The sequence below is a fragment of the Anabrus simplex genome, chromosome 1, assembly GCF_040414725.1.
Source record: "Anabrus simplex isolate iqAnaSimp1 chromosome 1, ASM4041472v1, whole genome shotgun sequence".
In the NCBI taxonomy this organism is placed as follows: domain Eukaryota; kingdom Metazoa; phylum Arthropoda; class Insecta; order Orthoptera; family Tettigoniidae; genus Anabrus; species Anabrus simplex.
Genome location: NC_090265.1, coordinates 1373600238 through 1374753670, shown reverse-complemented (window position 1 = coordinate 1374753670; position 1153433 = coordinate 1373600238). Strand labels below are relative to the sequence as shown.

Sequence of the window (1153433 nt, the reverse complement as noted above, 5' to 3'; positions counted from 1 at the left end):
TTTTAAAGGAGATCCCAAACACCAATTTTCAGGTCTGTAATATTTTCAGTTTCTGAGATATAAGTATCGTCATTAAAGGCATTCAACCCATTTTTCAGCCCTCTTTACCCCTCCTGTTGGGATCTTCCGAAAACAAAAAAATACATACATACATACATACATACATACATACATACATACATTATCATTATAGACTGTTATGCCTTTCAGCGTTCAGTCTGCAAGCCTCTGTGAATTTAGGAAACGTCGCCACAATCCTCGATTTGCAACTAGTGTTGTGGTCTCATTTAGTTCTATACCTCTTATCTTTAAATCGTTAGAAACCGAGTCTAACCATCGTCGTCTTGGTCTACCTCTACTTCTCTTACCCTCCATAGCAGAGTCCATTATTCTCCTAGGTAACCTATCCTCCTCCATTCGCCTCACATGACCCCACCACCGAAGCCGGTTTATGCGTACAGCTTCATCGATCGATTTCATTCCTAAATTAGCCTTTATTTCTTCATTCCGAGTGCCCTCCTGCCATTGTTCCCACCTGTTTGTACCAGCAATCATTCTTGCTACTTTCATGTCTGTTACTTCTAACTTATGAATAAGATATCCTGAGTCCACCCAGCTTTCGCTCCCGTAAAACAAAGTTGGTCTGAAAACAGACCGATGTAAAGATAGTTTCGTCTGGGAGCTGACTTCCTTCTTACAGAATACAGTCGATCGCAGCTGCGAGCTCACTGCATTAGCTTTACGGCACCTTGATTCTATCTCACTTACTATATTACCATCCTGGAAGAACACACAACCTAAATACTTGAAATTATCGACCTGTTCTAGCTTTGTATCACCAATCTGACATTCAATTCTGTTGAATTTCTTACCTACTGACATCAATTTAGTCTTCGAGAGGCTAATTTTCATACCATACTCATTGCACCTATTTTCAAGTTCCAAGATATTAGACTGTAGGCTTTCGGCACATTCTGCCATTAAGACCACGTCGTCAGCATAGGCCAGACTGCTTACTACATTTCCACCTAATTGAATCCCTCCCTGCCATTTTATACCTTTCAGCAGATGATCCATGTAAACTACAAACAGCAAAGGTGAAAGATTACAGCCTTGTCTAACCCCTGTAAGTACCCTGAACCAAGAACTCATTCTGCCATCAATTCTCACTGAAGCCCAATTGTCAACATAAATGCCTTTGATTGCTTTTAATAATCTGCCTTTAATTCCATAGTCCCCAGTATGGCGAACATCTTTTCCCTCGGTACCCTGTCATATGCTTTCTCTAGATCTACGAAACATAAACACAACTGCCTATTCCTCTCGTAGCATTTTTCAATTACCTGGCGCATACTGAAAATCTGATCCTGACAGCCTCTCTGTGGTCTGAAACCACACTGGTTTTCATCCAACTTCCTCTCAACGACTGATCGCACCCTCCCTTCCAAGATGCCAGTGAATACTTTGCCTGGTATACTAATCAATGAGATACCTCGATAGTTGTTGCAATCCTTCCTGTTCCCTTGCTTATAGATAGGGGCAATTACTGCTTTTGCCCAATCTGAAGGTACCTTACCAACACTCCACGCTAATTTTACTACTCTATGAAGCCATTTCATCCCTGCCTTCCCACTATACTTCACCATTTCAGGTCTAATTTCATCTATTCCTGCTGCTTTATGACAATGGAGTTTATTTATCATCCTTTCCACTTCCTCAAGCATAATTTCACCAACATCATTTTCCTCCTCCCCTTGAGCTTCGCTGTTCACAACACCACCAGAATGATTTCCTTTTACATTGAGAAGATGTTCAAAATATTCCCTCCACCTCTCCAGTGATTCCCTGGGATCTATTATGAGTTCACCTGAATTACTCAAAACATTGTTCATTTCCTTTTTCCCTCCCTTCCTAAGATTCTTTATTACTGTCCAGAAAGGTTTCCCTGCTGCTTGACCTAGCCTTTCCAGGTTGTTACCAAAATCTTCCCATGACTTCTTTTTGGATTCAACAATTATTTGTTTCGCTCTGTTTCTTTCATCTACGTACAACTCCCTATCTGCATCGGCCCTTGTTTGGAGCCATTTCTTATAAGCCTTCTTTTTACGTTTACAAGCTGCTCTCACTTCATCATTCCACCAAGATGTTCGCCTTTTCCCGTCTTTACACACAGTTGTTCCAAGGCATTCCCTGGCTGTTTCTACTACAGCATCCCTATATGCCACCCATTCACTTTCTACATCCTGAACCTGCTTACTGTCTACTGTTCGAAACTTCTCACTAATCATATCCATATACTTCCATCTAATTTCCTCGTCCTGGAGATTTTCTACCCTTATTCGTTTGCAGACAGATTTCACTTTCCCTACCTTAGGCCTAGAGATACTTAGTTCACTACAGATCAGATAGTGGTCTGTATCATCGAAAAATCCCCGGAAAACTCGTACATTCCTAACAGATTTCCTGAATTCGAAGTCTGTTAAGATATAGTCTATTATGGATCTGGTACCCCTAGCCTCCCACGTGTAGCGGTGAATAGCCTTATGCTTGAAGAATGTATTTGTAACAGCTAAACCCATACTAGCACAGAAGTCCAGCAAACGCTTCCCATTCCCATTAGCTTCCATATCTTCCCCACATTTACCAATCACCCTTTCGTATCCTTCAGTTCTATTCCCAACTCGCGCATTGAAATCGCCCATTAGCACTATTCTATCCTTGCTGTTTACCCTGACTACGATGTCACTCAATACTTCATAAAACTTGTCAACTTCATCCTCATCTGCACCCTCACATGGTGAATACACGGACACAATTCTAGTCCTAATTCCTCCAACTGACAAATCTACCCACATCATTCGCTCATTTACGTGCCTAACAGAAACTATGTTCCGTGCAATGGTTTTCCTGATAAAGAGCCCTACCCCAGACTCTGCCCTTCCCTTTCTAACACCCGTCAAGTACACTTTATAATCTCCTATCTATTCCTCGTTATCTCCCCTTACCCGAATATCACTTACTCCTAGCACATCCAGATGCATCCTCTTTGCTGACTCAGCCAGTTCTACTTTTTTTCTTCCATAAGCCCCATTAATATTGATAGCTCCCCATCGAATTCCATTTCGTTCGCCAAGTTGTTTCCAAGGAGTCCCTCGCCTGTCAAATGGGAGTGGGACTCCGTTACTCCCATAGGTCCGAGGCTTGCTTAAAATGTTCTGAGCTCGGTCGATTCATGAAGCAGGATGCTGCCCTACTTGCACATAGTCCAAGTGAGGATCTCTCCTCTAACGGGTTATGGACCAAATACGTGTTTCTTTATTTGTAATTAAAATTCTAAATACCAGTTTTTACATCTGTAAACTTTCAAAGTTTTCAGATATTGATACACTCATTTTAATAATTCACCCCCCTTTTCCCCCTCCCATTAATTGGATTTTCCAAAAAGAAAAAATACGTGTTTCTTTATTTTTAAAAGAGATCAAGTGTACCAATTTTCAGGTCTGTAATATCTTCAGTTTCTGAGATATAAGTACCGGTATCCTGATTAAAGGCATTCAACCCCCTTTTCACCGTTTTTCACCCCTCCTATTGGGATTTTCTGAAAACGAAAAAATACGTATTTCCTTATTTTTAAAGAAGATTCTAAATACCAATTTTCACATCTATAAACTTTTAAAGTTTTGAGATATAGATACACTCATTTTAAAATTTCAACCCCCTTTTCACCCCCTTAGCGACGGAATATCCAAAAATCCTCTCTCAGCGAGCACCTACATCTTAATATGAATGTATCCCCAAAATTTCATTTCTTTATGTCCAGTAGTTTTGGCTCGGCGATGATGAGTCAGTCAGTCAGTCAGTCAGTCAGTCAGTCAGTCAGGACAAGTTGTTTTATATAGATAGATAGATGGATCGATTATCTCTTCTGTAACGCCGCATAGCTCTTAAATACCTACAGCGCCAACTGAAAATGTTTTGGTGCTCCAACAACATTTTTCTGAATACGCTTCAAGGTATAAACGCCCCACGGAAATTTGAGTTTCTTCTTGATGGCACTCAAAAACTTGGGGGATGTAGGCACTTTCTTCTGGACTACATGAAAGTCTTGGATTACTTCTCTTATTACCCCTCTATTCAGTGGCGGCTGGTGCAGAAAATCAGTTGTGTGCTGTAACAGATCCCCCCCTCCAAAAATTAAAAATATTTAGAAACATACCGGTATGTGGTTTTCAAGAGGCTCTCCAGTGAGTTTGCCACACTGAACAAATACGCAAACAACCCCAACACATATACACATTCCTCACAAAAAACTATATAACTAAACGCACAATAACACCTGCAATGGCAAAATATTCACGAACTCAAACACTTGGTGTGAGCGCGCAAAAACAGAACTTCCCAATGTTACCAAGATCACTGAAATAAAACGAGCAACGTCGTAATGCAAAATTAAATGTTGTTTTTATAATTACATTTATAAACTAGACATTTTTAATTAAAGAAAATCACAATATCATGTCCTTATTTTGACAACATAAAAAGTACAATTTTTATAGTTCATCGATTTACAAATGTGGCTATGTAATAGGCAAGTTGGTAGTATTCTATCCTCTTTGGTATTAAAAGACCTGGCGGGAACAGCTCTACAGTATTTTGTTTTACCGTTTGCTTTGAGCGATCCCCTCTTAAATAACCTGCCACGTTCTCATTTCGGCCGTAATGCAAGTGTGACTAGTGCTGTCTCTCTGTGGTCGACCGAAGAATCACTGTGAAGTGATGTCTTGGCGATCTTGGCTGTTGTTTCCACAGTCTATCGGAAAAGTTGGGCACGCATGCGCAAAAGGCAGAGTTCCTGGTTTCTAGAAAAACAGCTTAGAAATTCTCGCTGAGCTGTGATCGCACAGCCCAGCACAGCCACCCGGCGTGGAGCCCACTAGTTACCTGGTTGTGACGGGAGTTGAATAATTTCTTATTCTTTGGCTGACGTCTTTTTTAATGCATTGTATTTGATTGCAGATAATATTTTAAAGTGATTTATTTTTCAAATAGGCAATGTGCTGCAGCACTTCAGCACATAAGGTACGGCCGCCCCTGCCTCTATTAAAACCATCCCACTGCACTTTTCTTTCTTCGGGTTGTGGGCGGTGCTTCTCTGGTGTTGATAGTGACGTATCGCCAGCTGCTGTACTTTCCTTGCGAATTCTACTCACTGTGCTGACAAATTCCAGTGTAATTAGATACACGCAAATTGGTTTGCCTCAGTAGGGCGTTTCAGTTACCCCTCTCGTGCCTCTTCATCACATTCTTGGATAATATGTCTGATAACCTCCCTAGCTTCGCTGTGGATAGTTTTTGCTTTCTTCCGGAAGGGCTCCATAATAGTAACACAAAGTAGCACTATAATAACATAAATGTTTTATAACACAGTTATGTAAGCCTCAATTTATAAACGCTGTTTAACACTTACAACACACAGACAAGATTAACGCTACCAAACTGTTCGACTGACCACTTGGATCATCAAAGAGAGACTGGCTGCTGGCTGGCTGGCTGACGATACTTTTAGGAAGAGCCATAGCCGAGGCGACAAAGAGAGAAAACTGCTCCCCCCCATGTCCCACCTCAAGTCCCACTAGTCTTCTCTTGAGCTCGCATCTACACCATATGTGACGGACTAGGGAGACTACTTACTTAGAAATTCTAGACTTAGGATTAGTAGGTTCGTGTAAAATACATTTTCAAAAAACTAGTGGTTTGAAAACTTCTATCAGTTTTACATGCATGAATTTAAAAACAATAAAAAATGTAATGTAACCGTTTAAAAACGTTTGATGTGATAGGCACCTATTTTATTTCGTAAATTGCTTTATGGTTATATTTCCATGCTTACAATAGCTTAATACTTCCTTCAAAATGCTTATTTTATGTTTATGATACCGGGAATTTTTTCGAATGGGTGAAGGGGTGGGGGTGCTCAGGTAAATGTATTTGGATACAGACTGTAGGAAGCACTATTAAACTGAGAAATGAAAGCCTCAAAAGCACTGGTTATTCTATCGGAAGTTACAAGTTCTGATGCCCGTAAGTATGGTGGGAAAACCGCATTATCTCCAATCTAAGTGCTTACTAAAATGTCTGAAGCCTGCGACATTTCCGATGGGTGACTTAACAACGTGTCCACAACAGCATTCTCTGTTTCAGTTGAATCCAGGTAGTCATTTCAACGGTAGATTTCAACCACTGTCCACTTTCGCTGGTTGAATACTTTTGAATTAATGAATTCCAACTCCCGTACTTTTCTGTACCAGGATTGTATTATATATGTAATATCGGCCAAACTGTCCGACTCGTTGGCTGAACGGTCAGCGTACTGGCCTTCGGTTCAGAGGGTCCCGGGTTCGATTCCCGGCCGGGTCGGGGATTTTAACCTTAATTGGTTAATTCCTACGGCACGGGGCCTGGGTGTATGTATTGTCTTCATCATCATTTCATCCTCACCACCAAATAGAAAGACCTGCACCTGGCGAGCCGAACCCGTCCTCGGGATATCCGGGCACTAAAAGCCATACATTTCATCGGCCAAACTGTGGTGACAAAGTTATGGATGGCTTGTTCGCAGTCGGATTTAGGCCTCGCGAGGTCAACTGAGTAGAAAAGGGCTCGATTACCACCTCAGCCATCCTCGAAGTGGTTTTCCGTGGTTTCCCACTTCTCCTCCAGGCCGGGATGGTACCTAACTTAAGGCCAACTTAAGGCCACGGCCACTTCCTTCCCCATCCCTTCCAATCTTCCCCTCCCCCACAAGGCCCTTGTTCAGCATAGCAGGTGAGGCCGCTTGGGCGAGGTACTGGTCCTCTTTCCCAGTTGTATCCAAGACCAAATTTCTCACGCTCCAGGACACTGCCCTTGAGGCGGTAGAGGTGGGATCCCTCGCTTAGTCCGAGGGAAAAACCAACCCTGGAGGGTAAAGATTAAGAAGAAGAAGAAGAAAATATCTTCACTATCTGTAGCATGAATAATGAACAGTGGCTGAAAATATTTAGATACATAAGATAAAGTTCCATTCATTAGTATTATTTTGGATTTTGATACATGATTTAAGTTAGAATTTGTGAAAGAAATCGAGCCGTTTACGAGAAGCATTTAATCGTTTATTGCTTTTAATTTCAAATCACTCAAACTTTCGTGCTTTTCTTTTGATAGCAGTTTAACGTCGCTCTACCACATCGAAGTTTTCCGGCGACGCAAGGATGGGAAAGTGCTGGGATTCGGAAGGTAGTGGCCATGACCTTAATTAAGATACAACCCCAGCATTTGTCTGGTGTGAAAATGGGAAACCATGGAAAACCATCTTTAGCGCTGGTGACGGTGACATTCGAGCCCATCATCTCCCAAATGCGCGACCCTAATCGCTCAGCCAACTCACTCGATCGTGCATATCTAATAAATTTCTTTGGTAAAGGAGGTACCTGACTTCTCCTTGCAGCGTACAGTTTTTAACGGCACGCATTAAATCAGTGGTTGCTAATTAATAATGAACACAAGAGTAGAATTTAATTGTCTTCGAATAAATTTACTAACAATTTCATAAACACAGGAGCAGATGCTCCTTCGAATAACTTTGCTAACAATTTTACTTATGACTTCACGTGGTTTCCTTTTGACATATTTGACACAAACTGTCTATGAAGAGTTGTACTGTACTTACATCATGATTGTGAGGGCCTCCAAATTTCAGCAACGTTACACCCGGCTCGTCAGTAAACAGGAAGGATTTACAAGTGTTTATTGTGCAACGCCACCTCACTGAGGATGTGGTTGTATAATCTTTTCTAAATGTGTGTCCTTTATATACTTTAAGATGTGCACCTTTTTCACCAACCGTGGAAAACATGATGTTGCTAGCTGGCCTTCCTATCAATCACTGGCAAGCTGTAGAAAAGTATGGGTGGCGCATGCGCGTTACCACAGACAGTGGTGCCACTCTCAACATGCACAGTGTTGGCACCTTACACAAAGGAAGGAAGAGTGCCATCTTGTGACGGCCCATATAACTAAATGAATCGTGCTGGCAGGCCCTCCAAAAGTCAGCAGTCTTTTAGACTCAGTGATACATACTATACAATATTGTATAAAGCACTCGTAAAACAAGTCAGTGGATGCAGAATGGATCTCGGCCCACAAGTGGCCACGGCTGGTCCATAGTCCAACAGCTCTGCATTTCGACCGGCCAACCGAGTAGAGGAGAGGTGACCATGGCTCTACCGTGGCTCTACGCCTCTGCATTCGGGAGACGGGATAGGGCTGGACCTCAAGGATGACCCCAACCGTCGGCTGTCATGAGAATGGTTTTCCGTGGTTTTCCATTCTCCTGCACTAAGGCGAAGGCCAGGACAGTTCCTAGTATAGGCCACGGCCGCCAACCCCCTCACCTTCTCCGAGCATCTCCCTCACAGTAACAAATCTCCCTGCCTGAGAGACGGCGTTACCGTGACTAGAGATGAGCTTAAATGTTATTTCAGAATATCTGTGACCGGTATATCTGTGACAAAGAAAATATCTATGATGCAGTCACCAAGAAGGACTGACATGACGTATGATTATCGTCACGGTCACTCTTTGGTCGCGGACGACCAGTATGGAAATAATTTGGAGTTGATATGATGATAATATCGGGTAGTATTTTTCGAAAGATTCGGGACATTAGAAGTGGGGAAGATAATATTCACCTTTATAATTTTAAAGTTTTAATAATGCATAGGGAAAAGTTTGTTGACATGATGTGCAATAAATTAACAAACGGAATGTGATTACCCGTGTCGTGTCTCCGGGATACCAATTATTTACAGTGCTTAATGTAGGTTTAAAAACAAAATGACTAACTTTTATGACGAGTGTTCATCATTCAATCTAATACCATACAATATACAACAGGGGCTGGTACTCAACCTCAACCTGGAGGTTCCTTACAGTAACATTCTTAATCTTAATTATGTACAGTTATACATCTGCATTGCAATACCAGTGAAGATTGAAGGAAATGAAACTGAAAAAGATCCTTCGCTAGCAGCAAATAAGAAATTTATGAACTTAATACAAAGATTCCTCCCATGTACAGTGTTATTCAGCAAAGTTGACTACCTCAAATAACTCGTGAACAGTTAAATATAGTGTCATTTTGTTTTCACTTTCAGTGATGGTACCAAAGGGCTAATAATCGGACTTAGAGCACTGATTCATAGCATTAACATTTTCTGAGATCATAGTACTAACTTTATTTTTATATGGTACACATATCCTTAAATCCACAAATATTACAAATTAAGCACCGTGATTATTTTGAAAATCGGACGAGTACTTCTCGAAAATATATTATGTATTCAAACGTGCTTCATTTGCCAGATGAGGACTGACTAGTTCGATTCGCGCTACGTATGAAATATAAGCTAGCTGTTGACATACGGAGTTGCTAGATAGATATTCTTTCTTCTGTGCTCATAAATATACTATGATAAGATATACAATTTAACACTTTTAATATCGCCGTAGGTAACAGGTAAATGAAAAACGGATATAGACCTTGAGTTACAGAAGATAACATAGCCCTGTGAGCGATATTTTGTCACAGATACTTCCAGGACAGCGTATCTGATATATCGGCGACAGAAAAATATAGGTGACAAAGTAGCAGGCTGTGACTTATCGACCATCTCTACTTGTGAGAGACTTGATTGGGAAGTACGACCATTAGCTTAAAGTAAGTCGGTTCGTTGTCAGTTCAGATTCCAACCATTCGTGCGCCAAGTGAATTATGCCACCTGTAAGGTCTAAACTTAAATTTACGACAAAAAGAGGACAAAGGCGAGAAATCGTTCTCAATGTCTACAGTTTTATGGAGAAAGAAGCTGAGGAGAGTAAGAATAAAATGCAAGTACAGTAGAGAAGAAAATTGTTGAAAGTACAACAAAGAGTATCAGATGCAAAAAATAAATAAATAAAATAAATAAATAAATACATAAATAAATGTCGTTAAGGACGGTCAAGAGAATTTTAGTACAACACAGACAACATGAAACTGAAGTAACGTCATTTGGTCATCATCATCATCATCATCATCTGTTTACCCTCCAGGGTCGGCTTTTCCCTCGGACACAGCGAGGGATCCCACCTCTACCGCCTCAAGGGCAGTGTCCTGGAGCTTAAGACTCTTGGTCGGGGATACAACTGGGGAGAATGACCAGTACCTCGCCCAGGCGGCCTCACCTGCTATGCTGAACAGGGGCCTGGTGGAGGGATGGGTAGATGGGAAAGGATAGGCAAGGAAGAGGGAAGGAAGCGGCCGTGGCCTTATGTTAGGTACCATCCCGGCATTTGCCTGGAGGAGAAGTGGGAAACCACGGAAAACCACTTCCAGGATGGCTGAGGTGGGAATCGAACCCACCTCTACTCATTTGACCTCCCGAGGCTGAGTGGACCCCGTTCCAGCCCTCATACCACTTTTCAAATTTTCGTGGCAGAGCCGGGAATCGAACCCGGGCCTCTGGGGGTGGCAGCTAATCACACTAACCACTACACCACAGAGGCGGACACGTCATTTGGTACGCCAGGAAAAGCCCGGAAAGAGAAGAATCGTGTAACGGACATTAAAGATTTTGATAAGTGTGTAATTCGACGCACAATCCATTATTACCGGGTGAGTTAGCCGTGCGCGTAGAGGCGCGCGGCTGTAAGCTTGCACCTGGTAGATAGCAGGTTCGAATCCCACTGTCGGCAGCCCTTAAGATGGTTTTCCGTGGTTTCCTATTTTCACACCAGGCAAATGCTGGGCCTGTACCTTAATTAAGGCCACGGCCGCTTCCTTCCAACTCCTAGGCCTTTCCTATCCCATCGTCGCCATAAGACCTATCTGTGTCGGTGCGACGTAAAGCCCCTAGCAAAAAAACCCATTATTTTTTATTCATCAGAAAACAGCACCATCCGTATCTAAATTACTGTCCATGTTAGAAGAAAGCTTGTTCTGTTGGAAAGGATCTAAGCTACAGTTCTGACAGAAATATGACCTAGGCCACCATAGTTCAATTGATAGAACAACCGACGCGAAATCAGGAGGTCGTGGGTTCGGATCGCACTGGTGTCCGGTCGGTCATTTTTGTTCTGTACTTAACATCTCTTCAACACGTACTAATTGTACGTAACACGACCTAATAAGTTAAAGTCGATTTCGATTACAATGCGGTGGTGAAAATATTATATTACTTTTGTTTTTTAAAAGAGAAGTTCATCCCTAATTTGGACCCTAATTCAGTGCTTGTTATTGACAACGCCTCATACCATAACACGCAGAAAAACAAGGCCCTGATATCAAATTCTAACACGGATACAATGAAAAACTGGTTGGGGTTTAAAAACATTCCATTCTGAGATTCAACTATATGAACTTTTTATTGTTAGCCGCGACGCAAGGCGAATGCCGGGACAGTTCCTAGTATATGATTGAAATAATGGCTGCTAGTGGGCATACTGTATTGAGCCGCCTCTATACCATGCAGATCTGAATCCCACAGAACCAATCTGGTCTAATGTAAAACAGTGGGTTGATGCTAATAATGTCTTCTTCTTCTTCTTAATCTGTTTACCCTCCAGGGTGGGGTTTTCCCCGGACTTAGCTAGGGATTCCACCTCTACTGCATCAAGGGCAGTGTCCTGGAGCTCCAGACGCTGCGTCGGAGATACAACCGGGGAGAATGACCAGTATCTAGCCCAGGCGGCCTCACCTGCTATGCTGAACAGGGGCCTTGTGGGGGGATGGGAAGATTGGAAGGGATAGACAAGGAAGAGGGAAGGAAGAGGCCGTGGCCTTAAGTTAGGTACCATCCCGGCATTTTCCTGGAGGAGAAGTGGGAAACCACGGAAAATCACTTCCAGGATGACTGATCTGGGAATCGAACCCATCTCTACTCATATGACCTCCTGAGGCTGAGTGGACCCCGTTCCAGCCCTCGTACCCCTTTTCAAATTTCGTGGCAGAGCCGGGAATCGAACCAGGGATTCCCGGCGTGGCAGCTAATCATACAGTGTCTGAAGCTCCAGGACACTGCCCTTGAGGCGGTAGAGGTGGGATCGATCCATCGCTGAGTCCGAAGGAAAAACCGACCCTGGAGGATAAACGGATAAAGGAGAGGAAGTACTATGAGGTCCGCCTCTGTGGTTTAGTGGTTAGTGTGATTAGCTGCCACCCCCGGAGGCCCGGGTTCGATTTCCAGCTCTGCCACGAAATTTGAAAAGTGGTACGAGGGCTGGAACGGGGTCCACTCAGCCTCGGGAGGTCAACTGAGTAGAAGTGGGTTCGATTTCCACCTCAGCCATCCTGGAAATGGTTTTCCGTGGTTTCCCACTTCTCTTCCAGGCAAATGCCGGGATGATACCTAACTTAAGGCCACGGCCGCTTCCTTCCCTCTTCCTTGTCTATCACTTCCAATACTCCCATCCCCCACCAAGGCCCCTGTTCAGCATAGCAGGTGAGGCTGCCTGGGCGAGGTACTGGTCATCATCCCCAGTTGTATCCCCCGACCCAGTCTGAAGCTCCAGGACACTGCCCATGAGGTGGTAGAGGTGGGATCCCTCGCTGAGTCCGAGGGGAAAACCGACCCTGGAGGGTAAACCGATTAAGAAAGAAAGAAAGAAATGAAAGAAAGAAAAGAAAAGAAAGAAAGAAAGAAAGAAAGAAAGAAAGAAAGAAAGAAAGAAAGTACTATGAACGGGGACTAGTAGAGGAAAGAATATAAACTATCATAATAACTGATGACAACGATGACAGCTGCAGTGACAAAGTGAACGTGACGAAAGTGATAGCGAAATACCCTCCTCCGAAGCGTAACGGTTAGCGCTATTAGCTGCCATCCTCGGGATCCCGGGTTATATTCCCGGTATTGCCAGAGAGTTAAGACTTAGGGCTGGTATGTGGTTAAAATTGTACATGCATCTCACCTCCATGGGGGAGGGGAGGGCGGGTATACCTGAAAAGAGCCGAACTACCTAGGGACGATGACACGAGTTTGCGAGTTTGCTTTTATAGCGAATTGTCCGCAAATGATCAGTGACTGCACAGTGATTGCCGTTTAAGTGAATATTTAAAATGCATTGCTATTTGCTTGGATAATTAATTGATTAATAATGATTATTATAGTATTACTAAACTACATCGTTAGAATATTTACTGAGTCGAAACTGAAGAGAGATGGCTTCGAATATCACAACACACTTACGTTATTTTTCCTTTATTATGTTTGTTAGTGTTGCTATATTTATTCTATTCAACCCTAATAATCAACATGCGAAATGAATTATGGTACATTGTGGTTATCTTGTGAATACATTTGTTGCGGCGGACACTGAGTGTACTTCCGACTACTGACGGGTGACACCCAATTGTGAGATTAGCAGGCAACACAGGCCATCGTGCTAAGGTAAGTCAGGAGACGCTCTCTTCAGCTTCTTACGAGACTTACTCAAGGACCAGTTAGTTTTGTGGCAATATTGCTTCCTACCAAAGAAGCAAATACGAGTTTATAGGAATAATGACGAAAATGTCAACACGCTTCTTCCCTGTTGGCAAGCAGAAACGTTGCCATGGTAACCTGTAGGTTCATTGTCGGTCTATCGGCCAATCAATGCAGAGCAAAATAGTAATTTTCTCCGTCATTTGAAGAGTAAACGAAATTATGAACATGACAAAAGTTGTTTATATAATGAAGGAACGCTTTACGTATATTTCACGGACTTTACAGAAAATCAATAGTATAGGCTCCGCGCGCTGACGGGAGAAATGCACCGCTGCGCTGCGAGTGGCGAACAGTGTAAGTTAATGCGATCACAGCGCATATAGGCTGCCATCGTCTCTTCGCGCGCGCGCTGCCATGGCCGACTAAATAATAACAGTGGGATTTCAGTGTGTTCTATGCAATAACGATCAGCCAAATCAACCCAAACTTGCAGAAAGTGGTCGTGTATTAATTTTACAAGAAAAACAGTTCGCAGGAAAAAGCAACAGAGCGAATAACTGCAAATGTGATAAGAGAGAAACGCTAGTTCACTAGAGACCGTACCATTTCACGATAAGAGGCAACGTAGTAATTTATGTATTATTTTTGGTGATAACGAGGTTAATGTTCATGTACACATTCAACAATGCTGTCTTCAGAAAAAATATCTTTTTTGGCCTATTTCTAATACGATATCATGTTAGCGTAGATGTTGCTAGGAAGGCCTTGGTTAAAAATGTTTCCATGAAATGTAAGCATATTTCTGCTGTTTTTTGTACAGTTTACTCAGAACATGTCACCTCGTGTACTGTTCAACCCTGTGAATGGTTTCAACCTTGCATCTCAAAAGAGGGGCAAGAGAAATAAGAGAAGAGCTTAGAGGAACTTTTTCTGATAAAAGCGCAGAAGTTTGATGTTGGACCAATTATTGGAATTCCAGATCTTGAAAACGCATGTACACTATAAAAAAATTTGCACGAAGATGAAAATCAGAATCTCTTAAAGTTTCCAATAAATGATTATGTATCTGTATTTTATAATATGATCAAGTCCACCTTGTAACATAACTAGTTGCCTTCGTCAGGGGCCCGGGCCTGATTCCCGATACTGCCAGAAATGTAAGATTGACATGAGGGCTGTTGTGTATTTAAAACGGTACATGCAGCACATTTCCATTAAGGGTGTGCTTGAAAAGAGTTGCACCACCTAGGGATGAGGACATGAATTTACGAACGTAATGTAGGCCTATTTGTGTAATTATATTTGTCTACTGCCTTTTCAAATTCATTTCGTGAGGTTGTGACGGAATGCTACGAAATTTCACACTGTAGTCTGTAGTAAGTACGATATATTATTATTATGGCTATCATTAAGACTGTGGTAACAGCATACAATGTATCTGCTATGATGTGTGTGCTTTAAAAAGATGGCTTAATGCAGCTTACTTTGCAAATATAACATTGCTATAATAATTTGTCTGTAATTGATAACTTATTTTAAAATGGTTAAAACACATTTTGTAAAGAGTTGTTTTGTATTAATTAAAATGTATAAATCCCGAATTACTTCTTGCGATTTAGTAACAGCTAAGATCCACCGTCTTTTCAAATCCATTTCGTGAGGTCGTGAAGGAAAACTCTGTATTAGGTACAGTATCTATTAACGCAGCCAACAACAAGCACATAATTCTGCCGGAACGTTGTGACATTAAAAACTAATCATCTGAAGACAACATTGTAAAAATGACTGAATAAATGTACGTAAACGTCGTACATATTCCAGCTTTTTATGGTGAGATGATGATGAAGATGTCTCTAAGTAGTTCTCATAATTTCCACCCGCAGCAGCACATTGCTGTACGTACGGAGCCTATAGCCTAAGATAAAATGGAAGGTTCTGGTTTTCCTATAAACCCCCCCGTCTATTCAGAGATACCAAAACCTTCCCCGGGATGAGTATACACTAAATATGAACTTTGGTCGAGACCTATCCAGCCGTTTCACCGTGATGGTGGAACAAACAGACACGAAAAATAAAAACCATTGATACGGTCTTGAGTTAACCTAAAACGAATAAATATCTGAAAAATTGGCAAAAAACCAACAACAACGAAATTATAGACAGCGGAGCCCCTACAACTTTATTTATATAGATAAGCATGGACACGGCTATAAGTGCAGTCCTTTATTTCAAGAGTTGTTGCTTTGAAACTGTATGACATATTGACAAACGGATTTCACCATCAGACGCCTCCTTTAGTGTTCTACATGGTTGGTCCTTTGTCATTTTCAAGTACCTCTCATATTTATGGATTAGATTGAGAATAATTGAAAATGGTGACATTTGGTACAGTTTTCACATATTACTTATTTTTTATACTCATGTGACAGCGGAAATAATACAATTTGGCTAAGTTATGGCCACTGGTCATGTCAATGTGCGTGCCGAATGTGATGATTTTATCTTTCCTATAAGTGTGTGAAAGGATAACATATACGTGTAAAAAGTACTGTAAAGTGGGGTAAATTCGGCCATACAAGGTAACTTCGGCCAATGACGAATAGCTTCACTTATTTTCTCGTGCCTCATACACTGAAAAAGATGAACCACTTGCAACAACTAAAATGCATATACAATAGAATGCTCTATCAAAACTCGGTAGTCGAAAGAACATTGGCGAGCTCATTGTTGAGTCAATCAATTTTTTTTCGCAGCCCCGATTATTGTCTTGTCTGGTAACAGCAGAAAACAAACTGTTCTCTAGCCCCAGCATTCGATTCTCCATTCCAGTGGTTTATGGGGTCAAAATGTAAATACGTCTGGTAACTGATGAACACAAGTTGATGCATTTTATTCAAATAGGTTTCTCAGGGAATAGTGTTTGGATAAAAGTTGTCCTTTTCCGGGGTAACTTCGACCATGCCAAAAACACAAAAAAAAAACAATACGCTGCCGCGGGTATTGTAATTACCATCCTGTATACTTCAAGAACGCTTTAGAAAAGAATAACAAAGACACAATAACAATACACGGGGAAGTTTATCCCGACAGGGAGGGGAAAGACAGTTCCAATTTTCAATGATAAATCGACAGATATCAGTTGACATAGACGATACACTGTAACGGTTCAAATCCCGTTACAAGATGATATCTCTATTTTTATTATTGTATGATTTTATCTGTATTTTATTATTATTATTATTATTATTATTATTATTATGTCAGTATTATTATTATGTTATCTGTGATATTGTACTATTATTGTAATTATCCGTTTTATTCAATTTTGCAATTGCCTGTTGCTTGCAAGATTGCAATTAGATGTATACATATATACGTATGTGTAGGATAACACTCAATACCTGTACAGTGAGAATTGTTGTATATATCAGAGATGGGATGTGACGTTGGTACCTTGTGCAAGATATGGCGATTCTGCCAAGTCATCGCCGCGCCATGGCGACGTCATCGTATTTATTTAGCAATGCGCGCACGGTGTCATCGCCGCGGGGCTATTTCACCACTGGATGTAATATCTGTCGCGTAGGTGGGAGTATGTCATTGTTATTTCTGGAGATTACGTAGTTGTGTCAACCTACGTCTATATAAGGTGGATGCACATTGTAGCGTCAGTCATTACTTATACGGATGCAGTACAGTGAAGTAGTCTACTAGATCAAGAGGCCTTAGTTGGCCAGTGAACGAGAGATGGTGAAGACTCAGTGAGCCATTATTGGTCATTGAGAGAGTGAGACCAAATGGTTGGTCCGTCACTTAGTGGAAGACGCGGACGCAAGGCTTACCAAGGAGTCAGAGAGGGCAACCCTGCACCTACCAAGAGGTCATACCATATTGACTTACAAAGAAGTCAGATGATATGGAGAAAAAGCAGTCTCAAGGATGTATCACCACGTTAGGCGTGACACATCTACAGTAAACACCAGAGCAATGGATTACGTCGTAATTACACTAAAAGTGTTGAAGGTACAGTCAAGTGAATCAGTGAGGGAAATATTTCGTATAAATTGTTAAATGTCCGGTCAAGAAGAATTCAAATTCATGCCTAGTTTCTTTCAATTGCAATGTCATAATTTCATATTCTCATCTGTTTTATCGCAACAAGACTCACTATTTTTTGATATATTATTTAAAGAATATATATTGTTATATCAAACGAATTCATAGTTTCATTTCATTGAAAGTAAAATATCTTAACCTCAAAATTAATGGGGAAACCGAACGCCAATCTCCTTTTCCCAGAACTTATATGGTATGTTGTCAAAAGTAAGCTTATTACCCCACACCCTAGAGATAGTCAAGAGTCTCATTCTATTATTGCTGTACTGAGTGACAGCTGGCGCCCTTCAAATAACGTATGTGTAAGTAAGCAGGTAACAAGTAAGTGTGAGTACAAGGTTCGACGAGTGTGTATTTTATTTAATGAATATTAATTTTCATAATTTCCTTTTTAAATGCAGATATTCAGATTTTCAATATAAATCCAGATTTTAATATGTTTGTAAAGTTAGTAAGAGAGTCAGGAACATGTTACAAAGTGTCGAAGCAACGTGGGACTCGAATAAATTCAGAATTTGTTCTGAATGACAGCATATCATAGGTTCATTTTGGGAGGAGTGTGCGCATTTAAGCCAACGGAAATTATTACCGGTAAATGTCAAGAGTGTAATTTTGTGATATATATTTGTATTTTGGGGATATGTCAAGGGATTTGAAGAGGGAAATTAATTTGAGATCGCGTACTATCACTAGTGAACCAAAGATGGACAAGGAAGACAATAACAAGTCATGTGAGGACGAGGTCATTTCTTCTGCGGACATCCAAGGTGAAATTCAGAGTAGGGAACAGGTGAATACAATGGAAACTTCTGAGGTAATTCAGAAAAGTGCAGAAATTGAGAAGCACACTGAAACTCAAAAAGAAATCGCAGGGGGAATGAACCAAGATTTTTTTAATTTGTTCATGGCCGAAATGACCGGGCTCAAGAAACATATGGAACATATGGAGGAAAAGATTGATACTAGTAGTGGAAATAGTCAGAAACGTATGGAGGAAAATAATAAAATAATAAGTAATAAAATGGAACAAATAATTAGTAGTAACGAAAATAGTAAGGAAGAGATGAAAGAATTAATTAGTACTAATAATGAAAATTGTAATAAACAGATTAACTCTTTAAGTAATAAAATGGAACAAATGATTGATATTAGTAATGAAAATAATAAGAAACAAATGGAAGAATTAATTGGCAGTAATAAAGAAAATTTTAATGTGACCAATGAGAAAATAGATGCTTAAAGTGAATCACTAAATTATAAAATAGATACTAAGATAGTAGAGGTAACTAGTCAAATATCTAAGTTAGAAGATAAGGTAAATAAAGAGTGTGTTGACCTTAGAGAAGAAATGGAGTTGAATCGGAGCGAGCTTCATACTCAAATTGAGCATGTCAAAGGAACTTGTACAGAGAATATTTTAGAATTAAGAAATAAAATTTCGAGTAATCGGGAAGAAATTCATGAGGTAGTCGAGAAAAGATTGGACAAAATTTACAATGCAGTTAGGGAAGATACGAGGGAACAGATTAGTAGAATTGAACAAATTGAAAGCAAGCTTGTGGAGGTCACTGAACTACGGAACGAACAGGAAATGCTATCACAGCAGGTAAGAGAAAGAGAGGAAGAATTGAAGGAAGAAGTGAGAATAGTGGAAGAGAATGCTGAAAGAGCCGAGGAAGAAGAAGAAGAAGTTGTGAACTGCCAGGGAGTGATACGGCAGGAATTGGAATTTTCAGGTGAGTCGGCGGGTGAGATGATAGTAGCGAGTGGTTTGTTCAGTAGGGATCGTGATTTAACCAAGTTTTCTGGAAAACAGTTCAGTACTATAGAATTTATAAAAGTAGTTGAGAAAAGATTTGCAAGTAAGTTGAGGAATAATATTATTGAATGGGAATATGTGTTGGAGATTTTGTCTAGTGTTTTTGTCGGTGAAAGTAGAATATGGTTTCGAGTATACTGGAATAATATGTCTAATTTAAGAGAGTTTAAAGTGTTCATTGACAGGCTTTGGGAGGAATGTGTGGAAGGGCGCGCGCGCGAGAGAGAGCGCATGATGTCTGGGGAAAGTAGCATTGTAAAGAGAGGGGGGAAAATGTTAGCCGTGTATCAGAGGAGAGGGGGTGATCATGATCCGCAGAGGATTAATAGTTGTGTTGATGGTGATAGTGGTCGGAAGAGTAATCAGAGAGAATCGGGAGATGGGAGGCGTATGGATTTGAGTTATGAGAGAGAAGGTCAGAAGAGTAATCAGAGAGAATCGGAAGATGGGAGGCGTATGTATTTGAGTTATGAGAGAGAAGGTCAGAAGAGTAATCAGAGAGAATCGGAAGATGGGAGGCGTACGGATATGAGTTATCAGAGGGATTATGATAAGCCGAATATGAATGTTATCAAGGTATCGTTATCGAGCCAGAGTATTTCAGATTCACAGGGAATCGGGTAAGTTGAGTGGACAGGCCGAAGGTAGAAGATGAATAGGTATGTAGTATAAGTAGTTAGGTAGTGAAAGTAGATTTAAGAGTATAGTGTGATTGTGACCTAAGTAATGTTAAGTGAGATATTTAAGTAATGACGTTGTCGTAGATCAGGCAGTAATTAATGGTAGCAGTAAGTTAGACCTAAGAAGTGTCCTGTCAAGTGATGTAAGTACTTGTAATACCGAGAATATGACGTAAGTAGTGAGGTAGTAACTCCGATGATGGAAATTGTGATATGAAGAAGGTAAGTGAAGGTACTATCAGATCTTATAACAGCCGTTGGGTGAGTCAAAGTGAGTAAATAAGATGATAGCGGTAGTAATCATAATTGAAGATAATTGTGAGTTTCAGACATGCCTTGTTGTACCAGTACTTGTGTATTCAGTTGTTTTAGGAGCTGACTTGGTTGCAAATCATGGAAGTAGAGTAGACTTTAATTTAGGTAGTGTGTGTTTGTTCTATGAGAAAAACTAGCAAAGAAGTACGTGTTAATTATGATGGTCTGAGGTAAGTGTGTTGGTGACGTGTGTTCTTTGAAATATATGAGAGGTAAGTGAAGTTGTTCCTAGTGAGAGGAAATGTTTTGTTGGGTGTGTTACGTGCCTGTACGACCAGTATCCGAGGGATAGTCGGTATGAGGCAGTGACGTGAGGTAATTTGAGTGAATTACAGGAGGAGTAATTTTGCTCGATGTTAGGTAAGCATCGAGATGTATTTAGTGGTTAAGTGAGGAAGAACACGTATATGAATATAAATTTGTAGTAAATGACCATTGATCGTTTGTGGGAGGTAAGTACCCCATCCAACTTAAAAATGCTAGTGAAGTCTTAGAACAAATAAACATTATACTGGATTACGGAATAATTGAACCATCTTGTAGCCATAGTGTTGATTCTTTAATTATTGTTGCCAAGGAGGATGTGATCTATTGAGATATGTAAGTTAACAAGGGCAAAATTGATTCAGTTTGAGTGACAGAGTGCTACTCAGAGTTCCATTTTCATCATCTGCAGAGGCGGGAAATATGTTGAAGTTATTATTTTGTATCAGGGGTATTTCACTATTGTGAACCGTATCGGGAAGTGTGCATATTCCTTAAAAGATCAGGAAGGGGATATTGTCGGTATTTGTAGTATTATATATGTAAAGAAGTATTTCACGTGAGATTTGTTGAAATAAGAGTAAGATGAATAATTTTGTGAGAAACTGGCAAAATAAAACTAACATCTGTGATATGCGTGTGAACCAAGTGTCGTATTGGTGTATTGGAAGAATAAGTGCTACATTGTCATGTACTGTATGACAAAAAACGGAGAACAGGACATTGGACAGTTAACTGCGATAACAATATGCGAGAACAGTTCTCATATAAGTGATATTTCACAAAAAGTTTTGATATGTTAAAAAAAAGAAGAATGTAGTGTAATCATTTAAAATTATTTGTATGTGTTTAATCAAGTGCTGTACTCTTGTGATTTGTATGAGAGAAAAAGAGAATGGGACACTGAACAGTTATCTACGATGGCAATGTGCGAGAAGAATTCTCATATATGTGATGTATTATAAAATGTATGGATGCTGAAAAAGAAAATTATTGTTGTATACTTATTTAAAGTGTTTATATGTGTTAGTGTTATATATATATAATTTTGTTCATAAATCAATCGATTCTTTGTTCTTCGATTTATTTATGAGGGAGGCGAATTGTAACGGTTCAAATCCCGTTACAAGATGATATCTCTATTTTTATTATTGTATGATTTTATCTGTATTTTATTATTATTATTATTATTATTATTATTATTATTATTATTATTATTATTATTATTATTATTATTATGTCAGTATTATTATTATGTTATCTGTGATATTGTACTATTATTGTAATTATCCGTTTTATTCAATTTTGCAATTGCCTGTTGCTTGCAAGATTGCAATTAGATGTATACATATATACGTATGTGTAGGATAACACTCAATACCTGTACAGTGAGAATTGTTGTATATATCAGAGATGGGATGTGACGTTGGTACCTTGTGCAAGATATGGCGATTCTGCCAAGTCATCGCCGCGCCATGGCGACGTCATCGTATTTATTTAGCAATGCGCGCACGGTGTCATCGCCGCGGGGCTATTTCACCACTGGATGTAATATCTGTCGCGTAGGTGGGAGTATGTCATTGTTATTTCTGGAGATTACGTAGTTGTGTCAACCTACGTCTATATAAGGTGGATGCACATTGTAGCGTCAGTCATTACTTATACGGATGCAGTACAGTGAAGTAGTCTACTAGATCAAGAGGCCTTAGTTGGCCAGTGAACGAGAGATGGTGAAGACTCAGTGAGCCATTATTGGTCATTGAGAGAGTGAGACCAAATGGTTGGTCCGTCACTTAGTGGAAGACGCGGACGCAAGGCTTACCAAGGAGTCAGAGAGGGCAACCCTGCACCTACCAAGAGGTCATACCATATTGACTTACAAAGAAGTCAGATGATATGGAGAAAAAGCAGTCTCAAGGATGTATCACCACGTTAGGCGTGACACATCTACAGTAAACACCAGAGCAATGGATTACGTCGTAATTACACTAAAAGTGTTGAAGGTACAGTCAAGTGAATCAGTGAGGGAAATATTTCGTATAAATTGTTAAATGTCCGGTCAAGAAGAATTCAAATTCATGCCTAGTTTCTTTCAATTGCAATGTCATAATTTCATATTCTCATCTGTTTTATCGCAACAAGACTCACTATTTTTTGATATATTATTTAAAGAATATATATTGTTATATCAAACGAATTCATAGTTTCATTTCATTGAAAGTAAAATATCTTAACCTCAAAATTAATGGGGAAACCGAACGCCAATCTCCTTTTCCCAGAACTTATATGGTATGTTGTCAAAAGTAAGCTTATTACCCCACACCCTAGAGATAGTCAAGAGTCTCATTCTATTATTGCTGTACTGAGTGACAGCTGGCGCCCTTCAAATAACGTATGTGTAAGTAAGCAGGTAACAAGTAAGTGTGAGTACAAGGTTCGACGAGTGTGTATTTTATTTAATGAATATTAATTTTCATAATTTCCTTTTTAAATGCAGATATTCAGATTTTCAATATAAATCCAGATTTTAATATGTTTGTAAAGTTAGTAAGAGAGTCAGGAACATGTTACAACACATTTAAGTACTTGATTGACGGCCCAGATATTTTCTAATTTAGAAGACAGTGTATTATGAGGACAGTCTATAAGATTGCTTCTTTTCCGCCCTCTTTTTCTCTCCATACAATTGGGCTTTATGATTTTCGTACCTTTTATTTATCTTTTGTACCATTACAAATATTTATGAAATGCAACATGTAATTTTAATATCACACAATGCTTGTACGCTTAGGCTAAATAAAATATTTTTTTCTTTGGGGAAAATGAGAATTTGATGACTATACATCTGTTTCACCACAAATCGTTTTAAATTATTTGTGATTGTTGATACTGAGCATTCAGTAGGGTTTTGAAAAAACATTCATGGTGGACAAAGTAACACTACATCGATGAAAACTTCGTTTCTTGAGTTATTTTTATTGCGGCCGAAGTGACCAAAAAACATGGGGTAACTCCGGCCACTCTTTCGATAATCATAATTCATTACTGGATAACAATCAGAATTATGTTCATATTATTTAAAAATGAAGAACAAACATGGCAGAATTTATATTAAACTTTTCAGAAAATTAGAGGTAATATTTCACATTAAATTTTAAAAATATACGAGAAAGTGGCCAAAGTTATCAGTTTCCCACATACCCACTCCACAATCTCATTTAAATCCCCAATCACCTTCAGTCAGTATCCCTCCTACACAGTATTCCCCTGATGATAATCTCCGCTTCCTTAAACTTCACCCGTGCTGCATTTACCAGGTCCCACACATCCCCAACAATGTTGGCACTTATACCTGCTTGTCTTACGTTGTTAGTACCAACGTGAAACACTACCACCTTCTCCTTTCCCTACACCTTCTTTTCTACTTTCCTCAACATCTGCCTTAACCTCATTCCTGGATAACACTCTAACCTGGTACCCTTTCCTCCACACACTTTCCCGACATGTCTAACAATGGAATCCCCCATGAACAGAGCCTCAAACCTACCCACCTCATTTGATCCCCTCCCATCCTGGTCAGCCCTATCTTTCCTGTCAGCTGCAGAAGCTACTTCCTCCTTCCTTTTCTCCATCCCATGACCCTGCTCCACCTGTTTTTCCCTATTCACCACTCCAGAATTCCCTTTCCTACCTTTTCCCTTTCACCTACTTCCACACGTCTCAACAACAGTTCCTTGTTCCTCATCTTCCCTCGGTTGTTCTACCTGCAGTGACTCGTACCGATTTCTCACAGACACCAGTCCTCATTTCTGATCCTGAATGGAACCCTTGGCCTGCAATCTCCTTCCCCTTAAAACATTACACCACTTGTCTTCTACAATTCCCCCCCCCTTTCCTTCCCATCCCTCGTTTACACCTACTGTATCGTCCGACTCGTTGGCTGAATGGTCAGCATTCTGGCCTTCGGTTCGGAGGGTCCCGGGTTCGATTCCCGGCCGGGTCGGGGATTTTACCCTTCATTGGTTAATTCCAATGGCTCGGGGGCTAGGTGTTTGTGCTGTCCCCAACATCCCTGCAACTCACACACCACACATAACACTATCCTCCACCACAATCACACGCAGTTACCTACACATGGCAGATGCCGCCCACCCTTATCGGATGGTCTGCCTTACAAGGGCTGCACTTGGCTGGAAATAGCCACACGAAATTATTATTACCTACTGTATCGTGTACATTATTTGAGGGAGGCGTACTTTCCTTCCTGTCCTCTGAGAGAATCCTAATTATCTCCCTCAGACTCTCCAACTCCTCCCTCATACTGCTTAATGCCTGGCCACACCCACAGTTCCTACACTTGCACTCCTTATCCATTCTTTACTGAATAATTAAAAGGAAAAATAAGAAAACTTATTCTTTGTCAAATAAATATGAAAGGAAATAAATATTGTCTAAGATAGTTCACAAAGATCACACGACAATAAGGTAATTAATATAGGCTACTACTACACTACAATACTACTTAGTTGTACGATTTTTTCCTACAACACCCTAATAGGGTGAAAATTGCTATTAATTACTGGAAACAGAGAATAATACAAAAGAGTTACACAATTCTAAACTGCAGTTAAGTCTACCGTAATTTCTACAACAGAATTCTAGTAAGAGAGTTACTACAGATACCACAGATACTATACTACACATTTATTTCACAGTAATAGAATAAACGCACAATTTTCTAATACACTACAATAATTTTAAACCATGATCAGAATACGTTCAGATAGTACAATACACTACAATAATTTTAAACTACGTTCAGACGTATTCTAATTACAGCGGGTTATTACTAAGCACAAACAGAAAAGGAAATTACAATTAAAGTTCGAAATTCGCAACACTACTCAAAATAATATAATAAGCACTCTCATTTCTAATAAGTCACTATAATATACTAACATAATTTTAAAACTATATTCAGACGTATCCTAATTACAATAAATAGGTTATTACTAAGCGCAAATAGAAATTAAAATTCCAAAGAGGCCTAAAGTTAGAAATTCGCAAAAACTACCGGTACTCAAGGATTACCAACAAAGCTAAACGCGTATACAGATTAATATTGGTACTACTTTATCTTACTATGCTGTAATAGAAATGAAACCTGCCGTTTGCACAAAAATACACGCGAATATAATGCAAGATACAGTATTATCTAATATACCGTATCTACACTACAATTCTCGATGTGGTTATGTGTCCTGCAAACGTCCTGTAAAAGTCCCTTACATTGTAATTATGAATATTTTCCTCTATGGAATCCAGCTTGTCCTTCATATATTTCCTTTTGGATTGTCGGATGATTTTTGCGGTTCTTTTTCGTGTTTCATTGAAAACCTGTAAGTTTTCTGGAGTTTGTTTGTTGTTGTATTTCTGGTATGCCAACTTCCTGATGACGAGTGCATTCTTGCAGTCAGTGTCCCACCAGGGATGTTTGGTGTTCTTCCTCAGAGGAACGAATGCTTGTGCTTTTTCTGTGATTTTTCGGTGGAAATGTTGCCTGTCATAAGCTTGTTCTTTTTCCCATGCTTCAGTCACTCCAGTGTCTACAATCTGCTTTGTGTCAAACTTCTGTTGAGGAATTTCTCTTCGGGGTGAGCTTGATTTTGACGCGTGTAAAGTGATGGTCTCTGTCGGTGTTGGCTCCCGTGCGTATCTCTACGATGTGGACCTCTTTCTACACTGGGTACGAGATTGCCACAAGGTCTATTTGGAATTCACCTACCTGCTGGTCTGGGGAGCACCAAGGTTTCTGTTTTGTGGGGTGTTTCCAGAGAGACGTCGGCATGAGCTTGAGGTTGTTCTGCTGCAGAGTTATATGCGCCGCGTGCCATGTTCGTTAGTGAATTTATGTGCAGGTTAATTTCCAACTGTTTTCTTGTGCATTTTTTCTGCCAATCTGGGCATTGAAATCACCCAGGAGGAGTTTTTTGTCATCCTTGGGAACTTTGGACATCACTTTCTCGATGGTTGACCATAATTTCTCTGCTGACTGTGGGTGTTTCTTGTTACTCTGGTTAGTGGGGGCATGTGCGTTGAACAGAGTGTACATTTTATTGGCGCACTGGACGCGCATATTCATCAGTCGGTTGTTGACTGGTGTAACTTCTGCGACAGAATCAACTATGGTTTTATGGACCACGATGGCCATCCCCAGTGGTGGAGCTCCTTTGACAACGCGCCTGTCAGTTTTGCTCCTGAAGATACGGTAATTGCCGTAATTCATGGTGTCCTCGTTAATAATATGCGTATCCTGTAACGCAAGAATCAGAAGCTTCTGTCTATCAAGTTATGTCTCTAGAGTATGCAGCTTTCCAGGTTGTATGAGGGTGTTGATGTTGAAGGTGCCCATGAAAATTGGTGTCTTCTTTGGAAGTTTGCCAGAGAACTCCGACTTTCTCTGTAATTGTGTAAGCCCGGGTCCCCCAGAATTCGAGTGCCCGGTTGCCGTCTGTGGACGGGTGGTTTGGTTACCACCTGGGGTATTGCTGTTATTACTTACACGAGTCATGATTGTTTATCATCAAGTGTCCAGTAATCGCTTACTGGGTTTGTTAGAGCCAGGGATTGTCAGTTCCTGGAGTGTTGAATAATAGTAATATACGAAGACAAATGCTCGATAAAACTTCACTACAATGTAAGTCTTGGTCTTGATAAAGGTCCATTACAATAAACTTGGCAGAATATTGACCTTGTGAATGCGGATAAAAGCATTGTAAAATCATTACGTCCATTTTTTTTTTTTTTTTTTTGCTAGTTGCTTTACGTCGCACCGACACAGATAGGTCTTATGGCGACGATATTACGTCCATTACAATGGCACCGAGACGTATACATTCCTTGATTTATGCAACGCTGGTGAGTGCATGTAGAGTGCCTGTCCTCTTCATGGTTTCCATGGCAGGGATGGCAAATAAAACAAGATGGCTGACACTAAGGGCAAAGATAGTATACACATAAACCGAGTGTCTCGAGTTTCTCTCTAAGTAGTCTATTCTATGGACTGTCGACAAAACAAGATTATTATTATTATTATTATTATTATTATTATTATTATTATTATTATTATTATTATTATTATTATTATTATTATTGTATTAAATAAACATGTAGAATTTTTCAGCAGTCGCACCCATCGTTCACTAGTTAATTAGCTTCCTCGCGAGATCAGTAGTGTTATCTGACCCATGATCACGGGTTCGATTCCAACCAACAAAAGAGAACACTAAACCTGAAATAATGCATTTTATTTTAGCAGATCTACCTATAAAAAGGAAAACTATATTACTCCTATAGCTCTGCAGTGTCTTCCTACAAGAATGAGGAAGTAAACGGGAGTGAAATACCTAAGCTCTGTTATCTACAAAGACTTTAATATTACTTATCTTAGACTCACAGAGCGCACTGATGCTATATGGAATATTGAACACTTACGCGCATCGCCATGTTGTGGCGCTTCAGCTTCGAATGCATAGCTGTCACGTGGTAATGTTTACAGTCCCTTGCATGTGTTCGATTTCAATCATCGTCGCCATAAGACCTATCTGTGTCGGTGCGACGTAAAGCCCATAGCAAAAAAAAAAAAAAAAAAAAAAAAAAAATTTCAATCATGTCTGTTAGTGGATCTGTTGTAGTGTTATATGTGACGGAGTGATAATTTATCCTCGAATATTTTCAAGGAATGTGGGAGCTCATTACGGTAGTTAAATTAATCGGCAATACTAAAGGGAGGTATGTTAGGCCTTACGCGTGGAATGGAAAGATATTCATGAGCAACAGTTCGTATGCAGACTTTATTTGTACAGATCGCACTCAGAAGGGAACTGGTATTTCTTTTCACATGTGAGTAGAATTTTACTGTTATAAAGAAACTTTCAATTACTATAGTCGAGAAATAAACAGGTTATAGGGTGGCTGATTAAGAGAACGCATGGACATGAAATTTAGAATGTTTAGGCTTTTTCTTGTTTGCCTTTTTTCCAATTCATCGGGGATAATGATTTAAAACTAAACAGCTGTTCTAAAAATACTACATACTTTTCACAGATTGTGTACCGGTAGTACAAATTTGATAAACCTGGGCCTAGAATATAAATACTGAAAAGTAGTAGGGACAAACTCCAGCATTGTCTCACTCCTTTCTCGATTGTTGCTTCTATTTCAAAGCCCTCGATTCTTATCACTGCTCTCGGTATTTGATCCCGATCACCTCGAGAATCTCAAATAGCTTGGTTCAATCAACATTATCGAATGCCTTTTCTATATCTACGAACGCCATGTACGTGGGCTGGTTTTTCTCAATTCCATCCTCTAAGATCAGACGTTAAGTCTGGATTGCTCCACGTAATCCTACATTTCTTCAGAAACCAAACTGATCTTCTCCCAACTCGGTTTCATCTTGTCGTTCCATTCTTCTTTACATAATACGTGTTAACATTTTGTGGGAGTGAGGGTCTAGTGGGCAGGTAGAGGGAAGGAATCCAGGAACAAGTGGGTCTCTTCGGTCATATCGGATCTGGAACAACTGGGATCACGCATGAGTCCATAAGTGACCACCCACAGTTTCGGGAAGGCATCCAGCGGGGAATTTTTCCAACGTCACTTACGAGTGGTAGGAGCAAAGGAACCAGCAGACTTATAAGGACGGAGGAAAAAAGCGATGGCTCACAGTCAGAAAATGAAGGAGTACTGGAAGAGGAGAAAACAGAAGGCCCATGTGACGAGAAGATACGAGTCCCGTGGCCCTCAGTAGGTCCAAACGACAAAGATGGAGAAGGTATATACAGAATGTAACGATAGTTATGACCAACATCCAGAACATATACTTCAAATCAAAATCTCTTTATTTGCAAATGAGGTGTCTACCTCGGTGGCAAATGGTACACTAAAATACATTATTGTCAAGCACTAAATTTTAAATTAACAAGAGACGAAGAAAATTTTCCTAGAATACAATATTATACAATTTACGCTAATAATTTGTTCTATTAAACACACACATCATCCTTAATAAATTTATATTGTTTACAAAATTCTACTTATAATATCTTACAAACATAGTCAACTCATATACAGTATGTGAAATTACTTCTAATAATAATATACAACTGGTATAAGATTAAAATTAACATTGAATTTATTTACATATTTATATTTTACCCATTTTGGAACCTAAGTAGCATAACGACCTGCTGCGTCTTAACCAGAGCCCCTTTTGCCACCACTTTTCAGAGTTCCTGAAGGGCCTTCACAGCTACCGTAGCGGTCCCAGGGCCCTCGAAGTCCCCACTGTACTTCACACCTACAGGCAGTCCCCTACTTGGGCTGTCCAAACTCCATAGACCAGGGGATGGAATTAATTTAATCACACACATTTTCTATTTACAATATCCTGCACTGGTCGAATGGCCTCTAACATTTCATTTATTTTCTCTGTTGTTGTTTATTCTCTTCTTGAATATCTGTACAGATTTTGGAAAAGGATCAAACACTACCCCTGGTAAACTGTTCCACTCCTTCACGCCCTTCCCAATGAATGAAAATTTACCCCAATCGCTTCTGCTAAAATTCCTTCTAATTTTGTACTTGTGGTCAGTTCTACTAATATAATTATTTTCCAACTGAAGCCTCTCACGGATATCTCTCCATGCTTCTTCTCCTGTATATGCTCTATATAATCCTATAAGTCTAGTTTTCTCCCTTCTCTTACTTAAAGTTTCCCAACCAAGTTCCTTTAACATTTCTGATACACTACTCTTTCTCCTGAAATCCCCTGTTACAAACCTTGCTGCTTTCCTCTGGACACCATCTAGTTCTTTTATTAGGTATTCTTGGTGAGGATCCCAAACACTGTTTGCATATTCCAATAATGGACGAACTATACTTAAGTAACTTTTTTCTTTTAATTCTTTGTTGCATCCTTTAAGTAGCCTCATTATGACATGTAACGATCTGTATGCTTTCCCAACAATGTCATCAACATGACCCTTCCAGTGCAAATTACTTTCAAATCTCACACCTAAGTATTTGCACTTGCCATCTTTAGGGATAACTACCTCATCCAAAGTATATTCAAATTCAGTTTTAAAGCTCCTGTTTGTAAAAGTTGTAACAGTTGATTTGCCTCCATTAATCTTCATATTATTTTCTTCAACCCATTATTGGATACTCTCAAGGTCCCTTTGTAATTCTGAGCAATCCTCGATGTTATTTATTTCCCTATAAACAATGACGTCATTTGCATACAATCTTATTGTTGATGTTATATTGTTCCCTAAATTATTTGCGTATATTAAGAAAAGTAACGGAACGATTATACTACCCTGTGCAATTCCCATCCAAACTTTCTCTTCCTGTGATATATTATTTCCTACTTTGACTTTCTGAACCCTTGAATTTAGAAATGTTCTTATCCAACGTATAACCCTTACGTCCAATCCTATTCCCTCCAATTTCTTTAATAATATTCCATGTTCCACTCTATCAAAGGCTACTTCACACGTAGAAGAAGAAAATATGCTATATGGGTCCGAAAACGCTCTATTTCCGTGTTAGAACTCATTTTCTACAACCCTACATAGTACATTTATAATGGAAAATAAACTGGAACAGAACGTACCAGATACAACAACAACAACAGTATCTCAAAGAAAACAAAAATCAAACGCTACAACGCAGTAATCAAACCAGAGAACCTGTACGCCACAGAATGCATGTTCTCTATGAAAACTGGAGAAATAGTGCAACCCGATAAAGATAAAAACAGGAATGATAATAAAAACCCATAAATACCACAACATGAGTACAAGAAGCAAACTACTTACCATTGAGCAGCAGCAGCATTAAATATACTAGCGTGGAGGGCACAGAACATAAAGGAGAAAGGCCAGGATCATAACTAACTACTTGAGGTGTTGCCAGGTCAATATTGCTATCTACTAAATGAAAGCAAAATTAAATTTCAATAAATTGAACTTTACTTAAAAATTAGGAAAAATTAAAGAAATTGATAAATGATAACTGAAGAACAAATAATTGAATTTCAAAGAACTTCGTTGAATTATGGATTAAAATCAAAATTTTTAGAGCAATAAAACTATGAGTACGCACTCGAATAACAACGTAAAATAATGTTTATATTGTAGTAAATGAGTAAATGGACGAACATATACCCCATAAAAAAATATTATTTAACTCATTAAAATAAGAGACAAGTGTCGGGCCCGATGACCTTCGATGTTAGGCCCCTTTAAACAACAATCATCATCATCATCAGACAAATGTCTATTTTTAAAATAATTAAAATCGTGAGAACACACTCAGATTAGAAACTACAGTTTGCATTATAATCAATAAATGACAAATGTTAAAACGGATCCGTGCTTTAGAAAATTCATTACACCATTGATCAGTGTTTTTATAAGCGGGTATACTACAATAAATCTCATTAAACTGAAATTTTTTCCACACCCTGTACACAAGGATTTCAATCATCCCAGAAACACGGAATCACACCGAATACTAAAGGCAACGATAGCCAGTCAAATATTTCACACGTAAGTAATTAAAAGTACACAAGAGAGAATAGCACGAACCCAAATATTTCCCAAATTATTTGCACATTACGAAGGGAAACACAATAAAATTCAACAGAAAACAGAACAATGGTAAACACGATGAAGCCTGCAGCTTCCTAAAACCAAGCCAACATCCCACTTAAAAACAACAGGCAAGGCCCCCACAAAATTTAACGTGCCGGAGATAAGATAAAGATATAACACGCAATAATGAAAGAGAGAAAGAAAACACGGACGCTAATAGTCTGAGGAGGGTAAACGTAAGTATCTTTAAGAAATTGTAGAAACAAATTCCAGTTTCCTAAAACCACGATATTATAATAATGTATAGTATTTTGGATTTAATATTTCCACCAACAAAATATTAATAGAGGATTTAAATGCCGGTTATTAAATTTTAATTCTAGAAGGCTCTGAAAAACGGTAATGCCCGAATAAGACCGGAAATAAACCATCCCATTAAGTAATTAAACAATAATCCATTACGAAAACAATACTAGCATACAACGTCTTTCAAAACATTGATAACAGTGCAATGGATACCACAAATACGAACCAAGAAAAGTAGAAGGAAATCCACCAACTAAATAATAATAACAAATTTAAGAAACTGAAAAAGGTAGCACAACGATAATCTCAGTTAAATAAAAGGAATGGAATAATCTGCCACTCATCTGCCCATATTCCAAATTCCAGAATTACTCCATAATTTGAATATAGAATAATTTGGATACACAATTTTATAAAAATCTAGTTAGGTTACATTTTAATAGTTTGAAGGTACATTTTATATCATTAAAATGACCGATGTAGAAGAAATTCCAGTTTAATTTAATGAATAATCCATCGTCGACAGTTTCATGAAAAGGTAGGCGTAATTTTAAATTACCGGTACTAGGTTGGCTTGATACGATTCAAACAGCGTTGCCGAATTTTTTAAATATATCATTGATGTCACTAATAGCGTGTTACACACATTCTTCTTCTCCAAATAATCAGGCAGTAGAACAGTTTCGAAACAATTAAGATTATACTTGTACTGCACCCGCACCTACCCTAATAAGGCACCTGCATAAGATCTACAGGGTCGCACACGGGTCTAAGAAATTATAAATAAATAGGCGCTGAACTAAAGTAATCCTTATAGGCATACAGGGCAGGAAATACGGGTCATACCTTACTACAATGAGAACACATTCGGATTAGATTTCAGCTAACAAGACCAGTTTATTTAACCTTGATGGTGATGAGAATGACACATTAAGATACACTGATGAACTACATTAATATTTATAAGTGTTGTGAATTATTCTGTGGACGTTTGTCCATTGTGCGTGATAGAAATGAGATAATTTATCGCGAAGCGATGTATCGTGACATGACGCGAACGGAAAATTTTACCATAACACTGAGGCTATATCATATCACTAACACATAAAACTAACATGCACGCAACAACATGTCTGAGCGATCCATACTCTAATGGAAACCTAGATTTCCCAATGAAATGACGTAAAAAAATACACAAATATGAAACTACACCTGGGTTCGAACCAACCCTCGCTAGTATAGACATTGCCAGGCCGATGGACAGACCCATCGCCGACCTTATTTACAATCAAAGCATGACACATACAACACATAAAAATCATACATGATATGCAGCAAATACATGAGGTACTCCAATCTTCTTTTTGGCACTGTGGGCTTCCAATGCCTACGTTGAGCACTGAACTGACAACCCCTTGCGATGAAGACATGGTCCTGTAATCCCTATCTATATTATATTCAAACAATTAACAATGATTCACTGACAAACATTAGCATTATCGGCCGGATCACTTGTCAATAAATACACCACTCTGGCGTTTTGAATAAATAACATATTTAGCCGTTCAGACCTTCCCTTTTACTTAATGTCCCTCTTTCCTCAGTTACGGGACCCCGCACAAAAAAAAAACACAACTGGGAGCAAGGTCAGACGGCCACGTCCGCCCTCCCCCCAGGGGTCGATAGCCCTTCATTCCCTTTTAAAAGGAAACAAAACACTTCACACTGAAGTACATCCACAAAATAATCTAAGGGCTCATAACTCGCGCAAATCACCTTGAATTCAACACTTATTTTCTCAACAGTATCACGTCACTTTTACAACGCGACACCGGTATTACAATGCTAATATTTGCGTGACCACTTATTATTATTATTATTATTATTATTATTATTATTATTATTATTATTATTATTATTATGATTATTATTATTATTATTATTATTATTATTATCATCTTTAGACTGTCATTCCACATGACTTACCTGGTGCTTAGATCATACCTGTCTTTCGTGGGGGATCTACTTCGCAATTACAATATAATTACGTACTCACACGGCAATTAACACCTAATTAATAACTTCTAATTAATTGATAGTTAGCACTTGGTTACTCTATCGTCACACGGCAATACAATAATCAATTCAATATTCACACGATATTTATCCCACACTCGAATTGTAATTACATCCTGATGAATTTAATCAAATAATCAATTTAAATCATAACGCTTCCTATCTAAGTATTTCAGGGGAGGTCTTGGGGATATCAGTTCTGCCAGCGATTCTTGTAGCTCCGTGCCTTCGCAATATAGTACTTACCATTTTTACCTGTCATGCACTTATCAAATTAACATAATTACACTCTAACTGCAATTCCCTAAACTCATTACTACCAGTCTTTTGACGCGAATAATCAAACAAAAATCTCCCAAGGTAAAATAAATGAATAAATCTCTACCACATGCAAAGCTAAAGTATTATATTCCCTAAATTATTTACAATCAGTCACTCAGACCTGCCGCCGACTTCGTAAACTAAGAATTAATAACTACGTGCCCATTTCGGCACTTTATATTCGACTGGACTACATCTTTAACCTTTTATAGCGTCAGCTTATGATAAACATTTCCCTTCCCCACTAGACATGCCAGATATTAAAATTAATACTCATCTCTATCACGATGACGACATCTTTGTCAGGTCAGGAGATCCATCCTGTATTTACTGCTGCTCCATGGATACCACGGTAATCAGTTGCAGCTCCATCACCACTTCATGATTGAAGTTCATTGTTCCTTGCTGATGAAACCACTGGAAGTACTCCTGTGGACAAACACATCACTATTTAAATTTACACTTCAATTAATCAGCGTTCAACATGAACGTTCGGGCACTACTTTGAATACTATCCCGTCACTCGCGGTTCAGTACCGAACTCCGTCTATCAGAGCTACTTTACCCTTTGTTGCTCGTTGGCACTGCCATGCTACAGTAATAATAATGTTATTACGTTCCGCACTGTAAGTTCGCGATACAACACGGTTCATTAAATATTCACGTAGATGTCACGGAGATTAACTCTGTTCATTTTTTAAGACGAATTATTTGACTCCAATTTTAATTTTAAGCCACTAGAACAAAGAACTAATGCGAGCCTAGCAAATATAGCTCCGCCCTCACCAAGCTGAAAATCCCGAGTGGCGCGCCTTGCCTCACGCAACGCTTTTTACTAGGGGCGGTTTACCCTCTCCCCAAATCCGTATATGGTCCATCAACGGCACCTCAGAGGTGTGATAGTGCGACAATCAGGTGACCGATAACCGTCTGATGTGATCGAGACATAACCGCCCAATTATCCTTCATTAGATTCCCTTTAATTAATTAAAGTCTGTCCAGCTTCCCCCTCTCTGCTCTGGTGAACTCCCGTCTGAAGGGTGAACGGTGACGATGACCAGATGGCCCTTGGTAACTTTCCACTCATAACTGAGGCCGTATTCTTTCTTGTATGAAAAGTTAGCATGTAATATGACATTAGAGACTCTAAATAGATGGCTCAATCGTAGTTGTCTCTTTAAAAGTGAAGAACGACTCCAGAATTCAGATTTCAATAAATTTTATCTCGTAGAGAATTAAGTTGGCTAGTTCGAAATAAAGATGGCTCCGGTATTCCGCTTCGAAAAAATCTGTTTCCCCTCATTCTCTCAGTCATGAGGAAGGGATGTTTCTTCTCGAGTGACGCCATGGGAAACCAACGATTGGAGCCCCTCTTGACTCTGGCTAGGCTTGGCTCCTGCAGCGTTCCCCCGTTACACAAAGGAAGTATCGTACATCGAGTTGCAAATAAAGAAATCCTGTAATATAAATTCTGAAGACTCAATTTATATATCGTACTGATGCGGATATTGATTAATTTCGATGTCCCTTTTCTCAGATAGCATTGCGTCTGTAATTTGGAAGGTCAGTATTAGCCAAAGGTCCTTAGATCATGCCCCTGTCGGGTTCAGTATTTACATCCGTGTGTGTCCAATTTAATACACGGTAATCCAATAGCTTACGTTCTAGGCCATTTTGCAATGAAGTACCCTCCTTCAGATATTCCGGTCACACTAATACTAACGAACGGTAAATAAGAAGTACATTAGAACATATTTACACTACAACTAAGGCAAATGCCCTAATTCACATGGCAATTAGCCTGGAGTATCAGACTCCATTCCAACAACTTTCAAGCGCATCTTGCACAGAACAACTTCTCCAAATGCGTCCATAATGGCGCTCAGCCGGCAACAGACTGGCTTCCATTCAGCGAGAAGCACATCGCTCAGTTCAAAGCAGTAGACCGGATGCGCGCGCACTTCAACTGGTTTAAGAAAAATAAAATACCGCGGAAAGTCCTGGGACCATTGAAAACGGAGGAACGTGAGTTCAGACACAGGATGAGTAAAGATTTATACAAGGACGAGGAAAATGAAAGGATATCCAAGAGTGTCCAGGAGAAGGAAAAGAGAAAAGGTAATAACATCTGGACACAAGAAAAGAAAAAACAGCGAAGCGGAAGGATGAATGAATATTGGAAGCTAAAAAAGAAGGGGCAAGATGAACGCACAGGGTTCCCATTCGTTCTATACCTATGATTTTCCCAGGATTAATGAACTGTGTAGAGTTGTAGGAAAAAAGGTCTAACATGGTAGTAAAGTGTTTCCACAACCACATCCTAAGAACATACTTTTTACGTGTGAGTAATATTTGCTGAAAATTTGGCCAGAACTTATTTTTACACCCTATATATAATTTGAAATTATAATTTTAAAATCACAGCAGTGCAACTTAAGAGATTTTATCACAGGAATAAGCATTCGCAAATTCGCAAAGATAACTTTACTTTGAAGAGAGTAATCTGTCTCGAAAAGTAGGCCTGCTTCACACTTTAACAAACCTGTCTTTTAATTAAAAATTAACAATAGAGTTTTTATCACAAGAATAAACACCCACAAATTCACGAAGATTACTTTCCTTAGAAGAGAGTAGTCTACCTCGAAAAGTAGGCCTACTTCACGCTTTAAAAAACCTGTCTCTTATTGAGAAACTAACAATAGGTTGTAACTTTCCTAATTTACAGCACAATGTACAATCACTTCAAAATAAAAGAATGAGCACATGGTAGTGTAAGTTGCTCGCACTTAATACCCTTTTTACTACTCTTTTAACATCTCACGAACACTTTGATAATTTGCGGTGGCGCAAGGAAAGGAAAAGAGTAGGATTGTGAAGGAAGTGGCCTTAATTCAGGTAGAATCCTGGTATTACCTGTTATTAAAATGGGAACCCACGGGAACCCACGGAAAACCATTTCCAGGACTGTCGACGGTGGAATTTCATCCCACCATCTTCCAAATGCAATATGACAGCTAAGCGACCTTACCGCATGCACAACTAGCTCGGTACTTAATATTTTATCAGACTTAATAATAATCTATTTCCCATGTATATAAACCTGATAATACCCCGAATAAAACAGCAATTCAATTGTATCTGGCAAAAGTACAGCCTACCTCCCAGGAACTTATACAATCCCATGTGTTCATTCTTCTTTTGGAGCGGTTGCACATTCACTTATAGATGCTACAAGTTGGTTGACAAGCATTCTCACTTCCACTAATTGAGACCTGCATTACTGTGGTATACCTTCACGTAAATATAACTAGATTAATTTTACCTGCGGCTAATACACGGGACCGAACATAAAGTATCACTACACTAGCGTTAGTAAAGGGAAATCACACAAAGGACAGAGAAATGCTGAAAGTGCCGTGGTCCAGAATAGAAACGTTCAACTCTGGCTTCACAATCTTACCCCCAAGCGTGTCTCTACGTGCTCGACTACAAAGGTGGATGATGTATGTTTATCAGAACTAACACGCATTCTTAGATTAATAATGATGATAAAGATGATGATTATCTTGTTGTCTTGACGCTTTGTCGTCGTAGCGTGTGAGGTGGCAATCCACTGCGGATGGGTCCGAAGGCTCCTTGAGCATAAAGAAAAATTGGGAAAATATAATAGGAAGGGATTTGAGAGAGAAGAAGATATTGCACGGATGGGTGGAGCAGTGAGGTTCAATGTGGAGGAGCTTGGAGGGATGTTCAAGGAATTGCCACCTCGCATCACCCCATCACACCTCTCGTGTGATGCCTAGATGAGGTGACAGTTCAACGTGTTCAAGGATTGCCACCTCGCATCACCCCACCTCACCTCCCGTGTGATGCCAACAAGAACTGACAACTCACCTTACGTCGCATCATCCCGCCTCACCTCCCTTGTGATGCCAAGATGTGCTGACAGCCCACCGAGCATATGGGTAGCCATTCTGTACCTGCAACTCCGAGAAACCCCTGATTGCCGATGTGCGGCTGGCGCCAGGAGTCGTCACCACTTGCCTACTGATATTCGGCAATCTCGGAGAGTCGAGGGAGCCCCATTTGACAGACTGGAGGAAGAGGGGAGATCACTTGTTGGAGGACAGAGGATGAATCAGGGAGGGATTTAAGGACACCCGAGAATGGCTACCACACGCTACCAGCCTCTCTTGCGCCTGGAACATGCAATCCTCTTCACAATTAGTACACACCAACTTAACTCACTTCGCCCACAAACAATTCATTATTGCACACTGAGGAACCTTCTCTACTCTCTACTCTACAGCAGGTTAGTGAAGTTGCAGATGCTAGGCGAAGAACTAATCGTGGAAGCCCTGAATACCACCTCGGGGAAGAAGCTCATGCGAAATCTGCAAGTTATAATAGGAGCTTCAGATACGACCCCCAAAAGTTTCTGGGCCAACGAACTACACCAATCAGTGCTGGGTGATGGTCTTCGATTTGTCACTTCAGAGGGTAGTAAATGGATTATAAATCCACCATCGTTTTGATCAGGAAGTGAATATATCCGCGCTATCCAACTGCCTTATAGCTCTGAGGAGAGGGCTATATGCAGATTTGCAACATGTAGGCGGAGGGAATTACTCGCCCATGTATTGCAACGCTGCCCCGCTATGCATTTTCAGCGTATCGCAAGGCACGATGCCGTCAACACTCTTCTTAGGCACTCCATCCAGGAGCAGGGGTATCAAGTACAAGACGCTCCAATACTCACGGTTAGGTCAGATAGGTATATACCAGACCTAATTGTGGTCAAAGAAGGCATTGCATATGCTGTGAAAAAGTACGGTCTCATGAGAGTATAAGGACTCTCTCACTGACGTTCCTATGGCATTAAGAGAGAGATGTACGATCTCCCCCATGTCATCAGGAGGATAAAGGAGCTTTACTCCGTGTCTATTGTTGTATTTCTTCCTTTTGTTGTAGGAACTAGAGGAACATCGCTCCCGACCAACGATCAGGTCATGAGGACGTTTTCTCTGCCAGCCGGACTCTGCTGAGTGGTGGCGACAATCGCACTTCAACATGGTGTTCTAATCCATCGGATCTTCATGGCGATGCTGAGGGGGTTACCCCACCGCCGGCGAGGTTCTTCAGGGAGGGCGCCGTCCAACAAGGCAGGAAGAGGGTTTCTGTTTCCAAGTGGCGCCGGGATATGGCCAGAGCAGTGCGGCACCGGGAGAGGACGAGGCAGGAGCAGCAGGAGTTTGTTGGCGGAGTCATTGGTGGAGCATCGGGAGTTCCAGCTACAACGGAAGGGAAGGAAGAAGAAGCAGCCTCCACCGCCGGCGACAACATCAGCGACCTTGCAGCGTCTGTTGCTGCTATAGACTTTCAGATGCTCAATAGGAAGTTTGAGCGGTCGTACCAAATTGCCCGCCTGGAGGAACCACAAATCCTCCAGACCGCACTATCACTCTTGGTGCGGTTCAAACATCCAAAGGGAAATGACATCCAGTACCCAAGGAAGAAGACTGTGGGCCGGGTCTATTTAGAAAGCAATGGAATCCCCACCCACGATATGCTCACCCTCTACCTGCTTTTGGGTGAGGTTGTTAGACGGAGAGGCCCTGTACTCGATCTAGAAGAGGAGTACAAGGACCTGGTGGGGATGTATGGCCTAAAGGCGTTCGACCCTTCCAGGAAGCACCCAGAGTGCTACTACGTAGCCGGGTGGTAGTGGTAACTCTGTGGTGCTGCCTGGAGGCAGAATGACATTGACCCTCAGGCCACTTTCTTCTCAGATGACCTTCAGAAGGGAGAAGATGATGACTGGAGGATCAGCTGTAAAGAAGAAGGTGGCAGCACTATTCCCGGAGCCATGAAGCTCTGTCCCGATCAAGGCACCGCCTGGAGAAACAACCCACTTCAACCATGGGCACCTCAAGAACAAAATTTGGGCCCTTAGAGGGTTTGTATAAATAGAAGAATATATGATTGTACTGGGACTGACCCATAAAAACCAGACGTGAGTTATTTCAATTTCAAATTGTTTTATTGATTTCGATTGAATAAATGTTGTTATTAGCCAAGTGCGGGTAAAATGCGAGAGTAGTCTGGACTCTCTTAAGGTACGCGAGCGCGGGTTAACGGCGGGAGTAGATGGGGCTCTCTTAAAGTACGCAAGCGCTTTAAACGATGTAAGCGCGGTAAACGATATGACTGCCAGCTTCATTTCTTGTGCAAAGGTGGCCTGGCGTAGAACTAATCAAACTGTAGCATTCAGGGCCAGGGTGTAGCTCGGTTGATCTTAATGGACCTGAAAAGTGGGGCGGACAAACGGCGGAAGTATCCCTGCCTCTCTTAATGTAATTATGACTCTCTTAAGGGGCGCTCGTCACTTGAGGTGTCGTTTCGGTTTCCGAAATAGTATCCGAGACGAAGTGCCCGAGCACATTGTGACAAATTAGAAATGTTATCAGGTATCCGGATAAACTATCTAGGGGTGAGCACAGGGATAGCTCAGGACGTAGTTACAGAATGGATTAGTTACGCGTAACCTATCGCGTATAATAATCAAGAAGAACCTCTAGGCTGCAAGTGCCACTGCTGCTTAAACAAATAGAGGGCGACGTCAAATACGCGGGAGTAACCACACGCCTTCATGCGGCTATCCTATGGAGTGTGTGTGGCCTCAAGATCAAGGGTGGGCCTAGCCCTTACTTTGACAAGTTCTTTGGTGTCAGGTTGGGATCGGTTATCCGGAAGGTCGTCCTAGGCTCATCGCTTGAGGTGTCGTTCTGGCTTCCGGAATAGTATCCGAGATGAAGCATGGACATCTACAGCTAGTCGCTTGAGGTTTCGGTTTGGGTAACTAAAATAGTATCCGAGACGAAGCATGTATCACCCAACATCTGGCCTTCCCTGTCGCTGGAATCCACAGGCCAGCCTACCACGACTATGATTTCATGGTGTCGCGAGTCTCTCCCTAATCTCTCCAAGGGAGACCTAACTGGGGGTACCGGCGGGATCGCAAGTGGACGGTGGGCCAGCCGTCCCTATCCAAGGTTAGGCACCCAAATTGCTATCGGTTTAAAAACAAAGCCTCGGCGGGGTGCGGTCCCAAGCACCGGCGCACTCCAACCTGAACTTACGCCTGGGGATGGAACCATCCCTCCAGGTCAACCATCGGCATATAGTTACTCGACGTGCCCACTGTGTGGTGTCGACCAGTCGGCGCGGCGAGAATCGAAGCGCAATCAACATCTGCGTCGCTGCAATCAGATCCCATCCGATGAGTATAGCAGATACCGCTGTCCCCAGCCCTCGTATGGCCGTGACTACGCGACGTATGCAAGTCTAAGGCAGCATTTTAACAGAACACACCATGGTATACATAACCAGGAGGATGAGCTGTTAGCTCAAAGCGCCAAGTAACAGCTCGAGGACAGTATTCCGTGGAAGAACTTGAGCGGATTGTAGATCTTAAACTGGCCTCTCTTATTGGTACTAGCCAATCTATCATCAATGGAACGCTTACTCTGAAAAGGGGCGACCCGCCGAAGGGGTAAAGAAACAGCGTAAATCGAGGCGGTACCAAGACATAAAGGCTAGGAAATTGGAAGATGCAGTAAGACGGATCGAAACACCCACAGATGACCAAGAACCTGACCAGCCCTCACCCATACCTGAAGGCACTGTTCCACAGCATATCAATAGAACCCAGATATGCAAATTCCCTGAAGATCTCCGGCCCAAGGTAACCCCACCTGTAAGGGAAATAATTGATCTCACCTGGGAAAATGGGGATGCCAGCCTCATCGATTGTAAGGTGAATGCATTTGTAGCTTGCATTTCGTCAGGATCATCTCGACCCAGAGGCGTAAAAGGAAAAAAAAGGTGGAAACAAGGTAACGGAAAGATCAAGAGGAGATGTGGTAGACAGGAGAGAAGGGCTTCAGAATATGAAAGATGCAGACCATATATTGGAAATCCCTCAGTGCAGTGGCCTCCAGAATATTAGAAGACCAATTGGAGGTTACTGACGAAATGGTGCCATCGATGGAGGGTTCGATTAGGAGTATGAAAATATATTTGCTGCTTCGGAAAGTCCGGTCACTGTAAGTGGCGCAGTAACGAATGGTGAGGAAGATATCCATCAGTCAATACAGTGCGATGAGATCAAGCACTTTGTAAACAAACTTAAAGATAGTGGAACAGACGTGGATGGAATTGTTAGGTACGACCTGCGACGAGTCCAACTGTCGGATCTCGCAGGATTATTCAATGGCATCTGGGGATGGAAGTGCATGACATCCATATTGCGCGAAAACAGGACGATCATGTTACCGAAGGGAGGAAACTTGTCCGAAATTGGTGACTGAGAACTGATTACCATATCCAGCATGGTCTTCGACTTCTTAACAAGATCATTAACAGCAGGTTGGAAGGCGTGATTAAACTGCATCATTCCCAGAAAGGGTTCACAAGGATGGATGGCCTAATGGCCAATACTACCATCCTTGAAACAATCATTAGGGAACATCGTGGAACTGGGACCCCGATGGTACTCGTCAGCGTGGACCTTGCCAAAGCTTTTGGCAAGGTATGCATTGAATCAATATTAGGTGCATATCACGCAAATAACATCGACGCAGATGGCATTGCATATATAAAAGCTATGTATGACGATGACCAAACGAGCCTAGAATGCAGAGGCAAATCATCATCCAAAATTCACGTCAAAAGGGGAGTACGGCAAGGTGACCCCACAAGTGGGCTCCTCTTCAATCTTGTCCTCGACAAATTTATTCGTCGAGTATCGGAGAGGAGGGGTGTCAAACTTGGAACAAAAAATGTAACATGCCTGGCATTCGCGGATGACATAGTATTGCTCGCGAGAGATATTGCCGCGATGAAAGGCCATTTAGCCTTACTGGAGACTTTCCTTCAGGAAAATAATATGGCTTGCAACGCCCAGAAATGCAGAGCATATCAGAGTTCCCGGCACCAAGATGTGCTATGTGGAAACAAAGTCACGACTCAATATAAATGCAGAAAAGATCCCCGCTCTTGCTATTGAGTGGCAACTAAATTATCTGGGACAATTGTATGACCATAAGGGATCACGGGCTATAACAACGACTAACCTGGAGGAAACTGACCAGATTGAGGGGGTCAAGCCGTGGCAAAAGATCAGGATTCCTCAGCAATATCTCATTCCGCGCCTATATCATAGACTGCAAAATATGGATATCGACACGAAATAACTCACAAGCTGCGACCGGTTGATTAGGATGTTCGTTAAGGCCACACTTCATCTGCCGATCTGCTTGTCTATCCCACATCTTAGACTACAAATTGGGCATACATACCACAATATGTTAATGAAGTTACAGATGCAAGGCGAAGACCTAATCAGGGAAGCCCTGAATACCACCTCGGGGAAGAAGCTCATGCGAAAGCTACAAATTATAATAGGAGCTATAGATACGACCCCCAAAAGGTTCTGGGCCAACGAACTACACCAATCAGCGCTGGGTGATGGTCTTCGATTTGTCACTTCAGAGGGTAGTAAATGGATTATCAATCCACCCTCTTTCTGGACAGGAAGTGAATATATCCGCGCTATCCAACTGCGGATAGGATTACTGCCCACCATAGGTGCGCCTTATGTCCCTGAGGAGAGGGCGATGTGCAGATTTGCAACGTGTAGGCGGAGAGAAACACTTGCACATGTATTGCAACGCTGCCCCGTTACGCACTTTCAGCGTATCGCAAGGCACGATGCCATCAACGCTCTTCTTAGACACTCCATTCAGGAGCAAGGATATCCAGTACAAGACGCTCCAATACTCACGGTTAGGTCAGATAGGTATATACCCGACCTAATTGTGGTGAAAGAAGACACTGCATATGTTGTAGAAACTACGGTCTCCTGGGAGTATAGGGACTCTCTCTATCGTTCCTATAGCACTAAGAGAGAGAAATACGATCTCACCATGTCATCAGGAGGATTAAGGAGTTGTACTCAGTATCTAACGTTGTATTTCTTCCCTTTGCTGTAGGAACCAGAGGAACGTGGCTGCCGACCAACGACCTGGTCATGAGGACGTTTTCTCTGCCAGCCGGACTGCGCGGTGTGGTGGCGACGACCACCCTTCAACATGGGGTCCAAATTCATCGGGCCTTCATGAAGATGGTGTGGACGATACCCCGCCGCCGGTGAGGTTCGTCAGGGAGGGTGCCGTCCAGCAAGGCAGGAAGCGGGTGTCTGCTTCCAAGTGGCGTCGGGATGTGGCCAGAGCAGTCCGGCACCGGGAGAAGACGAGGCAGGAGCAGCAGGAGTTCGTTGGCGGAGCCATTAGTGGAGCATCTGGTGTTCCATCTACAAGGGAAGGGGAAGAAGAAGAAGTAGTCTCCACCACCGCCAACAGCATCAGCGACCTTGCAGCGTCTGTTGCTGCCATAGACCTAAGGATGCTAAATAGGAAGATCGAACGGTCGCACCAACTTGCCCGTCTGAAGGAATCACAAATCCTCCAGACTGCATTATCATTATTGGTGCGGTTTATGCATCCCATCGGAAGCGACGTCTTGTACCCGAGGAGTAAGACTGTGGAACGTGTCTACTTAGAAAGTAATGGAATCCCCACCCACGATATGCTCGCCCTTTACCAGCTTGTGGGCGAAGTTTTCACACGTAGAGGCCTTGTACTCGACCTAGAAGGAGTACAAGGACCTGGTGGGGATGTACGGCCGAAAGGTGTTCGACCCGGCCAAGAAGCACCCGGAGTGCTACTACGTAGCCAGATGGTAGTATTTACTCTGTAGTGCTGCTTGAAGACAGAATAACACCGACCCACGGGTCACATTTCTACTCAACTGACCTTCAGAACTCTAAAATATACCCTGATGTGTGTTCTTTCGAAAAATGCTTTCATTTTTTAAATGCCGCCATTTTTAAAGCCCACAGCGCCTCCTTTAAATGGCGCTGCGCTAACATTTAACTGTCCCATGCTTTACTGGACACGCCCCTCCAGTTGCTGCTTTCCCTTTCTTACGTCTCTCTCATTTGGATTTCAAATGTAATTTAAGAATTGAGTAGCAGATGTGGTATTCTGTATGATGTAGTTTTAGAAATAATACCAACATATCAGAGACTTGCATCAGATGCACTTATACAAAGGTTCACAAAAGGGAAGACACAAAATCCAAATGAGAGCCATCACAGTGTTCTTTGGAATAATTGTCTAAAACAAGTATTTGTTACTAGGAATAAACTTCAGCTTGGTATTGTGAATGCTGTGAGTTCAATATGGGGTGTGTCAGAACACTCGAAGTCCATCAGAGGGAAGCCAGTACCAACTTCTGCTGTGGACATCAGTCACCAACGAGACGAAAGGTGCATATAGCGAAGCAGGAAAAGGTGCTCAGGTGAAAGCACAGAGCTAAGGAAAAAGAATACGGTGATGAAAATATCACTGGAAGAGAGAAGAAAGAAGTCTGAAGGGCATACTTGTTGTGCTGGACAGTTCTAAAGTGAGTGAAGTTGTATAGATTTTTATTTTGCATTTTATGGCTTATCAAAATCTTCATGATTTCTTTCAGAAATATAATCCCTTATCATGCAATTTCTGTCTGATGTAGGTGAAATTTTACACAGTAGTAGTTAGATAGTTGATGCATAAAAATCAGTGTGGATTTTGATATTTAAGGTGATACAATTTTTTTGACCTACCAAATGTTGTGTGTACACATACTTTAAAAAAAATTACAGGGCAATATATTTCTCAAACAACAAAATGAGATACTGATATTTGTTGGCATAACTATACAGCATATTTGTGCATAATTTGGTGCCAAATGGAAAAATATTGTGATGCAAGGGACTTTTTTTAACGATGTTGGTAAAAGGAAAGTAAAAAAAATCCTACTCAAGAAGATCTATAGGTACAATATTGAAAGTTGGTTGCATTACTATATCTGAGGAGTTACACCTCATTAAAAATGGTAACAATTCATTGAAAAATAGAGCTAGAAATTTCACTATAGTGTCCCCTTAAGGAAGATTGAACACGTAGAGAAAATGTACAGGAGGGTCTTAAAAGTTTCCTTCCTCCTTGTCCATTTTCTCTTCTTCTTCTTTTTCGTTAACATCATCATATTTTTTAGGAAGATTGGAGAAGAAGAAGAAGAGAAAATATACAAGAGGGTCTTAAAATTCTGCTTTCTCCTTGTCTTTTCTCTTCTTCTTCTTCTTCTCCTTTTTTCTTCAAAGGAAGAATGGAGAACAAGAAGAGAAAACGTACACGAGAGTCTTACAATCGTCCTTCGGCCAGTTCTTCTTCTCTTTCTCTTCTTCTTTGTTATTTGTTATTCTCCCTATTCTTCTTCTTAAGGAAGATTGAACAAGTAGAGAAAATATACAGGAGGGTCTTAAAATGTTCCTTCCTCCTTTTCGTTTCTCTTCTTCTTCTTCTAATTTTTCGTTAACATCAGCATATTATTTTTTAGGATGATTGGAGAAGAAGAAGAGAAAATATAGAGGATCTTAAAATTCTGCTTCCTCCTTGTCTTTTCCTCTTCTTCTACTTCTCCTCCTTCTCTTTTTCTCAAGGAAGATTGAACAACAAGACGAGAAAAACACGAGGGTCTTACAATCGTTCTTCGTCCAGTTCTTCTTCTCTTCCTCTATTTTTTTGTTAATTTATTTTTTATTCTCCTTCTTCTTAAGGAAGATTGAACAAGTAGAGAAAATATACAGGAGGGTCTTAAAATGTTCCTTCCTCCTTGTCGTTTTCTCTTCTTATTCTACTTCTTCTACTTTTTCGTTAACATCATCATATTATTTTTTTAGGAAGAGTGGGGAAAAATACACAGGAGGGTCTTAAAATTCTGCTTCCTCCCTGTCTTTATCTCTTGTTCGTTACCTTCTTCTTAACAAAGTTTGGAGAACAAAAAGAGATAATATAGAGGAGGGTCCAAAACTATTCATTCCACCTTGACTTTTTCGTTATATTATTATTATTATTATTATTATTATTATTATTATTATTATTGTTACCGTGTTTTGGTGGTAGGTAGAGGTGAAAGAAGGTGCGGGCGTGAACGGGTCTCAAACTACGGAATCAAAATTAATGTAAAATTTAACAAGGTTATATTTTCTTTTCAAAATTAAGTAACAACAAATAGAACAGGTACTTAGTAGCCGAAACACAATTTGAAATGTACGATTACAGAGATTACAGAATTTGGGCTCCGAGAGCCGCCCATACGATTCTTGAGCTAGAAGCCCAACCTTACAATATACAGAACTCAACAAAAGGGGCAGAAAACCCCATTCATGCTCAGGAGCACTTGCTCCACATTACACAGGAAAAGCCTCCTCGAGGCATACAACACTCAAAGAGCCACACGCTCTTAAACATTCACCAAACTCCACCTTCAAGTTGTCCTCTCAGGACATAGACACAGGGGTAACATACCCAACCTACTGAGGTCAATTAAATGAAAAGGTTAATTACATGACCTCTAAAGTAACAATTTGAGAGGAGGCGATCTTGCACTCTTAATACACTCGTTTAAGACCTACTTGGCACTAGGCCGTTAATACAAGGGCTAATCCCATACTAAAGAGGTGACTTAAAAGGAAACAATTTACATTACGTTAACGAAGAATAGGTTGGGAAACTTAGTTCACCTCAAAACAATGTGAGTGGGAGCTCGAGAGGGTTAGCACTCTCTATCCCAGTATGCAGCTTTACAAGATAATAGATAAAAGAGCAGTTACATTTTAGGAAAAGGTTACATTGTGGAAAACGCTTCGAACCCGCCGCGAGAGTTAAACTGCCGACCTAGCAAGAAAAGAAGTTATTAATAGGCCATTACCTGGTAGTAGACAGTCGCCGAAGAAAGAGGCGCTTCCCGCCTCCTGCTACGTACCTTACACACGAAAAGATGGAAGAGAAGTGGCCCGGAGACCCTAAAATCAGCAGTTTATATCCTCTCGCGGAAGGTTCGAGGCGTTAGGGGAATGAAAACACCCTCCCACAAAGTTTTTATTGGGTAGGATACAGCAACATATTCAAGTTGGGGGAAGATACATCCTATTGGTTCAGAAATTAATAAAAGAAATTCGGGATTGGCTAAATACCAAGCAAGGGGAAAGGGAGGGGTATACAGCCAACTTAAACAATAACAGAAAGAAATTTAGCAATGAACAAACTTTTGAAATTACATTTTCTCCGAAAAACAGTTCTTTCACTTCGCACTAGGGTGCGCTATTGTTGATCTTCAGTAGTGTCCTCTAGAAGAGAAAGTTCACACTTCTTACTTCAAGCAAAACAAAAACACATCAAAAATGACACAGTTCAAAAACTCAAAGTTTTCCACGTGGTGACATCTTCTGAGAAAGTAGAAAGTTAATACCATTTGTGCCGTACCCCCGGCAGGATGACCCAAAGGAGAGCGGGCCAGGGATCTGGGTATAAATGTAAGGTCCAACCCAGAGGATAATGTCAAGTCCCAATTCAAACAGCTTGATAACAACTTTATTCATAGACAATGTAAAACAAACCAATTCGGAAGCGCACGAAAACCAACATAACATAACTAAAGAAGGGTTTTAACCCGTTTCCATTTCTCATCCTTGTAAAATATAAGAGGAATTCCACTCTTCTAATAAAAGGTTTAACATAACGTAAGCTGCGCACCTTGGTACCAAATAAATGTCTTACTAATCACTACAGCGCTACAACTTATATACAGCTCGCCAGTTACAAGGTAAGGAAAACTCTTCTATCAGTGAACTCGCAATGACACGCATACTTCCCAACTACACGTCCAGAACATTCTGGAACCTTTCTTTCATGTTACAAGAAACGTACAACACTTTAAGTTACTTTCGTTACTTTCACAAAATATCTCGGCACCAAGCCGTTCCTGATCAATTACAACCAGATACATGGCGTTACATAACTGTACAAGTTCCTAGTTCCTCCCATCATCCTACCAACACATAGCAAGCCAGTAGATCTTACCTCCCATGCCCCTCTCACGGTGCTTGGTTCGACCCAAGAGTAGTGCTCTCCACCAAGAGCAGCAGGTAAGTGAGACGGACCACCGCCCGGCGAGGCACACTCGCTCGCCGGGAGGGGTAGGTCCCGATACCAACGTCATCACGCCCCTCTCTCGGAGAAGCCGGGAGGGGGTAAGTACACGCGAGGGAGCATGGCAGACGATCGACATACGAAAGAAATGCAAATACGGAGGGACGCCCCAGGACGGAAAGAATTCCTTGTCCATGGAGCCATAAGTGAGGAACAGGGAGAGACACATTTATTACACAATCAATGCCTAGGACATTCAGAAATACGCACAATGATGGTAGTAAATTTTCAATGAGCTCGCTAGGAGCACAGCACAGGTACCAAGTCCTTTAAGGCGGGAGGAGACCAAACACACGGTTCAGACCTCCCCCCCAAAACACCAACCCAGGGTTGACCAAAGTGTTTTCCTTCCATAAAGATCAGCCGCATAAAGTTCATTATCTTGAATACTTGCTGGATATACAATAGTGTTCTTGCTTTACAATAAATAACTATATACAAAAGTAACATCTTGCTGCACATAAAAATGAAGAAACAAGTCTTTGCCCAGATAATATATAAAATTAATACTCTTGCTGTTCACCAAAATGACGTAGTGAGTCCAAGATTATCTCTGAATTTACATTCTTGCTGTACATTAAATGAAATAGCGAGTTCTTGCCAAGATTAGCACTGAAATTACTTTCTTACTATACACCATAATGAAGTAGCGAGTCTTTGCCAAGCCTATCCCTGACTTTACATTCTTGCTGTATCAAAAAATTAGTTTCTTACTGTACACCACAATGAAGTAGCGAGTCTTTGACAAGTATATCCCGGGATATGGCAACATTCAGTTCAATGAAGATGTCCCCAGCAATCGCCAGGGGAAAGGTGGGCCATCAGGGCCGGCAACCATCATAGCTGGGAAACAACCCAACCAAACCTTGAGCGGCATGCATGCAGGACAACGGCCACAGTAGCGGACCGTCTCGGAGCCTCCTTAGGCAACTCAGACGCTGGAAATCCCAATCCTTCTGAACTCGGTAGCCGTAAGACACGGCGGCTGGAGTCAATGATCGCCAGGAATCGCAGCCACGAGGGGCCCTTCTCATGGAGCAGTGGGCGTAGGTGGATACTCCAGTCCACTGTAAAATAAAGCAGAAGGCCAGCAAAGATGTCGAAAGATATCCATCCACCGGTACAGGGTACAGGGGGCCAATGCAGTGTAGGGGACCGGACCGGGGGGCATGGGAGCAGTACGGGTGCGATAGGACTCCGGGAGGACTCACATTAAATCATTCATAATAAATAAATAATACATCCAGATTTGTTTTTCTTAAAAAGGGAAGAACAAACTTAAACTAACTAAGGGAAGAGCATATCTCCGACAAGAATGGAAATGAGTCAAAACTCTCCGGATAACCAAGTTAAAGCTTCATACCACATGAAACCAAGGTACCCGTAGCTGAAACGCTAAGCAGGCTTTACTTGCGAAAGATGAACTCGGAAGACTCTCTCCGTCTCCGGATCCTTTACCAACAAGGTGACCGGCGTTAAGAAATCAACAATTTCATACGGTCCACGGAATCTAGGAGCGAGCTTCCCGGAAGGCACGAAATTCTTAACAAAAACATTATCTCCTACAGCGAGATCGGTCGGTCGGCGCCCCTCATTGTAACGTTCTCTCTTCTTCTCATAGGACACCTTGAGGTTTTCCTTAGCCTTTTTCCAAATTGCCCTGATGTTAAGGGGGTCAATCCTCTCTGGTAACAGTTCATCAATGTTCCAGAGATTACTGAGTGGAGAGTTGGGAACGAAGGAGAACATAAGAGACACAGGAGAAAACTGATGCGCTTCATGTACAGCAGAATTAAATGCGAAAGCCAGCCATGGCAACGAAGTGTCCCATCTCAAAACATCGTCATGATGGAAGGCGATGAGAGCGGCCCGCAAATTGCGGTTGACTCTCTCTGCATAAGAGGGTTGGGGGTGGTACGGGGACGTTGTCACATGCGTAATGGACAGGCTAAAGCAAAACTTTCTGAACAAATTCGACGTGAACGCCCTCGCATTATCGGACACCAAGTACTGGCTCGGACCAAAAGAAGAAAATATGGTTTTTAAACACCTTATGGTGGACTCTGCCGTGGCTAACCTCGTCGGAAAAAACCAAGAAAAACGAGTGAAGCCGTCGACACAAACAAATATAAATCTATTGCCATCCGTCCTTGACTTGGGGAGGGGTCCCACATAATCTATAAATAGACGTTGCATGGGTCGCGTAGCCTGGGTAGAAGACAACAGGCCGACCCGAGTATTAAGGGCAGGCTTGCTCATCCTACAAATCTTACACGCTTTGACCATCTCACGGACTTCAGCATCCAGCCCCTTCCAAATAAAGGTTTCGCGAATTTTCTCCCTGGTCTTAAACACTCCCAGATGACCAGCCAAAGGAGTTTCATGGAAATATTTAAATATCATAGGTACTAATACCGATGGAACAACAACTTTCATCTTGTGATCAGAGCGGGAGGGACAGCAAAGGACACCATTTCTTAACACATATGGGTTAACAATCTTGCCTTCTTTCAACTGCTGGACAATAGGCCCTAAGGTAGGATCTTCCACTTGGAATTTTGTAAGATCATGGTATAACAACGGGGCATCAGTCAAGATCGCTCCAGCCAGGGGTAAAGAAGTTAGGACCTCAGGGTCAGAAGAGTCATCATCCTGAATAGGCTGACCAGTGAACATGCGGCTAAGCGAATCGGCCACAACATTGTCCGAGCCTCGAATGTGCCGTACATCGAACTGAAACGCCGATATTCTTATGGCCCACCGAGCTAGACGGCCCGTTTTCCTAGGTTTACCCAGGACCCAGCTCAACGCTTGGTTATCGGTTTCAAGCTCGAATTTTACATGTTCTAAATACATTCGAAACCTCTCTAGGGCAAACAACACAGCTAAACCCTCTAACTCATAGACTGAATATTTACTTTCAAGAGGAGTCAAGGTCCTGGAAGCGTAAGCAACAGGTCGCCGGCCCAGGTCGGATTCCTGCATTAAGACAGCTGCAACCGCCGAGGCTGAAGCATCGGTCTGAACAATGAAGGTTTTGGAAAAATCGGGCATCGCAAGTATGGGAGCATTAGTTATAGCCAACTTCAGATCCTCGAAGGCTGCTTGTTGTGAAGTACCCCATTCAAACTTCACCCCTTTACGCCGGAGGGCGTTAAGAGGCCCAGCACGCTTAGCAAGGTTAGGGATAAACTTACGGAAGAAGTTTACCATCCCGATGAAGCGGGCGACGCCTTTAACGTCCTGTGGGGGTCTGAACTCATCAATGGCCCGGGTGCGAGACTGGTCGACTGAAACTCCATTAGATGACACTATATGGCCTAAAAAGGACATCTGCGGCTTTGCAAAGGAAACCTTCGACAATTTAACCGTCAGGCCAGCGTTACGCAGTCTAGACAACACTTCGCGCAGGTGGTCAAGGTGCTCCTCAAAGGTTTCCGAATAGATGACGACATCGTCGAGGTAATGATAAAGATAACTGAATTTAATATCCGAAAACAACTGATCTAGAAGCCTACTAAGCACCGCAGCGCCAGTGGAAATGCCAAAGGGCAATCGACAAAATTCGTAGAGGTTCCAGTCGGTTGCGAAGGCTGTCAAATGACGAGACTCCTCTGCCAAAGGGATTTGATAATATGCCTGGTTTAAATCCAGGACGGTAAAATACCTAGCCTTTCTGAACCACGAAAAACAGGAATGCAAGTCTGGGAGCGGAACAGATTGCAATATCACCTTCTTATTCAATGACCTATAATCCAAAACTGGACGGTAACCTCCCTGAGGCTTAGGCACGAGAAATATGGGTGAGGAGTAAGCGGACGTGGAAGGCCGAATTATTCCCTCCTGCAACATGTTATCGATGATCTCCTTCAATGCTCGCATTTTTGGGGGAGAAAGACGATAGGGCGGACTCCTAACAGGAATAGAATCTGAGACCTCTATCTTGTACTCCAACAAGTTAGTCATCCCCAATTTTTCCGTCAGAACCTCGGGAAAGGCATCACACAACTCCCTAATGCTCTTGGCCTGATCCTCGGGCAAATGGCTAAGATCGGAGCCCTTTTCGTCCTCAGAGGGCACCACGGCAAAAGAAGAACCCGAGTTAGACCGCAATACAGGAATCCGAACATCACGACAAAATTTGAACCAGCAGGACCCTTCCTGTATATCCAGAACCAAGCCTGAGTAAGCGAAAAAATCAGATCCAAAGATTACAGGACACGGTAAATCTTTGGCCACATACAACGGAAATTTCCACGAAAAATTAGCAACACGAATCTTACACTTCACAACTCCCAAGACTTCAACTCTAGAAGAATTAGCAGCCACACAGGAAAAGGAAACCGGGTGGACGACGGGAAATTTACACACAGATTTATGCAGACCAAACCACTTCTCGCTTACAAAGGAAACAACACTTCCAGTATCTAAGAGTGCCGTCACTGGCTCATTATTAATCTCGGCCTTGACAAATGGAGCTACCCCCTTATTCTCGGTCGTTATCTGCAAACATCCGGCAGGACAGGATGACAAACGTTCACCTGGAGTCGTACGATGATTTTGACTAGGCGACGGCGAATTAATGAGCCTGTCCCTGGCCTTTTGCCGGTCTAGTCAGATACCTTTCGGCCCTTTCGTGCAATCCCTCGCTACATGACCCGGGGTCCCACAGCGAAAACATACAACCTTCGAAACCCTAGGCGGCCCCTCGGTACTCGAACCACGGCTAGGCCCTTGTGCCTGAAGAGATCGAGAAGGGCACTTATTACGGAGATGATCAGACGCGCCGCAGCCAAAACATATTTTTAACGGGGCGGGTTTACGAGTAACAGCACGCTCAGATACACCCCGGCCAGAAGAAAGACCAGGATCGCGAAGCGAGTCGGCATGTCGAATGCCCTCCGCCGAGACGACCATAGCTTCCAACTCGGCAAAGTTACGAGGCTGAGACACAAAACACAAGCAAGAACGATACGACGGAGTAATCCCTTCCACGATAGTCGCAACCACCTGCTCCTCCGTATAATCAAGTGCGAATACCCTGGCATAAAATTTAATGTCAGAAATAAATTCTGATAAGGTCTCATTTAAACGTTGCACACGAAAGTAGAATTGTTGCACCAAAGAATTAAGAGCCCTAGCGGGGATAAAGTGAGTTAGTATATGGGCATGAAACTGATGCAACGATAATTGTTCCGATATAGCATTAACAATCTTATCAGAAAGAACTCCAACAGTATGCGGATAGATCACCTGTAAAATTTGTGCATGCGTCAACCCAAATACTTGAGCGTGATCCAAGAATTCGACAAGAAAACGAAGAAATGCAACCACATCACTCGCCGAATTCACTGAGTAGCGCGGGCTGTCCTTCAGCATGTTATTCAATGGGTGAGGAATACTCGAAAATGGTGAAACCTGCGGCGACAAAGGTGGCTGTTGCCTCGTAGTCTGTTTTGAAGAACGCTCTAAAGATGAGAAATGCGGCTCGAGGGAAGTTCGCTGCCCGTCAGGCCCAAGGTCAGGAGTGGGTTGGTTTAACTCGCCTACCACCGCCGCAGTGGAAGGTAACACTGGCTTAGTCTTGATAGACGGGTCAGCTAGCCAAGTCTCAACTGTCTCTAAAAGCGTAGAAGATTTGACCTGTAAATCCTGAACCTGATTTAACACCTCCTCCTTTAAGTCTAATGACAGCAAATCACCTACACGATGAACATAATGCATCAAACGACCCTGCACTCTCTTAAGTTGATGGGGCGAAGCGACGTCGCTCTCCAGAAAATCCATCACTGAGGCGATATCAGAGAGGTTAGTCTCAATAAGGGATACCGAACTCGTGACCTCGCTTTCGGTATAACAGGGCGCTGAGACATTCCGATGTAAATTGTTCCTCAACAAGAGTTCATCGGCCTTAACTGTCCCTTTCGATTCCAAATTACGTATTGCTAACTCATACAGCAATTCCTCCTTCCGCAAAGCTCCCGGATAAATAATGTCACGAGCAGACATCGTGTAAATGATACAACACACAAGGCAAAATTACAAGCACCGAGACGAGAGAGCTCTGGGAGCTCAAATTTCGCAAGTAAATGAAAAAAAAAAGGAAATCCAGATCGAACCACGCTCCTGGCTGCCACCACTGTGCCGTACCCCCGGCAGGATGACCCAAAGGAGAGCGGGCCAGGGATCTGGGTATAAATGTAAGGTCCAACCCAGAGGATAATGTCAAGTCCCAATTCAAACAGCTTGATAACAACTTTATTCATAGACAATGTAAAACAAACCAATTCGGAAGCGCACGAAAACCAACATAACATAACTAAAGAAGGGTTTTAACCCGTTTCCATTTCTCATCCTTGTAAAATATAAGAGGAATTCCACTCTTCTAATAAAAGGTTTAACATAACGTAAGCTGCGCACCTTGGTACCAAATAAATGTCTTACTAATCACTACAGCGCTACAACTTATATACAGCTCGCCAGTTACAAGGTAAGGAAAACTCTTCTATCAGTGAACTCGCAATGACACGCTTACTTCCCAACTACACGTCCAGAACATTCTGGAACCTTTCTTTCATGTTACAAGAAACGTACAACACTTTAAGTTACTTTCGTTACTTTCACAAAATATCTCGGCACCAAGCCGTTCCTGATCAATTACAACCAGATACATGGCGTTACATAACTGTACAAGTTCCTAGTTCCTCCCATCATCCTACCAACACATAGCAAGCCAGTAGATCTTACCTCCCATGCCCCTCTCACGGTGCTTGGTTCGACCCAAGAGTAGTGCTCTCCACCAAGAGCAGCAGGTAAGTGAGACGGACCACCGCCCGGCGAGGCACACTCGCTCGCCGGGAGGGGTAGGTCCCGATACCAACGTCATCACGCCCCTCTCTCGGAGAAGCCGGGAGGGGGTAAGTACACGCGAGGGAGCATGGCAGACGATCGACATACGAAAGAAATGCAAATACGGAGGGACGCCCCAGGACGGAAAGAATTCCTTGTCCATGGAGCCATAAGTGAGGAACAGGGAGAGACACATTTATTACACAATCAATGCCTAGGACATTCAGAAATACGCACAATGATGGTAGTAAATTTTCAATGAGCTCGCTAGGAGCACAGCACAGGTACCAAGTCCTTTAAGGCGGGAGGAGACCAAACACACGGTTCACCATTAATAAAGTTCAGACTTCCTCCAGCAGGGGAGTTTCAATTGGCGCACATTTTAAATAAGCGGCGTGGAGGTGTACCGCCCGGTACAGACCTCCCCCCCCCCAAAAGTTCCTCCAAGGGGTAACACAGGAGAACATAAACTTTGTTTGAAAATAAGGTCCAAGTTTGATGTGGTTATGGAGATTGATTGCCAAAAAAAAAAAAAACATTTATAAGATTTTCTTAATTGGGTTTGTATCGGTTTCAAAATTTTCTTGTTGCAGGTGAAGTATAGTCTTTAAGTTGTAGAAGTTGAATTCTGAAGATAAACTTTTAATACTTAAAAGTGATGAAGAATTTTGCAATGTCCACCAAATATTGCTTGTTGGTTTCCCAAGTGTAGTCATTGCTTATAGTAACTGTTCATGTAGTTGAGGTTAATGAAGTTGGATGGCCAGACCGGCCGTTGCAGCTTGCGTCCAAATGAGGCCGCTCGGACCCCTCAAGTACCCTGAGATACCGCTCGCCCGCACTATGAGGGGAGCAAAGGTGTTGAAGTACGCCGCGCCCGCGGTGAACAGATACAGGCTGCGGGCATGTAGCAGGTCGTGCTACAGAATTGTGTTGGACCATCATCTTCTTTGAGGGTACAGGCTTGTGGATAGGTTGAGGGTCCAGCGGCGTGCAAATATCCATGGCATTTCATATAATGAAGCCACAGTGTGTATTGGAGCAGGAGACGGGAGCGTGGTAATGGCCGTGGCAATGACAGGATGGCAGTTTAACGGATCGGGGCAGGTTTTACAAAAGGCTTACATCTAAAACCAAAATATTATAGAAGGGGCAGAATGCCTTAAAAGTAAAACTCAAAAAAAAAATATAACCTTCATATTCTTTCAAAATAATATGAAGCAAGTTAACACAGAAATTACACCGGTTTCACCTGGAACAGGTGAACTCTAAATATCCTCTCGGTGGCTGGATTACTTAACAATAAGGTAACCGGCGTAAGGAAATCAAGAATTATGCATGGCCCATGAAATCTGGGGGCAAGCTTGCCCGCGGGAACAAAATGCTTGACCATTACTTGGTCACCTACCTTCAAAGGGGTGGGTCTCCGTCCACGATCATACCTTTCCCTAACCTTTTCATGAGATACTTTAAGATTAGCTTTAGCCTTCTTCCAAAGATCTTTAATGTTGTCCGGATCTATTGTCTCGGGCAGAATGTCACTCAGAGACCAGAGGTTCGAGAGCGGCGTGTTGGGAACGAACTTAATCATCAAAGAAGCTGGAGTAAACTTGTGTGATTCATGAACCGCCGAATTCAAAGCAAAAGCTAACCAATGCAGGGACGTGTCCCACCTAGAATGATCTTCATGATGATAGGCAATAAGTGCGGACCTGAGATTGCGGTTAACCCGTTCAGCCAGAGATGGTTGAGGGTAATAAGCAGAAGTGGTTACATGAGAGATGGACAAGTCAAAACAGAATTTACGAAAAAGATTTGATGTGAACGCCTTAGCATTATCAGATACAATGTATTGGCACGGACCAAAAGAAGCAAAAATAGAATTTAGGCAAGTAATGGTGGACTGAGCGGTAGCCAGCTTAGTCGGAAATAACCAGGAAAATCTAGTAAAACCATCTACACATACAAAGATGAACTTGTTGGCATTCCCCTTTGACTGGGGGAAGGGTCCCACATAATCAATATACAGGCGTTCCATGGGGCGCGACGCTTGATGAGAAGACAAAAGGCCTACCTTAGTGGACATGGTGGGTTTACTGAGCAAACAAGATTTACAAGCTTTTACAAGTTCACGAATTTCACCATCCATACCTTTCCAGATGAACATTTCCCGAATCTTTTCACGGGTTTTAAAAATTCCAAGATGCCCTCCCAATGGGGTCTCATGATAGTATTTGAAGATCATAGGCACAAGAACAGCTGGAACGACAACCTTCATCATCTTGTCATGCCTCGAGGGGCAACATAAAACACCATTCCTCAGAACATAAGGGACGACATGCTCCCCAGAAGAAAGGGTTTCCATTATCGGAGCCAGCGTAGGATCTTCACGTTGGTATTTCTCGATATCCCTAAAGAGCATGGGGGCATCTGTTAAGATGGCATTAACATCAGATAACATGGACTCGGGAGGTGATGAACTGTCGACCGGTTCATGGGTCTCGACCTCGTTTGAAAACATACGGCTGAGTCCGTCAGCCACAACATTTTCGGTACCTCTGATATGCCTGACATCGAATTGGAAGGCAGAAATACGGATGGCCCAACGGGCTATACGACCAGTACGACGCGGCCTACCTAAGACCCAGCTTAAGGCTTGAATATCTGTCTCCAGATCGAATTTGACATGTTCCAGATAGAGACGGAACTTTTCTAAGGCAAATAACACTGCCAAACCTTCGAGCTCATAGATGGAATACTTGGCTTCTTGAGCTGACAATGTCCTAGATGCATAGGCGATGGGTCGCCTCCCTAGTTCAGTCTCTTGAAGAAGGACTGCCGCTACCGCCGACGACGACGCGTCGGTTTGGACGATGAATTTCTTCGAGAAATCCGGCATAGCAAGTACAGGGGCATTACAGAGAGCTAATTTCAGATCTTCAAAAGCGGCTTGTTGAGAAGGTCTCCACTCGAATTTGATGCCTTTCCTACGAAGAAGGTTCAAGGGCGCCGCTCTATTAGCAAAGTTAGGAATGAACTTTCTGAAGAAATTCACCATACCAATGAACCTGGCGATACCTTTAATGTCCTTGGGAGGTTTAAAATCACGGATGGCCTGTGTTCTAGAATGATCGACTGCTACGCCATCAGGTGACACAATATGCCCTAGGAATGACATAGAGGGCTTAGCAAAGGCAACCTTGGACAACTTAACAGTTAACCCAGCCTTACGAAGGCGATCGAGAACTTCTCGCAGATGATCTAGATGTTCTTCAAAAGTCTCTGAAAATACGACGACATCATCTAAGTAGTGATATAAGTACTCGAATTTGATGTCGGAAAAGACCCTATCTAGCAGCCTAGTGAGTACAGCTGCTCCCGTGGGGAGCCCGAAAGGTACGCGGTTGTATTCGTATAAATTCCAGTCCGTGGCAAACGCTGTAAGGTGTTTAGACTCTTCGGCAAGGGGAATTTGATTATAGGCCTGATTCAAGTCCAAGATGGTAAAGAACTTGGCCTTATGATACCACGAAAAACAAGAATGAAGGTCGGGAAGGGGCACAGATTGCAACACCACCTTCCGATTGAGAGCCCTGTAATCAATGACAGGCCTGAAGCCTCCTTGGGGTTTCGGGACTAGAAAAATAGGCGAAGAATACGCTGACTTAGAGGGCCTAATAATACCATCCTTCAACATCTGATCGATGATTTCTTTCAGAGCCTTCATTTTAGGTGGAGATAACCTATATGGTGGAAAACGGACAGGAATCGAATCCGTGACCTCAATTTTGTATTCGATCAGGTCAGTAACACCAAGAGTATCAGAGAACACCTCGGGAAACGACTGACACAATTTGCGAATACTATCAGCCTGCTCCTCAGGTAGATGTCTAAGGTCTAACAACATCTCATCCTGGGTAGGCGAAATAGAAGAACATGATACAGAATTACATTTTAATAGTGGGATTTTATAACTAGAAGCAAATTTGAATGTGCACGACCTAGACTGGAGATCGAGCACAAGACCAGTGTGAGTTATAAAGTCCGCTCCCAGTAAGATGGGGCAAGACAAGTGCTTAGCCACAAACAATTTAATTTTCCATGTAAATTTAAAAATACGAATTTTGACCAGTACGGAACCTAGAATTTCTAATGGAGAAGAATTAGCCGAAACATATTGAATAGGAGATGAGGCATAGTCAGGAAGTTTACAAACCGATTTCAATTTAGAATACCATTCAGCCGAAATAATCGAACAAACACTGCCTGAATCTACGAGAGCTGTTATAGGCTCGTTATTTAACTCAATCTTAAGAAAAGGAACAGGTGCGGGGGTATCCGCCGCAATCCTAAGACATTCTTTAGGGCATTCAAAAGATGAATTTGAAGGCTGATCGTTCTCTGCATTTACAACCTGTTTACTAGGGGCTGAGTCTCGGGAAGATGGATTAGTCGACTCAGCCGAAGCCACTAGTCACTTTTTATTATTGGCATAGGTGGAATTTGCACCAGAAGTTGAGCAGGAGGGGGTGCTATTTGAGTTGGGACAATTCTTGGCAATATGTGAGAAATCCCCACATTTAAAACAGCCTTGTGATGACCCGGCTCCTTTCCTTGTCCCACTTGACTTGATCAGCGGACACTTGTTGCGCAGATGGTCAGGCGACCCGCAAGCATAACATTTACGGGGATTGACTGGTCGGCGAGGTGGAGGCCGAGTGTTACTAAAGGAAGGCGGGGGTTCTTTCGCGACACGCAAAGAATCGGCGTATCTAACTCCTTCCGCTGAGACGGCCAATGCTTTAAGTTCCGAGAAAGTTTGCGGGCACGCCGCGAAACACAAATATGACCTATAGGGAGGTGAAATTCCCTCTACAATAGCCTGTACAATCTGATCTTCAGGAAAATGAAGGGCAAACACCCTAGTATAAAACTTAATGTCCTGTATGAAATCAGCCAAGTTTTCATCCAAGCGCTGTACACGATAATAGTACTTCTGAATAAGGGAGGACCTGGCCCTAGCCGGGATGAAGTTAGCTAGCAAATGGGCATGGAAATCCTCAATAGATGATTGCTCGGCAATGGCTCTTACGATTTTATCTGAGAGAATACCAATAGCATACGGATAGATAATTTGCAAAATTTGACATGGAGACAGAGAAAACACAAGGGCATGATCCTGAAATTCAACTAGAAATCTTAAAAATGAAATTACATCACTGGTGGTATTAACGGAAAACTTAGAAATACCTCTGAGCAACATTGCCAATGGATGAGGCAAGCTGCTAAACCCGGGTGACATAGTAGGTAAAGGTTTCAATGGCAAAGAAGTTAATTCAGAACGGATGTTACTCAATGATGCACGACGTTCAGATTCGTTGTCCAATGGGGCAGGAATAGTTTGAGCAGCAACGGTAATTCTATTAACTTCTCCCTTGGGAGGCGCTTCCTCACTACCTGCATTCACTATGGTGGGTTGATCAGATTTGGGAGGAACTTCCCCAGTTAACAATTGAGTGACCTTACTAGATAATTCGGAAATATTTTCCAGGAGCGTACTAGCTTCCTTCCTCTGAACGTCATTCAGTTTTAGAGACAACAGATCGTTAACCCTATTCGAAAAATGATATAGCCTGCCTTGCACACGCTTAATTTGATTAGGAGACGGATCATTTTCATCAAAAAAACTAACTACAGAAGCTAGCCCAGTAATATTCTCTGTGATCGTGGAAAGAGAGTCGTCAATTTCTTTCTCTCCCAAATTGGGGATGGAAATGGGCAAATCAAGGGACTCTCTAAGCTTGTTAGTGTCTATTGCAACCGTGCCTCCAGATGGCACATTTCTGATAGTTAACTCGTATATCAACTCCTCTTTGCGCAAATAGTTAAGGAGGAGAACATCGCGGGGGCCGGGCATGATGACAGAACAAATTTGAAAAACTCACAAATGCCAGCAACTGAGAAAATTGTTAGAGTTTGGATTAAAGCAATGTTTAACCGTCAAAAGGGGCAAAATTGAGACCCATTCAACCACGCTCTGCTACCACTTGTTACCGTGTTTTGGTGGTAGGTAGAGGTGAAAGAAGGTGCGGGCGTGAACGGGTCTCAAACTACGGAATCAAAATTAATGTAAAATTTAACAAGGTTATATTTTCTTTTCAAAATTAAGTAACAACAAATAGAACAGGTACTTAGTAGCCGAAACACAATTTGAAATGTACGATTACAGAGATTACAGAATTTGGGCTCCGAGAGCCGCCCATACGATTCTTGAGCTAGAAGCCCAACCTTACAATATACAGAACTCAACAAAAGGGGCAGAAAACCCCATTCATGCTCAGGAGCACTTGCTCCACATTACACAGGAAAAGCCTCCTCGAGGCATACAACACTCAAAGAGCCACACGCTCTTAAACATTCACCAAACTCCACCTTCAAGTTGTCCTCTCAGGACATAGACACAGGGGTAACATACCCAACCTACTGAGGTCAATTAAATGAAAAGGTTAATTACATGACCTCTAAAGTAACAATTTGAGAGGAGGCGATCTTGCACTCTTAATACACTCGTTTAAGACCTACTTGGCACTAGGCCGTTAATACAAGGGCTAATCCCATACTAAAGAGGTGACTTAAAAGGAAACAATTTACATTACGTTAACGAAGAATAGGTTGGGAAACTTAGTTCACTTCAAAACAATGTGAGTGGGAGCTCGAGAGGGTTAGCACTCTCTATCCCAGTATGCAGCTTTACAAGATAATAGATAAAAGAGCAGTTACATTTTAGGAAAAGGTTACATGGTGGAAAACGCTTCGAACCCGCCGCGAGAGTTAAACTGCCGACCTAGCAAGAAAAGAAGTTATTAATAGGCCATTACCTGGTAGTAGACAGTCGCCGAAGAAAGAGGCGCTTCCCGCCTCCTGCTACGTACCTTACACACGAAAAGATGGAAGAGAAGTGGCCCGGAGACCCTGAAATCAGCAGTTTATATCCTCTCGCGGAAGGTTCGAGGCGTTAGGGGAATGAAAACACCCTCCCACAAAGTTTTTATTGGGTAGGATACAGCAACATATTCAAGTTGGGGGAAGATACATCCTATTGGTTCAGAAATTAATAAAAGAAATTCGGGATTGGCTAAATACCAAGCAAGGGGAAAGGGAGGGGTATACAGCCAACTTAAACAATAACAGAAAGAAATTTAGCAATGAACAAACTTTTGAAATTACATTTTCTCCGAAAAACAGTTTTCACTTCGCACTAGGGTGCGCTATTGTTGATCTTCAGTAGTGTCCTCTAGAAGAGAAAGTTCACACTTCTTACTTCAAGCAAAACAAAAACACATCAAAAATGACACAGTTCAAAAACTCAAAGTTTTCCACGTGGTGACATCTTCTGAGAAAGTAGAAAGTTAATACCATTAATAAAGTTCAGACTTCCTCCAGCAGGGGAGTTTCAATTGGCGCACATTTTAAATAAGCGGCGTGGAGGTGTACCGCCCGGTACAATTATTATTATTATTATTATTATTATTATTATTATTATTATTATTATTATTATTATTATTATTATTATTATCTTCTTCTTCTTCTTCTTCTTCTTCTACTTGAGAAAGATTGGGGAACAAGAAAAGAAAAATATAAGGAAAGTCTTAAAATTCTGCTTCCTCTATGTTCTTCTTCTTATGATTATCATTCATTAACTTTTCCGGAAAGATTGGAGAAAAAGAAGAGGAAACATACAGGATGGTCTTAAAATTGTCCTTCCTCTTCCTCCTCTTCTTCTTCTTTCCTCCTACTTCTTCGTTAACTAATTTTTTTCTTCTCCTTAAGGAAGACTGGAGAACAAGAAGAGAATTCTATACAGGAGGGTCCTAAAATCTCCTTCCTAATCCTCTCTTCTTCTTGTTCTTCCTCTTATTCCTTATGTATACCTACTTCTTAAGGAAGATTAAAATTTGAGAAGAAATTATCGCTTCTTGAAATTCCTTTCTCCTTCTTCTCTTCGTCTTTTTTCTTTCTTTTGCTTCTCCCTAGCGTGTATCCCGCGAACGTGCAGTTTCCCCATTTTAGAAAGAGTAAGTACAGTGTTGATAACGATTCGTACGCGGAAGATGATAATAATGACAATAATGCTCTATAACGCTGATGCAAGTCCAGTCTTTGATGTTTTGTACCACGGCATCAGTGGTCTACCAGCTCCTCGCTTGCCTTACGCAGTGAGTTTCTCTCATCGGTTGGCCGGTAGACGCTTGTACCCCGCCCGTTGACTCATCATTTCCCGTTACACAGCGCAACGGCAGCACCGCACATCGCAGTTCAGATCCGTGCATAGAAGGTGTATTAAGTGTTGATCTGTCGCTCCCAACGTTCTCGAGTTGTGAAGTGTTACTTCGGGTTATAATTCTCATAATGCCTCCATATGTGTACATGTTAGAGGAAGGAGGTGCAGATTGGAAAGAAATAGAGTTAGAAATGGCTGTGGAAGTAAGGAGAAATTGAAAGAACGTACTAGGAAATTGAATCTAGCAAAGAAGTCAGCTAAGGATAACATGATGGTAAGCATAACTGACAGTCTTACAAATGTTAGTGAAATATGGAAGGGTATAGGTACTTCAAGGCAGAAACAGGTTCCAAGAAGGACATTCCGGGAATAATTAATGAACAAGGGGAGTGTGTATGTGAGGATCTTCAAAAGATAAGTATTCAGTCCTCAGTATGTAAAGATTGTTGGTTACAAGGATAATGTCCAGATAGAGGAGGTGACTAATGCTAAAGAAGTATTAAAATTTACATGTGATAAGAATTATATTTACAATAAGATACAAAATTGAAAACTAGAAAAGCGGCTGGAACTGATAAGATTTCTGGAGATATACTAAAGACAATGGGTTGGAATATAGTACCATATCTGAAGTACTTATTTGATTATTGTTTGGTTGAAGGAGCTATATCAAATGAATGGAGAGTTGCTATAGTAGCCCCTGTGTATAAAGGAAAGGGTGATAGACATATTGCTGAAAATTACAGGCCAGTGAGTTTGACATGCGTTGCATGTAAGCTTTGGGTAAGCATTCTTTCTTATTTATTAGAAATGTTTGCGAAATTAATAACTGATTCGATAGAAGGCAGTTCGGTCTTAGGAAAGTTTATTTCACTTAAGCTCAACTTGTAGGATTCCATCAAGATATAGCAGATATCTTGGATTCAGGAGGTCAAATGGACTGTATTGCGATTGACCTGTCTAGAGCATTTGATAGGGTGGATCATGGGAGACTACTGGCAAAAATGACTGCAATTGGACTAGACTAAAGAGTGACAATGGGTCGCTATATTTCTAGAAAATAGATATCAGAGAATTAGAGTAGGCGAAACTTTATGTGACCCTGTAATAATTAAGAGAGGAATTCCTCAAGGAAGTATTGTTGGACCTTTATGTTTTCTTATATATATAAATGATTTGAGTAAAGGATTGGAATCAGAGGTAAGGCTTTTTGCGCATGATGTTATTCTGTATAGAGTAAGGGTGGGTTTCCATTTGAGATTAACTTGGAGAGTAACTTTCGATATCCGCTCTCAGGTTGTTGTCCATTTGAGAGTTAATTTAGGCCCAAATAACTATCGAGAGTACCCGGAGAGTCCCTCGCCAAGGTAGCTTTCACGAGTTCTCGTCACACCCTGTCCACTTGTGCACCTGTAGAGAGTGGAGAGTAGTCGAAATGTTATCACACTACTACTGTCAAGCCGCATCAGCTATGATTATTCTCTGTAAAAAAATATATTTTGGAAATTGTCATCTGTCCCGTTATCGATTTTTCTGTTTATAATTTTTTTTTCAATTCTTGAGATACCTTAAACAATATAGAGGAGCACATTAATGAAAAAATATTGTATATGTGTATTATAGACCTATTATATACTTGTTATTATAATAATAACCAGGCTACAATCATTACAATATATTTATTTCCATGCAAATTGATGTTATTATAATAAAATATAACCTAACATTTTACTCTTAATTCACCTTTATTAAACAGACTTAAGTTACCCGATTCCTTAAATTGTGAAGTTTCCTTTGAAATTCAGCTCCGGAACACGAAAACTTCACTCCTATTTCCTCTAAAGTGTTATGTTTCTTCACTCTGTCACGGTAATCGGTACATTTCACAATGGAAATCCACAGCCTGTTTCCAGTCATTTGACCGGGTCAGGGATGGAATGAATGAATCCCACATCTAGCGGCGAGGATAGGAATTGTGCCGGCTGTCGAAGCCTGTCGCACTCCTCTGGGGCAATGATTTATGAATGACAGATGAAATGAAATGATATTGGAGAGTGTTGCTGGAATGAAATATGACAGGGAAAACCGGAGTATCCGGAGAAAAAACCTGTCCCGCCTCCGCTTTTTCCAGCACAAATCTCACATGGAGTGACCGGGATTTGAACCACGGAACCCAGCGGTGAGAGGCCGGCGTGCTGCAGCCTGAGCCACGGTACAAAATTTCTCGACTTTTATACATTACAATTAACAGTCTTGTTTCCTCCAGTGACCAATTTTTAGCCATCTTAAAATTGAAAACAGAACCAAGCTCTCGATAGCTTCGTCACAATTCGAACACAGTTCGTATCTGGAGAACTAATCTCCGAGAGGGCGGGGGAGTACGTGTCGACTTGCGAGGACGTTGAGACAAGTTAGCTCTCGGAGAGTTACGAGCGAATTTCCGTTAGTTGCTCTCGGCACTGTGTCCGTTGGCGAGTAACTGCTATCGAGAGGTTCTAGCCAGTATTTACTCTCAAGTGTACGGGCACCTTTTTTTATATTGTGAGCAACTGCAAAATGACCTCGATAATGTTGTAAGATGGACAGCAGCCAATGGTATGATGATAAACAAGGTTAAAAGTCAGGTTGTGAGTATCAAAAATAGGAACAGTCCTCTCAGTTTTAATTACTGCTTTGATGGGGGGTGAACGTTCCTTTTGGGGATCATTGTAAGTATCTGGGTGTTGTTATAAGGAAAGATCTTCATTGGGGTAATCACATAAATGGTATTGTAAATAAAGGGTACAGAACTCTGCACATGGTTATGAGGTTGTTTAGGGGTTGGTGGCAAGGATGTAAAGGAGAAGGCATATAAGTCTCTGGTAAGACCCCAACTAGAGTATGGTTCCAGTGTATGAGACCCTCCAGGATGATTCAAGAAATGGACAAAATCCAAAAGAAAACAGCTCGATTTGTTCTGGGTGATTTCCGACAAAAACATGTCGCTTAAGTGCGGCCAGTATCCAGTATTCGGGAGATAGTGGGTTCGAACCCCACTGTCGGTAGCCCTGAAGATGGTTTTCTGTGGTTTCCCATTTTCACACCAGGCAAATGCTGGGGCTGTACCTTCATTAAGGCCACGGCCACTTCCTTCCCACTCCTAGCCCCTTCCTGTCCCATCGTCGCCATAAAACTTATCTGAGTCGATACGACGTAAAGCAACTTGTAAAAAAAAAAAAAAAACAAATGTTGCAAAGTTTCAGCTGGGAAGAACTGGGAGGAAAGAAGACGAGCTGCTCGACTAAGTGGTATGTACAATAATAAAGTTTTATTATGAATCCACCTGTTCAATACATTATAATGTTGTCACATGTATTGAACAGGTGGATTCATAATAAAACTTTATTATTGTATATCAACAGATTTCAATACGGATTAAAACATGAGATTAGTCACTTGCAATAAGTGGTATGTTTCGAGCTGTCAGCGGAGAGATGGCGTGGAGTGACATTAATAGACGAATACGTTTTAGTGGCGTCCTTAAAAGTAGAAAAGATCACAATATGAAGGTAAAGTTGGAATTCAAGAGGACAAATTGGGGCAAATATTCATTTATAGGATTGGAATAACTTACCAAGGGGATGTTCAATAAATTTCTAATCTCATTGAAATCATTAAAGAAAGGCTAGGGAAACAACAGATAGGAAATCTGCCACCTGAGCGACTGCCGAAAATGCAGAACAAGATTGATTGATTGATTGATTGATTGATTGATTGATTGATTGATTGATTGATTGATTGATTGATTGAAGGGGTATTTATGTACGATCATAATGTGAAAACAGACTCTTTCAGGGAAGTCGTTAGGCGATTTGTAACACAATTTCCAGGTGTACGCCCTCCACATAGGTAGACCGTGCGGAAACTCGTACGGTGCAAAATTGACTTGAAATCGAAAAATAGAGCTGTATTTAACATATAAGGGATAGAGATACAACAACAAGTCATAGGACCAAAAATGTAGATCTCTTCAAATTGAACTGCGATTGTTCTATCTGTTTTGTGCTACGACTTACCGTTCAGCCACCATTTATCCCGAAACGATGCTGCTTGATGATGATGCTTGTTGTTTTAAGGGGCCTAACATCGAAGGTCATCGGCCCCTATCCCGAAACGAAGGTCTGCACCGTCATTAAAATTGCATCCATATTTCGATATTTTCCGGGACCAAAAGTTAAACATTTGAACAGCTTGGAATTTTTTTCTCAAAGAAAAGAGAGTCCAGGTTTCGAGATTAGCACTGGCAATCATACGGAGTAATTAAGGAAGAAAGTAATACAGTTAAGAAAATTGAAATTAATAGAAAATACGTAGGACAGCCGGATAGGACAAATACGTAAATACCAAGTGAATGTATTGAAAAAGAAAATGTCCGTCAATAAATTGTGATGGTATGAGCTACGGATATAAGAAGGCGGTAACAGAGGAGAAATTTGGGCGCGGGGATTTTTAGGTAAACATATAACAAGTTGACTTATGGCGTTATTACTTAAGCCTAAAGAAGCAAGGCAGAGGTAAGAAATGAAAGCGGAAAACAGAAGTAGAATAGAAATACAGTAAAAATTATAGGAAAAAACCAGAAAGCACCTTACGGTGTGAAATAATGAGCTACAATCCGCGGTTCTTTTCAAATATTAATAGCGCCCCTTAGTGCTATTCGGGAGTGATTGTAACCTCCAACGGTATTCCGCCAACATCCCGCAGAATGGCCGATTGACCTCTCCTTGCTTTCTACCCAAGGAACAACCACGAGTTTACAGGAATGATGAAGAAAATGGCAACACGTTTCTTGCCTGCTGGCAAGCAGAAACGTTGTCATGGTAACCTATAGGTTCGTTGTCGGTCTGTCGTTCAATCAATGCAGAGCATGAGACCCGCAGAAAATAGTAATTTTCTCCGTCATTTGAAGAGTAAGCGAAATTATGAACATAACAAAAGTTGTTTATATAATGAAGGGACGCTTCACATATATTCCACTGATTTGACAGAAAATCAATAGTATCAGAAGAAATGAAGAAAACTGTTCTCTTTCCCGTGATGTGTATACACTAAATATGAAGTTTGGTCGCAACCTATCCAGCCGTTTCTCCATTATGGTAAGACAAACCTAACTTAACCTAATCCCATGGCACTACAGCCCTTGAAGGGCCTTGGCCTACCATGCGACCGCTGCTCAGCCCAAAGACCTGCAGATTACGAGGTGTAGTGTGGTCAGCACGATGAATCCTCTCGGCCGTTATTCTTGGCTTTCTAGACCGGGGCCACTATCGCACCGTCAGATAGCTCCTCAATTCTAATCACGTAGGCTGAGTGGACCTCGAACCAGCCCTCAGGTCCAGGTAAAAATCCCTGACCTGACCGGGAATCGAACCCGGGGCCCAGGGGTGAGATGCAGGCACGCTACCCCTACACCACGGGGCCGGCATAGGTAAGACAAACAGACACAAAAAATAAAAACCACTGAAACGGCCTTGAGTTGACCTAAAACGGATAAATATCTGAAAAATTGGCGAACCAAACGAAATTACAGACAGAGGACCTCTTAAAACTGCATGTATATATTATAAATTGTATATTTAAAAAAATTTGTTAAGTCTTTTGTTCATCCTGGGCTTTCAATATATTACTATAACAAGGGCACTCATAACGTTTCTTTTCACTGAAGAGTTTTTTTTTTTTTTGTTTTTTTGTTTTTTGTGGAGAACTTCTAAAGTCTCATGGATTTTATCCAATTTTTTGCCGGAATAATTCTCGAGTCAGAATTCTCTAAACAATAAGGTCACTGACGGGACGATTATCCTCCCCCTGAATCTGGGCTTAGCCTATCTCCAGGCCAGCTACAATCAGAATGAAATGAAATGAAATGGCGTATGTCTTTTAGTGCCGGGACCGGGAGAGTCCGAGGACATGTTCGGCTCGCCAGGTGCTGGTCTTTCGATTAGACGCCCGCAGGCGGCCTGCGAGTCGTGATGAGGATGGAATGATGATGAAGACAACACGCACACCTAGCCCCGTGCCAGCGAATTTAACCAATTATGGTTAAAATTCCTGACCCAGCCGGGAATCGAGCCCGGGGCCCCTGTGACCAAAGGCCAGCACGCTAACCATTTAGCCATGGAGCCGGACACAATCAGAATGTCATCATGAGATTCCAGCAGAGCTCCTACATCTTGGAAGACAACCTATTGCAAACAAACTTGTCTGCATGGATACAATCTTTTCTACAACAGTGGGTTCCTCCGGAACTCCACAGAGATTTCTAGTCCCCTTTCTTGCAGGGAATGGTTACTTTATTCCACGATACTGCAACATTATACACTCAGCCTTTCCAGAACTGCTGATCGTTTTGTTAGGAAAGATCTTCATTCATTACACATAAATGGGATTGTAAATAAAGAGTACAGATCTCTGCACATGGTTATGAGGGCGTTTAGGGGTTGTAGTAAGGATTTAAAGGGGAGAGCATATAAGTCTCTAGTAAGACCCCAAATAGAGTATGGTTCCAGTGTATGGGAACCTCATCAGGATTACTTGATTCAAGAACTGCAAAAAATTCAAAGAAAAGCAGCTCGATTTGTTCTGGGTGATTTCCGACAAAAGAGTAACGTTACAAAAATATTGCAAAGTTTGGTTCGGGAAGATTTGGGAGAAAGGAGGCGAGCTGCTCGACTAAGTCGTATGTTCCGAGCTGTCAGTGGAGAGATGGCGTGGAATGACATTAGTAAATGAATACGTTTGAATGGTGTCTTCTAAAGTAGGAAATATCACAATATGAAGCTTAAGTTGGAATTCAAGAGGACAAACTGGGACAAATATTCGTTTATAGGAGGGGATGTTAGGGATTGGAATAACTTACCAAGGGAGATGTTCAATAAATTTCCAATATCTTTGAAATCATTTAAGAAAACGTTAGGAAAACCACAGATAGGGAACCTGCCACCTGGGCGACTGCCCTAAATGCAGATCAGTAGTGATTAATTACCGTGTGAGCTTCTCAGCCCGGCCCTTCTTCCTCTGGTTTCAAGCCCATTTTTCCAGCATCACATGCTATTATGTTTCTAAAGATGATGCTCTACTCTCTGTCCAACGTTTTGGTGGCCCTCCCAATAGTCTTCTGGTGCCTGGCTTCCCGTCACGTGCTATCCTGGTTATTGTCCTCTCCTCCAACCTGAGGATGTTTTCATGCCATCATTTACTCCTCTACTGCACCCATGTAAAGATGTCCTGGATTCCAGGTACTTACCCACAGCCATCTTGATATAGAAACCTATTGACAAGAGCTGTGACGTCACAATGATAGGGCTAAATTTTCGTCGTTGCGTGTAATTCCTACACTACTGATACGATACTTCTTTATCATAATATGAATATGGAATGCAATAATAAGCCTATAAACACAAGAAACTGAAGAAACGCTATTTTTGCTAGTTGCTTAACGTCGCACTGACACAGATACGTCTTATGGCGACGATGGGAGAGGAAATGGCTGGGAGTGGGAAGGAAGCGGCCGTGGCCTTAATTAAGGTATAGCCCTAGCATTTGCCTGGTGTGAAAATGGGAAACCACGGAAAACCATCTTCAGGGCTGCCGATAGTGGGGTTCTAACCTACTATCACCCGAATACTGGATACTGAAGAAACGCTATCAAAAGAAATTGTAGATAAATACACAAATATATGCACCGTCCGACTCGTTGGCTGAATGGTCAGCGTACTGGCCTACGGTTCAGAGGATGCCGGGTTCGATCCCCGGCCGGATCGGGGATTTTAATCGCTTCTGATTAATTATTCTGGCTCGGGGACTGGGTGTATTTGTCTGCCCCAACACTCTCCTCACCATATTCAGACAACATACCACACTACCGACTACCAGAAACACGCAATAGTGATTACATCCCTCCATGTAGGGTTTGCTTCAGGAAGGGCATCCGGCTGTAAAACAGGGCCAAATCTACATGTGCGACGCAGTTCGCACCCGCGACCCCACAGGTGTGGGAAAAAGCGGTAGCAAATGAAGAAGAAGACACAAATATATGCACCCAAGATATATTACATCTATTGTAAAATGTTGCGAATGACAGCTACTCACCTGGACTGTAGTCCGACTCGTTGGCTGAATGGTCAGCGTACTGGTCTTCGGTTCAGAGGGTCCCGGGTTCGATTCCTGGCCTGGTCGGGGATTTTAACCTTCATTGGTTAATTCCAATGGCCCGGGGGCTGGGTGTTTGTGCTGTCCCTAACACTCCTCCAACTCACACACCACACATAACACTATCCTCCACCTCAATAACACGCAGTTACCTACACATGGCAGATGCTGCCCATCCTCAACGGAGGGTCTGCCTTACAAGGGCTGCACTCGGCTAGAAATAGCCACACGAAATTATGATTACCTGGACTGTACGATGATGATCACTAGGCGAGTTGTTGTCCCTCAAAATGTCATTATTCTACGCCTGTCTGAGCACATGGTGGCGTTGTTAATTTTTTTTTAAATACAGTAATTGTTACCAATAAATTTTCCAAAATATGTATTTATTTATTTATTTATTTATTTATTTATTTATTTATTTATTTATTTATTTATTTATTTATAGACAGATCGTACACACACACACACACACACACATTTTCGAAATAAATTGCTAGGTTCTTCACATTTCATTTTCAAAATATTTAAAAATGTATCCCTGCGATTTTCGCTGTTTAAAAATATTTTACAGCTTTGAATTACATATCAAGGTCTGAATTAACGTGTGGCTATCCACAATAATTTGAGAAATTGTGTGGTGGTTGTGGATGTCTCTCAAACGTTATTATTTTAAACTTACTTGAGCCTATAGTGTTATTGTTAATTGTATTGAAATAACTGCTACCAAAAATTGTATACCAAAATATGCCAAAAGATAAAATAACATCCCTATGATTCCCACTGTTAATAATACTTCTCAGAATCAGATATCAAGGTCTGAGTACGTGTAGCCCTCCTCAATAATTTGAAAAATAGTATGAGGGATATTGGGTGAATTTTTATCCCTCAAATGTCATTATTTACACTTTTTTTACACAGTGTTGTTAATTATGTTTTAATAATTGTCTACTACCCGAATTAGATGTTTTTCACAAAAATGTCTAATACAGACACATACGTATTTACTGGGTTTAACATTACTTCGGTATATAGTATGATAACATTTATCTCGGTTTTCCTTATCTCTAGGACACGCAAATGCTGAGATAGCCCCTTATTATTTGAACGATAATGGTTGCTAACATCATACTGTACTGTTCAAAATATTGCTGCAGAAAACACGCGTTTGCTGACGTTTTTTCGTAATATTATCACTTGAAAACACTAACGGACATCTTTAATGATGTTAAAATTACAACAACGTGCTACCAAACTATAATGAAAACAAGACTCATACCTCCACATCGAAACACCAAAACTAGAGCTTATAGAGTCTTAACCAAAACTGTGACGTTATTACTGTGGAAATGTCACGTGTAGAACGCCGGAACTATCTATCAAGTTGGCAATGGCTTCCCTAATTTTATGTTAGGATTTCTGTCTTTAAGAACATGTCCTAAGGTATTCCTAACACCTCAAGGACGTTCTTTTCTTATCTGAACTAGCCTTTTGGGCCTTCTATTGCCAGCTTTGGTTTTAGCCGCGTAGGCTATAATTGGCCGAATATAGGTTTTGTATATTTTAATCTCAACTTCCCGACTCATGAACCTGTTCGTGATGACATATCTTAAACAACGCGATTCCCTCGCTGTTTTACTGTATGGTTTCTAACATAACGAGAGACCTGTACCAGTAAATTAACTTGCACGTTAAAGAATCCCTTTATGGGATAGAATTCTGGCTCTCCGGCGTCTCCTAAGGACTACAGCAATTGGAGGGCGATAAACCCATGATAAACCCATAACATTTATTATTCATATTCCCGCATGATCTTTATTATTCGCTCACAAATGTAGTAAGTAAATATAGGCCAACTTTCATGTCGCTTAGAGTTACAGATGAGTCACAGAGCAGCGAAATGTAACTCCTCAGGCGGTATAGACTGAAAGGTGGCAGATTTCTTTATATTCCAACGATAGGTGTCTTATATAGGCAGGAGCATAAATATTTCACAAGAACGAAGAGTATATAATGGACAGTTTATAACAGTGACAGCTATGCACCATTGCAGTGTAATTTATCACCTCGGTTTAAGCATGGCCCATGAATGACAAAATCTCTCACGAGAAAAGTTTTTTATTCTCACATTCTTTAATAACAACGTAACCCGTTTTTTCATTCCAGCGCTTACGAAATTTAAGTTTAAATTGTAGGTAGATGGCGAATATATATTCTTTGCCACAAGAACATCAGCACACGTGCAGATCTTTTAGTATTTATTCAGGCACGTAATAATGAACTAAATCAGTCTTAAAAATTATCTAAAACGTAACTCTAAAATAAAATGTTTGAACTGTCTGCTATAATAACATATTAGGCCACCAGTCTACACTTTTCTTTCTGCCATTTTAATCATGTCACCAAATCTCTTGCATCGCCTATTTCTTTTTAAAATAATCATTGGTACAACGAAGTCTCGAAATGGCGAGCCTGCCAGGTGACCTCGCTCATATAAAACGGCAGGCCAACAGCAAACGATTAATCAAGATGGAGGGGTGGGTAGCGTTGTGTCACCAACGAGGCTCCCTGTCTCTCCGTTATATTTTCACATTTCTTCAATGATAGTTAACTTCGAAATATCAACTTCAATTCATTTTAAAACAAGCACTATTTTTCATGTTTTAAAATGTTGCCACGCCTAAAACCTGCCACCCTAGGCGGTAGCATAGCTCGCCTCCCCCTTGAACCAGTCATGCTGGAGAGCAAACTGTTGTCTAACGTGACTTGCATGAGGGCTACATATTAGCTTAATAGGATTAAAAGGAAGCTTTCTATACTGAAATTCAACTCGAGAGCTTAGGAAAAGTAACCTTCCGCACGTGAGCAAGTTCCCTGTTCCCCCTTCCCGTCTCCGTTTTCCAACTCCGCCACAACCAGCTTATTATTAACGCCATGCGTCTGTCTGACAAGTACTTCATTCTGAAACTGTGAAACATCAAACGAAATCACATCCTTTCACATAGCTGTACTTCAGTGGCGTATACTGAGGGCTACCAAGGCTATCAGTGAAGCCCAAGCCTCAAATGAGAAGGATGGAAATATAAATCTTATTATAATGTAAGCATCTGACACATCCTTCCATTTACAAAACTTGAAAGCATTGAGAAAGAACGTCGGTCGTATTTCTGAGAGCAAGGCATCGGAGACTAACATCGCAGCCCAGGCCTTCGGCTCACTCCCCTCGACCAGCCGCGCGAGGCTTGCTGGCGAATGTCGGAATGGTGCGGGGAACGAGGGGATACTAACCTTCAGCTGTGCTAGGCTTCGGTCCGTCAAATCGCCGCCGCTAACGAGAGAGACAGCGGTGGAAAGAGAAGGTCCAAAGACTCGAAGTTCTCCGGAAGTGTCCGAATTGATGGGATTCACCCATGTGCTACTGTATCACGATTTGTTTTTGCATGTGCAGGACATCTTACGGGTTGCTTATAGTTGGAAATTATTGGTATATTTCAGCTGGTCTCAGAACAATTTTAGTTTATCTGAAGTTATAGTGTTTAACGTGACAGTGACCTTGTGATGTTACTTCTGTGAAATGGCTGAACCGTGTGTAAGCTGTTGGATAAACCATTAATCGCAACTGAAATGTGAAGATAAATTGCTGATAATTAAGAATGATAAGCCTACCCCAACTCTTACTCAGTTACAGTGTGAACAGGAGGAGAAAAAGAAGAATCCATACAAAGGGTATTTCAATGTAAATAAGCATGAAAAATATTTGTGGTTATGTGGCTCATGCGAACTTCACAAACTTTATTGTTGGCCATGCTTATTGTTTGCAACTGAGATAATAATAATAATAATAATAATAATAATAATAATAATAATAATAATAATAATAATAATAATAATAATAATAATAATAATAATAATAATAATGTCCGCCTCTGTGGTGTAGTGGTTAGTGTGTTTAGCTGCCACCCCCCCGAGACCCGGGTTCGAATCCCGACTCTGTCACGAAATTTGAAAAGTGGTACGAGGGCTGGGACGGGGTCCACTCAGCCTCGGGAGGTCAACTAAGTAGAGGAGGGTTCGATTCCTACCTCAGCCATGCTCGAAATGGTTTTCCGTGGTTTCCCACTTCTCCTCCAAGAAAATGCCGGGATGGTACCTAACTTAAGGCCACGGCCACTTCCTTCCCTCTTCCTTGTCTATCCCTTACGATCTGCCCATCCCCCACAAGGTCCCTATTCAGCATAGCAGGCAAGGCCGCTTGGACGAGGTACTGGTCCTCCTTCCCAGCTGTATACCCCGACCCAAAATCTCACGTTCCAGGATACTGGCCTTGAGTGTAGAGGTGGGATATCCCACTGAGTGCGAGGGAAAACTAACCCTGGAGGACAAACGGATTAAAACATAATAATAATAATAATAATAATAATAATAATAATAATAATAATAATAATAATAATGCATAGCCTCTGGAAAGGCTTGATGGTGACCTGATGAAATTAATGGTGAAGACGTCATAAGCACCCAGTCCCCGAGCTAGGGGAATTAAGAGTACGAGGAGGCTGATTCTTTAGCTACCATCTACAGTAGCAGAGGCTAGGGCTTGTGAACCATCCTTAACACAGCAGGCTATTCCGATAGCTATTAGCTGCAGCTCAAAACCCTTAAGGCTTGACGTTCACTAAACCAACTATCGAAAATGGGTAACCTAAGTCTAGTGAGAGCCCATGCCTTGATGGCAGCATACGCCACTGCTGTACTTCGATTACGTGCTATACCTATTTATACCTTTATTGACCATGTAAAACCTACAGATTACTGACGAATACCGAGGCAAGAGAAGCAAGGTTTATTTTATTTCATAATGCAATTTATGCTTCATTCATTCCATCCCTGACCCAGTCAATGACTGGAAAACAGGTTGTAGGTTTTCATTTTTCAATGCAATTTATGCCAGGCTCATAGGGAATTACAACATAAGTATACGATTCCGCTCTCGTGCAACGACAGTCAGTGGCAGTTTCTCACGGTTCAAAAAGCTGAAAAAAACCACCTGTGAGTGGGACTGCAAAATACAATGTTTCCAGGAATATTGTAAATATTGTAGTCTCGTCATTTGGAAGGTAGAAACGAACTCATGATCCCCTCATGACAACATTTCTGCAGGTAGAGGGCGGTTACGAATATAAAGCAAAGTACAAATTATTATTATTATTATTATTATTATTATTATTATTATTATTATCGAATACGCCAAGGATCATAGTCCCATACCGTGTTAAGGCCCTTCCTGTTTCATTTACGGCGAGTGCTGAGCTGACACATCGAACTTTCGCTTGAGACTTGGTATACTAGGTACCGTATACAGTGCAATAAGATATCAATATTATATGAAATAATAATTATTTTGCTACATACACCACTGAGAACAATAACTATTCATAGCCATCTACGTATGAAACATAAGAGTTGGTAACGAACCCGAATAACATACAGCCTGTGATATATTTTCCATATTTTTACAGGGCAAAAATTTCTAATTCGTCAGTTCAGTTCACCAGAATATCTAACCAAACTGAAGTAAGCTCCTGGCTTAAGGAACAAGTAACAAACCTAGGGAACTATCTGGCGCTGCGGAAGCCTTTTCACTGACCAGAAGTCTGACTAACATCAAAGGGACCGCTAAGGTCTTGAGTTGACTCTCAGTATAGCATGAAAAATCCTACAAGAAATATCCTGAATATCCAGTAGGTTGGCACGAAAGCAGTCCAACCACATTGCGAGTTCACAAACCAGTCATGGCGCTCGCATACGCCAGCCTCGTGTCGATCTCGGGGGCTGGATAACATTTCGTCACCTTGGCTTCTCCGAAAACCGTTAACGTAGTTAGTGGGACGTACAATCAATCCAAAAATGCTCACATATAAAGGCAATGCTACTATCGTTTACATAGAGAATGTTAGGGGTTTGAATGCAGAGCTTTCAGCTTCACCTAAATTAAAGCACGAAGTTAAAGTAAAAATGTGAATATTATCAACGATTAATCACATTCCTCTATGTAAAACTGCACTATAAATACGTACCGCAGCGTGTCACATTGTTTTAAAAGGTAAAATCACACAAATCTTAGTAGTATAAGTTCGGCTGCCTCCACCTCTACAGGCTCTCGGGAGACACTTCCACCTCATTGACTGCGCTAAGCCTGCATGCCTAACCTCACATCCGCCATCTTGGAGGGGCTTAACCTAACTTTTGATGCGTAAGAGGGCAAGCCTAACCTCATGGAGGAGCCGAACCTCAGTTTTACAGCCGGATGCCCTTCCTGACGCCAAAAGGCTAGGTCACACTTGGCGATTTCATAGCAGCGAGTCAGCTCGCAACGAGTACTCGCTGTTTAAATCGCTCAGTGTGATTTTAAAAAGTCGCTACTCGCTGAAAGCCCAGCAAGAAGGAAAATCGCTGCGAGAAGAGTTGGACATGTTTAACTTTTCTCGCTGCTCGCTAGTCACGTCATCATCACGCAGCGACTCATCGCCTTGTGTGACAGCATAATCGCTGATACAGGAAGTGCACAGTAGCGAGAAGTTTTGGCTTAAAACACCTTATAAATATACTTTCCAGTGTTATCATTTAAAGTGAGTAGTATCAAGTGGTCAGATGATCAGATAATAACATTTCTGGAGGTTTTACGGAAGTACGCGGCCCTATGGGACGCTTCCACCTATTATTACATGGAAAGAGATCGTAGAGATAGTGCTTACTATAAAATGATCAGTGAATTCCACGAGTTGGGATTTACGGTTACGCTAGATGAGATCAAGAAGAAGATAAAACACTTAATGATAATAATAATAAATAATAATAATAATAATAATAATAATAATAATAATAATAATAATAATAATAATAATAATAATAATAATAATAATAATAATAATAATAATAATAATAATAATAATAATGTTATTTGATTTACGTCCCGCTAACTACTTTTACGGTTTTCGGAGACGCCGAGGTGCCGGAATTTAGGAGTTCTTTTACGTACCAGTAAATCTACCGACACGAGGCTGACGTATTTGAGCACCTTCAAATACCATCGGACTGAGCCAGGATCGAACCTGCCACGGTGGGGACAGAAGGCTAGCGCCTTAACTGTCTGAGCCACTCAGCCCGGCAGATAAAACACTTAAAATGCGCATTAGTCTGCTGGAGGCTCCACGCTGACCCCTCCTTTCTCTCCGGTCTCTCACCCATTTACGTTTTCTTCTTTCTTTCGTCAACACTATCAATAATTCGCGACTGACCTCATGCACTGTAAGTCTCAACAAACGTCTTATAACATTGCCCCATAATCCAACAGACGGCATTATTATAAAACACCACGAAAATTACACAAAACTCAGCAAACCAGTCTACTAAAACGCAGAGAAACAATGTTATCACTGCTTGTACCTCTATATACTACCGCGCTTGAGTCTTTGTAATGTGAGATAAATTCTCGTAGCGATTTTATCTCAACATTCACATGCAATAAGAAGGAAAATAACCCAACCGGGTGAGACGTGTAGTTTGAAGTGTATAGCTGTGTGCATGCTTTCGGAAAACGGTGAAACTTTAAATTACCTACAGCTAAGGTTACGTATAAAAATAGTTTCCTGCAACACGTGAGCGGGCATAGCCTACAAGAGTGTAGGATATGTTCTCCCTTGAGGCCAAATATCTTTTTGAGGAGCAACTGTAATTACAAATCTTTTATCAGCTGTTCCTTATTTAGGTATTGATTTAGTCCAGTGAGTTTGGGGGGGATTCGCAGTTGATAATGCTACCCTCACTCGATTCTTCACCTTCCACTTTGTTCTACCATTTATCGTTGCTATAATAGTTATAATCCATCTCTTATTCCTGCACCAAACAGGATCAAATAACCCCCTAGGTTTAAATAGAAACTCAGATAAAATTCCATTCCACCCTTATTTCACCTTTAAGGACATTTTTGGATTCATCATTATAGTTGCCATTCTACTATTATTAACTCTTCTCGAACCTTATATACTAGGAGATCCTGATAATTTTACTCCTGCTAATCCCCTAGTTACACCTGTTCATATTCAACCCGAATGATATTTCCTCTTTGCATATGCAATTTTACGGTCTATTCCCAATAAGCTGGGTGGAGTAATTGCATTAGTAATATCTATCGCCATTCTCCTCATTCTCCCTTTTACTGCAAACAATAAATTCCGTGGAATCCAATTTTACCCAATCAATCAAATTCTATTTTGATCTATAGTTTCTATTGTCATCCTTTTAACATGAATTGGTGCTCGACCGGTAGAAGACCCTTATATTCTAACTGGTCAAATCCTCACTGTCCTATATTTCCTTTATTACATCTTAAATCCTTTAATTTTTTATATTTGAGATAACCTAGTGAATTAGTTATTAAGCTTATGAAAGCATGTGTTTTGAAAACATAAGACAGAAGTTCAATTCTTCTATTAACTTTACTAAATTAAATCCATTAAATAAGTAAAGAATGTATAAAAACCCTTAACCCCAAGAAAAATAATAAAAAATTTAATGATAAAGGTAAATAAGCCTTCCATGCTAAGTATATCAATTTATCATACCGAAATCGTGGGAGAGTCCCTCGAACCCAAACAAATATAAAAGCTAAAAAGGTTAACTTAAAAAAAATAAATTGATAAAACATCTCCCCCTAAAAAAATTACACAAAACAACATTCTTATAAACAAAATACTAGTATATTCAGCTAAAAAAATTAATGCGAATCCACCACTTCTATACTCAACATTAAATCCTGAAACCAATTCAGATTCCCCTTCTGCAAAATCAAAAGGAGTTCGGTTAGTTTCCGCCAAACATGATGAAAACCATGCTAACATAAGAGGAAAAGTTAAAAACATAAACCATACATAACCCTGAAGACTCATAAATCTTATTAAACAATAATTATCTACTAAAAAAATAAATCTTAACAAAATCAATGCCAATCTTACCTCATAAGAAATTGTTTGAGCAACAGCCCGCAAGCCCCCTAATAGTGCATAATTAGAATTTGATGATCACCCCGCAATCATTACTGTATATACTCCTAAACTCGTACGCACTAAAAAAAATAAAATTCCCAAATTAAAAGTGAATAAAATTGTTAAAAAAGGATAAATTATTCAAGTCACCAAGGCCAAAAATAATCTAAAGACAGGAGAAAAATAATATATTAAATAATTTGATGCTACAGGATATGTTCCCTCCTTAGAGAATAACTTAATTGCATCAGCAAAAGGCTGTGGCAACCCAATAAACCCTACTTTATTGGGCCCTTTACGAATTTGAATATAACCTAAAACCTTCCGTTCTAATAAAGTAAGGAAAGCCACCCCAATTAATACACAAATAATCAACATAACAACTCCTAACAATCTTATTAAAATCTCCGTTAACAATACTACCTGTAATACTCTTACATTTTTGAATTCTAAATTCAATACACTTCTCTGCCAAAGTAGTAATTAGTGTTTATCATCTACATCAAAAATTATTTTGAATATTTGGTCCTTTCGTACTAAAATATTCACTTATTATAAAGATAGAAACCGACCTGGCTTACGCCGGTCTGAACTCAGATCATGTAAGGATTCAAAAGTCGAACAGACTTATTAATTAAACTTCTACACCTAATCATATTCCTTAATCCAACATCGAGGTCGCAATCTTTTTTGTCGATATGAACTCTCAAAAAAAATTACGCTGTTATCCCTAAGGTAACTTTATCTTATAATCGTTAATAACGGATCAAATATTCATAAATCAATGTTTATAAAACAAAGAGTTATTCTTATCTTTGTGTCACCCCAACAAAATACGGTAGAATACATATTAATAACACCACCAAACAAAATATATACAATTCCATATAAAGATCTATAGGGTCTTCTCGTCTTTCATATTTATTTAAGCCTTTTGACTCAAAAGTTAAATTCTATTTATTACACGGAGACAGTTAATGTTTCGTCAAACCATTCATTCCAGCCTTCAATTAAAAGACTAATGATTATGCTACCTTTGCACGGTCAAAATACCGCGGCCCTTTAATTTTTTCTTTACAACCGTTCGAGCTGACGCTATGCAATACGTTTTGGCATCCTAGGATATCTTTTATTTATTATAGGGCTTCTTTTAGGCAGTGTTGGGCACTTTGTTTGGCGTTTTATGTATGTTTAATCTTTAGCTTGAAGGTTGGTTGGATCTTCAATAGCTCTAATACTAGCTGTCATACTGTAGATGGCGTACTCTCAGCGAGAACTCGCAGCTAGAACTAGCAACGAGAATGTCGCCAAGTGTGACCTAGGCTTAAGAGAGCGAGCTTAACCTTACATCCACTATCTTGGAGGGGCTTAACCTAACTTTTTACGCGCAAGACGGCAAGGCTAACCTCGTGGAGGGGCCTAACCTCAGTTTTACGGCCGGATGCCCTTCCCGACTCAAGATGGCGGCTATACACAGCTCTTTATGAGACACCTTAAGGGCGCTTGCGCAAGATGGTAGTGGCAAGATGGCTGCTATACATAGACTCTTATAAGACACCCTAGGGACGCTTGCGCAAGATGGCGGCCATACATGGGCTCTTGTGAAGAAAGTTAGCTTAGAGGCTCCTGCGCAAGATGGCGGCTGCTGTTATGGAGATCCTTATGCATGCGGTGGAGGGCAATTTGAAATTCCACGTGTTCTTGTTTGTAAACAAAGCCACATGCTTTTTGACAGCTGTCAGCGGCCATCTTTAATCAACAGAGCATCGTACTGCCATCGTTAGCTACTACTTTTGAAATGTGGTGGTGGGCAATTTGAAAAATTTCCACGTGCTTTCTTGACAGCGGCCATCTGTAATCAACAGAGCATCGTGCTGCCATCTTTAGCTACTACCTTTGAAATGTGGTGGCGGGCAGTTTAAAAAAAATCCACGCGCTTTCTTGACAACGGACATCTTTAATCAACAGAGCATCGTGCTGCAATATTTAGCTACTACCTTTGAAATGTAGTGGTGGGCAATTTGAAAAATTCCACGTACTTTCTTGACAGCGGCCATCTTTAATCAACAGAGCATCGTGCTGCTATCTTTAGCTAATACCTTTGAAATGTGGTGGCGGGCAATTTGAAAAATTCCACGTGCTTTCTTGACAGCGGCCATCTTTAATCAACAAAGCATCGTGCTGCCATCTTTAGCTACTACCTTTGAAATGTGATGACGGGCAATTTCCACGTGCTCTCTTAACAGCGGCCATCTTTAATCAACAAAGCATCGTGCTGCCATCTTTACGGCACTACCTTTGAAATGTGGTGGCGGGCAATTTGAAAAATTCCACGTGCTTTTTGACAGCTGTCAGCCGCCATCTTTTACTACATTCACATGGCTTACTGCTATTTTGGTACGGAATTTAAAACCAAGATGCTTTTTTCAACACTCTAAGACTTTGTTGACATACTTACGAAGCTGCTGTTGCCTACATCAAGTGTTCAGAACATGCGCGAGAGATACTTATGTAGATAGATTCGAACAGACTAGAATCAAACAACAGGTGTTCAGAACATGTTTACTGCTTAGCAAGAGATATTTCTCTTAGAGAACTTAACTTTTAAACCAAGCTGCTGTTTTCAACACTCCAAGATTTTGTTCACATACGAAGCTGCTGTTGTGAACACTGTTTAGAACATTAGAAAGCTAACTACCAACGTCATTATGGTTAACCCACGCATTTGTCGCCAAAGGGCGTTACAGTCTCAAGTTTGATGCTCAATCTAACTACACACGATCCAGGGACTTTGGTGCTAAGAGCTGACGGGGAGATTGAGTCTGAACTACTGCGGGGCTAAATTTAGGACGTACACAGAGATTACATCGGGTTTCGTTAGGGGGCACTTGTCAAGATGTAACAGGAAAAGTGTGGAGACATGAAATAGCGCGTTCATTATTTTTTACCTAGCATGCTAAGACTGCACAGGCCAGTTGGAAGTTTTGCTGACACAGGGAATACAAAGTTCATTGTTTGTACAAGTTCGCGACACACAGGAACTTATCTTCATACTGAATACTTAATTTAGTTAATTTAGTGCCGGAATTTAGCTCTTTATGTTCGATACCCCTGCAGGCCTTACGTTGCGCTGACTACGCATTAACCTCCCAGGACTTGACATGGTACTAGGAAGATGGTGTAAGCCGTAAAGGAGTACAAGATGGTGGCTATACACAGGCTCTTATGAAGAAAGCTAGCTTAGAGGCTACTGCACAAGAAGGCAGCTGCTCTTATGAGACGGCTTAGAGGCTACTACACAAGATGGCGGCTGCTCTTATGAGACGGCTTAGATTGCTTGCGCAAGATGGCGACTGCTCTTATGAGACGGCTTAAGGGCGCTTGCGTGAGATAGCGGCTGCTCTTATGAGACGGCTTAAAAATGAGGCTAACTCCTAGAACGTGGGTCAGTGCAAGATCGCGGCTATACATAGGCTCTTATGAAGAAACGTGACACAGGGGTGACATAGGAATGAAGGTGACGGCCTAAGGCTGATTGCGCCAGATGAAGACCGCGTACAACTTCCTAGTGCTAGCAAGCAAGATCGTCGCTATACATTGGTTATATGAGACTCTTTGGACTAGGAGTTAATGGCGATACATTGTTTTTATAGGCCTAACTCTACAAAGCTGCCTTAGACTCACAACTTGTATCTTATGACCTATTAGTTTTACCAGCCTAACTTTCGAGGGATTGAGGTAAGGGTTACTATGCAAGATAACTGCTATACTCCATTCGTATAGAACTTAACTAGAGGGTCGCCTCAGGGGCTCACAATCGCACTCTTATGCATTCAGCGCTCACACATAGAATTGCAAAATGTTGTATATCTCCATCCGACATACTTCTTATTCACTGCAGATAAAATTATTTTACTACTTTGCAGGGGGATACATTTGTCATAAGGAGATAAATTTTGCGGGATTCGAACACATGCAACAGAAAAAAATCTGTATAGATTTCGAACGCTGATTTAGTTACAATAGAAAAAAAACATAGATTCAAACCCTTTTCTCTTATCGCGAACACGGAAAGTGAAATTAAACAGAACGCTAGTGCTATAAGAAATACACTGCTTACATTTAAGACCCCTAGCAGTCGAACAAATTATCGCATAAACATGTATAATGAAATATCGGTTCGGAAACATATTATTTCAATCTGTTAGCATGGGTTACAAGCATGTAGCTCATGCGGAAAGTGAAATTAAACATAATGCTCTAAGAAATACACGGCTTACATTTAAGTCCCTGGCACTGGAACAAATTATCGGATAAACATGTAACTTGAAATTTCAGTTCGGAAACATATTTCAATCTGTTGGTATGGGTTACAAGCATGTAGCTTGTGCAGGAGAGGGCTACTATGCAAGATGATTGTAAAATGCTGAACCGAAAAACTAATCGTGCTACGCATATGGTAGGGAATGGAACCCAGGGGTCACGTCTTATCAGAAGGGCAAAAGGATGAAAGGACTCTTCCTCCTAGGGATAAAGCGCTAATAGGCTAAAGGGCTGAAGGGCTCTTTCTCCTCTACCTTATCGCGACCTCCTCCTCCCAGAAGGAGTTAGCTGAAGTTGGTACATTTTTGACAGTAGCAACACCCTCATTGATTGTTATCTGCAAGAACGCTTCTACTTTGTTAGATGTAGCAAATTAATCTCTATTGGTAAATTGTTTATCTCTTCTAACGTTATACTCGCGACGATGTGTAACTTCTATTATTCATGATCAATGACTGTTTACAATGTATCTTACAGTAATGTAATCTATTCGTGTTGTGTATATCTGTGGTTATTCTTCAATAAGCAACTGCATTGAATGATCTACCAAACTTATGGTTTTGTTATAGTCCTTCTACTATGAGTAGTTACAACATAAACTGCTTAACATTTGTATTACTCCTACTACAAGTACGCGGAAAACTGATAACTGTCTCGTCCTAAAAACGAAAAGGTTACCGAGCTAATAATCATGAGTTAAAACTTTGTGTTCAGAACCGAAGAAATTCATGCCACACATAACAGGGAATGGAACCCACGGGCCACGTCTTATTAGAATCACCTAATAAAGAATAGAAACCCCGACCTATTAGTGGTGCACTGAGTGGCGTTTTTTCTAACAGAAATCAGTATCTGCTTGATAGTTTTTTAGTGTTTGGAACACTGAACTTTTCAAGATAGCAGCAGTGAGGTTAGCGATGTTCTGTTGTTGTTGGATTTTAAATTCCGCGCTACGACGTGCATATGAGGTTTAGCGCCGTGAAGATGATAGCAGTGAGGTTAGCGATGCTCTATTGTCCTTAAAAGTGAGGTTAGGGTTCGTCATGATGGCAGCTGTCAAAAATGCACGTGGTTTTGTTTACAAACAAGAGCAGCGATAGGGTAAGGAGGGTAATTTGAAGTGATGAATGAGGAGGTGTGCGCGGATATTACTTAAATACCGGGGATGTGTGAGGAGTGAAAATTCATACGAGAGTACAAGTGTGGAAAGTAAGGGTTAGGAGGTGTAAGGTTGCGGAGACATTGTACAGTGAGGTGATGAGGAGTCAGATGAGATCGTGAGGCGGAGGTGGTTGAAGAAAGAAGGTAGTTGGGGAAAGGGGTGGACAGACGGGTTGATGAGGTGGCAATGGAGGAAGGACTCTGGCCGGCCGGAGATGAGGACGTGTGTTGTTTGGGGATGTCTACTAGAAGGGTGGGGTGGGGAACGAGATAGCTCGAATTTGTGGAGGTGGTGGTATATAGAGGCTCCGCATTGGATGAGGCGCTGCACATCATCTGCGGTGGGGAGATATAGGCGGACGACATACGTTGGACCGTTGCTGTTCTGGATTCTAAAGGCTCGATGGGCTGGGACGCCGTTTTTATCGTTTTTATGGAATTCCCAGAGTGCTTCTTCGTCCGTGATTGAATGGTCAACGCCGCTGATAACACAACTGTACAGGGCGTTAGAAGACGGTAGTGGCTGCGATGATGCGGGTGCTACAGATGGTGTGGCAGGCGTGGCAGATGCTTCGGCTTCGGCTCGGGAAGATGCTGGTGGCGGTGGAGGGACGGCTGCTGCGAGCGTGGTATATGCTGCATCAGGTTGCGCGGGAGATATGTACCGAGGAATAGGTTGTGCTGGTGTTGAAAGTAGAAGGAGAGTTGAAGTCATAATTGGTGAAGGATAGGACGTTGCTACAGTTGTGATAGGAATATGGGAAAGGTTATGGGCAGATGTCATGGTGGTAGTGGTGGTGGTGGTGAGGGTAGTGCAGAAATAGGGCGAAGAGTGTTGCTGCAGTGTCCACAGTGATGGTGCGGCTGCAGCGGGCATGGTAGATGCGTCATCAGGTGGCGGTGATGGTTTGTACCACGCACTAGATTCCACTGTGTGTAGGTGTCGGTAGATATACGTGCCGTTGCTGACAAGGTTCATGACGTCGTCTTCGTTGGGGAGCTGTAGACTGACCAGAGGTGTTGGAAGAGAGTCGTTCGTTATCCTGGACACGCTGGTAGCTGGGACGCCCTCTGCGTTGAGTTTGCTGAGGATATCGTGGCCAGAACGTAATACTCGTCTCAACCAACCAGACAAATTGGAAAATAGCTGATCACGTTCTATCGTCGGGTCATGATGTCATGTTCCAAGATGATCGAGCTCTTACCCACACTAGACACTACAGGTCCAGCATTCCTCCACCGCTGATGTCAATCTTCATTACTCCTTTCCCACTATTCCCCACCATATTAATGATCTCCGTTTTACATATCTCACCACTGGTCTTAACAATAACAAACACATTTTCTCTGAAGCTTTTAAACTTTTCCCCCTCGCCACTGCCATTCTTAATAATACCCGAACTCCAGACACCTCACATCTCTTTCCACCTATCGGCATGTAGCTTCTCCCTGCCTCTACCACTGTCTCCTTCTTCTACAGTCTCTTTCCCTATCCTTGTAAAACGCTAGGTGAAATGCTCCAGGAGACTGTGGTGGTATTTCTGTATCGGTCATATCCATAGTAACAAGGAAATGCACTTTTTTACTTTTCCGTAATGTCTGTCTGTCTGTCTGTCTGTCTGTCTGTCTGTCTGTCTGTCTGTCTGTCTGTCTGTCTGTCTGTCTGTCTGTCTGTCTGTCTGTCTGTCTGTCTGTCTGTACACGCATCACGAGTAAACGGCTGAAGCGAATTTAATGAAAATCGGTATGTGAAGTCGGAGGATGAGTCCAATCTAGACTATAAATCATTTACTCACGCTGAGTGAAATAGTAGTTTAGGGAAGGCATAAAATTTAATTCTCAATATTTATATTATTAGTGATCCTATCGATAAATGCTACATAACTAAAGTTATATAGAATTAAATTTCCGATAATTCATGTAATACATTGTTACCGTACCGGCTTTGATAACACAGATATTCATAAATTTGTATTTTTGTTGCCAAGTCCATATCAACGCCGAGCCACGAGAAAATAGGTTAACATAATTCAATGAAAGTCGGTATATGGAGTCAGGGAATAAGAAACTACAGTCTAAGTTATAAGCAGTTTTATTTGCCCTTTATGAAATTGTAGTTTAGGGGAAGGAGCCAAATATTTAATTTTTAAATACCTATCTATAGGTCCTATCGAAAAGTACTACATATCAAAAGTTATAGAGAATACAATTTCTAACCATTTATGTTTTTGTTACGGGGATACCCGTGGAGCAGAAAGAGGTTAAAGAAGGTGCCGGGGGTGAATGGGTCTATCTACAATATCAAAATTAATTTCAAATTTAAAGGTTATATTTCTTTAGAAATTCAAAAATCAACAAATAACCATATAACAGGTACAATTAGCAATCTTGAAACAAGACTAGGAAAATCCAAGATTCGTGATTTTTGCATATTCTGGGCTTCAAGCCCCTAGTGTTAAAATTCCAGAGATACCGGTCCAGTTTACTACTTTAATTCAAACAAGGAATAATTTACTCAAGGGCAGAATTCCCCTAATTCAAGAGCACTTGCTCACAAAATACAATATCTAGCCTTCCAGAGGCACTCATTACTCTTACAAAATTTTGGAAAAAGAGCTAACAGGCTCTCAGTTTCTTCTAGCCTACTCAAGGCAACATCAAAAACTTACAATCTCTGGTCTCTCAAGGCACAATTTACAAATTGAAAATAGTTTTATACAGGGGTATCTAGTACCAAACCTACAGGGCCTTTGCGAAAAAGAACCGGTTAAATAAACGGCCCGAACACAAACTGAATCGAGGCGTACATAGCGCTCCAAGATAATGAAAAATAAAACCTCCAGGGCTCTCGGCCGATGAAACAAGGGCTATTCCCAAACTACTGAGATGGCTCGCATGGAAATTACTTTAACACACATTACAGGAGAACGCAGTTACGGAAACGTAGTCACCTCAAACCAAGATGAAGGGGAACTTGAGAAGGTAACTGACTCTCTATCCCGGATTTACAGTTAAAACTTTATGAAATCTTTACATTAGCCGAAAGAAAAGTTACATTTTAGAAAAGTATCGTTACATAATTAAAGACTCGGACCTTCCCCTCGAATAATGCTGCGGAGGTAGCAAGAAAGATATAATTTACGTGGCCATTACCTTATAGATGTTCTGCTGACCGAAGAACGAGGCGGCCCCGCCTCCTGCCTTAACACACACACACACACACACACACACACACACACACACACACACACACACACACACACACACAGAGAGAGAGAGAGAGAGAGAGAGAGAGAGAAACGATGATCAATTGACAAGGAAACTTGAAAAACCGCAGTTTATATACCTTCAGGGAAGTTTCGAGAGAATTCAGTACTAATCAGGACACACCCTCTTAAATTTTATTGGTAGATTCAAAATGAACAAGAAATGCGGGATTCGTTGAAAATTAATTACCAAAATTTATGATTGGTCCGGTTCAAAACTGGCGGAAAGAAAAGGAAGTGTTGCCAACCCCAAAATAAATTAACATAGAGTCAGTTATGGACAACCTAGAAATACAAAACTTCTTTAAGTTGTAAGTTCTTTCACTTTACACCAGAGTGCATGACCATGGTTTTGGTAGTGTCATCTGTGGAAAATGTCCAAACTTCTAGATGAATGGCAAACAAAACAAGGAGTAATTCGGTTACTTTAGGAAACTTCACAATAACAAAATTACTTAACATTTCAGTGGAGACATCTTCTGATTAAAGTTCCAAGTTCGAGTAGTATCATTTTCACCTTTTGATCAATAGAGGAGTTCATTAAGGCGCTTATTTTGAATTCGCGGCGTTGAGGTGTACCTCCCGGTACAGTTTTATTCAATTTTACCGTACCGATTATGATAAGAGTGGTATTTTAGAGTCGGAAGAAAACTAAATGTATGTGAAGGCCTACAATATTTAAAGCGCATAACAACAATAACATTACATTGACCATTGTTTGTGGTATTGTTCTTTGTCTTTTATGCTGCCGCTCAACTTCCATAGATGGGATTACTGATGCGTACCGAGTATAACAGCCTGACTGAATATTGGCGGGAAATATCTGGGGAGTTAGAAAACTTTTTTCTTTGGCATGTCATTCTTCTGGTTCATACATTTTCTGATACCGTACTGCTGGTACATAACTCACTGGTTCATCATAGTATTCCAGGTATTCGATCGCTACTCTGACGCACTGTGTTGAATGAGCAGTGTGCTCTCTTAAGGCAGAGGCTCACTTAGTAGTAGTAATAGTTCAGAAATTATAGCTACACACGTTGGTACATTACACAGGAGAATCGACCTCTCTATAGTGTGGACTGGTCACTACTCCACAACCACTTTTCTTTTGATCGGCTGGGTGACTCCACGCCTTTATTTCAGCACCCCGTCGCACTAAATAAGCAAATCGACCAGAGCTTTCTCGTACTGGGTGGCGACTTTAGCATGACAATGCACGGCCTCACGTCGCAAATCAAGTCATTCAGTTTCTGGCTGGATTCAAAATTACCTGTGTACCTCATCCACCTTATAGCCCTGATCTTGCACCCTGTAATTTTTTTATTCCCATCACTAAAGCCAAAGCTTAGGGACATTCGATTTGAGAACTCTGAAGCAGTGCTCTGGGAAAGGGAGGTGATTCTCAAGGACCTGACAAAGAATGGTCTGCAGCATGCGTTCAAGGACTGGCAGAGACTCTATAAAAAGTGAATTGAAGTAGGAGGGTACTAGTTTGAAAAAGATCATGCAAACATCTGTGAAAAAAAACAGTCTGTGTCTTTGTCAATCAGCCCTCGTATATGCACCACTGCAATACTGTATCATTTTTCTGGAAATAAATGGGGGATAACAGGGTTTGACTATGGCAGGTGCAGTGCAGTCACTCCTTGGGGCCAGTTGTGTTTGTTCTCGGCGACATCTGTGCACTCCAATATCACCTATATTACGTATGTACTACACATACATCGACAACAGTTATCCCGTACTTATTTTATCATATCTGTACCGTGAAGAAAATTTTCTTTCCACTCCTCGTCTTATTTTAGTCGTGTGTAATTGTGCTTGCAAGCTGTTTTAATTCAGGTGTTATTTATGCATGTTATATTGTATTATGTTTTTGCATTGCCCTTTTCTTAAATAAAATGTTGTCCTCATTCCCTCATGGCCCCAGGATAAAGGGAAGTTTCTTCCCGTCCTGGGGTATTTTCTATCTTATGTTGGCTATCGTCCTCTTGCCTGCACGATCTAGTGAGAAAACTCCCCTCCCCTTTGGGTGCGCGCGCGCCTCTCCCTGCTGGGCAGGCGAGCGCTCGCTGGACCTTGCCGTCATTCTGGCTGATTTACTCGCTCGCTGCACATTTGCAGCCGGTCCCGCTGCGGCCTCGAACCGAGGACTCACCAGACGTGGAGGTAAGACCTCAGAGAGTTACCCCCTTGTGTAGCGCGTTATGAAAGTTGAGGAAGCGGGTCGCAATCTTAAAGAATTTCATGTTAAAGCTCTAGTTTACGTAAGGTTTTAATAGGTTCTCGCCCCGGGCATGTTTTCACTCAAAATATAGTATGTATGATAGAGGTACCTTAGGGTCTTAAGACCTGTGTTTCTTTTAGCCATGTTGTCCTTATGTATGGGACAGATCACCTTTAAACAATGTATTTAAATTTGTCTTTGCGTAAACCATTTCGGTCTCAGAAGTTTAAAAGAGTTTCGGTAAATGTGTGTAATGACTGAGTACGAGAGGGTACCAGAAGGTTACAATGTATTGAGCAAGTATTATGTGTTTAAAATTCTTGCTGTTATGTACGATACTTTTGTGGTAAACGCTCTTGCGTAGTTTTCTAAGTCAAATATTATACTGTTATGATCTAGAACCTTTTGGTGCTATTGAGGAGTCTGGGATACCAGGAAACCCTAAGTTGGGTGGTTGTAAAGTAAATAATGTATTGTTTACAGGGCTAGGCCCCGGTTTCTAATGAATATTATCCTAATTAGTAGATTGTGCTGGTCACATGTATTTAAATTGTTTTAGTATGGTGCTTTAAATTGGGACATGTCCCTGGTTTGTTAAATATTGTATACCGAAGTATCGCAAAGCTTCCATTAAAATAATAAATTGTTATCTGGCAAACTTATCATGCCTTTACGCCCCATTCCCTTGGCCCGCCGCTTCTTCCCTTGAAAGCTACCGGGTATAAACCCAGTACAAAATCTGGTAGCGGAGTGTGGGTTGAATGGGGCTTATCTTACTTATACTTGTCAGTTAACCTTGTGTAGGGGTGGACTCTGGAAGTTCTTTCGTCAGAGTATTTCTTGAGTTTTGGCCTTTCTTAAAATGTCTACTCGTGATGTTCCCTACCCGGGGGCGCTCCGAAAGGAGAAGCTACTATATGAACTAAAAATCCGTAATGTTGAATCCAGAGGTACAGTGAAGGGTGATGAAGCGTTATTAAGGTCAAGCTTAGATAGGGCTATTTCTGTCCCTCAATGTACTGACGACGAGGTCGGAACTGCTGCGGCCCTGATTGACGTGAATCTTTCTGATATTCTTTCAGTAATCGATTTCCTAGAAAGTGATGTCGCTTCACATCATCAGCTTCGAAGAGTTCAAGGTCGCTTGACCCACTATGTCCATCGTATCGGGGACCTTCTCTCCTTGGACTTAGGCGAGGAAATAAGAAGCCAGGTTAAGGGATTGGAGACTAAAGCGCTTAATCTCTTAGAGAAAACTGACCAATGGCCTTCTAATTTGGTAACTAAACCTAAGTCGGTTCCTGCCAGTTCTATTTTACTTGGAGAGGAGCTAAGTAAACCTACGGAGAATGGTGCATTTACTGAACAGCAATCCGTATGGCCCACCTTACCGTCTTATGTCTCTGCCTTTTCTAGCATTCCTCACCCGTTGACATTAATGTTAAAAGGGGCTCTCCGGTACTCTGTCAATTCGGCTAGTGACGCGGTGTCTTTTCTCAGATTTTTCGTTGAATTTCAAGATCATGCCTCAGTTTTCGGATTATCGCATGATCAAGTTTTACAGATTATATACCCGCATACGGATGGAGTTCTTTCTCAAAAAATCGTCAGTGCTATTGCCGAACAAATGTCCCTTCAGCAATTTCATGCGTATCTATTGACCCATTATATTCCATCTAGGGCTCTCAATTCATTTATTCAGAAGTTTTATTTCAGGGTACAACGTATGGAGGAATCTCTATCCGCCTTTATCTCTGATATTAGATTTTATGCGAGGGTGTTTGCTCTGGATTATTCGGAAGAGCAGATGGTTGCTACGATTGTGGAGGGGATTTCACCCATCTATAGGTCTTGTTGGTGTTTCGTGGCTCACCCCCACACATTCGTTGAATTGGAGGCTATGGTCGTCTCGGCCGAAGGGGTTCGCCATGCGGACTCTTTACGTATGGGTAGTGAGTCCTTGCCAGCTAAAGTTGCTAGTACCCCTATGTTACGAAAGCCGGTTACTTCTAGGAAATGCTATGCCTGTGGGTCCGTTGATCATTTACGAAACCGCTGTCCTTCTCGTACGCCGGGCGCGCGGCCACCTCGTGTGGCAGCTGATGTGAACATTTCTGCTAGCAGTGGCAGTGTCATTTGTTTTCGCTGTGGCCTTGCTGGACATGTGGCGAGACGTTGTACCGCGAACCGAGTTCCAGTTGACTAGGACAGGGGGCAAGTGTGGATTCTTTCACCGATGGAACCCCTTTGGATAACCGCAGTAAAGATGTCCTGGTAAATCAGTGCTCTATTACGTGTCCAGTGGAGTGTTCGCGCATTTCCGCTTATGTTAGAGGATGTGTCCCTTTCATCAAGGTCGAACTTGGAAACGAGCCTGTTTCTGCGCTCTTCGACTCTGGCAGTGTAGTCTCTCTGCTTAGTGAGCAGTGGTATGTCGCTCATAAAACTATTTGTAAGTTTTCCAATTTAGAACCCACTTCCATTACTTGCGTTTCTGCTAATTCCTCTAAAGTTGAGATTATGGGTTTGGTTAAATGTAAAGTACGTGTCTCCAATTTTACTTGGAGGTTTTCTTTTTATGTTGCAAAAAATTTGTCGTGCCCTGTTATTTTGGGGACGAATTTCCTTTCCTATTCTGGATTAGTATTGGACCTCCAGGACCGTTCCTGCTGGTTCAGGTTTTGTGAGACGGTGAAGATTCCGTTAACATTCGTTAATTCTGCTTCGCTATTTTCTGTCACGCCCCCTCAGTGTGAGATGGTGTGTGATCTTAGCCATCTACCTGAGGAACAGGAGCAGAGTATTAGGGAGATGTGTAATACCTTTTCGGATGTATTCACGGAAAAATTAGGCATGACTAACATCTTAGAATATAAAATTGAGGTCTCGGATCCGATCCCTGTCAGGATTCCCCCTTATCGGCTCTCCCCTCCTAACATGAAGGCTTTGAAGGAGATTGTCGATAATATGCTTCGGGAGGGAATTATTCGGCCTTCTACGTCTGCCTATTCGTCGCCTATTTTTCTCGTCCCTAAACCTCAAGGGGGGTTTAGGCCTGTTTTGGATTACAGGGTCTTGAATAAGAAGATTGTATTACAGTCGATTCCTCTCCCGGATTTACACTCGTGCTTTTCCTGGTTTAAGAAGGCCAAGTATTTCACTGTGTTAGACTTAAACCAAGCCTATTATCAAATTCCTCTCGCGGAAGAATCGCGCCATTTCACCGCCTTTGCCACCGATTGGAATTTATACGAATTTTTCCGCCTGCCTTTCGGAATTTCCACTGGAGCCGCTGTGCTCACGAGGCTCCTGGATAAGCTCTTTTCGGACATCAAGTTCAAGTACCTTTATCATTATTTGGATGATGTAGTTGTGTACTCTGAGACATTTGAAGACCATCTTCTGCATCTACGTGAAGTCTTGACTCGTCTTCGCCGCGCCGGGTTGACCGTCAAGCTGTCTAAGGTTTCTTTCGCGAAACCGCAGATGTCCTTCCTTGGGCATATTGTGTCGGCTGAGGGCGTGTCTGTGGATCTGTCTCGTACGCAGGCGATTCGTGAGTTTCGTCCTCCGACCGATGTGAAAGGAGTTGCTCGCTTTGTGGGCATGATCAATTTCTTTCGGAAGTTTATCCCGGATCTGGCTAAGCGTGCGGCTCCGCTTAATTTGTTGCGTCGTAAAGGGGTAAAATTTGAGTGGGGTCCGTCCCAACAAGCGGCTTTCGACGACCTCAAGTTAGCCATTTCGAATGCCCCGGTCTTGGCGATGCCAGACTTTTCTAAAACCTTTATCGTGCAAACCGATGCCTCTTCATCTGCGATAGCGGCTGTATTGTTGCAAGAGTCAGAGTTTGGGAGACGTCCGATTGCTTATGCGTCTAGGACGCTTTCGCCCCTTGAGTCTAAGTACTCGATTTATGAGCTGGAAGGGTTGGCTGTATTATTCGCCCTTGAAAAATTCCGTATGTACTTGGAGCATGTAAAATTCGAGCTCGAGACGGATAACCAGGCATTGAGCTGGGTGTTAGGTAGGCCAAGGAAAACTGGTCGATTAGCTCGGTGGACGATTCGAATTTCGGCATTCCAATTTGACGTCCGTCATATTCGGGGCACCGATAATGTCTTGGCTGACTCCCTGAGTCGTATGTTTGGTCATCCTGAGGTTCAAGACGACGACTCGTCCCTTCCCCTGCTTAATGGTTCACCCACCCTTACGGGCGCGATTTTCTCTGACACCCCGCTTTTGTACCATGATGTTGCCAAGTTTCAAAGCGAAGATCCGGTGTTAGGTCCTATTGTGCGAGATTTGGAAAGTGGGAAACACCTCCCTCCATATGTTCTGAGAAATGGGGTCCTCTGTTGTCCCGCTAGGCACGACCAAAAGATGAAGGTGGTGGTACCTGCTATATTAGTACCGATGATATTTAAATATTATCATGAGACTCCTCTTGCGGGGCATCTGGGAGTGTTCAAAACGAGGGAGAGAATCAGGGAAAATTTCATTTGGAAGGGTCTAGATGGTGAAGTACGGGAGTTGGTTAAGGCTTGTAAGATCTGTAGAGTTAGTAAGCCAGCGTTGAATACAAAGGTAGGATTTCTCTCCTCTACTCAAGCTACGCGCCCCATGCAGCGTCTTTTCATCGATTTTGTGGGACCCTTACCTAAATCTAAGGGAGATGGGAACAGGTTCGTTTTAGTTTGTGTTGACGGGTTTACTCGTTTTACGTGGCTGTTCCCAACTAAACTCGCTACCGCTGAAACCACGGTAAGGTGCTTGAAGTCCATTTTTTCCGTCTTTGGTCCCTGCCAGGTTTTAGTTTCAGATAACGCTAAGGGTTTTACTTCCAACCTATTTAGAAAGTTTTGTTTTAGTCTTTCCATATCTCATGTTACCACCTCGGCGTACTATACCCAACCCTCGTACGCTGAAAGGGTCAACCGTAATTTGCGTTCTGCCCTCATTGCCTTCCACCATGAAGATGTTTTGAGGTGGGACACCTCGATTCCCTGGTTGGCTTACGCCTTTAACACGGCTAATCATGAGGCCCATAAGGCGACCCCCTTCTCTTTAATGTTTTCGTTTGTCCCTAATTCTCCCTTATGCAACTTGTGGAGCATTGGTGAACTATTGCCTGAGAACATCGATCCTCCTAACATTAGGGCCACTTGGAAGCGTGCCTTGAATAATCTTAAGAGCTACCGTTTGAAGAAAGGGGAGCGTTATAATCAGGGGCGTAGGCCCTCGAACATCGCCGTCGGCGACAGTGTATTTGTGAAGAATTTCACCCCATCTGGTAAATTAGCTCTTCGGTTTCGGGGGCCCTGTACGGTAGTGGATTTTCTTACTCCCGTAACTCTACTTCTCAGGGACCCTAAGGACGGTAGAATCTTTAGGGTCCATCTCTCGCAGGTTAAGCCTGCTTAAGTTTTCTTTTGTTCAAAGTGGAACGAATTTGCCTTGCTTCTGTATTGTAGTGTGGGGTTTCTTGGTATTTCTAAGGTAAACTGTGTTTACGTTTATGGGGCGTTAAATTAAATTATTGTTTGAATTTGTTATGCTTCCGCTTCCTCATCCTTTCCTGTATCACCCTCCCCTCCCTATTGGGTTTTGGGTATGGTCCTTACCTCCACGTCTGTGCTCGGTTATTCCGTGTGCGGTCGCTCTCCCCTCTCTATGCCCGCGTCTCCCTTTGAATTGGGATGTTGGTGAAACATACTGTCGGCTCTGCATTTATTTTCCAGTTGCCTGGAGTTTCTGCCTCGCCGTTTGCTCTCTGAGAGGGCCCCTCAGTTGAGCCTCTTGTCGGCTTCTACGTCTCCGGCAGCAGTTGCTTACCGCTGGTATGGACATTTCCTTATGCACTGAGCCCCAGGGCTACCATGCTCCCTGGATTGTTCTTCACATGGAGGTTGCTTGGCTCTGTCTCCTTCGATCCTGAGGGAATTTCCAACTGTGCTATGGTATAAAGCACAATTACATCGCTTAGCGCTCCTGGGCGTTGGACCCTACTCTCCTGAGTGCTGGTAACCTTCTTCGAAACATCAAATGAAAAGTTATCCTCGGAGGTGTGACGTGGCGTGAATTGTTGTGTGCGTCTCATGTACCACCACCTTGTTTGGGATCTAGAACTTAGTCCTGAACGACAATCACTTCTACGTAAACCAAGGTTTTCTATGGAACTTTACACCCTGTTTGGAGTTTTTTTTGGGGGGGAGATCTGTACCGTGAAGAAAATTTTCTTTCCACTCCTCGTCTTATTTTAGTCGTGTGTAATTGTGCTTGCAAGCTGTTTTAATTCAGGTGTTATTTATACATGTTATATTGTATTATGTTTTTGCATTGCCCTTTTCTTAAATAAAATGTTGTCCTCATTCCCTCATGGCCCCAGGATAAAGGGAAGTTTCTTCCCGTCCTGGGGTATTTTCTATCTTATGCTGGCTATCGTCCTCTTGCCTGCACGATCTGGTGAGAAAACTCCCCTCCCCTTTGGGTGCGCGCGCGCCTCTCCCTGCTGGGCAGGCGAGCGCTCGCTGGACCTTGCCGTCATTCTGGCTGATTTACTCGCTCGCTGCACATTTGCAGCCGGTCCCGCTGCGGCCTCGAACCGAGGACTCACCAGACGTGGAGGTAAGACCTCAGAGAGTTACCCCCTTGTGTAGCGCGTTATGAAAGTTGAGGAAGCGGGTCGCAATCTTAAAGAATTTCATGTTAAAGCTCTAGTTTACGTAAGGTTTTAATAGGTTCTCGCCCCGGGCATATTTTCACTCAAAATATAGTATGTATGATAGAGGTACCTTAGGGTCTTAAGACCTGTGTTTCTTTTAGCCATGTTGTCCTTATGTATGGGACAGATCACCTTTAAACAATGTATTTAAATTTGTCTTTGCGTAAACCATTTCGGTCTCAGAAGTTTAAAAGAGTTTCGGTAAATGTGTGTAATGACTGAGTACGAGAGGGTACCAGAAGGTTACAATGTATTGAGCAAGTATTATGTGTTTAAAATTCTTGCTGTTATGTACGATACTTTTGTGGTAAACGCTCTTGCGTAGTTTTCTAAGTCAAATATTATACTGTTATGATCTAGAACCGTTTGGTGCTATTGAGGAGTCTGGGATACCAGGAAACCCTAAGTTGGGTGGTTGTAAAGTAAATAATGTATTGTTTACAGGGCTAGGCCCCGGTTTCTAATGAATATTATCCTAATTAGTAGATTGTGCTGGTCACATGTATTTAAATTGTTTTAGTATGGTGCTTTAAATTGGGACATGTCCCTGGTTTGTTAAATATTGTATACCGAAGTATCGCAAAGCTTCCATTAAAATAATAAATTGTTATCTGGCAAACTTATCATGCCTTTACGCCCCATTCCCTTGGCCCGCCGCTTCTTCCCTTGAAAGCTACCGGGTATAAACCCAGTACAATATCAATAGGCCATAAGCTACTCGTTTAGCTGGCAGCCCGCCCATTCACCCTTTTACGGTACTGGGAATGAAATAACTTTGTGAAACAAAAAATAAACAGAGTATGAACCAGAGATTCTAGAAATAGAGCAAGAATGACTTCGTACGGGTATTGTTGAATAATAGCTCTTCAAAGTGAAGATGCACGTGAGTTACATCAACGAGCTCATCACACCTATCGTTGCAGACGCGTCACCACATGTAGAAAGGATGAAATGAGTCATCTGTTTCTCTGACATTCGTTTTACGGTAACTCATAAACTCACCATCAGAGTGTACTTCAACACTTCTTCATTCCTCCGCAGACTACGTAGTCTCCCACTCGCACATGCACACAAGCCATTCCTCCTGCTATGTCTCTAGCGGGATCTAATAAATCTAGTATCGTATGACAATATTTTCCTCCTCCTCATAGACTTCCTCCTCTTTTCCATAATAGTCTTAGTTGTATAAGGACGGAGCAGGAAGTCTAGGAGGAGGTTCGGACTCCACTGAGAAATATACAATTTTCAATCATTTGTTTTATATTGTGTGGTTTTTACCATAAAATTGAATAGAAAGTATTATTTAATACGTACGTTTGAAGCATATGTTTCAGTTGAAAACTTATCAATGACGTAAGCAAGTATAACAGACATTTCAATGTTAAGAGAAAAAATGACTAAAATGGTATGTGCTTTTTTGTGCACGAGCTTAAATTTTTGTAGGCTTCAGCTAATTCTGCTGCTCGACGGGGTGATAGGTGACCTGAAAGTAAGGTTAACACGTGTGTTTACCTAACCTCAAACAGGCTCTTTATCGTATGCTCTTAGAAAAGCGTAACTTTGTTACTAGAAACGCTAACCTAACCTCCTACGCGATCTTTATTCACTCCCCTTTAAAGAGCTGAACACGTAAGGTAACTTATAGGTAAGGATAACACGTGTTCTAACCTTGCCTACAAACGCTAACCTAACCACACACTCTCCTTTTTCAAAGTTCCCCAATTATCATCTCCTCTAAGAAGAGACAAACTGGCAAGGTTCATTCATTCACCGAAAATAAACATGCAGATGTTCTTTTCTGTTCAGAACACAAGAGATTGTATGCTGACTGTTCAAATCTTTTTCGTTCACTACAAAATACATATAGAATTATAAAATATGAGCAAGGTAAGATAACAACCGACGATGCATGTTCTAAACACAAAATGTAGGTTGTAAACATTCAAACTTGGCAGGCGTGCCGCCACCTTGTCCACTTCTGCTACTTGGTAAAGGATCCATGCTGTCCGTTTCCCCTCCACGCACACTTCTCTTCTCCTATGAACAGGGTAACATAACAGCAGGGAACGCATGTGATTAAAAGACTTACGAAAGCGCGTGTCAGTTCATCCTGTTTACATGCGCTAACAAACGGAAGAAAAGCAAACTAACTGCTAGTGCGCGTTCTGTTAGCCATTTTACCAACTAGCTGCTAGGCAGCTCAACCCCTGCTTTTCTTCTTAGCCGCGTGGGAGCGCACTGGTATATCTCTAGCGGGATCTTATTGCCATCTGGTTACAGTACAGGCGCATTACCATTCCCCTCCTTTCTCCACCGACATACCCCACCCGCACGACCATGCTATAAAAGCCAGAGCACAGAGAGATCCCTGCGCCGCCCTCCAAACTCGGAATACGATCTATGCCACTTTTTACTACGGCTAGGGAGCACTCCAGTCTCCACTTCGTACCCTAGCCGTGACAACAAAGCATAATCAGGCCAAGACACCAAACTGGAAGTCGGCCTCCCACCACTATGCCCAACTGTATCCTACCTGGCGTAGATCTTGCCTACACACACGAAGTTCTGTTCCGATACCTCAAGAATGAAGGCATTCCGATTATAAACCTCCGGAGAATACACCAGAACTACGTACCTGCTGACCGGATACTCATCCAACTTTCTTCGGAACGAGCTGTCCAAACAGCAATAAGATATGGAATTTTCATCAACGCCAAGCCGCACTATGCCGAGCCTTGCCCACCCCACTTGGAAAACGACTTCTGACCGGACCCGGGAACCAAGCCACCTTGCCAGCCACCACCAATAAGGACACCGCCATATATCCCACCAGCCCAGCCATCAACCCATCCGCTCACTACCTTAGTCACTACCATTACTACCACCATGGCTACTACTCCCGCCCGCAGCTCTCCCTATACCCCTATAACCACTACCACCATGACCCACTCCTCCCCTATTATGATGTCCCCCACCACCCTCCCCAACCCAACCCGGCCAACGATTGACAACGCCACCATGGACACAGAAAGAACAGCGTCACCGCCGCCAGCTCCCGAGTCCGAGCCCAATAGAACAACCCCGCCTCCACCAGCATCAGAACCTCACACCAACTGCGTCATTCGAGGAATAAATCCAGCCATCCCGACAGAACTAATAACCCAGGAACTTCAACGAACAGGACTCCAGCCGAAGAAAGTAAGCAGAATCCATAATGCAACAGGACCAACCTATATGGTATGACTACAACTCCAGCTCCCCGAAGAAACCCACCGCCTGATTGAAAATGGAATCAAACTCTTCGGGAAGCACCACCGGGTGGAATCATCACGCTCCCCTCCGCAAAAACCCACCCACCCCAAACGCACCCCTTCACAGAACCATACCCGTCTCACTCCCCCTCCCAACTCATATAACAACACCCAGCTCCTTCTACTACTTCTTACCTCCCTAGCCAATATCACCTCCTTTTACCAACAAATCATCCCTCTATTCCTTCCAAATAACCGCACCCCCATTAGAATATAAGTCAATGTTTGTAATCCAGCCAATGTATGTAAAGCTTGTAAAAACCAATTAATGTATGTAAACCATGATAAGAAAATCAATAAAAAGCAAAAGGACGGACACTGCACCTTAGCCAAGAGGCCTATCCCTCACATCACCAAACTATAAACTCCTTCCCTTTTTATTATCCAACACATCCAAACCCCCAAACCCCGCCAAATCTCCTGGCCAGAGAGAAGGCGTAACCTTCTAGGTGGCCCGCCCCTTCCCTTCGGGAAGGGGAATGAAAACGTCCCCCTTGGTCCTTGAGATCCCTGTCGAGGACGAGCTCAACTGCCGTAGTGGAAGGACGTGTTCCTCTCTCTCTCTCTCTCTTCGCCAGGCGCTCTGTACTTTCGCAGTACTAGTCAGGCAGCTGCACATGTTAGTACATCTCCGAAAGAGCATTGTCTACTGTTTGTACTTTTAAGTACGCAGTACGAGCATTGTCAGGAAGCACTTTTTAGTGCTATACTCTTTCAGGTTTTTATTTCAGGAAGCAACAGGGATGATGGAACTGCGAGACGACCTACCAGAGAACTTCAAGGAAGCAGTAGGGGAGATTATTCTGTGGGTCCACCACAGGACCGCCCCATTGAACCTGGCCGTCCCTGCTCTGTTGGTGCAGTACCGACCTGGGCAGGATACATACAGGGAGGCCTACCTCATTATCGAGCTCCTCACTAGGCTCGAGGGGGCCGCAGGGAAGGAGATCTTCACCGACGCCGTCGAGAACATCGAGAACTGGGCGATAATTATACGCCCCACGGACCCAGGCCAGATCAGCCGCTACGAGAGGAGCTTCTCTGCGTACTTTCAGGTCACCCGAATATCAGGCCAGAGGAACTGCCCTACCGGCATCGGCAGCCAGGAGACAGCCACGCAGACGTCACAGGGGCGTTCAGAGGCAGCTACCCAGGCCCGGCCTGCTAGCACCTCGTTTACGATGCAGACATCCTTACGCCCCCTACAGGACGGGGATCGCACAGAGATGCCAGCAACGAGCAACGCCGCCACCACCCAGGAGGAGGGAGAAAATGGCGACACAGTGGAGCCACCCGCTACCCCGAGGTCTCCAGGCCGAGAGGAGGGCCACCAGGACGAGGCTTCTTCCCCTGCCGAGAAGAGACCCCCGGGAAGGAGACGCCGCCCCAGAACCATGAGGAGGAAGAAGAAGACGACGGCCTACCACCAGAGGACCCAGCAGCCGAACCCAGGACATCAGTCGACCGAGAAGCCAATCAGGAGAGGACCTCAGCAGGTAGCGGCAATCAGGAGATCGAAACGTCCCCCTCAACAGCCCTTGCAGTGTTTCCGCTGTCTGAGGTGGGGCCATCGTCAGGTCTGCTGTGGGCTCCAAGTGAGGTGCAACTGCTGTGGTGGTGATCATCACTACACGGTCTGCGCTACTCTTATGGAGGCCGTTGCGCAGTTGTCTTGTATACCGGACCACGGCGCGGTAGAGAGGAAGGAGGCCCGGCGTCATGACCCACCCCCTTCCAGGAGGCCCCCGCCTGGGCGGGCTTGGCTTCATTCTCCAGGATCGGAGACTGGGTACGAGGGACCCCAAGGAGGTGGCGCTGTGCGGCAGGCCGTAGTGGTACACGACGCATGGCTCCACATCCGGCAAGGCCCGCGCTAGCCACAGCAGTGCCCAGAAGGACTGATCCCCTGAATAACTGGACTGGCGTGGAATAGGCTTATGACTTGAGCATGATACCTATTCCCAACTAACGCAATTACCTGGACCTCTCCAGAACCACATCCTTGCATGTGCTATCTACAAAATGTCAGGTTTTACATGTAGGCATCTTTCTATTTCTGCCTATATGGTTTAGTCCTGACCCTTACTACCCGTTTACACTGCTATTGATACCCACCACCACATCTGGGCTGGTAACATGCTGAGCATGGGTACAGGCAGATACTCCTGTAGTAACACTTCCCACCCTTTCCTGCTATCTCTTTCTTCTTTAGGATTAATAGCATGTCGGAGGCCATGTAGATTGAGTCGATGGTCACGCGGGGGGGAGCGGGCTTCGCCCCCCCCCCGAAAAAATCCCTGTCGCCGAGGAGCAGCTCGACTGTCGAAGTGAAAGGACGTACTTGCCTCTCACTCGCTCTCTCTCTCTCTCTCTCTCTCTCTCCTCTCAACGACTGCGGATAGTGCTATGCGCTGCTCGCCCTACAACGAGACCGTCGAGAACTTCGAGATGGACACACACTCGTCCCAACCGGCTACCACCTTTCGGTGCCTAGGGTTAGACAGGTATTACCGTGAGCCAGGGCCCCATTCGTGTTGGACCAGCCCACGCTCACTAGTTCGCACTAGCTATTCCCCATAGTTACACACACAGGACCAGGCTCATTCTTTCCAAAAGAGCAATAAACTTTCGAAAGAGCAAACTATCAATGAGTCTCGGACCTCACAGACATACTACGAGCTTCGAAAACTTCCAGACGCGACCGCTAGGGTGGAGCAGCTGTTATCACAGCACTCTACCCTAGTAGCGGGCCTCATAACTCCGGCCGTGAAAACAAGGACCCCAAGAGCTGGTAGCCACCGAGACCAGTGCCTCTACAGTATTGTCAGAGTATCACTTCCCTTTCCCAACTGAACACAACTCCTCGGTCATGGGATCCACAACCGAGGTTCTAACAGGGAGAAAGGTCACTATGCCGACTACCCCCCCCCCCAGTACACAGGGACACCGTTAAGCGCTGCACGCGCAGACGGCCGTACTGTGGCACATAAGGGGAGCGTACCGCACAATGGGCAGACCCAATCCCACAACGAACGCCTTACGAGATCGGACAAGTCACTGCGGTCAGGTATAGTGAATCTGGTACCGGGTTCATCACCCAACGGGCAGGCACTGTACGCGGAGCAGGATACCCATCTCACAGGGCGCTACATTGAGAACATGGCGCGCACAAACACAACTCACACAATTACAACCACCATAACACATACAACCCCTACCACAACCATGACCTCAGAGACGCACATACCAGTGCAAACGGTACCTAGCCGGCGGGCCAACATTATAAGAGAGCCCCTAGCTAGAAGTGCACAGCACAGGGAAAGCAGAACTGAGTGGGAAGTGGAATGGGAGAGTGAACGGGGACCGGGGCATTGCCCTGCCAAGGGGAGGAGTTACAGGACTCGATTGAACCTATAGACCGGAGTGGCTCAGCCATGGACTCCGACTCAGACAATTCGAGGCTGGTTATAGACGAGTCTCTCATCACCCAGACCAAGGAGATGGCTGTGAAGGAGGAAAGGAGGGCTGCACCGAAACCAGTGGCGGCTCGTGCTGAATAATGTTGGTGGTTCTGCTCTGTGACGCCCAGTCCATTGCAGTAAGTACAATAGACAAATCGAAATTCGTATTGCATAAGGAAAGTGACAGCTGAGCTCGTGTGAATCCGTCCTCCAACCCCGCGAAAACGCTTTACTCTATGTCCTATCAGTGTGAAGTTCTCGAAAATGTACCGAAATAATACAGGTAGAGGTATCTCAAATTGTAAGACCCCGATTTCGAGGGACATTGACAATATAAATAACTGACTTGTACAAAAAAAAAGAAACATTTAAAAAGTTACAAAAAATAAAGCCCCTCTTCCACTTATCGAAAAAAAATGTTGACCTATCGACACATTCATATTTACAAAAGATTGGAGACCTGCATACATCTTTCGCAGCCGACTTTCTGAATGGAGGGGGAACATCATCTGATGGTACTAGCGTTTCTGTTTTCATTTTCATGACTACCTAACTCGGAAGAATTCACTACCATTACGGAGAAACACAGTCATGATTACTTGTAGGCCTAAGAACTCGCTCATTCGCTTCGTACGAGAGAGAATGTTTTCGGTCGTTAGATAGAATTTTGTTGAAGTCCTGGTCATTTACACCAAATATAGAAAAATATACATACTCCCAATAATAAAGTACGTTGTTTGAAGACTTAACATGGATAGTAAATTGATTTTGTGTTACTTAATAACAACCATCCTCTTTTATCACGCACTTATCCTGTATTTAAGCTATTTGGGCTTTCTTTCTACTGAACAGAAGCATCACAACTATACTGTAGTATCTGAGAATGTTGACACGTTAGAATGTTAAACCATATCATTATCCACACAGTTTTAAAAGTTCTCTATTTACACTGATGAGTACAATGGAGGGAGCTTTTCCCAAACAGCTGAGATTTCAACATGCTCGCTCGCTGCAGTGATTCTCTCACGGACGGTGGCGCTGTCTAGTGTATTATTTACTAACTCTATGGTCACGGAAATAGGTCAGACGTACTGCAAGGCGTGCAGTTCATACATAACCTTATGGGTGACTCTTAGCCACCTATCGGATGAAAGCTCTGGTTAAGTGTGCTCTCCTAATGTTCTGTCGTTCACAGATCTAAACAGGGTTGCCAGATCACCACCAGCTGTATGGGTATCGATCTTTGGCTCGATATTGTGCCCTGACAGCAATCCCTGTGACCATTTTGTAAATCTTAATTCTGTATCTCAGTGTTGGGTTAGGCCGCGGCGAAGCAATGCAGTCGGAGATCCATGAAGGCTCCACTCAAGGGACGTGCAAGTCCGACGAGTTGGGTCACAGGTTAATTAAGTGGACTATTAACATCGTAGCTTTTAACGTAGAATGTAATCATCATTTCTGCCTAAATTGCATGAATATTTCCGCAATAGAGTATTAAGAGATCGAGAATATTGGCATATTCGTTAAGATACATTGGCCAACATTTAATCATATCTTAAATTAAATAACTAACCTAGTGTTCCTACGCTACTTTAAATGAGAACTCCGTAAAATGTTTTATTTATGGAAGGATTTTCCGTTTAATGATTTTCAAATAACTTCAGATGTATCAATTACATTAAGAGCAAATTATTGGCAACACAAACGGATATGGAAAGGAAAATATTATGTTAAATCGAAAATAAACACCTAACTTCAAGCTCTTGTTACAAATAAGTTAATAACATCGTCAATCGAAAAAAAAAAAAAAAAGACAAAGTGTCCCTCTGCTAAAAACTTACAGTGAAAGATCAGTTATCAACTTCGCATTTTTAAATAAATCACTGGGAATTATAGAATCATCCACTTCAGAATGCTATTTACTACCCAAATATCTCACAATATTCCGTCATTTCTCTTTTAAAAAAATCACCGCATTATATATCGGTATCTGTCTATCTAGCAACTTGAAAAATACCGTTATTCTAACTTCATAAAATCACCATAAATGCAATAGAAATGTTTGAAAGACACAAGATCGTAACATAATATGACATCCACCAAAATCATGCATTTAAAAGACAGACTCGATCTTCTCGTACATTCATCGGTGACTGCACCTAGATAAAAGACATCAAAAGACATTGCAACGTCTACAATACCCTTGTCTAACTACGTTGATTCTGCGCCTCCGGATTCCACTGCGACGTTGACCTGGAATACTACATTAGCACTAGGCGTCAACTCAAATGATCTACAAAATCCAACTAGCAAAGAAATGATTTACTTACCATAGAAGATCATATTTCCTTCACGACATGACCTCAATATCTTTACGTTACCGATTATCTTGCGAAGATCCTAAACATCCCTTTAATATCGTGCGCTCTGGTCAATCTTGTATTTAAATAGGATAAATGTGACGACCAACTACTAGTGTTCGTGAGTGCAACATCCTATAACATTACTCTAAAATACGGCTTCGTACCTAAATAAATTATTCATCACGACAACATCAAAATTCACGCATGACCAACATAGTTCCTACCATCAGTACCATCATCAGAACCTTCACATAACATCATCATAAAATTCGCAATCCTAATGACACGTCTATAATCATCACATTTCTCTATCCACGTAAATACTTTCAAAGATCCTACCGTAACTAACACCTTATTACATCGCACAACTCGTCATGCACAGCGAATTCACAATACTAAAGAACAATCTAGTCAGGCAATTACGTAAAATTACTAAATACGTTGCCGCATTAACTCCATATCACCACAATAGTATCACACTTCTATTATCAAACACTGTATTTCCACACGAGCACATAACATTTTGAAGACCACAGAATCGCACGTCGCAAAATACCGAGCTCCTCCGAGGTATTCTGAGCTATAAGTTAAATTAGCGTTCAATACCATAACACCATTACGGTACCAATAACATCCATGTCGAGAAATCATTCCGTAAAACCTAGCTAGCAAACATTAAAGAAATCTTACACAACCATCGCATATTATCACAACGTAGTCTGGCTCACCGCACTAGACGTAACGATCATAAGTATTACAACGCAATGTCCAACAAATAACGGTCGCTTTCAAGTTAAAATTATACATGTCAAATCGACATTAAAATGAATACTACTCTACATCTACAATAAGCAATTACGTGGCGGAATATATACAAGATATTCAAGTACTCATCCTGGGTTGTTGCTCCACGACGGTGTCACCTTCCGAGTTCAGCTCTCACTCAATAACATTATCAAGTATTGTCCATCACATTTCTGGTCAGATCCTTTGAGGTCCCTCTATTTTAGTTGTTCATGTTGATACGTGTATTCATGTCATCTGAATAATTAATTGCTGACGATTCCATATTACCTGAAACTCAGAGATATCAATTAGAAGAAGATTATACACCTTAATACAATTTTTACAGTTCAAATGATACACTTGCCTTTTTCATTCAATAACAAGATATCTTGTTTTACAATATTATATGTTTACAATATGCCAATATCTCTCTAATATTTCCTTTCAATACAATCTTTTCCCTATGAATTCTTGCTTCCGATCTTTCTGAGATACCGATTGAGAATCAACTTCTTCGGAGACAAAACAGATTCTACCACAACATAATAATTGCAGACGGTTTGCTTTTCAGAATTCTTCTCAGCTTCTAGCTCCCATATGTTCTTGACAATTGGAAACATTTGACACATAATGCAAGACGATCTCGTACAAATCAGCTGTACTAGCAAAGGAACTTATTTAATAATTGCCGCCTCGTATTTAGGTTAGAAATCGACAGTTTCTTTTCTTCATCTCGATCGTTGCATTGATGCGAGACTAGATGTACAAGGTATGGCCCTCTCATATGAATTTATTATTTACATATTTCATGGCCCTCAGTAACATTCTGTCATAGGTATTCTGCCGTTCATGCATTTCGGAAACTTACTTGAGGAATACGTATTTTTCATTTAATCCTGCCCTATGTTTTACAATGTTTAACTGTCTCAACATTTCCGAGATACCACGGGGTTTAGAGCTTGTTATCAATCCGCTGATATCTTCAATTCAGCGATGCCGTTCACGTAATTAGACAGATCAACTGCCTTCTAATTCATCTGGAGGTGTGATAACCGGACATAAGATTTCATTGACATCATTTCTCGACATAAACTTCCAATGTGTTCACCAATCTCATCCCGACATGCATTGGAAGGTTATAATATAAACATTCAATATGAAGGATGGGATCGCTAATAGCGTTATATTGCTGTATATCTTTCATTGTGGTGGTTCTGCAGCTCTGCAGATCGCATTATGGAGCCGCGCCTGACCGAAACTCAAAGCACCTACCTCCCAGGCCACGGCCCCCGAAGCGGAGAGCCAGCAGAGCCGCTTTATAGAATTCAAGAACAGAAGGACACGCCAAAGGGAGCTTAAACAGGGTTAGAAAACCCAGCCTAACGATCACCCTAACGCCTCTGTCCGCTATGAAGGGTCACTCAACTCCACAATACAAAAACCCGAGGCATCACAACAACATGAAAAACCACCCTATCACAATATATTCTAACGACCTACTGAAAATTGAGTCCGCGCTGATCAAGTACCTCCCACACAACGAAAGGAACTATAAGTTCGTAAAGCCCAGAAGGGATTCATACGAAGCTGTCCTGCTGATACTGTACTCAGAAAATACCTGTCACCTGCATTAGACAACTTGACGAGCTACAAATACAATATTTGTTGCTCAACTACGGGAGGACTAAGAGGTAGGTACTCAGAACCCCCGTATTCAAGTACACACTCAACGAGTTTGGAGACGCCATCTTTGCTGAGAAAATCCCTGTCTTGGGTGTACAACGGATGCGAAACAGGGAGGGGAGGAAACAAGCTCCAATATTCCTTGACACACTGTCGGACGAGTCTGGAGTGGAGAAGATGGAGAGTCTGTGCACTCTCCTAAGCATGGCTGTGAAGGTGGAGCCTTACCGGCTTAAAACCACGTGCACCCAGTATAGAGTGTCCCAAAGGTTCGGTCATTCCCAAATGGGGTGTAAGCTTAGCCACAGGTGCAGGTGGTGCGCTGGGCCCCACTCTTCCCGTGGGTTACGTGAATGATGTTGATTCACGAAATATCACTGAAATATTTGTCCCAAATGGAAGATAGTAATTGCTTTTACTCAAATAAAGTCTCAAATCCCAGGTTGATTAAGAAATAATACGAAATATTTTATTTTAGAGAATACATACTTTACTGCCTTACAAAAACTATTTCTGCTACGTCGCAGCGCTTCCGTAAGTGTTTTGTTTGTTCAACACTGTGATGTTTTTGCTCACTGAAGTTCTTTGCTGTCGTTTTATTGATTTTTCTACCGGGCGAGTTGGCCGTGAGCGTAGAGGCGCGCGGCTGTGAGCTTGCATCCGGGAGATAGTAGGTTCGAATCCCACTGTCGGCAGCCCTGAAAATGGTTTTCCGTGGTTTCCCATTTTCACACCAGGCAAATGCTGGGGCTGTACCTTAATTAAGGCCACGGCCGCTTCCTTCCAAATCCTAGGCCTTTCCTATCCCATCGTCGCCATAAGACCTATCTGTGTCGGTGCGACGTAAAGCCCCTAGCAAAAAAAAAAATGATTTTTCTCATTCGATGTAATTTGATGGGCTGTCAGTTCATGTGCATTAACCGATTCATTAAAAGATTTGTTGGTCCAGAGATCATGCTATTTTCCTTTTAAAACATATATAAATACATGTATTGGTCCAAGGATCATGCTACTTTTCAACAAAATACCTGCACTCCCATTCGCTAGAGAGAGAGCTCGTCGGTGCCAGCCCTGGACCTCAAGAAAAAACAAAACAAACGACGGCGCGAGCAGCGGAATGCAAGACATGTGGCCATAAATAACGAAAATCGCAGACAGCACTCTAATTCAACGGTGCCAAGACCTCAAGAAAGAAACAAAAGACGGGGCAAGCAGCGGAATGCAACACCATGGACTCCTATTTACAGCCAGTAAATACGTATACATATTTCTTGCTAGTGACGACGGTATTTCTTAATCAACCTGGGATTTGAGACTTTATTTGAGTAAATCAATTATTACCTTTCGTTTGTGACAAATATTACAGTGATATTTCGTGGATCAACATCGTTCACGTAACCCTTCCCGTGACTGTCCGAACGGCGGCGGCAGAGCATATGTGAAATGTAAATGCGAGGGGAAACACGCAGTCATCTACAGAGAATGCCCCAGCCGCAGGGAATACGAAAGCTCCCTCACAGCTAAGAGGCCGAAGGGTGCTGGAGATCAACAACGTGGCCACCCTGATGCTCTAAAACGCCCCTCAGGCAACAAAGGACCCTCTAGCCAACCGGGCCCATCAGGCAAACCTAGCCAACGAGGAAAGGAAGGCCCTGCTAAGGGAACAGGCCCCTCAGGCCGAGGCAAACCACACACTAAACAAACACGGGAAACAATCATCCCGGGGTTCAAACGCAACCAAGCCCCTCTCCCCAAGCCACGGGCAACAGAAATCAAGCCTCAACCAACAAAAGCAGGGCCAAACACCAAACCAAATGCAACAACAGGGAAACAAAGGCCACGTCCAGGGGACCCGAGCAGGAACCAAAGGGAGAACTCGCCGCCTGCTCCACCTCTCACATTCAGCGCACGGTACCCGGGCTCACACATAAAGCATCCGCTTCCCAAACCGAGCTTACCAACAATAACACGATCCTCCCCCCAGCTACAACCTCCACGGGATCCTTCAGGGCAAAAGACCAACACAGCCGTAAGACATATTGAAGTCACTAAGCATAAATATACCTCTCAGCATCCTAATCCCCACCATTCTAAACTTCTTAAAAAGGGTGGCTGAGGAAGAGGATCTTAAGTGGCCTAGGATAATAGTAAATATCATCGAATCATTTATCTCTATACCCTGAAATGGCTGCAAAAATACACAACACATCAATATACATAACTCACACAGGCTGCGAGTTCTAATTTGGAACTGTGAACGAATACGCAACAAGAAAATAGAACTCGAAGCCTTCCTAGTAAAACACGCAATACATATAGCGTTAATCACGGATACATTTCTCGCTCCTGGCACGAAGCTAACAATTAAAGGTTACACAGTACACAAGTACGACAGACCTACTGTACACTCAGAAGCGGCGTGGCAGTTCTGGTAAGAAGGGACCTAAAACACATGGAACTCGAAATCCCAGAACTAGTTGCAATGGAAGCATGCGGAATACGCCTACTAGTACGCGGGACGTTAATTAACGTCGTAGAAACGTACTCCCCCCCCCTCCCCCACCAAGGACAGTCAACACAGACGACATTGATATACTCCTAGGGCTAGCCAGGAACACGGTAATAGGTGGAGGCATCAACTCTAAACACGAAAGCTGGGGGTGCCTTAAGCCTAATAAACAAGGCCCAACGCTGTACGAACACATGATCGCCCGCGAATACGTAATAGCAGTCCCCGAGGAACCCACATTCCTAGCTCCGAAAGGGCAAACTTCAGATATACTCGACTTTGCCCTACTCAACAACATCCCTCAGGATTGCAGTATGAAGGTTTAAATGACCTAGCATCAAAACACCAGCCAGTACTTCTAACACTGGATGCTAACCCAGAGGGATACGAACTAAATCCCAAGCGAATGATAAACTACAAAGCAGCCAAGTGGGACAAGTTCGTAAAAAAACCTGCGCTGCTACAGGGAATAGAAATTACCACCCCTGAAAGCCCAGCCGAGATTGAGGAGCCAATTACAAACCTCATAAAAGCGATACAAAGAGCGATGGAAGCCAGCGTACCAACCCACACATATAAGGAGCGCACATTCGAAATCCCGAATAACATAAAGGAACTCATTCAAAGAAGGAACCGGCGCAGGCGTACGATATCGACAGGAAACGAAAAATCAGCTGAACACTGAAATTCAAAATGTCCTAAAAGAACACCGGTCCAACGAATGGAACAACAAGCTGCGAAAATTCGACACGAACACTAGGCCAGTGTGGCAATTAGCAAGACACTTCACACGCGAACCACACGTAATTCCAACCATCAAGGGAACGAATGGCCCAATATTCGACACTCGGGAGAAGGCCGAATTCATAGCCGATGCACTAGAGGAGGCATTCACACCGAATGATGACCCTTGGGACTCCGAATTCACACGGCGAACAGAAGCAAAGGTAGAGGAATTTCTCATCAACGCACCCAGACCAGACGTTAAGAAGACCAATATCCAGGAAATAAAATGGATCATTGACCATCTCAACCCCAAAAAAGCCACCAGGTCAGACGACATCATGATCATAGTCCTTAAGAAACTAAGCAATAAAGCCCTCATAATTATCACCAACATATTCAATGCCATGCTCAAGTTGCAATACTTCCAAAAACAATGGAAATAAGCGAAAATCCTAGTATTTGGGAAGCCAGGGAAAGGTAAATCGGACCCTAACAACTATCGACCCGTAAGTCTGCTAACGGCCATAAGCAAGATATTCGAGAAAATACTGCTAAAAAGCTCGTAGCACACATCAAGGAGAAAGGAATGTTAAGGAACGAATAATTTGGGTTCCGTAACGGACATTCCTCCACACAACTCCTTACGCGGTTCCTGGAACATGCCACCATCGGGTTTAACAAGCGAAGGGACACGGACACAAAAGGCATGCGATAAAGTGTGGCATGAAGGCCTGCTGGCAAACCTGATAGATTACGAGTTCCACTCACGTTATGTAAGGCTCATAAAGTCATACCTAAAAGACAGGAAATTTCAAGTAGACGTACATAACACTCTATCAAGTATGCGAAATATCAGAGCGGGCGTAGCCCAAGGTTCACTAATAGGCCCGATCCTGTTTGTCCTATATACCAATGATATGCCGACAGCGGAGCTCACTACCACGTACCTCTATGCGGACGACACTGCAACAACAGTCCAGCATCCTCAGCTCCTGTGCACCAGAAAAAGGCTCCAGGTAGCGCTGCGCACATTAGAACCGTGGCTCACTAAATGGCGCATCAAAATCAACGTAGAGAAGTGCCAAGCAGTGTTGTTCACACGTAAAAACAGACGCAGACACAAAGTTGCCAACATCAAACCGTTGATGCTATTTAACATGCAAATAGAATGGCACGAAAGAGCTAAATATCTAGGGGTAATCCTGGACAAAAAGCTAACGATGCTACATCATGTCAGAGATATAAGGCGAAAAGTACACATAAGGCTTGTCAAACTGTACCCCATACTAAACAGCAAATCCTGCATAAACAGCAAGGTAGCAGTCAACATGTATAATCAGGCCAGTCATCATATATGCTGCCCCAGCATGGGGATAGATGGCCAAAACCAACCTTAACAGTCTCGAATACATACAAAACAAATGCCTGCTGGCAACGGCGAAACTCCGTTTCGGAACGGCAATAAGGGACCGACGCACTCTAACAAATATCCGCTTTATAAGACACCATCTTAGAAAGCAAAGCTACGAATGTACACCAAGGCATAGGGCAACCGAATCGATCCCTTAATCAGGAGCATTCGAAGGTACGACCCAGACCAATACAAAAAGTATCCCACGCCAAAACACATACTGTTCAGCCACAGGAATAGATGATAATGGGCTCGCCCCACCCCTTCTAAGGCGACCACACAAAAAATATACAAAGATCACTCAAACATCACCACAAAAGGAAAATCTACCTGTATATATTCCTGCTATATCATATGTCCTATGATTTTGTATTTTGATGTATAGCCTATGTTTCAGTAACGTGAGGACCAAAAAGGCAACCCGCACCTCAAGAAACACACGGACAGCAATCACATAAGATTGGCTACAGCGACAAGACAGCGGAACCCAGAGCCCGCACTCAAACTTAGTGTACAGTAATCATTATATTATCCAGCATGTATGTTCTTGTATGTTTAGAGCTCTGTACTCTGACCGGCCAACCGAGCAGAGGAGAGGTGGTCACGGCTTTACCATGGCTCTACGCCTCTGCATTCGGGAGACGGGCCTGGGGCACAGTGCTGCATTTCTCGCCTGGCCTCGCCCGTCGGCTGTCCTGAGAATGGTTTTCCGTGGTTTTCCATTCTTCTACACTAAGGCGAATGCCGGGACAGTTCGTAGTATAGGCCACGGCCGCCTACCCCCTCACCTTCTCCGCACATCTCCTTCACCGTCACAAATCTCCCGGCCTGAGCGACGGCGTCACCGTCTAAGAGGCCCGCCTCCCCCTTCAGGGGAGTAATGAAAACGAGAATAGTAGTAGTAGTAGTAGTAGTAGTAGTTGTATGTTTAGAAAAGAAGTGACATGAGTGACCGCCGCCGCAATGCCGGGACACACCCAAGGGATGAAGAAAAGAAGAAGACGTTAAAGAAGACGTTAGTCCCAGCTACATAGCAAGCTTGACTTGTCCCTTCTCCGTAAATGGAGGCCTGGCACAGGGGACACTGGCAGCTGGACAATGGGACTTTTCCTGTAGTCCCAAAGCCCAGATGCTACTGAACCCGCGCACGGAATCCCGCAGTGCCAAGAAGGCTCATCCCCCATAACAAACAAACAAACAAACAAACAAACAAACAAACAAACAAACAAACAAACAAACAAACAAACATTGCAGGAAAATGGACATGACTTGTTCATGACACATACTCCTCACCAACATAACCTGGAAACTTCCGGCCCACAACCTAACATGTGCTATCTACAAAATGTCAGGTTTTACATGTAGGCATCTTTCTATTTCCGCCTATGCGGTTTTTTTTTCCTGACCCTTATTACCCGATTACACCACTATTGATACCCATCACCACATCTGGCCTGGTAACATGCTGAGCATGGGGACAGGCAGATACTCTTGTAGTATCACACTCCCACTTCTCCCTACTATTTTTTCTTCTTCTTAGAACTAGTAGCATGTCGGAGGCACGGTTGCCACGCGAGGGGGGGGGGGGGGGGAGAGCAATCTCTCTCCAATCTCTCTCTCACCCTTCCCCTATTTTAGATAGGGGGCTGGGAGTTAGCCCCCAGGAAGGAAGGAGAGGACCCTCTCCACCCTCCCAAAAAACCAAAACCTCGGTCCGTAACCTAACCCGATGAAATTAGGTTATCGTCCGTGGTTGCAGGTTGGGTTAAGACGTCATCGTGACTTACGTGAGGTTAGGCCTACATGCGTAGGTAAGGTTTAACGTCACAATGACGTCCTTGACCTAACGTCATTGACTAGGGGTCTTTGACCTTGCCTGCCCCCCAAAATGCGTGGGGAAATGCTGACTCAGCACCCATTATTTTAGAACATAAACAGCTCATACTTATTATTATTATTATTATTATTATTATTATTATTATTATTATTATTATTATTATTATTATTATTATTGCTGGTTTTGAATGTAGCACTAACACTTTAAAGGTCTCGGGGACGGAAGGATGGTAAATAGCTAGGATTAGAAATGTAGCGGCCGTGGCGCTAATTAAGGCATAACCCCACGGCACTTAACGCCCTTGAAAGGGTCTTGGCCTGCCCAGCGACCGCTGCTCAGCCCGAAGGGCTGCAGATTACGAGGGGTCGTGTGGTCAGCACGATGCATCCTCTCGATCGTTGTTCTGGGCTTTCGAGACGGGGGCCGCCATCTCACCGTCAGATAGCCGCCAATTAAGGCATATCCCCAGCATTTACCTGGTATGAAAATGAGAAACCATGGAAGATCATCTTCAGTAGTATTCAAACCTACCATCTACTGAATGCAAGCTCACAGCTACGTGACCCTAACTGTATGGCCAACTCGCACGGTCATTATTTATTTTCAATGTTAAATGTACTAATAATGTCATTAGCTTTGTGTCCCACTGTTTTTACGGTTCTCGGAGACGCCGAGGTGCCGGAATTTAATTCCGCAGGAGTTCTTTTACGTGCCAGTAAATCTAGCACTGCACCAGGACAGAGGCTGCCAAGTTGGGGTCACAAGGCCAGCGCCTCAACCGTCTGAGCCACTCGGCCCGGCAGTTAAAGGTACTTTTGTACTCGATAAATAACAGGATAGTGTGATAAGTTCGTTCTTATAATGTTAGTGAAAGGCCCTGTCGTGGATGAATGAGAGAATCTCCCACCACGATCAACTGGATACAGCAGGAGGTGCTCACCATGTACGCTACAGGTTCCGAAACTGAATAAAAAGACAGACGATTTGCATTCAAGGGTATTTGAAAGCGAGAGACCCATGTCCAAATATTTACTGGCATGTTGAGAAATTCCAATACTTCACTGCCTCTTTTAAGACCGGTGATAATCAAGGTTAAGTTAAATACTCAGCATTAATACTTTTGTTAACCTTTCATTCTGTAACCTGATGGGGTACGGCGAGCCTCCTAGATTATGATGCCCTCTCTCAGGCCAGGAGATGTGTTGCGGAGAAGTGTGAGACGCGAGCGGCCGTGGCCTATATAAATAACTGTCCCGGCATTCGCCTTAGCGCAGAAGAATGGAAACCCATTCTCAGGATAACCGACGGTGAGACCAACCCACCGCCTGCCGAATGTAGTGCTGTAGAACCGAAACCACTCTGCTTGGTTAATACCCTCTGTTCTCATGTAGGTCCTTCCTGTGGGTGGGGGCTTTAGAATAACATTCACGGTATACCTCCCTGTCGTATGAGGCGAATAGAAGGGACCCCAGGGGCTCTTAACTTTGAAGCGACCGGGCGAGTTGGCCGTGCAGCTGTGAGCTTGCATCCGGGAGTTAGTGGGTTCGAACCCGATTGTCGGCAGCCCTGAAGATGGTTTCCCATCTTCACACCAGGCAAATGCTCGGGCTGTACCTTAATTAAGGCCACGGTCGCTTCCTTCCCACTCCTAAGCCTTTCCTATCTCATCGTCGCCCATACGACCTATCTGTGTCGGTGCGACGTAAAGCAAATTGTAAAAAAAAAAAAAAAAAAAAAATCTTTGACGTGTGGGTTGGCGACCACAGGGCCCTTGGCTAAGTCTCAGGATTTCTTCAACCTGCTTGTGCCAGGCCTCCCTTGGTCAACTCTCTCTTGTTCTTTTCCGACTCCGACGCTAGTGTGTCCGCGAGTCCTAGGGAGTCTTTCATTTTCACGCCCTTGATGGCCATTGACTTCCTTTAGCCAATACCGTACCTTCATTTTTCGAAGTTTTGGTCCCTTTCCATTTTTCCCTCTGATTAAATAGAGGATGATTCCCCAGTTGTACTTCCCCTTAAAACAATAATCACCACCATTAGGTATTCTACGCGTGATACTACAGTAAATGTACGCGTGCTCAGTGAAATGAATGGAAGAAGCACAAACCAATATATTTATTATGAAATACCTATATCTTTTTGTGATACAGATTGACGCAGACAATGACGTGACAGACATTCTTACGAAATGGGAAAGCCCCACTCCTTTTTATTTTTCCTGTTATACTGTGTAGTTTCGCCTGCACTCTACAATGCTGCTAGCTGGTGGTGTTAAGAGCAACTACCTGAAGATAGATGCTGTGGCAAGAATAAATCAATTCAAAGTATAATGTAGTACACTTGTTGTATACTCGTGGCGCTGCGATCTGACGTAACATGGGATAATCAATGCAGTCTCCCTGGTTTAGTTGATGCTGGAGCTTTGCGCTGGAGTTTCCCTGGGATTTCCACAGCTGACTCCAGGGACCAACGACGTATTGCGTGATTCACTTCAGCAATAAGTAGGTGTGATACTGTGCAGGAGGGCAACAGGTGTTAGGGAAAGTTAATACGTGCGGTATTGAGATTTAATCAGTTATGAGCGGTATAGATGATATTTTGAATTATACACGCAAAGAAGAGGAAGATTTTTATGCTATCCTAGGTTGCGACGAGTCAGCTACGGTACGTAATCGACCATATTTGTTAATTTTTCTGTCATTCGATAGGTACAAGCGTGACAGATGTGCATGTGTTTCACTGACAGTGGGTGGTATGTTGTGATGAAATGTGTGTTGTGTTGCACTATATTTATTTGATCCAGTGATATTATACAAATAATAAGTGAATGAGGGTAAAATAAGTCTGTTTTAGCGAGGACATCATACTGATAATTGTCGCATGCAGTTATAAATTACATTGCATACACACCCCAGTGTTAAGTTTAAATTTGATTGTGACATAAGGAACGTAAGCGTTGTTAAGAACTATACTAATTTAACATGACATTTTGATATTGAGGTTGTAAATGAAAGAAATACGGTGCCGCATTTGTATTCAGCGAGTGTAATTATCTTTAAATGGCCTTGAGATTGTCAGTATTCTAATGTTTACAAGAAAAAATTAATTTGCGCACTTAATACATTTTTAATTTTAAATTTCAGGTTGAGCAGATTACTGCAGAGTACAAAGTTTTGGCACTTCAGTATCATCCTGATAAGAATGAAGGAAATAAAGAAGCGGAGGTGAAGTTTCAGAAATTAAAAGTAAGTATTTTCTACCACCAATGCACGATAAACTAGTCGGGAGCTGTTAAGGTGGTGTTGCAATGGTAGAGTGAAAGCAGTTCCCTGCCAATGAAGTCCTTTAGGTCTACAGCTCATTACGTCAATTTGCATACATGAATTTAAATTACTGAACGGCTCAGTGGTATAGTTACGCTGTGTCTAGAATATTCAAGCATTGTATTTAAAAACTGTTATCATTTAGTGCTGAGTTTGCTAGCCTCGGTATTTGATCTAAATAGGCCTACTTTACAATATCTATTTACAGCTGACACTTCAGACTTTTATGCTTCATAAGGCTGTGAAGCATTGTCAATACAGCCTGACCCTTGTCTGACAAGTTTTTCTTTCCTCTATCAACTCCAGTTGAGTCCTCAGGAACTGGGATGTCATGTATGGCTCTCTTGTTTTTGGCCTATGTAGTCTATGTAATGTTCTTCTGTGACCCCATTAAAAACACATTATCAATTCATTGTTCAATATTATTAAACAAATTTCTTCATTATGTCATCATGAGGAATAATCCTTCACTGAAATCGGTATTTCTCCTTGTACAAACTCCAAAGATAATTTGTCCCGCTGAGTAATACATTGATTTTTGAATGCATTTTTGTTCTTCTTTTAGAGTATCATGTCAAAATTTGCTAACATAGCACACTCCTTTCAGAGAATTACCTTTCATGGTATAAAAAGAGAGAGAGCACAACAAATTATTTAGTTTTCTCCTTAAAATTTTCAAAACAGCTTATGTTATGGTTTTGCATATTATACGTCTAAGTTGTACTGGTTACAGAATCATAGTATGCTTGTCAACAGCATTTACTCTTCTAAGAGGAATTCTCAGCACATTATTTTCTTGCATAGGATATGGTAAATGGTTCATGGTGTGGGTTACTGTAGTCACCTCCTAGTTTGTGAACAATGTGATCAACAGCCGAGTGGCCTAGTAAGTGGTCCTGAAAGTCAGGATACCGGTTGGTATGGAATAGGAGTAGGCATCTCGGACATATTCTGAGTCCTGGCCCTCTTTGTGCTCAGGCGGCTAGGATTATACAATCAACTGGTGGTCCGTAACCTGTTTGAGGAGAGATTCTTACTGTGACCATGTGTAAGTAGGGAAGCATCCTGTTTCACAGATTTTTAAATTTTTTTTTTTTTTACTGTGCACGCTCAGAACATTTGAATCAAGCTTCAGACGTATGGGAGTAACAGAGTCCTACTTCTGTTTGCCAGGCGAGGAACTCCATGGAAACAATGTGGCAAACAAAATGGAATTCAATGGTGGGGGGCTATCGGTATTAATGGGGCTATTGGAAGAAAGTAGAACTGGCTGAGTCTACAAAGGGGATGCGTTTTGATTGGAATAACTGATATTTGGATAATGGCAGATAACAAAGAGAGAGGAGATTATAAAGTTTATTTTATAACTTTTGGTTCTTCAGTCTCTCAGAACTAATTAATTAATAAATACATTTAGAAACTACCTGAAAAGGAAAACATATGATAACAGAATTATATCTGAAAAAGAAACAAGCATTGAGTGACATCGTAGTTGGGGTCAACACGAAGGATAGTATTGTGGTAATGGGCGATTTCAATGAGAGAGTTGGGAATAAAACTGAAGGATAGGAGAAGTTGATGGGTAAAATTGGGGAAGAAATGAAAGCTAATAGGAATGGGAAGTGTATTCTTGACTGCTGTGCTAGTATGGGATTAATTGTTTCTTCAATCAGTTAGTCAATATACTGATCTGCATTTAGGGCAGTCACCCAGGTGGCAGATTCTCTAGCTTATCTGTTGTTTTCCTAGCCTTTCAAAGAAATTGGAAATTTACTGAACATCTCCCCTTACTATACTTTGCAATCATGTAAGAAAAGGCTAGGAAAACAACAGATAGGGAATCTGCCACCTGGGCGACTGCCCTAAATGCAGATTAGTAGTGATTGATTGATATTTGCCCCAATTTGTCCTCTTTGAATTCCAACCTTATCTTCATATTGTGATCTTTCATTTCCAGGTATAAGTCTGTTATGTTTTCTTTATGAGGTAGTTTCTAAATTTATTTATTTATACATTAGTTTTGAGAGACTGAAGAACTTAATAGTTATAAATGAAAAGAAATGGCTTTCAATATCGCAGATTATAGTGTGTTCTTAACAGGTGTTAAAAAGGGAAGGGGAGAGTGTGGGGTTGGACTATTCATCAGTACTGCTATTGCACACAGCATAGTTTCTGTTAGGCACTTGAGCGAATGATATGGGTAAATTTAACAGCTGGAGGAATTAGGACTAGAATTGTCTCAGTGTATTCACCATGTTAGGGTGTAGATGAGGATGAAGTTGACAAGTCACATGCAGCACTGAGCGACATCATAGTCAGGGTCAGCAGCAAGGGTGTGATAGTGCTAATGGGTGATTCCAAGGCAAGAGTTGGAAATAAAACTGAAGGATATGAGAAGCTGATGGGTAAATGTTCGGAAGATATGAAAACGAATAGGAATGGTAAATTTTCATTCATCTTAAGCAGTTACCTTGCCGATAAACAATGTTTGCTGGCCAAGTATTTTTCTGTTACTGGCATATCTCTTCCACTGGAACTCCACATTATGGAACAACTTTCTTAAGTGTGCGCCATCCACACAAAATCTATTTTCTCCTCAACTGCTGTCAGTTGGTTAGTTGCTGAGGGAACAATGCTCTGCAATAGATAGAAGTCATTTTAAGATGTCTTGTATGATTCTTATATCAAAGCCATCACAATGAAACTTGTATTCCTCAGATCTAGGCTTCCTTTTATCTGGAGTGGGCTACTCGGTGAGACTCACCAGCAAGATATCCTTCATTTTAGATGGCTGAGATCATTTAAACTGATACATCACTGTAATTTGAAGCCACAAACTACTCTTTTATGAAGTACATGAATTTTCCCTGTGCTGCTTCCTCATCACACTGGTTTATTATGTTTCTGATCACTTTTCTAGCATCACAATGAATTGGCTTTCCCTTGCTAACAAGAGACATTACGGAGTCTTGACAAAACAGTTACTCACCCAGAATAGAAAGGAGAATAAAGGTCAAAAGCAGTAACAGTGGATAAATTGTCAAAAAAAAAAAGAGAGAGAGAAAGATATTAATGAATGCAGAATAATGCAGTGTCAGCGAACACAGAGACGGGTGGATTGCAAATGATAGCGCCAAGGGCTGATAGTAGGAGTGAAAAATAAATCACCTAGGTGGTAGCAACAATAACGTTACTGGCTTGACTGGTGAAAAGCCCTTCTCCCCATGCCTTACCGGGCATGTGCATTCTTCTTATCTCCGAACTGTACCAGGCAAGGTGTTCACTGGCATTTTGGAAGGGAGGGTGCAATCAGTGGTTGAGAGTAAGTTGGATGGAAACAAGTGTGGTTTCAGACCACAGAGGGATTGTCAGGATCAGATTTTCAGTAAGCACCAGGTAACTGAAAAATGCTACGGGAGGAATAGATGGTTATGTTTCTGTTTTGTTGATCTAGAGAAGGCATATGACAGAGTACTGAGGGAAAGGATGTTAGCTGTACTGGGGGATTATGAGATTAAGGGTAGACTAGCGAATGTACCCGTGCTTCGCTATGGTATTCTACATTGTATTCGAATATCGAAGTAAATAGTGTACATGCAGTAAATAAGATTGTTTTAAAATTGCATGTCTCTTAGCGTTATCCGAGAAAGAACACGGGGAGGTCCCCGTACGTTGTTTCCAATGTAAAGTGTTTGTTACGGATTTGTGATATAACGGCAGGCTCACTTGCCTACTGCCATTCACAATCGAGTTGGGAAGTTTGCATTATAATTGCAGGCCCCATTGCCTACTACGCGGACAGAATCGATTTGGGGAGTTTTCGTTAAAATGGCAGCCCCCCTTTTCCTACTTCTAGACAGAACACAGTTGAGGAGTTTCTATTATAATGGCAAGCAATTACCCTACTATCACTCGAAATTGAGTTGTGCAGTTATCATTATAATGCCAGGCCCATTTTCCTACTGCCAGCCAGCTTACTGCCAGTCACACCAAGTTGGTGAGTTTCCATCAAAATAGCAGGCCACTATGCCTAATGCCAGTCACATTTTAGATGAGGACATTTCTTTATAATGGCGGGCACCCTTGCCTACTGCCAAACACAATCGGGTAGGGGAGTTTTAAACAAAACTGCATGCTCACTTGCCTTCGGCAAGTCAAATCGAGAAGTGAACTATTCATTACAATTGTAGGCCTTCCTTACTAATTACAGTTACACAGGAGTTGGAGAAGGAACCCTTTCCTACTGCCAGTCAAAGTCGGTGTTGTGGGGAGTACTGATTACAAAGCAGACCCACCCTTTCTCGATCGCTAAAAATCGACATCAGTGAATATATATAGATCGACATACGAAAGTATATGCGTGTTTACAATATTGAAGACCTTCATTTACAGATTAACTCCTACTAAACGTATGTCATATCGACAAAGGATTATACCATAAGACACGCCGGATTTAGTGGCCTAAATGGCTGGTCCTATGATATGTCATCTATTCTTGGGTCAGATTGAGTTAGAAACGTGGAACAGGGTAAAGGTTTTATAAGATTATCTCACACTAGCGAATGTACCCGTGCTTCGCTACGGTATTCTACATTGTATTCGAATATCGAAGTAAATAGTGTACATGCAGTAAATAAGATTGTTTTAAAATTGCATGTCTCTTAGCGTTATCCGAGAAAGAGCATGGGTGAGGTCCCCGTACGTTGTTTCCAATGTAAAGTGTTTGTTATGGATTTGTGATATAACGGCAGGCTCACTTGCCTACTGCCATTCACAATCGCGTTGGGAAGTTTACATTATAATTGCAGGCCCCATTGCCTACTACGCGGACAGAATCGATTTGGGGAGTTTTCGTTAAAATGGCAGCCCCCCTTTCCTACTTCCAGACAGATTACAGTTGAGTTTTTATTATAATGGCAGGCAATTACCCTACTATCACTCGAGATTGAGTTGTGCAGTTATTATAATGCCAGGCCCATTTTCCTACTTCCAGCCAACTTACTGCCAGTCACACCAAGTTGGTGAGTTTCCATCAAAATAGCAGGCCACTATGCTTAATGCCAGTCACATTTTACATGAGGACATTTCTTTATAATGGCGGGAACCCTTGCCTACTGACAAACACAATCGGGTAGGGGAGTTTTAAACAAAACTGCATGCTCACTTGCCTTCTGCAAGTCAAATCGAGAAGTAAAGTATTCATTACAATTGTAGGCCTTCCTTACTAATGACAGTTACACAGGAGTTGGAGAAGGAACCCTTTCATACTGCCAGTCAGTCGGTGTGGGGAGTACTGATTACAATAGCAGACCCACCCTTTCTCGATCGCTACAAATCGACATCAGTGAATATATAATCGACATAAGAAAGTATATGTGTGTTAACAATATTGAAGACCTTCATTTACAGATTAACTGCTACTAAACGTTCGTCATATCGACAAAGGATTATACCATAAGACACGCCGGATTTAGTGGCCTAAATGACTGGTCCTATGATATGTCATCTATTCTTGGGTCAGATTGAGTTAGAAACGTGGAACAGGATAATGTTTTTGTAAGATTATCTCACATTACGTTACTTTTCGGATAATTATGTGACAGCTACATACATAGCATTTGGCTCACATATGGCTGCTGGGTGGGCCAATTTTCGTGAAGAGTTTGATGGTTCTGTATTTCATATAAGTAATCGAAAGTATGAATTATTCATGTGAAACTTCCAAATTGACTTAACATCGATTAATAGAGAAAAATCAAACGTAAGAGGGATACAGATACGGCAAAAAGTCATAAGACCAAGGTTGTAGATCATTCCAAATTGAACGGAGATTGTGCAATCTGTTACGTGATAGAAATTTCCGAAGGTCTGCACCATTATTAAAATTGCCTGCATATTTCGATATTCTTCGGGGATAAAAAGTGAAAAATTTAATGATAGGATGTTTTCCGTTCGTTACAGGCTAAAACGTATAATTTTGTCAAATTTCAGTTATCTTCTTTTTCTTCTGGCAGATTATGCCGCAATCTGGATTTTGGGCGAGGCGGCTAAAAATTAGGACTTTCAGGAAACTAAACCAAAAATTATGCAGATGGTCATTATTACTCCTTAAACGGAAAGCTGTACGAAAATTTCGCCAAAATAGTCAGTGTAGAGGCACAAAGTCGTTACGATTTGATTTATATAGATAAGGAATCTGCTCCATGTAAAACACCTTTTGGGCTATGTCCGCTGGATTTAACCTGCAAAACTGACCATTCATGATATCTCCTTTATTAAACCTCCTGACGAAAAAATGCACATGAAAAAAAGGTTTAGAGGTGGAATTCCATCACGTTTGGTCTATTTCCAGTCAGGTTGGTCTTGTTATGTATATATTGTGGAAGAGTAAAATCACCATTTCCGTTCCCTATAAACCGCCAGTCCATTCCGGAACATGAAATGTTATTTACGTTTAAAACCTACCTTTGGACAGGTGGATGCTAAATATAATTTTTGGTTCGAATGTCTTCATTAGTTTTCAAGTTGTAAGGAATACGCTTTACACGCACCTGCTCGTGAGTTAAGTCCGATGAGACTTGTACAGAAAAACGGTCCCTTAATGATATCTCCCTTATTAATCCTCGTATCGAAATGATGCACATGAGAAAAACGGTTTAGAAATTAATTTCTACCAAGGCAGGTAGATTTAAATTAACGTTGGTTGTGTATATTTTGTGGAAGTGCGAAATCACTGTTTCAGTTTCGTATAAACCCCCAGTCAGTTCAGGGATTTAGAAACAATATTTGCCCTAAAACCTATCAAGGACTGGTGTATTCTAAATATGAGTCTTGGTGGAAATACATCCAGTAGTTTGTAACACTCGCGTACATACGGCGTAATTAAGGAAGAAAATAATACAGTTAAGAAAGTTGAAAGTACCGGTAATAGAAAATGGATTATAACTGAGGACAGCCGGATAACGACAAATATGTAAATGCCAAGTTAATGTATTGGAAAATCAAATGCCCCTCAATAAATTATGCTAGTGTGAGTTATGGATATAATAAAGCGGTAACAGAGGAGAAATTTAGGTCCAGTGATTCCTAGGTAAACAAGTAATAAGATGACTAATGGTGTTATTACTTAATCTATTCGAGGGCGGTTATAACATCCAACGATACTCCGCCAATATCCCGCAGATAGGCCGATTGACGCCTGTCTTGCCTTCTACCCAAGGAACAACCACGAATTTAAAAGCATGATGAGGAAAATGGCAATACGTTACTTCCCTGCTGGCATGCAGTCAGAGACGTTGCCATGGTAATCTGTAGGTTCGTTGTCGGTCTGTCGGTCACTCAATGCAGAGCATGATACCAGCGGAAAATTGTAAATTTCTCCGTCATTTGAAGAGTAAGGTAAATTATGAACATAACGAAACTTGTTTATAATGAATAGACGTTTCACGTACGGTAAACGAAGTTTACAGAAAATCAATAGTATAAGAGAAAATGGAGGAAAACCAGAATGGTTTTTCTATAAACCCCCCGTCTATTCAAGGATTTTAAAATGATATGCATATTGAAACCTTTCCCGGTATGAGTATTCTCTAAATATGAAGTTTGGTTGAGATCTATCCAGCCGTTTCGACGTGATGGTGGAAAAACCATTCTGGTTTTCCTATAAACCCCCCGTGTATTCAAAGATTTTAAAATGATATGCATATCGAAACCTTCCCCGGGATGAGTATACTCTAAATATGAAGTTTGGTTGAGATCTATATAGCCGTTTCGACGTGATGGTGGAACAGACAAACAGACACGAAACGTAAAAACCACCGATTCGGTTTTGAGTTGACCTAAAACAGATAAATATCTGAAAAATTGGCAAAACAAAAGAAATTACAGACAGCGGACCCCCTACTATTTTATTTATATAGATTGGGTTGCTGTGAGAATGGTACAATGAGTTCTTGGTTCAAGGTACTTGCAGGGATTAGACAAAGCTGTAATCTTTCGATTTTGTTGTTCATAATTTACTTGGAGCATCTCCTGAAAGGTATTGAGTGGCAGGGAGGGATTCAGTTAGATGGAAATGTAGTAAGCAATTAGGCGTATGCGAACGACTTGGTCTTAAAGCAGACAGTGCTGATTGAAATCCTGCAGTCTAATACTGTATTTTGGAAGTTGAAAATATATGCAAAGAGTGTGCTATGAAAATTAGCCTTTCCCACTCTAAAGTCAAGTCAATAGGTAAGACACCTAAGAGAATTGAATGTCAGATTGGGAATACAAAACTGGAACAGGAAGATCATTTCAAGTAGCCTATTTAGCATGTGTAAAAGCTCTGCTTAAGTTTATTCTTCTACTAATGTCATTCCAGGCCATCTTTCGCCTGAGAGCTCAAAACATACCACATGGTCGAGCATCTTATCTCCTTAATCCCAAGTCTTTCCAGCCCAAAGTGTACAACATTTTCGTAACACTAATCCTTTATCGGAAATCACCTACATCAAATCATGCTGCTTTCCTTTGGAACTTTTCCAGTTCTCGCATCAAGTAGCCCTGGTGTGGGTCCCATACACTGGAACCATACTCTAATTGGGGCCTTACCAGATACTTATATGCCCTCTCTTCTGCATCCTTACCATGACCTCGAAATGCACTTAAAATCATAATGTTAAGATATGTCACCTTTCTTAACTATCTTGTTAATGTGATTACCCCAATGAAGATCATTCTTTATATTGACACCTAGGTACTCACAGAGTTCTCCTTGAGGAACTATCATTCCATCAGCACGCTAATTAAAACTCTTGGTGGAACTTACAACCTGACTTTTCAATCCGTTTACCATCATACCATTGTCCGCTGCCAATATCACAAAATTGTCTAGGTCCCTTGCAGTCGCTCACAATTTTGCAACTCATTTACTGCTCTGTCCAGTATATCATCATCTGTAAATAGCCTTATCTGTGATTCCAGTCATTCGACCGGGTCAGGCGAGGATAGGAATTGTGCCGGCTGCTGAAGCCTGTCACACCACTCTGGGGCAATGATTAATGAATGACAGATGAAATGAAATTATACTGGAGAGTGTTGCTGGAATGAAATACGACAGGAAAAACTGGAGTGCCCGGAGATAAACCTGTCACGCCTCCGCTTTGTCCGGCACAAATCTCGCATGGAGTGACCGGGCATTTGAACCACGGAACCCAGCGGTGAGAGGTCGGCGCGTTGCTGCGTGAGCCACGGAGGCTTTCTTTACTCATATTATCTATGTAAAATAATATGTCCTGACTGACTGATTCATCATTACACGTTATAATTCTCATATTTTGGTCTGTATTGAATTTTACATTATAGTCAAAAAAATATTGTTTATTAAATTCCACCTATTCAAAACATAAAGAATAATTTTAATTAAAAATTAAATCTTATTAAATAAATTAAAGGGACATGCTTTGCCCTTTTTTTAAAGGGCATCTTCAGCCTTAATCTGAAACCTGGATGATAATAAATCAGGATCCTGATTGTTTTTAAGAAAAATTATAAATGTGAGGAGGATGATGTAGGTATATGCGTTAAAAAATGAGCGAGTGGGATGACAGTAGTTAAAATATTCTTATAATAAAGTCTTTAAAGTCTTACAAACAGTCCTAATTTATATATTTTTATGAATTTCCTTGTCTAAAAATGTGGTAACAAGTTGCATATTAGTAGTTCTATAAGAATACAGTTATTGCTGCGTTGAATTGAACCTTGTGCCCTTATTTCTTACGCCCTCAACTTTTAACGAGGTTCATTTCAGTGCAGCAATAATTCTGTTCTTATAGAACTGCTAATATGCAACTTGTTACCACATTTTTAAAGGTTATTCGTAAAAATATATAAATTAGGACTGTTTGTAAGACTTTATAAAGGCTTTATTATAAGTATATTTTAACTACTGTCATCCAGCTTGCTCATTTTTTAACGCATGTACCTACATCATCCTCACATTTATTTGTGATTTTTCTTAAAAACTGCAATAAAGAGCAATCAGGATCCTGATTTATTATCTTTCAGGTTTGAGATTAAGGCTGAAGATGCCCTTAAAAAAAGGGTGAAACATGTCTCTATAATTTGCTTGATAAGTTTTAATTCTTAATTAAAGTATTTATTTATTCGTGTCAGAGGTACCAATATATAAGAAATCAATTCAAATACAATTCAAAAAATTAAATAATAAAAATATGAAGTATGTTAATCACCCAAAATGAAAGACATATGAACAAATTAATTGTAAAAAAATAAAAAAAATGAGAAAGGAAGTATTACATGAAAATGTCTACACTATATATACATTATTTACACAAGTTGTGACCAGTATTTGGCTACATTGATGGCATTGTTTCCAGCCAGTGCCAATTCCAACCCTGTACATGAATCTGGGCATAGACAACAGTGCAAGAGGTGCGTAGAAGTCTGTTCCTCTCCACATTCGCATAATGAGTCCCCACAATGCACGATGCCCCATTTCACAAGATTGTCCTTAGACCTTGCAACGCCGGTCCGCAGTCTGTTTAATGACTTCCATATACACCATCCCTCTTCGTGACCAGGTGGCAACTTCTCTTCAATTTCAACACGTTCCGGATGATCTGGGTACCTTTGTTTCCATACCTTAACCCTGGCCTTTTTTGGGTCAGAATCAAGTGGAGCAGAAGACTGTAGAAAACTCTTCCTGGATTTCAGTCGAGCTGGAGGTGGCTGATGTTCATGAAGGGGGTGGGCTGAGATGCTGCAAACCTTTTGTCTCTCGATATTAGCGGCCACCTCACGTCTAATATCAGGTGGGGCTATACCTGCAAGTGAATACAACTTCTGTGTGGGTGTTGGTTTTAAACAGTCTGTAGGTTTCATTCAAGGCAGTGTCGACTTTCTTTGCGTGAGCTGATTTATACCACACGGGACTAGCATATTCAGCAGCAGAATGCTAGGGCAGTTGTCCTTACTGTTTGGGGGTGGGCACCCCATCCAGAACCAGTTACCTTACGCAATAGGCAGTTTCGTGATGAAACTTTTGCCTCGAGTTTGGTGCAGTGTGTGGTGAAGGTCAGCGAACGATCCAGGGTAACACCAAGGTAAACTGGAGTATTGCTATGTTCCAACTCCATTCCTTTCCATTTCACATGCAGGTTCCGCAGGGCTTCTTTGTTCTTTAAATGAAAGGCCCACACACTAGTTTTCGATGGATTTGGCTTGAGGTGATTTTTCTCATATTAATCTGAGAGCATCTTCAAAGCAGCAGTAAGGTTTTGTTCTACTTGCTCAAAGTTTTTACCCTGAGTTGCCAGGGCCAGGTCATCTGCGTACAGAAAGCTCCGTGTATGAGGTGGAAGAGGTTGGTCGTTGGTATATATGTTAAACAGCATTGGTGCTAGGACACTGCCTTGTGGGAGACCGTTCTTCTGTATTCTCCATCTACTCCGCTGTCCTTGAAATTCAACGAAGAAGCGTCTGTTCTGCAACAACGTGGCAATAATCATTGTGAGCCTGAAATCCATAGTAAGATGGTAAAACTTCCGTAGTACTCTCTGGTGTTGTACAGTATCATATGCTGAAGAGAGATCAACAAAAGCCACTCCAGCAATATCACCACGTTGAAATCCATCTTCTATGTGCTGTGTCAGATTAAGGATCTGTGTACAGCAGTTCCTTCCTGGTCTAAATCCAGCCTGCTCTGGGATTAGAAAAGGTTTGACCACTGGTGTTATACGGTTCAGAAGTATTCTTTCAAAAATTTTATATAGATGGCACAGGAGTGATATTGGTCTGAAATTCTTCGGATCCGTAGGCTGCTTACCAGGTTTCAGGATTGCAACCACCTTAGTCTTCCTCCAGATTTTAGGGATTTGACATCGTTCCAGACAGTTATTGAAAAGCTGTAGGATCCATTGTTTGGTAGTATTCCCAAAGTGCTGTATCTGCTCCATACGCATGTCATCTAGACCGGCTGCCTTGCCAGTTTTACTCATTTTTATGGCGTTTTCCAGCTCGTTCATAGTGAAGGGATTGGACAGACTGGATGTTTCTTGTTCGATATTTCTTTGAAGTTTTGGTGGTCTTTTTCGCTTATCTGTTTTGCCATTTATTAGGAGCTGATGAGCTATCTGGTTGGAAGTAATGTTGCTATGTAGAGGACTTTTCGTAGGGTCATTGTTCAGACGTCTAATTAGCTTCCAAGCTTCTCTGCTGTTTCTTGCCATGTCTAGTTCTTCCATCAGCTTAACCCAACGTTCTCTCTTTATTTCGCCCATGGACTGGATTAGTTGTTGACCAGCCTGAATAGTGTCCTCACTGAAGGGATTTCCTTCATAGAGCAGTAGGTACTCATTTAATTTATCTACTGTACTGGCGTCTAGACCTTGTATGTACTGAGACCTACAGCCTCTTGGGATTGATGTGCGAGAGCATTCTTGCACGGCATCGATGAACACATCGTATACCTCTGGAACAGGTTCGATGTCTGCTACCATTTCATCTAAGCGCTTTATGTACTTCAACCAGTCAGCTTTCTTAAAGTTGTACCGCCTTCTGAATGGCACAGATTGTGGATGAACTGCTGAGAGAACTTGGCACATAATGGGTCTATGTTGTGTGTTGGGTATAGGTTCGCAGACAGACTTCACACACTGCTGTGATATAGCATCGCTGACAAAGATGAGATCTGGGTTGTATCCACGTCTCCATCGACGACTGTTGAAAGAAGCGGGAAGTTTACTGTCGTGTATTAAGGACAGTTGACTAGATTCTGACCATGTAATCACAGCTTCGCCGTCTTCATTGTCTTCTCTATATCCCCATAAGCAGCTATGACTGTTGAAATCTCCCACGATGACACGAACCTTCTCCTCTAGCCCTACAGCTGAATCAGTAAAGTGGAATGGAACGCTCAGTGGTTTATAGACAGATGTTATGATACAGTTCGATAGTTCCACTGTTAAGATTTCTATGTCGTTGTCTGTAGATGAGGTAGATATTACATTCAGCTCTGGCCTTGTGAATATAGCACTACCATAGTTTTCATGTGGTCTCTCGGCTACCAAACGCATTCCTAATACTCTTGGTCGTCTTTGGTCGCTACTTCTGTGAGTTTCTTGAACACAGAGAACGTCACACCTGTGTTTTTGGCAAAGTTGTTGTAACATTGTTTCCTTGTTTGATGTTATGCCTTCTGTGTTAACTGATACAACTGTCAGCTTTGGTCCTGAAAAGGACCAATTGTGGTGTTTATTAACCATTGAAATTGATCTTGGTACTTCTGGAGTGAGAGAATCAGCCGTCTAGGAAAAGTCCTAGTTCGTTGCCCAGGAGACACCCGGATGTATAACAATATCACATGCAAATACACCCTACTAGGAGGTTTCTCTCGTGTCCCCCTTAATTAAAGTTACTCTTTATGTACTGAATAGTTTAGAATTTAATAAATATTAATATTTCTTTGACTTTAATGATTCATCATTGCCGAGCCAAAAGCCACTGGACAGAATGAAATTAAATTTTGGGGATACATTTGCATTCCAGTGTAGGTGCTCACTAAGAGAGGGTTTTTGGATATTCCATCGCTAAGTGGGTGAAAAGGGAGGGTGAATTGTTTAAATGAGTATATCAATATCACCGAATATATGGTTATAGGTCTCCATTCTTTAATATCATTTATGTCTCCATCCTTATGTATTAAAATTGTTCTGGCCATTTTGAGTTTTGTAGGTACGTAGGAAAAATGAAGCATCGTGTTGATGAGTAACGTCAGAAATTTTGTAGCCTTGAGGTGCCTTAATACACGAACTGTAATATGATCTGGGCCTGGTGAGGTGTCAACTTTAATGTTGTATAATGCATTATGGACATCATCTACTGAAATATTAATATCAGCAGGTAAGTCATTGCTTTTTTCCATAATAAAAAGAGGAGAATTGTTATTTTCGGTACCAAAAGTCTTTTCAAAATGATCCGAAATCGTAGTTATTGGGATTTTACAAGAATGGGCCTTATTCGTTTTGTTCAAAATTTTGCGAGCAATTTTCCGCCTCTGATTATAGAAATGATATTGGGCTACCTCGTAGGCATAACGCTCTCTGTTTTTCTCTCGTTGCCTTTTAGACCTCCGCTGTGGGTTACTAGAGGTTTTATGGTCATATTTACGATTATTTTGTAATTTTCTACTTTTGTAAAATCTAACAACAGGATGTTGAGGGCCAGGTAATTCATTTACCTGATCAGCAAAGAACTGCATAACCTCAGAAGTAAAAGATTCCAGCTGATTAGCATCACCGTTTTGCATAATGTTTGAAATCCTATCCTCCCAATTTTTCATAGGATTAATATTTTCATTTTCATGATCAGCGACCACTGGGGTGTCTTTTGTCAACTGTAAGCTTTCCCCAACATTCATGTTACCGGTATTAGCATATTGTGTTGAGAGTTTATTTCTCCTTTTCTCAGGGTGAGCTTTTCCTATGTGAATATTTACTCCTAACGTAGACTTACAACATTTATTACAGATAGGACATGGAATTTCGTCACCAGACTGTGAATCAACGTTGGGCATTTTAATTCATTATATTTATTTGAACGTGGCAAGAGATGAATATTATTTTGTTTCTCATAGAGTTATTAAGGTAGATATCGGAGCTGTAAGTATTCTTAGCACTGGATCAATGACAATTTTGAGAATATAAGATAGATTGGACGTGCTGAATACTGAAAAGAAAAACATTGTAAATATAATGTATACGAGGTACGTAGAATATACAAACGGGTAGATATACCCACTCCATATGATGATGTCAGATGTAACTAATGCGAATTCCGCCAGATGGTAGTGCGTTATAACTTCCAAGATTTGGTAACGTTTAAGTTAGTCTGCCTTGAGAAGAACAATGTGTAATCAATGCCAAGCAATAAAATAAAGATGGCTGTTGACTTTGGCACTAATTTAATTTCACAATTAAATGAAGAATCTCTTAACAGGAAGATCGCACAAGACAGACAACACTACTACTTACGTAGAACATATTCTTGCACCCTAATTTTGATTAAATGGCATTACGGAAGTCATAATTTTCGTGATCAGCATTATTAAACACCACGTATGATATCAAGTAAGAACCCCCCTCTTAAACTTTAGGCTACAGGATTAGATAACACTTCACCTACTCTAATTCTCTGAGTTTTATTTTCTAGAAATTTAGCCACTTATTCAGCCACTCTTTTGTCTTGTCCAGTAGGCTTCATTTTTGTCAGTAATCTCCCATGATCTACCATATCAAAAGCTTTGGATAGGTCAATAGCGATACTGTCCATTTGGCCTGAATCTAAAACGTCTGCTACGTCTTGCCGGAATCCTACAAGTTGAGCTTCACTGTAATAACCTTTCCTAAACCTGAACTGCCTTTTATCAAACCAGTTAGTAATTTTGCAAACGGGTCTAATATAATCAGAAATAATGCTTACGCACAGCTTACAAACAACACATGTCAAGTTGATTTGCCTGTAATTATCCTTTTTATGTTTGTCATCCTTTCTCTTGTACCCTGGGACTACTGTTGCAACTCTCCATTCATTTGGTATTGTTCCTTCATGCGAACAGTAATCAAATAAGCATTCCAGATATGGCACTGTATCACAACACATACTCTTTAATATATCCCCAGAAATCTTATCAATCCCGGTTGTCTTTCGAGCTTTCAGCGTTTGTATCTTATTGTAAATGTCTAATATAGGATAACTAGCTGATGTACCCATGCTTCGCTACGGAAATCACGGAAAGACTGACTGTGGTTTTCCTAACTGAAGTCAACATAGGTCATTACAGAAACATCAGTAGGAATGTAGCAATTAAAAGCAATCTTATCACATAAAATACTCGATCAAATGAAAAACTGCACATTTTCTCACTTTTAACAAACAGTACTATGGTGCCAATCTAACCGTTCAAAGTCCCAGAGCTGGAATGATCAGGCTGCAGACTGCCGTGAACACTTCTCTGACATTATTCCGTTAAATATGCACACTTCTCATTCCAATCAGTGCTTCAGAGTAGGGATTGAATAGCTCGAATGCTATGATGAACCAGTGTGTTATGTAAGAGTAGTATTGGAAAATTTATGAAACAGAGGAATGGCATGCGAAAGAAGAAAGTTATTTAACTCCCCAGGTACTTTCCGCCAATATTCAGGCAGACTGTTACACTCGGTACGACCGAACGAGTTGGCCGTGTGGTTAGGGGCGCACAGCTGTTAGTTTGCATCCGAGAGATAGTGGATTCAAACCACACTATCGGCAGGCCTGAAGATGTTATTCCATGGATTCCCTCCCATTTTCACAGCAGGCAAATGCTGGGGCTGTACCTTAAGGCCAAGGCCGCTTCCTTCACACTCATAGCCCTTTCCTATCCCATTGTCGCCGTTAGACCTAACTCTGTCAGTACAACGTAAGGCAGATTAAAAAAAAAAAAAACTTGGTACACAGCAGTAATCCTATCAGAGATGAGTGGCAAGAGAAGACAAAGCACATCACAAAAATCAGTGGTCAATATAATGTTTTTGTTGATCAATTTTATGAGCTTTCTGCATTGTAGGCCTTTACATTTAGTTTTCTTTAGACTCTATAATGTTAGGGTGTCTTATGAAATTATTTATAGCCTAAATTCCATTGTAGGCCTACCCCTAAACTACCATTTCAGCCAGCATGAATAAAATTATTTATGGCCTAGATTGTAGCGACTTATTACCTGACTTTGTATACCGATTTTCATTAAATTCTCTTCAGCCGTTTTCTCGTGATGCGTGTACATACTGTAATGGCTATAGCGTTCGCCATGCTAACTGGCAGCGGGCTGAGCTCGTCACCCATCGCCCCACCCCCCTTATGCTCGACTGCTCCAATCGCGAGCAACATTTAAGTGCTGGGCCGGCCCTTCTCTCTTCTATCCGTGGTCGCGCCGCATGGGACTACGGAAATTACTCGACTATTAATCTGGAGTCTTCTATCTCGCGAGGTTCCTGGATACATCTAGCATCCGGACTGTTCTGGAAGGCCCAGAGCAGGTATATAAGGAGAGGAGTAACTGGAGTAACTTGGAGTCAGTCAGAGTGAGAGTTAGACGGAGTTAGTGAGTAAGAGTGGGTGAGAGCGAGATTGACTTCGTTGGAGCACAGTCATTGATGGCCTGGGAGAGTGCAGCCTGATGGATTATCTGCCTGTTGGAACCGAGGACTCATTCCTGTTTCCCTGATGTTGTGTGTGTGTGTGTGTCCCTTGAGGCTGGCTGCTGGAGGAGAACCTGGAGTGTTCTGGATCAGCGCGAAGGGAACACTGGGTACTGACGTGTGCGGACTGCGAACGGGGTTCGACGGATGGAGTGAACAGTGGATATATCCCGACCTGCGAGACTGACGTGTAGGCTGTGGACCGTGACAGCGCTAACGAGTGTGGCTGAGAGAGCGTACTGTAAATAATCAATTACTCTGCATGTGTGTGTCATTGTAGATGGAACATAAGAGAAACTAAGAGAGAGAGAGAGCGCGAACCGTGGAAGTGTGTAAGTGTACTTGTGTAACTTGTGGCTCGGCTATCGTCTGTGTGTGTGTAAATCTGTAATTGTAGTGCTTAGTTAATAAATCTTAGAAATAGGTTGCTACCAGGTTCTGTACTCAATTATTCATTTATTTACCCCGCCAACACATTACAATACAGACAGACAGAAATTACGGAAAAGTAAAAAGTTCAATTCCTTGTTACTGTGGGCATGACTGATACAGAAAAACCATCCTTTTTAAATTCTCAGCAATATACAGAAAAAACTCTTATTTTATATGTATAGATTTCAGTAAATCACCAGTATTAGTCGCCTGCTTTATCTGGACAATATCCTTATATCCAACCACCTTTACATACCGCTGACTGAGTACTTCTGTCTTCTGCAAGTCCTCGTGTATACACCCCTCTTGTTCATTAATAATGCCTATATGTCCTTTTTGGAACCTATTTCTGTCTTAAAGTATCTATAAATATCCTTTCATTTCTCCTAAAATTCATATGGCTGCCAATTACGTTTGCTATCCTGTTAGTCTTATTCAAGGGGGGTTGAATGATTCTGTGGAAGAAGAGGCGAAGAGCAATGGGATTAGAGATTTCTGTGAAATGGTAGAGAATGCCTGGTAATTTCATAGCAAAAGCTGTGAATGTATGTGGTTCTTGAATTGTAATTTGGTATGTATTATTACACCTAAGTCACACTCTTGTGTAACTGTTGCAATGGGCTTGTCGAGTAGGTAATATTATGACAGTAGAGGAGAATAATGGACTTGGTCGTGGAGGGAGATCAAGACAACAGTTGTTAGACTCGCTTGATAAGAGGTATGGAACTAACAAGGCCACAGAGCTAGGTACAAATAGAGGATTATGGATGAAAAATGACATGGCTCCCTTAGCTGTGCAAATCTGATGCCATCAAAGTTAGAATAGGACAGTAGTTGACTGGGGAGGATGAGTTTGGGAGGATTAAAGAGAGGGACGTAGTTGAGGTAGGCTGTGGTTTTCTGCTTGTAGTTTTAAATTAAAACTGATACATTTTAGAGAGTAGACCAGGGCCTGAACTAGGATTTATGCCAAGGGGGAAAGCTTAAATTTGCTGCCCCTTTTTGCCCCCTCCATAAAAATGAACAGTTTCAAAATGGTAATTTTGGTATTATATTTCAAAATAAATATCACCATCTTCTAACGTTAACTTATTTTATTGAATGAATTAAGGACAAAGACAAAACAAACAAGAAACTATTTTAAAAGTGCAAAGACAAAATGTGATTACTCATTGTACAAATAGTACATTTAAAATTTCACTTTCTGAGCTTTCTTTGCAGCAAAAATGTTGATGATCTTGCTGTATACAGAGAAGCAGATTTGTACAACACAAATAAAATGTTTGTTTTTGAAGCTTTTTTTTTTTTTACTCTGTACAAAATCAAATTTTTTCTAACTTGCTTCTTTTGCTGAATGTACATAAAATCCATAATCTGAATAAGCTTGAGGATGTCTTAGAAAAATGATACATATATACTAATCTAACCTAATATGTACAATAAGTTTCTCGTTGCCAGAACACAATGCAGATCAATATCCCTATAATTGACTGCATAAGTTGATCATGAGAAAGTTCTAGCAGAAGGCTATATAAGTTTATAATCTTAATATGACAGATGTCAGTAAAGAAAATGTGGTGTTGTATATTGTGACTACAATATAATTATTAAATTAATGTAGTAATGGGCCACCTTTCAATACTATAATATGCAGTATATGCAGTATTTTAAATTACATTAATTAGGGACTAGTTTCGGCCGGGGCTGGCCATCTTCAGCCTTAATGTAAAACATCTAAATAACTAAACAAATGTACATGCACACAATTGACATAAAACAAATGAAACAAATATATACAAATTGTCATTAAAAACTGGGATGAAATTATGAGTAAATTTGAAAATTACTAGGTTCTAACATGAGCAGGGAACAGATTTATATGTACTAAGACTTATTGAAATATGTACATATATATTTAGTTATTTTTTATTGAAATATGGAATTATATATGGACTTAAAGTTACACATATAACATTAATTTCTATTTAATATCAAAGTTCAAAGAAGCTAAACAAAGTAGATCTACATGTAATGATGTTGCACTTCTCATTTTAATATATTTGAAGAACATACAATCTTTTATTCTCTGTTACCAAAACAATGGATTACAAAATGTTCTTTTAAGTGCTGGAAAGTGAATCATCTCCTATTATCTCTAAGGACAGATTTATAGTGACTGAAACTGCGTTCGACATCGAAAGAGGTAATGGGGGCATAATTCAACTTCACATTATCTGCTGGGGTTAAATCCAATGTTAATTTTGCACTTAAATCTCCAGACAGCATTGCAGCAACCTTTGTCATTTCTTCATATCCAGGGTTCTTTGAAAGTACAGTGGCCATCTTCATGTTTGCTACATCTGCAACTTTACCTGTACCACGATTTAGTTGTTCCACAGTTTTAGTCACAATTTCACAACTTTCAGAAAGTGAGATGCAAGTTTTGGAGCCTTTTCAGTGTTTTTGTGATGCATGAAAAATTATGCTGAATGTAACATAAGTCATTTCTCACACTTGTATCGCAGAAAACTGTTTTCGCGGCTTCAGTTGAGGCTGCATCGTTCAGAATACATGGCATGCAGAACGTTCTTGATACAGTCTATATATTCAACATAATATTCAACTGCTTGCAGCCACGTACCCCACCTAGGCGGCAATGGAATCTCTGGGTACATTTCTTTCAAAAGATGAACTCTTCTGTGGGCTTTGAGGAAAACGTTTTTCACTGAGGAAATCAATAAATCTACTTTGGGGTAACTGCCTCTTACCACTTCTGCCTTATGATGAAAGGCATGTGCTACACATGTTAAATGAGTCGTCTTAGGATATACAGCACATAATGCTTCTCCGGCTTTTATCATATAAGGTGCGGCATCGCTAATAAAAAGTAACACTTTATTATACTTAACGCCGTGTGACCAGAGGATACTCGTAGCCTCATTGAACAGTTTTGCTATAGTTTTGTTATCGCACTTTTCTAGAGCATCACAGTGTAAGAGAGTCCATTTACAATAATCTTTGCTTAACAAACCAATGATTACATTGCCAATTAGCCTGCCTCCTTTGTTTGTTGTCTCATCAATGGAAGCCCAAATTGGACAGTGTTTAATCTCTTGCCTTATCTACCAAACAGTTTCATCGTATATAGCTGAAGAGTATGTTTTTCTGAACGTTGACTCATCCGGGATGGATCCTTTAGTATATTTCTCAAGGAATTCCATGAAGCACTGATTATTCAGTTTGAAGGGAGGTATGTCAGCAGAGATGAGAGCACGGCAGAGATTGGTGTTGAACTCACACGTTACACTGGAAGTTGCTGGTTGTGTCAGAAACAACTGTCTCTGCTTGGAATGTCGTTGTTTGTTAGCCAGGTGTTTACTGGTTGAAACGTGCTGTTGCACAAGGAACCTTTGAGTAGATGTCACTGTACAATGACACAAATTACAAAATAATATCTTGCTGTCAGTTGATAAATCATCTTCTTTAAATTCTGATTCGTAACTTTTCATTTTTAAACTGGTTGACTGAGCTGCTTTAGGCATATTGTAACAACGTTAATGTCTTCAATGAATATCAATATACAACTGCACACACTGAACGTACAAGAACACTATGATCCGTCTCACTGCTAATTCAAACTGTGAATGACTGGTAGTGAACTAGATGTTAATGAAGCAATCAAAGGGAATGCCCGAATTATGAACTAATCCGGAAACCACTAGCACATCGTCGATGAATGAAATTTCTCTAGTTACGAAATTATGGCACAGACACAGTTGATATTATGTAATGCAGCTTATCAGTGCTGTAAGTGTGATTCAGATAGTCACGGTACTGACCAGCTGATCTCCGCCACTTCCGGGCTCAACCTCTCTCTTTCTTCGCACCACTTATCAGCTTATTTTATCAGCCCAGACGCAGACAGGCATGATAATGACCTGCACACCAGTTAAAATATTAATTTTTTTAATATAGATTTTTAATTTATTTCTCCATTATTGAGAGGACTGCTAATTTAATATAATTTAATACTTTTTAGCCAAAATATGGACTATATTGATTTTAATGACAAAGAATATCGAACATATGAGGCGTATAGTTTCAAACATGGCCAAGTCTGTTGAGCTGTTTTTTCAGGAGAAGCAAAAAACTCGTTTAGGGTATTAATTCATATATATTCCGACACTTTAATCTTTATGTTGCTTAGCAGAGGCTTCTGATTCATTACCATACAATTTTTACAGTCTAAATATATTACATGAATTGAAAAATGTATTTAAAATTTGGACTTGACCATGTTTGAAACTAACTGTGGGACTTGGCCGATTTTGAAACTTACGTAAGAGGACTTGGCCATCTTTGAAACTTATGTAAGAGGACTTGGCCATCTTTGAAACTTAGATTAGAAAATTTGACCTAATACCTAAAGAAAAAGGAAATCTAGATTAGGCCTATTTTCCAACTGTGTTCATCTTGACTTTATTTAGAACACATATGATTAAAAATGATATAAGATTTAGTGAAAAATCTTTAAAGATTATTATTTTAAACATTATGTTTGTGTAAAATTACCCAACATTGTAGAGGCTAATTAACATTTAAATAGTGTATATTTTGCAAATATATGGATTCATGTAGCTACTTCAATGTATATTCTTCATATTATACCTATTCAATACCATCGCGCCTTCGAAACACATCACCGAGCCTTGATTGAATCACCACTAACAACATGTTGTTGATTATACTCATCTCAGCTGTCTTTCCCTCGTGCGCCGCAAGGTGGAAAGATCACGTTGCCGCTTTCTGGTATGGCGTTTATTAAATTCCTCCAATTTATTGCACAGCAAATATGAATACTATTAAAAATGACCAATTAATTATGTATATATTTATTATTTATAGAATATTTATTAAAATACACGCAAACAAAACCACCACATGTGACTCGAACAAACGTCAGGCCGCCATTTTACCGGAAGAAAACACGTGACTGGATAGCGCAGGATTATTGGCCCGTGCGGGTTAACAGGGACTTGGCTGACTTTGATGTGGACCTCATTCTTTGCTGTAATTTTAAATGTGATTTGGCCAGATTTGAGACCCACTTTCGTTCCTGTTGTATTCATCTTGTAAAGAGGAATCCATGGAAGTCAAAACATCAGAACGTGAAAAAGATGGACTTGGTCGTGTTTGAAACTATACGCCTCATATGTGCTAAACTCCAAAATATGGAAAATAAATACTCCATTTTTCAACTCCACACGTCATGATTCATAAAGATAATGCAAAATATAATTCATTTTAGCTTCCTAAAGAGATATGTATTTACATATAAATCTGTTCCCTGATCATGAGTATGCTCATCATCGAGACTCTTTCATGTCTTAATATACACAGATCTGTTAGTTCTAATACTGCTAATCATTACTAATTCAGTTGTAAACGGGAACATGAAAGAGTCTCGATGATGAACATACTCATGATGTTAGAACCTAGTTATTTTCAAATTTACTCATAATTTCATCCCAGTTTTTAATGTCAATTTGTATATATTTGTTTCATGTACATTTGTTTAGTTATTGAGATGTTTTACATTAAGTCTGAAGATGGCCAAAACTAGTCCCTAATTAATGTAACTTAATTTAGAATATTGCATATTATAGTATTGAAAGGTGGACCATTACTACATTAATTTAATAATTATATTGTAACCTATGATATTATGGCTAGCCCGGATTCCAATCCATCAGCTTTCTTGTGTGGTTTTTATTGCGCCTGTTAAGATTCGTAGGGCATTATACTGACTCTCAAGGCAATCACTGTTTGTTTGGGGTGCTGTAGTAAGTACTTCACTGCCATATTTTATAATAGGTTTGATGTAAGTATCAAGTGACAGAGCCATGCAAAGCAGATAGGATGAAGCTAGAGAGGTTATCCTGAGGTGAAACCTCCCGGCTAGCGTTAGTCCACCAGTTCGGTCCACATTTTCAAGAGGCGCGACCTCCGTGCCCGACTTAGAGTGTAGACTAATCGTTGGACAGCTGCTAACAGCCTGCCTCTCTTCTGCCTGCTCAACTATTTGTACCAAAGGTGGGCTTGATGTCACAGTCTCATGAGCGAGCTGACTGGGAAAAACGTAGTGTTCCCGAAGACTTGCTCTGTAGCAGACTGACTTCAAACAGGTGAGGCGGCACCATAACAGATCTTGTCATAGTTTATGGAACCAGCTTGTTTGTGTTCTGTGGAGACTATTAACCGCTGTTAAGCAGTCGTGCTCCTCAAATAGTTTTTAATTAGTTCCAGCTTACTGAAACTTCTTTCACCAGAGGAAACATAATATTTTTAGGCTGCAGTAAGGTTGGGATACACCTTTACCAATTTATTTTTATAAATAGGGAACATGCATGATTCTGAGTTTTAATTAAAAATATGCTAATCTGATTCAAAATTGCATGCAGAATTCAAAAATGTGATCAGAATGTACAAATAATAACTCCAAACATGATAAAAATCTACGAAAATGTCACGTCACGCAAGTACGCGATCTCATTGGCCTGACGTCATCGTACAGGTTGGCTGAATTAGCAGACGAAATATCACATAGTGTGCTGTGAGAAGCAGGATACACTTCGCGTATTTCTACTTTACGTTAGTGTCTAGTATGGTTAAATTCGAGGTCTATACATTGGATAATAATCTGAGTGGTATATTTTAGACTTAAAATGAATCCTGCGCAGACAGTGAGGCAGAAAACTTATAAATGGTGTAGAGTTCCGATGTGCAATAGCACATCGCATACCATAAACAAATTGTTTATAAACGTTCCAAAGACGCTAAAACTAGGGAGAAATGGATTTTGGCGAGCTGGAGAAATGCTGGTGATATATCGGAAAAGTCTACAGTTTATTTTTTTTAAAGATTTTAACGTAAGATGAATTTGTTTGAATTTTCAAACCACTTTTCTATGTCAGCTGTTCTAGTGGTAAAACTTTAAATTTTAATGTATGATGCTTTATTTAAATGCTTCAATTACATCTTGGAATATGAAAGTAACAAACAGTGCATTAAATAATGCTGATTATTAAAGTATTCTCCAAACCTAACCTATGTTTTGGGTGATCCATATCAAGATAATAAATCAAAGGGGTTATGAACCATTTGACAGCTCTAATTCTACCAATATATCTTGGCATGGGACAGTTGTGTATGTCTTTATTGAAGAGCTTAATTGGTAAAGAAATTTAGGCTATATCTAAATACTCTATAATGTAACAAAGAATAGGCGTGTACATCATGACAGGAAACAACGTGAATTTAACTAATGTATAACTCTACACAAAACCAATGCTTGTCTGTTGGGGCCTTATAAGTTAACAATGCTCAATTATAATAATTATCATAATATTAATGAAATAAATAACATAATTGCACACAGGTGAAAATAGTGATGTAGGTGTTTAAAATATTATCCAACTTAGCCTAAATTTTAGGTTATACAAGCCAAGTCATAAACCGAAGGGTAAAAATACCGCGCGAGTTGGCCGTGCGGTTAGGAGCGCGCAGCTGTGAGCTCGCATGCGGGAGATAGTGGATTTTGAACCCCACTGCCGGCAGCCCTGAAGATGGTTTTCCGTGGTTTCCCATTTTCACATCAGACAAATGCTGAGGCTGTACCTAAGGCCACGGCCGCTTTGTTCCCATTCCTAGGCCTTTCCTGTCCCATCGTCACCATAAGACCTATATGTGACGGTGTGACGTAAAGCAAACAACAACAAAATAAAAAGTAAAAGTCACAGCACCCAAAGACATTCCTGTATTGAGCGACTAAAATGTCACCAGGACACTTTTCTTTCCTGATATGCTCAGCTTGTTAAAAGCCAAATGTAATTAATGTTATTGGCTTCACGCCCCACTAACTACTTCTACGATTTTCGGAGACGCCGATGTGCAGGAATTTAGTCCTGCAGGAGTTATTTTACGTGCCAGTAAATCTACCGACACGAGGCTGACGTATTTGAGCACCTTCAACTACCACCGGACTGAACCAGGATCGAACCTGCCAAGTTGGGGTCAGAAGGCCAGCACCTCAACAGTCTGAACCACTCAGCCCGACTTGTGAAAACTAGATGAAGTCATATTTATCTTTATCATGTTTAACTTTTTCCCTCCACAAAGATATTTAATTCTCTTTCATGGGCCCTGGAAGACGGTAGGCCAGTTGTCCCAACCATAAATATATATATTTTTTTGGGAATGATAGATTATAGCCCTATAGTACTAAGATCTTTCTTTCTTTCCATCTTTCTTTCTTTCTTAATCAGTTTATCCTTCAGGGTTGGTTTTCTCTCGGACTCAGCGAGGGATTTCACCTCTACCACTTCAAGGGCAGTGTCCTGGAACGTGAGACTTTGAGTATGGTGATGAAACTGGTGAGGAGGGCCATTACCTCGCCCAGGCGGCCTCACCTGTTATGCTCAACAGGGGCCTTGTTGGAGGATGGGAGGATCGGAAGGGATAGACAAGGAAGAGGGAAGGAAACGGCCGTGGCCTTAGGGGCCTGGAGGAGAAGTAGGAAAATACGAAAAACCACTTCGAGGATGGCTGAGGTGGGATTCGAAACCCTTCTACTTAGTTGACCTCCCGAGGCTGAATAGACCCCGTTCCAGCCCTCGTACTATTTGTTTTCAACTTTCATGGCTGAGCCGGGAATCGAAACCGGGCCTCCGGGAGTGGCACACATTAACCACTACACCACAGAAGCGGACTAATACTATAATACAACCTATATGTTTATGTTAGTGCTGAAATCCGATTTCTTACTTTACTAATGCTGAAAGCCCGAAAATGTAATGTTATTCTTTAATAGGGGAATCAGTCTAGAAGGAAATGTTGAAAGTGATGTGATACATATCCAGATTCGTTGTTATCCTAATACTATGGGTTACAGTACATTGCACGTATATAAAAGACGCCACTTACAAACTTGCTTGTTATCCGCGAATTTCTGCGGCCACAAAAGTCACTATTTTTCAAGATAGATTGTCTGATTGTGCTGTTTTGAACCTTTCTTCTGTCATTTTGAAGTTATTCGCGATCATGAATAATAAACAATCGGCTTTTAGCAACGACTGATGCACAATGGCTGGTAGAGCTCCATGCGGTACTGGATCGTGACGTCACAGCGCGCCGCTTACGTCAGAGGCCGTTTCACTCGCCTTGCGGAAAGGCACTATTAAATATTTTTTTAATGGTAGAAAACAAGACAACATACTACAATGTAATACGTTTACGTACTATTTCATTGGTGTACTTTTCAAATAAAATATTTTTGAAAATGATGCATGTTCCCAATTATACTTAATGTGATGGAGAAAGAAACATGCGTGGTGGAATGGGGAATGTGACAAAGCAATTCAAGAAAGGCACAAGGCATGGTTAAATGATCAACAGAGGAAAACAGAAAAATCTTGAGTACTAATTAATGCCAGAAGACGAACAGCTAAAGAAATGAAGACAATTAAAAGGAATTATCAAAAGGAAATGCTTAACACTATAGAGGAAACATTCAATCAGCATAAAACAAGAGACTATTACAAAACATTCAAGCGATATCAATCTAAGTTTACCCCTCCCACACTTATGTTAAGAAATAAAAATGGCACACAATAATCAAGATAATGCTAACATTCTTGCAGAATACTTTAAAGAGTTACCTAATTGTGAGGATTCTGTGGAACATTTAGAATTTGACCCTAATCCAAAAATTAAATCCATTACAAAAGATTATACCACCAGTTTACAATGAAGTGAAAACAGCAATTAATGCACTTAAAAACTACAAAGCAGCAGGAGAGAATCAAATAGTAGCAGAAATATGGAAGAATGCTAATGATCAGACTATTCAAAACCTACATAAATACATCATTGAAATTTGGAACAAGGAGAAGCTTCCCGAGGAATGGAATAGCACGATAATCCACCCCCTGTATAAGAAAATTGATCGCTCCGATCCAAATAATTATCAGGGATATCCTTGCTTGATATTACATACAAGATTTTATCCAAGATTATATACTCAAGAATCCAAGAACAACTCGACCAAGAACTTGGAGTATATCAGGGAGGATTTCGACCAGGTAGAAGCTGTCCAGATCAAATCATTTGTTTAAAATGGATAATGAAGCACCAAAGAGTTTGAAGTAAGGGTCTAGTCATCACGTTTTTAGATTTTTAAAAAGCATACGACAGTATTCATCATAAATAATTATTAAAAAGACTTAAAGAATTTGATTTACACCAAAAACTTGTTAACCTCATTAGTAGGACTTTTAAAAATACGAAGGCAAAAGTTAAATTTAGAGGTGAATTATCAGAATCATTCACTATAAGAACTGGACTTCGACAAGGAGACGGACTTTCACCATTGTTATTTAATTGTGCATTGGAGAAGATTATGTGTGAATGGAACAAGAAATGCCAACCAATTATCAAGATCGGTAGAAATATTAAAGTCAACTGCCTTGCTTTTGCGGACGATTTAGCATTACTTGACAATAGAAGAGGCTAAATTTCTAATTGAACAACTAGAAATTATAGCAAAAAAAGTGGGATTACAAATTTCATTTGAAAAAACAGAAATGATGCCAACTTTTAAAGTTGATTTACCAGTTATTCAACTGAAGAGTAATAAAGAGATTAAAATTGTTCAGAAATTCAAATATCTTGGGGAAATAATAACATGGAACACAAATGAAAAAGAAGCAATAGAACACGGAACAACTAAATTTAAACAAGCACAAAGACTTATCTGGCCAACCTATAAAAAAAAATCTCTTTCGATAAACGCAAAGCTGAAACACTATAATTCCATAGTTAAACCAGAGGCAACGTATGCTAGTGAAACTTTATTCAAATTAAATGTAAAATCTACAACAGACAAATGACAGAAAACTGATAGAAGTATTCTTAAAACAATTATTAATAAAAAAACACCAAGTTGATGGACAATGGAGATTGTGGCCTAACAGCATTGTCTATCGTGAATGTGAATCAATAATATCTACAATGCGTAAAAGAAGAATTTCCTTTTTCTGTCACATATCAAGATTACCAGACGCCAGGATATTGGAACAACTATTAGATTATTTCTTGAAAAATAAAATCAATAATAATTGGTTCAAAGAAGTTCAGGATGATTTGGAAGAATTGGGTATAACTCGGCAACAAATCAAAGACAGAAAAGAGAAGAGGATTTTGAAGAACAAAAGCATAAGTCTCAAACTCAAAACAGTTGAACGGAAACAATATACTATATCGGACACACAAAGGGCTTCCAGGTCGGAGAGGATGAGAAAGTTCTGGGAGAAGAAATTAACTCAAATGTATTGATTTAAGTGCTCCAATGTGGGCGTAAAATATGTAAATAATAACAATGTGATGGTTCATGGTATGGGTTACTGTAGTCGCGTTCTAGTTTGTGAACCTTGGGCAACGGCTGAGTGGCCTAGTAAGTGGTCCTGAGAGTCGGGATACCAGTTGCTATGGAATGGGAGTGGGCATCTCAGACATATTCTGAGTCATGGCCCTCCTTGTGCTCAGGCGGCTAGACTATACAATCCACCGGTGGTCCATAACCCGTTAGAGGAGAGATTCTCACTTGGACTATGTGTAAGTAGGGTAGCATCCTGCTTCATGAATTTACCGAGCTCAGAACATTTTAAGCAAGCCTCAGACATGTGGGAGTAATGGAGTCCCACTCTCATTTGATAGGCAAGGGACTCCTTGGAAACAACTTGCGGAAACGAAATGAAATTCAATGGGGAGCTATCAATATTAATGGGGCTTATGGAAGAAAGAAAGTAGAACTGGCCGAGTCAGCAAAGAGGATGCATCTGGATGTGCTAGGAGTAAGTGATATACGGGTAAGGGAAGATAACGAGGAAGAGATAGGAGATTATAAATTGTACCTGACGGTGGGCAGAGTATGGGGTAGGGCTGTTTATCAGGAATACCATTGCACGCAACATAGTTTCTGTAAGGCACGTAAATGAACGAATGATGTGGGTAGATTTGGCAGTTGGAGGAATTTGGACGAGAAATGTCTCGGTGTATTCACTACGTGAGGGTGCAGACGAGGATGAGGTTGACAAGTTTTATGAAGCATTGAGTGACATTGTGGTCAGGGTCAACAGCAAGGATAGAATAGTGCTAATGGGCGATTTCAATGCGAGAGTTGGGAATAGAACTGAAGGATACGAAAGGGTGATTGGTAAATGTGGGGAAGATATGGAAGCTAATGGGAATAGGAAGCGTTTTCTGTATTTCTGTGCTAGTATGGGTTTATCTGTTACAAATACATTCTTCAAGCATAAGGCTATTCACCGCTACACATGGGAGGCTAGGGGTACCAGATCGATAATAGACTATATCATAACCGACTTCGAATTCAGGAAATCTGTTAGGAATGTAAGAGTTTTTCGCGGAGTTTTCTATGATACGGACCACTATCTGATCTGTAATGAACTAAGTATCTCTAGGCCTAGGGTAGAGAAAGTGAAACCTGTCAGCAAACGAATAAGGGTAGAAAATCTCCAGGATTAGGAAATTAGACATAAGTACATGGATCTGATTAGTGAGAAGTTTCGAACAGTAGACAATAAGCAGGTTCAGGATATAGAAAGAGAATGGGTGGCTTACAGGGATGCTGTAGTAGAAACAGCAAGGGAATGCCTAGGAACAACTGTGTGTAAAGATGGGAAAAGGCGAACATCTTGGTGGAATGATGAAGTAGAGAGCAGCTTGTTAACTTTAAAAAAAAAAAAAAAAAAAAAAAAAAAAAAAAGGCCTATCAGAAATGGCTCCAAACAAGGGCCAAGGCAGATAGAAATTTGTACGTAGATGAAAGAAACAGAGCGAAACAAATAGTTGTTGAATCCAAAAGTAAGTTGTGGGAAGATTTTGGTAATAACCTGGAAAGGCTAGGTCAAGCAGCAGGGAAACCTTTCTGGACAGTAATAAAGAATCTTAGGAAGGGAGGGAAAAAAGAAATGAACAGTGTTTTGAGTAATTCAGGTGAATTTATAACAGATCCCAGGGAATCACTGGAGAGGTGGAGGGAATATTTTGAACATCTTCTCAACATAAAAGGAAATCTTCCTGGTGGAGTTGTGAACAGCCAAGCTCATGGGGAGGAGGAAAATTATATTGGTGAAATTATGCTTGAGGAAGTGGAAAGGATGGTAAATAAACTCTATTGTCATAAAGCAGCAGGAATAGATGAAATTAGACCTGAAATGGTGAAGTATAGTGGGAATGCAGGGACGAAATGGCTTCGTAGAGTAGTAAGATTAACATGGAGTGTTGGTAAGGTAACTTCAGATTGGACAAAAGCAGTAATTGCACCTATCTATAAGCAAGGGAACAGGAAGGATAGCAACAACTATAGAGGTATCTCATTGATTAGTATACCAGGCAAAGTATTCACTGGCATCTTGGAAGGGAGGGTGCGATCAGTAGTTGAGAGGAAGTTGGATGGAAACCAGTGTGGTTTCCGACCACAGAGGGGCTGTCAGGATCAGATTTTCAGTATGTGACGGGTAACTGAAAAATGCTACGAGAGGAATAGGCAGTTGTGTTTGTTTCGTAGATCTGGAGAAAGCATATGATGGGGTACCCAGGGAAAAGGTGTTTGCCATACTGGGGGACTATGGAATTAAAGGTAGATTATTAAAATCAATCAAAGGCATTTATGTTGACACTGGGGCTTCAGTGAGAACTGATGGTAGAATGAGTTCTTGGTTCAGGGTACTTACATGGATTAGACAAGGCTGTAAATCTTTCACCTTTGTTGTTCATAGTTTACATGGATCATCTGCTGAAAGGTATAAAATGGCAGGGAGGGATTCAGTTAGATGGAAATGTAGTAAACAGCCTGGCCTATGCTGACGACTTGGTCTTAATGGCAGATTGTGCTGAAAGCCTGTAGTCTAATATCTTGGAACTTGAAAATAGTGCAGTGAGTATTGTATGAAAATTAGCCTTTTGAAAACTAAATTGATGTCAGTAGGTAAGAAATTCAACAGAATTGAATGTCAGATTGGTGATACAAAGCTAGAACAGGTAGATAATTTCATGTGTTTAGGTTGTGTGTTCTCCCAGGATGGTAATATAGTAAGTGAGATTGAATCAAGGTGTCGTGAAACTAATGCAGTGAGGTCGCAGTTGCGATCAACAGTATTCTGTAAGAAGGAAGTCAGACCAACTTTGCTTTCTGGGAGCAAAAGCTGGGTGGACTCAGGATATCTTATTCATAAGTTAGAAGTAAGACATGAAAGTAGCAAGAATGATTGCTGGTACAAACAGGTGGGAACAGTGGCAGGAGGGTACTTGGAATGAGGAGATAAAGGCTAAGTTAGGAATGAACTCTATGGATGAAGCTGTATGCATAAACTGGCTATGGAGGTGGGGTCATGTGAGGCGAATGGAGGAGGGTGGGTTACCTAGGAGAATAATGGACTCTGTTATGAAGGGTAAGAGAAGTAGAGGGAGACCAAGACGACGATGGATAGACTCATTTTCTAATAATAATAATAATAATTTCTAATGATTTAAAGATAAGAGGTACCGTATAGAACTAAATGAAGCCACAGCACTAGTTGCAAATAGAGGATTGTGGCAACGTTTAGTAAATTCACAGAGGCTTCCAGACTGAACGCTGAAAGGCACAACAGTCTTTAATGATAATGTATGTATGTATGTATGTATGTATGTATGTATGTATGTATGTATGTATGTATGTATACTTAATGTGGATGATGCATTGACAACTTGCAAGCCTCTCTATTGCCTGTGCATGGTTTTCGAAACTTTCAGTTTCAAAAATAAATTCTTCCTTGTTAAGATCTTTTGTATATACTAGGTATCTGCCAATTTTGGCCTTTGAGTCCTCCATTTCTATATTTTGAATTTGGATACCACACAAAAACTAAACTTAGCACTAATATTCTCCAGTGCCTTAAAGCCAGTACTCAGCTCCATTATCTCTTGTCAGTTACTTTTAACAGGGCCGGGCTGAGTGACTCAGACGGTTAAGGCGCTGGCCTTCTAACCCCAACTTGGCAGGTTCGATCCTTGCTCAGTCCGGTGGTATTTGAAGGTGCTCAAATACGACACTCTCGTGTCGGTAGATTTACTGGCACGTAAAAGAACTCCTGCGGGAGTAAATTCCAGCACCTCGGGGTCTCCGAAGACCTTAAAAAAGTAGTTAGTGGGACGTAAAGCAAATAACATTATTATTATACTTTTAACAGGGACAACCTGAACAAAACTTCTTGTGAATGTTTGGATACTTCACCTCACAGAGGTCATTGGCCTTTTTTTCTTTTTTCTAATCCTCTTTTTTTCTGAGAATGTCATTGATATTATTTACTGCTAGTACTTTGGCCTTGGAAATAGCTTTGGAGGTACAGGAGTCTCCAGAAGCTTTAATAAAGCTCAAAAGACCTTGAATATTTGCTCTGGGATTTTAATGTTATGGGTATATGTTCTTGTAAGATTTCCTATCTTGAAGTTTGAAGTCACAAATAATAGATGTAAACAATAGACAATTCCAAAAAATGTCTGCACTTCGGCAGATGTGAGCAAGACATGGTACAAAACATGCTGGTTCATTCTTCTGAAGTATTCTTGACTGGACCCATTTGTACTTTCCAGCTGTTTGCCTCATTGTCATAAGACTGCCCTCTGCAGTATTTCAAGTTCAACCCATTTTTTTTTTTTTTTTCCAGTATCTCTTGACTGAGACCTCCTCTTTTGTCCCCAACTATAAAAATGTCATCAAAACTTTCCACAATTTCTGAATCATCTGCTCATTGTGGCTGATGTCTGGGGTGAAGTCAAACATCAATGAATAGTATTTAGCATCTAAAATATCTAATTATATCCTGTCTTATTTTGTTGGTAATTGTCAAGGAACTCATCTTGTATATTTTTTGAAAAATAGGTAATCTGCCCGTTCATGTGGAGTTCCATATGCTGACGAAGGGAGTCACTATAGTGTGATATAAGATCAATGGTATTTAGAAATTTGGCACATTCTGGATTAAGAAAATCACCAACTTCTTTTGTTCCTCTAAACAGATTCCCTTGCTTTACTAGAAAAGATCATCATCAATAATACAGTGGAACACTGCTCTCCAATGAGATTCCTTTTTTTTTTCTGGTCTTGTAGCTCTTTGTCAATGCCTCTGTTTCCGAGAGAAGACTCTAGGGCCTTCCACAAGCAAAAGCAAAGCTTATGGTTTGGTGAATTTTCATGGCCAGGTAATTTTTCACTAAGCTTTGTCCAATTAACCATCCCTTCCTCTTTAACTATGAATGACTTTGACTCAAAATCTGAACCTAAGTGGGAAAATAGTCTGCTGGGTATACAGTATAAAGCATTTTTGCTCTCACTATATCCTGCCTATGATCTTTGAACTGTTGTCCTATTTTTTAACACTTTCAAATGAAAATCTACAGCTTGTTTCCAGTCATTCGACCGGATCAGGAATGGAATGAATGAAGCACCTATCTAGCGGCAAGGATAGGCATTGTGCCGGCTGCCGAAGCCTGTCGCACTCCTCTGCGGCAATGATAAATGACTGACAGATGAAATGTTAATGGAGAGTGTTACTGGAATGAAAGATGACAGGGAAAACCGGAGTACCCGGAGAAAAACCTGTCCTGCCTCCGCCTTGTCCAGCACAAATCTCACATGGAGTGACCAGGATTTGAACCACGGTATCCAGCAGTGAAAGGCCGGTACGCTGCCGCCTGAACCTACGGAGGCTACAACTCCTTTCAAAACCAATCTTTATTTAAATTGCAGCCTTTTCTATAGTTTTTACTGATATCAGGATCATGGTTTTTATTTTCTGCTCTCATTTTTATGACATAACATTTTTCAATGTTAGAAAACCTCCTTGGCCATGTATCAGGATCATTAAAATCGAATTCAAACACAAGTTTCACCCTTTTGATGAAGACCAGCTGATAGTTCCAGGAATTTGTGTTTCATTTTTCACTGCATCATCTATATCCTTCTTACTTGTGTCATCTTGATGGTTAACTTCAATTTCCTCTGAAACCAAAAAATATAAAATCCATACTCAACTTACGAGATTTACTGTCTTGGAGTAATACCTTCCCTCTTGTGGTAGTATTACAGTAACTGTAAGGGGTTAAACCCTGTTAAGGATGCATAAAAATGGGTACGGAAAGAAAGCTATCCGTACGTAGTCAGTTATTGTCTCATAATTTATGTATGGTATAGATATTATATTAGGCCTACTCGTTAAAAAGAAAAAAAATATCAAATGATAAAATCAGAATAAAAGCAATTCTAATGTTTTTTCAAAACACCAAATGCAAATACATTAATACTGTTTTGAGATATCCATTAGAAATAGTATTTATATTATAATCGTACCTGTTATTTTATTTTCATTACTGGCAGCAGCTTTGTGAAGAATCCAGTTTTCGTGTTTTGGACAACACCTAACTTAGTTTCTTTCTCTTTCCTTACGCTATTTTTCTGTACTTCACTCCACTACTTTGTCTTCAACCATCCATTATTATAAAACTTATTGAACAAATTTAAATACACAAATATTGACAGTACAATGGAGATCAATAAAACAGGTTACATATAATCGATGATGATAATCTAAGTGCATTAGCAATTAGCAAACAATGGAATATCACATGGCGGGAGGGGATAGGCTGCACATGCATCATGTCTGAGACAGATTCCCTGTCAACTTACAGGAACTTTGATTTTATTGAATGGTATCGCTTTTTGATTGCATTTGTTTTACATGTATATAGTTCTGTGACATTCTTAAAATTCAAATTTAGCAGTAATAAATATTTTATACTTAACCTAAAAAATAGAATTTTGCCCAAAATTTGCTGCCCCCTAAATTCTGCTGCCTGGGGCAAGTAGGCCTTACCCCCATTGCTCTCTCTCTCTCTCTCTCTCTCTCTCTCTCTCTCTCTCTCTCCCCCCCCCCCCCCCCCAGATCCGGCCTTGGAGTTGACTACATATGTCAATGTTGATGTTAAGTTTCGAAAAATCCACACTTGTGCACGTCAATATACAGTGTAAAAAGTTGCAAAATTGATCAAAACTAAGTCGCTTTTGGGTTGTAGATGCTTTGAACAAGAAAGGAATTTCTGAAACTTTATTCTTAATATTTATAATTTTTATATTTTGTAAACACTGAAATTTCAGACAGTGATATTTTGTAAGCTGGGAAAGGAGATGGAAAATGTTTTAGAATTCCTTTTGCTATGGGAATTAGCTTAATTTCAACAGACTCTGTGACATCCTTGATTTGTTCTTTGCAATGATGCTTATGGTTTTGTATTGAGAGAAGTAGTTTACAAAATAAACAGATAGAGGTGTCTTATTCAAACAAATCCTACCTCGCTTAGTGGAGGAATCCACAGATACAGATGATGATGATTATGATGTGGTTACTTGTAATAATTTTGCGCAGGGACCAGTGACCTAGGTATTAGGTCCCTGTAAAACAATGACCATCTTCATCAATAATTTTGTCTTTAGCCATTTTTGTAATCAAATCAATGTACTTGAATAGATATCAAAGCACCATAATCATAACTAAGGCTCAGGTGTTTTAAGACCTAAAAACTATGGAAACATAGAAGCAAATATGACCTTTAAAATGACAAAATATGACTAACTATAACCCAACAATTGACTATATACAGCCATTGTTAATTTAAAACTCACAGCTGTAAACTTTGTTATCCCAAATTCTTTACTAATTATTTATTATTATTGTTATTTTCTGAATACCTATATACATTTAAATACAGTCCATGTTCATTGGCTCACCTATCAAACAGAATATTATCTCAGGCTGCATACGGTAGGCCTACCTCTAAAGTAAGTTTTGTAAGAAAAAGATCAGTGGCGGCTGGTGGTATCTGAAACTGGGTGTTGAACCAAAATTTTCAGTGTCACATTTTTATAGCTATCAGGAATAACAAGACACTCTTATTATCATTAAGCAATGAACTACATTTCTACTAAAACTGAAGTATATCTGGCAATTACAACCCTGGAAATAAGAGGCTAATTAGAGACTGTATCTGCAGTTACTCTGAAAAATAATGTTATTGGCTTTTTGTCCCATTAGTGACTTTTTACAATTTTTGGAGATGCCGAGGTGCCAGAATTTAGTCCCACATGAGTGGTTTTACATGCTAGTAAATCTACTGACATGAGGCTGACGTATTTGAGCACCATCATATACCACCGGACTGAGCCATGATCAAATCTGCCACGTTGGAGTCAGAAAGCCAGTGCCTCAACCATCTGAGCCACTCAGCTTGGCACAGTTACTTCTGCCATCCTGTTTTTCATTGAAGCAAGATGTTGGTAATATTGTGGGTGGTCTTGTATGACTTGTCAAAGAAATTACCCAGCAAGTTGGCTGCACAGTTAGTGTCGCGTAGCTGTGAGCTTGCATTCGGTGGATAGTGGGTGCGAACACCACTGTCAGAAGCCCTAAGGATAATTTTCCATGGTTCCCCATTTTCACACCAGGCAAATGCTGTGGCTGTGCCTTAATTAAAGCCATGGTGACTTCCTTCCAAGTCCTAGCCCTATCCTATCCCATCATTGCTGTAAGACCTTTCTGCGTTGGTGCAACGTAAAGCAAAATTTGTAAATAAAGAAAATGAAGATGAAATTACCTTTGCAAGAGGAGAGAAAGTAGGAATGAAGCAATCTCTGCAGAGTGGCGCAATCTAACAGGGACATTTGGAACTGTTTCTCGATAGGGGACTTCTTAGTCTTGTGCAACTCCCTGAACCTATACTGGCGAGCATGCTACCTGATGCTATACAGGCTTAGGCTCGTACCTGCTGAGGTTCATTGCGCCGTGCTGTCCACTAGGGAGTTGCTGTAGGAAAGCAAACCCTGAGTGTGATTCTAAGCCAGCAGCGTTCATTGGTCCATTACGAAGCACTAATACAGTGAACGACCAAAAATGGTTGATTTTAACACGTTTTCAAATATGTTAGGTTTATTAAACTAAAACACTAGAAGAAAAGACGGCAAATGAAGTGCAAATTTATTGGGAGTTGTGCAGCATTGCAACAATACCATGCACTGCCCCTGAAAACTATGTATAATTTTGAAAATACATTTACATAACTTAGTGTTGGAAGTTTGATATTAAAGAAAAGTAGGATTGAAGAAAACTAGAAATCAGTCTTACATGTAAAATTTAAAATTGAATAATAATATGGAATATTATGGAATACAGTAGTCAAGAATTTTGAATTTTAAATTGAAGAAACATTAAATCCCTTCTCAGAAATATTTTTCATTGATCATTGTGTCATGAATAATGAAATTACTTGTTTGGTCTGGGTTGTATAAAAAAAAAAAACATGTTAAATGATGCCTGTTTATGTGAAAGTAAACAACTCACCAACCAGGGTTTTCTCTTTTCTACTTACTGTTATAAAAGCACAGCTAGAGCTGCTGCCATACCATCCAGATATGAATGAAATATGATGCTACCGAGCTCGATAGCTGCAGTCGCTTAAGTGCGGCCAGTATCCAGTATTCGGGAGATAGTAGGTTCGAACCTCACTGTTGGCAGCCTTGAAAATGGTTTTCCGTGGTTTCCCATTTTCACACCAGGCAAATGCTGGGGCTGTACCTTAATTAAGGCCATGGCCGCTTCCTTCCCACTCCTAGTCCTTCCCTGTCCCATTGTCGCCATAAGACCTATCTGTGTCGGTGCGACGTAAAGCAACTAGCAAAAAAAAAAATATGTTGCTATGACAAAAACTCAGAATATGATCTAGTGTCAAAATAAGATTGAAATATGCATTTATATGACAAATATAAGCCATTTATCTGTGACAAAAATCACCAAATCACATTAAATAGAAATGGGAATGCAAGTAAAGGCAGGAAACAACATATGGCTTTGCATAAATATGTGAGCCCTAATTATTGCCATCACTTCCAAATATAATATAAGGGATATTTGGGGCCAGACTTTTAGTAAAGTCAGCAGAATGATGGATAGTGACATTAATGATAGCTTCTGGTTTTATTCAGTCACAAGTTTATTAGTTTGAAATTTCCAAACAAAATCACTTTAATTAAGATGGAAAATATATAGAAATAAAGGAAATGTGATGAGAATCGTATGGAATGCTGTTGTTATCCAAATTTTGTGTAGAGAATGATATTTTAGGGTGAAAAGGAAATGAATGAACATGCATTTAGGAGATAGGGTTTGAATATCATGATCGGCAGCCTTGAAGATGTTTTTCCGTGGTTTCCCATTTTCACACTTGGCAAATGCTGTGGGACTGTGATTTCTGATTCAAAATAAATAGGCATGGTGTGAAACCAGATTTGCTTTATGGTTTCGAAGACTGGACACTGAACCATCTGCAGGCCTTTGTCATTGGATGTATCGCAGAATGTAGAAGATTCCATGGGTTGACTACGTTACCAACTGGGAGTTACTTTTTTGTGCTAGGAACGAAGGAATATGATAGAATGACTTGTACTTTCAGTTGGTAACCTTTTATTTCATTCATATTGGTTCTTGGGTGGTTTTTATCTCTCCTCTTTAAGAGTTAAATGTTGGTGAATTCTCTAGCAAATAGAAGCCTCAGCTACTGTTTTGTAATGCTAAAGGAGTATTTAGGTTAATGATGCCTGTCTTACACCTCCAGGGCCAACTTGTCATCTTACACGTGGCAAGAAAGTCTAGTTAGTTTTGGATGTTAGCACCTACCGAGGTATTTTGTTAACGAACAGGAAGTTTAGTCGTGGCAGCTATGGCTTAAATAGAATACACATTTAACTTTACATTACCAAATACTGTAATTATGTTACTAAGGCCAAATGGTGGAGACAGTTGGTTAATTATTCCGAAATTTGTAAATTATAATGGGAAAAAGTAAATTGACATGCACCAAGTAAGTTGAGTTGGTCTGCATGGTTTGGATCACATAGCTGTGAACTTGCATTCAGGAGGTAGTGGGTTCAAACCCCACTGTCAGCAGCCGTGAAGATTTTCCATATTCAGGTAATTTTTAAAGCAAGTACATGTTCATTAATATGCTCTTAAGCCAGGCTTATGTAGTTTTTAATACTGTTATCACATAATTGGTTAGGCTACCGCTTGTGATGAAATTGTTTAATAACCGAAGCATTGGAAGGGAAGATACAAGGGAAACTGAAGAGAGGAACGAAGAGGTGTCAGTTAGTGGACAGTGTAAAGGTAAATACAAGCTATTGGAAGACAAAGAGAATGACTGAAGACAGAATAGCGTGGAGAATTCATGAAAAGACCTGATGATGATGATGATGACCTCAAAGTGATTTCTAGGTTCTGTGCAGAATGCCAGAATCTTCAGTTTCCATTTGTCAGGTCATTTGCAGATGTTCTGTTGGTCACTGTGATCTTCAGTTGAACTTCAGCTAACATCAGCTCCTCCAATCCATTAATAACATTCATTCTGTGTGGTAGTGTTTTCTTGTCAGTTCGAGTAATCATTACTGTTTACTTACATTGCAGGAAGCCAAAGAGGTGTTGTGTGATCCTGAAAAGAGGAGTAATTATGATAAATGGCGTAAGAGTGGCCTAGCAGTTAGCTACAAGCAGTGGGTTGGGATGAAGGAACATGTACATTCGGTAAGTATTAGAAAAGAACTCTGTACCCTTATCGGTAGTAATACTGACCTATAAGTAGAGAAAACCTTAAAACATCAGAAAATGTAAGTAGACGGATATTAGTATTCTTGTCACTATTACTGTTATTGTTAAGAAACAGAACAAACAACACTAATTCAGAGCTATTATACAACACGCATATTTTTAACCTCACACATCTGAACTCTGGTGTTTACAAATTAAAATACTCCTATTTTAATGCTAATTACATTGGTCAGACAGGTAGAAGTTTTTAGCTCTATATAAAGACAACATAAACACCAAAAGAACACAACAGGTTCTCAGCTATGAGTGATCATATGACTAATTACAACCACTCATTGTCATCCATGGACTAAGATTTGAACGTTATAGCAAACAAAGGTGCCTTACTCAACATACATGAAAATATCTATATACATCTTGACCAAAGAAATAATCGTAACTATAATCTTCACAAAATTTCAGAAAAAGTAAACTTTCTTTCTTGATGAAATAATAGAAATAAATTCAGAACAAATCAAGAAAAAAATAAAAAAGAAAAAGAAGCAAACTTATCTCCACATAGGCCATGGAGGCACCTGGAGGGGTGAAAGCTAAAGTCTTCCACTATCTGTAACCTTGGCACATGGTTGGGTAGAGTGGTTAGCTCTACGCCCGGCCGCCTTCACCCCAGGAATTAATCTAGTACTTACTTTTGGTTTAGACTGAGTGAACCTCAGAACCATATGCACCTCCAGAAGTAGAAATCTTGTTTCTTAAAGTTTTAGACTTCATTGTGAGGAGTCAAACTCACGTCCTTCTGGGTGAACGCCTTTACCACCTCAGCCACATACTTAGCCAGGATCGAACCTGCTAAGTTGGGGTCAGAAGGCCAGTGCTTCGACCATCTGAGCCACTCAGCCTGGCTGCTTTTTTTTTTTTCTTATATTACATATTTTTTCTTTAGTATACTAATTTTGTTTCCTCTACTTCTCTACCAAGTCCTAGAAGAAATGTAATATTCATTTTTCCACTACTAAACAAACATATTTGATGTTCCACTTTGAAGATTTTCATGATATAGAAGCTCTCTGTTAGTTGCCACGGTCTAACCACAATAATGTGTAAGAGATAAGAGATGTTCACCCGGCCTATTTATTATCTTTCAACTAGTATTTGTTTCGTTTCATGCAATACGAGTCTACTCCACATTTACACTGTCACTGTTGGTCACGATAATTAAGAAGAAACACATAAGTAGAGCCCGGATTTCCATCCACATGCATGTTCATAAATAAGCTACTTACACTTCTGAAACTTTGCAAATATTTGTTTTATGACTAATCGGTTCCAAATAACCGTACTTTTTCCGTGCATATTTGCATGTTTTGGCCTTTCTGGGAGAAAATTCATGCATAATGCATATTTTGAAAATTTCAGATTTAATAGGAATAATTGGACATTTATATTGGATTATATAACTTGTCTTCTGACATTGACGCATATATTATGTTAACTTGCATGTTAGTGCCTTTTTTGAACATTGGGTTGTAGAATTTGGGACCATACGTCCACGTTATTTGTCTATCATTGAGAAAGAAAATATATTCCTGGCTTACTACTTGACAACCGAAGTTAGATGCATAGAGGTCCTATAATCTAGTTAGCCAAGCACTTTCTTATCTGTTGCTTGAGTAAACATTGACATAAGCGGGAAGATCCCCGTGTCGAACGCTCTAATTCTTAGAAATAAGGTGTCGCAGTAAAACTGAACCCTAAATTTTGCACTACTAAATGATGGCTATTTCTTTTTTCGTCTATGTTAGACGAAGGGATCAAATCTCGAATCACATTTCTGTGATGCCGTGTTACTGAGAGCAGCTTACAAACCTTGGTTTTGTCCTGAATCCTGTTTTTATTTCGTGGAGTTTCCTACCTCGAACTCCCACTGGTCACACGTCTGAGGCCAAAATAATTGCGAAAAGAAGGGAGTTGGAAAGCCGCATGCTAACATGCTTCACATTGTAATTTAGTTTTGGACTGTGCTGTGAAGTGTTGGTGTTATGCCACCTGTTAAAAGTCTATGAATAGACCTCGTGTCTAAATGGATTGAGGGAGAGGAAATTCCAAGTTATTTTCTTAAAAGAGAACTTCAGATATACTTCGTCCTAAATGTCTTCATTTGAGTATGACACTATGTCTTGTGACATAGGAAGATCATTTTCTGTGTTCAGGAATGTTTTGTCAGATAAACGAATGAAATGAAATGGCGTATGGCTTTTAGTGCCGAGAGTGTCTGAGGACATGTTCGGCTTGCCAGGTGCAGGTCTTTTTATTTGACGCCCTTAGGCGACCTGCGCGTTGGGATTAGGATGAAATGGTGATGAAGACGACACCTACACCCAGCCCCCATGCTAGTGAAATTAACCAATGATGGTTAAAATTCCTGACCCTGCCAGAAATCAAACCTGGGACCCCTGTGACCAAAGGCCAGTACGCCAACCATTTAGCCATTTAGCCGGACAGATGAACAAATGAACTTAAATGAAGAAAATGCGGATAAATTAGTTGTACGGTGTTTATAAAGGAAATGAAAATATAACAATGTGGAACTGAATTTTGATAGTGGATATTTTCTAGTTTTTTGTGCATGTTCTGTCATTTGTTAGTGCATGAATGCATGCATATTTTGAGACTTGATAGTGCATGGAAATCCAGGCTTTACATATAAGACAAAGACATTTTGTGTTGTTTTTAAAATTTTAAATGTTTTTTCTTTCATATTTTATTTTTATCATCTTATGTAAAACATATTTTAAATATTTTTGAGGTTTCTGTAACAACTCAGTAGCTGAGGATGACCCAACAAGGATCAAAACATGTACTACTGTATTTACTACAGTATTTCTAACATGACTCTATTTACCATTTATATTTAAGTGGATAGTCCAGTTTGTATTGAAAAGGTGGATTAATATAAACACATTAATTTAAAGAATTATCGTTATATTGTCAAGTCAGTTTGGAACCGAATATGAAATTTGTCTCTTGGTAATAAGAGGAAAACACAGGGTGTATCAAAATTCAATACCACACTTTATAGGGATGATAGAAGAGACAAAAGCAGATATCCTTTATTAAATTTATAATTTAAAATTTATAATGTCCAATAACGGACCATTTATATTGATATTATAAATTTACTCTTTCTGGACAAATATTTTAGATTCCCTATGGGAATCAACATCTATATCATCTGATGGCCAGGCAGGCATCAATTTTTGTTAATGAAACAAAGTCTCTCATAGTGCATTGGCACTCCCGGTGGCCCCAAGTAGCCTACGCAGTGGCCTCTGCGGTATGCACTAGCCATGCGTCTTGGTGGGTGTCCTATTTACCAACTGAAGAGCCCAACTTAGCATACTGGGGCGAAACGCTGGCAACCGGGAATGAATTAGCTGGAAAATTTAATGTCCAATAACGGACCGTTTATATTGGTATTATAAATTTACTCATTCTGGACAAATATTTCAGATTCCCTATGGGAATCAACATCTATATCACATAAATAATCATAGGTGTGAAATCAATAGCTAAAGTACATTTTGAAGTAGTTGAGGATAAAAATATTACTTGTCAATTTAATTGCATACCTGCCAACTTTTCTAATTTAGGCGGGAGACTCCCGATTTTCAGCAGTTTTTCCTGCCTCCTGGTTATTCTATTATTTCTCCCGATTTTAGCTTATTTCTTGGTGATCTTCAAACATTTGTTTTCAAATCCTGCCATTTCAGCATTGTATGCCAGTGGCCGGAAGTCCTTCGTTCATTGGCCGCTTTCAAATGAAATAGCAACATTAATTAAAGTGAGAAATGTACGCCAGTGTGTGATGTTAATTGAAACCTGTATATCGCAACGCGTGTATCGATTGTAAATCTTTCGATCTCACATGCTATGTTCGTGTTTGTTCACATCAGTGTAGTTGATTCTAGAGACTAGTGGCTAGATTTGGAGTCTGTTTTAGTAATTTAGTGACAGAATTTCAAAGATAGTGACTAGTGACTTTTCTAGAGATTTTAGGAGCCATTTGGAGACAATTCTGGTGAATTTTGACTTATTACTTATAAAATCTTCTCTGGGACTGCAAATACCACAAAAAGCAAAAACAATCATGTACCATACTTACTTTGTACCAATCCTCACGTAGAGTTTAGAGACATGTACCCTACTAAACATAGACTTCAGTAGAATCCAAGCAACTGAAATAAGATTCATTAGAACCATGAACCAAACTACCAGAAAGGTCAAGATCAGAAATGAAGTGAATAGGAAAGTAGCTGGTATCGAGGTTCCTATTACCAGTGTCATAAAGAAACACAGACTTCAGTGGTATGGGCACATAATGGGAATGAACAGGGAAAGACCTGCCCGAAAATATTTTGACCTTAATCTCATAGGAAAAATCACAGGGAAGACCAAGAAAACACTGGATAGAGACTGTGAGATCAGATGTGGAGGACACAAATGGGAGCATGTACTGGAACAGAAGATGTTTGAAGACAGGAGGAGATGGCGAGTGCTTGTACACCACACCCGGGAAACTGGAGTTGGGAAATGATGATGATGACATAAAAAAATAGCGGGTGCATGAGGCAATACTGTATTTAATCTATGCATTTGCTAAGTAATGGCATCTAATTGCATGAGTTCATACTGTTTTCAAAAGGATTATCAGAGACCAATCATCTTGCTCACATACTTCCTGTGAGGGAATAGAGATGTGTAATTTTTAGCCTTGTAGCCTCGTATAGCAACATTCGGGTTTTGAGACAAGTGTTATAATATACAGTATACCATAGTACTCCTGTATTGTGCAAGACATGTAGAATAAGCAGTTTTGACCAATTGTATCTCCTGATTCTTCCTGATTTTCATATCAAAATATCCTGATTTTTGGTTTTGTAAAGTTAGCAGGAATGTAATTGTATACTTTTACAAGAACTGTTCAAAAGTGCGTCCTCGTACATCAATACATACTCTGCAATAAACCTCCGAAAGGGGCCGATGACCTTCGATGTTAGGCCCCTTAAAACAAGCATCATCACCAAGCAAACCTCCAAAACTAGTACTATTCGAGTATATAAACTCTGTATTGATTAGGTGGAAGAATAAATTAAAATTTGTAAAAGAGTAAGTCGTATCAATCAGTACAGGCCTAGAAATGAAATTAATTGCATACATGTGCCATTGTCTGTCATACATGTTCAAAGACTCCAGGCAGGGGAGTTTGCAGCTCCAAGCACATGAGTGACAAGCTCTTCACTGATTCAGTTGAAGTTTCATACACTCTCTCACTCTGCTCTAGACAGGTGAAAACTCACAGCACAGTCATTGCATTCTGACATGATGACATGTTCATCTGAATATTTAATACAGTTGAACCTGACATCTGTATATCAAGGGGTAGAGAAAAAACTACTTGTAACTCAGAATTACTTAGAAATCAGACTTATGCAATACATCACATATTTACTGAAAAACCAGTAGAATAGACCGACATGTGTATATCCTTGCAAATAGTAAACACATTAAGACAGAAAATATTATTTTGAACTTGGTCCAGCCTTAAAGAAATAAGATAGTTTGGCTTGTTTCACTTTTCTAGCATTAAGAGTATAAACCTCCTTTAGCAAACTTAGTAAAGAATTCAAAGCATTTTCACTACAACTTTTTGCACTGATGTAACGCTTACACACTTCGATTGCACTTAACACTTCACACAGTTCAGGGGTCAAGATTCAAGTCATTATCTCCACCTCCAATGTCACTATCGCTTGTTGCTGGTCCATCACCTCTCTTCATCCGGTAGTTCTCCACATACAGCCAGATTATCATCGAAATGCACAAAAGTATCGAATTCTCCACACTCTGGTAGCGTTAGCTCATTGCCAGACAAAACTTCGTCCCCATAATCATAATTAGAGACAGCCTCTTCTAGTAAGGCACCAGCTTTGGGGAAACAGTTGCTGATTGTGGAGGAAGACACCTGCTTTCAGGCAGCCGTAATAAAATCCATGGCTTGTAGCAAATTAATGGAGAGAGGTTCATTTCCTGCATCACTCAGTGTTATTAAATGTTGAACCAGCATTTTGCTATAATGCACTTTGAAATTTGCAATGATGCCCAAATCAAGCGGTTGTAGAACACTGGTACAGTTAGGAGGGAAAAATTCCACTCGCACTTTCTCCAGAACGATTTGAGGTGGATGTGCTGCACATCGATCCATAAGAAGGAGGATCTTCTGTTTCTTTTTCATTTTTTTCAACCACTGTTCCATTGGATTCGTATTCCGTAGGTTTTGTTTTAGCACTCTTAAAACACCTCGGATTCTTCGATTTTCCTATCACAAGTGGAGGAAGTTTGTCAGATCCATCTTCATTCGTGGCGAGAAGTACTGTTACACAAATTTTACTTTTCTTCCCTCCATGGCATGAGTCACCTTTTTCAGCTAATGTTTTATTAGGAATGAGATTGTAGAATAGGCCGGTCTCATCACAGTTGTAGATGTTTGGAGGCTGAAAATCGCTTACAATACCTGACAGAACCTCTTCTTTCCAGTGTTGCACTGTGACGTCGTCCGCAGATTTTGGAGTCACCGGAAATTGTTCTCCCTGTGATTCCATGACAATCTTTAAATCCTTGCAACCATCCTGACGAAGCCTTGAAATCAGCAGTAATAATCATCATTTCAGATAAATCTATCGCCTTTGCCTACAGCATGTCTCCACTAATTGGTAGAGCTGCAGCCCGCTTTTGGTGGAACCATGTGAAAAGTGCTTTCTCCAAATCTACGTACCATCCTTCTTGCTGATGGCTGTGTTTTGGTCATTTTGAACCCAGTTTTAAGAACTCGTCCAAAATAGCGTTTCTTTTACTGACGATTGTACATAGCGTAGTATAAGCAATTCCTAAGTCTGAAGTGATTTCAGTTTTTGTTTTGTGTGGATTAGCATCCACTTCTCGTATAACGTTTCCTTTTTCTGTTCTCCATGGCTAATCAAAAGCAACTGAATGACAAAACGACTGTTCAACAGTAAACACCAGATACCGGCATCTTGGACGTTTTACTTCTCCGTTGTTCCCACGAAAGAAATTCTCATATTCAAACAAATTTACTGTATTTTCTTTTGTTTCCGCACCCAAACCGCCCACTTTGCTTATAATGTATCTTAATCTTTGGCAGCGTGTCAAAAACGACGAAGGTAGAGGAAGAGCGAAGGGGACTCGCATTTGTTAAGCCTCTAGTAAGTAAGCGTCAACAATGTCACTCGGCGAAACTGTGTTCTGTGTCAGCACCGAAACCCGATCGCTCTACTTCTGCCCACGCCGACAAAGAGGAAACTTCGTAAATACAGTAGTTTCTTTTTAAAAAGCACATTCTTATTACAATTACGCAAAACTCAGTTATATTTCACTGACATTTAATATGTATAACAGCGAATTCCGTATAAGTAACGTTTAATTAACACTTTTTTAAATTATATTTTGCCGGGACCTAAAGGAAATTGCGTACAAATACGAATTACGTAGAACAGAGTTACGTATAAAGCAGGTTCAACTGTACTAGCATTACCCATCTCGGCTTTGCCCGTGTTAATTTTAAAAAGCTAAGAATTGTATTTAGTAATGACTTGCTCATCAATGCCAAGAATTATTTATAGTGTAATGTTGTGTAAGTAAAAGTCAATTTGGTATTCAAACACTGCGCAAATTTAATAAATCTATATATATATATATAAAATAAGAGTTTTGTCTGTACATTGCTCAGAATTTGAAAATAATGGTATTTCTGTATCGGTCATGTCCACAGTAACAAGAAAATGCATTGTTTACTTTTCCGTAATTTCTGTCTGTCTGTCTGTCTGTCTGTCTGTCTGTCTGTCTGTCTGTCTGTACATGCATCACGAGAAAACGGCTCAAGAGAATTTTATAAAAATTGGAATGTAAAGTCGGGTGATGAACCGCTACAATCTAGGCTATAAATTATTTTAATCACGCTGAGTGAAATGGTAGTTTAGGGGAAGGCCTGAAATTTAATTCTCAAATATTTGTCATTAGTGATCGTGTCTTAATGAAAATCGCTAGACAAAGATGGGAAATAAGTCGCTACAATATAGGCTATACACGCTGAGAAAAATGGTAGTTTAGGCGAAGGCCTAAAATTTAATTGTCAAATATTTATTTCATTAGTGGTCGTATCTTCACGAAAATTGGTATGCAAAGCCGGGGAATAGGTCGCTATAATCTAGGCTATCCATAATGTTATTCACACTGAGTGAAATGGTAGTTTAGGGGAAGGCCTGAAATGTAATCTATATATATAAAATACGTGTTTTGTTTGTACATTGCTCAGAATTTGAAAAGAATAGTATTTCTGTATTGGTCATGTCCACAGTAACAAGAAAATGCATTTTTTTACTTTTCCGTAATTTCTGTCTGTCTGTCTGTATGTATGTATGTATGTATGTATGTATGTATGTACACGCATCACGAGAAAACGGCTCAAGAGAATTTTATGAAAATCGGAATGTAAAGTCGGGTGATGAACCGCTACGATCTAGGCTATAAATTATTTTAATCACGCTGAGTGAAATGGTAGTTTAGGGGAAGGCCTGAAATTTAATTCTCAAATATTTGTTATTAGTGGTCGTGTCTTAATGACAATGGCTAGACAAAGATGGAAAATAAGTCGCTACAATATAGGCTATACACGCTGAGAAAAATGGTAGTCTAGGGAAGGCCAAAAATTTAATTGTCAAATATTTATTTTATTAGTGGTCGTATCTTCACGAAAATTGGTATGCAAAGTCGGGGAATAGGTCGCTATAATCTAGGCTATCAATAATGTTATTCGCACTGAGTGAAATGGTAGTTTAGGGGAAGGCCTGAAATGTAATCTATATATAAAACAAGTGTTTTGCCTGTACATTGCTCAGAATTTGAAATGAATGGTATTTCTATATCTGTCATGTCCACAGTAACAAGGAAATGCATTTTGTACTTTTCCGTAATTTCTGTCTGTCTGTATGATTGTACACGCATCAATAGAAAATCGGTATGTAATGTCGGGTGATAAGCCACTACAAGCTCGGCTATAAATTATTTTATTCACGCTGAGTGAAATGGTAGTTTAGGGGAAGGCCTGAAATGTAATTATCAAATGATTTATGTTATTAGTGGTCGTATCGATATATATATATATAATAAGAGTTTTGTCTGTACAATACTCAGAATTTAAAAAGAATGGTTTTTCTGTGTCGATTATGTCCACAGTGACAACGAAATGCATTTTTTACTTTTCTGTAATTTCTGTCTGTATGTATGTATGTATGTATGTATGTACACGCATCACGATAAAATGGCTGAAGAGAATTTAATGAAAATCGGCATGTAATGACGGGTGATGAACCACTGCAATCTAGGCTAGACATTATTTTATTCACGCTGAGTGAAATGGTAGTTTAGGGGAAGGTCTGAAATGTAATTCTCGAATAAGTTATTTATGTTATTAGTGGTTGTATCCATAAATACTACATAACTAACCTAACTTTAGTTATGTCGTAAGTTAGTAGTAGGTATGTAAGAAGTTATTAAATTTACGATCACTTATGACTTATACATTGTTACCGTACCTCATATAATCGGAGATATTCATGAATTTGGATTTTTGTTACTAAGTCCATATCAGCGCCGAGTCACGAGGAAATGGGTAAACAGAATTTAGTGAAAATCGGTATGTAAAAGTCTGAGAATAAGGAACTACAGTCTACGAAATAATTTTGTAAGACACCCTAATATCACAGAGTCGAAAGAAAATTAATGTGAAGGCCTGCAATATAGAAAGCTCATAAACTTTATCAACAATAACACTACATTGACCATTGTTTGTTGTGATGTGCTTTCTGTCTTCTCTTTCCTCTCATCCCCGATAGATAGGATTACTGCAGCGTACCGAGGTTTTTTTAAATTTGCTTGACGTCGCACCGACTCAGGTAGGTCTTATGGCGTCGATGGGATAGGAAATGAATAGTGGTGTGAAGGAAGCGGTCTTGGCTTTAAGGTACAGCCTGGTGTGACTGGTGTGAAAATGGGAAACCACATATTATTTTTTTGCTTAACGTCGCACCGACACAGATATGTCTTATGCGACGATGGGATAGGAAAGGTCTAGGAAGTGGAAGGAAGCGGCCGTGGCTTTAATTAAGGTACAGTCCCGGCATTTGCCTGGTGTGAAAACGGAAAACCACGGAGAACCATCGTCAGGGCTGCCGACAGTGGGGCTCGAACCCACCATCTTCCGAATACCATCTTCAGGGTTGCCGGCAGTGGGGTTCAAATCCACTATCTCCCGGATGCAATCTCACAGCTGCGCGCCCCTAACCACACGGCCAACTCGCTTGGTCGTACCGACTGTAACAGCCTGCCTGTATATTGGTGGGAAGTAGCTGGGGTGTAAGATAACTTTCTTCTTTAGCATGCCATTCCTCTGGTTCATACATTTTCTTATATATCTGGTACGTAACACACTGGTTCATCATAGTATTCGAGCTATACAATCCCTACTCTGAGCCACTGATTGAATTGAGTAGTGTGCATATTTAACGGAATAATGAGAGAGGAGTGTTCACGGCAGTCTGCGACCTGGTTATTCCAGCTCTGGAACTTTGGACTGTTAGATCGGCACCGTAGTACTGTTCGTTGAAAGTGAGGAAGTGTGCGGTTTTTCATTTGATCGAGTATTTTATATCATAACATTGCTTTCAATCGCTACATTCCTACTGACGTTTTTGTAATGACCTATGTTGAATTAAGTTAGGAAAACCACCAAGTCAGTCTTTCTGAGAATCTCGTAGTGAAGCACGGGTACATCAGCTAGTGTATAATAAAGATATATGATGTACCTGTCCCGGGCATCGACAGAGTAAGTATTTTAAAAAATCAGGCCTCACAGATGTCATGGATGAAATCTTATGGATGAAAGAACCTCAGAGAATCAAACCCGGGCATCGCGGTCCCATCCTCTCCACTTTCATTCCAAGCAAACGGCTATGCACTCAAGAGCAAACAGGTTGTAGTAATGTCCGATGAAAATAAAGTGGACATGTAAAATAAATATCTTGAAAGTAGAGCACTATAGTAAGAGGAATACAATAATCTCATACAGAATAATAATGGATTTTTACCTTGTGCTAAAAACACAGTGTATTGCACTGAAAGACATAAAAGAAATATATATATACCGTACAAAAATTAAGTGCCTATTAGGTCACCTGAATGGCAATTTTAGTTGTGATATCCTAACACATCACCTAGGTAATGTCTATCATTGTGACCAATTACTGTCTCTCTCAGTTCATATGTGATACTTAAATATATTTTGACATTGCAGGTTCGAACCTCCTATGACTGTTTGTGTCTAACTCGGTGGCATACATTTCTGATTCTTTCATTTTCACTTTAATGATGATGCCGTACCAATTTGAGAATTGTGCAAGAGTTCTTGGATAAAACAGGGATTTGTGCTATGGCTTGGCCTGCTTAAAGCCCTGATTTGAATCCAATTGAGCATGTTTGGGACTAGCTGGGCAGAAGAGCCCGTCGGCACTATCAAGAGACCCTACAGGACCTACGGAACGCCCTCCTGGAAGAATGGGAGATGATTCCTCAACAGGACATTACCGCATTAATCAGGAGCATGCCTGAAAGGTTGAATGTTATCATTGGTGCAAGAGGTGGCAATGCACGCTTTTGAGGATGCGAACAGAGGTCCCCAAGATCATCTCTGAGGTCTGTGAAGTGAAAGTGTGAAGTGTATAACATCAAAACAGAGGTGCATTACTTTTATGAGCTTACTCAATATTTCCTTGAAATGTGCATCTCTGGCTTAATTTGTTCAATTTGCCTTTTCTTTTCATTGTTAAACACTTGGATGGGACCGTACCACAATATTCTATCGTAAGATAGTGGATCAGTGTCATACGTGTCATAAATTTAAAATAAATTTCAGCTTTGAAAGAAATTGAAGTGTTGCGTTTTTCGTGCTGCTCAGTGTATTAGCAACTTGAAAATTTTTGTTACTGTTGTATGTAAATGTAACACACTTCTTTTTTACTGTCGGCAGTATCTTTCTCTAGGATGGTGATAGGTATATTTTTCACCTTGGAGATGACATGTATAGAAAGCCCACTCAGATGACTAATGTAATAAAACAAGACTCTTTTCACCCTAATTCTCATAAGAAAACCTTTTATATTTTGATACACAGACCCTTGAATATTCCACTTTCTAAATATAAGAAAGAAATTAATCTGTCTGTTAGGTCATCAGCCCAGAGGCTGGTTGGATCCTCAAATAGCACCACCAAAGGCTATGCAGTTGTAGGGAAACTGCAAAAACGAATGGCAGAGCCAAATGAGGCATACTAGGCAAGATGAGGAGTGAGGTAGTTTGCCATCATCTATGAAATAGCCCTAGAAACCGGCTACAGCAGAATCTTCATGAATAAAATCATATAATACGTGATCTCTTATGGCCAGCACTTTGCAGCCATGGAATTCCAGAGATATGTGTATTAGGATAGACCCAACTTCTATACGGTAAAGTATGTGCCATTTCACTGTCCTAAGACGATAATTCAATGGAGCTAAATTGGTTGCAATTGCCGATATCAAAGTTAAAAATGATGCATACACTCAGTCATTCATATCAAGGAGATACATATATAACGAGATTGGAATAATAAAGATCAACATGGCAGTGGCTGAGACAAAAAAGGACTCAGAATTTTTAAGACACTGTACTATTGCAAAAAGATAATTGAATGAGCAAGTTTAATGAACGGACTTGTTGATCTGAAGGGACTGAAAACTCGTATATAATCTCAAGAGTTGGAAGAGAATCATTAAAAGAATGAGATCTACGAGGTCTACATTTATTAGAGGACGCATAATTACAGAAGCAGTAATTAAAACTGCTAAATAAAATAAGTTCATACATTGAAATTTCATAACAGCAAGACTAAGCCTTTACTCATTTACAAGGAAGAGAATTTGATACTACACGGATATAGCTAAATCAACTTTTAAAACAATAATTTCAGTATATAAAACTGAGATAAGGGTAGACATATTGGTAATCTGCGAATGTTACTAAGATTAAATTCAAATCTAAAGAATTATCATTGAGAAACTAAAATGTTAGAAGGCTTTGGATTCAACATTATGACACAATTAACTTCATATACGTATGTATGTTTGTATCCCATTTGCGCAAGATCTGGCTGCCATGTATTTCTAAGACCATGGTGAAATTGTCCGGAGGAGGCTGAGCCGAGCTGACTGCAACGAAGGTCTTCATTTCCCAAAGCATCCCGATGACCAAAGGCAGGATGTGATTGCCAAGCCCAAGCCGCAGGTGTTGAGGAGAAACTAATCCAATCCCGGAGGTGCTGAAGGAAAAAGATAAGTTTTTCAGTAAAGTAAGGTAAATAAATGTTATAAATTCCAATGTAATCATTCATAATTGTTTGTGAATAGATGGTTGATCGTTTTAGTATTCAAAATATCTCAAATATGTTAGATTCTCGCAGAATAATGTTACATTTGTGTCAAAAATCATGGATATAGGTAGTCATCTGAAAAACATAACCAATCCTGGTTAGGGAGTGTGAAGTGAATTATACATTAGTGCCACTGCTATGACATTTAAGCATATTCGGAGGTTATTCTATATGAATTGTGACATATATATCGGTAGAATATTTAAGCTTATATGTGTGATGATTAATATTATGGAGTATGAAGGTTGAACAACGCCATAGGAAGTCAGAGTAGGATAATATATGAATATGAGAATAATTCGAAGTGGTAATGAGAATAGCCAGCCCCGTGGTGTAGGGGTAGCGTGCTTGCCTCTTACCCGGAGGCCCTGGGTTTGATTCCCGGCCAGGTCAGTGATTTTTACTTGGACCTGAGGGCTGGTTCGAGGTCCACTCAGCCTACGTGATTAGAATTGAGGAGCTATCTGACGGTGAGATAGCTGCCCTGGTCTAGAAAGCCAAGAATAATGGCTGACCACACGGCACCTCATAATCTGCAAGCCTTCGGGCTGAGCAGCGGTCATTTGGTAGGCCAAGGCCCTTCAAGGGCTATAGTGCCATGGGGTTTGGTTTGTTAATGAGAATAGGTAAGAAGAAATTTCATTAATCAAGTGGATAATTAGGAATTAAAAAATGATTCCAAGCATCAAGTTGAAAATACCTATGAGAATTATTGGGAAGAAAAGGAAGAAATATGTTATGATATATGAGAAGAAAGTGATATTGAAGTATTAAATGAATATAAGAAAGGATCGAGACTTGGAATATGTGCTGCTATGTTGGTAAAGAAGAAAATGATTGATTTTGAAGAAAAAGAGGAGGATATATGATGCAATCCAGGATCATTAATTTTCATGATACCATGATGATCATTCGTTGACAAGTAAATCATATCCTACGATGTTGAAAATATATGGTGGAGTTTATAATAAATGCAGATCAGTAGTGATTCATCTGTTTCATAAGTTATGGCATAAGTAGATAATTGCAGTGAATTATTTTAGGAAGTGTTGAGTGGTGGTTTGATTAATTTTAACCTAGATTTCTACCGTAATGTTGAATCTTCTTTGAAGATAAGCATGGCATGGCATAGGCATTATTATTTCTTTATAAATAATTCCAGGAGGTTAGATAATTCATTGAATCTTCATGAATAATATCCTTTACCTATTGTAGTAAATGATACAAAGTAAGATGTTGGAATTCAGATGTTCATGTGAGAATATATCTCCTTAGTTACATTTTTACGGTCAAATTGAATGGAAGATTAATGAGATGACTGATATATTTGTGTTGACAAATTATGTTAGATATTAATATTAGCACATGTTATTGCTAAATTGACACTTATCTTTTTCCTGGTGCATTTAAATGAATTAATCCAACAAGAAACAAAACTGAATGCTCATCCTAAGTAATTAGAAGAAGAAGAAGAAGAAGGTGAAATATGATACTTTCCAAGATAATTTGTAAATAACATTAAAGAGACTTTGATTGTGATTTATGAACATTTTTATAATATGATGATGTGAAGATGTTATGCGAGTTCATTTCAAATTTTACTTCAAGATTTCAAATTTAAATAAATTTTACATACATACATACATACACTATCATTATAGACTGTTATGCCTTTCAGCGTTCAGTCTGCAAGCCTCTGTGAATTTACTAAACGTCGCAACAATCCTCGATTTGCAACTAGTGTTGTGGCCTCATTTAGTTCTATATCTCTTATCTTTAAATCGTTAGAAACTGAGTCTAACCATTGTTGTCTTGGTCTACCTCTACTTCTCTTATCCTCCATAACGGAGTCCATTATTCTCCTCGGTAACCTATCCTCCTCCATTCTCCTCACATGACCCCACCACCAAAGCCGGTTTATGCGTACAGCTTCATCCATTGAGTTCATTCCTAAATTAGCCTTTATCTCCTCATTCTGAGTACCCTCCTGCCATTGTTCCCACCAGTTTGTACCAGCAATCATTCTTGCTACTTTCATCTCTGTTACTTCTAACTTATGAATAAGATATCCTGAGTCCACCCAGCTTTCGCTCCCATAAAGCAAAGTTGGTCTGAAAACAGTTTCGTCTGGGAGCTGACTTCCTTCTTACAGAATACTGTTGATCGCAACTGCGACTTCACTGCATTAGTTTTACGACGCCTTGATTCAATCTCACTATATTACCATCCTGGGAGAACACACAACCTAAATACTTGAAATTATCAACCTGTTCTAGCTTTGTATCACCAATGTGACATTCAGTTCTGTTTAATTTCTTACCTACTGACATCAGTTTAGTCTTTGAGAGGCTAATAATTAGCCTCATACCATACTCATTGCACCTATTTTCAAGTTCCAAGATATTAGACTGCAGGCTTTCAGCACAATCTGCCATTGTACATAATTATCATCATTTTTAAATCAATAATACTAGTTACTACAACGAAACAGAATTAATGAATTTAATGTCAAAGGATAATTTTTCTCAAACATTTTTCTTTTCTCAATTTCTAGAATTTGAATAAATAATTATGGTTGAGATATATTGATATTCCTTTTCATCATCTAGTTTAGGCATTCTCTTATTTTTATTTATTTTTAGATTTAAGATATAATAGGAATTATTTCCTTGCTGAAACTAATAATCTGTAGGATGGAGACGTCCATCGTTAACTGGGCAAATGATTTGTTCATCAAGAAGTATTTCGCATTTTTCCCGAAATTCACATTAAAAATAATGGCAGTCAACTAACCCTAATAGTATGCTAGTCTGTATTTCTTCGCGACTTGCCCTGGACGCAGGAGAGGCGCAGGTCACAAGTGTGATTCATTGTCTGGCTTGGCTCTTGCTGCCTTTTAACATCACTGTTGGTGTTCACCAAATGATCTCCCTACTCTTTTACCTCTTTATATGCATACGGCAACAGCTGACATTCAGTCTCTGCATCCCTGGACACCTCAATGCTGATGATGTCGTACTTTCACATGAGTACAGCCTTGCACTTTAGCACCAGGTGGAAAATCATAAAAAGTGGCTGGATGAGAATGAGCTGCAACTCTACATCGAAAATATAGAATATCTATAATGTGGGCCCCAAACCAATGGTAGCATTACTATCGATGGTCGGATCTTAGAAGAATTCACCTATTTTAATTATCTTGGATCTCTTCTCACATCAGATAATGATGCTACCTCTGACACCGGGATAAGGGTCAACACAGGATGGTCCAAGTGGAGACAGATAACTGGTGTCCTCTGCAATACAAAGATGCCTAGATAGCTGAAGGCTGAAATTTACATGACAGTGATAAGATCAGTTGCTCTGTATGAAGTAGAATCACGTTTAAAAGTGAAATGCAGACAAACCCTCCATGCTATGGAGATGAGAATGCTATAATGGTCACTGAGACTGAGTCTCTTGGACCATATCGGGAATGAAGATGTGTGATGGAGACTTGGTTTGGCCCCATTTGTAGAGAAAACGAGAGATGCTCCACTCTCAGTGGTATGACCATGTCATGCTAAGCAATGATAATTCCATGATGATAATACCTTCAAACTTGATGCAGGAGGGGGCTGACTACAAGGGAGACTGCTGAAGCGGTGAATAGGCAACATCATGGAAGACATACAGTCTGCGAACCTCAATCCTCAAGACATCCTAGACATAGCCAAATGTCAAAAATGTTGTCAAACAGCAATCCTATTTAATGGGGGAAACTCTAGGAAGGAAGGAATTAGCCATTATTAATAAATTAACTGACCACAACTGTTCTAATAATTAGAATGATCATAACGGTAATAATTATTAATATAACTATAGTCCACCTCTGTACTATAATGGTTAGTCAGAGACCCGGGTTTGATGTAATTGTTAGAATAGTTCTTTTAAGGAAGTGGAACAGTCTGCACAAAATGTAACAATTCCTTAAAGTATCTTTCACACTGTAAAAATCCAAAAGATACCATATCTGTTAAACTATGTTTGTTGATTTTAAGATGATGAATATAACTACTCTAATCCTCCCAGGATATCCTTAAAAATTGCCTTATCCTACTGTGTAAATTTTGAATTAACCTGTTTCCTAAGAAACATTGTGTGTCAACATTTATTTCTCTTTGGCTAACATTATTTCTGACCTGCACAATACGTTAACATTTGTACGGCGGTCAGATGGGCATAACCTGACTTGATCTATCAAATTAAAAACAATTTTTTTTAAACATTTATATATAAAAGGCCCTGCTATAAGATGGAGAGATATTATCCGTAAGTAGATTTTCTTAAACCAGTAACTTAACATATTGCTTCTGTGTTTCTTGGACAGTCCATGCATTGGTCCACTCTGAAAACAAAGGATCGAATGTTGCCAGAGGCAGGAGAAAGTGGAACTGTCCTAGGAGGAGCAACATCAGCTGCACATCGTAGAGCCTCGGAAGGAGGAGCCAACATTCACTGGGGCGCCAAGGGCACAATGCAATGGGATTCACAAGCACCAAGTGAGGTGGTTAGTAAATTCCGTAATTATGAGATATAAAGGGATGATGATAAGGGCTTTTGAAAAGATATTAATGTATTTGATCAATAACCTGTCATATGTTGGTCCCAGTTTCCCATATAATAAAATATTGTATTAACACCTGGGTGTCGTATCAGTAACTTCTTATTGGAGTAGACCACTACAGATAAATGTATGTGCAGCCTCTTAGATGTTGTACAACAATTCGGACAATCTTCACTTTTTGTGACATTTCTAACAATTTTTGGAAGTTCTGTCATTGATACAATGTTTTGTCTTCCTAAGAATACTTGCTATACAAACTTGTACATTCCTATAATGCATTCTTTTTCCTTTAGACATGTATCTTATTTCTTTCAGTACATATATAGAGATGCTGTGCAATATTTTATGAGAGTACATTTACTCTTATTTAAAATGCATATACATTTTATATTTTTCAAATATGCAAATGTCTAATGACACAATCTATTTATTATTTTTATGGTATAACAAAATAAAAATGTAATCCTTTAAAATTAACTAGAAACTTAATGAAGTCCAATGTGCTCAATAAATATTGGCAGAATTCATTCTTACGGTAATGAAAGATATTCCACATATTTTCTATTGAAAAGGTGATTTTTTAATCTGTAAAAGCATGAGATGGTTCCTGTGTAGAATACTTCTGTGATATTCAACTGTAATTCCTAACTATCATTCCTATAACCCTATGTGCAATATGTACCATAAATATTGTTACTGTGTTCAGCCTCAAAATCTTGTGACTGTATATGTATGCCCCAATTTATCATTCTGTTGAGGTTGTAAGTTAGGAGTGAAGTGCACTAAAACACTGCATAAGCTCGGCTGCATATGCTAATTTCAAACTCTGTTAAAAATATGTTGCATCAACTCAGTTATCGTAAGTTCATAAGCCTACTGTTAAAGGCTTGTGTGTGGGAGAAAGGGCACTAATCACTATGGGGAGGGGAATGGGGAAAATAATTTCGTTTTTAGAAATTGTTTTTTCTCTTTCATTATACCGTACTGAAATTATAATTTATATCATTCTTGTGGACTTGTGTGCCAATGGTACTGGACTGTAGTTGAATATCAACAACTTTTGCTAAAAGTGTGTTCTTTCACTGATTGTTTTATATTTTGCTACTTAAAAGTTCTGTCCCTTCCCCATCTCTCTGCCTGCTGTTCACTCTGATATCATGTAAATTCAGTTTGAGGCTGAATAGTTTTGCCAACTTTCTGCTAAACAAATGTTAAGTTAAGCTCTTCTTTAGCATTAAATTTGGATGTGAATTTTTGTAAAAAATATTCAGTAACTTTAGTAATCAATAACAAACGAAAATGTAATATTTGAATGAGAGTAATATTTGAAATGTTATTAGTGGTACCATCACACTGCAAAATTCTACAGCATAGACTTGGATAAGAAAATGATTAGAAAACATTTAACCAGATCCATAGTCAGTCACCACTGACCTGCATTTAGGGCTGTCACCCAGGTTGGCAGATTATCTATCAATTGTTTACCTAGTCTTTTCTTAAATGTTTTTTAAACTGTTGGAAATGTATAGAACATCTTCCTTGGTAACTTATTAGAATCCCTTTTTATAAACATATATTTGCTCTGATTTGTCATCTTGGAATTCCAACTTTATCTTCATCTTTACCTTTCCTACTTTTAAAAACTCCATTCAGGCTTATTTATCTCCTAATGTCAGTCCACACTATCTCTCCGTCAACAGTTTGAAATATACCCCTTAGTTGAGCAGCTAGTCTCCTTACTCCCCAATTTTCCCAGCTCGCAGAGTTTCCAACATTTTCGTAACACTACTCTTTTGTTGAAAATCATCCAGAACAAATAGTGCTGCTTTCCTTTAGATCTTTTCCAGTTCTCAAATCAGATGTGACTGGTGAGGCTCCTGTATACTAGAACCATACTCTAATTAGAGTCTTACCAGTGTCTTATATATGCTATACGGGAACCATACTCTAATTGGAGTCTTACCAGTGACTTACATGCTCTCTTCCTTACATCCTCACCACAACTTCTAAATACAATACCCTCATAGCCATTTGAAGAGATTTGTAACCTTCATTTAAAATCTTGTTAATGTGATTACCCCAGTAATAATTAGTGTGGCTATCGCTAGCCTAGTACTGCCGTTATAAGGCAGACCCTCCAACAAGGTTAGGCGACATCTGCTGTGTGTGGGGAAACTGCATGTTATTTGGTGGGAGGATAGTGCTGCCTGATGGTTGAAATGCTGTTATATTGGGGACAGTACAAGCAACTATTCTCCGAGTAACCATATAAGATGAAAAGCCCTGACCTAGTTGGGTAATCAAACTAGAGACCCTCTGTGAACGAAAGACCACTACACTGACTATTCAGCCAAGGCGATGGACATTACCCCATTGTAGATCATTATTCAACAGACAGTCCTTCTCCGTATGTTTTATTTGCATTTTAATACAATCCAAATGAAAGTTTTGTAAATTATCTCTCAGTATCAATGTTTAACTCTTTTTTGTAATGCAGTTGTTTGGTATGCAGAACTTAAGAATCGTCTAGAAGAAATCTAATTCACAAAATGGGTTAGACAGAGGTTTGATGTACGATTCTAGGAAGGTTCTGTGTTATTTAATGGCAGATCATCATCATCATCATCAATGTCTCACTCCAGTTGCCTGGGTGTGGTTATCGCAGATCTTATTATAATTTAACTGTACTCATCCATCCACTGGGTAAGCACTGTGTTGTGTAAGCTCTATGCCTATGGACTTGTTTAAGAACTCTCATTCCTTAAAAACTGCTTTTTTTTTTTTCTTCTCTCTCATGCAAGGTTCTTGGAGACACAGGAGGAACTGATGTACAGGGATTTTTCCCATTTGCATTAATCTTAGAGATTTTCAGTAGTAACAAGAGTCTATTTGCAAAATAATTAAAAGATGTGATGCTTTATTCATGTGGATGTGAATTCTAAACCTGTTGGAATGTTTTCAGAACCTTCAGTACACAGTATATCACATGTGCACAAAGCCAAGCTAGTGCAGTTTTTGAGTGTGTTCTTCAGTTATGAGTTACAGTAATTTGAAAATGTAACTTAAAGTTATGAGTGCCATCACAATGTGGCTTGACAGTTATTTATTTTAATAGATGTTCTTAGTATGTAACTTTGTAAGATTCCTTTATGTTATATATGTACATACTACAGATACAATTTATTTACTATTGGGAAGATAGGATAATCCAGATTGCCTGAAAATATGACTCTTAGAAAGGTATTACAGAAACAGGGTAACCAAAAGTAAGTTATTTTTATATTAGGTCTTTAAAAGTATGTAGCTTATGCCAAATATTTATGAAAATAACTTACTTAATATAGTTGACTAATGTCATTTTTAATGACAGGCTACATTGTTTTGAATCTGTTATGACTTGCATAGTATATTTCTGTAATTTTAAAGTTTCAGCCTTCATTGGAACTCTAAAATCTTTTTAAAGATTTATAACTGGAGGATTTTTGTATCTCTCCCAATAATATCTCATTGTTGTTACTATGAATGCAGTATTTCCTTTTATGTATATTGAAGTTTTGAATTGTATGTTTCAAAAAATAAATGTCAAAGCAAATTTTGAATGTAGTTCTTTTATTATTATTATTATTATTATTATTATTATTATTATTATTATTATTACGGGGTTACCCGTGGACCAGCAGAGGTGAAAGAAGGTGCCGGGGAGAATGGGTCTAACTACAATGCTAAGAAAGAATTTAAAACTGAAATGCAAGGTTATATTTTTGAAAAGCAACAAGATAACAAATTCTCACTTAGTGAGATAACAGTGACAAACAGAAAATCCAAGATTAGAGTACTGTAACTCTCTTGGGCTACAAGCCCCAATTTTTACCATTTTTGAGTTCTCAGCTCACATTTACCGAGAGCACAAATATACACAAGGGCAGAAATCCCTCAAAACATAGAGCGCTTGCTTCCAACACACAATATCAAGCCTCCCAGAGGCACTTTTACAACACGAGAAAAGAGCGAACGTGCTCTCAGTTCTCCCAAGCCTACTCAAGGCAACATTACATGAAAAATCACAGGCCTTAGAAGGCACTATTTACAAATTTGAAACAGGGGTATCTTGTACCCAAACTATTGGGCCGTTGCGAAAAGAAACAGGTTAAGTAAATGGCCCGAAACACAAATTGAATGGAGGTGAGTATTTGCACTCCTAGGTATGCATTCTTAAAACCTAAGGGGCACTAGGCCGATGAAACAGGGGCTATTCCCAAACTATGGAGGTGACTCGTATAAGAAAAAATTTTAAGACATTATGGAAAGGAAGAAAACCAGTTACAAAACATAGTCGCCTCAAATCAATGTGTTATTGGGAGCTCGAGAGGGTACACCACTCTATCCACGATTTACAGTGAGAGATTTTTGAAATTTTTACATGAACCGAGAGGAGATTTACATTTTAGAGAAGTTGGTTACATAGTTATTTTCGAACCTTTCATGAATAAACCAGCCACACCCTCTCACTTTATTGGTCAGTTTGAAAGATTACACTCCAAATCGAAGAAGAAAGCAGTGATAGGGGAAAAATTAATTATAGAAATTAGGGATTGGCTCGATTCAAAACTGGCGAAAAAAAAAAAGTTTAATGTTGCCAACCTACAACCTACAAATGGCAAGCATAATTGGCAGTCATACGAATTTTAGTGAAAAATGGAAGGGTATGTATAGGTATTTTAAGGCAGAAACAGGTTCCAAGAAGGTCATTCCAGGAATAATTAATGAACAAGGGGAGTGTGTATGTGAGGATCTTCAAAAGGCAGAAGTATTCAGTCAGCAGTATGTAAAGATTGTTGGTTACAAGGAAAATGTCGAGATAGAGGAGGAGACTAAGGCCAAAGAAGTAATAAAATTTACATATGATAACAATGACATTTACAATAAGATACAAAAGTTGAAAACTAGAAAAGCGGCTGGAATTGATCAGATTTCTGGGGATATACTAAAGACAATGGGTTGGGATGTAGTACCATATCTGAAGTACTTATTTGATTATTGTTTGGTCGGAGGAGTTATACCAGATGAAAGGAGAGTTGCTATAGTAGCCCCTGTGTATAAAGGAAAGGGTGATAGACATAAAGCTGAAAATTACAGGCCAGTAAGTTTGACATGCATTGTATGTAAGTGTTGTGTGAGATCAGTTAGTGTAACCTCTTTGATTCTTGTTACTCCTGAGATTTGTTTACGAGAGCTTTGAAATAAGCAAAGAAAGACACTTCAAGTTTTAGTTTGGTATCATTTTTGTTGTTCGCAAGATGGCTTCCATGTATATATGTGTATTAAAATAAATGTGTTCGATTATTGTGGAATTGTACCCGTGTTTTATCGTTTTCGAAGTGCATTCCCAACATTTGGCGACCGTGACAGGACATTAGACAGTTATATAATCATATAAACAGTTTCATACGTAGTATTTCAAGCATGGAAGTGAATATAGCTGTGACAAAGAAATCAAGAGCGGTATTACGGTGATCAATAACCAAGATCTACAATGAGCTCGACGCGTTACTACAGGTGCCGGAGAAAGATACGGAAAGTATTAGTGCACATATGGATCTATTAGAAACAAAATTTCATGAATTAACAGGTATGGATACTCTTATCTTCACTAATATGATTGAGAACGTGGAGGTTAGGGATGACGAGTTAGACAAAGAAATCAGTATGGCTGACGAGTATAAGTTCAAATTTTATAAGGTTAAGACTGTTGTTACGAAATTATTAAATGAAGACCGGAACTCAGAAGCTACTGCAGTGTCAGTTAATTCTAACTCGTCACTCCAAGTTAAGCGTCCATACAAGCTGCCTTTGTTGGAATTGAAAAAGTTCGGAGGTGAACTAAAAGATTGGCTTCCTTTCTGATCACAATTTAAGAAAATTGATGAGGACCCTCTTTTAGACCCTAGTGATAAATTCCAATCAATACCTCACACAGGCCACCACTTCTGGATCCAGAGCAAGAGATTTAGTTGAGAGCTTTCCTGCTACCGGAGAAAATTACTGTAAAGCAATATCAAGTCTCAAAGCACGCTATGGGAAGGATGATTTGCTGGTAGAAGTGTACATTAGGGAGTTGTTAAGTTTAATCTTACAGAATGCTGTGAGCCCTAATAAGGTGTGTTTATCATCCCTCTATGATAAGCTTCAGAGTCATATAGGAGCCCTAGGAACCTTAGGTGTCACAACGGACAAGTGTAATTCCATGCTTTTACCACTAGTAGAGTCATGTTTGCCTGAGGACATTCTAAGAACTTGGGAGAGAACTTCTTCAATCGCGCTCATTAGCCAGTCTTCTTCAAATTCAGCTGTTGAACCAGGGGGGGCTAGTGTCGGTGACCAGAGTGTGAATTCCAAGAATCGTTTAGACAGTTTGATGCAATTTCTTAGATGTGAAGTAGAACAGGAACAGAAGATTACTTTGGCTATGTCAGGGTTTGGTGTTTTGTCTTCGGTAGCTGTCAAGGGAGGTCCAAAGAAGAAGGAAAAGAGCTTGAATTACACCACTAATCCGAATGAGAACATTCCCACAGCAGCAGGTCTCCTTACTGCATCAGGTAGAGAAACAGCAGGGTGTGTCTTTTGTTCGTCTAATCACAAGTCTCAAGACCATATTAAGGCCCAGAAGATGACTTTGCAAGAACGTCGTCTTGCACTTGCTAATTTTTATATGGAGTTCTTTGAAGAGGAAGCCCTGCAGACTGCTGTAAATAAACCCAGCTGTTGGTTCCGCTTTGTTGATGACACTTTTGTAATATGGGGACATGGAGAGGAGGCACTTGACGGTTTTCTTACACATCTGAACAGTATTCATCCTCGTATACAATTCACTGTGGAGAAGGAAAAGGATGGAGAATTAGCTTTCCTGGACGTGCTGGTGAAGAGGAAGAATGATGGATCCCTAGGGCATCAAGTATACCGAAAACCAACACACACAGACCGATATTTAAACAAAAATTCGAATCACCATCCTGGGCAGAAGCGCGCCATGATGAAGACTTTGGTGGATCGCGCCCTTCGTGTCTGTGAACCAGAGTACATCGAGAAGGAACTACGGCATCTTGATCTAGCCTTACAAACCAATGGCTACACGGTACAAGAGGTCAGGAGAGCACTCCACCCCAGAAGACAGCCAGCGAATAGTAAGCGAGAAGAATCCAGGAAGAAAGGTATCGCTTATTTGCCGTATATACGGGACGTCACGGATCGTATTGGAAGGCTCCTTGAACGTCACGAAGTTAAAACCATTTTTCAGCCGACCCAACAGCTACGAAACATGTTACGTTCGGCCAAAGATCCACGTGACCCTTTAACATCTACTGGGGTCTATAGGATACCTTGCAGCTGTGGAGCTGTTTATATTGGCACGACTGGCAGAAGTGTCAATACTCGCCTGACGGAGCACAAAAGGAATTGTCGCTTGGGACAATACGACAAATCAGCAGTAGCGGAGCATGCACTGCTTGACGGAAATCATGAGATCCGTTACGAGGATACTGACATACTGGCCACAACATCCCACTTTCTCGCCCGTCTCTACAGGGAAGCAATCGAAATACATAAACATCCAGATAACTTTAATAGAAAGGAGGAAGGACTGAAACTCAGCATTTTTTTTTTGTTTTTTTTTTTTTGTTGATGGCCAGTGAATGGGAGCCCCGGGGCGAAAAATATGCCCCCCTACTCATCTGTTTCCGAGGAATTGCCGATGAGGCGAAAAGTCACTGTTCTCGCTACACTGGTGGGGGAAAAGCAGTCTGTCTGATAGGCTGGGAGGCCTATAGTCAGAAAAGAAACCCCCTCTTCGCTTCAGTTTACGTGCTCAAAAGGGGAAAATTAAATCGGAGCGGAATTGGTATCAGAGTGCTTCTTAAGAAACGGCCCTTAACAGGAGAGTAATTTAGAGAAAAATTTAGTGGACAGAAGGTTTCAATTTGGAATAGACCGAAAGGTTGGCCGGTTCGAATTTAAAACAGGTCGTAGAGGATCCAAGGGCCACGGTACTTCAGGCGAGTACTAGGCTTCTTGGTCCTCATGACCCGTTTTAATAGTAAAATACCAGGGTCCTCTGATTGGTTCGAGAGGATCCTAGCCCTGGCCATCCTCACTATTTTATTTATCTGAGATCTAAGTGTGGGGATACGAAGCTCGGCCCGTATCCTCTTGTTAGATTTCAGATATGGTGCTCTGGTCATCATTCTAAGTGTCTTGTTCTGGAAGGCTTGCAATTTTGAAAGTGGAGTTTTCGCAATATAGCCCCAGGCCTCACAGCCATACAGCAGGATGGGCCTGATACATGCTAGATAAATATTTCTCTTGATGGAGGTAGAGATATACTTATTGCCTAGCAGAGGTCTCAGTGCTTTCATCCGTGCCGTGGCACGCTGTCTGGCCTGTTCTATATTGTGGCTCCAGGACAAAGTTCTGTCCATTATTAGGCCGAGATATTTAATTTGGTTCGTCCAAGACACGGGGACGTTATTGATAGTGAGGCGGTCAAGGTTAGGCCGGCGCCGGGTGAAAACAATTGCCTGCGTTTTATCTGCATTTATTTTCACCTTGTTCCGGTGACACCACTCCCAGAAGGAGTCGATCCATTGCTGTAATCGTCGGACAGCATAGTCATTTCTCTTCATGCCAGTGTAAATGGCTATGTCATCCGCGTACTGCTGGATCTCTACACCTTCCCGTGTAGGAAGATCGTTCACATATAGGCCGTAGAGAGTGGGGCTCAGCACTCCACCCTGTGGGACTCCTGCTCTGAGTACCCGAGGGGTGGATTGCTCCCCTTCACAGGAAACATAAAATTTCCTGTTAGTCAAATATGACTGAATAATTTTGACAAGGTAGTTAGGGACTCTATATAATTCCAAAAGTTTTACAATTAAATTATCGTGCCAGACAGTGTCAAAAGCTTTCTCTACGTCGAAAAATACTGCTGGCACGCTACGGCGCATATTGAACGACCTTGTGACATACTGTGTCAGGCGCAGCACCGCAAGAGGGGCGCTGCGCCTGGACCTGAACCCAAACTGCTCAGGTCGCAGTATGTTGCGGGTGTTTAGGTATCCATTGAGGCGAGAGAGAAGAAGTCTCTCGAAAATCTTAGAGATATGTGATAACAGGGTTATCGGGCGATAATTTTGTGGGAATAATTTATCCTTCCCTGGCTTCGGGAAGACTATCATTTTACCAGTCTTCCAGACGTCAGGGAAGTATCCCAGTTTTATGCAGGCCGAAAAGATGGTTGCTAAGAAAATTACTGCCCTGTATGGCAGTGATTTGATTTCCTTGTTCGAAACCCTGTCATCACCGGGAGACTTCTTCTCGTTTAAATTTTTAATAACCCTGCGAATCTCGCGAGGCTGGAAGTCGGGTACGTTGAAGTCAGGTGTCCATTGTCTTTCGAAAGCCAAGGCTTTTCTGCGTATCTCACGGGTCCGTCGCTCGTCATCGTCATCGTCATCGTTATCTAAATTGTGAGTTACGCACTGGCTTTCAATAGTGTCCGCGAAAGCCTCAGCTTTATCATAGGGGGAGAACACCAGGCCGTGCCGGCCGTGAATGGCACGCCGGGGTTCCTGGGTTCGAGTCAGACCGCGAGTGACACGCCAAAAGTCGCGTTCTGACTCATGTTCTGAAAGATGTCGGCAGAATTCCTCCCATCTTTCAATCTTACGTTCCAGCAAGCGATTGCGGACTTCACGGGCTAGTTCCAGGTATTCCGCCCGGTCAGCTGGGTCCCGGAATCGTTGCCATCTCTTCCTATATCTGTTTTTAATTTGGATCAAATCCTTAAGGAGATCCGGTGTGGTATCGTCCTCAGAACCAGGACGGTGCTGAGAACGATTATTATTATTATTATTATTATTATTAATTTTGGCTGCTCGAATGATGTATTTCCGGGCATTGCAGACCTTGTTATTAAGGTGCGCAATCGCGCGGTCAACATCATTCTCGCTGGTGATCGAAAAGGTTTTCAGATTTTTATTGACATGCCACGTGAATTTGTGGTAGTCAAGGTTTAGTTTAGAGATAGGAAGAGACGGCTCATCGAGCCTAACCCAGGTAAGATTGAAGATGATAGGTTTGTGGTCGGAATTTAGCTCATCAGGGACTAAAAAATCAATAGCCCTGCTGTAATACTTGGTAACTGCGACATCAAGGACATCAGGTAGGCCACCATTATCCGGATAGAAGGTGGGCTCCGTGGGGGCATATACACTGATGTCAGTATCTGTCATATGTTGCTGGAGTATTCTCCCCCTAGGATTTATAGTCCTGGAGTTCCAGTCGGTGTGCTTGGAATTCAAGTCGCCTCCGATGATAGAGGGCGTATGGCTGGGATTATTAAGCAAAATATCTAGCTCCGCCGTATGAAGCGGAGCGCTGGGAGGGAGATAGGCCGCAAAAATACGATAGTGATAATTACTGTGTCTAATCTCGATACCGAGAGACTCAATAACTCCGAGAGGGAGGGGGTCTATGACGTGATGAGTAAGCTTAGACTTAATCAGCACGGCCACGCCCCCGCCCTCTCTGTCAGCTCTGTCTTTGCGGTATACCGCAAAGTTCTTAATTTTGAAGGGCATATGAGGTTTCAGCCATGTTTCCCCTAGTAGGAGGATATCGATGTTATGCTCAGAGATGAACGACTCGAGTTCGTATCTCTGAGCAGAAACACCCTTGCAATTCCATGCACAGATTCTGAGGTCCATAGTCAAAACATGACAGCCTCATTAGGGTTCTGAAAAGTACTGCATAACAGCACTTAACAGGACTCCAATTTTGTCAATCATGGTTTCACATGTCCTCAGTTTAGTCATGGTGTCCTTTATAATAGGCAGTAATTTTGAGAAATTAATCTGCCTCACGAGATTCAAAATGTCACCCATGCCCGAAAAGTCGGATATGGGAGACGCTTCCGCTGAGGGTGCAGGGTTCGATGCAGGGGTGGGGGCGGCCTGGGCGCCTCCGGCAGCAGCAGCATAAGAGAAATTGGGGTCTACTGCCCTGGAGGGGGGGAGGGTCCTCCTTTTCTCAGCTTTGGAGAGCTCCCTGACTACCTTCTGTTCCATAATATTGCGGAACAGTTGGCAGCCCCTCCAGGAGGCGGGGTGGTTGCCCAGGCAATTTGCACACTTAGCTGCTGCCTCCGGTTGAAGAGGGCAGGCAGCAGCTGAGTGGTTTTCTCCACATTTCACACAGCGCAAAGGCATTTTGCAATAATTAGCGGTGTGCCCCCACCGCTGACATCGGTAACACTGAGAAGGGCCCTCGCGGCCCCTGAAAGCCTCAACTTTCACGGCACACCCGCATAGGTGTCTAACCGAGAAGATGGTTTCTGAAAATTTCTCCTTAGGGAGGGTGACACTCATGACACTGAGGGGGATCAATTTCTTGGTTGTGGCATCACGCCTCGTGTATTGATATACATCTTGAGGCTGGTACCCCAGTGCCATGAGTTCCTCTCGAACCCAGTCCACGCTGACAGTGGCTACAATATTACGAATGATAACTTTCAGGAGCCTCTTACTCGCCAGCTGGTGAGTAAAGAAACTCTTATTGTTATCCTCGAAATATTGTTTGATAAGATGATAATCGTTTTCATTTTCAGCATGGAATTTCAGAGCGTCCCGGGTATTGATCACTCTGATATTCCCAGTGCAGCGAGATTTCAAGTAGTTGTAGTGTCGCTGATACTCCGATTTATCAGCGACAACTATCGGTGGAACAGCGACTTTTTTAGGGGCCACAACATCCATGGCCTCCCCCTGTCCTTCCTGAGATGAGCTCTGCCCTGTCTCATTATTATTGACTGGGGTCGAACTCGCGACCTCAGCAGGTCTAGCAGACTGAGAGGGGGCAGTGCTGGTGGAGGGAAGGGGGTTGGTGGCAGAGGTAGATGGCCTAGGGATGAAGTCAGCTAGAGTGAGGTTACCTTCAGTGGGGAGGGAAGCTAGGACGCTATAGGGGTTGGGGGTGGTTACAGGCTTAGGTTGGATAGTAACCTGTTTTCCAGATTTAAGAGATTTACGGTCCCTACGGTCAGTGCGGTGTAATTTGCTTCTGCCACTAGTAGGTTTACTGTTGCCGTTATCAGAGAGATGAAAAAGGTAGGCCATACTAGGGTGTATCTCCCCAGTTTTATTGTAATTGGCTACCGCTTCCGGCATGCTGGGTAGTAAATTAATTGTAGAGGCAGCCTGGAGAGCCGGCGGGCCCGATTTAGCATTGCAGGAAGGATTTACCTGCGGTAGAGGTGGAAAATCATTTCCACCACCTCCCGGTGGCGGGGAGCTAGCCATCATGCACTACTGGGTACTACAAGCAAGGCACACCAACAAGCAAAAGCAGGCGATGAGCACTTACCAATTATATGCAGGAAGAAGCTAAAAGGATTTGTGAAATCCAATTCAGCGCTTCGCTGGATATAATATAGCACCTTTAAAAACCCACACAAGCACACACTCAGTCACAAAGACGGGAGGAGCAGTAAAGCACGTCCGCAGACAACACCAGATTGTTCTCGAATGAAAAAAAAAAAAAAAAAAGAAAAAACAAAAAGAAACTCAGCAAGTTTTTTTTTTTTTTTTTTTTTTTTTTTTGTTGATGGCCAGTGAATGGGAGCCCCGGGGCGAAAAATATGCCCCCCTACTCATCTGTTTCCGAGGAATTGCCGATGAGGCGAAAAAGTCACTGTTCTCGCTACACTGGTGGGGGAAAAGCAGTCTGTCTGATAGGCTGGGAGGCCTATAGTCAGAAAAGAAACCCCCTCTTCGCTTCAGTTTACGTGCTCAAAAGGGAAAATTAAATCGGAGCGGAATTGGTATCAGAGTGCTTCTTAAGAAACGGCCCTTAACAGGAGAGTAATTTAGAGAAAAATTTAGTGGACAGAAGGTTTCAATTTGGAATAGACCGAAAGGTTGGCCGGTTCGAATTTAAAACAGGTCGTAGAGGATCCAAGGGCCACGGTACTTCAGGCGAGTACTAGGCTTCTTGGTCCTCATGACCCGTTTTAACAGTAAAATACCAGGGTCCTCTGATTGGTTCGAGAGGATCCTAGCCCTGATCATCCTCACTATTTTGTTTATCTGAGATCTAAGTGTGGGGATACGAAGCTCGGCCCGTATCCTCTTGTTAGATTTCAGATATGGTGCTCTGGTCATCATTCTAAGTGTCTTGTTCTGGAAGGCTTGCAATTTTGAAAGTGGAGTTTTCGCAATATAGCCCCAGGCCTCACAGCCATACAGCAGGATGGGCCTGATACATGCTAGATAAATATTTCTCTTGATGGAGGTAGAGATATACTTATTGCCTAGCAGAGGTCTCAGTGCTTTCATCCGTGCCGTGGCACGCTGTCTGGCCTGTTCTATATTGTGGCTCCAGGACAAAGTTCTGTCCATTATTAGGCCGAGATATTTAATTTGGTTCGTCCAAGACACGGGGACGTTATTGATAGTGAGGCGGTCAAGGTTAGGCCGGCGCCGGGTGAAAACAATTGCCTGCGTTTTATCTGCATTTATTTTCACCTTGTTCCGGTGACACCACTCCCAGAAGGAGTCGATCCATTGCTGTAATCGTCGGACAGCATAGTCATTTCTCTTCATGCCAGTGTAAATGGCTATGTCATCCGCGTACTGCTGGATCTCTACACCTTCCCGTGTAGGAAGATCGTTCACATATAGGCCGTAGAGAGTGGGGCTCAGCACTCCACCCTGTGGGACTCCTGCTCTGAGTACCCGAGGGGTGGATTGCTCCCCTTCACAGGAAACATAAAATTTCCTGTTAGTCAAATATGACTGAATAATTTTGACAAGGTAGTTAGGGACTCTATATAATTCCAAAAGTTTTACAATTAAATTATCGTGCCAGACAGTGTCAAAAGCTTTCTCTACGTCGAAAAATACTGCTGGCACGCTACGGCGCATATTGAACGACCTTGTGACATACTGTGTCAGGCGCAGCACCGCAAGGGGGGCGCTGCGCCTGGACCTGAACCCAAACTGCTCAGGTCGCAGTATGTTGCGGGTGTTTAGGTATCCATTGAGGCGAGAGAGAAGAAGTCTCTCGAAAATCTTAGAGATATGTGATAACAGGGTTATCGGGCGATAATTTTGTGGGAATAATTTATCCTTCCCTGGCTTCGGGAAGACTATCATTTTACCAGTCTTCCAGACGTCAGGGAAGTATCCCAGTTTTATGCAGGCCGAAAAGATGGTTGCTAAGAAAATTACTGCCCTGTATGGCAGTGATTTGATTTCCTTGTTCGAAACCCTGTCATCACCGGGAGACTTCTTCTCGTTTAAATTTTTAATAACCCTGCGAATCTCGCGAGGCTGGAAGTCGGGTACGTTGAAGTCAGGTGTCCATTGTCTTTCGAAAGCCAAGGCTTTTCTGCGTATCTCACGGGTCCGTCGCTCGTCATCGTCATCGTCATCGTTATCTAAATTGTGAGTTACGCACTGGCTTTCAATAGTGTCCGCGAAAGCCTCAGCTTTATCATAGGGGGAGAACACCAGGCCGTGCCGGCCGTGAATGGCACGCCGGGGTTCCTGGGTTCGAGTCAGACCGCGAGTGACACGCCAAAAGTCGCGTTCTGACTCATGTTCTGAAAGATGTCGGCAGAATTCCTCCCATCTTTCAATCTTACGTTCCAGCAAGCGATTGCGGACTTCACGGGCTAGTTCCAGGTATTCCGCCCGGTCAGCTGGGTCCCGGAATCGTTGCCATCTCTTCCTATATCTGTTTTTAATTTGGATCAAATCCTTAAGGAGATCCGGTGTGGTATCGTCCTCAGAACCAGGACGGTGCTGAGAACGATTATTATTATTATTATTATTATTATTATTAATTTTGGCTGCTCGAATGATGTATTTCCGGGCATTGCAGACCTTGTTATTAAGGTGCGCAATCGCGCGGTCAACATCATTCTCTCTGGTGATCGAAAAGGTTTTCAGATTTTTATTGACATGCCACGTGAATTTGTGGTAGTCAAGGTTTAGTTTAGAGATAGGAAGAGACGGTTCATCGAGCCTAACCCAGGTAAGATTGAAGATGATAGGTTTGTGGTCGGAATTTAGCTCATCAGGGACTAGAAAATCAATAGCCCTGCTGTAATACTTGGTAACTGCGACATCTAGGACATCAGGTAGGCCACCATTATCCGGATAGAAGGTGGGCTCCGTGGGGGCATATACACTGATGTCAGTATCTGTCATATGTTGCTGGAGTATTCTCCCCCTAGGATTTATAGTCCTGGAGTTCCAGTCGGTGTGCTTGGAATTCAAGTCGCCTCCGATGATAGAGGGCGTATGGCTGGGATTATTAAGCAAAATATCTAGCTCCGCCGTATGAAGCGGAGCACTGGGAGGGAGATAGGCCGCAAAAATACGATAGTGATAATTACTGTGTCTAATCTCGATACCGAGAGACTCAATAACTCCGAGAGGGAGGGGGTCTATGACGTGATGAGTAAGCTTAGACTTAATCAGCACAGCCACACCCCCGCCCTCTCTGTCAGCTCTGTCTTTGCGGTATACCGCAAAGTTCTTAATTTTGAAGGGCATATGAGGTTTCAGCCATGTTTCCCCTAGTAGGAGGATATCGATGTTATGCTCAGAGATGAACGACTCGAGTTCATATCTCTGAGCAGAAACACCCTTGCAATTCCATGCACAGATTCTGAGGTCCATAGTCAAAACATGACAGCCTCATTAGGGTTCTGAAAAGTACTGCATAACAGCACTTAACAGGACTCCAATTTTGTCAATCATGGTTTCACATGTCCTCAGTTTAGTCATGGTGTCCTTTATAATAGGCAGTAATTTTGAGAAATTAATCTGCCTCACGAGATTCAAAATGTCACCCATGCCCGAAAAGTCGGATATGGGAGACGCTTCCGCTGAGGGTGCAGGGTTCGATGCAGGGGTGGGGGCGGCCTGGGCGCCTCCGGCAGCAGCAGCATAAGAGAAATTGGGGTCTAATGCCCTGGAGGGGGGGAGGGTCCTCCTTTTCTCAGCTTTGGAGAGCTCCCTGACTACCTTCTGTTCCATAATATTACGGAACAGTTGGCAGCCCCTCCAGGAGGCGGGGTGGTTGCCCAGGCAATTTGCACACTTAGCTGCTGCCTCCGGTTGAAGAGGGCAGGCAGCAGCTGAGTGGTTTTCTCCACATTTCACACAGCGCAAAGGCATTTTGCAATAATTAGCGGTGTGCCCCCACCGCTGACATCGGTAACACTGAGAAGGGCCCTCGCGGCCCCTGAAAGCCTCAACTTTCACGGCACACCCGCATAGGTGTCTAACCGAGAAGATGGTTTCTGAAAATTTCTCCTTAGGGAGGGTGACACTCATGACACTGAGGGGGATCAATTTCTTGGTTGTGGCATCACGCCTCGTGTATTGGTATACATCTTGAGGCTGGTACCCCAGTGCCATGAGTTCCTCTCGAACCCAGTCCACGCTGACAGTGGCTACAATATTACGAATGATAACTTTCAGGAGCCTCTTACTCGCCAGCTGGTGAGTAAAGAAACTCTTATTGTTATCCTCGAAATATTGTTTGATAAGATGAAAATCGTTTTCATTTTCAGCATGGAATTTCAGAGCGTCCCGGGTATTGATCACTCTGATATTCCCAGTGCAGCGAGATTTCAAGTAGTTGTAGTGTCGCTGATACTCCGATTTATCAGCGACAACTATCGGTGGAACAGCGACTTTTTTAGGGGCCACAACATCCATGGCCTCCCCCTGTCCTTCCTGAGATGAGCTCTGCCCTGTCTCATTATTATTGACTGGGGTCGAACTCGCGACCTCAGCGGGTCTAGCAGACTGAGAGGGGGCAGTGCTGGTGGAGGGAAGGGGGTTGGTGGCAGAGGTAGAAGGCCTAGGGATGAAGTCAGCTAGAGTGAGGTTACCTTCAGTGGGGAGGGAAGCTAGAACGCTATAGGGGTTGGGGGTGGTTACAGGCTTAGGTTGGATAGTAACCTGCTTACCAGATTTAAGAGATTTACGGTCCCTACGGTCAGTGCGGTGTAATTTGCTTCTGCCACTAGTAGGTTTACTATTGCCGTTATCAGAGAGATGAAAAAGGTAGGCCATACTAGGGTGTATCTCCCCAGTTTTATTATAATTGGCTACCGCTTCCGGCATGCTGGGTAGTAAATTAATTGTAGAGGCAGCCTGGAGAGCCGGCGGGCCCGATTTAACACTGCAGGAAGGATTTACCTGCGGTAGAGGTGGAAAATCATTTCCACCACCTCCCGGTGGCGGGGAGCTAGCCATCATGCACTACTGGGTACTACAAGCAAGGCACACCAACAAGCAAAAGCAGGCGATGAGCACTTACCAAATTATATGCAGGAAGAAGCTAAAAGGATTTGTGAGATCCAATTCAGCGCTTCGCTGGATATAATATAGCACCTTAAAAAACCCACACAAGCACACACTCAGTCACAAAGACGGGAGGAGCAGTAAAGCACGTCCGCAGACAACACCAGATTGTTCTCGAATACTGAAACTCAGCAAGGCCTGGTACACCCCTTTATATAACGTACGGCCGAAGTTTACTAAGATCAGGGACATTACAGTCAACCAACCAGAGGATCCATTGCTCGGCACGACCCAATGGGAGGTCGTGCACTCCGAGATCCAATCAGACGACAGACTTCTCGGAGCGACCCAGTCAGAATCCATGCCCGGCGCGAACCAATCAGAGGTCGTGTGTTCAGATAGCCAACCAAACGTCAAGCTGCTCGGCGCGACCCAATCGGAGGTCGTGCTTTCAGATAGTCAATCAGATGTCGGTTTGCACAGCGCGAACCAATTGGAGGCCACACACTTACATATAAATACAGCTGCTTCCCAAACAACTTTTGGATTTGTTTTTTTTTTACGGGGGGCCCCCGTAGCCCGCTCCCCCGCCGTGACCATCGACTCAATCTACATGGCCTCCGACATGCTATTAATTTCTAAGTAGAAAAGAGATAGCTGGGTAGAGTGGGAAGTGATACAAGGAGTATCTGCCTGTTTCCATGTCAGACACGTTACCAGGCGAGATTGTGTTAGGTATATGGTGTTGAAGTATGGTATTGAAGGGTCAGGGAAAAACCACATAGGCAGAAAGAAGACAGAGCCTACATGTAAAACCTGACTTCTTTTGATAGCACATGCAAGGATGTGGGCTGGAGATAGACCAGAGGTTGTGTTAGGATTATGTGTCGTGCAAACATAACCATTTCCTTGCCATTTTCTGTTATTGAGGGGATCAGTCCTTCTTGTCACTGCCTGGTGCGGCTCGGGTCTGGTAGCGTCTGGGCTCTGGGCCACAGGTTCGTCCCATTGCCCAGCAGCCAGCAGTCCCTGGTGCCAAGTCTCCTTTTGGAGAGGGGGGAATAAAGCCAAGCCTTACGTAATGCAAGGGGCTATCTTCTTCCGCCTGTCGATGTCCCTCTGTGCGGTGTTATTGGAACACACTTGTCTCTGCAACAATTTGTACATATATACATTTAAAATTTAAAACTTTAGAGTGCGGGCCGCTCTCCTCCGCTCTCGTGTCCTGTGAAACAAGTACATCGTAAATTAAATGATATTATCAGGGGTGGGTTATCTGTCCACTCCCTTGTCGCTGGCTGGGGGCGGGGGTGGATTGGGTCGTCCCTTATTAAGGCTGAGTTGCCTTCGTCTTGATGTATTTCTTATCTCAATCCTCCCTCGCTTGATTACCGGTGGTGGCTAGGTCTGTAACATAACATAACAAAAAACATAACATAGCATAGCAAATAATATTAGTATAGCTTAATCTAGGATATAGGTGATCAGGTATGTACATATATACAGGTGCTGCAGTGTGGTGTGTGGGCGTAGTGTTAAGTGGAGCGGTGTAGTGGGTAGGTGTCAGCTTAGGAGCGAGGGCGGCTTTGGCCCCCCGGCCTCCCAACCCTGTGGCTGAACAGAATGTGTTTCGGCGTGGGGTATTTTGTGTATAGGTCGACGTCATAGCGTCCGATTCCACTAACAAGTGGGTTGACCTTACTACCCCATGACTTTTTGTACATTCGGAGTGTTTGCTTTCGAATGTGTTGCCTTATCGAGCTGACTTTCGCAATAGAGCGTAGTTGGCGTATTGGCGTGTCGTACGCGAGTCTAGCCGCTGCTCGAATGCATTTGTTTTGTATTAGCTCCAGCTTATCCAGATTTGTCTTAGCAGTGTAGCCCCAGGCGGGGGCTGCGTACGTTATTATTGGCCTAATTAGGGCCTTGTACATGTTGATTGCTACTCTCTTGTTAATACTGGATCTTTTGTTCAGTATGGGATAGAGCTGTGACAGTCGTGCGTGTGTTTTCCGCTGGATCTCTTTAATGTGATATAGCATGGTTAGTTTTCTATCTAGGACTACACCTAGATATTTGACCTTGTCGTGCCATGCTATATCTAGATTGAACAGTTTGAGCGGTTTTTTATTGGCTGGCATGTGTGTGCGTCTGTTCTTCCTAGTGAACATTACAGCTTGGCATTTGTCTACATTGACCTTGATACGCCATTTGGTTAGCCAGGGCTCGAGGGTTCGCAGTGCTACTTGTAGTCTCTTTCGGGTGCATGCTAGTTGAAAGTGTTGTACTGTGATAGCAGTGTCATCCGCGTAGAGGTGCGTGGTAGTGAGTTCCGCTGTCGGCATGTCATTCGTAAATAGAATGAACAGGATTGGTCCTATTAGTGACCCTTGGGCTACGCCCGCCCTGATCGGTCGCGTGCTTGACAGTGTGTTGTGAACGTCTACTTGGAACTCTCGGCCTTCCAGGTATGATTTAATTAATCTTATGTACCCTGGGTGGAATTCGAGGTCTATTAATTTCACTAATAGGCCTTCGAGCCAAACTTTATCGAATGCCTTCTGGATATCAAGGAATACCGTGCCTGTGTCCCTCCGCTTGTTTAGTCCGATGGTCGCTTGTTCTAGGACCCGGGTAAGCAGTTGCGGGGCGGAGTGGCCGTTCCTGAAACCGAATTGTTCGTTTCTTTCCTTGATATGTGCTATTAGCCTTTTCAGCAGTATTTTCTCGAATACTTTGCTGAGGGCGTCCAGGAGACTGATGGGCCTTTAGTTATTAGGGTTAGATTTGTCCTTGCCTGGTTTGCCAAATACAAGGATTCTCGCCTTTTTCCGTTGTTCTGGATAATACTGCAATTGGAACATTGCGTTGTATATTTTAGTGAGTAGTGCGAGGGCTTTCAGAGTTAGCTTTTTAAAAATTATGTTCTGTATCTCGTCTGGGTCGGGTGCCTTCTTCGGGTTAAGGTGGTCTATTATCCACTTAATTTCGTGGATATTAGTCTTCTTAACCTCGGGCTTAGGTGCGTTTGCTAGGAATTCCGCTACCTTGGCCTCTGTTTGCCTAATGAAGGCGGGGTCTGACGGTTTGTCATTGGGCGAAAAGGCCTCTTCCAGTGAGTCGGCTATCACCTCGGCTTTATCTTGGTTTTCGTATACTGGTCCGTTAGGTCCCTTAATTGTTGGGATCACGTGTGGTTCTCGCGTGAAATATCTCGCTAAGTTCCACACCGGTCTGGTATTAGTGTCAAACGTACTCAGTTTGTTATTCCAGATCTGAGACCTATACTCCACTATTCCGGTTTCGATTTCGACCCTGAGTTCATTTTTGCGTATCCGGTCTTCATCGCGGTGGTATCGGGCCCAGTTGCGCTTGTGTCTGTTGCGCTGTCGTATTAGGTCTTTAATGTGGGCCGGTAATTCAATGTTAGTGTTTTGTCTAGGTTTGTGAACCGGGATACTCGCAGTTGTGGCTGCCTGGATCGCATTTATGAGTGTTTTTAGGGATTCATCCTTTTGGGTTGGGTTTACTATTTGTATGTCCTCAGTCCCCTGTAGGAGTGTATCGAGTTTTCTTTCAAATTTACCCAATTTGGCTGCTTTATAGTTGAGTCGGCGCTTGGGGTTATTCTCATATTCCTCCGGGTTCGCTTCCAGTGTAAATATTACTGGTTGATGCCTCGACCCTAGGTCGTTAATGACCTTTATAGTGTGTCTTTGAGGAATATTTCGCAGTAGGGCTATGTCTAGAATATCATCGACCTGTTCGTTTGGCGCTAGGAACGTGGGTTCGCTGGGGGCTGTTACCACATAGTCCTGGGATAGCATGTGGTTATACAGCCTTGTGCCGTCTGGGTTAGGTTTCAGGCATCCCCAGCTGGCGTGTTTCGAGTTTAGGTCGCCTCCTAGTATCGTGTTTCGATTTAGCCTTAATACCGATTCTATGTCTTGTGTGTTTAGATGTTTAGGTCTGGAGTATGCCGATATGACATTAACGAGTGTTCCTCGCACTGGCATGGCAATTCCGCATGCCTCCAGCTCGACCAGTTCTGGTAAGTCAATTTCCATATGTTTAATGTCCTTCCTTACCAGAACTGCCACTCCTCCGACTTTGTTTGCCTTGTCGCTACGGTGTATTTTATAGCCTCTTATGGTGAACTTCTTCCCCGGTGGGAGGAAAGTTTCAGTTAGGAGGGCCACGTTTATGGTGTTCGCGGCTAGGAATGCTTCGAGTTCATATTTCCTAGACCTGACGCCCTGGCAGTTCCATATTAGAACTCGAAGCTCCTGCGTGTTGTTGTTATTATTATTATTATTATTATTATTATTATTATTATTATTATTGTTATTATTATTATTATCTTCGTTGGGTTCTTCAGCCATCCGGGGTTAGGAGTTCGGAGATTGCATTAGCCAGGTCCCTTAGCCAGGGGTAGGGGAGCATGTTGGCCATCATAACACCAGTGGTTATGGCTACCGAGAGGTTCAGGTTCGGAAAGAAGGTTTTCAGGATTTCTTCTATCCTTTCCCTGAACGCCTTCACTGCCATGTTCCCCGCTGGCTGTTGTGCTTGTAGCTGTGTAGTTGGTGAGATTCGTGCGGTGAGAGGGGGGGGGGGCGAGGGGGGTGGTGGTGCGGATGCCGGCTGACTATCGGCAGGTTCTCTGCTGGGGGTGGAGCTGGCTTGGGGCGGGCCCTCTAGCAGCTCGGGAGGTGCTGGCGTGGACTTAACCTGCCTTTGTTTTTTTTCGTGGGGCTGGGCCTTCCTGTTATTGTTGTTGTTTGAGGTCTTGGTTCGGACGGTGGTGGAGACTGGTTGGGCTGAGGGCCCGGGGTTGTGTTTACCTACCGTCCGTACGGGCTTGAAATTTAAGATGCCTCCGCCTGATGGGCGCTGGTTGTCTGAAGGACCTAGTTTTCGGCCCTTTGTGCCTGACGGGCCTGCGGGACCTGAAGGGTCCTTTTTACCTGAGGGGCCTAGGTTCTTTTTGCGTGAAGCGCCTGAGCCTGAAGGGCCTGCTTGGGCCTTAGGGTTGCCACACTTGTTACCCCTTGGTCCTTTGCCTTGATGGGCGGCTTCGTAGTCCTTGCGGCTAGGACAGTCTTTAAAATTGGCCGCGTGTTTTCCCCCGCAGTTAGCGCACTTGGAGTACGCGGGGTCGTTGCCGTGGGGGCAGTCGCGGGACAAGTGGGAGGCGGCGCATCTGCGGCATCTGGGCTCCAGTCGGCACGCCGCCCCTGGATGGCCATGCCTCTGACACACTCCACATTGGGGGCCAGTGGCTGGGGGGCGGTATGGCTCGACCGACACCAGCATGTTCGCGAGCATCCGCATTTTCCGCAGATTGTCCGCGTCTGGGGTGTCCGCCACGGCAACTAGGAATAGGTTGCCCTTGGCTGGCCTATTCCCTGCTCTCATCCGCACAACGGAGAATGCGGGGATATCCTGAGCCTTCAAGGCTAGCTGGATTTCGTCCGCATTGCTTCCGTTAATGGGGGTCCTCACTACGAACCGCCTCATAGTGCTATTGGGCAATACTCTTACGAAGTTAATATTTAGCCGTCTTAGCACCTCGATAGCGGTTTCATAGCTCTCAAAGCTCGTCATATGTAGCCGGATCGCTTCATATGCGTCTACTCTCGGCCTGGAGAAATAATATTTTCTCTCTTCATGCGGCAGCTTTTTGAGGAGCTCCATTTCAAGTGTCTTCGTGTCTTTGGTGTATACCGTAAGAGGTGGGGGGGGGGGGGGGGGTTGACCCCTTACGGGTGACCTGTTTCTTTTGTTGTGGTGGTGGAGGTGGGCTCTTGTGTGTGGAGTGCTGGGGTTGGGTTGAGCCGATAGATGTTTCGGTGCTACTATCGACTCGGGTACTTGGCTTATTTCTCCCACCTGCCTGGGCCTTGCGGCTCGGGGGCTGGGTTACTTTCCCTTTCCCCTTCCCCCTCTTCCACCCCTTTGCCTCCCTGAAGCCGTCACCCTGGTTTCCCGGCTGGGTGGCTGGGACCTCGGGTTCGGTCACCCCGTGCTGGCTGGGTCTCTCTCCCTCGGAGCTCTCAGATTCGGCCTCCTGGGATGCGCCTGTAAGGTCGATCACCAGTGAGGCCTCGTCCGACTCCGAGTTTCCCGCTCGCCCGGGTGGGGGTTGGACTTTAATTGGCGCCATTCGCCGAGTCCGCTTCTTCATCCTCCTCCCTCCCTTGTGCGCTGATGCCTCTACGGTCAGGTTGGCGGAACTGGGTCCCGCTTTCCCGGCGTCCGGCTGGCTGACCACTGGGTTGGGTGTGAGGGTTCGGTTCTTGTTAGGGGGAGAGGTAGCCTCCAGTTTGTGTTGGTGTTGCTCCACAGTCACTGCCTCAGCGGAGGCATGTGACTGTTTCTTCCCGTGCTCGGGTTCCGGCACTTCGGGGCCTAGCTCCGGTTCCCGTTCGACCGAGCACAACGTCACGCACCCCAGCTCCGCTTCCAGGCTTCGCCTGCTCTTATTTCGGGGTTCAGCCCTGCGGCTGGCCGACCGAGTGGGGAGCGGCTGCACTGGTATGTGCGAGCTGGCCTGTACTGACGGGGTGGTTATTGGAGATGTCGTGGTGGTGGTAGTGATGGTGGTGGTGGTGGTGCACGCATAGTTGCGCATAGCTTGCCCCGTCAGGTAAACGTTTCCCGTCAGGTTTATTAGCTGTGAGTCAGGGGTAAAGTCTGCTCTCAGCTCCTGCACTTTTCGTTCCCTGCTCTCGGAGCACGCTAGGCGCTGAGTCATCCCCAGCTGTCGCTCGGCCGGGTCATTGACCGGAGCGAGGGCCGGTAGCGTGTCGCTATGCGCGCTGGTAGTGTTGAACCCTAAGGACGTGTTCAGTATATTGCTACTGAAAAATAATATATTGCCCGTGGGTGTTATTGGCGGGGGGCAGCGCTGTGAGAACTGCGATTTGCCCTCCGCTGATGAACTGTCGGCCGTAGAGTGAGAGCGCTGTGAGAACGGCACTTCATTCACGACCGGCGAAATGACGCCCGCTGTTTGGGTAGAGTGCTGTGATAACAGCTGCTCCGCCTTAGCGGCCATCTCTGGACGTTCTCGGCGATCGATGAGTGTCTGTGTGGTCCCAGGCTCATCGACAAATTGCTCTTTCGAAAGATTGCTCTTTTGGAAAGAATGAACCTGGTCCCGCGTGTGTAGATGTGGGGAAGAGCTAATGCGAACTAGTGAACGCGGGGTGATCCGACACGAACGGGCCCCTGGCTCACGGCAATCCCTGACTAACCCTAGGCACCGAGAGGCGGTAGCCGGTTGGGGCGAGTGTGTGTCTATCTCGAAGTTCTTGACGGTCTCGATGTGGGGCGAGTAGTGCATAGCACTACCCGCAGCCGTTGAGAGGGGAGAGAGAGCGGAGCGATAGGCACGTAGGTCCTCTCGCTAGCGCAGTCGAACTCGTCCTCATACAACTTTTGCAGTCGCCAGCGCGATACAGGAGAGCGTATCCACACGACGCCACAGAAGATGACTACCGCAGCAGTAGTCGAAACGTCTGGGAGAAGCGAGAGGAGTGGACCACGGCATAACAGCCCGGAAGAATTTTATTATATTGACACCGGCCGTGAAAGCCTTCATACTTTAATGACCCACCTCTACGGGGAGGATATTTATCGTTTAAGTCGTCAATTTGAAACGCTTCGCAAGAAGAAATCCCATCTACTGTGCTCTCTAACTTTTTTTTACTCCGCTGCCGCGACACATGTGTTATTCCACAATTTCTTCGACAGAAGAGACTTTTTTCAACTCCTTCGGCACACAGAATTTATAACAGGACTGAACAAGCCCTTCTTAGGGAACGTATTCATTTTACTCGTAAAGAACTGGCCCTCAATGATAAACGGCTTTTATCACTACATTTGACGACAGGCAACTCGATGCACTGGAGTGACTGGGACCGAATTGACAGGATTACTTACAACACCATGGAACATCAGGAGAAGAAGGATACGCTACGGCAGAAGAAAAAGTACGAACGCGTAAGTGGGAATATGAGGACGAGGGATCCGATCGACAGAGTCGACACTGCCCGAACAGTCGTTAATTTATCTAACCGTTGTTTAACAGAAGATGAAACTACTGTTCTTGCAAAAGGAGGTAATTTTGCTGTTACACCGGCGACCATCCCAATAGAAGATATTATTTCCAACATAGAATCAGGAATACGTCAGTTGCCGCCAGAGGTTTCCGAGGAAATACGTCACGACTGTTCCAAGATACTCTGCAAGGCCAAGTTACCAAAACGTAATCTTAGCAAGAACGAGGGGCTTGCTCTAAAGGATTTAAAAGCCGACGAAAGTATTATCATATTAGCAGCTGACAAAGGTAATGCTACTGTTATCTTGAACACCATGGATTATGAACATAAGATCAAAGAACTTCTTGATCCATCGATCTACAAAAAACTTCCCCGTGACCCGACTATGAGTATCCTGCGCAAGACCAATACTCTGATTAAGAAATCTTCTATTTCACCAGAAGAACAGAAGAAGCTGAAGAAATCAGAAGCCTTGTGTCCAAGACTATATGGTCTTCCTAAGGTCCATAAGCCAGACGTCCCTCTTCGTCCCATCGTTAGTACCATTGGCTCTCCAACCTATGAAGTCGCAAAATATTTAAGCAATTTACTGAAACCTTACGTAGGGACTAAGGACTCACACATCAAAGACTCGGCCCATTTCATAAACAGATTGCGACACTTGCGAGTACAACCGGGCGATATACTTGTTAGTTTTGACGTCGTCTCGCTGTTCACTATGGTACCAATCAAGGATACTCTTGAACATATTCAACATCTCTTTGCAGAGGAGACAATAGTTTTATTTGAACATGTACTTACGACGACATTTTTCCAATGGAAACATGAAATTTATGAACAGACAGACGGTGTTGCCATGGGAAGCCCACTTAGCCCTGTTATTGCTAATTTTTATATGGAGTTCTTTGAAGAGGAAGCCCTGCAGACTGCTGTAAATAAACCCAGCTGTTGGTTCCGCTTTGTTGATGACACTTTTGTAATATGGGGACATGGAGAGGAGGCACTTGACGGTTTTCTTACACATCTGAACAGTATTCATCCTCGTATACAATTCACTGTGGAGAAGGAAAAGGATGGAGAATTAGCTTTCCTGGACGTGCTGGTGAAGAGGAAGAATGATGGATCCCTAGGGCATCAAGTATACCGAAAACCAACACACACAGACCGATATTTAAACAAAAATTCGAATCACCATCCTGGGCAGAAGCGCGCCATGATGAAGACTTTGGTGGATCGCGCCCTTCGTGTCTGTGAACCAGAGTGCATCGAGAAGGAACTACGGCATCTTGATCTAGCCTTACAAACCAATGGCTACACGGTACAAGAGGTCAGGAGAGCACTCCACCCCAGAAGACAGCCAGCGAATAGTAAGCGAGAAGAACCCAGGAAGAAAGGTATCGCTTATTTGCCGTATATACGGGACGTCACGGATCGTATTGGAAGGCTCCTTGAACGTCACGAAGTTAAAACCATTTTTCAGCCGACCCAACAGCTACGAAACATGTTACGTTCGGCCAAAGATCCACGTGACCCTTTAACATCTACTGGGGTCTATAGGATACCTTGCAGCTGTGGAGCTGTTTATATTGGCACGACTGGCAGAAGTGTCAATACTCGCCTGACGGAGCACAAAAGGAATTGTCGCTTGGGACAATACGACAAATCAGCAGTAGCGGAGCATGCACTGCTTGACGGAAATCATGAGATCCGTTACGAGGATACTGACATACTGGCCACAACATCCCACTTTCACGCCCGTCTCTACAGGGAAGCAATCGAAATACATAAACATCCAGATAACTTTAATAGAAAGGAGGAAGGGCTGAAACTCAGCAAGTTTTTTTTTTTGTTGTTGTTGTTGATGGCCAGTGAATGGGAGCCCCGGGGCGAAAAATATGCCCCCCTACTCATCTGTTTCCGAGGAATTGCCGATGAGGCGAAAAGTCACTGTTCTCGCTACACTGGTGGGGGAAAAGCAGTCTGTCTGATAGGCTGGGAGGCCTATAGTCAGAAGAGAAACCCCCTCTTCGCTTCAGTTTACGTGCTCAAAAGGGAAAATTAAATCGGAGCGGAATTGGTATCAGAGTGCTTCTTAAGAAACGGCCCTTAACAGGAGAGTAATTTAGAGAAAAATTTAGTGGACAGAAGGCTTCAATTTGGAATAGACCGAGAGGTTGGCCGGTTCGAATTTAAAACAGGTCATAGAGGATCCAAGGGCCACGGTACTTCAGGCGAGTACTAGGCTTCTTGGTCCTCATGACCCGTTTTAATAGTAAAATACCAGGGTCCTCTGATTGGTTCAAGAGGATCCTAGCCCTGGTCATCCTCACTATTTTATTTATCTGAGATCTAAGTGTGGGGATACGAAGCTCGGCCCGTATCCTCTTGTTAGATTTCAGATATGGTGCTCTGGTCATCATTCTAAGTGTCTTGTTCTGGAAGGCTTGCAATTTTGAAAGTGGAGTTTTCGCAATATAGCCCCAGGCCTCACAGCCATACAGCAGGATGGGCCTGATACATGCTAGATAAATATTTCTCTTGATGGAGGTAGAGATATACTTATTGCCTAGTAGAGGTCTCAGTGCTTTCATCCGTGCGGTGGCACGCTGTCTGGCCTGTTCTATATTGTGGCTCCAGGACAAAGTTCTGTCCATTATTAGGCCGAGATATTTAATTTGGTTCGTCCAAGACACGGGGACGTTATTGATAGTGAGGCGGTCAAGGTTAGGCCGGCGCCGGGTGAAAACAATTGCCTGTGTTTTATCTGCATTTATTTTCACCTTGTTCCGGTGACACCACTCCCAGAAGGAATCGATCCATTGCTGTAATCGTCGGACAGCATAGTCATTTCTCTTCATGCCAGTGTAAATGGCTATGTCATCCGCGTACTGCTGGATCTCTACACCTTCCCGTGTAGGAAGATCGTTCACATATAGGCCGTAGAGAGTGGGGCTCAGCACTCCACCCTGTGGGACTCCTGCTCTGAGTACCCGAGGGGTGGATTGCTCCCCTTCACAGGAAACATAAAATTTCCTGTTAGTCAAATATGACTGAATAATTTTGACAAGGTAGTTAGGGACTCTATATAATTCCAAAAGTTTTACAATTAAGTTATCGTGCCAGACAGTGTCAAAAGCTTTCTCTACGTCGAAAAATACTGCTGGCACGCTACGGCGCATATTGAACGACCTTGTGACATACTGTGTCAGGCGCAGCACCGCAAGGGGGGCGCTGCGCCTGGACCTGAACCCAAACTGCTCAGGTCGCAGTATGTTGCGGGTGTTTAGGTATCCATTGAGGCGAGAGAGAAGAAGTCTCTCGAAAATCTTAGAGATATGTGATAACAGGGTTATCGGGCGATAATTTTGTGGGAATAATTTATCCTTCCCTGGCTTCGGGAAGACTATCATTTTACCAGTCTTCCAGACGTCAGGGAAGTATCCCAGTTTTATGCAGGCCGAAAAGATGGTTGCTAAGAAAATTACTGCCCTGTATGGCAGTGATTTGATTTCCTTGTTCGAAACCCTGTCATCACCGGGAGACTTCTTCTCGTTTAAATTTTTAATAACCCTGCGAATCTCGCGAGGCTGGAAGTCGGGTACGTTGAAGTCAGGTGTCCATTGTATTTCGAAAGCCAAGGCTTTTCTGCGTATCTCACGGGTCCGTCGCTCGTCATCGTCATCGTCATCGTTATCTAAATTGTGAGTTACGCACTGGCTTTCAATAGTGTCCGCGAAAGCCTCAGCTTTATCATAGGGGGAGAACACCAGGCCGTGCCGGCCGTGAATGGCACGCCGGGGTTCCTGGGTTCGAGTCAGACCGCGAGTGACACGCCAAAAGTCGCGTTCTGACTCATGTTCTGAAAGATGTCGGCAGAATTCCTCCCATCTTTCAATCTTACGTTCCAGCAAGCGATTGCGGAATTCACGGGCTAGTTCCAGGTATTCCGCCCGGTCAGCTGGGTCCCGGAATCGTTGCCATCTCTTCCTATATCTGTTTTTAATTTGGATCAAATCCTTAAGGAGATCCGGTGTGGTATCGTCCTCAGAACCAGGACGGTGCTGAGAACGATTATTATTATTATTATTATTATTATTAATTTTGGCTGCTCGAATGATGTATTTCCGGGCATTGCAGACCTTGTTATTAAGGTGCGCAATCGCGCGGTCAACATCATTCTCGCTGGTGATCGAAAAGGTTTTCAGATTTTTATTGACATGCCACGTGAATTTGTGGTAGTCAAGGTTTAGTTTAGAGATAGGAAGAGACGGCTCATCGAGCCTAACCCAGGTAAGATTGAAGATGATAGGTTTGTGGTCGGAATTTAGCTCATCAGGGACTAAAAAATCAATAGCCCTGCTGTAATACTTGGTAACTGCGACATCAAGGACATCAGGTAGGCCACCATTATCCGGATAGAAGGTGGGCTCCGTGGGGGCGTATACACTGATGTCAGTATCTGTCATATGTTGCTGGAGTATTCTCCCACTAGGATTTATAGTCCTGGAGTTCCAGTCGGTGTGCTTGGAATTCAAGTCGCCTCCAATGATAGAGGGCGTATGGCTGGGATTATTAAGCAAAATATCTAGCTCCGCCGTATGAAGCGGAGCACTGGGAGGGAGATAGGCCGCAAAAATACGATAGTGATAATTACTGTGTCTAATCTCGATACCGAGAGACTCAATAACTCCGAGAGGGAGGGGGTCTATGACGTGATGAGTAAGCTTAGACTTAATCAGCACGGCCACGCCCCCGCCCTCTCTGTCAACTCTGTCTTTGCGGTATACCGCAAAGTTCTTAATTTTGAAGGGCATATGAGGTTTCAGCCATGTTTCCCCTAGTAGGAGGATATCGATGTTATGCTCAGAGATGAACGACTCGAGTTCGTATCTCTGAGCAGAAACACCCTTGCAATTCCATGCACAGATTCTGAGGTCCATAGTCAAAACATGACAGCCTCATTAGGGTTCTGAAAAGTACTGCATAACAGCACTTAGCAGGACTCCAATTTTGTCAATCATGGTTTCACATGTCCTCAGTTTAGTCATGGTGTCCTTTATAATAGGCAGTAATTTTGAAAAATTAATCTGCCTCACGAGATTCAAAATGTCACCCATGCCCGAAAAGTCGGATATGGGAGACGCTTCCGCTGAGGGTGCAGGGTTCGATGCAGGGGTGGGGGCGGCCTGGGCGCCTCCGGCAGCAGCAGCATAAGTAAAGTTAGGGTCTACTGCCCGGGAGGGGGGGAGGGTCCTCCTTTTCTCAGCTTTGGAGAGCTCCCTAACTACCTTCTGTTCCATAATATTTCGAAACAGTTGGCAGCCCCTCCAGGAGGCGGGGTGGTTTCCCTGGCAGTTGGCACACTTAGCTGCTGCCTCCGGCTGTAGGGGGCAGGCAGCAGCTGAGTGGTTTTCACCACATTTCACACATCTCAATGGCATTTTGCAGTAATTAGCGGTGTGCCCCCACCGCTGGCATCGGTAACACTGAGAAGGGCCCTCGCGGCCCCTGAAAGCCTCAACTTTCACGGCACACCCGCATAGGTGTCTAACCGAGAAGATGGTTTCTGAAAATTTCTCCTTAGGGAGGGTGACACTCATGACACTGAGGGGGATCAATTTCTTAGTTGTGGCATCTCGCCTCGTGTATTGGTATACATCTTGAGGCTGGTACCCCAGTGCCATGAGTTCCTCTCGAACCCAGTCCACGCTGACAGTGGCTACAATATTGCGAATGATAACTTTCAGGAGCCTCTTACTCGCCAGCTGGTGAGTAAAGAAACTCTTATTGTTATCTTCGAAATATTGTTTGATAAGGTGATAATCGTTTTCATTTTCAGCATGGAATTTCAGAGCGTCCCGGGTATTGATCACTCTGATATTCCCAGTGCAGCGAGATTTCAAGTAGTTGTAGTGTCGCTGATACTCCGATTTATCAGCGACAACAATAGGTGGAACAGCGACTTTTTTAGGGGCCACAACATCCATGGCCTCCCCCTGTCCTCCCTGAGATGAGCTCTGCCCTGTCTCGGTATTATTGACTGGGGTCGAACTCGCGACCTCAGCGGGTCTAGCAGACTGAGAGGGGGCAGTGCTGGTGGAGGGAAGGGGGTTGGTGGCAGAGGTAGATGGCCTAGGGATGAAGTCAGCTAGAGTAAGGTTACCATCAGTGGGGAGGGAAGCTAGGACGCTATAGGGGTTGGGGGTGGTTACAGGCTTAGGTTGAATAGTAACCTGTTTTACAGATTTAAGAGATTTACGGTCTCTACGGTCAGTGCGGTGTAATTTACTTCTGCCACTAGTAGGTTTACTATTGCCGTTATCAGAGAGATGAAAAAGGTAGGCCATACTAGGGTGTATCTCCCCAGTTTTATTATAATTGGCTACCGCTTCCGGCATGCTGGGTAGCAAATTAATTGTAGAGGCAGCCTGGAGAGCCGGCAGGCCCGATTTAGCATTGCAGGAAGGATTTACCTGCGGTAGAGGTGGAAAATCATTTCCACCACCTCCCGGTGGCGGGGAGCTAGCCATCATGCACTACTGGGTACTACAAGCAAGGCACACCAACAAGCAAAAGCAGGCGATGAGCACTTACCAATTATATGCAGGAAGTAGCTAAAAGGATTTGTGAGATCCAATTCAGCGCTTCGCTGGATATAATATAGCACCTTTAAAAACCCACACAAGCACACACTCAGTCACAAAGACGGGAAGAGCAGTAAAGCACGTCCGCAGACAACACCAGATTGTTCTCGAATGGCTAAAACTCAGCAAGGCCTGGTACACCCCTTTATATAACGTACGGCCGAAGTTTACTAAGATCAGGGACATTACAGTCAACCAACCAGAGGATCCATTGCTCGGCACGACCCAATGGGAGGTCGTGCACTCCGACATCCAATCAGACGACAGACTTCTCGGAGCGACCCAGTCAGAATCCATGCCCGGCGCGAACCAATCAGAGGTCGTGTGTTCAGATAGCCAACCAAACGTCAAGCTGCTCGGCGCGACCCAATCGGAGGTCGTGCTTTCAGATAGTCAATCAGATGTCGGTTTGCACAGCGCGAACCAATTGGAGGCCACACACTTACATATAAATACAGCTGCTTCCCAAACAACTTTTGGATTTGTTTTTTTTTACGGGGGGCCCCCGTAGCCCGCTCCCCCGCCGTGACCATCGACTCAATCTACATGGCCTCCGACATGCTATTAATTTCTAAGTAGAAAAGAGATAGCTGGGTAGAGTGGGAAGTGATACAAGGAGTATCTGCCTGTTTCCATGTCAGACACGTTACCAGGCGAGATTGTGTTAGGTATATGGTGTTGAAGTATGGTATTGAAGGGTCAGGGAAAAGCCACATAGGCAGAAAGAAGAAAGAGCCTATATGTAAAACCTGACTTCTTTTGATAGCCTATGCAAGGATGTGGGCTGGAGATAGACCAGAGGTTGTGTTAGTTAGGATTATGTGTCGTGCAAACATAACCATTTCCTTGCCATTTTCTGTTATTGAGGGGATCAGTCCTTCTTGTCACTGCCTGGTGCGGCTCGGGTCTGGTAGCGTCTGGGCTCTGGGCCACAGGTTCGTCCCATTGCCCAGCAGCCAGCAGTCCCTGGTGCCAAGTCTCCTTTTGGAGAGGGGGGAATAAAGCCAAGCCTTACGTAATGCAAGGGGCTATCTTCTTCCGCCTGTCGATGTCCCTCTATGCGGTGTTATTGGAACACACTTGTCTCTGCAACAATTTGTACATATATACATTTAAAATTTAAAACTTTAGAGTGCGGGCCGCTCTCCTCCGCTCTCGTGTCCTGTGAAACAAGTACATCGTAAATTAAATGATATTATCAGGGGTGGGTTATCTGTCCACTCCCTTGTCGCTGGCTGGGGGCGGGGGTGGATTGGGTCGTCCCTTATTAAGGCTGAGTTGCCTTCGTCTTGATGTATTTATCTCAATCCTCCCTCGCTTGATTACCGGTGGTGGCTCGTTTCCGACTGAAGAAGGTGGGAGTTGTTGGAGACATAAGAAGAGCTTTTCTCCAGATCAGCATTCGTGAGAGAGACAGAAATTTTTTGAGATTCTTGTGGTTAGACAGAAATGGAAGTCTCAAGACATACAGACATTGTCGTGTTGTATTTGGAGTCTCTCCAAGTCCTTTTCTATTAGAATCATGCAACAAACTTCACCTTGAAAATACATTAGTACTGTGTGAGGAAGGGAAGTCACCATGGCCCAAGTCATTTGTGGAACTCCTTACCCATAGCTTCTATGTTGATAATTGCCTTGCCAGTTTGGACGATGAAGAACAAGCTAAACAGTTTATTGATGTAGCTTCAGGTGTCATGAGGGAACGGCAATTTTGTCTTCGAGGGTGGGAGTTGACCGGAAGTAATGATGTTTCCGGACCTATCAATGTGTTAGGACTCCTATGGAACAAGTCCGACGATTCCCTAGCAATCAACATAGATAACCTTCTTTCGATTAGCTTCGAGAAAATAACAAAGAAAGTTATTTTGAGTTCTGCCCATAGAATTTTTGATCCGGTGGGTGTCACATGTGGTGTAGCATTAATACCAAAATTGTTGCTTCAACAGACTTGGAGAGAAGTTTTGAAATGGGATGAAGAAGTCAATGAAGAGATCAAAATGAAATTCTTGAGTTGGCTTGAAGAAGTTCCTCTTTTAGCTCAAGTCAAGATTCCTCGTTGGTTGTCTAACTGCAACATCCCAGACGACTCCTGGACACTTCACATTTTTTCAGATGCCTGTCAGACATCATATGCAGCAGCTGTATTCCTGCGTGTTGAGCAAGGGGGTGAAGTGAGTGTTCACTTGGTGGCTGCCAAGTCAAGAGTTGCACCAACTGGAAAATCAGGCAAGGGATTGACCATTCCCAGGTTAGAACTTTTAGCAGCTTCAATAGCAACGAGATTATATGCATCGATTGTAAAGGATTATTGTATTCCCGATATTAAGGCAATTTTTTGGACAGATGCTTCAACTGTTCTCGCTTGGATTCAGCGAAGTGAAGCATGGGATGCTTTTGTCATGAACCGGATTAAAGAGATACGAGAACTGTCAGTTGGTTGCGAATGGCGACATGTTCCTGGAAAAGAAAACCCATAAGATCTTCCATCACGCGGATGTTCTGTGAAGAAGTTGATACAATGCCGTTGGTGGGAAGGCCCTGGTTGGTTGAGAGAAAATCCAGACTGCTGGCCACAAACTGACTTTTCTTATAATGAGGAAGAGAGAAATTCGGAGAGAAGGAAGAATGTTGTTTCATTGATATCAAGTAATTCAGAAGACATCGGTAAAGATTGGTATTACCAACACTTTTCTCAGTACAAGAAAATTGTAAGGATGGTAGGCTGGATGTTCCGCTTTCTGACCAACTGTCGCATCAGCAAAGCTCAACGCATACATTGTGACCTGACAAGTGAGGAATTTGTCACGGCAGAAAGGAAGATTTTACGGTGGGTGCAGGAGGAAGTGTTCATAGATGTTTTCAATTCCAAACTAAAGAGCTTACTTCCGTTTGTTGACGAAGAGGGATTGATTCGTTTGATGACCAAGATATCAAACCGGGATGATGTCAGGGACTTTTGTCATCCCATTGTGCTCCCAAAGGCTGATCACCCAGTCGTTCAGCGACTCATTATGGACGCCCATCTTAGCAACTGTCATGCTGGTACGCAGATGCTTTTGTCAATTCTGAGGCAACAGTATTGGATTCTAGGAGGTAGACAAACAATTAGAGCTGTTATTAACTCCTGCATGATTTGTAAACGTAATAGTTTAAAGAAGTTGGCAGCTCATCCTTCACCTTTATCTGAGAGTAGAGTGCGTGACGCAAGAATTTTTGAAGTTACTGGAGTTGATTTTGCTGGTCCTCTCTACATCAAAGCCGATGATGGAACCTCGAAGAAGGCATGGGTTTGCCTATTCACTTGTGGAGTTTACCGTGCAGTTCGATTGGAACTGTTATCTTCGTTATCAACAGATAGCTTTCTACAAGCTTTCAGACGTTTCTGCAGCAAACAAGGAAGACCTGTCATTGTCTACAGTGACCAGGGAACAAATTTTGTTGGATTTAAGAACTCCTGTCACAAACTGGACTGGAATGCAATCTCACAATACAGTTCAGCGCGGAAGATAGATTGGCGTTTTAATCCTCCAGGTTCGCCATGGTGGGGAGGTTGGTGGGAACGACTAGTAGGAATGCTCAAAACTCTTCTCCGTCGAGTGCTTGGTCGATCATCTGTCAACTATGAAGAGATGCAGACAATCCTCTGTGACTGCGAAACCGTCATAAATTCTCGGCCATTAACCTATTTGTCTGACAACCCATCAGATCTGGCTGCTCTAACTCCAAACATGTTTCTACACGACATAGAAGAAGTAGGAGTACCCGAGTATGACCTGTTCGATGCAACTGATCTTCGGAAAAGATTGCAGTATCGCCTTCAGTTGAAAAATAATCTTAGAGAAAGATTTCGTACTGAGTATTTAGGTCAGTTGAAGTTATTCGCCAGCAAGGATAAGCCACATGATCTCAAACTGGGGGAAATTGTTTTGTTTGGCAATGATGACACTAGAAGAATGGATTGGCCATCGGGACGAGTTGTCGAGCTTGTTAAGGGAAAGGATGGCAATGTTAGAGTAGTTCGTGTCATCACTGCTTCAGGCGAGCTTATAAGGCCAGTTCAAAGAATATACAGGAAATCCGAAACCACCTAAGAAAAGACTTTGTTCCCAGTGAGGAAAATATAAAGGATAATCACGAGGCCGGAGCATGTGACTCTTCTACTCCTGCTGAAGATGGTCCTCAAGTTTCAAAGCAGACAGTGAAAATAACTCGTCTAGGACGATTGATTCACAAGCCAGAAAGGTTAAATTTGTGATATGTGTCAATTAACATATTTATTTGTGTTTATATTATTGAATTTTATCATTTTGTAATTGTTTCAGGACTATTTTATGAAAGTGGCAATTTGTGCATAAAGGGTTAAGTCAATTCATGTTAACATTCATTTGACTTAGGTGGGAGGATGTTGTGTGAGATCAGTTAGTGTAACCTCTTTGATTCTTGTTACTCCTGAGATTTGTTTACGAGAGCTTTGAAATAAGCAAAGAAAGACACTTCAAGTTTTAGTTTGGTATCATTTTTGTTGTTCGCAAGATGGCTTCCATGTATATCACAGTCTAATATACACAGTCGCGAAGCTCCGTAGTAATGAAATGGCATCCTGTTGTCAGGCGGAACAACACTAGCGCTCGTAGCGGCCAGCAAGCTCTAACTGTTCGGAACAGATCTCTACCCAACAGCTGAATGCACTTTCCCACGTAAATTATAAACTGTAACCACCTCGACAAATATATTAATCGTGCATTTTTAATAAAATACGTTGATACACTAGACTACCGCGTGGTAATAATACCGAAGGAAAACAACAATAGTTTTTTTCGAAGGAGCAGCTGATCATACCACTGTAGTTAAGGCCTTAGCCATTTTCGAAATCCTATTATTGAACTGAATTTGGTAATTTCACATAAATCATAAAAATAGTAGTGAACTATAAAACAATTCAAACAATATTCAAACATATCAGGAACCTAAATGGCTGGATTTTGAGCTTTTTTGTTTTATGACACTGAAAACTTTCATTGCAAAATATCACAAGGTAATCTAATCTTAGTTTCACAAATAATTTCAACACTAATGACTTAGTACCTTCTCGGCATTAATGTGGAAAATCAAGTATTAACATTAGGGAATTAATAGTTTACTACATAGAAGTTAGTGAGCATACAGTCCATGTTCTCTCGACTCCTCTGACAAACGTGCAAGTGGCTGGGCGGCTTATCAGCTTACATTTCGGAGATAGTGGGTTCGAACTCCACTGTCGCCAGCCCTGAAGAGGGGTTTCCGTGGTTTCCCATTGTCAAAACAGTCTGTACCTTAATTAAGGCCATGGTTTCTTCCTTCTCGCTCCAAGCCCTTTCCTATCCCACTGTTGTCATAAGACCTATCTGAGGCGGTGCTACGTATGACTGTGTGTTGTGCTCCTTTGAGACGGGCTTTCGGTTCGAAGAAATCTGCGGAGATTCCATACTAATTTCTTTTTCTTTGCTGACATAAACTGGCTGTCTGCAAAATGATTGGAACATAACGTGATGTTATTGTACAAATAGTTCACATTTTTCTTCAATAAATCATCCCCCCTACCATTTACAAGCAATTTTCTTGCCTTTCTTCCTTTCTTAATCCGTTTACCCTCCAGGGTCGGTTTTTCCTTCGGATTGAGTGAGGGATCCCACCTGTACCGCCTCTAGGGCAGTGTCCTGGAGTGTGAGACTTTGGTTCGGGGGATACAACTGGGGAGGAGGGCCAGTAGCTCGTTCAGGCTGCCTCACCAGCTATGCTGAAGAGGGGCCTTGTGGGGGATGGAAAGATTGGGATAGACAAGGGAGATGGAAGGAAGCGACCGTGGCCTTAACTTACGTACCATCCCGGCATTTGTCTGGACAAGTGGGAAACCACGGAAAACGACTTCGAAGATGGTTGAGGTGGGAATCGAACTCCCTTCTACTCAGTTAACCTCTCGAGGATGAATGGACCCCGTTCCAGCCCTCGTACCACTTTTTCAAATTTCGTGGTAGAGCCGGGAATCAAACCCGTGCCTCCGGGTGGTGGTAGCTAATTACACTAACCACTACACAGAGGCGACAAGCAATTTTCTACACATTGAAAATCAAAACACCGCTACGTGTTAGAGGTTACGGTTGTGTTAAAACGTTATTTAGGTTCATATAATAGGATGGATTTCACTATGAGTTACATTCCTGAATCAGTGATGAACGAAATGCCTACTTACCTTGTTCTCTTATCCGAAAATGTAAACAGTAATTAAGGCTTTAATGTTCAGGATCTTTAGAAAGCCTAAAGAATGATAGCTCTGGTGTCATACATACCATGTCAATTTAATAGTAAACCGATCATCTATAATGTAATTACCTCACGCTTACCTCGCAAAACGTATACAACTTACACATCCCAGAAGACCGGCAGCTTGCTGGCCACGTGGAGCGCTGCAGTCGCATGGATGAAACAAATAAGCCGAGCTTCGCGACTGTCTATATTAGACTGTGATGTATATATGTGTATTAAAATAAATGTGTTCGATTATTGTGGAATTGTACCCGTGTTTTATCGTTTTCGAAGTGCATTCCCAACAGTAAGCTTTGGGAAGGCATTCTTTCTGATTATATTAGACATGTTTGCGAAATTAATAACTGGTTCGATAGAAAGCAATTCGGTTTTAGGAAAGGTTATTCCACTGAAGCTCAACTTGTAGGATTCCAGCAAGATATAGCGGATATCTTGGATTCTGGAGGTCAAATGGACTGTATCGCGATTGACCTGTCTAAAGCATTTGATAGGGTGGATCATGGGAGACTACTGGCAAAAATGAGTGCAATTGGACTAGACAAAAGAGTGACTGAATGGGTTGCTATATTTCTAGAAAATAGATCTCAGACAATTAGGGTAGGTGAAGCTTTATCTGACCCTGTAATAATTAAGAGGGGAATTCCTCAAGGCAGTATTATCGGACCTTTGTGTTTTCTTATATATATAAATGATATGAGTAAAGGAGTGGAATCGCAGGTAAGGCTTTTTGCGGATGATGTTATTCTCTATAGAGTGATAAATAAGTTACAAGATTGTGAGCAACTGCAGCGTGACCTCGAAAATGTTGTGAGATGGACAGCAGGCAATGGTATGATGATAAACGGGGTTAAAAGTCAGGTTGGGAGTTTCACAAATAGGAAAAGTCCTCTCAGTTTTAATTACTGTGTTGATGGGGTGAAAGTTACTTTTGGGGATCATTGTAAGTATCTAGGTGTTAATATAAGGAAAGATCTTCATTGGGGTAATCACAAAAATGGGATTGTAAATAAAGGGTACAGATCTCTGCACATGGTTATGAGGGTGTTTAGGGGTTGTAGTAAGGATGTAAAGGAGAGTGCATATAAGTCTCTGGTAAGACCCCAACTAGAGTATGGTTCCAGTGTATGGGACCCTCACCAGGATTACCTGATTCAAGAACTGGAAAAAATCCAAAGAAAAGCAGCACGATTTGTTCTGGGCGATTTCCGACAAAAGAGTAGCGTTACAAAAATGTTGCAATGTTTGGGTTGGGAAGAATTGAGAGAAAGAAGAAGAGCTGCTCGACTAAGTGGTATGTTCCGAGCTGTCAGCGGAGAGTTGGCGTGGAATGACATTAGTAGACGAATAAGTTTGAATGGCGTTTATAAAGGTAGGAAAGATCACAATATGAAGATAAAGTTGGAATTCAAGAGGTCAAACGGGGGCAAATATTCATTTATAGGAAGGGGAGTTAGGGATTGGAATAACTTACCAAGGGAGACGTTCAATAAATTTCCAATTTCTTTGAAATCATTTAGGAAAAGGCTAGGAAAGCAACAGATAGGGAATCTGCCACCTGGGCGACTGCCCTAAATGCAGATCAGTATTGATTGATAAATGAACGTCAATTAAAGAAATTTTGTATTCATAAGTTTTTTCTAACTCAAAGTTCTTTCACTTCGCACCAGGGTGCATGATCGTAGTTTTTTCACAGTGACCTCTGTTGAAGAAAGTGCTAACTTCTTGATAAATGGTAAATAAAACACGTAGAATTTCATACAGTACACAGAACTTCAAAATTTCATTAGATTTCCGTAGTGACATCTTCTGAGTAACGGCTTAAGTAGGTCTAGTTTCAAGTTCACTGTTTCTCCTGTAGAGAAGTTCTTTTAGGCGCAAGATTTAAATGTGCGGCATTGGGGTGTACCTCCCGGTACAACCCCCCCCCTCCAAATGTCCTTCCAAGGGATGACACAGAAGAATTTTGAAAAAAAAAATGCTTTGAAGAAAATTTCCTAAGTTTTTGTTGATGGGTAGAAACTTGTTAAACCCAGCTTTAGGTGTCTTTGTTGTCCTGGAAGATTAAATACATGTGAATATTCTTGACGGCGAGTCCTGCCGCCGCTGCCAATGTCTAGTGGAGGTCACCCGGACCCCCCAAGTACCTCCAGATACACCTCTCCTGTTACTATGAGAGGGGTAGTCGTGGTGAAGGACGCCGCAGATTACAAGTATATGTACAGTCCCCAAATAAGTTGGCGGTAGGGGCGCCGCACTTCAGCTTTTGCCTGGAGATGGACTCCGGCGCGCCGTACACAGGTAGACATCACGAGAGTGGATTGGGCCCGTACCCCACCTCAGTGGTGGTACGGCGATGAACGGCTGCAGGAGCACTGAAACAGTAAGATTTCGGCAACAGGAAAGGTGTTATTGTAGACTTGAGATTAGAGAGTACGATCTTTGTTGGTGATGTTGAGGGCCGGGCCAAAGGTGTGTATATGCAGGAGACGGGGGTTGGTAATGACCACTCAGGAATGGACAGCAAGAAAACCAGAGGGGAAGATCGTACATACATTATATATGTAATACAAAATCAAATAATTTCCCGCGGGAAGAAAGTTTCTAACCATGACTTGGTCTCCTACTTTTAAATTGGTGGGCCTCCGTCCACAATCACATCTTTCCCTAACCTTTTCATGAGAAGCTTTAGGATTCGCCTTGGCCTTCTTCCATAGATCTCTAATATTATCAGGATCTATTGTCTCTGGTAGAATACCATTAAGTGACCAAAGGTTAGAGAGCGGCGTATTAGGCACAAATTTGAACATCAGAGAAGCTGGAGTGAACTTATGAGATTCATAAACTGCCAAATTTAAGGCCAGCCAATGCAGGGACGTATCCCACGTGGAATGATCATCATGATGAAATGCGATAAGCACCGATCTCAGATTACGATTGACCCGCTCAGCCAGAGATGGTTGAAGATAATACGCCGAAATAGTTACATGAGAGATGGACAGATCAAAACAAAATTTACGGAAGAGATTGGACGTAAATGCCCTAGCATTATCGGAAACTATGTATTGATACAGACCAAAGGAAGAAAAAATGGTATTCAAACAAGCAATAGTGGACTGAGCGGTTGCCAGCTTAGCCGGAAATAACAGGAAAACCTTGTGAAACCATCTACACACACGAGAATGAATTTGTTGGCATTCCCCTTTGATTGGGGGAAGGGTCCTACGAAGGCGATATAGAGGCGTTCCATGAGGCGCGACGCTTGACGAGAAGATATTGGACCAAGCTTAGTGGACAAGGTGGGTTTACTGAGCAAACAAGATTTACAAGCTTTTACTAATTCTCGAATTTCGCCGTCCATACCTTTCCAGATAAACATCTCTCAGATCTTTTAACGAGTTTTGAAGATGCCTAAATGCCCCGCTAATGGGGTCTCATGGTAGTATTTGAAGATCATAGGTACATGAACGGCTGGAACCACAACTTTCATTTTTTGATCATGCCTCGACGGGCAACATAAAACCCCATTCCTCAACACATAAGGGACAACATATTCCCCAGAAGAAAGGGTTTCCATAATCGGGGCCAGAGCAGGATCTTCACGTTGATATTTTTCAATATCCCTAAACAACATGGGGGCATCAGTTAGAAAGCCATTTACACCAGAAGGTATGGGCGTGGGAAGAGAAGAACTATGTTCCAATTCAGAGGTCTCCACATCATTAGCAAACATACGGCTTAGTCCATCCGCCACAACATTTTCGGATCCTCTGATATGCCTAACGTCAAATTGGAAGGCCGAAATCCTGATGGCCCATCGGGCTATACGACCAGTACGACGCGGCCTAGCTAAGACCCAACTTAAGGCTTGGTTATCTGTCGAACTTGACATGTTCCAGATAGAGGCGGAACTTCTCTAATGCAAATAAGACTGCCAAACCCTCAAGTTAATAGACAGAGTACTTGGCTTCTTGAGCCGATAGTGTCCTATATGCATAGGCGATGGGTCGCATTCCGAGTTCAGTTTCTTGAAGAAGCACAGCAGCCACCGCCGACGACGAGGTGTCGGTTTGAACGATGAATTTCTTCGAGAAATCAGGCATAGCAAGGACAGGGGCGTTGCAAAGGGCTAATTTTAGATCTTCAAAAGCGGCTTGTTGGGACGGCCCCCACTCAAATTTGACACCTTTCCTACGTAGTAAGTTCAAGGGTGCTGCTCTGTTAGCAAAGTTGGAAATAAATTTCCTGAAGAAATTCATCATGCCGATGAACCTGGCAATACCTTTGATGTCCTTAGGAGGTTTGAAATCACGGATGGCCTGTGTTCTAGAATGATCAATAGAAACACCATCGGGCGACACAATATGCCGTAGGAATGACATGGAAGGTTTAGCGAAAGCAGCCTTAGATAACTTCACAGTTAACCCTGTCTTACGAAGGCGATTAAGGACCTCTTTTAGATGATCAAGGTGTTCTTCAAAGGTCTCCGAAAATACGACGACATCATCCAGATAATGGTACATGTATTCGAATTTGATGTCGGAGAAGACTCTACCTAGCAGTCTAGTTAGCACAGCTGCATCCCGTGGGGAACACGAAAGGCACACGGTTGTACTCGTACAAGTTTCAGTCCGTGGCAAACGCTGTTAGATGTTTTGATTCTTCAGCTAGAGGGATCTGATTATACGCCTGATTAAAGTCTTAAGATGGCGAAGAACTTAGCTTTCCGAAACCATGAAAAGCAAGAGTGAAGGTCGGGAAGAGGCACAGATTGTAACACCACCTTCCAATTTAAAGCCCTATAGTCAATCACAGGCCTGAATCCACCTTGGGGTTTCGGAACCAGAAAAATGCGCGATGAAATGGTCCTATGTAGTCGATATAGAGGCGCTCCATGGGGCGCGACGCTTGACGAGAAGATATTAGACCAAGCTTAGTGGACAAGGTGGGTTTACTGAGCAAACAAGATTTACAAGCTTTTACTAATTCTCGAATTTCGCCGTCCATACCTTTCCAGATAAACATCTCTCGGATCTTTTATCGAGTTTTGGAGATGCCTAAATGCCCCCCTAATGGGGTCTCATGATAGTATTTGAAGATCATAGGTACAAGAACGGCTGGAACCAAAACTTTCATTTTTTGATCATGCCTCGACGGGCAATATAAAACCCCATTCCTCAACACATAAGGGACAACATATTCCCCAGAAGAAAGGGTTTCCATAATCGGGGCCAGAGCAGGATCTTCACGTTGATATTTTTCAATATCCCTAAACAACATGGGGGCATCAGTTAGAATGCCATTTACACCAGAAGGTATGGGCGTGGGAAGAGAAGAACTATCTTCCAATTCAGAGGTCTCCACATCATTAGCAAACTTAGAAGGTCGAATAATACCATCCTTTAACATTTGGTCGATGATCTCCTTGAGAGCCTTCATTTTAGGAGGAGATAGCCTATAAGGAGGAAATCTAACCGGGATCGAGTCTGTGACCTCAATCTTATATTCAATAACGTCGGTAATACCAAGAGTATCGGAGAACACATGCGGAAATGACTGACACCATTGGCGAATGCTATCAGCCTGCTCCTCAGGTAGATGTCTAAGGTCTAACAACATCTCGTCCTGGGTAGGCGAAACAGATGAACATGATGCAGAATTACACTTAAGCAAAGGAATTTTACAGTTACTAGCAAATTTGAAAGTGCACGGCTTGCTCTGAACATTGAGCACTAAACTAGTAGAAGACATGAAATCCGCTCGTAATATAATGGGGAAAGACAGGTGCTTAGCCACAAACAGTTTAATTTTCCAAGTAAATTTAGAAATGCGAATTTTGGCGAAGATGAAACCTAAATTTTCCAAGGGAGATGATTTAGCCGAAATGCATTGAACTGAGGACGAACAATAATCAGAAAACTTACAAACAGACTTTAATTTAGAATACCAGTCCGCCGAAATAATGGAACAAACACTCCCTGAGTCTAATAGAGCGGTAAGGGGTTCATTATTCAATTCCCCTTTAAGAAAAGGTACAAGTGCGGAGATCTCCGCCGCAATCCTAAGACATTCTTTGGGACATTCAAGTGTGGAGTTACAAGAACTTCTACCTTGTTCCGAGCCTGAGCTTTCGGACGGTTTAACAGGGGCTGAGCCTTGAAAAGATGAACACACTGACTCAGCCGGAGATACTAGTCATTTCCTATTATTGGAATTGGTGGAGGTTGCACCAGAAGTTGAACAGGTGGGGGTGCTATTGGCATTAGGGCAGTTCTTGGCGAGGTGATTAAATGAGCCACACCTGAAACATCCTTGTGATGATCCTGCTCCATTCTTTGTCCCATTGGATTTAATCAAAGGGCTCTTTTTGCGGAGATGTTCCGTAAACCCACACGCATAGCATTTACGGGTGGTGAAGGTTCGGCGAGGTTGAGGCCGAAAGTTACTAGAAGACGGAGGGAGATCCTTAGCGACCCGTAAGGTATCGGCATACCTAACTCCGATATACTAACAATTTGTTGGTTGTTTTGATCCACCTTTTCAGTACGAATTAGTTTGTGTTGCTAGGTTGTAATGTTACAACACTAATTTACCGGGACATGTTTCGCTTTATTCACAAGCATCATCAGCCTATACAATTGTCTCAAGGTTTTTCATATTTGGATTGTTGTTACAAATTTCGTTACATAGAATGTAAATCTAATTTCAGTGATAACAGTATTTAAAACATATGAATAATATACACATTAAAAATTATGACAATATGATTTGCAATGTTAAAATGGAGTAACTATTAATTCTAAAACACATTGACGTCCAAAACACAGCTTTTACAATTTGAAGATTTGGCTAAAAATTGTTTGCAATGTTAAAATAAAACTGATTCAACTATAATTTGGCATTAAAATTTGAGTCATAAATATAAATATTGGATGTTATATAGGAGCCATAGTTTCTAAAGTGCGTTGGTTTCTAGAATACAGTAATATTTCCGTATTGAGAATTTTAGTTAAGAATTGTGCTCTCTAAATAATGTTATTTAAAAAGACTGTAATTTTGCATCATGCGTGATTAGAGTCATGATGACAATCTAGAATTGAAGTCTTGGGTTCGTTGGAGAATGGCTTATAGATTTGATGAGGCTTGCTGCTGCAGTTTGGCAATTTGATCAGAGGAAGTACTGACATATTTAATTCTTGTTTGTAGCGACCAGACTCTCTGTTGGAAGTTGATAGTTTTAATGTAAGTTATGGTTAAAAGGGGCTTCAATCCAAATTTTGAGTATCTGATTTTGTTTCCTTCGAGATATAGAATGGAAGAAGCATCCCTTTGTCTGCTGCTACAGAATCTTGTGGACCTTATTGCGTTATTGTGACTATTGTGACTATTGTGACCACAACTACAGTGACAATAGTCACAGTAACGCATTAAGGTCCACAAGATTCTGTAGCAGCAGACAAAGGGATGCTTCTTCCATTCTATATCTCGAAGGAAACGAAATCAGATACTCAAAATTTGGTTTGAAGCCCCTTTTAACCATAACTTACATTAAAACAATCAACTTCCAACGGAGAGTCTGGTCGCTACAAACAAGAATTAAATATGTCAGTACTTCCTCTGATCAAATTACCAAACTGCAGCAGCAAGCCTCATCAACTCTATAAGCCATTCTCCAACGAACCCAAGACTTCAATTCTAGATTATCATCATGACTCTAATCACGCATGATGCAAAATTACAGTCTTTTTAAATAACAATATTTAGAGAGCACAATTCTTAACTAAAATTCTCAATACGGAAATATTACTGTATTCTAGAAACCAACGCACTTTAGAAACTATGGCTCCTATATAATAACATCCAATATTTATATTTATGACTCAAATTTTAATGCCAAATTATAGTTGAATCAATTTTATTTTAACATTGCAAACAATTTTTAGCCAAATCTTCAAATTGTAAAAGCTGTGTTTTGGACGTCAATGTGTTTTAGAATTAAGAGTTACTCCATTTTGACATTGCAAATCATATTGTCATAATTTTTAATGTGTATATTATTCATATGTTTTAAATATTGTTATCACTGAAATTAGATTTACATTCAATGTAATGAAATTTGTAACAACAATCCAAATATGAAAAACCTTGAGACAATCGTATAGGCTGATGATGCTTGTGAGTAAAGCGACATGTCCCGGTAAATTAGTGTTGTAACATTACAACCTAGCAACACAAACTAATTCGTATTGAAAAGGTGGATCAAAACAACCAACAAATTGTTAGTATATCATAGCATAGTTCAATACGGGTCTAATCATGAGATTAGTTACATGTAATACCTAACTCCTTCGGCTGAGACAGCCATAGCCTCTAATTCAGCAAAAGTTTGAGGACGCAACGCGAAACACAAGTATGACCTGTAGGGTGGGGCAATGCCTTCCACAATCGTCTGAACAATTTGATCCTCTGGGAAATGAAGAGCAAATACCCTTGTATAAAATTTAATGTCCTGGATGAAGTCAGGAAGATTCTCATCCAGTCGCTGTACTCTGTCATAATACCTTTGAATTAGGGAAGACATGGCTCGAGCCGGAATGAAATTAGCTAGCAGATGGGCGTGGAAGTCTTAATTAGACGATTATTCAGCTATTGTTCTGACTATCTTGTCCGAGAGGACACCGATGGAGTAAGGGTAAATAATCTGAAGAATTTGAGAAGGGGAAAGAGAAAACACTAGAGCGTGATCTAGAAATTCAGCTAAAAACCTTAAAACTGAAATAACCTCGTTAGTGGAATTAATAGAAAATTTAGAAATTCCCCTGAGCAACATAGGCAAAGGATGAGGCAAACTGCTGAACCCGGTTGACATAGTAGGTAACGGCCTAGGAGGTGAAGAAGCTTCACAGACAGCATTATTCAAAAAGAAAGGAGGAATTGAGGTACGACGATCAGACTCATTTCCTAATGGGGCAGAAGTTTGTTGAGTTGCCACAGATTTCCCGCTTTCTACATTATTGGATGAGTCTTCCTCGCTTATGATGTTTACAACAGTGGATTGGTCGGTTTTGGGAATAGCAGTCCCAGTTAACAATTGACTAACTTTACTGGACATTTTAGAAAGATGTTCAACAAGATTACTTGCCTCCATACCCTGAACTTCGTTTAACTTAAGAGACAATAGATCGCTAACTCTATTGTAAAAATGGAACAATCTTGCCTGTACTCTTTTAAGTTGATTGGTAGACGGATCACTTACTTAATAAAAAACTAACTACTGATGTTGGTGGTGTTGTTCGTGATAGTGGACAGAGCCCCATCAATATCCTTCTCTCCCAAAGTTGGGAGACTAATAGGTAATTCAAGGGATTCCTTAAGCTTAGTGGTATCTGCCGCAACCGTGTCTCCAGATTGAACATTTCTAATAGCTAATTCGTAAATCAATTCCTCCTTGTGCAAATAGCCGGGATGAAGGTCTTTGCGACGGCCGGACATGATGCCAGAAGTTTACACATTTAGAAAACAGGAAAAGAAAAATCCCAGCGACTAAGAAAATTGTTAGAGTACAAATCGAATGCTATGTTTAGCCGTCAAAAGGGACTTAATTGAGACCCATTCAACCATGCTCTGCCACCACTTGTTACGCGATTACCCGTGGACCAGCAGAGGTGAAAGAAGATGCCGGGGTGAATGGGTCTAACTACAATGCTATGAAAGAATTTAAAACTGAAATGGAAGGTTATATTTTTGAAAAGCAACAAGATAACAAATTCTCACTTAGTGAGATAACAATGACAAACATAGAAAATCCAAGATTACAGTACTTTAACTCTCTTGGGCTACAAGCCCCTAGTTTTACAATTTTTGAGTTCTCAGCTCACATTTACCGAAAGCACAAATATACACAAGGGCAGAAATCCCTCAAAACATGTAGCGCTTGCTTTCAACACACAACATCAAGCCTCCCAGAGGCACTTTTACAACACTAGAAAAGAGCGAACATGCTCTCAGTTCTCCCAAGCCTACTCAAGGCAACATTACATGAAAATCACAGGCCTTACAAGGCACTATTTACAAATTTGAAACAGGGGTATCTTGTACCCAAACTATTGGGCCGTTGCGGAAAGAAACAGGTTAAGTAAATGACCCGAAACACAAATTGAATGGAGGCGAGTATTTGCACTCCTAAGTATGCATTCTTAAAACCTAAGGGGCACTAGGCCGATGAAACAGGGGCTATTCCCAAACTATGGAGGTGACTCGTATAAGAAAAAAAATTTAAGACATTATGGAAAGGAAGAAAACCAGTTACAAAACGTAGTCACCTCAAATCAATGTGAAGGGGAGCTCGAGAGGGTACATCACTCTCTATCCCCGATTTACAGTGAAAGATTTTTGAAATTTTTACATGAACCGAGAGGAGATTTACATTTTAGAGAAGTTGGTTACATAGTTAAAGTTTCGAACCTTTCATGAATAAACCAGCCACACCCTCTCACTTTATTGGTCAGTTTGAAAGATTGCACTCCAAATCGAAGAAGAAAGCAGTGATAGGCGGAAAATTAATTATAGAAATTAGGGATTGGCTCGATTCAAAACTGGCGGAAAGAAAAGGTAAATATTGCCGTGTATGATCATAGTTTTTTTTTGCAGTGACCTCTGTTAAAGAAAGTCCCAACTTCTTGATAAATGGTAAATAAAACACGTAGAATTTCATACAGTACATGAAACTTCAAAATAACAAAATTTCATTAGATTTCTGTAGTGACATCTTCTGAGTAACGGTTTGAAGTAGGTCTAGTTTCAAGTTCACTGTTTCTCCTGTAGAGGAGTTCTTTTAGGCGCAAGATTTAAATGCGCAGCGTTGGGGTTTACCTCCCGGTATTATTATTATTATTATTATTATTATTATTATTATTATTATTATTATTATTATTATTATTATTATTATTATTATTATTATTATTATTGTACCGGGCGGTACACCTCCACGCCGCTAATTTAAAATGTGCGCCAGTTGAAACTCCTCTGCTGGAGGAAGTCTGAACCTTATTGTCGGTACAAATTTTCAAGTTTCTCAGAAGATGTCACTACCTGGAAATTTTGGAGTTTTTGAACTGTGTCATTTTCGACGTATTTTTGTTTTGCTTGTAGTAAGAAGTGTGAACTTTCCCTTCTAGAGGACACTACTGAAGATCAACAATAGTGCACCCTAGTGCGGAGTGAAAGAACTGTTTTTTTGGAGAAATTTTTATTTCAAAAGTTTGTTTCTTGTTAAATTTCTTTCTGTTATTGTTTAAGTTGGCTGTATACCCCCCTCTTTCCCCTTGTTTTGTATTTAGCCAATCCCGAATTTCTTTTATTAATTTCTGACCAATCGGATGTATCTTCCCCCAACTTGAATAGGTTGCGGTATCCTACCCAATAAAGTGTTTGTGGGAGGGTGTTTTCATTCCCCTAACGCCTCGAACCTTCCGCGAGAGAATATAAACTGCTGATTTTAGGGTCTCCGGGCCACTTCTGTTCCATCTTTCAGTGTGTAAAGTACATAGCAGGGGGCGGGAAGCGCCTCTTCCTTCGGCTGCGGTCAACAACAAGGTAATGGCCAATTAATAACTTCTTTCTTTGCTAGCTCAGCAGTTTAACTCTCGGGGCGGGTCCGAAGTTTTTCCATTATGTAACCTTCCTTAAATGTAAAGAAACTTGTATCTATTCTATCTTTTAAACTACATATCGGGATAGAGAGTGCTTAACCCTCTCGAGCTCCCAATCATATTGTTTTGAGGTGAACTTATTTTTCTCAACCTATTCTTCGTTAACGTAAAGTAAATTGTTCTTTTCTAAAGTCACCTCTGTAGTATTTTTTTTGCTAGGGGCTTTACGTCGCACCGACACAGATAGGTCTTATGGCGACGATGGGATATGAACGGCCTAGGAGTTGGAAGGAAGCGGCCGTGGCCTTAATTAAGGTACAGCCCCAGCATTTGCCTGGTGTGAAAATGGGAAACCACGGAAAACCATCTTCAGGGCTACCGATAGTGGGATTCGAACCTAGTATCTCCCGGATGCAAGCTCACAGCCGCGCGCCTCTACGCGCACGGCCAACTCGCCCGGTCCTCTGTAGTATGGGATTAGCCCTTGCATTAGTGGCCTAGAGCCAGATTAGGTTTTAAAGCAAATGCATTAGGAGTGCTGATCGCCTCCTCTCAAATTGGTATTTTAAGGGTCATGTAATTAACCTTTTTCCCACTTAATAGACCTCAGTAGGTTGGGTATTTTACCCCTGTGTACATGTCCTTAGAGGGCAGCTTGAAGGTAGAATTCGGAGTGGCCTATGGTAGGCTTGGATTTTAAGGGCAAGTAACCCTTTCTTGAAAATTTTGTTTTCTGCGCGCCTCAAGGAGGCCTTACTGTGTATTTTGGAGCAAGTGCTCCTAGGCATGAATGGGGTTTTCTGCCCCTCTGTTAAAACTTGTGTTCGGGTTAAAACTGAGCTGATTGCTCAAGAATTGTGATCGCGGGCTCGAAGCCCAAATCCTGTAAATATTGTAATTGTACTTTTGTTGCCTTGCTACTCTGTACCTGCCATGTTTGTTATTTCGTTATTTTGAAAAGAAAATATAACCTTGTTAAATTTTAAATTAATTTTACTTTCGTAGCTTGGGACCTGTTCACCACCCCGCACCTTCTTTCACCTCTACCTACCGCTAAAACACGGTAACAAGTGGTAGCAGAGCGTGGTTGAGTGGGTCTCAATTTAGCCCTTTTGACGGCTAAACATTGTTTTGTTCCGAACTCTAACAATTTTCTCAGTTGCTGGAATTTTTTGATTTTTTCGAAATTGTTCTGTAATCATGCCCGGCCCTCGCGATGTTCTCCATCTTAACTATTTGCGCAAGGAGGAGTTAATCTACGAATTAACTATTAGAAATGTGCAATCTGGAGGCACGGTTGCAGTAGACACTAACAGGCTTAGAGAGTCCCTTGATTTGCCTATTTCCATACCCAATTTGGGAGAGAAAGAAATTGACGATTCTCTTTCCACGATCACTGAGAATACTACTGGGCTAGCTTCTGTAGTTAGTTTTTTTGATGAAAATGATCCTTCTCCTAATCAAATTAAGCGTGTGCAAGCCAGGCTATATCACTTTTCAAATAGAGTTAACGATCTGTTGTCTCTGAAGTTGAATGACGTTCAGAGGAAGGAAGCTAGTACGCTGTTTGAAAATATTTCTGAATTATCTAGCAAGGTCACTCAATTGTTAACGGGGGAGGTTCCTCCCAAAAGCGATCTACCCACCACAGTGAATGTAGTTAGTGAGGAAGAGCCTCTGAAGGGAGAAGTCAACAGGATAACCGTTGCTGCTCAAACCATCTCTGCCCCATTGGACAACTCATTGAATAATGTACGTTCTGAATTAGCTTCTTTGCCACTTAAACCTTTACCGACGATGTCACCCGGGTTTAGCAGCTTGCCTCATCCATTGGCAATGTTGCTTAGAGGTATCTCTAAGTTTTCCGTTAATACCACCAGTGAAGTAATTTCATTTTTAAGATTTTTAGTTGAATTTCAGGATCATGCCCTTGTGTTTTCTCTTTCCCCATGTCAGATTTTGCAAATTATCTATCCCTATGCAATTGGTATTCTCTCTGACAAAATAGTAAGAGCCATAGCCGAACAGTCATCTATTGAAGATTTTCATGCACACTTGCTTGCAAATTTTATTCCTGCTCGCGCGAGGTCATCTCTAATTCAGAAATACTATTATCGAGTACAGAGATTGGATGAAAATCTGGCTGATTTCATACAAGACATTAAATTCTATACTAGGGTGTTTGCCCTTAATTTTCCTGAAGATCAGATTTTACAGGCTATTGTAGAAGGAATTTCACCACCCTATAGGTCATATTTGTGTTTCGCGGCGTGTCCGCAAACTTTCTCTGAACTTGAAGCGTTGGCCGTCTCAGCGGAAGGAGTTAGATACGTCGATTCCTTGCGTGTCGCGAAAGAACCCCCGCCTTCTTTTGGTAATCCTCGGCCTCCTCCTCCTCGCCGACCAGTCACACCTCGTAAATGCTATGCTTGCGGGTCGCCCGACCATCTTCGGAACAAGTGCCCATTGCTCAAGTCTAGTGGGACAAGGAATGGAGCTGGTTCATCACAAGGCTGCTTTAAATGTGGGTCTTTCTCACATATCGCCAAGAATTGTCCCAATTCAAATAGCACCCCCTCCTGCGCAACCTCTGGTGCAAACTCCACCAATGCCAATAATAAAAAATGACTAGTGGCTTCGGCTGAGTCGACTAATCCCTCTTCCCGAGGCTCAGCCCCTGGTAAACAGGTCGAAAATTCAGGGAATGTTCTATCTTCAAATTCATCTTTCGAATGCCCCAAAGAATGTCTTAGGATTGCGGCGGATACCCCCGCACCTGTTCCTTTTCTTAAGATTGAGTTAAATAATGAACCTGCAACAGCTCTCTTAGATTCAGGCAGTGTTTGTTCGATTATTTCGGCTGAATGGTATTCTAAATTGAAATCTATTTGTAAATTACCTGACTATGTCTCATCTCCTGTTCAATATGTTTCGGCTAATTCATCCCCATTAGAAATTCTAGGTTCCTTACAGGTTAAAATTCGTATTTTTAAATTCACTTGGAAAATTAAATTGTTTGTGGCCAAGCACTTGTCTTGCCCCATTATATTGGGAGCTGACTTCATTTCCTACACTGGTCTTGTGCTCGATCTCCAGAGGAGGTCGTGCTCTTTCAAATTTGAGTTTAATTTTATTGTAAAATCCCATTATTGAAATGTAATTCTGTATCATGTTCATCTATTTCGCCTACCCAGGATGAGATGTTGTTAGACCTTAGACATCTACCTGAGGAGCAGGCTGATAGCATTCGTAAATTATGTCAGTCATTTCCAGAGGTGTTCTCCGATACTCTTGGTGTTACTGACCTTATTGAATACAAAATTGAGGTCACGGATTCGTTTCCCGTCCGTTTTCCACCTTATAGGCTATCTCCACCTAAAATGAAGGCATTGAAAGAAATCATCGATCAAATGTTGAAGGATGGTATTATTAGGCCCTCTAAGTCAGCGTATTCTTCGCCTATTTTTCTAGTCCCGAAACCCCAAGGGGGCTTCAGGCCTGTCATTGATTATAGGGCTCTCAATCGGAAGGTGGTGTTACAATCTGTGCCCCTTCCTGACCTTCATTCTTGTTTTTCATGGTTTCGTAAGGCCAAGTTCTTTACTATCTTGGACCTGAATCAGGCTTATAACCAAATTCCCCTAGCGGAAGAGTCTAAACATCTTACAGCGTTTGCCACGGACTGGAATTTATACGAATACAACCGCGTGCCTTTCGGGCTCCCCACGGGAGCAGCTGTACTCACTAGGCTGCTAGATAGGGTCTTCTCCGACATCAAATTTGAGTACTTGTACCACTACTTGGATGATGTCGTCGTATTTTCGGAGACCTTCGAAGAACATCTTGATCATCTGCGAGAAGTTCTCAATCGCCTTCGTAAGGCTGGGTTGACTGTCAAGTTGTCCAAGGTTGCCTTTGCTAAGCCCTCTATGTCATTCCTAGGGCATATTGTGTCACCTGATGGTGTTGCCGTCGATCATTCTAGAACACAGGCCATCCGTGATTTTAAACCTCCCAAGGACGTTAAAGGTATCGCCAGGTTCATTGGTATGGTGAATTTCTTCAGGAAGTTTATTCCTAACTTCGCTAATAGAGCGGCGCCCTTAAACCTTCTTCGTAGGAAAGGCATCAAATTCGAGTGGGGACCTTCTCAACAAGCCGCTTTTGAAGATCTTAAATTAGCTCTCTGTAATGCCCCTGTACTTGCTATGCCTGATTTCTCGAAGAAATTCATCGTCCAAACCGACGCGTCGTCGTCAGCAGTAGCTGCAGTCCTTCTTCAAGAGACTGAACTAGGGAGGCGACCCATCGCCTATGCATCTAGGACTCTATCGGCTCAAGAAGCCAAGTATTCCATCTATGAACTCGAAGGTTTGGCAGTCTTATTCGCCTTAGAAAAGTTCCGTCTCTATCTGGAACACGTCAAATTCGACCTGGAGACAGATAATCAAGCCTTAAGCTGGGTCTTAGGTAGGCCGCGTCGTACTGGTCGTATAGCCCGTTGGGCCATCCGTATTTCTGCCTTCCAATTCGATGTCCGGCATATCCGAGGCACGGAAAATGTTGTTGCTGATGGACTCAGCCGTATGTTTTCCAACGACGTTGAGAACCATGAACCGGTCGACAGTTCATCTCCTCCCGAGTCCATGCTATCTGATGTTAATGCCATCTTAACAGATGCTCCCATGCTCTTTAGGGATATCGAGAAATACCAACGTGAAGATCCGACGCTGGCTCCGATAATGGAAACCCTTTCTTCTGGGGAACATGTTGTCCCTTATGTTCTGAGGAATGGTGTTTTATGTTGCCCATCGAGGCATGATAAGATGATGAAAGTTGTCGTTCCAGCTGTTCTCGTACCTATGATCTTCAAGTATTATCATGAGACCACATTAGGAGGGCATGTTGGTATCTTTAAAGCTCGTGAAAAGATTCGTGAAATGTTCATCTGGAAAGGTATGGACGGTGAAATCCGTGAACTAGTGAAGGCTTGCAAATCCTGTTTGCTTAGTAAACCAACCATGTCCACCAAGGTAGGCCTTTTGTCTTCTCATCAAGCGTCGCGCCCCATGGAACGCCTATATATTGATTATGTAGGACCCTTCCCCCAGTCTAAGTGAAATGCTAACAAGTTTATCTTTGTATGCGTAGATGGCTTTACTAGATTTTCCTGGTTATTTCCGACTAAGCTGGCTACCGCTCAGTCTACCATTACTTGCTTAAATTCTATTTTTGCCTCTTTTGGTCCGTGCCAATATATAGTGTCTGATAATGCTAAGGCGTTCACATCAAATCTTTCTCGTAAATTCTGTTTTGACTTGTCCATCTCTCATGTAACTACTTCTGCTTATTACCCTCAACCATCTCTTGCTGAACGGGTTAACCGTAATCTCAGGTCCGCGCTTATTGCCTATCATCATGAAGATCATTCCAGGTGGGACACGTCCCTGCATTGGTTAGCTTTTGCTTTGAATTCGGCGGTTCATGAATCACATAAATTTACTCCAGCCTCTTTGATGTTCACGTTTGTTCCCAACACGCCGCTCTCTAACCTCTGGTCCCTGAGTGACATTCTACCTGAGACAATAGATCCGGACAACATTAAAGATCTTTGGAAGAAGGCTAAAGCCAATCTTAAAGTGTCTCATGAAAAGGTTAGGGAAAGGTATGATCGTGGACGGAGACCCACCCCTTTGAAGGTAGGTGACCAAGTTATGGTCAAGAACTTTGTTCCCGCGGGCAAGCTTGCCCCCAGATTTCATGGGCCTTGTATCATTCTCGATTTTCTTACGCCGGTTACGTTGTTATTAAGTAATCCAGCCACCGAGAGGATATTTAGGGTTCACCTGTCACAGGTGAAACCAGTGTAAATTTTGTGTCAACTTGCTTCATATAATTTGATAGCAATATGAAGGTTATATATTTTTTGAGTTTTCACTTTGAAGACATTCTGCCCCTTCTATAATATTTTGTTTCATATGTAAGTTTTTGTAAACCCTCCCCGCACCGTTAAACTGCCATTCTGTCCTTACCACGGCCATTACCACGCTCCCGTCTCCTGCTATACACACTGTGGCTTGCTTATATTAAATGCCATGGATATCTGCACGCCGCTGGCCCCTCAACCTCTCCACAAAGCCTGTGCCCTCATAAAAGATGATGGTCCAACAAATTCTGCCGCCTAGTTTTAATGTTTCAGTGCCCCCGCAGCCGCGCGGCGCCGTGCCGCGACTGGGCTAGAGGAAGGGCCCCCTCGACCCCAGCGAGGACGACATGTGCACGGCGAGCCGGAGCTCTCCTCCCGGCCAAGGCTGATGTGCGGCGCACGACCTGCTACTTGCCCGCAGCCTGTATATGTTCACCGCGGGCGCGGCGTGCTTCAACACCTCTGCTCCCCTCATAGTGCGGGCGAGCGGTATCTCAGGGTACTTGTGGGGTCCGAGCGGCCGCCTTTGGACGCAAGCTGCAACGGCCGGTCTGGCCATCCGACTTAATCAACATCAACTACATGGACAGTTATTATCAGCAATTACTATACCTGAGAATTCAACAACTCTATCTGGTGGACTTAGAAAATTTTTTCCTCAACTTTAAAACTAAAGTTTTTCTTCTCTATTGAACCTTCTACAAACATTAAGACAGTACTTCCGCTGTTACTACAAGATTTTTGAAACTTAATCAAACCAAATTAAGAAAATCTTATAAATGCTTCTGCAATCAATCTCCATATCAACATCAAAACTTGGACCTTGTCTCCAAACAATTGCATGTGTCACCCCTGGAGGAACTTTTGGGGGGGGGGGGGGAGGTCTGTACCGGGCGGTACACCTCCACGCCGCTAATTTAAAATGTGCGCCAGTTGAAACTCCTCTGCTGGAGGAAGTCTGAACCTTATTGTCGGTATAAATTTTCAAGTTTCTCAGAAGATGTCACTACCTGGAAATTTTGGAGTTTTTGAACTGTGTCATTTTCGACGTATTTTTGTTTTGCTTGTAGTAAGAAGTGTGAACTTTCTCTTCTAGAGGACACTACTGAAGATCAACAATAGTGCACCCTAGTGCGGAGTGAAAGAACTGTTTTTTTGGAGAAATTTTTATTTCAAAAGTTTGTTTCTTGTTAAATTTCTTTCTGTTATTGTTTAAGTTGGCTGTATACCCCCCTCTTTCCCCTTGTTTTGTATTTAGCCAATCCCGAATTTCTTTTATTAATTTCTGACCAATCGGATGTATCTTCCCCCAACTTGAATAGGTTGCGATATCCTACCCAATAAAGTGTTTGTGGGAGGGTGTTTTCATTCCCCTAACGCCTCGAACCTTCCGCGAGAGAATATAAACTGCTGATTTTAGGGTCTCCGGGCCACTTCTGTTCCATCTTTCAGTGTGTAAAGTACATAGCAGGGGGCGGGAAGCGCCTCTTCCTTCGGCTGCGGTCAACAACAAGGTAATGGCCAATTAATAACTTCTTTCTTTGCTAGCTCAGCAGTTTAACTCTCGGGGCGGGTCCGAAGTTTTTCCATTATGTAACCTTCCTTAAATGTAAAGAAACTTGTATCTATTCTATCTTTTAAACTACATATCGGGATAGAGAGTGCTTAACCCTCTCGAGCTCCCAATCATATTGTTTTGAGGTGAACTTATTTTTCTCAACCTATTCTTCGTTAACGTAAAGTAAATTGTTCTTTTCTAAAGTCACCTCTGTAGTATGGGATTAGCCCTTGCATTAGTGGCCTAGAGCCAGATTAGGTTTTAAAGCAAATGCATTAGGAGTGCTGATCGCCTCCTCTCAAATTGGTATTTTAGGGGTCATGTAATTAACCTTTTTCCCACTTAATAGACCTCAGTAGGTTGGGTATTTTACCCCTGTGTACATGTCCTTAGAGGACAGCTTGAAGGTAGAATTCGGAGTGGCCTATGGTAGGCTTGGATTTTAAGGGCAAGTAACCCTTTCTTGAAAATTTTGTTTTCTGCGCGCCTCAAGGAGGCCTTACTGTGTATTTTGGAGCAAGTGCTCCTAGGCATGAATGGGGTTTTCTGCCCCTCTGTTAAAACTTGTGTTTAGGTTAAAACTGAGCTGATTGCTCAAGAATTGTGATCGCGGGGCTCGAAGCCCAAATCCTGTAAATATTGTAATTGTACTTTTGTTGCCTTGCTACTCTGTACCTGCCATGTTTGTTATTTCGTTATTTTGAAAAGAAAATATAACCTTGTTAAATTTTAAATTAATTTTACTTTCGTAGCTTGGGACCTGTTCACCACCCCGCACCTTCTTTCACCTCTACCTACCGCTAAAACACGGTAACAATTATTATTATTATTATTTCAGTAGTTTTCAGTGCAACACATTTCACTTTAATTTTATGTGATTTGTTTGCTTATTTGATATTTATGCTCTTCTCCCTTGTGTGTGAGATGTTAAGAGAAGTAGAATGATTACCACATAGTTCTCCAGCCTCTAACTTAAGTAATGTAAATATTCTATTATTTTCTACAGATGTACAGTATAGCCAACTAAGAAAAGCTGTGGTACTGTATATAGTGCATTTTTATACCTGGAGAAACTCCACTTGTTTTCACACAATGTTATCAGGGTAAATTTGTAAACCATTTTGTCTGCAGAAAATTCTGGCTCTCAAATTTTTATTCACGACTTCAAAAAAATTTGCAACTTACAAAATGAGGAATAGCATAGAATTATTCTCTCCCAGGAATTATAATTGCATTCATATACACATAATACACCACTCTACTGACCACCACAGTAACACACAATAGTGAATACAAATCTACAAATCTCCACATGGGGTTGACGTCAGGAAGGCTGTAAAACTGGGCCAAATCCATATCATGTGCTGACTCCAGTAAATAAGGAAAGAGGCCAAGAAGAAGAAGAAGAAGAAGAAGAAGAAGAAGAAGAAGAAATCATAATTGCTGTAATGATAAACTGTGGTGCAAAGTTTCCATGTGAGTAAGGACAGATGAAGGGCAAGCTAATACAGGCTTGGTTCCTTTCTGCTTTTGCACTCAGTGTGGAGCATCGAGGGACATTTTCTTCCCATTCAAAATGAGTCTGTCTACATCAGAATAGTGGCTCTGATTCTCCTTGGTTACTCTGTACAAACCATATACATTTTGTGGTAAAGAGCAAAACATTTGCTTTTTTAATCAAATATAGAGCAGCATCTCTATGCCAGCCAGCCAGCCAGAGATGCATCAGCATTGGTTCATGGAGCGATTTACTTTTTGTAGAATTTCACATATTAGAGAAACCTTGCTGGTCATTTTCCAGAATGACAACAATTACACATTCTCCGATCTACATTGGTTGTTTCATTTAATTGGAATTAATATCTTAATATTTGGAATGGTAGATCTTATTTTTATTAACACATTTTCGTAGAAAGTAGAGACAACTTTTTCTCAAAATCGGTTCATGACTGCTGTTCGCTAAGATGGATCTGAAGCCGGATAGTGTAGATTCTCTAAAGGTAAGTTTGAAGTAACCATCATCCTTCTAATATCCTTTAAACATTCCTAAGTGGTATTTGAAGGAGCTGCTGTTAAAGAAGCTGTCATTGAAATCAAATGCTGCTAATTTTAGAAAATGGAAGATATAAAATGCTGTCAGTTTTTATGTCCCACTTTACAGTTTTTGCAGTCAAAACATCTTGTTAGTCAGTTCAAATACGCAAAGTTGTGCAATGTTCTTTTGGTCAACATCTTAACTTGGCACAGTTTACTGTATAAAGAAACACCATCACTACAAAAATTTGTTTTTCAGATTTCTGCTCTCCAAACAATTTGCTTTAGGCCTGTTGAAATTAAGCTGTAGTCTTAAATAAACGAACAAGGAGAGTTGTAAGGTAGTGACAGTGAGATGGGAATTCCTTTTCAGATTCCTGATCCATGGCACAACAATGTGCTGTATTACTCATACTAGCTCCCTCTGTAGATCAGTGATAGTGTCGGCCTCTGGATCCCAAAATAGTGGGTTCAAACCTGGCAGAGGTAGTCTGATTTTCAAAGAGCAGGAAAAAGTCCTTTTGATATTCCATGTTGTACGATGTCAGCATGTAAATGTTATCTGGTGTTGCATTTTAATATTTACCCAACAAAATTGATTAAAATCTCAGCCATGGACGCCGAAGAGAGATTTGGTTTACTCTGCCATCTAGGTCTTTTTCTAAAAGTATGCTATTTGTTCAGGGTGTCGACCCATGTGGATCTTTTGCAGGTACTGGCACCATATCGTATGAACCTGCATGTATTTGGAATGGCGGTAGTGTGGAATGTTGTGTGGAAGATTAAGGACGTCACAAACCCGCAGTCCCCAAGCCAGGGATATTAATCATTACAATTAAAAAACCCTGACCCGACCGGTAATCGAACCCGGGGCCGCCGGGTGACAGGCGGACGCGTTGCCCCCTACACCACGGGGCCGGACACCATCTAAGCCTAGTATAAAATGGAATGGTGAAATTGACGAGCAGGCACCCAGATGGCATCAAATTAAAATACCATTAATTGGTAGCTTAGGCCATATGATTATTGTTGTTTTGTTGTTTTGTTCTTTCTTTCTTAATATGTTTATTGTCCAGGGTTGGAGCTTCAGACATCGGATCGGGGGATACAACTGGGGAGAATGATCAGTACCTCGCCCAGGCGGCCTCACCTGCTATACTGAACAGGGGCCTTGGGGGGATGGGAAGATTGGAAGGGATAGGCAAGGAAGAGGAAAGGAAGCGGCCGTTGCCTTAAGTTAGGTACCATCCCGGCATTTGCCTGGAGGAGAAGTGGGAAACCACGGAAAACCACTTCCAGGATGGCTGAGGTGGGAATCGTACCCACCTCTACTCAGTTGACCTCCCGAGGCTGAGTGGACCCCGTTCCAGCCCTCGTACCACTTTTCAAATTTCGTGGCAGAGCCGGGAATCGAACCCGGGCCTCCGGGGGTGGCAGCTAATCAGACTAACCATTACACCACAGAGGCGGACTGTTGTTTTGTTATTGCTGATTACTATACACCTTCTAATGAATTATTAAAGTAGGCATAAACAAATATTTCATATCACTCCACGAGCGATTCCGAATAAATCTGAAGATTCACTGTCACTTGCACTAGAATCCTCTCCTAAATTAATTACAAATTCATCACACTCCGTGCCCAAAACACTTCTCACATGCGGTCTCTTTTTACATGGGTTGGTAACACGACCACAGGCCTCACAGTGTAGGGGTAGCACGCCTGCCTTTCGCCTAGAGGTCCCAGGTTCAATTCCTGGCCAGTTCAGAGATTTTTGCCTGGATCTGAGGGCTGGTTCAAGATTCACTCAGCCTGCAGGATTACAATTGAGGAGCTATCTGATGGTGAGATGGTTGGCCCCAGTCTAGAAAGCTAAGAATAACGGTCGAGGGGCTTCATTGTGCTGACCACATGATACCTCATAATCTGCAGGCTTTCGGGCTGAGCAACAGTTGTTTTATAGGCCGTGCCCTCTGGGGCTGTTCCACCATTGGGTTTTGGTTTTTGGTAACACAATCAGTGGTGGATAATTCTTTTCACGCACTGCAAACACTTGAAACAGACACATCAGTGAAACCAGATGTTAATTTTGCTGTATCAGTCAATCAGTCACTATTGATCTGTGTTTAGGGCTGTCGCCAAGGTGGTAGATTCCCTAATAATTCCTTACCTAGTCTGTTCTTACATGATTTCTAGAAATTTGAGAATTTTTCAAACATTTCCCTCGATAAATTATTAAAAACTCTTAACTCCTCTTCCTGTAAACAAATATTTGCCCCTATTTTTCCTCTTGAATTCCAACTTTATCTTCATTGTATGATCTTCTATTCTTAAAACCCTAGCGAGTTGGCCATGTGGTTAAGGGCCCACAGTCATGATCTTGCATCCCGAAGATGATGAGTTCTAATTCCACTGTTGGCAGCCCTGAAGATGGTTTTCTGTGGTTTCCAATTTTCACACCAGGCCTTAATTTAGGCCAAGGCTGCTTCCTTCCTACTACTACCCATTTCCTATCCCATCGTTGCCACAAGACCTGTCAGTGTGACATAAAGCAGATTTTAAAATAAAGCTACTCTTAAAGACCCCGCTCAAGCTTTTCATCTGCTAATGTCATTCCAAGCCATCTCTCCACTGACAGCTTGAAACATTCCACTTACTATGTCATTTAATAAGTTCATTCAACTTAGTCGAGCAGCTCGTCTTCTTACTTCCAAGTCTTTCCAGCCCAAAGTTTACACATTTTCATGCCGGGCTGAGTGGCTCAGACGGTTAAGGCGCTGGCCTTCTAAACCCAACTTGGCAGTTTCGATCCTGGTTCAGTCCGGTGGTATTTGAAGGTGCTCAAATACGACAGCCTCGTGTCGGCAGATTTACTGGCACGTAAAAGAACTCCTGCGGGACTAAATTCCGGCACCTCGGCGTCTCCGAAGACCGTAAAGTAGTTAGTGGGACGTAAAGCAAATAACATTATTATTATTATTATTTTTATTATTATAACATATTTTCATAACACTATTATTTTGTCGAAAATCACCCAGAACAAATCTTGCTGCTTGGAACTTTTCCAGTTCTCGTATCAAGTAATCATAGATTATACAGTTGGGATATGTTTCCATAAATTCATTAAATACATTTAACGGTCTTCTCTTCACTCTCTCATATACTTTACATCAGCTGGGACCATCATCTGATCACTGATTACTGAACTCCCTCCAACGAATGAGTAAAGTAGGCATAAACAAACATTTTATGTCATTTTGTAAGCAGTTCCCTGTAGATCAGAAGATTTGCTGTCACTTGTATCATTAGAATCCTCTTCTAAATTAATATTGCATTCTTCCATCTCCATTGATTGTTTCATCTAATTGGAATTTATATCTTATTATTTGCATTCGTAGATCTGCCATTGCAGTGAACTGAATCAAGGTCATGCACTCGTGCATGCCTGAGTGACCTCCTTGCAGTTAGCAGATAAATAATGGATTTTGCAAGAAGATATTGGATATTTAAGGTATTGACCAAAAGCTTAGGACAATAATAAGATTATTTTCAGTTGGTAAAACACTACTTTATATTCCAGACCTTCTGAAACAGCTTGTTACGATCCTATTTTTAGAAATGGACTATTTACCCGGCAGACGATAAAGAAGCGATCGAAGTTGTATGGTTTTGTTTATACCTATTTTATTCTCTGGTTGGAAAGAGTTTAGTACATTGTGCAGAAAGATATTCCAAACTATTTTTGTTGAGAGATTCCCGCTCTTTGTTCAAGTTGTCATAATCGTCATCATTTCACTTTATCCAGCTGTAGCCGGGTAGGGGCAAATATGGTTCCTCTCCACCACTCCTCCTCCCACACTGCGTCCCAGTTCAGGTTTCTTTCTATAATGCTGCGTTAGATTGTGTCCTTCCATCTCAGTCATGGTCATCAACGGCGCATCTCCATCACATATTTTTTGCATTCCTTCATCACTCATTCGCTTTATGTGCCCAAACCATCTTAATCGGCTCTTCTCTATTCTGTCATTCATTTTTTCCACTCCAATTTCATCCCGGATTTTCTCATTCCTTGTTTTGTTTCTTCTACTCTTCTGTATCATACTCCTCAAGAACTTCATTTCGGGTGCCTATATTCAACTCTCATCCTTTTTTGTCATTGTCCAAGTTTCTGCTCCTTAAGTTGTTATGGGAACGTAATACATCTTATTCGTAGTTTCCTTTGTTTCCATTGGCACATCCTTGTCCCATGACATGTTTCTTACACTATGATAGAAACAGCTTCCAGCTTGAATCCTCTTCCTAATCTCAGCACATCGATTCGAGCGTTTTCCATTAATTCACTCCCCAGGTATTTGAACGTCTCCACTACTTCTAGGGGCTTGTCTGCACGTCTAATCTGAACTTTTCCTTCTTTCTCCCTTCTAGTCATAACAAGAGTTTTACTCTTTTCTACACTTATTTTCAATCCATATTCTTCGATCTTCTCATTCACTACACCCAACCGTTCTTGAACCTTCATGTCCTGTTCTTCCCAAATCACAATATCATCTGCAAATAACATGATGTTCATTTCTCTTCCTTCATATGTTTGCTGTTCTCATGATGTCGTCCGTTACTATTGTAAACAGCATTGGCGATAGAACACTTCCCTGTCTCAGCCCACTAGTGATTCTGAACCAATTTGTCCTGCCAACTTGTGTTTGCACGCAACTACAACATTCTTTGTACATTGCCATGATCATTTTTAATAATCCCTGTCCGATTCCTTTTTGTACCAGACTGTCCCAAACTTTATTCCTGGGGACACTGTCTTATGCCTTTTCAGTGTCAATGAATGTCATCACCAAATCGTTACCATACTCCCATTGCTTTTCCATTAGTTGTCTCATAATAAAAATGGGCTCTGTTGTTGACCTTCCACTTCTGAAACCAAACTGATTTTTCCTGTATCTGATTTTCAGCCTCGACTTTATCCTACTTTCTAGTATCCTTTCCATTATATTAGCAACATGGGATATCAGAGTAATTCTCCTGTAGTTCTTCAATACTTTCATATCACCTTTCTTGAAATTTGGGAATATTATTCCTTTTTGCCAATGCTCAGGGACCTCCTTATTCTTCTAGACAATCTTGAGACCTCGATATGTCCACTGCAGGCCTACAACTCAAGCTGCCTTTATCATCGCCACTGAAATTTCATCTATTCCAACAGTTTTTCCATTCTTCATCTTTCTTACTGCCTTTAGAATTTCATTCAGTGTAATTTCTTTATCCATTTCTTCATCAACTAATTGCCTTTCCTGGCAGTCCATTGAATGACTGTCACTAGTTCTCATGTTCAGCTAGTTCTGAAAATACTCTCTCCATCTATTTCTTATTTCTTCTGGCTTTGTTAATATTATGCCGCCTTCATCCTTCACAAATCTGGTGTTTACTTGATCTCTATTTTTCTTTCTTAAATACCATACAGTAATTTCTTGCTGTCTTGCATATCATCTCTTAATTTGTGTGTGAATAAGGCCCAGCTTTTCTTCCTCCACTACTTTTGCGACTACTCCTCACACATACCGTCAAACGGGGTTCCTTGAGACTGCAGTCTAATTTGGGACAGATTGAACCCATATCTTGGGAGCTCTTTGCCGACACTTGCTTCAGTGAGTATGCACCAAAATTTGACAGATGAGTGAACCAGAACGTTTACTAGCAATATATATATATATATTTCGAGGCAATATTAAGGTAGGGGTATTACTGATGTTGAATTTATATATTGTAGATCATTTTCAAAGAAAATAACAATAAACAATTGTGTGTATGAGACGAGACACTAAGAAAGAGAACGAAAAGTTGTTTGTAGGGCAAGTTCTTTCAATAGAAAATGATGGAACCCACCAGTGCAAATTCCTGCAAAGTTATGAAGGAAAGAAAAACAAATTTTTCCCCCCTACATTTGATGACATAGACGATTTTAAGAAAAAACAAATCTTGAAGGTTACTGTACCAGTGAAGGTAATGAGTGGAGGTAGATATGTTCCCAATGTACCCTACCTTCTTTGAATCAACTATGCTGCGGTACCTATGTATTAAGGAATTACATAATAATTAGAAGATAATTGCATTTATTTTGACAGTTAATAATTTGTCACTGTAGTGTCCCACATATCCGAGATTTTTTTAACATGGGATAGAGACATCAAAACAGAAGAGTATTATGAAAATTAAGTTACTGTCCCAAGTTACACCATCTCGAGGGTAACTTGGGACGGTAACAAAATTGTATTTTTTGGGTAAAATCCAAAGCCGTACTTGAATTAATTGATGAAGATGGACATTAACATATGGTCACTGGGGTTTGTGTAAAGTGAAAAAAAGGACATTTAATATCCAGGTTGTAGAGGCGTTTGAAAAATAAAACTGTCACTGTAGGTTTGACGCTATAAAATATGAAATTGAATTAAAATGAAAAATATATTAAAATATTCATGAAATAAAATACTCAATCGTCGGACTATCTACTCACACTTAGTTCTTACCTGATTACTTACACATACAATTGATGATGGGCGCCAAATAGATGTAGCAATAATAACATGAGAGTCTTGTATATCCCTAGGGTGTGAGGTAATAAGCTTACTTAGACAGCATAACATATAGGTTATAGGAAAAGGGATTGTTGTTTTGTTTCCCCATTAAATTTGAGGTTATCTAATTCTACCATTGAAATAAAACGATAAATTAATTTGATATTGAACAAAATATATTCTTTAAATTTTGTCTTAAAATAGTAGGACTTCGTGCGGTAAAACAGATGAGAATGTAGAATTATGACATTACAGCTGAAAGAAACTAGGCATTAAATTTGAATTCCTCTTGACAGGACATTTAAAAGTTATACAAGATATATATATCCCTCACTGTTCACTTGACTGTAACTTCAACACTTTGAGTGTAATTACGACGTATTCCTTTGTGGTGGTGTCTGGTGTAGGTGTCTCAAACCTAATTTGGTGATGTATTCTTTTGTTTCATTGAACAAGATATAGCATGGCTTGAAATTAGATTCACACTAGAAACATATAATCCATTTGGTGACTGGCGACTAACTAACTGAACTCTCCGACTGACCAACCGACTGAGGCCTCTCCTTCCAAATGACTCCTCACTACCATCTCACTACAACACTCCTTGGCAAGTGTTTCCATCCAAATGACTAACGCTATAATATACAGTCAGCTTTTATAGGCATTAGTTGACTCCCTTATGCAATCTCCAAAAATAACCATGATATCACGCCCACCCAACTCAAAGTGTTGTAGGTTGTTGAGAAAATGCCCAAGGCGGCTGTAGGTGTTTCCTAAAAATATCATCGCTAAATCCACAGAATGGCAGAGCAATGAATCGACAGTTATGGTAGCAGTATTGCGCCATGTGTTGCAATGCCAAAAGGTTTCTGTTGTGTGTGTCCTCCGCGCTGAGCTCCGCGCCTACAAGCTCCGCAACCCGCCGCATCACCGATGTTTCCAGAGCCTACGAGATGACTGCACTGCGCCTGGCATGCCCGTCTGTGACGTCAGCCAGCGCTATATAAGGAGCGACGTTCCTAGCCTTATCGAGGATTACTCCAGTGCCCAACGACCAGACCACACCGCAAGTCAAACACGGAGGCATTCCTCTTAAAAATGTGTCTTGAACAGGTGGACTGATTGCTTGTCGTGAGGTCTCACCTCCGGACATTGCTTCATCTTCCCTGATTCCCGTAGCCACGTCGAGCCCCGAGTCAAGCATTCTGCTACACTCTCAAGTCCTCGTCAGTGCTCCGACGACTATCTTCGCATTCTGCGAATTAAAATATTGATACAAGTTCCTTGCAAGTCTAAGTCCAATACTAGCATTTTAATAACGCGACTCTCCCTACAAGTTACGCTTGTTATCCCACAGCAGACAGTTTTCGACTAACCAAGGACATTTCCCAGTGGAATAGACTATCTCCTCAAGATAGGTTTGAATGTGTATATAGGACTCTCTCTTTGTATATATATATTTGTGCCACAGACTTTCAATCTATCATTTAATAACAGCATTAACTGCGTGCAATCAATCAAGCTTCAAGACAAGTTTCATTATATTTCTTGTAAATACTGTATAAAACTATTGAAGCAATAAACTTTATGTTGTGTTACTGTAGACCAAGTTCCTTGTATACAACACAAAAAAATTGGCGACGAGGAAAAGTACTACTGCCTCGCCAATTCAACAAAATTGGCGACGAGGAAACGTTATTAGTGTGTGTCGCCAACAAAATTGACGAAGAGGTCCAAGTCACGTGCAGCACACATTCAAAGTGGTTTCGCCATTTCATCAACATCGCTACGGGACACAAGCTCACTACGCTAGCACTCTGCCAGCATTTCGCATTTGTACAGTACACTTATTCCCAGTGTACGCCCCGTTCGAACTACGGACAGCCAGTCAACATTCACGGCTCGCACACCCGCACCTGTTCTCCACGGCATTCTCACAGCGCCCGCTCTCTTTCTCTCTCACTCACAGGCGATCAATTGAAGGTCAAGCTTCCAGCTAGTCGCCTTATACGCCGTTTCGAAAGTTGTGCTCCCTCTCTCACCTGTCACCATGGCTACTACAGAGCAACTAGAGGCTATATTGCAGGCTTTGCAACAGCAACAGCAACAATTCATGCAGCAACAGCAGACAGCATTGCTTACAGCAATACAAGCCCTCTCTGCTTCTACACAGCCCACCATCGTTCCTCAATTTTCTAAGTTCGACCCGGAGAAAGAAGAATGATCAGTGTACTTAGCCAGAATTCACCAACACTTCATCTGCCACTCCATCACGGACGAGAAGCGCCAACGTGCTCTTTTTCTCAGTTCTGTAGGAAACACTACCTGCGAACTACTGCAGAAATTAAGCCCCGAAGAGCAGATATCGGAAGTTCCTTTTGCACAGCTACTCGCTCGCCTCAGTGATCATTATGTTAAAGATCCTCACATCGTAGCAGCTCGCTACAAGTTTTTTCAATGCAGGATGAAGCCGCACCAGACTCACACTGAATGGATTGCGGAATTACGAGGTCTCGCCAAGAGTTGTACATTTATCTGATCCAAGGACGGTTGTAGAACGCCCTACACAGATTCACTTATTCGGGACATGGTTATTCTCCATAGTCCCCACGACAAGTTTCGTTTCGACGCTGTAAAAAGTAGTAACCCTTCTTTGGAAGAAGTACAGCGTATTGCCACAGTCTATGAGATGACTACCAAGACTACAGCTGAAATAGCTACTAAACATGAACTCTCTCACGTATCTCATACGGCCAGGACGCATTCTGCTCCTTCGAACCGCAAGGTCCGCTCGCTCTCTTCCAAGCGTGCCCGACAGGTTCCTTCTCGCTCTTCTACGAAGACGCGCATTTCTCAGAAAACTCCTCAGCCCCTGGCTTCCTGCATCACGAACGCCGTGACTGCCGCTTCTTCAAAGCCATCTGTGATCGATGTCATAAAGTAGGACACATCAAGACTGTCTGTAAAAGTACGTCCCGCCCTGCCAGTACTCTTCCGGCAAAGAACACCAGTACGACGATATGACAAGACATGGAGGTTGATCAGATTAATCTCATTCTTCCTACTAGAAATTCCAGCGAGATCATCATTCCGATCTCTTTCCCGGATCACTCTACTAATTTTCAATTAGATACTGGATCACCTGTCTCCATCATCAACCTTGCTACGTATCACAACTTGGGATCGCCGTCTTTCTCTCCTGCTGATGTCCAACTTGTTACGTTTAACAAGAAGAAAATTGATATTAAGGGACAAATCACTATTCCAGCCAAATATAAAGATATTCATAAGGTCGTTACCTTGCTCGTAGTCAATAACTACACTGCATATAATGTTCTGGGCATGGATCTATTTAATTTATTTGGTTTTCAAATTCATGACAACGTCAATGTAGTCTCCGCCTTACAGCCTACCTCTGATGTCACCGATCTTCTCGAACAATTTCCAGAAGTCTTAGACTCTACATTAGGCACAGCCTAAGACTACACAGCTCATATCCAGCTGAAATCAGGACCCAAGCCTCGCTTTTTCAAAGCACGTCCAGTCCCACTTGCACTTCAGGACCAAGTTACTCAAGAGTTACAGAGATGGATAGCAGACGGTATAGTAGTTCCCGTCAATTCCAGTAAATGGGCTACTCCACTCGTCTTAGTTCAGAAACCTAATGGCAATATTCGCATTTGTGGTGATTTTCGCTTTACCATCAACGCTCAGGTTGAAGCCGACGTTTTTCCAATTCCAAGACCTCAGTACTTATTTCGCCGTTTAGCCGGTGGACAGTTCTTCTCTAAAGTGGATCTCAAAGAAGCCTATCTGCAGCTACTTTTAGACGAAGAATCCAAGCAATGTCTCACGCTGAATACCCCTCTTGGACTTCTCCAGCTTCAGCGCCTACCTTTCGGTGTCTCTTCCTTCGCTGCGATTTTCCAGCGCTATTTAGCACAGCTTATGCCTCTATTCCCGGTTGTGCTAACTACCTTGATGACATTCTTGTAACTGGCAAAGATCATCAAGAGCACCTGCATAATCTGCGCCTACTCCTCACCAAATTGCAGGAAAATGGCCTCCGAGCGAATCTCGCTAAATGCACGTTCTTTCAACCTCAAGTTCACTACCTGGGTCATATCTTTGATAAAACTGGCATTCGACCTAGCGAACGGAACGTCTCTGCCATTGTCAACATGCCCGCACCGCAGAACATTAAGCAGCTCCAATTATTCATATGCAAAGCGAACTATTATAGCAAGTTCATTCCACGCTTCGCTTCAGTAGCAGCTTCTCTGAACGCCTTACGCAAGAAAGGTGCTAAATTTCATTGATCTCAGCAATGTCAACATGCCTGGTAGACTATCAACAAGGCCCTCGTCCACGCTGTCAAGCTGACTCATTTGCAGCCCGGTAATCTCCTCACTCTCGCCACGGACGCGTCTGATTATGGACTCGGCGCCGTTCTCTCCCAGAAGGATCGTCACGAACAAGAACGTCCTATAGCCTTCGCTTCGAAGACACTCAACGAGTATCAACGTGACTACTCTCAAATCGAGAAAGAAGTTTTAGCTATCATATTTGGTGTTCGCCGTTTCAACGAGTATCTCTATGGCAACCATTTCCTCATCATTACTGATCACAAGCCTCTTGTTCACTTATTCCATCCTGGTAATAAGATCCCTGAACATTCTCTAAGGAAACTGCAAAGATGGTCCATATTTCTGTCTGTCTACTCCTATCAGATTCTCTATCGTAGCACATCCCAGCATTGTAATGCCCCCACTATTGCCTAGCTAAGCCCAGCCAGTGAGCGAGAGATCCCAAGGTGGACCGTTCGTTCATTGGCTATTGTTTTCTAGAGGCATTTAAGGGAAAAGAAGGGTTGATGACCAAGCCAGAAAAGAAATTTAAAACAACACTCTGACATTTATTAACACAAGCAGATCACAAATGAAAATGTTCTTGCTGATATTACTTTTTTTTACATTGAACTTTCATAATATCCATTTCTTCCTCGGTCTTTGAGAGACACGTATTTCTTAACCTCCAGCCTTACTGTTGTGTAACGAAAATCAAAAGGAAAATTAGGCCTACCGCCTTTTAAAATCAAAATATTCGGGTGAAAGAATTCAAAAACTTAACAAAGAGGTTCACAAAATAACTAGATGACTGTCTTGCTAATGCTTTTACAATAAAGTAGTTAAAGGCTTCATGACTTTAACGTAGTCTCAACTCGTGGTTTAAGCTTAATTCTACTAAGTTTTATCATTTAAAGTATTTAACATTGGTCAATAACACCAGTATAGGCTTTAATAGAAAATTGAAATTAATTTCAAAAACTTCAAAATTAATTATTATTATTATTATTATTATTATTATTATTATTATTATTATTATTATTATTATTATTATTATTATTATTAATCTCTCTCCTTATTTAATTAACACGTTCTTCACCATCACACGATCATGTTTCTAATTAATTTTTCACTGCATCATTCACATAGCAATTGTCATTTACATTCCAAAATAATTATTCTCCAATTAATTACTGTGACTCATTGTCACCAGAATTCAAAGTAATTATGCAGCTAGTGAACATCTACTTCTGGTCTTTGCATGGCATTTACGTTTCAAATTAATTTTAAAATATTTCAAAATTCAAATATAAATGTGTTAGAAAAACTTTGTTAACCACGTGTGAGCTAGTTCAATAATAGTTTATTTTACAAATCGATTGCCTTTGTGAAAATAACGAGATGATCTTTCCTTTTAAATCACGTTCATCAACAAAATAAATCCTTTCCTAGTCTACCTCGACTTAAACTTATCAAATTTTCCCTTAAGGGCACGAAAATTACTTCTTAACGTAGCACACAACGATGAATGTAATCTGCGTCGTCACAAGTACACGACCAGATCAAGTTAAATAGAACAAACATGATACCAGAAAAATACACATATTTACACACACACACACACACACACTCATTCACACTGGGAAACACGTATTTTATATACATTATTTACATCGAATCCTGTTCCTGCAAGTTTACTCTTGACTTTTAAGAATGGTCAGGTCACGTCATATCCAGTAGAAGATAATTTGTGTTAATGGTGACTAGTGATCGAAGTTAGGGATATCACTTGGGTAAGAATATGCTTCTCACACAGATGGAAATTCATCTAACTTTTGAAATTATAATTGAAGATTCCAAGAAAATCCGTAATCACTACCAGCACATGGGTTACCAGTTAAAACTATCGCGTCCGTGAGCCTCAATCGCATTATTATTATTCCCTATCCGTGAAATACACGCGCAACACGTGCTCCATTAATTATAATTTATCTTGCGCTCCCAATAACACAAGAACAAGTCAATCATCATAAGTAAATCATCCAATCGCTCAATTACATAATAAATATCCCGCAGGATTGGTCATATTCCAGACACTTCATGAACAGAGCACATTCAATCTCACATATAAGGAATCTACTGTAAGGTTATGGCTCACGAGCGTTTAATTCTCTTTTACCCGATCTTTAGTCATTTTTATTATTACTCAAGTGATTATTACATCTACCAATCCTCGTGAAATATCATAAAATTAGGTTTTTCGATCCTAAGGAATACAAGTGATCTTGAAAAGACACTAGGTTCGACCCTATCTTACAAAATGTACACGTAAATTCAAGTCCGATAAATTTCAACATTACACAAAAATTCGATTTATCGCGTGGTCAGTGATTTTTAGATATTTAACTCACAAGCACTGGAAAGCATTAAAAGACAGACTGCATGTCTACTCTAACAGGTTCAAAATGTCATTCACACACGTGACTCGTCTACCACGACACCTTAAGAAATGGGAAAAATGAAATGTTTCTAACTACAACAAAACTAATAGATCTACGATTTAAAGAAGAAAGACCTCTAGTTTTACAAAAGATGAGACAGACATTAAATTAAGAGGGTACTCATGTTTTAGATGAGGTTCGATCCCAGGTAGCAGTCAATCATTCCAGCATTTCCCCGGTCAGTTTCCTTCCAATGACCAGAGACGCCTCACATTTTAGAGATCCATGGAGACTTGGTAGTCGAGGTCCCTCGATGAAGTTGAGTTGCAGATGATTGCAGAATTATCCATGCTGGTGTACTGCAGCTTTCAAGACGACTTCTGTTGAGTTCTGGACGTAAGCTGTAACTGAGATGGCAAGAGTAAATATTGGCACAAACACACGCAGAATATTGATTATTCTTCTAGACAGTCACACTTAACTTGGATTTTGAGATGATTTTTACTCCGTAGGAGTTATCTAATTATTTCACTAAATTGTGGCAGAACGGGCGTCTGCTTGCACGGAAAGTTATTTCTCCACGTGGTCGTAGCGTCGCACAGCAGAATAGCAAGTACAGAGTGCAGAGTATTCAGAGAGTAGAGTAGAGTATTCAGATAGTAGAGAGCGATTTACTCGGAACGAGGCTTTTTATATTCTCGGCTTGGGAGGCGCGTACTCCAACGAGAACGATAATTGGTCATTAGGTCTCCTTTAATTGGCTCAGACTATTCTGGAATCAGGCTGTCTGTCGTTCACGCGTGGCAGGGGAGTGCATGGACATGTCACGTGATTTGCCTTGGCCTTGTCGAAGCTCAATCAATACATCGCCCCTCTGAATGACGAAAAAAACTGGTTCTGAGCTCGCCACACTACTTCCAAAATAACACATTACAGCTCCAGGCAGACAATAAAACTTTTAATATCCACTTGTTGGAAATATGCTAGATATCACCAAATTTGACGGGGACAGTAATGCTGATGCTCTCTCTCGCTTACCTGTAGGTCCTGATACTACTGTCGATTCTCAAGAATCTGCATGTCTTCAGTTAGACATAGAACTTGAAGATACAGTCTCCAGTTTTCCCATTGACGCTACTTGCATCGCCAAAGCGACTGATAAGGATAGTACACTAGCTACAGTACGTAATTATATCCGCAACGTTTGGCCTCTTCAAACCAAGCTTCCTACCAGCCTTGCACCTTATCATCGTCTACAGCATCGCCTCACGACACGAGCCGGAGTAATACTGTTGGAAACAGGCACCCTCTTCCGAATGGTTACCCCACTTAGCCTACGCAGACAAGTTTTCGAGTTATTGCATGAAGGTCTTTGGGGAATATCACGCACCAAGCAACTCGCCCGTCAACACTGCTATTGGCCCGGTATTGACGCCGACATTGAGTGACTCATCCGCCACTGTGACCCATGTCAGATACATCAGAACGCACCGTCATCTGAAACAGCTCCATGGCCTCCTGCTACTTCTCCATGGGAACGAGTACACATAAACTTCGCTGGACCTTATCTCAACTCTATGTGGCTCATAGTGATGGATTCTCTATCCAACTTTCCTTACGTCGTAGAAATGCATTCTACTACCACAGAAGCTACCATTCGCACACTTCAGAAGATTTTCACTACTGAAGGTTTACCTCAAGTGCTCATTTCCGACAATGGTTCCCAATTTACTGCCACTCACTTCCAGAACTTCTGTACTCATAATGGCATTCGGCATATTCTGGCACCGCCTTTTTACCCACAGTCTAATGGTGAAGCTGAACGTTTTGTACAAACATTCAAGAAAAGCATGAAGAAAGCTGTATCTTCAGGTTTAAGTAAAGATCTTTTTTTTTGGTAGGGGCTTTACGTCGCACCGACACAGATAGGTCTTATGGCGACGATGGGATAGGAAAGGCCTAGGAGTTGGAAGGAAGCGGCCGTGGCCTTAATTAAGGTACAGCCCCAGAATTTGCCTGGTGTGAAAATGGGAAACCACGGAAAACCATTTTCAGGGCTGCGGATAGTGGGATTCGAACCTACTATCTCCCGGATGCAGCTCACAGCCGCGCGCCTCTACGCGCACGGCCAACTCGCCCGGTAAAGTAAAGATCAAGCATTATTACAACTCCTAGGACGATATAGGACTATGCTTGGTTCTGACAAAATCACTCCAACCCACAAGCTTCATGGACGCCCTCATCGCACTTTGCTTTCTTTGTTGCAGCTTCTTCCTGCCCAGCCACAGCGCTCGCAACCGAAGTTCAACGTTCACGACAAAGTCTATGTCCGGACTTTCTAGTCCAACCCTCCCTGGATACCTGGTATCATCTGCCGTACCTTGGGCCGTCGTCTCTACGACATCCAGACCGCAGAGAAACGCATCTGCTGCCACCAGGACCAGATCCGCCTCCGCTATCGTCCATCTCCTTCTGTTGATTCTCTTGTAACACCTAACAAATCTATTGCCGAACGAGTTCTGGACCATTTAATCAACATGGGTTCTTTTCAGGACGATTCTACGCTCCTTCGCCCAACACAACAGACACGGCCAACTCTCCAGCCCAGCATCGCTGCCGCCGCCAGCGCCGTCGCCGCTTCGCGCCGTACCGGCGTAATTAGGAGGGGAGGGTGTTGTGTGTGTCCTCCGCGCTCAGCTCCGCGCCTACAAGCTCCGCAACCCGCCGCATCCCCGATGTTTTCAGAGCCTACGAGATGACTGCACTGCGCCTGGGATGCCCGTTTGTGACGTCAGCCAGCGCTGTATAAGGAGCGACGTTCCTCGCCTTACCGAGGGAACACGGAACACACACACAGGCCAGCACCCTGTACGAGCCAGCTCGCATGCCGCCAAGTTCACCTGAAACTCCCGCACAGCCTGCCAACCAATCACAGGGCAGGACCCAAGCACCAGGCATACAGCAAGCCAGCACCCCGCCAGCAGCCAGCTTGCCGCCGCCAAGAGACGCCCCGAGCTTTCCCTGACAGCGGCCATCTTGAAATTTCCAGCGCGGTCCGACTTGTTTGATATAGTCAGTCGGGACGTGCTGCGGTCGCCACCAGTCACCCGGCCACACCAGATCAGACCAGATCTCCAGCCTACCTTCTGCGGGCACACGTAAACCAGCAAATTTGTCAGAGCCCTCAGTGTGGTCACTGGCTCGGAACTTGTCCCGTTGTGATACGGTAAAACTACACCTGTCCGACCGTGCCCACTGAGTGAGCGCCTTAAACGCCAGTCCTCGCAAGAGTTTGACCTAACCAGTGCTTCCCCTTCCAAACCTACACCTTACACCACAGTACCATGAATCAGCAGCAAAACTGGCCAACTGAACTAGCTGCCAGCTTACAGGACTGGCAAGCAGACATAAATTCCTTCCTTGAAACATCATTCAGCCCTCTACTCCAACCACAGCTCACCACTCCAGCACCTCAATTCACTCCCAGCCCACTCCGTCATCACTCCCCACCCTACTCACCCACCTCACCTGACACATCACCCCATCCACCTCTCATCCAGCCATCGCAAGAAGAAGATGAAGAAGAAGAGGACGACGCCAGCATCGGTGATGAAGACGCAGACGCATGCACCGAGAACAGCGCCCAATCGGACGAAGTCGACTACACAACTCCACTCTACTGTGAAAGAGGGAACACCACCTTCCCAGTCTCTCCGAAATGCAAGGTGCTCATATTCAACCTGAGAAATCCAGACCCTGTACCTCTGACCAGAAAAACCATCATAAGCAACTTAATGCCTATTTTTTCTGATCACATTGCGGTTATTGAAAAGTCACACAATAACCTACTACTGGTAACACCTCACTGCAATAAATCCATCTATAATATCCTGAAAGCGCTTGAACACACTAATATCCCCACCCCCATTACCATAAACACTCTGAACTACGACGTCAACCAGCAAATTATCCTTCCTGCTCAAACCGCTAACCAAGCAACTCAAACGGAAACCTTCTCCACCCCCACATCTCAAACCAAGCCACAAACAGCAGAAACAGCCTCCCAAACCACCGCAACCAAGGCCAACAGCGACAATCAACATTCCAGAAAAGCTCAAGACATCAACAGCAAAAGAAGAAACCGGAAGACAAAATATACCGAAACCGACCAAACCCACTTCACTACAAGCACCCTCTCACAAACAACTCCTTCCATCCAGCACCAGGCAACTCAAACAACTCCAGTCACCCAAGACCGAGCTCACCAAGCCTATCCTGAAGCCTCCGATATTCAAACCCAAACAATACCTGTTCCTCCTCCCCTCGCCCCTCCACATAGAACCAACAAGTCAACCCAACTAAAGCCCAATACATTACATCCTTCAAACACTGAACCCACAATCAAAAAAGACCCACCCTCCAACCAAAACCAAACCAAAAAACCAATCCGAACCAAACCACCTCTTCTTCCCACACCACATCTCAAAGACAAACCCCAAACTCGTCAGCCTCATCCCTCCTTAACCATTCTCTGCTACAACTGCTTGAAACTCAATCATCACGCTGCCAGTTGCAAAAATAAGACCAGATGCAACCGGTGTGGTGGCCCCCACCATCACCGCGATTGCACTGTGCCACGCGACCAGGCGACCTGCGCTAATTGCCAAGGCAAACACGCAGCATCATTTCCTGGCTGCCCTTACTTCAAATCCGCAATTAAGCTGAAATATCGCAGACTCACACACTCTCAAACACAGCCAACTGTACACCAAATTCCAACAACCCCCCCTCTACTACCTACCACCCCCAACCCTCCCCCCAACATAACCGACAAAAACCTAATACTCCTAATCCTTAACCTACTTTTAAACCAAATCCAGTAAAATTCAGGGCCCCCTCGGTGGATTGATTAGCCGAGACCCTGAAGTACTTAAACAGACACTCCCCCACACTCCCCCCGTCAAAACCCCAACCAAGAACAAGATCAATAAGACCCCAGTCCTCACTTCCTACTTCAGCTTTAAAAGAAATAAAAAACACCTAAGATGAAGCACTGGTCGCAGGAGACGAGGCGGTGCACATGTTATATGCTGCCAATAACGATGCTATTTTACAACATCCGTCAAACTTATTTGTATTTAAATTTCTCTAAATTTAATTAAATAATGAGACGCCATTTTTTTCGCGATGTAGCCACTGCAAACTCCCAAACGCAACCAGGCGTGGTCAGCTGCTGCACTTCAGTACTACCACATCGCTACACTAAAATCGCTGTGCCAGTCATTTCACTGAATGTCATGCCACCCCCAGGGTTACACTTCGCTAAAGACATTACCAACACAAAATGTCACTCATCATACTAATTAAAAACACATTAAATGTCACTAGACACAAAACTGAAACATCATAATGAGAAAAACACATTAAACACTACTAAAAACAAAACCGAAACATCATAATAATAAAAACACATTAAAGGTTACAAAATACAAATTGACGCATTAAATTAGCTAAATCACGCTTACAGACCGACAGAGGAGCGCCAGGTGCGCACCGGTATCGGTACCTCTCACACCACCTATATCTTCGGAGATAGGTGCACATACGGATACCCAGGGCCTTACCAAGGACTACCCCAGTGTCCAACGACCAGACCACACCGCAAGTCAAACACGGAGGCATTCCTCTTAAAAATGTGTCTTGAACAGGTGGATTGTTGCTGGTCGTGAGATCTCACCTCCGGACATTGCCTCATCTTCCCTGATTCCCTCGAGCCCCGAGTCAAGCATTCTGCTACACTCTCAAGTCATCACCAGTGCTCCGACGACTATCTTCGCATTCTGCGAATTAAAATATTGATGCAAGTTCCTTGCAAGCCTAAGTCCAATACTAGCATTCTACTAACGCGACTCTTCCTACAAGTTACGCTTGTTATCCCACAGCTGATAGTTTTCGACTATCCAAGGACATTTCCCAGTGGAATAGATTATCTCCTCAAGATAAGTTTGAATGTGTATATAGGACTCTCTCTTTGTAAATATATATTTGTGCCACAGACTTTCAATCTATCATTTAATAACAGAATTAACTGCGTGCATTCAATCAAGCTTCAAGACAAGTTTCATTATATTTCTTGTAAATACTGTATAAAACTATTGAAGCAATAAACTTTACGTTGTGTTACTGCATACCAAGTTCCTTGTATACAACAGTTTCACAAAGCATATCCATATATGATATTATGTAGCAAGCCTCACTTTACATGTCTTTAATGTTAATCTACACACATATATACATAACAAATTAACTACAATCACGCAAGCGATAATCAATTACTACATAGCGAAATCAGATTACGGAATTGAATTAAATAATAATAATAATACAGATACAATAATAATATACCGGGCGAGTTGGCCGTGCAGTTAGGGGGAGCGCAGCTGTGAGCTCCCATCCGGGAGATAGTGGGTTCGAATCCCACTGTGGGCAGCCTTGAAGATGGTTTTCAGTGGTTTCCCATTTTCACACCAGGAAAATGCTGGTGCTGTACGTTAATTAAGGCCACGGCCGCTTTCTTCTCATTCCTAGGCCTTCCCTGTCACGTCGTCACCATAAGACCTATCTGTGTCGGTGCAACGTAAAGCAAGTAGCAAAAAAAGAAAAAACATAATAATAATAATAATAATAATATCACAGATAAAATAATAATAATAATATACCCAAGATGGTTACAGGCTACAATCAATCAAAACAGAAAAAGTTTCAAACATTGAGATTGACATTAAGAAAAGACGAATGAAATTCTTTGGACACCACACAAGATTACCAGAAAATCGACTGTCAAAGAGAATATTAAATTATGTTAGCTCACTTAAGAATTCAACACCTTGGCTGGACGAACTTTGAAAGGACCTCAAAAACGCAAACATATGTGCAACAGACATTTTAGAAAGAGACACCTTCAGACACAAAGTCAACAAGTGGGAAGTTACATCAGAGCAACCAAAGCAAAAACAGTGCAGACCGAAATGGTCGGAAGAACGTAAACAAGCCTTCTCAGAGAGAATGAAAGCCTATTGGAAGAACAAGAAGAACCCAAAGAAAGCTTGATTGAGTTGTTTGCTTAACGTCTTCCATTATTGGGAGAATACGCTAATAATAATAATAATAATAATAATAATAATAATAATAATAATAATAATAATAATAATAATAATAATGCAGATATAATCTTGTAACGGGCTTTGAACCGTTACAATTCGCCTCCCTCGTAAATAAATCGAATAACAAAGAATCGATTGATTTATGAACAACATAATATTGAACCCATGACCTTTGTGCCCTGAGAACATTATGCATAAATTAATAATTAAATTAAAAGTTGGATTCTTGATAGCATGGATTTGACACGTGACGAGGGGGTGATTACCTTCGGTCCCACGCTCTGGGGTACGTGACGTCAGTCACACGTGTCGACGGCGGAAGAATCTCAAGTCATTTTTGTGAACTATTTCAAAGCGCGTGTACTGACTCCTTGAGTTCGCTTCAGTCTATTGATACCTGTTTCCCTCGGCACCCTCTGGTGCAGCGGATCCAGGACCTGCTGGCCGGGTGTTCGGATGCCGGCACCAGAATCACGTGTGAACCAAGCCAAGTCAAAAAATATAGTGCCTATCAAAGGAGGTCAATCATCTCACAAATCGAACCCATATACATTTTAAATGTCCATGAACACTACCGCCAGAAATGTAGCAAGCATGTAGTCACTTTCAAAACTCTTGAAATTACAGTTTAGTTAAGTCAGAAAATTTATAGAAATTTTCTTGGCGGCAAAGGGAGATATCCGAAGAGAGGGGGTAACTGCTATACATATGAAGGGACGCCATGACGAAGTCTCCTTCTCCGGCATTTGTGATACAAAGCGGACGAAAAATTGTTGAGCTGCTCTGCGAAATCCAACCAACGAAAGTAGACTGAGTTCAACTGCAGATTTTAGCCATTGTGGCTAGGTCTTGTCTCCATGAGGAGATAGTTTTCTTGAGTGAAATAATTGTACCAGATAGGACGGTCAAAGTACTGAATAAATTCTAATGTGATTAAGTAATTCGTGTGCGGAAATAATTATAGTCCATCGTGTGCGCTCAGCAAAAAACAGTGAAGGGTATTTTCTTTTTTAAAATTCTTTATTCCAGGAAACCTGAAGAAATATAAAAATGGTTTGTAAAGCCATGAATGTAAAAATGGCTAAATAAAATGCCAGGGTCGCAGGTGAGCCCTATGACGAACAATGGTGTGACTACATGAGGTAGGTGACTTTCCATCTTACTACCTCTTATATCTTGTCTCATGATCTCTAAAGGTGTATTTGAATGGGGATATACGACGCAGTGGTCACCCCTACTAAGTTTTGTAAATGTGAGAATACGACTAAAAGAGTCATTTGTTTCATTTTCCACTTGGATAAATTTTTGAAGTCTTGCGAGTGCCGTATAATGTTGTAAAAAGTTATTGGATAGGGTTCCGAAGTGATATCACGTCCAATGTAGATCGTCATCCGTGTGAGTGTACTGCCTATATTTTGTGATGCCAAATTAAGATGTTCAGTTGACGTAAAATTTTTCTGTCTGCAATTTGACGTTAATAAGGTAGGAATCCATGGTTACTCATTTTCAATCGAGTGGAAGCGCGCTGTCGGGTGAGAACCTAGGGTGATGAATTTGGTCACGGAGAGAAACGTTTTTCTAGGCCCATTTTAAACTGTGTCTGACTGACAATAAAAAGGTCTAGTAGAATGTTTCAGTCATTTCTCGTAAAAATCAAGTTATTAAATACGATATCATTTATGCGAAGTTATTCATGATTAATGCATTGTGCGACATTAGACGTCGAGATTTCTAGTAAGGATTTTATTCCAGTTCTTTGTCGATAATTGTGGAGCTGGGAAACAGAGGTTAGTTTTGTTGATATGAGATTTGTGAATCAGGTTGGACCTGTCATTGAAGCCGGGACATGGAGGCCCGAGGAATGTTTTATATGAGTTGAGATGAGATGTGCGAATCAGGTTAGGGTCCTGTCATTGAAGCCGGGACACGATAGCCCGAGGTATATTTTATAATGTTGGGAATGGAAAGAAATTCATAGAAATCCATAGCGGTATTAATTGGCGACGCGTATAATTAGTGTGGGCATCTTGAAGCATAATCTGTGCATTTTGTTGGTTAGAATATCGTATTTGTTTAATTTGTCGGCAGAGTTTAAAGAGAGCATTTTGAGAAGCCAGTCAACTGTGAATAAACCAGGTGTTTCATGTTACTGCCAAGCGAACTTGGGGACGAGAGGCCTCAGCTGTGATAACGGGACAGGCGTGGAAATGAGATTGTACTGTATTCTCGGCCGGGGAAAACGTTAAAATGCTGGATTTAGTTGAAATTCATAGCCGGTAATGATCTGAGTATTGTGAAATGCTGTAAAATTTGTTTAATTGGGGACGTAATGAACATTTGAAATCACGAACTTTGAGTATAAGGAACAGAGTAACCAAATTCAGGGTTGTCCAAAATATAGAGCGATGGTCGTGATGATTGGTTTGTCTGTGAGGGGTGTGCAAAATTCATAAATGGTATGACGAGATATGACATCGTAATTATATGGCGAGTTGTTTGGTTTGTACGTAGATTATTAGGATGTCCAAGTATTAATAACGGTTAGGACTAGATTAGATTTTAAAGTGTGAAATCATGAGACAAGATATATAACTGGACATGAATTATGTAACCATTCTTTTCCAGCCAGATAAATATTACTAGATTGAATTCACATCACAGCTGCGTAGGAATTTGTGAAGAAACCAGAGTCCGCGGAGATAAAATTTACTGTTCTTTAACATTTCGTTAAATCATTTAAATTTATTTAATTATTAAATTCATTGAAACCGCATTTGAAATAACTTTAATCAAGCGAATAACTTGGAGATGCATTCTGGAAATTTTAGTTTGTTTTTCTGGGGGAATATTTAAATATAAAGTAACGATTAAAGGGACATATCCGAAGGAAATGGATTTTACTGCCACAAAGTTTGTGAGCATTGCGATTGTTGTAATTATTGAACTTTGATTGATTGAGCAGTGAATGTGCTGGGGATAGTAAAGTGGAAACTTTGGTCATCAACCGATGTAACTTAATTGTGTTTAGCCTTCAGCCTAGAAACTTGGATGGTCAGGGGGTCATCAACCTCAGTGACTTAGATTAGGGCCATATGCCATTGTAGCATCATTTCCTTGCGGTCATCATCCACAATGACTTTAAAGTAACTTAGAAGATTAGATGTCGGTCCATGACATAGACGCAGGTCACATCGATTCAATTAAGGGTCCATGCCGTAGAACCACTTTGTGGCACACACCGATTGGACGGCCTTAATTATACCCAGAGTCCAGAGTTCGTGTTACGAGGGCTGGACCATAACGAATCACTATGATGGTACATGTGGTCTCACATGGAAGCCGAATTTAAGGATTTCCAGACTTTCCTTTCTTAAATGATTAATAATTGAGACAATGGTTTCTAGTAAGAATGCCCATCAGGCAGTTACGTTAAAGTCTCACACCAGTGTTCTGACCTTTATGTAAAAATGATTCTGGTGTCCATTGGACACAATTGACTTCTATGACACCGTTGACATATCAGATTGCTTCAGAATTTTCCTGAATAAATAGGAATCTTTTAAATAGACCTTTCATTCCAGTAGATAGATTAGAATTACTGAACCCTACCTTTACCTCAGCAAGTGACGAAGAACCCGATACGACCCAAGAGACAGATCTCATGAACTTTGCTGATAGGTAAGAAAGGTAGGTATCCCTCTATATGGACCAAAGGGTTCAATATATAAAACACTAAAATTGGCACATATACACCCTTTTAAATGCGTACACAACAATTTTCTTCTTACACATCAATACGTAAAATATGACTTATATGAGAACTTTTCTCGCACATTGTCATCATAGATAACTGTTCAATGTCCGGTTCTCTCCTTATCATACAATTCATGACAATATAGCATTTATTTTTCCATGTACTGGAGTTCAATGCACCAATACAACACTTGGTTCACGCGCAGTTCACAGATGTTACATTTATTTTGCCAACTTCTTACAAAAAAAAAGAAGAAAGAAAACAATCATCTTACTGATGTCACGACAAATCTCACGTGAATTACCTCTTTAGATTTCTAATGTTGTAAGTACCGACAATATTCCTGGTCTTTTAAGGAATATGCACACTTCCCGATACGGTTCACAATTGTGAAATACCCCTGATACAAAAGAAAGAATTTAGACATATTTCCTGCCTCTGCTGATGATGGGAATGGAACTGTGAGTAGCACCTTGTCACCCAAACTGAATTTGTCCAATTTTGCCCTTTTCTGCTGGCGAATCCGTTTATTGTCTGCTTCGATTAAATTTTCCCTGGCCAACTAGATATAATAATCCTTAGATTTTCACTCTTCCAAGTCTAGAACTAGCATACTTGCAATTTGATTGGTTGGCTTCCTACCATAATGAATTTCATAAGGCGTACATCCCGTAGACTCGTGTATCGTAGTATTACACCATCGTTCTACATCACATTTACTCATTCGGGACAAATATTTCAGGTTCCCTATGGGAATCTTCATCATCCAGTCGTGAAAACCACGAACTATGCTTATCGTGTACGTAGGCTCTGAATATCCTTCTGATCTCTCTCATGACCCGCTCGACCTTATTACCTTGTGGGTATTGAATAGATGAATATATGGTCTTAACACCCAGTTCATTCAACTTGATAGTCCATATCTTTGAAATGAACTGATCAGATAATATTCCAAGTGGACTTCCAAACTCAGGAATATATCTGTCAATAACTTGCTTCAGGTAACCCCTTCCAGTAGCGTTTCTCAGGGGATACATTTTGACATATTTGCTTAAGGCATCATTGAAGAGGAACATATATCGGTATCCATCCCAATATTTTACCAGTTGCCCAAGCAGATCTATAGGTGGGCCGGCACAAGGTTGCACTTGACAGTTGTAAGTCATGTTGGCACCACTACAAAAATGAAATTAAGAACGTCACCCGTCAATCAGAATCACCAATCTACTACTTTTTATATGTCAGATACAGTTACGCATTTTATTCATGTTAATTCGTATTTAATTCCGTATTGTGCTTATTATCTTGTATTTGCTTACACAAATATGAGCATTTAATAAATATTATAAGGTTTAAGCGAGCCACAAAATAAATACGAACTATTTTCAGGTGATTTTTGTTGGCAATAAGGGTAGTATAGTGGTGCCATCTATAACTAGCTTGACTACCGCATTGAAGTGTTGCCGTTATGTCTGTCGTCGCTAGCACGTGGTCAGGTGTGATTCGCGCGTTTATGAAAGTTTTGTTTTCATTGTGAGGTAATTGTGAAGTTTCATTTTAAAGAATGCAGTGCGATGTCTCAGAAACGACAACATAGTCATGAAACGCGAAGTGATAATTCTTTGCGCCGTGGCGGTGTGTCCCTTAATAGTCAGGCATTAGAATTAGTGCGGAGAACTCGCGAGTTTTATGAGAGGGAGAGGAAATTCGTACGCTTGTACAGCCGTCTCTCTGTTCCTGCAGATCATGTTGTGGAACGCATACGTCAAACATTAGGGCTTTCAAAGCGTACTGTTATTCAGAGAGGTGTTCGCCTCCAAGAATAGAAGTAAAAAGGGACTGGGATACATAGCAGTAGCGGAAACGGGGCTGATAGTAGGGACTTATTTCACAGCACTTCGGGAAGAAACGAATTAAGCTCTCCTGTAACAGGAATTAATTATTTCCAGGCTGATGCAATAGGAAAAGACGGTACCGTACGATGATTACAGCTCAAAGTCCCTTCTGTCATTGTTATGGACAATGTACCTCATCACACCGTAATAATGAACAAGACCCCTACTTCGAGCATCAGTAAAGAACTGTTAGTGGAATGGCTGCAGTAAAGAAATATCACAGCGCATATGTGTATGACTAAACTAGTCGACGAGGTAGCGAAGGAACAAGGGCACGAGGTTATTAGGTTGTTGCCATACCACTGTCACTTCAACCTCAATGAATTGGTACGGTATGGGGTGAAGTAAAACATTACGTACGCACTAATAACAAGTCCTTCACAATTACTGAAGTGGAAGGTCGGTTTCAGGAGAGTATTGCTCGAATGGATGCGGCTTTGTGGATGAAGAAGGTTAGCCATGTCGCAACATTCATTAACTCGACAATGGCAATACATGGCATCATCAGCGACTGTCAGGAGTTGATGATCTGCCTAGACGATGATGACAATGACAACGAAGGAGACGGTAGTGATAGCAGTGATTTGGAGGGTATCGAGCCTCTACGTGTATGAATCAGGTATGAAAATAAGGATTCTGAATTTTCGTAAATTTTATAGATTTTACTTGAAATCTTTTGTGTTAGTACCGGTGTATATTATTCTAACATTTATTGGTGTATTTAAAGTGAGATTCGTGTCGGCCGATTTCTTCAGTATTTTCTAACATCGCGATAATTAGAACTTCGTAGTATATTTATCTCGTATCATTTTGTGTGATAAATAATCGGTGAGTTGAAAGTTCGATTTTTGTCGGCGGATTTAATTTGTTTTGTGTATCATCGCGATGGTATTAAAATCATTTCTTCCATGTTTTTAAAAACTCACGTGTCTTGCAATCAGCTGTTGTTGCGGCGGCAACATCGCTTCGTGCGCCATTGCAGTGTGACCAACATTGTACGCAGCTGTCATGTGCAACCTTACGCCGGCCCACCTATACGCATATAAGTCGACCTGGCTTGTCTGCAATGACGGCCTGCTGTGGCCCGTATATTGTCCTGTTAGGATGCTTATTACGTTGACATAGATCACAAGTTGCAAGTAATTTCCTAATACTCCTTCCCATATTCTTCCACACAAAATTCCCTTGAATTGCATAAAGAACCTTGTTTGCCTCAAAATGACCGAGTTCTCTGTGGTAATACCAGATCATATCTTCCTGTAATGACTTTGGTACACAAACTTTAAATTGACCAGAATGACACTTCCTTGACTACCACTACTTAGTTTGTACTCATGTTTACCTTCCTTCACGACAACATCTGCCTTCTTATCTCTTAGCAAGGTCAGGATAGCATACATCTCATCTTCCCTCTCTTGTTCCAATATGAGATGACGTAACCGATCTCATTCTGTCATGTTGTCCGTTACATTCCCCACACATACCAGTACTCCTTCTCTTATCTCTACATACCTGGACTCCGTATTACCTGATAAATTCCTACTGAGGAAATCGGCCAAGACATTATCTTTACCTTTAATATTCGAATAGTAAAATTATATTCACTGATAGCTAAAATCCACCTTGTCATTCTGTTACTTTTTAATTTACATGTCTTAATAAATACTAATACGTGGTGGTCTGTTCCTATTTCAAACTTATTTCCTAATACATACATCCTAAATTTACTTAATGAATAAATTAATAAAAAATAATGGGTAAGAACTCAATTTCCATAATAGAATACCTTTTTTATGTCAAACTGAGTCCCTGACTCGCCAAGGAAACAATATCCAAATTTCCTTCATCATCCTTTTGAGACAAACGTCCGGAAATACCGTTTTCCGATGCATCGGTCATGAGTACGAAATCGTGATCAGGCATAGGGTATTTTAACATAACGGCATCATTAAAACCTTTCTTCAGCCTAAGAAATGCTTCATCATGTTCAACCGCCCACTTCCATTTAGCTCCGCCTTTCAAGAATCCTCTAAATGGCTCTAACAACGCTGCATATTGAATAACAGAACGTCTAAAATAATTACAAACCCCTAAAAATTATTTTGGAGTACTCGTGTTGTTAATGTGCCGAACCAAGCCTGCCTTGGTGATGCATTTCCTTTATTCCCACTTCTCCTTGACTGTCGTTGTCGCCGTTAGCGATAACATTACCCGAATGTGACGTGAAACGTATAGTTTCTCATTGAAGATGGCGCTCTAGCCATCTGTGTTGATACACAGTTCGTCTCTCGCTCTCTGAGTGTTAATTTGGTCTGCTCGTGATACCAACAATGGAGGGATGGAAAATGAACAAACTGGGATTTAAAATGTGCTTCTTGATCTACGAATTGCTATTATCGTGGATTTACTTGTTTCAAGGCTCGGCTCTCTGCTGGGAGTCAATATTTTGATTTACGTAAATATTTCGAGATTCCTGATTGCTGCTCCCAGGTATTCATTAATTTTATTTCATTTTACGTGCCATAGTAACAAGAACGGTTTTATGTGATTGTATTGCGGTAGTCTTTTATCACCTGTCTTTGCAGGCTCTTAGTTAATTAACTTTGTGTGTGTTTTAAATTTGTCTTTCTTTGTTTGTGTGCACACGCGCGAGAGCGGAGAGTGGTGTTTACTTATCTGTTTGTTTGGGCCTCTGTGTTTGTGGATTTCGAGACCATGCACTTCTGTTTCCTCATCGTTTGGAATCATGGCTGAGCATTGGTATATTGTGTGATTTGACGCTACGGGGTTTAATCCATGTTTGTCCACGTGAGGCAATTTGGATGTTCTGGGTAGCGGGTCAACGAATGTTGTAATTGCTACGATTATATTTGGGCCAGACTTGCCCATTTTTGCGGCGGTCTAGCATTGTATCTGTGGTGTTCGAACCATGCTGGTGAGTCCATGATATCCGTCGCTATCCTGTGCGATAGGATACGTCCCGCCTTGACATACCGGTCTGGTCTGAGTCGATTTTATATTGGGTCTCTCTTCTTTTTCATACGTGTGTGTGCATGCCTGTGCTGTCTATTCTCCGTATCTCGTAATTTTCATTTTTCTTTTTTTTCTTTTTAGTTGGCCGGTTTGGGCCATGTGTAGTATGCTATTTTATATTTCTAGGCCGTTATCTGCTCCACTGTAGGCGATTAGTTTTTTTGTAACTGTGTCAACATCTTGTTCTTTTGCTTCTGCTCCTTTGGGAGGCTGTGTTTTGGCATTGTTGTTGTTACGCGCTAGCATCGAGTGGACGCTTGTTTGGAGCACGGATGCTAACTGTTGATATGTGCACGGTCCGCATTAGTACGACTGCATTATCCCGTTCGCGGTTCCATTTTCTGTTTCCTTCGATAACGTGTTCCACATCACATTATTTCTCTGAAACGAGTTTGTATTTGTATGGGGTCATACGGAAGTGAATAGTGCGATCGTGTGTACTGTCGCCGCCTAACACAAAACTTACTATGTCATTGAACGGGATACTATTTGATGTTCTATTTTTCTGCAGTTATGTAAGTAACCCTTAATGCGGCTTCCCATTTTTGCTTTCATTTTAATATTGTGTGTTTGTAATAAACCCCATTTTCTTTTGATCCATTCTTTTATTCATGGGGGTTATGGGTTCTTGCCTTTCTGACCTTTCGCTCCCTTTTTGTCTACGAACGAGTCCAGCTCCAAACTGTTTTAGTTCGTTCCAGTCCATCCACGGCAATTTATTAAGAAAGGTAAATGAGGTAAGTATCTGCACGTATATGTCGTGTATTGTGTTCATATGTTATGTTCCGTGTGTTCCTCAAAAGTGTGAGATGCTATAACTACGTCATCAATATATATCGTAACAAAATCCCCTGTATCCCGACCTAAAACTGTAGACATAGCACGGATCAACGCTGTGGAGGATGTCTTTGTCCCAAATGGGACCCTGGCAAATTGACACAAACAGTTCTTATATGCAAAGGCTGTGAGAGGTCTATCCTCTTTTCTGAGAGGAATTTGCCAAAATGAAGAAGACAAATCCAGGATGGAAAACCATGTTTTTCCTTCAAAACACTGAATGAGTTCTTCCACTGTTTTAGGCCTCTGTTGGTCTGCCTAAATCCTCTGATTCATCAACGTGACATCGATACACAACCTGACAGACCCATCCTTTTTGGCAACAATTACAGGATTAATACTATGGCTACAAGATGGTTCAATTATTCAGTAATCCAGCATAATGTTTATTTGTTCTTCGACGGCACTAGCATATTTAAGTGGAATAGGGTACTTAGGTCCCATAAATGATGAATGGTCATGTACAACAAATTTGTGTTCAATACGTGTGTTCTTCCTGGCTTATCACTAAATATGTCCCGATGCTCAACTAACATCGAACACAATTGCTCTTCCTGTAATTCACTCAAATTACTTCTCGCCACTGCCTCCCCTGGACCCTGTCGTATAGACACGTGACACACATCAAAACATTTCCTCTCACTAGGAACACTTTCTCTCACCTCTCTAATATCTTTAATAGAATACACGTTACCAACACCTACCTCAGACGCATCATAATTCACACATACTTCCTTGCTAGTTCTCCCCAAGGAAAAACACACACTATCTAAATCAAAGTCTAATCTAGCTCCATGATTTGTAAGCCAGTCAGCTCCTAAGATAACGTAATACACAAAATTTGGAACAACAAGGCATGGGTGAAAATTACATTCATCTTCAATCGTGGTTGGTACCGCTATAATCTTTTTGACACTCTGTGACTTACTACCAACAGCTGTTATAATGCAAGTTTGCCTCACAGGAATTTCCATTGTATTCTGAATTTCCTTCAGAACTTCCTCGTAAAGCTTGGACCTGATACATGATTTTCACTACCAGAATCTAATAATACCTTCACTTTCCTTCTCATATCATAATCTCTATCATCGGCGTCACAACCTCACTAATATCATCAGTATTTTAAGTACTTACATCACTTAACAGATCACTTCCTTAGTCTAATTTTTTTGCTATTTTACTTTACGTCGCACCGATACAGATAGGTCTTATGGTGACTATGGGAGAGGAAAGGCCTAGGAATTGGAAGGAAGTGGCTGTGGCCTTAATTAAGGTACAGCCCCAACATTCGCCTGGTGTGAAAGTGGGAAACCATGGAAAACCATCTTCAGGGCTGCCGACAGTGGGGCTCGAACCCACTATCTCCCGATTACTGGATACTGGCCGCACTTAAGCGACTGCAGCTATTGAGCTCGGTATGTCTAATTTAATACTACTATTAATTATTTTACTATCTATGACTACATCATTACTTAAAACATTTGACTTATCACTACTTAGGTCACAATCACGTTCTCTTAAATCTACTTTCGCTACACAATTATCTACACTACCTACCTGTTTCTGACAACTTACACCTTCGGACTGTCCACGTGACCTATTTATGCAGTCCGCTGAGAGTTTAAAGTGTTCTGGCTCGATGATGCTCCTGACTAACATTCGTATTAGGCCTATAATTATCTCTATGACTATTCTCTCCAGAATTTCTCACATAATTCACGTTTTCATGCCTCCCATTTTTGGATTGTCTCTGGTAACTGTGCTAACCCCTATCACTATTGAAATTTCTATTAGCCCTCGGCTGATCATAATTATTTCCCCTCCTCTGATAATTACCTGACCTGTTTCCCGCTCCCTCTACAGTTCTGCTTTGCGGTCGATTACCACCTACGCTACTATTCAGAGCCTCAAAACTATCTAACAATACCTCCATTTCTTTGATAGCACTAACTTTTTGCATACAGACAGCTTCCCTAATCCTATCAGAGTAATGTTTTAACATGATCCTTACGATATCAACTTCTGAACCAATACTATTAAGATTCTTCCATATGAGCACGTGTGCCAGAAAATATTCTGTCATAGACACTCCTTCCTGTTGTCTATATTTACCAAACATAATCCATTCTCTCTCACGACCTTGTACATTCTCATCCCAAAACTTTTTAATGAACTTCTCTTTGAATTCTCCTAAATTAGACATATTATTACGGTACACTTGAAACCAGGTTTTACTTTCACCGATAAAGGCATTAGATAAGATCTACAACACGTATTCCCATTCGGTAATATTATCCCTCAACTTACGTGCAAATCTTTTCTCGACTAATTTTACAAATTCCATAGGATTAAACTGTTTTTTTGCAGAAAACTCAGGCAAATCTTAGTCCCTATTGTATAAACCACTCGTTACCACTATTTTCTCTTGTAGTTAGAACTTCTCTAATTTCTTGCCGTAGTAGTCTGTGGCAATTCAAAACTGTTTCTTCCGCTACTTTCTCAGCATTCTCTTTCATTATTTTCAGTTCTTCCTGTAATTTTTCCTCTTTCTCTGTAACCTTCTGTGACAAAGTTTCCTGTTTGTTCTGTAGTTCTCTGACCTGCCCAAGCCCTTCTTCAAATGTTTCTACCTTATTGACACATTCCCTCGTATCTTGCATCACTGCATTATGGATCATGTCTAGTCTTTTGTCTACAATCTCATGAACTTCCCGAGTACCAGAAATCTTATTGCTTAACTGTACGATATTGTCAATATTCTCAGTAAACTTATATGTTCCCTTGACTTCCTCAATCTGAGTATGAAGATCGCTCCGATTCAACTCCATTTCACCTCTAATTTCAAGACACCCTTTGTCTAACTTATTTTCTAACTTAGATATTTGATCATTTATTTCTAATATCTTAGTACCGGTATCTATTTTATCATTTAGTGATTCACATAACCTATCTATTTTATTATTGATCATACTGTTACTACTACCAATTTTACTACTTATCTCTTTCTTACTATTTTTGTTACTACTAATTATTTGTTTGAATTTACTCCTTAGAGAGTTAATCTGTTTATTACTATTTTCATAACTACTATCAATCAGTTTCTTACGGTTTTCATTATTGAGCTCGGTCATTCTGGCCATCAGCAAATTAAAAAAAATCTTGGTTCATTCCCCCTGGAACTTTCTTTTGAGTTTCAGTGTGCTTCTCAATTTCTGCACTTTCCTGACTCGCTTCAGAACCTTCCATCGTGTTCATCAGCTCCCTATTCTGAACCTCACCTTGGATGTTCGTAGAAGCAATAATCTCGTTGTCACATGACTTGTTATTGTCTTCCTTGTCCATCTTTGGTTCACCATTAATAGTACGCGATCTCAAATTAATTTCCCATGACATACCCCCAAAATACAAATATGTAACACAAAATTGCACTCCTCACATTCACCCGTTATAATGTCATTGGCTTAGATTTGCATACTCTTCCCAAAATGAACCCATGAAATGCTGCCATTCAGAACAGTTCTGAATTTATTCGACCCTCACGTTGTGGTGCCGCTTTGCGACTACTCCTCTCACGTTTAAAATATGAAATTTAATTAAAATGAAAAAAATATTAAAATATTTATGAAATAAAATACTCAATCATCAGACTATGTACTCACACTTAGCTCTTACCTGACTACTTACACATACAATTGATGATGGGTGCCAGCTACAAATAGATGTAGCGATAATAACATGAGAGTCTTGAATATCTGTAGGGTGTGAGGTAATAAGCTTTACATTCAAAATTGTTAGGTATGGGGATCCACCTATTCAATACAAGAAATAGTGATAATTACAAAGTCATCACATATTCATTTTAATTTGAGACCGGTTTCAGCATCATCAGCCTAGGAATTAAGACAAAGACATTGGACATAGAGTACATTACATTTCTTAAAATTATTAACAATACTTTTTTAAATGTACGTGCTTGAACTGAATTATTTTACATATGTACAAGGGTTTTTATCATTAGAATTGAATATAGAAATGTGTACACCAAAATGTTTTGTACAGTTAAAATTACAAAAGTGGAATGAGCTTTCTTCACATTGTAAGAACAATATGGGTCACAGCTACTGAATAGCTACGAAGGAATTTTAGCACAAGGGATTGGGGTAAATTTTCATTCATTGAGAAGGGCGTGAAGGAGTGGAACAGTTTACCAGGGGTAGTGTTTGATCCTTTTCCAAAATCTGTACAGATATTCAAGATAATAAACAGCAACAGAGAAAGTAAATGTTAGAGGGCAGGTTATTGTACATTTTTAAAAATGTGTGTGAATAAATTCATTCCATCCCCTGGTCTATGGAGATTCCCTCTGTGAATCAACATCTATATCATCAAATGAGGTGGGTAGGGTTGAGGCTCTGGTCATGGGGTATTCCATCGTTAGACACGTGGGGAAAGTGTGTGGAGGAAAGGGTACCAGGGTAGAGTGTTATCCAGTAATTAGGTTGAGGCAGATGTTGAGGAAAGTAGAAGAGAGGGAGGAGGGGAAGGAGAAGGTGGTAGTGTTTCACGTTGGTACCAACAACGTAAGGCAAGCTGATATAAGTACCAACATAGTTGGAGATGTGTGGGATCTGGTAAATGTAGCACGGGTGAAGTTTAAGAAAGCGGAGATTGTTATTAGTGGAATACTGTGTAGAAGGGATACTGACTGGAGGGTGATTGGGGATTTAAATGAGACTATGGAGTGGGTATGTGGGAAACTGGGAGTGAAATTTCTAGATCCTAATGGGTGGGTAGGTGATAGGGATCTGCACTCAGATGGCCTTCATTTAAACCGCAGTGGTACGTATAAGTTAGGAAATTTGTTTGGAAGGGTAATAGGGAGGTACATTCAGGGAAACGGGATGGCCTAGGGAGCGGTGATAAGGGAACAGGGAACTGGAAATCAAGTAGGGATGACATAAAATTGTTAGTGTTGAACTGTAGAAGTATTGTAAGGAAAGGAATAGAATTAAGTAATTTAATAGATATATATTTACCAGATATTGTAATAGGAGTTGAATCATGGCTGAGAAATGATATAATGGATGCAGAAATTTTCTCACGGCACTGGAGTGTGTATCGTAGAGATAGGATAGGAAGGGTGGGAGGGGGAGTGTTCATTCTGGTGAGAGAAGAATTTGTAAGCTACGAAAAAGTTAAAGATGAGACACACAAAATTCTAGGTGTAAGGCTCATTTCTAAAGATAATAGGCAACTTGATATATTTGAAGTGTACAGATCGGGAAAGGGTAACACTGACGCGGATTCGGAATTATTTGATAGGATAGTCAGCTATGTGGGAAACGACATGGAAAGAAATGTGACTGTAGCGGGAGATCTGAATTTGCCAGATGTCAATTGGGAAGGAAATGCGAACGACAGGAAGCATGACCAACAAATGGCAAATAAGTTAATATGGGAAGGACAGCTGATTCAGAAAGTGATGGAACCAACCAGAGGGAAAAATATCCTGGATGTCGTGCTGATAAAATCAGATGAGCTCTATACAGTAGGAAGGTCTTAAAAGTAGGACTGTTAGGCAGTACCATATGGCTGATAAAACAGGCATGAGGCAGTTTCTAAAAAGTAACTATGATCGGTGGAAAACGGTAAATAAAAATGTAAACAGACTCTGGGATGGGTTTAAAGAAATTGTTGAGGAATGCGAAAACAGGTTTGTACCATTAAGGGTGGTAAGGAATGGTAAACACCCACCTTGTTATAATAGAGAAATAAAGAGACTAAGAAGGAGGTGCAGACTGGATATAGAGATAGAGTTAGAAATGGCTGTGGAAGTAAGGAGAAATTGAAGGAACTTACTAAAAAATTGAATCTAGCAAAGAAGGCAGCTAAGGATAACATGATGGCAAGCATAATTGGCAGTCATACGGATTTTAGTGAAAAATGGAAGGGTATGTATAGGTATTTTAAGGCAGAAACAGGTTCCAAGAAGGACATTCCAGGAATAATTAATGAACAAGGGGAGTGTGTATGTGAGGATCTTCAAAAGGCAGAAGTATTCAGTCAGCAGTATGTAAAGATTGTTGGTTACAAGGATAATATCGAGATAGAGGAGGAGACTAAAGCCAAAGAAGTAATAAAATTTACATATGATAACAATGACATTTACAATAAGATACAAAAGTTGAAAACTAGAAAAGCGGCTGGAATTGATCAGATTTCTGGGGATATACTAAAGACAATGGGTTGGGATATAGTACCATATCTGAAGTACTTATTTGATTATTGTTTGGTCAGAGGAGCTATACCAGATGAATGGAGAGTTGCTATAGTAGCCCCTGTGTATAAAGGAAAGGGTGATAGACATAAAACTGAAAATTACAGGCCAGTAAGTTTGACATGCATTGTATGTAAGCTTTGGGAAGTAATTCTTTCTGACTATATTAGACATGTTTGTGAAATTAATAACTGGTTCGATAGTAGGCAATTCGGTTTTAGGAAAGGTTATTCCACTGAAGCTCAACTTGTAGGATTCCTGCAAGATATAGCAGATATCTTGGATTCTGGAGGTCAAATGGACTGTATCGCGATTGACCTGTCTAAAGCATTTGATAGGGTGGATCATGGGAGACTACTGGCAAAAATGAGTGCAATTGGACTAGACAAAAGAGTGACTGAATGGTTTGCTATATTTCTAGAAAATAGATCTCAGAGAATTAGAGTAGGTGAAGCTTTATCTGACCCTGTAAAAATTAAGAGGGGAATTCCTCAAGGCAGTATTATCGGACCTTTATGTTTTCTTGTATTTATAAATGATACGAGTAAAGGAGTGGAATCGGAGGTAAGGCTTTTTGCGGATGATGTTATTCTCTATAGAGTGATAAATAAGTTACAAGATTGTGAGCAACTGCAACGTGACCTTGAAAATGTTGTGAGATGGACAGCAGGCAATGGTATGTTGATAAACGGGGTTAAAAGTCAGGTTGTGAGTTTCACAAATAGGAAAAGTCCTCTCAGTTTTAATTGCTGCGTTGATGGGGTGAAAGTTCCTTTTGGGGATCATTGTAAGTATCTGGGTGTTGATATACGGAAAGATCTTCATTGGGGTAATCACATAAATGGAAATAAAGGGTACAGATCTCTGCACATGGTTATGAGGGTGTTTAGGGGTTGTAGTAAGGATGTAAAGGAGAGTGCATATAAGTCTCTGGTAAGACCCCAACTAGAGTATGGTTCCAGTGTATGGGACCCTCACCAGGATTACGTGATTCAGGAACTGGGAAAAATCCAAAGAAAGGCAGCTCGATTTGTTCTGGGGGATTTCCGACAAAAGAGTAGCGTTAAAAAAATGTTGCAATGTTTGGGTTGGGAAGAATTGAGAGAAAGAAGAAGAGCTGCTCGACTAAGTGGTATGTTCCGAGCTGTCAGCGGAGAAATGGCGTGGAATGACATTAGTAGACGAATAAGTTTGAATGGCGTTTATAAAAGGAAAGATCACAATATGAAGATAAAGTTGGAATTCAAGAGGACAAACTGGGGCAAATATTCATTTATTGGAAGGGGAGTTAGGGATTGGAATAACTTACCAAGGGAGATGTTCAATAAATTTCCAATTTCTTTGAAATCATTTAGGAAAAGGCTAGGAAAGCAACAGATAGGGAATCTGCCACCTGGGCAACTGCCCTAAATGCAGATCAGTATTGATTGTTTGATTGATTGATTGATTGATCTGATGGCCAAGCATAGTGCATTGGCACTGCCGGTAGCTACAATTAGTCTATGCAGTGGCCTCCACGGTATGCACTAGCCAGCGTCTTGGTAGGTGTTCTGGGTACCAACTGATGAGCCCAGCCTAGCACACGGGGGTGAAATGCTGGCAACCAGGAATGAGTTAGCTGGAAAATGTATAATATCCAATAGCGGAACATTTATATTGGTATTAACGCTGGACAGTCGACTGACTAAACAGAACTTGGAATACACTGAAAGCATAAAGAACATGAAGTGGATCGGCGAAGTTAGAGAAGACTTGAAGGATGCTGCCGTCACAGACTCGGACATACACGACAGACGGATATTCAGACAAAAATTACATAAGTGGAATGTGGGCCGGGAGGTTAAGAAATTGAAGACTGGAACAACTTTGTCTGAAGAAAGGAAAAAAGCACACAGTGAGACGATGAAAGAAGTGTGGCGCCTAAGGAAATCTCACATCAAGTAGATGCTTTACGTGGTCCATTAGTGGCCTATACGAATAAATGAGCGAATAATAATTTTACTGGCTTTACGCCTCACTAACTACTTTGTTATGGTTTTCGGAGACACCGAGGTAGCAGAATTTATTCCTGCAGGAGTTATTTTGTGTGTCGTTAAATCTGACCTGGGCTGAAGTATTTGAGCACCTTTAAATACCACTGGACTGAGCCAGGATTGAACCTGCTAAGTTGGGAGATATCAACTTTTTCATCTGCCATTATTGCAACAAAATCTGCTTCCTTCATTTCATGCTTTAAGTGTTTCTTGACAAACTTCTAAGTCAATTTTGAATAGTTTTGGAAGTTCCTTTAAACGCTATGTTCCCATACTGCATTATCTATACTTTTCATGAAATCTACTAGTCCTAAAAAGATGCCAGGATGTTCAGAATTGCTAGTCTTATCATGACCTTCCAATGTAAGCTCAAATGCCCTGCAGATTTTAATGCAATCAATCATTTTGGAAAGCACACATCTATTTCTTTCCACATGTAGTGAGCGAGGTTGCTCTACTGGCAAGAATAGCACACCGCAGGCTGGTTCTTAAGCAGTGGCGAGACAAGAGTCTGCCTTAGGCTGTTTTTTGCCTCGACTAGAGATGCTACTGCAGGCTATAACACATGCTATGGTAGTTTTCAACCTCTTATATGAAAGATTCACAGCACACAGTTACTGTTACGGCATCCAGGGCTAGCCTGATTGAAAAAAGGAAAGAGTGTGCTATTGTAAAATGTTATACAAAGTATTATTAACTTGTAATTATATAATTTATAATTATTTTAATCTATAATATTCTGAGTGTGCTATATCACAATAGTTCATTAGGGCGGGCCACCCCTGATTGAAATTGAATAATGGCTGAGAAGTGATGCTATCGATGCAGAAATTTTCTCATGAAATTGCATGTTTGTCGCTGAGATAGGATAGCAAAATTAGGAGGGGGGATAATCACACTGGTGAAAGAGGAAATTTTTAGGCTACATAAAAAGGATGAGAAACATGAAATTCTAGGTGTAAGGATCATTTGATGTTTTGGGGCGTACAGACCTGGAAAGGGTTTTGATGATGCAGAATTATTTGATAAAATAAACAGCTATGTGGGAAACCACACAGAGAAGAATGTAATAGTAGAGGGTGATTTCAGTTTATTAAATGTAATTTGGGAATATATGTGAATCACATATGACCACGAAATGGTAAATAAGTTAATCTAAGAAGGACAGCTGAATCAGTAAGTGATGAACCAACTAGAGGTAAGATTATTCTGGATGTGATGCAGGTAAAACCAGATAAGGTCTATAGAGAAACTGAAGTAGGTAGTATAAGTGATCATGAAGCTGTTTTCGTCATTGTTATAAATAAATGTGATAGGAAGTTAGACTGTAAAAGTATAATAATCAGGCAGTACCATGTTGTTGATAAGACAGTCATGACAGAGTTTTCAAAAAGTAATTATGATCAGTGCAAAATGGTAAACAGAAATGTAAACAGTCTATGGGATGGGCAAGCATTGTTGAAGAATGTGAAAAAGATATGTACTTTTGAAGGTGGTAAGGATTGGGAAAAACCTGCAATATTTTAGCAGAGAAATAAAGAGACTAAGAAGTATGTGGAGTTTGAAAAGAAATATGTATAAGGAATGCTTGTGGAAGTAGGGAGAAATTGAAGGAACATACTAGGAAATTGAATCTAGTGAAGAAGTCAGATAAGTATAACATGATGATAAGCCTAATTGGGAGTCATATGAATCTTATGGATAAATGGAAGTGTATGGGTAGGTACGGTACTTTCAGACAGAAACTTGATTACTGTTCACGTGGAGTAGCTATACCAAATGAATGGAGATTTCTATGGTAGGTAGCCCCTATGTACAAAGGGAAGAGTGATCAAAATAAAGCCGATATTTACAGACCAGTCAGCTTGACTAGCATGTATGAATATGATGATGATGATGATGATGATGATGATGATGATGATGATGATGATGATGATGATTGTTACGGAGTTATCCTTGGAAAGCAGAGGTGAAAGAAGGTGCGGGTTGGAATAGGTCTCAACTGCCAAATTAAAGTTAGTTTAAAACTTTAACAAAGGTTATATTTTCTTTTCGAAATCAACAAATAACAGTTTATAACAGGTACCAAGTAGCAGAACAACAAATTAAGAAATTACAAATTACAGTTCATTACAGGATTTGGGCTTCGAGCCCCGTTTTACATTTCTGAGCCCTCAGCTCACAACCACAAATTACCAAAGGGCAGAAAACCCCTTCATACCAAGGAGCACTTGCCCCTAATGACAATGTCAAACCTCCTAGAGGCACGCAGAGATCAAATTAGGAAAGAGCAGTCCCGCTCTCAAGTTTACAAGCCTATCAAAGGCCACAACAAACTTCACTCCCAACTGCCCTCAAGGCACACATACAGTGAAACAGGAGTATCTTGTACCCAACCTACAGAGCCTTCACATGAAGAAAACAAAACTTTGGGTTAATTAAATGGCCCAAAAAACCAAATTGACTGGAGGCGTAGCTTGCACTCCTACATGAAACTTCTTAAAACCTAGGTGGCACTCGGCCAGTTATACAGGGGCTACTCCCATACTAGGGAGGTGACTCGTAGAATAATAATTTAATACATAAAGAAGAGAAGAAAATCGGTTATGAAAACGAAGTCACCTCAAGACAACATGAGTGAGAGCTCGAGAGGGTTAAGCACTCTCTATCCCAAATTGCGGTTAATTTACATGAATATAGTAAGGTTTACATTGAAAAGGATTCAAACCTTCCCCGCGGGTTAAAACTGCTGAGCTAGCAAGAAATAAAGTTCTTAAACGGCCATTACCTTGTTGATGAACTGCTGCCCAAAGAAAGAGGCGCTTCCCACCCCCTGCTACATAATCACGCACTAAGCAAGTTGTCGATGGAGTGGCCACGAGCCAAGAACCTCAGCAGTTTTATACGCTCGGGGCAGGGGCGTATTCTCCTTGAATGCAAGGCATTCATTACATGCGTTATAACACAAAGAACTGTCTGATTTATGATTTTAGGTTGTTTCAGGTCAAATATTAACGATTTCATCTCTCAGAAGTTCAAAAGGTCCGTGCAACTGTACATTTTTGTTGCTTGATTACGTGTGGTGCTGGTGTAGTCTCGCCGTCTACTCCACTCTCGGAAGAAAGAGACAGCAAATGTAGGAGTTACGGACGTAAGGCATTCAATCTTAAAATTGCATTCAGTGGCAGACGTAGTTCTGAAACCCTCCGAACGATTTCGCTGCAATTGAAACTTGGTCAGAATTTGTCACCCCATACCCGTGCTACCCTCTGCCATCTGTTAGCAACTTGGAGAAGTTGACATGTTTACAGCGAACGGGACACACAGATTACCCCCCAGCGAGAACCCAACGTGACGAAACTGACCAATGCCACTGGGGTGACTTACCTCCAGTGCTTGAGTTGTGGCTAACTAGTGAGTTAATTCATTGTGTGTTTTGCTGATTAGTGAGTTCATTCTGTGTGTGCTGTTCCTGTGCTATTCGTCGTTTTCGGTGTTTCATTATATTTTGCGCACATGTGGTATTAACAATGGATGAGTCTAAAACGGATATAATTGTAAATCAGTTTGAAAAGCCATTTATGGCCGTTCGTTTGATGAAAAGATGCAAATAGTTAAAGCCGCGAGACCTCTACCTTCCCTCGTAAATTTCTTCTTCTTCTTCTTCTTAATCTGCTTACCCTCCAGGGTTGGCTTTTCCCTCGGACTCAGCGAGGGATCCCTCCTCTACCGCCTCAAGGGCAGTGTCCTGGAGCTTCAGACTCTGGGTCGGGGGATACAACTGGGGAGGATGACCAGTAACTCGCCCAGGCTGCCACACCTGCTATGCTGAACAGCGGCCTTGCGGGGGATGGGAAGATTGGAAGGGATAGACAAGGAAGAGGGAAGGAAGCGGCCGTGACCTGAAGTTAGGTACCATCGCGGCATTTGCCTAGAGAAGAAGTGGGAAACCACGGGAAACCACTTCGAGGATGGCTGAGGTTGGAATCAAACCCTCCTCTACTCAGTTGACCTTCCGAGGCTGAGTGGACCCCGTTCCAGCCCTCGTACCACTTTTCAAATTTCGTGGCAGAGCCGGGAAGCGAACCCGGGCCTCCGGGGGTGGCAGCTAATTACACTAACTACTACACCACAGAGGCGGACCCTCGTAAATTTAAAAACAGAAAACAAGAATTGTGTACGCACGTTCAATCCAGAAACTTACAGTAAAACTGTTTGGCTCGAGTTCACCTACACGTAATTAGGGTGAGTAGAATTGAAATTTACTTAATATATTGTGTTAACTGTATGGTTACTAGTTGCATGCCTCAGTGGAGATTCCAGGATACGCCACTGGCTCGGGGAAAGTTCGAGACCTTTCGTGAATAAAACAGTCCCGCCCACTACCTTTTATTGGTCGGCTAAAGATTACATGTCAAAACTGAAGAAGAAATCTAGGATTGGTGGAAAATTAATTTAGAAAATTTAGGATTGGTTGAATTTAAAACTGGCGGAAACAGAGATCAATATTGCCAACCCAAAAAATGAAAGAAAGAAATTTAACAAAGAACAAACTTATGGATACAAAATTTCTTCAAAAACAGTTCGTTCACTTCGCACCAGGGTGCACAGTTATAGTTTTTATGTAGTGACATCTAGAAGAGAATGTCCACACTTCTTGCTACAGAGCAAACAAACACAAATCGAAATAGAGTCAGTTCAGAACACTTCAAAATTTACAGTAGTGATATCTTCCAAGAAACCTTTGATTTAATACAGATTTTAAAGTTCAGAGTTTCTCCTGTAGGGGATACTTTTTAGGCGCACAATTAAAATTTGCGGGGTCGGGGTGTACCAACCGGTACAGACCTCCCCCCCCCCAAAAGTCCTTCCCAGGGGTGACACAGAAGAATGTTGAAGAAAATCTTTTCCCAAAACAAAGTCCAAGTTTGTTGTAGATAATTTGAAATTAATTGAATTGCAGCTTCCTTTGAAATAGATTTGTAGGAGTATATGGAGGAGTTACTAAAAATTTTCAGAGTCTGTAGCAGCATTTAAACAGAAACCATTTAAAGCATCAAGACATGTTTCAACATAGTTAGGAGTTAGTCGAACTCCGGCTAGAGAGTGTCTTTATTGTAGTTGGATTTAGATGCGAAATTTTTTGAGTACGGTAGCAGTTTGATTCCGAAACAAAACTTTAATTCTTGAAGGAATATATTTTAAGGTTCAGCACGGTTGATGTTGGAGTCAAAATATATTAAAAGTAGGTATAGAATGTCCATGTGACAGTTACATGCTGGTTGGTCTTGACGGAAAGTCTTGCCGCCGCTGCCGATATTTCACCGATGTCGCTCGGACCCCTCAAGTACCCTGAGATACCCTTTCTCCCGCACTATGAGAGGGGTAGAGGTGCTGCACGCCGCAGATGAGAGGCTAAGTTTAAGCCTCCCGCTGAGTTGATGGAAGGGCCGCCGCACAACAGCCCGTGCCGTGAGATGGACTCCAGCGCGCCGTACTCAAATAGCCATCACGGGAGTGGGGTGGGCCCGTACCCCACCTCAGTGGGAGTACGGCGCCGAGCAGCTGCCGGGCACTGAAACATTAAAATTTCTGCGGCAGAAAGATGTTGTTGGAGACAATTTATTTAGTGGGTACGGTATAGACGTTGAGGCTGAGGGGTTAGTGGTGTGACTTTTTTTTTTAAGCCACTGGTGTGTTTGAGCAGGAGACGGGAGCATGGTAATGGCCTAGGTGGGCAGGATAGCAGTTTAACTGACAGGGGAGGTTGTACAATGAATATTTAAATACAAAGAACATAATTCAAAGGCAGAAGGCCTAAAAATGAAACCAAAAATATAACCTTTACGCCGTTGCAGCCAAACTTTCAAGACTAAGTTATTAGATATTACACAGGCTTTATCTGCGACAGATGTACCCTAAAGATCCTCTCGGTGGCTGGATTACTCACTAACAAAGTGACCGGCGTAAGAAAATCCAAGACGGTACATGGCCCATGCAATCTGGGGGCAAGCTTGCCCGCGGGAACAAAATTCTTGACCATAACTTGGTCTCCTACCTTTGAATTGGTGGGCCTCCGTCCACGATCATATCTTTCCCTAACCTTTTCATGATAAATTTTAAGATTGGCCTTGGCCTTCTTCCAAAGATCTTTAATGTTATCAGGATCTATTGTCTCAGGTAGAATATCACTAACAGGCCAAAGGTTAGAGAGCGGCGTGTTGGGAACAAATTTGAACATCAAAGAAGCTGGGGTAAATTTATGAGATTCATGAACCGCCGAATTCAAAGCAAAAGCTAACCAATGCAGGGACGTGTCCCACCTAGAATGATCTTCATGATGATATGCAATCAGTGCCGACCTCAGATTACGATTGACCCGTTCAGCCGGAGATGGTTGAGGATAGTAAGCAGAAGTTGTTACATGTGAGATAGATAGATCAAAACAGAATTTACGAAAGAGATTAGAGGTAAAGTCTTTAGCATTATCAGACACAATATATTGACACGGACCAAACGAAGCAAAAATGGAATTTAAACAAGAAATAGTGGACTGAGCGGTAGCCAGCTTAGTCGGAAATAGTCAGGAAAATCTTGTGAAACCATCTAGACACACAATAATGAATTTGTTGGCGTTCCCCTTTGACTGGGGGAAGGGTCCTGCGTAGTCGATATAAAGACGTTCCATGGGGCGCGACACCTGATGAGGAGATAAGAGCCCTTGCTTAGTGGACATGGAGGGTTTACTAAGCCAACAAGTTTTACAAGCTTTTACTAATTCACGGATTTCTCCGTCCATACCCTTCCAAATGAACATTTCACGGATCTTTTCACAGGTTTTGAAGATGCATAAATGCCCCCTAATGGGGTCTCATGATAGTACTTGAAGATCATGGGCATGAGAACAGCTGGAACCACAACTTTCATCATCATGCCTCGACGGGCAACATAAAACAACATTCCTCAGTACATAACGGACGACATGTTCCCCAGAAGAAAGAGTTTGCATGATAGGGGCCAGCGTCGGATCTTCACGTTGATATTTCTCAAGATCCCTAAACAACATGGGAGCATCGGTTAGAATGGCATTAACCTCAGATAGTATGGACTCGGAAGGTGAAGAACTATCAACCTGTTCAGGGGTCTCTACATCATTAGAAAACATACGGCTTAGTCCGTCAGCAACCACGTTTTCAGGGTACCTCTAATATGCCTAACGTCAAACTGGAAGGCAGAAATTCGGATGGCCCACCGGGCTATACGACCCGTACGACGCGGCCTACCTAAGACCCAACTTAAGGCTTGGTTATCAGTTTCCAAGTCGAACTTGACATGTTCCAGATAAAGGCGGAACTTTTCTAGCGCAAACAAGACAGCCAGACCCTCAAGTTCATAGATGGAATACTTGGCTTCTTGAGCCGAAAGAGTCCTAGATGCATAGGCGATGGGTCGCCTCCCTAGTTCGGTCTCTTGAAGAAGGACCGCAGCCACTGCCGACGACGACGCGTCGGTTTGGACGATGAATTTCTTAGAGAAATCGGGCATGGCAAGAACAGGGGCATTACACAGGGGTAATTTAAGATCTTCTAAAGCGGTTTGTTGAGAAGGTCCCCACTCAAATTTGATGCCTTTCCTACGAAGTAAGTTCAAGGGCGCCGCTCTATTGGCGAAATTTGGAATAAATTTCCTGAAGAAATTCACCATACCAATGAACCTAGCAATACCTTTGATGTCCTTGGGAGGCTTGAAATCACGGATGGCCTGTGTTCTAGAGTGCTCGACTGCGACACCATCGGGCGACACAATATGCCCCAGAAACGACATGTTGGGCTTAGCGAATGCAACCTTGGACAACTTCACCGTTAACCCTGCCTTACGAAGGCGGCTTAGGACCTCTTTCAGATGATCAAGGTGTTCTTCAAAAGTTTCAGAAAATACGACGACATCATCCAGATAATGATACAAGTACTCAAATTTGATGTCGGAGAAGACCCTGTCTAGCAGTCTCGTAAGCACAGCCGCTCCCGTGGGGAGCCCGAAAGGCACGCGGTTGTATTCATACAAGTTCCAATCCGTGGCAAACGCTGTCAGGTGTTTAGATTCCTCTGCAAGCGGTATCTGGTTATAAGCCTGGTTGAGGTCCAAGATGGTGAAGAACTTAGCTTTACGAAACCAGGAAAAGCAAGAATGAAGGTCAGGAAGGGGCACAGATTGTAACACCACCTTCCGATTGAGAGCCCTATAGTCAATCACAGGCCTGAAGCCACCTTGGGGTTTCGGGACTAGAAAAATAGGCGAAGAATACGCCGACTTAGAGGGACGAATAATACCATCTTTTAGCATCTGATCTATGATTTCCTTCAAATTTTCATTTTAGGAGGAGACAGCCTATAAGGTGGAAAACGGACAGGAATCGAATCCGTCACCTCAATCTTGTATTCAATAAGGTCAGTAACACCAAGAGTATGCGAGAAAACCTGTGTTATCGACTGACACAACTTACGAATACTATCAGCCTGCTCCTCAGGTAGATGTCTAAGATCTAACAACATCTCATCCTGGGTAGGCGAAATAGATGAACATGATACAGAACTACACTTTAACAAAGGGATTTTACTATTAGACGCAAATTTGAATGTGCACGACCTACTCTGAAGATCGAGCACTAGACCAGTATGGGACATGAAGTCGGCTCCCAATATAATGGGGCAAGACAAATGCTTAGCCACAAACAGTTTAACTTTCCAAGTAAATTTAGAAATACGAATTTTGGCATTTAAGGAGCCTAAAATTTCTAATGGAGATGAATTAGCCGAAACATATTGGACCGAAGACGAACAATAGTTAGGAAGTTTACACGCAGTTTTCAATTTGGAGTACCATTCAGCCGAAATAATAGAACCCACACTGCCTGAATCTTATAGAGCCGTTATAGGCTCATTATTCACCTCAATTTTAAGGAAAGGTACAGGTGCGGGGGTATCCGCCGCAATCCTAAGACATTCTTTGGGACCTTCAAAAGATAAATTTGAAGACTGAGTTTTCCCTGAAATTTCGACAGGTTTACTTAGGGCTGAGCCTCGGGAAGATGGGTTAGCCGACTCAGCCGAAGCCACTAGTCACTTATGATTGTTGGTGGAAGTTGCACCCGAAGTTGAGCAGGAGGGGGTGCTGTTAGTATTAGGGCAGTTTCTTGGCAATATGGGAAAACGCGCCGCATTTAAAACAGCCTTGAGATGACCCTGCTCCATTCCTTGTCCCACTAGACTTGATCAATGGACATTTATTGCGAAGATGGTCAGGCGACCCGCAAGCATAACATTTACGAGGTGTGACGGGTCGGCGAGGTGGAGGCCGAAAACTACTAGAGGATGGAGGGGGTTCTTTCGCGACACGCAAGGTATCGGCATATCTAACTCCTTCGGCGGAGACAGCCATAGCCTCTAACTCGGCAAAAGCTTGCGGACGCGACGCAAAACACAAGTATGATCTGTAAGATGGTGAAATTCCTTCCACAATGGTTTGAACGATTTGATCTTCGGGAAAATGAAGGGCAAATACCCTAGTATAGAATTTGATGTCTTGTATGAAGTCTGCCAGGTTTTCATCAAGTCGCTGCACTCTATAATAGTACTTCTGAATTAGAGATGACCTAGCTCGAGCTGGAATAAAATTAGCTAACAGATGGGCGTGGAAGTCTTCTATGGATGACTGTTCAGCAATTGCCCTAACTATCTTGTCGGAGAGAACACCAATTGCATAGGGATAAATGATCTGCAAAATTTGACACGGAGAAAGAGAAAAAAACAAGGGCGTGATCCTAAAACTCAACTAAAAATCTTAAGAATGAAATTACGTCACTGGTAGAGTTAACAGAAAACTTAGAAATGCCCCTGAGCAACATTGCTAATGGATGAGGCAAACTGCTGAACCCTGGTGACACAGTAGGTAGAGGACTAAGTGGCGAAGAAGCTAATTCAGAACGTGCATTATTCAAAGAGGTACGGCGTTCAGACTCATTGTCTAATGGGGAAGAGGTTTGTTGAGCTCCTACAGATTTCCTATTTGCTTCTCCTTTAGAAGACTCTTCCTCGCTAACTACGTTTGCTGTAGCGGGTTGATCAGTTTTGGGAGGTACTTCCCCAGTTAACAATAGGCTAACCTTACTGGACAAATCGGAAAAGTTTTCGAGGACAGCACTCGCCTCCTTCCCTTGAGTATCACTCAATTTAAGAGACAGCAGATCACTAACCCTATTGGAAAAATGGTACAATCTAGCTTGTACACGTTTAAGTTGATTAGGTGATGGATCACCCCCTTCAAAAATACTAACTACCGATGCTAGCTCAGTAGCATTATCAGTGATCGTGGATAGAGCGTCGTCAATCTCCTTTTCTCCCAAGGTTGGGATAGTAATAGGCAAATCAAGGGAATCTTTAAGCTTATTGGTGTCTATCGCAACCGTGCCTCCAGATTGAACATTCCTAATCGTTAATTCATAGATCAATTCTTCCTTGCGCAAATAGCCGGGATGGAGGACGTCGCGAGGGCCGGACATGATGGGAGAACTTTACAAATTTAGAAAAAATAAAAAAACAGCGACTGAGAAAATTGTTAGAGTTCAACCGAAAAGCATATTTAGCCGCCAAAGGGGCTAAATTGAGACCAATTCACCACGCTCTGCTACCACTTGTTACGGAGTTATCCGTGGAAAGCAGAGGTGAAAGAAGGTGCGGGTTGGAATAGGTCTCAACTACCAAATTAAAATTATTTTAAAACTTTAACAAAGGTTATATTTTCTTTTCGAAATCAACAAATAACAGATTATAACAGGTACCAAGTAGCAGATCAACAAATTAAGAAATTACAAATTACAGTTCATTACAGGATTTGGGCTTCGAGCCCCGTTTTACATTTCTGAGCCCTCAGCTCACAACCACAAATTACCAAAGTGCAGAAAACCCCTTCATACCAAGGAGCACTTGCCCCTAATGACAATGTCAAACCTCCTAGAGGCACGCAGAGATCAAATTAGGAAAGAGCAGTCCCGCTCTCACGTTTATAAGCCTATCAAAGGCCACAACAAACTTCATTCCCAACTGCCCTCAAGGCACACATACAGTGAAACAGGGGTATCTTTTACCCAACCTACAGGGCCTTCACATGAAGAAAACAAAACTTTGGGTTAATTAAATGGCCCAAAAAACCAAATTGACTGGAGGCGTAGCTTGCACTCCTACATGAAACTTCTTAAAACCTAGGTGGCACTCGGCCAGTTATACAGGGGCTACTCCCATACTAGGGAGGTGACTCGTAGAAGAATAATTTATTACATAAAGAAGAGAAGAAAATCGGTTATGAAAACGAAGTCACCTCAAGACAACATGAGTGGGAGCTCGAGAGGGTTAAGCACTCTCTATCCCAAATTGCGGGTAATTTACATGAATATAGTAAGGTTTACATTGTAAAGGATTCGAACCTTCCCCGCGGGTTAAAACTGCTGAGCTAGCAAGAAATAAAGTTCTTAAACGGCCATTACCTTGTTGATGAACTGCTGCCCGAAGAAAGAGGCGCTTCCCACCCCCTGCTACATAATCACGCACTAAGCAAGTTGTCGATGGAGTGGCCACGAGCCAAGAACCTCAGCAGTTTTATACGCTCGGGGAAAGTTCGAGACCTTTCGTGAATAAAACAGTCCCGCCCACTACCTTTTATTGGCCGGCTAAAGATTACATGTCAAAACTGAAGAAGAAATCTAGGATTGGTGGAAAATTAATTTAGAAAATTTAGGATTGGCTGAATTTAAAACTGGCGGAAACAGAGATCAATATTGCCAACCCAAAAAATGAAAGAAAGAAATTTAACAAAGAACAAACTTATGGATACAAAATTTCTTCAAAAACAGTTCGTTCACTTCGCACCAGGGTGCACAGTTATAGTTTTTATGTAGTGACATCTAGAAGAGAATGTCCACACTTCTTGCTACAGAGCAAACAAACACAAATCGAAATAGAGACAGTTCAGAACACTTCAAAATTTACAGTAGTGATATCTTCCAAGAAACCTTTGATTTAATACAGATTTTAAAGTTCAGAGTTTCTCCTGTAGGGGTTACTTTTTAGGCGCACAATTTAATTTTGCGGGGTCGGGGTGTACCAACCGGTACAATGATGATGATGCTTATTGTTTTAAGGGGCCTAACATCGAAGGTCATCGGCCCCTAATGGAACGAGATGAACGACATGAGATATGAAGTAAACATTTTAAAACATATCCACTGACTAGAGTTAAGAAATGGTGATGAAGAAAAATGAGGGTGAGATTAAAAGAAGACTAGCATGTAAGCTTTGGGAAAGCATACCTGGCAACTTTCCTGATTTGGGCGGGAGACTCCTAATTTTTGATAGTTTTACCACCTCTCGGTTATTTGATTATTCCTCCCGATTTTAGCTTATTTTTTGGTGAACTTCAAACATTTGTTTTCATATCCCTCCATTTCAGGTTTGTACGCCTGTAGCCAGAAGTCCTTTGCTTATTGGCCACTTTCAAATGAAATATCGACGTTCATTAATACGAGAAATGCGCGCGAATGTGCGATGTTTATTCAAGATCAACTATTGAGCCCTTCCCGCGTCCAGGTACGACACAGCCATAAAATCCCGACAGTCAGATGTGATCTCAGGGTATCTCTTCACATAAGAAAAATATTTAATCTTTCTTCTAGGTTAGGCTTTACGTGAATTCAGAGAAAAACGTAGGGACCGCACGCGATAATCACCGATGAACGTCTCTATCCTATCGCATAGAAGTGTAAATTCATCATCGACCGCATAATTCTAACGCAAATCGCATGATAAACATCTTACAAACTAAGTCAATCTACTCACTACTACTACAAATTATCACCCACTGTATTATAAAATAATGAGAAAACATATTTATTAAACTAAGGAAAAATAAGAAAGAATTGAGAACTCGTATTATTATGAACTTTCACAATCATTGCTTAAAATCAATAACAATTCTTAAAATTCAACATTTAAGTCAGCGCAGGCCTATTAACAAAATAATATGATATAATGAATTCTCTATTTCTGTAATGAACTTAAGTTTCCATATCTAAAATCATCATTGAAAAATTAAACCAGTCATTCACATGCATCACTGTATCACAATTACATCGTAATTAAAAAATGGAATTCCTCCTTATAATTTACTAGCAAATGTACCCGTGCTTCGCTACGGTATTCTGCATTGTATACGGATATTGAAGTAAATACTGTACATGCAGTAAATAAGATTGTTTTAAAATAGCATGTCTCTTAGCCTTATCCAAGAAACAGCATGGAGAGGTCCCCATACGTTCTTTCCAATGTAATGTGCTTGTTACGGATTTGTGATGATAACGGCAGGCTCACTTGCCTACTGTCATTCACAATCGAGTTGGGAAGTTTACATTATAATTGCAGGCCCCATTGCTTACTGCGCGGTCACAATCGATTTGGGGAGTTTCCGTTACAATGGCAGCACCCCTTTCCCACTTACAGACATATTACAAATTGAGGAGATTTTATTATAATGGCAGGAAACTTCCCTAAAACCAGTCAAAATTGAGTTGTGCAGTTATCATTAAAATGACAGGCCCCTTTTCCAACTGCCACCCAGCTTACTGCCAGTCACACCAAGTTGGTGAGTTTCCATCAAAATAGCAGGCCAGTATGCCTAATGCCAGTCATATTTTAGATGGGAACATCTGTTTATAACTGCGGGAACGCTTGCCTACAGCCAAACAAAATCGGGTAAGGGGAGTTTTGAACAAAACTCCATGCTCCCTTTCCTTCTGCAAGTCAAATCGAGAAGTGAATTATTCATTACAATGGTAGGCCAGCCTTATTAATGCCAGTTACACAGAAATTGGAGAAGGACCCCATTCCTACTGCCAGTCAAAGTCGGTGTGGGGAGTACTGATTACAATAGCAGACACACCCTTTCTCGATCGCTACAAAATCGACATCAGTGAATATATATAGTTCGACATACGAAAGTATGTGCTTGTTTACAATATTGCAGACCTTCATTTACAGATAACTGCTGCTAAACGGTACATCATATCGAGAAAGGATTGTACCATAAGACACCGAATTTAGCGGCTTAAATTGCTGGTCTCATTATATCTCCTCTATTCATGGGGCAGATTGAGTTAGAAACGTGGGGTACGGTAAAATGTGTGTAAGATTATCTCACATTGCATTGCTTTTCGGATAATGAAGTGACAGCTACATACATAGCATTTGGCTCATATATGGCTACTGGATGGACCAATTTTCGTGTAGAGTTTGATGATTCTATCTTTCCTATAAGTGATGGAAGGTACGAATTATGTATGTGAAAAGTCCAAATTTACTTAACATCGAGAAATAGAGAAAAATCAAACGTAAAAGGGATTGAAATACGACAAAAAGTCGTAAGACCAAGGTTGTAGATCACTCCAAATTGAACGGGGAATGTGCCATCCGTTATGTGATAATACATCCCGAAGGTCTGCACCATAATTAAAATTGCCTCCATATTTCGATATTCTTCGGGATAAAAAGGGAAAAATTTAAATATCTTGGAAGTTTTCCGTCCGTTACAGGCTAAAACGTATAATTTTGCCAAATTTCAACATCCTTCTTCGACTGGCAGATTATGCCGCAATCTGGGTTTTCGGTGAGGAGTGTAAAAATTGGGACTTTCAAGAAACTAAACCAAAAAATATGCAGATGGTCATTATTACCCCTTAAACGTGTAGCTGTACGGAAATTGCGCCAAAGTAGTCAATGTACAAAAACACAGCCGTTACGATTTTATTTACATAGATAGATAAGGAACCTGCTCTACGTACAACACCTTAACCTGAAAAACGGACCGTTTATGATATCCCCCTTATTAATCCTCCTGTCGAAAAAATGCACATGAAAAAATGTTTTAGAAATGGATTTCCATCAAGTTTGGTCGATTTTCAGTCAGGTTGGTCTTGTAGTGTATATATTGTGTAAGAGTAAAATCACCATTTCGGCTCCCTATAAACCGCCAGTCCATTCCGGGAACATGAAATGTTATTGACGATTAACACCTACCGTTGGACAGGTGGGTGTTAATGTAAAGTTTGACTCAAATATCTTCAGTAGTTTTCAAGTTGAAAAAAATACGCTTTACACGCATCCGCTCGTGAGTTAAGTCCGGTGGGACTTGTACCGGAAAACGCTCCGTTAATGATATCTCCCTTATTAGTCCTCGTATTGAAATGATGCACATGATAAAAAAAGGCTTAGAAATTAATTTCCATTAAGGCAGGTAAATTTACATTAATTTTTGTTGTGTATATTTTGTGGGAATGCAAAATCACGGTTTCGGTTTCGTATAATCCCCCAGACAGTTCAGGGATTTAGAAACAACATTTGCCCTAAAACCTACCAAGGGACAGGTGGATTCTAAATATCAAGTTTGGTGGAAATATATCCAGAAGTTTCCAAGTTATAGACAAACAGACAGACAAACAAACAAACAAACAAACAAACAAACAAACAAACAAACACCTAAACTGAATATATGCAGATGGTCATTATTACAGCTGAAACGGATAATTGTACGGAAATTTCGCCAAAATTGTCAATATATAGACACACTCTATATGTGCAGACCTTTATTTCGATAGTTACTGCTTTGAAACTGTACGACGTATCTACAAACGGACTTCACCAACAGACGCCCCTTTCAGTGCTCTACATGGTTGGTCCTATGACATCTTCTCGTATCTCCTATATTAATGGGTTAGATTGAGTTAGAGTTATTGAATGGGGTGAAATTTTGTACAGTTTTCACATACTACTTTATATTTTCGATACTCATGTGACAGCTAGAATGGTAAAATTTGGCTATAACATGGCCAATTATCACGTCAATGTGCGTGCCAAATGTCATGATTCTACCTTTCCTATAAGTGTGCCAAATGATAACATATACGTGTAAAAGTACAAAATCAACTTCAAATCGAGAAATACAGCTGTATTTAACGTATTAAGGATAGAAATACGACAAAAGTTGTAGATCTCTCCAAAATGAAACGCTATTTGCTTTCTAACTTGTGATACGACTTACTGATTAGCCACCAATTACCCCGAAACGAAGGTCTGCACCGTCGTTAAAATTGCATCCATATTTCGGAATTTTCCTGGGCCAAAAGTTATACATTTGCATAGCTTAGAATATTTCCTCAAAGAAAAGTGTGTCCAGCATTAGGGATTAGCACTCGCATACATACGTGGTAATTAAGGAAGAAAATAATACAGTTTAGTAAGTTGAAATTAATAGAAAATGGATTATAACAGAGGACATCCGGATGACGACAAATATGTAAATACCAAGTGAATATATTGGAAAATCAAATGCTCCTCAATAAATTATGCTGGTGTGAGTTATGGATATAAGAAAGCGGTAATCGGAGAGAAATTTAGGCGCAGGGATTCTTAGGTAATCAGATAAGAAGATGAATATTTGTGTTATGACTTAAGCTATTCGAGGACGGTTATAACCTCCAATGATATTCCGCCAATATCCCGCAGAATGGCCGATTGACGACTCTCTTGCTTTCTACCCAAGGAACAACCACGAATTTAAAGGAATGATGAGGAAAATGGCAATACGTTACTTCCCTGCTGGCAAGCAGTCAGAGACGTTGCCATGGTTGCCCATATATTCGTTGTCGGTCTGTCGGTCACTCAATGCAGAGCATGCTATGGGCAGAAAATAGTAAATTCCTCCGTCATTTGAAGAATAAGGTGAATTATGAGCATAACTAAAGTTGTTTATAATGAAGAGACCTTTCACATACGGTCCACAGAGTTTACAGAAAATCAATAGTATAAGAGAAAATGGAAGAAAACCGTTGTGGTTTTCCTATAAAACCCCAGTCTTTTCAAAGATTTCAAAATGATATGCATACCGAAACATTCTCCGGGATGAGTATACTCTAAATATGAAGTTTGGTTGAGATCTATCCAGCCGTTTCGACGTGATGGTGGAACAGACAGACAGACAGACAGACAGACAGACAGACAGACAGACAGACAGACAGACAGACAGACAGACAGACAGACAGACAGACAGACAGACAGACAGACAGACACGAAAAGTAAAAACCACCGATTCGGTCTTGAGTTGACCTAAAACGGATAAATATCTGACAAATTGGCAAAACAAAAGAAATTACAGACAGCGGACCCCCCACAATTTTATTTATATAGATGACGGATAAGCATGAGCACGTTGAAAAGTGCAGACTTCCACTTCGAGATTCATAACTCCTAAACGGTGCATGATATTAACAAACGGTTTGCACTATCGACGCCCCATTTATCGTTCTATATATTTATTGCTAAAACGTTTCCTCGTATCTCCCATATTTAGGGGGTAAATTGAGTTCGAAATTTGAATGGGGTGAAATTTGTGTACATTGTTAACGTTTCACATTACTTTTTGCCTAGTTATGTATAAGTTACAATCATGAAATTTGCTCCACATATGGGCCTTGATGGTGCCAATGCGAGCACCCAACTGATGATCCTATCATTCCTATAAGTGTGTCAAACAATGAAATATACTTGTAAAAATCACCTAATTTACGAACAACCCAGAAATGCGGCCAAATCTAACTTATAAGATAACGACAAAATGTCATAGGACCAAAGTTGTGGATCACTCTGAATTGAAGTAGAGACTGTGCCATCCGTTTTGTAATACGACTTACCGTTTAACCAAGAAATAGCTTAAAAGGAATGTCTGCACAGTCATTAAAATTGCCTCCATATTTCGATATCTTTGGGGGCAAAAAGTGAAAAATTTGAACATCTTGTAATTTTTCCGTCGGTTAGGGAGCAAAAGCTACAATTTCACCAAATTTCAATTTTCTACCTCGTCTTGCATGTTGTGCCACCATCTTGATTTGGGGGACGGGGGATAAAAATCAGGAAATTCCTGAAAATTTTTAAGCCCAAGAAACATATAGGTTGTCGCTTTGGATAAATTATACGACTGCGTTCTTATGCTAAGCCCAAAATTTGAGGCCCCACAGCGTGCCCCCTTGAGGGAATTTTGAGAATTTTGGATTTTTCTAGGGATCCCGGGGTCATCAGCTTCTCCCGTACCAAGTTTCAAATTTCTGAGATTTATGGAAGTGCCTCATTAATTCACGTCTTTTTTCATTTTTAAATATTTATATATACATCGCTCCAGACCGACTTGCTTTTTTATATATATATGTGGGATAAGCATGAGCACGTTGAAAAGTGCAGACTTCCACTTCGAGGTTCATAACTCCTAAACGATGCATGATATTAACAAACGGTTTGCGCCATCATGTGCCTCATTTATCGCTCTACGTGCTGGTTTCTATACCATTTCCTCGTATTGCCCCTATTTAGTGGGTAAATTGATTTCAATATTTGAATAGGGTGAAATTTGGGTACATTTGTAACGTTTTACATTACTTTTTGCCTACTTATGTATAAGCTAGAATCATGAAATTTGGTCCACATATGGCCCTTGATTGTGCCAATGTGCAAACCCAACTTGATGATCCTATGGTTCATATAAGGGTGTCAAACAATGAAATATACTTGTAAAAATCACCAAATTTACGAAGAATCCAGAAATACGGCCAAATCTAACGTATAAGGCAGAAAGATACGACAAAATGTCATAGGACCAAAGTTGTAGATCACTCCGAATTGAAGAGAGATAGTGCCATCCGTTTTGTGATACCACTTACCGTTTAGCCAACAAATAGATCAAAAGAATGTCTGCACCGTCATTAAACTTTCCTCCATATTTCGATATCCTTGGGGGGTAAAAAGTGAAAAATGTGCACATCTTGGAATTTTTCCGTCGGGTAGGGGCCGAAAGCTATAATTTTACCAAATTTCAATTTTCTACCTCGTCTGGCAGGTTGTGCCGCCATCTTGATTTGGGGGGACGGGGGATAAAAATTAGGAAATTCCCGAAAATTTTTAAGCCCACGAAACCTATAGGTTGTCGTTTTGGATAAATTATACGACTGCGTTCTTATGCTGAGCCCAAAATTTGAGGCCCCACAGCGTTCCCCCTTGAGGGAATTTTGAGAATTTTGGATTTTTCTAGGGATCCTGGGGTCATCATCTTCTCCCGTACCAAGTTTCAAATTTCTGAGATTTCTGGAAGTGCCTCATTAATTCACGTCTTTTTTCATTTTTAAATATTTATATATACATCGCTCCAGACCGGACTTGCTTTTATATATATAGATAAAGTCTGCAATCGTGAAATCTGAATTCGTTAATGTAGTACATCATTGGTGAAGAAGGGTATTATGATGACTGACGTGCTAAGGTTTCCATCCCTATTGCCTCTTAAATCACGGCTCCTAATTTACTATCTTCTCACTTAAAATTATAACATGAATTATAAACAACACTCAAAATATAAAATAATCTCCCTATTTTATCTAAATAATTCTTAATTCTCAATATGCATTCATTCGTTAAATTTATCTCTAATATATCATATGTGCAAGTAATTCAATAAGTATCTACGTTATGATATCTCGGTACTATGTATATGCGTCGCTTCTACGATATATATTGGCTTAACGTACCTTACACTTCACATATGTTACGAGAATACGTCGCAAGATTCATATATTTTAATATTAACAGCTGTATTTGACGCTACACCACCTCTCAAATCTCAACTATATATGAATATTCACCATTCATACTTTATTTCATGTCACTCCCGCGGTGTATTTCTTTCCTTGTGCTTGCATCGTCTAACTGATCCAATATATTCATATTTAGCATCTACCATCCATATATACGTCTCATAATTACCATAACGTACATTATCATACTCAAATCATTTCATATGCCGGTATCTTCTTACTACCTTATAAAACCTTCAATTCATTCCATTTCATCTTTCTCAATACCATTTCTCATCATTCACAACCTCCTTCATAATAACTGCAATTACTACGACGTGACCCTCTTCTGTACGTAAATACACCTTTACATTGTCTTGTCTTGTCTTGATCTGATAATTTAATGGGCTTCGCATCCCTCTTCGTGCGTCGCATGTCCACACTTTTTCGGCTGGGTGGCCCTCTTCTCTGCTGCTACTCAGTCGGCCCAAGAATAACTAAACGGGCGGACGCCTAGTTGGCTGTCGCCTCCCCGCTCCACGATGTTTTATACATGCCTTATTAAGGATGTGGACACCACTTTCCCCGACATGTTTATTCGCCGCGAAGTCGGCCAGTCTGGTTACCCCATCTACGATGTATTCCGGCTCCGGGACGATTTCACTGGTCAATTTTCACAGGATGTTCTGGCCTTTTTCTTCCACTCCGAACCACGGCAGCCCTGATCCCCAACGGCGCTACCATCGACGGCAGACTCCATGAAGTGGTCTCTACTCCGGAGAAACTCCTACAGGCATGGCGCCATCATCCTAACCCCATCTTCACCGTTCCTGTCCAGCCCCCTCGCACATCTCAACAGTCTCCAGCGCCCCCCACCGTCACAACGTACACACTTATCACTACTACTACCACTACCGCTACCATCACCACTTCTGGCCATACTACCCCGTCCACTTCTCTTCTTCATTCAACGACTAGCCACCTCACTCCTATCATGTCCACACCCATCACCTCCTTACCTGCCACACTATCCAGTCCGCAACCACCCCCTGCCACCTACACGGATGCCGACATTGCAGCTCAGCCAACCTCCCACGAACAAGCAGCCACAGCACCGACACCCCACCAGCAGTCTCCGTCTCAGAGCTGTGTCATCCGTGGCATTGACCCCGCCATCACAGAACGGGACCTACTGGATGAACTACAACTGGCAGGCGTCCCAGCCCGTCGGGCGTTTCGTATCTTCAACGCCCACGTCCCGATCTTCATGGTTCGCCTACAACTCTCATCTGCAGCCGACGTAGACCATCTACTCACCACCGGCGTCCGTTTTCGCAGGCGAACCTATCGAGTGGAGCACTCGCGCTCCCCACCCCGGCCCGACCGCTCTCCTCCTCTTAAACCCTCTCATAGCCCCCGCCCGCCCCACCACCCACCCCACCACCGCAAGCTGTCAACCTACCCGCTCCACAACCGAACTTCATCATATCGCCCCTCCAGACACTAGACCTTCTTCGCCTCCTTGACACTTTAATTACCAATAATACCACAACCCTTTACTACCTTCTCTCACAACACTACCCTACTCCTTACTCCAACTTCATACCAGATCAATTTATGTAATACGTTCATGCAATTCTCTGTAAATCTATGTCACTCTCTGTACCTACTCTTCCGAAATGCGCGCCCGAGATACATTGATAAAATAAATTTCTTGTCCCCTCTCCCTCTGGTATTTGTAGGGGTTTGCTTGTGCGGGGTGCTTTGCGGGTCCCCCCCCCTGGTCCCGGCTTGTTGTGACGGTGCCCTTACGCCAAAATCATTAACTGTCTTTCTCTTCAGGTATGTACGACACATACCCCCTCCACTTAAATCTTCTTCATTGACTTTCTTCCTTAATATATGGCCCAAGAGCCCCTTTGTTGAGCTGATGGCCCGCCCCTCCTCGTATGAGGAGAGGGAATAACTTATTTTCTTTTCGAATGGGCTTCGCTTGGGAGCGGTATACCCAGCCACGCATCCTATAATCAAACTCAAAGTATGCAGGAGGCGGAAACACAAAAAATAAAATGTAAAGTGGGTTTACGAATTCAACTACAAATCTACCACACAGGAAAAACGCAAGGACACGAGGTACTAAGCTTCACGCCAGAGCGACCGATACTTGGCGACTTTCTACCAATCACACACACGACCGAGTCTACACATAAGGAAGAGATAAAGGGACATAACCTACAGGAAAATGTTGGTGTCATAAAGGAAATTGGATAAAGCAACTACCGTAGTTGGCGTGGGATCGAGTATCCAACACGTCAATTGAGTTGGTAACGCGAATTGTTTCCAGAAAAAAGGCTGTAACCATTTACGCCTGCTAACTTCGAGCAACGGAAACTGAAAGAATATATGATTAATGGTAGCACCCGACGTACGACACTTACAGAGGTTAGACTCTACCAACTTCATACGAAATAATTGATCCGGCGTGCACATATGGTTAAACCGCATACGGATAGGATTAATAACATGACGTCTAGTATAATGATGTTTTGTAAACCACGGAGAACGTGGGACGTTCGGAAGGATCGTGAACAAGTGCCGTCCTTTACGACACGCGGGGTTACTCCACTCAGTCTGCCAAATCTGTCGTATCTACTCGCGACAACTGCTCCAATACTCCACGAATGGCAACATCAAATGAAACGCCACACCCTGACCGTGCGCAGTGCCTGAGCTAAGCTATCCGCCTGTTCATTACCAGTGATATGTGAATGACCCGGAACCCAGATTAAGGTAATCATTTTACTGCGTTGGTGAAGATCGAAACCGAGTTTACGAAGATTTTGAACGTACCAATGTGATCGGGAACTGGGATTATTTAAAGCGTGAAGCACATTCAAGGAATCAGAAGCAATGTATGCATTATCGAGATGCGAATACTTAACGTATAGTAATGCTTGACGGATTGAGAAAGCTTCAGCCGTAAAAATAGAAGTCTCCGATGGGAGGGAAAATTGTTTGGAAATATCTAAATCCGGGGAGAAAAAGGCCGCTCCCACACCTTGGTGGGGTGGCGGGGATGGAGGGGTGGGTGCAAGTTTTGGACCCATCAGTATAGAATACTGGTGCAAATGAGTGAACATCCTGGAACAAAATCCGATGGACATATTTCCTAGCACATAGTGTCCGGGCCGGGCCAAATGGTTGAACACCTCCTGAACACCTCAGTTTGCCTGAAAGGGAAGAATGTAATTAGCTGTGGACGGGTTACGCAGAATAGAAGTACGAAGGTAACTAAAGTTCCAATAAGCCCATGCCAGCGCTGGGAATCGGTGTAGAGGTGTACCCATATCTTGATAGTAACGAACTAGTAATGATAATTTAGGGAGGAGAGGGTGTGAGTTAAGAGATAGAGTCCTTAGAAGAAACTTGGTGGCTAGTAATTTTCTCCGCAGTTTTAATGGGAATTCCGCAGCCTCAACCAGTGTTGCATTGTTGGGGGATGATTGCAGAGCCCCAATACAAAGTTTAACAAACTGTACTCGAAGCGAATCCAATTGAGTGAGTTTTTGATTGGCCGCCGTGTCGATAAACCCCGAGCCATAATCCAAGGACGAACGAATAATATTACGATATAACAGGAGCATCGTACTGGGGTCCTATCCCCAAGATCTCTGTCGTAGGGCAAAAAATATTGTTTTTTGGGAAGGGACTTATCCACCAGGTATTTAACGTGGGCGTGCCAGAGTAATCGAAAATCCTTGGAAGCGTATAGGCGGGTGATCTGTACGCTGAGCCCAAGAGAAGACCACCGCTCGACATTTGTCGAAGGATACTTCGAAGTTAAGATCATTGAGCCAATGGCCAAAATCCAGAGGCGTCATATGTAATGACTTGTAAACCTCTTCAAGTGATGGGGGACTTAGATATATCACTATATCGTCGGCAAATTGTATCATACGTGCCCTGCATGTAATAATTTTCTCTAGAGACATCGAATAGAGTGAAAATAAATTAGGACTTAGGATGTCCCCCTTAGGGAGCCCCGTAGAAGTCATACGTGCTGGAATCTGTGGGAAGTGCTTAAGTTGAAGTGATCTGTGCATGAACATGTTCAATAGAAGATTAATGAAGAGAGGCGGAAAATTGTAATTGAGCAACTTTTGGAGTAAAATTTTGAGGTCAACATGATCATAGGCTCCACGTAAATTAAAAAAAAGCCAACAAGGGTTCCTTCCGATATCGTGCTAAATTGATATCGGTAACCAAAAGGTTAATGGCATCAGAGGCAGAACGGCCCGGTAGGAAGGCAAATTGATATTTGGGCAACAAGTTATGAAAATCGAGATACCATTTGAGGCGTTCCAGAAGAATTTTTTTGAAAAGGTTTCTAAAGCATTGTCCCAGGTAAATGCCCCTATAACTATCAGGAAGGACAGGATTTTTACCTGCTTTCAACAGGGGGACTAGGTAGAATATGCTCCAGGTGGAAGGGGTTCGAGCCGTCTCAAGGCAAATATTGAAAATCTGTAGTAAGTGCTGCCTAGCTAAAAGGGGAAGCTGCTTTAATACTGAATACGAGATCGCATCCCGGCCAGGTGTCGAATTATGTGATGTGTTGATGACCAGATTTAATTCTCGGATATCAATTGGGCTCATGAGCGACGAAAATTTATTGGAGCTAGGGGGAATAACGAAGCTATAATGTGAGGCTACAGAATCCGGTGTTAGTTGATGAAAAAAGTTTATCAAAGCCTCCATATTTAAATGTATTTGAAATGGGGTACTAATTAGGCGGTTGGATAGGCCGGCTATTGGTCACCATATATGTTTGGACGGCGACTGTCTATTTAGAGAGGCAATGAAGGTTTTCCAAGCTAGTCGGCGTTTGTCATTAAAAACCATTTTTGATTGAGCTACCATGACTTTATAGTGTAAGTAAGATTGTAACGTACCCAAACGTCGAAAGGAGCGCAGAGCTGCTTTCCGGCGTGATATTAAGCCTGCACATTCCGTGTCCCACCAGCGTGCATAATGAATAGATTTGGGTCTGAAATCTGGTTGTAACGGATGGTATAGATCTAAATATTCAGTGATAATTGCTGTGAAGGAATTATAGGACACCGGTTGACCGTCTAAGGCAGATAACTTTTGGACCAAAAACTGTTGAAACTGTGAAGTATTGAAGGGGCGCATTCGTCTTCTCGCTTTAAACGGGGGCAGAGAGGCTGGCAAGCTGTCCGCCAACCGAATAAAGATAGGGAAATGATCACTCGAATGAGTGTCCTTGACGACCTCCCATTCCATGCGGTGCGCCAGATTGCTCGAACAGATGGTTAAATCGACTGCACTCTTATTTGTAAAAGGGGACGTAACTAGAGGAGGTGAGCCATCATTCAAAATTCGTAAATGATATAATGTCGCTATCTTAGCTATTTTATTGCCTTTAAGGCACGAAACGTCACATCCCCAACTCTGATGGTGCCCATTTAGATCGTCCCCGAGGATAAAGGGGTGCGGAAGTTGCGAGAAAAAGTTCGTCCAATTAGCATATGTGCCTTGGATTCGTGGGGGGCAATAAATGAAAATAAAATGTATGTTGGCGACCACTATAGCGACCGCCTGTGTACCAGGTATTCCATAAGTCAACAATGCCGACGAGTATTGTAGGCTGTTAGCTACCAAAATACAAACCCCGTCAAAACCATAATTGTCATGACGAATATAGGTATAATTGGGAATGTGAAATCGTTTGGCCGGAGCCAACCAAGTTTCACTGATTAAAATTATATGAGGTTTGTAGGAATCAATTAGTAAAAATATTTCATGTCTCTTGTGTACTACACTACGTGCATTCCACTGAAGAATTATCATTTAAAGAAACAGATGATGTTTATGAATTGAGGAGTGCCAGAACTTCCTCCTGCATAGTGAGGAGCATTTTTGACCATTTAGAATCATTTTCAGCTGCCCTGGCATCAGCAGATAGTTTGTTTGAAATAGCTGTAATGGTGGCCGATACCGGGTTCGAGGCCCGGGATCTTTGTTGCTTCGAGGTCACAGTCGAATCTACCTGCCTGGAAGTAACCGTATGTTCTTCCCATAAACAGAAGGTATAGGAGGTATTGCAGTTGTGACAGAGGGAGGCGTTTTTAGAAGTGCACGATATCCCTGGACATCGTAACCTGGCGAACGATCCTGACTGAGTGGAGGCGATGAAACAACCACCGTAAATTTACGTTTTCTGGGCGGCGGGGCCTGAAGAACCGGAGAAGTGCTCGGAAGAGGAGAAAATTGTTGTAGGGACAAAAGGGGGTTGAATCTATTGGCTACCGGTGTGAAAAAAAGACTGTGAGGAGAAAGTAGAAACTTCCAAAGCCTGCTTTTTTCATTTCTTGTTGTCGCTTATATTCTGGGCATTGAAGAGATCCTACTGAATGTTCCCCTGAACAATTGAGACAAATTCTGGTAGAATTCTTACATTCTGGAGTTTCATGATCGTGTGCGCAATTGGCGCATCGAGGGTTTTGAGCCCTGCAGTTTTTTCTAGTATGGCCATATCGTTGACACCGCCTGCAGATCGTTGGTTGGAAGACAAATGGTTTAACCTGGGTACGAACCCGATAAATGGAAATGAAGGCAGGGAGAGTCTGGCTGCAAAACGTGAGTGTAATAGTACCAGTTGGAATATAAATGACCAAATGACCTGTCCACCCTGAACGGAGCGTCGTTTCATTCGCTGAGCTCCTATGAGAGGGACGGTCGAATCAGCAACCTTACAAATTTCATCTACCGACAAGTCCTTATCAACCCCTGATAACGCCTATCTTATATAGAAACGCGGAAAGAATAAACGCTTTAAGATGTTTTTCTATAAGATAGGGTTGGTGAGGAATTGATTAGCCTTAGTTCTTGTCTGAAATTCAATTTGAATCCTATGGCGACCTCGCCTAGCAATTTGAGTAACACCAAATACTTTAATATGACATTACGGGACAGCTTGCTGTTTTCAGCGAGAAAGTCGATAGTGCTGCTACCTACACAGCTTGGTGTGACCAACTCTTCAATAACATATTGCTCTCTGTATGATTCTTGACGCACCGCCGTGTTGTTTATAATGTATCAGTGTTTGTCACAAAATAATCTTACATTGCAGTTATATTCCAAGAAAAGTGTTATGCGCTGAACAAATTACCCAGCAAGATAATGGGCAAGGGAACTGATAAGGACCGCAAGTATTAAAAAAGGTAGTGATATCCCATCTGTGTTGAGGTTACATTCTATGCTCCTTATATTAAGAAAATCAATCAAATACTCTACTGAAATGTTAGTGAGACCTAAAACCAATAATATTAACAAATATGGAACCTAGTATACTCAAACTTGAGGGTCCACATTGTTAAACAGTACCATAAATTTCACAATCGGAAACTTGTGGGCCTGTAGCGTAATGGTCACCGCGGTAGTCTTGAAATTGAAAATTGAAGCACATGAGTTTCGAATCCAGTCACCTTTTTTACTGTAAGGAAATAATAATAATATATCTTTTACGTCCCACTAAGTACTTTTACGGAGACGCCGTGGTGCCGGAATATAGTCCCGCAGGAATTCTGTGTTGGACCTCTTCCATTTCCCTTCTGATTAGTGTTAATATAGGATGGCTGGCCAGTTGTACTTCCTCTTAAAATAATCATCACCACGGAATGTTCAGCGTACTGGCCTTCGGTTCAGAGGGCGCTGGTACAATTCCAGGCTGAGTCGGAGATTTTAATCGCGTCTGTTAATTCCTATAGATCGTGGGCTACGGATTAGTGTTCGTATTCATACGCATCTTCAAGTATATACAACACATCATACAGAAAACAACCACAAAAGCACGCGATAGTGAGTACGGTATACATCCCTCCACATACGATTGCTATTAGGAAAGGCATCCGGCCAGAAAACTAGGCTAAGTCCATACAAAATCCTGCGCTAGGTAATTGAGAAAAGGCTAAAAAGAAGAGGAGAGAGTAGTTGTTAAATATTTCCCCCAGAGGCTGGGTGGATCCTCAAACAAATTTTGCTTTATAATTTTTAAGACAGCGAAAGGCACGGCTAACATAATGCTCCTTTGGAGGTTTATGAGGGAGGCATTTAATATATTAAAATTTCATTATTATTATTATTATTATTATTATTATTATTATTATTATTATTCAAATATTTTAACAAAAACATTTCCAATGAGTGCAGTGCATTCCTCTCCCGTTGGTCTTGACTGTAGCATAGACAAGTATGCAGTTCACACCAACACGCTAGATGTCACCACCGTCGCTGTTCGCACTCCACTCAATGCTGTTGAGATAGAGCTGTCCGGTATTGGTGTATTAAAGTATTTGGTAACACCCTCAAATTTACGGTCATAAATTTTTTCCCCAAAGCCATAGGATGTATGCTGCCCAATTTCTTACTTTCATCAAAGGCCTCCACAAAGTCTAGATAGGGGCCCGTATGCCTATCATCGTATATCTGTGTTTCAGGTTTTAGAGAAAACACATCAACATTAGTAGAGGGAGCACGGTTACTTTCAGGTGGGGTTTTGTCATTTAACACCGGTGTGTTCTCCATAGAGAACTCTCGACTATCAACTTCAATAGACTCCTCCTCCATACTCTGTCCCCCACTCGACTCCGCCATGAGGTTCGGAGTGAGTTGGGAAATTAACACATATAATACTCACAATGCCTCACAACTCCCAATGAAGCAAAAAAGCTGAATCACACTACCAAATCCGGACCTACTCGCACACTACACTGAGTAATACGCTAGCGCCGATAGCCACACGTCCACTCGCCACCGGGAACCAGCACGAACTCACATTGATCAATTCTCTTCCAAAATTACGATGCTCATCCTTGTTGTTTGTGTTGGTGGTGATGAGTTTTGGGCTTTTACCGAGGTAATTTCACCTATTCTACAATCCTTTACTTGTTGAATAACACTAATACAAGCGAACACTTTCGTCCATAACACGTCGTCATTTTGAAGAGACGCACAGTATATTCCACTAATTCACTATCACTGAATACTCCAAAATTATGATGAATCACCCCAATGGAATGAGGAGTATCTGAATCAATTCACCATACACCACACTTATATCGCAATATTTGCATCATCCGAAAACGTATTTAGAACTTTGATAATCTCATCAGAAGGATCACATAGCAAACAAGAAACACTGGTTGGAAAAACCTGCTTAAGTCGCATGAGACTATTAATAAGCTTCCTACGCGGATTGACATATAGAGAACACTGAAAAAGTAGATGATTCGCATCTCCATCACTAGGACCGCACGAACAGTTTGGCTCCTGCGTCAAATGGAACCGAAATTTACATTAGGGCGTAAGGGCATGATTAAAACGCAACCTAATGATGTTAGTAATATGTCTTCTGGAATATAATCCTCTCATATACCATGGTTTTACCGGGATAGATGTTTGTAGTTGATAATATAAGGTACCTTTGCCTTGCGCAGTCTGTCGCCATTCATCTTGCCATTCATTACGCGCAGAGTGTTTAATTACAGCTACATAATCTGACGAAGGAACGATATTATTAGAAATCGGAACAGGGAGGCGAGAAGCTTGTTTTGCGAGAAAATCCGCTTGTTCATTACCTAAAATAACCACATGTCCGGGCAACCTGACTAATGTTATATAAATACCGGAATTATCAAGCATATAAAGAAGACTTTTAATGTTATATACATACCAGTTATAAGATAGAGCATAGGAGGTCAGGGACTGCAACGCGCTCAGCGCATCCGTATATATCGTAACTCGCTTATAGCCATACCGCTGAACAAAGAGTAAGGCTTGTTGGATAGTGAATAATTCCGCGGTAAAGATCGAACAATCAGTAGGTAAACTATATTGTTTCTTGACATTTATTGAAGGTATATAGAAAGCGGCTCCAACTCCAGTGGTATTCTTGGCACCATCTGTGTATATATCTATACTTGGAGGGATACAGGAAAGTTTCAAACTTTTAGTGGGCAACTGATCTGGCTCCTGTGCACGAATGACAGAAGTATAGCTACTGCGGGTAGGCCAGATTATCTGTGGCCAATAATGGAGAACAGAATACGGTAAAGTGTAGGGAATTGAAGTTACACTTTGCAGTACTGTACCTTGGAATTATTTTAAAGCATCGAAGGCATGATATAAAGCAGGTAGTCTTCGCAAACCTTGACGCCGTATGGAACAATACTCGTGGAGGAGCTGCAATTTCGGGATTAAAGGGTGCCTCGTAAGAGAAAGTTTTAAAAGTAAATATTGCATAGAAAGCATTTTTCTACGAACATATAAGGGAGGTTCGCAGGATTCCACCAAAAGTGGATTAGTAGGTGTTGATTTCAGTATACATGTGCGCAATGCTTTATATTGACATATATTAAGAGTATTCAAATTCGAACTCGCTGCCAAGTCAAAGATATGTGCTCCATAGTCCATGATCGATCTTTTAGTGGACTTGTACAGTGATATTGCCACACACGGGTCAGCTCCCCAGTGTCTACGTGTGACAGATTTTAGAATCTGTATATGCTGATCACTTTTCGAGCGTAAGTAGAGAAAATGCTGCTTCCATGTAAGCTTATGATCTATAAATAATCCTAGATATTTATGTTGACTAACGATGGCGATTTCATACGCATCAAAAGAAATCGGTGAGCGATCATAGGTACTATGATGTGTGAAGATCATCGCTCGACATTTGGCTATAGAAAGGTGAAGTCCATGATCATCCAACCATGCCATGGCCTCTCTAAGCGTGTATATGGTATGCTGTCTACAAACCTCTAAATTCACGTGCGTATAATAAACCAAAAAGTCATCTGCGAACGCCTGTATACGAGCGTAGTGGAGGAAGACTGTTTCAGAATCCTTCATAAATATAGCAAAAAGAATGCCGCCCAGGATATCTCCCTGAGGCAAACCTGTACTCACCTGACGTGGCGGTATTACATATTGCGATGTTTTAAAGTACATTGTTCGATATGTAAGCAGATATCTAAGAATGGTAATAATCCCCACAGGTACTTTAAGAGATGCAAGTTTATCCCATAGGATATTTAGTGGTACAGAGCCGTAGGCCCGTTGGATATCTAGAAAAACCGCAATCGTGCTGTGTTTCCTGTGACGAGCTAGTAACAAGTCGATGACAAACATATTAAATGCATCATATGAACTTCGTCCCTAAAAAAGGCACATTGATATTGAGACGTTAGACTATAATACTCTAATGCCCATATAATCCTCCGAAGTAAAATCTTTAAAAAGACTTTGCGAATACAAGAACCTAACACTATACCACGGTAATTGTTCGGTTCAGAGGGTAATTGCCGATTTTTAAGAAAAGGAATCAGAAAAAATTCATTCCACGTAGGAGGCGTAATAAAAGTTCGAAATATGTTATTATACATCTCTAATAATATTTTCTTAGCTCTAAGCGGTAATAATTTAAGCATCTGATACGATACATTATCAGGACCGGGAGATGAATTCGAACAAGATTGAAAAACCGCTTCTAATTCCTGGTGGTCGCACGGCTGTAATAACACGGAAAATCGTGTATCATGCGTGTCTTGTACGGGGACATAATGAGACACTACATAATCTGGAATCTCATGGACAAGAAATCTGATAACACCTGTCGTGGAATTGTCATGAAAGGGGAATGCTGCGTAACTCTTGTTAACTCCCGGATAGCATTCCATAAAGTTGTGTTAGAAACTTGACGAGTAAGGGAAGAGATAAACTCTCTCCAAGATAAACGACGTTTTATGTGCAAAACTTTTCGAGTGTATGCTATATGATGTTGAGCCGGAAATAATTATGAGGTGTGGAGTGTTGCCTATATTGGTGGAACAAAAGTTTACGAGTTTGTATCAACAAATGGCATTACTCCTCCCACCATTTAACTTTCAGAGGGCACCTATAAGTTGGTGGGGGCGTTGCTATTATGGGATGATGCAAATTAATATAATCTTGTAAAATCTGTAGTAACGATTGATAAGAGAAATGGTTGTCAGGTATTCGGCGTAATCTATCCTCAAAGTATGTGATATATAACTGCGGATTAAATTTCCGTAACGAGCGAACAGCGTTATCGGCAAGTAAATGCGAAGGTGAGGAAGTAGGTCGGCCTAAACCATATGAAATAACAATGGGAAAATGATCACTTGAGTAAGTGTCAGCTAAGGTGTGCCATGTGGTAATAGACAACATACTTCGCTTACATAGAGTTAGATCCGCTGCGCTGAGAGGAGCGGAGGACGCTGTAAGACGTGTAGGGGAACCGTCATTCAATATTGCTAGAGAATGCTTGTTAACAGCATTGAGGAAATAATTACCTTGAGGTGTATCCGTGCTTCCTCCCCACACCGTATGGTGAATACTATAATCATCAAAAATAAAAAGATATGGCTCTGTGGCAAATTCCTGAAAAAAATTTATCCCATTGCCTTTCGGAGATGGAAACGTCTGGTGGACAGTAAATATTCACAAGCAGGATGTGCTTATAATATATTCCTATAACATACGTAGAGAGTATTGTCTGAAGATTTGAATTAAGTCTATATGTCAGGGTATAGTGAACCAAAAAGGCAACTCCTCCATATCCTGGTCCGTCGTTACGAACAACATTATAATTAGGATACGCGATGAGCTGTGAAGGGTCAAGCCAGGTTTCTTGTATTGCTAAAAAATGCGGTACGGAATCATGTATATAGCTCATGACGTTTATTCATGATACTCCTAGAGTTCCATTTTGTGATTCTGATCATAGAACTGTATAAAATTATAAACCTTGTCCCTTAACTGATAAATATTATGAGTAGTATAACTGGATGGTTCTGCCGCCGCCACCTCCTCCGGCTCCCAGAGGCCTCCTCCACCACCGCCACCGCCACCGGACTCCCAGAGGCCTCCTCCACCACCGCCACCCGAGGGGCCCTCCCAGGAGTCTTCTCCGCCACCGCCAGCCGGGAGGCCATCCCAGGAGCCTGCTCCGCCACCCGCGGGAAATTTGAATTGGTAAACAATGCCACGTGCTTTTTGACAGCTGTCATCGACAACAACGCATCGCTAACCTCACTGCTGCCATCTTAACGGGCCTAAACCTTAGTGGTACGAACTTAACCTCACAAGCGCGAGATTTGAATTGGTAAACAAATCCACGTGCTTTTTTGACAGCTGTCATCCGCCATCTTTAAACTACAGAGCACCGTGCTGCCCTCTTTATCGCAGTAGCTGCAAATTCGTCACCTGTCTTCCGCAGTGCTGCCACCTTAACGGGCCTAAACCTTAGTGCTACCAACTTAACCTAACTAGCGCGAGATTTGAATCGGTAAACAAATCTACATGCTTTTTGACAGCTGTCATCCGCCATCTTTAATCAACAGAGCACCATACTGCCCTCTTTAGCTGAAAAATGTGGTGGCGGATAATTTGAAAAATGCTTTTTGATAGCAGCCATCTTTAATCGACAGAGCACCGTGCTGCACTCTGGTGGCAGGCAATTACACGTCACAGCAGCCATCTTTAATCAAGAGAGCACTGTGCTGCACTCTATGTGGTGGCGGCAAATTCCACATGCTCTTGTTTCGAAACAAAGCCACGTGCTTTTTTGACAGCTGTCATCCGCCATCTTTAATCAAGGGAGCGCCGTGCTGCACTCTATGTGGTGGCGGCAAATTCGAAGTGCTTTACAAACTCACGTGCTTTTTTGACAGCTACCATCCGCCATCTTTAATCAAGAGAGGACCGTGCTGCCCTCTTTAGCTACAATGTGGTGGCGGCAAATTCGAAGTGCTTTACAAACTCACGTGCTTTTTTGACAGCAGTCATCTTTAATCAACAGAGCACCGTGTTGTTATCATGCGGGCAATTTTGTTAGCTGTCATCCGCTATCTTTGAACTAGAGAACACCGTGCTGCCCTCATGCGGGGAATTTCGTTAGCTGTCATCCGCCATCTTTAATCAACAGAGCACCGTGCTGCTATCATGCGGGTAATTTCTTTAGCTGTCATCCGCCATCTTTAATCTACAGACCACCGTGCCGCACTCTTGCGACCGCCATCTTTAATCTACAGAGCGCCGCGCTGCACTCTGTGGTGGCGGACAATTTGAAAAGCTGCCATCTTTAATCTACAGAGCACCGTCCTGCTCTGTCAAAGTTTATCGAACATACAACGCGATCTTATGCATAAGACAGTACACATATCGCGTACCTGCATGTTTAGACTTGAACACACATACTGCTGTTAGAAAACCTAATACAACTAGAATCACATACTAACAATTCGATGTTGTTGAACACTGCATTGCATGACTAGAATCAAACACTGTTTAGAAAGAAAAAATTATCTTCTCAACATACTTACTAAGCTGCTCTTCTTCCTCTGTCAAGATACATCTCTATCGAACATACGTTACAAAAGCGAGAGTGTACAAGTTTAGACTTGAACACATACTACCGTTTAAAAACATATATACATGTTATGACCTCTCAATGACGTATAATCATGTGTCAGAGAGTCATTGAAGGTCATAAGTCAAACTGATACATGTGGACGGCATGGAAGTAAGATAAATTGTCGACGCGCGGCGAATTTATATGTACGTAATATATGAGCCGACAAAACTCGCAAATTTATAGTAGATCTTGTGGACAGAAGTCAGAAGATCGAGCTCAGAACCCCGTGGTATACAGCAGACCGCATGAAAAACAGTTCGGCTACAAGCAGATATCAGCAATGAATTATATCAACAACTGAGAAGAAGAAAGGCCAGACATTATATCTAGTCTTAAAGACGTCAAGGACGCCATGGATCAACTTGGAATTGTATACAGCTGACCATCTAATAGGCGTATGGTGTGACGTACTTCATGCTGAAAGAATAAACAATAGTAGCGTGTGTTCCTTTGTGAATCTATGCAATAGCGAGCTTCCTCAAATGTCAAAATCACATGTAATAGTAGCTCTGTGGTTCATGGAAAGCAACCTTATTATTATTGAAAATAATGAAGTTAGAATTTTGTTTTTATGTAAATTGTATAACGAAAGCGATCGAGAAGCAAATAGTGAGCGCAGCTCTTGTATACGTATAAAAACACGGAAGATTTGTAAAGTTGAGGGCTAAACGGCATTTAATAAGCTCAAATAGCATTAAACGACATTAATTCATACAGGCCAGTGTTGATCTATGAAAGTGGAGTTGTAAATCTGTATGAACTTTTGGTAACTGTTTCTGTACAAGTTTCAGGTTGAAGCCTAAAATGCTACTTTCAGTGAACCAGGGAATCCATATGGAGAAAATGATTGAGTAAACTGGTAGGATCCTGGTGGATCTGGGCTCTGCCGAAATGGATGAGATGGCTTGGAACGAATGACCTGACTACCACTACCCTTACCATGAAGTGAAGACCAGATGAGTAGACGTACTTTGTCCCTTTTGCTTTAGCTGTAGCTGCTTATAGTAGATGTAGATTTTAAATATTGAACAGGTGATATAAAGTGAAATAACTTGAATAACCTAACGTGTTAATTGTGTTAGTTTAACGTTTCATTATACGACTGCACATGCTAGAATATCGTTCACCGTCGGTAAATATTTGGTTAGGCGCGATTTTTCCTGCGTAGCTTCCGAATTAATGGAACAACTGTGAAGTGAATATATGATCTTGAATGTTACAGGTAAGTTTCAATGTACCAATGTGTGAGATAATTGATGTGGCGATCCTTCGATGTAATAATTCCGCGGAGTGTTGTGATATGTTTATTTAATCGGATTATGTGATGTTGGTACGTATTATAGTGAGGCTCTTCAATGACATTTGCTTATTTATTTAGGTAATGATGATTGTTCTATTATGGGGTGTATATTATGGTGGCGTAAGGCATGTAGGGACATCCAAAGGTATAGTTGATGCGACATATTTAGTGGATGATTTATTGAATTGTGTATTGCGTTAGTGAGTTAATTCTTCGAGATGACCAATGGGTTAGGATAGTGTTATTGAAAGGTATGTTTGCCGCGCATATTGTGTCTGATAAATGAGCGATTTATTTAGCATTGATTGAATGCGTTCGAAGAGTTTGATTGCGCATATGAACTGAAATGAGTTAATATTTGATCACATAAATAGTGGGATGTTTCAGCGGGCACATAAGTAGGATCTTCGATAAGCTACTTGAACGGTAGTTGGATTTTGAGATCATTGTCACCTGTACTGTATGTTAATACTTGTAGCATTTGCTTGAGGTAGTGAGTTGGTGCTGTAGCATTATTTCAGCAGGACGGAGAGGCGCAGATGCAACGCAGACCTTCTGGTATTTGATCATTTTCTTGCACATGTCAGTAGTTAGTACTTTATTTCAGGTGCAGCTATGCGATGCCGTTGGTTGGATGACGACATGCAGTTACTCAATTATGGAGCGATAATGTTATTGTGATGTATTTGAAATGGTTTTCTGTGTTTATCAATGAACCGTTGGGGAATTCAAGTTATTATTTAGCTAGCTAGGGATTACAATGAGACCAATAGCAATAGGTAAAGCGGGGAGGACAAGGTACGTTTAATAAATGTAATAGTGAATGAACAAGCAAGATGAGGGAAAAGAAACTTAAACTGCTGATTGTCCATTATGTTTTACAATTATTTAAATGTGTCAAAGTGTTGTGAGTGATGATGATATTTGAATTTCATGATTGACAGTTTTCAAGAAGGCGATAGAAAATGCACGAGGATATTTTTATTACGTTGCTTAACCGGTTTGTTTGATTATAATCAGTTTATTTTATTTTATTAAAGTTTTTGTCCTTCCAATTTTTTGCGATTTTCATTTCATGCCTAATTTAAGTGAACTTAGTATATTGGAACATAATGATGTTGGATCATTATCTGATAATTATTGATAGGATGTGACCGCTCTCCCTCCGAAGGGCCATGCCCTGAGTGGAGGATCATGTAAACCACTGATCTCTAGCTGAGCACATTATGAAGTTGATTGTTATCTTCGAACTAGGCGTGCACGGACGGTCACATAGGTTTATATTAGTTTTTGGCTGCCCAACAGCGGGGCCTGAAGAGAAAGCAACGGGATAATGATAGCAAAGGTTCAGTTAGGCAAATAAGAAGTTGGAAGGTTGTGTTTGTTAGTCAAGGATCAGATTGTTTGTTCATTCATGTTTATTGCGGTAGCTATCGGTCATTTCGGTATGAGTTCGGATTCATCAGGACCTAAGTAATTAATTTCTATACTTATCAGTGTTAGGTAGGTGACATTTGAGGAACGGTAGGAAATAGAGGCATTTACTGTTCAATTATCTACAATATCGATAATGGCGTCGTTGGCACAAGTCAAGGCACTAGCAGGAAGGGTAACGGAAACGCAAGAATCACAGGAAGTCGCCCTGAAGGAAATGAGAGAATCGCAAGAAACAACGGCAAAGAAAGTACAAGAGTCACAGGAAATTGCGATGAAAGAAATAAGAGAATCGCATGAGACAGCGGCAAATCAAATGCGAAAAGAAATAAGAGAATCGCAAGTGACAGCGGCGAATCAAATGCGAAAAGAAATAAGGGAATCGCAAGAGACAATGGCAAAGAAAGTACAAGAGTCACAGGAAATCGCCCTGAAGGAAATAAGAGAAGCACAGGAAACAATGACAATAGGAATGAGGAAAGAAAATCACGAGAGGCAGGAGTCGACTAACAGAGAAATCAGAGAGAATCAACGTATTGTTTCTGAAATAGCCCAGCAGAATTCAAAGTTAATGCAAGAAGAAATGCTAGCACTGGGGTCGCGGATGTCCGAGATACAAGCTGATATACAAGAGGACATGAGAAATTTGAGGAATGAAGTAACGATAGCCATAAACGAAAACAGGAAAGAAGTCAATGAGAAGTTCGCCGAACTAAAGGCTGAGTTGAAGATAAACGTGAATGATATCCAGGCACAGGTCGACCGCGATATAAATGAGTTAAAGGAGGAAGTGGTCATCATTCAAGAAAAGATCGTTGAATCGAGCAATTAACATTTTCGTCGTTGATGCGATGTACGGGGACTTCATATTTTCAGGGCAGAACGGTAAGTCATTATGAGAAGTGTGTAACTCTTTAGGATACTGTAAGTCAACCTCGAGGAAATAGCCTTTATCAGCTTCAACGCCTAGGGCGTGCAGCTGTAAAGCATCAATTTCGCACTGCGTTAGCCAGCGGAAACCACTCACCGGTAGATGCTGAGTCATCGCCCACCCATACTGATTGTTAGCATCGAGATAAACAATATACAGAGATTCCTGACTAGAATCGAAACTCGGCATGTACTTATTATTTGCCTTAGAATACCGTCCACTACACTGACTTAGACCGCCTCGAATAGACGATTTTATAAAGTACACCATATCAATATCGGTTAGCAGTTCCAAATTCACCTGCGTGTATTTTAACATGGCATCCCAACTTAAGCCAGGCGCTGCAAAATACTGACATGGGTCCAGGCTGTAGATTTTCTTGCAAACACAGCGAAAATTTTCGAAAACATCAGCTAACAAAAGTACATCTGCCTTTAAATATAAGTCGGAGTATTCACCTAGCGTTTGAATGTGCAACTGCTCCCAGATATGTTGCGCATGTAAATAGCCATCATGACTAATATCTGCTGAATTTAGCGAGCTGTAAAATGATTGTTTTGATGGTAAAGCACGTTCTTCGAGGCGTTGTAAGCAGTCAAGATATTCATAACAAAAACACCCTTATGCCGAAGTAAATTAAACTATGCTTCTTCAGGAAAAACGCGTCGAATTTCCGTAAATTGTTCTGGCTGTAAATTACTAGAAAGTTTATCGAGGCTAATCGCCATAAAGCGAAACGAGTCAAGGAATCTCCGTTTTATAGAATGCTCCTCATCTACTTTTACAGACTTTGCAAATGCAATGTACCGCTCTTTGTTCTGAGGGATTATATCTACTTTTCATCTGAAGCTCCAAAGTGTGAAATGATGAAATGTGAGTCGTAACCAGATAAGTTATGAAAAATTACAGGGATAAATTTTGGAACTCGGTACTTAAGATTGCGGCTATTATGAGCGGCGTATCTGTAGAAACCAGTTAAATAATCATGGTCAAAAACTTTAGGGTTATTTTCGGAAAATTCCCCATCACAAATGCCACATTTTATAGCATGTTCATGATCATTTAGCTGCATTTCGGTGAGAGGTTTTTAGGAATATTACTATTTAGAATACTGCCAAGACGTACTGCATCACTTTCAAGTCTTTCTAAAAATACTTTAGCAGCATCAGGTCCTCGATACAGCTCTAACTTCTTAAGCGTACTATCATAACTACACTTGATGTAATACGCGAAGCTATACGGGACATGCATGTGCGTAGTATTAGTGAAAGAGTTGTCAGGCTTAGGCGAGCATGTGCTGCATGGCTTGAGGATGGCTTCAAAGTCTGCGTAAATCACGAAAGGTACCCACATCTGCTTGTCATAATTTGTAAATTTTAAAACATTATTGCCTGTGGTAGTTATCTCTGTACGTACATGATTGCAGTCATTCTTGGAATGGTTCGTTAACTGATCTTCAGTTCTAAAATATTGCAAGCATCCATCACATAGCCACTTTTTGTTACACCTGTTTGACAACTGACTACCAACAAGTCTACTCAGATTTTTAATCCAGCAGAAGTGGCTATTCTCACTGTTTTCGATATAGAGTAAATTAACATGAGTACTCTTCTTATGACATGTATAATACAGAGGACCTACTACAGACTTTTTGTCTACACCATACACATTAATGCTAATGTTATTTAGTTCTTCAAAGCGCTTAATATCTTTTAACTGCTTAGGAAATTCTATACCATCGAAATTTAGTCGCGTTGAATAGTGTGGATACGATGATGTTCTATTCGCTACATTCGATCTCGCAGGATTTAAAGCTGACATCACTGCCCATGCAAAACACGCCTCGTCATCGTTTTGGATGTTTACAACAGCTTTTCTTTGCTGAATCCATGTCGGCAGCTCGATGTGCGAAGATCCTCGCATGGGATTGTACTTACTGATGTTAACTTCTAGATACAAAACTTCAACTAAAGCCCACCCTCATTCCTTTTCCTAAAATTCCTCGCTCTTAGTTGAAATAATGTTCGAGACATCCCTAAGTACATCACCAAAATTAGTCGACTCACTTACTGCAAAATTCTTCGTATTAAATGATTTAATGTCCGTTATTTCGGATTCATCTGTGCTCTTAATTTACAACGCAAAAAGTTCGAAATTAACTTTAAATAAATTATGATTGGACAAAGTTTTAGCAAGAAGCTGTTGTACATCCGGGTGAATGCAATTTAAAAAGTGTTCAGTACTTTGAAACTTCTGACTAGCACGAATTCTGCAACTAGAAATTCTACTTTTAAATGCAGTATTAATTTCCTCGATGTTTGTATTACTACTACTTCTACAGGCATTATTTTTATGCGCATTACTCCGTAAGTGACCCTGAAGATAAGAAGACGTACATCAATGTTTCAGTGCTCGCAGTAAATAGTTTGAAGTTCATGATTTTTCCTAGGTTTTTTTACTACTATTACATTCTACAGCTACATCTGTATTTACACGCTTTTTTTCCTATTACCTGAGGGTTATAGTTGCAAAAAGATACCTGATGCGCTTCTACTAAATGAGCCTCGTATCGCTGTACATTAGCGAAATACATACCACAAACTTTACATAAAGCAGATGTTATGCTAGGATGTTTTCATTTCATATGGCGCATGACGTTATCTCGCCTTGTAAACGTTACACTGCATTCCTCACAGCAGGGGAACATCTGAAAAGAGAACAACCAATAGAGATTAGGCGAAAGTTGCTATGTTCGAAAGAAACCAAGTTTCAACCTATAGAGGTCAGACATTGTCGTGAGTTTTGAAAAGCAAACAGGGAGAGATGAATGTTCTATACCTAACAAAGTAGAAGCACTCTTGTTGTTAAAAGTACAGTAACTCAATATCCTTCCCTCGAGTCGCAAAGAAAAAACGAAAATTCAATTAATAACAGTCAACCGGCATGAGGATTGATGAAAACAACTATTTATCAATAGAGACTACGTTAAAGTTGCAAAGTTCGGAAGAAACCAAGTTTCAACCTAAAGAGGTTAGACATTGCTGTGAGTTTGAAATTATAAGATTAACCTCTTCTATAGCATGCGAATTGAAGAGAATAACTAAAGTTACGATGTTCGGAAGAAACCAAGTTTCAACCTATAGAGGTCAGAAATTGCTGTGAGTTTAAAATTATAAGATCAACCTCTTCTATACCATGCGGATTAAAGAGAACAACTATTTATGATTAGACTAAAGTTACGATGTTCGGAAGAAAACAAGTTTCAACCTATAGAGGTCAGACATTGCTGTGAATTTGAAATTATAAGTTTAAACTCTTTTATAGCATGCGGATTAAAGAACACAACTATTTATCAATAGACTAAAGTTGCGATGTTTGGAAGAAACCAAGTTTCAACCTATAGAGGTCAGACATGTTTGTAAGTTTGAAATTATAAGATTAACCTCTTTTATAGCACGTGGATTAAAGAGCGCGACTATTTATCAACAGTCTAAATTTACAATGTTTGGAAGAAACCAAGTTTCAACCTATAGAGGTCAGACATGGTTTAAGTTTGAATTTATAAGATTAACCTCTTTTATAGTACGTGGATTAAAGAGCGCGACTATTTATCAACAGTCTAAATTTACGATGTTTGGAAGAAACCAAGTTTCAACCTATAGAGGTCAGACATGGTTGCAAGTTTGGAATTATAAGATTAACCTCTTCTATAGCATGCGGATTAAAGAGAACAACTATTTATGATTAGACTAAAGTTAAGATGTTCGGAAGAAAACAAGTTTCAACCTATAGAGGTCAGACATTGCTGTGAATTTGAAATTGTAAGTTTAAACTCATTTATAGCATACGGATTAAAGAACACAACTATTTATCAATAGACTAAAATTGCGATGTTTGGAAGAAACCAAGTTTGAACGTATAGAGGTCAGACATAGCTGTGAGTTTAAAATTATAAGATTAACCTCTTCTATAGCATGTGTATTAAAGAGCGCGACTATTTATCAATAGACTAAAGATGCTATGTTCGGAAGAAACCAAGTTTCAAGCTATAGAGGTCAAACATAGTTGTAAGTTTGAAATTATAAGATTAACCTCTTTTATAGCATGCGGATTAAAGACCACAACTATTTATCATTAGACTAAAGTTACGATGTTCGGAAGAAACCAAGTTTCAACCTATAGAGGTCAGACATTGCTGTGAGTTTGAAATTATAAGATTAACCTCGTTTATAGCATGTGGATTATAGAGCGCGACTATTTGTCAACAGACTAAATTTACGATGTTTGGAAGAAACCAAGTTTCAACCTATAGAGGTCAGACATGGTTGTAAGTTTGAAATTATAAGATTAACCTCTTCTATAGCATGCGAATTAAAGAGAACAATTATGTATGATTAGAACAAAGTTACTATGTTCGGAAGAAAACAAGTTTCAACCTATAGAGGTCAGACATTGCTGTGAATTTGAAATTATAAGGTTAACCTCTTTTATAGCATGCGGATTAAAGAGCACAACTATTTATCAATAGACTAAAGTTGCGATGTTCGGATGAAACCAAGTTTCAACCTATAGAGGTCGTACATCGCTGTAAATTTGAAATTATAAGATTAACCTCTTCTATAGCATGTGGATTAAAGAGCATGCCTTATCAATAGACTAAAGTTGCGATGTTCGGAAGAAACTAAGTTTGAACCTATAGCGGTCAGACATTGCCGTGAGTTTGAAATTGTAAGATTAACCTCTTCTATAGCATAAGGATTGAAGAGAATAACTATTTATCAATAGAGATTAGACTAAAGTTACGATGTTCAGAAGAAACCATGTTTCAACCTATAGAGGTCAGACATTGCTGTGAGTTTGTAATTATAAGATTAACCTTTTCTATAGCATGCGGATTAATTAGAATAACTATTTATCAATAGACTAAAGTTACGATGTTCGAAAGAAACCAAGTTTCAACCTATAGAGGTCAGACATTGCTGTAAGTTTGAAATTATAAGATTAACCTCTTTTATAGCATGCAGATTAAAGAGCACAACTATTTATCAATAGACTAAAGTTGCGATGTTCGGAAGAAACCAAGTTTCAACCTGTAGAGGTCAGACATTGCTGTTAGTTTGAAATTATAAGATTAACCTCTTCTATAGCGTGCGGATTGAGGAAAACAAGCATTTATCAATAGAGATTGGACTAAAGTTGCGATAGAAAAAGTTCGAAACATACCTTAAAATGTACGCCCTGCAAAATGTTACTCGGATGAATAAAATGCGTGCGTTCAAGCTTGTAACTCGAACGATAATATTCTGGTCGTACCTAAAAAGAACAAACATATATGAATGTAGTGTAGGGATATGAAAGGGTACGTCAGCTAGCCTAGCTATCTTTACAAACATGCAACTCAAAGTTCGAAACATACCTTAAAATGCACGCGCTGCAGCCTGTTACTGGGATAAATAAAATGCGTGCGTTCAAGCCTGTAACTCGAACAATAATATTCTAGTTGTACCTAAAAAAGAACAAACATATATGAATGCAGAGTAGGAATATGAAAGGGTACGTCAGCTAGCCTAGCTATCTTTACAAACGTACAACTCAAAGTTCGAAACATACCTTAAAATGTTCGCGCTGCAAACTGTTACTCGGATTAATAAAATGCGTACTTTCAAGCCTGTAACTCGAACGATAATATTCTAGTTGTACCTAAAAAGAACAAAAATATATGAATATAGATTTTTATTACCTTGCGTAGAAGTTGCTTTGCAAACACTAACCAACAGTTCAGGCTTACCTTAAGATGAAGGCTGAAGAATAATACTCACAGCAGACAGTACTTAGACGGTAAGTGAGGATGTGCACGCAATAAACACACACAAAGAACTGTAAGCGCTTCATGCAGACTGCAGCGAGTAAATATGCTGCTTGTTACCAAGCGGATATCAGACATACTGACATCTGCAGTACAGTTGGAACTAAATATTTATGCAACAAGAGCTCTCCTGAGTACCTTGCGCTGAGTTCTGGAGGCTGACGTATTTAAGCACTAAGCCGGGTTCGAACCTGCTGCTGATGCCGAGGTGCTAGAATTGAGGAGTTCTGCAGCGGATCGAACCTAGGAAGGTCAGCGCGCGATTGCAATGTTTGGGAAAAAACCAAGTTTCAACCTATAGGAGGTCAGTCATTGTTGTAAGTTTGAAGTTATAAGATTAACCTGTTCCATGTCTACGCCTTCTAATCCTAGAGTGCTAAAAACCAAAGCGCGAGTCAGCTAGCCTAGAGTTGCGAAGTTCAGAAGAAACCAAGTTTCAACCTATAGAGGTCGGACTTCGTTGTGAGTTTGAAATCATGAGATTATCCTCTTCCTTATCTACACCTTCTAATTCTCCTATCGTAAAATGCTAAATACAATGAAGATTGTAAAAGTTACTTGGTTCGGTAACAGCTAACCTAGCTATTTTTAAATCAAAGACCTTTATTACCTAGCGTAAAAGCAGATGTAATAATACGATACGAAAGGACAAGTCAGCTAGCCTAGAGTTGCGATGTTCAAAAGAAACCAAGTTTCAACCTGTAGAGGTCAGACATTGTTGTGAGTTTGAAATTATTAGATTAAACACTTCTACGGCATGCGGATTGAAGAAAATAACTATTTATCAATAGAGATTAGCTTAAAGTTGCGATGTTCGGAAGAAACCAAGTTTCAACCTATAGAGGTCGGACATTGCTGTGAGTTTGAAATTATAAGACTAACCTCTTCTACAGCATGAGGATTAAAGCGAATAAATATTTATCAATAGAGATTAGCTTAAAGTTACGATGTTCGGAAGAAACCACGTTTCAACCTATAGAGGTTGGACATTGCTGTAAGTTTGAAATTATAAGATTAACCTCTTCTACAGCATGCGGATTGAAGAGAACAACTATTAATCAATAGACTAAAGTTGCAATGTTCGGAAGAAACCAAATTTCAACCTATAGAGTCCAGACGTGAGTTTTACTAAGCTAAGCCCACTGTACATCCACAGTATCCCCTACCTGTTATCGACCTTTGAAAACAACACGAAACGCTGAGGTACCAAAATATACAAGTTCTACAAGCAGGTATTTATACTACGATTAAACGCGAAGGTTTGAGCTCAGCTCTACAAGCTGCTAATAATTTTAATGCGAACTGTACGCGTGCAGTGGACTTCGTACTCCGCTGAGGCAAACACATTCCGGTAGGAGCTCGCTAGCCGGATGCAGCTTGCGCGTGTGTGTGTAGGCAAGCTTCAAAAACACATCCCAGGTATTTTTTCTTGTTCTAGAGTCTGCTTATTCGAAACCCGGTGCTAGTACATAGCTACTCGTAAGGCATAACACCTGAAATGCACTAGGAAGCAGCTAGCTGCTGCTCTCCTACTCCTAGAACTGTTTTACGACCGGTTGCCCTCTTCTTAACATGAGATTTTAAGTTGTAAGAAACTATTTTACGGCCGGATGCCCTTCCTGACAGAAGAATCTGTTTTTACAGCCGGATTTTAAATCACAGTTTCTTGAACTATTGTTTTACGGCTAGATGCCCTTTCTAACGCTGAATGGCCAGGATTTAGCCAGATACCTTCCTGGTGTAACAACAAGCATGTTAGGTGCAAATTATGCTAAGCAAACAATCACTATCTTACGCAAGCTATTCAAAACTGTAGTCTTGTTTTCTCTTAGAACAAGGGTATACTCCCAATCCATGTTCTGATCATATGTTGTATCGAGTACAGTGTTCGATTATATTCTTAATCGCTTCTTTTGTAATGTCTTTTAAATTGTCCGCTACTACGATCAAGAGCGCAGCACGGTGCTTTCTTGATTAAAGATGGCGGATGTGGAATTTGCCGGCACCACATGTCAAGGAATAATGATGTCAACACGATGCTCTCTTGATTAAAGATGGCAGCTTTTCAAATTGTCTGCCACCACAGAGTGCAGCGCGGCGCTCTGTAGATTAAAGATGGCGGTCGCAAGAGTGCGGCACGGTGGTCTGTAGATTAAAGATGGCGGGTGACAGCTAACGAAGTTACCCGCATGATAGCAGTACGGTGCTCTGTTGATTAAAGATGGTGGATGACAGCTAACGAAATTGCCCGCATGAGGGCAGCACGGTGTTCTCTAGTTTAAAGGTGGCGGATAACAGCTAACGAAATTGCCCGCATGATAGCAGCACGGTGCTCTGTTGATTAAAGATGACTGCTGTCAAAAAAGCACGTGAGTTTGTAAAGCACTTCGAATTTGCCGCCACCACATTGTAGCTAAAGAGGGTAGCACGGTCCTCTCTTGATTAAAGATGGCGAATGGTAGCTGTCAAAAAAGCACGTGAGTTTGTAAAGCACTTCGAATTTGCCGCCACCACATAGAGTGCAGCACGGCGCTCTCTTGATTAAAGATGGCGGATGACAGCTGTCAAAAAAGCACGTGGCTTTGTTTCGAAACAAGAGCATGTGGAATTTGCCGCCACCACATAGAGTGCAGCATTGTTCTCTCTTGATTAAAGATGGCTGCTGTGACGTGGAATTGCCTGTCACCAGAGTGCAGCACGGTGCTCTGTCGATTAAAGATGGCTGCTATCAAAAAGCATTTTTCAAATTATCCGCCACCACATTTTTCAGCTAAAGAGGGCAGTATGGTGCTCTGTTGATTAAAGATGGCGGATGACAGCTGTCAAAAAAGCACGTGGAGTTTTTTACCGGTTCAAATCTCGCGCTTTTGAGTTTAAGTTGGTACCACTAAAGTTTAGGCCCGTCAAGATGGTAGTACTGAGGTTAGCGATGCGTTGTTGTCTGTCAAAAAGCACGTGGCTGTCAAAAAGCACGTGGATTTGTTTACCAATTCAATTCAATTACCATCCAATTATACTACTATTATGGGCTAGTGTTGTGTTATCACCCAATAATTGCACCAATTGTGTGATGGATTGGTAATTCCACTTTGAAGGTGGGCTCTTTGCCTTTGAAGGGAAGATATCGGTTGTATCACCGAGGCGCTTCTGGTGGAGGCAGGTACGTCTATTGTAGCCTGTGCCCTCTGGCTAGGGCTATTAAAAAATGTGATACTCGTGAAGTATCCATCCCCATGCTAGATGTAGCTCGTATTAAATTGTAGTAACCATCCCGATCATATCCCGGGGTTAGCACAGGTCGAGGCGATTGCAAAATTATTTGCGTAAATTTTCTCATTCGTGGATTTCCGGTGTAGGATGCGGCATCTCCCTAGTTAATGGGGGAAAATGTTGGGAATTGGCAGCAGTATTGTATTCAACAGGCTGGACTTTTTCACAGCGTCCTTGAAAGGTACGTTATCAGTGCTCATGATCTTTTTAATGCGTACTTGCTGCTGATCTTCCGGGCATTCAGGTGCCCCAGTTAAATGGGTTCCCTGGCAATGAATTCATTGAATAAATGTTTCTGTACAGTGATGTGTTGTAGAGCGCAACGTCCACACCTTGGACTTGTCGCCCTACAATGTTTATCCACATGTCCATACCTTTGGCATTATTTGCAAATGATAGGGGCAAAAACATATGGTTCAACTGCTAAATGTACCTGATAAAGTGAAACATACTGAGGAAGTTTCTGTGCCCTAAAGACAACTTTAGTAGATTCCGTTGGGACATACTGCTTACCCTCTTGGCTAACAATCCTACGATTCAGACGTTGAACTGATTTTTTAGTTGCCGTAGACTTTAAATGTTGTAATATGGTAGCATCAGTTAGGGTTTTTTCGACTACCCTGATAATACCCACGCGCAATACATTGGAGCTGGGTATATACGCCCTGAGTTTAAGTTCAGCTAATAGAGGATGCTTAAGGAAAGAATTCGCTTGTACGGCGTACACAAATTCAAGTTGTACTCTGTTTCTGCCCTTTCGTACCATAGATTTAATCCCCGATGCTCATAAAAAATTCTACCCAAGGTCATGGTATGCATCTGACCAATATTTTGGGATGCGGTAGACTCTATGAAAATAATAAGGTAGGTAGGAAAGGGAAAGGTAGTAAGGTAGCAAAGGGAAATGTAGAGTAGAGGATAGGAAAAGACAGGTGGAACAGGGTCATGGCAAGGAGAAAAGGGAGGAGGAAGTAGCTTCTGCAGCAGTGAGAGAAGATAGGGCTGACCAGGAGGGGAGGGGATCAGATGAGGTGGGGAGGGTTGAGGCTCTGGTCATGGGGGATTCCATCGTTAGACACGTGGGGAAACTGTGTGGAGGAAAAGGAACCAGGGTACAATATTATCCAGGAATTAAGTTGAGGCAGATGTTGAGGAAAGTAGAAGAGAGGGAGGAGGGGAAGGAGAAGGTGGTAGTGTTTCACGTTGGTACCAACAACGTAAGGCAAGCTGATATAAGTACCAACATAGTTGGAGATGTGTGGGATCTGGTAAATGCAGCACGAGTGAAGTTTAAAAAAGCGGAGATTGTTATTAGTTGAATACTGTGTAGGAGGGATACTGACTGGAGGGTGATTGGGGATTTAAATGAGACTATGGAGTGGGTATGTGGGAAACTGGGAGTGAAATTTCTAGATCCTAATGGGTGGGTAGGAGATAGGGATCTGCGCTCAGATGGCCTTCATTTAAACCGCAGTGGTACGTATAAGTTAGGAAATTTGTTTGGAAGGGTAATAGGGAGGTACATTAAGGGAAACGGGATGGCCTAGGGAGCGGTGATAAGGGAACAGGGAACTGGAAATCAAGTAGGGATGACATGAAATTGTTAGTGTTGAACTGTAGAAGTATTGTAAGGAAAGGAATAGAATTAATAGATATATATTTACCAGATATTGTAATAGGAATTGAATCATGGCTGAGAAATGATATAATGGATGCAGAAATTTTCTCACGGCACTGGAATGTGTATCGTAGAGATAGGATAGGAAGGGTGGGAGGGGGAGTGTTCATTCTGGTGAAAGAAGAATTTGTAAGCTACGAAAAAGTTAAAGATGAGACACATGAAATTCTAGGTGTAAGGCTCATTTCTAAAGATAATAGGCAACTTGGTATATTTGGAGTGTACAGATCGGGAAAGGGTAGCACTGATGCGGATTCGGAATTATTTGATAGGATAGTAAGCTATGTGGGAAACGACATGGAAAGAAATGTGATTGTAGTGGGAGATCTGAATTTACCAGATGTCAATTGGGAAGGAAATGCGAACGACAGGAAGCATGACCAACAAATGGCAAATAAGTTAATATGGGAAGGACAGCTGATTCAGAAAGTGATGGAACCAACCAGAGGGAAAAATCCTGGATGTGGTGCTGATAAAACCAGATGAGCTCTATACGGAAACTGAAGTAATAGATGGTATTAGTGATCATGAAGCTGTTTTTGCGGTAGTTAAAAATAAATGTGATAGAAAGGAAGGTCTTAAAAGTAGGACTGTTAGGCAGTACCATATGGCTGATAAAGCAGGCATGAGGCAGTTTCTAAAAAGTAACTATGATCGGTGGAAAACGGTAAATAAAAATGTAAACAGACTCTGGGATGGGTTTAAAGAAATTTTTGAGGAATGTGAAAACAGGTTTCTACCATTAAGGGGGGTAAGGAATGGTAAAGACCCACCTTATTATAATAGAGAAATAAAGAGACTAAGAAGGAGGTGCAGACTGGAAAGAAATAGAGTTAGAAATGGCTGTGGAAGTAAGGAGAAATTGAAGGAACTTACTAGAAAATTGAATCTAGCAAAGAAGGCAGCTAAGGATAACATGATGGCAAGCATAATTGGCAGTCATACAAATTTTAGTGAAAAATGGAAGGGTATGTATAGGTATTTTAAGGCAGAAACAGGTTCCAAGAAGGACATTCCAGGAATAATTAACGAACAAGGGAAGTGTGTATGTGAAGATCTTCAAAAGGCAGAAGTATTCAGTCAGCAGTATGTAAAGATTGTTGGTTTCAAGGATAATGTCGAGATAGAGGAGGAGACTAAGGCCAAAGAAGTAATAAAATTTACATATGATAACAATATCATTTACAATAAGATACAAAAGTTGAAAACTAGAAAAGCGGCTGGAATTGATCAGATTTCTGGGAATATACTAAAGACAATGGGTTGGGATATAGTACCATATCTGAAGTACTTATTTGATTATTGTTTGGTCGGAGGAGGTATACCAGATGAATGGAGAGTTGCTATGGTAGCCCCTGTGTATAAAGGAAAGGTTGACAGACATAAAGCTGAAAATTACAGGCCAGTAAGTTTGACATGCATTGTATGTAAGCTTTGGGAAGGCATTCTTTCTGATTATATTAGACATGTTTGTGAAATTAATAACTGGTTCGATAGAAGGCAATTCGGTTTTAGGAAAGATTATTCCACTGAAGCTCAACTTGTAGGATTCCGGCAAGATATAGCAGATATCTTGGATTCTGGAGGTCAAATGGACTGTATCGCGATTGACCTGTCTAAAGCATTTGATAGGGTGGATCATGGGAGACTACTGGCAAAAATAAGTGCAATTGGACTAGACAAAAGAGTGACTGAATGGGTTGCTATTTTTCTAGAAAATAGATCTCAGAGAGTTAGAGTAGGTGAAGTTTTGTCTGACCCTGTAATAGTTGAGAGGGGAGTTCCTCAGGGCAGTGTTATCGGACCGTTATGTTTTCTTATATATATAAATGTTATGAGTAAAGGAGTGGAATCGGAGGTAAGGCTTTTTGCAGATGATGTTATTCTCTATAGAGTGATAAATAAGTTACAAGATTGTGAGCAACTGCAACGTGACCTAGAAAATGTTGTGAGATGGACAGCAGGCAATGGTATGTTGATAAACGGGGTTAAAAGTCAGGTTGTGAGTTTCACAAATAGGAAAAGTCCTCTCAGTTTTAATTACTGCGTTGATGGGGTGAAAGTTACTTTTGGGGATCATTGTAAGTATCTAGGTGTTAATATGAGGAAAGATCTTCATTGGGGTAATCACATAAATGGGATTGTAAATAAAGGGTACCGATCTCTGCACATGGTTATGAGGGTGTTTAGGGGTTGTAGTAAGGATGTAAAGGAGAGGGCATATAAGTCTCTGGTAAGACCCCAACTAGAGTATGGTTCCAGTGTATGGGACCCTCACCAGGATTACCCGATTCAAGAACTGGAAAAAATCCAAAGAAAAGCAGCTCGATTTGTTCTGAATGATTTCCGACAAAAGAGTAGCGTTACAAAAATGTTGCAATGTTTGGGTTGGGAAGAATTGAGAGAAAGAAGAAGAGCTGCTCGACTAAGTGGTATGTTCCGAGCTGTCAGCGGAGAGATGGCGTGGAATGACGTTAGTAGACGAATAAGTTTGAATGGCGTTTATAAAAGTAGGAAATATCACAATATGAAGATAAAGTTGGAATTGAAGAGGACAAACTGGGGCAAATATTCATTTATAGGAAGGGGAGTTAGGGATTGGAATAACTTACCAAGGGAGATGTTCAATAAATTCCCAATTTCTTTGAAATCATTTCGGAAAAGGCTAAGAAAGCAACAGATAGGGAATCTGCCACCTGGGCGACTGCCCTAAATGCAGATCAGTATTGATTGATTGATTGAATAAATGGGCCATAATGTGAACTAGGGTAAACGTCTTGTGGCTCAGCCTGCGGAACCTGTTCACCAAGATCTTTATCCGCACACTTGTCTTGCTTTCCAGCATTATTCATTTTAGCACTATTTGCACTTGAGCTATCTTCTATATCTTGCTCCATTTGAACAGTTTTTTCACGCTCGACTATTAGCTTCGAGGGGTCAGGAGCCTCCTCACCCCCACTGTTCAGTGCCATAGCCTACTTCTTACACTCTTACTATCACACGTCAAGAACGTCCACTGCACCTCGTCACAATGATTATTCACGCGACCACACGCTATCACTGCTGAGAGGTAACTACGGATGCTCAACCTTAAATACTACGTTCGTGCATTTAACAACATAACTTTACAAGGAATATTTCCTTTTAAATTATTCTATTAGTCTTCTCTCGTGTTCTAGTTAATCAATTCTCTAAATCTGCGTAAGATCTTCCGTCATACGAAAATCTTCACTTTGAAATTATTTATTTTCTAAAAATATTATTCCTTCATTGATTTTCATTCTGAAGGAGTAATTCTCTCCTATGCTTTTCTTTTCTTACGGCTTTCAATTTATGATTTCCGAAGTATCGCTGATCTTGTGCCTCGGGTCTATCAGTGTACGTATTTAAATAAATTGTCGTATATCTCGCTGAATCTCTATTATCCACAGTGTTTCTGCAGGTATTTTGCGGTCTTCTCTTAAATTGTAATAGCTTTTATTTAAAACTTCTGCTGTAATGTTTACAGTTTCCTTTCTTCTACGCAGCAACAGCAATTTGCTTCCTGTCTTCTAGAGTTCAGTTTTTCAAGTAAGATTTTCAAAAATCTATTATATTTTACTTGTATTTTTGAAACAATTCCCCTGACATTGCTCTCTTCTGCACCGCCTTTGAAATGTAGTCGTTCCAAGTAAATCATGGCCTCCTACTGTATCCACATGTCAAGACTTTTTTGTATACCCTCTTGGGTATGGCGCCTTTCCTAGGCGCCATTTTGGAACACGTTCGAAAATACAACAGGCACAATATTATAGTTGGTCTTGATTTGTTCATATCAGTCTAGTTGATTCTAGAGACTATTCGCTAGATTTGGAGTATTTTCTAGTTATTTAGTAACAGAATTTCAAAGATAGCGACTAGTGACTTTTCTAGAGATTTTAGGAGCCATTTGGAGACAATTCAGGCAAATTTTAATTTATTACTTGATTAAAATAGCATTTGCTAAGTAATGGCATCCAAGTTGCATGATTGATTCACACGTGTGGAGGATGAGTTTTCATAAGGCACTGCCAGTGGCTCCATGTAGCCAACAAAGTTGCCTCCTTGGTATCCACTAACCATGTGTCTTGGTGCGTTTGCTATTTACCAACTGACATGGGCGCCCTCAGGATCTTTTCCAAGGGGGGGCACATTAACAATTTTCTTGAATATAAATACCTGCTTGCTTGTTGTTTAAAGGGGCCTAACAGCGAAGGTCATCGGCCCGAATATAAATACCAATATAACGTCAGCAACATTACATTTTTTACAGAAATTTGCGAATATTACAGATGCTAGATGACTGTCAGTAAGTTCAGTTATGAAATAATCTGGTATGATATTAAACAATTGAACATCAACTTTTTAGAATTCCAGGGGGGGCAAGCGCCCCCCTTGCCCCCCCTTGCGGGCGCCCATGCCAACTGATGTGCCCAACTTAGCACACTGGGGTAAAACACTGGCAACCAGGAATGAGTAGCTGGAAAATTTATAATGTCCAATAACGGACCATTTATATTGGTACTAGCAAGATACCCGTGCTTCGCTACGGTATTATATTGAAATTTATAATTGAATGCTTATTGTTTTAGATATATAATCCGCCGAAATTCGCGATCTGACTCGTTTTCTGCGAGAATCCGCCAAAATTCGCGATCTGGCTCGTTTTCTAATAGATTACGGCAAGTTTCCTCCCATTTTTCAATATTTCTTTCCAGCAATCGATTTCGTATTTTCCGGGCTAGGTCCAGGAATTCCACCTGGTCAGTTGGGTCCCTAAATCTTTTCCTATAAGGATTTTTAATATGGATTAAATCCTTAAGGAGATCCGGCGTGGTATCGTCTTGGGTGCCTTGGCGGTACTAAACCAGTGGCCGGACTGCATTCTTAGTCATTACCCGCCCAGGACTTGTTTCCAGCGTGGTCCGCACATTTGATGACGGTCCAGAACATTATTATTATTATTATTATTATTATTATTATTATTATTATTATTATTATTATTATTATTATTATTATTATTATTATTATAGATCTTCTGGACCCCACAGCAAGATGCAAGACCGCTACTTGGTGGTAAATTACATCTGCTGCCATTGTCATTGTTGACAATGTGACCAGCACCATTGTCGCGCGTAGGCAAGTGTGCGGGATTTCTGGCGATACGAATGACATACTTCCGTGCATTATTTACCTTATTATAGAGGTGAACACTATGACGGTCAATCTCATTCCTATCGTTTATTTCAAATGTGTTGAAATTTTTATTTTCATGCCAGGATAATCAACTGTAATCTAAGAACGTTCTCCGAAGGAAAAGATGGCTGTTGGAAACGAACCTAGGAAAGATTAAAAATGATCGGAAAATCTACAGCCTGTTTCCAGTCATTCGACAGGGTCAGGAATGGAATGAATAAAGCAATTTGACGTGCGTAGTTCCATTGTTGAGCAATTAAGTGACAATCAGTATTGCTTCGAAATGGAGAACAGGTCAGAGCCTGGTCCGTCTCATCCTAAGAAGATGTATGAGAGACAATTTTATACTAATGAAGATTTAATTAAAATGTTAGAGGATTCTGACAGCGAATCTGATATATTTTCAGGCAGTGAGGATTATGCGTGGAGGAATTCTGAGAGTGAAAATGACATCAGTGCGCTGAATGAAGACGACAGTGTTTATGAAAATGTGCAATCAACATCCGCAAATGAAGAGGAAATTAATTGGGTAGGTGATCCAATAGGAATTTCTGATTACAAAAACTAAAGAGAAATCGTGAATCTGTCAGTGGAAAGACATAACTTTACAAGAGCTACTGGTATTTTCGATCTGTTTCTCCACACGGGTAACGTGAAAATGAATAGGTTATAGGATTATCGGAGGACGTTTTATTCCATAATAATGGCATTTCAGCGAGTAAGAGTCGCAATCAATCAATCAATCAATCAATCAATCAATCAATCAATCAATCAATCAATCAATCAATCAATCAATCAATCAATCAATCAATCAATCAATCAATCAATCAATCAATCAATCAATCAATCAATCAATCAATCAATCAATCAATCAATCAATCAATCCTGATCTGCATTTAGAGCAGATTTCCTATCTGTTGTTTTCCTAGCATTTTCTTAAATGATTTCAATGACATTGGACATTTATTGAACATCTCCCTTGGTACGTTATTCCAATCCCTAACTCCCCTTCCTATAAATGAATATTTGCCCCAATTTCTCCTCTTGTATTCCAACTTTATCTTCATATTGTGATATTTCCTACTTTTAAAGACGCCACTCAAACTTATTTGTCTACTAATGTCATTCCACGCCAGTTCTCCGCTGACAGCTTGGAACATACCACTCAGTCGAGCAGCTCATCTCCTTTCTTCTAGTTCTTCTCAGCCCAAACTTTGCAACATTTTTGTAACGCTACTCTTTTGTCGGAAATCAACCAGAACAAATCGAGCTGCTTTTCTTTGGATTTTTTTCCAGTTCTTGAATCAAGTAATCCTGGCGAGGGTCCCATACACTGGAACCATACTCTAGTTGGGGTCTTACCAGAGACTTATATGCCCTCTCCTTTACATCCTTACTACAACCCCTAAACACCCTCATAACCATGTGCAGAGATCGGTACCCTTTATTTACAATCCCATTTATGTGATTACCCCAATGAAGATCTTTCCTTATATTAACACCTAGATACTTACAATGATCCCCAAATGGAACTTTCACCCCATCAACGCAGTAATTAAAACTGAGAGGACTTTTCCTATTTGTGAAACTCACAACCTGACTTTTAGCCCCGTTTATCAACATACCATTGCCTGCTGTCCATCTCACAACATTTTCTAGGTCACGTTGCAGTTGCTCACAATCTTGTAACTTATTTATCAGTATCACTCTATAGAGAATAACATCATCCGCAAAAAGCCTTACCTCCGATTCCACTCCTTTACTCATATCATTTATATATATAAGAAAACATAACGGTTCGATAACACTGCCCTGAGGAACTCCCCTCTCAACTATTACAGGGTCAGACAAAACTTCACCTACTCTTACTCTCTGAGATCTATTTTCTAGAAATATAGCAACCCATTCAGTCACTCTTTTGTCTAGTCCAATTGCACTCATTTTTGCCAGTAGTCTCCCATGATCCACCCTATCAAATGCTTTAGCAGGTCAGTCGCGATACAGTCCATTTGACCTCTTGAATCCAAAATATCTGCTATATCTTGCTGGAATCCTACAAGTTGTGATTCAGTGGAATAACCTTTCTTAAAACCGAACTGCCTTCTATCGAACCAGTTATTAACTTCGCAAACATGTCTAATGTAATCAGAAAGAATGCCTTCCCAAAGCTTACATGCAACGTATATCAAACTTACTTGCCTGTAATTTTCAGCTTTATGTCTATCACCCCTTCCTTTATCCACAGGGGCTATTATAGCAACTCTCCATTCATTTGGTATAGCTCCTTCAACCAAACAATAATCAAATAAGTACTTCAGATACGGTACTATATCCCAACACATTGTCTTTAGTATATCCCCAGAAATCTTATCATTTCCAGCTGCTTTTCTAGTTTTCGACTTTTGTATCTTATTGTAAATATCATTGTTATCATATGTAAAGTTTAATACTTGTTTAACATTAGTGACCTCCTCTATCTGGACATTTTCCTGGTTACCAACAATCTTTATATACTGCTGACTGAATACTTCTGCCTTTTGAATATCCTCACATACACACTCTCCATGTTCATTAATTATTCCTGGAATGTCCTTCTTGGAACCTGTTTCTGCCTGAAAGTACCAATATATACCCTTCATACTTCCTGTCATTCGCATTACCTTCCCAATTGACATTTGGTAAATTGAGGTCACCCAATTCAATCACGTTCCTTTCCTTATCATTTTCCACATAGCTGATTATCTTATCAAATAATTCTGAATAATTCTGAATCAGCATCTGCTCTACCCTTTCCTGGTCTGTACACACCAAAGACATCAAGTTGCCTATTATCATTAGAGATGAGCCTTACCCCTAGAATTTCGTGTTTGTCATCTTTAACTTCTTCGTAGCTTACAAATTCTTCTTTCACCAGAATGAATACTCCCCCTCCCACCATTCCTATCCTATCTCTACGATACACCCTCCAGTACCGTGAGAAAATTTCTGCATCCATTATATCATTTCTCAGCCATGATTCAACTCCTATTACAATATCTGGTAAGTATATACCGGTAACTATTAAATTACTTAATCCTATTCCTCTCTTTACAATACTTCTACAGTGTTGAGCACTAACATTTTTATGTCATCCCTACTTGATTTCAAGTTCTCTGTTCCCTTAACACCGCTCCCTAGGCCACCCTGTTTCCCTGAATGAACCTCCCTATAACCCTTCTAAACAAATTTCCTAACTTATACGTACCATTGCGGTTTAAGTGAAGGCCATCTGAGCGCACATCCCTATCTCCTACCCACCCATTAGGATCTTGAAATCTCACTCTCAGTTTCCCACATACCCACTCCATAGTCTCATTTAAATCCCCAGTAACCTTCCAGTCAGTATTCCTCCTACACGTTTTCCTCTATTCGGTGGTGACGATGCGTGCAGCACAACAGATGTCAAAGTTTTAAAGCATTTGAATGAAAAACTGAAAAAATACAGTGAATCGAAGAAGCATTTAAACAACGAAATGGATCTCGCACTTCTAGGTGAGCTGGACATAAGGATGCAACTTGGTAGTGGGTACAGACTTTCACTTTGTGAACAGCATGAACAGGTCGACAAAAGTAGATATATTTGACCTCGTCTTATTGCGTGTTATTCTGCGGTGTGTTTGAACTTGCGCCCCGCAGCCATGATGAATCAACCGATTCAAACAATCCGGGAATATTTCGCGGTTTAGTTGACTTTGTAGCTAGTTTGGATATCGCAATGAAAGAACATTTAGAATCTGAAACAATTTTTAATGGTTCGTCCAAGACGATACAGAACGATATACTTGATGCTATGCTCGAAGTATGTCATACTTGAATAATGAAAGAAATTAGCGCTGTTAATTACTTAGCCATCCAAGCAGATGAAACAACCAACAATGCAACGAAAATGCAGGTGGTGCTTATATTTCGCTATCATATAAATGACGAAATACAAGAGCGGTTTTGGGGTTTCTTTCTGGCACGCAGTCATACAGCTGAAGGTATAAGCTCTGTGATTTTCAGTGAACTATGTAAGTTGGGTATTGACAAAACCCATGTAAATCTAACTTGCCAAACATTTGATGGGGCTAGTGTAATAAGTGGTGCGCAGACTAGTGTACAAGCACGCATAAAGGAAGTATAATGAAGCTAATTTTGTTCATTGTTATGCTCGTGTAGGAAATTTGATTATGCAGAAAGCCACGTCCGATATAAAAGAAGTGAAGGTATTTTTCAGTGATATTCAGGGAATTTCCTCCTTTTCCAGTCGCTCCAGTAAACCCACCGAACTACTAGATACAGTTGTAATGCGCCGTTTGCCGAAAGCAGCTCCAACGCGTTGGAACTTTCAGACCCACATTGTCAATACAGTGTTCGAAAACAGAGACGTCCTGATTGAATGCTTCCAAACAAAATGCGAAATAGAGACAGAGCAAAACACTGTAGGACAAGCCACTGGGTTTATCAGATTACTGAACGACGCTGACTTCATATATTGGCTAAATTTCTTCTATAGAGTGATGCCTCCTGTTGATATACTGTTCTCCCAAATTCAGATGCGTAATATTTACCCTGTCTTGGTATCTGATTTCCTAGCGAACTTTGTTCGTAACATCAGAAGCATTCGCTCTGATTTAGAGGAAATTGATGACTACAAAGCTCCAGTTCCTCCTAAGCGGCAGCGAACTTTCCAGCAATGAAAATGAATCGCTGCTTTGGAAACATGTGATACTATTTTACTACTTGCAGAAGAAAGATTTTGTTTCACACGCCATTTAGCAGCTGCCAACATTTTTCGGGTATCAAGTTTTGGAGAATTTTGTACTCGCTTTCTGGAAAAAGATTTCGCATCAACCGTAAACACGTACCCGAAAGTGAACAAAGCCAGGCTCAGGATCGAATTTGAAGTGTTATATTTCAGGGTAGATGTGCGTGCGGCAGATGGTGCTGCGGCGCTTTTGCAACTTTTCCTGCGCAACAATATGCAAAACACGTTCAATGAACGCGTTAGGTTACTGAGCAATATTGTTACAATCCCGATGTCGACAGTGGAAAGTGAAAGGTGTTTCTCTAGTCTAAATCGAATAAAGACCTTCTTGAGGAATACGATGAGCCAAGACAGACTAACGGCCTTGGCCATGCTTTAAATTGAAAGTAAAATGGTACGTTCGATTCCCGACTTCAACCAGCGAGTTATCGAAATATTTGCTCTAGCAAACGATAGAAGAATGGACTTCATCTATAAATAAGAATAACTTGACTTGTAGGGGAACAGGTTATAAATGAAATGTGGATCAGCTTATCCCTGGCCATTTAACTCAGTGAAGTAACATTTGACCGGAAATGGATAGGTCACGGGTTCGTGTCCCGGTGCCTTTGACCCCACCTTTCACTGTCTTTTTTCCTTGGTGTTAATATCTAACTGGAACCAACTGTAAACGGGATAAGCTGATCTACAAGTCAGTTATTAGTGCATTTATTCACATGTGCATTAGTGTTATATTTTGCAACCGATACCTTAAGTTTCTACTTGACTGTCCATATTATTTTATAAGTTGTGCCCCGCCGGATAATTTGGCCACTGACCGCCCCTGAATTCGAGGTTATCGCATATTGGACCTCCATATCCATTTTTTTTTTTTGGCTGTAAAATTGGGAAAGAAAGGGGTCTAATACACGAGTAAATACAGTATCTAGATGTGGATTATGAGAGTCAAGTTTTTGCTTTCTGTTGTTGTATCCAAATATGTAAGATGGTGACTGTTTCTTGTAATAAAATGTGAGTTACGGTATTTTATATAACAAGGATTTTAAGGCCCATTTCCAACAGCAATTACTGTTGAATGCAAGCATGTGACATTACAATTTACTTCACTTACAAAAAGATATGCAAGAAAATAAACATGTTTGTTGAAAAGACCACCATACTACACTGAGCTCATGGAAGCAGAAGCACAGTTATGTTTAACACTTTCAACACAGGCGCACTGCTTTGCTGGTTGTGGACGGCGCCCATATACCATACGAGCATGATTTTTTGTGCGTGTTTATAGGCAGCTGCACGTATCCAATACGGTCCCTGTCCTTTGCTTGGATGTAGTAGTTTACCTAATGTCCACTAGAATGCAGCAGTTACCACAAAGTTCAAAACTAAATGTTAAAAAGGGTAGTTTCTCCTTGCCACGACTTCTACGAAAGCACTCGATGTGCTGCTGCTGGATGCTAAGCTAGCCAAATCTGTTAGCAGCGTTACTGTACAAACATGTCCTCATGCCGGCTCAATGACAGTGATATCTTGGATATTATATTGGGAGAAGCGGGTTCAGAAATAGATGATAATGATGAATATTCTGCTAACGAACCAGATAACATATCAAGTGATAGTTCGGGGAAGATTTTTATTTTTTACGTTACTTTCGATTGCAAGAGTTTTTAGCTGCATTATTTTACTCTGAATACAAACAATAGAAATACTTCACCTGTGCAGAAATTTGGGTTTATTTTTTCGTTTAGTCGAAGAGACGCAGGCTGATGATTCACCTGTACTGCAAAAAGAAAGTAGATGTTGGTGCAAGGAGTGCAAGTTTGGACTCAGGGCTACTATACCAAAACAAACTGTTCCTAAATGGGTAAATTATGCATTTCAAATATAATTTTGTTTATTTGTGGCTCAAGTAACCACACTAAATTATTCATTTTTATTGTCTGAGCAGGCTTATTGGTAAAACTTCAACTTTACAAAGGAAAATTTAATGTTTCCTCCAATTCAATACCTACACATCTCCATCATTAAATAGAGTAACGACAGTCAAACATGTTTTGACTTATTTGAGCCATCTTCAGTGAATAAAGGGGGGGTTGAAGTTATTTACATAGTCGAAGCTAAACGTATGTTAAAAACACAATGAAGGAACAATTGAAAAAACAAAAGATAAATGACGGAAATAAAAACAATTCAATATATATACATTTCCATCATTAGATGGAGTAATCAACTCATTTGAGACATTTTCAGTGAAAAAATTTACCATTTTTGCATAATTGAAGCTAAAATGTGTGTTTAATGTAACTTTGATGTAAAAGTATTTCTCGTACTTTTTAAAATGTTTTTCATAAGACAAGTATAATTAAAATACTTTAGATATGTACTTCCTGATTAACATCTTTGTTTTAGATGGCTGACACATTCATATGATACCAAAATCTGGTACGCACTATGTTTCGCTGTTGTGTAATAAGATAGGAAAACTTAAAAGGGTCCACCTTTTCAATACAGAAATGTTATAGTTTATTTATAACATATATTTGCACTTGGAACTAGTTTCGACGCTGTTTGGCGTCATCATCAGCCAAAATGTGGGAAATAGGCTAGCATGTAGGCATTTATATTACACAAGGCGTTACATTAAACAATACACATCTCACAAGGAGATAAAAACAGGGTAAAGCTATGGCGCGAGATGAAGAGGAACAGAGCGCCTCATGTCCCGCAATAAACATCATAGAAACCTGCCCCCACCCTACACGTAACGCTGCAACAATACACCACAAATACTGGCACAGTCAACCTTCAAACTCTCAGAAAACGTATTCCTTAATACCAATTTTATATTCTTGTCGAGCTGAATACCGGACCTGTGAAGATTACAAGATTATTTTGTGCATCTACGGAATGGTGGTGTTAATGAAGCTATGTAATATAGAGAGAGACTTTCAAAGGTGGTTAAAGGAAGAAGTTATATCATGTTCAAGATCATGCTTTCACATCTCTGCACAGTATTTAAAATACAATTTACCGTTGGTCTTTTATAGCTATTGTTGAGAGTGAAGGAGAATTTCCTGTTGTGTATGTTTATCAGGAACTCAAGGGAGACTTCATTAGTTAGTCGGAACATAGAAAAAATGATGAACTCTTCTCAGAAGAACTCTTAATGTTTCACCTTACTTTTTCCTGCCTGCTGGCTCTTCAGAAGTGTGTGCGCGTGCGTTTTGTATTCAGGAATCATTCAAGGCAAATATTTTCGCACTGCAAGATGTGTGGTTAAGCTTATTTTTAATATGTATAACTTTTGCTTTCTCAACGATGCATTTGTTTCTACATTCGTCCCTGTTTTTATCTCCTCGTAAGATGTATATTGTTTAATGTAACACCTTGTGTAAAAAATTGGGTTAAATGAAGAAGTTATATCATGTTCAAGATCATGCTTTCACGTCTCTGCACAATATTTAAAATGAAATTTACCGTTGGTCTTTATAGCTATTGTTGAGAGTGAAGGAGAATTTCCGTTTGTGTATGTTTATCAGGAACTCAAGGGAGACTTCATTAGTTAGTCGGAACATAGAAAAAATGATGAACTCTTCTCAGAAGAACTCTTAAGGTTTCACTTTACTTTTTCCTGCCTGCTAGCTCTTCAGAAATGTGTGCGCGTGTGTTTTGTATTCAGGAATCATTCAAGACGAATATTTTCGCACTGCAAGATGTGTGGTTGAGGTTATTTTTAATATGTATAACTTTTGCTTTCTCAACGATTCATTTGTTTCTATATTCGTCCCTGTTTTTATCTCCTTGTAAGATGGGTATTGTTTAATGTAACGCCTTGTGTAATATAAATGCCTACATGCTAGCCTATTTCCCACATTTTGGCTGATGATGACGCCAAACAGCGTCGAAACTAGTTCCAAGTGCAAATATATGTTATAAATAAACTATAACATTTTTGTATTGAAAAGGTGGACCCTTTTAAGTTTTCCTATCTTCCATTCTCAGTTCAATACGGACAAAAATGAAATTCCTAGATTTAAATGTTGTGTAATAATGTATTAAAATTCAGGAACAGATACATTTCACTGTCAGGGTTCATATTAAAAAAATGGAAGCATTTTGATTATTGTTGTTCTGAAGTTCTATGAGTACCTTCAGATTATAGTGAAATATCAGAAAGTGTTAAGAGTTCTGGATAGCACAACTTGGCCAGAAAACCTGATTTTTCAGGAAACAGAAAATTAAACTTTTAAGCTTCTTCATGGACAAATAATGTTTCCAAGAGTACCTTTTGGAGGTCCATTTTCATGACTATTGGCAACATTTCAATTTCGTCGAGCGAGTGTGGACATTCTCAAAATGAATTTCATCATGATTCTAACAAAAGCATAATTGCATTTAAGCATAGTTACAAACCTTATGGTTATCAAGTTGGTTTGGGCCTCCTTTAAGACTTCTTAAACCTATGGATGATGTGAATTCATGGTTCCTGAAACTACAGCATCTGGAAACTGACCCCAAAATCAAGGAGAGAAAGCATGAAGATGGCAGTAATCAAGCTCTATACTGCCAGATTGGAATTTGTAAGCAGGTCAACAATAAGGACCACTGTCAGTACTTGTTTAAATTTGGTTCTCTGTTCATTGCATATTTATTATGTAAGTTGTAAGATGGTGATGTTTTGTTGTGTTGAAACCAAGAGTACCTTTTAAATGTTGTAAAAATCATTGCTATGGTAAATTAAAAAGGACTCTATATTTACAAATTGTAATTTTGCCTGATATTCAAGTTTGTTTGTGCTGAAGGTCAGTTCAGTAAGAGGATGTGGATGACCCTCTTTTAGTAAAACTGCAGTCTGTTCTGTCCAAAAATGTTTTAGGAGTGCAAGTTTTGTAGGAAAATTATACAGGAAGAGAATTTCAGAGGAAATAACTGAAGGAAAAAAGTAGAGAGAAAAAAATGCATAAAAGCAATACAAAATCAATTCTTTGTTAACACATTTATACCCTTCATAATTTTAAAGGTAATTGTAAAGGAAAATCAGGGTAATGTGAGGTCAGGAACATCGTATGATATTCAAGTCAAGTATCAAACAACTTCTGAAAGATAGGATATCACCTGTGAATTTGTTTATTCAGTGTGTGACACAGACTAATTTTCATATTAAAGGGAAACAAATGCATGTTGTATGAGAAAATCTGCAATCATTATTTGAGATTCTGACAGGTACTGGTAATAAGACAGAAATACAGTGACAGGGCGGTTTTACTATTGTAATAATACAGTGATATCAACAGTATGGAATAAAATCACTCTGCTTATAAACTGAAATCTTGTCTAGTGACCTTTTTCAAATATAAACATACATCTCAAACATGTTACATAAGGGAGCAAAATTTTTGAAATTGCAGAATGTAGCTCTTTCAGATGGGATCATTTTTACCATATAATGTTGTAAACAGACTGCTTCTGCCATTTTATAAAACGTCTATAAACTTACCTAAAACTTAACTTAAATACATCTTACACTGGCCCACTATTCTTACTGAATCGTTTATTTCCACTTTTCTGTGTAAAATGCATACATATTATAAAGCAACAAAGCAATATCCACTGGCAAGAGAATTCAACACAGAACTATGTTTATACATGTTAAGCACAAGAGAGACAATTCCTTCTGTTTTAGCTGCAGTAGAATTTGTAATACATTTGTGACCTCGTTCACCCTTGAGTATCAAGAAATGTGACAATGACTTGATATATTCACATGAAGAAGTTAAATAATGCAGTCAGGAACATTAAACATTTCTTTACAGTGGCACAGCAGACTGAAACACAATAAAAATCACTTCTCTTGAAATAAAATGGCACCGAGATAAATTCCAATATTTTTATGCCACACTTCTTAGAAGAAGACTCATTTCTCAACATTGTTATATAATGTGGACCATGAGAGTTTAGAAGATATTCCTTACAAGTAATTAACTATCAGGTACCAAATAATAATCAGGCCAGTATGTCCAGTCATCATCTATCTCAAGGGCGCAAGGTCTTGTGAATTCTTGACCATATTCATGTAACCATTTGGTTGACACTGAAATCAAAAGCAGTAATTTAGAGAACAAAAATGGAAGAAATTCTGATATTAGTGTTTTATCTTTTGTGACAGATAATGACAATATTGTTTTTGACAGAATATTTATAAACACCCTGCCACATACATACGCACATATACATGCACATACTTCCCATCACCATTGAAAAAGTGAGCTAACTAAACCAACCCCCACAGTGATAGGGCCCTGATGGGCCTTGGCCTACCAAGCAACTGCTGCTCAGCCCAAAGGCCTGAAGATTATGAGGCAATGCACCGTCAGTGTGGCAAATCCTCTGGGCCATTATTGTTTTCTAGACCGGATCACCAACTCATCAGGAGATAGCTCCTCAATCGTAATCATGTAGGCTGAGTAGACCTTGAAACCAACCCTCACGTCCAGATAAAAACACTAACCTATCCAGGAATTGAACCCGGGGCCTATGGGTGAGAGGTAGACATACCATCCCAAGACTGCTGGGCTGGCTCTTTGAAAAGTGACAATCCTCTCATATGAGGGCTGTTGGAGTAGATAAAAGAGTGACTGAATTGGAGTAGATGAAGCATAATCTAATCCTGTAATGATTAAGAGGGGTGTTCTGCAAGGCTGTATTATTAGACCTTTGTGTTTTCTTATGTATATAAATGATGTGTGAAAAGAACTGGAACCACAGATAAGGCTTTTTGAGGATGATATACTTTGTCGAGTAATAAACAAGTTATAGGATTGTGAGTGACTGCAAAAGGATGAAAAGTCAGGTTGTAAGTTTCACTAAGAGGAAAGGTCCTCTTAGTTTTAAAAGGTGAAAGTACCTCACGGAGATCACTGCAAGTAAGTCTGCCCCCCTTAGTCTCCTTTCTTGATACAGGATCGAGGATGAGGTGAGAATGAATTTATATGACACAATTTTACATTTTTTGCTCTTCCAGACGCCAACTTCAGTCGAGGAGCTGAAGATGAAATGAATGATGATGAATTAAATTAGGTAAGGATGCAGAAGGAATCGACTATTATATATGAATAGCAACTGCCCCGGTATTTTCCTAGAAGTGAAAACATGAAACCGCCGAAAACCATTCTCAGGACAGCCAAAGATATGGTTCGAACCGATCATCTCCCGAATGCAGTGCTTAGCTCAACAACCATAGCGCATTGACATATATATAGCCACTCCACTCGGTGGAGATCATTGCAAGTACCTAGGTGTTAATATAAGGAAGGTCTTCATTGAGCTGTAAATAAAGATTACAGAGCTCTTCATATGATTATTACGGTATTTAGTGGTTGTAAGGATGAAAAGGAGAGGCCATATAAGATCCCAATTGAGTGTGGTTCCAGTGTATTGTGACTTACATCAGGATTACTTGATATGTGAAATGGAAGAGATCCAAAGGAAAGCAGCACAATTTGTTCTGGGTGATTTCTGACAAAAGAATAGTGTTACAAAAAATGTTGCAAACTTTGGGCTGGGAAGACTTGGGAGTAAGGAGATGGTTTTTTGCCAGTAGCTTTATTTTAAGTTTAAAATTTCATGTTTGTTCCGTACTGAATAGAGAAATATACAATATTAAATAGAAGGAAGGATCCGCCTTTCAATACTCCGTTGTTAAGTTGAACCAAATAGAAGTTACAACCTGTTCATTTGGGACCAGTTTCAACACATTTGAAGTGTCATCATCAGCCAGTTAGCAAAGCAGTGCAAAAATTAAGTCATAAAGATCTAAAAACAAATAACACAATGATCACAGGCAAAAAATTAACACTATTTCGACGAAGCAATTCCAGTTGATGTTCATAACACAATGATCACAGTCAAAAGAGTAAAACGAACACCACTATTTCATGCCCGAAACAAATCCAGTTGAAGTTCATAAGCAGGTCTAGTACAATCCTGTTATGCCGCATTCACATCTGAAGATGTAAGAAGATGTTGTATTTCAGATCGATAACAAGTTAAAGGACTTGATCTAATATGCAAACTTGAAGGATAACTCGTTATGAAATTGAACTTGTGATATGCAGTTATGTATAGCTGTTGCTAGGCGGGCCTTGTAGGCATGAACAGGTTGTAACTTCTATTTGGTTCAAATTAACAACGGAGTATTGAAAGGTGGATCCTTCCTTCTATTTAATATTGTATAGTGGCTTTACGTCGCACCGGCACAGATAGGTCTTATGGTGGCGATGGGATGCGAAAGGCCTAGGAGTTGGAAGGAAATGGCCGTGGCCTTAATTAAGGTACAGCCCAGCATTTTCCTGGTGTGAAAATGGGAAACCACGGAAAACCATCTTTAGGGCTGCCGACAGTGGGATTCGAACCCACTATCTTCCGGATGCAAGCTCACAGCCACGCGCCCCTAAATGTATGGCCAACTTGCCCGGTAGTAAGGAGATGAGCTGTGTGACTAAGCGGTATATACCTTAAAGAAATTGGGGTAGATGTTCCACCTAATCAACACTTCAATATACAGGTAGAAATATTTATTTCGTATTGTTAGACCAGTTTCAGTACCTGTGGTACCATCTTCAGTAAAAACAACAAATTAGCACTAACTTAGAAAAAAGCATTAAAATGACCTACATATACAAAAATGAGGTGAGAATTAATTTATATGGCATAATTTTACATAATTTTTGCCCTTCCTGATGCCAACCATGGAAAACCATCTTCAGGGCTGCCAACAGTGAGGTTTGAACGCACTATCTCCCGGATGCAAGCTCAAAGCTTCGCACCCCTAACTGCACAGCCAACTCGCCTGATTTAAATAAGTGACTTAAGACCAAGTTCTTATCCACTTTTTTGACACATGGGACTGTTTAATTTTTTTTGTTGCATATGTAGGTGGTTTTAAGGTTTTTTTCTTATTAGAGCTAATTTATTCTTTAAAATTTTCCCACATCCGTTATTGAAGATGGTACTACAGGTACCAAAACTGGTGTAACAATATGAAATAAATAGTTCTTCCTGTATACTGAAGTGTTGATTAGATGGAACATATACCCCAATTTCTTTAAGGTATTGTCTATATCAGCATGGAATAAAAATAATTCATTGTAAGCGGTATACTACGAGCTGTCAGTGGAGAGATGGTGTGGAATGACATTAATAGACAAATAAGGTAGAGTGGAGCATTTAAGGTAAGAAAGAAGATAAAGCTGGAATTCACGAGGACAAATATTCATTTATAGGAATGGAAATTTGGGATTGGAAAAATTTATCGAGGGAAATGTTCAATAAATTTCCAGGTTCTTTGAAATCATTTAAGAAAAGGCTAGGTACACTGTCACCTGGACGACAGCCCTAAATGCAGATTAATTTTGACTAATTGATTGATTGACTGATGTAAAAATAAGCAGCTGTACATCTGTCCTTATTTTAATAATAATAATAATAATAATAATAATAATAATAATAATGTTATTTGCTTTACGTCCCACTAACTACTTTTACGGTCTTCGGAGACGCCGAGGTGCCGGAATTTAGTCCCGCAGGAGTTCTTTTACGTGCCAGTAAATCTACCGACACGGGGCTGTCGTATTTGAGCACCTTCAAATACCACCGGACTGAGCCAGGATCGAATCTGCCAAGTTGGGGTTAGAAGGCCAGCGCCTTAACCGTCTGAGCCACTCAGCCCGGCTGTCCTTATTTTCAGAATTGTAGTGGTAAGTTTAAATAACTGAATTAATTAGAAGTCAACTGCCATTAATAAGAGTAACTGAATGATTAAGAAACAATCCGAATGATTGCTAGCCAAGAATTACAGTAATTCTAACAATAATCTCTCACTAGAGAAATATTCAAATAATTATTAGTAAACCTTCAACAATTGACAGTCATCATAAATGATCTCTTGAAGAACAATAATAATTCTTCAATAAGAGTCAGTACTTGATAATAATCCAATTATATATACATCTAATAAAACTGTAAGTGAGGAACAATGCTTGTCTGTAGATTAGTTCTGACATAACTCGGGCACAGGTTGAGATATTTCAATGAAATTTGGTGTACATTTAGGTTCATTCTTAACTTAAATACTGGGCTATATATTATAAAGGTAACTCAAACAATGAGCCATAAAAAGAAAATGTATATCAGGATGGCAAAAAATTGACCTTGAACCTCAGAAATTTTGGCATGATCAAATGAATGTAGATAGAGAAAAAATGGTATGGAAATAATAATTTAAGACCCTAACTTGTTCTATAAAATAGTAACTGGAATGTCTGTCTAGAATAGGTAGCTTGCAATAAGTATTTTTATAGTTTCCCTATTTCCATTTTACAGAACATTAAATACTTTCATGCATGCAAAGAAAGACATTGCTAGTGCAGTGAAGTGTGAAATTCCTAGTCTTACGAGGAATGGTTTCGCTGATGATATTTGTCGTTTTCCTCATCATTGACAGTGAGCAATTGACTGTCTCTGTGATTACCTTGAAGTTTGTTATTGTGTTAATGTATATGAATTAACGTGTGGGCAGACTTCTGTGTTCACAACAATGTCATGTTATTCAACTGCATTCAACATTATTACTCTTAAGATGGAGAAAGTGATATGCTCAGATAAATTCTACGGACATGTATTTGCTCTCTTCCCTGGTCTAACTTCTTGTTCAAATATCTGGTCTAAAGGACATGTGTCAGTAATATGTCCCTCCCTAAGTATATTTTGAAACATGGTTGCCATGACTCAGTAAGTGACCCACATATATATTTTTCACTACAGGATAAATTAATAAACATGGTAGTTCTATGGGTCGGCAGTGCAAGAAGGGTGGTGGGATGGTGTTACATGCTCAGGTATTTCTGTCATGGTGCGAGGAGAGGTAACTGAAGGAATTTCTCAGGTAGGCCCAGGTGCGTTGTAAAGTGTTTAGTATTTTGTGAAGGATGCTTAGGGAGTGGTAAGTACGTTGCCTGCTTAGACACGGCCAAGATAAGCATGTAAATGATGACGATACATGACCTTAGATTGCATATGTAGTGTCACTGCCTTAGTAATATACAGGACGTACTGCAGAAAGCGTGCCAAGCCAATCAGCTGATCAACTGAGGTGAGCTAAGCGAATATTATAAGTTGCAGCTGTGAATGGAATTCATACGGATTGGGAGCATTCTTTGGATAATTGTGACTGTTGAAAGACAGAACTTCAAGTATATTGCATGTTTGTTCTTTAAATTTATCACATCAGGATTTACGTAAACAGCTATTATTAAGATGTCACCTTATAGTTTAGGTTAGGTATGGTATCTTCACATGATGAGTAATATAAATTCAAAGGATATAATAATTCTCGTGGAATTTATTCATTTAATTGTTATCATATAACACATTTTTGTGGAAATACAATGTGTTGCGAATTTAAATAGAGTGTGTGAATGTTCACGGGTGCCACAATGCTAAGAACGCATGCGTGCCATGGCGAAAATACAACTATACAAGTAAATTTAGAGCCACACCAATATTTTCAATTTTTTCGTATGAGGGCTGTTTAACTTTATGAAAAACAAAAATTCCAACCAAATAAATACCTGTTCAAAGAATAAAGGAGTATGTTACACTCATCTTCCCAAACTGATAACTGATAATGAGATCTGCTTTTGACTTTCTTGTTACACAGATTTACAGCAGGACGTTTTATTGTTCATACAGAACAAGCATAAATACGGACAGTAACCAACTGAAGCTACATATGGTAAAAGCAAAACTGAATGCAATTTATAAAATCTAACCTTCTGTTAAATTATTTTAGCACTTTTATGCATGTATTTTTAAATTTTAAATAAACTATTGCTGGTAGATAATATTTAGATGTTAGAAGCAATGCAACTTAATAGGACTTAAGTAATAATTAAGAAATTATTCCTCGGCAATTTCCGTGAATGTGGAAAGTAACTAACAGATCTTGCTGGTCAGTGCATTAATGTTTGGGAAAACATGGGCTATTCCTATTATTATTTTTATAATACGTTTGTTATCTACATATTTGTATTAATGCATAATAATTATTTGTTGGGAACACTGACAACTAAAACACTCAAGCTTTGACCACATAGATCACATGTCAAACCTACTTCTCCTAAAATTACACTAACGTGACTTACGAGTTGTGATGAAATTACAGGTGTTAATGATCTCATCTGTCGTATTAATACAACATTTGTGAATATTTTATCATTTCAAAATACAGACGTATCATGCCCTTGCACTGCACAGGTCAGACGGAGGAAACGGTTCGCCCCTTTGCGTGACATCATCGGAGCTACCATACGGCCTGTATATCACGAAGGCAGTGGTAGTGTACACATGCGTTCTGTCCTCGTAGTCGATTTTGTAGGGTCACACAACATCACAGTAATCAAAATGAGGCAAAACAAGTGCTTTGACCATTGTACTTTTCAGTTTATCTGGAAAAATGTATTTTAACAGGTTTAAAGAGTGACAAGTTTTCATTCAGGGTAATGCCAAGGCATTTCACTGTGGATGTAAGTGGTGTTCTACTGCCACAAATGATAATGGGGGAGAGATCCACTTAGTTAATTTTGGATAGGAGCTTGGTATATTTTAGAAGTATTACTTGAGGTATTCATATTATACATTTTCTTTCATTATTTGAGGTTTAGAACGGTTAATGTTTCTGCACAATGAAGACCATGACGCTATGGGAGGGAGGTCTTCGTTTAGACGATCTGCAGCTAAGTGAAGGTCATCCAAAGCCATATTTATATAAAACTGTAGATCATCAGCATAAATAAGTTTGCAATATTTTAAACTGTGAGAGATATCATTGACATATAGGGGAAATAGAAATAGAGTACGCCATAACAAAGTATTCTGACCATCAGAAATAGAATATCGTCATTCGTGAAGGTAACAATATATCCACGATAAGCCACTGTCTGAAAAGTGAAGATAATGTAACTTAGATATAAAATGTCGAATTCTATAGTATTGAATGCTTTACTTAAGTCCAGCAGTTCTAGAATGGTTGTCTGTCTTTTGTCCATGGCCAGTATGGTTACAAAAATGTTGCATGCAAAGTTTGGGCTGGGAAGACTTGAGAGAAAGGAGACAAGCTGCTCGACTAAGTGGTACCGTATGTACAATGATTAGCCTAAACGTTTTAGGATCAACCCATTCAATACAATAATAATGTAGTCTAGATGTAGATTACAACGTTCTAAATATATTCAGGACTAGTTTTGACGCATTTTTGCGTCATCCTCAGCTGTACAACGAACTTGGAAAAAAGGCAAATATATATATAACTCATGATAGATATTAACTTTTACATAAGATAAAAACCCTATGATGTCTACATTAAAACAAACGGCACATAATAAAACCTTTAAATTATAATGTTTAACTGTTCTTTCTTTACCCACAAGTTGAAGACTTGCGAGTCAAATGTACTGAATGTTGAATAACACTTCTCAAGATGATTCATGACCCTGTGGACATGTGGTACCTAGTTCAAAATATTTGGTTTGCACCCCACAATAATAAAATAGCTTGTATTTTAAAACATTTTGCACATTAATTCAGTTATAGTTCTTTTTTTTGTTTTTTTTTTTTTGCTAGGGGCTTTACGTCGCACCGACACAGATAGGTCTTATGGCGACGATGGGATAGGAGTTGGAAGGAAGCGGCCGTGGCCTTAATTAAGGTACAGCCCCAGCATTTGCCTGGTGTGAAAATGGGAAACCACGGAAAACCATTTTCAGGGCTGCCGATAGTGGGATTCGAACCTACTATCTCCCGGATGCAAGCTCACAGCCGCGCGCCTCTACGCGCACGGCCAACTCACCCGGTGTTATAGTTCTTGAACTGCGTTTCTCACGAGGAGCCACCTTAAAATAAACATCAGTATAAACAGCCGAATAAGATTTGAATTTGGCTATATTCTTCTATATCTGAAGGCCTTTGAGGTGGAAACATATAAATAGATTCTTAAGATGTAAACAGGAATTGCTTTTCCCCAGTTCAAATGTGGAACCTGTAAATAATGAAAATCCACAGCCTGTTTCCAGTCATTTGACTGGGTCAGGAATGTAATGAATGAAGCCCCATCTAGCGGCAAGGATAGGAATTGTGCCAGCTGCCGAAGCCTGTCACACTCCTCTGGGGCAATGAGTACTGAATGACAGATGAAATGAAATTATATTGGAGAGTGTTGCTGAAATGAAATATGACAGGGAAAACCGGAGTACCCGGAGAAAAACCTGCTTTTGCCTCCGCCTTGTCCAGTACAAATCCCTCATGGAGTGACCGAGATTTGAACCACGGAACCCAGCGGTGAGAGGCTGGTGCGCTGCCGCCTGAGCCACGGAGGCTCTAACCTGTAAATAATAAAAACCGCTAATAATAATTAAAAGCGGAATGGTTATAAGACCGTATTCAATAATATAATTGTTTGTAAGACTCACCCCAAACGGCCGTAGCCTGAGCATGGTGTAAGTGAAGTGCAGTGAGCAATGAACAGCTTGAGTCAGGTATGTTTATCTGGACGGGACAGGGAGGGGCGATAGGGGTAGGCGGAAGAATGACGTGTGGAGCGGTCATATGGAGGGGATTTGGAGAGCGTGGCCTACGAAACGAATATTGAGAATGTTGCGCATAATGCATAACCGCTCCACACGCCCTTCTTCCACCAACCCCTATCACCCCGCCCTTGTCCCGCCTAGATATGCATACCTGACTCAAGCTGTTCATTGTAGAGCTGGGAACGGTAGGAGAGGAGCGGAGCAGTTGTTTTCGCTCGTCCTCCGGAGACCTCCGGTAGTCCTCCGATTGAATTCAAGGGCGGAAAATTCAAATGCTTTAATGTGGGCAATGTAGTAACGGTGATCTTAGGAGGAATTACAATTTAAATTTCATTACTAATTCCACAGATGCATGTGTTCCCCCACGTTTGTCATTCAAGATCGCCGCATTATTTGTTACGCTATGAACAACAGATTTTGATCTGCTGACATTCAGTTTGCAATAGGTGCAGGTGGATAGAATACTGTAGGTTGAATATTGGCACATATTATCATCATCATCATCATCTGTTTACCCTCCAGGTTCGGTTTTTCCCTCGGACTTAGCGAGGGATCCCACCTCTACCGCCTCAGGGCAGTGTCCTGGAGCTTCAGACTCTTGGTCGGGGGATACAACTGGGGAGTATGACCAGTACCTCGCCCAGGCGGCCTCACCTGCTATGGTGAACAGGGGCCTAGTAGGAGGATGGGAAGATTGGAAGGGATAGGCAAGGATGAGGGAAGGAAGCGGCCGTGGCCTTAAGTTAGGTACCATCCCGGCATTCGCCTGGAGGTGAAGTGGGAAACCACGGAAAACCACTTCGAGGATGGCTGAGGTGGGAATCGAACCCACCTCTACTCAGTTGACCTCCCGAGGCTGAGTTGACCCCGTTCCAGTCCTCGTCCCACTTTTCAAATTTCGTGGCAGAGCCGGGAATCGAACCCGGACCTCCGGGGGTGGCAGCTAATCACGCTAACCACTACACCACAGAGGCGGCGGCACATATTATACCATTGCAAATGCATTTACAATATTATTAATAGTAAAACAGTTTAAGCAATAAGTATATTCCAGTGCATGTAAACATGTATTATATACGATGCCCTTACATTGTGTTATACGTGTAGCTCATTTATTACGGAAGAGTACGTCCGGCTCCATGACTAAATGGTTACCGTGCTGGCCGTTGGTCACAGGGGTCCTAGGTTCGATTCCCGGCAGGATCGGGAATTTTAATTTTAATTGGTTAATTTCGCTGGTATTGGAGCTGGGTGTATGTGTCGTCTTCATAATCATTTCATCCTCATCACGCCGCGCAGGTCGCCTAAGGCTATCAAATCACAAGACCTGCATCTGGTGAGCCGAACTTGTCCTCGGACACTCCCGGCACTAAAAGCCATACGCCATTTCATTTTTTAATGACGAAATGATTGGTATTGGTTATATGCTGTACCGGGCTGAGTAGTTCAGACGGTAGAGCTGTGGCCTTCTGAGCTCAAGTCTGCGGTTTCAGTTCCGACTTTGCTCGGCGGTACTTGAAGATGCTGACATACGAGAGTCGCATGTCGGCAGGTGTACCGGCACATGAAAGAACTCCTGTGGGACAAAATACCGGCACCTTAACGTGGCAGAAAACCACAGAAGTGGTTATGGGAGTACAATAATAATAATAATAATAATAATAATAATAATAATAATAATAATAATAATAATAATAATAATAATAATAATCTTTCTATCAATTTACCCTCCAGGGTTGGGTGTTCCCTCGTTCGCAGAGAGGATCTCACCTATACCGCCTCAAGGACAGTGTCCTGGAGCGTGAGACTTTCGATCGGGGATACTTTTTTGTTTTGTTTTACACAGATAGGTCTTATGGCGACGATAGGATAGGGAAGGTCTGGGAGTGGAAAGGAAGCGCCCGTGGCCTTAACTAAGTTACATCCCCAGCATATGCCTGGTGTGAAAATGGGAAAGCGCGGAAAACCAACTTCAGGGCTGCCGACAGTGGAATTCGAACCCACTATCTCCCGGTTGAAAGTGGGTTCGGACCCCACTGTCGGCAGCCCTGAAGATGGTTTTACGTCGTTTTCCATTTTCACGTCTAGAAATTGCCCTCCTTAGTCGTTCCTATCACATCGTCGCCATAAGACGGCATGGCGTAAAGCAAATTGTTACAAAAGTAATCGACAAATGAAACACGAACGATAAATGAGAATGTATATATTTCATATATTCGCCTTCGTCATACGTATAAAGCAGTATTTACCATGTCGCTACCACATCCGTTGCGCTCCACTACTGGAAGTGCAAGCAAGCACACATTCGGTTCTGTTGCTCCGTCCTCCGCTCGCCCACCGAAACCACCGATTGGTTTCCAAGCAACAGTTGACTACCGGAGAATACCGGAGGGAGCGCTGCACTCGCACTACCGATTGCAATCATAGGAGCAACTGCTCCGTTCCCAGCTCTAAGTCCAATGACGAAATGATGCAATCTCAGATGAAACTGTGGAATATGACATAGCTAAGACGAAGACAGACTGCCTAGAGCTGAGAACGGTAGGAGCGGAGCGGAGCAATTGTTTTCGCTCTTCTTCTGGAGACGTCCGATAGTCCTCCGATTGAATTCACTGGCGGAAAATTCAAATATTTTAATGTGGGCAATGTAGTAATGGTGATCTTGGGTGGAATTACAATTTAGGCTTCAGTATCAATTCCACAGATGCATGTGTCTTTCTACGCTTGTCATTCAAATGCTGCAGTCGTTTCAAGATTGCCTCATTATTTTGTTACGCTGTGAATAACAGATTTTGATCTGTTGAAATTCAGTTTGCGTCCGCCTCTGTGGTGTAGTGGTTAGTGTGATTAGCTGCCACCCCCGGAGGCCCGGGTTCGATTTCCGGCTCTGCCATGAAATGTGAAAAGTGGTACGAGGGCTGGAACGGGGTCCGCTCAGCCTCGGGAGGTCAACTGAGTAAAGGTGGGTTCGATTCCCCCCTCAGCCATCCTGGACGTGGTTTTCCGTGGTTTCCTAGTTCGCCTCCAGGCAAATGCCAGGATGATACCTAAGTTAAGGCCACGGCCGCTTCCTTCCCTCTTCCTTGTCTATCTCTTCCGAACTTCCCATCCCCCCGTAAGGCCCCTGTTCAGCATAGCAGGTGAGGCCGACTGGCGAGGTACTGATCATCCTCCCCAGTTGTATCCTCCGACCCAGAGTCTAAAATTCCAGGACACTGCCCTTGAGGCGGTAGAGGTGGGATCCCTCGATGAGTCCGAGGGAAAAACCAACCCTGGAGGGTAAGCAGATTAAGAAAGAAGGCTCATTTATTACTGAAGAGAATGAAGTGATTGGAATTGTTTATATGCTGTACCCGGCTGAGAAGTTCAGACGGTAGAGCGCTGGATAGTGGCTGGGACGGAGCGGTCCAGTTGTTGTGACGTCATCATCCGGTTGTACCGAGTAAACTACCGAGTGAATGTACTGTAGCGGCATGACAACGTAAAGGTATTTCACCCGTTTATTCAATGCCCTTTTCTCACAACATAACTGTTTCGCTTAATACAGCAATGTTGTTTTCTTCTGCTGAAACCGACTACCACCCGTCACGTAAATGCGGCCGCAAAATGTGCATTTTGCTGATGTTTATCATCGTAATTTCAAAGAAATGCAACGCATCAGACGGCCTTCGTGGCATTTGTGGTACATATTTCTGTACAAATTTATTAAATGCCTTTAAATATTCTAAAACATGAATACCATCTAAAAATGGGATAAAATATCAAACCAATACCACACTTATTTTCTAATATACTTTGCATTACCTACACAATACAACAAGCAGAGGAAATATAGACGCAAATTTAATACGCACAGACTGAATACAGGTACAATACACTTACAAGGGGAGGCCATGACGTTCGGATCACGGACTACCTTCCAACTTTGTACACATTTATTAGTCCATTAGGACAACATAATGTGGAAGTAGTACGGCGTACTACTAAGGCGTTCTCGAGAAAATCGCAAGATAACTTTTCGCGTCGAATATGTACTGGTGCTTTGGGCTCACGAACACGAAATGGCGGTGGTCGAGTGGTAAGCGTTCAAGCTCCGAGAGCGCTGGTTCACTGGATCGAGTCCCGCTTCTCGCGTTGTTTTTCAACACTGGTTATTTTCTTCAAAATGCTATTTGTTCGGGCGTCGACCCATGTGGATCTTTTGTCCCTACAGGCACCATATTGTATGAACCTGCGTGTAATTGGAATGGCGGTAGTGTGGAATGTTGTGTGTGAGGAAAGGAAGATTAAGGACGTCACAAATACCCAGTCCCCAGGACTGGGATAGTATTCATTACAATCAAAAAACCCCGGCCCGGCTGGGAATCGAACCCGGGGCCGCCGGGCAACAGGCGGGTACGTTGGCCCCAATACCGCGGAGACGTACGAGAGCAATTACAGTCTATCATCTATATTACACTTCAAAGGTAATATAATGAAAAAGGTCTATTCTCTTTGCTTGGATATATATATCCGCCTTCTTCATACTTATAAAGCAGTATTTACTACGTCGCTACCACATCCGTTGCGCTCCACTACTGGAAGTGCAAGCAAGCACACATTCGGTTCTGTTGCTCCGTCCTCCGCTCGCCCACCGAAACCACCGATTGGTTTCCAAGCAACAGTTGACTACCGGAGAATACCGGAGGGAGCGCTGCACTCGCACTACCGATTGCAATCATAGGAGCAACAGCTCCGTTCCCAGCTCTAGTTCATTGTTCACTGAACTTCACTAAGGGTACAAACATGCCGAGTGGATTACTCCTCACTCAGCGCTCATCATTCCTTTCTCTTCACACAGGAATATGAAAGATGCAAAACAAATCCATACATTTAAATAGTGGCGTTCATGCCGGCACTTCACTCATCCCTCTTTTCTCTGCTCCTCCCTCAAGAAACAAATCGGTTTGATTTTCGAGCGATGTGCTTCTTGAGCACTGTTCTATGATTGGTTGGTTCAAGGCCAAGACCGCCGGCTCATAATATTATTGCCCGGAAGCCGGATACATGTTCGGTATATATCTTCGCATGGTTCCGTGTTCCATAAAACATGAGTGATTTAAAGGAGAAACTTATTGAATTGGTTAGGCACAGTACTCCAGTATGGGACAAAAGATATGAAAATCATCACAACCGTTATGTGCTGAAGAATTTATGGATCAGTATTGGAAAGGGGATGGGGATATCTGGTAAGATGACATTTAATTTCTTATTGAACAAATTTAATTGATTTGATGCAATAATAATACCAAGTAAATTGGATTCGATGGTCGAGGAGGTAACGTCACAAACTCGCATTCTGAATGTCCCGAGGCCCACTGATCTGATTAAGTTCTTTGTTTCATGCAAAATTGAATAGCTGGATATAATTTATTTTCCGTGTACCATAAAAGTTCTGTCCGTTGTCTGTATGTGTTTGTGATGTCATAAGAAGGTGAGTCCTATATTCGGCTGATCCTTCACCAGGGTAAATCCCTCCATTGTCCATGTTTGGTGTGATCAGAGGATCAAGTACCGTTTGCTTGGTACCATAAGTTCATCCCCACTACTGCTACTGTAATTAGTCGTTATGTACTCAGATAACTACAAATACAAATTTAAAGAGCACAACGTGATCTTCTCGTTAATGCTTGACAATCTTAACTGGGTGGAAAATGTTTCGTCATTAATGAAGGAAGAGCGAGGGTCCGCCACCCGGCATGCGCACCTTTGAATGAGGAGTTATGAGTGAAGAGCACTGCTATGAGCGCTGAGCGAGGAGTAATTCACTCGGCATGTTCATACCCTTACACTACGTTCAGGCTACGACCGTTTGGGGTGAGTCTTAAAAACAATTATATTACTGAATAGGGTCTTATAACCAGTCCGCTTTTAATTATTATTATTATTATTATTATTATTATTATTATTATTATTATTAGTTATTGGTAGTTAGAGGTGAAAGAAGGTGCGGGGTGGTGAAAAGGTCTCAAGCTACTAAAGTAAAATTAATTTAAAATTTAACAAGGTTATATTTTCTTTTCACGATTAAGTAATAACAAAATAGAACAGGTACTTAGTAGCCAAAAACACAATTTGAAATGTACAATTACAGAATTTGGGCTCCCAAAGCCAAACACACGATTCTTGAGCTAGAAGTCCAACCCTTCGATATACAAAATTCAACCAAAGGGGCAGAAGACCCCAATCATGTCCAGGAGCACTAGCTCCCCTTTACACAGGAAAGCCTCCTCGAGGCATACAAAAGTCAAATTCCAAAAGAGCAATCTGCTCTCAAAGTTTAAGCCAATCACAGGCCACACCAAACTCCACCTTCAAGCTGTCCCCTAAGGACATATACACAGGGGTAAAATACCCAACCTACTGAGGTCTATTAAATGAAAAGAAGGTAGATTACATGACCTCTAAAATAACAATTTGAGAGGAGGCGAACTTGCACTCCTAATACACTTTGATTAAGACCTACTTGGCACTAGGCCGTTAATACAAGGGCTAATCCCATACTAAAGAGGTGACTTAAGCAGAGAACAATTTGTCTTACGTTAACGAAGAATAGGTTGAGAAAAATAAGTTCACCTCAAAACAATATGAGTGGGAGCTCGAGAGGGTTAGCACTCTCTATCCCAATATGTAGCTTTAAAAGAGAATAGATGAAAAGAGTAGTTACATTTTAGGAAAAGGTTACATGGTGGAATGCTTCGAACCCGCCCCGAGAGTTAAACTGCCGACCTAGCAAGAAAAGAAGTTATTAAGAGGCCATTACCTGGAGTTGAACTGCTGGTGAAGAAAGAGGCGCTTCCCGCCCCCTGCTATGTACTTTGCACACAGAAAGATGGAACAGAAGTGGTCCGGAGACCCTAAAATCAGCAGTTTATATCCTCTCGCAGAAGGTTCGAGGCGTTAGGGGAATGAAAACACCCTCCCGCAAATTCTTTATTGGGTAGGATACAGCAACATATTCAAGTTGGGGGAAGATAGGTCCGATTGGTCAGGAATTAATAAAAGAAATTCGGGATTGGCTAAATACAAAACAAGGGGAAAGGAGAGGGGTATACAGCCAACTTAAACAATAACAGAAAGAAATTTAACAAGAAACAAACTTTTGAAATAAAAATTTCTCCAAGAAATAGTTCTTTTGCTCCGCACTAGGGTGCACTATTGTTGATCTTCAGTAGTGTCCTCTAGAAGAGAAAGTTCACACTTCTTACTTCAAGCAAAACAAAAACGCATCAAAAATGACACAGTTCAAAAACTCCAAGATTTCCACGTAGTGACATCTTCTGAAAAATTTGAAAATTAATACCGTCAATAAGGTTCAGACTTCCTCCAGCAGAGGAGTTTTAACTGGCGCACATTTTAAATTAGCGGCGTGGAGGTGTACCGCCCGGTACAGACCTCCCCCCCCAAAAGTTCCTCCTGGGGTGACACATGAAGTCAGTTTGAAACAAGGTCCAAGTTATGATGTGAATATGAAGATTGATTGCAGAAGCATTTATAAGATTTTCTTAATTTGGTTTGATTCAGTTTCAAAATTTTGTTGTTGCAGGTGAAGTAAAGTCTTTATGTTTGTAGTAGTTGAATTCTGAAGAAAAACTTTTAATACTTAAAAGTGAAGAAAAATTTTGCAATGTCCACCAAATATTGCTGTTGAATTCCCAAGAAAGGGTATTAAAGTTGAACTGAAATGTCCTTATAGCTGGATATGTACTTCACACGTTGATGATTTTAACGGCCAGACCAGCCGCCACTGCTTGCGTTCAGAGGAGGCCGCCCGGGCCTCTCAAGTACCCTGAGATACCGCTCGCCCGCACCATGAGGGGAGCAGTGGTGTTGAAGTACGCCGCGGCCGCAGTGAACATATACAGGCTGCGGGCAAGTAGCAGGTCGTGCGCCGCACATCAGCCTTGGCCGGGAGAAGAGCTCCGGCTCGCCGTGCACATGTCGTCCTCGCTGGGGTCGAGGGGGCCCTTCCTCAAGCCCAGTCGCGGCACGGCGCCGCGCGGCTGCGGGGGCACTGAAACATTAAAGCTAAGCGGCAGAATGTTGGACCATCATCTTTTTTGAGGGCACAGGCTTTGTGGAGAGGTTGAGGGGCCAGCGGCGTGTAGATATGCATGGCATTTAATATAATCAAGCCACAGTGTGTATAGCAGGAGACGGGAGCGTGGTAATGGCCGTGGTAAGGACAGGATGGCAGTTTAACGGGTCGGGGCAGGTTTCACAAAAATGCTTACATATGAAACAAAATACTATAAAAGGGGCAGAATGCCAAAAAAATGAAACTCAAAAAAATATATAACCTTCATATTTCTTTCAAGATAATATGAGGCAAGTTAGCACAGAAATTATACCGGTTTCACCTGCGACAAGTGAACTCTAAATATCCTCTCGGTGGCTGGATTACTTAACAATAAGGTAACCGGCGTAAGGAAATCGAGAATGATACAAGGCCCATGAAATCTGGGGGCAAGCTTGCCCGCGGGAACAAAATTTTTGACCATTACCTGGTCACCTACCTTCAAAGGGGTGGGTCACCGTCCACGATCATACCTTTCCCTAACCTTTTCATGAGACACTTTAAGATTGGCTTTAGCCTTCTTCCAAAGATCTTTAATATTATCCGGATCTATTGTCTCGGGTAGAATGTCACTCAGAGACCAGAGGTTCGAGAGCGGCGTGTTGGGAACGAACTTAAACATCAAAGAAGCTGGAGTAAACTTGTGAGATTCATGAACCGCCGAATTCAAAGCAAAAGCTATCCAATGCAGGGACGTGTCCCACCTGGAATGATCTTCATGATGATAGGCAATAAGTGCGGACCTGAGATTACGGTTAACCCGTTCAGCCAGAGATGGTTGAGGGTAATAAGCAGAAGTAGTTACATGAGAGATGGACAAGTCAAAACAGAATTTACGAAAAAGATTTGATGTGAACGCCTTAGCATTATCAGATACAATATATTGGCACGGACCAAAAGAAGCAAAAATAGAATTTAGGCAAGAAATGGTAGACTGAGCGGTAGCCAGCTTAGTCGGAAATAACCAGGAAAATCTGGTAAAACCATCTACACACACAAAGATGAACTTGTTAGCATTACCCTGACTGGGGGAAGGGTCCTACATAATCAATATTCAGGCGTTCCATGGGGCGCGACGCTTGATGGGAAGACAGAAGGCCTACCTTGGTGGACATGGTTGGTTTACTGAACAAACAAGATTTACAAGCCTTCACTAGTTCACGGATTTCACCGTCCATACCCTTCCAGATGAACCTTTCACGAATCTTTTCACGAGTTTTAAAGATTCCAAGATGCCCCCCTAATGGGGTCTCATGATAGTATTTGAAGATCATAGGCACAAGAACAGCTGGAACGACAACCTTCATCATCTTATCATGCCTCGAAGGGCAACATAGAACATCATTTCTCAGGACATAAGGGACAACATGTTCCCCAGAAGAAAGGGTTTCCATTATCGGAGCCAGCGTCGGATCTTCACGTGGGTATTTCTCGATATCCCTAAAGAGCATGGGAGCATCTGTTAAGATGGCATTAACAGCAGATAGCATGGACTCGGGAGGTGATGAACTATCGACCGATTCATGGTTCTCAACGTCGTTGGAAAACATTCGGCTGAGTCCATCAGCAACAACATTTTCGGTACCTCTGATATGCCGGACATCGAATTGGAAGGCAGAAATACGGATGGCCCAACGGGCTATACGACCAGTACGACGCGGCCTACCTAAGACCCAGCTTAAGGCTTGATTATCTGTCTCCAGGTCGAATTTGACATGTTCCAAATAGAGACGGAACTGCTCTAATGCAAATAAGACTGCCAACCCTTCGAGCTCATAGATAGAATACTTGGCTTCTTGAGCCGACAATGTCCTAGACGCATAGGCGATGGGTCGCCTCCCTAGTTCAGTCTCTTGAAGAAGGACTGCAGCTAGTGCTGACGACGACGCGTCGGTTTGGACGATGAATTTCTTCGAGAAATCAGGCATAGCAAGAACAGGGGCATTACAGAGAGCTAATTTAAGATCTTCAAAAGCGGCTTGATGCCTTTCCTACGAAGAAGGTTTAAGGGCGCCGCTCTATTAGCGAAGTTAGGAATAAACTTCCTGAAGAAATTCACCATACCAATGAACCTGGCGATACCTTTAATGTCCTTGGGAGGTTTAAAATCACGGATGGCCTGTGTTCTAGAATGATCGACTGCTACACCATCAGGTGACACAATATGCCCTAGGAATGACATAGAGGGCTTAGCAAAGGCAACCTTGGACAACTTAACAGTTAACCCAGCCTTACGAAGGCGATCGAGAACTTCTCGCAGATGATCTAGATGTTCTTCAAAAGTCTCAGAAAATACGACGACATCATCCAAGTAGTGATATAAGTACTCAAATTTGATGTCGGAGAAGACCCTATCTAGTAGCCTAGTGAGTACAGCTGCTCCCGTGGGGAGCCCGAAAGGCACGCGGTTGTATTCGTATAAGTTCCAGTCCGTGGCAAACGCTGTAAGATGTTTAGACTCTTCGGCAAGGGGAATTTGATTATAGGCCTGATTCAAGTCCAAGATAGTAAAGAACTTGGCCTTACGAAACCATGAAAAACAAGAATGAAGGTCAGGAAGGGGCACAGATTGCAACACCACCTTCCGATTGAGAGCCCTATAATCAATTACAGGCCTGAAGCCTCCTTGGGGTTTCGGGACTAGAAAAATAAGCGAAGAATACGCTGACTTAGAGGGCCTAATAATACCATCCTTCAACATCTGATCGATGATTTCTTTCAGAGCCTTCATTTTAGGTGGAGATAGCCTATATGGTGGAAAACGGACAGGAATCGAATCCATGACCTCAATTTTGTATTCAATAAGGTCAGTAACACCAAGAGTATCAGAGAACACCTCTGGAAACGACTGACACAATTTGCGAATACTATCAGCCTGCTCCTCAGGTAGATGTCTAAGGTCTAACAACATCTCATCCTGGGTAGGCGAAATAGAAGAACATGATGCAGAATTACACTTTAATAGTGGGATTTTACAATTAGAGGCAAATTTGAAAGTGCAAGACCTACTCTGAAGATCGATCACAAGACCAGTGTGAGAAATAAAGTCCGCTCCCAATATAATGGGGCAAGACAAGTGCTTGGCCACAAACAGTTTGATTTTCCATGTAAATTTAAAAATACGAATTTTGACCGGAAAGGAACCTAGAATTTCTAATGGGGATGAATTAGCCGAAACATATTGAACAGGAGATGAGACATAGGTAGTTTACAAACAGATTTCAATTTAGAATACCATTCAGCCGAAATAATCGAACAAACACTGCCTGAATCTAAGAGAGCTGTTATAGGCTCGTTATTTAACTCAATCTTAAGAAAAGGAACAGGTGCGGGGGAATCCGCCGCAATCCTAAGACACTCTTTGGGGCATTCAAAAGATGAATTTGAAAATTGCTCATTCCCTGAATTTACAACCTGTTTACCAGGGGCTGAGTCTCGGGAAGATGGGTTAGTCGACTCAGCCGAAGCCACTAGTCACTTTTTATTATTGGCATAGGTGGAATTTGCACCAGAAGTTGAGCAGGAGGGGGTGGTATTCGAGTTTGGGCAATTCTTGGCAATATGTGAGAAAGCCCCACATTTAAAACAGCCTTGTGCTGAACCAGCTCCGTTATTTGCCCTACTAGACTTGATCAGTGGACACTTATTGCGCAGATGGTCAGGCGACCCACAAGCATAACATTAACGAGGGGTGACTGATCGGCGAGGTGGAGGCCGAGTGTTACTAAAGGAAGGCTGGGGTTCTTTCGCGACACGCAAGGAATCGGCGTATCTAACTCCTTCCGCTGAGACGGCCAATGCTTCAAGTTCCGAGAAAGTTTGCGGGCACGCCGCGAAACACAAATATGACCTGTAGGGTGGTGAGATCCCTTCCACAATAGCTTGTACAATCTGATCCTCGGGGAAGTGAAGAGCAAACACCCTAGTATAAAACTTAATGTCCTGTATGAAATCAGCCAAGTTCTCATCCAAGCGCTGTACACGGTAATAGTACTTCTGAATCAGAGATGACCTCGCGCGGGCAGGAATAAAATTTGCAAGCAAGTGTGCATGAAAATCTTCAATAGATGACTGTTCAGCTATGGCTCTTACTATTTTGTCAGAGAGAATACCAATTGCATAAGGATAGATGATTTGCAAAATTTGACATGGAGAAAGAGAAAACACAAGGGCATGATCCTGAAATTCAACAAGAAATCTTAAAAATGAAATTACTTCACTGGTGGTATTAACGGAAAACTTCGATATACCTCTGAGCAACATTGCCAATGGATGAGGCAAGCTGCTGAACGCGGGTGACATAGTAGGTAAAGGTTTCAATGGCGAGGAAGTTAATTCCGAACGGATGTTACTCAACGATGCACGGCGTTCAGATTCGTTGTCCAATGGGGCAGAGATAGTTTGAGCAGCAACGGTTATCCTATTGACTTCTCCCTTATGAGAATCTTCCTCACTACCTATATTCACCGTGGCGGGTAGATCAGTTTTGGGAGGAACCTCCCCAGTTAACAATTGAGTGACCTTGCTAGATAATTCCGAAATATTTTCAAGCAGCGTACTAGCTTCCTTCTTCTGAACGTCATTCAGCTTTAGAGACAACAGATCGTTAACTCTATTTGAAAAGTGATATAGCCTGGCTTGCACACGCTTAATTTGATTAGGAGAAGGATCATTTTCATCAAAAAAACTAACTACAGAAACTAGCCCAGTAATATTCTCGACGATCGTGGAAAGAGAGTCGTCAACTTCTTTCTCTCCCAAGGTGGGGATGGAAATGGGCAAATCAAGGGACTCTCTAAGCTTGTTAGTGTCTACTGCAACCGTGCCTCCAGATTGCACATTTCTGATAGTTAACTCATATATCAACTCCTCCTTGCGCAAATAGTTAAGGTGGAGAACATCGCGAGGGCCGGGCATGATTACAGAACAATTTCGAAAAAATCAAAAAAATCCAGCAACTGAGAAAATTGTTAGAGTTCGGAACAAAACAATGTTTAGCCGTCAAAAGGGGCTAAATTGAGATCCATTCAACCACGCTCTGCTACCACTTGTTACGGAGTTATCCGTGGTAGTTAGAGGTGAAAGAAGGTGCGGGGTGGTGAAAAGGTCTCAAGCTACTAAAGTAAAATTAATTTAAAATTTAACAAGGTTATATTTTCTTTTCACGATTAAGTAATAACAAAATAGAACAGGTACTTAGTAGCCAAAAACACAATTTGAAATGTACAATTACAGAATTTGGGCTCCCAGAGCCAAACACACGATTCTTGAGCTAGAAGTCCAACCCTTCGATATACTAAATTCAACCAAAGGTGCAGAAGACCCCAATCATGCCCAGGAGCACTAGCTCCCCTTTACACAGAAAAGCCTCCTCGAGGCATACAAAAGTCAAATTCCAAAAGAGCAATCTGCTCTCAAAGTTTAAGCCAATCACAGGCCACACCAAACTCCACCTTCAAGCTGTCCCCTAAGGACATATACACAGGGGTAAAATACCCAACCTACTGAGGTCTATTAAATGAAAAGAAGGTAGATTACATGACCTCTAAAATAACAATTTGAGAGGAGGCGAACTTGCACTCCTAATACACTTTGATTAAGACCTACTTGGCACTAGGCCGTTAATACAAGGGCTAATCCCATACTAAAGAGGTGACTTAAGCAGAGAACAATTTGTCTTACGTTAACGAAGAATAGGTTGAGAAAAATAAGTTCACCTCAAAACAATATGAGTGGGAGCTCGAGAGGGTTAGCACTCTCTATCCCAATATGTAGCTTTAAAAGAGAATAGATGAAAAGAGTAGTTACATTTTAGGAAAAGGTTACATGGTGGAATGCTTCGAACCCGCCCCGAGAGTTAAACTGCCGACCTAGCAAGAAAAGAAGTTATTAAGAGGCCATTACCTGGAGTTGAACTGCTGGTGAAGAAAGAGGCGCTTCCCGCCCCCTGCTATGTACTTTGCACACAGAAAGATGGAACAGAAGTGGTCCGGAGACCCTAAAATCAGCAGTTTATATCCTCTCGCAGAAGGTTCGAGGCGTTAGGGGAATGAAAACACCCTCCCGCAAATTCTTTATTGGGTAGGATACAGCAACATATTCAAGTTGGGGGAAGATAGGTCCGATTGGTCAGGAATTAATAAAAGAAATTCGGGATTGGCTAAATACAAAACAAGGGGAAAGGAGAGGGGTATACAGCCAACTTAAACAATAACAGAAAGAAATTTAACAAGAAACAAACTTTTGAAATAAAAATTTCTCCAAGAAATAGTTCTTTTGCTCCGCACTAGGGTGCACTATTGTTGATCTTCAGTAGTGTCCTCTAGAAGAGAAAGTTCACACTTCTTACTTCAAGCAAAACAAAAACACATCAAAAATGACACAGTTCAAAAACTCCAAGATTTCCACGTAGTGACATCTTCTGAAAAACTTGAAAATTAATACCGTCAATAAGGTTCAGACTTCCTCCAGCAGAGGAGTTTTAACTGGCGCACATTTTAAATTAGCGGCGTGGAGGTGTACCGCCCGGTACAATTATTAGCAGTTTTTATTATTTACAGGTTCCACATCTGAACTGGAAAAGAAATTCCTGTATACATCTAAAGGATCTATTTGTATGTTTCCATCTCAAAGGCTTTCAGATATAGAAGAATATAGCCAAATTCAAATCTTATTCGACTGTTTATAGTGATGTTTATTTTAAGGTGGCTCCTCGTGAGAAACGCAGTTCAAGAACTATAACTGTATTAATGTGCAAAATGTTTTAAAATACAGGCTATTTTATTATTGTGGGGTGCAAACCAATTATTTTGAACTAGGTACCACATGTCCACAGGGACATGAATCATCTTGAGAAGTGTTATTCAACATTCAGTACATTTGACTCGCAAGTCTTCAACTTGTGGGTAAAGAAAGAAGAGTTAAACATTGTAATTTAGAGGTTTTATTATGTGCCGTTTGTTTTAATGTAGACATCATAGGGTTTTTATCTTATGTAAAAGTTAATATCTATCATGAGTTATATATATTTGCCTTTTTTTCCAAGTTCTTTGTACAGCTGAGGATGACGCAAGAAATACGTCGAAACTAGTCCTGAATATATTTAGAATGCTGTAATCTACATCTAGACTATATTATTATCGTATTGAATAGGCGGATCCTAAAAATATTAATCATTGTAATCTCAGTTCAATACAGACAAAAATGAAATTTCTTATGTTAACTAATACAGCCCACAGGCAAAGACAATACCCTACCAATATATGGCCTTAAGAATCAAAGTAGGCAAACTAGGCAAAGACATAAAATTTATAAAGCAGTGTATTTCGCAAAATTTGAACCCCGAAATTTTTAGGAATGTTTTTAGATAGAAAGAAAAAAGAAAGTTTAACATTCCACTAAAAACCAAAAAGCTCTGGTTAAGGAAAGAGTTAAAATATCTTCATAAGAAAAAAGCCTTTTTGAACCAGAAATTATATGAGACTCACCTCAAGGACGCATGTTCACTTATGAAGGTTCAATGGAACCTTTTTCAAGAGCAGGTTCAAAATAAGCTAATCAACTTGCTTGCCATTAAACAGACAACATTAGAGAAAAAACTTGAAGTACTACAGAAAGAAGTAGCATCTAACGAACCTCCCCTTTCTAAAAGCTAATCTTAATTCCAAAGACAGATTAATAAATAATTTTCACACTCCAGTAATTAACCTGTCTAAAACTAAAATAATGATGAAATGATTATTCTTGCTAAGGCCCCTAAACACGATTGGCCTAATTTCAGTTTAGCCAATGTTGCCTCTAAACTAGTGATAGAATCTGAAGTTGCGATCAGTAAGGTGCCATATGAGTTGCAGGAGGAGGTCAGAATAGATGTAAAAAGACAATCACACATAATTTTTATTACAAATAATAACAACGTGCCTGGCGTTATTGATAAAGCCTCCCTTACCGAAAGAAAGAATATCCTTGATCTGAAGAAGAGGATTTAAGATGAAGAGCTTATTGTAACTAAAGCTGATAAGGGTAATACGACTGTGATTTTGCACAAGACCGATTAATTCGAAAAGCCACAATTTTTTTTACTATGAGACTTTTACTATTTCCAACAAGGATCCAACACAACTACTTCAAAAAAATTAAAACTAACATTAAAGAATGTGGTTTTTTCTCTTTCCAGAACAGGAAAAGTATAAATTAATGAATATGCACCTTATGCACCTGGGACTTCCAACAGCTAAAGCACTTCCAAAGATCCACAAGATCGGGGTCCCCATTTGACCCATAATAAATTACAGATCCAGTCCTCTTTATAAATTGGCGCAGTTTGTTCAGAAATTCCTTAGAAAACATTATAGATTCACTGCTAATAAGTCAATCAGGAATACTATAGATTTGGTTAATAAATTGAGCAACTTATATTACAGCCCTTTCACACAATACATGCGCTTGACATTGCCAATATGTTTCCAAGCCTAAATACTAGTAAGCTATTACCGATCATCAATAAAAATTTAATAAGTAATAGTCATCTAAGCAAATTGGAAATACAAGATTCTACGGAAAAACTAAAGAGCTACATACATTAGTCTAATAGATCACGCTTTTAGGATCCCAATGCCAAAAGCTGATCTGAACAAGGAGTTGAACACCATCAGCTCTATAGCTTATGCTAATGGCTATAAAGGAGCTTTCATCGAACGTATAATCAATAAAATTAGATATCATCCGCAAACCACGCTATGTAAAGACAAACCTAGTCACAAGTGTTATTCAACCTTCACATTTAATAACAATATTTATATTTATATTTATAAGGTCACTAATATTTTCAATAAGTATAAAATTAAGATAGCTTTTCATACTGATAATAGAAGTACTGAGTTGTTACATAATTCAACCTCTAAAAATAAATCCAATCCTTATTTCAAGTCAGGGGTATACAGGTTTCAGTATAATGACTGTGGCTGCACCTGTCTGGGGCAAACTGGATGCAACTTCAAAATAAGATATGCTGAACATGTTAATGCCGTGAGGTATAATAGATTCTCCACGGTAGGACAATATTTCCACAAATTAAAACACAATTTCACAAGTACGAGCAGGACATTCAGACTAGACTTTAAATAAAGGTATGTTGCTGGATGCGAATAAATTCTGTTATATCCACTTGGACCATCATTTCAAATCAAATCTTAATCTAAATGATATATCCGAGAGATCGACAGGTCTCTTTGATTTCCTTATAACATTTCTTAAAAATGTTCAAATTCCAAACAAGAGTTTAATTTTACGCATTATGCGCAATAAGTTTTTTCAATATTCGTTTCGTAGGCCATGCCCTCCAAATCCCCTCCATATGACCGCTCCACACGCCCTTCTTCCGCCAACCTCTATCAGTAGTATGAGCTAGGGGATTTTAGGACAATGGGAGCTGAAACATCATTGACCCTGGCCAAGGTCATTGACCCCCATGACCACGTGACCGTGATGTCACATTGTTTACAAACAAGGCCACGTGCCTTTGACAGCTGTCATCTTGACGGACCCTAATTTCACTTGTATGTTTTGGTGCGGAATTTAAACAAAGAACATCGCTAACCTCACTGCTGCCAACTTGACGGGTCCTAACCTCACTACTGTCACCTTAACCATGTGGGGGTGCAGAATTTGAATAAGTGACAGCTGCCAAGATGACAGGTCCTAAACACGTGCACTTGTTTTGGCACGGATTTTGAACAAGTGAATGTGGCTAACCTTACTGCTGCCATCTTGACAGGTCCTAACCTCACTGTTGCCACCTTAACCATGTAGGGGTGCAGAATTTGAATAAGTGACAGCTGCCATCTTGAGAGGTCCTAATAACATCCACTTGTCGAATAAGTGAATGCAGCTAATCTCACTGCTGGCATCTTAACAGGTCTTAACCTCACTGCTGCCACCTTAACCATGTAGGGGTGCAGAATTTGAAAAAGTGACAACTGTTATCTTGACAGGTCCTAACCATGTGCGCTTGTTTTTGGCATGGCTAACCTCACTGCTGTTATCTTGACAGGTCCTAACCACATGCACTTGTTTTGCCGCCGAATTTTGAATGATCTGTAACCTCACTGGCATTATCTTGATGGGACCTAACCACGTGCTTTTGCATGCCGCGGAATATTTGAAAAAGGGAACAATCCTAACCTTACAGCTATTACCTTGTTAGGACATAGCCAGGGGGCCTAACCTCAGAGGATTATAGTTTTTAAGGCTAGCTATCCTTCTTGACATGCCCCTTTTTCAAACCCCGTCTTAGAGAGGTATAAGTTTTAAGGCTAGCCGCCCTTCTCGTCATGTCGCTTCCTGACACCATCTTGGAGGGGCCTAACCTCAGAGGATTATTGTTTTAAGGCTAGGTGCCCTTCTTGTCTTGCCCCTCCCACGACACCATCTTAGAGGGATCTATGAATTGTAGTTTTAAGGCTAGCTGCCCTTCCCAACATGTCCCTTCTTGACACCATTATAGAGAGGGGCCTAAGGACCCTAGTTTTAAGGCTAGCTGCCCTTCTCAATATGTCCCTTCCAGACACCATCTTGGAAGGGGTCTACGGATTTTAGTTTTAAGGCTAGCTGTCCTTCTCGACAGTGTAACGTCACGGAGGTCAGCTCAATCCCTCCTTCTCCTCCTCCGATTGGATTTAGCCGCGTTCCTCAACCTCCAACAGGACTTACCCGCATTCCTCCTCCGAAGGGACTTAGCTTTGTTTCTCCTCCTCCTTCGCCTCCTCAAATGTTTGACTTAGCAACACACATGCAAGTACAGCACACTTTGACTTACTTACAGTACCGATTCTATACAGTACTGAGAATTATATTAAAATAATTATCACATTTGCATCGTGGTGTTAATAAGAAATGAAAACATAAAAATTAACAATATGACTATCTGCTGTACTGTTAATCGATTCTGTTACTATTCAATATCTATTACCTTTTAGTTTTATGACCTGCCTCTAGAGAATCTAACTCAAGACCTGATTGTAAAACGAAATAAATGGTAATGTTAAATAAAATGTGTATTCTTATTTAATGTCTATATTGTACTTCTTAAAGCTTGCAACAAGTTTGGCTTTTCTGACACCTACATTTTAATGAGTATTCAAAAAATCATATCCTTAAGCCGCAGCATCCTCTGCTTACGGATACGGTTCTTCTACATTTTTCTGTAAAATATGAAAAACTTTAACACTGTAACATAAGTTTAGACTAAAACATGCACAGCTTTTTAAAAATCACTCATCACACGTTTTTACATCGTTATTCATAATGGTAATGGATTACCGACAAATAAATTGAATTTTTCTTCCGAAACTATCCTCAAATTTGGTTTATTAAACAATACAATTCAGTTGTTGTATGCGTTATTTAATAGAAATTAATTATGCTGTTAAGCAATTCTAACAGTTCAATATGATATACAAAAGTTATACACTGAAATGAAAAAATAATTTTTACCAGCACTTAGTACAGTTTTTCTTCGATATAGTCTTATCAAGTAAAAGCACTGAATTCTGTTAAAATTATTAAATTATTCAGTACATCAATAAAACACTTACACTTTTTATCAATATTCAAATAATCATGTCCTTTAGCCAAAGCATCCTCTGCCATCCAATACGATTATTCTCTATTTTTCTACAAAATATGAAAAAACTTTAACAGTATAACGCACAAGTTGAGAGTGAAAAAACCATGCACAGCTTTTTGAAAACACTCTAGTATTTACAATTTTAAACTGAGTCTGTAACTACTCCCTACTAAACACAACACACTCCGGTAGAACGTGGAAATTTTTCTTTAAGAAATATATAATACTCCATCATTAAAACACTGATCACTGGTATTTTTAAACTAAGACTGTACTAGACACAACACACACTGGTGGAATGTTCAAATGTTTCTTTAAGAAATATAAGATACTCTAACACTTCCAATCATTGGCGATAAAATTTACTAGAGGAAGGGTGTTGGACTCTTGACCATAAAAGAACTGCCTCCTTTTTCTTCAACAAGCCCGTTCGCTACTACTAGGAGGTGTTGAAGAGCCTGCCACATCTTGCCGTCCGTCTCCTCGAAATGTATCATCATCTGGGATAATGAATGTATCCATTCCTCTGCTGGTTTGATGTCCTGGAGTATGTCTGTCATACAAGCGAAAAGACAACCTGTACTTGGACTTGACATGTTCTACAGAATAAATGAAGGTTCCGTCTGGGCCACGAACTGAGGTACATAATTTTACTAAGTTGAGGAAGGAGAAGCCGAGAACTGAGCGACTCCTGTCTGCGCTTTGAATGCTTAACAATGCAGAAACCCCTGATCTACTTATACCTGCATTGACCTTTGTAGAACCATCAATCATGGATGCGTCGTGTGTTGTTGCCTTCGGGGCAGTGAACAAAAGTGTTTTAAGGAAATTCTAAAAAACAATGTTTTCATAGTGTCAAAATTCTATGTTTTACGACCATCTTTAGAACCACTGTAATTCAAATACATTGTTCTACACACGATATGGCTGAAGATGACCTTTAAATAGGTTGAAACTAGTCCCATTAAATATTTATTTAATACGCACTATTTGATTTGTATTGAAACTCACTTATTATTTTAATTTGGTTTAGTTGGATACATGTCGAACTGTAGACCCTTAAGCAGAGCCACGTCAGCACACCTAAGCAAGCATCTTAAAGCATTTTTTTTTACTGTTATTATAGGGATTGTTACTTCTAATGAAGTAAGGCTTTGTGCAAGCAGCATAAAACTCTTCAAGCGATATAATGGAAGTTGTTCTACACCCTCCTTGACGTTCTCCCACCATTCCTGCAAACATTGTAGGAAGACGTCGATCAGGTGCTTCTCCTCATCGTTTGACTTTGAACAAGTAGTAAGTCCCTTCTTTGTCTTCAAAATAGTATAGCCCTGTAACAGATTCTCGAACAAACATCCACCATCCGTCCTTTGAAACTTCCGTGCTATCGGTTTAAACATCTCTGTTAGACAGGTTGCTAATGGAATTAACACTGGCTGTGCTGTTGTTGCAAGTTGCTTCCCCTTTGGGTTTTTTTAGGGTTCCAAACATCCCTTGAAATTTAGTTTGGGGTTCATTTACTTGTTCGGAAGAGCTTCTTTTTGGAAGGATTCGTATGGGATAAATCTTCCTGTCACTGAATCTCTTCTTCTGTAGAGAACACACCATGGTTGAATGAGTTGTCTAATAAGTCCTGGGCGTTTTGTGAGAATTGTTGAACTAGCGGTGATGATGGTGGTGTTGTGACGTTATTTCTTCTTTTACTGGTGTCTGCGTTGTGGATAGTAGGAAGAGAGACTTTAGCATTGTAGCGGTAGTAGATGATTTACCTTGAGAAAAGCCAAACTTGTTGAAGCTGTTCTACTTGAAAAAAAAAAAGAATGGGGAGATTCGATCGCATGCAGAAATATATATATCCGTATTGTTCAATGTTCATCTACCATCATCACTTTTACTACAGCAATGTACACACCGGATGTAGGGTTTTACATCGTGACATTCTCACGTTATGTTCTCAGTACAAGCTCAATTTGATAGTATTTTAATGTAGTGAAATACGACAGCCTTGCGCCATTGAAAAATAAGAAAGAGGGATCTAGCAAGATAGTAATAGGAAGGAGAGCATCTACATCGTCTAGCCTCGTTTTACAGATAGATCTCCTCCTCATTGTCTGGCACAGTTTTATGGATAGAGCCCCTTCCCTTCTCCTCCTTATCTTGTCTAGTTTTACGATCACATAATGCTACTAGAACTTTACAGTATAAAGATATGTTTATTATTACTCTAAATGTAAAGTTTACAGCTACACATCCCTAACCGCATAGCCAATTTGCTCGGTATGGTGTGTTGCAACGGCATTATCACATAATACTACTAGAACTTTACAGCATAAAATATGTTTCTTATTGCACTAATTGCAAAGCTTACAGTTACAAATCCCTAACCGCGTGGCCAATTTGCTTGGTATAGATGTGCTGGAATGACATTATCACATTCCATAGTCCAGTTTCTAGACACCTGCTTCATTTATTCAATTATGTTTTCTACTTTTTGCTAAAGTAGAATTATTATTATTATTATTATTATTATTATTATTATTATTATTATTATTATTATTATTATTATTATTATTATTATTATTATTATTATTATTGCCGGGCTGAGTGGCTCAGATGGTTAAGGCGCTGGACTTCTGACCCCAACTTGGCAGGTTCGATCCTGGCTCAGTCCGGTGGTATTTGAAGGTGCTCAAATACGTCAGCCTCGTGTCGGTAGATTTACTGGCACGTAAAAGAACTCCTGCGGGACTAAATTCCGGCACCTCGGCGTCTCCGAAAACCGTAAAAGTGTAGTTAGTGGGACGTAAAACAAATAACATTATTATTATTATTATTATTATTATTATTATTATTATTATTATTATTATTATTATTATTATTATTAATGTGTTCCAATTAGGTCTGCAGCATGGCCAGCAGGTTATGTAGTCATATCCCTAATTGCGTGGCCAATTCGCTCGGTATAGATGTGTTTCAATGGCGTTGACACATAATGCTACTAGAACTTTACGTTATAAAAATATGTATTATTACTCTAATTGCAAAGCTTACAGCTACTCATCCCTAACCGCATGGCCAATTCGCTCGGTATAGTTGTGTTGCAACCTCCTTTTTCGCAAAGTACCTATCTGAGAGTTTTTCTATTTCCTTTGGTGTAGTTCATTCTTGATATATATTATCTTATTATAGTTGCCTCTGTGGATCCGTGGTAGAGTGTCGGCCTCCGAATCCCAACATAGCGGGTTCAAAGCCGACAGAGGTAGTCGGATTTTTGAAGGGCGGGAAAAAGTCCATTCGACACTCCATGTCGTACGATGTCGGCATGTAAAAGATCTCTGGTGATACATTTGGTATTTACGCGACAAAATTAATTACATCTCAGCCATAGACGCCCAAGAGAGATCCGGTTTACTCTGTCTGCCATCTAGCGGACCTAGAGTAAAACGGAACGTCGAAATTGACGAGCAGACAGCCAGATGGCGTCAAATCGAAATGTCTGCACACGGTAGCTGAGGCCATACGATTATTATTATTTATTATTATTGTTATTATTATTTTAATTATATTATCGACTTATTTTACATGACGTGGCTCAGGGCCTGCTGTTATAGCAACCCATATTCTACACTGTATATCTACAGCGTCCTAAATCTAATTTTACATCAAATTATAATTTAAAATAATGACTATGCAAATCAATACACGAAAACGATTTTGACAGCTGTAACACTTGTAAATAAATTCATTTCGGCCAGGTATGTCTGTAATTAACAGCTGGAAGGGAATTCCACTAACCGAAAATCCGCGGAGTGTTACATGTCAGTTATAACAAATATTTCGGGTCAACTGTACATCGCCACAACACCGAGCAACAAGGGGATGTCAGCGTTCTCGCTCCCACGGCTCTGCTTTCTCACTCGCACAGTTCCCTTCACTGGCTGTCTTCCTAACTGGCCCGATCTCTAGCCAGCTTTAGACTAGAGTGCATGTTACAAGTAACTAATCTCATTTTGTTCCGTATTGAAGATACAGCCGCCTCTGTGGTGTAGTGGTTAGCGTGATTAGCTGCCACCCCCGGAGGCCCGGGTTCGATTCCCGGCTCTGCCACGAAATTTGAAAAGTGGTATGAGGGCTGGAACGGGGTCCACTCAGCCTCGGGAGGTCAACTGAGTAGAGGTGGGTTCGATTCCCACCTCAGCCATCCTGGAAGTGGTTTTCCGTGGTTTCCCACTTCTCCTCCTAACATAAGGCCACGGCCGCTTCCTTCCCTCTTCCTTGCCTATCCCTTCCAATCTTCCCATCCCTCCACAAGGCCCCTGTTCAGCATAGCAGGTGAGGCCGCCTGGGCGAGGTACTGGTCATACTCCCCAGTTGTATCCCCGACCAAGAGTCTGAAGCTCCAGGACACTGCCCTTGAGGCGGTAGAGGTGGGATCCCTCGCTAAGTCCGAGGGAAAAACCGAACCTGGAGGGTAAACAGATGATGATGATGATGATGATTGAAGATACAATAAGTAAAATTCTTTCAAGAATAAAATTACTTTGTCCACCCATTCAATAATATATACCGGTATATATATAGAGTGCATGTTTCGTTGAAATCACATAGTCTCTTGTAAAATTAAGAAATATTAGACTATATCTCAACGGAATTACATATCAATATAAAAAGCAATCAAGGTAAGTAAGTGCTGCTGTATGTGGCTTTCAATTCTGTATTTCATCCCTAATATTTCGAGGAATGCATTACATAAATCTGATTAATTAGGAGGAAGTATTATCTAATGTGTATATTTGCTTGACATCAAAGTAAGTACTGTCTGTGTCGCTGTATGTGTCTAGTACCGGTATTCTTCCTCTTTCATTATAGTTAAATCATATTTATTTACATTTTATGTTGTAGACATTACAGAAGAGACATGCAAGGGAAATATGGAGTGAGGTAGTTTCTCGTTTTTCTCTTTACTTTAGAGTTCGATTCTAGTGATGTGAACATTACAGTAGACAATTAAATGTCTCTAGTGTTCAAATCTATAAGCTCAAAATGTTACAATCAAACATTCAGTGTTCTAAACACTAAACACCTGTTGTAAGAGTCAACTAAAAGGGGTCTAGGAGGGGCTCTGAACTTTAGTGCATCGGGGGTTAGCGATAATAGATATTCACAATAACTACTACATTGTAGTGTGGAAATTTTTTAATGATCGCAGAAAGGACTGGGGAGTGCTTTGCTGTATCTACTTTCAATGTGTACATCATTTAAGTTTTAAAGGTATGTTTTATGTGTGCGTGGCGGTAGCTTACAGCGCTTACAGCATTTGCATGATACCGTAAACAGTTTTTTGATGCATCGTTAAATTCCTTATTTCGTGTCTAGTGTTAGATTTTTTACAACAGAGAGTGTTAGAAAATTAAAATGTGTGTGTGTATTATCGCCGGCCCCGTGGTGTAGGGGTAGCGTGCCTGCCTCTTACCCGGAGGCCCCGGGTTCGATTCCCGGCCAGGTCAGGGATTTTTACCTGGACCTGAGGGCTGGTTCGAGGTTTACTCAGCCTACGTGATTAGAATTGAGGAGCTATCTGACAGTGAGATGGCGGCCCCGGTCTAGAAAGCCAAGAATAACGGCCGAGAGGATTCGTCGTGTTGACCACACGACACCTCGTAATCTGCAGGCCTTCGGGCTGAGCAGCGGTCGCTTGGTAGGCCAAGGTCCTTCAAGGGCTGTAGTGCCATGGGGTTTGGTTTGGTTTTTTGTGTGTATTATCACAAAAGAAGTGTTGATCCGCTGCTTTCATCATCAAATGTAGTGCGTTTGTTTTTTGGGAATATTATACATAGTCTATTGTTTGTGAGCAGTGTAGCCACCTTTAGACTAGAGTGCTAATGCCCTATCTATAAGCAAAGATAGCAATTTCTTAAAACAATAATCACTACCATCACTGAATACAAGCTCACAACTGAGATGACCCAAACAGCAAGAACTCCTGTAGGATTAAATTCCGGCACCTCGACGCCCGCCGAAATCCGTAAAAAGTAGATAATTAGATGAAAAGATAATAACATTATTATTATTATTATTATTATTATTATTATTATTATTATTATTATTATTATTATTATTATTAAATAACTCAGAACATCTCATTTACATGATCAATGTCAACACGCCCCAGGTACAAAAATAGATAATCAGGCTTTCCTTATTATTGCACCAATGCACGTCAATAAATGAACAAAATTTATTAATCCCTGTTATTTCAATCGGGAGCGCAGAAGTCAGTTCAATGTCGTCTTGGTCAACCCTGACACAGTCCACAGTCCACTACATCCTGTTGAGCTTGTTAAAGGTATTTTTTCGACTCAGCGAAATGCACACTTTGTGTGCTGCACTGTCTACCATCCCTGCACACAGTATGAAATGACCAAGGCAGTGGAAAGGAGAATATTATAAAATTGAACACAGAAAAAATGTTGGCACCGGGGATAGTACATAACTTAAGGCTATGGACACTAGTTCGCAGCCTTGAATGAAGCAGGGTCTAGAGGCTCTTAACTTTGGAACACATTTCTAAAAATAATATTTTTTCTACTTTTCCAAAAAGTATAAAATGTAATTGAATGAAGCAGGGGTCTAGAAACTCTGAACTATGGAATGTGATAACGTCATTCCAACACACCTATACAGAGTGAATTGGCCACGTGATTGGGGATTTGTAGCTGTAAGCTTTGCAATTAGTATAATAATAAACATAATTTATACTGTAAAGTACTAGTAGCACCCTATGTGATAATGTCATTGCAACACACCTATACCGAGCGAATTGGCCACGTGAGCAGGAATGTGTAGCTGTAAGCTTTGCAATTAGAGTAATAATAAACATATCTTTATACTGTAAAGTTCTAGTAGCATATGTGTTAATGCCAGTGTAACACATCTATACCGAACGAATTGGCCACGTGGTTAAGGATGTGACGACCTAATCTGCAGGCCTTGCTACAGAACTAACGTTATGTATTATGCGTTAACCTCTTAAGACTTGGAGTGGACTGCATTAAGTAAATGCTGGCGACCGAACATTACAGTAGACGCATAAAAGTCTCTAGTGTTCAACTCTATAAGCTCGAAATGTTACAATAAAAAAATCATTTAAAAAACTGATGTAAGAGGCGTCTAAAAGTACCTGGGCTATAGAATTACATAACAATGTAAATTGATCTGTATACTCATGCCTGCGTTCATTATCCGTTTATTTGATTTATCTGCAGAAGTAAAAATAATAATTTTATTTCTTGGCATATAGCTTGTGCACGCTAATCCACGATTCACATCAATGGTAGTGGTGATGATTACTTTAAGAGGAAGTACAACTGTACATCTATCCTCTATTAATAGTAGTAGTGATTATTGTTTTAAGAGGAAGCACAACTGTACATCCATAGCGGTAGTGCATAGTATACCCTGCCTGTCAATTATTGTCTGTTTATAGCCAGGACAAACATTTCTTATGGTGACTAAAAGCGTAAAATCACTTTATGTGCATGGTGGTAGTGATTATTGTTTTAAGAGGAAGTGCAACTGTATACCAATCACACTTCTATTCCGCTTCCTTTTCCTATCTAATGATATAAACTAGATTATGATTAAGTTATAAAATCCATCACCTCCTCCTTATCAAACCATCTACATTCATCTTTCACTTCTTTCTCTCCTTTTGTCTGTAAAAAAAAAAGGTAAAGTGAAAAGGGTACGTAAAGAATGAATGCACACATCTTAACATGAGATAAAAGGGACATTTCTACACCATGCTCACCGGTTTAATAACGTAACAATAACGTAATATATCAGGCATTTAAAAAAATTACTATCAACAAGATATCGCGTGTCCTCCTTTTAACATATATTTATAATCAAGGTCAGTTTTTCTGTTCAGAACACGATAGGGAATGTATGCTGATTATTTAAATCCTTACTGTAAGATAACAACAGTCTATATATATGTTCTATGTTCTCTGTAACAGGATTGATCCTGTACAGATTGTCTGCATGTTCTGCCTTGTTCAGGTTACGCGTCGGATGGAGACGTAAAGCCCTAGTGATGGTATAGATAGTAGAGGGGAAGGGCCAACTAGTGCAGGAGAGAATCTGTTAGATAACAGTAAAACTGTGAGGAGGAGGAAGAACGTGGCTTAGTCCCCTCGGAGGAGGAGGAACGCGGCTAAGTCCATCGAGGAGGCGGAACACGGCTAAGTCGCGTTGGAGGAGGAGGTATTGAGCTGACCTCCGTGACGTTACGCTGTCACGATGGGCAGCTAGCCTTAAAACTAGGCCCACTCTAATATGGTGTTGGAGAAAGGGTTATGTCAAGAAGGGCAGCTAGCCTTAAAACTATAATCCACAGACCCCTTCCAAGATGGTGTCGGGAAGGGATATGTTGAGAAGGGCAGCTAGCCTAAAAACTAGGGTCCTTATGCCCCTTTCCAAAATGGTGATGGGAAGGAACATGTCGATAAGGGCAGGTAGCCTCAAAACTACAATTCATAGACCCCTCTAAGATAGTGTCGGTGAAGGGGCAAGACGAGAAGGGCAGCTAGCCTTAAAACTATAATCCTCTGAGGTTAGGCCCCTCCAAGTTGGTGTCAGGAAGAGGGATATTGAGAAGGGCAGGTAGCCTTAAAAACTATAATCCTCTGAGGTTAGGCCTCCTGGCTATGGCCTATCAAGATAATAGCTGTAAGGTTAGGATCATTGCCCTATTCAAACATTCCGCGGCATGCAAAAGCAAGTGGCTAAGTCTCGTCAAGATAATACCAGTGAGGTTAGAGATCGTTCAAAATACGGCAGCAAAACAAGTGCACGTGTTTAGGACATGTCAAGATAACAGCAGTGAGGTTAGCCACGCCAAAAAAGTGCACGTGGTTAGGACTTGTCAAGATAGCAGCGCTCAGCTGTCACTTTTCAAATTCCGCACCCCTACGTGGTTAAGGTGGCAGGAGTGAGGTTTAAGAAATATTAAGGTGCCAGCAGTGAGGTTTTTTTTTGCTAGTTGTTTTACGTCGCACCGACACAGATAGGTCTTACGGCGACGATGGGACAGGAAAGAGCTGGGATTGGGAGGGAAGCGGCCGTGGCCTTAATTAAGGTACAGCCCCAGCATTTGCCTGGTGTGAAAATGGGAAACCACGGAAAACCATTTTCAGGGCTGCCGACAGTGGGGTTCGAACCTACTATCTCCCGAATACTGGATACTGGGCGCACTTAAGCGACTGCAGCTATCGAGCTCGGTGCAGTGAGGTTTGCCCCGTTCATTTGTTCAACAAGTGCACATGGTTAGGACCTGTCAAGATGGCAGCTGTCAGCTGTAACTTATTCAAATTCCGCGCTCCTACATGGTTAAGGTGGCAGCAGTGAGATTAAGACTTTTCAAGGTGGCAGCAGTGATGTTAGCCACGTTCACTTGTTCAAAATCTGCACCAAAACAAGTTCACATGGTTAGAACCTGTCATCTTGACAGCTGTCACTTATTCGAATTCTGCACCCCACATGGTTAAGATGGCAGCAGTGAGGTTAGGATCGATCAAGATGGCAGCAGTGAGGTTAGCCGCGTTCTCTTGTACAAATTCTGCGCCAAAGCAATGGCACGTTGTTAGGATCTGTCATCTTGGCAGCTGTCACTTATTCAAATTCCGCGCCTCCACGTGGTTAAGGTGGCAGCAGTGAGGTTAGGACCCATCACGATGGCAGCAGTGAGGTTAGTGACGTTTTCTTGTTTAAATTCCGCACGAAAACACAAAATTGAGGTTAGGGTCCGTTTGACAGCTGTCAAAAGCACGTGGCCTTGTTTATAAACAATGTGACGTCACTGTCACGTGGTCATGACATCAAGGGGTCAATGACCTTGGATGGGGTCAACGACCTCATGGGAAAATGCTGATTCAGCTCCCATTGTCCTAGAACCGCCCTAGGTCATACTACTCCTATCACCCCTCCCTTGTCCCATCCAGATAAGCATACCTGACTCAAGCAGCTCATTGCTCACTGCACTTCATTTACACTACACTCAGGCTACGGCAGTTTGGGGTAGTCTTCCAAACAATTACATCATTGAATAGGGTGTTATAACCATTCTGCTTTTAATTATTGTTAGCGGTTTTTATTATTTACAGGTTCCACATTTGAACTGGGAAAAGCAATTCCTGTTTACATCTTAAGGATCTATTTATATGTTTCCACCTCAAAGGCCTTTAGATATAGAAGAATATCATCAAAGTCAAATCTTATTCAGCTGTTTATAATCACGTTTATTTTAAGATGGCTCCACATGAGAAACGCAGTTCAAGAACTATAATTGAATTAGTGTGCAAAATGTTTTAAAACACAAGCTATTTTATTATTAAGGATTGCAACCCAAATATTTTGAACTCGGTACTATATGTCCACAGGGACATGAATCATCTTGAGAAGTGTTATTCAAAATTCAGTACATTTGACTTGAAAGACTTCAACTTATGGTTAAAGAAAGAACAGTTAAACATTATAATATAAAGGTTTTATTATGTGTCGTTTTAAAGTAGACATCATAGGGTTTTTATCTTACATAAAAGTTAATATCTATCATGAGTTTTATGTATTTGCCTTTTTCTGAGTTCTTGGTACAGATGAGGATGACGCAAAAAATGCGTTGAAACTAGTCCTGAATATATTTAGAATGTTGTAATCAACATCTAGACTACATTATTTTTGTATTGAATAGGTGGCAAAACAATAAGTTAAATTGTATAAGATCCCCCTTTTGAATACAACATATGTTGTTGATTAAAATTACAACTTCATTTATTTATGGTACCGGATTCAACACCCATGGACGTCATCATCAGCAAAATAGGGTCATTATAAAAGATACACATTTAAGTTGAAAAACACAAAATTGACCCTCATAATTAAAACTGTCTATAACAAGTTAAAATACAAAGCATATTTATGCTAAATGTCCAGGTTTGAATACGTAATTAGTACCAGTTTGACAACTTGTTAGTCACAAATAAAATAAAAAATGAAGCTGTGAAGCCTCGCAGAAAATAATTTCAAAGTCTTTGAAAGTCTTAAAATATTTAGATTTGGGTGCTTTGTACAGCACTGGCAGCCAACGTATGTAGAGAAATGTATGCTAAGTGCGATGGGGTAATGTTAAATATGTATTTTTTTGCTAGGGGCTTTATGTCGCACCGACACAGATAGGTTTTATGGCGACGATGGGATAGGAAAGGCCTAGGAGTTGGAAGGAAGCGGCCGTGGCTTTAATTAAGGTACAGCCCCAGCATTTGCGCCTCTATGCGCACGGCCAACTCGCCCGGTTTAAATACGTTGAAAGAAGTGGGTGATGTTCCTCTGTGAGCATAAAAACAACATTATGTCAGTAGATAATATATAATATATATGAAAACCATCTTCGTAAATACGATGTTATGTCGTATTGTACTGGAGCGAGTGGATCTTGTGACCGGAACTGTGTGTTGAAGAAGTTAAAATATTCTTGATTCAATGCGGGCGTGTAGTATGAAAGATAAAAATGAGTTAGACTCGGATAGTGGAAATGGGGCAAGAAAGTAAAGCTTTATGAAGAGACTCACCTTTGGTTGGCTGGCTGAGTGTGCTGCGGAGTTGAGTTGAAGAGGGACTGTCAAGGGAGTCGCATGGATCGACTAGGGAAGGAAGAGGAAAGGGCGGAGTGTGTTAGGTGGGAGGAGGGGGAGGGGGAGGGGGAGGGGCGATAGAGGGGGCGGGTTCATGAGTTTTTGGACGTAGGAGGGGATATCGCGTCAAAGAGTTACGTCCTATCTGAAAGACTGAGCAATTTTTCGGAATTTTGAACATATTAAACACTGCAATGAGAACATCAAACAGGATTTTCGGTTTCTCATAGATGCCATTTAAATTATAGTTTGAATTTAAAAATTGGTCTAAGTGAATGTAGCAGCTTTCTGTAGTATCTAAAACTCGGCCCTTGCTAAGCGTGTCAAGGATCTCAACATCCTGGTCTATTCCGTAAAATTTGTGCTTAGCGTCGTGTATGTGCTCGCGTGCTGAAGTACCTTAGAGTTGTAGAAAGGTGACGAGCAGCGTTAGCTGCACGATAAGCTCGCTTCAACATGCGATACATTGCAGTTCATGTAATATCCAATTTCTTGTGGAACTTCCCCTTATTGACTTCATCAGAAGAAACAGTAAAAGTTTATGATATACAACTACGACAAGTCCACTATATCTTCTATATTGAACCCGAATGGGTTGAATCATTGGCATAAAATATTATAAATTAGAGGAAATTACAGGAGAATGGAGTGAAATTACAGTAGAGACCTGATGTGTGTTGAAATTCCGCGTGCCTGATTTTGAAGCTGGAGTACACGTGTCGAGGTCATTGGATGGCGCAATGTAGAAGCTATGGAATCTTCCACTCATAAGGGAATGGAAGCGTGATCGAGTTACTTCGATTTAAGTTGGCAGCCCTTCTGTGCAACAAATCAGCGTACAGCATGTTCGAGGAGAGGGGAAAAAGAAATATGGCCGCTAGTGTAAAAGCCCTCCAATAATAGATAAAATTTCGCCAAGGACAACGTAGAATTAATTTTAGGCTCTTAGTTAAACGAGAATTTAAGACGATGTTCTCCATATAAAACATTGCGACCAATAAGTGTAGTTATACCCAAGAAGATATTGCACCATTGATGAGGGGATTTCCCCGTGTGTCGGTGTGCCGGAAGAAAGCCACGCGTTGCTGTGGAGAAGCACTCTGCTACGCGATTCGGTACGTGATAGAAGGACGGTGCATGGCGCTCGCCATTCGTAGAAATCTTGAGCATTTCTCAGCCTGATAACTGTAATAGCCTTAAAATATAACTGAATCCGACGCATTTTACATCACGTGTATACTGGGAGTGAAAGGGGTAGAGAATTTGAAGGAATAGTACCAGAATATTAACTTTAACAAAGCAATAAGGACCGGAGTGATTTCGAGCATTGGGACGCTTTGCCGTGTCGCGAGTCGTGTATCGCAGAATATTGCAGAGACTGAGTGGTTTTTCCTTTCTTTGTGATTGTATAAATAACAGTGAAAAGTGTATTTATAAGTAACCCACGTATATTTTGTTTTGTGATTTTAGTGTGATAATAATTGTGAAGCAGTGTAAATACAAATGCCAGCAAGTATGAAGAACATGGATACCCAGGAAGGCATTAGTGCAAATGTCAATGTCACTAGTATGATGCACTAAAACTCCACCATGGGGCCTACCTGAGATTCCAGATGTTGTGTAGCTGAACGGGACGCCACCGAAACTGATATGTACTACCTGATTCGTTATATGTCACTTATGCACGTTCAACTGTTAACTTGTAAATAATTTTTCTTTCCTTGCATGAAAGATCCTTTTTATATTTCTTTTTCTGCTGTAGCAAAGGGTAGCTAGTTGTAGGGAATAATATTATTTACTGATGCCTGGGGGAAATAATTTTGTGTAGAATAAGACTCGTGTGTGAATATGATCTTCTCAAATACCATGATTATGTGCGTGGAAATACGATCTTCGATAGTACTAATGTATGTGTGCGGAAATACGAGTTGCATAGTGCGTGATTTTTAGATACGATATCCGCGTGTGTGTAAATATTTAAGTAAGATAGACGGCAATCATTATGGGTTAATAATCCTAGGAATAGGGTAAATAGTTATGGCATGTGCATGATATTTTGTTAAGATCATCGAGAACAATCCTTGATGTTGTGAAGAGTCGAACCTGGGCCGCGTGCGCACATTACAGTGAAATTCTATAGTCCGTTTTTATCAGTCAGTAACCTGTATATTTTGACCATTAGACGGAATGTGCTGTCAGGAAATAATAATCTATATATATAAAATAACTTGTCCTGACTGACTGACTGATTCATCATCGCCGAGCCAAAACTACTGGACATAAAGAGATAAAATTTTGGGGATATATTCATATTAAGACGTAGGTGCTCGCTAAGAGAGGATTTTTGGATATTCCTTCGCTAAGGGGGTGAAAACGGGGGTGAAATTTTAAAATGAGTTGCTCTATATCTCAAAACTTTAAAAGTTTACAGATGAAAAAATTGGTATTTAGAATCTCTTTAAAAATAAGGAAACACGTATTTTTTTGTTTTCAGAAAATCCCAATAGGAGGGGTGAAAAAGGGTGAAAATGGGGAAAAATGGGTTGAATGCCTTTAATCAGGATACCGGTACCTATATCTCAGAAACTGAAGATATTACAGACCTGAAAATTGGTACTTTTGATCTCTTTTAAAAATAAAGAAACACGTAATTTTTTGTTTTTGGAAATTCCAATTAATGGGAGGGTGAAAAGGGGGTGAATTTTTAAAATGAGTGAATCTATATCTCCAAACTTTCAAAGTTTGCAGATGTAAAAATTGGTATTTAGAACCTTCATTAAAAATAAAGGAACACGTTTTTTTTTTTTGTTTTCGGAAAATCGCAATAGGAGGAGTGAAAAGGGGCTACAAAGTGGTTGAATGCCTTTAATGAGGCTACTTATATATCAGAAACTGAAGATATTACAGACCTGAAAATTGGTGTTTGGGATCTCCGTTAAAAATGAAGAAACACGTATTTTTTTGTTTCTGGAAAATCCAATTTAGGGGGGGGGTGAAAAGGGAGTAATATTTTAAAATGAGTGTATCTATCTCAAAATTTTTAAAGGTTATATATGTGAAAAATGGTATTTAGAATCCCCTTTAAAAATAAATAAATAAACACACGTATTTTTTCGTTTTTGGAAAATCCAAATATTGAGGGGTAAAAAGGGGGGAGGGTAAATTTTTTAAAATGAGTGTGTATACATCTTAAAACTTTAAAATTTACAGATTTAAAAATTGGTAGTTAGAATCTCCTCTAAAAATAAAGGAAAACGTATTTTTTGTTTCCTGTAAATCCCAATAGGAGGGGTGTAAAAGGGTGAAAAATGGGTTGAATGCCTTTAATGAGGATACATATATCTCAGAAACGAAAGATATTACAGAACTGAAAATTTGTATATGGGATCTCCTTTAAAAATAAAGAAACACGTATTTTTTAGTTTTGGAAAATCCAATTAATGGCGGTTAAACAGGAGTGACAAATTGGGTGAATTTTTGAAAGACTATATCTACAGAATATATTGGAAACGTAAAATGTTACAGACGTAAAAAGTGGGTGTTTGTAATCTCCTGTAAATCTAAAGAAACATAGGTGAATTGTGTTTGGAAACTCCACTCAAAAGGGGTGAAATTTTAAAATGAGAATTTTTACAGTTTATCTCAAAAAACTTAACATGTTACAGAAGTGAAAAATGGTATTTGTTATCTCTATTAAACAAAGAAACGTGTATTTTTAGCTTTCGGAAATACCACTTGGGTGGAGGGGGGGGGGGGTAAAAGTGACTGAAAATGGTGTTGAATTCTTTTAATTAGGCTACTGATATCTCAAAAATGAAGATGTTACAGACGTGAAATTTGATATTTGCAATCTGCTTTAAAAATAAAGAAACACGTATTCTCGGAAAATCCAATGAAGGGGGGGGGGGTGAAAGAATTGAAAAATTAATGGAATTAATTGAATGAGAATACATACATCTAATAAAAACTAAAGTTGTTACAGACGTGAAAATTCGTATTTGGATCTCCGTTAAAAACAAAGAAAAACGCGTTTTGGGGGGAAACCATCTTAGAGGGCGGGAGTGTAAAGGAGTTGAATTCCTTTCATGAGGACACATAAATCAAAAACTGAAGAAGTTAGAGTCGTGATAATTGGTATTTAGAAGATCCTTTACTATTAAAGAAACAAGTATTTTTTGCGGGAAAATTCACTTAGGGGTGGGGGGTAGTGTGAAATGCAGCGAAAAAGTAAATTATTTGTATGGGGATACTTATATCTCAAAACTGAAGGTAATAGACGTGAACATTGGTGTTTGGAATCTCCCTTAAACATTAAGAAACAAGCCTTCTTTTAGTACTTTTTGGGGGAGAGGGTGGCGGTAAATAAACTTAACGGCGGTGGGGTGTAGAAGGAGGTGAGACCAATTGATTTTACTGTTCTTAATGTACTTATAAGGATCCTCGGCAGCGCGCCGGCCTCTCACATCTCGGTTCCGTGGTTCAACTCCATTCACTCCATGTGAAATTCGTGCTGGACAAAACGGGGGCGGAAGAGGTTTTTCTCCGGATACTCCGGTTTTCCTGTCATCATCCATTCCAGCAACACATAATAATAATAATAATAATAATAATAATAATAATAATAATAATAATAATAATAATAATAATAATGTTCCGGACCGTCGTCAAATGTGCGGACAGCGCTGGAAACGGCTCCTGGACGGGTAATGACTAAGAATACAGTCCGGCCGCGGGTTCAGTGCCTTCTAGGCACCCAATATGACACCACGCCGGATCTCCTGAAGGATTTTATCCATATTAAAAATGATTATAGGAAAAGATGGCAAAGATTTACGGACCCAACTGACCGGGAGGAATACCTGAGCCTAGCCCGGGAAGTACGAAATCGATTGCTAGAAAAGAAGATTGAAAAATGGGAGGAAACATGCCGTAATCTAATAGAAAACGAGGCTGATCGGGAATTTTGGTGGGTTCTCGCAGGAAACGAGTCAGACCGCGAATTTCGGCGGATTATATATCTAAAACAATAAGCATTCAATTATAAATTTCAGTATAATACCGTAGCGAAGCACGGGTATCTTGCTAGTCTGTTATATAAATTCAGGTGAGAGGTATTTAAGAGACACATACCAGTCGTGGGAAACGAACCGAGGATATTGTGAAGTGTATTATGAAATATATAGTGTGAATTAATTTCACTTGTGGTAGACATTTTGCGACAATATTGGTTCCACCCTATTGTCATAGAGTCAGTGTAGATTAAGACGGATTTTTCATTTAGTGTATGACCTTTGCTACAGAAGTTGACGTTTAACTTTGTATTATTTGAACAGCTGAGTGTGCGTACGTGAGATATTTTCTCTTTAATGATGAATCAGAATAGTAACTTAATTAAATCCGGGTCAGGGGTACTTGACGGTTCGGTCGCGTTGTTCCTGTGTTGTATATAAATAGAGTAGGAAGTAAAGCAATGTAAGAATGAATTAATGAAATGTTGCGGACTTAATAATTAAATGAGGTAGCAAAATTAAATGATTGAATACTTATTGATGGTTTCGGACTTAACGATTTAATGAGGTGATGGCCACAGGCTTGATGATTACTAATGACTTAACGATTTTAACTTCATGTTTATAAAGTTCATGAATGATAGAATGAGTGCTGGGATTTTTAATTTACAAACAGCTTCACGATTACATGACGATAATATTGTAATAATTCTAAATAATCGTATAATTATGAGTTTTCATAATTTAATAATTAAATTATTTTGGAAGTGTGAAAAGTGGATACTGATTTTGAACTCAGGAATAGATGAATGCATTGAGAATTTTTTTTATTTCAAAAGGTCACTTTGACAAACAAGTGATGGTCAACTACATTAATATTATCATTAATATTTTGAAATGTGGTGATTACCAAAAATGATGGAAATCAAATAGTGAATTTAAGTAAAGAGTTAGTGGAGTAAAGCAATATTGGTAAATGATAAGGAGATGTAATATGAGCTAAATTCAGTAATGTGTTGGATGAAACTTAAATCAGCTGATAAGATTGATGGTTTTATGATCATTGTTGACAAATTGGAAATGTTGAGGTTGGTAAATGGGTTGATGAATTTTTCAATAGATGATGATTTATGTAGTGACCTAATGTAGATTAATTTGTAGAATTTGAACAAAAGAAATTCATATGAGTTGACGAAGGTACGACGTATCCATGTACAGTCCGGACATTGTTTTTTTAATGTAGGGATGTTTACTTTGCCAGAGTTTAATTTTTTATTTAATAAACTAGCAAGATACCCGTGCTTCGCTACGGTATTATACTGAAATTTATAATTGAATGCTTATTGTTTTTGATATATAATCCGCCGAAATTCGCGGTCTGACTCGTTTTCTGCGAGAACCCACCAAAATTCCCGATCTGACTCGTTTTCTATTAGATTACGGCATGTTTCCTCCCATTTTTCAATCTTCTTTTCCAGCAATCGATTTCGTACTTTCCGGGCTAGGCTCAGGTATTCCTCCCGGTCAGTTGGGTCCGTAAATCTTTGTCATCTTTTCCTATAATCATTTTTAATATGGATAAAATCCTTCAGGAGATCCGGCGTGGTGTCATATTGGGTTCCTAGAAGGCACTGAACCCGCGGTCGGACTGCATTCTTAGTCATAACCCGTCCAGGAGCCGTTTCCAGCGCGGTCCGCACATTTGACGACGGTCCGGAACATTATTATTATTATTATTATTATTATTATTATTATTATTATTATTATTATTATTATTATTATTATTATTATTATTATTATTATTATTATTATTATTATTATGTGTTGCTGGAATGGATGATGACAGGAAAACCGGAGTATCCGGAGAAAAATCTGTCCCGCCTCCGTTTTGTCCAGCACGAATGTCACATGGAGTGAACGGGATTTGAACCACGGAACCCAGCTGTGAGAGGCCGGCGCGCTGCCGAGGATCCTTATAAGTACATTAAGAACAGTAAAATCAATTGGTCTCACCTCCTTCTACACCCCACCGCCGTTAAGTTTATTTACCGGCACCCCCCCCCCCAAAAAGAAATTAAAAGAAGGCTTGTTTCTTATGTTTAAAGAAGATTTCAAACACCAATGTTCACGTCTATTACCTTCAGTTTTGAGATATAAGTATCCCCATAAAAAAAATTTACTTTTTTCACTTCATTTCACACTACTCCCCCCCCCCCCCTAAGTAAATTTTCACGCAAAAAATACCTGTTTCTTTAATAGTAAAGGATCTTCTAAATACCAATTATCACGACTCTAACTTCTTCAGTTTTTGATTTATGTGTCCTCATGAAAGGAATTCAACTCCTTTACACTCCCGCCCTCCAAGATGGTTTCCCCCCAAAACGCGTTTTTCTTTGTTTTTAAAGGAGATCCAAATACGAATTTTCACGTCTGTAACAATTTTAGTTTTTATTAGATGTATGTATTCTCATTCAATTAATTTTTCAATTCTTTCACCCCCCCCCCTTCATTGGATTTTCCGAGAATACGTGTTTCTTTATTTTTAAAGCAGATTGCAAATATCAAATTTCACGTCTGTAACATCTTCATTTTTGAGATATCAGTAGCCTAATTAAAAGAATTCAGCACCATTTTCAGTCACTTTTACCCACACCCACCCAAGTGGTATTTCCGAAAGCTAAAAATACACGTTTCTTTATGTTTAATAGAGATAAAAAACACCATTTTTCACTTCTGTAACATGTTAAGTTTTTTGAGATAAACTGTAAAAATTCTCATTTTAAAATTTCACCCCTTTTGAGTTCCCCTTAAGTGGAGTTTCCAAACACAAATCACCTATGTTTCTTTAGATTTACAGGAGATTACAAACACCCACTTTTACGTCTGTAACATTTTACGTTTCCAATATATTCTGTAGATATAGTCTTTCAAAAATTCACCCAATTTGTCACTCCTGTTTAACCGCCATTAATTGGATTTTCCAAAACTAAAAAATACGTGTTTCTTTATTTTTAAAGGAGATCCCATATACAAATTTTCAGTTCTGTAATATCTTTCGTTTCTGAGATATATGTATCCTCATTAAAGGCATTCAACCCATTTTTCACCCTTTTACACCCCTCCTATTGGGATTTACAGGAAACCAAAAATACGTTTTCCTTTATTTTTAGAGGAGATTCTAACTACCAATTTTTACATCTGTAAATTTTTAAGTTTTAAGATGTAAACACACTCATTTCTAAAAATTCACCCCCCACTTTCAACCCCCAATATTTATATCTTCAAAAAACGAAAAAATACGTGTTTCTTTACTTTTAAAGTAGATACCACATACCAATTTTCAGGTCTGTAATATCTTCAGGTTCTGAAATATAAGAAGCCTCATTAAAGGCATTCAACCCATTATTCACCATTTTACACCCTTCCTATTGGGATTTTCCGAGAACAAAAGATTACGCGTTTCTTTATTTTTAAAGGAGATTCTAAATACCAATTTTTACATCCATACACTTTAAAAGTTTTGAGATATAGATACACTCATTTTAAAAAATCACCCCCTTTTCACCCCCCCCCCCTTTTGGATTTTCGAAAAACAAAAAAATACGTGATTCTTTATTTTTTAAAGAGATCCCAAACATCAATTTTCAGGTCTGTAATATCTTCAGGTTCTGAGATATAAGTAGCCTCATTAAAGGCATTCAACCCCTTTTTCACCCATTTTTACGATTCCTATTGCGATTTTCAAAAAACCAAAAAATACGTGTTTCTTTATTCTTAATGAAGATTCTAAATATCAATTTTTACATCTGCAAACTTTAAAAGTTTGGAGATATAAATTCACTCATTTTAAAAATTCGCCCCCTTTTCACCCTCCCATTAATTGGATTTTCCAAAAACAAAAAAATACGTGTTTCTTTATTTTTAATAGAGATCAAAAGTACCAAGTTTCAGGTCTGTAACATCTTCAGTTTCTGAGATATAAGTACCGGTATCCTGATTAAAGGCATTCAACCCATTTCCCCACATTTTCACCCTTTTTCATCCCTCCTATTGCGATTTTCTGAAAACAAAAAAATACGTGTTCCTTTATTTTTAAGGAAGGTTCTAAATACCAATTTTTACAGCTGCAAACTTTAAAAGTTTGGAGATATAGATTCACTCATTTTAAAAATTCACCCCCTTTTCACCCTCCCATTAATTGGATTTTCCAAAAACAAAAAAATACGTGTTTCTTTATTTTTAAAAGAGATCAAACGTACCAATTTTCAGGTCTGTAATATCTTCAGTTTCTGAGATATAGGTACCGGTATCCTGATTAAAGGCATTCAACCCATTTTCCCCATTTTCACCCTTTTTCACCCCTCTTATTGGGATTTTCTGAAAACAAAAAAATACGTGTTTCCTTATTTTTAAAGACGATTCTAAATACCAATTTTTACATCTGTAAACTTTTAAAGTTTTGAGATATAGAGCAACTCATTTTAAAATTTCACCCCCGTTTTCACCCCCTTAGCGAAGGAAGATCCCAAAATCCTCTCTTAGCGAGCACCTACGTCTTAATATGAATATATCCCCAAAATTTCATCTCTTTATGTCCAGTAGTTTTGGCTCGGCGATGATGAATCAGTCAGTCAGGACAAGTTATTTTATATATATATAGATTTATGTTCTCCTAAAAGGTTCTCATTCAGATTTTTATTTATTTGATCTTCTCTCTTATCCTTCCCGCTTAGTAATTTAAGGTAGTTTATAATATTCGAAGATGTCTCTGTGGATAGTACCCAGTCAGCGACCTTGTGATAGTCTCATGCCGGTGCCACATTTCAAAGGCTGGAAGGGTAGAGGGTAGAATATATATACATAAAATAAGAGTTTTGTCTGTACTTTGCTCAGAATTTGAAAAGAATGTTATTTCTGTATCGGTCATGTCCACAGTAACAAAGAAATGCAATTTTTTACTTTTCCGTAATTTCTGTCTCTCTGTCTGTCTGTCTACCAGTCTTCATGTATGTACACGCATCACTAGAAAACGGCTGAAGAGAATTTCATACAAATAGGAATGCAAAGTCGGGAAATAAGTCACTACAATCTAGGCTATAAATAATTTTATTCACGCTGATTGAAATGGTAGTTTAGGGAGAGGCCTAAAATTTAATTCTCAAACATTTATGTTATTAGTGGCGATCTTAATGAAAATTGGTAGGCAAAGTCGAGGAATAAATCGCTATAATGCAGACTATAAATAATGTTAGTCACGCTGAGTAGGGGAAAGCCAAAAATTTTATTCTTAAATATTCACGTTATTAGTGGTCCTATCTCATTGAAAATTTGTATGCAAAGTCGGAAAACGAGCCACTAAAATCTAGAATATACGTCATTTTATTCACGTTGGGTGAAATGGTACTTAGGGGGGAGGCCTAAAATTTAATTCTCAAATATTTGTTACTAGCAAGATACCCGTGCTTCGCTACGGTATTATACTGAAATTTATAATTGAATGCTTATTGTTTTAGATATATAATCCGCCGAAATTCGCGGTCTGACTCGTTTCCTGCGAGAACCCACCAAAATTCCCGATCAGCCTCGTTTTCTATTAGATTACGGCATGTTTCCTCCCATTTTTCAATCTTCTTTTCTAGCAATCGATTTCGTACTTCCCGGGCTAGGCTCAGGTATTCCTCCCGGTCAGTTGGGTCCGTAAATCTTTGCCATCTTTTCCTATAATCATTTTTAATATGGATAAAATCCTTCAGGAGATCCGGCGTGGTGTCATATTGGGTGCCTAGAAGGCACTGAACCCGCGGCCGGACTGTATTCTTAGTCATTACCCGTCCAGGAGCCGTTTCCAGCGCGGTCCGCACATTTGACGACGGTCCGGAACATTATTATTATTATTATTATTATTATTATTATTATTATTATTATTATTATTATTATGTGTTGCTGGAATGGATGATGACAGGAAAACCGGAGTATCCGGAGAAAAACCTCTCCCGCCCCCGTTTTGTCCAGCACGAATTTCACATGGAGTGAATGGAGTTGAACCACGGAACCGAGATGTGAGAGGCCGGCGCGCTGCCGAGGATCCTTATAAGTACATTAAGAACAGTAAAATCAATTGGTCTCACCTCCTTCTACACCCCACCGCCGTTAAGTTTATTTACCGCCACCCTCTCCCCCAAAAAGTACTAAAAGAAGGCTTGTTTCTTAATGTTTAAGGGAGATTCCAAACACCAATGTTCACGTCTATTACCTTCAGTTTTGAGATATAAGTATCCCCATACAAATAATTTACTTTTTCGCTGCATTTCACACTACCCCCCACCCCTAAGTGAATTTTCCCGCAAAAAATACTTGTTTCTTTAATAGTAAAGGATCTTCTAAATACCAATTATCACGACTCTAACTTCTTCAGTTTTTGATTTATGTGTCCTCATGAAAGGAGTTCAACTCCTTTACACTCCCGCCCTCTAAGATGGTTTCCCCCCAAAACGCGTTTTTCTTTGTTTTTAACGGAGATCCAAATACGAATTTTCACGTCTGTAACAACTTTAGTTTTTATTAGATGTATGTATTCTCATTCAATTAATTCCATTAATTTTTCAATTCTTTCACCCCCCCCCCTTCATTGGATTTTCCGAGAATACGTGTTTCTTTATTTTTAAAGCAGATTGCAAATATCAAATTTCACGTCTGTAACATCTTCATTTTTGAGATATCAGTAGCCTAATTAAAAGAATTCAACACCATTTTCAGTCACTTTTACCCCCCCCTTCCACCCAAGTGGTATTTCCGAAAGCTAAAAATACACGTTTCTTTGTTTAATAGAGATAACAAATACCATTTTTCACTTCTGTAACATGTTAAGTTTTTTGAGATAAACTGTAAAAATTCTCATTTTAAAATTTCACCCCTTTTGAGTGGAGTTTCCAAACACAAATCACCTATGTTTCTTTAGATTTACAGGAGATTACAAACACCCACTTTTTACGTCTGTAACATTTTACGTTTCCAAGATATTCTGTAGATATAGTCTTTCAAAAATTCACCCAATTTGTCACTCCTGTTTAACCGCCATTAATTGGATTTTCCAAAACTAAAAAATACGTGTTTCTTTATTTTTAAAGGAGATCCCATATACAAATTTTCAGTTCTGTAATATCTTTCGTTTCTGAGATATATGTATCCTCATTAAAGGCATTCAACCCATTTTCACCCTTTTACACCCCTCCTATTGGGATTTACAGGAAACAAAAAATACGTTTTCCTTTATTTTTAGAGGAGATTCTAACTACCAATTTTTAAATCTGTAAATTTTAAAGTTTTAAGATGTATACACACTCATTTTAAAAAATTTACCCTCCCCCCTTTTTACCCCTCAATATTTGGATTTTCCAAAAACGAAAAAATACGTGTGTTTATTTATTTATTTTTAAAGGGGATTCTAAATACCATTTTTCACATATATAACCTTTAAAAATTTTGAGATAGATACACTCATTTTAAAATATTACTCCCTTTTCACCCCCCCCCTAAATTGGATTTTCCAGAAACAAAAAAATACGTGTTTCTTCATTTTTAACGGAGATCCCAAACACCAATTTTCAGGTCTGTAATATCTTCAGTTTCTGATATATAAGTAGTCTCATTAAAGGCATTCAACCACTTTGTAGCCCCTTTTCACCCCTCCTATTGCGATTTTCCGAAAACAAAAAAAAAACGTATTCCTTTATTTTTAATGAAGGTTCTAAATACCAATTTTTACATCTGCAAACTTTAAAAGTTTGGAGATATAGATTCACTCATTTTAAAAATTCACCCCCTTTTCACCCTCCCATTAATTGGAATTTCCAAAAACAAAAAATTACGTGTTTCTTTATTTTTAAAAGAGATCAAAAGTACCAATTTTCAGGTCTGTAATATCTTCAGTTTCTGAGATATAGGTACCGGTATCCTGATTAAAGGCATTCAACCCATTTTTCCCCATTTTCACCCTTTTTCACCCCTCCTATTGGGATTTTCTGAAGACAAAAAAATACGTGTTTCCTTATTTTTAAAGAAGATTCTAAATACCAATTTTTTCATCTGTAAACTTTTAAAGTTTTGAGATATAGAGCAACTCATTTTAAAATTTCACCCCCGTTTTCACCCCCTTAGCGAAGGAATATCCAAAAATCCTCTCTTAGCGAGCACCTACGTCTTAATATGAATATATCCCCAAAATTTTATCTCTTTATGTCCAGTAGTTTTGGCTCGGCGATGATGAATCAGTCAGTCAGTCAGGACAAGTTATTTTATATATATAGACTAGCAAGATACCCGTGCTTCGCTACGGTATTATACTGAAATTTATAATTGAATGCTTATTGTTTTTGATATATAATCCGCCGAAATTCGCGGTCTGACTCGTTTTCTGCGAGAACCCACCAAAATTCCCGATCTGACTCGTTTTCTATTAGATTACGGCATGTTTCCTCCCATTTTTCAATCTTCTTTTCCAGCAATCGATTTCGTACTTTCCGGGCTAGGCTCAGGTATTCCTCCCGGTCAGTTGGGTCCGTAAATCTTTGTCATCTTTTCCTATAATCATTTTTAATATGGATAAAATCCTTCAGGAGATCCGGCGTGGTGTCATATTGGGTTCCTAGAAGGCACTGAACCCGCGGTCGGACTGCATTCTTAGTCATAACCCGTCCAGGAGCCGTTTCCAGCGCGGTCCGCACATTTGACGACGGTCCGGAACATTATTATTATTATTATTATTATTATTATTATTATTATTATTATTATTATTATTATTATTATTATTATTATTATTATTATTATTATTATTATTATGTGTTGCTGGAATGGATGATGACAGGAAAACCGGAGTATCCGGAGAAAAATCTGTCCCGCCTCCGTTTTGTCCAGCACGAATGTCACATGGAGTGAACGGGATTTGAACCACGGAACCCAGCTGTGAGAGGCCGGCGCGCTGCCGAGGATCCTTATAAGTACATTAAGAACAGTAAAATCAATTGGTCTCACCTCCTTCTACACCCCACCGCCGTTAAGTTTATTTACCGGCACCCCCCCCCCCCAAAAAGAAATTAAAAGAAGGCTTGTTTCTTATGTTTAAAGAAGATTTCAAACACCAATGTTCACGTCTATTACCTTCAGTTTTGAGATATAAGTATCCCCATAAAAAAAATTTACTTTTTTCACTTCATTTCACACTACTCCCCCCCCCCCCCTAAGTAAATTTTCACGCAAAAAATACCTGTTTCTTTAATAGTAAAGGATCTTCTAAATACCAATTATCACGACTCTAACTTCTTCAGTTTTTGATTTATGTGTCCTCATGAAAGGAATTCAACTCCTTTACACTCCCGCCCTCCAAGATGGTTTCCCCCCAAAACGCGTTTTTCTTTGTTTTTAAAGGAGATCCAAATACGAATTTTCACGTCTGTAACAATTTTAGTTTTTATTAGATGTATGTATTCTCATTCAATTAATTTTTCAATTCTTTCACCCCCCCCCCCTTCATTGGATTTTCCGAGAATACGTGTTTCTTTATTTTTAAAGCAGATTGCAAATATCAAATTTCACGTCTGTAACATCTTCATTTTTGAGATATCAGTAGCCTAATTAAAAGAATTCAGCACCATTTTCAGTCACTTTTACCCACACCCACCCAAGTGGTATTTCCGAAAGCTAAAAATACACGTTTCTTTATGTTTAATAGAGATAAAAAACACCATTTTTCACTTCTGTAACATGTTAAGTTTTTTGAGATAAACTGTAAAAATTCTCATTTTAAAATTTCACCCCTTTTGAGTTCCCCTTAAGTGGAGTTTCCAAACACAAATCACCTATGTTTCTTTAGATTTACAGGAGATTACAAACACCCACTTTTACGTCTGTAACATTTTACGTTTCCAATATATTCTGTAGATATAGTCTTTCAAAAATTCACCCAATTTGTCACTCCTGTTTAACCGCCATTAATTGGATTTTCCAAAACTAAAAAATACGTGTTTCTTTATTTTTAAAGGAGATCCCATATACAAATTTTCAGTTCTGTAATATCTTTCGTTTCTGAGATATATGTATCCTCATTAAAGGCATTCAACCCATTTTTCACCCTTTTACACCCCTCCTATTGGGATTTACAGGAAACCAAAAATACGTTTTCCTTTATTTTTAGAGGAGATTCTAACTACCAATTTTTACATCTGTAAATTTTTAAGTTTTAAGATGTAAACACACTCATTTCTAAAAATTCACCCCCCACTTTCAACCCCCAATATTTATATCTTCAAAAAACGAAAAAATACGTGTTTCTTTACTTTTAAAGTAGATACCACATACCAATTTTCAGGTCTGTAATATCTTCAGGTTCTGAAATATAAGAAGCCTCATTAAAGGCATTCAACCCATTATTCACCATTTTACACCCTTCCTATTGGGATTTTCCGAGAACAAAAGATTACGCGTTTCTTTATTTTTAAAGGAGATTCTAAATACCAATTTTTACATCCATACACTTTAAAAGTTTTGAGATATAGATACACTCATTTTAAAAAATCACCCCCTTTTCACCCCCCCCCCCCTTTTGGATTTTCGAAAAACAAAAAAATACGTGATTCTTTATTTTTTAAAGAGATCCCAAACATCAATTTTCAGGTCTGTAATATCTTCAGGTTCTGAGATATAAGTAGCCTCATTAAAGGCATTCAACCCCTTTTTCACCCATTTTTACGATTCCTATTGCGATTTTCAAAAAACCAAAAAATACGTGTTTCTTTATTCTTAATGAAGATTCTAAATATCAATTTTTACATCTGCAAACTTTAAAAGTTTGGAGATATAAATTCACTCATTTTAAAAATTCGCCCCCTTTTCACCCTCCCATTAATTGGATTTTCCAAAAACAAAAAAATACGTGTTTCTTTATTTTTAATAGAGATCAAAAGTACCAAGTTTCAGGTCTGTAACATCTTCAGTTTCTGAGATATAAGTACCGGTATCCTGATTAAAGGCATTCAACCCATTTCCCCACATTTTCACCCTTTTTCATCCCTCCTATTGCGATTTTCTGAAAACAAAAAAATACGTGTTCCTTTATTTTTAAGGAAGGTTCTAAATACCAATTTTTACAGCTGCAAACTTTAAAAGTTTGGAGATATAGATTCACTCATTTTAAAAATTCACCCCCTTTTCACCCTCCCATTAATTGGATTTTCCAAAAACAAAAAAATACGTGTTTCTTTATTTTTAAAAGAGATCAAACGTACCAATTTTCAGGTCTGTAATATCTTCAGTTTCTGAGATATAGGTACCGGTATCCTGATTAAAGGCATTCAACCCATTTTCCCCATTTTCACCCTTTTTCACCCCTCTTATTGGGATTTTCTGAAAACAAAAAAATACGTGTTTCCTTATTTTTAAAGACGATTCTAAATACCAATTTTTACATCTGTAAACTTTTAAAGTTTTGAGATATAGAGCAACTCATTTTAAAATTTCACCCCCGTTTTCACCCCCTTAGCGAAGGAAGATCCCAAAATCCTCTCTTAGCGAGCACCTACGTCTTAATATGAATATATCCCCAAAATTTCATCTCTTTATGTCCAGTAGTTTTGGCTCGGCGATGATGAATCAGTCAGTCAGGACAAGTTATTTTATATATATATAGATTAGTGGTCGTATCGATAAATACTACATAACGAAAGTCATATAGAATTAAATTTCTGATCATTTACGTCTTATACATTTTTAGCGTACCGGCTATGGTAACATTTCTGATCATTTACGTCTTATACATTTTTAGCGTACCGGCTATGATAACACAAATATTCATCAATTTGTATATTTGTTGGTAAGACCATATCAACGCCGAGCCACGAGAAAATGGCTTAACAGAATTTAATGAAAATCTGTACATAGAGACTACGAATAAGAAACAACAGTCTAAGCTATAAACAACTTTATTCAAACTGGATTAAATTGTAGTTCAGGGGAAGGCGCCTAAAATTTAAGTTTTAAATACCTATGTTATTGGTCCTATCGTCCGACTCGTGGGCTGAATGGTCAGCGTACTGGCCTTCGGTTCAGAGGGTCCCGGTTTCGATTCCCGGCCGGGTCGGGGATTTCAACCTTAATTGGTTAATTCCAATGGCCCAGGGGCTGGGTGTTTGTGCTGTCCCCAACATTCCTGCAATCAGTTGGAAAAACCAATAAGACAGTCTTTCTGAGGATGTAAAAAGGCAGGTGGATAGTGAGTGTCTACCATTAAAATGAAAGCCTCCGAACCTTATTGTGACTGATGGCATGCAAGCGAGTCTACCATTACAGTGAAAATTCCCTAACTCAGTCTTCATATGAGAAAAGATGTTTGGTGACATCGCCGACGCGTTTCCAGGGTAATGTTAAGAGCTTTGCAATTTAATACAATCTTGCTCACAACGTATAGCCTACATACCTAACGTAGAATTCTGTATACAATGTAGAATTCCGTAGCGAAGCACGGGTACATCAGCTAGTTCACAACTAAGTGTGGTATTTTTTATTTTCCACCTTATTAGTGTTTCGACAAGGTGGAAAATTAAAAAAAATACTTAGTTGTGAATCTGTGTAAATGCGATACGGACCATGAAGCTGATTTTATGTAAGTTCACTATACAACAGATTTTGGAGAAAATGGATCAATTTCTTATATTTTGATGCTTTGGCATGTGCCATTCAGTTGCTCAAAACACGTATACTCGCCGCTCAACAGGCTATTCCATTACGAAACACTAGGTACCTGACTCACCTTCTTAATTATTACCAGGATGAGATTTTAATATACTGAAAATTTTTAATTGATCCACACATTTTACAACTTATGGCGTACACAATTTTTGTAATCATTGGAAAATACTATTGTAAATATTAAGGCTTTTTTAATATGATTTTGATCATTAGTCATAGAATCATTCTTTACATAATTGTTCCGAGCTGCCAGTGAAGAGTTGGCGTGGAATTACATTAGTAGACAAAAAACTTGAGTGGTATCTTTAAAAGTAGGAAAGATCAGAATATGTAGATGAAGTTGGAATTCGAGAGGACAAATTGGGGCAAATATTCGTTTATAGGAAGAAGAATTAGGGATTGGAATAACTTACCAAGGGAGATCTTCAATAAATTTCCATTTTCTTTGGAATCATTTAAGAAAAGTCTAGGAAAACAACAGATAAGGAATCTGCCACCTGGGAGACTGCCCTAAATGCAGATAAGTAGTGATTGATTTTGAAAAATTAATGTTAATTTCTTCACAATTATTACTTACCCCACTTGGATCCGGCAAGCACAGGGCAAGCTGCATGAGTTGTTGAAGCATCTCCATCTCCACTTTTATAGAGATTATACCAAAATGCAGCACTTCCTTTCTTGGGCCACAGTGCTACCTTCAGCACTGGGAATACTGTAGCACCACCTTGTGGGACATCATTCAACTGAAAAGAAATTACCTAGTATTTATTAATGGAAGTTAAGATCACTGAGAAAATAATGAGAAATTTTAATAATTGTTATTTTATCTGTCTCTTCTCCTCTTCTTTACGTAATACTTAAAAGGTACGCGACTGAGGTTGTAACCGCAGACGGATTAACATTCTTTACCCGATACCTCCATTTTTTTACTCGTCGTTGGGTAGCCTAGTTTGACGAAATGGAGTCGCTCAGCGGATACCTCAGGGTTTTCTTGTTGTAAGTAAGACATGTAATCTTACTGTAGAATTCGCTTTACGTGAGTTCAAGAAAATTCCAACTCACGGGTGACACCTATCGCTACTCAGGATATAATAATAATCATCGCCGACAACCTTATCAGAGTATTGACTTCGAGAGAACTTACCATAGTTAAATGAACACTTAATTACACGGTACCTTTTTTAGCCATTAATTAACTTACAAACTAGACAGTAATTAAGGAATTCATGACACCAGCAATTATAGAAAAATAACAAGATATTTATTAATAAAATATTAAGTTATTAAATTTCCGTATTATGCGACGCATTATTTAAAATTGACTGAAAATACGTATGGAGAATGAGTCAGCGCTGGCTCGTAAATAAACGAAAATAATATTTAGTATTTAAATTATTAAGCAGATCAGTTCCTTTGTGAAGTAGAAGTTCAATATTTACACTTTTACAATAGATCACTGGACACATCTGAGGTCCACCTCGCAATTGCAATGTAAGTATAACATCGACACAAATAACTATTTCCGATAGTTCACTTTCTTTAGTCTGATTAAACCAGTCTCACTTGGACATAATATCCAGCCGAAATGCCTCTCAAATACACTAATAAGTTAAGTCTGAATAAATTGGAGTACATTTAAATAGATATGAATAAATTAAAAGAAATCAAAAATAGATCTAAGTAAATTAAGATAATTTCAAGTGAAAATCCGAAGTCATGATTTTGTTGCAACGATCTCGTTGTGCTTGGATAACTACTTACGAACTAAGGCATTCCTTCCTAGTGCCAGTTAAATACGGCTCCTACTCTAGCCTTTCCCTAGCTGAAGTTCGTTAAAGAAATGTACGATCAAACGGAGAAATATTAATCGATCTAGCTATCTATCTAATTTCAACACAATCTTTGGCTGTCTTACACATGTCCTTTTAGGTTCAATGTCCCTTTCTTTAGTTATCTTCCAATAACATTCAACTACAATGCAAGCTACTTCTCTCTTATGCAGTTACTATGAAGCGCTATGCCGCGAGGTTTAGAAACATAATCTCATATATGTCGGTGTCGTAATGTATCTGGTTAACTACAGCTATTCAAAGTATCGTAGTATTCTAATGTTCATTATAAATCATCTACACTGACATACGATTACGTCACGAGCATACATCTATAATAGAAAATCCAGTTCGTACCTTGGCTTGTGTAGCTCCAGCGGTGTGGGCACTCTTACTTAAACAAATCATAAATTAAACTTGTAGTGTGGCATTACTTAACTTGCAGGTACACGATGGTCCTGCATTGCGTAAAACCATCTCATATCACTATATATACATATAACTCGAAACTTTCATCCAATTACCATAATCATATTCTTATTACAACATCCATTTAATATTAACACCGTAGCCTCCATAATAATATATCGCGTTCCCAACTTCACGACTACGTTAAAATACCACACAGTTACTTAATAATATTTACAAGTCAGAGCTTCTCATAACCTACGAACGAGTTCAATGCCCTTTCTATGAACCAAACAATGCGTAATTCCATTTGTTTCTTTCTACACCGCGCACAACCATTCGTGACGTCAACTTTAAGCATTACTTCAATGAAATCTCTATAATCTCGCAGTATGTCATTTCAATCAGCTGTTTCACATTTCTCTTCAAACCTCACGCTTCCTACAAGTATTCTGGTCGATATAGCATAAACTATTGCTATATTACTAAATCGTAACTACGAACTTAATTATCTCACACATCGTTGGTAATCCTCACTTGCATTGCCATATTTATCGGTCTACAATTAGCCCATCGGCACATACCTAAGGTACATGTGTAGGCAAACCAAAAATTATGCAATAAAATATTATGAATGACTTAGCTCGCTCGTGGTTGTCCCTGGTCCAGCTGTTCCGTTCCCAATGGATGTAGTTGGGTCTTCGGTTCGGTCACGGATCAGACATCTGGCACGTCATCCGCTCCTTCGTTCTGGAAGTACTATCAGGATTCCCGTTGCCTTCCTCCGTCATGGCTCGGTTGGATGGTTACCCACTGCCTTCCTTGTCATTGTCTGGTCGTATGGTAAGATGAATTGTTCCCAGGTCGGTCCATCACGTGAATTTAGCACATCATCTTGATCATATTCTTGTCAGTCTCAAAGTTGAAGATTATATTACAGTATACAGCCATTTATGCTATTCTTCTCTGACATCTTTAATCCTTAATTTTATTTATTTTTATTTTTCTCCGTAGCTCTTCGATGTATCTGCAATTTCGTATGTAACGACTTCAGTACGTCTATTTTCGTCTGAACTGCTTTTGAATCTAGACGAAAACTTATTCTTTATTCTTATCAATCGTTGAAATATTTCTTTTCTTATGCGCGATTCCTTTGCTTCTACTAAAGAATTATTCCGCTGTCGGTGATTGCGTCCGCTCTCGTTGTCGTGAAAATTCAAGATGAAGATTTTTTAATAATAATGTTTTTTTCTATTTTTTCGAAAACAATACTGTAGACCATCCACTGTCCGTTTTACACGAATACTTGACCATTCCATGACGTATATGGCCCTCTGAGTCATCATAACAGGTGACTATTCCTTGCTTGATATAGATTACATGGCCCATACCTTCGGTCGGCGCCATTTTGTAATCTGTCGTGGACGTGCGAACGGGCACATTTATTGCCCCCGGTCACGAAAAAATTATATTGGTCACAATATATTTTCCTTTCTTAAACTCGAATCATAAATGTGCCTTCGCTTCTTATACATATTCATTGTCGTATAGCGACTGGCTAATCGATTTTTAAATATCGACCGGTTATTATCGCTCCTAATTTAGAAATGTTCTTTGCTATGCTTGACTGTGCTTATATAATCAGCTGATTCTTTCCTTAAATAAACATAATGAATCAAAGTTTCAAATGACTTGCGTATGCGAATTTGATATTGGTATGTAGTTTATACATTCTTAGCCCTTTTGTTCTTCTAGTTCTGTTGTTTCATTAGTCTCATTTTCTTGGTAATAAGGCTTGATGTTACAAGCATTGTGTACATTTCGGTACTTTCCATTCATGCTTGTTAATTCGTATGCATTGTTTCCTAGCACACGCTCAACTTTATATGGACCATTGTATAAAGGTAGGAACTTCGCACATACTCTAATCGGTGCATTAGACATTGGTACTGTTTTAATTAATACAAGATCACCACGTTTGTATGGTGCATGAAATTTCTTGTTTTGGATCCTCTTTAACCGTTTTCGTGACTGCTCCTGTAGTTTTTCCTTTATCATAGTCTCTATTTCTTGTGGATCTGGCTTCCTTGGTATCGCATGTCTCATCTCGAACCAAGTCTTCTGGTCGGATGTCCCAGTGATCAAATTGTGTTATTATCCAACTACGAATTTTGATAATGTTTTTTGTTTTCCTGACTATTTACATCTTCCTGCTGAGTTACTGTTCCATCGGCGTTTTTTTTCTTTCCGATGGCTCGGAATCGTTCGTATCCCTCTGCATTTTATTTTCTCTCCATCTCTCCTCTTCTCTTTCCCTCTTGTAATCTTGGAGCTCAAGACTCTCTGCTCCTTCGAGGTCTCCATTGATATCTTTGTCTCTAATGGCATCCTCCCACCGGGTCTTATTTTGCCTTTGCTCTCTGAGATCTTGTATATATCTTCTATTTTCTTCATTTCTGTTGTACTCATTAGGCCGTCGTTTTTCATTATACCATCTTCTGTTTCTAGGATACGGTTGGCTCCTATTTCTATTATAACGAATGTTATTCCTGTATTGTTGGTTACTTCTGTTATCTCTTGGTTCCCATCTCGCAGGTTGCTCTCCGCTGCATCGACAACAATGTCTTTTTCGTGCTTTATCTTGTGCGTTAAAATGATTCTCCGTCCTGTCTTGATCAGATTTGCTCACTCTACCACTCGTGCTTTCATGGCTCATGGTGTTGATCGCCTCAACTTGCCTAATATTTCTGGGATTTCTTTCTACCAGGCATGATGATGTCATATCAATCTGTCTCAGCCGTTTTTCCATGTCTATAGCGGTCTGTATATCCGTGGCGGCTAACAACCTCTGCACCTCTAACGGTAGTTGTCTCTGTATAGTCTTAATCGCCTCTAATTCACTTGGTGCGCAATCTAGGTTTTGGAAACGGTGAAACTGGTAAGAAAAGAAATCGGAGTAGCGTGTTTGCCCTGCATTAGAAAATTTCCTAGAGTAGAGCTCCAATCTCAACTGCTGTTGTATTTCTGAGTCCCAGAATTTTCTCAGAAAAGCATCTTTGAATTCATCGTAAGTGTGAAAGGTGTATTTAAATGCTCGAAACCATATACTCGGGTTGCCATCTAAGTGCTTCTCGATTATGCGTAATTTCTTATCCTCCTGTATTCTCCCTTCCCTAAAGTATTCCTCGATATCTCTAAGGAATTGTTTGGGAGAGATCTTCGCTGATCCGTCGAAGTGTTTGGGTCGATCATCATAATTCTTAATGATGTTAATAATGGGAGTGCTATCACTCTGGTTGCTTCCGTTCATCATTTCCATATCTCGCCTACTCGAGTCGATTATTACTGAAGGTGTGTTTTCTCTTTCCTGTACTTGTATTTCCATAGCTCTTTGCCGTTCGCTTGAGTTCGACAACACGGATTTCGCCGATTGGTTTTCTACCCTAATCTCTTGAAGTTCTTTCCTTATTTGCTTCATTTCCTCATCGGTCTTCTCCATCTTCCGCTCCGAATCAGCCTTATCACTTTCTATTTTCTCCTTCAGTTCGTTTATTTTGTCAGCTACTTGGTCTGAAGCTCTGTTAAATTTTCCTACTAAGTCTTATTGTTTCAGGCTTAGTCCTTCCATGCCCTTCGCTATTTCATTTATCTTCTCTTCTTCTAACCTCTTCATAGTTTCCTGACCTTCTGTTATCTTTTTCTTTATTTCATTAACTTCTTCCCTTTCTTCTCATTACTGCCTTTGATTTCCTCCAGCTTGTTAGTCAGTTTGGCAATTTCTTCATCCACCTGTGCTGTCATGATATTCGGATTCTGTGCCACTTCTGCTCTCATTCTGTTTATCTCCTCTCGCATCTCTTTATTTTTATTTTCCATGGTTTCGGTCAGCTCGGCACGTAAACCTTGTATTTCATTCCTAACTCCAAAAAATTCTTCAATCATCTTTTCCTGTTTCCCTTTTAATTCTTGGATCATCCCTTTATGTTCGCTTTCTATTCTGCTAACGATTTCCTCCAGAGTCTCCTTTTGCTTAAGTTGCCACTCTTCTTGTTTCTTATACAATTCCCGTATCTCCTTTCCTCTTTCCTCAACTTGTTTTTGTTGCCATTCTTCTAATCTTCGTTCCCTTTCTTCTCGTCTTCTTTCCTTCTCCTCTTCCTGCCTTTTCCTTTCATTCTCACGTTCATGTTTCTCTCTCTGTCTTTCTTCTTCCTGCCTTTTCTCCTTCTCTTCGCGTTCCTTTTTCTCCTTCTGCTTTTCTTCTTCCTGCCTTCTCTTCGCGTTCCTTTTTCTCCTTCTGTTTTTCTTCTTCCTGCTTTTTCTCCTTCTCTTCTTGCTTTTTCAAATACTCTAAGAACCATATCGGGGTTCCCTCATGTCTTTCCTGTATTTCTCTCATTTCTTCTTCCTGTCCCCTTCTGGACTGTACTCTTCCTTGCATCGCCATATTTCCGTCAAGTAAAATTCTATTTAGTATGCTTTCTCTAAATTCCTAACAATTTCTCTATTTTCCTAAGATTCTCTAAGTTTCCTAGCAATTCTCCAAGTTCACAGGATATAAACACACACACATATATAACACAATTCACAACTCCTTAATCTACTTGTGCTAAAATAGTCTCTTATGTCACTATTGTGCACTAGCTTAAAGTTTCTTGTTTCCAATCACTTATGATATGGATGGACCTTGCTGGAGAACAGCATCATCTTACCAGGTAGACCATGAACAACTAGACCATGAGTTCGGATTTTATTATATTGAATTCACTCCGGAACTGATCTCAAAAGAAGAAAATAAATTATTACTATGTGGCATCTAGCCAACATTCAATATTCACAAGCCTACATAGTGTTTAACATGTGGAGTATTCATTAAATATAACTTAAAATTAACTTATTATTAACTTGACCAGAAAAAGAAAAAATTAGCATTTGAGAATCCTCATTTACTCCTCAACATTGTTCATTTCATCTGATATAACTATATACGCATATATATTACACCTACTTCACCTTCACAAACTCTCGTCATATGTCTTGCAAATGTTACAATCCTAATAAATCCTTTCCATACAATACCTCTACATTACTAACTATATTGATCAAGATTATCTGTACTTATTGTATTCCATTACAATACGTTCCCACGGTGTCTTCTCTTCCCACCTGCAGTATGGGAGCTAGCTGAAAATATACTAATATTCAATCTCTTTCTTGACGATCCCGCGGTGTCTTTCTCTTCTGCGCCACATTGGAAAGGCAATTAAATGTAAGCACTTATTGGCGCTCCTTTATTTTCCTTTCTCGGGTATTCCTCTTTAATCGTCCACGTTGTAACGATAATTAATGTAATGGTCCCGCGGTGTCTTTCTCTTCTGGTCAGCGTTGGTGTGGCAATTAAATGTATCTCATTCCCACGGTGTCTTTCTCTTCTGGTCAACGTAGGTACGGCAATTAAATGTGTTACACTCCCGCGGTGTCTTTCTCTTCTGGCCCACGTTGGTGCGACAATTAAATGTAACCGCAGACGGATTAACATTCTTTACCCGATACCTCCATTTTTTACTCGTCGTTGGGCAGCCTAGTTTGACGAAATGGAGTCACTCAGCGGATACCTCAGGGTTTTCTTGTTGCAAGTAAGACATGTAATCTTACTGTAGAATTCACTTTACGTGAGTTCAAGAAAATTCCAACTCACGGGTGACACCTATCGTTACTCACGATATAATAATAATCATTGCCGACAACCTTATCAGAGTATTGACTTCGAGAGAACTTACCATAGTTAAATGAACACTTAATTACACGGTACCTTTTTTAGCCATTAATTAACTTACAAACTAGACAGTAATTAAAGAATTCATGACACCAGCAATTATAGAAAAATAACAAGATATTTATTAATAAAATATTAAGTTATTAAATTTCCATATTATGCGACGCATTATTTAAAATTGACTGAAAATACGTATGGAGAATGAGTCAGCGCTGGCTCGTAAATAAACGAAAATAATATTTAGTATTTAAATTATTAAGCAGATCAGTTCCTTTGTGAAGTAGAAGTTCAATATTTACACTTTTACAATAGATCACTGGACACATCTGAGGTCCACCTCGCAATTGCAATGTAAGTATAACATCGACACAAATAACTATTTCCGATAGTTCACTTTCTTTAGTCTGATTAAACCAGTCTCACTTGGACATAATATCCAGCCGAAATGCCTCTCAAATACACTAATAAGTTAAGTCTGAATAAATTGGAGTACATTTAAATAGATATGAATAAATTAAAAGAAATCAAAAATAGATCTAAGTAAATTAAGATAATTTCAAGTGAAAATCCGAAGTCATGATTTTGTTGCAACGATCTCGTTGTGCTTGGATAACTACTTACGAACTAAGGCATTCCTTCCTAGTGCCAGTTAAATACGGCTCCTACTCTAGCCTTTCCCTAGCTGAAGTTCGTTAAAGAAATGTACGATCAAACGGAGAAATATTAATCGATCTAGCTATCTATCTAATTTCAACACAATCTTTGGCTGTCTTACACATGTCCTTTTAGGTTCAATGTCCCTTTCTTTAGTTATCTTCCAATAACATTCAACTACAATGCAAGCTACTTCTCTCTTATGCAGTTACTATGAAGCGCTATGCCGCGAGGTTTAGAAACATAATCTCATATATGTCGGTGTCGTAATGTATCTGGTTAACTACAGCTATTCAAAGTATCGTAGTATTCTAATGTTCATTATAAATCATCTACACTGACATACGATTACGTCACGAGCATACATCTATAATAGAAAATCCAGTTCGTACCTTGGCTTGTGTAGCTCCAGCGGTGTGGGCACTCTTACTTAAACAAATCATAAATTAAACTTGTAGTGTGGCATTACTTAACTTGCAGGTACACGATGGTCCTGCATTGCGTAAAACCATCTCATATCACTATATATATATATATAACTCGAAACTTTCATCCAATTACCATAATCATATTCTTATTACAACATCCATTTAATATTAACACCGTAGCCTCCATAATAATATATCGCGTTCCCAACTTCACGACTACGTTGAAATACCACACAGTTACTTAATAATATTTACAAGTCAGAGCTTCTCATAACCTACGAACGAGTTCAATGCCCTTTCTATGAACCAAACAATGCGTAATTCCATTTGTTTCTTTCTACACCGCGCACAACCATTCGTGACGTCAACTTTAAGCATTACTTCAATGAAATCTCTATAATCTCGCAGTATGTCATTTCAATCAGCTGTTTCACATTTCTCTTCAAACCTCACGCTTCCTACAAGTATTCTGGTCGATATAGCATAAACTATTGCTATATTACTAAATCGTAACTACGAACTTAATTATCTCACACATCGTTGGTAATCCTCACTTGCATTGCCATATTTATCGGTCTACAATTAGCCCATCGGCACATACCTAAGGTACATGTGTAGGCAAACCAAAAATTATGCAATAAAATATTATGAATGACTTAGCTCGCTCGTGGTTGTCCCTGGTCCAGCTGTTCCGTTCCCAATGGATGTAGTTGGGTCTTCGGTTCGGTCACGGATCAGACATCTGGCACGTCATCCGCTCCTTCGTTCTGGAAGTACTATCAGGATTCCCGTTGCCTTCCTCCGTCATGGCTCGGTTGGATGGTTACCCACTGCCTTCCTTGTCATTGTCTGGTCGTATGGTAAGATGAATTGTTCCCAGGTCGGTCCATCACGTGAATTTAGCACATCATCTTGATCATATTCTTGTCAGTCTCAAAGTTGAAGATTATATTACAGTATACAGCCATTTATGCTATTCTTCTCTGACATCTTTAATCCTTAATTTTATTTATTTTTATTTTTCTCCGTAGCTCTTCGATGTATCTGCAATTTCGTATGTAACGACTTCAGTACGTCTATTTTCGTCTGAACTGCTTTTGAATCTAGACGAAAACTTATTCTTTATTCTTATCAATCGTTAAAATATTTCTTTTCTTATGCACGATTCATTTGCTTCTACTAAAGAATTATTCCGCTGTCGGTGATTGCGTCCGCTCTCGTTGTCGTGAAAATTCAAGATGAAGATTTTTTTAATAATAATGTTTTTTCTATTTTTTTGAAAACAATACTGTAGACCGTCCACTGTCCGTTTTACTCGAATACTTGACCATTCCATGACGTATATGGCCCTCTGAGTCATCATAACAGGTGACTATTCCTTGCTTGATATAGATTACATAGCCCATACCTTCGGTCGGCGCCATTTTGTAATCTGTCGTGGACGTGTCTTTCATGTCTCTCCGAACAGTTTTGAACAGTTTCCTAGGGGAAAAGGTGGCCAAGCGTAGAGCTAACCACAATGGTGGAAATCTTTACCTTCCACTCCTACAAGGGCCTTCATGGCCTGTACGTAGGTGACTTTGTTTTGCTTTCTTGTGCTAAATAGATGGACGATAGTTCATGGCGAGGTTTCAGTTTGTCCAAAATCGTATACACTATTTGTTGAAACTAAACTACACAGACACCGGCAGCTTTGTGACGAACTCTTACTCACAATTTAGATCCATCAGTTTTAATAACGCACAAAAAAAATTATCTAGAACCAAAACACTCAATCACCTCAAAACACACCAAGACCTGCACGTGATAAATGTAAACATAACGTCTATATTAACACCAACAACTCCATGTCGCAATAGTCCAGCCGTTTACCAACATGTGACATTGTTGGCACAAAGCTCGTTTTACGGTTGGTACAGTAGCGTAGCCAGGATTTCAGTTTGGGGGGGGGCATTTATTTTGATAGGTGTCCAAACTTCCAGAGTTTAGGTGGTATAGAATACCTAAAAAGGAAATGAGTGTCCTTGGTTCCAAGTAAGAGTGGTGGATTCGTGCGGATTCCAGAAGCTGGTAGTAATCATCATCATTATCATCTTCTTCTTCTTCTTTTCTTCTTCTTCTTATTCTTCCCACATCTGTGGAGTCACGGGTGCGAAGTGTGTCGCACATGTGAATTTGGCCCTGCTCTTCCCGACGCCAATCCCATATGGAGGGATATAATCAATGCTGTGTGTTTCTTTGGTGCTTGGTAGTGTAGTATGTTGTCTGAATATGAAGAGGAAATGTTGGGACAAACACCCAGTCCCCAAGCCATAAAATAAATGCGGTAATTTTATTATAATAATGGTCATGGGATAAGCTATAAAGAAGTGACATTTTATACGATTAATGCGGCAAAGAAACACACACATAAACGTCGAATAAAGATTTCTCGCCCTTCTTCTCCATGGCTATACTGCTAATACTGAGAGTTGGCGTCTGACATTTCTTAGAGGGAGGTCCGTTTACTGCCTGCCGAGGCGGGATAAAAGGAGTGGCTGTGTGGTTGCTATGGAAACGAGGGTGGGACGACTGCGGTTGCCATGGAGATAAAACTTCAGGGCAGCTCGTCTTGCTGGGAGTTGCCAAACCTCTCACTTCACTTGTGAACTAGATCTTGTCGCAAGCAATTCAGTGTGAGTGGCCGTTAGTAAGTTTCTAATTGGAATTTAATGACTTTCAACATTCGATTCGTAAGATTCCCAGTTTCGCCAGTTACTTGAGGGATGTCTTCCTGTACCAATCCTTCAGTAAGGAATTCCCTCACAGCAACCTGACTGTTTGTATGTCACTGATAAGAACCTGATTGTTTGTATAAGAGTGATCGTAAATGGGACGACACCGCGTGGCCAGGTAGTCTACAATAGATCACAGCGGTCAGAATGAAGGAGGGAACAAGTGAGCCGGGAGCGAGGGGTAAGAGCATGTAGAAAGGAATGCTGGAATGTGGCAACATCGTGAAATGGCAGTGCAGTGCTCCTCCCTCCAACCTTACCTGTCAGACGCCAATTTTAGTTAAGTCTAGTATAGATGTTGAAACAAAAGAATGATGGCCCACCGTGACTCGTTATTTCGACATTATAAACAAACTTTAGATGACACAGACTTAGAATCTTACCGCATCTTAAGAAATCGCACAAAGCAGTTAATCAGAAATTTTAAAAATGTGCATATTTCCGGAATTTTGCTAACAACTTTAATTCCAATCGCGCATGGGACCAATTTAGAGCTCTGGGAATAGGAAAACATCAACAGAGCTAGACAACTCCTGATATTCTACTTGACGAACTGAACGATTACTCTAGTAGAATAAATATTCAACCTACCCCAATTAACTGCACCGACTCACCGCCCTCCCCTCCAGCCAATCCACCATTCACATTTCACAGTGTCACAGAAAATCAGGTTAAAAAGGCTTTGTACTCGATTAAATCAAAGGCCACGTGTAGATGATATTCCTCTTACGTTTATACATAACATTATGGGTGCTGTCCTGCCTATACTGACGCACATACTGACTACTGTTTACTAAACGGAATTTTCCCTATTGTCTGGAAGACAGACAATATTGAATATTATACTGGTACCTAAGAGTTTAGACCCACAATCACTCTCTGACATTCGTCCTGTGTCCATACTCCCTACGCTTTCTAAAGCATTTGAACGTTTAGTATACGAGCAAGTTCTGGAATACCTAAATAAAAATGCTGCTTTGGACCCTTTGCAATCTGGATTTAAGAAGGGTCACAGTACCGCGGCAGCACTTTTGAAGGTAAGAAGAAACGCTATAGACAAACGACTGATCACTATACTTATCATTCCTGACTTCAGTAGCACCTTTGACACTATAAAAATTCCGACTATGATAAAGTAAATGGAACTGCTAAATTTCGACCTGGCTGCACTTTAGTTTTATATTTATATTATTTGGGTAACCATCAACAGCGTGTAACAGTAAACGACAAGGCGTCAAAATGGAAAATGAAATTTAGTGGTGCCCCACAGGGCAGTATTCTAGGGCTCTTAATTTTCTGTATTTATATCACTGACATACCATCCGTGACAGGAAATAACATATCGACACTGCAAGACGAGATATTAACAATGATCTCCGATGACTCAGTATATATGCACAACGAAATTCTCTTATACAAAACTCCACAAAATCTCAGGCAATCATAATTGGATCACGAAAATTACTGAGCTGCTCAAACAATGTCGCAATCCCGCCTATCCTACTGAATGGTAACATTATTCCCTACAGTAAAGCGGTTAAAAATCTCGGCTTAATTATGAATGAAACACTTGATTGTTCTGGTCACACGAAAGAAATACTTAAAAAGACTTTTGGAGTGCTTCACCCTCTTAAACGGCAGAGGGATATATTGCCATTGGAGCTAAAGGCCAAACTAATACAGACACTCATTCTCCCTATTCTTGATTATCGTGACGTTGTTTTAGTTGATATGGCGAGAGAAGAAACACTTAAACTTCAACGAGCACTGAATTCCTGCCTGCGATTTATTTACAACGTCGGGTACGAAGTTCATACCACCCCATACTATCAGGCTGTCTCATGGTTGAAGCCTGATAAATGCCGGTAGCTACACACTTTTACAATGGTGTTTAGGAGTGTTAGCTGAAAGTCAGACACTGTATATTTCTTCTAATATCACCTTTTATCATCATTTCACAGCTTAAATACACGTTCTAGATCCTTTCTTTCTATTCCACTGCACCGCACAAATAAAATTAATAGATAATTTGTGGTGATCGGCGCCATATTATGAAATTCCCTGTCAGCTCAGGTCAGAGATCAAGATTTAAGGTCACCTGCCGAGACTACCTGCTGAGGACAGCTGACTGAATGGTTGAAGTGTGAATGTGTACGTGCCTGAGGATTAGTCATTTTTAAGAGTTTTTAATATTAAAATGGAGTATGGATTTTAGTGCCGGGAGTGTCCGAGGACGTGTTAGGCTCGCCAGGTGCAGGTATTTTTATTTGACTCCTGTAGGCGACTTGCGCGTCGGGATGAGAATAAAATGATGAAGACGACACATACACCCAGCCCCCGTGCCAGCGAAATTAACCAATGATGGTTAAAATTCCCGACCCTGCTGGGATTTGAACCCAGGACCCCTGTAACCAAACGCCAACTCGCTAGCCATTTAGCCATGGAGCCGCACTTTTAAATATTAATTTAGTTAGTAATTTAAATTTATTTTTAATTATATTAATTTATGTAGTTTTAACTGTTTTACGTATCTCCGTATTTTATTTAAGATTGTGATTAATATGTGGTTAAGTGTACGAGAGGGCCTCGAGCCCTAACTTCGCCACTGTAAAAAAGGCACTAATAAATAAATAAATATAGAATGTAAGGGGTATGGGTATGGATATTTTGTTAGCTGGTAAAGAAAAATATACGTCACAACATATGCTAGGGAGTGTTTACCTTGTCCTATTAGTTTCCCTAGCGGTTAGGGCACCGCAGCTGTGAGCTTGCATCCGGGAGCCAGTGGATTCGAACCCTTCTGTCTGCAGCCCTGAAAATGGTTTCTCGTGGTTTCCCATTTTCACAACAGGCAAATGCTGGGGCTGTACCTTAATTAAGGCCACTGCCGCTTCCTTCCCACTCCTACGCCTGTCCTATCCCACCGTCACCATAAGGCCTATCAGTGTTGTTGCGACGTAAAGCCAATTGTTAATTCGTTTCCATCGCAAGCCTGGGGTGCAGAATATAGTAGTATAAAGTTACAGTTTTATGACGCTAATATTCGTATCTATATTTTTTATTAACATGCCAGAAACCAACTACATGGAGCTGGTGCCATTTCAACACCGTTTTGAGGGCCACCGACCAAAGTCGAGATTTGAACCTGCGAACTCGGACTCAGAAGGACAGCGACTCAACCAACTGAACCACATGAAAAGGAGGCGTTTGTGATTATTGTTATACATAGATTCAGTTAGTATGTTTGCACAGGTTTTATGAAGAGCATTTATTAAGGCGTACGTTTTCCAACTGTCCTAAATGCACGAGACCGGACGGAAGAACTAGTTGGAAGCTAAAGAGCCTTGCAGGGGTGTCGCTTCCTTCTCTGTACACTTTTCCAAACCAAACTCCATGGCGTAACAGCCCCGAAGGGCCATCGCCCACCAAGCGACCGCTGTTCAGCCCGAAGTCCTGCAAATTACGAGGTGTCCTGTGGTCAGCACGACGAATCCTCTCCGCCGTTATTCTAGGCTTTCTAGACCGGGACCGCCATCTCACCGTCAGATAGCTCCTCAATTGTAAGCTCGGGGGCTGAGTGTACCTCGAACCAGTCCTCACATCCAGGTAAAAAACCTTGATTTGGCCGGGAATCGAACCCGGGGCTTCCGATAAGAGGCAGGCAAGCCACCCCTACACCGCGGGGTCGGCTTGTTACGTTTAGGTCTCCTTATTTTAGAATTAGACTTAAGGCGTCCTGCATTCGATGCCCGCCATTGACAGAGTTAAGAAAGGCATGGTATCGTGAAGATACTGCCTTGTTTGGGGGTGCAATAGAGTTGGCCATGAGTCTCCCGTGATCGAAATATCTACGACTTGGCAGGTAGTCACCTTCACGGGGCGTAGTACCAAAGTGGTTCCTTTTTTAGAAAAAAAATGAAGGTTCTACTTCCTCACAAACGAAGAACGATATTATCAATTTTACGAACAATTTCAATAATGCAGCCGTTTAGAGTACAGAAGCTATGATTTCGATTGATGGATATAATTACATGGTAACAATCAAAACCATCAATATCTACAGAAGATCCGTCACCGCACTTGGTAGGACCGGCTTTATTTTCATATCCACCGGGCGAGTTGGCTGTGCGGTTAAGGGCGCACAACTGTGTGCTTGCATCTGCTTCGAACCCCACTCTGGGAAGCCCTAAAGATGGTTTTCCGTGGTTTCCCATTTTCACACCTTAATGACAGCTGATGGCGGAGCTGTTGAGGATCCAACCAGCCTTAGGGCTGAAGACTGAACATACAACATACAATTAAGGCTACGGCCGCTCCTTTCCCACTCCTAACCCTTTACTTTCCCATCGTTGCCATTAGACCTACGGTGCGACGTAAAGCTAATTCTAATTCTTTCCACAACCCCTTCCAGGGAAAAGTTGTATTCCACGCTACTTGCCTAGACTTGGCCACTGAAATTATTTCGTGGGTACGCCACTGCATCCACTCACCATTTAAGGTACAAGGTAAGCCCAAAGAATGGTTGATACTCAAAATACACCATCATAAATGATGCGGTTATGACTCAAAAGTACTAAAGAAAGGTAAGGCACGCGACCTAGTGTTTTAAGTAGAATCTGAATCAATAGAACGTGACTTGCCATTTAAAAAATGTTTCATGCATCGACTGCGACTCAAGTCTCGGCCGTCTTGATGAGAAGATAGAACTATTGGAACTGAGTTATCACGTCCGCTAATTACAAGATAGTTACATGCACTTTTGATGGTGCCATTTGAGGTTCCAATCAGTCCCCGGGCATTTGACAAAATATATAGACCTACCTATAGAACTAAGGCACGCATCTGCGATCTGTCTTGCAACTGTTAGAATTACAAAAAATCGTAACTTACCGAGGGTGCACATTATTTTACCCTTAGTGACAAAACGGTCCGTCTTCAAATAAAGTTACTTATATGGCACAAAATAAAGAACTAACGTGCAGCTCACAATCCTGTCACAGTCTTCCGAACGCTGCAACTTAAACACAAAACATCTTTCAACCACGGTACAACCCCAGTTTCCTGGAACCGATCTGCAAAAGCTGACACGATGTTGTAAGCTTACAACTGTTTCTGGCCGTGGACACCGTTATCTCGATGGTCACGTTCCGGCCCCCTATTGAGTAATCCCTGGCTAATTGCCCTTTTCCTCATCTTTGGCATTTGTCAACACACAGTTGCATTCCCAATACCGAGGCCTCTACAGTGAAGTATCCCCGCGCATCGCAATCCTAAGTGTTTTCCTTTCATTCAAGCAGTACAAATATTGAGAATTATGAATGGCCGTATTGAGCCTTGCTAGTAGATTCTTTGTCGCTACGTTAATTTAATATTTCGGCGTAACTTTTTAAGTTGTTCGTACCGTACGTAAAACAACGGCTGATCCTCCGTCTAGTTCAGGAAACATTTTTTGGGGGGGGGGCGGCCCCACTGACCCCCCCCCCCCCTTGGCTACGCCAGTGGGTTGGCATATGTATAACATGAAGTTATGCTGTTCAGAAAACGTTTCCTCCGAAAGTATATCCTCAAGACAAATTTCGGGATTTAAAAAAGGTTATGATTGCCCATGAAGTACCAATGTTGGTCACATTGTGAATGGTGCGGTCTACTGGTGCGGTGGAGCTTACCCTTACCCGAGTGGCGTGGAAAAGAAATTACCGTTGCGAGAGGAGAGAAAGCAGGGATGAAGTCATCTCTGCAGAGTGGTGCAATCTAACGGGGACATTTGGAATTGTTTTCCGATAGGGGACTTGCTGGTCTCATGCAACTCCCTAGGACCGATACTGGCGGGCTTGCTACCTGATGCTATACATCGTATGCAGGTTTAACCTCGACCCTGCTGAAACTAAGCAGCGGCGCGTTGTGCGCTAGGGAGTTGGCGTAGGAAAGTCAACTCCCTAAGATTGATTTGAAGACGGCGGAGTTTAATGGTTCGTTACGAAGCATTAGTACATCGGACGACGAAAGGTGCTTGGTTTTAACACATTTTAGAGTACATGTTAGGTTTATTAAACTGAAAAATAGGAAGAAATGACAAATGAAGCGTAAACTTATTGGGAGTTGTGCAAACCTGCAACAATACCACGCACCGCCCCTGCATTTACACCATATCCCACTTTCTGGTCCTCTGCTTCAACAAAAGGCTTGTGTGCTCCCAGCGCTAGCTCTGCACTTTCTGAAGAGATATAGAATTGATGCTGTCAGTATCTGTGGGAAGGCAAATAAAGTAAACACGGAAGAGGGCAAACGAAAAGTGGGTGCGGGAGTTTCAGTCCATATGCTGCCGCTACCACCTGCAAGACGTGTTTAACATGAATGGAGTGGGAGTCTTCTTTAATCTGATGCCCAATAAGAAACACTGAAGGTGAAGGACATAAAATGCCATGGCAGAAAACACAGCAGAGAGATGCTGACAATAAAACTATGTTGAAATTAAGATGGCTCTGAAAAAGTTAAAGCCACAATGAAATATTTAGTACTGTTTATGTCATAATTTTTAATTTTTTCCACAATGCATTTCAGAGCTTATAGTCTGGTTATATTTAAAATTAAAGGCACTAGTCTTTTAAAAGTATAAAAATACAGTGCTTTAAAACTACCAGCAGCTTCAATTTGCCATGCAACTACAACACTTATAACAAAGCATAGATGACCACTACTCTCTTCTGTAGCTGGCTTGTGAAGGTACGAAAGAGAATGGCTCTACAGAAGAAAATTATTTTGCTGACTTTGGCTCACTGCTTGGTGCATCGTTTTTATGACCCGGAATTACCTAATGTAGAGGTGGTATTTATGCCACCCAACACAACCAGCAGTTAAGTCACTCAGTCATGGCATAATTGCCATTATAAACCATAAATACAGAGTCTGTTTTATTAAGGCAGCTATCAGCGTGTTAAAGTTGCAAGATGTTTTAAGAACGCCTGGGATCCAAATGTTCAGAGTGTTGGAAATGAAGGAGGTAATTGATAATCCACCAACATAGAATATGTCTGTATTGTGAACATGTCAGGAGATTCTGATACTGATACTCTGCAGGTCACTTGTTCATCTGTGTGTACATCAGTGCGTTGTATATAAAACGAAAGACCCGGGCAGTGACACAAAATATGTTTCCAGTATGAGCTATAACTTGATGGATCAAGAAAACATTCAGGAGTCTCTATTTGTAAGACGTGATCCAGAGTCCCTTTCTCTTCAAATGTTGGCTGCACCTTCACTGTTATTTCCTCGGGTCAGCACTTAACCAAGACTTAGATAGTGCGCCGTTTCCGCGTCCAGGTTGGGACGCACGAGATCCAGGCTAGCTCGAAATTGATCACATCTTCTCGCTGTTCAGGGTTTATGGGCTATGGGTCCCGCATGAGAAAAAGATCCCGGACAGGCAAGTGGATAAACCTAACTTACGCGGTGGACGTCTGCTACCCGTATCCCTAATTAGTTTCCACCTTCGGTACATAAAATATACGCTAGCTTTCACGTAAATCAAAGCACATATAGTAGAAGTCATTGAAAGACTGGTTAATTTTTACCATGTAGTATTTATTTTAGAAAAAATAAAGGTAAGTCTGAAGTTAAAAGTTGTCATAAATTCTCCCTTGAGAATGTAGGTAAGAAGTATTTAAAGGTTCTTGAAAAATATGAAGTACTTACGTTGAAAATAATAAATTAAAAATGTTAGATTGGAACACATTAAATTGAAATCATTAAATTGGAAAGCATTAAATTGTAAACATTAGATGTATCTAATTAGACAAAAGAAACTATATCGAATCACAATATGTACGGTATCATTGATTGAGAGCATCAAAATATTGGACGCAGTTTTCATACTTCATCGCAATAAAAGAAAATTAAATTAGAATCACAGGTTTTTCTTATAAATCCTTGTGAAATTCCTCCTAACATTCATCTCGTCTTCATCTAGCATTCGTTAATTTCACTATAATAAGATATCTTCGCTTAATTGAAGCATTTTCATACTTGAATAGAGTATCTGGATTAACATGAGAATATGTACTCAGAAAATGTTAAAACACTAGACATGTATCACACTTTCAAATACACTTTCTAGTAAACTTTCCAATAAACTTTCATGGTTTTTCAAGGTTTTTTCAAGGTTGTTCAATATACCTTCAAGTAAACTTTCATGGTTCTTGGTATGCCTTCTTGCAGAGACAAAGATAACCCATTTGAGTCATTATATTTCACGAATCATACGATCAAATACCATACTTTAACAAAAATTATATGAAGTGATCTCATATTTGTGAGTATAAATTAATTTAAGTGCATATCTTCGTCATAACATTGTGTTATCACGCACACCTGACAATCCTGTAACCAAATCATACTGTATACATACACAGGTGGTCCAGCATGTACGAAGACTCTAACTGCTATTAACCATCCTCAGTTATAAAGATAAGTCACCAGTGATATCGGATAAATTTTCAGAATAAGCTCCTAAGCTTTCGTAATCAGTATGGGAATTCCTACGATTACACGAAACATGTGGATGTGGGTTAATTTGATATTATTTTTCTCATCAGGAATTATCTGGTAATCCACAAATTGAACATCAACATACGGGCGTTACTGAGATCGCATCATATGCTATTCACGGCTAAATCAAGGAATAACGGTCGACTGAAGACAAACTGTCATCATCCATCATCTCATAAGCACGTAACTTGAAGTATTATCATCGCTAAAAATAACCTATGACTTCACTCACGATGAAATAATAATCATCACCAACATTAACTATCATAACCTCATACCATTATACATATATAAACATCGCTTCACAATTCATCTCATATAACTCCTCACATCATAATACACGCGTTAACTCATTCCAAATTGACATATATCATACTGTCACCATTGACCTTCTACCTTATCATTCCGTTGTAATCTCAATCTTTCAATATTTACATGAAATATTACCGTATTATTCTATTTAGCCAACAAAAAATCCTACTTACGATCTCATTTCGACTGTTATATGGTGTCAAAAGCACTTACAAAAACCTAATGTTTACCATAAATTCACATATAATTCACTTGGAGAAAAACTTAATCTCTGTTCATTAAATATAGACAGCATTACAAACGCATGGCTAATTATCACTGGTTATTAATATCCTACACATGGATTTGACATTCAGGTTCGATGATTACCTATCGACCTCCAACCTATCTATAGAAGTTGTCTTCTCATATATTTATTTTCACTTGTATCAATCAAGATAGCACTTCAAAAATAAAATACCATTTAAATACAAATGACTCAAGGACCTATCTCTGCTCTGGATCCCACGCTGTCATTTCATGTCCGGGTTCTTGCACATGCGGGTTCGGCTCACGGCATTCTCCCTCAGCTGGTTAGGGACATCTGGGCTTGTCTCGACTGGTTACCAGGCCTCATGGTCTAGAATCGTAAACTCGCGCCGCTTTCCTCTAGGTAGCTTCGCCTCCATTTTCTTAGTTCATCATTCGGTTGGTGTCTCGAGCCGTTGGAACAAAACAAGACGTCAGCTTGGTTAATGCTGTCATTTTATGGATATGTTTTACTTCAATTTACATATAATATAAGAATGTTGTTCTTTAGAAATTAATCTGAGACTTGTTCTAAAATTTGTAACACGTCTATGAATATTCTAGTCGAATTGTATTAATTATTAATATATGTATTTTCTTCTCTTCCGTTCTGTCGGTATTCTTGGTAGGTAGCCTCTTGGAGTTGGTTATATTGGCTAACACGTCGCCTTAGGTAGGAATCGTGACGTAGTGATGCGGAAATTTTTTATATTCTATTTAATTTTGCGGAATACTGTATTCTTGAGTGCTGGTAATCCGTAGAATAGTTCGTGGACAATCTATGATCTATTTATCGTATAATATTTTATTAAAACGTTACTTTCTCTCCTCTTCAGTACTTCCTCGACGTTCTCTTGTAGTACGAAATGAACGTTCATTTGAAAAAATAATTCGTAACAATCTTCCTACTTCTTTCTTTACCACTGCCTTCTACGCTCCGCTCTTTTCAATCGCCCAACGAAAACATTACTCTTTTGGTTTATAGTCCTACTCTGACATTTTCCTATTGACGTTTTGACGACTTGTCCTCCATTTTAGTTCCACATAGGTCACGTTGGGACAGTGAAATGGCACATTATTTCCCCTACATCGATTTAAATATATTGCTTGCCATATATTTACATTACTCGTTCTTAGTCTTACAATGTGACTTTTCGCTGTTCATTACGTACTCTGGTGCGTGTTCCCTCTAATTCCTTCGGATGTAATGTCGTATCCATTTCATATGTGGTAGCTGTTCGTATCTTCTTTGCCTTACTGGGACGTTTGGCTACATTTCTTTCACTACTCCTTGAAATATATTTTCATGTTAGAGGCATTGTGAATACCTTTGTACTTTCCATCCATATCGCGTATTTCATAGGCGTTATTGTTAAACGTTTTTTTATTACAAACAGTCCGTCGAATAAGTGCATGAATTTTCAGGACATTTTGACTGACACACTGGAAATTGTGGGTTTTTATTCAATATGAGATCACCTTCAGTTTAGGGTGGAACCTCTTGTGTTATACTCTTCTTAGCCGTCTTTGACACTGTCTGTACATCCTTTCTCTAACCAGTTGGTTGATTTCATCCTGACTTGGTCTCTGATCGATGGATAATTCGACTACTGCATCCCATGGTCCTGTGGGGCGAATATTATGGTGTACCATGCTCGGTATCTGTCCAATGGATTCGTGTATTGTGTTATTGACACTATCTTCCATTATTCTAATAATGTCTATCCATCTCCAATGACAGTCTGAACAATAAATACGGCAGAATTTTGCTATTTCCTTCATACACCTCTCTACCGGATTAGCAGCAGCATGTCTCACCGAACAAAAGATGTGTTTGATTAAAAGTTCCGTCATTGCATCTTTAAATTTTGCAGACGTGAATTGTGTTCCCCTGTTTGATAATAATCTTTCAGGTTTTCCCATACAACACAATTCGCATTTTCCTTGGTCTTTACCCACCGTAGCCATTAACATCCCCTGTTTAATATCATATACTCTCATTATCCTCGCTTTTGCCTCATCCTCGCAAATTCTCGTCCTCCAATCTATCTATTATTTGCTTCAGTTTCTCATCTACACGTTGTAAGTTTTTCAAGTCCCTCAGTTCTTCCACTAACTCTTCATCCTATGGGATCAGTTCTATTTTATGGATTTCCTCTTCTGTTTCAACAGGATTGCGACTTAGAGCATCCGCCAACACATTATCCTTCCCTTTGCAATACTCAATCTTTATTTGGAATTGTTGAGTAAACAACATCCACCTCGTTATTATTTCGCTTGCCATTGCAGCCTTGAGCCCAAATATCAGTGCTTTATGGTCCGATCTAATTATTTTCTGATAACCATAGATAGTTTTCCTCCATTGTTGTAGAGCATATACTATCGCCGGCAACTCTTGTTCTGTGGTCGTGTAATTCAACTCATGACTTCTTAATTTTTGACTAGTAAATTTCAGATATGTTCGTTTCTGAGGTTGGTCTTTTTCCTCCTGGTATAGACATGCCCCTATACCTATATTGGAAGCATCTGATTGAATTATGAATTCTCTTTCATAATCCGGATAACCTAATTTTATGCTTTTCGACAACAACGTTTTGATTTCCTGAAATGCCTTTTCTTCCTTCTCGTCCCATTTCCATCTGTTATTTGCTTTTAATAAATCTTGTAAGGGTGCTGCTGATCGGGCATAGTCTTGGAAATGGTTGGAGAAAAATTGGGTCATGCCAAGAAACTGACTAACTTGTTTCATCCGTTTCGGAGGAGAAAATGCGCATATGGCCTTAATTTTTATTACAGGGTTCGGTGGTACGCCTGTGCCATCAATCATATGCCCGACAAATAATACCTCTTCCTGGCAAAATTTTGACTTTCCTAGGGTTATTCTGAATCCTGTTGCCCTCAGATTTTCGAATAATTTCGTCAGGCTGTCACAATGGTCTTGGAACGTTTTGGTTGCTAATATAAGGTCATCCACATAATAAGTCAAGAATTCTTTCACTTCTGGCGTCAAGTTCCTATCTAAAGCTCTTACTAGGACTGCGCAAATATACTTGATCCCAAAAGGAAATCTGCAATAAACATACGTTTGATTGTCGAACATGAATCCTGTCAACAATCTGGATTTTTCTTCTAAAGCGATGTGATGATATGAAGAGGTGAAATCCATGGTCGTAAAGTATTTCATGTCTCTAAATCGCTTAATAATATCCTTAATCTTTGGTACTGATTATATTCGGGTATTAATTTTCCGTTTATCTGGCGCGCATCCAAACATATTCTCAGTTTTCCGTTACTTTTCATTACTATAACCAACGGGTTTAAATATGGACTGGATATCTTAGCTATTATGCCGTCTTCTTCCATTTCCTTAATTATTTTCTTAACTTCTCGGAAATGATTCTCCGGTATGCCGTACAATTTACATTTGTAAGTTGTCCAATCGTTTACCAGTAGTTTATATCTGAAATTTGGATTCTGTACAGATTTGTTTTTAATATGTCGGAATATTCTCGCAAGTTTTCGTGAAGTATCTATTTCTCCGTAGGGAAAATTTTGGCATTAGCAATCGCCTCTGTAATGTCTGGCGTTTCACTTTCCTCTTCCGTGGCCATGACCTTCTCAATATCATTCATTATCTCTTCCTGTGTCATGCCTATCTCCTTCTCTCCCGTTTCAATTTCGTGGAGATTTCTCGACTGAGCATCTACTTCTTCTTCCTCTATTTTCATGCCGTCTGGTATGTAGATATCCTCATTTATTTTATTCCTTTCTTGGACCGTCTCTTACATCCTTGCCATCCATAGGATATCTCACTTCCAGCTTTTCCATGTCTATCGTCATTCCAGTCACTGTCATAAAATCTATTCCCAGTATTATATTATACTTGATCTTATTCATGATAATAAATGGATGTTCAAAATTCATTCTTCCGATGCTGATCTCGAGGTATATCTGGATATCACATTCTACCGTTTTGTCCGGTATTATCCCAAGTATTTGGACCTTCGATGTCTTGGAATAATTCTTTGGATAATACGCTGATGCTGGCGCCTGTGTCTAAGACACAATGTACCCTTAACTCACCAAATCTGGCCACTATGTTAGGTAAGCTATATTTTCTCCTCCGGGGATTGGCGATAAATCTTTCATCAAGTCTTCTGAGTCAATTTCCCATGAATCTACCTGTGTGATTAAATAACTGAGAATTTTGTGGTTTTCTGCGTCCTCAACATTTTCGATCTCTCCATCTATCCGGAAATTGGCGTTTTTGCTTGTTATCCTCTCTTCCTCTCTCCTACACTCGAATTCTTTCGTGTTCGGATTGAGTCTTTGCTCCTCTTGTTTCCTTTTCTTGTACATTTGCAATTCGAGACTTTCAGCCCCCTCTACGTCTGCATTAACGTCTTGGTCTCGTATTGCTCTTTCCCACTTGTCTTTGCCATCTCGGGTTTCACTTAACTCTTGAATGTACCTTCGGTTGTAGTACTCTTTATCTCGATTATCCCTATCATTTCTTTTTCCGTATCCGATTCTTCTGCCAGGATTGTATCTTCCTTCTCTAAACTGATTCCTGTACTGCATATAAGGTTTGTGTCTTCTATTTCCGGTATATGCTTCATGGTTAGAAGAATTTTTCCTACAATGGCATCTTTCTTCTTCTTTCCTTCTATCTTCCCGACCATTCCATTCTATTTTCCTACTTATTTTCTTCTGTTCCTCAGATATATTCTTGCCCTATCTTCCTGAATAAGCACATTGACGTTTTCCTCACCATTTTCATTTCTGATTAATCTACTGGTGTGTGGTACCGTGGTCATGTCTATCTGCCTCAGAGTATCCTCCATCTACACTGCGGTTTCTACGTTGGCAGCAGCTAACACTCTTTGAACTTCCGGTGGGATTTGTCGCTGTATCGTTTTAATTGCCTCTAGCTTGCTAGGTGATGGATCAAGATCTTGGAAACGATGGAACTGATAAGCAAAATAGTCGCTGTATCTGGTTTGACCATTTGAGGCGTACTTTCTCGAATAGAGTTCCAGACGTAGGTTTTGCTGCACCTCAGAATTCCAAAATCTCCGTAAGACAGCCGTCTTAAAGTCGCTATACTCGTGGAATTAATATTTAAAGGCTTGGAACCATAGGCTAGGGTTTGAGTCTAAGTGTCTTTCTATGACCTTTAACCTCTTCTTTTCAGGAATGTTATGTTTTTTAAAATAGTCCTCCATCTCCCCGAGGAAACGTTTAGGTGAGATCCTGGCCATGTTATTGAAATGCTTTGGCCTGTCATCGTATGTTTTAATTACGTTGATAACAGTGGGGCTTCCATTTTTTACATTTTCTATATTCGTCTCTCCATTACTGTGATAAGACTGTGTAATCACAGTAGGTGTGGCTTCCCTTTCGTTTATTTGCAGCTCGATGGTTTTCTGCGTCTCACTGCAGGATGACATAGCCGCCTTTGTCGCTTGAGTTTCTTCCCGGATTTCTTGCATTTGTGCCTGTATTTATTTAATCCCTTTTTCTGACTTGCACACTCTCTGATCCAGCTCTTATTTGTTGTGCTTGATCTCGCCCCTCATCATGCTTATCTCGCCACCGATCTGCTCATTGGTCTGCTTGTATTTCGCCTCTATGTCCATATTTGTCATTTGTATTCCTTCAGTCAACTTATCAATATTTTCCTCACATTGTTTCCATTTTCCTTGCGAATCAATATTCAACTTCTCCATGTTGACTGTTAATTTCTGCATTTCATTATCTTCCAAATTCTGGAGGCAGTTCTTACTCTCTATCATTTCTCCTCAAATCTTATTTATCTCCTCCTGAATCTGTTTGTTCTTCTCCCCCATCTTTCCACTCATTTCAGCTTTTAATTCATCCAAGTTACTTTTCATTTTATCCATGTCCGACCCTATTTTCTTGATCTCTTCTTTCATCTCCTCCATCATTACCTTCTGCTTCTCTTCTTGTTTTCTAGTTATCTCTTCCATCTTCTCTTGGTGTTTATTATTTCCTCTTTCATCTCCTGCATCATTGTCACCTGCTTCTGATTTATTTATTCCATCTGTTTCTTACTTATTTCCTCCATTATCTCCTTTTGTTTCTCCTCTTGCCTTCTTATCTCCTCTTGCCTTTCTCTCCTTACTTCCTCACCACGCTTTCTAGCTTCTTGGTCACGCTTTCTAGCTTCTTCTTGCATTTCCTTCCTTGCTTCTTCGTCACGCTTTCTAACTTCTTCGTCACGCTTTCTAGCTTCTTCTTGCCTTTCCTACCTTGCTTCTTCGTCACGCTTTCCATTCATTTCTTCCATCATCCTTTGCAACTTCTCTAACAATCCTCCTTGTTCTTCTTTCGTCTTTATTTCTTCTGTTTTTCTCCATTTCTCTTCTTGCTCTCTCTGATACTCTTCAAATTGTACCTTCATGTGGCTCAATATCAACATGTTGATTTATATATACCGCTTTCAAATTCTCTATGGATCTAACAATGCTCTAATATCTCCGCAAAATTTTCTCTACATATCAACTCCTCCAGCAATATCCTTACGACTACGTTATGCAAAAATATATATTCAATAAATAGGCTTAACTACCTAGATTAGGCTTCACGAGTGACCTTGTCCCATATTTTACCAAAACCCTTGAAATGTGTGGCCTACCAGATGTGATTCTAATTTTTTTAAACTCTCAATCTCGTCTAATATTTGAAAGGACTTCAAATAACATGCCTCCTTATACTTTACTTCCTTTATCTACATCATTCCTAACAGAATTGCAATTAACATATCATCATTAATCTCTGAATAGACCTTTAACCTGTCATGTTCATAATTGTGAAATTATTATATTCTATCCTATTCGGATCTTCTTCTAGCGTCGACTACTACTTGCTATCTCCTGCTAGCTTCTTCTTATTATTATTCCTCTATCTCTTCTCTCTTTCGTTTTCCATTTTTGCCAGGCATCTACTCGTTTCCATAGTCGTGCTGACTATTCTCTCTGTATTTACTTTGATTACAAAATCCCGTAATTATCAGGTCAAATAAACACTTTCCTATTAGACTTAGTTGTGTTCCTCTCTTTCTCTTGCCTCACTATCGTTCCAAATTCTACTTATTCCGATATCTTTCTCTTCAATTGCCCCACTGTTCTGAGTCAATTTCTTTATGCCGGTGTCTTTCTCTTTATTTATAAATCTAAGCACATATAGTAGAAGTCATTGAAAGACTGGTTAATTTTTACCGTGTAGTATTTATTTTAGAAAAAGTAAAGGTAAGTCTGTGGTTAAAAGTTGTCATAAATTCTCCCTTGAGAATGTAGGTAAGAAGTATTTAAAGGTTCTTGAAAAAATATCTTGAAGTTCTTAAGTTGAAAATAATAAATAGAAAAATATTATATTGGAACACATTAAATTGAAAACATTAAATTGGAAGGCATTAAATTGTAAATAATAGATGCATCTAATTAGACAAAAGAAACTATATCGAATCACAATATGTACGGTATCATTGATTGAGAGCTTCAAAATATTGGACGCAGTTTTCATACTTCATCGCAATAAAAGAAAATTAAATTAGAATCACAGGTTTTTCTTATAAATCCTTGTGAAATTCCTCCTAACATTCATCTCATCTTCATCTAGCATTCGTTAATTTCACTATAATAAGATATCTTCGCTTAATTGAAGCATATGCGTACTCGAATAGAATATCTGGATTAACATGAGAATATGTCCTCAGAAAATGTTAAAACACTAGAGACGTATCACACTTTCATATACACTTTCCAGTAAACTTTCCAATAAACTTTCATGGTTTTTCAAAGTTTTTCAATACACCTTCAAGTAAAGTTTCATGGTTCCTGGTATGCCTCCTTGCAGAGACAAAGATAACCACTTTGAGCCACTATATTTCATGAATCATACGATCAAATACCATACTTTAACAAAATTTATATGAACTGATCTCTTATTTGTGAGAATAAATTAATTTAAGTGCATATCTTCGTTATAAAGTTGTGTTATCAAGCACACCTGACCATCCTGTAACCAAATCATACTGTATACAGGTGGTCCAGCTTGTACGAAGACTCTAACTGCTATTAACCATCCTCAGTTATAAAGATAAGTCACCAGTGATATCGGATACATTTTCAGAATATGCTCCTAAGCTTTCGTAATCTGTTTGGTAATTCCTACGATTACACGAAACATGTGGGTGTAGGTTAATTTGATATTATTTTCTCATCAGGAATTATCTGGTAATCCACAAATTGAACATCAACATACGGGCGTTACTGAGATCGTATCATATGCTATTCACGGCTAATTCAATGAATAACGGTCGACTGAAGACAAACTGTCATCATCCATCATCTCATAAACACGTAACTTGAAGTATTATCATCGCTAAAAATAACTAATGACTTCACTTGTGATGAATTAATAATCATCACCAACATTAATCATCATAACCTCATACCATTATACTTATATAAACATCGCTTCACAATTCATCTCATATAACTCCTCACATCATAATACACGCGTTAACTCATTCGAAATTGACATATATCAACTGTCACCATTGACCTTCTACCTTATCATTCCGTAGTAATCTCAATCTTTCAATATGTCCAGGAAATATTACCGTATTATTCTATTTAGCCGACAAAAAATCCTACTTACGATCTCATTTCCACAGTTATAATGTGTCAAAAGCACTTACAAAAACCTAATGTTTACCATAAATTCATATATAATTCACTTGGAGAAAAACTTAATCTCTGTTCATTAAATATAGACAGCATTACAAACGCATGGCTAATTATCACTGGTTATTAACATCCTACACATGGATTTGACATTCAGGTTCGATGATTACCTATCGACCTTCAACCTATCTATAGAAGTTGTCTTCTCATATATTTATTTTCACTTGTATCAATCAAGATAGCACTTCAAAAATAAAATAAATTACCATTTAAATACTAATGACTTAAGGAACTATCTCTGCTCTGGATCCCACGCTGTCATTTCATGTCCGGGTGCTTGCACATGCGGGTTCGGCTCACGGCATTCTCCCTCAGCTGGTTAGGGACATCTGGGCTTGTCTCGACTGGTTACCAGGCCTCATGGTCTAGAATCGTCTACTCGCGCCTCCTTCCTCTAGGTAGCTTCGCCTCCATTTTCTTAGTTCATCATGCGGTTAGTGTCTCGAGCCGTTGGAACAAATCAAGACGTCAGCTTGGTTAATGCTGTCATCTTATGGATATGTTTTACTTCAATTTGCATATAATATAAGAATGTTGTTCTTTAGAAATTAATCTGAGAATTGTTCTAAAATTTGTAACACGTCTATGAATATTCTAGTCGAATTGTATTAATTATTAATATATGTATTTTCCTCTCTTCCTTTCTGTCGGTATTCTTGGTAGGTAGCCTCTTGGAGTTGGTTATATTGGCTAACACGTCGCCTTAGGTAGGAATCGTGACGTAGTGATGCGGAAATTTTTTATATTCTGCGCGTTCTATTTAATTTTGCGGAGTACAGTATTCTTGAGCGCTGGTCTTTCGTAGAATAGTTCGTGGACAAACTATGATCTATTAATGGTATAATATTTTATTAAAACGTTACTTTCTCTCCTCTTCAGTACTTCCTCGACATTCTCCTGTAGTACGAAATGAATGTTCATTTGCAAAAATAATTCGTAACAATCTTCCTACTTCTTTCTTTACCACTGCCTTCTACGCTCCGCTCTTTTCAAGCGGCCGATGAATACATTATCGTTTTGGTTTACAGTGGTACTCTGACATTTTCCTATTGACGTTTTGATGACTTATCCTCCATTTTTGTTCCACATAGGTCACGTTGGGACAGTGAAATGGCACAATAGTAAAACAGGTCCATTCCACCATATGACCGAGCATTTGAAGTGGTGGACAGTTACACCTCTGGACAGAAAATCTTCTGGATTGTCTCCTCCTGTTTAATGTTTCCATTTTTTCAGGATGTGTGCGCATCTATACTTCTGTTACTCTGTTGCACATAAATGTTTTCCAATTATTAAGATCCATCTATAAGATAGCACTTCCAATGGCAACCTTTATTTCTCGGGTAAAGTACTGCAGTAATCATCCCTAATAGCTATGCCAGAAACTCCAGTCAAGGAAGAGTTATCTTCTTTTCTGGTGCAAGTATGTTTTTAATGCAGGGAAACCTGACTAGAATATGATATTGTACAACTTATTGGAAATAAAGAACCGTTCCATAAGCCATTTTGGAAGTATCACAGAAGATATGAACATGCTGTTGAAGATCCTTTCAAATCCCTATCCACTGAGGAATGTGTAAGGTTGACAAGCGAGTTAATGATGATACCCAATCATGACAAGATGCGCCAATGTCCGGATGCAAAATTTCTTTCCAGTGTAAGCACAACACCACGTATCTTGGGTAATCTATACAAGGGACAGAAGTCCCAGGTGGTGTCACAGAATTGAGCATATTATTCGCAAAAGCTCTCTTTTAGTTCCAGATCCATCCACGAGGTTACCATTATGCCTCCAGGATGTATTACAAGTGTGTCAGATTCCATATATCAGTCCAAGCCTCGTGCTTGTGTCCCAGGATGAAACTCCTCACCTTCTGCTTGGTAGTTTAATGATGTTTATGAAAGCTGTAAGTTTGTAATACATGCTACCAACCTCTATATCATACTCAACTCCAGCTACAAAGCCTTCCATGAACATGTTATCATTTACAAGTGATGCTGCATGAGGATATCTTTCCATATGTTTGCTGGTGAGTTCACTAAAGGTTTTTGATAAATTGAAATTAAATATTAATTCCAGCTTATCGATACTTTATATTTATTACCTTAGGCAATTTCTTCAGTTGGTAGTACATGTTTAGTTTTTATACAAACATTATCAGCTACATCCTTGCCTAGGTGAAACCAATAAAAATGTACCAAGACATAGCTTTTCGGAAATTGCCTAAAACGTGCATTAAATTTTATGAGCTAAAGAGGGGCGGGGGGGGGGTTGAGGGTGTTGGTTGTGGGTAAATCAATCATACATTAAATACCATTTTTTATATAAAAACTGTGAGAGTTTGTCATAATGTTCATCAAAACCTTCTCTGTAAAAATTATGTTGTGTCATTACTACAGATCAAAGCGTTACATATACTTTATTGCTTTGCTGCATTGTTAGGAATCTCTCCAATAAATGCTTAAAATGAGTGATTTGTAGTGTCTCTTTATCTATCTATCTATCTATCTATCTATCTATCTATCTATCTATCTATATATATATATATAATAAGAGTTTTGTCTGTAAATTGCTCAGAATTTGAAAAGTATGGTATTTCTCTATCGGTCATGTCCACAGTAACAAAGAAATGCAACTTTTACTTTTCCGTAATTTGTGTCTGTCTGTGTCTTTCTGCATGTATGTACACGCATCACTAGAAAACGGCTGAAGAGAATTTAATACAAATAGGTATGCAAAGTCGGGAAATAAGTCATTACAATCTAGGCTATAAATCAATATATTCACGCGGATTGAAGTGGTAGTTTAGGGGAAGGCCTAAAATTAAATTTTCAAATACACTGAAGAAAATGGAAATTGCAACACCCAGAAGGAATGGTGCTACATTACTGCAATTAAACATGCAGGACGAGTGTTCAGTTGTGATTCGATTATTAAACTTTCAGGATCCTCTGACCGCAATTTTGGACAACAATCAATACAGGATATGCCCACCACGAGCTGCAATTCATTAATGAATTCCTCAAGGCATGGAGTCAATAAGGCCCTGATCGCTTCCTGAGGAATTGTGGCCCATGCTTGCTGCACTACATGGGTAAGTTGTACCAGAATGGTGGGTAGCTGAGGATGGTTGGCCAGTTGTCGACCCATCATGTCCCACACATGCTCAATAGGACTGAGGTCCGGGGATATGGCAGGCCATTCTAAGGTTGTGATGTGGAGAGCTTCTCTGGAGATGCGTGCAGTGTGAACCTGGGCATTGTCCTGCTGAAACATCCCATTAGCAATCTTCGCCATCATAGCGACAACCACTGGATTGAGTACCCTATCAACGTACAGTCGAGCAGTCATAGTGCCCTCAAGAAGCACTAATTGTGATTTCACATTAAAGCCAATAGCTCCCCAGACGATAATGCTTGGTGTTGGCCCTGTGTGCCTCTCGACAATAAGATCTGGATGGCCCCTCTCCCTGGTAAGCCAGCGCACACGATTCTGGCGATCATTGCGGGTAAGACAGAAGCGTAATTCATCACTAAAGACGATCCTATGCCATTCGTCGACCCACGTCGATCTTTCTCGACACCAGGTCAGCCTTACACGTCGCTGTTGTGGGGTCAATGGAACACCTTCTGCAGGGACACGGGCTCGTAAGCCAGCTGCATGCAAGCGATTACCAACTGTTTGTTGTGTAACGTGGGGTGCCACAGCTGCTCGAATTTGCGCTGCTGTTGCATGGGATTCCATCTGGGCCATCCGAAAGATCCGGCGATCCTCTCCCACAGTTGTCTGTCGCGCTGGGCCTGTGCCAGGTATACGAGTGTTGGTACCTTCATTTGACCACTGCTGCCATACACGTTGTACCGTAGATGCCTGTCGGCCAACACGTGCAGCGACAGTCCTTAGGGATAATCCAGCTTCACACAGCCCAATTATCCGAGCCCTCTCAAACGGCGACAGTTGTTGATAGCGTGCTCTTCTCTGTCGTCGAGGCATGTTTGACGAGGAACACTTCACTGCACAGACTGCAAGTCAACTACGCTACACCAGAGTCCGTATACTGGAGTTGATTCCTCCGCGACCAATCACATGGGGAGACCTGTAGCAACAATCCAATGGGTCTGAAACGTTGATCGTTTATATACCTACATGGCATCGTTCCTTACATTGAAAATCAACACAAACGACCAATGCCTTCATGGTGTTGTAATTTCCATTTTCTGAAAGGTGAACACAACACAAAAATCAAGTTGCCTCAGAATCGAAGAGTGTATCGGACAGTGTTCAACTATATATTTGCTTTTGCTGTGCGCCACTCCGCAGTCCGGTGAACTAAGGAAACACGAGTAGCTGTGACGTCACTGCGCGGTAAGCGCTTAGCGAGCCATCCAGTTGATTATTGCATTGCGCGCTCAGCCGCTCTTCCGTCTACTTGAAGTGTTGTTTATTATAATAGTGCAGTGACTGTTTTTCGAAACGCCTTCCTGTAGTGTGTACGGCTATAACAACACAACGAGTAGAAACCGAAAGTGTAGAGAGAAATAAATACATTTCCATATGTTTCCAAATCGAAGTAAGTCGCCTCGAAGGTTTAGCAGTTGGGTACAATTTTGCAAGAGGAAACACTTTTCTCCCGGTAAGGGAGCTACTGTGTGCTCAGTGCATTTTAAAAATACAGACTATGATGAAACGCAACTTTTGAAAATGAAGGTGATGCCTACGGAAATGCTGCAAGGTCCGAAATTGAGGCCAGGGTCTGTTCCTTCAATAAGATGTCTGGCGTTGACATATGGAGATACTTATCAGCCAGGAATGATAATTCATACGGAAGCCGTTTCACAAAATACACTGTAAGTGTACTCATCAGAAACTAAAAAGAGCAGGACGAAAAGGTATGAGGCTAAAAGACGAAGGGAGTTTGTTGACACAGTATTAAACGAAAGTGATAACGATAATAATGTACACGACATTCAGAATGATATGAGTGAAAATATTTCACCAGACAGACACGAATGTAGTGTAGAAATACAGTGTGATTTAGGAAGAGAAATAGCTAGAAAATACTTCGACGTTGTGACTTCCGGCACAGTCTTGAACAGTGACGTAATGGGAGAACAGTTGAATTACAGTTTCTATGAACCAGATGAATGTGACAATGAACGTTATATTAGTGATACTGATAACGAACGCACTCAGGACGATGTACATATTACAGGTTCATACTTCTTTGTAGCGGGGACAAGTTTGCTCCAACTCTTTGAAATTTGTTACATTTGTAAAAGTAAAGTGAAAAACATTTCACATTACATTAAAGGGACTATGTTGTGCGTAAAATCACTTTGTGATTGTGGTAATAATGTCCGTTGGTATTCTCAACCTATGGAAGGAAAGAAACCGGAAGCAAATGTCCTAATATCATCAGCATTATTGTTGTCAGGCATTCTGTTTGAACCTTTTCGGTCATTCTGTAAGTCCATTAACTTACATATGATGTCACGAACTGTATATGATAGAATTATTCATAGAGTAACTGGTCCGATAGTGGAGGGTGCTTGGGATCAAGAAAAGACTAATGTTATTGATTGTTTGAAAAGCGGTGCCAACCCAATTTGGTTAGCCGGAGATGGCCAGTACGATTCTCCCGGATTTTCAGCCAAATATTTAGTGTATTCACTAATGGATATAAATACAGGCCGCATAGCTCATTTGGAACTTGTTCACAGAGTGATGGTGAAAGGTCAAAGGGCTGCGTGTGAAATCGCGATGGGGAAGATTGTACAGGAAGAAAATTGTAATATAAAACTCTTCCTTTCCGGTAGACACAAAGGAGTAAGGTATTTACTGAGAAAGCAGTATTCTGATATTAAACACTAATTTGATGTTTGGCACATATCAAAAAATCTAATGAAAAAGATGAAAGCTCTCGATAAAAATCATCCAGAAGTTCAAGCGTGGAAGGCCAGTATAAATAATCGTTTATGGTGGGCAGCACAAACATGTAATGGAAGCAGTTATGTGTTAATCGATAAATTTACCTCAATTTTGCATCACGTAAAAATGAGCATAAGTGGTTAGAAAACGGTGAATGGAAATCCTGTGAGCACGATATATTAACGGAGGAGGAAGAGAGAAAGAAAATGTGGATTAAAGGAAATTCAAGTTCATATGAAGCCTTGAAGAAAATAGTTTTATACAAATCTTTTTTAAAAGATGTGGAACATATAAAATACTACTTTCACACCGGAAGCCTAGAAAGTTATCACAACCTTTGTTTGAAATACGCTCCTAAAAGAGTTCATTTCTCGTACAGAGGCTTAAAGCTCAGGTCAGTGATTGCTGCATTGGACTATAATTGGAGCATCAATAAATTGAAAGCTGGTATCAAAACTCAGTACTCAAAATCAACAGGAGCTTGGGTGATAAAACAGAAATATGAGGCGTCAAGCGATGGATGGAAGAAGGCAATAATGAACAAAATAAATCTCTTGCAAACTAACTATAATAGAGCCTCACCTGAAGATCAAGCAATGGATCTGTCACTGCCTAAAGACATCGCTCCAATGCCTCGACCTTCCAATGACGACCTGATCAAGAAGCACTTCTCACGATTTCACTCGCAACAATAAATGAAGTATCGTACTTCATGTCAAAATAATACATTATCTGTATTTATCATACAAACAAGCTTAGGAAACTCTTACATAAATCTACAGTTTTAATTTCATTTTTTTCATTTATAGCTCGAAGCCCACATAGGTGCCATCGGGTTCCGGAAATGTGTTCCTGATGGTATTGACAACACATGATGGTATGACAACTCTGTTCTTTTTACCAATCGCAGTCCATGAATTTACCCACGAAGTGAACTGTTTGTAACAAATAAAACGCCAAGTTCTATTTGATGGATATAAAGCTGTCAGTAAACGTTTCCTTGCCATGTTCTTTGTTTTTAAGCTCATGTTATGCCTTGTCATTCACGGTCTAAAATAAGCCTTGTAAACGAGGGATTTCTTGTTATACACATAAATTTCTCTGATTTCACTGCTTTTAGATTGTCTAATTCACAACAGCATACACTTTATTCATCCGTATCCATGATGGCACACTCATTACATTTACACCAAATTCGCATGCCGGCACGGCCTGTAGTGTTTAGCATATCCATGTCAAGATCGCTATCTGAATGGACATCAGCAACGTCGTTCGTTCTGGCTCATACTAATACGGACGAATGATATTTACAACCATTATAAATAAAAATAAGCCCACTAACACTGGCAACAGAAGAACACGGCAGTAGCAGACGGAGTGCGGGAAAAGACTGCGCGAGTTTACTCCCAGCGTCAAGGCTGCAAGGTCGACTCTACAGCGCAGTGACGTCACGACCAGTTACTACTTCCGCACGTAACTTGAGAATGGTTGGACATAGAGGCACCAGATTAACGGAATTGTTATTACATTCCGATAATACATATTTAGCAATGAATAACGAAATATGTGTTTTTGTGTTGTGTTCTCCTTTAAGTGTATTTATGTTATTAGTGGTGATATCTTAATGAAAATTGGTATACAAAGACAAGGGATAAATCGAGGCTATAAATAATGTTATTCACGCTAAGTGAAATGGTAGTTTAGGGGAAGGCCAAAAATTTTATTCTTAAATATTCACGTTATTAGTTGTCGTATCTCATTAAAAATTTGTATGCAAAGTCGGAGAACGAGCCACTAAAATCTAGAATATACATAATTTTATTCACGCTGAGTGAAATGATACTTTGGGGGAAGGCCTAAAATTTAATTCTGAAATATTTATAATATTAGTGGTCGTATCTATAAATACTACATAACGAAAGTCATATAGAATTAAATTTCCGACCATTTATGTCATATTTTTAACGTACCGGCTACGATAACACAAAAATTCATGAATTTGTATTTTTATTGCTAAGTCCGTATCAACGCCGAGCCACGAGAAAATGACTTAACAGAATTTAATGAAAATCTGTATATAGAGACTGCGAATAAGAAACTACAGTCTAAGCTATAAATAACTTTATTCAAACTGGATTAAATTGTAGTTTAGGGGAAGGCGCCTAAAATTTACGTTTTAAATACCTATGTTATTGGTCCTATCGAAAAGTACTACATAACAAATGTTTCAGATAATACAATTTCCGACCATGTATATTTTAGTCAGTTTTACCTTACCGACTATGATAGGAGTGGTATTTGAGAGTCGGAAGAAAACTAAATGTAAAGGCCTACAATATTGAAAGCGCATAACACTGATGAACAATAACATTACATTGATAATTGTTGGTGGCGGTGTTCTTTATCTCTTATGCTGCTTCTCAACTCCGATAGATGGGATTACTGCTGCGTACCGAGTATAATATCCTGACTGATTACTGGCGGAAAATAGACGGGGAGTTAAAACTTTCTTTCTTAGCATGTCATTCCTCTGGTTCATACATTTTCTGATGCAGCTGGTACGTAACACACCGGTCGATCCCTACTCTGACGCGCTGTTTTGAATGAGCAGCGTGCATACTTAAGGCAGAGACTCACTTAGTAGTAGTAGTAGCAGTAGTAGTAGTAGGCCTATGGCCTGGTCTAGAATAACAATTTAGGACTATTCCAAATTATAACACCACAATTCACTAAATGACTCAAAATTCAACATTGAAAAGAGCCTTTTTTGAACTTCTTCCTCCTCACTTTTATTCAATTCTACATTCATTTCTCCTCTGGCTTGGAGGAGAAATTTGCCTCCAAGACAGGTAGATTTTTCCGCCGCCAGTGCAGTGAATTGATATTTACCGACTCATCGGTGTACTCCTAGGAAATAGATTAGTAAAAGGGCATGATTTTTGCCCTAGAAGTCTCCAATATTCGACCTCCTCCCCGCCGAAAAAATGACGAAGATTGTTCACAGATCACGGCTGTCTGCGGCTTGGTCATTCCAGCTCTGAAACTTTGGATTGTAATATCGGGAGCTTAGACCTGTTCGTTAAAAGTGAGAAAATGTGTGGTTTGTGATTTGATCGAGTATTTCATATGAAAGCATTGCTTTATATCGCGCCATTACTACTGATGTCATTGTAATGTATGTTCATTCCAGTTGGGAAACCACCAAGACAGTCTTTCTGAGGATGTAAAAAGGCAGGTGGAGAGTGAGTGTCTACCATTAAAATGAAAGCTTCCCAACCTTATTGTGACTGCTGGCATGCAAGCGGGTCTACCGTTACAGTGAAAATTCCCTAACTCAGTCTTCGTATGAGAAAATATGTTTGGTGACATCGCCGTCACGTTTCCAGGGTATCGTTAAGAGCTTTGCAATTGAATACAATCTTGCTCACAAGGTGTACAGTACCTGACCTAGAATTCTGTATACAATGTAGAATTCCGTAGCGAAACACGAGTACATCAGCTAGTCTATTTATATATACAAAAGAACATGTCCTGACTGACTGACTGACTGACTGACTGACTGACTGACTGACTGACTGACTGACTGACTGACTGACTGACTGACTCATCACCGCCGAGCCAAAACTACTGGACATAAAGAAATGAAATTTCGAGGATATATTTAAATTACAATGTAGGTGCTCACTAAGGGAGGATTTTTGGATATTCCGTCGCTAAGAGGGTGAAAAGGGGGGTGAATATTTAAAGTGAGCGTATCTATATCTCATGACTTTAAAAGTTTACGGATGTAAATTTGGTATTTTGAATCTCCTTTAAAAATATAGATTCACGTATTCCTTTTGTTTTCGGAAAATCCAACTGGGAGCGGTGAAAAAGGGTGAAAAAGGGGTTGAATGCCTTTAATGAGGATACTTATATATCAGAAAATGAAGATATTACAGATCTGAAAATTAGTATTTGGAAACTTATTTAAAAATAAACACGTATTTTTTGTTTTGGAAAATCCAATTAATGGGTATTAAACAGGAGTGACAAATAGGGTGAATTTTAGAAAGACTACTTCTACAGTATATATCAGAAACAAAAAATGTTACAGACATAAAAATTGGTATTTGGATCTCTTTTAAAAACAAAGAAAAACGCATTTTAGGGGAAATTATCTTGGGAGGCGCGGATGAAAAGGGGTTGAATTCTTTTATGACGCCTATCTCAAAAACTGAAGACGTCAGAGTCATGATAATTTGTATTTAGGAAATCCCTTACTAACAAGGAAACAAATATTTTTTTGGAAATTTCATGTAACGGGGGTGGGGGTTAAAGGAAATGAAAAAGTGAATTCCTTTTATAGGGTAACTTATATCTCAAAATTAAAGGTAGCAGATGTGATAATTGGTATTTGGAATCTCCGCTAAACACAAAGAAACACGCCTTTTTAGGGGGGGTGGGTGTAATCAACTTAACGGTGGTGGCGTGAAAAGGAGTTGTGACCAATTGATTTTACTGTTCATAATGTACATGGTTCCAATCATAAACCGGTTGTTTTAAATCTTTCGTGGGTTTCCTTTGCAAAAGTTAAAGTTAGATTACAACAGATCTCCCGGTATATAAATACAAATTTAAACACATTTGAAATAAATGATAGGAATGATATTGACCGTGCAATTGTTCACCTCTATAATGAGGTCAATAATGGACAGAAATATATCATTCGTATCGCCAGAAATCCCGCGCACTTGTCTACGCGCGACAATGGTGCTGGTCACATTGTCAGCAATGACAGTTTCAGCAGATGTAATTTACCGCCAAGTGACGGTCTTGCACCTTGCTGCCGGGTCCAGAATAATAATAATAATAATAATAATAATAATAATAATAATAATAATAATAATAATAATAATAATAATAATAATAATAATAATAATAATCATAATATTAATAATAATAACAGAATAATAATAGTAACCTAAATTCAACTAATATCACCCACCCCAATAACAATAATGAGCTCTGGACTCTCGTCCAAATGTGCGGACCGCGCTGGAAACAGGTCCTGGCCAGGTAATGGCTACGATTGCAGTCTAGCCACGGGTTCAGTACCGCCAAGGCACCCAAGACACAGTCACGATGAACCTCCTCAAAATTTGATTTATATTTAAAATGTTTATAGGAAAAGATGGCAAAGATTTAGGGACGCAATTGACCGGGAGGAATACCTGGACCTAGCCCGGGAAGATCAAAATCGATTGCTGGAAAGAAAGATTGAAAAAATGGGAGGATTTTGCTGTAATCTCTCAGAAAACGAGTCAGATCACAAAGTTTGGTGGATTATATGTAAAACGTTAAGCATTCAAGAATAAATTTCAGTATGATACCATAGTGAAGGGGTATCTTGCTAGTATATATATATATATATATATATATTATAATCTTTCAATGGTCTCGAGGCCAAGTGCAAAGGAGCCATTGAAAGTTATAGATAAATAGATCAACAGAAGTGGTGCATAAGTACACATCCAGCCGGAATACGTCCAATCTATACGTCCAACTACGTACCTAAACCGAGACAACTCGCTCATTAAAAGGGAATTTAATGGAGTGTAATCAGGAAATTCACAAGCTCAGAACCCCGTGGTATTCGGATGATTGAATTAAGAACATGATTTGGATAGAAATAGAGATCAGTGGATGAAAGATCGTATTAACAGCTGTGAAGGAGAAATCTCATATGCAACATTCAGGTCCAGAAACGTTACGCGGCGGAGGCCCTGGAACAGTTTGAAGCAGTGTAAGTTCAACCATCAAGAAGGCGTATGCGGAGTGACGGATGGTATGCATTTGAGGAAATAAATGAATGGCAGAATGTGTTCCTTTGTACAGTTCCGTAAATGAAGAGAGTGACTGTGTTAGGCAAAGTTCCTCAAATGTCAAAATCACATGTAACGGAGAATACGACATAGTGATTTTAGTATTAATCATAAAATGTGAACCAAAGTATTATTGTGATGTTATTAAAATGGGATTTTGTTTTATGACAATGTATGAAGAAAAAACAGCGTAGTTGATTCGAGAATAGCTCTGATACATATTGAAGGGAATTGAGGAGATAATAAGAGTTTTTAAGATATCGCAGGGTTTAAAAGTGATCAATAACCAATAATACAACGAAAATATACGAAGGCGAGTTTAGTAAACGGAATTGAGAATTTTAAACTCTGTTTCTAATTCTAATCTGTTCTGTACAAGTTTCAGTGTGGAAGAACAACGAAACTGGTTATTATTATGAAGAAGGATCCAACTAAGACGGAGATGTGTGCCTAAGTCGAGACTGGGATCCTGATGGGTCCGAGTTCTGCTGGAGTGGCCACAATAACATGAAAACAGATGTCCATAGCTACCACAACCTAAAGGATTGGATGATCAACAGAGTCATCGGATGTTAAGTACTCAAGTATTGTCTTCCCTTATTCTATTTGTAGAAGCTTATAGTAGTGTTAGATTTGTCATTATAATGTGGGTGACACTTTAAGGATACGACTTGAGTAACCTATCGTGTCTGTCTTTATGTATCTGTGTGAAGTGTTGATCTGATTATTGGTAAGAGTGAAATTCGGTCTATCGTAAATGTCAAGTAGTAAAGGTATACAGGCGCGATATTATTTCATTTAATGTTCTGATACTGTCCGAATAATCGTGAGAATCTATTTGCTATGAGATAATATCAAGTGCTGCGGATGTAAGTTCAGTAAGTGATGGTACGTAATTAATGTCAGTGTCGAGATCTTCTTTAGAATAACTTGTGCCGCAGAATAATTTAATGAAGTGAGTATATGCTGTAAATGATGATGATTTTATATGCGTATAGTTGAGGTTCTTCGACACCTTCACTTTTATATTTGAATAATGATTTAGACATAGTGCACACCTTTGATGAGATATAGTAAATATTAGGGTAGTCGAATACGTTATGATAAGGCAGTGTGATTATTTTAAGAATGTGGTTTGTTGAGATTGACACTACGGTAAGGTGGTAAATCTTCGAGAATGTCAATGAACCTAGGGTAGTGTTAAGTGAGATGTTCATCATGTGATTTTTAAGATTTAGAATAGGCAAGCGGAATAATGTTACGCAAGTATTTTCAAGGTTATCCCGTAGAGATTAAATATTAAGCGTGCGGAAATTTACGTCACGGCATGGAGGTAAAACGGGTATATTAGCGGATGAATTGTTTGGATCTTCTGTGAATGACATATCTGAACAATAAAGTAAATTGTGTTAGGAGGTTAATGTCACCTGATTAAGTGCGTTGGTATTCAAGGTAATTGCTTGCTGTAGTTATCTGGGCAGTAGAATTATTTTCAGGAAACACTTGGGGAGATCAGATGCAGTATAGACTTCTGATGTTATCGTTTGATTGAACATGCTTTTCGTTAGATGTTGATTTTCAGGTACGACGAAGCCGAGTGTTCCAGATGAGTGTGACATCACCGTGATTGTTCATTTATTGGATTTATTTGTGTCTTTTGGATGATTGACAGATAATTATATTTTCTCTTACAACGTTAGGGAGACAAACCGTCAGGATATTCAAGTTGTGTATTGGATAGCTAGACAGTTAAATGATCAAACAGATGGAAATGGGGAAGGCAGACTATGGGCAAATATTGACTCAGATGAATGAGCAAAGTGAATGACTTTGTGATTGGCAGATTTTCGGAACAATTAATAATTTCATAATTTGTGGAAATATTTCAGATATTGTGATGAATTATTTAAGAGTTTAAGAGTTAACGTTAGATAATGTTTTAATGTGTTTGCGGAATCAACAAAGATTGATAAGGCGTGTGTTACTTGTAATTCTCTCTCATGTTGTCTAGTCAGATTATTATTATTATTATTATTATTATTATTATTATTATTATTATTATTATTATTATTATTATTATTATTATTATTATTATTATTATTATTATTATTATATTTTCCTTCATGATTACTTAATTAAATGGAATAGCCTTCCAAAACTTTATTGCGATCTTTCATTCTTAAATTACAATTTAAGAACCTTTACAATTAGGTAGGACGTGGAAATTACTCTGTTTGAGCTGATGTTGGAAGAGAGTTGACCGGTACACGTCGAATGACCATGATCGTGAGTTTCTTGCGAACCGTTGGTACTAGCCGAGGTTTAATTGATGAAAATCATACCAATTCGAACCATTCACATCCACGAACGGTCACAAAGAATTTAATGGCCGCCCAACTTGAAGGGCAGAGTATATTTTACATGATCATTTTTGACGTCCTCCGAGGGAACCGAAACACTAACAAGGAATATACGAGTTCGGGCTTGAATGCAATAATTGAATATGATGTTAGGCTCGCATATATGATTCAAAATTACATAATATGAGATGAAAATGAAATAACAAGGAGGCTCAGTTAGGTAAAGGAGAATTTGGAAGGATAACCAATAATTTTTAAACTTTGTTGGTTAAAAGTTCTGGATCATTTGTTCATTCATGTCTGTCATTGCGGTTGTTGGTAATTCCAGCATGAATTTCGGGCCCATCAAGGACCTAGGCAATTAATATTCTTATTGTTATTAGTTGAGGAGTTAGAGATAGTGCTAGGTATAGGTTTGACATTTGAGGAACGTATAGCAAGGCATAGAGACATTTCAAAAACATTAATAATTATTGATAACGAAACAAATATGGCATCGCTTGCACAAGTTAAGATATTTTTAGAGGAATTAGCAGGGAGAATGACAAAAGTACAAGAAGCACAAGAAGCTACCGCAAAAGAAATGCGAAAGTCGCAAGAAGCCACTACAAGAGAAATTCGTGATGCTCAAGAAACTGCCACAAAAGAAAATGAGGAAAGACAGGAGGCAACCGTAAGAGAGATTCGTGAGGCTCAAGAAGCTATAAGAAAAGAAAATCGGGAAATGCGAGAAGCTACCGCAAAAGGAATGACGGAAATGCGAGATGCTAGTAGCAGAAAATTAAAGAAAGTCAAGAATTTATTCAGAATAAGGTACTAGAGATGCAAGAGGGAATGAAGAACGAGATGCAGGAAAATTTACGCTGAGTTACCGAAGTTGTTGAACAGAACTTAAAGGCGATGCAGGAGGAAATAGTATCGTTAGGATCGAGGATGTCTGAAGTACAGGGAGATATGAAGAACTTAAGAGACGAGGTAACGATGGCCATTAATGAAAACAGAAAGGAGATTAATGAGAGATTTACCGAGCTGAAGGCCGAGTTAAAAGTGAATGTTAATGATTTCCAGACGCAAGTCGATCACGAGATAAAGGAACTTAAGGAGGAAGTGATCATGATACAGGGAAAAATAGCAGAATCAAATACTAGTTGGGAAGACAAATTTAAGAAAATATCAGAAGAAATGTAAGCCAATCAGAATGTCCACTAGGAGATGACAACGGCAAGAGAACATGTTAATAGCAAGTTCAAATCAATCATTGAAGTGTCGGACGAAAATCGAACTCTAATGGGACAGCAGATGAAGAACTTGAGTGACAATTTAGAGATGGTACAAAAAGATATGCAGAATTTAAAGATAGATAATGAAACAACTAAAAGTTTGTATAGACTGGTATGGAACGAGTCATCGATTGAGGATGAAAGGAAGACAGAGTCGTAATGACAATTGGAAATACCGATGTTTAACGTCGACGGTAGCGAGAACAGTGTTACTCATGTGGGAAATGGAACACAGATAATCAATGTTATTCGCACGCATGAGGACAAGCTCCAACAGTTCACAGGAAATATAGGATCTGGGATGAATCCTCGTGAATTTATTCGAGAAATAGAAGAGAACTTCCGTGAGGCTAAGATATTGCCAGAAGGACAACTTAAATAAGTGGAACGGCACCTAGACGGAGCACCACTGGTCTGGTACAAGGCATTCCGGTACATATTCGTAGATTATGCTCGTTTTAAGCAGGCATTTCTAGAACGATTTTGGGGGATTGACGTTCACCAGAATATCAGATTAGAACTGTACTCCAAGAAATATTCGCAAGGTGGACCAAGTCGTTTCTCGGAGTATTTCACTACGCAATTCCATCGGTTGAATGAACTAGACTCACCGCCGACGGAGCTAGAAATGGTCAGAGCTATAGTTAAACAGTTTCTTCCGGATGTTCAACGGTTACTGGCAGCGGCAAATGTACAATCCGCGGTGTACGCTGAAGCAATCCTCAGGCAACTTGATAGTACGAACACGCAGATTGGTAATCGGATAGTGAGACATGTGGATCCAGCTGTGAACGTTGCAATGTCAGTAGATTCGGAAGAAACAGATAGAGGAAGTAATCAATGTCACTGTGTGAAAGGAGAAAGAAGGCAAAAAATATAGAGACCGTAAAGATTGTCAACAATATCGGAGATGGACACCACCTCAAAATGAAAGTAGAAGGTATCCACGATATAGGAGCACATCACGATGGAACAATCATCGAGCTAGATGGCCATATCAAAGGAGCAGATATCAAGGAAGGCCGAATCAGAGAGACGAAAGGCAAGAGGAATGAACCAAGAAAAGAAGAAATACATCGAAGAATTGAAAAGACACAGAGAAGCGAAGCAATGGGAATACACAATACAAAGCCAGGAGATGAATGCAGACTGCATAGGTGTAACAAGTTTACAGTATCAACAGCAACAGAAGGAAGATAGTATGGATAAGGTGCTTAATCCTGGAGCAACACCGTTCAACGACAATATTAAGGAAAGGAACGCGGTGAAAAAACGTCATTTTGGGACCAGGAGAAGATGAATTAGATACAATAGAACAAGTTGGTGGACAACATGACTGGATAATCAAAAATATCGAGTCTTGGGAGTTTGAACCGGAGGGGTTATTTAGAAGATCGCCAATGTGATGGAATAGAGGCAAATAGGGGACTTCCCATCATTTCAGTAACTATATTGGGCATCAATATATCGTCATTATTAGATACCGGTGCAAGTATTGGCATACTCTCTAAAGTACCTTTCTCAGAGTTGCAACACAGAGTGCAAAATTCCCATTAATTCCGCTGGGGAATGTTAAAATAAGAGGAATAATACCGGATAAAGTCTCCAAGTGTAAAATAGAAACATATCTGCCTGTCGAAATTGGGAGAATTACAATTGAACATCCTTTTTAGTGATGATAAGATTCAATATAACTTGATCATTGGTTCGGATTTTATAAGAGAAAATAATATTATCGATTTGAACAGAGAGATCAGAATTAGGAATGATAATGAAGAACAGACACATGTCACGGCTAAGATTGAAAATAAGAAGACGTGTGAGCTTCAAAAGACTATTGAGTACCTCAATAGGAAATGTAATGCAGCTGACAGAGGATATTATGGAGAGGTATGATCAGGAAGAAGCATTACAAGAAACTACAACCAATATAGGAATTCGAAAGATAATTATAAACTTGTTAAACAAATATAGTAGCAGATTTAAAAATCAACCTGGTGCAATAAAGAATTTCGAATACGAGTTGCTAGTAAATGATTGGAGACCGTTCAAGGCAAAGCCGTATCCGATACCAGATAAATATATGCCTGAATCTAAAGAAAGTGATTCAAGAAATGGTTGACAACGGGATCATTTCAAAGATGCATTCTCTCTACACTAGCCCACTGGTGATTGTAAGAAAAAGCAATGGGTCTATTCGTGTGTGTTTGGACGCGCGACAGTTGAACTCAAGGGTGATACCTGAGTACGATAAAGCCCCATTAATCAAGGAGATTATTAGAAGATTTAAGGGAATGAGGTTCTTCACAATATTTGACTTAACATCATCGTACTACCACATAACATTGGAGGGCAAATCCAAATTACCGGATTCCTATTTAATAACCAAACGTATGTGTTTGGAGACTTCCATTCGGTATCCACAACTCTGGAGCAGCGTTAATCCGATCTTTAGATAGGAACTTGGATCCAGAAGTCAAAGAATTTATCACTATTTATGTCGACGATATAGTCCTAGCGACCGCAACATTTGAAGATCGTGTGGTGAAATTGGAACGTTTGTTGCCAATTTAGATGAAGCAGGATTTATATTTAACAGAACCAAGCCCAAGATTTGCCAACCAGAAATCTTATTTGTTGGACACGTAATTGATGGAACCGGCATTAAACATAATCCCTTACAAATTCAGGCTATATGCGAATATCCTATACCAAGGAGATTAATCGTATCCGGCCATTCTTAGGTATAACGCAGTTCTTTCCGAATCAGCGTCCGGGTTATACGGACACTATGGCACAGTTGCATGACTTGCCAAAAACCAATAATCGATGGCATTGGAACGAGCACCATCACGACGCTTTCATTAAGACGAAGGAGCTGATGGTCAATAATATCAAACTGGGGTACACAAACTTCAACTTAAAATTCATCATACAATCGGACGCATCACTCCTCGGAGTTGGAGCTGCTTTATTTCAGGAAGATGAAACTGCAGATGGTGAGAAGTCCTATATAGCATTTGTGAGTCGGAAGCTGCGTTCCCATGAAATCAAGTACACCACTAAAGAACTGGAGATGCTAGCGATCATTTATGCATTGCAAACATTTAGGAAAATGATCTATGGGTACCCGACTGTAATAAGAACTGACCATAAGGCCTTAACGTTTGTGTTGAAGTCATCGTTATAGAGTGAAAGTGTATCAAGATGGGCTTTGTATGCACAACAATTTGATCTCCAGATTGAATACTGCACTGGAAAATCGAATATATTGGCCGATAGTGTAAGTAGAAACCCGCCGGAAGACACACGAGAAGTCAACATGATAGAGAAGACAGTTGAGGACGAGGAATGTCTGGAAATTTTGAAACATTTGTTGGAATTGCAGCTGGATGACCAGTCTTTAAGAGCGATAATTGAGAATTGTCAAGGAAGAGTCAATAACGATCTGGAGAATCAAGAAGTGATTATGTCAATAGCTGATTACGTTTATGACCAAAACTTGCTACATAAATTCGTGGATAAAGAGAAAAAGAAATTAAGGGTAGTAATTCCACGCAAACTAAGATGTAAACTTATATGGTATGTGCATCGCATGATTGGTCATGGAGGAGTAGATAAACTAACACCAATCATTAGAGAAAAATTCACATGGGTTGGATTTAGAAGATCCGTCAGGAAGATTATTAAAACGTGTGATACTTGCCAACGTGTGAAGCACAGTTCTATACTCCTTTATCAGCAACCAATCCCTGTAATACCGGAGAAACCTAGAGACATATTCGCAATTGATTTATACGGAAGATAACCCGTTAGTAAACGTGGGAACAATTTCATTGTTGTGGTTTTAGATATCATGTCGAAATTCGTATCCTTGCAATCAATTAGAAAGGCAAACTCTAAATCAATTATTAGGAGCTTAGAGAGATATGTAATACCAGAAATGAGAAAACCGAATTATATTATTACTGATCATGGAACTCAGTTCACGTCTAAGGAATTTTCCGAAGCTTTGAAGAGAATGAACATACAGCATAGATTCAGTTCGATACGACACCCAGAGTAGAACGCTGCTGAAATAATCATGCGGGAGATATCAAAATATTGTAGGATCTTCTGTCCAGAACGCCATTGGGCATGGGCAACATTTCTGCCAACGATTACAGAATGTATACATAGCACTTGGCACGAATCAATAGACATATGCCCAGTGTAATTCACATGAATTATTATCCTAGATGTCAATGGAACGACATCATTCACAGACCCGCGGAGGAATTACCTGTCGTTGAAGAAAATATACGACAAGCTCGGTTGCGCCTGGTATAGCAAGCAGAAAAACGAATTAAGAAATTGAGACACAGGAGATTTCGCAAACCATTGGAACTTGGAACTTATGTGTTAATAAAGAAACCAGCAATCTCAAGTCCTATGATAAAGTTCTTCTCAAAATTCGCTCATATATATATTGGGCCATTTAAGGTCGTAGAAGTTCTGGATAACAATGCTTACAATATTCAAAGCCTGGATTCCAAGAATATATCTATATACAACACCGCAAATTTGAGGCAGTACCACACTCAGATTACCAGTGAAGAAGAAGTTGCTATCATCCTCGAAGTTTATAATACAAACGATGAGCAGAGTGAAGATAATTATACGGAAGAGTAGAAGGTAACAGCTGTGAAATGTATTACAAAAAATGACAGCCAAAGTAAGGATGTTGGAACATGTTATGGAAAGGTTGTGACAAGACATGGATCAGACGGAAATGAAATCGCGAGTTACTCGGAAGTAAAAACCAGACTGAGATCACTTTACAAAGGAAAGAGAAAGGAGAAGTCCTGTTATTTAAGATTTACATCAGGAGAAATTCCTCTCGGGGCTCGAAAATCATTTCAAAACAACGGGAGGATATAACCTTTCAATGGTCTCGAGGTCAAGTGAAAAGGAGCCATTGAAAGTTATAGATAAATAGATCAACAGAAGTGGTGCATAAGTACACATCCAGCCGGAATACGTCCAGTCTATACGTCCAACTATGTACGTAAACCGAGACAACTCGCTCAAAAAAGGGAATTTAATGGAGTGAAATCTGGAAAATCACAAGCTCAGAACCCCGTGGTATTCGGATGATTGAATTAAGAACATGATTTGGGATACAAATAGAGATCTGTAGATGAAAGATCGTGTTAGCAGCTGTGAAGGAGAAATCTCTTATGTAACATTCAGGTCCAGAAACGTCATGTGGCGGAGGCCATGGAACAGTTTGGAGCAGTGTAAGATCAACCATCAAGAAGGCGTATGCAGAGTGACGGATGGTATGCATTTGAGGAAATAAATGAATGGCAGAATATGTTCCTTTGTTGCAGTTCCGTAAATGAAGAGAGTGACTGTGTTAGGCAAAGTTCCTCAAATGTCAAAATCATATGTAACGGAGATTACGACATAGTGATTTTAGTATGAATCATAAAATGAGAACCAAAGTATTATTGTGATGTTATTAAATTGGGATTTTGTTTTACGACAATGTATGAAAAAAACAGCGTATAAGATTGGTTCGAGAATAGCTCTGATACAGATTGAAGGGAGTTGAGGAGATTATAAGAGTTTTTAAGATATCTCAAGGTTTAAAAGAGATCAATAACCAATTATACAACGAAAATGTACGTAGGCGAGTTTAGTAAACGGAATTGAGAATTTTAAACTCTGTTTCTAATTCTAATCTGTTCTGTACAGGTTTCAGGGTGGAAGAACAACGAAACTGGTAATTATTACGAAGAAGGATCCAACTAAGACGGAGATGTGTGCCAAGTCGAGACTGCGGATGTAAGTTCAGTACCTAAGTGATTGTACGTAATTAATGTCAGTGTCGAGATCTTCTTTAGAATAACTTGTGCCGCAGAATAATTTAATGAGGTGAGTACATGCTGTAAATGGTATCATGATTTTATATGCGTATAATTGAGGTTCTTCGATACCTGCGCTTGTATATTTGAATAATGATGTAGACATGGTGCACATCTTTGATGAGATATAGTAAATATTAGGGTAGTCGAATACGTTATGATAGGATAGTGTGATTATTATAAGAATGTGGTTTGTTGAGATTGACGCTACGGTAACGTGGTAAATCTTCGAGAATGTCAATGAACCTAGGGTAGTGTTAAGTGAGATGTTCATCATGTGATTTTTAAGATTTAGAATAGGCAAGCGGAATAATGTGATGCAAGTATTTTCAAGGGCATCCCGGAGGGATTAAATGTTAAGCGTGTGGAAATCATCAAAATACGAATTTACGCCGCGGCATAAAGATAAAACGGATATATTAGCGGATGAATTGTTGGGATCTTCGGGAAATGACATATCTGAATAATAAAGTAAGTTGTGTTAGGAGGTTAATGTCACCTGATGAAGTGCATTGGCATTCAAGGTAATTGCTTGCTGTAGTTATTTGGGCAGTAGAGTTATTTTCTGGAAACACTTACCGAGCTGGATAGCTGTAGTTATCCTGATATTGGAAGAACAGTCAAGTAAACATACTAGTCTCGTTTCTTTTCTTGTTTATTATTGTTATCAAAAAATCTAAAAATCTAAGATATAACACTTACGACACAATGATATTAAATAAAGATATAAAACATAGCACAGTCCAAAGAATGATCTCGAGTAGTGGCTATCAATTCCCAACATTCTCCCCACCCTGGTCAACCTTTAGGGGGATGACCAGCTGAATTCGTCGGGCTATTTTATGCCCCTGTGGGGTTCGAAGAATCACAGTCCTTATCTTCTGGTCCCTTCCTTTTAGTAACCTCTCTATTCTTGCCCTTTTCCACAATTGACGTGGTCGTCCATCTTCTTGAATCAACGCCAGATCTCCGGGTCGAAACTCAATGGATCTCCCAGACACACCTCGAGCTTCATGAAAGCTCTTGAGTTCTAAGAGGTACTCCTTGGTCCATCTTTTCCAAAAGTCGTCTGAAAGTTTTTGTCTCAGTCTGAATTCTCTTGTCAAGGCAAGTCTGGTAGTCGGTTCTGGTCCTGTTGGCACGGTCATGAGTCCTTCACCAACAAGAAAGTGTGCCGGCATCAGGGGTTCAGCGTCATCTCCATGGGAGATCCGTCTTGAATTTATCGCAGCTTCAATATTGACTAGAGTGGTGTTAAGCTGTTCTTCTGTAAGTCTTGATAGTCCCAGCACCTTTCTTAGGCATCGATTATCTGTGCCTACCATTCTCTCCCACCAAGCTGCCCGTGGGGCGAGAACTTCCAAGTTATACCGTCTTTGGCGAGGAATCGATGGGTCTCCGAAGATGACAGTGCCTTCTAAAGTTCCGACAGTTCTGCATTGGTAGCCTGAAATGTCCTTGCGTTGTCTGTATATGTGGTATGTGGCAGTCCACGCCTACCAGCAAACTTTTGAAGGGCCATAAGGAATGTGTCAGTGGTCATGCTGGAGCATAACTCTAAATGCACCGCACGTGTAACAGCACAAGTGAATAGCGCTGTGTAAGCCTTTCCCATCGTCATGTCTATTTTGATATAGAGGAGACCGGCGAAGTCTATCCCGGTAATTGCAAAGGGTTTCGACGGTCTCACCCTATCTTCAGGTAGTGGAGCTTCGATTTGCTGCCCTCTAGGGTTCTTCATGATTCTGCATGGGAGGCAGGCGTGCAAGACCCTCTTAACAGTTTGACGAGCTCTAAGGATCCAGAACTCTTTTCGGAGCTCCGACAGTATCACCCGGACTCCAAAATGATGTAATCTGATGTGTGTTTGCCGAATGAGTAGATACGTGAATCGATGAGAGCCGTCTAGAAGTATTGGGTGCCGTTGCTCCTTAGCGAGGTCCGCACAGTGCAATCGACCCCCGAGGCGGAGGAGTCCGCCTTCAATGAAGGGGTTGAAGGGTCCTATTTTGGATTCTTTAGGAATTGGTCGACCGTCTTGGAGTGCTTGAAGTTCTAGTGCAAAACATTCTCGTTGAACAGCTCCTATCCAGTATCTACGTGCCTTTGCGAGCTCCACCGATGTTAGTTCTCCTGTAAGCTTCTCTCGATTGCGAGTGTTGTGTGTAAAGCGAAGAATCCAACCAGTAATACGCATCAGTTTCCAGTAGGAACTGAACTTCGAACTGTCTATAACGCTGGAATATGTGGTCGTTGTCATTACATGTTTTATGTTTCTCTTCTTCTCCTCGGGAAGTTGCTCGCTTGGGGTTTGAGCACCAGATGGCCAACATTCCTCACGATGTGCAAGCCATGTGGGTCCATTCCACCACTTGCGCTCATCCAATATCTGGTCACCACGAAGTCCTCGCGTAAGGTGGTCAGCCGGGTTCTCATGTCCAGGGCAATGCCTCCACTGACTTGGAGTTGAGTACGATTGAATCTCCGTTACTCTGTTGCAGACGAAGGTTTTCCATCTGTTTGGGTTACTGTGTATCCAACCCAAGGTGACAGTATAATCCGTCCATATTATTGCCTGAGTGATATCGTGGCCTGTAGCTGCACAGAAATAGGACAGTAATCGCGCTCCCACTAGCGCTGCTGGTAGTTCGAGCCTTGGCAAGGTTACCTTCTTGATCGGGGTGAGCCTGTTCTTGCTGCAGGCCAGATGGACGAGTACGTTGCTTCTCTCGTTCGTGCGAATGTACAAAACCGCCCCATATGCCCTTTATGAAGCATCACAATATACGTGGATCTGAACCTTGCACGCCGTTGAAGTAGCTAGCCACCGCGGAATTTGTACCCGTGAAAGAGAGGATAAGGAGGATGCCCAAGTGTTCCATGATGCTCCGATATCAAGAGGTAGCAACTCGTCCCAGTCAATTCCCCTATTCCACGTATCTTGGAATAACAGCTTACTGAGGAGGGATACGGGGGATAACAGTCCGAGTGGATCATAGAATCTAGCTGTAATCTGTAATAACTTCCTCTTGGTGATTGGTCCTTCAGGTAAAGCCTTGGTGATCTCCACTGGGTTAATGTAAAGGTTATCCGTTTCTGTATTCCAGTAAACGCCTAGTATCTGCGTCTCTACGTTGACCTCTTGACCTTCTGCTCTCCAGATGGCCTTTAGCGAGTCTGAATTAGTGGCCCATTTCGCTAGGTGGAAGTTCATCAATTTCATCAGTGCAGTAAGTTCGTAATACAGGGCAATCACACCATTGTCATTCTCTGCGCCGGATACGAAGTCGTCCATAAAGGTATTGTCATCTATGAGGGGTGCTGCAATAGGAAATGTCGTCTTGTATCTGTCGGCGAGTTCCCTCAGTGTTGCTGAAAGCAAGAACGGACTGCAAGTCAGGCCGAATGGGAGCCTAGTGAAACGATAGGTCACAACCTCGTCCGTCGTGTGGTAACTTCCGTTACTGTCCTGGGTGACCCTGTACCACAAGAATCTGGTCAAGTCCCTGTCATCCTCGTGCAGGATCAGCTGAAGAAATGCCTGTGTAATATCAGTAATGATGGCCATGGGATGTAGCCTGAATCGCAGTAGAATAGCCAGTGTCTCCGGTAGCAGATTTGGACCTGCCTCTAAAGCATCGTTGAGAGACGGAGAGTTGGTTTCGTGAGAATATGCGTAGAAAACTATTCTCCATTTTGTTTTTCCCAGTTTCTCCTTCTTTACAGCTTGGTGGGGGAGATAAAACGTGGTGTTCTTTGGATCTCCAGTAGGCGTGACTTCTATTTGTCCTTTCATGATATGATCCAGCATTTGGTTGTAGTACACCTCTTTTAGAGTGCTATTGTTTTGAAGTATTTTGATCAAGGTATCAAATCGAAGTTCCGCGTTTATCTTGTTACTTGAAGGAAGAACATCCTGCTTTCTTGGTAGGCAGACCACTCTCCGGCGACCTTCAACGCGATAGGTTGCCTTGAATTCTTGAAGAATGGCAGAGTCTTTCTCAGTTAGGTCTCGATTTTGATTTGCAACTATTCCCATTGCCTCTAGATCCCAGAATTTTCTTAGTTCATCATCCGAAGGTGAGCTAGCTTGTCGAATGAAGTTCACAGCAGTAGAATTCACACAAGTCCCTGATCGGCTTCCATTTAAGATCCATCCAAAAATTGTTGGAATCAGAACGATCGATTCAGATATTCGAATCGGTGAACCGTCCTTCACTATTTTCCAATATTGGTCACTGCCAATTAAGATCTCCACGGGCAGGTTTTCTTTCGAATCAGACCTAGGGTCTGCTAACTGCAATTTGCGTACGTGCGCCCAAGTTTTGATGTCTTGTGGAGCTGCTGGTTGAGGTGAGAGTGAGTGTGCACTTTCGTAAGCTTTCATGGAAACCTTAAAGTTTGTGTAAACTCCTTTCATACCGAACCTGACAACTCTGCGCTGACATGATGGGTTAGTCTGGGACTCAAATCTGCAAACAGTCAGTTCTCTTTTGTCGGTGGTTAGTAGCTGTAGGTCGTCTATCAGTGATCTTGATATAAATGTTGCCTGACTTCCACTGTCTAGTATACATCGAGTAAGTCGGTTTATCCCTGTAGGTCCAGTGATTCTTACTTGAGCTGTCTGCAAGAATGTGAAACCTGGTGTGGTGATATCTATTTTTCCTACAGAAGCTGTGTTGGCCTGACCTTCTGAGGTCTTGTGACTCCTTCCGTTGTCGCAAAGGGATTTATGGTGCGACTTCTTGCAGTTAGCACACTGTGCCTTTCCTTTCTTTCGACAATTGAACGCCGTATGCCCTCGATTGAGGCACAGGAAGCACCGGTTAGCTCTCTTCAGCCTCTCCTTTCGCCCCGTAACGTTTGTGATTTTCTTACAGTCCTGAGCCCAGTGACCTCTTGATTCACAAAAGACGCAAAATGGTTCCGGCCCCTTAACCTATTTTGCTGCTAAGCCTTTAGGATCGGCACGGACGTGAAGAGCTTCCGCCGTAGGGGGGTAGCTTGATGATATGGAGGTTTCACCATGAATCTTTTGTGTAGTAAGCGCTCCGTCAACTTCCTCACCGCGAAACTCCATTAGTTTGAGGATGTTACCCTCCGAAAGGTCTTTTCGCTTTGCGTGAATGATCCAGCGGCGGCATATATCGTCTGGAAATGCTCGGAGGATCTTCGGTGCAAGTACCCGGCCATAGGCGTTCACATCTTCCCCGAGAGCGCGCAGAGCTTGAATGCGGCGATTGCAGTCAATAAACGTAGAATTAAGTGCGTTCGGTGTGGCAAACTGGATGGGCTTAATACATTCTATGTAGTCCAAGTGGGCCTGTATGATTCTATTCTTGTCGCCGTACCGAGCTTCAAGAACTTTCTTAGTCTCTTCATAAGTCTCGGCCGTCACTGCGATGCCCTCAATCAAGGGCTTCGGTTCCCCCTCTAAATAACCCCTCAGAAATATATGTTTATTAATAGTAGAGAGTGACGTGTCCTTATCGATTGACTGTTCAAATCGTTCCCAGAAACGTGCCCATGTTTCTATATTACCTGAGAAGGGTTCTAGTCTTATTGGGGGGGAGTCTTAACGTGGTTGAGGGAACAGCTGAAGCAAGTGTTGGTACCGTCTGTGTGTTCGTGAGTCTAAGATTCGACATCGTGCTTTCAAGTGTTTTCTCCATCCCATGTGAAATGCGAATGATAGCGCGCTTGGCGTTCTCTATATATTCCTCACATGTACTTATGTCATCAGCGTACGCGGTGTCATCCAGGAGGTCGTGAACCTCATCGTCCAGGGCTCTTAATTTATCCAAAGTCTCTTGTAACCTATCCTTACAGTACTCGTAATCCTTCGGGAGAGGTAGACTCAGTAAACTCTTGTGCTTTCTCCACGAGACGTGTGATGTTTGCCCTTTCCCTAGCACGTCTTCTTTTCAATTGGTGTAGTCGTGTGTTCGCGTTACCGCCTTCCATACTGGACCTCTAGACGTGAATTTGCTATAGTAAAATAGTGTATTTGATAGGAACTTCGTAATAGCGTGGGAAATATTTCGTTACTTGCTCTATTATTAATCGTACTCCGATGTATTGCGACGTGGTTCAAGGAAAGCCAGTAGATGGCAGCACTGGTCACTTAGACGTGCGTGACGTCTTCTCCAAGTGATGTAAATAAAAAATATGGCTACCCTTCCAGCTTAACCAATAAACTATCTATGCGTTTGCACTACAAATACTACTTATACCCCTTTTTATCGTACTATGCTTTATGCGGTATTTGGAAGTTCCTTAAGTATTTCAGATATTAACAGGAAAAAAATTACATCTGAGAAATGTTACCGTACGTTGATGGCTTGGCGTGATAGGTTTTATTTCCACGGCAGCAATTTTCCCGTAGTCTCCTTACGGAACGTGTAGTAAATCAATGATTACCTATTTAGTCTCTAGTATATTGCCCATTCGCGCTGGAGTGTAGTTCTTCCCGTGTTTCCGGCATCAAAATTATATCGTGATATTGGAAGAACAGTCAAGTAAACATACTAGTCTCGTTTCTTTTCTTGTTTATTATTGTTATCAAAAAATCTAAAAATCTAAGATATAACACTTACGACACAATGATATTAAATAAAGATATAAAACATAGCACAGTCCAAAGAATGATCTCGAGTAGTGTCTATCAATTCCCAACAGTAGTCGCTTAAGTGTGGCCAGTATCCACTATTCGGGAGATAGTAGGTTTGAACCCCCCTGTCGGCAGCCCTGAAAATGTTTCTCCGTGGTTTCCCATTTTCACACCAGGCAAATGCTGGGGCTGTACCTTAATTAAGGCCACGGGCGCTTCCTTCCCACTCCTAGCCCTTTCCTCTCCCATCGTCGCCGTAAGACCTATCTGTGTCGGTGCGACGTAAAACAACTAGCAAAAAAAGGAAACACTGGAGGAGAGCTGATGCAGTATATAGACCTTCCGATATTGTCTTTTCATTGAACATTCCAGTAGTTAGATGTTGTTGATTTTCAGGTACTACGAAGCCGAGTGTTCCAGATGAGTGTGACATCACCGTGATTGTACATTTATTGAATTTATTTGTGTCTTTTGGATGATTGACATATAATTATATTTTCTCTTGCAACGTTAGGGAGACTAACCGTCAGGATATTCAAGTTGTATATTAGATAGCTAGACAGTTAAATGATCAAAAAGACAGAACTGGGGAAGGCAGACTATGGGCAAATATTGACTCACAAGGGGGCATTCCCTACTCGACATCACCGATTTCGCTCAAATTTATAGAACATGCAGGGCTTGGGTAGAAATGAAAGTACTCGAAGTGGGAACTCCAGATGGCCAAACGTATAGAAAATAAAAATAAAAATAAAATTTTGCCTCGGCTCTCGCACCGTATAAGCCACTTACGGTAGCGCGCACGCTGAGCAGTTGTTGGCGTAGCGGTAAGAGCTTGGACTAATAATTCGATGGTCGTGGGTTCGGCTAGGACGTGGAAATTACTCTGTTTGAGCTGATGTTGGAAGAGAGTTGACCGGTACACGCCGAATGATCATGCCCGTTAGTGGAGTTTCTTGCGAACCGTTGATATTAGCCGAGGTTTATTTGAAGAAAATCATATCATTTCGAACCACCTACATCCACGAACGGTCACAATATATATAAACTAGCAAGATACCCGCGTGCTTCACTACAGTTTTAAACTGAATGTTATTATTCACAGTTTTACATTTTGGAGAGTCCCCTGTCAGCTGAGCCTATAAAATACGCCCTCAGTTCATACGTCAAATGATTTTGGGGATATGATTCTTTATTTCCTGAACACTCATTTGAGCCTCATATGGAAGAAATTGAATGTTTTAAACCCTATCTTTTTTAACATCTAAGATGTAAAAGCAACCAATCTGTGAAATTTTGATTTTGTTCGTCGAACAGTAATGGAGGATTGTGTACATTTCTAAGGGGTGAATGTTTTGAAATATTTATTAACATCTAGGTTATAGAACACCACCCTACGTAAAAAAATATAGTTTGTGCCTGAAACAGTTTTGCAAGAATGGATATTGTGTTTTTGAGAGTCAACCATCGTCTAAACCCTTTAGGGGAGAAATATTTTGAAGTATGCGATATTTTATACCTAGGATATAAAAGAAGACACTTCTCGTCAAGTTACAACTCTGTACGTCAAATATTTTGGAGGGGTGAATAATATCGTTTACAGAGCTAACCTCATTTAAGAATTTAGGGATGGAATGTTTGTAAATATTTTCTGGTTCACAACTTGGATTTAAAATATATACTGCTATTTGGAATTTTGTCTGTGTACGTTAAACCGTTTTGGAGGAAGGAATGAATATATTTGTTTTCATACCTTAACCCCCATCTAACTCTCTGAGGGATTAAATTTGTTTCAAACCTTCTGTATTTAACACCTCGATATCATTTGAAATTTCAACTTCGTAATTCAGAACAATGGTTTCATATAAATGCATATTTTTGTCATCATTCCTCACCCCCCCAGTCAAAACCCCTTAGGGGTGTATTGTTTTAAGTCCACTTCTTATTTGTTTCTTCATAAAAAGAATTCAAGTCTTTTTACACACACACTCACTCCTTCTAAGTAGATTCCCTCTCCCCAAATGCGTGTTTCTATATTTTTAAACAAGATTCCAAATACCAATTTTCACGTCCGTAACATCCTTCATTTCTGTGATAGACGTACAATCACACAAAGAATTCAACTCATTTTTCAATTCATATATCCTTCCCCCTTAATTGGATTTTCGGAAAACAAAAGAATACGTGTTTCTTTATTTTTAAAGGAGATTCCATATACCAGTTATCATGTCTATAACATCTTCAGTTTCAGAGATATAAGTATCCTCATAAAAATAATTAAACCCTTTTTTCAGTCCTTTGTAGAACCCCAAATAAGTGTTTTTTACAAAAATAAAGAATGTGAGTTACCTAATTTTTAAAAGAGATTAAAATACCAATTTTAACAACTGTAATATGTCAAGTTTTTTAGATATACTGCAGATATGCTCATTTTAAAAATTCACCCCTTTTAACACTTCCTCTTAAGTGGATTTTCAGAAAACAAATGATGCATGTTCGTTTACTTTTACAGGAGATTCCAAATACCAATTTTCAAGACTGTAACATCTTCAGTATTTGATATATAAAAATCCTCATAAAAAAGGAATTCAACACTTTCTTCACTTCTCTTCGCCATCCCATAAGTGGATTTTCCGAAAACAAAGAATATGTGTTTCTTTATTTATAAAAAGATTGACGACACACATTTTCATATCTGTAACATCTTCAGTTTTTGAGATATAAGCATCCTAATTAAAATAATTCAACCAATTTTTCAGTCCTATCTACACCCCCACCCTTAAGCAAATTTTCCAAAAAATATGGGTTTCTGTATTTTTAAAGGAGAATCCAAATTCAAATTTTCACGTCTGTAACATCTTCAGTTTTGGAGATACCATTATCCTAAAAAAATAAATCAACCCCCTGTTTCTGTCATTGCCAGGTCAGGGATTATTACCTGGACCTGAGGGCTGGTTCGAGGTTCACTCAGCCTACGTGATTAGATTTGAGGAGCTATCTGACGGTAAGAATAACGGCCGAGGGGATTCGTCGTGCTGACCACACGACACCTCGTAATCTGCAGGCTTTCGAGCTGAGCAGCGGTCGCTTGGTAGGCCAAGGCCCTTCAAGGGCTGTAGCGCCATGGGGTTTGTTTGGTTTGTTTCTGTCATTTCTACCCCTCCCCCTTAACTGAATTTTTCTAAAACAAAAAAAAGTAGCCTATGTGTTACTTTATTTTTAAAAGAGGTTAAAAGTACCAATTCTCACATATGTAATATGTTAAGTTTTGAGATACGCTGTAGATATGCTCATTTTAAACATTCACCCCCTTTTAACCCTTCCCCTTAATGGATTTTCAGGAAACAAATTATGTATGTGAGCCTTTACTTTTACAGGAGATTCCAAATACCAATTTTCACGTCTATAACATGTTACAGTTTTGAGATATACTGTAGATATACTCCGTTTAAAAATTCACCCTCCTTTCTCACTCCTGCTCACCCCACCCCGCTTAAGTAGATTTTCTAAAAGGAAGAAAATACATGTTTATTTATTTTGAAATGAGATTCCAAATTTAATGTCTGTAACATCTTCAGTTTTGGAGATACCAGTATCCTCTAAAAATAATTCAACCCACTAAATCAGTCCTTTTAACCCCTTACATGATTTTTCCTAAAACAACAAAATACACGTTACTTTTTTAAAAGAGATTAAAAATACGAATTTTTACGTCTGTAATGTGTTAAGTTTTTGGGATATAATGGTTTTAAGAATTCACCCCATTTGTTGCTCTTGTTCACCACCCCTTAAGTAGATTTTCCAAAAACAAAAGAATATGTGTTTCTTTATTTTTAAAGGAAATTCCAAATACCAGTTTTCATGACTGTAACATCTTCAGTTTTTAAGTATCCACATAAATGAAAGGCTAGGAAAACAACAGATAGGGAATCTGCCACCTGGGCGACTTCCCTAAATGCAGATCAGTAGTGATTGATTGATTGATTGAATTAATGATTGATTGATTGATTGATTGATTGATTGATTGATTGATCGATTGATTGATTGATTGATTGATTGATTGATTGATTGATTGAAATGTGTCAAACCCCTTTTTCATGTTCCTTCATCCCCTTAACAGGATTTTCTAAAAATATGTTTCTTTATTTTTAAAGGAGATTCCAAATACCAATCTTCATGTCTTTAAACTGTTCAGATTTTGAGATATATAGATACTCATTTTAACATTTCAGCCCCACTTTTCACCCCCTTGGCAACGGAATATCCAAAAATCCTCCCTTAGTACCTACATTGTAATATGAATGTACACTGACTGACAGAGCAAATGCAACACCAAGAAGGAGTGGTCAGAACTTTATGCCAATTGCAGGGTAGACTGACGTCACTGTGGTATGCTCATGATGTGAAATGCGCCGCTGTGCTGCGCACGTAGCGAACGATAAATGGGACACGGCGTTGGCGAATGGCCCACTTCGTACCGTGATTTCTCAGCCGACAGTCATTGTAGAACGTGTTGTCGTGTGCCACAGGACACGTGTATAGCTAAGAATGCCAGGCCGCCGTCAACGGAGGCATTTCCAGCAGATAGACGACTTTACGAGGGGTATGGTGATCGGGCTGAGAAGGGCAGGTTGGTCGCTTCGTCAAATCGCAGCCGATACCAATAGGGATGTGTCCACGGTGCAGCGCCTGTGGCGAAGATGGTTGGCGCGGGACATGTGGCACGTGCGAGGGGTCCAGGCGCAGCCCGAGTGACGTCAGCACGCGAATATCGGCGCATCCGCCGCCAAGCGGTGGCAGCCCCGCACGCCACGTCAACCGCCATTCTTCAGCATGTGCAAGACACCCTGGCTGTTCCAATATCGACCAAAACAATTTCCCGTCGATTGGTTGAAGGAGGCCTGCACTCCCGGCGTCCGCTCAGAAGACTACCATTGACTCCACAGCATCGACGTGCACGCCTGACATGGTGCCGGGCTAGAGCGACTTGGATGAGGGAATGGCGGAACGTCGTGTTCTCCGATGAGTCACGCTTCTGTTCTGTCAGTGATAGTCACCGCAGACGAGTGTGGCGTCGGCGTGGAGAAAGGTCAAATCCGGCAGTAACTGTGGAGCGCCCTACCGCTAGACAACGCGGCATCATGGTTTGGGGCACTATTGCGTATGATTCCACGTCACCTCTAGTGCGTATTCAAGGCACGTTAAATGCCCACCGCTACGTGCAGCATGTGCTGCGGCCGGTGGCACTCCCGTACCTTCAGGGGCTGCCCAATGCTCTGTTTCAGCAGGATAATGCCCGCCCACACACTGCTCGCATCTCCCAACAGGCTCTACGAGGTGTACAGATGCTTCCGTGGCCAGCGTACTCTCCGGATCTCTCACCAATCGAACACGTGTGGGATCTCATTGGACGCCGTTTGCAAACTCTGCCCCACCCTCGTACGGACGACCAACTGTGGCAAATGGTTGACAGAGAATGGAGAACCATCCCTCAGGACACCATCTGCACTCTTATTGACTCTGTACCTCGACGTGTTTCTGCGTGCATCGCCGCTCGCGGTGGTCCTACATCCTACTGAGTCGATGCCGTGCGCATTGTGTAACCTGCATATCGGTTTGAAATAAGCATAAATTATTCGTCCGTGCCGTCTCTGTTTTTTCCCCAACTTTCATTCCTTTCGAACCACTACTTCTTGGTGTTGCATTTGCTCTGTCAGTCAGTGTATCTCCAAAATTTCATTTCATTATGTCCAGTGAGGGGTAAAAATGACTGAAAAAAGGGGATTGAATTTTTTAAATTAGGATACTGGTATATCCAAAACAGTACATATTACATAAAGAAACGAAATTTTGAGGATACATTTATATTACAATGTAGGTGCTCACTAAGGGAGTTTTTTTATATTCCATCGCTAAGGGGAGGAAAGGGGGGTGAATTCTAAAAGTTGGTGTATCTATATCTCAAAAACTTACCAGTTTTTTTAAGACGTGGAAATTGCCATTTGGAATCTTCTTTACAAATAAGGAAATGCGATTTTTTGTATTCGGAAAGTCCTCTTGAGTGGGGTGAAAAATGGTGAAAAAGCTGCTGAATACCTTTTATGAGGATACTTATATCTCAAAAACTGAACATGTTACAATCATGAAAATTGGTGTTTAGAATCCTCGTTAGAATTAAACACGTATCCCTTTGTTTAAATTAACATTTTTTTTACAATTAGCTTCACATCGTACCGGCACAGATAGGTCTTATGGCAATGATGGGATAGGAAAGGGCTAGGAGTGGGAAGCAAGTGGCCATGGCCTTAATTAAGGTACAGTACCAGCATTTGCCTGGTCTGAAAATGGGAAACAACGGACAACCATCTCCAGGTCTGCCGACAATGAGATTCGAACCCACTATCTCCCGAAGACTGGATACTGGCCGCACTTAAGCCACTTCAGCTATCGAGCTCGGTGAAAATCTACTTAAGAGGGAGTAAACAGGAGTGACAACTGGGTGAATTTTTAAAATGAGGATATCTACAACATATCTCAAAAACAACATGTTACAGACTTGAAAATTGGTGTTTGGAATCTCCTCTGAAAGTAAAGGAACACGCATAATTTCTTTTCTGAAAATCCACTTAAGAGGAAGTGTTAAAAGGGGTGAATTTTTAAAATGAGCATATCTACAGTATATTTATATGAAGTCAAACAAATGTTGTATCAATTCGAGCAGTCAGGAGCATGTATTACCTTAATCTTGATAAAAGGGCATACGGACAACCCAGGTAACGATCAAGCTGACCTAGCTGCTAAAGAATCAAGTCATTCTAATAATGACCCCCTACAAATCAAAGTTCCGATTACAGATTATTTTCCCCTTTTCAAATATGAAGCTCGTCAATCTTGGCAAACCATGTGGCACCACTCGTCAAGTATCAAAGGAAAATACTTCTATCAAGTGCAGCCTTATATTCCTACAAAACCATTGTATTGAAATGGATCTTACACACGGCGTCATATAATTAACATCATACGCTTGCGTTTTAACCACGCATTACCTCCCGAGTATAAATATATATTTCACATCTCTAACCTCCCAAACTGTATATGTGGTCAGCTAAACGAAGACAGCAATTATATATTTTTTCAATGTCCCCAATATGAGTATAGCCAACGTCTTTTAATTAAGCAATTAATAAAATTTATCATACCTCTGCCAATACACATTCAATCCTGATTATTTTAACATTTACCACATATTATTTCACTAGTAAACCAATATCTTGATTATATCAAATTAAGGTTGTAAACAAACGATCTTCCATTGTTTTATTGCTACTTGTATGGGAATTGCACTTCTACATTCTTTTGGTGTTAAATACAACGGCGAGATAACTTGACGTATCCAACAATATTACAAATCTACGTGTGATTAAAAAGCCCTGAGTGAGTGATGCGTGTGTATATTAAGTCTCATTTACCATTTAAGAAATGATAAAAAGTGTGTATAGTGACTGGGTGACAGCACGACTCAAACCCAATCAAACCTATCAAGAAGAAGAAGAAGAAGAAGAAGAAGAAGAAGAAGAAGAATTCATTGTAAAAAACCGTGTATGAATGTTGACAGCATTTTGTATGCGTCTTTGTGAATACATCACTGTACCTCCCTATCGGATCTCTTAAGATTATTTTTCGAGCACAATCTCTTCCACAACAAGTGGCTTTATATAAAGCGTATTTGGAAGTCGAACCTTTTATCTTTTCTCCTATTCGTTGTAGAAAGTGTCAGAGATATGGCCACACAGAAAAACAATGTCAGGCGAAAAATCCCAGATGTGGTAAATCTTCGCAGTCACATGCTACCAATCAGTGTTCAGAACAATTTATTAAGTGTGCCTATTGTAAGAGAGACCATCTCTCGGGATCTTCTGAATGCCCAGAACAAAAATACCAAGTTCAAATTAAAAGAATAATGAGTACGGAACAAATTTCATTTCCTGAGGCAAAAGCTAGGGTAGCGCTTCCGGTGTACTATCCGGATCACCATCCTACTCAGTTTCCTCCATTAGCACAGGAGAGTTGGTCACCCCCTACAGAAAATCCACGTAAACGAAAGTTCACTCAGGTAGTTATGCAGTCTCAGCCCCCTACACCCGAGCCAGGATATGACAGAAAAGGTTATCTATCCATTATTCGTAATGAAAATATTCCTTCAGAACGGATATCTCCGAATCCAAGTACATCACAAGCAACGGAGACAGTGTTAACTACTAATCTTTCTTCTCAACATCGAGTTCAGAAAGATATGTCAACCCCGCAGGCCCTAAATTTTCCTCCAACGAAAGTTCACCTTCCAAACGAAATACAGCGCATCCTCACAATGTTGCTACAACTCTTAGGACACGAACCACAACTCAGTCACGTTATTCATAAATTAAGAGATCACATAGCGCATATCCTTACAGATAAGCATTCTTCAATGGAATGTTAGGAGTGTCATTCCCAAAAGGCACGAACTCAAAATTCTAATTCAAGAATCCCAGGCTAATCTTATATTTTTACAATAAACTTGGCTTAAACCTAATTCTCATTTTCGAATATCAGGTTATCAAATAATAAGAGATTATGCTGATGGGTATGATGGTGTAGCTACATGTATACAGAATTCCTTAAGTTATACTCCTATAACAATTCAAAATCTAATACCGCACACTTATGTCATAGGACTCATTTATAATAATATTTACTTTATTAATTGTTATTGTCCCCCACACATCTATATTACACAGCGTCAATGGTCGCATTTTTTCGCGCAATTTGACCAAGTGCAACATGTTTTTGTTTTTGGCGATTTTAATTGTCACCATTCTGAATGGGGAGGCTCAGCGGACACAACAAAAGGAACAAATTTGCTACTAATGTCCAATAGACACAATTTTTCAATCCTTAATGACGGCTCTCCAACTCGTCTCTCACCCCCAGGTTCCCCCCCCCCCTTCAGTGCGGTCGATTTAATTTAACACTCTGCCGTACACGCATGGTCCCATCTACCACATGGCATACCTTAGCGGATACCCATACTAGCGGTCGCTCATCACTTATGGTCTTAGTAAAGCTGTCACAACATTGCGATCAAAGAATCCAGTACGTAATACACGCTCTTATAATAATTTTTATCCCCAAATATATCGTGAATATGTAAATCAAGTATTGCAAAGTGAACGTAGTAATATTATAACATTTCCTTCCCTATTCACCTTTTTGACTAAATATTTAAATATCTATCATCCCTGTAAACCAATCATGACAATTAGACCTCCCCCATCTCCATCAATTAAATGGTGGGATAAAGAATGCCATGATCTCATCTCTCGGCGTAAATTGTTATTTAAATTGTATCGTCAAGCTATGACACAAAATAATTATTTGCAATTAAAGAAACATATAGCTAAAACCAAACTCATTTTTAATTTCAAGAAGCGCCGTGCATGGCAATCTTTCTTATCATCTTTAACGTCCCATATACCTCCTGTTCAATTATGGAATGCAATACGCATGATAACACGCACATTTCAGCATCAGGCCCAGTATTTTTTTTTCACAATCTGTGCTAGAGGATTTTCTAGAATCCATCACCTCAGATTCGAAGTTACCCCCTTTTATTTCTCCGGCAACACGAGATCATCGTCATTTTTCTATTTTAAGGCAACCTATAACCTACCATGAACTTCAAACTGTGATATCAACTGCCAATTGTTCCTCGCCTGGACCGGACGCCATTACATATAATATGATTAGGCTACTCCCTTCACAGGCTCAATTTCTCCTCCTTCAGTATTTTAATGATATCCTAAATTCAGTTCATGTGCCCGTGCAATGGAATAATTTTTTGTAACACCAATACTAAAACCTCAAAAATGCCCAGACGCTCCAGAACATTTCCGGGGAATTGTTTTAAGTTCGTGTATCCGCAAAACATTTTGCAAAATCTTACTTCGAAGATTAGTGTGGTCATTAGAGCTCTATAACATTTTTCCTAAGTACCAATTTGCCTTTATACAGGGATGTAGTACGCTTACTATGTTTATACTCGATATTTTGTTAGCCCGTTGGAGGAAGCAAACAACCATCGCTATATTCTTGGATATAAAAGGTGCATGATTCTGTTTTACTACATATTTTATGGGGAAAATGATCAAGGCACGGCTTTCCCTTTAATTTTATTTCTCTGCTACACCAATTATTACTAATTGCACAATAACCCTTAAATTGGCACAATACCAAATTCCTAGTCGCCAGACATCTCATGGATTATCGCAGGGTTCCATATTAAGTGGAGTATTATTTGCATTATACATGCAGGAATTGGAATCACTTATAACTCCTTTCGTACGTATATTAGCTTTTGCAGATGATCTCGTAATTTATTTTTCCCATACCAACATTGAAGAATGCAGGAAGTTATGAGCAACGTTTTTCAGTGGTTAACTTCTCACGGCCTCCAACTCTCAATTCCAAAGTGTGCAGCTATGCTTTTTAACTTCCAAACGAATAATTGATAAAACCCCAATCAGTTTTGACGGATATAACATCCCATTTTCCACTCAGCATACCTATTTAGGTATATGTCTGGACAGCAATCTTAATTGGAATTCGCAGATCCAGAGGTTACATCAAAAAGCGGAGGGTTATCTGAAAATTCTGAACACTGTAACTAGGCGTCACTGGGGAGCGGATCCTTCATCCGCACTACGGCTGTATCGAACTACAATCCGTTCTTAGCTGGATTATAGTGCGTATATAATTGACCTAGCACCCAAACACACTCTCTCTAAATTGGACAGAATACAATATTCCGCATTGCGAACTAGTCTGGGTGCACTTAAAACAACTCCCACAAATGCACTGTTAGTTGAGTCAAATGAACCACCTCTTCACATTCGTCGGTTAATGTTAACAAAAAAATATATTCTCAAACAAATAGCTCGTTCGAACTCCATTATTATCCCCAAGATGAAATTATTGTATGAATATTATCAACAACGTCCACCTAAAAACGGTCGATATCCCGCGATAATTACTACGACTCTTAACTTTATACCTCACATAATCATTCCTTCTTCTAACCTTTCTCAGAGTACAGAGACAAAGATGCCAATTCGAAAAAACTTAAAGTATCACCAACTCTACAAGACCGTGATATTTTTACAGATGGAGTAAAATCCCAGCATGGCGTAGGAGCAGCATTTTTCGACTCTCAGACGCATGAAAGTTTTCAGTATCATTTACCGAATTCCATAACTATTTTTACAGCTGAAATTTATGCAATCTATCAAGCACTATTATATGTCCATCGTTACGGGTTCCCTGAAGTCAATATCTTTACAGACTCTCAAAGTGTTCTTCAAGCCTTACATTTCTTCCCACGGTCCTTCAATGGTTATTTATACGAGGTTAAACAATTGTTATATCAACTTGAGCAGTCCGGCGCATATATCACGTTAATTTGGATAAAAGGGCATGCTCATCACCCAGGTAATGATCAAGCTGACCTAGCCGCTAAGGACGCAAGCCACTCTACTTCTAATCCCCTACAAATCAAAGTCCCGATTACAGACTTCTTTCCTCTCTTTAGACAAGGAGCTAGGCAATCTTGGCACACAGTACGGCAACACTCTTCTACTAGCAAGGGAAAATATTATTATCAATTACAGCCCACTATTTCCACTAAACCATGGTATTTAAATGGTACTTATTCGCGACGTCATATCATAAATAGAATACGATTGCGCTTTAACAATGTATTAACACCCGAATATAAATTTCGATTCCATATTTCTAACCTCCCACACTGTACATGTGGACACTCGAATAGAGATAGTAATCATATATTTTTTCAATGCCCTCAATATGCCTCGCAGCAACGTCTTTTAATCAAACAATTAATAAATATCAACATACCCCTGCCTACGAGCATCCAATGCTTATTATTTGAACCATCACCACGTACAATATTTCTCCTGAATCAATTCATTGACCATACTAAAATACGATTGTAAACAAACACCGTTTACTTGTTTTTTGTTACTTGCCTGGGAATTTCACTCCTACATCATTATAACGAATATGGATAGACAGTTATTTCGGTACAGCAAGTAATGATGGGATAAGTAGTTTCGACTGATAACCTTATGATTATTTGTGCGAATCAATTCTTGAATAAGGGATGCGTGTGCATAGTAAAACTTATTTATTAGATCAGTGAAGTTACAAAGTATGTATAGAGACTGGGAAACAGTCAATGTCAATCCCAAACAAGCTCATCAAGAAGAAGAAGAAGAAAAAGAAGAATATATCACTGTAAAAGTAAAGGAGCATGCATTATTTGTTTTCTGAAAATTCACTTCAGGGGAAGCGTTAAAAGGGGTGAATTTTTAAAGTGGGCATATCTACAGCATATCTCAAAAACTTAAAATGTTACAGACGTGAAAACTGGTATTTTTAATCTTTAAAAAATAAATTCACACATATTCTTTATTTAAAAAAACACTTATTAGGGGTTGTGAAAAGGACTGATAGAGGGTTTGAATTCTTGTTATGAGGATACTTATATTAAAAAAACGGAATATGTTACAGACATGAAAATTTGTATTTGGCATCTCATTTAAAAATAAAGAAACACACATTGTTTTGTTTTCGGAAAACCTAATTACAGGGGAGTGGATAAAGGAATTGAAAAATGAGCTGAATCCTTTGTTTGGGGATACTTATATCTCGAAAACGGAAGATGTTATGGATGAGAAAATTGGTATTTGGAATCTCCTTTAAAAATAAAGACACGTATTTTGTAGCATCGGACGGGGGTGTGGAATCAACTTAAGGCAGCTGTAAAAGGAGTTGAATTTTTATGAGGATAAAAATAAGTCGACTTAAAACAATACACCCCTAAGGGGTTTTGACTTGGGGGTGATGAATGATGACAAAACATGCATTTATATCAATCAATCAATCAATCAATCAATCAATCAATCAATCAATCAATCAATCAATCAATCAATCAATCAATCAATCAATCAATCAATCAATCAATCAATCAATCAATCAATCAATCAATCAATCAATCAATCAATCAATCAATCAATCAATCAATCAATCAATCAATCAATCAATCAATCAATCAATCAATCAATCAATCAATCAATCAATCAATCAATCAATCAATCAATCAATCAATCAATCAATCAATCAATCAATCAATCAATCAATCAATCAATCAATCAATCAATCAATCAATCAATCAATCAACTGTTTGAATTATGGAGTTAAAATTTCAAATGATATCCTAGGAGTTATATAACAGAAGGTTTGAAACAAATTTAACCACTCAGAGAATTAAATGGGGGTTAAGATTCGAAAACAAATATATTCATTCCTTCCTCCAAAACGGTTTAACGTACAAAGACAAAATTCCAAAAAGTGGTATATATTTTAAATCCTAGTCGTGAAATATGAAATATTTTTATCGTTCCACGCCTAAAGTGTTAAATGAGATTAGCTCCAAAAACAAAATTATTCATCCCTCCAAAACTCTTTGACGTACAATGTTGTAATTTTACATTTTTCTTTCATGTTCCAGGTGTAAAATATCATATACTTCAAAATATTTCTCCCCTAAGGGGTTTAAATGGTGGTTGACTCTCAAAAATACAATATCCATTCTCGCAAAACCGTTTCAGGCACAAACTTCTCTTTTTATGAAGGGTGTTCTTTTATATCCCAGATGTTATTTATTAACATTGAGAACATTCACCCTTTAAAAAATTGTTAATTCCTCCATTACTGTTCAATGTACAAAATAAATATTTCACAGTTTGGTTACTTTTACATCCTAGGTGTTAAATAAGGTAGGATTTAAAACATTAAAATTCTTCCATATGAGGTTCAAATGAGTGTTAGATGAGAAAATAAATAATCATACCCCCAAAACCATTTGACATATGAACAGTGTATTTTACAGGCTCAGCTGATAGTGGACTCTAAAATGTAAAATTTTGAAAACTTTTAGCTTAAAATCATAGCAAATGACGGGTATCTTGCCAGTGTAACATAAAATTCAATTTTTAATTCTGTTATTAAGGGACATCCTGCAGTTGAATGATCATTGTAAAAATGAAAGATTACAACAGTAATCTGTATTCCAAAGAAGGTAAATAGGGACATGAGTATTTAACTGTTGATTGTTTATGTAAGATGAGTTTGTGTCTAAACGGGTATTGACTCACCTCGATAATATGAAGTCCTGAATTATTGCTGTCCTTGGAGCAGTCTCACTGCCGTTGATACAGCTGTTCATCTTGTAAAGTAATGATGCAAATATGTTGGGGCCTGCTCGTTGGTGAGGGGAGGAGGCGTGTCCTTGGTTACCTTGCTATCTGTTACTGCTCTGTGCGAACAGGGGGAAATGTCTTGGAGATTTGGAGGCTTAATCTTGTTTCTGCTATTTACTGGATTGTCCTTATTAATGAGTTGATCCAAGTGGATGTGTATATTCTCCAAGGTATTCATTAATCCACCTTTTTTCATTTGGTTTATGATAGTGAGATCTTGTTCAATGTTTGTGAAGCTATGGTCTGTAGTGCTCATGTGTGCCCCCTTAGCTGAGAACCTTTTATACTTCACAGCATTGACATGCTCCTGATATCCTATCACAAAATTGTGATCAGATTGACCAGATGTCACTTTGGATTGTGAACATGTCAATTTATATATTCTGGAGTCCACATACCTATCCTTCCTTGAAATATTTACAATATTCTGATTAAAAATGTATACTTCATATTATTATTAGTGGAAAATGCGATTTTATAGTTGTGTTTCTTAAATAAATTTGTCAATGCGTAGATTTTGGATTATTATACGTAAATTTAACATATCTGTCTTTCCTTTTTGGTTCTGTTAACAAGTTTTATCTCTGTTTGTGAATTTCGTAATTATCTTATTTATGGTGCTCATATTAAAACCGTTGTACTGGGCCTATTTTTGGGATGAATAGAAGTTCGTTTTGATGCTCGGATTTTGAAAGGAGTATGCTAAAGGCTCTGTTAATATAGCTATAATATGTTGATCTCTTTTGTGCCTCTGGATGCATCAAACTATTTTAATTGTAGTTAATGATGAAAGAAAAAACACTCTTTTCCCGTTTCGTAATGATATCTGAAAAGTTTAATGATCCCTCTTCTTCATTCTCAAGAGTGAATTTAATTTTAGAATCTAACATTTAAAGTGCTCAAAATGTTACTGCTATTATTGTGTCTTTGATCCCCTATTACATATGAGTCATCCACCTATCATACCCAAAGATCTTACGCCTCTATTTGGCCGATAATTTTTGTATACTCGAGGTAATCTAAATACAGTGGAACCCGCTTAACCAAAACCCAGCTTAACCAAAATGCTCTGGCGAAATTTAATTTTAATATTTTGTTTTTACCCTCTCATTCTTAGCCGCCAATATTAGTAATTCTCTTGCTATTTGTGCTGAGAGCTGCTTCTTCTTCTACAAGTGCCATATCCGTTTGCCCAGACGTCGGCGATTACTCTGGAGAAAATTTTTCTATCTTCTGCCAGTCGGAAGAGTCTCTCAGTTGTCTCAATACCGGTCCACTGCTTGATGTTATGTAACCATGTTATCTCTGGTCTACCAACTCGCCGTTTGCCCTCTATTTTACCCTGGAGAATGAGTTGTATAAGGCCATATTTGTTTCCTCTTAATATGTAGCCTAGATAAGCTATTTTGCGAGCTTTTATAGATGTTATTAGTTCTTGCTTCGTCCTAGCTCTCCTTAGGACTTCATCGTTTGTTATCATATCTGTCCAGGTTATTCTAAGCATTCTTCTGTGCAACCACATTTCAAAGGCGGGATACTTGTGGTTTGTAAGGTCCATGTTTCTGCTACATGTAACAGTACTGACCAGATGTAGCACTTCATTAATCTCTGTCTGAGCTTCAGATTCAGATGATAATTACAGAACAAAGAGCTCGTCCTGCGAAATGCAGCTCTAGCGTTCTCAATTCTGCATCTAAATTTCTTATCTGGATCCATACTGTCTGTTATTATGCTGCCGAGGTACTTGAGCTGGTGGACTTGTTCTATTTTACGGTTGTTTAATGACAAGGTGACATTTGCATTACTATTTCTGCTAAATACCAGTAACTTAGTTTTTGCTACGTTTATATTGAGACCATACTGTAAACCGTTGACATGGATTCTGTTCAGGAGTTCTTGAAGACCTTCTATAGTGTTGCACAGAATCAGAGTGTCATCTGCATATCTAATATTATTGATCAAAACACCGTTTACTTTCACACCCAGTTCAACATCATGCAAAGCATCTTTAAAAATGATCTCAGAATAGATATTAAAAAGGAGCGGCGAGAGTATACAACCTTGGCGTACCCCCTTTCTGATTTTCACATCTGATGTTTTGGTTTGGTTGATTTTGACTCTTGCTTGTTGGCCCCAGTAGAGATTCTGTATGATGCGTATGTCTTTTCCATCGAGATGTTTTCGTTGGAGAATCTCTATCAGTTTTTCATGTTTCACTCTATCAAAAGCTATCTCATAGTCAATGAAACATGCAAATACACCTTTGTGTAGTTGGCGGCATTTTTGGAGCAGGACATTGACGCTGAATAAGGCTTCCCATGTGCCAAAGGCATTTCTGAAACCCGTTTGGTTGTCATCCAAGTCTATTTCGTACTTCGTTCTAATGCGTGCGTGTATTATACGTAAGAATGCTTTTAGCATATGACTCATCAGACTTATGAGACGGTAGTCAGTGTATTTCTTTGGATGAGACTTTTTAGGTATTGCGATGAATGTCGATTACAACCAGTCCTCTGGGATTATTCCAGTATCATAAATTGAATTGAAAATTTAGCAATTTGGTCAACATTCTCTTCAGTTATTAGTTTTAGAACCTCAGCTGGTATCTGGTCTGGACCTACTGCTTTACTCATTAGGTGATATTGTGAGGGAATGTAATACTTCTTCTTTTGTTATTTTTGGACTTTTGCATTGTGTAAGTATACAATTTCACCCCTGTCATCACTGAACAATTCATTTATGTATTCTGTCCAGGTCTGTATGATTATTTGTTCATCTAGGATGGGTTTGCTGGTGTCATCACAGAGAGTTATTGGCGTCTGTTTTCTGTACAGCCCAGCTATCTGTTTTACTTTCTTGTATAACTTGAAACTATCATGGTCTTTATTTAGTTCTTCTATTTCTTCACAGTTCATTGTCATCCATCTTTCCTAGGCTAATCTGATTTTCTTCTTAATCTCCCTTTGTGTCTGTCGGTAGCTGTCTTCTCTGCCCTTTTCTTGTCTTCTCCGTTCCATTAGATCAAGTATTTCATCAGTCATCCACCTCTGCTTCTTTTGCCTTGTTGATGTAAGATTATCCTTACAGACTTTCAACGGTGTATCATGTAATATTTTCCATTTATATTCTGTACTGTTGTCATTGTTGTTGCTATTGTTGGTTTGCATTTTGTTGTTCAGGTCTTGTACTACAGTAGAATTCCATTAGTCCGGCATCCAGTAGTCCGGAACGCCCGATGGTCCGGCACCATTGCAGGAATTTTGTATGTTATTATCTCTTAATAACGACCTCTCGTGAACAATTAGATGCATTATTTGTCGAAACCAGTCGAAGTGTATTTTTTATTATTTCAAAGTTAATAGTGCAAATGTATTTGATACAATCCATTTGTTATACATTGACTTACTTAAGTACCTCTATCTCTGGAAATAATCAGCGTAGAAGGCTGTGTGCTATACTGAGTACTGAAAAGCCAACTATATGATAAAAACAGATTTTAAAAATTGAATGTATGGGCCACGTTCAAAAACGGATGGGAACATGCCTTCAAAAATTTAAGCGGACAGAAGGAAAAGAGAAGTTGTAGATAGAAAGACTCTAAAATGGTAACGGAAGATTTACAGATTAAAACATCGCTGAACTCCGGCATTAATATGGAATGGCAATAAGAAGCAACACGTTTGAAAAAAGGAGTGTGTTATTAAACTAATGATTCTGCTGACCAACATTTTACTGCAAAACGCCGTGTTACAGCTGTTTTCGCTGTACGCCTTAACCTATATCGTAGTAAGAGGTACCGCCCGATAGTCCGGCATTTTCGGTAGTTCGGCACCGGACCGGTCCCGAACAAGCCGGACTATCGGACTTCTACTCTACTGCTTTTTTAATTGTACCATCTCGCAATTTGGTAACATCAAACTTGCTAGACATTTGCTTTGATGTGGTGGTTTTCAATTTCAATCGGATATCTGCCACTAATGGCACATGGTCGGACCCAATATCTGCTCCAGGATACATTGTTGCTCGTTTGACAATATTTCTAAATCTTTTGTTAACCAGAATATAATCAATGTGATTCCTGATTGGTCTTCCTGTTTCCTTTTCTAGTGGTGAAATCCATGTGTAGAGGCGCCGTTTATGAAGTTTGAACCAAGTGTTACAAACAACTAGATCTTGCTCTTGGCAGAATTGGAATAGACTGTCTCCTCTTTGGTTAGCTGAACCCAATCCATATTCTCCCACTAAGTCAGACCTTCTACCTTGCCCAATTTTGGCATTTAAATCTCATGATATTATTATTATTATTATTATTATTATTATTATTATTATTATTATTATTATGTCAGCGCTGTTGAGTTCTTTACACACCTTATTCAACATATCATAGTACTCATCAACGTCGTTGTCATGTTTTGTGTCCGCTGCTGGAGCATATACTTGTGTAATGCTTATATTAAAGGGCTGACTCTGCATCTGTAACAGCATTATACGGTCAGAGATTGGTATGAAGTTTTTGACATATCTGACATAGTTCGCCGAAACGAACACACCTACTCCATTCCAGTGATTGCGGTCTTGCGGGTCCCTGTCAGAGTAGTAGAGTTTGCCAAGTTCATGGCGACACAATCCAGAACCTGTCCAGCGTAGCTCATGATTCCTAAGATGTTCATTTTCAATCGCCTGGCTTCTTGAATCATATTGTCTAGCTTTCCAGCTGCATATAAACTTCTAACGTTCCATGTAGCTATACGTAGTTGATTTTTAATTATGTTAAACCGGGGGAATCTTAGCACCCCTTGCCTACTTAAGGGCTGCCCGGGACTAGGGACCTTTGATTTATTCTTTCTCTCCATAGTAACTTCCTGGGAATATTGTCACTGGGGTGGTTTCTCGTTGCCTTCCCTGTATGAATACAGCCGCTCCTAACATAGAGAACAGACGCTAGGTGTAGCCGCCCACTCTGGATCAGACGCTACCTGCCTGTTGGTCTGCGGGAGGTATTTCATTTCCCTCCTACCACCCATAAGTGGGAGGCATTCTTCTATCCTCCACCTGGGGACGCGTCCTCTAGGGGTTACAGGCTTGAGAACTACTAGGCGAACAATATTTTTATATTATGACTTATGTCAGAATACACGTGTAGCATAAAAAAAAACAATTTCTTACCCTCTAGTTCGTTCCACGATATATTTTTCTTGAACAAGCAGCAATTATTATTATTATTATTATTATTATTATTATTATTATTATTATTATTATTATTATTATTATTATTATTATTTGTCTTGAAGGTCCCAGGAATTAACCTGGGAGGAGTCCATGTGGCTTTTGTCATCACATGGCTCTGGGCAAATGGGAGTGAAACGCGTCGTTGCTTGTCATCTGCAACTATAACATATTGGGTTCAGCAAGAGAGCACAACTTAACCTCTTTCACTCCAACTCCAGCATGTAACCTACAAGAGATGTCCCTGTTAAACCGAGCAACCCAGTGGAAGGTTGGGTAACCAATCCCAGCGGGGAAACTTGGTCGGTGAACCGATCAGTGCTGGTGGCTTCAAGGCTTACAACCTTGATAGTTAAAAACCCGTTACCTTTTAAGTAACTACCATTACTGTACCGTATCCAAGGGTAAATACCCTCTAGGACGATGCCTCCATTCCTGTGTGAATATCCGACTAACTCAGGGTTGGGCAGAGTGTGGGCTGGTTGTCGGTTGGGTCAGGATAAAAAGTCGAAGTTCTACACTAAAATATAAGTCAATGACAGGAAATGGAGGTATAACACGAATGAGAAACAATCATAGGGGGTAAGATGGATTTATTGATAAATATCCTCGATCATATTACGAGAAAACAATTAAATCAAGGAAAAATATAATATGTCAAAATTAACTCAAAGTATAGAAAATAAATGGAAATTAAAACGTTACTTGAATGATAATACCAAATTTGAAATCAAAAATCAAGTTCAACAAAGAACACTCGTATACATCAAGACTGAGCTTCTTCTTATAGTCTATTGTTTATATTGTATGGCAACAAGTGTACTCAAACACTGGCGTACGGTATTTCCGTATGGAGTTACACACTATCGCATCACAACAATACGGTTTCCAAAGTTAAGTTAATTCGAGAGTCGCCGAAATGTTACCGTTAAATAAAAGTTACGCTATAAAGAAAGGTTACGACGAAAAATAAAATATTTAAGACGCAATAGGACGCTATGTAAGTTATGCAAAATACTACGGGCATATCCTATACTATATTTACAACAATTCAAATAATCAAACTAAACACATATATATCCATCGGATATCGAGTAAAATCTTAAATGCTACACAGATTCTAATGTGAATCCCGGTTCACTGCAAAAGATCTAGACAGAACTAGATAAACCACTAATACTTCAGCACTCGGTCTGTTCCCTTTTAAAACAACGAGACAAGGTATACAACCACAAATAACAATGTAAAACGTCATCCTGTAAAGGAAAAACATATAAATAACCCTTGATATTATGAAGAAAGCAAAGGGCAACATTGCCTCCTTCTGCTGCATTTGAGCGCTCAACAGCGCGGTCATCCGTCATGTACTTCCGGGTAGATTACGAGCTGAAAAGAAATGTTGAACTCAACACTATGGTGAAGTTTGGATTCTGTCTCCCGAGGCTGCCACAAGGAAATATCGTCTCATTCACGCCTACAGATAAACACAGGCCAGAAATCAGCTTGCCATGAGATAACGTATTTCGCCGACTACAAGGAAACTCACTTATATTCATTCCTTCTTAGCATGCTTGTGCCATTTAACAACATCAGACTCAATAGCCTGGAATTAATACTGTCCATTCTGATCACAATATCTCAGAAGACACTTAGCAGGCACGCACATCTGCACAACATTCTTTCTCTTGTCAGGCTTACAATCAGCCTGCACCAATACATTATAATTCATCATGCAATCTTTATCTCTTATTTCTCATAAATTCCATTGGCCTTCCACATTATGAGACTCAGTTTGTGTCCTTTGCAGATCATCAGGCAAAACAGAATCCAACTTAACTTCAAAGATCTTATTTTAACAACGACGTTCTGCAGCTCCTTCAGTCAGCTTCCGTAAAATCATGCATCATGCAGAATAGCTATACCTGTCTCTCTGAATAACCGAAATAAAATGAAATAATACGTATTTAACGTTGTATAAAGATGAACCTGTCAATCTAGCCCTTCTAGCATATATATAAGGAAAACTCGGAATATCCTACACTAAGTAACATGCATAAATAAACAACAACTAATCCTATCAATCCCTCATTTTCCCAATCATCTAATCATAAAGCAAAATGAAAATAAAATAAACATGCATTATTCTCGTATCCGAATCTATCATAGTAACAAAATTAAACAAACACATGCCGTCAGGCTTACTTTACATGAAAGTTAAAATCCTTTCTACACTGCCCTAGTACCTTAACATAATTTACATATCATGCCATAAATAACACATGCGTCTTAACTGAATTCCATCCGACGACTCTCGAGATACCAGGACAGCAGCTTACATCCCTGCTGATTGAGGGATTTACTCCATGTTAATCACAGCATTAATATGTGGGAATGCACTTCCTTCTTCTGCATGCATAACCATCATCCTGCTGGAAAATAATTCACTGGAACACAGAAGACTTTGGTTGACAATATCTTCGCTGCTTAATGCTACGAGCCGAAATACCCTCTCTCTTTATAAGATCAGCTAAACACACTGATACATTTATAATACACACTTCACTTAAAGGGTGAGAATACAGTTTGAAAAGCAGCTCACGGTTCGCTACGAAAGTTCCTCGCGAAACGCGCCCGTCGCGAAGTAGTGAAACAATAGCACGTCTCCTCTACACTTGCTACACAGCGGTCACTAAATACCGTCTTTATATATTGAAAGTAAACTCTGCCAAAATATACTCTTCCATTTACTCAAGAACAGTAAAATCTTCCAACTGCACAATTTAAAATATCATTTAGAACCAGTTACTGTTACTGGAATAACACTACGTTAATCACGATCACCAATCAGAGTTTGTGCTTCCGCACTATCCAAGCATTTAACACAGAGTGACGCTCTCCAGAGCTTGGGTTACTGAGGAGGCTTCGGTGACACCATTTCAATACTGGGGTTCCCGGGTGTCTGAACCAACCACCAATCAGAAAATTCGTCGTATATGATGACCTAATATTTATTGTGATATATTTACAAAACACAGCTCAAACACTATCAAATCGCTTCCACCAATTTTTATATTACATTTCCAAATATATCTGACTTCTGAAACTGTAGAAAACCGATTACCGACAGAAACTGACTTTAGCAACTGAGCACGTTGGTCATTCTGGGATTAAGATTTGGCGCGGTGTGGCCTCCATGTTTGCCAAATCCTGAAGTTCCCATTGGCTGAAATATCTTGCTTGGTCAGCATCTAATACACGTGTCGATCCTTGCCAACGCTTGGTTACGCCACCCTTTCTCACGGTCAAACGGAAATATGAAGCAATATCCAGCGACTTACTGTCTTGCTCAACATCCGGTATCAACTATTTTGGGATACGATGCTTTAACATGTTAGGCTGTAACTTTTATGAATAAAATTTTACATATTGTGTTAAATAATACTCTAATTATTATTATGGGCCGGCAGGATACGGCTCATTACGACTCTCGTAATACTCGAAACATGGAGACAAAGAATATTAAGAAATGTACCCCCAGGTGGTAAGCAATCCACCCCCACATAGTCTGGGGCAAGCAGGTCATCGGATTCTGGGGAACATGCACCTTTATGCTTCCCACCTCTATCTAATTCTGCTAAACGACGACCAAGGAGAAACATCGAGTACTTTGCTACAATAAACAGTAATTCCCTACTGAAGGTAGGTAAGCTCAAACAAACGCTTGACGTGCTGGAAAAGTACAAGGTTATGATAGTAGCGCTACAAGAGACTCGATTTACCGACGAGGTTGCAATAGAGTACGGAGTGTACAGAATCTACAAGGGGAAATCTGGTGAAAGAGTTATCAAGACACGTCCACAATTTGGTACTGGGTTCGCGGTACACCACAAGATGGTTGACCATATTTTAAATTTCACTTCACCTAATGGAAGGACCTCCTCGTTGTCTTACAGGTCTCGTAATAGAGCATACACAATCGTAAATTTCCACTCACCCACGAATGACACAAATCGTTCAAACCTGGAAAATGTAGAACAATGCTGGGCCACCTTAGAAGAAATTCTAGATAAGATCCCTTCCCACCATTCCATCATACTCATAGGAGACTTCAATGCACAAGTCGGTAAGGAGTGGAAGTACCGGGAGATAGTAGGCCATTATCCAGCCTATAAGAGAAATGGAGAACGTCTCATTGAACCCTGTGACAAGTACAACTTAGTCCTTAAATCAACAGCCTTCAAATGTCTGCCTAGAAAGGCCAAACCCTGGAAGGGTCCAAATCCTATGCTTGGTGAATTCCAGTTAGACCATGTTGCTATAGCACGGCAACATCATACGGACATACAGAACGTTAAGGTATTACGAGTAGCCAACATAGATTCTGATCACTACCTTTTACTTGTCAAGATTAATATGCAACCCTTTAGAAAAACACCAACTCTCCAAAGTAGTCATAAGATACCCAGGTTCAACACTCGGCGACTGCGCGATGAGGATTGTGATTTTCAGGATACCCTCAGGAAGAAAACAGAGAAAGAAGGATGGCCTGCCTTACAAAGGGCCTTGCTAGATGCCGCTCAAGAAACCATCCCTGCCTCATCAACCAGTTATAGAAGAAAGGCGTAAAGCCTGGAAAAGGTGGAACCAACATAAAATTGAAGCCAGTTATGAAGCCTTCCTCATGCAAAGAAAAGCTACAGCTAACACCATACGCAGTGCCAAGAGAAATTACCTCAGGAGCCTAATGCAACAGGCTGAAAATAATTTTCAGGGAAACAACTCAAGAGACCTGTACAAAGAACTTACAAAGCAAACGACCCAGTACACAGCTCCTACCCTCATCCTCCAAGGGCAAGATGGAAAACTCCAATTGAACAATAAAGACTGCACCAAAACTATTGCAGATTATATCCAGAAGCTACTAATCGCAGAGAAACCTAAAGAAAAGCTTATTTTCCATGAGCCTTCACACAGGAACCCTGATTCTCAACCACCTACGAGAGAAGAAATAAAGGACATCATCGGTGGTCTCAAGAACAACAAGGCTTCAGGTGAAGACGGCATCGTTGCCGAGATGTGGAAACATGCAGATGACCAGCCTTTGCAGAGCATCCATCAAATCATAAAGGACATATGGACAACAGAGTCCCTACCCGAAGGATGGACGTCTGCCGTGATTCATCCCCTCCACAAGAAGGGAAGTAAGACAGACCTTAACAATTATAGAGGTATTTCCTTGTTACAAATTACCTACAAGATCCTCTCTGTAGCCCTGCTCAATAGAGTCACCACACAGCTAGACTCACAGTTAGGTGAATACCAAGCTGGTTTCCATAAGACTAGATCCTGTCCAGAACAGATACACAATCTTTAAGACAGTTCTCAATTACAAAAGCAGAGGTGGACATACCTGGGTGGTGGTCCTAGTAGATTTTCAGAAAGCTTATGACTCGGTGGACAGCGACACACTTTTCTCCATTCTATGGGAACTTGGTCTGGATGGGAAAACCCTACGATTGGTTCAAGCCACTCCGAAGAACACGACGTCCAAGGCCAGGTTCAGAGGTGAACTATCCGAAAGCTTTCAAATCAGAACAGGAGTTAGACAGGGTGATGGTCTCTCTTGCATTCTCTTCAACTGTGCCCTGGAAAAGATCATTAGGGAATGGAGAATGATGCTATCACCGGGAGCTGGATTGAAGCTTGGGTACAAGAGAGACAACCTCATTGTCCCGTGCCTAGCCTTTGCCGATGACCTCATTCTACTGGCAAACAATATAGAGGAGGCTACCTATAACTTACAGAGTCTTTACAGTGTAGCGGTTAAGACTGGTCTGAAGATCAGCATCCAGAAGACTGAATTTATGACCAATATCAAGGAGGCACCTTCTACAATTCCGCTCACAGACGCTGCCATACGAAAAGTACTTGCAGTTAAGTACTTGGGAGATTGTATCTCTGCGAATCAGAGCGAGAACCTAGCCATGGATGCCAGATGTACCAAGTTTGAAAGGGCTTATCACACGTGTCATAGTATCTATTCATCTAAGTGCCTCTCCAAGAACCTCAGACTCAGACACTACAACTCGGTCGTCAGACCATCTGTTCTGTATGCTTCCGAGTGCCTTGTAATAGCTAGGAAGGGCCCACTCAGAAAGCTGGAGTTAAAAGAGAGGAAGATCCTGAGGAGGATATTAGGACCAATCAGAGAGGAAGGAGGCACTTACAGAATCCGCCATAATGATGAACTGTATGAACACCAGGAGGACATCGTCACATCTATAAGGAAAAGGCGCCTGACCTTTTATGGACACTTGGCCCGTCTGGATTCCGAAAGACTCACCAACAGGATATTCACAGTAACAGGAATAGGCAAGGCTTCTAAGAACAAATGGATCACGTCAGTTAAGTCGGATATGGAACAACTAGATATCCCACTGGGACAAACTCATAACCGACTACTGTTCCGTCAAGCCATCCGACACGGAGTTTTCCCAACGTCCCTTACAAGTAAGAAGACTACAGGAACTAAGTGGACAGAGGAGAGAAAGCTGGCTCATAGTCAGTAAATGAAGGAGTATTGGAAGAAGAAGAAAGCAACAACTTTACCGAAGAGTAGATACGAGCCCCGTGGTCATCAGTAGGCCTAAACGACAAAGAAAAAGAATTTGTCATGAAGATTATGCAGATGACTGCGAGCATGACAGTACCAGTGCTGAGAATAGAGTTACATTAGATGATGGATTTAATGCATTGGAGGTAAGATTGATTTTGAATTTTTATTAAAATACAATACCACATGCTTTATTTACAGTACCGGCACTGTAATAAAATTACTGTATACAGTATTCAATTCAGTAGTAACAAAAAAAGTTTAATTAATTTCAGATTGCTTTGCGCTTTGTTGAACAAAGCGATGAACCTACACCAACTGGTGTATTGTTGATTAAATGGTGGCTCTAAATAGCTGCGCGATAGTGCTGTACCAAGAAAATCACTGATTTTATACAATGGGCAATATTATTTTAAAATGTTAATTTTAATATACAGTATGCACTTTTGCTTAACAAATTATATGCATTTTTATTTCAACATTTAACTTCTGAAAATACTGTATTTACCATGTGTCATCCCGAAACACGCATCAACTGAATTGGCTCCGCCCCCTTTATTTTGGATAAACAGGGTTCTACTCTATATGTTGGCCAAAACGCCTCCCATGGAGAAGCCTATCTGTTGATATATTTTGTTATTGAAAATGAGGATGAAATCTTCAATTTCTGGTATGCGGTTGTGCTCCATAAATTCTTTTCTGATAATATGAACTGTCTCGTCTGTTGGTATATTTGTGTACATGTCCTTAATGTCAAAGGAACATGTAGCATGAAATGGCGTTAGTTTGAAATTTTTGATAACTGTACAAAATTATCCTGAATTTTTAATTGAAGAAAAACCTGTGTAAGAATTGGGAAGTTTCATAAACTGGGCTGTTCCAGAAATTTATAATTGTTCTAATCAGTATGCTTCTTTATGTAGTTTTGGAAGCACCCTTGCCATTGGGAGTCTTGGGTTCATGTTTATTAATTTGTGCACATCTTGGTCATTAGAAATGAAAGAACCTCTTTTTAGTAACATTTCAAGTTCTTCTGAGTATGTGAAATGTGATCCTATTCAACTACCCTAAACAAATTATTATTGAAATATGTTTGTGTTTCTCTTACATAATCATCTTTATCTAAGATTACTACAGTTTCCCTTTATCTGCTTTCATGATTATTATATCATTTTGTTTTAATTTCTGTTCCAGTTTTTTATTTTGTTTATCATTACCACGGAATGTTTTTAAACTGTTAACAGGTGTAGGGATTTTTTTCTTCTCATATCGTATGTCATTATGAACTTTTAAAGGGAGTTTTTGTATGGCTGTTTCTGCTTCCGTTTTTGTGGTAATTAGGTCTTTTTCCCTATTTATACTAGGCCAATTAAAATTTGGACCCTGACTTAGGATTTGAGTTTCCTCTTTAGTAAATTTAGATAAATTTTTAATGGGAGGGGGAAATTTATCATAGTTTGATGGTGAATCTAGGATTGGTTCTTTCGCTTTTTCTTTCCTGAGATTAAATGTTCTTCAGCCATGCTAGTTTACTGTTTAATGCCTCCTGTTTCCTGTAAAGTATAGTTTCCATTTTGTCCCTATTATATCTTTAAAATGAGTCCAAGGGAAACACTTGCAATGTGCTTTAAGGTGTGCCATGTACATTTTATCATTAAAAAATTCTTTTTTCTTTTGGACGTATTTGATTAACTTTCTTTTGAGTTACATGATGGTGATTAGTGTTTTGTGTTGCATTGAGAAACGTATGTACAAGTTTACCTTAAGACATTCTTTCAAAAATACTATATCATTCGTCACCTTTGCCAATTTCACCTTTAGTTTAAAATAGGTTGCCGAGAGCAGGAACAAACTACAAGTCAGACCAAATAGAAGACGTGTGAATCTGTAAATTCTGACTTTGTATGCCATTGTGTAGTCTCGCTGATCATCTTAGGAGATTTCAAACCAAGGACACCTTGCTAGACCTCTGTCCTTGTGGTCCAGAATTAACTGAAGGACGGTTTGTTGACCATTGCCAATAACTGCCAATGGATGTGAATGAAGACTTGGTAGAATAGCCAATACTTAAAGAAGCAAGTTAGGACTCATTTCTAACACACTGTTCACAAAAGGATTGTTGCCTTCTCCAGCAAATGCATTAAAGAAGGTTCTCCACTTCATATTTCAATGATGTTTCCTTTAAAATGCGTGATGAAGCAAATAAAAAAGTAAAGAAATCCCGATAGCTTCTTCAGACTCTGATGCAAGATCTACTTGCTCCTTCATCAAGTGGTCCAACATCTGATTTTCGTAGAATGTTCTGAAGTTGTTTTTGAAGTATGTTGAACCTGTTTTGTGTAGTCTGCATATTTGAAGACAAGTTACACACTGTCTTCTTAGGAAGATGCACTACTCTTCAACCATCCTCCATGGAAAAAGAGAATAAGAATCGGGAAAGTCTTGCAATATTTGGTAGTCTGAAGTAGAGAGAGAGAGCTTTCTTGATCTTACTCAATCCCAAGACTCTTGTAAATTGTTATCTGGTGGTTTGAGAGCAAAGAGTTGACAACTATCTGGTTAACGGTGATGATTAATCATTTACCACTCACGAGGGAACATCGGCAATGGTTAAGTCTCTGATTGTGATGAAACTTGGAAAACACATTGAGGTACACGTGAGAAAGATGTCAGCATCAATTTTGGATGCCGAAATTCATCAGGGCGTTAACTAAGGGACCTAAAAGATGCAACATTTCAAGTTACAGGCGAACAGACATGAATACCTGCTGGCCAATGCCAAGCCTGCCTCATGCCACACCTCTGCACCTCCTCCATTCCCCCATCCTTCTGGTTCCCTGCCACATGTTTCGCTTCTCCCCGCGCCTGCCTGTCTGCTTAGCTATTGAAGGGGACCAGTGCTATACTTTGAGTACTCTATCAGCCTTCCTCATAGCTCCCCTTTGTAATTCCCACATTGTATTTGTCAGTGTACTTTTTCTGAAATATTTATGAAAACGTTTGCAACAATTCCTTAAGTGTAATGTCGTTGAACATGTCAAAATTATTTTTTATCTTCAAGCAAATCACGGAAGTCACGGTGAAGAAGGTCCGCTGAATTTTCGGAAGCTGCATATTTATGATGCGATTGAAGGTGAGTGTTAAGCAGTCAACTGTTTTCAGATAGGTTTTGACGCTCACATGGTGATGTCGCACTGCGTGACATAGGCCGTAATAACGTCGATTGAAGTGTGGCCTTTTGCAATGCATGTGGAATTAAAGGTTTTAATTTTCAGCACTGGATAATGGACAGTTCTTAAAAAAACAGAACTGTGCCGATTTGAGTTTTGCTCTGCATTCACCTTCTTTGGTCACTTTCTTACACTAGTGTCACTTTGATTCACACAGTACACAGAAAGGGTCCTAGTCTGTGTAAATTGACTTACTTCTTGGGTTGTTCAGTGAATATGAAGTGCTGCTGCTGATCAGACAAAATCATGTTCATCAAAAGGTTCTTTGCGAATCTTGTGTGTTGTGAGTGCAGCATCTATTTCCTCTCCCAGTATGTTTCCTTTGGAAATATTTTGTTGTTTAATGTGTATGATCCACTTCTGGCAATGTCCGGCGGAAAGGTGCGTAGTATTTTCAGTATCAGTGCCCTGCGACAGCTGCTAACATCATTTTCCAAGTCTTGAAGTGCTTGAATGTGGTGGTGACATTCGATAAACGTAATATTCAAATCCTCAGGTAAGACAGATCTGACTGGCCGTAAGTGCTCAAGAGAATCCAAGTGGGCTTGTATGATCCGAGTCTTGTCGCCATACATAGCTAATAGAATTCTTTTAGTCTCTTCAAATATGTCTGCAGTCACAGCTATTCCATCGACGATCATCTTGAGTCCCTTCCACATACCCAAGAAGTAAACTTGCCTATTTATGGTTGAAAGTGAAGTATTATTGTCAACGGATGACTGAAATTACTTCCTAAACCGAGACCAATATTCAATATTATCAGTGAAAGTCTCCATTATCACGGCCACCAAATTAGGCGGGTGAGGAAAACTGTGCTGTCGTTAGATGTGGGAACAGCAAAGCGTCAGATGTTTCGAGATTACAAGTATATCCTTGAGATTCTATGCCTAGATGGTTGAGAGTCGCTTACCTCAGAGCTGTCTCGCTGAAGCCCATTCGCTCCAGGCCACCTTACCCGAGTTATTTCCTGTCATGCAGCTGTTGAGCTCGCACTGTAAGTGCAGTTAAAGATGGATAGTGAATGTGTTCAGCCTGGTGTTTCTTCAGGTCTATTATCTGAAGAGGATGAAGTGCGAGAAATGAACAGAAAGCTCCTCTGAAGTGTTGACGGTTGGAAGGGCTTAAGAAGGATTTATCCAGCCAGACAAAATCTGTAATTGTGAATGTATTGCAATACATGTATTGCAATACATGCAGAAGTTGGTCGACTCGAATATTTTGCAGACTGTGAACTTCGAGAAAAGCCAAGAAATTGACTGCAACAATGTGTAATGTTAGCCTTCGTTTGGTCCAGAGATATGTTAATGAAGTGAAATATTCATCCAACCAAAAGTACTTTCATCTCCAAGGAAAACTACGTAAGGGAGAAAAAGCTTGGTGTGCTTAGTGATTTTCACTGCGATGTAGCTAGGCGAACTATGCTCAAATTTTATGAACGTAGAAAATTTCCTACAGCAGAAAAAGTGCTTAAACAGCTCAGAGAGAAGATTCGATATAGTGGAAGTCTGTGCAACGAGTGCTACACAACTTAGGCTTCAAATACAAGTGCTCTAACGATGAAAGAATATTTCTGCTAGAAAGACAGGACATTGTCGTACCTCGTGCATGACCTGAAACATGAACAATACCCGAGTCAACGTATTCATTTAGATGAGATTTGGCTTAATCAGTCGCACAGTAAACAGTTTATTTGGCAACATTCAGATAAGAGCGGTGGATTGAAGCTGCCCACTGGGAAAGGTGGAAGACTGATTCTTTGCCATGCAGGTGCTATTAAAGTTTAGGTATGCCGGTGTAACTGGGTGTTCCTATCAAAGAAGAATAGCCTGGACTACCACTCAGAAATGAACCAAGCATCCTAAAAAGTGGTTTGTAGAAGACCTGCTATTAAGCCTGGAGAAACCGTCTATAATAGTTATGGACAATAATCATTCAGCTTTACTTGAAAGGGACCCAATACAAGCTGGAATAAGAAACTCAAAAGTGGTTACTGAAGGGAAACCTTTTAGTGAACAAGAAACTCGAACTGAACTTCTGGGAAAATTTGCTCCCTTCAAAGTAGAAAAGAGTACGAGCTTGATGAATTAGCTCTCTCTTGGGGCCATGAGGTGATAAGGTTGCCACCCTACCACTGCCAATACAACCCAATTGAACTGCTTTGGGCTCAAGTCAAGAGAAAAGTGGCAGAGAGGAACAAGACATTCAAAATAAAGGACGTAGAAAAACTCATGTCAGAAGCCATCGACCGTGTGACTGCTGCAGATTAGGAAAAGTGCTTTAATTGCGTGGAAAACTTCAGACAGTTGGGCCAAGGAAACAGTAAGGGATGAAAGAATGGAGCCATTCATCACCAGTGTAAATGACAACTCGACAGAGAGTGAGATGAGTGATGACCGTGACTCAGAAATCTTAGACTGCCTTGTAGCTAGAAACCGATTCTTAATTCATTGAAAATTAATATAAAGATATTCTTTAAAGTAGTTATTTTTCTATATTACCCAGTACAATATACAATATTCAAATATTTAAAGTTAACTGATACAGATTAATATGTAATCCGAAAGTATTTACGGCGTCCTGCAGCCTGTGCTGGCGCGCGCACCCCGAACTGCCTCAGCTAGCGACATTTACATGATCGCTTTCCGGGCTATTTTCCAGGAAAAGTTCAAAACTCAGGAAACATGTTACAGATAAAATATATAAGCCAAGCAATTTTTTACATTTTTCCCACAGACAAAATTTTATTGGCTGAAGAAATAAAAACTTGGCCACGTACTGAAATTTTAAATGCGTGATTCTATGGATTTAAATTTACTCGTTCAAGATTTTATTTTTAATAATAATTATTTAAAGTGGTTTATATGGAAAATAGTTATACCACTGAAATCAGCAGTCTTTTCTGAAGCTTGTAGTCTAATTTGTTTTGAAGTATTGTATGAAGTAACATCAGGAGCTTGAGAAAGAACAACTTGCCTCGCGCTCTGAAATGATGTGTTCAGTTGGACATTTCTTTGCCAGTTGCTACATAACCTTGGCAACAGTGTAATTTCTCTGATGCGCCTAATTTGGTGGCCATTACAATAGCCTGAAGGCTGGCAATTTAACAGAGTGAGCGCTTGAACTTGGATGTGTTGTTGAAATTGGCATGTCAGTAGTATGAGTGATGTTTAACTTTGCGGTGGAAGTGGCGTATTTATTCTCTATGAGTCTACTAGCTCTCAGAATCAATTGTTTTGTCTTATCAATATCTTGCACGTGTCTACATCTGCATTCTATTCTTTATAGACAAGAAATTGTGAATAAAATCATGCAATGAAATTTGTACCAGGAGGTACACATCAACCCCGCACATTTAAAAGAAGCGCCTCAAGGAACTCTATCTATCCAACTAAAGCTGAAACCACAAATGCATGAAGTTGGGACATTGACCAGAAGATGTCACTCTTAAATAACAGAGTAATGTGGTATTTTGAAGTTGCCTAAACTGACTGGATTTATTTGTAGTCTGAACATTTCTCCATAGATGTCCTTACAGAAAACTGAGGTAATGCAGTCTGTTTCAAGGTAGAAGAATTTGTGATTTAAAGAAGTTTTGTGTTCATACATGTTCTCAACTAAATTAATAGGCTTCTTGTACCTTTTGAAATTGCCAATAAAAATGACAGGGTGTGTCCAGATTTAGTCCAGAATCCTCTCGAACCATCCCCTCGGGTATATAAGCTGCGGCTTTTTCAAGCTACCTTGTCTTTTGATAGCCGAATTTCTGAGAGTGTGTGTGTTAAGGTAGGAGGCGGGGAGCCTCATTCTTTGACAGGCAGTACACCAGCTCAGGTAATGGTCACCAGTTTTATATTTCTGTAGCTACCTCCGCAGAGTTACACGAGGGGAAGGTTCTAATTTCTAACTATGTAACCAGCTATTTTCTAAAATGTAAACTCTCTTTTGGCTAATGTAAAATTTCATAAAGGCTTAAATTGTAAATCGGGGATAGACAATGCGTTACCCTCTCGAGTTCCCTTTCAATTTATCTTGAGGTGACTACGATTTTGTAACCGTTCTTTTTCCTGTAAATTACCAAGTAACTTGTTCTTCTAGTCACCTGGGTAGTGTGGGATTAGCCTCTGCATCATCGGGCCACAAGCCCAAGTAGGGTTTTAAAACCGAGTTTTGTGTTTCCAAGTAGTAAGAACTCAACGGCCACATTGGAAATCTGAAGCATGACCTCCGGGCCGCACTTTAATAATAGGCCAATTTTCGTAAAATTCCGCAAATAGGATAGAGGTACCATTATTCAAAGTAATATGAAATTGAAAGGAAGGTTTAATTGCTTAAAATACTATTTTACAATTGCATAAAAAGTGAAATTAAGAATAATCACTTTTATACCCAGGGCGATTGAATTTGGAAGAAGAGCACCCAGTAATGTCACTTCATCTGTATTAATATTTGACAAATGAAAAAAGTAAAACGAAAGACAAACTAAAATGAATAATATAATTAAAACAAAAAGTACAATTTAATGGGAGTAGTCTGAAGGGCACAATTCTATACATTTGTAAGAGTGTTCGGGCCAATTCTTCTTTGACACGAAGGCCCAGTAGTTTGGGTAATAGATACCCGTTTGTACACAATTATAAATTGTAGGTTGGGCCTGCAGAGGCTAGAAATTTGTAAGATTTTTGGTGTAATATTGCCTTGAGTGGGCTGTAAGAAATTGGGAACGGGGTCTCCTTGGTTATTTGGAGAGCATGTAAGCTCTTTTCTGAGATTGTTAATTTTACTCTAATATTAAGGGGTGCCTCTGAAAGGCTGTACATGTGTATCGGTTGGAGCAAGGTACTCTGCCTTGGGAGATTTTTCTCCTTATCTGTGTAAACGCTACATTGGCGACATTTTAAATTTGTAAATTAGGGGCTTGAAGTCCAAATGTGTTAAATTCCCTATTCTGGGGTTTTCTATTCTGGTATCGCAATTGCCACTGTCATCTGATACATTGGTTTTTCCTTCACTAAGTGAAGACTTTGTTAAATTTGAGATTTGAAAAGAAATATAACCTTTATTGTTTAAGTTTTAAGTTAATTTTTGATATTGTAAATAGACCCAGTCCAACCAGCACTTTCTTTCACCTCTCTGTCATCCACCGAACCCCGGTAACAAGTGGTAGCAGAGCGTGGTTGAATGGGTCTAGATCAGGGGTTTCCAAGTAGTAAGAACTCAACGGCCACATTGGAAATCTGAAGCATGACCTCCGGGCCGCACTTTAATAATAGGCCAATTTTCGTAAAATTCCGCAAATAGGATAGAGGTACCAGTATTCAAAGTAATATGAAATTGAAAGGAAGGTTTAATTGCTTAAAATACTATTTTACATTTGCATAAAAAGTGAAATTAAGAATAATCACTTTTATACCCAGGGCGATTGAATTTGGAAGAAGAGCACCCAGTAATGTCACTTCATCTGTATTAATATTTGACAAATGAAAAAAGTAAAACGAAAGACAAACTAAAATGAATAATATAATTAAAACAAAAAGTACAATTTAATGGGAGTAGTCTGAAGGGCACAATTCTATACATTTGTAAGAGCCTAAAATCATAACAATGAACTTTCAGGAGTACTTCCCTGAAAATTTTCACCGTGTACCAGCCAATACTGCCAATGGGAGAAGATCGAAGAAATGAAACCGCTTCTTACACTAATGGCTTTTAAAGTATTTCTTGGTGTTCATTGCATGGTACGTTAAATAAAAATGCCACAGTGAGGTTGGCATGTAGTTCAAGAATTGGTATGGATCACATATCCATTTTTATAACAGTTAAGACCTAGAACTGGTATTTGTTAGGGCTCATTTTCCGGCGAAGCTTGGATTTTCATTTTATTAAATCAAAGACTCTATTCAGTAAAAGTGAATAATAAAAACAGGAGATAATATTAAAGAATGAATTAGTTCTGACTTTGGTCTATACAGGATATAAAAATGAATACATTTTTGAACGAGTTATCATATATTTTTCGTAAATTTTATTCACATTTCTTAAAATACATTTTTAAAGTCCTCACGGGCCACAAGAAATAGCTTCGCAGGCTGCCATTTGGAAACGCCTGGTCTAGATTAAGCCCTTTTTCTCGGCTAAACATAGGATCAATTCTGAACTCTAAAACTTTTCTCGGTTGCTGGGTATTTTCCAAATTATTAACTTATCTGTCAACATGTCTGGCCCTCGCAAAATGCTCGCTCCTGGGTACTTGCACAAGGAGGAATTGATTTATAAGTTACTCATTAGAAAGGTCCAATCTGGAGGCATGGTTGTGGCAGATACTGCCAAGCTCAAAGATTCATTGGAATTTCCTACTTCCATCCCAGTCTTTGGGGAAAAAGAAATTGATGAGGCTCTATCCACTATCACAGACAATATCACCGAGCTAGTGTTGTTGTTAGTTTTTTGAAGTGAGCGATCCATCTGCTAGCCAATTTAAGAGAGTACAGGCTAGACTGTTTATTTTCTATAACAGGGCTATGGACTTATTGTCTCTCAAATTAAAGGAGGATCATGCTAAGGAGGCTAGTAATCTGGTTGAACATCTCTCAGGTAAGTCTAATAGAGTTAGTCAATTGTTGACTAAGGCAGCTGGTCCCAAAACCGACCAAGTCACTTTAATAAACTTGGCTACTGAGGAGGATTCTTGTAAAGCTGTAGAAAGTAGGAAATCTGTGGTAACTCAACAAATTTCTGCCCCACTGGAAACTGAGTCTGGTCATCCTAGACAAATTCCACATTTCTTTTTAAATAATGCTGTGTTAGAGACCTCTAAACCTTCCATGCCGTCACCAATTATGTCACCCAGTTTCAGTAGTCTGCCTCATCCATTGGCTATGTTGCTGAAGGGCATTTCAAAATTTTCAGTCAACTCAAGTAATGAAGTAATTTCTCTCCTAAGGTTCTTGGTGGAATTTCAAGACCATGTGTTAGTGTTCTCCCTATCGCATTCCCAGATACTTCAAATTATGTATCAATATTCCGTAGGTGTCCTTTCGGAGAAAATAGTTAAAGCTATAGCTGATAGATCATCCATAGAAGGCTTCCACGCCCACCTCTTGCCAAATTTCATTCCGGCCAGAGCCAAGTCATCATTGATCCAAAAGTTCTATTTTAGGGTACAACGACTGGATGAAAATCTTGCAGACTTCATCCAAGATGTTAAATTATACACCAGGGTTTGCGCTCTGCATTTTTCTAAAGATCAAATAGTGCAAACAATTGTCGAAGGAATCTCTCCGCCCTATTGGACTTATCTATGTTTTGCGTCTCGTCCTCAAACCTTTTCAGAGTTAGAGACTATGGCTGTATTAGCCGAAGTAGTAAGGTACGCCGACACCTTATTAGTCGCGGAGGAGCCTCCTCCGTTTTCTAACAGTTCTCGGCCTCCACCTCGCCGAACTTTCACCACCCACAAATGTTATGTTTGTGGTTCAACGGAACATCTTCGAAATAAATGCACATTGATAAAATCGAGTGGGACGAAAAATGGAGCAGGTTCATCTCAAGGTTGCCTTAACTGTGGCTCTTTTACTCACCTTGCCAAGAATTGCACTAATGTCAATAGCACCCCCTCCTGCTCAACTTCTGGTGCAACCTCCGCTAACCCTGAGAATAGGAAATGACTAGTGTCATCGGCTGAGTCAGTACGTTCACCTTCCCGAGGCTCAGTCCCTGTTGAATCCAGTAAAATTTCTGGTAAGGGTAAAGTGGCATCTAATTCATCATTTGAAGGCCCCAGAGAATGCCTCAGGAATGCAGCAGAGACCTCTACATTTGTGCCATTCCTTAGAATTGAAGTAAATAATGAACCAATCACCACTCTATTAGACTCAGGGAGTGTGTGTTCCATAATTTCGGAAGAATGGTACTCTAAATTAAAAACTGTTTGTAAGTTTCTGGATTATAGTTTCTCTTCTGTTAAATGCGCTTCTGCTAACTCATCTCCATTAGAAATTTTAGGTTTCATTTTTGCTAAAATTCGTATTTCGAAGTTTACCTGGAAAGTGAAGTCATTTGTGGCTAAACACTTGTCTTGCCCTGTAATATTGGGGGCCGATTTCATGTCTTCTACCAGGCTTGTGATCGATATTCAGAGCAAGTCGTGCACCTTCAAATTTGCTAGTACCCGTAACATTCCTCTTTTAAAACGTAATTCTGCATCATGTTCTTCTGTTTCGCCTACCCAGGGTGAAATGTTATTAGATCTTAGACATCTACCCGAGGAGCAGGCTGAAAGTATTCGTAAGTTGTGTTTTCTAATACTCTTGCTGTTACTGACCTTTTGAATATAAGACTGAGGTTACAGATTTGATTCCAGTTAGGTTTCTGCCTTATAGAATGTCCCCCACCTAAAACGCTCTTCAGGAAATCATCGATCAGATGTTAAAGGATGGAATAATTCAACCTTACAAGTCGGCGAATTCATCGCACATTTTTCTTGTACCGAAATTGCAAGGTGGCTTGAGGCCGGTAATTGACTACAGGGCTTTGAACCGTAAGGTGTTGTTACAATCTGTGTACCTTCCTGATCTTCACTCTTGTTTTTCATGGTTTCGGAAAGCCAAGTTCTTTACCATTCTTGACCTTAATTAGGCATACAACCAGATAACTCTAGCTGAAGAAACGAAACATCCAACAGCTTTTGCCACAGATTGGAACTTGTATGAGTACAACCGCGTGCCTTTCGTGCTCCCCACGGGGCCACCTGTTCTTACTAGACTGCTAGACAGGGTCTTCTCGGACATCGAATTTGAATATTTGTATCACTATCTCGATGAAGTCGTATTCTCTGAGATCTTTGAAGAACACCTAGATCAGCGATGGCGAACCTATGCCACGCGTGTCACTAGGTGACACGCGAACACGATTTCGGTGGCACGCCACATGAACATATTGAATTTTTTATATACGTCTTGTGCTACAAACTATGCATATCACATGGATCGTATAGTCATAGTGTTTCACGTGTAAGAAATACATATCGACAACCTGCCAGTCAGTCAGTGAGTGAAGTTTGACTTGTGTTGTGGTAGCCAGTAGCACGTAATTGTTCGTCGTGTGTTATTGTTTATTGAATATCGTTTGTATACGGACCTGAAAAACATGTTTTCGGTGCCAAAAGAAAACAGAAACTTAAAGGTAGTGGCCGGATTCTTCAAGAACAGTGGACAAGGGAATTCGGAGTGATAGAAAAAAGCAATAAAGCTTTGTGTTGCCTGTGCTTCAAAATCGCCGTGTTCCGCACATACAACGTAGGCCTAAAGTGCCATTTCGAGACGAATTATTTAAATGTTCTTTCCATGCCAAATTAAGAAAGAAGACAGCAAAAAATCGAACAATACACAAAACAAACTAGTATTTTGTATCATCTTTCAGGCCAAGAATAATATCGGTGCGGTTGTTTCCATCAGTCTCACTGCATATTAGAGCATGGGAAACCGATTAATTATTATTATTATTAATTATTAATTATTATGAGTTCTTGAAAGAGACTTTCTTATTGACGTCCGATACATTAATAATTTAATACTTTCCTAACAAACAACAAATTATTAACAGAATTAAAGAAATGTCAGCCAGCCGAAATACTGTCAACAGTAGAATAATAAGAATGAGTGAAGACGTTTTGGAGCAACTGAAAGTTGATTCCGATAACTCCCACATGTATTTAGTATGTCTTGATGAAAGCACGTATCTGACCTTAGAAGAAAGGATTGCTGTTTTTGTCTGATTTCCTTGTGGAAATGTGATGAGGGAGGAATTAGTTACATTGTTAAGTTTACGAAATATGACAATAGGTAAAGATGTAATGAAGGATGTGAAGCAAGAACTTGTATTAAAAATTGGGTTTGACTTACAGAATATTGCCTCAAGTATTGTGGGTATTCACAATGGGTTTGTGCAATTTCTTAAAGAAAAAGTTAAACACCCTATTTTACAGTTCCATCGTATGTCATACCAGGAAGCCCTATGTGCTAAAAGAGGTATGGATTCATTTGAAAAAGTACTTTCGGTGGTAACTAAAATTGTGAACGTGCTCCAAATAATCGCCAGTTCTTGAAAATGTTACACGAAGTGGAATCTCATTGTGGCGAACTTGTAATGTACAATAATGTTCGCTGGATGAGTCGTGGGCAAGTACTCTGGAGGCTTGTCGAGCTCTTCGACGAAATTCGCTTCTTTATGATAGAACAGCACGAAGAATTCCCAAAACTCATGGACTCTATTTGGCTGTGCGAATGGATGTTTCTCCGTGTTTTTATAGTAGTATACATTGTTATGAATAACGAACGGCAAGGAAAGGTACATACTGCATATAGATTGTTTGAGATCATAAAATCATTCCAGAGAAAACGTGTATTTGTCAGGGATGTTGAAACAAAGAAATTTTAAGTACTTTCCTTCACTTAACGTACAACTTGAACAGATGTAAAAATTTTCAAATCAATTAAATTTTGAAGGCACAAAATATATTTTTAAGAAGTATGTGGACGTCTCACAAAATTAAAAACAAATAATTTCCAAGATATTTTCCCAATTTTGAGATTTGGAGAAAACATTGCACTTTATTACAAAACCTCATATTGCACAAATAGGTGACATTAAGGTCAATTTTTTACTGACCTTTTAGAAATGGAGCTGATTGAATGTGAATAAAGCAGTACATGGGTGAACAAATTCGTACAACTTGGGTGGAAATAGACTGTGCTGATGATGGCGAATACTCAACATCAGTCACTACTGATCTGCATTTAGGGCAGTCACCCAGGTGGCAGATTCCCTATCTGTTTTTTCCTAGCATTTTCTTAAATGATTGCAAAGAAATTGGAAATTCATTGAACATATCCCTTGGGAAGTTATTCCAATTATTAACTCCCCTTCCTATAAACGAATATTTGCCCCAATTTGTCCTCTTGAATTCCAACATTATCTTCATATTGTGATCTTTCCTACTTTTAAAGACACCACTCAAAATTATTCGTCTACTGATGTCCTCCCACGCCATCTCTCCACTGACAGCTCGGAACATACCACTTAGTCGAGCAGCTCGTCTCCTTTCTCCCAAGTTTTCCCAGCCCAAACTTTGCAACATTTTTGTAACGCTACTCTTTTGTCGGAAATCGCCCAGAACAAATCGAGCTGCTTTTTCTTCGGATTTTTTCCAGTTCTTGAATCAAGCAATCCTGGTGAGGCTCCCATATGCTGGAACAATACTCTAGTTGGGGTCTTACCAGAGACTTGTATGCCCTCTCCTTTACATCCTTACTACAACCCCTAAATACCCTCATAACCATGTGTAGAGATCGGTACTCTTTATTTACAATCATATGTGATTACCGTCCGCCTCTGTGGTGTAGTGGTTAGCGTGATTAGCTGCCACCCCCGGAGGTCCGGGTTCGATTCCCGGCTCTGCCACGAAAATTTGAAAAGTGGTACGAGGGCTGGAACGGGGTCCACTCAGCCTCGGGAGGTCAACTGAGTAGAGGAGGGTGCGATTCCCACCTCAGCCATCCTCGAAGTGGTTTTCCGTGGTTTCCCACTTCTCCTCCAGGCGAATGCCGGGATGGTACCTAACTTAAGGCCACGGCCGCTTCCTTCCCTCTTCCTTGTCTATCCCTTCCAATCTTCCCATCCCTCCACAAGGCCCCTGTTCAGCATAGCAGGTGAGGCCGCCTGGGCGAGGTACTGGTCATTCTCCCAGTTGTATCCCCCGACCAAGAGTCTGAAGCTCCAGGACACTGCCCTTGAGGCGGTAGAGGTGGGATCCCTCGCTGAGTCCGAGGGAAACGTCGAACCTGGAGGGTAAACAGATGATCATGATGATGTGATTACCCCAATGAAGATATGTCCTTATATTAATACCTAGTTATTTACTCTCACCAGAAGCTAGATAACTTAAAAAGTGAACAATGAGACAGCCTCCCACTAAAGTTTTCGGTGATAAAGAAACTTGCAACCGCATTATTTTCTTTGCTTGGGTCATCATATGCCTGCAAACAGCTACTTTCTACAATGAACATTGTGAAGTCAACAGTTAGAAGCCATCTTGGTTCAAACCTAAGTGCCTCTTGTGTGTTATTGAAGACAAGAAGTTATGAACCTAATATAAATGGCATGGGTACTAAATGTGAGAACGATATTTCACTTCAAGTCCATTAGCAATATTAGTATTTTTAATTGTTATATCTCATAATGCCGGCCCCGTGTTTAGGGGTAGCGTGCCTGCCTCTTACCCGGAGGCCCCGGGTTCGATTCCCGGCCAGGCCAGGAATTTTTACCTGGACCTGAGGGCTGGTTCGAGGTCCACTCAGCCTACGTGATTAGAATTGAGGAGCTATATGATGGTGAGATAGCGGCCCCAGTCTAGAAAGCCAAGAATAACGGCCGAGAAGATTCGTCGTGCTGACCACATGACACCTCGTAATCTGCAGGCCTTCAGGCTGAGCAACGGTCGCTTGGTAGGCCAAGGCCCTTCAAGGGATGTAGCGCCATGGGGTTTGTTTTATATCTAATAATATTAAATGGCGAAGTGTGTTACAATGGAAACTTTTTATATACAGAGTTACTCACGTAATATGTTACACGGAAATAACTTCTAAACCATTAAAGATATCGGCATTCTGTTTTCATATTCGTAAATGGTACCCAGGGTCTTGTAAAATAACGTGCTACTTAGTTTCACGGGGTGATTAATAACCGAGATATTGATACTAACTTTATATTTTTAAATGGAATGGCACAAATTCATACAGCTGGCCTAAAAGTTCAACTACGTACAAGTTCAAATATGTAAGTATTTTTATAATCGGACAATTACTTTTTGAGATATAAATAAGAACAGTATGCGCGGTTTTGCATGCCGCATCAGACGGCGTGAAGTCGGGCAAGTACATATTGAGGCGCAAGCTGCTTCCTGGCCTTGATTCCAGCCACAGAACGGATACCAGACATGTACTGTAAACATAATGTGATGTACCGTAACATATCCTTTTTTTGGAAAGTGCGCATATTTTTGCATTTTTGGTAACCAAGAATTTTTGGAAATTTTGAGGTTAGTGAAAAAATAATTAAAATGGATTTAGTGTGCGATGTTATTGTGTGACTGGCGAACATACAACGGGGAAGGGAGATTAAAGTTGTATTGTTTTGTTTTGACATGTAATAGGTTGCGCTCAGTTTAGCGTTTTCTCTCGCGGATGGGAATGGGAAGAATTTGGAAAGGAAGTCGACCGTGGCCTATCCCAAAGGTACCTATCCGGTATTTGCCAGGTGTTGAACATAGAGCACCCTGAAAATTACTGTCAGGTTGGGCGAGGCAGGGCTCTAACCTACGCTCTCCCGAATGCACGCAACTACAGTCACGCTGGAGCTCTGCGGAGATTAATGCGTGTAAAATAAAACGTAAATAGTAGTGTTGCTGTCATCTCACCACGATCAGCTCTGAACATTTGCTTTTCTAGAAGGAGCTCTTCCGGTATTTTGTGTTATGTTTTTTCTCAACTCATAGAGTAGTATGAACTGTACACTAAAACCAGTGACAATTATAGCTTTCGTTATATTCCTTTCAAGGCAAAGTACTTATTTTATTCCTTTTAAACACATCAACCCTTTCTGTCCTGTCATGTGTTCGCCTGTCATACACACTTTGCAAACCCATCACATGTGTACGAGGTGCTTACATGCCTGGTATCTATTCTGTGGCTGAACTCACTCCCAGGAAACTGCTTGAGCCTCAATATGTCCTTGCCCGACTTCACGCCGTCTAATGCGGCATGCAAAACAGCGCATGTTATTCTTACTTATATCTCAAAAAGTAATTGTCCGATTTTGAAAATACTTGCATATATGAACTTGTACGCAGATGAACTTTTAAATCAGGTGTGTGAATTTGTGCCGTTCCATTTAAAAATATGGAGTTAGTATCAATATCTCGGTTATTAATCACCCCCATGAGACTAAGTAGCACGTTATTTTACAAGACCCTGGGTACCATTTACGAATATGAAAACAGAATGCCGATATCTTTAATGGTTTAGAAGTTATTCCTGTGTAACATGTTAGGTGAATAACCCTGTATACTTTTACAAGTAATGTTAGGTATTCTCTAAACTTACATACTTAAAAATGTATTTTTGGTGTACTTGCAAAATACAACCACGAAACATGCAATTATATGTATTTATAAGGTATATATATTAAATAAATAAGTAAATGAATCAATCACTAAATGATTAAATAATATATTATGCAACATAATTGGGAATTAAGAAAGAAAGTCGGTGGTGGTGGTGGGGGACGGGGTTGTAGCCATTCCTTAAAAGAAAATAACAAGTGGCATAGTCAACAGTCGAGAATAATAAACCAGACTTAAAATGGCACACTAGTTGGAAAAGGTTCGCCATCCCTGACCTAGATCATCTAAAGGAAGTACTCAATCACCTCTGTAAGGCTGGGTTGACTGTGAAGTTATCTAAGGTAGCATTTGCTAAACCTTCTATGTCGTTCTTAGGGCATATTGTGTCACCCGATGGTGTTTCCATCGATCATTCTAGAACACAGGCTATCCGTGATTTCAAGAATCCTAAGGGCATCAAAGGCATTTGCCAGGTGAATTTCTTCAGGAAATGTATTCCTAACTTCGCTAACAGAGCAGTGCCCTTGAACTTGATCCGTAGGAAAGGTGTCAAATTTGGATGGGGCCGTCTCAGCAAGCCGCTTTTGAAGATTTGAAACTAGCTCCTTGTAACACCCCTGTATTAGCCATGCCAGATTTCTCAGAAATTCATTGTTCAAACAGACGCATCGTCATCAGCGATTGCCACTGTCCTTCTTCAGGAAACGGAACTCGGAAGGCGACCTATTGCCTCTGCTTCTAGGACCTTATAGGCTCAGGAGGCCAAATATTCCATCTATGAACTTGAGGGTTTGGCAGTTTTCTTTGCACTAGAGAAGTTCCGTCTCTATCTGGAACATGCCAAATTCGACCTAGAAACAGATAACCAAGCCTTAAGTTGGGTATTAGCTAGCCCCTGTCTTACTGGCCATATAGCCCGCTAGGTCATCAGGATTTCTGCTTTCCAATTTGATGTGAGGCATATTAGAGGGTCTGAAAATGTACAGGTGGCGAACGATAAGTCACCTGATTTGTTTTATGAATAACACATTTGTTGTTGACAAGATTTGTAATTTATTGTTGTAGAAGTAAAGAATACAGCTTGAAAATACAACCTAATGAATCACATGTTCAATATGACAGCCGTTTTGTTTTACAACTTCTTCAAGTCACACACGTGCATTTGTGACGACCCTCCGACACAAATCTTCTGGAATGGCGCGGCATAACTCCACAATGATGGCCCTAAGTTGCACTGCATTTCGGGTTTTCTGTGGTACACCTTCTCTTTAAGGAACCCCCAAAGGAAGAAGTCACATGGGTTAATGTCCGGGATGTGAGGCGGCCACATTCCTCATCCTTCATAACGTTCTGGAAATACGTGTGACAATACCCTAAGGCCAATTCTTTCGTGCAGGAAATGAAGCACAACTTTGGCAGTATGGGGGCGTGCTCCATCCTGCATTAACCATTGTGTCTGCAATGGAAGACCTGCGGCCATGAGTTGAGGAAAGAACTGGTTTCGCAGCATGTCTAAATAGCGTTCACCGGTTACTGTAACATCGAAGGAAAACGGACCGATAATTCCATGGCTTGACATCGCGACCCACACGCACACTTTCTCCCCGTAGGTGTCTTTCATGTGGATTATTCGCGGAGGTTCACGTGCGCAAAATCGAACGTTCTCTTTGATCACAACACCGTTCACGTAAAAATAAGCTTCGTCCGAAAACCATGTGTTGTGCAGCACTGCCTCTTGGTCTTGCTCGATTGCCCATCTTGCAAACTGTAGCCTCCGCTCCGTATCTCTCGCAGTAAGCTTATGCGCCACAGTCATCTTGTATGGATACAAGCGAAGCTTGGATTGAATAATTCTTTGTACAGATAGGCGTGAAATTCTCAACTCGGCACTGGCTCTTCTTGTTGATTTACTCGGACTACGAGTCAAAGCCACTCGAAGTGCTTCAATGTTTTGCGGCGAACGTACGGTACGTGCATGATATCGCTTACACTCCAACAAAACAGATCCAATACCTGCAAATTTGTGATGTAACCTGCGTATTTTCTGTGGGCTGAGAGCCCAACGTGTGCCTAAATGAACACGAAACCTTCTGTGTCAATGTAACATTGTTCGTCGCCGCGAACAGTAACACAATCTTCGTCTTTTGTGCGACTGTCAACAGTCCTTTGTCCGCCATCGCGGCAAACTAAAATGGCGGACTCAAAACGGAAGCGATGAACTCGTAATGACATCTGGAGTAATTTGAATGAACTACACGACGTTGAGCGCACAATTTGAATGCTATTGCTCCAATAGTATACTTGTAGGATCAAAATTCAATCGGGTGACTTATCGTGCGCCACCCTGTAGTTGCGGATGGACTAAGCCGCATGTTTTCTCATGAAGTGGAGACGGCCGAACAGGAGGATAGTTCTCTTCCCACGCCCATGCCTTCGGGTATTAATGCTATTCTGACGGATGCCCCTATGTTATTTCGATATATTGAGAAACATCAACGTAAAGATCCAGTGCTGGCTCCTATTATGGAAACCCTTTCTTCTGGGGAACATGTCCCTTATGTGTTGAGAAACGGGGTTTTGTGTTGCCCTTCAAGGCACGATCGAAAGATGAAAGTTGTGGTTCCAGCTGTGCTTGTGCCTGTTATCTTCAAGTACTATCATGAGACCCCATCAGGGGGGCATTTAGACATATTCAAAACTCGGGAAAAAATCCGAGAGATGTTTATTTGGAAAGGTATGGACGGTGAAATTAGAGAATTGGTAAAAGCTTGTAGATCTTGCTTGTTTAGTAAGCCCTCGTTGTCGACTAAGCTAGGGCTATTGTCATCTCATCAAGCGTCTCGCCCCATGGAACGTCTATATATAGACTACGCCAGACCTATCCCAAAATCCAAGGGGAACAGAAATAAATTTATTCTGGTGTGTGTAGACGGCTTCACTAGATTTTCTTGGTTATTTCCAACTAAGCTGGCATCCGCGCAGTCTATAATATCTTGTTTGAATACTATTTTTGCTTCTTTTGGTCCTTGTCAGTATATAATTTCTGATAATGCTAAGGCATTTACGTCTAGCTTATTCCGTAAATTCTGTTTTGACCTATCTCATACGTAGCAACTTCTGCTTATTACTCTCAACCGTCCCTGGCGGAGCGGGTCAATCATAATCTGAGATCTGCCTTAATTGCATTTCATCACGAATATCATTCCAGGTGGGATACGTCCCTGCATTGGTTAGCTTTTGCTCTAAATTCGGCAGTTCATGAATCACAGAAGTACACTACAGCATCTCTCATGTTTAAGTTTATTCCTAACAAGCCGCTCTCCAATCTTTGGTCACATATTACCAGAGATAATAGATCCTGATAATATTAGAGATCTATGGAAGAAGGCTAAAAGCAACTTAAAAGCTACCCACGAAAAGGTTATAGAAAGATGTGATCGTGGACGGAGGCCAACCAATTTAAAGGTCAGAGATCAGGTCATGGTTAAAAATTTCGATCCTGCGGGCAAGCTTGCTCCCAGATTCAATGGGCCGTGTATTATTCTAGATTTTCTAACACCGGTTACATTATTGGTCAGTAACCCAGCCACGGAGAGGATATTTAGTGTTCACCTTTCTCAGGTGAAACCAGTGTAAATTCATGGTTGTGTTACATTCGCCACTAAACATTGGCAGGAGTCGAAGGTTATATTTCTTTTAAGAAGCGTCGTACATCTTAAAATGTATTTAATAGTAATTGGGAGGCCTTCTGCCGCACATCGGTATGTAAACTGTATTGTACAACCTTCCCCTCTGCTTATTCATGTCGCCCATTACCTGGTGGCCATTACCTAGCCCCCGTCTACTTCATCCACGCATTGCTGTCACACTCTCACAGTCAACGCCGCCTGCCCCTCTGCCTCCAACAAATAAATATTGTACTCTCATGCTCCAGAAAAACAATTTCTGTCGCCCAGATACTTATTGTTTCAGTACCCTTTCAGCCGTCGGCGGCCGTGTCTCAACATCTGGCGACCGATACTGGAGTGGGATAAGGGCCCACTCTACTCTAGTGAAGTATCCTGCTGAGCGGCGCGCCGGAGCTCCATCCTTCCGGCAAGGGCTGAAGTGCGGTAACTCTACCGCCAATCCATCTAGGACTGTACTTCAACATCTGATCTGCGGCGACTATCACCATGACTACCCCTCTCATAATAGCGGGAGAGGTGTATCTGAGGGTTCTGTGGGGACCTCCCCTGGGTATCGGCAGCGGCGGCCGGTCTTGCCGTCAAACTCAATCGTCATACCCTACATTTCTACGATGATGGCCAAAAAGACTTCAAATACTCTTTTCCAAATTAATTTTCTAACAAAGTCTTTCTGCAAGATATCGTTCATCATCTATAAACTTTCAATGTGAACATGTCCGACTCGTTGTCTGAATGGTCAGCGTACTGGCCTTTTGTTCAGAGGGTCCCGGGTTCGATTCCCGGCCAGGTCGGGGAATTTAATCTTCATTGGTTAATTCCAATGGCCCGGGGACTGGGTCTTTGTGCTGTCCCCAACATCACTGCAACTCACACACCACACATAACACTATCCTCTACCACAATAACACGCAGTTACCTACACATGGCAGATGCCGCCCACCCTCATAGGAGGGTCTGCCTTACAAGGGCTGCACCCGGCTAGAAATAGCCACACGAAATTAAAAAATGAGAACATTTTCTTCTTTCTAATTTCTTCTGTCACCCCAAGGAAGGACCTTTGCGGGAGGAGGGGCGTCTGTACCGGGAGGTACACCTCAACCCTGCACATTTAAAAGAAGCGCCTCAAGGAACTCTATCAAATTAACTTGAAACCACTAATGCATGAAGTTGGGACATTGACCAGAAGATGTCACTCATTAATAACAGAGTAATGTGACTGGATTTATTCGTTTTGGTGTACAGAAAGTGGTCTGAACATTTCTCCATAGATGTCCTTACAGAAAAACTGAGTTAATGCACTCTGGTGCAAGGTAGGAGAAATTGTGATTTAAAGAAGTTATGTGTACTTATGTTTTCTCAGCCGGCCCCGTGGTGTAGGGGTAGCGTGCCTGCCCATTGCCCGGAGGCTCCGGGTTCGATTCCCGGCCAGGTCAGGGATTTTTACCTAGACCTGAGGGCTGGTTCGAGGTCCAATCAGCCTACATGATTAGAATTGAGGAGCTATCTGACGGTGAGATGGCATCCCCGGTCTAGAAAGCTAAGTATAACGGCCGAGAGTATTCGTCGTGCTGACAACACGACACCTCGTAATCTACCTCCACGACGCCTTCGGGCTGAGCAGCGGTCGCTTGGTAGACCAAGGCCCTTCAAGGGCTTAGTGCCATGTCTTTTTTATTTTTATGTTTTCTCTACTAAATTAACTTTCATTTATTTTGTTATTTCAAGGTTTGCAACACTTCTTTCTCATTCCGCCAGCTTTTGAATCTGGCCAATCAGGAATCTTCTGTAATTATTTTTCAGCCAATAATAGGCTTCTTGTACCTTTTGAATTTGCAATAAAAATGAGAGGGTGTGTCCGGATTTAGTCCAGAACCCTCTCGAACCATCCCCTCAGGTATATAAGCTGCGGCTTTTTCAAGCTCCCTTGTCTTTTGATCGCCGAATTTCTGAGAGAGTGTGTGTTAAGAAAGGAAGCGGAGAGCCTCATTCTTCGACAGGCAGTACATCAGCCCAGGTAATGGCCACCAGTTTTATATTTCTGTAGCTACCTCCACAGACTTACACAAGGGAAAGATTCTAATTTCTAACCATGTAACTACCTGTTTTCTAAAATGTAAACTTTTTCGGCTAATGTAATATTTCATAAAGACTTAAATTGTAAATCGGGAATAGAGAGTGCGTTACCCTCTCGAGTTCCCCCTCAATTTATCTTGAGGAGACTATGATTTTGTCCCATTTCTCTCCTGTAAATTACAAAGTAACTTGTTCTTCTAGTCACCTGAGTAGTGTGGGATTAGCCTCTGCATCATCGGGCCACAAGCCCAAGTAGGGTTTGAAACCAAGTTTTTAAGGAGCGCAGGTGTACGCCTCCATACATTTTGTGTTCGGGCCAATTCTTCTTTGACACGAAGGCCCAGTAGTTTGGGTAATAGATACCCCTTTGTACAAAATTGTAAGTTGTAGGCTGGGCCTACAGAGGCCAGAAATTTGTAAGATGTTTGGTTAATGTTGCCTTTAGCGGGCTGTGATCAATTGGGAGCGTAGTCTCCGTGGTTAAAGTTGGAGAGCACGTAAGCTCTTTTCTGAGATTTTAAATTTTACTGTAATATTGACCTCGGTCAGAAATGTTTCGATCGATAGATCAGACAGTCAATGATGACGAGTCTTCTAATGAATAAATCCACCGGTGTGGACAAGCAATAACAAGAAGGATCTGCACAATGATGCCACTCGGAATAGGTGGGGTGTCAAGTAAAAGACCTAGGCGAGTCGGAGCGCCTGGAAGCCCAACAGACAATCGACAGACAGGTGACAGACAGTGGACAAACCCGACAATGTAAGAAGAGACTTAAGTTCGGCAAATCAGGAAAATTTTCATATTTTGCAACATTAAACATTAATTCACTAAGTAAGGTGGGCAAGTTGAAATATTTAACTGATGTGATGGACCAACATAAAATTTTAATAATAGCTTTACAAGAACTTAGGAACACAGACCTGGAGCCAATTGAATCAGGAGGTTATCGTCTCTACAAAGGACCTCCAGGACAAAGAGTAATGAAGAATGTCCCCCAATTTGGTGTAGGTTTTCTTGTTCATAGTAGCATAATAGACTCAATTGAAGATTTTTCTTTAAACTCTTTGAGGATGGCACTTCTAACAGTCAAAGCAGGGAATAAAACTTATACTTTAATAAATGTCCATGCACCGACAAATGACAAAAACAATAAAGATAGAGAAGGAGTTGAAAACTTTTGGGAAGAACTTGATTACATATTATCGAAGATCCCTGATGAGCATATAAAAATCTTACTTGGAGATTTCAATGCTAAAATAGGCAGAGAAAAGGAGTATCGCACAGTTGTAGGAAAATGGCCAGCTCATAAATTAACGATAAAAAATGGCCAAAGATTATTTGAACTTTGTGCAGATCTAGGACTCATTTTGGAAACCACCAGATTCATGAGGCGACCACATAAACTTATGACATGGAAATGCCCAAACGTAAAATTGGGAGAGTTTCAGATTGATCATGTTGCTATGGATAAAGTTTATCATAATTTTATAATGTCAGAGTCCTCCGTGGGGTAGACATTGACTCGGATCATTATATCTCAAAAATAAAAATCAAGCTAACACCAAAAAGAAAACACAAACGTAATCATCTCAAAGCAAGGAGAAATTGTGATCCCAGTTACTTAATAATAAAATATATTTAGAGGGATCCAAAATACAAATTAGATACGATGAACCACAAACTTAAAACCATAGCTGAAGAAATCGCTCCAATTAAAAGGAGAAAGAAACATGCGTGGTGGAATGGGGAATGTGATAAAGCAATTCAAGCAAGGCACAAGGCATGGTTAAATGATCAACAGAGGAAAACAGAAAAATCTCGAGAAGAACTAATTAATGCCAGAAGACAAACAGCTAAAGAAATTAGTACAATTAAAAGAAATTATCAAAAGGAAATGCTTAGCACTGTAGAGGAAACATTCAATCAGCATAAAACAAGAGACTATTACAAAACATTCAAGCAATATCAATCTAAGTTTACCCCTCCCACACCTATATTAAGAAATAAAATGGAAATATGGCACACAATAATCAAGATAATGCTAACATCCTTGCAGAATACTTTAAAGAGTTACTTAATTGTGAGGATCCTGTGGAACATTTAGAATTTTACCCTAATCCAAAAAATAAAACTCCATTACAAAAGATTATACCACCAGTTTACAATGAAGTGAAAACAGCAATTAATGCACTTAAAAATTACAAAGCAGCAGGAGAGAATCAAATAGTAGCAGAAATATGGAAGAATGCTAATGATTAGACTTCTCAAAACCTACATAAATACATCATTGATATTTGGAAGTGCAGTTCGCTTCGAACAGTGGTAGTGTGCGGTTCTACATTCCTACTTAGTTCGTGTGCGACAAGTGCAGTACTCTATAGTGCAAGCATTACAGTATATGTATGGCTCGCTTCGACAGTGGGGGTGGCGGTACTAACCGTTCACCGGACATGGACATTTCTAGTGATATTGATCATGAAGAAACAGTGCGATCAACCACTAATAGTGTCATCACACCCGCTCTCGGTGGTGAAAACTCTTCATCCAATAAACAGTCTGATAAGACTGATACAGCTAATCCGATTTACTACTATTCAGGTCACCGCGGGCCGTACGTAATCTATGTTGAGTCAGCTGATGAGAAAAACACTGGAAATATTCATCCCATGGCGCTTGGTCGGCTCTTCTACGATAGTAAAATTGTCGGTATAAAATCTATCAAACCGAAAGGTGCAAAGCGTATTCAGATTCTATTTGACTCAGCTAACAATGCCAACAATTTTCTCAAACACCCCATTTTGAGCTCTCATAAACTTAAAGCTTTCATTCCGGAATCCAACTTGTATCGCATTGGATTAATTCGGGGAGTTGATAAGAAATTAACTGAGGAGGACATTATCAAGTACATTGAATCCCCCCTCCCTGTAGTCAAAGCCCAACGTCTCAACCGACGTGTGAAAGTAGATGGGGAAGCTAACTTTGTTCCTACGGGAACAATAAAATTAACCTTCAAATGCCAAGCTTTACCTGAATTTGTTACTATTTTTCACGTAATACTAGAGGTTCAGGCATTCATTTTTCGCCCTATTATCTGCGGGAAGTGTCAACGATATGGGCATACAGCCAAAAACTGCAGAACAAAATACTCGAGATGCGGTAATTGCTCCAAGAATCATGAAACTTAAACATGTTCTGATGTATTACGTAAATCTCTACATTGTGGGCTAAATCACAGTGTCGGATCCGAACGATGTGAAGTTCATCAGCAACAAATCGCAATCAAGCGCATGATGTGTGTGGACAATATTTCCTTCCAGGAAGCACAAGAAAAACTCCATCCGACAGGACTTTCCCCCTTTAGTGTTCCACATCTATTCCCGCAGCTTAGTACAAGCAATTCGACGTTTCCACGTGAGACTCCTCGTAAACGGAAATTCTCTGAAGTAATTCAAAGACCAATTCGACCAGACCCCCTGCCGGGCTTTGATAGAGCAGGCTATCACGCGATCTTACGCAATCCTACTTTGGACCATACTCCACGGGCATCTATTTCACAGTCTCAACCGCCAAAGGTGCCAGTGGAACAGTCAAATAGCACGGCTCCCCCTTCAGAAGGTCCTCAGACTTCATCTGATCGACCTATACTCCCGCGATTAACAAAGAACGTTCAAGCAGACATACTGCAAGACTTCAAGCGATTAGCAGACGTTCTGGGTGAACAGCCTCGATGGGCTCATTTATTAAAAATCCTCTTTAACAAGGTTAGTCAGTTTTTAGTAGAGGAGGATGCGCATACTGCAATGGAACTGTAGAAGTATTACTCCAAAAAAGCATGAATTAATACTCCTCGTCCAAGAATATCATCCCCACATTATTATATTACAAGAGTCATGGTTAAAACCTGACTCCACCTTTTCCGTCCAGGGTTATAATGCTGAACGACTCGATGATTGTGGCTACGGTGGGGTACTCACTTTAATTGCGTCGCAAATACCATATACTAATGTCTTGCTACCTTACACGATTCCTAACACATACTCCTTGGCTGTGAGAGTACAACATTTCCTTATCGTGAACCTCTACTGTCCGCCCTCCATACAAGGCAAAGCCTTTCAATGGCGTCACTATTTTTCACAATTTTCAGCCCAAGACAGTGTAATAATAGCAGGTGATCTCAATGGACTTCACACTGACTGGGGATGTGTCGATATCACAACAAAAGGACGTCATATTCTTAATGCAGTCTTAAATAACCATTTGTTTATTTTAAATGATTGCTCTCCTACGCGGCTATCTCCACCCGGACACCCTAACAGTGCAGTAGATCTATCAATTTGTTCCGAAAATGTCGTCCATAAATCAATGTGGTGTACGCACAAAGACACTTATCTAAGTGATCACTTTCTTATATATATTGACATTATAACACAGCTCCCTCCGCAGAACATAGTTTTCAACCTTCAGCGTAGAACACGGAATCTGCACGATTTTGATTTTAGCCTCTTTCATGATCATATTTTAAATCACATTAAATTTGCCTCACAAACAGCTTCTGCCTATACCTCCTTATATCAACATATTCAAAACTACCTGGACATATATCACCCTTTTCATTATCGCAAATATAACAATACTACTAGACGAATTAATATTCACTGGTGGAATAAGCAATGCGCTGCTATGGTGAAACGAAGACGCAGCCTGCTCAGAATTTTAAATCAAAATTTCACACCTGCTAATTATTTGCAATATAAAAAGTACACTGCCCATCTGAGAAAAGTATTCAACGAAAGACGAAGAGAATCTTGGAAATGTTTTCTTAACTCCCTACATAGAAACACCTGTTTGAAGGATATTTGGGCAGCTATAAATAAACTAGGTCATACGGGATGCAATAAAATCGACCAACCACACTTCGAAAGCATCTCCCAATTTTACGACACATTAACTCCGGATTTCGTTGTTCAAGAATTTCAGCAGTATACTACAATGCCTCTTTCAGATAAATTTCTCACCCTCTCCCAACCTATATCTTATCCAGAATTTTTAACATACTCCAAAAGAAACCTACTTCTGCTCCTGGACCGGACTATATTACCTATAAAATGCTCTCCCATCTTCCTTATCATGCACATGCAATAATCGTAGCGTATTACAATAAAATACTAAACTCAGATGCTCCTCCTGCTGCATGGAATACATTTACGCTTGTACACACACCGAAACCCAAACTCTCGACTACCAATCTCATCGAATATAGAGGAATCGTTTTAGGATCATGTTTACGGAAGGTCTTCCTCAGTATTCTTTTGGAAAGGCTTTTATGGTGTCTAGCTTATCACAATTTGCTACCGGTCTATCAATATGCCTTTATAAAAGGGAGAAGCACAGCGGATCCCATTTATATATTATTAACGGATTTGCTATTAGCAAAACAACGCAAACATGGAACAATTGCTGCTTTCCTTGATATCAAAGCTGCCTATGACAACGTGCCCATACACATGTTACTGTCGAAACTTCATAACTTACACCTCCCTGCTAATTTTATTAAAATACTCCAACATCTTTTATATTTTCGGCGAATGGAAGTCACATGCCAAACCTCTACGCCTAATGTACGATACGCGTCTAATGGGTTGCCTCAGGGCGACATTTTAAGTGGCCTATTATTTGTCTATACTTAAAGGATTTAGAAGGTGTCGAGCTTCGCGATGCAAGAATACTACTTTATGAGGATGATATAGCCATTTATTCTTCTCATGAAAGTCTGGAAGTCTGCAGAACTCATATCACTCGAGCATTAACTGCTGCTAAAGCATGGTTAAACGAGCATGGTTTGGAACTTTCCTCTACTAAAAATGTGGCCATGATTTTCACGCATAAACGCAAGTATAATACAGACTCTTTCAGAATTGTAGATATTACAATTCCGATCGTCCGGGTGCACAAGTATTTTGGTATATTTTTAGATAATAAACTGTACTGGAAACCCCATTTTGAATACCTTTCAAAAAAGACTCGAAAATTTACTAATATATTGAAATTATCAATTCGACGAAACTGGGGTGCTGATCCCGTAACGGCTTTATTACTTTATCGGCATACAATACGCTCGCACTTAGATTATGGATCCTTTTGTTTTGATATCGCATCCTCCACTCTTATTCACAAGCTCAACGTAATTCATCATCGAGCACTTCGATTATGTATAGGCGCTTTACCCTCTACTCCAACTAATGCGTTACTTGTTGAAACATGTGACATGCCTCTCCACTATCGCCGTTTGTATTTAGCTTCTAAATTTTTATTGCCCCGAATGGCGCTAGCTAGACATCCTATTCTACCCAAACTACAATTAATGGATAAATATCGTCAACGTTCTCAACAGCAATCACGAACTCCAGCCTTGTTAGACGCATTCAACTTGACGCGACAATATTATACTGGCATTCAACAAAATGCTTCGCTTCCATATAATACAATGCCATACAATATTATGCACTACAAACCAAATATTGTAGTGTCTCAGCATATTTTCTTTAATAACAGCACAATGCAACTTTCTGAAATACCTCAACTAACACTTAAAATGGCAATAAACGATCTAAATCCTACTCTCACAATATATACAGACGGATCCAAACAACATGTAGGCACGGGAGCCGCATATTACATTCCGCAGTTACACGTCCGCGAGCAATACACACTTCCAAACTACGCCTCAATTTTTACTGCTGAGGCTTTCGCTATACGACAAGCTTTGATATACATAAAAAATAATCATATCTCCAAAGCGATCATTTTTACCGACTCCTTAAGTGTACTTCAAAGTTTAATGCCACAGAAGTCCTATACAAATTGGTATATCTGCAATATTCGACGCCTTTTATTTGAACTCGATGAAAATGGTGCTGATATAACTCTAACATGGATAAAAGGTCATTCGAACAACGCAGGTAATGATCAGGCTGATAAAATGGCAAAACAAGCTGCATACGGAACCAGAATCAATGCTTCCATAGCCCTTCCCTACACAGATTTCACGCCGATTATTAAGCTTGCTGTTCAACAAAAATGGCAGCACAATTGGACACAATCGACGAAACTCAAAGGAAAATATTACTATCAGCTGCAACCAAGTATTGCTAGTCGCCCATGGTTTTCAATAACAAAATATTCACGCAGACATATTACAACACTTATCAGGTTACGCTTTAATCACGCTCTGACTCCGGCTTATAAATTCAAATTAAAGTTAGTGGATTCACCCATGTGCCCATGTAATAATAGTATGGCCGACATTAATCACATATTCTTTCAATGTTCACATTTCGCCCTACATAGAAAACGTTTTTTCCACACTTTACGCTCGTAAAACCTACAAGTACCCACAACAGTCACTCGCCTCGTTCAACAGCCTGTACCTTCACTTGTTCTTGCTATTCAAGAATTTTTGGATAATTGTAACATTAAACTCTAACTTCTTTTGACTAGAGAGTCTTATGAGCTTCTTAACTCGCATCCTCCTCTACATAACTGTAACTCAATCCCTTTTCCTGTAACCTATGAAGACGTCACGTTCTCGACCTGTAACCCTAGTGTTTCTTGAGTGTTTCTACAAGTGTTGATCAACTCTATCAGTCATAGGTAAAACTCAGTATATATTTCTATTGAAGATTTGTGATAAAATAAGTGTTGCGACTGGGTAATGGCTTTTTAGCAGCGCCCAAGACAATCCCAAGCAGAAGAAGAAGATATTTGGAACACGGAGAAGCTTCCCGAGGAATGGAATACAGCGATAATCCACCCGCTGTATAAGAAAGGTGATCGCTCCGATCCAAATAATTATCGGGGGATATCCTTGCTTGATATTACATACAAGATTTTATCCAAGATTAAATACACAAGAATCCAAGAACAACTTGACCAAGAATTTGGAGAATATCAGAGAGAATTTCGACCAGGTAGAAGCTGTCTAGATCAAATCATTAGTTTAAAATTGATAATGAAGCACCAAAGAGTTTGAAGTAAGGGTCTAGTCATCACGTTTGTAGATTTAAAAAAAGCATACGACAGTATTCATCGTGAATCATTATTAAAAAGCCTTAAAGAATTTGGCTTACACCAAAAACTTGTTAACCTCATTAGTATGACTTTTAAAAATACGAAGGCAAAAGTTAAATTTAGAAGTGAATTATCAGAATCATTCACTATAAGAACTGGACTTCGACAAGGAGACGGACTTTCACCATTGTTATTAAATTGTGCTTTGGAAAAGGTTATGCATGAATGGAACAAGAAATGCCAACCAACTATCAAGATCGGTAGAAATAATAAACTCAACTGCCTTGCTTTTGCAGACGATTTAGCATTACTTGCAAATACAATAGAAGAGGCTAAATTTCAAATTGAACAACTAGAAATTATAGCCAAAAAAATGGGATTACAAATTTCATTTGAAAAACAGAAATGATGCCAACTTTTAAAGTTGATTTACAAGTTATTCAACTGAACAGTAATAAAGAGATAAAATTGTTCAAAAATTCAAATATCTTGGGGAAATAATAACAAGGAACACAAATGAAAAAGAAGCAATAGAACACAGAACAACTAAATTTAAACAAGCACAAAGACTTACCTGACTAACCTATATAAAAGAAAATCTCTTTCGATAAACGCTAAGCTGAAACACTATAACTCCATAGTTAAACCAGAGGCAACGTACTTTATTCAAATTAAATGTAAAATCTACAACAGACAAATTACAGAAAACTGCTAGAAGAAATCTTAGAACAATTATTAATAAAAAACACCAAGTTGATGGACAGTGGAGATTGTTGCCTGACAACATTGTCTATCGTGAATGTGAATCAATAATATCTACAATGCGTAAAAGAAGAATTTCCTTTTTCTGTCACATATCACGATTACCAGACACCAGGATATTGAAACAACTATTTGATTACTTTTTGAAAAATAAAATTAAAAATAATTGGTTCAAAGAAGTTCAGGATGATTTGGAAGAATTGGTTATTTGGAGAGCATGTAAGCTCTTTTCTGAGATTGTTAATTTTACTGTAATATTAAGGGGTGCCTTTGGAAGGCTGTAAATGTGTATCGTTTGGAGATTTGGAGATTGGGAGATTTCTCTCCTTTTCTGTGTAAACACTACATTGGCGACATTGTAAATCTGTAAATTAGGAGCTTGAAGCCCAAATGTGTTAAATTCCCTATTTTGGCGTTTTCTATTCTGGTATCACAATTGAAGACATGAGTGCAAGAACTAGATAATGACCACATTTAGCGAAAATTAGTTTTTGACTTATATTTGTAGCCATAACTGCCCTCTATCAGTTACTATCGAAGTTAATTTCAGAAAGTGCCTATTTTTCTCGCTAGATGGCCTTTAAAATTCAACTGGTTCCTTTCTGAGTGCAAGACTTGGATAATAACCGGAATTATCCAGTTCTTGCTCTCAGTTACCCTCGTGCTGAAGAAGAGTAAGGAAGGTGGCTGAATGCAGTGAGTTATTGTGTGCTGTAAATGCAAGCTTTAATTCAGAGGTAGGTTCCATTAAGAACTGCATTTTAGTGCTAAATGTATAGAATGCATATTACAGAATATTCAGTTTAATGTTACATTGTATTATACAACAATATTTTAGACCAAAATATTATATTCAAATAAATGTGGAAGTTTGAAGTCCATCCTTTATGCTTTTATAAATTATTGTCATTTTTAGATACCGCTACGAAGTTCTACTGATTCCTCACCAGTAAAGAGTAAGAAAAGGACAAGAAAAGAAGATAACTGGCAAAGGAATGTTAGGAAACGAAATATTTTGAATGGAGAAGAATATATATCAACAGGGAAACTTGTGCCTGTAAAGACAGTTGCTCCAGATTGTTTTTGTAAGAGAAAATGTACAGCCAACTTCTCCAAAGATATTAAAGAACGAATTCTTAGGAATTTAAACAAAATGAGTGATAAGAATGCCCAGGATGCATACCTCATGGGCTTAATAACCTCACATAATATTCAGAGGTAAGCTTTAAATAAATATTAGTTTTAGACATATATTTTGTAGGAGCATTGAACACACAACAATGCAATATATTTTTGTTGTAGAAGGCGCCCTGATCTCAGCATGAAGTGAAGAAGGAAGAAGAAGCTTGCTGCAAGAAACAATGCAACTGAGAGTGAAGATGAGGATGAAGAAATAGGTGTAGAGCCATTATGTAGAGAACTACATTCCGCATGAAATTAAAACTGCACATTTTTACTGACAACTGTGCAGGGCAAAACAAGAATATTTTGATGGTTCAGTAATTAAGTACACTAGCGGCTTCGGGCAGATTTGTCAAAATATATCACCATTTTCCAGAACGTGGAAATTCGTTCATGCCCTGTGATCGTACCTTCGCACAGATTGAAAAGCTAAAACGCAAGAAAGAGTATGTGTTTGTCCCTCAGGAATGGTATGATATTGTTTCATCTGCTTCCCAAAAATTTGCTGTGGTGAAAGTACACCAGGACATGGTATTTGATTTTAAACATCACTTGGTGTCACATTTTAAGAAAATAATAAAGAATGGTACTGAATCATTCAGAATAAGCAGGTACTATAAATTTGTTTATGAAGGGAGAGAGCTGTCTGTTTCTGCTGGTCAAAACACTTTTGTTCATACAAAATTTCGTCTGTTCAAGACGACACGTACTCCAATATTACATCCCGCCAAGTTGTACCAAACTCCACTGCCTTTGAATAACAAGAGCACAGAGATGTGATGAAATTGGCACAGAAGTATGTTCCTCCTGCACACATGAAATGGTATTCCGATCTCAGATGTGAACGCGAGGATGAAGAATATGGCTCTGAAAGTGAGGCATCATACCACGAGTTCTAAAAACAGTTTTCAACCATATTTTACTTAATATATATTATGTATGTCATGCACTGGGCTTTAAAACTCAATATTTCATACTTAAAACATTAAAACATGTAATGGCATTCATTCTCCAATTTCTATTCCCGTTTTCGCATTCCTTAAAACATCTGAGTGCAAGAAATGGATAATTCCATCACATATTTTATCGTTTTTTTATTATTTCTAAATGGATTAGAGGGTTAAAAATTGAAACAGTAGTGTATATTCATACACTGACTGACAGAGCAAATGCAACACCAAGAAGGAGTGGTCAGAACTTTATGCCAATTGCAGGGTAGACTGACGTCACTGAGGTATGCTCATTATGTGAAATGCGCCGCTGTGCTGCGCACGTAGCGAACGATAAATGGGACACGGCGTTGGCGAATGGCCCACTTCGTACCGTGATTTCTCAGCCGACAGTCATTGTAGAACGTGTTGTCGTGTGCCACAGGACACGTGTATAGCTAAGAATGCCAGGCCGCCGTCAACGGAGGCATTTCCAGCAGACAGACGACTTTACGAGGGGTATGGTGATCGGGCTGAGAAGGGCAGGTTGGTCGCTTCGTCAAATCGCAGCCGATACCCATAGGGATGTGTCCACGGTGCAGCGCCTGTGGCGAAGATGGTTGGCGCAGGGACATGTGGCACGTGCGAGGGGTCCAAGCGCAGCCCGAGTGACGTCAGCACGCGAGGATCGGCGCATCCGCCGCCAAGCGGTGGCAGCCCCGCACGCCACGTCAACCGCCATTCTTCAGCATGTGCGTCTTGCACCCTGGCTGTTCCAATGTCGACCAGAACAATTTCCCGTCGATTGGTTGAAGGAGGCCTGCACTCCCGGCGTCCGCTCAGAAGACTACCATTGACTCCACAGCATAGACGTGCACGCCTGGCATGGTGCCGGGCTAGAGCGACTTGGATGAGGGAATGGCGGAACGTCGTGTTCTCCGATGAGTCACGCTTCTGTTCTGTCAGTGATAGTCACCGCAGACGAGTGTGGCGTCGGCGTGGAGAAAGGTCAAATCCGGCAGTAACTGTGGAGCGCCCTACCGCTAGACAACGCGGCATCATGGTTTGGGGCGCTATTGCGTATGATTCCACGTCACCTCTAGTGCGTATTCAAGGCACGTTAAATGCCCACCGCTACGTGCAGCATGTGCTGCGGCCGGTGGCACTCCCGTACTTTCAGGGGCTGCCCAATGCTCTGTTTCAGCAGGATAATGCCCGCCCACACACTGCTCGCATCTCCCAACAGGCTCTACGAGGTGTACAGATGCTTCCGTGGCCAGCGTACTCTCCGGATCTCTCACCAATCGAACACGTGTGGGATCTCATTGGACGCCGTTTGCAAACTCTGCCCCAGCCTCGTACGGACGACCAACTGTGGCAAATGGTTGACAGAGAATGGAGAACCATCCCTCAGGACACCATCCGCACTCTTATTGACTCTGTACCTCGACGTGTTTCTGCGTGCATCGCCGCTCGCGGTGGTCCTACATCCTACTGAGTCGATGCCGTGCGCATTGTGTAACCTGCATATCGGTTTGAAATAAACATCAATTATTCGTCCGTGCCGTCTCTGTTTTTTCCCCAACTTTCATCCCTTTCGAACCACTCCTCCTTGGTGTTGCATTGTCACTGTCAGTCAGTGTATATACTTTCACATTAAACTGAAACCTTTAATGAATTATAGGATTTATATAGTTTTAATTTTTTTTCTCGTTTTTCTCAGAACTGAACTTTTGGTTATTAGCTAGTTCTTGCACTCAGGTCTTCAATTGTCACAGTATCTGATACATTGGTTTTCCTTTTTTTTTTTGCTAGTTGCTTTACGTCGTACCGACACAGATAGGTCTTATGGCGACGAAGGGATAGGAATGGGCTAGGAGTGGGATAAGGAAGCGGCCGTGGCCTTAATGAAGGCACAGCCCCAGCATTTGCCTGGTGTGAAAATGGGAAACCACGGAAAACCATTTTCAGGGCTGGCGACAGTGGGATTCGAACCCCCTGTCTCCCGGATGCAAACTCACAGCCGCGCGCCTCTACGCGCACGGCCAACTCGCCCGGTGGTTTTCCTTTACTAAGTGAAGACTTTGTTAAATTTTGAGATTTGAAAAAATATAACCTTTATTTTTTAAAAGTTTTGTGTTAATCTTTGATAACGTAGATAAACCCATTCCAACCAGCACCTTCTTTCACTTCTCTGTGATCCACGAAATCCAGGTAACAAAAATAATCTATCTAAAGTTTTTAAGGCAATTGCAGTAATTACACTCCTGAAATCAGCGTTCCTTTTTTATTCACAAAATATGCAGAAAGGGTTGCAGTCTGCTTAAACATATTTGTTTCTTGAGTCTTTAGAGTGAATATGAAGTCACTGAATCGATCTATCACTGCAGTGAAACACGAAGCATTTGCCCTTTCACGAGTATGTTTTATCTTGAAGTAGTGCAATAATACAGTAGAATTAGCTGTAGTCATAGCGGAATAAAAGTGAAATAGCAATTGTTCACTAATAAGTGTGAATTTTGTATTCTTCCAAGTATTTCCTACAGATGGTGCTCGTAGTCACATGGTGCTGCAGTAAACTTTGATCATCCGAATCAAAACAAAACTTGTCTTTTTTAATGCTAGATGGTGTTAGCTGAACAAATATCAGCAAGAAAAGCATTTCTATATGAAAACCATAACCTTAGCCACACAAATATGAATACACATCAATAATTAGTTATACATACAAACCATATACTGTATCGTATAACAATCTTGTAGTACTACAAGTGAAATAATATAATCATGAATGATGTATGGATGATGGAATCCAAAGTAGTGTCCAGATGCCATCTGAATTCACAGTGCCTTGATGATCTTCCTCTCCTGTACATAACAGACTGGTTTTGAATCCAGTGTTTTCAAGCAGGTGAAGGTGATTCGTGTTGCGTAAGTCTTTTTTATTTCCAGATGTCTCAGCACTAAAATATTTTTGTGATTATAACACAACTCCACTTACAAATACTACACCATATTTATTTTCATTCTCGGGTTACGAAAGACAGGAGACATCGGTATTCAACATTCTGTTGTCGTGTTCCAAGGAGTTCACTGAAGAGTGTGGATTTTATGTTCTTTCAAATATTACCTAAAAATGTTGCTAACAGTCACATGGTGCTGCAGTATTCTGTTTATCATTGTTTCCACTTTGAAAGTATAAAATCAAGAAATTTTCTTCCCTAGTTTACGTTAAGTATTTACTGTAAATCATGTTCAGAGCATTGTTACTGAGAACATCACATTATTTTGCAAAGATATTGAAGATATTGACGCTGCACACAGACTTCCGTCCACGAAACCTAGACCACAACCGATCATCGTGAAGTTTGTTAATCGATGGAAGAAAGAAGAAATCCTCAGTAGCAGATGATAAAAGGAAAAGACACTAAAACGAACGAAATCGGATATAGTTCGATAAATTACATTTATCTCAACGAGCATTTAACGCCAAGGAATGAGACTCTCGCCAAAAATGCCGCGAGCTACGGCAACAGGGGAAAATATTTGGCACATGGGTCAGGGACTGTAAAGTGTATATCCGTAAGTTCCAGGACGGTCCTTCGAGGTTAGTGGCAAACCCTGAAGTTCTGTATGAACTTGCTCACTTCAGCTGATCTGGAAACAACGAGGTAACCTTTCCTTCTGTTGTACCCACTTCAATTCCAAGCTTTCTTCTCTTAATTTCAAATTTTTGTCCTTACATGACCAAACCTGGATCCTGAAAACAAATTTCTTGAAGTAGAGGAATTTAAGTGTGAAACCCTAAATAATTATATTAAAGATAGAGTTTTATAAAGTAGATTATGTGAATTGAAAGGCCTACGCATAAATGCACAAAGCATGAAAAATAAATTTGATGATATCCAAATTATCTTCGATCAGATTAAAGAAGTAGATATTCTTGCAATCTCTGAAAATTGGTTAACCAACAAACTAACCCACGCTTTTGAAATAAAAAACTACATTTCCCATCATGTGGTAAGAGAGCAGATGCTTTATGTTTCAAACAAATGGAAAAGCAATGTCATAAAGTAAATAAATAAATCTCTTAGCATACTGCAAGTCATGATTACAAAAGGAAATTGAGGATATGAAATCATTACCATCTATAACCCACAGGGAAGTAGCTCGCCAAGTTTTATGTTCGAACTAGAATATATCCTAAATAGTAGTTCAGGGTATACTTCAATAATGCTTGGAGATACAAATATAGACTTGCCTTCAATCTCCAGAAACAGAACTTTGTATGGCAATTTAATAACAACTTATAGCTATATAACATGTAATAACAAATACCCAACTAGAGTATCAAAAACAACCTCCACATTAATTGATCACATACTTGTCACAAATAGTAGCAAAACATGTCATGTATTCAATACAACAAATACCTTAAGTGATCACTACCTACTGGTATGTGAAATTTCTAGTGAAAAATCAGTTCCAGTAGTACCAATAATCAAAGGTAGTGGAAAGAAATTTGTAAATTACAACAAATTAAATCAGTATATCCCACAAAATAAATTTAACTGTGAGGAAATGGACATAAACACTTATTTATTTATTTCGTCTGATCCAAGACACCCTAGATTTGCCGTAAGGCAAAGAATAATACACAATAACAATTTTGAGGGAATATAAAAAGATTAATGTTTAAAAAATGATAGGTTATAATTAACCATGTTAAATGGCATGAACTCTATATAAATGGTGACGAAGAATCGAAACGGAGTATTTGATGAGTGAGACGACTATGTCAACTTGTAGACTTCTCGCTAGTTTATATTTTTGTCGCCATGTGACGAAAGATTTGGGAATTGTTCCCCTCGCGCCAAAGAAAAGTCCAGTTACCGTAATTTTTTAAGGTTATACGACTCAAGAAAGAAAGGGATGGTTGGATTATAGACATCCTTTTCCTCATTGTCTACGTCAGTCGGTTGAGAGGCTGAAGATTCAAAGCATACCGTAGGATCAATAATTTCTGCTTCGTTCCTCCGTCTGTCAATCGCTATAATATCAATCCTGCGAGTGCTGCCTCCTTCGGCGATGCAGTGGACTTCTTCGTACACTTCTAGATTTTTGAGACGAAGAGCATTAGCAATCAGGTTTCTGATGATTTTATGGCGTTTGATCCTGAGCAGTTCTCCTTGAGGGCAACTCCCCAGCACATGTGGTAAGGTTTCATACTCACTGCAGACACTGTGCTGGTAGAACGTCCCGGCAGAGTACGTACTGGTGCAACCATCGCGGTCATCTTCAACATCTCCCTCCATTTCGAACAAGTTAAACCATCCCTTCTGGTAACCCAAGAATTAGCAGCAGGAACTTGAGCAAATAACTCAACACCTCTTCCTTTTTGTGGATATGCACAACAAGCTTCAAATTCGCGTGTTCTAAGTATATCGCGCAGTTGTCTAACATATTCCGTTGATGTCTCTTCATTGAGTTGAAGTTCAGATAGGCAGCGAGTTTTTATTGCTGTGAAATTTCGAACAGCATTTACGTGCGGATTATTCACAGCTTCTAGCTTAAGATTGATGTTCAGCTGTTGAAGGTACGCTTCCCAAGTAGCGCGTTAGTGCTAACCCTTTATATTTGTGGCTCGAATAGATCATACATGTCGGTGTGTCCCTCGGAAGTTGTAGAATTTCTTTAAGTGCGCTTCTGATCATGTTGTCGGCTTTTAACAGACTTGATTTGGGAATTTTCTCAACCGAAACAGTCTGGAAGTGGTATACCAGTGTAGGGCCAATAAACTGATTTATTACAGTCAATTTTTGATGCGGTTGGAGTAAGTGAGTCCTGGTAATCTGATATAAGTTAGCTTTCAATTCCTCAAGAACCTGATGTTCATTGAAGACTAAAATCTGTCTGAAAGTTGCCCCTAAATATTTTATTTCTTCATTATCATTTATACTTCTAATGTTTCCAGAGACCGTCACTATATCATCAGAATGAAGTTTACCATTTTATATAATAATGGCATTTGATTTGTCAGCATTTATATGCAAACCTATTTCTTGAAGCAGATTTATGACAGAAGTGACTAGGATTGATGCTGCTGCTTGGTCTTTAGCTATGATCACCAGATCGTCGGCAAAGCATAGTGATGTTAAAGGTACAGTGTTAGGACTCAATTGAAAACCATACATTTCTGATACTTTGATGTCTGTGAGTTCTTCAAGGATATGGTTTATACCCCAGTTAAATAATAAAGCTGAAATGGGATCTCCTTGCATCACTCCACATTTTATGTTTATCTTATCTGTATGACCGCGAGCAGTTTGAACTTGTGTTGTGTTTTCTGTGAGAAGGTTGACTAGTAACTTCTTAATGGATCTGGGTAGTATAGAGTTCTCTATTGTCACCTTTAAGTGATTGTGTCCAATACTATCGAACGCTTTGCTGATAGGCATAGATAACAAGGATAATTTAATAAAAATCCACCTGTTCAATACTTTCACGTTTAATGTGGTTATTATCTACATAATTTTATGTAGACTTATTTAGGTCAGGTACATGTTTCACCCATTATTTTGGGCATCTTCAGCCTGTATACAACATTTAGGTCAAGGTTTGGGACCTTTTTAACCAATATATACAATATATAAAACATTAATGAACTCTTAAGACGGGTAACATAAGTTATTACAGTTAAGTTTTTTGGTCCTAATCTATCTAATTTGAAATATGTTCAAAACTAAAATGGATCTTCTTTTTGGTAAGGAGGATTACATGCCGGGTTTTATGTGACCCCTATATCATATCATGTTCTAGGCGTACCGTGTCTTTTGACAGGATGTGTCGTTAACTACAAGTGGAGATTTGAACTGATTGTTGATTGTAGGTTGGTCAAGATTGAAAATATAAAATTTAAATTAAATGCGTTTTAATTTGGCAGTTCTATTCTGGTTAACTTAAAATGTTCAAAAATAAAATGAAATGGATCTTCTTTTTTATCATAAGTCTTGAGAAAGGATGATATTAAAACTGGGGCTTATTTGACCCACGATTTTCATTTTCATATTCTTGACGTAACTAATATTTAAATGTGTTGTCATGCGTAAGTGGAGATTTAAAAAACCGATTGTTATAGGTAGACTGGTCAAGAACATTGCTGTGAATGAAACTGTTAACGTCTTGACTTTGGGTCTCATTTAACGTCAAGGAATTGACAAGAGTACAATATTAAGCTGTTTGTTAGTTTTAGGCTGCTGCTTAATTGAGAAGGAACATCCTAGACACTTGATATGGTCATGTATGAATATTGTTCCCGTTGATGTGTTGCTTGGTCTTTGGGAGGGATCTTAAGAATATCTGCAATGAAGCAGAAAAGTAATATTGAATTAAAAATGTAGAGCACGCGTTGTGATAAAAATGTATTAAACTAACACCTCTTAACTGCAAAATGACTTACTTTTTCAATTCATTCTAGATGGACCTGTCTGTTCCGGCAGCGCTTGTCTTATCAACATTTCTACTCCGGGTGTTGTACTGGTGAGGTAATGGAGGGGCGAGGCATGGAGGGAGAGTGGGGGTAGGCTGGTCTATGGGCGTATGTGCTATTGCTGGAGGGGAGTTTCTAGAAGCGATATGGGCGGGTTTAACTTTTGGCATGGTGGATGAAGTATTTGAGTGTGGAGATTTAAAAAATTGAGGGATTTTGTTTTGATTTGAATTCACGATATTCATTAATCAAGGTGTTAATTCGTACAAAGGATTTTTAATTTCATTGACATCGTTGAGATTTTTATTTTTATTGTACGTTTGGTCTAAAAAGATGTGTAGATTTTCCAGTTCATTCATTAATTTCCCTTTACCTATACTTCTAATGATGGTAAGATCTTTCTCTACGGATGTAAAGTGATGGCCCGTTTCTCTCATATGTTGGCTCATCGCTGAGTACTTTATGTTTTTGAGCGTTATAATGTTCCAGATATCTCGTGTTAAAGCTCCGACCAGTTTGACCGATATGAGAAAAATCACATTGTGTACATGCTAGTTTATATATGCCGAACCTTGAATAATGGTTGCTATTGTGATTGACCTTGTTGTGGTTAAAAAATATGTTTCGATTGGTGTTAACTGTCCTGAAGGCTATATTAATATTGTGCTTTTTTAAAGTATTTGCGATCTGATGGACGGCTGGGTTGTTATATGTAAATGTGGCGAAACTAGTTTTTTTGGTTTTTCTGGGACGAGATTAGTGGACAATTTAATTTTGATTTTATTAATCAAACGGTTGACCTTATCTATTTTAAACCCGTTAAGTTGAGCAAGATTCCTTATGTACTTCAGTTCAATTTTTAAATTGTTGGGAGAAAGAGGAATTTTAAAAGCTCTATAAATTAAATTATAGAAGGAGGCTTGTTTTGGGGACTTGGGATGTAGGGATGAATTCATAATAGTTAAGGGAGAGTGTGTAGGTGTCCTGTATATTCGAAAATCGAAGGTACTATGTCCGCGTGTAACAGTTAAGTCCAAAAAGTTAAATGAGTTCCCAACATCATCCTCTTTAGTAAACTTAACACTGGGATCAATTTTGTTTAGGGTCTCCAAGATCTCGTCACTATTAGTGACATTTTTGTCGAAAATTACGAAAGTTTCGTCTACAAATCTGAGCCATAAACATACGCCTTTTATTTGTGTTATAATTTTTGTTTGTTCCTTTGATAGGAATAATGCACAGATTAAGATACAGTAATTTTTCTAATCAACAATTGAAGTGTATATATTATGCAATGATCCACACACATCTAACATACACAAGATTTATTTGGGGAAGATGTAGGAAAGATTATACACTGAGCAGCACGAAAAACGCAACACCCAATGAATGATGTGTAATTATCTATTTAATCGTAGCGAAGCACTTCAATCATTGTTTTTAGACAGGGTATGCTCTTGGCGTTGCTTTGCTAGTAAACAATGAAGTGTTGATTGTTTTTTGCACTAGCCTCAATTGTTTTTTCCTGCGCAACCTGGAAAACACATTGCTGGATGTGAGTCAAAATGTTTTCCCGCTCTTGTAGCACTTATTGTTGTACCTTTAATTGTTCCCCTTTCAATCACACGTGTTTGTAGGATCTTTCTGTGATTCTCTTAATCAGCTTTCTGGAGTAAACATGCTGTTAAGCCATGAACAAGCTGCGAAACTGTTGCTTTGGTGGAGGATGGTCGCAGCATGAATTACGTTGCAGAAGTGTTGAGTACTACACCTTCTACAATTTCCAGAACCGTACGAAGGTACAGGGAAACTGGAGGCTTTGCAAGGAGGCCAGGATCAGGCCCGAGAAGAGCAACATCGGAGAAATATGACCGCTACTTAAACTACAAATTTTCCGCAACCGTCACACCACCGGTATTGAAGCACGAAATCGACTCCCCCAAGTTCGAGGGGTCAACGTTACTGAGAGAACCGTTTGAAGAAGACTGGAAGAAGCCAATCTTCAGTCCAGAAGACCTGCTACAGGACCGGAACTCACCAGAGAGCATTGCACAGCTTAACTGCGTTTCACAAGGGAACATCTTGGCTGGACAGTACAAAAATTGGATCAAGTGTTGTTCACCGACGAGTTGCGATTTGGCCTCCGATCACCTGACGGAAGAGAGAGGGTCTGGAGAAGGCTAGGGGAAAGATATTCCCCTTGCACATTCTCATCCAGGACGCCTTTTCACGGTGGTTCTGTGATGGTGTGGGCAGGAATCAATACAGCTGAAAGGACGGATGTAGTCTTCGTGGAGCATGGGAGCCTTACCGCACATCAGTATGTGTAAGAAATCCTTCTAGAGCATGTTGTGCCTTTCACTCCGTTTATTGGTGATAGTTTTACACTAATGCACGACAATGCACGCCCTCATGTTGCGAGAATTGTGCAACAGTTTTGGATGAAACAGAGACCCTACAGGACCTACGGAATGCCCTCCTGGAAGAATGGGAGATGATTCCTCAACAGAACATTACCACATTAATCAGGAGCATGCCTGAAAGGTAGAATGCTGCCATTGCTGCAAGAGGTGGCAAATACATGCTTTTGAAGATGCGAACAGAGGTCCCCGATGTAGTCTCCGAGGCCTGTGAAGTGAAAGTGTGAAGTGTGTAACATTAAAACAGAGTTTAACCTTTATGAACTTACTCAAAATTCCCTTGAAATGTGCATCTCTCGCTTAATTTGTTCAATTTGTATATAATCGTCTTTTCTTTTCATTGTTAGACCGTTAGATGGGAGCGTACCACAATATTCCATCATAAGATGGTGGATTAGTGTCATAAAAGTGTCATAAATTTAGAATAAATTTCAGTTTTTGAAAGAAATTGAAGTGTTGTGTTTTTCGTGCCGCTCAGTGTATTAATAATTTGGAAATCCTACAAAAAAGAGCCATCAAAATCATGTATGGATTCCCCTTCCTCAAACCGTCACATGAAGTTTTTTCAGAGTAAATATTCTGCAATTCCATAAACAAATTAGATTTTCATTGCAGTCTTTATGTGTAAGCTAGACAGGAAATTAACCCATTCTACTGTTAACTTCTCCCATTTTAGTGAAATTCATGGATATGAAACAAGAGGATCATTAAGGATATATCCCTCTCACTCTAATTCAGTAAAGTATGGAGTGAAAGGTATTGTACCGGGAACACCGCTACGACAGAAGTCCGAAGTATGTTTGTTGAACTTCGCGCGAGGTGGAAGGTAGGCAGCCCGCCGAACGCAGTGACGTACCCAGCGAGTGACGTGGCCGCCGTAAGCCAGCTATCCGCTACCATATATGGTAATCATCCAGCTCGTCCTCAAAAGTACATTTTTTGAGCTAATTCATCGCTATTTTGACACTGCCAACTTGAAAGCCTTTACAATGGACATCATCTCGTAAGATTTCAAGAAAATCCACCGAGTATTATAGAAGTTATAAGGGTAGATAGTACCCGAGTTCTAGACACTTCCATGCGAACGTGTATAAAACGAAGACCACCCGACCTACGAATTCAGTGTCTGTCACTCCGCCGTCTCTGTGACACGGGTGACAAGAGAAGTGTTGCGCGTGTCGAACTTCTAGTCGACAGTCTGCGAAATCCAAGTTCGGTATTTTCTCTAGACTTTATCATATTTTTGAAGTGCCTGAATGGGACTTTACTTTTGAGAGCATCGTATTGGAACTTTGTCATATTGACACATTGGAACTTTGTTTTTTTTTTCGTGTGTCGTGATTGGACTTTGATATTTTCTTAAAGTGCCATATCAGAACTTTGTTTTTTTCTGAAGCGTCTCATTGGAACTTAGTTATTTTCGCCAAGTGTCGCGATAAGACTTTATTATTTTCTTAAGGTTGACGTACTGGAACATTGTCATCGGAACTTTATTTTCTTCGAGTGTCGTGTTGGGACTTTAACATTTCGACACGTTGGAACTTTATTTTCTTCGAGTGTTGTGTTGGGACTTTAACATTTCGGCACATTGGAACTTTGTTATTTCTACACATTGGAACTTTGTTTTTATTGAAGTGCCACATAAGGACTTACTTATTCGACGACGATTGAATTTCACGTGTGTTGTGTATCGCATTGAACTTACGTTTCGAACTTATTCGAACTTATATTTTTGAATCAATTTCTGGAACATTAAACTTAGGGGACATTCAACATTACGTTTAATTGTGAAATATGCAATGCTTTCCAAGTGCTGCACAGGGACTTATGTTTTGATTCTTAAAGACTGTGACGATTCGGAATACGCATATCGCATTTCCCGAAAGCCTAGAACTTTCCAGTATTTTGAGTGATCCATAATTTATGAAGTCAGACTTTTTCTTTCGATTATTATTTTCTTTAATGGCTATTCACTTCGCTTATTAATGCAACAGGACAGTTTCCGAGTGCTACTTATTCAGTTCATTGCCAATATGTTTTAAATCTTCAGAACTATGCATTTAGAACTGCAGTGACAGTAATCCTCTAGAACATTCTGACTTACAGTGGGCTTGCATTATGAACCTGCATTTCTACCGGTACTTGTTCTTCGAGTGATTATTCCAGAACGTTTTGATTTAATATCTAGAGTGCAGTAACCATAATTAAAAGGTCATATCTATTCAGACAGTGCCCTGAATGTGTGGAGTGCCGTGCAGGAAATTCAGGTGTGAATTACGTCTCGAATCGAACCCAAGAACGTGTGTCAATCTTCGAGACATTCCAGAACGTCGGGACATTCCAGAACGTCGAGACTTCCAGAACGTCGAGACATTTCCAGAACCTTCAGACATTCCAGAACACCTCATACGAGCAGGTGTGGTCCCTGCCCAGTCGATGTCCAGCACCATCCCAGGGCTTGGAGGTACCAACCAGCCACGACACTTCCACGCTGCTGTACGAAGGTGATATGAACGTGCTTTTGATGATCAATAAACTCAATTTATCAAAATAATCTCTCAAATTGATAACTATACCTCTCTCTGTACCAGCTCCAATGATAAAGCCACTCCCGAGATTAAAAATCATGCTCGTTCATTTAATGTCAAGCGCCTTAAAGATATGAACACATTTTTACGGGTACAGTATAGAATCATCAATGTTTAGGGAATATAATGTGTTGCCTCCCGTTATGAAGACCTCTAAATCAGTTATATGTTTCAAGGAAAAACTGAAGGAATATTACTCTCTTACAGATATCTTAATATAATCTCTATATAACTTGCTTTAATTAATACAATAATATATACATTGTCCATATTTAATATATTACAGCCATGCAATATCTGAATATATTTTTGAAAAACTATGATGCTAACATGTAAAAAAAACAGCAATGTCTTAGTTATCCAAAAATGTACTTGTCACTTTACAGAAAAAGCTATTGTATATGAAATGTAATTGTTGTGTCGCCTTAAGAAAAGTATGTACTGTAGTGTCCCTATCACGAGCCAAAGGCTCATGGGACCATTTGAAATAAATAAATAAATAAATAAATAAATAAATAAATAAATAAATAAATAAATAAATAAATAAATAAATAAATAAATAAATAAATAAATAAATAAATAAATAAATAGATAAATAAATAAATAAATAAATGTTGTCACATATTTGTACATGGTTTATTGATGCTGGTCTCAGTGCATTAAATATCTAAAATGTGACTGATCTTGTGTTTCAAATCATATCTCCAGAACAGAGCACTAACTGATTATAATAGAATATTTCTCAACTGATGAATTACACTTTGTTTTCTTGAAAGCTAAATGTGACACTTCCTGGCACTTACACTAGAAATCCTCGTTCTGTAAACAATACCTTAACTTAGTCATTCTTAACAAAGTGTGTGATGGCACTCAAATGGGTTCTCGGATACACCAGATGTGCAGCAAAATTTCCAAGCCTGTATGATATTGTTGGTAATAGTAATTAAAATATTTAATTAAAATAAAATAAAAAATATTTATCATGTTTTACAGTAAAATATTTGAGTAATTAATGAGAAACTTGAGCTTGTCATATCTTGCACAAAACCTCAATCCAGGGTGGAATTTATAGATACAGGATGTACCTGTGATGACATTACAAACTTTTCAGGGACGACGGAGGACAGCAAATGGATCAATTTGAGATAAGGAACCATATTCCGGAAAGGATTGAGTCAAACGTTTTCTGCAGGTTCCTTAACTGGGTACAACTCCTTTTGGATAGGGCTGATCAATGTAACACTTCAACCCATAAACACAGACTGAAGCCTACATTACAGACATTACACACCGATCACATCAGTAAACAGTACACCATCTGCATTGGAGTCATTGAGTTATTATCCTAAACTCTTCTGCTCGTCGGGATTATGTCCCCTATTGTACTCTTAGCACATGTAGTGTACAGTACAGTCGGTGGTATCAGACCGATTGTTGCTTTAACTTTTGACTGCCACCCGCAGTGGTTTAGTGGATGCGGCGCTGTTCTACTTATCCAAGTTAACGGGCTCAAACCCGACTGAGGTCGATGGCTTTTAAGGGTATTTAAAGGTGACTAGCTCATGTCGTTGGCTTCCAGCAAGTTAAAGAACTACAGTATTGTGGAACATAATTCCGACACCCTTGTGTCTATTAAGTATGGACAGACATTAAACAACTTGGATTATTAATAACTTTTGACTCGAACGTATCAAGACTATGGCTCCTTATCACAAATTGATCGATTTGCCATCCTCCATCCTCTCTGAAAGTGTGTAACCTCATCAGTTGCTTTCACAGCACTTACACTTGGCATTGGTTTGTTCTTACTTTTGGTATTATACCAGCTAATCTTTAACTTTTCTCCTTTCAGTGAGGAAACTAGCCATATATACAAAGAGTATGAACAAGACAACAGCCATGAGAAAGCTAATGAATTGCTGGCATCCTTGGACAATGCCAGGAAAGAAAAGTGGAACAAAACTGTTGAAAGGCTCACAGTGGCATATACTGAGGGCTACCAAGGCTATCAGTGAAGCCCAAACTAGAGATGGGCATTATCGACTGACAACTATCGAACTAGTCGATAGTTAAAATTATCGTAACAGTCGACTACTTTTAAAAAAGTCGACTGAATTGTGTCGCAGTTGCTGTCATGGATCTCTCCACGAGTTGCTCTCCAGTCTTCACAAAACAAGTCGACTCAGTTCGTCGTTGCTTGCCGTGCGGTACACTACCTCGGTCGTGAGTGTCAGTTGAGTGCGGCAGTGGTGATTAATTGTGCTTAGTGAGTGTGTGGGGAGGGAGTAGTAAGCCATGGCTGCCGCTGGTTGAGGGCCATTGGCGGTGACAGGGGCTAAATTAATAGTGGAAAGTGAAATTGAGCTTCCCATGGAAGAGGAATCCATGTCTGATACCTCTATCAATGCTGAGCAACAGCAGGTATCCCATTCAACTAAGAGTGACCAGCAACGTCTCAATACAGAAGCCTCAACTCGTTCCCATGATGAACAATCTAACCACCATCCAGCAGTGCAGCAAGCAGTACCTACACCGGAGTATTATAACAGGTTTCATCATGGACCATACTTCGTATTTGTAGAATCTACGACCAATCAGAAAGTTGGCAGTTTTCATCCCATGGACCTTCGTCACCGTTTCTATGAACAACAGTTAAATGTCAGATCCATTCAGCGTAAAGGCCGAAACCGAATACAGGTGACCTTTAATACTGCTGCGCAAGCCAATGCTTTTTTGAACAATTTGAGTGGGAATAATACGCGGGGTATTTCAAATGAGGAAATTCTTCAGCATCTCGAATCTGTGGCTCCAGTTAAATCCGTGCAAAGGCTAAATCGCAGGGTTTTCCAAGACGGTGAAACACAGTATCTCCCTACGGGTTCCATTAAGATAGTGTTTCGTGCGCAAATGCTCCCTCAACAGGTTGCATTATATAAAGTTTATATGGAGGTTGAGCCTTTTATTTTCTCTCCTATCCGCTGCCGAAAATGTCAACGATATGGACACACTATCAGACAATGTCAGGCAAGAAATTCCCGATGTGGCAAATGTTCCCAACAACATGAAACTAATACCTGTACTGAATAATTCCTGCAATGCGTATATTGCAAGAAAGACCATATTACGGGCTCCCAGGATTGTCCTGAGCATAAATATTAAGTCAAAATCAAACGGCGTTTGAGTACGGAATATCTGTCATTTCCGGAGGCAAAGGCTACAACAGCGCTTCCAGTTTATTACCCTGACCAACAGGCAAACCAATTTCCCCCCTTACCAACAAATCCTCAATCTCCACCCACCAACAACCCATGAAAACGCAAGTTTACCCAAGTTATTTTACAATCTCCACCTCCACACCCGAACCTGGATACGATAAGCAGGGATATTTAGCCATTCTTAGGAATGAGCACGCCGCTTCAGAACGTCCTACTCCAACATCGAGTCCAACGATAACAGCTGAACCAGTGTTACACACACAAACTTCACCACAACAACGTGAGCAGCGGAATCCTTTGCCCCCCCCCCCAGCCACAAGTTCTATCTCCACGAAGGAATACCTTCCGCATGAAATTCAACGTACCCTAGTGATGTTAATTCAACATTTAGGTCACGAGCCACATTTAAGTAATGTAATCTATAAATTGAGGGATCACATTATGCATATTACTACATGATCAGATTATTGCAATGGAACTGTAGAAGTGTCACTCCCAAGCAACACGAATTACATCTTTTAATAAATGCGACGCAGGCTAATCTTATTTTTCTGCAGGAAACGTGGCTTCAAACACATTTTTCCTTTCGATTACGAGGTTATCACGTTAGACGCCATGATGGTAACGGTTATGATGGTGTAGCCACGTGCATTCAAAAGACTTTAAGTTATACCGTGATAACTTTACAATATCTTATCCCACATACTTATGCGGTAGGGATAGTCTATAATAATATTTGTTTTCTGAATATATAATGGCCCCCTCAAATTTATATTACCCAAGGACAATGGGCACAATTTTTTGAACAATTTACACACTTTCAGCATCTCTTCGTTGTCAGCGACTTCAATTGTCACCACACCGAATGGGGTTGTACAACTGATACAATAAAAGGATCAAATTTACTTGTCACGTCAAATAATCACGACCTTTTTATTTTAAATGATGGCTCACCAACATGTCTTACACCTCCCGGATTCCCACCAAGCGCGGTGGACCTCACGCTATGCCGTCTGAACATGGTTCCCATTACCACGTGGCATACCGTTGCAGACACTTACACCAGTGATCATTTTCCCATCATTATAACGTATGGTAGTAGCCGATCTGGCTCCAAATCGTATGCCTCACACATAGCAAGTAACGTACATTCATACAAAAATTTCAATATCCAAACTTATCAAGCATATATTAATCATATTCTGCAGCATGAATGTGGCACCCCTATTACTTTTACAACTTTGGTTACTTATTTAACCCATTACTTGTACATGTTTCACCCGTGCAGGCCTATCAAAGCATCGAGTCCTCCCCCGGTTCACGAAATTAAATGGTGGGATAAGGAATGTCATGAACTAATCAATAAGAGGAAACAGTTATTTAAGCAATATCGTCAATCCATGACACAACATCATTACCTACTCTTACGCAAGCATATCGCAAAAACAAAGCTCATTTTTTAACACCAAGAATCGTAAGGCTTGGCAATATTTTATTTATTCCTTAACCCCTCAGCTACCTGCCGCGAAATTCTGGAATGTTATTCGTATGATAACTAGAACCCTTCAATATCAACCTCAATACTCTTTTTCTCGAACGGTTTTAGAAGAATTTCTCCAAACAATCACCCCAGACTCAGCAATTCCTCCCTTTCTACCCTCATCAACTGGTGATTCTCGCCAATTTACTATTTTATTACAACCAATCACCTATAATGAACTTCAGTCTGTTCTACATAACGTCAACAGTTCCTCGCCAGGACCAGATGCTATCACGTATATTATGCTGAAATCACTTCCTTCGCAAGCGCAAGTTAATTTACTACAGTACTATAATGATATTCTTACGTCTCTCCAAGTGCCAATACAATGGAACAACTTTTTATAACCCCCATATTAAAACCCACCAAACGACCGAATGCACCCGAAAATTTTCGAGGAATTGTATTAGGATCATGTATACGTAATATATTTAGCAAAATCCTAATGAAAAGAATTGCGTGGAGTTTAGAATATTATTCCTTGTTCCCTAAGTACCAATTTGCTTTTATGCGCGGCCGCAGTACACAAGAACCCCTTACCATCCTGGTACTTGATATTTTATTAGCTAAATGGCTGAAGCAATCTACTATTGCAGTTTTTTGGACATTAAAGGTGCTTATGATTCAGTTTTATTACATATCTTACGGGACAAATTGTCTACTTATGGCTTTCCCTCCCATTTCATTTCTATTTTACACCAAATATTCACCAGCCACATTTTAACAATTAAATCAACCCAACATCAAATTGACAGTCGACATACTTCACAGGGTTTACCGCAGGGATCCATACTGAGTGGAATCTTGTTTTCTCTCTATATGAAGGATCTCGAATCTATTGTAACACCGTATGCCCGGATATTAGCTTTTGCAGATGATTATGTCATTTATTGTTCACATCCTAACATTGACAATTGTAGAAACACAATAACCCATATTCTGAGTCTTGTTTTTCGGTGGCTAATGTCTCATGGCCTTCATCTTTCCTTACCAAAGTGTGCGGCAATAGTTTTCACTCATAAAAGAGTTTTTGATAAAAGTCTTATCATTTTCGATGATTACAGCATCTCCTTTGTCCCTCAACATTTACTGTATATTTAGGCATATACATAGATCAAAGGTTAACATGGAATCATCAAATTCAGCGTTTAAGTAGACAGTCCGATTGCTATATCAACATTTTGAAAACAGTAACGAAATGTACGTGGGGTGCTGATCCCTTGTCAGCGTTACAGTTATGCCGTGCTACCGTTCGCTCTACCTTAGATTACAGTGCACACATAATATATTTAGCTTCCAAACAAAATCTTTTAACATTAGATCGCATACAATTTTCCGCTTTATGTATAAGTGTTGGTGCTCTCAAAACAACACCGACTAACGCTTTGTTAGTTGAAGCCACAGAAGAGTCTCTTCATATTCGCCGGTTAAAAATTGCGAAAAAATTTCTGCTCAAGCACATCAGTAGATCGAACTCTATTATATTTCCTAAATTGAAATTACTACTACCAACAGCGTCCTCCAAAGAATCACTAATACCCTGCAATATATACGGCATACGTTGAAATGCAAAATATTCACGATTCCATTATACGAACACCGCGTTTCATCAGTATTCATACATTTATGACATTATCATATTCCGTCCATCCATAATTATAGCTTCTTCTCGTCCACCTACCCAATATTCACGCGAAATTAACTCACAAAATTTTCCTCATAAGAGATTTAAAGGTTTATTACATTCCCAAGATTATCATATATTTACCGATGGAGCAAAGTCGTCTACTGGCGTAGGGGCAGCATGTTTTGATCCCCAAACACACACAAGTTTTAAATATCCGTTGCGCAATAGTCTAACTATATTCACAGCGGAACTCTATGCCATATACCAAGCACTTTTATATGTTCAACAACTGAATTCCCGAAAAATAAATATTTTTAGCGATTCCCAAAGTGTGTTTCAGTCTCTACAATCTTTTTCACAAAGTTACAATATGTATGTATACGAGGTTAAATACTTTCTTTTTCAACTCGAGAAGTCTGGTTTTTCTATAACGTTACTTTGGATAAAAAGACATAGTAACCATGTAGGTAATGATATAGCCAATTTAGCAGCCAAAGAGGCAAGTACTGATATCGCACATTTATTGCAAATTAAAATCCCGGTTTCCGATTTCTTCTCACATATTAAAAGGGATGCTCATAAAGCGTGGAATACACTATGGCGACTTTCTGCCGGTACGAAGGGACAACACTATTGTCAATTGCAGCCCACCATTTCGAAACAACCATGGTTTGTCAATGGTACGTACAAGCGACGCCATATTATTAATATTATAAGATTACGCTTTAATCATTCGCTCACCCCTGTTTATCAACATCGGTTTAACATAGCAAATAGCCCATCTTGTTCTTGTGGATATGATAATGGAGACAGTGATCATTTAATTTTTCAGTGTCCCCAATATGCGCCTCAACAGAGACTCTTAATGAGGAAATTAATCAGACTTCACGTACCTTTCCCCACGCGAGTTTCAGTCTTGCTATTCCAACCTTCACCACAAATCATCACTATTCTTAACGATTATCTTGATTCCACTCAAATAAGGTTGTAATTACGCTATAGTCATTCAGTTGTTTCACGACTACCTGGAAGTGACACATCTATAAGTTGCCAGTGCATTCCTCATCTCCTTTTTGTAGGTCATATAGCGTTTTCTTCTATTACATGCTATTACGTAATTTAGTGGTTCTAAAGACTAATAGTGATGCGTGTGTAACCTAAAAGTAAATTAAGTGCAATATTAATAACAGCTTGTGACTGGGAGATAGAACATTCAATCCCAACCAATCTCCTCAAGAAAGAAAGAAAGAAAGAAAGAAAGAAAGAAAGAAAGAAAGAAACAAGTCGACTGAATTTAGTCGCACTTCCGTCACAGCGACGCGGAAGCGAATGGAACTATCTGTTTATGGTCACTTCGGAAATTTATGTTTATGACGATTTTCTCTTGTCGATTGTGTGTTCTTTGTTTTGTTGTATATTTGTTTACATTAATTATGTTATTCGTAAATAAGGCATAACTATAATAATTATAATCTAGAAAATACTGTGGTAGCGTAGTAGTGTGTTTGGCTACTCTCATATATCCTGATTGTGTACTACAGCAACAAGTTTTACATATTATTGTTAGCATTGTTCGGGAACAGAGCCACATTGTCGTCTTTCTACGTTTCACTGTCCATTTAGCACCAAGAAATGCAGTTTGAATGATGTTGGTTCCTATTAAGAGCACCTCTCTATTTATTAGCCCCGTGTACGTACAAGTGCTTAAATCGGATTTTAACCTGGTCAATTGTGAGTTCCTCGATAGTGTGATTATAATATAAGTCTGGTATTGGGGTATGCGCCCAAGGTACAGTACTATTGTGGCATTTGCCAGGAATGAACGTAAAAATCCCCATGGGAAACTACATTAAGAATACGGAATGGAATACGAACCTAGGATCTGCGGGTGGTGCAGCTTCTTATTCCTAATGTGGAGCGGAGTGCACTTCTCAGCTACGAACGTGGGTCCCTTTGAATAAATTTGTAAGTCACTCAATATAACACTAATGTTGTTCTGATGGGCGTCTATATAAGTGATTTCTAATTATTCGTAAATTGCATTTAAAAATAAGTCATAAATGAAAGAAAAATTCCACCTAATCAATAACATTTTATTATCACATGTAGGACCGGTTTCGACCTCTCAGAACGTCATCATCAGCTACACTAGAGTTGCATTTACGTACTATGCCTCAATATTGAGAGTTAATGACATACTCTAGAATTCTACAGTTTTATAGTGGTTACACCCATGCTAAGAATTCAATATTTTACATAGTTATTGTTACGGAGATTTCCGTGGTAGGTAGAGGTGAAAGAAGGTGCGGGTGTGAATAGGTCTCCAACTACTGAATTAAAGTTAAATGTAAAATTTAACAAGGTTATATTTTCTTTTCAAAAACAAAGAAATAACAAGCATGGCAGGTACAAAGTAGCAAGTCCAAAGGGTAGTTACGATATTTACAGGATTTGGGCTTCGCGCCCTGACTTCACAATGCTTGGGCAATCAGCTCAGTTTTACCCCAAACACAAGTTTCAACAGAGGGGCAGAAAACCCCATTCATGCCTAGGAGCCCTTGCTCCAAATTACACTGAAAAGCCTCCACGAGGCATACAACACTCAATTTTCAAAAGAGCCACTCGCTCTCAAATTTAAGCCTCTCCCAGGCCACACCAAACTCCACCTTCAAGCTGTCCTCAACGGACATAAACACAGGGGTAAAATACCCAAATCTACTGAGGCCTATTAAGTGAGAAAAGGTTAATTATATGGCCTCTAAAATACCAACTTGAAAGGAGGCTCTCCGCACTCCTAATACACTTTATTTAAAACCTACTTGGCACTAGGCCGTTAATGCAAGGGCTAATCCCATACTACAGAGGTGACTTCAGAAAAGAACAATTTACATTATATATTAACGAAGAATAGGTTGAGAAAAATAAGTTCACCTCAAAACAATATGATTGGGAGCTCGAGAGGGTTAAGCACGCTCTATCCCGATATGCAGTTTAAAAGATGAAATAGATACAAGTTTCGTTACATTTTAAGGAAGGTTACATAATGGAAAAAGCTTCGGACCCGCCCCGAGAGTTAAACTGCTGAGCTAGCAAAGAAAGAAGTTATTAATCGGCCATTACCTGGTTGTTGACCGCCGCCGAAGAAAGAGGCGCTTCCCACCCCTGCTAGGTACTTTACACACAGAAAGATGGAACAGAAGTGGCGCAGAGACCCTAAAAACAGCAGTTTATATACTCTCGCGGAAGGTTCTAGGCGTTAGGGGAATGAGAACACCCGCCCACAATCACTTTATTGGAGAATAAAGAGAAACCCCTACACAAGATGAAGAAGAAACACATTATTGGTGGAAAATTAATTTCAGAAATTCGGGATTGGCTAGATTTAAAACAAGGGGAAAGAAAGGGGTAATATTGCCAACTTAACCAATGACTGAAAGAAATTTAACAAAGAACAAACTTTTGAAATAGAATTTTCTCCAAAGAACAGTTCTTTTTCTTCGCACTAGGGTGCACTATTGTAGTTCTTCAGTAGTGTCCTCTAGAAGAGAAAGTTCACACTTCTTACTTCAAGCAAAACAAAAACACATCAAAAATGACACAGTTCTAAAACTCCAAAATTTACAGGTGGTGACATCTTCTTAGAAGGTAGAAAATTAATACCGTCAATAAAGTTCAGACTTCCTCCAGCAGAGGAAGTTCAACTGGCGCACCTTTTAAATTAGCGGCGTGGAGGTGTACCGCCCGGTACAGTTATAATTACAAAAATTAATTGCTCTTATTACACTCAATGTACATATGTAAGAACTAATATGAGTTCGTCTTATCTTTTACGTGATGATATTTTTTTTAATAGGCATTTGCCTAGTCAGTTTAATTGATCTCCATTCTTATGAATATTTAGTCCTGTATGAAACGAACTAATTTGAACAATTGTAAAATAGTCAGTATTATAGTTGTTTTAACAATAATTTACGCTAAATAGAGAGATACGTGTTGATAGTTCAATAAAATAAATGACTAGTCAAATAAAACATTAGTAAACGTGGTTTAACGTGCTTGGCTGCACTGTTGATTGTCTGATGCGGCAGGTAACAGTGGTTCTTGCGTTGTACAGTTTGTATTATATTGGAATAATAAGAAGTTAGCCCATAAACAGAACACTTAATCAGATTAAAACAATAAAAGTAGCAATAAAAAATTTGTAAACATGGTTTAACGTGCTTGATTGCACTGTTGACTGTCTAAAGTGGCAGGTAACAGTAGTTCTTGCGTTGTTATAGTACGTATTATGTTAGAATGATGTGATTACCTCATAAGCAAAACTCTTAAACACATTAAAACATTAAAATCACTGTAATATGTGTTGGACATAAATTTCAATTGACAGTCCAAAGTAATAAGTGACAGATACCTTCTTATGTTGTTTGCAAGTTCTAAGCTTAAATTATTGTAATTATTGCCAATATGCATTGAATATTACTCAACCACTTTCCAATTTAGTATTTTTAACTTGTGGATAGTCCTATTTATTTGACGTTGACTAATGTTCTGAAAATTGTTCACTTTTTGAATCCAAGGTCGTTAATGGTGGCTCTTTCCTTTCTTATGATGGTGAATGTCTGCAAGTCAAAATGATTGAATTAGAAATTCTGATTGAAATAAAGGTTGAATACTAGTGTGCGAGTTCTGTGAAAATTTACTTACTGCTGTGGGGTGGTTGAGATGTTTGCTGCTTGGCTGTCTGTCGCGTAATGTACCTTGTACTTCTGATAATGTTGTCGGCTGTTGTGAAGGGGTTGGAGGTGTGTGTGGGGGAAGCCTTGTTGTGTGTATGGGTGGGGCCGGGCGTGTCCGCTGTCGGTGCTATGGCTTGCGTATGATGCTGTTTGTTGACTAATCTGATGTAATCATTCTTTAAAATTGGGATAATTTTATTAAATAAAATGTTAGTTTTCTCAGTTAGTTCGTAAATATTATAATTGGGATTTGTATATTGATCAAATGTTATGTATAATTCCTCGTATATATTAAGCAAAGGGCCTTTCGGATTTGTATTTAATATTTTCAGATCATTATCTATATCCGTAAAATTATGGTTGTAATCGTGCATGTGCTGTCCTATTGCAGAGAAATGATTATGCTTAATAGCGTTGACATGTCCATTATACCTTATCGCAAAATTTCTTCCAGTACGCCCTATGTAACTTGTTAGGCAGTTGTTACATCTAATTCGATATACTCCTGATTGAAAATATTTGTTGTTATTGTTGACTGATTTGGTATTACGTATAATATGCCTCCATAGCCTCTTACGGTATAAATAACATGTACCCAAACATCCCCACTAAAGAAACCATAAGTATAATCAGAACTAATCTAAAAACTTACAGTAAGCTAAGTACTTTTGAAATCGAAGAATTCATGACATTACTCGAGTTCGCAGTCAATAACAACTTTTTTAAGTTTCACGACACTATATATCAACAAACAGTGTTTACCGATGGAGTCTCCCGCATATGGCATAATAGCAGAAATATACATAGACCACCTAGAATACACTTCTATTTGCAAAATAGAAGGAATATTCTTCCGGTGTAGATTTGTCGATGACGTATTTGTCGTCATCGACAACAGAATAACCAATGATAATATTATATTAGACAAAATAAATGCCATAGACACGCATATACAATTCACAAAAGAATCTGAGAATAATTGTAAGCTAAACTATCTTGATCTGACGATTACTAGGCATGAAAAACACCTGACCTTCAAAATTTACCGTAAACCCACTCACACAATAAATACTATAAAGACGGACTCCGTTCATCCTGACTCCCATAAGAAAGCAGCATACCAAAGCATGATTTACAGAGCCTTTAATTTACTGTTATCAAAAACAGACCTCAACGAAGAGTTACAATTAATTCTTGAAATAGCCAGAAAAAATGGTTATAAAAAAGAGATGATAAATTCCATTATTCGTAAGAACAAATCCCGACCCAAAACTACACTGCTGAAACCAGATAAACCTAGAAAAGATTACGCAACTTTTACCTTTAATAACACGTGTATCTATTCTCTATCTAATGTCTTTAAGAAGCATAATCGTAAAATAGCTCTCAGAACTACACATAACAGCAGGCATATTATACATAATACCAACAAAGATTTTTCAATAAGGAGTATATCGAATTAGATGTAACAACTGCCTAAGAAGTTACATAGGGCGTACTGGAAGAAATTTTGCGATAAGACATAATGAACATGTCAACGCTATTAAGCATAATCCTTTCTCTGCAATAGGACAGCACATGCATGATTACAACCATAATTTTACGGATATAGATAATGATCTGAAAATATTAAATACAAATCCTAAAGGCCCTTTGCTTAATATATACGAGGAATTATACATAACATTTGATCAATATACAAATCCCAATTATAATATTTACGAACTAACTGAGAAAACTAACATTTTATTTAATAAAATTATCCCAATTTTAAAGAATGATTACATCAGATTAGTCAACAATCAGCATCATACGCAAGCCATAGCACAGACAGCGGACACGGCCGGCCCACCCATACACACAACAAGGCTTCCCCCACACACACCTCCAACCCCTTCACAACAGCCGACAACATTATCAGAGGTACAAGGTACATTACGCGACAGACAGCCAAGCAGCAAACATCTCAACCACCCCACAGCAGTAAGTAAATTTTCACAGAACTCACACACTAGTATTCAACCTACATTTCAATCGGAATTTCTAATTCAATCATTTGAACTTGCAGATATTCACCATCATAAGAAAGGAAAGAGCCACCATTAACGACCTTGGATTCAAAAAGTGAACAATTTCCAGAACATTAGTCAACGTCAAATAAATAGGACTATCCACAAGTTACAAATACTAAATTGGAAAGTGGTTGAGTAATATTCAATGCTTATTGGCAATGATTACAATAATTTAAGCTTAGAACTTGCAAACAACATAAGTAGGTGTCTGTCACTTATTACTTTGGACTGTCAATTGAAATTTATGTCCAACGCACAATACAGTGATTTTAATGTTTTAATGTGTTTAAGAGTTTTGCTTATGAGGTAATCACATCATTCTAACATAATACGTACTATAACAACGCAAGAACTACTGTTACCTGCCACTTTAGACAGTCAACAGTGCAATCAAGCACGTTAAACCATGTTTACAAATTTTTTATTGTGACTTTTATTGTTTTAATGTGTTTAAGTGTTCTGTTTATGGGCTAACTTCTTATTATTCTAATATAACACAAACTGTACAATGCAAGAACTACTGTTACCTGCCGTTTCAGACAATGAACAGTGCAGTCAAGCATGTTAAACCATGTTTACTAATGTTTTATTTGGCTAGTCATTTATTTTATTGAACTATCATCACGTATCTCCCTATTTAGCGTAAATTATTGTTAAAACAACTATAATACTGACTATTTTACAATTGTTCAAATAAGTTCATTTCATACAGGACAAAATATTCATAAGATTGGAGATCAATTAAACTGACTAGGCAAATGCCTATGATAAAAATACTCCGACATACTCATCACGTAAAAGATAAGACGAACTCATATTAGTTCTTACATATGTACATTGAGTGTAATAAGAGCAATTAATTTTTGTAATTATAACTATGTAAAACATTGAATTCTTAGCATGGGTGTAACCACTATAAAATTGTAGAATTCTAGAGTATGTCATTAAACTCTCAATAATGAGGCATAGTATATAAATGCAATTCTAGTGTAGCTGAGGATGACCTTCTGAGAGGTCGAAACCGGTCGTACATGTGATAATAAAATGCTATTGATTAGTTGGAACTTTTCTTTCATTTATGACTTATGGTGACTATCAATACGGAACAAAAATGAAATTTATCAATCAAGATGTGTTTAAAAAAGTTGAATTTGTAAAAGTACGACTCTCCACGTTTGACATGGAGAGTTTCAACTGGAAACATTTGAATGTTTTTCATGGAACAATTGGCTACTTGCGTTATATGGATACTTTAATTCGACTGATATCATTCAACTATTCAGTCTTCTAGACAGGAAGTAATGAATAGTTTCGTTTGACTGAAAACATTCGACTATTTAGTCGATAGTTCGAAGGGACTATCGCCAGACTAGTTGATAGTGGTTTTCAGTCGATAGTGCCCATTTCTAGCCCAAACCTCAAATGCGAGCGATGGAAATCTAAAGCATATTATATTGTAAGCATCTGACACATTGTTCCATTTGAAAACCTTGAAAGCAATGAGACAACACGTCGCACGTATTTCTGAGAACAAGGCTACGGAGACTGATATTGCAGCCTAGACTCTCGTCCCTTCCCATCGACTTGCCTCACGCGGCTTGCTGCTGTCTGCCTACAGGCGCGGGGACCGGCGGAGGATAGCTGTGTTAGGCTTCGGTCCGTCATATCGCCACTGCTAACTATCACCATGCGTTACTCATCGTATATACTTCCTCACCTCATCCTTCTGTCTTAAATATTTAGATAACGGAGTGCTGGTATTTCACTCCCGTTTACTTCTACATCCTTGTAGGAAGACACTGCAGGGCTGCTGTTATAGGAGTAATATAGTTTTCTTTTTATTGGTAGATCTGCTAAAATGAAACGCAATCTTTCAGGTTTAGTGTTCTCTTTTGTTGGTTGGAATCAAACACGTGATCATGGGTTGGACACCACCACTGATCTTCCAAGGAAAATAATTAACCATTGAACGATGGGTACGACCCCTGTAAAATTCAACATTGTTATTTAACTATTATGATAATAATAATAATGATAATAATAATAATAATAATAATAATAATAATAATAATCCCATGGGGGTTTGGGGGTTTCAGCCTGTTCCCTATCGGGCGCGTCCCAGGTGGTGGATCGTGAGGCTCGCCGGACTTGTCCGGAGGGTTTGAGGGAAGTAAAATACCTCTCGTGGACCAAAAACAGGCACAGCTCGCCAACATCTTCAGCAACCTCTGAAGCTCACTACTTCAGTTGTAACCATGACACCGACATACATCGATGTCCCCAATACTTTTAACTTGATAGCATGATGGAATCAACCTACAATATAACTACCCCAGCCCCTAGTAGACATACTAGTTTTTCTTGGTCATCGGATTCTGGGGGACCGAGAACATCATATGGGAATGTACCGGTATTGGAGCTTCCCAAATCTCTTCGCCCAAAATGCAAAACTTTCTTTGGTAGTCTAAACATCAACACACTTCAGAAAACTGGGAAGTTAAAACAATTAACAGACATGTTAGATAACTTAAACATCCAAATTTTAGCACTCCAGGAAACCAGATACACGGATGAAAATCATTTTGACTCAGGAAATTATAGAATTTACAAAGGCAAGCCAGCAATATCTCTTCATAAGAGACCATTACAATTTGGCACAGGATACACTGTAAGAAGAAACATTGTAAACTCAGTACTTAACTATTCTTCGCCTTCTGAAATAATTTCAACACTATCCATTAAATCAGGAAACAAAGCTTATACATTACTTAATGCGCATGCACCCACCAATAACTACTGTACCGCGCGGTACACCTCCACGCCGCTTATTTAAACTTTGCGCCAGTTGAAACTCCCCTACTGGGAGAAGTCTGAACTTTGTCTTATGTATTAATTTTCAAGTTATCCTGAAGTTTCTGAACTGTGTTGTTTTCGATGTATTTTTGTTTTGCTTGTAGTAAGAAGTGTGAACATTCTCTTCTAGAGGACACTACTGAAGAACTACAACGGTGCACCCTAGTGCGAAGTGAAAGAACTGTTTTTGTTGAGAAAATTTTATTTCAAAAGTTTGTTCTTTGCTAAATTTCTTTTAGTCATTGTTTAAGTTGGCAATATTAACCCTTTCTTTCCCCTTGTTTTGAATTTAGCCAATCCCGAATTTCTCGAATTAATTTTCAACCAATAATATGTTTCTTCTTCGTATTGTGTAGGGGGTTTCTTGATGAACCAATAAAATCCTTGTGGGAGGGTGTTCTCATTCCAAAAACGCCTCGAACTTTCCGCGAGAGTATATAAACTGCTGATTTTCGGGTCTCGGTGCCACTTCAGTACCATCTTTCAGTGTGTAAAGTACATAGCAGGGGGCGGGAAGCGCCTCTTTCTTCGGGGAGCAGTTCAACACCAAGGTAATGGCCTTTTAATAACTTCTTTTCTTGCTAGCTCAGCAGTTTAACTCTCGGGGCGGGTCCGAAGCGTTTCTACCATGTAACATTCCCTAAAATGTAAAGACTCTTAGCCTCTATTCTCTTTCAAAACTACATATTGGGATAGAGAGTGCTTAACCCTCTCGACCTCCCACTCATATTGCATTGAGGTGAACTTATTTTCACAACCGTTTCTTCCCTTCTAATGTAACGTAAATTGTTTCCTTCTAAAAGTCACCTCTTTAGTATGGGATTAGCCCTTGCATTAACGGCCTAGTGCCAAGTAGGTTTTAAACAGTGTATTAGGAGTGCAGATTGCCTCCTCTCAATTGTTATTTTAGAGGTCAAGTAATTAACCTTTTTCTCACTTAATAGACCTTAGTAGGTTGGGTACGTTACCCCTGTGTATATGTCCTTAGAGGATAACTTGAAGGTGGAGTTTGGTGTGGCCTTTGACAGGCTTAAGGTTGAGAGCGAGTGGCTCCTTTTGAAAATTGAGTGTTGTATGCCTCGAGGAGGCTTTTCTGGGTAATCTGGAGCAAGTGCTCCTGAGCATGAATGGGGTTTTCTGCCCCTCTGTTAAAACTTATTTTGGAGTAAGGTCGGGCTGATTGCCCAAGAATTGTGAGTTAGGGGCTCGAAGCCCAAATCTTGTGAATACTGTATTTGTAATTTGTTACCTTGCTACTCTGTACCTGCCATTCGTGTTATTTCTTAATTTTGAAAAGAAAATATAACCTAGTTAAATTTTAAATTCACTTTAATTTCGTAGCCTGAGACCTGTTCACCCCCCGCACCTTCTTTCACCTCTACCTACCACAAAAACATGGTAACAAGTGGTAGCAGAGCGTGGTTGAATGGGTCTCAATTTAGCCCCTTTGACGGCTAAACATTGTTTTGATTCCAACTCTAACAATTTTCTCAGTTGCTGGAATTTTTAAATTTTCCTTTTTCAAAATTGTTCTGTCATCATGCCCGGCCCTCGCGATGTCCTCCATCTTAACTATTTGCGCAAGGAGGAGTTGATCTATGAATTGACTATTAGAAATGTGCAATCTGGAGGCACGGTTGCAGTAGACACAAACAAGCTTAGAGAGTCCCTTGATTTGCCCATTTCCATCCCCACTTTGGGAGACAAAGAAATTGACGACTCTCTTTCCACGATCATCGAGAATATTACTGGGCTAGCATCTGTAGTTAGTTTTTTTGATGAAAATGATCCTTCTCCTAATCAAATTAAGCGTGTGCAAGCCAGGCTATTTCATCTTAGAGTTAACGATCTATTGTCTCTAAAGTTGAATGACGTTCAGAGGAAGGAGGCTAGTACGGTGCTTGAAAATATTTCTGAATTATCTAATAAGGTAACTCAATTGTTAACTGGGGAAGTTCCTCCCAAAATCGATCAACCCACCACGGTGAATGTAGGTAGTGAGGAAGAGCCTCCTAAGGGAGAAGTCAATAGGATAACCGTTGCTGCTCAAACTATCTCTGCCCCATTGGACAACGAGTCTGAACGCCGTAACTCATTGAATAATGTACGTTCTGAATTAGCTTCTTTGCCACTTAAACTTTTACCGACGATGTCACCTGGGTTCAGCAGTTTGCCTCATCCATTGGCAATGTTGCTCAGAGGTATCTCGAAGTTTTCTGTCAACACCACCAGTGAAGTTATTTCTTTCTTGTTTTTAGTTGAATTTCAGGATCATGCCCTTGTTTTTTCTCTTTCTCCATGTCAAATTTTGCAAATCATCTATCCTTATGCTATTGGTATTCTCTCTGACAAAATAGTAAGAGCCATAGCTGAACAGTCATCTATTGAAGATTTTCATGCACACTTGCTTGCAAATTTTATTCCTGCCCGCGCGAGGTCATCTCTGATTCAGAAGTACTATTATCGTGTACAGAGATTGGACGGAAATCTGGCGGATTTCATACAAGACATTAAGTTTTATACTAGGGTTTTTGCTCTTCATTTTCCTGAAGATCAGATCGTACAGGCTATTGTAGAAGGAATTTCACCATCCTATAGGTCATATTTATGTTTCGCGGCGTGCCCGCAAACTTTCTCTGAACTTGAAGCATTGGCCGTCTCAGCGGAAGGAGTTAGATACGCCGATTCCTTGCGTGTCGCGAAAGAACCCCCTCCTTCGTTTAGTAATCCTCGACCTCCACCTCGCCGACCAGTCACACCCCGTAAATGTTATGCTAGCGGGTCGCCTGACCATCTTCGCAACAAGTGTCCATTGATCAAATCTAGTAGGGCAAATAATGGGGCTGGCTCATCACAAGGCTGTTTTAAATGTGGGGCTTTCTCACATATCGCCAAGAATTGCCCAAATTCAAATAGCACCCCCTCCTGCTCAAATTCTGGTGCAACTTCCACCAATGTCACTAATAATAAGTGACTAGCGGCTTCGGCTGAGTCGACTAATCCATCTTTCCGAGGCTCAGCCCCTGGTAAACAGATCGAAACTTCAGGGAACGTTCCATTTGCAAATCCATCTTTTGAATGCCCCAAAGAGTGTCTTAGGATTGCGGCGGATACCCCGCACCTGTTCCTTTTCTTAAAATTGAGTTAAATAATGAGCCTATAACAGCCCTATTAGATTTAGGCAGTGTTTATTCTATTATTTCGGACCAATGGTATTCTAAATTGAAATCTGTTTGTAAACTACCTGACTATGACTCATCTCCTGTTCAATATCTTTCGGCTAATTCATCTCCATTCGTAAATGTCAAAATTCGTATTTTTAAATTTACATGGAAAATCAAATTGTTTGTGGCTAAGCACCTGTCTTGCCCCATCATATTGGGAGCTGACTTTATTTGTCACACTGGTCTTGTGCTCGATCTTCAGAGTAAGTCATGCACATTCAAATTTGCGTCCAATTGTAAAATCCCCTTGTTAAAGTGTAATTCTGTATCATGTTCATCTATTTCGCCTACCCAGGATGAGATGTTGTTAGACCTTAGACATCTACCTGAGGGGCAGGCTGATAGTATTCGTAAATTAAGTCAGTCATTTCCAGAGGTGTTCTCTGATACTCTTGGTGTTACTGACCTTATTGAATACAAAATTGAGGTCACGGATTCAATTCCTGTCCGTCTTCCACCTTATAGGCTATCTCCACCTAAAATGAAGGCTCTGAAAGAAATCATCGATCAGATGTTGAAGGATGGTATTATTAGGCCCTCTAAGTCGGCGTATTCGTCACCTATTTTTCTAGTCCCGAAACCCCAAGGGAGCTTCAGGCCTGTCATTGATTTTAGGGCTCGCAATCGGAAGGTGGTGTTACAATCTGTGCCCCTTCCCGACCTTCATTCTTGTTTTTCATGGTTCCGTAAGGCCAAGTTCTTCACCATCTTGGACTTGAATCAGGCCTACAATCAAATTCCCCTAGCGGAAGAGTCTAAACATCTTACAGCGTTTGCCACGGACTGGAATTTATACGAATACAACCGCGTGCCCTTCGGGCTCCCCACGGGAGCAGCTGTACTCACTAGGCTGCTAGATAGGGTCTTCTCCGACATCAAATTTGAGTACTTGTATCACTACTTGGATGATGTCGTCGTATTTTCGGAGACCTCTGAAGAACATCTAGATCATCTGCGAGAAGTTCTCAATCGCCTTCGTAAGGCTGGGTTAACTGTTAAGTTGTCCAAGGTTGCCTTTGCTAAGCCCTCTATGTCATTCCTAGGGCATATTGTGTCACCCGATGGTGTTGCAGTCGATCATTCGAGAACACAGGCCATCCGTGATTTTAAACCCCCTAAGGACATCAAAGGTATCGCCAGGTTCATTGGTATGGTGAATTTCTTCAGAAAGTTTATTCCTAACTTCGCTAATAGAGCGGCGCCCTTGAACCTTCTTCGTAGGAAAGGCATCAAATTCGAGTGGGGACCTTCTCAACAAGCCGCTTTTGAAGATCTTAAATTAGCTCTCTGTAATGCCCCTGTCCTTGCTATGCCAGATTTCTCAAAGAAATTCATCGTCCAAACTGACGCGTCGTCGTCAGCAGTAGCGGCAGTCCTTCTTCAAGAGACTGAACTAGGGAGGCGACCCATCGCCTATGCATCTAGGACTCTATCGGCTCAAGAAGCCAAGTATTCCATCTATGAGCTCGAAGGTTTGGCAGTCTTATTTGCCTTAGAAAAGTTCCGTCTCTATCTGGAACATGTCAAATTCGACCTGGAGACAGATAATCAAGCCTTAAGCTGGGTCTTAGGTAGGCCGCGTCGTACTGGTCGTATAGCCCGTTGGGCCATCCGTATTTCTGCCTTCCAATTCGATGTCAGGCATATCCGAGGTACCGAAAATGTTGTCGCTGATGGACTCAGCCGTATGTTTTCCAACGATGTCGAGACCCAGGAACCGGTCGACAGTTCATCACCTCCCGAGTCCATACTATCTGGTGTTAATGCCATCTTAACAGATGCTCCCATGCTCTTTAGGGATATCGAGAAATACCAACGTGAAGATCCGACGCTGGCTCCGATCATGGAAACCCTTTCTTCTGGGGAACATGTCGTCCCTTACGTTCTGAGGAATGGTGTTTTATGTTGCCCTTCAAGGCATGATAAGATGATGAAAGTTGTCGTTCCAGCTGTTCTTGTACCTATGATCTTCAAGTATTATCATGAGACCCCATTAGGAGGGCACCTAGGCATCTTTAAAACTCGTGAGAAGATTCGTGAAATGTTCATCTGGAAGGGTATGGACGGTGAAATCCGTGAACTAGTAAAGGCTTGTAAATCCTGTTTGCTTAGTAAACCTACCACGTCCACCAAGGTAGGCCTTTTGTCTTCTCATCAAGCGTCGCGCCCCATGGAACGCCTGTATATTGATTATGTAGGAACCTTCCCCCAGTCGAAGGGAAATGCTAACAAGTTCATCTTTGTATGCGTAGATGGTTTTACAAGATTTTCCTGGTTATTTCCGACTAAGCTGGCTACCGCTTAGTCCACCATTACTTGCCTAAATTCTATTTTTGCTTCTTTTGGTCCGTGCCAATATATTGTATCTGATAATGCTAAGGCGTTCACATCAAATCTTTTTCGTAAATTCTGTTTTGACTTGTCCATCTCTCATGTAACTACTTCTGCTTATTATCCTCAACCATCTCTGGCTGAACGGGTTAACCGTAATCTCAGGTCCGCGCTTATTGCCTATCATCATGAAGATCATTCCAGGTGGGACACGTCCCTGCATTGGTTAGCTTTTGCTTTGAATTCGGCGGTTCATGAATCACATAAATTTACTCCAGCCTCTTTGATGTTCAAGTTTGTTCCCAACACGCCGCTCTCGAACCTCTGGTCTCTGAGTGACATTCTACCTGAGACAATAGATCCGGATAATATCAAAGATCTTTGGAAGAAAGCTAAAGCCAATCTTAAGGTGTCTCATGAAAAGGTTAGGGAAAGATATGATCGTGGACGGAGACCCACCAATTTGAAGGTAGGCGACCAAGTGATGGTCAAGAATTTTGTTCCCGCGGGCAAGCCTGCTCCCAGATTTCATGGGCCGTGTGTCATTCTTGATTTCCTTACGCCTGTTATGTTGTTATTAAGCAATCCAGCCACCGAGAGGATATTTAGGGTTCACCTGTCCCAGGTGAAACCGGTGTAATTTCTGTGTTAACTTGCTTCATATTATTTTGAAAGGAATATGAAGGTTATATATTTTTTTTTTGAGTTTTCACTTTTAAGGCCTTCTGCCCCTTCTATAATATTTTGTTTTATATGTAAGCATTTTTGTAAAACCTGTCCCGAACCGTTAAACTGCCATTCTGTCCTTACCACGGCCATTACCACGCTCCCGTCTCCTGCTCCACACTGTGGCTTGCTTATATAAAATGCCATGGATATCTGCGCGCCGCGGGGCCCTCAACCTCTCCACAAAGCCTGTGCCCTCAAAAAAGATGATGGTCCAACAAAATTCTGAGGCCTAGCTTTAATGTTTCAGTGCCCCCGCAGCCGCGCGGCGCCGTACCGCTGCTGGAATAGAGGAAGGGCCCCCTCTCCTCCAGCGAGGTCGACCAGTGTACGGCGAGCCGGAGCCCTCCTCCCGGCCAAGGCTGATGTGCGGGGCACGACCTGCTACTTGCCCGCAGCCTGTATATGTTCACCGCGGGCGCGGCGTGCTTCAACACCACTGCTCCACTCATAGTGCGGGCGAGCGGTATCTCAGGGTACTTGAGGGGTCCGAGCGGCCGCCTTTGGACGTAAACTGCAACGGCCGGTCTGGCCAATCAATTTAATCAAATACATGGACATTTACTATCAGCAATTACTACATTTGGGGATTCAACAGCAATATTTGGTGGACTTTGAAAATTTTTCTTCACTTTCAAGTATTAAAAGTTTTTCTTCTGAATTCAACTTCTACAAACATAAAGACATTACTTCAGTAGTTACTACGAGAATTTTTGAAACTGGATCAAATCAAATTTTCACTATTTTGATAAATGCTTCTGCAATTAATCTCCATAGCAACATCATAACTTGGACCTTGTTTTCAAACAAAAGTGTATGTTCTTCCGTGTTACCCCCTTGGAGGAACTTTTTGGGGGGGGGAGGTCTGTACCGGGCGGTACACCTCCACGCCGCTTATTTAAACTTTGCGCCAGTTGAAACTCCCCTACTGGGAGAAGTCTGAACTTTGTCTTATGTATTAATTTTCAAGTTACCCTGAAGATGCCACTACTTGGAAATTTTGAAGTTTCTGAACTGTGTTGTTTTCGATGTATTTTTGTTTTGCTTGTAGTAAGAAGTGTGAACATTCTCTTCTAGAGGACACTACTGAAGAACTACAACGGTGCACCCTAGTGCGAAGTGAAAGAACTGTTTTTGTTGAGAAAATTCTATTTCAAAAGTTTGTTCTTTGCTAAATTTCTTTTAGTCATTGTTTAAGTTGGCAATATTAACCCTTTCTTTCCCCTTGTTTTGAATTTAGCCAATCCCGAATTTCTCGAATTAATTTTCAACCAATAATATGTTTCTTCTTCGTATTGTGTAGGGGGTTTCTTGATGAACCAATAAAATCCTTGTGGGAGGGTGTTCTCATTCCAAAAACGCCTCGAACTTTCCGCGAGAGTATATAAACTGCTGATTTTCGGGTCTCGGTGCCACTTCAGTACCATCTTTCAGTGTGTAAAGTACATAGCAGGGGGCGGGAAGCGCCTCTTTCTTCGGGGAGCAGTTCAACACCAAGGTAATGGCCTTTTAATAACTTCTTTTCTTGCTAGCTCAGCAGTTTAACTCTCGGGGCGGGTCCGAAGCGTTTCTACCATGTAACATTCCCTAAAATGTAAAGACTCTTAGCCTCTATTCTCTTTCAAAACTACATATTGGGATAGAGAGTGCTTAACCCTCTCGACCTCCCACTCATATTGCATTGAGGTGAACTTATTTTCACAACCGTTTCTTCCCTTCTAATGTAACGTAAATTGTTTCCTTCTAAAAGTCACCTCTTTAGTATGGGATTAGCCCTTGCATTAACGGCCTAGTGCCAAGTAGGTTTTAAACAGTGTATTAGGAGTGCAGATTGCCTCCTCTCAATTGTTATTTTAGAGGTCAAGTAATTAACCTTTTTCTCACTTAATAGACCTTAGTAGGTTGGGTACGTTACCCCTGTGTATATGTCCTTAGAGGACAACTTGAAGGTGGAGTTTGGTGTGGCCTTTGACAGGCTTAAGGTTGAGAGCGAGTGGCTCCTTTTGAAAATTGAGTGTTGTATGCCTCGAGGAGGCTTTTCTGGGTAATTTGGAGCAAGTGCTCCTGAGCATGAATGGGGTTTTCTGCCCCTCTGTTAAAACTTATTTTGGAGTAAGGTCGGGCTGATTGCCCAAGAATTGTGAGTTAGGGGCTCGAAGCCCAAATCTTGTGAATACTGTATTTGTAATTTGTTACCTTGCTACTCTGTACCTGCCATTCGTGTTATTTCTTAATTTTGAAAAGAAAATATAACCTAGTTAAATTTTAAATTCACTTTAATTTCGTAGCCTGAGACCTGTTCACCCCCCGCACCTTCTTTCACCTCTACCTACCACAAAAACACGGTAACAACTACAATCAAAAAGTTCCACAAATGGTGGAAGACTTCTGGGAACTGCTAGAAGAAACTACAATCACAATTCCAAACCATCACATAAAAATTCTATTAGGAGATTTCAATGCCCAAATTGGTAGAGAAAAGAAATTCAGGACCATTGTAGGACTATACCCAGCGCACAATAGAACTAATAAAAATGGAGAAAGATTACTTGATTTTTGCAAATATTTTGATCTCAAATTAATGTCAACACATTTCCGGGTGCTTCCACACAAGAAAACAACCTGGAGATCCCCAAATTTTCACTTGGGAGAATTTCAACTAGATCATGTAGCTATTTCTAAGAAAAATCAAAAAGAAATTATGAATGTTAAAGTTAAAAAAGGGATCATTGACTCTGACCACCATCTATCCTTAATCAAGGTCAAATTTCAACCAAACAGGTCCAAACCCAGAATAACAAAAAACCTGCGTGTCGATCCGGAATTTCTCAAACAGAACACTAGTGCTTTCCTTGAAAGTATTCCTACTCACAATCCATCGAACTGGTTAGAACTCAAAGACATACTTTTGAAGGCTTCTCGAAATGTTGGCACACCACCCAGGAAACGCAAACATAGGTGGTGGAATGAAACCTGCGACAAGGCCATAAACTTTAGAAGTAAAGCCTGGCAGAATTGGAATTCTCATAAAACTGAACAAACCTGGCAGGTATTCACCAAAATACAGAAAAAACATAAAAAATTATCAGGTCTGAAAAATACTACAGATTGGCAGAAATTGAGCAAGATTTTACAAAAATCAATACACGAAACTTCTACAAAACTTTCAGAGAAGAATTATCAAATTTTCAGGCACCTGGTCTTTGCTTCAAACCCCCAGATGGGACATTGGAAACGAATAACCAAGAGAACTGCAAACATCTAGCAGTTTATTTCCAGGATCTTTTAAACTGTGAATCCCCTAAAGAACAACCCTTGTCAAATCAAGATTCAGAACCACCAACACTGGAAGAAGTGAAGGAAATAATCCATGGACTCAAAAATAACAAAGCCCCGGGGGAAGATGGTATAATTGCCGAAATGCTGAAGATAGGAGGTGACAGCATAGCCCGGAAAATCCACTCGATTCTTGAGAACATCTGGATCACTGAAGAAACCCCGGCAAATTGCAGATGTGCGCTAATCCATCCACTACACAAGAAAGAGGTTAAAACGAACATCAATAATTATAGAGGAATTAGCTTGATACCAGTTGCTTACAAAAATTTTTCCAAAGCCCTACTCACTAGACTTGAGAAACAAACAGACCATCTAATTGGTGAATACCAGGCAGGATTCCAAAAAGGAAGATCTTGTACAGAACAAATCCTTAATCTCAAGACTATCCTCCAAATGCGCAAAACCAGACAAACAGTCATTACTTATGTAGATTTCAGAAAAGCATATGACTCTATAGACCATCAAACACTTTTCAATACTTTAGAAGAATTTCAAGTGGATAGAAAAACAAGAGAATTAATCAAACAAACATTAACTGGCACTACTTCAAAAGTTAAATTCCTAGGTGAAATATCTGAGCCTTTTCCTGTTAACACCGGGATCCGTCAAGGGGATGGTTTATCGCCGTTACTGTTTAACTTGGTACTTGAGAAAGTAATCAGGACCTGGGAAGAGGAAACTAAAGGAATAACCCTTGGAAGACTACATAAAAACAGAATTCACATGCAATGTCTGGCCTTTGCTGATGACATAGCAATCCTTTCCAATAATGGGCATGAAGCAATTCATTCCATTGAAAAACTACATGAAATTGCCATCAAAACGGGACTTCAAATTTCGTATGAGAAAACTCAGTACATGGAAGGAGCCTCACGATACTTAGATGGACAACCTATGATAACTAAATTCGGCAAAATTGTTCAAGTGAACCAATTTAAATATTTGGGAGAAATTATTCAATCCTCTGGTTTAAACCGCGAAGCAAATAAAGAAAGAATTTCCAAATTACAGAAAGCATACAGGATCACTTGGAACCGGTATAATAAAAAATCAATATCTCGAAATGCAAAACTTAGACACTATAATACAGTGATCAAACCTGAAACGTTATATGCCTCAGAAACCTTAATCATTGGTGGTGGATCTTTAACCAAAGACATTGAGAAACAAGAAAGAAAAATGTTTGGCCCAGTTTGTATAGATGGAATATGGAGAAAAAATCATCCCAGGAGATATATTGTCATTCTGAAAAAAATTATCACACTTTTCAGAAAAGACGATTGAAATTTTATGGACACATTATCAGAATGAACACTAACAGGCTAACTAAGAGAATTCTCAACTTGGCCCTTTCATTAAAAACCAAGAACAGAAATTGAAACAGATCTCCAGGAAATCAACATCTCAGAAGACATTGTACAGGACAGATGTAAATTCAGAACCAAAATCGACAATCACCACTTTGAAGACAAACCCAACACCAGAGCTACTATGACTTGGACAGAAGAATGAAGGAAGAAGCTCAGCGAGAGGATGAAGAGATTTTGGGAGGAAAAGAAGGCCAACACATCAGCTAAGCAAGTTCAACCGTGCTCCTGAGTAGGGCATAACGATGTAAAAAAATAATATTAATAGTGCATGGCATCTATCTACATAAACATGGTGGTGACCTAATAAGGATAAAATGAATGGCGAAGATGTCATAAACACCCAGTTCCCAAGCCAGGGGAATTAACAGTATGAGGGGGTTGATTCTGAAAATTGAACCGGGACCGTCGGACCAAAGGCAAGCATTCTATCCATTTAGCCTCAAAGCTGGACTTCAATTTGTTAAACCTTAGGCTACCAACTCGATTGATCAGGTGTTGAGTATTGGCAGTGGCAGAGGCCAGGGCAGTAGCTTGTGAAGCAGCCTTGACAACACAGCGGGCAGCTCCGTTGGCTGTTGGCTGCAGCTCAAAGTGCCTAAGGCTTGATGTTCCCTAAACCAACTATCGAAAAGGGGTAGCCTAAGTCTAGTGGTAACCCACATCTTGATACCAGCATACGCCACTGAAGGCTCAGCTTTACTCACTCAAGCCGGAAAACTTGGTCACTTATACAAAAATTGGACTCATTAAAGAAGCCAGCAAGAAAACGATCATCTATAAATTTAGAGAACATTGCCAACTACATTGTCTCCTCTTCCAGGCCCATGAAAGATAAGAAATACAGCAGAAATTTTGATCTGAGCTCAAGTGGTTAAGACAAGAAGCTGAACCTCATACCATCTACTCTCGAACATTTTCTCCAGAGGAAGTACAGCATGGCCCAAAGTCCCTCCAGAATGGTAAAGCAGCTGGATTTGACGGTGTATATCCAGAGCTACTGATGAACTGTGGCCCCGCAACTGTATGCTAGCTGGCATCCTTCTTTAGCAGTATACTGCACTCTGGTCATGTACCCCCAGTATAAAGAGAATCAAAATCATCTTGACAATGAAGCCAGGAAAGGACCCTTCTCTACCCCATAGCTACAGGCCAATTTTGCTACTGTGTGTTACATATAAACTAATGGTAAGGCTAATTCTGAACGGGATAGCTCCTGAAATTGAACACCTGATCCCAATAGAGCAAGCTGGGTTCCACCCCAAGCGAGACTGTAGTGACGAAGTCCTTGCCTTAACGTCATATCTCGAGATTAGTTTTGAGAAGAAATTTAAAAATGTTTCTGTCTTCCTTGATCTGTCAGTGGCCTATGACACTGTCTGGAGAGAATGACTCCTCCTGAAGCTCATCAAGATTGTACCTTGTCTTAAGGTGATTACTCTCACTGATAATGTATTGAGTAATAGATTATTCCAGGTATTCTGTGAAAATTTCAGGAGTAGATTTCACAAATTGAATAACGGCTTATGGCACTATACTATACTGTTCAATTTGTACATCCATGGTATTCCAGAAACGACAGCAAGAAAATTCATTTATGCCGATGATATAAACCTAATAGTACAGAGATCTACTTTCAAGAAGGCTGAGAATATACTGTCTGAAGATCTACGGGTGATGGATGAATACTTCAGGAGGTGGAGACTTCAACCAAGTCCTTCAAAGACAGAAGTAGCCGCATTCCATCTCAACAACTTGGAGGCTACTTATCAACCTAGGATATGGTTCAAGAAACAACTTTTGAAATACAATAGTACACCAAAATACCTACGTGTAACATCAAACAGATCACTGACATATCAAAGTCACATAGAAAAAACAGCTGCCAAACTTAAGACCTGGAATAACCTGCTGAGCAAATTAGCTAGAAATTTGTGGAGAGTTGACGCCAATACTTTGTGAACTACCGCCTTGGCCATAGTGTATTGAGTACTGTGCCGGAATATTGTTAAATAGCTCTCGCTGCAACCTAATTGATATCCAATTTTTCCAGGCTATACGTATTGTATCCAGTACGCTGTCCTCAACTCACTGGTTACCTGTCCTTTGTAATATCTTCCCCACTCATATAAGGAGACAACAAGCACTTACTAGCTTATGGTGCAGAATAGTGAAGAATGAGGCCCTTCCTATACATCAAGATATAAAGCAGCACACTACAACTAAGGTTGAAATCAAGAAAACCAGCATGGAAGACAGCTTTGGACCTACCATATCCTCGGTTCAATTCCAGGAATGCCTGGAGAGAAGAGTATAGGATGTCATCTCCCCATGGCTTATGTGATATCTCCAACCCCAGCATGAAACTGGCTGCCTTCAGTTTGCCCCGTGCTGTTCGGTCAACCCTGAAAAAGATCCGATGTTGTGGGGGTAGGACTGGCACAGCCTTACAACTATGGGGATGGATAGATTCTCCCTGCTGTGACTGTGGTGCTCCAGTGCAGTCTATCAAGCACATAGTTCTAGAGTGACCCCTGTGTGCATTTCCTGGTTCTGCGGAGGATTTCTTTGAAGTAACACCGGAAGTGATTACATGGATAAAAAATTTCGACATTAAAATGATGTGAAGTCTTGATGCTGTCACCAGCTTGTATATTTTGTATTATGTTTTTATATTTGGATTGTCATATACACACCATACGCAAATAATAATAATAATAATAATAATAATAATAATAATAATAATAATAATAATAATAATAATAATAATAATAATAATAGTGAGAAATTTATCCATGCCAAATTTGAGAAAGAAAAAAGGGCAAAATTAACACAATAATGCATTTGGAAGTAATAAAAAATCTTCCCTAGTTTTTAAGTGAAGTATTTACTGTAAATCATGTTCGAATTAACTTGTTTAAAAAATATCAGATTTTCAAACACTAGCGCTATCTTTCAAGCCATGTGCATTACGCATCCCTGTCACTTACCCCCAATATCTCATCACTCTGCCCCATCATAGCTGTACTCCCCAGCTTTAGCTCCTCCTTTTTCCCCTTCCCCTCCTCTCACTCTCCCTTCCCCTCCGCTACTCATTCTCCATTATTGCTCTCTTCATTAGCCCAGCTCCTTTCCTTTCAACAACTGTGCCATCACGCTGCTCAAGGTGAGTTAGCCTCTTTTCCCTTACCTTTCTATTGACTATTTACTTTTATATCACGTCTAATTTGGCTTTCAATCTTTTCATTAGGTCTCCACGTTTCCATACTGAACTGGGATTCGTAACGTTGATTCAAATTATGATCTTCACATGACCACATTGTTGGCTTCAAAACCACCTGAATTGTTGTTGTTTGAGTCATCAGTCCATAGACTGGTTTGATACAGCCCTCCACGCCACCCTATCCTGTGCTAACCTTTTCATTTCTACGTAACTATTGCATCCTACATCTGCTTGTCATATTCATATCTTGGTCTACCCCTACCGTTCTTACCACCTACACTTCCTTCAAAAACCAACTGAACAAGTCCTGAGTGTCTTAAGATGTGTCCTAACATTCTATCTCTTCTTCTCGTCAAATTTAGCCAAATCGATCTCTTCTCACAATTCGATTCAGTATGATTCATTCATGATTCGATCTATCCATCTCACCTTCAGCATTCTTCTATAATACCACATTTCAAAAGCTTCTATTTTCTTTCTTTCTCAGCTGGTTATCGTCCATGTTTCACATCCATACAATGCCACGCTCCACACGAAAGTCTTCAAAAACATCTTTCTAATTCCTATACCAATGTTTGAAGTGAACAAATTCCTTTTCTTAAGAAAGCTCTTCCTTCCTTGTGCAAGTCTGCATCTTATGTCTTCCTTACTTCTGCCATCGTTAGTTATTTTGCTACCCTAGTAACAATATTCATACACTTCCTTTAAGACTTCATTTCCTAATCTAATATTTCCTGCATCACCTGCCTTCGTTCGACTGCACTCCATTACTTTTGTTTTGGACTTATTTATTTTCATCTTGTACTCCTTACCCAAGACTTCGTCCATACCATTCAGCAGCTTCTGGAGATCCTCTGCAGTCTCAGATAAAATAACAATATCATCGGCAAATCTCAAGGTTTTGATTTCCTCTCCTTGGATTGTGATTCCCTTTCCAAATTCCTCTTTGATTTTCTTTACTGCCTGTTCTATGTAAACATTGAAAAGGAGGGGGCACAAAGTGCAGCCTTGCCTCACTCTTTTCAGGATTGCTGCTTCTTTTTCAAAGCCCTCGATTCTTTTCACTGCAGACTGATTTTTATACAGATTGTAGATAAATCTTTGTTCTCGGTACCTGATCCCAATCACCTTCAGAATCTTAGCTTCGTCCAGTCAACATTATCGAGTGCCTTTTCTAGATCTACGAATGCCATGTACATGGACTTGTCCTTTTTGATTCAATCTTCTAAGATCAGACGTAAAGTCAGGATTGCTTCACGTGTTCCTACATTTCTTCTGAAGCCAAATTGATCTTCTCCCAACTCAGCTTCAACTTGTTTTTCCATTCTTCTGTAAATAATACATGTTAAAATTTTGCAGGCATGAGTTGCTAAACTAATGGTGCGGTAGTTTTCACACCTGTCAGCACCGGCTTTCTTGGGAATAGGTATAACAACATTCTGCCAAAAATCGGATGGGACTTCTCCTGTCTCGTACATCTTACACACTTGGAATAACCTTGCCATGCTGGTTTCTCCTAAGGCAGTCAGTAATTCAGAGGGAATGTCATCAATTCCAGGTTCCTTGTTGCTATTTAGGTCACTCACAGCCCTGTCAAACTCTGACCTCAAAATTGGGTCTCCCATTTCATAAGCATCAACAGCCTCTTCTTGTTCCAGAACCAAATTATCTACATCTTTACCTAGATACAACTGTTGGATATGTCCCTGCCATCTTTCTGCTTTGTCCTCTTTCCCTAGAAGTGGCTTTCCATCTGAGCTCTTAATATTCATACACCTAGATTTCCTTTCTCCAAAGGTTTCCTTGACTTTTCTGCATGCAGCATCTACCTTTCCTAGGATCATAGAACCTTCGACATCCTTGCACTTTCTATCCACTTGATTCTTTAATTGTCTGTATTCTTCTCTGCTGTCTTCTATTATAGTATTCTTGTATTTTAGTTGTTTATCAATCAGGTCTTGTATCTCCTGAGTTATCCACTGATACTTTGTTGATCTTTTCTTCCTTCCTAACATTTCTTCATTTTTCATGACTGTCCACTCTTCTTCTATTGTTCTATTGTGTTTCCTTCAGCCTTTTCATTTAGCCCTTGTGCAACATATTCCTTGAAACAATCCCTCACATTCTTTTCTTTCAACTTGTCTAGATCCCATTTTTTGCATTCCTTTCTTCAATTTCTTCAACTTCAGATGGTATTTCATGACCAACAAGTTGTGGTCAGAGTCCACGTCTGCTCCTGGGAAAGTTTTGCAATCCAACACCTGGTTTCTGAATCTCTGCTGAATCATAATGAAGTCTATTTGATACCTTCCCATGTCTCCAGGCCTCATCCACGTATACAGCCGTCATTTGTAGTATTTGAACTAAGTATTGACAAGGACTAAATTATGATCGATGCAAAATTCAACCAGCCCACTTCCTCTTTCGTTCCTTTGTCCCAATCCGAATTCTCCTACTGTATTACCTTCTCTTCCTTGACCTACCACTGCATTCGAGTCTCCCATCACAATTAGATTCTCGTCACCTTTTACATATTGTATTAAACTTCTATCTCTTAGAGAAAGGATAGGAATGGTATGAGGGGGAGTATTCATTCACGTGAAAGAAGAATGTGTAAGTTATGAAAAAGTTAAAGATGACAAGCACGAAATTCTAGAGGTAAGGCTCATTTGTAAAGATAATAGGCAACTAGATGACTTTGGAGTGTACAGACCGGGAAAGGGTAGCGAAGATGCTGATTCAGAATTATTTGATAAGATAATTAGCTATGTGGAAAACAATAAGGAAAGGAACGTAATCGTAGCGGGTGATCTAATTTACAAAATGTCAATTGGGAAGGTAATGCAAACGACAGGAAGCATGCCCAACAAATGGCAAATAAGTTAATATGGGAAGGGCACCTGATTCAGAAAGTGATGGAACCAACTAGAGAGAACAATATTCTGGATGTGGTGCTGGTAAAACCCGATGAGCTCTATAGAGAAACAGTAATAGAAGGTATTAGTGATCACGAAGCTGTTTTTGTGGTAATAAAAAATAAATGTGAAAGAAAGGAAGAGATTAAAATTAGGACTGTTAGGCAGTACTATATGGCTGATAAAACAGCCATGAGGGAGTTTTTAATAAGTAACTATGATCGGTGGAAAACGGTAAATAAAAATGTAAACAGACTCTGGGATGGGTTTAAAGCAATTGTTGAGGAATGTGAAAATAGGTTTGTACCTACAAAGGTGGTAAGGAATGGTAAAGATCCACTATATTATAACAGGGAAATAAAGAGACTAAGAAGAAGGTGCAGGTTGGAAAGAAATAGAGTTAGAAATGGCTGTGGAAGTAAGGAGAAATTGAAGGAACTAACTAGGAAATTGAATCTAGCAAAGAAGTCAGCTAAGGATGATGGCAAGCATAATTGGTGACCACACTAATTTTAGTGAAAAATGGAAGATTATGTATAGGTACTTCAAGGCAGAAACAGGTTCCAGGAAGGGCATTCCAGGAATAATTAATCAACAAGGGGAGTGTGTATGCAAGGATCTTAAAAAGGCAGAAGTATTCAGGCATCAGTATGTAAAGATTGTTGGTTACAAGGATAATGTCCAGATAGAGGAGGTGACTTAAACAAAAGAAGTACTAAATTTTACCTATGACAGCAATGACATTTACAGTAAGATACAAAAGTTGAAAACTAGAAAAGCAGCTGGAATTGATGAAGTTTCGGGGGATATACTAAAGACAATGGGTTGGGATATAGTACCATATCTGAAGTACTTGTTTGATTTTTGTTTGCATGAAGGAACTTTACCAAATGAATGGAGAGTTGCAACAGTAGCCCCTGTATATAAAGAAAAGGGTGATAGACATAAAGCTGAAAATTACAGGCCAGTCAGTTTGACATGCGTTGTATGTAAGCTTTGGGAAAGCATTCTTTCTGATTATGTAAGACATGTTTGCAAAATGAATAAATGGTTTGATAGAAGGCAGTTTGGGTTTAGGAAAGGTTATTCCACTGAAGCCCAACTTGTAGAATTCCAGCAAGATATAGCAGATATCCTGGATTCAGGAGGTCAGTTGGACTGTATTGCGATTGACTTATCCAAGGCATTTGATAGGGTAGATCATGGGAGACTACTGGCAAAAATGAGTGCAATTGGACTTGACAAAACAGTGACTGAATGGGTGGCTCTGTTTCTAGAAAATAGAACTCAGAGAATTAGAGTAGGTGTCCCTGTAATAATTAAGAGGGGAATTCCTCAAGGCAGTATTATTGGACCATTATATTTTCTTATATATATCAATGATATGTGTAAAGAAGTGGAATCAAAGATAAGGCTTTTCGCAGATGATGTTATTCTTACAGAGTAATAAAGAAGTTACAAGATTGTGAGCAACTGCAAAATGACCTTGATAATGTTGTCAGATGGACTGTAGGCAATGGTATGATTATAAACGTGGATAAAAGTCAGGTTGTGAGTTTCACAAATAGGAAAAGTCCTCTCAGTTTTAATTACTGCATTGTTGGGGTGAAAGTTCCCTTTGGGGATCATTGTAAATACCTAGGTACTAATATAAGGAAAGATCTTCATTGGGGTAATCACATAAATACGATTGTAAATAAAGGGTACAGATCTCTGCACATGGTTATGAGAGTATTTAGGGGCTGTAGTAAGGATGTAAAGGAGAGAGCATATTTGTCTCAGGTGAGACCCCAACTAGAGTACGGTTCCAGTGTATGGGACCCTTTCCAGGATTACTTGATTGAGGAACTGGAAAAAATTCAAAGAAAAGCAGCTCGATTTGTTCTGGGCGATTTCCGACAATAGAGTAGCGTTACAAAAATGTTGCAGAGTTTGGGCTGGGAAGACTTGGGAGAAAGGAAACGAGCTGCTCGACTAAGTGGTATGTGATATAGATGTTGATTCCCATAGGGAATCTGAAATATTTGTCCTGAATGAGCAAATTTATAATACCAATATAAATGGTCCGTTATTGGACATTATAAATTTTCCAGCTAGCTCATTCTTGGTTGCCAGCGTTTCGCCCTCATGTGCTAGGGTGGGCTCATCAGTTGGTACCTAGCACACTTACCAATACGCTGGCTAGTGCATACCGTGGAGGCCACTACGTAGGCTAACTGGAGCCACCGGCAGTGCCAATGCACTAAGAGACTTTGTCTCATCACTAAAAATTGATGCCTGCTTGGCCATCAGATGATATAGATGTTGATTCCCATAGGGAATCTGAAATATTTGTCCTGAATGAGCAAATTTATAATACCAATATAAATGGTCCGTTATTGGACATTATAAATTTTCCAGCTAGCTCATTCTTGGTTGCCAGCGTTTCGCCCTCATGTGCTAGGGTGGGCTCATCAGTTGGTACCTAGCACACTTACCAATACGCTGGCTAGTGCATACCGTGGAGGCCACTGCGTAGGCTAACTGGAGCCACCGGCAGTGCCAATGCACTAAGAGACTTTGTCTCATCACTAAAAATTGATGCCTGCTTGGCCATCAGATGATATAGATGTTGATTCCCATAGGGAATCTGAAATATTTGTCCTGAATGAGCAAATTTATAATACCAATATAAATGGTCCGTTATTGGACATTATAAATTTTCCAGCTAGCTCATTCTTGGTTGCCAGCGTTTCGCCCTCATGTGCTAGGGTGGGCTCATCAGTTGGTACCTAGCACACTTACCAATACGCTGGCTAGTGCATACCGTGGAGGCCACTGCGTAGGCTAACTGGAGCCACCGGCAGTGCCAATGCACTAAGAGACTTTGTCTCATCACTAAAAATTGATGCCTGCTTGGCCATCAGATGATATAGATGTTGACAAATATTTCAGATTCCCTATGGGAATCAACATCTATATCATCTGATGGCCAAGCAGGCATCAATTTTTAGTGATGAGACAAAGTCTCTTAGTGCATTGGCACTGCCGGTGGCTCCAGTTAGCCTATATTTCAGAATCCCTATGGGAATCAACATCTATATCATCTGATGGCCAAGCAGGCATCAATTTTTAGTGATGAGACAAAGTCTCTTAGTGCATTGGCACTGCCGGTGGCTCCAGTTAGCCTACGCAGTGGCCTCCACGGTATGCACTAGCCAGCGTATTGGTAAGTGTGCTAGGTACCAACTGATGAGCCCACCCTAACACATGAGGGCGAAACGCTGGCAACCAAGAATGAGCTAGCTGGAAAATTTATAATGTCCAATAACGGACCATTTATATTGGTATTATAAATTTGCTCATTCAGGACAAATATTTCAGATTCCCTATGGGAATCAACATCTATATCATCTGATGGCCAAGCAGGCATCAATTTTTAGTGATGAGACAAAGTCTCTTAGTGCATTGGCACTGCCGGTGGCTCCAGTTAGCCTACGCAGTGGCCTCCACGGTATGCACTAGGCAGCGTATTGGTAAGTGTGCTAGGTACCAACTGATGAGCCCACCCTAGCACATGAGGGCGAAACGCTGGCAACCAAGAATGAGCTAGCTGGAAAATTTATAATGTCCAATAACGGACCATTTATATTGGTATTATAAATTTGCTCATTCAGGACAAATATTTCAGATTCCCTATGGGAATCAACATCTATATCATCTGATGGCCAAGCAGGCATCAATTTTTAGTGATGAGACAAAGTCTCTTAGTGCATTGGCACTGCCGGTGGCTCCAGTTAGCCTACGCAGTGGCCTCCACGGTATGCACTAGCCAGCGTATTGGTAAGTGTGCTAGGTACCAACTGATGAGCCCACCCTAGCACATGAGGGCGAAACGCTGGCAACCAAGAATGAGCTAGCTGGAAAATTTATAATGTCCAATAACGGACCATTTATATTGGTATTTTAAGTGGTATGTTCCGAACTGTCAGTGGAGAGATGGTGTGGGAGGACATCAGCAGACGAATAAGTTTGGATGGTGTCTTTAAAAGTAGGAAAGATCACATTATGAAGATAAAGTTGGAATTCAAGAGGACCAATTGGGGCAAATATTCGTTTATAGGAAGGGGAGATAGGGATTGGAATAACTTACCAACGGAGATGTTCAATAAATTTCCATTTTCTTTGCAATCATTTAAGAAAATGCTAGGAAAGCAACATATAGGGAATGTGCCACGTGGGCGACTGCCCTAAATGTAAATCAGTAGTGATTGATTGATATTCTTTCGATTCCCTCATCATCTGCTGAACTAGTAGGCATATAGACCTGCACTATTGTGGTGGGCATTGGTTTGGTGTCTATCTTGACGACAATAATTCTTTCACTATGCTGGTCGTAGTAGCTTACTCGCTGCCCTATATTCTTGTTCATTTTTAAACCAACTCCTGCATTACCCGTTTGGTATTGTGTTGATAATTCGGTAGTCGCCTGACCAAAAATCCTGTTCTTCCTGCCAATGTACTTCACTTATACCAACTACATCTAACTTTAGTCTATCCATCTCCCTTTTCAGATTCTCTAACCTACCACAACGATTCAAACTTCTAACATTCCACGCTCCGACTCGCAGAATGTCAGTATCCATCTTCCTGATGATCGCCCCCTCTCGTGTAGTCCCCACACGGAGATGCGATTTGGGGACTAGTTTACCACTGGAATATTTTACCCGGGAGGAAGCCATCATTCATATAAAGAGAGAGCTGCAAGTCCTTGGGAGTTAGTTAGGGCTGTAGATTCCCGTTGCTTTCAGCCGTGTAGCAGTATTAACACAGCTAAGCCATGTTGAGTGTTATTACAAGGCCATATCAGTCAATCATCTAGATTGTCGCCCTTGCAAATTCCCAAAGGCTGCTACCCCCCTTTCGATGAACCATTCCTTAGTCTGGTCTCTCAACAGATACCCATCTGATATCGTTGCACCTGCGGCTCGGCTATTTGCTTCATTGGGAGACGCAAGCCTCCCCACCGCAGCAAGGTCACATGGTTCGCAGGGAAGGACCACCTGAATTAAGTCTGTTAAATACTGCAACTTAAGCGAACAAGGTTTATTCTTCCCACTGATAACATAATGTTACCTTATGATCTATGCACCTCAAGCTGGACTATTCTTTTGTTTATCGAGACTCAAAAACTGAGATACCTTCTCAAAAACTTTTATATTTCACGGTCAGACGCACCACATTATTTCAACTGGTTATAATCTAACAGTGACTTTATAGCTGCTGTCATGTGTTTTAGATGGTGTTGTATCATACCTTAACAATTTTGTTTCCTTCTCTGATTTGCTTCCATTGTTTTAACTTATCACAATTTAACTTTTAACATTAGTCCTTGTATTTGCTGTCATGTGTTTTATATTTTAACTAGTCATAGTTTAACGTTTGTCTTGTAGGTGCTATCATGTGTTATACTGTATATTGCTATTTGATAAGTTGTATTTTGCTAAATTGATTCGCTGACTGTTGATGACGTGCAATGAGCGTCGAAACTAGTACCAATCTTCTTTAAACGTTATGTGATATATACTCACATCAATAAACATTCATTGTATTGAAAAGGTGGACTTTTAACATTTTCATTTTACTGTAACATCACAATATATCACAACATGACTGCAATTCTACAAACAAATGCCTGCAGAAGGCAAGAAGTGTGCATGTAAGCCCAGGTCTCCAACATTTTCACCATCTCATACATTAGTGTGCTGCAGGAACTCACTACACAGAATTGTGTTTCGTGAACAACAGAAGGTTGGGAATCGCTGCATTCAGGGAATCTGGTTGGGTGACCGACTTAGAGGAGGTGGAGAAGGTGGGGAGAGTATATGTCCAAGACAGTGTGGAATCTAACTCAGTTAAGTCACAAATATTAAAACTGTTTCAAAAAATTTAATAGTGTGGCAACTTCTTCAACTACTCTCCATCTTGGAAATATAATATTCCATGAAAATTTTTTAAAGGAAAAAATATACTGCATCAAGAAAGTCTTATAAACTGATTACAACTACCTTTAAATAACATGTGATTATACTTACATAGAATAATACTGTGGCTATTCTGTTTCCTGTTCCAAGGATGAATGAGGGGCTACCGTTCTAGAAAATAGAATTCAGAGAATTAGAGTAAAATAATAATTAAACTTATGTTTTTATGGTCCCACTTTTCAATACTATAACATGCAATGTTTCTATCACATTCTTAATCATGGTTGGAACTAGTTTCGGCCTTGACAAGGCCATCATTAGCCATAACTTAAAATTGTACAAATACATCAAATGACTAAAAACAAAAGCACAAACTCAAATGACATTAAAAGGAAATAAATGAACTATGTTCACAACCAAGATTAAGAATGTACCTAATGTAAACATTGCATGTTATATTATTGTGATCACAGTTCAATACCGAAACGGGAATGCCCTACGAGCATTCACGTTTCATTCATTTATTAAGAGGAACTCGCTAACACCCGGCCGTAAGCATTTAAAACCTGCGCCGAGCGCACAGGCATTGTGGGAACTGCAAGCAAGCTCGCGCTATTCTAGAACACCGGCCAAGGTCAAGCGACGTCACGCAGAAGGTTCTTTCGTGTTCCATAGCATTGCAGCATGAACGAAATGTGATGTCAATATTTCAATAACGTCACCTTGCAGGCAGGAATAATGAACGCTGCTAGCCGAAATTTCATGTCAATCGGTGTAAAGATGGCCAAGATATAAAATTTTCTTGGGGCCCACATGTGTAGCCACGCCCACCGACCTTCGGTAATATAAGCGAATCGCCAGCCTGGGGTAAAGCAGAAAGTGTGCAGTGTGGGCAGTGTGCAGTGTGTGCAGCTGCAGTGTGCCGTAGGCAGAGAGAGTGAGAGGAGTCGGCAGTAAGCCGTGAGTTCAGTGTGTGTGTGCAAGTAAGCACGTCGCGATATAATTCGTCACTCAGTCCGGCTGTGTACTTGAGTTCGGAAACGTTAGTGTTGGAAGCCTTCTCCGTGGGCTTGAACTTTGTGCATGAACAAAAACGTAATTTCGTTTTATCAGTCTGTACGACTGGGCGATTATATTTCGTTTGTGGACTATGAATGTTTCTAGCATAAACTGTGCCCACCTTGATTTCATTTAAGGACTGTGTTTCTAGCATAAACTGTGCCAACCTTGATTTCATTTAAAGACTGTGTGAAAACAGCGATAACGTTTCTAACATAAAACTGTGCCAGCCTTCATTTCATTTAAAGACTGTGTCTATCCATTGAACTGTGTTCGTAATAAAACTGTGCCAGCCTTCATTTCATTTAAAGATTGTGTCTATCCATTGAACTGTGTTCGTATTAAAACTGTGCCAGCCTTCATTTCATTTAAAGACTGTGTCTATCCATTTTTCGGAACTGTGTTCGTAATGAAACTGTGCCAGCCTTCATTTCATTTAAAGACTGTGTCTATCCATTGAACTGTGTTCGTAATAAAACTGTGCCGACCTTCATTTCATTTAAAGACTGTGTCCATCCATTTTTCGGAACTGTGTTCGTAATAAAACTGTGCCAACATTTCCTCTTAAAGAAAGTATTAACTTGTGGAATACGGTATCGTCATTTCTTTCCGAGGGACCATGCCAATTCCCATCATAACCTGTTCAGAATCACGTATGATCTTAAGTGCCAGTGATAATCATCTGAAAATTACGACGTAACAGAACTTGGACTGTCGTTTATTTCAACAAGTGTGTGAATATTGTGCTCATGGTGTACAGTGCAGAGACTGTACCCGGTGAATTTAATTTTCTTTGTGAAGTGCCTAATCACTGCACCTCGGAAGGTCCTAGATTGTTTTCGTTTGTTTATTATTCCAAATACGATAATTCCTTCCATATTATTCTCATGGAACTGTGACTCTGACTTTATCCTTGCTGCTAAAGTGCTTTCAACATCATTGACTGTGGGAGCTATTTCGGTGTGCTTCGCCTTAGAGAGGTGTCACACCAGAGTCCCATGGCGTCCGATGCGGAAGCTCCACATTTCCTCGTTCCTGCCTCAGGTTCGAGTCGCCATCAACACTAATACAGAGAAAACACCAACGACGGAAGACAACGCCGACGTCGACCGCAAGACGACGCAGACGCCGCAGGACGACGTCCCCTCCACGCCTTCAAGGAAAACTCTACGATTCAGCTGTAAAAGGTGACATAATTCTTTGCATATCTATTGAATAAACTGAAGGATCCACTTAATCATAATTTTTTTTTCACTACCCTTCTCTCTCACTCTCTTAGCATGGGCCGTACACACCTTGTCGTTTCTCATGCTCTCCGATAAACTGAAGTACGGGCGTTCCTGTTTCCATACGGATCAAATACCATTAAGTTTATGTCCTATGAGAGTTAGAGTAGGCGAAGCTTTATCTGTCCCTGTAATAATTAAGAGGGAAATTCCTCAAAGCAGTATTATTGGACCTTTATGCTTTCTTATATAGATCAATGATATGTATGTAAAGTGGAATCGGAGGTATGACTTTTTGCAGATGATGTTATTCTTACAGAGTAATAAATAAGTTACAATATTGTGAGCAACTCCAAATGACCTTGATAATGTTGTGAGATGGACAGTAGGCAATTGTATGATGATAAACGGGGTCAGGTTGTGAGTTTCACAAATAGGAAAAGTCTTCTCAGTTTTACTTACTGCGTTGATGGGTTGAAAGTTCCTTTTGGGGATCATTGTAAGTACGTAGGTGTTAATATAAGGAAAAATCTTCATTGGGGTAATCACGTAAATATGATTGTAAATAAAGGGTACAGATCTCTGCACATGGTTACGAGGGTATTTAAGGGTTGTAGTAACGATGTAAAGAAGACGGTATATAGGTCTCTGGTAAGACCCCAACTAGAATACGGTTCCAGTGTATGGGACCCTAACCAGGATTCAAGAACTGGAAAAATCCAAAGAAAACCAGCTCAATTTGTTCTGGGTGATTTCCGACAAAAGAGTAGCGTTACAAAAATGTTGCAAAGTTTGGGTTGGGAAGATCTGGGAGAAAGGAGACGAGGTGCTCGACTAAGTGGTATATTACATGTTACAAATCTCATGTTATGGTCTGTATTGAAATGTACTTAAAGTCAAAGAAATAATATAATACTAGATTATAAATTCCACCGATTCAATACATAAGAGTTTTTTATTTAAATTTAAGAAATAGATCTTAACATATTAGTTACAGGGACATGTTTTGCCCATAATTAGGGCATCATTAGCCTAAAAATCTCATACCTGAAAGAATGAAAAATCAGGCTCCTGATTGTTCTTATTCGTACTTTCTAATGAAGGTCTAAAATATAAATAAGAGCATACTGTTGTAGGTACAAATGTCTAAAAAAGACTAGCAAGTGGAAGATAGTAGTTATAAGTACTCTTATGACTTACTCCTATATTTAGTCCTTATTGTATTTTTTTATGAAAGTCCTCTTTTTAAATCTGGTAACAAGTAGTGAGTTAAAAGTTCAAATTGAATACGTAAATTGCTGCGTTGAAATGAAATCTGGTAAATATGGTGCCTTATACTGGAGATGGCGAAAGGAGCTTATAATAGCTTAATATTTAGGATAGCATCCGGGAGATAGTAGGTTCGAATCCCACTATCGGCAGCCCTGAAAATGGTTTTCCGTGGTTTCCCATTTTCACACCAGGCAAATACTGCGGCTGTACCTTAATTAAGGCCATGGCCGCTTCCTTCCAACTCCTAGGCCTTTCCTATCCCATCGTCGCCACAAGACCTATCTGTGTCGGTGCGACGTAAAGCCCCTAGCAAAAAAAAATATTTAGGATAAAAGTCACTCTTAGTGGTGGTTAAAATAAAAGTCTGTGTAAGTTGTAAATCTTATGTCAAAAGATAAGACGGCAAACTTCTTAAAGCACTTAGGAGCGAGGACAAGTACTTGTCAAAAACGTAGCTGTATTTATATTAGCAGGTAGACGTGGTTGTAGCTTCTTATATTAAAAATCGAAAGGAAAATGTGTGAGTTTGAGTAGAGCTTGTGGTGTTATGTCTGAAGCAAGAAGAGAGTGAAATGTTAAGGAACAGAATTAAAGGAGGAGAGAACGAAGGAAAAACAATGTGTGTGAAATTACTAACCCCTTTGACAGTTGTGACATTAATTTGGTTGAAGATGAGGTGAGTTGAAGAAAATATGTTGTGTGTAATTTCATTTATCTTTTTGACTATTGTAATGTTAATTAGTTGCCATGGTAGCATTTGAATGACTGACACGCTTGTAGTGTTATATCAATGTGAAATTGGCGGGGGAGTGTGTGAAGGTGTGGGTAGGTTGGGCGGGGTGGTAAGTTTATGTGCTATTGGATGTCAAAAATAGAATTAGGGAAGGTTCAAACTTTTCAATACAAAACCTGTTGTATAAGATGTTCACAACATATTATTTATTCTATTATTAGAACCGGTTTCAATGCTTATTGCGTCATCATCAGCTACAAAATTCAGAAATGGGCAAAGTACATATTACAAATATTGCATAAAAGAATCTTGCATGGCTAAATACAAATGATGGACTGCTTTTCTCCTTAAAGGCTAGAAGAGAATGAGTAAAATATGATGATATGATGTGACACATAAAAGCGTAGTAGTTTGATGAGTGAGCATTGTGCATAAAATTGGTCTGATGCTTTGAACATAAAAGTCTGAATGTGATAATAAAACGATGTAGTAAAAACGATGTAGTAAAATTGTCCACTCTTCTGTTGCTGTTCAATTAAGACACATAAGTCCAGGTCCGATATTATATGAGGTTGGCAAAACCATCAAGAAGATTTAGTCAAGGCCGGGACACCTGATGTTAAGCGATTGAATAAGGTTGATCTTCTAATTAGTCTCAGCTCAACAAGGGTGGTGAATGTTAAAAGAAAGAAAAGAAAAACTAAGTTAGTGAAATGGAACTCTAAATGGAGTCGTTGCCAAGGATGATAGGATATGACACTCACCTTGTTCAGCGTGCTGTGTGTGTGGTGTGAGGAGAGTTGTGACAAGTGAGATGGGTGTGACTGAGGAACGAAGGTAGAGCGAGAGGGGTGGAAAAGGGGGAAGGGGAGAGGAGAGGAGAAGGGTAGGGAGCGGAGTTTAAGGCGGATCAGGAGGGCGGAGTGGTAGGGGTGTAGGACGTAAAAGAGAGCTGTAGAGAGTGTGAAAGATCGATTTTCCTCCCATGGTTTTTATACCTCTAAAGACTTCGATTAGGAAGTCAAAAAGGATATTGGATTTTTCTGAAATTAGGTCTAGAAATTCTCAAAAACATATATAAGGGCCCTTTAATCGACGTTCGATTGGATGTCAGACGATCTTTAAACAAAATCATTAACCTAAAAAACAAAACAAATCCCACTAATAGTAGTTCAAATAAAAAACATTCGAAGAACGAGAACACATTACTAAACTCGCGAAGAAAACTAAAGTTCACAATCTTATCATCACAAAAGCCGATAAAGGCAATACAACGGTTATCATGGATAAATTATTATTTATAAGTTTCTTATTCCGTATTGATTGGATTCAATGTAATAGACAAGAAAAATGTTCCACCGATCAATACATTTATTGTGAATGAATTATTGCACTAGTACCGGTTTCGGCCTATCTTGGCCATCATCAGCTAGCACACAAATTTACAGTCATTAGACAAAATTACAAAGATGTTACGTTAGAGCATCCGGATGTCTAATGAAAAATGGAAGTAAAATATATTGCAGTATTTTGCGTTAAAATATCTCTGATTAAAAGTGGTGATGGTTAGAATAAACTAAAACCTATTGATTGAGCATGGACATGAGTACATAAACACATTAAAATATATATGCCACATCATAAGATACTAAGAAATATAGCACATTAAACACATTAAAACATAGTAACATATATTTTAAAAACGTCTATTAAAATTTGAGTTCATGTTGCGTTGCATTCATTCTTCAATCCTCTTGTAGTTCTTGTGTTGATTGAATTGTATTAGGTGAATATCGAGAATGCTGTATGGCTGATGTACTTTGTATTGGTATGTTATAAGAACTCTTGTCATTAAAATTTGAAAGTTGAATACTGTACAATTCAACTGTTGATGTAGTCAGGTAATATTTATATATACAGCAAGATAGGGTTTAATTTTAGAGCAGTTGGTGGTGACACTTCTCACACAGATGTTTCGAAAAAACAAAAAGCTCTTTCAATAATGGTTCTTTCTCCATAGTCAAAAAAGATCCGACACAGCAAATCCAACGTCTCCTAAAACAAACTTTAAAAAACACATCATTCCTTTTTAAAGAACAAGAAAAAACGAGATTAATCAATATGAACCCCGGTTTGCCTACCGCTAAAGCTCTCCCCAAAATCCATAAGACCGGCGTCCTCATACGCCCCATCATCAACTATAGACCTAGCCCATTATACAAATTGGCCCAATTCATACAAAAATTTATTAGTAAAAACTATAAATTTCAGTCGAAAAAATCCGTAAAATACACCATTGAACTAATCGAAAAACTGAATAAATTTGAAATACAACCATTTCACACCCTTCACTCATTCGACATTAATAACATGTATCCCAGCATCAACACCAAAAGACTGTTTCCCATAATACCAAAAAGCCTAAAAACGTATAGCGGGCTAAGTAAACTAGAGATCCAAGACTTCATGCAGGTCCTAAAACTCGTAATACACAACAACTATTTCGCATTTAACAAATGTATTTACCAACAAGATGGACTGGCTATGGGGTCGCCGGCTTCAGGAATTTTGGCTGAAATTTACATAGATTTCCTAGAAGACACTGCAATTAATACCAATAACATGTTCTCAAATATACACTTCTGGTCTAGATATGTCTATGACACTCTGGTTATTCTAGATGATAGAACGGTTAATGCAGCTACCACCCTTAGTAACTTAAACAAGATATATTCTAATATAAAATTCACATTAGAATCCGAGTCCAATAACTCAATCAACTTTTTAGATCTTACAATTAAGAGACTTCCTTTTTCTTTAGAATACAATATCTACAGAAAACCAACCCAAACAGCGACTACTATCAGAAAAGACTCCACAAATCCACACGCACATAAATGCGCCACTTACTATAGTATGGTAGACCGTGCACTAAAAATACCGTTATCCAAGGAAAACCTAAAGAAGGAATTGAACACCATTCGTGCCATTGATAAATTCAACGGATACAACACCTCATTCATAGAACGTATCATTAACAAATGTAAACATAGACTAAAGACAACATTAGCCAAAGAAAGACCTAACCTTGCCCTATTCGCCACCTTCACCTTTAACGAAAAGATACACAGTGTAACTAACGTTTTCAAGAAACACAATATTAAAATTTCGTACAGAACCAGCAATAGAAACATAGATATAGTTCACAATTCCAAATCAATAAACAGATCCGATATTTACGCAAAGTCAGGTGTTTACCGTTTTCAATGCAATAACTGTTTTTCCTCATACATCGGACAGACCGGGCGTAGCTTCAAAGTCAGATACTTAGAACACGTCAATGCCATCAGATATAATAGATTTTCTGCAATAGGCCAACACATACATGATTTAAAACATAATTTTACTACCATAGAACAAGACCTAGAAATTCTCAAAAACATAAATAAAGGCCCTTTACTCGACGTTACGGAGAACTGTTTCATTCACCTAGACCAATTTTTTAATCCTAACTTAAAACTTAACGAAATTTAAGAAAAATCCAATATCCTTTCTGACTTCCTAATCGAAGTCTTTAGAGGTATAAAAACCACGGGAGGAAAATCGATCTTTCACGCTATCCACAGCACTCTTTTACGTCCCACACCACTACCACTCCGCCCTCCTGATCCGCCTTAAACTCCGCCTCCCTGCCCTTCTCCTCTCCCCTTCCCCCTCCCCCCACCCCTTTCCACCCCTCTCATTCTACCTTCGTTCCTCAGTCACACCCATCTCACTTGTCCACAACTCTCCTCACACCACACACACAGCACGCTGAACAAGGTGAGTGTCATATCCTATCATCCTTGGCCACGACTCCATTTAGAGTTCCATTTCACTAACTTAGTTTTTCTTTTCTTTCTTTTAACATTCACCACCCTTGTTGAGCTGAGATTAATTAGAAGATCAACCTTATTCAATCGCTTAACATCAGGTGTCCCGGCCTTGACTAAATCTTCTTGATGGTTTTGCCAACCTCATATAACATCGGACCTGGACTTATGTGTCTTAATTGAACAGCAACAGAAGAGTGGACAATTTTACTACATCGTTTTACTACATCGTTTTATTATCACATTCAGACTTTTATGTTCAAAGCATCAGACCAATTTTATGCACAATACTCACTCATCAAACTACGACGCTTTTATGTGTCAAATCATATCATCATATTTTACTCATTCTCTTCTATCCTTTAAGGAGAAAAGCAGTCCATCATTTGTATTTAGCCATGCAAGATTCTTTTATGCAATATTTGTGATATGTACTTTGCCCATTTGTGTTTTTTGTAGCTGATGATGACGCAATAAGCGGCGAGATTGGTTCTAATAATAGAATAAATAATATGTTATGAACATCTTATACAGCAGGTTTTGTATTGAAAAGGTTGAACCTTCCCTAATTCTATTTGTGAATCTCAGTTCAATACGGGAAAATGAAGTTTTTAACCTATTGGATGTGGTTGGCTTGTGGGGGCGGATGGGGAGGGAGTTCGGTTTCTTACAATGGGAGGGGTTCTGAAAGATAATAATTTTAAATTGTTTATAATGTTTCTGGTTTAGTGACTGCAACAATTTTGGTAAAATACGTATAATGGGTTTTGACATCAATAATATCATAAAGGTTTGAAGTTTTGTTGTAATATTGGTCTAAAAATATATAGATGTTTTGTAATTCGTACATTAATTTCCCTTTACCTACTTTTTCAATAATAGTGAGGTCTTGATCTATAGTAGTCAAATGATGACCTGCTTCTTTCATGTGAGAGCTCATAGCTGAAAATTTGTTGTGTTTGGAGGTATTATAATGTTCTAAGTATCTAGTGTGAATGCTGCGGCCTGTCTGTCCAATGTACAAGATGTCACATTGAGTACAAGTGAGTCTGTAAATGCCTGAACCTGAGTAAATGTTATTATTTGAATGGACTGTGTTTTGATTGAAAAATAACCTTGGATGGTGTTATTTGTTCTAAAGGCTATGTAAGTGTTTTGGTTTTTTAGGGGGTTCGAAACCTGGTAAATGCCTGGATTGTTGTAAGTGAAAGTAATGAAATTGGATTTTTTGTGTCTGTCAGGGATGAGGTTTGTTGTTAATTTTAGCTTTATCTTATTGATTAAATGGTTAATTGTTCCTGGTTTATACCCATTAATTTTTGCCAAATCTTTTATGTAGTTGAGTTAATCTTTTAGGTTCTTAGATGATAGAGGGATTTTTAAGGCTCTGTAAATTAAACTATGGAAGGTAGCTAGTTTATGGCGTTTTGGATGTAATGAAGTATTTTTTATTGTTATTGTGGTGTAGTTTAGATTTCTATAAATTTGGAAGTCAAAGTTATCACTATTACGTGTTACTGTGACATCTAGGAAGTTTAAGGATCTATCGATTTTATCTTCCTTGGTAAATTTTATATTTTTGTCTAGGTTGTTGAGGAAATTTAAAATATTATCACGGTTATTGAGCTCTTGATTAATAATTACGAAAGTGTCATCAAAAATCAAAATCAAAATCTCTTTATTTGCAAATGAGGTGTCTACCTCGGTGGCAAATGGTACACTAAAATACATTATTGTCAAGCACTAAATTTTAAATTAACAACAGACGAAGAAAATTTTCCTAGAATACAAGATTATGCAATTTACACTAATAATTTGTTCTATGAAACACACACATCATCCTTAATAAATTTATATTGTTTACAAAATTCTACTTATAATATCTTACAAACATAGTCAACTCATATACAGTATGTGGAATTACTTCTAATAATAATATACAACTGGTATAAGATTAAAATTAACATTGAATTTATTTACATATTTGTATTTTACCCATTTTGGACCCTAAGTAGCATAACAACCTGCTGCGTCTTAACCTGAGCCCCTTTTGCCAACACTTTTCAGAGTCCCTGAAGGGCCTTCACAGCTACCGTAGCGGTCCCAGGGCCCTCGAAGTCCCCACTGTATTTCACCCCTACAGACAGTCCCCTACTTGGGCTGTCCAAACTCCATAGACCAGGGGATGGAATTAGTTTAATCACACACATTTCTTATTTACAATATCCTGCACTGGTCGAATGCCCTCTAACATTTCATTTATTTTCTCTGTTGTTGTTTATTCTCTTCTTGAATATCTGTACAGATTTTGGAAAAGGATCAAACACTACCCCTGGTAATCTGTTCCACTCCTTCACGCCCTTCCCAATGAATGAAAATTTACTCCAATCGCTTCTGCTAAAATTCCTTCTAATTTTGTACTTGTGGTCAGTTCTACCAATATAATTATTTTCCAACTGTAGCCTCTCACGGATATCTCTCCATGCTTCTTCTCCTGTATAGGCTCTATATATTCCTATAAGTCTAGTTTTCTCCCTTCTCATACTTAAAGGTTCCCAACCAAGTTCCTTTAACATTTCTGATACACTACTCTTTCTCCGGAAATCCCCTGTAAAAAACCTTGCTGCTTTCCTCTGCACACCATCTAGTTCTTTTATTAGGTATTCTTGGTGAGGATCCCAAACACTGTTTGCATATTCCAATAATGGACAAACCATACTTAAGTAACTTTTTTCTTTTAATTCTTTGTTGCATCCTTTAAGTAGCCTCATTATGACATGTAACGATCTGTATGCTTTCCCAACAATGTCATCAACATGACCCTTCCAGTGCAAATTACTTTCAAATCTCACACCTAAGTATTCGCACTTGCCATCTTTACGGATAACTACCTCATCCAAAGTATATTCAAATTCAGTTTTAAAGCTCCTGTTTGTAAATGATGTAACAGTTGATTTGCCTCCATTAATCTTCATATTATTTTCTTCAACCCATTCCTGGATACTCTCAAGGTCCCTTTGTAATTCTGAGCAATCCTAAATGTTATTTATTTCCCTATAAACAATTATGTCATCTGCATACAATCTAATTTTCGATGTTATATTGTTCCCTAAATCATTTATATATATTAAGAAAAGTAACGGACCGATTATACTACCCTGTGCAATTCCCTTCCAAACTTTCTCTTCCTGTGATATATTATTTCCTACTTTGACTTTCTGAACACTTGAATTTAGAAATGTTCTTATCCAACGTATAACCCTTACGTCCAGTCCTATTCCCTCCAATTTCTTTAATAATATTCCATGTTCCACTCTATCAAAGGCTTTGCAAAGATCTATGGCTATGCAATCTAACTGGCCTCCTGAATCCAACTGATCTGATATGTCCTGCTGAAATCCCACCAGTTGTGCCTCGCAAGAAAATTTCTTTCTAAATCCATACTGGCTCATCATGAACCAATTTTTATCATCACATATCCCTCTGATGTACTTTGCTATTAAACTCTCCAGTATTTTACAAACTATACTGGTCAGGCTGATTGGTCTGTAGTTCTCTGGTTTCCTTTTGTCACCCTTTCTTTATAAATTGGTATTATTATAGATTCCTTCCATTCCTTTGGTATTACACTATTTTTTATGACATAGTCAAAGAGAACTTTTAAATATAGCACTATATACCACCCCATCGTCTTTAATACCTCCCCAGTAATTTGATCACTTCCTGCTGCTTTTCCTTGTTGAAGCAGTTGGATTTCTCTGAAAATATCTTCATTTGTGAATGAAAAGATTCTTGTTTCCCTATGTGTCTCTCCCTCTCTATCTTCTGTTATGGTTTCCAAGTCCTGACAAACTTCTATTGAATCTCTGAATTCCCTACTGAAGAGGTTTGCTTTCTCAGTATCTGTTAAATAGTGTTCACCCCCTTCTCCCACCATTGTAGGAATTCGGATTCCTTTTCCTTTTTGATTCCTAATATATGAATACAGCTTTTTCCATTTCCCTTTGTGGTCATTACACTCTTGAAGAATGCCATTCATATAATTATCTTTTGCTTCCTTTTTCACTCTATTCAGTTCCCTCATTAGCTGTTTTCTAGTTTCTCTATTCTCCCTACCCTCTTTGATTTTCCTGTTTACTATTCTACATTTTCTTTCTAATTTTCTTATTTCACTTGTATAATAAACAGGGTCTGAGGTCATTTTACCCTTCTTAACAGGTACAAATCTCTTCTCTCCTTCCCAAATGATTCCTTTAAATTTAGCCCAAAGTGTATCCACATTATTCCCTTCACTTATCCAACAACTGAATTGTGATTTAAGGTAAGTCCCAAATTCATCAACTTTAGTTTTTCTGTATAATTTATTGTCTTTTGTGAGCCTCTTATTAAGCATTTTTGGTACAAGTCCTACATCCATTATTACAGCCTTATGGTCACCTATTCCTTCAATTACCTCAGTTTTATCAACAATTTCCCATGGTTTAACCAAGAATACATCTAGTAAATTATTGAGACGAGTCGATTCTTGTACTACTTGTGTAAATCCTCCCTCCCAAATTAACTTATTTGCCAGTTTCTGTTCATGGGCTTCACTTGCAGCTCCATTCCATTCAACTTCAGGCAAGTTTAGGTCTCTCCCTATTATTACCATATCATTATTATTGTTTTTATGAGTATAATCTATTATTTTCTCAAATATTTCCATGTCTCTTTCCTCTCTTCCAGGCCTGTATGTTCCTATAATTCCCACCTCCTTCATATTATCACAAACTAATTTTTTCCCTAATATTTCATCCCGTTCATCGGTAAACCATTCATGTGAACAATAAGTTTCCTTCACCAGATTAAACACCCCCACCCCCTCCCTTTTTATTTCCTCGATCTCTACGATAGACTGTGTACCCTTCTGGAAATACTTCTCTATTACCCACCCCTTCTCTCAACCATGATTCTACTCCTATCACCACATCAGTCTCATAAGATTCCATCAATGTACCGAATTTTAATTGTTTATTTACTACACTCTGACAGTTTACCAAGAGCAATTTCAGACCTCCTTTCTCCCTAAAACTTGACTGTTGCAATTGGGTAACGTTTGACTCACGAGTTGAGAACGTCTCTGGAACCCAGATCCTTGTACATATATCTTGATTTAAGGGTCTGGGTTTTCTGGCAAGTTTCCCTGTATGTGCCAGTTTAGTGGTATGGGTTTTCTTAAGTACAGATTAGTTTGCAAATCTCTGTTGATAATTGTAGCAATGTGTCTACAGAGATTTGCTTTTCCATTACCATTCAGATGTAACCCATGCCTAGTGAACATTTGCCTGCCAAGACCTAAAGTATCTACTACATAGACATTTCTAAAACTCTTACATAATCTCTTGATTTTTATATTTACATCATGTGCAGCTTTGTTCACACATGAGTCCTCTAAAAGGTCATACCTGGGTGCCACATTAACCACAATTACTTTTGAATCAGGTAGTTTCGAAATCTTACCTCTGAGAGTCATAATTAGTTCCTCACCTTCATTTGCAGCAATGTCATTTGTAGCACTAACAATTACCACATAATTGTCCTTCTGTAACACAGGATCACAACTTGAAAGGACGTCTTCAGTTTTGGCTCCTGGTTTTATTAGCCCTAAAACCTCAGTTTCCGGATTCTGCAGCTCATCCTTGATGCCTTCTGCCATACCCCGCCCTTGACTGTCTGCGTAGAGATGAATCTTTGGCGATCTTGACTTCCGGTAGGTTTTCTTCTTCTGTAGCTTACCTCCACTGGATTTAAAATTATTTGGAAAACTTGGTATGTCTTCTTCTGGAACTTGCTGAAGTAACTGAAATCTATTTTGGCACTGCAAAGAGTTTTTTCCCGGTTTTAATTTGTACGTAGTTTCTCCCAAATGTTTAACATTAGGCCTAAAATGGCTACGCGTCACTTCCGTCCACGGCGATCTTTCTTCTCCAATGTCTTCTTTATCTTCCAGTTTCTTTATTCTGTCCTTTAAGCTTTCATTTTCATGTTTCAGAGCGCATAAATCTTCTTGTAGCACTCCTAAAATCTTAATTATAATTTCGTATGTCTCTCTTTCTTGTTGTTCTGCCTCACTTTTGGTTTGTTTACACTCGGGGCACAGCAACTCACTTTCTTCAATATCAGTCCTATTTACAATATTTGCACAACGAAAATGGTACCATTCATCACACTTACGACACAGAATCCCATTTTTAACTACTCTTCTGCATCTGCCACATTTTTCACTGCATCTTACACCATTATCTACTACGGATATCACAGACTCACACACAGTAGTCGCCATCTTACTTCCAGCACCATCTATGTATCTGCGCCAAAGGCTGAGACCTTTTATATTTGTTGATATTTTATGATGTTGTAAGGAATCTAGGTATATGTCGGCTAAGATGCCAGATAAGGGGTCTCCCATAGTCAGACTATCCTGATGGTAAATTTTACCATTAAAAGTAAAATAATTATTCTTTAACACAAAATTTAGGATTCTTAAGAAAACTTCTATTTCAAGCTTGCTAAGTTTACTATGTTTACTGAGTTTGTCTTTGATGATATTTACTGTTTCTTTGGTTGATACATTAGAGTACATGTTAGTAATCTCAAAAGAGCATATAATGTGATTGAGTGGTAAGGATAATGTTTTTAAATATCACAGAATTCTACTGAATTCTTTAAAGGGAATTACTTTAAAATGTAATGATTTTGAGAAATTTATGGATATATTTGGATGTTTTGTAAGTTGGGCTGTTTCTACAATTGATGATTGGACATATGGGAGTATTTTTTTTTAATGCAATTTTGGTCATGCTCTGGCTGTGGGAGTAATGGGGTTCATAAGGATTAGATTTTGTTGTTCCTGCTCATTGATTAAAAATGTAGCATTTTTAATAGTGTTTTTAAATTTGGCTGGATTCTTATTGTGGGGTCTGTTTTGCCTATTCTGTATTTAGCACTTGGAAAAACCTCCTGTTTTTTAATATAATCTTTTTTATTTAATAAAACCATAGTTCCTCCTTTATCAGCTTTATATACTATTATAGTATGTTGTCAATATTTATTTTGTTTTTATATCCTTAATATATTTAGTGTTGTTGAAATCAGTATTTTTATTTAATCCTTCCGTTAATGTTGATAGTTTCTTATTTACATTGTATCTAGTGTCGTTTTGTAATTCCAAAGGGAGTTCGGAAATATTGGCTTCAGTCTCTGCTATGGCCGTGATGATATCACTTTCTTTTTGTATACTAGGCCAGTTATGTTTTGATCCCTTGTTTAAGAGTTTCATTTCCTTTTTTGAGAAAATTGCATTAGTTAAGTTATTGCTGGTGTGTTGCTGAGAGAAGGAATTCTAGTTTCAGTGCACTTATTTAAATCACTACTGATCTGCATTTAGGACAGTTGCCCAGGTGGCAGATTCCCTATCTGTTGTTTTCCTAGCATTTTCTTAAATGATTGCAAAGAAATTGGAAATTCATTGAACATCTCCCTTGGTAAGTTATTCCAATCTCTAACTCCCTTTCCTATAAACAAACATTTGCCCCGATTTGTCCTCTTGAATTCCAACTTTACCTTCATATTATTATCTTTCCTACTTTTAAAGACACCACCAAACTTATTCGTCTACTGATGTCCTCCCACGCCATCTCTCCGCTGACAGCTCGGAACATACAACTTAATCGAGCAGCTCATCTCCTTTCTCCCAAGCCTTCCCAGCCCAAACTTTGCAACAATTTTGTAACGCAACTCTTTTGTCGGAAATCGCCCAGAACCAATCGAGCTGCGTTTCTTTGGATTTTTTTCCAGTTCCTGAATCAAGTAATCCTGGTGAGGGTCCCATACACTGGAACCATACTCTAGCTGGGGTCTCACCAGAGACAAATATGCTCTCTCCTTTACATCCTTACTACAACCCCTAAATACCCTCATTACCATGTGCAGAGATCTGTGCCCTTTATTTACAATCGTATTTATGTGGTTACCCTAATGAAGATCTTTCCTTATATTAGTACCTAGGTATTTACAATGATCCCCAAAGGGAACCTTCACCCCATCAATGCAGTAATTAAAACTCAGAGGACTATTCCTATTTGTGAAACTCACAACCTGACTTTTATCCCCGTTTATCATCATACCATTGCATACTGTCCATCTCACAACATTATCAAGGTCATTTTGCAGTTGCTCACAATCTTGTAACTTATTCATTACTCTGTAAGAATAACCTCACAAAAAGCCTTATCTCTGATTCCACTTCTTTACACATATCATTGATATATATATATATATATATATATATAAGAAAACATAAACGTCCAATAATACTGCCTTGAGGAATTCCCCTCTTAATTATTACAGGGACACCTACTCTAATTCTCTGAGTTCTATTTTCTAGAAACAGAGCCACCCATTCAGTCACTGTTTTGTCAAGTCCAATTGCACTCATTTTTGCCAGTAGTCTCCCATGATCTACCCTATCAAATGCGTTAGACAGGTCAATTGCGATACAGTCCAACTGACCTCCTGAATCCAGGATATCTGCTATATCTTGCTGGAATCCTACAAGTTGGGCTTCAGTGGAATAACCTTTCCTAAACCCAAACTGCCTTCTATCGAACCAGTTATTGATTTTGCAAACACGTTTTATATAATCAGCTTATATAATAAGCTTACATACAATGCACGTCAAACTGACTGGCCTGTAATTTTCTGCTTTATGTCTGTCACCCTTTCCTTTATATACAGGGGGTACTATTGCAACTCTCTGTGCATTTGATAAAGTTCCTTCATGCAAACAATAATCAAACAAGTACTTCAGATATGGTACTATATCCCCATCCATTGTCTTTAGTATATCCCCAGAAACCTTATCAATTTCAGCTGCTTTTCTAGTTTTCAACTTTTGTATCTTACTGTAAATGTCATTGCTGTCATAGGTAAATTTTAATACTTCTTTAGTATTAGTCACCTCCCCTATCTGGACATTACCCTTGTAACCAACAATCTTTTTTTGGAGACTATGATTGATTTTCTTTTAAAAGGGGGAGTTTTTTATCTAAATGTAATTGCTTCTCTCTTAGAATATCGTTTAGCTTGTAATCTACATGTAATTAAAAAGAATTCCAATCTACAGAGGATATATATCCTCCTTTATGATGGCAACTAAACAAATATCTTATTAAAGTTCTTATGACTTTATTTAAAATTAGCATAACTTCCATCACTTTGGAGTACTAATGACCATTATTTACAATATTATTATAAACTATTAGATGTTAAGGGATAGTCTTAACATCTGACTCAGGGCCCTGACCTAACTTAAGAGTATTTAATGGCTGAAGATGCTTGCGATGTCAAGCGAAACATGTCCCATATTAAACAATATGGTATGTAATAATTGTATCCTAATTATACAGACTGTATTGTATTGAACTGTATTGTATTTAAACTATTTTAAATTTTAATATAAGTGGTATGTTCCAAGCTGTCAGTGGAGAGGTGGCGTGGAATAACATTAGTAGACAAAAAGCTTGAGTGGTATCTTTAAAAGTAGGAAAGATCACAATATGAAGATAAAGTTGGAATTCAAGAGGACAAATTGGGGCAAATGTTTGTTTGTTGATAGGAACGGGAGTTAGGGATTGGAATAACTTACCAAGGGAGATGTTCAATAAATTTCCAATTTTTTTTGCAATCATTTAAGGAAAGGCTAGGAAAACAACAGATAGGGAATCTGTCACCATCTGACACCATGTATCCAATGCAAAATGAATTTCATAAAAGACACTCATTTCTCCAATTAGTTGCTTTACGTCGCACCGACACAGATAGGTCTTATGGCGACGATGGGACATGGAGGGCTAGGACTGGGAAGGAAGTGGCCGTGGCCTTAATGAAGGTACAGCCCCAGCATTTGCTGGTGTGAAAATGGGAAACCACGGAAAACCATTTTCGGGGCTGCCGACAGTGGGGTTCGAACCTACTATCTCCTGAATACTGGATACTGGCCGCACTTAAGCGACTGCAGCTATCGAGCTCGGTACACTCATTTCTAATTTCATGCAAAAGTGGAGGGCCTGTGTAGGGTTGCTAACTAATTGGTACCATATCAGAGCCATAAATATCAATGCTATTTTGATTATGGCCGGTAGCCAGTATTTTAATTTTAATTAGATATAATAAACAGGCTAAGGGAAATTTAGTGCTGTTTAATGTACAACAAAGAGTTGTATTTGTAAAGTCAAAACTGCACATAACTTTGTACTCAAAATTGATGGAGATTATGTTTATAAATAAATATGGCTACTATGTGAAAAATGATCTTATATTATTCAAGATAATACACTTAACAAGTGCTAAAAAGTGGGTCAAATACTTCAAAGAAAAGTATGCATCGCGTAACTCACCCCTGTAAAAGCAATTGTTCAACAAGATTTTGCTATCCGAGATAATAATGCCTTTCTTGAAGATCTATTCAGGTTCATAAACAATATATGCACAGATGACCAAAATCGTTTAGAATGTGTCATTAGTCAAAGTCGAACTGTGAACGAGAGAAAATTTAATAATTATTATTTGAAATTTTGTAGATTATCAACAAAGGAACTTCCCAAAAGAATTTTATATAATTCAAAGGATAAGTGTAAAATAAAAGAAGTAACTTCATTTTCTGAAATCTAACATCATATCATGTTCCACAGTGTTGTTGTGACAAATATAACAAGCATAAAGAGAACATAATGGTTAATGGAAACGGGCCTAGTAATATCATTCTGGGATGCGTGAGGATAAATTGGGGCGTATATTCATTTACAGGATGAAGAAAAAGGGATTGTAATAATTTATCAAGGGAAATGTTTGATAAATTTCCAAGTTCTTTGAAAATGTTTAAGAAAAAGGTATAAACAATTTGTAGGGAATCCACCACCTGGGCGACAACCCTAAATGCTGATCATTGATGATTGAGTGAACACTCTTCCACCACGTAGACCTACCTATTATCCTGATTAGAGAATTTAAAAATCTTTCTTTTCTCATGAACTTCAAACTTTGAGGAAGGTGCGTGCGTGTGTGTGTGTGTGTGTGTGTGTGTGTGTGTGTGTGTGTGTGTGTGTGTGTGTTGGTAATTTTGTTTTTTCAGAGTCCTTTGTCTTACGATATCAACAATAATAAAATCATGTAAATCTACAAGCCTGCTTTTCTCTAAAAGAATGTACCTGTAGTATTCTACAATAAGATAATAGATTCTCTCCATTTTTCACCATTTCTTGCATACAGTATGCAGCTCTAAGATTTGAAACTTCGACTTTTGCCCAAAAGATTACAATAATATCCCTTACCTCAAAATAATCTGTATGAGGTCCATAATACCCTCCAATACCATAGTTGCCAACATGTAGTTCCTCAGCTGTTTTAACATTCAGGTTAGTCATATCTGCAACTCGCTGATTTACGGCTGATACATGTGGGTGGTCCTCTTCCTTGAGCCATGCTGACTTGCTGATACGATAAGTGGATGTCTCATACTTACCAGTTTTGTTCTTATAAACTGTAGATTGAAAGAGCTGCAACACACAAAATTTAAAAAGCTGATAAGACTGTCAATACTTATTTTAACTTAAAATAGAATAAAATCTCAAGAGAAAGTTTTTCAAATAACTATTTCTCCTAAACCCCTAGTGTAAAAAAAGAAAAGAAAGAATGATGTTGCCTATACATTTCGTTTGAGTTGTTTGGGCAATTAACCACCTAATAACAGTATACATACATACATACATACATACATACATACATACATACATACATACATACATACATACATACATACATACATACATACATACATACATACATACATACATCTATATATATAAACTAAGAGTTTTGTCTGTACATTGCTCAGAATTTGAAAAAAGTGGTATTTCTGTATCGTTCATGTCCACAGTAACAAGGAAATGCATTTTTCTTTTCCGTAATTTCTGTCTGTCTGTCTGTCTGTCTGTCTGTCCGTCTGTCTGTACACGCATCACTTGAAAACGGCTGAAGAGAATTTAATGAAAATCGGTATGTAAAGTCAGGGGATGAGCCACTATAATCTAGGCTATAAATCATTTTATTCACGCTCAGTGAAATGGTAGTTTAGGGGAAGGCCTAAAATTAAATTCTCAAATATTTATATTTTAAGTGGTCCTGTCGATAAATACTACATAACTAACGTTACATAGAATTAAATTTCCGATCATTTATGTCTTATACAATTTTACCGTACCGGCTATGATAACACTGATATTCATGAATTTCGATTTTTGTTGCTAAGTCCACATCAAGGCCGAGCCACGAGAAAATAGGTGAACAGAATTTAATGAAAAACGGTATATAGAGTCGGGGAAGAAAAAACTGTAGTCTAAGCTATAAACAATTTTACTGAACCTGGGTGAAATGGTAGTTTAGGGGTAGGCGCCTAAAATTTAATTTTTAAATACCTTTTATTATTGCTCCTATAGAAAAGTACTACATAACAAAAGTTATAGAGAATTTGTGTTTTATTCAGTACCGACTGTGATAAGAGTAGTATTTCAGATTTGGAAGAAAACTAAATGCGAAGGCCTACAATATCAAAAGCGCATAACATTGATAAACAATAACATTACATTGACCATTGTTTGTTGTAATGTTCCTTGCCTCTTATCGTGCCCTCAACTCCGATAGATGGGATTGCTGTTGCGTACCGAGTATAACAGCCTGACTCAATATTGGCGGGAAAGAGTTGGGGAGTTGGAAAACTTTTTTTCTTTAGCATGCCATTCCTCTGGTTCATACATTGCCTGATACTGCTGGTACGTAACACACCGGTTCATCAGTATTCCAGCTATTCGCTCCCTACTCTGACTCGCTGTTTTGAATGAGAAGTGTACAGATTTGGCAGAGGCTCAGTTAATAATAGTAGTATGACCTGGTCTAGAATTACAGTTTAGGCCTATTCCAAATTATAGTACTACAATTCACAGATTGTGACTGATAGTAGGCAAGCAACCGAGCTCGATAGCTGCAGTCGCTTAAGTGCGGCCAGTATCCAGTAATCGGGAGATAGTGGGTTCGAGCCCCACTGTCGACAGCCCTGAAGATGGTTTTGCATGGTTTCCCATTTTCACACCAGGCAAATGCCGGGGCTGTACCTTAATTAAGGCCACGCCCGCTTACTTCCACTTCCTGGGCCTTTCCTATCCCATCGTCGCCACGAGACCTATCTGTGTTGGTGCGACGTAAAACAAATAGTAAAAAAAGCAGACCTACCATCATAATGAAAACTCCCTAGCCCAGTTTTCATGTGAGAAAAGACGTTTGGTGACTTCCCCGTCGCGTTTCTAGGGTAACGTTGCTATGCAATATAATACAATCTTGCTCACAACGTGTACACTACCTAACCTAGAATTCTGTATACAATGTAGAATTCCGTAGCGAAGCACGGGTACATCAGCTAGTACGTACATACATGCATGTCATCATACACATCCAGTCACATTTTATGACCACCTCCTACATTTGATGTCGGCTATGCATAGCCTGTGAAATACGTCACATGCAATAATAAGTGTCACGTGACAAAAGAAACATTATTTTCAAAAACTTTTTATTAGTAGACAAGCAGAATATCACATATAGTGAAAAAAGTGATGGATACAAAAAACATTTTTTACAACATCTGTTCAAGTGAATAGATATAGTTTTAAAATAGGCTAACTGAGCTCAACAGCTGCAGTCGCCTAAGTGCAGCCAGTATCCATTATTCGGGAGATAGTGGGTTCGAACCCCACTGTCGGCAGCCCAAAAGATGGTTTTCCGAGTTTCTCATTTTCACACTAGGCAAATGCTGGGGCTGTACCTTAATTAAGGCCACAGCCAATTCCTAAATGCTAGAGAGGTATCTCAGGGGCTCACAACTTGTAACTGGCAGGAATTAGAACTCATGGGAGGACATGGCTTAGGTGTGGGAAGGCAGGCTGGACTTCCATGAATTCCTTTCTCTACCACAGCAGATAATAATCTCAGGGGTTTGGGCACTCGGTCAGGACAGAAGTATCTTCAGTTCACTAGTTACATTCCAATTTAATGCCCTGCATCTCAATTTTTGAAAGTGTTAGTTTCTAAAAATGCCTAAAGAAAAGAGCACCAGAAGAGATTTACTAAATCAGTGAGTGTCAGGTAAAAGGGACTATTCAACAGATAGTGTCACCATGTACTGCCACGTTTGCTCAAAGGAAGTGAAATGTGAAAAGAAATTTCGGCTTGAACAGCATTCAAAAACAACTGCACATATTAAAGGAAAGGAGGAGAAGAACAGCACACCACAACAACTACTTCAGACGCAGGTAAAGCCCAAGTCCTGAATTCTTAATAAACTTTCAAATGATCTGCTTTCGTATGCAGCAACATTCCATGGAATAAATTAACAATCCAGTTCTGCAATCATTTCTCAAGAAATATTGTGTAAATTAAAAAATACCAGATGAATCAACACTTAGGAAGAATTACCTAAATCCTATATATGAATCTACCCTAGAATTGATCCGTTCTGACATCGGAAGGAACTGTGTGCGCATATCGGTGGATGAGACAACAGATTCATGTGGCCGTTACATAGCAAATTTCGTGGTTGATAAGTTACATCCAGATGAACCCGGTAAGCCACATCTTCTTGCTTGTAAAGTACTAGAGAAAACCAACCATAGCACAATAGCAAGATTTGCGAATGATTCTCTGCAACTATTGTGGCCATCTGAAATTGAGAATAATTGTTGTAAAGTGCTTGTACTGCTCACAGATGCAGCTTCGTATATGTTGAAAGCAGCAAAGGCCCTCTAAGTATTTTATACAAAACTCATACACGTAACCTGTTTAGCGCATGGATTACACTGCATTGCAGAAGAAATACATGCACAGTTTCCAGCTGTTAACAATTTAATTGCCTCCATGGCTCAGACGGCAGTGTGTCGGCCTCTCACCGCTGGATACTGTGGTTCAAATCTCGGTCACTCCATGTGAGATTTGTGCTGGACAAAGCGGAGGAGGGACAGGTTTATCTACGGGTACTCCGGTTTTCCCTGTCATCTTTCAATCCAGCAACACTCTCCATTCTCATTTCATAGGATCTATCAGTCATTAATATATCACTTTGGGAGTGGCGACCCCATCGTACTAACAGACTACATATGGTTCAGACATTACAACCCTGACCCGGTCAAAGACTGGAAAGCAGGTTGTAAGTTTTTATTTTCATTTTTTAACAATTTAATTAGATGTAGGAAGAAACTGTTTCCGAAAGCACCAGCTCGTGTCCAGTTCTACAAAGATTGAAGTTCCTGGTTATCTGCAGTATCACTTTATCGCAAAATTTTTAATGAAGTGAAAGAAGTGGTTACAAAACTTGAAGATGAGCATAATGCATGTGTCTGTGATGCAAAAGTTGTGTTTGAAACTGCTACTGTTTATCAAGATGTGAATTTAATCCATGCACATTTTTTTAAACTTCCAAAAGCCATTGAGAGCTTAGAATCTTAGGTACTTCCCTCCATGAATCACTTGATCTCGTTGAGAAAGCTGCATCTTCATTGAATTCCACTCCAGGCAAAATTGGAGAGAAGATTAAATGCAAGTTCGAAAAGGTGTTAAATTTGAACCCAGCACTGAAGAAGATTAAGTTAATTAGTCAATACTTGAATGAAACTAGGGTATCTTTGCCAGATGTATACCCTGAAACGTTGGTGCCCATGTATAAGTATTGTCTAATCACATCAGTTACTGTAGAACGATCATTCTCAGCCTATAAACACATTTTGATGGACAATAGACATAGTTTGTCTCCAGAGAACATTGAAAGACTACTAGTTACCTATTGTCATGCTTCTTTTTGCAATAAATGATACCTGTAAATAGGTAGGCCTAAGTGAATAAAATTGCATGATTTTAAGAACATATTTCCTTATTTTCCGTGCATATATTCTAACTTTTTAGTGCATATTTGCATGCATATAAATCCGGGCCCAACATATAAGTCAGGTGACTTTCAATGAAAGCATGATGAATAGATTTTAAAAACATATGGTTGAATTTATATCTTAGTCTGTGAAGCACTCCACTTGCTGGAGTTATTTCTTTGCATATGGTTTTAACTTGCTCATTCCAGTCAAGCATTTCATCTATTTTTAAACCTAGAAATTTAGTAAATTGTACTCTTGGTAAAGGATGATCGAAAAAGTTAATGTAAGATCAAGAGGAGTTGCACATCAGGGCTTGTGAAAAATCATGTAGTTGGTCTTGCTAAAATTAGTGGATAGTCTATTGTTTGAAAGCCAAGTTTGTAATAAGCTAATGTCATACTGCAGTTTTACCTCAAGTTCTTTAGCAGAGGTACCAACATAGAAAATATTTGTATCATCTGCAAAAAGAGATAATTGTCCTTGTAATTTTAGGGAGCCTATATAATTCACAAATATTAGAAATAAATTTGGACACAGTACTGAACCCTGAAACCTTTTAGCATTTTTATATGAAACGAACTGTGATCGATCGCTGAGATAATTCTTAAACCAGTTCATTGCTACACCTCTTACTCCTGTGTCTTTCAGTTTTCTGATCATGATCTCGTGATCAACTATGTCAAAGGCTTTTCTTAAGTCTATAAATAACCCAGAAGCTAATTTTTGTGAATCAAGAGCTTCCTGCAGTCTAATGATAATTTCCTCAACAGCACTGTATGTGCTGGAATTTGGAATAAAGCCATATTGATATTTATAAAAGTACAGTAATTATTCTTAAGAAGGAATTTCAATAATCATATTTTATCTACTTTTTCTAATGTTTTGGCTAAAATGGGCACAATAGAGATTGATCAGTAATTGTTTATGTCTAATTTTTCTAAGCCTTCATGGATGGGTATAACTTTGGCAATTTTTAAAAATGTAGGAACTGTACCTTCAGCTAGCGATTTGTTCATAAATGCAGCGATGTATGGAACTAATTCAGTTGATAACTGTTTGAGAATTGTGTTGCTTAAACCATAACAATCGCAACAACTGGAATTTTTTAGTTCTTTTATCATACTTGCTACTTCTTTGTTGTCAGTTGGGTACAAGAATAAAGAATTTCTTGGAGCTGTGTGATATTTATATGGATTACTGGTATTGGTTGTAGGCAAATTAACAGCTAGATCCTGACCAGTACTAGTAAAATATTAATTTAATGTTGTTGAAATATCGCAGGGATTGGTGATTATACTACTATTAATTTTAGTTGAATATCTCTATTGTTGTTATTTGTTGTTTGAAGTATCTCGTTAACTAATTTCCAGGGATTTTTACTAGAAACTAACCTGTTACTATAATAAGAACTTTCAGCTTCTCTTTTAAGTTTAGTGACCTTATTACAGAGTATTTTATATTCATCTTTTAGATATTCTGAGACATACTGGCATCCCCTTCCCAACCTATAATGCTATCTCTTGATTTTCCCATATATTTAATTTTTATATTTTACTAGCAAATGTACCCGTGCTTCATGACGGTATTCTACATTGTATATGGATATCGAAGTAAATACTGTACATGCAGTAAATAAGATTGTTTTAAAATTGCTAAGTCGTGGATGAGGTTATTTTGAGGAGATGCCACATAGCACAGTCCACTGTGTTGTTTGTTCAAACGAAGTAAAATACATTGGCAGAAGTACATGTCCCTTAGTGTTATCCGAGAAATAGCACGGGGAGGTCCACATACATTGTTTTCAATATAAAGTGTTGGTTGCAGAGTTGTGACGATAACAGCAGGCTCACTTGCCTACTGCCATTCACAATCGACTTAGGAAGTTTACATTATAATTGCAGGCCCCATTGCCTACTGCGCGGTCACAATCGATTTAGGGAGTTTTCGTTACAATGGAAGGCCCCCTTTCCTACTTCCATACAGATTACAGTTGAGGAGTTTTTATTATAATGGCAGGTAACTTCCCTACTACCAGTCAAAATTGAGTTGTGCCGTTATCATTATAATGACAGGTCCTTTTCCCTTCTGCCAGCCAGCTTACTGCCAGTCACACAGAGTTGGTGAGTTTCTATTAAAATAGCAGGCCACTATGCCTAATGCTAGTCACATTTTTGATGGGTATATTTGTTTATAATGGCGGGCACCCTGGCCTACAGCCAGACACAATTGGGTAGGGGAGTTTTGAACAAAATTGCACGCTCCCTTGCCTTCTGCAAGTCAAATCGAGAAGTGGATTATTCATTATAATGGTAGGCCTTCCTTACTAAAGCCAGTTACACAGAAGTTGGAGAAGGATCCGATTCCAACTGCCAGTCAAAGTCGGTTTGGGGAGTACTGATTACAATAGCAGACAGATCCTTTTCGATCGCTACAAATCGACATCAATCAGTATACACAGATCGACGTGCGAAAGTATATGCATGTTTACAATGTTGCAGACCTTCATTTACAGGTTACCTGCTGATAAACGGTACATCATATCGACAAAGGATTGTACCATAAGATGCAGTATTTAGGGGCCTAAATGGCTGGTCCTATGATATTTTCTTGCATCTCATCTATTCATGGGTCAGATTGAGTTAGAAACATTGAACAGAGTGAAATTTGTGTAAGATTATCTTACATTTCATTACTTTTCGGATAATTATGTGACACAGCGTTTGGCTCACATAATGGGTACTGGGTCGGCCAATGTTCATGTAGAGTTTGATAAATCTACAGTATATTTCTTGTAAGTGATTTAAAGTATGAATTATGCATGTAAAAAGTCCAAAATTACTTAAAAATCGAGAAACAGAGACGAATCTAACGAATAAGGGATACAGATATGACAAAAAGTTGTAAGTCAAACGTTGAAGAACACTCCAAATTGAACAGAGATTGTGCCATCCGTTATGTGACAGGACTGCCCGTTTATCCCACGAAATACCTCGAAACTAAGGTCTGCTTCATAATTAAAATTGCCTCCATATTTTAATATTCTTCGGGGATAAAAAGTGAAAAATTTAAAGATCTTGGAATTTTTCTGTCCGTTACAGGCTAAAACGTATAATTTTGCCAAATTTCAATTTTCTTGCTCGTCTGGCAGATCATGCCACAATCTGGATTTTGGGTGAGGGGGGGTAAAAATTAGGACTTTCAGGAAACTACACCAAAAATATACAGAAGGGATACAGATATGACAAAAGTATCCAGTATTCGGGAGATAGTAGGTTCGAACCCCACTGTCGGCAACCCCGAAAATGGTTTTCCGTGGTTTCCCATTTTCACACCAGGCAAATGCTGGGGCTGTACTTTAATTAAGGCCACGGCCGCTTCCTTCCCACTCCTAGTCCTTTCCTGTCCCATCGTCACCATAAGACCTATCTGTGTCGGTGCGACGTAAAGCAACTAGCAAAAAAAAAAAGGTATGAAAAAAGTTATAAGTCCAAGGTTGAAGATCACTCGAAACTGAACCGAGATTGTGCCTTCCGTTTGGTGATAGGACTTACCGTTTACATGCGAAATACCTCCAAATGAAGGTCTGCACTGTCATTAAATTGCCTCCATATTTCGACATTCTTCAGTATAAAAAGTGAAAAATTTAAAGATCTTGGAAATTTTCCATAGGTTACGATATTTTAATGGGGTGAAATTTGGGTACATTTGGGTATGCATAATTTTGTTTAATTTCAATTTTCCAGCTCGTGTGGCAGATTGTGAGGCAATCTTGATTTTGGGCGAGGAGGGCAAAATTTAGGACTTTCAGGAAACTATAGCTAAAAAAATGCAGATGGACATTATTACCCCTTAAACAGAAAGCTGTACAAAAATTTTGCCAAAATAGTCAATGCACAGACACACGGTTGTTACGATTTGATTTATATAGATAGATGAGGAATCTACTCCACGTATAACACCTTTTGGGCTATGTCCGCTGGACTTAGCCTCAGAAACCGACCATATCACTCAAAGAACTATGCAATCTGATGGTAACAATGTTATTTAATTTATTTAAAGTTAGAAACTTGGTAAATGTTCCGTATTGAACTGAGAATCACAATGTTAAAAAGAGAGTTAAGAGGTTCCACCTTTTCAATACACTGATATAGAGTTGCACAAACTTATGTACAACATTGTTTAATTCGGTGATGGTGATGGTGGCAGAACGTCTTTTATCCAAGGTTACCGCTCCATCTTTGTTTACCCTCACTCCACTACGAAGAGGTATGGAATTTAATCTACGAATGTGTTTGAAATTGTATATACCACTACACTACTACACTGCCGACCAACATACTAATAATGAATTTTTTTTTCCTACCACCAGGACATGAACTGGCTAGCTTTGGTGATAGATTGAAATAAAAATGTAAACAGACTCTGGGATGGGTTTAAAGCAATTGTTGAGGAATGTGAAAACAGGTTTGTACCTTTAAAGGTGGTAAGGAATGGTAAAGATCCACTATATTATAACACAGAAGTAAAGAGACTAAGAAGAAGGTGCAGGTTGGAAAGAGAGTTAGAAATGGCTGTGGAAGTAAGGAGAAATTGAAAGAACTTATTAAGAAATTAAATCTAGCAAAAAAGTCAGCTAAGGATAATATGATGGCAAGCATAATTGGTGGTCATACAAATTTTAGTGAAAAAAGGAAGAGTATGTATAGGTACTTTAAGGCAGAAACAGGTTCCAAGAAGGACATTCCAGGAATCATTAATGAACAAGGGCAGCGTGTATGCAAGGATCTTCAAAAGGCAGAAGTATTCATTCAGCAGTACCGGTATGTAAAGATTGTTGTTTACAAGGATAATGTCCAGATAGAGGAGGTGACTAATACTAGGGAAGTATTACAATTTACCTATGACAAAAATTACATTTACAGTAAGATACAGATGTTGAGAACTATGAAAGCAGCTGGAATTAATAAGGTTTCGGGGGATATAATAAAGACAATGGGTTGGGATATAGTACCATATCTTAAGTACTTATTTGATTGTTGTTTGCATTAAGGAGCTATAACAAACTAATGGAGAGTTGCTATAGTAGCCCCTGTGTATAAAGGAATGGGTGATAGACCTAAAGCTGAAAATTGCAGGCCAGTCAGTTTGACATGCATTGTATGTAAACTTTGGGAAAGCATTCTTTTTGATTATATTAGACATGTTTGCAAAATTGATACCCTAACTGGTTTGATAGAAGGCAGTTTGTGTTTAGGAAAGGTTATTCCATTGAAGCTCATCTTGTGGGGTTCCAGCAAAATATAGCAGATATCCTAGATCCAGGAGGTCAAATGGACTGAATCGCAATAGATCTACCTAAGCCATTTGATAGGGTAGATCATGGGAGGCTCCTGGAAAAAATGAGTGCAATTGGACTTGACAAAAGAGTGACTGAATGGTAGGATATATTTCTAGAAAATAGATCCCAGAGAATTAGAGTAGGCAAAGCTTTATCTGACCCTGTAATAATTAAGAGGGGAATTCCTCAAGGTAGTATTATTGGATTTTTATGTTTTCTTATATATATCAATGATATATGTAAAGAAGTGGAATCAGAGATAAGGCTTTTTGTAGATGATGTTATTCTGTACAGAGTAATAAATAAGTTACAAGATTGTGAGCAACTGTATAATGACCTCGATAATGTTGTGAGATGGACAGTAGGCTATGGTATGATGATAAATGGGGTTAACCCTCAAACACACGCGTATGGGGTGGAATCCACCCCAGGTCATTCTATTTCCTAGTGAAATGAACAAATAACTTTTCTGTGCTCTCTCCGCTCTTGTACATTCTGGCTGGATCCCTGCAGAAAGAGTCATTCGTACATAATTTATCTTAAATTCTCCAATTAGTACAGTAATTCATATTTTACAATAGAATGATATGTGGGGTGGAAAGCACCCCCACGCAAGTGTCTGCGTCCTAAGATCTGACGCGTGTGCTTGAGGGTTAAAAGTCAGGTTGTGAGTTTCACAAATAGGAAAAGTCCTCTCAGTTTTAATTACTGCATTGATGGGGTGAAAGTTCCCTTTGGGGATCATTGTAAGTACCTGGGTGTTAATATAAAGAAAGATCTTCATTGGGGTAATCACATAAATATGATTGTAAATAAAGGGTACAGATCTCTGCACATGGTAATGAGGGTGTTTAGGGGTTGTAGTAAGGATGTAAAAGAGAGGGCACACAAGTCTCTGGTAAGACCCCAACTAGAGTATGGTTCCAGTGTACGGGAACCTCACCAGGATTACTTGATTCAAGAACTGGACGAAATCCAAAGAAAAGCAGTTTGATTTGTTCTGGGTGATTTCCGACAAAAGAGTAGCGTTACAAAAATGTTGCAAATTTTGGGCTGGGAAGACTTGGGAGACAGGAGACGAGCTGCTCGGCTAAGCGGTATATTCCAAGCTGTCAGTGGAAAGATGGCGTGGAATGACATCAGTCGAATAAATTTGAGGGTGTCTTTAAAAGTAGGAAAGATCACAATATGAAGATAAAGTTGGAATTCAAGAGGACAAATTGGGGCAAATATTCATTCATAGGGAGGGCAGTTAGGGATTGGAATAACTTACCAAGAGAGATGTTTAATAAATTTCCAATTTCTTTGCAATCATTTAAGAAAAGGATAGGAAAACAACAGATAGGGAATCTGCCACCTGGGCGACTGCCCTAAATGCAGATGTAGTGATTGATTGATTTCATGATATCTCCCTTATTAATTCCTCCTGTTGAAAAAATGAGCATGAGAAAAAAATTAGAATTGGTTTTCCATCAAGTTTGGTCGATTTCCAGTCAGGTTGGTCTTGTACTTTATATATTCCACCCCATTCCACTCCAGGAATTTGAAATGTTATTGACCTTAAAATCTTCCCTTGGACAGGTGGATGCTAAATATAAAGTTTGGTTCAAATATCTTCAGTAGTTTTCAAGTTGTAAGAAGTACTCTTTACATGCACCTGCTCTTGCGTTAAGTCCGGTGGGACTTGTACCGAAAAATGGTTCGTGAATGATATCTCCCTTATTAATCCTGTTATCGAAATGATGCACATGAGAAAAAAAGGTTTAGAAATTCATTTTCATTAAGAGAGGTAGATTTCCATTAAGTATGGTTGTGTATATTTTGAGGGAGTGCAAAATCACAGTTTTGATTTCGTATAAACCCCCAGACATTTCTGGGATTTAGATACAATATTTGCCCTAAAACCTACCCAAGGACAGGTGGATTCTAAATATGAAGTTCGGTGGAAATATATCCAGTAGTTTTCAAGTTATAGAAGGGCAGACAAACAAACAGACACCAAAGCTAAAAACTATGCAGATGGTCATTATTACACCTGAAACAGATAACTCTACGGAAATTTTACCAAAATAGTCAATGTACAGACACACAGTTGTTACGATTGTATTTACATAGAAGATGAGATTGAGGAGTTCAGGAGTCATCCATGGAAATCCTGAGTTTTTATGTCTTGATTCAGTTATTTTCTTTAAACTGGATATGCTGGCTTCTGCTAAGAGATTAGTTAACTTATTCAAGGGCGCCCATACACAGGGGCAAGGTGGGGCCGCGCCCCCCATCCCTCCTAGCTCTCAGGGAAGGGCAAAAATCTAATGTAGTCAGGTGTTTTCCTTTCAAAAAATGATTTAAAAGTCAGTATTACCTAGAAGTGGTAGTACCGTCTCCCACCAACAGGCAGGATATACCATGGAATTATTCTACCGCAGAAAACAAGTCACCATTTATCTTCAAAATATTTAAAATACTATGTACCCTCAGGTATAGGTCCCCCCCCCTTACAAACTGCCATATGGGCGCCCATGAACTTATTAACAGTAGTTTCACAGTTGTCATTAGCATCAAATATCAAAGGATTTTTAGATGAAAGTTTCCTGGTGCTTTTATTGTCTATTTTAGGGTGTGTGTTGTGAAATATTTAAAAATACTACTATCTCTTACTGGTATGTCAAGATCACAGACCAGTACATTGTGATCACTGAAGTCACTGTAAACATAATACACAACTTTTTTTACAGGGTGCATTAATATAAATATGATCCAAAAGTGTAGAACTTTTTTCTGTTACTCTAATAGGGTATATATTACTACATAGCAGTTGGCCATAGCATTCTCCTAGTTTACTCAACTCAATACATTGCTGATTTTGTGATATTTTATCAATATTAAAATCCCCAATTGTAACACAAAAGTGCCTACAATTCTTGTTCCATATTTCTTCAAGTTCACTTAGAACGGACTTACTGAATTTATAATGTGGGTTAAAGCAAGCTAAGATAAGTATTTCCCTTTGAAATCCATTGATTTCTATTAATAATATGTTGTATAGTTTATCTATACAGTTAATTGACAATAATTCTTTGGCTTGGTGCTCTGATTTAATATAGATAAGAATTCGACCTTCCCTATTGTAATTTCTAGAGCAAAAATAACTGTCATAGTTTTTTTAGCATAAAATATTTCTCTTCTGCAGGATATAGTCATGTTTTCACAATTGTTAAAATATCAGACGCTTGGATTTGTTTTATTAGAATGCACAGTTCTAGCCACTTATTACGAAAACTATGAGCATTAACATACAGAATATATGTGCTATGAATTTTCTGTTTTAGTTCCTTGCAGATCATTTAACTGAATCTCTGAATCATCTAAGTTACCTATAGTATTCATCTTTAGATAATTCATGCCATTAGACTAAGAATAACATAACCTAGTTACACCAATTCTAATTTTAAGATGTCCTCTATGCTCCGTATGGTTACTACGTGTGAGGTGTCATCCTTCCTTGCAAAGATTTTCCTTTCTCTTGGTCATATATTAGTACTTAAATCCTCTTGTCTAAGGTCCTTTGGCCTCTTCAAGAGTCCCTTTGCTTTGGGAGTTAAGTGTTCGTTTATACAGATCGGCTGGTCTGCAGCATTAATACCAATAGCTCAAGATGAAATTTGTGGGCTTCTTTTCTTGGCACTGAATAATTTGGCCCTCTTCCATCTTCACAAACTTCACAACTATCGGCCTCGGTAATGCTGGGCTTCTGGATGGTAACCTATGTGCGACATCAATATCATTTTTATTCACGTCACATCTGATCACCGCACCTAAGCTATTGATAATGATGTAAATAATTAAACATCTTCATTATGTACTTCCAGCACACCATGGATTTCCATGTTGTTCCGTCTCATATATTGATTGATTGATTGATTGATTGATTGATTGATTGATTGATTGATTGATTGATTGATTGATTGATTGATTGAAACTCTTCATGTTAGTCTCGAAGTCCTGAGATTCTATCGAGTCCACTTCCAGTTCCCTTCTGATGTCATCATTCCTTACATGGTTCTTGTTTTTTTTTTGGAGGGTAGTTCGTAGAAACTTCATTTCACATTCACTGTATGTGAGAATAGGCAAAATGTATGACTTATACAGAGTCATCTTGGTTCTCATAGGCCCTTTGTTATCCTAAGTAGATGTAGAACTGCTTGCCACTCTGTTTACTATTTCTTTATCTGCACTACCCCTGCTGGAAATCATAATCCTGAGGTATCTGAATACCTGTATACACTGAATGTTTTCACCTTCAAGCTTTATGCGGCAGCCAGTATCTTTCCTACTTATTTTCAGTGCAATAGTTCTTGTTATGCTTACTTTCATCTGATGCTGTTTGAACTTTGCTACTCATTCATCCAGCCTAGTTTCTACCTCCACATCTGTCTTTCCCCAGATGGCTACACTGTCAGCAAACACCAATGTGTGTAGTTCTCCACCTCATTTTCTTTTCAGATTTTTAAGAATACTGTCTGTGACAATAATGAAAAGCAATAGTGAATGTGTGCTCCCTTGTTGGACACCCTGTGTGGTATTGAACTATTCTGAATGACCATCCCCAACACACACATAGTTGCCACAGTTGCGGTACAGCACCTGGACCTTGCCAATGTGATATTCAGGCATTTCCATATGACTGGTTTAGGCACACTATTGTATACCTTTTCTAGGTCTAAGAATACTACAATTAGGTCTTTTCCCTCTTTCCCAGTGTTGTTCCATTAACATCCTTAGGGCAAAGATCAGGTCTGTTGTTCTTCTATAGGTTAGGCCTATATATCTATGCTGTTCTTCTTCCAGAACAGGTTATTAGAGCCCTCAGTCTGGTTTCAATAATTTTTTCCATTATTTTCAATCCATGGGAGAGAAGTGTGATATCCCTATAGTTGGCACACTTTTTTCTGCAGCCGTTTTTTAAATAAATGGATAATAATACCTTTTGTCCAGTCCTCTGGAACACGATTTTCACACCATATTGCTCTCAAAGTTCTGTATAGTCATTGCACTCCGGGTATACTTTGTACTTTGATCGTGTCAGCAGTAACTTCATTGAATCCAGCTGACTCACTACTTTTCATCTTTTTTTTAGGGCAATTTCCATCTCAGACCAAGTAATTTTATCATCATCTGTCCTCAGCCATTCTTCTGCTTCTTCAGTAGTTTCTCCCTCATTCAGAAGTGTATCAAAATAGGCCTTCATTATCAAAACAGGTTGTAGGGGACTTCCTACTAATAAACAGGCCTGATATATTCACTGTAACAGAACACGTTCTTAAGAGAAAAATTTTTTATTTTACAAGTTTCAAAATTATAAGTTGGTTTATTTATTTATTGTATGACTAGCAAGATACCCGTGCTTCGCTACGGTATTATACTGAAATTTATAATTGAATGCTTATTGTTTTAGATATATAATCCGCCGAAATTCGCGGTCTGACTCGTTTTCTGCGAGAACCCACCAAAATTCCCGATCTGACTCGTTTTCTATTAGATTACGGCATGTTTCCTCCCATTTTTCAATCTTCTTTTCCAGCAATCGATTTCGTACTTCACGGGCTAGGCTCAGGTATTCCTCCCGGTCAGTTGGGTCCGTAAATCTTTGCCATCTTTTCCTATAATCATTTTTAATATGGATAAAATCCTTCAGGAGATCCGGCGTGGTGTCATATTGGGTGCCTAGAAGGCACTGAACCCGCGGCCGGACTGCATTCTTAGTCATTACCCGTCCAGGAGCCGTTTCCAGCGCGGTCCGCACATTTGACGACGGTCCGGAACATTATTATTATTATTATTATTATTATTATTATTCTTATTATTATGTGTTGCTGGAATGGATGATGACAGGAAAACCGGAGTATCCGGAGAAAAACCTGTCCCGCCTCCGTTTTGTCCAGCACGAATGTCACATGGAGTGAACGGGATTTGATCCACGGAACCCAGCTGTGAGAGACCGGCGCGCTGCCGAGGATCCTTATAAGTACATTAAGAACAGTAAAATCAATTGGTCTCACCTCCTTCTACACCCCACCGCCGTTAAGTTTATTTACCGGCAAACCCCCCCCCCCACCAAAAAAATTAAAAGAAGGCTTGTTTCTTATGTTTAAAGAAGATTTCAAACACCAATGTTCACGTCTATTACCTTCAGTTTTGAGATATAAGTATCCCCATAAATAAAATTTACTTTTTTCACTTCATTTCACACTACTCCCCCCACCCCCCCTGAATTTTCCCGCAAAAAATACTTGTTTCTTTAATAGTAAAGGATCTTCTAAATACCAATTTTCACGACTCTAACTTCTTCAGTTTTTGATTTATGTGTCCTCATGAAAGGAATTCAACTCCTTTACACTCCCGCCCTCCAAGACGGTTTCCCCCCAAAACGCGTTTTTCTTTGTTTTTAAAGGAGATCCAAATACGAATTTTCACGTCTGTAACAACTTTAGTTTTTATTAGATGTATGTATTCTCATTCAATTAATTCAATTAATTTTTTGAATTCTTTCACCCCCCCCCCCCTTCATTGGATTTTCCGAGAATACGTGTTTCTTTATTTTTAAAGCAGATTGCAAATATCAAATTTCACGTCTGTAACATCTTCATTTTTGAGATATCAGTAGCCTAATTAAAAGAATTCAACACCATTTTCAGTCACTTTTACCCCCCCCCCCTCCACCCAAGTGGTATTTCCGAAAGCTAAAAATACACGTTTCTTTATGTTTATAACAGATAAAAAAAAACATTTTTCACTTCTGTAACATGTTAAGTTTTTTGAGATAAACTGTAAAAATTCTCATTTTAAAATTTCACCCCTTTTGAGTTCCCCTTAAGTGGAGTTTCCAAACACAAATCACCTATGTTTCTTTAGATTTACAGGAGATTACAAACACCCACTTTTTACGTCTGTAACATTTTACGTTTCCAAGATATTCTGTAGATATAGTCTTTCAAAAATTCACCCAATTTGTCACTCCTGTTTAACCGCCATTAATTGGATTTTCCAAAACTAAAAAATACGTGTTTCTTTATTTTTAAAGGAGATCCCATATACAAATTTTCAGTTCTGTAATATCTTTCGTTTCTGAGATATATGTATCCTCATTAAAGGCATTCAACCCATTTTTCACCCTTTTACACCCCTCCTATTGGGATTTACAGGAAACAAAAAATACGTTTTCCTTTATTTTTAGAGGACATTCTAACTACCAATTTTTCCATCTGTAAATTTTAAAGTTTTAAGATGTATACACACTCATTTTAAAAAATTTACCCTCCCCCTTTTTACCCCCCAATATTTGGATTTTCCAAAAACGAAAAAATACGTGTGTTTATTTATTTTTAAAGGAGATTCTAAATACCAATTTTCACATATATAACCTTTAAACATTTTGAGATAGATACACTCATTTTAAAATATTACTCCCTTTTCACCCCCCCCGAAATTGGATTTTCCAGAAACAAAAAAATACGTGTTTCTTTATTTTTAACGGAGATCCCAAACACCAATTTTCAGGTCTGTAATATCTTCAGTTTCTGATATATAAGTAGCCTCATTAAAGGCATTCAACCACTTTTTAGCCCCTTTTCACTCCTCCTATTGCGATTTTCCGAAAACAAAAAAATACGTGTTCCTTTATTTTTAATGAAGGTTCTAAATACCAATTTTTACATCTCCAAACTTTAAAGGTTTGGAGATATAGATTCACTCATTTTAAAAATTCACCCCCTTTTCACCCTCCCATTAATTGGATTTTCCAAAAACAAAAAAATACGTGTTTCTTTATTTTTAAAAGAGGTCAAAAGTACCAATTTTCAGGTCTGTAATATCTTCAGTTTCTGAGATATAGGTACCGGTATCCTGATTAAAGGCATTCAACCCATTTTTCCCCATTTTCACCCTTTTTCACCCCTCCTATTGGGATTTTCTGAAAACAAAAAAATACGTGTTTCCTTATTTTTAAAGAAGATTCTAAATACCAATTTTTACATCTGTAAACTTTTAAAGTCTTGAGATATAGAGCAACTCATTTTAAAATTTCACCCCCGTTTTCACCCCCTTAGCGAAGGAATATCCAAAAATCCTCTCTTAGCGAGCACCTACGTGATAATATGAATATATCCCCAAAATTTCATCTCTTTATGTTCAGTAGTTTAAGCTCGGCGATGATGAATCAGTCAGTCAGGACAAGCTACTTTATATATATATAGATGAATCAAAGTTATTTACATATATACAAAGTTTGTGGACAAATGTGCACAGTCACAAGCTCTAAGTCTAGTTCCCTGACCCATTCTATTGCTTCAACTGATGTATCTGGAAGAGATACACACAAGAGTGGAGGAGTTGCTATATTTTGTAGAGATGACAAGTCTTTTGTTTGTAAGAAGGCAACAAATGTAAAGCAGACTAGTGTAGAAATAGAATTTTTTGCTGTAAATGTAGAAACTGGAACTGAAAAATTCACTGCCATTGGTAGCCTATACACAGATACCGTACCCAGGGGGAAATGTAAATATTTTCGTTGAAAATTTGAATTAGTTAATGGTTAATGTAGTGGATGGAGATAAGGAAGTTGTACTGCTAGCAGATCAAAATATAGATTGCTTTATTGAAACTGAAGCTCATAATACATATTACTAGATATAATGTGCAGTGTCTAACAAGAATTACACTAACCTCAAAAACAGAAATAGATCACAAACATAGATTAAGATTCTTACCATAACAAGTTATAGCCGTATGGTACTATATTTCTGATCACAGTGGTCAGTCAATAGATTATCAAATTTCAGACCAGCATAAGAACATAAATAAACACACATATGAGTATATAAGGGTCCTCAACATTAATTACCATACCGGTACTTAAAAGAAAGTCTTCAGATAGAAAAGGTGAATCCAGTCTTCATTGTCAGTAATGTTAATAATATTATGTAGGATGCATTTAAGAGATTTTCAGAATCCAATATAACAATTACTATAATGTAAAAAAAAAAAAAAAAAAAGAACATTGGTAGGAAGGTTAGAATCATCAGAACTGAACTACATGCAGGAGAAGATGAAAGCAGGATATGAGATTTTTAAGTCAACCAATTCCATTACAATGAGTACAAATTCCTCAGAGCTCACTATAGAGAGAGACTCTAACTAAATTAAAAGCCGGTATGTTACTAGAAAGCTAACAAAATCCAGTAATGTGCACGGAAAATGAAATGAAATGGAGAAGAATTTTGCAACAACATTCCTAAAAATATACCTTTAAAAACAAATGATTCTACAAGTAGCCATCCACAAGAATTATGCACTACTTTCAGGAAATTCTTTGGTAATATCATTTCTTCTTCTTCTTCCTCCACTGCTTTTCCCACACATAGGGTCGCGGGTGCGAACTGTGTCACACACATATATATATGTATGTATGTATGTATGTATGTATGTATGTATGTATGTATGTATGTATGTATGTATGTATGTATGTGGATTTGGCCCTGTTTTACGGTTGGATGCCCTTCTTGACACCAACCATATGTGGAGGGATGTAATTCCTACTGTGTGTTTCTGTGGTGGTTGCTAGTGTAGGGCCTAGTGTGTTGTCTGAATTTGAAGAGAGGAGTCTTGGCAAAAACTCAAACATTCAGTGCTCAAACCAAGAGAATTAATCAGGTGCAATTAAGATCCCCGACTTGGCTGGAATCGAACCCTGGACCCTCTGAACCGAAGGCCTCAATGCTGACCATTCAGCCAAGGAATCGGACTCTTCGGTAATACGACTAATAAAAGAAATACAGGAAATTATCTTCATAGGATTAATACTCTACCAAGATTAGGTAAATCATATTCCCTGTGTCTATCCATGAATTAGAATCAACAATCATCAGCCTAGGAAATCCTTCTTCAACTGGTTGGGATGGATTCTCTTCAAAATTATTGAAACAGTGCAAGAATTAGGTTATTATTCCATTAATGTACCTTATAAACAAAGCGCTAATGAATGGAATCTTCCCAGAATGTCTGAAAACTGCTATCATTAAACTTCATAAGAAAGGTATACCCAATGATATAAACTACTATGGGCCAATAACTATAACATCTGCTTTAGGTAAACTCTTTGAGAAAATTATTTTAAATCACCTCCTTGCATATTTTTGGGAAGCATTCTCTTCTTACAAATTTTCAGCATGGATTCCGGAAAGGTTTGCCAACTCTTAATGCTCTAGCAACTTCAAATCAAATCAAATCAAATCAAATCAAATCAAATCAAATCAAATCAAATCAAATCAAATCAAATCAAATCAAATCAAATCAAATCAAATCAAATCAAATCAAATCAAATCAAATCAAATCAAATCAAATCAAATCAAATCAAATCAAATCAAATCAAATCAAATCAAATCAAATCAAATCAAATCAAATCAAATCAAATCAAATCAAATCAAATCAAATCAAATCAAATCAAATCAAATCAAATCAAATCAAATCAAATCAAATCAAATCAAATCAAATCAAATCAAATCAAATCAAATCAAATCAAATCAAATCAAATCAAATCAAATCAAATCAAATCAAATCAAATCAAATCAAATCAAATCAAATCAAATCAAATCAAATCAAATCAAATCAAATCAAATCAAATCAAATCAAATCAAATCAAATCAAATCAAATCAAATCAAATCAAATCAAATCAAATCAAATCAAATCAAATCAAATCAAATCAAATCAAATCAAATCAAATCAAATCAAATCAAATCAAATCAAATCAAATCAAATCAAATCAAATCAAATCAAATCAAATCAAATCAAATCAAATCAAATCAAATCAAATCAAATCAAATCAAATCAAATCAAATCAAATCAAATCAAATCAAATCAAATCAAATCAAATCAAATCAAATCAAATCAAATCAAATCAAATCAAATCAAATCAAATCAAATCAAATCAAATCAAATCAAATCAAATCAAATCAAATCAAATCAAATCAAATCAAATCAAATCAAATCAAATCAAATCAAATCAAATCAAATCAAATCAAATCAAATCAAATCAAATCAAATCAAATCAAATCAAATCAAATCAAATCAAATCAAATCAAATCAAATCAAATCAAATCAAATCAAATCAAATCAAATCAAATCAAATCAAATCAAATCAAATCAAATCAAATCAAATCAAATCAAATCAAATCAAAATCTCTTTATTTGCAAATGAGGTGTCTACCTTGGTGGCAAATGGTACACTAAAATACATTATTGTCAAGCACTAAATTTTAAATTAACAAGAGAAGAAGAAAATTTGCCTAGAATACAACATTGTACAATTTACGCTTACAATTTTTTCTATTAAACACACAGCGCATCCTTAATAAATTTATATTGTTTATGAAAATTCTACTTATAATATCTCCTGCACTTACAAACATAGTCAACTCATATACAGTATGTGGATTTACTTCAAATAATACTATACAAGTGGTATAAGATTAAAATTTACATTGCATTTATCTACTTTTTTTTTTTACCCATTTTGGAACCCAAGTAGCATAACGACCTGCTGCGTCTTAATCAGAGCCCCTTTTGCCATCACTTTTCAGAGTTCCTGAAGGGCTTTCACAGCTACCGTAGTGGTCCCAAGGCCCTCGAAGTCCCCACTGTACTTCACCCCTACAGGCAATACCCTACTTCGGCTGTCCAAACTCCATAGACCAGGGGATGGAATTAATTTATTCAAACAAATTTTTTTTTACAATAACCTGCACTGGTCGAATACCGTCTAACATTTCATTTATTTTCTCTGTTGCTGTTTATTCTCTTCTTGAATATCTGTACAGATTTTGGAAAAGGATCAAACACTACCCCTGGTAAACTGTTCCACTCTTTTACACCCTTCCCAATGAATGAAAATTTACCCCAATCGCTTCTGCTAAAATTCCTTCTAATTTTATACTTGTGATCAGTTCTGCCGATATAATTATTTTCCAACTGAAGCCTCTCACGGATTTCTCCCCATGCTTCTTCTCCTGTATAGGCTCTATATAATCCTATAAGTCTAGTTTTCTCCCTTTTCTTACTTAAATTTTCCCACACAAGTTCCTCTAACATTCCTGATACACTACTTTTTCTCCTGAAATACCCTGTTACAAATCTTGCTGCTTTCCTCTGCACACTATCTATTTCTTTTATTAGGTATTCTTGGTGAGGATCCCAAACACTGTTTGCATATTCCAATAATGGACGAACCATACTTAAGTAACTTTTTTCTTTAATTCTTTGTTGCATCCTTTAAGTAGCCTCATTATGACATGTAACGATCTGTATGCTTTCCCAGCAATGTCATCAACATGACCGTTCCAGTGCAAATTACTTTCAAATCTCACACTTAAGTATGTGCACTTGCCATCTTTTGGGATAACTACCTCATCCAATGTACTGTATATTCAAATTCAGTTTTAAAGCTCCTGTTTGTAAATGTTGTAACAGTTGATTTGCCTCCATTAACCTTCATATTATTTTCTTCAACCTATTGTTGGATACTCTCAAGGTCCCTTTGTAATTCTGAACAACCCTCAAAGTTATTTAATTCCCTACAAACAATTATGTCATCTGCATACAATCTTATTTTTGATGTTACATTGTTCCCTAAATCATTTATGTATATTAAGAAAAGTAATGGACCGATTATACTACCCTGTGCAATTCCCTTCCAAACTTTCTCTTCCTGTGATATATTATTTCCTACTTTGACTTTCTGAACACTTGAATTTAGAAATGTTTGTATCCAACGTATAACCCTTACATCCAATCCTATTCCCTCCAATTTCTTTAATAATATTCCATGTTCCACTCTATCAAAGGCTTTGGAAAGATATACGGCTATGCAATCTAACTGGCCTCCTGAATCCAACTGATCTGATATGTCCTGCTGAAATCCCACCAGTTGTGCCTCACAAGAAAATTTCTTTCTAAATCCATACTGGTTCATCATGAACCAATTTTTATCATCACATATTCCTCTGACGTACTATTAAACTCTCCAGTGTTTTACAAACTATACTGGTCAGGCTGATTGGTCTATTGTTCTCTGGTTTCCTTTTATCACCCTTTCTTTATAAATTGTTATTATTATAGATTCCTTCCATTCCTTTGGTATTACAGTATTATTTATGACATAGTCGAAGATAAATTTTAAATAAGGCACTATGTACCACCACCCCCCCTCCATTGTCTTTAATAACTCTCCAGTAATTTGATCACTTCCTGCTGCTTTTCCTTGCTGAAGCAGTTGGATTGGTCAAACTTCCACAAGCAGGCTGGGCATGGCACACCTTACACATCGTTCGCTGTACACACGGAGGCTTGGCGGCGGGTGATGCTGTCAGAAACTGTTGAGAAAATGTGACGATATGTTACAACCACTAAATTAACTTTTTTATTGCCGTGCAGGCAGTATGCGCCGCGGCAATAGTTAAGAGCCTCTCAAAGGGAGTGTGGCCTCCTAAGGGGGCCACTGTTCTCATGACAGAGCTTGGCCTAGATTTACAAACATAGGTTACAGCTACTAAATTACTATTTTTTTTCTTGAAGAGCGAGTGTTTTAATTTTGCACGGGTTGGTGTGGCTTCCTCACAGCTGATCGGAGCTGGCCAATGGGAGTAAAGATAATGGTGGCAATTTCTTCTTTCATGCTGTCTTGCTTTCAATTTTCCTATATAAGAAAGTACTTTTTGGGTGGAATTGTGGGATTATAGCAAGCGTAGAGGAAGGATCTCTCCTCTCTGGTAATCAAAGGTATTGTAAAACGTTCCTTTTCAATCTTTACTAATGATTACCAATGCCGGCCTGCTTGTGGAAGCGCCACCATTGGGATTTCTCTGAAAATATCTTCATTTGTGAATTAGAGGCTTCTTGTTTCCTCCTGACAATCTTCTGTTGAATCTCTGAATTCCCTACTAAATAGATTTGCTTTCTCAGTATCTGTTAAACAGTGTTCACCCTCTTCTCCCACCATTGTAGGAATTTGTATTCGTTTTCCTTTGTGATTCCTAATATGTGAATACAGTACAGCTCTTTCCATTTCCCTTTGTGGTCATTACCCTCTTGTTAGTATGCCATTCATATAATTTTCTTTTGCTTCCTTTTCACTCTATTCAGTTCCCTCATTAGCTGTTTTCTAGTTTCTCTACTCTCCCTACCCTCTTTGATTTTCCTGTTTACTATTCTACATTTTCTTTTTAATTTTCTTATTTCCCTTGTATAATAAACAGGGTCTGAGGTCATTCTACCCTTCCCAAATGATTCCTTTAAATTTAGCCCAAAGTGTATCCACATTACTCCCTTCACTTCTCCAACAACTGAATTGTGAATTAAGGTAAGTCCCAAATTCACCAACTTTAGTTTTTCTGTGTAATTTCTTGTCTTGTGTGACCCTCTTGTTAACTATTTTTGGTACAAGTCCTACATCCATTATTACAGCCTTATGGTCACCTATTCCTTCAATTACCTCAGTTTTATCAACAATTTCCCATAGTTTAACCAAGAATACATCTAGCATGTTATTGAGATGAGTCGGTTCTTGTACTACTTGTGTAAATCCTCCCTCCCAAATTAACTTATTTGCCAATTTCTGTTCATAGGCCTCACTTGGAGCTCCATTCCATTCAACTTGAGGCAAGCATAGATCTCCCCCAATTATTACCATATCATTATTATTGTTTTTATGAGTATAATCTACTATTTTCTCAAATATTTCCATGTCTCTTTCCTCTCTTCCAGGCCTACATGTTCCTATAATTCCCACCTCCTTCATATTATCACAAACTAATTTTATCCCTAACATTTCATCCCTTTCATCGGTAAACCATTCATGCGAACAATAAGTTTCCTTCACCAGAATAAACACCCCCCTCCGATTTTATCTCCTCGATCTCTCCGATAGACTGTATACCCTTCTGGAAATACCTCTCTATTACCCAACCCTTCTCTCAACCACAATTCCACTCCTATCACCACATCAGTCTCATAAGATTCTATCAATGTACCGTACCAAATTTTAATTGTTTATTTACTATTTTCTGACAGTTTACCAAGAGCAATCTTGGACTCCCCCCTGCTTCCTCCCTAAAACTTGACTGTTGCAAGTGGGTAACATTTGACTCATGAATTGAGAACTTTCCTGGAACCCAGATCCTTGTACATAGATCTTGATTTAAGGATCTTGTTTTTCTGGCAAGTTTCCCTGTAAGTGCCAGTTTAGTGGTATGGGTTTTCTGAAGTGCAGATTAGTTTGCAAATCTCTGTTGATAATTGTAGCATTTTGTCTACAGAGAGTTGCTTTTCCATTACTGTTCAGATGTAACCCATGCCTAGTGAACATTTGCCTGCCAAGGTCCAAAGTACGGTATCTACTACATAGACATTTCTAAAACCCTTTCATAATGTCTTGATTTTTATATTTACATCATGTACAGCTTTGCTCACTCATGAATCCTCTAAAAGTTCATACCTGGGTGGCACATTAACTACAATTACTTTTGAATCAGGTACTTTGGAAATATTACCTCTGAGGGTCGTAATTAGTTCCTCACCTTCAAAAATCAAATCAAAATCTCTTTATTTGAAAATGAGGTGTCTACCTAGGTGGCAAATAGTACACTAAAATACATTATTGTCAAGCACTAAATTTTAAATTAACAAGAGAAGAAATTTTTTTTTCTAGAATACTTCTACTTCAAAGGACTCTTAAATGCAGAAGAACCTATTGAACGTCTCCAAGTTACAGAACCAACTAACCCCAATACTGAGTTTATCCCTCCTCCAACGTATGAAGAAGTCAGAGATGTAATTAAATTACTCAAGAACAATAAAGCTTCTGGGGAAGACGGGATAGTAGCAGAAATGCTAAAACATGCTGGAGAACACACCTTCAGGAGCATACATAAAGTAATTCTGGACATATGGACTAGTGAGAGGCTCCCAGATGATTGGACGTCAGCCATTATCCATCCAATCCACAAGAAGGGAAGCAAAACAGATCCCAGTAACTACAGAGGAATATCACTCCTTGCTGTTACCTATAAGATATTTTCCAAGATTCTGGAACGCCATGTCACAAGACAGTTGGATAAAGAGTTAGGAGAATATCAAGCAGGGTTCAGAGCATCGAGGTCCTGTACCGAGCAGATACAAAATCTGAAGACCATCCTTCAATACAGCAAATCAAGAGCTCGACAATGGGTAGCTATATTTGTCGACTTCCAGAAAGCATACGACTCAGTAGATAGAATTACTCTTTACAATACATTAAGAGAACTAGGACTTAACGACAAGATCAACAGGCTGGTGCAAGCAACCTTGCACAATACCACAGCCAGAGTAAAGTTTAGAGGACAACTCTCGGAGAGTTTCGCCATTAAAACAGGGGTGAGACAAGGAGATGGCATCTCATGTATATTATTTAACTGCGTTCTGGAAAAGATAATTAGAGAGTGGATGAGATTCCTTCCAGAGAACACTGGATTACGGATGGGGATTAAAGCAGACAACCTGAGGATACCATGCCTAGCCTTTGCAGACGATCTGACTTTATTGGCAAATGACATACAGGAGGCTACTACTCAGCTCCAAACACTGCACTCAATAGCGGCTAAAACGGATCTTTTGATCAACATAGGAAAGACCGAGTTTGTTACTAACATCAAAGATGCCCCTGGAAAGATGAGTCAGTGATAATATCTACATCAAGAGAGTCAAAAGTGTAAAGTACCTTGGGGAATGGTTCTCAGAGGACCTCAGCGAAACAATGGCTCTTGAACACAGGAGACTCAAACTAGATAAGGCTTACCATGCCTGTAGAAAGCTGTATGCTTCAAAAAATCTGTCGATGAATGTCAAACTAAGACACTACAATGCAGTAATCAGACCGTCAGTCCTCTATGCAGCAGAGTGTCTATATTTAACTAAGAAGACCCCACTAAGAGCCCTCGAGGTACAAGAAAGAAAGTTCCTGAGACGGATAGTGGGACCAAGAATTTTACCAGATGGAAGCCGATGGTATCAACCAAATCGTGAGCTATATAAACACCAAGAAAATCTCATAGATGCCATCAGAAGAAGGCGACTGGCTTTTTACGGACACCTATCCAGAATGGACTCAAATAGATTATCTCATAGGATCTTCAAGGCTGCTAACAAGGGCAAAGCTACTGGGTTCGTGTGGATGAAGCAAGTGGAGAAGGACCTTTCGGAACTCCACATAAATCAAAACGACATAGCTGATCGGAGTAACTATCATACAACTCTTAAAACTAAATCCTTTGTAACATCCCTCACAGAAGTTACCCACAGACCAAAAGACGAGACCAGGAAATGGTCTGAGGAACGTAAGATTGAATTTAGCCGGAAAATGAAGGACTACTGGGCCATCAGGAAAGCTCGAGGTACCAACAAGAAAACAGCTGCCAAACCAACCGCTAAGAACACCAATTGTGGCAAACAACGACGATGACTTCAAGAAACAGCTAAAACACAAGCACCGTGGTCCATAGATGGCCCTAACGAATTAAAAAAAATATACAATTTATGCTAACAGTTTTTTTTTCTATTAAACAAACAGATCACCCTTAATAAATTTATATGGTTAACAAAATTCTACTTATAATATCTCCTATACTTACAAACATAGTCAACTCATATACAGTATGTGGAATTACTTCAAATAATACTATGCATCTGGTATAAGATTAAAATTTACATTATATTTATTTACTTTTTTTTAACCCATTTTGGAACCTAAGTAGCATAACGACCTGCTGCGTCGTAACCAGAGCCCCCTTTTGCCACTACTTTTCAGAAGGGCCTTCACAGCTACCGTAGCGGTCCCAGGGCCCTCAAAGTCCCCACTGTACTCCACCTCTACAGGCAGTCCCCTACTTTGGCTGTCCAAACTCCATGGACCAGGGGGTGGAATTAATTTTTTTTAACACACATTTTTTATTTACAATAGCCTGCACTGGTCGAATGCCCTCTAACATTTCATTTATTTTCCCTGCTGCTGTTTATTCTCGAATACCTGTACAGATTTTGGCAAAGGATGAAACACTACCCCTGGTAAACTGTTCCACTCCTTCATGCCCTTCCCAATGAATGAAAATTTACCCCAATCGCTTCTGCTAAAATTCCTTCTAATTTTATACTTGTGATCAGTTCTGCCGATATAATTATTTTCCAACTGAAGCCTCTCACGGATTTCTCCCCATGCTTCTTCTCCTGTATAGGCTCTATATAATCATATAAGTCTAGTTTTCTCCCTTTTCTTACTTAAAGTTTCCCACCCAAGTTCCTCTAACATTTCTGATACACTACTGTTTCTCCTGAAATACCCTGTTACAAATCTTGCTGTTTTCCTCTGCACACTATCTATTTCTTTCATTAGGTAATCTTGGTGGGGATCCCAAACACTGTTTGCATATTCCAATAATGGACAAACCATACTTAACCAACATTTTTCTTTTAATTCTTTGTTGCATCCTTTAAGTAGCCTCATTATGACATGTAACGATATGTATGCTTTCCCAACAATGTCATCAACAAGACCCTTCGAGTGCAAATTACTTTCAAATCTCACACCTAATAATTTGCACTTGCCATCTTTTGGGATAACTACCTCATCCAATGTACTGTATATTCAAATTCAGTTTTAAAGCTCCTGTTTGTAAATGTTGTAACAGTTAATTTGCCTCCATTAACCTTCATATTATTTTCTTCAACCCATTGTTGGATACTTTCAAGGTCCCTTTGTAATTCTGAACAATCCTCAATGTTATTTATTTCCCTATAAACAATTATATCATCTGCATACAATCTTATTTCTGATGTTATATTGTTCCCTAAATCATTTGTGTATATTAAGAAAAATAATGGACCAATTATACTACCCTATGTGATTCCCTTCCAAACTTTCTCTTCCTGTGATATATTATTTCCTACTTTGACTTTCTGAACCCTTGAATTTAGAAATGTTTGTATCCAACGTATAACTCTTACGTCCAATCCTATTCCCTCCAATTTCTTTAATAATATTCCATGTTCCACTCTATCAAAGGCTTTGGAGAGATCAATGGCTATGCAATCTAACTGACCTCCTGAATCCAACTGATCTGATATGTCCTGCTGAAATCCCACCACTTGTGCCTCACAAGAGAATTTCTTTCTAAATCCACACTGGCTCCTCATGAACCTATTTTTATCGTCACATATTCCTCTGATGTACTTTGCTATTAATCTATCCAGTATTTTACAAACTATACTGGTCAGGCTGATTGGTCTGTAGTTCTCTGGTTTCCTTTTTATCACCCTTTCTTTATAAATTGGTATTATTATAGATTCCTTCCATTCCTTTGGTATTACACTATTATTTATAACATAGTCAAGGAGAAATTTTAAGTAAGGCACTATGTACCACCCCATTGTCTTTAATACCTCCCCAGTAATTTGATCACTTCCTGCTGCTTTTCCTTGCTGAAGCAGTTGGATTTCTCTGAAAATATCTTCATTTGCGAATGAGAATCTTCTTGTTTCCCTATGTGTCTCTCCCTCTCTATCTTCTGTTACTGTTTCCAACTCCTGAAAATCTTCTACTGAATCTCTGAATTCCCTACTAAATAGATTTGCTTTCTCAGTATCTGTTGAATAGTGTTCACCCCCTTCTCCCACCATTGTAGGAATCTGGATTCCTTTTCCTTTTTGATTCCTAATATATGAATACATCTTCTTCCTTTTCCCTTTGTGGTCATTACTGTCTTGAAATATGCCATTCAAATATTTCTCATTTTGCTTCCTTTTTCACTCTATTCAGTTCCCTCATTAGCTGTTTCCTAGTTTCTCTATTCTTCCTATCCTCTTTGATTTTCCTGTTTAGTATTCTACATTTTCTTTATATTTCCTTATTTCACTTGTATAATAAACAGGGTCTGAGGTCATTTTACCCTTCTTAACAGGGACAAATCTCGTCTCTCCTTCCCAAATGATTCCTTTAAATTTAGCCCAAGGTGTATCCACATTACTCCCTTCACTTATCCAACAACTGAACTGTGATTTAAGGTAAGTCCCAAATTCACCAACTTTAGTTTTTCTGTATAATTTCTTGTCTTGTGTGACCCTCTTATTAAGCATTTTTGGTACAAGTCCTACATCCATTATTACAGCCTTATAGTCACCTATTCCTTCAATTACCTTAGTTTTATCAACAATTTCCCATGGTTTAACCAAGAATACATCTAGCAAGTTGTTGAGACGAGTCGGTTCTTGTACTACTTGCGTAAATCCTCTCTCCCAAATTAACTTATTTGCCAGTTTCTGTTCATGGGCTTCACTTGCACCTCCATTCCATTCAACTTGAGGCAAGTTTAGATCTCCCCCAATTATTACCATATCATTATTATTGTTTTTATGAGTATAATCTATCATTTTCTCAAATATTTCCATGTCTCTTCCCTCTCTTCCAGGCCTATATGTTCCTATAATTCCCACCTCCTTCATATTATCACAAACTAATTTTATCCCTAATATTTCATCCCTTTCATCGGTAAACCATTCATGTGAACAATAAGTTTCCTTCACCAGATTAAACACCCCCACCCCCACCCTTTTTATCTCCACGGTCTCTACGATAGACTGTGTACCCTTCTGGAAATACTTCTCTATTACCCACCCCTTCTCTCAACCATGATTCTACTCCTATCACCACATCAGTCTCATAAGATTCCATCAATGGACTGAATTTTATTTGTTTATTTACTACACTCTGACAGTTTACCAAGAGCAATCTCAGACCCCCTTCCTCCCTAAAACTTGACTGTTGTAATAGGATAACATTTGACTCATGAGTTGAGAACGTCCCTGGAACCCAGATCCTTGTACATAGATCTTGATTTAAGGATCGAGGTTTTCTGGCAAGTTTCCCTGTATATGCTAATTTAGTGGTATGGGTTTTCTTAAGTGCATATTAGTTTGCAAATCTCTGTTGATAATTGTAGCAATTTGTCTACAGAGAGTTGCTTTTCCATTACCATTCAGATGTAACCCATGCCTAGTGAACATTTGCCTGCCAAGACCTAAAGTATCTACTACATAGACATTTCTAAAACTCTTACCTAATCTCTTGATTTGTATATTTATATCATGTACAGCTTTGTTCACACACGGGTCTTCTATAAGGTCATACCTGGGTGGTACATTAACTACAATTACTTTTGAATCAGGTAGTTTCGAAAACTTACCTCTGAGGGTCGTAATTAGTTTCTCACCTTCATTTGCAGCAATGTCATTTGTACCACTCACAATCACCACGTAGTTGTCCTTCTCTAACACAGGATCACAACTTGAAAGGACGTCTTCAGTTTTGGCACCTGGTTTTATTAGTCCTAAAACCTCAGTTTCTGGATTATGCAGCTCATCCTTGATGCCTTCTGCAATACCCCGCCCTTGACTGTCTGCGTAGAGATGAATTTTTGGCTATCTTGACTTCCGGTTGGTTTTTTTCTTCTGTAGGTTACCTCCACTGGATTTAAAATTATTCGGAAAACTTGATGTGTCTTCATCTGGGACTTGTTGCAATGACTGAAATCTATTTTGGCACTGCAAAGAGTTTTTTCCCGGTTTTAAGTTGTACATAGTTTCTCCCATATGTTTAACATTAGGCCTAAAATGGCTACGCGTCACTTCCGTCCACGGCGATCTTTCTTCTCCACTGTCTTCTTTATCTTCCACTTTCTTTATTCTGTCCTTTAAGCTTACATTTTCAAGTTTCAGAGCACATAAGTCTTCTTGTACCGGTAGCACTCCTAAAATCTTAAGCAAAGATTCATATGTCTCTCTTTCTTGTTGTTCTCTCTCACTATCAGTTTGTTTACACTCGGGAGACAGCCAAACACTTTCTTCAATATCAGACCTATTTACAATATTTGCACAACGAAAATGGTACCATTCATCACACTTACGACACAGAATCCCATTTTTAACTACTCTTCTGCATTTGCCACATTTTTCAATGCATCTTACACCATTAGGCCCCTATCCACCACGGATATCACAGACTAACACACAGTAGTCGCCATCTTGAAATTTCACCTTCATTTGCAGCAATGTCATTTGTGCCACTTACAATCACCACATAATTGTCCTTCTCTAACACAGGATCACAACTTGAAAGGACGTCTTCAGTTTTGGCACCTGGTTTTATTAGTCCTAAAACCTCAGTTTCTGGATTATGCAGCTCATCCTTGATGCCTTCTGCCATAGGCCTACTGTCTGCGTAGAGATGAATTTTTGGCGATCTTGACTTTCGGTTGGTTTTGATGATGATGCTTGTTGTTTAAAGGGGCCTTACATCGAAGGTCATCGGCCCTCGGTTGGTTTTCTTCTTCTGTAGGTTACCTCTACTGGATTTAAATTTATTCGGAAAACTTCATGTGTCTCCTTCTGGAACTTGTTGCAATGACTGAAATCTATTTGGCACTGCAAAGAGGGTTTTTTTCCCGGTTTTAAGTTGTACCGTTACGTAGTTTCTCCCATATGTTTAACATTACGCCTAAAATGGCTACGCGTCACTTCCGTCCACGGCGATCTTTCTTCTCCAATGTCTTCTTTATCTTCCACTTTCTTTATTCTGTCCTTTAAGCTTACATTTTCAAGTTTCAGAGCACATAAGTCTTCTTGTACCGGTAGCACTCCTAAAATCTTAAGCAAAGATTCATATGTCTCTCTTTCTTGTTGTTCTCTCTCACTATCAGTTTGTTTACACTCGAGAGACAGCCAAACACTTTCTTCTATATCAGACCTATTTACAATATTTGTACAACGAAAATGGTACCAGTCATCACACTTACGACACAGAATCCCATTTTTAACTACTCTTCTGCATTTGCCACATTTTTCAATGCACCTTACACCATTATCCACTACGGATATCACAGACTAACACACAGTAGTCGCCATCTTGAAATTTCACCTTCATTTGCAGCAATGTCATTTGTGCCACTTACAATCACCACATAATTGTCCTTCTCTAACACAGGATCACAACTTGAAAGGACGTCTTCAGTTTTGGCACCTGGTTTTATTAGTCCTAAAACCTCAGTTTCTGGATTATGCAGCTCATCCTTGATGCCTTCTGCCATAGGCCTACTGTCTGCGTAGAGATGAATTTTTGGCGATCTTGACTTTCGGTTGGTTTTGATGATGATGCTTGTTGTTTAAAGGGGCCTTACATCGAAGGTCATCGGCCCTCGGTTGGTTTTCTTCTTCTGTAGGTTACCTCTACTGGATTTAAATTTATTCGGAAAACTTCATGTGTCTCCTTCTGGAACTTGTTGCAATGACTGAAATCTATTTGGCACTGCAAAGAGGTTTTTTTTCCCGGTTTTAAGTTGTACCGTTACGTAGTTTCTCCCATATGTTTAACATTAGGCCTAAAATGGCTACGCGTCACTTCCGTCCACGGCGATCTTCCTTCTCCAATGTCTTCTTTATCTTCCAGTTTCTTTATTCTGTCCTTCAAGTTTCAGAGCACATAAGTCTTCTTGTAGCACTCCTAAAATCTTAAGAATAGTTTCGTAAGTCTCTCTTTCTTATTGTTCTGCCTCACTATCAGTTTGTTTACACTCGGGGCACAGCCACACACTTTCTTCAATAACAGTCCTATTTACAATACTTGCGCAACGAAAATGGTGCCATTCATCACACTTACTCATAATGTTTTAAATAATCTCGGTCACAATAATTTTGTTAGTTCAGTAGTTTTAGAATTATCTAAAGCCTTTGATAGTGTAGTCCATGATTGCTAAAGAAACTAGAACATGGTACCATTCATCACACTTACTCATAATGTTTTAAATAATCTCGATCACAATAATTTCGTTAGTTCAGTAGTTTTAGAATTATCTAAAGCCTTTGATAGTGTAGTCCATGATTGCTAAAGAAACTAGAACATGGTGGTATCCTTGTTGTCACTCTACAACAACATAAGCAGTGCATTGAAGTAAATTATGAAATAGATAACGAGGTAAAAACTTAGATCTCCCTTAGAAATCACAAATAGCAGTATTTTGCAAGATACTATTTGTTGGATATTTTCTCTATCTCCTGTATGTTAATGAAACGCCAGAACATGTAAACTCCACCACTGTATCATGTGCAGAGTAGTAATGTGCGCGAGTGACGCTTGGCTCACGAGAATCGAGTCTGGCCTCGCCGAGTTAGGGTTGGGCAGACCGGAACATCCACTTGTTCCGCAACGTTAGGAGCTTGAGGCGGAGTGTTTCGGTACAGAGTGCCGAGATACGGGACACAGAACACAGGACTGTAACTGCGTCCTAGAGAGAACTTCGAGAGGCAACAGGACATGCTCCGCTTCAGCTGGAATGTGCCTGAACCGAACGTGCTGTGCCAAGGCCGTACTAGATTAGTTGGCCTTGGCTGTGTCTGCCTGTCGATACCATCTGTGTGCCGCCCTGTGCTGGAGTGTCAACATTATTTCATCCAGTTATATCTTTAATTCCAAAGCGATGACCCATATTTTTCTTGGGCTTAAAAGTTTCCTTGAAGTCCAAATTAATTTTTAACATCAATCCCCGATAAAGTGTTGCGGGAAATTTTCGAGATATTGAAGAAAGTAAATGGAAGTTGAGAGGAAAGGAATTCGAAGTGCAGAGAGCATAACAGCACGAAAGTACATCAATGTTTTCATCCAGTTATATTTTTAATTCCAAAGCGACGAACCATATTTTTCTTGGGCTTAAAAGTTTCCTTAAAGTCCAAATTATGTTTTAAAGTCAATCCCCGAGAAAGTGTTGAGGGAAATTTTCGAGATATTGAAGAAAGTAAATGGAAGTTGAGAGGGAAGGAATTCGAAGTACAGAGAGCATAACAGCATGAAAGTACAACAATGTATCCATCCAGTTATATTTTAATTCCAAAGCGACGACCCATATTTTTCTTGGGCTTAAAAGTTTCCTTTAAAGTCCAAATTAATTTTTAACGTCAATCCCCGAGGAAGTGTTGAGGGAAATTTTCGAGATATTAATTACTCACTAATTACTCACAATACAGGCCAATACATTCAACTGGTGAAAATATTCTTAAATTGGTTAGTTCTAAACACCTGCACTGCCATTGTAACCGTGTTATGTGTATTTTATATTGACCGGAAATCTTAAACGTGATTGGGCGCGAATTTCAGTGTTCCGACTGTTCGTTCACGTTCCCTGCAGCTTTATGCTGGACCTTGACCATAACTACACACAGACACACACCACACAGCACGTTCCGTACAGGCACATTCCCAGTTCCCACTGGCGCGGAGCATGTAATGTTGCCTCTCGAAGTTCTCTCTACACTGCGCAGTTACAGTCCCGCGTCCCGTGTGCCCGCTGCACAGTTCAGCTAGCAGGCGAAGGGCAGTGCATAGTGGCGCTTCTGACGGGACAGCGAGTCAGTGTCTCCGGCTCGCTTAAGAATGTTTCGGAACAGTTGACACTCGGTGTTCTGGAACAGCGGAACATAACTGTGCACCGGCACATTGTGCCGAAACAGGGATATAGTGCCCAACCCTACGCCGAGTAACCCATGCGAAGTACTTGAGTCTCCACTGTGACGTCACGATCCGTAACTGCGACCTGTTGCCGAGCAGTCGGAAGAAATGCCCCAATCATTAAGTACTATTACAACAGCTAGGTAAATGATGACCATAACGTGAAACACGCGAGTGTAAGACCGTAACATATTTGTTTCGAAATGCCATTCGCTTAGTTTGTCACACAACGACATTCTTCCTTTTCTCCTTTGTATTTAGTAGGGCTCGTTCATTACAGCGCCTCTGTAGCGTAACGGGTAGTGTTATTAACTTCCATCCTTGCAAGCCAGGGTTCGATTCCCGGTACCGCCAGAAATATTAGAATGTCAGGAAGGCTGGTATGTGACTGAAATGGTACATGCAATGGGGATTTTCCCGAAAGGAGCTGCACCACCTCAGGATGAGGATATGAGTTTGCATATTTGCATTATATCGCCCAGTAGGTTAGCCTTTGGTAACTTGAGATACGGAGTGAAGACTAGGAACTTACTGTAATTTAACTATTCATTGTAGGCTTCCTTCCCTTTTCCTCGTCTATCCCTTCCAATCTTCCCATCTCCCACCAAGGCCCCTGCTCAACATAGCAGGTGAGGCAGCCTGGGCAAGGTACTGGTCATTCTCCCCAGTTTTATCCCCCGACCCATTGTCTCACGCTCCAGGACACTGCCCTTGAGGCGGTAGAGGTGGGATCCCTGGCTGAATCCGAGAGAAAAACCAACCCTGGAGGGTAAGCAGATTAAGAAAGATAACAATCTAGCTGTATCCCTATTTCACATTAAAAATATCTTAACACAGTCGCTAGTTACGTAGATTCATCTGAACACACTGCAGACAATTGACAATGCGAGACGCAAAGTTCGGTGAGGGGCGCAATGCTCACACAATTGCAGAGATCAGATATGCCACACACAGCTTTAAAAGCTTTGCGGTCAGGTATTCTTATAGTCACGAGCGTACAATAATGCCCTTTGTAATATAAATAGATTAGTCGAAAATGTACGTTTGTCCTGCCTGATCTCTACAATTTCACACTGTGCGCCGGTAAAATGAAATAGCGTATGGCTTTTAGTGCCGGGAGTGTCCGAGGACATGTTCGGCTCGCCAATTGCAGGCCTTTCGATTTGACACCCGTAGGCGCCCTCGCGTCATAATGAGGATGAAATGATGAAGACAACGCACTCACTCACACACACACACACACACACACACACACACACAGCCCCCGTGTCGGCAAAATTAACCAATGATGCTTAAAATTCGCGACCCTGCCGCGTATCGAACCCGCGCCCCTGTGACCAAAGGCCAGCGCGCTAACCATTTAGCCATGGAGCGGGATTGTAGTACATTCGCACCTGTGTCCACACGTTCCTTTGTTTACGTTACAATGTGGTTTTGTTGTGTAGGCCTATACATTCATGTAAATACGGCATAATTTACATGTTCGGCTGTATATATTGTGTGCAGTAGAACAACGAATGCCCTAGTTAAACATCCACAACGTTCAATTGATTGATGGAATGCTCTGCCCATTTGGTGAGGTATCCAAGAATAACAATTGTATTGTTTCCACCTCCGGCATTTTGTCCTGCCGTATAATATCGTACTTATATTTTCGGTAAGGTACCGGTACGGTGTGTATGCTTCGGGATTAACGACTGTGTAGGCCTACACACTTCTTTAAAGTGATGTTAAGTACCGCATCGCAACATCAGTTTGTACATTATATCACTGTGCAGTGGCGGATGGCTCTCAGGAGCACAGGAGCACGTGAACACCCAGTTTTATTACATATTTACGCATTCATTCTTTTCTTTCGACCTGATTTCGTCAATCGATCGAAAGCATTCGACAATCGACTTATATCGAAGCTCCGTTACACCGACAGTTGTTCGTTTTGACTGACAGTGCAGCGAGCACACTGGATAATGCGCTATTGTGCCGAAGACTATACGCATGCGCAAAGCAGATGACGTCATGGTTTTCTGCACTGATATTCCCATTAGCGAGGAGCACGGTAAGGTACGTGCCTTGTCGTCTAGAGCCACCCTCAACCCAGTGGGAGTATTACAGTTGACCACAAGGGTCCGCCACCTCCCCTATTATGGTCAGCCACAGCCTCCCAGGAGCTACTATTGCATTACATTACCGGCAGATTTCGCTAGTACTCTAATTCTGAATAGGTATTTTGGTGTCTATTCAGACTCTTTTCCAGAAAGAGAACTGAATACAGTGGCGCATATGTATCCCTGCCTAAATAAGACACAGCTGAAGACTGAACTAGAAGTACTGTATATGAGAAATGGCTTTCAGAAAGATGATGGGGCCATTTTCATGTTGCAGTTTCTGCTTGACAATGAACTAGATAGGGACACATTTCCACAAGTATGCGAATTACTCCGAATTGTTGTCACAACCCCAATTACGACAGCGGAGCCCGAGAGGTGTTTTTCTACTTTGAATACGAATTAAAACGTTTCTGAGGAACACCATGACTGGAGAACGACTGTCAGCGCTGGCTATGCTTGCTATTGAGAAGAGATTTGTCAACATCATCAGTGACTTCAATCGTAAAGTGATTGAGAAATTTGCGCGATTGAAGGACAGAAGGATTGCTTTCCTGTACAAATAATCAGCATTTACGTGAGTTGCTAATCTAAATCCTATCATTTAAATAAGCTTGATCTAGTATTGTTGGTTGTACTGCATGCTAAATTGTTTAGAGTAGTGGCTATAATTTGCAAAATGAGAATAATTACCATGTGAAACAGTAGAACCTGACTAACCGATATAATGTGGAGACTATTGGGGTCAATTCGGAAATAAAAAAATTACCGGTAAATGCGGTACACATTCCTTCTATGCTTCTCGTCATATCCAGGTGAACTTCGTGCTGTTTAAAAACCAGGAATAGTGCTCGCATCCTTCAGTGTTCGCAGTGCAGTAAAGCTATTATGAATTTTGCTACTGTTCTACACTAAGACAGCCTGCCCGCGGTGTAGGGGTAGCGTGCCTTCCTCTTACCCGGAGGCCCCGGGTTCGATTCCCGGCCAGGCCAGGGATTTTAACGTGGATCTGAGGGCTGGTTCGAGGTCCACTCAGTCTACGTGATTACAATTGAGGAGCTATCTGACGGTGAGATGGCGGCAAAAAAGCCAAGAATAACGGCCGAGAGGATTCGTCGTGCTAACCACACGACACCTCGTAATCTGCAGACCACCGGGCTGAGCAGCAGTCGCTTGGTAGGCCATGAGGTTTGGTTTGGTTCTACACTAACACCCAGGTGAAATTCGAGCTGTTTGAAAACCAAGAATAGTACTCGCATCCTTCAATAATCTCAGTGTAGTAAAGTTATTGTGAATTTTACTTTTGTTCTAACTAACAAATTAGTCTCGTATAAAATTTATCCTCGGTTACAGGGGTTCTACCAAAGTATTTGTGAAGAAGGAACCGTACAAGGAACTGTTAGTGAAATGATTTATGTACCTATGTTACTTTTTTGCTGATTTGAGACATGAACAAAAATGTTGTGAACCCCCTAAAAATTTTGTCACGAGCCGCCACTGTCACTGTGCATTATTGGGAAACGGACCCAATACTTGTCCTTAAGCATCGCGTTGTTTCAATACACGGCTCGCAGATAACGCTGCCTGCGTCCTCGGCCTCGAGTCCGGACTTGAGTACCTCGAGTTCTACGATCCCAGACTCGAGTCTTCGCGAGTCCATTCGCAGCCCATCATTAACGCAGAGGATACATCTCTTACTACTAGGAGAAAAGGTAGGAAATCAGTGGTACAAAATCTCAATTCATTCTTAAAACATTAATGTTCACGGGGGATTGTTTATCCACTCTGTCAATATATTACAGTATTTGATTTTTACCTTGTTTTATACGTACATGTTTCGGGAGCCTTAACTCCCTTCATCAGCGTTACAACATCAGCCTTCTCCAAATCTCAAGAACTAACATCATACCATATTTACATTAAACATTGCCTTATATAATATTAGATTTGTACGATATTTGTACGACTGAGCAAATGTCATGTGATAGCGGAGCACTGATGCGCAGGTGTGTTGTCTGCGCACCACACGTCCCCTGTGCCAGCGGCAGTTGTATAGGAGACCTTGTGAGCAGTGACTGTGCATGTGACAGGTGTAACATGGAACGTCGTCGTGAGCTGATACCGTTCCAACGGGGTATGGTGGTCGCTGCCCGACGGATAGGAAATGCGATTTCGGAAGTGGTGCGGGAATTCGGCTTCACACAATCAACCGTGTCCAGGGTTATCGTGAATGGTTCAATGCGGGTGTCGCCGTCCACAACAGACGAACGACCGACCGGCCAACCACCCTCGATGACCGTGACCGGCGACATCTGAGACGGTTTGTCAATAGTGACAGATGGGCGACCGTGCAACAAATCACAGCTCAATTCAACACAGGCCGTGCTAGACACGTCTCCCAATGGACAATCCGTAGGAACATGGGTTCTATGGGGTATGGGAGCCGGTGCCGTACACATATGCCACTGTTAACCCAACGTCATCGGGCACAACGACGCGCATTTTTCGTCAGTCACCAGGAATGGACACTGGAACAATGGCGTAACGTGATATGGTTGGACGAATCACGATTTCAACCTCACCATGCCGATGGGAGGCACTGTGTATGGCGCAGACCACATGAAGCGATGGATCCTGCCTGCCTCGAAGGTGTGGTCCAGGGCTCTGGTGTCTCTGTTATGGTCTGGGGTGCATTTTCCTGGTGTGGAATGGGGTCCCTAGTTGTTCTGGAAGAGACTTTGAATAGTACGCGGTATGTTAAGCTGCTCGGAGACCATCTCCACCCATTTTTGGCCTTCCAGCGCCCAGACGGTTCTGCGGTGATAACGCGCCGCCACATCGCTCCCACATCGCCCGGGAATGGTTCCAGGAACATGCAGCGGAGGTCCAACGACTGCCATGGCCACCCAGGACCCCCGATATGAAACCCTATCGAGCATATCTGGGATGTCCTGGAACACAGGCTCCGTGCCATGGATCCTGCACCCACGAAGAGACCAGCATTGGCAGCCGCTCTGCAAACGATTTGGTGTCAACTGCGTCCAGAGGACTACCAGGGACTTGTCGACTCACTTCCACGGCGTCTCACTGCAGTTCTCAGGGCCAGAAGAGGCCCCACACGCTATTAGGTGACTATCCCACGACATTTGCTAAGTCATTGTATATACACTGTTATTTTCTTGATATAGTCTGTTATAATGTAGCACGTAACACTTTATGGGACACTTTGAAACACTCTTGAACAGTTCACATTCCTCTTATATTTTACACTCTTATAAGTGCGTATCATCCCCTTAGATGAGATTATTAGCCGAGAGGGCAACTGATAGAACGTCGTTCGCCACTGATTGTATTATTGTTGCCTCTATGCATCATCATTCTTGCCGTCAAATTTAATATCTTGTTGATGTTAAGATCCTTGTAGGATGCACTGATTTATTATTAAATTCTATTAAGATATAGTTATGTATGAAGCTACCAGAGCACATGAATTCGTGCTTGCTATTGTTAGACTTGATGTTTTTATCAGAGCGGAACCACCTCCCGTATATCCTTCAATTTATGTTTCTAGTACTATAAAAGAAGAGAACTACTTTACACAGATGAAATAAATGATAAAGAATTATATATAAGTATAAATTATTAGAAATTACTTGAATAGTTATAGGGGAGGGAGCCTAACCGCTTGCCAGCCAGACGCATATTAGAATGTATACTACTACTGTGACATGTGACCTGGACTGCCAAAGAGGAGGGAAGGGGAGGTTAGCAGGCCGGACTGTTATGATGATGTTATCTATTATCCTTTTTCTTTCTTTTCGTGTATTGGTTAGCTAACTTAAATAACTGAGTTTCTTCGTTAATATGTTCATTTTAATTGGTGTCCATATTTTGTTTCTGTTCTAAGAAAATTTCTAATTTCTCCAGGAAATCTATATATTTCTCCTTGTTTGTTGAATGTATTAATTTCATGTCTTGTTCCATGCTGGTAAATGAGTGGTTGTATTCGTGCATATGTTCGCACATAGCTGAATATCTCCCGTACTTTTTGGCGTTTATATGTTCTTTATATCTGACAGCTAAATATCTACCTGGTTGCAGGTTGCAGTTTCTACATGTCAGTTGTATATCCCTGATTTATTGAATTGGTTGTCTGTGTTAATCTTACTTGATTTTGCCAAAATCTCCCATTCTTCTTCTTATTATTAGTTTGGTATGCTATTCCGATATTGAAATTTCTTGAAAGTGTTAGCCAGATTATACGAGTGCCTGTCCTATATATTAAACCACGTACTTTTTAGGTTTATTGATGGCTTTATTCTTTATTTTATTGACACAATTCCTTCTGTAACCATTGCTTTTTGCTATATTGTAAATTACTGTAATTTCTTTTTTACATTATATTTCTGAGAGTGGTGTGGTTATCACCCAGTTAATTAAACTATAAAAAGTGGTCGTCTTATGCTGTCCTGGATGATTGGAATCGTTTCTAATAATTGTGTTGTTTTGTGTTGGCTTTCTATATATTGCACCCGCCCACCTCCTGAGTCCCAGACTAGCATTTATCTCAGGGGTGATCAGTTCGAAAACGAATTAAAAAAAATTCATATCAAAAAATTTTTTATATATATATCGGCGCATCAAATGAACACAGGGATGAACGGGGCATGAAAATTTAAGGTTACGGGGGACGACTCATTCATGGATACAAAATTCTGACTCCACAATAGGACTGGGAAGTGACAACTTAAATTCCATGGGCATACTGGACTAACTACAATGAAAAGATATGGAAGCTGTTTCCTATTGAAATTGCAATGAGGAGCAATTTATTCACTTATTTTGCATAATACACATGATGACAACTTTACATTGGGACACTTTTAATCCTGAAAAATAAATGACATAATATTTGGATTTTACCTCACTACTCTGGTAGTGTAAAACATCTGGTGAATTCGTCCCAATTGGTTACTGGGGATCGAATTCACATCCGTATGATTGGACGTTTCACCGCTGGAGATCTTCTTTCGGTGACGAAGGCACGACAGTAACTTTTTACTGTCGTCTCCTCGTTCCGTTTGGACATGAGACACTTCCGGTATGTACATTCTGGTGAGCCGGACACCCACCGTAGAAAATGTTATCGCCTCGAAAAAACGGGAATTTATAGTACGGACAAACTCTAGCCTATTATTTCCAGATTCACAAACACACCAGGTAGAGTTCATTAACTCAAAAGCTTCTTTAATATTTACACTTGTCAATACGACAAGACGTACGGAAAGGTTCATTACTCTGCTCTGACCCTGGGTTATTTACGTATCTACCGCTAACAATCTCCCCGTGAAAACCCAACATCTGGTTCGGAGTAGTTCGACACAGGATGACTGTCCCTAGCATATCCTCCTCTGATTATTAAATAATATCATTACCATTCTTTATCTGATCATTATCATATTCTTTGACTACCATCAATTAATTTATCATTATCATTAATTTCAATTATAATCCTGTATTTGATTATTATAATTTGTCATCCGGGATGATTATATGCGAGCCCTTGCCGACGTTTCAAACAAAGGGTCGTTCTTCCTCCTAGTTTATCCGCACAATATAATGATCAGCTTCCTCATAAATTATTATTATTATTATTATTATTATTATTATTATTATTATTAATAGTGGAAATCGTGATTATCGTAACCCGTAATCATCCTCGCTATAATACTTCAACTTCTCGCTCTTATTATTTTCATCAACAAAATAAAATTTAAAAAAATAGCTTCATTGGTTATTCTTCTTCTCCTTCTTCAAATATTTTATTTATTATTATTATTAGTTAAAAATCTCAAATCTTTCATTTCAACTCCCAACATCACTATTATGTCCAAAATAAAAAAGTAAATTCTTAAAAAAAATAAAAAAAGGTTGTTTTTCTTAATATTTATTATTATTATTATTTTTTTTTTTAAAAAACTTAATTTCGCCTGTTACACGGTAGTTCACTCTTAATATGTTTAACGCATAACCCCTTTTACAATTTCGATTTATCTTGGCACTAAGCACTTGATTTAAGACAAGATTCACTTGGAGTATGATTATTGTTATTATTATTATTAAAAATGGAAAGATGATATTTTAATTTCCACTCTTTAGAATTTAGTCACATATGTTAAATCCCGTTATGAACCACTAATATCTGCTTTATATCGGGCGGGAACACGGTATTCGGGACCGTACCTTCACTTTCGTACTGCCGTTAATTTTATATGGGGACACACGTCCTCCCAAGACACATCTCACAACCTATGGCACATCGCGGCTGGGCAAATACCTCCAATGCCGGCGATTGCTAAACTATTCCTTCCAATTTGAAGTCCATTTCCTTTCATCGGAACTCTTCAAACATTTAATTCATAAATTAATCCTCGGTGCGTGGATTCTACCACTAATTAACACCGGCATCTGTATTTTATATCATCTTAGGCCTTGAGATTCATCTATTTCATCATTACAAACAATACGGCTCAATTTATTTCACGCCGGATATTCGTCCCTCATGACTTCCAACTCTAAATATGGGCTCAAATCATTCTAGGCTTTTAACATATCGTGACCATTCTAATTCACGTGCCTTTATCGCTTTTAAACAAAATTTGAATGGTTAAAATAAAGTCCAAAAACGTAAAATCAAAAATTTACGTAAAATCAAACTGACTACGCGAATGAAAGTCTTTAACGCTACATGTCATCTCCACATTGATTATTATATTTGCACTGGCTAACTCGCGAAGCACTGTCATTATTATTATTATACTTTAACTTGCACACGCCCAAATATTATTATTATTATTATTACTTTACTTTCCTTTGTCAACTCACAAACATTATTATTATTATTAGTATTTTAATGACCTTCCGTACGCAACACAAATTTTACATACTCTGGCTCTTTCATAATCTGGCTGTCTAATAGAAAATATTCCTAATTAAATTACAAATGATCACCGCAGTGATTGAAAATCAAATAAATGGGTTAGCACAAAAAAGGAATTTAACACTTGAAATGAACTTAAGTCAAAGTATTCCAAACAGCATGCATTAATTGAAAGAAATATATCCCATATTTACATTATATACAACAAACAAATACTCAAATTAATTAATCTAACCCATTATTACGTTAATATAAATTAGTTCGTCCGTCTAACAAAAAATAAAATCATGGACTCGGGAAGCGGACCATGTTAAGTAACCATAATTAATTTACACTGAACCCCGTTTAGTCGCGATAACATCCCCTAAATATCAAAATTGTGTACTCATTCCTGTGTAGAATTCCATTGTCTCGTAGCGGAGGAGATATAGGCTTTACGGCCCCATGGTGATTTACACGTCCATCATGTCGCACAATACAAATTTTACACAATAAAACACTTCTGGGTGACTACCCATGATTAATACCTTATTACACTATTTTACACAAGAATACTGCTGAAAAAAAACACTTATAGGTGCTCCTAGACCCCTGACACTCGCACAATATACTCTTCAAATACGCCCGAAACACACGTCGTGACACATTACGACGAAATGTCGTTCATTCGAACCGGCGCGTATCGCGTCTTCAACCGGCACTTCCTGGTTTATTTTCAAGCCGTCTTGATCATCGCCTAGCTCCTATAATTCCCTGCTCGGATAGTTATTCACCGTCTATCTTGAGGTGTTTACTTCAAGCTCCGCACACTGCCTTCCAAAGGTACTATCGGCGTTCCGTTAGTTATTTATTATTTACACACATGACATCCATTAAATTCAACGTACAATTGTACTGATTATACACACTCGGTACTATGGATAATTTCACTGTTCGTATACATTCTCCTAATAATTCACGTACTTTCAGCTCTAACTGACTTCGAATGCGTCCCGAGGTACTGACTTACAGAGTCAACGTGTCAGAGTCTCAACTACTTCATTACGACTGACACGACTGGTGACCGATAACGACTGGTGACTGGTAAGAACTGAGTGCTGGTAAGAACTGAGTGATGTGAGGTCTGCTACTGGACTTTTATGGACGATATGATTTCCCGCCGGGGTCATCCGCGGTCACTTCCTGGAGAGGGGGGTTGGTTTCCTAAATCGGCATATGCAGGTGGATTTGGATCTCTTGCTTTATCCTACTTAATACACTGGCGATACACATTCATGTGTCGTATTCTGAACTCCTATCGTTCGGTGATCATGGAAATATCACTTAATTTCTGTCCTCCACCTTTCGCGCGCTAACTCGGCGTCCCTGATGGCGTGCCCATCTCGACCAATGGCGAGATAGCGTGGGTCATTTCCACGAATTCAATACTTTAATTTATTATGATTACAATTAATCAACATGGGAATGATATCACAAAAATCCCCTCTATTCAATCATGTGGTTGGAATAATTTAATTATTGTTATCGGAGAAGCTAACTGGAGTTCACTCTGAGTTTTTCTTACGTTGGTTCATCTGCGGGCTTACGATAAATTTTCTCATTGGTCAGCACTGCTTTGGTTAGTTTGAAATCTCTGCCTGTGAAACGTGGCCACACCAAATGCCTCGGGCGTGAAAATACCCGGTACGTCATATTCTCGGTATTGGCGATACACCTGCTCGGCCTTGGTCCGAAATATATACTCTTTCACTTCCTTGTAGTAATTATTCTGTTGTTGTGAGCTCTAGATTTTAATCCTCTTATCTTTTGACCAGGAAACCTTCTTCCCCTTAATGACAAGCTTACCGTGGCGCCGGACTGTCGCGATCATGTTGAAATTCTCCCGTCCACACAAAACTGACACTGTATTTATTTAATATTCCAATATATCTGTATTTCTCATATCAAAAGCAAATCATGAAGCTAGGGCCTATCTCATCAGGGTACATTTTCCTGTTGCTCGGTAAAAAAAAATCTTGTGATAATCATGAGATTTTTTTATATATCCGCATCATACTTTCATCATGATTTGATTACTGCTTTCGTTCCTTTTCAATGGTGACTGATCTCGTCCCGCAGATTCTGGTTATTGAGTCTCAATTCTTCATTCTCTCGTTGAATCAGGTGGATCCTGTTAACAAAATCTTGGACATCACTGTCGATCTCTCCGCATTCTGGGCATGTTCTTGCTTCTATTTGCCTATGGATCAGTTGGACTTCTTCTTCTCTTCCATCTTCTTCTTCATCATCCTCTCCTTCGTCCTCATCTTCTTCTTGGTCATCCTCTGTTTTATTGAAACTCTGTCGTTTTCCTCCTAGCTCCGAGTTGTCGTTCGTCCTCGAATCTAGGGGCGTTTGGATTTAGCTGGCTACCATATTGAGAATGTGACAACGGCGCGTTCCTTTCCCCGTTGCGACCACCATTTGCCTCCTTCTTCCATTTGTCTTCTAAATATTGCTTGGTCTCCTGATGTAGCTCCTCCATAGTTTGTATCGTCGCCTCTATGTATGGTTTCCCATCGTCTCGGTCCCAAACACTACATGGCTTGTCATCCTTTCGGTCATGATTTTGGATTGCCTCCTTCCATTTCCTCTTCTTCAGCTCATCGAGGTACTGCTGGGTTTCTGGGTGTCGATCCTCCCCATTTCTACGGTATTCCTCCGTGTAATGCCTTCGGTTATTCTGATTTCTTCGGTGGTACGGCTGAGTTTCGCTCCTTCCCCTTTGATATCCACGGTATCCCCTTTCTCCTCGGAATTTATCATGATTCATTTGCCGGTTGCTTTCCGCGAATCCTCCTCGGTTATTCCATTGTCGAGGTCTCCATCCTGGATCATACATCCTCTTGGGTTCTGGATCGGTACTCGTTCCTTGACTTCTAGTACTGATGGTTCTAGTTTCCGTCTGCCTCTCAACGTTATTTATCTGTTGCTCTCTAGGCCTGGGTTGCCTCTGGTTAGAGTGATACGTGGTCTGATCTAATTGACGTAACAAAGCTTCCGCTTGCACTGCAGTCTGAATATTCGACGCAATCATCATCCGTTGGACCTCAAATGGTAACTGCTTCCCGATAGCGCTAATGAGTTCTGTCTCACTGACCGGATTGTCTAATTCCCGCATCTTATGAAATTGGGATACGAAATACTCTGAATATTTAGTTGGGGACGATGTTGAATAACGTCTAGAATACAACTCCAACCTAAGATCTTGCTGTTCTTGGATACTCCAGAATTTTTGCAAAAACGCCTGTCGGAATCCTATGAAATCCTCGAATGTGTATAAGAAGGCCCTGAACCACATTGCAGGTGCTCCGTCCAAAAACTTCTCTACAGTTCGTAATTGCCGCTCCGCCGGAATTTTATTTTCACTAATATAGTTAGTGATCTCGCGGATGAAGCCTTTAGGGGTTATATGTCCTCGAGCGTCGTATCTAGGTGGTTTGTCGTCTGACATTTTGATGACGTGGACCACAGATGTCGGAAGGGCATTCGATGATGATGACGATCCGTCTCCAACTTCAAACTTAAGTCCGGTCGTATCAGCTTGTGACATGCCTTCCTTTTTATGAAAGCCCTGATTGTCTGGGGTCTCGAACTCTCGGTACTGGAGATGGAAGTCCTGAACTGACCCTGGCTGTTCTAACCTGGCCTTGACCTGTTCCAGATCCTTTCTAATCTCATCCAGCCTTTCAGTATTACTGTCTGACATTTGCTTGGACACTGAATTCTGCCCCGTGTGAACCTTAAATTGTTCCACTATTCTGACCTCTGTGTCAGCGATCGTTTGGCTTTGTTCCGCTAACCCATCAGTCTTTCTGAACAATGCTATATTTGCCTCCTCACACTGTGTGAGTCTACGGCTACGATCTTCCGAATTCGTCTTTATATCCTGAATCTCATTTCTGAGACCGGCTACTAGTACTAGGGTACGAACAGTTTCACCTCGTAACTCATCGATTCCCTTTTCGTGCCTGTCCAAAGTATTTGCAGTATGTGCACCTTTACTTTCCACGTGGCTTCGGATGATATCGTTTTCCTTGCGACATTCACCCCTCACCTCTTCGATGTGCGCCTTTAAATCTTCGCGGTCGACCAACCTCTGAGCTGAAATCTCCTGAATACTGGCCTTTAATTTCTCCTTAATTTCGTTACGTTCTAGTAACGCCTCATCCCTGAATCGGTCAACCTTTTCATTGACACTAATAATACAAGAGTCGATATGCCCTTTCAATTCGTCCTTAGCGAAATGACACGCCTCCTGGACTTGGGTCATTCGGTCCCGTAATTCCTGTCCTAGTGATATACTGGCGGCATGAACCTCGGCTATTTGTTCTGTGAGCTTTATTTTATTAAATTCACACGCGGCCTGTACCATCTCGACTTTATTTTCTAATGAAACATTAGCGGCATGTATTTGTTCCGTCAGTTCCTGTCTATTAGTCTCAATTTTACGCTCTAGTGAAACACTCGCGGCCTGAACCCTGTCCACTTTATTTTCTAGCGCACCACTAGCGGCATGAACTATAGATGTCAATTCCGTGAGTTCTTGTTTATTTAGAACCATAACTCGCATTAAGTCTTCCAAAGTGAGAGCTTTCACCTCTCCCTGTCCTTCTAACTGTTCACCTTGGGGACGCTCCCCACCTTCGTCTGACATTATATCAAATGAGAAGAGAGGGCCGATCAGCCTCTCTACCTATCGCACACGATTACGACAATTTTGGGTCTAGGCCCTATCATACGGTTATATCCTCGTTAATAATTTCTAAAAAATTTTAAATTTCCAAATTCAAAACCAAAACAATATTTTTCGCTTTCACATAGCGAATAATTTATATAACGTAATTCAAATTTGCATATTAATTGCCATCACGTGCTTATTATGCCTGAATTATATATCATCAGTCATTCCAGACTATGACAACAACAACAACAATCGATTATACCACGATGAAAAACTTGAAGTCACCTGTCTTGAAATAATTTAAATTTAACTTACACAGTTCCATTATCCTTTTATTAATACTTGAATCTGGTTCTCAGTCACATTTTTACCAAATACAGTATTCCTAATAAATTTTGCCTATATAAAATTCCTGCCCATGGATGGTTACATTTATGTGGAGTCTCACTAAATCACAATAAATTTTAATTTCATAGAATTGGGATCAATTAATTTAATGAGTCTTTATAGCAATAAACTACTCTTGTATAATTATCAAGTCTAGCCCCGTTCGAAACTAACCTTACTTTAACATGAATTACTACTTGACATATCAAAAACCACTATTTAACTTAACCGTGATGCGGTCAAAATTTAATTAAATATCCCGATTGGGTTTACATTGAAGTTAAACAACCGGGCATTTATAATGCAATCGGGCACTGAGCTGGTCGCTAATGATATCGTCGCTAATACAACAAAAAGTTCAGATTTTTTTTTTTTTTTTGCGTAAAAAATTATAAAGTCACCCGTTGCTCAAACATGATGCAATAGGCCCTTTTACGTTGGGCGCCATTATGCACCCGCCCACCTCCTGAGTCCCAGACTAGCATTTATCTCAGGGGTGATCAGTTCGAAAACGAAATTAAAAAAAATTCATATCAAAAAATTTTTTATATATATATCGGCGCATCAAATGAACACAGGGATGAACGGGGCATGAAAATTTAAGGTTACGGGGGACGACTCATTCATGGATACAAAATTCTGACTCCACAATAGGACTGGGAAGTGACAACTTAAATTCCATGGGCATACTGGACTAACTACAATGAAAAGATATGGAAGCTGTTTCCTATTGAAATTGCAATGAGGAGCAATTTATTCACTTATTTTGCATAATACACATGATGACAACTTTACATTGGGACACTTTTAATCCTGAAAAATAAATGACATAATATTTGGATTTTACCTCACTACTCTGGTAGTGTAAAACATCTGGTGAATTCGTCCCAATTGGTTACTGGGGATCGAATTCACATCCGTATGATTGGACGTTTCACCGCTGGAGATCTTCTTTCGGTGACGAAGGCACGACAGTAACTTTTTACTGTCGTCTCCTCGTTCCGTTTGGACATGAGACACTTCCGGTATGTACATTCTGGTGAGCCGGACACCCACCGTAGAAAATGTTATCGCCTCGAAAAAACGGGAATTTATAGTACGGACAAACTCTAGCCTATTATTTCCAGATTCACAAACACACCAGGTAGAGTTCATTAACTCAAAAGCTTCTTTAATATTTACACTTGTCAATACGACAAGACGTACGGAAAGGTTCATTACTCTGCTCTGACCCTGGGTTATTTACGTATCTACCGCTAACAATCTCCCCGTGAAAACCCAACATCTGGTTCGGAGTAGTTCGACACAGGATGACTGTCCCTAGCATATCCTCCTCTGATTATTAAATAATATCATTACCATTCTTTATCTGATCATTATCATATTCTTTGACTACCATCAATTAATTTATCATTATCATTAATTTCAATTATAATCCTGTATTTGATTATTATAATTTGTCATCCGGGATGATTATATGCGAGCCCTTGCCGACGTTTCAAACAAAGGGTCGTTCTTCCTCCTAATTTATCCGCACAATATAATGATCAGCTTCCTCATAAATTATTATTATTATTATTATTATTATTATTATTATTATTATTATTAATAATAGTGGAAATCGTGATTATCGTAACCCGTAATCATCCTCGCTTTAATACTTCAACTTCTCGCTCTTATTATTTTCATCAACAAAATAAAATTTAAAAAAATAGCTTCATTGGTTATTCTTCTTCTCCTTCTTCAAATATTTTATTTATTATTATTATTATTAGTTAAAAATCTCAAATCTTTCATTTCAACTCCCAACATCACTATTATGTCCAAAATAAAAAAGTAAATTCTTAAAAAAAATAAAAAAGGTTGTTTTTCTTAATATTTATTATTATTATTATTTTTTAAAAAAACTTAATTTCGCCTGTTACACGGTAGTTCACTCTTAATATGTTTAACGCATAACCCCTTTTACAATTTCGATTTATCTTGGCACTAAGCACTTGATTTAAGACAAGATTCACTTGGAGTATGATTATTGTTATTATTATTATTAAAAATGGAAAGATGATATTTTAATTTCCACTCTTTAGAATTTAGTCACATATGTTAAATCCCGTTATGAACCACTAATATCTGCTTTATATCGGGCGGGAACACGGTATTCGGGACCGTACCTTCACTTTCGTACTGCCGTTAATTTTATATGGGGACACACGTCCTCCCAAGACACATCTCACAACCTATGGCACATCGCGGCTGGGCAAATACCTCCAATGCCGGCGATTGCTAAACTATTCCTTCCAATTTGAAGTCCATTTCCTTTCATCGGAACTCTTCAAACATTTAATTCATAAATTAATCCTCGGTGCGTGGATTCTACCACTAATTAACACCGGCATCTGTATTTTATATCATCTTAGGCCTTGAGATTCATCTATTTCATCATTACAAACAATACGGCTCAATTTATTTCACGCCGGATATTCGTCCCTCATGACTTCCAACTCTAAATATGGGCTCAAATCATTCTAGGCTTTTAACATATCGTGACCATTCTAATTCACGTGCCTTTATCGCTTTTAAACAAAATTTGAATGGTTAAAATAAAGTCCAAAAACGTAAAATCAAAAATTTACGTAAAATCAAACTGACTACGCGAATGAAAGTCTTTAACGCTACATGTCATCTCCACATTGATTATTATATTTGCACTGGCTAACTCGCGAAGCACTGTCATTATTATTATTATACTTTAACTTGCACACGCCCAAATATTATTATTATTATTATTACTTTACTTTCCTTTGTCAACTCACAAACATTATTATTATTATTAGTATTTTAATGACCTTCCGTACGCAACACAAATTTTACATACTCTGGCTCTTTCATAATCTGGCTGTCTAATAGAAAATATTCCTAATTAAATTACAAATGATCACCGCAGTGATTGAAAATCAAATAAATGGGTTAGCACAAAAAAGGAATTTAACACTTGAAATGAACTTAAGTCAAAGTATTCCAAACAGCATGCATTAATTGAAAGAAATATATCCCATATTTACATTATATACAACAAACAAATACTCAAATTAATTAATCTAACCCATTATTACGTTAATATAAATTAGTTCGTCCGTCTAACAAAAAATAAAATCATGGACTCGGGAAGCGGACCATGTTAAGTAACCATAATTAATTTACACTGAACCCCGTTTAGTCGCGATAACATCCCCTAAATATCAAAATTGTGTACTCATTCCTGTGTAGAATTCCATTGTCTCGTAGCGGAGGAGATATAGGCTTTACGGCCCCATGGTGATTTACACGTCCATCATGTCGCACAATACAAATTTTACACAATAAAACACTTCTGGGTGACTACCCATGATTAATACCTTATTACACTATTTTACACAAGAATACTGCTGAAAAAAAAACACTTATAGGTGCTCCTAGACCCCTGACACTCGCACAATATACTCTTCAAATACGCCCGAAACATACGTCGTGACACATTACGACGAAATGTCGTTCATTCGAACCGGCGCGTATCGCGTCTTCAACCGGCACTTCCTGGTTTATTTTCAAGCCGTCTTGATCATCGCCTAGCTCCTATAATTCCCTGCTCGGATAGTTATTCACCGTCTATCTTGAGGTGTTTACTTCAAGCTCCGCACACTGCCTTCCAAAGGTACTATCGGCGTTCCGTTAGTTATTTATTATTTACACACATGACATCCATTAAATTCAACGTACAATTGTACTGATTATACACACTCGGTACTATGGATAATTTCACTGTTCGTATACATTCTCCTAATAATTCACGTACTTTCAGCTCTAACTGACTTCGAATGCGTCCCGAGGTACTGACTTACAGAGTCAACGTGTCAGAGTCTCAACTACTTCATTACGACTGACACGACTGGTGACCGATAACGACTGGTGACTGGTAAGAACTGAGTGCTGGTAAGAACTGAGTGATGTGAGGTCTGCTACTGGACTTTTATGGACGATATGATTTCCCGCCGGGGTCATCCGCGGTCACTTCCTGGAGAGGGGGGTTGGTTTCCTAAATCGGCATATGCAGGTGGATTTGGATCTCTTGCTTTATCCTACTTAATACACTGGCGATACACATTCATGTGTCGTATTCTGAACTCCTATCGTTCGGTGATCATGGAAATATCACTTAATTTCTGTCCTCCACCTTTCGCGCGCTAACTCGGCGTCCCTGATGGCGTGCCCATCTCGACCAATGGCGAGATAGCGTGGGTCATTTCCACGAATTCAATACTTTAATTTATTATGATTACAATTAATCAACATGGGAATGATATCACAAAAATCCCCTCTATTCAATCATGTGGTTGGAATAATTTAATTATTGTTATCGGAGAAGCTAACTGGAGTTCACTCTGAGTTTTTCTTACGTTGGTTCATCTGCGGGCTTACGATAAATTTTCTCATTGGTCAGCACTGCTTGGGTTAGTTTGAAATCTCTGCCTGTGAAACGTGGCCACACCAAATGCCTCGGGCGTGAAAATACCCGGTACGTCATATTCTCGGTATTGGCGATACACCTGCTCGGCCTTGGTCCGAAATATATACTCTTTCACTTCCTTGTAGTAATTATTCTGTTGTTGTGAGCTCTAGATTTTAATCCTCTTATCTTTTGACCAGGAAACCTTCTTCCCCTTAATGACAAGCTTACCGTGGCGCCGGACTGTCGCGATCATGTTGAAATTCTCCCGTCCACACAAAACTGACACTGTATTTATTTAATATTCCAATATATCTGTATTTCTCATATCAAAAGCAAATCATGAAGCTAGGGCCTATCTCATCAGGGTACAATATCTGGTATTCAAAGTGGTCATTCTGCTTAGAGATTGGTATGTCCAGGTAATTTAAGGATTATTTTGTTCTTTTCTGATTCTGTCGTGAATTTAATATATTTGTCGATGTTTTTAACCTATCCAATAGCTCTTCTGGTTTTAGTATTAAATCGTTAATAATTTAAAAAAACATCGTCTACATATCTCAGCCATAGCTCCAAACCTTGTATTTTATCTATTATCTCACTGAACTCCAGGTGGTCTAACTAAATGTTTGATAAAATACCTGACACTGGTGAGCCCATTGCTAACTCCTTTTCTTGTTTGTAAATTTTATTATCAAATGCAAAGAAATTATTCTCTAAAGAGAAAGTTAGAATTCTTATGAATTCTTCAATTTCTACTTTATTTAAGCCACTATGTTGATATAGATTCTTTCATGTTATGTTAACTGTTCCTATTATTGGTATGTTGGAATACATATGTATAATATCGAAACTATTGAACCTGAAAAGTTTCTTAAGAAATTGTTGTATAAATTGTGCTATTTTGTAAGTCGGACTTTTCTTGAAATTAATCACTGGTCTGATCGGTACATTCTCTTTATGGATTTTCGGTTGTCCTCTTAGAGTGGGCAGTCCTGAGTTCACAGTCGTCAGTTCTTTTATATCTTTGGCGTCAAGTAGAAAATTGGTTTCATTAAGGATATTTTTCAGTTTCTTTTGCAATGTGTTGGTTTGGTCTGTTTTAAGAATTTTATAATTATTACTATTTAAGAAATCAATAGTTTTAAATGCAATCTTCTTCATGTAATAAGACGGTGGTGTTGCCCTTATCTGCTTTGGTTACAACAATCTCATTCTCAAGGATTTTCTTATTGAGCTGTAATATGTTGTTATGTGTTTTGTCTAAATTTATTTCTTCATGTTCTATTATGTTGTATAGTTTATTCTCTACCTCATACCTAACCGCATCTTCTTGGTCGACTGCAATATTGTTTATAGCTAATTCGGTTTCTGCCACCATTTTGACTACCTCTTTCTGTATCATTTGTTTTTAGTGTAATGCCAGTTGTGTTTTAGGCCTTTTTCCAAGATTATTAATTCTTCTTTACTAAAATTGATTTTGGTTTAATTTTAACTGGTGGGTGGAATGTGTGTTCAGTATTATTTTGATTAGTTGTCGAATTGGTATGTTTATAATTTTTTCTTTAAGTAACCTTCCATATTTATTATTTTGGGTTGTCTGTTTTCTTTTCAGAGTATTGAGCATTGATTATTTTATGTTAGCTTGGGCTGAGTCCCATACTAAGGCGGGTATTACTTTCGTTAGTTTTGTGCCATTTCCATGTGGAATGGGGGCGACAGTACGAGTGCCGACGCAGGACTCGAGACCAGAAAACTAGCGCTGGAGCGGTCGAGACCTGTGCTCATCTATACATTTCGCGAACGCAAGAAGGTGACAGTGAAGGAATGGACTTTATATTCATTTTTAAGCGAGTGAATGTGTAATACTAGTCACATAAGGTAAATTTTAAGTAGTATGTAATTTGTAACATATATTGTATAAGACGAAACCAAAGGGAAATGCAAATAGTTAGTATTACGTAAGACAAAATATCGATAATTTATAAGTGTGACAGTGGCGACACCTATGTATCGATTAGTAATGATTTGCTCATTGAAATTAAATGTTATATCTCAGTTAGAATAATCTGTTCCATGTCTTTGTTATAATGAGAAAGAAGAAGGCAGATCATTTTCATTGTTGTTAGTCTCGTTCGCGACATCGTACTGTACATTTGGAAGTGTTCGAGGTTTCGTGTTCTGTGTCTTGACGTTTCTAGAACTTACGCCTAGTTTCGAGTGATAGCTTGCGTGTGATTTGTGAAGTGGTGACATGAGTGCTGACAGTGCAGGTGATGAGGACTCTCATCCCGCATCAAATAGCAATGTTGAACGAGAAGAAGTGGTGAATATGGATACAAGTGTGACTGATAGTTCTCATAATACCTCTTCATTGCAAAATTCAACCCAACGCAAAAATAACCCTACACTCCCTGCTCAACCTCCCAAAAATATTGCATGTAATTTGTACCCATTTAAGCACACAGGCCCATATACTGTTTTTGTTTCATCAAAGAATTGTAATAACATTGGTAACCTTCACCCTATGGCTATTGGGCGTTTACTACATGAACGAAACTTTCCTGTCAAATCCATTCAGTATAAAGGCCGTAATCGGATTCAGGTAAACTTTCACTCTCCTAATCGTGCTAATGACTTTTTGAAGAATAAGTTTCTTGATACACACAAGCTACATGCCTTTATATCTCACTCCAATATCGTCCGGGTAGGCATTATATGAGGTGTAGAAAAAGAGTTATCTGAATCAGATATTCTTACTTTACTTAGGAGCGATGTCATCGTCCACTCTGTTCATCGCCTAAGTGGCAAAACCCATCAGGATGGTCAGGTAGTATATCTACCTACTGGTTCAGTAAAGGTTGTGTTTTGCTCCAGAACATTGCCAAAATATGTTTCAATCTATCAAGTACTATTGGAAGTCAATCCCTTTATATCCCACCCCATTATTTGCTCAAAATGTCAGCGTTATGGTCACACCATACGCAATTGCCAGTCTAAAAACTTTCGTTGCCGCAACTGTGGCTTAAATCATGCTACCTCAGACTGCCTTGCCAATGTCAAACTATGCTTATATTGTAATCGGGAGCATGTAACGGGTTCATCTGACTGTAGGGACAAGTAGAAATTAAGAAACTCATGTGCATTGATAATATCTCCTTTTCGGAAGCTTCCGCTAGACTATTTCCACCTACTTATTCTGATTATAGTAACATTCAACAATTTCCTCCCCTACCCACTCAATATTCTCCTCCAATACCGGAAATGCCGCGTAAACGTAAATTCACGCAAGTGATCGTCAAGGATTTTCCATCTAAGCCTCCTTCCGGCTATGATAGAGCTGGATATCTCCAGATCGTCCAACCCACTCAAACCTCCTGCCCCTTACAATCTCTGTATCATCAATACTCCATACAACCCACTCAGCCAGCTCCATCAATATCGAACCAATTAACCTCTATGCAACCCGCACAGCATCAACAACAAACAGGTAACACACTACCACAGCGGGACCATGTTCAACAGTGTGTTCTCAATTTTCTAATGCAACTTACACAACTAATTGAAGATCACCCCAATATTGTACCAGTTATTAGTCAGCTACGAGAAACTTTACACCTTATCTTTAATAATGGTAGTACACATTCTTCAATGGAATGCTACGAGCCTACAAAAACAATACAAACCAAAAATTCCAACGCAGGAAACCTCTCTTCATATAGTTGCTCTGCAAGAAACTCGAATTTCCCATAAAACTAACTTTTATTTTCCAGTTTATTCTATTGAACGCCATGAGGGACTAGGATTTGATGGTGTCACACATATGATACATAATTCGTTATCGTACACTCAATTACATCTGCAATACATAATGCCCAACACCTATGCCCTGGGACTTATATATCATAACACATACGTTCTAAACTTATATAATCCACAAGATATTACATCTCATTCGCACAACGATTCAAAATTTTTAATCAATTTCCATTCGATAGCCAACTCCTTTTTATGAGAGATATCAATATAACATACTCAGTGGAGAGCTCATCTAGACACCTCTAAAGGCACACAGTTCTTGCCTGCTCTAAATCAACTTAATCTCCTGATTCTTAATGATGGATTCCTCTACCAGGCTCATTCCTCCTGGTTCGTTGCCTAGCGCAGACGATGTATCACTTTGTCGCAACACTCTTGCCTCTATAACTACGTGGAGAGTACTAAGTGACACTCATACAAGTGATCACATTCCCATCATGGATATTACTAAACCCTCCTAACAACCACTACACGGATCAGATTCGTTCCATGCAACCTTTCCAATTAGAGAAATGCCCAGTAATAGAATTAACCTATCAGTCAATTCTCAAAATAATAACACAGTATCTTGACCTATACCATTCTTTTAATACACCATCCAACACCGTAACAACTGGTACTTCTAGATTAAAGTGGTGGGACTCTGAATGCCACCAATGAATCCTCAAACGCAAAAGACTTTTCAGAATATATCGTAAAACATTAACCCCTTCACACTACTTTCATCTCAAACAATATATTGCTCATGTCAGACGTGTATTTAATCAAAAACGAAGACAAGCCTGGAAAACTTTTATATCCTCTTTCCATACACATATTTCTGCATCTCAGTTATGGAAAGCTATCCGTGCTCCCACTAGGGCTTCCACTCATATTCCACGCCCTCATATCACGTCGAATATTCTTAATGAATTTCTAACATCCCTAACTCCAGATCATGTAATCCCAACTTATATCCCAGCTTTCTATGCTTCTACTAGTCGGTCTTCAGTACTTTCTCGTCCCACAACTCTCCCAGAGCTTACGTCCATTCTTAACTCTTGTAAATTGTCCACAACCAGTCCTGATTATATCTCTTATGCTATGTTACAACAATGACCGATCAATGCCCTACAAGTGCTTGTTCAGTACTTGAATTTTGTGTTAACCACTAAGACTCCTCCTCCGGAACGGAACATTTTTTCCAAGTCCCGGTTCCAAAGCCTCATCGTCCAATAACCACCGTTCACAAAATTAGGGGAATAATCTTGGCATCTTGTCTACGCAAACTATTTCTCAAAATCATGCTCCAAATATTTCTATGGGACTTCGAGTATTATTCCCTTCTTCCAAAGTATCAGTATGCTTACTGCAAAGGTAGGAATGCTCAGGATGCGATTAATATGCTTATCATTGACATATTATTAGCTAAATCTCGGAAACAGCACGCTATTGCTGTCTTCCTAGATATGCGAGGAGCCTTTGATTCAGTCCCCCTGAATATGTTATGGGATGTGTTATTACAGAAAGGAATCCCGACCACTTTCATAACTCTTCTACGTCATCTGTTAATATATATCGCACTTTTATCTACAAACCTCCTCTCACTACACAATCCCCTCGTCCAGCTACTGCCGGCCTCCCTCAACGTGATATATTCAGTGGAATACTCTTTGCATTACATTTACCCGACCTTGAGCAACTTGCCCTCCAATCTGCGAGAATTCTCATGTATGCTGATGACTTAGTTATCTATTTTCCCCATAAAGATATGGATGTTGCTCGAAATTACGCAACACAGCTCCTGATTAAAGTCCAGTCTTGGTTACACACTCATGGGTTATCCTTATCTCCTGATAAATGCTCTGCGGTAATTTTTAGTACTAAGCGTGTTTATAATTCAGAACCTTTACTATTCGATACAGTCATATGAAATTTCCATACGTTCGCATCATAAATATCTTGGCATTATAATTGATCGTAAATTACATTTTTTCCAACATTTACAACACCTACGAAGCAGTACTGCTACATATATTAACCTACTAAAAACTACTACACGTCGTTCCTGGGGAGCCGACCCTGTTACAGAAAAATTAGTATACTGCTGCACCATCCGTGCTCGCTTGGACTACTGTGCATATATCATTGATCTTGCATCACCAACCTCCCTTCATTCCCTCAATACGATACAAAATCACGGGCTACGAGTTTGTTTTGGAGCATTATATACCACTCCTACTAATGGATTATTAGTAGTAACTGGTGACCCTCCTCTTCTGCTTCGACCCAGATTTCTTGCATCTAAATATCTTCTCAAAGGACTTCTCGTGATTCCAATAACCTTGTACCCAAAATACAACTACTCACTCAATCATTCCCATCACCTCTCACACAAACTTGCCAAGCGCCTGCCTTAATTTAGGCATTTGAGTCCGTTTCCCCATTTAAACTAATATTATTCGTAGTCATGTGTTACCATACTATTCTGTATCATATGAAGTGCTTCAATACACTCCTACTATTATTTTTTCTAAAGAATCACCTTTCGCTGTGCTCCCTTACCGGCTTTCATATCTTCCTCTATATTCTAAAAAAGTTCGTATTTCATCCATTAATGTACGTAACAACATTTACACTGATGGATCCAAATATTCTTGTGGTGTTGGAGCTGCTTTTTACTACGAACAAACTCAGTATACTGAATTGTATAATTTATCGTCACATTTTTCTATTTTTTCTGCCGAACTACTTGCCATACGACAAACGTTACTCTACATAAAAAAATCACCCATACAATCTGCTGATATATTCATTGACTTCCTATCCGTGCTCCAAACACTAAAATATAACAAGTTTACTCTCAATTGGTATGTATATAACGTAAAGCTCATCCTATTTAATTTACAATAATTAGGTGTCCAAGTCACACTAATTTGGATACCGGCACATAAAAACATACCAGGTAATGAAAGGGCTGATCGATTAGCAAAAAAGACTTCACTATTACCTACAAACCCAGCTACATTTTCTGTTCCAGCCTCGGATTTCATATCCCTGTTAAAATCTCAACAAGAACAATTATGGCAACACATATGGACAACATCTGCACGAGAGAGGGGAAATTTCTCTCACAGTCTACAACCACTATTACCTACTACTTTCTGGTATCAAAATGCAAACTACACCCGTCGACATATCATCAATATCTTACGCCTTCGCTTTAATCATGCTCTCACACCCCTCTGCAAATTTCGATTTCGTCTACAACAGCATTCTTTATGTGAGTATGGCTCCGCAGATGCCGATATTAATCATATCATTTTTCAATGTCCGTTGTATAACTCCTCTCGTTCCCGACTTACTCAAGCTTATTAAATCTAAATTACTTTCTTCCCACGTCAATTGCTGGTACCGTGTACAAGCCATCGCACTCCATAATCTGTATATTAAATCAGTTCTTCGATCACTCTAATTTACAACTCTAATCATTCATTACAAAGAAAATTTAACATCATTTTACTTGTTTCATAATATTTTCCATCACATTTCGTATACTTCTTATTATGTATCTTATTTTTGACTCACCTCCCCTATCATGCCCGCTTTGAACCCACTCCACACAACTACTGTATATTGTCATTTTTCTCCCTCCCGCAATTGTGTTTACACTTTCACTGACGTCATATCATAACACTGTTACGTCCCGTCATTATTTGTTTCCGACATCAACTACTTTTCTCTTTCTGTCCTCTACAAAATTGTCCGTATATAAATTTCCTCCCATCCAGCGTCCCACACGCTTACATGTAGTCACCCCTCAGCAGTTTTACCTCCCCTTCCTAATTAGACCTTAAAAATGTAGACCCGGTCTTGTTCACTATGTAAAAATTCGCTGAGGTGGGTCACTCTAGCGTGAAGATTAGTAAACCTTGTGTCCGTGTGATTTTCCCACGTATCCTAATATTCTATTAAAAATCGTACCACAATCCGGTGTCTATGTGCTATGTTTTCTATTGAACTATTTCAAGTGCTTTGGAACGATTTTTTGTGTCAACTGCATTCTTTCCTTAACTCATTTTGTACGTAACTGTCAATCAGGTAAACTTGCGAACAGCATTGGTGTCCTACTATATACGAATTGTGTGCGTGTGTGTAACTAGTACAACTATTTATAAGTATTGTGTCTGGGTGACATAACGAGCCCAAAAATATTTCAAGAACAAGAACAAGTCATTGTTGTTGGCGCATGTGAATCTCGAAATGATGGTGGTTGAATTGAGAAGATTTTAAGGATGTATTAGTAGAAAATTTAGTGGATATTGTTAGAGTCTTGAAAAGGAATTGTAATACACGACAGGTCTTTTGAAACTGTGTCATAAATGATCAATATTTTGGAAATACTCGTAGTTGTATGAAATCTAGGTCATTACATCAAATCAACGACGCATACAAGGATTTCAAGTCGGTATCCTGTTTAGAGTTATTTACAGCAAGGGGTATATGATATTGTTGAGTAAAATAACGGTATTGTGTCAATTTGTTAATCTAACACTAGACTGTTTCAGGCCTGATCTGCTTGAAAGTAATATATGACCGTTTGGAAAGTGTATTGCTATAACAATATGCAAGGCTAAGATGTGAAAGCGGGCTCCGGCCGCGGCAATGGCGTGGTTACGGGAAGGAGCTCCTGGACCATGCGCACCCCCATACCCTGGTCCACACGTCAGTAAACCAACATATTATGAGAATGCTTTTTCTTGGTAGATTTTATTTCTTTTGTAAGTTTGTAGTAATTGATGTCCTGAAGTAGTTCGTTGAAACGTGGGAGTAAGCACGCCATAAGCAGTTGGGTATATTGATTTATTTTGGTATCTTGCGATTCATATACGCGCTTGACGGTGAAATATTGGAATTTGGCCGCTAAAAAGTTGAAACTTTCCTGTATTATTCCAAATATAGATATATACACAGACCGTGCCAAGGATGCCACTGGTGTTGGAGCCGCATTCTGTATACCATCTATAAATATCAAAAAGCAGTATGGTTTACCTAGAGATGGTTCGATCTTTACTGCGGAATTATTCGCTATCCAACAAGCTTTACTTTTTATTCAGCGGCATGACTATAAACGAGTTACAATATACACGGATGAGCTGAGCGCTTTGCAGTTAATGACCTCCTATTCTCTATCTCATAATTGGTATGTATTGAAACCGTACAGTGTCCTGTACAGCTCATTGAAATCATAGGTGCCTTTCTACCTCGTTAAAATCACTTCTAAGGGTCGCGTCATTGGTAAGATTATAGGAGATGGGGATCGAGCAGCGTCCAGCCAGAAGGAACCCGCGAAAGAGCGCCTGGAAAACAAAGGGACGGCTGAACAGGAGCCAAGCCCCCGCGAGAAAACCCTCTTAACTCGCAGACAGAGGTGGAGATATGACGCGACGCTACCATAGTCAAACACGCTCCGAGGTGTGGCCTATGTTACCAGGGATCCAAACTAACAGAAGGAACTTCCGGTTTTATGCACGTTTCACGGGTGCCAACGTCGAATTTTGGCGCGTAAAAATTCTAGGATATTTTGATCCAGACATGGGAAAATTATGGGAGGCACACCGATGAATAGAGCTGAATTTTCTGCGTATCCCAGACAAAAATATGGTACTTAATTCAAGGGAAGAAAGGAGGTCACCAGATGTCCAGCCGTGACATATCGCAAACAGATGTGAACGAGAAAGCGTCCCCCAAGCTAAGAGTCGCGCTCAAAGTTGACTCCACCCCCCAGATGACGCTAATGGAATAATTGAAAGCGGGAAGCAAATTACGTGGAAACTGCCGATCGTCGGCAGAACACGCCTGGTTCAAATAAGAGAGGAGAGAAAGGGTTACAATATGCACCATTTAAGTGTTTTGAATTCCTGGGATGAAAGGAGCTGCTGTCCTTAATGAACCGTGAATCGTATACGCCCATTGTCTTCCTGTGTGTAGACCATAATAGCTGAGCTGGCCCTCGCTGGAGACAGTTCTGAGCGGGTCTTTGAGAGGGGACAGTATGTCCCGTTGTGCTCTACTTTTACAGTCCGAACCCTATTGACCGCATACTAAGACAGCTATTGTGTCCGTCGCGGCCGTGAAATACGCCTTTGTGAAGTGTGGACGGGAAGCCAAGCGAGCCTAGACGAATGTCTCTGTGCCGCATGTCATTAAATAAGCTGCGAGCATAATTTATAGACCGTCGGCTATATACAATGCCGGCCTAAATGAGTCCGTGATATTAGCAAATTGGTATCACCCAAATTGCTACTCTAAGTCAGGGTGCTCAGGTGTCGTAAGCTACCCGATTCATGCTGTGAACCCCACCGCTGTTATTAGAATGACCTGCTTGTTCGCGGTGTAAACTCTGTGAGCGTTTCGCGGTAAACAAATGGCCGTGTGACGAGTGGTGGAGTGTTACCCATTTGGATTACTCTAAGATTTCAGCTGTGGACGAGATATCCAGGATGTCGGACTTGTGTGGACCAGGATTGAAGGACAGTACGCCCGTTTCCAGCGCCGAGGCCATGCAGCAGTAAGCACCGCCATGGGTCTCCCGTGGAAGGAAAAACCACGGCCACCAAACAGATGAGTGATGTCAATATAATCTCTTAGCACGTTAATGTAGAACCGGTAGAAGGATGAGCTTTCCTCTGTAATACCTAAATGTTGTAAAATAATGGATGTCCTAATATGGAAATTTTATTGTTTTTGATCATGTTAACGTAAAATTCAAGGGAAGCTAACTCCCCGGTCAACCCATTTGTTTTCTTCTTAATGATTAGTTTATCGTGAGGGGTTATTCTTAGTAAATTGTAGAGTATCCTAGCAAGTAAGGGAGACAAGGATAGGAGATTTTTTGAGTTCCCCTAGGGGTGGCTGGAACAATATTGGAAGAGCAGGGGTAACCATGTCTAAAGTTTGTTAGTTAATGTCCAACATGGCAATAATATTTGCTGGGGAAACTCATGGGTCAGTCAGACGATGCATGCGAACTTACATCTATAATAATTGCATACAGCAAGAAAGAAGAGATCCCTGACCGAGAGAAGTACATAAAGGTGTTATTTAGGTATAATTGTGAGGGACAGTGTGCGAGTTTCCCGTGATTCTTGATTATTTTACCAGAATTGTATGGAGTTTTTTTTTGTATGCAACCGGCTGAGATCCAGGGAAGCCAGAGTCTTATGTATGGTAAAATATAAATATATGCATAACTTTGGGGCGGTGAGCAAGGAAGACGAGGAGCGTGGAATTGAGGAATCATGAGACTCCTATGCCCAAGGAAAGCAGATACGCGATATGAGACGTAATGAAAGGGCCAAATGCCCAGATAGGTTTATGATGAGATGATTCGGAAGTGATGGTGCTTACAGTCGGCAAGCTCCGAGGAGAATGAGAATATATGGAATAAATGAGTATTTCTTGGGAATTTTGCGGTAAGATGAATAAACAAGTGAAGTGAGCCATAGATATGTGTCTTCGAGGAAGGAGGGCTGGACGTTGTGAGTGAGAGAAGAATCCGGCGAGGCCAATGAATGAGGAATGGTAGTATGAAGCGAATGACCGTCCCTTCTTTTTTGTGAGTGTTTGCTCCTCGCGACAGAGCGGTCCTGCTGTGCTATTGTAGTAAGACTCGGGGCTCTGGGTTGTCACCGTGCTCGTTTGTTTGGTTTAAATGGCTGAGCTAAGAATACTTATATAATAATAATATCACGGTGATTTAGAAGGTAATTAATAAATGAATATGTATCTCCCCCAATATCCGGTGATATGAGACCGTAGCTATTTAGGGATTTTTCAGGAATGTACCTCTCAGTCGGGATCCATTCAGTTCGAGCCCCGGATCAGGAGGGGTCACCTTGGGCAAGCTTCCATTAAGCTTGCGCCGGGGCAGAAGATACTGATAACCATGTTTTTCTTACAGGGAGAGCCTCCTTTATGCATGATGTATATATATCTGTGTGTGCTTGGTATTTAATGTGCATTTATTTTGAGTTCAAACAGAATCTATGTTCAACGTTGTTTTATCTTGGTGACAGATAGGGGAAGTCCGGGGATTTTAGCTAATGGTATGTGTGTTTTGTCTATGTATTATGTAAATATATCTTGTAATATGGTAATCATGTAGTGCAGGAACCAGTTAATTACGTGCAAAGAACAGGAAGTACTATGTATAGGGACATAAGCTCATCTTACGGTGTGATCGACAGAATATAAAAATTCAAAAAAAGGTACGAACTAATGAGAGAAAAATAGACGGTAGTGGTAGCAAAACCTCAGCCATACCTTTGTGCAGACGACACCCATAGGCGAGTCGAATTTTAAAGTGTTAATTATTTTATTTTCCTCCCGTAGACGGGGAATTCCTTGTATAGGGTTGTATCTATTTTTTTATTGTCATATTTTGAATAAATTAGTCTTTGTAACCCCCATTATATGATTCTTGTCATTTGTAGCAGTGCTAAGCAGTATCCAGTAGACAGTTGAACCAAGAGAATCCTACTTTCAATTACATAAGGTTCCATCTTAAATATTTGTTTCTTGTTTTCCTTCGAACGTACCACCCCCAAGTGCTCGAGCTGCCGAGGCCAGCACAGAAAGTAGGAAGGGGAGCGGTTCGAAGCTCGTTAGGCAATTCGAGCCGCTCTTCACTCTAGTCTCATCCGTGGGTGTTTGCCCTGTTATATGGAGGCATTCTTATGCGCGGGTCATCCATTCGAGGCCCGGAAGTGTGTAGTATATAACGTCAAAAGCCTTCTGTATATGCTTGATTATTCCGGTATTTATATATCATTAGTCTGGTTGCCCGGACATATGGGTATTTTGGGTAATGAGCAAGCGGATTCCCTAGCAAAAAAGCTTCTCACCTCCCTGTTCCGCTTTCTAATAATATCGTTCCTTCGTCAGATTATTTAGTAGTGATTAAACACTCTGCCCGTAAAGAATGGCAAGACGAATGGCGCCAGACTGCACAAGTAAAAGGTACATTTTATTACCAACTACAAACAACTATCCCGATGAAGCTATGGCATATGAGAAGATCATATTCCAGAAGACATATTAAGAACATCATAAGGTTACGTTTTAATCGTGCCCTTAAGCCCCAATATAAGTTTCGATTCCATTCGACACAGGAGTCGAACTGTTTGTGTGGTTCTAGTGATGGAGATGCGAATCACCTAATTTTTCAGTGTCCTATATATGTAACCCCTCGTGGAAAGCTTATTCGTAGTCTAACGCAACTTAAGCATGTTTTTCCAACCAGTGTTTCTTGTTTGCTACATAATTCTTCTACTGATATTATCAAAGTCGTAAATACGTTTTTGGATGAAGCAAATATTGTGCTATAACATTCTATGTGGCGTCTGTTGGATCGTATTCATATACTTCTGTTTCTATCGGTGTGGTTCAATATATTTTTGGAGTATTCGGTGATAGTGACATAGTGGAATATAGTGGTGTGAGTCCGTTCAAATGAAGAATTTTCATGGATTGATGTGTTCAATTGTACCAGCGTTATTCAGCAATTAAGGGAGTGTAGACTGGGTTAAATTATTTACATAAAAGCCCAAAAATCTTCACCGACAACAACAACAACAACATCATTCATATCATCCATTGTTTGTTAGGTTAGATAGATCCTCGAAGATATGTGTGAGGATTGTTGCGCATTTATTTTCGCGTTGACCAGTTCGAACTCTCATTGAGTGCAGTCGTTCACAACGTAGACGAGTGTAATTGTTCTTAGCGTGTGCAAGTGGCTACCTTAGTAGCATAGTGACTTAGTGTTACATATCGTGTGCTGTATTCTGAGTTCTACAGTGAATTTCATGTAATTCATTTACAATGGCATTTGACAGTGGGGGAGGAGGAACTAACCGTAGTCCGAACCTCTTAGAGGGTGGCGATTAATTGATTGATAGTATTGATATGGTCGATTCACTTATTCTCAATTCAACTAATGAGGCATATGACTGTATGAATTCTCAAGATGGTAGTCTTCCTAACCCACCACAAACACCAAGCTCCCCTATTCAGCAGTCTGACAACCCACCACCTGGGGATGAACTGAATAATAATTCACAAAAGACTCCCAGGTGTAAGATTCCACCAGCGACACGATACTCTGGCAATCATATTTTTTCCTATTGGTTTTACGTCGCACCGACATAGATAGGTCTTATGGCGACGATGGGACTGGAAAGGCCTAGGAATGGGAAGGATGCGGCCGTGGCCTTAATTAAGGTACAGCCCCAGCATTTGCCTGGTGTGAAAATGGGAAACCACGGAAAACCATCTTCAGGGCTGCCGAGAGTGGGGTTCGTACCCACTACCTCCCGAATACTGGATACTGGCCGCACTTAAGTGACTGCAGCTATCGAGCTCGGTGACAATCATATGGGCCTCTACCTTGAGTTTGTTGAAGCAAATGCCACAAAAATTTGGGCAACTTATACCCAATGACCTTGGGTAGGCTCTTTTATAAGCGGAAAAATTCCGGGCATCAAAGCTATTCATAGAAAAGGGAAAAATCGGATCAAGTTAACTTGTTTCACAGCTGACTCTGCTAATAGTTTTATGCGACACCCCATTCTCAGTGAGAAAAACCTAAAAGCGTATATACATTCCTCCATTGTATACAGGGTCGGTATAGTAAGGGGAGTGGATTTGAATTTATCTGAAAATGAAATTAAGCAATTTATAGATTCCCGGTGCCGGTTGTAGGTATCCAGCGCCTTAACAGTGGTAAATCTAACGCCGATTCATTCCAGTATGTTCCGATTGGAACTGTGAAGATCACATTTGAAACTCAAACTCTCCCCCAGCAGATTTCTATTTTTAGCGACATCTTGGATGTTCAAGACTTCATCTTTAATCCTATTATTTGCAAACATTGTCAGCTTTATGGGCATACAGCTCCTGATTGTCGGGCGAAAATACCTCGTTGTAGCCGATGTGGCAATAACCACGTCACGAAAGACTGTCAACAAACGCTTGTCAAATGCCTCTACAGTAATCATAATCACCAGGTTGGATCCTCTGGATGTACTGTGCATCAACAACAGACGGACATTAAGAAGCATATGTGTACTGAAAACGTTTCTTTTGAAGAAGCCAAAAATAGACTGCAGCCCTCCACCTGTAATACGACCACTCTACCCCATCATTTCCCGTCCTTAACTGAAACCCTGGTAACCAGACCTGACAATTTCAACCCGCATAAACGCAAAATTACTACATGTGTGCACAGGGAGAACCGCCCACCCCCGCTCCGGGCTATAATAGAGAGTCCTATCTCATCATAATACGCACACAAGTGGTGGTGTGACGCCGGTTCTGATCCACTTTGGGGTGGGGTGGGGGGTGGGTGGGGGCGTGTTCTGTGCTCTGATTGGTTGGGGGTGGGGTGGGGGCGTGGCCTGTGCTCCGATTGGTGGGTGGGTGGGGGCGGGGCTTTGCTCTGATTGGTGGAGGTGGGTAGTGCTGGGGGGGAGGGTGGGTGTGTTGGTCTGTCTCTGTGGGGCAGGTGAGCGTGCGTGCGCGCGCGCGCTTGCAGGGTGGTGGGGGCGGGGTGTGGCCTCCACCCACTTGGCGGGGGTTACGTTTCCCCTTTGTGCAGCTGTGTGTGTGTGTGTGTGTGTGTGTGTGTGTGTGTGTGGCAGGTGCGCTCCCCTCCCGCTGAGTCAGCATCGTTCCCCCCTCGCTCCCCCGCTGATTCAGCCTCGTTCCCCCCTCGCTCCCCCAGCTGAGTCAGCCTCGTTTCCCCCGCTTCCTTTGTTCTTTTGTGTGTGATAGGCGCGCTCTCCCACTGATTTGGTTTGCACGTGCACTCTCCCGTTGAGCCAGCATCCTTTATCTCCTATTTTTAAACATGCATGCACCTGCGCCCTCCCGCTGAGTTGGTTTGCACGTGCGCTCTCGCGCTGCGATGAGTTTAGTACATATATAGCCAGCATTCGTTTGTGGAAACGTATTCGCTGGTTCTGCGACCTTGGTTGGGTACATCAGTGATCTATTATATATATCCTTGATTGCTGCTCTCGCGGTTCGGGATTGACCAGAGATTTGATTCACACCTAATCTTTTGGTAAGTTTTCTCTATGTTTCTTTGTAACGCAATGAAATAAGTTATAACTTGATTGAATAGAGAGGATAATATTAGGATTCCTTTTTTGGTTTCAGAGTGTGATTTAACTGTTTGCTTTCAAGTAATGGACTTGTTGAAGAAACTTTCTTCTTTATCCAAATCAAGAGGAGGCGAGTACAAACCGCTAGATCAATTAGCGGTCAATGAAGTTTACAATGTACTCTCGTACCGAGCTGTTAAAACTCGGTACGGGAGGCGAATTGTTGCAGATATTTTAGAAAAATCTGGTGACGAAGAGGTGGCAACATCAGTATTTTTACCAGCTCAGCACCAAGAACTAACCGATAACGACGTGGAGGAATTAAATCAAAGGGGATTGAAGCTCATATATAAAGGCAAAATAAATTCACGTAACGAGGTAGATTTTGTTAAATACAAAGTTTAAAATGTTTGCTTTAATATTTTAACATTGTTCATGAATGTATAGGGGGAAGGGTAGTCTGCTGAGGAGGAGAAGGCGCTAGAATCTTCCCTACCTATGTTTTATCTACCATAGTTTTTAGCTGTGTTTATATGTGTGCCTAAGCTGTTTTTTGTGTATATGTGTGCCTAAAATATGAAATATAAGCATATAAGTGTAAGACAGAGAGAAGGAATCGAACAGTTAGTTATAGTTTCTTCATGTCTTGAGGGTTGTAAGGCAGAAGAAGAAGAAGAAGACTGTTGGTTAAACAATATTACACCCTTAACGTTTACTGTATACACATCAGATTCTTCGAAAGAATACTATCAAGAGCACAGGAAAAATGTTGATGAGTGTGTGTGTTACGTGTGCTATTACAGACTCCAGGGTTGGATAAAAATGCTCATTTTTTAATAATTTCTGGTTATAACTACAAAACTCTAAGGTTTGAATCGAATGTGATAGTGTTTACTGATATGTACAGTAAGATATATCAACAGCATTTGTTATGCAGTCTTCAAGATGAGTGTGATACCGAACTAATTCACTGTTCTTGTGACGTTATACATTCCCCGTATTCGTGGATTCAAAAACAGTTATTGAACTACAATACGGATGTACATACTGTGTACAGCAACTGTCATTACTGTCTATTTAAAGTAAAGAAATTATGTCAAATGTATTAATGTTTATTGATATGTACAGTAAGGTATATCATTAGCATTTGTTATGAAGTCTTGAGAACAAGTGTGATTTGAAACTAATTCCTTTTTCTAGTAGCATTATACATTCCTTCCGCAATCGTGGATTCATGCGGATGTACATAACTGTTATTGCTGTTTTTTATAAAAAATAGAGAAATTAGGTAAACAATGATGGAACCAAAACGTTTGAGGTTGTCAGAAGAACTTCCCTTTTCTTTGGATAATGTAACAAACAATCATAAATTTGAAGAATTTTTAAGTGACACATACACCACCGTAGAGAGTATGTTAGAACAATGTGGTTTGGACAGAGGGTTGAATGTGTCTGTAGACGTTATTCCATCAACTCATCTTTCAATCCATGAACCCACGTTAATTGAAAATACAAATGAATTGAATACATATTGGGTAAATCTAGTTGACAGTCTACAGAATTGTATACAAAACAATTGTTTAAGCAAAGTACCTGTAAGAGTAGAAAAAGGTTGTATGGCTTGGACATTACTAGAAACTAGTTACAGGACGCGTATGTTTACAGGGTCAATTAGAAATAGTTGTGAGTTGAAGGATCCTAAATTGTTTTTGGAAAGGTGTTACATATGGTTTAAAAAGTATGTGCAAAAATTGTTAGAAAGTAGTGCGCTTAAAGTAAACACATCATTGATATCTGAACACATATTGCCTAGTTCGGATCAGACAACTAAACTTCACACCAACACCAAAAATCATATTATTAATATTGCAACAGATTTACGAGGGTGGTATGAAGAAAATGTTGTGCAAGAGACCTTAACCAAATTGAGTCGCTATCCAGAGAGATATTCTGGGTGGGCTCTTAAGCCGCTGTTGGAACTACGAATAAACATAAATTCATATGTAGGATTTCATGCGGGTCACAATTTGAAATTACCTAAAGCCATACGGGATAAGAAAGCTGTTGTTAATGTACAATGCAACGATGACGACTGTTTTGCATGGTCAATTGTAGCTGCTCTTAACCCAGCAAGAACGCATACCGAGCGTCGATCATCATATGCACACTAAAAAAAAAAAAAAACCCCATGGCACTACAGCCCTTGAAGGGCCTTGGCCAACCAAGCGACCGCTGCTCAGCCCGAAGGCCTGCAGATTACGAGGTGTCGTGTATGCACACTATAGAAGTGTTTTAAAATTAGAAGGAATTTCATTTGCTATGGAAATGCAAAAGTTGTCTAAATTTGAAAACCAAAACGATATATCAGTGAATGTGTATGGAGTAATGTATGAAAATGGAAAGAGGATGTATGCAGGACAAGATAGCAATCAACCGTTTACAATTGTACCTATTTACATCACAAAGAAATTAGAGGGTTCTGCAAGGAAGCATGTAAACTTATTGCTGCTCCAAGCGGAAGAACATAACGTTGTATACCATTTTTCGTGGATCAAATCTCTATCTCGGTTAGTGTCTTCAACAGTTAACAAACATAATCATAAGATCTATGTGTGTGAACGCTGTTTATCATACTTTGGTACACAACCCAGACTAGATAACCACATGGTTACGTGCAGTCAATTTAATCCTGTAAAGTTAGAAATGCCGAAAGAGCATGAAAAAATAATCAAGTTCATTCATTATAAACATAAAGAAATAGTTCCTTTTACTATTTATGCTGACATCGAATGCGTTTTGAACCCGATTAACACGGCTATGCCAAACAATGAAACTTCCTATACAGCTCCCTTGAATTGTCACAGAGCGCACAGTATCGCGTACTATTTGCATTGTTCTTACAATGAAACATACAGTAGATTTAATTTATATCGCGGAGACGATTATTGCGAATGGTTTGTTAGAGAATTATCTAGTATTGTTCAGGATATAGCACATTATTAAGCTCAAGTAGTTCCGATAGAGGAACATAACAGAGATCAGGAAGAAGAATATTTAGGAGCAACTACTTGTCATATTTGCGAAAAAGAGTTTGTTGCAACAGATGTTAAAGATCATGACCACTTAACTGGAAAATTTCTTGGTGCTAGTCACCAGTGTTGTAATCTACAGTACACCTTACCGAATTACATACCAGTCGTTTTTAATAATTTGAGTGGACACGATAGTCATTTTATTATCAAACAATTGTGTGAGAAGATTGTAGAGGTAGAGGGTAATGATGATAATGCGAGTGAGGTATTTAATCCAGGAAGGGTAACATTAATACCTAATAATAAGTCGCTATAAGTCGTTTACTAAAGTTTTTCCTGTTGTTGATAGTAAAGCTTTCAGGTCGTTGCAATTACGATTTCTTGATTCATTCAACTTCTTAGGCAGTTCATTAGAGAAATGTGCTTTGTACATGAACAATGGTGCTAAACATATCACGCTGAAATATTTTCCAGATGCTGTTCATTTCGAATTGATGTGTCAAAAAGGTGTTTTTCCTTACGAATATGTAAAGGAAATAAGCGTATTAGATGAAAGAAGTCGTCGCCATAAGACCTATCTGTGTCGGTGCGACGTAAAGCCCCTAGCAAAAGAAAAGATGAAAGAAGTTTACCACCAAAAGATATGTTTGGTAGTTTGCTTATTGGTAGTTCTATTTCTGAGATAGAATATGAACGAGCACAACGTGTATGGAAAACTTTTTATTGTGTTACTTTGGGTGACTATTCAGATTTGTATTTGAAAACTGATGTGCTACTTTTGGCAGATATTTTTGAAAACTTTAGAAAGGTGTGCAGAGAGACTTATGGGTTGGATCCTGCTCATTATTTTACTGCTCCTGGTTTAGCTTGGAGTTCGCTTCTAAAGACAACAAAAGTTCACATAGAACTCATCACCGATGTGGATATGATGCAATTTGTAGAAAGAGGTATTCGAGGAGGAGTAGTATATTGTGCTCATAGGTATGTTGAAGCTAACAATAAATACATGAGCGATTACAACCCAGAAATACCCGACTCTTATTTACTGTACTTGGATGTAAATAACCTATATGGGTGGGCTATGATGCAGTATCTCCCAGTAGGCAATTTTTCTTGGGTAGAAAATGTAGATGAATTTGATGTGCTAAATGTAGATGATGAATCTGAAATAGGTTATATTTTAGAAGTGGATTTTTTATATCCTAGAGAAATACATGATTGGCATAACGATTTTCCACTTTGTCCTGAAATGAGGAAATCTCCTGCACAAAAGGCTCTTCCTAAACTTATGACAACACTACATAATAAACATCGGTATGTGTTGCATTATCGAAACTTGAAACAATGTTTAAAGTATGGATGCAATGTTTAAAAATTTACAGAATACTACAATTTAATCAAGCTCCTTGGATGAAAACTTACATTGAACTGAATACAGAAAAACGTAAGCAATGCACAAACGATCTTGATAAAAACTTTTTCAAGTTAATGAATAATTCCGTTTTTGGTCGCACACTAATGAATGTGAGAAAGTTTATGGATGTTAAATTGACGACACGTTCGGATGGAACTTTTGGTGCTGGGCGTTTAATAGCGCAACCTACCTTTAAGAAACGAGTCATTTTTGATGAATCGTGTGCAGCTATTGAAATGGAAAGGGTGATGGTTAAGAGCGATAAACCAATGTTTGTAGGAATGACGATATTAGACTTATCTAAAACAAAGGTAGTTGATTTTCATTATGCGTACATGAAGCAAAAGTATCCAAAGGAGGGAGACCTTGCATTAGTGTATACTGATACAGATAGCCTTATTTATCATATAAAAACTAAGGATGTTTACGCAGATATAATGGAAGATATCGCTGAATGGTTTGATACAGGAGACTATTCAGAGGATAATCCTTACAGAATTCCTAGAATGAATAGACGTGAAATAGGCTACATGAAGGATGAATTGTCAGGTGTGTTGTTTTGTAAATTTATTGGACTTAGAGCAAAAATATATGCTATAGAAACAGAAAAGAAAACTCTAACAAAAGCCAAAGGTGTAAAATCTACAGCGAATTTGACAATAGATGATTATGAGGAGTGTTTCAGAGAAAATAAGCATATGATGAAAAATCAGTATTCTATACTATCAAATCTTCATCATGTGTTTACTGTGTGTCAAAAAAAGTAGTTTTAACACCAGATGATGATAAATGATAAACCAATCAGATGGTATTTCAACTTTAGCGTGGGGTCATTACCGCATTGATGGTGATAGTAAAGAAGTATAAGAAGTATGATGTTTCATGTACTAATAAAAATGTATGTACAGGAACTAATAAATTATCTGTGTACCTATTTGATTGTTATTAAAGTATAAATGAAATGATTATATATGTAATTACATGTAAAAGAGCTAGCTTGAAAAAATAAAAAATAATAAATTTATATATATTGCTTGTTTTTATTTTAACAATAAGGAAGGTGGTGAAATAAATAATACACAAAAAAGGTTATATGATATTTATTTACTCAAGACACATATACAAAACATGTGTATATATAAACATAATTACACCATTTTTATTATTTATTCCTTTGACAGCAAGGACTATTATAATTCATCTCCTTCACCTTTTTTGTTTACACATACGACAGTCTTTCTTCATACTGGAAGTACCATCTATTTGAGTAGTAGCGTTTGATCGTTGTTGAAGTAATGTTCATAACGATATTCATATTCAGGATGTTTTTCCTTGAATTCATCTGGGAGTATGTTCCAAAGAAAAGGAAGTTGATGATCAGCAAGCGAAATCAGAATCTCATCGGGCATATAACACCGGTCCAGAGTGTTGAATGATTTAAGTCCACTATGACGATATTTGTTTATAGAAGCACTCACCATACGCATAACATTAATCTCTTTAGAGAGCCAATCATGCATGTGTTTATTATGCCATAACGTACATTTCTGTTTTTCTTCTTGATGTAGTTCACACGGAAAGTCTTCATCATCACTAGTTTCTTCTGCTGTCAAAGGCTGCTCTCGAACATCCGTACATTGACAAATCAGCAACAGGTTTAGAAAAAACAGTTTCAAACTCTTCACCCAATCCGTTCACCACAACGAAATATTTGTTTTGTAAGTCTTTTAAATTTTTTTAACGTATCTTGTTTGTCGAATTTAATTAAAGCTGCACGACTAAAGTCAGCATCCTTGGTGTATTCACCGAAAGCACATTCAACTCGCCCATTATCCAAAGGTTTCAGATCGATGAGAACTAGTGGAGGCTGTTCCATGATGAAAGAGAAGTACACGCACATGGAGTGAAGGTTTCCTGTTAGCCCACATCTCTTTATAGTAACTCCATCAATAAACACTTTATAGATGGCGACACGAGCACGGTGAATGAAGCGTTGATTTATGACGACACCACGCTATTGTTCAGTCATACCTATTTTTAAGTTCTAGTATAGTATGTTCCATAATAACAGAGAAGTATGCAAGCATGGTGAGTGTTTCTTCTCAAGTGTACATCTGTTTTATGGTAACTTATCCGCTAAGTGGTTTATAAGCCACAATTCGGTCATTAAGAAGAAGTGCGTAAAGAGATGTATTCGCAGGAATGTCGGCGTCGGTTTCAAATTCTACACGAATGTCGAATGGAGATGAGCGAATAGAGTCATTTTGGTGAGAACAATCGATAATAATCAAAGGTGCCAATGTTTTAAACTATAGTGTATCAAGCATAGGTCCAACGATTTCATTTTCCTCTAATGAGTAATAAGCAGCTCGAAATTTTGTATACATATCATACAGTTCGGAAAAGTCTCCAGCATTTATTTTAACACGTATGTCTTCATTTGGATAATATTCCTCATTGAGAAAGACTTTTAGTTTAGAAATATTACAATGATCAAACACACAAGCGTTAGTGGTTTTTTTTCTTTCTGTCAGTTTGAAATCCAAAGATAATAAAACGTGGTTTTTCTAGTAGTGAAGATGCTTTTATTGTCCAATTCATTCGTTTGGTTGCAGGCAGAGAAGGAAGTTCATACAATTCCCACGATCGAAATGCGATTTGCAAGTTCTCATTTCTTTCTACAATGTTAAGCATGCGTGCTTGTTCTTGGTGGGAGAGAGAGAGAGTGAAGGCACCTTCCAGTAAATATCCTCAATAATTATATTAGAGTTATCATTATCTTCTGTAGATTTGAGGGTGCAATTATCGTTGCTACTTCTAATTAATACTAGTTCGTGGGAGCAACCTGTGATACACTTTTGATAATCTTCAGCAAAACCTAAAATATAAGAAAGAGGCATAACGATGTGAAAGTAACCTGTTGTAGGGTCAGCTAGGGCATAACATGGACTGACAGGGAACCAACCAGTATTTTGGAGATTGGTTGTAGATTTCGTTGATGCAAATGTCTTCATAGTACTTGCTATTCCCAAATTCCTTGTTCGATCGATTTTTGTACCATTAAGTTCATATCGACATTCGCTGAAGAGAAAAGCACCGAAATTTCTATCTAGGGTAGAAGTAGTAGATATAGCTCCTGCTCCGTTTGTAACTTTACCTATAACGTGAAGAGAACTTTTTGAAGGCAACAGATGGTGTTCTTGCTTGCGTGCTGGGATTCGTATTTCAACATTGTATCCGAATGTTGTACCTGCGTAAGGGCGATAGGTTCGCTCCTTAACAGCAGTAATAGAACGATTGAAAACAAGGTTTTCTTCTAAGTTTAGCGTACGAAACATGGTGGAGGTGTTGTTTACCATACAAAAGTTTAGCTCACTATGAGCAAAACACGGAGTGTGTTTAACTTTATAAGGGCTGATAGCACTAAAACTAAAAACTTTCGTTTGTAACTGTTGTACATATTGTGTGTACGTGTGTCCGTTTGTAATAACTTTAAGATTCCACCTGTAACTGTACTTATAACGTGAGGATTACAAGAGAGAGTATCCTTGATCGCGTAATAGGGGATTCGTATTTCATCATTGTATCCTGCAGTACCCGAAGTAGAATGACTGAAAAACGGTTTTTCTTCTTTTGGCGCTTGAGACATGGTGAATATGTTGTTTTCTCTATAAAGGCTTATCTGACTGTAGGTGAGAACGAGGTGTGTCTGCTTAGTTTTATATCTTTATAAGGGTAAAGAACTTTGTATCTTAAGATTCCAGATATCGTTTTTTGCTTAATGTCAATGGTTTTAGATAGATGCGGTTCGAAGCTTTACGTTCTCCACTACCACTTCTATCGCTTGTATTTCTATAGACGATTCCCATGTGTTTATTCGATAGGTCGTATGTGAAGCGTAACCGAAAGGTTTTCGTCAAGCAAATCAACCTTATTTTCAGTTTGATCTTTGAGAGTCACAGTGATGTTGTTTACACTTTGTAAGACAATAGGATAATAAATGATAGGTAAGGGTTGCTCAACTATTTTATACCCTGGAGCAACGTTAGGATAAAAATCGTAAATGGAATGTGTACGTTTTCCGTTTAAAAATGCACCGCTTGCAATATTGCACTCTACACGGATAACGTTAATGTTCGAAATGCAGATAGGGGAAGGTGAGATATTAGTTGTGTTTGGTTTCAAAATAGTTCGCCCGAAACCAAGAATAGGTGCCAAAGAATCGTCAACAGTGAAATCGATTGTATACTTGCTGTAAAGTTTTGATTTTCAAGTATGTTTGTCAAAGGTTAAATTAAAATTACTGTTGGGTCTGTTTGTACTATTCTTTTCGTATTCACGTGTTTGATCAGGAGTATCTCCTATTCGTGCAAACTTTCTATTTAAAACATCCATAAGATCCTGAATTTCATACATTCCTGGTGGTATCTTTATATCATGATTGAAATTTTTATGTTTACCTACATACCTAATTCTAATTAGTTATGTTAGGAATCGTGTATGAGGTATACAAACTCTTCATGCCTACTTCGTACGAATAGTCATCTAAAACAAGCGCTGGAGATAGTTCCATGCTCAATTCCGACCCATTTCCAGTCAACGTGTACACCAACTCCTTTCTACTCTTCATGATGAATGATGTGTAGTCAACGCTTATCAGCAGTATTTATAGTTAGCAGAAACTGTAGACATAAATGTCCACAAATAACGCTATCAAAAGATTGGTAACGTTCGTAGTTATATAGAGTACGGTTACAACCACGCAAATAGCGTGATACTTCACAAGGTTGTCTCAAATCACCAAAACTGTCAAAACAGTGTGCATGCTTCCCTCTTTTATATATTGCTACCCAGTGTGAACCTGAAAGGGAAGAGGGTTCTAGATTTACAATACAACTCTCGTTTTTGTGTGCGTACTTAGGTAACGTGTCTCTCATGTAAACACCACGAAAATAAGGAATTCCTAACTGTAAGGCATACTGATGTAATTCAATGTTAGAGAGCGGTTTGTATGGTAGTTTCAGAGGTATAGACCCAATCCTTTTTTGTAAGGAGCTAAATAGAGGCCTTTTCCGCCCCGTAAAGCTACTGCTTCCATGACATGGTTGTGACGTTGAATCTCGGACAATTGCTGTCTTGCTTTTTTGGCTTTGTTTATAGCGGTCACTACACCTGCCGCTCCTCCCGCTAGGCTTCCTAAGGCTGATAGGCCTGCGAATAGTGGAATAAGTGGAATAATCCCTCCCAACTTTTTGTGGTAATGGGATAACTCTTCTTCTTTTTCCTACACTGTTGTCCTTGTTGTTGTTTCCTACAGCTTTGCGTGCAGCTCTGAGTGCTGCGGAAGCTGCCTGCTTGATGCCGACACCTGGTCCTAGACGTGCGAGCGCAGAGCGAGCTTTCTGAATAGCTAACAATAAATGATTTTTCCTTTTTTGTCTTCTTTGATTTCCAGCTCCTAGCTTTACCTTGCCTTTCATAATTCCAGCTACGGCTAACGCCAAAATCCTTTCTCGTACGCTTGCGTCCCGTGACATGACTCAAGCCCAAGCCTTAGAAGCTAATACTCGATCGGCTTCACGTCGATCATCAGTTTCTTGGTACGCAATATCGTGCTCTTTGCACGCTTTATCTAGAGGATTGATGCCTGGATCACCGCGTTTCAATCGTTTTTCGAATCGGGTGCCTGGTCCACAATACTGGTAACCTGGAATGTGTGCTTCAAATGGGAGGTGGTCAATACCTTTGTTTATAATTTTATTCAATAACCCACGTCCACAACAAGTCTTCTTTTTCTTCTTTTTCTTCGTCTTCTTTGTTGTACTAGTAACGTTGTTGTTACTCGTTCGAGTGACAAACATCGTGTGAAAGCTTTCACCTCAAGGTAAGCATATATATATATATATATATATATATATAAGCATGCAGGTGATGCATATCATTGAGTCCGCTATGGTTAAAACGGTAAAACAAACCATCTCTCTACCTGTTCGTGTAATAGAAGACGGTGATGGAGGAGGAGAACAAAATGCTGTGCAACGCCACAGTGTTTTCCTTCCAAACTCTTTGCGTTGTATCATATGTGGTCCATCGAATTGTGGAAAAACTAATCTTATGATAAATCTGTTGGAACACCCAAATGGTTTGCGTTTCGCCAACGTCTACGTCTATTCGAAATCGTTATAGCAAAGTAAATATGCTCGCTTAGAAAAGGTTCTGGCTTCAATTCCAAGTATCTCCTATTACAGCTATTCTGAAAACGAAGATGTTATACGTCCTGAACAAACAAAACCTCACTCTGTGATTATTTTCGGTGATGTAGCGTGCGATAAACAAAGTATTATGAAAACATATTTCAGTATGGCTAGACATTTTGGTGTTGATGTGTTTTATCTATGTCAAACTTACACCTGTTTACCCAAACATTTACTTCGAGATAACGCAAATTTTATTATATTATTTCGACAAGATGTTGGAAACCTAAAGCATGTGTACGATGATCATGTTAATACGGATATGAACTTCGATGAGTTTAAAGAACTCTGCGCTCAGTGTTGGAATGAAAATCGATATAGTTTCCTTGTTATCGATAAAGATAGTGAATTACATAACGAACGGTATCGTAATGGATTCGATAAATACTTCGATACACGGAAGGTATAAATACTGCGAATATAATATGGATCATGTTCATTTGATCTACTGAGTAGTGAGTGTAAACATCATGGAGGTATGTGGAAATGTTAAGGTTGCTGTATCTTCCCCAGTACTGGAAGATGATATACCAACTAAGGCTTATGTGGATGGTATTTCGTTTGAAGCTGTAGCCAATAACTTATACCGCACTGTAGATGGAGACTATTCATTAAATAATAAGCGACTACGTTGTGTAGCCGACCCTATACTTGAAAATGATGCATGTAATAAAAAATTTGTTGTAGATTCTCTTAACGAATTCAAGAAAACAATTGTTAACAATTCTGGAGTGGGAAGTTTGGAATTAGGATCCACTACAGTTACCGGAATAGTAAATCAAAACGCAGCTTCTAATGCAGTGACCTTGGAACATCTTCATAATTATACACATTCTAAAGAGTATTTAGACGAATCAGTTGTAAAAGAACTTAATGAATTGAAACGTAAGATTGACAATTACGCTGATATTTTTGATATTCAAACACAGAGTGATATAGATGCTAAGAAAAGAAGACTAACCGGTTTAGAAAATCCGAGAAAACCTCTTGATGCGGTAAATAATCAATATTTGGAACTGTATGCATCTAGTCAGGAAGATGTTAATGCTGTTGTAGAAAGCATAAACCAAGCTGTAAACGAACTCAAATCAAACTTAAATAAGCAAAATGACATTATAGAAGTAAACACTGATAACCTCAATATACACAATAAACGCATATCTAAAGCTTCTAATCCAATTGATTCTCAAGATGTTGTTACGTTGCATCATTTTGAGAATTATGCATATAGCAAACAATACACAGACTGTGTGATAGCCAACCATCGAAATGATATTAATGAACTTAAACAGAACGTTGCTCACTTTGATATAAAAGAAGAAACCATTAACATAAAAGGTAAACGTCTATCTGATGTTTCAGACCTTGAAAATGATCAAGATGCTATTACTCTACACCACTTAAAAAGTTATGCATACAACAAACAGCATACCGATAGCATAGAGGCTAACTATAAGCAAGACATCACTGATCTCACTCATATAACTGATGTAGTAACCAATGATAGGGAATCATAGCCAATTAATTAATTAATTCATTCATACACGTATGCAAGGCTATAACCGAAGTAGGACGGGATAGGACGGGCCTATCCCAATCGAATATGTAGAGTGATCTAAATGCAACAGAGAAAGAAGAATAGGGAGGGGGCACATGAGGTGCGGGATTTCCGCTCACGTGTGCCTCGCAGAAATTAGGGAATGGTGAGAAATTAGTGTTTGACAGCTATTAGATCAGGTGGGGTCTTCTGTTTGGGCATCAAGGGAAAGGGCCGGACGTGTTATCCTTGGGAAGGTGGCTCCTTTTTCTCACCCGGGGTGGATAACACGACCGGGCAGTAGTCATGCATAATCCCATCCATGCATTTATCCTGCCAACCGAATGCTCTCTCCTCAGTTGGTGGCTATCCGTGACTGGGAGAGAAGTGTTCATTCATTTATTCATGCATGCATGACAATATTATTCGGTCATGGGATCATCAAAAAATAAAAAAACTCATTCATGCATTTATGTACACCTATGTATAGTGTCTGTGAAAATGGAGGAGAACTCTGTACAGACTTATGATAAATAAATAAATAGTAACCAATGATATCAATAAACTTAACAATAACGTTACCAATCATGTTGCTCACTTTGATATAAAAGAAGATACTATCAACATAAAAGGCAAACGTCTATCCGGGGTTTCAAACCCCAAAGAAGCTCAAGATGTGGTGACTTTGCAGCATCTAGAAAGTTATGCATGCAGCAAACAACATACTGATAACATAGAAATTGCCTATAAGCAAGATATTGCTGATCTTAAAACCCGTATGTCAGATGTGGTGGTCAAAGATATCAATGAACTCAAAAATAACGTTTGCAATCATGTTGCTCAGTTTGATATAAACGAAGAAACCATTAACATAAAAGACAAACGACTAAACCCTAAAGAAGCTCAAGATGTTGTCACTTTGCAGCACCTAGAAGATTATGTGTACAACAAACAGCACACCGATAATATAGAGACTAATTATAAGCAAGACATCGCTAACCTTCAAACTCACATAACTGATGTAGTAGTCAATAATCTTGATGAACTTAAAAATAACCTTACCAATCACGTTGAGCACTTTGATATAAACGAAGATACTATCAACATAAAAGGCAAACGTTTATCTGATGTTTCAAACCCCAAAGAAGCTCAAGATGTTGTCACTTTACAGAATCTAGAAAATTATGCATGCGGCAAACAAGATATTGATAAAATAAAGGTCTACCATAAGCAAGACATCGCTAATCTTAAAAATTTCATAACTGATGTAGTAATCTATGATATCAACGAACTTAAAAATAACGTTAGCAATCACTTTGCTCATTTTCATATTAACGAAGAGACTATTGATATAAATGACAAACGACTGTCTGGTGTTTCAAACCCCAAAGAAGCTCAAGATGTTGTCACTCTGCACCACCTGGAAGATTATGCGTACAACAAACAGCACACCGATAACATAGACGTTACCTATAAGCAAGACATCGCTACACTCAAAGCTAGCATGACTAAAACGCTTAATTTGTTAAACGAAAAGAACATAGAATGGATCCAAAAATCCATCGTTGAAACAAAAGATATTATATTAAGCATTGTAAATGAACGCGTTCTATCTATAGTACAGGCTTTAAAAAATAAGCTGCTTGTTCATTTCCTTCTACAAATAACAAGCATACCATCAATGTACGATAATCCCTTCTATCGTCTCAATAATGGACATCTTACATACACGTTACCACACTCGGGAACACTTGAAGTATTGTCTATTGTTCCTGCAGCTAACAAGGTTCAGTGTAAACATAATGAAAATGTTGTAACAATCGGAGAAGGAACTATAATTACTGTTCACGCAAAAGACAAACTGCAATTTAAATTGGTTGGAGACGATGGTAAGCATTCAACGACTACTTTACCTTTACATATTGTGTTTGACTACACAACAAACCAGGATTTCTCTATGATAGAATAAAAAGCGTTGAAAAACGTATTACAATACCATGATGGGTTTGTCTGCTCATAGATACAGAACAAAAGCTAAAGATCTACAGAACTTCTTTGAAAAAACATGAATTGTTCAACGAATACTTGTCCGAAGAACACTCGTTTGAAAAGCAGGAGCCCTTCGAAGAACTCCCGCTTGAAGAACAGCACCCGTTCGACAAATACCCGTTTGAAAAACAGCACCCGTTCAACGAACACCCGTTTGAAAAACAGCATCCGTTCGAGAAACCAAGTACAATATGACATAAAGAAAGACATATATGACAATGTCTTGCGCAAGCTATTAAAAATGTAAAATATAAATATGATGCGCTTAAATCAGGAGAGTTTTTACAAGAAAATCAACTTGAAAAACATTTAGTCCTATATCCAAACCCTTAAAATCTCTACTGGCTACCGTCTCAGAAAAATCTAATTCATTCAACTCTCCTACAGCACCTCCTATCAAACAAGAAGAAACAATTGAAAACGAAGAAAGAAATCTTTTAGAACAACCCTACGCAGTTCCATCAATTTTTAAAGCACAGAAGCCAATAATAGGGAATATTGCTCCTTCTTACTTGGATTTATTTACACAACTACACAGTGTACGCAAAGTATTAGATCGAGTTTATGGGGTACGAAAAGAAGAAGCTAGATGGTTTCTTGGTGATTCAGAAATACGTTTCCACGGTAACGACATAGTCGTAAATAACAAAGTCTCTCTGCACACCTTTCTAAAGTTTTCAAAAATATCTGCCAAAAGTAGCACATCAGTTTTCAAATACAAATCTGAATAGTCACCCAAAGTAACACAATAAAAAGTTTTCCATACACGTTGTGCTCGTTCATATTCTATCTCAGAAATAGAACTACCAATAAGCAAACTACCAAACATATCTTTTGGTGGTAAACTTCTTTCATCTTTTCTTTTGCTAGGGGCTTTACGTCGCACCGACACAGATAGGTCTTATGGCGACGACTTCTTTCATCTAATACGCTTATTTCCTTTACATATTCGTAAGGAAAAACACCTTTTTGACACATCAATTCGAAATGAACAGCATCTGGAAAATATTTCAGCGTGATATGTTTAGCACCATTGTTCATGTACAAAGCACATTTCTCTAATGAACTGCCTAAGAAGTTGAATGAATCAAGAAATCGTAATTGCAACGACCTGAAAGCTTTACTATCAACAACAGGAACAACTTTAGTAAACGACTTATAGCGTTCTGTATTATTAGGTATTAATGTTACCCTTCCTGGATTAAATACCTCACTCGCATCATCATCATTCTCCTCTACCTCTACAATCTTCTCATACAATTGTTTGATAATAAAATGATTATCGTATCCACTCAAATTATGAAAAAAGACTGGTATGTAATTCGGTAAGCTGTACTGTAGATTACAACACTGGTGACTAGCACCAAGAAATTTTCCAGTTAAGTGGTCATGATCTTTAATATCTGTTGCGACAAACTCTTTTTTCGCAAATATGACAAGCAGTTGCTTCTAAATATTCTTCTTCCTGATCTCTATTAAGTTCCTCTATCGGAACTACTTGAGCATAATAATGTGCTATATCCTGAACAATACTACATAATTCTCTAACAAACCATTCGCAAATATCGTCTCCGCGATATAAATTAAATCTACTGTACGTTTCATTGTAAGAACAATGCAAATAGTAAGCGATACTGTGCGCTCTCTGATAATTCAAGGGAGCTGTATAGGAAGTTTCATTGTTTGGCATAGCCGTGTCAATTGGGTTCAAAACGCATTCGATGTCAGCATAAATAGTAAAATGAACTATTTCCTTATGTTTATAATGAATGAACTTGATTATCTTTTCATGCTCTTTCGGCATTTCTAACTTTACAGGATTAAATTGACTGCATGTAACCATGTGGCTATCTAGTCTGGGTTGTGTACCAAAGTATGATAAACAGCGTTCACACACATAGATTTTATGATTATGTTTGTTAACTGTTGAAGACACTAACCGAGATAGAGATTTGATCCACGAAAATGGTATACAACGTTATCTTGTTCCGTTTGGAGCAGCAATAAGTTTACATGCTTCCTTGTAGAACCCTCTAATTTCTTTGTGATGTAAATAGGTACAATTGTAAACGGTTGATTGCTATCTTGTCCTGCATACATCCTCTTTCCATTTTCATACATTACTCCATACACATTCACCGATATATCGTTTTGGTTTTCAAATTTAGACAACTTTTGCATTTCCATAGCAAATGAAATTCCTTCTAAGTTTAAAACACTTCTATAGTGTGGATATGATGATCGATGCGTTCTTGCTGGGTTAAGAGCAGCTACAATTGACCATGCAAAACAGTCGTCATCGTTGCATTGTACATTAACAACAGCTTTCTTATCCCGTATGGCTTTAGGTAATTTCAAATGGTGACCCGCATGAAATCCTACATATGAATTTATGTTTATTCGCAGTTCCAACAGCGACTTAAGAGCCCACCCAGAATCTCTCTCTGGATAGCGACTGAATTTGGTTAAGGTCTCTTGCACAACATTTTCTTCATACCACTCTCGTAAATCTGTTGCAATATTAATAATATGATTTTTGGTGTTTGTGTGAAGTTTAGTTAACTGTTCCGAACTAGGCAATATGTGTTCAGATATCAATGATGTGTTTACTTTAAGCGCACTACTTTCTAACGCTTTTTGCACATACTTTTTAAACCATATGTAGCACCTTTCCAAAAACAATTTAGGATCCTTCAACTCACAATTATTTCTAATTAACCCTGTAAACATACGCGTCCTGTAACTAGTTTCTAGTAATGTCCAAGCCATACAACCTTTTTCTACTCTTACAGGTACTTTGCTTAAACAATTGTTTTGTATACAATTCTGTAGACTGTCAACTAGATTTACCCAATATGTATTCAATTCATTTGTATTTTCAATTAACGTGGACTCATAGATTGAAAGATGAGTTGATGGAATAACGTCTACAGACACATTCAACCATCTGTCCAAACCACATTGTTCTAACATACTCTCTACGGCGGTGTATGTGTTACTTAAAAATTCTTCAAATTTATGATTGTTTGTTACATTATCCAAAGAAAAGGGAAGTTCCTCTGACAACCTCAAACGTTTTGGTTCCATCATTGTTTACCTAATTTCTCTATTTTTTAATAAAAACAGTAATAACAGTTATGTACATCCGCATGAATCCACGATTGCGGAAGGAATGTATAATGCTACTAGAACAAGGAATTAGTTTCAAATCACACTTGTTCTCAAGACTTCATAACAAATGCTAATGATATACCTTACTGTACATATAAATAAACATTAATACATTTGACATAATTTCTTTACTTTAAATAGACAGTAATAACAGTTGCTGTACACAGTATGTACATCCGTATTGTGGCTCAATAATTGTTTTTTGAATCCACGAATACAGGGAAAGTATAACGTCACAAGAACAGTGAATTAGTTCGGAATCATACTCATCTTGAAGACTGCATAACAAATGCTGTTGATATATCTTACTGTACATATCAGTACACACTATCACATTCGATTCGAACCTTAGAGTTTTGTAGTTATAACCAGAAATTATTAAAAAATGAGCATTTTTATCCAACCCTGGAGTCTGTAATAGCATACGTAACACACACTCATCAACATTTTTCCTGTGCTCTTGATAGTATTCTTTCGAAGAATCTGATGTGTATACAGTAAACGTTAAGGTTGTAATATTGTTTAACCAACAGTCTTCTTCTTCTTCTTCTTCTTCTGCCTTACAACCCTCAAGACATGAAGAAACTATAACTAACTGTTCGATTCCTTCTCTCTGTCTTACACTTATATGCTTATATTTCATATTTTAGGCACACATATAAACAAAATCAGCTTAGGCACACATATAAACACAGCTAAAACTATGGTAGATAAAACATAGGTAGGGAAGATTCTAGCGGCTTCTCCTCCTCAGCAGACTACCCTTCCCCCAATACATGCATGAACAATGTTAAAATATTAAAGCAAACATTTTAAACTTTGTATTTAACAAAATCTACCTCGTTACGTGAATTTATTTTGCCTTTATATATGAGCTTCAATCCCCTTTGATTTAATTCCTCCACGTCGTTATCGGTTAGTTCTTGGTACTGAGCTGGTAAAAATACTGATGTTGCCACCTCTTCGTCACCAGAATTTTCTAAAATATCTGCAACAATTCGCCTCCCGTACCGAGTTTTAACAGCTCGGTACGAGAGTACATTGTAAACTTCATTGACCGCTAATTGATCTAGCGGTTTGTACTCGCCTCCTCTTGATTTGGATAAAGAAGAAAGTTTCTTCAACAAGTCCATTACTTGAAAGCAAACAGTTAAATCACACTCTGAAACCAAAAAAGGAATCCTAATATTATCCTCTCTATTCAATCAAGTTATAACTTATTTCATTGCGTTACAAAGAAACATAGAGAAAACTTACCAAAAGATTAGGTGTGAATCAAATCTCTGGTCAATCCCGAACAGCGAGAGCAGCAATCAAGGATATATATAATAGATCACTGATGTACCCAACCAAGGTCGCAGAACCAGCGAATACGTTTCCACAAACGAATGCTGGCTATATATGTACTAAACTCATCGCAGCGCGAGAGCGCACGTGCATGCATGTTTAAAAATAGGAGATAAAGGATGCTGGCTCAGCGGGAGAGCGCACGTGCAAACCAACTCAGTGGGAGAGCGCACCTGCCACACACAAAAGAACAAAGGAAGGAGGCGAATCGGGGCTGACTCAGCGGCAGGGCGCACCTGCCACACACAGCTGCACAAAGGGAAACGTAACCCCGCCGAGGGGGTGGAGACCACACCCCCGCCCCCACCACCCTGCACGCGCGCGCGCACACGCACGCTCACCTCCCCTCCTCCTCCTCCACCCCAACAGAGCACAGAACACACCCCCACCCACCCCCTCAGCACCACCCGCCCCACCAATCTGAGCAAAGACCCCGCCCCACCCACCCACCAAGCAGAGCACAGACCACGCCCCCCACCCCCACCCTCCAACCAATCAGAGCACAGGCCACGCCCCCCGCCCACCCCCACCCCACCACCCACCCCAAAAGTGGATTTGAACCGGCGTCCTACCACTACTTTTAGAGGCTTCACAGGATGTTGTCGAAACGGCAGATGCGACACCAAATTTCTTGAACCGTATTGTCACTGAGGATGATGTTGTCAAACAGTTCTTGGCAAGAAAGAGAATGGTGTAACTTGAACATCCCCCATACTCGCCAGATCTGAATTCTCCAGACTTCTTCCTATTTCCACGACTCAAGCTCACTTTGAAAGAAAAGAGATTTGACAATATTCCCGACATCCAACCAAACGTGACGAGGCTTTTGAACACCATCCTAAAGGAAACCTTCCTGCTAAATTTCCAGGACAATTCATTCAATCAATCAATCAATCAATCAATCAATCAATCAATCAATCAATCAATCAATCAATCAATCAATCAATCAATCAATCAATCAATCAATCAATCAATCAATCAATCAATCAATCAATCAATCAATCAATACTGATCTGCATTTAGGCAGTCGCCCAGGTGGCAGATTCCCTATCTGTTGCTTTCCTAGACTCTTCCTAAATGATTTCAAAGAAATTGGAAATTTATTGAACGTCTCCATTGGTAAGTTATTCCAATCCCTAACTCCCCTTCCTATAAACGAATATTTGCCCCAGTTTGTCGTCTTGAATTCCAACTTTATCTTCATATTGTGATCTTTCCTACATTTATAGACGCCATTCAAACTTATTCGTCTACTAATGTCATTCCACGCCATCTCTCCACTGACAGCTCAGAACTTACCACTTAGTCGAGCAACTCTTCTTCTTTCAATTCTTCCCAACCCAAACTTTTCAACATTTTTGTAACGCTACTCTTTTGTCGGAAATCACCCAGAACAAATCGAGCTGCTTTTCTTTAGATTTTTCCCAGTTCTTGAATCAGGTAATCCTGGCGAGGGTCCCATACACTAGAACCATACTGCAGTTGGTGTCTTACCAGAGACTTATGTGCCCTCTCCTTTACATCCTTACCACAACCACTAAACACCCTCATAACCATGTGCAGAGATATATACCAATTATTTACAATCATATTTATGTGATTACCCCAATAAAGGTCTTTCCTTATATTAACACCTAGATATTTACAATGATCCCCGAAAATAACTTTCACCCCATCAACGTAGTAATTAAAACGGAGAGGACTTTTCCTGTTTGTGAAACTCACAACCTGACTTTTAACCCCGTTTATCATCATACCATTGCCCACCGTCCATCTCACAACACTATCGATGTCACCCTGCAGCCGCTCACAATCTTGTAACTTATTTATTACTCTATAGAGAATAACATCATCAGCAAAAAGCCTTACCTCCGATTCCACTCCTTTACTCATATCATTTATATATGTAAGAAAACATAAAGGTCCGATAATACTGCCTTGAGGAATTCCCCTCTTAATTATTACAGGGTCAGATAAAGCTTTGCCTACTCTAATTCTCTGAGATCTATTTTCTAGAAATATAGCAGCCCATTCAGTCACTCTTTTGTCTAGTCCAATTGCACTCATTTTTTCCAGTAGTATCCCATGATCCACCCTATCAAATGCTTTAGACAGGTCAATCGTGATACAGGCCATTTGACCTCCAAAATCCAAGATATCTGCTATATCTTGCTGGAATCCTACAAGTTGAGCTTCAGTGGAATAGCCTTTCCTAAAACCGAATTGCCTTTTATCGAACCAGTTATTAATTTCACAAACATGTCTAATATAATCAGAAAGAATGCCTTCCCAAAGCTTACATACAATGCATGTCAAACTTACTGGCCTGTAATTTTCAGTTTTATGTCTTGTAACCGTACAACCGAGTTACAGATTCCATTCAGTATTTATTATTATTATTATTATTATTATTATTATTATTATAATTATTATTATTATTATTATTATTATTATTATTAACCCGATTCATTAGATTTTATATATTCTGTTTCTCATCATTTATACTGTAATAATTAGGTATCACGTATATTATTGTATTTCATCATAGGTTAAGTGAATATGTTTGTAATTATTCTGTATTGTAGTAAGTGAGATTTGTTGGTTTCATATTGTCATGCTGTGGCTTGTAACTTTGGCTAGATGAGCTGGCATAGTATTTTGCAATCGAGGCTATGTTTAACTGTGCAAGGAAATTTCCCGGTGACGCATTCGGCATAGTCATTCTCGGACCGCTTGGGGTACGCTTAGACAACGCTTGACTGATGACATCAGTGCGTGGACACGTGATTGCGACCAAGTGTCAGTATTCGCCAGCTACTGTATGTTGAAGTGGAAGGGATGAACAGTGAGTGGGGAGATGAGTCGTCATCGCGAGGTTATATAAGGTGATGGAACGGGAGGGAGAGGTATTCTGTTCGTACTCAGTTCACAGTACGCAGTTCATCAGATCTACCCAGTTCATAAGCAGTTCATATCGTGCAGATCATATGTAACAGTCAGATGTATCAAATGGAAGAAGTGGTCTTAGTGTGATGGTCAGAGCTAAGAGTTGTGTATGAAGAAGTAATAATCGAGGAGGTCTACAAGTGGTGGTTGTATCCGAGCAGAGACGGGTACTATGCTGATAAAGAAACATCATCTTCTTGTGAGGATGGACTTCACAAGATGTTTCAAGAATATTTTCCAATTTCTTATTATATATTGAGTGGACGTAATTACATTGGAGCTCCCTACACGCGTACATTTTATGTAGGCCAACTCCTTGTTATATAAGAAGATTACAACAGACGGCTCCCGACTTCAGCTCACAGGTTTTCCCAAGAATTTCAAGTTCAACAGCGGTGTATGCAGACAACAGGTAATTAAAGCATCAGACATGTTATGCATTCATAACATGAAGAAGAGTGTAATCAGCGGCGATATCACATCTCACTTCAAGTTCATGCCAATAGTTTTTTTTTGTTTAGATTAAATTTTCCTTTTCTTTGTACCGCAAATCTCACGATATATTTCTTTTGTTAAATTAAAAGACGTCAATGATTGTTCATTGTGACGTAAATTTAGTCATAAACTCAGTTTTATTTTTAATTATAATAAGTGATTCCAGTTCCAAGTACAATCCTCAATTGTGGAAATGCAACAGTAATTTAATATTGTCCTGATCCATATCCCTGTATATTGCCAGATATGTGAGTTTATCACCTCACGCCTTGAGATAATTGATATAAGAGGTATGCTCTACCGAATTTTGTTGTTTTTCTTAAAAAAGCAACTGGCGCTCAAACAAATGTTATGTATATTGTGTGAAGGAGATGTAAGTATAAGAGTAGTGGTCAGAGTAGCCACAAAGTGTCGCCAGCAACGTGGGACTCGAAAGGTTCAGAAAAAGTGTTTCTGAATGGCAATATACATGGATCAGTTCTTTTAATGAGTACGCACATGTTAAATTTACCGAGTAATGTTAGGAAGGTCATTTTGTTGAAGTTTGTATTTAAGGGGTAATGTCAGAGGAATTGCAAGGGGAAATAGCTTTGAGATCGCGAAAAATAAGTAGGAAACCGAAGATGGACAAGGATAGCAATATGCAGTCAGGTGATGAGGCTGAGGTTATTGTGTCCAAGGAAATCCAAGGTGGTAACATAAATAGGAAGTTGGTGACTAAGGTGGGACCTGCTGAAAGTCAGAAAATAGTAGAAACTGAGGAAAGCGCTGTCACGCAAGATCAAAGTAAAGGGGTGATTGACCTGGGTTTATTTAATTTGCTGATGTCCAAAATGACTGAGCAGAATAATGCTATGAGTGAGAAAATTGAAACGGTTATTAGTGAGAAAATTGAATCTCAGAATAATATTATGAGTGAGAAAATTGAAACGGTCATTAGTGAGAAAATTGAGTCTCAGAATAATATTATGAGTGAGAAAATTGAAACGGTCATCAGTGAGAAAATTGAATCTCAGAATAATATTATGAGTGAGAAAATTGAAACGGTCATTAGTGAGAAAATTGAATCTCAGAATAATATTATGAGTGAGAAAATTGAATCTCAGAATATTATTATGTGTGAGAAAATTGAAGCGGTCATTAGTGAGAAAATTGAAGCTCAGGGTATTAGTATTAATAAGAAGATCGATGATGTTAGTAATAAGATAGATCATAAGGTGTTAGAAATAAGTAAGCAAATTAATAATTTAGAAAGTAAGGTAAATAGGGAGTGTAGTGACATCAGAGCTGAGATGGAATTGGGTCGGAGCAATCTCCATACTGAAATAGAGCAAGTTAATGAGACATGCATCAAACAAGGGCATAAGATTGATGAATTAGGTGCCAAGATCGAGTCTAATAAAGGAGAAATCAATGAGTTAGTAGAAGAAAGGTTTGAAAAGATAACCAATACAGTGGGGCAAGAAACTAGAAAATGTATTAGTAGGGTAGAACAGGTGGAAAGAAAACTTGGAGAAGTAGGTGATCTAGAGAGTGAACAAAAATCATTATCACAGAAGGTGAGAGAATCGGAAGAAAAGTTGCAGGAGGAATTAAGAAAAATTCAAGAAAGGGCTGAGGAAACAGTGGAAGAAAAATTTCTGAGTTGCCAGAGAGTACTCCAGAAAGAAGTGCGTGATAGTAAGAATGTACGTGAGATAATTGTAAATAATGGTTTAATCACTAGAGATCATGATTTACCTAAGTTTTCTGGGAAAGAGTTCAACCCGATGGAATTTATGAGAGTAGTGGAGAAGAAATTTGCTGTTCAATTAAGAGACAATATTATTAGCTGGGAAACTGTATTGGAGATCTTATCTAATGCTTTTGTAGGAGAGACTAAGTCTTGGTTTCAAGTATATAAAAGCTCGATGTCTAGTCTAACTGAATTTAAGGAGAAATTCATGGCTAAATTTTGGAGTGAAGGTGTTCAGAGTAGAGAGAGAGAGAGAGTAATGTTTGGCAGATATAATTCTAACGAGGGTGTTAGAATGACTGAATACTTTTTGGCTCATGTTTTGGTGTGGAGAAATTTAGAATGTATTGGACCTGAGGCTGATATAGTTAGACTTATGGCTAAGCACTATCCCGATAGAATAAGAGAAGCTGTTTGTATGCAAAGAGTGGAGACTATTAAGGAAATGGAGATTCTGTTGGAAAGTTTTGATGCTTTAGGTAGTAGCTTGAATAATAGTAGGACACCTAATAGGAATGTAGAAGGAAGGGGTAACCAATCTAATAATCAGGACAGGCCTATGAATAATCGTAACTACAGAAGAGAATATCAGGAGAGACCTAATAATAATTTCCACAGGGAGAGAAATTATCAAAATAGTTCGGAAAATTTCAGGACTGGGAGGCGTGATTATGGTAATCAACCAGAAGCTGGGAGGCGGGAGAATACAGGCCATAATAATAATAATAATGACGCTAGAGGAAATAGGCAACAGGGGAGGCCGACTGAGGTGTGTAACCAACAAGTCGTAACCGAACCAAGTGCTTTAAACGCGCAACGGACTGTATAAACAGGTCACTGAGACAGTCCGTAAATGGTGAGTTCACGTATAAGGTAGATCAGTATGGCAATGTCGACCAGCCTATAGTTGTAAGTGAACATGATTGTGACCTAAGTAGCAATAATTCAAATGTTTTAAGTGACGACTTAATCGTAGACAATAAATTTTATAAGTGTAATTTAAATTTAGATATAAGGCAAGATTTGTTAAGTGATCTTATATTATGTAATGAGGATAATTTAAGTAGTGTTACTGTTACACCGACGATTGAACTGCTGATATGGGGCAGAAAAGTTAAGATTTTGTTGGACTCTGGTAGTGAGAAGTCATGTGTAAATTCCAAGCTGTATGAGGAAGTTTTGAGAGAGAAGTATGAGGTAGTGGAAATTCCAGTGAGGAATACGTTCATCGTAACAGCTGTTGGAAACAAGTCTCAAAGAGTGAATAAACAAATAGCTGTCCCCATTATCATAAGTGGTGAATGTATTTTCCAACCATGCTTAGTTGTGCCTAATTTAGTTTATGCCGTTATTTTAGGTACCGACTGGTTAACGTGTCACAAGGCTAAATTAAATTTTGATCTGTATAATGTCAATCTTATTTGGGGAAAGAATAGCAGGGAAGTCAGTTTACCATATGATGTTTTGTCAGAAATTAGTGCGAATAAAGTGTGTTCTAGTACGGAAGGATCTTGTGAAATTCGTAATATTAGGAAAAATATTGATGTCTGCCATGTGTCCATACAGAGAGATTCTAGAGATGAATTGTATGAGACCGTGGAGAAATGTAATTTAGCGGAAAGTCAGAAGGACGAATTGTGTGAATTATTGATATCACATAGTGATGTTTTTAGCGATCGGCCTGGTAGAACACATCTTTACGAACACAAATTTAATGTTATTGATAACTCAACTTTTGTAGGACCGAAATATCCCATTCCGTTAAAATACGCTAGCGCTGTTGAAGAGCAGATTGACATTATGCTAGATTATAATATAATTGAACCATCATGTAGTCCTAATTTAAATCCACTTGTTATTATTCCTAAGAAGGATAACACGGTAAGACTGTGCATTGATGGCAGATTAATGAATATGAGGATTGAAGCCGATCAGCAAAGGGCGGAGACGGTAGAGGAACTTATTCAACGTTTTGAAGGTAGAAAATGGTTTTCTACTTTTGATTTGTCGTCATCTTTCTGGCAGATTCCACTTAGAGAAAGTGACCGTCCACTTACGGCTTTTGCATACAAGAATTGCTTGTATCAGTTCGCCAGGGTGCCTTTCGGGACCCGTACTTCATCTGCAGCATTAGTTAGGGCCATGAATAAAGTATTAGGGAGAGATACGGATAGTTTTGTGACCATGTACATCGATGACATTGTAATAGCATCCCACACGTTTGAGGAACACATGAAACACTTACAGATTGTTCTACAGAAAATCAGGGAAGGGGGATTTACATTAAAACTGAGTAAATCGACATTGTGTTCACAACAGATCACATTTTTGGGACACACTGTATCTGAACAGGGGGTAAAACCGGAACAGACGAGATTAGACAAGATAAACAACACTCCTACTCCACGTAATGTTAAGCAATTGAAATCTTTTCTGGGAATGTGTAATTACTTTCGACGTTTTGTGGGTAAATATTCTGCGCTGTTAGAGCCGTTTCGTGAGCTATTGAAAGGAGGTGCGAAGTGGAAGTGGAGGAAAGAACATGATGAGGCTTTCCAGAAGTTGAAGGATGGATTTAATGAAGCTGTTATGTTGAGATATCCTATGTCAGATCGTGAATTTATTCTCATGACTGATGGTTCAGAGAAGGGAGTTGCTGGATGTTTATGTCAGAGAGATGATAACGGCAATTTAGGCATAGTTTCCTTGGCAAGTCGTGGGCTCAGTATGGCAGAAAAGAGATATACGATCACTGAGATTGAATTTCTTGCAATCATGTATTCATTAAGTAAGTTTAGAATGTATGTTTTAGGTAATAAATTCGAGATATGGACTGACCATCAGGCCTTGGTATTCTTAAATACTTATAAACTAACTAGTAATCGAATGACTCGTTGGATTTTAGCCATAAGTGAATATGATTTTAAGATACGTCATATTAAAGGGAAAGATAATGTTATGGCTGACTTTCTCAGCAGGTATCTCCCTAAGGAGGAAAATATTGTCTCTTTAGAGGTGAAAGAAGGTATTTTGATTTGTGTTGGCTCGATGACTGATAATACTGCAGAAAGAGATAGACTTCGTTATCTGTTGTCCGAGCAAGAAAGAGAAGAAGAGTTGGCGGTACTGTTGACCTCGCTTAGAGATAAGGAACCAGGTACTGTTCTAGTGAACGGTAAATTTACGTATAAGTTATGTAATGGTTTTCTCACTCGGAAATGTTATTCTGGGAAGTTCAATGTATGTGTACCCAAAGCCCTGCAAGAGGATATGATTTGGTTTTATCATAAGGAGCTGGGTCATTTTGGAGCAAATAAGGTCTTATATGCTATTCAGGGTAACTTTGTGTGGAGGAATATGGGAAGGCACTTGAGGAAAATACTCGCTACGTGTGATCTCTGCCAACGCTCTAAGCACCCGACTAGACTTCTAGAGGGGCCCAGGCAGGCTGTTATTGTTGACAGACCCGGGAAGCTTATTAGTGTTGATCTGTTTGGACCGTTAGTTAAATCCAGATATGGTTACCAATTTGTTTTTGTCTTGATTGATGCCTTCAGCAAATATGTCAAGATGTACCCATTGAGGAAAGCTACAGGGAGGGGTTGTCTCAAACAGGTCGTGGACAGATATATTCCTGAGTTCGGATGTCCCCTCAGAATATTATCTGATCATGGCAGCCAGTTTATTTCGAAGATCTGGAATACCAAACTAAATGAACTGGGGATCAAAACTATATTTTCATCGGTACGTTGCCCGCAAAGCAATATGGTTGAAAGAACGATGCGTGAAATAGGACGTATATTTAGGGCATATGTGCATGACAAACACAACTCGTGGTTTTCACAGTTGAGTAATGTCGAACGTTGGTGTAATATCACGTTGCACGAGTCCACTGGATTTACGCCCTATGAAATTCATCACGGCAGGAAGCCTACTGATGAAATTGCGAGTATGTTAGGCTTGGACTTGGGAGAGGAGAAAACTAAGGATTTTTATATCCAGCTGGCTAGGGAGAATTTAAAGAAAGCAGGAGATAAACGTATTCGCCAGCAGAAGAAGACTACATTGGATGAATTTGAGCTTGGTGACAAGGTTTTACTTAGAGTGCCACTCCCGTCATCAGCAGAAGCTGGTCAATTTTCTAAGTTTTTCTTGTTATATCAGGGATACTTCACCGTAGTGAAACGGATTGGGAAATGTGCTTATTCATTAGAAGACAAGGAAGGAAATATCGTAGGCACCTACAATATAAGAAATCTTAAGAAATATATCATGTGAGTTTGTTGATTAATTTTCATTATTATGTTAATTCACCATATTTTATGAAGCTGGCATTGCGAACAGGACTTCAGTGAAATTAGCGTGTGTTGTGATAATAAGTGAAGCACGGCAGTGCAATAAACTCCAGTGCTTGGAGACAGTGTATATAATGAAATGTCTTCGAGAATTACTTTTGAACACTCAATGAACGTTTGAAACGACAGAAGTGAGAAAGAAATGTAATCTCTGTATGTAAATAATACTGTATAATCAAAGTGAAAATGATAATTGATCAATGTTTTATATGTGTAACAACGAACATCCAGATGGATGATACTATGTACCCAAATTTGTAAAGGGCATTTTTATACATGTATCTATGGTGTACTCGATTTCAGGTGATTATGTATATATTTCATGAATCAATCGATTCATTTAATCGATTATTTCATGAGGGAGGCGTTCTGTAACCGTACAACCGAGTTACAGATTCCATTCAGTATTTATTATTATTATTATTATTATTATTATTATTATTATTATTATTATTATTATTATTATTATTATTATTATTAACCCGATTCATTAGATTTTATATATTCTGTTTCTCATCATTTATACTGTAATAATTAGGTATCACGTATATTATTGTATTTCATCATAGGTTAAGTGAATATGTTTGTAATTATTCTGTATTGTAGTAAGTGAGATTTGTTGGTTTCATATTGTCATGCTGTGGCTTGTAACTTTGGCTAGATGAGCTGGCATAGTATTTTGCAATCGAGGCTATGTTTAACTGTGCAAGGAAATTTCCCGGTGACGCATTCGGCATAGTCATTCTCGGACCGCTTGGGGTACGCTTAGACAACGCTTGACTGATGACATCAGTGCGTGGACACGTGATTGCGACCAAGTGTCAGTATTCGCCAGCTACTGTATGTTGAAGTGGAAGGGATGAACAGTGAGTGGGGAGATGAGTCGTCATCGCGAGGTTATATAAGGTGATGGAACGGGAGGGAGAGGTATTCTGTTCGTACTCAGTTCACAGTACGCAGTTCATCAGATCTACTCAGTTCATAAGCAGTTCATATCGTGCAGATCATATGTAACAGTCAGATGTATCAAATGGAAGAAGTGGTCTTAGTGTGATGGTCAGAGCTAAGAGTTGTGTATGAAGAAGTAATAATCGAGGAGATCTACAAGTGGTGGTTGTATCCGAGCAGAGACGGGTACTATGCTGATAAAGAAACATCATCTTCTTGTGAGGATGGACTTCACAAGATGTTTCAAGAATATTTTCCAATTTCTTATTATATATTGAGTGGACGTAATTACATTGGAGCTCCCTACACGCGTACATTTTATGTAGGCCAACTCCTTGTTATATAAGAAGATTACAACAGACGGCTCCCGACTTCAGCTCACAGGTTTTCCCAAGAATTTCAAGTTCAACAGCGGTGTATGCAGACAACAGGTAATTAAAGCATCAGACATGTTATGCATTCATAACATGAAGAAGAGTGTAATCAGCGGCGATATCACATCTCACTTCAAGTTCATGCCAATAGTTTTTTTTGTTTAGATTAAATTTTCCTTTTCTTTGTACCGCAAATCTCACGATATATTTCTTTTGTTAAATTAAAAGACGTCAATGATTGTTCATTGTGACGTAAATTTAGTCATAAACTCAGTTTTATTTTTAATTATAATAAGTGATTCCAGTTCCAAGTACAATCCTCAATTGTGGAAATGCAACAGTAATTTAATATTGTCCTGATCCATATCCCTGTATATTGCCAGATATGTGAGTTTATCACCTCACGCCTTGAGATAATTGATATAAGAGGTATGCTCTACCGAATTTTGTTGTTTTTCTTAAAAAAGCAACTGGCGCTCAAACAAATGTTATGTATATTGTGTGAAGGAGATGTAAGTATAAGAGTAGTGGTCAGAGTAGCCACAGTCTATCACCCTTTCCTTTATACACAGGGGCTACTATAACAACTCTTCATTCATCTGGTATAGCTCCTCCGACCAAACAATAATCAAATAAGTACTTCAGATATGGTACTATATCCCAACCCATTGTCTTTAGTATATCCCCAGAAATCTGATCAATTCCAGCTGCTTTTCTAGTTTTCAACTTTTGTAACTTATTGTAAATGTCATTGTTATCATATGTAAATTTTATTACTTCTTTGGTCTTAGTCTCCTCCTCTATCTCGACATTATCCTTGTAACTAACAATCTTTACATACTGCTGACTGAATACTTCTGCCTTTTGAAGATCCTCACATACACACTCCCCTTGTTCATTAATTATTCCTGGAATGTCCTTCTTGGAACCTGTTTCTGCCTTAAAAACTCAGCAGTGCATAGTTATGGGAGGGCCTATTTTGAAGGACAGTAAGGTCACCGTGGTGCATTGTACATCTATGTTGACAGTACAGGAAGTATTCACCAAACTTTATTGTCACAGGTTTTATATCTCTTCATATTCTTTCATTCATTTCACTTATATATCTTATGTGTCACTCAAACAACCTTATTTTCAAACATTCGTAGAATCGGATCAATATCTTCTAAAATAATATTAACATGTCTTCATTCTGCCATTATATCCATATCTAACATGTATCCTAATTCATTATGGTAATATGTAAGCTGTACATATCATAATATCACTTGGCATTGTGTATTGAAGATCCTAAAATTATTCCTCTTATAAACATTTCACATGTGGTATGGTATAACATGGCTAATTGGGATTCTTTGCTCTCATTGAACCGTTATTATAACTTTATTACTTTCCGTACTTGGGGTTTGTCTTATTTCTTATGAAGACTACCTATTCCCTTTTATCACTGGCTTAATCACTCGCGAGAATCTAACAAAATTTAAGTCATTCTTCAGACACTAAATACATATAGTGTAGGCTTTAACTACAAATGCGCTAACCTTGTTACTATTTCTCAATATACTATTTTATTAAAGTAATGTATCTTATCCGTCGCTTTCCGGAATGATATCTATCATATGGTCATCCTCTGAATCTCTGGATTCTGGTCATTCTGCTTGGCCAGTCATCGTGATGTCATCGGCAACCGGAGTTCATCTCTGCCATGTCAGTCCAGCTCGTAATCATCCAGATATTCGACCTCAAATCTTCTTAGCAAGCAATGGTTTCCTTCAAAAGCTTTATTGAAAAGACAAAATACATTGATGAAATCAACTGTGATATATTAACTTTTTCAAAGCCTTCTAACATAATTTAACTACTTGATTCTGCTTAATATTGCTTCATATAATCTCAATTGCTATTAGATCTCCAATAAGACTGATAATATTTCAATTTTATCTCGCACAGAATGACTTTACTACTTATTAATCATTTATACTGCGATATATTTAATGTCTTCTCTTATAGTCATGGCCTTATCTTTGCAGTTTTCTATGCCGCTGCGAATTAATTTACGAGTTGCATATTTTACTATTTCACGCGTATTTGATTAATATTTTTGTATATTCTTCTATTGTATTTGTATTTATACGTTGTTTCTTGAATTCTTTTCTCATTTATGGTAATTTTATACGATTTACACAGCTACTCGCTCATAACACGTCCACTCCCTTGAGTTAGTCTTTCACTTATGATTTTAAACAGTGTTGGTCTTAACAATTCGAATAACTATTTTGTCTTGGCCTCTGCCATCGTGATCTTATTCATTCCGATATTGCGTTACTCTCATCTTCCTTGAAAATGAAATGAAAATCCACAGCGTGTTTCCAGTCATTCGACCAGGTCAGGAATGGAATGAATGAGGCTCCATATAGCGGCGAGGATAGGAATTGTGCCGGCTACCGAGCCTGTCGCATTCCTCTGGGGCAATGATTAATGAATGATAGATGAAATGAAATGATATTGGAAAGTGTTGCTGGAAATAATGATGACAGGGAGAAGTGGAGTACCCAGAGAAAAACCTGTCTCACCTCTGCTTTGTCCAGCACAAATCTCACATGGAGTGATCGGGATTTCAACCACAGAACCCAGCGGTGAGAGGCCGGCACGCTGCCGCCTGAGCCACTGAGGCTGATTCAACTTCCTTTACATTTTATATAATATATTCATTGTGTCTAACCTCATAACTAGTAATCGCGTTCGTCTTAAAACCCTTTAAGTTTCTTTGGGATGTATTCTTCCCACCTAGTATACGCTAGTGCTCCAGAGAGATATCTAGTTCCCATCGTGCAAGGATTATGTAGTTTCATGTGCTGGACACAGGGAGTGCATAAATTGCCTCAGTCATATATTTATTTTTTGACCAGCAAGTCAGATGTTACCAGGTGGGAAATATATATCCCTCTGGTTGCTTGAAGTTCTTTGCAGACGACGTTGTGTTGTAATAGGCGAGTTTGAAGTAATTTATGGAAAACCTGAGCCAAGGAGGAAGTCTAATTGGTAAGAATAGTTTTCTGTAACATATACACAACTAATAATATGCTTAGGTTGTGCCTTGATGCATTGATTTACCGTTATATATGTTAAATGTCAAGTAATGATTCAGGTTATATTTTGGTTTAAAAATTTTGATGTTTCAGAAATAAATTGGGGTACCACAGATCAAAGTATCGGCTGCATATCAGTGAATTACATATTTAGTTGTTTGTGTATGCAATATTTTGTTGTTCTCTATATTGGCTAAGTTGTTATACCAACTTGAAGTCATGTAAGCAGATTTTTCACACCAGTTTATCAGCATACACACATTGGTGTACATTTGAAAGCTGTTAGGTATACTTTAGCAGCTGGGCATATGATCTAATTTGTAGTATGATACAAATGAACGTGTTTACATGCTTATTTTGTAGATTTGTATTTATTGCCAAGGAATATGGACAATATTGCGAAGTGGCTGGTAGGGGAAATTCCAGATGAGCAGGCAATAATGATGCTAGTGATGCTGAAGATTGCTCACTCAGTTTTGGTAAGTTTATTTAGCAGTTAATTTGACTTTTAAAATATTATTACTATATAGTGCCAACAATTGCAGTGATGGCATTTGGATACATGCTGTTGATGGATGAAAACTTGAGTTATAAGCTTTATATTTTTTTCTCTTAGGAAGGAGATTTAATTTCACAGCCAGAAATGGAACCTTCCACCAGTGGTGAAGGAAGAGCGAAGAGGAAATACTGAATGTCTATTATTAGAACGACCTGATTCTGATCATTCTGAATTAGGATTATCTGACAACTCGCTGGCCGATCCAGACTTCATACCTGCTTCTCCAACAGCGGAAAGACATCCGTTATTCCCTGCAGTTGTGTCATACAGCGACTCAACCCTTTCTTCAGAAGACATTGCTATGAGAAATACTGGAGAACAAAAGCCTCAGCCAGAAAGTTATGCTACTTGTGCAAAATACTACGTAATATACTAGGTGGGAAATTATTATCCCAATGAACTCCCAAAGAATGTCAGCTGTCGGGAAGTGGCAGTGGGATATATATTTCCCACCAAAAATATATCACTAAATGAATATGATTTTGTAAAATAAACATGTATGTATGGTAGTCTATTGTATTTGATTCTAAACATGCAATAAAATTGATTTTTTTCAGTCTCCCAGTTTTGCAACTTAAAGGGTTAATTCGATTGAACTTAATTGCTGGAATAGTGGAATGGCACATTAGGCTATCAAAAATTGTAGATACAAATGTATTAATAAATGTTTATTATGGAGTAATATACCCTAACTTGAGCTATGGGATAGTTGTCTGGGGTTGTGTGGCAAGTGAATATTTTGAACAACCTTTTTATTCTACAAGACAAAGCTCTAGGGATCATCTTTCACATTCCGAATCAAAATACTTGCGAACATTCTTTCAGAACTCTATGACACTTTCTGCCATATATATTTCTATAATTCTTTTATTAAGTATAACAAATCATAGACTACACGTAACAATGAGGTCCACAATTATTATAGCACAAGAATTCGGAATGATTTCCACACGAGTCTCCACCAATCTAAAAAGATGGACCATAGCCCATATGTGAATGGTATATTACTCCATAACATGAAATATCTAAATGGTATAACATTTCAAAAGTCATTAAAAGTGCTCTTAATTAACAGGTGCCTGTCCATAAGTGAACTGTAAATGAGAATGTGCGTTTTTCATTTGTATATAAATTACAATATATGATTTTATTGTATATAGGGTGTAGCTTGTCTGACAACTGTAAAACTCTACAGAAAATAATTAAAAATTGAATTTCTAATTTATTGTTCACTCCGACCACATTCCCATTCACTGTTTCTACTGCTGTGATGTTCTTTTTGTCAGACCTCTTGCTTTTTACTAGGCTGTACAGCATCTTCACATTTACTTTATGTATCTTCCTGTAGTTTTGGGATAAATTCACCCCGGCATTTTTCCTTATCTTCTCTCACAATCCTGTTTACTTCTAATTTCCTATTTTGGTATTCTTGGTCTAGCTTATGTACGTTATCATCTCTCAGTTGCCTTTTGTCACTATTTCTGGCTCTTTCAATATCTCTCAATTTAGACATGATACTGTATATGCTTTTGGGCTTATGCCGTGTCAAGAAAATAAGGTGAAATTCTTTACATTTCACAAAGAACTGTGCTCTGCGTCATCAGAAGAAATCTCGACTGTCTACGAGAAAGGCTTCTTAAACAATGACTCTTTAAATTTAGACGTTATAATAGAAGTGGAAATGGTATATTCATTCGCCACCAGATGGCACCCAGGACGTGGCACAGTGCTGAGCCACATCCCCTCCCATCGCGGAAACAATCCGAGCACAAATAAATACCGTGAGAGATTTGAGGCGTGGAATGCGACTAGGAAAGGCCAAAGAAAACAGCCTTGAACTAAGAAAGGGCCTCGTTACCAATAAAAATAGTAAGAGACTAATTCTACAAGTAATAAAATCCAAATGCACGTAATGAAGGTTTATTAATATTGTAAAATAAAGGTAGAAGGAAAGAATAAAAGAAATCAATTAAAAAGATGAGTAGACTTGGTCCAGTTGATGGCATAGCATTGTTATGTGAGCATGACATTATCAAACCCCAGGATAAAATTAAACTTTCGGCGAGCTCACTCGGTTAAATACAAATCATTATTGAATATGCCGGTATTAATATTAGTGTCATAGGTCAAGCAGATCGCTCTTTCCACGAGTTTAATATCGTATCATCTTTTACACACATCGTTTCAACTCCACCCTCATACCAACAATCACCATAGATCGTCAAACTCCCACGCATAAAGGAGAAAATACCCCAAGCAGGAAAAAATAAGTAAGATATCAGCATGTCTCAAAGAGAAACATCCCTGGACCAAGGAATAACCAAAAGGAAGATCCTAGGCATATGCATAGCCCAAATATAAGAAACATAAACATGGCGGCCTCAGGAGTAAGCGAGCGGCCAAGACAGGTGCGAAGGCAAAAGAAATAACACCGTACGAAAATGCAAAAATAAGATACAGAAACAAGATTAAAATGTAAATTTAGCTGACCGATACGTCAAACATTCGCTCCCCTCTCATACCAACATACGTGCACACATTCAGACACACCCGGAGTTGGCAACCAATATGAGCACCAGCGCCGGTTAAACGGCGAACTCAATTTCATATAGGATGACACCAAGGTCACAAACGAGGTCTCATTAATATCAGAAGTCGCGTGCACAGCACATAGGAATTTATCTGAGGGATCAGAGAAATCCCGTAGTCATGCACAAACCCATCAGGGTTCGCACTTCGTACGACACGAGTGGAAGCTCACGCCGTCACGAACGGCAAACAGTCATTAGATGGCGAATTACATTAGAATGCATTGCACATGAAAAGAAGTAATATGAGACCCAAGTATCAACGTACAATCACAATAACCACAAGGAAACATCCAGCCCTTTCATATTGCGGAGCGAAAAGACGCATATCAATCAGCTATGAATAATAGAACAAATATGACGAAAGAACAGTCGAACAAATAATAATATGAAATATTACCATACCTGGAATATATTAACCAGCAAGGTAAGAAGAAGGTAGTATAGGCTAAGTGTGAATCGTTTAAAAACCCTTCTGTAAATCAAAAACGCTACTCCGATCTGCGTGGGGTCCATTTTTATTCTTCTCTCTAAACCAAAACAAAGATTCGAGTCAAAGAGATAAAATTAGTATCTCATCGGAAAGATCGATCATCCATGTTCACCATCGAGGGAGCTGCCCTCTCTAGTACTATCTTGGAAATAGTTAAGTCATTCAAGTGAGGCCGGAAGAGGCTATTAGCAATAACAGAATAGTTACATTTATGAATTTGCAATGCAAACATGGCTCAGCGCTAGCGTTCGAAGCGGAAGCTGACCGAACCATCAGAATCAGTCTAAGAGGATCACATAACATGTGTACGTAACGTGATATTGACAGGTGTATGATATTGACACAAGCCTGAAATGAAACATCTGGCAATGAGGAACCTACGAATTTGGAAAACACTGAGACGAAATAAAAATAGTGAAGGGACAGGGAAGGGACTACCTACGTAAATTCTCAATAGCTGGCAACCAGGTATTACTTAATTGATAGCCAGTGTCCCTGTTGAAATTGTTAGGATTTCTACGTATTATCACAGCTTCCCGTATAATCCTGGACCTGTAGTGTCTAGTGTGGGTAAGAGCTCGAGCATCTTCGAACATGACATCATGACCCGACGATAGAGCGTGCTCAGCTATTGCCAATTTGTCTGGTTGGTTGAGGCAAATATTATTTATTTATTTATTTATTTATTTATTTATTTATTTATTTATTAGATACAGCCTATTTTACACTAATAATAATAATAAGTTAAAATACGTATAAAAGATAACAAAGGTATAAACAACAATATTAAGTAACAACAATAAATTAACAATTTTAACAGGAACAATGTAACAACAATGACAACAGTAACTGGCAAGTGTCGGTTACTAAAATTAGGAAGAAGAAAGGTCGAGGGTTGGAGGGACGGAAGAAAGTGAAAACCTGGGGAGGACTTAGAGGAATCTTCTAATTTTTTGTTTGAAGGATACGAAAGGTGTAAATATGTCAATATCGGGTAGTGTGTTACCAAGAGTAGGGAGACGGTGGAAGATAGAGCGTTGTTGTAAAGTTAGGCCCGGATGGGACACTTGATGAGTGCGCCGGTTGCGTGTAGGGCGGGGAGGAACGTGTATAGGGATGTACACCGGAAGAGTATTACATTTGGTGTAGCCATTGATTATGCAGTGTTCATTCTTTGCTTTAGCAATGAAAAGGAGATTGTATTGCACTTCTTAATATTGGGAGAAAGATTCCATTTCTTAAACCAGTCACCACACGAATTGAGAACAGTCTGTAATTCATCACAGTCATCTCTTAGGATTTTCAGGCCGTCAGCGTACAAGAGGAGGGAACACTGACTATTTTGGGTGCAGAGAATAATGTCAACGATATAGAAAACAAAGAGTAGGGGTCCCAGAATACTGCCCTGAGATACACCTGATAACACAGGTAACCATGATGAGGCAGATTCAGGGAGTACCACCCTTTGTTTTCTGCTGGAGAGGAAACTTGTTATCAATGACAAGACGGGGCCATGGATATTAAATCTGGTGGCGAGCTTATGAAGAAGAAGTGCATGATCCACTGAGTCGAATGCCTTGGCCAGATCTATGTAGATTACATCTAAATGAGATTTATTTTCCATTGCTGTATTGATGTGGTGATTGAGAACAGTGAGGTTAATGAGGCATGATTTTCCGGGAGTGAATCCGTGTTGTTCTTCAGAGAGGTACGGCTGTGTGAAAAAGAGGAGTCGGCGGTGGATTATTCTTTCAAGGACAGAGGATAGTATTGGAACGATAAATATTGGGCGGTATGATGAGATATCATTTTTGTTGCCAGATTTGAAAATAGGTGTGAGATCAGCTTGTTTCCAGCTGTCAGTGAATGTACCAGTAGCCATACGCAGGTTTAAAATTGTAGATAACGGTGCACAGAGAGATGCAGAAGTGTTTTTGAGGAATATAGGGCTAATATCATTGGGCCCGGTGGAGCGGTTTGTTGGGAGACTACTGAGAATATTTTGAACTTCGTTAGGGGTCATTGATATTTGCGACAGAGAGTAACTGCAAACACTATTGATCTGTGGTAGTTCCGTGAGAGGTGCAGGAGGGGTAAAGGTGGAGTGAAAGTACTCATTGAATTTCTGAGACCTTAATTCAGTTGGGACATCATCACTATGTATTTCAAGATTCAGTGTTATCCATGGTGACTTTCTACGTGATGAAGTGAGGGTCCAGAATTTTTTAGGGTTGTTTTTAAGGTTTCCAGTTATAGAAGTGATGTGCCGGTTGTAGTCATTTTTAAGATGCGATTTTGAAATTTTCCTGAGGTGTTTAAAAGTATTATACGTTTGTGAATTGGGGATGGACTTCCAGAGTAACCACGCACGGGTTTTGTTTTTTAGTAGCAATTTAGTTTCGGCACTCAGCCAGGGGGGATATTTGTGTGTTCTGGGTCTGGAGAAAGGTACATGCTGTTTAATGGTAGTAAATATTAAATCCTCAAACAGGGAAACCGCACTGTTGACGTCACGCTCAGCTGATAACCAGCACCAAGGGAGGGATGACAAGTCCTGGTTGACGACTAGCCAGTCCACTTTACTCCACAGAGGAAATGTTTGCCTCGCAGCGGGTGGGAAGTTTTTATGTTGATAAGCAGGTAGGCTGAGGGTAGCTTCGATTGAGTCATGGTCAGCGCTAAGAATGTTTCTGCCAACAGATACACTAACACTAGTTACTGTAGAGAAGAGGAGGTCCAGTGTTGCCAGATTTCTGGTGGGTTTTAAGCAGAACTGATGTAGATGAAGACCGTTTATGAAATTAGACAAAATAAATGAGTCCACAGGGTCGGTTACTGTTCCAGTGATTGTAGATTGCCAGTATATGTGCGAATTGAAATCACCGATTAGCACAATATCGTTGGATTTATTCAGAGCCAAAACCGTTGAATTAAAGCAATTTTCTAACGATGTGATATCACCGGTGGGTGGGCGGTAGAAGCAGCCAACTAACAAGTTTTTAGTTCTGGAGATCGTAATTTCAACCCAGGTTATCTCACATTCAGTTTCTAGGTCGGGCCTGTGACGGGCTTTAAGTTTATTACTTACTGCAATCATTACACCACCCCCACGCTTACCGGTACCTATGTTTTTACGGAACACTGAAAAGTTCGACGAGAATGGAAGTTCACTGTCCGAGACAAAATCAGGTAACCAAGTTTCCGTGAAACATAAGATATCAAACTCGCTAAATTCAGGTTCACTGAGTACCTTCATGTTCCTTGATACGGGTACCAATGGACCGGCATGTTTGGCTGATGTATACCTTACCGCAAGTACAGGGAATTTCGTATACCCCAGGATGTAAAAGTGGGGCAATATGTCCTTGGTTTTACTCAGACTGTGAGAACCTTGGCAATTCGATCTGTGGTGTTGTGAATGTAAGGCAACTAGGCAGTTCCCTTCACTTCTTCCTTCTGTGAGCTTTGCTTGGTCGTTTCTCTGGGATGCAGGCCTCTATGAATCTGCAAATCGCTATAACCATTACCCTTGAATGCAGCTTTGAGAGTGTCCATCTCCACCTGGATATTTGATGGTGCAGAGCACAGTTCTCTGCGAAACATAAAGAATTTAATCTTATTTTCTTGACACGGATAAGCCCAAAAGCCTATACAGTATCATGTCTATAAGTATGGGCCGTGAAAGTATCTATGACAACATCCCTCAATTTGTTGGTCTTATTTCGTTTTTTCACCATCTCTTTCACTCTGTCATTCCACCAGAACATCCTGTTATTCATTACTTTCCTGCACATACTTTTTTACACTTCTTCTGCACTATAAATGAAACTAGTTTTAAAATAATTCCATTTCACATCACTACAGTTGGACTCTGACATCAGTAACTTGCTTTTGATCACTTTGGAACTTCTGTTTACACTCCACTTCCTTTAGCTTTCAGTCTTTAATCCTTGGTATCCCCTTCCTGGTCTTTATCTCCTGCACTTGGGTTCCTATCAGGTCAGCCGCCAGAAGCTTATGGTCACTATCAAGACATTCACTAGGAATAGTTTCCAAACCTGGCAATCTTTCTTCACACCTCAGGTAATCTACTATTGACTTATAGCTACCATCCCAGCTGAACTGTTTTATGCTTTTATTTCTTCTGGAACTATATATTTTTCAGCAAGTTATTCCTCAAGAACAAATAAAATAGAAGTTCTCCTTCCGAGTTCCTTGTCCTATATATGAAAGGCCCCAAAATCCCTTCATATCCAGTTGTATTTACTCCTACCTGGGCATTACAGAAACCCATTAGTATTTATTAGGTTCTCCTCATTTATACTGACTTCTAGTTAGCTGTTGGAGGAAGTCAGCTTTTAAACTTATAAATCAATCAATCAATCAATCAATCAATCAATCAATCAATCAATCAATCAATCAATCAATCAATCAATCAATCAATCAATCAATCAATCAATCAATCAATCAATCAATCAATCAATCAATCAATCAATCAATCAATCAATCAATCAATCAATCAATCAATCAATCAATCAATCAATCATAATTGATCTGCATTTAGGACGGTCGCCTAGGTAGCATATTCCCTATTGGTTGTTTACCTAGTCTTTTCTTAAATAGTTGCAAAGAAATTTGAAATTTCACTGCAGCCTTGCTGACGGGCATAGACCTGCACAATCGATTCTGGTGGTAGTGATGGTGATTATTGTTTAAGGAGGAAATACAACTGGGCAACCATCCTCTATTAACACTAATTATAGAGATAAAAGTGAAGGGATCAAACACTTTGAAATGAAGGTAAACAAAAATAGATAGATTAAGATTTTTACGATCTCATGGCTGATGATGGCCTAATATCAATAGGCCGAAGCTACTGTAGCATCACGAATAAAATAAATTGAAGTACAAATTTTGTATTGTATTGATTAAGTGGATTACCTCATTTGTCTACAATAATTAAAATTTAACAATAGAAAAATTTTCCAAATTTTGGGCTGGGAAAACTTGGGAGAAAGGAGACGAACTGCACAACTAAGTGGTATATTCTGTACTGTCAGTAGAGAGACGGCGTGAAATGACATTAGTAGATGAACAATTTTGAGTGGTGTTTTTAAAAGTAGGAAAGATCACAATATAAAGTTGGAATTCGAGGGCAAATTGGGGTGAATATTTGTTCATAGGAAGAGCAGTTAGAATTTAGAAATTCTTTGCAATTATTTAAGAAAAGTGTAGGTGAAAAACAGGTAGGGAATCTGTCACCTGGGCGACTGCCCTAAATGCAGATCAGCGGGGATTGATTGATTGATTGATTGATTGATTGATTGATTGATTGATTGATTGATTGATTGATTGATTGATTGATTGATTGATTGATTGATTGATTGATTGATTGATTGATTGATTGATTGAGAACAAGAGCTGACCAAGGGAGGTCAGGTAGGATAGGTGAAAGTGAGGAGTTTGACAGAAGTACGTGGAAGCAATGTTAGTATTCGACTAAGAGGCCCAAGTTAGGAGATCCTGAGGCCACTTTCGGTTGCCTCATATGACAGACAGGGGATACCGTAGGTGTTATTCTTCTTCCTCCACCCACAATGGGAAATCTTTTCTGGGTTGGAACTACAAGGCCCTTAGCTGAGTCTTGACATTGCTTTCTCTTACTTGTGTCAGGCTCTCACTTTTCCTATCCCACTCGACCTCCCCTGGTCAACACTTGTTCTTTTCCGACCACGACGGCATTAGCGCATTCGAGGCCTAGGAAGTTTTTCATTTCTTCGCACTTTGTGGCCTTCGTCTTTCTTTGGTAGATACCTTCATTTTTTGAAGTGTTGGACCCCTTCCATTTGTTTTCTTCTGATTAGTGTTAATAGTAGTGTTGGTTACTGACTGCATGATTCGAAGCAGAGTATCGATTCATTCAAGTGTCCGAGTGAATCGATTCACAGGAACGGCGAGCTCACGACACACGATTCAACTTACTCCCAGCGGACAGTGCTGAGTGGTGCACTCACTGGATATTGACGGGGAGCCGAGATTCCGCTGCAGCGTGACAGTGAATCATGGCACGACAAAATAATCGTGAACGAGCACAGCTCAGTGAGACACAAGATACACACGGCTCCTTATCGGCACACTGGACACTGGCGGAGAGCCGAGCTTTCGCTGCAGCGAGACATACAGTGAGCCATGGCACACCGAGATCAATCATATGTGAATAGTAAGTGAGCCGACTGACGCAATAACTTAACCAACAGTATGACCAGCAGGCTACTGTACATCTCGGGTAGCCTATACAAAATATGACGATTTTAAAAAATCCTCAGCTGACAGAAAAACACATATTTTCAAAAATGAGTGAGCGAGTTGGACGTGCGGTTAGTATCGCGTAGCTATTGCGCTTACATTCAGGGGATGGTGGGTTCAAATCCCACCGTCGGCAGCCGTTAAGATGGTTTTCCGTAGTTTTCCCATTTTCACACCATGAAATGCTGGGACTGTACCTTAATTAAGGCCATGGCTGCTACTTTCCTTATCCTAGACCTTTCCCATCCTGCGTCGCCGGAAACCTTCGATGTATTAGTGTGACTAGAATTTTTTCTAAGAAAGGAGCTCATAGTATGAAGACCAGATGGCAGCAGCGAGTACTGAATGCTGTTGCTGCTGTCTTACCAGTACGTACTACACAGATGCAATAGGAGCGGTGACTAATGTGCCGTGAATCGGGTAACTGTATCGATTCAGTAACGTGAACGGAATCAAATGAATCGATTCAGTAAAATGAATCGAATGTCCCATCACTAGTTAATAGAGGATGGTTGCCCTGTTGTACTTCCTCTTAAAACAATAATCACCACCACCATTTGTACTATATAGCTGCATGGGTTATCAATAAATTAGTTAGGAGTAGCTAAGAACATCACTCTTGTTGCATATGTGTAGAGCAATTTTGCCTTAGAACCCAAAGAAATTACCACATGAATGGATAACAACAGTTACCATACATAATTTAATGCACTCTACTCAAGAGTCATTCAGTGTTTGTTAACATACTGGATATCCTTTTAGAAATGCAGTACCTGAAATTACTTTCTTAATAAAGAAAATGCTGAAGGTAATTTACTACAACTGCCTTTTAGTACTTTTAAGTACAGTACTTCAAGTTCAATATTTCATATACCAGTAATCATAATACTGTATGACTTAGAGACTGTACAGATTTCTATGTTTCTGTCAATAAGATTTAGAATTTGGCAGATGATATTAAGAGAAGGACATGAACTTTTCTGTTGCTTCTTGTTTTACCGGGCGAGTTGGCAGTGCGCGTAGAGGCGCGCGGCTGTGAGTTTGCATCCGGAAGATAATCGGTTCGAATCCCACTATCGGCAGCCCTGAAGATAGTTTTCCGTGGTTTCCCATTTTCACACCAGGCAAATGCTGAGGCTGTACCTTAATTAAGGCCACGGCCGCTTCCTTACAACTCCTAGGCCTTTCCTATCCCATCGTCGCCATAAGACCTATCTGTGTCGGTGCGACGTAAAGCCCCTAGCAAAAAAAACAAAGATTCTTGTTTCTAAAAAAAATTCAGTCTCTTCGTATTCAAGTAGCTGTGAATGTATTCATGTCATTTAAGTGCTATACAGTTACACAGTTATAGATACATGAATAGTAGATGCGCAAATAAATTTTATAAGAAAAATAGTTGGTATTTTGTTTTTATTTCAATGTACAGTACCAAAATCCTCTAAATTCGAATCCACTTGCCTTTGGTTACGCTCGCTTAAAGACCCAAAATGGCTGCTCCAAAAGTAGCATTCCTGACTTGACCACTATAGACAGACCTAGGAACGGACATAACCATGTGCAGAGATCTGTACCCTTTAATTACAATCATATTTATGTGATTACCCCAATGAAGATCTTTTCTTATATTAAGACCTAGGTACTTACAATGATCCCCAAAGGGAGCTTTCACCCCCATCAACGCAGTAATTGAAATTGAGAGGACTTTTCCTATTTGTGAAACTCGTAACCAGACTTTTAACCCCGTTTATCGACATACCATTGCCTACTGTGCATCTTACAACATTATCGATGTCATTTTGGAGTTGCTCACATTACAACATTATCGATGTCATTTTGGAGTTGCTCACAATCATGTAACTTATTCATTATTCTGTACAGAATAACATCGTCTGCAATAAGCCTTATCTCTGATTCCACTTTTTACACATATCATTGATATGAATAAGAAAATATAAAGGTCCAATAACACTGTCGAAAAGTATTTAGTGGGACGAAAAGTCGATATCACTCAAAGAACGATGCAAAATGATGATGACACAACGTCCTTTATCCGAGGTTACCGCCCCATTTTTGTTTACTCTCACTAGACTACGAAGAGGTATGGAATTTAATCTAGGTTTGAAATTGTATACTACCACCTCTCTTCTACTCTGCCGACCAACATTCTAATAATGAAACTTTTTCCATACTACCAGGACTCGAACGGACTAGCTTTGGTGAAAGATAGAAAAGACAACGCTTAACGACCATGGCTAAATTAATGAACGAATTTTCGACCTATAATCCCCGCTTCTATGGAGTCGAAGATGAGTTTCTAAGTAGATGATGTTTTTACAGCCGGATGCTTTTCCCAACGCCAATCTTTAGAGGAGTTAATGTAAGTGGACATTAATGAAAATGGTTCAGGAAATAGAAGGAGGCGACTTTGGTCTATAAGAAGGTACAGAGCTTCCCTGCAATTGCCTGGTGTGATAGTAGGAAAGCACTGAAAATTACCTTTAGGGCTGGGGTTCGAATGTACTCTTTCCCGAATGCAAGTTAATGGCTACTTGACACAAACGGCGTAACCAATTTACTAATAACATACATATAACATTCAATTACACCTATCTATATGCAAGAGAACACGCGACAACTAGATTTCACTGATCAGGAAATGTGTTTACTGACTTGGAAAGGAGGGTGTGAGAGTAAGTTGGATGAAAACCAGTGTGGTTTCAGACCACAGAGGGGTTGTAAGGATCAGATGTTCAGTAGACCAATTAAATGAAAAATGCTGCGAGATAATAAGTTGTGTTAAAGTCCTGGGTGTTGACATCATTATGTTTTCCTCAAGCCAATGACTCCATTCAGTAACATTTATGTTGACAATTGGGGTACAGTGAGAATTGATGGCAGAATGAGTCCTTGTTTCAAGTTACTTACAGGTTTTAATCTGTATCTATCAACTTTGGGCTCAGTGAGGAAAGCAACAAGAAACTAAGTCACTCCTCATTTCCCTAGTACACCTCTTCAGTGATGCCTAGTCTGTCTATGTCAACTAGCGGTGGAACTGTTGAGCAACTAACAAGACTTCGGGCTGAAGACTGAACATACATACATACATATATACATACATACATACATACATACATACATACATACATACATACATAGGGGAAGGTGGGGTACAGTGAGACATTTCAAATTAACCGCTTCCAGAGAATAATTATGAAGTGATGTTTTTGTGGTAGCATTTTGAAACACACCCCATACCCATAATCCTGTTTGCAAATGGCTGCCTTTCTTGCAAGTTTGCTTTTGTGATCCATTGTGTTCTTAGGGTGAGCAAAGTATATTTTCCGTGGTGTCTTCTGTAGTACATATCTCTATTCCTGACGAGAATATATTGGAAATAATTTTCCAAATAGAAAGGGCCATCTATAGCTTTGGTTTCATGAAACATTAAATCTGTTCATGCAGGTAGGTTATGGTGGAATTAGGAATACATATGACGATGGCTGATGGGGAACAGTGAGACAAGTCTTAGCGGGTAACAATGAGACAGTGTCTCACTGTTCCCCATAAACAGAGGAGTTAAATTGTAATGCAACTATTATTGAATGTCGCTTCTTAAATAATCTGTAGGCAAGAATAGGTATTCTGAACGGCTTCTATTGTTGCAGATCTCAACAACATGCCACGAAATCCAAAGAGAAAGACTCAGATAGGAACATTTTCAAGTGAGACGATGAGCACAGCTGTTGAGCAAGTTACAGCAGGGAGGAATTTGAGATCTGTTGCAAAAGAATACAATTTATCATTCCAGACACTGGCTAGATATGTCAAGAAAAGGGAAGATAACCCTGGGGAAATTATTCGTATGACTCCAAATTACAGAATCAATCAAATTTTCACTGATAATGAAGAGGCTAGTCTTTCATCTCATTTAATAACATGCTCTAAAATGTTTTATGGTTTGCCAATAATCGAATGTCGAAAGTTAGCTTATGAAATGGCTGTTGAAAACAAAATCGAAATGCCCAAAACATGGGAAACCAATAGGATTGCAGGAATTGAATGGATGAGAGGATTTCTTAAACGCCATCCTGAATTATCCCTCCGTACACCAGAAGGATGCAGTCTGTCAAGGGCAACCTCTTTCAATAAACATAATTGTATGATCTTCTATGACAATCTTCACATTGTCTTATCCAGGACAAATAAATTTGCTGATGGAACAAGGATTTTCAACCTGGACGAAACCAGCACAGTCACTGTCCAGAAACCACCAAAGGTGATAGCAGAAAGGGGAATCAAACAAGTCAGTAAGGTCACAAGTGGTGAGAAAGGTACACTTGTAACGACATGCTGCATTGTGAGTGCATCTGGAAATAGTCTGCCTCCTGCTATGGTATTTCCGAGGGTACATTTTAAGGAGCACATGATCACTGGTGCTCCGCCAGGTACCCTGGGGTTAGCAACACCTTCGGGATGGATGAACAGTGAATTGTTCTATCATGTTATGAAACACTTCATAAAGTATTCCCACAGCTCAAAAGACAATCCTTCTCTCCTAATTTTTGATAAACATGAGAGTCATCTTTCTCTTGCAGTGCTAAATTTAGCTAAGTCCAATGGTGTAACTTTGCTGACAGTGCCACCTCATTCTACAAATAAGCTGCAGCCGTTAGATGTTGGTGTGTTTAAGCCTTTCGCTGTGGCTTATGATAGCGCAGGAGATTCATGGATGATGCAGCATCCAGGTAAAACTTTCTCAATCTATGATGTCGTGGCGTGTGTTGGATATGCTCACCAGAAGGCATTAACTCCTAGTAACATCATGTCAGCTTTCAAGAAGTGTGGTATCTTTCCGTATGATCGAGACGTTTTCAGTGAGCTTGACTTTCTGCCTTGTTCTGTTACTGACCGACCTCAAACTACACCAGAAAACTGCAGCAACTTGATGCCTAATCCATTTTCACCAATAAGTCTTCCTGGTCCATCTTCAAGGCCTGAACATGAAAATGTGGTAGATGGAAGGATACAATCTTTTGATGACAGTTCACAGCAAGAAACTAAAAGTGCATCTCCTCCACCTTCTTCTGAAAGGACTGCATTTGTAAGCCCAGAACAAATAAGAGGATACCCAAAGGCTGAGAAAAGGAAACTTAGTCAGAAAAGGCAAAAAGGAAGAAGTATGATCGCAACTGACACACCAGAGAAAAATGCAATTGAAGAACGGTGTAACAAAATGATGGCAAAGAAAACTGAACCTAGAAGAAATGAAACCAGGAAAGTGTTAGTTCTTGATGAAGATAACAAAGAAAAAGAAATTTCTCGATTAGATGATTCTTCAGATGATGAATCTGACGAGGATGCAGGTCCACAAATCGATCCCTCGGCATTTGGAGCACTTGAAAGGGCGCCTTCAGTAGACGATTATGTTCTCATAGAATTCAGACAAAGGAATAATAAGCTTGTTTACTACATTGGCAAGATTTTAAGTGGAAAAGATGAAAGTGGAGATTTAGAGATTAGCTTTTTAAGGAAAAATAGGGCAGGGAAATTTACTATTCCAGATGTTCTTGATGTTGCTTCCGTTTCTGAAACTGACATTAAAATGATACTACCAGTGCCAAAAATGACAGGAATAACAAAGAGAAAGCAGTCTTGTTTTGCATTTCAGGTTGATTTTTCACTGATTGACATTCGTTGATGGTCGTTGATGAGTGTCTCACTGTTCCCCCGGTTGTGTCTCATTGTACCCCATCGGTGGGGAAGAGTGAGACAATGAGAGTGTCTTCAAATATATTATTATTGTAATTTGTTGATACAAATTAGGATATTTGTTCTGTAAGGTAATAAAAGAGTAATCTTTGGAGAACTGCATGCGCCATATTTGAAGTAAATAACTTAATTTATTTTCCTTTTGTGATGATCCAAAATAAAAGTGTCTCACTGTTACCCACCCTCCCCTACATACTGTACCGGTTACGACCTGTACATGCCGTACTTTTTGACTATTAATTGTACTTCATCATCACGCAGGACGTTCAGAGCGAACTTGGTTTGTTTACGTTCGGAGGAGCGAGCAGGCGAGCCGCCGACAGCTGTGTGTATGACGTAGCTGCAGGAACACGATAGACTACCCGCCTAACACCACGTGTAGCCTGCATGGCCTGTTGACAGTAAAACTCTCGAACAGTCACATATTTTATTTAATGTCAAGTGCGCCTAACAACGAACTGTGCTTTTCATTTCAACCTTATTTCTTCGTCAAAGTGTTTAGTGTTGTTTCATGACTGACAGCCGTGTCTTTGATAAACTCTAGAGCAGTGATACATTTCCTTCAATGTCGAGTGCTACTTTATTTAGTGGAAAATCACCACGAACTGTGCTAAGTGCATGAATAATTTTCAGTTTCATTATTTCTATTCATGAACTGTGCTTTATCTTCTTCCAATCTCGATGCTTCCCGCGTCTTCATCTTTAGTAAAATAAATTCTATCTACAAGATTAAGAGTGAATTCGACGGCATATCCCAACCATATTAAATGAAACAGTGCTGTTAAACCAAAGTGTCGGGGGACTGTGTAATTCTGGACACTCGTATGAGTTATGTGACGAGTGATTAACCCGCAACATCGTCGGAGATCGTAGAAGATCGTCCAGAACGTCGAAGGTTCGAGACTCAAACCCATATCCAACCAACCTGGGTGTTCCGGCCTTATCTCAACGTAATATTAGCAACTTCCAGAACGTGTTCCAGCCCCGTTCAGCCTGGTGAACTGGGAGCACAGGTCATCAAAAGGCGATGTTGAAGACAGCGGCTATGAACAGTAAGGTGATGTGCACTTTGAAATACATTTTCTGAATAAAACTATTATTCAATCAATTTCAAAATTTTCTTGCAGATAGGACCCTGCCTCCTGTACCAAGCCCTAGCTAGAAACCACACAGAATTGCCCTGAGACCTACTTCGTGCTAACTTTAATATTAATCCTTTTTCTATTAATTCTATTTTACTGGTAGGCCTACAATACATGCATGCATACATACATACATACATACATACATACATACATACATACATACATACATACATACATACATACATACATACATACATACTGAACCCAACTGGTTCAAGTCATTGTGATATGGATAAAATGTAATGAGAAAAATATATATTTGGTAAAAAGGAGTTTGTATTGAAGCAGGATGTGTGTGGAAATCCGGCAGGCCAAATCATGCCTTGAACGGTACACGTGTACCATTAAAGCTGCTCCTTTTTCTCATTACATTTTATCTATATGCCAATGACATGAGCCAGTTGGGTGTTCATCTTTCCACTACTTTCTTTTTGGAAAAATTGCTGGCAAGTAATTTGTCTACAGGTTCTATATTTCAGACTTGTCATTGACCGTTGATTCTACAATTATCTCATCAATCCCTGTCCTCGAATTCTTGTTTTGTTCTTTCAACTTTTCATTGTCTCTTGTCAACTTAATGGCTACATACTTTCTTTAACAAGTATCTCAATTCACATTCACATTCTCCATCTGAACTTTCCTTTTCATCTCGCCCAAGCACGAATGTCTCATCTATGGCATCATAATTAAAATGGCATCTTCTACTTCTTCACCATCTTCTCCCTCTTATTCTTCTCCAAAATGTGTCTCAGGATCTTCCTACATCTTAGACCGGGCGAGATGGCCATGCGGTTAGGGGCGAGCCATCCAGGGAGTAAGAATTTCGAGGTAGTCCATATACTTGATTTAACGAAGGATGACTGTACCTGCAAACGGAAGACCCTGGGAACTAACATCTATGATAACAGAAACTACGAGAATCAGAATAGAGAAATGGGGAGATAGTGGGTTCAAATCCCACTATCGGCAGCCCTGAAGATGGTTTTCTGTGGTTTCCCATTTTCTCACCAGGTAAATGCTGGGGCTGTACCTTAATTAAGGCCATGGCCGCTTCCTTCCCATTCCTCTCCCATCGTCGCTATATGACTTATCCGTGTCGGTGCGACATAACGCAAATAGCAAAAAAACCAACCTTCATCTGAGTTCTTCTCATAGCTCCCTTTACCTCTGTTGAAAACCTCGGAGCATTCACATTTAATCCCCAAGGTTCTTCTCTCAGTCTACGAGCCTGATATTCATAGCTTTCAGCTCTGTGACTCCTTTCTCTACTTCCTTGCTGAATTGCGTATTTCCAGTCGTCCGACAATACTCTTTTTGTGGCTAATCTTCAACATAGTTTCTTCATTCGTTCCTCCATGCTTGGATGTCTGTTCCATTATCTTCTTCCCTTCTTGGTCTGCCTCTTCCATCACCTTGTCTGTTACATTGTGGGTAAGGTCGTTTCATGTCTCTGAATCTTCCATACCTCTATCTATAACCTTGTCTCCTATTTCCTCCATAGCTCTGGTTATAGTTAGGTTCACAACCCCTGTCATTCAATCTTCCTCTTCTGAATGATTGTCCTCTCCAATTCCTGCCTTGATATACCCCTGGTACTCTCTATTCTGATTCTCGTAGTTTCTGTTATCATAGATGTTAGTTCCCTGGGTCTTCCGTTTGGACGTACAGTCATCCTTCGTTAAATCAACTGTATGGACTACCTTGAAATTCCTACTTCCTGGATGGCATATGTTCAATGTCTGATCTAGTTGCCTCAACAATACCTCAGCTTCCACAGCTGTCTTGACATTAGCGGCTATCAGTGTTCTTTGTACATCTACTGGTAACTGTCTTTCAATGGATGCTATCAACTCTTCTTCCAGAGGTGGACTATCCAATTCGCAAAGTTTCAACAGCTGACCTCTGAAAAGTCTGAGTATCTTGTGGGTACTGTGTTCTGGTATTTCCGTGAATATAGCTCAAGACAAAGGCCTTGTTGAACATTTTGTCCCCAGTGCTTTTGTAAGAGTGCTCATCGGAATCCCTCATAATCATCAAAACAATATTTAAAAGCTTTCAACCAAATTAATGGCTGTTCATCAAGAAAATGTTCCACTGTTCTCAATTGCCTATCTGGATGAATTCTATGGTCCTTAATGTATTCAGTTATCTCTTTGAGAAAACTTTTTGGAGTTAATTCAGATCCGCTTGTGAACTTTCTTGATCCTATGACTTGTGGTGTTGAAGTGCGTTCTTTAAGTGGCTGATTCGTGGTTTCTGGTAGACGAGCATGATCCACTCCCTTTCCCGATCCAACACTGCTAGAACGACTCCCTGTCTGCTCCATAACATTTTGTTTATTCATGATTGATCTCATTAACAGTTCACATTTGGTCTCCTGTGGTTTAAACATTTTCATGTCTTCCTTTATTCCTTTTATCTGACCCATTTCTTCCTTCATCTCCTTCATTAGAGCTTCATGAATGTCCACCTTCACCTCAGTCTTATGACATTTGTGTGCCCATTCATTCACCTCTCTATGATCCAACTGAATCCCATTTATTTCTTCTAGTACCTCCTATTTTCTGCTATTACTTCTTGAACCTGGTCTTCCATCTTCTTAACTCCATGAACATTATCCCTTAACTGCAGTAGCCGATCATTAAATTCATTAGCACTCTGTACAAAAGATTATTGCCTTTCTTTCTGTAACTTCGTGACTTAACATACGTTAGAATATTAGCTTCCTCCATATCGATTATCTTATCGAACAGTATCCACGACTTTCTGTTGGTCCACTACTTCTGTTTCTATTTGAATCTATTTATCAGTTAACCTGGTATCAACCTGTGCTACTGTCATGGCAACTTGTCAATTTTTCCATCTAACTTGTCACTGCGAGTTCTAGCTTCCACTCGTACTTCCTCTATCTGTTTCTTTAATCTTTGAGCTTTTCTGTCACAACCTTTCCTAAATATAGTTATTTCTATTGACAGCTATTCTTTAATATTGTCCAACTGCTCCCTAACTTCTTTAAATTGTTCATTATTTTGTGTAATAACCTTCGTCCTTAACCGTCAGTAATTGTTCATTAACATCTTGAAATTGTTCCTTAACACCTTCTTTAACTTACCGAAGCTGTTCATTTACACCTTGAAATTGTCCATTTGCACCTTCAAACTGTCCATTCACACCTTTTTCGCTTCCCTAAATTTTTCATTAATGTCGGTCATCATCTCCCTCATTAATTCGGTCATGAGACCCTTCATCACCTCCGCGTCAGATATCTTCTTCTTTGAGGAAACGGGCTTCTCCTCTGACCTAGCGGTGCATTATTATTTTAAAATTATGATTCAATTTTATAATTTCACCAAGTAATACTTTGTAACTCTAATTCCAGCTTCCTTACTTTACGTTAAATAATATCAACACAAACTTTGGCATACAACACTGCCCTTTAGAAGCTGTCCCTGTCTCAAATTGTCTGCCGAAGTTATACAATAACAATCACTTTTTACCCATGGCACTACAGCCCTTGAAGGGCCTTGGCCTACTAAGCGACCGCTGCTCATCCTGAAGGCCTGAAGATTACGAGGTGTCGTGTGGTCAGCACAAAGAATCCCTCAGCCATTATTCTTGGCTTTTTAGACCGGGGTTGCTATCTCACCGTCAGATAGCTCCGAGTGGACCCAGAACGAGCCCTCAGGTCCAGGTAAAAATCCCTGACCTGGCCAGGAATTGAACCCGGGGCCTCCGGGTAAGAGGCAGGCATGCTACCCCTACACCACGGGGCCGGCCAATGGCAATCACCGAAACGTAATTCTGAAAATGTTTAATGAATTCATGCCGCAAAAAAATATTTAAAAACCGAATAATTGGGTATCGCGACACAACCGTTGGGCTCTGAAATTACTACGTACTTCACAAACAGTACATGCCAGTACACAAACACATGATCTCAGCATTATGGCGAATACGACCTAAACAATGGCCTATACCGTCATAAACTGACATCATAGAATTTGTTACTGCCATTTTCCACAAAATGAGACCAAGGCCATCTCACCATTCCATGAAAAACTATGAATATTGTTTAACTGCTGCCTATGGCTAAGATTATTTGAAGAATAAACTAGACACTTTAACCATGTTTGGGTTTAACAAAATCTCCCTATTCATTGTATATATCTACTATGCGACTGTCATGAGTCTGTATCCACATAATTTGGTACTCATGATCTGTTCTCATTCATTTCGCAAAATAAAATTACATTTACAGGTCACTTACTAAAATAATGGTTCATGTTGTGGGTTACTGTAGTCACGTCCTAGTTCATGAACCATGGGCAAGGGCTGAGTGGCCTAGTAAGTGATCCTGAGAGTTGGGATACCAGTTGCTATGGAATGGGAGTGGGCATCTCGGACATATTCTGAGTCATGGCCTTCCTTGTGCTCAGGTGGCTAGGGCTATACAAACCACCATTGGTCCCTAACCCGTTAGAGAAATCCTCACTTGGACTATGTGTAAGTAGGGTAGCATCCTGCTTCATGAATTTACCGAGATCACAACATTTTAAGCAAGCCTCGGACCTATGGTAGTAACGGAGTCCAACTCCCATTTGACAGGTGAGGGACTCCTTGGAAACAACTTGGCGAATGAAATGGAATTAGATGGTGAGCTATCAGTATCAATGTGACTTATGGAAGAAAGTAAGTAGGACTGGCTGAATCACCAAAGGGGATGCATCTGGATGTGCTAGGAGTAAGTGATATTCGGATAAGAGGAGATAAAGAGGAAGAGCTAGGAGATTATAAAGTGTACTTGACGGGTGTTAAAAAGGGGAGGGCAGAGTCTGGGGTGGGGCTGTTCATCAGGAATACTATTGCACGCAACAGCACATAAACGAGCAAATGATGTGGGTAGATTTGGAAGTTGGAGGTATTAGGACGAGAATTGTCTGAGTGAAATTGACAAGTTTTATGAAACATTGAGTGACATCATAATCAGCGTAAATGGCAAGGATAGGATAGCGCTAATGGGCGATTTCAATGTGAGGGTTGGAAATAGAACTGAAAGATACGAAAGGGTGATTGGGCGATTTCAATGTGAGGGTTGGAAATAGAACTGAAAGATACGAAAGGGTGATTGGTAAATATGGGGAAGATATGGAAGCTAATGGGAAGGGGAAGCATTTGCTGGACTTTTGTGCTAGTATGGGTTTAGCAGTTATGGATACATTATTCAAGCATGAGGCTATTCACCGCTACACATGGGAGGCTAGGGGTACCAGATCTATAATAGACTATATCTTAACCCACTTCGAATTCAGGAAATCTGTTAGGAATGTACGGGTTTTTCGATGAAACAGACCACTATCTGATCTGTAGTGAACTAAGTATCTCTAGTCATAGGATAGAGAAAGTGAAATCTGTCTGTAAACGAATAAGGATAGAAAATCTCCAGGATGAGGAAATTAGGCAGAAGTACATGGATATAATTAGTAGGAAGTTCCGAACAGTGGACAGCAAGCAAGGTCAGGATACAGAAAGACAATGGGTGGCTTACAGGGATGCTGTAGTAGCAGCAGCAAGGGAATGCCAAGGAACAACTGTGTGTAAAGATAGGAAAAAGCGACCATTTTGTGGAATGATGAAGTGAGAGCAGCTTGTAAACTTAAAAATAAGGCTTATTAGAAATACTCCAAACAAGGGCTAATGCAGATGGGGAATTGTACATAGATGAAAGAAACAGAGCAAAACAAATAGTTGCTGAATCCAAGAAGAAGTCATGGGAAGATTTTGGTAATAACCTGCAAAGGCTAGGTCAAGCAGCAGGGAAACTTTTCTGGACAGTAGAAAGAATCTTAGGAAGGGAGGGAAAAAGGAAATGAACAGTGTTTTGGGTAATTCAGGTGAACTCATAATAGATCCCAGGGAATCACTGGACAGGTGGAGGGAATATATTGAATAACTTTTCAACATACAAGGAAATATTCATGGTGGTGTTGTGAACAACGGAGCTCATGGGGAGGAGGAAAATGATGTTGGTGAAATTACTCCATTGTCATAAAGCAGCAGGAACAGATGAAATTAGACCTGAAATAATGAAGTATAGTGGGAAGACAGGGATGAAATGGCTTCACAGAATGATGAGATTAGCATGGAGTGTTGGTAGGGTGCATTTAGATTGGACAAAAGCAGTAATTGCACCTATCTATAAGCAAGGGAACAGGAAGGATTGCAATAACTATCGAGGTATCTCACTGATTAGTGTACAAGGCAAAGTATTCACTGGCATCTTGGAAGGGAGGGTGTGATCAGTCGTTGAGAGTATGAGCCAGGTAATTGAAAAATGCTATGAGAGGAATAGACAGTTGTGTTTATGTTTCGTAGATCTAGAGAAAGCATATGACAGGGTACCAAGGGAAAAGATGTTCACCATATTGGGGGACTATGGGATTAATGGCAGATTATTAAAATCAATCAAAGGCATCTATGTTGACAATTGGGCTGCAGTGAGAATTGCTGGTAGAATGAATTCTTGGTTCAGGGTACTTACAGGGTTAGACAAGGCTGTAATCTTTCATCCTTGTTGTTCACAGTTTACATGGATTGTCTGCTGAAAGGATAAAGTGGCAGGGAGGGATTTAGTTAGGTGGAAATGTAGTAAGCAGTCTGGCCTATGCTGACAACTTGTTCTTAATGGCAGATTGTGCCGAAAGCCGGCAGTCGAATATCTTGGAACTTGAAAATAGGTGCATTGAGTATGGTATGAAAATTAGCCTTACAAAGACTAAATTGATGTCAGTAGGTAAGAAATTCAACAAGATTGAATATCAGATTGGTGATTCAAAGCTAGAACAGGCAGATAATTTCAAGTATTTAGGATGTTTGTTCTCCCAGGATGGTAATATAGTAAGTGAGACTGAATCAAGGTGCAGTAAAGCTAATGCAGTGAGCTCGCAGTTGCAAGGGCGCCCATGCCCGGGGACAAGGGGGGCCGCAGCTCTCACCTGTCTCTCAGGGAAAGGAAGAAATCCAATGTAGTCAGGTGTTTTTCTTTCAAGGAAATGATTTAAAAGTCGTTATTACTTAGAAGTGGTAATGCCGCCCCCCAGCAACAGGCAAGGGATACTGAGGGTATTATTCCACTGCAGAATACAAGTCACCACACATCTTCCAAAATATTAAAAATACTACATACTCCCAGGTCCAGCCCCCCTACAAACTCTCACACTGGGCGAGTTGGCCGTGTGGTTATTGGCGCGCAGCTGTGAGCTCGTATCTAGGAGATAGTGGGTTCGAACCCCACTGTCGACAGCCCTGAAGACGGTTTTTCGTGGTTTCCCATTTGCACACCAGGCAAATGCTGGGACTGTACCTTGATTAAGGCCAAGGCAACTTTCTTCCCATTCCTAGACCTTTCCTGTCCCATTGTCGCTGTAAGACCTATCTGTATTGGCGCGAAATAAAACAAATAGCAAAAAAACCTGTCATATGGGTGCCCATGCACAGTTGTGATCAACAGTATTCTGTAAGGAGAAAGTCAGCTCCCGGACCACAGACCAACTTTGCTTTACGGGAGCAAAAGCTGGGTGGCCTCAGGTTATCGTATTCACAAGGTAGAAGTAACAGTTATGAAAGTAGTGATAATGATTGTTGGTACAAACAGCTGGAAACAATGGCAGGAGGGTACTAGGAATGAGGAGATAAAGGGTAATTTAGGAATGAACTTGATGGATGAATCTGTACGCATAAACAGGCTTTGGTGGTGGGGTTACGTGATTTGAATGGAGGAGGACAGGTTGCCTAGGAGAATAATGGACTGTGTTATGTATGGTAAGAGAAGTAGAGGGAGACCAAGACGTCAGTGGTTAGACTCAGTTTCTAACGACTTTAAAATAAGAGGTGTAGAACTAAATGAGGCCACAGCACTAGTTGCAAATAGAGGATTTTGGCAACATTTAGTAAATTCACAGAGGCTTGCAGACTGAACGCTGAAAGGCATAATGGTCTATAATGATTATATATGTATGATGTTACTAAAATATTTATCAAAAATCATGAAACTCAAAATTTTTCCAAATTTTCTATCATCACCATGATCAATTCAGCCCCCTGTTGGGCGCCAACTCTTCTCTATCCTTCCAGCCTGTAGCTTGGGCGCCGGCATTAATCCCAGGGTCCAATACGCTTGATCCCCGGTGATATTTCAAAATCAAATAAACTAACCTTAAATAAATAAGCAGGAAGGATAAAAGAGAAAAAATATTAAAAAGATTATGAGTGAGAATTTTTTGCCAGCGCCCAATTTACAGGCTGGAAGGGTAGAATACATAGTTTACATGAATGATCTACTGAAAGGTATAAAGTAGCAGGCAGGGCTTCAATTAGGTTGAGCAGTTAGGACTTTGCCGATGATTTGGACCTAACAGCAGATTGTGCTGAAAGCCTGCAATGTCAAATCTTGGAACTGAAAATATGTGCATTTCATTGAGTAGGAAGAAACTAAAGGGAATTGAGTGTCAGTATGGGAACACAAAATCAGAAGAGGGAGATTATTTAGGATTCATATTCTCCCAGTATAAAACTGGCTTTTGATGCAGGTCTAACGTGAAGCGAGTGGAGAATGATAGGTTATCTAGGAGAATAATGAACTCGGTCATCAATGATAAGACAGGAGGGGGTAGGGATAAGACGATGTTGATTATGCTCTGTATGTAAAGATTTAAATATACTATAGAATGGAGAGAACTATCCAGCATAATCCAAAAATACTGTATTATGAATAGTTACATGGGCCCTGAATGTGTAAGTAATAAATTGTGTAACTTCATTATTGCATTTTATCCTTAATATTCCAACCTGAATGCAAAGGAAATATTACATAATTATTTAATAAAGAAACCAAAGAGTTAAGTTGTAGTCACTATGTAGTCACTATTTCCATTCATATCAGATATTGTTTTGTTTTATATGTTCGGATAGAATATATAAAGAATTAGCACCAGATGTTGTTGGTTAGGCTGGTAAGTTTTACATTGGAAGAGAGAAAACAGAAGATTGTCCTCCTGATCTGAGTAGCGTATACAATTTTGTGGTCTGGCGGTGATGTACCAAGCAGTGATGTACCAGCACTCTAAGCAATAAATCCAGAGACATTTGAAGGGAACGGGGAAGTGTTCATAACAGGAAAACATGTTCATATTCATATCATTTCTTAAGAAGTGTCTAATAAATATTGTTCAATTTCATTCTGTAAATTATCGAAGACTGGTTTTTTGTAGTTTCTTTACTGTAACCCAGTTTTTCTTCTTCTTAATCCATAAACCCTCCAGGGTTGTTTTTTCCCTCGGAGAGTGAAGGATCCCACCTCTACCACCTCAGGGGCAGTGTCCTGGAGCATGAGACTTTTGGATCGAGAGAGGGAGGAGATGGGGATACAGTTGGGGAGGAGGACCCGTACCTCATCCAAATGACCACTCCTGCTATGCTGAAAAGAGGTTTTGTATGTGGATGGAAAGATCGAAAGGGATAGACAAATAGCAAATTTGTAGTTAAAGCATACATGATATGTGTTTAGAGTCTTCAGAAGGACTGTGATGTTTGGAACATCACAGCATGTACCAAAATTATTGAATTGTGTAATCAATTGGAAAGATGTATATATTTAATTAGTGGTAGATCATTTTAATTATTATGTTTATATATATATGTAGGGTATTTAGTCATCCATTTAACATCATCATCTCATTTCTTTGTATCACGGCTATAACATATTCTGGACGAACGACTTCTTGAGTAAAATATTACAACATCATTCATATTAATAGCTTGCAGTAAATTTCCAGTAGCCGAGGTCAGGTGACCAGACTCACCATGCTAATTTTAGCCCATTACCAGGAAATGTACATCATCAAGCTTGCAAGACACCTTACCCTTTCCATGCTCTGAAGAGACAGTTAAAGCCTTGTTAACACCTCCTTTTCGCCTTGATTGCCCGGGAAAGTTCAACCTATGTGAATGGACATTATAGAACAAGATGATGGATATACAGTAATGGAGAGGAGAAGGGATAATACATCAAATCTTACTGGACCATGTGATATGGTTGATGGAGGGAGACTTTGGACCCTATATATATCAACGACAAGAGCTGGAGAGGGCTTAATTCTATCAAGCTATTCTATCGGACAATTCTAATCTATTCTAACATTACATCAGAGGAGGGCTGTACGTCTTAACATCGGAAAAGGTCTTACTTTCTGAATATCTTAACTTAGTTCACTTCGCATCTAAATAGGGCACTACTCCAAATTACTCTCATTGAGACCTGATTAAACCCAATGACTAGAGTTAAAGTCAACGAGAGACTGGTTTTGACTGGTATAGGACAGGAGAAATTTTGTTATGTATTTAGTTACGCTATAGTTCTGTAATATGGAAGAATACAAGTGTATTCTCTGCATGAACATAACCCAAGGTGGTTTTGCTATTGAAATTAGGACTCATTACAACTTTATGTAAGGAGTACTGTAGGTAGTGTTAAAGTCAGGAAAGTCATTGTACAACTAGCAGACAATGCACTAATCAGAAACAGGACTGGTACCAACAATGAGAGATGACGAAGCCTGTACGAGAGGTCCATCAAACATCAGCTGCTACATAGATCGCATCCAGATAACAGAGTCTACAAATAGTGAGCTAATGGCACAAATTACTGCAAGTCTCCGCGTAACATTTTCTTAAATTTTATTTCATTCAATTTTTTCTTTTGCTTCCGTAAGTTCAGATTTCGTAAAAACGCCGTCATGTTTTTCAGCCTAATAAATAGTTGTTTTAATTAGTATTTTCTGAAATTCTTATTAATAATCCTTAACTTCCAAGTTAGAGTGTACTTAATGGTTAGTGTTCCATCACCCCACCTCTGGGAGTGTTTAGAGTCTCATTATGTATTATTAGTATTATTATTATTATTATTATTGTTATTATTATTATTATTATTATTTATCAACTATTGTCTTCAAGCCATAAGCTTGAAGGGTGGCGCCCATGAGATATTGTTTATGAGAAACAATGAGAGATTATTCATATTAAAATTAAGGTGACCCGCCACGTCATATATTGTCACACATCTGTGGGCACATGACTTAAATTATGTTAGATTCTCGCGAGTGATTACTTATGCCAGTGATATAAGGGAATAAGTAGTCTTCATCAGAAATAAGACAAACCCCAGTTAAGGAATGTAATAAAGTGATAACAATGTTTCAATGAGAGCAAAGAAATGTTAGGAAATTAAAAATTAGAAATTTTAGGATCTTTTTATGCAATGCCAAGTGATATTATGATCTGTAGAGATTATATGTTACCATAATAAATTAGGATATATGTTAGATATGGATATTATGACAGACTGAAGACATGTTTATTTTATTTGAAGAGATACTGATCCGATACTACGAATATTTGAAAATAAGGTTATTTGTGCATCAGATAACATATTTGGGTGGCAAATATGAAGAGATATAAGATAAAATTAATTATTATGAAGATATAATGATGTTATTTGATGAGAATGAAGAATGTATTGAAGGAATATGTAGGCCTATTGCTACAACAAAATATGAGATGTGAATGATTATTATTATTTTCATTATTGTTATTATTTATTTACCACAAATCATAGATTATATGGATGGTCTAGTGAAAAAGGTCAAGCCCCATATACATTAATTGCTTCACAGACCTACTAAGCTAATATATACAATAATTACATTATTCACATATTTACATTGGTACAGTAATTCATTCACTCGATGACATTTTCTCTCCTGTCCATGCACACACAGAGATTTACATCATTTTACATGATTTGTAAACTGCGTTAGAGGCAAGGCTTTTATTTATGGTGGTAGCTCATTCCAGAGGTGTGCAGAGTGACCGTAGTAGGCAGATTGGTAGGAGGTGGTGTGGGCAAATTGAGGGAGAAGATTAACACCTCTACAGGCAGAGTGAAAGGATAGGGGAAGGCGGTGAAACGGATCCGGTGAGGGATTTTTGGAGGAAGATCAAGTCAGTTCTTCAACAATGGTTTCTATTGTGGGGAGGTTGGCCGAATGAAGATGGGAGCGGTAAGTTATTAGCCTTTCCACCAGATTCTGTATTTTCTGAAGTTTGTTTAGATTTGTGACTGTGCTGGGAATCCAGGCAGGAAAACCATAGGCTAGTATCGGTCTTACCATACTGAGAAGGCTGTTCATAGGGCCCCTGATTTGTGCCTTTTAGGTTCCTGCTAAAAATCCCATGACTTTTATTGCTTTTCGCCTTGCCTCCTCCGTATGCAGGTTCTATTTCAAATCCTTAGAAATAATTAATCCTAAAAGTTTGATATTTGCACACTGTGGTATTACATTCTTATTTAGTTCATATGTGTTCCCTATGCAGTTTTTTTTAATCTACTTATCCAAATATATTTACATTTATGCATAGCCCATTCCCAGAGAACCATTCAGATAAATTTTGTAGGTCTGATGGTAGTTTTTGACTGTCTTCTTTGTTCTTTATACTTTTATTCAGGACAGTGTCATCTGCATATTGTGCCATGTGTGCGGTTACACATCCAGGAAGGTTGAGCACAAACACGACATATGCAGGGGACCGATCACAGAACCGTGAACTACACCTGATGTCACTTTGATAGGTTTTGATCGGGCACCCCCGTATACCACACACTGTGTTCGACGTTCCAGGAAGGACCTCACCCACATCAATAATCTGCCTCATATTACGAGCTGTTGCAGCTTCAACAGAAGTCGTTCCTGTGGCACTTGGCCGAAGGCTTTGCTCCAATCAAGTGACAGGTAGTCCACCTGAATCACATCTGGCTGATCCAAGTAATACTGCCAGTCATCAACGACTTTCGTTAAAAAGGTGGCACAAGAACTCCCCGGGAGGAATCCATGCTAAGTATAGCCCATCCGGTCTCCTTCCCGTAAGAATTCAAACACGTTCCTTGCTACTAAGATGGCGGCAAGCAGCTCTGTAGTGATACAAGTTCTCCGAGTTTGTGTCGTGTTCCTAAAAGTGTAATAACTTCCGTGAAAATAGTACCGAAGCACACCTTGACAAACTCAGAATTGTGCACGGATTCAGAAATACAAGAACGCTTGTTAGTGGCATCTAAATGTGAAATTAATTCTTGGACGTGTGTGGAAGTGAAGGTCTACGAGCTACTGCAGCAATGGGGAGCAACGTTGCCAAACAACCCGCATCATTACTCCACCTTGTGATACTTTCCGTTGCTCTAGTGGAGATGTGGAATTGAACCCACGACCAAACTGAGGAGTCTCATTCAACTGCCTGTGCAATGTGTGTAATTCTAAAGGTTGTGTGAATCAGTTCTTTATGACGTGTACATCTTGTCACTCACCAGTTCACAGAACTTGTACAAAAATCAGTACATCACTACTGAGGAAAATTAATTCAGGAGTATAGACATGGTCATGTTGGAAATGCAGTTTACCCTCAATTCTCAGAATTTGTTTTTAACATGACATCAAACAGTGTAAATAGTGAGTTCAGTAATCCAGGCCTCTCATGCCTCCTTAGACCCATCAATTGTATGCGTTAGTGAATCCTGGCTAAATTCATCAATATATGACACAGAAGTGATACCCCAGTCATATACAATATTTAGGAAAGGTCGATCATTGACCTCAGGTGGAGGGACACTTATTGCGATGAAACCCGAATTCAACCCTGTGCGCCTCCAGCAGCTGGAAACAAAGGCAGAAGTTGTATGGGAGGAATTCATGTGTGCTAGAAGCAAGTTTCTTTTGGGTTCCGTGTACCAATCTCCGAAGTCCCCCAGTGACATCAGTGAGGAATTACTATTGTCTGTAAGCAGTGTGCAAAATATCCAACACTGATATAAAGGTATGTACATGACTGGGGATCTTAATTTGGAACTTGACTGGTAGCACAATCATCCTCACCTGCCACCTATTCCCATCAATCCATTAGCAGAAACTTTCGTTACAACATTCTACAACCCTCCTTGACCAATTAATTACTGAACCAACTCGTATAACAAAAACCTCTAGCTCCACACTAGATTTATTCCTTACTAACCTAACATCCTCAGTATTGAAGACACAAGTCATCCCTGGCTTCTCCGACCACCTGGCAGTTATAGCCACCCTAAAATACAAGAAACTACCAGTAAAAAAGTTTAATAGAGAAGTCTATAACTACAAAAAAGCTGACTGTAAACTACTATCATACCTTCTCAGAAAACATCTACCCACTCAATTATCTTTTACACTGTGGACATCAATTCGGTGTGGTCTAGATGGTAGAAAGTTTATTTCACTGTGTTGACGAATTGGTGCCTAAAGTAAAATTTGGTATGAAGAAAAACTCTCCATGGATCACAAAAGAAATAATCAAAATGATATGCAAAAGGAATGCTCTCTAGAGGAAATGGAAACAGGGTACAAGCAATCTTATGTGGGACAAATATAAATGTGTGAGGAACACAACCAACAACTCATCTGCAAAGAATACAAAAAATACATAAACAAGATAAGTGGCAACAGCAAAGACATGTGCAAATTCCTGAATAGAAAACATAGCAACTCAGCACCAAGTGCATACTACTCTAACGGAACTACTATTACCTCCCCAAGACCATTGCCACAGCGTTCAGGGAGAAATTTAAAGGGAATTTTAATGAGCCAGCGAAAAGTACAAATATGTACCCAAACACAACTCAGCCATCACCCCTCTTCCTCTCCAACCTTTACTTCATGGAGTACGAGGTAATTAACAGCCTTCGAAAGACTCGTCCACATGCTGCTTCCTGGCCAGACGACATACCTGCAATTAGTTTAGTGCAGTGTGCTGAAGCATTAGCCCCCTCCTTGTGTGCCCTGTTCGACTTATCAATTAACAATGGCTGTGTACCCAGTGAATGGAAGTGTGCAAACGTAGTACCAATTTTCAAAAGTGGAGGAAGAGATAACATTGATAATTATAGGCCGGTGGCAATAACATCACTCATTTGTAAGAGTATGGAACGATTAGTAGCAAGGAATGTGTTTGAATTCTTACGGGAAGGAGGCCGGATGGAGAGTTAGGAAAAGAATATTGATACACAGTAGGATCATTCACAGTATGTTCATTATGCAGTGACAATGTATTGTTGAAGAACCCATATCCTATGTTAATGGTAATGTGGTTACACATACATGAAATTAGATTAAGGTCATCAAAAGGAATCCTTATAATACTGATTAGTTATGCACTTGGGTATTTTAATTTGTGACTTCTACTTTGAAATGACCGCCTTCGTAGCGTAACGGTTAGTGTTTTAGCTGCTGTCCTTGGGGGTCCGGGTTCGATTCCTGGCACTGCCAGGAACTTAAAACTGACAGGAGGGCTGGTATGTGGTTGAAATGGTACATGCAGCTCACCTCCATTAGGGGTGTGCCTGAAAAGAGCTGCACCACCTCAGGATGAGGACACAAGTTTATTTACTTTGAAATCACATTCTTACCAAAATAATAATGGCATACACAGGTTAACATGGATAATTATTACCATATTATGTAATAAATATAATTGAGAGTAGATATTACATAGTGTCTTCAAAAATGATTTTCCCTAGGCAAGATACTTGGAATAACTCGCACATTAGGTCATTTATTGATACATTCGGGCATATTTGAAAATCTTATTACCTTGTTTTATATGTCCAATGATGACAATAAAAGGTTTAATATCTAATGTTGTCCTCATAATTATCATAACTTGTCCAGATATAACCAACCAAAGTATTTTGTAAATTCTAAGGGATGAAAGAGATCATGTTTGTGAACTGACATTAAAACAAATTTTGTAAGTTAGGAAAAGTGCTGGTAGAAGTTATTAAAACAGGAGCTATGGTGGAAATCCTCTCATTTCCTCGTCATTCGCAGTTGGTGGAACGGCTTGTGAAATTGGTAACAGAAGTTTCTATGACCGTTTGTGGTGAAAAGGCCAGATATGGCTTTATTAGAAGTTGTCTGAAATCGAGACTTACTTACTTCAGTTCTAGACAAAAAGGTAATTTTTCTCTAGAGATGTGCCACCTGACAAAGACAAGAGAGAGTGGCAAAATTTTTCTGGAACCCCTAAATAAGCTAAAAGGGAACTATTGTTAATATAGACCTCAATGATTTTTTTGTAATTGGTACATTTTCACTCCTCCCTAACGCACAACCTTAATCTCGTAAAACAAAGAAAACAATGCAAGATTTTAATTTCTTGGCTGTCATGGGTCCTATATAAAATGAAAATGGACAAAGTTCAATTGAAAAATATTCTAAAATGTACCGACTGACCAACCCAACCACCCACCCAGATCTGCATTTAGGGGAGTCGCCCAGGTGGCAGATTCGCCCAGGTGGCAGATTCCCTATCTGTTGTTTCCCTAGCCTATTCTTAAATGATTACAAAGAAATTGAAAATTTATTGAACATCTCCCTGGTAAGTTATTCCAATCCCTAACTCTCCTTCCTATAAATTAATATTTGCCCCAATTGTCCTCTTGAATTACAGCTTTATCTTCATATTGTGCGAGGACACCATATCTGGACAAGCAACGCTGCTGGACATCTCTCCTAAAGTCTAAAGGGTTAAGAGTCAAGAAGATTATTTCCACTAGTTAACAATCCCAATATAGCACTCACACACTTTTTCATCTATTTTGCAGACTTCAACACTTCACAAGCTGTTACACTTACACCTATGATTCCAGTTGAACTCCTCTTCAGACTTACAAGATGATAACTTCATAAGCTTCATGACCTAGGCAGCACACTGCATATTTAAGAGAAGAAGGAATAATTTGCTATTTAAATGAGACTTGATCAAGTACTTCACTTTGAACATTTTTAATAAAGACTCTCATTTCATTAAAGAAAAGATTTTAATCTAAGGAAGTTATCAGCTAACCCACAAATCATTTTAAGCTGAACATATCGATCTTCTGTATATACTGAAAAAATCTGTGTAAGTATTATGATTTCCATTTGACTTCAATTGCCAACCCAGTATCAACATTATGAGTGTTAATATGTTCTTGTACATCAATGTAAATTATTGTAAACAATTCCTTTTAAAGAATAGTTTTAATATAACATCCACTTCAGAGCTCTGACTTCAGAGTATGAATTTATGGCTGATGATGCCTGCAATGACAGGTGAAACATGTACCATTATATGCTTAAACCTTAATATAATGATTGTATCATAGCCTTAAAGACTTCAAAGTATTGAATATGTGGTTTTTCAATAAATCAATTATAATAAAAAATATTTATATATTGAATTTCAATATGGTCAAAAATAGTCACTTTTAATGAACGTACCACTTAGTCAAGAAGTTCATCTCCCTCTCTCCCAAGTCTTCCCAGCCCAAACTTTGCAATATTTTTGTAACGCTACTCTTTTGTCGGAAATCACCCAGAACAAATTGAGCTGCTTTTCTTTGAATTTTTTCCTGTTCTTGAATCAAGTAATCCTAGTGAGGGTCTTATACACTGGAACCATACTCTAGTTGGGGTCTTACCAGAGACTTATATGCCCTCTCCTTTACATCCTTACTATAACCTCTAAATAACCTCATAACCATGTGAGCAGAGAACTGTACCCTTTATTTACAATCATATTTATGTATTACCCCAATGAAGACCTTTCCTTTGAGGATGACATGGTATTGACCTCAACCTCAGAGGGCGACTTGCAGAAAATCTTCAACCAGTTGGTGGACTGGGCACAAGAAAATGACCTGTCATTGAATGAAGGGAAGACAGTCTCTATGACCTTCAGAAGAAGGAGAAGACTCGGCACTTTCTACACTGGTGAGACACCGCCAAAGTCAGTCACCAGGTTTCGTACCTAGGAGTTACCCTTCAGACACAGGGAACCGTATTCATACGTCACATAAACGACAGAGTTAGCACTGCGGCAAAAGCCATAAGTGACATCAAGTCAATAGGTATAAGAAAACATAAAGGTCCAATAATACTGCTTTGAGGAATTCCCCTCTTAATTATTACAGGGTCAGATAAAGCTTCGCCTACTCTAATTTTCTTAATTCTACTTTCTAGAAATATAGCCACCCATTTAGTAACTATTTTTTCTAGTCCAATTGCACTCATTTTTGCCAGTAGTCTCCTACGATCTACCCTATCAAATGCCTTAGATAGATCAATCACGATACAATCCATTTGACCTCCTGAATCCAGAATACCTGCTATATCTTGCTGGAACCCTACAACTCGAGCTTCAAACCCAAACTGCCTTCTATCAAACCAGTTATCAATTTTGCAAACATGCCTAATGTAATCAGAAAGAATGCTTTCCCAAAGCTTACATACAATGCATGTCAATTTGACTGGCCTGTAATGTTTTAGCTTCCTATGTATTGCTGCTTGCAATGTTGACACAAGGAATATAAACTTTCCTTCTTCAAATTTTCATTTCAATAAGAATTGGTGCAAAACTTGCACAGTTTACTTCTGTTTGTAATTTTACTTTCAGCTGTTTGATTTTAGCTCAAGAAAAATAAGTCTGTGATCAATTTCATATAAAATGAATGATGCCAAACGACTTCAGAAACTTAAATTAGAGAACCAGTTGCTGATGTTTATTATATTCATAATATTCACATACCCTTGGTTGAGCTAATCTCTTGATCGTCTCAATTTCGGAATCATATATTACGTCATGATAGATGACGATGCGAGGCTTCAGATAAGCTTCTTCTTCCTTAAGCCTAGCCAGTTTGAGGAATGGCACATCCATGTCCACATAACGACACTTGAGCTTGGACCATATCTCTACAGGTATTGATACTTCATTGCGGCAAAGCATTTTGCACATATCTTGTTCACTGACCTTGGTTTTGGGTTGAGGTTTCTGCTCAGTCGCTATATATGGCTTAAAAGAAAAAAAGAAGCAAAACCATAAACAACAAACACATCAGAGAATACATTTGCACTATGTATTTATATTATACATAGCAGACATGAAAACAGTTCATAAAACAAATAGTAATGATGTAGTTTTATATTAATCTAACAGATTCATGAAATGAAACGTCACTCAATCCCCCACCTCACATAAATAGAGGTAGCAAAGTGATGCAGAGAGACAATAAAAGTAGATCATGATTGAAACTGACAGGAAACAGTCAGTAGCTGAACTTGGTTTCCGATACCAATAGACCAAGTATAGGAACGAACACTAAAATCGATACACATATATTAAGTCAGTGATAATCTTAAATAAAAGTGAGTTTATTCAAATGAAAAGGAAACACATAATAAAAATTGCCTAACCCTCCTAATAGAGAAGGAAAGAATACAGTGGGGTATGTTACTTATGTATAACATACAGGTACATCAGAATATGTATGGTTAAGCCGCAACAGGCTCTCTCTCTATTTCCCTACAGAATTAGGAAGTCACCTCTCTCATGCAGAAAAAGTAGGTCAGTGAAGTGACCTTGAATCAAAGTGTCTTCCTCCTTGTTACCACATTACCTCCCATTTTCACTGTTTTTTTTGTGGCGACAACAATTCCCACAGAAAAAATCTATTATCCTTCATGCACAAAGAAAACATAATCAAATAAGAAGTGAGAGAAGTAAGGTGAGGGCAGGTGGGTGAGGCAAGGAAGTATACATAGAATACATACATGGAGAAAACATAAAAAATATAACATTTCCATGGTTACCTTCAAAATACACAAATGAAGTTAAAAGTTGGCAAAGCCAAAAATAAAACAAGAGAATGGCTGGGGAAGTCAGAAACAAGAATAAATTAACAAAATATACTGGAAATCAGACACCCAAAAAGAAAAAAAAGGGAAAAAATAAGAAGCAGCAATGTAGATCCAGATATCAAATTCATACGAATACACATAGAGACCTACACACAGAAACATAGGGCAGAGGGATAAGCCAGTAAAGCACGTCATAATAGTTCACAACATGTATAATAAAAGCAATCAATTTTATCATGAAACCGGTCTGGTAAAACAAACACAGAACCAGGCCAATAGGGAAAATATGCACCACACCAGTAACAACATTTCACGCAGTCAAAACCCTCGTTATCAGTACACATCCATACCACACACCAAGAGTGGACATGAATAGTACAGAGTGGATGAGCAAGAAAACACCAAAGGGTGTCGGAATCAAGCAAAATATAGAACGTCTATGCATACCGAAAATAGGTATCCACACATGTATATATACACACGAACCAATCAAACTGAGCAGAAACATAATGGGATCTACACTGCCCTTGGTTTCTGAACAGAACATAAAAATTGGCAGACATACAAGAATATATGATCAATGAGAAACAAGTCTGCAACAAAATTAAAGTAGAACAAATATGTAACCCCAGAAAACACTTAAAGACAACCACGGAAAGTCTTGCGAGGACCAAAACTAGCAAAATAATAAGTAAAAAATAATAATTACCTGATGGATAATAAGAACGAGAAGTCTCTCAAAAGAACCAAGAGTTTCCCAATACCATATTTAAAATGGTTAAAGTACCTTTTGTAGGATAGGAAAGCCATGCCAGAAACATCAGTCACCATTTCTTTTTCCAAAACAGTACAAGAATAAACAAAAGGGCAGATAAGGACAAGACTAGGCAGAAATAAGGAATGACAAATCTGAGAGCAAGAGTCACCATCTATCTACATAGAGATGAATTGTTCGATGATGCAGACATACTCTTTGGATGATCAGCCATATTGAGTCAATACAACAGATCGCAAGGCGCGATACATATCAAAAAAAGGAAGTAGTATAATGAATAGTAAGATGTGATTGAACCCTTTGACTAGCAAAAAATATGATGGAAATTATATTTAAAATTCCTCTTTCATTGAATTTCTAAATACAGATGGTGAGAAGTGTTTAAAGCAATTGTTGAGGAATGTGAAAACAGGCATGTACCCTACCTTTAAAGGTGGTAAGATGGTTGTTAGCAATTTTTAATAATTGGTGGGATACTCTTATAGGTTTAGCCATTAGAATTTTTGCTGTAGAGGCCCTTGGAAGATGTTTATGATTTTTAAAAGACCCACTTTATTATAACAGAGAAATAAAGAGACTAAGAAGGAGGTGTAGGTTGGAAAGAAACAGAGTTAGAAATGCCTGTAGAAGTAAGGAGTAATTGCTGGAACTTATTAGGAAATCGTATCTTGCAAAGAAGTAAGCTAAGGATAACATGATGGCAAGCATAATTGGCAGTCATAAAAAATTTAGTCTAAAAGGAAGGATCTGTATAGGTAGTTTAAGGCAGAAACAATTTTCAACAAAGACATTCCAAAAATTATTAATGAACAAGAGGAGTGTGTATGCGAGGAACTTCAGAAGGCAGAAGTATTCAGTCAGCAGTATGTAAAGATTGTTGGTTACAAAGATAGTGTCCAGACAGAGGATGTGATTAATACTAATGAAGTATTGAAATTTACCTATGATAACAATGATATGTGCAATAAGATACAAAAGGTGAAAACTAGGAAAGCAGCTGGAATCGATAAGATTTCTGGGGATATAATAAAGACAATGGGTTGGGACATAGCACCACACCTGAAGTACCGTACTTATCTGACTATTGCTTGCATGAAGGAACTGTTCCAAATGAATGGAGAGTTGCTATAGTAGCCCCTGTGCTTAAATGAAGGGTGATAGATGGATAGATGGATAGATAGATAGATAGATAGATAGATAGATAGATAGATAGATAGATAGATAGATAGATAGATAGATAGATAGATAAAGCCTTTATTTTCTGTGGCAAAGTTAGGGCTCTTGGCCCTTTCTTACACTTAACCACACACATATTGCTATTATTCCATACAATGACATTGATTAACTTAAAATACCAAGAACTACAAATAACACTAATTTTTAAGACAAAAATATGAACATATACACGCAAAGAAAAAAGAAAAAGTAACTGCCTACATAATACAGGTTTGAAAAAAAATTCAATACACAATGAAAGAAATACCGTATGAATGTAAAAATACTAGTAAGCTTAATAAAAATTTTAAATGAAATCTAACTAATTGTATCCTTGCAAGACTAGATCTAAGTTAAATACTGTACTTACTACTAGCTATTTTTAGGATACTTCTACTTCGTAAACACAATATGGATGTTTTTAATTTAATTTAAATTGTCATATTAAACCAATATTTAATTTATTGTGCAGTAATCTCATATCATTTCCACACACAATCACTCGTTCCACTCATACAGGCACTGTACCTTGCTGGAAGCACTTAATGAGGAATTGCTGGTAGGAGGTTTTAAATATATTTTTTTGATGCAGCATCCTTGGTGTCTTTGGGAAGAGCATTCCACCATCCCGAAGCAGTGATAGTAAATGATCGATGGTTTGTGGTTGTTCGGTGGACAGGTATTTCTAGGAGGGACACTGAGCGAGTATCATGGAGATGTAAAGAACCAAGGTGACGAAAATTGCTGGAGAGATAATAGGGATGTCTTCCGAAAGTACTTGGTACACAAGAGTATTTGCATGTAGTTTACGCCTCTCGTCTAGTCGTAACCAAGATAATTGTTTATAGTAGGGAGAAACTCGAGCGTCATACCGTAAATCCATAGCATATTCTAAGACAAGCATTTTGAGTGCGTTGTAGTTTCAAGCTTAATTCATTTGTTATATCCGTAAGAATTATATCACAGTAGTGAAAAATGGGAAATAATAATGGCCGAACAAGTTGAATTTTTAGTGCTCGAGACAATACATTTCTGAACCGTTTTAAGGGGTGCAAGCCACAGTAAACCTTTTTGCAGATATTCTTAACTTGCGCTGACCAGTTTAGAGTTTCCATTATAATAACACCAAGGTTAGAAACTGATTCACAATAAGGTATAACAGTATTATTTAAAGTTACGAGAGGAATGCAATTTTGTTTTAAAATGTGAAGATTCTTTGATGTACTGATGATAATGGCTTGCGTTTTATGGGGGTTTAATTTAAGGTTGTTTTTAATTGCATAGCTATTAATTTGCTCAAGGTTAGCGTTTACATTACATATTGCTTGTTATATATTATTAGTTCTAGTGTGCTAATAAATTTGCATGACCCTTGTGGAACACCAATATTTTATGCAGTGGCGAAGCGTGAACTAAGTAAGGGGGTAGACAGAGTTTTTATTTACTTGAACTATTTTAATCATATTATATATGGAATTTTGTTTTCAACGCATAGGAGATAGCACTATATTCAATATAATATTAATGACCCTGAAACTAAGACAAACCCTATAGCAACCTATAACCCGACGTGCACTCGTTTTATTTTTAAATATAGACTAAACAGGCAGCGGGAGTTGTCAAATAACAACATACTTTTAGAATTAAAAATAGCAATATATTCCATTGTTATGTAGATTGAATAGGAGAAATAAGAAATAAATAGATTTTCGTACCAGTCGCCTTAAACAATATTCTTGTCAGTGAGTTCAATCCACCTGTCCTTCATTTCAGCAAATATATCTATTACTCTTGTTTTGAAGTCAGGCGTCTTGCTAAGATACCACAGCAGTTCGTTCTCTACAGCTAGAGTTCCCAAGTTAGACAGTCCCTGGTTGGTCATCGTATTCCTTAAATATGTTTTAATTCGTTTGAAGACACTCACAGCGCGTTCACTAGAAACTGACGTTAGCGGAATATACAGCATCAAGTTAAGCAATTTTGTTGTTTCCGTATGCACACTCTGGAGTTCATTATTAAGAATCTAAGCCAATAGTCGTTGGGGTTATAATACCGTAACTCATATTGACGGGCAAGAAAATGCATGTACTTGAAGGGTTTTGATGCTGTCATTCATTGATTAGGTGTAAGTTTGCTATACTTCGATTTGAATATTATTATTTTATTTTTAGACGTGTCTCCTAATTCAGTACATTCAAATAATTGCATTAAAAGCATGTCTGAGATGGTAACCAATAAGAGCACCTTTAATAACTGAGATCCAAATACGAGCCAATGAGAGCAAGAGGAGACGCTGGTAAGTCTGTCTACTGGGCGGAGACATCTCGCTATAGGAAAGTCATAGTTCCACAGTCGATTCGGTGTTCGGCTGTTGTGCAGTGCACACGTCTCGCTCCGGTCACTGGTGCAGCGGCTTTTTCCCGTCTGTAGATAAGTAGAGTGTTTTATGTTTGTGTTTGTATCCTAGTACTTTTTCTTTTGTGTTTGTTCCGGTGCTAGTATAGTGTAATCCCCTTTTGGAATACTATGTCTGTAGATAGTGGCGGTGGCCCTTTAGGACGACCTCCTGATATTGGTAAAGATGCCGTGCGTGAGGATTTACACATGGACGCTAGTAATACTGATACCCAACGAGACAGTTCTCAAGATACAATACGTGACATGGATCGGCGTCCGCCCGTTCCTGTACCTACCTATTCTAACACTCATCTTGGCCCTTACATAGTATTTGTCGAATCGACTGCATCTCAAAATAAAATAGGACATATTCACCCTATGACTCTGGGTCGGATTTTCTATGAGAGGCAAATTGGTGACGTCAAGGCCATCCATAGGAAGGGTAGAAATAGAATTCAAGTTACTTTCATGTCTAGCAAGGCTGCCAACGCCTTTCTTTCTCATCCCATTCTCACAGAAAAGGAATTGACAGCTTTTATTCCGTCTTCGAATATTCAGCGAGTAGGGGTAATACGGGGAGTAGAAACTACTATTTCCGAATCCGACATTCTCACCTATTTAGACTCACCATATCCTGTAGTGAAAGTACAACGTCTAAATAGACGTTCATCCAAAGACGGACAAACTGAATATATCCCTACAGGTACTGTGAAGGTTGTATTCGAAAGTCAACAACTTCCGAAAAGTGTGTCCATTTTTAAAGTCATTTTAAAGGTTCAGGCCTTTATATTCTCTCCTTTATTATGCAAACGATGTCAGCGGTATGGACATACCGCTACTAATTGTCGTTCCAGGGAGCCGAGATGTGGAAAATGCTCCCTTACTCATTCTACTGAAGATTGCACTCACCAAGTCGTTAAATGCGCTAACTGTGGCGGAAATCATCCTGCGGGAGCAGAACATTGTGAAATCCACAAACAACAAAAAGAAATTAAACGCATTATGAGTGTTGAAAACAAATCATATTCAGAAGTGAAAAACTAATTTGCCCCATTACAGTCCCTATCCAACCCCCTTCTGATGCCCCAACATTTTCCTCCTTTACCCAATAGAACATCTCAATCGGAAGAAACTCTCCCTCGAAAGCGTAAATTTACTATGGTGGTTAGTAACCCCACTGGCGTAGCCAGGGGGGGGCCCAGGGGGGCCGGGCCCCCCCCAAAATATTTCCTGAAACTAGAGCGAGGATTAGCCGTTGTTTTACGTACGGTACGAACAACTTAAAAACGTACGCCGAAATGTTAAATTAACGTAGCGACAAGAATCTATTAGTAGGGCTCAATAGGGACATACATAATTCTCCATATTTGTACTGCTTGAATGAAAGGAAGACACTTAGGACTGTGATGCGCGAGAATATTTTCCTGTAGAGGCCTCAGTATTGGGAATGAAACCGTGTATTGACAAATGTCAAGACATGCAGAAAGGGCCAATTAGCAAGGGATTACTCAGTAGGGGGCCGGAACGTGACCACCGAGATAACGGGGGCCACGTCCAGAAACAGCTGCAAGCTTACAACATCGTGTCAGCTTTTGCAGATCGGTTCCAGGAAACTACAATATCCTAGGGATCCTCGGGTTGCACCGTGGTTGAGAGATGTGCTGTGTTTGAGTTGCAGCGTTGGGAAGACTGTGACAGGATTGTGATCTGCACGTTAGTTCCTCATTTTGTGCCATATAAGTAACAATCGCGGATGCGTGCCTAAGTTCTATAGGTAGGCCTATATATTTTGTTAAATGCCCGGGGACTGATTGGAACCTCAAATGGCACCATCAAAAGTGCGGGTAAATACTTTGTAATTGGCGGGCGTGATAGCTCAGTTCCAATGCTTCTATCTTCTCATCAGGACGGTCCAGGCTTGAATCGCAGTCGATGCATGACACATTTTTAAAATGGGTAGTCACGTTCTATTGATACGGATTCTACTTAAAACACTAGATCCCGACCCTTACCTTTCCTTATAGACTTTTGAGCCAGAACCGCATCATTTATGGTGGTGTATTTTGAGTATCCAACCATTCTTCGGACTTACCTTGTACCTTAAATGGTGAGTGGATGCAGTGGCGTACCCACAAAATAATTTCAATGGGTGGGGTGTAAGTCCAGGACAGTAGTGTGGATACAACTTTTCCTTGGAAGGGGTTGTGAAAAGACTTTTTATTTTTTAATTAGAATTTGCTTTACGTCGCACCGTAGGTCTTCAATGGCGACGGTGGGAAAGAAAAGGGCTGAGAGTGGGAAGAAGCGGCCGTGGCCTTAATTAAGGCACAGCCCCAGCATTTTCCTGGTGTGAAAATGGGAAACCACAGAAAACCATATTTAGGGCTGCCGACAGAGGTGTTTGAACCCACTATCTCCCGGATGCAAGCACACAGCTGTGCGCCCCTAACTGCACGGCCAACTCGCTCGGTGAATATGAAAAGAAAGCCGGTCCTACCGAGGGCGGTGACGGATCTTCAGTAGATATTGTTGGTTTTGATTGTTACCATGTACAATCATAGCTTTTGTACTCTTAACATAAACCGGCTGCATTATTGAAACTGTTCGTAAAATTGATAATATCGTTCTTCGTTTGTGAGGAAGTAGAATCTCCATTTAATTTGTCTTCTTAAAAAAAAGGAACCACTTTGGTACTACACCCCGTGAAGGTGACTACCTTCCAGGCCGTATATATTTCGATTACGAGAGACTCAAGGAAAACTCTACTGCACCCAAAAACAAGGCTGTATCCTCCCCATCCCATGCCTTTCTTAACTCTGTCAGTGCCGGGAATCGAATGCAGGATGTCTTAAGTCAAATTCGAAAATAAGGAGACCTAAAATTACCAGCCGGCCCCACAATGTACGGGTAGCGTGCCTGCCTCTTACCGGAGGCCCCGGGTTCTATTCCCGGCCAGGTCAGGGACTTTTACCTGGATCTGAGGGCTGGTTCGAGGTACACTCAGCCCACGTGTTTATAATTGAGGAGCTATCTGACGGTGAGATGGCGGCCCCGGTCTAGAAAGCCAGGAATAACAGCGGAGAGGATTCGTCGTGCTGACCACACAACACCTCGTAATCTGCAGGCCTCCGGGCTGAACAGCCGTCGCTTGGTAGGCGATGGCGCTTCAGGGCTGTTACGTCATGGAGTTTGATTTGGAAAAGTGAACAGAGAAGGAACCGACACCCCTGCAAGGCTCCTTAGCTTCCAGCTAGTTCTTCTGTCCGGCCTCGTGCGTTTAGGACAGTAAAAAAACGTACGCCTTAATAAATGCTCCTCATAAAACCTTTGTAAAAATATTAGCTGCATCTATTTATAACAATAATCACAAACGCCTCCTTTTCATGTGGCTCAGTTGGTTGAGTCGATGTCCTTCTGAGTCTGAGTTCGCAGATTCAAATCCCGGAGTGGATCGGTAACCCTTAAAACGGTGTTGAAATGGCAACAGCTCAGTGTCGTTGATTTCTGGCACGTTAATAAAAATTATAGATACGAATATTAGCGTCACGAAACTCTAACTTTATACTACTATATTCTGTATCCCAGACTTGCGTGGAAAAGTAATTAACAATTTACTTTACGTCACACCGACACAGATAGGTCTTATGGCGACGTCGGGATAGGAAATGCCTAGGAGTGGGAAGGAAGCGGCCGTGGCCTTAATTAAGGTACGGCCCCAGCATTTGCTTAGTGTGAAAATGGGAAACCACGGGAAAACATTTTCAGGACTGCCGACAGTGGGGTTCGAATCCACTATCTCCCGGATGCAAGCTCACAGCTGCGTGGCCCTAACCGCGTTGGAAACTAACAGGACAAGGTAAACCCTACATAGCATTTGTTGTAACGTGTATGTTTCTTTACCAACTAACAAAATATCTATACCCATACGCTTTACATTATTTATTTATTTATTTATTTATTTATTTATTTATTTATTTATTTATTTATTTATTTATTTATTTATTTATTTATTTGTCTGTTTATTAGTGCCTTCAGTACAGTGGCGAAGTTAGGGCTCCAGGCCCTCTTGTACACTTAACCACATACTAATCAAAATCTTAAATAAAATACTGAGATTATTAAAATAGTTAAAACTACATAAATTAATAGAATTTAAAATAAATTTAAATAAATTACGTACTAAATTAATATTAGAACTAATTAATATTAAAAACTCTTAAACATGGCTAATCCTCAGGAACGCACACATTCATACTTCAACCATTCAGTCAGCTGTCCTCAGCAGGTAGTCTCGGCAGGTGACCTTAAATCGTGATTTAATAAAGCTAGTTTCTCTGACCTGAACTGGCAGGGAATTCCATAATCTGGCGACAGTCACCACAAATGATCTATTAATTTTATTTGTGCGGTGCAGTGGAATAGAAAGAATGGATCTAGAACGTGTATTAATGTTGTGAAATGATGATAAAAAGATGAATTTAGAAGAAATATACATAGGCTGACTTTCAGCTACCACTCTGATCACCATCGTTAAAGTGTGTAGCTGCCGACGTTTATCAGACATCAGCCATGAGACAGCCTGATAGTATGGGGTGATATGAACATCGTACCCGATATTGTAAATAAATCGCAGGCAGGAATTCAGTGCTCGTTGAAGTTTAAATGTTTCTTCTCTCGTCATGTCAACTAAAACAACGTCACAATAATCAAGAATAGGGAGAACGAGTGTTTGTATTAGTCTGGCCTGTAGCTCAAATGGAAATACATTCCTCTGTCGTTTAAGAGGGTGAAGTACTCCAAAAATCTTTTTACGTATTTCTTTCGTTTGATCAGACCAATCAACTGTTACATTCATCATTACGCCGGGATTTTTAACCGTTTCACTGTAGGGAATAATGTTACCATTCAGTAGGATAGGCGGGATTGCGACATTGTTTGAGAAGCTCGGTAATTTTCGTGATCCAATTATAATTGTCTGAGTTTTTTTGCAGTTTAGTATAAGAGAGCTTCGTTGTGCATATACACTGAGTCGTCGGAAGTCCCTGTTAATATCTTGTCTTGCAGTGTCGATATAGCCTATTTAAAGATCGTCAGCACAGAGGTCATGTGTGTTATTTCCTGTCACAGATGGTATGTCATTGATATAAATACAGAAACTTAGGGGCCGTAGAATACTGCCCTGTGGGGCAACACTAAGTTTCATTTTCCATTTAGAGGCCTTGTCGTTTACTGTTACACGCTGTTGACGGTTACTCAAATAAGAACTAAAAACCTTAAGCGCAGCCAGGTCGAAATTTAGCAGTTCCATTTTCTGTATCATAGTCTGAATTAGTACAGTGTCAAAGGCGCTACTGAAGTCAAGAAGGATACGTATAGTGAGCAGTCGTTTGTCCATAGCGTTTCTAATGTCTTCGGTAACCTTCAAAAGTGCTGTCGTGGTACTGTGACCCTTCTCAAATCCAGATTGCAAAGGGTCCAAAAGAGCATTTTTATTTAGGTATTCCAGAACTTCCTCGTATACTAAACGTTCAAAGTCTTTATAAAGCGCAGGGAGTACGGACATAGGACGATAGTCAGAGGGTGGTTGTGGATCTAAACTCTTAGGTACCGATATAATATTGGCTGTTTTCCAGACAGTAGGGAAAGTTCCGTTTAGTAAACAGTAGTTCAGTATGTGCGTCAGTATAGGCGAGATAGCACCCATAATGTTATGTATAAAAGTAATAGGAATATCATATACACCTGTAGTATTTGATTTAATCGAGTACAAAGCCTTTTAACCTGATTTTCTGTGACACTGTGAAATGTGAATGGCGGATTGGCTGGAGGGGAGGGCGGTGAGTCGGTGCAGTTAATTTGGGTAGGTTGAATATTTATTCTACTAAAGTAATCGTTCAGTTCGTCAAGTGGAATGTCAGGAGTTGTCTGTCTGTTGATGTTTTCCTATTCCCAGAGCTCTAAGTTGGTCCCATGCGCGATTAGAATTTAAGTTGTTAGCTAAAATCCGAAAATATATGCATTTTTAAAAATTTCTGATTAACTGCTTTGTGCGATTTCTTAAGATGCGCTTAGATTCGAAGTCTGTGTCATCTAGGGTTTGTTTATAATGTCGAAATAACGAGTCACGGTGGGCCATCATTCTCTTGCCTTCATCATCTAGCCATGGACAAGAAGGACGAGAAACCTGTATTCGACGCGCGCGCAAGCGCGCGCGTATGTATTTGTGTGTGTATCTTTGCCGCATTAAATGTATACTTCTTTATTGCTTATCACATGAACATTATTATTATTATAACATTACCGTATTTGTTCTAAACCAGAATATTGCATCCTTACTCAAAGTGTTTATTCTTGCATTCATTTCACTTCTACGCGGAATATATGAAATGCTGCAGTTATGTTGGGATGGGAGTAACAGAGGTAGCCGAGGGACCGGGGGTTGTCGTCCAAGGAGTCCAGACACCCCAGGAGTTTTAACGAAAGTTCTTTTATTGAGCATTTTATATATAATGTGCATTAATATTAGCTTCCGGTGTCCGACTCATTGGCTGAATGATCAGTGTTGAGGCCTTCGGTTCAGACGGTTCCGGGTTCGATTCCCGGCTGGGTCGGGGATTTTAATCGCGTCTGAATAATTCTTTTAGCTTGGGACTGGGTGTTTGTCCCAACATATTCATATTCAGACAACATACTACATTACCAACCACCAAATAAACACACAACACTGATTACATCCCTCTATATAGGGTTGGAGTCGGGAAGGACATCCGGCCGTAAAACAGGGCCAAATCCACATGTGCGACACATTTCGCACCCGCGACCCCACAGATGTGGGAAAAGTGGGGAAGAAGAAGAAGAAGAAGGAAATTACTATTAGCTTCCGGAATCCGCACGAATCCACCACTCTTACTTGGATCCAAGGACACTCATTTCCTTTTTCGGTATTCTACACCACCTAAACTATGGAAGTTTGGACACCTATCAAAATAAAATTCTGGATGAATGGGCCCCCCCCAAACTGAAATCCTGGCTACGCTACTGAGTAACCCTTCCCGCCCACCCGTTAAACCGGGTTATGACAGGGCATCATATCTCAATTTGATAAGTAATCCGAAGACGGTTCCAGAACATTCTGGCACTCCAGTCGTGCGTTTGATGCCTGCTACTTCTAACGAGCCTGCATCTACATCACGGAAGTCAAGTCCCCTCGGGCAACCTTCGGATTCCCACGCACCATTTTCAGCATCTCCCTCTGTCCCGGCTTTACACGGTACTTCCAATGTTAATTTTATCGACCAATGTCGCACCTTTTCTAAGAAACTTGACGATGTAATAGCCGACGTGGGACAAAATGTCCACTTGAAGCATTTGTTAAAGTCATTACAGGAAGATATTCTTTCATATGTACCCTCTCCTCCTTCCAAGTAAAACATACGGCTATTGTAATAGAATTGTAGGAGCACTTTCCACACATCCGCCTCCGCCTCAATCGTGTCTGTCAGCGTACACATCTCTCTTGCCTTACTTTTCTTGACAGTACCTTCTGTCCATGTGGCCGAGTAGTCGGTACTGTAACTCCCATCTTTTTTCACTGTTAGACATATGAACATCACCGTCGCGAATGCATAGATACGCTTTTTCATGAGGATTACCAACTGTCGTTAAATGTTTCGTGTTTCGTGTCCTAACCGACTTTTCACGTTGTGGACTTAATTATCAATGTTTTTTTGTTGTATGTAACATCCAGTTGTAACCTTTTCCTTTCATCTGGGTACGGACTTGCACATAATCACCCTTATATGTGGTCCGGTTTTTGTTTGTTTGTAGTAAGACGTCGTGGCAGACCACACAGACGTGAAGAATTAGAACCTTGTGTCCCAGTGTTTTTGTGTTCTTCCCTGATCGTTTAGCCTATATATCATTGGTATTTTTCTAAGTTTCATCATTAACCGTTGCCATTCGCTTTTTTCCATAGCTCTCCCTCCTCTTTCGTAGTGTACTACTTTCTTTTACTGTTGGCACCTCTCCCCGACATTCCTTAACCCGCAAACCAGTGACTGGACGTAGCGTCTTACGACGATGTCCAACAACTAACCAAGAAGAAGAAGAAGAAGAATAGTTCCACAGTCAGCACCTACAGATAGCGTTAGTGTTGCTCTATCTGAAAGCTTTGAAAATCAAAGGGAACGTACACAGAATGGACATCGTCTACCTCCGCCTACGTGCTTCGTGTAACTGACGCGAGCTCTTGCATTGCCGAAGTGAGACGAAAATAAGTAAAGCGAGGAATACAATAATGTCATGAATGTGGAAATAATTAATGTTCTAAAAAGTAATTGAATTAACTAGACAATGTTTCGTTCACAAAATGTTAAGGGTACACGCTGTCTACCCTGTCTCCCCTGACGCTTCGCCCCTGATTTTATGTTCGCCACATTGATTTATTATTAGTTGCAACCACACACTGCCGGCGGTTTGTGAAGTAAGAATAGAAAAATTCCAGCACTTTCTGGCTAAAGTTTAAGGACTGTAATTTGGGAAGAAGCAACCTAGGATCAACAGTATCAAATGCGCTACTGAAATCTAAAAGAGTAAGTATTGTCACTTGTTTGTTGTCCATTGCATATCTAATGTCATCTGTCACTTTCAGCAGAGCTGTCATGGTACTATGCTTTTTCTTAAAGCCTGATTGGTAAGAGTCAATTAAAGCATATTTATGTAAGTACGTAAGGATTTCCTCATTTACCAGGCATTCCAGCACTTTGGACAGGGGTGGTAGGATAGAAACTGGTCGGTAATCTGAAGGAATACTGGGTCCATCCTTTTTTGGGATTGGGATGATGAGGGTATCCTTCCAGGCCGTAGGGAAAATTCCTTGGGTTAAACAGTAGTTAATAATGTGTGTTACGATCGGCAGAATGGCGCCAATGATATATTTGTAGAAAGACAGAGGTATGCCATCGTGTCCAGCAGCATTTGATCTGAGACAATACATAACTCGTTTTACGTCATTTATACCAACCTCTTTAAACACAAATGTATCATGAATTGGCATAAAATGAACATTTTTATTATTATTATTATTATTATTATTATTATTATTATTATTATTATTATTTGTTCTTACAGTGGATGTGGCTGACGTGAAGTGTAAATTTAGGTCATCAAGGGATACATTCGGCGCCTGCTTTAATAACTTTCGACCTATACCCATCGTTCGTAATTGTTTCCATATTTCTGTCCAGTTCTTGCATTTCGATACTTGACATATGTGTTTATATTTACTGTTTCTGATTAACTGTTTAACCCTGTTGCGTAGAACGCGGTAATTTTCAAATTCATTAGCATTACCCGTTCGTTTAAACCTTCTGTACCATGAGTCACGCTTTGCCATTTCTGATTTAATCTCACTAGTCAACCACGGAGAAGGTGGTCGAGTTAGCCAGATCTCTTTCTTGGGAGCAAATCTGTCATACAGTTCTAACACCAGATCATATAGTCATCCATGTGTAAAATATTGTTCCACGGCAGATAATATGCTTCGTGTCGTATTCTTTCCTTGTCCAGATTTTTGATATCCCTGTGTGTTATATATTTAGTTTCATATTTTGGCATCTTTAATGAATAGCAGACATATATTAGATCATAGGTAGAAATACCTGGCACTGCAAGCTGTCCGTGATTTAAAACTTTCTCAGTATTGTTAGTTATGATAAAGTCAATCAAAGTATGAGTCGTCCGGTTTACTGTATGTAGATAATTAGTAGCATTTAGAGGTAGGATGTTCAGGTCTAAGTTAAAGAACATATTTTGTAAATGTAATGAGTCATTTGTCGCAGTCAGCAGATTTGTATTAAAATCTCCAAGTATAATTATATTTTCATACAGTGGAATTGGCTAAGCAAATTTCGAGGTCCGATATATGTCTTACGCCTGGGGGTTTATAAACTACTTCGATCAGTACTTTTTGATTGTTAGCCAAAACTTCTGTAAACATAAACTCAGGTCGATTGGGAATTGTCTGGTCTGAAGTAGCCACTATTTTACTTTTGAGATCATTATGACAGTATATAGCACACCCTCCCCCTATATGTTTTCTTCGGTCTAGACGATGTAAAGTCATGTTATTTAATTCAACAAGGCCTGAGTTTAGTGAGGGTTGTAACCAAGTCTCAGTTACACATATGCAGTGCAAGGTATTACTGTCATTAAAGAGGGATTGTATTATGTCAATGTGAGCCATTAACGATTGCGCGTTAATATGACAACACTGTAGGGCTCGCCGATGTCTTGAAAGACTTTCCCTGAGAATGTTTTCCGCTGACTCTGTTGAAGGGTACGGTGAGGGGGGCTACTAGGAAGGGGGTAGGAGCGGGTCACTGACATCAAGGTCACTACAATCTGTAGAAATAACACTTGTATTGTGACTAGCCATTATCTAGAAAATACTTCTGTTTACTCACCTTGTTTTCTCCACAAGTACTTCCAGGGGCACAATCACATTCACTCACACACATACACGCACATTTACTTAAAACTACAACATTATGCATTAATGTCACCCCAGTAATGAGACCGTATCAATGCTCACTCGTGTTTTACATTAAACTAACAAGTTGTATCATTGTAGTAATTAACACCTTTCGTGCATTGTCACATAGCATAACAATGCGACCGTCCTGGCTCCAGACACGATTTAAGCCAAAGTGACCTCGTGCACGATTTAAAATATTTTTTCCTGGTACCCGTGAGCGATTCCGTCAGGAGAAGTTGCGTGCCTTTTAGCCGACGTTTAGCTTTCCAAATGCGGTCACGATCCTGGTACCGCAGGAACTTAATAATCAATAATAATAACTATTCTCCCCACCCCTCCCATCCTTACCCCATCAAGTCAACAACCAGCAACTGAAACTGCCACCGACACGACGCCACCATCATCGCCCACTTGCACCTGCGTCATCTGAGGAGTGGACCCATTCTTATCCACAGATACCATTGTCCAAGCCTTCTGCCAGACCGGAACACCAGTGCGCCGAGCAACCCGGATTTTCAATGCCTCAGGACCTAAATACCTCGTTCGAATTCATCTACCGACTCCGGACACCACCCAACAACTCATCGACAATGGAATCCATCTCCAACGCCACCATCATCAGATTGAAACCTCTCGTTCTCCTAGCCAACCTGACCTCCCACACCTCGTCGCCGTCCCCGGCCGGCTCCATCTTTCCTTCCATCAAGTCCACAAATCCGTTTTTACCCTCCTCCACCCAATTTCTCTCCCTCACTACCATCCCTATCAAACCCCTTCCATATCTTACACACTGCACTGCATCGCTTCTCTTGTATCTTCCACAACCTAGCCCATTCCCTTACCCCTCGCACACATCCCTCACTTGTCCCACAGCCTTTGCATTTTTCCTTTACCCCCATCATGCTTCCCTACATGCTTATAATTTCGTGAATAATCTTTGCAACATGTTGCAACCAGAATTGTAAATCTGTAACTATTATTGGTAATAAAATCTCTCAACACACTACACCCCGTTAGCCAAGAGGCCCTTTTCTCACCACTCCTTAATATTACACATCTCCTTTCCCATCTCCGTCTTCCTTCAAATATCCTCAACCCTGCCCAAGCTCCTGGCCAGAGGGATGGCGTAACCCTTCAGGTGGCCCGCCCCACCCCTTCAGGGTGGGGAATGAAAACATGTTCGAACAAACGAATGAGCCTCCATGGCAGAGGTCCCCACATCTCTCCATTAAGGACTACGAAACTCCATAGCAGCTTCAAATATTTTTACTCTGCCGGGTGGCCCCCATCTCTATCTAGCTACCTAGCCGACTTAATAAAGCATATAGGTCTGACACCAAGTACGACGTCGGCCTCCCTAACAAAGATACCTACCTGTCTCATCCCCGATGTCGATCTGGACCTCTCTGAAAACGACATTTTCATCGACCTCCGCACATCCGGCGTTCCAGTTCACAACCTCTACAGACTGTATGATAGCGCAACTTCCACACCGTCATTGTAGATTCTAGTATATCTAGGCAACGAGGAAGACCTGCGACGATTGCAAGCCTCCGGCATGACTAGTAACCATAGAACCTATGCAGTGTTGCCAACTCCATCGTACATCCTATCCCAGATTTCCACAAACCCCTCTATTGTTCCCTTCGCCAAAGTGTCTCAACCCTGGACATAGCATCACCAATCATTGCCTTCCTTCTCTACAACTACTACCACCATGACCACTACAACGTCTGCCTACACCCCTTCCCAACCTCCAGTTACTACTGTCACGACCTGTCACACTTCGCCCGTAATGTCATCTTCCCTCCTAATTTCCTCGACTACTGCACCCTAACAACTCCCTACCACCCCAATAACTTCGACCGCCACCGCTCCGGTGCTGCCACCTACACAGGCCAACATCACTGCAGCCGCTGCCACACAATCTTCGCCCCAGCAGCTGCCACCATCCTTCCACACCATGTCTAGTTGTGTTCTCTGTGGGATAGCAACGGACATCTCTGACTGGGACATCGTACAGGAACTTCAAGCAGAAGGCATTACAGCTCGACACACATTCAGGATCAAACAACATCAACGGCCCCACATACATGGTGCGACTCTATCTTCCCACTCCAGATGATGTCCACCACCTCATTAGCACCGGCGCCCGTATCCATGGACATCAATACAGAGTGGAGCCTTCTCACTCCCCACCCTCAACAGTTCGCCAACCCCACAACAACACACATCGTCGCCCCCCGGCCTGGCCCTCCTCCTGTTTCAGCCCCTCAACCCATTTGTCCACCCCCTCCCCAGTCTAGTCACTTCCTCCTACCACTTTCAACATTAGATATCATCCGCCTTCTCACCACATCTCTTAATAATATCACCGCTACCCTCCACATGCTCATCATGCATCTTCCCTTCTAATCTTCTCCCACACATCTCCCATCATTTCTCACTTCATCTAGCCACCTTCCTTCTCCATCACATCTCCTCCATCCGCTCGCATCTCTTGGCCAGAGAGATGGCGTAAACCACTAGGTGGCCTGCCCAACCCTTCAGGGTGGGGAATGAAAACTTAAGAAAGAAAGAAAGAAAGAAAGAAAGAAAGAAAGAAAGAAAGAAAGAAAGAAATAAAAAAAGAGCCTCCATGGTATGCACTGGCCATGTGTATTGGCGTGTGTGCTATTTACCAACTGATGAGCCCAACTTAGCACACACACCGAGCTCGATAGCTGCAGTCGTTTAAGTGCGGCCAGTATCCAGTATTCGGGAGATAGTAGGTTCGAACCCCACTGTCGGCAGCCCTGAAAATGGTTTTCCGTGGTTTCTCATTTTCACACCAGGCAAATGCTGGGGCTGTACCTTAATTAAGGCCACGGCCGCTTCCTTCCCACTCCTAGTCCTTTCCTGTTCCATCGTCGCCGTAAGACCTATCTGTGTCGGTGCGACGTAAAACAACTAGACAAAAAAAATAGCAACTTAGCACACTGGGTTGAAATGCTGGCAACCAGGAATGAGTTAGCTGGAAAATTTATAATTTAAAATTTATAATGTCCAACAACCCTATGGCACTACAGCCCTTGAAGTGACTAGGCCTACCAAGCGACCACTGCTCAGCCCTAAAACCTGCAGATTATGAGGTGTCATGTGCTCGGCACGCCGAATCTTCTCGACCGTTATTTTTGGCTTTCTAGACCAGGGCCGCTATCACACCGTCAGATAGCTCCTCAATTCTAATCACGTAGGCTGAGTGGACCTCGAACCAGCCCTCAGGTCCAGGTAAAAATCCCTGACCTGGTCAGGAATCGAACCCAGGTCCTCCGGGTAAGAAGCAGGCACGCTACCCCTACACCACAGCGCCAGCAATGTCCAATAACAGATCATTTATATTGGTATTATAAAGTGATATGTTCTGTGCTACCAGTGGAGAGATGATGTGGAATGACATTAGTAGAGAATAAGTTTCAGTGACATTTTTAAAAGTAGGAAAGATCACAATATGAAGATAAAGTTGGAATTGAAGAGAAAAAATTGGGGAAAATATTTGTTTATAGGTAGGGGAGTTAGGGATTGGAATAATTTTCCAAGGGTAATGTTCAATAAATTTCCTAAATCTTGGAAGACGCTTAAGACGAGGCTAGCAAAATAACAGATAAGCAATGGATGGATGAATGGATGGACGGACGGATGTTCTTCTTCTTCTTCTTCTTCTTCTTCTTCTTCTACTTGAGGAAGATTGGAGAACAAGAAGAGAAAAATATACAGGAGGTTCTTAAAATTCTGCTTCCTTCTTGTTTTTCTCTTCTTCTTTTTCTCCTCCTTCTCATGATGATTATTATTCGTTAACTTCTCAGAAAAGATTAGAAAACCAGAAGTGAAAACATACAGGATGCTCTTTAAATTGTCCTTCCTCTACCACCTCTTATTCTTCTTTCCTTCTACTTCATTAACTTCTTTTTTCCTTTCCCTTAAGGAAGACTGAAGAGCAAGAAGAGAATGCTATTGAGGATGGTCCTAAAATCTCCTTCCTCCTCCTCTCTTCCTCTTCTTCTTCCTATTCCTTATCTACACCTACTTCTTAAGGAAGATTAAAGAATAAGAAGGAATTAGCGGGTCTTAACATTCCTTTCTCCTTCTTCTCTTCGTCTTTTCTTCCTTTTGATTCTTCCTAGCATGCATCCCGCGAGTGTGAGGTTTCCGCACTGCAGAGATAGTATTTACAGTGTTGATAACAATTCGTACGGTGGTGATGATGATAATAATAATGCTCTATTTTTGTTGTTCGTTACCTTATTCAGTAAAGAGAGAAAATAAAACATTCTCAAATATTAATAAATTTACTTGATCCTAATAATCCGGTTCGCACCCCCCCCCCCCCCCCCTTCGCCCCATCGCGCATTTCCCACTCTGCTCCACGGAAATCACAGTACAACTAAAATAAAATAATAATCATAATAATAATAATAAATCTGACGCACAGTTCACGGCTAAGGATTCTCTTTTATTTTGCACTCAACTATGTTTTAAAAAATTGTCCTTTGTCCAGTTCTTCTCCTCCTCCTCTACTTCTTTGCTAATTTCTTTCTTTCTTTCTTTCTTTCTTTCTTTCTTTCTTTTCTTCTTCTCCTTCTTCTTCTTCAGGAGGATTGAACAAGTAGAGAAAATATACAGGAGGGTCTTAAAACATTCCTTCCTCCATGTCGTTTTCTCTTCTTCTTCTACTTTTTCATTAACATCACCATATTAGTTTTTAGGAAGATTGGAGAAGAGAAAATATACAGGAGGGTCTTAAAATTCTGCTTCCTCTTTGTCTTTTTCTCTTCTTTTTCATTATCTTCTTCTTAACGAAGATTGAAGAACAGGAAGAAAGAATGGATGTTGAAGCAACTTGTTTCCCAAGGAGATGATTAAGTGAAATTTGCTTATCCTGATCTGCTGGCTGGCTGGCATAAAGAAATTAAATTTTGGGGATACATTTATATTACAGTGTAGATGCTCACTAATGAAGGATTTTTGGGTTTTCTATCACTAAGGGGGTGAATTTTTAAAATGAGTATTTCTATATCTCACAAACTGAACAGCTTAAAGCTGTGAACATTGGTATTTGGAATCTCTTTTAAAAATAAAGAAACACAGCTTTTGCTTGTACAAAATTCACTTAAAGGGGTAAAAGTAAGTGAAAAGGGGGTTCAATCCATTTTATGAGGATACCTATATCTCAAAAAACCAAAGATGTTACAGCCATGAAAATTGGTATATGGAATCACCTTTAAAAATAAAGAAACGCCTATTTTTGTATTCGGAAAATCCACTTAGGAGGGGTGAAAAGTGAAAAAGCAGGTGAATTTTTAAAATGAGTATATTCCATAAATTTAACATGTTACAGATGTAAAAATTGGTATTTAGAATCTCCTTTAAAAATGAACAAGCATCTTGTTGTTTTTGGAAAATCCACATAAGAGGGGAGACTGAAAAGGATTGAAAATGGGGTTGAATCATTTAACTAGGATACTTATATTTCAAAATCTGAACATGTTACAGATATGAAAATTGGTATTTGGAATCTCCTTTAAAAAGAAACATGTTTTTTTCTTGTTTTCAGAAAATCCATTTAAGGAGGATGAAAAGGACCAAAAAAGTGTTGAATTCTTTTTATTTGGATACATATACAGTATCTCAAAACTTATGATGTTACAGACATTAAAGTTGGTATTTGGAATCGGCTTTAAAAATAAAGGAACATATTGAAACAGGAACGCCCGTACTTCAATTGTTCGGAGAGCATGGATGATGTCAAGGCGTGTATGGCCCATGCTTAGTGAGTATGAGAGAAGAGTAGTGCAATACATTTATGATTAATGGGGAACTTGCTGTTTATTCAAGAGATAAGCAAAGGAATTTTATCACCTTTTACAGATGTATTGTGAGATTGCCCTTGAAGGTGCGGAGGAGACGTTATTCTGCAGCGTCGGCGTCGTCCTTCGTCGCCAGTGTCGGCGTCGTTCCGCGTCGTTGGTGTTGTCTCAGCACTGGACGTTGACGACGACTCGAACCTGAGGCAGATCGTGCAGCGTGAAACAGTTGTTAAGGAGCGGAGAAGTGAAGAACTTCCGCACAGAATGCCAAGGGGATCTGGTGCGACAATTTTCTACCCCACCGCGAACTAAGGCGAAGCACTTTTGAATAGTTTCCGCAGTAATAGTGTTGAACGCACTTTCGAAGATGAAATCAAAGTCACAGTAGACACTATCGTACTCTAAATAAACAATGAAAGCGATCTGGAACCTTCCGAGATGCAATGATTAAACACTTCGCTCAATCTCAAAAAATATAAATTCCTTGGATACAGTCTTTGCACTGCATACATAAGTACAGCACGCACATTCTTGTTGAAAAAAATTAGAGCTTCAACGAAAATATAAAGAAATAGTTTATGACAGTCCAAGTCCTGTTACGTCGTAATTTTTCAGAGACAAGGTCATCACTGAGGCGCGATTTTTGACAGTTTCATGAGGGGATTTGACATAGTCTTCGAATGAAGTGAAGGTTGGCACAGTTTATGCTAGGAAATATTAACACTTTTCACACGGAGCGATAGACATAGTCTTTCAGGGAGGAAAAAAAGTAGGCACTGTTCTTTATAAAATAGCGTAACACTATTCGTAAAAGAACTGCTCAGTCGCTAGGACACAATTTTACGAGGTAGCTTAACACGGTAGAGGAAACAACTAGAGCACAGTTTCAAATGTACAGTCTCTTTAAATTCACAGTCCACAAACGAAATACAAATGCACAGCTCTACAGACTGATAGAAACGAAATTAAGCTTTCGTTCACGCGCAAAGTCCAAGTCCACGGAGAAGGCTTTCAACACTAACACTTTCGAACGCAAGTACCCATCCGGACATAGTGACGAACCGTATAGCGATGTGCTTGCTTGCTTGCTTGCTCGCTTGCTTGCTTGCTTGCTTGCATACACACACTGAGTGACACACGCACTCACCGCATACTGCACACTGCTTTACTCAAGGCTAGCGACTGCCTTTTATTGCCGAAGGTCGGACGGCGCGGTTGCACATGTGGGCATCTAGAAAAATTTATATCTCGGCCATCCTTCCGCCGATTTACATGAAATTTTGGCTAGCAGCATTTATTGTTCAGGCCTACAAGATGACGTTCTCGAAATTATGATATTACATTCTGTTCATGATGAAATGTCATAGAACAAGAGAGAACCTTCGGTGTGACGTCACTTGGCCTTGGCTGGCACTCTGGAGCAGTGCTAGCTTGCACGCTGTCTCCCACAATACCTGCGCGTTAGGCGCTCGTTTTGAATGCATACAGCCGGGTGTTAGTGAGTTCCTCTCAAGAAATGTATGAACGTGAATGCTCGCAGGGCATTCCCGTTTCAATATATTTTTTTGTTTTTGGAAAAGGCAAGTAACAGGGGTGTGAATAAGTGAAGAAAGAGTTAAATTATTTTTATGAGGATACTTATATCTCAAAAACTGAAGATGTTACAGATGTAGAAATAGGTATTTGGAGTCTCCTTTAAAAATAAAGAAAGGTATTTTTTGTTTTTGACTCGAGGGATGACTGTTTCTCACATTTAGAGTTCTATGTTGCATGTTCCAGAGTTTGCTCTGATAGTAGCCTGGTCATCTTAGCCCCAGAAGACAATACTACAAACGTGGTTTACGAAGAGTTTGTGTGGTAAACGTAACGCTTTTTTTTGTGAGTTTTGGTACTTTAGGGATTTTCAGATAATGTCTTAGTGCAGTACCAAGGAATGATTAATTTTTTTAAATTATGATGTCCTCGCGAGCGAAGCTGCGGGTAACAACTAGTTTACTAATAATCATAATATATGTTTAATTTGTAGCCAAAAGAAAAATAGGTAGACTGTATTTAGTATTTACATAACAACGTTAAAAACACCGAACCACAGCTTATCTGGACAAAGTATGATATTCTTCTCTTGTTATGTTACAATGAAGCAACAGTTTGAAAAGTAAAGTCATTTAGTGTATGTTCAGTAAATAGATTTAGTGACTACAATATTAGATTTAGAGCCTCCGTTGTTCAAGTGGCACTGCACTAGCCTCTCATCATTGGGTTCTGTGGTTCATATCCCAGTCACTCCATGTGAGATTTGTGCAGGACAAATCGGAGTAGGGGGCATTTTTTTCTCCAGGTACTCTGGTTTTCCCTGTCATCTTTCCTTCCAGCAACATTCTCCAATGTCATTTCATTTCATTTCATCTGTCAGTCATTAATCATTGCCCCAGATGAATGCTACAGGCTTCAGCAGCCGGCACAATTCCTATCCTGGATGATAGATGGGGGCTTCACTCAGTCCATTCCTGACCCAGCCGAATGATTGGAAACAGGCTGTGGATTTTCATTTTCAATATTTGTTATACATAAGACAATGCTACTTGTGAACTCCAAAGTAAAAAATAAAAAGCTGCTTGCACAAGCGAGGGAGATAATAAAAGTGACGTGGACATGGAAAAATAAGCCAATGAGAGACTAACTATACCACTGCAGTCAGCTCTAGTGACAATTTCAGAAGCAATGGGAGTGTCAGTAAAATTAAGCCTGAAGGCATTGATGTTGAAAATAAGAGGGCTGATTGTATAACATTAAAACTCACAGACTTCTTGGTTTTAAGTTTATGTATACATTTTGAAAACACATTACATTTGGAGTTTCTTGATAAGTTCTGCATAATTTTTCTTTTGTGTTTCGTTATTCACATTTTATGCTAGATAATCTCTATCATGCCATGAACAATAAACTAATGCCAGGCTGTGTTAGAATTAGGTCAGTTCTTGACCAGTTTGAATGTGATGGTGACGACGACAGTTGAGTCAGTATTCATCTGTGTGTATTAAGTAGTTTTTGTTTACTGATTCATTAACGAAATAATCTTTGTTATTAAATATTCCAAATTATGTTCAAAAATCTTAACTCGCCTTCAGGTATAACACAACTGTAAGCGGCGGTGTGTGGGGAGTACAGTAGGGAATGGAACTGATGTTTTTGTAGCGGTGGTATCTGATGTCACATGGCTGTAAAAACTGAAAAGAGATGGCTTCAGATATCACAAATTGTTCAGCTTGCTTCCACAGAATTGAAATAAGAGAGTAAAGAAGATGAATGGTATTTTTTAAATATGTCTTCTGTCTCTGAAATATGAGTGTAGCAAAAATAGAAAATTAGACAACATGGTAAGATACTAAAACCAGGAGGAGCTTGATATGTATAAGTGGATGCAATACTGAACTTTCTCTGTAGTTACCATACATGCTTCTACCAAATGAGAAAATCATTAAGACTGGGTGTTGTTTGTGAAAGTTTTAAAGTACATACATATTTAACTTCTCTTCAACTGCTGTCAATCTTATGACATACTGGAGCATTAGAATTTTACCATGGAAAGAGGTCCCTTTAATGTTCCACTAGATCTACTAACATGGGTCTCTCACATATAAGAATCCTTAAATGCCAATCAAATGAGCCTGGATTTGAAGAGAAGTCAAGTGTATCAATCAACTGTACTACTCAACTGGTCAATCTGTCTTCTGTATGAAGAATTTTTTCCAGAGAGGAGTTTTCTTTTCTTTTTTTGAGGGGGAGGTAATTTTAAACAGGAACAGATTATGGTGATTACCTAGAATTTTTAAGGACAGGACTCAAATAAGCCAGAGAAAACAAACATGATAAAATTTGCTCAAGGGACCCACAGCATAAATTACATTGGTGCAAAAAGTAAATGATTCATATCTTACCTCATTTTACCTGTACAAGAGTGAAGTGTTCAATGCCATGGCCAACGACACACCAACCGGCCCCTACAAATGTGTTTACTATTATAACCTAATATCATAAATTGTGCAATATTTTCTGTTCTTCCTGCAACAACTGGATAAAATTCACAGAATATGGTAACATTCTTAGAATTCAACAGATAGATGCCATTACCAACTACAGCAACATATGTATGTATGTTTAGTCTACAGCCCGAAGGCTGGTTGGACCCTCAACAGCTCCACCATCAGCTGTCATAGACGGCCTAGGCATCACTGAAGAGGTGAACCAGGGAAATGAGGACTGAGGTAGTTTCCTGTTGCTTTCCTCACTGAGCCAGAAGTTGCTATTACATATCAGTCTGCCAAGCCCACTGAAATGCATGCACCAGCTGACCCTATGAACAACAGTTTCACACCATTCATAGCAGGGACTGACTGCATAAGGAATGACAATACTAGCATCGTTCATACCTCATTCACTTTCATATTGTCAAAGCCAAGTATAAGACAGAGACAGATTAATGAAAGTAACATAAAACATGAAAGGAACATAATGAAAGCAACATAAGAACTCCTAAATTATGTCTAATGCCTTACGCTGTAAAGAAATCAATGATGGTACATTAATATATACAATGCCAGGGTGTCTCAGTTGACAATAGTTGGTAGGAAGCAAGTAAGTCGCTAGCAACGAAACACAATCATGCTGCAGCGACCTCTAGTATGCTGCAGATGAGTACCTAGCAACTAGCCTGTGGGTCCCATAAGCAAGTTCTACTGATCACATAAATATTGTATATTATCAATTGGTAATATTACCACATCAGCAAGAACATCATTCTCTCCATCATCTCCCTTCTTATGTTCACGTTCGCTTTCCTTCTCTTCCATATCCTTCAGGTAATACTCCTTATTACCAGTATCTAGACCTCTCTGGTGTCCAGGTAGAATCTCAAGCAACTCATCTGTCGACTTCAGGGTAGTTTTAACATTACCTGGTCAACATAGAACCATGAGTTAGCTTAGTTATAATATGGCACTATCTGTACTAAACAGATGATCAGATTTCCCTGTTCTTAACTAATTGTTCCATACATCTGAGATAAATTTTCCAGCCAGTTAAAATGTAAGAATTGTATTTGTTCAAAAATATAATGCTTAGTTAAAAATTTGGCCATTAAAGAATGAAATGTTCAGTTCCACAATTAGTTTATGAAATAAATTAGTAAAGTGGTGAGATGGAGTAACGAATCACTAAACTACAGTACACATTACTGACTAAAAAGAGCGAAATGCATTCAGCATCCCATGAAAATGAAAACCTGTTTTCCAGTCTTTGACCAGGTCAGGGATGGAATGAATGAACCATATATAGGCTATTATTATGATGGGGTCACCACTCCCAGAGTGATTTGTATGAATGACTGAGAAATGCTATGAAATGATAATTGACAGTGTTGCTGGAATGAAAGATGACAGGGAAAACCGGAGTACCCGGAGAAAAACCTGTCCTGCTTCTGCTTTGTCCAGCACAAATCTCACATGGAGTGATCGGAATTTCAACCACGGTATCCAGCGGTGAGAGGCTGACGTGCTGTCATCTAATAATTTAGAGTTATCACTCAATTACATCTATTTTCCTTCCAAATGGACAATGAGAGTTGTAAAACCATATTTAAATTATTCTGTATCACATCAGGAATTAATACAAGAATTTCAGTCAACAAAAAATATGACTATATTCAGGATATTCATTCTAGGTGCACTGAACCTTGTGAGAATTTTTTTCTGAGAATCCTATGAGTTTGAGTTTTATGCAAGTAAACACTAATATAGGCCTAATATGAAAGTAAAATTAGAATTATAGCCTTAATTTAATAACAAAATATATCAGGGGCATTACATTTTCAAATTATGCCATCAGCATTCAGTCTGCAAATCTTTGTAAATAAAATAGTGAATTTAAAGTGCTATGTTAAAAAAAGGTCCCAGAACAACAACAAAAACAACAATTTTTCCAACGAAAGGAATAATGCCAAATGGGATATTTTAGCATTAGCTTTTGGCAGCACTCATTATGTTACTCCCATACAAATTTCATACTCATGACTATTGTTGTCTTAGTAATCATAATTTCGTGTGGCTATTTCTAGCCGAGTGCAGCCCTTGTAAGGCAGACCCTCCGATGAGGGTGGGCGGCATCTGCCATGTGTAGGTAACTGCGTGTTATTGTGGTGGAGGATAGTGTTATGTGTGGTGTGTGAGTTGCAGAGATGTTGGGGACATCACAAATACCCAGCCCCCGGGCCATTGGAATTAACCAATGAAGGTTAAAATCCCCGACCCGGCCGGGAATCGAACCCGGGACCCTCTGAACCGAAGGCCAGTACGCTGACCATTCAGCCAACGAGTCGGACGTTGTCTTAGTAAGGGATCTGTTTCTTGCTGTTTGTGTGTTATTCACTCATTGCATTTGAGAAATGTCATCTGTCAGTTCCTAAAGACAGCCAAATCCAATCCATTGAAAGGTAATGTGTTTAACAAATAAACTGTAGTAAAGTTAGTATTGTTAATTGCTTATTCTTATCATCACTATATATTAACACCAGAACTGAAAATTATCATCATAATCTATATACACTATATAAAATAACATGTCCTGACTGACTGACTGACTGAATCATTCATCATCGCCGAGCCAAAACTACTGGACATAAAGAAATGAAATTTTGAGGGTACATTTATATTACAATGTACGGGCTCGCTAAGTTAAGATTTTGGATATACCGTCATTAAGTAGTTGAAAAGGGGGGTGAATTTTTAAAATGAATGCATCTATATCTCATAACTTAAAAGGTTTACAGATGTAAAAATTGGTATTTGGAGTCTCCTTTAAAAATAAAGAAATACATACTTTGTTTGTTTCAGGAAAATTCAATTAATGGGGGTTAGACAGGAGTGACATATGGGGTATATTTTTAGAAAGGCTATATCTACAGTTTATCTCAGAAACGTAAAATGCTACAGGATATAAATAGGTATTTGGAGTCTCCTGTAAAAGTAAAGAAACGTGATTCGTTTTCGGAGACTCCGCTTAAGGGGAACTAAAAAGGGGGTGAAATTTTAAAATGAGCATGTCTACAATATATCTCAAAAACTTAACATGTTACAGAAGTGAAAAAAATGGTATTTTTATCTCTATTAAAAATAAAGAAACAGTATTTTTTGTTTTTGGAAAAGCCACTTGGGTGGGGGGTAAAAATGACCGAAAATGGGGTTGAAATATTTTTATTAGGATGATACTGATATCCCAAAATATGAAGATGTTACAGACATTACATTTGGCATTTGGAATCTCCTTTAAAAATAAAAATGAGTATTTTTCGTTTTTTGGAAATTCAGTTAAGGGGAGGGGGGAGGGGCAAGAGATTTGAAAAAATTAGTTGGATTATTTGTATGTAGATACTATTATCTCAAAAACGAAAGGTGTTGCAGATGTGAAAGTTGGTATTTGGAATCGGCTTTAAAAGTAAACAAACGCGTATCCCTTTGATTTCAGAAAACCCAATGAAGGGAAGGGGGTGAAAGTAATTAAGTAATTTAATAGATATATACTTACAAGTTACTGTAATAGGAGTTGAATCATGGCAGAGAAATGATATAATGGATGCAGAAATTTTCTCATGGAACTGGACTGTGTATTATAGAGATAGGATAGGAATGGTGGGAGGGGGAGTATTCATTCTGGAGAAAAAAGAATTTGTAAGCTACGAGAAAGTTAAATATGACATACATGAAATTCTAGGTGTATGGCTCATTTCTAAAGTTAATAGGACGTTGATGTCTTTGGAGTGTACAGACCGGGAAAGGGTAGCGCTGACATGGATTCAGAATTATTTGATAAGGTAATCAGCTATGTCAGAAACGACATAGTAAATAATGTGATTGTAGCGGGAGATCTGAATTTACCAAATGTCAATTGGGAAGAAAATGCAAACGACAGGAAGCATGACCAAAAATGGCAAATAAGCTAATATGGGAAGGACAGCTGGTTCAGAAAGTGATGGAACAACTAGAGGGAAAAATTACCTGGATGTGGTGCTGGTAAAACCAGATGAGCTCTATAGAGAAATTAAAGTAATAAATGGTAGTAGTGATCATGAAGCACTTTTTGTCGTAGTTAAAAATAAATGTGATAGACAGGAAGGTCTTAAAAGTAGGGCTATTATGTAGTACCATATGGCTTATAAAACAGGCATGAGGGAGTTTTTAAAAAGTAAGTATGATCAGTGGAAAACGGCAAATAAAAATGTAAACAGACTCTGGGATGGGATTAAAGCAGTTGTTGAGGAATGTGAAAGCAGGTTTGTACTTTTAAAAATGGTAAGGAATGGTAAAGACCCACCTTATTATAATAGAGAAATAAAGAGACTAAGAAGGAGTTGCAGATTGGAAAGAAATAGAGTTAGAAATGGCTGAGGAAGTAAGGAGAAATTGAAGGAACTTACTATGAAATTGAATGTAGCAAAGAAGGCAGCTAAGGATAACATGATGGCAAGCATATTTGGCAGTCATATCAATTTTAGTGAAAAAGGGAAGGGTATGTATAGGTACTTTAGGGCAGAAACAGGTTCCAAGGACATTCCAGGAATAATTAATGAACAAGGGGAGTGTGAATGTGAGGATCTTCAAAAAGCAGGAGTATTCAGTCAGCAGTATGTAAAGATTGTTGGTTACAAGGATAATGTCCAGATAGAGGAGATGACTAATGCTCAAGAAGTATTAAAATTTACATATGATAATAATGACATTTGCAATAAGACACAAAAGTTGAAAATTAGAAAAGCAGCTGGAATTGATAAGATTTCTGGGGATATACTAAAGACAATGGTTTGGGATATTGTACCGTATCTGAAGTACTTATTTGATTATTGTTTGCATGAAGGAGCTATACCAGATGAATGGAGAGTTGCTATAGTAGCCCATGTGTATAAATGAAAGGGTGATAGACATAAAGCTGAAAATTAGAGGCCAGTAAGTGTGATATGCATTGCATGTAAGCTATGGGAAGGCATTCTTTCTGATTATTTTAGACATGTTTGCAAAATTAATAACTGGTTCGATAGAAGGCAGATCGGTGTTAGGAAAGGTTATTCCACGGAAGTTCAACTTGTAGGATTCCAGCAAGATATAGCAGATATCTTGGATTCAGGAGGTCAAATGGACTGTATCGCGATTGACCTGTCTAAAGCATTTGATAGGGTGGATCATGGTAGACTAGTGGCAAAAATGAATGCAATAGGACTAGACAAAAGTGTTCCGTAATAATAAATTTGGAGCTTAATCTATAAGGAAAATAATTTATTGTACAGGAATATTTCCTAACACCATTATTGACAAAAGCACTTCCACTGGAATATAAAAACACACGCCTTGTGCACTTCACGACTATCATCTGTTTTGAAACAAAACTTAAGGGAGGGCTGTCATGATACCAACCACTACAAACACATAACAGGATAGAAATCAAAATTTTGTTTACACTAATCCACAGATAAAATTGCAACACAATGAAAGTAGACAGCAGCATTCTACAACAAAACGTTACAATCTTTCATTTGACACTGATTTTCATACATTGCTTGTCTCTTCTGGAGTATTTATAAGTCCAAACCTTTTGGTGTTTTCACTATTCTACCACTTCTTGTAGACTTCACTTGTGGATTTGCCACTGCATCCGATGATCCGTGCGAAGCCTTCTCTGGATGTATCTCCAGGATAGAATCTGGCCGATTGCTCTGCACTACTGCAGATTCATCTGATGAGGCGACTTCTAAGGGATAAAGCCTTTGAACCAGCCGCACCCTCTCGCCCACAGCCGTTCTCAGTTTGACAACCCTGACGACGCCATCCTTTACCAGGGTACACCTCCTGAACGACACTTAGTGGCCAATCGGCTCGTTTGATGTCATCAGCTCCGATCAGCACAACGTCTCCAACGTTCACTTTGTTGGATGTCCTACCTCCCTGTTGAATAAGAAGAGCCAGGTATTCTTTGCGGAACCTCTGCCGAAGATCGTCCCGCAGTTTCTGTAGATAACGCCATCTTAATTCTATTCCTTTTCTGTCGATGGCATCCAAATCTGGCACATCAGTGCTGGGTATCTCACGAAAAAAATCAGCTGTGTTCAGTGGTTTCTGATTGTGTAACTCATCGGATACATATGTCAATGGCCGTGAATTTATAATAGCTTCACAGTCACACAGTATTGTGCTTAACTCTTCGCAAATAACCGAAGCCTTGCACAAATTACGACGAAGTAGCTCTTTCACCATTCCAATAAGCCTTTCCCACCACCCTCCCCACCATGCAGCAGTGGGAGGGTTGAATTTCCAAGTTATTCTTTCTACAACACAACTGGAAACTACTTCTTCCCAGCTTAACCCTTGCAAAGCGTGGTTAGCCCCTGTGAAGTTTGTGCCATTGTCGGAGTAGATAACCGACACCCTGCCCCTGCGAGCAATGAATCTTCGTAGGGCTTGTAGGAATGCGTTTGTTGACAGAGACCTGACAAGCTCAATATGAACTGCTCGATAGATGGCGCATTTGAATAACACGAGCCACGCCTTTTCTCCAGTCTTCAGATACAATGGTCCAGCAAGATCTACCCCGGTGACTTGAAATACTGCGGTGCAGTTAACTCGCTCCTTGGGAAGTGGGGCAGATTGTGTCTCCATTGACTTGGACCGATACCTCTTACATTTGACACAGCTCATTATGATTCGCCTAACCAACTTTCTTCCTCCTATGATCCAGAAGTCTTCTCTAAGCATTGTTAATAAAGTTTGAAGTCCAACGTGCTTAGACAGGCAATGTTTTTCCATCACCATTCTCTCAACGACAATGTTTTCAGAAGGCAGCACGATGGGGCACTTGAAGTTTTCTGTATAATCACCGTAGGCTAACTTTGTTCGCAGCCTTAGAATTCTCTGACTATCTTCAAAAATCTGAGTTTTCCTTTTCATCTTTTGCTCTATGATCTCTCTGTTCTCTGTTTGAACACATCTTATCAGACACTTTTCTGCCTCGACTACTTCTTCTACAGATAGTTCTCCATTCCTTTTGGCATATCGGTTTCACAGGTTGTTGACAAATCTCAGTGCCCAGACAATCATGCATAACGTTCTATGGTAACTAGAAAAACAGCAGAGTCTCGATGTAAACTCTTCCTTATCAAATACTGTATTCGTTACGAGAATCTTTCTCTTCTCCTTGTTGACTTCATCCTCAGGAGCCGCAATGACCAATTTAGGACATCGTTCAGTGTCATCCTTGAGCCATGTGCGACCTTCCCACCATTTACTTTTTACCAGAAACTTTGCGCTCATGCCTCTGGATAGTAGGTCAGCAGGGTTTAAAAATTCTGGAACATGATGCCAATCCTTCGGGTTACTGAACTTGCGTATTTCCTCACAACGATTTCCTACGAATACACTCCAGTTTCCTTTCGTCTTGATCCAGGTTAGCATCACTGTAGAGTCACTCCAAAAGTATGTTTTACAGTCTTGGAGGTTTAATGCCCTTTTCACTTGTGTGCATAACCGAGTGGTTATGACCGCAGCTAACAATTCTAGGCGGGGTATAGTTATTGGTCCTAAAGGTGCAACCCTAGCTTTAGCTTGGACCAACTGTTATGACACAATAGAGTCCTTTTCTGCCCTTTGGAATATACACGTAGCATATGACAACTTGCTGGCATCAGCAAACACATGAATAGTTAATCCCCTGCTATTAAATTCCCATGGTACAAGCCTTCTTGGAATCCTGCATGGTTTCAACAAAGGTAAGCGTTTCACCCAAGAATGGAATTTGTTTGTTATTTGTTCTGGTAATTCCTCGTCCCATCCACATTTTTCTCTCCAGGCTTCCTGCATCAATAATTTAGGGATTAATGTTACTGGACACAGAAAACCAAGTGGATCAAAAATATGTTGCACACTTGACAGTAAGCTTCGCTCAGAAGTTGAAAGTGTGGTTAGCTCAACTGTATTAATAATACAGAACATCTCATCTGACCGAGCATCCCACATAAGACCAAGTATTGAAACAATGTTCTCTGACTCTGATTTTTCTGGTGAATTGCTTATCCACCCTCTTAATTCAAAATGTGCTGAACTCATCATTTTAGTAGATTTTTCAACGAACTCACTCATCTCTTCTTTGGTTTAACAGCTAGTAACACAATTGTCCACGTAGAAAGAATTCTGAAGCTTCTTGGCCGTTTTCACATCTTCAGCTGAAACTTTACTCAGGTGATGCGCTATCGTTGCTCCTAATAGGAATGGGCTGCACGTAACCCCAAACACTACTCTGCAATGCCACAATGTGATGACCTCGCCTTTGGAATAATCTTTCCACCAGAGAAATCTTAGAAAATCCCTGTCATCCTCATAGAGGCTTATCTGCAGGAATGCCTTTTTAATATCAGCAGTGACCCCTATGGCATGCTTTCGAAACTGCAGCAAAAGTTTGGGAATAATCTCGATTAGATTTGTTCCCTTCTCCAAGCATTTATTCAGCGAATTGCCATGACTGTCCTTTGCCGAGGCATCAAACACGGGCCTAATTTTGGTAGTTAAACTTGATTCCTTAATTAATGCTCTGTGCGGTAAATAGTGGCCTGACGCCTCGTCATTCTCATTTACAGTCTCCACGATTCCACATTCTATCCACTCCACTCTTTAAGCTTGTCCAAGTTTACCAATCTTCTAGTGACTGCTTCCAACCTCTTCTCACCCAACTTCCTGTTATCCAACAATTCTGTATGGCCATCCTTCCAGGGGAGACGAACCTCGTATCTCCCTTCTTCATTCATCCTTACAGTTTCATTGAAGTGTTTCACGACTTCCTCTTCCATCTCTTTCTTTGACTGAGACTCTGCAGGGTCCTTTATGCCAATAGTTTCTAACTTCCACAAGTCTGATATATCCATTGCTTTACCACAAGTGAGACTGACTAGTGACTGATTGCCCTTAGCCAGATCTCGCTGACACATCACTGTCCAACCTAACCTGGTTTCCAGTGCATACATATTTTCATCCAGCTTAATCAGAACTCCTGTAAGCAGCTTCCCTAAAACATCTGCTCCAAGCAACAGATGCACCTCTGGAACATTGACCCCAACATCAGTTAACTGAATGTTTCTAGTTGCAAGAACAGGGTAAACATGTTGAGTTTCGAATCTTGGAACATAACCACATATTTTCTTCTTATCAAGCAACGAGACTGTGCATTTGAAATCCCCTTTTAGTGCTTGTAGTGTTACATCATAATCATTATGTGTCTCTTTGAAGTTTCTACACCCCCAAACAAACAATGAAACATCACTTCCTTTCCCAGTTTTTGTAGTCCTAACTTCCTAGCGCTTTCTTTGGTTATGTAAGATATTTTTGACCCAGAATCTAATAAAATTCGTGCAAGCTTGACCGGTCCTTCACTACCAGAAACCTTCACAACAAGAGTCTGTAATAGCGTCTCTGCATTTTGATAGGCAGTTAAAGTCTCAGTGTTTTGATTTTGATTATCCTTTCCCTTTGAACTTTCCCTCTCTTCTTTCTTAGTAACTAAATCAGGACATAAGATAGCACAATGATCCCTTTTTAAGCAAATCATACACTTCACAAATGCTTTACATTTGCTAGAGTTATGCCCCTTCCTTAAACAACGAAAGCAAGCACCCCTTTTCTTCAAAATATCATTCTTCTCTCCATTCTGGAGATTCCTCACTTTAAAACAATCAGCAGATCTATGGGAACTCTTGTCACACCAGATACAATCTGTTTCAGTTTTCTGACCCTCACCTGAGTACAAAGCAGCAGCGGTGGGAAGTCTCTCTTGTTTACCTGGCTCGCATAACATGTCATCCCTCTTCACAATAAAACTAGAGTGAGCAAGTGACAAACGTTCTTCGCTCTCCACTTCTTGTTTTATAAACAGTAACAACTTGCTTAGGTGATGATCGTGATCATTTTCTGATATATGAGATACACGAACTCTCTCCCATGCCTTCATAACCTCTTCTGGTAATGCAGACTCCACCAAAGGATACAGCATTGCTGCATACTTATAACTAGTGACTCCTAAAGATTCCAAAGCTCTCAGTTGTGTTTCTAATTTATCATAGAGGCTTCCAATACTAAGGCTACTACCTTCGGTAGCTTGAAGCAGAACAAGATTTAGAAGTTCTCTGACATATACTTCTATAAGTAATTCTTCCCTGGCATACCTAGATTTCAGGTGATATATTGCTTTTTGATAGTTCGCTCCGGATGGAGGGAAACTCAACTAGCTCCCTGGCCACGGAACCTGGAACAGTAGTCTGTAGAAGCAAGACCGACTGCAATATATCAGACCGTAATATCAAAACCAAGATGGTGGACGTCGTGGGCGCAGTAGCTGCCGACTGATGAAGGTTAGGGTAGCACGCAATAACTTCATTTCGACGATAAACCAACTCACGATTTTCAGAGATGTCGGAATTTAGTGCCGCAGGAGTTGTTTTACCTGCCAGTAAATTTACCGACACGAGGCTGACGTATTTGAGCACCGTCAAATACTACCGGACTGAGCCGGAATCAAACCCGCCAAGTTGAGGTCAGAAGGCCAGAGCTTCAACCGTCTGAGCCACTGAGCCCGGCGTCACATTAAATTATTGTGTTGATACCACTGAAAGAGCTACACAGTATCTGGTTCAATCAGCCAGAAATTACGAAAAGATCACGTACATATTTTGCAAACGGTGGTAGGTAATTTAACATGATAAATGTAACATCATTGGGAAAATCACTGTTGCACCGATGAAAACGCTTCGCGAACAAGTACTCATCACATATAAACAACTAGAATCACACACATTGTGCTAGAATAGATGGACAACCCCACAGCAAAAGAGAACAACAAGCTGATTATTTCGAAATTTCACTTAGTCAAATAATGTTTTCTCTTAGATTACACTTCGCTGGATAGATGGAAATACACTATAAAACTGTTAAAATGATATTTATAACATCATTTGGAATGTTTAAAAATAATTTAAGGTCCGAAAGTCCTCAATTTATTCACTTTCATAAGAACTATGAAATATAACGTGTTGCCTTAGTTGCGAAGTGGTGGACAATTTCTAATGTTCAGCACTCGATGAAAATGAAGTACACCCGAAATGATTATGCCAGCCCAATGAACAGCCCCGATGACGTTAAGTCTTCCTTACCTGAAACTCTTAAATCGTATGTTGACATATGATATAGTAGCACTTCCAACCACGATGGTAAACTTAGAAATGAAGCGTTCAAACACTAACGATATAGTAGGATTTTCCCCATTGAAGAACATGAGTAAAACAACTCCATTGACTCTAAACAATGATGTCTTTAACCTACATGGACGATCTACAATTTGGTGTAGACTGCTTGATAGCAGATATCCACAGCAAGAATCGGAAGGTATTGGTACAATAAAACCCCTGAGTTACAAACAAAGCTAATCCCTGCAAGTCCCCCCTGTGGGTGGGGGCGGTAGAATAACACCTACGGTATCCCCTGTCTGTTGTAAGGGGCGACTAAAATGGGCCCCACGGGCTCTGAACTTTGGAGCGTGGGTTGCGACCACGGGGCCTTCACCTGAGTCCTGGCATTGCTTCCACTTACTTGTGCCATGCTCCTCACTTTCATCTATCCTATCCGAACCTCCCTCGGTCAACACTTGTTCTTTTCAGACCCGAGCGGTATTGCGTATGGATTCCTAGGGAGTCTTTCATTTTCATGCTCTTCGTGCCCCTTGTCTTCCTTCGGCCGATACCTTCATTTTTCGAAGTGTCAGACCCCTTCCATTCTTTCCCTGTGATTAGTGTTACATAGGGGATGGTTGCCTAGTTGTACTTCCTCTTAAAACAATAATCACCACCACCACCATCCCTGCAAGTCACTATTTCTTCTGTGTAACAGTGTACAGATTGCTCCATCTGTCACACTATAAGTTTTGTTATACACCAAGATCTAGCCAAATGTTCCCGCAGGCAAGCACAGATTCTTTCAAAATGCAATTGCATCTAAATCACACGACACTTTGAAGCACATAGGCACCATATCAATTATCACTATCTAAATGATTTTTTTTTTTTTGTGGAGGAATACGAATAGGTCCACCATTTAGAAATAGAAAAATAGTTTTCCCTAATCTCAGACTTACTGTCAGATGACGTATGCACACTACTGTTTTGTAGAAATATTCACGATGTATGTTCCTGATCCACTTCTCTCTTAATGTTTCATTCCTTAGAGAACTTAAGAATAGATGTATGAGAGGCATTGCCATAGTTCGATTTAAATCCGGTTCACAGCACGATCAAAACAAACATATTCTCACATGACTATGTATAATTACAGATCTTAGTGACCACTGACCCATATAAATACAGTCACACACTTATATTCTACATAGAAACTAATACTTATCGTCAACTTACATGAAATTACTCCGACTGAATAAGAAAACAAAAACGATTAGGCTCATCATTATCGGATGGAAAGAGATCTTCCCTAACCACAAATTTTGGTTACACACATAGCCTACGATAGTTTGGTCTTTGACTTCCAAATTTTCTCGGTGAATATTCCTTATCCATTTCTCCTGTAGAGATCTATCTTCAGGGAATTTAAAAGCTTCAGCAACGGTATAATTAGATCTACAACCACGAACGCAGCAGGAACGACCCATGTTGTGCTATGTTACAGCACGGCAATATGAACACTATTATACATTAAAAATACCATCAAATAAACTTCTAACAAAACACCATACTGATAAACCGTTATAGATTACTATTTTACCAAACATATACTTCATACTTCAATAACTCGATCAAAATAACACTCTTTAACAGAATGTAAACACAGATATGAACCAACCACATGTCTCAAAAGTTCGCCCACGAAGTCGCCATTTTCCTCTCAATCGATAGTAACATTAAGGTCTGATATATTGTAGTCGGTCTTGGTAGAAGATACTGAAATTTATCTTCCGGGTCGATATCACTATCGTCGTTTATTTTCTTAAACTGTCCCCAAAAACCAATCCATTTTTTTATATCTCCGTCGAACTGTTTAAGCTGTAGCTTGGGTAAACTGAAATTCCTTTTCTTCGTCGTCTCGATCTCACTCGCTAAGGCCTCACCTCCATCAACAGATAAATTCACTTGAAAATTACTTTCGAACCTAACCTTAGCTTGTAGCCACTTCTCCCGGTACGTTTCTGCCGTGTCGAATTCCTTGGCGTCGTCTTCTTCTGTTTCTTCGACACCCCTAAGTGCTTGAATCTTTTCATCCAAAGATAACATCCGCATTGCCTTATCTTCTAAAATACGAAAGTATGTCAACATTTCTTCCGCATCTACGACTGCTTCAGACATTTTTGTTTGAAACTCGCCATGTGCTCTCGTAAATAGTCTACGTATTTGTGATCTTTCAAGTGAGGGGAAATTTATAGTTCCCCTCATGGAAGTATAGTACAAATTGATAAAACAATAAACACACGTAGTAAAACAGGTAGTGTCTCAGATAATAGGAAAGTGAAATAACTAGCATTGAAAATTGGTTTTGTAAATATAGAAGGCATATTAAGTAAACTGGGGAATGATAGAGTGTCTGAGCTTGTGGAAAATTTTGAGATATTTGCTTTTTTAGAAACATGGATGCCGGAAGGAAAGATTTTAACATGGAAGGGCTATGTTACGAGAAGTGTAATAAAAAGAAAACGAGGGACTCGAGGGAGAATTCCGGGAGGAATAACACTTCTGATAAAGGAAGAGTTTAGTAGTCAGATAGAAGAATTGCCTAACGATATGCAAGATGTAATTTGGATCAAACTTAAACTGGAAGGGAGTAAACAGAGAGACATATGCTTAGCCTTTATATATAACCATCCGATGGGGTCACCATATACCAATGTGAACTTTTTTGAGGATTTAATAGAGGAGATCAACCTAATGAGAGGTAAATATGAAGAAGCAGGAATCATTATGTTAGGGGATTGGAACGCACGAATTGGAGAGTCAATTCCCGCATATAGTAAAGAAGGAATAGAGCCAATGAGAGGTAGCAGAAACAGTCGGGATAAGGAACGTAATGTATATGGCGATAAACTACTAGAACTATGTACCGCAGAGAATTTATATATTCTAAATGGATGGAGGCGGGGAGATGAAACGGGAAAGCTAACATATATTACAGCGCAGGGAGGTAGTGTAATTGATTTGGTTGTGTGTACGGGAGATATTTTAGAGATGGTAAAGGAAATAGAGATATTAGAATGGGCCGAATCACATCATTCCCCGGTATCTGTTACCCTAGAAGTGTATGAGAAAGAACAGGAGGAACGTAACACTGTAACAGAAAAAGATAATATTAGGATAATTAATAAATACAAGTGGTGCAAGAATACCCCAAAAAGAGTAGAGTCATATTTAAAGGGAGAAGAATTCCAGATAATTAAGAGTGGAATAGAGGTTGCGTTACTGAGTAGTAAGGTGGACTTAGCGGTAGAACTGGTAGAGAAACCCTTTAAAACTATAGCTCATGTGAAAAGGAAACAGAATAATAATAATAAAGATAAAAGGAAAGGATGGTACAATGATGTATGTAAAACAAAGAAAATGGAGGTGATTAGAGTCCTAAAGGCATATAGAAAAGAGGGGGAGCCTAAGGTTCGGGCACACTATTGTAAACTAAGAAAAGAATATAAAGTGTTGTTAGTAGAGCAAAAGAGGATATGGCAACAGGAGGAGGCAAAATTAATAAACATAGACTGTAAGAATAATCAAAGTGATAAGGTATGGAATAGAATTAATAAAATAAGTAGAGGTGAGAGAGGATTTGCCAATGTTAAAATTGAGAATGGAGTCTGGATTGATTATTTTAATAAATTGCTAGGAGGACAGGATACTTGGATAAATAATAGAACATGTATGGATATCTCGAGGGGCTTAGAGATTCGTATCCCCTGCTTAGATGAAGAAATAACAGAATGTGAGGTTTTAGAAATGATTAGAAAGGTCAAATGTAGGAAAGCGGGGGGCTTCAGTGGTATAACTAATGAATTTTGGAAAGAAGCAGTAAAAAGCCAACAAATGCTGGAAATATTAGTAAAATTGTTCAATAGGATATTTGATTCTTTGGAGTTTCCTAAGGCATGGCAGACAGGTATAATATGTCCAATTTACAAGAAGCGTGGGGAGAGAAGTAATCCAAACAACTACAGAGGTATAACACTATTGGACTCCCTAAGTAAATTATATACAGGAATTCTGGCAAATAGACTGATGAAATGGGCGGAAGAATTCTCCATCCTCTCGAAATATCAAAGTGGTTTTAGAAAACACAGAAGAACAATAGATAACATCATGATTGTAAAAACAATAATAGATAAGTATATAAAACCGAAAGCAGGAAAATTATATATATCGGCTATAGATTTTGAAAAGGCCTTTGACACAGTCAGCAGGAGTGCATTGTTCGCAAAATTACGCCTATTAGGGGTATCTAGTAAGATGGTACAAGCATTGGAGGCAGTTTACCGAAGGGTGCTATGCAGTATAAGGGTAGGTGATGGGGTAGCATGTGGTCAAATAGATTCTTTATTGGGTTTGAAACAAGGATGTAAGCTATCTCCTATTTTATTTCTGTTATTTATAAACGATATATTAAACGGACATGGAGGTGATAACTGGATGAGTCCAGTTTTAGTAAATCAAGAAATACCAGGCCTAATTTTCGCGGACGATGTCCTGCTGATGACGTTAACGGCCGGAGGCATGCAAAAGAGCATTAATGCTGTGACAGAGTTTGCTAAAACGTGGTCATTAAAAATTAACATTTCCAGGACGAAAGTTCTGATCTGTAACAAAGGCTGTAAACGAGCGAAGAATGAAAAATGGACGATTGATGGTTGTCAAGTGGAGGTCACAAATAGATTAGAGTACCAGGGAATATATATAGCAAACAACGGGAAGTGGATCCATCAAATAAAACAAGCCAAATGGAAAGGTCTTGCTGCATTATCAGTAATTAGAATTCTTGAAAATAAATTCCCAAATATAGACTATAAGATTCAGAGAAATGTCCTGCAAGCCGTAGTTAAAAATCGAATGCTTTATGGAGCTGAGCTATGGGGTGTAGAGAAAGAGTGTGAGATGCTGAATCAGGTTATAAGTAAGTTCTGTAAAATTGTAATGGGGTTACCAAATTGTACAGCAAATTGTGGAGTAAGATTAATATGTGAAGAAAATATCCAAGTAGATGTTCTTAAGAGAGTTCTGAAATATCTTTTGAGATTGAAAGGAAGAGAGGGTGGCGAGCTTCTGCAGATCGCATATCAACATCAGAGAGATAATATCCAGGGAGAGTATTGGTTAACGAAAATCAGAAGTATATTAGATAGGTTGGGATATGGAAGTTATTGGGAGAGGTTGGAAAGGTCAACGAATAAACTAATCATTAGACGACTCAGAGATATTCAAAGACAGTGGTTGGTATCCGAGTGTAGAAGCAAGGCGACCCTCTCAGAGTTTATTAGGATAAGGCAGGATATGAACATAAATATTGTGAGTGTAAATAGAAGAGAAATCAGGGGTTTGATATGGTGGTTAATGGGAATTTACAAGAATAGGGGATGGATTAAAGTGAAAGATGCAACAAGGTGCCTTCTCTGTGGTGAAAACAGAGAAGAATTTCACATGTTGAAATCAAAGAAACCATAGCGGTGAGAAGGAAATTTTTGAATAACAAGGAACAATATATGATAAATGAGGATGAGAATGGCTATAGGATTATTAAGATGATAAGCAAAGAATGGTATAAACCTGGTAATCTCAGTAAACTGTTAATTGTAATTAGGAATTCATGTAGAAGAGTGTTGAAAGAGCCTACAATGAGGGTAGGTCATATTACGGATGGATGATTGTGTTGCGAACCGATTAGTTAAGAAATTGCCAATAGGGCTATGTAGTAAAAGGAATATTAGTATATGTAGCACTGTAAAGTCGATATGTTAGTAAGCCATAACGTATTTAACTGTCAAACTGTTTGTAATGAGACAGGGCCCAATGGATATAATGTTTCATCCTCAGCTGCTGGTGATCCGTGGCTGAAGGTTGATAACATTCACTCATTCATTCACTACTCATTCCACATATTATTCATTCAATCATTTATTTAATTCATAACAAGGGCTCTCTCCCCAGTTACTGGTTATCCGTACTGGGAGGGATGAGTATTTTTTCCTAACATGCATGCATGAATATCCATATACCCATTCATAAATCCATCCATACAGTTAGGGAATTGGTAATTAATTAATCAATTAATTCATTTATTCATACACTCATGTAGATAATCGTAGGCGTGGCCCTTGCATGTGGAATGGCGATCCGCCTGTGCAAAGGGCACTATTTTAGATAGGGAATCATAGCCAATTAATTAATTAATTCATACACTTATGTAAGGCTATAACCGAAGTAGGACGGGGTAGGACGGGCCTATCCCAATCGAATATGTACAGTGATCTAAATGCAACAGAGAAAGAAGAATAGGGAGGGGGCACATGAGGTGCGGGATTTCCGCTTACGTGTGCCTCGCAGAAATTATGGAATGGTGAGAAATTAGTGTTTGACAGCTATTAGATCAGGAGGGGTCTTCTGTTTGGGCCTCAAGGGAAAGGGCCGGACGTGTTATCCTTGGGAAGGTGGCTCCTTTTTTCTCACCAGGGGTGGATAACACGACCGGGCAGTAGTCATGCATAATCCCATCCATGCATTTATCCTGCCAACCGAATGCTCTCTCCTCAGTTGGTGGCTATCCGTGACTGGGAGGGAAGTGTTCATTCATTTATTCATGCATGCATGACAATATTATTCGGTCATGGAATCGTAAAAAAAAAACCCTCATTCATGCATTTATGTACACCTATGTATAGTGTCTGTGAAAATGGAGGAGAACTCTGTACAGACTTATGATAAATAAATAAAAATAAATAAATAAATAAATATTTGTGATCTTTCCTTATTATACTGTTTAAGCTCCTCCATCTTAACTAAGTCCTGTCACGGTCGCCAGAAAATGTTCCGTAATAATCAATTTGGAGCTTAATCTATAGGGAAAATAATTTATTGTACAGGAATATTTCCTAACACCATTATTGACAAAAGCACTTCCACTGGAACATAAAAACACACGCCTTGCGCACTTCATGATTATCATCTGTTTTGAAACAAATCTTAAGGGAGGGCTGTCATGATAACAACCACTACAAACACATAACAGGATAGAAATCAAAATTCTCTTAACAAAAAGGGTGACTGAATGGGTTGCTATATTTCTAGAAAATAGATCCCAGAGAATTAGAGTAGGCGAAGCTTTATCTGACCCTGTAATAATTAAGAGGGGAATTCCTCATGGCAGTATTATTGGACCTCTATGTTTTCTTATATATAAATGATATGATTAAAGAAGTGGAATCTTTGCAGATGATGTTTTTCCGTACAGAGTAATAATAAGTTAGAACATTGTGAGCAAGTGCAACATGACCTCGATAATGTTGTGAAATGGACAGCAGGCAATTGAAACGGGGATAAAAGTCAGGTTGAGTGTTTTACAAATAGGAAAAGTCCTCTCAGTTTTAATTAGTCATCTTGACCCACGACGAATTTTTTCTATGAACATGGATATTCTCATGGTTTTCGATTTGGACAGTTGTTATTAGTAGGCTGTGTACCTGATGTTGTTATACTTTGTCATGTTTGTTATACTGTATTTTATTATGAACGTTTACATTTGTTAAATAGTCTGTTGACAGTGCAAGTGAAATTTGCTCAGTGTAGCTGTATCTTGTGCTTCGTGAATAAATAAATTACTGCATTGATGAGGTGAATGTTCGTTTTGGGGATCACTGTAAGTATCTACGTGTCAATATAAGGAAAGATCTTCATTGGGTAATCACATAAATGGGATTATAAATAAAGGGTACAATTCTCTGCACAAGGTTATGAGGGTGTTTAGGTCAGTACCTGGGGTGCAGTGAACATCGTTCCTCAGCTAACGTGTGACTCAGTGTAGCATAGTTAGTGGCGAGTGAAGTGTGTTAAATGGAGAAAGCGGTTGGAGGTGGTGGCACCAACCGTCCCCCGAATCTGGACATGGATTTGGAGGTCGACCACGAAGAAGAAATTCCCGCAAAGAATGAACAGGTAGCAGGGAACTCAAATGATGAAAGACCTCCAGCTGATCAAAATCTCTCAAAAAGCGACAATAGCTCATCACCTACAGAATTGTATCCACGTACTCATAGGGGTCCTTATTTGGTTAATGTTGAACCTGTGGGTAATAATAATACAGGCAATTTGCATCCTATGGCCTTAGGTCGACTTTTTTATGACAATAAAATCAGTGGCATAAAAACTGTCAGTTGCAAAGGTGTTCGCCGTATTCAAATTGCATTTAAGTCTGGTCAACACGCTAATAGTCTAAAAGCCGACATTCCATCTTCCAGCATTTATCGTATCGAAATTATTCGTGGTGTGGATAAAAATTTATCCAACGAAGACATAATGCAATTCATTGAATCTACAGAATCCATTAAACAAGTGCAGAGAATGAACAGAAGGATTAGTGTTGGTGATAAAATAGATTATGTGCCTACTGGTTCCGTGAAAGTAACCTTCAGATCTCAAAACTTACCGGATCATGTATCTATTTTTAATGTGCTCTTAGAGGTTGAAGTATTTATTTATAATCCTATTATATGTCAAAATTGTCAGCGATATGGACACATTGCTAAAAATTGTAGGGCGAGCAATTCTCGTTGTGGGAGATGTTCTCTATCCCATTCAACACGGGAATGTCAGCAAATGTCTACACTACAATCTTAATCATTCAGTGGGATCACATGTATGCGAAGTTCATAACAAACAAGTTGCTATCAAAAAAATTATGTGCATTCAAAATATATCTTTCGAAGAGGCACAAAATCAAGTACAGCCGAAGGCATATAACCCACTTTCAGTAACGCACCAATTTCCCCCATTGCACTCTTCCGAATCAAACCAAACAGTAGAGCTTCCTAAAAAAAGAAAATTTACGGAAGTTATCTATCGTGAGCCTCGGGTCACCCCTCCCCTGGCTATGATAGGGACGGTTACCTTCAGTTAATTGGAACCACCGGAACAGAACATCGTTCATCTCCCATAACTAATAATACCCACGCGCCGAGTAGTTCTGGGAATGGTCTACAGTGTCATCCTCCAATAATGAACCAGGAAGTAGTTTCCAGAAGGACAATTCATTACCCTTTAACCCAAGTAAACTACAATCGGCACTACGTGCTGAGTTTTTAATACTCATGGAATTATTAGGGGTTAACCCACAATGGAGTCACTTGGTTAAGAGCATAAATAACAAAGTCAATAGTCTCATCGAACATGGCAATTTCGATTCTCCAGTGGAATTGTAAAAGCATACTAGGTAAGAGACAAGAGTTAGTTAAACTTATTAATAAATATCGTCCCCATACAATATTAATTCAAGAATCCTGGTTGAAACCCATGTATACTTTTCGATTTGCCGGTTATAAAACGTAACGAATGGATGGTGGTGGATATGGCGACGTATTAACGCTTATTGTCACTGGAATAAAATATCAACGGTTGGAGGTTGCCCATCATATCACAAACACTTTTTTTGTAGCAGTGAAAATTAATGAACTGGTCATTGTGAATCTTTATTGTCCCCCTCGTATACAGGGTACAGCTACACAATGGTATAATTTTTTCTCTCAGTTTACTCCTTATCCTCATTTTATAATTGCCGGGGATATGAATGCCCATCACACTGCATGGGGATCTCAGCACATTTCTGCTAAGAGTAGGAAAATTCTTAATGTAGCGCAGACCCTAGACCTACTAATATTAAATGATGGATCTCCTACACGACTCACAGCACCGGGGCAAGCCAAAAGCGCTGTCGATCTTTCTATTTGTAGTCTCTCATTGGGTCACCGTAGTTTTTGGCAAACTATTAAAGATACCCATCTCAGTGACCATTTCCCCATATTTCTTTCACTTAGTGGGAATATTGGGTCTATAAATTTCGATTCTTCTACAAATAACCAACACCGGCTCGACAGGTCACTCCATGATTATGATTTTGATATGCTTCACAGCTATTTAAATGCTAAGCTCAAACGCAGTTCTTCCCCTATCATGCAATATTCATCATTTCTTACTGCAATTACCGAATATCTCAATATGTATCATCCTATTCACCCAAAAACATGCACGTCAAAGCCTGAACAAATTGCAATAAGATGGTGGGATAAACAATGTGATGCAATGGTCAAACGCCGCAAAATTCTCTTTCGACAGCTTCGAACTAACTTCACATATCATCACTATATCTTTTACCAGAAGTATACAGCACTGATGAAACGCACCTTTGATCATAAACGAAAGAAATCTTGGAAAAAAATCATCTCTGCTATTCGTAGAAATACTAATCCTCAAATTATTTGGTCTGCTATTCGATCTCTGGGTCACATTCAACGACGACACCATACTGTTACCATTCATCCTGATATTCTACAGATATTTTATAGTGAACTCACCCCAGATTTCGTGATACCCCAATTTCCGCTGTCTTCGTCCGTACATAATGTTCAGTTTGACACACTTATGCAACCCATTGAACTAACAGAATTCCTTACTGCAGTTGAAGGTAAGATTTCTACTTCCCCGGGTCCGGATTGCATTACTTGCAAAATGATACAACATCTTCCACATAGAGCTCAAAAAATGTTAATCACTTACTTCAATTCGGTTTTAACGTCCGCCACAACTCCACAGGAATGGAATCAATTTCTCCTAGTGCCATTAGAGAAACCTCCAACTGAGGGACATGTATATCCACGGTACCGAGGCATAACCTTGGGATCCTATATTAGGAAGGTTTTTCTACGTATACTGCTCAGTCGCCTACTATGGTGCTTGGAATATTATAATTTATTGCCAAAATACCAATTTGCTTTTATCAAGGGAAGAAGTACTTTTGACGCTATAAATATTTTCTTAACGGATCTCACTTTAGCTCGATTTCGAAAACACGATACTCTTGCCATTTTCATAGACATCAAACAGGCATATGATAATGTTAATATACATGTATTACTCCAAAAATTAACGGACATGAAATTTCAACCCAATTTTATAACTAGGCCTATCATAGGGCAACTTTTATACTATCGATGCCTACGCGTTAAATCATCATGGCAGCCTCCTAACATTCGTTATAGTTCCAAGGGCTTACCTCAAGGTGACGTACTAAGTGGTATATTATTTGCATTATACCTAAAGGATCTAGAAACACTCATTAATTGTGATGCTCGCATAATTACGTACGCTGATGATGTCCTAATATACGTTACTAAAAGTACCGTATTGGAAGCCAGACAAACCATCCCGTTAGCACTAGACAATGCAAATGATTGGTGCAATGACCATGGATTCGAAGTTTCGCAGAATAAGTGTGCTGCCATGGTATTCACCAATAAACGAAGCTATGATCAATCTCCAATACAAAGTGGTACTTTAATCATTCCGATTCGCACAACCTATAAATATTTAGGTATATATTTAGATAATAAGTTAACCTGGAAATACCATTTTGAATCCCTACAATATAAAACAAATAACTTTTCAAATATTCTCAAAGCTACTGTAAGGAGGAACTGGGGGCTGACCCAGTGATAGCGTTGACAATCTATAAGAATACCATACGATCAAGGTTAGATTACGGATGTTTCTTTTTTAACATCGCATCTGCCACCCTTGTCCATAAATTAGATGTTATTCAATACAAAGCGATACGACTATGCATTGGTGCATTGAAATCAACCCCCACCAACGCGTTCCTGGTTGAAACTGGAGAAACGCCGTTGTACTTACGGAGAAAGTTCTTAATACGAAAAATCTCGGTTAACCCCCATTTGTTATTTCCTAAATTACAACTTCTCTCGGAATATTTTCAAAAATACCCTAATACTAAATTAAAACCGCCTGGCCTCTTAACAGCCCTTGAAAACATTAGAGATTATAACAATCAAGTAATTAAATGTCCCTCTCTACCTCATTATTCCTTCCCATACCCGGTATCATTTTATAAACCACAACTTATTATATCCCAATTCGGATTCAATACCAAACAAAGCATACAATCTTCTCATATTATTTCTGTTCCATTCCCAGTATGCCTATCTCCTCATCAGGATACATTAAGTATTTACACGGATGGTTCTCGAAATGACCAAGGTGTAGGAGCAGCCTACTAATACTTTCATCTAAAACCTCCGGTAACTTCACACTACCAAAACATGCTTCTATCTTCACTGCTGAAGCATTTGCCATTCGACAGGCCCTATTACATGTCTAACTTCATGCTATACCCAAAGCCATCATGTTTTCTGATTCACAGAATGTTCTAAAATGCATACAATCCCCTCAAAGTCCAAGTTCATGGTATGTGCTCAATATTAAAAAACTATTATTTAACCTAGACCAAAACCATCAGGATATAACGTTGGTCTGGATTCCAGGCCATTCTAATATTACTGGCAATATTAAAGCTGATTTACTTGCCAAAGACGCTGCTTTAGGAAATGGGTTCAACTGTAACATCGCTATTCCCGCTACCGCTATTCAACCTCTCATAAAACATGCACTTTGTCAGGAATGGCAGGATGATTGGAAAGGATCTGCGACTTTAAAGGGTAGTTTTTATTTTAATGTGCAACCTTCTATCTGTTTACGGCCATGGTTTGCTAAAGGGAAATACACACGTCGGTATGTTACCACTATCATTCGCATTCGTTGTAACCATGTACTCACACCTGCCTATAAATTTCGATTTCAATTAAATGACTCACCGCTATGTAGTTGTGGTAACGCTATCGGGGATGCTAATCACATTATTCTCCAATGTAAAACACTTAACTCACAACGAAACATTCTCTTTCAACGATTATTAGAACAACAGGTCGCCTTTCCCAAATGTGTCTCTTGCCTAGTATCTAATCCCACACCGGAAATTGTGCTGGCCATCACGGAATACTTATATCAATATAAAATTTGTCTTTGAATACTCTTACACAATTGAAATTACTAAATGTGATGTATCTAGTTCTCGTAATTTCAACATACATTCTCCTAATAATAATGAACAATCGTTCTATACGCATACATGTAACAATCACATAATAAGAAAATAGAGACTACAGTGTTCAAGCGAGTGAACATTTGGTGACTGGGTAAATTGCCGGTGTGCAGCGCTCAACAACACAAGAGAATAAGAAGAAGAATAAGAAGGGTGTTTAGGGGTTATAGTAAGGATGTAAAGGAGAGGGCATATAAGTCTCTGATAAGATCCCAACTAGAGTATTGTTCCAGTGTATGGGACCCTCACCAGGATTACTTGATTCAAGAACTGGAAAAAAACCAAAGAAAAGCAGCTCGATTTATTCTGGGTGATTTCCGACAAAAGAGTAACCTTACAAAAATGTTGCAAAGTTTGGGCCGGGAAGAATTGAGAAAAAGGAGACGAGCTGCTAGCCTAAGTAGTATGTTCTGTGCTGTCAGCGTAGAGTTGGCGGGGAATGACATTATTAGACGAATGAGTTTGAGTGGCGTCTTTAAAAGTAGGAAAGATCACAATATGAAGATAAAGTTGAAATTCAAGAGGACAAACTGAGGCAAATATTCATTTTTAGTTAGGGAAGTTAGGGATTGGAATAACTTACCAAGGGAGTTGTTCAATAAATTTCTAAATTATTTGAAATTGTTTAAGAAAAGGCTAAGAAAACAACAGATAGGGAATCTGCCACCTGGGTGACTGCCTTAAATGCGCATGGATGGATGGATGGATGGATGGATGGATGGATGGATGGATGGATGGATATGGATGGATGGATATGGTTGGATCTGGATGGATGGATCTGGAGGGATGGATCTGGATGGATGGATGGATGGATGGATGGATGGATGGATGGATGGATGGATGGATGGATGGATGGATGGAAATGCTTGTTCCAAGCAATGGCAAAAGTGGAACCGGATTGGGAAGTCAGGTAACTTATTCCATAGATGTATAAATCTCGGACCATAGAAATTGAAATTAATGGAACCAGAAGGGAGGCAAAGCAGGGAAGAGGTGTAAGCTAGTGCTGCCTTTGTCACCACACAGTTTAACCTCTACACAGAAGGTGCGGTAACTAAAATGAAAGAGAAAACCAAAAGAGTAAAATTCAATGGTAAACTGGTCCACAGCATCTGCTTTGCAAATAATGGCAGTTTTAGCTAACTCTGGAAGTGAAATGAATAGAATGTTAAGAGTTTTTCATAAATCCTTAGGGAAATTTGAGTGAAGATTAAGATAAAATGACTGAAGTTCACACAACTTTTAAGGGTACAACCACTGAACAAGTCATGGAATTCTGCCAATCAGGAAGAGGAAAATGAAATTCATTGGTCACTACTCAGGCACGACTTTCCTCTAAAGTTAAAGCAAAGTTCTGGGGAAGAAAGTGCAGGGATGACTAGGAAAATCACATATTAAGAACACTGTCGATGAGATAGATTGTGATTCATATGCAGATATGAAGAAGATGGCAGTGGACTGTCAGACATGGTTGCAGTGATGATGAATTTTTGGCCAGCATCTAGGTCTCTGCTGCGTATGTCAGTATGGAGCAATTACATCTTATGTTTCCTTGGTACTTCCTCCTATTCTGCAATGATTGTCAAAAGGGATATGGACTAGTACATTTCTCTGTTTTGTTAACATCTGTACATCCCTCTTTCCTTCAGAGCAGCACAACAAACAGAGAACGTGGAATATTAATACCCAGAGTGTTATGGCATTGCAGTGTATTCCCTTTTAATGTTCCCTGTTCAAAGTAATTCCTCTAGCTAATTCTTCCTGCTTGGCTGAAAGCAGTGCACCCATAATCTCAGAGTATGGCCTGTATGAGAAGACAACAGCTGTACTGTTCATGCAGGAGTGAAGAGTTAGCAAGAAGGATCATTTCCGATAGTGACGTAAAGGAAAATAATTTTAAAGGAACCCATTATGCTTAAGTTTATCACATGGATGTCAGTCCTTGAGTTTAGCTAACTAGGTACTATTATACCAAGAGATGATCCCTGTCAGCAATTTGATGATAAATCTATGAACGTATAAAGAGTAGACATTTTATATTTATTGAATATGTCCTCCTTGAGTTATGCATTTACTTGAATGTTTCACATAAATCCTAATATTTAATATTCGTTCTACTAACCAGATAATTCTGTACTATTCTGTATTCCATTGAGTTCTCCCCTAGCTAAAGATGAGATATCCAGTTTATAAGTGTCTTGAAGTCTCATCAGGTCCTCATCAGTAGGAAACTTGAGCACTGCACGGTAGCTGGTAATTTTTTCAACAAAACCTGTCAAAACATAAACACATTTTCACTACAGGTTCACAGCAGTCAGTATGTAAGCTGTTGTGAACAAACTAAGGATTGTCACAATCCATAGGCACCTAAAGAGCCCCATTTTATTTTTAACTGCTTTCAGAATCGGCACTACAAAGCCTCCTCATGATACCAGTAACTGTTACAAGTGAAAAGTTCACAAAAATGTACTCGTATTTATAATCATTTATGACTGACAATAATATTGCTAGCAGTATTATCCATCAACAACAAAATAGCACATGGAAGTTGAATTTTAATAATAATAACAATAATAATAATAATAATAATAATAATAATAATAATAATAATAATAATAATAATAATAATAATAATAATAATATTTGCATTACATTCCACTAACTAATTTAACGGGGTTTTGGAGATGCTGAGGTGCCAGAATAATTCAGTCCCACAGGAGTTCTTTTACATGCCAGTAAATCTACTGAGATGAGGTTGATGTATTTGAGCACCTTCAAATACCACCGGACTGAGCCAGGATCGAACCTGCTAAGTGGGGTCGGAAGGCCAGTGCCTCAACCGCCTGAGCCACTCAGCACAGCAAAGTTGATGTTTCAGAGGCTTTGTCACATTTTGCCAATATTGAAGCTCCAGGGAAATGTAGTTACAGTGTTAAATAAAACTTTTTAAAATGAGATTTTTTCTTTTTTATTTGTCATGTTTTCTAATTCCAGCAATTTTATAAGCCAGCAACCAAGTTGGTAGTTTCATCTGCCTATTGAAATAATGGGGTAGCCACAGCACCTCCAGTTTTAAAATGAATTTGAACCACAGGATCATGATGTTTTTATATTTTTTAATCTCCCATCCACTGTCTGGGATATGAACCATGGCTGCCTTGATGACAATACTACTTGGTTATCACATTCCTCTTACCAAATAACTTATTAAGAAATTATTTTACTTCACAAATTGCATTTCTATACTAGTATACTATAAAAAGATACTACTTACAATTTTCCTGTATTTAGGGTTCTAGTGACATTATAACTTGCATTTTTGAAACATATTAGGAGGTAGGGTGAGGTAGTTTTACTCTTAAGTAAAAGAATCCATTTCTAAGACAAAATTTCAGCACTCCAGTCCCTCTTAAGTCTGACAAAGTGACGTTAAGCATCATCTCAGTGAAGTGGAAAGCAAGGAGTAGTTTTTGAAACATACAGTATGCAGATGTTTCTCATTTTACGCAGTACATATGAGTGGAAAACAAACCAAAGAATTGAAAGCCTTCTCAAACTAGGTAGGCCATTGCTTGACACTAATTGTTTCAATCAATACCCTCCAAGTCCATTAAACATCAAAATTATGGGAGTGAGGGATGTAATCAATATTTTATTAAACACATGTAACAACTTATAAAAATTACTGGCATGTAACTTGATTGTTTATCTATTTACATACAACCATCTAGTACAGTAGATAAAAATCAAAGAAAACATATATTGACTGAACATGTTTTCATTTTGAGTGGATACTATAGATCCTTAATTCTGAAAGTCTTCTGCAATGAGATTTCCAGAACTAAAATCAACCTATGCATAACACACTCATCAAAAATTTTTTTAACCATTCCTTACAGAATAGGTACTTTTAATATATTACCTGACCCAACATCATTCACCATCTGAGATTCCACAGCCTTCCAGTCAGTGGTAAGCCTCTTGACTAGCAGGTAGGCATTAATGGGATTTGAGAGATAGCCCTGAACATCCCGACTTGCTTCTTGATGCTTTCTAGCATACTCCTCATAATGCCTGAACAAATAATGAACAAGTTTGAAAGTGCATATGATACAAGCAAATTTTATATATTTGGCTATTTCAGTACATACATACATACATACATACATACATACATACATACATACATACATACATACATACATACATACATACATACATACATACATACATACATACATACTGCCCCCTTCTTACCGGGCTTCCTCAGCAGGAGAACGAGAGTCCCAAGGGTGGACCGTTCGTTGTCTGGCTTTGCTTATTTTTGAAGGCAGGGAAAGAGACAAGGACTAGCGACAATAATACAGAAATATCAAACAACAGGTTTTTGACATTTATTACAAACTGGCACACTCAACAATAACACATTAAATATAATAAATCTTTATGGTTAAACTATTTTCTCTTCTCCGCCAGTTCATTTAACACTGCTATTAATTTCTCCAATATCCTGGACGACATTAATTCTGTAAATATACAGATGGATATTAGCCTACTTCTGGTTTAATGAAACAACAAAAATGAAATTTTCCATGGGAGGACCTCCTCTCAATAATGACATTATTATTTACAAGTTGAAAGAAAGTGAAAAACTGTCTGATTCATATTTATCTTGGACGTCGAAATAACAGGCCGATTTATGTTTACATTTAGTGTCTCAAAATAAAACTTTCCTTCTTTAATGTACTGAATTAAACGTTACTTCAATTAAATTGAAAAACTAATGAAACCAAAATCTTATCAAAATATTACTCAAAGATGTCTCCATTGGACTTAATTTTACACAGTCGTGTTTGTACAATAAATATTACTCTGAAACTTTCTCTAATATTTCATCAGACAAATGTGATGTCAATCTTTAGTATCTAACATTTCTAAGGAAATTCTTAACATCGTAGGCTTTACAAAAATAAATGGTGAACCTCGTCCACTGAAATAATTCTTTCTTATTCATTACTATATGGTACTCTGAACCTTTCTTTACTTAAATTCAAAATAAAAGTCACAGCAGGTCACGTGGGGACAGCTGACAGCTCAATAAATAATCAATACATCGCTCCCCTCGCCAACGACACCGGTTCTGAACAAGTGAGACCATCTCTGTAATACAGGGCTGAGGAATATCGCCCGTGCTAATGAAATAATAATCTCGCACCCGCAGACACAATAAATACTTATTGTAGGCCAAATTTGAAGGGGACAATACGTACACACATACATACATACATACATACATACATACATACATCATTATAGACCGTCATGCCTTTCAGCATTCAGTCTGCAAGCCTCTGTGAATTTACTAAATGTTGCCACAATCCTCTGTTTGCAATTAGTGCTGTGGCCACATTTAGTTCCATACCCCTTATCTTTAAATCGTTAGAAACTGAGTCTAATCATCATCATCGTCTTGGTCTCTCTCTACTTCTCTTACCCTCCATAACCGAGTCCATTATTCTCCTGGGTAACCTATCCTTCTCCATTCGCCTCACATGACCCGGAAAATGAAGCCGGTTTATGCGTATAGCTTCATCAATCGAGTTCATTCCTAACTTACCCTTTATCTCCTCATTCCAAGTACCCTCCTCTCATTGTTCCTGCTTTTTTGTACTAGCAACCATTCTTGCTACTTTCATGTCTGTTACTTCTAACTTATGAATAAGATATCCTGAGTCCACCCAGCTTTCGCTCCCGTAAAGCAAAGTTGGTCTCAAAACAGACCGATGTAAACATAATTTGGTCTAGGAGCTGACTTCCTTCTTACAGAATACTGTTGATCACAACTGCCAGCTCGCTGCATTTGCTTTACTGCACCTTCATTCAATCTCACTATATTACCATCCCGGGAGAACAAACATCCTGAATACTTGAAATTATCTACCTGTTCGAGCTTTGTATTACCAATCTGACATTCAATCCTGTTGAATTTCTTACCTACTGACATCAATTTAGTTTTCAAAAAGCTAATTTTCAAACCATACTCATTGCACCTATTTTCAAGTTGCAAGATATTAGACTGCTGGCTTTCGGCACAATCTGCCATTAAGAACAAGTCGTCAGCATAGGCCATTACTCATAAGCGTTCTTATGACCGTTCTCCCCTTATCTTCGATGGCTTCTTCTTCATAGTACCGTATCAGGTCCCCCTGACGTTGGCGATCACTGTGGCGAATGCAGTACGATCTCTTGCTAAGTGGAAAAGTCTTTCAACACTGTGAATTCCAGTCCATTCTTTGATGTTTCCAAGCCATGATGTTCGCCTCCTCCCGACACCTCTTCGACCTTGTATTTTGCCTTGTACAATCCGCTGTAAGATGAGGTAACGGTCATTTCTAAGGATGTGGCCAAGGTAAGAGATCTTCCGGAGTTTTATTGTTTGAACAAGTTCCCGACTTGCTCTTGCCTTTCTGAGTACTTCTTGGTTCGTTAATCGTGCAACCCACGAAGCCCTGAGCATCCTACGGTGGATCCACATTTCAAAGGCTTCCAAGCGTTTCACTGATATATTCTTGAGAGTCCATGTTTCCACACAATATAGTAAGGCTGACCATATATAGCACTTGACCATCCTCTGTCTAAGTTTTAAATTTAAGTAGTCATTGCAAAAGAAAGATTTCATTTTTGTAAATATTTTTCGTGCTATTGCTATCCTCTGTTTCACTCGTTTCTAGTGTACCCGCTCAAAGCCTGAGTCCCAACCAGCATTTATCTCAGGTCGTGTTACGGTCCGAATCCATCGCAACTAATAAACAATAAAAAAATATATATTGAGATATAAGATCTCAAACTAAATATAAGGGCGCCATCCAATCAGTACTACAGGGTTGAACGGGACACTCTAAACTTTAACTTTAAGGCTCATCATCAAACATACAAATTATAAATATTCAGATCAAAGGAATATTATGAAGGCTCCGTCCTAGGAATGGGGACGGATATTTAAACGGTCACCGAGGGTTTACTATTCTACAAGAACAAGAACCTGGAACTGTTTCCTTGCAAATGCTAAAGGAGCATTTTATTTAAGTAGATAAAATAATTTTTACACACAACAAAATCTGTTGACCCTTGATTTGCCGGTAATTTGGCAAATTATTTCTGAAAATAATTACATAATATTTATCACTTCTGACCACCCTTCCATTTGGGTGGTGGAACCGTTGATATCTGAAGGTATCAGATTTACCTTCGTTAACACCACGACCATATTTGGTCGTGGACCAATTACCTGTTGGCTAAGTGGGCGCGATCACATGGACCATGTTATCGCCTCCACTTTGATTGAGATGAGACCAACCCGGGACACTACAAACTCTCCCCGGGTTCCTAACCAAGATATGCTAATCGTTAGTTGAAGGAAACGACAAAGGGACTCTAACCTAATGGTCCAGATGTAGGGATTTGCCTTCATTTTACAACTATTAACTTAACTTATTATTCACAACACATTTCGTGCGTATCTATTAGACCGTAATACTAATAATAAATTTGTCTAAGCATTTAGCTTCGTTGGTAATCTTTGAGTACAGTAGTTCTTGCAAATTTCATTTCTGTTGTGCTTAGTTTAGTGACATACTGTACGGTACCGGTATCGTAATTAGGACACGTCTGAAAGTAGTTTAAAATTACTGTAGTGTACTGTACAGTAGTATACGAGTAATATCCTATTAGAATTTAGTGCGATTATTTTATTATTGAAAAATATTTGTGTAGTAGGCTACTGGTGTAGTAGAGGTATCCGTAGAAACTCTTACTAAAATACTGTTGTTGTAATTAGAATAGGCTTAATTGCAGTTTGGAATTGTGTAGTTCTTGTGTAGGCTATTACATTCGATATTCAGTAATTAACAGCAGTTTTTATCCTGTCAGGGGTTGTAGGATAAAAAAATAGAACACGACTAAGTAGTATTGTAGTGTTGTCGTATATTAATTACCTTATTGTTGTGTACTATCCCAGACAATATATCCCTCCGTTCATTTATTTTTTGCAAATAAATTATTTTACTTTTAATTTCATTTTTTCCCCGTAAAGAATGGCTAAGGAGCACGAGTGTACTTACTGTGAGTGTGACGAGGCATTGAGGGGTATGAGGGAGGAGTTGGAAAGTTTGAGGGAGATAATTAGGGTTCTCACAGAAGACAGGAAGTAAGATAGGACTCCCTCAAACAATGTACAGGTTACAGTAGGTGTACAAGAGGGAGGGGAAGGAAAGGGAGGAGTTGTAGAAGACAGGTGGTCTAATGTTCTAAGGGGAAGGAGATTGCAGTCTAAGGGCTCTATTCAGGATCAGAATTCAGGACAGATGTCTGTGCGAAATCGGTACGAGTCACTCAAGGTGGAACAACAGAGGGAAGATGAGGGACAGGGAACAGTTGCTGAGATGTGTGGAAGTAGGAGGAAGGGAAAAGGTAGGAAAGGAAAAATGTAGAGTAGAGGATAGGAAAAGACAGGTGGAACAGGGTCATGGGAAGGAGAAAAGGGAGGAGGAAGTAGCTTCTGCAGCTATCAGGAAAGATAGGGCTGAGCAGGAGGGGAGGGGATCAAATGAGGTGGGTAGGGTTGAGGCCCTGGTCATGGGGGATTCCATCGTTAGACACGTGGGGAAAGTGTGTGGAGGAAAGGGTACCAGGGTAGAGTGTTATCCAGGAATTAGGTTGAGGCAGATGTTGAGGAAAGTAGAAGAGAGGGAGGAGGGGAAGGAGAAGGTGGTAGTGTTTCACGTTGGTACCAACAACGTAAGGCAAGCTGATATAAGTACCAACATAGTTGGAGATGTGTGGGATCTGGTAAATGCAGCACGGGTGAAGATTAAGAAAGCGGAGATTGTTATTAGTGGAATACTGTGTAGAATGGATAATGACTGGAGGGTGATTGAGGATTTAAAAGAGACTATGGAGTGGGTGTGTGGGAAACTGGGAGTGAAATTTCTAGATCCTAATGGGTGGGTAGGAGATAGGGATCTGCGCTCAGATGGCCTTCATTTGAACCGCTGTTGTACGTATAAGTTAGGAAATTTGTTTGGAAGGGTAATAGGGAGGTACATTCAGGGAAACGGGATGGCCTAGGAAGGGGTGATAAGGGAACAGGGAACTGGAAATCAAGTAGGGATGACATAACATTGTTTGTGTTGAACTGTAGAAGTATTGTAAGGAAAGGAATAGAATTAAGTAATTTAATAGATATATATTTACCAGATATTGTAATAGGAGTTGAATCATGGCTGAGAAATGATATAATGGATGCAGAAATTTTCTCACGGCACTGGAGTGTGTATCGTAGAGACAGGATAGGAAGGGTGGGAGGGGGAGTGTTCATTCTGGTGAAAGAAGAATTTGTAAGCTACGAAAAGTTAAAGATGAGACACACGAAATCCCATGTGTAAGGCTCATTTCTAAAGATAATAGGCAACTTGATATATTTGGAGTGTACAGATCGGGAAAGGATAGCACTGACGCGGATTCGGAATTATTTGATAGGATAGTCAGCTATGTGGGAAACGACATGGAAAGAAATGTGATTGTAGCGGGAGATCTGAATTTGCCAGATGTCAATTGGGAAGGAAATGCGAACGACAGGAAGCATGACCAACAAATGGCAAATAAGTTAATATGGGAAGGACAGCTGACTCAGAAAGTGATGGAACCAAGCAGAGGGAAAAATTTCCTGGATGTGGTGCTGATAAAACCAGATGAGCTCTATAGGGAAACTGAAGTAATAGATGGTGTTACTGATCATGAAACTGTTTTTGTGGTAGTTAAAAATAAATGTGATAGAAAGGAAGGTCTTAAAAGTAGGACTGTTAGGCAGTACCATATGGCTGATAAAGCAGGCATGAGGCAGTTACTAAAAAGTAACTATGGTCGGTGGAAAACGGTAAATAAAAATGTAAACAGACTCTGGGATGGGTTTAAAGAAATTGTTGAGGAATGCGAAAACAGGTTTGTACCATTAAGGGTAGAAAGGAATGGTAAAGACCCACCTTATTATAATAGAGAAATAAAGAGACTAAGAAGGAGGTGCAGATTGGAAAGAAATAGAGTTAGAAATGGCTGTGGAAGTAAGGAGAAATTGAAGGAACTTACTAGAAAATTGAATCTAGCAAAGAAGGCAGCTAAGGATAACATGACGGCAAGCATAATTGGCAGTCATACGAATTTTAGTGAAAAATGGAAGGGTATGTATAGGTATTTTAAGGTAGAAACAGGTTCCAAGAAGGACATTCTAGGAATAATTAATGAACAAGGGGAGTGTGTATGTGAGGATCTTCAAAAGGCAGAAGTATTCAGTCAGCAGTATGTAAAGATTGTTGGTTACAAGGATAATGTCGAGATAGAGAAGGAGACTAAAGCCAAAGAAGTAATAAAATTTACATATGATAAAAATGACATTTACAATAAGATACAAAAGTTGAAAACTAGAAAAGCGGCTGGAATTGATCAGATTTCTGGGGATATACTAAAGACAATGGGTTGGGATATAGTACCATATCTGAAGTACTTATTTTCGGAGGAGCTATACCAGATGAATGGAGAGTTGCTATAGTAGCCCTGTGTATAAAGGAAAGGGTGATAGACATAAAGCTGAAAATTACAGGCCAGTAAGTTTGACATGCATTGTATGTAAGCTTTGGGAAGGCATTCTTTCTGATTATATTAGACATGCTTGTGAAATTAATAACTGGTTCGATAGTAGGCAATTCGGTTTTAGGAAAGGTTGTTCCACTGAAGCTCAATTTGTAGGATTCCAGCAAGATATGGCAGATATCTTAGATTCAGGAGGTCAAATGGACTGTATCGCGATTGACCTGTCTAAAGCATTTGATAGGGTGGATCATGGGAGACTACTGGCAAAAATGAGTGCAATTGGACTAGACAAAAGAGTGACTGAATGGGTTGCTATATTTCTAGAAAATAGATCTCAGAGAATTAGAGTAGGTGAAGCTTTATCTGACCCTGTAAAAATTAAGAGGGGAATTCCTCAAGGCAGTATTATCGGACCTTGATGTGTTCTTATATATATAAATGATATGAGTAAAGGAGTGGAATCGGAGGTAAGGCTTTTTGCGGATGATGTTATTCTCTATAGAGTGATAAATAAGTTACAAGATTGTGAGCAACTGCAACGTGACCTCGAAAATGTTGTGAGATGGACAGCAGGCAATGGTATGTTGATAAACGGGGTTAAAAGTCAGGTTGTGAGTTTCACAAAGAGGAAAAGTCCTCACAGTTTTAATTACTGCGTTGATGGGGTGAAAGTTCCTTTTGGGGATCATTGTAAGTATCTAGGTGTTAATATAAGGAAAGATCTTCATTGGGGTAATCACATAAATGGGATTGTAAATAAAGGGTACAGATCTCTGCACATGGTTATGAGGGTGTTTAGGGGTTGTAGTAAGGATGTAAAGGAGAGTGCATATAAGTCTCTGGTAAGAACCCAACTAGAGTATGGTTCCAGTGTATGGGACCCTCACCAGGATTACCTGTTTCAAGAACTGGAAAAAATCCAAAGAAAGGCAGCTCGATTTGTTCTGGGGGATTTCCGACAAAAGAGTAGCGTTTCAAAAATGTTCCAATATTTGGGTTGGGAAGAATTGAGAGAAAGAAGAAGAGCTGCTCGACTAAGTGGTATGTTCCGAGCTGTCAGCGGAGAAGTGGCGTGGAATGACATTAGTAGACGAATAAGTTTGAATGGCGTTTATAAAAGTAGGAAAGATCACAATATGAAGATAAAGTTGGAATTCAAAAGGACAAACTGGGGCAAATATTCATTTATAGGAAGGGGAGTTAGGGATTGGAATAACTTACGAAGGGAGATGTTCAATAAATTTCCAATTTCTTTGAAATCATTTAGGAAAAGGCTAGGAAAGCAACAGATAGTGAATCTGCCACCTGGGCGACTGCCCTAAATGCAGATCAGTATTGATTGATTGATTGATTGATTGATTGATTGATTGATTGATTGATTGATTGACACTATTACGTTAATTCGCCAGCTGACTTCCCTAGTATCATTCATCATCAGCGTCCGAAATAATAAAGTAAAATAAAATTATTAAAAAATATTATTATTATCATCAACATTATTATTGATAGTGGAGATCGTGATTATCGTAACCCGTAATCATCCTCGCTATAATACTTCAACTTCTCGCTCTTATTATTCTCATCAAAAAAAGTAGCTTCCTTTTTTTATACTTCAAATATTATTATTATTAAAGTGGTTTGAAAATTTCAAATTTTTTATTTCAACTCCCAACATCATCATTGTGTTCATAAATAAAAATAAAAAATTTCTTCTTCTGATTCTTCAAATATTATTATTATTATTATTATTATTATTATTATTATTATTATTATTATTATTATTAATTTTAAAAAAATAATTTCGCTTGTTACACGGTAGTCCAGTCTTAATATGTTTAACGCATAACCCCTTTTACAATATCGATTTATTTTGGCACTAATCAATCTAGACATGATTTACTTGGAATATTATTATTATTATTATTATTATTATTATTATTATTATTATTATTATTATTATTATTATTTCGAGAATTTTTATTTTTATGCCCATCTTTATGTAATTTAGTCACATACGTTCTCTCCCAAACAGAAATCACCAAGATCCGAATTCACATCGGTCGGGACATAATAGTGTTCGAACCCGCAACCTTATTTTCGTACTGTCGTTAATTCATGGAGACCGTATGCTCCTAAGACAATTCTCAAATCCCATAACACCTCCCAGTTGGGCAAATACCTCCAATCTCTGCAAGTGTTAAATTATTCCTTCCTTTTCCATTCTGAAGTCCATTTATCCATCGGAACTCTTCAAAACATTTTCATTAATTAACCCTCGGTGTGTGGACTCTCTTCTGCCACTCATGTCACCGGTATAAAAATACAACCTCTATGTAGGTCTATAGATCCATCTATTTCTTCATCAATATCAGTACAATTCACTTTCATTTCGGGCCGGATTTCTGTCCCACAAACCTCCATATCTCAACTTTTGGCTCAAATCACTCTGGGCCTCAAATATAGCGTGACCATATTATCAAAATGTCTATCTCGTTTCTACCAAAAGTATTTATGATTATTATGTAGTCCAAAAACGTTAAATCAACAATTAGTGTTAAAATCGTATTCAATGCCCAAATTAATTATTCACGGCACATGTGATCTCCACATTTAAATTACTTTAATTTGCAATCATTCTATCCAACTAGGCCCGTGCCTTTATTCTCAAAGATTATTATTAAACACGCCTTTCCACATTACCCAATATTAACTTATTACTCCGACACTTCTACCGATTATTATTATTTTGTCCCCTGGCAAACTTCGTGATATTTACAAACAAATCAATGGACTTCATTCCGTCCCACAACAATTTAAATCACTTGGCAACCCTACCTTTGGATTATCTTAACAACATGCCTTAATATCTATAAAAGTTCCGATAACGGAAAAACACTTTGGAAGCACTTCTAAATGAATATTAATATTATCTTTACGTGAAACCTGCTCCATTTCAAATCAAACAACTCAACCACTTGAACAAATAAACCCTACTCTACTCTATTTAATAATCAAAATTATGATGAGTGCTTGATCTAATTATGTACATATTAATTTGTCCCTTTGTCTATCTATCTTTGAATTTATACGAGCCGGAAACGGGTCGTTTCACAATCAAGTTACCATGATAAAATAATATGATTTCCTATCCCTAACGATAGCAATCTACAAATATTTTAAAAGGTTACTCATCTCTGCCCTTGTAGTCTGCTAAAACCGGACAAGGAGCCTAGCCCCTCCGGTTTTTAGCACTGCATTCCACTGGTATTCATGCCAGCTTGAAGAATTAATCCTTGACCCTTTTCAACTTTACACATTTTGAATAAAAACAAATAAAATAACTGTTGCACTCTGGAATAATTTCCACCCTAAATTCTACTCACAAATGTTACACTCTCGGCCTTGTATCTAGCCCACTTAATGTAGATATACATTCTTCATTCCTTTCCCGGACACTAGGAACATATAATACCTCGGGATCCCCTTTACAACGGCCCGTGCGCGCAATTGAATTTCCGTCACGCGTTCACACAGCTGACCAGGTATCAGTTTATAATCGACTGTTTACTAGGTGAAATACATCAAACACTCGTGATCGTTCTCACACCACGTACTCCCTAATTTATTTTGTAGAATCTCACACTCCTATTCGTAGGTTTTAATTTAACGAGTTCTGAATATTGGTACTCTTCCTGCTAGTAGACTGTTCAAGACTGTAATATGAACCACAACACGACACGAATTACTGTGCTACGTAACATTCTAATACTTCGAACACTTCTCCACGAGTACATATGCACATGCTCCCTAGCGTAGTAACGGCACGGAATATTCACAAGTAAGTTACGCACCCCTGGCGTGGTGACAGCTCCGACACTTTGTCAGAAGTAGTTGTCAGTCCATGTCCACGACCTCATATTTATACTTGTATACTCTTCCGAGTTCAGGGGAGTTCATCTTAGGATGCGCAGTCCCGACATCCTCATATGACTATTTGCGCCTTTGCCAGTGGCTTAAATATGGGATTCAATGATGTAATTATGTTCACAAAGGCTCTATACCAATTCTCAACTATTATCGTTCGCTGGTAATGGATATATTTGCGAATTTAGCTGCCGTATCCCGGCCTGGGATTTCGCGCTATATTGTGGCGTGCCTTGCCTCCAGCCAATCAGCGAATAGCGTCCATGAATTCTCAGAATTACGCCAATCAATCTCCCTCAGTTAGTGACTTTTAATAACTTGTATTACTTGGTTAGGCTTATTAATTCCACCTTATTCCGAATGTATAACTCACTTACGTTTATAAATTTAATCCGTGGAGTTCAGGTTTCTCGTGCTTCTTACAATACGAAGTTGGTGTACCTGCGACTGGTCGATGAATTTTACTATTGGTCCACATAAACCACGGGACCGGGAAGGCTCATATTTTTTTCTTCAAGTGCCAACCCCACGTTCAACTCCCGCTAATACATGGAGATACCCTGCCTCATTTCTCAGAAATCTGCACCCGGCTCTGTGCGCTGTTGCCACTACCTATTTCGCTCGAGGCTACGAAAACTTTCCGCAAACTTGTCAACAACTCGTGCCTTTCTCTTTCCCCCTTCGTCACAATTTCTGAGAATTCTAATTCTGCTGTTCCTTGTGTTTGTTAATCTCAGTGGAGACAACAGTCTGGGGTATGTTTCGCAACATTCTCTTGGCCTGGTCTGCATTTATCATATATATAAAGTACGATCTTCTCGCTTCTGAAAATGAAATATACGTTTCTCCATAAATAATTTCAATTTCATGACGCTTATCACACCCCCACCAGGGCGCACTAGGGATCAAGTTGTTCAGTGACAATGGCACCCAGATATTTAAAAGTGGTTACTCTCTCAATCTGTCGGTTGTTTAGTTGTAAGATTGCCTCAGCATTGGCACGTCTGCTGAAGATCATGAACTTGGTCTTGTTTACACTTATTTTTAGTCCCATATCCCCACTTACTACACTATTATTATTGAGCAGGAGTTGGAGACCTTCAAAATGGTCACACAAGATGACTGTATCATCCGCATATCTTATGTTGTTAATTATTCCACCGTGTACTTTGATTCCATATTGTTGATTTTCTAAAGCTGTTTTGAAAATTTTATCCGATTAAAGGTTGAATAACAATGGAGACAAAACATGACCTTGTCTAACTCCTCTTTGGATGGCTATCTCGTTTGTAGTCTGATTTCCGATTCGGACAACGGCCTTTTGTCTCCAGTAAAGGTTTTCAATAATGCGGATGTCTTTCCTGTCAACTCCTATATCCTTTAGGAGTTCTACAAGTTTTGGAAGTTGTACTCTGTCAAATGCCTTTTCAAAATCAATGAAACAAGCAAACACTTCTTGCTGTTGATCTAGACTGTTCTGAATTAGGATATTTAGCGCAAACAATGCTTCCCTTGTACCAAAAGAATTTCTGAACCCAAACTGTGTTTCGCCGAGGTCTTGTTCACGCTTAGTCTTGATTCTGTTATGTATTACACGAAGGAATACTTTAAGTGTGTGGCTCATGAGGCTTATTAGCCTATAATCATTACACTTAATTGCCTTTTGCTTCTTTGGCAACGTGATGAATGTAGATAACAGCCAGTCAGGTGGGATGTGTCCAGTATTATATACAGTACTGAACAACTTTTCCAAGAATTGGATATTGTCTTCGTCAATCATTTTAAGAAGTTCTACAGGGATGTTATCTGGACCTGGTGATTTCTTGCTTTTTGAAACTTTCACAGCATATAGCACTTCTGATTTACGAATGTCAGGGCCTTCACAATTAGCTCGTTGGTCAGTTTCCTCACCTCTCTGATCAGAAAAGTTCTATCAGATAATTTTCCCAAGTATTTAAAACTTCTTCATTAATAATAGGCCTGTTTGTGGCATCAACCAGTACAGAAAGGTTACGTTTTCTGTACATGCCAGCTATTTCCTTTAATTTTCGATGTATATTGAACAGATCATATTTAGACTGAAAAATTTCCATTTCCACACATTGTTCTTTCATCCAGTTAGTTCTCTTTCGCAGCACGTATTTCTTTCCTTATGTGGCGTTGTAATTTTTTGTATTCCTCTGCATCATTTTTTACTAATCTTCGTTGTTCCATTAGTTCAAGAATATCAACTGTCATCCATTTCTTTTTCTTCAAATCATTTGCTGTTTCACAGTTATTGGTACTGATTTCTTTTAAATGCCTATTCAAATCCTGAGCAATTTTCTGCCGAGTTTCACAAATTGTAGATTAGGGGTATTTAGTACCTTTCTTCTAGGCTTATTCTTCATGATTTTCAGACGAACTCTTACGTTAGCTATCAATGGATTATGATCCGAGAAATATCTGCACCTGGATATGCTGCGACACTTTTGATGGAATTTCTGAAACGCTTATTTATCAGAATGTAATCAATTTGGTTCCTTGTTGAGTCAGGATTCTGAGGATCATCTTTAGGAGCTTTCCATGTGTATAAACGAGGTTTTGGAAGTTTGAACCATGTATTGGTGAGAACCATCTCATCATAAATCGATATATCAAAAAGCTGACGGATATCTCAAAATTCTTCAAACTGTCGTACGTCGTCAATGGGGCGCAGATCCCAACACTGCTCTCTCATTATATAAAGCGACTATCCGCTCCTTTCTGGACTATTGCGCTCATATAATAGACATTGCATCAGTCACATCTCTTACAACGCTTAATACTTTACAATTTCACGCCTTACGTCTCAGCATCGGAGCCCTTAAGACTACTCCTACCAACGCGTTACTGGTAGAACAGGTGAAATCCCACTTGTAATTAGACGCCACATGCTTGCACAGAAATACTTGCTTATTACCGAAGTTGCAGCTCTTACAGGAATATTATCAACAATGTCCTCCCCGTTCAGGACGATTCCCTGCTGTATACACTGCTTATATTACTCTAAACGGATTCCGAACTTCGCTTCTCAAGACTCCTTCACTCCCAATGTATTCCATTCCCTTTACTAGCCTACACTATACCCCAATATTATAATTTCTCATAAATCCTTATTCTCTGGATCGACGTCTAATTCTGATCTTGCCCTTCCCCCGTCGAAACAACTACGCATAACCCCTTCTGCTCGTGGTGTTAATATCTACACTGACGGATCAAAAGGTTCCCAAGAAGTTGGTGCTGCTTTCTTTATTAGCAATTCCCGCACGATTGAACGATTCCATCTCCCGACTACTGTTTCTATTTTCTCTACTGAGTTGTTTGCCATCCAACAAGCTTTAATTTATACACAACAACATTCCTTCTCAAAAGTTAACATTTATAAGATGCTCTAAGCGTTTTACAGGCATTATCGTCATTTACCCCCTCTTTACACTGGTATTTATATAATGTCAAATCTCTGCTCTACCAACTTGAACAAGATGGAGTATATATAACGCTTGAATGGATGCCTGGACATTCTAACATTACCGGTAATGGTCAAGCTGATCTTCTTGCCAAAGAAGCCAGCCGTCTCGACACCCCTCACAGTAGCCATACCGCCTCTTGATTTCTATCCTCGTCTTAAAGAAACTGCCTGCCGGTTCTGGAAAGGCGAGTGGAACCAATCCGCACGTTTTAAAGGTACCGGTACTTATTATTACCAGCTTCAACCATACATTCCAACAAAACCTTGGTTTTCCAAGGGTACATGTACATGGCGATATATTACGAACATAATTCGCTTAAGGTTCAATCATGCTCTTACCTGGCAATATAAAGTCCGTTTTTATTTAGTTAGTCTGCCTAATTGTGTGTGCGGTTATTCAGACGGGGTTCTTAATCATTTATTTTTCCAATGCCCTACACATTTTCTCTCTCGTCGTTACTCACTATTCTTACACGGATGAAAATTCCCTTCCCTACTAGTATTACCTGTTTGTTATCTGACCTCTCCCCGACCACCATAAACGTTATTAATCAATTTCTTGATGACGCCCAATTGATTTTATAACCGTTACTCACTCATAGTCTTGTTCTTGACCACTTCTCAGTCAGATTCTACGCCAATTCTGCTTTTGTGTTGGTCCTCTTTTGTTCTACGTTGCCACTGTAGCTACTGCGCTTCTCGTTGCATTTCCACCGTCTTTAGTCATTCCTACTACTCATTCTCTTTGATTCCTACCATACGTGTTTTGGTGAGTTCTTCTTTTGTCAGCCCGATCAAACATCGCGCGTTACGGTTTTAGGTTAACACGTCGATCTTAAAAACACACCCTTCCGGAATTTTTCTCATATTCCTTAATCACTCCCTAAATGTCCACCCTCCTATTAGTGTTTTCCCCTCCCTAAAAGGACCTCCTTTAATGTTGTTGATCCATGTCTTATTGTTATTCCCAATTGTTGATCCGGTCATGTTCGTGTGGTAATAATACGCCAAGATGGATCACATCGGCGTGAAGACTAGTACCTTGTGTCCATGTGCTTCATCCTCTGTTTCTTTACCTTTATAACTATGTGTTAATTCTCACTACTCTTAGAGGTTCTTGGGTCATACTACTTTCCGCATAGTTGCTCTAATCCTACGTTCTCATGAGGGATCCCCTATACATCCTTTACTCAGACTTTCACAGTTTTGTCACATGCAGAAATTGTGGTACAGTGTTTTATCCAACAACATAAATTGTGGTTAAATAATGCAGTGAAGTGTTTAATACTTATGTAATTGGACCAGGGTGACAAATGCCAAGCCAATTCAAATTACAAGACGATGAAGATTTTGTAACCTTCACACTTCATTTTTCTACCATCAGACAGTACGCTCCAGCTTCCATTTTGAACTGTGTACAAGATCCTTTTCGTGCGTGATCTATGAATAACTTGACAATCCTAACAGTGTTCATGAGCTGTATATCTCTTCTTCAATATCTGAAAAATTTCATCTGTATATGTGTTTAACGCCCCTATTTTGTGTGTGATTCCGTTTATTAAAAAGTATAGTGACTGGGTAACAGTAAATGAGCCCATAAGCCTCACAAAAGAAGAAGAAGAAGAAGTCAGGATAGGCCAGACTGCTTACTACTGCGCCCATCCCGCGTCCAGGTACGACACACGTAAAAATATCCCGGTAGCTGGTTGTCTCCTCGGGGTAAATCTTCGTAAAATGGTTTAGATTAACGTGAATTCAGTGAAAAGGCTCGGATCGCATGCGACATATTTATCTCCGGATGAACGTCTCCACCCTATCGCATTTAAAAAAATCATCACCGCAGGTCTCAAAGTAAATCGCATGAACAACAACTTATAAACTAAGTCAACATACGTCTAATATCTACAAATCACATACTCACTCATTTAAAAATAAATCATAAGAATAAATTTATCAAGCTAATTGAATATGAAAGAAAACAGAACGTAGAATATGCTGATATTCTTCAAATTATGTCAAAAAATAATTTATCATATACATGTATCTCATTTAAGTCGGCGCTGGCTTTCAAAAGAAAAATGGATTTCATTCCTGACATGAGCTAACATCTTATTACATTTCATCTGGTACGAAAAACATTCAATTAATCAATTACATTATTAAACTAATTATTAAATTGAAAGGAAGTTTATCATTCGTGTCTCTGACTATCATAACACTCAATTCGTTTTCAAACATTTTTTTTTTTTAATCTTGCAATCTGAATTACTTTCGTATCGGTCGCTTGTATATAGATGTTTTTGTTGAATGATGTACTAAGGTTACTACCCCTATTGCTTACCTAATCTCATCACCTATCTAGCTAGTCTATCCTATTTACGTGTACATATCTTTCAAAACATAAAATAATCTATATCACATTCCTAAAATAGTTCTTAATTAACCTTATTAATTTCATCTCGATATGCATTTATCTTTCACGAGGCTTAAGGCCGGTACTCCACTGATTAACATTTAACAATAACATGTTAAATGTGAAAAGTGTTAAATGTTAACTAGTGACACCATCAACATTTTAAACGTTAAATGTTGAATACTGTTTCATTTAACAGTGTGTCCACATTTAATAAACATGTTAAACTTGACTTCCTTTTTCTACATACAATATAATTTGTGGTAATAGGCTCACTTTTAGGTGGTGTCTAGTATTTTCAAAAAAAGGACACTGGACTCAGATGAAGAGGATTACCGGGCGAGTTGGCCGTGCGGTTAGGGACACGCGGCTGTGAGCTTGCATCTGGGAGATAGTGGATTCGAATCCCACTGTCGGCAGCCCTGAAGAAGGTTTTCCATGGTTTACCATTTTCACACCAGGCAAATGCTGGGGCTGTGCCTTAATTAAGGCCACGGTCGCTTCCTTCCTAATCCTAGGCCTTTCCTATCCCATCGTCGCATTAAGACCTATCTTTGTCGGTGCGACGTAAAGCCATTTGCAAAAAGAAAAAAGATAAAGTGTATTTGGCCTTTGTTATTGCCACTGTTGCTTCTTGTTTTGATTTAGAAATGCAGTTTTAGGCACACTTCCTCCCCTCATCGTCCTCATTGCTTCAAAAACAAAACACTCTTAAATATAAACTTCGTCCGTTGCCGCCCCCGACTTTTCTGAACTTTTTACAGTTCTCGACTGTACCATACTGGAAGCGGAGGGACGCTAGTATTTTTTTTTTCGGTGCACGTCGTTTGTGTCGTTTAGGCTATCTGTTGGAATGGAAACAGCACGGAATTTGCCGAAGCTGTGCCGACAGCTAACGAACAACAAATTGACTTGACACGTTTTCCACTTGGAGCGGAAAACACGCCAGCCTGTTAAAAGTGTTAACCTCAACATTCTGAGTTAACATGCAAAGTCAATTGGAAGGCACAATCACAATATACATGTCAATTGTAACATGCTAAATTTAACATGTTGGTGTTAATTGTTAATCAGTGGAGACCGGCCTTTATATTATCATGACAAGTTTATTTAAGTGACTCCTCTAAAATTTAAATTATGATATCTCGATATCTTCTTCTTCTTCCTCTTCTTCTTGATTCTTATTGGCTCTTGTATCTTTTTACTCAGTCACTACACTTTTAATATTGAAAAACAGCGAGAAACTATGTGATTCGATTAAGTCACAAATGGGATAAAGCGGATTCTCACGTAAAATTAGAAAAACTGTTAAGTAATGAGTAGTATTACTATGGGATACAGAAGCCACGTAGAGAAGGGACAGTACACACAGTTCGAATGGAAGCAGGAGCAAGAATGAAATTCACAAAGTCAATTGAGCGTCATCGAGGAATTGATTAAGAACATGTATGGTGCCAGGCGAAGGGTCAGATAACAAACAAGGAATACAAGTAGCAAAAGGAATTTTCATCCGTATGAGAGTATGGAGAAATTTACGGCGAGGATATAAATAGATGGGACAGTGGAAAAAACATGATTTGAGTCGCCATCAGAATCACCACACACACAATAAGGCAAAGTAGCGAGCCGAAAACGATATTTATATTGAGGGGTAAGAGCATGATTGAACCGGAGGCCTATAATATTAGTGATATGTCGTCGTGAATATGTTCCCTTATAAAACCAAGGTTGTGAGGGGATGGATGGTTGAAGCTGATAATAGTAGTGGCATTTGGAATGTGCTGATTGACTACATTGATCTTGCCTAGCCCGGTAGGCAGTCTCCTGTAAACACGGTATAGCTACTGGGACGGGGGTGGTGCAAGGTCGACCGGCTTCTTTATCAGCGGAATCGGCGTATTCATTACCTGCAATGTGAGAATGCCCTGGGATCCAAACAAACTTTAAATATACTCCATCACGCTCAGTTCTGTATACAATTTAGAATTCCGTTCGAAGTACGGGTACATCAGCTGGTATACCTATACTAATAAAGCAGTTGTGCGTGCATGCATATCTGTGTGTGTGTGTGCGTGTGTGTGTGTGTGTGTGTGTGTGTGTGTGTGTGTGTGTGTGTGTGTGTGTGTGTGTGTGTGTGTCAAAAACGGCCACTGATACCTGCGCCCAAACTATACTTTAAAGTATACAATATATAATGTTTAAACGAAACGTATATTTTATTTAACTGGTGTGAACGAGTGCAGCGAGTTCGCTCTGGCGAATTGGCGAAGCGATTCGCTCGCCTGTAACATCAAGGCTCACCCCACTGACCTTCAAAGTTAACATATTATTCTTTTGGAGTCAGGCGCTCGGTCTGGGTCCTTCATTACTAATATGGTTTCGGAAATATAGTTGATGTAGTGTAATTTCCATCAAAATAAAATAATTGCAAAGAGTCTGATTTCCATCACACTTTATCCCAAGCTCTGGACTGGCAAAATAATAACCAAATTGATCATTTTGGTGTTGTTATCATTTTGGCGTGTTTAAAATCAGCTTTTTCGGCTTGGTCATTTTTTGTGTAATTTTTTTTATATTTTTGGTTTTGGTCCAATTTTCTCAACGATAATAATTATTAACCTACTCCATTTTCAGGAAACATTTTATTTTTTGTCATTTTCGAATTTTTTCTGGATTTTCTCAATATGTTCTTCTAGTTTGACATATTTTCGTCTATTTTCCCATTCATGTTGATCTTGGCGTTCAGAAATGCGCAGTTTGTCTTCTTAGCTTCCGTCTTCAAAACTTTGACAACCTCTTTTAATTTGAGGTAAGGTCTCCCGACAAGATTGTTGAGTTGGTTGCTCCAGCCCTCAACAGCGTTCGTTGACCTGTGCGTGCTTGGTGGCAATTCCACATCTCGATTGGAATGTCTTGGGTGCCTAGCCAGTTGTCAACGAAGTAGTCAAAAAACTGGCTAAATTTGGAACTTTCTGTAGCTTAAGAGTGTATTTCCACCCACCCATCAAGCACATCTTCAGGCTTTAAAAACGAAAGTGCTGCGCACATACGGACATGAAGGTTGATTTCGCTATTCTCTCGGTACTCCACCGACAATCCGAGATCCTGTACTTTTATCCACAAGCGTTTTGTCATGTGAAAATGACAGCGGTATATTTTTCCTGTTAGAAATACTTCTTGCAGAGAAGAAATGACAGCAGTTTCAAAATCCACGTTTATATTTCCTGGTCTCCACTCCGGAACAGCCTGGAGGAGGAGTCTGAACAGTCTCGTATATCTTTGCTTCTTCTTGTTTGGTAGAAGGACGAATAGGATAGGGCACATTTTTTTCTCATCATTGCTACTCCCAAAATCGGCATGAATGGTATACCGAGTGGTACAGCTGCCCCTATTTTTTTTCCAATCCTATGCAACCAGCTGGGAATTAAATGTCTCTTAAGCCTACCATGCTCAACATCTTACAGCAATTTTATGTGCAGTTAGCCCGATGAATGCCTTTGCTGGCAGGACCTAGTGTTTACAGTGCACTATGTCTTCTGGTATGGGCTAAAGCAATTTTGTTACTTTCATTGACCTGTCTCTGTCTTATCCTTGGCTTTGACAATATGAAAGTGACTGACGTATGAGCGATGCTAGTAATGCCATTCCTTCTGCAGCCAGTCCCTGCTATCAGTGGTGTGAAAATGTTGCTCATAGGGTCGGTTGGTGCATGCATTTCAGTGGGCTCGGCAGACTGATATGTAATAGCAACTTCTGGCTCGGTGAGGAAAGCAACGGGAAACTACCTCACTCATCATTTCCCTAGTACGCCTCTTCAGTGATGCCTAGGCCATCTATGACAGCTGATGGCAGAGCTGTTGAGGATCCAACCATCCTTAGGGCTGAAGACTGAACATACATACATACAGCCCGATGAAGACTTCCCCTCACAATGCAAAATTAGTACAAGAGGCAGTAAGTGAGGCCCATCTCAAAAACAATGTACCATTTTATGTAGAGCGGAGTCCAGTACTCCAGTCATTTTTATGAACTGTTACTTTATTGTTGAAACCATAGCCACTGCTTTAGCTTTCGATAGAGAATTCCGCACCTGATTGGTTCAAGAGGCCATTTTATTTTGACAGAAAAGAGTGGTCACGGTATCATAGAAAACGTGATAGGTTAGGACCAATTACAGACAAGTCAATTCATGGTCATTTTGTATAGTCTCGTCACATCGAAATTGATGGAAACGCGTTTTTCGCAGTATTTTATAATCTATGACACGCAAATGCTGTACAGAAAATTTGATGGCTTTCGCCATATATATACTACAGTTACAACGTTCAATAAAGTCATAAAACTGGATCATAAGGCTGTAACACATCAGTAAATTTACGAAGCGAAAACTTCCGCTCTCGTCGTGAATACAGAGTTGTAAGAGCAAAACGTTGCAGGAGGAAGTAGCTGTGGGGTATTAGGCATGTTAGTTGTACGTGGATAAGCTAGAGGAAGCAATGACGGTTCGAAACCTTGTTGAGTCATGCCTTTGTTAATTTTAATTTCGTACTCTTCTAGGCATCCATTACGAAGACTTGACTTTTCTGAAGTCTCAGATATTCTTTTAAGAAAGTTATAATAAGTAGACATAATAATTATCGCCACGTAAGCACAGATTACGGACAAATTCATTGTGAATACCACTTGAAACGCAATGCTGGACTCATTTAACCAAGTAATAGGTACATACGTCCGCCTCTGTGGAGTAGTGGTTAGCGTGATTAGCTGCCACCCCCGGAGGTTCGGGTTCGATTCCCGGCTCTGCCACGAAAATTTGAAAAGAGGTACGAGGGCTGGAACGGGGTCCACTCAGCCACGGGAGGTCAACTGAGTAGAGGTGGGTTCGATTTCCACCTCAGCCATCCTGGAAGTGGTTTTCCGTGGTTTCCCACTTCTCCTCCAGGCAAATGCCGGGATGGTACCTAACTTAAGGCCACGGCTGTTTCTTTCCCTCTTCCTTGCCTGTCCCATTCAATCTTCCCATCCCTCCACAAGGCCCCTGTTCAGCATAGCAGGTGAGGCCGCCTGGGTGAGGTACTGGTCATTCTCCCCAGTTGTATCCCCCGACCAAGAGTCTGAAGCTCCGGGACACTGCCTTTGAGGCGGTAGAGGTGGGATCCCTCGCTGAGTCTGAGGGAAAAGCCGAACCTGGAGGGTGAAACAGATGATGATGATGATGATGAATAGGTACATACTCTACTCGTAGGGATGGTTTCAACTATCTGTGCTTAAGAGAGACATGATTCTTTAGCGCGCTGTGGTGTTTGCAGCAAAGTAAACCTGTCTGCACATCCGAGTTCAGAATTTGTAACATACAAGATCAGTTTCGAAGAGATAGCGTACATCATTCCATTAGTAAAGAGAGATACGAGACCTATCCATCGTCGCCTGGATTGGCTATATGGTAATAATCACAACCAGCATGTGATTTTTCCGACGGATTCAGAGTTCGAATCCTGCTACCAGCTTTTCATTTTTATACTCTTAAGGCATTCCTAGTTAAGGTTTATCTTATTAAGGTATAACTTCCTTAAGTCTCAAAAGTAACTTTTCACCTTTGGAAAGAGAGGAATAATAACAAGCGACTTTTGTAAGGCAAACGGCTACAACAAATGAAACCGGGCGAGTAGAGGCGTGCGGCTGTGAACTAGCATCCGGGAGATAGTAGGTTCGAATCCCACTATCGGCAGCCCTGAAAATGGTTTTCCGTGGTTTCCCATTTTCACACCAGGCAAATGCTGGGGCTGTAACTTAATTAAGGCCACGGCTGCTTCCTTCCAACTCCTAGGTCTTTCCTATCCCATCGTCGCCATAAGACCTATGTCGGTGCGACGTAAAGCCCCTAGCAAAAAAAAAAAAAAAAAAAAAAAAAACACAAAACAAGTGCACTGCACTTACTCTCAGCATTATTACACACCCATTCAACCAAACAACTGCGCACGTTCTACTCGAAGAACGACTGGACTTCATACGTAGGGCACATAAAACAGCACATAGTAGTCTTTAACGCAAAGTGCAGGCAAGTTCCACCACATTCGCTGCAGCATTCAAGAATGACTCACTTCTACCGTACTCAGATATGCATTAACGAAGGGGTGGTCATTTTGAACATTTCCTTCATTAATCGAATGGCCGTCCGCCTCTGTGGTGTAGTGATTAGTGTGATTAGCTGCCACCCCCGGAGGCCCGGGTTCGATTCCCGGCTCTGCCACGAAATTTGAAAAGTGGTACGAGAGCTGGAACGGGGTCCATTCAGCCTCGCGAGGTTAACTAAGTAGAGGTGGGTTCGATTCCCACCTCAGCCATCCTGCAAGTGGTTTTCCGTGGTTTCCTACTTCTCCTCCAGGCAAATGCCGGAATGGTACCTAACATAAGACCACGGCCACTTCCTTCCCTCTTCCTTGTCTATTCCTTCCCATCCCCCCATCCCTCACAACGGCCCCTGTTCAGCATAGCAGGCGAGGCCGCCTGGGCGAGGTACTGGCCATCCTCCCCAGTTGTATTTCCCGACCCAATGTCTCGCTCTCCAGGACACTGCCCTTGAGGCGATAGAGGTGGGATCCCTTGCTGAGTACGAGGTAAACCCAACCCTGGAGGATAAGCTGATTAAGAAAGAAAGAAAGAGAATCGAATGGCCATGCACAAGCCCGTTGCACCTCTGTCGTTAAGAGCTTATTTTACTGCAAATAGCTTTTTCAAGAGCTACTTAGAAATGAACATAACGGAGTACCTGCAACATGAGAACTGATCATGATTTAGATTTGTCTTCAACAACGCGACTCAAAGGAACATTTAACAACGAAATAAAAAGCCGTCCAATATAGGACTGGAATCTCCGACTGCCGAGCGCCGCTTTCCTCCTCTAACTTCAAGCACGCTCGGCCATCGCGAACTGTTGATTGTGAGCGTTATAGCAACACTACGTCTAGTCATTCAGCCATCATATTCTCTGTACATGCAGTTTCTCCGAATTTTCACGATTCTTTACAATCATTCGGTATTTTATCGTTAATGCTGATTTCGTTGACACGAATAACGAAATTATAGAAAGCGTAGTAAGATCAGACATCGCTGTGAGTAGCCAAGGTAAAAGTTTTTAGGTTAGGCTATAATCTGCGGGTTGCATAAAACTGAGTGAATAGGGGCAGCTGTACCACTCGGTATATTTGACTAAACTGCTTGCTAGTACTCTTGAAAGTACCATCCATAAAAAAGTGGCTAAACACTTCAAGCTCTCTTTTCCTTTACTGCCGCAAAAAAAAAAAAAAAAAAAGAAATATTCCATCTTCATTTCCATCATCAGCAAAAAGGAAAGACGAACCGTCAATCATAGCCAACGTATCGTTATTAAAAACTATATTTTCTCTGTGTTCCGGCTCTTTTGCGTTTCCCTGGGCATTGCTTCGGTGTCGATACAGTGACATCCTCATAGACTCTGTCTTGGGCATTTCGGTAACGAAGTCATAACCTGAAAACAAGTCATCGTATAGTATCGTAATCTGTTTATCCCCCAGGGTCGGTTTTCCCCTCGGATTCAGCGAGGGGTCCCACCTCTACCGCCTCAAGGGCAGTGTCCTGGACCTTCAGACTCTGGGTCGGGGATAAAACTGGGGAGGATGACCAGTACCTCGCCCAGGCGGCCTCACCTGCTATGCTGAACAGGGGCATTGTGGGGGATGGGAAGATTGGAAGGGACAGACAAGGAAGTGGGAGGGAAGCGGCCGTGGCCTTAAGTGAGGTACCATCCCGGAATTTGCCTGGAGGAGAAGTGGGAAACCATGGAAAACCACTTCCAGAATGGCTGAGGTGGGAATCGAACCCACTTCTACTCAGTTGACCTCCCGAGGCTGAGTGGAAGCCGTTCCAGCCCTCGTACCACTTTTCAAATTTCGTGGCAGAGCCGGGAAAATAAACCGGACCTCTGGGGGTGGCAGCTAATCACACTAACTACTACAGCACCGAGACGGACGAAAACAAGTCATCTATATATATAAAATAAGAGTTTTGTCTGTACATTGCTCAGAATTTGAAAATAATGGTATTTCTGTATCGATCATGTCCACAGTAACAAGGAAATGCACTTTTTACTTTTCCGTGATGTCTGTCTGTCTGTCTGTCTGTCTGTCTGTCTGTCTGTCTGTCTGTCTGTCTGTCTGTCTGTCTGTACACGCATCACGAGAAAACGGCTGAAGAGAATTTAATGAAAATCGGTATGTGAAGTCGGGGGATGAGCCGCTACAATCTAGGCTATACGTAATTTTACTCACGCTGAGTGAAATGGTAGTTTAGGGGAAGGCCTAAAATGTAATTCTCAAATATTTATATTATTAGTGATCCTATCGATAAATACTACATAACTAAATTCCTATAGAATAAAATTTGCGATCATTTATGTCATACATTATTACCATACCGGATTTGATAACACAGATATTCGTGAATTTGTGGTTTTGTTGCCAAGTCCATATGAACCTTGAACCACGAGAAAATGGGTGAACAGAATTTAATGAAAGTCGGTATATAGAGTCGGGGAATAAGAAACTACAGTCTAAGTTATAAACAATTTTATTGACCCTGGATGAAATTGTAGTTTAGGGGAAGGCGCCTAAAATTGACTTTTGAAATACCTATGTTATTAGTCATATCGAAAAGTACTACATAAGAAAAGTTATAGAGAATACAATTTCTGACAATTCATATTTTATTCAATTTTACGGCACCGACTATGATAAGAGTGGCATTTCAGGGTCGGAAGGAAACTAAATGTGAAGGCCTACAAATTCGAAAGCGCATAACATTGATCAACAATAACATTACATTGGCCATTGTTTGTTGTGATGTTCTTTGACTCTTAAATAATAATGCTATTTGCTTTACGTCCCACTAACTACTCTTTTACGGTTTTCGGAGACGCCGAGGTGCTGGAATTTAGTCCCTCAGGAGTTCTTTTACGTGCCAGTAAATCTACCGACGCGAGGCTTACGTATTTGAACACCTTCAAATACCACCGGACTGAGCCAGGATCGATGATGCTGTTGATGATGCTTGTTGTTTAAAGGGGCCTAACATCGAAGGTCATCGGCCCTGAGCCAGGATCGAACCTGCCAAGTTGAGGTCAGAAGGCCAGCGCCTCAACCGTCTGAGCCACTCAGCCCGGCTTTGACTCTTATGCTGCCGCTCAACTCCGATAGATGGGATTACTGCTGCGTACCGAGTATAACACCCTGACTGGATATTGGCGGGAAATAGCTGGGGAGTTAGAAAACTTTCTTCTTTAGCATGCCATTCCTCTGGTTCATACATTTTCTGATACCGTACTGCTGGTACGTAACACACGGGTTCATCATAGTATTCCAGCTATTTGATCCCTACTCTGACGCGCTGTTTTGACTGAGAGTGTGCACACTTACGACAGAAGCTCACTTAGTAGTAGTAGTAGTAGTAGTAGTAGTAATAGTAGTAGTAGTAGTAGTAGTCTACAATTACAGTTTAGACGTATTCCAAATTATAGCACCACAATTCACTAAATACCTCAAAATTCAACCCTGAAAAGAGCCGTTTATTAGAAAGAGCTTCTTCCTCTTCACTTTTATTAAATACAACATTCGTTTTATTCCAAATTACCAGTGAAGAGGGGTTTCTCCTCTGGCTTGGAGGCCTCCAAGTCTGATTTCTCCGCCGCCAGGGTAGTGAATTGAGATTTTCCGACTCATCGGGTACTCCTAGGAAACAGATTAAAAGGACATAGTTTTTGCCCTGGGACTCGCCGCTATTGAACTCTCCTTTCCCGGAAAAAAAAAGACAATGAGTGTTCACGGATAATGGCTGTCTGCGGCCTAGTCATTCAAGCTCTGGAACTTGGGACTCTTAGAACGGCAGAAAATGTGTGGTTTTTCATTTGATCGAGTATTTCATGTGAAATCATTGCTTTGACTCTTGCCATTCCTACTGACGTCATTGTAATGACCTATGTTCATTTCAATTGAGAAGACAACTAAGACAGTCTTTTTAAGTATGTAAAAAGGCAGGCGAAGAGTGAGTGTCTGCCATTATAATGAAATTCCCCAATCTGATTGTGCCTGATGGTAGGCAAGTGGGCCTACTATTACAATGAAAATTCCCTAACGCAGTCTTCATATGAGAAAAGACGTTTGGTGATTTCTCTGTCCCGTTTCTAGGGTAACGTTAAGAGCTATGCAATTTAATACAGTCTTGCTCACAACGTGTACACTACCTAACCTACAATTCTGTATACAATGTAGAATTCCGCAGCGAAGCACGCGTATATCTGCAGTATTTAATAAAATTCTCTTTCGGTAGAACTTACAAACATTATTTTTCAACTTTGTATTTTTTGCTGAAACGTTCTAAAATATCCCCAGATTTAAAAAAATTTCACGAACACATCAGGAAATCAGGGATAAATTGACTTTTTTTAAACATTATTACATGGGCACTCAAATTATGCAGAGTTGCATTCTGAACAAGAATATAGGAAAACATCGGAGACAATCTGGGATATTTCAACTTTTTAGAAATATTACATTGGGTAGGCCTACTAAAATCTTGAAATTGAATACCAACATACTATTTAAGAGTCTGCATAGGCTCTCGGCCTTGTTTGATTTACTCCCATAAGAACAATGCTCTCCGCCTCTGTGGTGTAGTGGTTAGTGTGATTGGTTGCCACCCCCGAAGGCCCGGGTTCGATTTCCGGCTCTGCTACGAAATTTGAAAAGTGGTACGAGGGCTGGAACGGGGTCCACTCAGCCTCGGGAGGTCAACTGAGTAGAAGTGGGTTCGATTCCCACCTCAGCCATCCTGCAAGTGGTTTTCCGTGGTTTCCCACTTCTCCTCCAGGCAAATGCCGGGATGGTACCTAACTTAAGGCCACGGCCGCTTACTTCCCTTTTCCTTGTCTACCCCTTCCAATCTTCCCATCCTCCCGCAAGGCCCCTATTCAGCATAGTAGGCGAAGCCGCCTGGGTGAGGTACTGGTCATCTCCCCAGTTGTATCCCCCGACCCGATGTCTGACGCTACTGGACACTGCCCTTGAGGCGGTAGAGGTGGGATCCCTCGCTGAGTCCTAGGGAAAAACCAACCCTGGAGGGTAAACGGATTAAGAAAGAAAGAATAATGCTATATAGTGATCTAAATGACAGCCCGCCCGGTGGCCATGATCGTTAAGGCGCTGAAGTCTAAACGGTCTGACACCGAGGTTGGCCGGTTCGAGTCCCGTTGGTCGAAAAAACTTTCACCATCAGAATGTTGGCCGGCAGGGTAAGGGAGGTGGTGGTATACAATTTCTAATCACTAAATTGCGTGCCAAAAGCCTGGATTAAATTCCAAACCTCTCCGCAGTGCTCATATGGAGTGAGGGCATATGACGCCGTTGATGGTGATTCGTCCGTCGGATGGAGACGTTAAGCCTTGAGCAGACTCCTTGTTGCTATTCGAGAGGAGTAGGCTATGTGCCGGCACCAGGTTTCACCCTCTCCCTACTATCATATATCACGTCATTCATTTCATCTCGTCTCATTAACTCCTCTGATGAGGTTGACGTCAGGAAGGGCACCCGGTCATAAAAACCCGCCAAGACAGATTCACCTCACCTCATACCCGACCCCGTAGGGAAACGGGACAAGGGTTGGACAAACAACAGTGATCTCAATGACAGGATTATTAATGGTCCAAAATTTGTGATTTAGGCGATTTAACTCAAAAACCCTTGAACCGATTGAACTGAAACTTTGTATGAAGGTAAATACTAAATATACCAGATAACTAATTTCAAATGAACGGTTTTTATTGATGATGATGATGATGCTTGTTGTTTAAAGGGGCCTAACATCGAAGGTCATCGGCCTCGGTTTTTATTTACATATGTGTTGTTTGAATGAGTGTACTAAATTCACTCAGTGGTACTACTGAAACTAATGTCAAGAACACATACTGTACCTTTATCATGAAGATCATCCTTACATCGTCGTAAATTTGACTAACCGGGCGAGTTGGCCGTGCGCGTAGAGGCGCGCGGCTGTGAGCTTGCATCCGGGAGATAGTAGGTTCGAATCCCACTATCGGCAGCCCTGAAAATGGTTTTACGTGGTTTCCCATTTTCACACCAGGCAAATGCTGGGGCTGTACCTTAATTAATGCCACGGCCGCTTCCTTCCAACTCCTAGGTCTTTCCTATCCCATCGTCGCCATAAGACCTATCTTTGTCGGTGCGACGTAAAGCCCATAGCAAAAAAAAAAAAAAAAAAAAAAAAAATTGACTAACGCTTACATCTTCTTCACGCGCTTTCTTCACTGCCTTTTGGACGCGCTTCGAAACCTCTAAACGGGCAACACCAGGAACACCACACTGACGCTCACTGTTAAGTCCACGACCCACGTGTTAAAAATGTTACCTTTGGACTGAACTGATGAATAACACTTTTTCTTTTACTTGTAAACACACACCTACGTCACAACACCACTTTTCGCCATTCTTAACTTCTAGAATTCGTAAGCTTCATGGTAGGGGCTGCCTGGTCGAGGCGGTAAAGGCGTGCTCGGTTCGCCCGGAAGGGTGTGGGTTCGAATCCCCGTCAGGAAGTCGTAAAATTTAAGAAAGGAGATTTCCACTTCCGGAGGTGCACATGGCCCTGAGGTTCACTCAGCCTACACCAAAAATGAGTACCAGGTTAATTCCTGGGGGCAAAGACGGCCGGGCATAGAGCTAACCACTCTACCCCACCAAGTGCCACACTCCCTTCCCTTAGATGTCCGACCAAATTCTAACTCCGTAGTAGTCACGATGCTAACACGACAATAATCAAAACGGTAATGCCAGTAGACTGCGTAGGTACTAGATAGCCTACTTGCTTCCCAAATAATTTATACCTGCTACCCCATTGGTTAATCGATAATACGGAATGTGACCACATAATCCAGGAATCCAACAACAGTTCACTGACTCAAGGGGATAATCCCACAGAGCGTAGAATAACCAGAGCGGCATACAGTGGTGGCGTGCAAAATGCCCTACACTTCATGGGGAGGAGGCCTTGGAAAGTTCTCATTTTTAATGTACTACTACACATAAACAAATAGATGAAGAGTATTAAATAGACGCATCAAATAATGTATAAGGATAGAGAACAACACATCGCACAAGTCGAGATCGACCTCACTGTATTGGACGTCTCCGCACTCTAGAAGAATGAAAATCTACAACCTGTTTTCCAGTCTTTGACCGGGTCAGGGATGGAATGAATGAAGCATATATAGGCTATTAGTACGATGGGGTCGCCACTCCCAAATGAAAATGAAATGAATGACTGATCTGCACTCTAGACTCTCTCGTATTTTTTGTTCGGCCGGGTGGCACATCAGGTTTACTACCAGCTCCCAGCCGATATAGCAAGCGGCCGATACGAGCACTTGGAAGTCAGCCTCCCCGATATACCCTCCACTTTCATCATGACCACCTTCACCACCACTACTACCACAACGACCTCCACCCTCACCCTCTCCTACAATTCTTTTTTTTTTTTTTTTTTTTTTTTTTTTGCAAGTTGCTTTACGTTTCACCGACACATATAGGTCTTATGGCGACGATGGGACAGGAAAGGGCTAGGAATGGGAAGGAAGCGGCCGTAGCGTTAATTAAGGTACAGCCTCAGCATTTGCCTGGTGTTAAAATGGGAAACCACGGAAAACCATCTTCAGTGCTGCCGACAGTGGAGTTCGAACCCACGATCTCCCGAATACTGGATACTGGCCGCACTTAAGCGACTGAAGCTATCGAGCTCGGTACAATTCTTTCACTACGCTCGTATACCGTTCGCTACTTTAATCGCCAGCAAATCGACGACGCACCTGCTCGAACTACAGAAGCCGCCACACTGCCACCATCGTCACAACCGCCACCATCGTCTCAACACTAGAGCTGGGAACGGAGCTGTTGCTCCTATGATTGCAATCGGTAGTGCGAGTGCAGCGCTCCCTCCGGTATTCTCCGGTAGTCAACTGTTGCTTGGAAACCAATCGGTGGTTTCCTAGGGCGAGCGGAGGACGGAGCAACAGTATTGAATGTGTGCTCGCTTGCACTTCCAGTACTGGAGCGCAACGGATGTGGTAGCGACGTAGTAAATACTGCTTTATAAGTATGAAGAAGGCGAATATATGAAATATATACATTCGCATTTATCGTTAACGTTTAATAATATATATATTTCCGATAAAAGTCCATGCAAGTAGAATAGACTTTTTTCATTATATTACCTTTGAAGTGTTATATATGTGATAGACTGTAAGTACTCTCGTACGTCCCCGCGGTGTTGGGGCCAACGCGCCCGCCTGTCGTCCGACAGCCCCGGGTTCAATTCCCAGTCGGGCCGGTGTTCTTTTAATTGTAATGAATACTGTTACCGTGTTTTTATGGTAGTTAGAGGTGAAAGAAGGTGCGGGGTGGTGAACAGGTCTCCGGCTACGAAATTAAAGTGCATTTAAAATTTAACAAGGTTATATTTTCTTTTCAAAATTCGGAACAACAAGAATGGCAGGTACAGAGTAGCAAGGCAACCAAAAGAGCAACAACAGTATTTACAGGTTTTGGGCTTCGAGCCCCGAACTCACACTTCTTGAGCAATTAGCCCAAGTTTACATGTACTTAAGGTTTAACAAGGGGGCAGACAACCCCAATCATGCCCAGGAGCACTTGCTCCAAATTATACAGTAAGACCTCCTAGAGGTACGCAGAAACAAAGCACCAAAGAGCGATCCGCTCTCAAAGTTTTAAGCCTATCACAAGGCCACACCAAACTCTACTTTCAAGCTGTCCTCTAAGGACGTAAACACAGGGGTAAAATACCCAACCTACTGAGGTCTATTAAGCGAGAAAAGGATAATTACATGACCTCTAAAATTCCAAGTTGAGAGGAGGCGAACTGCACTCCTAATACATTTTGTTTTTAAAACCTAATCTGGCTCTAGGCCAAAAATGCAAGGGCTAATCCCATACTACAGAGGTGACTTTAGAAAGAAACAAATTTACATTATGTTAAGGAAGAATAGGTTGTGAAAATAAGTTCACCTCAAAACAATATGAGTGGGAGCTCGAGAGGGTTAAGCACTCTCTATCCCAATATGTAGTTTAAAAGATAGAATAGATACAAGTTTCTTTACATTTTAAGGAAGGTTACATTATGGAAAAACTTCGGACCCGCCCCGAGAGTTAAACTGCTGAGCAAGCAAGAAAAGAAGTAATTAATCGGCCATTACCTGGTTGTTGACTGCCGCCGAAGAAAGAGGCGCTTCCCGCCCCCTGCTATGTACTTTACACACGAAAAGATGGAACAGAAGTGGCGCAGAGACCCTAAAATCAGCAGTTTATATACTCTCGCGGAAAGTTCGAGGCGTTTCAGGAAGGAAAACACCCGCCCACAATCTTTTTATTGGTGGATAAAGAAAACCCCTACACAAGATGAAGAAGAAACACATCATTGGTGGAAAATTAATTTAAGAAATTCGGGATTGGCTAAATTCAAAACAAGGGGAAAGAAAGGGTTAATATTGCCAACTTAAACAATGACTGAAAGAAATTTAGCAAAGAACAAACTTTTGAAATTAAATTTTCTCCAAAAAACAGTTCTTTCACTCCGCACTAGGGTGCACTATTGTTGATCTTCAGTAGTGTCCTCTAGAAGAGAAAGTTCACACTTCTTACTACAAGCAAAACAAAAATACATCGAAAATGACACAGTTCAAAAACTCCAAAATTTCCAAGTAGTGACATCTTCTGAGAAAGTTGAAAATTAATACCGTAGATGATGTTCAGACTTCCTCCAGCAGAGGAGTTTCAACTGGCGCAAATTTTAAATAAGCGGCGTGGAGGTGTACCGCCCGGTACAAATACTATCCCAGTCCTGGGGACTGGGTGTTTGAGACGTCCTTAATCTGCCTTTCCTCACACACAACATTCCACACTACCGCCATTCCAATTACACCCAGGGGTTCATACAATATGGTGCCTGTAGGGGCAAAAGATCCACATGGGTCGACGCCCCGAACAAATAGCATTTTGAAGAAAATAACCAGTGTTGAAAAACAACGCGAGAAGCGGGACTCGATCCAGTGAACCAGCGCTTTCGAGCTAACCACTCGACCGCCGCCGTTTCGTGCTCGTGAACCCAAAGCGCCGGTACATATTCCACGCGAAAGGTTATCTTGCGATTTTCTCGAGAACGCCGTACTACTTGCACATTATGTTGTCCTAATGGACTACTAAATGTGTACAAAGTTGGAAGGTAGTCCGTGATCCGAACGTCATGGCCTCCCCTTGTAAGTGTATTGTACCTGTATTCAGTCTGTGCGTATTAAATTTGCGTCTATATTTCCTCTGCTTGTTGTGTTGTGTAGGTAATGCAAAGTATATTAAAAATAATTGTGGTATTGGTTTGATATTTAATCCCGTTTATAGATGGTATTCGTGTTTTAGAATATTTAGAGGCATTTAATAAATTTGTACAGAAATTTGTACCACGTAGGCCGTCTGATGCATGGCATTTCTTTGAAATTACCGATGATAAACATCAGCAAAATGCACATTTTGCGGCCGCATTTACGCGACGGGTGGTAGTTGGCTTCAGCAGAAGAAAACAACATTGCTGTATTAAACGAAACAGTTACGTTGTGAGAAAAGTGCATTGAATATACGGGTGAAATACCTTTACGTTGTCATGCCGCTACAGTACATTCACTCGGTAGTTTACTCGGTATAATCGGATGATGACGTCACAACAACTGCACCGCTCCGTCCCAGCCACTAGCCAGCGCTCTACCGTCTGAACTACTCAGCCCGGTACAGCATATAAACAATTCCAATCACTTCATTCTCTTCAGTAATAAATGATCTTTATTTCTTCCTTTCTTTCTTAATCTGCTTATTGACGTCAGAAAAGTTGGATGGCGCAGCCACGCGGTAGAATGTTGAAGCTGCAACATAGTGACTGGTGAGGTTTATTTACATGGCGAAGCATTGACGTCGTGATGGAAACAGAAAGAAAATGGTCAAATTTGAGGAGGTACTGCTCTGTATACGGTTGCAAATCGTATAAAACGGATGCGATATCTCTTCACTACTTTCCTGTACAAAAAGTTCAGAGAGAAAGATGGGCTTCCGCGCTGTCAATTGGAAAACGCGTTACGCGATACATGACAGTGTGCAGTCTGCATTCTCGTGAAGACGACTTCTTTCCACAGCGTAGGTACCGGTACTGTTTATTGTACTCATTGGTAGTTATTGTCTCTAATTTGTATTCACAAAGATTTAGCTACATCAAAAATACTGATAAACTTGTAGCCTAATACTTCTGTGCCGCACACAGAATGTAATCCGCTCTTTGTAAACTTCTTCATATGTGTAACAGCAGACAGTAAATTAACTATCTACGTGTGAGTAATATCTTTAACTGGTAGTAATTAAGCACTGCATTTAAATTGCCTATAAAAAACGTCTATCAATGAAAGAAAATATGTAGTATTTTGCGATCATAAATGAGCTTTTCTTGCTATTTGTTTTACGTCACACCAACACAGATGGGTCTTATGGCGACGATGGGACAGGAAAGGTCTAGGAATGGGAAGGAAGCGGCCGTGACCTTAATTAAGGTACAGCCCCAGCATTTGGGAAAACACGGAAAACCATCTTCAGGGCTGCCGACAGTGGGGTTCGAACCCACTATCTCCCGGATGCGAGCTCACAGCTGCACGCTCCTAACCGCACGGCCAACTCGTCCGGTCATCATAAATTAGAAGCCATAACCTAATTATTTGGTAGAATTGGACAAACCAAGTATTCTTCAACCCCACACAGCTGTGACTGTAGAGGTTATAGTACTCTTAAATTATAATTTTCAAACTTTGCTCTGCATATTCTGTAGGTAGTTATAATTTTTATACTTATTATTGTCGGTTGTAAGTTTTAACTTTTGTGCTGATGGTAAAAATGGAAGAATATTAAGATAGGATGTGGGCTGTGCCAACACAAGCCTGTATATAGCCTAGGATTTATTTGCTTTACAACATTTACTTAGTAGAATTATTATTTTATTTCTTCCCCAAGATTACAGTTTACAAGACAGGTAACTCCCCCGTCACCTGGCTAACGCTTTGGCATGTCTTTTGAACACTTAATAAATCCTACAGACGCACACCCGATCACTGTCATGTTTACTTCCCGTCACTATCTCGCCGCCATATTGGAAACAGCTGACCGTAAGCTCCTCCCCCGTTTCGGACGTCAATCCTCCAGGGTTGGTTTTTCCCTCGGACTCATCGAGGGATCCCACCTCTACCGCCTCAAGGGCAGTGTCCTGGAGATTCAGACTCTGGGTCTTGGGATACAACTGGGGAGGATGCCCAGTACCTCGCCAGGCGGCCTCACCTGCTATGCTGAACAGGGGCCTTACGGGGGGATGGGAAGATCGGAAGGGATAGACAAGGAAGAGGGAAGGAAGCGGCCGTGGCCTTAACTTAGGTATCATCCCGGCATTTGCCTGGAGGCGAACTGGGAAACCACAGAAAACCACATCCAGGATGGCCGAGGTGGGAATCGAACCCATCTCTACTCAATTGACCTCCCGAGGCTGAGCGGACCCCGTTCCAGCCCTCGTACCACTTTTCACATTTCGTGGCAGACCCGGGAATCGAACCCGGGCCTCCGGGGGTGGCAGCTAATCACACTAAGCACTACACCACAGAGGCGAACGCAAACTGAATTTCAACAGATCAAAATCTGTTATTCACAGCGTAACAAAATAATGAGGCAATCTTGAAACGACTGCAGCATTTGAATGACAAACGTAGAAAGACACATGCATCTGTGGAATTGATACTGAAGCCTAAATTGTAATTCCACCCAAGATCACCATTACTACATTGCCCACATTAAAGTATTTGAATTTTCCGCCAGTGAATTCAATCGGAGGACTATCGGAGGTCACCAGAGGAAGAGCGAAAACTATTGCTCCGCTCCGCTCCTACCGTTCTCAGCTCTAGGCAGTCTGTCTTCGTCTTAGCGTCATGTTTCACAGTTTCATCTGAGATTGCATCGGTTCGTCATTGGACGTAGAGCTGGGAACGGAGCAGTTACTCCTATGATTGCAATCGGTAGTGCGAGTGCAGCGCTCCCTCCGGTATTCTTTGGTAGTAAACTGTTGCTTGGAAACCAATCGCTGGTTCGGTCGGCGAGCGGAGGACGGAGGAACAGTATTGAATGCGTGCTTCCTTGCCGTTCCATCCGTGGTGCACAACGGATGTGGTAGCGACATGGTAAACGTATGACGAAGGCGAATATATGAAATATATACATTCTCATTTATCGTTCGTGTTTCATTTGTCGATTACTTTTGTAACAATTTGCTTTACGTCATGCCTAGAGTTCGTGGTTTATAGCATTTAAAAATCAGAGATTTAGCGTTTTGATTTTCAAATTTAGCGTTTTGTAGCATCTAAACTTCTCAAATTTAGCGTTTTGTAGCAAATTGGTTAAAAATAGGCATAATTTGCTAAACTGCACACACAACAGTTGGGAGTAAAATCATACTGTTTAATCACACATTGCTCGTCATGCAGTTTTGAATTCACTATGGAAAATAAGACAAACATCAACATAAGACTGCAAGAAGTATTAACGCACACACAGGAATATGCTTATTTTCAAATTTACAAACACAATTTCAAAGTGAAAAATACTATTCTGAACGTATTTATTTATCACAGTACAACACACCTACAAGGAAGAGGAGTTCCAATGATGATTAAAGTACAACATGCCAATTGCTTAAAAGGTGTCCTCCTTCATTTGAGACCGCTTATCAGTTACAATTATGTTGTAGTTGCTAAAAACAACTCTACATCGACACTGTTCGTAGAGGCCCAAATGGACAGAAGTGCTGCCAAGGCAAAGGAGGGACTGCAAAACATTTTTTTTCCTTCAAGTCGGCAGAGTCGGCACATCAATACAGACCATCTGTATCGCTTACATGTCCCGATTTGTGACTTTCGGCATGCTGTTTGATAGTCACTTTACTTCTACCCATGGCTACCAGACAATAAAATAAAAATCGCTACCGTACTTTTAAACCGAACTACTACTCAACACCAATGTCAAGAATAACCGACTAAGATCAAGGGTCAACACACTAAGAGAATGAACGTGGTGCTTGAAAGTGTATTTGCTGTTTGATTGATTGTTCCTTGCAGTGCTCTTTACCCACTGAAAGAAATTCCACACATTGAATTATTTAACCCTTTGGCCTACCATTACTTGTGAAAGGAAATATTCCCTTACATACCATTTATTTTTTCGTCACTTTAACATAAATTTGATTAATCGCATAAGAATACACAAAGCAAAGTGAGCTTTTAGCTCGTCTATAGTAACAGGAAACCAATGTTTTTGTTCGTAAGTATTACTGGTTTCAAGGGAAGCAGATAAATTAGCAAGAAATGTAGAGGCATAGGCATTGGTTTCCTTAGTAATGTGAGCCCAGAACTGTGGGGTTAGAAATTCATTCCGTACGTCCATTTTTTCGTATTATTACCCAACCCCCTCTCCACTATAGAGTGAATTTCAAAAACTGGTTTACATGTTACAGAAAGAGGCTTATTGTCAACAAGATCATAATTCCAAGTATCATTTTACTATACTTCTCACCGGGCGAGTTGGCCGTGCGGTTAGGAGCTCGCATCCGGGAGATAGTGGGTTCGAACCCCACTGTCGATAGCCCTGAAGATGGTTTTCCGTGGTTTCCCATTTTCACACTAGGCAAGTGCTGGGACTGTACCTTAATTAAGGCCACGGCCATTTCCTTCCTATTCCTAGGCCTTTCCTGTCCCATCGTCGTCGTAAGACCTATCTGTGTTGGTGCGACGTAAAGCAACTAGCAAAAAAAAAAAAAAAAAAAATTAGACTTCTCACTCGTTCTTGTTGCATTCTGGTTTTGTCACGTAGTTTCAACTGGCACTATCATCTCAGAACTGAAATCGGAATCACTTTCATCACTGTCAGTTGAAGAAGAAGAAGAAGAAGAAGCATTTTCACTCTCCAGAGAATCATTTCCACTTTCAACATCACTATTTTCAAACAAGTTACGGCAATAAACTCATCCATGCCGCGCTTGGATGCCGCCATGATTGTTTACAACGAGAGGCAAAATGAGGTGCTTTTTTATTTTCCGTATTTCAGCTCAGAGTTACTATTTAAACAGAGAAAATAGCTTCAGGTATCATCTGACATCAACCGGGTAGGTTTCAAAACAAAGAGAATAAATCTCTCCGACCAGCTAATTGCGATAATGAACTTATAAACGTACCGTGCAGCAGGACGGAAGTGCCCGTCAAAGAATGTTACATAGCCCATAAGCATCAGCAAGCAAGCAAGCAAGCAAAGCATGTTACCGCTTTACGATCGCAATGGGCGGCGTAATAATTATTTATCCTGAAATAAATAACAACATATATCTTATTTTTAAGAAAAATGCATCGTTTTAAAAAAGATATATTTTTCTTTCGTACAAAACTGCGAGTTTCGCATCTATTTGTATAAATTGTATAATTTCGCATTTTGAATCAATTTCGCATTTTATCGCTAATTAGAAATCGCTAAAAACCACTCGTACGGGTCATATAAGACGAAGGCACATACACTGACAAAGTTTCGACATATTTCGCATTTATCGCAAATGCTAAAAATCACAAACTCTAGTCATGCCGTCTTACGGCTACGATGTGATGGGAACGGCTGAGGAGAGCAATTTCTAGACGTGAAAATAGAAAACGACGTAAAACCATCTTCAGGGCTGCCGACAGTGGGGTCCGAACACACTTTCAACCGGGAGATAGTGGGTTCGAATCACACTGTCTGCAGCCCTGAAGTTGGTTTTCCGTGCTTTCCCATTTTCACACCAAGCATATGCTGGGGATGTACCTTAGTTAAGGCCACGGGCGCTTCCTTCCCATTCCCAGACCTTCCCTATCCCATCGTCGCCATAAGACCTATCTGTGTCGGTGCGACGTAAAATAAAACAAAAAAGTATCACCGACCGAAAGTCTCACGCTCCAGGACACTGTCCTTGAGGCGGTATAGGTGGGATCCTCTCTGCGAACGAGGGAACACCCAACCCTGGAGGGTAAATTGATAGAAAGATTATTATTATTATTATTATTATTATTATTATTATTATTATTATTATTATTATTATTATTATTATTATTATTATTATTATTGTACTCCCATAACCACTTCTTCGGTTTGCTGTGACGTTAAGGTGCCGGTATTTTGTCCCACAGGAGTTCTTTCATGTGCCGGTACACCTGCCGACATGCGACTCTCGTATGTCAGCATCTTCAAGTACCGCCGAGCAAAGTCGGAATTGAAACCGCAGACTTGAGCTCAGAACGCCAGAGCTCTACCGTCTGAACTACTCAGCCCGGTACAGCATATAACCAATACCAATCAGTTCGTACTCTTCATTAAAAAATGAAATGGCGTATGGCTTTTAGTGCCGGGAGTGTCCGAGGACAAGTTCGGCTCACCAGATGCAGGTCTTTTGATTTGACACCCTTGGGCGACCTAGCGTCATGATGAGGATGAAATGATTATGAAGACGACACATACAGCCAGCTCCAGTTCTAGCGAAATTAACCAATTAAAATTAAAATTCCCGATCCTGCCGGGAATCGAACCTGGGACCCCTGTGACCAAAGGCCAGCGCGGTAACCATTTCGTCATGGAGCCGGACGTACTCTTCCGTCATAAATGAGCTACACGTATAACACAACTAGCTGATGTACCCGTGCTTCGCTACGGGATTCTCAGAAAGACTGACTTTGTGGTTTTCCTAACTGAAATCAACATAAGTCATTACAAAAACGTAAGTATGAATGTAGCGATTAAAAGCAATGCTATCATATAAAATACTCGATCAAACGGAAAGCCGCACGTTTTATCACTTTTAACGAACAGTGCTGCGGTTAGATTGCGGTGCCAGTCTAATAGTACAAAGTTCCAGAGCTGGGATGACCAGGCCGCAGATTGCCATGAACACTTTTCTGCCATTATTCCCCTAAATATACACACTGTTCATTCCAATCGGTGCCTCACAGTAGGGATTGAATAGCCCGAATGCTATGATGATCCAGTGTGTTACGTACCAGTAGTATCAGACAATTTATAACCCAGGGGAATGGCATGCCAAAGAAGAAAGTTGTCTAACTCCCCAGCTACTTCCCATCAATATTCAGGCAGGCTGTTACACTCTGTACGACTGGGCGAGTTGACCGTGTGGTTAGCGGTGCGCAGCTGTAAGCTTGCATCCGAGAGATAGTGGATTCGAACCCCATTGTTGGCATCGCTGAAGATGGTATTCCGTGGTTTCCCACTTTCATACCAAGCAAATGCTGGGCCTGTACCTTAATTAAGGCCTAAGGCACTCCTAGCCCTTTCCTATTCCATCGTCGCCATAAAACCTATCTATGTCGGTGCGACGTAAATCAAATAAAAAGTACTCTGTACGCAGCAGTAGTTCTATCTACCGGAGATGAGGGGCAACAGAAGACACAAAGCACATGACGACAAACAATGGTCAATGTAATGTTATTGTTGATCAATGTTAGGAGCTTTCTATATTGTAAGCCTTCACATTTAGTTTTCTTTCGACTCTGTGATTTGTAAAATATTTTATACCGTAAACTGTAGTTTCTTATTCTACGACTTACGTAGCGATTTTCATTAAATACTGTTTACCCATTTTCTAGTTACTCGGCGCTGATATGGACTTAGTAACAAAAATCCAAATTCATGAATATGTTTGTGATCATAGCCAGTACGGTAACAATGTATAAGACATGAATAATAGGAAATTTAATACTATATAACCTTAGTTATGTAGCAGTCATCGTTTACACCTCTAATAAGAAATATTTGAGAATTACATTTTAGGCCTTCCTCTAAACTACCATTTCACTCAGCGTGAATAAAATAATTTACAGCCTAGACTATAGCGACTTATTTCCTGACTTTGCATACCGATTTTCATCAAGATAGGACTACCAATAACAACAATATTTGAGAGTTAAATTATAGGCCTTCAACTAAACTACCATTTTTCTCAGCGTGAATACAATTATTGATAGCCTAGATTGTAGCAACTTATTCCCCAACTTTGCATACCCATTTTCTTTAAAATACGACCACTAATAATATAAATAGTTGAGAATTCAATTTTAGGCCTTCCCCTAAACTACCATTTCACTCAGCGTGAGTAAAATTATTTATAGCCTAGATTGTAGAGGCTCATCCCCCGACTTCACATACCGATTTTCATTAGACCACTAATAACATAAATAGTTGAGACTTCAATTTTAGGCCTTCCCCTAAACTACCATTTCACTCAGCGTGAGTAAAATGATCTATAGCCTAGATTGTAGAGGCTGATCCCCCGACTTCACACACCGATTTCATTAAATTCTCTTCAACCGTTTTCTCGTGATGCGTGTACAGACAGACAGACAGACAGACAGACAGACAGACAGACAGACAGACAGACAGACAGACAGACAGACAGACAGACAGACAGACAGACAGACAGACAGACAGACAGACAGACAGACAGACAGACAGACAGACAGACAGACAGACAGAAATTACGTAAAAGTAAAAAGCGCATTTCCTTGTTACTATGGACATGACCGATACAGAAATACCATTATTTTCAAATTCTGAGCAATGTACAGACAAAACTCTTATTTTATATATATAGCTGTAAGAGCATCGTATATAATACATGTTTGCATGCACTGGAGTCTTATTGCTTAAACTGTTTTACTATTAATAATATTGTAAATGCATTTGCAATGGTATTATATGTGCCAATATTCAATCTACAGTATTCTATCCACCTGCACCTATTGCAAACTGAATGTCAGCAGAATCTGTTGTTCATAGGGTAACAAATAATGCGGCGATCTTGAAACGACTACAGCATTTGAATGACAAACGTGAGGGAACACATGCATCTGTGGAATTAGTAATGAAATTTAAATTGTAATTCCTCCTAAGATCACCGTTACAACATTGCCCACATTAAAGCATTTGAATTTTCCGCCCGTGAATTCAATCGGAGGACTACCGGAGGTCTCCGGAGGACGAGCGAAAACAACTGCTCCGCTCCGCTCCTACCGTTCCCAGCTCTACTCAACACTCAATGTTTAGTTGCGTCATTCGCAGCGTTGCTACCACCATCACTGAACGCCAAGTCCTACATGAACTTCAAGCAGAGGGCGTCCCAGCCCGGCAGGCGTTCCGCATTATGAACTCCTCTGGTGCGACCTCATTAGTACGCCTCCACGTACCGACGGAAGACGCAGTACATCGCCTCATCTCCAGTGGAGCGCACATCTACAGACGCCATCACAAAGTGGAACATTTTCGCTCCCCTCCTCAATCTTACCCTAGACTACACGTCGTCACACCCGTCCCTATCAACCTCGTTACCACGTTCGTCCACCCCATGACCCAGTTCGTTCCTTTTTCCACACACCTCCGCATACAGATCTCTTCAGACTCCTTACAACTTCACTATGTCATATCGTCGCCGCCCTACAACTCCTCAACCCTTAGCTTCACCCTGGCACTCTTGTCTAAACTACACATCCTTCATCACATCTCTCTTAATTTATTTACTTCGTTTTTCCTATCTTTCTCCTCCACCACACCTCACTCTTTTCTTCACCTCTCCTGGCCCGAGCGAGCGCGTTACGCTCTAGGGGGCCCGCCCCGCCCTTCGGGTGGGGAATGAATATTATAGAAAATAATGTATAATAAGTGTACGGGAAGTGGATGGTAGCATTTTTATTTTTCTGGTAGTCTTTGAGGGGGGAAGGGGAGATGTGTGAATTGTCAGTCGAGATTATTTCCGAGTCATTAATCAGGTAGCCGCGTCCAAGGGCTGTAGGGAACTGTCAGTATTTTTTGCAGTGTGTGGAATTGACAGTGTAGGGATCTGTCCAGACACCGTCTATGAGACGATGGTTCGATCAAGCAAAGATGCCAAATACTGCTCTGGGTAGCTGCGTCTCATCAGGGATGCAATATTAAGACAGCAAATCAATGAGGCCACGTCGCTCAGCAATGAGTCGAATAATAATAATAATAATAATAATAATAATAATAATAATAATAATAATAATAATAATAATAATAATAATAGCGGCTCCGTGGCTCAGACGGCAGCGCATCGAACTCTCACCTCTGGATACCGTAGTTCAAATCCCGGTCGTTCAATGTGAGATTTGTGCTGGACAAAGCGGAGGCGGGACAGGTTTTTCTCCGGGTACTCCGGTTTTCTCTGTCATCTTTCATTCCAGCAACTTTCTCCATTCTCATTTCATAGCATCTATCAGTCATTAATAAATCACTTTGGGAGTGGCGACCCCATCGCACTAATAGCCTAAATCTGCTTCATTCATTCCATCCCTGACCCCCGGTCAATGACTGGAAAACAGGTTGTAGGTTTTCATTTTCAATAATAATAATAATAATAATAATAATAATAATAATAATAATAATAATAATAATAATAATAATAATAATAATGCAAACTCGTGTCCTCATCTCGAGGTGGTGCAGCTCTTTTCAGGCACACCCCCATTGGAGGTGAGCTGCATGTACCATTTCAACTACATACCAGCCCTACTGCTATTCTTAAATTTCTGGCAGTACCGGGAATCGATCGAACCCGGGCCCGCGAGGACGGTAGCTAATAACACTAACCGTTACGCTACGGAGGTGATAATAATAATAATAATAATAATAATAATAATAATAATAATAATAATAATAATAATAATAATAATAATAATAATAATAATAATAATCGGCCGGGCTGAGTGGCTCAGTCGGTTAAGGCGCTGGCCTTCTGACCCCAACTTGGCAGGTTCGATCCTGGCTCAGTCCGGTGGTATTTGAAGGTGCTCAAATACGACAGCATTGTGTCGGTAGATTTACGGGCACGTAGAAGAACTCCTGCGGGACTAAATTCCGGCACCTCGGCGTCTCTGAAGACCGTAACAGTAGTTAGTGGGACGTAAAGAAAATAACATTATTATTATTATTAATAATAATAATAATAATAATAATAATAACAGGTTAAGAAACTCAGACTGTATAACGCTGGTCTTCTGAGCCCAAATTGGTGGGTTTTATCCCGTCTCAGTCCGATGGTATTTGTAAGTGCTCAAATACCGCAAACACTGGCACGTAAAAGAACTCCTGAGAAACAAAATTTCATTATTATTAAAATATCACAATGTACAGCTCCTTCGCTGAATGGTCAGCGCCGTGGCCTTCGATTCAGACGGTCCCAGATTCGATTCCTAGTCGGTTCGCAGATTTTAATCGCGTCTAATTAATTCCTCTGATTCGGGAATGGGTTTTTGTGTTTATCCCGACAGTTTCATCTGTCAGTAAAATGGGCTAACCACACATGTGCGAAACAGATCGCATCCGCAACCCCACGAGAGCGTAGGAAAATAATAATCAGTTTTACGTCCCACTAACTATTTTTACGGTTTACGGAGACGCCGATATGCCGATATTTTACCCTGATCTTTTACGCGCTGGTAAATCTACAGAGGAGAGGCTGACGTATTTGAGAACTTTCTAATACCATCGAACTGAGGCGGAATCGAACCCACTAACGTTCTAGTCTAAGTTACTGAGCCCGGCTGAGTAGAACGACCAATGATGATAATACCGATGATGCCTATGCTTACTCTTACAAATATAACTTGCAGTGAGTCAAAGTGACACTTATACACCACTGTAACTAGTATGTGTTTATGAATAGAAATGTGGACAATAATTTATGTTCGCATTTTATGTGTGGAACAATGCAGGTATGTCACCACAGACTAGTTTACGTATCCCTTAACTTAGCAAGATATAACCGATTCTTTGTCTATATGTTGCTGGGGAACGTCAAAATGAAACTCATACAGTCCTACTTGGGCAGATAAGAGGGCAGTACAAATGCTGTATGTTTGTGTTTATTGTGTTTATTTTTAAACATTCAGTTTATTGTGGAGAGTTGTGAAGTACAGACAAGTTCCGGTGCTATCATGGGGCGTCAAAGAGAACAATTTTCGAAAGAAGAAATAGAACTGATGATTTTTCACTGTAAGAGAGGAAAATCACTCCGAGAAATTGGTAAATTTATAAACAGGAGTCATGCAACTATACAGTGCGTTATAAATATATATAAAAGTACGCGCGCCATTGAAAATAAATGGGAGAAAAATGTTCAACCTCAAGAGTAACGTTGGATAGTAAGATAAGTGAAGAAAAATCCAGCGATTAGTGCTCCGAAACTGACTGTGATGGCTGAGGAACATACCATCAAGAGAGCACATCCAGAAACCATTCGACTTTTCCGAAGGAAAAGTAAATAGCATGGACGAATAGCTAGGAAAAAATATTGTTAGCAAGATTAATAGGAAGAAAAGGTCGAGCTTCGTTAAGGAGTAGGCTATATAGAGAAAGATTTTGACTTCTGGAAGACCGTTATTTTTGCAGGATCAGATGGAAAGATTAATATCTGGAGGAAACCAAATGAGGAGTTGAAACCTAGCAGTCTACGTTCAAGTGTCAAACATGGTGGAGGTAGTGTAACTTACTGGGGGTCCATGTCAGCTAGTGGACCAGGAGAGTTGACTTTTATTGATGGGACCGTGGATCAACATGTGTATCAAAGTAGACTGAAAGAACATTTACGACCTAGTGCTCAAAAGCTTGGAATTCTTGATCGATTTGAGTATTACCAAGATAACGACCCGAAGCACAAAACTCATATTTCACCCCATCAACGCAGTAATTAAAACTGAGAGGACGTGTCCTCTTGGTGAACCTGCAACCTAAAAAATAACTTCACTGACAACCATTACAGTGTTCTTTTGTCTGTGTGCGTGAGTATACTGTAAGAACTCAAAAACATTAAAACTGTGATATCCAAGTACACCATCATGGATACCCCATACGTGTATATGTAATCCAGGTTAAAATTTGCTGTTTATCTTTTCTTTTGATTTAAATGTATTTGTAACTGGCTGTTTGGGTTGTTAGGCCTACGTAAGGCCAAAAAACTCATTAAAAATATATAAACTTTACAACCTGAGATTTCATCCCGTTTACTATCTGGTCTGCTGTCCATTTCACAACATTGTGGATGACCTCTCCGAACTATTTTGAAGATATCAAAATTACAATTTACATTTAGGTTAGGCTGACCAGATGCAAACAGATAAAACAAGAGTACAAAACTAATTAAAAAGGGGGACAATGCAGGAAAACAGGGGGCAAAAATCCTCTATTCAGAGTCTGAATTAAGATATATATTCTAATTTTCACATAGATAAAAAATCTATCCATTACATATTATATGCCTACAGTAAATTCTTACAAAGTGCGCCTCTGTGGTGTAGTGGTTAGTGTGATTAGCTGCCACCCCCGGAGGTCCGGGTTCGATTCCCGGCTCTGCTACGAAATTTGAAAAGTGGTACGAGGGCTGGAACGGGGTCCACTCAGCCTCGGGAGGTCAAGTGAGTAGAAGTGGGTTCGATTCCCACCTCAGCCATCCTGCAAGCGGTTTTCCGTGGTTTCTCACTTCTCCTCCAGGCAAATGCCGGGATGGTACCTAACTTAAGGCCACGACCGCTTCCTTCCATCTTCCTTGTCTATCCCTTCCAACCTTCCCATCCCCCCACAAGCCCCCTGTTCAGCATAGCAGGTGAGGCCGCCTGGGCGAGGCACTGGTCATTCTCCCCGATCCAATGTCTCACGCTCCAGGATACTGCCCTTAAGACGGAAGAGGTGGTATCCCTCGCTGAGTCCGAGGGGAAAACCAACCCTGGAGGGTACACAGATTAAGAAGAAGAAGAAGAAGAAGAAGAAGAAATTCTTACAAAATTTAGACAATGAAACTAATTTACACGCCTTGCCGGTATTTTTCGAAGATTCAGTTGCCTTCATGAGTTTTTGCATGTATAACATATAGAAAGATGCACATGTAAATTCCTTAAGATTGTATTGAACCATTAAGACGATTGTCACATTTTCTACTTTGAAACGGTTCCTATTATCAGTTGATTTGCTGAGATCAATGAAGTTACTCTTTCCACATTTACATTGTGTCTTGGTATAGAAAAGATGTATTCTGCAAGTTTTAATAACTCAGAACTACAATCAACTGACTCACGTGAATTTAAATTCTTCGCCCATTTCTGACTACACGGTAACCCGTTACATTCAGGAATTGCTGGAAAATGCAGAACTGATCAAAATATTTCACATCATCAGTTTGAAAGGATTTAGGCCGCTTCAAATACAGAATACATTTTTTCAACATCACAGTAATCAATACCACTTTTCAACGCCATCTATTTGAAACAGGCTTCCTTTAAATCCCGGTTACCTCCTGTCGGTTGTCACGTTGTCACACATTAACATAGCAGTGTTCTGACGGGGTATTGCTGAGAGAGAAGCGTGGCAGTATATAGAATGGTAAATAGCGTCTATTATCAGAACACAAGGCATGCATAGGAATCTTAGAGATATTTCATCTTAGACTATTTAAATAAACTCAAATGAGAAATCGGAAGGGTTAAATAATTTCTAATTGTGAACAGCTCACTTAAAAGATACAAATGAAAAATTAACTAATCCTACGTTTCTGATTAACACAACGACCTTTGAGGTGTAAGAGAGACTAGCATCTACTTAATTCGCTTTGGAAGGAACTATGTTCAGCCTTTTTGTTAAAATAATCACAGTATAATCCAGTGAGTTTCCCCAAGAGAGTCCGACACACAATACATGCCTTAGCATAAACCGGAAAACAAACCAGTCGGAAGGACAGAATTAGCAACACCAGGAAAGGGGATAAAATAATTTAAAATGTCGAGTAATATGACCAAAATTCCACGTGAACTGGGAGTATAGCCACAAAGTCACACATCAACTCCAACCCAACATGTCAACAACCGAGAAACAATAATCATCACCAGGATAACTCAACTGTCATGGCGACGAACACAAGCAAAGTATGCCACGAACGACCCATCAAAAAAAAAAATAATAATAAAGGGAAGAGAAGAGAAAGGCTAAAATAGAAACTTCGGACTTCTTGGTGAAAACACACATGGGCCTAAAAGCCTTCCACAGGCTTAATTCATTAAAACAATAAATAGGATTACGTTTTAACTTATTACAAAAATAATAATAATAATAATAAAGAAAATATTTTTGATGTTACCAAGGTGGAAATAATTTTAAAAGTTTAGTACACTTGATTACTTAGTATGAACACAATATTGATTCATAAATGAGACCCGAGGATGGTGATAGGTACAACAGATTAAAGAAAATGCCGAGAATAAGGAAGTAGGAACTTTGGAGAAATAGAATGCACCAAATTCATTAGCAGTTGTCATTTCCGAAGTTAATAGTCCGGATACTGAAGATCACTTTCAATAAAAATGTTTAAGAACTTACATTTTCCAGGAAGATGATAGGGAAGCTTTAGCGTCCTTATACAATGCTCACGCGGTTGTGTTTATCAAAAAAATGCATATTATATCAAAATTTGAGGAAGATTATAGGAATCTTGAAGACAGAAGATATAAGGGCGAGGAAGCACCCTTCCTCAATGAGTGAGAAGTTTGAAACTGTAGACGTTAGATTAGATAGTGCAGATGTGGATTTGAAAAACATGAAGGAGGTCGTGCAAGACACGATAGATAGATATTTATTGAACATAACAGGCGAATTTGCCCCGATACATGTTCACATGGACAGCTCACACCAAAAAGAAAAGAAATACCGGATTCCCAGGGCGTACCATGGGGCACATTGGATACTCCGAAAACATGACACTCCCAAGGTAGAATCACCACGGCAGCCATCCTCAGTCCCCCATGCCACGCCCATCGTCTCCACTTAATATTAAGACACAAAATAAAATGAACAATAAAGGATAATAAAATAAAACAAGAAATAATATTGGTGACTACTACTACTGTCCCGCCGTGTCATCACCCCTGGTGAGAAAAAGGCCGCCCTCCCGATGATGACACGACCGGCCCTATCTGTGGGGCCCTAAGGAAGACCCCAACAATCCTACCAGATGACAATGCGTTTCTCTCACCATTCCACTGCGGCCTGCCACGTGAAACTGGAGCCGTTCTCCACCATATCCCGCCTCTCACGTTTCTCTCTTCATTTACTCACTTGGAGTGGGCCCGTCCCACTCTGTCTTCTTACGGTTATGTCCTGCTCTCCCTTGTCCATCATTCCTTACCAGCTCCTAGCATGCGTGAATAGTGAAAAAAAAAACGAATATGCCCTAATGTATACAACCAAGTACCAATAATAATAATAATAATAATAATAATAATAATAATAATAATAATAATAATAATAATAATAATAATAATAATAATAATAATAGTAATAATCATAAAAATAATAATAATAATAATAATAATAATAATAATAATAATAATAATAATAATAATAATAATAATAATAAACAAAAATCTAACTCAAAAGAACTAATCTGTCCCTACCCTGACCTTGCCTTCACCACGTGACTGTACACTCCACATGACCTTCACAACAGATTATGCTGCAAGAACCGCTGACTGTACTGTACCGTACCCAGGGGTAAATACCCTCTAGGACGATGCCTCCATTCCTGTATGAACATCCGACTAACTCAGGGTTGGGCAGAGTGTGGGTTGGTTGTCGATTGGGTCAGGATAAAAAGTCGAAGTTCTACACTAAAATAGCAATCAATGACAGGAAATGGAGGTATAACACGAATGAGAAACAATCATAGGGGGTAAGATGGATTTATTAATAAATATCCCCGATCAAATCACACGAAAATAATTAAATCAACAAAAATAATAACTTGTAATCAAAAATAAACTCAAAGTATTGAAATAAATCGAAATTAGAAACGTTTAATTGAATGATTGTACAAATTTAACATTAACAAAAAACAAGTTCAACAAAGAACATGTATATAAATCAAACCGGGCGAGTTGGCCGTGCGTGTAGAGGCGCGCGGCTGTGAGCTTGCATCCGGGAGATAGTAGGTTCGAATCCCACTATCGGCAGTCCTGAAAATGGTTTTCCGTGGTTTCCCATTTTCACACCAGGCAAATGCTGGGGCTGTACCTTAATTAAGGCCACGGCCGCTTCCTTCCAACTCCTAGGCTTTTCCTATCCCATCGTCGCCATAAGACCTATCTGTGTCGGTGCGACGTAAAGCCCCTAGCAAAAAAAAATAATATATATATATTAATCAAGACTGAGCTTCTTCTTATAGTCCAATGTTTATGTTGTATGGCAACAAGTGTACGCAAACACTGGCATGTGGTATTTCCGTATGGAGTTTCACACTATCGCATCCCAACGATACGGTTTCAAAATTAAGTTACTCCCGAGTGTCGTCAAACTATTTCCGTAAAATAAAAGTTACATAATAAGAAAAATTACGACGGAAAGAAAAATAATTAAGACGCACCGGACGCTATGTAAGGTATGCAAAATACTAGGGGCAAATCCTACACTATATTTACAGCAATTCAAATAATCAAACTAAACATATATATACATCGGATATCGAGTAAAGTCTTAAATGCTACACTGCTTCTAATGTGAATCCCGGTTCACTGCAAAAGATCTAGACAGAACTAGATAAACCAACAATACTTCAGCACTCGGGCTGTTCCCTTTAAAAACAACGAGACAAGGTATACAATCATAAATATTAATGTAAAACCATCCTGTAAGGGAAAAACATATAAATAATCCTTGATATCATGGAGAAAGCAATGGGCAACATTGCCTCCTTCTGCTGCGTTTGAGCGCTCAACAGCGCGGTCATCCGTCATGTACTTCCGGGTTGATTACGGGCTGTAAAGAAATATTGAACTCCACTATGCTAAAGATTGGATTTTGTCTCCCGAGGCCGCCACAAGGAAATACTGTCTCTTTCACACATAGCGATAACACAGGCCAGGAATCAGCTTGCCATGAGATAACGCCCATCATCAGCTACACGGAAACTCCCGTATATTTATTCCTTCTTGGCATGCTTGGGCCATTTAACAACATCAGACTCAATAGTCTGGAATTAACACTGTCCATTCTGATCACAATATACACTCAGAAGACACTAGGCAGGCACACACATCTGCATAATACTCTATCTTGTCAGGCTTACCATCAGCCTGCACCAATACATTATAATTCAGCATGCAATTATTATCTCATTATTCCTCATGAATCCCACTGGCCTTTCCTCATAATGAGACGCAGTTCGAGTCCTTGGCAGACCATCAGGCAAACAGAAACCAACTTAACTTCAAAGATCTTAATTTAACAACGACGTTCTGCAGCTCCTTCTGGCAGCTTCTTTAAAACCATGCATCATGCAAAATATCTATACCTGTCTCTCTGAATAACCGAAATAAAATGAATTGATACGTGTTTGACGTAATATAAAAATGAACCTGTCGATCTAGCCCTTCTAGCATATATTTAAGGAAAACTCGGAATATCCTACGCTAAGTACTATATTTACAACAATAACTGATCCTATCAATCCCTCATTTTCCCAAACATCTACTCATAAAGCAGAATGAAAATAAAATAAACATGCATTATTCTCGTATCCGAATCTATCATAGTAACAAAGTTAAACAAACACATGCCGTCAGACTTACTTTATATGAAAATTAAAATTCTATCTACACTGCCCTAGTACCTTAACATAACTTACATATCATGCCGTAAATAATACATGCGTCTTACTTTACATTCTACATGACTCTCGGGAAACCAGGATAGCAGCTTACATCCCCACTACTTATGGATCTACTCCATGTTAATCACAGCATTAACATGTGGGAATGCACTTCCTTCCTCTACAGGCGTATCCATCATCTTGCTGGAAAACAATTCACTGGAACACAGAAGACTATTATTGATACCTCTTCACTGCTTAATGCTGCGAGCCGAGATACCCTTTCTTTTACCAGATCAGCTAACACACTGATTCACATATATATAACACACTTCACTTAAAGGGTAAAACACAGTTTAAAAAGCAGCCCACGGTTCGGTACGGAAGTTCTACGCGAATACGCGCCCGTCGCGAAATAGTGAAACAATAGCACGTTTCCACTACACTTGTTACTCAGCGGTCACTAAACACCGTCTTTATCAATTGAAAGTAAGCTCTGCCAAAATTGTACTATTTCATTTACTCAAGTACAGTAAATATTGCGACTGCACAATTTACAGTATCAATGATAACCAGTTACTATTACTGGAATAACACCAGTCACAGAGTTAATGCATCCGCACTGTTCAAATCTTTACCACAGAGATACAGAGTTGGTACATCCGTACTGCTCAAATTTCAACAACGGAATACAGAGTTAGTACAACCGTACTGCTCAAATCTTTGCTACGGACTACAGAGTTAGTACAACCGTACTGCTCAAATCTTTGCTACGGAGTGCAAAGTTGGTGCATCCGCACTGCTCAAATTTCAACTACGGAATACAGAGTTAGTACAACCGTACTGCTCAAATCTTTGCTACGGACTGACGTTCTCCAGAGCTAAGGGTTACTGAGGAGGCTTCGGTGACGCCAATAATGTTGGGGTTCCCGGGTGTCTGAACCAACCACCAATCAGAGAGTTCGTCATGTATGATGACATAATACTTATTGTAATATATTTACAAAACACAGCTCAAACACTAGCAAATCTCTTCCACCAATTTTTATAATACATTTCCAAATATATCTGACTTCAGAAACTGTGGAAAATCGATCTCTTACAGAAACTGACTTTATCCACAGAGCACGTTGGTCATCCTGGAATTAATATTTGGCGCGGTGTAGCCTCCAGGTTTGCCAAATCCCTAAGTTCCCATTGGCTGAAATATCTTGCTTGGTCAGCATCTAATACACGTGTCGATCCTTGCCAACGCTTGGGTACGCTATACTATCTCACGGTCATACGGAAATATGAAGCAACATCCAGCGAACCACTGTCTTGCTCAACATCCGGTATCAACTACCTTAGGGTACGATGCTTTCACATATTAGACTGTAACTTTTCTGAATAAATTTCACATGTTTGGTCAAATAATATTCCAATTATTATTATGGGCCGATAGGATACGGCTCAGTACTTTACACCAGTTTCGGCTCACGCCATTGTAATCAGTACTGCTTAGTCCGCATATTTTGTTCCATGACCTAATTCCTCTGGATTCAAGTAAACCAAATGACAACAATTGTGTACCATCCTCCATATCGCAATCGGTAAGGCATCTACATTCCAAGATACCAAAACATTTACTCACTCACTACCTCGCCACCTCAACAACCTTTGTTTCTATGTCTTACTTTTATGTTTACATTTTTAAAATCTGTTTATAGTGGTTAAGTGTAAGAGAGAGCCGTGAGCCCTAACTTCGCCACAAATGTAAGTCAGGAATAAATAAATAAATAAATAAATAAATAAATAAATAAATAAATAAATAAATAAATAAATAAATAAATAAATAAATAAATAAATAAATAAATAAATAAATACTTAGTCTCCAGACTCGAATTCAAACTACTTCACTATATCCACATCACCCACACTTCACTAGCTTCTAAATTTTCCAACAAACTCCAACGATTGAAGATCCTCCTACTCTTAACCACTTCTCCCTTACATCCTGACATATCGTCCTATGCCCCTTCCTCTTCCGTTTTTTTTCACACAGGAATTTTTTACCGCACATAAATACCTGTTCAGTTCTCCTCCGTTTTCCCATTCCTTAATAATCCACCTTATAATACCCTGCTCATCCCCTTTACCTAAAATTTTCCGATGTTTGACACTCAGTAAACTATTTCTAATCTTACTTATTTCTTCACACCCACCTAATAAGTGAAAATATCCGTTCTCCGACCCACAAAGTATACATACTGCCTTATCTCTACCTCTTAGCTACCCCGTATTTTTATGTAGTCCCAACAACCACCATACCAACCCTCTCCTTCTCAACCTATCAACGTATCTAATATTAATCCCCGTTACTTCCTCAACTTTATTAAGAACACTAAGGGAAATTTTTAATCTACTTTCGGCCAGTAATTTCTGCCTACCCAGATCTCTAATCTCAATACCAGTACCTTCATCCCCCTAGGTTCTGTCTTCGTCCACACCTCATCCCACATGTACCCCAGGCCTATCATCTCCAAGTATCCCTTTATTTTATCTAGCCAGCATCCGTTGTTGTTCGTACGCGGCCTGTAATACCCTCCCTCCTTCCTGTCTTTTCAAATTCATCCAATATCTAACTATTCTTTTCACACACTCCGAATCCTCCCCACACATTAATTCCACCCTTGCATTGGCTGTGCACATCGGGAGCCCCATCACCATCTTACCGAAATTAGTAATAATTCGTCTTAACTCAACTCTTTTGTCATCCAACCCCCAAACTTCAGCGCCATACAATACCCTCCCGAAAATAACCGATCTTAGAAATAACCTCAGGGTTTATAATTGATATCCGGATATTTCGCTGAGGCTAGGACGGCCATCCCTTTATTCCTCGCCCTCTTACTATGATCATTCCAGGTGCCTTTACTATTAATAATGACTCCTTGATATTCTAACTTGCCTACCAGTTCCAACCTTTCTCCCTGCACAACCCATTTCCAGCCATCCCTTCTTCCTTTATGTGCCTGGGCTATTAGCATTTTAGATTTCTTCCCATTAATTTTCAAGGCCCATTTCTTCGCAAAATCCGACACTGCATTTAAAGCCTTCTGCATCCCCCCTGGGTTTAGAGTAATCAAAATCACATCAACAAAAATCAATCCTGCGACCTCCACCCCATTAATTACAGGTACTGCTCAATTGCTTGCCCCATGCCCCTCCAAGATATCGTTAATAAATAAAATAAACAAAATTGGCGATAATTTGCACCTCTGCTTTAAGCCCACCATGGTCTGCTCAACCTATCGTCTCCCAATTTTACACAGAACCTAACTACCCTATATATCCCCTCTACTGCCCTCATCATCTTTCCCGAAATCCCCAACCTTCCCATTTTCTCTAGTAGAGCTTCCCTATCCACCTTATCAAACGCCTTTTCAAAATCGATTGCCGCCACATACACCTTTCTTCTTGACAGGCTCCTATACTTTTCAAGAACTGTCATCATTATCATTATATTATCCACTATTCTTTTCTTTCTTCTAAATCCTCCTTGAAAATGAGACAATACTTCATTCTGTTCTGCTCATTCACTCAACCTGTTCGCCAACACCCCTGTGTAAATTTTACTTAAGGAATCTAACAGAGATATTCCTCTTTAATTATTCAAACTGTTTTATTACCCTTCCCCTTATATATTCGACATACAATTCCTGTTTCCCATTCCTTCGGGTACTTCCCCTGATCAAAGATCGTATTAAATAGTTTCACTATGCCCTCTACCATTGTCTCATTTTTGCTCATTTCTTTCCAAAATTTAATATTGACCCCATTACAACCCCCTGCCGACCTGCCCCTGATTCTTTTTATCACTCTTAAGGATTCCTCCCTCGTAATTTCCTTGTCCAGTTTGTAATTTGCCACTCTCCTATTTCTCCAAATTACTTCATCCCCCGTCTTCCTCCAGCATTCTTCCTCCTTACCCCCGAGTAATTCACCAAAGTAGCTCACCCACTGTACATCTTCAATGCTCTTTACATCTAGACTCCTTCCACCCTTTATTATTCTGTTAATCCTTTCCCAAACACTTTCAATGCTGTTAGTTTTACATTCTTTATTTATGGCTTCAGTTTGTTCCTCTAACCAAGCCTTTTTTACCTCACAAATTTTCTTTTTATACTCCTTCCCCAACTTACAGAAAACCTCTCTTTCTCCACTCCCACTTTTCTTTCTATACTCTTGCAACGCACCCAGCACCCTCCTCCGCATTCCTTCACACTCTCTGTTAAACAATTCCTCACCTTCTTTCTTTTTCTTCTTGCTACATTCTACCTCCTGTGCTATAATCTTTATTGGATGTAGCATCAATGCCAAGGCTTTATCAATATTATTCTCCTCTAACGCACCTTCCGAACCATATTTTAGAAGTTGTAATTCCTCTATCACTACCCTATCCCAATCCCGTTCCACTTTCTCTGACCATTTCTACTTGTTATATCCACTCCCTGATACATCTTTCATCTCAACTTCCTTCCTTATATGCGTCTCTTCCCCCCTTTTCAACATAACCCACACTGGGAAGTGGTGTGTTTCAATCCAATCGCCTACTTCCATCCTTACAATATCCTCCAACACTCCATCCGAGCTTAAAACCATATCTATCACACTACCTCCCTTCTCAGTAGCATAGGTCAATTTCCCCGTACTGTCGCCCTCCATCCATTCGGAATATATACATTTTCCGCAGCGCACATCTCTAGGAGTTTCTCCCCGTAGCTTTTGATAATTTTATCCTCACTACTTCTACTTTTCAACATACACCTTCCATCCCCCCTACTATATACTGGGCTCTGTTCCCCTATTCTAGCGTTCCAGTCTCCGAATAACAACATATCCTCTTCTCCTGCAAACTTTTCTCTTATCATACTAATATCCACCAACAACTCTTCAAAAAGATACTTATTTGCGTATGGTGAACTACTCGGATGACAATATACGAACGCTAGATTTATTTTCTTCTCCCTTCTCTCTAGCCCTCCCATATTCAATTTCAACCATATGGTTTCTTTCATATCTGTCTCTATATCCTCCATCAGTTCGCTGATTTCTTCCCTAATTAATACTATCATCCCTCCTGGTGCGCGTCTCTTAGTCCTCTCCTTTCTCCTGTATGTATATTTAATCACAAACCCCTTCCATGAGATCTCCCTCCCTGTTTCTAGCCAGGTCTCCAAGAGTGCCACAACATCGAAACTTTCTATTACTTCCCGAACTTTCTTATTTCCTAATTTGTTCATTAGTCCCTCAATATTCACACATCCTATTTTCCAGTAAAGTTATAACTTTCCCTCCCTCCCTTCTAAGTTTCCTCCTCTAATCTTACTCCTTGTAGTTATCGACCCCTCCTCCCTTGCCTCCATTCCTCCTTTTTTTACCAACCTATTCCGTTTCATGCCCTCCGTATTCTCCATACCTTTACATACTTTACCCCAGAGGTCTTTTAAAGTCCTACTTCTTCCTTTGCTCATAACTGCTTTACCTTCTTGTCGATCAGTCTTATCATGTCATTTCTTGCTCACTAAACCACTGCACTCTGCTCTCACCGTTTCTTGCTGCTCACTCTCACTCACCCCTTCACTGCTTTGATCTTCTGTATCCACACTGCACTGTCCGTTCTCACCTGAGTTGATCTCCTCATCCTCCTCGTCTCCACTCCTCTTTGTTACTTCTTTCTTCCTTCCATCTTGCCTTTTCATCTCTCCTCCCTCGGAACTAACGCATTCGTCGATCTCCTTTAGCTTCGCCACTGAGTGCTCGCTAACCCATCGTCCGTTTGTCACCAACAACCTCTGACCTCTTATTCGGGCCTTTAGCCCCTGATTTCTCGCTCTCCATAGGTGTCTATTCAATATCTTCATATTTTCACTTCCTTCCTTTCCCATATCTCTTTTCACCCCTATTTTCTGGCCCTGTAAATTATTACTGTTTCTTATCACAATTTCTGCCATTAGGGTTGAGAAAAATTTTACCCTAATTGGTCTCCGTCCTTTAGTTTTTCCCACTCTTTCCCCATCGTCTATGTCCACTTCACCGAAGTTTACCTTCATCCTATCCCGTATGACTCTACCACCTTGGATATCAGGTCAATCTTGCCTTCCCTCTCACCTTCCTCTACACCATATATAAATATGGCTTTCTTCATTGTCTCCTGCCTGTACCCCTCCGCTTCTCTCTTCATCATCATCACCTCCTCTTCCAGATGTTTCACTTTCCCTCTTAATAACTCTATTTCCTTCTCATTATTGTCCACTTTCCTGTTCGATTCCTCCGTCTTCGTTTCTAGCCATTTCTTCATGTCCCCTGTCTCCTCTCTCTGCTCCTCCATCATGTCCTTTATTTCCTGTGCCTTATCCCATTGACACTTTTCCTGTATTACCCCACTCACTACCATCTTGAGTGCTGCCAAGTCCTCCGTGCTAAATTTTCCGCTGGTATTAAGGCCTGGGTTTAATTCTACCCCCCTCCCATAACCAGTAGCACCGCTATCACTGTCACTACCAGCACCGCTTCACCGATTTTTACTCCTTCTTTTCCTAACACCCGTCCATTCTTGGTCTTCTCCTTCAGCTTCACCTGCCATTTCCCAATCGCGGCCCGGTACTGCTCAATACCGACCATGTTCTCAGCACGCACTGCACCACGCGACTTCACTCCACGGTTCCTCAAGCCAGACTGTCGTGCAAGACACTCAGGACAATTGCAAGGAAGCTAGTGAGGATATTGATAAAGATACTGGTAATTTAAATTGAAGTTAGAACAGAACACTAAAGCTCGGGTTGACTTCAAAAAAGAGATTAACCATCTGTTTGCAGACAATCGTGAGCTACATCGTGTTCTGAGTGAAAATCAGGATGCAATCAGGGGATACCTCGACAGCACTTAAATGAACTTAGGGCCGGTCAAAAAACAGAGGTAGAGAAATTTAATATTTTGCGTGAAGATGATAACCTTCACAGTCATGCAGGAACAACATGAGGCGTTGTCTAAAGAGATAGCTACGGTTAATACCAAGGTAGACCAGATAGTCGAAGATGTTAAGGTAACTGTAGATCAACATGTTCAAGCGGTCGATAGGAAAATACTCCAGAGTAATGAAGAGGAAATAGGAAAGATACATGCATCTCAGGAAGAAACGGCTAGGAATATTAAGTATGTGCAAGCAGACGTAAAGGAACTAGGAAAGGATCTAGGCGACACGTGGGTAGACTTGTCCAAACAGCTTAAGGATACCCAGGACAGAGTCGTAACTCTGAGTGACGACCAAACATCTGTTCATGAGGAGACGGACAAGAAACTGGATTCGCTTAAGGGTTAAGTCAGCGCTTAGAAGCTAGAATTGAATGGGTTATTAAGTAACATCGTGGGAGTCCAAGCTAAGATAGATGAGGTGGTTAGTAAATCATGTAATACCTCAGACATTTCCTTCAGTAATCCTAGTAAGACTAGTAGTCCTATGCATCATCCGGGGAATGGACATTTTGACAATCCTACTCATTCCCAGGGACAGCATGTCACAAATGTAACAAATATGATTCGGCTTAAGGAAGATCAGCCTAAGAAATCTGACGGTGTTGGTCCCCAAACGCCAAAGGGATTTTTGAAAGAACTTAGGGAATACATTAGGGATAACCGAATACCTGAAGAGAGACAATTAAGGACTGTCGAGCGGTACTTAGACGGAGTTGCTTTATTATGGTACAAAGGTTTCCGGTATAATTTTGACACGTACGATGAATTTCAGACAGCATACTTAGGTACATTTTGGAATTCTGAGATTCAACAGGAACTTGTTCAGGCGATCCACAAGCAAATTCCACCTGACGTTCAGAGGGTATTAATCGCTGCTAAAGCCGAAACACCTATGCAGGTGGAGTTAATACTGTGTCAATTTGACAACACCCATCATCACCAATCAGTACCACGGGTAGCTAGGCATTCGGAACACTAGGTTAATGTGGTTAACGACAGCCAAGGAAATATGCCGGAGAGGGAGGTTTCACTGACACCCACATATGAAAAAAATGGGCGACGGTTCAAAACCAGACCAAACCAGGGCAGAAAGAATTGGGAACAGCCTAGGTACCATCACGAAGAGTGGGATAGACGCCGTGAGCAGTGGAGAAGGAATCAGGGTCGAAATCAGGGAAGCTAAGACTAAAGACGTAGATACAATCGTGGGAACGAACCGAATAGAAGATGGAATAAATATGATTATTCCAGACGTCCTAATCATTGGCATGGATCTGAAGAGAGGAGAAGGAAAGGAGATCAGTACATTAGAGAACTCAGATCAAGTACAGAACAGGACAAATGGAGAGATAGCATTCAACGAAGGGAAGTAATTACCTATTGTGTAGGAGCACACAAGATTTGTCCCATACAGGAGCTATACGAAAAATGTACCATCAACATAGGGATTTAACCCCTACTGCACCTAATTTCGACGAAAATTTGAATTCGTCAAAGGATTGGAAAGGTAAAACACTGAATTTCCAATAATAGTTGAGATAAATTCACTGGAGATGGACATGATAACATAGGACAAGCAAGAGCTGAGCGTATCAACCAGTATCTTCATGTCAGAAGATGAGCAATTGCAGGAGAGTTATAGTTCAAAGGTCATGTTTCCATCAGACGTCGAAATTAGAAATTTCACCATCTGGATTATATTAAAATGGAATGTCTTGTCTCTTCGCGAAAGGAATTAGTTGCATTAGGGGAAATATGAACCCATGACCTTTGTGTCACGAGAAATTAAAGTCCTAAAGTTATTGCATGAGGCCCCATATGAGTTCGAGTGAGGAGCTTCAGCTACATTTTATCTCGCAAAGTCGGCACGTGGCGTGACCGGGGAGTAGTTCTCACTCTCATGCTCAGGAAAATGACGTCGCCCACACGTGTAAAGGGAGCATTGCTACAGCGACATTATTGGATTAATAAAAATAATTTTGTAAAGGAATTAGCAGCGAGTCTAACATAAATGTTAGATAATTGTATGTGAATCAATTTGGTCCTTAACGATACAGACTTTAGATCGCTAAACAGTTTCCGAGGGAAAATTGGTAAAGGACGCACTTGTTCGTTCAACTTCTGTCACGTCAGCAAAATATGGTGCCTATCATATGAGGTCATTTAACCAGTCAATTTGTTAAGAGAAAATCTTAAATGCTCATAAATAATGTCACTACTAAATTAGTCAGTATTGTGTTACCATGAAACCTGCCTTCAATACATTTTCATGGGGTAGAAAAGTATATGTAAAAGTCTTGTCGGCAAGAGAAAAATGGATGAGAGATGGGGTAAAAACTATAAAAACAGGGTGCGCCATCTTGAAATTGTGTCAATTGAGTTCGAGGAGGAACCTCGCACTTCTGTATAACTGCATGAATCAATGATAATAAGACAAAGTCCAATAAGGAACGCAGCTTTTGGCCGATGTGGCTGGTATATTATCTCCAAGTGGAGATAGTTTCTAAGTAGCGCGTCATTCATAAACAAGTACAGGTAAACGCCGTTGTACGCGGATTCGTTATCCGCGTTTTCGCATATACGCGATTTTCGTTTTACGTCTAGTGCTGCCATCCGTTAACAGTCCGTAGATGCGGGTGCCGACATGATTGCCGAAATCTGTAACGTACACTACGTCGCGCGCCAAGGTTAAACGTGACAAGCGCATCTCTACGCGCATCTTCTGTCGTGTTTGTCAGACGTGAATCATCAGTTTCGAACAGTTGACGTGTTTAATATTTAAAACACCAGGCAAAAGAAAATAAAGTGTCCCTGTCGGAGGAAAGAAGCGTGTATCAAATTCATATTCGTTAGAAACAAAGAAGTTTTGGATCGCTATGAGAAAGGTGAGCGTACTGTTGACATTCAGCGTGCTTTGGGACTTAGCGAATTCACAGTCAGAACTATGTGTAACAATGCGGAATCAATTCGAAAAACTGCTCCATCTTCTACTTACTTAAGTGTGACTAGAGTGACCAAATCTCGCTTGGAAGCGATGGAAAAGGAAAGGATTGGATTGAGCATCATAACCAACAACACATGCCTCTCCCTCGAGCTGCTATTCAAGCTAAAGCCAAGAGCTTGTATCCACAGTTCAGTTTATTATTGTTTGTTTCAGTGTTACATTTTTAACTGAATAAAGTTTGCATTAAAATGCGTTTCAGAAACATGATCATGGTTATTTTTTGTAAAAATACTAAGAATCTCCGCTATTTTAAACTTAACATGTGAGTAAACGGAATCCTAACCCTATATTTTACATATAAAATTACTCTCCATTTACGCGAATTCGATATGCCCGGCAATGGCGCGGAACGTAACTATCGCGTATAACGAGGTCTACCTGAAGAGACGGTCATTCTGACGCCGCAATCTTGTAAGTGAAGCATTTATGAATATTATTATGTTGTAAAGTATTGCGTGTGTGGTCGGTATTTCAACAGACGTGTTCGATCCGCGGAACTATCGTGTAAAGGGTATTGTTCTTTCTACGTCATCATTTTCAGATGAAGTAATATACTGTTTAAATAAAAATTATTGTAAAGCGGAAACGTGTTTGAATGGCTAAATAAAATTTCGGACAGTTACTGGTGAATTTGTCCTGATGGTAGGAGACGTACATCTCACGGTAGATGAATGATCACCATTATAACATGTTTTATTTATTTCATGACGTCACCGTTTATTGTATTTGTTTGTGACGCATTTTGGTCACCCATTTATTTTCTTGAAATGTCAGAATATGACGAAAGGTCATTTTCTTTTAAGTTCTTGGATAAAGCTAAGAAAGTCGCGAAATGCCGTGTGAAGTTTTGTAGACTAGAAAATTTATGGTTATGAAACGATATAATGTCTACAGTAGATTGCCAATTCCGTGCGTTTATTTTTCTGCATTTTGTGGTGTGTCAAATTAAGATATTTAATCTATCGTAAAGTTTCTCTTTGACGTAATGATGAAATTTGTGTAAGAAATCCGTGGTTACTCATTTAAAGTTGAAGTGAAGGCACTGTGTCGTGTTGAACAATGTACATTTTATTAAGTCAAATTACGAGGCGAGATTCGATAAATATCTGTTACAAGGGATTGCTATTTCAATGTCCGTTTTAATCTGTGTATAATACTGACGAAGGAGATTACAGTAACATTTTGTAAGTCATGTTGCGAAGTCCAGTTCAGAAATATTACGTCACGTTATGCGGGAGATGGTTTATTGTCAGAATGTTGGTGTCATAGCGTTGTGGGTCCTGAGAGTTATATTCCATTTTTATGTCGTCGAGATTTTTGTTGTATTGAAGCAAGTGGTTAAGATGTTGCGAAGTGTGAGTTAATGTAGGATTTGTGAATGAGGTTAGTGAAAGCCTGTAGTGATGATGCCGGTATGTTCTTTTGGAAACCCGAGGAATTATTTATGTAATGTTTAGGGACGGGAATAAGTTCGGACCAAACTTCGAATTCCACGTAAAATTGTAGGATCGCGATGTATATGAATATTGAGTGACATCTCTTCGCATAATCTATGCAGGTCAAGAATTATATATTTTGTGATTTGTCGGCGAGACCGAAGTTATGGTTTGTTTAAATGCCAGTTGAAACGCCACTAGCACACATGTGTTTCTTTTCAAGCGATAACAGAGGGGAGATTTGGTCCCGTTAGGACAATTGGTCGTCAGGGAGCTCGCCACTTGAAAGACAGCGGTAACTTGTATTTTCTTCCTTGAGTAAAACGTGTTGGAAATCAGATTGTATTCTTTAGAATGGAGCTCGCCACTTTGAAAGAAACTAATTGGAGTTTTTGTCAATGTGTAATATGTTTGGAATTAGATTGCATTCTCTAGAATAGACTTGTTTAACCGAGATTTGAAATGATTATTGAAGCGACGGAAATGAGACAATAATGTTCGGGTGTAACCTTTTCTAGGGATGTCCAAATTAGAGTATTGGTAGTAATTTGTTTGACATTGTTTGAGGGATGCACAAAGCCTTATTTTAAATGTCACGAGGTAGGGTGACAGGGAGTTGGTTTATTTTTGCGTTGAGTTTTATTTGTGCAGATTTGAGTGATTAATATTAGGGGTATCCAAGCAACTATTAGTAATGGCTAGTGTTAAAGTAAACTTACGGTGTGACGCCGTGAAATAAATAAATAATACTGGAAAACAATAAATGTATGTTATGTTCCCAGCCTCCACGAAGCAAGTGAACATGAATTATATAATTAAATGATGTAAGTAAAATGATGGATAGAATTTGTTGTTATTTAGGATTATAAAATCATTTAAATTTATTAAATTCCATGGAAATCGTATTTGAGAAATAACTTAAAAACAAGTGACTAACTTGAAATGTATTCTGGAAATCTTAGTTTATTTTGCTGGGAAAATTCAATTGTTAACGTAACGATTGAGGGGACCTGTCCGATTTTAAGGATTTTTACTGCCACTAGTGTTGTGAGCGTTGTTGTTGTTGTTGTTGTACCATTTGACTTTGGTTAGTTGAGCATTAAATTGGCTGGGATTATTAAAGTGGAAACTTCAGTCATCAACTACTGTAACTTAATTGTGTTCAGCCTTCAGCTTAGAAATTTGGATGGTCATGGGTCGTCAACCTCAGTGACTTAGATTAAGCCCATCTGCTACTATAGCATCATTTTCCGTGCAGTCATCATCCACAATGACTTTAACGTAAATTACAAAGTTAGATGTCTGTCCATGACATAGTCGCAGGTCACATCGATTCAACCAAGGGTCCATGCCGTACAACCACTCTGTGGCACACACCGATTGGACTGCCTCAATTATACCAAGAGTCCAGAGTTCGTTCTACGGAGGCTGGATCATCACGAATCATTATGATGGCACATGGAGTCTCACATGGAAGCCGATTTTAAGGATTTCCAGGTTTCCTTTATTTCACTCTTAACTTCAGACAGTGGTTTATAGCAAGGCTGCCCCTCAGGCAGTTGAGTTGAAGTCTCTCAAACCAGTACCTCTCATTAGCATTATAACTGTCATTGTTGATTGTGTTCATCCAAGAAGTTGGAGTTCGGTTTAAATGTTTGTTTTAACTTCATTCAATCAGATAATTTCTTGAATAAACGACGTTTTTCATAGATTTGGTTCCTTTCAATTAGTAGATAGATTAAAATTTCTGAAACCCGCCTCTTACCTAAGCAAGTGACGAAGAACCCATAGACGACCCAAGAGACAGATCTCATGCCGATTGCGAATAGGTAAGGAAGGTAGGTATCCTTTATGGACCGTGAAGGGTTCAGTATCCAGGTATGAATATAATACATGATAAATTAACCAAAAGAGAATAGAGGGGAATGATATGGTGACTGATGGTAATTTATGAAAATAAGGCACTTACAGAAGTTGCAAATAAATGTTTATTGTGCGATAAGGAGTTAGGAAATGCACATTTCTTGAGACAGTGTGAAAGTACAAGAGCATTGCGGGTTAAATACTTGGAAGTGCAAGAGATAAATAAAATGGAAAGTGAATCTGAATATTATATTCTTGTCAAATTAATGAACAGGGAATGGAGAAGTCCAGGGAAACTATCGAAAAGCTTGTGGGAGAATAAATGAAAGTGGTGAATGAGGGAAGGGTCCATGCTGATGAAGGTGCGAATAATAAACGAAAGTTATGAAAGAAGGAATGGTACATGCTGTTGAAGAAATTGAGAACTGTGAAATCAGCACGAGTACACATGGTTAAAATGATATTAGAGGACATATGAACTACACATACAGGAATGCATGCTAATCTTTCAGGACGAACCAGGTCTCGGCTCTCCTACCTCGGACAACCGAAGTTGGAAGAGGGGGACTTCAAAATTAATCATTTACCCGTACACTAAATAAGCAGTTTAAAATCGATTATATTGAGTAGAAGAAAACATACGGATAATTATTAATCTCTGAAGTATCATCTCTGTACGGGGGTAATAATAATGAAGTTTTGTAACCATGTACAACTTTTGACGTACAAATATTCAACATTATAGAGTTCGAAGTCAGTAATAAGTAAGGGGCGACAATAATTATAATTTTAGATTTATGTTCCGTTTTTATATTTGCTCAGTTTTGTTCCTTTGTTCCTTACGTATTGTATATTTTCTCATTAGTAGTATTTCAGTTCATTGATATGCAAGCCGTACTGTATTGCTTCTAATTAGGTTGTTTGTTGTTTGTCTGCCTCTTTGTTTATTAATTTGTTTTGTCTGGTGACGTAGAGCTGGGAGAGGGTGAGAGAGGCCTGATCTATCTCAAGCTAAAGTGTTGATCCAGTACGTCTGCACGTGTAGAGTAGAGTAAGGTAGTGAATAGTATTAGGTTAGAGGAAGTAAGTTGTCAATGAAACGTGAAAGTTGAGCCGAGTTATGGCATCCAACTTGGCAGAAGAATGCAGGCGTGGCAGGCTACATGTAGAGCTCACAATCCGCTCACATGTGGGCTGTTACATGAAGGAGTGGTGAGGAAATAACATTGGCAGCTTAAGGGGTCTATGAGGTATCGCTTTCCGAGCCTCATGAGACATGTCTGGTTGTGACATCCCAGGGAAGGGTGGTAGCAGTTCCTCACCAGCGATGATGTCGCGACTAGACAGATTTAGGATACAATTAGTATAGAGTTAATGTAGTTAAGTAGTTAGTTTAGTTAGATGTTGAGGTAGCGTGTTGAATGTGGAGCTGGCTATCCGCCCATGTGTGAGATGCTACACAGTAGATTTAGCGGTAGTTAAGTGGTAAGTAGTTAGTGCTTAGCTGAAAAAGATTCTGTAGGTGGGGGTTGCGTCTTGCATGTGGACTTGCTATGCGCCCAGTTGAGAGGCCACATAGTAGATTTAGTTTGATTTTATTTGTTTATAAATGTTCACTTCTGTGGTTATTTCGAATTTGGAATAGGGGCACAATGTAATTGGGCGAAAGCGTGTTATGTTCAATGCATACTTTGCTTTACTTACTTACTATATTCATAACTAGCAAGATACCCGTGCTTCGCTACGGTATTATACTGAAATTTATAATTGAATGCTTATTGTTTTAGATATATAATCCGCCGAAATTCGCGATCTGACCAGTTTTCTGCGAGAATCCGCCAAAATTCGCGATCTGACTCGTTTTCTAATAGATTACTGCAAGTTTCCTCCCATTTTTCAATCTTTCTTTCCAGCAAACGATTTCGTACTTCCCGGGCTAGGTCCAGGTATTCCACCCAGTTAGTTGGGTCCCTAAATCTTTGCCATCTTTTCCTATAAGCATTTTTAATATGAATCAAATCCTTCAGGGGATCTGTCGTGGTGTCGTCTTGGGTGCCTTGGCGGTACCCTACTGAACCCGCGGCCGGACTGCATTCTTAGTCATTAGCCGTCCAGGACCCGTTTCCAGCGTGGTCCGCACATGTGACGACGGTCCATAACATTATTATTATTATTATTATTATTATTATTATTATTATTATTATTATTATTATTATTATTATTATTATTATTATTATTATTATTATTATTATTATTGTTATTATTATTATTATTATATGTTCTGGACCCCACAGCAATATGCAAGACCGCTACTTGGCGGTAAATTACATCTGCTGCCATTGTCATTGTTGACAATGTGACCAGCACCATTGTCGCGCGTAGGCAAGTGTGCGGGATTTCTATCGATACGAATGACATACCTCCCTGTATTAGTGACCTTATTATAGAGGTGAACAATTTGACGGTCAATATCATTCCTATCGTTTATTTCAAATGTGTTTAAATTTTTATTTATATGCCAGGAGAATCTACTCTAATCTAAGAACGTTCTCCGAAGGAAAAGATGGCTGTTGAAAAAGAACCCAGGAAAGATTAAAAATGATCGGTTTATGATCAGAATAAGTACATCGAAAGTCAACAGCCTGTTTCCTATCATTCGACAGGATCAGGGATGGAATGAATAAAGCCCCATCTAGCGGCGACAATATGAATTGTGCCGGCTGCCGAAGCTCCCCTCTGGGGCAATGGTCGATGAGTGACAAATGAAATGAAATATTGGACAGTGTTGCTGGAATGAATGATGACAGGGAAAGCCGGAGTATCCGGAGAAAAACCTGTCCTGCCGCCATTTTGTCCAGCACGAATGTCACATGGAGTGACCGGGATTTGAAACACGGAACCCAGCTCTGCCGCCTGAACAACGGAGGCTCCTTATAAGTACATTATGAACAGTAAAATCAATTGGTCTCACCGCCTTTTACACCCCACCGCCGTTAAGTTTATTTACCCCCACCCCCCAAACAATTAAAAGAAGGTGTGTTTCTTTATGTTTAAAGGAGATTCCAAATACCAATGTTCACGTTTATTACCTTCAGTTTTGAGATATAAGTATCCCCTTAAAAATAATTCACTTTTTTAACTTCCTTTCACACTCCCCCCCATCCCCTCACAAAGTGATATTAAGGCAAAAAATACTTGTTCCTTTAATAGTAAAGGATCTTCTAAATACCAATTATCACCACTCTAACCTCTTTAGTTTTTGATTTATGTGTCCTCATGAAAGGAATTCAGCTCCTTTTCACTCCCGCCCCCCCCCCAGATTGTTTCTTCCCCCCAAACGCGCTTTTCTTTGTTTTTAAAAGAGATCAAAATACCAATTTTCACGTCTGTAACAACTTTAGTTTTTTTAGATGTATGTATTCTCATACAATTAAGTCAATTAATTTTTTTCAATCCTTTAACCCCCAAACCCCCTTCATTGGATTTTCCGAGAATACGTGTTTGTTTACATTTAAAGCAGATTCCAAAAATCAAATTTCACGTGTGTAACATCTTCATTTTTGAGATATCAGTAGCCTAATTAAAAGAATTCAACACCATTTTCAGTCACTTTTACCCCCCCCCCCCACTTCCCAAGTGGTATTTCCGAAAACTAAAAATACACATTTCTTTATTTTTAATAGAATTAAAAAACTGCCATTTTTCACTTCTGTAACATGTTAAGTTTTTTGAGATATACTGTAGAAATTCTCATTTTAAAATTTCACCCCTTTTTAGTTCCCCTTAAGTGGAGTTTCCAAAGACAAATCACCTATGTTTCTTTACACTTACAGGAGATTCCAAATACCCACTTTTTACGTCTGTAACATTTTACGCTTCTCAGATATTCTGTAGATATAGTCTTTGAAAAAATTCACCCCAATTTGCCACTCCTGTTTAACCGCCATTAGTTAAATTTTCCAAAAGCAGAAATATACGTGTTTCTTTATTTTTAAAGGAGATCCCATTTACAAATTTTCAGTTCTGTAATATCTTCAGTTTCTGAGATATATGTATCCTCATTAAAGGCATTCAACCCATTATTCACCCTTTTACACCCCTCCTATTGAGATTTAGAGAAAACAACGAAATACGTGTTCCTTTATTTTTAAGGGAGATTCTAAACACCAATTTTTACATCTGTAAACGTTTAAAGTTTTAAGATGTAGACACACTCATTTTAGAAATTCACCCCCCTTTTCACCCCTCATTATTTGGATTTTCCAAAAACGAAAAAATACCTGTTTCTTTACTTTTAAAGTAGATCCCAAATACCTATTTTCAGGTCTGTAATATCTTCTGGTTCTGAAATATAAGTAGCCTCATTAAAGGCATTCAACCTCTTTTTCACCCTTTTCCACCCTTCCTATTAGGATTTTCCGAAAACAAAAAATACGTGTTTCTTTATTTTTAAAGGAGATTCTAAATACCAAACTTTACATCTATAAACTTTAAAAGTTTTGAGATATAGGTACACTCATTTTAAAAATTTCATCCCCCTTTTCACCCCCCATTATTTGGATTTTCCCAAAACAAAAAAATACCTGTTTCTTTATTTTTAAAGTAGATCCCAAATACCAATTTTCAGGTCTGTAATATATTCAGTTTCTAAGATATAAGTATTCTCTTTAAAGGCATTCAACCCAATTTTCACCCCCTTTTCACCCCTCCTATTGGGATTTTCCGAAAACAAAAAACTACGTGTTCCTTGATTTATAATGAAGATTCTAAATACCAATTTTTACATCTCTAAACTTTAAAGCTTTTGAGATATAGATGCACTCATTCTAAAAATTCACCCCCCTTTTCACCCTCGCAATAATTGGATTTTCCAAAAACAAAAAAATATGTGTTACTTTATTTTTGAAAGCGATCAAAAGTACCAATTTTGAGGTCTGTAATATCTTCAGTTTCTGAGATATAAGTATTCTCTTTAAAGGCATTCAATCCATTTTTCACCCCTTTTTACCCCTCCAATTGGGATTTTCCGAAAACAAAAAAATACGTGTTCCTTTATTTTTAATGAAGAGTCTAAATACCAATTTTTACATCTTTAAACTTTAAAACTTTTGAGATATAGATGCACTCATTTTAAAAATTCACCCCCCTTTCACCCTCGCATTAACTGGATTTTCCAAAAACAAAAAAATATGTGTTTCTTTCTTTTTGACAGTGATCGCAAGTACCAATTTTGAGGTCTGTAATATCTTCAATTTCTGAGATATAAGTAGCGGTATCCTGATTAAAGGCATTCAACCACTTTTTCACCCTTTTTCACCCCTCCTATTGGGATTATCTGAAAACAAAAAAATACGTGTTTCCTTATTTTTAAAGAAGATTCTAAATACCAATTTTCACATCTGTAACCTTTTAAAGTTTTGAGATATAGACACACTCATTTTAAAATTTCACCCCCCTTTTCACCCCCTTAGCGATGGAATATCCAAAAATCCTCTCTTAGCAAGCACCTACATTATAATATGAATATATCCTCAAAATTTCATTTCTTTATGTCCAGTAGTTTTGGCTCGGCGATGATGAATCAGTCAGTCAGTCAGTCAGTCAGTCAGGACAAGCTACTTTATATATATATAGATAATTGAATTAATTGTTTGAATTAATGATAAGAATTGAAAGGTGGGAGGCTTCTTTCGTGTTCCCCATCCGACGTAACACTGAGCCAAATTCACATCAGTAATCTGACCCCAATAAATTTGCGTAAAGGCCAGGAAGAAAATGAATTCTATGGAAATGATAATTTATTGTAACCCACGCATATTACATGTACACCGTACTCCTCTGTCCAGTTACTGAATGAAACAAGAGTACAGTGACGTTATATCTCGGTGGTATTAATTGTATTTCTCTACGTTTCTCGGTTTGTGCTTCATGGACGTGAACTATGCCTGTCCTTATTTGGTCACCCGACGATTGAAATCTCCCTCTTCATCTTGGAGGTTTACAGTTGATATTCACTTGTACAATTTGCTGTTCAGAATATCTTAGGTGTGGCTGATCACTTTTGAGGAATAATCTTGTTGTGAAAATAATGTTATTGATTTTATGTCATACTCGAAACCACCAAGTTGCCGTAATTTTTTCCCACGTGAGTACTTTTATATACTGGTAAATCTACAGACATGAAACTGGCGTGTTTGAGCACTTTCAATTGCCCCCAGACTGAGCCGGGATCGAACCCGCCAACATGAGCTCGGTAGACCAGCGCTTTTACCGTCTAAACCACGTAGCCCGTTTGTCGCATTGTTGTTTGGAATATTGGTTTCTGGTGATGCGTTCATGATATTGTCAACACCGACATATATACAGTACAAGCATTTCAAAGGTCCAGTAATCTATATATATATAAAGTAACATGTTCTGACTGACTGACTGACTGACTGACTGACTGACTGACTGACTGACTGACTGACTGACTGACTGACTGACTGACTGACTGATTGACTGACTGACTGACTGACTGACTGACTGACTGACTGACTGACTGACTGACTGACTGACTGACTGACGAGTGTATCTACATCTAAAAAACAGTTTAAATACGTAACCATTGGTATTTGCAATCTCCTTAAAATAAAGAAGTACGAATTTTTGTGTTCGGAAAATACCATAAAGGGGGATGAAAAAGGTGAAAAACGAATTAAATAAAGAATTGAAAATTGAAATATTATTTGAATTATTTGTGTGAGGACACTTAAATCAAAATTAAATATGTTACCGACGTGAAAACTGGAATTTGGAATCTCCTTTAAAAATAAAGAAACACGTACCCTTTTGTTTTCGGAAAATCGATTTAAGGCGTGGGGAGGGGGGATGAAAATAAGTAAAGGAGTTGAATTCTGTTGATGTGGATACTTATCTTAAAAACCTGGAGATATTACAGACGTGAACGGTGGTATTTGGAATCTCCTTTGAAAAAAGAAACACGAATTTTTTTGTTTTTGGAAAGTCCACTTAAGAGGGGAGGGGGTTGGAAAGAAGTGAAGAAGAAGTTGAATTCTTTTTAATAGGATATTTAAATGTCAAAAACTGAAAATGTTACAGACGTGAAAACTGGTATTTGGAATCTCCTTTAAAAATAAAGGAACACGTGCTTTTTGTTTTCGGAAAATCCTCTTAAGGAGCTGAAAAGAACTTAAAAAGCGGGTGAATTTTAAATTGAGTGTCCGGCTCCATGCCTAAATGGTTACCGTGCTGGCCTTTGGTCACAGGGATCCCAGGTTCGATTCCCAGCAGGGTCGGGAATTTTAACCATCATTGGTTAATTTCGCTGGCACGGGGGCTGGGTGTATGTGTCGTCTTCACCATCATTGCATCCTCATCATGACGCGCAGGTCGCCTACGGGTGCCAAATCAAAAGACCTGCGCCTGGCGAGCCGAACATGTCCTCGGACACTCCCGGCACTAAAAGCCATACGCCATTTCATTTTCGAATTTAAATTGAGTACCGATATATCTACAGTATATGTCAAAAACGTAACATGTTACAGACAAGAAACTTGTTATTTGGAAAGTCCTTCAAAAATACAGGGACATGTATTTCTTTTGTTTTCGGAAAAGGCACTTAACGGGAGTGAAAAGAAGTGAAAGGGAGTTTTTTTTATGAGGATACTTATCTCAAAAGCTGAAGATGTTACAGGCGTGGAAAGAGGTATTTGGAATTTCGTTCAAACATATTTTTTCGACTTATGTGAAGACCGTTTCTCACATGTACAGTTCTACGTCGCATGGTCATCTTAGCACCAAAAGGCCAATACCACAAACGTGATTTACAAAGAGTTTCTGGGGTAACTGAAACTCAATTTTTAAGTGAGTTTATATACTTTAAGGATTTTCAGTTAATGTCTTACCTAGGAACGATCACTTTTATCCAGTTACGAAATCCACGCAAGATAAGCCGCGCGTAACTGCTAGTATATTTATTATTTTTTCATATAAGTTGCATTCATAGCCCAGGCTTCTTGGGCGTAAGTGACTATGGGGAATATAAGCTAAGTGTTGTTATTAATTTCAGTTTGTCCTACTGACATAACTCCTCCTTTCTATATTCTACTTTGACTTTGGTGGTTGCACTTCGAAATGAGTTTTGAGAATATCACTGTCAAAAGTTTGCCCTACTACAGAACAACACAAAGAGGAGAAAGACAAATCACCACAAAAATGGTTTAGCGGTCAGTGTCTTGGCCTCGGGATCCCGGGTTCGATTCCCGTCGGGGTTGTGGAATTTTAATGGTAAAATGTTCATTCCCTTGGCTCGGGACTGAGTGTCTGTGCTGTTCCAAATATTCCCGCAACTTACACACAGCACTATCCTCCATTAAAATACCAGGACAGGCGCCACCCTCCCTCATTAGACGGTCTGCCGTAGAAAGGCTGCATCCAGCTGCAATAACTACATTTAATTATTTATCGTGAGATTGTTCCATCCATCATTATTACGAATGGTAGTGTTTTTCTTTTCTTGACACTCCTCATTTAGTCACCACGACTATGTAAAAAGGGTGAACAGATGAGAGTAATACTTAATCATCCTACAATTTTACAAGGTCGTAATTACTGGATCAAAATATGAGCTACGGTAATTGGATTAAACAAGAAACATGGAATAGTGTAACTTGAATCAAGTGGATAAAATATTTGTTGGATACTTTTCCTCACTTCTAAGATGCCCCATGATAATGTACTATAAATTAAGATAATTGGTGCTGCAGGTATCGCAATGACATTCACAATGGAAATTACTGCGCCACCGAAAATTGATAACCTAGTCTATATCGTTAGCATAAGCTATGCGGAATATATAGCTGCTTGCAAGGTCAAGCACAAGCGTACATTTTTTTTTTTTTTTTTTTTTTTTGCAAGTTGCTTTACGTCGCACCGACACAGATACTGTAGGTCTTATGGCGACGATGGGACAGGAAAGGGCTAGGAGTGGGAAGGAAGCGTCCGTGGCCTTAATTAAGGTACAGCCCCAACATTTGCTTGGTGTGAAAATGGGAAACCACGGAAAATCATCTTCAGGGCTGCCGACAGGGGGTTCGAACCCACTATCTCCCGAATACTGGATACTGGCCGCTCTTAAGCGACTGCAGCAATCGAGCTCGGTAGCGTACAATTTACCGAGTAGTTTGCAGCCTGATACGTTCAAGAATAATGTTTTGACGAGCAACTTTCACACCCATCTACGGAAGTAGAACTCATAGACTAAGCAAGCTCTAGAGCACAATATCACACATTTTTCTTCACGACCAGCGTAATATACAGTATTGCAACAATTCATTTCATTCATTAATGGCAGTATAGTAAGTGAAATAGAGTCAAGGCTAATGCAATGAGCTCGCAGTTGCGATCTTCTGTAAAAAGTGAGTTCTTGGAGGAAATTATCTTTATGTTGGTCTGTTTCCAGTTCATAAGTCGGAAGTAACAGACATGAAGGTAGCGAGAATAATTGCTGGTATGAACAGGTACGAATGACGACAAGAGGAGATAAAGGTTAAGAATTAACTTGACAGATTAAGCTGTGCGTATAAACCGGCTTCTGTGGTCAGGTTCATGAGAGAAGGAGAGGCTGTCTGTCTGTTAGGTCATCAGCCCAGAGGCTGGTTGGATCCTCAAAGAGCACCACCAAAAGTTATGCGGTTATAAGGAAACAGCAAAAACCAATGGCAACACCAAAATGAGGCGTACTAGGCAAGACGAGGAGTGAGGTAGTTTGCCATTGCTTTCCTCACTGAGTCAGAAAGTGCTATTGCAGCACGACCGACCCTATGAGCAACACCTTTCATGACACTCAGATGCACTAGTCGTGCTCTGAATGTCATTACTCAGCACCACCCATACCCCAGCAGCTTCCATATTGCCACAGCCATGGATGAGACTGGGACTTCGGTGAAAGCTACACTTTACTCTGGCCTGTGCCAAGAGATGGATACAAAAGTACTGTATCCATCAAGAAATGGCAGCAGGCAAAAGGAGAGGCTACCTAGAAGAATAAGCTCGGCTATGGAGGGTAAGAGAAGTAAAGGGAGACCAAGGCGACGATGGTTAGACTCGTTTTTTAACGATGATAACAGCTATAGAGTTAAACAAGTCCAACTCCTTGGCGGAATGGTCAGCGTACTGACCTTCGGTTCAGAGAACCCCGGGTTCGATTCCCGGCCAAACCATGTTTTGATTAATTCCTCCCGGTGGTGGTGGTGGTGATTATTGTTTTAAGAGGAAGTACAACTGGGCAACCATCCTCTTTATAACACTAATCAGAGAGAAAAAATGGAAGGGATCCGACACTTCGAAATATGAAGATATCGGCCAAAGGAAGACAAGGGCCACGAAGGGCGTGAAAATGAAAGACTCCCTAGCCCTCGCAAACCTAATAGCGTCGGGGTCGGAAAAGAACAAGAGTTGACCAAGGGAGGTCGGATAGGATAGATGAAAGTGAGGAGCCTGGCACAAGTAAGTGGAAGCAATGCCAGGACTCAGCTGAGGGCCCCGTGGTCGCCAACCCACGCTCCAAAATTCAGAGCCCGATTCAGGATTGCGTCTTTCTTTTCGTCTTAATATACACCTTTATTTACAAACCACCGCAAAATCACGCAATAGTGAATACATCCCTCCACACAGGGTTGAGGTCAGGAAAGGCATCCGGCTGTAAAACTGAAATCAACCACATTAGTGTCAAACTAACGCAGTTGGGAAAAGGTCAAGAAGAAGAAGAAGAAGAAGAAGAAGAAGAAGAAGAAGAAGAAGGGATAGAACTAAATGATGCCGTGGAGCTAGTTGCAAATAGAGGATTTTGACGGCGCACGGTTAATTCACAGCTGCTTGTAGACTCAAGACTCAAACTTGGAAAGCATTACAGCGTTCATTCATTCATGTATTCACTCATTCATTTCACCTTCATAATCTATATATATAACTTGTCCCGACTGACTGACTGACTGACTGACTGACTGACTGACTGACTGACTGACTGACTGACTGACTGACTGACTGACTGACTGACTGATGGATGACTGATTCATCATCGCCGAGCCAAAACTACTGGACATAAAGAAATGAAATTTTGGGGATGTATTCATATTAAGATGTAGGTGCTAGATAAGAGAGGCTTTTTGGATATTCCATCGCTAAGGGTGTAAAAGGGGGGTTAAATTTTAAAATGAGTGTATCTATATCTCAAAACTTTAAAAGTTTACAGATGTAAAAAAATGGTATTTAGAACTTTAAAAATAAGGAAACACGTATTTGTTTTTTGTTTTCAGAAAATCCCAATAGGAGGGGTGAAAAAGGGTGAAAAAGGGGTTGAATGCCTTTAATCAAGATACCGGTACTTATATCTCAGAAACTGAAGATATTACAGACCTGAAAATTGGTACTTTTGATCTCTTTTAAAAATAAAGAAACACAATATTTTTTGTTTTTGGAAAATCCAATTAATGGGAGGGTGAAAAGGGGGTTGAATTTTAAAACGAGTGCATCTATATCTCAAAACTTTTAAAGTTTACAGATGTAAAATTTAGTATTTAGAATCTTCATTAAAAATAAAGAAGCAAGTATTTTTTTGTTTCTTTAAAATCCCGATAGGAGGGGTGAAAAGGGGTGGAAAAGCGGTTGATGCCTTTAATGAGGATACTTATTTCTCCGAAACTGAAGATATTACAGACTTGAAAATTGGTGTTTGGGATCTCCTTTAAAAATAAAGAAACACGTACTTTTTTGTTTTTGGAAAATCGAATTAATGGGGGGTGAAAAGGGGGTGCATTTTAAAAATGAGTGTATCTATGTCTACAAAACTTTTAAAGTTTATAGATGTTAAAATTTGTATTTAGAATCTCCTTTAAAAATAAAGAAACATGTATTTTTTGTTTTCGGAAAATACCAATAGGAGGGGTGAAAATGTGTTGAATGCCTTTAATGAGGCTACATATATTTCAGAACCTGAAGATATTACAGACCGGAAAATTGGTATTTTGGGTCTACTTTAAAAATAAAAAACACGTATTTTTTCGTTTTTGGAGAATCCAAATAATGGGGGGTGAAAAAGGGGTTAATTTTTAAAATAAGTGTGTCTACATCTTAAAACTTTAAAAGTTTACAGATGTAAAAATTGGTGTTTAGAATCTCCTTTAAAAATAAAGGAATACGTATTTTTCTGTTTTCTGTAAATCCCAATAGGAGGGGTTAAAAGGGTGACTAATCGTTTGAATGCCTTTAATGAGGATACATATATCTCAGAAACTGAAGATATTACAGAACTGAAAAATTGTAAATGGGATCTCCTTTAAAAATAAAGAAACACGTATTTTTTGGTTTTTGGAAAATCCAATTAATGGCGGTTAAACAGGAGTGACAAATTGGCGGGAATTTTTTGAAAGTCTATATCTACAGAATATCTGAGAAACGTAAAATGTTACAGAATTAAAAAAGTGGGTATTTGCAATCTCCTGTAAATGTAAAGAAACATAGGTGATTTGTTTTTGGAAACTCCACTTAAAAGGAACTAAAAAGGGGTGAAATTTTAAAATGAGATTTTCTACAGTGTATCTCAAAAAAACCTGTTACAGAAGTGATAAATGATATTTTTTATCTCTATTAAAATAAACGTGTATTTTTAGTTTTCGGAAATATCACTTGGGTGGATGGGGGTAAAAGTAACTGAAATTGGTATTGAATTATTTTAATTAGGCTACTGATATCTCAAAAATGAAGATGTTACAGACGTGAAATTTGATAATTGGAATCTGCTTTAAAAGTAAAGAAACACGTATTCTCAGAAAATCCTATGAAGTGGGGGGGGGGGGGGTTAAAGAATTGGAAAATTAATTGACTTAATTGTATGAGAATACATACATCTAATAAAAAGTAAAGTTGTTTCAGACGTGAAAATTGGTATTTGGATCTCCTTTAAAAACAAAGAATAGCGCGTTTTGGGGGGGGGGGGGGAACCATCTTGGGGGGCGGGAGTGAAAAGGAGTTGAATTCCTTTCATAAATCAAAACTGAAGAAGTTTGAGTCGTGATAATTGGTATTTAGAAGACCCTTTACTATTAATGAAACGAGTATTTTTTGCTGGAAAATTATCTTTGGGGGCGGGGGGAGTGTGAAAGGAAGTGAAAAAAAGTGAATTATTGTTATGGGGATACTTACATCTCAAAACTGAAGGTAATAGCCGTGAACATTGGTGTTTGGAATCTCCTTTAAACATAAAGGAACACGCCTTCTTTTAATTCTTTTTTTGGGGGGGGGTGTAAATAAACTTACGGGCGGTGGGGTGTAAGAGGAGGTGAGACCAATTGATTTTACTGTTCATAATTTACTTATAAGGAGCCTCCGTTGCTCAGTCGGCAGCGCGCCGGCCTCTCAGAGCTGGGTTCCGTGGTTCAAATCCCAGTCACTCAATGTGACATTCGTGGTGGACAAAACGGAGGCGGGACAGGTTCTTCTCCGGATGCTCCGGTTTTCCCTGTCTTCATTCATTCCAGGAACACTGTCCAATATTTCATTTCATTTGTCATTCATCGATCATTGCCCCAGAGGAGTGTTTCGGCAGCCGGCACAATTCCTATTGTCGTCGCTAGATGGGGCTTTATTCATTCCATTCCTGACTCTATCGAATGACTGGAAACAGGCTGTAGATTTTCGATGTACTTATTCTGATCATAAACCGATCATTTTTAATCTTTCCTGGGTTCGTTTTCAACAGCCATCTTTTCCTTCGGAGAACGTTCTTAGATTACAGTAGATTCTCCAGCCATATAAATAAAAATGTAAACACATTTGAAATAAACGATAGGAATGAGATTGACCGTCAAATTGTTCACCTCTATAATAAGGTCAATAATGCACGGAAGTATGTCATTCGTATCGCCAGAAATCCCGCACACTTGCCTACGCGCGACAATGTTGCTGGTCACATTGTCAACAATGACAATGGCAGGAAATGTAATTTACCGCCAAGTAGCGGCCTTGCATCTTGCTGTGGGGTCCAGAACATCTAATAATAATAATAATAATAATAATAATAATAATAATAATAATAATAATAATAATAATAATAATAATGTTCTGGGCCGTCTTCAAATGTGCGGACCGCGCTGGAAACGGGTCCTGGACGGGTAGTGACTAAGAATACAGTCCGGCCGCGGGTTCCGTACCGCCAAAACATCCAAGACGACACCACGCCAGATCTCCTGAAGGATCTGATCCATATTAGAAATGCTTACAGGAAAAGATGGCAAAGATTTAGGGACACAACTGAGCGGGTGGAATACCTGGACCTAGCCCGGGAAGTACGAAATCGATTGCTGGAAAGAAAGATTGAAAAATGGGAGGAAACTTGCCGTAATCTATTAAAAAACGAGTCAGATCGCGAATTTTGGCGGATTCTCGCAGAAAACGAGTCAGATCGCGAATTTCGGCGGATTATGTATCGAAAACAATAAGCATTCAATTATAAATTTCAGTACAATACCGTAGTGAAGCACGGGTATCTTGCTAGTCGGGTAATATATTAAGATAAACGTGGCTTGATAATACCGTATCATATATGCAGGGAATTAATGTTTCTAGTCAAGTAGATGGGATAGTTTCACGCTAATAGGAAATCTGCTTTTGAATTCTTGAAAATCAAATAGTGCTAATAGAACCTGTGCCTTGGCTTACAGGTTCGTCGTTCTTCTACATGACGGCCTCGTTGTGTTCATGAGGAATAATCATACGTTCAATTTGGCGTAATTGGACTATTGAACACGTACAACTTGTAGATGGGCAAACTTGTGCACTTCAATTCCAGCCCAAGAGTAGCCTTAATGAACTAAAACTTGACTTAAATTTCTCTTGTCTTAAATTTCTTCCGCGTAGAGCGCAAAGTTGGTCGTTCCCGTTACAAAGAATTCCGGTGACCCACTTATTTGGATTTTCCATATAAGATAATAAACCACAAGGTAGATCAAAAAATAAGGAGACAAGAACAGCTCACACGGAAGAAATTATTTTACAGGCAGATGTAATTACCTGAACAATAAATCACTAGCAGATACATTTTGAAGTGACAGATAATTCTTGAGAGTTGAGAATTTTTAGCTATATACAGATGGAGAACAACGGCGATTTCATTTAAGAGCGGTGTCATGCAGGGTGCACTGTCGGTGCCTGTACTTTATAACTTATCCACAGATTTTATATTAGAGGAGCTATTCCAAGACACTGCTGCTCAGAGATATGGCTATGAATTAGTGGAAGGTCTCCCAAAAATCACAGTACTTGGTTTCGCAAACGACACACCAATCATAGCAAAGAAGCTGCTACAACTCTTACAAGGAGACAAGTCGTCGTTTCTAAGAAAGTGGTTCCCCTCGCTGAGTCTGGCATTGCTTCCACTTACTTGTGCCAGGCTCCTCGCTTTCGTTTTTCCCATTTCACCTCCCTTGGTCAACTCTTGTTCTCTTCCGAGGCCAATAAGTCAGTTGTCTTAAACATTGTTAATGGAAAATTTAAATAGCAGTCCATTAAACATCAACTTAGAAAGTGAGATAACGAGCGAGTTGGCTGTCCGGTTAGGGGCGCGTATCTGTGAGCTTGTATTCGGGAGATCGTGGGTTCGAGCACTCTGTAGGAGCCCTGAAGACGGTTTTCCGTAGTTTCCCATTTTCACACCAGGCAAATGCAGAGGCTGTACATTAATTAAGGCCACGGCCGCTTCCTTTCGACTCATAGGCCTTTCCTATGCCATCGTCGCCATAAGACCAATCTGTGTCGGTGCGACGTAAATAGCAAAATTGAAAAAAATAAGGAGGGAGAGAGATGCGTTCTTTACAGTTCATTGAGAAAATCAGCTATATAAGGATTGATTTTTCTAATATTATTTTTTTGCTAGTTGCTTTATGTCCTGAAAATGGTTTTTCGTGGTTTCTCATTTTCACACCAGGCAAATGCTGGGGCTGTACCTTAATTAAGGCCACGGCCGGTTCCTTCCAACTCCTAGCCCTTTCCTGTCCCATCGTCGCCGTAAGACCTATCTGTGTCGGTGCGACATAAAGCAACTTGCAAAAAAAAAAAAAAAAAAATTAGAAAAATAAATCCTTATATAGCTGATTTTCTCAATGAACTGTAAAGAACGCATCTCTCTCCCTCCTTATTTTTTTTCAATTTTGCTATTTACGTCGCACCGACACAGATTGGTCTTATGGCGACGATGGCATAGGAAAGGCCTATGAGTCCTATTCATACACCAGATGCAATGTTATATTCACCTATACCGAGCGAGTTTGCTGTGTGGTTAGGGGTGCGTAGCTGTGAACTTGTATTCGAGAGATCGTTGGTTCGAACCCCACTGTCGGCATCTCTGAAGATAGTTTTGCATATTTTTCCATTTTCTCACCAGGCAAATGCTGGAACTGTACCTTAATAAAGGCCACGTCCGCTTCCTTCCCACTCCTAGCCTTTTCTTGTCTTATCGTCGTCATAAAACCTATCTGTGTCGCAGTGACATAAAGCCAATTGCAAAACAAAAGCATGTTACAACGGGAATCATTCAGCTGAATCATTTTTAACATACTATTTAGATCTAACTATAACTACATAAGAACTAGTATAGACTTAGATAAAAAACAATGTTTATCAGAGTTGGGTATCAATGACGTCACAAATGTCAAGACTTCCAAGAACGATCCTTAGGTCTAAGGATTGCCAAAAAGAAAAAAAGAATGCCAATTGCAAACCCACGGAAATGGTATGACCAGGGAAGGTTTAAGTAGTTGACTGGCTTTAAAATTACAGCCAAATTAGCTCCAGTGAGGGCTCTCCATGTCAGAAGTCAAAGTTTCCAATAGCTGAAGCCATTTCTTTTCAGCTTCGACTAAGTTAATATTGACAATGAATTAATAACAATAATTAACAATTAATAATATTGTTTCTTTTTCAAGTAAAATATTATTACGATATATTTTCTTTTTCAGGTAGTGTATAAAATTATTAATTAATAGTTAACAATGAATTAACGATTAATGTTTCTTTTTGAAGTATAATATTGTTAACACATTTTCTTTTTCAGGTAGTTCATAGTCCGCCTCTGTGCTGTAGTGATTAGTGTGATTAGCTGCCACCCTCCCGGAGGTCCGGGTTCGATTCCCGGTTCTGCTACGAAATTTGAAAAGTGGTACAAGGGCTGGAACGGGGTCCACTCAGCCTCAGGAGGTCAACTGAGTAGAGGTGGGTTCGATTCCCACCTCAGCCGACCTGGAAGTGGTTTTCCGTGGTTTCCCACTTCTCCTCCAGGCAAATGCCGGAATGGTACCTATCTTAAGGCCACGGCCGCTTCCTTCCCTCTTCCTTATCTATCCCTTCCAATTTCCCATCTCCCGCAACGCCCCTGTTCAGCATAGTAGGTGAGGCCGCCTGGGCGAGGTACTGGTCATCCTCCCCAGTTGTATCCCCCGACCCACAGTCTGAAGCTCCAGGACACTGCCCTTGAGGCGGTAGAGGTGGGATACCTCGCTGAGTCCGAGGGAAAAGCTAACCCTGGAGGTAAATAGATTAAGAAAGAAAGAAAGGTAGTTCATAAATTTATTATTCAAAAAATTAGTTTCGGCAGACTGAAGAAAAGAGTTATTAAAAAGAAGGAACGCATTGTTGGATGCGCTTGTGAACGGTTGGCTGTTGAGAGAGCTCTTGCATTATTGTAGTGAAAAAGTAGTTAAAACCTATTAAAATTATTTATATTTTGTGTGTGCGTGTTCCATTTAGTGCTATTTATATATTGGTTTTTAGTGCTTGTTGGTAGAAATTGGGAGTAGTATTATTTATTTGAATTTTATAACAAGTAATTCATTTGGTGTTCAATAGATTACGTTTTCTATGTTAAGTAGGCTAGCTAGGTGTACTTTATTTCAAATTTAGGTTTAGGAAATACTTTAGGTAATATCTACATTTAAAACAATATTTTAAAATATCGTGTAGGTTCTTTGGTACCCAATACTTACAAAGGCAGATTATCATGAGCTGTAACTCATTGTAATTTCCGCCGCTACTTTTCCGATATTTCGTACAGATATCCGTTCAAACTCACGAAGGTAATAATTTATTACATTAAACATCACGATAAGCCTGTAAACATCGATTTAAAGAGAAGTTAACGAGAATTCACGGTAATTTCACTGGATAATTACGGTACTTAACAGCTTTTTGACGATTGTTGCTACATGCACATGATAGTTGTGTAAATAAATACAAAGTCAGCTGATTCATTATTCCGATAACTTGTAGTCTTAGTTCCCTGCATACTTTGTACTTTCCACCTTCGTTTATTCATCGAGTAAAAGTTAATAATCAATTTCCTATATCCCAATAATATTGAACTTCAAGCCCCCGGCGTGGTTTTGACAGAAATTATAGTAGACAACCTCTTATTCTCAGCATTTAAGGACACTTTTATTCTCCGTCCCACGTAGTAGGGAAAATAATACTAATCCACCAGCAGTAAAAGTTCATATAACCACACTTCAGCTGAAAATTGTAGTGTAGATACAGTATATTACATTTAGATAGTGCCGTATCTTGCCTACTATATTCGTGTGTTATCTTTCGTGTGTATCTATTAGAGCGTAATACTAATAATAATTTGTCTAAGCATTTAGCTTTGTTGGTAATCTTTGAGTACAGTAGTTTTTGCAAATTTCATTTCTGTTTGTGCTTAGTAGTGACATACGGTACCGGTATTGTAATTAGGATACGTCTGAAAGTAGTTTAAAAATTACTGTAGTGTAATGTACAGTAGTATACGAATAGCCTAATATCCTATCAGAATTGAGTGTGTTTATTTTATTATTGTAAAATATTTGTGTAGTACTGGAATAGTAGTAGAGGTATCCGTAGAAACTCTTACTAAAATTCTGTTGTTGTAATTAGGATAGGCTTAATTGCAGTTTGGAATTGTGTAGTTCTTGTGTATTCCTTTCGATATTCAGTAATTAACAGCAGTTTTATCCTGTTAGGGGTTGTAGGATAAAATAGAGTTCGACTAAGTAGTATTGTAGTGTTGTCGTATATTAATTACCTTATTGTTGTGAGATCTTTGAGTACTATCCCAGACAATATATCCTTCCGTTCATTTATTTTTTGCAAATAAGTTATTTTATTTTTATTTTCATTTTTTCCGTAAAGAATGGCTAAGGAGCGCGAGTGTACGAACTGTGGGTGTGGCGAGGCTTTGAGGGGTATGAGGGAGGCGTTGGAGAGTTTGAGGGAGAAAATTAGGATTCTCACAGAAGACAGGAAGGAAGACAGGGCTCCCTCAAACAATGTGCAGGTTACAGTACGTGTACAAGAGGGAGGGGAAGGAAAGGGGGGAGTTGTAGAAGACAGGTGGTCTAATGTTCTAAAGGAAAGGTGATTGCAGGCTAAGGGCTCTGTTCAGGATCAGAATTCAGGACAGGTGTCTGTGCGAAATCGGTACGAGTCACTCCAGGAAGAACAACAGAGGGAAAATGAGGGACAGAGAACTGTTGCTGAGATGTGTGAAGTAGGAGGAAGGGAAAAGGTAGGAAAGGGAAATGTTGAGGAGAGGAGAGGAAAAGACAGTCGTAACAGGGTCATGGGAAGGAGAAAAGGGAGGAGGAAGTAGCTTCTGCATCAATGAGAGAAGATAGGGCTGACCAGGAGGGCAGGGGATCAAATGAGGTTGGTAGGGTTGAGGCTTTGGTCATGGGGGATTCCATCGTTAGACATGTAGGGAAAGTGTGTGGAGGAAAGGGAACCAGGGTAGAATGTTTTCAGGAATTAGGTTGAGGCAGATGTTAAGGAAAGTAGAAGATAGGGAGGAGGGGAACGAGAAGGTGGTAGTGTTTTCCGTTGGTACTAACAACGTAAGGCAAGCTGATATAAGTACCAACATAGTTGGAGATGTATGGGATCTGGTAAATGCAGCACGGGTGAAGTTTAAGAAAGCGGATATTGTTATTAGTGGAATACTGTGTAGGAGGGATACTGACTGGAGGGTGATTGGGGATTTAAATGAGACTATGGAGTGGGTATGTGGGAAACAGGGAGTGAATTTTCTAGATGCTAGTGGGTGGGTAGGGGATAGGGATCTGCGTACCGCAGTGGTACGTATAAGTTAGGTAATTTGTTTGGAAGGGTAATAGGGAGGTACACTCAGGGAAACGGGGTGGCCTAGGGAGCGGTGATAAGGGAACAGGGAACAGGAAATCAAATAGGGATGACATAAAATTGTTAGTGTTGAACTGTAGAAGTATTGTAAAGAGAGGGATAGAATTGAGTAATTTAATAGATATATATATTTACCAGATGTTGTAATGGGAGTTGAATTATGGCTGAGAAATGATATAATGGATGCAGAAATTTTCTCACGTAAGTGGAGTGTGTATCGTAGAGATAGGATTGGAATGGTGGGAGGGGGAGTATTCATTCTGGTGAAAGAAGAATTTGTAAGCTACGAAAAAGTTAAAGATGAGACACGCGAAATTCTAGGTGTAAGGCTCATTTCTAAAGACAATAGGCAATTTGATATATTTGGAGTGTACAGACCGGGAAAGGGTAGCACTGACACGGATTCAGAATTATTTGGTAAGATAATCAGCTATGTAGGAAACGACAAGGAAAGAAATGTTATTGTAGCAGGAGATCTTAATTTACCAGATGTCAATTGGGAAGGAAATGCGATCGACAGGAAGCATGACCAACAAATGGTAAATAAGTTAATATGGGAAGGACATCTGATTCAGAAAGTGATGGAACCAACCAGAGGGAAAAATATCCTGGATGTGGCGCTGATAAAACCAGATGAGCTCTGTAGGGAAACTGAAGTAATAGATGGTATTAGTGATCATGAAGCTGTTTTTGTCGTAGTTAATAATAAATGTGATAGAATGGAAGGTCATAAAAGTAGGACTATTAGAAAGTACCATATGGCTGATAAATAAGGCATGAGGCAGTTTCTAAAAAGTAACTATGATAGGTGGAAACGGTAAATAAAAATGTAAACAGACTCTGGGATGGGTTTAAAGAAATTGTTGAGGAATGTGTAAACAGGTTTGTACCTTTAAGGGAGAAAAGGAATGGTAAAGACCCACCTTATTATAATAGAGAAATAAAGAGACTAAGAAGGAGGTGCAGACTGGAAAGAAATAGATTTAGAAATGGCTGTGGAAGTAAGGAGAAATTGAAGGAACTTACTAGAAAAATTGAATCTAGAAAAAGGAGGCAGGTAAGGGTAACATGATAGCAAGCATAATTGGCAGTCATACAAATTTTAGTGAAAAATGGAATGGTATGTATAGGTATTTTAAGGCAGAAACTGGTTCCAAGAAGGACATTCCAGGAATAATTAAATAACAAGGGGAATGTATATGTGAGGATCTTCAAAAGGCAGAAGTATTCAGTCAGCAGTATGTAAAGATTGTTGGTTACAAGGATAATGTCCTGATAGAGGAGAAGACTAATGCTAAAGAAGTATTAAAATGTACATATGATAACAATGACATTTACAATTAGATACAAAAGTTGAAAACTAGAAAAGCGGCTGGAATTGATAAGATTTCTGGGGATATACTAAAGACAATGGGTTGGGATATAGTACCATATCTGAAGTATTGATTTGATTATTGTTTGGTCGGAGGAGCTATACCAGATGAATGGAAAGTTGCTATAGTAGCTTCTGTGCGTAAAGGAAAGGGTGATAGACATAAAGCTGAAAATTACAGGCCAGTAAGTTTGACATGCATTGTATGTAAGCTTTGAGAAAGCATTCTTTGTGACTGTATTAGACATGTTTGTGAAATTAATAACTGGTTTGATAGAAGGCAATTCGGTTTTAGGAAAGGTTATTCCACTGAAGCTCAACTTGTAGGATTCCAGCAAGATATAGCAGATATCTTGGATTCAGGAGGTCAAATGGACTGTATCGCGATTGACCTGTCTAAAGCATTTGATAGGGTGGATCACGGTAGATTACTGGCAAAAATGAGTGCTATTGGACTAGACAAAAGAGTGACTGAATGCGTTGCTATATTTCTAGAAAATAGATCTCAGAAAATTAGAGTAGGTGAAGCTTTATCTGACCCTGTAATAATTAAGAGCGGAATTCCTCAAGGCAGTATTATTGGACCTTTGTGTTTTCTTATATATATATCAATGATATGTGTAAAGAAGTGGAATCAGAGATAAGGCTGTTTGCAGATGATGTTATTCTGTACAGAGTAATAAATAAGTTACAAGATTGTGAGCGTCTGCAGGGTGACCTCGATATTGTTGTGAGATGGACGGTGGGCAATGGTATGATGACAAACGGGGTTAAAAGTCAGGTTGTGAGTTTCACAAATAGGAAAAGTCCTTTCAGTTTCAAATACTGCGTTAATGGGGTGAAAGTTCCTTTTGGGGATCATTGTAAGTACCTAGGTGTTAATATAAGAAAAGACCTACATTGGGGTAATCACATAAGTATGATTGTTAATAAAGGGTCCTCCTCTGCGAACCATGTGACCTTGCCGCGGTGGGGAGGCTTGCGTGTCCCAATGATGCAGATAGCCGAGCCGCAGGTGCAACCATATCGGATGGGTATCTGTTGAGAGACCAGACTAACGAATGGTTCATCGAAAGGGGGGTAGCAGCCTTTCGGTAGTTGCAAGGGCGGCAGTCTAGATGAGTGACTGATACGGCCTTGTAATAATACTCAACATAGCTTAGCTGTGTTTATACTGCTACACGGCTGAAAGCAACGGGAAACTACAGCTGTAACTAACTCCCGAGGACATGCAGCTCTCTCTGTATGAATGATGTACTGATGATGGCTTCCTCCCGGGTAAAATATTCCGGAGGTAAACTAGTCCCCCATTCGGATCTCCGGGTGGTGACTACACGAGAGGTGGTGATAATCAGGACGATGGATACTGACATTCTGCGAGTCGGAGCGTGGAATGTTAGAAGTTTGAATCGTTGTGGTAGGTTAGAGAATCTGAAAAGGGAGATGGATAGGCTAAAGTTAGATGTAGTTGGTATAAGTGAAGTACGTTGGCAGGAAGAACAAACATTTTTGGTCAGGCGACTACCGAATTATCAACACAAAATCAAACAGCGGAAATGCAGGAGTTGGTTTAATAATGAATAAGAAAATTGGGCAGCGGGTAAGCTACTACGACCAGCATAGTGAAAGAATTATTGTCGTCAAGATAGACACCAAACCAATACCCACAAAAATAGTGCAGGTCTATATGTCTACTAGTTCAGCGGATGATGAAGAAATCGAAAGAATATATGAGGAGATAGAAGATTTAATGAAATATGTAAAAGGTGACGAGAATCTAATTGTGATGGGAGACTGGAATGCAGTGGTAGGCCAAGGAAGAGAAGGCAGTACAGTAGGAGAATTTGGATTGGGACAAAGGAACGAAAGAGGAAGTCGGCTGGTTGAATTCTGCACTGATCATAATTTAGTCCTTGCCAGTACTTGGTTCAAACACCACAAACGACGGCTGTATACGTGGACGAGACCTGGAGACAGTGGAAGGTATAAAACAGACTTCATTATTATTAGGCAGAGATTCAGAAACCAGGTGTTGGATTGCAAAACCTTCCCAGGAGCAGACGTGTATTCTGACCACAACTTGTTGGTCATGAAATGCCATCTGAAGTTGAAGAAATTGAAGAAAGGAAAGAATGCAAAACGATGAGGTTTAGACAAGTTGAAAGAAAAGAGTGTGAGGGATTGTTTCAAGGAGCATGTTGCGCAAGGACCAAATGAAAAGGCTGAAGGAAGCACTATAGAGGAAGAGTGGAGAGTCATGAAAAATGCAGCCTGTAGGGCTGCCGAAGAAATGTTAGGAAGGAAGAAAAGATCAACTAAGAATCAGTGGATAACTCAGGAGATACTAGACCTGATTGATGAACGACGAAAATACAAGAATGCTAGAAATGAAGAGGGCAGAAAAGAATACAGGCGATTAAAGAATGAAGTGGATAGAAAGTGCGAGGTAGCTAAGGAAGAATGGCTGAAGGAGAAGTGCAAGGATGTCGAAGGTTGTATGGTTGTATGAAAGGTAGATGCTGCATATAGGAAAATCAAGGAAACCTTTTGAGAAAGGAAATCTAGGTGTATGAAGATTAAGAGCTCAGATGGAAAGGCACTTCTAGCGAAAGAAGACAAAGCAGAAAGATGGCAGGAGCATATCCAACAGTTGTATCAAGGTAAAGATGTAGATAATTTGGTTCTGGAACATGAAGAGGCTGTTGATGCTGATGAAATGGGAGACCCAATTTTGAGGTCAGAGTTTGACAGAGCTGTGAGTGACCTCAATAGGAACAAGGCACCTGGAATTGATGACATTCCCTCTGAATTACTGACTGCCTTAAGAGAAAGCAGCATGGCAAGGTTATTTCATTTAGTGTGCAAGATGTATGAGACAGGAGAAGTGTCATCCGATTTTCGGAAGAATGTTGTTATACCTATTCCAAAGAAAGCCGGTGCTGACAGGTGTGAAAACTACCGCACCATTAGTTTAGTATCTTATGCCTGCAAAATTTTAACACGTATTATTTACAGAAGAATGGAAAAACAAGTTGAAGCTGAGTTGGGAGAAGATCAATTTGGCTTCAGAAGAAATGTAGGCGCACGTGAAGCAATCCTGACTTTACGTCTCGCCTTAGAGGATCGAATCAAGAAGGATAAGCCCACGTACATGGAATTCGTAGATCTAGAAAAGGCATTTGATAATGTTGATTGGACAAAGTTATTTATGATTCTGAAGATGATAGGGATTAGATACCGAGAACGAAGAATTATCTACAATCTGTATAAAAATCATTCTGCGGTGATAAGAATCGAGGGCTTTGAAAAAGAAGCAGCAATCCAGAAAGGATTGAGGCAAGGCTGCAGTTTGTCCCCTCTCCTTTTCAGTGTTTACATAGAACAGGCAGTAAAGGAAATCAAAGAGAAATGTGGAAAGGGAATCACAGTCCAAGGAGAGGAAATCAAAACCTTGAGATTTGCCGATGATATTGTTATTTTATCTAAGACTGCAGAAGATCTCGAGAAGTTGCTGAATGGTATGGATGAAGTCTTGGGTAAGGAGTACAAGATGAAAATAAATAAGTCCAAAACAAAAGTAATGGAGTGCAGTCGAACGAAGGTAGGAGGTGCGGAAAATATTAGATTAGGAAATGAAGTCTTAAAGGAAGTAGATGAATATTGTTACTTGGGTAGTAAAATAACTAACGATGGCAGAAGTAAGGAGGACATAAAATGCAGACTAGCGTAAGCAAGGAAGAGCTTTCTTAAGAAAAGAAATTTGCTCTCTTCAAACGTTGATATCGGAATTAGAAAGATGTTTTTGAAGACTTTCGTGTGGAGCGTGGCATTGTATGGAAGTGAAACCTGGACGATAACTAGCTCAGAAAGAAAGAGAATAGAAGCTTTTGAAATGTGGTGTTACAGAAGAATGCTGAAGGTGAGATGGGTAGATCGAATCACGAATGAAGAGATACTCAATCGAATTGGTGAGAGGAGTTCAATTTGGCTAAATTTGACTAGAAGAAGAGATAGAATGAAGGACACATCTTAAGACACCCAGGACTTGTTCAGTTGGTTTTTGAAGGAAGTGTAGGTGGTAAGAACGGCCATACCAAGGTTTGAATATGACAAGCAGATTACAGCAGATGTAGGATGCAATAGTTACGTAGAAATGAAAAGGTTAGCACATGATAGGATGACATGGAGAGCTGCATCAAACCAGTCTATGGACTGATGACTCAAACAACACAATAAAGGGTACAGATCTCTGCACATGGTTATGAGGGTACTTAGGGGTTGTAGTAAGGACGTAAAGGAGAGGGCATATAAGTCTCTGGTAAGACCCCAACTAGAGTATGTTTCCAGTGTATGGGACCCTCACCGGGATTACTCTATTCAAGAACTGGAAAAGATCCAAAGAAAAGCAGCTCGATTTGTTCTGGGTGATTTCCGACAAAAGAGTAGCGTTACAAAAATGTTGCAAAGTTTGGGCTGGGAAGATTTGGGAGAAATGAGACGAGCTGCTCGATTAAGTGGTATGTTCCGAGCTGTCAGTGGAGAGATGGCGTGGACGGGCATCAGTAGACGAATAAGTTTGAGTGGTGTCTTTAAAAGTGGGAAAGATCACAATATGAAGATAAAGTTGGAATTCAAGAGAATGAATTGGGGCAAATATTTGTTTATAGGAAGGGGAGTTAGGGATTGGAATAACTCACCAAGGGAGATATTCAATAAATTTCCAATTTCTTTGAAATCATTTAGGAAAATGCTAGGAAAACAACAGATAGGGAATCTGCCACCTGGGTGACTGCCCTAAATGCAGATAAGTATTGATTGATTGATTGATTGATTGATTGATTGATTGATTGATTGATTGATTGATTGATTGATTGATTGATTGATTGATTGATTGATTGATTGAAGAGGCCAAAATGACAATCGCTGCAAACACTGTAGTGAGATCGAAACTTCAGCACACGTCCTTGGCTCCTGTCGATATGTAGAGCTGTTAAGAAATACATGACACCATCGCATACGAACAAAGATAGAGACTTCTTTGGCAGAAAACAAGTGGGAAGTTCACGAAGAAGTCCACCGTTTATCTCAAAAATGGTATTACACGAAGAGTGGACGTAATTGCCATCGATTAAGTCCAAAGAGTTGGCTGCATCATTGATTCCACAGTGCGCTTCGAAAGAGGTATAGAACAGCCAACAGTAGCCGACTAGGAGAAAAAAAACGGGCATTCTTCAAATACTACCCACTCGCCATATGTGGCGTGGGGATAAATTTCTGCTTACTATGAGACAGTAGCAGTATTAGCAGAAGTAGTTGCAAACTTCTTAAGTACCGCATACAATTTAAAGAGTCACAGTCTCTATACTGGTAGGGGCTTGCAGGAATACCATTCCAAAATTATTTCAACAGTTCTTATTTTCATCTTGGAAATAATCTATACAAATACGTAGCATTATTAGCCTTAGAGAGTCCCGTCTCTTTGACTTATATGATCTTAATAACTAGCAATAGTGTCTTAAGAGGGAACATCTGCAATTGTTAAGTCTCCGATCACGATGAAACTTGGAAAACAGAATGAGATACGCGTATTTAAGATGCCAACATCAGTTTTAGGTGCCGACATTCATTAGAGCGTTAACTAAGGGGCTTAAAATTTGCGACATTTCAAGTTCCGCGCGAACAGCGATGAATTCCTGCTAGCCAATGCTAAGCCGGTATACTTGCCTTCCTCCTGCCACACCTCCTCCACTAACCATGCCGCCACACTTTTCCCTTCACCCCGTGCCTGCCCGACTGCTTAGCTGTTGAACGGGACCGGCGCTGTACTTTGTTTCTTTTAGTATTATAATTATTGAAATCCTTTAAATAACGTTCCTTTTCACACATAAGGATAATAAATAACCTAAACTAATATTTATTTACATAGTTTATGCCCACATTGGAGCACTTAACTCAAACCCAAATACATTTACATTAACAAAGAATTAACTGAAGGTTTAGCTTGCATCACCTTCTTCCTTTCCCAAAACCTCTTCATTCTGGCTGACCTGGCTGCCCTTTCTTCATCAGATATGACATATCACATCTGGAATGGTAAACCCTGACTGCGGTCAGAAACATTGATCATTGATCAGATAATCAGCCTAAACTAATATACACATATTTTATTCAAATTTTATACTTTCATTCCTGTTAATTCCGGTGAGTTGTCACATTCGTGGGTACAACCCCGAGTTAAGCACCATCGGACATAGTCAAACGTGGAATGGGGTACAGCGTCCGACCTACTCTTAAATAATTATTTACTTCTACATAAGCGTTAAAGCTGTCGGTAGAGTTTGAAACTACTCGACGCAACACACTTCAATTGCAGCAATGGTTACCGAAAATCAATTATTTTTTCCTATTGGCTTTACGTCGCACCGACATAGATAGGTTTTATGGCGACTATGAGAGAGGAAAGTGCTAGGACTGGGAAGGAAGAGGCCGTGGCCTTAATTAAGGTACTGCCCCAGCATTTGCCTGGTGTGAAAATGGGAAACCACGGAAAACCATCTTCAGGGCTGCCGACAGTGGTGCTCGAACCTACTATCTCCCGAATACTGGACACTGGCTGCACTTAAGCGACTGCAGCTATCGAGCTCGGTGAAAATCAATTTAATGCACAGACAACTCATACGAGTTATGACAAGGAATGTAGTAAAGATTGACGTAATAAGAAATTCCTTGAAAAGTAAAAAAGATGTGCATTTATAAGGTACTAGCAAGATACCCGTGCTTCGCTACGGTATTATACTGAAATATGTAATTGAATGCTTAGCCCGCCTGGTGGCCATGATCGTTAAGGCGCTGAAGTCTAAAAACGGTCTAACACCGAGGTTAGCCGGTTCAAGTCCCGTTGGTCGAAAAAATTTTCACCATCAGAATGTTGCCCGGCAGGGTAGGGGAGGTGGTGGTATACAGTTTCTAATCACTAGATTGCGTGCCAAAAGCCTGGATTAAATTCCAAACCTCTCCGCAGTGCTCATATGGAGTGAGGGCATATGACGCTGTTGATGGTGATTCGTCCGTCGGATGGCGACGTTAAGCCTTGAGCAGACCCCTTGGTGCTATTCGACAGGAGTAGGCTATGTGCCGGCACCGGGTTTCACCCTCTCCCTACTATCATATATCACGTCATTCATTTCATCTCTCATTAACTCCTCTGATGAGGTTGACGTCAGGAAGGGCATCCGGTCATAAAAAACCGCCACGACAAATTCATCTCACCTCATACACGACCCCGTAGGGAAACGGGACAAGGGTTGGACAAACATGTAATTGAATGCTTAACGTTTTATATATAATCCTCCGAAATTCGCGATCTGACTCGTTTTCTAAGAGAATCCGCCAAAATTCGCGATCTGACTCGTTTACTAAGAGATTACGGCAAAGTTCCTCAAATTTTTCAATCTTTCTTTCCAGCAATCGATTTCGTACTTCCCAGGCTATGTCCAGGTATTCTACGCGGTCAGTTGGGTCCCTAAATCTTTGCCATCCTTTCCATAAGCATTTTTAGTGTGGATCAAATCCTGAAGGAGATACGGCGTGGTGTCGTCTTGGGTGCCTTGGCGGTACTGAACCCGCGGCCGGACTCTATTCATAGTCATTACCAGGCCAGGACCCGCTTCCAGCGCGGTCCGCACAATTTGACGACGGTCCAGATTATTATTATTATTATTATTATTATTATTATTATTATTATTATTATTATTATTATTATTATTAGATGTTCTGGACCCCAGAGCAAGATGCAAGAATGATATACTTCCGTTCATTATTGACCTTATTATAGAGGTGAACAATTTGACGGTCAATCGCATTCCTATCGTTTATTTCAAATGTGTTCAAATTTTTATTTATATGCCAGGAGAGTCTACTGTAATCTAAGAACGTTCTCCGAAGAAATAATGGCTGTTGAAATCGAACCCAGGAAATATTAAAAATGATCGGTTTATGATCAGAATAAGTACATCGAAAATCTACAGCCTGTTTCCAGTCATTCGATAGGGTCAGGAATGGAATGAATAAAGCCCCATCTAGCGGCGACAATATGAATTGTGCCGGCTGCCGAAGCACTCCTCTGGGGGCAATGATCGATGAATGACAAATGAAATGAAATATTGGACAGTATTGCTGGAATGAATGATGACAGGGAAAACCGGAGTATCCGGAGAGAAACCTGTCCCGCCTCCGTTTTGTCCAGCACGAATGTCACATGGAGTGAAAGGGATTTGAACCACGGAACCCAGCTGGGAGAGGGCGGCGCCCTGCCGCCTGAGCAACGGAGGCTCCTGATAAGTACATTATGAACAGTAAAATCAATTGGTCTCACCTCCTTTCACACCCCACCGCCGTTAAGTTTATTTACCCCACCCCCCAAAAAATTAAAAGAAGGCGTGTTTCTTTATGTTTAAAGGAGGTTCCGAACACCAATGATCATGTCTATTACCTTCAGTTTTGAGATATAAGAATCCCCATAAAAATATTTCACTTTTTTCACTTCCTTTCAAACTCCCCACCCTAAGTGAATTATCCGGCAAAAAATACTTGTTTCTTTATTAGTAAAGGATCATCTAAATACCAATTATCACGACTCTAACTTCTTCAGTTTTTGACTGATGTGTCCTCGTGAAAGGAATTCAACTCCTTTTCACTCCCGCCTCGCAAGATGGTTTCCTCCCCCCCACCCACCCCAGAAAACGCGTTTTTCTTTGTTTTTAAAGGAAATCCAAATACCAATTTTCACGTCTGTAACAACTTTTTTTATTAGATGTATGTATTCTTATACAATTAAGTCAATGAATTTATCAATTCTTTCAGCCCCCCCCCCCACCCATTCATTGGATTTTCTGAAAATACGTGTTTCCATACTTTTAAAGCAGATTCCAAATATCAAATTTCACGTCTGTAAAGTCTTCATTTTGAGATATCAGTAGCCTAATTAAAAGAAATCAAAACCATTTTCAGTCACTTTTATCCCCCTCCACCCAAGTATTATTTCCGAAAATTGAAAATACACGTTTCTTTATTTTTAATAGAGATAAAAACACAATTTTTCACTTCTGTAACATGTTAAGTTTTTTGATATATACTGTAGAAATTCTCATTTTAAAATTTCACCCCTTTTTATTCCCCTTAAGGGGAGTTTATCACCTATGTTTCTTTACATTTAGAGGAAATTCCAAATACCCACTTTTTACGTCTGGTTTCTCACATATTCTGTAGATACAATCTTTCGAAAAATTCACCCCCATATGTCACTCCTGTTTAACCGACATTAATTGGATTTTCCAAAAAAAAAAAAAAAATACGTGTTTCTTTATTTTTAAAGGAGATCCCATATACAAATTTTCAGTTCTGTAATATTTTCAGTTTCTGAGATATGTGTATCCTCATTAAAGGCATTCAACCCGTTTACACCCCTCCCATTGGGATTTACAGAAAAAAAAAGATACGTGTTCCTTTATTTTTAAGGGAGATTCTAAATACCAATTTTTACATCTGTAAACTTTTAAAGTTTTAAGATGTAAACACACTCATTTTAAAAATTCACCGCCCTTTTCACCGCCCATTATTTGGATTTTCCAATTTTCTTTATCTTTAAAGTAGATCACAAATCCCAATTTTTAGGTCTGTAATATCTTCGGGTTCAGAAATATAAGTAGCCTCATTAAAGGCATTCAACCCATTTTTCACCCTTTTCCACCCTTCCCATTGGGATTTTCCGAAAACAAAAAATACGTGTTTCTTTATTTTTAAATGAGATTCTAAATACCAATTTTTACATCTATAAACTTTAAAAGTTTTGAGATATAGATACACTCATTTTAAAAATTCACCCACTTTTCACTCCCCCCCATTAATTGGATTTTCGAAAAACAAAAAATATGTGTTTCTTCATATTTAAAGGAGATCCCAAACACCAATTTTCAGGTCTGTAATATCTGCAGGTTCTGAAACATAAGTAGCCTCATTAAAGGCACTCGATACATTTTTTACCCTATTCCACCCTTCCTATTGGAATTTTTCGAAAACAAAAAATACGTGTTTCTTTATATTTAAAGGAGATTCTAAATTCCAATTTTTACGTCTATAAACTTAAAAAGTTTTTGAGATATAGACGCACTCATTTTAAAATCCACCCCCCTTTTCACCCTCCCATTAATTGGATTTTCCAAAAACAAAAAATACGTGTTTCTTTATTTTTAAAAGAGCTCAAAAGTACCAATTTTCAGGTCTGTAATATCTTCAGTTTCTGAGATATAAGTATCCTCCTTAAAGGCATTCAACCCAATTTTCACCCCCTTTTCACCCCTCCTTTTGGGATTTTCCGTAAACAAAAGAATACGTGTTTCTTTATTTTTAATGAAGATTTTAAGTTCCAATTTTTACATCTGTAAACTTTAAAAGTTTTGAGATATAGATGCAGTCATTTTAAAAATTCGCCCCCCTTTTCACCCTCCAATTAACTGGATTTTCCAAAAACAAAAATTTAACTTACGTGTTTCATAATTTTTAAAAGAGGTCAAATGTACCTATTTTCAGGTCTGTAATATCTTCAGTTTCTGAGATATAAGTACCGGTATCCTGATTAAAGGCATTCAACCCATTTTTCACCGTTTTTCACCCCTATTATTGGGATTTTCGGATAACAAAAAAAATACGTGTTTCCTTATTTTTAAAGGAGATTCTAAATACCAATTTTTACATCTGTAAACTTTTAAAGTTTTGAGATATAGATGCACACATTTTAAAATTTCAACCCTCCTTTTCATCCCCTTAGCGAAAGAATATCCAAAAATCATCTCTTAGCGAGCACCTACATCTTAATATGAATCTATGCCCAAAATTTCATTTCTTTATGTCCAGTAGTTTTGGCTCGGCGATGATGAATCAGTCAGTCAGTCAGTCAGTCAGTCAGTCAGTCAGTCAGTCAGTCAGTCAGGACCAAGTTATTTTATATATATAGATATACACATAATTATATATTAAATAAAAACAACCCCTACCTTCTGAGTAACCTGAGTTTTTCTTCTTGTGCTGCTACGTAGCCTTCCAAGCTGCGCATGAGCACTGCTTCAGTTTCCAAGAGTTCTTCCATGTCTGCAAGAGCAGTGTAGAGCTCTCTATAGTTGCCAGTTGATAAAAATGACACCAGGAGTACCGTCATCCAAATGCTTGCGAATCCCATTATGATAGTTAGCTGAAACATAAGTTATTTTCAAATAATTCAGAAACAGTCTTACGAATACAGTGTTGTTCAGTCATCTCTTCAACATAAACACACGTTTTAGAACAAAATACACTGACCAGCAAAAAAGCGAAACATGATGTATTTCAGATAAAATTTAATCTACGTTCAAAACCTGTTAAAAATCTAATATTGTGACAACAACATGGCAGTGTATTTAAAATTAGCCCACCTCAAAAGTTTCAGCTCAATAACTGAGAAACATTGATCGTGACAGTCACAACAGTCCACCACCACGAATTCAGAAATTCAAAACCTGGAGATCAGCCCCGTTTCGTATGCAGTACACTTATCGACATATTTTCAACACATTTCCATTGCGTCAGTAACGGGTATTACCACCTCTATCCTCAGTTACAGTTGTGATTCGATCAGGTATGCTCGGGAGGCAATCTCGAATGTTCTTTTGTGGTATGAGCTCCCATTCCCATTCTGCCTGGAACGCAGCTCGATGTTGAGCCAGTGTGTCGGGTGAACGACTCCTAGCACTTCTCCCAAGCATATCCCAGACATGCTTTAACGGATTTATGTCGTACCAAGAGCAGGCTACACCATGCGCTCTATTCCGATTTCATTCAGGAAATCACGTATGAGCTAGTATTGTCATTCATCAGGATAAAATTATCGCCCATTACAGATACAAAAGGCACCAAATGATCCACTAAAATACGTAAATGTATCGGTGGTCTGTCAGAATTCCATTCTCGAAGAACGCGCGCATCAGTGGTTATCCCAGACCAGAACATCACAGAGCCTCCAGTGAACGGTGACCTTGCAGAGGTACTACAGGGGGAATAAGGGATGACTCACACTATAGGTACGATCACGGTCTGCTCACGTCACGGTCACAGTCCGATCACAGACGGTAGGTATTCTCATTAGGACGAGCAGCGTAAGTGCAAGCTCCGGTCTTGACCAGTCAGTTGAGATCAGGCCGTTGTTGCTGTACAATATCAAGCAAGTTCTCTACGAGAGTGTTGGCAATTATTGAGATTGCGCTGGATGATGAAGAAGAAGAAAAGAAATGTGAACAAAAAATGTAAAAGGAAGACATGTTGGATACATCCAAGTTTAATTAATAGGAAAAATGAAGGGGAATATTATACTCTCTTTCCTCATTTATGGACGATGAAAGTACATTTTTACATTACTTTATAATGAGTATTGGTACTGTGACCGTATCGGTCATGTACATATTTATTTAATAATTATTTTAGGCAGTGAAAACTTTTGTTAAGTTCCCTTGTACATATTACAAAATATCGCATTAGGTTGCATTTGTTTGCACAACGCCTCTAACTGGGTAAACATGAGTCCGTCATAGCTGGAGGAATCCCCAGATAGAGAGAGAGAGCTATGAAAAATGACAAGGAAAGAAAATCAGTACTAAAAACTCCGCCCACTAAGAATGGCCGAAACACGGCAATGGCAACGTGCAAGATTGATTTGTATGGTAATATTTCGAGATATGCATTACAATTAGTAAGGGAAACCTCGGCATGTCATATGTTTTCATAATAGACCTCTGCCAAAATTCGAGTTGTTTATAAAATGTTACCATGTGGAAAAATACGCTACTATCTGATTATATAACCACTAGTAGCGAACCCATGCTAACTAAGTACGCAGACTCCTCATGGGGGATCCCCGTAAAGGCATCATTTCGATAATAAATTTTAAATAAACCGCCGATCGATGCGTGTTACGCTCATAACAAGAGTACTTAAGAGTCTGAGTCACACATTTGAGCCAATTACCAATGTCATACAACACGTAGAACCACTAATTCAAAAAATGTGGTGGGCACTGACCGCCGTCTATTGTGTGTGTAGGGGTAATGTTATAAAAGGGGCAGCCATGATGACACAATATCCACTTGACGCGAAAGATTGAAGGCAGACCCACGGTCCACTGGTGTTCTGATCTTACCTGTATTTGGGAGTCATAATATACATTTTGCAAATACGCGGTGTGAAACACCTTGTCCAAGTGATAGTATTGAAAGTATTTAAGTAACGTGACCGCGAGAACCGTGTAACTCGTTTGAAAAATTGTGTTTTGAGTGACGCAACTTATTTCAACGTCATTAGAGTTGTTACAGTGAAGAAGAGGACCCTGGGATTATGAACGTGCTCAGCAGGAATAGAAGTGGATTCGAACCTGTGATCCACGTCAGCGCTATGAGAGACTAAGCGACGATAAGGGCCTTTTCCTTGGCCCGAACCATGGATTTCACGACATGATGATAAGTACAGAAAATATAGATTTTTATCTAAATAAATGCACGGTTATGTAATATGTAAATCACATAAATTAGGTTAGTAATGTAAATTGCATGTATTCCTGAATTTCCTTGAAACTAGAGAAAGAGAACTTGTGAGTGGTCTTCATATTGTTTATATATTCATCTAGATGGTAATTGAAATTTCTATTATATGGGCCAAAATTTCGGGCCTGAAAAATATAATTTTAATGTAATGCATGTACGTGATTTAATGGAAAAATATCAGTAAGTCTGATAGTGCTTTAGATTAGGTGGGGAAAATTTAGATTTGTATTATTGATGATTTCAAACCGTCGTCTATATATTTTGTTTTATGAAATATTCAAGCCTATTTTGGTAATTCATGTTGACAGTGTCTTCAAAATGCACTATCGGCATAATAATCATGAAGATAGGAAGGTACTCTTATTTTAATGTAATTTTAAAAGATAAGAATATGTAGATGGCTATATTAATTATATGCGCAACTTGTGACAAGCCTGGACAACGAACAAACGCCCTCCCATTTTAGATAAATGTTTACTTTTATGTCAAGTATTTGCTTTTCTGTAATATGAGAATAACATTATGGATACGTTTAAATCCATATTTGATTTTTGTCTGAGTTCAAACTGTAGGAAAATATAGGCTGAGGTATTCTATGTAGTCAGATGGATATGAACCGGGCCATTCTAAGTCCATGGATGTGAAATTGAAAAGATGAATAGTGGCTTGATATTGAATTAAAGAATTGTAATAGGGCAGTGAATTAATAAGCCAGTGGAGCTTTGGAGTTTGATAAAAGGATATAAGTTGAAATGCTATTATTTACCAAGATGTTTTTTTCAAGGAGACGGTTTGTCTCGCCTTGAGTTTCTTGACAAGAAGTGATCTGCGGCTACCCATTATTAGGTGAGGTTCTGCGTTGTATGATTTATGATTTTAGAAATAGGGAGCGGTAGCAATCCCTTGTTAGGAATGAAACTGCCAAGTTTATTGTTCAAGTCTGTCCACTAAGACTGAATATTTGCGGTTTCGCATAAACCCGATTATATTTAAAGGATTCTTTTAACTCGTTCATGTTTATTTCTATAAATAAATTAAATAACTGGAACGCCAGTATTATTATTGATTTGTTGACCTTACGAATAATTGAGATATGGAGTTTTTAGAGACCCGTTTGTCGATGACATCTTGGTGATCATCGGTTCGAACTCCAAGGCAGACCATGGATTTTCTTTGTCACACAATATTTCTTTTACGTTATACAGCCAGTTGCATGCGTATGTTTGTTTATAGTTTGTTTTAAAATGTGTGTACATAATTTTTGAATATGCTTCTTGAGTTGTGTTTAATTTTTTTGTTTGGATTCCAAAAACCGGGTTCTATCTCGTTATTTGTCATCGGATTCCATATGATGTGGGTTCGATTTCTGACCCGACATCAGTCGAATTTGATTGTGATGATTATGATTTTATCCACTAGTGTTGGCTTATTCTTTTGTTTACTTATTTAGTAGTATAAGTATAATTATTTAGTTATGCGACCACTCCAAGTTGTCTCCAATTTTTCACATAGATAATTATTTCTTCTAATAGTGAAGAAGGCTTGTAATGAGAACCGTCGCATTTATAAGGATATTTCTGTTCTTAAAAGGGATTTTGTACCGATTATTTAATGTAATACTTACTGACATGTCAAAAACGGAATGGAACAAACATCTTCGACATTTAATCGATAAATATTAACAAATATGAATTATGAAAATTTCGTAATGAAAGGAGTGACATCTCCAAATTTGTATTTAGTCCATCGGATATTGTATATTTTATTTTCATTATAGTAGAATTATTCAGGTTTAATTTCAATTAATCGTGTGTTTTTTTTTCAAGGAACAATAAATAGGTTTTGAAACTTTGCTTTGCTTGTCATTTTGACGGATTAACATTTCATCCTAAATTTCCCTCCGTTCATTTATGCCTTTAAGTTAGTTTAGTGTTATATTATGATCTTTTGTCGCGAACGCACCATGGCCCTGGGAGGCCGTTGGTTAGATTCTTTCGAACGGAGGAGTGCAGTTGATCCTTGCACGGTCGAAATAGCTTTTGCTCACCCATCATTTTGAAGTTTATTTTTCTTCGTTTTCCTAGATGACGTGGCATTTGACTCTAAACTAAAAAGGTCTCATAGCATCGAACGCCTTGGCGAATGGTGCTATATGGCGGTAGCCCGAAATTATGGGGACTATGATGCTGTCATGTGGATCGATGGGGCAATGACGTGGGTTGCACTTGCCGCCCAACGTTTTTGGCATTTTCGACATTTTTGGGCATTTGCAATGTTAGATATTTTCAGCATTTTATCATTTTCGGAATTTTTGGCATTTTCGGAATTTTCGGCCTTTTCGATAGATAATTTCAAATCCTGAATTTTCGAAAATGGGCGCAAGGCATGGTAATGCCATATTTTGAAATTATAGGACTGGCCAATTATTTGAAGGAACACTATGGTTGTTCATGTTATAGGATGCTGATAATTGGACCAGTATGTGAAGTGAATGGCAGATTAAAATTAATGTTATATTTGAGGCAAAAAGAAAACATATTCTTGGTTATAATCAAGGTGACGATAACCATGACAGTCATTCATAGTAATTGACGTACCCAAAATTAAGTAAGGATTTAATTAAATCCTGGGAAACCAGTGGCGGCTCGTGAAAAAATCGTCCTACGTGCTACAAAAAACAAGCTAAATACGCTGTTTTAAATCTGCATATTGCCATGATGAACAACGCATACTTCAAACTTGGTAATAATACTACTACTACTACTAATAATAATAATAATAATACAACTTTTCTCACAATTTATAACTCAGAACAAATAAAAACAACATTAATTTGGAAGCAGATGAATTCTTCGACAACTGTCTACGAGATAAATAATTCATTGGACAAATATTGCTTTTACTAACCTAATGGCGCAACTTACATCAGTGCAAATAGAATCGTGGGAATATAGATCCCCACTAAGAACCCTAATTTAATTTCACTTTATATACACTGCAGTGGATAAATAATTTGATAAATCTTCGTATAAACTTTAGCACTAACACAATGACAGAAAAAACACGCACCAGTAATATAACCGCGAGATTAAAAACCGCACAAAGCAACTGAAAAAGCTGCCAACTGATTCATTGAGACCTCCCCTATTACCAAAGTAAATGTCCGGCTCCATGGCTAAATGGTTAGCGCGCTGGCCTTTGGTCACAGGGATCCCGGGTTCGATTCCCGGCAGGGTCTGGAATTTTAACCATCATTGGGTGTACGTGTTGTCGTCATCATCATTTCATCCTCATCACGACTCGCAGGTCGCCTACGGGTGTCAAATAAAAATATCTGCATCTGGCGAGTCGAACATGTCCTCGGATACTTCCGGCACTAAAAGCCATACGCTATTTCATTTCACCAGAGTAAATTACATTGTAATGCTGGATAACATTTAGGGTCAGTCAAAGATTATTTGACTCACCTACGAATTCCTTATTTTTGACACAAAAGGAAGATGGATATTTTAATAAACATGTGTGAGATAGATTGCCTCCACTTACGCTGTACTTTCGAACCCAGACGATGCTACTCTCTAGTGGCAGATTCGCTTACCACGTTCAACATAAGCACGGCCAACTGGATCCCTCGCTGCGCTCCGGGTAGCAGGAGACATCGAGTAATTCTACCCCCTTGCGGGAGAGGAAGTAACTATAAACGGGATCAGTGAAAGTTGATCCCGGTTTACGGTATACTCCGCCAGCTAGGGGGAGTGTTGCAAGCTTGGCTGCGCCTGCGTATTGCTTCCTTCAGGCTACAGGCAAGGGCTCACTTCACATGAGCACAAGCCTTGTTCCCCGGGAGAACGGCGCTAGGTGTTCGACAGATCTCGTCCTGATTTTCACAAAACACAAATTCATATCGTACTCAAAACAACGAAAAGGCACCAGGATAATTGTACTGTACATAAATAATATTCCTTACAGTTCCAAGCTACGTGCTGGAGCCCGGTAGCACGTACTGACCGGCCGCCACTGTGGGAAACAATGAAATGGTTTTTCCAAATCTGAGGAAAAATGAATATCGATACCCTTCAGGAAGTCGTATTCATGGGTACTAGTCAGGAGGTGCTGGTTGAATCAGGCCTCATTACTTATAGTGAATCATTTATTAAATTTGTGTTAGTCTTTCGCGGTAGGTAAGGTGACCTCAGCCTTTAGAGTTTGTTGTGAAATGGCAGTAAGTTAGGATTCATGTGGAAAGTTTTGGGACGATATTACCCATTGTATTAGGTGTATCTGCCTCAATGCTTGAAGGATGGCCTAATTTATTGGCATATACCACTTGTGTTGGTATTTAATTCGCGATATTTTTGTTTTACGATTTTATTCAAAAATTAGTATGACAATTAGGTTACCTATTTGAATATTTTGTGATGAAAGGTACCCTTGTAAAATACACTGTTAGGCAATTTCGAGATAACTGTATTCAGACTATATATTTAATTCAAGTCCGATTGTTGTGACAATTTTAAAAATTTTGATTAAGGTAACCCTGAATTGATTTCATTTTCAAGTTGATTGTTCCTAATCCGAGGTTCGAGTTAAGATATGGAAGCCATGAGAGCTCTAATAGAGGACATGAAAGAGGACGTTAAAAACATGATAGGTCAGAGTAATGAAAAAGTTGAGGACATGACAGAGGACGTTAAAAATGAGATTGATCAGATGATAGGTAACATTAGTGAGGACATTAAAGTGATTGATCAGAAGATAGATCAGAGTGGTGAAAACATTAGAAACGAACTGAAGAAAGAGAGTGAAAACATTCAGGAACACATTCAGAGAAGAATTGATCAGAAAATAGATCTGGTTAACGAACATATGGAGAGAATACAGAAGGAGTGTAAGGAAGGGAGAGATGAGATTAATAAACAGATGGGAAACTTTAACGTACGGTTGGAGGAAACAATGGAACGTTATTACGAACTGGTAGGACAGATAACGGTGTACCAGACGCAATTCAAAGGAACACAGCTCTGTTTGAAAAACGACTGGATAACACTGACGAATTACAGGAACGGCTCGAAAACTCGCTATGCACGGTAATTGAGTGCATCGAACGTGTAGAGGCTCAGGCATTAAGTATGACGGAACAAATCGATGTTCATATCCAAACGGTGACAGTTCACCAGGAAACCACAGATAGGATAATAGAAGATATTAAGAAGGAAGTCAATCAGACTCAGAGCGATATGCATGAAATTCGGAACCAAACCAGCGCGTTGAAACAGGAAATAATTACCAACGTGGATAAGCGAATATCTGAGTTTAGAAAGCAGGCACTCGATAGAATAGTCGCGATCCAAGAGGAAGTACGGAAGAATGCAGATAGGACGTCAGATAGGATCGAGGACTGGTCGCACAAGATGCAAGAGGCGAAGATAAAAGTAGATATACATGACGACCTTATGCATGAGTTGAAAGAAAAGACTGAGAAATTGGAATTACAAGAGGTATCAGAGAATACGCAGTATAGACCATCCTAAGAATCAAACCGGGGACCACCAGAAAAAAGATGAAGACCAGTCACGAATACGTAAACATGGAATTGAATGTTGATTCTAAGAAGGACGCGAAGCAGAAATAGAGTTAGAAATGGCTGTGGAAGTAAGGAGAAATTGAAGGAACTTACTAGAAAATTGAATCTAGCAAAGAAGGAAGCTAAGGATAACATGATGGCAAGCAAAATTGGCAGTCATACGAATTTTAGTGAAAAATGAAAGAGTATGTATAGGTATTTTAAGGCAGAAACAGGTTCCAAGAAGGACATTCCAGGAATAATTAATGAACAAGGGGAGTGTGTATGTGAGGATCTTCAAAAGGCAGAAGTATTCAGTCAGCAGTATGTAAAGATTGTTGGTTACTAGGATAATGTCGAGATAGGGGAGGAGACTAAGGCCAAAGAAGTAATAAAATTTACATATGATAACAATGACATTTACAATAAGATACAAAAGTTGAAAACTAGAAAAGCGGCTGGAATTGATCAGATTTCTGAGGATATACTAAAGACAATGGGTTCGGATAAAGTACCATATCTGAAGTACTTATTTGATTATTGTTTGGTCGGAGGAGCTATACCAGATGAATGGAGAGTTGCTATAGTAGCCCCTGTGTATAAAGGAAAGGGTGATAGACATAAAGCTGAAAATTACAGGCCAGTAAGTTTGACATGCATTGTATGTAAGCTTTGGGAAGGCATTCTTTCTGATTATATTAGACATGTTTGTGAAATTAATAACTGGCTCGATAGAAGGCAATTCGGTTTTAGGGAAGGTTATTCCACTGAAGCTCAACTTGTAGGATTCCAGCAAGATATAGCAGATATTTTGGATTCTGGAGGTCAAATGGACTGTATCGCGATTGACCTGTCTAAAGCATTTGATAGGGTGAATCATAGGAGACCTCTGGCAAAAGTGAGAGCAATTGGACTAGACAAAAGACTGACTGAATGGGTTGCTATATTTCTAGAAAATAGATCTCAGAGAATTAGAGTAGGTGAAGCTTTATCTGACCCTGTAATAATTAAGAGGGGAATTCCTCAAGGCAGTATTATCGGACCTTTATGTTTTCTTATATATATAAACGATATGAGTAAAGGAGTGGAATCGGAGGTAAGGCTTTTTGCGGATGATGTTATTCTCTATAGAGTGATAAATAAGTTACAAGATTGTGAGCAACTGCAACGTGACCTCGAAAATGTTGTGAGATGGACAGCAGGCAATGGTACGTTGATAAACGGGGTTAAAAGTCAGGTTGTGAGTTTTACAAATAGGAAAAGTCCTCTAAGTTTTAATTACTGCGTTGATGGGTTGAAAGTTCCTTTTGGGGATCATTGTAAGTATCTGGGTGTTAATATAAGGAAAGATCTTCATTGGGGTAATCACATAAATGGGATTGTAAATAAAGGGTACAGATCTCTGCACATGGTTATGAGGGTGTTTAGGGGTTGTAGTAAGGATGTAAAGGAGAGTGCATATAAGTCTCTGGTAAGACCCCAACTAGAGTATGGTTCCAGTGTATGGGACCCTCACCAGGATTACCTGATTCAAGAACTGGAAAAAATCCAAAGAAAAGCAGCTCGATTTGTTCTGGGTGATTTCCGACAAAAGAGTAGCGTTACAAAAATGTTGCTAAGTTTGGGTTGGGAAGAACTGAGAGAAAGAAGAAGAGCTGCTCGACTAAGTGGTATGTTCCGAGCTGTCAGCGGAGAGATGGCGTGGAATGACATTAGTAGACGAATAAGTTAGAGTGGCGTTTATAAAAGTAGGAAAGATCACAATATGAAGATAAAGTTGGAATTCAAGAGGACAAACTGGGGCAAATATTCATTTATAGGAAGGGGAGTTAGGGATTGGAATAACTTACCAAGGGAGATGTTCAACAATTTCCTATTTCTTTGAAATCATTTAGGAAAAGGCTAGGAAAGCAACAGATAGGGAATCTGCCACCTGGGCGACTGCCCTAAATGCAGATCAGTATTGATTGATTGATTGATTGATTGATTGATTGATTGATTGATTGATTGATTGATTGATTGATTGATTGATTGATTGATTGATTATCAATGTTTGATATCTCATCGAAGAAGTCAGACATAAGAAAGAAGAAGAAGACATATAATACCACAAAATGTTTGAATTGGAGACCACAGCCCAGAAGAAAGAAGAACGGATCGTCAGGCCGATGGAAAAGACGGTATCATATCAAACGGTACTGCTATAAGTACGGGCAGTTTACTAGTCCGAGAAGATGGTATTCATGGAGGAGAACTCGACTCAGAAGAGGTTCGAAGCCACAACCCGCGAATTGGAAAGAAAAAGTAGATGGGCGAATTTTGAATCCCAGACGATACGTGGAGCAGCGGGAACGTTATCGACAGAACAGATGGAACACAGCCGTGTTGCAGCAAGCAACCGAATATGGAGGTCCAGAGTTGCAAACTTAATGGGACATGAGCAGGGATCCTAAATGAAAGTTTTTAGTGATGACATATGACCTAGGAGCATCGACATCATTAGAAGATTCTGGCAGGAAGAGAAAGAAGAAAGACGAAAGTGTCGAACTCTATATTCAAAGAAGTAGTACCGGGGACAGTGAATCCCTACATCTCAGTTTGTGATCCCGAATTGACGGAAACTGTACTTGATACGGCAAATTCAAAAACTACACTATCCACCAGGAAGCATTAGAACAGATTTCGACTATCCGGACCAGAACTCAGAGGAAGAAGGAGAGGATCAAGATGAAGATGATGGTAACATTCCACAGGATGAAGAAGATGAGAATATTGACGAAGCAGAGGTCCAGATGACAAGAACTGAACACCAGGAAGACGAGGGTATCCAATGGTGTGAAGATTGTGAAGAGTTAGAACAACGACGAGAAATTTTGGGTCAACTTGGTTTTATACTCGAACGGGATAACCAGAGGTTGAGAATTGAAAACCGAGAGCTCATGGGAACAGTACTCTGCCGAAGAGACCATAAACAAATATGTGAATGAGAGTCTCTTTCAATAAATTGAAATAAGTCAATAAATTCGTAACCCATTCCAAATTTCTTGAGTCCGCCGGAAGGGCAGATGTGACCGTATCGGTCATGTACATATTTATTTAATAATTATTTTAGGCAATGAAAACTTTTGTAAGCTCCCTTGTACATATTACAGACTGTTGCATTAGGTTGTATCTGTTTGCACAACGCCTCTAACTTGGTAAACACGAGTCCGTCATAGCCGGAGGAATCCCCAGATAGAGAGAGCTATGAAAAATGACAAGGAAAGAAAATCAGTACTAATAACTCCGCCCACTGAAAATGGCCGAAACACGGCAATGCCAACGTGCAAGCTTGATTTGTATGGTAAGATTTCCAGATATGCATAACAATTAGTAAGGGAAACCTCAGCATGTCATGTTTTCATAATAGACCTCTGCCAAAATTCGAGTTGTTTATAAAACGTTAACATGTGGAAAAATACGCTACCATCTGATTATATAACCACTAATAACGTACCCACGCTAACGAAGTACGCCGACTCCTCACGGGGGATCCCCGTAAAGGCATCATTTCGATAATAAATTTTAAATAAACCGCCAATCGATGCGTGTTACACTCATAACAAGAGTACTTAAGAGTCTGAGTCACACATTTGAGCCAATTACCAATGTCATACAACACGTAGAACCACTAATTTTAAAAAATGAGGTGGGTGTTGACCGCCGTCTATTGCGTGTGTAGGGGTAATGTTTTAAAAGGGGCAGCCATGATGTCACAATATCCACTTGACGCGAAAGATTGAAGGCAGACGCACGGTCCGCTGGTGTTCTGACCTTACCTGTATTTGGGAGTGATAATATACATTTTACAAATACGCGGTGTGAAACTCCTTGTTCAAGTGATAGTATTGAAAGTATTTAAGTAACGTGACCGAGAGACCTGTGTTACAGTTTTGAAAAATAGTGTTTTGAGGGACGCATTTTATTTCAACGTCATTAGAGTTGTTAGAGTGAAGAAGAGGACCCTTGGATTATGAACGTACTCAGCAGGAATAGAAGTGGATTCGAACCTGTGATCCACGTCAGGGCCATGAGAGGCTAAGCGACGATAAGGGCCTTTTCCTGGGCCCGAACCGTGGATTTTACGACATGATGATAAGTACAGAAAATATAAAATATAAATGCAGGATTATGTAATATGTAGATCACATAAATTAGGTTAGTAATGTAAATTGATGTATTCTTGAATTAGAGAAAGAGAACTTGTGAGTGGTCTTCATATTGTTTATATATTCATCTAGATGGGAATTGAAATTCTATTATAAGAGCTAAAATTTCGGGCCTGAAAAATATAATTTTAATGTAATGCATGTACGTAATTTAATGGAAAAATATCAGTAAGTCTGATAGTGCTTTAGATTAGGTGGGGAAAATTTAGATTTGTATTATTGATGATTTCAAACCGTCATATGTATATTTTATTTTATGGAATATTCAAGCCTATTTTGGTAATTCATGTTGACAGTGTCTTCAAAATGCACTATCGGCATAATAATCATGAAGATAGGAAGGCACTCTTGTTTAAATGTAATTGTGAATTATAAGAATATGTAGATGGCTGTATTAATTATATGCGCAACTTGTGACAAGCCTGGACAACGAACAAACGCCCTCCCATTTTAGACAAATGTTTTCCTTTTATGTCAGGTATTTGCTTTTCTGTAATATTAGAATAACTTTATGGACGTTTAAATCCATATTTGATTTTTGTCTGAGTTCAAACTGTAGGAAAACATAGGCTGCGATATTCTATGTAGTCAGATGGATATGAACCGGGCCATTCTAAGTCCATGGATGTGAAATTGAAAAGATGAACAGTGGCTTGATATTGAATTAAAGAATTGTAATAGGGCAGTGAATTAACAAGCCAGTGGAGCTTTGGAATATGATAAGAGGATATCAATTGATATGCTATTATTTACCAAGATTTTTTTTCAGGGAGACGGTTTGTCTCGCCTTGAGTTTCTTGACAAGAAGTGATCTGCGGCTACCCATCATTAGGTGCGGTTCTGCCTTGTATGATTTATGATTTTAGAAATAGGGAGCGGTAGCAATCCCTTGTTAGGAAGGGTACTGCCAAGTTTATTGTTCAAGCCTGTCCACTAAGACTGAATGTTTGGTGTTTCGCACAAACCCGATTAAATTTAAAGGATTCTTTTAACTCGTTCGTGTTTATTTCTATAAATAAATTAAATAACTGGAACGCCAGTATTATTATTTATATGTTGACCTTAGGAATAATTGAGATATGGAGTTTTTAGAGACCCGTTTGTCGATGACATCTTGGTAGCCCGAAATTGTGGGGACTATGATGCTGTCATGTGGTTCTATGGGGCAATGGCGTTGGTGGGATGGTTGCAGTACCTTCGTTATGATCCTGTCAAAAATTGTTCCCGAACTTCAGAAAACAAACTCAACATTTGTAGAAGCCGTAACTCCAAGGCAGAAATTGGCTGTGTGTTTGAGGTAAGAGAATATTTCACACTTGCATTCATCTTAAATGACCGGGCGAGTTGGCCGTGCGCGTAGAGGCGCGCGGCTGTGAGCTTGCATCCGGGAGATAGTAGGTTCGAATCCCACTATCGGCAGCCTTGAAGGTGGTTTTCCGTGGTTTCCCATTTTCACGCCAGGAAAATGCTGGGGCTGTACCTTAATTAAGGCCACGGCCGCTTCCTTCCAACTCCTAGGCCTTTCCCATCCCATCGTCGCCATAAGACCTATCTGTGTCGGTGCGACGTAAAGCCCCCTAGCATCTTAAATGAATGAATTTTTATTGACATTGTCTATATTTAATTTTTATCACAAACTAACTCAATATTGCAAGAAAAAATTGTCACTGTTTTTAAACAAAATATCTTTCTTCAGTAGATTTCATTACACATTACCACATTTTGCCGTATACACTACGAGTGGGAGGAGCGTTATTTTGAGGGGGAATTGCTTGTTGTTGCTGTGGAGAAACCTCTAGTTCAGGAGTTAGCGGCTGATATAATGAAATTGACGCCACAGAATACTGAGGCAAAGTAGGTGATGATGCAGGTGCAGTGTATTGTGGTGGACGCTGATGGATGGATACGTTCTGATTCTGTATTAAATACTTCACCTCCACTTTTTACATTTCATTATTCGTATATTTTAGTCTTACGATAAATGTATGTGACTGCATAGGTAATGAAAAGGCCCAGTCATAAATCAGTATGTGCTCAGATATCAGAAGCGCTGAGGTCAAGGTCACGCCTTGTAGAGAACACCAGCCATGTAGCATATATAAAGTATGGGAGCTCGAGCACCAAGCGACGAAGGATATAGAACGAAGCGTTGTAATCAAAATAAACAACAAGATTTCAGCAGAGTTCGCGCAGTGATTGTCTGGACCTGTGCCCAGGAGGTATATATCATGGTAGGTACATGAGAATAGGGAGAGTAGGGAAGTAAAGTACACCTCAGAACCACAAGGTTCAAAGCACAAGATGTATTAATAACATGACCAAAGGTAAAACGTAATACAAACAAGTAAATTCACACAATAGTAAAAATCAAGTTACAATAATAGTTTCGTTTGACTAGAATTTTCAAAGTGTCACAGTTACACAAAGAATTTTAAAAGGGCGATCTTTAGACCGCGATTAGACCTGGGTAATAACCTGATAACTAGGAAAGCAACATATTTTTTACACTTGAGGAATACACTCCTGCAATAGTAAGCAGTTTCGACTCAGAATAGAATAATATTATCGCAGTTAAAGAAGGAAACTAACAGTAATCCTGAACATTTAAAGAGAAAAAAGGTACGACGAATCACAACCAAATACCAATTGGTTTGAAACAAGTACAGGCCACTTTTACAAATCGAATCACATGAATTAAAAAAGGAAAGGAAGTAAAGGACTGGGAATGGGAAAATAATTGACGTGAATGGCAAGGATGGAAGGAGGGAAAATTCAGGCTACTGTCTCTGTTTCCTTTGAAATTACACGCACTCAGGAAGTGCAGAAAGTTATTAACAGAGAAAGATGTTCGTCCAAGCACAAGTCTTTGAAGAAATATCATAAACACTGAAGGCTAGAAAAAGTATATCCTAAACTGCATGAAGTGCCCAGCATGTGCCAGAGTTCGAAAAGACAAAGTAAGTTAAGGCGAAAGAAGCCAACATTTTTAAGAAATCAGAATAACAAGATTGTAAGTTTGCTCACCCTGCACAGTGAAGAAGTGAAGTCTCGTAGAATTAAATTATAATTTAAAAACCGCCACGGGCCAGCCGTGCAAAAAGGTGCCTGCTCCCGCCGCTTACATTAACAGAGAATGCCTGACTCGCAATTCGATGGATACGGCGAGTTTATATACAGTAGCGAAGCGAGGCCGAGAACATGCTGGAATCAGGTGACGTAATCAAGTGCAGTGCAGGCAGCAGGAACAGCAGGCAGTCGCAGACGAGGCGGGTGAGGAGACGGAGGACATTGATGCCAGTAGAAATGTTTATAGCCGCAAGGCGACGAAGTAGGCAGAAGGTAAGACGAAAGATGAGCATAATAGCGTAATTTTGGGAGCCCGTAACAACTTTACTCACTAATGAAAAACTTTCCTTTTTATGAACTGTTGGTCTATTGGGTCGAAGGGTTTTACCGTAGAGGCCATCAAAGAAACAAACGTGTCTATGGGATGAGGTACACTTTCATCTTTCTTTGTATTCAGTAAATATTTCATTAATTTTTCAGAAGTTCTTCCTCTTGACGCATCCTGAGGTCTTGCTGGTAATTTCCGTTTGCCTACTTTTCGTACCTGTTGAGTTGGTTGGGTTTCAGCCTCTAATACTTCATCGGGTTCATGTTGAATTATGACTGTGTCGTCCTGAGTTTCCTCTCCATCCTCTTTAACCATCTCATCTGATTCGGTGCCAGAACCATCTTCTCCTACAACAGATGTCACTTGTTCTCTATCTTTCATAAATTCCTTAAGGAAAGATATTTGGTCGTCATATTTCCACTTGAGAATTTTTGAAGCAGCCTGGCCGCTTTTTGTTTTCTGCTTGTTAATGTACCTTCGGTGTTGACTTCTTAAGGATTCTCATCGCTCCTTGCACTCGGCACCTAAAACAAAATAGAATTTAAAAGTAACAATGTGAAAAAATGCACTCTAATAATAATAATAATAACAATAAGAGTAAAATAGTAATAATAATATTAATAATATTTATTATTATTATTATTGTGTGTTTCATATTTCGTCCGCCTCTGTGGTGTAGTGGTTAGCTGCCAGCCCGGAGGTCCGGGTTCAATTCCCGGCTCTGGCATGAAATTTGAAAAGTGGTACGAGGGCTAGAACGGGGTCCACTCAGCCTCAGGAGGTCAACTGAGTAGAGGTGGGTTCGATTCCCACCTCAGCCATCCTGGAAATGGTTTTCCGTGGTTTCCCACTTGTATTCCAGGCAAATGCCGGGATGGTACCTAACTTAAGGCCACGGCCGCTTCCTTCCCTCTTCCTTGCCTATCCTTTCCAATCTTCCCATCCCCTACCAAGGCCCCTGATCAGCATAGCAGGTGAGGCCACCTGGGCGAGGTACTGGTAATTCTCCCCAGTTGTATCCCCCGACGCAATGTCTCAGTTTCCAGGACACTGACCTTGAGGTGGTAGAGGTGGGATCCCTCGCTGTCTCCGAAGAAAAAACCAACGCTGGATGGTAAGCAGATTAACAAAGAAAGTTTCAGATTTCTGGCAACAGGGGATTCTTATAGGACAATCGCATTCAGTTATCGTTTTGGGCATTTAACTGTTCAGACAATAGCCTTACAGGTGTGTAAGGCAATAAATAACCATTTACTGCGGGAAGCTATTCAAACACCTACAAGCAAGACTTGCAGCGAATAGCCGAAGAACTTTGGAATGTGTGGTAGTACCCTAATTGCTTGGGTGCCCTTGATGGAAAACACTTAGTGATCGAAGCACCAGGAAAAAGTGGGTCCCAATATTTTATTAACTATAAAAGGTCATTTTCTATTGTTCTCTTAGGTCTCTGTGATGCTAACTACCATTTTATTGCCATGGACATTGGATCTTACGGCAGAAACAGCGATGGAGGTGTGTTTGCTAATTCAAAGTTTGGGCGAGCCCTCGAGAAAAGAACGTCAAATATACCAGAGGAGACTACACTACCTGGGAGTGACGCGGTTCTACCGTACGTAATAGTTGCGGATGAGGCATTTCCACTAAAGCTATATTTGATGAGGCCTTATCCAGGATCTCAGACAGAGCAAGATACTGAAATAAAGAATTTTCAATTACAGATTATCTCGTGCCTGAACAGTAATTGAGTGTACGTTTAGAATTCTAGCGTAAATGTTCAGGTTATTTTTAAGGAGACTGCAAGCATATCCTAAAAATGCTACTAGTATTGTTCCGTCAGCATGCATTCTTCACAATATCATTCGAAATAATGCTGGAACATCGTTGGAATGAACGAGTATGCTTCCTAACATAACTTGAGAAGAAAAGGGGGAAACGCTCCATCTGAGGCGTTCGCTGTAAGAGAAAAGTTCAAAAGCTCTCTGAATTCACAAGATGGACTTGTGTTTTCTCAATATGATGAGATCGGACACCTTCAGACGGATAAGCTTACTCACCTTCAAGCTTCAAATGAACTGCAATGTCCTGCCAGGCATTCCTTTTTGCAACTTTGTCGCTGTAACTTGATGAACTAATGTCATACAACATGGGCTTGCTCCTTACTAGTTCAATCAATGCTTCATCTAAAAAGGATATAAAAATTCATGTGCTATTCTCTATTAATTCAACTTCATATTTGTATTCTAACTGCATAGAAACACTGAATTTCAAGTGTATACAAATTATGTATTCTTAATTTGTAGGTAGTCTCAGTTCATATTTTTAAATTTGTGTACTAATATTTGGTCACAACCATTTGAAATGCAGTAATGAAATGTCATTATTGCCATACAGTAATTTGTAAATACACTAGACACATTAAATACGTGAGATATGTTGTACTACTTACCTTTCTTAAAACCCCACGTAGAACAACGTTTACTTCTACTCATGTTAATATGAATCAAATCGTCGCGGATAAAGAGGATTCAGATCTGCCACTTCTTTAAAAATCTAGAAAAGTACAAAACTTCAAAGCGATACCACACAGTCGACTAAAAGCTGGGGTGGGGACTGAAAAGCGCAGGCACTACTGTACGCTCGAATGTGCGTTGCTTGCACGTGGTGTATTCACACTGCCGGTCCGCTCATGGAACGATACGATCACGCTCTGGTCAAATATTCTTTGGGAAGATCGTTGCCTGCTTGTGCTCGTACCGTCACGTACTGTGACCGCTAGTGTGTACAGTTCCCATCAAATCAGTTCAAAAATATCTGACTGAACCGCGACCGTGGTCGTACCCATAGTGCGAATCATCCCTAAAGCTCCCCGGACCTTCTTCATACTCTCTCCCTTCCACCCGGTGCCCTCAAATCAAATCTGGATTCATTCGTAAATAGCACTGAGCTCCACGGCTCAACAGTCTGGTTTCGACGGGTGTTGGCGAATTGAATCCCAGAGGCGTGATGCTTACGTATAAGCAGATGTCTTGTGGTGGGTCTCTTGGGCTTTAAATCGGTTTCATACAACCTCCTCCTTACTGTCCTTTCGCTGATGTTCCTGCTCAGTACTTTGTGCAAACGATTTCTGACCTCCACAGCTGTTGTGTGTCGATCACGAATAATTTGGATTTCGAGAAAGCGACCATCGCGCTCAGTGCTAACTTAAAACTAAATATTACCTTCTCCAATCGATTTCTTAATCACAATAGGTATCCAAAATATATCGGTGTTACCTTGGACCGGACTTTATCATTCAAGCAAAATCTTTTGAACTCGTCGAAGAAACTGTAAACCCGAAACACTATTATTCAGAAGCAAACTGGTACTACTTTTGGATCTACTGTAAACATCCTGTGCTCTTCAGCCTTACCACTGGCTTTCTCCGCTGCTGACTATTGTGCTCCAGTGTGGATTAATAGCCCGTATACACAGTATATTGACCCACAATTGAATACCAGCATGCGTCTCATATCTTGCACCATCAGATCAACTCCAGTTCACTGGCTCCCACTGTTGTCTGGAATAATGCTATCTGACTTACGAAGATCCAGTGCTCTTGTTCGAGAGTACAACAAGATCTGCAAGAATCCCCTGCCACCTGTTCTAAATGACATACCAGCTCTAGTCTCCAAAGACTGAAATCGCGACATCCACCCCTTTGTGATGCTGCTCTGAAGACGTCCACCATCTTCAATGCTTTGGAGGAGTGGAAAGGCCGCTGGAATAACTCTCCTGACTTGCCCCTGCATGACATCTTCAGAGGGGAAAGAATTGCAAATGGTTCCAAACTGACACGTGCAACTTGGTCCAGACTGAACAGGATCAGGACAGGTCATGGAAGGAGCAGCGATTCTCTCTACAAGTGGAACTTTGTACCATCTCCAGAATGTGATTGTGGAGCCCCCCGTCAGCCTATTCCCTTCCCATTGTAAGCGAGTGTCAATTTCGGGCTTATTCAGGTAGATTGGAAGACTTCCTATCTCCACCAGCGGAAGCACTACAGTGCATTGAAAAGTTGGACATTCAGATGTAGCAGATAACACTAATGCCTAAAGTGAATCAATTGTTTTTGTTATTGTGTATATATTGCATATTATGTGTATAATTTTCTCGCCATACGCTAATAATAATAATAATAATTGTTACCGTGTTTTTGTGGTAGTTATGCATGAAAGAAGGTGCTGGGTGGTGAATAGGTCTCAAGCTACTAAAGTGAAATTAATTTTAAAATTTAACAAGGTTATATTTTCTTTTCAAAATTAGGTAACAACAAATAGAACAGGTACTTAGTAGCCGAAACACGATTGAAAAATACATTTACATAGGTACCCCATTTGGGGCTTCAAAAGTCAGAAACATAATTCTTGGGCAATCAGCTCAGTTTTACCCCAAACACAATTTTAACAGAGGGGCAGAAAACCCCATTCATACCTAGGAGCCCTTGCTCCAAATTACACTGAAAAGCCTCCTCGAGGCATACAACATACAATTTTCAATAGAGCCACTCGCTCTCAAATTTAAGCCTCTCCCAGGCCACACCAAACTCCACCTTTAAGCTGTCCTCAAAGGACATATACACAGGGGTAAAATACCCAACCTACTGAGGTCTATTAAATGACAAGAAGGTTAATACATGACCTCTAAAATACAATTTGAGGGGAGGCGAACTTGCACTCCTAATACACTTTGTTTAAGACCTACTTGGCACTAGGCCGTTAATACAAGGGCTAATCCCATACTACAGAGGTGACTTAAGAAAATAACAATTTACAATACATTACGGAAGAATTGGTTGAGAAAAATAAGTTCACCTCAAGACGATGTGAGTGGGAGCTCGAGAGGGTTAAGCACTCTCTATCCCGATATGTAGTTTGAAAGATAGAATAGATACCAGTTGTTTTTACATTTTAAAGGAAAGTTACATGGTGGAAGTCCTAGAACCCGCCCCGAGAGTTAAACTGCTAAGCTAGCAACGAAAGAAGTTATTAATTGGCCATTACCTAGTGTTGAACGGCTGGAGAAGAAAGAGGCGCTTCCCGCCCCCTGCTGTGTACCTTACGCACTGAAAGATGGAACAGAAGTGGCCGAGAGACCCAAAAATCAGCAGTTTAAATACTCTCGCGGAAGTTTCTAGGCGTTAGGGGAATGAAAACACCCTCCCACAAACACTTTATTGGGTAGGACACAGTAACATATTCAAGTTGGGGGAAGATACATCTGATTGGATAGAAATTAATTTAAGAAATTCGGGATTGGTTAGGTTCAACACAAGGGGAAAGAAGGGGTGAATATTGCCAACTTAAACAATGACTGAAAGAAATTTAACAAAGCACAAACTCTTGAAATTAAATTTTCTCCAAAAAACAGTTCTTTCATTTCGCACTAGAGTGCACCGTTGTTGATCTTCAGTAGTGTCCTCTAGAAGAGAAAGTTCACACTTCTTACTTCAAGCTAAACAAAAACACATCAAAAATGACACAGTTCAAAAACTGAAAGTTTTCCACGTGGTGACATCTTCTGAGAAAGTAGAAAATTAATACCGTCAATAAAGTTCAGACTTCCTCCAGCAGAGGAGTTTCAATTGGCGCACATTTTAAATTAACGGCGTGGAGGTGTACCGCCTGGTACAGACCTCCCCCCCCCCCAAAAGTTCCACCAGGGGTGATATATGAAATTTGTTTGAAAACCAGGTCCCAGGTTTGATGTAGATAAGGATATTGATTGCCAAAAAAAAATTTATAAGATTTTCTTAATTTGGTTTGTATCAGTTTCAAAATTTTGTTGTTGCAGGTGAAGTATAGTCTTTAAGTTGTAGAAGTTGAATTCTGAAGATAAACTTTTAATACTTAAAAGTGATGAAGAATTTTGCAACGTCCACCAAATATTGCTTGTTGGTTTCCCAAGTGTAGTCATTGCTTATAGTGACTGTCCATGTAGTTGATGTAGGCTAAGTTGGATGGCCAGACCGGCCGTTACAGCTTGCGTCCAAAGGAAACCGCTCGGACCCCTCAAGTACCCTGAGATACCGCTCGCCCGCACTATGAGGGGAGCAGAGGTGTTGAAGTACGCCGCGCCCGCGGTGAACAGATACAGGCTGCGGGCATGTAGCAGGTCGTGCGCCGCACATCCGCCTAGGCCGGGAGGAGAGCTCCGGCTCGCCGTGCACATGTCGTCCTCGCTGGGGCCGAGTGGGCCCGTCCTCGAACCCAGCCGCGGCACAGCGCCGCGCGGCTGCGGGGGCACTGAAACATTAAAGCTAGGCGGCAGAATTGTGTTGGACTATCATCTTCTTTGAGGGTACAGGCTTGTGGAGAGGTTGAGGGGCCAGCGGCGTGCAAATATCCATGGCATAAGTTAAGCCACTGTATAAGGTGAAGCAGGAGACGGGAGCGTGGTAATGGCCGTGGCAAGGACAGGATAGCAGTTTAACGGATCGGGCAGGTTTTACAAAAGGCTTACATCTAAAACCAAAATGTTACAGAAGGGGCAGAATGCTTTAAAAGTGAAACTCAAAAAAATATAACCTTCATATCCTTTCAAAATAATATGAAGCAAGTTAACACAGAAATTACACCGGTTTCACCTGGGACAGGTGAACCCTAAATATCCTCTCGGTGGCTGGATTGCTTAATAACAACGTAACCGGGGTGAGAAAATCGAGAATGATGCATGGCCCATGAAATCTGGGGGCAAGCTTGCCCGCGGGAACAAAATTTTTGACCATCACCTGGTCACCTACCTTCAAAGTGGTGGGTCTCCGTCCACGATCATACCTTTCCCTAACCTTTTCATGAGACACTTTAAGATTGGCTTTAGCCTTCTTCCAAAGATCTTTAATGTTGTCCGGATCTATTGTCTCGGGCAGAACGTCACTCAGAGACCAGAGGTTCGAGAGCGGCGTGTTGGGAACAAATTTGAACATCAAAGAAGCTGGAGTAAATTTGTGTGATTCATGAACCGCCGAATTCAAAGCAAAAGCTATCCAATGCAGGGACGTGTCCCACCTGGAATGATCTTCATGATGATAGGCAATAAGTGCGGACCTGAGATTACGGTTAACCCGTTCAGTCAGAGATGGTTGAGGGTAATAAGCAGAAGTAGTTACATGAGAGATGGACAAGTCAAAACAGAATTTACGAAATAAATTAGATGTAAAAGCCTTAGCATTATCAGATACAATATATTGGCACGGACCAAAAGCAAAAATAGAATTTAAGCAAGTAATGGTGGACTGGGCGGTAGCCAGCTTAGTCGGAAATAACCAAGAAAATCTGGTAAAACCATCTACACACACAAAGATGAACTTGTTGGCATTACCCTTTGACAGGGGGAAGGGTCCTACATAATCAATATACAGGCGTTCCATGGGGCGCGACGCTTGATGCGAAGACAAAAGGCCTACCTTGGTGGACATGGTGGGTTTACTCAGCAAACATGATTTACAAGCTTTTACAAGTTCACGGATTTCACCGTCCATACCTTTCCAGATGAACATTTCACGAATCTTTTCACGGGTTTTAAAGATTCCAAGATGCCCCCCTAATGGGGTCTCATGGTAGTACTTGAAGATCATAGGCACCAGAACAGCTGGAACGACGACTTTCATCATCTTGTCATGCCTCGAAGGGCAACATAAAACACCATTCCTCAGAACATAAGGGACAACATGTTCCCCAGAAGAAAGGGTTTCCATTATCGGAGCCAGCGTCGGATCTTCACGTTGGTATTTCTCAATATCCCTAAAAAGCATGGGAGCATCTGTTAAGATGGCATTAACACCAGAGAGTATGGACTCGGGAGGTGATGAACTGTCGGCCGGTTCCTGGGTCTCGACGTCGTTAGAAAACATACGGCTGAGTCCATCAGCCACAACATTCTCGGTACCTCTGATATGCCTGACATCGAATTGGAAGGCAGAAATACGGATGGCCCAACGGGCTATACGACCAGTACGACGCGGTCTACCTAAGACCCAGCTTAAGGCTTGATTATCTGTCTCCAGGTCGAATTTGACGTGTTCCAGATAGAGACGGAACTTTTCTAAGGCGAATAAGACTGCCAAACCTTCAAGCTCATATATGGAGTACTTTGCTTCTTGAGCCGAGAGAGTCCTAGATGCATAGGCGATGGGGCGCCTCTCTAGTTCAGTCTCTTGGAGAAGGACTGCAGCTACCGCCGACGACGACGCGTCGGTTTGGACGATGAATTTCTTCGAGAAATCAGGCATAGCAAGAACAGGGGCATTACAGAGAGCTAATTTAAGGTCTTCAAAAGCGGCTTGTTGAGAAGGTCCCCACTCAAATTTGATGCCTTTCCTACGAAGAAGGTTTAAGGGCGCCGCTCTATTAGCGAAGTTAGGAATAAACTTCCTGAAGAAATTCACCATACCAATGAACTTGGCGATACATTTAATGTCCTTAGGAGGTTTAAAATCACGGATGGCCTGTGTTCTAGAATGGTCGACTGCTACCCCATCGGGTGACACAATATGCCCTAGGAATGACATAGAGGGCTTAGCAAAGGCAACCTTGGACAACTTAACAGTTAACCCAGCCTTACGAAGGCGATCGAGAACTTCTCGCAGATGATCTAGATGTTCTTCAAAAGTCTCTGAAAATACGACGACATCATCTAAGTAGTGATATAAGTACTCGAATATGATGTCGGAGAAGACCCTATCTAGTAGCCTAGTGAGTACAGCTGCTCCCGTAGGGAGCCCGAAAGGCACGCGGTTGTATTCATATAAATTCCAGTCCGTGGCAAACGCTGTAAGGTGTTTAGACTCTTCGGCAAGGGGAATTTGATTATAGGCCTGATTTAAGTCCAAGATGGTGAAGAACTTGGCCTTACGAAACCATGAAAAACAAGAATGAAGGTCAGGAAGGGGCACAGATTGCAACACCACCTTCCGATTGAGAGCCCTGTAATCAATGACAGGCCTGAAGCCTCCTTGGGGTTTCGGGACTAGAAAAATAGGCGATGAATACGCCGACTTAGAGGGCCTAATAATACCATCCTTCAACATCTGATCGATAATTTCTTTCAGAGCCTTCATTTTAGGTGGAGATAGCCTATAAGGTGGAAAACGGACAGGAATCGAATCCGTGACCTCAATTTTGTATTCAATAAGGTCAGTAACACCAAGAGTATCAGAGAACACGTCGGGAAACGACTGACACAGTTTGCGAATACTATCAGCCTGCTCCTCAGGTAGATGTCTAAGGTCTAACAACATCTCATCCTGGGTAGGCGAAATAGGAGAACATGACACAGAATTACACTTTAATAGTGGGATTTTATAACTAGAAGCAAATTTGAATGAGCACGACCTAGACTGGAGATCGAGCACAAGACCAGTGTGAGAAATAAAGTCAGCTCCCAATATAATGGGGCAAGATATTTGCTTGGCCACAAACAATTTAAGTTTCCATGTAAACTTAAAAATACGAATTTTGACCAGTAAGGAACCTAGAATTTCTAATGGAGATGAATTAGCCGAAACGTATTGAACAGGAGAAGAGACATAGTCAGGAAGTTTACAAACCGATTTCAATTTAGAATACCATTCAGCCGAAATAATCGAACAAACACTGCCTGAATCTACGAGAGCTGTTATAGGCTCGTTATTTAACTCAATCTTAAGAAAAGGAACAGGTGCGGGGGTATCCGCCGCAATCCTAAGACATTCTTTAGGGCATTCAAAAGATGAATTTGAAGGCTGATCGTTCTCTGCATTTACAACCTGTTTACTAGGGGCTGAGTCTTGGGAAGATGGATTAGTCGACTCAGACGAAGCCACTAGTCACTTTTTATTATTGGCATAGCTGGAATTTGCACCAGAAGTTGAGCAGGAGGGGGTGCTATTTGAGTTTGGGCAATTCTTGGCGATATGTGAGAAGGCCCCACATTTAAAACAGCCTTGTGATGACCCGGCTCCATTCCTCGTCCCACTTGACTTGATCAGTGGACACTTGTTGCGCAGATGGTCAGGCGACCCGCAAGCATAACATTTACGAGGGGTGACTGATCGGCGAGGTGGAGGCCGAGTATTACTAATGGAAGGCGGGGGTTCTTTCGCGACACGCAAAGAATCGGCGTATCTAACCCCTTCCGCTGAGACGGCCAATGCTTCAAGTTCCGAGAAAGTTTGCGGGCATGCCGCGAAACACAAATATGACCTGTAGGGTGGTGAGATCCCTTCAACAATAGCTTGCACGATCTGATCCTCAGGGAAGTGGAGAGCAAACACCCTAGTATAAAACTTAATATCTTGGATGAAGTCTGCCAGGTTTTCATCCAAGCGCTGTACCCGATAATAGTATTTCTGAATAAGGGAGGACCTGGCCCTAGCCGGGATGAAGTTAGCTAGCAAATGGGCATGGAAATCCTCAATTGTTGATTGCTCGGCAATGGCTCTAACTATTTTGTCTGAGAGAATACCTATAGCATACGGATAGATAATTTGCAAAATCTGACAAGGAGAAAGAGAAAACACAAGGGCGTGATCCTGAAATTCAACTAAAAACCTTAAGAACGAAATAACGTCACTAGTGGTATTAACAGAAAACTTAGAGATGCCTCTGAGCAACATAGCTAATGGATGAGGCAAACTGCTGAACCCGGGTGACATAGTAGGTAGAGGTTTCAGGGGCAAAGAAGTTAATTCAGAACGGATGTTACTCAACGATGCACGGCGTTCAGACTCGTTGTCCAATGGGGCAGAGATAGTTTGAGCAGCGATGGTTTTCCTATTTACTTCTCCCTTAGGAGGTTCTCCCTCGCTACCTACATTCATCGTGGCGGGTTGGTCAGTTTTGGGAGGAACTTCCCCAGTTAACAATTGAGTGACCTTACTAGATAATTCGGAAATATTTTCCAGGAGCGTACTAGCTTCCTTCCTCTGAACGTCATTCAGTTTTAGAGACAACAGATCGTTAACCCTATTCGAAAAATGATATAGCCTGCCTTGCACACGCTTAATTTGATTAGGAGACGGATCATTTTCATCAAAAAAACTAACTACAGAAGCTAGCCCAGTAATATTCTCCGTGATCGTGGAAAGAGAGTCGTCAATTTCTTTCTCTCCCAAATTGGGGATGGAAATGGGCAAATCAAGGGACTCTCTAAGCTTGTTAGTGTCTACTGCAACCGTGCCCCCAGATTGCACATTTCTGATAGTTAATTCATAGATCAACTCCTCCTTGCGCAAATAGTTAAGAAGGAGAACATCGCGAGGGCCGGGCATGATGACAGAACAATTTTGAAAAAGTCAAAAAAATTCCAGCAACTGAGAAAACGGTTAGAGTTCGGATCAAAACAATGTGTAGCCGTCAAAAGGGGCTAAATTGAGACCCATTCAACCACGCTCTGCTACCACTTGTTACCGTGTTTTTGTGGTAGTTATGCATGAAAGAAGGTGCTGGGTGGTGAATAGGTCTCAAGCTACTAAAGTGAAATTAATTTTAAAATTTAACAAGGTTATATTTTCTTTTTAAAATTAGGTAACAACAAATAGAACAGGTACTTAGTAGCCGAAACACGATTGAAAAATACATTTACATAGGTACCCCATTTGGGGCTTCAAAAGTCAGAAACATAATTCTTGGGCAATCAGCTCAGTTTTACCCCAAACACAATTTTAACAGAGGGGCAGAAAACCCCATTCATACCTAGGAGCCCTTGCTCCAAATTACACTGAAAAGCCTCCTCGAGGCATACAACATACAATTTTCAATAGAGCCACTCGCTCTCAAATTTAAGCCTCTCCCAGGCCACACCAAACTCCACCTTTAAGCTGTCCTCAAAGGACATATACACAGGGGTAAAATACCCAACCTACTGAGGTCTATTAAATGACAAGAAGGTTAATACATGACCTCTAAAATACAATTTGAGGGGAGGCGAACTTGCACTCCTAATACACTTTGTTTAAGACCTACTTGGCACTAGGCCGTTAATACAAGGGCTAATCCCATACTACAGAGGTGACTTAAGAAAATAACAATTTACAATACATTACGGAAGAATTGGTTGAGAAAAATAAGTTCACCTCAAGACGATGTGAGTGGGAGCTCGAGAGGGTTAAGCACTCTCTATCCCGATATGTAGTTTGAAAGATAGAATAGATACCAGTTGTTTTTACATTTTAAAGGAAAGTTACATGGTGGAAGTCCTAGAACCCGCCCCGAGAGTTAAACTGCTAAGCTAGCAACGAAAGAAGTTATTAATTGGCCATTACCTAGTGTTGAACGGCTGGAGAAGAAAGAGGCGCTTCCCGCCCCCTGCTGTGTACCTTACGCACTGAAAGATGGAACAGAAGTGGCCGAGAGACCCAAAAATCAGCAGTTTAAATACTCTCGCGGAAGTTTCTAGGCGTTAGGGGAATGAAAACACCCTCCCACAAACACTTTATTGGGTAGGACACAGTAACATATTCAAGTTGGGGGAAGATACATCTGATTGGATAGAAATTAATTTAAGAAATTCGGGATTGGTTAGGTTCAACACAAGGGGAAAGAAGGGGTGAATATTGCCAACTTAAACAATGACTGAAAGAAATTTAACAAAGCACAAACTCTTGAAATTAAATTTTCTCCAAAAAACAGTTCTTTCATTTCGCACTAGAGTGCACCGTTGTTGATCTTCAGTAGTGTCCTCTAGAAGAGAAAGTTCACACTTCTTACTTCAAGCTAAACAAAAACACATCAAAAATGACACAGTTCAAAAACTCAAAGTTTTCCACGTGGTGACATCTTCTGAGAAAGTAGAAAATTAATACCGTCAATAAAGTTCAGACTTCCTCCAGCAGAGGAGTTTCAATTGGCGCACATTTTAAATTAACGGCGTGGAGGTGTACCGCCTGGTACAATAATAATAATAATAATAATAATAATAATAATAATAATAATAATAATAATAATAATAATAATAATAATAATAATAATAATGCGCTCGGTAGTGCTTCTTCTACGACTAGAACCAGACCTACTGGTGTAGATATTGTCCTCTCTGCACATTTTAAGAGTTCTTTACACGTTATAACAAGACGTTCATATAACATCGGCTACGCAGCACGTATACTGCGCCCATCCTCCACTAATGTCACTGCCCATGGCACGTTTTTTCAGGCCAAAGAGCCATTATGACCGACTGAAAAGCGACACTAAGTGTTGAAAACAAGCCGTAATGTCCACAAAAATAAGCGGCACGAGAATTCACCACAATAAACAATAAGACAACTGTTTGTGGTTGTTCTTGAAGCAAGAAACGGCAATACCGGTGTTGTGATTATCACGATCAATAATGTCTATCAGGTTATTGCGCTGAAACATCTCAAATGGGCTAATTAATGAATTGTTAAACGAAGGGAACCAGGGTAGAGTGTTATCCAGGAATTCGGTTAAAGCAGATGTTAAGGAAAGTAGAAGAGAGGGAGGAGGGAAAGGAGAAGGTGGTAGTATTTCACGTTGGTTGCAACAACGTAAGGCAAGCAGGTATAAATACCAACATAGTTGGGAATGTGCGGAATCTGGTAAATGCAGCACGGGTAATGTTTAAGAAAGCGGAGATTGTTATAAGTGGAATACTGTGTAGGAGGGATACTGACTGGAAGGTGATTGGGGATTTAAATGAGACTACGGAGTGGGTATGTGGGAAACTGGGAATGCGATTTCTTGGTCCTAATGAGTGGGTAGAAGGTAGGGATCCGCGCCCAGATGGCCTTCACTTAAACTGCAGTTGTACGTATAAGTCAGGAAATTTGTTTAGAAGCGTTGTAGGGAGGTACATTGGTCTAGGGAGCGGTGATAAGGGTACATGGATCTGGAAGTCAAGTAGGGATGACATAAAAAGGTTAGTGTTGAACTGTAGAAGTATTGTAAAGAAAGGAATAGAATTAAGTAATTTAGTGTATCGTAGAGACAGGATAGGAATGGTAAAAGGCGGCGTATTCATTCTGTTGAAAGAAGAATTTGTAAGATAGAAAAAGTTAAAGATTACAAACATGAAATTCTAGGTGTAAGGCTCATCTCTAAAGATAATAGGCAATTTAGTATCTTTGGAGTGTACAGACGGGGAAAGGGTAGCGCTGACACTGACTCGGAATTATCTGATAAGATAATCAGCTAAGTGGGAAACGTTATGGAAAGCAACGTGACTGTAGCGGGTGATCTTAATATACAAAATGCCAACTGGGAAGGTAATGCAAACGACAGGAAGCATGACCAACAAATGGCAAATAAGTTAAAATGGGAAGGACAGCTGATTCAGAAAGTGATGGAACCAACTAGTGGGGAAATAGATGGTATTAGTGATCACGAAGCTGTTTTTGTCGTAGTTAAAAATTAATGTGATGTCCGCTCTATGGCTAAATGGTTTGCGTGCCATCCTCTAGTCTCGGGGGCCCCGGTTTCGATTCCCGGCAGGGTCGGGAATTTTAACCATAATTGGTTAATTTCGCTGGCATTGGGGCTGGGTGTGTTTGTCGTCTTTATCATCATTTCATCCTCATCACGACGCGCAGGTCGCCTACGGAATTCAAATTTAAACAACTGGATCTAGTGAACCGAACTTGTCCTCAGATACTCCAGGCACTAAAATCTATACGAAATTTAATTTTTATAAATGTGATAGGTAAGAAGGTTTTAAAAGTAGGACTATTGGGCAGTACCATATGGCTCATAAAACAGGCATGAAGAAGTTTTTAAAAGGTAATCTTACTATAATCGGTGGAAAATAGTAAATAAACTTGAAAACAGACTTTGAGATGGGTTTAAAGCAAGTGTTGAGAAATTTGAAAACAGTTTTGTACCTTTAAATGTGGTAACGAATGGTGAAGATCCGCTATATTATGACAGAGAAGTAAAGAGACTTAGAAGGTGGTGAAGGTTGGACATAAATAGAGTTAGAAATGACTGTAGAAGTGAGGGGAAATTGAAGGAACTTACTATTAAATTGAATCTATCAAAGAAGTCAGCTAAGATAACATGATGGCAAGCATAATTTGTAGTCATACAAACTTTAGTGAAAAATGGAAGGGTATGTACAGGTACTTTAAGACGGAAACACTTTCCAAGGACATTCCAGGAATCATAGATGAAGAAGGGGAGTGTGTATGCGATATCTTTAAAAGGCAGAAGTATTCAGTCAGCAGTATGTAAAGATTGTTGGTTGTAAGGATAGGTGAGGTGAATAATACTCAAGAAGTATTAAAATTTGCCTATAATAACAACGACATTCACAATAAGATACAAAAATTGAAAACTTCAAAAGCAGCCGGAATTGATAAGATTTCGGAAGATATACTAAAGACAATGGGTTGGGATATAGTACCATATCTGGAGTACTTATTTGATTATTGTTTGCATGAAGGTGCTATACTAAATGAATGGAGAGTTTCCATAGTAGCACCTGTGTATAAAGGAAAGAGTGATATACATAAAGCGGAAATTTTCAGACCAGTCAGTTTGACATGCATTGCATGTAAGCTTTGGAAAAACCTTATTTCTGATTATATTAGACATGTTTGCGAAATTAATAACTGGTTCGATAGAAGGCAGTTCGGGTTTAGAAAAGGTTATTGCACTGAAGCTCAACTTGTAGGATTCCAGCAAGATATAGCAAGTATCTTCGATTCAGGAGGTCAAATGGATTGTATTCTGATTGACCTGTCTAAGGCATTTGATGGGGTGGATCATGGGAAACTACTGGTGAAAATGAGTGCAATTGGACTAGACAAAAGAGTGACTGAATGGGTTTCTGTATTTATAGAAAATAGATCTCAGAGAATTGGAGTAGGCGAAGCTTTATCTGACAATGTAATAATTAGGTGGGGAATTTTTAAAGGCAGTATTATTCGACTTTTATGTTTTCTTATATACAGGGGCATTCACCTAAGATGTTATAAGGAAATAACATCTAAACAATTACAGATATCGGTATTCTGTTTTCATATTCGTAAATGATACCCAGGGGCTTGTAAAATAATGTGCTACCTATTCTCATGTGGGGGTTAATAACCTAGATATTGATACTAACTCCATATTTTTAAATGGAACGTTACCAGTATATACAGCTGGCCTAAAAGTACAACTGGGTACAAGTTCAAATATGTAAGTATTTTCAAAATCAGACAGTCACTTTTTGAGTTATCAATAAAACGCATTTGGGCTTTTGCCTGCCGCATCAGACTGCGTGCGATCAGCCAAGGACGTATTGGCACGCAAGTTTTTTCCTGGCATTGATTCCAGCCACAGAACAGATACAGGCATGTATTGTAAACTATGGTACACATAATGTGATGTACGGTACCGTCACATACCCTGGGTGTGCAACGTTAATGTGTGACTGGCGAACACACAACAGAGAAGAGAGATTAACGTGTTTTCTTTTTATCAAGTTCATGTGTAACAGGTTACGCTCAGTTTGGCGTTTCCCCTACGGATGGGAATGGGAAGGATTTGGAAAGGACGTCGGCCATGGCCGTGGCGTGGAAATATTATTGTGTGGGTTTTCATGTCTGGAGCTGGTATTGGGAATTTAGTATGTAGTGAGGACATCTATATATATAAAATAACTTGTCCTGACTGACTGACTGACTGACTGACTGATTCATCATCGCCGAGCCAAAACTACTGGACATAAAGAAATGAAATTTTGGAGATATATTCATATTAAGATGTAGGTGCTCGCTAAGAGAGGATTTTTGGATATTCCGTCGTTAAGGGGGTGAAAAGGGGGTGAAATTTTAAAATGAGTGTATCTATATCTCAAAACTTTAAAAGTTTACAAATATAAAAATTGGTATTTAGGATCTTCTTTAAAAATAAGGAAACACGTATTTTTTGTTTTCAGAAAATCCCAATAGGAGGGGCGAAAAAGGGTGAAAAGGGGGTTCAATGCCTTTAATCAGGATACCGGTACTTATATCTCAGAAACTGAAGATATTACAGACATGAAAATTGGTACTTTTGATCTCTTTTAAAAATAAAGAAACACGTATTTTTTGTTTTTGGGAAATCCAATTAATGGGAGAGTAAAAAGGGGGTGAATTTTTAAAATGAGTGCATATATATCTCAAAACTTTTTAAGTTTACAGATGTAAAAATTGGTACTTAGAATCTTCATTAAAAACAAAGAAACGCGTATTTTTTGTTTTTGGAAAATCCCAATAGGAGGGGTGAAAAGGGGTGAAAAAGGGGTTGAATGACTTTAATGAGGATACTTATATCTCAGAAACTGAAGACATCACGGACCTGAAAATTGGTGTCTGGGATCTCTTTTAAAAATGAAGAAACACGTATTTTTTGTTTTTGGAAAATCCAATTAATGGGGGGGGTGAAAAGGGGGTGAATTTTTAAAATGACTGTATCTATATCACGAAAATTTTAAAGTTTATAGATGTAAAAATTGGTATTTATATCTCCTTTAAAAATAAAGAAACACGCATTTTTTGGTTTTCGGAAAATCCCAATAGGAAGGGTGGAAACGGTGAAAAAGGAGTTGAATGCCTTTAATGAGGCTACTTATATTTCAGAACCTGAAGATATTACAGACCTGAAAATTGGTATTCGGGATCTACTTTAAAAATAAAGAAACAGGTTTTTTTTCGTTTTTGGAAAATCCAATTAATGGCGATTAAACAGGAGTGACAAACTGGGTGAATTTTTTGATTGACTATATCTACAGAATATCTGAGAAACGTAAAGTGTTACAGACGTAAAAAGTGGGTATTTGGAATCTCCCTTAAATGTAAAGAAAGATAGGTGATTTGTATTTGGAAACTCCACTTAAGGGGAACTAAAAGGGGGTGAAATTTTAAAAAGAGAATTTCTACAGTATATCTCAAAAACTTAACATATTACAGAAGTGAAAAATGGTATTTTTATCTCTATTAAAAATAAAGAAACGTGTATATTTAGCTTTCGGAAATACCACTTGGTGGACGGGGAGGGGGGTAAAAGTGACTGAAAATGGTGTTGAACTCTTTCAATTATGCCAATGATATCTCAAAAATGAAGATGTTACAGACGTGAAATTTGATGTTTGGAATCTGCTTTAAAAGTAAAGAAACACGTATTCAGGAAAATCCAATGAAGGGGGGTGAAAGAATTGAAAAATTAATTAACTTAATTGTATGAGAATATATACATCTAATAAAAACTAAAGTTGTTACAGACGTGAAAATTGGTATTTTGATCTCTTTTAAAAACAAAGAAAACCTCGTTTTAGTGGGGGGAACCATATTGGGGGACGGGAGTGAAAAGGTGTTTAATTCCTTTCATGAAGACACATAAATAAAAAACTGAAGAAGTTACAGTCGTGATAATTGGTATTTAGGAAATCCTTTACTATTAAAGAAACAAGCATTTTTTGCCGGAAAATTCACTTGAGGTGGGGGGGGGGAGGAGTGTGAAAGTGAAAAAGTGAATTATTTTAATCTTAAAACTGAAGGTAGTAGACGTAAACAACGGTGTTTGGAATCTCCTTTAAACATAAAGAAACACACCTTCTTTTAGTTTTTTGGTGGGGGTGGGGGTGGAGGGTAAATAAACTTAACGGCAGCGGGGTGTAAAAGGAGTTGAGACCAATTGATTTTACTGTTCATAATGTATTTATAAGGAGCCTCCGTTGCTCAGGCGGCAGCGCGGCGGCTCTCACACCTGAATTCCGTGGTTCAAATCCCAGTCTCTCCATGTGACATTCGTGCTGGACAAAACCGAGGTGGGACAGGTTTTCTGCGGATACTCCGGTTTTCCCTGTCATCATTCATTCCAGCAACACCGTCCAATATAATTTCATTTCATATGTCATCCATTAATCAATGCCCCAGAGGAGTGCGACAGGTTTCGGCTGCCGACACAATTCCTATTGTCGCCGCTAGATGGGGGCTTTATTCATTCCATTCCTGACCCTGTCCAATGACTGGAAACAGGCTGTAGATTTTCTATGTACTTATTCTGATCATACACCGATCATTTTTAATCTTTCCTGGGTTCGTTTTCAAGAGCCATCTTTTCCTTCGGAGAACGTTCTTAGATTACAGTAGATTCTCCTGGCATATAAATAAAAATTCAAACACATTTGAAATAAACGATAGGAATGAGATTGACCGTCCAATTTTTCACCTCTATAATAAAGTCAATAATGCACGGAAGTATGTCATTCGTATGACCAGAAATCCCGCACCCTTGCCTACGCGCGACAATGGTGCTGGTCACATTCTCAACAATGACAATGGCAGCAGATGTAATTTACCGCCAAGTAACGGTCTTGCATCTTGCTGTGGGGTCCAGAACATCTGTAGTAATAATAATAATAATAATAATAATAATAATAATAATAATAATAATAATAATAATAATAATAATAATAATAATAATAATAATAATAATAATAATAATAATATTCTGGACCGTCGTCAAATGTGCGGACCGCGCTGGAAACGGGTCCTGGACGGGTAATGACTAAGAATGCAGTCCGTCCGCGGGTTCAGTACCGCCAAGGCACCCAAGAGGACACCAAGCCGGATCTCCTGAAGGTTTTCATCCACATTAAAAATGCTTATAGGAAAAGATGGCAAAGATATAGGGACCCAACTGACCGGGTAGAACACCTAGACTTAGCCCGGGAAGTACGAAATCGATTGCTGGAAAGAAAGATTGAAAACTGTGAGGAAACTTGCCGTAATCTATTAGAAAACGAGTCAGATCGCGAATTTTGGCGGATTCTCGCAGAAAACGAGTCAGATCGCGAATTTCGGCGGATTATCCCTCAACTGGTATCATCTATGGTTGTAACGTAACTGGTATCATACGTCTGTCAGACTCCAGATATTTACTTTTAAATTAAACAATGTGTTCTTAATTGTTTGTTATTTATACAACTTAATTCCTTTAAATATATGTTTTTGAACATGTCAATGCAAAAGGTAGAAGACAAAAATTACAAATCCAGGAAAAAATAATAAAATATTAGAATGATGCTCCAAAAATGTAGACGCCTCTGTTTTCCTTAAAAATCTAGACAATATGATTATTATGATGATTTCGCTGATATGTCAGTGTTATACAAAGACCATACAAACAAATAAAACATAAAATTACTGGAAAACTCAAAACACAAATTTCAATTTTAAGGTTCAAAGTCACTGTTTGTTAGAAAGCACAATTTTATTTTTCACAGGATATGTTACCTTATTTTTACATGTATATAACTACAACTCAAAACATTTTGTGTCCAGATATAGCTATGATTTTCAAAATATATAGAAAAACATGTTAGACTTCAAAAATGTTTCACACGCCCACATACGTTCATTCATTTATCCGCAAAGCACTCTCAGCAGATATTTTTGGCGCACTCCAAGCAGATCGATTTTCCACACTTCTGGCACGGGTACTTCATTCTCCTTTTCAGTTTAGGATTGCAAAAGTAGCAAGTTTTACGAACCTCGAAGAATTCAGGCAGTTCATGCAGAATGTCAGTTCAAAGTTTGGTTCATTAGATCGTAAAACTCGCCGAGATGGTCCTGATTTTGGTTCCATTATTATTTATAGCAATTAAATGTACTGTAAGTATCAATAGTGTTATACTAACTCACAATAAACTCTCAATACAGAATAACGTCATTCACGAACAATAATCACGGAACTGGTATCATACGTCTGTCAGACGGAGCGATAAGTTTACTATGCATTTACTCAAGGTCAAACAAAGCAAGTGGAAAATTTTTCAGCCGTCTCACAGACGTATGATACCAGTTGAGGGTTATATATCTAAAACAATAAGCATTCAATTATAAATTTCAGTATAATACCGTAGCGAAGCACGGGTATCTTGCTAGTTATAGATAAATGGAAATATCTCACCATTTTAAAGGTGAATTTGAAACGATCTGCGGAGGAGCATACGGCCATTGTCGTAAAAGAATGGCTACTTTACAATGTACCAAAACAGTTGCATTCGCCTCCCCAATCACCAGACATCAACCCGATTGAACATCTTTGGGGAGAACTAAATCAAAAGATAAAATAATACAACAACAAAAGCAAGATGATCTGAAAGCGGCGTTGGTGAAAGAGTGGAGTAACTTTACATCTGCAGACACAAATAAGTTGGTGGAATCTATGCCTCGACGTTTGGAACATGTGATGGAAACGAAAGGCGGCAATACAAAATATTAAATCGTGAATGAAAGTGAAGAACATCACAGTGTATGTTGACTTTTGTACTTAACCGGTGCTTCATTTGTGTGCTCAAGATGTCAGTATATGAAACTGTTATTAATTATGCAGTATATGTGTTGTTTTTCAGTTTGTAACATGTCTGTTTATGATTCAGAAAGTGAATACATAACATTTTCTTGATTGCTTTTGACTTGAAGTGTTATTTTTAGGGAGTATATAGATTTTAGGGTCCGACAGTAGTTTCTCAAGCGATGATATGCATAACTTGTAGGGAGTACTGTAGTTATAAACGTGTAACGTACAGCCCTCCAGGTTTGCGCTATATGATAACATCCTGGGCTGGTGCTCGTAACAGCTGTTTCTCATGCACGTAGAACTGCCCTTGATCTCGTGACCTTGACCAGTCTGCGTGGTAGCCTTCGTATCTACTAAGCGCTTAATATCCGTTACATTATGTGCGAATCGTCGACACAACATAGCCTACAGTAGACTATTGACCGTGTTGGCTCTGAAACGTGTCTTAACGTGACCATGGAGATGACGTGAATCCTCGGAACTCTTGATCGGACATTATTTAGTGACTTCGGGGTTAGTTACCTCTGAACCACGGGTCGGGTCGTATCGTAGGAGTGAAATGACAAGGTTTGTCAAATGAAAACTTGTTTGAAGGAGCGTTTAATACTATGTCTAGACAAGACAGACACTAACACAGTCCACTTTCTTCTACTCCTCCTCTGAGGTCGAGGACTGAACTCAAGGTGAGGTAACGGACCGGCCTTAGCACAGCACAACATTGCACTGATCCAGGCGCGAATTGTCTGTGAAATCACACACTTAGCCTACACTCCCGCTCATCTCGCGAGGCACTCCCTGCCTGCCTATCATTCACAAGTGTTGGCTAAGTTAAGCAGCAGGTAGTAATAATAATAATAATAATAATAATAATAATAATAATAATAATAATAATAATAATAATAATAATAACCTCAGCCTTTGTGGGTGAGTTTAACTTCCAAAAGTAACTAGGGGAACCCGACCCCTACACAGCGCGTCCCCAGGTGGCGGATAGGTGGCCCCTACAGTCTGTTGGGCTGGTTGAAATACCCAATACAACCCGCGGACCAACGGGTAGCCCAATTCCTGGGGGCTATAAAATAATAGGACACCCTCTCTCCAGGGGTCATAAATATGGAGGGCCCTTAGCCAGGGTTATAGGTGAAGTCCTCAACGGCATCTACGGCGGAGAAGATGACCTTCGTTACGGTGGAGATGGCGGAAGGGGGCAAACCTTGCCTAGGGTTACTAGGTGAAAATTGGTCAACGGTTTCGATGGCGGATGAAGAGAAGAATCTCCCAATGGCAGAGAGGGCGGATGAGCTACCTCCAAGAATCGAATCTTGGTTGAAGAACATAAAATTCCCCAGGCGTCTGTTCCCAGATTGGACGGCCTGAGGTCAGCGTCTGAACCCCAGGTTATGGGCGGCTGGAAGAAACCTAAAGGGCGCACAACCTTGGTTGTAAACTGGTGACTCAAGTAGTTACCCCAAACTCATGTTTATCGTTCTTGGGAAAGTGTAATCTTCTTATAAATAAAGTTGTTCGTGTCTGTTTGTCTGTTCCACCATCACGTCGTAACGGCTGGATAGATCTCAACCAAACTTCATATTTAGAGTATACTGACCCCGGGGAAGGTTTCGATATGCATATCATTTTGAAATCTTTGAAAAGACGGGGGTTTTATAGGAAAAACGGTTTTCTTCCATTTTCTCTTATACTATTACGGCAAAATATCGAATTTGTCGTATAAGGACGAGACAAAGCTCAATTTAATCCTCTTGACGCAAAGAACAAAACTCGGTAAGCCCTACGGGCCCGAAAACCATGTTTTAAGGCCCTAAAACCAACCGTTACGGAGATATTAGCACCACACTACCCCTGCTCTAGGAATCGGATAAAGAAATGAACTGCCGTTACCATGGCAACGTCAACTCCAGGATTCTAGAGCAGTGAGATTATGCATGTATGTTTGGGCATAGCTGCCAACCAAAATTGGTACAAATAAGACATTATCTGGAAAAAAAATATACTGTTGTGTAAGGCACTCATAGGACTCCTTTGGGCGGGAATGGAAAGGGGGTGAAGTACGAGTGTAAAAATCTTACTATATATAGAAATGGAAGTGTGTGTGTAAATGACACATCTCCAACTAAACCACTGGAGCAATTTCAACCAAACTTGGTACACGTATCACTTACTATCGGGAGACGAGCACTGTGGGGGTTGAGTCATCCCTAGCGCCCTTAAGGGAGAGGGTCAGGGGGGGGGGTAGTTACAATAATAATCGAGAATAGTGTCGAATTCATAGTTTTCGGGGTCGCTGAGTTGAAAAGTAATACTCTAGAATTTTTTAAAGTCCAGCCCCCTTTTAGGTGGGGAGCAAAGGGTGGGGGTGGGGGTGAGATATAGAAATAATTAAAAACAGTTTCGAATCCATAGATTTCAGGGTCTCTGAGATGAATAGTATTACTCCGGATTTTTTTGCAAATCCAAGTTGGGAGCGAAGGGGGTGAGATATAAAATTAATCGAAAAACTACGTATAAAAAATGTTATCTTCTTCTTCTTACTATATATAAAAATTGATGTATGTGTGTGCGTGGGTGTGTGGGTGTGGGTGTGTATATGATACATCTCCTCCTAAACCACTGGAAAAATTTCACCAAACGTGGTACACTTATCAATTAGTATCAGGAGACAAACCGCGTGAGGGTAAGACACCCCTAGCACCCTTATGGGCAGGGGGCGAGGGGGGTGGTATAAAAATAATCTATATAAATAAAATTGTAGGGGGTCCGCTGTCTGTAATTTCTTTTGTTTTGCCAATTTTTCAGATATTTATCCGTTTTAGGTCAACTCAAGACCAAATCGGTGGTTTTTACGTTTCGTGTCTGTTTGTCTATTTGTTTGTTTGTCTGTCTGTTTGTCTGTTCCACCATCACGTCGAAACGGCTGGATGGATCTCATCAAAACTTCATATTTAGAGTATACTCATCCTGGGGAAGGTTTAGATATGCATATCATTTTAAAATCTTTGAATACTCGGAGGGTTTATAGGAAAACCAGAATGGGTTTTCCACCATCACGTCGAAACGGCTGGATAGATCACAACCAAACTTCATATTTAGAGTATACTCATCCCGGGGAAGGTTTCGATATGCGTATCATTTTAAAATCTTTGAATAGACGGGGGGTTTATAGGAAAACCTGAATGGTTTTTCCACCATCACGTCGACACAGCTGGATAGATCTCAACCAAACTTCATATTTAGAGTATACTCATCCCGGGGAAGGTTTCGATATGCACATTATTTTAAAATCTTTGAACAGACCGGGGGTTTATAGGAAAACTAGAATGGTCGTTCCACCGTCACTTCGAAACGGCTGGTTAGATCTCAACCAAACTTCATATTTAGAGTATACTCATCCCGGGGAAGGTTTAGATATACATATCTTAAAATATTTCAGTAGATGGGGGTTTATAGGAAAACCAGAATGGTTTTCTTCCATTTTCTCTTATACTATTGATTTTCTGTAAACTTCGTTTACCGTACGTGAAACGTCTCTTCTTTTCTTTCTTGCGAACCGGCCAAACTTAGGACCACGCCAATACCACTTCACTTCCTTCTAATCATCCCTTCTTCCTTCCTCTTTCTCCACAGTGCCTTCATTCTTTCAGAATGTTGCGCTCTTCTCTCTTCAGTCCATCTTCCCCCTCTGCGCTCTTTCTTTTCTTCAACCAGAACTTTTATGTTGGAAAGTCTTTTCCTGAATTGGTCTCTATCACGACATTCTTCATCTGCAATTCCTAACCTCTTGAGTTCTTCCTTCATCTGTTTGGCATATCCCCCCTGGCTCTTCAAGTAGTATATTTTATTAAAAATTTGTTTATTTAACCTTGTTGGATCCATTCTGACCATGTGTCCATAGAATCGCAACCGTCTTTTCCTTATTGTTGTTTCCAGGTCTTCTGTTATTTTGTATATCTCCTTATTTGAGCGTAATCTGTAGTTTCCCTCTACCACCCTTGGGCCGTAAATCATCCTCAATATTCTCCTTTCAATCTTTAGTAGTTTTTCCAGGTTCGTTAGTGTTGCTGTTTCCACCCCATACAGAATCACTGGTTTTACCACAGCATCATAATGTCTTAGTTTCGCATTGATGGAGAGATTCTTTTTGTTGTAAATGGCTTTGGTGGCAATGTTTAGCCTTTCCAACTTAAGTCTTCTATTTTCCATGGCCGCTTTATCCATCCCGTTGCTGCTGATAATTTCTCCCAGGTATTTAAACTGCTTTGTGACCTTCACTTCGCCATATTTCGTCTTCATTGTTCTCTTCACATAATTCCTGTCCGTGCTCATCATCTCTGTTTTCGTGAAGGAGATTTTTAAACCTGTTTTCTCAGCTATATCCTGTAGTTCATTTATCTGTGTTATTGCTTCCTGTTCTGTCTCAGTGAAGAGTGCCAAATCATCAGCAAAGGCCAAACACTTGGGTTTGACATGTTTATTTTTACTACCTATTATAGCACCTGAGTCATTATGTTTCCACAGTGTTTTCATGACCTTATCTAGAACCACGTTGAAGAGTGTTGGGGATAAGCTGTCACCCTGTCTCAGACCTGTTTTTATCTGGAAGGGTTTGCTGATCTCTCCTCGAAATTTCACTTTGGATATGGTGTTTGTTAGTGTTAACCTAAGTAAGTTGAGTGTTTTTTGATCGATACCATATTCTCTCAAAATTTCCATCAATGTGTCTCTATCTATTGAATCGTATGCTTTTTTAAAATCAACGAAAGAGATGAAGATGTTCTTTGGCCGCGCATTGTAATATTTGATTATCATTTTTAGACTTAGGATATGGTCCTGACAAGAGCGCCCTCTCCTGAAGCCACCCTGATATTCTCCCAACTTGTGGTCAATTTGCGGTGTCAGTCTGTTCAATAGGAGTTTAGAAAAAATCTTATACGTGACAGATAAAAGTGATATTCCTCGGTAGTTGTTGACGTCTGTTTTCGGTCCCTTTTTATGTAGTGGGTGTATTAATGCCACTAGCCAGTCTTCTGGTATTTTCTCATCTCTCCAAATATTCCGGAACAGTTCTGTCACTTCAGTGATAAAGGCGTCATTGGCTATCTTCCACAGTTCTGCTATTACTCCATCTTCACCAGATGCTTTGTTGTTCTTTAGGGAGTTTATTACTTCCCTTACTTCTTCCTCATCGGGTGGTTCAGAATCTGGGTTCTGGATTGTGTCCTTCTCAATCTCCAATTTTTCTCGTGGTGATTCACAGTTAAGGAGGTCTTCAAAGTACTTTGCAAGGATCTCACAGTTATCTTTATTGTTGAGGGCAAGAGTTCCGTCCGTTTTCTTGAAATGCAGGCTCGGTGCTATATAGCCTTTGATTCTATTTTTAAAGGCCCTATGGAATAATCTGGTATTGTTTTTCTTGAAGTTTTCATCCATTTCTGTGAGTTCTGTCCTAAGGTGTTCTCTTCTGACTCTTCTCAGTGTTTGGTGGGTTCGTTTCCTTATTTCTCGTGATTTTTCCAAATTTGTCACAGTCTTATTCTCATTCCATGATTTCCATGCCTCAAATCTTTCTTTGATTGCATTTTCACATTCTGCATTCCACCATGCATGCTTGCTTCTTCATTATAAACAACTTTCGTTATGTTCATAATTTACCTTACTCTTCACATGACGGAGAAATTTACAATTTTCCGCTGGTATCATGCTCTGCATTGAGTGACCGACAGACCGACAACGAACCTACAGGTTACCATGGCAACGTCTCTGACTGCATGCCGACAGGGAAGTAACGTATTGCCATTTTCCTCATCATGCTTTTAAATTCGTTGTTGTTCCTTGGGTAGAAGGCAAGAGAGGCGTCAATCGGCCTATCTGCGGGATATTGGCGGAATATCGTTGGATGTTATAACCGCCCTCAAATAGATTAAGTAATAACACCATTAGTCATCTTCTTATTATTTGTTTACCTAAGAATCACTGGACCTAAATTTCTCCCCTGTTACCGATTTATTATATCCATAACTCACACTAGCATTATTTATTGAGGGGCATTTGATTTTCCAATACATTCACTTGGCATTCACATATTTGTCGTTATCCGGCTGTCTTCAGTTATAATCCATTTTCTATTACTTTCGACTTTCTTAACTGTATTATTTTCTTCCTTAATTACGCCGTATGTACGCGAGTGCTACAAACTACTGGATGTATTTCCACCAAGACTCATATTTAGAATACACCTGTCCTTGATAGGTTTTAGGGCAAATATTGTTTCTAAATCCCTGAACTGACTGGAGGTTTATACGAAACCGAAAAAGTGATTTTGCACTTCCACAAAATATACACAACCAAACTTAATGGAAATCTACCTACCTTGGTAGAAATAAATTTCTAAACTTTTTTTCTCATGTGCAGCATTTCGATACGAGGATTAATAAGGGAGATATCATTAACGGACCGTTTTTCTGTACAAGTCCCATCGGACTTGACTCACGAGCGGGTGCGTGTAAAGCATATTCCTTACAACTTGAAAACTACTGAAGACATTCGAACCAAAATTTATATTTAGCATCCACCTGTCCAAAGGTAGGTTTTAATCGTAAATAACATTTCATGTTCCGGAATGGACTGGCGGTTTATAGGGAACACAAATGGTGATTTTACTCTTCCACAATATATACAGAACAAGACCAACCTGGCTGGAAATCGTACAAACGTGATGGAATTCCACCTCTATACCTTTTTTTTCATGCGAATTTTTTCGTCAGGAGGATTAATAAGGTAGATATCATGAATGGTCAGTTTTGCAGGTTAAGTCCAGCGGACATAGCAAAAAAGGTGTTTTACATGGGGAATTTCCTTATCTATATAAATCAAATCGTAACGTCTGTGTGCCCCTACACTGACTATTTTGGCTAAATTTTCGTACAGCTCTCCGTTTAAGGGGTAATAATGACCATCTCCATAATTTTTGGTTTAGTTTCCTGAAAGTCCTAAAATTTACCCGCCTCGCCCAAAATCCAGATTGCGGGATAATCTGCCAGAAGAAAAAGAAGATAATTGAAATTTGACAAAATTATACGTTTTAGCCTGTAACGAACGGAAAACATCCTAGATCATTAAATTTTTCACTTTTTATCACTGAAGAATATCGAAATATGCAGGCAATTTTAATAATGGTGCAGACCTTTGGAAATTCCTATCGCATAACAGATTGCACAATCTCCGTTCAATTTGGAATGATCTACAACCTTGGTCTTATGACTTTTTGCCCTATCTGTATCCCTTTTACGTTTGGTTTTTCTCTATCAATCGATGTTAAGTCAATTTGTAATTTTCACATGCATAATTCATACATTCAGTTACTTATATGAAATACAGAATCATCAAACTCTTGACGAAAATTGGCCCACCCAGTAGCCATATATGAGCCAAATGCTATGTATTGCACCCGTCCACCTCCCGAGTCCCAGACTAGCATTTATCTCAGGGGTGTCGGTTCATTATTTAAGTCATCAAATATAAATATAACGGCATAATAGAACACGGGAATGAACGGAGCAATTAAAATTAAAATGGGGAAGGCTCGATTGTAAACTTGAATTTAAGGACTCCATGATAGGACTAGGAAGTGACTGTTACTTTAAAAAGGGCATCATCTAACTACAATAAAAAGATTATGAGAGTGGTTTCCTTTGAAATAATTTGCCAGAAGGAGCGGTTTATTACGCCATCTGACGTATGAAACTTTGATACACTTGGCAACTATTTGAATTTCCACACATGTTACATACATAAATCACTTGCCATACCGCAAGTGGTATCAATATCTTGCTGGATTGCTGCTGAAATAAAATGACATTTTGGAGGTATAATTTACGGATCGATTCCATTTGAATCGAACCGTTACTCAAGGATATAGCTTCCTTCTATCGGGAGCCCGAGCATAACCCATGTTACGGTCGGCTTCCCGATTTAACTAAGATGACGTACTCCGGCTATATACATTTTTCCGAGACCGGTACTCGGACTGGGTAATGTTTCTCGTGAATTGCGAAAACTGGATTCCACGGACAGTTCCTATCTTACGATATCTAGCTGATGCCATACCATAGAATTAGCATTTATATTTTATTTACATGTGATTCGAGATGTTGCAAAGTAGCCTCAATAGACTACTGCCACAGATGAGATAACGAGAAGCGGTTGGGAAATACCGTGGCAATGGCCCCCCTCGCATCGCGAGCGAAGTAAACAAACACGCCAAGTATTACTGTAACATCGTCCCATGCGGAAACCGTACAATAACGAGGTAAACAAAATGATTCTAAATTCTCATACTCATTATTCAACATACGAATAGAGGGATGTTGTCACCAAACAATTTAATCCACGATCGTCAGAATATTCATGAAATTATTATTATTATGATTATTATTATCGACGGTTCCTGGCACTGTCACGTTTGATTAATATCGTCATTATTATGCGGGACGCAAACACAAATGGTTATTACTGTTATTATTATTCTTATATCCCTCTCGTGGTTATTATTATTATTAATGAATAGGTGACTAAAGATTTTATTATTATTATTCACGTCACTAAAGAGGTTATTATTATTAATGGACCGGTCACTTCCGCCAAATTATATACAGATATCGGTCGCAATTACAAATATTTCACTGATCAGCCAACGACATCATTACTGTTATTATTATGACAATTATTATTAATCTGACCGCGATGATTTAACATCGTCCTTACATTGTTATTATTATTATCGGTTGCATATTATCATTTAGATTCCCGTTTAACATCTTTATCAACGCTCATTTAATTAAGGCGGTCCAATCCTTTATCTGCAATATTTATTATTATTATTATCACGACATCATGATTGTCCTCGCTCGTCATTACAATGAATACAATATACGACCATTTATGTGGAATCTGAACTCTCATTATCCTTAGATCCGTTGTATCTCAACGAATAGCTGTGCAGTCTATTTATTTCGTACATGCTGTCACGGGTTCGAATGCTACCCGCTGCGTAACTCAGTCTTTCTCTGTGACACTGCCCGTACATTTTACACTCATATCAATATCCTAAGTGTCTCTCGTGCGGAATCTATTTTCCTCTCTATCTCAATATTCCTTGATTCATTTATTTATTCCTCACAGAATTATCAACTGACTTATTTATTCATTTCTGACATCGTACGACCTTGTATTATCTGACTGCAGATTCTTTAACATTTTCTATCTCATTTTGATCTATGACTTAGTTCATTCTCCACAAATAATCGTAACATCTTGAAATTATATTTACCAAAATTTGACAATCATGGTCTCGTAATATTAGTCCTACGTGTTCCGGCTAATGAATCGCAACTTTAAAACGCGACCTTTATACGTAAAAAAATATTGGACCGTAATTTAAACCACACGTTCATAACATGTACGGATTATTAGCATCGATCTACATTTCAATATTATTAATTGATCAAATTAAATTACCACGCACTTTAATTCCGAATTTAAAAACGACATCCCGTCATTAAATGATTCCCAATAAACTCAACACCTGATCACATAAATTTATTATTACGCACTGCTCACTAAATATTCCAATATCACATGAATTATTATTATATCCAAATTATATTTAAAAAAATATCTTCTTCAAAAAAATAGTTATATTATTTATTTATTATTATTAATTTTAAAAAATAATAATTTTCGCCTGTTACACGGTAGTCCACTCTTAATATGTTTAACGCATAACCCCTTTCACAAATTCGATTTATTCTGGCACTAAACACTCCAGATATGATTTACTTTGAATATTATATTAATCGCATCTCACAAATTTAACAACTTCACTTTGAAAATATGAACATATTAATTACAACAAAACACAACTGGTATGGCGAAGCTGGATTTTCCTTCCATGTCATTACATAGCTCGTTAAAATAACAAAACAGCAAACACATATCGGGTCTTATTTAACTACCATAACCAAAATGAAACGTAAAGAAAATTATTGACTACAAAGAAATATGAATGCATGCATGACTTAACGTACTACCCTATATATACAAATTTACATCTCCAACAAACTGAATACATAAAAGACCCGATTATGTACATTATTATTATTTATTACTGTCCGTGCTACAAATTTAGGATGGGGTCGTTAAGCGACTCATCTTGTTACAGAAGGTAACCAAGTATAATCAAATTATTCCCATTTTTCCCATCACGATAACATTTCCCAAATATTATTTACAATTTAGTACTCATCTTAGTTATCGGTATTCCATTACAGCTTTGCAGATGAGAGGCTCCTCCGGCCCCTCTCTGCGTTTTACTCCTCCATTCTTGATGGCGTAGTTCCACAAAAGATCTCCTGGCACATTACCATTTTACACTGATATCTTGATTACCACAAACCTTCACCATTTACAACGTTAACACTGTATACTTTAACTTGGATACAACAAATTACTATCCTAGACCCAAGAATTTAATATTTACACTATTTAATCTTCGTCCAACTACCGCACAATGGACCTGGACACGTACGACGAGGTGTCAACTTTTACGCCCGTCGCGATACGCTTGTTTCGTACGGCACTCTTGACATGTTCATGACATCGGTTCGATATAGCAAAGTACAGGCTACTACTTCCTTAAAGTACTGTTCGTCACACAGTCTATTATGTACGTACTTATTTGATATAATTTATACTACTCTCTTGCAGTGTAATTACTTTACATCACTGATATTCATAAATGACAAACACTGTCCTACGTTAACTATTTCTAGTTCATGTTGCTTGAGCGCGATCACATTTTACAAACACTGGCGGATGCTCGCGCCATTAAATGACTGTACGTCCGTAGAATTCTAAGTTAGCGGCGACCAACAGTTCAGCTCCCGATATTCAATTCAAGTGTCCCGCGACCGTCAATTCAGCTCCCGAGATTCACTTCAAGTGTCCTGGCGAGGATCCCTTGCCCCGTATATATGGATGAAGCCTTTTTCCCGCGGATTCGTTGACGTCATACCCCTGAGGGAGGGGGTGGATTTTTAATATCGGTACTTGCACTCCGAATTGGAAGTTAAAATTTACATCAAATTAATCCACTCCGCTAGCATATCTGCTGAATTAAATATGAACTCCTGGTGATCACAGATTTAGGAGATACGGGTAGATTTAGCTCCTCACATTTCGCGCCTTCGTAAGCGTCCCTTACAACGTGGTCTTCTTTCAGCCAATGACATTCAAGCTGTCTGGTTTCCAAGAAATCCAGCCTTCAATTTATTTAATTTGCCAATAATTATTGATTATTTTTCCATGCGTGACATCTAATAACTTCATTACATCCATCCGTGTACTCACAATAATTTATTACTGAATACTTTTGTAGTTACGAAAATATCTCATCCATCATTCCTTAAGATGGTATCCCTGAGCCTTCCATTAAATTTTTACGATTGGCCGGCAAGCGGTCACGTGATTTAACTCTCAACCTGCTCGAACTTAGGCCAGTGAATGTACACGCAGCCGCTGTAATTTTCCACGAGCTCCCGGAATTTCCGTCCTGCCAAAAATATCCCAAGGTATTACTCATGTTGTGAGTTTCCTTTGTATGACTCTCCCCCTTCTCTTTCTGACCAAGACTTATTTGTGGACTCTGTATTTCCTTGTTCGCCAACTAATGATATTCCCTGCTGTGAAGTAGCTAAAAGTTGTCGTATTGAGCTAATCCGTCAGGCTCCAGTCTGTCGTCCTTCCTTCGCTCTGATTTCGACATTACATAAACGAAATATTTTCAACTACACTTCTGTATTCCAATAAATGTACCATATTATTTTACCAATCAAATCATGACTGACTATGGGCCTAAGTCACTCGGGTTCAGTATGTAGCTGTCACATAATTATCCGAAAAGTAATGTAATGTGAGATAATCTTACAAAAACTTGACCCTGTTCCACGTTTCTAACTCAATCTGACCCAAGAATAGATGACATATCATAGGACCAGCCATTTAGGCCACTAAATCCGGCGTGTCTTATGGTATAATCCTTTGTCGATATGACGTACATTTAGTAGCAGTTAATCTGTAAATGAAGGTCTTCAATATTGTAAAGACGCATATACTTTCGTATGTCGATCTATATATATTCACTGATGTCGATTTTTAGCGATCGAGAAAGGGTGGGTCTGCTATTGTAATCAGTACTCCCCACACCGACTTTGACTGGCAGTAGGAAAGGGTTCCTTCTCCAACTCCTGTGTAACTGTCATTAGTAAGGAAGGCCTACAATTGTAATGAATATTTCCCTTCTCGATTTGACTTGCAGAAGGCAAGTGAGCATGCAGTTTTGTTTAAAACTCCCCTACCCGATTGTGTTTGGCAGTAGGCAAGGGTGCCCGCCATTTTAAAGAAATGTCCTCATCTAAAATGTGATTGGCATTAGGCATAGTGGCCTGCTATTTTTATGGAAACTCACCAACTTGGAGTGACTGGCGGTAAGCTGGCTGGCAGTAGGAAAATGGGCCTGGCAGTGTAATGATAACTGCACAACTCAATTTCGAGTGATAGTAGGGTAATTGCCTGCCATTATAATAAAAACTCCTCAACTGTAATCTGTCTGGAAGTGGGAAAGTGGGGCTGCCATTTTAACGAAAACTCCCCAAATCGATTCTGTCCGCGTAGTAGGCAATGGGGCCTGCAATTATAATGTAAACTTCCCAACTCGATTGCGAATGGCAGTAGGCAAGCGAGCCTGCCGTTTTATCGCAAATCCGTAACAAACACTTTACATTGGAAACAACGTACGGGGACCTCCCCATGCTCTTTCTCGGATAACGCTAAGAGACATGCAATTTTAAAACAATCTTATTTACTGCATGTACACTATTTACTTCGATATTCGAATACAATGTAGAATACCGTAGCGAAGCAGGGGTACATTCGCTAGTCTTATAAATAAAGTTGCTCGTTTCTGTTTGTTTGTTTGTTTGTTTGTTTGTTTGTTTGTTTGTTTGTTTGTTTGTTTGTTTGTTTGTTTGTTTGTTTGTTTGTTTGTTTGTTTGTTTGTTTGTTTGTTTGTTTGTTTGTTTGTTTGTTTGTTTGTTTGGCTTAAGTGCGGCCAGTATCCAGTATTCGGGAGATAGTAGGTTCGAACCCCACTGTCGGCAGCCCTGAAAATGGTTTTCCGTGGTTTCCCATTTTCACACCAGGCAAATGCTGGGGCTGTACCTTAATTAAGGCCACGGTCGATTCCTTCCAACTCTTATCCCTTCCCTGTCCCATCGTCGCCATAAGACCTATCTGTGTGGGTGCGACGTAAAGCATCTAGCAAAATAAAAAAAATAAAAAAAATGTTTGTTTGATCCACCATCACGTCGAAAGGGCTGGATAGATCTCAACCAAACTTCATATTTAAAGTATACTCACCCCGGGGAAGGTTTCGATATGCATATCATTTTAAAATCTATGAAAAGACGGGGGTTTTATAGGAAAACCACAACGGTTTTCCTCCATTTTCTCTTATACTATTGATTTTCTGTAAACTCTGTGGACCGTATGTGAAAGGCCTCTTCATCATAAACAACTTTTGTTATGTTCATAATTTACCTTACTCTTCAAATGACGGAGAAATTTACTATTTTCTGCCGATACCATGCTCGGCATTGAGTGACCGACAACCCCCTGTGGGTGGGGGCGGTAGAATAACACCCACGGTATCCCCTGCCTGTCGTAAGAGGCGACTAAAAGGGGCCTCAAGGGCTCTGAATTTTGGAGCGTGGGTTGGCGACCACGGGGCCCACAGCTGAGTCCCGGCATTTCTTCCACTTACTTGTGCCAGGCTCCTCACTTTCATCTATCCTATCTGACCTCACTTGGTCAACTCTTGTTTTTTTCCGACCCCGACGCTATTAGGTTTGCGAGGGCTAGGGAGTCTTTCATGTTACGCCCTTTGTGGCCCTTGTCTTTCTTTGACCGATATCTTCATTTTTCGAAGTGTCGGATCCCTTCCACTTTTCCCTCTGATTAGTGTTAAATAGAGGATGGTTGCCTAGTTGTACTTCCTCTTAAAACAATAATCACCACCACCACCACCATGAGTGACCGACAGAGCGATAACGAATATATGGGTTACCATGGCAACGTCTCTGACTGCTTGCCAGCAGGGACATAACGTATTGCCATCTTCCTCATCATTCCTTTAAACTCGTGGTTGTTCCTTGGGTAAAAAGCAAGAGAGTCGTCAATCGGCCATTCTGCGGGATATTGGCGGAATATCATTGGAGGTTATAACCGTCCTCGAATAGCTTAAGTAATAACACAAATATTCATCTTCTTATCTGATTACCTAAGAATCCCTGCGCCTAAATTTCTCTCCGATTACCGCTTTCTTATATCCCTAACTCACACCGGCATAATTTATTGAGGAGCATTTGATTTTCCAATACATTCACTTGGTACCGGTATTTATATATTTGTCGTCATCCGGATGTCCTCAGTTATAATCCATTTTCTATTAAATTCAACTTACTAAACTGTATTATTTTCTTCCTTAATTACCACGTATGTATGCGAGTGCTAATCCCGAATGCTGTACACTCTTTCCTTTGAGAAAATATTCTAAGCTATGCAAATGTATAACTTTTGGCCCAGGAAAATTCCGAAATATGGATGCAATTTTAACGGCGGTGCAGACCTTCGTTTCGGGGTAATTGGTGGCTAATCAGTAAGTCGTATCACAAGTCACAAAGCAAATGGCGTTTCATTTTGGAGAGATCCACAACTTTTGTTCTAGGACTTTTCGTCGTATTTCTATCCCTAATACACTGACTGACAGTGACAATGCAACACCAAGGAGGAGTGGTTCGAAAGGGATGAAAGTTGGGGGAAAAAAAGAGTCGGCACGGATGAATAATTGAGGTTTAGTTCAAACCGATATGCAGGTTACACAATGCGCACGGCATCGAATCAGTAGGATGTAGGACCACCGCGAGCGGCGATGCACGCAGAAACACGTCGAGGTACAGAGTCAATAAGAGTGCGGATGGTGTGCTGAGGGATGGTTCTCCATTCTCTGTCAACCATTTACCACAGTTGGTCGTCCGTACGAGGCTGGGGCAGAGTTTGCAAACGGCGTCCAATGAGATCCCACACGTGTTCGATTGGTGAGAGATCCGGAGAGTACGCTGGCCACGGAAGCATCTGTACACCTCGTAGAGCCTGTTGGGAGATGCGAACAGTGTGTGGGCGGGCATTATCCTGCTGAAACAGAGCATTGAGCAGCCCCTGAAGGTACGGGAGTGCCACCGGCCGCAGCACATGCTGCACGTAGAGGTGGGCATTTAACGTGCCCTGAATACGCACTAGAGGTGACGTGGAATCATACGCAATAGCGCCCCCAAACCATGATGCCGCGTTGTCTAGCGGTAGGGCACTCCACAGTTACTGCCGGATTTGACCTTTCTCCACGCCGACGCCACACTCGTCTGCGGTGACTATCACTGACAGAACAGAAGCGTGACTCATCGGAGAACACGACGTTCCGCCATTCCCTCATCCAAGTCGCTCTAGCCCGGCACCATGCCAGGCGTGCACGTCTATGCTGTGGAGTCAATGGTAGTCTTCTGAGCGGAGGCCTCCTTCCACCAATCGCCGGGAAATTGTTCTGGTCGATACTGGAACAGCCAGGGTGTCTTGCACATGCTGAAGAATGGCGGTTGACGTGGCGTGCGGGGCTGCCACCGCTTGGCGGCGGATGCGCCGATCCTCGCGTGCTGACGTCACTCGGGCTGCGCCTGGACCCCTCGCACGTGCCACATGTCCCTGCGCTAACCATCTTCGCCACAGGCGCTGCACCGTGGACACATTCCTATGGGTATCGGCTGCGATTTGACGAAGCGACCAACCTGCCCTTCTCAGCCCGATCACCATACCCCTCGTAAAGTCGTCTGGCTGCTGGAAATGCCTCCGTTGACGGCGGCCTGGCATTCTTAGCTATACACGTGTCCTGTGGCACACGACAACACGTTCTACAATGACTGTCGGCTGAGAAATCACGGTACGAAGTGGGCCATTCGCCAACGCCGTGTCCCATTTATCGTTCGCTACGTGCGCAGCACAGCGGCGCATTTCACATCATGAGCATACCTCAGTGACGTCAGTCTACCCTGCAATTGGCATAAAGTTCTGACCACTCCTTCTTGGTGTTGCATTTGCACTGTCAGTCAGTGTACATTAAATACAAGTTGATTTTGTACTTTTACACGTATATGTTACCATTTGGCACACTTATAGGAAAGGTAGAATCATGACATTCGGCACGCACATGGACATGACCTTTGGCAATGTTATAGCCAAATTTTATGATTTTAGCTGTCACATGAGAATCAAAAATATAAAGTAGCATCCAAAAACTGTACAAGATTTCACCCCATTCAATGACTGTAACTCAATCTAACCCATGAATATAGGAGATACGAGAAGATGTCATAGGACCAACCATGTAGAGCACTGAAAGGGGCGTCTGATGGTGAAGTCCGTTTGTAGATACGTCATACAATTACAAAGCAGTAACTATCGAAATAAAGGTCTGCACTTCTAGAGTGTGTCTGTGCATTGAAAAGTTTGGCGAAATTTCCGTACAGTTATCCGTTTCAGGTGTAATAATGACCATCTGCATATATTCAGTTTTGGTGTCTGTTTGTTTGTTTGTCTCTTTGTCTATAACTTGGAAACTACTGGATATATTTAAACCAAGCTTGATATTTAGAATCCACCTGTCCTCTGGTAGGTTTTAGGGCAAATATTGTTTCTAAATCCCTGAATTGACTGGGGGATTATACGAAACCGAAACCGTCATTTTGCATTCTCACAAAATATAGACAACCAAACTTAATGTAAATTCACCTGCCTTAATGGAAATTCATTTTTAACCTTTTTCCCTCATGTGCATCATTTCAATACGAGGATTAATAAGGGAGATATCATTAACGGACCGTTTTCCAGTACAAGTCCCACCGGACTTAACTCAAGAGCGGGTGCGTGTAAAGCGTATGTTTTACAACTTGAAAACTACTGAAGATATTTGAGTCAAACTTTACATTAACATCCACCTGTCAAACGCTACGTGTTAATCGTCAATAACATTTCATGTTCCCGGAATGGACTGGCGGTTTATAGGGAACCGAAATGGTGATTTTACTCTTACACAATATATACAGTACAAGACCAACCTGACTGGAAATCGACCAAACGTGATGGAATTCCATCTCTAAAACTTTTTTTCATGTGCATTTTTTCGACAGGAGGATTAATAAGGGAGATATCATAAACGGTCCGTTTTTCCGGTTAAGTCCAGCGGATATAGCCCACAAGGTGTTGTACGTGGAGCAGGTTCCTTATTTATCTATGTAAATAAAATCGTAACTACTGTTTGCCTGTACATTGACTATTTTGTCGAAATTTTCGTACAGCTACACGCTTAAGGGGTAATAATGATCATCTGCATATGTTTTGGTTTAGTTTCTTGAAAGTCCTACTTTTTACACTTCTCATCGAAAACTCAGATTGCGGCATAATCTGCCAGTCGAGAAAGAAAACTGAAATTTGGCAAAATTTTACGTTTTAGCCTGTAACGGGCGGAAAACTTCCAAGAGCTTTAAATTTTTCCCTTTCTATCCCGAAGAATATCGAAATATGGAGGCAATTTTAATGATGGTGCAGACCTTCGGGAAGTTTTATCACATAACGGATGGCACAATCCCCGTTCAATTTGGAGTGATCTACAACCTTGGTCTTACGACTTTTTGTCGTATTTATATCCATTTTACGTTTGATTTTCCTCTATTTCTCGATGTTAAGTAAAGTTGTACTTTTCACATACATAATTCATACCTTCCATCATTTAGAGGAAAGCTAGAATCATCATACTCTACACGAAAATTGGTCCACCCAGTAGCCATATGTGAGCCAAATGCTATGTATGTAGCTGTCACTTAATTATCCGAAAAGCAATGCAATGTGAGATAATATTACACAAATTTTACCCTATTCCAAGTTTCTAACTCAATCTGACCCATGAATATATGAGATATCATAAGACCAGCAATTTAGGCCGCTAAATCCGGCGTCTTATTGTACAATCCTTTCTCGATATGATGTACCGTTTAGAAGCAGTTAATCTGTAAATGAAGGTCTGCAATATTGTAAACAAGCACATACTTTCGTATGTCGAACTATATATATTCACTGATGTCGAGTTTGTAGCGATCGAGAAAGGGTGTGTCTGCTATTGTAATCAGTACTCCGCACATCGACTATGACTGGCGGTAGGAATGGAGTCTTTTCCAATTCCTGTGTAACTGGCATTAATGAGACAGGCATACCATTGTAATGAAAAATTCACTTCTCGATTTGACTTTCAGAAAGCAAGGGAGCATGCAGCATACAGTCTTTGGCTGTAGGCAAGCGTTCCCGCAGTTATAAACAGATGTACCCGTCTAAAATGTGACTGGCATTAGGCATACTGGCCTGCTATTTTGATGGAAACTCATCAACTTGGTGTGACTGGCAGGAAGCTGGCTGGCAGTTGGAAAAGGGGCCTATCATTATAATGATAACTGCACAACTCAATTTTGACTGGTTGTAGGGAAGTTTATTGCCATTATAATAAAAACTCCTCAATTTGTAATATGTCTGGAAGTAGGAAAGGGGGCTGCCATTGTAACGGAAACTCCCCAATCGATTGTGACCGCGCAGTAGGCAATGGGGCCTGCAATTATAATGTAAACTTCCCAACTCGATTGTGAATGGCAGTAGGCAAGTGAGCCTGTCGTTATCATCACAAATCCGTAACAAGCACTTTACACTGGAAACAACGTATAGGGACCTCTCCATATTGTTTCTCGGATAACGCTAAGAAACATACTATTTTAAAACAATCTTATTTACTGCATGTACAGTATTTACGTCAATATTCGTATACAATGCAGAATACCGTAGCGAAGCACGGGCACATTTGCTAGTGTGAAATAAAATTACCTCAGGTGCACCGCTGTGCACAAGCAGACATTCGGACTCTGGAGAGTCAGCAGCGTTACACAAAGACGAGTCGGAGCGTCTTGAAACCTCAAACAAAATCAAATGTAAATACCCAAATTTCATAGCCACCTTCAATGATAATCCTCTTCTTAAAAATGGAAAGTTAAAACACCTTACGGACACTCTGAGAAATCGTCGAATTATCATAACGGCACTTCAGGAGACCGGATATATAGATGAAACAACTTTGACTATGAAGGGTGCAGGGTATACTAGGGAAAAGTTGGTCAAAGTGTCATGAAAAAATGCCACACCTAGGAACTGGCTTCATAATAAACAAGAATGTCCTGGATTCCATAGTCCAGTTTGAGTTCCAATCTGAAAGACTATCAACTTTGGTTTTCAAATCTACCAATAGAATATACACTATTGTGAATGCCCATGCCCCCATAAATGAGGACAACAGAAAGAACAAGAAGAAAGTGGAACTCTTTTGGGATCAGTTGGACGATGTGGAAAAAATGGCATTTAATGTTCCAACAAATACCAATCTTGACTCACAGCCGCCAACCTTCGAGGAACTAGAAAAGATCATTTCGAGCCTTAAAAACCAACAAAGCATCAGGAGAAAACCAGATCACAGCCGAACTTTGGAAGAATGCCAACAAGGAAGCAATAGAATCCCTACAAAGAGTTTTTGAAGAAATCTGGGTCAAAGAAAGAATTCCAGAAGAATGGAAGATGGCCCTCATCCCCCCGGATCTCAAGAAGGGGGATAAAATGAACCCCAGCAACTATAGAGGCATATCACGTTTGGATATTACATATAAGATATTCTCAAAGGCCTTACTTAATAGGACAGAACTGAGACAATAAATTACGATACCCTCATTGTTGGACTTGTATATTTGTGTGTGGGGACTTTTATCTGCAATTCTCGGCCATTGTTTGCATTGCCGTTAAATTATGTGCCTGAAACTGTGGCGATTTAAAATGTATCTTCTTACCATTGTTACGTCGGTTGCTTCGAAATTCTGATTGGCTCAATAAGCAAACTTTGACTTGAGTGTGCGCAGTGTCCATGTTCAACTGAGCGACCCGCGGCTTGACTGGACTGAACGCCAATCTGTTCCCGGCAGATCGCCAAGATGGACGCGTTTGGAGAAGTTGTGTACAAAATGCGATTGAAAGTTGTTGGAGTGGAGTTTGATAAACCAGGCTAATAGCCTCGTTAATTAAGGCATTGCCTTAATTATAGCGCAATAATGTTGTGTGTTTCATATTTACAGTTTTTTTTAATATTAGTGTGACCGAACTATCTGAAGGAGGGTTCTTCATTACAAAATGGTCTAGAACGTAAGCTATTGGATTACAGTATATTAAATTGGACACCCAAAAATGTAAGTACAAGTATCTACTTAATTGTTTCGAAACTGTTCTGCTGCCGGATTATTTGGAGAAGAACGTGTGTATCAAGCTATCTGCGACAACTATTATATTAGAAGAAATGTTTTGGCAACACTGTTAATATTACTTCGTCTCTACTCCGCTACTGTAATTGAAATTAGGCCTATTGTTTATGGACCTGGCGACCACCGTTTATTCATTAAATTAAGCTGGACTTTCTTCTTTATCGGACATTTTAATGATATAAATTGTATCTGCTAAATATTAAAATGTAACTTAACGTGATTTTGGTAATGTTCTAAATCCAAATTATTCTTATGGAGTAATTCTGGAACATGGTATATGCGCGGGTGAGAGACCTATTATTCCATTACTTTAATTTAACTGAGATTATCGTTGTGCTGCCTTTTTCTGTTTCTTAAAGTTATTATTATTATTAATTTTGTTGGTGGATTACCTTTTACATTTCTTGGTTCATATTTGTGGCATCCGATGGACTGTTGACAACGTTTTGAAAGACGTTATGTACTAGTATTGTTTTCGTAATGGCTCATTGTTTAATTACTTAAAGGGATGGTTTATTTCCGGTCTTATTCGGCCATTACCGTTTTCCAAGGCCTCCTAAAATTAAAATTGTGTAACCGGCATTTAAATACTTTATTAATATTTTGGTTGGAAGAAATGTTAAATTTAAAAGACTATATATAATTATTGTAACATTCTGGTTATAATAAACTGGAATTTGTTCCCTATTTCTTGATGATACTTTGCCCTCCTCAGATTATTCGCGTCCGTTTTTCTTTCCTTCTTCTTTCATTATTGCGTGCCATGTTTTTATCTTATCTCCGGTACGCTAATTTTGTGTGGGCTTTGCCTATTGTCTCTTTAGTCGGATGTTGGCTTCGGTTTTTGGGAAGCTGTATGCTTCGTGTGTACCATTGTTTTGTGGTCTGTGAAATTTTAAGTGTTTCCCTTCGTAATTTGTAGTTTATTTGAGACATATTTTTATTCGGGTTCGTGCGATTTTCTCTTGTGTCCTTTCAATTATTTACGTGTGGAATATTTTTTTGCGTCTGCTATCGTTGCCTTAAATATTGTGTGTGTTTCCGTGTTTCGGGGTGATTGAAATCCTTGTGTACTGGTTCCGGAAGCAAATTCCAGTTTATTGTGATTAATTGTAGTATACTTACTCACCAAGAAAAGCTGGCCAGTTATGTAATTAATATTTAATGCACGGATCCGTTTTAACATTTGTCATTCATTTATTCTAAGGCAAACTGTAGCTTGTAATCTGAGTGTGTTTTCACGATTTTATTTATCCTAAAAATAGACATTTGTCTCCTAATTTAATGAGTTGAATTATTACAATTTTTATCTTTCTTCTGTTTACTTATTTATTACTACATAAAAATTATTTTACGTTGTTATCCGAGTGCGCACTCATAGTAATTTTTGCTTTAAAAATTTATTTTTACCTATAATTGAAAGACATTATTTACAAATTTATTATTTGTTCTACAGTTTTCATTCCTAAATTCTGTTTAAATTTTTCCTAATTTTAAGAAAAGTTCAAGTTATTTTAACATTAATCTTGCTTTCATTTAGCAATCTTGACTTGGCAACCCCTCAAGTAGTTAGCTCGACCCAGTCCTTTCCCTTATGTTCTGTGCCCTCCACGCTGGTTTTGTTAATACTGCTCCTGCTCGATGGTAAGTATTTTGCTTCTTGTGCACATTTGGTTATATTTATGGGGTTTTATTATCATTCCTGTTTTTATCTTTGTCGGGTTGCAGAACCACAGTTAGATCATCAGTTGGGTGAATATCAAGCGGGATTCAGAAAGGGGAGATCCTGTACGGAATAAACCCTGAACTTAAAAATCTCATAGCATACCAGAAATCTAGGGCAAAAACATAACATCACCTTTATTGACTTCCAAAATGCGTATGACAGACTAGACCGGGAAAGTCTCCTTTCTGTACTCAAACAATTCGGTCTAGACAACAAAACAAGAAACCTCATCAGGGAAACTCCCACAAATACATTCTCCAAAGTCAAATTAATGAGAGAATTGTTGGCTCCTTCTGAGATCAAAACTGGTGTCCGACAGAGTGAGGGATTGTCCCCCATACTGTTCAATTTTTCCTTCGAGAAGGTAGTCAGAGAATGGGATAAGACAACTAGTTGTGGAATTCGACTGGGATCGGTAAACAAGGGTATCAAAATCAAATGTTTAGCTTTCACAGACGACATGGCCTTACTAGCTGAGACGTGGGAGGAAGCCAAGTAGCAGTCCTTCGAAGTGCTGAAGCAGGCAGAGAAGATAGGTCTCAAAATCGCCTTTGGAAAGACCAAAATAATAACCAACATTATGAATCCTCCAAAATATTTGAAAGAGGGGGAACAAAAAGTAGAGTTCGTCACAAACTTCAAATACCTTGGTGAATGGATCACTTGGAACGGTCTTGTGAAGAAAGCAATGGAATCTCGACGAACCGAAATAGAAACAGCCTTCCAGCTTACGAAAGACACCTATAACAAAAAATTCCTCTAGTGGTATTCCAAGATCAGACATCATAATACAGTAGTCAAGCCTGAAGCCCTTTATGCAGCAGAAATTCTATATATAACTACGCATGGTCTAAGGGAAAAGTTGGAGATAAAGGAAAGGAAAATAGTACGAAAAATTCTAGGCCCCAAATTCCATAATAACGAACTTTCGCACATCAGCAATAAAACACTGTATAGTAAATCAGAAAGCATTTCCGACACAATATGGAAAAGGAGAATTGACTTCTAATGCCACATCCTAAGAATGGAACCGGAAAGGATAACTAAACGAATCTTCGACTATTTCCGTAATAAGGAAACCAAGCCGAACTGGTTTAAGGAAACTGAGAAGGACCTACGAGAATTCCAAATTACAGAAGAGATGTTTGTAGATGGATCTGCGAGAAAATAACCAAAAAGGAATAAAGAGTTTTCAGGACAGGGTGAAGCCCAAACGACTATACAGAATTTCTGAAGAAGGGAGGAAGGCAAGATCTGAAAGTTGGTCAAAGTGTCATGAAAAACATGCCACGCCTAGGAACTGGCTTCGTAATAAACAAGAATGTCCTGGATTCCATAGTCCAATTTGAGTCCCAATCTGAAAAACTATCAATTTTGGTGTTCAAATCTACCAATAGAATATACACTATTGTGAATGCCCATGAACACATAAATGAGGACAACGGAATGCACAAATAGAAAGTGGAACTCTTTTGGGATCAGTTGGTCGATGTCATCCAAGGGGTACCTGAAAAACAATACATCATACTAATGGGCGATTTCAACGCCCAGATAGGGAAGGAGAGAAAGTATCGACATGTAGTCGGGAAATACCCAGCGCATAACAGGACCAATCAAAATGGTGTCAGACTTATTGAGTTGTGCCAAGCCCAGGGTATGATACTGAAATCCACAGCTTTTAAAAAGCTTCCTAGAAAACAAAAAAACATGGATCTCACCAAGCCTAACTTGGGTGACTTTCAACTGGACCATGTGGCTATTAGACGGAAGTTCAATAGGGAAATACAAAATGTCAAATACCTTAGGGGAACTAATATAGACTCGGACCATTACATATCGAAGATGAAAATCAAAATCATCCCCAGAAGTAGAGACAAGGTCCTTAAACACACAAGCAAACGATATGACCCGGAGAAAATTTTAAATTCAAAAGAATACCATCTTGCGACAAAGGATATACACAAACAAAATTGGGATCAAATAAAACAGAACTTATTGTCAAAGGCCGGAAAATTTGCCCCTATAACAAAAGTTAAAAAACATGCTTGGTGGTCGGAAGAATGTGACGATCTATTGAAAACAAGGAAGGAAGCATGGCACAAATGGCACTAGCAACGAACGAAAAGCAATAGAAAATATTTCTTGAATATCAGAAAGATGGTCAATAAAAATTCAAAACAATTAAAAAGGCTTACGAAAACCAGATGCTTATTCAAATAGATGACGACTTTACCAAAAACAAGACAAGAAGTCTCTACAAAATCTTTAAACAGAGAACAACGAAGTACAAGCCACTGACTCTACAGTTACGGGACAAGAATGGAAATATAGCACATAACAACACTGATAACCGCAAGATACTAACCGACTACTTTGAAAATCTCCTCAACTGTGAAAAGCCAGTAGAAAAATGACATTTAATGTCCCAAAAAATGCCAGTCCTCACTCACAGCCGCCAACCTTCGAGGAACTAGAAAAGATCATTTCGAGCCTTAAAAACAACAAAGCATCAGGAGAAAACCAGATCACAGCCGAACTTTGGAAGAATGCCAACAAGGAAGCAATAGAATCCCTACAAAACGTTTTTGAAGAAATCTGGGTCAAAGAAAGAATTCCAGAAGAATGGAAGATGGCCCTCCTCCCCCTGATCCTCAAGAAGGGGGATAAAATGAACCCCAGCAACTATAGAGGCATATCACGTTTGGATATTACATATAAGATATACTCAAAGGCCTTACTTAATAGGACAGAACCACAGCTAGATCATCAGTTGGGTGAATATCAAGCGGGATTCAGAAAACGAATCCTGTCCGGAATAAATCCTGAACCTTAAAAATCTCATAGCATACCAAAAATCTAGGGCAAAAACATAACATCACCTTTATTGACTTCCAAAAGGCGTATGACTCACTAGACCGGGAAAGTCTCCTTTCTGTACTCAAAGAATTCGGTCCAGACAACAAAACAAGAAACCTCATCAGGGAAACTCCCACAAATACATTCTCCAAAGTCAAATTCATGAGAGAATTGTCGGCTCCTTCTGAGATCAAAACTGGTGTGCGACAGGGTGACGGACTGTCCCCCATACTGTCCAATTGTGCCTTGGAGAAGGTAGTCAGAGAATGGGATAAGACAACTAGTGGTGGAATTCGATTGGGATCGGTAAACAAGTGTATCAAAATCATTTGTTTTGCTTTCGCAGACGACATGGCCTTACTAGCTGAGACGTGGGAGGAAGCCAATTAGCAGTCCTTCGAACTGCTGAAGCAAGCAGAGAAGATAGGTCTCAAAATCGCCTTTGGAAAGACCAAAATAATAACCAACATTAAGAATCCTCCAAAATATTTGAAACAGGGGGAACAAAAGGTAGAGATCGTCACAAATTTCAAATACCTTGGTGAATGGATCACTTGGAATGGTCGCGTGAACAAAGCAATGGAATGTCGACGAACCGAAATAGAAAAAGCCTTCCAGCTTACGAAAGACACATATAACCAAAAAATTCCTCTCCTGGAATTCCATGATCAGACATCATAATACAGTAGTCAAGACTGAAGCCCTTTATGCTGCAGAAAATCTATATATAACTACGCATGGTCTAAGGGAAAAGTTGGAGATAAAGGAAAGGAAAATACTACGAAAAATTCTAGGCCTCAAATTCCATAATAACGAACTTTTGCACATCAGCAATGAAACCCTGTATAGGAAAACAGAAAGGATTTCCGACACAATAAGGAAAAGGAGAATTGACTTCTAATGCCACATCCTAAGAATTTATCCGGAAAGGATAACTAAAAGAATCTTCGACTATTTCCGTAATAAGGAAACCAAGCCGAACTGGTTTAAGGAAACTGAGAAGGACCTACGAGAATTCCAAATTACAGAAGAGATGCTTGTAGATGGATCAGCAAAGAAAATAACCAAAAAGAAATAAAGAGTTTTCAGGACAGGGTAAAGCCCAAACGACTATACAGAATTTCTGAAGAAGAGAGGAAGGCAAGATCTGAAAGTTGGTCAAAGTGTCATGAAAAACATGCCAAACCTAGGAACTGGCTTCATAATAAACAAGCATGTCCTGAATTCCATAGTCCAGTTTGAGTCCCAATCTGAAAAACTATCAATTTTGGTGTTCAAATCTACCAATAGAATATACACTATTGTGAATGCCCATGCCCCCATAAATGGGGACAACGGAAAGCACAAAGAGAAAGTGGAACTCTTTTGGGATCAGTTGGACGATGTCATCCAAAGGGTACCTGGAAAACACTACAATATACTAATGGGGTATGTCAACGCCCAGATAGGGAAGGAGAGAAAGTATCGACATGTAGTCGGGAAATACACAGCGCATAACAGGACCAATCAAAATGGTGTCAGACTTATTGAGTTTTGCCAAGCCCACGGTATGATACTGGAAATCCGCAGCTTATAAAAAGCTTCCTAAAAAACAAAAAACGTGGATCTCACTAACTCCTAACTTGGGTGCTTTTGAACCGGACCATGTAGCTATCAGACGGAAGTTCAATAGGGAAATACAAAATGTCAAAGACCTTAGGGGAGCTAATTTAGACTCGGACCATTACATATCGAAGATAAAGATCAAAATCATCCCCAGAAGGAGAGACAAGGTCCTTAAACACACAAGCAAACGATATGACCCGGAGAAAATTTTAAATTCAAAAGAATACCATCTTGCGAAAAAGGATATACACAAACAAAATTGGGATCAAATAAAATAGAACTTATTATCAAAAGCCGAAAAATTTGCCCCCATAACAAAAGTTAAAAAACATGTTTGGTGGTCGGAAGTTTATGACGATCTATTAAAAAGGGGAAGGAAGCATGGCACAAATGGCACTCGCAACGAGCGGAAAGCAATAGAAAAGATTTCATGAATATCAGAAGGATGGTGAATAAAAATTCAAAACAATTAAAAAGGCTTACGAAAACCAGATGCTTATTCAAATAGATGACGACTTTACCAAAAACAAGAGAAGAGGTTTCTACAAAATCTTTAAACAGAGAACAACGAAGTACAAGCCACTGACTCTACAGTTACGGGACAAGAATGGAAATATAGCACATAACAACACTGATAACTGCAGGATACTAACCGAATACTTTGAAAATCTCCTCAACTGTGAAAAGCCAGTAGAAAAATGACATTTAATGTCCCAAAAAATGCCAATCCTGACTCACAGGCGCCAACCTCCGAGGAACTAGAAAAGATCATTTCGAGCCTTAAAAACAACAAAGCATCAGGAGAAAACCAGATCACAGCCGAACTTTGGAAGAATGCCAACAAGGAATCAATAGAATCCCTGCAACTTTTTTTGAAGAAATCTGGGTAAAAGAAAGAATTCCAGAAGAATGGAAGATTACCCTCATCCCACCGATCCGCAAGATGGGGGATAAAATGAACCCCAGCAACTATAGAGGCATATCACATTCGGATATTACATATAAGATATTCTCAAAGGCCTTACTTAATAGGAGAGAACCACAGTTAGATCATCAGTTGGGTGAATATCAAGCGGTATTCCGAAAGGGGAGATCCTATCCGGAATAAATCCTGAACCTTAAAAATCTCATAGCATACCAGAAATCTAGGGCAAAATCATAACATCACCTTTATTGATATCCAAAATGCGTATGACTCACTAGACCGGGAACGTCTCCTTTCTGTACTCAAAGAATTTGGTCTAGACAAGAAAACAAGAAACCTCATCAGCGAAACACCCACAAATACATTCTCCAAAGTCAAATTCATGAGAGAATTGTCGGCTCCTTCAGAGATCAAAACTGGTGTCCGACAGGGTGACGGACTGTCCCCCATACTGTTCAATTTTTCCTTGGAGAAGGTAGTCAGAGAATGGGATAAGACAACTAGTGGTGGAATTCGACTGGGATCGGTAAACAAGGGTATCAAAATCAAATGTTTAGCTTTCACAGACGACATGGCCTTACTAGCTGAGACGTGGGAGGAAGCCAAGGAGCAGTCCTTCGAACTGCTGAAGCAAGCAGAGAAGATAGGTCTCAAAATCGCCTTTGGAAAGACCAAAATAATAACCAACATTAAGAATCCTCCAAAATATTTGAAAGAGGGGGAACAAAAAGTAGAGTTCGTCACAAATTTCAAATACCTTGGTGAATGGATCACTTGGAACGGTCTTCTGAAGAAAGCAATGGAATCTCGACGAACCGAAGTAGAAACAGCCTCCAGCTTACGAAATACAACTATAACAAAACATTCCTCTCGTGGAATTCCAAGATCAGACATCATAATACAGTATTCAAGCCTGTAGCCCTTTATGCTGCAGAAAATCTATGTATAACTACGCATGGTCTAAGGGAAAAGTTGGAGATAAAGGAAAGGAAAATAGTACGAAAAATTCTAGGCCCCAAATTCCATAATAACGAACTTTCGCACATCAGCAATGAAACCCTGTATAGGAAATCAGAAAGGATTTCCGACACAATATGGAAAAGGAGAATTGACTTCTAATGCCACATATTAGGAATGGATCCGGAAAGGATAACTAAAAGAATCTTCGACTATTTCCGTAATAAGGAAACCAAGCCGAACTGGTTTAAGGAAACTGAGAAGGACCTACGAGAATTCCAAATTACAGAAGAGATGCTTGTAGGTGGATCAGCAAGGAAAATAACCAGAAAGAAATAAAGAGTTTTCAGGACAGGGTGAAGCCCAAACGACTATACAGAATTTCTGAAGAAGAGAGGAAGGCAAGTTCTGAAAGTTGGTCAAAGTGTCATGAAAAACATGCCACACCTAGTAACTGGCTTCATAATAAACAAGAATGTCGTGGATTACATAGTGCAGTTTGAGTCCCAATCTGAAAAACTATCAATTTTGGTGTTCAAATCTACCAATAGAATATACACTATTGTGAATTCCCATGCCCCCATAAATGGGGACAACGGAAAGCACAAAGAGAAAGTGGAACTCTTTTGGGATCATTTGGACGATGTCATCCAAAAGGGTACCTGGAAAACACTACATCATACTAATGGGGTATATCAACGCCCAGATAGGGAAGGAGAGAAAGTATCGACATGTAGTCGGGAAATACCCAGCGCATAACAGGACCAATCAAAATGGTGTCAGACTTATTGAGTTGTGCCAAGCCCACGGTATGATACTGAAATCCACAGCTTTTAAAAAGCTTCCTAGAAAACAAAAAAACATGGATCTCACCAAGCCTAACTTGGGTGACTTTCAACTGGACCATGTGGCTATTAGACGGAAGTTCAATAGGGAAATACAAAATGTCAAATACCTTAGGGGAGCTAATATAGACTCGGACCATTACATATCGAAGATAAAAATCAAAATCATCCCCAGAAGTAGAGACAAGGTCCTTAAACACACAAGCAAACGATATGACCCGGAGAAAATTTTAATTTCTAAAGAATACCATCTTGCGACAAAGGATATACACAAACAAAACTGGGATCAAATAAAACATAACTTATTATCAAAAGCCGAAAAATTTGCCCCTACAACAAAAGTTTAAAAACATGCTTGGTGGTCGGAAGAATATGACGATCAATTGAAAAAAAGGAAGGAATCATGGCACATATGGCACTCGCAACGAACGGAAAGCAATAGAAAAATTTTGTTGAATATCAGAAAGATGGTGAAAAAAATTCAAAATTATTAAAAAGGCTTACGAAAACCAGATGCTTATTCAAATAGATGACGACTTTACCAAAACAAGACAAGAAGTTTGAACAAAATCTTTAAACAGAGAACAACGAAGTACAAGCCACTAGCTCTTCAGTTGCGGGACAAGAATGGTAATATAGCATTTAACAACACTGATAACTGCAGGGTACTAAGCGACTACATTGAAAATTTCCTCAACTGCGAAAAGCCAGTAGAAAAGTGACATTTAATGTCCCAACAAATACCAATCCTGACTCACAGCCGTCTACCTTCGAGAAACTAGAAAAGATCATTTCGAGCCTTGAAAACAACAAAGTATCAGGAGAAATCCAGATCACAGCCGAACTTTGGAAGAATGCCAACAAGGAAGCAATAGAATCCCTACAAAACGTTTTTGAAGAACTCTGGGTCAAAGAAAGAATTCCAGAAGAATGGAAGATGGCCCTCCTCCCCCCGATCCTCAAGAAGGGGGATAAAATGAACCCCAGCAACTATAGAGGCATATCACGTTTGGATATTACATATAAGATATTACCAAAGGCCTTACTTAATAGGACAGAACCACAGTTCGATCATCAGTTGGGTGAATATCAAGCGGGATTCAGAAAACGGATCCTGTCCGGAATAAATCCTGAACCTTAAAAATCTCATAGCATACCAAAAATCTAGGGCAAAAACATAACATCACCTTTATTGACTTCCAAAAGGCGTATGACTCACTAGACCGGGAAAGTCTCCTTTCTGTACTCAAAGAATTCGGTCCAGACAACAAAACAAGAAACCTCATCAGGGAAACTCCCACAAATACATTCTCCAAAGTCAAATTCATGAGAGAATTGTCGGCTCCTTCTGAGATCAAAACTGGTGTGCGACAGGGTGACGGGCTGTCCCCCATACTGTCCAATTGTGCCTTGGAGAAGGTAGTCAGAGAATGGGATAAGACAACTAGTGGCGGAATTCGATTGGGATCGGTAAACAAGGGTATCGAGATCAAATGTTTAGCTTTCGCAGATGATATGGCCTTACTAGCTGAGACGTGGGAGGAAGCCAAGGAGCACTCCTTCGAGCTGCTGAAGCAAGCAGAGAAGATAGGTCTCCAAATCGCCTTTGGAAAGACCAAAATACTAACCAACATTAAGAATCCTCCAAAATATTTGAAAGAGGGGAAACAAAAAGTAGAGATCGTCACAAATTTCAAATACCTTGGTGAATGGATCACTTGGAATGGTCTCGTGATGAAAGCAATGGAATGTCGACGAACCGAAATAGAAACAGCCTCCAGCTTACGAAATACACCTATAACAAAAAATTCCTCTCGTGGAATTCCAAGATCAGACATCATAATACAGTAGTCAAGCCTGAAGCCCTTTATGCTGCAGGAAATCTATATATAACTACGCATGGTCTAAGGGAAAAGTTGGAGATAAAGGAAAGGAAAATACTACGAAAAATGCTAGGCCCAAAATTCCATAATAACGAACTTTCGCACATCAGCAATGAAACCCTGTATAGGAAATCAGATAGGATTTCCGACACAGTAAGGAAAATGAGAATTGACTTCTAATGCCACATCCTAAGAATGGATCCTGATAGGATCACTAAAAGAATCTTCGACTATTTCCGTAATAAGGAAACCAAGCCGAACTGGTTTAAGGAAACTGAGAAGGACCTACGAGAATTCCAAATTACAGAAGAGATGCTTGTAAATGTATCTGCGAGAAAATTACCAAAAAGAAATTACGAGTTTTCAGGACAGGGTGAAGCCCAAACGACTATACAAAATTTCTGAAGAAGAGAGGAAGGCAAGATCTGAAAGTTGGTCAAAGTGTCATGAAAAACATGCCACACTTAGGAACTGACTTCATAATAAACAAGAATGTCTTGGATTCCATAGTCCAGTTTGAGTCCCAATCTGAAAAACTATCAATTTTGGTGTTCAAATCTACCAATAGTATATACACTATTGTGAATGCCCATGCCCACATAAACGAGGACAACGGAATGCACAAAGGGAAAGTGGAACTCTTTTGGGATCAGTTGGACGACGTCATCCAAAGGGTACCTGAAAAACACTACATCATACTAATGGGAGATTTCATGCCCAGATAGGGATGGAGAGAATGTATCGGCATGTAGTCGGGAAATACCCAGCGCATAACAGGACCAATCAAAATGGTGTCAGACTTATTGAGTTGTGCCAAGCCCACGGTATGATACTGAAATCCACAGCTTTTAAAAAGCTTCCTAGAAAACAAAAAAACGTGGATCTCACCAAATCCTAACTTGGGTGATTTTCAACTGGACCGTGTGGCTATTAAGCGGAAGTTCAATAGGGAAATAAAAAATGTCAAAGACGTTAGGCGAGATAATATAGCCTCGGACCGTTACATATCGAAGATAAAGATCAAAATCATCCCCAGAAGGAGAGACAAGGTCCCTAAACACACAAGCAAACGATATGACCCGGAGAAAATTTTAAATTCAAAAGAATGCCATCTTGCGACAAAGGATATACACAAACAAAATTGGGATCAAATAAAACAGAACTTATTATCAAAAGCCGGAAAATTTGCCCCTATAACAAAAGTTAAAAAACATGCTTGGTGGTCGGAAGAATGTGACGTTCTGTTGAAAAAAAGGAAGGAAGCATGGCACAAATGGCACCCGCAACGAACTGAAAGCAATAGAAAAGATTTCTTGAATATCACAGAGATAGTCTATAAAAATTCAAAACTATTAAAAAGGCTTACGAAAACCAGATACTTATTCAAATATATGAAGAATTTACCAAAACAAGCCAAGAAGATGGTACAAAACCTTTAAACAGAGAACAACGAAGTACAAGCCACTGACTCGACAGTTACGGGACAAGAATGGTAATATAGCACATAAAAACACTGATAACTGCAGAATACTAAGCGACTACTTTGAAAATCTCCTCAACTGTGAAAAGCCAGTAGAAACATGACAATTAATGTCCCAACAAATACCAAACCTGACTCACAGCCGCCAACCTTCGAGAAACTAGAAAAGATCATTTCGAGCCTTAAAAACAACAAAGCATCACGAGAAAATCAGGTCACAGCAGTACTTTGGAAGAATGCCAACAAGGAAGCAATAGAATCCCTCCGAATGGTTTTGAAGAAATCTGGGTAAATTAAAGAATTCCAGAAGAATGGAAGATGGCCCTCATCCCCCCGATCCTCAAGAAGGGGGATAAAAAGAACCCCAGTAACTATAGAGGCGTATCACGTTCGGATATTACATATAAGATATTCTCAAAGGCCTTACTTAATAGGACAGAACCACAGTTAGATCATCAGTTGGGTGAATATCATGCAGGATTCAGAAAGGGGAGATCCTGTCCGGAATAAATCCTGAACCTTAAAAATCTCATAGCATACCAGAAATCTACGGCAAAATCATAACATCAACTTTATTGACTTCCAAAAGGCGTATGACTCACTAGACCGGGAACGTCTCCTTTCTGTACTCAAAGTATTCGGTCTAGACAAGAAAACAAGAAACCTCATCAGCGAAACTCCCACAAATACATTCTCCAAAGTCAAATTCTTAAGAGAATTGTCGGCTCCTTCTGAGATCAAAACTGGTGTCCGACTGTTCAATTGTGCCTGGGAGAAGGTAGTCAGAGAATGGGATAAGACAACTAGTGGTGGAATTCGATTGGGATCGGTAAACAAGGGTATCAAGATCAAATATTTAGCTTTCGCAGACGACATGGCCTTACTAGCTGAGACGTGGGAGGAAACCAAGGAGCAGTCCTTCGAACTGCTGAAGCAATCAGAGAAGATAGGTCTCAAAATCGCCTTTGGAAAGACCAAAATAATAACCAACATTAAGAATCCTCCAAAATATTTGAAAGAGGGGGAACAAAAAGTAGAGATCGTCACAAATTTCAAATACCTTGGTGAATGGATCACTTGGAATTGTCTTGTGAAGAAAGCAATGGAATCTCGACGAACCGAAATAGAAACAGCCGTCCAGCTTACGAAAGACACCTATAACAAAAAATTCCTCTCGTGGAATTCCAAGATCAGACATCATAATACAGTAGTCAAGCCTGAAGTCCTTTATGGTGCAGAAAATCTATATATAACTACGCATGGTCTAAGGGAAAAGTTGGAGATAAAGGAAAGGAAAATACTACGAAAAATTCTAGGCCCCAAATTCCATAATAACGAACTTTCGCACATCAGCAATGAAACCCTGTATAGGAAATCAGAAAGGATTTCCGACACAATATGGAAAAGGAGAATTGACTTCTAATGCCACATACTAAGAATGGATCCGGAAAGGATAAATAAAAGAATCTTCGACTATTTCCGTAATAAGGAAACCAAGCCGAACTGGTTTAAGGAAACTGAGAAGGACCTACGAGAATTCCAAATTACAGAAGATATGCTTGTAGATGGATCTGCAAAGAAAATAACCAAAAACAATTAAAGAGTTTTCAGGACAGGGTGAAGCCCAAACGACTATACAGAATTTCTGAAGAAGGGAGGAAGGCAAGATCTGAAAGTTGGTCAAAGTGTCATGAAAAACATGCCACATCTAGGAACTGGCTTCATAATAAACAAGAATGTCCTGGATTCCATAGTCCAGTTTGAGTCCCAATCTGAAAAACTATCAATTTTGGTGTTCAAATCTACAAATAGAATATACACTATTGTGAATGCCCATGCCCACATAAATGAGGACAAATGAATGCACAAAGAGAAAGTGGAACTCTTTTGGGATCAGTTGGACGATGACATCCAAAGAGTACCTGAAAAACACTACATCATACTAATGGGAGATTTCATGCCCAGATAGGGAAGGAGAGAAAGTATCGGCATGTAGTCGGGAAATACCCAGCGCATAACAGGACCAATCAAAATGGTGTCAGACTTATTGAGTTGTGCCAAGCCCACGGTATGATACTGAAATCCACAGCTTTTAAAAAGCTTCCTAGAAAACAAAGAAACGTGGATCTCTCCAAATCTTAACTTGGTTGATTTTCAACTGGACCATGTGGCTATTATACGGAAGTTAATAAGGGAAATACAAAATGTCAAAAACCTTAGGCGAGCTAATTTAGACTCGGATAGTTATATATCGAATATAAAGATCAAAATCACCCCAGAAGGAGAGAAAAGGTCTTTAAACACACAGGCAAACGATATGACCAGGAGAAAATTTTAAATTCAAAAGAATACCATCTTGCGACAAAGGGTATACACAAACAAAATTGGGATCAAATAAAACAGAACTTATTATCAAAAGCCGAATAATTTGCCCCCATAACAAAAGTTAAGAAAACATGCTTGGTAGTCGGAAGAATGTGACGATCTATTGAAAGAAAGGAAGGAAGCATGGCACAAATGGCACTCGCAAAGAACGGAAAGCAATAGATAAGATTTCTCGAATATCAGAAAGATGGTCACGAAAATTCAAAACAAATAAAAAGGCTTACGAAAACCGGATGCTTATTCAAATAGATGACGACTTTACCAAAAACAAGACAAGAAGTTTCTACAAAATCGTTAAACAGAGAACAACGAAGAAGAAGCCACTGACTCTACAGTTACGGGACAAGAATGGAAATATAGCACATAACAACGCTGATAACTGCAGAATACTAACCGACTACATTGAAAACCTCATCAACTGTGAAAAGCCAGTAGAAAAATGACATTTAATGTCCAAAAATTACCAGTCCTGACTCACAGCCGCCAACCTTCGAGGAACTAGAGAAGATCATTTCGAGCCCTAAAAACAACAAAGCATCAGGAGAAAACCAGATCACAGCTGAACTTTGGAAGAATGCCAACAAGGAAGCAATAGAATCCCTACAAAAAGTTTTTGAAGAAATCCGGGTCAAAGAAAGAATTCCAGAAGAATGGAAGATGGCCCTCATCCCCCCGATCCTCCAGAAGGGGGATAAAATGAACCATAGCAACTATAGAAGCATATCACTTTCGGATATTACATATAAGGTATTCTCAAAGGCCTTACTTAATAGGACAGAACCACAGTTAGATCATCAGTTGGGTGAATATCAAGCGGGATTCAGAAAGGGGAGATCCTGTCCGGAATAAATCCTGAACCTTAAAAATCTCATAGCATACCAGAAATCTAGGGCAAAAACATAACATCACCTTTATTGATTCCAAAAGGCGTATGATTCACTAGACCGGGAATGTCTCATTTCTGTACTCAAAGAATTCGCTCTAGACAACAAAACAAGAAACCTCATCAGGGAAACTCCCACAAATACATTCTCCAAAGTCAAATTCATGAGAGAATTGTCGGCTCCTTCTGAGATCAAAACTGGTGTCCGACAGGGTGACGGACTGTCCCCCATACTGTTCAATTTTGCCTTGGAGAAGGTAGTCAGAGAATGGGATAAGACAACTAGTGGTGGAATTCGATTGGGATCGGTAAACAAGGGTATCGAGATCAAATGTTTAGCTTGCGCAGACGACATGGCCTTACTAGCTGAGACGTGGGAGGAAGCCAAGGAGCACTCCTTCGAGCTGCTGAAGCAAGCAGAGAAGATAGGTCTCCAAATCGCCTTTGGAAAGACCAAAATAATAACCAACATTAAGAATCTTCCAAAGTATTTGAAAGAGGGGAAGCAAAAAGTAGAGATCGTCACAAATTTCAAATACCATGGTGAATGGATCACTTGGAATGGTCGCGTGAAGAAAGCAATGGAATGTCGACGAACCGAAATAGAAACAGCCTCCAGCTTACGAAATACACCTATAACAAAAAATTCCTCTCGTGGAATTCCAAGATCAGACATCATAATACAGTAGTCAAGCCTGAAGCCCTTTATGCAGCAGAAAATCTATATATAACTACGCATGGTCTAAGGGAAAAGTTGGAGATAAAGGAAAGGAAAATACTACGAAAAATTCTAGGCCCCAAATTCCATAAACGAACTTTCGCTCATCAGCAATGAAACCCTGTATAGGAAATCAGAAAGGATTTCCGACACAATAAGGAAAAGGAGAATTGACTTCTAATGCCTCATCCTAAGAATGCATCCGAAAAGGATAACTAAAAGAATCTTCGACTATTTCCGTAATAAGGAAACCAAGCCGAACTGGTTTAAGGAAACTGAGAAGGACCTACGAGAATTCCAAATTACAGAAGAGATGCTTGTAGATGGATCTGCAAAAAAATTACCAAAAAGAAATAAAGAGTTTTCAGGACAGCGCGAAGCCCAAACGACTATACAGAATTTCTGAAGAAGGGAGGAAGGCAAGATCTGAAAGTTGGTCAAAGTGTCATGAAAAACATGCCACCCCTAGGAAATGGCTTCATAATAAACAAGAATGTCCTGAATTCCATAGTCCAGTTTGAGTCCCAATCTGAAAAACTATCAATTTTGGTGTTCAAATCTACCAATAGAATATACACTATTGTGAACGCCCATGCCCCCATAAATGAGGACAACAGAGAGCGCAAAGAGAAAGTGGAACTATTTTGGGATCAGTTGGATGATGTCATTAAAAGGGTACCTGAAAAACACTACATCATACTAATGGGCGATTTCAACGCCCAGATAGGGAAGGAGAGAATGTATCGACATGTAGTCGGGAAATACCCAGCGCATAACTGGACCAATCAAAATGGTGTCAGACTTATAGAGTTGTGCCAAGCCCACGGTATGATACTGAAATCCACAGCTTTTAAAGGCTTCCTAGAGAAAAAAACGTGGATCTCACCAAATCTTAAATTCGTTGATTTTCAACTGGACCATGTGGCTATTAGACGGAAGTTCAATAGGGAAATACTAAATGTCAAATACCTTATGGGAGCTAATTTAGACTCGGACCGTTATATATCGAAGATAAAGATCAAAATCACCCCAGAAGGAGAGACAAAGTCCTTAAACACACAGGCAAACGGTATGACCCGGAGAAAATTTTAAATTCAAAAGAATACCATCTTGCGAAAAAGGATATACACAAACAAAATTGGGATCAAATAAAATAGAACTTATTATCAAAAGCCGAAAAATTTGCCCCCATAACAAAAGTTAAAAAACATGCTTGGTGGTCGGAAGAAAGTGATGTTCTGTTGACAGAAAGGAAGGAAGCATGGCAGAAATGGCACCCGCAACGAACTGAAAGCAATAGAAAAGATTTCTTGAATATCAGAAAGATGGTCAATAAAAATTCTAAACAATTAAAAAGGCTTACGCAAACCGGATGCTTATTCAAATAGATGACGACTTTACCAAAAACAACACAAGAAGTCTCTACAAAATCTTTAAACAGAGAACAACGAAGTACAAGCCACTGACTCTACATTTACGGGACAAGAATGGAAATATAGCACATAACAGCACTGATAACTGCAGGGTACTGAGCGACTACTTTGAAAATCTCCTCAACTGTGAAAAGCCAGTAGAAAAATGACATTTAATGTCCCAACAAATACCAATCCTGACTCACAGCCGCCAACCTTCGATAAACTAGAAAAGATCATTTCGAGCCTTAAAAACAACAAAGCATCAGGAGAAAACCTGATCACAGCCGAACTTGGGAAGAATGCCAACAAGGAAGCAATAGAATCCCTCCGAATGGTTTTGGAGAAATCTGGGTAAAAGAAAGAATTCCAGAAGAATGGAAGATGGCCCTCATTCCCCCGATCCTCAAGAAGGGGGATAAAATTAACCCCAGCAACTATAGAGGCATATCACGTTCGGATATTACATATAAGATATTCTCAAACGCCTTACTTAATAGGACAGAACCACAGTTAGATCATCAGTTGGGTGAATATCAAGCGGTATTCAGAAGGGGGAGATCCTGTCCGGAATAAATCCTGAACTTTAAAAATCTCATAGCATACCAGAAATCTAGGGCAAAAACATAACATCACCTTTATTGACTTCCAAAAGGCGTATGACTCACTAGACGGGAACGTCTCCTTTCTGTACTCAAGGAATTCGGTCTAGACAACAAAACAAGAAACCTCATCAGCGAAACTCCCACAAATACATTCTCCAAAGTCAAATTCATGAGAGAATTGTCGGCTCCTCTTGAGATCAAAACTGGTGTCCGACAGGGTGACGGACTGTCCCCCATACTGTTCAATTGTGCCTTGGAGAAGGTAGTCAGAGAATGGGATAAGACAACTAGTGGTGGAATTCGATTGGGATCGGTAAACAAGGGTATCAAAATCAAATGTTTAGCTTTCGCAGACGACATGGCCTTACTAGCTGAGACGTGGGAGGAAGCCAAGGAGCAGTCCTTCGAACTGCTGAAGCAAGCAGGGAAGATAGGTCTCAAATCGCCTTTGGAAAGACCAAAATTATAACCAACATTAAGAATCCTCCAAAATATTTGAAAGAGGGGGAACAAAAAGTAGAGATCGTCACAAATTTCAAGTACCTTGGTGAATGGATCACTTGGAATGATCTCGTGAAGAAAGCAATGGAATCTCGACGAACCGAAATAGAAACAGCCTTCCAGCTTACGAAGAACACCTAAAACAAAAAATTCCTCTCGTGGAATTCCAAGATCGGACATCATAATACAGTAGTCAAGCCTGAAGCCCTTTATGCTGCAGAAAATCTATATATAACCACGCATGGTCTAAGGCAAAAGTTGGAGATAAAGGAAAGGAAAATACTACGAAAAATTCTAGGCCCCAAATTCCATAATAACGAACTTTCGCACATCAGCAATGAAACCCTGTATAGGAAATCAGAGAGGATTTCCGACACAATGAGGAAAAGGAGAATTGACTTCTACTACCACATCCTAAGAATGGATCCGGAAAGGATAACTAAAAGAATCTTCGACTATTTCCGTAATAAGGAAACCAAGCCGAACTGGTTTAAGGAAACTGAGAAGGACCTACGAGAATTCCAAATTACAGAAGAGATGCTTGTAGATGGATCTGCAAAGAAAATAACCAAAAATAAAATAAAGTGTTTTGAGGACAGTGTGAAGCCCAAACGACTATACAGAATTTCTGAAGAAGAGAGGAAGGCAAGATCTGAAGGAATGAAAAATTACTGGGATGACAGGAAAACACAACTCACTAACCATTGATAGATCTATCATACCCCAAAGAGGGTGAAACGGACAAGAAATAGAAGTAATAATAATAATAATAGATATAATAATAAGAAAAAGAAGAAGACGAAGAAGAAGAAGAAGAGGAATTGTACAGGAAGGAATACCTCAACTCCTCACATTCAAATGAAGCGCCTTAAAGAACTCCATCCATCAAACAAAGCGCGAAACAATTACCGTATGATGTTGGGACATTAATCAATAGATGCCACTACTGAATAACTGAGATGTTTGTCATTTCTAAGTTTCCTAAATTGATTGGATTTTTTTTGGGGTGTTCATCAAGAAGTCTGAACCTCTCTCCATCGATGTCTCTACAAAAAGTGTTGTCACACACTCTGGTGCAAGGTGGAATAATTTATTATTGAAAGAAATTTTGTGTTTATAGTTTTTCTCAAGGATTTAACTTTTATTTACTTGTTTATATATTTCAAGGGATGCAACACTTCCTTCTCCTCCCGCCAGTTTGGTGTTTGGCCAATCAAATTTTTCTGTAATTATTTTTCAGCCTATCACAGGGTTCTTGTTGGTTTTTGGGTGTATTTTTTGATTCTGCCAATAAAAATGAGAGGGTGTGTCCGGATTTAGTCCAGAATCCTCTCGAACAATCCCCTCGGGTATATAAGCTGAGGCTTTTACTGGATACCTTGTCTTATTGATCGTCGTCTTTCTGAGTGTGTGTGTTAAGACAGGAGGCGGGGTGCTTCATTCTTCGGCAGGCAGAACACCAGCCCAGGTAATGGCCACCAATTTTCTATCTTTGTAGCTGCCTCCACAAACTTATCCGAGGGGAAGGTTCTAAAATTTAACTACGTAACCATCTCATTCTTAAATGTAATAGTCTTCTTTTCTTATATAAACTTCATAAAAGTCTTTAACTGTAAATCGGGGATAGAGAGTGTGATCACAATCACTACTGATCTGCATTTAGGGCAGTAGCCCAGGTGGCAAATTCTCTAGCTGTTGTTTTCCTAGCCTTTTCTTAAATGATTGCAAAGAAATTGGAAAATTATTGAACATTTCTCTTGGTATGTTATTCCAATCCCTAACACCCCTTCCTATAAACGAATATTTGTTACCCTCTCGAGTTCCCCTTCAATTTTTCTTATATAAACTTCATAAAAGTCTTTAACTGTAAATCGGGGATAGAGAGTGTGATCACAATCACTACTGATCTGCATTTAGGGCAGTAGCCCAGGTGGCAAATTCTCTAGCTGTTGTTTTCCTAGCCTTTTCTTAAATGATTGCAAAGAAATTGGAAAATTATTGAACATTTCTCTTGGTATGTTATTCCAATCCCTAACACCCCTTCCTATAAACGAATATTTGTTACCCTCTCGAGTTCCCCTTCAATTTATCGTGAGGTGACTACTATTTTGTAACTGTTTCTCTTTTCCGTAAAGCATTTTAACCTCCATTCGAGTCACCTCAGTAGCTTGGGATTAGCCCCTGCATCATCGGGCCCAGAGCCCAATTAGGATTTTATACGTAATATTCTAGGAGCGCAAATGTACGCCTCTATTCATTTTGTATTCGGGCGAGTAATTTTGCTTAGTGTTTTTCCACGAAGGCCCAATAGGCTGGGTACTAGTTACCCCTGTGTACTAAATTGTAAAATTGAAATTTGGGCCTAGAGAGGCCAGAAAATTGTAAGATTTTTGGTGTAATGTTGCCTTAAGTGGGCGGTAAGAAATTAGGAATACAGTCTCCTTGGTTAAAGTGGGAGAGCATGTAAGCTCTTTTCTGTGATTTACAATTCAACTGTAATTATGAGGGGTGCCTCTGGAAGGCTGTAAATTTGTTGGAGCAAAGTGCTCTTGTTTTGGGAGATTTCTCCTTGTCTATGTAAACACTAATTGGCGACGTTGGAAAGTGAAAATTAGGGGCTTGAAGCCCAAACCTGTTAAATTCTCTAATCTTGGGTTTTCCATTTCTTGTTTCAAGATTGCTATTTGTACCTGTCACTTTATCATTTCACCAAGTGAAAAGTTTGTTAAGTTTGTGATTTGAAAGGAAATATAACCTATGTTAAAGTTTTAACTTAATCTTTGGTATAGTATAGAGACCCATTGCCACCAGCACCTTCTTTCACCTCTTTCTGCGCCACGGAAACTCCGTAACAATAATAATACAGTAATAATAATACAAGTAGAGCCTCCGTGGCTCAGACGGCAGCGCGTCGGTTTCTCATCGCTGGATACCATGGTTCAAATCCCGGTCATTCCATGTGAGATTTGTGCTGGACAAAGAAGAGGCGAGACAGGTTTTATGCGGGTATTCCTCTTTTCCTTGTCATCTTCCATTTCAGCAACACTCTCCATTATAAATTCATAGCATTTCTCAGTCATTCATCAAATCACTTTGGGAGTGGCGACCCCATCGTAATAATAGTCTATTTATGGTTCATTCATTACATCCCTCTCCCAGTCAAAGACTTAAACAGGTTGTAGGTTTTCATTTTCAATAATACAGGTCGGAAACAGCCGCAATCGTTGAGAAATGTTCCATTATTTGCTTGGAGCTACGTTGAAAACCACTTCATGGTTTGCTGATGGCGAGATTCCTGTCCATTTGTGTCCATAGATAGTGAACATTGTGGCAAAGATTTAAATATGCGTAACTACCCAGTGACCAATCGAGTTGATTGCATCGTACGGGTCGTGGAGTAGTAAGTTTGCATTCTGCGAACGGTGGGCTCGAACCTCACCGTCGGGTTTATCATGGATTTCAAATTTCCCGCTAGACAAATGTTGGAGCTCTAAAGCAAGGAAGCAAGTATCATACTGTATCACCACCACTATCAGGCTGTGTACTAAGGCCACGGGCACACCATTCTCAATCCCAGTCCTTCCCTATTCCAGCGTCACCGAAGACCATGATGTCCCCGTCAAATTTGGCGATATTTAGTATATTTCCAACAAGTGGATATTAAAAATTTTATTGTCTGCCTGGAGCTGTAACTTGTCATTTGGGGAAGTAGTGTGGCGAGCTGAGAACCAGTTTTTTTTTCTCGTCATTCAGAGGGGCGACGTATTGAGTGAACTTCAACAGGCCAAGGCACATCACGTGACTTGTCCATGCACTACCTGCCACGCGCGAACGACAGACAGCCTGGTTCCAGAATAGTCTGAGCCAATTAAAGAAGACCTGACGACCAATTACAGTTCTAGTTGGAGTACACGCCTCCCAAGCCGAGAATATAAAAAAGCCTCGTTCCGAGCAAATCACTCTCCGAATGTTCTACTGTACACTGCATTCTGAAGATTCTGCATTCTCTGAACTTGCTACGACCACGTGGAGGAATAATTTTCAGTGCAAGCAGACGCCTGTTCTACCAACAATTTAGTGAACTAATTAGCTAACTCCTACGGAGTAAAACTCATCTTAAAATCCAAGTTAAGTGACTATCTAGAAGAATAATCAGAATTCGGCGTGTGTTTGTGCCAATATTTACTCTTGCATCTCAGTTACAGCTTACGTCCGGAACTCAACAGAAGTCGTCTTGAAAGCTGCAGTACACCAACATGGATAATTCTGCAATCATCTGCAACTCAACTTCATCGAGGGACCTCGACTACTAAGTCCCCATGGATCTCTAAAATGTGAGGCGTCTCTGGTCATGGGAAGGAAACTGACCGGGGAAATGCTGGAATGATTGACTGCTACCTGGGATCGAACCTCATCTAAAACTTGAGTACCATTTTCATTTAATTTCTGTCTCATCTTTTGTAAAACTAGAGGTCTGTCTTCTTTAAATCGTAGAGCTATTAGTTTTGTTGTAGTTAGAAGTATTTAATTTTTCCAATTCTTAAGGTGTCGTGGTAGACGAGTCACATGTGTGAATGAAAAATTTGAACCTGTTAGAGTAGACATGTAGTTTGTCTTTGGATGGTTTCCCGTGCTTATGAGCTAAATATTTAAAAATCAATGACCACGCGATAAATCTACTTTTGTGTAATGTTGAAATTTATCGGACTTGAATTTACGTGTACATTTTGTGAGATAGGGTCGAACCTAGTGTCTTTTCAAGATCACTTGCATTCCTTAGGATCGAGTCATCTGATTTTATGATATTTCACGAGGATCAGTAGATGTAATAACCACTTGATTAATAATAAAAGTGACTAAAGATCGGGTAAAAGAGAATTAAACGCTCGTGAGCCATAACTTTACAGTAGATTACTTATATGTGAGATTGAATGTTCTCTGTTCATGAAGTGTCTGGAATATGACCAATTCTGCGGGTTGTTTATTATGTAATTGAGTTATTGGATGAGTTATTTATGATGATTGACTTGTTCTTGTGTTATTGGGAGCGCAAGATAAATTATAATTAATAGAGCACATGTTGCGTGTGTATTTCACGGATAGGGAATAATAATAATGCGATTAAGGCTCACGGACGCGATAATTTCAACTGGTAACCCATGAGCTGGTAGTGATTACGGATTTTATTGGAATCTTCGATTATAATTTCAAAGTTAGATGATTTCCATCTGTATGAGAAGCATACTCCTACCCAAATGATATCCCTAACTTCGATCACTAGTCACTATTAATGATAAAAATAATTTCTGTACACAAATTATCTCCTACTGGATATGACGTGACCTGACCATTCTTAAAAGTCAAAAGTAAACTTGCAGGAACAGGATTCGATGTAAATAATGTATATAAAATACGTGTTTCCCAGTATGAATGAGTGTGTGTGTGTAAATATGTGTATTTTTCTTGTGTCATGTTTGTTCTATTTAACTTGATCTGGTCGTGTACTTGTGACGACGCAGATTACATTCATCGTTGTGTGCTACCTTAAGAGGGAATTTTCGTGCCCTTAAGGGAAAATTTGATAAGTTTAAGTCGAGGAAGACTAGAAAAGGATTTATTTTTGTTGATGAACGTGATTTAAAAGGAAAGATCATCTCGTTATTTTCACAAAGGCAATCGATTTGTAAAGTAACCTATCATTAACTAGCTCACGCGTGGATAACAAAGTCTTTCTAACACATTTTTATTTGAATTTTGAAATGTTTTAAAATTAATTTGAAACATAAATGCCATGCAAAGATCAGAAATAGACGTTCACTAGCTGCATAATTACTTTGAATTCTGGTGATAATGAGTCACAATAATTAATTGAAAAATAATTATTTGGAGTGTTAATGACAATAGCTAAGTGAATGATGCAGTGAGGAATTAATTAGAAACAGATCGTGTGATGGTGAAGGACGTGTTAATTAAATAAGGAGAGATTGATAATAATGAAGAGAATAATAATTAATTACTTTTGAAGTCTTTGAAACTAATTTCGATTTTCAATTAAAGCTTATACTGGTGTTATTGACCAATGTTAAATACTTTAAATGATAAAAATTAGTAGAATTCAGCTTAAACCACGTGTTCAGGCTACTTTAAAGTCATGAAGCCTTTAACTACTTTATTGTAAAAATATCAGCAAGACAGTTATCGAGTTATTTTGTGAACCTCTCTCGTAAGTTTTTTTGAACTTCTTTCAGCCGAATCTTTGATTTTTAAAAGACGGTAGGCCTAATTGTTCTTTGATTTTCGTTACAGACCAGTAAGGCTGTCCATTAAGAAATACGTGCTTTTCAAAGACTGAGGAAGAAATGGATGTTATGATAGTTCAATGTAAAAGAAAGTAATATCAGCAAGAATATTTTTATTTGTGATCTGCTTGTGTTAATAAATGTCAGAGTGTTGTTTTAAAATGTATTTTTCTGGCTTGGTCGTCAATCACTCTTTACCTTAAATGCCTCTAGAAAACAAAGCCAATGAACGAACGGTCCCCCTTGGGATCTCTCGTTCACTGGCTGGGCTTAGCTAGGCAATAATGGGGGCAATACTATGTGCGACTTTAAACAACTATCGTGTGAGAATTTGAAAACGCTTCCCAATCAATCGAACAGGATTTGTGAGATAAACAAGAATTTAAAACATAACATTCGAAATACAGAAACATCAGCTCACAACTATTCACCTTGCTTTTCTTTCTCAGCCCAATAACTAATCCACTTCTAGAAAACACATTTAGTAATATCAGCCAAAATATCAAAACCAACTCTGTACAGGCTATGAAGACCTTTAAGGAGAGGAAGATACGGATTCTACTGTTCGTAACCTCGCACTGGGATAACTCCGGGAAAAAAACACAATGTTTTTATTTATTGTGTTGCTAGGGTTTAACGTTGCACTAACGCATCGAAGGTTTCCAGCGACGTAAGGATGGGAAAGGGCTACATTTGGTAAGGTAGCGAACAGTCACAGCATTTGTCTCGTTTAAAAATGGGAAACCAGGGAAAAACACCTTCAGGCCTGCCGACAGTAGGATTCGAAACCGTCATCTCCCGAATACGAGACAACAAAATTATTTTGAATAATAAATATAGGTGGGAAAGGAAAATAAAGTATGCACTAATTTAAATAATGGAGAACAAGAAACAGTTTCGTCCTAGAATACATGAAACAATTTAACATGCTGGACTTATAAGACACTGATAAAGCGTAAAATGTGTATAAGCACATGACTCAGATCTAATTATAATGTAGTAATAAGCAGAAATAACTATAATAAGGATTATTTAAAATGCATGTATCAAAACAATTTGGGTTAGTATAAACTAATACCCTCTTTCCTTAGTTTCTGGTAATTCGAAACTAGGGGAAAGATGTATTCTATTCGCAACCTCGAACAGACTAAGACAGAGTGGATAAATATATGCCCAGACACTTTTTTCCGCCAGGAATGAACCTAATACTATTATTTTATATAGGTTGAGTGAAGAGACAACGCAGTCGCCTAACAAACTTACCAGTTCAAGCTATGCTTCCAGTCCACAGAAGAGAATGAAACAAACTGTAGATATTGCGTACAAGAGGAAAGCTCAAACATTTATGGTTAAGGGACACTGGGACTGAGTTTTAGGCATATTTTATCAAATATTTCGATTTTTCGATTTTTACATAATGCTCTACCCCTGACCATTGCGGATAAATTAGCGACATAATTTTCCATGTTCCGCCATTTTTAAAGGCACAGCGGGACATTTAAATGCCTGCTGCACAGCCATTTAAACGCCCCTTCTTCTTCGATTCTCACCGAACATTATCCTGCACACGCATTTATGCGTTTTTCATCACATAATTTTGAAGTGTGGTGTATGGCACAGTACTGAAGGAGGAGTGTGTGAACCACATTGCTAAGAGAATGGGAAAAGGTTTGAGACAGATGCTACAAATTTGGAAAATGATGGGTGTAGATTAAAGATGGCTGATGACAGCTGACGAAATTACCCGCATGATAGCAGCACGGTGCTCTGTTGATTAAAGATGGCGGATGACAGCTGTCAAAAAGCACGTAGATTTGTTTCCTAAACAAGAGCATGTAGAATTTACCGCTACCACATTTCAGCTAAAGATTGCAGCACTGTGCTCTGTTGATTAAAGATGGCGGATGACAGCTGACGAAATTGCCCGCATGATAGCTTTTTTTTGCTAGGGGCTTTACGTCGCACCGACACAGATAGGTCTTATGGCGACGATGGGATGGGAAAGGCCTAGGAGTTGGAAGGAAGCGGCCGTGGCCTTAATTAAGGTACAGCCCCAGCATTCGCCTGGTGTGAAAATGGGAAACTACGGAAAACCATCTTCAGGGCTGCCGATAGTCGGATTCGAACCTACTATCTCCCGGATGCAAGCTCACAGCCGCGCGCCTCTACGCGCACGGCCAACTCGCCCGGTTCCGCATGATAGCAGCACGGTGCTCTGTAGATTAAAGATGGCGGATGACAGCTGACGAAATTGCCCGCTACTACATGCCGTAAAGAGGGCAGCACGGTGTTCTGTAGTTTAAAGATGGTGGATGACAGCTGACGAAATTGCCCGCATGATAGCAGCACGGTGTTCCCTTGATTAAAGATGGCGGATGACAGCTTTCAAAAAAGCACGTGGATTTGTTTACCGATTCAAATCTCGCGCTAGTTAGGTTAAGTTGGTAGCACTAAGGTTTAGGCCCGTCAAGGTGGCAGCACTGAGGTTAGCGATGCATTGTTGTCTGTCAAAAAGCACGTGGCTATCAAAAAGCACGTGGATTTGTTTACCGATTCAAATCTCGCGCTAGTTAGGTTAAGTTGGTACCACTAAGGTTTAGGTCCGTCAAGATGGCAGTACTGAGGTTAGCGATGCGTTGTTGTCGATGATAGCTGTCAAAAAAGCACGTAGCTTTGTTTACCAATTCAAATTTCCCGCGGGAGGAGGAGCAGGCCCCTGGGAAGGCCTCCCGGGAGGAGGAGGTGGAGCGGGCCCCTGGGAAGGCCCCTTGGGAGGAGGCCGCCGAACCATCCAATTATACAACTAATCGGGACAATCATATTAAAATCCAATTATTACCTCGGTGCCTCCTTTGATATCCATATCTTCTAGAAATCTGGTTCTGATCTTATGAAGAGGTGCCTACTGTAATGGATAAACAAAACCAGGCCAAATGTACTGATTGTTGAATGTTGGCATTGTTGGTTGCGCTTGTGAACGGTTGGCTGTTGAGAGAGCACCTGCGTTATTGTAGTGATACAGTAGTTAAAACCCATTGAAATTGTTCAAATTGTGCGTGTGCGTGTGTGTGTGTGTGTTCCATTTAGTGCTACCGGAATTTATATATTGGTGTTTAGGGCTTGTTGGCAGAAATTGGGGGTAGTGATATTTATTTGAATTGTATAACAAGTAATTCAGTTGGTGTTCAGTAGATTACGTTTTCTAGGTTAAGTAGGCTAGCGAGGTAAATATTTTAGGTAATAATAACTTTTAAAACAATATTTTAAATATTTGTAGGTTTGTTGCTATATTACTTACAAAGGCAGATTATCATCAATCAATCACTACTGATCTGCATTTAGGGCAGTCGCCCAGGTGGCAGATTCCCTATCTGTTGTTTTCCTAGCCTTTTCTTAAATGATTGCAAAGAAATTCGAAATTTATTGAACATCTCCCTTGGTAAGTTATTCCAATCCCTAACTCCCTTCCTATAAACGAATATTTGCCCCAATGTGTCCTCTTGAATTCCAACTTTATGTTCATATTGTGCTCCTTCCTACTTTTAAAAACACCATCCAAACTTATTCGTATACTCATGTCCCCCCACGCCATCTCTCCACTGACAGCTCGGAACATACCACTTAGTCGAGCAGCTCGTCTCCTTTCTCCCAAGTCCTCCCAGATCAAACTTTGCAACATTTTTGTAACGCTACTCTTTTGTCGGAAATCGCCCAGAACAAATCGAGCTGCTTTTCTTTGGATTTTTTCCAGTTCCTGAATCAAGTAATCCTGGTGAGGGTCCCATACACTGGAACCATACTCAAGTTGATGTCTCACCAGAGACAAATATGCTCTCTCATTTACATCCTTACTACAACCCCTAAATACTCTCATAACCATGTGCAGAGATCTGTACCCTGTAATTACAATCATTTTTATGTGATTACCCCATTGAAGATCTTCCCTTATATTTATACCTAGGTATTTACAATGATCTCCAAAGGGAACTTTCACCCCATCAACGCAGTAATTAAAACTGAGAAGACTTTTCCTACTTCTGAAACTCACAACCTGATTTTTATGCCCGCTTATCACCATACCATTGCCTACTGTCCATGTCACAACATTATCGAGGTCTTTTTGCAGTTGCTCACAATTTTGTAACTTATTTATTTCTCTGTACAGAATAACATCATCTGCGAAAAGCGTTATCTCTGATTCCACTTTTTTACACATATCATCTATATATATAAAATAACTTGTCCTGACTGACTGACTGACTGACTGACTGACTGACTGACTGACTGACTGACTGACTGACTGACTGACTGACTGACTGACTGACTGACTGACTGACTGACTGACTGACTGACTGACAGACTGATTCATCATCGCCGAGCCAAAACTACTGGACATAAAGAAATGAATTTTTGGGGATACATTCATATTAAGATGTAGGTGCTCGCTAAGAGAGGATTTTTGGATATTCCATCGCTAAGGGGGTGAAAAGGGGGGGTGAAATTTTAAAATGAGTGTATCTATATCTCCAAACTTTTAAAGTTTACAGATGTAAAAATTGGTATTTAGAATCTTCATTAAAAATAAAGAAACATGTATTTTTTTGTTTTGGGAAAACCCCAATAGGAGGGGTGAAAAGGGATGAAGAATTGGTTGAATGCCTTAAATTAGGATTCTTATATCTCAGAAACTGAAGATATTACAGACCTGAAAATTGGTGTTTGGGATCTCCTTTAAAAATAAAGAAACACGTATTTTTTGTTTTTGGAAAATCCAATTATGGGGGGGTTGAAAAGGGGGTGAATTTTTAAAATGAGTGTATCTATATCTCAAAACATTTAAAGTTGATAGATATAAAAATTGTTATTTAGAATCTCCTTTAAAAATAAAGAAACACGTATTTTTTCGTTTTCGGGAAATCCCAATAGGAAGGGTGGAAAAGGGCGAAAATGTGTTGAATGCCTTTAATGAGACTACTTATATTTCAGAACCTGAAGATATAACTGACCTGAAAATTGGTATTTGGGATCTACTTTCAAAATAAACAGGTATTTTTTCGTTTTTGGGAAATTCAAATAATGGGAGTGAAAAGGTGGGTGAATTTTTAAAATGAGTGTATCTACATCTTAAAACTTTAAAAGTTTACAGATGTAAAAATTGGTATTAGGATCTCTTTTTAAAAATAAAGAAATGTGTATTTTTTTCGGAAAATCCCTATAGGAGGGGTGAAACAGGGGTTGAATGCCTTTAATGTGGATACTTAAATCTCAGAAACTGAAGATGTTAGTCATGAAAATTTAAATTTGGAAACTCCTATAAAAATAAAGGAACACAAAATTTTTTGTTTTTGGAAAATCCAAATATTGGGGGGGGTGAAAAGGGGGTGATTTTTTAAAATGCGTGTCTGTATATCTCGGAACTGTAAAAGTTTACAGACGTAGAAATTGGTATTAGAATCTCCTTACAACATAAAGAAACACGTATTTTTTGTTTTCGGAAAATCCCAATAGGAGGGGTGAAAAGGAGTGAAAAGTGGGTTGAATGCCTTTAATGAGGATACTTATATCTCAGAAACTAAAGATATTGCAGCTTGATAAAAGGTATTTGGGATCTCCTTTAAAAATAAAGAAGCATGTACTTTTTGTTTTTGGAAAATCCAAATAGTGGAGGGTTGAAAGTGGGGTGAATTATTAAAATGAATGTATCAATATCTCAAAACTTTCAAACTTTACAGATGTAAAAATTGGTACTTAGAATCTACTTTCAAGATGAAGAAACACGTATTTCTTTTGTTTTCGGAAAATCCCAATAGGAGGGGTGAAAAGGGGTGAAAAATGGATGAATGCCTTTAATAAGGATACTGAAGATGTTACAGACCTGAAGATCGGTTTTAGGATCTCCTTTATAAATAAAGAAACATGTATTTTTTGTTTTTAGAAAATACAAATAGTGGGGTGTGAAAGTGTATCAATATCTCAAAACTTCAAAAGTTTGCAGATGTAAAAAATTGATATTTAGAATCTCCTTTCAGAATAAAAGAACACGTATTTTTTTTTGTAAATCCCAATAGGAGAGGGGGGGGTGAAAAGTGTGAATAAGGGGTTTAATGTCTTTAATGAGGATACGTATATCTCAGAAACTGAAGATATTAGAGACCAAATAGTTAGTATATGGAATCTCCTTTAAAAATACAGAAACATTTATTTTTGTTGTTTTTGGAAAATCTATTTAATGGGGGTTAAACAGGAGTGTCAAATTGGGGTGAATTTTTAGAAAGACTATATCTACAGTATATCTCAGAAACTTAAAATGTTACAGGCGTGAAAACTGGTATCCTGAATCTCCTGTTAAATCAAAGAAACAGATATTCCCGGAAAATCCAATGAAGGGTCGGTGGGGGGGGGGTGAAAAATTGAAAAATTAATTGCATTAATTGTATGAGGATACTTACATCTAATAAAAACTAAAGTTTTTACAGACGTGAAAATTGGTATTTAGATCTTCTTTAAAAATAAAACAACGCATTTTAGGGGGGGAAATCATCTTTGGGGGCGGGTGTGAAAAGGAGTTGAATTCGTTTCATGAGGACACATATATCAAAAACTGAAGACAACCGGTATTTAGAAGATTTTTACGATTAAAGAAACAAATATTTTCTGCCGGAAAATTCACTTTGGGGAGGGGTGTGTGAAAGTAAGTGAAAAAGTGAATTATTTTTATGGGAATACTTATATCTCAAAACTGAAGGTAACACACGTGAACATTGGTATTTGGAATCTCCTTTAAATATGAAGAAACACGCCTTCTTTTTTCTTGGTGGGGGGGGGGGAATCAACTTAACCGCAGTGGGCAGAAAACGGAGGTGAGACCAATTGATTTTACTGTTCCTAATATACTTAACTTATAAGGAGCCTCCGTCTCTCAGGCGGGAGCGCACTGGCCTCTCACCGCTGGGTTTCGTGGTTCAAATCCCGGTCACTCCATGTGAGATCTGTGCTGGACAAAGCGGAGGCGGGACAGGTATTTCTCCGGATACTCCGGTTTTCCCCGTCATCATTCATTCCAGCAACACTCTCCAATATCATTTCATTTCATTTGTGATTTATTAATCATTGCCCCAGAGGAGTGCGACAGGCTTCGGCAGCCGGCACAATTCCTATCCTCACCGCTAGCTGGGGGCTTATTCATTCCACTCCTGATCCGGATGAATGACTGGAAACAGTCTGTGGATTTTCAATGTACTTATTCTGATCATAAACCGATCATTTTTAATCTTTCCTGCGTTCGTTTTTCAAGAGTCATATTTTCTTTTGGAGAACCTTCTTAGATTACAGTTGTAACCGTCCAGGCTTCTCCAGCCCTACTAATTTAATATATCATTTTACGCGATATCATTTGATATCAAGTTTATCCGCCATCGGCAATTATTCGTAATAACATATTTATTCACCGTCAATCATTTGTAATCAAGGCTTTTTGGAATCATATTGTATATATGATAACATCGTTTTATTATTTAAATTATTATATTATGTAGGATAGGAATTCATTATGTTGTAAATACGGTCAATATGCTGAGACATAGTTGTTTTCATTTCATCTCATATTTGTGTATACGGAAAGGTATTCTTAAAGCTGGGATTTTGCGTGACTCATGGGTTTGGCGAAGGCAGTAAACAGCGACCCGCGCGCGAGGCTTGCATACCAGCAGAGTACATCATCGCCACGCCTACTGAACTCGACAAGAAAGAAGAGAAGGGGAGATGATAATGCGATCTACGAATCAGATGTTTCGTTATATAGAGATCTGACATTAAGCTGTTACCTAGAGTGGGGGAGCCCGGTGATATTATCAAGTGCGGAGCGAGATACTTACGGATACTCCATCACTACTACTTCGACTGTGAACATGTATTTTGAACGACGTTATTTGATTTTTGAAACAGTGTGTGGTCGCTCCGCGACATAGTTATTTTTGTACTTAGGTACGGTAATGTTATCGGATCTGCGTGAGACGAAACAAGCTTACGGCTTGTGTTATTTTCAGTAAATATTCTGGACGAAGATCTAGGTTTAGTTCAAGTCTACGGAATTTGGTACAAGTCTGTACCGTATAAATAGTATAGCTCAGTTGGATTGAGATTTCTACTAATATGGAAAAAATTCATATCTCTGAATTTTCTCCTCATACGATCAACGCTGATCAGTTTTTACTACAAGTATAGGGCCAATGTCTAATTTAAAGGCTAGGTAAGTAGGGAGTGCTAGTCCAGATAGCCCGTACCATATCAGAGAAGGAAGGAAGGATGTCCATGGAGCAAATTCTACATCGAGAAGAAGAGAACGAGTAACCACGGAAACCAAATGACTTCAACGGAAGCTGCAATTGGTGAGCTTCAATTAGATAAAGCAAGCAATAGTAAATTCAGTAAATTATAAATTCCTCCACGTTTTAAGGAAACTTTTCCGATTCATCTCATTTTTTGTATAATAAATTCATTTGTATTTTATATTGCGTTAATTTTCTTTCTTAAGCGATACTTAATGGTTAATTATTTAAAATCCTACCCCTGTGATTTAAGTGTAAGTCTCTATGCTAGTAAATATAAATTTTGGTTTACAGTTTTGTTTAAAATTGTATCCCTGGCGCCCAAACATCACATAGAGAAATGGGAAACCATGGAATGTTAATTGTTTCTATTTGCGTGGCAATTTGCGGGCAAGCCACAAATAGTTTATTTGATATTCATGTGTCCCAAGGTAATAACTTTCGTCTCCCCAAGTGTCTTCATGAGGGGTCGAACAGTTACACAGTAGATTCTTCTGGCATATAAATAAAAATTTAAACAGATTTGAAATAAACGATAGGTATAGGATTGTCCGTGCAATTGTTCACTTCTATAATAAGGTCAATAATACACGGAAGTATGTCATTCGTATCACCAGAAGTCCTGCGCACTTGCCTACGGGAGACAATGATGCTGGTCATACTGTCATCTATGACAATGGCAGCAGATATAATTTACCGACAAGTAGAGGTCTTGCATCTTGCTGTGGGGTCCAGAACATCAATAATAAAAATAAAAAATAAATAATAATAATAATAATAATAATAATAATAATAATAATAATAATAATAATAATAATAATAATAATAATAATGTTCTGGACCGTCGTCAAAATGTGCGGACCGTGCTGGAAACGGGTCCTGGACGGGTAATGACTACGATTGCAGTCCGGCCGCCGGTTTAGTACCGCCAAGGCACCCATGAGGACACCACGCCGGACCTCCTCAAGGATTTGATCCACATTAAAAATGCTTATAGGAAAACATGGCTAAGATTTAGGGACCCAACTGACCGGGTGGAATACCTGGACCTAGCCCGGAAAGTACGAAATCGATTGCTGGAAAAAAGATTGAAAAATGGGAGCAACGTTGTCGCAATCTCTCAGAAAATGAATCAGATCGCGAATATCGGCGGGTTATATATAAAACGATAAGCATTCAATTATAAGTTTCAGTATAATACCGTAGCGAAGCACGGGTATTATCTTGCTAGTTGATATATATAAGAAAACATAAAGGTCCAATAATACTGCCTTGAGGAATTCCCCTCTTAATTTTTACAGCGACAGATAAAGCTTCACTTACTCTAATTCTCTGAGTTCTATTTTCTAGAAACAGAGCCACCCATTCACTCACTCTTTTGTCAAGTCCAATTGCACTCATTCTTGCCCATGGGCGCCCGCAAGGGGGGGCGCTTGCCCCCCCTGGAATTTTAAAAAGTTGATGTTCAATTGTTTAATATCATACCAGATTATTTCATAAACTGAACTTACTGACAGTCATCTAGCATCTGTTATATTCGCAAATTTCTGTAAACAATTTAATTTTGCTGACGTTATATTGGTACTTATATTCAAGAAAATTGTTAATGTGCCCCCCCTTGGAAAAGATCCTGCGGGCGCCCATGTTCTTGCCAGTAGTCTCCCATGATCTACCCTATCAACTGATTTAGGTAAGTCAATCGCAATACAGTCCGATTGACCTCCTGAATGCAGGATCTGCTATATCTTGCTGGAATCATACAAGTTGGGCTTCAGTGGAATAACATTTCCTAAACCCAAACTGCCTTCTGTCAAACCATTTATTAATTTCGCAAACATGTCTTATATAATCAGAAAGAATGCTTTCCCAAAGCCTACATACAATGCATGTCAAACTGACTGGCCTGTAATTTTCAGTTTTATGCCTATCACCCTTTTCTTTATATACAGGGGCTACCATAGCAACTCTCCATTCATTTGGTAAAGTTCCTTCATGCAAACAAAAATCAAACAAGTACTTCAGATATGGCAATATATCCGAACCCATTGTCTTTAGTATAGCCCCCGAAACCTCATCAATTCCAGCTGCTTTTCTAGTTTTCAAATTTGTATCTTACTGTAAATGTCATTGCTGTCATACATAAATTTTAATACTTCTTTAGTATTAGTCACTTCCTCTATTTGGACATTATCCTTCCAACCAACAATCATTACATACTGCTGTCTGATTACTTCTGCCTTTTGAATATCCTCGCATACACACTCCCTTGTTCATTAATGATTCCTGGAATGTTCTACTTGGAACCTGTTTCTGCCTTAAAGTACCTATACATACTCTTCCATTTTTCACTCAAATTAGTATGGCCACCAATTATGCTTGCCATCATGTTATCCTTAGCTGACTTCCTTGCTAGATTCAATATCCTAGTAAGTTCCCTCAATTTCTCCTTACTTCCACAGCCACTTCTAACTCTATTTCTTTCCAACCTGCACCTCCTTCTTAGTTTCTTTACTTCCCTGGTCTAATATAGTGGAACTTTACCATTCCTTACCGCCTTTAAAGGTACAAACCTATTTTAATAATTCCTCAACAATTGCTTTAAACCCATCCCAGAGTCTGTTTACATTTTTATTTACCGTTTTCCACCGATCATAGTTGCTTATTAAAAACTCCCTCATGCATGTTTTATCAGCCATACGATACAGCCTAACAGTCCAAATTTTAATCTCTTCCTTTCTTTCACATTTATTTTTAATTACCACAAAAACAGCTTTGTGATCACTAATACCATCTATTACTTCGGTATCTCTATAGAGCTCACCTGGTTTTACCAGCACCACATCCAGAATATTCTTCCGTCTAGTTGGTTCCGTCACTTTATGAATCAGGTGTCCATCCCATATTAACTAATTTGCCATTTGTTGGTCATGCTTCCTGTCGTTCGCATTACCTTCCCAATTGACATTTGTTAAATTGAGATCACCCGCTACAATCACGTTCCTTTCCTTATCGTTTCCCACATAGCTGATTATCTTATCAAATAATTCTGAATCAGCATCTGCGCTACCCTTTCCTGGTCTGTACACTCCAAAGACATCAAGTTGCCTATTATCTTTAGAAATGAGCCTTACCCCTAGAACTTCGTGCTTGTTATCTTTAATTTGTTTGTAGCTTGCAAATTCTTCTTTCACGAGATTGAATACTCCCCCTTCTACCATTCCTGTTCTATCATTTCTTCCAACAAATGTTACAACGGGGTTACAACACCCACTTGACCGTCTTTTGGAGCCAATTGATTACCACACCAACATAAATACTGACATCCGCTAGTTTTGACATAACATTTTATCATTAGCAACGCCTCCACAAGAAGTTCCATTTTCTTTTCTACTTTCAGATATATCAACCGTATACATTTTAACATATATATTACGTTCACACTTCTGTTTTAAATAACTCACAGTGATTCTACCATCTTGGTTTCATACTATGGGAATGGAAGAAACATCCCCCTTTGATGATTGTTCTTACACTCAAGGCCGTCACAGTCTTAATGATATACAACAAAAGGATCCATTTTTTTTAAAACTCTCAAATATTCATGTTTAACCACGTTTTAATCTTCAAAATCTGTTAATTTACTGTTTTTAACACACTTTGGTACAATGTCATTGTTTTAGATGTTATTGTACAATATTTTACGAAATCATAGTTCAACATTTTACCCTATAATTTATAAGATTGGAAAGACTCCATATGTATTATTTTTAAGATTGATATAGGCTGATGATGTCCGTAAAGGAGGGTGAAACATGTACCATTGACTTTTATGTATTATGTATAAAATTTTAACCATATGAAATAGTTGATTATATTGTATTGTATTGTATTGAACAGGTGGACTTAAAAATATTGTAATAATATTTTGTAATAATATTTTGACATGCTCTATTGGTGAAAAATATCTAATTCCCTCTATGGGAATTTAGAATTTTCCAATATTTGAGATATACGTCAACTTCAATATGGAACCAAAATGAGAACAGTTACTTGTAACATAGGGCCTACTACTTAATCGAGCAGCTCGTCTTCTTTCTCCAAGTCTTCCCAGCCCAAACTTTGCAACATTTTTGTAATGCTACTCTTTTGTCGGAAATCACCCAGAACAAATCAAGCTACTTTTCTTTGGATTTTTCCAGTTCCTAAATCAAGTAATCCTGGTGAGGGTCCCATACACTGGAACCATACTCTAGTTGGGGTCTTACCAGAGACGTATATGCCATCTCCTTTACATCCTTACTACAACCCCTAAATACCCTCATAACCATACCCTTGCTAAATACCCTTTATTAACAATCATATTTATGTCATTACTCCAATGAAGGTCTTTCCTTATATTAACACCTAGGTACTTACAATGATCCCCAAAGGGAACTTTCACCCCATCAACGCAGTAATTAAAACTGAGAGGACATTTCCTATTTGTTAAACTCAGAACCTGACTTTTAACCCCGTTTATCATCATACCATTAGTCCGACTCGTTGGCTGAACAGTCAGCGTACTGGACTTCGGTTCAGAAGGTCCCGGGTTTGATTCCCGGCCGGGTCGGGGATTTTAACATAATTGGCTAATTCCTACGGCACGGGGACTGGGTGTATGTGTTGTCTTCATCATCATTTCATCCTCATCACCACGTGCAGGTCGCCTACGGGAGTCAAATAGAAAGACCTGCACCTGGCGAGCCGAACCCGTCCTGGGATATCCCGGCACTAAAAGCCATACGACATTTCATTTTCATCATACCATTGCCCACCGTCCATCTCACAACACTATCGAGGTCACCCTGCAGCCGGTCACAATTTTGTAACTTATTTATTACGGTACTCTGTACAGAATAACATCATCTGCGAAAAGCCTTATCTCTGATTCCACTTCTTTACACATATCATTGAAATATGTAAGAAAATATAAAGGTCCAATAATACTGCCTTGAGGAATTCCCCTCTGAATCATTACAGGGTCAGATAAATATTTGCCTATTCTAATTCTCTAGGATCTATTTACTAGAAGTATAGCCACCTATTCAGTCACTATTTTGTCTAGTCCAATTGAACTCATTTTTGCCAGTAGTCTCCCATGATCCACCCTATCAAATGCCCTAGACAGGTCAATCACAATACAATTCATTTGACCTCCTGAATCCAAGATATCTGCTATACATATTGCTGGAATCCCACAAGTTGAGCTTCAATGGAATAACCTTCTCTAAACCCGAACTGACTTCCATCAAACCAGTTATTAATTTTGCAAACATGTCTAATATAATCTGAAAGAATGCTTTCCCAAAGCTTACATACAATGCATGTCAAACTGACTGGCCTGTAATTTTCAGCTTTATGTCTATCACCCTTTCCTTTATATACAGGGGCTACTATAGCAACTCTCCATTCATTTGGTAAAGTTCCTTCATGCAAACAATAATCAAACAAATACTTCAGATATGGTAATATATCCCAACCCATTGTCTTTAGTCTATCCCCCAAAACCTTATCAATTCCAGCTGCTTTTCTAGTTTTCAACATTTACACCTTACTGTAAATGTCATTGCTGTCTTAGGTAAATTTTAATACTTCTTTAGTGTTAGTAACCTTCTCTATCTGGACATTATCCTTGTAACCAACAATCTTTACATACTGCTGACTGAATAGTTCTGCTTCTTGAAGATCCTCGCATACACACTTCCCTTGTTCATTAATGATTCCTGGAATGTCCTTCTTGGAACCTGTTTCTGCCTTAAAGTACCTATACATACTCTTCCATATTTCACTGAAATTAGTATGGCCACCAATTATGCTTAGCTGACTTCTTTGCTAGATTCAATATCCTAGCAAGTTCCTTCAATTTCTCCTTACTTCCACAGTCATTTCTAACTCTATTTCTTTCCAGTCTGCACCTCCTCCTTAGTCTCTTTACTTCCCTCTTATAATATAGTGGGTCTTTACCATTCCTTAACACCTTTAAAGGTACAAATCTATTTTCACATTCCTCAACAATTGCTTTAAACCCATCCCAGAGTCTGTTTACATTTTTGTTTACACTTTTCCACCGATCATAGTTACTTATTAAAAACTTCCTCATGCCTGTTTTATCAGCCATATGGTACTGCCTAACAGTCCTAATTTTAATCTCTTCCTTTCTTTCACATTTATTTTTAACTACGACGAAAACCGCTTCGTGATCACTAATACCATCTATTACTTCGGTTTCTCTCTAGAGCTCATCTGGTTTTACCAGCACCACATCTAGGATATTTGTCCCTCTGGTTGCTTCCGTCACTTTCTTAATCAGGTGCTCTTCCCATATTAACTTATTTGCCATTTGTTGGTCATGCTTCCTGTCGTTCGGATTACCTTCCCAATTGACATTTGTTAAATTGAGATCACCCGTTACAACCACGTTCCTTTCCTTATCGTTTCCCACATAGCTGATTATCTTATCAAATAATTCTGAATCAGCATCTGCGCTACCCTTTCCTGGTCTGTACACTCCAAAGACATCAAGTTGCCTATTATCTTTAGAAATGAGCCTTACCCCTAGAACTTCGTGCTTGTTATCTTTAATTTGTTTGTAGCTTGCAAATTCTTCTTTCACGAGATTGAATACTCCCCCTTCTACCATTCCTGTTCTATCATTTCTTCCAACAAATGTTACAACGGGGTTACAACACCCACTTGACCGTCTTTTGGAGCCAATTGATTACCACACCAACATAAATACTGACATCCGCTAGTTTTGACATAACATTTTATCATTAGCAACGCCTCCACAAGAAGTTCCATTTTCTTTTCCACTTTCAGATATATCAACCGTATACATTTTAACATACATATTACGTTCACACTTCTGTTTTAAATAACTCACAGTGATTCTACCATCTTGGTTTCATACTATGGGAATGGAAGAAACATCCCCCGTTGATGATTTTGCTTACACCCAAGGCCGTCACAGTCTTAATGATATACAACAAAAGGATCCATTTTTTTAAACTCTCAAATATTCATGTTTAACCACGTTTTAATCTTCAAAATCTGTTAATTTACTGTTTTTAACACACTTTGGTACAATGTCATTGTTTTAGATGTTATTGTGCAATATTTTACGAAATCATAGTTCAACATTTTACCCTATAATTTATAAGATTGGAAAGACTCCATACGTATTATTTTTAAGATTGATATAGGCTGATGATGTCCGTAAAGGAGGGTGAAACATGTACCATTGACTTTTATGTATTATGTATAAAATTTTAACCATATGAAATAGTTGATTATATTGTATTGTATTGTATTGTATTGAACAGGTGGACTTAAAAGTATTGTAGTAATGTTTTGTAATAATATTTTGACATGCTCTATTAGTGAAAAATATCTAATTCACTCTATGGGAATTTAGAATTTTCCAATATTTGAGATATACGTCAACTTCAATATGGAACCAAAATGAGAACAGTTACTTGTAACATAGGGCCTACTACTTAATCGAGCAGCTCGTCTTCTTTCTCCAAGTCTTCCCAGCCCAAACTTTGCAACATTTTTGTAATGCTACTCTTTTGTCGGAAATCACCCAGAACAAATCCAGCTACTTTTCTTTGGATTTTTCCAGTTCCTAAATCAAGTAATCCTGGTGAGGGTCCCATACACTGGAACCATACTCTAGTTGGGGTCTTACCAGAGACGTATATGCCATCTCCTTTACATCCTTACTACAACCCCTAAATACCCCCATAACCATACCCTTGCTAAATACCCTTTATTAACAATCATATTTATGTCATTACTCCAATGAAGGTCTTTCCTTATATTAACACCTAGGTACTTACAATGATCCCCAAAGGGAACTTTCACCCCATCAACGCAGTAATTAAAACTGAGAGGACATTTCCTATTTGTTAAACTCAGAACCTGACTTTTAACCCCGTTTATCATTATACCATTGCCCACCGTCCATCTCACAACACTATCGAGGTCACCCTGCAGCCGGTCACAATTTTGTAACTTATTTATTACCGTCAGTTGGGGTGACAACGGTCCCAGGGGTGACTATGGTCAAAACTGAGGAAAAACGTTATTGAGGCTTATTTATATATTATATATTTTTAAAATCTCAATTTTCCAATTTCCCTCCAATCTAGGCACATTTTTCTTTCCAGAAAGGGAAAACTTGTGATTCTAACCTGAAATGCGTTTTTCTGACTATCATTTGTTTCAACACTTATTTTTTGACTAAAATAACAGTTGGCTAAACTGTTCATTGTTGCTCCTAGGTCATCACTTCTAAATGCCATCTGAAAGTGTTGTTTACCTTTGTTTATTCCTTGTGAAGGTATGTATGTAATTTTATCTTTATAAGAAATTGTTTTGTACCTTAAAAGTGCAAATTTATAAACAATATTACAATTGTCTTGTTTTTTGGGGTTACTATGGTCATGAGTATCAACTCATTGCAATTGTCTTGTGGGTTATATTAGATTACTCTTGTTAAATATTGTATACAATTAATACATTTATATTTTATTATTCACTCGTTTCTTTCATACTTCATGTTTGTGTCCTTTTTATTTCAGTGTTAGTGGCAAAATAGTGAGGTCTGTCCTAGAAACTGACAGTAATTCTTCAGTTGTTAGTGACATTGCTGAGTCAGTTTTAAATAAGTTTCTTGGAAGAAATGTGCTATTCAAAGTAAAGAAACGGTCCCATAAGAAAGAAGAGATGTTTTGTTGAGCCAGGAAAAAGTGTCTCTTTGGAGGATATTGAACCTTCGTCTCCCTCTTCAAGATCAGTTTCAAGCAGGAACAAGTGGTGAAACATCAGTGCTACCAGTCTTCAGAAAGAAGCAGAAAAGGCATACAAGAGAAGATTCATCAGACTCTGAAAATGATGTTGAAATTCATTTAAATGGAAGTGATGAAGAAACTTGGGAAGAGATTAAAGTAGGCAGGATGGCAGAAGAAGAAGAAGATAATGATGAATGCTGTAGGAAACCAACAGCAGGAGACTATGTTCTGGTTGACTTTAGTACCAAAAAAAAAAAAAAAAAAAATGCATTACATAGTAAATTGATAGATGATGATGGTACTTATCAAGAAGATGAAGTGAAAGTTACATTTCTTAGATGATGTCATGAATATTTTGTGTGACCAAAGGAAGCATACATTTATGTTATCAAAGTGAAATTCTTAAAATACTACCACCTCCAGTTGAGCAGAGGTGGGGGTAAGCTAAGCTTCTATAATAAAGTTCACTGGCTTCAACTTGAAATGAGACAATTATACATGAAAAGGACAAATTAAACACATTTTGAAAATTTTTCTTTAATGTTTGTCATAATTATAACTTTTTAGCTTTAGACTATAGTTAAATATAAGATTTCTTACATCAATATGCTTGTAAAAACATGTTCTGTTTGACCATAGTCACCTCCTACTAATTCCTGCATATTTAGTAACAATTCTTGAGTGATTTTAATATATGACCATAGTTTCCCCACCTCATGGGGTTACTATGGTCACTACATTTTCAGATGTGAGACAATTACCGGATGTTGGAAAAATTTATTTTAGTAAGGAGATGATACCCAACACTTTATACCAAATCATATTTCATTTTTACATGGATATCTCATAGAATGTGCAAGATATTCACAAAAAACTTTAAAAAGTGACCATAGTACCCCAGTTGACGGTACTCTGTACAGAATAACATCATCTGAAAACAGCCTTATCTCTGATTCTACTTCATTACACATATCATTGATATATATAAGAAAACATAAAGGTTCAATAATACTGCCTTGTGGAATTCCCCTCTTAATTATTACAGGGTTAGATAGAGCTTAACCTACTCTAATTTTCTGAGTTCTATTCTCTAGAAATATAGCCACGCATTCAGTCACTTTTTTTCTAGTCCAATAGCCCTCAGTTTTGCCAGTAGTCTTCCATGATCCACCCTATCAAATGCCTTAGATAGGTCAATGGCAATACAGTCCCAGGGGCGTAGCCAGGGGGGGGTTACTGGGGGTTAGAACCCCCCCCCCCATTGAACTTTCACAAAAAGAAAATAAATAGAAACTGACAGTAAACAATAAACTTCTTTTATGTGATCAAGATAAACTCCCTGCAATCTACTGCTTGTTGAGAGTGTTTGCCACCCTACCTGTCACCACTGCAGCCAGTGAGAGATCATTTTCAACATTAAGACACCTTAAAACCTACCTCAGAAATACCACAAGTGAAAGTCGACTCAACGGGTTGGCTCCCTTGAACATTCACAGAGACATAGTTGTAAAACCAACAGATGTATTTTCTAGGAAGCCTCGAAAATTAGATTTTAGATTGTAAACTGAACATACCGTTTGAGATAAAACTGCTGACCTCGATCATATTGTTCTTGTTCTGTATTTTAAAGTAAGAATTTTGTAGTGTATTGCAATCTGAATATCACATACAGTAATTCACTCTTGTATCAGTATCCTTATGACAGTCATGCATGCGCGTACCAGACACGCACAAGCACAAGCACTTTCATTATGTTATATCTTAATTTTGTAACTGCAACCCCCCCCATTGGCCGATCCTGGCTACGCTACTGTACAGTCCATTTGGCCTCCTGAATCCAGGATATCTGCTATATCTTGCTAAAATCCTACAAGCTGAGATTCAGAAGAATAACCTTTCCTAAACAAAACCTGCCTTCTGACAAACCAGTTATTAATTTTGCAAACATGTCTAATATAATCAGAAAGAATTCTTTCCCAAAGATTACATGCAATGCATGTCAAACTGACTGGCCTGTAATTTTCAGCTTTATGTCTATCACCCTTTCCGTTATACGCAGGGGCTACTATAGCAACTCACTATTCATTTGGTATAGCTCCTTCAACCAAACAATAATCAAATAAGTATTTCATATATGGTACTATATCCCAACTCATTGCCTTTAGTATATCCACAGAAATCTTATCAATTCCAGCTGCTTTTCTAGTTTTCAACTTTTGTATCTTACTGTAAATGTCAATGTTATCATAGGTAAATTTTAATACTTCTTTAGTATTACTCACCTCCCCTATCTGGACATTATCCTTGTAACCAACAATCTTTACATACTGCTGACTGAATACTTCTGCCTTTTGAAGATCCTTGCATACACACTCCCCTTGTTCATGAATGATTCCTGGAATGTCCTTCTTTGAACCTGTTTCTGCATTAAAGTACCTATACATACCCTTACAAAAATTTGTATGACCACCAATTATGCTTGCCATCATGTTATCCTTAGCTGACTTCTTTGCTAGATTCAATTTCCTAGTAAGTTCCTTCAATTTCTCTTACTTCCATAATCATTTCTAACTCTATTTTGTTCCAACCTGCACCTCCTTCTTAGTCTCTTTCCTTCTCTGTTATAATATAGTGGATCTTTACCATTCCTTACCACCTTTAAAGGTACAAACCTGTTTTCAGATCAGATTCCTCAACAATTGCTTTAAACATGTCCCAGAGACTGTTTACATTTTTTTTACTATTTTCCACTGATCATAGTTACTTTTTTAAACTCCCTCATGCCTGTTTTATCAGCCATATGGTACTGCCTAATGGTCCTAATTTTAATACCTTCCTTTCTTTCACAATTATTTTTAACTACGACCAAAACAGCTTCTTCATCACTAATACCATTACTTCGGTTTCTCTATAGAGCTCATTTGGTTTTATCAGCACCACATCCAGTATATTCTTCCCTCTAGTTGGTTCTATCACTTTCTGAATCAGCTGCCCTTCCCATATTAACTTATTTGCCATTTGTTGTTCATGCCTCCTGTCGTTCGCATTACCTTCCCAATTGACATTTGGTAAACTGTGATCACCTGCTACTATCACATTCCTTTCCATATCATTTACAACATAGCTGATTATCTTATCAAATAATTCTGAATCAGAGTCAGCATTACCATTCCAGGTCTGTACACTCCAAAGACATATCTTTAGAAATGAGCCTTACACCTAGAATTTCATGTGTCTCATCCTTAACTTTTTCGTATCTTGCAAATTTTCTTTTACCAGAATGAGTACTCCCCTTCCTACCATTCCTAGCCTATCTCTACAATACACACTCCAGTTCAGTGAGAATATTTCTGCATCCATTATATCATTTCTCAGCCATGATTCAACTCCTATTACAATATCTGGTAAGTATATATCTATTAAATGACTTGATTCTATTCCTTTCTTTATAATACTTCTACAGTTGAGCACTAACATTTTTATGTCATCCCTACTTGATTTCCAGTTCCCTGTTCACTTAACACCGCTCCCTAGGCCACCCCGTTTCCCTGAATGTACCAGTCTATAACCCTTTTAAACAAGTTTCCTAACTTATATGTACCACTGCGGTTTAAGTGAAGGCCATCTGAGCACAGATCCCTGTCTCCTACCCACCCATTAGGATCTAGAAATCTCATTCCCAGTTTCCCACATACCCACTCCATAGTCTCATTTAAATCTCCAATCGCCTTCTAGTCAGTATCCCTCCTACACAGTATTCCACTGATAAAAATCCCCACTTCCTTAAACTCCATCCGTGCTGCATTTACCAGGTCCCACACATCCTCAATAATGTTGGTACTTATACCTGCTTGCCTTACGTTGTTAGTACCAACGTGAAACACTACCACCTTCTCCTTTCCCTCTTCCCTCTCTTCTACTTTCGTCAACATCTGCCTCAACCTAATTCCTGGATAACACTCTACCCTGGTTCCCTTTCCACCACACACTTTCCTCACATGTTTAGCGATGGAATCCCCCATGACCAGTGCCTCAACCCTACCCATCTCATTTGATCCCCTCCCCTCCTGGTCAGCCCTATCTTCTCTCACTGCTACAGAAGCTACTTCCTCCTCCTTTTTCTCCCTCCCATGACCCTGTTCCACCTGTCTTTTCCTTTCCACTGCACTACATTTCCCTACCTTTTTCCTTCCTCCTACTTCCACACATCTCAGCAACAGTTCCCTGATCCTCATCTTCCCTCGGTTGTTCTAACTGCACTGACTCGTGCCGATTTCGCACAGACACCTGTTCTGAATTCTGGTCCTGAACAGAGCCCTTGACCTGCAATCTTCTTCCCGTTAAAACATTAGACCACCTGTCTTCTGCAATTCTCCCATTTCCTTTCCATCCCTCCTTTACACCTACTGTATCCTGTACATTATTTGTGGGAGGCCTACTTCCCTTCCTGTCCTCTGAGAGAATCCTAATTATCTCCCTCAAACTCTCCAACTCCTCCCTCATACTCCTTAATGCCTGGCCACACCCACAGTTCCTACACATGCACGATACGCCTGTAAATTTTTATTTTAAAAATAGTTAAAGAGAATACATGGTAGTTTCACTGGATAATTATAGTACTTAACAGTTTTTGGATTGTTGACGTTTGTTGCTACATGCACATGGTAGTTGTGTAAATAAATACAAAATCAGCTGATTACTTTATTCCGATAATTTGTAGTCTTTGATTACTTTATTCCTATAATTAGTAGTCTTAAATATAGTTCCCTGCATACTTTGTACTTTCCACCTTCGTTTATTCATCGAGTACAAGTTAATACTCAAATAATCAATTTACTATATCCCAATAATATTGCAGTTCAAGCCCCCGGCGTAGCTTTGACAGAAATTATTGTAGACAACCTCTTATTTTTCAGCATTTAAGGACATTTATCCTCTGTCCCACGTAGTAGGGAAAATAATAATAATCCACCAGCTGTAGGGGGGCATTAAAGGAAATTTTGCAACTTCCCATGGATGTCCCGAATGATATGATATACGCTGAAATGAAATTTAAAGGTCTGGGTTTATTTTGTGTATCATGGGAAATATATCTGCAACATATTAATGCATGCAACATTTTGAAATCTTCCAATAGTAATTTTCTACATTCAACGAGAAACTTATGTCAAGAAATCAGCACAAGCCTTGCCGTATTAAATGTAGCAGAAACAGAATCTATTCGAGACAAAAGACATGGCTTTGTAGATACAAAGAAAGTCCGACTCGAACTGAGAAGAAGAGCCTTTGACAACTGGAGCAAAAAAGAGCATAAAGGCAAAGGTGTAGTCCTATTTAAACAGTATACTCCAGCGAATACATGGATTCGTGATCATAAAGGATTGTCTTGCAGTGAATGGCGTGATGCAATAAAAATGAACGCCAATGTCTCTGCTGTGCGTACTGTACCTGGCAGATCCCAGGGCAACAGCCTCTGTCGGCGTTGCCACAGAGAGTTCGAAACTCTTTCACACGTCCTGGGAGCCTGTCCACATGGTGAATTACTGCGCACCTCACGCCATAATGTAGTCAGATCAATGATAGCTAACGCTCTTAGAGGACAAGGTTATAATGTCTATGAAGAAGTACACGGTCTCTCCAACAGAGGAAGCAACCGACGCATTGACATTATTGCTTTTAAGCCATCCTGTTCTGAAGGTTTCATCATTGATCCAACAATTAGATTTGAGACCAACGAAAACCAACCGGAAGAGGTCGATGCAGAAAAAAGAAGAATTTATGAAGAAACGGCGGACTTCTACAAGCAAAAATATAAGCTCTCATCCATTTCTGTAATCGGCTTGATGTTAGGTGCTCGAGGAACAATACCTGCATTTTTTGTCAACTTCTGCAATACCTTTGGGCTAAATAGAGATTTTATCTATAACATCGCCATTACCACACTCAAGAAGTCCATCATGATCTTCAAGAACCATGCTTGCGGACCTCAAATAAATGTTTGACCTGCCTCACTCGACTGCCTACATTTAACATCATACGAACACATTATCTATTGTATCCACATCCATTATTGTTGTGAAGGTACTCTTTGTCTTTGGGCAACCTGCAGCTGTTGCAGGAAGATTGTATAATAATAATAATAATGTATTTACACAGCACCGTGTCTTGCCTGCTATATTCCTGTGTATTTGTTAGAGCATAGTACTTATAATAATATGTATAAGCATTTAGCTTTGTTGGTAATCTTTGAGTACAGTAGTTGTTGCAAATTTCAAACTTGCAATTTTCATTCCTGTTTGTGTTTAGTAGTGACATACAGTACCAATATTGTAATTAGGATACATCTGAATGTAGTTTAAAATTATTGTAGTGTACTGTACAGTAGTATACGAGTAGTATCTTATTAGAATTTAGTGTGCTTATTTTATTACTGTAAAATATTTGTGTAGTACCGGTAGAGTAGAGGTATCCGTAGAAACTGTCTTATGAAAATTCTGTTGTTGTAATTAGGATAGGCTTAATTGCAGTTTAGAATTGTGTAATTCTTGTGTATTGCTTTAGGTATTCAATAATTAAGAGCAGTTTTTATCCTGCTAGGGTGTTGTAGGATAAAAATAGTGTACGACTAAGTAGTATTGTAGTGTAGTCGTATATTAATTACCTTATTGTCATGTGATCTTTGAGTACAATCCCAGATAATATATCCCTCCGTTCATTTTTTTTGCACATAAGTTATTTTATTTTTCCTTTTCTATTCATTTTTTCTGTAAATAATGGCAAACAAGTGCAAGTGTAGGAACTGTGGGTGTGGTGAGGCATTGAAGGGTATGCGGGAGGAGTTGGAGAGTTTGAGGGTGATAATTAGGATTCTCACAGAAGACAGGAAAGAAGATAGGCCTCCCTCAAACAATGTACAGGTTACAGTTGGTGTACAAGGGGGAGGGGAAGGAAAGGGGGGAGTTGTAGAAGACAGATGATCTAACGTTCTAAGATGCTGAGATGTTTGGAAGTAGGAGGAAGGGAAAAGGTAGGAAAGGGAAATGTTGAGGAGAGGATAGGAAAAGACAGTCGTAACAGGGTCATGGGAAGGAGAAAAGGGAGGAGGAAGTAGCTTCTGCAGCAATGAGAGAAGATAGGGCTGACCAGGAGGGGAGGGGATCAAATGAGGTTGGTAGGGTTGAGGCTTTGGTCATGGGGGATTCCATCGTTAGACATGTAGGGAAAGTGTGTAGAGGAAAGGGAACCAGGGTAGACTGTTATCCAGGAATTAGGTTGAGGCAGATGTTGAGGGAAATAGAAGAGAGGAAGGAGGGGAAGGATAAGGTGGTAGTGTTTCACGTTGGTATAGACAATGTAAGGCAAGCTTTTATAAGTACCAACATAGTTGGAGATCTGTGGGATCTGGTAAATGCAGCACAGGTGCAGTTTAAGCAAGCGGATATTGTTATCAGGGAAATACTGTGGAGGAGTGATACTGACTGGAGGGTGAATGGGGATTTAAATGAGACTATGGAGTGGGTATGTGGGAAACTGGGATTGAAATTTTCAGATCCTAATGGGTACTTAGGAGATAGGGATCTGCACTCAGATGGACTTCACTTAAACCGCAGTGTTACGTATAAGTTAGGAAATTTGTTTGGAAGGGTAATAGGGAGGTACATTGAGGGAAACGGGGTGGCCTAGGGAGAGGTGATAAGGGAACAGGGAACTGGAAATCAAGTAGGGATGACATAAAAATGTTAGTGTTGAACTGTAGAAGTATTGTAAAGAAAGGAATAGAATCAAGTCATTTAATAGATATGTACTTACCAGATATTGTAATAGGAGTTGAATCATGGCTGAGACATGATATAATGGCTGAAGAAATTTTCTCACGGAACTGAAGTGTGTATTGTAGAGCTAGGATAGGAATGGTGGGAGTAGGAGTATTCATTCTGGTGAAAGAAGAATTTGTAAGCTACAAAGAAGTTGAAAAACATGAATTTCTAGGTGTAAGGCTCATTTCTAAAATAATAGGCAACAAGATATCTTTAGAGTGTTCAGACCAGGAAGGGTAGTGCTGACGCTGATTCAGAATTATTTGATAAGATAATCAGCTATGTTGGAAATGATATGGAAAGGAATGTGATAGTAGCAGGTGATCTCAGTTTACCAAATGTCAATTGGGAAGGTAATGCGAACGACAGGAGGCATGAACAAAAAATGGCAAATAAGTTAATATGGGAAGGGCAGCTGATTCAGAAAGTGATAGAACCAACTAGAGGAAAGAATATTTTGGATGTGGTGCTGATAAACCAGATGAGCTCTATAGAGAAATCGAAGTAATAGATGGTGTAAGTGACCATGAAGCAGTTTTTGTCACAGTTAAAAATAAATGTATAGTAAGGAAGGTCTTAAAGTTGGACTATTAGGCAGTACCATATGGCTGATAAAGCAGGCATGAGGCAATTTCTAAAAAGTAACTATGACTTGTGGAATGGGTTTAAAGCAATTGTTGAGGAATCTGAAGACAGGTTTGTACATTTAAAGGTGGTAAGGAATGGTGAAGACCCACCTTAAAATAATAGAGAAATAAAGAGACTAAAAAGGAGGTGCAGACTGGAGTTAGAAATGGCTGTGGAAGTAAGGAGAAATTGAAGGAACTTACTATGAAAATGATTCTAGCAAAGAAGGCAGCTAAGGATAACATAATGTCAAGCATAATTGGTGATCGTACAAATTTTAGTGAAAAATGGAAGTGTATGTATAGGTATTTTAAGGCAGAAACAGGTTCCAAGAAAGACATACCAGGGATAATTAATGAACGAGGGGCGTGTGTATGTGAGGATCTTCAAAAGGCAGAAGTATTCAGTCAGCAGTATGTTGAGATTGTTGGTTACAAGGATAATATTTAGGTAGAGGAGGAGAATAATGCTAAAGAAGTATTAAAATTTACATATGATAACATTGACGTTTACAATAAGATACAAAAGTTGAAAACTAGAAAAGCGGCTGGGATTGATAAGATTTCTGGGGATGTACTAAAGACAATGGGTTGGGATATAGTACCATATCTGAAGTACTTATTTGATTATTGTTTTGGTGAAGGATCTATACCAAATGAATGGTGGGATGCTATAGTATCCCCTGCGAATAACGGAAAGGGTGATAGACATAAAGCTGAAAATTACAGGCCAGTAAGTTTGACATGCATTGCATGTAAGCTTTCGGGAGGCATTCTTTCTGATTATATTAGACATGTTTGCAAAATTAATAACTGGTTCCATAGAAGGCAGTTCGGTTTCAGGAAAGGTTATTCCACTGAAGCTCAACTTGTAGGATTCCAGCAACATATAGCAGATATCTTCGATTCAGGGGGTGAAATGGACTGTATCGCGATTGACTTGTCTAAAGCATTTCATAGGGCGGATGATGGGAGACTACTGGCAAAAATGAGTGCAGTTGAACTAGACAAAAGAGTGACTGAATGGGTTGCTACATTTCTAGAAAACAGATATTCGAGAATTAGAGTAGGCGAAGCTTTATCTGACCCTGTAATAATTAAGAGGGGAATTCCTCAAGGCAGTATCATTGGACCTTTATGTTTTCTTATATATATAAATGATTTGAGTAAAGGAGTGGAATCAGAGGTAAGGCTTTTTGCAGATGATGTTATTTTGTACAGAGTAATAAATAAGTTACAAAATTGTGAGCAACTGCAACGTGACCTCGATAATGTTGTGAGATTGACAGCAGGCAATGGTATGATGATAAACGGAGTTAAAAGTCAGGTTGTGAGTTTAACAAATAGGAAATGTCCTCTCAGTTTTAATTACTGCATTGATGGGGTGAAAGTTCCTTTTGGGGTTCATTTTATGTACCCACCTAGGTGTTAATATAAGGAAAGACCTTCAATGGGGTAATGACATAAATATGATTGTTAATAAAGAATACAGATCTTTGCACATGGTTATGAGGGTATTTAGGGGTTGTAGTAAGGATGTAAAGAAGAGGGCATTTACGTCTCTGGTAAGACCCCAACTAGATTATGGTTCCAATGTATGGGACCCTCACCAGGATTACTTGATTCAAGAACTGGAAAAAATCCAAAGAAAAGCAACTCGATTGTTGTAGGTGATTTCTGACAAAAGAGTAGCGTTACAAAAATGTTGCAAAGTTTGTGTTGGGAAGATTTGGAGAAAGGAGACGAGCTGCTCGATTAAGTAGTATGTTCCGAGCTGTCAGTGGAGAGATGGCGTGGGAGGACATCAGTAGACGAATAAGTTTGAGTGGTGTCTTTAAAAGTGGGAAAGATTACAATATGAAGATAACGTTGGAATTCAAGAGAATGAATTGGGGCAAATATTTGTTTATAGGAAGGGGAGTTAGGGATTGGAATAACTTACCAAGGGAAATGTTCAATATTTTTCCAGTTTCTTTGCGATCATTTAAGAAAAGGCTAGGAAAACATCAGATAGGGAATCTGCCACCTGGGCGACTGCCCTAAATGCAGATCAGTAGTGACTGATTGATTCATTCATTATGTAAATCTTTCGGTCGGGTTTCAACTTTGGGGAGTTAACCAGTTTGGTTACATTTTGATTAGCCTATTAATGATATTAATGTTACTGGTTTTTACGTTTCACTAACTACTTTTACGGCTTTCGGAGTCGCCTAGGTCCCGGAATTTGGTCCTCCAGGAGTTCTTTTACGTGCCAGTAAATTTACCGACACGAAGCTATAGTATTTGAGCACCTTCGAATACCACCGGACAGAGCCAGGATCGAACCTGCGAAGTTAGGGTCAGAAAGCCAGCGCCTCAACCATCTGAGCCACTCCTTCCGGCTACATTTTTATTCAGTGTGCTAATCAGTAATCAGAGAACGCTCATCCACACAATTTCTTCATAAAATGTACACCAAGATTACTACATCAGTTAAAGAAATATTGTTTTTGGCACATAAGTAAGCAATCACTAGAAGACTTGGAATACCGTTTGTGATAAAAATTAGATAACATTTTTGTGTATTAATTTTGAGTAGAATGGAAGCGAAGTTATTTTCTGCTAAAATAATCAGATCAAAGGCCGGATTGAGTAGAGGTGGCAATAGTGGACTCTTTGTAGTACGTCTTTCTTAATCAGAACTGGTTTAGTAGTATTGACTTCCACTTACCCGAATATCAGTATCCATCAGCAAATTTTCAATCAATTCAAGCAACTTGAAGGCAGTTCGGTATTATCCTAGGATCTTTTAATATGCTCAATATATGTCTCATGGAGTCTAAAGCTCTGCTATTCATTTATTTCCTCAGTGCCTATGATACGTCATCCCGCATACGCCTTCTTGATGGTAGAACTTGCACTGCTCCAGAATGTTCCATCGCCAACTGCCGCATGACGTTTCCGGACCTGAATGTTACGTATGGCATTTCTCCTTCACAGCTGTTAATACGATTTTTCCTCTACTGGTCTTTATTGCATCCCAATTTATGTTATTAATTCAATCCTCCGAATACCACGGGGTTCTGAGCTTGTGAATCCCTTGATTTCATTCTATTAAATTCTCTTTTAATGAGCGAGTTGTCTCGTTTTCCTTACGTAGTTGGACATATAAACTGGACGCATTCCGGCTGGTTATGTATTTATTTACCGTTTCTGTTGATTTATTTACTTATAACGTCCAATGGCTTCTACGCACTTAACCTCAAATCCATTGAAAGGTTATAGTATGTACGTTGGGTATTCAGCCCGAAGGCTGATTTGATCCTCCACAGTTCCGCCAACAGCTGTCACAGATAATAATCTAGGCGTCATTGAAGAGGCATACTAGGGAAATGAGGACTGATGTAGTTTCCCATTGCTTTCCTCACCGAGCCAGAAGTTGCTGCTGATGAATGATATAAAAAGTATCACTCATAAGATTGGCTGGTGTATGACAGGACCCGTGTAATTGAGTAGCCGGGGTCTAGGTACCCATCACGGTGGTTACCCAAAGCAAAAGTATCCAGGTACCCGGTATATCGGGTACTTATCCGAAAATCCGGCTATCCGTAACGCACACTATCCGTGCTTGAATGTATACCCGGCGATGCATTTGATTCCCCTTTCCCAGTATGAGATCGCTTTTCTACTCCAACCGAGCTCGATAGCTGCAGTCGCTTAAGTGCGGCCAGTATCCAGTATTCGGGAGATAGTAGGTTCGAACCCCACTGTCGGAAGCCCTGAAAATGGTTTTCCGTGGTTTCCCATTTTCACACCAGGCAAATGCTGGGGCTGTACCTTAATTAAGGCCACGGCCGCTTCCTTCCCACTCATAGTCCTTCCCTGTCCCATCGTGCCGTAAGACCTATCTGTGTCGGTGCGACGTAAAGCAACTAGCAAAAAAATTTCTACTCCACCACCTCTCTCTCATTAAATGTAACTCTCTGTGCCAAGGGAACGTTAATTTACGTGTTTTACTTTTTACATAGAGACAGAGCTTTTCTCAGAACCTAAACTGAGGGTCGCATATTTTTATTTATTATTTAAAAGGTACGGTATATACAAGGCACCGAGCGTAGTGGCCGAGCTCTGCATTCGGGAGACGAGTGGGTTCGGACCCCACCGTCGGCGGTCCTGAGAATGGTTTTCCGTGGTTTTTCATTTTCAAATGCTGTGGCTGTACCTTAATTAATGCAAGGGCCACTACTCTCCCAATCCAAGCCTTTTCCCATCCTTGCGTCGTCGAGACGCGGCGTTAAACCACTAGCTAAAAAGAAAAAGTACCGCACACCAGTTCTATTCAATGAAAAATGTAAAAGAAGAATAATTCAGGAAGAACAATAACACTGGCAAGAGCTATAAAATTTTACTGATGTGTATGTAAGCATTTAGGCATGTAGAATCCAGTTGAGGTAATCTTTAGGAAAGGTTCTTATATGTGTGAAAGGCATGCCACAAACTCTTTATTCACTGCCTTGTCGGAAAACTTCCACCAACGCAGGTATCATCTAACTAATTTGTAGGCTATGTTGTTACAATAGACAGTAGATTTTCATGCCTATTACAAATGAAAGACACAGCTATGGTTTGACCACGTTACAAGAATGGAAAGAGATCGTAAACTAATGCAAGTTCTAGAAGTTGAGGGTCAGAAAGGGCGAGGATGACTACGAATCCAAAGGCAGAAATATGTGGAAACGGCAAGTAGGGAGAAAGTGAACTTATATAATAATAATAATAATAATAATAATAATAATAATAATAATAATAATAATAATAATAATAATAATAATAATAATAATAATAATAATAATAATAATAATTGTACCGGGCGGTACACCTCCACGCCGCTTATTTAAAATTTGCGCCAGTTGAAACTCCTCTGCTGGAGGAAGTCTGAACTTTAGCTACGGTATTAATTTTCAACTTTCTCAGAAGATGTCACTACTTGGAAATTTTGGAGTTTTTGAACTGTGTCATTTTCGACGTATTTTTGTTTTGCTTGTAGTAAGAAGTGTGAACTTTCTCTTCTAGAGGACACTACTGAAGATCAACATTAGTGCACCCTAGTGCGGAGTGAAAGAACTGTTTTTTTGGAGAAAATTTAATTTCAAAAGTTTGTTCTTTGCTAAATTTCTTTCAGTCATTGTTTAAGTTGGCAATATTAACCCTTTCTTTCCCCTTGTTTTGAATTTAGCCAATCCAGAATTTCTTAAATTAATTTTCCACCAATAATGTGTTTCTTCTTCATCTTGTGTAGGTGTTTTCTTTATCCACCAATAAAAAGATTGTGGGCGGGTGTTTTCCTTCCTGAAACGCCTCGAACTTTCCGCGAGAGTATATAAACTGCTGATTTTAGGGTCTCTGCGCCACTTCTGTTCCATCTTTTCGTGTGTAAAGTACATAGCAGGGGGCGGGAAGCGCCTCTTTCTTCGGCGGCAGTCAACAACCAGGTAATGGCCGATTAATTACTTCTTTTCTTGCTTGCTCAGCAGTTTAACTCTCGGGGCGGGTCCGAAGTTTTTCCATTATGTAACCTTCCTTAAAATGTAAAGAAACTTGTATCTATTCTATCTTTTAAACTACATACTGGGATAGAGATTGCTTATCCCTCTCGAGCTCCCACTCATATTGTTTTGAGGTGAACTTATTTTCACAACCTATTCTTCCTTAACATAATGTAAATTTGTTTCTTTCTAAAGTCACCTCTGTAGTATGGGATTAGCCCTTGCATTTGTGGCCTAGAGCCAGATTAGGTTTTAAAAACCAAATGTATTAGGAGTGCAGTTCGCCTCCTCTCAACTTGGAATTTTAGAGGTCATGTAATTATCCTTTTCTCGCTTAATAGACCTCAGTAGGTTGGGTATTTTACCCCTGTGTTTACGTCCTTAGAGGACAGCTTGAAAGTAGAGTTTGGTGTGGCCTTGTGATAGGCTTAAAACTTTGAGAGCGGATCGCTCTTTTGTGTTTTGTTTCTGCGTACCTCTAGGAGGTCTTACTGTATAATTTGGAGCAAGTGCTCCTGGGCATGATTGGGGTTGTCTGCCCCTTTGTTAAACCTTAAGTACATGTAAACTTGGGCTAATTGCTCAAGAAGTGTGAGTTCGGGGCTCGAAGCCCAAAGCCTGTAAATACTGTTGTTGCTCTTTTGGTTGCCTTGCTACTCTGTACCTGCCCTTCTTGTTGTTCCGAATTTTGAAAAGAAAATATAACCTTGTTAAATTTTAAATGCACTTTAATTTCGTAGCCTGAGACCTGTTCACCACCCCGCACCTTCTTTCACCTCTAACTACCACAAAAACACGGTAACAAGTGGTAGCAGAGCGTGGTAGAATGGGTCTCAATTTAGCCCCTTTTGACGGCTAAACATTGCTTTGATCCGAACTCTAACAATTTTCTCAGTTGCTGGAATTCTTTGAGTTTTTCAAAATTGTTCTGTCATCATGCCCGGCCCTCGCGATGTTCTCCATCTTAACTATTTGCGCAAAGAGGAGTTGATCTATGAGTTAACTATCAGAAATGTGCAATCTGGAGGCACGGTTGCAGTAGACACAAATAAGCTTAGAGAGTCCCTTGATTTGCCCATCTCCATCCCCACCTTGGGAGAGAAAAAAATTGACGACTCTCTTTCCACGATCGTCGAGAATATTACTGGGCTAACATCTGTAGTTAGTTTTTTGTGATGAAAATGATCCTTCTCCTAATCAAATTAAGCGTGTGCAAGCCAGGCTGTTTCATTTTTCAAATAGAGTTAACGATCTGTTGTCTCTGAAGTTGAATGACGTTCAGAGGAAGGAAGCTAGTATGTTGCTTGAAAATATTTCTGAAATATCCAGTAAGGTTACCCAATTGTTAACTGGGGAAGTTCCTCCCAAAATCGATCAACCCACCACGATGAATGCAGGTAGCGAGGAAGAGCCTCCTAAGGGAGAAGTCAATAGGATAACCGTTACCACTCAAACTATCTCTGCCCCATTGGACAACGAGTCTGAACGCCGTACGTCATTGAATAATGTACGTTATGAACTAACTTCTTTGCCACTGAAACCTTTCCCTACTATGTCACCTGGGTTCAGCAGTTTGCCCCATCCATTGGCAATGTTGCTCAGAGGTATCTCGAAATTTTCTGTCAACACCACCAGTGAAGTTATTTCTTTCTTAAGGTTTTTAGTTGAATTTCAGGATCATGCCCTTGTTTTTTCTCTTTCTCCATGTCAAATTTTGCAAATCATCTATCCTTATGCAATTGGTATTCTCTCTGACAAAATAGTAAGAGCCATTGCCGAGCAATCATCTATTGAGGACTTCCACGCCCACTTGCTAGCTAACTTCATCCCGGCTAGGGCAAGGTCCTCCCTTATTCAGAAGTACTATTATCGCGTACAGCGCTTGGATGAAAACTTGGCTGATTTCGTACAAGACATTAAGTTTTATACTAGGGTGTTTGCTCTTCATTTTCCTGAAGATCAAATTGTACAGGCTTTTGTAGAAGGAATTTCACCATCTTATAGGTCATATTTGTGTTTCGCGGCGTGCCCGCAAACCTTCTCTGAACTTGAAGCATTGGCCGTTTCAGCGGAAGGGGTTAGATACGCCGATTCCTTGCGTGTCGCGAAAGAACCCCCACCTTCCTTTAGTAATACTCGGCCTCCACCTCGCCGATCAGTCACTCCTCGTAAATGTTACGCTTGCGGGTCGCCTGACCATCTTCGGAACAAGTGCCCATTGATCAAATCTAGTAGGGAAAATAATGGATCTGGTTCATCACAAGGCTGTTTTAAATGTGGGGCGTTCTCACATATCGCCAAGAATTGCCCAAATTCAAATAGCACCCCCTCCTGCTCAACTTCTGGTGCAAATTCCACCAATGCCAATAATAAAAAATGACTAGTGGCTTCGGCTGAGTCGACTAATCCTTCTTCCCGAGGCTCATCCCCTGGTAAACAGGTTGAAAATTCAGGGAACGTTCAATCTTCAAATTCATCTTTTGAATGCCCCAAAGAGTGTCTTAGGATTGCGGCGGATACCCCCGCACCGGTCCCCTTTCTCAAAATTGAGCTAAATAATGAGCCTATAACTGCTCTATTAGATTCAGGCAGTGTTTGTTCTATTATTTCGGCTGATTGGTATTCAAAATTGAAATCTGTTTGTAAGCTTCCTAACTATGGTTTGTCTGCGATACAATATGTTTCGGCCAATTCCTCTCCATTAGAAATTCTCGGTTCCTTATATGTCAAAATTCGTATTTTTAAATTTACATGGAAAATCAAATTGTTTGTGGCCAAGCACTTGTCTTGCCCCATTATATTGGGAGCTGACTTCATTTCTTACACTGGTCTTGTGCTCGATCTTCAGAGTAGGTCGTGCACTTTCAAATTTGCTTCCAATTGTAAAATCCCCTTGTTAAAATGTAATTCTGCATCTTGTTCATCTATTTCGCCTACCCAGGATGAGATGTTGTTAGATCTTAGACATCTACCTGAGGAGCAGGCTGATAGTATTCGTAAGTTGTGTCAGTCGTTTCCAGAGGTGTTCTCGGATACTCTTGGTGTTACTGACCTTATTGAATACAAAATTGAGGTCACGGATTCGATTCCTGTCCGTTTTCCACCTTATAGGCTATCTCCACCTAAGATGAAGGCTCTGAAAGAAATCATCGATCAGATGTTGAAGGATGGTATTATTAGGCCCTCTAAGTCGGCGTATTCGTCGCCTATTTTTCTAGTCCCGAAACCCCAGGGGGGCTTCAGGCCTGTCATTGATTATAGGGCTCTCAATCGGAAGGTGGTGTTACAATCTGTGCCCCTTCCCGACCTTCATTCTTGTTTTTCATGATTCCGTAAGGCCAAGTTCTTCACCATCTTGGACTTGAATCAGGCCTACAATCAAATTCCTCTAGCCGAAGAGTCTAAATATCTTACAGCGTTTGCCACGGACTGGAATTTATACGAATACAACCGCGTGCCTTTCGGGCTCCCCACGGGAGCAGCTGTACTCACTAGGCTGCTAGATAGGGTCTTCTCCGACATCAAATTTGAGTACTTGTACCACTACTTGGATGATGTCGTCGTATTTTCAGAGACTTTTGAAGAACATCTAGATCATCTGCGAGAAGTTCTCGATCGCCTTCGTAAGGCTGGGTTAACTGTCAAGTTGTCCAAGGTTGCCTTTGCTAAGCCCTCTATGTCATTCCTAGGGCATATTGTGTCACCTGATGGTGTTGCAGTCGATCATTCGAGAACACAGGTCATCCGTGATTTTAAACCCCCTAAGGACATCAAAGGTATCGCCAGGTTCATTGGTATGGTGAATTTCTTCAGAAAGTTTATTCCTAACTTCGCTAATAGAGCGGCGCCCTTGAACCTTCTTCGTAGGAAAGGCATCAAATTCGAGTGGGGACCTTCTCAACAAGCCGCTTTTGAAGATCTTAAATTAGCTCTCTGTAATGCCCCTGTCCTTGCTATGCCTGATTTCTCAAAGAAATTCATTGTCCAAACCGACGCGTCGTCGTCAGCAGTAGCTGCAGTCCTTCTTCAAGAGACTGAACTAGGGAGGCGACCCATCGCCTATGCATCTAGGACCTTGTCGGCTCAAGAAGCCAAGTATTCCATCTATGAGCTCGAAGGTTTGGCAGTCTTATTTGCTTTAGAAAAGTTCCGTCTCTATCTTGAACATGTCAAATTCGACCTGGAGACAGATAATCAAGCCTTAAGCTGGGTCTTAGGTAGGCCGCGTCGTACTGGCCGTATAGCCCGTTGGGCCATCCGTATTTCTGCCTTCCAATTCGATGTCAGGCATATCCGAGGCACCGAAAATGTTGTTGCTGATGGACTCAGCCGTATGTTTTCCAACGACGTCGAGACCCATGAACCGGTCGACAATTCATCACCTCCCGAGTCCATACTATCTGATGTTAATGCCATCTTAACAGATGCTCCCATGCTCTTTAGGGATATCGAGAAATACCAACGTGAAGATCCGACGCTGGCTCCGATAATGGAAACCCTTTCTTCTGGGGAACATGTGGTCCCTAATGTTATGAGAAATGGTGTTTTATGTTGCCCATCGAGGCATGATAAGATGATGAAAGTTGTCGTTCCAGCTGTTCTTGTACCTATGATCTTCAAGTATTATCATGAGACCCCATTAGGAGGGCATCTTGGTGTCTTTAAAACTCGTGAGAAGATTCGTGAAATGTTCATCTGGAAAGGTATGGACGGTGAAATCCGTGAACTAGTGAAGGCTTGTAAATCCTGTTTGCTTAGTAAACCAACCATGTCCACCAAGGTAGGCCTTTTGTCTTCTCATCAAGCGTCGCGCCCCATGGAACGCCTGTATATTGATTATGTAGGACCCTTCCCCCAGTCTAAGGGAAATGCTAACATCTTTGTATGCGTAGATGGCTTTACAAGATTTTCCTGGTTATTTCCGACTAAGCTGGCTACCGCTCAGTCCACCATTACTTGCCTTAATTCTATTTTTGCTTCTTTTGGTCCGTGCCAATATATTGTGTCTGATAATGCTAAGGCGTTCATTCAAATCTTTTTCGTAAATTCTGTTTTGACTTGTCCATCTCTCATGTAACTACTTCTGCTTATTACCCTCAACCATCTCTGGCTGAACGGGTTAATCGTAATCTCAGGTCCGCGCTTATTGCCTATCATCATGAAGATCATTCCAGGTGGGACACGTCCCTGCATTGGTTAGCTTTTGCTTTGAATTCGGCGGTTCATGAATCTCACAAGTTTACTCCAGCTTCTTTGATGTTCAAGTTCGTTCCCAACACGCCGCTCTCTAACCTCTGGTCTCTGAGTGACATTCTACCCGAGACAATAGATCCGGATAATATTAAAGATCTTTGGAAGAAGGCTAAACCCAATCTTAAAGTCTCTCATGAAAAGGTTAGGGAAAGATATGATCGTGGACGGAGACCCACCCATTTGAAGGTAGGTGACCAGGTGATGGTCAAGAATTTTGTTCCCGCGGGCAAGCTTGCCCCCAGATTTCATGGGCCGTGTATCATTCTAGATTTCCTTACGCAGGTCACATTATTATTAAGCAATCCAGCCACCGAGAGGATATTTAGGGTTCACCTGTCACAGGTGAAACCGGTGTAATTTCTGGGTTAACTTGCTTCATATAATCGTGAAAGGAATATGAAGGTTATATTTTTTTGAGTTTTCACTTTTAAGGCATTCTGCCCCTTCTATAATATTTTGTTTCATATGTAAGTAGATTGTAAACCTTCCCCGCACGGTTAAACTGCCATCCTATCCTTGCCACGGCCATTACCACGCTCACGTCTCCTGCTCCACTACACACAGTGGCTCGCATCTGAAATGAATTTCTGCACGCTGCTGGCCCCTCAACCTCTCCACAAAGCCTGTGCCCTCAAAAATGATGATGGTCCAACAAATTCTGCCGCCTAGCTTTAATGTTTCAGTGCCCCTGAAGCCGCGCGGCGCCGTGCAGCGACTGGGATGGAGGAAGGGCCCCCTCTTCCCCAGCGAGGACGACATGTGCACGGCGAGCCGGAGCCCTCCTCCCGGCCAAGGCTAATGTGCGGTGCACGACCTGCTACTTGCCCGCAGCCTGTATATGTTCACCGCGGGCGCGGCGTGTTTCAACACCACTACTCCTCTCATAGTGCGGGCGAGCGGTATCTCAGGGTACTTGAGGGGTCCGAGCGGCCTCCTCTGGACACAAGCTGCAGCGGCCGATCTGGCCATCCAATTTAATCAACTACATGGACAATAACTATCAGCAATTACTACACCTGGGAATTCAACAACAATATCTGGTGGACTTAGAAAAATGTTTCCTCAACTTTGAAACTAAAGTTTTCCTTCTGAATTCAACCTCCTACAAACATAAAGATTACTTCCGCTGTTACTACAAGAATTTTTGAAACTGAATCAAACCAAATTTCAACAATTTCGATAAATGCTTCTGCAATTAATCTTCATATCCACATCATAACTTGGACCTTGTTTTCAAACAAATTTCATGTGTCACCCCTGGAGGAACCTTTGGGGGGGGGGGGAGGTCTGTACCGGGCGGTACACCTCCACGCCGCTTATTTAAAATTTGCGCCAGTTGAAACTCCTCTGCTGGAGGAAGTCTGAACTTTAGCTACGGTATTAATTTTCAACTTTCTCAGAAGATGTCACTACTTGGAAATTTTGGAGTTTTTGAACTGTGTCATTTTCGACGTATTTTTGTTTTGCTTGTAGTAAGAAGTGTGAACTTTCTCTTCTAGAGGACACTACTGAAGATCAACATTAGTGCACCCTAGTGCGGAGTGAAAGAACTGTTTTTTTGGAGAAAATTTAATTTCAAAAGTTTGTTCTTTGCTAAATTTCTTTCAGTCATTGTTTAAGTTGGCAATATTAACCCTTTCTTTCCCCTTGTTTTGAATTTAGCCAATCCAGAATTTCTTAAATTAATTTTCCACCAATAATGTGTTTCTTCTTCATCTTGTGTAGGTGTTTTCTTTATCTACCAATAAAAAGATTGTGGGCGGGTGTTTTCCTTCCTGAAACGCCTCGAACTTTCCGCGAGAGTATATAAACTGCTGATTTTAGGGTCTCTGCGCCACTTCTGTTCCATCTTTTCGTGTGTAAAGTACATAGCAGGGGGCGGGAAGCGCCTCTTTCTTCGGCGGCAGTCAACAACCAGGTAATGGCCGATTAATTACTTCTTTTCTTGCTTGCTCAGCAGTTTAACTCTCGGGGCGGGTCCGAAGTTTTTCCATTATGTAACCTTCCTTAAAATGTAAAGAAACTTGTATCTATTCTATCTTTTAAACTACATACTGGGATAGAGATTGCTTATCCCTCTCGAGCTCCCACTCGTATTGTTTTGAGGTGAACTTATTTTCACAACCTATTCTTCCTTAACATAATGTAAATTTGTTTCTTTCTAAAGTCACCTCTGTAGTATGGGATTAGCCCTTGCATTTGTGGCCTAGAGCCAGATTAGGTTTTAAAAACCAAATGTATTAGGAGTGCAGTTCGCCTCCTCTCAACTTGGAATTTTAGAGGTCATGTAATTATCCTTTTCTCGCTTAATAGACCTCAGTAGGTTGGGTATTTTACCCCTGTGTTTACGTCCTTAGAGGACAGCTTGAAAGTAGAGTTTGGTGTGGCCTTGTGATAGGCTTAAAACTTTGAGAGCGGATCGCTCTTTTGTGTTTTGTTTCTGCGTACCTCTAGGAGGTCTTACTGTATAATTTGGAGCAAGTGCTCCTGGGCATGATTGGGGTTGTCTGCCCCTTTGTTAAACCTTAAGTACATGTAAACTTGGGCTAATTGCTCAAGAAGTGTGAGTTCGGGGCTCGAAGCCCAAAGCCTGTAAATACTGTTGTTGCTCTTTTGGTTGCCTTGCTACTCTGTACCTGCCCTTCTTGTTGTTCCGAATTTTGAAAAGAAAATATAACCTTGTTAAATTTTAAATGCACTTTAATTTCGTAGCCTGAGACCTGTTCACCACCCCGCACCTTCTTTCACCTCTAACTACCACAAAAACACGGTAACAATAATAATAATAATAATAATAATAATAATAATAATAATAATAATAATAATAATAATAATAATCTTCTTAATCTGCATACCCTCCAGGGTCGGTTTTTCCCTCGGACTCAGCAAGGGATCCCACCTCTACCGCCTCAAGGGCAGTGTCCTGGAGCCTGAGACCTTGGGTCGGGGATACAACTGGTGAGAAGGACCAGTACCTCGCCCAGGCGGCCTCACCTGCTATGCTGAACAGGGGCCTTGGTGGGGGATGCGAAGATTGGCAGGGATAGGCAGGGAAGGGGGAAGGAAGTGGCCGTGGCCTTAAGTTAGGTATCATCCCGGCATTTGCCTGGAGGAGAAGTGGGAAACCACGGAAAACCACTTCCAGGATGGCTGAGATATGAATCGAACCCACTTCTACTCAGTTGACCTTCCGAGGCTGAGTCAACCCCGTTCCAGCCCTCGTACACTTTTCAAATTCCGTGGCAGAGCTGGGAATCGAACCCGGAACTCCGGGGGTGGCAGCTAATCACACTAACCACTACACAGAGGCGGATATAATAATAATAATAATAATAATAATAATAATAATAATAATAATAATAATAATAATAATAATAATACTGCCTCAGCTACTGTCAGCAGACATTTTGATCTGACGCCATTTAGGCTACCTGTGTGCCAATTTCAACGTTCCGTTTTACTTTACCAGACAGCAGAAAAGACGGATCTGTGTTGGGGAACTATTGTTGAGTTTTAATTAATGTTGTCTTGTAAACATCAAATATGTACCAGAGATCTTTTACATGCCGACATCATACATCATGGAGTGCCGAATTATTATTATTTCGCTCTTCAGATATCCGACTGCCTCTGGCAGGTTTGAACCCACGATCTTGGGATCCAGAGGCCGACACTCTACCACTGGTCCACAGAAGTGTATTCAATCATGAGATATTGCTGAAGGGTGGTAGACATATCTGTTATGCTGTGAGATAAATCCACTGTTTATTACACCAGTATCTTAAAAGAACAAAGAACTCTCAACCTGTATACATTACAAAAGTAGAAGACGGAACATCATTAGGGAGCCGTTATAAAAGCACGCACAATCCCGTATTCAGATGATTTACTTGTCGAAAGTAATCATTATGAACAAGGAGCAATGTTACACAAAGCTTGACTCACTACGATAGCAGCTTTCCCTACCACAAAAACCTTGCTACGATCATGAGTAGAAAATCGCCTCCAACACTACATCTGCAACACTTTACACATCGCACCTCCCACCCTTCCAAATCACCGGAAGTATAGGACAAAACAACGACACCAACAAGATGGCAAATTAGTAAGAACTCAACCGAAGAAACTGACAATTTACCAACCCGTCGTCATGGGATATATGGCCCTTTGAGATTGGCGGTCCCAACTTTCAACACCATCCCGCTGCTGTGGTACCCAGGGCGGTCGTGACCGAGTTCGGATTCGGAAATTGAAACCCCCAAGACCTCGGGTATATTTTGATCATCACCAGCATCGAATTACAACTGGCAAAGGAAAGCCGGTCAGGAAAAGCGAGAACTAGAGACAGCACAAGCTGAAGCTACACCAGTCTCCATTCGGAATATTGTAATCGTTTTTCACATCTTACCATATTTTAGCCCCAAAGGCGAAAAAGTAACATATTTAGAAATGAACAGATTTGTGTCGGGGCCACGGCCGCAAGTTTTGATGTAGAATGCGTGCCGCATGATAGGTATTGTAGATTTTTTTTCTTTTTCTTTTTTTTTTTTTGGCTAGGGGCTTTACGTCGCACCGACACAGATAGGTCTTATGGCGACGATATTGTAGAAATAAAGTATCTGATGAGCTGATGAGTACAGGTTTAAATATTTTCATCACTTGCCTGGCGCTCCGAACACCTGTATATATGTACATGTACATGTCTATCTTTGTCTCTTACCTTGTCACAGGGAACCAAATGAGGGAGAATTGAGAGAAGAAACACAATGAGGAAGGCAACACAGCCATAATAAGAGACGACCCAATCCACCGCCGCCTCCCGCCAGCGACAAAGGAGTGAACAGAAAATCACCCTGCAGCTTAATGATTTAATTTACTAATTTTACAGGGCATGAGAGCGGAAGAGCGGCCCGCACTCTACCGAGAAGTATAAATTTATATATGATAACGATGCATGTATGTATGTATTATAACCTTCCAATGTATGTCAGGATGAGATTGGTGAACACATTGGAAGTTTATGTTGATAAATAATGTCAATGAAATCTTATGTCTGGTTATCACACCTCCAGGAGAATTTGAGTTCTGTTGACTTGTCTAATTATGTGAACGGCATCGCTAAATTGAAGATATCGGCGGATTGATAACAAGCTCTAAACCCCGTGGTGCCTCGGAAATATTGGTAGACAATTAAACATCGCGAAACATAGGACAGGATTAAATGAATAATACACATTCCTCAAGTAAAGTTACTGAAATGCGTATGAACGGCAGAATATATCAATGACAGAATGTTACTGAGGGCCATGAAATGTGAGAATAACAAGTTTATATGAGAGGGCCATACCTTGTACATCTAGTCTCGCACGATTCGACGATCGAGATGAAGAATGAAACTGTCGATTACTAACCTAAATACGAGCAAGACCAACTACAATCCTCAGACCTCAAGGCAGGTTTCGATTAATGGCAATGTGGCCGTGGGTGTGGGCCAGGCGTAGGTTAAATGTGATTGTGGTTACGAGTTTAAAGCAATAATTGTGAAATAGGTATTTCGAGTGGGCATATGATCGTACTTCGTGATTTTCAATACTGATACGGAAGTATTTGTGTCTCCAGTCGCTTTTACGTGGAAGCTTAAAATCCCTGTAGGTTAATTATTTCGTGTTTCAACGCGGTACCGTAGAGGTTATGTGTTTGTTTATCATTGTGTTTGAGAGGTGGTGTTATAATTATTGGCGTTTACTTAGAATGTAGTGTGCTGTTTTGTGTACCTCTCTGCAGGTCAAATTAAGGAAATTCTTCGCGTATGTCTTCCCTCTCCATTTCGAGAGAAATGGATTCGGTGCATTGATAGGGAAAATTTTGCTGTAAAAAGTGAACTTTTCGTGTGCATCAAATATTTTACTCTTAAGTTCATTGTCCGCAAAGATATTATATTTCCCGTTGAGAATAGTGAACCTATTCGCTTTCCTAGGAAATATCTTAAATTGTCCATTGAGACCTGTCTCTCGCATAACATTTCTTTACCTCGAGGAAGAAGCATGAACAGCAACTGCCACTGAGAGACGAAGTAGCATTTAAACATTGCTGTGAAGATGATATTTTCAGCCTTTTAAGACAAAAATATGAGTCCATTCAACGTGATTGCGAAATATTATAATGTTCTCAAGACCTACAGTAGATATTCCATCAATATGAAAGTGACGAGTGACCTAGAAGTGCAAGTGTATTTTAAAATTGTTGCTTTACTAGCAGAAAAATTAAAGTTGATATTAGGATGTTACGGGCAAGGCAACCTCAATTGTGAGAGATAGAGACAATGTGAAATTCTGGTAAGTCACCTTGGTAATTACAGAGAGAGTAGTATTGAAATGAGTGACAAAATCTTTATTTTGGGGAACTTTCTGAAAATAGAGCCCTTGTTTTAGCCTTGTATTAACCTTTGAAAGTAACATTAATTGTTCAAGTGATGTGTGGGAGTGTGATGTTTCTTCGTCAAAAATTATAAAGGACTGTGTAATAATTCTGGCCAGTAATTTTATCAACAATTATACGATCTCAAATGAAAAATTGCCAAGAAACTTCAAAAGAGGAGTTGTAGGATGTGTGTAGTGCTAGTTTTAGTCAAGTTCAATATTTTGGTGAATGATGCATAATAGGATAATGGGTCACAGTGTTAATGTTCGGAAAACTACTTATTTGTTTGGTGCTGTGTCGATTTTTTCTTAAGTCCGTATTCGTGTTTTCAACGAAGTGACATTTGTTAGGCGTTGATAACTTGTTGTTTATTGTAATGCTTTTTTCTGTTGCCAGTTATTCAACGTCACACTAACACATCAACGGTTCTCGGTGACGGAAGGATAGGAAAGAGGTAGGAGTGGGAAGGAAGCGGTCGTGGTCTTAATTAAAGTACAGCCTCAGCATTCGCCTGGTGTGAAAATGCGAAGCCACGGGACACCATCTTCAGGGCTACAACGATGGTATTCGAACCCCTCCCATCTTCCGAATGCAAGATCACGGCTACTCAACCCTGACCGCGCGGCCCTGAAGATGGTTTTCAGTGGTTTCACATTTTCAAACCAGGAGAATGCCGGGGCTGTACCTTAATTAAGGCCGCGGCCGCTACCTTCCCACTCGTAGCCCTTTCCTTCCATCCATCGCCAAAACCTTTCGATGTGATAGTGGACGTTAAACAAGAAAAAAATCCTCTAGATAAAGAGCACGTAAAGTTACTATTTCTCTTTTACATGTCAAATGCTATTTTTTAAAATCCTTCAATAAATATTTTCGTACTGAAATATTCTCACGACCATTATTAGGTTACTCCTCGCCACGTCAGCTTTGGCCTGGTACGGCAGCCATGTTTTTTCTGTATTGTGGTCTGAGTATTGTAGTTGGTCTTGATACGGGGAAGCAATTATTAAATAAGTTCCTTTGCCAGTACAGCTGATTTTACGAGATCGTTACGCATTATGTGTCAAATGTTTCCAATTGTCAAGAGCATATGGGAGCTGGAAGCATAGAAGAATCCTAAAAAGCAAACCGTCTGCGATTATTATGTTGTTGTAGAATTTGTTTTGTCTCTGAGGAAGTTGATTTTCTCAATCTGTCTTAGAAGGATCGAAAGCGAAGATTTGTAGGGAGAAAGATTGTATTTGAGAGATATATTAACGTGATATTGGCATATTATAAACACATATTATATTGTAAAACAAGATATCTTGTTATCGAAAAACGTAAAGGCAAGTGTGTAAATTGAACTGTAAAATTGTATCAAGGTGTATGACTCTGTCCTAATAGACATTTCTGAGTTTCAGGTAACATGGAACCAACGTTTATGGAATATAGGCACGAGATGACAACACGTATTAACATGAACAACTAAAAATAGAGGAACCTCGAAGGATCTGGCCAGGAATGTGATGGACACTAATGGATAATATTAATAATTGAGAGCTGAACATGGAAGGTGACACCGTCGTGGAGCAACAACCCAGGATGAGTACTTAATATCGTCTATATATATTCCGCCATGTAGTTGCTTATTTTAGATGTAGAGTAGTATTCATTTTAAATGTCGATTTGACATGTATAATTTTCAACTTGAAGGCGACCGTTATTTGTTAATCATTGCGTTGTATTAATTATGATCGTTGCGTCTAGTGCGGTGATTCAATCTATGTTGTGATAATATGCGATGGGTCGTGTGAGTTTTCTTTTAATGTCTGCTAGCAAGGTTTTACGGAATGATTTTTCGGCATCGATGGTATTGGTACCGTAATGGTGTTATTGTGATGAACGTTAACCAAACTCGTGGCTCAAAATACCTCGGAGGAGCTCGGTATTTGCGAAGTGCGATTTTATGGTCTTCAAATATCATGTGCTGGTGCAGAAATACGGTGTTTGATAATGAGATTGCGATATTATGGTGGTGATATGGTGTTAATGCGGCAATATATTTAGTAGTCTTTGACGTGAAATGCCTGAATAGTTTGTTCCTAGGTATTGTGAATTCGCCGTGCATGACGTTTTGTGTGACGTGATAAGGTGTTTGATATAGTAGGATCTTTGAAAATATGTATGCGGATAATGAAATGTGGATGGTTATAGACGTGTCATTAGGATTGCGTATTTTATGACGATGTAATGTGAAGGTCCTGATGATGGTCTTGGCGTTAGGAATTGTGTTGGTCATGCGTGAATTTTGATGTCGTTGTGATGAATGATTTATTTAGGCACGAGGCCGTATTTAAGATAGTGTTATAGGATTTTTTGCACTCATGAACACTAATAGATGGTCGTCACATTTATCCTATCAAAATACAAGATTGACCAGAGCGCACGGTATTAAGGGGATGTTTAGGATCTTCAAAAATAAACGGTAACGTAAAGATACTGGGTCATGTCGTAAAGGGAATACGATCTCCTATGGTAAGTAAATCATTTCTTTGCTAGTTGGATATTTTGTAGATCATTTGAGTTGATGCCTAGTGCTGATGTAGTTATTTCAGGCCAAACTTCGCAGTGGAATCCGGTGGCGCAGAATCAACGTAGTTAGAGATGGTTTATTGTAGATGCTGCAATGTCTATTGATGTCCTTTATCTAGGTGCAGTCTTCGATGAATGTTCGAGAGGATCGAGTCTGTCTTTAAGTGCATGGTATTGATGGATGACATATTATGCTACGATCCTGTGTCTTTCAAACATTTCTCTTGCATTTATGATGATTTATGAATTTAGAATAACGGTGTTTTCAAGTTGTTAGGTAGACAGTTTACCGATAGACAATACGATGATTTAAATGAGAATGACGGAATATTATGACATATTTGAGTAGAAACAGCGTTCTGAAGTGGACGATTCAATAATTCCCAGTTATTTACTTCGAAATGTGTGATGGATAATAGATCTTTCGCTGTAAGCCTTCAGCAATGGGACACTTTGTCTCTTTTGTTTTTCGATTTTCTCGTGATTGACGATGTTATAATTTATTTGTAACAAGAGCAAGAAGTTAGGTGTTTATTTTGATTTTAACGTAACATCCATTTTTTTTCTTTCTATATCCGTTTGTGTTGCTATTAATTTGCTCATTGTGTAACTGACATTCGAAGTTATTTTGAAGTCATTAAACGGAAAATCCTTCCATAAATGAAACTTTTCACAGAGTTCTCATTTGATGTAGCGTAGGAAATACTAGGATAATTATTTAATTTAGGATAAAATAAATAATGATCAATGTGGATCTCCGACTGTTTTGCTTTGCCGTGGCATAACCCAACACTGAGATTCAGAATTGAGATGTGCAAAATGGTCACAGGAATTGCTGTCAGGGCTCAGTATATATGTGTATATAAGGTTGCAGAGACAAGTGTGTGCCACCAACACCGGAAAGAAGGGAAGTCATCAGGCGAGAAGAAGCCCCTTACCCCAAGTAAGGCTTGGCTATACTCCCCTTCTCCGTAAAGGAGACTTGGCACCAGGGACCGCTGGCTGCTGGACCAAGGGACTAACCTGTGGCCCAAAGCCCAGACGCCAACGGACCCGAGCCACACCAGGCAGTGACAAGAAGGACTGATTCCCCATAATAATTGACAAAAGCTAGGAAAATGGTTATGATTGCATGACACATACTCCTAACTAACACAACCTCTGGACTTTTACAGCCCACATCCTTGCATGTGCTATCAAAAGATGTTGGGTTTTACATGTAGTTTCTTTCTCTTTTTCTGCCTATGTGGTTTTCCCTCACCCTTCAATACCACACCTTAACACCACCTAACCATTACAAACTCGCCTGGTAACGTGTCTAACATGGAAACAGGCAGATACTCCTTGTATCATTTCCCACTCTTCCCAGCTAGCTCTTTCTACTTAGAACTAATAGCACGTCGGAGGCAATGTAGATTGAGTTGATTGCCACTACGGGGGAGCAGGCTACGCCCCCCCCCCGTATAATAATAAAAAATAAAAAAACCTGGGGCTCCAGTTGTGTGGAAGTGGAACTCGTCTCAGGGCTCACAACGCTCAGCAGCCTTAGTTTTGAGACACCCCCGAAAAGCCCTTTGAGGCTCGACATTCATGATTTGGCACTTTTGGGAGTTATGACAAACCATTCTATTCTATCAAATGGGTTTTCGACAATTTTCAAGCCATTTCTAGTCAATACTTGCGACATTTTATAAAATAAATTTTTAGCACTTCTTTACACAACAATTGTCTCAAACATTCAGTGTTTGATTTGATTTATCAATATAATTTCTATACTCACTGATACGAATCACAAGACGTGTTGCCACTCTAGAGTCCAGAGCTGCACTAGTTGTTAGTCGCACAGGGTAGCAATTTCCGTACTTTCAGATGGTGGCGCAGTCGCTTCGCCCAATAACAGTGAAGTATGTCTAAATAACAATAATAATAAGTCATAACCATAGCAATAGGAATAAAATAATCAAATATGAATAAAATAAAATACTTAATCGCCTCACGCTTTGGTGTAAATTGTAATCTGATTCAAAATATATTAATAAATAACGGTATCGATTGTTTGTTTGTCCAACCCTTGTCCCGATTCTCTACGGGGTCGGATATGACGTGAGATGAATCTGTCGTGGCGGGTTTTTATGACCGGATGCCCTTCCTGACGTCAGCCTCATCAGAGGAGTTAATGAGATTAAATGAATGACGTGATGAATGATACTAGGAAGAGAGAGGGTGAAACCCGGTGTCGGCACGTGGCCTACTCCTGTCGATTAGCACCAAGGGGTCTGCTCAAGGCTTATCGTCTCCATTCGACGGACGAATCACCATCAACAGCGCCATATGCCCTCACTCTCTATGAGCAATACGGAGATGTTTGGAATTTAATCCAAGCTTTTGGCACGCAATCTAGTGATTATAAATTGCATACCACCACTTCCACTACCCTATCGGCCAACATTCTGATGGTGAAAATTTTTTCGACCAACGGGACTCGAACCGGCTAACCTCGGTGTCAGACCGTTTAGACTTCAATGTCTTAACGATCATGGCCACCAAGCGGGATAAATAACTGAACAGATTACTAAAATAAAGTAATAAAAATTAGTCGAAATGTCCGTAGTACGAGCGCCAGAGTTCACCAGAAAGGATCCCTTGAATTTTTATAAAGCATGACAATTCTCTTTCCCAGGGCGTGTACATAAAGCTGAGTACTGGTGCATCTGCTTCAGGCCTTACCTAACCTTCTGAAAACGACCAAATAAGTAGGAACTGCACCTAGGTCCATCAGTAACTCCACTGATTCCAAAATAACTATATTATGAATAATATCCGTGCATAAGTACCCCATCAAGACACTAAAATATACATAAAGTACACTCACAAAATACTACTGGAAGACTCCAAATTTACATAAATATCCAACAACAACAAAAACAGTGGGAAACGAAAAGCAAGGGCCAAGCTACCATTTGTATTCAGCCCGATAAAAATTCATTACAAAGCTTATATATGTGGATGTGGATAGATACCCTTCACTGTCTCTGTGTATCAACACAACTTGTATATTTTCATTATTGGCACTTGTTATATCACACAGATACTGTACCTTTAATTCTGTATTCACTGATCCTAACACTTGGTTTAAAGACATTTTCACTTGAACAACACATGCTTGCTGTTCCAGAACATAAATTATGGAAAGTCTGAAACACTGTACTCCATAGTTTTCACCAACCTGTAAGATACCAAGCCGCCACAAGTAATACAGTACCAAGTATCTAAGCCAGGGCCTCCCAAACGCTCAAAATCTCACGTGTGCAAATCGAGGCGCAGAGACTCCGTGCACTGTGCATCGTTCCGATTCGGATTAACTCGGCTTGACTCGGATGGTGTATTGCGCTGAGAGCGTCATAGCGTTCGGCGAGAGACGGCTTGTTTATCAGTGAAATAGATAAGCACAAGACACAACATAATAATGGAGCAACCTGTTTCGAAGAAAGCAAAGACTTCAGAAAGTCCATTTCAATCGAACTGAGAACTTTCGTATTTCTTTGTCAGTCGTGACGATAAAGCCAAATGCTTAATCCGTGGGACAGTAATTATGTGATAAGTTAATCAAAAAGATCTATTTTCCAATACAAAGGCTTTGCTGAAATTCTACGAGAAATTGTCGAAGGAAGATTTTCCTAAGCTGCATCGAGAAGCAGTTAAGATTATTTCTTTGTTTCCACATGGGTATGTGAAAGGTATTTTTCCTGCTTAGACTTGTACGAAAACTAGATTGCGTGCGAGTAGGCCTATTTCTGATTGTAATTTAAAGAAGGCTCTCAAATTGCTGTCAGCTGGTCCCTTGTTCCAGGCATAACTGGTATCATTGCAAAGATAAAGGAAAATAAGAGCTAAAGAAGATCAATTGTCCGCTCAAATCAAATTGAAAGAAGAGTGTTTTAACACCGGTGACACTGTTGTATCAATGTTGTCCCATACAACAGTGTCACCGCTCACGGCACATAAACATTTCGCGGTGAGGGGAGGGTCAGCGGGGAAGGTGGAGAAGGCGAAGACAGGCCGAACAGGTGAGACAGGTGTAGGGGAATTGGAGTGGGGGTTTGCACTCTGGTCAACCTAGTGAAGTCGTCTCCTGCACCTTGCGCCCGTGCACTGCACGGCACATGCACCCTGAGAGGCCCTGATCTAAGCACTCCACAGTTTGTAGGTCACGCACGTTCCACAAATATAATTCCACGTTCCACAAAAGTTACATGTCCAATCTTCCGCTGAGTCAACTCCTTTCCGCCGTTTTCTCACATGCCTAAATAGACCTCAGCTTCCCCTTACGCTCACATGATACGTCTAGATTGATCCTGGCCATCCAATCACGAGTAGAAGATCGTTTTGCCATGCCAAGACCACGCCCCGAACCTCTTCCGGATCCAACGACAATAATAATCAGGCCCCGTCATCGGACTCGGGGCAGTTCCATGACTCACAGAAACTTTCCGAGTTGCAAATAGCACTGTTTACCCATCCGTTTGTGCAAACCAAAGGACTCATATCACATATGGAGACCTTCCAGCTGAAAATGTTAAGAATAAACATACACATGATATCATAATAGTGATAATAATAATATGAATAATGACAATAATATATCTTACTTCTGAATACAGTGGGACGGTGTGATATACGTACTATCACATAACGCCCCCTTGGTCAATCGATGATATCACACATTATGATTCATCATAAAAGAGAACTTCAAAAATAGTCCTAGTGCATGTAAGATGGTTTCTGTAACGATTTCGGTTGTAGCCGTAGGTTTCATGTACATCCCGATGGCTGATAATTGCTTAAAGGTGATAATCATAGAATTTTATTCAGTATGTTTACTGATTAGATTTTCTAGGGATGGTTTGTAGAAAACGGACACTCCTCCAGATGGAGTGGTCTCCCCTCCTCTCTTGCTCTTGCTAATGCATGAACGGAGTAATGGCCGTTAATGTTTATTGGTTCCTCAAGAAACGTTTCTGTGACTATTAAAAAGTCTTGGTTAATTAATGATATATCTTATGCTTTCATAAGTGATCTTAGTCCTTCTACATTCCAAAAGGCGTTTCAACTTATTACTGACAAAACCGAAAGGGTCGAAAAATCACATTTTCTGGCCAGATTTCAGGACTGAATGCCTTTTACTTATACCTAAATGGTACACCAACTTTAAAGGCTTTACTGGTACCTCTTGTGTTTAACATTTCACATTCGGTAACCTTATCGACATTATTTTCTCGAAGGTGTTGAATAATCTTTCCCACGGTGGTTTCTTGTCTCTGTCTTCCAACATAAATCCATACGTTTCTCTCTGCTGCTTTTAAGTTGCCTATTGATGTCGTGCCTTCGTAGATGATTGAGGTCAATTCAACATTCAATACTCACTGAATTTAACTCCTTACTCTGACTATCAATCGTACTGGACAATTCATCAAATAACGATAGAATCAAACTGAACATTGAAGACTCCCCTTGAACCGTTTTCTTAACAACCCCTACATGCTCAGATTGAGTCGGATTACTCACTTCCTCACTTATCTTTGCCAATGGATCTTCACTGCTGTTAGCCATTTCGCTAATCTCAGTTAAATTGGATAGACTCGATGTGGTGGAATTCTTTTGAACTCTCTTGATTCATAGTACCAAAAACTTTAACAACGTCTCCATTCCCAATGATATAATACTCGATTCGCTACAACATTTCTTCATACTCCAAGATGATGATAATATAGTCAATTTTAAGTCGCAATTAATGGCGCATTGGAATAATTAAAAATATAGAGACATGTTCACTCAAAGCATAAGGACATTGGGATCACTGACACGTCATTCCGAGGTCAGTAAATCTCCGGGATAGCAATAAACATGAGTGTATAATAACGGCCGACAAATATTAACTTAGGTGCTGAATAAATGCAATTAGCGATCGGTAAAACAATACGAGTGAAAACCAGTTTCTAGAAACATTGCTGTAAATTGTATACATGTATGCCACGAAATTATGCATTCTTAAAATGATGTACCTATAAACGTAGCTCACTATACAGGCCTAGATTCGACATATCGTAATCGGTGCTTGATAATTAATTTCTGTTTCCTGTTTCCATGAAATAACGCGCATATTATCAAATTAAAATATCATTGAAGCAAATGTACACATTTATAAAACCAGCAAATATTCAAAACTTGTCAATATATCACATTACCTGCAGCTTAATTTACTATTACAGACCTCTTTAATTAAATTCAGTTAGCAAAGTGATATTGATAGTCATCATCAGAAATATGTAACACCAGTTAAAAGAGTCCCAAATACCACGAATAGTATAGTGGGATAGCCCCAAACACCCACCACACTTTCCCTTCTCCCACCACTCCAGTGTCTGAAACCCATAATTATTACTGATGTAAATAAGGTCTAGAATTATAAGGTCACGTCAATTATTTCATCGAAACCGTCAGTTTAATTATGAGAAATAAAAAAATATAAGTAAATCTTTACTTGCAGTCAATGTTCAGTAAAATTGAAAACAGTTGGCTGTACATCACTTCTAAGGTGTACAGTTTGTCCATTTCTATCAAAACAGTCTTCCTCTAAGTGATCCGAGCAGAGAACAGCTGTTTTAGAAGGCTCCCAATTCTCCCGCCTGATACTCCTAATCCATGATCTTAGAAGTTCGGGTCTCGAGAAAGGAAACCTACAAAAATTAATTGCCATTTTGCTCCAGGAATATGCGAAAAAAGATACAATAAACCTAAAACTCAAAACATTACCCTAGGAAGATTCTTATGTACAGTATAAAACTCCCCGATGAAGTGATTTCTCCTTCTGCTGATCGGTTCTGTTTTTATATCCATAAGCTGAACACTGCGGTATGTTAATACCCCGTACAATGTTTCTTCATTCATATTTCATATAAACACATACATATTTAAATTGAATCTTGTAATCCACAAGTATACTACAAGGCAACGAACCTAAATTCGTAAAATACACTACTATTTACTTTGCAATAACACAGAAGAGAACATTCGTGGAACTATAATCAAGAGGCCTGGCGTCACTGAACTAAGCATAAACAAAGCAAGCGCGCTCCTCGTGGTCTACTGCACCATGCGCTCGCTTCCATCTTACTACGCCAGTCATCTTCTATTCGGCTTACTGCTACCCAAGCTACCAACCATCCAGGTATAGAGATCAGTGACTGCTCCTTTAGAAATAAAGAAACCGGGTTTTTCGACTTAAAAGAGGACTGTTTTCCACATGTAGAGTTCCATGTCGCATGCTCCAGATTTAGCTCTTCCGGTAGCCTGTTTATCTTAGCAACAAAAGGCAATGACACAAACGTGGTTTACAAAGAGATTCTGGAGTAAATAAAACGCAATTTTTCGGTGAGTTTTTATACTTTAGGGATTTTTAGATAATGCCTTAGTGCGGTACCGAGGAAGAATTAATTTTTATAAAATTACGAAATCCTCACGAGCGAAGCCGTGGGTAATAGCTAGCACCTTATAATTCTGTATTCACTCATTCTAACACTTGGTTTAAAGATACTTTCACTTGAGCAACACACGCTTGCTGTTCCAGAACATAAATTATGGGAACTCTGAGACACAGTACCCATAGCTTTCACCAACCTATAACACACCAAGCCGCCACAAGTAATGCAATCCCAAGTGTCTAAGCACTCCACAGTTTGTAGGTCAACCATAATAAAGGAGTGAATTCTTTATATGAGGATACATACAGTATATCTCAGAAACTGAAGATGTTACAGATGTTAACATTGGCACTTTGTATTCCTTTAAAAAGAAATTAACACACTTTTTTGGAAAATCCACTAAAGGAATGAAAAGAAACACAATAAGACCACGTTCCGCAAAAGTTACATCTCCTCTCTTCCGCTGTTTTGAGTCAAGTCCTCTCCGCCCTTTTATCACGTGCTTAAATAGACCTCAGCTTCCCCTTACGCTCACATGATACATCTAGATTGATCCTGGCCATCCAAAAACGACTGGAAGATCCTCTTGCCATAGCAAGACCACGCCCCGAACCTTTTGCGGATCCCATGACAATAATAACCAGGCCCCATCATCGGACTCGGGGCAGTTCCATTACCTACAGAAACTTTCCGAGTTATAAATAGCACTGTTTTCCTATCCCTTTGTACAAAACAAATGACTCATATCACATATGCAGACCTTCCAGCTTAAAATATTAAGACTAAATATTGGAACCTTTCCCACCATCCCCCATAGCTCATGGTACCATGTGGCAACAAAGAGGTGACCCTGTCGGGTCATGAACACATGGCACCATGCTCCACGGAAGGCGATGGTCAAGGGACCTTTTCGGCCTGTGACGATTCCCTCTCATTGGGATTGAATAAGTAATCCACTCACATGAGAGGTCAACGCCCTACGGCCCAGCAAGGTCGCTGCTAACTCTCCCGTTCCTAAGATCTGAACCCCCGGCTACTCAGAGTCGCAGACCGTCCGCGGCGATAAAAATAAAATATTTTACAACTAACTTAAAGGCATAACATGAACGGAAAAGGTTCTGGATGCTAATTATTGGCAAAAAATAGGCACGAATAAATTTTCTGAATATTTAATTCACTCCCGTTGAATATATTTACAATCTACAACCTTGAACATCAAAGTTAACTTACATCCATTGAATTTTAATACCAGCAACGGACAACCATGTCCGGGCTATCACCCAAGTGAAAATTAGATCCACATCATTATGAGAGTCTATGTGGTCTATTGACATTACGCTGTTGAATATTAGAACACAAAACAATCACCTATTCAGATCAAGCACCTGGGTGTTCACATATAGCTTCAAACAACTCGGAGAAATTTGAGTTGCGTTTACTACAATCTTCGTTGTTAAGCTTGGTTTCGAATTTAAGGACACGATTATTTTACCTGTTGAGTACGGTAAACAGTATTATAATGAACCTAACTTTTTACAGGAAAAAAATAAGAAAACTATGACCTTACGGATATAAATATTCCCGGGATTAATTCCCAAATTACATATTTAAAACACAGCAAGTTACACTAATTTACCCTAAGATTAGAGTGGCCACCTACATCGAACATAACACGAGAAACACAATATTTAAAGAATTTAAAAAGAATCATAAAATGACAGGCAAACTCCACGGAGTTACAACCTATCCCAGAATAATAAGATGCACACAATTCTAGTTACTCCAAATCACCTCACTTGAGGACTAACTATACACATCAGAGGGCCGAAACCCTCTACTCAAACGAACTACCAAAGGATTTCTCACGAAGTCTACATTAAACAAATCAATAAACATCAGAACAACATCTTCTTTACACTATTATTACACCTGGAAGAGAAAACACATATTATAACATTTCCCATACATGGTAGCTGCATCTGGTTTACCATTACCCGTCGTTTGTGTGATTGACTCCTTTTGTCATGTCGGAGGTACGAAAGGGGGACCAACAGGTCTCTCGAGTCGGGGACCCTGGAAAATCAAGACCCTACCTATCGCTTCTCCATGTGTATGAATTAAGTATTCCTGCATTCATTCAACCTAGCCTTATTAGAATGTGGTAATCGATTAACATAAAACATTTTCCTACCAGGAGCATAAGATTTGGGAGAATTCAACTTCCTCAGCGAAGTGGCATCTACCCTTCGTTCAGTCTGGCCTGCTGTTACACAAACAGAACGAGAAAAACAAACTCGACCTTCACGAGCCGAGGGCAATAAATCCTGCCTGACCCTGCCCCCTCGCACTGGGCGCACACCTCTTTAAAAACCACCCTGACGCGTTCACAATCCCAATTCAATGGGTCATTTATTTCACGCCTTACCAACTGACCCACATTTGATCAGCTCAAATTAGCCCAGGCCTCATTAATATCAAATAAAAACCAAAAAAATGTTCTCTCAGTATTTGTGCCATTATATCACTTAACAATTCCTCGACTCAACGGAGGTCCGGGGTTCAAAATTATTTACCCTCATCGCAGGATTACCACAATTCCGACAGATAGCAAGCTAGAATTTTCTACTATCTCAGATAATAATAATAATAACAATAAAAATAATTATAATATTAATAATAATAATAATAATAATAATAATAATAATAATAATTGTGTACCTAATCTGAATCTATACTACCTTCATTATATCGGCATAAAATTATCCGACCAACTGAATTTGTTGAAATAAAATAAAATGAACGAACAAATAGGTATTTAAACTATCACAACAAACAGATTTTCTTTAACAGGGGACCTAGCTAGTGTTGGTGGGGTGGACATTTGTACCTCGGCGCCATGACTCTTCACACACATATGATGCAGCAGCGCCTTAAGTTATCATGCATAAAATACAACTACTTTACCTTAAATCGAGTACTTTATCTATCCAACTTTATCTGGTTCACAGGATATATGGCAAAGATTCTTGCGTCATCTTAACCTGACTTCATTCATATATCTCTCCAAGAACGAAGGCTCCTTTTTTACCTCAACGAAATTAATTAGCCTTTTCCTCCTGTCTCCTCTGACAGTACTCATAAAACAAGGATACAACCATGCTCATGCAATAAAGACAACTAGATGGGAAATTCATACTCTATTCCTAATTTGTTTCCCTCCTGAACAACTTTAAATGATTAAAATTAAAAGAAAAATACCGACCACTCTAATCTTACTACTTTAATTATTCAATATAAAATCATCCCACGCTATTCCTATATTCTGATATGATTTATCTACAGGGAATATGAATATCATAAAATCATAATTTTGTACTCAACAGTGCTGGTCCGTTGTCCATCGTACGCCGTTCGAGCCCAGGGGAGGGCTCCCTTGAAGGTCTTAGCCCATCATGCTGAAGTGGGAGATCGCTGGTTCAGGACGTTCCATGATGCTCCTGGAATAATCCATAGCGTTGGGGTTTGAACACTGAAATGACACTGTTTACACTGTTTTCACACAAACTTCCTCCGCTCACGTTACAGGCAAATTTTCCTTTCTTCTAACCAGAATGAAAGTTATGAATGTATACGATACCCTGGTACAGGACACAGCTCGCCTATCCTAATCCGACATATGTCAATCCGAGCTCACAGATTCATTACCGGAACAGTTTAACCTCCCGCATTACCCTAAGGTGGGCTACTTATGTTTATTATCAACCCTGTCTTGTATGCTTTGTTCAGCGCGCTCCTCAAATTACGCTGTTCTGAAGCAAGATAAACATTGATACAATTTTTTTTATGTGATAACCACTAATTCTTCGTACTATCACTATTCACTCGCCTGCCGTTTACACAGTTTCTAACATAGATTATAATTAAGAGTCTCTCTGCCTCCACTACGGGATACTGATTGAAAAATAACGTTCCACGTTCGACAGACGGCAATTCATTGTTTCACAGTTCTCGGTGCGAACTTATGTCACTCACGATCCTTCGTGTCACGCCGCGATCAAACCATAGATGCGCACATCATGATCACACAGTTCAGATTTTTATTGAATATTCGCACTGATATCCGACTTTTCACACTTCCGTTTACAAAAATTTCTCATACAGAGAGAGGAAATCAGACCAAAAAGCGGCCGTGCGGTCACCTCGTAGACTCCTCGAAGACTGGGCTGCACCCTGAAATCGGCAAGCATATATGGACTAACATGTAGTGGGGGGTTTCTTCAGAGACTACCACCCCTCCGCTCTCTTCAGATCTTCAGATCCAACAGGCTTATGAATATTAGCGAGTCGGCAGATTGTATATCCCTCTACACAGAAATACAAGATGTGATGCGAAACCGAAAACGATCAGTGGACTTTTTGTTATTAATTTGCAAACATTAGGGGAGGGAATGGGAACCCCCATTGCCCCTCTGGTTTACCAGTTAGCGTCAGGACGCCGAACAACTTACGTCATCTATTTTATGCGCAATTTCATAGATGTCGTACCTTTACTTTGTTTTATAATTTTGCTAGTAAATCAATATTGTTGTGATTACTCTGACATACGCTTCTTGGTTAAATTAAGCCCTCTTATACCGAAAAGACCTCGGAAATCACCCCATCGCTTTGGCATCGCTGTGCGTTGGCATTTGTATTCAAGATGGAGTCAGCAAAATTGTGTTCTTCTTCTCCTTGTTCCATGATACGCGCGCAGTTCGGGAGTTTTTCTGAGCCACCCACTGGGTGCTCTAGGCGCCTCTATGTCGCGAAGTGTTATGCAATATGACGCTACTGCCAGCATCCACACAAAGGAAGCTACAAGCCTACTCCTTTCCCAAATATGTAACTCGAATTAATTTATTCATTGTGACGATAGGGTCACATCATACAAATTAAATAATAATAATGGGCCTCCGTGGCTCAGGTGGTAGCGCACCGGCCTCTCACCGCTGGGTTACGTGGTTCAAATCCCGGTCACTCCATGCAAGATTTATGCTGGACATAGCGGAGGGGAGACAGGCTTTTCTCCGGGTAGTCCGGCTTTCCCCGTCATCTTTCATTCCAGAAACACTCTCCAATGTCATTTCATTTAATCTGTCATTTATGAATCATTGCCCCCAGAGGAGTGCGACAGGCTTCGGCAGCCGGCACAATTCCCATTCTTGCCGCTAGATGGGGCTTCATTTATTCCATTCCTGATCCGGTCGAATGACTGGAAAAAGGCTGTGGATTTTGATACAAATGAAATAAAAATAATAATAATAATAATAATAATAATAATAATAATAATAATAATAATAATAATAATAATAATAATAATAATAATAATATCTCTTACTTCCAAATACAGTGCGAGGGTGTGATATATGTACTATCACAACAGCATACCAAAGTCAGAAGCTTTTTGCATTTTATCATTACAATTCAATATTGAACACTGAAAATTATTTCGATTTTAAAACTTTCATGCTTTTGAAACGCTTATCGGCCCAAGTACAGTTCATAAATTACAGATGTGTTATATGTAAAAATGTTCAACCCAGTCTAGTACCGTAAAACGCAAGGTCTCTTTCCCTTGCTGGCTATTCAGAGTACTTGATATATCATTCACTTTTATTGCTCTACTTCGAAATCGTAACAATAGCTAACAAGAAGGGCAAAGCTATTGAATATACACGTTCTTTTTGTCAACATGTAGATTACACCTGAAAAATACTTACAAACGCCAGCTATGTTAGTATTTACTTCCTGATGATCTGACATTTTAATTAGTTATTTTATTACCTTCTACACGACATTTTAACAGCCGAACGACTTGACAGGTACGATACAGGCTAAGTCTGGTGGTATTTTAAGGTGCTCAAATACGTCAGCATCCTGTCGGTAGATTTACTGGCAGGTAAAAGAACTCCTGCGGGACTAAATTCCGGCACCTTTTTGTCTCCGCAAAACCGTAAAAGTAATTAGTGGGACGTAAAGCGATTCTTCTTCTTATTATTATTATTGTACCGGGCGGTACACCTCCACGCCGCTAATTTAAAATGTGCGCCAGCTGAAACTCCTCTGCTGGAGGAAGTCTGAACTTTATTGACGGTATTAATTTTCTACTTTCACAGAAGATGTCACTACCTGTAAATTTTGGAGTTTTAGAACTGTGTCTTTTTTGATGTGTTTTTGTTTTGCTTGAAGTAAGAAGTGTGAACTTTCTCTTCTAGAGGACACTACTGAAGATCAACAATAGTGCACCCTAGTGCGGAGTGAAAGAACTATTTTTTTGGAGAAAATTCTTATTTCAAAAGTTTGTTTCTTGTTAAATTTCTTTCTGTTATTGTTTAAGTTGGCTGTATACCCCTCTCTTTCCCCTTGTTTTGCATTTAACCAATCCCGACCTTCTGTTATTAATTTCTGACCAATCATAGGTATCTTCCCCCAACTTGAATATGTTGCTGTATCCTACCCAATAAAGTGATTGTGGGCGGGTGTTCTCATTCCCCTAACGCCTAGAACCTTCCGCGAGAGTATATAAACTGCTGATTTTAGGGTCTCTGCGCCACTTCTGTTCCATCTTTCAGTGTGTAAAGTACATAGCAGGGGGCGGGAAGCGCCTCTTTCTTCGGCAGCGGTCAACAACAAGGTAATGGCCAATGAATAACCTTTTCTTTGCTAGCTCAGCAGTTTAACTCTCGGGGCGGGTCCGAAGTTTCCATTATGTAACCTTCCGTAAAATGTAAAGAGACTGGTATCTATTCTATCTTTTAAACTGCATATCGGGATAGAGAGTGCTTAACCCTCTCGAGCTCCCAATCATACTGTTTTGAGGTGAACTTATTTTTTCTCAACCTATTCTTCGTTAACGTAAAACAAATTATTATTTCCTAAGTCACCTCTGTAGTATGGGATTAGCCCTTGCATTAGTGGCCTAGAGCCAGATTAGGTTTTAAATAACAAGTGTATTAGGAGTGCAGATCGCCTCCTCTCAAATTGTTATTTTAGAGGTCATGTAATTACCCCTTTTCATTTAATAGACCTCAGTAGGTTGGGTATTTTACCCCTGTGTCTATGTCCAGCGAGGACAACTTGAAGGTGGAGTTTGGTGTGGCCTTTGAGAGGCTTAAAGTTGAGAGCGAGTGGCTCTTTTTTTTTAGTGTGGTATGCCTCGTGGAGGTTTTTCAGTGTAATTTGGAGCAAGGGCTCCTAGGCATGAATGGGGTTTTCTGCCCCTCTGTTGAAACTTGTGTTTGGGGTAAAACTGAGCTGGTTGCTCAAGAATTGTGTTTTCAGGGCTCGAAGCCCAAATCCTGTAAATATTGTAACTACCCTTTGGACTTGCTACTTTGTACCTGCCATGCTTGTTATTTCTTTGTTTTGAAAAGAAAATATAACCTTGTTAAATTTTACATTTAATTTTAATTCCGTAGTTGGAGACCTATTCACACCCGCACCTTCTTTCACGCATAACTACCACAAAAGCACGGTAACAATTATTATTATTATTATTATTATTATTATTATTATTATTATTATTATTATTATTATTATTATTATTATTATTATTATTATTATTGTTATTATACGATTCCTTAAGATCACTTAGGCCATGTCCATGAAGATGGTTCCACAAAATAACTTTTAAGGCCATTATGGCGATCTGGCGCAAGGTCTGCTTGTTGAAACCTATTATTTGAGGAACTTCGAGCACAGAAGAGGAAAGGGTTCCTCCAGCTCCTATCAGTAGTCCTCTCATTGTGATTTCAGACAGCTGGTATCACTCACTCACTCACTCACTGTTGTCTCTCATCGAACATGGGGCATCAACAAAGCATCTCCATCTGGTCCAGCTGACAGCCAGTCAGAAATAAATGGTGGGGGTGGGAGGGGGGAAGGGACATAGGGCTTAAATACTAGTGTTTATTCCGGGCAGTATTTCGCGGCGGGCGGAGGGGGGTTAAATGTCTCCTGTAATTTAATTACCCCCTTCTTCCAGACAAATGTAAATTGTAGATCTTTTTGTTTGAATTTTGTTGTTATAACGAGAACGATAAACATTAGAATGTTATTCCAATCAGCTAAGAAGTTTCCAGAGACTGTCGCTTTCTTAAGACAGGCCAGACGAGGCGCGATTTGTCCTGATTTATTGCTTTATTAGTGGAACCCTCCTCTATCAGGGCTAAGTTTTGACTGAAAAAAATTGTCGGTTTGTACACTGCTTAAGTGAATATTGTCCTATTGGTTACTTATTGGAAACACACCTTCTCCAAGAAGTAGAGGAGTGGTGTAAGCTCGAGCTACTTAGAGAAATGACAAAGTAGGAGAGCTTCAAGAAATTTATATTATTTCCCGGGTTTCAGATAGACTTGTCAGAGTGAAACATGCACAATCGGTTGCAGGTCCGGACTGCCACTGCTGCGTTTTTTTATTGCTGAAGGTCTGGCAGTCACTTGAATTATTGCTGATGTTTTCATAAAAATATGTACAGTAAGAATCATTCATTTCAGTCATAAATTATATGTGTTCTACATTTTCCTCATCTATACTAATATTATAAAGAAGAAAAATGTGTATATATGTTTGTAACGGATAGACTCAAAAACTACTGAAGTAATTTTTAAAATTACTTCACCTGTAGAAAGCTACATTGCCAGTGAGTAACGTGGGCTGTATTTTATTTTCAAAACAATTCGAGGGGAAGGGGGCTACGGTGGGAGATATAAAAATAATAGACTGCCATAGGCGAAATCTAATTTGTCGTACAAGGACGAGACAAAGCTCATTTTAAGCCCCTTGACGCAAAGAACAAAACTCGGAAAGCCCTACAGGCCCGAAAACCATGATTTAATGTCCTAAAACCAACCGTTATGGAGATATTGGAACCACACTACTCCTGCTCTAGGAATCCGATATAGAAACGAACGGCCGTAACCATGGCAACGTCAGCTCCAGGATTATGCATGTACGTTTGGGCATAGCTGCCAGCCAAAACTGATACACATATGGCGTACTATCTGGAAATAATAAACTGTTGTGTAAGACGCTCATAGCACTTCCTTGGGCGGGGATGGAAAGGGAGTGAAGTATAAAAATAATAGCCCCGTAGATCTCCGTAGTGCTGCGACCAGCGGTTGCCGACGGGCCTCCGTTTTTACGTACTGGCTTAGGTTTCAGCATTTTGCGAAGTCTGTTACCTATAGTTTGAACTATTTCTTATCAAATCATGGAGTCATAGGATCACTGATGTTATTAGTGTCGATATTATGGTCCACTTTTACGATCATTACCCATGACTTGACAAAAATATTGCAACATTTATACTCCGACTCATCTTATGATGTGCGACGTGAGTGTCAACCTATGAGAATTATAATTCTCGATAATTATAATAGTTTCTTTTATGCATCGCGTGTTTCCTTGATCATTTGTTATAGTTACCGTACGAAATGTCGGATCAAACAAATACATTCAATAGTTTGTGGTACTATCTAGCGGCAGTGTACTTACACTATAATTTCAAACATGACAAATAATTTCTACGTTCTTAAGTAAATACACCAGTTATGTAAATATCCAATGAAGTCAGTCACACCGATAGTATGAATAACTAAAGCCAGTTTCTTATAACCCGTACGAAGAACGGGTACTTCTGCTAGTCATTTTATAAAGAACGAATCCCCCCGGGCAATTTTAGTGGGGGGGGGATATTTGAGATAAAATCGTCGGTGGGGGGAAATCCCTCCCTTCCCCCCGCGATTTCGCACCCTGCAGCCAGCCTCTTTACCTCCCTCCACGCCTTGCGTTCTTCCATTGCTTCCATGTGTACAAATCTTTGCCACGTTTGTTTGGGTCTTCCTTTCTGTCTTTCTTTCACACTGCAGGTTCCATTCCAATGCTTCTCTCTCAATGGATTCACTTCCCTTCCGCAGTGTACGTCTGATCCATTTCCATTTCCGCCGCTTTATCTGTGTGGTCATCTCGGTTTCTCCCGTCCTTCTCCAGAGTTCGTGATTGGAGATTACTTCCGGCCAGTAGATATTAAGAATACTTCGTAAACAGCGGCTGACAAGGGTCTGCAACTTGGAGGTAATTATTTCAGTTATAGCTGGTATTATAATGCTTCTGTAAACGTTACCGTGCGGCTTTGTTATTCCTTGCCCTATGCCGCACCAATGACAGGTTTTTTTCGCTAGTGATTTAACGTCGCAATAACACATCAACAGTTTTCGGCGACGGAAGGATGGGAAAGTAGAGGCCGTGGCCTCATTTATGGTCCAGCCGCAGCATTTGCGCTGTGTGAAAACGGAAAATTACGGGGAATTGTCTTCAGGGCTACCGACGATGGGATTCGAGCCTACCATTTCCCGAATGAACGCTCACAGCTATGCAACTCTAACCGCATGACCAAATCCGCGGTGCCAATAACAGCTTCAGAAGACTAGGGGGAAATATTATTTGACTCAACCCACACCAGTAAGAGCCCTACAGTATCCAATGAAAACCAGAGAATGCTGGATGACAGTTTCTTGTCAAGTCCGCGTGGAGTGACGCGCTCGGTTGTGATATCTTGTCTCATATTGTACTAGTTCGCTTGAGAACACGAATGGTGTTATGAGCTGCACTGCAAAAAGAAAATTAACAACTCCACTTCATCCTCTTCTCATCCCACTCGCTTCTAGACAGCGAGATTTCCGGTTAACCTATAGAGAAGCACAATAATACTTCTCTTTGTAACAAGGTACTGTAGGCGAGCAGATGTGGTAGCTGTGTGTATCCACAGGGTTTGTATATAGCCTATATGAGAGATGAATTATATTTTGATAATACCACACCAGTCATGTAATCCTGGATAAGAAATTACGTCGACCAAAACATGATCCCACCCCAAAACATGACGGAATTCCCCTGCCGCTGATGGCACTCCAGGATGAAGGGTTCGTTCCATCTCTCACTGGATCATCTCCAGACTCGAATGCTCCTGTTGCATGGGTGCAAGCTTACTGTGATCTCGTCAGAAAAGAGGGTACGTGCCCAATGTTCCTGAGTTGCTGCCCACTTCATACGAGATTCCCTATAATGTGACTTAAGAGGAGCTTTCCGTACAGGTTTCCTTCATATCAGTCCTCCACCGTAAGCCGACTTCGCTCTATCTGATCTTACATATACCGAGCTCGATAGCTGCAGTCGCTTAAGTGCGGCCAGTATCCAGTATTCGGGAGATAGTAGGTTCGAACTCCACTGTCGGCAGCCCTGAAAATGGTTTTCCGTGGTTTCCATTTTCACACCAGGCAAATGCTGGGGCTGTACCTTAATTAAGGCCACGGCCGCTTCCTTCCCATTCCTAGCCCTTTCCTGTCCCATCGTCGCCATAAGACCTATCTGAGTCGGTGCGACGTAAAGCAAGTAGAAAAAAAAAGACATGATCTTACATATTCACTAGGGTGGCTCTCCGGATATCCAGACGGAACGAGGTGGCAATAGAAGAGAACCTACGACGTACTGAAGGCAACAAATACCAATCCTCCCTGCGAGTTGTTCTGCGTGGCAACCGTATGTTTCTCCCTGAACATTTTTTTTCAAACTCTGGAGACATCACTCTGACACGAGAGGCGACATCAACTTTTTGCCATGCTTCTTGCAGGAAAGTCACCATTCGAATGCGGACAGCAGCAGAAATGGGTACTCTTGCCATGTTTATCTCAGTTCTACACGTGCTGTCTATACATCACTGAACTTACAAATTATCCTAAACTGACCTAATAACAAATGTCTTCAATCGGACAAATATTGAACTTGCTGTAAGTTTAGCTTCACTATGGGGCTGAGACATTGGCTGTCTTGTTTGAGGTACCGTGTCATACACCGTGTAAAATGGAACCGTGTCAAACTACAACCTGTGTCTGAAAAGTTCGGTGAATGGTCTCATGAAATAAAGACAACGTAAGTTACACACAAAATTCCTTTACTGGCCTTCAAAGTATTCTCCGTTAGGTAGAACACACTTTTGACATCGATTGTAAAGCTGCTAGAAGCTGGTAGCAAACACTTCTTTTGGAATCTCCCGGAGAACCCTTGTCACCTGTTGTTGGATACCAGCTACATTGTCGAACCGGTGGCCTTTCAGAGCTACCATTCGTAAGGACAGTCGCCGATCATTCGCAAGCATCTGTCGCACTCGTTCGATGTTGTCTGGAGATGTGCTTGTGGTTGGTCGGCCCGAACGCGCCTCGTCCTCAACACTTTCCTTTCAATCTCGAAAGCGTTTAAACCAGTCATAAACGCACTTTTTTACTCACTGCTTGAGCGTGGTAAACTTGCACTAACATTGCGTGTGTTTCCGTTGCCGTTTTGCCTAGGTGGAAGCAAAACTTACTGTTAACGCGTTGCCCCATATTGCACTCCATTGTGCAATGATACGAATCCTCACAATGACTCCGTGCGATGTGTTTTAGGGTTCAGTTCCGTTTAACTGTGTTGATAGGGGGCACTTGGCGTCATGTCTCGCAATGCACATGTGCGAGCGCATCGTCCGAACATTTTTTAAATATATATTTTTAGACTTTTTACTGATATATATTTTTATTTTTCTAATTCTTTCTTTGTTTGTCTTGTATTTTCTGTTTAAGGACGACACAAACACCCAGTCCCCGGGCCAGTAGAAATAACCAATTAAGGTTAAAATCCCCGAGCCGGACGAAACTAGCACGGTTTACAAACTAGGTGACCATTCACCGAACTTTTCAGACACAGGTTGTATGCAAGGTAACTAGAATATAAGGTAGGCTACTCCGGCGGTTGAAGCTTCCATTGGCTGGAGCGCTCTGACGTCACGCGGTATGAACGATAGCGAGTAAGGAACACAGTCGCAGTACAGCAAGCCTGTGAATTTTCGTGCCTGTGAAACATATTCTCAATCTTTCATCAAATAATAGTCTGGTTTAGTCCGATTCGATAAGTAACGGCACTTCCAATAGATTTAAAAACGTGAAAATGCGTCAAATTTCGTCACATGCTGAGTAGTTAGAACATCAACTATCAAATACATGACATATAATACGATAAGAAATAAAATATTGCCATGCAACTCAAAATAATTAATTTATTTCCTGATGAAGTAAATATTTAGATTAAATGGCATAGGAAAATATGCATCATATCAACATCTTTATGGAATTATATTAAATTATTAAAACGTACGTGTCAGAAGACTTAATTACTTGATGAACCAGCCCAAAGCTTAGCCTTCTTATTGGCATATTTTCTCAGTGCTAGCTCCTTACTCTTTGCATTAAAATGCCATATCCTAATAAATGTCCTGGTCCTTACGTAGAAACAAATTATTTTGTCATGGAATACTGGAAATTTTGACTTAATAATAGAAGTAAGAGTTTTCACTTTTTAGCATCTGGATACAGTCTTACCGTGAAACACAACAAATGAAATTTCGAACTGGGCTATATTTTTTAACCACTCATGACTGGGATGTGTGAGGCCCCCTTTTTAAATAACCGAGATCCAGTAACAGGTCTCTTCTCGCACGACATTTTTGTCTCTTTCTTCGTATTTACTGTATATCGGATCACGGATACTGTATTATTTCACGAGCTTCCAAATATATTCAGAAATATAAGTTATTAGCACATAATAATGTTCATGTTATTGGATTTTACGTCCCACTAACTATGTTTTTGAGCACCTTCACCACCGGTCTGAGACAGGATCGAACCTGCCAAGTTGGGCTAAGAAGGCCAGCGATCTACCATTTGAGTTGCTACTCAGCCCGGCTATTAGCACATAACAATAATTATAGAAAATATGATTTTCATTCAGTCATTTATATCTGACACCTTTTTACCATACGAGCTGTAATAATGGAGATATTCAAGAGTTTATTACAAAATGTTTCAATAACCAAGCATTGCTGACGAGGAAGTATTGTTATGCCATCACAGTAGCAAACTAACTGGCTATGATGGTTGTTGTCGTTATTGTCTTTATAATATGCGAAATAATAATAATGTTATTTGTGTTACGTCTCACTAACATTTACGATTTTCTGAGACTCGAGGTGCCGTAATTTTGTCCCACGGGAGTTCTTTTACGTGCCGACAATTTATAGCGCCACACACGTTTCCATAGTATGTTGACTGCATTTTAATCAGTACAGTGGTTCTACTTCAGATAGTGACAACACGAACACCGTTCACGTAGTGAACCACTATAAAATTACTATATATCTGTGATCCGATATACAGTAAATACGTAGAAAGAGACAAAAATGTCGGACGGTCGGTCGGTCACTTGCTTTCTTGGCTTACGCTGCGTGAACCATCAACGATAGACCCCAAGTGAAAGCGTACGAAATGTAGAGCATAGAATCCTTTACAAAAAAGTCCGCGATGGCACATACCTATTTCCAACCGGCTGCCCTCTAGAAGCGATTTTATGCTACAGTCCGCGGTAAAAAATGTAACTCCTTAAAATTAAGTAAATATTTCGATATTATCCTCGAGTTCCTCATCAAAATAAATTGTTTGACCTCCACCAATATTTTATAAGGATTACAATAACCTTGTCAGGACATTATTTGCATGAATAGTTCAGAAGTTATGACCATTTTAGACTGTAGTGGTAATACGTGTCAGCAGGACGGGCGACCGCTCTCATACCACATGACGTCACGCAGAAGGCGGACAGGGAGAGAAACAAGTGAGCGCGATGCGGGAAGAGACCCCTGTGGGTTGTATGTTTGAGCACAGTACTACGAAAAAATATGTGTTCCTATGTTATGTATGCTTGTCTCTCTTTCTCCCACTTTTTTAAAAGTTGCTTTACGTGGCATCGACAGATAGGCCTTACGGCGACGATGGGAGAGGAAAGGGATAGGAGTGGAAAGGAAGCGCCTGTGGTCTTAATTAAGATACAGGCCCATCACTTGCCTGGTGTGAAAATGGAAAGTCACGGAAAATCATCTTCAGGGCTGCCGACAGTGGGGTTTGAACCCACTATCTCCCAAATGCAAGCTCACAGCTGCGCGCCCCTAACGGCACGGCCAAATCGCTCGTTTTCTATTTCTTATTTTTTTATGTGGCTAGTCGTTTAACGTCACAGTTTTTCGACTGCTCTGGGACACAAAGGTCTGGAGTGGACAGGTAGTAGATGTGACTAAGAAAATGAAAATGCGCAAGATATTTTATAAGTTACTCGCAGGTACACTTTTCTCGGAAACAACTGAACCTATAGGTATAATGTTCGATGTGGGTGTCCACAGGGTTTGTAACTACGTGATGAATATGTTGATAATATTTAAAATTAAGTCTGCTAAAATATTAAATGCAAGGAACTTACAATACTGTGTGTTCATTATTTTTTCGAGCGACTATACGTCTGCCACCTGTGAAAATTAATATCTACGGAAAACTATCTTCAAAGCTGCTCTAAGTGAAGTTCGAACCCATTGTGTCCAGAATAGAAGCTTACAGTTGCACGACCCGTGTCTTGTAGCCAACGCTATCAATATGTATACAAGTGGCTATGAAAAATCTTAAAATGTATAATACATGTTTTTAATGAATTATAATTTGGAATGATAGGTTGTAACGTGCTGAGGTTAATATGAATAAAACATAAACACTGTGACGAGTAGTTATAAGAATAAAAGATAACACAGAAGGAGGGTGTATGAATTAACACAGTACAGTGCAGATAAGAGAGAATTAAATTAACACAGGACCTTGGAAAATTATAATAGGTTACACATAAACACAGTGTCTAAAGTGGTGAGCAGAATGTGTTACCCAGTAACAGGTTCAGGTTACATAAAGAATAGCACGCAGTACACTTTGGCCCACAACATAATTTCCACAACGGTGTCACACGCCCAAGTCAAATTTAAACAGAAAATATTAAACCAACATGCAAGAACAACAAGGATAATCAATCAATCAATCAATCAATCAATCAATCAATACTGATCTGCATTTAGGGCAGTCGCCCAGGTGGCAGATTCCGTATATGTTGTTTTCCTAACCTTTTCTAAAATGATTTCAATGGCATTGGAAATTTATTGGACATTTCCCTTGGTACGATATTCCAATCCATAACTCCCCTTTATATATGAGAATATTTGCCCCAATTTTTCCTCTTGTATTCCAACTTTATCTTCATATTGTGATCTTTCCTACTTTTAAAACGCCACTCAAAATTATTCGTCTACTAATGCCATTCCACGCCATTTCTCCGCTGACAACTCGGAACATACCACTCAGTCGAGCAGCTCGTCTACTTTCTCCCAGTTCTTCCCAGCCCAAACTTTGCAACATTTTTGTAACGCTGCTCTTTTGTCGGAAATCACCCAGAACAAATCGAGGTGCTTTTCTTTGGATTTTTTCCATTTTTGAATCAGGTAATCCTGGTGAGGGTCCCATACACTGGAACCATACTCTAGTTGGGGTCTTACCAGAGACGTATATGCCCTCTCCTTTACATCCTTACTACAACCCCTAAACACCCTCATAACCATGTGCAGAGATCTGTACCCTTTATTTACAATCCCATTTATGTGATTACCCCAATGAAGATCTTTCCTTATATTAACACCTAGATACTTACAATGATCCCCAAAAGGAACTTCCACCCCATCAACGCAGTAATTAAAACTGAGAGGACTCTTCCTATTTGTGAAACTCACAACCTGACTTTTAGCCCCGTTTATCAACATACCATTGCCTGCTGTCCATCTCACAACATTTTCGAGGTCACATTGCAGTTGCTCACATTCTTGTATCTTATTTATTACTCTATACAGAATAACATCATCCGCAAAAAGCCTTCCACTCCTTTACTCATATCATTTATATATATAAGAAAATGTAAAGGTCCAATAATACTGCCTTGCGGAATTCCCCTCTTAATTATTACAGGGTCAGATAAAGCTTTACCTACACTAATTCTCTGACATTTATTTTCTAGAAATATAGCAACCCATTCAGTCACTCTTTTGTCTAGTCCAATTGCACTCATTTTTTCCAGTAGTCTCCCATGATCCACCCTATCAAATGCTTTAGACAGGTCAATTGCGATACAGTCCATTTGACCTCCTGTATCCAAGATATCTGCTATATCTTGCTGGAATCCTACAAGTTGAGCTTCAGTGGAATAACCTTTCCTAAAACCGAACTGCCTTCTATCGAACCAGTTATTAATTTCGCAAACATGTCTAATATAATCAGAAAGAATGCTTTCCCAAAGCTTACATACAATGCGTGTCAAACTTACTGGCCTAGTCCAGTGTTAATCCAAAGTAGAGAACACTCCTTAATTCAGTAATTTGCACAAATTAAAACGAGGAGAATTCCAAGGGTTGACACGGTAGGCTAAGCCAACCATGAAGTGGTGAAAACAATTATGAGAACACGAATTATCACCACTAAATCTTCTAGGCCAATGTTAACTCAAAGGAGAGAACGCCCCTTATTTCAATAATTGTTAATCAAACGTTACAGAATAGAATAAGTGATGATATCAGTAGTAGGACTAGGCCGGTTCTGGATCATGAGTCAGCATTTTTCCTGCTGAGTCAGCACTCGAGGTCATTGCCCCGACCAAGGTCATTGACCCCATGACATCAAGACCACGCGACCGGCTACGTGCTATTGTTTGTAAACAAAGCTGCCATCTTGACAGGACCTAACCTCACTGCTGCCAACGTAACTACGTAGGGGCACGGAATGTGAAATCTACGTACTTTTGACAGCTGTCAAGAAGACAGGTCCTAACAATGTGCATTTGTTGAACAAGTGAACGTAGCTAATCTCACTGCTGCCATCTTGACAACGCCTAACATCACTGCTGCCATCTTCACTAACTACGTGGGCGCGGAATTTAAAATCCACGTGCTTTCAAGCTGTCAAGGTGACAGGATCTTACCACGTGCACTTGTTAAACAAGTGAACGCGGCTAACCTCACTACTAAAATTTTGACAAATCCTAACCTCACTGCTGCCACCTTAACGACGTAGAGGGCGCAGAATTTTAAATCCACGTGCTTTTGACAGCTGTCATCTTGATAGGTCCTAACCACGTGCACTTGTTGTACAAGTAAACGTCGCTAACCTCACTGCTGCCATCTTGACGGACCCTAACCTCGCTCTTGCCACCTTAAGCATATAAGGGGCGCGGAATTTGAAATCCACGTGCTTTTAACAGTGATCAAGATGACAGGTTCTAACCAGGTGCACTTGTTGAACGAGTGAACGCGGCTAACCTCACTGCTGCCATATTTACAGGGCCTGACCTTACCGCTGCCATCTTAACTACGCAGGGGCGCAGAATTTTGAAAAAGTGACAGCTGTCAAGATGACAGGTGCTAACCATGTGCACTTGTTTTGACCTGGATTTAGATCAAGTGAACGAGGCTAACCTCACAGCTGCCATCATCTTGACAGACACTAACTACATTGCTGCCCCCTTAACGAAGTAGGGGCGCGGAATTTAAAAAGTGTCAGCTGCTATCTTGACAGGTCCTAACCACGTGCACTTGATTTTTGCCGCGGCTCTTCTCACTGCTGTTATCATGACATGTCCTAACCACGTGCACTTGTTTTGTCGCTGAATTTTGAATGTTCTCTAACCTGACTAGTATTATCTTAACTGGATTTAGTCATGTGTAAGCCGCCGCCTTCTCCTCCGACGGGGCAGCATTCGCTTGGTAGGCAAAGTCCACGTTACCGCTCGTACTAAGTTTCGTAGCAGAGCCAAGAGAAATCGAACCTAGCCCACTACTATTGCCACTAACACGTTAAAGAACTTCTGAGGGACAAAATTCCGTTACCACGACGTTTTCTACAACTTGGCAGATTCGATCTTGGCTTATAACCGTAGGTTCGATTCCCGCCTAGGCCTAGGGATTTTTACCTTGATCGTCAAACCATCCATACATTTTATTGTTTATTCCCTCTACCCTTTTTCTCACCTTCTTCACCACCCTCCATACAATTCTATTAATTCTTGCAACCTATCCACGTCATTTCCTTCCGCCGCCCTTTCAATTCCTATTCTTAATATTTCTCCCTCCACTTTCAAATCCCATCTCAATTTCTCTTTCACAATATCATCCCAAACGTACTTCCATTTTCAATTACTATGTCTCTCCCTACTTTTCTCCATCTTGCCCTTCTCCTCTTCAACCACAGTTCTCAGTTTTATTTCAATAGGCATATCTTTCGTTAACCCACATCCTAACACCTCAAAAATTATTCTCTTTAACGCTATCTCTGAGCTTATTCCTATATCCACTACACTCCCTCTATTTGTTGCAATATACGTCAAATCTCCCATACTATCCCCCTTCATCCACCAATTTAAAATAAATAATTGTTCTATAGCACACAACTCTAATAACCTTTCTCCATAACTATTTACACCATTATCCTTACTCCTTCTTTGCAGCCCCCGTCTGGTTTTACTTCTTTCCCGTACACCGATATTCTATTGCTCACTCTCGCATTCTAATCCCCCAATAAATTCACCCCATTTCCTACATACAGTCCTTTAATTCTGTTTATTTCTTCAATCAGTTCGTCAAAGAATTGTTATATATATATCGAATGGTTGTACAAGTACACAAAAGTTTACAAATAATCAAATGGAAATATCCAAATTTGACAACCATTCCAGAGCACATGGTGTCACTTGGTGTAGAGTCTTCAGACCACCGTCAAATGCACGAAGTGGGCACTCTTGCACAATGAAAGAATTGTTTATTTGCATAAACTGAATCGCACGGATGGTTATAAAGCAGGTCCAGACAAAAAAACTGCTTCCGATGCCCCCTTCCCTATTTTTACTCTCAGCCACACTACCCCATCAACACCACTCTGTAACATATCCACCCTTTCAGCTAGCTCGTTTCTTATTAAAAACTACTATGCCCCCTAGGTTTCAGCTCCTCTTCCCTATTTTTTTCCTTAACACGTTCACTAACTACTCTATACCATCCCATTTAATTTCAACCCATTTTCCTAGCCACGCCTCCACTAAGTCAATGTTCTCAAATTCTTTCACTAAATCCACAATTTCCCTATTCCCTAACTTCTCCATCATCCCCTCAATATTCAGCACCCCTATCACCATCTCTAGTTATTTATTTCCTCCCCTCCCTCTCTATGCTTATGTGATTCACTATTTCCCCCTTACTTCGCGTAATTCTTCCTTGTGGCTCCTCCCCATCCCTCTCCACTTCCCTTCCTTTCTTCTCCTCCTCCTTCCCCTTTCCCGTGCCACAGCCTTTTTTTCCTCCCCATAGATCTTTTAAACTTAACGATCTCCCCTTATTTAACGCCTAATTTCTCTCCGAGTTTCTTCCTACATTTCTCATATTCGGGGAGGTTGAGTTACTACCCTGACTCCTTTTTCCTCCCATCACCTCTTCACTACCTAAATTCACTTCACCTCGTTCTCGTGTCATATTTGTTGATTCAGTCCTTCCTGCGTTGTTCTGACTCACCAAGGTCTCTGCTGTCCCCTTCATCTGACCGCAGACACCACAGTCCCGTCTTCTCTCTTACTTCTTCCCATTGATGACATCCTGCTCTCGAATTCTGCAACTCATTTCCTCCTCGCATTTTTCTATCCTCAGCAGTTCCACCTGTGTCCACGATCGGGACCAATTTCTACCTGAAGTCACCAAACACCTCCCCACTATCTTGGCTCGAAATCCCTGCTCTCTAGCCCGCCACATGTGCCGTTTTAAGATCTCCAGCCGCAACCTGTCTTCTTTCTCTGTCTTAGCCTTCAAATAAAAGTTCGATCCTTCAAATTTCCGGCATTCCTCAGAATTATGTAGTCCACCAGGGTTGAAATTAATCTAATCTTCACCGGCCGATGACCCTTGTTCCTTCCGACTCTATGTATATCATCTATATCTACTTCAGAGAAGTTCATCTTTATCTTATTCGAAACTATGTTCACAACTTTCAATACTAATTCAACTTTTGATTCTACTCCTTTCTCTGGTACACCGTACACAAACAAATGTTTTCTTGCTGATTCGTTCCTCTTTCGCCTCACTTCTCTCTTCATTGCTGTCAATTCTTCTTCCAGTATCAACACCTTCTTTTTCAAACTCCCTACCTCATATTCTATCTCCACTTACTTGTCATTTACTCCTCCAGTTTCTTCTTTTATAAAAATTTTCAAGTCCTTCATCTCCTTAATTTGGGTTGCCCGGTGTTCCTGCAACATTTCCTTTATTTCTTCTCCTTTTCTTACATCCTTCACCACTCTCTTGATCTCTTCAAGCTCCTCCCAACCGAATGGTCCCTGATTTGGACCCGGGTTCTTTCCTATACCTCCTACCACCAGCAACGTCGCAATAACCGTCACACACAGCAGAATTTCCAACAATCCTTTAGAACATGGTAACAATCAAAACCATCAATACCTACTAAAGTTCCGTCACCGCAATCGGTAGGACCGGTTTCCTTTTTATATCCACCGGGCGAGTTAGCCGTGCGGTTAGGGGCGCACAGCTGTGTGCTTACATCCGGGAGATAGTGGGTTCAAACCCCACTGCCGCCAGCCCTAAAGATGGTTCTCCGTGGTTTCCCATTTTCACACCAGGTAAATGCTAGGGCTGTACCTTAATTAAGGCCACGGCCGCTTCCTTCCCACTCTTATCCCTTTCCTTTCGCATCGTGCCATAAGACCTACGGTGCGTCGTAAAGCAAATTCTAAATAAAAATTTAAAAATCTTTTCACAACCCCTTCCAAGGAAAAGTTGTATCCACGCTACTGGCCTGGACTTACACCCCACCCTCTGAAATTATTTTGTGGGTAAGCTACTGCATCCATTCACCATTTAAGGTCAAGGTAAACCCGAAGAAAAATTGGATACTCAAAATACACCACCATAATTGATGCGGTTAAGGCTCAAAACTATAAAGAAAGGTAAGGGACGGGATCTAGTGTTTTAAGTAGAATCCGTATCAATAGAACCTGACTTCCCATTTCAAATATGTTTCATCCATTGACTGCGATTCAAGCCTGGGCCGTCCTGATGAGAAGATGGAACAATGGGAACAGTTATCACGCCCGCCAATTACAAAATAGTCTTTATGGTGCCATTTGAGGTTCCACTCAGTTCCCCGGCATTTGACAAAATATATAGGCCTACCTATCGAACTTAGACACGCATCCGCGATTGTCTTGCTTCTGTTAGAATTTAAAAGAAACTTTTTCATAACTTACCGAGGATGCACAGTGTTTTGGCTTCTCGGTGATAAAACGGCCCTTCTTAAAAAAATAACTTATATGGCACAAAATGAGGAACTAAGTGCAGCTCACAATCCTGACACAGTCTTCCCAACGCTGCAACTTAAACATAGCACATCTCTCAACCACGGTAAACCCGAGGATCTCTAGGATATTGTTGTTTCCGGGAACCGATGTGCAAGAGCTGACACGATGTTGTAAGCTTTCAACTGTTTATGGCCGTGGCCCCCGTTATCTCGGTGATCACGTTCCGGCCCCCTACTGAGTAATCCCTTGCTAATTGCCCCTTCCATCATGTCTTGACATTTGTCAACACACGGTTACATTCCCAATACTGAGACCTCTACTGGGAAATATCCCCGCGTATTACAGTGTTTTCCTTTCATTCAAGCAGTACAAATATGGAGAATTATGTACGGCCCTATTGAGCCTTGCTAGTAGATTTTTTGTCGCTATGTTAATTTAACATTTCAGGGTAAGTTGTTAAGTTGTTCGTACCGTACATAAAACAACGGCTGATCCTCGCTCTAGTTTCAGGAAACGGCCCGGGCCCACTGCCCTCCCCCCTCCCTTGGCTACGCAGTGATGTAAATTATGTTGAAAAATTTGGTCCCATTGCCTTTCGGTAATAAACACGTCCGGTGGACAGTAAATATTCACAAGTAAAATGTACTTATAATAAATTCCTATTACATACGTTTGGGGTATTGTCTGAATGGTCAGTAAAGGTCTATATGTCATGGAAGAGTATACCAAAAAAAGCAACTCCTCCATATCCTGGCCCGTTATTACGAACGACAGTATAATTATGATAAGCAATGCTCTGTGAAGGTTCAAACCAGGTTTCTTGTAGAGCAATAAAATGTGTTACCGTTTCCTGAATCAGTGTATATAGCTCATGTCGTTTATTCACATTACTCCTAGGATTCCATTGGGTTATTCTGATCATAAAACTGGAAGAAGTGGTTAACTCTGTCTCTTAACTGATAAATAGCGTGTGCGCGCTGAACGAGCTGTGTGATGTTTTGATAAATGGTCTCGTTGTCGTTGAATAGAAGAAATCGGCTGTGCCACTGGGGCACTACTAGTTGTAGCAGTTGCGTCTATTGCAGCCACTGGTGGCGGAATAGGAATAGTGGAAGAATGTGATGATCTTGAATAGTTCACCCCGTGCAATCTGAGTCCTGATCAAGTTATAGTACACTTCCCTGTCATATCCCGGGGGGGCAGGGGGGCACAGGCCTAGGTGCTTGCATAATAACTTGAGTGAATTTTCGTTTTCTAGGATTCTCTTGTGTGGGCGGCGATGTCTCCCGAGTTAAAGGGGGAAATTGTTGTGAATGTACAGCTGGGTTATAGTCAGCAGGCTGCACTTTCTTCACTGCTTCTTTGAACGGTAGATTATCTGTACTCATTATCCTTTTAATTCGCACTTGTTGCTGTTGCGCCGGGCATTCTGGGGTAAGGTCGAATGCGGTCCCTGGCAATGGACACATAGAAAGCATGTTTCCGTACAGTCTTTTGTCGTATGGTGTAGAGCGCAACGCCCACACCTAGGACTCGTCACCCGACAATGCTTATCTACATTTCCATATCTATGACATACACTGAAGAAAATGAAAATTGCAACAGCCAGAAGGAGTGGTGCTACATTGCTGCAACTGGAAACGCAGGACGAATGTTTAGTTGTGCTTCAATGATTACACTTTCAGGTCCTTCTGACTGCAAGTTTGGACAACAATCAATACACGATGTGCCCACTACGAGCTGCTGTACATTGATGAATTCGTCGACGCATGGAGTCAATAAGGCCCTGGATCGCTTCCTGAGGAATTGCGGCCCAAGCTTGCTGTACTGCACGGGTCAGTTGTTCCAGAGTTGTGAGTGGCTGAGGACGGTTGGCCAGTTGTCGACCCATCATGTCCCACACGTGCTCAATAGGACTGAGGTCCGGGTATCTGGCAGGCCATTCTAAGGTTGTGATGTCGTGGAGAGCTTCTCTGGAGATGCGTGCAGTGTGAACCCGGGCATTGTCCTGCTGAAACATCCCATTAGCAATGTTCGCCATCATAGGGAAAAACACTGGATTGAGTGCCCTATCAACGTACTGTCGAGCAGTCATAGTGCCCTCAACAAGCACTAATTATGATTTCACATTAAAGTCAATAGATCCCCAGACCATAATGCTTGGTGTTGGCCCTGTGTGCCTCTCGACAATAAGATCTGGGCGGCCCCTCTCCCCGGTACGTCGGCGCACACGATTCCTGCGATCACTGCGGGCAAGACAGAAGCGCGATTCATCACTAAAGACGACCCTATGGCATTCCTCGACCCATGTCGATCTTTCTCGACACCAGGCCAGCCTTACACGTCGCTGTTGTGGGGTTAAGGGAACACCTTTTGCAGGGACACGGGCTCGTAAGCCAGCTGCACGCAGGCGATTACCAACTATTTGTTGTGTAACGTGGGGTGCAACAGCTGCTCGAATTTGCGCTGCTGTTGCATGGGGTTCCATCCGGGCCATCCGAATGATGCGGCGATCCTCTCTTACAGTTGTCTGTCGCGCTGGGCCTGTGCCAGGTCTACGAGTGTGGGTACCTTCATTTGACCACTGCTGCCATACACGTTGTACCGTAGATGCCTGTCGGCCAACATGTGCACAGACAGTCCTTGGCGATAATCCAGCCTCACACAGCCCAATTATCCGAGCCCTCTGAAACGGTGACAGCTGTTGATAGCGTGCTCGTCTCTGTCGTTGAGGCATGTTTGATGGGGAACACTTCACTGCACAGACTGCAAGTCAACTACGCTACACCAGAGTCCGTATACTGGAGTTGATTCTTCCGCGACCAATCACGTGGGGAGACCTGTAGCAACAATCCAATGGGTCTCAAACTTTGATCGTTTACATACCTACATGGCATCGTTCCATATCTTGAAAATCAACATAAACGACCAATGCCTTCATGATGTTGCAATTTCCATTTTCTTCAGTGTATTTTGCAGATTTGTGGGGCAAAAGTATATGGTTCCACCTAAAGTGAGAAGTATTGGGGTAGGTTCTGGGCTCTAAATACAACTTTAATGGATCCCGTGAGAACGTACTGGGTACCCTCCTGACTGACTATCTTACGATTAATTCGCTGTACAGATTTTATAGTCACAGTAGTTTTTAAATGTTTGAGGATGGCAGAATCAGATAGGGGTTTTTCAACTCCCTTATAATACCCACTCTCAACACATTTCAGCTTGGTATATACGCCTTGACATTAAGTTCTGCTAATATAGGATGTATGAGAAATGAGTTTGATTGTACTGCATACACAAATTCAATTTGGACTCTATTTCTGCCCCTTCGAGCCACAGATTTAATCCCTGGAATGTTATTCTCTTAAAAAACCGCCCCAATGTCATTGGATGCATATTACCAATGTTCTGGGATGTATTAGACTCTACGAAGACAATAAAGGGACCGTAATCGGAGCTGGGATACGTTTCTTGTGTCACAGACTTCGGAGCTTGATCACCAATTACATTATCTGAACGATTATCTTGTTGCAGTTCATTATTCACTTTACTCACTTTATCACTATTATCACTAGAACTGTGATCACTAGAACCATCTGTTACATCCTGGTTCATACGAACTAATCCTTCACGCACTACAACTAACTTCGAGGGGTCAGGAGCTTCCTCACCCCCACTGTTCGCTGCCATAGTCTACTTCGCACACTCTTAATACCACACGTCAAACCTCCCACTGAACCTCGTCACAATGATTGTCAACACGTCCGCACGCTATCACTATCGAGAGGTAACTCGAGCTGTTGACTACAACTGAGCATCACACACACCAAGCAGTTCAAACGTTCAAAAAACAAAGCAAGCGAAGATAAAACCACTCGACTAAATTTATATGTGTTCCTTAAGATATATACAAGATAATTATGATACATGACGTTTTATTTTTATGAGAAAACCACACCATTCCAACACTCCCTCCTTTCTCAAAAAAAAAAATACTACACTTCAATCAATTATCCTCTCATTGCAAACCTAAAAGCTTATAGAAATTCTTAAGCTTGTTGCTTGATAAATTCTTTGTCAACAAGTCTCCAGCATTCACACACACACACACACACACACACACACACACACACACACACACACACACACACACACACGATAGCCGAGCTTACAACTTACACAAGTACACGGTTACACATTTACACGGTTCGCGCTCTCTCTCTTAGTTTTTCATGTTCTCACACTACACAGTTCTATATTCACACACAAGGTTCCACGTCGCACGGCTACACGTTCTCTCCTTCGCCGTCAGTCCGCACTGTATCACGCTAGTTCGATAATCACGGCAATTCACACAGGTCGGGATAGTAACAGCTGCACTCAGTCCGTCGAACTCCGTTCGCAGTCTGCACCCGTCGTCACCGCTGCTCCGGAACACCCAACGTTCTTCTCCAGCAGCCTGCCCCAAGAGACTCACACACACAACGTCAGGGAAACAGGAACGAGTCCTCGGCTCCAACAGACAGATACTTCATCAGGCTGACACCTCAGCCCAGGCTCTCACTGACTGCGCTCTTCGCTAACTCTCACCAGCAACCTCAATCTCACTCTCACTCACTCACTCACTCACTCACTAACCCAGTCTAACTCTCACTAACTCCAGGCTTTTTTTCGGGGGAGCCCCCAAGACCGCCCCCCCCCCCCCCGCGTGACCAACGACTCAATCTACATGGCCTTCGACATGCTATTAGTCTAAGAAGAAAGAGATAGCAGGGAAGAGTGGGAAGTGATACAAGGAGTATCTGCCGGTTTCCATGTCAGACACGTTACCACGGCAAGAGTTTGTGTTAGGTAAGGTGGTGTTGAAGTATGGTATTGAAGGGTCAGGGAAAAACCACATAGGCAGAAAAGAGAAATAGCCTACATGTAAAACCTAGCATCTTGTGATACCACATGCAAGGATGTGGGCTGGAAAAGGTCCAGTGGTTGTGTTAGTTGAGAAGAGCTAGCCATGAACCATAGTCTCGCCGTTCCATCTGCCAGGGGATCAGACCGTCTGGGCACTGCCTTGACTAGCGCGGGCCTTGCCGGCTGTGGAGCCATGCGTCGAGTACCACTAGGGCCTGCCGCACCGCACCACCACCTTGGGGTCCCTCTTACCCAGTCTCCGATCCCGGAGAATGAGGCCAAGCCCGCATGGTGGGGGCCTCCTGGAAGGGGGTGGGTCATGACGCCGGGCCTCCTTCCTCTCTGCTCGCGCCATGGCCCGGTAGACTGGGCAACTGCGATGGGAGGCCGGGTGGCCCCCCGCGCAGTTGGCTCATACCGGTGCCTCCTTAAGTGTTGCGCAGGCCGTGTAGTGGTGGTCACCCCCACAACGGTTGCACTTCACTTGGAGCCCGCAGCTCTCCTACCGGTGGCCCCACCTCAGACAGCGGAAATACTGCAAGAGCTACTGAGGGGGACGTTTCCATCTCACCTGAGTGCCGCTACCCGCTGAGGTCCTCTCCTGATTTGTTCCTCGGTAGACTGCTGTCCTGGGAGAAGTCCTGGGTTGCGGCTGGGCGGCCCTCTCCTGGTGGGCCGGCGTTTTCTTCCTCCTGGTCCTGGGGCGACATCGTCTTCTTCCCGGGGGTTTCTTCTCGGCAGGGGGAGAGGCCTCGTCCTGGTGGCCCTTCTCCCGGAAAGGTGACCTCGGGGTAGCGTATGGTCCCGCTGCGTCGCCGTCTTCTTTCTCCTGGCTGGCGGTGTTGGCGTCGGTCGGTGCTAACACTCGACTTGCGTTCCCTGTCCTGTGGGGCGCACGTCGATATCTGCAGCTCGACAGGCACGCTGGCAGTCTGGGCCTGGACAGCAGCGTCAGAAAGCCAGGGGGCGTCCTCCTTCACAGCCGTGCTGCAGTCCGCCGTCACGGGCGCTTTCCTGGATTGCGACCGGGTAACAGGCCGTTCCTGGTAGGCCTGTGTTTGCGTCCACTTCGTGAAGGTAGTCCATGGAGGAGCGGTCTGCGCCACTTCGCAGTACCGAGCCGCTCAGCCTGGGTCACACAGTCGCGGCGCCATCGGGCGGCATGCTCCACCTCCGTATTGGCGTCGCAGGTCGCCGAGTGTGTGGCCTGGACTAGGTCGGTGTTAACCGCCCTATGTCGTAGCCTCCTCGGCGTCTTGGTGATGGCCTCCCTGGTCTCCGTCTCGGCCCTCCTCCTGAGGGCGTCGGCGTTGGTCCCTGGCACGCCGTCCCTCACTGGTAGGCGGATGACCTGTAACAGAGTAGAGAGCTCCCTCTCCGCGTCGCGCATCCGCTCCTGGTCGTGGTGCCTAATGATGAGGCCTCCTGGTAGGAAGCTTTCGACGGTCATGGTCGTCGATAGGATCCTGCCTCCGTGGCAGGGAGGCCGCATTCTGTCCAGGACTGAGCCCCGTTCCGAAGATACAGGGCGTCCCGGCCTGTAGTACACCAGCAGCGCCTCGCACTCCGTGTTGGAGTAGCCCTCGGAGAAGAAGCCGTCAGGGGCGTCGCACCCGTCCCTGTACGGCTCAGTTTCCACCTCGATCTCCGACGCCTCCTGCTCCAGCTCGGGTGCCGGGGTCTCTGGCTCCGTGCTGATCTCCGTCGCTGGTGGAAATCGGCTGAAGAGGTTCCGGACCATGAGCCCGAACTCCTTCGCGACCTCTTCGGGTTTTCTCGGTTCCATCTGACTGCCCTCTGTTGTCCGCAGTAGTCCTCCTGAAATAGAAATCCTGAAAGAGAGGCGAGCACTGAGAAGACCTCAGCTGAGACAAATGCTCTTGTTTTGCTGGTTGCTTCACGTCGCACCGACACAGATAGGTCTTACGGCGACGATGGGATAGGAAAGGGCTAGGAGTGGGAAGGAAGCGGCCGTGACCTTAATTAAGGCACAGCCCAGCATTTGCCTGGTGTGAAAATGGGAAACCACGGAAAACCATCTCCGGGAATGCCGACAGTGGGTTCGAACCTACTATCTCCCCAATACTCAAATGCTCTTTCGAAGATGTACTAATAAGTACAACTGCCTGGCTGATACTTAAAAAGTACAGAGCGCCTGGCAATGAGAGAGAAAGCGGAGCGAGAGGCACGTACGTCCTTCCGCTACGACAGTCAGCTCGTCCCTTAACTCCAGGTAGGTCGTTCCTCTCTTATATACCTGCGCTGGCACTTCTAGAATAGTCCGGATGCTCGATGATTCCAGGAACCTCGCGAGCGGAAGCGAGTGGGGCTGGACTAGCACTTAAGTGCTGCTCGTGATTGGCGAGGTTGAAGTAAGGGGGTGGGCCAAATACGGTGACGAGCCGGGCACGTAGCAAGTTGGCATGGCGAACTCTATAACCATTACAATATGCTTCACTTTTTTCCAATCTTTAATCTTAGGTTTTTGACAAATTTGACTAACTTTACTTAGGTACTGCAAATGCAATGTCTGTTCTAGTATTATTTGACAAATATAGTAAACTTCCTACTGCACTGCGATAAATGGTACAATCAAATTCCTGCTCATCATTTTCAGCTGCTGAATACCCGCTTGGTAAAATAGTCTTACTCAGTTTACAGTCACTCATGGAAAAATCAGCAAGTAATTTGTCAATGTACAAACTTTGACTCAACATAACTCCTTCTTTTGTCTGTTCTATTTTTATTGACAGTAAGTTTGTCGCTTTCCCTAGATCTTTAATCTCTAACTAATCTGCCAACCATATTTTAACCAACTTATCAACCTCTTTGTCACCTATTACAAGTATGTCGTCGACATACAAGCCAATAATACAACACTCCTTTACATACACACATGGTTCTTTGACACATTTCTTAAAATCTAGTCTTCTAATTGTAGCATCAACACAAGCATTCTTTACTCGAATTCGGTAGTCCATAAATGCTTTTCTTCAATTTACTGAACCATTCTGTTCATTGGGACAATTGTATTAATCTGAGTATTGGATATTGGAATCACACAAGGCCACCCACGAAGCCGATGTCTTACAGTATATGTCATAAAGGGGTCCAGAAGAAGCGTTCTTATGTGAAGTGAGCGCGAGCGTCATTATGAGAAATCTCCAGAACTCATTAAAAGGAGTTATGTCCCAAGCCAAGCCTCTTGATGAAGAGTGGGGACGCTTTCCAGTTCCTGGCTAAACTTATTATAGGAGGGAAGAATGAAATGAATTAATATCTTTGGTTACGGAAGAGTTGCATTGGATTTGAGACAAGAATTGCAACCTGTATTATTTCTGCTTTATTTTGATAGGCATTAGGGCTGCATTAATTAATGCATTCACTAATTTGAGCTCATGATATAATTAATGCGGGAAATTTTCCCGGGCGCGCTAAGATTGCACGCAGTCAAGCGGCTTGATGACGCTATCCGGAATTATAAATTAAGGCCGCCAGGGCATATCAGAGTCATTCTTGGACTGAAAGGCTGCGTGAACGAATCGTCATACTGCGTGTTGGTACTGAGAACAACGCTTTGTCTTCGAGCTACACCGACTACCCATACTGCTATTTCTGCAAGGAAGTAAGTACTCAACTTGAATATTCAGATGAATTTAAGATTTTACCTGTGAGAATCTGCTATGGGGAGATGAGGTACTGCTTATATGAGACTAATGAACTAGTAGCTTCGTATTTCTGTGAGGTCAAGGTATTACTGACGAAAGGCTAGAATTAATATTGGCTCAGGTTAGGAATTTTGAAACTATATGTTGTCCGTGTGATAGGGTGATAGAACAGTGACTGAGTGTAGTGAAGAAACTATTGTGTACCAGGTTAAAACTCTGAACGAGACTTGGTCAGTGTGACGTGTGAGACACGCTAGTAGTGGAGACAGGCATCGAGTTTGGACAGTCTGTAATATATGAATTTATTTTCAGTTACCCCAGCATCAAGTCAGAACGAGTGTTTGACAGCATCATTGCAAAGAAGCCGCAACCAGGAGCTGAAGCCAACACAACAACGGGCATCGATCCAGGAACGTTGGGAGCACCTGATCAGCACAACATCGAAGGGGACACCTTCCGACTACAGAGGGAGCTGTACGGAGACGCCACACAAGCAAGAATGTCTCCAAGTGGTCAACAGTATCTGATGCCAGCTCTGCAGTCTATCAGAATGTGGTAGATCCAGTGGTCCACAGGGATGGCCGCTCCGCTATGTCCCCGATAAATTAAGGTCAGAGCTTTCCAATTCTGTTTCAAGCATGTCATTTAAATTTAGATAGGAATATGGGGGCCGTCAGTCAACAAATTTGTGATAGTAGGAAAATTTCCCTTGTAATTTAGAGCTAGGCCTCAAACTCGAACCCCGTACTTTAAGGTAGATGTTATTTGTAGAGTCCTTGTTAGCGAAGTTATAGTTCATTTTGATTGCGTTATTTTAACGTATGTGTTTTTGTAAGGGTCCGATCGAACTCATTCGGTCATAGGAGGTTAGTCTACAGATAGGTACTTTGATTAGATCGCATTTAGGCATTTGTTTCTGCAGACGTAGATGTGTATGGTTAGGACCAAGTCGTGACCAAGTCGTGACCAGTAATTCACCCAGATTCACTGATAGAGCGAGCGAGTCCAAACATTTAAGAGCTTTGAGCCCATGAGAGGCAGAAGTAAAATTTGCAGTTGACATGAGAGAGCCCAACCATTGAAAGTTTATTGAATATATTTTGGAAATGCCTAGTATGGCTATGTGACGATCGCTTAATGATTAGTGTTTTGTAGCACCAGGATTTAGCCCATGAGAGGCATAAGTAAGATTAGCGAGATTGCTGGAGGTATTGAGACGAGGGCAGATAGCCCAGGTATATTTAAATGAGGGCTTTAGCAGCTGACTACGTGAAGTGTTCTTTTGAAAGGCAAGACTTTAGCCTGTCACCCCGTTTGAGCTCATAAATTAGGGGACTGCCGCAAGTGGGGTGGTGAGAATGGAGGTCATTGAGCTTGACGTCACAGGCTTGTGTGTTGGTCGTCTGCAGTATGTCAAGTATGCCAGAAGGGGAAGAAACGACCTTCATGTTTTGAGAGCAGAGAGTGATCTTTTTATGTCCTATTTGTTTTACGTAATATTTTAACACTGGCCCGTTTTATCCTGACACCCATGTATGTGTCGATTGGGTACTTTTATATTGTTTGCATAGGTATCTTGGACGCCTCACCTGTCATGGGACTAGGGTTCGTGACCGAGTCAGGTCATTGTAGATTTTGTGGTGATTTTTGTTTGCACCGGGGTTCGACGGCGCGAGGCATTGTAAATTGTCTTGGGAATCATTGTTTTTGTGTAATTAAGCAGATATCCATCTTTCTAAACTTCGTTACTTACACTATTGTAACATGCTTGTTGCAGCTCACGTGTTTTCGTGAAGGCAGTGAACTGGTAGTCATCGGCTCAGCGTCATTTTACCATCTCATATTGAAAAGCTTTTTCATGTGTAAATAATTCAATTTTATGTAATAAATCCCTATTTGTTAAACTTTGAATGCAGCGGTGTTTTCTATTAGATATTTTATTTAAATTTTAATTTAGTCGAATTCTTACCTGAGTAGGCACATGTCCTAGTGTTTTATCTTTATGTTGCCCCGTTATACCCATGTTATCCCTGAGAAGAGCGCTCTCCCGGCTGATTGAAGAGGACTGTGTTCAGGTAAGACTATGTGCACCAGCTCACGTCTGTGAGAGTTCGTTCACTACTGTACTCTGGGTTCGAGACCGGCCTTCGCCTGGACGGAACCTTGAAGTGCAGTAGGGCACATTACATACCGGTACATAGTTTTGGACGTCTTTTTTTTACGAACAATTCCGGTTGTTCCATGTATACAGTACAACTGATTTCACTATTTAAGTAAGCACTAGTTACATCTAGATGTTCTACCGTTCAACCTTTACGTACTGCAATACCCATTATAACGCATGACTCTGCTCTGGGATCTGACTTCCTGCTGTCTGCCCTCATAGCCCACGCCTGACATCCAAATACTTTCAATCTACCTATTTCTTCCTGATCCAGCTTACTACTGAACCACAGTTCATACGGTATCTGAAAGTTTATTGCTGAGGATGGGCACCTATTTCTTAAATACACTGCAGTCATTACCGCTTCTCCCCAGAATTCTTTTGGTAACCCTGACTGGATCAATATACATCTAACAGTATCAAACATTATTCTACTCTGCCTCTCTGCTAATCCATTTTGTTGTAGAGTGTACGCTATAGACCTCCTATGAGTAATACCACATTTTTGAAATTGTGCTTGAAACCTGCTACATGTATACTCTGTACCATTGTCAGATTGTACTACCTTATTTCCTACACCATGTAACTTTTTTGCCTTTTTCTGATATCTATTAAACACCTCCAACACTTCAACCTTATTTTTCACACACACAGCCACATTAAATCTGGAGTATTCAACAATCATTGTTACAACATATTGAGCTTTCCCAAATGATGCTTGTTGTTTTAAACTTGTTGTTTTAAGGGGCCTAAGTTAAGTTGTTAAGTTTTGATATTTTAAAAATATAATCTTTATTGAAATTTTAAATTCATCTTTTGGCCTTGTAGTTAGACCCATTCTAGCCCGCACCTTCTTTCACCTCTGCCTTCCACGGATAACTCCGTAACAAGGTAATCAAATTATACCATAGAAACAACAGCTTCATCACACACATCCATTTATTACGAGCTGTTGACTACAACTGAGCATCACACACACCAAGCAGTTCAAACGTTCAAAGAATAAAGGAAGCGAAGATAAACCACTTGACTAAATTTATATGTTTTACCAACATACCAACATATAACCTCAATGTTGTTTTCCTTAAGATATATACAAGATATGGTACATGACATTTCATTTTTATGAGAAAACCACAACATTCCAACAAGCAGCACAGTTATGTTTAACACTTTCAACACAAGAGCACTGCTTTCCTGGTTGTGGACGGCACCCATATACCGTACGAGCATGATTTTTACGCGTGTTTATAGGCAGCTGCACGTATCCCATACGGTTCCTGTCCCTTGCTTGGAGGTAGTAGTTTATCTAATGTTCACTAGAATGCTGCAGTTATCACGAAGTTCAAAACTAAATGTTAAAAAGGGTAGTTTATCCTTGCCACGACTTCTACGAAAGCACTCGATGTGCTGCTCCTGGGTGCTGAGCTAGTCAAATCTGTCAGCAGTGTTACTGTACAAACATGTCCTCGTGCCGGCCCAATGACAGTGATATCTTGGATATTATATCGGGAGAAGCGGGTTCAGAAACAGATGACAGTGATGAATAATTTGCTAATGAACCAGATAACATATCAAGTGATAATTCGGGCAAGATTTTTATTTTTTACGTTACTTTCGAGTGCAAGACTTTTTAGCTACATTATTTTACTCTGAATACAAACCTTTCCAGAAATTTGGGCGTAGTTTTTTGTTTAGACGAAGAGAGGCATGCTGATGATTCACCTGTACTGCAAAAAGAAAGTAGATGGTGGGGCAAGGAGTGCAAGTTTGGACTTAGGGCTACTATACCAAAACAAACTGTTCCTAAATAGGTAAATTGTGCATTTCAAATATAATTGTGTCTATTTGTGGCTCACTTAACCACACTAAATGATTAATTTTTATTGTTTGAGCGGGTTTATTGGTAAAATTTCAACTTTGCAAATGAAAAAATGTGTCTCCCTATTCAATACACATCTCCATCATTAAATGGAGAAATGACAGTCAAACATGTTTCGACCTGTTTGAGTCATCTTCAGTGAACAAAGGGGGGTTGAATTTATTGGCATAATAGAAGCTAAAAATATGTTAAAAACATAATGAAGGAACAAATGAAAAAAACAAAAGGTACATGACAGAAATAAAAACAATTCAATATAACTTATACACATTTCCATCATTAGACGGAGTAATAATCAACTTGTTTGAGACATTTTCAGTGAAAAATTTACCATTTTTACATAATTGAAGCTAAAGAGTGTGTTTAATGTAACTTTGATGTAAAAGTTTTTCTCGTTCATTTTAAAAATGTTTTTCATAAGACAAGTATAATTAAAATACTTTAGATATGTACTTCCTGATTAACATCTTCATTTTAGATGACTGACACCTTCATATGATACCAAAATCAGGTATGAACTATGTTTCACTGTTGTGTAATAATGTATTAAAATTCAGGAACAGATACATTCCACTGCCAGGGTTCATATTAAAAAATGGAAGTATAATGGTTATTGATGCTCTGAAGTTCTATGAGTACCTTCGGATTACAATGAAATATCAGAATGTGTTAAGAGTTCTGGATGGCACAACTTGGCCAGAAAACCTGACTTATGGGGAAACAGAAAAATAAACTTTTAAGCTTCTTGAGGGACAAACCATGTTTCCAAGAGTACCTTATGGAAGTCCATTCTCAGGACTATCGGCAACACTTCAATTTCGTCGAGTGAGTGTGGACATTCTCAAAATGAACTTAATCATGATTCTAACAAAAGCATCATTGCATTTAAGCATAGTTACAAACCTTATGTTTATCAAGTTAGTTTGGGCCTCCTTTAAAACTTCTTAAACCTATGGATGATGTGAATTCATGGTTCCTGAAATGACAACATCTGGCAACTGACCCCAAAATCAAGGAGAGAAAGCATGAAGTAATCAAGCTCTATACTGACAGTTTTGAATTTGTAAGCATTTCAACAATAAGGACCACTACCAGTACTTGTTTAAATTTGGTTCTCGTTTCATTGCATATTTACTATGTAAATTGTAAGATGGTGATGTTTTGTTGTGTTGAAACCAAGAGTACCTCTTAAATTTTGTAAAAATAATTGCTATGATTAATTAAAAGGACTATGTTTACAAATTGTAATTTTACCTGATTTTTAAGTTTGTTAGTGCTCAAGGTCAGTTCAGTAAGAGGATGTGGATGACCCTCTTTTAGTTAAAACTGCAGTCTGTTCAGGCCAAAAATGAAGTTTTAAGAGTGCAAGTTTTGTAGGAAAAATATACAGAAAGAGAATTTCACAGGAAATAACTGAAGGAAAAAGGTAGAGAGAAAAAAATGCATAAAAGCAATGCAAAATGAATTCTTTATTAACACATTTAACTTATACCCTTCATAATTTTTTACAGTATATAAAGACTGTAAAGCAAATTCAGGGTAATGTGAGGTCAGGAACATCGTATGATATTTAAGTCAAGTATCAAAGAACTTCTGACAGATAGGATGTCACCTGTGAATTTGTTTACTCAGTGTGTGACACAGGCTAATTTTCATATCAAAGGGAAGCAAGTGCATGTTGCATGAGAAAATCTGCAATCATTATTTGAGGTTCTGACAGGCACTGGTAACAAACATACATCTCAAACATGTTACATAAGAGAGCAAAATTGCAGAATGTAGCTCTTTCAGATGGGATCATTTTTATCATATTATATTGTAAACAGACTCCTTCTGCCATTTTATAAAACACCTATACCTAAAACTCAACTTAAATACATCTTACACTGGCCTGCTATTCTTAGTGAATTGTTTATTTCTACTTTCCTGTGTAAAATGCATACATATTATAAAGCAACAAAGCAATATCCACTGGCAAGAGAATTCAACACAGAACTATATTTATACATGTTAAGCACAAGAGAGACAATTCCTTCTGTTTTAGCTGTAGTAGAATTTGTAATAAATTTGTGACCTCGTTCACCCTTGAGTATCAAGAAATGTGACAATGACTTGATATATTCACATGAAGAAGTTAAATAATGCAGTCAGGAACATTAAAAATTTCTTTACAGTGGCACAGCAGACTGAAACACAATAAAAATCACTTCTCTTGAAATAAAATGGCACCGAGATAAATTCCAATATTTTTATGCCACACTTCTTAGAAGAAAACTCATTTCTCAACATTGTTATATAATGTGGACCATGAGAGTTTAGAAGATATTCCTTACAAATAATTAACAATTAGGTACCAATCAGTAACCAGTTCAGTCTGCGTCTATCGTAAGGCCGCAAGGTCTTGTGAATTCTTGACCATATTCATGTAACCATTTGATTGACACTGAAATCAAAAGCAATAATTTAGAGAACAAAAATAGAAGAAATTCTGACATTAGTGTTTTATCTTTTTTTAAAATATATTTATTGTCGCTTTAACTTAGAAAGTCATATCGCGACATTCACAATTATACATAAAGGATAATTACATTGATTACATAGAGTTACAATTGCAAAAATAACAGTGCATATTGATCAGATAGTGATTACAAGTCATTGAATAGATTTGTTTCTCTAAAAAACTTAAAGATGTTTTTAAACTGAGTAACTTTGTTCAAGATGTCACATACACTATTATTCTGGTTTAAATTACACAATTGTCTTTGTTGATTGTATAGATGACATTCTAGTAAAATGTGGTCAACAGTTTTTCTTTTTTGACAGGTGTTACATATTGGTGGAGGTTTCTTAGAGAAGATATGTGCATGAGTCAGTTTGCTATGGCCTATACGTATTCTAGTAATGAGCACTTGTTTTAGGCGATGAAGGAATGACACATCAAATTTACCTGTAGATCCACCCCTGATATCATGGAGTCTTGTGGGTTGTTCCCGTGTCCACTCAGTTAACCATTGTTTTCGGATTTTGTAGTAAGAAAAGGAGCAACATCGGTGTGAGGAATTGGAAAGTTTGGATCATGTACAGGAAGACGAGTTGTTTCTTTAGCTGATATGTGAGCTTGTTCATTGCCTTTTATTCCCTTATGTGAGGGGATCCATATTATGGTAACTTGCTGTCCTTTATTTTTCACAGTATTGTAAGTCTGCAGTATCTCTTGGGCTAATGTATTTGAGGATGATGCATTTTGAATGAGTTTTACTGTTGATAATCACTAAGGATTAAAAAAGGTGTTTTGGGGGGACTCCATGGCTTTTAGGATAGCATACAGTTCACATGTTAGTATGGAGCATGTAGCTGGCAGTACATACTTCATTGTGCGATCGGGGTGGACAACAGCACAGCCGCTGCAATATTCGGTTTTTGAGCCATCAATGTATATAGGAGTGTGTCTGGCAGACTTTCACATTTTTCAGATAGCATTTGTATAAATACGGTACTGTCTGTTGTTTCTTTATTGAATTCACTTAAATCTAATATTATTGGTGGTGGTTCAGCTTTCCATGGAGGGAATGTGATGTCTTTTTTAGTTCTTGAAGCAATCGGGGGAACTGAAGAATTAATTTCCTGTAAGTATTGCGTAAACCTAATGTGGAAGGGTATATGTCTCTTTTGTTGCGAGGAATAGCGTTGAGGCTGATAGCATGGGAAAACATACTCGTGTGGTCTGGAGTGAGGAGAGGCCGCTATCTTCACTGCGTAGTTGATAGTCAGTTGTTTCCTGCGAGTCCGAAGCGGGGGGTTCATTAGCTTCTATTAATAAACTTGAGATCGGGATAGTTTTGAATGCTCCCAGGGCAATCCTGAGAGACGTGTTTTGAATCGGGTGAAGCATTTTCAATGAGGATGCTGTAGCTGAATTATATACGTATAATAGAACCATAATCCAGTTTGGTGCGAATTATAGATTTGTAAGTGCACATTAATACATGAAGATCTGCTCCCCAGTTGTTAGCTGCCAATGACTTGAGTACATTAATTCGATGTAGGCAGTCTTTTTTTACAGTTTTTAGATGCGATTTCCATGTTAATTTTCTGTCAAAGGTCATTCCTAGTATTTTTATTTCATTTACTATCTCAATTTTATTTCCCTTGAGGTACAATTCTGGGCAGTCACAATCACTCTTTTGTTTGGAAAATAAGATGCATTTGGTTTTGGTTGAAGAAAATATAAAGCCTGTGTGTTTTCCCCATTTGGCAATATCTTCAAAAGAATTTTGTATAATTATTTGGGTGGTTGACAGGTTGCGACCTCTGCAAAAAGTCATGTCATCAGCAAAGAGGCAAGTTTTTACAGGAGGGTTAATGCATGACGTGATGCCATTTATAGCTACTAAGAATAGTGTTACACTCAGAATGAACCTTGTGGACACCATTTTCTAAACTAACTTCTTGGGATAGGACACCATTAGCTCGAACTTGAATGCGTCGGTCTTGCAGGAAGTTATAGATAAAACTGATCATATTTCCCTTAATATTATGTTGCAGTAGAATTTTAATAACTTGAGTTTTCCATAACATATCATACGCTTTATGAATATCTATGCAGACTGCAAGGAGATGTTGACCATAATGAAAGGCATCCAGGATTTCTGACTCTAATATTACTAAGGTGTCAGCTGTTGAGTGAAACTGTCGGAAGCCACACTGTTCTGCCGTGAAGAAATGCTGTTGTTCTAGAACCCATTTTAGCCTTTTATTTATTATTTTTTCCATTAGTTTGCACACAGTGCAGGTTAGAGCTATTGGTCGATAGTTATCTGGTAACATGTGGTCGCAGCCAGGCTTAGGTATTGGAATTACTATAGCTTTCCTCCAAGCTACAGGAAATACTTTCTGTGACCAAATGAAATTTAATATTTCAGTTAGGAATGCTAGGCCTTCAGGAGGAAGATCTTTCAAGAAGTCATATATAATATCGTCAGGACCTGGGCTTGCACTTCGATAGCTACTGAGTTCAAGTAGTACTTCAGTAATACTGATATTATCTTGTAGCGGTCAGCACCTAGATGGATGTGTGACTGTAAATCAGGACGAACTTCACGAGAGGATAAAAATTCTTGATCATAGTTGGAATCACTTGAAATTTTTGCAAAGTTCTCTGCTAATGCATTTGCAATATCGTGATGTGTAGTTGTAACTGATCCAGTCGTTTTATTGAGAGCTATGATACGTGAGGGATTTTAAGCCCTCTTATTTTTCTTAAGTGTTCCCAAATTGTGTTTTGTGGGGTCTGATGAGACAGAGATGACACATACTTCAGCCAAGATCCTCGTTTACTCTCTTTTATGACTTTTCGGGCTGCAGCACGACTTTCTTGGAACAGTAATTTGTTTTGCAAAGTGGGATGGCGTTTATACTTGTAGAATGCTTGGTTTTTCTTTTTAATTTCATCTTTACAGGAATCATTCCACCAAGGAACTGATTTTCTGTAAGTTTTATTGTGGTTCTTGGAACAGAATTTTCTGCGGCTTGAAGTATAATATTGGTGAATTCTCTTACAATATATTCAATGTTGTAATTTTTGAAATGAGTAGGTGGTGGTAATCTGTATAACACTGCCTTAATATTTTCTTTATATTCTTGCCAATTGGCATTGTTACGGAGATATCCGTGGTAGTTAGAGGTGAAAGAAGGTGCGGGCGGGAATAGGTCTCAACTACAAAATTAAAGTTAATTTAAAACTTTAACAAAGGTTATATTTTCAGAACTTAACAATGGTGACATAGAATTTGTAAACTTAACTAGTCAACAACAAGCCAAAATCAGGTACAAGGAAATCACAAGATTTAGGGGTTAGTACAAGATCTGGGCTTCGAGCCCCAAGTATAATTTCTGAGCTCTCAGCTCACAATAACAAGATACCCAAAGGGCAGAACACCCTTAATTACATGGAGCATTAGCTCCCAACTTTACATCTCAAGCCTCTCTACGGCACTTTTACCACAACACTATAAAGGGCTGTCCCGCTCTCGATCTTTCAAGCCTATAAAGGCAATAACGGACTCTCACACAACCTGCCATCAAGGCATAATAAAGAAACAGGGGTATATCGTACCCAATCTACTGGGCCTTCGCAGGAAGGAAAACAAAACGGGTTAAGTAAATGGCCCAAAATACAAAATTGAATGGAGGCGATAACTTGCACTCCTACACCAAGCTTTTTTGTCTAAAACCTATGTGGCGCTAGGCCGATCATACAGGGGCTAATCCCAAGTTAGGGAGGTGACACGAATGAGAAAACGTTACTACATTAAAGAAGAGAAGAACGGTTATGAAAGCGTAGTCACCTCCTTTTCAAAAATGAAGGGGAGTTCGAGAGGGTGAAGCACTCTCTATCCCCGCTTTACAGTAATTTATAGATTTTACCTAGACAGAAAAGAATTTACATTTTAAAAAGGTAGGTTACATACTAAAGGTTTCGAACCCTCCCCGAGAGTTAAACTGCTTAGCTAGCAAGAAATGAAGATGTTAACCGGCCATTACCTTGTAGGAGAACTGCTGCGTGAAGAAAGAGGCGCTTCCCGCCCCCTGCTACATATTCACACACTAAGAGAGATGTTAATGAAGTGGCCCCGAGACAAGAAAATCAGCGGTTTATATCCCCTTGTGGAACATTCGAGACCTTTCAGGAATGAGTAGACACACCCTTTCGTTTTATTGGATAACAGCAAAAACTAATACACAAGACGAGGAAGAAACACCTTATTGGTGGAAAATTAATTACGTAAATTCATGATTGGCTACATTCAAAACAGGCGGAAAGAAAGGATTTATATTGCCAACCCACAAACCACAGAACAAAATTTAGTAAAACAAAACTTAGGAATACCATATTTCTTCAGGAGAATTCATTCCTTTACACCAGAGTGCGTTATCATAGTTTTTGGTAGAGACCTCTGTTAGAGAATGTCCCAACTTCTTGATACGGAGCAAACAAACACAAATCGAAATAGACACAGTTCAGAACACTTCAAAATTATCAAATTTACAGTAGTGACATCTCCCGAGAAACCGTTGAGTTAATTCAGTTTGTTAAAGTTCAGGCTTTCTCCTGTAGAGAAGTTTCAACTGGCGCAATATTTGAATTAGCGGCGTGGAGGTGTACCGCCCGGTACAGGCATGTTTAGTATTCCATTTATTTGGGCCTACACTTGGGTGGAGCTTGTTGTTTCCATTTATTATGATAGGAAAATGATCACTTCCGAAAAGGGTTTTGCTAGCTGATGATGTATATATCGTTGCTGCATCTGGAGTGCTCAGACACAGATCTATAGTACTAAAAGTTCCATGCTGGATATCATAGTGAGCAGGACCATTCGAGTCTATTAGGATCAAATTTTCAGAATCTAGCAATGATTCAATTATCCTTCCTCTTTTGTTAGTGTAGGGACAGTCCCATAGGATGTTATGGGAGTTGAAATCTCCTAAGAGGAGGAATGGTTTAGGAAGTTGATTTATCAGATCTACTAATTCATTTAAATCCATGTTCTGGCTGCTGGGCAAATAAATATTACAGATGCATAGGGAAAATGTTAGAAAGACGATAACTGGTACTGCTTCCAAATTGGTTTTCAGTTGTATTTCTTTTTGAGGGACTTGTAAGTAACAACCCCTCCACTTGCATGAATGGGATTGTTGCGGTTTTTGTGATATGCTGTGAAATGTCTCATATTAGCTACGTAGTTATCTTGAAAATTAGTTTCTTGTAAGCAAATTATTTCGGGTTGGTGTTCATTAATAAGTTGTAGATATTCGTAGTGAGGGTAATACCCGTTCATATTCCATTGCAGTATCCAAGAATTCATGATGGCTTTTAAGAGATGTATTTACTAGATTTGATCCTTATCAGTTATTGGAATTGTCGGATCTGGGGCAGGCCTATTGCTTTCTCCGTTTATGGCAGTAAGTAGTTTCTTTACAAGTCTGGTACTCTGGTTTTTAATTTGTTTGTCCTGATAGTAGGGGTATAGTTTATGCAGGGTCTCGACGAGATCTTCAACATAAGATAATGCAACAGGTAAGATATTTGTTGCTGACGTTCCTTTAGTATTTTCAAATAAACTTTTGAGTTGTATGAAATTAAGAATAAAATTTGAGGGATTAGCTTCCTTAATAGGAATTAGTTGTTCTTCAAGACTGAGGGGATTTAATACCATTAGTTTCTTCTTAGGCTGTTTAAAGTCTTGGGTTTTATGTGATCCTAGAACAGGAAATTCATCATCTGTTTTATCATCTCCCGAGATCAGGACGAATAGAAGTACACCGAGATAGAAGAATTATCTAAGAAGGAATTATTATCAGCCTTGGAAGTGTTATTTGAAGACTCACTTGAAAGCAAGGGTAGTTTTATTCCTTGAGGTTTAGTTATGAGTGATTCTTTATTTGCTTCATATATTGGACTGAAGTGTTCAAGTTCAAGGAGATGTCCTGTTCAGGGAGGTTTCTAGAGGAAGATGATGTGTCATTAGAATATTCAATAATTTGCTGAGGGTCAGTAGTTGGCTGAGGATTCATAGTTGCATTTGCTGGGTTGGAAGTGTCCTCCTTGGAGGAAACTGAATGTTGATTAGGTGGCTGGTTGTTTACTTCTAGAGCCTCAGGTAGTGAGGGACATACTCGTTCCAGGTGGCCTTCTTCTTTGCAAGTAAAACAGGTGGGAACGTCTGACGAAGTGTAGATCCAATAACTGGTTCCTTCAAAACATATTTGTAGTGCATTCGGTAGTTTATTGAAATCGTCGGGTTTATCATATAGTTGTCGGCGGAAGCTAAGAATGTGTGTGAATCCCAGAACATTAATTCCAGCCTTTAGGCTGGTTATAGATGACATTGGTTTGATAACCAGTTGTTGTAAGTGTTTTTCAATGACGGGTATGATGCGCATAGGTATCACCCAAATATCACTATAAAATTTGTCACAAATGGAACATAACAATTGCTTTTACACATATCAAGTGAAAAATCTCTGGCAAATTAAGAAATACCGTCGTTATTTGAGAAATATGAAAACATACTTAGGGCTTGTAGACAGGACTGGTTTATGTCGTATTCCGCTGCTGATGCCGTCTTTTGTTACTTTGTTTAGGTCTAGTGCTAGACTTTAGTCTAGCGCCTGACACTCAGGAGCCGTCATCGGTTACATTCGGTGTCACTCGGCTCGTAGTGCCGAACGCATCGTGACTTATGTCTAGCGCCTGACAATGTGCACCCACTCGGAGCAACTCGGCTAAGTTCGGTCCGTCACCTATGAAAATAATACAATATGGCCGGCAGATAAGCAGCTGACGGTAGTCGGCAACACGGCCGACTGGATCCGTCGCTGCGCCCCAAAGCGACGCATCAAGTCGGCCGAGTCAGCAAGCTAAAGCCGAGTTTACACGAGGACAGTATGCAAGACAGGACAATATTGTATTGTCCTGGTATTGTCCTGTGCTCCGTGAACAGTTCCCTTGCGCAGGACAAGACAATATCAAGTCGTCCGCTTTCCATCATCAAAATGGATCCACGACGCCGTGCTCTTCAAGGAAAATTAAGGAAAGTGATTCATATCTTATACGAAGATGTGTTAGATATAGTTGAAGACGTTATAACTAAAAATAAGAAGAGATTGTGGTTACGGAAATGGCTGTCACGCAGATCTTCATTAGGATCGCCTGTTTTATTATTAAAAGAATTAGAAGATCCTCAAGAATATAAAATGTGCATGAAGATGTCAACTGAATGTTTGGAAGACCTTCTGAGGAAGGTCTCACCGATGATTCAACGTAACGATACATTAATGAGAGAAGCAATACCCGCCAGAGAAAAACTACAAATTACTCTAACATACTTATCAACAGGACAATAAGAGCGATGGTGGGGGGGGAAGGCATTGTCCCGATAGATAGGAAGCGAGGCTAACTCGTAAGACAGTAGCTTATTCATTGTCCTGTCCTCGGCTAGTTCGTTCACACGAGGACAATATTGTCTTGGCTCACTGTATTGTCCAGTCTACTGTCCTCGTGTAAACTCTGTGTAATTGTTCGGCAGTCACCCACCACGTTCGCAGTTAAGCTCCCTACATTGCCCTACTTCCTCAACTTTCAAATGCGCACAGTTCGTAGAAATTAAGAATTTTCATCCTAAATCCCCTCATAGGTCACACCGATATTTACAAGTCTTAATTTCTACTCTACCTTCTTAAATCAACCATGCAACTCCAGTATGCCAAGGTTTTCGAAAGTAGGTAAATGAATAAAAAGTTACCACATTAACGCTGCGTATGTTTCATAGATTTTACTGAAGTTTTAAATATTCCTGTTGAGAGGTTTCTATTGAGTTTTATAAATCACTCGCACTTCTCTAAATGATTTTTGACAATTTTACTTAAAAGTGGCTTTAAAAATATTTCTAAAAAGAGCTGTGGAAGCCCATCATTACAAGTGTCACATTTTATTTCTCTTGTGAATTTGTCTTTAGCAGTTTAGTAATTCATTTCGAGGTAGGTAATGGAGAGATGCAATAAGAAAATCAGAGACAATTGACAGAAGCGATACAAAAGATGACTCAGAGTCATAACAAAGAAATAGTGACCTTTCATTATCGGATGGATGTATTATTTCATGCTTCAAAAGTACCACGTCCCCAACATTATGTTTCAAACATTGAAATATTAACCTGGTAATTATTGGTTACTATTCGAAGAACTTGAAAACCACCGAGCGAGTTGGCCGTGCGGTTAAGGGCGCGCAGCGGTAAGCTTGTATTCGGGAGATAGTGGTTAGAACCCTATTGTCGGCAGCCCTGAAGATGGTTTTCCGTGCTTTCCCATTTTCATACCAAGCAAATGTTGGGGCTGTACCTTAATTAAGGCCACGACTGTTTCCTTCCCACTTCTAGCCCTTTCCTATCCCACCGTCACCATTAGACCTATCTGTCGGTGCGACGTAAAATGACTCGTAAAAACTTGAAAACCACGTTCTTTGACTGCTTCAATGACATCTGATGTAAATTTTGCCACCTGCTTTCCAGTTAGCGAATAAGTGAAATATAACGAAACCTGTAGACTATTTTATGAAATGTTGGCAACCCCTTGAATAGAATACACAATAGTTTGTTAGCCAACTTGACTTCAACGCCCAGTGCATTTCTGTCCACATCTCTCATGCCGAAACATGTCTCAAGTTTCTATCATATTGTAGTAATATTTTAATACTTGGTGTCCTATTGCTATCGGAAAGTTCAATATTACAAAGGCCATAACAAATATACTAGTTAGTAATTGTGTTGATGGTATTGCCTACATAATATTTGTACACTGATATTCCATTAATGCGCGCCAGTAGAACATAGCCGACAAATGTCACCCGAGAACGGCCGAGTATAATTGACAGATCTCACCCGAGTACGGCCGAGTATAGCCGACAGATCTCACCCGAGTGCAGCCGAGTGGCTTCACATTGTCAGGCGCTAGACACAAGTCGCATCGTGTCGTCACAAGTCCCGCGAACATTTCATTCTTTGAGAATCTCTGACTGAAATAATTTAGCTAGTGTATTATTTAATTCTATCGTGTCGTCACAAGTAATTAATTAAGATAGTGTATTAAATTTAATTCTAAAATAGTGATGAGTAACTTCGTGTGTTTAGTATGTTCTACCGGTACATTCTATAATTATACACGAGTCTTTCTTTTCTTGTAGTGTATGCATTCCCGAAACATGCCATCTTCTTCTAAAGAATAAATTTTCAACTGCAAAGAAGACTATTCTCCACTAAAAAAAAGGGCATTATCAAAGAACAGCCTTATCCTTGTAAAGACCTACTGTAGACAAGCAAGAAATAATCTGTGCAAATTTATTACTCCGCTAAACTACATACCACAGCCACGTATAAATATATGTAGTTGTATCTTTCCCCAGTTTGTTCCACAATGATAATATGTTTCTCATATTTCAATTAATATAAATTGAAATTTCTTTCTTATTTTTATTAGTTAATATTTTGAGTGAGAACAATAAGTTATTTACAGAATCTGTGCAAAATATATCAAGTGATATTAGGAACTAAGCTGTCCGACTCGTTGGCTGAATGGTCAGCGTACTGGCCTTCGGTTCAGAGGGTCACGGGTTCGTTTCCCGGCCGGATCGGGGATTTTTATCGCTTCCGATTAATTCTTCTGGCTCAGGGACTGGGTGTTTGTGTCCGTCCCAACACTCTCCTCTTCATATTCAGACAACATACCACACTACCAACCACCCCATCGTTGTACAATGCCTGGATGAAAGTAATGCTTCCTCCCAAGTTTCGACTTTTCTGTTTCTGGCATGTTGACTGCGCGTGGAGAAAAAACTTGGTGAAATTGAAGGAAGGGAAAAATAGGCTGAAACTTACAAGATATTAAGATACTGGCATCAGGAAGGGCATCCGGCCGTAAAACAGGGCCAAATCAATCAATCAATCAATCAATCAATCAATCAATCAATCAATCAATCAATCCATCCATCCATCCATCCATCCATCTATCCATACATATATATATATATATATATGTGACGCAGTTCGCACCCGCGACCTCACAGATGTGGGAAAAGCGGTAGGAAAACAAGAAGGTGGTGGTGATTATTGTTTTAAGAGTAAGTGCAACTAGGCAACCATCCTCTATATAACACTAATCAGAGGGAAAAATAGAAGGGATCCGACACTTCGAAAAATGAAGATATCGGTCAAAGACAAGGGCCACGAAGGGCGTGAAAATGAAAGACTCCCTAGCCCTCGCAAACCTAATAGCGTCGGGTGGTGGTGATTATTGTTTTAAGTGGAAGTACAACTGGGTAACCATCCTCTATATAACACTAATCAGAGGGAAAAATGGAAGAGATCCGACACTTCGAAAAATGAAGATATCGGCCAAAGTAAGACAAGGGCCACGAATGGCATGAAAATGAAAAACTCCCTAGCCCTCGCAAACCTAATAGCGTCGGGGTCGGAAAAGAACAAGAGTTGACCAAGGGAGGTCGGATAGGATAGATGAAAGTGAGGAGCCTGGCACAAGTAAGTGGAAGCAATGCCAGGACTCAGCTGAGGACCCCGTGGTCGCCAACCCACGCTCCAAAGTTCAGAGCCCCTGAGGCCCCTTTAAGTCGCCTCGTACGACAGGCAGGGGATACCGTGGGTGTTATTCCACTGCCCCCACCCACAGGGGAGAAAACAAGAAGAAGATTACGAACTAAACTATAAGGGTCTTACTAATAAAAAGTCCTTATACCGTTGTTTAACTCTTGTTTAGTTATACAGTGAATAAACCCTGTATAAGCGTTTTACATTTTTCTTACTAATAAACGAGGTATAAGCATTGAATTACTACACAGCACGTATACACTCGTTCCAAGGAGTAGGAATCTCTTCCTGTAGTTCACTGACGTATTTCGCACGTTCACCGCCTTTATGATCGCTTCTGCTGGTTATCTACGAGCAAAACTTTCCGGAAAGTCGCACAGTAGCACAGCATATCGAAAAGGCAGTGGCAACACTAAGTGAGACAGCAGGAAATTCGCTTATACTGATATCAACATTTCTTCAGCTTGCTTGTATAATGAACGCCAAAAAAAGAAATGGAATGGCTGAAGAAAAGATCAATAGCTCCTAACTGGGATAGTACGGAAAACGTAAGCAATTGTAATTGAATCGGCGAGTTGAAAAGGGTACACATTCCAAAATCCTTACTTTTCAGGAGAAAGGAAAACCTGTTTTGTAGCTAAACGAAAGGTTAGATCAAAAAAGTTTCTATTAGGCATTTATACATCATATTTCTACGTATTCAACTACAAAGTATGGAAATCATATTACGTACGGTTTTCAAGTTATACCATTTTTTATGTCAAGGAATATGTCCCTTATACTCAAATTTGAGAAAGATCTAAGATCTTTGTAGAGGCAGATAATGTATAATAAACTCGCAATTTAAAGTCTATTAAGCAGTAACACCTTATTACACAAACATACGGCCAACCATCATTTCTTTTATAGTTATTCAAATTCATTCCGTGAGACAGCTGGAAATTGACTTATATTGATATCAACATTTCTTCAGCTTGCTTGTGTAATGGACGCTAAAAAAGAAATGGAAAAGCTTAAGAAAATATCAAAAGCTCCTAACTGGGGTAGTACGGAAAACGTAACTAATTGTAATTGAATCGGCGAGTTGAAAAGGGTACACATTCCAAAATCCTTACTTTTCAGGAGAAAGGGAAACCTGTTTTGTAGCTAAACGAAAGGTTAGATCAAAAAAGTTTCTATTAGGCATTTATACATCAGATTTCTACGTATTCAACTACAAAGTATGGAAATCATATTACGTATGTTTTTCAAGTTATGCCACTTTTTATCTCGAGGAATATGTCCCCTTGTATACGGTAGGTACTCAATTAAGAAAGATCTTTGTAGGGGCAGATAGTGTATAAAAGTCGCAATATCAAAGGTCTATTAAGCTGTAACACATTTTTACACAAAAAGACGCCCAACCATCATTTCTTTTATAGTTATTCATTGTCATTCCGTCTCTTTAAAGTGTTTTACTTTACGAAGATGTCTAGCTTCCGTAACCTCTGAATGGTGTACCATATGTCTTCTATGTTTAAAATATCGTCAAGATCATCAACGTTATCGTCATTCTTTCAACGTGTGTTCAATGTTAAATGGATAAGTCGAATATTTTACAACGATTATATTACTGTCGACGACAATAAATACCACGAAAATAAACTGCTCACTCGTTTCTTTTTTCCGCTACATGCTGCTATACAACGCTTATACAAGGGTCGTGGACTGTATAAGCAATTCAGTGAATAACTATAACAGATGTATACACAGGAGGCTTATACACTGTTTATTAGTAACGAATTTCGCGTAAATGGTGTATAAACCTTGTATAAAAGTTATACACCGTTTATTAGTAAGACGGTAAGTGCTGAAACTGTGGTAAAGTTCGTTCGACAGGAACAATAAAATGAGTTTCAACAATCCTATTCCCGGCGCTTTTGGAGAAGTAGAACGAATTTGGTAAGTCTACTTTTATGATAAATAATTTTCCAGTTTAAATAAATGGCCAGTCCATATACAGTTGTAAGAAAGAGACGTCTCATCCTAGCAAAGACAAGTTCAAATGAAATAAATGATGTTTTATCAGCTCGCTCTCCTTACAATATTATATGGGCCTCCATCATAACGATATGATATGAATATTTGTAACTAGGTATGCCTTTCATAATAATATTAGCCACTTATTTTCTGTTAGAAATAGCACGTTGCATTAGAACCGGTTATAAAATGGTCACGCTATAGCATTGTGAGCGTCCAATTATATCACTGAGCCTGCAATTCCGTTCACAATACACTCAACTCGAGGAAAGCGTTAATCCTTAGTTTTGAAACACTCAGAGGGAGGATGTGGCTAAATATCGGGCCACGACGATCATGCACGAACTTAGCCGATGCTGGCTCCTGATTGTCAGGCGCTAGAACAAAGTCAGGGCTAGCACCGAGGAATGCGAGTGCCATGTCTGTGAATTCTCATTATCTTTGTCCATTATGAGTAGAGCGGCCAGTTCAAACAGCAAAATGGAGGTGAACAGTATTCACGACGTCATTTCATTTTTCGATGAGGCAAATGAACATGTTATTGTCAAATTACAAGACCTTCAGCTATTGCCGAAGGAGGTGAGATGTGTGAGCATACGAAAGTAGCATGATCCCTGGACCAATAAATAACTTAATGAATCAGTTAGGGCACAAGTCCACAACCAACACCTCCTAGATAATAAGGCCTCACAACTGTTCCGCATGTCTACCGTGGCGTCACTAGGCGGAGGCAAGCTTGAACCTTCTCAGTGTTAAGAAAGCAATGAGTGTGGCCATGTGTCGGTGCAATTATGTAGAAGTGTTTTAATTATTTTAATTGTACCAGTTGCGAATCGTTGTGTACAATGGTGCTAAAGTGTTGTGTGCCATACTGCAAGGGAAATTACGATAATGATATCAAAGTCCATGTGTTTAAGTTTCCGAAAGATGAGGTTATGCAGCAGCAGAGATGGTTACGTGCAATTCCAAGACAAGATTACAGAGTTACTAATTACTCGGTGGTGAGTAACTGTTATTTTTACATTCTCACATAATCATAATGCACATAGGCCTATTAGGTATTAAACTACACGCAGCAACTGGTGATATGTAGGTATGTTTACTCTCGTAAGATATGAGGTTATGTTAGCTTACAATCAAGGGATACATTATTATTATTATTATTATTATTATTATTATTATTATTATTATTATTATTATTATTATTATTATTATTATTATTATTATTACCCGAATTAGATTTATTATACCGGTACTCATTAAACTACATGCCTACATATGTAGGTGTACTGTTGTGAAGGAAATGCAAGTAATTTTTCTGTACTTGGATACATTAAAGCAACCACATTGCATAGCATATATAATAATTGAAGAGGACATGACCTCAAAAGTGTATTCTAAAGGGGTTTTATTGCAGTGTAAATTTTCTAATGTAGACAAAATTACCAACACAAATGAAGTACCTACATTCTTTAGTTACAAAATTCGATAGCTACATTACAGGGAACGAGTGTAACAGTGTGCAGAAAGATACAACGAATAAGTTAATTCTAGGCCTAGTGGGTGAAATGATCACTGAGGAAGATGGCCCCACGTTTAATTTAATAAAATCACAGTTAAAACTTTCCTTAGTTCCTAAACACAAAAGGGAGTATGATAATGATTTTCTTGTTATTTGTTCAATCTTCCAACTGATTTCTCCTCATGCTTACAAATTTATGAGACATAGAAGTAATTTAATTTTGCCACATGTTAATACTTTGAAAAGGGTATGTTCCAGTCTGAATGGTAGCCCAATATTAGAACAGAACAGAACCCTACATATTTTCTGGAATCTATAAAACAGAAAGTTCAAGGTTTTCAACAGAATGACAAATTTGTAACTTTGATGGTAGATGAAATTCACATTAAACCATACATGGACTTCAAGGGAGGAAACATTGTAGGCTCATGTGCTAACACTACCAATGTTGCTACATCAGCACATGTATTTATGATCCAGAGCATTTTATCATCAAAGAAGGAAGTATAATAGTTGATATTCTCCCTGTGTCCAAGTTAACAGGTGATGATTTACACAGTATCATGTCAAAGGTTATTGTTGGTTTGGAATCTATGGGATTTAATGTTCTGGCTGTTGAGACTGATAATAATGCTCTCAACACCAAAGCAATGTCAAAATTTTCAAATCCACCTCAACTTAAAACTGAGTATTGCAATCCTGGAAAGCCTAACAAGTCTCTTTTTTTTTATCTCATTGACACTGTGCATTTATTTAAATGCATCAGAAATAATTGGCTCAATTGAAAGAAAAAATGTGAAATATGTGTGTCAGTTGTTTTATGACCATATAGTAAATGCTTTACTAGTTGTAGGAGAAAAGCACAATTTAACATCATATGAGGACACAGCTGAATTTGTAAAAGTAATCATTACCTGGTAGCATATTGTTAATGTAAAGACCCCTTTCAAAGGTGTAAGACTTAATGATAAATTTCAACAGCCTCTCACCAACAAACCTGGTGATGAATGGAAGGGTTTTTTAATGAAGTTTGTTCAATGGTTAGATCACTGGGGTAATCTAGGTCTGAAATGTGGCAAATTGACTAGTCAAACGCAACTCAAACAACTCGCTGCCTTATACAGCTAACAGAGTTTTGTTCTGAAGTACTGAAATGGTCATATTTTCTTCCTGGAAAGTTTCAGACAGATGCATTAGAGGCACGATTTGGTGAATACAGGCAACTTGCAGGTGGCCATTACCATGTTTCTGTTAGACAGGTGTTTGAAATTGAGAAAAAAATAAGAATCTTTAATTCAATTGAACTGCCCATTTCTAATGGTAGGAAAATTGTTGTAAATGATATTGTTGATGAAGATATACTGTCAGATCATGATTATTGTGCAGTTTCCTCATTTCAAACATTTACAGGCGAGCTCAATGTAACAGACTCAGATCTTGACAGCACATCTGGTGCTGCAAGTATTTTAACATACATAGCAGGTTATTGTTGTCATTCTCTTCTCAAGAAATTAAATTCTAATTACTGTGCATATTTCTTAGTTTTGAAAGATGTTACTGTTAGAAATAGTCGTCATAATGTTATTGACAGCCTCAATAGGGGCAATTTGAAATATCCTGCAGAAACAGCTGTACACTTAGTTACATACACATATGTCATCATAAAAAAGATGTTGAGGCCAGAAAGTGAGAGAAAATTTCTTAGCTTAAATAACCATAAGAAATATGTAAGTGATGTGACCCTGCAAATTGTTCTCTCAGCTGATGAATGTATAGACGACGGGAATGAATGTAGGGAACACACTTCAGAATACTTGTATTACAACATTATTTGGAAGTGTACAACTATTCTAATAAATAACTACTGCAGGAACAAAACTAATGAATCCATAAAACATTGTACAAATTCAAGAAAGTCTTTAATTTTCTCTAAATAGGTGTGTACAGTACTCATGTAATACGCTAAAGTATCGAAGTCGTTTTGCATTGCTAGCATGCTTGATATATGATGATGTATATCTTATTAACTTTAATGCCAATGTGTTATAATTTGAACCTAGGCCTACCTACAGACCAAGTGAATGTTATGCTCTTCTTCCTTAATATTATTAACTCAGTGTCCTAAATTTTCGCAAAATGGAAGTTTGTAAATAAATGTGAAGTTAGTGTATCAATTTTTTGTAGTACAGTCTACATGTTAGGCCTAAACTAATTTTATGCGTTCTCTTTTTATTTTAAAATCATTTACTATCTATTCAGTGCCTATTTCAATTGAAATATGTTTGTGAATTTCAGTTCTGTGTGTTAGCAAGTCAGCCTGGAGTAAGTTAACATTGTAAATGCTGCCGTGATTTAAAACAGTGTGTTGTTTATCTTTAATGACAGTCTCTAAGATACGGTAATAACGGCAATATAATTCAATGTCCCTTAAAATTTAAACTGTATTTGTTGGTAAATAAGTTATTCCACAAGCTAAAAGTATTAAAATCATGTTTGTGTGTGACCATGCTTTGCGTTTCTTTGGATTGCGATCGCCTCCGTAGCGTGACGTCACAGCGCTGTTGTGAGGCCTTATTATCTAGGAGGTGTTGCCACAACTCACCCTAACGTATGCAAAGAACTTCAGCGAACAAAGACATTACACACGAAATTGTTCAACGTGTGAGACAAAAGACATACGTGTGTCACTGTGAGCGTAACACCAAATGTGCTTGTAAAGCGGTAAAGTACGCTTACATAATATACTCCAAAAATGAAATATTTCTTAATTTGCCAGAGATTTTTCTCTTGATATGTGTAAAAGCAATTATTATGTTCCATTTGTAACAAATTTTATTGTGATATCTGGGTGATACCAATGCGCATCGTACCCTTCAATGACTGTGTTGGGTAAAATAGGACATACATTGGATAATATCACTCTCTTGTTTGCGACAATTAACGGTCTGAGAGTGAGATCAATATTATTGATTCTAAGTATAGGGTGTCTGAGTGACAATTCCTGAACAATTTTTGTGTTCGATAGGAATATGCAAATTCTTGAGTTTGAAATACGAGATATATAACGTATGTTAGCTGGATCTGTTATTTTTCCTACAGCAAGGACGTAGTCTCTTATTGGGATTCCGTCGTGAGCATCAATAATAATAGCCTGTTCTTTTTTTGGTGTTAACTGCATTACAGAAGCATAACTTATTAAATACTGCTAGGGTACATTATGGGTAGAACTGTCGGTAAGGTTATGTACGGACTGATTTCCTTGGTAAGAAGCCATTTCTTTGAGGGTGGAAGGCTTTGAAGCCTCCCTGAATTACGATGTTCAACTGTTGATTATTGATATCCTAATGGTTTTCTACATGTAGAACAGAAAATAATCAATTTCACTCTAATTAAAAAAAAATTATGTCGAGTCCAGTCCTCGAAGTTTACACTGAGTGGTAATACTCACCTTTAGTCGAGTATTTGTATTGTGAAAGGACTTGAAGTATGTTTATTTAAATTAAAACTGGCACACATCAATAACATGTTTGCACTCATTCATTGCCAACTCAATTCCCTGTTTTATCTTTTGTGACAGATAATGTCAATATTGTTTCTGACAGAATATTTATAAACACTCTGCCACATACATATGCACATACACATGCACATGCACATACTTCCCATCACCATTGAAAAAGTGAGCTAACTAAACCAACCCCCACAGTGATAGAACCCTGATGAGCCTTGGCCTACCAAGCAACTGCTGCTCAGCCCAAAGGCTTGAAGATTATGAGGCAATGTACAGTCAGTGTGGCAAATCCTCTGGGCCATGATCAAGAGATAGCTCCTCAATCGTAATCATGTAGGCTGAGTAGACCTTGAAACCAACCCTCACGTCCAGATAAAAACACTAACCTATCCAGGAATTGAACCTGGGGCCTAGGGGTGAGAGGTAGACATACTACCTGCCGGGCTGAGTGGTTCAGACGGTTAAGGCGCTGGCCTTCTAACCCCAACTTGGCAGGTTCGATCCTGGCTCAGTCCGGTGGTACTTGAAGGTGCTCAAATACGACAGCCCCGTGTCGGTAGATTTACTGGCACGTAAAAGAACTCCTGCGGGACTAAATTCCGGCACCTCGGCGTCTCCGAAGACCTTAAAAAGTAGTTAGTGGGACGTAAAGCAAATAACATTATTAGACATACTACCCCAAGACTGCTGGGCTGGTTCTTTGAAAAGTGTCAATCCTCTCATATGAGGGCTGTTGGATTAGATAAAAGAGTGACTGAATTAGAGTAGATGAAAAATAATCTAATCCTGTAATGATTAAGAGGGGTGTTCTGCAAGGCTGTATTATTAGACCTTTGTGTTTTCTTATGTATATAAATGATGTGTGAAAAGAACTGGAACCACAGATAAGGCTTTTTGAGGATGATGATACACTCTGTCGAGTAATAAACAAGCTATAGGATTGTGAGTGACTGCAAAAGGGATGAAAAGTCAGGTTGTAGTTTCACCAAGAGGAAAAGTCCTCTTAGTTTTAAAAGGTGAAGGTACTGCAAGTATGTCTACCCCCTTAGTCTCCTTTCTTGGTGCAGGGTCGAGGATGAGATGAGAATTAATTTATATGGCATACTTTTACATTTTTTGCTCTTTCCGATGCCAACTTCAGACGGGGAGCTGAAGATGAAATGAATGATGATGAATTAAATTAGGTAAGGATGCAGAAGGAATCGACTGTTACCTATGAATAGCAACTGTCCCGGTATTTTCCTAGAAGTGAAAACATGAAACCGCCGAAAACCATTCTCAGGACAGCCAACGATATGGTTTGAACCGATCATCTCCCGAATGCAGAGCTTAGCTCCACAAACATAGCGCATTGACATACATAGCCACTCCACTCGGTGGGGTTCATTGCAAGTACCTAGGTGTTAATATAAGGGAAGGTCTTCATTGAGCTGTAAATAAAGATTAAAGACCTCTTCATATGATTATTACGGTATTTAGTGGTTGTAAGGATGAAAAGGAGAGGCCATATAAGATCCCAATTGAGTGTGGTTCCAGTGTAATGGGACCTACATCAGGATTACTTGATATGAAAAATGGAAAAGATCCAAAGGAAAGCAGCACAATTTGTTCTGGATGATTTCTGACAAAAGAATAGTGTTACAAAAATTGTTGCAAACTTTGGGCTGGGAAGACTTGGGAGTAAGGAGATGGTTTTCTTTTTCTAGTGGCTTTATGTCACACCGACACAGATAGATCTTATGGCGACGATGGGATACGAAAGGCCTAGGAGTTGGAAGGAAATGGCCGTGGCCTTAATTAAGGTAACAGCCCAGCATTTGCCTGGTGCGAAAATGGGAAACCACAGAAAACCATCTTCAGGGATGCCGACAATGGGATTCGAACCCACTATCTTCTAAATGCAAGCTCACAGCCACGCGCCCCTAAATGCATGGCCAACTTACCCGGTAGTAAGGAGATGAGCTGTGTGACTAAGCGGTATATACCTTAAAGAAATTGGGGTAGATGTTCCACTTAATCAACACTTCAATATACAGGTAGAAATATTTATTTCATATTGTTAGACCAGTTTCAGTACCTGTGGTACCATCTTCAGTAAAAGCAACAAATTAGCACTAATAAAAAAGCATTAAAATGACCTACATATACAAAAATGAGGTGAGAATGAATTTATATGGCATAATTTTACATAATTTTTGCCCTTCCTGACGCCATCCATGGAAAACCATCTTCAGGGCTGCCAACAGTGAGGTTTGAACCCACTGTCTCCCGGATGCAAGCTCAAATCCGCGCACCCCTAACTGCACAGCCAACTCACCTGATTTAAATAAGTGACTTAAGACCAAGTTCTTATCCACCTGTTTGACACATGGGACTGTTTAATGTTTTTTGCATATGTAGGTGGTTTTAAGGCTTTTTTTCTTATTAGTGCTAATTTATTCTTTAAAATTTTCCCACATCCATTACTGAAGATGGTACTACAGGTACCAAAACTGGTGTAACAATATGAAATAAATATTTCTTCCTGTATATTGAAGTGTTGATTAGATGGAGCATATACCCCAATTTATTTAAGGTATTGTTTATATCAGCATGGAATAAAAATAATTCATTATAAACAGTATTTTACGAGCTGTCAGTGGAGAGATGGTGTGGAATGATATTAATAGACAAATAAGCTAGAGTGGAGCATTTACAGGTAAGAAAGAAGATATAGCTGGAATTCATGAGGACAAATATTCATTTATAGGAATAGAAATTTGGGATTGGAATACTTAATCGAGGGAAATGTTCAATAAATGTCCAGGTTCTTTGAAATCATTTAAGAAAAGGCTAGGTAAACTGTCACCTGGATGACAGCCCTAAATGCAGATTAATTTTGACTAATTGATTGATTGACTGATGTAAAAAGAAGCAGATGAAAATCTGTCCTTATTTTCAGAATTATAGTAGTTAGTTCAAATAACTGAATTAATTAGAAATGATCTGCCATTAATAAGAGTAACTGAATGATTAAGGAACAATCTGAATGATTGCTAGTCAAGAATTAATTCTAACAATAATCCCTCACTAGAGAAAATTCAAATAATTATTAGTAAACCTTCAACAATTGACAGACATCATAAATGATCTCTTGAAGAACAACAATTCCTCGACTCAGTACTTGATCATAATCCAATTATATATACATCTAATAAAACTGTAAATGAGGAACAATGCTTGTCTGTAGATTAGTTCTGACATAACTCGGGCGCAGGTTGAGATATTTCAATGAAATTTGGTGTACATTTAGGTTCATTCTTAACTTAAATACTGGGCTATATATTATAAAGGTAACTCAAACAAGGAGCCATAAAAAGAAAATGTATAGCAGGATGGCAAAAAAATTGACCCTGAACCTCAGAAATGTTGGCATGACCAAATTATTGTAGATACAGAAAAAAATGGTATGGAAATAATTATTTAAGACCCTAACTTGTTCTATAAAATAGTAACTGGAATGTCTGTCTAGAATAGGTAGCTTGCAATAAGTTTTTTATAGTTTCCCTATTTCCATTTTACAGAACATTAAATACTTTCTTGCATGCAAAGAAAGACATTGCTAGTGCAGTGAAGTGTGAAATTCCTAGTCTTACGAGGAATGGTTTCGCTGATGATATTTGTCACTTTCCTCATCACTGACAGTGAGCAATTGACTGTCTCTGAGACTACTTTGAAGTTTATTATTGCGTTAATGTATATGAATTAACGTGTGGGCAGACTTCTGTGTTCACAACAATGTAATGTTATTTAACTGCATTCAACATTATTACTCTTAAGACGGAGAAAGAGATATGCTCAGATAAATTCTACGGACATGTATTTGCTCTCTTCCCTGGTCTAACTTCCTGTTCAAATATCTGGTCAAGACGACATGTGTCAGTAATATGTCTCTTCCTAAGTATATTTTGAAACATGGTTGCCATGACTCAGTAAGTGACCCACGTACATATTTTTCACTACAGAATAAATTGATGAACATGGTAGTTCTATGGGTCGGCAGTGCAAGAAGGGTGGTGGGATGGTGTTACATGCTCAGGTATTTCTGTCATGGTGCGAGGAGAGGTAATTGAAGGAATTTCTCAGGTAGGCCTAGGTGGGTTGTAAAGTGTTTAGTATGTTGTGAAGGATGCTTTGGGAGTGGTAAGTACGTTGCCTGTTTAGACACGGCCAAGATAAGCATGTAAATGATGACGATACATGAACTTAGACTGCATATGTAGTGTCACTGCCTTCGTAATATACAGGACGTACTGCAGGAAGCGTGCCAAGCCAATCAGCTGATCAATTGAGGTGAGCTAAGCGAATATTATAAGTTGCAGCTGTGAATGGAATTCATACGGATAGGGAGCATTCTTTGGATAATTGTGACTGTTGAAAGACAGAACTTTAAGTATATTGCATGTTTGTTCTTTAAATTTATCACATCAGGATTTACGTAAACAGCTATTATTAAGATGTGACCTCATAGTTTAGGTTAGGTATGGTTTCTTCACGTGATGAGTAATATAAATTCAAGGGATGTAATAATTCTCGTGGATTAATTGTTATCGTATAACACATTTTTGTGGAAATACAATGTGTTGCGAATTTAAATAGAGTGTGTGAATGTTCGCGGGTGCCACAATGCTAAGAACGCATGCGTACCATGGCGAAAATACAACTATACAAGTAAATCTAGAGCCACACTAATATTTTCAATTTTTTCGTATGAGGGCTGGTTACCTTTATGAAAAACAAAAAATTCAACCAAAGAAATACCTGTTCAAAGAATAAAGGAGTATGTTTCACTCATCTTCTCAAACTGATAATGAGATCTGCTATTGACTTTCCTGATACATAGATTTACAGCAGGACGTTTTATTGTTCATACAGAATAAGCATAAAATGGACAGAAACCAACTGAAGCTACATATGGTAAAAGCAAAACTGAATGCAGTTTATAAAACCTAACCTTCTGTTAAATTATTTTAGCACTTTTATGCATGTATTTTTAAATTTAAAATGTAAACTATTGCTGGTAGATAACATTTGGATGTTAGAAGCAATGCAACTTAATAATACTTAAGTAATAATGAAGAAATTATTCCTCGCCAATTTCCGTGAATGTGGAAAGTAACTAACAGATCTTGCTGGTCAGTGAATTAATATTTGGGAAAACATGGGCTATTCCTATTATTATTATTATTATTATTATTATTATTATTATTATTATTATTATTATTATTATTATTATTATTATTATTATTATTATTATTATTATTATTATTATTATACGTTTGTTATCTACATATTTGTATTAATGCATAATAATTATTTGTTGGGAACACTGACAACTAAAACACTCAAGCTTTGACCACATAGATCACATGTCAAACCTACTTCTCCTCAAATTACACTGACGTGACTTACGAGTTGTGATGCAATTACAAGTGTTAATGAGTCATCTGTTGTATAAATACAACATTTGCGAATATTTTATCATTTCAAATACATCATCGGAGCTACCATACGGCCTGTATATCACGAAGGCAGTGGTAGTGTACACATGCGTTCTGTCCTCGTAGTCGATTTTGTAGGGTCACACAACATCACAGTAATAAAATGAGGCAAAACAAGTGCTTTGACCATTGTACTTTTCAGCTTATCTGAAAAAATGTATTTCAACAGGTTTAAAGCGTGAAAAGAAGTGAAGCAGTCCAGGACAAGTGGTGTTCTACTGCCACAAATGATAATGGGGGAGAGATCCACTTAGTTAATTTTGGATAGGAGCTTGATATATTTTAGAAGTATTGCTTGAGGTATTCATATTATACATTTTCTTTCCTTATTTGAGGTTTAGAAGGGTTAATGTTTCTGCACAATGAAGACCATGACGCTATGGAAGGGATGTCTTCGTTTAGACGATCTGCAGCTAAGTGAAAGTTATCCAGAGCCACATTTATATAAATCTGTAGATCATCAGCATAAATAAGTTTGCAATATTTTAAACAGTGAGAGATATCATTGACATATAGGGGAAATATAAATATAGTACGCCATAACAAAGTATTCTGACCATCAGAAATACAATATCGTCATTCGTGAAGGTAAACAATATAGCCACGATAAGCCACTGTCTGAAAAGTGAAGGTAATATAACTTAGATATAAAATGTCGAAGTGTACAGTATTGAATGCTTTACTCAAGTCCAGCAGTTCGAGAATGGTTGTCTGTCTTTTGTCCATGGTCAGTACGGTTACAAAAATGTTGCAAAGTTTGGGCTGGGAAGATTTGAGAGAAAGGAGACAAGCTGCTCGACTAAGTGGTACCATATGTACAATGTTTAGCCTAAACGTTTTAGGACCAACCTATTAAATACAATAATAATGTAGTCTAGATGTTGATTACAACATTCTAAATATATTCAGGACTAGTTTGGACGCATTTTTTGCGTCATCCTCAGCTGTACAAAGAACTTGGGAAGAGGCAAATATATATAACTCATGATAGATATAAACTTTTACATAAGATAAACCCTGTGACGTCTACATTAAAAAACGGCACATAATAAAACCTTTAAATTACAATGTTTAACTGTTCTTTACCCACAAGTTGAAGACTTGCGAGTCAAATGTACTGAATGTTGAATAACACTTCACAAGATGATTCATGTCCCTGTGGACATGTGGTACCTAGTTCAAAATATTTGGTTTGCACCCCACAATAACAAAATAGCTTGTATTTTAAAACATTTTGCACATTAATTCAATTATAGTTCTTGAACTGCATTTCTCACGAGGAGCCACCTTAAAATAAACATCAGTATAAACAGCCGAATAAGATTTGAATTTGGCTATATTCTTCTATATCTGAAGGCCTTTGAGGTGGAAACATATAAATAGATTCTTAAGATGTAAACAGGAATTGCTTTTCCCCAGTTCAAATGTGGAACCTGTACATAATGAAAATCCACAGCCTGTTTCCAGTCATTTGACTGAGTCAGGAATGGAATGAATGAAGCCCCATCTAGCGGCAAGGATAGGAATTGTGCCACCTGCCGAAGCCTGTCGCACTCCTCTGGGGCAATGAGTACTGAATGACAGATGAAATGAAATTATATTGGAGAGTGTTGCTGGAATGAAATATGACAGGGAAAACCTGAGTACCCGGAGAAAAACCTGTTTTTCCTCCGCCTTGTCAAGTACAAATCTCTCATGGAGTGACCGAGATTTGAACCACGGAACCCAGCGGTGAGAGGCTGGTGCGCTGCCGCCTGAGCCACGGAGGTTCTAACCTGTAAATAATAAGGTAAGAGTTATTCTGCCCGAAGGCAGGTCCGAACCTCCGCAGAGGTGCTCCTGAGCCGGAGTTCACGTGCGGTAGGGTGGCCAGTTTCTTTCCGCTCCTCCAATCCCTTACCCCCACCAACAGCGCGTGGCAAACCATCCAACTCCTGACCACGCCCAATGTTGCTTAACTTCGGAGATCTCACGGGATCCGGCTGTAAATAATAAAGGGCGCCAATAATAATTAAAAGCGGAATGGTTATAAGACCGTATTCAATAATATAATTGTTTGTAAGACTCACCCCAAACGGCCGTAGCCTGAGCATGGTGTAAGTGAAGTGCAGTGAGCAATGAACAGCTTGAGTCAGGTATGTTTATCTGGACGGGACAGGGAGGGGCGATAGGGGTAGGCGGAAGAATGGCGTGGGGAGCGGTCATATGGAGGGGATTTGGAGGGCGTGGCCTACGAAACGAATACTGAGAAAACTTGTTGCGCATAATGCATAACCGCTCCACACACCCTACTTCCACCAACCCCTATCACCCCTTCCTTGTCCCGTCTAGATATGCATACCTGACTCAAGCTGTTCATTGTTCACTGGACTTCACTAAGGGTACAAACATGCCGAGTGGATTACTCCTCACTCAGCGCTCATCATTCCTTTCTTTTCAAACAGGAATCTGAGAGATGCAAAACAAATCCATACATTTAAATAGTGGCGTTCATGCCGGCACTTCACTCATCCCTGTTTTCTCTGCTCCTCCCTCAAGAATCAAATCGGTTTGATTTTCGAGCGATGTGCTTCTTGAGCACTGTTCTATGATTGGTTGGTTCAAGGCCAAAACCGCCTGCTCATAATATTATTGGCCGGAAGCCTGATACATATTCCGTATATATCTTCGCATGGTTCCGTGTTCCATAAATCATGAGTGATTTAAAGGAGAAACTTATTGAATCGGTTAGGCACAGTACTCCAGTATGGGACGAAAGATATGAAAATCATCACAACCGTTATGTGCTGAAGAATTTATGGATCAGTATTGGAAAGGAGATGGGGATATCTGGTAAGTTGACATTTAATTTCTTATTGAACAAATTTAATTGATTTGATGCAATAATAATACCAAGTAAATTGGATTCGATGGTCAAGGAGGTAACGTCACAAACTCGCATTCTGAAGGTCCTGAGGCCCACTGATCTGAGTAAGTTCTTTGTTTCATGCAAAATTGAATAGCTGGATATAATTTATTTTCCGTGTACCATAAAAGTTCTGTCCGTTGTCTGTATGTGTCTGTATTGTCATAAGAAGGTGAGCCCTGTATTCGGCTGATCCTTCACCAGGGTAAATCCCTCCATTGTCCATGTTTGGTGTGATCAGAGAATCAAGTACCGTTTGCTTGCTACCATAAGTTCATCCCCACTACTGCTACTGTAATTAGTCATTATGTACACAGATAACTACAAATACAAATTTAAAGAACACAACGTGATCTTCTCGTTAATGCTTGACAATCTTAACTGGGTGGGAAATATTTCGTCATTAATGAAGGAAGAGCGAGGGTCCGCCACCCGGCATGTGCACCTTTGAATGATGAGTGATGAGTGAAGAGCACTGCTATGAGCGCTGAGCGAGGAGTAATCCACTCGGCATGTTCATACCCTTACAATACGTTCAGGCTACGACCGTTTGGGGTGAGTCTTAAAAACTATTATATTATTGAATAGGGTCTTATAACCATTCCGCTTTTAATTATTATTATTGTTAGCAGTTTTTATTATTTACAGGTTCCACATCAGAACTGGGAAAAACAATTCCTGTATACATCTAAAGGATCTATTTGTATGTTTCCATCTCAAAGGCCTTCAGATATAGAAGAATATCACCAAAGTCAAATCTTATTCAGCTGTTTATATTCACGTTTATTTTAAGAAGGCTCCACGTAAGAACTGCAGTTCAAGAACTATAATTGAATTTATGTGCAAAATGTTTTAAAATACAAGCTATTTTATTGTTGTGGATTGCAAACCAAATATTTTGAACTCAGTACTACATGTCCACAGGGATATGAATCATCTTGAAAATTGATATTCAACATTCAGTACATTTGACTCGCAAGTCTTCAACTTGTGGGTAAAGAAAGAACAGTTAAACATTGTAATTTAAAGGTTTTATTATGTGTCGTTTGTTTTAATGTAGACATCATAGGGTTTTTATCTTATGTAAAAGTTAATATCTATCATGAGTTATATATATTTGCCTTTTCCCAAGTTCTTTGTACAGCTGAGGATGACGCAAGAAATACGTCGAAACTAGTCCTGAATATATTTAGAATGTTGTAATCTACATCTAGACTATATTATTATCGTATTGAATAGGTGGATCCTAAAAAGTTTAATCATTGTAATCTCAGTTCAATACAGACAAAAAATGAAATTTCTTATGTTAACTGATACAGCCCACAGCAAAGACAATAGCCTACCAATATATAGGCTTAAGGATCAAAGTAGGCAAACTAGGCAAAGACATAAATTTTATAAAGCAGTGTATTTCGCAGAATTTGAACCCCGACTTTTTAGGAATGTTTTTAGAAAGAAAAGAAAAAAAGAAAGTTTAACATTCCACTAAAAACCAAAAAGCACTGGTTAAGGACAGAATTAAAATATCTTCATAAGGAAAAAGCCTTTTTGAACCAGAAATTATATGAGACTCACCTCAAGGCCGCATGTTCACTTATGAAGGTTCAATGGAACCTTTTTCAAGAGCAGGTTCAAAATAAGCTAATCAACTTGCTTGCCATTAAACAGACAACATTAGAGAAAAAGCTTGAAGTACTACAGAAAGAAGTAACATCTAACGAACCTCCCCTTTCTAAAAGCTAATCTTAATTCCAAAGACAGATTAATAAATAGTTTTCACACTCCAGTAATTAACCTGTCTAAAACTAAAATAATGATGAAATGATTATTCTTGCTAAGGCCCCTAAACACAATTGGCCTAATTTCAGTTTAGCCAATGTGGCCTCTAAAATAGTGATAGAATCTGAAGTTGCGATCAGTAAGGTGCCATATGAGTTGCAGGAGGAGGTCAGAATAGATGTAAAAAGACAATCACACATAATTTTTATTACAAATAATAACAACGTGCCTGGCGTTATTGATAAAGCCTCCCTTACCGAAAGAAAGAATATCCTTGATCTGAAGAAGAGGATTAAAGATTAAGAGTTTATTGTAACTAAAGCTGATAAAGGTAATACGACTGTGATTTTGCACAAGGCCGATTTAATTCGAAAAGCCACAAATTTTTGTACTATGAGACTTTTATTGTTTCCAAAAAGGATCCAACACAACTACTTCAAACACAATTAAAACAAACATTAAAGAATGTGGTTTTCCTCTTTCCAGAACAGGAAAAGTATAAATTAATGAATATGCACCCGGGACTTCCAACAGCTAAAGCACTTCCAAAGATCCACAAGACCGGGGTCCCCATTCGACCCATAATAAATTACAGACCCAGTCCTCTTTATAAATTGGCGCAGTTTGTTCAGAAATTCCTTAGAAAACACTATAGATTCACTGCTAATAAGTCAATCAGGAATACTATAGATTTGGTTAATAAATTGAGCAACTTTAAATTACAGCCCTTTCACACAATACATGCGCTTGACATTGCCAATATGTTTCCAAGCCTAAATACTAGTAAGCTATTACCAATCATCAATAAAAATTTAATAACTCATAGTCATCTAAGCAAATTGGAAATACAAGATTCTACGGAAAAACTAAAGTTGCTAATTAATAAATATTACTTTGTCTTTGACAAGGTAGTTTATAAACAAGGTGGGTTAGCAGTGGGGTCTCCAGCCTTGGGGATTCTAGCTGAAATTATTCGGATTTTTTAGACGACACTGTAATAAGTAACGGAACAAATTCAATAATATACATTATTGGGCTAGAAACGTGGATGATAAGTTCGTAGTTCTAGATGAGCGGGTAACAGACGCGACTACTACCTTAGAAAAACTCAATAGTATAGACCCATATATTTATAGACTTAACAATCAATAGACTACCATAATCTGTTACATTCAGCGTTTTTAGGAAGCCCACACAGACAGATGTTACCATAAGACAGGATTCGGTACGCCCACAAGCCCAGAAAAGAGCTACATACATTAGTCTAGTAGGTCACGCTTTTAGGATCCCAATGTCAAAAGCTGATCTGAACAAGGAGTTGAACACCATCAGCTCTATAGCTTATGCTAATGGCTATAAAGGAGCTGTCATCGAACGTATACTCAATAAGATTAGATATCATCCGCAAACCACGCTATGTAAAGACACACCTAGTCATAATTGTTATTCAACCTTCACATTTAATAACAATATTTATAAGGTCACCAATATTTTCAATAAGTATAAAATTAAGATAGCTTTTCGTACTGATAATAGGAGTACTGAGTTGTTACATTATTCAACCTCTAAAAATAAATCCAATCCTTATCTCAAGTCAGGGGTATACAGGTTTCAGTATAATGACTGAGCCTTCACCTATCTGGGGCAAACTGGATGCAACTTCAAGATAAGATATGCTGAACATGTTAATGCCGTGAGGTATAATAGATTCTCCACGGTAGGACAATATTTCTACAAATTAAAACACAATTTCACAAGTACGAGCAGGACTTTCAGACTGGACTTTAAATGAAGGTATGTTGCTGGATGCGAATAAATTCTGTTATATCCACTTGGACCATTATTTCAAATCAAATCTTAATCTAAATGATATATCCGAGAGATCGACAGGTCTCTTTGATTTCCTTATAACATTTCTTAAAAATGTTCAAATTCCAAACAAGAGTTTAATTTTACGCATTATGCGCAACAAGTTTTTTCAATATTCGTTTCGTAGGCCATGCCCTCCAAATTCCCTCCATATGACCGCTCCACACGCCCTTCTTCCGCCTACCTCTATCAGTAGTATGAGCTAGGGGATTCTAGGACAATGGGAGCTGAATCATCATTGACCCTGGACAAGGTCATTGACCCCATGACGTCAAGACCACGTGACCGTGATGTCACATTGTTTACAAACAAGGCCACGTGCCTTTGGCAGCTGTCATCTTGACGGACCCTAATCTCACTTTTGTGTTTTGGTGCGGAATTTAAACAAAAGAACATAGCTAACCTCACTGCTGCCAACTTGACGGGTCCTAACTTCACTACTGCCACCTTAACCATGTGGGGGTGCAGAATTTGAATAAGTGACAGCTGCCAAGATGACAGGTCCTAAACACGTGCACTTGTTTTGGCGAGGATTTTAAGCAAGTGAATGTGGCTAACCTCACTGCTGCCATCTTGACAGGTCCTAACCTCACTACTGCCACCTTAGCCATGTCAGGGTGCAGAATTTGAATAAGTGACAGCTGCCATCTTGAGAGGTCCTAACAACATCCACTTGTCGAATAAGTGAATGCGGCTAATTTCACTGCTGGCATCTTAACAGGTCTTAACCTCACTGCTGCCACCTTAACCACGTAGGGGTGCAGAATTTGAAAAAGTGACACCTGTTATCTTGACAGGTCCTAACCATGTGCACTTGTTTTTGGCATGGCTAACCTCACTGCTGTTATCTTGACAGGTCCTAACCACGTGCACTTGTTTTGCCGCCGAATTTTGAATGATCTGTAACCTCACTGGTATTATCTTGATGGGACCTAACCACGTGCTTTTGGATGCCGAGGAATATTTGAAAAAGGGAACAAACCTAACCTCACAGCTATTACCTTGTTAGGACATAGCCAAGGGCCTAACCTCAGAGGATTATAGTTTTTAAGGCTAGCTACCCTTCTTGACATCCCTCTTTCCCAAACCCCTTCTTAGAGAGGTATAAGTTTTAAGGCTAGCCGCCCTTCTCGTCATGTCGCTTCCTGGCACCATCTTGGAGGGGCCTAACCTCAGAGGATTATTGTTTTAAGTCTAGGTGCCTTTCTTGTCTTGCCCCTCCCCGACACCATCTTAGAGGGATCTATAAATTATAGTTTTAAGGCTAGCTGCCCTTCCCAACATGTCCCTTCCTGACACCATTATAGAGAGGGGCCTAAGGACCCTAGTTTTAAGGCTAGCTGCCCTTTTCAACATGTCCCTTCCAGACACCGTCTTGGAAGGGGTCTACGGATTTTAGTTTTAAGGCTAGCTGTCCTTCTCGACAGAGTAACGTCACGGAGGTCAGCTCAACCCCTCCTTCTCCTCCTCCGATTGGATTTAGCCGCGTTCCTCACCCTCCAACAGGACTTACCCGCATTCCTCCTCCGAAGGGACTTAGCCATGTTTCTCCTTCTCCTTCGCCTCCTCAAATGTTTGACTTAGCAACACAAATGCTAGTACAGCACACTTTGACTTACTTACAGTACCGATTCTATACAGTACTGAGAATTATATTAAAATAATTATCACATTTGCATCGCGGTGTTAATAAAAAATGAAAAACATAAAAATTAACAATATGACTATCTGCTGTGCTGTTAATCGATTCTGTTACTATTCAATATCTATTACCTTTTAGTTTCATGACCTGCCTCTAGAGAATCAAACTCCAGACCTGATTGTAAAACGAAATAAATGGTAATGTTAAATAAAATGTTTATTCTTATTTATGTCTATATTGTACTTCTTAAAGCTTGCAACAAGTTTGGCTTTTCTAACACCTACTTTTTAATGAATATTCAAAAAATCATATCCTTAAGTCGCAGCATCTTCTGCTTACGGATACAGTTCTTCTAAATTTTTCTGTAAAATATGAAAAACTTTAACACTGTAACATAAGTTTAGACTAACTTTTTAAAAATCACTCATCACACATTTTTACATCGTTATTCATAATGGTAATGGATTACCGACAAATAAATTGAATGTTTCTTCCGAAACTATCCTCAAATTTGGTTTATTAAACAATAATATTCAGTTGTTGTATGCGTTATTTAATAGAAATTAATTATGCTGTTAAGCAATTCGAACAGTTCAATATGATATACAAAAGTTATACAATGAAATGAAAAAATAATTTTTACCAGCACTTGGTACAGTTTTTCTTCGATATAGTCTTATCAAGTAAAAGCACTGAATTCTGTTAAAATTATTAAATTATATATTCAGTACATCAATAAAACACTTACACTTTTTATCAATATTCAAATAATCATGTCCTTTATCCAAATCATCCTCTGCCATCCAATACGATTGTTCTATATTTTTCTACAAAATATGAAAATACTTTAACAGTATAACGCACAAGTTGAGAGTGAAAAAACCATGCACAGCTTTTTGAAAACACTCTGGTATTTACAAATTTAAATTGAGTCTGTAATCACTCCCTACTAAACACAACACACTTCGGTAGAACGTGGAAATTTTTCTTTAAGAAATATATAATACTCTATCACTAAAACACTGATCACTGGTATTTTTAAACTAAGACTGTACTAGACACAACACACTCTGGTGGAATGTGCAAATGTTTCATTAAGAAGTATAAGATACTCTAACACTTCCAGTCATTGGCGATAAAATTTACTAGAGGAAGGGTGTTGGACTCTTGACCATAAAAGAACTGCCTCCTTTTTCTTCAATAAGCACGTTCGCTACTACTAGGAGGTGTTGAAGAGCCTGCCACATCTTGCCGTCCGTCTCCTCGAAATGTATCGTCATCTGGGATAATGAATGTATCCATTCCTCTGCTGGTTTGATGTCCTGGAGTATGTCTGTCACACAAGCGAAAAGACAACCTGTACTTGGACTTGGCATGTTCTACAGAATAAATGTAGTTTCCTTCTAGGCCACGAACTGAGGTACATAATTTTACTTAGTAAGTTGAGGAATGAGAAGCCGAGAACTGAGCGACTCCTGTCTGCCCTTTGAATGCTTAACAATGCAGAAACCCCTGAACTACTTATACCTGCATTGACCTTTGTAGAACCATCAATCATGGATGCGTTGAGTGTCGTTGCCTTCGGGGTAGTGAACAAAAGTGTTTTAAGGAAATTCTAAAAACAATATTTTCATAGTGTCAAACTTCTATGTTTTACGACCATCTTTAAAACCACTGTGTTTCAAATACATTGTTCTACAGACGATATGGCAGAAGATGACCTTTAAATAGGTTGAAACTAGTCCCATTAAATGTTTATTTAACACACACTATTTGATTTGTATTGAAACTCACTTATTTGGTTTAGTTGGATACATGTCGAACTGCAGACCCTTAAGCAGAGCCATGTCAGCACACCTAAGCAAGCATCTTAAAGCATTTTTTTACTGTTATTATAGGGATTGTTACTTCTAATGAAGTAAGGCTTTGTGCAAGCAGCATAAAACTCTTCAAGGGATACAATGGAAGTTGTTCTACACCCTCCTTGACGTTTTCCCACCATTCCTGCAAACATTGTAGGAAGACGTCGATCAGGTGCTTCTCCTCATCGTTTGACTCTGAACTAGTAGTAAATCCCTTCTTTGTCTTCAAAATAGTATAGCCCTGTAACAGATTCTCGAACAAACATCCACCATCCGTCCTTTGAAACTTCCGTGCTATCGGTTTAAACATCTCTGTTAGACAGGTTGCTAATGGAATTAACACTGGCTGTGCTGTTGTTGCAAGTTGCTTCCCCTTTGGTTTTTTTTAGGGTTCCAAACATCCCTTGAAATTTAGTTTGGGATTCATTTGCTTGTTCGGAAGAGCTTCTTTTTGGAAGGATTCCTATGGGATAAATCTTCCTGTCACTAAATCTCTTCTTCTGTAGAGAACACACCATGGTTGAATGAGTTGTCTAATAAGTCCTGGGCGTTTTGTGAGAATTGTTGAACTAGCGGTGATGATGGTGGTGTTGTGACGTTATTTCTTCTTTTACTGGTGTCTGCGTTGTGGATAGTAGGAAGAGAGACTTTAGCATTGTAGCGGTAGTAGATGATTTACCTTGAGAAAAGCCAAACTTGTTGCAAGCTGTTCTACTTGATAAAAGAATGGGGAGATTCGATCGCATGCAGAAATATATATATCCGTATTGTTCAAAGTTCACCTACCATCATCACTTTTAATACAGCAATGTGCACACCTGATGTAGGGTTTAACATTGTGACTTTCTCACGTTATCTCTTCAGTACAAGCTCGATTTGATAGTATTTTAATGTAGTGAAATACGGCAGCCTTGCGCCATTGAAAAATAAGAAAGGGGGGATCTATCAAGATAGTAATAGGAAGGAGAGCATCTACATCGTCTAGCCTCGTTTTACAGATAGATGCCCTCCTCCTTCTCATTGTCTGGCACAGTTTTATCGATAGAGCCCCTACCCTCCTCCTCCTCCTTATCTTGTCTAGATTTACGATCAAATAATGCTACTAGAACTTTACAGTATAAAGATATGATTATTATTACTCTAAATGTAAAGCTTACAGCTACACATCCCTAACCGCATAGCCAATTTGCTCGGTATAGGTGTGTTGCAACGGCATTATCACATAATACTAGCAGAACTTTACAGTATATAATATGTTTATTATTACACTAATTGCAAAGCTTACAGTTAAAAATCCGTAACCGCGTGGCCAATTTTCTTGGTATAGATGTACTGGAATGACATTATCACATTCCATAGTCCAGTTTCTAGACACCTGCTTCATTTATTCAATTATGTTTTCTACTTTTTGCTAAAGTAGAAATATTATTATTATTATTATTATTATTATTATTATTATTATTATTATTATTATTATTATTATTATTATTATTATTATTATTATGATTATTATTATTATTATTGCCGGGCTGAGTGGCTCAGATGGTTAAGGCGCTGGCCTTCTGACCCCAACTTGGCAGGTTCGATCCTGGCTCAGTCCGGTGTTATTTGAAGGTGCTCAAATACGTCAGCCTCGTGTCGGTAGATTTACTGGCACGTAAAAGAACTCCTGCGGGACTAAATTCCGGCACCTCAGCGTCTCCGAAATCCGTAAAAGAGTAGTTAGTGGGACGTAAACAATTATTATTATTATTATTATTATTATTAATAATAATAATAATGTGTTCCAATTAGGTCTGCAGCATGGCCAGCAGATTATGTAGTCATATCCCTAATTGCGTGCCAATTCGCTCGGTATAGATGTGTTTCAATGGCGTTGACACATAATGCTACTATAACTTTACGTTATAAAAATATTAATTATTACTCTGATTGCGATGTCGGCATGTAAAAGATCTCGGGTGATACATTTGGTATTTACGCGACAAAATTAATTACATCTCAGCCATAGACGCCCAAGAGAGATCAGGTTTACTCTGTCTGCCATCTAGCGGACCTAGAGTAAAACGGAACGTCGAAATTGACGAGCAGACAGCCAGATGGCGTCAAATCGAAATGTCTGCACACGGTAGCTGAGGCCATACGATTATTATTATTTATTATTATCTTATTATTTTTGTTATTATTATTTTAATAATATTATTATCGACTTATTTTACATGACGTGGCTCAGGGCCTGCTGTTATAGAAACCCATGTTCTACACTGTACGTCTACAGCGTCCTAAATCTAATTTTAATAAAATTATAATTTAAAATAATGACTATGCAAATCAATACACGAAAACGATTTTGACAGCTGTAACACTTGTAAATAAATTCATTTCGGCCAGGTATGTCTGTAATTAACAGCTGGAAGGGAATTCCACTAACCGAAAATCCGCGGAGTGTTACATGTCAGTTATAACAAATATTTCGGGTCAACTGTACATCGCCACAACACCGAGCAACAAGGGGATGTCAGCGTTCTCGCTCCCACGGCTCTGCTTTCTCACTCGCACAGTTCCCTTCACTGGCTGTCTTCCTAACTGGCCCGATCTCTAGCCAGCTTTAGACTAGAGTGCATGTTACAAGTAACTAATCTCATTTTGTTCCGTATTGAAGATACAATAAGTAAAATTCTTTCAAGAATAAAATTACTTTGTCCACCCATTCAATAATATATACATGCATCGTTAAATTCCTTATTTCGTGTCTAGTGTTAGATTTTTTACAACAGAGAGTGTTAGAAAATTAAAATGTGTGTGTGTATTATCACAAAAGAAGTGTTGATCCGCTGCTTTCATCATCAAATGTAGTGCGTTTGTTTTTTGGGAATATTATACATAGTCTATTGTTTGTGAGCAGTGTAGCCACCTTTAGACTAGAGTGCTAATGCCCTAAATGCCCTATATATATATATAGAGTGCATGTTTCGTTGAAATCACATAGTCTCTTGTAAAATTAAGAAATATTAGACTATATCTCAACGGAATTACATATCAATATAAAAAGCAATCAAGGTAAGTAAGTGCTGCTGTATGTGGCTTTCAATTCTGTATTTCATCCCTAATATTTCGAGGAACGCATTACATAAATCTGATTAATTAGGAGGAAGTATTATCTAATGTGTATATTTGCTTGACATCAAAGTAAGTACTGTCTGTGTCGCTGTATGTGTCTAGTACCGGTATTCTTCCTCTTTCATTATAGTTAAATCATATTTATTTACATTTTATGTTGTAGACATTACAGAAGAGACATGCAAGGGAAATATGGAGTGAGGTAGTTTCTCGTTTTTCTCTTTACTTTAGAGTTCGATTCTAGTGATGTGAACATTACAGTAGACAATTAAATGTCTCTAGTGTTCAAATCTATAAGCTCAAAATGTTACAATCAAACATTCAGTGTTCTAAACACTAAACACCTGTTGTAAGAGTCAACTAAAAGGGGTCTAGGAGGGGCTCTGAACTTTAGTGCATCGGGGGTTAGCGATAATAGATATTCACAATAACTACTACATTGTAGTGTGGAAAATTTTTAATGATCGCAGAAAGGACTGGGGAGTGCTTTGCTGTATCTACTTTCAATGTGTACATCATTTAAGTTTTAAAGGTATGTTTTATGTGTGCGTGGCGGTAGCTTACAGCGCTTACAGCATTTGCATGACACCGTAAACAGTTTTTTGATGCATCGTTAAATTCCTTATTTCGTGTCTAGTGTTAGATTTTTTACAACAGAGAGTGTTAGAAAATTAAAATGTGTGTGTGTATTATCACAAAAGAAGTGTTGATCCGCTGCTTTCATCATCAAATGTAGTGCGTTTGTTTTTTGGGAATATTATACATAGTCTATTGTTTGTGAGCAGTGTAGCCACCTTTAGACTAGAGTGCTAATGCCCTAAATGCCCTAAATTTACGATGTTTGGAAGAAACCAAGTTTCAACCTATAGAGGTCAGACATGGTTGTAAGTTTGAAATTATAAGATTAACCTCTTCTATAGCATGCGAATTAAAGAGAACAATTATGTATGATTAGAACAAAGTTACTATGTTCGGAAGAAAACAAGTTTCAACCTATAGAGGTCAGACATTGCTGTGAATTTGAAATTATAAGATTAACCTCTTTTATAGCATGCGGATTAAAGAGGACAACTATTTACCAATAGACTAAAGTTGCGATGTTCGGATGAAACCAAGTTTCAACCTATAGAGGTCGTACATCGCTGTAAATTTGAAATTATAAGATTAACCTCTTCTATAGCATGTGGATTAAAGAGCATGCCTTATCAATAGACTAAAGTTGCGATGTTCGGAAGAAACTAAGTTTGAACCTATAGCGGTCAGACATTGCCGTGAGTTTGAAATTGTAAGATTAACCTCTTCTATAGCATAAGGATTGAAGAGAATAACTATTTATCAATAGAGATTAGACTAAAGTTACGATGTTCAGAAGAAACCATGTTTCAACCTATAGAGGTCAGACATTGCTGTGAGTTTGAAATTATAAGATTAACCTTTTCTATAGCATGCGGATTAACTAGAATAACTATTTATCAATAGACTAAAGTTACGATGTTCGAAAGAAACCAAGTTTCAACCTATAGAGGTCAGACATTGCTGTAAGTTTGAAATTATAAGATTAACCTCTTTTATAGCATGCAGATTAAAGAGCACAACTATTTATCAATAGACTAAAGTTGCGATGTTCGGAAGAAACCAAGTTTCAACCTGTAGAGGTCAGACATTGCTGTTAGTTTGAAATTATAAGATTAACCTCTTCTATAGCGTGCGGATTGAGGAAAACAAGCATTTATCAATAGAGATTGGACTAAAGTTGCGATAGAAAAGTTCGAAACATACCTTAAAATGTACGCCCTGCAAAATGTTACTCGGATGAATAAAATGCGTGCGTTCAAGCTTGTAACTCGAACGATAATATTCTGGTCGTACCTAAAAAGAACAAACATATATGAATGTAGTGTAGGGATATGAAAGGGTACGTCAGCTAGCCTAGCTATCTTTACAAACATGCAACTCAAAGTTCGAAACATACCTTAAAATGCACGCGCTGCAGCCTGTTACTGGGATAAATAAAATGCGTGCGTTCAAGCCTGTAACTCGAACAATAATATTCTAGTTGTACCTAAAAAAGAACAAACATATATGAATGCAGAGTAGGAATATGAAAGGGTACGTCAGCTAGCCTAGCTATCTTTACAAACGTACAACTCAAAGTTCGAAACATACCTTAAAATGTTCGCGCTGCAAACTGTTACTCGGATTAATAAAATGCGTACTTTCAAGCCTGTAACTCGAACGATAATATTCTAGTTGTACCTAAAAAGAACAAAAATATATGAATATAGATTTTTATTACCTAGCGTAGAAGTTGCTTTGCAAACACTAACCAACAGTTCAGGCTTACCTTAAGATGAAGGCTGAAGAATAATACTCACAGCAGACAGTACTTAGACGGTAAGTGAGGATGTGCACGCAATAAACACACACAAAGAACTGTAAGCGCTTCATGCAGACTGCAGCGAGTAAATATGCTGCTTGTTACCAAGCGGATATCAGACATACTGACATCTGCAGTACAGTTGGAACTAAATGTTTATGCAACAAGAGCTCTCCTGAGTACCTTGCGCTGAGTTCTGGAGGCTGACGTATTTAAGCACTAAGCCGGGTTCGAACCTGCTGCTGATGCCGAGGTGCTAGAATTGAGGAGTTCTGCAGCGGATCGAACCTAGGAAGGTCAGCGCGCGATTGCAATGTTTGGGAAAAAACCAAGTTCCAACCTATAGGAGGTCAGTCATTGTTGTAAGTTTGAAGTTATAAGATTAACCTGTTCCATGTCTACGCCTTCTAATCCTAGAGTGCTAAAAACCAAAGCGCGAGTCAGCTAGCCTAGAGTTGCGAAGTTCAGAAGAAACCAAGTTTCAACCTATAGAGGTCGGACTTTGTTGTGAGTTTGAAATCATGAGATTATCCTCTTCCTTATCTACACCTTCTAATTCTCCTATCGTAAAATGCTAAATACAATGAAGATTGTAAAAGTTACTTGGTTCGGTAACAGCTAACCTAGCTATTTTTAAATCAAAGACCTTTATTACCTAGCGTAAAAGCAGATGTAATAATACGATACGAAAGGACAAGTCAGCTAGCCTAGAGTTGCGATGTTCAAAAGAAACCAAGTTTCAACCTGTAGAGGTCAGACATTGTTGTGTGTTTGAAATTATTAGATTAAACACTTCTACGGCATGCGGATTGAAGAAAATAACTATTTATCAATAGAGATTAGCTTAAAGTTGCGATGTTCGGAAGAAACCAAGTTTCAACCTATAGAGGTCGGACATTGCTGTGAGTTTGAAATTATAAGACTAACCTCTTCTACAGCATGAGGATTAAAGCGAATAAATATTTATCAATAGAGATTAGCTTAAAGTTACGATGTTCGGAAGAAACCACGTTTCAACCTATAGAGGTTGGACATTGCTGTAAGTTTGAAATTATAAGATTAACCTCTTCTACAGCATGCGGATTGAAGAGAACAACTATTAATCAATAGACTAAAGTTGCAATGTTCGGAAGAAACCAAGTTTCAACCTATAGAGTCCAGACATTGTGAGTTTTACTAAGCTAAGCCCACTGTACATTCACAGTATCCCCTACCTGTTATCGACCTTTGAAAACAACACGAAACGCTGAGGTACCAAAATATACAAGTTCTACAAGCAGGTATTTATACTACGATTAAACGCGAAGGTTTGAGCTCAGCTCTACAAGCTGCTAATAATTTTAATGCGAACTGTACGCGTGCAGTGGACTTCGTACTCCGCTGAGGCAAACACATTCCGGTAGGAGCTCGCTAGCCGGATGCAGCTTGCGCGTGTGTGTGTAGGCAAGCTTCAAAAACACATCCCAGGTATTTTTTTTGTTCTAGAGTCTGCTTATTCGAAACCCGGTGCTAGTACATAGCTACTCGTAAGGCATAACACCTGAAATGCACTAGGAAGCAGCTAGCTGCTGCTCTCCTACTCCTAGACCTGTTTTACGACCGGTTGCCCCCTTCTTAACATGAGATTTTAAGTTGTAAGAAACTATTTTACGGCCGGATGCCCTTCCTGACAGAAGAATCTGTTTTTACAGCCGGATTTTAAATCACAGTTTCTTGAACTATTGTTTTACGGCTAGATGCCCTTTCTAACGCTGAATGGCCAGGATTTAGCCAGATACCTTTCCTGGTGTAACAACAAGCATGTTAGGTGCAAATTATGCTAAGCAAACAATCGCTATCTTACGCAAGCTATTCAAAACTGTAGTCTTGTTTTCTCTTAGAACAAAGGTATACTCCCAATCCATGTTCTGATCATATGTTGTATCGAGTACAGTGTTCGATTATATTCTTAATCGCTTCTTTTGTAATGTCTTTTAAATTGTCCGCTACTACGATCAAGAGCGCAGCACGGTGCTTTCTTGATTAAAGATGGCGGATGTGGAATTTGCCGGCACCACATGTCAAGGAATAATGATGTCAACACGATGCTCTCTTGATTAAAGATGGCAGCTTTTCAAATTGTCTGCCACCACAGAGTGCAGCGCGGCGCTCTGTAGATTAAAGATGGCGGTCGCAAGAGTGCGGCACGGTGGTCTGTAGATTAAAGATGGCGGGTGACAGCTAACGAAATTACCCGCATGATAGCAGCACGGTGCTCTGTTGATTAAAGATGGCGGATGACAGCTAACGAAATTGCCCGCATGAGGGCAGCACGGTGTTCTCTAGTTTAAAGGTGGCGGATAACAGCTAACGAAATTGCCCGCATGATAGCAGCACGGTGCTCTGTTGATTAAAGATGACTGCTGTCAAAAAAGCACGTGAGTTTGTAAAGCACTTCGAATTTGCCGCCACCACATTGTAGCTAAAGAGGGTAGCACGGTCCTCTCTTGATTAAAGATGGCGGATGGTAGCTGTCAAAAAGCACGTGAGTTTGTAAAGCACTTCGAATTTGCCGCCACCACATAGAGTGCAGCACGGCGCTCTCTTGATTAAAGATGGCGGATGACAGCTGTCAAAAAAGCACGTGGCTTTGTTTCGAAACAAGAGCATGTGGAATTTGCCGCCACCACATAGAGTGCAGCATTGTTCTCTCTTGATTAAAGATGGCTGCTGTGACGTGGAATTGCCTGTCACCAGAGTGCAGCACGGTGCTCTGTCGATTAAAGATGGCTGCTATCAAAAAGCATTTTTCAAATTATCCGCCACCACATTTTTCAGCTAAAGAGGGCAGTATGGTGCTCTGTTGATTAAAGATGGCGGATGACAGCTGTCAAAAAAGCACGTGGAGTTTTTTACCGGTTCAAATCTCGCGCTTTTGAGGTTAAGTTGGTACCACTAAAGTTTAGGCCCGTCAAGATGGTAGTACTGAGGTTAGCGATGCGTTGTTGTCTGTCAAAAAGCACGTGGCTGTCAAAAAGCACGTGGATTTGTTTACCAATTCAATTCAATTACCATCCAATTATACTACTATTATGGGCTAGTGTTGTGTAATCACCCAATAATTGCACCAATTGTGTGATGGATTGGTAATTCCACTTTGAAGGTGGGCTCTTTGCCTTTGAAGAGAAGATGTCGGTTGTATCACCGAGGCGCTTCTGGTGGAGGCAGGTACGTCTATTGTAGCCTGTGCCCTCTGGCTAGGGCTATTAAAAATGTGATACTCGTGAAGTATCCATCCCCATGCTAGATGTAGCTCGTATTAAATTGTAGTAACCATCCCGATCATATCCCGGGGTTAGCACAGGTCGAGGCGATTGCAAAATTATTTGCGTAAATTTTCTCTTTCGTGGATTTCCGGTGTAGGATGCGGCATCTCCCTAGTTAATGGGGGAAAATGTTGGGAATTGGCAGCAGTATTGTATTCAACAGGCTGGACTTTTTCACAGCGTCCTTGAAAGGTACGTTATCAGTGCTCATGATCTTTTTAATGCGTACTTGCTGCTGATGTTCCGGGCATTCAGGTGCCCCAGTTAAATGGGTTCCCTGGCAATGAATTCATTGAATAAATGTTTCTGTACAGTGATGTGTTGTAGAGCGCAACGTCCACACCTTGGACTTGTCGCCCTACAATGTTTATCCACATGTCCATACCTTTGGCATTGTTTGCAAATGATAGGGGCAAAAACATATGGTTCAACTGCTAAATGTACCTGATAAAGTGAAACATACTGAGGAAGTTTCTGTGCCCTAAAGACAACTTTAGTAGATTCCGTTGGGACATACTGGTTACCCTCTTGGCTAACAATCCTACGATTCAGATGTTGAACTGATTTTTTAGTTGCCGTAGACTTTAAATGTTGTAATATGGTAGCATCAGTTAGGGTTTTTTCGACTACCCTGATAATACCCACGCGCAATACATTGGAGCTGGGTATATACGCCCTGAGTTTAAGTTCAGCTAATAGAGGATGCTTAAGGAAAGAATTCGCTTGTACGGCGTACACAAATTCAAGTTGTACTCTGTTTCTGCCCTTTCGTACCATAGATTTAATCCCCGATGCTCATAAAAAATTCTACCCAAGGTCATGGTATGCATATGACCAACATTTTGGGATGCGGTAGACTCTATGAAAATAATAAGGTAGGTAGGAAAGGGAAAGGTAGGAAGGTAGCAAAGGGAAATGTAGAGTAGAGGATAGGAAAAGACAGGTGGAACAGGGTCATGGCAAGGAGAAAAGGGAGGAGGAAGTAGCTTCTGCAGCAGTGAGAGAAGATAGGGCTGACCAGGAGGGGAGGGGATCAGATGAGGTGGGGAGGGTTGAGGCTCTGGTCATGGGGGATTCCATCGTTAGACACGTGGGGAAACTGTGTGGAGGAAAAGGAACGAGGTAGAATATTATCCAGGAATTAGGTTGAGGCAGATGTTGAGGAAAGTAGAAGAGAGGGAGGAGGGGAAGGAGAAGGTGGTGGTGTTTCAAGTTGGTACCAACAACGTAAGGCAAGCTGATATAAGTACCAACATAGTTGGAGATGTGTGGGATCTGGTAAATGCAGCACGAGAAGTTTAAAAAAGCGGAGATTGTTATTAGTTGAATACTGTGTAGGAGGGATACTGACTGGAGGGTGATTGGGGATTTAAATGAGACTATGGAGTGGGTATGTGGGAAACTGGGAGTGAAATTTCTAGATCCTAATGGGTGGGTAGGAGATAGGGATCTGCGCTCAGATGGCCTTCATTTAAACCGCAGTGGTACGTATAAGTTAGGAAATTTGTTTGGAAGGGTAATAGGGAGGTACATTAAGGGAAACGGGATGGCCTAGGGAGCGGTGATAAGGGAACAGGGAACTGGAAATCAAGTAGGGATGACATGACATTGTTAGTGTTGAACTGTAGAAGTATTGTAAGGAAAGGAATAGAATTAATAGATATATATTTACCAGATATTGTAATAGGAATTGAATCATGGCTGAGAAATGATATAATGGATGCAGAAATTTTCTCACGGCACTGGAATGTGTATCGTAGAGATAGGATAGGAAGGGTGGGAGGGGGAGTGTTCATTCTGGTGAAAGAAGAATTTGTAAGCTACGAAAAAGTTAAAGATGTGACACATGAAATTCTAGGTGTAAGGCTCATTTCTAAAGATAATAGGCAACTTGGTATATTTGGAGTGTACAGATCGGGAAAGGGTAGCACTGATGCGGATTCGGAATTATTTGATAGGATAGTAAGCTATGTGGGAAACGACATGGAAAGAAATGTGATTGTAGTGGGAGATCTGAATTTACCAGATGTCAATTGGGAAGGAAATGCGAACGACAGGAAGCATGACCAACAAATGGCAAATAAGATAATATGGGAAGGACAGCTGATTCAGAAAGTGATGGAACCAACCAGAGGGAAAAATCCTGGATGTGGTGCTGATAAAACCAGATGAGCTCTATACGGAAACTGAAGTAATAGATGGTATTAGTGATCATGAAGCTGTTTTTGTGGTAGTTAAAAATAAATGTGATAGAAAGGAAGGTCTTAAAAGTAGGACTGTTAGGCAGTACCATATGGCTGATAAAGCAGGCATGAGGCAGTTTCTAAAAAGTAACTATGATCGGTGGAAAACGGTAAATAAAAATGTAAACAGACTCTGGGATGGGTTTAAAGAAATTGTTGAGGAATGTGAAAACAGGTTTCTACCATGAAGGGGGGTAAGGAATGGTAAAGACCCACCTTATTATAATAGAGAAATAAAGAGACTAAGAAGGAGGTGCAGACTGGAAAGAAATAGAGTTAGAAATGGCTGTGGAAGTAAGGAGAAATTGAAGGAACTTACTAGAAAATTGAATCTAGCAAAGAAGGCAGCTAAGGATAACATGATGGCAAGCATAATTGGCAGTCATACAAATTTTAGTGAAAAATGGAAGGGTATGTATAGGTATTTTAAGGCAGAAACAGGTTCCAAGAAGGACATTCCAGGAATAATTAACGAACAAGGGAAGTGTGTATGTGAAGATCTTCAAAAGGCAGAAGTATTCAGTCAGCAGTATGTAAAGATTGTTGGTTTCAAGGATAATGTCGAGATAGAGGAGGAGACTAAGGCCAAAGAAGTAATAAAATTTACATATGATAACAATGACATTTACAATAAGATACAAAAGTTGAAAACTAGAAAAGCGGCTGGAATTGATCAGATTTCTGGGAATATACTAAAGACAATGGGTTGGGATATAGTACCATATCTGAAGTACTTATTTGATTATTGTTTGGTCGGAGGAGGTATACCAGATGAATGGAGAGTTGCTATAGTAGCCCCTGTGTATAAAGGAAAGGGTGACAGACATAAAGCTGAAAATTACAGGCCAGTAAGCTTGACATGCATTGTATGTAAGCTTTGGGAAGGCATTCTTTCTGATTATATTAGACATGTTTGTGAAATTAATAACTGGTTCGATAGAAGGCAATTCGGTTTTAGGAAAGATTATTCCACTGAAGCTCAACTTGTAGGATTCCAGCAAGATATAGCAGATATCTTGGATTCTGGAGGTCAAATGGACTGTATCGCGATTGACCTGTCTAAAGCATTTGATAGGGTGGATCATGGGAGACTACTGGCAAAAATAAGTGCAATTGGACTAGACAAAAGAGTGACTGAATGGGTTGCTATTTTTCTAGAAAATAGATCTCAGAGAGTTAGAGTAGGTGAAGTTTTGTCTGACCCTGTAATAGTTGAGAGGGGAGATCCTCAGGGCAGTGTTATCGGACCGTTATGTTTTCTTATATATATAAATGTTATGAGTAAAGGAGTGGAATCGGAGGTAAGGCTTTTTGCAGATGATGTTATTCTCTATAGAGTGATAAATAAGTTACAAGATTGTGAGCAACTGCAACGTGACCTCGAAAATGTTGTGAGATGGACAGCAGGCAATGGTATGTTGATAAACGGGGTTAAAAGTCAGGTTGTGAGTTTCACAAATAGGAAAAGTCCTCTCAGTTTTAATTACTGCGTTGATGGGGTGAAAGTTACTTTTGGGGATCATTGTAAGTATCTAGGTGTTAATATGAGGAAAGATCTTCATTGGGGTAATCACATAAATGGGATTGTAAATAAAGGGTACCGATCTCTGCACATGGTTATGAGGGTGTTTAGGGGTTGTAGTAAGGATGTAAAGGAGAGGGCATATAAGTCTCTGGTAAGACCCCAACTAGAGTATGGTTCCAGTGTATGGGACCCTCACCAGGATTACCCGATTCAAGAACTGGAAAAAATCCAATGAAAAGCAGCTCGATTTGTTCTGAATGATTTCCGACAAAAGAGTAGCGTTACAAAAATGTTGCAATGTTTGGGTTGGGAAGAATTGAGAGAAAGAAGAAGAGCTGCTCGACTAAGTGGTATGTTCCGAGCTGTCAGCGGAGAGATGGCGTGGAATGACGTTAGTAGACGAATAAGTTTGAATGGCGTTTATAAAAGTAGGAAATATCACAATATGAAGATAAAGTTGGAATTGAAGAGGACAAACTGGGGCAAATATTCATTTATAGGAAGGGGAGTTAGGGATTGGAATAACTTACCAAGGGAGATGTTCAATAAATTTCCAATTTCTTTGAAATCATTTCGGAAAAGGCTAAGAAAGCAACAGATAGGGAATCTGCCACCTGGGCGACTGCCCTAAATGCAGATCAGTATTGATTGATTGATTGAATAAATGGGCCATAATGTGAACTAGGGTAAACTTCTTGTGGCTCAGCCTGCGGAACCTGTTCACCAAGATCTTTATCCGCACACTTGTCTTGCTTTCCAGCATTATTCATTTTAGCACTATTTGCACTTGAGCTATCTTCTATATCTTGCTCCATTTGAACAATTTTTTCACGCTCGACTATTAGCTTCGAGGGGTCAGGAGCCTCCTCACCCCCACTGTTCAGTGCCATAGCCTACTTCTTACACTCTTACTATCACACGTCAAGAACGTCCACTGCACCTCGTCACAATGATTATTCACGCGACCACACGCTATCACTGCTGAGAGGTAACTACGGATGCTCAACCTTAAATACTACGTTCGTGTATTTAACAACATAACTTTACAAGGAATATTTCCTTTTAAATTATTCTATTAGTCTTCTCTCGTGTTCTAGTTAATCAATTCTCTAAATCTGCGTATGATCTTCCGTCATACGAAAATCTTCACTTTGAAATTATTTATTTTCTAAAAATATTATACCTTCATTGATTTTTATTCTGAAGGAGTAATTCTCTCCTATGCTTTTCTTTTCTTACGGCTTTCAATTTATGATTTCCGAAGTATCGCTGATCTTGTGCCTCGGGTCTATCAGTGTACGTATTTAAATAAATTGTCGTATATCTCGCTGAATCTCTATTATCCACAGTGTTTCTGCAGGTATTTTGCGGTCTTCTCTTAAATTGTAATAGCTTTTATTTAAAACTTCTGCTGTAATGTTTACAGTTTCCTTTCTTCTACGCAGCAACAGCAATTTGCTTCCTGTCTTCTAGAGTTCAGTTTTTCAAGTAAGATTTTCAAAAATCTATTATATTTTACTTGTATTTTTGAAACAATTCCCCTGACATTGCTCTCTTCTGCACCGCCTTTGAAATGTAGTCGTTCCATGTAAATCATGGCCTCCTACTGTATCCACATGTCAAGACTTTTTTGTATACCCTCTTGGGTCTGAGTGGTCTATACCTTTCCTAGGCGCCATTTTGGAACACGTTCGAAAATACAACAGGCACAATATTATAGTTGGTCTTGATTTGTTCATATCAGTCTAGTTGATTCTAGAGACTATTCGCTAGATTTGGAGTATTTTCTAGTTATTTAGTAACAGAATTTCAAAGATAGCGACTAGTGACTTTTCTAGAGATTTTAGGAGCCATTTGGAGACAATTCAGGCAAATTTTAATTTATTACTTGATTAAAATAGCATTTGCTAAGTAATGGCATCCAAGTTGAATGATTGATTCACACGTGTGGAGGATGAGTTTTCATAAGGCACTGCCAGTGCTCCATGTAGCCAACAAAGTTGCCTCCTTGGTATCCACTAACCATGTGTCTTGGTGCGTTTGCTATTTACCAACTGACATGGGCGCCCTCAGGATCTTTTCCAAGGGGGGGCACATTAACAATTTTCTTGAATATAAATACCTGCTTGCTTGTTGTTTAAAGGGACCTAACAGCGAAGGTCATCGGCCCGAATATAAATACCAATATAACGTCAGCAACATTACATTTTTTACAGAAATTTGCGAATATTACAGATGCTAGATGACTGTCAGTAAGTTCAGTTATGAAATAATCTGGTATGATATTAAACAATTGAACATCAACTTTTTAGAATTCCAGGGGGGGGGCAAGCGCCCCCCTTGCCCCCCCTTGCGGGCGCTCATGCCAACTGACGTGCCCAACTTAGCACACTGGGGTAAAACACTGGCAACCAGGAATGAGTAGCTGGAAAATTTATAATGTCCAATAACGGACCATTTATATTGGTACTAGCAAGATACCCGTGCTTCGCTACGGTATTATATTGAAATTTATAATTGAATGCTTATTGTTTTAGATATATAATCCGCCGAAATTCACGATCTGACTCGTTTTCTGCGAGAATCCGCCAAAATTCGCGATCTGACTCGTTTTCTAATAGATTACGGCAAGTTTCCTCCCATTTTTCAATATTTCTTTCCAGCAATCGATTTCGTATTTTCCGGGCTAGGTCCAGGAATTCCACCTGGTCAGTTGGGTCCCTAAATCTTTTCCTATAAGGATTTTTAATATGGATTAAATCCTTAAGGAGATCCGGCGTGGTATCGTCTTGGGTGCCTTGGCGGTACTAAACAAGTGGCCGGACTGCATTCTTAGTCATTACCCGCCCAGGACTTGTTTCCAGCGTGGTCCGCACATTTGATGACGGTCCAGAACATTATTATTATTATTATTATTATTATTATTATTATTATTATTATTATTATTATTATTATTATTATTATTATTATTATTATAGATCTTCTGGACCCCACAGCAAGATGCAAGACCGCTACTTGGTGGTAAATTACATCTGCTGCCATTGTCATTGTTGACAATGTGACCAGCACCATTGTCGCGCGTAGGCAAGTGTGCGGGATTTCTGGCGATACGAATGACATACTTCCGTGCATTATTTACCTTATTATAGAGGTGAACACTATGACGGTCAATCTCATTCCTATCGTTTATTTCAAATGTGTTGAAATTTTTATTTTCATGCCAGGATAATCAACTGTAATCTAAGAACGTTCTCCGAAGGAAAAGATGGCTGTTGGAAACGAACCTAGGAAAGATTAAAAATGATCGGAAAATCTACAGCCTGTTTCCAGTCATTCGACAGGGTCAGGAATGGAATGAATAAAGCAATTTGACGTGCGTAGTTCCATTGTTGAGCAATTAAGTGACAATCAGTATTGCTTCGAAATGGAGAACAGGTCAGAGCCTGGTCCGTCTCATCCTAATTTTATACTAATGAAGATTTAATTAAAATGTTAGAGGATTCTGACAGCGAATCTGATATATTTTCAGGCAGTGAGGATTATGAGTGGAGGAATTCTGAGAGTGAAAATGACATCAGTGCGCTGAATGAAGACGACAGTGTTTATGAAAATGTGCAATCAACATCCGCAAATGAAGAGGAAATTAATTGGGTAGGTGATCCAATAGGAATTTCTGATTACAAAAACTAAAGAGAAATCGTGAATCTGTCAGTGGAAAGACATAACTTTACAAGAGCTACTGGTATTTTCGATCTGTTTCTCCACACGGGTAACGTGAAAATGAATAGGTTATAGGATTATCGGAGGACGTTTTATTCCATAATAATGGCATTTCAGCGAGTATGAGTCGCAATAGGTTCAATCAATCAATCAATCAATCAATCAATCAATCAATCAATCAATCAATCAATCAATCAATCAATCAATCAATCAATCAATCAATCAATCAATCAATCAATCAATCCTGATCTGCATTTAGAGCAGATTTCCTATCTGTTGTTTTCCTAGCATTTTCTTAAATGATTTCAATGACATTGGACATTTATTGAACATCTCCCTTGGTACGTTATTCCAATCCCTAACTCCCCTTCCTATAAATGAATATTTGCCCCAATTTCTCCTCTTGTATTCCAACTTTATCTTCATATTGTGATATTTCCTACTTTTAAAGACGCCACTCAAACTTATTTGTCTACTAATGTCATTCCACGCCAGTTCTCCGCTGACAGCTTGGAACATACCACTTAGTCGAGCAGCTCATCTCCTTTCTTCTAGTTCTTCTCAGCCCAAACTTTGCAACATTTTTGTAACGCTACTCTTTTGTCGGAAATCAACCAGAACAAATCGAGCTGCTTTTCTTTGGATTTTTTTCCAGTTCTTGAATCAAGTAATCCTGGCGAGGGTCCCATACACTGGAACCATACTCTAGTTGGGGTCTTACCAGAGACTTATATGCCCTCTCCTTTACATCCTTACTACAACCCCTAAACACCCTCATAACCATGTGCAGAGATCGGTACCCTTTATTTACAATCCCATTTATGTGATTACCCCAATGAAGATCTTTCCTTATATTAACACCTAGATACTTACAATGATCCCCAAATGGAACTTTCACCCCATCAACGCAGTAATTAAAACTGAGAGGACTTTTCCTATTTGTGAAACTCACAACCTGACTTTTAGCCCCGTTTATCAACATACCATTGCCTGCTGTCCATCTCACAACATTTTCGAGGTCACGTTGCAGTTGCTCACAATCTTGTAACTTATTTATCACTCTATAGAGAATAACATCATCCGCAAAAAGCCTTACCTCCGATTCCACTCCTTTACTCATATCATTTATATATATAAGAAAACATAACGGTCCGATAACACTGCCCTGAGGAACTCCCCTCTCAACTATTACAGGGTCAGACAAAACTTCACCTACTCTTACTCTCTGAGATCTATTTTCTAGAAATATAGCAACCCATTCAGTCACTCTTTTGTCTAGTCCAATTGCACTCATTTTTTCCAGTAGTCTCCCATGATCCACCCTATCAAATGCTTTAGCAGGTCAGTCGCGATACAGTCCATCTGACCTCTTGAATCCAAAATATCTGCTATATCTTGCTGGAATCCTACAAGTTGTGATTCAGTGGAATAACCTTTCTTAAAACCGAACTGCCTTCTATCGAACCAGTTATTAACTTCGCAAACATGTCTAATGTAATCAGAAAGAATGCCTTCCCAAAGCTTACATGCAACGTATATCAAAATTACTTACCTGTAATTTTCAGCTTTATGTCTATCACCCCTTCCTTTATCCACAGGGGCTATTATAGCAACTCTCCATTCATTTGGTATAGCTCCTTCAACCAAACAATAATCAAATAAGTACTTCAGATACGGTACTATATCCCAACACATTGTCTTTAGTATATCCCCAGAAATCTTATCATTTCCAGCTGCTTTTCTAGTTTTCGACTTTTGTATCTTATTGTAAATATCATTGTTATCATATGTAAAGTTTAATACTTGTTTAGCATTAGTGACCTCCTCTATCTGGACATTTTCCTGGTTACCAACAATCTTTATATACTGCTGACTGAATACTTCTGCCTTTTGAATATCCTCACATACACACTCTCCATGTTCATTAATTATTCCTGGAATGTCCTTCTTGGAACCTGTTTCTGCCTGAAAGTACCAATATATACCCTTCATACTTCCTGTCATTCGCATTACCTTCCCAATTGACATTTGGTAAATTGAGGTCACCCAATTCAATCACGTTCCTTTCCTTATCATTTTCCACATAGCTGATTATCTTATCAAATAATTCTGAATAATTCTGAATCAGCATCTGCTCTACCCTTTCCTGGTCTGTACACACCAAAGACATCAAGTTGCCTATTATCTTTAGAGATGAGCCTTACCCCTAGAATTTCGTGTTTGTCATCTTTAACTTCTTCGTAGCTTACAAATTCTTCTTTCACCAGAATGAATACTCCCCCTCCCACCATTCCTATCCTATCTCTACGATACACCCTCCAGTACCGTGAGAAAATTTCTGCATCCATTATATCATTTCTCAGCCATGATTCAACTCCTATTACAATATCTGGTAAGTATATACCGGTAACTATTAAATTACTTAATCCTATTCCTCTCTTTACAATACTTCTACAGTGTTGAGCACTAACATTTTTATGTCATCCCTACTTGATTTCAAGTTCTCTGTTCCCTTAACACCGCTCCCTAGGCCACCCTGTTTCCCTGAATGAACCTCCCTATAACCCTTCTAAACAAATTTCCTAACTTATACGTACCATTGCGGTTTAAGTGAAGGCCATCTGAGCGCACATCCCTATCTCCTACCCACCCATTAGGATCTTGAAATCTCACTCTCAGTTTCCCACATACCCACTCCATAGTCTCATTTAAATCCCCAGTAACCTTCCAGTCAGTATTCCTCCTACACGTTTTCCTCTATTCGGTGGTGACGATGCGTGCAGCACAACAGATGTCAAAGTTTTAAAGCATTTGAATGAAAAACTGAAAAAATACAGTGAATCGAAGAAGCATTTAAACAACGAAATGGATCTCGCACTTCTAGGTGAGCTGGACATAAGGATGCAACTTGGTAGTGGGTACAGACTTTCACTTTGTGAACAGCATGAACAGGTCGACAAAAGTAGATATATTTGACCTCGTCTTATTGCGTGTTATTCTGCGGTGTGTTTGAACTTGCGCCCCGCAGCCATGATGAATCAACCGATTCAAACAATCCGGGAATATTTCGCGGTTTAGTTGACTTTGTAGCTAGTTTGGATATCGCAATGAAAGAACATTTAGAATCTGAAACAATTTTTAATGGTTCGTCCAAGACGATACAGAACGATATACTTGATGCTATGCTCGAAGTATGTCATACTTGAATAATGAAAGAAATTAGCGCTGTTAATTACTTAGCCATCCAAGCAGATGAAACAACCAACAATGCAACGAAAATGCAGGTGGTGCTTATATTTCGCTATCATATAAATGACGAAATACAAGAGCGGTTTTGGGGTTTCTTTCTGGCACGCAGTCATACAGCTGAAGGTATAAGCTCTGTGATTTTCAGTGAACTATGTAAGTTGGGTATTGACAAAACCCATGTAAATCTAACTTGCCAAACATTTGATGGGGCTAGTGTAATAAGTGGTGCGCAGACTAGTGTACAAGCACGCATAAAGGAAGTATAATGAAGCTAATTTTGTTCATTGTTATGCTCGTGTAGGAAATTTGATTATGCAGAAAGCCACGTCCGATATAAAAGAAGTGAAGGTATTTTTCAGTGATATTCAGGGAATTTCCTCCTTTTCCAGTCGCTCCAGTAAACCCACCGAACTACTAGATACAGTTTTAATGCGCCGTTTGCCGAAAGCAGCTCCAACGCGTTGGAACTTTCAGACCCACATTGTCAATACAGTGTTCGAAAACAGAGACGTCCTGATTGAATGCTTCCAAACAAAATGCGAAATAGAGACAGAGCAAAACACTGTAGGACAAGCCACTGGGTTTATCAGATTACTGAACGACGCTGACTTCATATATTGGCTAAATTTCTTCTATAGAGTGATGCCTCCTGTTGATATACTGTTCTCCCAAATTCAGATGCGTAATATTTACCCTGTCTTGGTATCTGATTTCCTAGCGAACTTTGTTCGTAACATCAGAAGCATTCGCTCTGATTTAGAGGAAATTGATGACTACAAAGCTCCAGTTCCTCCTAAGCGGCAGCGAACTTTCCAGCAATGAAAATGAATCGCTGCTTTGGAAACATGTGATACTATTTTACTACTTGCAGAAGAAAGATTTTGTTTCACACGCCATTTAGCAGCTGCCAACATTTTTCGGGTCTCAAGTTTTGGAGAATTTTGTACTCGCTTTCTGGAAAAAGATTTCGCATCAACCGTAAACACGTACCCGAAAGTGAACAAAGCCAGGCTCAGGATCGAACTTGAAGTGTTATATTTCAGGGTAGATGTGCGTGCGGCAGATGGTGCTGCGGCGCTTTTGCAACTTTTCCTGCGCAGCAATATGCAAAACACGTTCAATGAACGCGTTAGGTTACTGAGCAATATTGTTACAATCCCGATGTCGACAGTGGAAAGTGAAAGGTGTTTCTCTAGTCTAAATCGAATAAAGACCTTCTTGAGGAATACGATGAGCCAAGACAGACTAACGGCCTTGGCCATGCTTTAAATTGAAAGTAAAATGGTACGTTCGATTCCCGACTTCAACCAGCGAGTTATCGAAATATTTGCTCTAGCAAACGATAGAAGAATGGACTTCATCTATAAATAAGAATAACTTGACTTGTAGGGGAACAGGTTATAAATGAAATGTGGATCAGCTTATCCCTGGCCATTTAACTCAGTGAAATAACATTTGACCGGAAATGGATAGGTCACGGGTTCGTGTCCCGGTGCCTTTGACCCCACCTTTCACTGTCTTTTTTCCTTGGTGTTAATATCTAACTGGAACCAACTGTAAACGGGATAAGCTGATCTACAAGTCAGTTATTAGTGCATTTATTCACATGTGCATTAGTGTTATATTTTGCAACCGATACCTTAAGTTTCTACTTGACTGTCCATATTATTTTATAAGTTGTGCCCCGCCGGATAATTTGGCCACTGGCCGCCCCTGAATTCGAGGTTATCGCATATTGGACCTCCATTTCCATTTTTTTTTTTTTTGGCTGTAAAATTGGGAAAGAAAGGGGTCTAATACACGAGTAAATACAGTATCTAGATGTGGATTATGATAGTCAAGTTTTTGCTTTCTGTTGTTGTATCCAAATATGTAAGATGGTGACTGTTTCTTGTAATAAAATGTGAGTTACGGTATTTTATATAAGTTAACAAGGATTTTAAGGCCCATTTCCAACAGCAATTACTGTTGAATGCAAGCATGTGACATTACAATTTACTTCACTTACAAAAAGATATGCAAGAAAATAAACATGTTTGTTGAAAAGACCACCATACTACACTGAGCTCATGGAAGCAGAAGCACAGTTATGTTTAACACTTTTAACACAGGCGCACTGCTTTGCTGGTTGTGGACGGCGCCCATATACCATACGAGCATGATTTTTTGTGCGTGTTTATAGGCAGCTGCACGTATCCAATACGGTCCCTGTCCTTTGCTTGGATGTAGTAGTTTACCTAATGTCCACTAGAATGCAGCAGTTACCACAAAGTTCAAAACTAAATGTTAAAAAGGGTAGTTTCTCCTTGCCACGACTTCTACGAAAGCACTCGATGTGCTGCTGCTGGATGCTAAGCTAGCCAAATCTGTTAGCAGCGTTACTGTACAAACATGTCCTCATGCCGGCTCAATGACAGTGATATCTTGGATATTATATTGGGAGAAGCGGGTTCAGAAATAGATGATAATGATGAATATTCTGCTAACGAACCAGATAACATATCAAGTGATAGTTCGGGGAAGATTTTTATTTTTTACGTTACTTTCGATTGCAAGAGTTTTTAGCTGCATTATTTTACTCTGAATACAAACAATAGAAATACTTCACCTGTGCAGAAATTTGGGTTTATTTTTTCGTTTAGACGAAGAGACGCAGGCTGATGATTCACCTGTACTGCAAAAAGAAAGTAGATGTTGGTGCAAGGAGTGCAAGTTTGGACTCAGGGCTACTATACCAAAACAAACTGTTCCTAAATGGGTAAATTATGCATTTCAAATATAATTTTGTTTATTTGTGGCTCAAGTAACCACACTAAATTATTCATTTTTATTGTCTGAGCAGGCTTATTGGTAAAACTTCAACTTTACAAAGGAAAATTTAATGTTTCCTCCAATTCAATACCTACACATCTCCATCATTAAATAGAGTAACGACAGTCAAACATGTTTTGACTTATTTGAGCCATCTTCAGTGAATAAAGGGGGGGGGTTGAAGTTATTTACATAGTCGAAGCTAAACGTATGTTAAAAACACAATGAAGGAACAATTGAAAAAACAAAAGATAAATGACGGAAATAAAAACAATTCAATATATATACATTTCCATCATTAGATGGAGTAATCAACTCATTTGAGACATTTTCAGTGAAAAAATTTACCATTTTTGCATAATTGAAGCTAAAAAGTGTGTTTAATGTAACTTTGATGTAAAAGTATTTCTCGTACTTTTTAAAATGTTTTTCATAAGACAAGTATAATTAAAATACTTTAGATATGTACTTCCTGATTAACATCTTTGTTTTAGATGGCTGACACATTCATATGATACCAAAATCTGGTACGCACTATGTTTCGCTGTTGTGTAATAAGATAGGAAAACTTAAAAGGGTCCACCTTTTCAATACAGAAATGTTATAGTTTATTTATAACATATATTTGCACTTGGAACTAGTTTCGACGCTGTTTGGCGTCATCATCGGCCAAAATGTGGGAAATAGGCTAGCATGTAGGCATTTATATTACACAAGGCGTTACATTAAACAATACACATCTTACAAGGAGATAAAAACAGGGTAAAGCTATGGCGCGAGATGAAGAGGAATAGAGCGCCTCATGTCCCGCAATAAACATCATAGAAACCTGCCCCCACCCTACACGTAACGCTGCAACAATACACCACAAATACTGGCACAGTCAACCTCCAAACTCTCAGAAAACGTATTCCTTAATACCAATTTTATATTCTTGTCGAGCTGAATACCGGACCTGTGAAGATTACAAGATTATTTTGTGCATCTACGGAATGGTGGTGTTAATGAAGCTATGTAATATAGAGAGAGACTTTCAAAGGTGGTTAAAGGAAGAAGTTATATCATGTTCAAGATCATGCTTTCACATCTCTGCACAGTATTTAAAATACAATTTACCGTTGGTCTTTTATAGCTATTGTTGAGAGTGAAGGAGAATTTCCTGTTGTGTATGTTTATCAGGAACTCAAGGGAGACTTCATTAGTTAGTCGGAACATAGAAAAAATGATGAACTCTTCTCAGAAGAACTCTTAAGGTTTCACCTTACTTTTTCCTGCCTGCTGGCTCTTCAGAAGTGTGTGCGCGTGCGTTTTGTATTCAGGAATCATTCAAGGCAAATATTTTCGCACTGCAAGATGTGTGGTTAAGCTTATTTTTAATATGTATAACTTTTGCTTTCTCAACGATGCATTTGTTTCTACATTCGTCCCTGTTTTTATCTCCTCGTAAGATGTATATTGTTTAATGTAACACCTTGTGTAAAAAATTGGGTTAAATGAAGAAGTTATATCATGTTCAAGATCATGCTTTCACGTCTCTGCACAATATTTAAAATGAAATTTACCGTTGGTCTTTATAGCTATTGTTGAGAGTGAAGGAGAATTTCCGTTTGTGTATGTTTATCAGGAACTCAAGGGAGACTTCATTAGTTAGTCGGAACATAGAAAAAAATGATGAACTCTTCTCAGAAGAACTCTTAAGGTTTCACTTTACTTTTTCCTGCCTGCTAGCTCTTCAGAAATGTGTGCGCGTGTGTTTTGTATTCAGGAATCATTCAAGACGAATATTTTCGCACTGCAAGATGTGTGGTTAAGGTTATTTTTAATATGTATAACTTTTGCTTTCTCAACGATTCATTTGTTTCTATATTCGTCCCTGTTTTTATCTCCTTGTAAGATGGGTATTGTTTAATGTAACGCCTTGTGTAATATAAATGCCTACATGCTAGCCTATTTCCCACATTTTGGCTGATGATGACGCCAAACAGCGTCGAAACTAGTTCCAAGTGCAAATATATGTTATAAATAAACTATAACATTTTTGTATTGAAAAGGTGGACCCTTTTAAGTTTTCCTATCTTCCATTCTCAGTTCAATACGGACAAAAATGAAATTCCTAGATTTAAATGTTGTGTAATAATGTATTAAAATTCAGGAACAGATACATTTCACTGTCAGGGTTCATATTAAAAAAATGGAAGCATTTTGATTATTGATGTTCTGAAGTTCTATGAGTACCTTCAGATTATAGTGAAATATCAGAAAGTGTTAAGAGTTCTGGATAGCACAACTTGGCCAGAAAACCTGATTTTTCAGGAAACAGAAAATTAAACTTTTAAGCTTCTTCATGGACAAATAATGTTTCCAAGAGTACCTTTTGGAGGTCCATTTTCATGACTATTGGCAACATTTCAATTTCGTCGAGCGAGTGTGGACATTCTCAAAATGAATTTCATCATGATTCTAACAAAAGCATAATTGCATTTAAGCATAGTTACAAACCTTATGGTTATCAAGTTGGTTTGGGCCTCCTTTAAGACTTCTTAAACCTATGGATGATGTGAATTCATGGTTCCTGAAACTACAGCATCTGGAAACTGACCCCAAAATCAAGGAGAGAAAGCATGAAGATGGCAGTAATCAAGCTCTATACTGCCAGATTGGAATTTGTAAGCAGGTCAACAATAAGGACCACTGTCAGTACTTGTTTAAATTTGGTTCTCTGTTCATTGCATATTTATTATGTAAGTTGCAAGATGGTGATGTTTTGTTGTCTTGAAACCAAGAGTACCTCTTAAATGTTGTAAAAATCATTGCTATGGTAAATTAAAAAGGACTCTATATTTACAAATTGTAATTTTGCCTGATATTCAAGTTTGTTTGTGCTGAAGGTCAGTTCAGTAAGAGGATGTGGATGACCCTCTTTTAGTAAAACTGCAGTCTGTTCTGTCCAAAAATGTTTTAGGAGTGCAAGTTTTGTAGGAAAATTATACAGGAAGAGAATTTCAGAGGAAATAACTGAAGGAAAAAAGTAGAGAGAAAAAAATGCATAAAAGCAATACAAAATCAATTCTTTGTTAACACATTTATACCCTTCATAATTTTAAAGGTAATTGTAAAGGAAAATCAGGGTAATGTGAGGTCAGGAACATCGTATGATATTCAAGTCAAGTATCAAACAACTTCTGAAAGATAGGATATCACCTGTGAATTTGTTTATTCAGTGTGTGACACAGACTAATTTTCATATTAAAGGGAAACAAATGCATGTTGTATGAGAAAATCTGCAATCATTATTTGAGATTCTGACAGGTACTGGTAATAAGACAGAAATACAGTGACAGGGCGGTTTTACTATTGTAATAATACAGTGATATCAACAGTATGGAATAAAAGCACTCTGCTTATAAACTGAAATCTTGTCTAGTGACCTTTTTCAAATATAAACATACATCTCAAACATGTTACATAAGGGAGCAAAATTTTTGAAATTGCAGAATGTAGCTCTTTCAGATGGGATCATTTTTACCATATAATGTTGTAAACAGACTGCTTCTGCCATTTTATAAAACGTCTATACCTATAACTTAACTTAAATACATCTTACACTGGCCCACTATTCTTAGTGAATCGTTTATTTCCACTTTTCTGTGTAAAATGCATACATATTATAAAGCAACAAAGCAATATCCACTGGCAAGAGAATTCAACACAGAACTATGTTTATACATGTTAAGCACAAGAGAGACAATTCCTTCTGTTTTAGCTGCAGTAGAATTTGTAATACATTTGTGACCTCGTTCACCCTTGAGTATCAAGAAATGTGACAATGACTTGATATATTCACATGAAGAAGTTAAATAATGCAGTCAGGAACATTAAACATTTCTTTACAGTGGCACAGCAGACTGAAACACAATAAAAATCACTTCTCTTGAAATAAAATGGCACCGAGATAAATTCCAATATTTTTATGCCACACTTCTTAGAAGAAGACTCATTTCTCAACATTGTTATATAATGTGGACCATGAGAGTTTAGAAGATATTACTTACAAGTAATTAACTATCAGGTACCAAATAATAATCAGGCCAGTATGTCCAGTCATCATCTATCTCAAGGGCGCAAGGTCTTGTGAATTCTTGACCATATTCATGTAACCATTTGATTGACACTGAAATCAAAAGCAGTAATTTAGAGAACAAAAATGGAAGAAATTCTGATATTAGTGTTTTATCTTTTGTGACAGATAATGACAATATTGTTTTTGACAGAATATTTATAAACACCCTGCCACATACATACGCACATATACATGCACATACTTCCCATCACCATTGAAAAAGTGAGCTAACTAAACCAACCCCCACAGTGATAGGGCCCTGATGGGCCTTGGCCTACCAAGCAACTGCTGCTCAGCCCAAAGGCCTGAAGATTATGAGGCAATGCACCGTCAGTGTGGCAAATCCTCTGGGCCATTATTGTTTTCTAGACCGGATCACCAACTCATCAGGAGATAGCTCCTCAATCGTAATCATGTAGGCTGAGTAGACCTTGAAACCAACCCTCACGTCCAGATAAAAACACTAACCTATCCAGGAATTGAACCCGGGGCCTATGGGTGAGAGGTAGACATACCATCCCAAGACTGCTGGGCTGGCTCTTTGAAAAGTGACAATCCTCTCATATGAGGGCTGTTGGAGTAGATAAAAGAGTGACTGAATTGGAGTAGATGAAGCATAATCTAATCCTGTAATGATTAAGAGGGGTGTTCTGCAAGGCTGTATTATTAGACCTTTGTGTTTTCTTATGTATATAAATGATGTGTGAAAAGAACTGGAACCACAGATAAGGCTTTTTGAGGATGATATACTTTGTCGAGTAATAAACAAGTTATAGGATTGTGAGTGACTGCAAAAGGATGAAAAGTCAGGTTGTAAGTTTCACTAAGAGGAAAGGTCCTCTTAGTTTTAAAAGGTGAAAGTACCTCACGGAGATCACTGCAAGTAAGTCTGCCCCCCTTAGTCTCCTTTCTTGATACAGGATCGAGGATGAGGTGAGAATGAATTTATATGACACAATTTTACATTTTTTGCTCTTCCAGACGCCAACTTCAGTCGAGGAGCTGAAGATGAAATGAATGATGATGAATTAAATTAGGTAAGGATGCAGAAGGAATCGACTATTATATATGAATAGCAACTGCCCCGGTATTTTCCTAGAAGTGAAAACATGAAACCGCCGAAAACCATTCTCAGGACAGCCAAAGATATGGTTCGAACCGATCATCTCCCGAATGCAGTGCTTAGCTCAACAACCATAGCGCATTGACATATATATAGCCACTCCACTCGGTGGAGATCATTGCAAGTACCTAGGTGTTAATATAAGGAAGATCTTCATTGAGCTGTAAATAAAGATTACAGAGCTCTTCATATGATTATTACGGTATTTACTGGTTGTAAGGATGAAAAGGAGAGTCCATATAAGATCACAATTTAGTGTGGTTCCAGTGTATTGTGACTTACATCAGGATTACTTGATATGTGAAATGGAAGAGATCCAAAGGAAAGCAGCACAATTTGTTCTGGGTGATTTCTGACAAAAGAATAGTGTTACAAAAAATGTTGCAAACTTTGGGCTGGGAAGACTTGGGAGTAAGGAGATGGTTTTTTGCCAGTAGCTTTATTTTAAGTTAAAAATTTCATGTTTGTTCCGTACTGAATAGAGAAATATACAATATTAAATAGAAGGAAGGATCCGCCTTTCAATACTCCGTTGTTAAGTTGAACCAAATAGAAGTTACAACCTGTTCATTTGGGACCAGTTTCAACACATTTGAAGTGTCATCATCAGCCAGTTAGCAAAGCAGTGCAAAAATTAAGTCATAAAGATCTAAAAACAAATAACACAATGATCACAGGCAAAAAATTAACACTATTTCGACGAAGCAATTCCAGTTGATGTTCATAACACAATGATCACAGTCAAAAGAGTAAAACGAACACCACTATTTCATGCCCGAAGCAAATCCAGTTGAAGTTCATAAGCAGGTCTAGTACAATCCTGTTATGCCGCATTCACATCTGAAGATGTAAGAAGATGTTGTATTTCAGATCGATAACAAGTTAAAGGACTTGATCTAATATGCAAACTTGAAGGATAACTCGTTATGAAATTGAACTTGTGATATGCAGTTATGTATAGCTGTTGCTAGGCGGGCCTTGTAGGCATGAACAGGTTGTAACTTCTATTTGGTTCAAATTAACAACGGAGTATTGAAAGGTGGATCCTTCCTTCTATTTAATATTGTATAGTGGCTTTACGTCGCACCGGCACAGATAGGTCTTATGGTGGCGATGGGATGCGAAAGGCCTAGGAGTTGGAAGGAAATGGCCGTGGCCTTAATTAAGGTACAGCCCAGCATTTTCCTGGTGTGAAAATGGGAAACCACGGAAAACCATCTTTAGGGCTGCCGACAGTGGGATTCGAACCCACTATCTTCCGGATGCAAGCTCACAGCCACGCGCCCCTAAATGTATGGCCAACTTGCCCGGTAGTAAGGAGATGAGCTGTGTGACTAAGCGGTATATACCTTAAAGAAATTGGGGTAGATGTTCCACCTAATCAACACTTCAATATACAGGTAGAAATATTTATTTCGTATTGTTAGACCAGTTTCAGTACCTGTGGTACCATCTTCAGTAAAAACAACAAATTAGCACTAACTTAGAAAAAAGCATTAAAATGACCTACATATACAAAAATGAGGTGAGAATTAATTTATATGGCATAATTTTACATAATTTTTGCCCTTCCTGATGCCAACCATGGAAAACCATCTTCAGGGCTGCCAACAGTGAGGTTTGAACGCACTATCTCCCGGATGCAAGCTCAAAGCTTCGCACCCCTAACTGCACAGCCAACTCGCCTGATTTAAATAAGTGACTTAAGACCAAGTTCTTATCCACTTTTTTGACACATGGGACTGTTTAATTTTTTTTTGTTGCATATGTAGGTGGTTTTAAGGTTTTTTTCTTATTAGAGCTAATTTATTCTTTAAAATTTTCCCACATCCGTTATTGAAGATGGTACTACAGGTACCAAAACTGGTGTAACAATATGAAATAAATAGTTCTTCCTGTATACTGAAGTGTTGATTAGATGGAACATATACCCCAATTTCTTTAAGGTATTGTCTATATCAGCATGGAATAAAAATAATTCATTGTAAGCGGTATACTACGAGCTGTCAGTGGAGAGATGGTGTGGAATGACATTAATAGACAAATAAGGTAGAGTGGAGCATTTAAGGTAAGAAAGAAGATAAAGCTGGAATTCACGAGGACAAATATTCATTTATAGGAATGGAAATTTGGGATTGGAAAAATTTATCGAGGGAAATGTTCAATAAATTTCCAGGTTCTTTGAAATCATTTAAGAAAAGGCTAGGTAAACTGTCACCTGGACGACAGCCCTAAATGCAGATTAATTTTGACTAATTGATTGATTGACTGATGTAAAAATAAGCAGCTGTACATCTGTCCTTATTTTAATAATAATAATAATAATAATAATAATAATAATAATAATAATAATAATAATAATAATAATAATAATAATAATGTTATTTGCTTTACGTCCCACTAACTACTTTTACGGTCTTCGGAGACGCCGAGGTGCCGGAATTTAGTCCCGCAGGAGTTCTTTTACGTGCCAGTAAATCTACCGACACGGGGCTGTCGTATTTGAGCACCTTCAAATACCACCGGACTGAGCCAGGATCGAATCTGCCAAGTTGGGGTTAGAAGGCCAGCGCCTTAACCGTCTGAGCCACTCAGCCCGGCTGTCCTTATTTTCAGAATTGTAGTGGTAAGTTTAAATAACTGAATTAATTAGAAGTCAACTGCCATTAATAAGAGTAACTGAATGATTAAGAAACAATCCGAATGATTGCTAGCCAAGAATTACAGTAATTCTAACAATAATCCCTCACTAGAGAAATATTCAAATAATTATTAGTAAACCTTCAACAATTGACAGTCATCATAAATGATCTCTTGAAGAACAATAATAATTCTTCAATAAGAGTCAGTACTTGATAATAATCCAATTATATATACATCTAATAAAACTGTAAGTGAGGAACAATGCTTGTCTGTAGATTTGTTCTGACATAACTCGGGCGCAGGTTGAGATATTTCAATGAAATTTGGTGTACATTTAGGTTCATTCTTAACTTAAATACTGGGCTATATATAATAAAGGTAACTCAAACAATGAGCCATAAAAAGAAAATGTATATCAGGATGGCAAAAAATTGACCTTGAACCTCAGAAATTTTGGCATGATCAAATGAATGTAGATAGAGAAAAAATGGTATGGAAATAATAATTTAAGACCCTAACTTGTTCTATAAAATAGTAACTGGAATGTCTGTCTAGAATAGGTAGCTTGCAATAAGTATTTTTATAGTTTCCCTATTTCCATTTTACAGAACATTAAATACTTTCATGCATGCAAAGAAAGACATTGCTAGTGCAGTGAAGTGTGAAATTCCTAGTCTTACGAGGAATGGTTTCGCTGATGATATTTGTCGTTTTCCTCATCATTGACAGTGAGCAATTGACTGTCTCTGTGATTACCTTGAAGTTTATTATTGTGTTAATGTATATGAATTAACGTGTGGGCAGACTTCTGTGTTCACAACAATGTCATGTTATTCAACTGCATTCAACATTATTACTCTTAAGATGGAGAAAGTGATATGCTCAGATAAATTCTACGGACATGTATTTGCTCTCTTCCCTGGTCTAACTTCTTGTTCAAATATCTGGTCTAAAGGACATGTGTCAGTAATATGTCCCTCCCTAAGTATATTTTGAAACATGGTTGCCATGACTCAGTAAGTGACCCACATATATATTTTTCACTACAGGATAAATTGATAAACATGGTAGTTCTATGGGTCGGCAGTGCAAGAAGGGTGGTGGGATGGTGTTACATGCTCAGGTATTTCTGTCATGGTGCGAGGAGAGGTAACTGAAGGAATTTCTCAGGTAGGCCCAGGTGCGTTGTAAAGTGTTTAGTATTTTGTGAAGGATGCTTAGGGAGTGGTAAGTACGTTGCCTGCTTAGACACGGCCAAGATAAGCATGTAAATGATGACGATACATGACCTTAGATTGCATATGTAGTGTCACTGCCTTAGTAATATACAGGACGTACTGCAGAAAGCGTGCCAAGCCAATCAGCTGATCAACTGAGGTGAGCTAAGCGAATATTATAAGTTGCAGCTGTGAATGGAATTCATACGGATTGGGAGCATTCTTTGGATAATTGTGACTGTTGAAAGACAGAACTTCAAGTATATTGCATGTTTGTTCTTTAAATTTATCACATCAGGATTTACGTAAACAGCTATTATTAAGATGTCACCTTATAGTTTAGGTTAGGTATGGTATCTTCACATGATGAGTAATATAAATTCAAAGGATATAATAATTCTCGTGGAATTTATTCATTTAATTGTTATCATATAACACATTTTTGTGGAAATACAATGTGTTGCGAATTTAAATAGAGTGTGTGAATGTTCACGGGTGCCACAATGCTAAGAACGCATGCGTGCCATGGCGAAAATACAACTATACAAGTAAATTTAGAGCCACACCAATATTTTCAATTTTTTCGTATGAGGGCTGTTTAACTTTATGAAAAACAAAAATTCCAACCAAATAAATACCTGTTCAAAGAATAAAGGAGTATGTTACACTCATCTTCCCAAACTGATAACTGATAATGAGATCTGCTTTTGACTTTCTTGTTACACAGATTTACAGCAGGACGTTTTATTGTTCATACAGAACAAGCATAAATACGGACAGTAACCAACTGAAGCTACATATGGTAAAAGCAAAACTGAATGCAATTTATAAAATCTAACCTTCTGTTAAATTATTTTAGCACTTTTATGCATGTATTTTTAAATTTTAAATAAACTATTGCTGGTAGATAATATTTAGATGTTAGAAGCAATGCAACTTAATAGGACTTAAGTAATAATTAAGAAATTATTCCTCGGCAATTTCCGTGAATGTGGAAAGTAACTAACAGATCTTGCTGGTCAGTGCATTAATGTTTGGGAAAACATGGGCTATTCCTATTATTATTTTTATAATACGTTTGTTATCTACATATTTGTATTAATGCATAATAATTATTTGTTGGGAACACTGACAACTAAAACACTCAAGCTTTGACCACATAGATCACATGTCAAACCTACTTCTCCTAAAATTACACTAACGTGACTTACGAGTTGTGATGAAATTACAGGTGTTAATGATCTCATCTGTCGTATTAATACAACATTTGTGAATATTTTATCATTTCAAAATACAGACGTATCATGCCCTTGCACTGCACAGGTCAGACGGAGGAAACGGTTCGCCCCTTTGCGTGACATCATCGGAGCTACCATACGGCCTGTATATCACGAAGGCAGTGGTAGTGTACACATGCGTTCTGTCCTCGTAGTCGATTTTGTAGGGTCACACAACATCACAGTAATCAAAATGAGGCAAAACAAGTGCTTTGACCATTGTACTTTTCAGTTTATCTGGAAAAATGTATTTTAACAGGTTTAAAGAGTGACAAGTTTTCATTCAGGGTAATGCCAAGGCATTTCACTGTGGATGTAAGTGGTGTTCTACTGCCACAAATGATAATGGGGGAGAGATCCACTTAGTTAATTTTGGATAGGAGCTTGGTATATTTTAGAAGTATTACTTGAGGTATTCATATTATACATTTTCTTTCATTATTTGAGGTTTAGAACGGTTAATGTTTCTGCACAATGAAGACCATGACGCTATGGGAGGGAGGTCTTCGTTTAGACGATCTGCAGCTAAGTGAAGGTCATCCAAAGCCATATTTATATAAAACTGTAGATCATCAGCATAAATAAGTTTGCAATATTTTAAACTGTGAGAGATATCATTGACATATAGGGGAAATAGAAATAGAGTACGCCATAACAAAGTATTCTGACCATCAGAAATAGAATATCGTCATTCGTGAAGGTAACAATATATCCACGATAAGCCACTGTCTGAAAAGTGAAGATAATGTAACTTAGATATAAAATGTCGAATTCTATAGTATTGAATGCTTTACTTAAGTCCAGCAGTTCTAGAATGGTTGTCTGTTTTGTCCATGGCCAGTATGGTTACAAAAATGTTGCATGCAAAGTTTGGGCTGGGAAGACTTGAGAGAAAGGAGACAAGCTGCTCGACTAAGTGGTACCGTATGTACAATGATTAGCCTAAACGTTTTAGGATCAACCCATTCAATACAATAATAATGTAGTCTAGATGTAGATTACAACGTTCTAAATATATTCAGGACTAGTTTTGACGCATTTTTGCGTCATCCTCAGCTGTACAACGAACTTGGAAAAAAGGCAAATATATATAACTCATGATAGATATTAACTTTTACATAAGATAAAAACCCTATGATGTCTACATTAAAACAAACGGCACATAATAAAACCTTTAAATTATAATGTTTAACTGTTCTTTCTTTACCCACAAGTTGAAGACTTGCGAGTCAAATGTACTGAATGTTGAATAACACTTCTCAAGATGATTCATGACCCTGTGGACATGTGGTACCTAGTTCAAAATATTTGGTTTGCACCCCACAATAATAAAATAGCTTGTATTTTAAAACATTTTGCACATTAATTCAGTTATAGTTCTTTTTTTTTGTTTTTGTTTTTTGCTAGGGGCTTTACGTCGCACCGACACAGATAGGTCTTATGGCGACGATGGGATAGGAAAGGCCTAGGAGTTGGAAGGAAGCGGCCGTGGCCTTAATTAAGGTACAGCCCCAGCATTTGCCTGGTGTGAAAATGGGAAACCACGGAAAACCATTTTCAGGGCTGCCGATAGTGGGATTCGAACCTACTATCTCCCGGATGCAAGCTCACAGCCGCGCGCCTCTACGCGCACGGCCAACTCGCCCGGTGTTATAGTTCTTGAACTGCGTTTCTCACGAGGAGCCACCTTAAAATAAACATCAGTATAAACAGCCGAATAAGATTTGAATTTGGCTATATTCTTCTATATCTGAAGGCCTTTGAGGTGGAAACATATAAATAGATTCTTAAGATGTAAACAGGAATTGCTTTTCCCCAGTTCAAATGTGGAACCTGTAAATAATGAAAATCCACAGCCTGTTTCCAGTCATTTGACTGGGTCAGGAATGTAATGAATGAAGCCCCATCTAGCGGCAAGGATAGGAATTGTGCCAGCTGCCGAAGCCTGTCACACTCCTCTGGGGCAATGAGTACTGAATGACAGATGAAATGAAATTATATTGGAGAGTGTTGCTGAAATGAAATATGACAGGGAAAACCGGAGTACCCGGAGAAAAACCTGCTTTTGCCTCCGCCTTGTCCAGTACAAATCCCTCATGGAGTGACCGAGATTTGAACCACGGAACCCAGCGGTGAGAGGCTGGTGCGCTGCCGCCTGAGCCACGGAGGCTCTAACCTGTAAATAATAAAAACCGCTAATAATAATTAAAAGCGGAATGGTTATAAGACCGTATTCAATAATATAATTGTTTGTAAGACTCACCCCAAACGGCCGTAGCCTGAGCATGGTGTAAGTGAAGTGCAGTGAGCAATGAACAGCTTGAGTCAGGTATGTTTATCTGGACGGGACAGGGAGGGGCGATAGGGGTAGGCGGAAGAATGACGTGTGGAGCGGTCATATGGAGGGGATTTGGAGAGCGTGGCCTACGAAACGAATATTGAGAATGTTGCGCATAATGCATAACCGCTCCACACGCCCTTCTTCCACCAACCCCTATCACCCCGCCCTTGTCCCGCCTAGATATGCATACCTGACTCAAGCTGTTCATTGTAGAGCTGGGAACGGTAGGAGAGGAGCGGAGCAGTTGTTTTCGCTCGTCCTCCGGAGACCTCCGGTAGTCCTCCGATTGAATTCAAGGGCGGAAAATTCAAATGCTTTAATGTGGGCAATGTAGTAACGGTGATCTTAGGAGGAATTACAATTTAAATTTCATTACTAATTCCACAGATGCATGTGTTCCCCCACGTTTGTCATTCAAGATCGCCGCATTATTTGTTACGCTATGAACAACAGATTTTGATCTGCTGACATTCAGTTTGCAATAGGTGCAGGTGGATAGAATACTGTAGGTTGAATATTGGCACATATTATCATCATCATCATCATCTGTTTACCCTCCAGGTTCGGTTTTTCCCTCGGACTTAGCGAGGGATCCCACCTCTACCGCCTCAGGGCAGTGTCCTGGAGCTTCAGACTCTTGGTCGGGGGATACAACTGGGGAGTATGACCAGTACCTCGCCCAGGCGGCCTCACCTGCTATGGTGAACAGGGGCCTAGTAGGAGGATGGGAAGATTGGAAGGGATAGGCAAGGATGAGGGAAGGAAGCGGCCGTGGCCTTAAGTTAGGTACCATCCCGGCATTCGCCTGGAGGTGAAGTGGGAAACCACGGAAAACCACTTCGAGGATGGCTGAGGTGGGAATCGAACCCACCTCTACTCAGTTGACCTCCCGAGGCTGAGTTGACCCCGTTCCAGTCCTCGTCCCACTTTTCAAATTTCGTGGCAGAGCCGGGAATCGAACCCGGACCTCCGGGGGTGGCAGCTAATCACGCTAACCACTACACCACAGAGGCGGCGGCACATATACCATTGCAAATGCATTTACAATATTATTAATAGTAAAACAGTTTAAGCAATAAGTATATTCCAGTGCATGTAAACATGTATTATATACGATGCCCTTACATTGTGTTATACGTGTAGCTCATTTATTACGGAAGAGTACGTCCGGCTCCATGACTAAATGGTTACCGTGCTGGCCGTTGGTCACAGGGGTCCTAGGTTCGATTCCCGGCAGGATCGGGAATTTTAATTTTAATTGGTTAATTTCGCTGGTATTGGAGCTGGGTGTATGTGTCGTCTTCATAATCATTTCATCCTCATCACGCCGCGCAGGTCGCCTAAGGCTATCAAATCACAAGACCTGCATCTGGTGAGCCGAACTTGTCCTCGGACACTCCCGGCACTAAAAGCCATACGCCATTTCATTTTTTAATGACGAAATGATTGGTATTGGTTATATGCTGTACCGGGCTGAGTAGTTCAGACGGTAGAGCTGTGGCCTTCTGAGCTCAAGTCTGCGGTTTCAGTTCCAACTTTGCTCGGCGGTACTTGAAGATGCTGACATACGAGAGTCGCATGTCGGCAGGTGTACCGGCACATGAAAGAACTCCTGTGGGACAAAATACCGGCACCTTAACGTGGCAGAAAACCACAAAAGTGGTTATGGGAGTACAATAATAATAATAATAATAATAATAATAATAATAATAATAATAATAATAATCTTTCTATCAATTTACCCTCCAGGGTTGGGTGTTCCCTCGTTCGCAGAGAGGATCTCACCTATACCGCTTCAAGGACAGTGTCCTGGAGCGTGAGACTTTCGATCGGGGATACTTTTTTGTTTTGTTTTACACAGATAGGTCTTATGGCGACGATAGGATAGGGAAGGTCTGGGAGTGGAAAGGAAACGCCCGTGGCCTTAACTAAGTTACATCCCCAGCATATGCCTGGTGTGAAAATGGGAAAGCGCGGAAAACCAACTTCAGGGCTGCCGACAGTGGAATTCGAACCCACTATCTCCCGGTTGAAAGTGGGTTCGGACCCCACTGTCGGCAGCCCTGAAGATGGTTTTACGTCGTTTTCCATTTTCACGTCTAGAAATTGCCCTCCTTAGTCGTTCCTATCACATCGTCGCCATAAGACGGCATGGCGTAAAGCAAATTGTTACAAAAGTAATCGACAAATGAAACACGAACGATAAATGAGAATGTATATATTTCATATATTCGCCTTCGTCATACGTATAAAGCAGTATTTACCATGTCGCTACCACATCCGTTGCGCACCACGGATGGAACGGCAAGGGAGCACACATTCAATACTGTTCCTCCGTCCTCCGCTCGCCGACCGAACCACCGATTGGTTTCCAAGCAACAGTTTACTACCAAAGAATACCGGAGGGAGCGCTGCACTCGCACTACCGATTGCAATCATAGGAGCAACTGCTCCGTTCCCAGCTTTAAGTCCAATGACGAAATGATGCAATCTCAGATGAAACTGTGGAATATGACATAGCTAAGACGAAGACAGACTGCCTAGAGCTGAGAACGGTAGGAGCGGAGCGGAGCAATTGTTTTCGCTCTTCTTCTGGAGACGTCCGATAGCCCTCCGATTGAATTCACTGGCGGAAAATTCAAATATTTTAATGTGGGCAATGTAGTAATGGTGATCTTGGGTGGAATTACAATTTAGGCTTCAGTATCAATTCCACAGATGCATGTGTCTTTCTACGCTTGTCATTCAAATGCTGCAGTCGTTTCAAGATTGCCTCATTATTTTGTTACGCTGTGAATAACAGATTTTGATCTGTTGAAATTCAGTTTGCGTCCGCCTCTGTGGTGTAGTGGTTAGTGTGATTAGCTGCCACCCCCGGAGGCCCGGGTTCGATTTCCGGCTCTGCCATGAAATGTGAAAAGTGGTACGAGGGCTGGAACGGGGTCCGCTCAGCCTCGGGAGGTCAACTGAGTAAAGGTGGGTTCGATTCCCCCCTCAGCCATCCTGTACGTGGTTTTCCGTGGTTTCCTAGTTCGCCTCCAGGCAAATGCCAGGATGATACCTAAGTTAAGGCCACGGCCGCTTCCTTCCCTCTTCCTTGTCTATCTCTTCCGATCTTCCCATCCCCCCGTAAGGCCCCTGTTCAGCATAGCAGGTGAGGCCGACTGGCGAGGTACTGATCATCCTCCCCAGTTGTATCCTCCGACCCAGAGTCTAAAATTCCAGGACACTGCCCTTGAGGCGGTAGAGGTGGGATCCCTCGATGAGTCCGAGGGAAAAACCAACCCTGGAGGGTAAGCAGATTAAGAAAGAAGGCTCATTTATTACTGAGGAGAATGAAGTGATTGGAATTGTTTATATGCTGTACCCGGCTGAGAAGTTCAGACGGTAGAGCGCTGGATAGTGGCTGGGACGGAGCGGTCCAGTTGTTGTGACGTCATCATCCGGTTGTACCGAGTAAGCTACCGAGTGAATGTACTGTAGCGGCATGACAACGTAAAGGTATTTCACCCGTTTATTCAATGCCCTTTTCTCACAACATAACTGTTTCGCTTAATACAGCAATGTTGTTTTCTTCTGCTGAAACCGACTACCACCCGTCACGTAAATGCGGCCGCAAAATGTGCATTTTGCTGATGTTTATCATCGTAATTTCAAAGAAATGCAACGCATCAGACGGCCTTCGTGGCATTTGTGGTACATATTTCTGTACAAATTTATTAAATGCCTTTAAATATTCTAAAACATGAATACCATCTAAAAATGGGATAAAATATCAAACCAATACCACACTTATTTTCTAATATACTTTGCATTACCTACACAATACAACAAGCAGAGGAAATATAGACGCAAATTTAATACGCACAGACTGAATACAGGTACAATACACTTACAAGGGGAGGCCATGACGTTCGGATCACGGACTACCTTCCAACTTTGTACACATTTATTAGTCCATTAGGACAACATAATGTGGAAGTAGTACGGCGTACTACTAAGGCGTTCTCGAGAAAATCGCAAGATAACTTTTCGCGTCGAATATGTACTGGTGCTTTGGGCTCACGAACACGAAATGGCGGTGGTCGAGTGGTTAGCGTTCAAGCTCCGAGAGCGCTGGTTCACTGGATCGAGTCCCGCTTCTCGCGTTGTTTTTCAACACTGGTTATTTTCTTCAAAATGCTATTTGTTCGGGCGTCGACCCATGTGGATCTTTTGTCCCTACAGGCACCATATTGTATGAACCTGCGTGTAATTGGAATGGCGGTAGTGTGGAATGTTGTGTGTGAGGAAAGGAAGATTAAGGACGTCACAAATACCCAGTCCCCAGGACTGGGATAGTATTCATTACAATCAAAAAACCCCGGCCCGGCTGGGAATCGAACCCGGGGCCGCCGGGCAACAGGCGGGTACGTTGGCCCCAATACCGCGGAGACGTACGAGAGCAATTACAGTCTATCATCTATATTACACTTCAAAGGTAATATAATGAAAAAGGTCTATTCTCTTTGCTTGGATATATATATCCGCCTTCTTCATACTTATAAAGCAGTATTTACTACGTCGCTACCACATCCGTTGCGCTCCACTACTGGAAGTGCAAGCAAGCACACATTCGGTTCTGTTGCTCCGTCCTCCGCTCGCCCACCGAAACCACCGATTGGTTTCCAAGCAACAGTTGACTACCGGAGAATACCGGAGGGAGCGCTGCACTCGCACTACCGATTGCAATCATAGGAGCAACAGCTCCGTTCCCAGCTCTAGTTCATTGTTCACTGAACTTCACTAAGGGTACAAACATGCCGAGTGGATTACTCCTCACTCAGCGCTCATCATTCCTTTCTCTTCACACAGGAATATGAAAGATGCAAAACAAATCCATACATTTAAATAGTGGCGTTCATGCCGGCACTTCACTCATCCCTCTTTTCTCTGCTCCTCCCTCAAGAAACAAATCGGTTTGATTTTCGAGCGATGTGCTTCTTGAGCACTGTTCTATGATTGGTTGGTTCAAGGCCAAGACCGCCGGCTCATAATATTATTGCCCGGAAGCCGGATACATGTTCGGTATATATCTTCGCATGGTTCCGTGTTCCATAAAACATGAGTTATTTAAAGGAGAAACTTATTGAATTGGTTAGGCACAGTACTCCAGTATGGGACAAAAGATATGAAAATCATCACAACCGTTATGTGCTGAAGAATTTATGGATCAGTATTGGAAAGGGGATGGGGATATCTGGTAAGATGACATTTAATTTCTTATTGAACAAATTTAATTGATTTGATGCAATAATAATACCAAGTAAATTGGATTCGATGGTCGAGGAGGTAACGTCACAAACTCGCATTCTGAATGTCCCGAGGCCCACTGATCTGATTAAGTTCTTTGTTTCATGCAAAATTGAATAGCTGGATATAATTTATTTTCCGTGTACCATAAAAGTTCTGTCCGTTGTCTGTATGTGTTTGTGATGTCATAAGAAGGTGAGTCCTATATTCGGCTGATCCTTCACCAGGGTAAATCCCTCCATTGTCCATGTTTGGTGTGATCAGAGGATCAAGTACCGTTTGCTTGGTACCATAAGTTCATCCCCACTACTGCTACTGTAATTAGTCGTTATGTACTCAGATAACTACAAATACGAATTTAAAGAGCACAACGTGATCTTCTCGTTAATGCTTGACAATCTTAACTGGGTGGAAAATGTTTCGTCATTAATGAAGGAAGAGCGAGGGTCAGCCACCCGGCATGCGCACCTTTGAATGAGGAGTTATGAGTGAAGAGCACTGCTATGAGCGCTGAGCGAGGAGTAATTCACTCGGCATGTTCATACCCTTATACTACGTTCAGGCTACGACCGTTTGGGGTGAGTCTTAAAAACAATTATATTACTGAATAGGGTCTTATAACCAGTCCGCTTTTAATTATTATTATTATTATTATTATTATTATTAGTTATTGGTAGTTAGAGGTGAAAGAAGGTGCGGGGTGGTGAAAAGGTCTCAAGCTACTAAAGTAAAATTAATTTAAAATTTAACAAGGTTATATTTTCTTTTCACGATTAAGTAATAACAAAATAGAACAGGTACTTAGTAGCCAAAAACACAATTTGAAATGTACATTTACAGAATTTGGGCTCCCAGAGCCAAACACACGATTCTTGAGCTAGAAGTCCAACCCTTCGATATACAAAATTCAACCAAAGGGGCAGAAGACCCCAATCATGCCCAGGAGCACTAGCTCCCCTTTACACAGAAAAGCCTCCTCGAGGCATACAAAAGTCAAATTCCAAAAGAGCAATCTGCTCTCAAAGTTTAAGCCAATCACAGGCCACACCAAACTCCACCTTCAAGCTGTCCCCTAAGGACATATACACAGGGGTAAAATACCCAACCTACTGAGGTCTATTAAATGAAAAGAAGGTAGATTACATGACCTCTAAAATAACAATTTGAGAGGAGGCGAACTTGCACTCCTAATACACTTTGATTAAGACCTACTTGGCACTAGGCCGTTAATACAAGGGCTAATCCCATACTAAAGAGGTGACTTAAGCAGAGAACAATTTGTCTTACGTTAACGAAGAATAGGTTGAGAAAAATAAGTTCACCTCAAAACAATATGAGTGGGAGCTCGAGAGGGTTAGCACTCTCTATCCCAATATGTAGCTTTAAAAGAGAATAGATGAAAAGAGTAGTTACATTTTAGGAAAAGGTTACATGGTGGAATGCTTCGAACCCGCCCCGAGAGTTAAACTGCCGACCTAGCAAGAAAAGAAGTTATTAAGAGGCCATTACCTGGAGTTGAACTGCTGGTGAAGAAAGAGGCGCTTCCCGCCCCCTGCTATGTACTTTGCACACAGAAAGATGGAACAGAAGTGGTCCGGAGACCCTAAAATCAGCAGTTTATATCCTCTCGCAGAAGGTTCGAGGCGTTAGGGGAATGAAAACACCCTCCCGCAAATTCTTTATTGGGTAGGATACAGCAACATATTCAAGTTGGGGGAAGATAGGTCCGATTGGTCAGGAATTAATAAAAGAAATTCGGGATTGGCTAAATACAAAACAAGGGGAAAGGAGAGGGGTATACAGCCAACTTAAACAATAACAGAAAGAAATTTAACAAGAAACAAACTTTTGAAATAAAAATTTCTCCAAGAAATAGTTCTTTTGCTCCGCACTAGGGTGCACTATTGTTGATCTTCAGTAGTGTCCTCTAGAAGAGAAAGTTCACACTTCTTACTTCAAGCAAAACAAAAACGCATCAAAAATGACACAGTTCAAAAACTCCAAGATTTCCACGTAGTGACATCTTCTGAAAAACTTGAAAATTAATACCGTCAATAAGGTTCAGACTTCCTCCAGCAGAGGAGTTTTAACTGGCGCACATTTTAAATTAGCGGCGTGGAGGTGTACCGCCCGGTACAGACCTCCCCCCCCAAAAGTTCCTCCTGGGGTGACACATGAAGTCAGTTTGAAACAAGGTCCAAGTTATGATGTGAATATGAAGATTGATTGCAGAAGCATTTATAAGATTTTCTTAATTTGGTTTGATTCAGTTTCAAAATTTTGTTGTTGCAGGTGAAGTAAAGTCTTTATGTTTGTAGCAGTTGAATTCTGAAGAAAAACTTTTAATACTTAAAAGTGAAGAAAAATTTTGCAATGTCCACCAAATATTGCTGTTGAATTCCCAAGAAAGGGTATTAAAGTTGAACTGAAATGTCCTTATAGCTGGATATGTACTTCACACGTTGATGATTTTAACGGCCAGACCAGCCGCCACTGCTTGCGTTCAGAGGAGGCCGCCCGGGCCTCTCAAGTACCCTGAGATACCGCTCGCCCGCACCATGAGGGGAGCAGTGGTGTTGAAGTACGCCGCGGCCGCAGTGAACATATACAGGCTGCGGGCAAGTAGCAGGTCGTGCGCCGCACATCAGCCTTGGCCGGGAGGAGAGCTCCGGCTCGCCGTGCACATGTCGTCCTCGCTGGGGTCGAGGGGGCCCTTCCTCAAGCCCAGTCGCGGCACGGCGCCGCGCGGCTGCGGGGGCACTGAAACATTAAAGCTAAGCGGCAGAATGTTGGACCATCATCTTTTTTGAGGGCACAGGCTTTGTGGAGAGGTTGAGGGGCCAGCGGCGTGTAGATATGCATGGCATTTAATATAATCAAGCCACAGTGTGTATAGCAGGAGACGGGAGCGTGGTAATGGCCGTGGTAAGGACAGGATGGCAGTTTAACGGGTCGGGGCAGGTTTCACAAAAATGCTTACATATGAAACAAAATACTATAAAAGGGGCAGAATGCCAAAAAAATGAAACTCAAAAAAATATATAACCTTCATATTTCTTTCAAGATAATATGAGGCAAGTTAGCACAGAAATTATACCGGTTTCACCTGCGACAAGTGAACTCTAAATATCCTCTCGGTGGCTGGATTACTTAACAATAAGGTAACCGGCGTAAGGAAATCGAGAATGATACAAGGCCCATGAAATCTGGGGGCAAGCTTGCCCGCGGGAACAAAATTTTTGACCATTACCTGGTCACCTACCTTCAAAGGGGTGGGTCACCGTCCACGATCATACCTTTCCCTAACCTTTTCATGAGACACTTTAAGATTGGCTTTAGCCTTCTTCCAAAGATCTTTAATATTATCCGGATCTATTGTCTCGGGTAGAATGTCACTCAGAGACCAGAGGTTCGAGAGCGGCGTGTTGGGAACGAACTTAAACATCAAAGAAGCTGGAGTAAACTTGTGAGATTCATGAACCGCCGAATTCAAAGCAAAAGCTATCCAATGCAGGGACGTGTCCCACCTGGAATGATCTTCATGATGATAGGCAATAAGTGCGGGCCTGAGATTACGGTTAACCCGTTCAGCCAGAGATGGTTGAGGGTAATAAGCAGAAGTAGTTACATGAGAGATGGACAAGTCAAAACAGAATTTACGAAAAAGATTTGATGTGAACGCCTTAGCATTATCAGATACAATATATTGGCACGGACCAAAAGAAGCAAAAATAGAATTTAGGCAAGAAATGGTAGACTGAGCGGTAGCCAGCTTAGTCGGAAATAACCAGGAAAATCTGGTAAAACCATCTACACACACAAAGATGAACTTGTTAGCATTACCCTTTGACTGGGGGAAGGGTCCTACATAATCAATATACAGGCGTTCCATGGGGCGCGACGCTTGATGGGAAGACAGAAGGCCTACCTTGGTGGACATGGTTGGTTTACTGAACAAACAAGATTTACAAGCCTTCACTAGTTCACGGATTTCACCGTCCATACCCTTCCAGATGAACCTTTCACGAATCTTTTCACGAGTTTTAAAGATTCCAAGATGCCCCCCTATTGGGGTCTCATGATAGTATTTGAAGATCATAGGCACAAGAACAGCTGGAACGACAACCTTCATCATCTTATCATGCCTCGAAGGGCAACATAGAACATCATTTCTCAGGACATAAGGGACAACATGTTCCCCAGAAGAAAGGGTTTCCATTATCGGAGCCAGCGTCGGATCTTCACGTGGGCATTTCTCGATATCCCTAAAGAGCATGGGAGCATCTGTTAAGATGGCATTAACAGCAGATAGCATGGACTCGGGAGGAGATGAACTATCGACCGATTCATGGTTCTCAACGTCGTTGGAAAACATTCGGCTGAGTCCATCAGCAACAACATTTTCGGTACCTCTGATATGCCGGACATCGAATTGGAAGGCAGAAATACGGATGGCCCAACGGGCTATACGACCAGTACGACGCGGCCTACCTAAGACCCAGCTTAAGGCTTGATTATCTGTCTCCAGGTCGAATTTGACATGTTCCAAATAGAGACGGAACTGCTCTAATGCAAATAAGACTGCCAACCCTTCGAGCTCATAGATAGAATACTTGGCTTCTTGAGCCGACAATGTCCTAGACGCATAGGCGATGGGTCGCCTCCCTAGTTCAGTCTCTTGAAGAAGGACTGCAGCTACTGCTGACGACGACGCGTCGGTTTGGACGATGAATTTCTTCGAGAAATCAGGCATAGCAAGAACAGGGGCATTACAGAGAGCTAATTTAAGATCTTCAAAAGCGGCTTGATGCCTTTCCTACGAAGAAGGTTTAAGGGCGCCGCTCTATTAGCGAAGTTAGGAATAAACTTCCTGAAGAAATTCACCATACCAATGAACCTGGCGATACCTTTAATGTCCTTGGGAGGTTTAAAATCACGGATGGCCTGTGTTCTAGAATGATCGACTGCTACACCATCAGGTGACACAATATGCCCTAGGAATGACATAGAGGGCTTAGCAAAGGCAACCTTGGACAACTTAACAGTTAACCCAGCCTTACGAAGGCGATCGAGAACTTCTCGCAGATGATCTAGATGTTCTTCAAAAGTCTCAGAAAATACGACGACATCATCCAAGTAGTGATATAAGTACTCAAATTTGATGTCGGAGAAGACCCTATCTAGTAGCCTAGTGAGTACAGCTGCTCCCGTGGGGAGCCCGAAAGGCACGCGGTTGTATTCGTATAAGTTCCAGTCCGTGGCAAACGCTGTAAGATGTTTAGACTCTTCGGCAAGGGGAATTTGATTATAGGCCTGATTCAAGTCCAAGATAGTAAAGAACTTGGCCTTACGAAACCATGAAAAACAAGAATGAAGGTCAGGAAGGGGCACAGATTGCAACACCACCTTCCGATTGAGAGCCCTATAATCAATTACAGGCCTGAAGCCTCCTTGGGGTTTCGGGACTAGAAAAATAAGCGAAGAATACGCTGACTTAGAGGGCCTAATAATACCATCCTTCAACATCTGATCGATGATTTCTTTCAGAGCCTTCATTTTAGGTGGAGATAGCCTATATGGTGGAAAACGGACAGGAATCGAATCCGTGACCTCAATTTTGTATTCAATAAGGTCAGTAACACCAAGAGTATCAGAGAACACCTCTGGAAACGACTGACACAATTTGCGAATACTATCAGCCTGCTCCTCAGGTAGATGTCTAAGGTCTAACAACATCTCATCCTGGGTAGGCGAAATAGAAGAACATGATGCAGAATTACACTTTAATAGTGGGATTTTACAATTAGAGGCAAATTTGAAAGTGCAAGACCTACTCTGAAGATCGATCACAAGACCAGTGTGAGAAATAAAGTCCGCTCCCAATATAATGGGGCAAGACAAGTGCTTGGCCACAAACAGTTTGATTTTCCATGTAAATTTAAAAATACGAATTTTGACCAGAAAGGAACCTAGAATTTCTAATGGGGATGAATTAGCCGAAACATATTGAACAGGAGATGAGACATAGGTAGTTTACAAACAGATTTCAATTTAGAATACCATTCAGCCGAAATAATCGAACAAACACTGCCTGAATCTAAGAGAGCTGTTATAGGCTCGTTATTTAACTCAATCTTAAGAAAAGGAACAGGTGCGGGGGAATCCGCCGCAATCCTAAGACACTCTTTGGGGCATTCAAAAGATGAATTTGAAAATTGCTCATTCCCTGAATTTACAACCTGTTTACCAGGGGCTGAGTCTCGGGAAGATGGGTTAGTCGACTCAGCCGAAGCCACTAGTCACTTTTTATTATTGGCATAGGTGGAATTTGCACCAGAAATTGAGCAGGAGGGGGTGGTATTCGAGTTTGGGCAATTCTTGGCAATATGTGAGAAAGCCCCACATTTAAAACAGCCTTGTGCTGAACCAGCTCCGTTATTTGCCCTACTAGACTTGATCAGTGGACACTTATTGCGCAGATGGTCAGGCGACCCACAAGCATAACATTAACGAGGGGTGACTGATCGGCGAGGTGGAGGCCGAGTGTTACTAAAGGAAGGCTGGGGTTCTTTCGCGACACGCAAGGAATCGGCGTATCTAACTCCTTCCGCTGAGACGGCCAATGCTTCAAGTTCCGAGAAAGTTTGCGGGCACGCCGCGAAACACAAATATGACCTGTAGGGTGGTGAGATCCCTTCCACAATAGCTTGTACAATCTGATCCTCGGGGAAGTGAAGAGCAAACACCCTAGTATAAAACTTAATGTCCTGTATGAAATCAGCCAAGTTCTCATCCAAGCGCTGTACACGGTAATAGTACTTCTGAATCAGAGATGACCTCGCGCGGGCAGGAATAAAATTTGCAAGCAAGTGTGCATGATAATCTTCAATAGATGACTGTTCAGCTATGGCTCTTACTATTTTGTCAGAGAGAATACCAATTGCATAAGGATAGATGATTTGCAAAATTTGACATGGAGAAAGAGAAAACACAAGGGCATGATCCTGAAATTCAACAAGAAATCTTAAAAATGAAATTACTTCACTGGTGGTATTAACGGAAAACTTCGATATACCTCTGAGCAACATTGCCAATGGATGAGGCAAGCTGCTGAACCCGGGTGACATAGTAGGTAAAGGTTTCAATGGCGAGGAAGTTAATTCCGAACGGATGTTACTCAACGATGCACGGCGTTCAGATTCGTTGTCCAATGGGGCAGAGATAGTTTGAGCAGCAACGGTTATCCTATTGACTTCTCCCTTATGAGAATCTTCCTCACTACCTATATTCACCGTGGCGGGTAGATCAGTTTTGGGAGGAACCTCCCCAGTTAACAATTGAGTGACCTTGCTAGATAATTCCGAAATATTTTCAAGCAGCGTACTAGCTTCCTTCTTCTGAACGTCATTCAGCTTTAGAGACAACAGATCGTTAACTCTATTTGAAAAGTGATATAGCCTGGCTTGCACACGCTTAATTTGATTAGGAGAAGGATCATTTTCATCAAAAAAACTAACTACAGAAGCTAGCCCAGTAATATTCTCGACGATCGTGGAAAGAGAGTCGTCAACTTCTTTCTCTCCCAAGGTGGGGATGGAAATGGGCAAATCAAGGGACTCTCTAAGCTTGTTAGTGTCTACTGCAACCGTGCCTCCAGATTGCACATTTCTGATAGTTAACTCATATATCAACTCCTCCTTGCGCAAATAGTTAAGGTGGAGAACATCGCGAGGGCCGGGCATGATTACAGAACAATTTCGAAAAAATCAAAAAAATCCAGCAACTGAGAAAATTGTTAGAGTTCGGAACAAAACAATGTTTAGCCGTCAAAAGGGGCTAAATTGAGACCCATTCAACCACGCTCTGCTACCACTTGTTACGGAGTTATCCGTGGTAGTTAGAGGTGAAAGAAGGTGCGGGGTGGTGAAAAGGTCTCAAGCTACTAAAGTAAAATTAATTTAAAATTTAACAAGGTTATATTTTCTTTTCACGATTAAGTAATAACAAAATAGAACAGGTACTTAGTAGCCAAAAACACAATTTGAAATGTACAATTACAGAATTTGGGCTCCCAGAGCCAAACACACGATTCTTGAGCTAGAAGTCCAACCCTTCGATATACAAAATTCAACCAAAGGGGCAGAAGACCCCAATCATGCCCAGGAGCACTAGCTCCCCTTTACACAGAAAAGCCTCCTCGAGGCATACAAAAGTCAAATTCCAAAAGAGCAATCTGCTCTCAAAGTTTAAGCCAATCACAGGCCACACCAAACTCCACCTTCAAGCTGTCCCCTAAGGACATATACACAGGGGTAAAATACCCAACCTACTGAGGTCTATTAAATGAAAAGAAGGTAGATTACATGACCTCTAAAATAACAATTTGAGAGGAGGCGAACTTGCACTCCTAATACACTTTGATTAAGACCTACTTGGCACTAGGCCGTTAATACAAGGGCTAATCCCATACTAAAGAGGTGACTTAAGCAGAGAACAATTTGTCTTACGTTAACGAAGAATAGGTTGAGAAAAATAAGTTCACCTCAAAACAATATGAGTGGGAGCTCGAGAGGGTTAGCACTCTCTATCCCAATATGTAGCTTTAAAAGAGAATAGATGAAAAGAGTAGTTACATTTTAGGAAAAGGTTACATGGTGGAATGCTTCGAACCCGCCCCGAGAGTTAAACTGCCGACCTAGCAAGAAAAGAAGTTATTAAGAGGCCATTACCTGGAGTTGAACTGCTGGTGAAGAAAGAGGCGCTTCCCGCCCCCTGCTATGTACTTTGCACACAGAAAGATGGAACAGAAGTGGTCCGGAGACCCTAAAATCAGCAGTTTATATCCTCTCGCAGAAGGTTCGAGGCGTTAGGGGAATGAAAACACCCTCCCGCAAATTCTTTATTGGGTAGGATACAGCAACATGTTCAAGTTGAGGGAAGATAGGTCCGATTGGTCAGGAATTAATAAAAGAAATTCGGGATTGGCTAAATACAAAACAAGGGGAAAGGAGAGGGGTATACAGCCAACTTAAACAATAACAGAAAGAAATTTAACAAGAAACAAACTTTTGAAATAAAAATTTCTCCAAGAAATAGTTCTTTTGCTCCGCACTAGGGTGCACTATTGTTGATCTTCAGTAGTGTCCTCTAGAAGAGAAAGTTCACACTTCTTACTTCAAGCAAAACAAAAACGCATAAAAAATGACACAGTTCAAAAACTCCAAGATTTCCACGTAGTGACATCTTCTGAAAAACTTGAAAATTAATACCGTCAATAAGGTTCAGACTTCCTCCAGCAGAGGAGTTTTAACTGGCGCACATTTTAAATTAGCGGCGTGGAGGTGTACCGCCCGGTACAATTCTTAGCAGTTTTTATTATTTACAGGTTCCACATCTGAACTGGAAAAGAAATTCCTGTATACATCTAAAGGATCTATTTGTATGTTTCCATCTCAAAGGCTTTCAGATATAGAAGAATATAGCCAAATTCAAATCTTATTCGACTGTTTATAGTGATGTTTATTTTAAGGTGGCTCCTCGTGAGAAACGCAGTTCAAGAACTATAACTGTATTAATGTGCAAAATGTTTTAAAATACAGGCTATTTTATTATTGTGGGGTGCAAACCAATTATTTTGAACTAGGTACCACATGTCCACAGGGACATGAATCATCTTGAGAAGTGTTATTCAACATTCAGTACATTTGACTCGCAAGTCTTCAACTTGTGGGTAAAGAAAGAAGAGTTAAACATTGTAATTTAGAGGTTTTATTATGTGCCGTTTGTTTTAATGTAGACATCATAGGGTTTTTATCTTATGTAAAAGTTAATATCTATCATGAGTTATATATATTTGCCTTTTTTCCAAGTTCTTTGTACAGCTGAGGATGACGCAAGAAATACGTCGAAACTAGTCCTGAATATATTTAGAATGTTGTAATCTACATCTAGACTATATTATTATCGTATTGAATAGGCGGATCCTAAAAATATTAATCATTGTAATCTCAGTTCAATACAGACAAAAATGAAATTTCTTATGTTAACTAATACAGCCCACAGGCAAAGACAATACCCTACCAATATATGGCCTTAAGAATCAAAGTAGGCAAACTAGGCAAAGACATAAAATTTATAAAGCAGGGTATTTCGCAGAATTTGAACCCCGAATTTTTTAGGAATGTTTTTAGATAGAAAGAAAAAAGAAAGTTTAACATTCCACTAAAAACCAAAAAGCTCTGGTTAAGGAAAGAGTTAAAATATCTTCATAAGAAAAAAGCCTTTTTGAACCAGAAATTATATGAGACTCACCTCAAGGACGCATGTTCACTTATGAAGGTTCAATGGAACCTTTTTCAAGAGCAGGTTCAAAATAAGCTAATCAACTTGCTTGCCATTAAACAGACAACATTAGAGAAAAAACTTGAAGTACTACAAGAAGAAGTAGCATCTAACGAACCTCCCCTTTCTAAAAGCTAATCTTAATTCCAAAGACAGATTAATAAATAATTTTCACACTCCAGTAATTAACCTGTCTAAAACTAAAATAATGATGAAATGATTATTCTTGCTAAGGCCCCTAAACACGATTGGCCTAATTTCAGTTTAGCCAATGTTGCCTCTAAACTAGTGATAGAATCTGAAGTTGCGATCAGTAAGGTGCCATATGAGTTGCAGGAGGAGGTCAGAATAGATGTAAAAAGACAATCACACATAATTTTTATTACAAATAATAACAACGTGCCTGGCGTTATTGATAAAGCCTCCCTTACCGAAAGAAAGAATATCCTTGATCTGAAGAAGAGGATTTAAGATGAAGAGCTTATTGTAACTAAAGCTGATAAGGGTAATACGACTGTGATTTTGCACAAGACCGATTAATTCGAAAAGCCACAATTTTTTTTACTATGAGACTTTTACTATTTCCAACAAGGATCCAACACAACTACTTCAAAAAAATTAAAACTAACATTAAAGAATGTGGTTTTTTCTCTTTCCAGAACAGGAAAAGTATAAATTAATGAATATGCACCTGGGACTTCCAACAGCTAAAGCACTTCCAAAGATCCACAAGATCGGGGTCCCCATTTGACCCATAATAAATTACAGATCCAGTCCTCTTTATAAATTGGCGCAGTTTGTTCAGAAATTCCTTAGAAAACATTATAGATTCACTGCTAATAAGTCAATCAGGAATACTATAGATTTGGTTAATAAATTGAGCAACTTATATTACAGCCCTTTCACACAATACATGCGCTTGACATTGCCAATATGTTTCCAAGCCTAAATACTAGTAAGCTATTACCGATCATCAATAAAAATTTAATAAGTAATAGTCATCTAAGCAAATTGGAAATACAAGATTCTACGGAAAAACTAAAGAGCTACATACATTAGTCTATTAGATCACGCTTTTAGGATCCCAATGCCAAAAGCTGATCTGAACAAGGAGTTGAACACCATCAGCTCTATAGCTTATGCTAATGGCTATAAAGGAGCTTTCATCGAACGTATAATCAATAAAATTAGATATCATCCGCAAACCACGCTATGTAAAGACAAACCTAGTCACAAGTGTTATTCAACCTTCACATTTAATAACAATATTTATATTTATATTTATAAGGTCACTAATATTTTCAATAAGTATAAAATTAAGATAGCTTTTCATACTGATAATAGAAGTACTGAGTTGTTACATAATTCAACCTCTAAAAATAAATCCAATCCTTATTTCAAGTCAGGGGTATACAGGTTTCAGTATAATGACTGTGGCTGCACCTGTCTGGGGCAAACTGGATGCAACTTCAAAATAAGATATGCTGAACATGTTAATGCCGTGAGGTATAATAGATTCTCCACGGTAGGACAATATTTCCACAAATTAAAACACAATTTCACAAGTACGAGCAGGACATTCAGACTAGACTTTAAATAAAGGTATGTTGCTGGATGCGAATAAATTCTGTTATATCCACTTGGACCATCATTTCAAATCAAATCTTAATCTAAATGATATATCCGAGAGATCGACAGGTCTCTTTGATTTCCTTATAACATTTCTTAAAAATGTTCAAATTCCAAACAAGAGTTTAATTTTACGCATTATGCGCAATAAGTTTTTTCAATATTCGTTTCGTAGGCCATGCCCTCCAAATCCCCTCCATATGACCGCTCCACACGCCCTTCTTCCGCCAACCTCTATCAGTAGTATGAGCTAGGGGATTTTAGGACAATGGGAGCTGAAACATCATTGACCCTGGCCAAGGTCATTGACCCCCATGACCACGTGACCGTGATGTCACATTGTTTACAAACAAGGCCACGTGCCTTTGACAGCTGTCATCTTGACGGACCCTAATTTCACTTGTATGTTTTGGTGCGGAATTTAAACAAAGAACATCGCTAACCTCACTGCTGCCAACTTGACGGGTCCTAACCTCACTACTGTCACCTTAACCATGTGGGGGTGCAGAATTTGAATAAGTGACAGCTGCCAAGATGACAGGTCCTAAACACGTGCACTTGTTTTGGCACGGATTTTGAACAAGTGAATGTGGCTAACCTTACTGCTGCCATCTTGACAGGTCCTAACCTCACTGTTGCCACCTTAACCATGTAGGGGTGCATAATTTGAATAAGTGACAGCTGCCATCTTGAGAGGTCCTAATAACATCCATTTGTCGAATAAGTGAATGCAGCTAATCTCACTGCTGGCATCTTAACAGGTCTTAACCTCACTGCTGCCACCTTAACCATGTAGGGGTGCAGAATTTGAAAAAGTGACAACTGTTATCTTGACAGGTCCTAACCATGTGCGCTTGTTTTTGGCATGGCTAACCTCACTGCTGTTATCTTGACAGGTCCTAACCACATGCACTTGTTTTGCCGCCGAATTTTGAATGATCTGTAACCTCACTGGCATTATCTTGATGGGACCTAACCACGTGCTTTTGCATGCCGCGGAATATTTGAAAAAGGGAACAATCCTAACCTTACAGCTATTACCTTGTTAGGACATAGCCAGGGGGCCTAACCTCAGAGGATTATAGTTTTTAAGGCTAGCTATCCTTCTTGACATGCCCCTTTTTCAAACCCCGTCTTAGAGAGGTATAAGTTTTAAGGCTAGCCGCCCTTCTCGTCATGTCGCTTCCTGACACCATCTTGGAGGGGCCTAACCTCAGAGGATTATTGTTTTAAGGCTAGGTGCCCTTCTTGTCTTGCCCCTCCCCCGACACCATCTTAGAGGGATCTATGAATTGTAGTTTTAAGGCTAGCTGCCCTTCCCAACATGTCCCTTCTTGACACCATTATAGAGAGGGGCCTAAGGACCCTAGTTTTAAGGCTAGCTGCCCTTCTCAATATGTCCCTTCCAGACACCATCTTGGAAGGGGTCTACGGATTTTAGTTTTAAGGCTAGCTGTCCTTCTCGACAGTGTAACGTCACGGAGGTCAGCTCAATCCCTCCTTCTCCTCCTCCGATTGGATTTAGCCGCGTTCCTCAACCTCCAACAGGACTTACCCGCATTCCTCCTCCGAAGGGACTTAGCTTTGTTTCTCCTCCTCCTTCGCCTCCTCAAATGTTTGACTTAGCAACACACATGCAAGTACAGCACACTTTGACTTACTTACAGTACCGATTCTATACAGTACTGAGAATTATATTAAAATAATTATCACATTTGCATCGTGGTGTTAATAAGAAATGGAAACATAAAAATTAACAATATGACTATCTGCTGTACTGTTAATCGATTCTGTTACTATTCAATATCTATTACCTTTTAGTTTTATGACCTGCCTCTAGAGAATCTAACTCAAGACCTGATTGTAAAACGAAATAAATGGTAATGTTAAATAAAATGTGTATTCTTATTTAATGTCTATATTGTACTTCTTAAAGCTTGCAACAAGTTTGGCTTTTCTGACACCTACATTTTAATGAGTATTCAAAAAATCATATCCTTAAGCCGCAGCATCCTCTGCTTACGGATACGGTTCTTCTACATTTTTCTGTAAAATATGAAAAACTTTAACACTGTAACATAAGTTTAGACTAAAACATGCACAGCTTTTTAAAAATCACTCATCACACGTTTTTACATCGTTATTCATAATGGTAATGGATTACCGACAAATAAATTGAATTTTTCTTCCGAAACTATCCTCAAATTTGGTTTATTAAACAATACAATTCAGTTGTTGTATGCGTTAATTAATAGAAATTAATTATGCTGTTAAGCAATTCTAACAGTTCAATATGATATACAAAAGTTATACACTGAAATGAAAAAATAATTTTTACCAGCACTTAGTACAGTTTTTCTTCGATATAGTCTTATCAAGTAAAAGCACTGAATTCTGTTAAAATTATTAAATTATTCAGTACATCAATAAAACACTTACACTTTTTATCAATATTCAAATAATCATGTCCTTTAGCCAAAGCATCCTCTGCCATCCAATACGATTATTCTCTATTTTTCTACAAAATATGAAAAAACTTTAACAGTATAACGCACAAGTTGAGAGTGAAAAAACCATGCACAGCTTTTTGAAAACACTCTAGTATTTACAATTTTAAACTGAGTCTGTAACTACTCCCTACTAAACACAACACACTCCGGTAGAACGTGGAAATTTTTCTTTAAGAAATATATAATACTCCATCATTAAAACACTGATCACTGGTATTTTTAAACTAAGACTGTACTAGACACAACACACACTGGTGGAATGTTCAAATGTTTCTTTAAGAAATATAAGATACTCTAACACTTCCAATCATTGGCGATAAAATTTACTAGAGGAAGGGTGTTGGACTCTTGACCATAAAAGAACTGCCTCCTTTTTCTTCAATAAGCCCGTTCGCTACTACTAGGAGGTGTTGAAGAGCCTGCCACATCTTGCCGTCCGTCTCCTCGAAATGTATCATCATCTGGGATAATGAATGTATCCATTCCTCTGCTGGTTTGATGTCCTGGAGTATGTCTGTCATACAAGCGAAAAGACAACCTGTACTTGGACTTGACATGTTCTACAGAATAAATGAAGGTTCCGTCTGGGCCACGAACTGAGGTACATAATTTTACTAAGTTGAGGAAGGAGAAGCCGAGAACTGAGCGACTCCTGTCTGCGCTTTGAATGCTTAACAATGCAGAAACCCCTGATCTACTTATACCTGCATTGACCTTTGTAGAACCATCAATCATGGATGCGTCGAGTGTCGTTGCCTTCGGGGCAGTGAACAAAAGTGTTTTAAGGAAATTCTAAAAAACAATGTTTTCATAGTGTCAAAATTCTATGTTTTACGACCATCTTTAGAACTACTGTAATTCAAATACATTGTTCTACACACGATATGGCTGAAGATGACCTTTAAATAGGTTGAAACTAGTCCCATTAAATATTTATTTAATACGCACTATTTGATTTGTATTGAAACTCACTTATTATTTTAATTTGGTTTAGTTGGATACATGTCGAACTGTAGACCCTTAAGCAGAGCCACGTCAGCACACCTAAGCAAGCATCTTAAAGCATTTTTTTTTTACTGTTATTATAGGGATTGTTACTTCTAATGAAGTAAGGCTTTGTGCAAGCAGCATAAAACTCTTCAAGCGATATAATGGAAGTTGTTCTACACCCTCCTTGACGTTCTCCCACCATTCCTGCAAACATTGTAGGAAGACGTCGATCAGGTGCTTCTCCTCATCGTTTGACTTTGAACTAGTAGTAAATCCCTTCTTTGTCTTCAAAATAGTATAGCCCTGTAACAGATTCTCGAACAAACATCCACCATCCGTCCTTTGAAACTTCCGTGCTATCGGTTTAAACATCTCTGTTAGACAGGTTGCTAATGGAATTAACACTGGCTGTGCTGTTGTTGCAAGTTGCTTCCCCTTTGGGTTTTTTTAGGGTTCCAAACATCCCTTGAAATTTAGTTTGGGGTTCATTTACTTGTTCGGAAGAGCTTCTTTTTGGAAGGATTCGTATGGGATAAATCTTCCTGTCACTGAATCTCTTCTTCTGTAGAGAACACACCATGGTTGAATGAGTTGTCTAATAAGTCCTGGGCGTTTTGTGAGAATTGTTGAACTAGCGGTGATGATGGTGGTGTTGTGACGTTATTTCTTCTTTTACTGGTGTCTGCGTTGTGGATAGTAGGAAGAGAGACTTTAGCATTGTAGCGGTAGTAGATGATTTACCTTGAGAAAAGCCAAACTTGTTGAAGCTGTTCTACTTGAAAAAAAAAAAAAAAAGAATGGGGAGATTCGATCGCATGCAGAAATATATATATCCGTATTGTTCAATGTTCATCTACCATCATCACTTTTACTACAGCAATGTACACACCGGATGTAGGGTTTTACATCGTGACATTCTCACGTTATGTTCTCAGTACAAGCTCAATTTGATAGTATTTTAATGTAGTGAAATACGACAGCCTTGCGCCATTGAAAAATAAGAAAGAGGGATCTAGCAAGATAGTAATAGGAAAGAGAGCATCTACATCGTCTAGCCTCGTTTTACAGATAGATCTCCTCCTCATTGTCTGGCACAGTTTTATGGATAGAGCCCCTTCCCTTCTCCTCCTTATCTTGTCTAGTTTTACGATCACATAATGTTACTAGAACTTTACAGTATAAAGATATGTTTATTATTACTCTAAATGTAAAGTTTACAGCTACACATCCCTAACCGCATAGCCAATTTGATCGGTATGGTGTGTTGCAACGGCATTATCACATAATACTACTAGAACTTTACAGCATAAAATATGTTTCTTATTGCACAAATTGCAAAGCTTACAGTTACAAATCCCTAACCGCGTGGCCAATTTGCTTGGTATAGATGTGCTGGAATGACATTATCACATTCCATAGTCCAGTTTCTAGACACCTGCTTCATTTATTCTATTATGTTTTCTACTTTTTGCTAAAGTAGAAATATTATTATTATTATTATTATTATTATTATTATTATTATTATTATTATTATTATTATTATTATTATTGCCGGGCTGAGTGGCTCAGATGGTTAAGGCGCTGGACTTCTGACCCCAACTTGGCAGGTTCGATCCTGGCTCAGTCCGGTGGTATTTGAAGGTGCTCAAATACGTCAGCCTCGTGTCGGTAGATTTACTGGCACGTAAAAGAACTCCTGCGGGACTAAATTCCGGCACCTCGGCGTCTCCGAAAACCGTAAAAGTGTAGTTAGTGGGACGTAAAACAAATAACATTATTATTATTATTATTATTATTATTATTATTATTATTATTATTATTATTAATGTATTCCAATTAGGTCTGCAGCATGGCCAGCAGGTTATGTAGTCATATCCCTAATTGCGTGGCCAATTCGCTCGGTATAGATGTGTTTCAATGGCGTTAACACATAATGCTACTAGAACTTTACGTTATAAAAATATGTATTATTACTCTAATTGCAAAGCTTACAGCTACTCATCCCTAACCGCATGGCCAATTCGCTCGGTATAGTTGTGTTGCAACCTCCTTTTTCGCAAAGTACCTATCTGAGAGTTTTTCTATTTCCTTTGGTGTAGTTCATTCTTGATATATATTATCTTATTATAGTTGCCTCTGTGGATCCGTGGTAGAGTGTCGGCCTCCGAATCCCAACATAGCGGGTTCAAAGCCGACAGAGGTAGTCGGATTTTTGAAGGGCGGGAAAAAGTCCATTCGACACTCCATGTCGTACGATGTCGGCATGTAAAAGATCTCTGGTGATACATTTGGTATTTACGCGACAAAATTAATTACATCTCAGCCATAGACGCCCAAGAGAGATCCGGTTTACTCTGTCTGCCATCTAGCGGACCTAGAGTAAAACGGAACGTCGAAATTGACGAGCAGACAGCCAGATGGCGTCAAATCGAAATGTCTGCACACGGTAGCTGAGGCCATACGATTATTATTATTTATTATTATTGTTATTATTATTTTAATTATATTATCGACTTATTTTACATGACGTGGCTCAGGGCCTGCTGTTATAGCAACCCATATTCTACACTGTATATTTACAGCGTCCTAAATCTAATTTTACATCAAATTATAATTTAAAATAATGACTATGCAAATCAATACACGAAAACGATTTTGACAGCTGTAACACTTGTAAATAAATTCATTTCGGCCAGGTATGTCTGTAATTAACAGCTGGAAGGGAATTCCACTAACCGAAAATCCGCGGAGTGTTACATGTCAGTTATAACAAATATTTCGGGTCAACTGTACATCGCCACAACACCGAGCAACAAGGGGATGTCAGCGTCCTCGCTCCCACGGCTCTGCTTTCTCACTCGCACAGTTCCCTTCACTGGCTGTCTTCCTAACTGGCCCGATCTCTAGCCAGCTTTAGACTAGAGTGCATGTTACAAGTAACTAATCTCATTTTGTTCCGTATTGAAGATACAATAAGTAAAATTCTTTCAAGAATAAAATTACTTTGTCCACCCATTCAATAATATATACCGGTATATATATAGAGTGCACGTTTCGTTGAAATCACATAGTCTCTTGTAAAATTAAGAAATATTAGACTATATCTCAACGGAATTACATATCAATATAAAAAGCAATCAAGGTAAGTAAGTGCTGCTGTATGTGGCTTTCAATTCTGTATTTCATCCCTAATATTTCGAGGAACGCATTACATAAATCTGATTAATTAGGAGGAAGTATTATCTAATGTGTATATTTGCTTGACATCAAAGTAAGTACTGTCTGTGTCGCTGTATGTGTCTAGTACCGGTATTCTTCCTCTTTCATTATAGTTAAATCATATTTATTTACATTTTATGTTGTAGACATTACAGAAGAGACATGCAAGGGAAATATGGAGTGAGGTAGTTTCTCGTTTTTCTCTTTACTTTAGAGTTCGATTCTAGTGATGTGAACATTACAGTAGACAATTAAATGTCTCTAGTGTTCAAATCTATAAGCTCAAAATGTTACAATCAAACATTCAGTGTTCTAAACACTAAACACCTGTTGTAAGAGTCAACTAAAAGGGGTCTAGGAGGGGCTCTGAACTTTAGTGCATCGGGGGTTAGCGATAATAGATATTCACAATAACTACTACATTGTAGTGTGGAAAATTTTTAATGATCGCAGAAAGGACTGGGGAGTGCTTTGCTGTATCTTCTTTCAATGCGTACATCATTTAAGTTTTAAAGGTATGTTTTATGTGTGCGTGGCGGTAGCTTACAGCGCTTACAGCATTTGCATGACACCGTAAACAGTTTTTTGATGCATCGTTAAATTCCTTATTTCGTGTCTAGTGTTAGATTTTTTACAACAGAGAGTGTTAGAAAATTAAAATGTGTGTGTGTATTATCACAAAAGAAGTGTTGATCCGCTGCTTTCATCATCAAATGTAGTGCGTTTGTTTTTTGGGAATATTATACATAGTCTATTGTTTGTGAGCAGTGTAGCCACCTTTAGACTAGAGTGCTAATGCCCTATCTATCAGCAAAGATAGGAATTTCTTAAACCAATAATCACTACCATCACTGAATACAAGCTCACAACTGAGATGACCCAAACAGCAAGAACTCCTGTAGGATTAAATTCCGGCACCTCGACGCCCGCCGAAATCCGTAAAAAGTAGATAATTAGATGAAAAGATAATAACATTATTATTATTATTATTATTATTATTATTATTATTATTATTATTATTATTATTATTATTATTATTAAATAACTCAGAACATCTCATTTACATGATCATTGTCAACACGCCCCAGGTACAAAAATAGATAATCAGGCTTTCCTTATTATTGCACCAATGCACGTCAATAAATGAACAAAATTTATTAATCTCTGTTATTTCAATCGGGAGCGCAGAAGTCAGTTCAATGTCGTCTTGGTCAACCCTGACACAGTCCACAGTCCACTACATCCTGTTGAGCTTGTTAAAGGTATTTTTTCGACTCAGCGAAATGCACACTTTGTGTGCTGCACTGTCTACCATCCCTGCACACAGTATGAAATGACCAAGGCAGTGGAAAGGAGAATATTATAAAATTGAACACAGAAAAAATGTTGGCACCGGGGATAGTACATAACTTAAGGCTATGGACACTAGTTCGCAGCCTTGAATGAAGCAGGGTCTAGAGGCTCTTAACTTTGGAACACATTTCTAAAAATAATATTTTTTCTACTTTTCCAAAAAGTATAAAATGTAATTAAATGAATGAAGCAGGGGTCTAGAAACTCTGAACTATGGAATGTGATAACGTCATTCCAACACACCTATACAGAGTGAATTGGCCACGTGATTGGGGATTTGTAGCTGTAAGCTTTGCAATTAGTATAATAATAAACATAATTTATACTGTAAAGTACTAGTAGCACCCTATGTGATAATGTCATTGCAACACACCTATACCGAGCGAATTGGCCACGTGAGTAGGAATGTGTAGCTGTAAGCTTTGCAATTAGAGTAATAATAAACATATCTTTATACTGTAAAGTTCTAGTAGCATATGTGTTAATGCCAGTGTAACACATCTATACCGAACGAATTGGCCACGTGGTTAAGGATGTGACGACATAATCTGCAGGCCTTGCTACAGAACTAACGTTATGTATTATGCGTTAACCTCTTAAGACTTGGAGTGGACTGCATTAAGTAAATGCTGGCGACCGAACATTACAGTAGACGCATAAAAGTCTCTAGTGTTCAACTCTATAAGCTCGAAATGTTACAATAAAAAAATCATTTAAAAAACTGATGTAAGAGGCGTCTAAAAGTACCTGGGCTATAGAATTACATAACAATGTAAATTGATCTGTATACTCATGCCTGCGTTCATTATCCGTTTATTTGATTTATCTGCAGAAGTAAAAATAATAATTTTATTTCTTGGCATATAGCTTGTGCACGCTAATCCACGATTCACATCAATGGTAGTGGTGATGATTACTTTAAGAGGAAGTACAACTGTACATCTATCCTCTATTAATAGTAGTAGTGATTATTGTTTTAAGAGGAAGCACAACTGTACATCCATAGCGGTAGTGCATAGTATACCCTGCCTGTCAATTATTGTCTGTTTATAGCCAGGACAAACATTTCTTATGGTGACTAAAAGCGTAAAATCACTTTATGTGCATGGTGGTAGTGATTATTGTTTTAAGAGGAAGTGCAACTGTATACCAATCACACTTCTATTCCGCTTCCTTTTCCTATCTAATGATATAAACTAGATTATGATTAAGTTATAAAATCCATCACCTCCTCCTTATCAAACCATCTACATTCATCTTTCACTTCTTTCTCTCCTTTTGTCTGTAAAAAAAAGGTAAAGTGAAAAGGGTACGTAAAGAATGAATGCACACATCTTAACATGAAATAAAAGGGACATTTCTACACCATGCTCACCGGTTTAATAACGTAACAATAACGTAATATATCAGGCATTTAAAAAAATTACTATCAACAAGATATCGCGTGTCCTCCTTTTAACATATATTTATAATCAAGGTCAGTTTTTCTGTTCAGAACACGATAGGGAATGTATGCTGATTATTTAAATCCTTACTGTAAGATAACAACAGTCTATATATATGTTCTATGTTCTCTGTAACAGGATTGATCCTGTACAGATTGTCTGCATGTTCTGCCTTGTTCAGGTTACGCGTCGGATGGAGACGTAAAGCCCTAGTGATGGTGTAGATAGTAGAGGGGAAGGGCCAACTAGTGCAGGAGAGAATCTGTTAGATAACAGTAAAACTGTGAGGAGGAGGAAGAACGTGGCTTAGTCCCCTCGGAGGAGGAGGAACGCGGCTAAGTCCATCGAGGAGGCGGAACACGGCTAAGTCGCGTTGGAGGAGGAGGTATTGAGCTGACCTCCGTGACGTTACGCTGTCACGATGGGCAGCTAGCCTTAAAACTAGGCCCACTCTAATATGGTGTTGGAGAAAGGGTTATGTCAAGAAGGGCAGCTAGCCTTAAAACTATAATCCACAGACCCCTTCCAAGATGGTGTCGGGAAGGGATATGTTGAGAAGGGCAGCTAGCCTAAAAATTAGGGTCCTTATGCCCCTTTCCAAAATGGTGATGGGAAGGAACATGTCGATAAGGGCAGGTAGCCTCAAAACTACAAATCATAGACCCCTCTAAGATAGTGTCGGTGAAGGGGCAAGACGAGAAGGGCAGCTAGCCTTAAAACTATAATCCTCTGAGGTTAGGCCCCTCCAAGTTGGTGTCGGGAAGAGGGATATTGAGAAGGGCAGGTAGCCTTAAAAACTATAATCCTCTGAGGTTAGGCCTCCTGGCTATGGCCTATCAAGATAATAGCTGTAAGGTTAGGATCATTGCCCTATTCAAACATTCCGCGGCATGCAAAAGCAAGTGGCTAAGTCTCGTCAAGATAATACCAGTGAGGTTAGAGATCGTTCAAAATACGGCAGCAAAACAAGTGCACGTGTTTAGGACATGTCAAGATAACAGCAGTGGGGTTAGCCACGCCAAAAAAGTGCACGTGGTTAGGACTTGTCAAGATAGCAGCGCTCAGCTGTCACTTTTCAAATTCCGCACCCCTACGTGGTTAAGGTGGCAGGAGTGAGGTTTAAGAAATATTAAGGTGCCAGCAGTGAGGTTTTTTTTTTTGCTAGTTGTTTTACGTCGCACCGACACAGATAGGTCTTACGGCGACGATGGGACAGGAAAGAGCTGGGATTGGGAGGGAAGCGGCCGTGGCCTTAATTAAGGTACAGCCCCAGCATTTGCCTGGTGTGAAAATGGGATACCACGGAAAACCATTTTCAGGGCTGCCGACAGTGGGGTTCGAACCTACTATCTCCCGAATACTGGATACTGGGCGCACTTAAGCGACTGCAGCTATCGAGCTCGGTGCAGTGAGGTTTGCCCCGTTCATTTGTTCAACAAGTGCACATGGTTAGGACCTGTCAAGATGGCAGCTGTCAGCTGTAACTTATTCAAATTCCGCGCTCCTACATGGTTAAGGTGGCAGCAGTGAGATTAAGACTTTTCAAGGTGGCAGCAGTGATGTTAGCCACGTTCACTTGTTCAAAATCTGCACCAAAACAAGTTCACATGGTTAGAACCTGTCATCTTGACAGCTGTCACTTATTCGAATTCTGCACCCCACATGGTTAAGATGGCAGCAGTGAGGTTAGGATCGATCAAGATGGCAGCAGTGAGGTTAGCCGCGTTCTCTTGTACAAATTCTGCGCCAAAGCAATGGCACGTTGTTAGGATCTGTCATCTTGGCAGCTGTCACTTATTCAAATTCCGCGCCTCCACGTGGTTAAGGTGGCAGCAGTGAGGTTAGGACCCATCACGATGGCAGCAGTGAGGTTAGTGACGTTCTCTTGTTTAAATTCCGCACGAAAACACAAAATTGAGGTTAGGGTCCGTTTGACAGCTGTCAAAAGCACGTGGCCTTGTTTATAAACAATGTGACGTCACTGTCACGTGGTCATGACATCAAGGGGTCAATGACCTTGGATGGGGTCAACGACCTCATGGGAAAATGCTGATTCAGCTCCCATTGTCCTAGAACCGCCCTAGGTCATACTACTCCTATCACCCCTCCCTTGTCCCATCCAGATAAGCATACCTTACTCAAGCAGCTCATTGCTCACTGCACTTCATTTACACTACACTCAGGCTACGGCAGTTTGGGGTAGTCTTCCAAACAATTACATCATTGAATAGGGTGTTATAACCATTCTGCTTTTAATTATTGTTAGCGGTTTTTATTATTTACAGGTTCCACATTTGAACTGGGAAAAGCAATTCCTGTTTACATCTTAAGGATCTATTTATATGTTTCCACCTCAAAGGCCTTTAGATATAGAAGAATATCATCAAAGTCAAATCTTATTCAGCTGTTTATAATCACGTTTATTTTAAGATGGCTCCACATGAGAAACGCAGTTCAAGAACTATAATTGAATTAGTGTGCAAAATGTTTTAAAATACAAGCTATTTTATTATTAAGGATTGCAACCCAAATATTTTGAACTCGGTACTATATGTCCACAGGGACATGAATCATCTTGAGAAGTGTTATTCAAAATTCAGTACATTTGACTTGAAAGACTTCAACTTATGGTTAAAGAAAGAACAGTTAAACATTATAATATAAAGGTTTTATTATGTGTCGTTTTAAAGTAGACATCATAGGGTTTTTATCTTACATAAAAGTTAATATCTATCATGAGTTTTATGTATTTGCCTTTTTCTGAGTTCTTGGTACAGATGAGGATGACGCAAAAAATGCGTTGAAACTAGTCCTGAATATATTTAGAATGTTGTAATCAACATCTAGACTACATTATTTTTGTATTGAATAGGTGGCAAAACAATAAGTTAAATTGTATAAGATCCCCCTTTTGAATACAACATATGTTGTTGATTAAAATTACAACTTCATTTATTTATGGTACCGGATTCAACACCCATGGACGTCATCATCAGCAAAATAGGGTCATTATAAAAGATACACATTTAAGTTGAAAAACACAAAATTGACCCTCATAATTAAAACTGTCTATAACAAGTTAAAATACAAAGCATATTTATGCTAAATGTCCAGGTTTGAATACGTAATTAGTACCAGTTTGACAACTTGTTAGTCACAAATAAAATAAAAAATGAAGCTGTGAAGCCTCGCAGAAAATAATTTCAAAGTCTTTGAAAGTCTTAAAATATTTAGATTTGGGTGCTTTGTACAGCACTGGCAGCCAACGTATGTAGAGAAATGTATGCTAAGTGCGATGGGGTAATGTTAAATATGTATTTTTTTGCTAGGGGCTTTATGTCGCACCGACACAGATAGGTTTTATGGCGACGATGGGATAGGAAAGGCCTAGGAGTTGGAAGGAAGCGGCCGTGGCTTTAATTAAGGTACAGCCCCAGCATTTGCGCCTCTATGCGCACGGCCAACTCGCCCGGTTTAAATACGTTGAAAGAAGTGGGTGATGTTCCTCTGTGAGCATAAAAACAACATTATGTCAGTAGATAATATATAATATATATGAAAACCATCTTCGTAAATACGATGTTATGTCGTATTGTACTGGAGCGAGTGGATCTTGTGACCGGAACTGTGTGTTGAAGAAGTTAAAATATTCTTGATTCAATGCGGGCGTGTAGTATGAAAGATAAAAATGAGTTAGACTCGGATAGTGGAAATGGGGCAAGAAAGTAAAGCTTTATGAAGAGACTCACCTTTGGTTGGCTGGCTGAGTGTGCTGCGGAGTTGAGTTGAAGAGGGACTGTCAAGGGAGTCGCATGGATCGACTAGGGAAGGAAGAGGAAAGGGCGGAGTGTGTTAGGCTGGAGGAGGGGGAGGGGGAGGGGCGATAGAGGGGGCGGGTTCATGAGTTTTTGGACGTAGGAGGGGATATCGCGTCAAAGAGTTACGTCCTATCTGAAAGACTGAGCAATTTTTCGGAATTTTGAACATATTAAACACTGCAATGAGAACATCAAACAGGATTTTGTGCTTAGCGTCGTGTATGTGCTCGCGTGCTGAAGTACCTTAGAGTTGTAGAAAGGTGACGAGCAGCGTTAGCTGCACGATAAGCTCGCTTCAACATGCGATACATTGCAGTTCATGTAATATCCAATTTCTTGTGGAACTTCCCCTTATTGACTTCATCAGAAGAAACAGTAAAAGTTTATGATATACAACTACGACAAGTCCACTATATCTTCTATATTGAACCCGAATGGGTTGAATCATTGGCATAAAATATTATAAATTAGAGGAAATTACAGGAGAATGGAGTGAAATTACAGTAGAGACCTGATGTGTGTTGAAATTCCGCGTGCCTGATTTTGAAGCTGGAGTACACGTGTCGAGGTCATTGGATGGCGCAATGTAGAAGCTATGGAATCTTCCACTCATAAGGGAATGGAAGCGTGATCGAGTTACTTCGATTTAAGTTGGCAGCCCTTCTGTGCAACAAATCAGCGTACAGCATGTTCGAGGAGAGGGGAAAAAGAAATATGGCCGCTAGTGTAAAAGCCCTCCAATAATGGATAAAATTTCGCCAAGGACAACGTAGAATTAATTTTAGGCTCTTAGTTAAACGAGAATTTAAGACGATGTTCTCCATATAAAACATTGCGACCAATAAGTGTAGTTATACCCAAGAAGATATTGCACCATTGATGAGGGGATTTCCCCGTGTGTCGGTGTGCCGGAAGAAAGCCACGCGTTGCTGTGGAGAAGCACTCTGCTACGCGATTCGGTACGTGATAGAAGGACGGTGCATGGCGCTCGCCATTCGTAGAAATCTTGAGCATTTCTCAGCCTGATAACTGTAATAGCCTTAAAATATAACTGAATTCGACGCATTTTACTTTCACGTATATAATGGGAGTGAAAGGGGTAGAGAATTTGAAGGAATAGTACCAGAATATTAACTTTAACGAAGCAATAAGGACCGGAGTGATTTCGAGCATTGGGACGCTTTGCCGTGTCGCGAGTCGTGTATCGCAGAATATTGCAGAGACTGAGTGGTTTTTCCTTTCTTTGTGATTGTATAAATAACAGTGAAAAGTGTATTTATAAGTAACCCACGTATATTTTGTTTTGTGATTTTAGTGTGATAATAATTGTGAAGCAGTGTAAATACAAATGCCAGCAAGTATGAAGAACATGGATACCCAGGAAGGCATTAGTGCAAATGTTAATGTCACCAGTATGATGCACTAAAACTCCACCACGGGGCCTACCTGAGATTCCAGATGTTGTGTAGCTGAACGGGACGCCACCGAAACTGATATGTACTACCTG

General features: G+C 39.8%; 2 protein-coding genes across 2 annotated transcripts; one reads left to right on the top strand and one right to left on the bottom strand.

The window, feature by feature from the left end:
- The first annotated feature begins 120737 nt into the window (after positions 1-120737).
- On the top strand, positions 120738-183919 carry LOC136858355 (J domain-containing protein). Its single transcript, XM_067137833.2, has 4 exons — positions 120738-121023; positions 121503-121604; positions 161980-162096; positions 180084-183919. Exons 1-4 carry the CDS (start codon positions 120937-120939, stop codon positions 180291-180293), a joined length of 516 nt encoding a protein of 171 aa, XP_066993934.1. The 5' UTR covers positions 120738-120936; the 3' UTR covers positions 180294-183919.
- Positions 183920-342554: 158635 nt separating this feature from the next.
- On the bottom strand, positions 342555-1041520 carry LOC137498203 (prolyl 4-hydroxylase subunit alpha-1-like). The gene is made up of 17 exons (XM_068225776.1): positions 1041232-1041520; positions 1036686-1036938; positions 940688-940803; positions 897756-897881; positions 895918-896048; positions 879966-880159; positions 782555-782706; positions 780755-780904; positions 763399-763492; positions 760245-760483; positions 755146-755321; positions 728489-728755; positions 589980-590204; positions 578621-578634; positions 570560-570611; positions 401336-401501; positions 342555-343031 (listed from the first exon to the last, which is right to left on the bottom strand). Exons 1-17 carry the CDS (start codon positions 1041518-1041520, stop codon positions 342919-342921), a joined length of 2757 nt encoding a protein of 918 aa, XP_068081877.1. The 3' UTR covers positions 342555-342918.
- Between the last annotated feature and the right edge of the window lie 111913 nt (positions 1041521-1153433).

Coding starts and splice junctions, on each gene's coding strand:
- LOC137498203 (XM_068225776.1), bottom strand. CDS start 1,041,520: ATGGCAGCGAACAGTGGGGGTGAGGAAGCTCCTGACCCCTCGAAGTTA. Junction 780,905..782,554: donor GGTGAATGATGTTGGGTCAG/GTAATATATTAA, acceptor ATGTTTTGACAG/GTTTTGTTGAAAAAATTACC. Junction 401,502..570,559: donor TAGCCACAGTATTATTCTAT/GTAAGTATAATC, acceptor ATTTCTTTTCAG/TTGAATGATGTCCCACAAGG.
- LOC136858355 (XM_067137833.2), top strand. CDS start 120,937: ATGAGCGGTATAGATGATATTTTGAATTATACACGCAAAGAAGAGGAA. Junction 121,024..121,502: donor GTTGCGACGAGTCAGCTACG/GTACGTAATCGA, acceptor TTTAAATTTCAG/GTTGAGCAGATTACTGCAGA. Junction 162,097..180,083: donor TGAAGGAACATGTACATTCG/GTAAGTATTAGA, acceptor TTTCTTGGACAG/TCCATGCATTGGTCCACTCT.